The sequence below is a fragment of the Eubalaena glacialis genome, chromosome 14 (assembly GCF_028564815.1).
Source record: "Eubalaena glacialis isolate mEubGla1 chromosome 14, mEubGla1.1.hap2.+ XY, whole genome shotgun sequence".
Lineage (NCBI taxonomy): Eukaryota > Metazoa > Chordata > Mammalia > Artiodactyla > Balaenidae > Eubalaena > Eubalaena glacialis.
Genome location: NC_083729.1, coordinates 38,023,804 through 39,083,569, shown reverse-complemented (window position 1 = coordinate 39,083,569; position 1,059,766 = coordinate 38,023,804). Strand labels below are relative to the sequence as shown.

Below are 1,059,766 nucleotides of genomic sequence, written 5' to 3'. Positions count from 1 at the left end.
GCCCCTCACTGAACTCCCCAGGGAGATACTCAAGTCTTTGCCCCCTTCCTCTGCCCTCCCCTGTCTCCTTCTCTGTACCCTCCCAGTTCATTACCTCGTTTCTGACATCATGCCTGGTCATTGACAACGCTGGGAAAGGCTGAATCTCTCCTCCCACCCTCACCTTCCTAAGCTCTGTTCTAAAGCATGATAAACCCTCACTTTCTCACAACACCTGGTGAAAGGACGGGACCCCTTTCACCAGAAGGCAGGCTACTCCATTCTCTCCGCAGACGCAGCAGAAGGGATCCCCAGCTCAGAGAGAGTCTTGGCAGACCCTTGGCCCAGCTTACCACCTCTCTTGCACACCCGTGGAGTGATGGAATTGTGCACATATTTTTCTTATCACTGGGAGGTGAGCCCAGAGAGGGTGATGTTTGATGACTTCTGGCTGTTACCAAGCCTGAGTGGATTCACATCCCGAAGATCACACAAGATTTAGAACTTGAAGGGATCTTGAAAGCCAAATGTTCATTTGAATCTGAGGCTCAAAGGAAGCAAGGAAGCAGTCCTGGGTCATAGCCAGCTAATAAGACCCTTGGGACTGCAAACAAAAAACCTGACAAGACTGGGTTGTTGTCATTCATTTTTATGAAAAACTTAATGTATAAAAAAAAAAGCTCCAAAACTTTGGCTCCCAGCAGGACAAATATGTTAGCAAATACATGGCTATAGCTGGTTCCTTGGAGAATCCTTCATTTCTCTTTCCCAGGGTGTTCTGTCCTCAGGGCTCAGTCACAATGAAGGTCTACAGAGAAGAGGTACCGGGGGGTGACTGTATAAGGAATATGACTTGAGGGGGCCCAGGGATAGACTGGGGTCCTGGATGAGGTCAGGGCCCCGGGGGCATGTTGGGGAGCAGAGTGGGTGGGAAGGTGGGCCCACCACACGGCACCTGCCAGAGCAGGTGCTCCTGAACCTCTGTAAAAGAAAGAAGAGAGGGAGGGAGGGAGGAGAGGAGAAAGTGGAAGCAAGTTGCACTGGGGCTCAGTTGGAGAAAGGGAAGCAATAGGGAGTGTGTAAAGATTCTTATTTTCTCCTTTGGAATTTGAGCTCTGGGTTTTCACTCAGTTACATTCAAATCAGCAGACCTCTTATTCATTCATTCATTCCACGGATATTTAATGGCTGGTTACCAATGTCAGGCGCTCTGCCTGGCACTGCATCTCTTTCAGTGAACAAGGCAGTTAAGACCCCAGCTTTTACAAAGGAACCTGCTGATGAGGATGGTGGGCACAAGTGAGAGGGCTGAGGGCCCAGGAGGGGACACTCGCTACACTGAGCGAGTAGACAACTGGTGACTTCAGTTGATCTAAGTGCTATGGAGAAGTAAAAGGTTATGGGCAGGGAGGCCTTCAGCGGCCTCTGCTCAGGTAGGGCCCTGTGCACCTAAGGCAGGAGAAGGAGGCATCCACGCAAACAGCAGGGTGGGGGGAAGGGGGTGGAAGGGAAGGACGTTCTGAGCAGAGGGAACCCCAGTGTGAGGCACCAGGCGGAGAAAGCTCTGCTGGCTTGAGAAGCAGAGAGGAGGTCAGTGGGGCTTCACCAGGCGAGTGAAGGTGAGACAGAAGGGGCAGGGCCAGATCCCAGGGGTCTTGTGGGCGGCACTTAAAGGGATCTGAATTTATTCTAAGTACAATGGGAAGCCACTTAGGGCTTGCAAGCATGGAAGGGACATAACCTCATTTTACTGTGTCCCTGCTTCTCTGTTAGGTCCCCAACACAGCATTTGCCCCTCTCCTTTGCTCAGAAGAAACCCCACAGATCACATGGAAATAGGAAAACAAACACCCTGTCATCATCAGCTCAGACCAGTGGACAGGTCTCTTTATAGGCAAGACTTTTTTTTTTTTCCTGAAAAGCCCTTTGTAAATAGCATTTGGGGCCAATGGTATCCCTTTTCCTTACAGAAAGTACCATTACCTTTACCTTTGTCGTCAGTAGCAGGAACCGCTAATATTCAGGTATCCCATGCTTTCCACTCCAAGTTGAGGACAAACACTTAAATGTACTGTTTACAGAAATTACCCTATCCAAGCACTTCCACCTCCCTTTCTCCTTACTAGGGACCCTCCCCTGCCATCAGGATTTGTAAACCTAGGCTTCCCTCCCCCTCTTAACTTCTTGTGCATTACCATACCTATGGAATCTTTTGGTTTTCTTTTAGCTCTTTATAGCACACCTATCCTTCTGGACCACTCAAGTCATACCTCTTCCTGACTCCTCCTCCTGGAAGCTTTCCTCACTGGGCTCTGGAATCCTTGGACTTGTCATGGCCCTGGACTCAGCCCATTGGTTTGTCTTCCATGCTTTGGAGTTTGGATTTGTTTCTCTGGAGGGGTAGCTTCTCCCTTGCTTGTGACTTCTTTTTCATCTTGAGTCATGGGAGTCACCTGATCCCCCGGGAAGGCGGGGGGATTGGGGACAGGGTACTGGCTCTGGACCCATGACATCAGGAAGATCTGGTAAGCAGGAATGGCACTGGTTATATCTTGAATGAATGAATGAAGCCTGGCTCTGTGGAGTTTGGGCCTGGCCTTTGACTGGTTCCTTTGGGCTTTGGATTGGGTTTACTTCTACTCTGTCTGGCTGTTGTGTGACCCTGGCAAGTCACATCTCCTTCTGTTACATGAGGGACCAGGGCCTGATGACCCAGTTCCCTGGGGTTCCTCAGCCCCCCAGCTCCCCACTGCTGACTTCACCCACTGTTGCTGACACTTGACCTCTTCTGATCTCTCTCTCGCTCTCTCTCTCTTTTTTTGATTGAAGTATAGTTGATTTACCATGTTGTGTTGGTTTCAGGTGTACAGCAGAGTGATTCAGTATTATATATATGTATATAATATACACATATATATTTCCTTTTTCAGATTCTTTTCCGTTGTAGGTTATTACAAGATACTGAGTATAGTTCCCTGTGCTATACAGTAGGTCCTTGTTGTTTACCTATTTTATATATAGTAGTATGTATATGTTAATCCCAAACTCCTAATTTATCCCTATCCCCCCTTTCCCCTTTGGTAGCCATATGTTTGTTTTCTATGTCTGTGAGTCTATTTCTGTTTTGTAAATAAATTCACTTGTATCATATGATATTTGTCTTTTTCTGTCTGACTTACTTCACTTAGTATGATAATCTCTAGGTCCATCCATGTTGCTGCAAATGTCATTATTTCATTCTTTTTTTATGGCTTATATTCCATTGTGTGTGTGTGTGTGTGTGTGTGTGTGTGTATGTATGTATGTATATATATATATATATATATATATATATATATATATATATATATATACATACATACACACACACACACACACACACACACACACACACTACATCTCTTATCCATTCATCTGTAGATGGACATTTAGGTTGCTTCCATGTCTTGGCTATTGTAACTAGTGCTGCTATGAACATTGGGGTGCACGTATCTTTTCGAATTAGAGTTTCTGTCTTTTCTGGATATATGCCCAGGCAAGGCATTGCTGAATCATGTGGTAGCTCTATTTTTAGTTTTTTAAGGAACCTCCATACTGTTCTCCATAGTGGCTGCATCAATTTACATTCTCACCAATCCTGTAGGAGGGTTCCCTTTTCTCCACACCCTCTCCAGCATTTGTTATTTGTAGACATTTTGACGATGGCCATTCTGACTGGTGTGAGGTGGTACCTCACTGTAGTTTTGATTGGCATTTCTCTAATAATTAGTGATGTTGAGCATCTTTTCATGTGCCTGTTGGTTGTCTGTATGTCCTGGTCTTTCTTTCTAGGCTTGCTTGTCTGGTGCCTACCTAGTTTGAGACTGGCCTTTGACACATGCTGGCCTGTAGGGCCCCTGATCCTTCTCCTGTGGGGGCCGTGGGCAAGGTTGTACACTGAAGGGTGTCGGGGAGGATACACTGCACATCTGCTGGCCTCTCCATCCAAGAGCAAGGCATGTTCCCAGGTGGCCTGCTTTTGGGGACATGGTTGGCTGTGTGTGTAGGGAGTGTGTGTGTGGAGGGGTTTGGAGGGGCGGGGGAAGCCTTGGGCCTTAGACATTCTCACTCTGAAGACAAAGAGCAGAAATAGGGTAATGCATGCTCCCTGCCTCCAGGCTCTTGCTCATCGAGAGGATATACACTTGGATCTCAGAGTTTGGAGTCTTGTAATAGTAGTTTGTATTCTCTAGGCAGCACCATGCAGCCCTTCACAGAAAGGAATTGGTGTGGTTTATAGGCCAGAGTTCTGGGGTAGGAGATTGCAGGCCTGGCTTCTAGTCCCAGGGTTTGCCATGCATTTGCTGGTTTACTCCAAGTAACTCATTCACCATTTCAGTGCCTTAACTTTTCTTAATGGATAAGAAAGTGCCTATAGTATTCTCATTGGGGTGTTTTGTCAATGAAATGAGATAAAACAGAAGGCATTCTAAAAAGGCAAAAAAAGATTCCCATGTGCTCCATGCTAATTTTGATATGGAACCTTAACTCAATGAAAATATTTTTATTAGTATACAAGAAATAAAAGACATTATAGAAGTTCAGAAAAGTTTTAAAATCACATATAATTTTACCATCCTGATATAGTTATCTTTTTCTCTTTTCTTTAATATTTTACAGTAATATTTTCAAATGATCATGAATAATATGCCTACCATTTTGTACCTTGATTTTTCATATAACGGTATCACTTGATCTTTGTATCCTTCATTTTCAATGCCTGCAAATTATTGCACCTCATATGTTTTATAATTCATTTAACTATTCAAACAATAATTGACACTTGAGCTACTTTCAAGTTTTCCTTATAATAAATAATCCCATAATTAGCACATGGCTCTCTAGTGGAATCAGTCTGTATTTAACATTTTGTCTACTTGTTAAATTAATACATACACATTGTATTAATTTAAAAGATTTAGAGTAGTATAAAGAGAACTTAAAGCACTGGTAATTGTACCACTGACAGATACCAGTGTGAAAATGTGAGTGTCCTTCCACTCTTTTGCTACTCATATATTGTGTGTAGGGGCACATGTGTGTGTACATATTACTGCCTGATGGTGTGTGTGCAGTGTTCATACTGATTTCTTGCTAGTTACTACTGGGCAGGCAGTTAAGAGCATGGAGGTTAAAAGACTGGACTCCAGACTCAGATTCTGTGAGTTCAAATCCTACCTCTGCCGTTTATTTAGGTAAACCCTTTGGATAACCGCTAAGCCTCAATTTTCACACTTTATTAGCTAGTCAACCTTAGGCAGCTTCCTTCTCTAGGCCACAGTTTTTAGAAGAGGGATAATAATAGTATCTGTCTACTTAGGTTGTAAGAATCAATCCATAGAAAGCGTTTAACAGAACATCTGGCACATAGGAAGTGCTCAGCAAATACTCCCTGTGGTCATTTTTTCATACATTTTTCCATGTCATGAAAGATTCTTGGAAATCACCATTTTTAACAATTGAACAATATTTTATTGTTCTTTTATACCCTAATCTATTCAATTTCGTTATATAGTTTGTTAATTTCAATAACAAGACAGTGAATTTCGTGTCCCAAAACCTTTGCCCCTGTTTGGATTACTTCCCTTACAAGCATGCTAGAGCTGGAATTAATGGGTTAGAGTATGAGGATTTTTAAAAGACTCTGTAATACATATGCCAAATTGCTTTGACAGAAAAAGATTTTAAAGAACCTTAAGCACAGTTTTCAAACTGCAGCAGCAGTAAGTGCAGTCTTGGACTTTTTTTTCTCTCCCCCCCCTCCTTTCTTTCTATCCCAGCCCTTTAAATTGTAGCATGTGGAAGCCAACTCCTTCAGGGTCCTAGACTTTTGAGACGATCCCTTGGTGTGAAAGGGACCTGAGCCTGGGAGAGGGAGGAGGAAGAGAGAACTGGTTTGAATGTCTCTAGCCCAGACCGGCTTAGTAATTGTACCACAGTTGACAGATGCGGCAGCGGTCACGTGACCCGAGTATGACCTCATAGCTCCCGGCTCCCCCCACCCCCTTCACCCCACCAGCCTGGGCTCGGGCACCCAGAGCGGACTCGGCGGCAGCAGCGGTGGCGGGAGGGGGAAGGCATTTCCATCACCCCTACTTGGCAAGCTATCTAAAGGAGACCTGGGGATTTGGGAACTCTCTTTGGTTCCCTGGGCGAAGAAGGGGGACACTAGGAAGCCCAGACTTATGTAATCACTGGCCAACGAGAAAATTCAACAGCACGATTAGCAAGTATTTGCTGAATGCAGCTGGGTGCCAAGTTCTGGCTGCAGGCCAGGCTCGGTGCCAGGCGCTGTTCAAATTTCATCGCGCTTAATTCTTTTTATCCGCCTCTTACTGCTGAGAAGAGAGGTTTGGAGACACAGATGAGAAAACTTATGGCTTAGCTGGGGAGTGAGGGCTAGCCCAAAGCAAGAGAAAACTGGAGGAAGCAGTGGGTGCCGCGCGTGTACATGGGGTATTAGACTGCAGCCAGCGAGGCTGGGGGGCGGGGGGAGGTGGGGACACTGCCCGCCCGAAGGCTTCTGGGAGAAAGGACCGGTGAGGTGGGACACAACAAAGCAGAACAGATCTCACACTGACCTGACAGGGCATCTGTAGTGGAGAGAATGGGATTTTCGAGGAAAGCTGCAAATAAAACAAGTGAGAAGAGAAAGATGAGGGAGGAAGATATTGACAGGACGAAGGGGGCGCTCCTTGGCCCAGTTTCACAATAGTGAGAGCCCTCACCCCCATGGCAACGCTTTAAGAGTGCCCTCAGGTCCCTCAAGCTTTAGGGAATCTTCAAAGGTGCTGATTTTGCATTCATTGTAGGCCCTCCCCTTGCAGGCAAGAGCCAAGCTCTGTGATCCTGGTACTCTAAATGTTTTTCTTGTAGACTCCAAAAATTTTTTTTGAAAATATGTGTACCCCTTTGCACATTTTTAGGAGCCAACACACAAAATTTTTCCATAGTTTAAACAGTTACATACTTTCTGGTGTACGCAAATATTGACATTTAAAGGTAAAAGTGTTGCAGTACTCTGAAAAATGTTTCTAAATGAAATACTATAGTGATTGGATACCCACTGTAATCCTTTTAAAAAATACATGAAATTCTGCCTTAACAGTTGGAAAAATTTCATCTCTTTTTCCTCCTTGAATTTATATTTCCTTCTACTTTCCCTACAGAATTTTATCCTAATACATTTTTATGATTGCATATCTTTTATGCATCACCCTATCATTCTTCTCTCCAACCAAGCTATGTATATAAAATGAATTTATTTTTAAAATTTCTTGTGACCATAGATTCTAAATGTTAGAGAATATTTTGTCTGGATTTGTACCATGACAACTAATATACAGTTAATCAAAACAAATGCTATTAGAAAATCTAATAGCTACTAAGGAAGCATAAAAAATAAAGATTAATTGAAAATACATCTCTTAATGAGAAGAAGCTTTTTTTCCCTACCCAATTAGTTCATATATCCATGGATGAATATTACTCATCGCTAGAAGGGGTCAAGGTTCAGTATTAATTCTATTTGTTTTGTTTTGTTTTGTTTTTTAAATAGGTGCAAGAGCTGAGCTCAGAAATCTTTTCACATACATAAGTACAAAGGAATGTAAGGAGTTTTGTTGTAGCAATGTCACTCAGTTTTATAAACTCCTTTTGAGTTAATCTCAAAGATCATATGGGTAGATCATTAAAAACCTATCAGCTGACAACTAAAATAGATTCTCCTTCACTTTGAATGAGAGCAGAGAATTGGAAGCTAGTTGATTTGCCCAGTCATTAGTCACCCCTTTTCTCCACATGGATGCTGGCATTTAGACTGTCCCTTCATTGCACCATACATTTTTCCCTAAGCCAATGGGCTGTGGGAAGACTTGGGACAGGTAAGTAGTGTGCCTTTCTTTTGGGACGTGGGAGAAGGGTGATCGTGCAAGCGAAGCAAGAGGGAGAGCAAGCAGCATCCCTCGTCCATGTGCTCAGACAGGACAGCTGTATAAGAGAGCACTTGTGGAAGTTGAGGACTCGTCATGTGAGGCTCCTAAAATGACTTACACCAAAGTACGTACCCTTTGGAGGGTCTTCATGTATTCCCAAGAGCACCTGTACCTTAGTTTGTGCTGGTCCATTGCTGGATGGATGAGCAAAGAAAGGGAAGGTGATGGGGCGAGGGGTCCCTGCAGGGTCTGAAGGTCTCTTTGTAGGAGGAAAGGTGCTCTGGGCAGAGGCGACCTCCTTGAGGGGTGACCATCTCTCTGTAGGGTCTTTCTGAGGAGGGGATGGAAACAGCAAGGATCTGAGCCAGGCACACTGGCTGCTGTCTGTCTCAGACCCAGACTCTTAGAGCTTTTCTTCTCCTTTTGGTTCAACCTACTTTGAGCTCTTGAAAGACCTTCCTTCTCATTCTTCCATGTGGGGCCTTTGCAGAGCAGGGGGGCTGGGGAGCTCCCCACAGAGAAATCAGAGTGGAGAGGAGCATAGTGGGACCATCGAGGGCCCGAGAAAGCTAGAGTCCCCATCAGTCCCTGACAGAGGGCTGGCTACTTTGCTGGCTCTCTATCCTCTCCATCCCAGGGCATGCTCATTCGTGGGGTCTTGGCTTGCTGCTGTGGCACTTTTGTCATTAGAAAAAGGCCTTCTTTGGGCAGTACAGTACCGTGAGCATATGAGGTGGGGCTCACAAGACACCTCTGTACTAAGAAAAATTCTCCCCTTCCTCTGGACTGATGCAGCCCAGTGCCAAGGGGCATGGCTTGGCCAGGGGAGGGTGGGCCGCATTTCAGTGCCCACTTGTCCCCTCGACTGGGCACCTTTTGGCATTGCACAACCTCATAACCATGTGGGGCACGCTGCTTGTTCTAGCCTCTCTGTCTTCGAGCATACTGTCTCCCCTCTTGGAGTGCTGTCCTTCTAGCTGGATTCACCAAACCCTACCCACCCTTTGAGGACCGGTTCAGGTGCTGCCTTCTCCTCCAAGAGCCAGGCTCCTCCAGCCCACGATCATCTCCCCGTCATGCGGCTTCCTGCAATTCTCTGTCTATAGACATTAATTATACTGGAAATGATGGGGGGGGGGTATTTATACTAGAACAATGGTTCTCAACTGGGGGCAGTTTTGACCCTCACAGGACATTTGGCAGTGTCTGGAGATATTTTTCGTTGTCACAGCTGGGGCCGGGAGCCTGTTACTGGCATCTAGTGAGTAGAGGCCAGGAATGCTGCTAACTATCCTACAATGCACAGGACAGCTCCCCCTCTCTCCAAGCAAAGAATAATGTGGCCCAAAGTGTCAACAGTGCCAAGGAGAAACTCTGGACGAGATGATCTCTCGTCTTGAAAACGCTTTATGTCACACCCTAAGTTATGTTTTGGGGTTTTTATATTGTGTTTTAATGATCAGTGTCAGTGTTATTTTGCAACCAGATGGTAACTTCTTGGAGGGCAGAGACCATGTGTCTTGCAGGTCTGTACCCTAAAGGCACTAGCACAGGATCCCCCAGAGTTTTTGGCCATCAGGAAGATACAGAGGAAGGATGAACAGATACTCTCTGGCCTGCCCCAGCCCTGCTCTCAGATGTTTCCCATGAGCCTCTGCTAGAATTCCTTGCCAGTTGGACTCTATTACATTATATCCTAGAGCAACAACAACAGCAACAACAAGACTGAAGACAAGAGAGCCAGACAGACACGGATTCCTTAGTATGGCTCAGGGAACCACCCAGTCTCCAGCCTGCCCCTCACTACGTGCCTAAGCCATGGGCTAAGCTGAGGAGACGTTGAGAGAAATCATTAAACTTCAAGGTTGTGGGCAGCCAAGTATCAGCTTTCTCTTTAGCCTGGAGCAAAGAATCTATGAACTGTTTCCTAAATCAGTAAATGCAACCTGGGAAACCCCACAGCAGGATTCATTAGAAAGAAAAGCTCTGATAGATTTCTCTCAAGTGTAGCATCTCTCAGCATCAGATCTTTATATTTGAGGGGGTCCAGAGCACGAGGACAAAGGGAGGTCCACAAGCCATGTGTTTACGTATCTTACAACTATAAAGCGAGCTAACAAATTGTTAAATGTTCCAGCTTCCTATCTTGAAAAATATATCTTCATGATGACCTAGAAGGTCAAGTTTGAATTGAGAATGCTCATATTCCTCTCATCCCCATGCTGGAACATGGTGGTTTTGGGGAGACCTGGCCCCAGGCACCCCCCCACCACCCTGCACTCATGGCCCATGGCCTGTCCCCTTCTCCTTCACCCCCCAGCTCTGCCTCACCCTTGGAGGGGCCTGATGTGGGCATCCAGCCTACATATGCAGGTTCCAATCACACCTCTTTTATGCTCACCACCATTTCAGTCTACCCTGTGGAGGATGGACCTGGAGAAGAGGACTGCAGGCTGGAGAAACAGGTTTGGGACCTTCTGGGCAAGGAGTTCCTTGGTCCTGTATGCCTAGGGTATGTTCTTGGAAGGTGTGAGTGTGGTGGGCACGTCCACTTGGCCTAAAGACTTTTTACCCTGTGGGGAAGGGTGAGACCAGATAAGAATCAGAGGGGAGCCCTCTTAAAGTGCTGGCCCAGAGTGAGGTCCCTCTTATCGGATCGAAGGGCACACTCTCTCCCAGAGTAGCAGGAGCTACATCATGTGCCCTGGGCCTCCTGGAAGCCAACCCCCCACCCCTACCCCTGCCACACGCAGACTGGGCGGGTACCTCAAGAGCCATTTTGGAGGGTAACAGCTTTATTGAGATATAATTTATATACCATACAATTTCCCCATTTAAAGTGTGCAATTAGATGGCTTTTAGTATATTCAAGTTTTGCAACCATCACCACATTTAATTTTAGGACATTTCATCACCCTAAAAGAAACTGTGTGCCCCTAGCTCTCATCCCCCAATCCCTCTGTTCCCCTAGCCCTAAGCAACCACTAATCTGTCTCTAGAGATTGCTGTATTCTGGACATTTCATATGAATGGAATTATAAAATATGTAGTCCTTTGTGATTGGTTTATTTTACTTAGCATGATGTTTTCAGAGTTCAACCATGTGGTAGCATGGATCAATGCTCCATTCTTTTTTTTTAAATAAATTTTATTTATTTATTTATTTATTTTTGGCTGCATTAGGTCTTCATTGCTGCATGTGGGCTTTCTCTACTTGCGGTGAGCGGGGGCTACTCATTGTGGTGGCTCCTCTTGTTGCGGAGCACGGGCTGTAGGCCTGTGGGCTCAGTAGTTGTGGCTTGTGGGCTCTAGAGCGCAGTCTCAGTAGTTGTAGCGCACGTGCCCAGTTGCTCCGCGGCATGTGGGATCTTCCCGGACCAGGGCTTGAACCCGTGTCCCCTGCACTGGCAGGCGGATTCTTAACCACTGCACCACCAGGGAAGCCCCTTCATTCCTTTTTATTGCCAAATAATATTCCATTGTATGGCTGTCTAACACGGTAGTTATCCACCCATCGGTTGATGGACACTTGGGTTGCTTCCAGACCTTTCATGGTCTTTTCATGGAGCCTTTTGTGAGTGTACAGACTATGCTTGTCTGTGGTTTCCCACTGGCATCCCCTCTCAGCAAGGCCCTACCACCATTTCCCTTGGCACAGACATCAATACCTCAACCCTTCATGGGGCCAGAGCAGGGCTGTTTTCCCTCCAGAAGTGGAGAAATGGTTCCCTTTCCACATGTGGGTTCTCATGTATGCTCCTAATAGCTCCACTTCTCCCCATGTCTCTCACACTCCCTTGTTTAGGTTCATCCCCACGGCTTTCTCCAGAGGACAGGCTGGGAACAGGTGCCAAATCACCTCCATTAGCTATTGCTGAGCCCACGTTCCAACTCATGTAATCCTCTTCTCCTTAGCCAAATGGGAAAGCCCTTGCATGATTCAGAACTCTTGGTTCCAAGTGACAGAAACACAATTTAAATCAAAGTTAATAGCAACTGAAAAGCTTAGGGATGTCTCTATTTCAGGTGGATCCAGGGGCTCAAATCATGCCAACAAGGACTCACTCTCTCTCCTTCTCCTCCCTCCCTCCCTCTCCTTCCCTGAGTCTTCTCATCTCTTCTTGGCTTTGCTTTTCTTCACATCAGCTTTATTCTCAGTGAGGCCTTCCCCAAGTGGAACAAGACAGCATCCAGTAGCTCTGGACATTTATTCTGCTTGCTTAGTACCCAGTGGAGAGTTTATCTTTCCCAGGAGTTCCAGCAATAGTCCTCAGTCTGAGACTCATTGGTTAGGCTTGGGTCATGTGTCCACACCAGAACCAATCATTTGGCCAGGAGTTGGAATGCTCTGATTGGCCAGGTCTAGGTCTTGGGTCCACCCTCGATTGGAAGTCAGCCCACTTGAACCTCATGGACAAAGATTGATGAACAGGGAGTTTCCCAAAAGAAAATCAAGGGGAAATGAACGTTGAACACACATAGCAGATGTCACTGGAACCATCCTATGAACTGGCCTGTCTGGTATCTGCCCTACTAATTTATCATACATGTTTAGATATGCCTGAATCCTAGTAGTGGACATTCCTAGGCTGAAGCTGAGATCCCTACTACATGTGATAAATTAATTTATGAGATTCTAGAAGTTAATATCCAAGATATTACTGTTCCTAAGGAGGGTTTGTAATTGAACATGAACAAATACTTAGTCCAGGAAATTTTTCCCTAATAGAATTGTAAGCTTTATATAGCAGGACAGTGGAGAAAATATTTTTGAATTCAAGAGGACTTTTGGAGACCCAGATGCACCGTAAGTAGGTATCTGTCCAGACCACCCATGTATAGGATCTAAATGTCCTTGACGTAATTTCATAGTACTTTATCCATGCCAGGGATGAATGGAGTCAGGTGGGGGAGGTGGCAGAGGGCCCAGGGAGTCATAGGCAGGGGTCCTGGGTGGAGAGGAGAGAGCTGGTTGTAGCAGCACAATATAGCTCTTCTCCGAGATTCCCCCCTCACTCTTTCCCCCCCTTTCCTTATTCCTTTGTCGCCATGGCAACTAATGATGCTCCCTCATCCTCTTCCCCTCTCCAGCTGGCTCCGATCCCCAGGACCCACCTCTCTGTCTCACCAACTTCCCAGAGCTGTTGCCAGCTGCTCTCCACGTCTCTCAGTGAGGGCACCCAGCTTTGCCCTCCACCCTCAACGCACTCTCTTGCCTCATTTCCCCGCCCCCAGGCCCCTGCCTTGCCCCTTCTTTAACTATGATCCAGGCTCAAGCCAAATTCCCATCTTCCTTCAAGAAGTTGTATGAAAATTGGATTTTTGCCACTCTAACCTGATTTGAAATGCATTAAGAGATCTGTCTCTTGAAACACCTCAAGGTGAGGCTATTTGTGAAGGGAAGAAGCATCCTTTACTGCTGCTTCTGTGCTTAAACGCGGTGCTAGAGTGAATCACGTTCTATTTTTGTAACTAGGAGTGTTTTCTGTTTGAAGAAATCCCCCAGCATGTCTCTGAGTGAAACAGAAGACTCTATCATAAGGGAAATCACATCTCAAGTTCAAAGTTTGTGAACTGGTGGGCCCACAGACTTTTGTTAGGTCCATAGAGTGCTTAAAAAGATGGAACCAACAGTTAAAAGATGGAACCAACACATAAAAAGACTGGATTCCTGGATGCCCTTGAACAACTAGACAGGGAGCCTGCATCCTCACACGGTGGAAATGGGAGGGAGGGAGGGGAGTGGGGGGCTGCCTTTTTTACACTGGCTCTTCCTTTCTTGTTAGCTACACCTGGCCAGCTCCCCTCTTTCACCTGCCCCACCTGGGTCCTTCTGGCATCCCAGTTTTTGACTCCCACCCTAGCTGATCTGTTTTGAGAATCAGGATGGTCCTGCAGTGTGTGGTTTGCTTAGGGCAGCTGTCTGGGGTTCCACCAATATTAGTCTGATATCTGAGAGCAGGTGGGCTTTCTACACTTCTCTGTGCTTCCAGGGTCTTCCAATCAAAGCTCATTGTTTTCTAGGAGCCCACTCGGGCCAGCTCTGATACCAGGGGAGGCTTTGTATATGTGAGGATACAGAAATTGTCCAGAAGTGAAGGCAATGAGAGTGAACTGTAAGATTTCTCTCTGGGTCCGACCACCTCCCTTTCATACACCTGCTATAGTATCCAGGTCTTCAGGATGAGCCAGGCATGGCTGATTCAAGAGGGAAGACCCCCCCAGGCCAGTTACAGACCCACTCACATGACTGGATGAACCCAGCAGAGGATGTTGGGTGGGGTCCAGAGGAAGCTATCAAGGGCTTTGAGTATGGATCTCCCTCTCGCCAAGAAAATGGCAGGTGTGTGGGGTTCCTGGGCTAGTGAGTGAGGACTTACGTCCTTGTCCCCTCTCAGAGACATTTCCCTCCACAGCCTTTGGTGGGAGGAAGGGAGAGAGTGGGTGGAATGAAACGGTAGATTTTTGAGCCAAGTACCTTTGAAGCCGCTACCCGTAGGTGTGCACAATATAGAGAGACACAGCGGACCGCACAATACCATGTGAAATACAGTAACAGTACTCTTCACATACGTTATCAAAGCAGCTCTGAATCTTCATTCACAAATACAAATAAATGAGACATAGATTTCTTAGCTTTCTTTAAAGCAACTTTCAGCTCTGCGCCACACTTGGTCTCTGCCACCTTCTTGCTCAGGGAGCTCAGGCAACTCCTGAACCTCTCTGAGTCTCGTTCTCATCTGCAAAGTGAGGATGGTTATAGAACTCCCTCAGGGGGTGGCCGTGGGATGAGATGAGTTGACATAAATTGTGTTGCACGGGGCAGAATATCCAGTAGGTACTGGGGAAGCATGTGCTCCCTTCTCTCCTCTCCAGCACATCTTCACAGAGGCTTGAGCTCGGGATCCTCTCTCAGGTTGTCTAGTGTATCCTTTAGTTCATTGGCTTGTTCATTCATTTGCTCCCCAAGTACTGATTGAGCCCCCAGCAGTGGGTTGGTCCCTGCAGCACACAGTTAGCTGCTCTGGCATCTCCTGGTCAAAGAGAGTGCTGGGAGGAGAGCGGGTCCATGGTAGAGAATGTCTGAGACTGCCCTCCCCCGCCTCCCTTCCCCCCCCCCCCCCCCCGCCACTGCTTAAACCAAGGGTTGCCTTGCTCAGCACTTTCTGCCCGGCTTCCTGGTGGCTGTCTTCCAAGGCCTGCTTTCTGCCCCAGGACCCTACAAAGGCTCCTTTGATGAAAAGTTTGAGGCAAAGTGACTGTGTCATTTGATACAAATGAGGCTCATGAGGGTAAAAAGTGTAGCTTTATTCTCCTATTTTGGGATTTTCTAGCCCAGAGAAAAACGAGCAGCTGAATGGGGCTGGGGGCGGAAGCCAGGAGGGAGGGGAAACGCCAAGAATTGGAGAGCTCTATGCTTCTGTTAGCCCTGGGATTAGCAGCTGCAAGCCTGGGGCGTGACCTGCACACCAAGAGGTGCCTCCCGCTCAGCCAGACTCTGCTTCCAGAGCCGGTGGGTGTACGAGGGGCACCCCTGCATTGCCTGGGAGGGGACCTTTTGTCCCCCCAGGCCACCAGACTCAGCATCCTCCACTGCTGGGCCTGCTCCCGTGGTCCCCACCCCCTTTCAAAATGCATAGCACCTGCTCCCCTTCCTCCAGCTGATGGGGTGCCGAGGACCAGGATGGGATTTGAGGGGATCCACAAAAGCCCCCCACCCCAGAGGGTCTCCTTCATCCACCTCGAGGGCTGGCCTCATGGGCGGACTGCCACGGCATTGGCACCGGGCCCCAGCCTCAGGGGGACCCTGCGCTCAGGGAGACCTCACACTTGGTTTCAGGCTCTGCTGTCACCACCTTGGAATTCTCAATAGTTCTTGAGCAAGACACGCTGCATTGTCCTTTTGCACTGGGCCTCACAGACTCTGGAGCCGATTCTGATCCTCTCCACTTCTCCCAGTTCTTAAAGTCAGGTCGGTGATCCCTACACATTCTTTGCTCATCTTTTACTAACACCTCTCATTTGTATAGCTCTGCATTTTCCATGAGCCTGCACGCTGTTATCATACCTGTCACCACGAGTCCCTAAATCACTGACTCATGCCAGAGTTGTTTGTGGGATTTGTCTCATGACCCCAGGCCCTTTGATGCCACCCCTTTGTTCTTGAGGAATAAAAATGCCTACCTCCTGACCCTATCCGCCATACCCTCCTACTTAAGTGTAGGAAATTTGCAAGTCCAAAGCTGATCCTCCACTTGGCTCTTCAGAGCCGCGGACAAGCCCTCTGGGAGCGCTTAATAAATACTGACTAATGAACCTGCAGCTGCTGCTCCTTTGGCTAATTAAATCTAAATAAGTCACAGGCTTTAAATTATGCAATAAGGCTTGGCCAAAACAGCTTAAAAATGCGGGAGCCCTAGTTTCTCTGCTCTGCCCTGTGGAAAAAATCCCATCTTTTAATCATGCTTAACCTTCCTGAAAGAACAGTGGCAACCTTTAAATAATGAATGAATGTATATTAGCGAGATTTTTTTTTCCCCAAGCTACACACAACGGAGCTAGATCATAAAAGGGACAGAGGCAGAGATAGGCCTGGGGGGATTCCGGAAGTTTCTGGTGAATCGCAGAGTGCTGGGAGAAATCATTTGGTTGCTCAGAAGCCCAGAGCAAGGACTGGTGAAGAGCACGGAGGGAGGAGGGGCGGATGCACTGCCATCCAACCTGTGCCTGCCAGCTGTGATGGAGGCTCCCACAGCACTGGTGGGGGCTACACGCTCAGTTATCCTCTCTCCACTCCTTCCTATCTTGCCTCCACGTACCCTCCCACCCCCGAAGACCCTCCAGGCCAAGAGCAGTGTCTTCACAACAGAGCAAAGTTTGAATTGAGTCACATCACCTAGAGCAGTGCTTTGCAGACTTTCAGGTGCGCAAGAGTCATTGGGGATATTGTGAAAAATGCAAACGATCAGTGGGTCCAGGGTGGGGCCTGGGATGCTGCATTTCTAAGATGCCTGGGGCTGCTGGTCCTCAGATCATGTGTAGAGTAGCAAGGATTTAGGTTTTGTAATGAAGCTGAACATTACAATCAACTGGGACACTCTTCAGGTGCTCCCCGGACACCATCTCAGATCAGTTAGATAGGAATTTCTGAAATCAGACCCTAGGCTCTTTGGTCCCATTCTCCCCATTCCCCACCTTTTTTTTAAAAAACTGAGTTAGAGTCTAGATAATTTTCAGGTCACCCAAATAAAGCCTAGAAAGCTTAACCAACTTGCTTGCAATCACTGCCTAAAGTGGGATTAGAAACAGATCTGGCAGGAAAGTGGCCTTGGAAACCAAGCCTGCTCCCCCTTCCCTCCTGCAGATCTCAGCATCTCCAGGACTCTAGCCCCGTCCCTGGGCTCAGGGTTGCAACCTATGTGATTCCATTTGGGGAGCAGGAAAGATTCTTCTATCTTTCTCCTTCTAAGCCTTCCTGAAAGTTCACTATTAGTGCTTAATTGCTTGGGCTGAAGCTGAGTGTAATGTGTAGGATCTGTTACACTCTGTCTTCAGCATCACGGTGTGAGTGGGATGACAGGACAGACATTGGGGGCACTGGGCTCTGTTCTGCGGGATCTGGGACTTAGGAAGGGGAGGGACTCTCAGGGCAGACTCACCTCTTCCTGCAACTTTGCTGAGGGCACCCTGCACAGAGGGGTGTGCCCTTCTAAGTCCCCAGGCAAGGCTGTGGCCCCGGTTGTGTAAGATACTGGGGCCTCAGGCAGAGGTCAGGAGGATAAAGGCAGAGCTGTTCCAGTTGTGTATCGGGAGAAAACCATGACCTTCCTGCTGTGGTATGTGAGCCAGGCCTTAAGGCAAAAGTGCAGCTGTGGGCCAGGCCCAGCTTGGCTACAGCTGTGCCCTACCCAATTGTCTCAACCTGGACCATGACACTGGGGCAGGGAGTGGGAGCTGGGCTTAAGAAAGCAGCAAGGTACGGTAGACACAGTTATTTGCTTATTCAATATCCACCCCTCCCCTTCCCCACCCCCACCATATTATCAGAATCTTAATTTTGTTCAAGGCTGCAACAGTGTCCAGGCTAAAAACTTACCACACCTCGTATATCCTGAAGCTAGGAGCAGCAACATGACCAGTCTGACCAATGAGATGTAAGCAGAAGTCTCTAGGTGGATCTTTCTGGAAAGCTTTTAAAAAAGGTGGCCCCGTTTCTTTTCCCCCTCTGCTGACCTGGAGTTGATACCTGGAGCTATAGCAGCCATCTTGAGATTATAAGGCTAAAAGCCATGGGGTGAGGAGGATAAAAGCCTTATGCTAAGGATGGTGGAACAAAAAGAAGGATCCTCTATGACTGAGTTCTCTATGACTTCCTTGAGAAGTTTCACCATCACGGACTGCCCAACCTGGGACTTCTTAGTATGTGAGACACGTAAACCCCTATTTGGTTAAGCCACTGTGGCTGGGTTTCTTTTACAGCTAAATGCAGTCTTCACACTGGGACCTTAGAAAGAATGTTCCGGGATTGGAAATGGGAAGAGAAGGTCAAGGCAAGAACATGGCCCCCAGGAGAGGGGAGGGGGGAGGATTTCCCCTCTTTTTGGGGGGAGGGTCACTATCTCACTCTACAATCTTCAGGGATTCCTTGTTTCCCAAGGGACTAAGTTCATATTCCTCAGGTCAATATTCAAGACTATAAAATTTGGCTCCAAATCAGTTTTCCAGGCCTGTTACCATTCACTGGAGCAAGGATGTGCCTGCTCCTTCTTTAAGTGTAGATTATACGCTCCCACCCTGATCTTAATTCATGGGAGTTCTCCCTACTCCTTTCTACCTGTCCCAGGCTTACCTGCCCTTGTGGGCTGCTCTTTTGAGAAGACTTCCTATCACCCTGGGCTCCAGGGACCTCTCCTTTAATCTCCTTCATCACTGAGGTCTATGTGCCTGATAGTTTCTTTATACTTTAGTGTGTATTAGCTGCATCTCCTCAGCAAGGCTGTGAGATCCTCCAAGGCAGGATTTTGGGAGTGTGGAAATACAGAAAGATTACTTTGGAGTCAGACTTGAGATCTAAGATGATCCTGGGTACATCACTTAACCTCTCTGAGCCTCAGTATCCTTGGCTGTGAAATGGGGATAATGCACATGTCTGCCTCCCAGGCCTCCATAAAGCATGTAGCCAAGTGCCTGGCACATTGGAGGTGCTCCAGAAGGGCTTGTATGTTGACTTGTTGCCTGCTTGGTAACCCTAGGCTGTGCCTTTTTTCTATCCTTTGTATCTCTCTCCACTTTTGTCTCTCCCTTCCTTCCGATTTTCTGCGTTGCATTTGAACAGTGAGGTCTGTATCAAGTTTGGGGAGTGACCATGAGCTGTTTTCATTTTTGCTTAGGGTAGATCTTCGGATACTGGCTTCAGTCTTCTATCAGAGTAGGAAGTAAGGATAGAGGGGAGATTTCATGGCCATTGCTAAGGGGGTGAGAAGACATGCTAACTTAACTGAAAGGAGTTTACTAATCTTTCTCTGAAGATTTGTAAGTAAAATGGGTGTATTTAAGTCCAGTTTTACCTGGCAACGGGATGATGAATGGCATTATAGCAGGTTTTTTTTTTTTTTTTAATAAACAAACTCCCAATTCTGTTTGTTCTAGTGAATTAAACATCTGGGCCTTAATCTTTTTGATATCCTGATCTCCTTCTTCTTTTGCCTCAATCCCACCCCAGAAACCCAGATCAAATTAGATTGTGAGAAGTGACCCATAGCAAAAAAATTCTGCCATTGAAAGTTTAATGAGAAATGACAGTTTTATTACTTCCAAGTAAATACCTGTCACGCGCAGCTATAAATGGGAATGAATGCATTGAACTGGGTGGAAAATGAGAAGTCACCATGGACTGAAATGGCATGATAATGTGTACTGACAATGAATCCCGCGGCGGTCTTTTCTTCTCATGTGTTTTCACTCTGCATCACTCAGAGAGCCCAGCAAGACAGAAACGTATTCCTTTGTTCCTCTTAAAGCAGAGCCTTATGTCCAGGAAGAGGAAGGGTCAAAAAAGACTTGATTGATTGCAAAGCTGTGTCCATTCAGTTTGCTGCGTTATCCTTAAAGTCTCCCGCGCTGGCAGTCATTCCTGGGCAGGGCTGGCGAGGTGGGAGCAGCTGACAACCTGCTGTGTGTGTGTGTGCGCGCGCACGTATGTGTGTAGAGGATAGGGGAGTTGAACTCCTTTCTCTTGTTACACTGGGCCACTTCTGTGCCTCCTGTGAGTCCCCTAGTGCCCAAAGTCTGTTCCTTTTGGTTGTTGCTGCCTGTTGTTGTGTATATCTCTATTGTAGACAACTATTTGCTATGTATCTCTGTGTGTGTGTATGTGTGTATGTGTGTGTATGTGATTTGAGGGTTGGGCGTGTGGCCTGTTTAGCTTTTTTTTCTCCTTCTATTTTTCCACTGGAGCAGCATTGCTGACTGCACCTAATCAATCAATGCCTCCTTACCAGTGCCCCTAGGAGTATGCCCAGATTTTGCCCCCGCCTCACCCAGGCATGTGCTGCTCAGTGATCAGGATATCTGATAGGCCTGTCCTGGGTTTCCTGGAGCTTCAGCATTCTCTCTTCTTGAATTGCATGTTGCTGAGGGCAGGCTCCAAGCATGCATGGTGGACTGTGTACAGTCCTGCTCAGGCCCAGGGCTAGATGGACCCTTGCCAATGCCTTGGTGATGTCATCTTGACATGTCTGCAGAGCTGGAAAGAGCTTGAGGAGCCTTGGCTCCTGTATTAGTTTCCTGTATTAGTGTTGCTGCTGCAATAAATTATTACAAATGTAGTGGCTTAAAACAACTCAGATTTATTCTCTTATAGTTCTGGAGGTCACATGTTTAAAATGGGTTTGGCAGGGCTGCATTCCTTCTGGTGGCTCTAGGAAAGAACCCATTTTCTTGCCTTTTCTAACTTCTATAGGCTGCCTGCATTCCTTGGCTCGTGGTCCTGCATCACTCTCCTTCAGGTCCTGCCACATCTCCTTCTCTGCCTCTTACCCTCCTGCCTCCCTCTTATAAGGACCCTTATGATTACATTGTGCTCGTCTGGATAGTCCAGGATCATCTCTTCATTTCAAGGCCCTTAATTTAATCTCAAAGTCTCTTTTACCATGTAAGGTAACATATTCACAGGGATGTGGACGTCTTTGGGGGACCTACCCTCAAAAGCCTACTACAGCTCCCCACACCTCAGGGAAGATCTATCTGAGTAGATGTGGTGGATCCCAAGTCAGCCTGGTCATGGTATGATTTCTGTGATTCTGGAAAGGCTTTCTAAACCCTTCTCCCTACAGATACTTCCCTGGCCTGCTACCTTCTGAAATTCTCCTCTTGGGGAATAAAGCATCTTCATCCACAGTGGGAACTCAGGCTTAGTACAAGGCCTGAACATGTTTCTCCACACTAAGGTGTAAATGGTTGACAGCAAACCTTTCCTAACAGCAAGTTCTGATGGGAGGGAGGCACAGGTGAGGGAAGGAGGTGCCCAGGGATGGAGAGAGCGAAGGCACTTGGAAGTATGACCATAAAGTTTTAATCAAACAGAGCAAAATGGCCGCGATGCAGAACAGGTAGTGCTTGGAGAAGAGAAAGAAGACCATCTCCTTGGTGACATAGATTATGTGTATGAAGATGAAGCAGTACAGGAACATGGCGAATTGGTTCTGAGGGAGCAGGAGGTCCTGGAGGCCTCCTGAGAACTGTGGGGGAAAGAAGAGAGTAGAAATGGCAAAACCAGGGCTTGGGTACCAGGCAGACCTGGGCTTCGATCCTGCTCTTGTCCCTTCCTGAATATGACCTCGTCAGGCTGTCTTCCTCACCTAAGGTGAGGGTAATCGTGCCCACCTCACGAGATGATGATGAGGAAGAGTGAGGACAAGAATGAAAATTCCAGGCAAGGTCACGGGCACAGAGGGGACTCATGAGTTTTCACTTCTTGAGCCTGGTCTTAGCCCTCCTGAGTCAGGCCGCCCCCTTCCTTTCTCGGTACACTGCATGCAGCCTCTGAGCCCACATGTGGGCAGTCTCTTTCCTACTCGAGATCCCCACATCTGGATGCCAGGTCTTGGGCGTGTTCTCTGGACAGTGTCCCCAGATACTCCACCTTGTTTTCTGGATGGTGGCACAATGAGAGGGGGGTCCCTTGGGCACAAATGACTGTGTCTGACTTCTCTGGGCCCTAGTGCACGTCACGTAAGGTCAGGCTGTGGTCCTTCAGCCCAGGGTGTGGTCTCTCCTGCGGACAGGTAGTAAGAGACAGGTGATGGGGCCTCCCTAAACTCCCAGGGTTTTGGGTGTGGGGGAAGGCAGCTTGAGCTGTCTGGCTGATTCTGCCTGTGTGTTGCTCCTTTCCAGAATCTATATAATTAAAGTTGAACAGACCCCCATTTTAACTGTAGAAAGCATCAACATATAAGTAGAGTAAAAGCTGATATAACTATTTTGATCTATAGTTAAGAAGGCATCACCCATGGTTCATGCTTTAAAATATCTTTTTAACTCATGCCACATTTTTTGTAAGCAGGCATATGGCAGGAACTGTGATGCCCTAAATTCACTAGAAACATATTCATAGAGATATTTTTCAATACAATGACAATTATCTACCAACCCACACAGAAGAAGAGAGGTGGGAGGCTTAAAAATTAAGTCAACTCTCCAAGTTAATGCACAGGAAGTAAAACACTTTTGTAAACTATTGTTAAAGACTGGGGTTTTGGATATACTATGGTTGAACCAACTACGTAAAATGTGAGGGTAACTAAATAAAACTGAGGGGGCAGGAAATGACTCCAGTGATGCCACCTCTAAAATGAATAGTAAGGAAGATGGAAGACCAGAGGAAGAAACCCAGTGTTCTGGTGGGACTGGAGGGCTGGACAGATCTTGTGTTTCTCTGCAGACCTGGTGTGGCTCTGGTTCCATGGACTTTCTGCCACTGTTTGTAGTCTACGTGCTAATGGCTGATATTTGTGATTTTGATAACAAATTGTGCAATTATGAAACCTTTTAGACTTTTCAAAACACTTTCAATGGTCTGTTTTTTTTTTAAAGCAGAAGACAGAGAGCAGATAGGACTATACACCAAGGATTTCCATCTTCTCCAGCAAGGAGAAAGATTTTCAAGCTAAAAAGCAGGTATTTTGTGAGCAAGAAAAACAAAAGATAATTGTTAAGAAGCCAGCATGTGTTCATTGAGAACGAATCATGCAAAACCAACCTAATTTTCTTAAAAAAAAATGGACCAGTCAATTGGGGAAATGCTATAGTGTAATATCTTAATTCTGGGAAACCATTTGACAGTGTGTCTCAGTACAGTTTTCTGGACAAGGTAGAGAAATGTGAGCTGGAGATAATGTAACTCAAGGGTGCTGATTAATGGAACATTGCTAACCTGTAGGGAGATCTTTTAGTGGTATTTACTTTAGGTCATATCCTCCTCAACAATTATAGCAATGACTTGGATAAAGCCAGAAGGCAAGTTTCTCAGAACTGAGGATGACTCAGAGCTGGGAAGCATAGCTAATACATTACATCCTGATAAAATTGAGAAGTGATGAACGTAAGTTGTCGCATTTGTGTCAAGAAGTGAATTGCATGAGTACATAAAAATGGTAATAGCTAACACTGAGTGCTGACCTCAACGTGCCAGGCTCACTGCAAAGTGCCTCACGTGCATTCTTTCTTTTAATCCTCACGACACCCCTATGAGGTAGGTATTACCTTACAGACGAGCAGACCAAGGCCCAAAGAGGATCAGTAACTTGCCCAACGTCACACAATTTATATGTGGTAGAGCCAGGATTTTAACCCAGGACTGTCTGGTTTTAAAGCCCAGACAGCGTTGCTTTAAACAATAACATCTTTCATTATTTAGTGCTTATGATGCCCCAGCCAGAGTGCTAAGCATTTCCCATCCCATTTAATCCCAAGCAGGCTTTCTTATCCCCATTTAGATTAGGGGAAAGTGGTCCATTTCTTGCCAAAAGATGTCTAAGTTTTAGTTGACAGCAAGGCAGCGTGATCCAACAGAACACATGCAGCCCTGATCAGGGGAGCAGGGGATGATGGTTCTATCAAAATCCACTGGCCAGACTGCAGTGGGAGTTCTGGGTCTAGTCCCAGGCGTCCTATTTTAGGAGATGCAGAGAGGAGTGGAGAGTGGTGGAAATCCAGACATAGAGGAAATGTTGAAGAGTTTTCCCTGAGGAGGAAAGCCATGGACAGGCAAGTGGACGAGGTGGCTTCCGGGTCCCTCCTGGGGAGGGTTGATCCTTGAAGAGTTCGATCTCAGCTTAACATGGAAGCTGTAAAGCAGCGAGCCGGCGGGCGTAGGGCGGGGCAGAGCCGAGAAGCAGGTAAGGTGGGCTCCCCTCACCCCTGGTTTCCCCGCCCCCGTCGCCTCCCGGTTGGGACCTGTCACCTACCAGGCGGGGCGTCGCCTGCAGCTGCTCCATCACCTCTTCGTGCTGCCGCTGCCGCTCGTTCTCCTTGTGCAGGCACTTGAGCCGCTTGAGTTCGAACTCCATGCGCACCTTCTCCAGCTCCATCTCGGCGTTTCGCTGGGGCCCTGCGGTCCCTGGGGCCGCCGCGGCTGGGGCCAGGGGCAGCTCTGCGCGCTCAGGTCCATCGCCCGCCTGGCCGTTGGTGGTGGCGGGGCCGGCCTTGGAGGACAGTGTCGTAGGTGGCCCCGGGCAGCCTCTGTCCTCACAAGTTTCCATCTCCTCAAGGTAGTCGTAGGACGAGTCTGGCTTGGGGGACTCTGCCTCCTGGGCCTGGGAAGGGGGAAGTGGGGTGTCGGGAGGAGTTAGCATGGGGCTGCCCACCCCCTACCCCACCACGCTCCTGCAGCCCCAGGCACAGTGCACTGGGGTGCTTGAAAGTGGTGTGAATTGTAAACATCTAGACTGAGTTCTTCCGAGGAACTTCGATGGAGTTATCAGGACCTGAGAGTTAAGAAGAAGGAGAGGGCAAACTGACACGGAAGAATGGCGCCCTAAAGTTGCAAGTGGGGCCTTTGGGAGGGTTGAATAGAAGTCTGTCTTCCTCGTGATCTTCAGATCACTACTGGAGGTAACTTTCCCACCTCCCACTCTACTTTGAGGCCAATTAGACATCCAGTCCTCTGGGGGCCACAGAGGGAGGAAGAAACCCAAGGTCTGCATTGAGAGAGCCTCAATATATGGGAACCAACGATAGGGTTATGGGGAAGCCTGGTCCCATCTGCAGGAGGAGGAAAGGGCCCCACATGGAGAGCTAGATGGGGGAGACCAAAGCCAGCTTCAAGTGACTTCACAATCTTACGAAGGGCTACCTGGTCTCCGGTTACAGCTGGGTGCCAGTGTGGGGATAGGGTGCACGTCTCCTACTCTTCTTAGCAGTTCTCTGGAATCTAACAGCACTCAGCTCCTATCTTGTGGTGTCCCCATTATGCTCTTCCTCGCCCTGCTGGGACAGGCTGGGGCAGTGAGAAGAGGCATCCTCCTTACCAAAGAAGCCCTTGACTTCCCTTCGGACATGGGGTCATCAGGCACCATCTTGGGGAAGGTTGGGCAGCTTTCTCCTGCCCCCCGGCCTTCCATCATCTTTCCGTCCTCTGTTGCCATCCAGAAAACCACAGTGCTGCCGGTTGGGGCCAAATGACATCTTTTGAGGCATTAACATTTGGCCTCACAAGATTCCACCAGATTCCACAAGATTCCGCCCGGCCACCATCACAATCCCCTGTCCTCATAGTAACCCACATTCCACCAGTTGCTAAGGCCCCTTTGGCAGAGGGTGTGATACCTTTGAGGTGCCATTATTAAGAACTATAGGATGGGCCTTTGCCACCCCTAGGGACTGCTGTGAAAACTAGAATTCCACCACTTGAAATCCAGAATTCCATCATTTGAAATCTGTTCTCTTGAGTTCCTCTTTTAAATGCAGCCTGTATTGAGATGAGTCACGATTACCTCCACAAACCCTGTTATGGGCTGAATTATGTGCCCTCACCCCGCACATTCATTTGTTGGAGTCCTAACCCCCAGGACCTTAGAACGTGACTCTATTTAGAGATAAGGTCTTTACAGAGGTGATTAAGTTAAAATAAGGTCATTAGGGTGGGTCCTAATCCAATATGACTGATGTCCTTAGGAGAGGAAATTTGGACACAGACATGCACAGAAGGAGATGATGTGAAGATGGGAGAAGATGGCCATCTAAAGACCAAGGAGACAGGGCTTGTATTAGTGTTCTCCAGAAAACCAATAGGAGCCCAGCCTTATAAATTCAAATAGAACTTATAGAGAACTGGCTCATGTGATTATGGAGGCCGAGAAGTGGCACGACCTGCTCTCTGCAAGTGGGAGACTCATGAAAGCTGGTGGCATAAATTCCAGTCTGAGTCTGAAGGCCTAATAACCAGGACTGCTGCTGGTATAAGTCCCAGTCCAAGGCCAGGAGAAGGCCAAGATCTCAGCTCAGACAGACAGAATCAATTCAGCCTTCCTCCAGCTTTTTGCTCCATTCAGGCCCTCAAAGGATGAGATGATGCCCATTCACACTGGATAGGGCAGTCTGCTTTATTCAGTCCACCAATTCAAATGCTAATCTTCCAGAAACATCCTCACAGACATACTCAGAAATAATGTCTAACCAGATATTTGGGCATCCCAGGGCCTAGTCAAGTTGACACAGAAAATTAATCATCATAGGCCTGGAACAGATCCTTCCCTTACAGCCTTCAGATGGAACCAACCCTGCCGACACCTTGATCTTGGACATCTAGCCTCCAGAACTGTGAGAAAATAAACTTCTGTTGTTTAAGCCACCCAGTCTATGGTACTTTGCTATGGCAGCCCTAGCAAACTAATACAACCTCAATTATTCATTGAATGGATTCAATGGGACCAGTAAATAGATTGGGGGCTGGGGAATATACTTTGTTGTCTTCAGTTTTGTGGAAATGACAAAAAACAATTTTGGTAGTTGGAGACAAGGTTGCACATGGAAAGAGAAAAGGCTGCATTTGAATTCTAGCTTTGCTACTCTCTCTAGCTGTGTGTCCAAGGGAAAGTTATTTTACCTTTCTGCCGCTCAGTGTACTCATTTGTAAATGGGGATAAAGATTTGGCCACTCCCCTGCACTGCAGCCCTGATGTGAAACTAAGATAGTGTCTTTGCATAGTATCTGCCTCTATAGGGGCTAAGTAAATGAAACCATCATCATCATTATTATAAGGGGCTTTGTCACTGGAGAGAAGAAAGTGCTCAAGATCTACCTTCTTGTAAATCTTTTTTTTGGCCACGTCGCATGGCTTGCAGGATCTCAGTTCTTTGACTAGGGATTGAACCCAGGCCATGGCAGTGAAAGCCCGGAATCCTAACCACTAGACCACCAGGGAACTCCCTCTTGCAAATCTTTAACTGAACCACGGCTTTCCTTTCCCAGAATTATGATGGTGACCGTAGGAACTATCTCACAGTTTTTGTGTAAGATGTTGATCCTGCCTCAAGTACTGGGAGTAGGATTGCCAGATAAATATATGTAAGCGTGCCCAGTTAAATTTAAATTTTAGACAAATAAGTTTTAGTATAAATAGATTCTAAAAATTGCATGGGACACACTTATACTAAAAAATTCTTCATTGTTTATCTGAAATTCAAATTTAACTGGGGATCCTGTATTTTTATTTGCTAAGTCTGATAATCTTAATTAGGAGAGACCTGCCCAAGGAAACAATTATATATGACCAAATAATGAGCTGCTATTAAAAATCACCAAGTGCTATAACGTATAATAAGTTGTAGGGGTAGTTGTATCAGATATATATCAAACAACCATAAAATCTCAGTGACATACAACAATAAGCATTTATTTAGCTCAGACGTCTAATAGTTGACTGATCTAGGCTGGGCTTATCTAGGGGGCTTGGCCAATGCAGCTTCATTTCATGTGTCCCTCTTCCTTTTCTTGGGGACAGTGGGCTAGCCTTAGCATGCTCTTTTCATGGCAATGGAAGAAGCACAGAGGTCTTGGAATTGGCATACCACCACTTCCATCTTATGCTATTGGCTTTGGCTTTGGCCAAACTCAAAGCCAAAGGATTCGGAAATGTTCTCCATCCTTTTAGTGGGAAGAACTGTGAAGACATAGGGTAAAAAGTACAGATATGGGGCAGTATGAAGAGTTGGGGCCCATAAAGCAATCTACTATTGTAGTAACACCAACATTAGCTTACAGTTATTGGGCACTAACCATGTACCAGGTATTGGTAATTTTTCAAGGATTATTTTATGTAATTTTTCAGAGCAACCATATGAGTTAGGTACTATGATTGTCTCTATCTTCCTAGAAGTGGTAACTGAGTTTCAGAAAGGCTAAGTCGCCTGCCCATAGTGACACAGCTAGGATCAGGTGAAGCCAGGACTTAAGCACCAATGTCCCTGTATTAAATCCCTTCCTGCTGGAAATACTGAAAGTGTTTTCTGTTTTCCTGACTGAACCCTGGCTGATACAGTGGGTATTCAAGAGGAAGAGATGACCTAAATGCCCAGAGGATTTGCTAGGGAAATCTGAGTAAGGAGGGAGCAAGGAGCTGCTTGAGGACAGCCCCTCCAGGGAGTATGCAGGGATGTGTGTGAAGGCATGTGTATGGTCAGGCCACTCGAGATGGCTGTTCTCTTGCTCTCTGTACGTCCCCTGCTCAACCAGTCCCTGCTTCACCTGCACGCTACTCACTTGACTATCCGAACCTCTTAATCAAAGAACTTAACCAGTAACTGCCTACGTGTTTGCCCCCTGCCCCAGCTAGTGACTGTTCTAATCCTTAGTCCAGAACGGCTCCAACTGCCAGTTTAGTAAAGGGAAACGTCTGCCCTTGTGATGGTTGTTAACCAAAGGGGCTGTGAGGGATGTGCCCCAGCAGCTGGTTTTCCCGGTAACTGATGAGCCAACCTGACATCAATTCCCCCTATAAATGGTAGCCTCCCTGGCTTCAGTAGTGTAAGATCCCCTATCCAATAAACCATTGATAGCTCTGTCGCTATTTCCAGCCTCTTCCTTTGGCCTCGAGGCTGGGCCATAATAAGGCTTGCAGGCCTGTGGCGTGCTGCCCAACAGCATGTGTATGAGCATTGTATCAGTCAGGGCCTAATCAGGAGACAGAAACCACACAGTAATTCCAACAGGGAAGGTAGACTATAAAGAAGTATTAACTAGTGACAGGGGATTGGCTACTTAGGGGTAAAGAGAACTCTAAATAATACAGGAGTGAATTTGGGAGAGGTGCTTCTTAGAGGCTGAAATTCAGATCTCACTGGAGAGAGTGTGGCTGGAGCCACTGAACCATGTAAAATTTCACTGAGGTCAAGGTCAAGCAGGAAACTGTCCACTGTGTTGCCAACAAATCTCACCCAGAAGCTGCCTAGAAGTTGGTGTTAAACTTTCTGGGAGGTCATTGGGGAACCTTAGCTGGGAAACTGGTTGGGACAAGCTGCCCCCAAGGTGCCCCTGAAACCCTCTGAAGATGAGTACCACTCCGTGTGCCAGCCCAGCGTTGTGAGAGTAAGAAAAAAGGAAAGTGTACCAGAACCGGGAAGAGAAGCCCCTTCTTCTTCTGATGTCTCTCCAGCACCCTCTATTGACAAAGCTTAACATCATGGGCTGGCAAGAGAAATGCTTATAGGGCTTTGCTTCAGTGTCAGGAGCTGGGCAATTAAGGATTTACAGCTGAGAGGCAGTAAACTGATAACTGACACAGCATGCATGTACTAGGAATTCAGTTCCCTTTCAACACACCTGCCTCAGTGCCCTGGGGGAAGGTCCTGCCTTTTGAGAAATTCACCCAAAATGATATATCACAAGTCCCTTCCAGGTTCATGACCCTGAACTAGGTACTGAGGGGAAGACCAAGGATCATCGTATGCACTTCTTACCTTTGTGGAGTATACAGTCTAGCTGGAGAGAGAGAATGCTTCTTGATGTTCCCTAGGTACACCCTAGCTCACCTGCCTTCCTCACTTTTTGCTGGTGGTTTTCTCAGCCTACAAAATGCTTTCTCCTTTATCTCCACCTATGAAAGTCCCTCCAGCCTTCAAGGCCCATTCCAGTGAAACTGTATGCTTTGTGTCTCTCTGGCCGCCTTGTGTTAAATGACCTGGTGCTTGTCTCATCCTCCCCTTAGAGCAGTGGCTGGATGAGGGCAGGGCATGCTGCCTTGCTCTCAGCAGAGACCAGTAAAGGGTCAGTGTAGCCGATGGCCCTGGTCAGGCTGTGACTCCCTTCTGGCTAGTGAGTGTGACATAGGCAGGCAGACCAGAGGGTCAAGGAGCTACACCTTCTCCTCTTTGTCCTTACACCCTCCAAGTAGGACCAGAGGCCTCACTTCCTGACCACTTTCCTTGTTTGATCCCTCTACTCTGATGTGAGTGAATTAGCAGCAGATGAATTCCCACAAAGTTGGGTATAAATTAAAGGCTTGTAAGTTTAACTCTATTTTAAATGCTTGGGAAGTAGGGTGATGAGTGTGAGAACCTTGCTATTTAAAGGAATTTTGTGCATCATTTCACAAAGCTGCTTTCCCCCAATCTATAATTTCTGTAAGTCCAAGGGCCATTTATATACCGGGCTTATTAAAGCAAAGCCCACCTGTGGTGAAGCCTGAATACAGGTGCCCTTATGCTCTACCCAGGTGGGAGCTCCTGATGGGAGGAATACTCCAATGAAGAGCTGGTGTAAGGCTGAAATTCTGGACTTCTATCATTCAGAACTGGAAGGGGGCATGGAGACCCTCTAGCCTGGGCCTCAGGGGCTCTCAGTAATAACTTCTGAATAACTCATCTGGGGTTAGAGGAGGGGCCCAGCAGAGTGCAGCAGAAAATGTTCTTCCCCGAGGATCGGGGTCCTGGGGTCCTGGGTTAAGCTCTGCCATTGGCTAAGCCAAAACCCAGGCAAGTCATTGGAACCCTCCAGGGATGCAGCTTCTGCACGTAAAACCTGGGGCCATGAAACTTGCCCTGCTTCATACTGGCCTGTTATCCTTGTTCCCACCTTACAACAGGTGGGCGTGGAGCCAGGTGGTACATCTGCCCTGAGCTGGCCTTCTAGAATGTGCTGAATGAGGTATGGAAGGTCTCCCCTATGACAATGCTGAAGTCGCCCTCAAAAAAATCCTCCTTGAATGTTTCATCTGAAACTGTTTTCTCATTTCATGTAAGTTAACATAAAATAAACTTATTCCCGTAAAGAACTTTACTCTGCATCCTTCCCTCTGCCCCTACAACAGGAGGGTGACCGTAACTCAGTGAAGCAATGTTGGCCGACACTGCCCCCTTGTGGTCCGGTTTGTCCTTATGGGGCAGCTCTCAGGCTAGGAGTTTTTCCAGAGGTTCTTGCTCCTGGTCGTTTGCAGAATTCTCAGGTCACCCCAGACACGCTAAATCCATAAGACCCCTGGGAGGGATTCCAGCTCTAAAAATGCCTGATGGTAACCCAAATCTGCAGAACTAGCTTTGTGGAGTCTGTGTTCCAGGGAGGAGATTGAGGTGGGGAGGAATACGTCATAAACAGAAATACCCACCAGCTGAGCTTAGACAGAACCACGGGAATGAGACCAGCAATGGAAGGAGCCATAAGGGGGACCTTTGGCCGTCAGGACCTCTAGTGGGAAGCAGTTGGTCCCAGCAGGCAGGAGGCATAGGAGAGCTGTGATAGAAGCATCTGGCTTTGTCCTGGGCCCTGGGGTACAACTTCCAGTCCTTGCAGGGGTGAAGGGCCAAGGGATGCAGGCCCCAAGGTGGAATGACAGGCAGAAAACTAAGACACTAGGATGGGTGAATCTGGCAGGGAATCAACTTTTGGGCTTAGGAAATAAGGTGATGGGGCAGGACCAAGCACTCAGGTCTTGGACCTGGGGTAGCAGGTGGCTCGGTTTCCAGAACTGGGGGCTAGGTTAGAGCAGGCCTGGCCCCGAGTCTGACCTGTGCCTGTACATGCCATGTAATCCCACAGTGACTAGAGGCCTCTGGATAGACGGAAGTCTCCAGAGGGGAGCGAAACCTGTGGGAAAGGATTAAGTGCCTCTAGCTGTGCATGAGGGGCTGTCATTTCAGGCCTGTGTTTAGATTTTTACAGGATTCCAAGTAAGGCCTGGGCTTGGCAAATTCTGAAAGAGCTTAGCTTGTGTTTCTTCTCTGCTGGCCCCAGCAGAGCCCCGGCTCCCCTCTGACGGCTCAGGCCTGCTTCCCCCTTCAACTTGTGCACCTGCTCTGAGCCTCAGAATAACTTCCCAGCCAAGAAAACAAAGGTGCCACCAGAGCTGCCACCTGAGAGGGGTCCCATCTACTGACTCAGCGCCACATGGGGGTGGCTGATGGAGGCTCACGAGCCAGTCTTTTTTTTTTTTAAACCCCACATTTGTTTATTTATTTATTTTTGGCTGTGTTGGGTCTTCGTTTCTGTGCGAGGGCTTTCTCTAGTTGCGGCGAGCGGGGGCCACTCTTCATCGCGGTGCGCGGGCCTCTCACTATCGCGGCCTCTCTTGTTGCGGAGCACGGGCTCCAGACGCGCAGGCTCAGTAATTGTGGCTCACGGGCCCAGCTGCCAGGGAAGCCCTCACGAGCCAGTCTTCGTAGGCATATTTGCACTTGAACTAGTATCAAGGCCTCCACACCCCGATGATGGAATTTTAGGTCCAGAAGCAGAATAATGAGAGAGATGGCTGGGAGTTTGGGGGAGGCTTCTGAGAACCCCTCACTGTGCCACAAGACGATCAACACCCCATCAGCTTAAAATCCCAGCACTTAAAGTGACAGCCTCCCTAAAAACCCACACGTGGGCCACGGCTATGCTAGCTCTGCTGGTTAAGAGGCTGCTTGCATTGCTGGCAGGATCAAACATGGTTCACTCTGACAGGGACCGGGTTAGCACCTGTGTCTTGCCTGTGGTTTATAGGAGTTTTTGATGTAATTTTGCTTTCAGGTGTCACCTTAGAGCAGCTTTTCCTAGAAAGCCAACCCTAAGGGATGTATGTGAAGATCAAGTTTCCATGACCAGATGGGAATTGGGAAGCCATCCCCCAAGTAAACCATCCCCCCTTTCCCCCACTAGAAATCTCCAGTTCACATCAACATAATAAATGTCTAGCAGTGAAGGAGCCTGTTTAATGTGCAAATTTATTTGATCTAGACTCATTTTCCCCTGTGTGCTGTGTTTCCTGCCCTTAGAACTAGTTTCCTGCAGAACTCACAGGGACCCTGCCTTAGGGACGCTGGGATCATTATTAGAGAGTGGATTGAAATGAGCTTTGACCTGCAGAAGCTGCCTGAAAGTCTCTGACTTTGGTTTGCCTGAGTTCCCAGCGGCTTCCAGGGGCTTCCATGGCAGCGTCAAACTATTTCCATTATCTGTCTTGTCTACTACCTTGGCTCATCCCCCCAAACATGGGATTGGAAGTGGGGTTGCCAGATTTAGCCACTAAAAATACAGGAGGACCAGCTAAACAACTAATCATCTTTTAGTATGTCTCATGAGGTGCGCCAACCCTATTTGGAAGATGCCTGAGAGGTGTGGGGTGCTTCTGGGAACAGGCAGACACAGAGCTCCACGGAAGAACCACACTAGGGCCTCAGCACCACGCCCCGAGGTCTCCACAGCCAGTCACTGACTAGGACCTGCAGGTGTTGGGCCCTGGGCTAGGGCTCCACGGACGTTGCCTCATTTAAGTCCTCTCAGCAGGGATTGTTATTACCCCTATTTATATGTGAAGAAACTGTGGCTCAGAGAAGTTAAGTGGTTTGCCCATGTCACACAGCTGTTAAAGTAGCAAAGACGAGATCCAAACCCAGTTTTCTTTTACTCCGAAGTCTGGTGTTTTACTTCCTCTTGGCCACAGCAGTTACTGTCTGTCCCACACCTGTGGACTGAACCAGTGTCTCTGCAGCCCCCCACAAGTCATCCTGAAAAAGATCCCACAACCTTTTGCCTCTCTGCCTTCTCTAGACCCTCCAAGGTTCCCACCAAGGTTCAACACCCTCTAAGGTTCCCAGTGACCAGTGTTCTGCTAACAATGTTGCTGGCCAATACAGAGAGGGGAGGAAGTGGTGAGAGTTTTTGACTCTATAAGACTTACTTGAGCCTTCCCTGCCCTCCCTTTTGGCTGCTTACCATCAGTCAAATGTCACCTTCTCTGTTCCCCTTGGACCATTTCCCTTTCTGCCCCAGGCAGACTTCCTTTTTTGGGGCCTTATGGCACGTGGTACACCCCGTCGTGGCAGTGATCACATTGCAATGCTACCATTGGCTCACATGTTTCTGGACCTCTGGACTTCAGGTTTTGTTTTTTTTTAACTTAATTTTTTAAAAAATATTTATTTATTTTATTTGGCTGCACCAGGTCCCAGTTGCAGCAGGCAGGCTCCCTAGTTGTGGCTCGCAGACTCATCAGTCTCAGCATGCATGTGGGATCTAGTACCCTGACCAGGGATCGAACCCGGGCCCTCGGAATTGGGAGCACAGAGTCCTAACCACTGCAACACCAGGGAAGTCCCTTAACTTAATTTTTTAGAGAAATTTTAGGTTCATCCAAAAAGACTACAGGCTTTTTTTTTTTTTTTTTAACTGAATTTTAAGGAGAAGTTTTAGGTTCATCCAAAAAGACTTCAGACTTTCTTTTAGGACAGGGACTGTGTGATTCATCTGTCTCTCAGCACCTAGCAAGGCATCTGGCTCATAGCTGGGGTTCAAATGCATGTTTGTCTAGTGGTAAGTGAAGCAAGACACACTGGAAATGATTAAAAAACAACAAAGAGATGTATCTTTACATGCATCTTTGCTGTTGAAAATGAAGTCGGTGACTATTTTCTAGGCATTCAAGTGTAGTTCTTTTTCATGGCCCTGCCCTGGTTGGTTTTCAAGTTTGCCCTAGAAGCCTCGGCCCAAGGAGAATCCTCCGTCCAAGAAGCCTCTCCCTGGTAGCAGTACCGCGTTCGTCCAGAAGATGGCGGGCGAGGCCAGCAGGCAAGCGTCGCAGGGCAGCCAGAGCCAGGCCTGCACAGGTGACCCCTTTTCACAAAAGATGCGGGCACCTGAAGCCTATTTGCCAACCCTATAAATGCGCATGGGTGAGAAGAACTGGTCTTCGGGGAAGGTTCTCAGGCTGACCTCTGGGAAGAGGAGCCTTTCGGGAGGGTGTTTTGGGGGAAACGTGGCAGCAGGTGGTGAAAGCGCTGCTCCTCAAAAACCCCCCTTTGAGTAGAGAAAACACTGTGGAAAATGAACTTCCTACAAAGCAGACACAGCCCTCAAACTCTGCGTGATTCAGGACGACATGCTTTTCGCCTCTTGAAGCTCATTTGCTTTGGAAATGGCTCCTAGCTCCGTGGCCACCTCCCCAGCTGACTGGAAGCTTCTCTCGGGTCATGTTCCCCCTTTGCACAGGTCTGCAAACTCCAAACAGGTAAGGAAAGAGCTTCTGACTTGAGCTGACTGGAGAGTGGTGACAACCGAGTGAAATGGCAAAATGGGGAGTTTCCAGCACCATGGGAATTTGCCAAATAGCTGTTTTGCAGGGCTGTTGAGACCTCCCCATATTTTCTCCTTAAAGTCGGCCGTAATGGCTAAGGGAAGGCCAGCCAGCCCCTGCCCCTGCCTCAGGGGCACAGGTGTGACCGTGGGAAGAGGGGAAACGTCTCCCTCCTCTTGTGCTAGACCAGATTTTAAGGCTGCAGCCACCCCCGCCCCCATTTTCCTTCTGACCTAAATCTTCCCTGAAGCTGAGCTGGGCTCTGGGCCAGGGTGTCAGCTGTGGACAAAAGGGCCCTGTTTGGAAGGCCTGGCTACTGCGTTTTCCTACACAGCCTGACAAAGTGTGTCGAACTCCCCCAAGTCAATGTGATAACGCAGAAAGATGCAAAAATGGCAGTGGCCTCCGGCCTCCCTCTCAGGAAACCATAAACACTGCCCCCTCGTGTTTTTACCACAAGGCAATGGGGCTGTTTATAGGAAGCGGGCCACTCCTCGGTCCCCGGGTCTGGCTGATCACGTGGTGTGTGCTGTGCCGGATGCTTCTGCAGGCAGGGCTTGCCCTATTTTTTCTGGCTGACTGGGGGAGCTGACCATTACTCACGGCTTCTCCTCCACCCCTACACTCCCCAAGCACGGCCCGTTCTCCCCTCCCCCCCCCCGCCTCTTCCTCCTCCTTCCAGCCCCTTGGCTCCTCTGCTTCTGGCTTTGCAGGGGTCCTGGGAGAGGACTGGGCTGGAGACCCGGGCGAGTTCTGCTGAAACTACCCACTGCTGTGCGGACTTGGCAGATGGGCCTTTCCGCTCTTTAGGCGCAGGTTCTGCTCCCGCAAGGCAGGGGTAATGACATAGGCTCTAACTTGCCAGCTGTCTGCAGGCCGTGTTCACACAGACAGTGCAGATGACAAGTGGCGTGTACAGTCAGGACTGGTGGGGCTCTCTGTGGACCTGGAAGGTGGAAGGAGGAGGGAAGGCCGAAAGGATGAGAGGGATTTCGTTCATATTATGGGGGAGGGAGTGCCAGGCTGGGGAAGTGGTGGGAACAATGGCACAATGACAGGAATCCATGGAACATTTCCTAGGAACGGTGGGGACGTCATTCAGGTTTAAAAGCTCTGTGTGTGCGTGTATGTGTTTACACGCCCATGCGTGTGTGCCCATAATGGAGAGACCATTCTGCAAACTTGGTTGGAGGCCCAGTTACGGAGGGCCTTGAAGTCCCGGCTCATTACTTTGGAGAACACTGCAAGTTTATAAGTGAGGGTCACATGCAAAGGAGTGTGAGGAAGATGAATGTAGCCGTTTGTGTATGAGAGGGGATTGAAGAGACTAAGGGGAGGGGCCCATTTTGGGGACCCCTGTAAGTTCCGGTCCAGAGAGGATGGTGTGGGAGACCAAGATGGCTCCTGGGGGACAGACACAAAAGCCATTATGCAGAAAGGATCAACAGTATTTGACTGAGTTTAGGCCTCCAAGACAAGGAGGGTGGTAGGACCCTGGAAGAAACGGACAAGGCCATAGAGGAAAGCCTGGTGAGGGGAGAATGTTCAGCTTTAAAGGTATTCCCCCTGAAGTGACTGGATATCATTTGGCCAAATATAAGCAGTAACAGGTGAGAAGGAGAGTGGAAGCCCACAGCTGATGGGACTCCTCCAACAGGCTCTCCTCATACTCTGGTCTCCTGGGCCTTTCAGGATGTGCTCTCCACCCTGCCCCTGTGTCCTGACTCAGCCTCCAGCTACCAGTCAGTTTAAGGAATGGAGAGCAGACCTGGGCCTAAGTGGAAAATCCCTGGCTGTGGCTGGGCTTCACTTCACCAGGGGCTGCTGTTCCTCTCCCTGCAGAACCAGGATGCAGCTGTTTTTGCTGGATAGGTAGACAGCTGAGCCGCATTTGGCAGGCTCTGTTTTGGGAGTAGAGACCAGGGGTTCTGCCTAAGAAGTGGGGAGAGAAACAGCAAAGGTGGTAGATCCTTTTCTGGAAGGGCAAAAGGCAGCAGGAGGCATTTTCTTCCTCAATTCAGACCCTTTCAGACAGCTGCTCGTATGATTGATGGAGACGTTTATTTGCTGCAGTTTTCTTGGAATCACTAATCTCTAGTAAATGCTCAGCACCCTGCGGGAAAACAGTGCTAGCATTGTGAGGTGTGCATTTTAATTCTAAGGGAGTTACAGATGCAGGCAAGACATTGATTAAATATAGAACTGGCAGGAGCAGAGAGGTGTAAGTGCCCACAGGAGGCGCTGGGTGGGGGAGGGACGGCCCAGCTCTGTGGCTAACCAGTCCCTTCCTCCCTCCAGACCTCAGTTTTCTCACCTGTAAAATGCGGGTATTGGGCTGGAGGACCTCCAAGTTCCTTTTGTACCCTAACATTCTGTGATTTATTTTGTGTCATGGTCCCAGCCTGGACCTGGGCTCTGTGGGCAGTGGTGGAGAAAAATGCACAGACTTTGCCATCCGGAAAAGGCCACCTCACAATTGGCCACTTCAAGCCTCTTGAAAGCTTTTGAATCTGTCTTGATCAGCTCAACAGAATTCTGGTCTTGTGGGCCAGTGTCAGATTTCACATTGTTCACAGTTTGCCTCCTACCAAAAGCCAGTTGTAAGAAGTAACTTTTACGAGAGATGGTCAAAGACTAATTTTCAAACATTTTAAAAAGCAATTAAACCCTTTTCTTCAAAGGGAATTTTATGTGGACTTGAGATAAGACGGATAAAACTCTGGCTGTTCTGGGAGAGGGGACCGAGAGTCCCCAGGCTCCTCTGTGAACCCGCAGGTTCCATGGAGCACAGTTTGAAAGTGACCGACCTAAGGGTCAGACAGTCTAATGACAGCTACGGGGACAAGTGAAGTCCCTGGTTCCAGGTCCATGTTATACCTTTGCTTTTAGCAAAAGTGACGTAAGGACCAGCAAGCACGTGAATGCCTCCTCTGTATCTGCTATGAAGCTTCCGCGCTTCCGCCGAAGACACTGTATGTCACATCATACAATATCCTCCATGGAATGCCCTCATGTGAGAACTTTCTTTCAGCAGTTCATATGAGGAAAAACTTTCTTTCCCTAGGAACTAAAATGTCCTTCAGTTCTTTGTTCTAAAACAATCAACCAACCAATAAGCAAACACTGTGTCTTCCCTGAGAGGAACTTTTCCATAATAAGATGTGTATCCCTTAATGTGATTTCCTTTTTGTGCTGTGTGGTGGATGCTATGGGTTGGCACTTGGCACCCATTTCAAACTCCTTCTATGTGTCTTCCTGTGCCTGAGAGGCTGGAAAGCTAAAAACATCATTTCTCAGATTCCCCTGCTCCTAGGATTCTGGATTTAAGTTAGTTTCCACTACTAGATGCACTAATACAGTATCTGGAGGTGGAAGTGAAGGGAGGTCGTCTTCATGCTGCACTGGCTCTTGCTGGTGACCAGCGTGATTCTGGGTGTGGATGTTTCTGCAGCTGTGACTTCATGTCTAGTCACTAGCTCCATGGGTGTTGGTGGAGTGGCAATGCCTCCCAGATTTTGAAACTGCAGTTTTGGCAGTGTGCTACTGATTTCAATGATTCTGTGTGTTGAGATTTTATTCTCTGCCATCCTGATTATGGCAGAGGTGGCAACTCCCCTAGTGGGCAAGTTAGGTGACAGGTTCTGATTGCCATTTCTGATGGCCCAGCTTAGAGTTCTCTTCTCATGCTCTTTCCATGATCCATTCTGTAAGCACTGAATTCCCCATGTTACAGCATGTTTCCTTAACAAACAAGAATGGATTCTGTTTCCTGTACTTGAACCCTGATTAATGGTCCATGGTTACCAGGATGCTTAGATCCCAGACTTATTGCTCCTTGTTGAAGCCTGAAAGGGTCTTTGAGCCTCAATTTCCACATCTGAACTCCATGGTAGTAATAATCTCATTATGTTGTAATTGTTTCCTTGAATCTCTCACCATTGGCTCCTGCCTCCCTGCATGACTAAGAGCTGTTTGAGGTATTACAGCTTACCAAGCCCTTTCTCCTATTATGAATTGACCCTCACAACTACCACGGGAGGTCAAAGGGAGGGTTTATTATAATTATAAGACCACAAGGTAATTGCCATGGTGGAGGCATGTACACAATATGGCCGAAGAATGAGTGGAATGCTCTGAGTTGCTTGGGGGAATCGGACAAGGCTTTAGCAGGATGTGGCACCCGAAATTTGAAGAACGAGATGTCTAGAGAGAGAGGCAGGGTGAGACTTTACCAGCAGAGGGAAAAGCATGTGCAAAGGCTTGGAGGCACGCGCAGGCATGAACGTTCAGGGGAGACTGCAAGCATGAGCTCAAGACTGTCCAAGTGGGCTGTGGGAGGGTGGTGGCTGGACGGGAGGCAGTTATGTTAGGGACTGGGACTCCTGCCTGCGGGGAGTTTAGGTTTTCCCCTGTAGATGGCTGAGGGGCAGGAAGCAGCCTGAGTGATCCTGCTGAGACTGCAGGGGGGAAGGGTTGGAGGGGCCAGGTTAGAAGCAGAGAGAGTGAGCAGCCTGTGATGGCAGTTCAAGAAAGGGCTGATTAGAGATGGCGGTGGGGATGGAAACAAGGGGACTGGTGACTGATTGGATGTGGAGGGTGAGAGAGAGAGGGAGTGATCTAGGACGCACCCCCCGGGTCTCTGGTTTGGACAGTTGGGCAAGTGGTGCTCACTGAGAAAGGGAGCTCAGGAAGAGGAGCAGGTTTGGACACATGGAGTTTCAAATTATCTGGTAACCGGATGATTTACATAGGTCTGAAGCTGGAAAGAGGTCTGTCTGAAGGTGTAAGTTTTAGATCAATGTCTAGGTGGTGGTTGAAACCTGGAGTGGATGAGCTTGTTTAGGGAGAATGTGAAGACTGGGGAGGAGGGGGGATTGAGAATGGAGCGGGAGGACCATCGCTGCTTAAAAGAAGAGAAACCTGTAAACAGGGAAGAGTGGAGAGAGATGTAGAAGGAAAATTAAAGGAGGAGAGGGGTTTAAGGGGGATGCACTGGTCTACAGTGTCAGAATTGCAGGGATATCCACAAAGGCAAGGCCTGGAAAGTTTCCTTTGGATCACCAGTGACCTTGGTAATTCAACTCACTTTCAACAAACATATATTGAATGCCTACTATATGCCAGGTACTGTTCTTAGAACTTGGGATATATCAGTAAATAATTCCATTCTAGTGAGGGGAGACAGCTGATAAAGAATGAACATTAGCAAGTGAGTGTATTTATAGCATGCCAGAAGGTGGCAAGTGCTATAGATAAAAAAGTCAAACATATTAAGAGGAAAATCAGGAATGTTGGGTAGGGGTTGTGATTTTTAATACAGTGGTCAGAAATTTACATGTGAGCAAAGACTTGAAAGTGGTGAGAAGTCGACCACGTGAATATCTGGGGAAAAGCATTTCAGGCAAAAGGCATAGCCAGTGACAGGGCCTCAAGGTGGAATCTGCCTGGAATAGCAAGGAAGCCAGCATGGCTCGAGGCAAGTGGGTGAGGGGAAAATAGTAGGAGATAACATCAAGGAGGTAAGGGGTAGAGTGGAGGCAAACCTTCTAGGGCCTGGCAGACCATTAGAAGGACTTTGACTTTGGGTAGCAACAGAATGTTTTGAGCCAAGGAATGATATGATATAACTTATGCTTTAAAAATGCAGATTATTCTGGCTACTGCATTGATGATAGACTGTAGGAGGGGAACGTAGTAGCAGGGAGACCTCCTAGTGGAGTAATCCAGGCAAGAGGTGGTGATATCTTGAGTCAGGATGGTGGCACTGGAGGTGGTCAAATTCTGGATGTGTTTTGAAGGTACAGACAACAGAATTCCTGATGAATTGGGCTACGGGGCATGAGAGGAAGGATTGTTCTGAATTTCTTAGCATGAGCAACTGGAAGGAAGGCATTACCCTCAACTGAGCTGATAAGGATTGTGTGTGAAGAAGGTTTGGGTTCAGAGATGAGCAGTTTAGTTCTGGACATGTTGAGTTTGAGCTGTCCATGAGACACCTGAGTGTAGATGTTGACTAGGCATTTTCAGAGGCCTGGGAGGGGTGGATGCCAGATTGTCCATGTTGGGGAGTGGATGGGAGGTGAGGAAGTGGAGACTGTCCTATAAGCTTGGCTGTGGAAGAAAGGTGTACTGTATGGTGAAAGTGAGAGGGAAGGGATGGATTGAAGGAGGTTGTTTTTTTTTTTTTTTTTTTTTTTTTTTTTAAAGAAGAGGCATGAGCTTGTTTACAGGAAGAAGTAAAGAATCCAGTAGGAACCCCTAGGCTGACAATTGCAGAAGAGAAATTGTTCCTGATGGAGCCAAGTCCTTGAGGAAGTCAGTGATAATGGATACATCTGAACATCCAGAATGTCTTGTCTTCTGAGGAAGGGTAGTGCTGAGGGCAGACCTAGATAGATTTCTACGTAGTGGTCATGGAGGGGCAGAAAGTTGAGAGAGTTTAATTTATATTTCTCTAAGATAAGAATTAGGGTCAACTAAGAGAGAAGGGAGTTGAGTTGGGAACTTGAGGAAAAACACGAATGTTCGAAACCTGAGGGGAGTGGGAGAAGTCCGGGAGTTGCTGAGAGTGGTGAGGGTACAGCTGATGCTGTGAATTTGTGGGGCGCCATTCTTCATTGTAGTGAGATGTTCTCCAGCAGTCCTAAAAGTAGCCCTAGTATAGAAGGTGAATATTTAGATTAACCCAGGTTTAGGAGTTTATGGGGTGGATGTGATAGAAAGACAAGCGGATGATGATAGCACTGGGGTGAGAGAACAATGGAAGTGAAACCATGTAGATGGGGAATGAAGTGAAGTCAGGAGACGCTGACAGATATGGAGAACCAGGTAGAGTCAGGAGCTCAGAGGTCAGGATGAGGTCAGAGAGTAGGTGTAGTGGGAAGACCTGAGTGAGAGCTGGAGAAATCAAAGGTTATGATCTGAGAGTGGAATATTAAGGTTAAGACTGTAAGGATGGAGTGGTTTTGGGTGTTTGTAATATAGGAGGTGGGACCAAGGGGATGGGCAGCCCAATAAGGAAAGGAGGTGAAGGTCACTGGAGCTGAGAGTGTTAATGACCTGGAGACTGGGAAGCTAGATATCGTTTACATGGATTCAAAATTCCCCTGAGATGATGCTGGGAATTGGGGTGAAAAGGAAATCAGTGGGTCTGGGTGATAAACTCCTCAATCTAAGTTGGGGAGAATTTAGGCAGCTCCTAAAGAATCATGATAATGTGGAGTTGGGGACAATGTGATGGTTGGCTTAGCCACCAGGGAGGGAGGGAGATTTTTTCCCTAAAAGCTGAAGAGGAATGGCCTGGTAAGTTCATTCCTCTTTCTGAGACTCCTCTGCATATTTTTAGCACCTCTACACAGCCTGTACTTCATTTGGCCTCCTTCTACTGCTGACCTTTTCCAGTCTCTTTCTTTTTCAATAGTGTTAGGTCCTTGAGGGCAGGTATAATATATTCTCATATTGGAGGTACTTAATAACTGTTAATTTAAAAATGAAAATTGGCCAGATTGTGACTGGTGTTGGGTACATTACTTGAAACAAATGCACGAGTGCTTTATTTTGCCTCCATCAGTGTGTTGTTTCAACACAAGCACCCCATCCCTTAAACTCAAGGTCAGGATGGCTGGCCTCACATGGAAGATACAAGAGATATGAGATTCCCGTATGTGTCACCTCCTGAGACCTTGTGTCTGGAAGTGTCTTTGAAACCTGAGTGGTGCTTGGGCTCCTGGTGACCTGACAACTGATGGGGAAACACAAGGAACTGGAAAAGATGCCAAGCCCCGAAGTGGCTCCTGGAAACCGAAGACTCTACCAGAAGATCAGTTGTACAATGAACAGCAAACTGTACTCAAAGGCAAATATTTAATTTGAGGTGGGGCTTTATTTTCCTTATATCAGAATAATACAGACTTTGGATCAAAGCCTCTGGGACTAATGACAAAAAAAATTAGATTATGTGTAATTATATGCCACTCAAAGACTCCTGGGAAGCCATTCAAATATGCAAGTGTCCTTTGTGAAAGGTGGTGTTGGTTCTTCCTGATTGAGAAAGGCAAGCTGAAGAGGAGGTGGGCTGAGTGGAGGTAATTTCATTTGATAAACTCAATTACCGCTTCTCAGCAACTGTAATGGGTTCTGCTCAAACAATGGAAAAATGATTATGTGTCCTACCCCTTTGATGATCCAAGCGAATAAAAGAAGAAATAACAAAGTTTCTAGAACCTGGCAACTTTAAGGCAAGACCAGATCCTAAACTGTGAAAGATACTTACAGATGCATTAATACATATTGGATTGACCCATTTAGCTCCCTGGTGGATAGCAGATATGTGAATACCAGGGACAGAGGGAGTTTGGTTGCCCCCTGAAGGCAGGTACCACGTTTAACACTCTTTGGTATCCTTCTGCACTCACTCGCCACAGGCCTTGGCCATAGTCAGTATGGGGAACTCTCTGTTTTGCTGTTTTTTTTGATGCCGTTGGCTACCTAGTTTTCTCTTTAGTGTGATTGTAGAAGGCAGTTTTATTTCCCACTGTGATTCCGTGTTCACCCTTAGAGACTTAGATCTCTAAAAATTAGCAAACAAAACCATAGCTTTAGCCAAAAACTAGTTATGGGTTGCGTTGGATTAGCAATATTCTTTTCATATCACTATGCGTGCTAACAAATGTTTTGCCACCCCAATGTTTAGCCCCTGTCTTTGTCCTAACCTTCAGACCCACATGCCCAGCAATTTACTGACTGTTCCACAAACACTTCAGATTCAATCCTTCTCTTCTCCTCTCCACCTTGTCCCTTGCTATCCTCCCCAGTTCCCCTGCCCAACTCCTTGTAGTAACCTAGGGTCACCTCTCTCTCAGCTAGTGCAATGGTTACTTCCCAAGCATACCTCTCCCAACTTTCCTCTAAATCTGTCCTCTTTTCTCCAACTCCAGTAATACAGTCCTAACTCATGTATTTGTTACCCATCACTTGGATGGGGGCAGCCATTTCCCTGCTGGTCTCCCTGACTCTGTCTTCTTGCTGACCCATCCTCTGTGTTGTTGTTGGAATACTCTTTGAAAACAAAGGCAAATAAAACCAAACCTAAAGGGATCATATTGCACATGGCGTGGTGGTTGAAGGCACAGACTCTGGATTAAGAGGCCTGATTTGAACCCCAGCTCTACCACAGCTTGGCTGTGAACCTTAGTTGCCTCATTGGTAAAACTAGGACTAAAAATAATCCCTACTTCAGAGGGTTATTGTGACAATTCAGTGAGCAAATTGGTAAAGAACAGTGCCTGGTACAGAGTTAGCATTCAGTAGGGTTAGCTATCTTTAGCCTTATGAAAACCCTTCAGTGACTGCCCACAGCTCACAGCAATAGTTTTCACACTGTGCTTTAGGAGGGCTGGGGTTTGTGGTGTCATCGTGAGTTTTTTGTTATTCTGGGGGAAGGAGGGAGCATTGACACACACAAGATTATTCAGGGTCTACTTTTGTTTCAAAATTTATATTTACATTGTAGATAACTCTAGTTTTCCCCTAGGCTTTTAAGTTTAACCTGAAAATTTCATAATTCTATTTGTCACTCTAGCAAATATTTATTCAATAGAATCATGTTGAAGGGGGCCCACTCTAATTTACTCAAAAATATTCAAACTGCCTTTAACATTCAAATTCTATTTTTAAGTGCTCCAACTGTCCAGTTAATCAACACTATCTTCTGAAGTATTTATGTAATTGTTTAAAAGATATGAAATTAAACATATAAATAAGGTAATTCCTGATATTCTCTTTTTTAAAATTCCTGATATTCTACATAAACCTAATGCATCTTAGACATGATTTTAAGTTGAAAATTCTAATACACACTATAAATTAGAATCATAAGCTTAATTTGCTAGATACTCTAATATATAAATTCTCTTAAACATTATATGGGACTTGAATATTAGACTTACAGAGATTGTTCCTAAATTTAACATCTTACCTTTAGTATAGATTTGATTTATTTAATCATTTCTATACTAAGTTTTAAATCTCCTAGTGTTAGAAAGGCACTTATCCAATAGGAAAACAATTGTGTTATTTCAATTTGAGTGACTCAGGGCTTCTGACACAAGTTTCTCATTGATCAGAGAAAACCCTGACCAGGCCACAGGGCTTGATTCTTGCCCATGACACTGGAACAGGGCTCTGGTCCCTGACCTCCAAATGGGCACTGTAAGCCCATTCCTCTACATTCAATATCAATGTACACATTGCCTAATTTTTGTGACAGTTTATTACTTTGCCAAGATTACGACAAACTCTGCCACTGCTTCGGTTAAAGTTTACATTTCTTTGACTTACCTGGTATGTTTGAATGTATTTTGCTCTGGCTCTTTATACCCTCACAAAATAATGTTGTCATCTCTTTGAATTTTATCATCTGATTTAGGAGTGGATAAACCTCCTTTTTCTCCCCCATATTTTTCACTCTGGCATGGCTACCACTATAGCAGATATTAAAATGGCATCCACAGTCCTGACTTCCACTTCTGCCCAATATAGAATAACAAAAACTAGATTAACCCTCCTACCTAAAACACCTAAAAACAACAACAACAACAACAACAAAAAACCCAGACAAAATATAAAACTATAGCTCTCAAGACTTTGGATATCAAGCAGCAAAGAACAGTAATCCTTGAAAGACCAAAAAATGAGTGAGTCTTGCAGTTTCCCCAGCTTTTACTGCCTGGAGAAAAATTTCAGGCTATGGATTAGGAAAGGGGAATTCAAAAACTGTCCACCAGTCTTGAGTTAAGGAGATGGAACTGAAGTCTGGAGAAGCCAAGATGGCTAGACTTCTCATACTAGAAAACAGAAGATAACTGCACACGGAGTTGTAGAGATCCGTAGAGGGTTTCCCCTCAAGTATGCTGTTGAGTACTGATCAATGCATGCATGTGAGGAAACTACCTGGGAGGCTTGGGAAAGAACCACCTGAAGGATTAGAGGGGACAGTCACCAGACATCACATATAGTTTAGCATAGTGCTTAGTCCCAGTAGCCAGACTAGAAACCTCATAACTTACAGGGTATTTCTTAGAGTAACTAAGAAGGGTTTTCCCTTGGTAATGGGGAAAATGAACCCTAGACAAAGTGCTGTTCTGGTACATAAAAGAAAGGCCTGCATGAATCAGTGTTTCCAAGTAACTGCATCTTAGAAAAAATCTTGAAAATATTTGTAAGAGTACAAAGTATTCAGTACCCAACAAGATAAAATTCACAATGTCTGGCATGCAATCAAAATCTTCCAGGAATGCAAAAGAAACAAATGAAAATGCAGCACATAATGAGAAAGATCAATCAATTGAAACTGACCAAAAAATGATACAGATGATAGAGTTAGTAAACAAAAATTAAAACAATTGCTGTAACTATATCCAGTATGTTAAAAAGCTACAGAAAAGATTGACTATATTAAGTGGAGACATGGAAGATATATTAAAAAGACCTGGACTGAACTACTAGAGGTGAAAACTATAGTGTCTAAGGTGAAAAGTACACTAGATGGAATTAATGGTAAGTTATAAACTGCAGAAGAAAAGATTAATGAACTTGAGACAGTAATGGAAGCTATTCAAAATGAAACAGGGCAAAAAAGACTGAAAAAGAAAAAAAAGGACAGCATCAGTGAACTGTGGGATAGCTTCAAGTAGTCAAAGTATCCCAAAGGAGAGGAGAGAAGAAAAATCTTCAAAGAAATTATGACTTAAAAATTTCCAAATCTGATAAAAGCTATACATCTACAGAAACAACCCAAGTGCAAAAAACATGAAGAAAGCTAAAGCAATGCACATCATAATCAAATTGCTTAATACTTATGGCAAAGAGAAAACCAACTGGGCAACCAGGGAAAAAGGACAAAGGAACAAAGATAAGAATGATAACAGAATTATCACTGGAAACAATGTAAGTAAGATGACAGTGGAGCAATATCTTTAAAGTACTGAAATTTTAAAAAATGTTGACATAGAATTCTTTACCTAGTGACATATCCTTCACTGTGAAATAAAGGCTTTATCAGACCTAAAAAAAAAAGCTGAAACAATTCATCACCAGCAGACCTGTGCTACAAGAAATGTTAAAGGAAGTTCTTCACGTAGAAGGAAAATTATATCAGATGTAATCCTGGATCAACACAAGAAATAAAGAGCACCAGAAATAGTAACTATGTGGGTAACTGTATAGCTTTTTTCTTATTATTTAAATATCTTTAAAAGATAATAGAATTTTAAAGCAAAAATAACAATGTATTGTGAGTTTTATAACATGTAGAATTAAAATGTATGACAATAATAGCACAGAGAGCAAGAGGGGAGAAATGAAAGTACTATTGTAGGGTTCTCATTCTCTATGTAAAGGAGTAAACACTTGAAAGAAAATATGCTTATTGGAAGTAACCACTATGGAGTCTAGTGAATGAGCCATCAAAGGAGATAACAGGAATCATAAGAAATACTCAATTAATCCAAAAGTGGGCAGAAAAAAAAGGAAAGGGAACAAAAGCAGATGGGACAAGTAGAAAACAAATATCAAGATGGTAAGTTGAAACTCCAGCATATCAATAATGACATTAAATGGAAATGGTGTAAGCACCCAAATTAAAAGGCAGAGATTGTCAGATTGGATAAAAAAGCAAGGGCCAATTACATGCTTAGAATAAGAAATTCATTTTAAATATTGATGATTTAATAGGGAGAGGTTGGTAAAAGGCTGTAAGAGGAATAAGGTTTGAGGATCTAATGTAAAACATGGTGACTGTAGTTGACAACATTGTATTTTACAATTAAAATTTGCTAGGAGAGTAGAACTTATGTGTTCTCATTAAAAAAAATAATTAGGTGATGGATGTGTTAATTAACTAGATGGTAGAAATGCTGTCACAATAAATAATATATATAAAGATATAAATAGGTTTATAGTTAAAAAAAAAAAAGATATACTAATTATAGCAGCTATATTAATGTCAGTAGATCTCAGAACAGTGAACATACCAGAAACTAAAGAGAGTCATTTCATAATGACTTCAACTCATCAAGAAGATAGCAATCCCAAACATTTATGCATCTAAAAACAGAGTTTCAAAATATATGGAACAAAAATTGCTAGAACTGCAAGGAGGAGTAGAAAAATTCACAATTATTGGTAATGACTTCAACACCCACCTCCCTCAATAATGGATAGAACAAAGCAGATAAAAAATCAGTAGGGATATAGAAGACTTGAACAATATTATCAATCAGTATGATTTAATTGATACTTTATAGAACACTCCACCCAACAACAGCAGAATACATATTTTTCTCAAATGTACACAGAAAATGTACCAAGATAGAACAAATTTTGGCCTATAAAGTATGTCTCAATACATTTAAAAGGACTTACATCATATAAGTATGTTCTCTGATCACAGTGGAATTAAACTAGAGGCCAATAAATGAATGATATCTGGAAAATTCACAAATATTTGGAAACTATGTAACACACTTCTAAATAACACATGGGTTGAAGAAATAAAAAGCAGTATTAGAAAGTATTTTAAACTGAATGGGAATGAAAATACAGGATTTCAAAATTTGTGGGATACAGCTAAAGCAGTACTTCTAGGGGAAATCATAGCACTAAAATGCCTGCATCAGGAAATAAAAAGGTCTCCAAATGATGACCTCAGCTTTCAACTTAAGAAAGCAGGATAAGAAGAGCAAATAAAACCAAAATGTAAGCAGAAAAGGGAAATCATAGAGATCAGAGGGAAAATCAGTGAAAAAATAAATAGACTCAGACACCATAAATATAGAAAAATCAAAAGCTGGTTCTGTGAGAAGATCAAGAAAAATAAACCCCTTGTCAGACTTATCAGGAAAAACAGAAAGCATGGATGACCAGTATCAGGAATGAGAGGTGATACCACTTTGAAGAGAGTAATAAGGAAATATTATGAACAGCTTTATGTCAGTAAGTTTGATAACTTAGAGGAAATGGAAAAATTCCTTGGAAGACACAAAGTACCTTTTTTTCCCCCACTCAAAAGAAATGAGTAATTTGAATATTAAATAAATTGAATTTGAATGTGCCTGAATTAGAATTATGTTTTTAACTACTTGCTGATTTTCGCTAGGCTGGCTTTCCAGTTTTTCAAGCAAGTGTGCATCCTTCTGTGTTCATGTGCATTTGCATGTGTACGTGAGAAATTTTGCACATTTTCTATAGTTAAATATTTTCCAAGTTTCATGGAAAGGAAGCTTCCTTTCCATGAATGCCAAGTGTTTGAGGGGAAAGGTCTGTCCTTCTGACCTGAGCTGTAGACAGAAAACTTCCAAGGACTGAATGTATGGACATATAAAAATCGAAATCACTGGAGTTCCCTTCCTGATTAGAACTCCATGCTTCTCAGTGTTTGCAGGGATTAGGAGTATGTGTTGTCACAAGCCCTTAGCTGTGGAAAATCACGAGTACTCATGTTGTAAGGGATCCTCCAAGACACGTGAGAGGGGCAGAGTCAGCGCACCAAGTCAGCATGGTGACTGGGAGCCCGTGTTTCCCGGGCTTCTGCTTCTGCCCCAAGGAAGGGCTTTCAGAGCTAAGGGATGAGGTTCTAGTGTCAGACACGTGGGGCAGTTTTCCCCAGAGTCTTGGACAACTTGAATTTAGGACATCTTAGTCTGTCCCACTTTAATTAGAGGAGACTAAGCTTATGGCACTCCTCTTCTCTAGAGGGTCCCTGGCTGGAAGCTAGGAGACTGGGAAAATTCTCACCCCCTACTGCCTGAGAAATGTGTAAACAGGAAAATAGGACCATTGGAGGAAGAGGCCTGAAGGGAGACTCAAAAAGGACACTGGCAGTGAGAGAAGCAGGAGAACTGGAGACATTGGGGTGAGCTGGGGAGACAGAGTGGGCTTCAGGAGGGCTGTGTCTCTTGGGTTGTGTGTGCCCAGGAGACAGGGAGAGAAGAGGCGGGGCCCACAGAGCCCTGGTGCTTTCTGATACACGTGCTATGTGATATTTTCTGTTACTTAAACTTTTAACATTCCTCTGCGGTTAGAGGATGTATTCCTTATTTCAGATATTCGTAGATGATCTGGCAAAGGGGACTCTGGCTGCCAGCCATATTCCAGAAGCTAATACCTTGGAGGATTTGTATGACAAATTGCTTGATTCGTGTGTTATGGATAAGCTCATGGATGGCATTCCTGTTGGATTATTAAGGGCTACTTAGGCTGTTTGGGAATACCTCTGCTTCGAGTTTAATTCCACAAGTCCCTAGGGAGCACACGCTGTGGGCCTGCATCTTGTGCTGGATTCCCTGGGCCTGGGTTCCGGGTCCTGCCAGCAGGAGCTTTCAGTCCAATGAAAGAAACAGGGCGAATTGGAGGAGGATCAAAGGAGACAAGATTGACATTCAGAGTATGACCCACAGAGGAAGGGCTCAGGCACCTGCAGAGGCAGGGCCAGTGTGGGCTGGAGTTTTGGAAAGGGCCATTCTTAAGCCGAGTGGTGTTAGGACAGTTATCAGAGGGCAGACATTGGGCTGGATGGTCCGTTCGGCCAACACAGGGTGACTTTCCCTGTGTTATGAAATGTTCAACATCGCCAGTGAAATTGACATGATTTATCACCCAGGTGAATAAAGTTAGTGTCTAGGAGTTTAGGATTTAAGGGACTAGAAATGCCTGTGTGGCTCCATCTGGAAAGATGCCTTAGGGTCACTGTATGGAGGGGACATCAGGCCCTTTGGGGGGATGTGAGCGGCCCAGGGCCCCTGCACATGTATTTCTAGGCACTGTTTTCTCCAGGGAGATGGGAGAGAGGGGTGCATTGGCTTTGGTCTACAACATTGAGGTTATCATTAAAAGTTCTTTAGTTTTCCTCAAAGGTGGGAGGGATCTCTCCAACTGTCAGCTTGTGGGGAATGTTCGTGAGGTGATAACTCAGGAACATTGTGGGGCAAGGGTCCTGTTTTGAAGTCCTTCTCTGGCTGTGTGCTCTTTTGTAACAACTGAGGACACCAGAAGATAGGGGTGGGGTCTGGGGATCTCCAGCACACGTTGCTTCATGGATTTTAAATAATTCTTTCTCGGGGCTGCATAACATTGCAATGCATGAACAGTTAAAAGTTTAACAAGATAGTACTCTTTCATTGTAGAGCTGGGTTGTTTCTATTTATAAACAGTATTGCTATGTCAAATTTAATGATTTCTTGAAGAGGAATGTCTTAGGTGCAAATTATATAACAATTTAAGAAAGGAAATCTGAGCCAAGGACTCCAAAAGTGGGCAAAGAAACTTGAAACCAGCATAAGAGTGGCCGTAGTCAGTTGTCCTGCCTCCTGGGATGCTCTGGAGTTTGTTCTGAATCCCTGCCACTGACCTGTGTGAGGTCCCCTCAGATGCTGTGTAAAAGTGACTGTATTTTATTCTTCTCTGTACAGTATAAGAAGGGTGGGCCCCCTCTATAATAGTCTGATCAGAAAAATGGAAACTTACAATGGCATTTTTCTACTTTGTAAAAGGACAGTTGGCTTAGCAAAACCTTTAACTGATCATCTCTGTGCATCTAAACTTTTATTCCTGATCACATTGGTGGGATTTCTGATTGGGAGAGGAGATGGAAATTAGGGGGCTTTAAACCAAAAGCCTGGAGTCCCTGCCCCCTCAATGGAAAAAGCAATGAGTACAGTCAAGGCACAGGATTCAATATATAAGAACTCAGGCTAGTTAAAAAAAAAAAAAAAAAGCTAGAAAGTAAGGCAGACAACATTTGCTGAGCTTCAGAGTCAACTCTATGGTAGAATCACAGAATCTCAGCCTTGGAAAGAACCCTTGACCCCTCGCCATGCTGAGTGTATGAGGTCTCCTGGCAGATGGGCAAGGAGCCTTTGCGGCTAGAACATTTCCTGGGGCAGGGAGGTCACTACCCCCATGAGATACCTCTGGATGCTCTTATTGTGGGCAAGCTCTTCTTCCAGTGGCGGTGTCATCTGCCTCCCTCAGGCTTCCTCTGGTGGCGCTCAGTTCTGCCCTGTGGAGCAACATCAAGCAAACCTACCATCTCTGTCCACCTTTCAGCTGCTTGTAGCCGTCATTGTGTTTCTCTCAAGTGCCCTCATTCCTTCTTTTTTTTTTTTTTTTAATTTATTTTATTTATTTATTTTTGGCTGCGTTGGGTCTTCATTGCTGTGCGCAGGCTTTCTCTAGTTGTGGCGAGCGGGGGCTACTCTTGGTTCCAGTGCATGGGCTTCTCATTGCAGTGACTTCTCTTTGTTGGGGAGCACGGGCTCTAGGTGCGTGGGCTTCAGTAGTTGCAGCATGCGGGCTCAGTAGTTTTGGCTCGTGGGCTCTAGAGCACAGGCTCATTAGTTGTAGCACATGGGCTTAGTTGCTCCACGACATGTGGGATCTTCCCGGACCAGGGCTCGAACCCGTGTCCCCTGCATTGGCAGGCAGATTCTTAACCACTGTGCCACCAGGGAAGCCCCCCCCTCATTCCTTCTTGTTCCTCATTAGACAAGGGTCCCAGACCCTTGCCATCCTGGTCTGTGTCCTCCAATCAAAGTCCAGTCTGTCAGCAAAAGTGTGGTACTCGTAATAATGTTTTGGTGACTAGGACTTGATGAGCAATCCCACTTAAAGCCTCAGTGGGTAGGGGAAACCTCCCTGCAGTGACTTTTTCTTCTTTGTGGGACAGTGAGAGTAACAAACAGAAAAAAGCAGACCTACTGATTCCACCTGACTTTAGTTATTCGTTGGCTTTCTAATAGTGGGGCCAGTTACTTTTCCAGGTCACTAGGGGTTGTGAGGGGGAGAATGGATAAAGGAGCATCAGAAAAGAAGAGTTGGGCTTGACCTGCCTCTTCCCAGCACAGAAAGTAGGGTCTCTTTCATTTGCAGTCCTAGAATGTAAGAGCTGCAAGATTCTTGGAGGTCACTTCCATCAGCCTCCCCATGGTCATATGACAAAACGAATGCCCAGAGAGGTTAAGTGACCTGCCCAAGATCACAGAGATATTTAACGACAGGCCCTAGCCCAGAGCCCAAATCTCTAGGGTTCCTTCTGTTAATTTCTGCTGCCTCTACCTCTCTCCTCTGATGCCCTCAGACTCAACCTCTGTACCTCCCCGCAGGCCACGAAAGCTCTTTGTCCCTCTGACCATTATTCTTACCTAAAAGCTTCATTTTGAAAACGCAAACACCAAAGTCAGAAGATGCCTTGGCACCTTTTTTTTTTTCCCATGAGAATATTTTGTACTGTGGTTTGTGGAGAAAGCTGACTTAGCAATCTAGGTGATGTTATGGTTATCAAGAGGGAACGGTGGCTGTTGAGCTAATGTATGTGTCTAAATATGTCAGCAGGTGCAAGAGCTGTCTTGTCCCACTGGGGCTACAGGAAATATATTCACCCAAATATACAAGTCACAGATAGGTCAGAGGAATAGCACAGTACCCAAGGGTCAAACCAGCCACAGTGTGGTTTCCATAGACATGTGGCCTCTCTAAGGTCAGAGGAACAGAAATGCCCATCTCTAGAAAATGCCTGAGTGTTCATGTGGGCACCTGTAGGGAGAAAACTCATTTAAACAAAATTTCTGCAGAGTCAAGGGCCATCTTTAATTTTAACTTTTGGCCTATCACTGTCTCTAGAATATATCGTGGACATTCCAATTTGTTCTTTTGTTTCTCTATGCTTTCCATTCATTAATTCGTTCGATAATTATTTCTGAGCTCCTCTGTTATGCCAGCAACTCTCTCATCTTCGCTGACTGTGTAAATTCTACTCTGATTCCTCTAGGATTTTACTGGAATCCCATATCCTTTAGGATGCCTTAGTTGTCCACCCCAGCCCACGGAATTCTCCCTCTGCTCTTGGTACTGCCTGTACCCCTCATCTGCTTTGTACACTTAATGCTCTCAATAGGTAGGCTTTGCCTTACCAATTGGATAACAAACCGAATATTTGTTTAGCCATTTGCAGTCAATCAAATTCATGTGTATTTTCACATTTCATTCTTACAACGTTAGGTTGGTATTATCATTCTCATTGCAAAAGCAAGAAAGCTGAGGGCTCAGAGAGGTTAAGAAACTTGCTTATCACATGGCTGAAGATAACAGTGCAAAACTCAAAACTCTGGTTTGCCCATCTGACTCTAAATCTCCTACTTTTTCTCTTTCACCACATTATACTTGTCTTACATTCCTTTTATTCTCTGTTGAATCTTACACATTGTCAATAACATTCTCACTGATTTAATTGTTCTGAAGTTTTCTATCTAGTTTGATAGTTACAGAAGGACATATTCACTTGGAAACCATCACAGAAATATGGAAATGTTGGATTGTATTGTGGCCATTTTTGTTTCTAATGTTATTCTAATTGCTTGGGCTGAGCCTGGCAGAAGATGAAGAAGAAAATGAAATAAATTCATTACCATTATAAAGCAGCTTATTAGTACACAGCTATCACATCATGCCCTACCCTCCAGAACAGAAGTTTATTTCCAGGGTGGAGGAGGAGAGGGAGAGTGCTACTGAGTTGGCCTAAACAGAACGGATGACTTGATACCTGACATCTAGTGAAATTCTTCACTTTTAATCTAAGTGCCTTAGCATCTATATCAACACAGTTCAAGTTTGCTATTTAAATTGGGAATTTGGCCTTGTTTATTTGTTTTTAATGTGGGCTCTGACAGGTCTCTACTCTAGCATGAGCCTAAGAAATTAGTTCCACTCTAATCTAAAAAAATGATACAAATGAACTTATTTACAAAACAAAACAGACTCACAGACTTCGAAAACAAACTTATGGTTACCAAAGGGGAAAGGTGGGTGGGGGATAAATTTTTGGAATTAACACACTACTATATATAAAATAGGTAATCAACAAGGACCTACTATATAGCACAGGGAACTCTATCAATATTCTGTTATAACCTGTATGGAAAAGAATCTGAAAAAGAATGGATATATGTATAACTGAATCACTTTGCTGTACACCTGAAACTAACACAACATTGCAAATCAACTATACTTCCAATATAAAATAAAAATAAAATTAAAAAAAGACCACTTCAGGTTATTTATGTGAAAAGAAGCAAAATAAAATACATTAAAATTCTTATTTGTCACAGAACAGAATAGAAACAATAGAGCATTTCTTCTACAGGAGTTTAATTTTTGAAGCCCCCCCCCAATTTATTTTTTCCTAATTTTTATTATTTATTTAGTACATGTTTTGCAAAAAATAATGCATGTCAATTGTAGAAAGATTTAAAAATACGGAGACAGAAAAATGCTTCTTCCGCATCAACTCTAAATGGCTATATATTATTCCACTGTTTGGTGTAACATTTGTGTGATTCAACTATTAAGGGATGGATATTTCTCCCTTAGCTGTTAGTCTTTATAAAGAATATTATAATAAACATTTTTGTTCAAGTAAAAAAAAAAAAGACATTAGTTCCACTCCCTTGATTCAAAATTATGCCACCAAATTAGTAAGATTCCTTCCTATACTGAGTGCCAGATTGATCTATTTACATAGGTAATCATGTCATCTGTGAATAAAGAGTTTCATTTCTTCCTTTCCCATCAGTATACTTTTTATTTCCTTTTCTTGTCTTCTTGCAATAGCTAGGACTTCCAGTATGATTGTGAAGAGGAATGGTGAGAGTGGACATCTTTGCCTTGTTCCTGATCTTAGGGGAAAAATTACCGTCTTCTCACCATTAAATATGTTAGCTGCCGGTGTTTGTAGATGTATTTTATCAAGCTGATGAAGTACCCTTCTTTTACTAGTTTGCTGAGGGTTCTTACCATGAATGGGTGTTAGAGTTTGTCAAAAGCTTTTTATGAATCAATTAATATGATCATATGTTTTTCTTTTTTAGCCTATTGACGTGGGTTACATTGATTTTTTTAATAAGTGGTTGGATTCTATTTGTTAATATTTTGTTGAGGATTCAGATTGATCTATTTAAGCCACAGTCATGAATAAATCACTCCCTTGTTCAAAAGCCTCAATGGTTCTCAAGTGAAATCAACTAAAATTCAAAGCCCTCTGTAATCTGGCCTACCTTTCTGTGCTTCTCTCCCACTGCTTTCTTGAGGTACCCTCTGTTTCCCTAAATATGTTCTATACTTTCTCACTATCTTGTGTTTGAACATTCTGTTCCCTTCATTTGGAACTAGGCATAACATTCAACGTTTCTCCACTCCCATTTTCTGAAATCTGACTTTTTTTCTAATACCCAGCTCAAACTATAACCCTTTTTCCATACTGGGAGTTGTCTTTTTCATCTCTATCTCTTGAAACAGAGTGTCTCATATATAAGGTGCTTATGAAAGGGCCTAAAATTCAACTTTGACCTCATTCCTCAGAATCTTTCAGTCTTTTTTTTTTTTCTTCCAGATATTGAGATCATCTAGTTCAACTTTTCATGCAGAGTAGCAATCCCCTCTGTTATCTCAGACAGAAAGTTGTTTCTGTGATGAAGCATTCACTGTCTCATGAGCTATTCTGTTGCTGGATTTTGTAACTGTTAGAAGGTTCATGTGATATTGAGCCAAGTTTTGCCCACCTATGACTTTCATTATTGGTTCAACAGTCACTGGAAGAGCTTGTAGCTTTCATGATGTGCTTTTAGGGATGCAGCATAATGGAGTGGAAAGAACTTAGGCTTTAGCTTTGGGCAGTCTTGGGATCAAAGTCCACTCTGCTACTTACTAGCTGTACTGTCTTGGATGAGTCAATGGATTTGTCAGAACCTCTGTTTTCCCATCTTTAAAATGGGGACAATAATATCTTTCTAGGAGAATTGTTAGAATGAAGGAAAAAATGTTTGCCTGAAATAGATTATGTAAAGCTTCAAGTGCAACACGAATAAAGTACGTATTCATCAAATGATAGCAATTATTGAGCTCCCACTGTGTACACAATACTCTATTAGGTATCATGGGGAATCAGAAGTGTATAAACTAATCCTTCCCACTTAAGGCTAATTTGAACTGTGTCCCAAAATTGTTGCTCCAGGTAAAGTGAGGTGAAAACTTTGTCCCTTCACTTGCCCAGGAGATGAGTCCAGCTTGGCAGATGAGGGTTTGATTCCTGATGGGGACAGTGTCACAGTTTTTTGGCATCAGGGCTGGTCTGATATATGATCAATTGAGTTGAAGTTTCCAGTGGTGGTTTGGAAAGGCCAGACTGTCAGTGTGATGCTTGTGTGGGAAGGAAAAAGTGAAACAGACTCTCAGGGTTATTGGGTGAGCTGAGTGAGTTGTGGACAGTGGGCAAGAGGGGGAAAAACAAATGAGAATTCCTTAGAATTTTCTTTTCATGTCATCAGAAGACTTTGTGGGGACAAGTATCTATTTTCAAAGACAATAATTCATAGTGATATCCAAACGTTTTCTTTTCTTTTCTTTTTTTTTACATTGGTATACTCTTCCCCCCCTTCTTTCTCACACTAGCACTCTCATTTTGTGACTTGGAAAGATAACTGTATGTAGCTCATTTTGGTTAGGCCAATGCAGTGTTTTTTTTTAATCTGTGAACTGGTATTAAGATTCTAAGTGTCCTGGGCACTTTATTAAATGTTTTGTGGACTTAGTGGGCAGTTGGTAATGGCTGCTTTGAACATTTTCTAGGCTAACGTGCCAGTGGCTGATTTCTATGATGTACAGCTTTAGGGACTTTGCTGTAGGTTGGAGTAGATAGGGAACTAATTCCTGTGGGAAACTTTGCTGCTCTTCCTGGCCCCCTTCTGGGTGGAGGTTCAGTGGATTTTCATGCCGGCTCCAATCCTGATTAGGCTCTTTGGCAAAAGAGGACATTGGTCCCACCCTCCACTTGGTTTGTGGCCAAAGCATATTCAGTCTTCCTTTAATGGGAACAATAGATTATCTAAACCTCAAACTTTTGCCTGGTAGCTTTAAACTCTGCAGCTCTATTCTTATCAGAAGCTCATTTTAAAGAAATAATGTTCAAGGAGGATTACTTGAAGGAGAAGCCATTCATCTGTTTCTCTGTATTCTAAATATTATCCTTGGGTCAAATGATATCATCAGATGGCTGCAGACTTGGACTGCATTGTCTTGGTCTTTCAGATAATTCATTTTGATGAGTTGAACTTTGACCCATGCCATTAGTCTATACTGAAGAATAGCCCCTTGAAACCTGCTGTTGTATTCATTGTGGGTCATTGCTGAACGTGGAATTCATTCCAACCCACAACATCGGGGCTGGAAGAAAATACTCCCTGGTTTCAGTTCCAGTACAAGATGTGCTTCACCTGGGCACCTGTTTTCACCTTTTAGAATCCAGAAGACTTGTAACCAATATTACCCTCTGTGTATTTGCCCTGGGAAGCATACTGTCGGATATGTGGTTCTCTTTTTGCCTAGCATTGTGTCTTACTCTTTGCTTTTATCTCTTTTGCCTGCTTTATTTTTCCTTCAATCCAGTCTTCTCATTGAAACAAAACTCTAGTTGTACTATATGGATATCTGTAACTGGCGCAAATCCCTTTATGAGTAGATCAGGGCAAGTCTAAATTTGTAAAAGCCTACTCTCCCTTGACGAAGGTCAGCATGGTATGTGGGAAATTCCAGAGGAAAGAGCAAAGGGGAGGCATTCTCCTTAAAGAACAAAGGTCAGCATCTGTTTGCATCTCAGTTCCTGCACAACTCTCCTCTAACTCTCACTGGTTGCGTGCAATACCCTCAGGCCACAAGCTTTAGTTTTCTCAGGAAATCGTGGGAGATGTTCCAGAAATGAAAGTCTGGGCTCATTGACCAGAAATGGAGTCATACTAAGTGGATGATTGGGGTCACAACCAAAACCAAACACACCTTTTGTCAAGACCCCACGGCCCGAGTCTGCTTCACCTCTGGGGGGCTCAGCAGCTGTTCTGAACACCCACCCACCCCCTGCATGGCAGAGCCTCCAGAGTTCCATGCATCTCTGGGGCTCTGCTTGTATCTATAGGTCTCTAATTATCTTTATTTCACCCACCAAAGAAACAGGAGGGCCAGTGAGCTCTGTATAATCCTGATGGAAGAGGCAGGTACTTGGGATGACCCCTAGGAGAAGTCATGGACGCCTCAAGCCAAGAATGTCTTCCTCAGCCATGGCCTCTCCCCGTGAGGTGTCTTCACTCCTCGTGCTCTATGCCCTTTTCTCAGCCAATAGCGGTCTCCCGAGTGCTGTGCATCCTTCAGGGCTCAATCGAGTCCTTGATGGTCTCTCCACACCACTAACAGTTATCCCTTCTCACCTGGAATTATGGCAGCCTTAGGTCTGGAGCATGCTTGCCCTTAAATTCTGTTGTCCCTGTGGTCCCATTTCATTTGTCCGTGGCTCCACTCCAACTAGATTGTAAACTTCTAGAGGGCAGCATGTATCTCCTACCCTTAGTCTTATATCTCTCACAGACATTAACATGATTCTGAGCACCAATAGGTACTCAAAAATTTCTTCCCCTCCCCTCCTATTGTCCTGCATTGTCCTCTTCCTGTTACTCCTGCTGCTGCTTCTGTTTGTGGGGCTCTATATTAATCAATTTTGCTGTGGTAACAGTAACCCCCAAACCTCAGTGGCTTAGAAAACATAGATTTGTTTCTGTGTCATGAGCACTCCAGGTCAGCTGTGGCTCTGCTCCCTGTGTCTTCTCATCTGGGACCCCAGCTAAAGGGGAAGCCCTCATTTGAGATGAGCCATGGCTGAAAAAAAGAGCCAGAGAACTGGAAGAAACTCTCACTGTCCCTAAAGCTTTTTCTCTGTCATTTCCATTCACATCCCATTGACTCAAGGAAGTTACACAGCCAACCTGACATAGGCGAGGATGTGAACCCAACCTGTAGGAAAGCTCTTAAGTCACATGGCAATGGTATGATCATGTTTTAAGGAAGGGAGCCAAGAGCTGGGAACAATGAAACGTTTTACCACGGATTCCTACTAGGTGCTTGGCCCTGCTTGGAGCATAAGGCAATGTATGTATATCCACAGGTATAGTAGTTTTATGGCATGTAACAATTTTAGCCCTATTTTATAACAAGGAACTGAAGCTCAGATAATTTAAGCAGGGTTTTTTTTGGTGTTTTTTTTTTAAATTAATTAATTTATTTATTTATGGCTGTGTTGGGTCTTTGTTTCTGCGCGAGGGCTTTCTCTAGTTGCGGCAAGCGGGGGCCACTCTTCATCGCGGTGCGCGGGCCTCTCACTATCGTGGCCTCTCTTGTTGCGGAGCACAGGCTCCAGACGCGCAGGCTCAGTAATTGTGGCTCACGGGCCCAGTTGCTCCGCGGCATGTGGGATCTTCCCAGACCAGGGCTCGAACCCGTGTCCCCTGCATTGGCAGGCAGATTCTCAACCACTGCGCCACCAGGGAAGCCCTTAAGCAGGTTTTGAATGAAAGAATGCATGAATGAATGAATGCATTTCTTTCAGCTTTCCTTGCAGACTGCTAACACCCAGGCCCCATCAGCATTTTCCATCTCCAGATAGTGCTACTGGTACCACTTTTAAAGTTTTCCACGTGAGCCGATAGAAGAGCATTCACTAGGTCTTAAAGATTACTTATAATCTCTCCAGATTAAAATATTTACATTTTAAAGGGAACTTCTGGAGATGCCTCTGTTCCTAATGGTGAGTCTAATGGTGGAAAATTCAAGCACCACCCACATGTAGGACTAAGGGAGCCTTGTTAATAATACATGTTCAGCCTCTCTTAATAAATGTTCCAAACTGCTGTTCTTAAACCATTAGTGGGTCTTGACTTGAAATCAACTTAATGGGTCATTAAAGTATATTTTTAAAAATTAAATAAAATAGAATGGAGTAAAAAGTATTAAACTCTATCATGTGTAGTAAGGATAAGTTTTATTTCTTCAAACTTATGTCTCAGTTGTGTGTGTATGTGTTATATAACAGATACACATATGCAGAGTTATAATGTAAAATGTGTTCTTTATTGAGTTGCCATCCAAAAAGTTTTAAAAGCCATTGCTTCAAATAATACCTCCTTCAGTTCACTCACTGGGTCCATTCTTAGATCCAGTTCATGTATAGCTTTGAAGATCGAAGTCCATCTTTATGTCCCATCCTGCCATGGAAGGCTGACCTGGATGACAAGGATGGGCTCTCCCTTTCTTCCAGATATCCAGGGCCTAGCCTAGAACTAGACATGCTGTAGGCTTCCAAAAAAGATGTGTTTGTTATTTTACCTTTTGTCTACAAAAACAAGATGGTTGTCCGAAGAACATGAAAACAGTAATTCGAAAAGATATATGCACCCCTATGTTCTTTACAGCATTATTTAAAATAACCAAGATACGGAAACAACCTAAGTGTCCATCAAAGGATAAAGAAGATGTGTCTCTCTCTCTCTCTCACACACACACACACACACACACACACACACACACACACACACACACAAAATGGAATACTACTCAGCTATAAAAAAGAATGAAATTCTGCCATTTTCTACAATAAGGATGGACCTTGAGGATTTTATGCTGAGTGATTTCACTCATATGTGGAATCTGAAAAAAACCAAAACCAAAACCAATCAACAAACAGAATTAAACAAAAACTGACAGAATAGATTAGTGGTTATCAGAGGGGAAGGGGGTTGGGAGTTGGGTGAAATGGGTGAAGGAGGTCAACTGTAGGATGATGGATAGTAACTAGACTTGTGGTGGTGATGACTCTATAGTGTATACAGATGTTGAACTATAATGCCGTGTACCTGAAACTTCTTTTAAAAAGATGGCTGATCAAGATACTCTTTAAAGCCCCCTTCAGCTCTATGATTCCATGATCCTACCTCTTCTGTTGCAGAAAAAAAGCAGTCCACAAAACTATCTCATTTTTTTGGATAAGGTGAAACCCCAAACATTTTGCATCTTTTGGGCTCTGTGCTCATACCTCACTCCTATATCTCTGTCAGTAGTTGTTTTCAAATACTTGAATGTTTGCTACTTCATGAGGGTAGTGGACACTTGCTGTTTTTGTCTGCTTTGCCTTCTTTCCTGCCAGTTCTGCTCCTGCTTTCTACTGACTGCATTCAACCATAGCAGTTGGACCAAAGTGTATATGTGTGGCCCAAACACAGGCAACCAGAAACCTTCCTTGAGATTTTCTCCAAGGAAGCTGAGATGGTGCTTTCTCTTTCTCTGGGCTCATAGCTGGATACTTGAAATGACGTTAAGCCTGGAGCCAACTGTGCCTCTTCTGTCGCCCATCTGCACGAGGAGGCCGTATACAGTAGAGAATGAGGGCCACACTCACAGAGTGTTTGTGCGGTGGTAGTTTGAGAGTGAAAGAGAGAGAGTACAGAACATACCAGGTTGAAGGTAGCGCTGTTTGAGCTCTTGGATCCTGTCTGACCTAATGCCTGATCCACCCCTTTTTTTCCAAGTCACATGAACCAATATACTTCTTTTCTTATGTAAGCTAGTTTCAACTTGATTTCTGTCCTTTGCATCAGAAGGAGGTCTGATCCATACAATGGATATGACATTTGGATGGTTTTCTAAAAATGCCAGTTCTGATCCAGATCTGTTAACATAGCTTTTGTTTTAAAAAAAAAATGTGCGTTCCTTTGTTCTTTCCAAAAGTATTTATCAAGCACAAAAATGTGCCAGGTACGATGCTAGATCTGGAAACAACAATTGCAACTCATATCTGTAGCAAGTTGTCCTTCAAGTTTTTCCAATTTTTGTTTAGTGTAAAAAATATATATATAACTTTTCTCTTTGAAAATTCTCTTTAACAATGTATTTTTTTCAGTTTTATATGTTTTCATCTAGTGTTCCTTAATATGCAAGATAGTTTTCCATGGTTATAATCATGGGGTACCCCAAATTTAGAATCCTACTTTTTCTCTTAACATGAAATCATAAGGTCTTTATAGTAATAACATTTAATTTCTGTTTCTCAGCACTATTGACATTTTGGGGCCTGTATTATTCATTGTAGAATGTTTAACAGGATCTCTTGCCTCTCCTCATTAGATAACAATAGAATTCACCCTCTGATCCCCAGCTGGGACAACAGAAAATGTCTTCAGACACTGCCAAATTTTGTTTGCAGGGGCAAAATTGTCCCCACTTGAGAACCATTGCTGTATAATATTCTTTGACTTGACACTGATTTTCTTAACCAACTCCTGTATTTGGACATTTAGATTACTCCCAATTTATTGATGTTACAAATAATGCAGAAATAAATACTTTATGCATGTACCTTTTTATATTATAAAATTGTTTTCCTGAGAATAAATTCATCAAGGTCAAGTGGTAGGAACACTATTAAGGGTTTGATACTTATTGCCAAGCTGCTTTTCAAAAGAATCCCACCGGTCTCCCCTATGAGGTACAATTAATGAACGTAATCATTTCCCTGCCTTCTTGCTAATATATAGTCTAACATGTTGTAATTTCAATGCAATTTCAGCTTCATGTGGGGAAAGGAATCTAGAATTTGGAGTCAAACTGGTCTGGATCAAAACCCAACAATTAGCACTGATAGCAGGTTGACCTCAGGTACTTTCTCAGTATCTCAGACCTGATGGCCTCGTTGTAAAATTGGTATAACAATCCCTACCTTGCAGGGTTGTCATGTTCAAAAGAAACTATTAACTGTCATTGTCCATTATCACCTTGGATGCTCAGGATTCCTCTCCCTGTGAGGTAGGCACTGGAAAATATCATTCTTGCTTTATGAAGGCTGGAGAGGGGAAGGAATGTACCACAATCACACAGGAGATCTGTACTTCCCACAGAGGCGGAGGTTCAATGCATCAGAGAGGTTGTTGCTTCATTTTGACCATCTGTGTGTGCTTCCCCAGTGCCTGCCCTGCTGGAGGCTGTGGGGGCCATCAGAGAAAGGGGTGGCAGAGATTACCGTCTGACACCTGAAATTACAGGAGCAGCAGGCAGAAACCACACAACTGACAGCTGACCTGAGTGGAAACCTGTAATAAAGGCTGTGGGTATACCCAGGAGGATGGGAGTACAGGGGCCCGTAGGGTCAGGGGTAGAAGGCTTTATGGGGACTTAGGATGGGCTGCAGGTAAGCACTATGGAGGTAGAGGGGAAGACGAGGAGGCTTGTGGTTAATGAGTGTGTCAGTTAATGGGGACGGGGAGGAGCCAGGAAGAATGAGGAGCCCAAGCCAGCACTGAGGGAAGCAGAAGGGTGCTTAGGGGCAAGCAGTGAGGGGGTAAAGAAGGGCAGGGAGGATGGAGCACGGGTAGAGTCAGGACAAGGTGACAGGACTGGCCCTGCATCCTGCCCTGCTGCTGCCGTTCGGGTGTTTGGGACCAGGCATTTGCAAAGGAGTTGATGGGTTGCTGAATGGACCGGAAAGCTGATTTGAGCCCATAACTGCAGTATTCTTAACGAAAGTGACATAAATACAATGTGTACAGCTTTTTAAAGAAATTGAAGTATAGTTGATTTACAATGCTATTTTAGCTTCAGGTGTACAGCAAAGTGATTCAATTGTACATATATATGTATATACTTTTTTTAGATTCTTTTCCATTATAGGTTATTACAAGATATTGAATACAGTTCCCTGTACTATACAGTAGGTCCTTGTTATCTATTTTATATATAGTAGTGTGTATCTGTTAATCTCAAATTCCTAATTTATGCCCCCGCCAATGTGTACAACTTTAAGCAAAAAGAAAATACTACTATCGGTGGTTCCTCAAAAAGTTAGAAAGAATTACCATATGACCCAGCAATTCCACTCCTAGGTGTATAGCCCACAAAATTGAAAATAGGCTCAAACAAATACTTGTACATACACGTTCATAGTAGCACTACTCACAATAGCCACAAGGTGGAAATAACTCAAATGTCCATTAATGGACGAATGGATAAACCAAATGTGGTATATACATATAATGGAATATTATTCAGCCACAAGAAAGAAAGATTCTGATACACGCCACAACTTCGATGAACCTTGAAGACATTATGCTAAGTGAAAGAAGCCAGAGACAGGAGTCACATGTTGTATGATTCCGTTTATGGAAATGTCCAGAATAGGTAAATCCATAGAGACAGAAAGCAGATTAGTGGTTACTGCAGGGCTGGGGAGTGACTGCTTAATGGGTATGGGGTTTTCTTTGGGGTGATGAAAGTGTTTTGGAATTAGGAGTGGTGGTTGCACAACATAGTGAACGTGCTAAATGCCATTAAAGAGTGCACTTTAAAGTGGTTAGTTCTATGTTGTGTCAATGTCACCTCATTAAGGGTCACTCCCACAGCCTCAGGAAGGACAGGCACATGGCTGGTCCTCAGAAACAGCTAGAAGCAGGGACTGCAAGGCCTCTAGGAGGCTTCTCTCTGCTGCTTTCCATTCGTCTGCGTCATGCTCTCACTCATGTAGGAACTGTGGCAGCTGACGGCGCCAAGGTGCGCTGAGCATAGCAGCCTCCCGGTCTCTCCATCTCTATGACGATGTTCCCTTATTGGCCCAGCATCCATCAGCCGTCTACTCCTGGGTCATTCAAATGCAGCAGAGAGAGGGTCATAAAAGCCTCCAAGGGATGGGGGAACAGATGGCACCAGTAATGCTGGGGTAAGGCCAACTCTGGGGCCCACACACAGATTAGATTTCCAAGGGAGAATAAGTCCACTTCATAAATGTAATACGAATGTTCAAAGTAAGTGCCACCTTTCTGAGAAGCACCCTCCTCTAGCCTCTGCCTCCCTGCCAAGTCATTATGACGAGTGATTCTCCTCCAGAGAGTCCATATCAGATTTGTGGAGGTCTTTGCTGCTGTGTCCCCATAGGGTCAGCTTTCACCTCTGTCCTTCATTCTCAGCACCTCCTCCATCAGCAGATTCCATCAGCCCTGTGCCCCGTATGCATCCTTCTTCACTGTGCCCTCGCTCTCCAGTGGGCTCCCTGCTAGCACCCCTCCTTCTCCTGTTATCCCTCCACAGCCTCCACAAAGCATCGGCCTTAAACTGTTAATCGAATCACGTCACACCTTTCCCTAGACCCTTCAATGCCTCCCCCTGCATTTAGAATAAATTCAGACTCTCTACTGGGGTCTGCAACTCAGTGGCTCTCAACCCTGCCTAAGCTTTCGAATCACTTGGAATGCTTTTAAACATACTGATGCCTCAGGTTTCCACAGAGCAATTGAATCAGAGTGAGGAGATGAGGGCCTGGGCATGAGTATTTTGTAGATGCTGTAGAGCCGATTGTATTTTGCAGCCAGAGTTGAGAGCTACTGCCCTATGTGGTCTGGTAGCTGCCTACCTTTCTGAACTCTCTTTATCACTGTCCCTTCATTCCCACACTCCTGCCACATTGGCCCTCTTTCTGTTTCTCAAGCCCAGACAAGCTCATCCTGACCCCAGCGCATTTGTACCGACTCTTCATTTAACCTGGAATGCCTCACCCTCAAGTCTCTTGACTGGCTCCTTCTTGCTTTTCAGATCTCTGCTCAAATTTCACCTTCTCAGAGAGTCCTTCTAACCCTCTGACCATTTTTTCTAAAGTTGTCTCCACCATTTTCTCCCCAGTTGCCTTCTATCAAGTTCCCATGTTTTCCCCTTTTCACAGCACTTGTCACCATCTGAAACTTAAAAAGAAGCCTGTTCATATCCTGTCTCATAAGAATGTAAATTCCATGAGAAAAGGGACCTTTCAGAACAGTGTCTGAAATTTAAAATACAACTGAACCCTTGCATCCTGGGGTCCATATCATTTAGACCTGGGCTGTCCATACAGTTATTGAGCACTTGATATAGGGCTAATCCAAATTGAGATGTGTTGTAAGTGTAAAATACATGCTGAATTTTAAAGACTTAGTATAAACAAATAAATGTAAAATATCTTTTTAATAGCTAAACATTTTTTTCCTTAATTGAAGTAGTTAATTTACAATGTTGTGTTTCAAGTGCATAGCAAAGTGATTCAGTTATACATATATATATTTTTATATATATATACTTTTTCAGATTCTTTTCCATTATATGTTATTAGAAGACATTGAGTATAGTTCCCTGTGCTATACAGTAGGTCCTTGTTGTTTATTTTATATATAGTAGTATGTATAATTTAATCCCAAACTCCTAATTTATCCCTCTCTCTCCCTCCCCTTTGGTAACCATGAGTTTGTTTTCTATGTCTGTGAGTATATTTTTGTTTTGTAAATAAGTTCATTTGTATCATTTTTTTAGATTCCACATATAAGTGATACCATATGATATTTGTCTTTGTCTGACTTATTTCACTTAATATGATAATCTCTAGGTCCATCCATGTTGCTGCAAATGGCATTATTTCATTCTTTTTTATGGCTGAGTAATATTCCATTGTATATGTATACCATATCTTCTTTATCCCTTTATCAATAGTTTTAAATTTTTTATATGTTGAAATGATAATATTTTGGTATATGAGATGAACTAAAACATTAAAATTAATTTCACCTGCTTTTACTTTTTGTAATGTAATTATTAGAAAATTTAAAATTATGTGTGGGACGTATTAAATTTCTATTGGACAGAAGGCAGTACACTTTGCAGTGGTACATTCCCACTAGCCGCCACAATTTCATAGCCCTACACTCAGAGTTCCAGTTCCAGGAATGTTTGGTGACCCTCACTGGTTTCCTTTTTCTGCAGACAACATCCCATGAAGTTGCCAGGCTAATGACCCTTATCTCCTTGGTTTGAGCACTCTCCCTGCTTCTGTTTTTTTTTCTCTCTCTTCCTTGCCATTAGTTTATCATTGTTCTCTCCTTGAGTTTTTGCCTCTAATCTTTTCCATCAACAATTGAAACTATGCTGTTCGGCAACCATAGTTGTTTCTTGTTATATCTTTTCAAAGAGCCACAAAAACCATTCAAAAAGAACCAAGGAGTTGTGAGAGCTAGATGGAACCTTAGAGAACATTTTGTAAACTAGGAGACTTGATCCTCAGAGTGTGCAATGGCTTTGCTTAAGGTTACCGGGGAGATAATTATGGAGTCCAAACTCAAATGCAAAAATTAATAAGGTGTGTAAAATACAAAATGATGTACAAGCCACAACCCCTGTGCTCAGGTGACCTACATTATAGGTGGGTAGACAAGGCATATAAACAGATGAGGACATAGCAATATATATGCTCCAGGACATGAAAGGAAGGGGAAATCCCAGGGAGCTGAGGGCTGGGGCTGGTGCCTAAAGTAGACTCATAATGGGTAGGAGGCTTGAGCTTAAGGGATGGAGGACATCTACTTAAAGCAACTAATTTGGCATCCTCCCAAGACCCACTGTGACCCAGGACCAAAGGACGGTGGTTTGTCCAGGTTTGGACAGCTCTCAGAGTTGGTCATCTTAGCATCCAGATGTTTCCAAGGATATGAGTCAAGTCTGGTATTAAAATCCTTACTTTGTCAGGCTGATTGGACTTGTAAGTCTATGAAAAACCAGGAAATAAACCTATTCATTCATTCATTCAATTTTACAAGTACACTTAGAGAATCTACTCTGTGTCATGCACTGTAAATATAAAGTTGGGCAAGACACATGGTCACTTGGTACCACAAGGAGAAGTCATCTGAGAACAAGATAGAGCAGAGAGATGGAAAGGACCTGGGTCTTCCATGGCATTGCTGGGCCTCTGAATATGCCAATCTTGCGGTTTGCTCTGCGTTTGGATCTTATTTTAAGGCATTATTAGTCAAGGTTTCCTGTTGCTTGGAGCTGAAGGTATCCTAACGGATAGGACCAGTGTTCTTGAGGAGACATTTCTACTCCTGGCTATGTCCCTGGGAGACTTTATCACATCACTTCAAGGTCTCCACTGCCTCTGAGTGAGACAAGCTATAGGAAGGTGCAGAATTAGATGACAAAGATGAAGATGTGGTTTTCCTTAGGATATTCACTTTCCACTGATCCCTTTCCAATCTCCCATCTCATCAGCACCTCCATCCTTCCCGTCCTACCTTATCCAGCTTAGATACTGTCATCTGCCATTTCAGGATCACTCTTGCTAGTATCTGAAAACCCCATCCCGCCTCAGTTTTACTGTCAGCTGTCTTTGTACGTTCATGCTTTCCAATCTCAAATACGTGCTTGGGACTGGTCAGCAATTGTACCATGTTTCTCTTCTCAGCTGTTTTTCTCACATCCCCCAAGTATAATTTAAACACTTTACTGTTACGAACTTCCATTTCGCTCCTCAATATCTCCTGTGTTGCTAATAAAATTGAAGTTATCAGTTGGGAACTTTCTTCAATTCCCATATCAAATCTACAAACCAACCTATATTTACACCCACCTGTTCCTTCTGTCTATCCATTTGAATAGATGAGATGCTCCCTTTTCTTTCTAAAGCCATTCCTTCCACTTGGCTTGGATCGCATCCCTTGAAACAACCATCAACCATTTCTCACTTTTGTAAGCATAATTAAGTCTTTCCCATCTTAAAAAGAAATGCTTTCTTGATCCCATGGCCTTTTCCAGCTATCACTCTATTTTTCATCTCCCCACACAGCCGAACTTCTAGAAAGAGTTGTCTGTACTTGCTATAAGGCTGTTGGGATTTTGATTGGAGTTGCGTTGACTCTATTGATCAATATGGGGGAAAATGATATCTTTAAAATATTGTCTTCCTGTCCATGAGCATGGTAAAGCCTTTCATTTGTTTTCATCTTTACTTTTTCTTGGTAATGTTTTATATTATTCTATGTGAAGGTCTTGCAGAACTTTTGTTAAAGTCCTGGATATTTGATATGTCTTTTTGCTATTGTAAATGGTATTTTTAAAAAAATTTTCATTTTCTGTTTCTTGCTTGTATATAGAAATGTAATTGAAACTTGTTTATTGACCTTGTAGCAGCAGTCTTGCCTAATTTGCTTTTTTTTTTTGGTTTTGCAATTTTTTTGTATTTTTATTTATTTGTTTGGTTTATAATATAAGCTCTATAAGTATAAGGCATTTATGTATAGTTTTACACATATTCAAGAAACATTATAATAAAAATAATAAAGATCAACCCTGGGGTCCATCAGAAAGTTTTTATTTTTATTTTTATTTTTTTATTAATTTTTATTGGAGTATAGTTGCTTTACAATGTATTAGTTTCTGCTGTACAGCAAAGTGAATCAGCTATACATATACATATATCCCCTCTTTTTTGGATTTCCTTCCCATTTAGGTCACCACAGAGCATTGAGTAGAGTTCCCTGTGCCATACAGTATGTTATCATTAGTTATCTATTTTATACAGAGTATCAATAGTGTATATATGTCAATCCCAATCTCCCAATTCATCCCACCCTGCTTCCCCCTTGGTATTCATACATTTGTTCTCTACGTCTGTGTCTCTATTTCTGCTTTGCAAATAAGATCATCTATACCATTTTTCTAGATTCCACATATATGATACTTGTTTTTCTCTTTCTGACTTACTTCACTCTGTATGACAGTCTCTAGATCCATCTATGTCTCTGCAAATGACCCAATTTCATTTCTTTCTATGGCTAAGTAATATTCCACTGTATATATGTACCACATCTTCTTTATCCATTCCTCTGTTGATGGACATTTAGGTTGCTTCCATGTCCCAGCTATTGTAAATAGTGCTGCGGTGAACATTGGGGTGCCTGTGTTTTTTTGAATTATGGTTTTCTCTGGGTATATGCCCAGTAGTGGGATCGCTGGGTCATATGGTAGTTCTATTTTTAGTTTTTTAAGGAACCTCCATACTGTTCTCCATAGTGGCTGTATCAATTTACATTCCCACCAACAGTGTAAGAGGGTTCCCTTTTCTCCACACCCTCTCCAGCATTTGTTGTTTGTAGATTTTTTGATGATGGCCATTCTGACCAGAGTGAGGTGATATCTCACTGTAGTTTTGATTTGCATTTCTCTAATAACTAGTGATGTTGAGCATCTTTTCATGTGCCTCTTGGCCGCCTGTATGTCTTCTTTGGAGAAATGTCTATTTGGGTCTTCTACCCATTTTTTGATTGGGTTGTTTGGTTTTTTTTTTTTCTGATATTGAGCTGCATGAGCTGTTTGTATATTTTGGAGATTAATTCTTTGTCAGTTGCTTCATTTGCAAATATTTTCTTCCATTCTGAGGGTTGTCTTTTTGTCTTGTTTATGGTTTCTTTTCCTGTGCAAAAGCTTTTAAGTTTAATTAGGTCCCATGTTTTAATTTTTGTTTTTATTTTTCTTACTCTAGGAGGCAGGTCAAAAAAGATCTTGCTGTGATTTATGTCAAAGAGTGTTCTGCCTATATTTTCCTCTAAGAGTTTTATAGTGTCCAGTCTTACATTTAGGTCTTTAATCCATTTTGGGTTTATTTTTGTGTATGGTGTTAGGGAGTGTTCTAATTTCATTCTTTTACATGTAGCTGTCCAGTTTTCCCAGCACCACTTACTGAAGAGACTGTCTTTTCTCCATTGTATATTCTTGCCTCCTTTGTCATAGATTAGGTGACCAAAGGTGCTTGGGTTTATCTCTGGGCTTTCAATCCTGTTCCATTGATCTATATTTCTGTTTTTGTGCCAGTACCATACTGTCTTGATTACTGTAGCTTTGTAGTATAGTCTGAAGTCCGGGAGCCTGATTCCTCCAGCTCCGTTTTTCTTTCTCAAGTTTGCTTTGGCTATTTGAGGTCTTTTGTGTTTCCATACAAATTGTAAAACTTTTTGTTCTAATTCTGTGAAAAATGCCATTGGTAATTTGATAGGGATTGCATTGAATCTGTAGATTGCTTTGGGTAGTATAGTCATTTTCACAATATTGATTCTTCCAATCTAAGAACATGATATATCTCTCCATCTGTTTGTGTTGTCTTTGATTTCTTTCATCAGTATCTTATAGTTTTCTGCATACAGGTCTTTTGCCTCCTTAGGTAGGTTTATTCCTAGGTATTTTATTCCTTTTGTTGCAGTGGTAAATGGGATTGTTTCCTTAATTTCTCTTTCTGATCTTTCATTGTTAGTGTGTTGGAATGCAAGAGATTTATGCATATTAATTTTGTATCCTGCAACTTTACTAAATTCATTGATTAGCTCTAGTAGTTTTCTGGTGGCATCTTTAGAATTTTCTATGTATAGTATCATGTCATCTGCAAACAGTGACAGTTTTACTTCTTCTGTTCCAATTTAGATTCCTTTTATTTCTTTTTCTTCTCTAATTGCTGTGGCTTGGACTTCCAGAACTACATTGAGTAATAGTGGTGAGAGTGGACACCCTTGTCTTGTTCCTGATCTTAGAGGAAATGCTTTCAGTTTTTCACCATTGAGAATGATGTTTGCTGTGGGTTTGTCATATATGGCCTTTATTATATTGAGGTAGGTTCCCTCTGTGCCCACTTTCTGGAGAGTTTTTATTCTTCAATTTGTTAATATGGTGTATCACACTGATTGATTTACTTATACTGAAGAATCCTTGCATCCCTGGGATAAATCCCACTTGATCATGGTGTGTGATCCTTTTAATGTGTTGCTGGATTCGGTTTGCTCTAATTCACTTATTAATTGTAATAATATATCTGTATATTTTTATGTACAGAATTTACATCATCTGCAAATAACACGTATTTCTTGCTTTCCAGTTCTTATTGGCTTATGTGCTTGTTTAGTACCTCCAATACAATAATGAATAGAAGTAGTGATAGTGTGAAAACTTGTCTCATTTCTGACTTTAAAGGGAAAGCTTTTAACGTTTCCTCATTAATTATAGTGTTTGCTATAGATTTTTATTTTTAATTTTTTTAAAATAAACTTTATCATATTAGGGAAGTTCCCTTCTATTCTTGGTAACTTAGAAGGTGTTTTTTTTTTCGCCATCATGCAGGAATTGATGTTAAGTTTGCCAAATACATTTTTTATGCATCTACTGGTACAGTCATACTATTTTTCTCCTTTTATTCTATTAGTGTGACAAATTACATTAATTGATTACCTAATCAACCTTATATTCCTGAAACAAAATCAACTTGGTTGTAATTTGTTGTCTTTTTGTATATCACTGGATTCTGGATTCAGTTTGCTAATATTTTATATAAGAAATTTTCATCTATGTTCATAGTGAGATTGGCCTATATTTTTCCTTCCTTAAAACATCCTAGTCAACTTTTGGTATCAAGGTAATGCTGATCTTATAGAATCAGTTTTGAAGCTTGCCCTCTCTTTTGGTTCTGTGAAAGAGTTTGTGTACAGCTAGTAAATATCTTCACTAAATGTGGGATAGAATTCACTTGTAAGCATCTGTGCTTAGAATTTCTTTGTGGGAAGGTTTATAGATTAAATTTCTTTAATAGTAATATGAATAATTAGACATTCCATTTTGTCTTTTGTCAGTTTTGGTGCATTTCATTTTTCTAGGAATTTGTCCATTTCATCCAGATGTTCAAATTTGTTGGTTTTAAGTTGTTCAAAGTATCTTTTATGATCTTTTCAGTGCATGCAGGATCTGTAGCGATGCCCCTTTTTTATTCATAATATTAGGATTTGAGATTTCTTTTTTTACTCAAGTAATGTCACCAGAATTTATCAGTTTTACTAGTATTTTCAAAGAATCAACTTTTGGCTGTTTTTATCCTCTCTGTTGTAAAGGCCCATCCCAAGCGTTTTTGGAGTCAAGGGCAAGAGTACAGATGAAGGCTTACGTTGCATATTTTTACACTGTATACTTAAAATAACAAATATATATTCCTCCTTAACAAATAAAACTATATAACAATAAAATTGAAAAATATGTGAAAGCTATGGGTTTTTTGGGCTAAAGTTGGTAAAAGATCAAAGATAATTGAATTTCGTTTTTATTGGGCATATCTGGGTGTTCTGACTAATAATGTTTTGATTAAACCTTTATTTTTCTTCTTTTAAATAAAATTAATAATTATATAGTTATAATCAAGGTTTTTACATGATTTGTGTTTGATTGACAGTAATGCCAAATTAGACATCCTTTCTTGAGCTTTTGTAGTTCTTAATCTTTAAAATTAATTTTACTTGGAGAAAGTTCTCTCTGTTGAGGCAGTAGTAACTGAAACTTTTAATGAGATACCTAAAGCATTAATTCAATTTGGAAATGAACCAAGAATTTTACATATAAGCACAAGCATTGTAATGGGATTGTATAACATAAATTGTTACTGCAGAAATATAACAACATATCTTTATTTTATTAAATAAATCCTTATCTCTATAAACTAAAGCAATATCTGGATCCCTACAGTTTTTAAGTTCTTCTTTTCTAACACTCTTCAATGCTTAGACATTACCCCCAAAACTGAAAGCAGCATTAATTGCTCATTTTTTTCGAATTGCCTTCAATCAAGATTATATTTTGACTATAATTGTCAAAAGATAGATTATAAAAATTGGGGGCTTATTTGTATGTAAATGCTTCTCTTCTTATTCATGCAAATATTTTTATTATTTCAATTTTTTCACACCTTATTGGAATGCCACATTTTTGCATATTTCTCATGCAGTTTCTTTTGACTTTGAAAAATCATTTTCATTAAAAAATTTTAAATTTTTAATCCTTTTCTTATAAAAGTGAAACAGCCAAATCTAGACTTGCCTGGATTTTTTGGGGTAAGTCTCTCTACATTATTAACAGCAAGCAGAAGTTCATACCAAATAACTGTGGATTTGCAAATTGAAATCATCTTCTATCAAAGACCACAATGCACTCTTTATTCGAGGATCTTCTATTGTTTTACTTAACTCATCTAGTATATTTATTATCTTGTCTAAATTAACTCTATTCTAAGAACATTTAGTTGGTGTTTCCATCACATGATCTGTCGTTACTGAGATCAAATTTGATCTGTTTCACCAAGACACTCCACGTATAATGTCACAGATAGTCTTTGAATTTTACCAGAAAGTATCATTATATTGGCACAGTTGGGTCCGTGTCTCCTAGAAACAAATTTTAACCATGTGCTGTATAGCACAAAGAATGCTTCTGGATTTTTGGCCAATATTCTGGCTTATATGCCTTTTTATTTACCAATCACACTAGTGCCATTGTCATAGGCTTGCCCCTGACAATCTTTTAAATCAGTTCCTTCACTGAAAGCAGTTTCTGTAGTTCTTTCTCCTAAGACAAAATCTGTCCTTTTCGTAAGAGGTGAAAACACGTTCCTGGTTTCTCTCTTCTGTTAGTTCAACTATATACATTAAAGATATTGTTAAATGTAACTTTTGTCTTTGTTATAATCTAGTTGAATAAAGTCTCACTTTTATTTTATTATATGCATTTATTTTATGTATGATTTTTTAAAACTTTATTACCTGTTAACATAATCATCATCTTACGTTGATTTCTTCATCTTAGATGGTGATTGTTTCTTTAAAAAAAAGATCTATCTTATATATCTTGCCACTCTAGCACCAAGTTTCTAAAAAATTTCTACTAAACCTAGAAATTTTCTTTAGCTTGCTGTTTATTCAGGCTTTTAAAAAAAAGTTTTAGTAAATAATGTATGCTTTTTGTGTGCAAATGATGTTTTATTTTCTATTAACCACAAACCTAAGTCTTTCCAGTCTCAAGTACTTTTATGGTCAAATCTGATCTTGAATATTGATTATAAAACATAAAATGGCAGTTATGTAATTTTTTGTCTATAGTCTCTCCATTTGAAATAATTTTGGTGTCAAGTGAAGAGTTTAAATCTTCTTCCATGTTTGCCCAATGGGAAATTGTAAACATCAGTTTACATCAGATTGTGTTTTGTGAGAAGTATTCTCTTGCTGTGAGAAGGATGACTGCCATTTCCTAGGATCATTGTCCAATAAGTACAGTAAAGCTATAGAGGTTTCTTCTTTCACAGCTAATAACCTAATTTTATGAATGCAATTTTCTTCTTTTAGTGGGAAGGCCAGAGTTTAATTTGTTGCTTCCAAGTTATGAATTCGATCAGTTCTTTTCATTGTCATTGTTTGGAACAGTAGTCAAACCTTTGTTTGTTATGACGTTGCAAGAGTTTCATCTGGTGTGTTCAGACTGTAGATTTGACAAGAGTCATTTTCTTGCTCATTTTTATTGTTTTGATCAAAAAAGTAAGACTTCATTAAGGAAAGATATTCTAATGTTTTTTTCTAAAATTCTGTTTCAGGTCATGTTTGACAGAAATCTGTTAAGTTTCTAAATAACAAAAGCAATGAAACTAAAGCAGATCATCACTTTGAATATTTTTCTATGACTTTTTTTTTTTCTATTTTTTTTCCTGAGTTCTAATTTTCTATTTTTTATTTTTAGCATGATCTCAACTTCTACACATGCTCAAAGATTTAAAGCATAAAAATTTAAATGTATTCAAATGAAATACAAGTGTTCAATATATAAATATAAAATTGAATATATTTTCACCAAAAATTATAGTCAATATTAAAAATTAAAATTATCTTTTATATGTGTTTCAAAAAGTTATTTTTTCTAAACTATGCTAAATTCTTTACTAAAAAAGCAAAATACAAACAATAATTCAACTATCAAAATTTTAAATTTTAAACAATTTAAAAATTGTTTAACTAAATCTGATATATTGAAATATTTTACTATTTATTTAGAACATTAAATTTTTATTAAAAGTTATTCACACTTCTAACGTTTAATGTTTATCTAGTTGCCCAAAGGAAAAATCAGAATTACATGTTGTGCATATTACATCTAGCCCCACATATATACAAATTTGAAAATAATATGAATGGCTTAAAATTGTAAAATGCTCCTCAGTCTTTGTGAACACCTATTGTGAAATCTGTGGAAATTTGTGAATACCTCCAGAACTGCTAATTGGAATATAAAAGCAGCAAGAAAATGTACACTCAGCACTACTGGAAAATAATAAATTTAATGTAAGAATCCATTGAATTCATCCTGAGAGTTAGGATTTGACAGGTTAATTAATTTGTGTTTTCTTTTACCTAAGTGCTTTGTTACTTAATTCCTCCCTTCACTCTAAAGACTTGTCCATCTCTGATGTTGGCAGTGGCAAAACCTATAAATCTTCCCGGTCATCTGATAGGTGGAAGGGATTCTGAGATTCTCTGGGAGCCTGAATGGTGTTAGTCATGATAGTGGATATTTAAATTATGCATTGTGTTGACGCTGAGCACCAGATCCTAAGTAACAGAGGTGACCATGCATTCTTTAATAAATTGTGTGTGTGTCGCAGTGTATGGATGGAGATTCGCTTTTTCTGCACATGGATAGCCAGTTGTTCCAGCACCATTTGCCGAAAAGATTATCCTTTCTCAACTAAATTACCTTTGTATTTTTGTCAAAAATCAACTGATTATATCTGTATGGATCCATTTATGGACTCTGTTTTGTTTCATTTATCTATTTTTCTGTCTTTACACTGTCTTTATTATTGGTATTTTTTACAACTTTTTATTACTACAGCTTAATGATTTCTTAAAATCATGTAGTTCTTCCAACTTTGTTCCTAGTTTTCGAGACTGTTTGTATTACCATTTGATATTTAGAATCAACTTAATTTCTACGAGAAAGCAAATTGGAATTTTAATTGGAATTGCATTGAATCTACATATCAACTTGGGAGAATTGGCATCTAACCAATATTGAATCTTTGGTTTATGAACATATCTGTTTATTTAGGTTTTCTTTATTTTTCTTTCAGCATGTCAATACATTATTTAGTTTTCAAGGTGTAGGTCATAAACATCTTTTGTCAAGCATGTTCCTAAGTATTTCATATTTTTGATGTATTAAAATATTGGAAAAATTTTACAACTGTTTACAGCATAATATATAAAAGTACAACTGATTTCTTTTTACCTCCTATCCTACAATCTTGCTAAATTCATTTATTAGTACTAGTAGCTTTTTTGTTGACTCTGTAGGATTTTCTACATAGATAATCATGTCATCTGTGAATAAAGATAGCTTTACTTCCTCTTTTGCAATCTGGAAGCCTTTTGTTGTGGTGGTGGTGGTGGTGGTTGTTGCCTTATTGCAGTGGCTAAAACCTCTAGTAAAATGTTGATGAGAAGTGGTGAGAGCACTCATCTTTGCATTAATTATAATCTTAGGGGAAAACTATTCAATCTTTTGCCATTAAGATGTTAGCAGCAGGTTTTTTGTAGATGCTCTTTATTAGTTTAGAGAAATTCTCTTCTACTACTAGTTTGCTGAGAGTTTTAAAATCAGGAATGGATGTTTAATTTTATCAAATGCATTTTCTGTGTTATTGATATGATAATATGATTTTTCTTTTTCAGTATGTTAAAATGATGAATTACATTGATTTTTGAAATGTTAAACCAACCTTGCATTCTTGGGATTAAGCACTGTTAGTTATCATGTGTTATCCTTCATATGCACCTTTGGACTCAATTTGCTGAAAGTTTTTAAAAGAATGTTTGCGCCTTCATTTATGAGGAATACTGATCTATGATTTTATTTACTTGAGTGTCTACCTGGTTTTGTATAAGAATAATGCTGGATTCAAATAATGATTTGGGAAGTAGTCCCTTGTCTTCATTTTTTTTTCTTTTAAATGTAGAATTGATAGTATTTATTCTTTAAATGTTTGATAGAATTCATCAGTGAAGCTATTGGAGCTGGGAGCTTTCTTTGAAAGAGACAAAGCTATTCAGGTTATTTATTTCTTTTTGAGTGAGCTCTGTATTTTATGTCTTTCAAGGAATTTGTCCACTTCATTTAAGTTTTTGAATTTATTGGCATAAAATCATTCATAATATTCACTTACTATCCTCTTAATATCTGTAGAATTTGTAGTGATATCACCTCTCTCATCTCTGATATTGGCAGCTTCATCTTCTCTGTTTTATTTCTGATTCATTTGGTTAAGACCTTATCAATTTTATTGATCTCTAAGAACTTGCTTTTGCTTTCATTGCTTTTTCTCTATTGTTTTCCTTTTTCTTATTTCACTGATTTCTGCTCTTACCTTTCTTATTTATTTTTTTCTACTTTCTTTGGTTTAATTTTCTCTTCTTTCTCTATTTTTTTAAGTGGATGCTGAGATCACTAAGTTCAGCCATTTCCTCTTTTTTAATGAAAGCATTTCAGTACTATGAATTTTTCTTAAAGCACTGCTTTCACTGTATCTCAGAAACATTGATATATTCCAATTAGTGGTTTGATATTTTGTATTTTCATTTCCCTTCAGTTACAAATACTTTCTCATTTCCTTTTTAATTTCTTTTTTGACCCGTGTTTCTGAATATTTGGGGGTTTTCTAAATATTTTTCTGTTATTCCTTTCTAATATAATTCCATTGTAGTCAGAAAACATACTTTATATGACTTGAAGCCTTTTAATATTCAGACTGGTCTTATAGCCCAGAATATGGTCTATCTTAGTAAATATTCTATGTGCACATTAGAATAGTGTATATTCTATTTTTGGATGGACTGTTCTATAAACATCAATTATAGTTGCTATTTTGTCAATTTCCTTGAAAGTGTTTTTCGAATATTCTGTGTTCCTGTTCTATCTTCTTGTTCTATCAATTACTGAGAGAGGGGTGTTGACATTTCTGACTAAAATTTGGATTTTGCTATTTATTCTTATACTTTTATAAACTTTTGCTTTATGTATTTTGACTCTGTTATTAGGTCCATATACATTTAGGATTATGTCCTCTTTTTAAAAATTATTTATTATTTTCTTTTTCTTTTGGCTGCGTTGGGTCTTCGTTGCGGTGCGTGGGCTTCTCTCTAGTTGCGGGCTCCAGAGCACGTGGGCTCTGTAGTTTTTGTGGCACGTGGGCTCTCTTGTTGAGGCACGTGAGCTCAGTAGTTGTGGTGCATGGGCTAGTTGCCCCACGGCATGTGGGATCTTAGCTCTCTGACCAGGGATCGAACCTGGATCCCCTGCATTGGAAGGCAGATTCTTTACCACTGGACCACCAGGGAAGTCCCAGGATTATGTCCTCTTGATAAACTGACTCCTTTCTTATTATGAAATATCCCTGTTTATTCTTGGTAATATTCTTTGCTGTGGTTATTGTTAGCATGGTGTATCTATCCTTTTATTTTTAATCTATTTTTGTCTTTATATATAAAATGCCTTTCTTACAGGTAGTATATAGTTAGGTCTTGCTTCTTTATCCAGTCTGACATTTTTTGTCATTTAATTGGGGATATTTAGACCATTTACTTTTAATGTTATTAATAATATGGTTTGGCTATCTTGTTATCTGTTTCTATTTGTTCCATTTGTTCTTTGTCTTCCATTTCCTCTTTTTCTACCATCTTTTAGATTTATTGCCTATTTTTATTATTCTATTTTACTTTCTTTGTTGGATTATAGTTATAATTCTTTGTTTATTTAGTGGTTGTTTTAAGGTTTATAGTATACATACTTGTTACAGTATACCTTCAAGTTATATTATACTGGTTCATGGATAGTATAAAAAACTTACAACACTTGCACTTTCCTCCTCCTGACCTTTGTGCTACTGTTGTCATACATTTTAATTCTACATGTGTTATAAGCCTCATAACACATTGCTATTATTTTTGCTTTAAATATTTAATTATGTTTTAAAGACTCTAAACATAAGAAAATAAACTTTTTAATATTTACCCACATTAATCCTTTCTTTATTTCTTTGTATATTTGGTATCATTTTTCTTCTGCCTAAAAGACTTCCTTTAACATTTTTTCGTAATGCAGGTCTGCTGCTGCTGATTAATTTTTTTCAGCTTTTGTATTTCTGAAAAAGTCTTTTTTTGTATTTGTGTGTTTTTTTTTTTAAAGCACATTAAATTATTTTATTTATAGCCCCACTGTTTTAGATGTACATTTATGGACTATCCAAAAGCAGTATTTTTTTTAGCAATCCTGGAAATTTTAAATACTCTAAGCAACTCCCAAAGATCAAGTTGTCAAGTTCCTCACCGAGGACATCCTTAGGTCATCTTTGTGCTCCCAGATAGTAAGTAGTCAGCTAGCAGCAGTCTATGCTTCAAGCATCCATCTTTCACCTGAACGAAAATTAAAACCAACGATGTGGCGGAGGCCAGACCAGGCCTTTGCCCTCCACGCGTTCAGGGACCGGGAGCCTCGGACCCGGCCCGGCTGCGGCGCCAGCCTCACTAGACTCAGGGCGGCCGCGCGCTCCTGCCCTGTGCCCCAGCCATCGGAGGCCAGGCGGCCACAGGCCCGGGACCGTCCGAAACTCCTGCGCCGAACAGGCCGAAAGAGCTGTATTTGTTTTTAAAAGAGTTTCTAGATTACTGGGTTGACAGGTTTTTTCTTTCAGTGTTGTAAAGATTTTAGTCTGCTGATTTCTAGCTCCCATTGTTTCGGATGAAAATTCTGTGTAATTTTTATCTTTGTTACTCTTTATATAGTGTATCTTTTTTTTTGTCTGCCTGATTTTAAGATTGTCTCTTTATTACTGATTTTAAGTAATTTAATTATGATATTCTTGGCATAGTGCCCTTCATTTTTCTTTAGCTTGGGGTTTGTTGAGCTGTCTGTATCTCTGGACTTATGGTTTGCATCATTTTGGGAAAGCTTTGGCCATTATTTTTTCAAATAGTATTTCTGCCTCCTTCTACCTCTCCAGTTGAATGTGTTTTATTCACTCAGTTCACTGAGACTCTATTTTTCTGTTTTTCCCCAGTCTTTTTTTGTTTCATTTTGGATACTTTCTGTTGCTCTGTCTTTAAGTTCACAAATCGTTTTTTGGCAATGTCTAGTTTTTTTGTTAATTCTATCTAGTGTTTATTTTATTTCAGACATTGAAGTTTTCATTTTTAGAATTAGACTTGGGTTCTTTTTTTTTTTTTACATTTCCATGTCTCTACTCACCGTATTCAATCTATCCTCTACCTTATTGGACATATGAAATATAGTTATACTAACTATTTTAATGTTTTTGTCTACTAATTTTATCATTTGTGTTATTTTCATATTGATATTTCCCCCCTTATGTGTCATACTTTCCTGTTTCTTTGCATGCCTGGTAATTTTTTTATTGGATGCTAGATATTATGAATTTTACTTTTTGGGTACTGGATATTCTTGTATTCCCACCAGTATTCTTGAATTTTGTTCTGGGATGTACTTAAATTATTTGGAAACAGTTCGATACCATTGAGGCTTGCTTTGAGTTAGGTGGAAACATCGTAACCTTTAGTCTAGGGCTAACTTTCTCCCCATTACTGAGGCAATACCCTTCTGAGTCCTCTACCTGATATAAGTTATGAGGTTTTCTATTCTGGCTGATGGGAATACAAAGTACTCTTAGCCCTGTGTAAGCTCAAGTGTTTTTTTCCTCTATTTTTTGAGTGGTCCTTTCACTAGCCTCAGTATGAATACATTGATTTGTTCCCATCTGAAGACTCAAGGGGGGACCCTCTGCAGATCTTTGGATCTCTCCCCAGCCCCCATGTAGCTCTGTCCTCTGCCCTATGGACTCTAGCTGCTTTGGGCTTCCCAGACTCGCAGCTATCTCTGTCTCCTCAGATTCTCAGAAAGACTGCCAGACTCTGCCCAGGTTCCCCACCCCACACTGTGGCCTGAAAATGCTCTCCAGGCAGTAAGCTGAGGCAATAATGGGGTTCACTTTATTTGTTTCCCATCTCCCAGGGATCCCTGTCCTGCATTGTCTGATACCCAGTGTCTAAAAACTGTTGTTGTTCCACGGTTTTTCTGTTGTTGAAGATGGGAGGGTAAATCTAGTTCTTATTACTCCATCTTGGCAAGAAACAGAAGCTCAACTGGATTTTAAGGCCTCAAAAAGACTAACCACTCTCCTTTGAACTCAGTGGATATTGCCTTTCTACTTCCTACAATGAGCTGTCCCAAACTTAGCCCAATACTCTAAATGACACACAGTAATTTGAGCTAACGCCTATTTTAAAATTCTCATTGGTTCTAAAACTGTAGGTACAGTAAATCCAGTTGGGCTTCTTAATATGCCTTTAGATTCATTCAGTGTTGATTTATTGCCTACTGTTTATTGCCCTGTTCTAGGTACTGGGAATACAGCAGTGAACAAATCATATGAGAACTCTTGCCCTTCTGGAACTTACATTCTAGTGAAAGATTGATAGATTTGACCATGTAATAGCTAACGTTTATTGAGTGATTACTATGTGCTAGGGACTACATAGGTTCTTTATACACATACATTTATACTATCCTTAAAACAACCCTGTGTGGTAGGTACCATTATTATGCTTATTTTTTACAGAAAAGGAGAGAGAAATTAAATGCCCAGGGTGGCACATTTAGTAGGGGATGGAGCTGAGATTCAAATTCTGTCTTTTCCAGAGTTTGGCCTAAGCATCATGCTGTGCTGCCTCTCTATGTAAGGTAACTCTGATGGTTTCTGGGGTCAACTTACATCAGGTATGCTTTTTAGCTCAGAACCTCCATTCATACGCAGCTTTACAAATCAAGGTCAAGAAGACATCTTGTCCCCAAGCCATTTAAGATCTGCTTAGCACGTTGGGATCCAGTCTCTCCTTGCCTTTATTATCTCTACTGGCAGTCCTATCTGGTGCTGCCATGTCCCTTTTGGAAATAGCCACTCCCTACCTCGGCTCACCCAAGCCAGCTGACTGAGCATTGCTCCTAAAACGAATGTCAGTTTTTGTGCAATGAATTGTAAACTGGGGCTTCTCTGTCCAGCGTTTTACAAGAGGTGCAGGAAGGCTACAGGCACAGCTTTTCCACTTTAGACCTCCATTGCCACACCTTGGTGGGGGAGGTCAGGTCAAGAGTGTTAAAAACAGGGCCATTGGCATTTGATTCCGGACAGAAATCAATTATGGGATTAGGCTGAGCTGCTGGCCATGACTGAAGAAAGATACCATCTGAGTTATTGAAATGGCAACTTTAAAGCTGTCGGACCTGTGCTACATTATCTTTTATTTTGCTTGGTGTACCCAATTCAGACCAAGCTTCTTAGGAGATGAATCCAGTTAACATTCAGTTAAGGAGAATTCTGGAAAGTGTACTTTATGTATTGCCTGCCATATGCGTGACTATAGCTGGTCCATTCTTGTCTGTTTATACTGGCTGTTTAAAAATCCTAAATATAAAGACATATAAATAATTAAATATTATTTGCTTAATTGTAAATTATATATAAATTTTATAGTTATGAATCAATTAAAATACAATAATAACGAAATACTAAAGTTAGTAAAACCATTTTGGACACTATCATCAACATAATGTGGTGACATGTTTGTCCGATGATTTATTTTATGAAATGTCAAAATAACTTTTGGACTCAGAAAGTCATTCTAAATTTGTAACTTTTGTTTGAAAGTCATAATTTTGATGACCGTATATGACTTAGAGCAGCTTTTGGCCAATAACCACAAGTCTCTCCCTACCCAAGTTGTGGCTCTTTGAGCCAAAAACTTAAAGGAAATATCAATATTTGTCTGGAGAGTAAGGGTTGGTCTATTTGTTATTTGCACAGTGGGCATATTTATTTTATTTTTATGTTTTCAATCAGGGGCATGAGAACTCTGGGCTTTATTTCTCCCTGCCCTCTTTGGGCTGTTCATTTGGGTGCTTGGCAGAAAGAAGAACTTGGAGAAAGTAGCTGCCCAAATGTGTGATTTCTTGGTCTGCCACGCTGGTCACCAAGCAGGTGCTCCCGGGACATTCACGGGCTGTCCAGGTGCTTGTCGGGGTACAGGAAGGTGCACACTCTGTCTAGACATTGCAGCAGCATCAGTGTCCGGCCAGCTCCAGCAACCTGGGCCAGTCCGGATTTTTCCAGTTCTCTCTGACGGTTGGCGGCTGTTGGTGATATATGGGGCTGACAGTGGCCCCTAAAATTTGGAGATGAGGGAAACAAGGACACAGGCAGTGCTGTGTGGCCTGTAGAGCGCAGAGGAGGGTGGGCGTGGCTCTGGGGCACCTCCAGGAGCAGATGTAGGGTTAGGCTCAGGGGCATCGTAGCCTCTTCCAGTTCTTGTCTGGAGCCTGTGTGCTGTAGGGACAAGAGCACTGAGTGGATACTGAAGGCCCTGGATTCTGTCCCTAGCTCATCATGGGGCAAACAGTTTCCTCATCTGTACAACAAGAGGGTGGAACAAATGAATGATCTGTCAGGTCCCTTTGAAGACACACGGTTTATGTTCTATGATCCCCACTTCTCTGTGTTTTTTCTCTCTCTTTTCTGTCACCACTTTGGGGACCAAACATCGGCGCTGTGTGTGAGTAGAAATAGTGGGGGAAGGGTGGCAGTAGGGGGGACAATTTCTCCCCCTTTTGACTCTCACTCTTCCTCCTTTATTCTTACTTTTTAAAAAAGAATTGAAGTATAGTTGGTGCTCAGTGTTTACGCTAGTTTCAGGTGTACTTCATGGTGATTTGACATTTGCATATATTATGAAATGATCACCACTATAGGTCTAGGAACGATCTGTCCCCGTACAAAATTATTACACTATTATTTACCATAGTTCTTATGCTGTATGTCATATTCCTGTGGCTTATTTATTTTATAACTGGAGGTTTGTACCTCTAAATTCCCTTTACCTATTTCACAGCCTCCCCACCCCCTGCCCCCGAACCACCCGTTTGTTCTCTGTATCTATGAGTCTGGTTTCATTTTGTTTTGTTTTCCAGATTCTATACATAAGTGAAATGTGGCATTTGTCTTTCTCTGTCTGACTGACTTCACTGAGCTTAATACCCTCTAGATCCATCCATGTTGTGGCAAATGGCAAAATTACATTTTTGTGTGTGTGGCTGAGTAATACTCCATTATGTATATATATCACATCATCTTTATCCATTCATCTATCATTGGACACTTAGGTTTCTTCCATATCTTGACTATTGTAAATAATGTTGCGGTGAACATTGGGATGTGTGTATATTTTTGAATTAGTGTGTTTGTTTTCTTTGGGTAAATACCCAGAAGTGAACTACCTGGGTCATATGGTAGTTCTATTATTAATTTTTTGAGGAACCTCCATACTGTTCTCCATAGTGGCTGCACCAGTTTACAGTCCCACTGACAGTGTGCAGGGTTCCCTCTTCTCCGCCTCCTCACCAACACTCGTTATTTGTTGTCTTTTTGATGACAGCCATTCTGACAGGTGTGCGGTAGTCCCCCCCCTTTCTTATCCTCTCCTTTTCCTCAAGGTGGACGTGCTGCAGAAATCTCAGAACTTGGAGCACCCCTTGGTAATTTAAGAAGCTCATTATGTGAATTATTAAACCAGGCGAGGCTCCTCTTCACTGACAGCTCTTAGGTAGATAACCTGTTGTGCTGTGGAGAGAAATGCCAGGTGCTTCAGGTGAACTTGGCTGGGAACGAGGTGACTCAGGGAGCAGGCTCCTGGGCAGGGAGTAGGGTGTGTGTGTGTGTGTGTGTGTGTGTGTGTGTGGCCTCATCTGAGCCCATGACACACCCAAACGGGACCTGGGCCAGCAGCCGTTAGGGTTGAGGTAAACATCTTGAGATGCTTTTGTCAACAGAGCCTCAGCCCTGTCCGTGTGTGGGCCTTGCAATAGCCCAGAGAGGGCTGGCGAACTTCCACTTAGAGGACTTAGTTTTGTCTCCAGAAGCTGAGCCTGATCCTTTTAGCTCTTCCCTACCGAAGCCTCTGGGGGAGGAAGGTAGTGCTATCCTGGCATCACCAGGCTCAGGGTGGTTACGAAACCCGTTCCAGGCACCGGGAGAGGGCCAGGCCCTCCTGTGTTCTCTGCGGGCTGTGGGGAGGACGGCAGGGCAAGAGGCCCAGTTCTAGGGCTGGATTCCCTCTGCGGGCTGGAGAGAAGGGAGAGGAGGGTGCCTGCTGGCTCCTCCTGGGGAGCTTCCCGGCTGGATTCCCTCTGCGGGCTGGAGAGAAGGGAGAGGAGGGTGCCTGCTGGCTCCTCCTGGGGAGCTTCCCGGCTGGATTCCCTCTGCGGGCTGGAGAGAAGGGAGAGGAGGGTGCCTGCTGGCTCCTCCTGGGGAGCTTCCCGGCTGGACCGCTTCCCCCAGGAACCCCCGCACATCAGAGCCCCTCTCTCCACATTCAGCCCTTGCCCCTCTCCTCCCGCATTCTCATTCACTCCGGGCCATCTCATCCCCCCATGGCTCTAATGAGCCCTAGCTTCCAGCCCAGGGTCCCCTGCTAAGCAGTGGACACACAGCCAGCGTCTCAAAGGTCAACATGGAGCAGAGGGGCTAAGAATGCAGGCCCTGAAAACCACACCGTGTGGCTCTGATACAAGTTTTCAATCACTCTGTGCCTCAGTTTTCTCAGCTGTAAATGGGGATGATAACAATACCTTCTCGAAGGGTCCATGTGAGGACTAAATGAAGTAATTCATCCACAGCTCCTAGTTCAGTGCCCGGCACCTCTTATTCTGTTATTCCTCCTCTTTACACCCCACCCCCTCAAGGGGTGTCTTCCTCATCCTGATGGATGGCTTCCTCGTCCTGATGGATGGCTTCGGGTTACCTGAAGCATCCCAGACTTGGCCTGTCCCTCCTGCATCCAGTCACCTCCAGGCCCCAGTGACTCACTTCCTCTCCGTTCCTGCTGTCACCGCGTTGGTTTTGGACCTCTTTACATCTCTCCTTTCTCTCCCACTAGGCTGCCGGCTGGGTCCCTTACCTCCAGTCTCACTTCTTCCAGTCTAGCGGCCTCATGGTACAGCCCCCAGTCGCTCTCTGTCAGCTCCAAGACCAAGTCCACCCTCCAAGGTGTGCATGGCCTGGCAGCTTCTGGCCTTTGCCCACCTTCCTGGCTTCCTTTCAGCACATGCTCCTGGGTAACAGCTGTGCCACACCCCAGCCCGTGCTTCCACGTCCCTGCCTCTGTTCCTGCGGGGCCCGCTTCCTGGGACATCTACTTGTGCCCTTCCTCTTCTGCAGAATGCCTGCTTTTCCATCAAGACAGTCATATTAATAAATACATTTACAGAACCTAATAGCCGACACTGTTCTAAATATGCTTTACATGTATTAATTCATTTAATCTTTTCAACAACCTCGTGAAATAAGTACCATTTCCAGACTGAGGAAACAGAGGCAGAGAGAGGTTAATAAATTGCCTGAGCTCATAGAACTAGTAACTGGGAGACCCTGGGTGCAAACCCACGCAGCCAGCTCTAGAACCTGTGTCTGATCGCTCCACCACCTTCAAGACCCTCACGGCCCTGCCCTCCATGGCCTCTCCCAGCCCGGTGGGTGCCCAGTACATATTACTAAATAAAAACCAAAGATCCACGGGTGAAGTATCCCCTGCCTTCTTGTTTTCACCAAAGTTTGGCGAAACTCGGTTTCCAAGACATATCTGGGACTTGCCTCCTCTGAGCAGCCTCGCCTACCCTCACTCTCTTCTTTTGCTTGGAATGTTCCTTTCCCCCCTCCCCCCAAGGCCCTGGTGTATGTGGTCAGCTCTTGGTGAGGTCTGCTGATGGCCCAGGAGCCACGGAGAGCCAGTGGACTTGGGAGAAACCCCGGTTCTCTTTGTTTTGGGAGAAGGAGACTTGGTGGACTTGGGTCAGATCATGCTGAGCCGGAGGGAGGGCAGAGTGAAGAAGGGGCGGAGCTGGGGCAGGAGACACACAGACCAACAGTGGGTCCCGTTAGGACATCCCTCTGCCTCCACAGCCACCTTCTGCCCAGTTCAAATGACAGAGTAACAAGGAATCCAAAGGCAGAACTAGGGGCCAGCCTGTCCCCACACGGCTGTAATCAAGGTATCCATACACAGAATAAAGGAAATGTCTTTCTCGCAAAGTATTTATTCTGAAACCAAAGCTGTGAATCAGGGGCCAGGCAGGGCATTTTGAAGCCAATGCAAATTTCCCACAGCACCCAGAAGCTTCCCTCAGTCTGATAGCCTGTGTTTCAGGGGTGCTGACAGGATGGCAGTGGGACAGCGGGGCCCTGCCACTGAATGAGCTCCTTCTGTGTGCCAGGCACTGGGCTGGACACCCTTTACACTTAGTCCCGTACCATCCTCACTGAGATTCTAGGAGCTGGGTCATGCCCTGTGTGCAGAGGCAGAAACCAAGTCAGGAATTGGTTTGCCCACCCCCAAGTGTCCATCCCCTGGGACGTCTGGTGGCTCTGATGCCAGTCACTCAAGATTTTGGACATGTCCCATCAGGTAGGATGCACACCCCAGCCTTTGTCCCCCAGCTCTTGGGAGGAAATGAGATCTGTGAGCTTCTGCAGTGTGGGCTCTTCCTCCAGGAAGCCTCCCATCCTTAAACGTGTGTTGTTCCCAGATGCTTCCTGCAGCCTCTGCCTCATGCTTCCTGTGGAACCTGAAGCTCAGAGAGGGCTTGAATGTTCTCTCGGCCACCTAGGTAGAGCCATTTAGGTGTGGATGCATCCAAGTGGCTGTGTCCAAATGTAAAGTCGCTGGTTATTTTTTAAGTTACCAAGTAATATGTCCCACAGGCCTCCCTCAGTTGCCTCTCCCCCACCTCATCTGTCCTTCTCCCTGTACCTCGATCCCCACCCTCATCCCTGACTTCCTCAACGTCCCTCAACCCCTGCTTAACCCTCAGATCTCAGATGATCCAGTAGGGGTCAGGGAGAGAATAGAGCATTTGTACATTACTTTGTAGTTTTTCAAAAGCAAAAAGTTTAGTGTGTGTGCGTGTTGCTGCATTGGTTTCAGGTGGCATTAAAATGTCCCCAACAGTGGGACTTCCCTGGTGGTGCAGTGGTTAAGAATCTGCCTGCCAATGCAGGGGACACGGGTTCGAGCCCTGGTCCGGGAAGATCCGACATGCCGTGGAGCAACTAAGCCCGTGCGCCACAACTACTGAGCCTGCGCTCTAGAGCCCACAAACCACAACTACTGAGCCCGCGTGCCACAACTACTGAGCCTGCACTCTAGAGCCCGTGAGATGCAACTACTGAAGCCCATGTGCCTAGAGACGGTGCTGCACAACAAGAGAAGCCACCGCGATGAGAAGCCCGCACACCGCAGCAAAGAGTAGCCCCTGCTCACCGCAACTAGAAAAGCCCGTGCACAGCAACGAAGACCCAACGCAGCCAAAAAAAAAAAAAAAAATGTCCCTGACAAGACCCTCTTGCAAAGTGTTGAAGCTTGGGGATTTCCCTGGGAGGTGCCCTTGCAGAGGGTGGGGCTTCCTGGTCACAGCCTCAGATCAGGCTGGCCCACAGGTTGGCTGTGAAGTCAGTGTTTTCGGCCCCTGGGCCCTGCTGGCTCCCATGTTGACAATGGGAGGAGCACTAAGAAACCCATAAGACACAGGGACTTCCCTGGTGGTCCAGTGGTAAAGAATCCACATTCCAGTGCAGGGGACGGGGGTTCGATCCCTGGTCCGGGAACTAAGATCCCACATGCCGTGGGGCAGCTAAGCCCACGTGCTACAAACTACAGAGCCCACGTGCCCTGGAGCCTGAGCGCCACAACTACAGAGCCCACACGCCCTGGAGCCTGAGCACCACAACTAGAGAGAGAAAAAACCCATACACCACAACTAGAGAGAAGCCCGCACACCGCAACTAGAGAGAAGCCGGTGCGCAACGAAAGATCCCACATGCCTCAATGAAGACCCCGTGTGCCGCAACTAAGACCCGACGCACCCAAAAATAAAATAAATAATAAATAAATCTTTTTAAAAAAAAAAAAGAAACCCATAGGACACAGAGTGGGGCTCAGTGCACAGAGGGCAGGCCACCCGTGGGGCCCAGGTGGGACCCTCAGCGAGTTCAGCCAATCCTGGCAGTGGCTGCAGGGCCTGAAGGGAAAGCATTTAGTGAGCCGTGCAGGCTTTGCACCCAGGCCACTGAGCTCCAGCTTTGCCACTTACTGCCGGAGTGACCTTGGACAGGCTCCTCAACCATGCTGAGGCACATGTCCTCATTCATAAAAGGGGGATAATGGTACCTTTCCCTTAAGTTTGCTGTGAGGGCTAAATACCAGTACGTTGCTGCAGCTGTTTTGCCCTTCAATTCTCATAATTCTATTGGCCTATGTTATCTGCACACTTACCCTCATTTCCTGGTATTTCTTTGTCCTCCTTCACCCCTGCCCTAACAGGACTGGCCTGAGAACATAGCAAAGTAATAATAGTCTTTCTTATTTCCAAAAGGACTTTCTCTAGAACCGTGGTTGTTGTCTGGGGATAGGGATGGAAGAAGGGAGTGATTATAAAGGGCACAAGGGGGGAAACTTTTGGGACAACGGAAACATCCGCAGTCTTGATTGTGGTGATGGGTTTGTAGGTGTATGTCAAAACTGATTCATTTGTATACTTTAAATAGGTGCAGTTTATTGTACTTCACTGATACAACAATAAATTTGGGGAGATGATTAAAAAGATATCTCAAATGAGCACAAAGGATGAAAATATTCTTTAATGCTACATTCACATTTCATTAAACTACAACAGAACATTAAAAAAAAAAAAAAGCTTTGTCAGGAGTCACCTCAATAGACCATCACAGTTTATCTGTGACCTGGGCCAGTATGTGCTAAACTCATAAGCATTGCAAGGACTGTGCTTATGGTCATATTCCTCATGCTTAGCCCAGAGCGTTGTGCCTAGTAGGCAAGCAAAAAGATTGATGATTGAGTGATTGGTTGAATGAATGAATGGCTGTGGAAACTAAGATTCGGTTAAAAGAAGTGACTGGGCATGCAATCAGCTCCTCTGTTGATATTTCAAGACTACTTTGAAGCAGGAGAACGTTGTCAGTAGTTCCCTCCTGTGTCCTCTGCCTCCGGTCTGCCCAGGATGCCATGCAGGATCCTTGGTGATTGCCTTCCCTCCCTACCTTGTCACCTGCACCCTCCCCCAGAAAACCTGCTTTTCCTGTACACATTTCCTGGGGCCTTAGCTGCTATCTGACAGCTTCATCTGCACACAGGCAGAAGGGTGACGTTGCCTCCCAGATCATGTATTTTCCATTCTGAAGGAATATGGACCATGGATATCTTAGTATCCTCATCTGCATGATGAGGAAGTGGACCTGATGACCTCTGAAACCCTGCCCTTCTGTGGTGTGCTATGGTGCCATCATTCCTGGACGCCATCGTGAGGCCAAGACCACGTTTGTTTGGATTGAGTTTACATCCTGACATGGTACAAAATTCAAAAGGTACAATAGGGTAATTCTTCCACCCTTGTGTTCCTGTCTCATGTTGCCAGGTCACAGAGGTGACCACCCCTGCCAGTTCTTCATGTGTCTTCAAGGGACATTCCAGCATATGTAAATCTAGAATGAGGCCTGAGGACATGGGCCAGATTGGGTTGACATTCGTTTGTTTCTAATGCTGAAATGCTATTATTTAGATGCCCCATAATTCAACCCCTGACTTTTAGGCTTAAAAATAATGCTGCAATAAATATCCTTGTACATGTAGCTTTGTACACATGTGGAAGTGTAACTGTAAAAATACTAGAGGTAGAATTGCTGATTCAAAAGATAAGTATGACATTTCATTGTGTATAGATATGACCAAATTGCCTTTCAAAGATGTTTACAACTTAAACTTCCATCCACAATACAGAGTGCTCATCTCTCCACATGCCTGAACCAATAATATTTACCCAAGTTTTTTTTTCCCAGTTAATAAAATTTTATTGAGGTATAAAGTTAACGTAGAAAAGCACACAGATCATAACTATAGTTAGGTTAATTTTCCCAAAGTGAAACTGCCTTCTAGGTCATAAATAGAATATTAACAGCATCCCAGAAGCCTCACTCCTGTGCTTTTTTTTTCCCCCCACTACTGTTCTGCCCAAAGGTGATCAATATCTGACTTTTAATACCATACGTTAGTTTTGCCTAACCTATGTTAGTACCAAACTTTTGCATGGAATTGTATAGTTTGTAATCTGTTGCTTCTGGTTTCTAACACTCAGCATTTATGAAATTCATCCGTGTTCTTGCATGTAGCAGTAGTTCATTTTCATTGCTGCATCATACTCCATATTTTAAATATACTACAACTTATTTGTCCATTCTACCAGTGACAGACATTTGGGTTATTTTTAGTCTGGGGCCATCAGAAATCATGCTGCTATGTATGTTCTTATACCTGTCTTGCAGGACAAATGAACTCATTTCTCTTGGGTATTTCTATGAGAATAGTCTGGTAAGAGAGTATGCTTATGTTCAACTCCCCTAAGTGGTTGAACCAATTTACCAACAACCAGCCAAGAGAGCCATGTTGGACTTGGCTGAGCAAAGCAGTGTGTCTCTCCAGCTTAGTAATGCTAACTGAGATTTGGGAAAGGGCTTGTAAAGAAAGACCTTTTCATTTTGTTAGCACCTCGCTTATGCCTTAAAACATGACAGAAAGTTAAATATACTAATTAATTTTTTTTTTTTTTTTTTTACTACACTCCAATTTATTTACTTCCACCAGTGTTGTATGAGAGTTCCAGCTGCTTCATGTCCTCTCCAGGGCTTGGTGTTGACAGCTTTTTTCAACTTTAGCTATTCTGGTGGGTGTGTAAGTGGTTTCTCATTGTGGTTTTAATTTCGTTCTCCTGAGTTTGAGCTCCATTTTATATTTTCATTGGCCATAAAAACGTTTGTGAAGTGTCTATCCAAGTCTTTTGTTCATTTTTCTATTGCTTTTAAAATTGATTTGAGGAGTTCTTTATATATCCCAGACCTGAGTTTTGGGGTCAGATGTAAATATTGCAAATATTGTCTCCCATTCTGTGGCTGGCCTTTTCATGTCAAAGAAGTCTTGCCTACTTTGAGGTCATGAAGATGTTCTCCTATATTACCTTCTAGAAGCTTTATTTATCTTCCACATTTAGATCTCTATTCCATCTGGAAATTTTAAATTTGGTGTGAAGTAGGAGTTAAGAATATACTTTTTCCCCCATATGGATATGTTACTAACTTGGTACATTTGTTGAAAAGACCATCCTTTTCTCATTGCTCTGCAGTGTTACCTTCGTCATGGAGTGAGTGTCCAGACATGAGTGGGTTAATTTCTGGACTGTCTTTTCTGTTTTATTGGTCTATTTGTCTATCCTTACATAATACCACCCTGTCATAATTTTTGTGGTTTTAAAATAAGTTTTGATATCCAGTAGTATAAGTCTTCCAACTTTGTTCTTCAGTATTGTTTTTGGATACTCTTGGTCTTAGCATTTCCATATAAATTCCAGAATATGTTTCTCAGACTACAGACACACATATACATGTAAACTAAATTCTAGTATTCTGATTGGGACTGCATTTAATATATAACTAAATTTGACAAAAACTGACATCTTAAATATATTGACTTTTCCAATCCATGAACATGGGATAGCCCTTAATTTATTTTAGTATTTTATTTTTCTCAATATTTTTTGAAGTTTTATATTTAGCACTCATGTACATCTTTTATATCTGTTCTTGGACATTTTATTTTTTATTGATTTAGTACATATTGTCATTTAAAAATGTAACTTTTTTTTTTTTTTGGCTGCACTTGGTCCTTGTTGCTGCGTGTGGGCTTTCTCTAGTTGTGGCGAGCGGGGGCTACTCTTTATTGTGGTGTGCGGGCTTCTCATTGCAGTGGCTTCTCTTGTTGCAGAGCATGGGCTCTAGGCACGCAGGCTTCAGTAGTTGCCACACGCAGGCTCAGTAGTTGTGGCACACAGGCTTAGTTGCTCCGCAGCATGTGGGATCTTCCCGGACCAGGGATCAAACCCGTGTCCCTGCATTGGCAGGCGGATTCTTAACCACTGCACCACCAGAGAAGTCCCTAAAAATGTAACTTTTCAGTTAGTTGTTGATAAATAAAAATAGTTGATTTTCGTATATTGTCTTTGAATTTAGTAATCTTGCTAAATTCACTAATAAATCATAATGGTTTATCTGAAGATCCATTTACATTTTAATATACACCATCATATAGACTGTAAATAATGACAGAGTTTTGTTCTGGTTTTTCTTTCTAATCCTCATACTTTTATTTATTTTTATTAGGTCCCCTAGTATAATGTTGATTAGAAGAGATGATAGTTGGCCTCTTTTATCTTGGTTCTCTCACGGGGAAAGCTTTTACTATTAATATTAATTTCACCATTAAGTATAATGTTTGTAGTAAGTCTTTTAATTAAAACCCTTTATCATATTGAGGAAGTTACTCTTTATTCCTAGTATGCTGAATTCTTTTTTTTCCTAATAATGCATTTCAAATTTTATCAAACACCTTTTCTACATCTATTGAGTTTTTTCTTTATTCAGTTAAAATGTTAAGTTACATTAATCAGTTTTTCAGTGTTAAATTAGCCTTGTATTCCTGTAATAAACCCAGCTTGCTCACAGTGCAGTTTCCTTCCCATCTATTACTGGGTTTGATTGGATAATATTTTGTTGAAGGTATTTGAATTGATGTTCATGAGAGAGAGTGGCCTTCTGTAAGTTTTCTTTTTTGTTAAATGTTTGTCAGGCTTTGGTATCAAGGGTATGTTGGCCTCAGAAATGAGTTCAAAGCATTGCCTCTATTTGCTAAATGTGTTTGAGAAAGGGTAATTTTCTTTTTTTTTAAATATATTTTTATTTGGTTGCGCTGGGTCTTGGTTGTGGCAGGCAGGCTCCTTAGCTGTGGCACATGGGCTCCTTAGTTGCGGCAGGTGGGGTCCTTAGTTGTGGCATGCAAACTCTTAGTTGCAGCATGCATGTGGGATCTAGTTCCCCGACGAGGGATTGAAACCTGGCCCCCTGCATTGGGAGTGCGGAGTCTTAACCACTGCACCACCAGGGAAGTCCCGAGAAAGGTTAATTTTCCTCAGACATCTGGGAGGATTTAATGGTGAAGCCATCTGGGACTGAAGTTTTCTTAGTGGGAAAGTTTTATTTAAGGATTCAGTTTCTTTAATAAGTATGGAATTATTCATATTTTCTATCACTTCTTGTGTCAGTAATTTTGAATTTTCAAGAAGTTAGTCTATTTCATCTGGTTTAATGGTGAAGTTTTTTCTAATATTCCTTTATAATCTTTTATTTTCTGATATTAGTAATTTATACCTACTATCTCTTTTTCCTGATACATCTTGCTAGGTGTTTATAAATTTTATTAATCTTTTCAAAGATTAATACAACCTTAGCTTTGTTGATTTTTCTCTGTTTTACACTTGTTTTCTATTTCATTAAGTTTTTCTCTCATGTTTTTTCTTTATTTCTTTTTTCTATTAGGCTTAATTTGCTGTTTGTTTCCTAAATTCTTGATATAAATACTTATATCATTGGTTTTCATCCCTTCTTCTTTTCTAATATAATCTAATAACGCTATACATTTCCCTGTAAGCATGGCTTTAACTGAATCCCAGAAGCTTTGACACATTGCTTTCATTCATACTTAAAATATGGTCTAATTTCCAACGTGATTTTTTTGACCCATGGGTAATTCAGAAATGTATTGCTTAAAATTCAACACGTGATTCTTAAACTTGCATTCGGTTACTGATTTCTAGTTTAATTTCACTGTGGTCAGGGAATATACTCTGAGTCATTTTAACCTTTGAAATGTGTTAAGGCTTGCTTAGTACTAATACTGTGCCCTCTAGTACATGGCTAATTTTAGTAAATTAGCCATTTTAGTAATTTTAGGAAGCCTGTGTGTGCTTTAAAGAATGTCTGTTCTCTAGTTTTGGGGCACAGAGTTCTGCATATGTCATTTAGGTCTTCTTAACTGTATATTTCAATCTTTTATACCCTTATCTACTTTATTTCTTATTGTGACATAATTCACATACCATAATATTCACCCTTTTACAGTGTACAATTCAGTGGTTTTCAGTATATTAACAAAATTATGCAACCATTGTCACTAATTTCAGAACGTTTCATCACCCCAAAAAGAAACCTTCCCCATTTTCCCCTTCTTCCAGCCCTTGGTAACCACTAATTTACTTTCTGTATCTATGGATTTACCTCTTCCGAACGTTGCATATAAGTTGAATCAGATAATATATGGCCTTTTGCGTTTGGCATCTTTCACTCAGAATGGTGTTTCTATGCTATAGCACATATCAGTACTTCATTACTTTATATGGCTGAATAATATTGCATTATATACATACTGTTTATGTATTCATCAGTTGATAGACATTTGGGTTGTTTCCACTTTTTGGCTATTAGGAATAATGCTGCTGTAAACGTTTGTGTATAAGTTTTTCTGTAACCATATGTTTTCAGTTTTCTGAGGTATATACCTAGGACTGGAATTGCAGGGTCATATGGTAATTCTGTGTTTAAATTTTTGAGGAACTGCCAGATTGTTTTGTGAAGGGCTGTATCATTTTACATTTCTACCAGAAATGTATGAGGGTTGCAATTTCTCCACAGCTTCATCAACACTTGTTATTGTCTTTTAGATTTTAGCCATCCTAGTGGTGTATGAAGTGGTATCTCATCGTGGTTCTTACTTACATTTCCCTAATCACTAAAGACCTTGAGCATCTTTTTTATATGCTTATAGGCCATTTGTATATCTTGTTTGGAGAAATGTGTACAGTCTTTGGCCCATTTTAAATTGGGTTATTTTCCTTTTAATTATTGAATTGTAAATATGCTTTATATATGCTGAAATTAGTCCCTTATCAAATATATAATTTACAAATATTTTCTCCCATTTTGTGGGTTGTCTTTACTTTTTTCCTGCTTGTTCTTTTAGTCACTGAGAGAGGTGTGTTAAAATCCCCAACTATGATGATAGATTTTCTGCTTTTCCTTGTAGTGGTATCCATTTCTTAGGCTTATTAGGTACATACAAATATAGAATTATCTTTCTGTTGCATTGACACTTTTATTATTATGAAATGTCCCTCTTTATTTTAGTAATGTTTCTTCCTTAAAATCTACCTAGCTAATATTAGTATGCTACACCAGCTTTTTTTTTTTTTTTGTCCTTTTGTAGTCTCCTATCTGTATTCTTATTTAGAAGTCATGTGTCCTGTAAGCTGCTTATATTTATTTTTTAAACCCAGTCTGATATTTTTAATTTAATTGAAATGTTTAACCTACTTATATTTTATGTAATTACTGATATGTTTAGATTTAAATCTAGCATCTTTTTTTAAAATTGGAGTATAATTGCTTTACAATGTTGTGTCAGTTTCTGCTGTACAATGAAGTGAATCAGCTATATGTATACATATACATATATGTATATGTATATAGGTCCCCTCCCTCTTGGACCTCCCTCCCCCCTTCCCCATCCCACCCATCTAGGTCATCACAGAGCACCAAGCTGATCTAGCATCTTATTTGTTTTCTATTTGTCCCACTTATCCTATGTTCATTTTTTCTATCCTTTTTTGTCTTCTTTTAGAATAATCTCATATTTTTAAAGATTCCATTTCCCTGCTCTTTTAGCTTGTTAATTACACATTATTTTACAACACACATCCTTGACTTATTAAAGTCTAATGTAAATTAGTACATTTATACTTCCTAGACAATGCAGAAACTAAAAGTCATTTTACTCCGTTTACCCTTTCCCACCTCTTGTACGATTGCTTTCATATACATTAATTTCACATTTATTTAAAACCCCACAATATATTGTCATTGTTATTGTTTTAACAGTCAGTATTCACTTAGATTTATTCATTTATCCTTTTCTTTGCTCTTTGTTTCCTCCTGTATTTCTTTGTTTTTATCTGGCATCATTTTTCAATTAATTAAATTAAAAAAAAATAGTTTTAGACTTACAGAAAAATTGCAAAGATAGCACAGAGAATTACCATTTGCCCTGCACCTACTTCCCCCTATTACTAACATCTTACATTATTATGGTGTATTTCTTACAATTAATGAACCAATTCTGATATATCATTATTAACTAAAATATACTTTATTCAGATTTCCTTGATTTTTACCTAATGTTCTTTTTACCCCATCCAAGAAACCACATTAGATTTAATCGTCGTATCTCCTTAGGCTCCCCTGGGCTGTGACAATTTCTCAAGTTGACTTATTTTTGATGACTTAGACAGTTTTGAGCTCTACTGGTGAGGTATTTTGTAGAATGTCCCTCAGTTTGTCTGAGGTTTTAATGCGATTAGATTGGTGTTATAGGTTTTTGAGAGGAAGAACCACAGAGGTAAAGTGTCATTTTTATCATATCTTATCAAGGGTACCTTCAATTAAGAGGCCCCTCAAAATCTGAATCTGCCCCTGAAGGTGGGTAACTATGCCCATTGCCCATTCCAAGAAATGATCACGCATCCCTGGGATAGGGTGAGGAAGGAGTTGTGGATTGGATGTTTCCTCAAGGAGAATGCCACCACACCCCTTTCAAGGTGTGAGCTTCATTCAAAGAAGTGCCTTTTCTTTACAACATGGTCCCAAGTTGGAAGCCAACTATTTCACCTGGTGCTCATCTGGAGAAACCACACTTGTTCCGACCGACCCTGGAGGAGAAACTGGCTATGCCGGGCTCAGAGGTGGAGTGCTGGTTTCCAGCACAGTCGCACCTTCCATAGGGGTTCTCGAGGGTAATTTTGACTCAGGTTGTTTTTGCTTTACTCAGTGACTTCAGATGTGACTCCCCAGTGTCTCCCAAAGAGAAGCAGTAATTCTTAGAGACCATGCATTATAAATCCATATGAAGAAAAATATTTTAAACATTTAAATTCAACATAATTTGCACTTTCTTCTGCCCAGACAGGAGATAACACTTAAGGGGCAGCGCCAGTTTCCCTCTGCCCATCTTGGGTTCCATGGGGCCATCTGTGTCTGATGGCCAGCCTTTATTTACACAAAGACCTGAACAAAGATGTGAAATTATGATTTTTCTTTATCTTTGCCAGATAGCCTTCCCTGGCATTATCCTCTAAATAGCTTTCTTGGGTGATCAGAGTAAAGATGTTATTTCCTGTTATACTGAGCAAGCAAACGCTGACACATCAGGAGAGGAGTGAGGTTTACTCTTGAGTATACTTGCATTGAGCTGAACTGTTTTTCTGAACCTACAGGCCTAGTTCTGTCCTATGGGACCACCCAGAAAAACTCTTCTCCAGATATTTGAAGGTGGTCTTTTGAGCTCCCCCAAATCTCTAGGATAAACTGTCCCAACATCTCCAGTCTATTGTTGTGCTATGCTGCAAGTCCCATCACCATTTTAGTTGTCCTTCTTTGAACAAATTCCTGTTGATCTATATCTCTATTAGAGTATGGTGCTCAGAGAGGCACAGAATATATTGCGGTTGCTGCCTCCTCACGCTATTGTAGAACTATCAGCTCAGCAAGGTTGGTGCCTGACCCATGGGTCCTCGGTGAGTGGGGTGGTGGCATATACCACCCCCCACACCCCTCGGCAGAGGCCACCCTGGTCAGCACAGCTGCCGCTCCACGTTTTAAGCTGCAGCAGGAGCAGATGCACAAGCCCTGGATTTCCCACACCCGTCCCAGCCAACCTGCCCCAATCTGAGTCAGCTCTCTCGTCCAGATTTGAATCTTTAGTTGGAGTCCTGCCTTGGCCTTTAAGCAAGGTCCCCAAACGATGTCAATGTTCATGCTCAGCTGCCCTCGCCTCCACCAGGCTAATGAGGACGAGAAAACATCACTTTGTTTCAGGCCACTGGGTCCTCCAACCGCACTGTCTTCCTTTGTTCCTGCAAGTGCTGGGCCCACCCACAGGGTTTAAAACCAAGGTCCCCACAGGCAGAAAGGGAGGGGGCCGCCCCCTGCACCCTCACACCTGCCTTAGAAAGCAACAAGCCCACCTTACGTTGAATGAGTGCATCCGTACGATGGTCCCTGGGTGCTGCGGGAGATGAGGAGAGCCTAGCCACCTCCGCAGACATGGCGGAGAAGCTGTGTGCCTCCCTGCCCTGCCCCTGAGGCTACGGGAAGGGTCAGACCCCAGCCTGCTGGCTTGAACCCCTAAGAGGCCCTCAGGAGGATACACCGTCTCTCCCACTCCCTTCCCCTCAGTCACCTGTGGCAGAGCAAGGCCTCCAGGCCACGTGTTACCACCAGGCCCTTGTCCCCAGACAGTTCTGCTCATCCATCATTCTCTCCATCTCCCATCCCTCCCAACCCTGAGATCCTGCCATGCCCTCTCTGGAGCTCGGTCCCACATCAGCCACCTCCTAGGTCCCCTGTCTTCTCTGAACATGTCATCACTTTCCTCTTTAACTGGAGCCTGGCTCTCGGCTGAGGGCCCCTGCCCCACCCTCAGGAAGGGGCCGGATTCTCTCTCCTACAGGCAGGTGTCAGGCAGGGCCTGGAGGCTGAGGGCTCCTCCTAGCTTCGCCATGCTGCTTCCAAACCCCTTCTCCTCCCTTTTCCCTCCCGCTCATGGCACTGGACTCTTGCTTCGCCTCACGGCTCTCAGCCTCGGCTTTCGGTGATTTCAGTTCTCAGCTGATGTCTCTCCTTCACCTTTATGCTCCGTGTCAGCGTAACATCCACCTCGTAGCCCTGGCAGCATCCTGCCTACCCTACTTCCTCAGACTTTCTCCTCAGGGTTATTTTAGCTGCCTCTGAAATCTCAAATTTTGCTTTTATTTTAAAAAAAGAAATTTATGTACAGTAAGATTCTTTTTCTGATGTACAGTTCTGTGATTTTTGCCCATGTATGAATTCTCATAACCACCACTACAGACAGGATATAGAACAATTCCGATATTCCAAAGATTCCCTCTGTTCTCCCTTTATATTCAAACTTCTCCCACCCCTAGGCCCTGGCAAGAAATGATTTGTTCTCTGTTCCTATATTTTTTGCCTTTTCCAGAATGTCATATAAATGGAATTACATAGAATGAACCTTTTGATACTGGCTTCTTTCACTCAACACAATACCTTTGCAATTCATCCATGTTGCCGCTTGAATCAAATTTGTTAACGTTCATTGCTGAGTGGTATTCCATCATATCAATGAAATACAGGGGTTTTTTTTTTGTTTTTTTTTTTTAAATCCATACCTCCGTTGAAGGACATTCAGGTTGTTTCCAGTTCTTGGTGATTACGAATAATGCTGCTATAAATATCGGTGGGCAGATTTTGTGTGAATTAAAAAATTTCACTTCTTTAAGATAAATACCTAGAAGTAGTATTGCTGGGTCATATGTAAGTATAAATGACAACTCAATTTTAAGTTTCCCCTCCTCTGACAATGACTATCTGCATGGTTCCCTCTTTCTACACCTCACTCTGACCCCTCTTTGACCTCATTAAGACCTCTAATTCACTGAACCTACCTTTTTGTCCATTGGCCATCAACCTCTTCATGTTTTTTCTTTCATTCTCACACAATTTCGTTTTCATGGTCCATCATAATAGTCATTCTCTTAGAAACATTCCTCTCTGCCGTCACAATAGAAACATTCCCTAATATAACTCAGCTTCAAAAAAAAATTTCCCCTAAAAAATCAGTAACTTTACAGTGGAAAAACCTGACAAACACTCCCTCAGCCAAGTGATAAAGATTAACATCAACAGTGACGTCACATTGATAGTATGCACCCTTGATATGTGGTGATGACAGTGGCACTTTACCTCTGGTCTTCCTCCGCCAAACCCATAACCTCTGTCTAACCACAAGAAAACCATCAGAGAAATCCAAATTGAAGGATGCTGTTCTGTAAAAATATCTGGGGCTTCCCTGGTGGCGCAGTGGTTGAGAGTCTCCCTGCCAGTGCAGGGGACACGGGTTCGAGCCCTGGTCTGGGAGGATCTCACATGCCACGGAGCGGCTGGGCCCGTGAGCCACAATTACTGAGCCTGCGCATCTGGAGCCTGTGCTCCTCAACAGGAGAGGCTGCGATAGTGAGAGGCCCGCGCCCCGCGATGAAGAGTGGCCCCCGCTTGCCACAACTAGAGAAAGCCCTCGCGCAGAAACGAAGACCCAACACAGCCATAAATAAATTTAAAAAATAAATTAATTAATTAAAAAAAAAAAAAGAATATCTGACCAGCACTCCTCAAAACTGTCAAGGTCATCAACAACACAGAAGGTGTGAATAACTATTATGATGGACCATGAAAACTGTCACCGTTTAGGGAAGCCTAAGGAGACATGACAATTAGATGTAATGTGGTCTCTTGGATAGGATCCTGGAACAGACAAAAAGATGTTAGGTAAAAACTAAAGAAGTCTGAATAAAGTACAGACTCTAGATAATAAAAGCATACCAATATTGGTTCCTTAGTTGTGACATACGTGCCATAGTTAAGTTAGCAATAGAGGGAGCTCAGTGCAGGAACTCTAATATTTTTGCAACTTTTCTGTAAATCTATAATTATTCTAAAATAAAAGTTCATTAAATGTTTTTTAAAAAAGCTTCCCCTGACCCCTTCCTCCAGCTCTACTCCATTTCCCTGCTTCCCTTCATGGGGAAACTTTTTTTTTTTTTTAATTTATTTTATTGAAATATAGTTGATTTACAATGTTGTGTTAATTTCTGCTGTACAGCAAAGTGATACAGTTATACAAATATATACATTCTTTTTCATATTCTTTTCCATTATGGTTTATCATAGGATATTGAATATAGTTTCCTGTGCTAGACAGTAGGTCCTTATTGCTTATCTATTTTATGCATAGTAGTGTGTATCTGTTAATCCCATACTCTTAATTTTTTCCTCCCCTCCTTTCCCCTTTGGTAACCATAAATTTGTTTTCTTTATCTGTGAATCTATTTCATAAATAAGTTCATTTATATATTTTTTAAATTCCACATATAAGTGATATCATATAATATTTGTCTTTCTCTGTCTGACTTACTTCACTTAGTATGATAATCTCTAGGTCCCTCCATGTTGCTGCAAATGGCATCATTTCATTCTTTTCACAGGGAAACTTCTTGAAGAAGTTGTGTATTGCTGTGGTCTCTGTGCCCTCACCCCAGCCTGCTCATGCCTCAATCCACTCCCATCAAACCTCCGTCCTTAGCTCTCCACCAAAACCTCTCTAGTCAAGGTCAATGATGATCTCCATGTTGCCAAACCCCAGAGCCATTATTTCCTCCTCACTTTACCTGGGCTTTCAGTCTAGTATGTGATCCAGTTAACTATTCCTACTTCTTAAGACACCCTCTTCTCTTGGCTTCTGGGCTACTGAAATCCTGGTTCTTTTTCCTACGTGTTGCTGTTCCCACCAGCCTCTTTGCCAGCTCCTCCTCCCTCTGACTTCTACCAGCGCTGCCATGGCCCAGGGCTCTATCTTAGGGCTCTACTGTTTGTCTGTGCTCTTACCTCCTAGGTATAGTTCATCCAATCTCAGGGATTTAAGTACAGTTTACCTACTGTCAATCCCCAAATTAATATCTCCAGCCTTGACCCTATGAGGTAGGGACGGTTATCATGGTCCTTTCACAGGAAAGCAGACACGGGCTATCAGACATGAAGGGGTTTCCCCAAGGTTACACAGCTAGAAGCAGCAGAGCCAGGATTTGAACCCTGGTCTGTCTGACTCCAGGCCTGTGCTGTGAGTGGCCAGGCTGCCCCACCGCCCTCTCCTTCCATCCCAGCTCCTGACCCCGCCTGATCCCCAGGGTTTTCTGCACGTGCTGCTCATTCCGGCCTCATGCCTTTGTCCCCCTCGTCCATCCTCATCTCCTAGAATAACCCTCCCCCACCCCACTTCCCTCTGCATCCTCTTCCATCCCAGGGCTGGTTGGGAGGATTTTCCACCCCTGAGGCCCAGGCTGATCTGTCCTGGCCTCCTCTGAACGTCCCCAGGACCTGGGGTCCACCCTAAAGCAACTGAGGGCTCATTTGTATCTATAAGGTTCACGCTTTCTGAACCCAAGATGGGGTCCTTGGCCCAAGTACAAGCGCACCTGGGTGACATTGAAACACGATATCTGTGACTGGGACTGCCTGGGAAAATGTGGGCTGTGGGCCTCCAACACTGTACACCAGCTTGTACGGGCGTCTGAGTTATCCAGGGTGGTTTTTATTTGAGAAGTACTTCAAAACCCTTTTCTCCTGGGGCCTGGGAGGCCAAGGAAGAGTCAGTCTAGAAGTGAAGTGTAGTTTTCACTGAGGTCACAGAGAGGCCAAGCAGTTCCCATGGGGGCCACTGAATTCAAAGGAATATTTTGAAGAAATGGGGTTACGCTGTGATCATGATCATTTTAGAAGAACTGAAAGTGCCCTGAGGGAAGAGACAAGGCCCAGGCCAGTGAAGTGGTGGTGGGAAGGGCCGTGTGTGGGAAGGGCCTGTGCACTGGCTGAGAAATCAAGACCTGATGTCATGGGCCAAGGACGTGGCCCCTTTCACTTATGGTGAGTTCAGCCTCAGTCCCCATGATGCCGGCCTGGGTTCTGCTCCCACCCCTGCCACTTTGTCTCCCTGGGCCTCAGTATTCTCATCTCTAGAATTAAGAGGTTGAAAAAATAAATGACGGGGCTGGGCTACGTCATTTCCAGGTCCTTTTCAGCATCTTGAGTCCATCTGGGAAAATACATCCAGTACTGTCTTACCGGGGACACTCCTGACTCGAGAGAGGAAGAGCCCAGCTAACCTGGTCACTCTTATGCAGGCCTCCCGATAAAAGTTTTTTCACATAAAGCAGAGGATGCGCAGGGGCCAGGAGAGCAGGGCTGTAGGTGGTTGAATCTTGTATGTTATGAAGGAAATGGTTCTGCATTGTATCTCCAGGAAAACCCACAGTTCACCCCCCTGCCCAATTTGAAATGTTCATCAGAGCCCATGCTTCAGGAGCAGGTAAATCTTGCCCTACGTGGATCAGAGGGAGCCAGGGCTGGCCCTTCTCCACCAGGTGGGGCTGTCTCCTTTCTCAGCTCTGGGTCTGAGTGTCCCCACCCCCCCAAAAGACAGACTTCTCATCTGGAGGCTGCCAAGCAAAGCAAGCTCTGGGAAGGTGCCACGTCCCACCAAAGTTTGCCCGCCTGGAGGAGAACATATCCGGAGTCAGGAGGAACCCCAATGGCTGATCTATTGCTAATTCTACACAGGCCGCTGCCCCTGCACACCTGGCCATGCAGGCACATACCTACTCCTAAGCCACCTGCATTTTTAAAAATTTATTTTTTTAATTGAAGTATAGTTGATTTACACTGTTGTTAGTTCCAGGTGTACGTACGGCAGAGTGGCCACCTGCATTTTGGAAAGTGAAATATGAAATCAGGAGCTTTTAAATCAGAGTCTTCACTCGATTGCTAGAGACAAAACATAAAGGAAGCAGGATGACTTGGGTGGGGCCCATGTCTTGTGCTTGAGTGCTTTGGAGGGGCTGAGTTCCTCTAATCCATCAGGGACAACGGCCTCAGTGTGCTCCCCCCCACCCCAGCTTGCTGCACTTGGAAGCAAGAGGAGCTTGGAGCTGCCCTGCACCCCCAAGGGCTGGAGGACACAATCACAGCCTTCAGGTGGTTGTTCAATGGCCTCGCCTAAGGACACCTCATAGACCCACAGCCCACTTAAATTATTGGGGGGTCAGGACAGCACCCACCCGGGTCTGAGTCCTGAGCTTGCCAATGCTTTGAGGCAACTCTGCTCCTGAAGGACGAGCTAAAATATGTCATTCATGGAAGAGCTTCAGAAAAAAACCATGATGTTTTCAGGAAGTCCAAGATGGCGGGCAGAGCCCAGAAAATCCAATCTGAAGATCCAGGCAGTTGGGAAGAGAAGAGATGAGTAAGCACAGAACCAGAGGGAGGTCTACAGGTTAAAGTAATAACAACAGGAATGGTCTATTTGGAAATGAAAACAGAGCCCTGCCATGAACTATACCTCCCAGCAGGCACGGTCGGTGTGAGAGGAGAAAGCACAGCCAACACTATGCTTACATTTCTTTCTTCTGTTAGCAGGGTGTGACTTGCCTAAGCCACTTAACATGACCCTCAGTTTCATCTGTGAAATGGGTGCTCATGGATTGCTCAGCCCGAGGATCGAGTGAGCTAACAAGGTAAGTGTGAAACCACACCATGTGGACTGAACTCTTAGGGGAACTAAGTGTGTGACTCGGGAACGCTGATTCTAGGACTGACCACTTTGAGCAGAGGCCACTGCTGGGTCCCTCCCCCCATCCCACCATGGAGATGGCGCCTCTTTCCAAGCAGGCCATGACTTGGAAAAGTAAAATTTGAATTAGGGAACCCATCACGCCCATGTCCAATTGGGGCTATTGCCGAGCTCTGTCTCCGTCTGAGGTTATCTTGGCCCTTCCCATGCACATTCTAGCTGGGAGGGCCCGCGTGAGCCCTGCCACCTCCAAACTGAGGTCCCCTCTGAGCCCCAGAGCCCAGGCTGCTCCTTTCCCCTGAGAGCCTTCATCCCAAAGTGCAGCGTGTGAATACACGTAGGCAGCACAGTTTTCAGACTGCTTCCTATAATTTTCTGAAGACAGGAACCCTGACTTCTTTCCTCGGGTCCCTCACAGAACATAGAAAAAGGGGCCCGCAGAAATATGGACTATGCAGCATGGCTTCCTGGTCTTAGTTGCCGAGTTTTAACATTAGCCTTTTCTTCCTTCATCCAGATTCCTATCAGCTGGCCTCAGTCTTCTCACAAAGATCAGTGCCCATGTTCGTTTTCTGTAAACTGTTTAATAAATACTTCACTTTACATCAGTGTAGCCCATGACAAACCCACAGGAAACAAGAGCCACCAGCAGTGGTAGGATCAGAATACTTTAATAAGATAGCAGTGTCAAAATACATTTCCTTATAAAGTTAAGCTCCTGTATAGTAATAATGTTGTCAGTAGGAATTTGACATTTATAATAATGTTCACGAAATCATTATGTTGATAGATAAAGTTAATCTGAAGTTTGGAATATTTTTCAGAGTGTTTTAGTAAAACTGCAAGGGTAAAATGCCCTTCATGCTAAGGTAAACACACAGAGAAAATCAAACACCAGCGCTTACATGTCAGTAACCCTTCAAGTTCTGCCGCCTGCCGTATGTGAGGCAGGGCTGTGATGCTAAAGTATCATTTTTGGCAACACAGTGACTAGGTAATTTTTCTTTTGAAATTTAAATTTTATTTTGTTTTGGGCAGTAAGTCCATCCAGCCTTACCAAATTCTTGGCTTGCAGTGTTTTGCTTTGTGTGTTTCTAGAAACTTCTTCATTGTACCCATGACGGAACAGTTTCACGTGATTGCTATTTCAAAAACAAATGGCATCGTCCCTCTTACCTGGTGAGTTACAAGACGCTCTGAGAACACGGTTTTCAGTGCTTCCTGCCTATACACGTCACTTCTGGGGACAGACAGACCTCAAGCAGGGCCAGGGGCTGTCCCCGGAGGTCTGCCTGCTGCACCGCGGCCGTGTAGGGCGATCTGATGGCGTGGCTGAGGAAGGGGCATGAGGATGCGGCTGGTCAGGACCAGGAGCCCCCTTTGTGCATTCCCTCAGTCCAGCTCCATGGGCTCCAAGGTGGTGAGCTGGGAGGATGTGGACTGGGTCCCTCTACCATTTCCAAATCCTCACTTTCTTTCATGAATTCCCATCTAAACCATCTCATGGTAGTTCTGGAAATATCCAAATGTGCCCCATGAAAGACCATTAGAGTCACGTAGCTCAGTGCACTTGAAGGGCTGGCAATGAAACCTGAAGAAGAGTTTAAAGCGCTTCCCCTCCCTTAGATTTGTCCCTACCCCCCCACCCCTGACGTGCCGTCAGACCCTCTTGGCAGTAATAATAATAATACATACATACATAATACATACAGAACATGAGGAGAAGACAGCTTGCAATGCTCCCACATAATGATTCCACTTTCTGGATTGTGTGTCATGCCTACAGCATGTCCCGAAAGCAAAAAGGCAACAGAGAGGGAGACCTTAAGCAGTGTTAGTACAGGCCCGTGGAGTTCTGTACAATTCTGCAGTGTCAGCAACACCAGGAAAAAGAAGATTAACAGCTTAAAAAAGATCTTAAAGTGATTTTGTGAGCAGGATTCCATTTCCGTTTCTAAGTTTTTAGATATTATAAAGTACCCATATATATGATAAACACTTAACCCAGATATAAATTTTCTTTTTAAAAAACTCAGTTATGTTTTTGAATAATAATTTAAAAAACTCCACCAAATGCAGGGGAAAAACACCAGTTTAGGAAAAGCCATACTGTGCAACTTTCACAGATAACCACATACAATGGAGTTCACCCTTCACATTTCTTTTTTTTTTTTCCCCCAAAAGTTGTATCAAAATTAGAGCAAAGAGTTGGCTTTAAAAAAAAAAAAAAAAAGATGACTGAAATTTACAATACAGTGATTAGTTTTACAAAAGAAAGGAGGAGGGCTGAGAGATAGAGGCCACAAATCAAGCTTAGAAAGCAAAATTATTTTGTTTCTCTTTGGCAACAACAAAATCCTTTTAGTTAAATGAAGCCAAAGCTTTCCCTAAAGGAGAACAAACAAACATACACCAAACTTGTTAGTACGAATATTGTTTGTATGTGTGTGTGTGTGTGTGAGAGAGAGACAGAGAGACCCGTGAATAATATAAATTAGAAGTAACTGAAGTTGGGGAAAGAACAATCTTATAAAATTTAAGAACATTTCCATTGACAGAGCAAAACATAGCAGGTAAAACAATTGTATTTTAAAAATATGAATAATAAAGTGAGCATCTTCAGAAAAAGGCCACTACTTGGTGACCTGGGCAAGTTTGCCAGGTAAGTATATCTTGTAAAAAGTGTGTTGGTGTTAGAAATATCTAGTTGCAAAAAAACAGACGGAGACCGTGAAGCTGGTGGGACGGCATGGGAAGGGGTGCCTGTCAGTGGGTGGCCCTGGCTCAGGTGGCCTGGTCCAGGGCTCTGAGGAGGTCCCCTCCTTGGAGGAGCGTGGAGCTTCCTGGGACAGGAACGTTCACCTCACAGTCATATCTGGTCAATTCCGGCAGCAGGTAGGGCTCAAACGAGGGTCCGAGCAGCCGGCTTGTCATGCCTGAAAGAAGAGTTAGTGCCCTTATTTTCAAAACCCTAAATCAAACATTTGGAAAAGGGTGGCCTATTCCATAAGAGGCCAGCATGGATGAGACGTGTTCGGAGAGCAAGGGGCATTTCCAGTTTTTGTGACTCGGGGGCAGAGGTGGGGCAGCCCTCATTTCACTTTCTTCAATGTTGTCTTTCCCTAGTGACCCAGCCCATGCAGAGAGCAGGGACCCAGCAGAAAGCATGTCATCTCCATCCCATCAGGTGAGAGGGGCTGAGACCCCGGCGGGGGGAGAGTGCTCAGTGCAGACAGAGCAGGGAATGTTCAGGGGACAGGGAGGTTGGATGGAAGGAGCGCCCACGAAGGCTTCCTGGCCTGGGAGGTAGAGGCGTGAGCCAGCGCCTGGGCAAGGCTCGGGGTTGCCAACTGACCCGTGCCCACTGTGCACTGGCAGCCGGAAGAAAGGCCGAACGGAGAGAGGGAGCTCTGAACCAGCTGGTGCCTGCACGCACTTGCACACACATTTACATGCACTCATACCACACACACGTACACAAAATGTACACACATGCATATATACATGTGTGCACACACACACACACGGGTCCTTCAAGGGCCTGACTTCCAGTTTCAGGATCCCCACCCTTGGCAGCCCCTTTCTCTCCTGCTGAGAAGGAGGAGAAGGGGAGACTCCCAGCACCCAAAACCCTACTTCCCGGGAAGAGCAGGCCCGGGTTCCTGGAGGCAGCCCCGGAAGCCCTTCCTCGGCCCCAGTAACGCGAGGTGCCCGCTCTCCCTTCCCCTGGCTTACCTGCAGCACCTCATCCCCGGCCCCCCTCCCAGCCCCCATGCCTGTCTCCCCCACTCAACCTCGCTCCCTCGTGGACGGGGCAGGTCTCACGCCTCTCTGCAGCACCACAGTAGCAACAGTTACTTGCTCACCAGCCCTTTCTAATCCCCCCTTCTTTTACTCACCCTAAGAAACGACCTGAGTTTAAAAAAGAATACTATTTTCCCCCTGAAAAGGATGAGTTTCCACTCAAGGAAACTCCTGGGTGCACAGCAGGGATGATAATGCTTGCTCCCACTTAATGCAAACATATCCACGAACTCTACACTTTGCATGCAAGCCTCTTATTTAAATGTGTGGCCTGCTCCATCCTCCAGCTGGTAACGAGCAGAATTTTTAGCCCAGGACTGTCTTGTGACTCTAAAGCCTGGACTCTGAAGCAGCAGTTTGCCCCAAACTATATTGCTGAGGAAATTACTCTTTTTTAGGGCAGGGGTCCAGCATGTTTCACCCAAACTACAAGTTATGTTCATGTTTAAATAGCAACCTTTCCGTGACAACATCTACATTTCACAAGATGGTAACAGACTAAGGTGGCCAGTCCTCCCAGAAAGCAAGGTCCAGTAGGGTGACCCTTCCCAGACCAGCCTGGCCCCCCTCCCAGCAGCACGTCCTCAGCTCAGCTCCTGCCTGAGCTCAGAGTGATGCCCCCGGTAGGCGGTAATGTGAAAAACTGAGCAAAAGGCAGGCATAGGCTCAGGGGCTCTTAAGGTGGAAAAGCCCCGGCTGTCACCTGGTTAGTGGAGGGTTCCTTCTCGAGCCCTGTGGACACGTGGCCTTCCAGCCCCTGCTGCAGTACTTGGGGGCAAAGAGGGCTCGCCCTTCTCAAGGCAGCTGCCTTTCATGAGCACGTTCATCCTCGTGCTGAGCTGAGACCCGCTGCCTTGTCCGTCCCCTGGCCCACACCCTCCCAAACACAGCAGGCCCTGGCACAGTGCCCCCGTTCCTGAGCACACCCACCTGACACCTTGTGAGCCGCTGGTAGGCTGTAGTCCTGATACTGGGGGGTGTAACAATGCGGGGGGAACCCACTCTTGGCGGGCTCCCCGGGGCTCACGGCAGATGGCAGCTGTGGCGGTGTTAAGTGTCTCAGGGGCTGGCTCCCGCCTCTCATGGGATTTCGGATGAACTCATCTGAAAGGCCAATGTCAGACAGTGAGGGGAGAGACCAAGACGCCCCCAATGTCCCTCTTCCTTCACACAAGGGGCCCAGAGGTTTGTGACGGCGTCACCCGGGCCAGAGTGGAAAGGGGGAAGGTGGGGCGGAGACACACTCCTGTCCTAGCAAGGCTCGGAGGGGCAGGTGGGGAGGGAGTGAGGAGCCAGGGTGGGCCCCGAGCCCCCAGCTCCTCCGCCGGCCAACGCCTTCCCCCAGCGCCCCAGGAGGCCCAGGCCTGTGCTCACCACTGGGGACGTTTGCGCTCGGCAGCTTGTCCGGCATCAGAGGGCAGTTCCCACTGCCCCTGAGACTCTTCATCCTTTTCCACATCAACTGTGAAGCGCTGCTGCCTGGTGGGTCCCCCTGGGTGTGGAAGTGCAGAGGTTGAGGGGAGAGGCCAGAGACCCAGGTCCTCAACCTGCGTCAGGGTGGGGCGGGCAGCGCTCACTCTGACAGGCCGCCCGGGAAGGCCCTCCGAGCCCTCCGCGCCAGCCTGGATCTCTGTGCTCAGCCCCAGCCCCCACCCGGCCTCCCCAGGGGCGGCGCTCACCCCACTCATGTCTTGGAAGGCTTGCTCCTCGTACTCCAGCTGTCGCTTCAGCTTCAGCTTGTTGGAGAGGGCGACCATGGCCGGGCTCATCACGTCTGGGCCCTGAGGCCCGAAGCCCTTTGCAGACCTGCCAAGCCCAGGAGATGGGCGTGAGGGAGTCTGGAGCCCCACACACCCAGGGCCCTCCCAGAACGAACAATCATAGCCGTGGTGGCTCTGAGACCCCAAGGGCAGAGTCCTGGAGGAGGGGCGGTGGGCCTGAGGCCCGGGCTCTCCTTCCTTCCTCAGTGCCCTCTACCTGGTGAGATACTGAGGGTTCAGGGCACCTGCACCTCCCTCCACACGTGCCTGCCCGTACCCGGGCAGCCTCCTGGCCTGGCCTGGCTTGCAGCCGCCCAGCTCCGTGACAGCAGTCTTTGGGAGGGCTGCTGCTGCCCCGTTGCCCCTGCCCTGCCTGGACTGCTCCCCACCGAGAACCAGGGAGGGGGCTCTGTAGAAGGCAAGGGCCCCGAGGAAGCCTAATCCATGGGCCCTGGGAGCTTGAGGTGAGCTCCCAGTGGGTGGAAGGGACTTGTGGCGGGGGGGAGACTGGAAGCAGCTGGGGGAAGGCAGGATGGGGAGGGTGTGCTGGACCCCGGCAGCCGAAGGCAGGGGGAAGGCACGGGCATCTTTTCGCTTTTCTCAACCAGGCTTCCACGGCCGAGCCAAGGAACCATCCCTCCGTGGTGTGCGTGTGGGTATTGTGCGGCTCAGCTCACGAGCTCTGCGTAAAACGAGGCGCGCTGAGGGGTGGTCCGGAGAGCCACTGGTGCTTAGAGCCCTGGACAAGCTCCTTCTCTCCCTGGCCGCAGGCCCCTCGTGGTGTCCTCTAGCCCTGATAAAACGTGTCCCACTCGAGGCCTCACATACCTAGTGGTGAGTCCCCTAAAGCCCAAGCTCTCAAAGTTCTGAGAAGGGCTGAGTGGAGTATCAGACCCCTGTGGAGTGGGAACTGGTGATGGGGAGGGGGGCCTTTCGGGGCACCTGTCTGTCCCCTCCCTGTACAGCACAGCCTTTGCTGAAGCAGCCAAGGGTCTCTGCCACTTACCTCTTCTTGAACATGGAGAGATGGGGTGCAGTGATGGGGGGCCCCAATGGCGAGGCCCCTAAGGACTCCACGTGCTGATCTTCACCAGGCCACTTCGTGGGCCCCAAGTGTAATGGAGGATCAGGGGGCCACTGTGTGTTGGATCTGCCCCCCATGGAGGAGAGAGGGGTGCAGGTCTGGCCACAGCACTGTGGCAGGGACACCTTGCTCCCGCCGTCAAAGAAGATGAAGGACACAGGCCGCTGCTCGGGCTCTATCTTCTTGCTTTCCAGCTGATACTTGTCCAGGAGGAAGGGGCTGTGAGAGGCCATCGGGGCCAGTGGCCGGAAGATGTTCGACATGGTACTGAAGGAGTGCTGGGGGGTGGACTGGGGTGTCTCCGGCACGAGGCTCTCCTCGGGGCAGATGGGACTGAGCTGGAAGTCCTCCCCGTCCATGGGGATGTAGGGCGCCAGGGTCTCCAGGTCCAGCTCATTGAAGTCCGTCTGAGGAGACACAGACCACAGGCAAAGCAGCTCAGCAGCTGGCGCTGCCTCAGGGATACTGTTCCATCTTAGCCCCTCGTCCTCACCACCCCACCCCAGCCAGAGGCATTCCTCCCGCACGGCCTGACAGTGCTAAGGCCTTCAGGGCCCAGGAGAAGAAAACTCAGATGTGTCCGTCGAGTGTGCACGGTCTCCTGGCAAGCGCCGGCAGCTTCCCGTGCATTTTCTCCCTTGGTCAGCCTGTGCCACAAATCCCCAGTCATTTACAAATCCCCAGTCATTTGAGTCTCCACTCAGGCATCCTTCCACACACCCACTGGTGTCACCACCCCCATCCAGCCCAAAATGCTCTCCTGTCTCCCAGTCCGAACCCCACCGTCACTCCCACACGCTGGGCAGGTACCACCTCTTCCACAAAGCCATCCCTGCCCACTCCGGTGCGCACGATGGCTCCCAGGGGGCCAAGGGCAGCTTTGTCTTCATCACCTCACGTGCCCAGGGTGTATAGGTGGACTGCTCATAGGGTAACCATGGCCCAGTGCTACCTGTGGGACCTTCATTCTGGTCAACAAGGACTCAGACATGGACCCTCAGGTTCCCACTACCATGATGGGCACCGTAGGGAATTCTCACAAGCAGACGCAGAAAAATAAATGTTTCAGCCCTCACTGTGAGGATGCAGTTGATTACAACCACCTGAAATAGTTAAAGAGCAGACGCAGACAGTGATAACCAAATACTAAGTAATAAATTTTATAGCAGTTCAGAGAAGAAAGTGCAGGGTAGAAATACGGAAAGTTTTGCAGAACAAAGATACAAACTGAGGAGGCAAGGCAGAAATCTGGATGAATAACCCAGACTAAGACAAATGGGGATGAATGATTTTCCTTTGGGTTTTGTGACCCACATACCCATCCACCCACACCCTAGCCTGTTTACACAGGTTTTACAAGACATTTGGCCTTATGTAATATGTTTCTGAAAAGTTACGTGTAAACAAAAATTTGTCAGATGTCATTTTAAAATGCATTTAAAATAAGTTATTTCAAAGAATCCTAAAATGGAAATGTTTGTAAAGGGAATAACTGTTCCCTATGCTTATAAAAGTCGTATACATCTGGGTAGGCTTTTTAAATGCAGGGCTCCTTAAAGAAAGGTTCAGTTGTAGTTTTCATTTTCATGAGCATTAAGAAATATCCAAGTTAGTAGGACATAAATATATCGAGAGTTAAAAGTAGAAGAGCTGGATTTGACACGGGTAAAGCAGAGGGCAGAAGTGGGAGAAGCAGACGACCACAGGCTCCGTTTCCCTGCACCCTCACTCAGTTAAGGGACTGTGGCCTTGGCCAAGCATTCCCACTAGTCTTTGCAACAAAGGGCTGAGGCTGCACGAAGAGACTTCAGCCTTCACCACCAGCAGCTGGTAGGCCTGGCCCACCACTCCAATCTTCCCCACGGCCACCTACCTGGGTGCTGCACGGGTCTTTCGCCTCTGTATCCATGGCAAAGAGCTTTTCGATTGCTTCAATCTTCAGATCATCATCCAGAGATGTGTAATAGTCTCCAGGGCTGCTGGGCTGGGGGCCAGGAAGGAAGGCGACCAAGTCAAGGCTACAGCACTGGTTTCCCCAGAAGTCCAAGGTGGAAGGAGAAATACATTTCTGGACCCACAGATTCCACGGAATAAGAATTTGTAAAGAAGCCACTCCCTAGGAGCTGTGTGAACCTCTCTGAGTTCAGTCTCCTCGTCACAAAATGAGGCTGTCTTGAACAGCAAACAGGATAGAGGCATGGCTGGCCGGGCTCTGCAAACTGTGTGGCTCTGTGCCCCCAGCAGGATGGTTACTGCCCCGCATGGGGACTGAGCTCGGGGCTCACAGCTGTGTGCCACTCGGCCCCTGTCTTCAAGGACCTTATCACATAGATGGGGGTGGGATGGGTACTGACAGCAAGCACACAGCTCTAATGCGTGGCAAGTAAGTATCACAGCCCCCCTAGGGGGCTCCAGTATAACCTGAGTAGGAGGAGGGCAGGACTTGGGTCTGGCCTGTCCACTCAGCCATCCGGCGGCAGCCAGGGGAGGAGCCCACCCTCTCCACGGCCTCAACCCCAGGGGGCGCTCACCGTGGAGCAGCTGCTGCTTCTGCTGCTGCTGGCAGCACTGGGGGTGGTGCTCCCCGGGGCGGCTGCCTGGGGCACGGTGAAGGCGGGCAGGCTCCCGGCCTCCGTGTGGGCGCCGTGGCTCCTCGGCTCTCCGGCCCACTGCTGGCCTGGGGGCAGGATGGCCTTGCCATAGGCTGAGGACTCCTCAAAGTTCTGGCTCCCTGTGGAGACAAGGGCCTGGCTTGGTTAGCACCCCCAACTGCTGGGCTCACCCCAGGGCAGAGGAAGCAAGAAGGACGCACAAGTGATCCGAAAAGGGCCTGCAGCGTGCCTGGGGCTAGGCCCCCGTGTGCTGAGGCTTCGCTGGGACAAAGGGGCCTTCAACTGGGGCTGTGTTTCAATGTACAGACTCCCTTCAATGGGAACACCCTCCTGGAGCCTTTAATTTTCAGAGACTAAATGTATGAGGAGCCACTCTTCCCTGAAGGGCAAGCCAGAATGTAGAGGAGGAGGTTAGGAAAACTGGGCAGTTTGCCTCATTACTGCCACAAAACTGGGAAGCTGCGTGACTCCTTGTCCCAGGGCTGCTCTTTGTGATTCTCTGGGATCACCGTTCCCCTGTGGCCTCTCACGAACACATCTAACGGGGCTGAGCCAGTCCAGAGCAAGCACAGGGAGGTGGTGCTGTTCCTTGAGCGGCCACAGCAAGGCTGGGGGGTGACCGTGGGTTGCAACATGGGGAAGAAGGGGCTTCCCGCGTTCCGAGCATGGGGCAAGAGCTGAAAACTCCGCTGGGGCCACCAGGACTCGCATCCCCGTGGGACAGGCAAACGTTTAAAGAAGTGCATTCGAGGGCTTACTCCTTGGCCTGAATCTTTTCTCCATCCACGTTTCTGGAAGGATTTCTCCCAACATTATTTCAACCTAGCAGGCCTCTGCCTAAACAAGCAATCTGTCCTTCAAGGCGCAGGTGGAGATCTGCCCACCCTGTGGAAAGATGCCCGTGGCCTCGGAGCAGATCCCTTGCTGCCCCACTCTCTCGTCTCAGGCTCCCCCTCCCCACGGTGGAGGATCGAGCAGAACACGCCCCCCCCACCCCCACTCAGCGCTTTACGAGGTCAGAAATAGGACGATCTTATGCTGCGGTGAGTGCACGTGCCCAACATAGGGTCTGGCCACCAATGGATGATCAGCAAGACTCAGGGAAGGCACATGGCAGCTCTGCTTAAGGAAAAGCTGTGGCCAGGGAGGCCTCCCCCCACCCCAAGAGGGTTCGACAGGCCCTGGCTCAGCTAAGAAGCACCCACCGAAATCCAGAGAAATGATGGCATCTCCTGCCGTGGGTGCGAGTTGGGCCAGCTCCTCGGGCTCCTCCTTCAGCTTGGTGAACAGGAAGTTGCTCTTCTCAGACACAGCCACCTTGCCACTGTTGTCAAAGATGCTGTTCATGGTCATCAGGTGCGGCTTGAACGGGGACTCCGTCTGGTCCATGGAGAACACCACGTCGTTCTTCTCAATCTCACTGGTGGGACAAGAGCGAGCTTCAGACCGTCCACATTTTCCAGCAAAACCCTTTTACTCTCCAGACACATGGCAGTCCTGATAGCTAAGCCTCTCAGACAAAAACATGGGTATGGACGGTGTGTTGGCATTCCGTAAAGAACCGTGCAATGGAAGTTTGGAGTCGTGGAGCTAGCGACGCGGGGAGCACCCGCTGACTATGTATCTGTCTTGGATGCTGTGTTAATATCGTACGTGGGCTGCGTGGTATGCATGAGACTTGAAGGCTTTTGCTTTTGTTTCACCCCAGCAATGACTTTCTCTAGCTTTCTTCCCAGGTGCTACCGAGCAAAGGTGTTACATCTTCTCCCAAAAAGTAACCGTGGTTCTCTTCCCTTGGTTCCCATTCAGAAAGCACTTAAGTGACGGCTGTGTTCTAGCTGCCTCCCCACGTGGGTCAGAGGCATGACAGACAAAGGGGGAAGGGGCAGAAAAAGCCTGTAAAGGGGAAATCCCAGTGGTCCACTGTTCCCAGGACGCCCACTGCAAAAGAGCTCGCCGATGTGGTGCCGGGTTCTGAAAGGCTCGGCATTCCTGGGCTGTGTCCTCAGTCTCAGGAGCACCCTGCACCCCAGCCTGTGGCCCCCTGGCCCTCACACGCTCACCTCAGGACGTAGTTCACACACATGATGCACTGGGGCTGCAGGTTGCGAGGGTTGTAGATGACCGTCCCCTGCGTCTCCAGCCACACGTAGCCCCCGTGCTTCGCAAGCATCCGGTACTGGCCACTCACCACCTGACCCTTGGTGCACACTAGGGGAGGAGAAATGGGGCCTGAGGTCAGGAGGTGGGGGAGGGAGACCCCATGGGGAGGGCAGCGTGCAGGGGAAAGATGGGGGAGAATGAGCTGGACGGGAGCTTAGAGCATCTCGCCCAACTCTTCATGTTAAACATGAGGAAAGTAACCAGAGAGGTTAACTGACTTCCCTAGGCTGGCTGTGACGGAGTGGCCATCGCCAAGCCCTTGACAAGTTGGCTCACCCCTGGCTCAGCTGGGAGCAGAAACCAAGAGCAGCACCTGCCCTTCCTTCCCCCCCAAGGTCAATGAGAGGAAACCTCTCCATGGGGTGCCCTCTGGATCCAAACGGGCACGCAGGGAACGGGCGAGCCTCCTCTGCCTCACACTACAGGCGGCAGGGTACTTCCAAGCAGCGTGGAGAACGCCTGTCCTCGGGCAGCCACTGGTAGCAGACCCACCATCAGTGCTCTGCTTGTGAATAAAAGCAGTTTAAAGAAACCCCCAGATATCCTCGATTGTTCCAGGTCATCCGTCAGACCTGCCGCCTTTGGGTCCACAGCAAGTTTGTGACCCACAGCAAAGGCAGCAGCAAGCCCCCCGCCAGCCTCTACACACAGCCTCGTCAAAGCCCTGGTAAGTCCTCCCAGCTGCCCAGCTAGGCTGCCTGCGTATGCCTTCTTTCCTCTTCCAGAATGTTCTGAATGTTCACTTAACATTTGTTTTACTCTATAAAAACATCGGGGAAAGGGCCCTGCATCCCAGATTGTCCTCTTCCCCAGTCCAGAATGCTCTATCTGCTCCCATTAAAAAAAGAGTCAACAAGTCCCTTTAAATGAAAGTTTACTAATGTTAGGATTTCTGATAGCTTTCTGAACTGCCCATTTACTTTCTTTCTTGGGAATTCATTCTTCTGAATCCCAGAAACCCCCAAATCACAGAGAAAGAAGCATGCTGGCAGGATTAGGAAATCTTGGTTTCAGTTTTCCTCATATGCAAAATGGGGTATTGATGATAATAACAGTAATAATAATAATTATTAGTACCCAGTGGGGTATTGATGATAATAACAGTAATAATAATAATTATTAGTACCCAGTGTCCCATAGCTGTTTGTACTGAGGACCAAATCTGCCTGCCTGGTTTATCAGGTACAAAAATGTGGCTGAATGTCACTGACAAGTGCTGTATAGGAAAAGCCCCTCTGCTCCAAAGTTACTAACATGTACAGTGCCCAGGCCCTGTCACGTCTACAGGACACGTCTGTAGATAATGTCACAAGGGGCCCTGTGGGAGAACATGCAGACTCTCTGTAAACGTCGGGAAGCTCCCCACTTTTCCGTGTAGGCTCGGGAATCACTCCCCATTCACCACACCGTGTGGTTAAGGAATGCAGCCCCGTTCGTACTAACCGTGCTTGTAATCCTTCACATTTATGTTTTTCTTGGCACATTTCCCCCTGTTCAGAAATTAACAATCCCCTCCAAGCTACAGGAAGCACTGTAACCGTGCTACACATAACTTACATGTGTATCGTGCTTTGCAGGGTTCAAAACCATCTCGTAAGATAAATTCATTTCTGCAAAGGAACTGGAATGGTGCCTGGCACATAAAGCATCCACGGGATTAGTGTTAGCATCACCTCGTTCACTGTACAGTGACACCACGAGGTATCTATTATTATTCCTGTTTTCCATCTGAAGAAACTGAGGCTTAGAGTGATTTGCTGAAAGGCCCCCTCAGTGGAAACAGTAGACAGGCTTATAGTCCAAATTAAAGGGTCCTAAGTTTTTTTGGTTTTGTTTCCATTTAAAAAAAATCAACTTTGGTGAGGTTTAATTTACCTTCAATAAAAAATGCACCCATTTTCGGGGCTTCCCTGGTGGCGCAGTGGTTGAGAGTCTGCCTGCCAATGCAGGGGACACGGGCTCGAGCCCTGGTCTGGGAAGATCCCACATGCCGCGGAGCAACTGGGCCCGTGAGCCACAATTACTGAGCCTGCGCGTCTGGAGCCTGTGCTCCGCAACAAGAAAGGCCGCGATAATGAGAGGCCCGCGCACCGCGATGAAGAGCGGCCTCCGCTTGCCACAACTAGAGAAAGCCCTCGCACAGAAACGAAGACCCAACACAGCCATAAATAAATAAATAAATAAATAAAAATTAAAAAAAAAAAATTGCACCCATTTTAAGCACAGATCAATGAGTTCTGCCGACTGTATAGACCCTTGTAACAGTCACCACAATCAAATGTATAGAACTTTCCATCATCCAACCTCCCAAATTTCTTATACCTCTTGACAGTCAATCCCCATTGCCACCCCTGGTCCCAGGCAGCCACTGATCTGTTTTCTGTCACTACACATAGAAATGATCTTCTCTCCATTCACACGTAAGTGGGATCATACAAGAGCTCTTTCGTGTCTGCCTTCTTTTCACCCAGCATGTTTCCCAGAGCCCTCATGTTGTTGTAGGTATTCCTGGTTTGCTTTTCATTGCTAAGTAATATTCCACTGCATGGAGATACCATAACTAATTTATCCATTCACCTGTCAATGGATGTTTGTATTGTTTTCAGTTTTTGGTTATAATGAATAAAGGTGCTATAAACATGTGTGTACAAATCTTTGTATGGACATACAGTGCGAGTGCAGCTAGGGGTGCAATCGCTGGGTCATAGGGTAAGTACATGTTTCCTTTATAAGATACGGCCAAGTTATTTTCCAAAGTGGGCATATCATCATTGTCTAATCTTTTTAATAAAATCCTGTGCTGTAGGGAAGACAGATACCATCTTTTTTTAACGTGAGGGAACTAAGGCCAGAGGGATTGTGACCTGCTTTACATCACATAGGACAACAGTCTGGGTTACTCGACAGCCTCTGGCCCACAGTACAGTGCCCTCCTACTACATGCCCCCGGGCGACACTTCACTAGGAAGATTGAACTGGTGGTTGCTGCTGTCCTAAACCATCATGGACCCTTTGGCCAAAGAAATAACTCTGTCCTCCCTCATCTTTATCTACCCCATTGAGGCTCCCGTGCCCGAGAGACATGATTCTTGCACAATTTCAAGTGCCTGGAGTTAACTTATTCATTAACTTATTAACTTATTCTTAATGCAGACAAGATTCAGGGATCTTATTCTCTTTGATTAAACAGTGCAGTGAGCAAAGGTTTTTAACTGCATTTCTAGCGATTGCAGGCGAGGGCCTGCTCTGTCAGTAGAATATAATTACGCCAGCTTTCTAATCATCTGCTCATTAATGCCAGCCTTGGTGAGGGGCCTGCTACTTGGTAGATAGGCTTTTTATGGCCTTTAATCTTGTTTTCCTAAGAGCACATAATGTCCTCATACAACAAAGAGAAACCAACCCCCCTTCCCCCAAACCCTTACCTTTTGAGGGTAACAATGTATAAATTACTAATCCATTTGGAAATGATGGCTTTCAATTATTTAAATTTGGTTTGAGGTCTGAGCTTCCCCAGTATTTCAACGGTAAACTTTCACAGCCTAAGACACACATACGTGCATAAATTCGGGATGCTGGTGTGTAAACCTGGATGAGCCTCAAGCCTGGGCCTCCAATTATTCCACAGTATGAGTGTGGGTCTGTGGTGCAACTTTATCTGCATAAACCCAACAAGAAAGACAGAGTCAGAGGGACAAAGAGAGAGAGAGAGAGAGAGAGAGAGAAAGAGACAGATTGAGAAAGACTGAGAGAGAAAAGGAGAGGGAAAGAGAAACAGAAATAGATGCTTCTGTTTAGCTGGCGTTAACCCAATTTCCACCCCATGCAGATCTCCCTTTGCTGGATTCAGGCTGGCTGAGTAGAGGCCTCTGAGCTCAGAGCTGCTTTACTTGGCTCCATCAGGGGAAGAAGGGAACCTGTGATTTCCATTTGGGTTGTGAATTACCTTTAAGTGTGCCTAATGCTTAAAACCACAGATTCAATAAATCTGCACCATATTTCCCCTGGATTCAGCAGAAAACTAATATAATTTTTTACCCCAGCTCTTTTTTAAGGATCAAAGATTTTCTAAGAGAAGGAAAAAAAAAATCTTTTTCATAGGCCTAGTGAGAAGCCATCATTTTTGTTCTCTTTGACAGTAGTTTCCTCTACTTTCCCACCCCAGAAGGTAAAGTACAATACTGTCCTGCAAGAATTTCCAGAAACTTTTGCTATTGTCCTCTACTCTGACTCACCCTTGGCTGAGAAGGAAGGCTAGGCTTTTCCCCAGTTTTACATCTAAAGGAGGAAAGCCCCAGAAAGCCAGGCGCTGGGAATCAGTGGGTAAGCTGGGCCAGAGCCAGGTCCCTGAGTCCCAGTACCAGGATGACTTTGGGAGCTGAAACCGCCATGGACCAGAAAAGCATGGGGAATCCCAGAGTGGAGGCTGGAGCCACACCCTACAGTTTCAAAGCTGGGGCAGGCTAGAGCTGGGCCACATCCATGGGCGCACAAAAGTACCTCCACCTCCCTCCCGCATCCCTGGGTCCCTGAATGGGGAAGCTGGATTGTTTGTTTTTTTGCCGGAGAACACAATGAGAAACTTCTTTGAGATATCATTAGGGGCCCTGTTGCACTGTTGGATCAAACCCGAAAGCCATGAGGACGAAGCAAAGAAACCAATTAGAAAGAGATCTCATTCCTTAAGAGAATATTAACTGTGCTTCTATACAGCTTATGGCCTGCTGATCTGAACTTCAGGTGTCCTAACGTTGGGATAGATGGATGGATTTAGGAACAACGGACAAATAACTGCACTTCCATTTTCTTCATTGCCACTCCAAGGCCACAGCTAATCCTTGGAGTCCAAGACCAAAAGGGCCACTGGGAATCTTCTCAGACTTACCCATTTTAAATCCTTCTGTAATCCTCTCAGCACCCCGATCTGCACTGGGGGCACTTATTTTGAAGCATTCTTTCCCAAATATGTTTTTCTTGCCCTTGGGTGTATCATTCATTTAGTGCCTGTACTGTACCAAACAGTATGCTAGATACTGAGGCGGAAGGTATGAACCACCATGCTCCCATGGAGCCCACAGCCCTCCTTCTCCCGCAGAAATGAGATCCCTTAGGGCAGGGATCAATCCTATCAATTTATGTTTCCCCCAGTAGGCCAGGTATAGGGTTATAGACCCATAGTCCTTGCATGTTGATGGGCTGTACGGATTCAAGAAAATTGTCTTCGATCACCTGCAAATGGGAAGCCTTAATTGGGAACGTAGTCAACTGAAATGCACTAGAACTGCCCGGTCCAATGTGGTAGCCACTAGCCAAGTGTGGCTACTTAAATTTAATTAAAACTAAATTTTAGGGCTTCCCTGGTGGTGCAGTGGTTAAGAATCTGCCTGCCAGTGTAAGGGACATGGGTTCGAGCCCTGGTCCGGAAAGATCCCACATGCCACGGAGCAACTAAGCCCGTGTGCCACAACTCCTGAGCCCACGTGCCACAACTACTGAAGCCCATGCATCTAGAGCCTGTGCTCTGCAACAAGAGAAGCCACTGCAATGAGAAGCCCGCGCACCTCAACAAAGAGTAGCCCCTGCTCACTGCAACTAGAGAAAGCCTGCGCACAGCAACGAAGACCCAACACAGCCAAAAATAAATAAATAAAATAAATTTATAAAAAAAAAAAACAAAAAACCCTAAGTTTTAAAAATTCAGTTCCTCAGTTGCACTAGACATATTTAATATACAGCATAGGTCACCTATGGACTACGCAGATGAAGAACATTTCCATTGTAGAAAGTTCTATTGGACAGCCCTGTTCTAGAATCCTTTCATAATTCAGGTTTTCTTTCAAGCTGCAAGGCACAATTTCCACACGCTATTACTGGGTTGCCCGGACAGCCTTCCCCAACTGAGTTCTCTTGATTCAGCAAGCAAGCTCTTGGAAAACCAGGGCCCACCTCAACACGTCTATTAGGTTGGTATCGTGCAGCCTCTACCTCTGTTTAGACCAATGCTCCCCCATCCTTCAAGGTCCAACTCAACCGCCCTTTTTTCCTGAACTCTCCCAGCCCTCTTCTTTGAATGGATGTACATGTTTCTATAGAGCATAACCCAAGTTGATTACACGCTGTCTTGTATTACACTCTACGGGGCTGTTCCATAAGGTTAAGCAGACTGTTAACGGCATAAGTGTGCTCAGTGAGGTGGTAAGTAGGGACTGAGATTCAGCCCACCTTCCACTCTCCAGGCTGTATGGCTTGGTGTGTTTGTGTGTCCCCTACCAAAAGTGCCCTTTTCCTAATTTGCATGAGCATGTCATACAGGATGGTGGCAGCCTTGGTTCTCTAACCATCCTGAGGGCATGAGTCTTGTCTGCCACACAAGATGATGGCTCTGTGAAGGAGGCGACTGGATCTTCTCCTTTCTCACCAGTCACACCCCACTCAAGGCCAGATTCCGCAGACATATGGGGCACTCCTGGAACTTACAGTTCTGGTGACTTTTGGTCATGTTCTCTGAGTCCAGTGCATGGTAGAACTCGTAGGCTGAGCGGCCAAGCAGCTCTTCAGGATGGTAACCAACCAGTTCTGTGATTCTAAATATTTTTTAAAAAGCAAGGAGGAAGAGAAAGACCATATGAATATGAGAAGGGGCTCAAGGACCTGTATGTAGAAGGTAATTCAAATGCACACATTCAATGAAACACACTCCAAACATCCCGGTCGTACCATTCATCCAAGCGAAAAAAAAAAAAACAACAACAAACATGGTGGTCAACCTGCAACTATGGGTCTACCGAACCTCCACTCTTCCTGCCCTTCCTGGATTGTGTCTGGGGAGGAAGGAAAAGCACCTGTTCAGGGGCTCCCTACCTCCCACCCCCAAATAGACACATGTGCCTTGCTCCAGTGACCACTGGAAGGGGCTCTCATTGCCCCCCACCCACAGTTTTTGCAGACAAGGGAGCAGAGATGCAGAGAGGGTAGACAATTTGCTTGATGTCTACACAAGTGTCCGGGGACAGAGCAAGAATGAAAACGGGAACATCCTGACTATTCCAGCTTATTCTAGTAGAGGGCGATATAAATGAAAAGTGAAAATTATGTGGTCCCAAGTTGGGAAAAGCATGGAGGCGGCCTTTGCATGTGTGTTAACCACGGATTGAGGAGGGACCCAGGCAGGTGGAGCCCTGTCTGTGCTTAAACCTTCTCCCCTCGGGTCCTGCCTGGTGACCTCAGATACCTCCTAGACATCAGGTTTGCCTTCATGGGTTCTCCTACTTGTTCTTCCTATCTCAAGGAAAGGAGGGAGGGCAGGAGGTGCCGAGAGGAACAGATACAAAATCATAGTCTCAGAAATGTGCCTCTTCGTTACACTCTGATAAATAGGCAGCTTCCGTGTAAGGTGTCTGCCTTAGGTGGGAAGTGGGCAGAGAAAAAGCAAATGTGGAGAACCATGAAGAATCACTTAACTCTTTGAGGACCCTCTGCTCTGTGCTAGAATCATTAAAATAAACAAAGCCCTGCCCAAGAACCACCAGATAAACTGCTTTCCCACGTCATACCTAAACATTATTTCTCTTCATCTTTGTTCTCTCACATTTTTTCTAACGGGCTCACTGTCTTGTTTACTTAGCCTATCACGAGAGAGAAGTGATGCTATATCCTCATCATTACAAGCTCTATTTTGGAATACATGACTCCGGGGGCACAGCCCTGTCACCTGTCCACGCTGGAGAGGAACAGTGTGGAGAGGAAAGCAGAAGCCGTGGCTCCTTGGTCTCCTGTCTCTACTCCTCTCTCCCGCTCCATATGGGTTTTGCACAGGTCAGACGAAATCGTCCTAAAATATTATTTCCATTCTGTCACCCCTCTATGTAAGCATCTCCAGCTTACCTAGGACCAACCACATCCAGAGTAAATAAACTCCACCTAACTTCTAAGCCCCCAGAGTCTTGTCTCCATCTTCCAAGCAGTCTGATTTGCAGCTGATCGGCAGCATGGCAGGTCCCCCTCCCCGGTAGACCCCTCTCCTCGCAGTTCCCACCCCTGGCAAACCCATGCTTGCCGCAGAGCCTTGAGGCCTTCTCTTCTCCGAGCCCTGACAATGACAGGGCCAGCTCGAGGTCTCGCCTTGTCCCTGGAGCTTTCTCCAGGTTCCCCTTCTCATCGAGTCCTAACAGGCAAACACAATGTCACGAGGAGTTATGTATGCTTCTCTCCACATCCTAGGCTGCCAACCCCTGAGCTCAGGGACCAAATTCTCCTTTGGCCTCCGCTACAACGGGTGCTCAGTAAATGCTAGAGTAGCCAACCAATGGACTGATAGTCTTTGGGGGCCTAAGGTACAATCAGAGCCCTGTCTAGCCCAGCACTGCTAAGGAACCTGGGCACTAATGGTCCACTTTTCTTCCTAGAGCATGGTCACCTGTCTCGGTGCATGATGGTGCACACACACAGCCTTCAGGGCGGCCCTCATGATATTCAATCCATCCTGTCTCCATTCCGTAAGGTGTGTCTGGTGTTGAAGTGGGCAGAGAAGAGGCAAATTCTCTGCCTAGGTGAGACTTGGGGGTTAAAGCCTTTGTCAAACAATGGGCAACACAACAGAGCTGAGAAGCTTAGGTCTCAGTTGATTTAGCGCAGCGGGGATTTCTCCAGTGAGATTCCAGCAGCTCACCTGCACCAGCCAGTTGGTCTCAGACCAGGAGGATCTGTCCCCTCACTTGGCCCGGAGCAGAGAGGTCTCTGAACTCATCAGCAACAGACATGTTCCTCGGCTGCCTACCTCCAGGGCTGGCATTCATGGCACCTTAGCCAAGGTGGAGATTCAGGGAGAACAAGGAGACGGCCGCAGTGCTGGCCCTTCCTTTCCTACACCCACGTAGCTTTTCTGATGGGTCCCATGCCTTTCAGCCTTAGCCTGGGAATCAGAATTGCACCGGTGGGCTGTGCTGACAATGGGCTGGCCATTTACAGGCTCACCAATGTGCCAGATAAACTACTTCTGTTCCTGAACTAGGTCTAGAGTTTCCTAGAGACCCTCAAAAATGAGGCTGTTCTGGGAAAGATCTGACTCTACTCCGTGAAGAGATTACACTTTCTTTCAAGATTAGAATCTTTTAAAATGCTCAAAGTAAATGTTTATTATAATCAGCCTCAAATAAAATATTTCTTAATCTAATTAATGTACCATCCATTCAGAGGCACACAATGGGCATGTTTTGGAAGTGGACAAACAAACCTCGATTTCAGAATTGCCAGCTCTCTTCCCAGTAGCAGCCTTCATTTATCTTGTCAACTAAAATAAATATTTAACGTCTCCTTCTTTATGCCTTTAAACAGACGACTATAAAAACTGGGAAATACACATACCCCAAACACAATTGAAGAACATTCGACTGGTCAGACTTCACAAAACCAGGAAACCCCAACTCAAAGCTAATGGTCGTTGCCCTCAATCTGCAGGCATGCCGACGCCAGCGGGGAGGCTAACGAACCCGGTTTGTTTATAGGGTTGGCCTCCACGGCACACAAGGGCCCTCCCTGCTCATTTCCCGCTGTCCCAGGGAAGCCTCCAGAGCTGGGCTGTGATAACACCATTTCATCTGCTCTCTTCACCAGGGGCAGGGGAACTATTTTTTTTTTTCTTTTCTTTCTTTCTGTCTAATTAAGGGGCCCTGACTCTCTGGAGGAAAAAAAAAAATCAGTTTGGGGTCACCCATAAATTTCAAAAGTCACCTCAGTAGTGCTGTTCTCTTTGTAGAGCGGAAGAAAATATAAAAGGACTTAATTCAGCAGACTTCAGAAATGAGAAGCACAGAGGTCCCTGTTTAATAATAAAGTAGGAAAAGAACCAGATCAAGGATGAGGTGAGGAGAGAAATGTAGACATTGACAGGCAGCCCCAGGAGGCAGAGGCAGAAGGAAGAAAGAAAAAAATAAACTAGAGAATGGAGAGGAAAAAAAGGTGGTTAAAATCTGAAGTTAGTGTCGCCCCAAGGAAATATGTGGGTCAGACAGCTGGGCCCTGGATTTCAGAGTCAGGTCTGCCTCACAATGTAAAATGACAGTTACTGCTCGTCCATTGCTCTTTACCCTTAAAAATGTTGCGAGGCCCTTTTCAACATGGACTACCTGTGGCTGAGCGCTAGGAAGAAATGGACTCTCCGGCTGGGCTGCAGTGTCAGTGCCCTGTGGCCTCCTAGGCAGAAGGAATGCGGCGCAGGCCTGAGGCGGCTCCATCACGCGCCCGCCCACGAGGGACGAGGCAGCAAGCTCCCTACTTCACACGCCAAGCCTGGAGTCAAACAAGGTCTGGCTGCAGTTTTTACCCCTGTTCCCTACGAGTACAGGATTCACTCAGTAAACTAATCGTGGACGGTTAGAGAGCATTTAAACTATTTGAGAGGATAAAAGTTTTAAGTACTTCATAACCACCTATTTGTTTTCCAAGGAATGCATTTGCTAATAAAACCATCCTTCTATTAAGGTCTGCTTTCTTTCCTTCCTGCCTTCTGGCAATGCCCTCTCCTAGGCAACACTTGACTCACCTCATTTTGGTTTCTGTATGTGCTTTTAGCTTTGAAACTGCATTTCCCCAATAATATCCAAACTATTCACTAACATAGATTTCAATGACATTTGTTTTAATATATTTCTATCCAGATTTTCTTGGCTTTAAACAACAATACTTTTGCCTTGTGTTTTCCTCCAGTAGTACACGGTTAAGTGAATATCTATACAACCAGCTCCATAGTTAATGGATAATGAATTTCCATCCTATCAGTGTTATGTGTTACAGTTGGGGTGAATTTATTCATAGTATACATAGGAGGGTAGCCCTGGCTCAATCCTGGACTGACCCTGAGTGCCACCAAATGCTACAGCTGCCTTTCATTACCTTGAAACCCACAAGCAGGAAGGGGAAATTTGCCTTGAATTGTAGCAGGAGAGAAGCAGATCATGCAGAGGAATAATTTTTGAATTGTGAGGTCTATTACACTTTGAAATAAATTCCAAAGAGGATTTGTAGAGCTGCCTCTTCCAAGGAGTATTTCAAGCAGATTAGACAGGATGATATACAAGCATTTCTCATAAATCTGTTCAAACTTTCTTAGGGCTGATTTCAGAACATCGTCGTTTGGAGGAGACACAGATGCACAAGGAGAGCATTTAAAGTTTCTTCTAACTCAGGGATTTAAAGAAACACACTATACCGTCTTACATAAGATAGGTAAAGAAAGACTACTGTGTATGTCTGCAAAAATATTTAGAATACACTAAATACGAAACTAAAAATGACATGTAATATATCAGTCTGAAAGATCACTTTGAATTAAAGATGCCACTTATCCTCTAAAAAAAAGTAAAATAATTTGTTAAATGTATCTCAGTACACAATGAAAGTATATAATCTTTTACTATTAATTTGCCCAAAGTCAGTCTATTTTCTTCTCAGACTTTAATACTGTTGCTTTTCAGGTGTTTTGATGTGTGTGTTTTATAACTCATGACTCTATAATATTATTGACAGCCTCTTTACAATCCTCAACTATCTCCTCACTTTTATCATCATCACTACTACCAACTTCTTCGTATAAAAAGAATTCACCGCAGATTTGATCCACAGAATTTGAAATGCAGGCATCTTAACTTATCAAACTGTAACTCCTGATATTATTACACCCTACGCTGCCTTAACCCAATGACAAAACAGGGTTGCCCTCAAATTCTTTATCTGTAAAAATTACAGGACCCTCCTTGTTAATTTGAAAATTTTACTATTATGATAACTTTTCCCCCAGTGATACTTCTCTCATCCACATAATTTGCTTTTATAATTTATTTCTAACATACAGGAAGACTCATAAAACACACAAAATCACAGTGGGATTATATGCATTATAGATTTGCCCCACTCTCCTTGATGGCTTGGCTTCTTTCACAGTTATTCTCTTTCTCCACTAGATGGCGCCTCCACGTGAATTTAAGAACCACCGCATTTTATTTTATTTTTTTTTAATTTTAATTTTAATTTATTTTTTGGCTGCATTGGGTCTTCGTTGCCGCGTGCGGGCTTTCTCTAGTTGCGATGAGCGGGGGCTACTCTTTGTTGTGGTGCGCGGGCTTCTCATCGCGGTGGCTTCTCTTGTTGTGAAGCATGGGCTCTAGGCACATGGGCTTCAGTAGTTGCAGCACGCGGGCTCAGTAGTTGCAGAACACGGGCCCTAGAGCGTGCGGGCTTCAGTAGTTGCGGTGCATGGGCTCAGTAGTTGCAGCGCACAGACTCAGTAGTTGTGGCTCGCAGGCTCTAGAGCGCAGGCTCAGTAGTTGCGGCGCACGGGCTTGGTTGCTCTGCGGCATGTGGGACCTTCCCGGACCGGGGATCGAACCCGTGTCCCCTGCATTGGTAGGCCAATTCTTAACCACTGCACCACCAGGGAAGTCCCAGAACCACCCCCGTTTTAAAGTTAAACTACTTGAGAACAATTTTTGTCTTCCTTTTGGGGGAATGGTTCATTAAGTTGCTCATGTCTCAAACTCCAAACTCTTGGAGATCAGGAATCATCTCTTTTCTTCTTTGATATAATTAGTCTCTGGCACTGGGTTAAATATATAGCAGATGCTCAATAAATAACAGTTCATTAATTGGCTGCTCATTTTAGGAGACAGAGTATAACACCTCTATTTGAATCATAAATGGAGATGAGATCATCCATTACACTGATAATCAGGATATTCTTCTTTAAACCTGCTACTCAACTTTACTCCCCCTATCTAGAGCAATTGACTGTATATACACATAAGTGTGACTGACATATAAATTGTTATAGAATTCACTTCTAACAATATTTGCTGTTTCAGATCATTAATACAGGACTTGACATGGTCCTCTGACCCTCTGTTAAGAGGAGCAGGATGAATGCATTTTGAATCATCTGCATTCCTTTATTCAACTTCAGATGTTTCAGAATAAGTTGTTTCAGGTTCAGTTGATTTTGGAAACCTGAGACTTAAACACAAGATTAGAGTACTCTTTTCTATTTTATTTGTCGCTCCCCCCTCCTTTCCTCTCTGTTCTCCCCTTTTTCTCCATGATCCTTCTCTTTTTTTGTTTGTTTATGTCTATGGTCTCAATACATCTAAGAAAAAGTACCAAACAGCCTCAAAAGTGATTTTGTGGGTTCTACTTGCCTTACATTTTCATCAGATTCTTCCTAACTTTCCCATTGGGAAAATAATCCCCTTTATGGGAAATCGCAGCCCCTCATGTGTGCCAGATGTCATTAAATCTAGTGAATTCCCTGATTAAAACGGAATGCCCCCCACCCCACCCTGCTATGATATGTAAGTGTGGGTTTTTGAAGCATTGATCTTGGAAGAGGTGTGTGTGTGTGTGTGTGTGTGAGAGAGAGAGTATGAATATGTGTATATCCTTCCCCATCCCAATACAAAAAGTGTAAACAAGACAAGCTACCAAAACCAAAATATCCTAGTCTTCATCAAGGCAATTGAGAAATAACACATAGGTATTAAGGACTTAAAACAGTCACTTTATAAACTGTCTAAGCCATGTCTGTGCCCTTGTTAACTAATCTGCTAATCCGTTAAACACAACTTCTGTGTGGCACAGCATTCTGTGTCTTTAGATGCCTCTGCATCCATCTTTCCAGCACCTCTGAATTCAGAGTTTGGGCCATGTAATTAGGTTTCTTGAAAGGCAAGATTCTGCTGAAAGTGCAATGTGTCTAGCAAACCTTATAAGCAATATCACCCTCCACACTCTGAGTCACAAAGCCCTAAATCACAGGTTCCGTCAAGCCAGGATCGACTCTGCCTACCAGCCCTGAACCAAACTAAGAAGTCAGTGCAGGGTCCCTCCCCTTTCTGGGAAGAGGGTCTTCTCCACTCGTAGGCACCCAATTGCTCATGTTATTGTCCCCTCTTCCTTTTACCCAAAGGTTAGATGCTTTCAAGAAATGACCTGAAATTCATTCAAAACAAGATAATGAATGAGGGATAACTTCAAATTACCCTTTCCAGAGGATTTTTTTCCCCTTCACATTAACAAGGATCAAAGTCTTAAGTTTAAAAAAAAAAATCCTTCTTTTCTGTTATCTAGGGATGAGGAGTGATTTTCTAGGACAGTAGTGTTTTCCCAGTGCTTCTGGGGTCACACTAGGGCTGTGCTTCACACGCAGCTTTCACTGCCTGCACTGCTCCAGCCGCTCCAAGGCTAAGGCATGCGGAGCACCGCACCGCCCCACCCCACCTCGAAGCTGGAGACACGCGGGCTACGCGGCAGGATTTCTCGTCTCAGAAGATTACGGAGAGGGGTGCACATTACAAAACTGTATCTTCGGGTTTCCCTGGTGGCGCAGTGGTTGAGAATCTGCCTGCCAAAGCAGGGGACACGGGTTCGAGCCCTGGTCTGGGAAGATCCCACATGCCGCGGAGCAACTGGGCCCGTGAGCCACAATTACTGAGCCTGCGCATCTGGAGCCTGTGCCCCGCAACAAGAGAGGCCGTGACAGTGAAAGGCCCGCGCACCGCGATGAAGAGTGGCCCCTGCTTGCCGCAACTAGAGAAAGCCCTCGCACAGAAACAAAGACCCAACACAGCCAAAAAAATTAATTAATTAATAATTTTTAAAAAACCAAAAACAAAACTGTATCTTCTGCCCAGGATGGTTCTTGGAATACAAAGACTACCTCTGAGAAATAACCTTACACACAGCATGGATTTCTCAGGTGCCTGCCTTTGGAATAATCTCTCTCTCTAATTATCCTTGTATCACAAAAATGACAATCTGAACAGCCATGATAAACGCTGACTGTGTCAAAGTTTCAGGACACAAGTCTTCACATGTGACATTTTCTCCCTATGAGGTTAGAGCGCTTCTTTCTACATCTGGAACTACACACTACCTCCAAGAGCCTTGAATCCAGCACTCTGGGGACAGGAGTGACTCAAGGACACTTTTACAAAAGTTCTTAAACCTGGAGTGGCACCAGCTAACACCAGGTCAGTCTAGAATCAGGGGAGAGAAACTCAGCTGAGCCTGGAAAGTAGGGCCGCACCCATGAAGAAATCCAGACACCCATGGGACATCCAGCAGAAGAGAGAAAGGTGGGCAGGCCTGGGGGGCGCTGAGCAGGAGCTCTCTCCTGGGGTCTTTGGCTTCCTGCTGGCTGGGAAGGTGAGGCAGTTTCCTGCTGGTGGGTCTCTCCTTCTTCCAGGCCCCCAGCCTCTACATGCCTCCAGAAGAGGTCTTGGCCCCTTGAGTTTAGTGGGGAGACTAGCTTTGGGGGAGGGCAAAAACAGGGAGCAAGACATCAGCAGGAACAAAAAGCCTCCCATCAGTTACGGGGTTTGTGGTTTTCAAAGCGCTTCCATAGCCATCATCTCATCGTACACTGATCCTGTGAAACAGGTGCAGACAGTATTCTCATCTGCGTTATAGAGAAGGGGAAGCTGAGATCTCAGGGTTTCTGGAGAAACCCTAGACGGTGAGAGGGGAGAGGCTGGAGCAGCAAAGAGCTGCCACAAAAACTATGACTCTGGACAAACGTGGTGACTCTGGACACTGCTGAAATTGGGGTCAGGTGGCGAGATCCCTGAAGGCCACCTCTGGGCATGCACTAGTCAGCAGGCTGCAGCGGCAGCTCCTGAAGCCAGGCCTGCCCAGCCCAGCCACCGCTCCTGGCCTGTCCTTCCCTCTCTGATGGCAGCCACTGCCCACGGCATCTATCCTTCCCTGTCTTCCTCCTTCCACCTCCCGATCCGCCCATGTTCCCAACGCCCAGGCACAGAGGGGAGGGCAGAGGACAGGCAGGGGGCAGTCAGAGCCATCCCTCCCGCCCCTTCCACAACAACCCAAGCCTCTTCCCCACCTGTTTCAAGCCTCTCCTCAAGCTGAAACTAGAGGGACATGGATTACATGTGCAGCCTTAGGTGCTCTTTCAACTACTCTAATAAAGAAGCAATTTAGGGTGAGGACCACAGCTAACACCGAACACTTCCTATTGGATTGGAACTTAGGCCGTCTCACTGAATCAAGGCTCTTAACCACTACGTTCTCTCCTAAGAGAATCTCCAGTTAGGCCTGGCTTTGGGGGTTAGGGTCTGGCTGAGTTCCCTTCCTTGAAAAGCCTTCCAAAGTAGACTGGACAGTAGCTGGAATGGAGGTGACACAGGAGGAGCAAAGGCCGAGGAAAGAGCTCATTCATTGAAAAGAACACACAGGAGCCACGCGGCCGTAGGGCAGCTTCCAGGCCAGAAACCAAAGCTCCCAGCTGGCCTCTGAATCGGGGGTGCTAATGGAGATCTCTAGACCCTCGTCTCCTGGGGAGGGAGAGTGGCCTGGAGATTTCCTAGGAGCCTGACACATATGTGGAGGAATATGTACACACCACCGCGATCCACCATGACAGCAGCAGCACCCCAGATCAGCTCTGCTGTGACAACAGGGGACAGCCCAATATGGTATGAGGAACCCCTTGGTGGCACTGATGGGATGCAACAGTGACCTGCACCCAGCAATACAACATTAATGCCGCAGACCCACACCCCGACCACAGGCGCGCACACACGCACACACACGCACACACGCATACGCGCGCGCCCCGCTGGACCCCACCTGTCGTCACAGTAGGTGAACTTCATGTCCATGCTGTGGCGGCTCAGGAAGGTCTTGCTGTCCAGGGGGATGTCCATGTGGGACGGGTGCTGGATGGGCTCACACATGATGATGAGGCAGGACAGCAGCGGCTCCTTGCAGCCGCAGAGACTGCTGTGAGGGGGGCAGTTGTTGTAGACCTTCACCTGGCCCGTGCAGTGCAGGACCTGGAGACCAGCCGCGGAGGGTCAGACGTGGAGCCGAGAGCCAGGGGCGGGGGGGAAGGGGGGGGCGCAGTCGGGACTCCAACCCAGGCCTGACGTCCTACCTTCCAGGTGGCCGACTTGAGGTTGACGGTGCGGCCTCTGTTGGTGACTGTGCACTTCATCCTCATGAAGAAGTCCCGCTCTGTGGACATGTCTTTGCTTTTCTTCCCAAAACCAGAGCCTGGATAGAGAAGCGTATGGGAGCCAGCTGAAGTTTCGTGTTTGTATTCAGAGGGGGGGCAGTTTTTCAGGGCAACATTGTGTGTGTGTGTGTGTGTGTGTGTGTGTGTGTGTGTGTGTGTGTGTGTGTGTGTGTGTGTGTGTGTGTGTGTGTGTTCCCCGAGGAGTGGCTCTCTGAGCACGCGCAGACTGCCCTGAATGCTCCGTGCTACCCTGGCTGTGGACCAAGGCTCGCTCATCTCCAGCCTGTCTCCCACTGCTGAAGGGTCAGGGCTGTTCCAGTGTGTTATCTCCCACTGCACCTCGCACTCCAGAGCGGCCAGGCGATGAGTGACCATCGGCCATGATCTTAGCAAACCTCTCCCAGGGCGGGCCCAGGTTCCGTAGACGGAATTCCAAGGGACAGTCTGGGCGAGACCACAATTACTCCAAGGGGATAAGCCTCTCGGGTTGGAAATGTCCCTTAGACACCCCTGTCTTTTCTTCAGTCCTGCCCCTCCAGTGCCCTAGTTTCAACCTGCAATGGCTGCATTCAGGATCCTGCACCATTTGCTTTCTCCCTAAAGTGACATAGGTCAAGGCTCAAGAGAGACTGCTGGTCCAAATCCCCTGTGGTGAGCAAGTTCACCTTGAGGATTAACTCAACACAGATCATATCCTTTCTCAGCCAGAATTAAATAAATCACCAAGACAAACAAGATTGCTTCCTTCCTTATAGTCTCCAAATAGCCTGGCCATTCAGAACCTCTCCCACTTTTTGTTTAAAAAAAAAAAAAGTGATGAATGCAGTAAGTGCCAGCTGAGCCCCCCGTCCATGTCTAAATTCTGCCATCCTGGACCTTCCAAGGTACACTCCTGCCCCCTGCCCAGCATCTCAGAACAACCCAGAGCCTTGCTTCAAATCATCACACCCCTCCCTCTGGCATGGCCACCAGCTTCTGCACCTGAACCCCCAGGGGGCTGTGACTTATTTGGGTGACACAGCCCCAAATCACTGTGTGTTGAATGAATTGTGGCACCTTTGAATTTATCTTAAACATCCCTAGGAGAGCCCACTAAGTAACAGACCAGATGGTGAGTCTTTTCTTTTTTAAAGAGAGAATATTCCTCCATCATGATTATAAAACCATCTCTCCCATACTCAATTATGTTTCTTCCTACAATTCTAATTCCCACAAGTGGGGTTTGCACATCATGAGACATTCCTGTATCTTGGGGCCTGGACACAGCACCAGCACCAGCTCAGGTGCTGAGAAGTGGGCTGGAGGGACTCATCTGTGGCTGTGACATGGGTTAGGGCCGTGGCCTCCAGACCTGTTAACTTCTGAGTTTTCCCCATTCTGCCATTTGGTTAATCTTTCTAAACACAGCTCCAACCAGATTACTCCACCTCTGCCCCAAAACTTCCACCAGCTCCCCTCTGTCTACAAGGAAGAGGATCGAGGCCCAATTCCTGGCCTTCAAAGCCTTCCACAACCAGCCTTATCTTTCTCTGGGTGCTCGCACTAACCCTGTGCTTACAGATCATTCAGGTCGGCACCTTCAAAGGCTTTGCTGATTCACTGATTTGGATCCCAAGTCCTCAACACAGAGACCAAGAGATCTAAAGTTCTACTCGGATCAACAGAGTAGAGTCCTGCTGAATCATGGCACTTGGGAGCTGGAAGGTCCTAGACTTTGCCTGGTCCAATACTGTCACTTTGAAAAGAAAGACTCCCAGGAACAGAGCAATGAAGTGACTCGGTTCAGGTCACATGATCAGATTGAGACTAGGGTCAGAGGTTGAACTAAGACTGAGAACCCAAGGGTCCAAGGGTTTCCAGAGTAGAGAAGAAATAAAGAGACTTTTTGGTTTTCTCGGGCTTCCAGCACCTGTTTTAGAAAGGGATTCAGAAGCTCTGGCAGCCCCTTCCTCACAGAACCAAACAAGAGTTTCTCAGCGGCACAGAGAAGACAGTGAACAGCCCAGAGTGCTCCCCAGCCTGTGTACGCCCGGAGCCAGGTGGCCTTCGGGAGGGAGAGCAGAGGCGCTGGGCGGGGAGGCCGTGGTGGGGTGGGTGGAGGTGCTGGTAATCCTGCGCTTTGCAGGCTCGGTCTGTAACAAGGGTAGAAGTGGGCCAATGAAGTGTCTGCTTTTGCAGCATGTGTGGTAATAAGAGCAAAACCTTGCAGGCTTGATACCACTGCCTCTGTCATTCAGGTTGGACAAGCACACACTCCATGGCAGTGACAGGTGAGAGATAGAATAAGGGGATGTCTAGACTCGGGCACAATCTGCGCAGGGCAGAGATCGACTCTGAGGTTCAGAAGGGACCTTGAAAATCATTAAGTCCCCTTCTTCTCAAAGCTTCAGTCCACTTGACAATATGCCCATCTGTGCTTTTGCTTGACTGTCCCCAGTTACAAGAGATGAAGCAGCAAGCTCTGATTGTCACTGCAAAGTGCTTTCTGCTTGTATAGGCCCTTCAATCCACTGGCATCTGCTGGAGGCCCCACAGGGAGGGTGCAGTGCACGAGACCTTATAAATCTCTTCTCCATCAAAAACTACCTGTCCCATTTCTTATCACCAGGAGGCCAGATTCCTTCCTTGGCTCCCGGGGTAGCTAGTCTCTAAAGGTGGCCCCAATGAGCCACATCTCCTAGTATTCAGGGCCTCCTGTAGTTCCCTCCCACAGTGAATGGGGCTGGCCTGTAACTCACTCTAACAGCAGGATGGGGCAAAGTGGTGCTGTACCAGTTTCAGGACTAAGCCTTCAGAGAGCCTGGCAGCTTCTACTTTTGCACTTTGGGGGAGCCCTGAGCAGCCGTGTAAGAAGTCTGGCTACCCTGGAGACCCCATGTGGAGAGGGAGAGGCTCCGATACCTCACGGAGTGAGAGGGAGGTCCAGCCGTGCCAGCATCCCAGCCGAGCCCCAGCCTCCAGCTACCGGCCACAGGGTCCCAGAGGTGTGGGTGAGCCCTCTGGTCATCCCACCAAGTCCAGCCTCCTGACATTACACGGAGAAAAAGAACCACCCACAGAACCCACAGACTCATGAGAGCTAATAAAAGTACTGTTTAAGCCACTATGTTTGGGGCAGTCTGTTACACAACTGTCTTAGGGACAACCACAACAGTTCCTATGAATATTTTGGCACAGATGAGCTGATTGGTTTGGGTGGTGTCATTTGGCAGAGATGCTGGATGCTCAGGTGATGAAACCTTCTGGAGACAGTGTCCTAACCTGAAGGAGTGCCCTAGGAGTGTGACATCAGGCCCCAGGAAGAGCCAGCAAGAGATCCTTCTGAGTACTAGGTCCTTCCAGGGCCCTCGATCTCATCTCCTAGGCTCTGCTGAGTTTTTTATGGATGTCAGTTTTTTCTGGATCATGATGGCCATGTTCCAACCATCCTACGTTTGTAGACAAAGGTAAGGCAGATCCCCTCCCAGGTGGTGTGAAAAGGAAAGAAACGCAGTAAAGAATACGTTACCATTTTTGAGACTCAGGTTCTCACGGATCTCCTCATGGTCACAGGGATGAGTGAAGTCAAAGATACTGTGTCCTGTTAGCTCCACCTGTTTCAAAAACAAGGTTGGGCTTCATTATTCCTAACACTGAAGAAGAGGTCTCCAAGAGGAAGCTGGGGCCCCTTTCATATTTGGAGAGAGGGAGGAGGCTAAATCAGGTCTTCTCATATTCCACTCCACAGGTCCACAGACACACCGGTGTAACAGAGTTCAGGACGATGTGATTCACAAGGGTGGGTCTGTTAATCCAGTCGGCAGAGCCGTCCACCAGGGTGGCCATCAGCAATGCTAAGCCCAATGCCAGGGCTTCTCAGTGTGTTCCTGAGGTTTGAGGCTTGAAATCAGAGAGAAGCAGGGTGGGCACATGCAAGGACAGGTCAGGAGGGATGTGATCAGAACCTTCCACTAATTTCTACCCCCAAGTGGAAACGTTTTCCCTTTCTGAAAGAGCCAGAGGAGGGTGTCACCTGTGTGAGTCCCATGAACTTGCTGATGTTTTCCGACAGAAAGATCATGTCGCCATCTTGGGTCACGACGGCAATGAAGCCCTCCAAGGCTTTCAGGTACAAGTTGTCCATCTGCTGGTCAGACTCAGCTTCAGGCTCATTTTCAGAGCAAACTGGAAGGAGACAGGGGTTGGACGGCTTGCATCAATGTGTTAAAGCAGATGTGACTGGCATGGATGGATGTCTGCCAGGGATGGCTCAAAGGCATTAAGTGGATTTTTCTGGAAACGCACACTGCCAACCATCTAAGTGTCCACCACAGGCTCAAGCGGCAGGCATTTGATGAACACCAGTGCACAGAGGACACCCTGACAGGAGCTTTGCGGGCAGTACGGTTGTTGTGGCCACATACGCGTGGTACCAGTGGCAGTGGCAGCAGTAGTGGTCACAGATGCAAAGGCAGTTACAGGAGTAGTCAGAACAATAATTGTCCCTAATGGATGTTGAACAGTGACAGCATGTCAGGTACTGCACCGAGCATGCTATATCATCTTCAAGACATCTGCGGGGTAAGTACTATTTTTTTGTCTCATCTTACAGATGAGGCCTGGAGAGGTTAAGTCATTTGCCCAAGGTTATAAAGGTTGTAGCTAGTGGACTCAGGCAGCTGAATCCAGAAGCCACACTCGCAACCATTCATAGGCTTTGGACTATTCCTCCTATTAGGCTATTATGACTCTGAGTAAGTAACAACCTCTTTGAATATTAGTTTCCTCATCAGCTAAATGGAGATAATAATTCCCATCTCTTTGAGTTGTAAGGATTAAATACGTATGTAAAATGCCTAAAACGTACCAACTATCATGAATTCTCTCTCCCTTCTGCCCCTCTATGACACTGTCACTGCCTTCAGATTGCTCAAAACCTGGACGGGGGCTGCGTGGCACACAGAGACACAAATCTAAGTAAAAAATTCAGGTTGACAGAACTGGGCACCCAAGAGGCATATAGACAGTAAGTGCTGAAGGGTTCATAGGACGAGGGGGTCGCTCTGGGGTGGTCAGAGACAACTGTTTAAAGAAGGGCATTTGAAGACACTCATGAAAAACAGGGATCTCACTCTGTTAAATGAAAGAAGGGCTTTCTGGGCCTAGTGGGTTGGGCCGACACTGGAAAGCATGGAGGTGGCAGAGCCCAGAGAAAGCTCCCTCCAGGGACGGAGAACAGGTCCACCTGGCTGAAGAGGAGGGTCCATTTCCCAGACTTATCGACTGGCCTCATGAGGTGGGTCCGGTGGCCTGGAGCAGTGGCATCTCAGACCACTGCTTTGGGGAGGCTCATCTGGCAATGGTGTGCAAGGCGGTTTGGAGTGAGGACCAGAGGTGTGAAGCCACATGAGGAGACTGCTGTGCTAGTGGCAGGCTGCAGAGGTGGTTGCCAGGGGCAACCTGGGAAGGCATCCACTCCCCAGCCAACCACTTTGAGGAGCCCTGGCCTATGAAGTATACCTCTGCTATTTGCAAAAGGTAGACTCAGCTCTTGTCCCACAGATAAAGCTCTCAGGCCCCAGACCCTTGGCTGTTATGGCTCAGACCACAGACTTTATTTCAGCCCTGCTTCTCCTAGCTCATTATTTAACTCCAAATATACACTTACTTATAAAAATTTGTATTCATCCAGTACAAACATCAAGCCAAGTATGCCTCCCTTAATTTACAGAACAAGAGGATTAGAGAATAATGTGTCACCTATAAAAGTTAACATTCACTTAACTATAAAAGGAGTCTTTCAAATTGAGACTGTTCTAGGGAATGTAAAATGCAATGCATTTATGGGCCACTTGGCAAGGGACACATGGATGCTGTGAAATGAGGTTCAAGGGCCTTTCTGCAAGGGCACTGGATTTATTTGGTTCTCTTTTCTCTTTCCTCTTGAGCTCCTAAATTTAAGCTCTGGGCCATATGCTGTTATTCCTCAAGAAGAACAAATCCAAACTAGGAGATGTTCCTACCAAGGGGCCTCAGTGGCACCACTGCGGACCATCCACCTTCAGGACACAGGATCAGTGAATGTGCCGAGGTCACTGATGCTGCCTAGGGACAGGCCAGTCTTTAGAGCCAAGAGTTGGGCCGTACAGAGTAGTAGCCTAGTGACTTCCCTCTGTTTTGCTAAAATGGTAGAATGAAATGAGGGACATTCTTTCCTCTTCATAACCTGATTCAGGTGGCTAGCCTATGGGAGGGGAGACTGTCTAGGAATGGCCTTTTTACCACACACATACCCACACTTGATCCCTGCTTCGGGTGCCTGCCAACTAACTGGTTAGCTGAACTGATAATAGTGAACCAAAGTTCCAGGTGTGGGTGGTGCCTCGGCCAATGTTCGCGCTCTGGGTTAACACCTATATTTAAACAAGGGCTTCAGGAGAGACCATGACTTGACTCAGTGCTTTCAAATTGGAGCGTGCACCAGAACCACCAAGAAAACTTGCTAAAACAAGGATTTCCGAGCCCAGTGCAAAGTAAGAATGTGGGGCCTCTTGTTGAAACATTAAACCATGCCCAGGGCCCTTCTGTGCGGGACCGCACAGGTCACACAGAGTCATGGAGCCCACCCTGGATGTGCCCCCTGCCCAGAGTTCCTGAGTCAGTAGGTCTCAGGTTGGGGGCTGAGAATGTGCTTTTCTAACAAGTTCTCACATGATGTGGATGCTGGTGGCCCTAAGACCACAGGTGGAGAATCACTGCCTTAACTCAAGGTCCTACGAGTGACCCTAATGCCGGGAAAATCAACCAAGTTTGGCAGGTGGTGACCTATTTGGGGGATGGGTGAGGAGAGGTTTTCAGCACTGTTAAAAATCACACCAGAGAGGTGAGCACCTTCTCCAGGCAGCAGAGGCCAGCCCCCTGTGATTTCTGGCCTATTGAGGTTTTCTTCTCTTCAATGTCTTTGATCTCAGTGGCAACACTGACTTCAAAATCTGGAGTAATCCCAAGACAACCCTATTTGGGTTAACTAGGCCCAGAGGAAATAGTTCTGCTTAAAATTTCCTGTTTTTTAACAGTTCCGCCACAGCCAAACTGGTTTCCATCCGTGCCCAGTACACTTGCTTCCAGGAGGTGGCGAAATTGGCTGTAGCAGCTGGCCAGCTGGCCTCCAGGAGGGAGGGAGAGGGGTGCACAGGGCCCACGAATGGAAACAGAACATCTTGGAACTGAAGTCACAACGGCTGGGGGGCCAGGAAGCCAGCAGGCCGGCCCCCAGGAACCCTGGGACAGCGAGGCCTCTTTCCTCCGTGGAAGGCTGTGCTCCTGCAGCACCTGCCTATCCTCCTGGGGGCTTCGGAAGGAACCTGGCCGGCGTGCTGTCAGCTTGGAGCTGAGAGTGGAAACTGCGGGGCCAGATGCAGCCCTTCACTGGAGGGGCCAGGGGCTCAGGCACATCATCCGGCTGAAGACGGCTCTGCCTTTTCCCCTGCTCTTTCTCGGGAGCATCATATCTTCTGATTGGATCATTAATCTCTGACTCAGTGCTAAGCACACAGAAAATTCCCTCACTCACTACGTAGTTATTGCGCTCCTGCTACATGTCTGCCCCATGCTGGGCACGAAGCAGGAAATCAGTCAGGTCATCTGTCAACAGGTGACGCTTACTAGATGCTCAGTCCTGTCCTAGGGAAAGTCAGGTGTAAGAGCATCCTTTCTCTCAAGGAATCTACAGACTGGTGGGGAAGAGAAAGATAAACTGCCGTAAGGCTGCACAACAATCCAGAAGAAACCCTTGGTGCCAAATAAAGAGGGACCCACAGTAGGTGCTCCATAAACCCTCAGCAGGGTCTTTAAATTGCCTTGGGCTCCAGGTCTCAGTTACTTGCTTCCCAGGACCCTTCAGGGTCTGACCCCAAAGAAGAGAGGTGGGTCATGCAGATCAGAGGCACTCTGCAGAGATGCAGCATGCTGGGCCCAGGAGCACAACAAGTTTCTTTAATGCTAAAAATAGCCCCGGTAAACAGGCTTTGATGACTCCCCACAGCCAGGATATGCGCGGGCTGAGGTTTCGGAGCACTTTTTCCGGAGCACCGCGCATTTCCTTCAGGCAGCACCACGCGGGGGGTGGAGGGGGGACGGGACCCGAGGGGCAGCAGGAGCTGGGCATCTGGGGCGAGCGGGCAGGGTGGCAGGGCAAACGCTCCTCACCGGGCCTCTGGGACCAGATCATCCCAGGGCTGCTGGTCAGGGTGCATTTTTATTCCACCAGGGTTATTTTACCTCTGTTCCTAGTCTGAGAAGTTCCAGGAGTGTTTTGACTGGTCTTCAAACCACCCTGATGTGATCCTCCTGGTGCAGATGTGCTGTGCAGATGTGTCACCGGGTAGTTATCAACGAAAGGGCTTTCCTTTTACACCAATTCTTCCCTCTGGCCCACAGACCCACAACTACACCCGGCCCTGGGTGTGCTGACTGCAAAAGCAGACCCAGTCAAGCCATGAGGAAACTATTTTTGAATCACTTACTGGGTCATTAGCCCCACCTTTAAACTCCACCATTGCCTGGTAGTAGGCCTGGGCTACCCTCACATCTTTGGCAGAAGGCACTGTGTTTTATCTGACCTTGCAGGCCTCCCAAAGGGCTTTGAAAGTCCAACATTAGAAATTCATTCCTTTATTCTGTGCATAACTTACTATCCTATCTCACCTCTCTGTGTTACCCTTCATAAGATGTCTCGTCGGGCTGGGGTCAGTACATACCTGCTGATTGACCAGACTTTTTTGGTTTAAGTTAAGGGAATGATCTGAACAAAGCATCTCTAGAAGAGACCGTACGATTAGCTGCTCTCAGCCATTAACATCCTAGCATGAATCAGCCTCTCAGCTCTTCACCAAACAGGACAGAAAAAGGCCTTGGTTTGGAGGGTGAGTGGGGCAAGGGGGTGAGACAGTAAAAAAAAAAAAAAGTAGAGGTGAAAGCCTGGGAAAAGAAGTCCGAACGGGGGACCTAACAGGGCACCAGAAACCATATCTGCCTCCACAATTTTCCCTCTGGTCTCACTCTTTCCTGCATGAAAAGGTCACGGCAAAAAACTAAAATCACTTGACCCACATTTTAATGTCTTTCCCTTAGTAGTCTAGAGACGAGGAAATCATAATCTCTTATTAAGACTGATGTCTTCACTAAGCAAATGCCAATGAATTAATAATAAACCTGACATTTGTCTTAGAAAGCTTGCTGCACATTGACCTCTAGCTCTCATGTAAAATGAATTTGATTTTACCTCATATGAGTATGGGGGAAGCCAAAAATCAATTTTATAGTGAAAAGCCAACTCTGCACATCTACCACTGTTTAAGGCCGTCCGAATGCAGGAGTGAACCTCATCTGGTTACAGTTTGCGGAGCTCCTCTTGAAAGAGGATTTAAGACAATCAAGTGGTATTTCCACTGATGTTCCCGTCAGAGTGTGTTCTGTTCTCGGCCCAGCGTGGAAGCTAATATCATAAAGCTATTGTTTCAGTTTGCTTCCTGTGATACAAATCTCAATCGGCCGCCCAGACTCCCAGCCTGAATTTCTCAGCGTTGAGGTTTCCTCTCCAACATTCCCACACAGAACAGCCTACTGTGAAAATCAAAGGGAAACGTGTTACTAAGTAAAGAAGAAACTTTTCTAAAGCAAAACCTGGTCTTTTTTAGCCTTTTGAACTCTGAGGTATGCAACCAGCTATTTCCTATCATAAAGTGAGCCAACATCGGCACTCACCTTTGTTAGAAATGCTTCAATAATGGATCTGTGGTTTGTTTTGACTTGGGAAAGCTTGGCAACTCTGCATTTTGCTAGAAATTGCTAGAAGGTGGTAAGAGGACAGTAAGGGTTTACACTGGGTTTTCATTTACATCATTTTTTCCAGAAGACTACTCTTATTATAAATCAATATGCTTGTTCATAGTAAGTTTTATCTCTTAAGCTATAACTTACTGAGAGCCCATATGTGGCAGGCAAGAGGAAAAGGGCTTTCATATCCAATGTCCACAGTAAGTACTGGTATCCTCTTTGTGCAGATGAGAAAGTAAAGCTCAGAGGTAGTCAAGAGGTTTTCACAAGGCTGCAGAGAAGGAAGGCAGCCTGACTGAGGTTCCAGGGCAGGTCCAACTGTCCACAAATCCTGAACTCCTTTTCTCTGCATTGCATGTTTTGAAGAAGCAAAATGTGATTTAAAAAGAACAAGATCCTGTCTCGCATACAATTCCTAAAAACGATAACAACAATTGGTCTAAAGAATGTGTGGCAGCAGCCTGGAAGAGAAGGTACAGAAAGCCATCCATCTCCTCCTCCCCCAGGTGAAGCATGTTTTATGAGAACTGCTCCTTCAAGGACGCCCGGACCAGACGGCCAAATGTGGACACTTTTTATCCTTTTGTATCATTTCTTTCCCCGGGACTGAGAGGACCAGAAGTGACACACTGAGGGCTCTGGTCAGTCCAGGGCCAAGCCCAGCCAGAGCACAGGCACTTTGCTTCCATACTTGCAACCGCCCTGGGAGGGGACATGTTGATGTCTCGCTGTGGCCACTCTGGTCCTATCTCCCTGGGCATATCTGGCACACAGGGGGTTCACGCCAGCACACATGCAGGCAGATGTGCTCAGAGCCTCCAATATGTGTCCTGTCCAAGCCAACCCTGAACCACTGAGGGGGACGGTTATGCATGGGAGAGCTCGGAAACCAAGGCCGTGCACCAAGAGCAAGGGTAGAAACAGTCACTGAGTGTGTGAGGACCTCCTGCAGACCCCAGTGCTCAGGGCTAGCCCCTGGTGCCTCTGTTTAACTTTGGTTCCTCCTCCAAGGGAGAACCCTCCCCTTCCCCCAATCCTCAGCCCTCATCGACATCTTCGCCTGACCAGGTTTGCAGAATGCTCCTGCCCTCCATGTCTCTCTTCCCATGGATTCAAAAGGACTTGAACTCCAGGCGCTAAATGTGTGACTTGGAGCAACCTTAACTTTGCTGTGCCTCACTTCTCATCATCTGTGAAATGAGGGGAAACATCCTACAAGTCCAAATTCAATCAGAGAGATGTCCCAGGATTAATGTATTACTCCTTTCGGGGCTCCCTGCTGGTGGAGGAACAGGGGTGGTGGTGGTGGAAGGAAGCAGCGACGAACCCAAAGAAATCAGCGTCTAAGAGTAGAATCCCAAGTATTGTAACAGGGAAGTTGAAATGCTTCTGGGTGTGGGGAAGGGGTCTCCGTCTAGTCATTAAGTCCTCCACTACCTAGTCTGTGCAGATGTAAAGATGATTCCAACACTACCGGACACTGCCCTCACCTGTCCTGGAGGACAAGCTTCTTTAAAGGAAAGAAGTACACACGTGTCCTGCGATGGCATCTCCAAGCCTTTCTTATACTTCAGCCCATAGTTCCCTCTTCCTGTAGCATCTAGGATGACAAGTCTGCCATTGCCTTGCACTGTTTCTTTCAAAGTATTTATAGAGCAAGTCTTCGCCCTGGGTTCTCCCCCTACTGTCTGTTCTTGAGACTCTTTAGATTTGCAGTCCAGGGTTAGCCCTCCAACCCTTGGACCCACTGAGCTGTCATCCTACTTTCTGAAAGTCTTCCCCCCATATCCTTCCTGTGCTCCAGGGCCCAGAATAGCACATGCCGGTCTGGCCTCCCCGCCTCACACTGGATTCCCTCTGCTCTGGGTTTCTTTCCCAGAATAGCCACTTCATAACAGGATGGCAGAGTCAACCCCACTCCAAGGCACACGGCTCACTCAGGAACACTGAAAAGCCAGCACAAGAGAACCTTCCCTTGCCCTCCCTCCTCCGCTCACCACCTTGGATGCTGCCACCTGCAGTGCCACAGCCAGGTGGGGTGCAGAGGGGCACTGCCCGCTGCCTGGTTTTGTTAAGAAACTGGCAGACTAGAGGGGACTGTCGCATCAGATCTGACACTGGCAGAATCCCCAGGCCACCTCTTTCTGGTCAGGACTAACAGGAAATGGTATTTTGAAGAAGGTGAACTCTGAGGGAAAAAAAAAGTTTTGTGAACTTGAGACTTGCAGAGGTTATCAGGGGAGGTGAGAATTAGTTGGTCCTGAGGGGAGACTATTACCTGTCAGGGGCTCCCCGGTGTGAGTAGTGTGGCTGGGTCTGGTGCTTTACAGACGTTCTCTCAGTTAATGCTTAAAGACACCCCATGCAGTAAGCATTTTAACCCCTTTTAACAGATGAGGAAACTAAGAGCAGAGACACTGAATAATTTGCCTGGCATCCTGGCTAGTAAGAGGGAAAGATCCTATGGGCACACCTCCGCTTCTGGAGAAAGTGGCCGGCGGATAAACACTAAGATGCTTCCTAAGGATTCCTTCACCCTAGACTGGAGTGTGGGTCTGACAGCCAGAGCACGGGAACTGGGGAGCCAGCAAAAGCTGCTCTCATTCTCCCAGCCCTCTCTGTCCCCTCAGCTTCCAAGCACTCCCCTGGTCCTGCCCTTGCTCTTCAGCCCATGGCTGTATTCACTGAAAAGGCCACGGCTGGAAAGACGTTCAACCAAAGAGAACAAAGCGCCAATGACGGCGTTTCTATGGGTGGAAAGTTTGCAGAGTGGGCGTTCCTGGGGAGGAAGACCTTCCCTCTGTGCCAGTGGCCTTCCAACTCTGGCCCAGTGGCGCCTCCTGCGTGCGAGGACACGTGGGGAAGGGGCCCGGGGGCCGCAGCCTCACCTGAGGACAGGAGCTTGTGTGTACGCAGGAAGCTGATGGCCAGCCGCATGATGGAGGCCTTGTCCAGGTGGGAGCTCACGCTGTGAGGCAGGGGCAGCTCGTGGGCCAGCTCGTAGAAGACCTCCGTCTCCTTGCTCCGCCGGCACCTGGCAGCATCTCGGGACTTCTCCTTCCTCCTCTCTGAGCTGCTCCTACATCGAGAGGCAGGGGTTAGTCTCTAGCACGTCACTGTCATCCCATCAAACCCCTGGTCATGACATCCCCGGGACTCCCCACCCACGGCACAGCCAGACCCTCCCGATGAGCTGCCACGGGCTCACGCCAGTCACCGGAGCCGCGGGGAGTCAGCTCTGAACTGTCAGCTCTGCCTTCACGTGTCTCGTGTCTTCTCAGCCGCCTTCCCCTCCTGCGTGCCATGGAGACCACAACAGGGCTTCACACGGGCGGGGTTTGAGCAAAGCCTTGCCGATTGAATCAATCCACTGGCAATGCCTGGGACCTGGTCCAGGGCTATCTGGGGACTGAGGTGAATGCCCAGGGATGGAGAGGGAAGGGTGAGGAAGCTGTGGCCAGGGGCCCAGATGGCTGTGTCAAAGCCTCTGGAGAACAAGATGAAGATCTGCTGCTGGATAAAATGCTCTTAGAGACAATGAAGCCCAGTACTGGACCTTAGATCCCATTTCGTATCAGAGAGTGATTTCCACCGTAAAAATCGAAAATGCCACTAGAGCCCAAGAACAGTCAGCCAGACACCTGTCAGTCTGATGTCCCGACGTGCACACCTGCTGAGGGTTAAAAAGGACTGAGCACAAACACAATTCCTCTTTAATCCTGACAGGACAGGCTACCTGCAGGTCTCATCTTCCGTCTCCTTGCAGGACAGAGGGCCACTCGCCAGCTCTGTACGTTTATATTATTTAACCTGATTAGCCTCAGTTTTCTCATCTGTAAAGTGGTAATACAGTACTTGCCCCAGAGTTAATGTGAGGATTGAATATGATAACTTCAGTAAAATCTTTTTTTAATATAAATTTATTTATTTTTCATTTATTTATTTTTGGCTGTGTTGGGTCTTCGTTGCTGTTCACGGGCTTTCTCTAGTTGCGGCGAGCGGGGGCTACTCTTCGTTGGGGTGCGCCGGCTTCTCATTGCGGTGGCTTCTCTTGTTGGTGGAGCACGGGCTCTAGGTGCGTGGGCTTCAGTAGTTGTGGCACGCAGGCTCAGTAGTTGTGGCTCGCGGGCTCTAGAGCGCAAGCTCAGTAGTTGTGGTGCACGGGTTTAGTTACGCTGCGGCATGTGGGATCTTCCCAGACCAGGGCTCGAGCCCGTGCCCCCTGCATTGGCAGGTGGATTCTTAACCACTGCGCCACCAGGGAAGCCCTCAACTTCTGTAAAGTCTTTAGTGCCAGGCCTATCCCAATGCTAAGCAGTCAATGTTAGCTAATATCAATAACAAATATATTCATGAAAAGATAATCATGAGAGTAAAAATGTTACAAAAGAGTACAGTATAATCCTATTTTCATGGAAATGTATTATACATAACACTTATATAGGAAAAAGTCTAGAAATATAATAAATAACTGTTATTCTTACAGCTATCACGTATATGGTACTTATTATGTTCCAGGGACTGTCTTAAGCACTACTGCACTGGCTTCTTTAATTCTCACAACTACCCTTGGAAGTAGTTGTTATTATTACCCCTAATTTACAGATGAGGAAACGGGTCCATAGAGACTAAGTACAGTAGTCCCCCTTTATCCACGGGGGATTCATTCCAAGTCTCCCAGTGGATTGCCTGACCCCGTGGATACTACCGAACCCTACCTGTACTATGTTTTTTCCTATACTAATGGGCAGGTAGCGTATACAGCACAAATACGCTGGACAAAGGGATGATTCATGTCCTGAATGGGATGGTGGGACACTTCATCATGTTATTCAGAATGGCATGAGACTTAAAACCTATGAACTGCTTATTTCTAGAATTTTCCATTTAATATATTCAGACTGGGGTTGACTGTGGGGAACTGAAACCATAGAAAGTGAAACTGTGGATAAGGGGAGACTGCTGTAATTCACCTGCAGCCTCTCCGCAGGTAAATGGGGAAGTGGGGCTTTGCACCCGGCAGCTGGGCCCCAGAATCCAGGCTCTTCTCCATCAATGATGTCCTGCCTCCCCAGCCTCAAAAATGTTACAGTGTCAGGTCAGTGAGGTTAGGAGGAATTTTTTTCTTAGTGCTTCTCTGTATTTTCTTATGTTTCTATAAAAAAAAAAACCTATATTGCTTGTTTAATAAACAAGTTTGTCTTTATTTTTTTTATAAGGTGTCCAATGCAGTTCACGGCTCTCAAGGCCTCACCCAACCCGCTCCAGCTTGCTCTGGCTATCCTCTCTCCTGAGACTTCCAAAACCAGGGGCTGCTTCTCCTTTTGTTTGGCTTTGCAGCCTGTTATCTGGACTGAAAATTCAGTATTTTGGGATTCCCGGAATGTTGACACGCCGCCTCTCAAACCGCCAAGATGTGGGGCAGAGGCACTGTTTTGACTTTACCACATGCTTCATTTTAGAAAAGCATAACAACCAGCTCCTTGGATGGATCAAGCATCATAGACTCAGACTGCAGGAGGAAACTCCAACAGCTGTTGATGGTCAGGAAGAACCTTCAGAAAAATTGTGAAATGAGTGAAATTGTTTTTCTTGTCCTATCTGCCTTTTCTGTTTCCTTTACCCAACTCCCGTTTCCTCCTCTGCGCCTGACTTCCAGCCCTCAGAACTCTCGTCCCTGCACCCCACGCCTTCAGAACCTGCCCTTAGGATCATTCTGCTCTTCCTCCGGCCTGTAGTGGCAGTTTGTATACTAGTCCCTCTCATTTGCATTTTAATCCTGACCTCTGATTGTGGAGCGAAAGCAGTTGTTCGAGGTTTGCACGTATCCTGGCCCAGGAAGGGAGGGTGGGAAGGGGACAGGATGCTACAACTGTACCCATCACACCTGCGTGTCATGAGAGCCAGCGTCTTTAGGACACTGGAGTCCACTCTCCAGCACAACCGTCGTGCTCCCCAACAGAAGCATCATCAACGCATGACCAGCCATTAGGGGCCTCTAGAGAAGGCCTCCTGGGTGAAAGAGATACCAGCACATTTACATCGCTGTGACATTTACATCAATGTCCGCATGCACAGTGCTTCCCTTTGCCATTGCCCCTTCTTTGAAGTGGAAGAGCAGACAGAGAGGAAGAGCCAGGGAAGGAAAAGGCCGTCTGGAGTCGGTGCTCTGTCTGCCAATGGCCTTTGAGATTTGGCTCCTACTACGTTCCCTTGGCCACACAAATGTTTATTGACACCCACTTTTGTGTCGGGTGCTGCACTGAGAACCTTACATATATTACCTCATTATAATCCTCTTAACAACACAATTATGGTAGGTATTGTGAGCATATTTACACACGTGGGAACTGAGGCTCAGATATCATCCGTAACTTCTCAAGGTCACAAAGCAAGTGCCTACATAAGCTCTTAGAGGGTGTACAGTCAGTGAGCAGACACTTAGAAGTCCTGAGACACGTGGGTGCTCCCTGTCTAATTCCATCCTCACCCCCTGCATATGAGATGGGCAAGGCAGGCACTGCTGTTGTCCCCATTTCACAGATCTGGAAACCGAGGCCCGACCAGGTTAAGTTACTTACTTAGGGCAGTTCTGCTAATTAGTGGCAGAGCTAGGGCTAGAACCCATCTCTTCTCAGGCCAGTACATACTCTTTCTACTGCTTAACAGTAGGAGATAGCGGCTTTAGCAAGAAATAAAGAAACAGCAACATCTTAACGTTTAGAAAAAGGTTGAGAATCTCATGCAGTCTCTTGGTTTAAAAGTCTGAGCTCCACTTTAGCTACCTTGTTTTTGCAGTTGTGCTCTGGGACCAGCATGACTTTAATTGGATTATCTAGTTAACCTTGACACAGCCCAGAGATATCTGTCTAACGTTGACTCTGGGAAGAACAGACAAACATGTGTAATGCTGCCATATTGAATTAGCAACATGGAAGAACAAGAATAATTAATGCTAAGTGTAAAGGTGAGACCTGCCTTGGCCTAACTGATGCACCCAGTTGACTTCCTCACCCCATCTACCACAGGTTGGGCCTCTCAAGCCAACGGATCAGGGGACGGGAAGTTAGGAGGACTGGTGTTTTAACATGCTGGCCACACACTATCTAGCTATCTGATGTTGAACAAGAAAACGCATTCTCGGTGCCCTGATTGCCTCATCTCTGAAATGGGAGCCATCTCGTGTCTTCTTTGTCAGGATCAAATGAGATGAGGGTAGAAGGGTTGGAAGTACTAGAAAGCTCTCCACCAATGAAACCCTCAAGACAGATAGTAATGATCCCACTGCCAGGCTAATCTGAGCATTAGTCACGGTCAGACTTTGGCCCTACAGCTGCTCATTGCCAAGTCAATGCTGTCTCAGGGCTGCAGGTGTATTTGTTGGTCAGGCTGATTTTGATCAGTTTGTTGGGTAATGCAGCTGACCCTTCTTAGGTCAACGAGGCTTCATTTCCTAAAGTACTTGTGCCTTATTTTCTCTCCCTAAGTGGGTGTTAGAATTCACTGCAATAGACTAGAATTTTTTTTTTTTAATGATAATTCTAGACATGGCATATTAGAATTCCCTGGTTTTTTGTAAAAAGATATTTTATCTAAGTTTTCCGGATCATCAGAAAAGACTCAGAAATGCATTTCTTATTCCAATTGCTCTTTCTACAAAGTCCCTGCTCCTGTCTTTCTTGGTGGTCCTCCTGAGACCACAGGGGGTTCCTGCACAATACGTGGTATACGGAACACACCACATGAACATGGCCCTGGTTGACTGTGTCTCGGGTGGACCCAGAAGTGTTTACTGAGCTCCGTTCTGGACCTTGTGGAGGAGGTGCACGTTCCTTGTTCTCGAGGAGTACGCAGTCTGTTTGGGGAGCCAACAACTTGAAACATGCCCATGAACCAGAGAAATAAACACAGGCAATAAGCACGATAGGTGGTTAAGATAAGAAACAAGCTGATGTCAGCAAACAAGGTCAGGGCAGGCTATCCAGTGAGGCAGGAGTCCAGCTGATTCTAGAAGGACAAGTGGCAATACCTTACAGTGTTTGAGGGGCGCAGAAAGCACATTTTTTACACTTTATCTCATGTGAGTCTCACAAAACCCCTGAGAGATAGAAACTCCTATCCCCATTTAATAGATGAAGAAGTGGAGATTTAGAGAGGTAGAGTGACTTGCTAAAAGACATTGTCTCAAACCTAGCTCTTCTGGGTCCAAGATCAAAGGTTTTCCCCTGGCAGCAAGGGAATTGCTATTTATTGTCTACCTTCAACATGGACCAGGCTGTGTTAGATACCTTCCCACCAACTGGATGTCCATGTACACTACAGGAAGAAGAGAAGGGTGACGATTTGGAAAAGATCCAGTGACATAAAGACTCCATGGTGGGGTGGGGGGGAGATGCTGCCCTTAGGTGAGCACCCACTCACCTCGGAAAAAGACCTGGAACCTTAGGTGTAGGATTAAGAACCAATACCCGAGCTCAAATGGAGTGAGTAGGAAGAAGGGGAATCGGATGCAGCCTGCGTCACGCAAGTCTGGGTGTGTGGTGCAGTGCCATCCGAAGTGACTCCACAGTGCTTCATAAAAGCTGCAGGTCCAGCCTGCGTGAATGTCTCTCTCCAAGCTACAGGTGGAGAACAAGCAGTTTCTCTCATTTTGGGGGGACATTTCATATACACAAATTTATACGTATTCTCCCCAAGTTAAAAACTCAAATTCTGAAACACTTGATCCCAACTAAGGGAAAAAACCACTTAGGGACCAGGTAGCCAATCAAAAGATAAGACAAAACTGACGGTCCTAAAGCTTCAGCATGCACATGCTATAACTCAACCAGGGAAAAACCGCTTTGCCCAGAGCTTCATTATCTTAAAAATTTCTCCTTAACTTTGGGGTTATTGCTCTAAGCCTGGCTTAGGGATCCCTACTGAAGTCAGTAATGGAACCATTATCAGCTCTTGGTCAGCCTGGCTTGTGGCTCCCAAGATGTCACCCACTGCACCAATGGGGTCGCTTGCTTAATTAGCCATAGTCTCCCGATCTTTAGCGTGATTAGGGCTCCCATGCCTAATGCCTGTGGGCCATCAGGGTATCAAAACAATACACCTGTTCCCTATAAGGTTCGCAGGCTTAGAAGCAGAATGGATTTCAGCAGGTTAAGGAGAAAGACTGAAGCTAATTAAGCCACCTTGGATCAGTCCATTGGCTGGTGGTGAAATTCTAAGCTGGTGCCAATTCGCAGAAGGCTGTAAATGGATGAAATGAAGGTCAAATGCAATGGGGAGGGGGCTTTTGTGACCCTTCACTGAGGCTGTGCCACTGCTGCACGAGGGCTGCCTGAAGGAAGGAATGTGCCAGCTTCAGGTCCCAGAGATCAGGACGAGTGGCTGCCCTACACCTAGGGGTTGATTGCTTCATGGATTAAATTAGAGAAGAACAGTACTTCCCTGGTGGCACAGTGGTTAAGAATCCACCTGCCAACGCAGGGGATGCAGATTCGAGCCCTGGTCTGGGAAGATCCCACGTGCCGCGGAGCAACTAAGCCCGTGCGCCACAACTACTGAGCCTGTGCTCTAGAGCCCGCGAGCCACAACTACTGAAGCCTGTGTGCCTAGAGCCCATGCTCCGCAATGATAGAAGCCGCCGCAATGAGAAGCCCACGCACCGCAACGAGGAGTAGCCCCCGCTCGCCGCAACTAGAGAAAGCCTGCGCGCAGCAACGAAGACCCAACACAGTCAAAAATAAATAAATAAATAAAATAAATTTAAGTAAATAAATAAATTAGAGTAGAACCAAAGCTGGTGCTTCTCGATCTTGGCTGCTCACAGCAATCATCAGAGAAGCCTCAAAAAACTGATGCCTGGGTTCTACACCTACCCCCAGAGAGTCCTATTTAATAGGCCTGCGGTGCAGCCTATTAAGGGGTTTTGAAGCTTCCCATGTGATTCTCCTGTGCAGCCGGGGCTGGGAACCACTGTTGCAAAGCAGTCAGCTTTAAAATAAAAAGGCTGTTTTTTGTGTGTGTTGTTTTGTTTTGTTTTTTTGGTGGAAGGAAAAGGAAACTGATATTTACTGAGCACTGGGGCTAGGTGCAGTTCATAAACATTCTCATCTGATCCTTATTTAAATTATGCAGTGGTATTGGTCCCAATTTTGCAGAGCAATGGATCTCAACTTTAGCCTGCAGAAGAATCACCTGGAGGGCTTAGTAAAAGGTTTCTGAGCCTGTGATCACCTGTCTTTGGAGTTCTGAAACCCAGATCTACTTCTTAAACCTAACCACATCTCTCCCCCTACCATGCACTGTTGTCCACACTCAGCAAATTTGGAGTCACCATCATAAACCAAACAGTTATTTATCTAGGAGCTCATGTGGCCATCACTGTCCCAGAGGCTATGACTGACAGAAAGAGGGAGGTAAAAATAAGGAGACAGACTTGAATCGAGGCCACATAAAAGGCAGCTACCCCTCAAAATAGCCACCTCGGGAGAAGGTACAAACTTTATTCTGGTGAAATGGCCGCTGCTCTAAGTATTTTGGGAGGTCCTTTAGAAAGAACCTCAGAGTCACACAAGAAAATCAATCATAATACTTCATAGAACATACATCATTTTAAACCCCAAATGACATTATCCTGTGTAGCCACCCCCTTTAGTCACCAGACTTGGCTGTGGATGGGTCTCAGTTGTTTGAAAGAATAAAATATGCCCTCAAAGATAAGGCCTTGCCACAATTGAAGGTATTGAAAAGAATGGTCTTTGGCTCTGAAGGCAATTCCAAAGGAGTGGCAAAATATTTTAAAAGAGGGTGGTGTTGGCCAACTTCCTGGGATATTCTGATGTTTGCCGAAGACAGTAGTGATGCGTAGGGGAATCTATTATATAGATTATACATTATATAGGAGAGGAAAGGGCATCAAAGTTAGCCAGTCAAAATGGAAGAAATTACATTAGCAAATTCAGGAGAAACTGGGCAGATCAGACAGAACTCCACAAGGGGGAAAGGCATCAATATGCATACCTCTGTGAGAGGTCTGGTCTCTGCCCTGAAAGAGAGCACAGCCCAACTGAGAGATAAGACTAATACTCCAGACTAGTGTATCAAAAGCCCTAAAAGAAGGGATACAAAGAAGAGGTGAGGGCTGGAGTGGCTAAAACAAGAACAGATATTTTCACTCAGCCCTGCCCTGAAGGAGGAATCCTGGGAAGTGTCTCATTTCTCAACCTCCCCACCTCCCCTCCCCTGGGGCTAAGCCCCCAGCTCCCTGACCCACTCCGGTGGTCTGTGCCCCTGAAGACTGGCCTGGACTGCATTCAGAGCTGACAGTAATGTCTGGGGCCCACCCAACATGGCCCTCTAATGGTCAAATCTGCTCGGGGCCCACTGGAGATGCTTATCTGGTGGCCTTCTAGGCCCCAGGCAGCCTTGGGGAAGAGAGCAGCAGACCCAATTACCAAGCAGCCCCATAGGTATAGCCCATCTGGGGCTCCAGATAACCCAGCTCCTTACGTCATCTGAGGACATGTGCAGTCTCCAGCCCAGCTGGGAAAAGCGTGCATGCACAGGAGCGACAGTGACGATCTGTGTCTATGCTTAGCTTCACCAAGCCCAAACCTTAGCAGGGTTCTCTATTCAACATATTAATGAGGAATACTGCCTTACATTTGTATCACTCATTACACCTTATAAAGCACTTTATATGTTAATCTGTAAATCTCGCCCAGTAGGATACAAAGAGCAGGTACCGTTATTCCCATTTTAGAGATGAGGAAAATTGAGGCTCAGAAAGGTAATGGGAATGTGTGGAGCTGGAACCAAACCCCCGAGCTCTGACTTTTTCAAGGACACGTGAACAGAGAGCCCATTGCCAAGCAGCAGTAGATGTGTCACACAATTGGAAATAGACCTTCATTATGCATTACCATCTCATAACCTAGTTTAAGATATCACTTTTTAAAAAGGCTTTGGTGGAATAAGGGTAATGCATATTTAGTGCGGCAATTTTGAAAATACAGAAAGGTATAAAGAAAAAAACTGAGCTCTCATTGGATTTATGCTTGTTACTTAAAATTTTATTACATTTTAGAGAACTCTTTAAAAATATTCCTAACAGCCAGCAATATCATATTGTATGGGTGGATCACAATGCGCTTGACAGATGTTCAGAAATGGTTTCTAATTTCCAGCTGTTATAAATAACACTATGATAACTACCTTTGTATCAGGTGTTGCTTTTTAATTTATTTTTATAACACAAGATGACACATATCCAGCTTGCCGCCAACTCCCCATGGCTTCCTCCCCGTGATCGCCTCTGAAAGTTGAGGAGATGAATTTGGTAACAGCATCTTCAGGATCATGGCCACCATTACTGAATGTGGAGCCCCAGAGAAGTGCTTCAGAGGGAGATACCCGGGGAAGGAAAGCGGGGTGTGCATACTGTCTCAGCAACTTTCCCTGCCCTCTGACCGGCTCTCTCGGGCTTCCTCTTCCCCTCATGCAGTGTCCAGGTTAAAACGTCTGAAGAAAGATGACCAACTGTACTGAACCTGGAGAATCCAGTTCTGCGAAGATGGCCACTCTTGTTGGTCAGCAGGACCTCATGCCCCAGTGTAAAAATAAGGTTTTCTTTCCACCTACCCCGATCTCAGCATGTCTACTGATAGAGAAGACCCCCCATGAAGAGGGGAGGAAAGCACGCGTCCACAAGGAGCATTTGCCTGGCTCCCCACTGTTCTCTCCGGCCTCTGATGCCCGCTACTGCCCGAACCCCTCCACTGTGCAGACTCCAGCTGAGGGACTAATTAACCTCAGCATGCTGAAGGGCTGCTGCTGCTACAGCTAAGAAAGAACCACACGCAGTGCTTGTCATTTGATAAAGAACTCTCATCACACTGCCTCTGACTGAATCCTGAAACAACCTGGGGAGGTAGGCATGTATCATCCCTATTTCACACATGACGAAACAGACTCCAAGGATGTTAGTGACATGCCTGGTGTCACCCAGTGATGGAGCTAGCACTCAAACCTACCATTTGACCCTAAATCTTATACTCTTTTTTTTAAAAAATAAATTTATTTATTTATTTATTTATTTTTGGCTGTGTTGGGTCTTCGTTTCTGTGCGAGGGCTTTCTCTAGTTGCAGCGAGCGGGGGCCACTCTTCATCGCGGTGCGTGGGCCTCTCACTATCGTGGCCTCTCTTGTTGCGGAGCAGAGGCTCCAGACGCGCAGGCTCAGTAGTTGTGGCTCATGGGCCCAGTTGCTCCGCGGCATGTGGGATCTTCCCAGACCAGGGCTCGAACCCGTGTCCCCTGCATTAGCAGGCGGATTCTCAACCACTGCACCACCAGGGAAGCCCAATCCTATACTCTTGATGGCAATCAGGCAACCTTCCCCAACATGCCCCATAAGCAGATCCCTCTCGCAAGTTCAAAAGGTTTAGCTGAGCCGGGTGTATCGGGGGTGAAACCCTCTAAGGATACTTAATTTGATGAGCTCTTGGTCTGGGAAGCAGCAGAGGGGACATCCTGGTCACCCTCTTGTCCTAGGTCAGCCCCACAATGACAACAAACCAGGCCCAGCGGGATCATTTGTCTCTGCTTGGAGATGCCTGTTTCACAAAGGAAAAATGTTCCTACTTTGCTCTCAGCATCTACAGACACCACAGGTTACAGGTTTCACTCTCACTAGACTCTTCTCCTTGGTGCCACTTCCCTGGGCGTGAGGGTGTTTCCCCACACCCAAGCTGGTTACCCGATCTGATTTAGGGTTTTCCTTAAGGCTTCTATCCGTCAGCAGCCTACTTCCTCTGGATCCCACAAGCTTCCAACAGCACAATCTATGGTTTGGCTCAAGCCATTCTGCCTATGCAGCCATCCTGTTCCTACAACACTGCCTTCAGCTAAGAGAACTGACAAAGAAATTGCACAGCAAAAGGATAAAGAAAAAAGTGCCCTGCCCCAGATGTAAAATGGATTTCCCAGCATGAGGCAAGCACTTTCTCTAGAGGGAGTGGGGAGCAGCTTAGTGTCCCCTTGGTGGCTAAGACCTAGCGCCCGCTCTTCCTCTCCCCACACCGTTCCTGGAGGACACACTCTTCATCCCTCGGCCTAACTGCACTCATCTTCCAGGACCTCCCACCGTCCGTCTTCTCCAGGAAGGCCTCACCTGTGCTGACCTCTCCGCATCCCAGTTCAGAGACTCTGTGCTGCACCATCCGGCCCTGCGTTGTTCTCCACTCACTTCACTTCTGTAGCTTTTGTCCCCCTAACTAGACCACCTATTCTGAAGGGAAAGGACCCCATCATCTGTTCTTCTGGAGTCCTCTAAAGCATAATTAGTACAAAGTGGTACAAATTGGAGACATTAGATAAAAACCACTTAAATGATTTCTGTTCTGCGAATTCTTCAAAGTCGCTTGCTGTTCTAGATCATTCATAAAAATCTAGGACTTCCCTGGTGGCTCAGTGGTTAAGAATCCGCCTGCCAATGTAGGGGACATGGGTTTGAGCCCTGGTCCGGGAAGATCCCACGTGCCGCGGAGCAACTAAGCCCGTGCGCCACAACTACTGAGCCTGTGCTCTAGAGTCCGTGAGCCACAACTACTGAGCCTGCGCTCTAGAGTCCGCGTGCCACAACTACTGAAGCCTGTGCACCTAGAGCCCGTGCTCCACAACACGAGTAGCCACCGCAATGAGAAGCCCGCGCACAGCAACGAAGACCCAATGCAGCCAAAAAATAAATTAATTACAAAAAAACCCCAAATAAACAATGGAAGACATAAAAATTCTAATCCAATTCCTAATTAGAATAAAAGATTTCCATCTGGGAAGAGCTGTAGTTCAGAGACACTCAAAGATGTTTGTGTGTGTGTGTTTCCCCAGCTCTTTGAATCAAAGTTGGGGTCTGAACTAGCACTGCTGACAGTTGCCAGTGGAGTCACACAGACTAGAACTTCTCAAACTTGACTCGGCCCACGAATCACCCCAGGATCCTGTTACAATGCAGTTTCTGACTCAGTAGGTCTGGGCTGGGGCCTAAGGTTCTGCATTTCTAACAACCTCCTAGATGATGCTGATTCTACTGGTCTGTGTCCACAGTTTAAATAGAAAGAGACCTGGGGACACATGAGATCTGGAGACCAAGGACATGAGGGAGATACTAACGTCTGGCTGGGTCAGTGCTACCCAGATGCTGTCCTTATCCATCCACAGCCACCCAAAGTCTAACAAGTCAGGTCTCCTCTTTTGCCAGGAAGCATCTTACTTTTCATATTTCTTTATGGGATTTCACTAAGCCCTACTTTGGTGTCCCTCTCTCCCTTCACATCTTCCCCACCGATATCATCTCATCCCTTCTTATCTCTTAAAACTCCATGCCTTGGGGCCAGTTCCAGCCCTACTTCCCCCAGCCACTTCCCTGGCCACCTTCACTCCCTTCTCCAAGGCGCTTCCTGCCCAAATTTCTCACTGGCCCTCATTAAAGGGTCTTGCTGGCTTTTCTATGCAAACCTCCTGCTGCTATAACTAGACTGTAAGTACCTTGGTGCCTTGGTGGGGTGGGGCACAGACACAACATCTTCTACTTCTGTGCATCCTTCATGGGACCTTGGACCAGGGCAAGACAAACTAAGTAAATATTTGCTGCTTGACTGTAAGGACAATTCAAGTGTGCCCTTTACTCTTCTCCTTTCCCTCTCAGGGAGGAAAGAAAAGGTGATCCCTGGTGCCTTGGCCTCCATCCCCAGCCCTGGGCCTTGCTCCTCTCCCGGGAGCTGCAGCTGGGTCAGCTTAGACTGTGTTTCGTTCTCTGCAGCTCCTCTCCCCTTCAGGGAAGAGTTAAAGCGCTGGGAAGTCTGCTTCCCACTTGGAAATCTCCATTTCCTCACGCAGCGTGAACAAGAGAACATCTATGGGCAGAGGCCGAGTGAGCCAACTGCACAGGGAGTGAACTCACTCTGAATGGGGCTGTTCTAACGCCCGCCAAGTCAAGTCATTAAGATGCCGTCCCTGAGGTGCAGCCCCCAGCGTCACCTCGAGATAGCCCCTCAAATCTTGCCGGCAGAGAGGATGAATGGTGAGCCCAGAGCCTGGTGAAAGCAGGCTCTTTGCTGAGCGGTGGTGAGGGGGACAGGACCCCTGTGCTGTCACCCTCATCGGGGCCGGGGTGCTGCAGAGGAGGCAAAGGAGAAGTCCTCCTGTCTCCCACTCCCCCTGCTCACCACACGGAGCTAAAATTAACCCCCTGCTTTGCACCGAGTTGCCCAAACAATTGCTCCTCAAAAGGCAACCAAGGGCTCGGGGGGGGGGCGGTAGGGGGAGTAATAACATTAGAGAAAATATGTGCAGTGCCAAAAATAATCACTGTGTCATGAGAAAACAGAACTGGGCTGCCTCAGGGGCCAGTGCTGGGTATATTCAGGAAGGAGGGGGCAGAAATTCCCCTGGCAGTGTCGTCAGACATTCTGGCTGAAAAAAATTTAAAAAGCCAAAACTGGAATAGACAGTTGTCAGAGGGAACTCTTCTCAAGTACTGAACATGATTTTAAGGGTCAGTTCTCTCTTCTTTATTTTAGACGCTTTAATTTCAAAGGAAACAACATTTGTTTAGTCTTTTCATCAGGACTGATGCCTGATCATATGTTAATAGTGAAACACCCATAGGATCTGCCTTACTAATCCCAATTGGATGCCAGAACTTCTGGTGCCTGGTATTTAAAGTATTTCAAAACAGCAAGAGAAGGGTGGGATCTGAATGGGATCTCTCATTCCTCCCCCCATCCCATAACCCCTTCTAGCCTCCCTGTCTACAGAATGAAGAAAGCAAGCAGAGGCAAAGGCAAAATGAAAGGAGAGAGAAAGGAACCCAGAGAGAACTCAGAGACCCTTTCTCTCCTTTACAACCACAATTTTCAGCCTGTTTACATGGTCACATGTCAAGCCTTTGCTTTGTCCCATTTCTGCCCTGTCATACTACGATGTGAAGTGAGATGTTCACACACATTTAAGAAGCTACGCTCCATTTTTTGGTAGAGAAGTCATCAAAAACCATGGGAAATGCCAAAAAGTCTTCCCCATATTACTATCACGCTCTCAAATGATAATATTGAGCAATCTGGGAAACAGGGTTGTGGCTTTTTTCCCCCCAGCAATAGCTTTTTCTCTCCACTCATTCAACAAATATTTGTGAATCTCTTTTCATGTGCTGGGGCTGTGAGCAATAGAGTGAAAGATGGAACGACCACTCCTGACCTCAGGGAGCTTGCAGAGAAGTGAAGAGTCAAGTCCCAAAGGACTGGCCCAGTGGTCAGTGGATGCCATGGGAGTTTGAGCAAAGAAAGTCTGCAAGGCTGGACAACATGGGGGGAACCCGGCACCACAGGGGGCATTTGAAGGAGGCGCAGGTACGGGGGGCAATCAGAGGGCAGGAGGAATGAGAACAAAGATACTGCTGGGGAATGAGCAGGGGTGCCGGTGTTCAGGAGACGGGCTGGAGGGGAGGGCGCAAGATGGGAAAAGTCAGAGTGTGGAGAATGCCTTCACTCAACACACATGGCTGAGTGACCACAAGATGCCAAGCACAGAGGAGGGCTGTCAACAACAAAAGAACTGGGAAATAAAGCTGATGATCAGGTAATTGCCTACCCCACTGACTAGTTAGTGGCTGAGGTACCAAGTGGTGGGCAGCGTAGAACCCAGCCTGGATCCCTCTTCTGCTGGCTGTGTTTTTGCCACATGGGACAGCAAATATGAGAACCCTTCTTCCTTGAGAGAAAAGCCAGGGGAAACAAGTCCCTTTGTTAAGAGCTCTAAATATGGCAGCAACCCTTGGGCCACCACAAGCTGGAGCCTCGGCTCAGCCCACAGAGACCTCAGCAAGGCATTCTTGCGGAATAGTAACTCAAACACTACCCATGGGACGAAAAACAAACTTGACCAAGGGTGCACGCCTCCTCTGGCTCCAGTGGCGTTGCGTTTATTTTCAGACTTTAGTCCCCGTCCTCCAGCCGTTTCCCCTTGCCCCTCACCTCCTTGACCACTAATCAAGAAGAATACACTTCCAGTCAGACCTCAGAGAGAGGAACAGCACACCAGCCCACACCCCTTTTCCCCCAAACCATTTCAGCATGTCATTCCCCTGTTTAAAAAAGAGGAGTGGCTCCCTACTGCCCTCACGATGAAGTTCAAGCTCTAGATGCCCCTCAAGGTCTACCAGCCCCAGCTTTGCTTTCCAACCCTAGTTGCCACAAGTCTGCAGCACACCCGCTGCTCCAGCCAGACTACACTCTGCACCACCACCCATAACTCAGCTCCCCACCTGCCACCCAGCTATTTCTTTCCCATCTGAAATGTGATCCTTCCTTTCCTACATTCCAAACCCTATACTTTCAGAACCAACATAGGCCCACCACCATCAGAGGTTTTCCTGATCACACTACCCAGCCCACATTGATCTCCCCTCTCACCCCTGCCCTGAACGCCCGGAGAATTGAGCTGTTTCACTTAACTGCAAGGTAGCGTCACCTTAGTATTCCTCATCTCAAGGATCTTCTCTGAGGGCAGAGGCAAAATTTCAAGCTGCTTATGTATGACAGAGGCTGGCACTGCATCTTACCCCAACAATAACAATTTCGTCTAGCTCTTTCAGATACACACGGTGAGCTGGATGAAGGCTAAGCCAGCCGTGATTCCCCCAGCAGTGGGATTAGGACTGCAGAGTTATAATGCTTTGCTGCTTTCTGGGTAGAAAGTGGGTTAATAGAGAGGTGTGATGGTGGCTGCATTCATCAGCAGGTTACCTAATATCCGATGACTCCTCGCTGTCCCCGGGAAACAGATCCCCATACCCTAAGGATGTTTTCATACGAAGCTGCTGGCTGTGCCTGCTGTCCACATCACAGGGGGTGTTCAGTGAGCCAGATGCCAGTCAGCTTTCACTGACACTGGTGAACGAGCGCGGACAGCGGTGGCCCCCTCCTTCCCTACTCCCCCCCTTCCCCTCCTCCCCCCCTCTTCCCTACCGTCCAGATGAGACCAGGGAGGTTTCTGCCTCTGACCCCACCTCCCTGACACAACAGAACAGTCTGTTGCCCAATACCACCCATTGCCCAAAGCCCTCATGTCATATGTGTAGATGACCTTCTGGGAGTCAGATTTCTGGCAGGGAGGATGCCAGGGCTTGGCCAGGGTTCCACCCCTTCGGTGATGTAACATGGAGGTGAGAAAATGGGCCAACCCAAGAAAAGAAAAAGAAAAAAAGCTACCAAACACAAAAATCCTAAGGGAAAAGAACCAAACAATTTAAAAACCCAATACAACCCTAAAGGTAAGCAAGTAGGGTTGGAGAATAACCCACACTTTGGAATAAACCATTAGCTAAAACGTCAATGTTTAAAAATCTAGTCCCCTAACCTCAACCCCACCCCCTAACACACACACACACACACACACACGCGCGCGCGCGCACACACACCCCCCAGACCAGGAGGGGGTTAACAGAACCCAGCTGCTCCCCTTATCTGACTAACCTGCTAATGGCAAATCTCTGGTACTGAGATTCTATCAGTGATTGCTGCAAATCACTTTTATTAGAGATAATGTCATTTTTACTTCATTATCCAGCCCAGCAGTCAAAGAGAAAATAAGTCGATATTATTTCTGTGAAACACCAGTTCTGTCCATTAATGCTGACAGGTGACAGGGAACTGAAACTCTTGCCTACACTTTTCAGGAGATTTTGGTCAAAAGACTGGGAGGTTAACCCTCAGAATCCTGGGCCAAGCAGAGCGCCCCCAGCAGCCCTTTCCCCACAGACTCTAGAGCAAAGGCTGGTTTCTGTGTTTGGGACGCTGGCCCCCTGACTGCTCGGGAAAGGGTCGGGGGCCGCACAGCCGTATAACATCCAGGCGGGCGAGTGGGGCAGCGCTGCTAATTCCGCTCTGCGGAAAGCAATAATTAACATGTGAGTCAGCAGCAGAGAAAGACTTTAAGCCCAGGGAAAAAACAGCCCCAAAGTCCCTGTAGCCTCAAAGGCCACAGTGGGTTCGATTAAACCATTTAGAAGATTAGCCCCCATGTGGGGAGACCTGAGTGGAGGGGCGCTGTGTAACCCTGGTGGTGGTTCTCATGACTTGTCTCTCAGCTGTGCCTGGGACACTGCAAATCCTGCTGCCGGTGCGAAGGAGGATAAGGTTCATTTCTCCAGAATCAACTAAGAAATGCTCTTTCCTGTGTTCCTGCTTGGTTGTTTCTCCTAATTATTTAAAACATGCCAGATGCAGCTCTGGTTTCACTGGAGTGACTTCTGATCGCCTTCGAGATTGTGACAAACCCATCTGTCCTGTACACACTACATCCCCCAACTCTGTGGCATGTAGAAGAAAGACCTAAAGCAACCAGGGTTCTAAAAAGGCACCATCACTGAGCTCAAAGAGCAAGTACTCCTCTGCATTTTAGCCTTTTGGCAAGAAGTCTGGCTCTTTGGAATTTAAATCCCATCTGGCATTTATGTTTGGTGAAATTTTGCTTTCATTAAGTCAACATTCATTGAGTGTCCACTCGGCACTGGGGGATACAGAAGGAAAGACAGGTCCCTGCCCACGATGAGCTGACAGCCTAGTGAGGGAGATGGACAAGCAGGCCAGGGCATGGGCCAGATGGACCACCTGGGCTTGGGAGCTCAGATGCTTCCTCTGTGACCCAGGGCAAGTCACTCAGGTTTCTCTAAACCTCGGTGTCCTGTAAAACAGCTGCTCTCCAAGTCCCTGCCTCCTGGGCTCTTGGGTGGAATAAGTGCTACACACATGCAGTGTGCTTAGAACCATGCCTGACGTGTAGGATTGAAACTGTTGCTGCAGAAGGCAGTAACCAGAGCTCTGGGAGCACAGCGGGTGCCCTGACCAAGGCGAGGAGAAAGGGAGACTACAGAGGGCTTCTCAGGGAGATATTAAGGACAACAGGAGTGAGCCAGGACAAAGCGGGTGAAGGGGTTCCCGAGAAGATGGTGCAGAATCAGGCCTGGTGAGGCCTGGTAAAGAGGCGCTCAGCTCAGGTGTTAGGAGCATGGGCCTTAACCAATCAGGGCCGACCCAGAACAACGGGTGGGACTGTCCCTCCCGAGGTGTCCCAGGGTGCCCTCAGCCAGAAGCAGAAGCCTGGGTTAGCTGAACCATGGGGCAACCCTGTTGTGGCATTTCTTCTATTTTTGCATTCCTTGTGCTTTGACAATGAGATGATTGTGTGGTTATTACAGGAGGTGATTATCTCCATGGGCACTGAGCCTGTTTTGGCGCAAAGACCTTGCCTAGCCAGAGCCAAGGCTTCTGAGGTCACAGCTAAGTTGCCGATTCTAGAGAACCTCCAACAAACCCCAAGGCCACCAAGGGAACTTGCTCTTTGCAGGATGGCTTATTTTAAAAGCTAAGCTGCACTAAGCAGGTGCAGGACAGGAGGCAGCCTGTTCATGGGGTATTTTCAATTCAGGGTCTGTGTACTAAACTTTCCCGTGCGCAGGGACTGGGGGCTGGGGTGCAGAGAAAGGCAGCCTCTGCCACGAAGCAGTAACAGGTCAGCAACAGACATCCACATTGCTGGGCTGTGTTTATAAAGCCCCGGTACTGCAGATCTCTGTGGGACTAGGGGTGCCCTGTGCAGGTCATGCCATCACAGGGATGGGGGAGCACGGAGCTTATTGGTCATGATTAAAAGCATGAAGATGGAAACTTGGAGGAAAAGTTTCAAGAAAAGGGAAACAATTAAAATATCTTCTACGTGTTACAACAAACCCAGGGCAGCACAAATGTTCTGGGACCTCAAGCAGAATATGTTCAGCAGTTACACATTCCTAATTGGATATAAGTCCTTCTGTGAATGATGCACCTTGACGTCTATAGATGAACTTCTTGGCTTGTGAGGGAATAGCTAGGGAAATTAAAATGTCTAATAGTCCATGTGAGGCAGGCAGAGACTACAGAGATAGCCAGTGGTGTTTTATCCTTAGGAAAGTTTTTTTTTTTAACAGAACTCTTATTATTTTCTTAGAAACTGAAATAGAGATGAACACAGGCCAATGAACAGGCAAGGTATCCAGAAAAAAAACTCGTCTTAGTGGGAGGCCTCCTCGGCCCTATCACCTTTTAGCTACTGGGTTCCCTGAACATCTCCCTGTTCTGTTCCAGGCCTCCCCTTACCTCACCCTAGGATAGCCTACATGCTCCTCTCCTCCCTGGCAAGGACCCAGAGAGTAGGGGTTGAGACCTAGGAAAGTAGGAGCATTCTGGAAACAGTGCCTCCCATCCTGTTGTTGCCTAGCACCCAGATGACAATCCCCAAACCAGCGTCAGTAGTGTAGGTCTCCGCTTTTGGACATGGTCTAATCATCCAGGAAGGATTTCTGGAACTGCCCTTATTAAGGAAAAGAAATGTAATATGTAACTTGACTTAAAAAATCCAGGAAGCTCTAACACTCTATCAAGTTCTTAAGACATTTTCTTTCCTCCGTAATCCTTGGCCAAGTTCAAAGGTGAGCACTTTCCCAGAGGCTCATTAGGAATAATGTTTATTTCATACATTTGGAGGTTGCAAAGTTTGATTCCATCTTGCTTATTTGGGAAAAAATAACTTTTTTATGAAAGTAAAGGAGCGGGAAAGGGAGAATGAGAGAGGGTACAATTTGGGAGAGAAGAAAGGTGCTTGGAAAACTGGCCTAGAAAGCAGACCCGAGTTCCAAACCGTTTTCATCTCCGATTTTCTCCGAAGGGCTATAACAGCAAGTCACTGCACCATTCACCCTTCTGAACCTCCATGACCCCATATGTCCTCCCTACCTTGGTGGGTGCCTGTGTGGAGGTGTGTTTTTGATGGCAAATATGACATATACTCCTGCCTTCACAGAGGGTGCTGACATGTATCACAGGATTTCTGGGTGCCCTACTCTGAAGGAAATTTGGCCGAGAGCTCTGTGAGGGTTTGTGGTCTGCTCATCTGAAGCCAGGATGTCATGAACTGGCCTATCAAGCCAGGCCATCGCTGACCACTTGGGTGATGAGCAGGAATTCTCAGTGAGTGGTTGAGGCCAGGGGGATCATGCTTGTGCCTCATCTGTCCTTTCTATCTCGCTTCCTTCCCCCACACCTAACTGGTTTTCCGCCTCCCATGTTTGTTTAGCAAGGAGTAGTTGCGGGGGACACTGGTGGGGGAAATGGACATACCTGGTGCCTCTACCCACCTTATCTGCCAACTTGACCTGGCCTCCACTCATTCTCCAAGGCCCACTCAAGCCCCTGGCTCACCCCTTCCAGGAGGTGTCCCCAGTTTCCTAGACAGGGTAAACTTACTGTCTATACCAGTCTTTTGGCACGCATCAATCTGCCAACTATTGTTAAGCGTCTTGTCACCTGTGTAGGCCAGGGTCACTAATGGTCTAATCTGCACATCTATCTTGAGAAACTATGAGATAGTAGGGCTGCAGGAGGCAGGTTTCTCAAAACCTAAGTGCAAACACTGCTGGAGAGAGAGGGCCTAGAGCCCCTAAGGGGGAGGGTGGGGAACCTTAGGAACAGAACTCATCCTTGATAAGGAGGCATGAGGAATACTAAGCTCTACCAAAGCTGTGGCTACAGGGCTCTGCAGGGCCACCTCTGTGTGCTGCCCTCTAGAGAAGGGGCTGAGAACACTGTCGGATGCCCAGGCTGTTCAAATCTGAGGCGTGCAAGTGAACTAACACTATAGGTTCTACCAGAATGACCATCCAGGAATACATGGAAAACCAGTGTGCGCCTCTTTGTAATTTCAGACCATATTATTGCTTTAAGCAAGGAGTTTTACAGATCTTACTCCATCTAAATCCTAAATAGATAACTGTTGTTTTTCTACAGTTTAACTTTTTTTTTTTAATTAATTAATTTTTGGCTGTGTTGGGTCTTCATTGCTGCACGGGCTTTCTCTGGTAGCGGCTAGCTGGGGCTACTCTTCGTTGCAGTGCGCGAGCTGCTCATCGCGGTGGCTTCTCTTGTTGTGGCACACGGGCTCTAGACGTGCGGGCTTCAGTAGTTGTGGTGCACGGGCTTAGATGCTCCGCGGCATGTGGGATCTTCCCGGACCAGGGCTCGAACCCATGTCCCCTGCATTGGCAGGCGAATTCTTAACCACTGCACCACCAGGGAAGCCCCTACAGTTCAACTTTAACTTAAATATTAATGCAATGTTCCAAGCTTCAGAATTCTGGGATTTGGTGAACAAGCCTGAGCTCCTGTCTACAGCCTTTCTAGTTCTATATATTGGACTGATCGTTGCTGTCAAATCTCTCGACTATTCTGGTCCACTCTAAGCTCTCTATTTCTATTCTCTCATACCCATAAGACCAAGTTTTTAATTTCTAATATTCTCTAATTCTCCAAAACTATCCTGAATATTAATGTCCTCTCCTCACGTAGATTATAGCTTCTTGAGGGCTGGGAGCACATATTCTACCTTTTCTCTTTCCCACCGCGCTTAGCACAGTACTGGGTACACAGCAGGCACTTAATGTACACACAATCGCAGAATAATAGAATTTTAGAATAAATAAAATATTAGCATTTATCCAGTCCAACCCAGTCCCTTTAATCTACAGATGAGGAAACTGAGGCCTGGAGGTTGTCAGTCACTAACTTAAGGTCAGCACAGGCCCTCCTTTCTAGTCTTAGAGCTAAAACCAACTTTATGAGCATTAAAACATACCCTCTGACAGTACTATAATGACTCCCACTTTGCAGTTGAGGGAACAGAGGTACAGGGTGTTTAAGGAACTTATCCCAGATGCCTCAACAAATGAGGGCAGATCCAGGGCTTGAATGCAGGCTATCTGGCTCCAGGGCTATGCTCAACACCACTCTATCCCGCTTCTCCTCTGCAGAAGCCCTGAAACCACATGCGCCGCTTCCCCGTCATGGCATTCATCATCTCCTGCCTTGGCTGCGATCGCCTGTATGCTTGTCCTCCCCTCATCCGGCCCCCACTAAACTGTAGCTCCTATGGGCAGAAACAGAAATGCCTCATTTTCTCTTGATGCTCTAGGGTCTCCAGCCCACTGCCTTTGCTACAGTGGGTGTTTGTTGAATAAAACTCCAAGAAACTACAAATAAAGTATGTTAGGCTAGATAAGGCAATCGATTTCTTCCTCCTAAAGTGCTGTGCAGAACTTTAATACTTGTTTGCCCCATGGAGGAGATAGGAATCTATTAGGAGTGCAAACGCCTTTGCCAAGGCCTCTCCACCCTGGCCAAACGTTGCCCAACTCTTGCACAACCATGACGTCCTGTGGGAGGTTCATCCCCCCAGGCAGGTGACCCAGCCACTCCTTTCCGCAGCCTATTCATGGTTTTTATTCCCTTATTCTTTCACTCTGTACAGAAGACTTCATCCTGGTCCACATAAGTCTTATTTCCCTTGATATTAGGTAGCTGGGACTGCAAGCCAATGTGAAAAGCAGATTCGCCACTCCCCCGGCTTCTCCCAGGAGCTGCTTGTGGGAGTCCCAGCAATGACTACTAGATTCAAGTGTATCCCAAACCCACCAAGGAGAGGAAACTGGGCTATCCCAAGGGGCAACTGATGCCTGGAGGGAGCTAGCCCAATCCCAGCAGCGCAGAATCATTTCCATTTCACATTGAATGTCACTCTTTTCTCAAATATTCAAAATAGCATCCATGCTATTCCAAGGCTGCCCCTTATGAAGACTAACTGGGCCCCATAATTATAGTTTTCTTTGCTGGAAATAATCACTACAGCTCAGCTATTTTCTCTCTTCAGGATTTAAATGGGGTGGAGGTGAGGGGCTTTTATTAACCTTATACATAGCTGTTTTCTGTTTCTTCTATATTTGGAGTCCTTGTCTTAAAAGTCAAAGGCCCTAACACAAATTCTGAAAATGATCATGCTAATAAAGTTTTAAGTTTTTCACCCATGCAGCAGCTATGGTTAACTGTAAATAAAACATTCTGGAAGTGAAGGTGCACATCCTGATGGAGTTTTTCTGTAACAGATGGCAGAACAGAGAAGATGGTTATGGAATCTTCCTCCAACGCCTGCCTGATACCACTGGCCCACAGGCCAGAATTCTCTTGCTGGGCAATAGAAAGGGTGACCAGTGACTGCACAATTACCCCCTACTGATCTGATTCACCTGGATTCTTAGATAAACTGGTAGGAGGTCACCACCCGAGTGAATCATGTCATCCTTCACCTGCCTATGGGACATTCTTACATTGAGACTATTAGGGCTTTTACCATGAAGGAAGCACACCCTTGGTGCCTCTTCCAGTGCCTCACCCCAAGGAAACACCCACATTAGCAGAATTTTTCTTTATGCTCTGTCTTATATGCTCCTCTCCCATCTCCAATGGATGGGGCAAAACAGAACCCTCCCCCTCAAATAACTATCTAAAAATGTCAAGAAACATTAATACTCTAATATAATACAATGCTTATTTTAAAACCCTTTATCATTTAAGACTCTGACTTAGAACATCCAGAAGCACTGCCCACTGGAAAGCACTGGGACAAACAGGTCTAAGGAAGCCTTCTTCTCTGTGCTTTCTGGTAGGGAAGTAGGTTCTTCCCAGGGGCCTGTCCTTAGGGGGCTTCTCTGCTCCATCTGGAAAGGTCCACTTGACCCTAAGGATTAACTGGATCTTTTGTCTTCTCTTTCAATGTTATACAAGCTACAGAACATACCTAAACTATTAAGCAACTTCTCTGTCAATGGGGAATTCCCCAATCCAACACTATAGCTAAAGTCTCTACCCACACTAGGCAGGACAGATGTATGGCTCATACAGACTGCGAGACTGGCTCCAGCTAAATACATTCCCAGGGCAGAGCAGAAACATTAATGGGTTTTGGATTTCCCTACCCTTGCCATTTAACAAAATAGGCTCCAAATGGAGGACTCTGCCTCGCATGTAAAGCCTTTTATAAGGTGCAGTTAGTTTCCCACTTACGTAGCTGGATTTAATACATGGCTTTAAAACTTATCCTGGAAAAATCTTGTCATCCAGAAGCTGCCCAAAGATGACCATTTTTCATTCTAACCAGCCTCAGTCTTGCCCACCGCAAGGCATCATCACAACCAAAGTGGTCAGAGATGATGCCACTCCTTTTTTTGAGCACAATATCTATAGGCTATTCCCAAACCAAGGTGGATTTCTCAAGGCATGTATACTATTCAGCCAGAACAGGGGACGTCATGAAGGAACCTCTTTTTTTCCTCTGGAGGCCCTACGTTCAAGTTTTTTAACCATTAAATAACCTGTACTTACTAATCTATTTCATTTGACCTGCATGGCCATGGTCATGGCTTTCAGTGGCCAGTTGAGTCATCCTTGTGTGTCTGCATGAGACTGACTTCCAATCCCATAAATGGCTTCATCAAAGACCCATAGAGCATCTTGGAAAGTTTTCTTGTCTCTGGACATATTGTTGGATGAAATATTCCTTCCTCCTTTTGCCAGTTGGGCTACACAGGAAGTCTCATTAAACAAGAAAGAAAAAGAGCATGACTATAAGCATGCTCATATAGAAACACAGGCATTAGGAATGTGCAGAGAGAGTTGAGTTTTCTATACAAAGGTGGGGATGCTAAATACCATAAAGTCTTTCCTCTCAAAACAATCCAGAAGGCAAAACCCAGGAAGGCCCTTCAAGGCAATAAATATAAATGCTCCCTGTCATTGTGTCCTGGTTTGGCCAGAGACAGCCCTGGACCAGTTTGTTCTCAGGGTTATTTTTCCCCACCTCCAACATACACCTTCCCTATTCATGCACTTTTCAAACCTGGCACAGATAAGCTCATCTCTAATCTTCCTCTCAACCCCATCATGTGCGCAATTCAGATCTGAAATGCAAATCACTTAGAAAAATACATGCACACAAACACCCAGACACCTGCTCCCTCTCGTTTCAGATATATAGGGTAGATGCACACACAAGCACGCCTTACAGGTATGCATATGAATATTAATTACACTGTTTCTTTTTCCCAAGGTTTTAAAAAAAGATCTGTAGTATTTTCAGATGATGAATATTTGTTGAGTATGCACTAACATAGGCCTTGCTAAGTACTTTTATACGTCTAGAGCGGGGCACTCTAGACGTATAAAAACTTAATTCATCCTGCCCTTGCTTTTAAAAAACAGCAGGTGAGACAAGAGATCTCCCTGTACACACACTAGCAACAGACTAAATATTTGTTGTTAGTGGTGATGAGGGTCAGACATTGTGTGGGCTAGCAGAAACATGAAAGATAGTGATGGATTATTCTAGAAGACAGGAGAATCACACCTGACACAATCAGCTTCCATGGGTCACTCACATACATAGTTTAGAAGACTCTTGACCTCTGTAAAACTCTGCTTTGTTGTCCATTAACTCCCTTTGGAAAATATATAAACAAGTGTCCAAGGGATATAACAATGGCAATGCCTCATATAATTCACAATTTTTAGAGGAAAAAATTAATTATTCCCTTGACCAGTTTAATCAGTTTTCTACCAATCTCTCATTTCATAAAAACACAAGGAAGATATAAATCTGTGGATGACTTTGGGAGTCAGAGAAGCTATGTAAATTCAAGGTGTTATCCTGTTCAATCTTACTTATTTCTGCTGTCCGTTTGTTAAAAGACTTCATCAGGCGAGGACACAGTTGCCTCTGGCACCTACTTTATCTTTCTTAAGTATTTATTGAGCACTACTTTCTATTCATCACTGAACTTAGTGCCAAATAATGGAATAATTAATTTTTAGAATAACATGTAGTAGATATAAATTAGAAAAATAATGGCAGCTTTAAAAAAAAATCGCCTTATTAACGTCATCTAGATTTAGAACTTCTTAAGGGTAAGGGCCCCTAGTCCTGCCCTGCCTGGGTGCTGAATGAAGAATCTAGCTGATGACCCACGAGGTCCCAGCACAGTTTGGGACAGCTATGCTTCCCATAGCTCCCAATCCACCAACCGCTTCCTTCCTAGGCAGAGCAGACTTGAGCTCAGGTTAGGGCTCTCTTTAGATGTTAATAGATTGCTTTTTGGTAATGTCTCTATTTTAGGGAGGATGTATTTGTTGGTACAATAACTCATTTCAGCGCCCACTGATTGGTAGGTATGGCTATCAGGAGCAGTGTAGGAAGGATTCCAAGGCCACCTCTGGGTTCAGAGGTCCTGTGATCGATTAATACTGCCTGTCCCCAGGGGTGGATTAGATGAGGGATGCTCAAGGGCTGTGCGTCTACCACTCCTGATATAACGGGAAGAGCAGAGGCTTTGGAGTGAGAGCCCTCAGCTTCAAATCTGGGCTTTGGCACTCTGTCTATAGGATCTGAGAAAAGTCACTTTGCCTCTCTACAACTCAGCTCTTCATCTGTAAATGGGAATAATTTCTATTTCATGGGGTCCATGTAAAGCAGTTGTTCTCAAAGTGTGGTCCTCAGGCCAGCAGCATCAACGTCACCTGGAAACTTGTTGGAAAGGCAGAATCTTAGGCCCCATCCCAGACCTCCTGAATAAGAAATTCTGGGGATGAGGCCCAGCAATCCGAGTTTTAATGAGCCCTCCAGGTGGTTCTGATGCCTGCTAAAGTTTGGAACCCTTACTGTAGAATCCCATACTAAATGATAAGACCCATAGTACTTATTTTAAGGACAGAAGTCAGGTCTTTCACCTGCTACACACTGTCCAGCAAAGTGCCAGGCTTACCACAGGTGCTCAATAAATTCTAATTTCTTTCCCTTTCTTGTCAAAATATAAGCTGCCAACACAAGAACCTATGGGGTGGGGAAGAGCAGGGGTGTGCATGTTGTTTCAGGTGGAGAAATTAGACAGTGGGGTGGTTCAAAGACCTAAGCAAGCCTGTGGCAAGATGTCTGGGGGATTTCCTCCCCACGGAGAGGAAGGAGGATGGGCTCAGGTCTCTGGAGCTGATGACAACAATGATATTCTCAGGGATGAGGGCTACTTATGCCTACACAACACGCTAAAGCAGGAAGGATCATACACAGCAGGCTTGTCTTAGTTAAACCTCATCCAAAGAGTTGCCGTTCCTTCAGTCCCAAAGCCCTCTCTATTTTTTTTATTGAAGTATAAGTGACTTACAATTTTCTATTAGTTTCAGGTGTCAAAGACCTCTATTTTAAAATTGTTCCACTTGTTCCACAGTACAAACTTTGACAACAGGTCTACTGAGGTGGCAGTACTGGATATAATAATCGCACGGTGCCCCCCCTCCCTCCCACCTCTCACCCCCAGCAAACATCACTGCACTGACAGTTTCATTTGCCTCACAGGTATAAACAATGGTGCAATGATTTCCATCCCCACAGGCCATCATGCATGTGGCAATGTATTTATAAAGACAAATAAACTGCAAATCATTAGGGAAATGCAAATTAGAACCACAGTGAAATACCACTTCACATCCACTAGGATGGCTTTCATGTGAAAACAACAATAACAACAACAAAAACAGAAAAAATGGCAAGGATGTGAAGAAATTGGAACCCTGGTGGGAAGGTAAAATGGTACAGCTGTTGTGGAAGACACTAAGGCAGTTCTGTAAAAAATTAAACATAAAATTGGGACTTCCCTGGTGGTCCAGTGGCTAGGACTCTGTGCTCCCAGTGCAGGGGGCCTGGGTTTGATCCCTGGTCAGGGAACTGAATCCCACATGCTGCAACTAGGAGTTCGCATGCCGCAACTAAGAGTTTGCATGCTGCAACTAAAGATCCCACATGCCGCGACGAAGATCCTGCACGCAGCATCGAGGAACCTGCATGCAGCAGCTAAGACTCGGCACAGGTAAGTAAGTAATAAGTAAGTAAGTAAGTAAATAAAGAAATAAATAAATAAAATTACCACACAATCCAGCAATTCCACTCTTAGGTCTATACCCAAAACAACTGAAAGCAGGGACTCAAACAGATATTTGTATGCCCACGTTCCTAGCAGCATTATTCACAACAGCCAAAGGTAGAAACAAACCAAATTCCATTTATGGAAGAATAAACCAAATGTGGTATATACATACAATGTAATATTATTCAGCCTTAAAAAGGAATGAGTACCATTTTCGGAAGCAGCAGCATAGCACAGGGAGATCAGCTCAGCGCTTTGCAATGATCTAGAGGGGTGGGATAGGAAGGATGGGAGGGAGGCTCAAGAGGGAGGGGATATGGGGACACATGTATGCATATGGCTGATTCGCTTTGTCGTGCAACAGAAACTAACACGGTATTGTGAAGCAATTATACTCTAATAAAGATCTATTTTAAAAAAAGGAATGAAATTCTGACACATGCTACAACACGAATGAAACTTGAAAACACTATGAAAAGTGAAATAAGCAAGACAAAAAAGGACAAATACAGTATGATTCCACTTATGAGGTACCTAAAATAGTCAAATTCATAGAGAAAAATAGAATAGTGGTTACTAGCAGCTTGGGAGAGGGAGAAATGGGAGTTATTTTTTAATGGATATAGACTTTCCAATTTGGGATGATGGAAAAGTTCTTGAGATGGATAGTGGTGTTGGCTGTGCAACAATGTGAGTATACTTAATGCCAGTGAATGGTACACTTGAAAATGGTTAAAATGGTAAATTTTACGTTTTATATATACTTTACCACAATAAACAAAAGAGTAGTTAACCACTCTCACCCCACCACGGCCACAAAAGGAAAAAGACATCACAATATAAACCTTCTACATCTACAGTACTCCTAAATTCTCACCAAAGTAAATGTCCTGAATAAAAAGGACTCTAAAACCTCTGCATGCTTGAAAATCTAAACTGATTATGGCAGCAACACCCTTTCAAGACAAACAGTATTCTGAATTTACTTTGGCTTGCCATGTTATGAGCACATCTGATGTGAAAAGGAGACACAGCTGAAAATGGAGATTTGGCTGTGACTCTCCGATGTGTTCACTCAGAGGCTTCAAAATCCCCATCCTTCTTCCCGTTAATGAAGGTTTGCTTCGACCTTTCCATTAGCCCACAAACTACTATTAAAAAAGCCATTTATCAGATTAACACTGAGTACTGCAAAAGTCATCTGCAAGCGGCATGCACTTTTCCACGTAGGGGTTGCCATGCCAACGGCTGCTCCATGTTCATTGTACAGGAGTATCAACTTCAACAAAGTCCTGTTTCATAATTCTGAGGACCAATTCCATCTTACTGTCCCTCCGCACTTCCCAAATGTGCACACATGACAAAGACCCCACCAAAATCAGGTAATGACCAAGAAAGGGAGCAATTAAAAAATTGACTTGCTAAATGTCCACGTACCGAAAATGTTGCAAGGCAGACAAACATTATATTATTTCCTCTCTCTAACTCTTATCCCCATCCCAAAGAAGTACAATCAAAGAATTTGATGTAATAACAGTTTGGCCAGTAATTCTCAAAAAAGGAATCCTGGGTGAATAAATTGAAGGAGAGACTATAATTATGCAAATGTTGTAATAGATTGTTTGCCTGGAGAGCACACAACTATAAACAAAATGGGGTAAGATACTTGGATTTTATTGGTGCTAAATTTTGTTGCAAATTTTTGTTTTAAACAATGCCTGCAAAATTTTAAGTAAATATATTTAAACTGACTAGCAGTATCAAGTGTTTTGATTTAGAAGAAATGTCTGAAACAGAGAGCTCTAGGAAACAATTTGTCTTGACTCAAAAGTAAACCTAACAAGCAATTTCCAACCACAGACAATGAGCCCAGCCTCATACCTAAAACTCCTGATTAAATCAAAGAAATACCCAATCCGGTTTAAAAATGATTCATAGGAAACAAACAAATGTTGTGTAGACAACAGATTCCCGAACGAACAGGAGTCATCATGTTGAAGTTTGCTGTAAATATAATGCCACATTTCTAACCAGGATCAGCAAAGGAAGAGAAAAAGCTCATCACAACTCTTAAACATATACAGCTTTCAGGTATGGGATAGAAATGTATTAACAGCATCTACCTCAGCTAAAAAAAATTTTTGTTTTTATCTTCTGTCGCAACTCTGAATGATACTGTATATGCATTAAAGTTTTCAATATCATGAATACACTATTGTGTAAAGAAGGAAGGGTGCTTTTTACAAGATACGGATTGTGTCACAAAATTTGGGGAGGGTGATAACCAATTAAAATTTTAAATGATGCTTATTTGAAATCTTGGGCACAGGAACGACATCACTGAAGAAAAACTCGTTCTTCTAGCTAGTGGCTCCTGGCTCAGAGCAGACACATGGGCCACACTGGGAGATGATCTTACCCAAAGTGACACCCAGCCCTGACAGCCCTCATCGCCGCAGCCTCTTCTATCTAATCTCGTGAATTACTCTAAGCCTAGAGAAAGGCCTACGTGGATACAAAACTTTTAATTTGTAGTTATTTCTGGGACACCAGAGCTGACACATTGGTCAGGCGTATACAAGAGATGCCGCTTTCTTAGTTTGCGAACATCTCTGGGCTGGTTAGAGCTTGTTTTCTGAACCAGGATGTGTTGATGAATCGGAGTTGTGTTATGATACATCTGTAAGTGGAACTAAATACAGCTGTATTAAATCTATATACCGTGATAGCAAGAGAGAATATTGATAAGTTGCTGTATGAAAAATGCATTTTCCACAACAGTATATAGTATGATTATACTCTGCAATTACATGTCCATACTTACTCTATAGAAGAAAGTATGTTCACCAAAGTGTTAACAATGGTTATCTCTGGATGGTGGAATTTTGGTGATTTTTAGTTTTATCTTGATGCCTTTCTGTACCATGACTTTTTTTTACAGGAACACGTATACTTTTTATAATCAGAAGAAAACAACTACTTTAAAAATAATTTTACAGGAGAGACGACTTATAGGGTCTGGGTGGTGTGTGTATGCACACATACTCTTGCATAGTCTCCCTAACTACCCTTAGGCTAAAATCTCCCTCCAAGCCATTTGGGGAGCACTGCCCTCCTCCCTCAGGCCCAGGCATCCCTGGGTGACGTTTGCACAACCCTATCCTCCCTCCACATCCTGCTCTCCGTCCAGCAGCGTCAGGGAGCTGCCCCCGCACTGGGGGCAGCCATTCAAGAAGCAAGGAAATATTATGCAAGAGCACAGGAAGTCAGAGGAGACAGGATTCTGGGCAGGCCTGGCAAGGAGTCTGTGTGAACTCCAGTGAACAAGTGGACTTTGCTCAGCAGGGCCGAAGCCAGCAGAAAGCCTCCAGGGCGGCAAGGGAGAGCCGTCCACCTCAGGTCTCTGGCCAGTGGGCGGCCATCCAGAACTTGATGTACCTGATGTAAGGCAGATAAACCCAAGTCCCAATATTTCTACTTTTTTGGCCCAAGTTCAAGGTGACTCCCCAGCACTCACGCACCATGACTCACCTCTGTCCCACATCGCTCTCCTCCTCCCCCCAAACACAACATGACTCCATTCAGTAATTTCCAGGCCTGTTCCTCTCAAGGCCACCAGCTTTCTAACTCAGTTCTCTCTCTCACTGCCTCAGACTGAAGGACTCAGTACTTTCAGCTAGCTTGTGTCCATCATCTCATGTCAGTATCAACCCTGAGCACCCCGGATATGTTTATTTATATGCACACACACACACACACACATTTATATGTGAATCACAGAAGTAATAACCCCTTCTTTTACAGTAGTTTATATTTTCCAAGCCCCAATCCAACTGGCAGGGCAGGGATTACACCAGCCATCTGACAGTTGTAGAAACCGAGGCTCAGAGGGAGTGCATGACGGCTGCAGCATGATGCTATCAGAGTGGGGAGCCAGGTCTCCTGGTTAAGGATGCTCTCACTCACCCGAGAAGCCTGCCTCCTTCTTCCCTGGCATTAGGAGATGAGACACGGCCCTGCCTGGTAACACAACTGCTCCCTTTTGTAGAAACTGCTGGGCAGCACACATTCTGTCCCACCTCAACCCACTTTCTCCTTAACGGGGGATGGGGAGGGGGTCCTGCTGCTGTCAGTGAAGTGGGTCCGGCCCCTGCTCTCTGGCATCATGCCATGTCCAGTAATGACTCGCAAGTCTCTGCCCCTCTCCACTTTAACAGAACCTCCTCTTGGAGAGGGGGAAATTACAGGGGAATTGGAGATGCTTTCTCCAAATCTCCACTGATCACCTTTAACCTCCCATCTTCCTTCCCTAAGGAAGCACCTGGAAACAGGAGTCAGGACCAGGTTCCACCCGGACTTCATTTCACAATGGAACTGGTTCCCACCTACTAGCCCATTTTAAAGATGGAGAAACTGAGGCCCAGAGGTCACCCAGCTGGTTAGCACTCCTGTTTCCTTTCCACCAGGCCACAGGAATTCTGCTAGACATACAACAGGACATTTCCCAAGCAGAAAGGCCCTAGATGTAGGTAGTCGGATGGACAGGACTGGGCAGAAATAGGACTAGGTCCCCCCACTCCCCCATCCCCCCACTCTCTTTTGCCTCTGTCAGGAGCAGGCAGTGATATTTTAACACACAGAACCAGCCACGTAGGGAACAACTCCCACCCAGTCACTGCCCCTGGCCCGACAATTGCTAATTGTGGTGAGGACCGACAGTGGCATTCTCCTGGGACTCTGCTGTGTATTTCCAGTCGCCACCAACACACAATGGCCCCTACTCCTCTGGCGTAAACATTGCCAAATAAGACAAACAATAACATCACCACGACAGAAAAATAACGTGCCCAGAGAGACAGCACCAGCCAGTGGAGAGAGGCTGGGGTCAGGGCTCTGCTACCAAGGGCTCTTCTGCTCTCTGACTTTGCGATCACATTTTTGTGCCTCGCTTGTTTCATCTATATGGTGAGAATGACAACTACTTTAACCTACATCATGAGCTTTGGGAAAAAATTAATCACTGACTGAACAAACGCAAGAAATGATAATGCCAGGTTGAGGACAAAGACCCGGCAACCCTGGAATAATTATTTCACTTAACAAATATTTAAGGAGCATCTCATAGGTGCCCAGCACTGCCCCAAACGCTGCGGGTATGGTGGCAAGGCAGCACGGCCCCCGCCCTCAAGGAGCTTACAAACTAGGAAGCAGCAACAGATAATAAGCAGACAAGTGAATGACAGCATGTGGGGAATGCCGTCTTTCAAAAAAAAAAAAAAAAATGGAGAAGAGGGTTGGAGGGCTGGCAGTTAACTGAGGGAGGTGGGGATAGACTTCCCTGAGGAGGTGATATTTAAGCTGAGCCCTAAGGCCCCAGCAGCTGTCCAGCCTCGAGATGGGGCTGAGGGAAGGGCCAGCTCAGGCACAAGAGATGTCAGGGATGCTGCAGGTGACAGATCTGAGGCCAGAATGGAGTGACCTGCCAAGTTTGATGGTCACTATGTGGCAGAGCCAAGCTCTTCACACCCAAAGCCTCTTCCCACTACCAGCAAGACTAGGAAGCCCAGGCATCTCGAGGCCTCAGTGTGCCCCTCATTTCTACATCTCCCAACAAGCTGCCTGACCTTTTGAACACCTTGGGCCCGGCACTTAGTCCCTTTGGGGGCCCACAGTTAATTAGGTTTTGCTTGTGAGAAACCGAGCAACAAGTGGGACCCGAGCAGAGGTGGTGCAGATACAGCTCTTTAGGTCTAGAGATCTGGGGGTGCTGAATCGAAGGGCAAATCCCCACTTGTAACAGGATGGCAGCAGCCATGGACCCTCATCTCCACAGGTGAGGGGGAGAACAGGCCAGGCATGGAAAGGGGCACATCCACAGTCAGACCATTTTTCAGGAGTCCTGGAAGTTTCCTTGGTCTCTTGGTGTTATCAGATTTCCTCCCATCTCAGGAGACGGGAGAAATACAACTCAAACTTGAAAATCATGATTGGCAAGAGCACATAACCCGGGGGCAGCTGTGGGTAGCGGCAGTTAAAGGCTGGAGAGCTAGCGTTTCCTTTCAGCGTCTGCTAAGATTCCCTCCCAGTTGCAGTCAAATCGCTCCAACAGGTAGTGATGTGCCAAATGGTTATATTGCTGTTCTTGTTAATAACGCTGCCTTAATGGTCTGTACTTTATACTCTTCAAAGGTCTTTCCATTGAGATAATGGTTGCAACAATTATTTTCAAAGTGCAATACGCTCTTAAAATGCATGGTTTTACTGAAACTCTAGCTCATTTCAAACTTATAATAACAGTACTCGTAGAAAGCAGTTAGTGTATCTAACCCCCATTTAGGAATAGGAAACAGAGAGAGGTTAAGTTACCTTCCTAGGTCACACAAGTCTGAAAAAGATCTAGAACAGTCTCTCAGAGTCCTAGAGAGTTTTGAGAGCTCCTCTGAACCTCCTATGGAGGCTGGCTTTGCCAGGGACACAAAAGAAGTAAAAAGTGGCCCTAGGGGCATTTACAATCTGTTTGGCAAAACAAAGGGTAAGAAATATGGAATGCTGTGGTCATCCCCTGACACTAATTTTGGAGGCAAAGGAATTCAAGTGGGTGAAAGTTTGTCCCTTTCCAAAATAAACATGTACTCTGCCTTGGCCCAGAAAATCTAACTCCAGGAGAATTGTTACGTCATTACCCTTGTAACATTTGGATCCATACAAGGAGCTACAGGTGGCCCAGCATCCCAAGGCTTATGTTGATCTGAGTGTGGAAAATGGTTCAAATGTGTCCAGATGAATGGCTTAGGAAAGAACGAATCAATGTTCATGGTCATCTCAGACTCCTTTCTGCCCGGGTGCTCTGGTCACCAGGATTTCTCAAGGCCCAACGCTGGCCAGAAGCTTCTGTGACTACACCACCACCAAGTGTGCCCAGGTCCCATCACCGAACTGACCCAGGTGGGGCAAACAGTTTGCTAGGAGTTTCGCAGAGGCAAAACTGTTATTTTCAAAAGTACTTTTACTTTGGAAAGGAAGAGAAAAGAAAAAAAAAAAAAACAGAGAGGAATAGACATGGTAAGTTCACAGGTTTCCTACCCTAATGGTGTCGTCACAGATTAGCTGGGTTAGATCACCCTCTTCTCCCTTCCGGGGGCCTATCTGGAGCTGTGGGCAGGTGGATGCTAGACTGGAATTCTAGCTCTAGCTAGATTAAGGTAAACACCACTTCCTGGCCTATGGGGTTTCTCAGGACATCCCTGAGGCCACTTCCCAGGGACTGCCCAAGGCCCCAGACAGCCCCTGTGTCTGGGCTGGCTGCACTGAGCTCTGCGGCTCTCCACCACCTGCAGTCCCGGGGGAGGAAGCCTCCATCCACCTGGCTGCAGAGGGTCCTTCCTGGGCTCAGGCCCAGATTTCAGCAGCCTGCACAGAGTAGGTGTTAAATGTGAGCACACCACTGAATAAAGCAATCCTCCCTGGGGGGGGAGCAATTTCCCAGTTCGACAACCATTTACGAATTACTGAGGGGCTGGAAAAGGAAGAAGAGACGGGACATGCAATTGTCACAATGACATTAAATTCCAAGCCAAGAGCTATCAGGAGTAGCGGCCTCCCTCGAAGTACCATTGGACGGGGTGCGCTAAAGTGACTTGCTTGGCCTTTGCTGGGCCCTGGTCTGGGAACTTCCTCAGGGATTCAGGATCTCTGCCAAGGCCCTGCTCGCAAGTGTCCAGCCATGACCGCAAATGCTTCTAAATACCTCCAGGAGAAAGGTTATACCTGCTGTGGGTATAACTACCCTACCCCAGCTACCCTACCAGGTGACTCCAGAAAGATGGCTCCTTTTATCTCTGGCTACATCTGTCCAAGAACACCAGAGCTCAGGCTTTAGGGAATGGTGTAGCCACACAACAGGAAAGGAGAAGCCAAGGAACAGCTCAGCTGCCACTTCACGCAGGGGATGCAATTCCCAGTGATCAGTAGAGACTGACAAAAAGCATGGCCATCTCTCTCCCTACAAATAGTGGGGCGTTGAAGGGCCTGTCCTATCTTTCTGTAATGATCAGACTCAAAAACCTAGAATCTACAATGACAAAGGGCAAGAAGGGATAGAACAAAAGCCCCTATCACGTTATTAAGGGGACAGAGGCTTCACTATCAAAATGAGAACGTGGAATGAGCACCACTGCACCCGTCCACAGAGCCCGATGGAAGCTATTTTAGAACACAGTAAGCTGTCCCCTTCCAGCCGCCTACTCTGGACACTGGGAGGCATTTATTACCCTGAGGCGTAGTACAGTCCAAAAAGAAATATATTCTAGAGCAATTTGGGCACATTTGCGGATGACTGATTTCCTAAGCAATACAGAGGAACATTCTTAGCCTTACGAAGGACAACCATGGCACCCTCCAACCACCCTTTGGTGCTTCCACTAGAGCCAGCTGGAAGATAACAGATGTGCCCTGAGCAGCTCCCAGTCCAAATAACTCCCAAGAGAAGCAGGCACTGCTCCTGTGGCCCCAAGGCAGCCCTAAGATTCCATCACATCATGACTCAAAGAGGAATCATGATGTCCTCAACTTCCCAACACCAGCCTGGGCTTGGTCCCCCATCTCCCATCTTTTAACACAGCTCCAGATTCAGCTCTGGAAGGAGCCGGCTCACCAGCACTGGCCTGTACACCCTCATTATTCCTACCTCCTCATTTTACTCCAGCTGTTCACCCCCGCTGGAATGCCCCGAACCCATCTGCCTATCCAAATTCTACCTAATCTTCAAGACCTACCTCTTAATGCTCCTCCATTAAACCTCCCTCTAATCTATGATGATCAGTTCCTTTCCTGAAACTATTCACAACACACAAGATCTGTTTACCCTTATTCGCACTCAGTTACTATCAATCTTTCACAGTTGCTCAATGTTTTATCTGAGCTAGTTCTGACTTCCTAACAAGATAGCAACATCGTAAAGATGGGGCTTAGACAACCATTAACGTAAACCATCTTGCATTGTTTTAAACAAATCATTTTAGGAATTCCTTGACTCACCAACTAGACTCTAAGCCTCCTGAGTGCAGGGGACTAGACTCTAATGCCTCTTTGTAACCTCACTACATGGCATGGCACCTGAATTTAGTAGGTAACCTAGAATGTTTGTACACGGTGATGATGACAGTATCCACACAAACTTCACTACATGCATGGTGGGTGACCAAGGAGGATGGGTAAGTTGATCTGAGCAAAGGTTTCTGCCTAAATCTCTAACCTGCTGCACTAAGCCCAAAGTTCATGACATAGATCGAATTACTGAGTCTACAAACAATTACTGGGCACCAAATGTGGGCCTCTGTTCTGAGTGCTGTGGGAAGAAAGAACAGAAAAAGATAACTGGGTTTCTGCTCCTGAAGGACTTACCACCTATGTGGTGATCAGGGACAGATACACACACATACACACTGAAAAGCAAATTGTAAGAGCATCATACAAGTAATAAGACACAGACTGAAGACCATATAAATGCAGGGGTAACCAATGTGCTGTGAATCAGGAAGGCCCCGTAAGGAAGATGATTTCTAAACTGAGAGTGGGTACTCCCCTACACACACTTTCCCACCTGGCTTTTTTAAACTTTAACCTAGAGCAAGTAAGTACTTTGTTGTTTGGCTGGTACTTGCCTTGGTGCATTGGGCAATCTTGAAGTGAAGCACTGACTTCACAATACTAGCCTAATGTTTGCATTTGATGTAAATCATGTATCAACCAGACCTGCCTATGGTCTTGTGGGTATTTTTTTCTTTTTCCTCTCTCTTCTTCTTCTTCTTCTTCTTCTTTTTTTTTGTAAAGGAAAATAAATAAAGGGCTCAAATCTACATGAAAAAGAAAAGCAGAGCCCAAGAGCCAGGCTTTCCAAGTGAACCAAGAGATATTGACAAAGCAATTGTATGATTTTTTTTAATTAAGCATGATTTTGAGGACTCAAAATATGCACGGTGTTTACAAGGCACATTAGAAAATTAGACATCCTTGCCCTTGAACAACATGTAATGTTGCTGGAAAGACAAGAACACGTGAAATGTCATTAGATAACAAGGAAATATAATCAGGCGGGCTCTCTCGCGTAAGTCACCAAGAGCTAGAAAGGAGTGGAGGGGGAGGTGCCAGTGTGGGAACTACTGCAGAAGGTTCTGTAGGACTTGGGGGACTCGGGCTCATGCTAGGAAAGCGGGAGATACTCGAGTACAAAGAGAAGTCAGGAGAGCATCCTAGATGGAGGGACTGGGCTGAGGGAGCAGAGGTGGGAAGGAGACCTGTGACGTGGAGTGAACCAGCCCTTGCGGCAGAGCGAGGAGACTGGCACATCTGGGGTTCAGGAAGCACACTGGGTGATGGGGAATGGGGTGAGAGGGCTGGAGTGGGGTCCCTGATTGTCAATGAGATGAATTCCCACAGCTGTGTAGGCTGCCCTTGGGAAGAAAACTGGACAAAGGATCCATGTCCTCATTCAGGTTTTGTGTGTGTCTAGCTAATCCATGGAGATCTTTAATAGAAACACTCAAATCCACAAAAGGAACCCCTTCCCCACCCTGAAGACTCTCTGTGCTCCAAGGACATGACAACCCTGCCTAAAATAGGGGCAGTATCAGCACCATGCAAACCTGTTCTGAGAGGCTAGGAAAGCTCTTTTAGCAGCCAGGCTGCTTCCCAGCCAGTCAGATAGCAGGGAAATGCACGGGGGTGCTAATTTCCAGAGAATATCAGAAAGCACCAGAAAGTGGGGCAGCCACACAGTGGACCAGGATTTCCCCCTGACTTCTTGACCACCCCAAAGAACCTCACCAAATGGGAGGGGCTGTGTCAGCTGTGCCAGGACATGCAGAGCGAAGGCAAGGAAGCCAAAAAAACTGTGAAGGGGCTGGCTCCCATGCCCCACCTACCACTAATTCCCCTGAATCCCTGGTATAGAAGAAAAGACAGACTCCTGTGGCATGGCGAAATGGTTACATTTATAGAAGCTCCCTTGTCACCAGCAAAATGTGACCTTCATACTTTTCTTATCTTAATATCTGGATAAACATTTGTTGTGCAAGCACACAAATAAAGGTTCTAAGGGTGAAATGTGGTGTGTCCAGTAACACCACGCAGCTCTGAACCCAGGCACCAGAAAGTCCTTTTGGCTCTGGAGATGACTTCTCTCTCTCTTTACCCTGGGCACCAAAATTAGCTTCATCAACCTCAGCCAGTGCTGGAGTGAAGGCTGCCATGCTAAAATAGTATCTGAGAACTCTTGGAAACACAGGAGAGAAACACAAGGTTACGGTGGTTTACAAACACCGAAGAAAGCAATTTCACTGGAGTGCTTCTTAAACCAAATATAGAGGGAAGGAGCATTATTGGGGTTTAGCCTGGAATCTTCACAGAGTGAATGATATTCTTCTAGCTCCCTGAATTCTCCACATGGCATATTTTATATACCGTGATATACTCAATTAAACATGAGTATTTTCATTCAGAAAAATAGTGTAGAGGTTATATGTTCATAAAAGAGTGGTTATCAAATGATCTGTACTTTACTTGCACGGTCCTATTATTTCTAGAACACTCTGTAGAAACATCACAGAGTCCCATTTCCCCATATATTTGACCGTCCAGAATTGATTTTTTAAATTTTGAAGTTCTGAAGAATGGGCCCTCGAAGAGCTCCTCACAGGCACTATTTTCTGCTGTTTCCACATGGAATTCATAAACAGAGACAAGCAACTGATTTTGTGTGCGCACATAAAGCCATTCTTTCCTGCAACTGCGTATGACGTATTTTCCAGGACAATCTTTCTCAATGCTCCAAAGTGCTTCAGCAACAGGAAGCTGTAAAGGTAGGAAGGAGGCCTGTAGATATTTGCTGTAATTACTCATTAGTAATGAGAGTAGTTAGCATTGAAGTTTGAGTCACCCCATTTGGGCTCATGCTCCTTCATTAGCTTATAACAGGTGTCCAGGAGGACACCTGGGTCCAGTTCTAGCTTTCACTGCAGGTGACATGGTTTGCTTCTTTTTACAGCTCAATTTCTCAAACATAAAATTAGGATAATGTGTTACCCTTCCTTCCCCCTGCCCTCTACCCAGAGGCAGTCAGGACAAATCTTATTCCAAGTGGTAACAATATGAAAAATTTGTATCAAGGGTAAAATATACATATTTGTTAAAACGAATACAACATTGAGAGAGAGAGAGAGAGAGACAGAAAGAGAGAGAGAACTGTACGACTAGATACCCAGCACAGTGATTTAAATGATTATTACCAAAAAAAAAAAATCATACACTTTAACCAATGTATTTTTAAAGGATTTATAAAATGCTTCTGAACACAGATTGAGGCCATGTGTCCCCTTATTCATAGTGAGCCACTGACTCCTCCCAGTCATAGGTCAAGAGCAGGGAGACTCAGACTGAAAACGAGACCAAAAGAGTCAACTAAAGCTGTTACAGAATTGATGAACTTCTAAAAAGACTATCATATCAGCTGTACCCCCAGCATCTGTGGGCAGCCAACACCGCAGTAGGGGTTAGTTAACCTCCAACATTACAAGTGTGAGTACAGAAAATGGAGTCATTTTCCCACTCGTGTGCTTTATTATACAGCTTCATCCAATAAAATCACTCATCTGTTATGATTCCTAGCACTAACCTCTCAGGTTTGATTTTTTTTATTCGAAGGTACCATGGATATGGGATGCAGAAAGTCACTGGAGGAATATAAGAAGAGATTTCTAACAATCCACTTCCTTGGCTTTGTAAAATTGGGAAAACGCCAGATGGGGGCATGGCAAATCAATATATATTTTTTAATGGGGTCATTTTCCTTACTGACAAACCACCTTTTCTGAAATATCTTTCCACATGAGAAAAGGACCTGCTTCCCAGAGTCATTATCTCACATAGAAGTTACTTGTAACTTTAAAAGTGAAGAATTTTTCCAAGTGAAGGGGAGAAAATGTGCCTCCTGGGAACATGTAAAGGTTCTGATGGTCATGCCATGTTATAATTTTGCTGATGTACAACTGGCCCCTGGAAACAGTCTAAGGAGGTCAAGCAAACCGGTACTCTTGAGAATTTAGGAAAAAACAAGACCACTTAAAGGTAGATAACATTCTGGTCCATTCCACACACCTGTCTTCTTGGCTCCAGAGAGCTCACAGGGCCCCGTCACTCTTCTTGATCTCATACTTGCAGATCAGTTCTGTGGCTTTCCATAGTGGGACCAGACCACTGGGGACAAACTGCACCAACCTCTACTTGAAAATCGCAGATACTGGCACGCCATGCATGGCCACCACACATACAGTGATATGCAATTGCCAATATGGCTTGCTTCTCTCTCTGTTATGATATGTTCATGCAATTGTGTTTTACAGCACTGGGAAAACTCAACAAGCCCTTCGAGGTTCACAGTGCAGAGGCCAATGGTGTGATGGCTGTGAAAGCTTGGGGCTCATCAGAGAAGGGCTCTGTAAAAACGCACCATACTATTATTGCAATGATCATAGCTATTCTTTATTTCCCCGTCCATTCTCTCCTTCCTGTGCTCACAATTTCAAAAGATCAAAAGGGCCAGAGGCAGTCTTGTACAACTTGATTTGGAGATGGCTCTCCAGAAGCCACGGAGGAAGAGCTTCGAACAGGTTCTTCTGCACAATGGAGTCTGAAGGTTACAGGAATTACTTAAGTCTTGCCAACTGTTAAGAGTGGGAGGTGGAAAGCTTTGAACTTCTTGGGGGCAGTAGAGAACCATCTCCTGCCACAGTGGAGGAAAACCCATGAAAAGTTAAAAGTTTCCAGGGCTTCCAAGTCTACCGTTCTTATCTTCAATCCCTGTCTGTGTGTGAGGTTCCATACAAGTGATGAGTCACAAAAGAGAAAAGTAATTATAATAATTATAAATACAACAGCAAAAGCAGTTATCATTTATAGAGTACTTTCCATGGGTTGGGCATGGTACTAGATACTTTATAGATATCTTAGGTAAGGTAAGGCAGTGTGGATCACTGGTTAAGAGTACAGACTCTGGGGAAATCAGCTCGGTGCTCTGTGTCCACCTAGAGAGGTGGGATAGGGAGGGTGTGAGGGAGACGCAAGAGGGAGGGGATATAGGGATACATGTATACGCATAGCTGATTCACTTTGTTATACAGCAGAAACTAACACAACAATGTAAAGCAATTATACTCCAATAAAGATGTTAATAAATAAATAAATAAATAAAAGTTTAAAAAACATACTAACAACAACAACAAAAAAGAGTACAGGCTCTGGACGCATTTTGCCCCATTCGAATCCCAGCTCCACCCATACTACCTATTTGACCTTTGGCAATTCACCTTTCTATACTTTGGCTTTCCCATCAGTGAAATGGGGATAATAACAGGGCTTATCTCACAGGTTGTTATGAGGATTAAAAGAGTTCACCCATGGAAAGTTCTGAGGACAGTGCTTACACAAATAAGACTAAGTGTTTGAGTTTTTTTGTTTCGTCCTATTGCAGATATAATTTCTATTAAGGACACCCACATTCCTAGTACCTAAAAAGACCTCCAATAACTGTTTGAGGATGATGGAAAACATGAGGATAAGATTTCATGGCCATTTTAAGAAGCAGTAACAAAATGAACCACACCATACATATATACAACGGAATATTACTCAGTCATTAAAAAGGAATGAAAGTGTGCAATTTGCAGAGACATGGATGGACCTAGAGGCTGTCATACATAGTGACGTAAGTCAGAAGAAAAAAATGAATATCGTATAATATCACTTATATGTGGAATCTAGAAAAATGATACAGATGAACTTATTTGCAAAGGAGAAGTAGAGACACAGACATAGGGAATGGATGTATGGATACTGGGGGAGGGGGGTGGGGGAAGGGAGGGGTGGGATGACCTGGGAGATTGAGATTGACATATATACACTACTATGTATAAAACAAGTAACTAATGAGAACCTACTGTATAGCACAGGGAACTCTACTCAGTATTCTGTGATGACCTAAATGGGAAGGAAATCCAAAAAAGAGGGGATATATGTATAGCTGATTCACTTTGCTGTACAGCAGAAGCTAACACAACATTGTAAAGCAACTATACTCCAATACAAATTTTAAAAAATTACTAAAAAGAATGAACCACACCAGAACTAAGCCTGTGCAGGGCACTGGGTTCCCCTTCCTCCCATTACTGAGGGTAGACATGTGGGTGGACAGACAGGTGGGTACAGGTAAGGTTAAGCTGCACTACAGAATCTTTACTAGATGTACACACCAACCTCCTCCCCCATCTCCAAGACAGGGAGGGACACTGGCAGTGAAATGGAGGACCTCTCTGAGACCTGAACAGTAAGACCCTAAAAGGTAAGGCAGTTGCCAAATCAGACATCCAAGAGCAAGGGCTTGCCTTCTCCAGATCACAGAACTTTGGAAAGCCTATTAGAGCTGAACTGACTTCCCTTGGGGAAAAATATGCTTTTATCCATAATACCAGCAGCCAGTTTCAGAGGCTCATGGACCACCCCTCTGAAGTCCATTCACAAAGCCCAGATTAAGAAACTCCCTCTCACTTCTTGGTCTTCCTAGAATCATAGCTATCTCCACGATTATCCTCAGTGGGACCAGAATCTCTATCCCGAGCCTCCCTCCATGCCCCTCACCAAAGCAAGTGTACAAAGAAGAGTAAACATTCAGCTTTGGGGGCCCTTCTGTCTATGGTGTCAGACAACACCACAGGGATACCCTTGAACCCCCCCACTTTTCATTACTCTCATTACCCTCAACACTGACTCCCCTTGTTTGACCTCTCTCAGAGCCAGCCTTTATGCTGGTGATCAGGGCCTACCCTGTGTGATTCCAGGGAAAACTAGGAACCCATTCTCCCACTCCCCAACACACAATACTTTTCAATAATTGTCTGTGCTTAAATGTGTAGTTACTGATTGAAATGCTATTAAGAACTTCTTATCTTTAGCTTCAAACGATTTGATCTCAACAGAAAAGTGACAGGTAAGCTGCCAGCTACTATATTTTTAGTTAAGCTTCCTTGTGTGTCCTTCCCCTCCCCACAAACAAACTAAGCAACTTGAAGACCAGGACCACATTCCCTTATTTCTTAATATCTCTTCAGCATTTTATCCAAAGAGGGAGTAGGTGTTCAATACACATTTGTTGTCTTTATTGGTTTACATCGTGAATAGCAGAGCTGGTTTTCATCATGAAACTAGACATTGGTACTGGGGAGGGTGGGGGTAAAGGGTACTGGGGACCCTGCGAGCAAACACTGCTAACTTTACAATATTGGCAAAAGCCCTACCTGCTATGAACTATCAATGATGGTCAGTACCAAATACAATAGGGAAGATTCATTAGGCTAAAATGAAAACTCATGTTGGTATGGGACAGAACTGAGGAAAATACAAACAAAAAAAGGCCAATACCACTGGAGAGATTTCCTGAGAAGTAGAAAAGCCTAAATCTTGAGATAATTAATGACAGCAAATATTTTCAAATGTATTGGGCTGAAATCCTGGAGCACTAAGAATTATCTAATTGGTTCCTTCTATTTGTAAACATTTTACAGAATAGATTCCTAGAAAGTTGAGGATCACCCTACACACACACACACACACACACACACACACACACAGACAGACAGAAAGAGAGAGACACAGACTGACTGATTTACATTCAAAGTGAATTAAACAGTTTTGGTCTCCTGGTTTTCACTCCTAGTAAAAATGCTAACTTATTCAATACAGGAATCAATCTATCAATAGTAGCTGCTTGAATGTCTCTGCTGACAGGTAGTTCTCTGCCTCATAAAGCAATTTGCTCCACCGGAGAACAGTCCTTGCATAAAATAATTGTAAGCTTCCCATCAGCAATGCTGAAAAAAACCTGTAGTCATAGCATTCTTTTGAACTTCATGAAAGCTGTGTGAATTAAATTCTATTCACCTGAAACCATAATGTGTTCCATCAATTCCTTATCACACCTGCATTCTGGTAATGCAATTGGAAAGAGACATCAAATGTTGAAGGAATATTTATAGTAAATATATTTAAATTGAGAAAAACCATCCAGCAATACTTTTGCCTTCCGAATAGAAAAAAAGGTGGGCTTTGATTTTATTTTAGCAGAGGAACCACTACATCCAGTTGGCAGGGGGAGCCGGAGATAGAAAACTTCTGATCTGCTACTCCTGATCTTCCTCCCACCAAAGGCCCCACACTAAGCAATAGAAGCTTTCTGGAAAGGAGCGCTGAGCTGGGTCTGGCTTTGGGAATGGACTTTGATCCCTGATTATCCAAGGATCCAACTTATATTTACCCAAACCACTCTCCAATCCCCATGTACCTAAGAACTTCCAGACTATTTTCTCTTCCAGGGAAGGGGCTCAGAAATTGTTTTATCAGGAAGTGAGTAGCCCAGACACTTTCTAGCTCTTCACAGAACCAGGAACCTTGATTAATGAGACCTTCACTTCACTTCTGACAGATGAGTGCAGAAAGCGAGTGAGTGCAGCACCCGTAGCAAGCTCGTTTCTGGCCATCTCTGATGTCACTAGGAATTCCCACCACCGCTAAAAGAGCACACTTTGAAACCCAGTTGGCCAGCCAACGTTTAGAAAGCAAACTCTTTTTTATTAAACATTAACATCTCCATCGATGCATGAACGTTCTGGAACAAAATAATCCTGCCCACTTCTTGAAAGACTGTTGTTAGAAGGAACATTGCAAATGTTCCATGAATCTGGAATTTTGGGGAAGAAATGGTTCTGCAGAACCAGAAGAGTCACATCTTAAGAACCTATACACAGAATCCTAATCTGAAAGCCCCCATAGCAGGTGTCACACCGAACTTGTGAGGCACTCTGGCAAAGCTAAGGACCGCCACTTACATGACACACCAACTTTCAATGCATTGGTTCACATATTTGAATTACACCTTGGTCCTGCAAGGAGCATGCCCCCAGCAAACAGAGCCAGACTAGAAAAGTAAATATGTCTCAAAACAATTAGCCCAACAGGAATTGGACAACCTCTCTTAGGACTCCGGATGGTGAGGTACACACTGTTTGCCCTGCCAGTCTGCGACATAAAACCAAAGGCAAGGCGCAGAAAGCAGACACGCGGGGCCACCGCCTCTGGCCTCCTAGGCATCTCACAGGCAATCCCCACAGTGGTTCTTAAACCTGCCGTTCTAGCGAATAATTCGGAGTCTGATTGCCCAACTTTTTCCTGCTCCGATTCTGGCTCCCTCTATCTCTAACGAAAGAGGCACTACAGCCAGGTATGTCGACGATTAACATACATAATAGCACAGGACCCGCGCAAAGCCGCGCGGGAGAAGCTGACACTTCACACATCTGTCAAGATTACCATCAGGCCCCACCTCCGCGATTGCAACATTCACCGATAGGCATCACATTTGTAAAATGTACAATAAGTTCCCTCGCCGGCTCCAGAGCCCAGCGCGCGCAGAGGAGCTGACTATAACTTTGTCTTCTAATCGTTCAGCCATTACTATTGGCAGGCTATACTGGTTTAACAAAATGCGTTGGAATGTTAAAGTCCCTTCCCTGCTTCGCCGCCCTTCAAAGACACAAGACTCCAGGGCTGCTCCGAGGCCCCCGGGGGCGAGCGACGGCTGCAGTCTCAGGGCCCAGAACGTCCAGGGCAAGGCTCCCTCAGCCGTCTCAAGCCTGGGGGCGCCACCGTGACGCGGGAGGGGAGCTGCGGCCGCAACCCGGGAGCCCGGCTCAATCCCCTCCCCCCAGAGATCCGGGAGCGAAGGGCCCGGGCGCTCGGCCAGAACGGGCGCGATTCGCTCCCGTTTATCAAATCCTTATCGGTGTCCCGAGGTGGGAACCGCCGCTTTCGACCAGAGGATACACGGCTTCTGGCTCCGGTCCCACAGTGGAAGTCGGAACAAGAGTAAATCGACCCAAGCACTGAGCTCTTCGGGCTCCCCGGCTCGAGGCCGGTCACCCCCGCCCATCGCGGCTGGGTCCCCCATCCCCGAACCACCGCACAGCCTCCCAGCAGCTGATCTCCCGCGGCTCAGGCCCTTCAGCCGGCCGCGCGTTCAATTACAGTTCTCCGCACACCAGCCCCGCCAGCCGCCGTCGAATACGGGGCTGAAAGCTCCAGCCCGCGGGGCAGCACGAATGGAGGTTGGGAGGAGAGGAAGGCCAGGCGGCAAGCCACGCACGATTGCGGGAGGCAAGGCGGTTCCCACCTCTGCGCGCCACGCCGTGCGCTCTCACCCTCGCCGGGAGAGGGCAGTGAAAGTTGGCCGGGGTTGCCTCTCCGCCAGTGCCGAGAGGCTGGCGAGGGCAGGCGGGCAGATCGTGGCTGCCCTTCTCTGTCCTCTTGGGAGAGAGACACCGGGACCTGCCGGGACCGCCCGGTGTCGCCATCCCCTCCCCACACACCAAGACACCTGCCTCCGCGAGGCAGCCCGGCCCACTACCCACTCTCCCGCCGAGGCAAGGTGCGGGATCAGGAAAGCGGCTTCTCCCATCTTCCGTGGGGTCTGGAACCCTGGAGTGTGGCCCTTTGCTGCGTCCTGGCCGCTCTACCGGGGCCCTTCCCAGCGCCGCGCTCCGCCTCCGGCCCCTTGCCAGTTTGGGGAGCAGCACGGGCAGAGCTCGTTTGGAAGAACCCCAAGGGTCCCAAGGAAAAGAGAGGAGTGGCCTCATGCGGGCCGTGAGAAAGTCGAAAGTTGACCTGAGCCGAGTCAACCAAGAAACATTTCAACATGCTGGCCGCGGGGGTTTGGTGCGGGTGTGGGTTTGCGGGGATGGATTTTGGAAGGTACCCCGGGAGCACCTCCGACCTCTAGGGCCATCTCCCTCGGCCTCCTGGCTTCGCTGCCCGCGCAGATTCCCGACTCCTTCGGGCCACAGAACTCTCAACCGCGAAGCCGCAGCCGCGCGTCCCCAGACGGGGCACCTGCCTTCCCCTGCCAAACTTTCCAAATCTATCCCCCGGCCTCAAATACCGCTCCGCGCTCCTCTCCCAGCGGCTCGCGGTCGCGCCGGTCCCGCGAAGCCCCGCCACTCCTACCCGCCACCCTGGACCAGCTCCGGACGCCCGTTTACCTTTTCTTCTCCTTGTCAGCTGTCATTGTCGCGGGGGCCCTTTGAGACGCCGAACACCTGAGCTCCAGGGCCGGTGGGGGCTGCCGCCGCTACCTTCGCTGGGGCCCTAGCCCACTCCCGGAGGCCCGCGCCTGTGTTAAAGGTTCCGAGCGCCCGCACAGTCAGGTGGAAGTTTGCGGGCGGCTGGCTAGGTGCGGGGGAGGGGGGTGGAGAAAGGTGACGGGGAGGAACCTGCACGCGGAGGCGGGGTCGGGGAAAGGAGTGGGAGGAGGCTGTCACACGCAAAAACAGGGCAGCGAGAAGGGGGCCGAGGTTCCTTTTTCCTTGGAAAAGGAGTCAGGAGTCACTCTTCTGGGTTTTCAAAAAAGAAGAAGCGGCTCAAACGACGGGAGTTGGCAGACTCTGGGGCCGGGCGGACGCGGAGGCTGAGATGACCATACAGTCTCAGGACACTGCCGAGGATTGTACGGCCGCCTCAGGAAAGCTGGGGCGGGAGGCGACGGGCGCCGGAGCTGTGCGGCGGACCGCTCGCGAATGTCGAGCTCGCGGGGCCACCAGCCCACTTTAAAAACTCCGGCGGCCTGCGGGGGGGTGGGGAGGGCGCGAGGGGCGCGGGCGCAGCGGGCGGGGGCGGGCGCGCGCCGGAGGGCCCCGCCCCCGCGCGCCCCGCCCCGCCCCGCCCGCGCCGCGCGCCCGGGCAGCCCACGGCTTCCCGGCCAATAGGGAAGTGCGGCCGCAGCCTCTGCCCTGACCCCGGCCCGCCCCACTGCCCCCCGCGCTCCGCTCGGTTGCGGCCCGCCCGCCCGGCTTCCGCCCTCTGCGGTTCCAGAAGTTGTTTATGAGGTCTGCGGAGTGGCGGGGAGCTAAGAGGGACTCCGCACCGGGGAGGCGCACCTTAAGTGGGGCTAGGCGGCAGCGAGGAGTCGGTCTCCGGGAGTGCTGCAGGAGCGGGAGTACTCCCGTGCGCCGGCGTCCTCCCACCTCTGCCCTGCCCTGGGATCAGGGCACAACCGCGAGCGCCGAGGGTCCCGCTCTTCGCAGAGCCGCTCGGCGGTGCCGCGCTCCCGCGTCCTTCGCCCCGCTGCGTGTCCCATTGGGCCCGGTGACGGTAATTCCGAGGGCCCCAGCGGCTGCGCTCTCGGCCTGGGCGATGCGCTTTATTTTCCGGCAGAACGCAGCTGGCTTTGCCGTCCGGAAAGAGAGAGGCTGGGAGACCGATCCCCTGCGCCTTTGGGTCCGCGGGAAACAGTGCAGTGAAATTGAGCTAGTGCTGCCTCTGCTCTTCTCTTCCTTCAGCTGGCACGTCGGTTGCTTGCGGGGTTGTGCTGAGCTAGCGGGGATGCGGGAGAGGAGGTCCTTCGAGCGGTCTGGCTTGCCGCATCCTGCTCCCAACACCTGGCCACCACCGCGCGGGTCCGGGCCGGTTCAGAATTGGAGAAGGCAGTCTGGCTTTACAGTGTAATCTTGGGATAAGAGTTGACAGCGTGTCCTCAAATCGCAGAATTTCAGGGCTGCCCAGTGTATTTCCACGGTCCGATTGAAGCCCTGGTAAGGGACTGCAGGTGTTGGGTGTGGGGAGAGCGTAGAGATCCAGGGGCAGGCCGTTAGAGCCCAGGGATTTTTCCAGCTGCTCTTTAAGCGCTGTTATGGACCCGCGCCCGCTAGGGAGCCTCTGCTCTGTCCTTCGCTGAGCTGCTCTCCCAAGAATCCCACCCTATTCCCTACCTACATGGCGCCGATCCAGCAGGGATATTTCTGGAAGGGACTGGGGGCTCTTAATCTTTGAAGCTCATTTGAGAAGGTCCCTGCAGTCTTCACAGGTATGATTTGAAGAGAAGAGAAAGCATGGGTGGCACCCTGAGACCCTAAGCCTTGCTGTTCCTTTTCCCCCCTTCGTTTCCCCACATTTTATATAAAAATAATCTGCGTAATGAACCTTCAGGACTGTTATACTAAGTGAAATAAGCCAGTCACAAAAAGACAAACACCGTGTGATTCCACTCTTGAAGTTTCTAAACTAGTCAGATTCATAGAAAACAAACCAAAAAACTAGAAGGGGGTGGGGTGAGGGATTCGTGTTTAATAGGCATAGAGTTTGTGTTCTGCAAGATGAGAAAGTTCTAGACAATGAACAATGTGAACATATTTAACAATACTGAACTGTATGCTTAAAAATGGTCAAGGTGGTAAATTTATGCTTTTTCTTAACCATAATACAAAAATGTGAAGAAAAAATAATATACATAAGAATTTTTTTGGTATAAGTCTGTGTCACCACCAAAATACAAAGTAAACATGTGTTTTTCCCTTGCATCCTGTAAGAGGGGTGGAGATATTTTTCAGGAGCTTTTGGAAGGCAATGGAAAGCAGAATAAGGATAGGCGAAAAAAGCAGCAGAGAACTGAGGAACCAGGCACATTTTCTCATTTTCCTGGGGTTGCTGAGCACTGTGCACACAGACTTTGAAACCAAATATCAGGCCTGACAGTTAAGAAATTCAAACAAAAATTGCAAATCCCTCTAGGGAACCATTTCTTGGTGCTGGTGGGTTTCAGGAATGGGTTGATTTTGTATAGGGCTTCTCCAGCCAGCCAGTCCTAATGGACACATTTACTTGTCTTAATGCAGAATTCAAATTTGTGAGACACAGTTCTCTATTAATTAGCAATAAGCTTACTCACCTCCCTTGGGACTGGAGTGGGAGAAGAAACAGGCGCTTTGATGGCTTTCAGGTGTCGAAGGCCATGCACTGCCAGAGCAAGGAGAAACCTCTGAGTCCTCAGCTGTGCTTGCCTGTCACAAAGCAACACCTCCAAACCAAAGAAAACATTTCAGCAAGGTTGAGCTTATGAAATTAACTTCTTATGTGTTAAAAAAAAAAAAAAAGTGGAAAGGTAAAGTGTCAGTCAAGAACACATCAACCCTATTAACATAGATCCTTCTCATGGTCAGCCTGCCCATGTTTCTAACCGGGACTTTTGCCCTCTAAGCGAAAGGTCCCGAGCTAAAGTAAACAACCACGCAGATTTTGTGGAAATCCCAGTGAGTAACTTTGAAGAATCTGGGATTTTGGCAGTGAGAGTTTTGCTAAAAGCCTATATAATTCTCAGAAGGATTGGAGCCAGCAGAGCTGAGGGGCCCAATGACCTCTTAAGATTTCTTCTAGGATTCAGTTCAACAACCTTTGCAGGAAGGAGCTGAGAGTGTAAACCAGATGCAGGCTTGTGGCTAGAGTGTCCCATTTTACTTTTTAAAGCCCATGGAGAACTAAAGGAGAAAAGCTTTAAAAGATGATGGCAGGGAGAGATGGATCCCAGGATTTAGTGTCTCTAGAGACCTTGATGTTTTGGCCACAGAGGGCAGCAGAGGGCACTGCTAGGCAAAGCACCCAAGCTGCTTAAAATGGGAGCAAACTGCCCATCTCCCAGCAAATCTTCCCACCTTCTCCCAACTATAGACCGAACTGCTTGGTGACAAAGGCTGTGGCAGCAGGGAAACACCCATCTTGTTTTAACAAGGAACAAGACTGGGTCTCTAGCTTCCTCTCCTCTATAGAGCACACCTCTAGGAGGATGGGATAGACACAAGGAGTTAAGTTACAAACTTGATAGATAGCAGGCACCTGGGATGCAGTGTGCAGATGGAAGAAATAAGACCTCAGTAATTCGTTAAAGTAACAGTATGGTCCAGGATGTGGTTGGAAATTATGTTGGAATGGTGGGATCTCCCAGGAGAAGAGATATTGGAAGGCTGGGCTATTTCTTTAGTATTTTACAACTTTCAGTGCATTATCATATATCAGGGCTGAAACTCAGGCGAGGCAAGAGAGGCTCTCAGAGTCATGTAAGACCCCGCACTAGTCCTGGTGCTACCGGGTATGTTGTGCTACCAGGTATGTTATCTCAAGGATTACCCATCTGGCCCTCATCTGGCCATTTAGTTGCTTGGGGGGTGGGAGAGCCTGCAGGCTTGGGAGCAGAGATGGGAGGAAGGGCAATCACAGAGGCCAGGGCTCTTTCTCTGTTGAAATAACACTTGAAATAACAAGCAACACTTGCATGTTACTCCCTCCAAACGAAACCAACTCTTAAGCTGTGACTTTACAAAAATCTATCCTCACACTTCCCGTCACTGAACTCCAGCACCAGAAAACCATACCCTACCCCTTCCATGTCTGGCTTCAGGCCAAAGCTATGGGATAGTTCACACAGACATATGCCGTATCTAACATTAAATGTTGTGACTTTTGACACCCCCAATCCAGAATCTGTCATCTTTCAAAAAAGAGTTCTGTGATTTTTATGGAGGAAAGGGTCAAGTTTTTTTCCTACTTGAATTCCTAAGTGCTTATTGATAAGAAGGATCCAGTTTTAAAGAACCACAGATTCCCCAACACCTCAAGTCTGGATAATCAATGACTTAGAGACTAATGGCTTCCATTTCTAGGTCTAGGGATGAGGTTTTGCCCATGAAAGGTCCTGTCTGTCTATCATGCTGTCCTTAAACTAGTAGCAAAGGAGTCATTGGTCCATGGCTACCATGTATCCTGCTTCAGGGCATCAATCTGGTGGAAGAGGAAGAGCCAGTGGTTCCCTTCCCTCCAGGAGGGGACAGTCTATTTGTGCACACCCTGCATTTCCAGATAATGAGATACACATTACTCACTTTTCAAGGCTTCTGAAATCAATAAGAATCTTTTAATGTAGTAATGATTCCCATTTTCTCCCCAAAACTATTTTTAAATTGATATATACAATTTATATATTCTTAAATTTTTCTTATTACAAGAATTGAGAGAAAAATCATAGAGTCTAAACAATAAGTGCTGTAAGAATTTGGTAATGGAGGGTGGGAGGGTAGAGAGACTGAGTGAAAAGGTAGAAAAAGCTAGAGTCCCAGCCACGGAAGCAGCTAGGGCCCAGAGAAGCCCCACCTAGACTGGCCCATCTGCCAGGCTGGTGGGTGCCATGGCCAGGGTGGTAAAATCACACATATGTGGGAGGAATGGCCGATAGAAAGGACACACCAGCCCCATCTTAGAGAGAAAAAGGCACAAGCAGAAATGAAGGTGCTACTGTCACTAAAAATGATGATATTGGTCGCCAAACAGCACTACTCTGGAGCCTGCATAACTAAGAACGACACAGAATGGGGGTCAGAGGCACCCTCCCCACTCCTGTAGTGTGGCTTTGGCCTATCACCGGGTGTTAAAATGGGACTTTTTCTAGCTCAGTTTCAACTGAGGTCCCAAGACAAGAGGAACCAACTCCCCTTCCTTCCAAAATACAGAACCGGAGAAAGAGCTTTCTGAAGATGGTTTTGCATGCTTTAGCCAATGCTTACCTCAAGGGAGCGCCTGGATTGATATGGATGAGGACTAGACGTTGGGTCTTGAGGGTAGAGTTGTCAACGTCATGGAATTCCTCCTTCCCGTACCACGGAGGAAAGCAGGACCCTCCTGACCACTCTCTCCAGGTCTAGTGACTGGGGCTTCCTGGAGACCATGTACTGAGGTTGATACATGTCCTCTAGAGCTTGAGGGACACAGGGGATTGCCTATGGGTGAGAGGCTGGCCGAAGTGGCTTGTTGCAGCCAGGGGGAAGGCTGGGTTCGGAAGTTCCTCCCTCTCACCTACATCACAGCGATGGTGCATGTTGCAGGTTGGATTCCCTGGAAGCCAGCGTGAGGGGGAGGTGAGCATAGAGGGAGGTTTACTAGGGAGTGGTCTTGGAATCAGCACCTGTGGGAGGAAAGGGAAGGAAGCAGAACTGGGCAGAGGGAGAAGTGGAGCCTCAACAAAGACCTCATCCAATCCCCGCCCCCAGGAACCTCTGAAGCTGGAATGGCCCTTCACAGTTGCCCCACAGTGAGTTGGAGGGGCCAGGACTTTATACCTCTGCACTGATCAGCCGTTGGTGCTGGCCGCCCTTGGGGAAGAGGTATGACCTTGGGCAACAGCACCTGGGGGGGTATGCCCTTCATTTCTGAAGGGGGATCTGGGCAGCCATCACTAGGTCTATTACCTTGCCCACTGTTTACAGATTGGATGTGGAATCCACAGGCTTAACCATCTAGGATTTTAAAGAGGATACTGTCCAAATGCACTTCTTCAAGGAGATCTCAGCAGAAGAAAGTGGAAGTGCCACTGGAGGAAGAAACTCTGGGAAGATCACAAGTGGCCAGCTGCAGGAGCCATGAGAGCTGCAATTGGAGGGGACCATCGGGGAATATCCAGCAAACACACAAAGATAATGAAAGGGGAACAGCTGCCACAGGAAACTACACCCATGTTAGTTAAAAAAAAAAAAAAAAAGACCTTTCCTACTCTTTGCTTTTGCTCCCTCCTATACTAGAGAGACAAAGGTAAGGTAGTAGGGGGATGGGAGTAAATGTGTCAGGTGAGGAATATCTTAGTATCCTCAGTACCTAGCAGGGCACCTGGCATAAAATGGGCACTCAGTAAATGCTGACCAAATGAATACATGAATGTATGAACGGACAAACGAATGAATCTATTAAGTCAAGATTCTACGTTGCAAGCAACAGACACCATCTATCCTCCGTCCACACAGGCTTCCAGGCTGAAGGAGGTCTGAGTTGAGGAGGATAGAGCTTTAACTTGGGATGAAGCTTGGAGTTTTTATTATTACACTGGACTTAGACTATTATTTAGTACGAGCAAAGGAATTTCCATTTTTACTGCTTAAGAGTGACTGGAAAAGTCTTCGGACCTAAAGGAGGTTTTACTCAAAATAGGAACTAAATAGTCCATCAGAAGTTTAATGGAAGAAAATAATAATGTCACCTTGTAATTGTACCATACAAATCCCACTTGTTCAACGTAACTGTTTTAGGGGTCTTTGGGTCCCTTCAAGGCTGTGCATGTGGATGACATCAAAAGCCACAGTAATGTTGGAGACTCATTGGAAGAGAGTCAAGAGGTGGCCCAGAAAAAGAAAGTGGGCCCAGGAGGCAGTGGCAAAGGTACTGACCCAATTTTGAAGGAGGACTTAACTATGGAAATCACAGGAAGTGCTGTAGAAGGTTAGGAAGAAAATGGCAGCAACAGAGAGAACTTGTGGAAAATGCTCCAGGGACTCCCAGAAATAAGTGATAGGGAGGCTGCAAAAGGGAGGGACATCTTAAAGCAAGAGTCAGCCAAACAGGGCAAACAGAGGCCAGAGTTAGCCAAATGCACCACACATTTTCTTAATTCATTCATGGTAATGGACATTCTTCTTTCTTCTTAGCCCCTTGGCATCTAAACCTTAGCATCTTTCTATGTTTGGGGAGTTCCTCATTTACCTTGTGAAGCAAAGCCTGCCTTTCACTATAGAAAGTAAAAATGCCAGATGCCCTAGGCCTCCCTGGAACTCAGGATATGGACATGAGACTCAGGTTCTTTGAATCAGACACATCCGCCCAGACTTTGAATCTAGTGGTTGAGGGAAGCAGGCACCTTGCAAAGTGGGTGCCACCTTGGTGACAGCATCTTGATGCTAGCAGTGCTGGCATCAGCATCCAGAGTCATGAGTTCGTGCAAACTACAGTCATCTGCAGTGGCAACTATGGTTCCAGTTTGAGGCTTTGTTTCTGGTTGCTGAACCTCTGAGGCTGGCTCTCCAACCCTCCCAGAGATTTTGTGAGGTACCCAGAACTTTTTAATGAACCATTTCTCCTCAGATTAACTAGAGATCATTTCTGTTACTTGCAGCTAAAAATCTTGGCTGATGTACTCATTCATTCATTCACTTATTCATTCATATGCAGTATTTACTTGATCGGCATCTCTTGACTGCTCACTGTATGCCAGGCACCCTGCTAGGCACTGGTAATACCAAGAGCAAAGAGACATATTCCATTCCTCAAGGAACCGACAGTCTGGTATGAGTTCCTTGAACAACTAATTTTCTATCTCTGGGCCTCAGTTTCCTTTTCTTTAAAGTGAGAGGGGGGCTTCCCTGGTAGCTCAGTGGTTAAGAATCCACCTGCTAATGCAGGGGACAAAGGTTCGAGCCCTGGTCTGGGAAGATCCCACATGCCGCGGAGCAACTAAGCCCGTGCGCCACAGCTACTGAGCCTGTGCTCTAGAGCCCACGAGCCACAACTATTAAGCCCGTGTGCCACAACTACTGAAGCCCACGCACATAGAGCCCGTGCTCTGCACCAAGAGAAGCCACCGCAGTGGGAAGCCCGTGCACCTCAACGAACAGTAGCCCCCGCTCGCCTCAACTAGAGAAAGCCCGTGCGCAGCAACGAAGACCCAATGCAGCCAAAAAAAAATGAATAAATAAAATAAGTTAACAAAGTGAGAGGGCTGGATCTTTAGAATTCTTTAAGCTCTGCCATTTGATAGTCTACGCATCACTGAATTACATGGTGGTCTCTGCCCCATTAGCCTAGGCTGGCAGAGATGTGAGGCCATCTCTGGGCTGCTTAGGGTCAGGCCATAGACTGTATCCTCAGGGCTTCCATTTCCTACATGGGAAGATAACCATTCTGGGCATCTTGTCTAGGCAGATGCTCTGCTAAAATGTGAGTTGGCAGGAGTTGGTCTCCAGCATCTTCTTGCCTCACATCCTCTTGATCTCCTTGTCCTCCTGCCATCCTCAGAGCACTCCTGTGGCAGACAACGGAGCATCAGCAATGTCTATGAGGGAGCTTAGACACAGAGAGATCATAGTTTCGTCTGGCCCACTCTCCAGGTTTAAATCTCAGAAAAGGAAAATGGGAGGAAAGGGCCTCACAACCTCAGAAATGGCTTTCCTTCCAAGTCATCATCATGTGTTCCCAGCAAACCCCCTGCAGATCCAAGAAGTAGTTAGAGATAGCAAGAGACAACCGAGGCTTTGGACCTAAGCTAACTGAGAAGGATAGTTACGTGGCATTTAAGGGATCTGGACGCTGCAGGAGTTTGATTTTGAAATATATTAATACACAAAGAATGAGGGAAATTTTTGCCCCTTTATGATTTCCAGTGGCTGTGCAAAGGCCTTTTCTATCTGCATGATTCTGGGGTCTGGAATTGGGTCCTTCTGTAGTGTTGGTGTTAGAGGGGAGAACTTCAGGGGCACCTTCTAAAGCACACATTAACATGCCCCCCAAATACACTCGCACGTACACACATATACATGCATGTGTACCTCCCCAGGTGCCAAGCCAAGAAATAAGTTCTCCATACAGACCTCATTTTAAACGTTTCATTTCTCTCTAGTGCATACCTCTGTCTTTGCCCTTTGAAGAAAACCAGGGATGCAATGCTGAGAATGTGCCTGTAAATACTTAAGATTTTAAACTCTAAGGATTTTCTCTTGGTCTCACTCAGAAGACTGTAGTCTCTGGTGCATGAATGCTGGGGTCGCAAGCCTAGCTGTGATCAATGTGCTCAGTGATCTACCCCAATAGAAGGAAGAGGAAGCACAGATATTTTAAAGCTTTTAGACAATGCGGCTTGGCATGCCCTATCTTAATTGTTATTTTTATATCATAGCAGATTAGCCCTCTTAATTATTCTATCTTAGGCTAAATTAAAGAGACTCCTGATCAGATAGTAATTCATGATAGAGAGATGCCTTCTGACCTAGAAATATGCTGATGGTAAAGCTCTAAGTAAATGACTCCAAGGCAGAGAGCCCAGAGTTCATTGTGTACGAGAGCATTACAAAGAGAAGCTCATCTGCCTGAGGTTTAATAATTAAGGCCAGAATTAGAAATGTACTGGAAAGACCCATAGACAATTCCACACTGACTTTACCTGTTAAGAGTAGAAAGCGTTTTAAAAGTTTTAAAACGTAATAAAATGATAGTGTTCACAAAATGCAAGTTTCCAAATTCCCTCTTCAAATTCCATTGCGCTTGAGGCATCATCCTCGTTGGCTGTGTGTATTCTAACCTCTGTTTAATTAATTAATCTCATTCATTCATTCACTCTTCCATTCTTCAGCATTTATTGAGCATCCAGCTCATACTCATCGATGTGGTTGAAACCTAGCTTAGAATGATGAATAAAACACGGCTCTCCCCTCTAAAGCTCACAGTCTACTGCTGGAGACCAACTTGTAAACAGATGAAATACCACACCTAAGAAGTTAAAACCCTGTTTTTCTGGGAGTTCAGAATGGGGAATGATCCTGTCTGCCTGGTTGGGGGCGAGGGATGTTAAGGAGAGCTTCCAGAGAAGGTGACATTTTGGCTGGATCTTAAAGGGTGATGAGGAATTTGCTAGAAAGAGAAGTGGCAGGAGAGCATTCTGGGTGAGTGTAGGGACTGAGTCCTCTCTACAGTTCTCAAAGCAAAGGGCAGGGCATACGGAAGGAACACAAAAGACCCCTTGAGGAGGTTTAGTTATTCTTGTCCATCTGAGATTATCAGCTATTACTGGTTTTGTAGAGCACTTAGAACACATGAATTAGTGCCTCATAGGGCCTTTGGAGGATGACAGTGACACGTGTGCTGGTGAGGAATGGGGTGGGACCCTCACATTTTAGCCATAACATGCTAGTTTTCCTACCACGCGTTTGTTCCCAATAATTAGGTAGCCATCATGGCAGTAATGACATCAACGTATGGTGGTGAGTATTTCTCTGCAAACTCTAGGAGCATCTGTGGAACAGAGTGTGGATGCCTTGACCTGGGCAGCCCTTGGCTCAGGTTACCAGGTAACTTCTTCCAGTGCTTCGGAAGAACAGTTTATCTTTCTTGTTCAGCCCAATTTTTTACAAAACCTTCATGCCCTCTTTATACTGAAATTTTCCACAATAGGCATTAGCATCAGAGCAAAATTCCTGTGGATTCTAGAATCTCCTGAGTATGCCCCTCTAAACAAGGAGCCAATTATTACAGCCCTGACATGGGAGGGGACCCTGGTCTGTATGTGTATCCCTGGAAGTACGGACAGGTGGCTGTGGAGGCCGTAGCATCTTGGGGATGTTAAATAGGGTCAAAGGCAAATCGAACTCTTCCCCACAGTCCAACTCGACTTATTTAGGTGGAAGCAGCATGAGGAGATCCCTGGAGTTGGGAAGAGTGGATTTAGAGGGAATCCCTGGGCCCTGCAAGTTTCCACTAAATTTCTTGCACTGGGCAATCCCATCCCCCACCTGCCTTCTGTGCCTGTTCCTTTTCTTCTTCTTCTCCTTTCCTCTCCTTCCTTTCTCTTTCCTGATGAATATATCTTTTTTCTCCAGAAGATTCTATGGAGTTTAAGAGAAGGTGTCAGGACAAATGGACCCCAAACTGAATCACTTTGCTATACACTTGAAACTAACACAACATTGTAAATTAACTATACCTCAATTAAAAAGAAAATGACCTAAATAGATAACTAATAAGAACCTGCCGTACAGCACAGGGAACTCTACTCAATACTCTGTAATGACCTCTATGGGAAAAGAATCTAAAAAAGAGTGGCTATATGTATATGTATGACTGATGCACTTTTCTGTACAGCAGAAACTAACACAATATTGTAAATCAACTATACTCCAATAAAAATTTTTAAAAAAAGAAAAGATACATGCACCCCAATGTTCACTGCAGCACTACTTACAATAGCTAAGACATGGAAGCAACCTAAATGTCCATCCACAGATGACTGGATAAAGAATATGTGGTATATTTATACAATGGAATATTACTCAGCCATAAAAACAATGAATTAATGCCATCTGCAGCAACATGGATGGACCTGGAGATTATCGTATTAAGTGAAGGAAACCAGACCAAGACAAATACCATATGATATCACTTATATGTGGAATCTAAAAAAAAAGATGCAAATGAACTTATATACAAAACAGAAATAGACCCACAGACATAGAAAACAAACTTTTGGTTACCAAAGGGGAAGGGGGGGAGGGACAAATTAGTAGTCTGGGATGAACAAATACACACTACTATATGTAAAATAGATAACTGACAAGGACCTACTGTATAGCACAGGGAACTATACACAATATTTTATAATAACCTATAGGGGAAAAGAATCTGAAAAAAATAGATACATATGTATGTATAACTGAACCACTTTGCTGTACACCTGAAACTAATACAACGTGTAAATCAACTATACTGCAATTAAAAATAATAAATTGTCTTTGCTTTGCATGATAGTGTGAGACTAAAAATTGATCATGCAACCTGAAATCAAGCAAAAAAAATCTTAATAATTAATGGAAAAATTATGATCATTCCATCACCTTTAAAATTTTTTGTCAAAACATTCAAAACCCTTTTACTGTCAGTTGTAAATATATAGGGAAATAAAAAATTAGTAAAACTAATATTAATTTAGCACATTGTCACTTAAAACAATAGAATCATCCAGAATTAAAGTGTTTTAATTCTTTGTAAAAAAAACAACAAAAAAACAATAACCTCAATCTTGCACACTAGGACACTACAAATTCTGTACATTTAAAAACTTAGTTTTTCAAATATCGTATAGTAACGCATATATGTGGAACCTAGCAAAATGGTACAGATGAACCGGTTTGCAGGGCAGAAATAGAGACACAGACGTAGAGAACAAATGTATGGACACCAAGGGGGTAAAGTGGCGGGTGGCGGGTGGTGGTGTGATGAATTGGGAGATTGGGATTGACATATACACAGTAATATGTACAAAATAGATAACTAATAAGAACCTGCTGTATAAAAAATAGATAAAATAAAATTCAAAAAAAAACACCACTTAGTTTTTATTTGATATCATTTAAAATCAGATTATTTTAAATCAGTTGAGTCAGGAAAGACCCCTCTCCCCTGTTCTTTGCCGTTGCTAAATTAGCCTCCTTCAAGAGGTGGGGTCCGTCCTCCCCATCCACTAGCAGAGGGCTGCTTAGGTAAACGCCCTCCCCTCCTCCGGAGCAGATGGGCAGGGACAAGGTAAGCCTCTGGTTACATTTTTAAAATAGTGTTGAGAGAGAGGGAGGGAAGCCAGCAGGGAGGCCCACCTGACAGGAAGGGCAGGTTCTTCTGCCTCCCTGCCTGCCTCCCGTCTCAGCTGAGCCTCACACCCCGTCACCTCGTCACCCGGGGGAGCCATCAGCCCAGCCGCGCACATTCGAGGGCACTATGCTGTCCCCACACAGCCTTTCCGTGAGAATCTGTCCTTCCCACTGAGTTTCTCTGTTCCTCGGGGACCTCCCCTCACACAGAAAGAAATCCCTTCTCCTAGCTCAGTTCCTGCATCCAGGCCCTGGGCAGCCTCGGTCACTCAGCCAGTCATCAGCCAGGAGCTGGCAATGCCGAGGATGGCTCTGTGGGGAAAATGGACAATGGGTCCAGGGTCTGGGCCTGGGTCACTTGAGCAAGGCAGAGAGGTGGGTGCTGGGCCCCCCCAGTGGCCCTTTCTTGGCCTTCTTCTATGCCCCAGAGGGATCCCAGGTCCTGGAAGGGAAGCAATCAGGCCCTCTGGCTTCCCGACAGTGGCAGCTGAGCCCATGGCACCGCCCTCTTCCATCCATCTGACCTGCCTCACCCTCAGCCCCTGGTCAGCTCCTTCCTCGGTGGCCGGCATTGCCCCTCCACTGGGCACAGACGTGGCTGTGTCTTGCTCTTGAATTATTCTCAGGCTTGCACACCTTCTGCCTCCCCTGCCAGACCTCTCACCCAGGCCCTCAATTAATGTTTGCTGGCTGATTATTTGTCTCTTGATGGATTGAATGACAAACCAGTCCCAAGAGGTCTGAGCTTGTCCTCGATCATCTCCGGCCTGAGGGGTTCCCAGGATGTCTAGAGTGCTGGCCTTCGTGGAAAGAATGATGGAGAGGTACACTGAATGCTTTAGGACCGTAAGCCTGAGGACTGGGGCGCACAAGGCCTTGGAATCAGGCTGACCTGGGCGGACTTCCAGCTCTGCCACTCACCTGATAGCCTTGGACAAATTTATTACCTTTTCTGAATATCAGTTTCCTCATCTGTAAAATGGGGATGATGATACTCACTTGGAAGGATGCTTGAGGATTAAGTGAACTTTAATGCATATACAACGCTTAGGCACAAAAGTCACCTAACTATCACCCAAAGTGTATGTGCAGATGGAGTCTGGCTTCTTGCATTTGTTTGTTTGTTTTTCTCTTTGTGCACGTGTGTGTGTGTGTGTGTGTGTGCGTGTGTGTTTTTAAATGCCCTTTCATTCAAACTCAGCCTGCAGGGCTGGGCAAAGGGTGACATGCTGGAGGAGCACTAAGATTTTTCGCAATGTGTCACAGGTCCTTTCCCAATCCACTAACAACAGAGGTAATTTCTCAGCAGCAGCAGCAACAACATTACGAACACTCTGACCTTTCCCCAGGGGTTTCTGTTGATCCTACTTCCCCCTGTGAGGAAGCCAGCACCAGATTCTTATCCCTCTTCTCCTTAAGGGGAAAGTGCCTGGGAGGAAAAATGAAGCAACTCAGCAGCAAGACAGCTGCAAGCTGGTCATCAGTCCCAGGTGTCGCTCTCGTTTCCTTGCACAGGGGCTGCCTCAGCAGTGGGGAGGGTCACCAGCAGTGGGGCGAGTGGTGACCAGTAACTTCCCGTTAAAAGCTGTCTGATCAGGTCATGGCCTGGGAATGGAGGGAAAGGATCTGGCTGGCATTGGGGTTACTCAGTTGAGTTTGGCCCCATGGACCAAATTAACTAACCAGCCCCTGTGCCAGTGAAGTCTCAGAAGCCACAGTGTTCACGGAGAAAATGAACTCAAGTTACTATTATATAGACCCCACCTAATCAGTTGAATTTAGTGAGTGTCTAATATACGGAGAGGCCAAGAAGATACCACAGGCTTTGCTTTTGTGGAGCCCTTTGTTCTTTAAAAGTAACTTTTTAAATGATCTAGCACCATCCCCATGTCACGATGACATAAATAGCATAGATACCACTATTGGCATTTTACAGACAGATAGCACGGGAGAGAGACTAAGTGAAGTAGCCAACATCACGCACAGCATGTCGAGGAATCCAGGGCTCCTATCTCTTGGCCCTTTGTTTCTTTTTGTTTGGTTTTCTCTTGTCACTGCTCCAGGCTATTCTTCACACAGCAGCCAGAGTCGTCTTTTAGATCTCAAAGGAGACCATTCACTCCCTTGTTTCCACCCTCCCATGGCTTCCATTAGAAGTAGAATACAACCCAGGAGCCTTGCTTCTCTGCTGCTGGGTTGTATTCTCCAAGCTCCTGCTTGCTGCTCCTTCTCCAAGCTCCTTTCTTGGCCACCTCTCACGCCATGCTGCCTTCCTTCCGCCCATCCCCAGACCTCTGCCCATGCTATCCCTTCTCCCCCTTGGTTCTTCACAGCCTGCCTCCTCGTCGTCAATCACAGGATCTTCCCAGACTTCCAGGCCACTCTGACCCACTGGCCTGGTTTTACTCTCTGGAACTGTGTTTTTTTCTTGTCTCCCACCATCAGAATATTGGTCTGCTGGAGTCAGGGACTTTGTCTTGTTCACGCTGCCCTCCCAGCACCTAGAATGGGGCCTGATATGCAGCAGGTAATAAAGGTTTTTTGAATCAATGGATGCTATACTGCATTTATAAAAGAAAGAGAGAAAAAGTCCTGGAGAGAAAAAGTTCTGGGAGAAAGAGGTTATTAACTATGGGAAAGGATATGCCTTGAATAACGTGAATTACTGCCATGAGAGACTGCAGGAGCCCTGCTGGATCAGCCCATCCCCACCCAGTCTAATGTCCTCTCCCACCCTACAGATCTGCCCAACAAACCAAATCCAGCAGTAACTCTAAGCAGACTCTAAATCAGCCTTAACCCCAGGCCTACCTGGTAGAAGTAACATCTCTAAATTTACCACCCCCCCCAGTCATCACCTGAACTTACTACTCTAATTGCAATGCAAACCCATAACCACAGTCTCCTCTACCTGATGGGCCCATTATAGAACCAGCTAACCCCACTCCCATCCCAGTTCTGCCATAAGTAACCCTAACTAACTATGCCTCAGTTCCATGACTGGATGCTGACATGGAGATGTGAACTAAAATCAAAGACACCGAAAGCTGGGAAAGCCCTCAGGGATCATCTAATTTCTTCCCTCTGTGGACAATATTACAATTAATAAGTGCCATCATTGATTTTCTATTTTTCCCCTTGGTTCCTTGTTCCTTTTTCTTGCCCTCGTTTAGGTTAACCACTTATTACTTGGTATTCAATTTTACTTTCTTTTTTGGCTTTTTAGCTAAACCTCTTTATTTTATTCTTGAAGTATTTGTTCTAGGGATTACAATATGCGTCCTTAATTTATTACATATAAGAACTTAAACCAGTATAATTCCCTTTTACTATTCCCCCATCCTTTGTTCTACTGTTTTCACATACTTTATTTCTTGACAATGTTACAAGTCCCAAGATACATTCTTGTTTTGCTTTAGACAATTGTCTTTTAAAGAAATTAAGAACTGAAAGATCATTCTGTTAAAGTTACCCATATACTTATAATTTCTGGGGCTCTTCATCCTTTTCTGTAGATCCTGCAGAACTTTACAATTCTCTCCCCACCACCATGGATACTGTGGCCTCTCTACCCTTCCATCCCCCCTTTCACGAAGGCTTCAAAATCTTCAAGTTTCCTTCCAGTTCCCAGAGTGTGGTTGACTGCCAAGGTAAAATTTTAAGCATTTCCAAACTCCCTAAGGATGGGTCCAGATGGAGCCATGAGAGAGGAGTGGGCAAGTAACAAGGGGTTCCCCCTCTTCCTCCTTCCTATACCACCTCCCCCTTCCCTGCTTCTAACCTCGTTCTAAAGGGCATCTGTCTGATCCCAGAATGCAAGATTCAAGTACTACATTTATTTATTGCTTTTATGTCTGTTCCTTCCTGGGGGAGGGAGGAAAGCAGAAACCCTTTCGGCAGAGTCTGGATCCCCTTCAGTCACCCACAGGCTCTTAGAGAGCCCCGTCTCCGTGCAGGCCCTGTGCCAGGTGAACAGAAAGGCGGAGGTGGTGAGGGCTGTGTGGAAGACAAGGAGCTAATACACTGGTTGGGAGACCATGTGCACCCATCCTCAGGAGGCCAGTAGTCCAATCTTCTCTGTTTTTCCTTCTTCTCCCTCCTCTTCCCCTTTCTTTCCCTGCCAATCAGCAAGGATTGGTAGAAATGTCGGTTGGAATAAATGTAACTGGGTAAGAAAAGAGAATCAAAGAAGTCCTCAGATTCTGGACTCTGCTGAGGATGTTGCCTCCAAGGCCCCTCCCATCTCTAAATATCATTGGGAGAGATAATAAGGAGTTTCTCAAAGCCTTGGGAACATACAGGTGAGGACAAACCAAAGGCTGTGCTGATGAGCAAGGATTTGGAGACAATACAGGTAAATGCTGGAGTGAGTCCTCTGAAGGGTTATGAAGGGATAAGGGATGCTAGGAGCATGTTCTAAGCTTGGAGGCAATGAATGGAAAGATGCACAGCTGGCACCAGGCCAAGCCCCTTCCTGGCTTCCAAGTCCCCCAGCACTTTGTTCCTCCTTCTCCTCTATATGTGTTCCCAACCCCTCCAACAGCTGACTTCTACTCATCCCACAGAACATACTCAATACCACCACTAAGGTTTCCACAGTTACTGTTACCATTTCCTCTCCTCTTCTTATTTTTTTTCTGATCAAGAGTTCTGGAGTCAGTAAGACCTGTGTTCAAATCCCAACTAGACCACTGCCAGTTGGGTGACCTTGGATAATTCACTTTCCTCATTGAATTTGGGTTTACTCATCTGTAAAGATGGACATATTTTCTTCTTTATTTGGAAAATCCTTTATGAATGAATATAATAAGCATAAAATTCATATCCTTAAAATATAAAGAGTTCATCTAAAACAAGAAATACACAAAGACAAAAACAATAAGTGAATGGGGTCATGAACAGATAATTCCAAAAAATGAACTGAGTAGCTAATAAACATTTCAAAACATGTTTAATATCATTAATCATAAAAATGAAAATTAAAGAAGTGAAGCACATTTTGCTTATGAAAAGCTACTGCAGTTTTAATATAAAATAATATTTCACGGACAGACATGTGAAGATGGACAATCTCTGCTTGGTTGTTAGGAATGCTTTTTGGGACACAATTTGGCAATATGTACCAGCGGCTTTGACCAGGCTGGTACACTTTGACCTAGTAATTTCACTTCTAGAAATCTGTTTGAAGGATATAATCAGAGATGAGGTCAAAGATGAATATTCACAGATGTTCAGATATTCATACCAGAGTTATTAATAGGAAGTTTTTGAAAACAGAAATCTAAATGGCCATGAGTAAAAGAATGCTTAAATTTGTATGGTGCATCCTTAAAGTGGAATTGCGCAGCTATTAAAAATAATATTTTCAAAGATAATTAATAATATAATGATTATCATACAATGCTTGCTCATAAGTAAGATATAGCATTGTATAAACTGTGTAATACCAATTTTATGCAGCTATATTTATTTACACTTATGTTGTATGTCATTGGAAAAAAGACTGAGAAACAATCACATCAAAATGTTATAATAGTAATTTGAAAGGTTGTGGATGATGTTATTTTCTTTCTTTATGCGATCTATATTTTTCACAATAAACAACTGTTACTTTTAAAATCAGAAAATAAAACTGTTATTTAAAATCACAATTACACAGTTTGACTCAATAACTTCTCTTCTTCAAATCTATCCTAAAAATGAATCAGAAATTCAGAGAAAGATGTTGGTACAAAGATGTTATTGAACTATTATTTATAATTTCAAAAGATAGAAAAGCAGATGTCCAGCAGTTGGGGAAAAGTTAAAAAGCTAGTTGTATATCCATATAATGGGGCATCGTGAAGACACTATAGATGCTTTTTTAGAATTTTAATGACATGAAAATATTTGTTATACAGGTCAATAAAAAAATAGAAAATTGTATATACCATTGTTATATCACACGTTTAAAATGAATTTTAAAAACTGCAATATACACACATAAATGCTAATCATCTGTTGTTACATGACAGATGATTTTTTTTCTTGTACTTTTTTATTATTTTCATATACCATGTCTATAATGAACACTAATTACTTTATGACCAGAAAAGAAAAAACAAAACAGGAAAAAGAACAATGGAGAAAGGGTGTGAGAGGAAATAAACTCCTGTGTTGGGGAATGCAGCTAATGACAATTATCTCACAAGATCGCTGGGAAGATCAGATGAGGTAACAGATGTGAATGTGACTAGCACAGTGCCTGGCACACAATAGGTGTTGAATCAGTACAGATTCATCCCTTCCTCTCCCCTTATCCCCACACCCATCTTTCCCATTCTGCACTCTATGTGCCACTGGCAGCCTGTCCTGCGCTCCTTCACTCGAGTAACATTTGTCTCCCCAGTGGTCTGTTGGCCCAGCTCTTCCTTCCAGGCAAGGAGCTCCAGGCAGAGACAGAGGAACAGAGACAGAGACAGAGGAACAAGGATGACCAGAGACAGAGGAACCAGAGACAGAGGAACAAGGATGACACCTGCTTCCCTCTGCCCACACAACCCACACATGAGGTCTCTTCTCAGGGATGACATCTAGGGAGGTCAGGTTTGCATGGAGTAAAGGTGTGAGAGGTGAGTTTCCTTGTAAATGGATAGTTCCTTTCTCCTCTTTCTACTCCCCAGTCTAGAACTGGCAGGCAGAACACCCAGGCAAAGAAGGTAGGGGAAAAGGGTATTGGTTGAATGGCACCAAGAAAGGTTCCCATGCCAACCATTCCTCCCTCGCCGATAATGCTGTTCCATCATTAGAGCTAAATGATGGTTCAGTAGTGCTCTTTCCGGGCACCTCTTGCAATGCAGATTCCCTTTGGGGGACAAATATATTAAGTCTCTAATCCCCCAATATGCATGTATTTATCAGCTCCCCTTCAGAAGGCACACGTGTGACAGCCTCAACGTATGGCGGCTGAGCAGGGAACTACCGAGGACAGGCATATGTGGGGATGGGGGTCTGGAAACTTTCCATCAGCAAACCTGTAATGAGTCTCCTGCCATGTGCCGGCCACTACTATATCATAGAAGATACAGACTGACAAAGGCAAGGTCTGGTCTTCAAGTCTCTTACTCTAAAACTGAAGAAGGAAGACAAATTTGTGGAAAATAACAGCAAAAACACATGGTCAGAATAGAACTGCATGACTGACAGGACCTTCAAAGCTCTGAAGGTCGACTGTCTAATTGATTACTAAATGACTGTTACAGGTAGTAAGCATAAGTGATACAGGGCTCAGAGTTGGGTTGAGCCAGGACTGTCTAAGCAGGCTTCATATACGGAAAGATTTGTTAGCACTGGATGGGTGGAGAGGCTGGGCCTTCAAGACAAGTGAGGCACAGAGCTAGGCAGGTACTTGAGAGGAGGGGCGGCGAGCAGACTGTTGGCAGGAGGTCGGTGAAGGGGAGGCGGAAGAAGAAGTGTGCACAAGTGAGTTGGGGTCAATTTTCAGAGGACCCAGGACACCAGGTTTGGGTGTCCGGACTTTGTCCTTGGACAGTGAGAGGTGACTTGGAAAACAGAAGTTTCTGAAGATGATTCTAACACTGGCGGGAGAGGGTAGGAACTGATAGGAGGTGGAGACAAGGCGATGAGCCAGAAGACATTCCAGGCCCAAGTGTGAAGACGGGGGAGTGGATTAGGACTGTGGGCGTGGGAGGGAGAAGGACAGGGACATTCAAGGGGAGACTGGCAGGCCTTGGGGGCTGAGGGGTGGCTGGGCAGCCACTCCACTGCACCCTTTGTAAGTGCCGCTGCCCCAGGGTCCCCAGGGGCTGGAGAGGAAGCACACTTCTGACCAGGGTTTCCAGGAGTTGTGTAGCCAGCCACAGACTGGCACCCAGGGCAGGGGTGGAGTCAGGGAGAGGGGCGGCCTCTCCTATTCTCTCGGACAACAATACTCCTCAGCCAGCCATTTTCTGTGGTTGAAATGAGGGCCTTTCTCCTGCCAGTCCCTCACCCACAGGAAATCTGAGTCCCTGGAGCCCACAGCTGTGAATACAGTCTGTTAAATATCCAAGGGTATATTTAACTTAGGCCCCCTGGGACCCTCTCACGGGACCAAGGCAGCCAAGCACTGCTCAGTCAGTCAACATGGCTTTATGAGCACCTACTCCGTGCCAGGCAGGTGCTGACGGCTGAGGACACAGCGGTGAGGGAGACAGGGCCATAACTGCAATGCAGCCAGACACCTGCCAGTCAAGGTCTGTGCCAGGTGTCACACAGCAGAGGATGGGGCTGGAACATTCAAGGGGAAATAAAAAAAAAAAAAGGCTCCATGGAGGAGGTGATGTTGAATAGAATCCTGAAGGAAGAGTAAGGGCTTATCAGGTGGACACAGGTAGGAGGAAAGTGGATCACATTCCAGGAGATGCCACAGGCCCAGGCCTGAAGCAGCACGGTGCACCCGGGGAACCACCAGTCCTGGGTCAAGCTGTAGGGGCGGAAATGGGACTGGAGAGAGGAACAAGGTCCAGATACAGAGGATACCTGTGGGCATCCCAAGGCGAGTAAGTGTTATTCTGCAGATCCTGGGGAGCCATTGGAGCACAGACATGGCCACTTGTTCTTGGACCTGCCTCTGGGAGACTGTTTTCCCTCCAGCTGAGCTCTGGGAGTCCAGGTGAGGCACAGGTGGATGAGGGAGAAAACCATCTCTGTGTAACTCCCCCTCCCCCAGGCAGACTCCCACTTCAGGGCTTCACACTGCCTGTTTCCTCCACCTAGAATGCTCTTCCTCCAGATAGCTGCCCCTACCCCCATTATTGATTTCCTCACCCCTTCTACTCTTTCTTTCCATAGCCCTTATCATCTCTTGCATAATATACTTCCTTATCACATCCATTATTCATTGTCTGTCTGTTTGCTAGAATGCAAGCTCCAGGAGGTAAAGATCTTTACTTAACTTTGTTCCCAGTCTGCATCCCAGTACCTAGAACTGTGCCGGGCACACGCAGCCGCTCAATACGCGGAACCAGTGAATGAGCGAATGAATGAATGAAAGCAGAAACTGTCTTTGTAATCCCGACGCCCAACACAGAGCTTGGCACTAAGAAGAGCTGGGATGATTAGCAGAAAGATGTAAGGAAGGAAGGGGCCAAGAAGTGAGTGCACCCGGGTTTCCACGGCAAACCCCAAGGCCTGGTTTGGACCCCAGCGTGGGGCCGCACCGGACCCCCCCATCCGCCCAGCGGGGCACTTGGCAGGGCCCGGGGCGAACGTGTCACTCGGAGAATCAAGGATTCCTCGGCGGGGCCGCCCTGCCAGGCTGCCCAGTCTTGCATCCCAGAAAAGCCCCGCCACCCTCGGAACGCTGGCCCGGCGGGTCCCAGCACGGGCACAAAGGCTCGCAGCAAGGCCGCGGCAGCGGAAGCCTGGGCGGGGTTTTAGAGGAAGCAGCCTCACCTCGGGGCCTCCTCCCGATCCCGCCCGGAGAAAGACAGAGAACTTGGGGTCGACTGCACCCGCCACCCATCCAAGCAGCTGGGCACGCAGGCCACGCCTCCACGGCGCTGCCGCTCTCTCTCAGACGCCAGGGACCCCCTAAATGGGGCCCCTAGCCCTGGAAATAGCACGGTGTCCCGGTGTCCTTTTGTAATTTTATAACTACATTATTTTTATTTAGATAAACAGAAAGCTACATAAACTAAACAGAAATGTAAGAATAGGCTTGGGGCATGGATAGAAGGGCACTTGCCTCTATCTGAAATGTTTATTCCTTACAGAAAAAAAATGATTGGAAGCAAAGGTGAAAAAAATCTTAGCTTAAATGAAATTAGGTGGTGAAAATGTGGGTGCTGGTTATATTATTCTTTTTACTTTTCTGTAACTTTAAAATATCTCAAGATTCAAAATCAAATAAACATGAAGAGGAGCAACAAGATTCATATTTTCTTTTCCAGGATGACTATTTGGAGGTTTGCTGAATTAATGAATATCCTGGATTCCAGCCTCGGCACTGCTGTTTCACCAGTTGGGAGATCAAGGCACCCATGACAGTTTTGTGGGAAGAAGAGATCTGTGTGTGGGGGGGGGTTAAGGTCTGGGTAGGGTGGGAGGCCAAGGCACTTTCTTAGGATCGTTCAAGTCTCCCCACACAGGGAACCAACTTCTCTTCCCACTGAAAGGGCAGGCCTACTTCCTTGGCTTCCTGCATGTTTTATTTTCTGCATCTGAGCTAGAGGTCAATTGTTGCCACATGAATTAGAGGGTGGAGGAGTTTGCTGAACAGAAAATGACACCTCAGAGGTGGACTCCTGCAGGAGGGGTCCAGCCAATGTCATCTGGTCACTCAGGTCTATTTCTGTCACTGCTGAGTGAGTGGCGAATTTATGAGGATGCTCATGGAGTCCTCGGATATGGTGAAACCCAGCACCCCTAAATAGCACCCTCCAGTTCCCAGGAAAATACATGAAAAATTTGCAGATTCCTATTCATCCACAATCCATTGAAAGTTTACAAACCATAGAAAGTTTTCTTCCTGTGTTTTTGAGGAGATAAGTGAGAAATCTTTTCTTGCTTTTTTATAATGTTCTGAGCATCTCACATGGTCTCAAGGTTGGTGTAAACTCAACCCCCATCTCTTGAATCTCCATGAAATCAATGACTCTCTGGTGATGTCTTAGTCAGTTTGGGCTGCTATAACACAAACCCATAGACAGTATGGCTTAAACAACAGAAATTTATCTCTCGTATTTCTGGAGGCTGGGCAGTCTAAGATCAAGGTACTGGCTGATTCAGTTCTTGGCGGGTGCCCGTTTCCTGGCTTGTAAATGGCCACCCTCTCACTTCATGGCAGAGAGAGGAAGCTCTGGTGTCTCTTCCTCTTCTTATAATGGCACTAATCCTATCATGGGAGCTCTACCCTCTCTAAACCTAATTACCTCCCAAAGGCCCCACCTCCTAATATCATCACATTCAAGTCAGGGCTTCAACATATGCATTTGGGGGGACATAACTATTCAGTCCACAACAGGTGGGAAGTGACTTGGTAGCCAACCCTCATGGGTACATAAACACGCCCTCTGACTGATGCATATGCAGCCTCCCTTTGAACTTGCCCAGCGGCTGGAAGCTCACTACCTGCATCCACCAGACACAGTTCTGCTCTTTGGGGTGTACTATATTTGGCCTTTATCCACAAGGCATCCCTTCCCATATTTATAGACTGCGTGTTACTTTCTCTAGGCTAAATGCCCTGGCTCCTCCCATAGGGTCTCCCACTCTCTGATTGAACAGGTCTGTGCAATGTGAATGATGCTCCCAGACTACTTTGAAATTCCAAAAGATTGTTAAGTGATCAATCCACTAGCCATGGAAATGATGGTTTGAGGTTAACTGGGCTATAAAATCACCCAGAGCTGTTTACTTCCTGGTCAGCTGGGTCATGGAGTTGGTTGAAGATAGACCTCCTAGAATTATTTAACTTGGGCCCCACATTGGGCTCAGAAATTTCAGCCCTTCTTTACAGGAATATTCATCCAACTACTGCTCCATGAAAGTTGTCAAGTGTCAACTCCTCAGGGCAATAGAAGGCTAAGGAATCCTCCACAATGAATTCAGAAAATGGACAATTTAGTCTGACCTAAATCCTTAAAATACACGTTATATTTTAGGTTCAGGGGGCCCTCCGTATGTCACCATTTTAGGGGTTGGGCACAGAATTCAGCTCAAGTGAATGTTTGCTGTGAACTGGAGGTATTGGCCAGTACTCCTGATCTCCAGGGAATTGGGCCAGAGCAGAGAGCTACATTGGGGTGGGCAGGGCAGGGGGAAACTCCAATTAAGAAGGAAGAATGGGTGCTGGGGGGCCCTGAATTCCTTCCTGAAACACCTCATCATCCTTCCTGCCTCACCTAGAATCTAGGCCAGCTCCCTGGTGGCTCTTCACTGTTTCCCCTCCCCTTCCCCCAACTTTAGAGACTTCCTTCAGAAGGCTGTGGGTACAGTGAGTGAGGGCCTGAGTCAGGAGCCATAGTTTTTAATCTGGGTTGCCTGCTGACTCAGCTTTAAGCTGGATAATTACACTGGGCAGGGCACAGTGTCTAATTCAACATTTCGCAGCTCCTGGGACCCAGCCAGGCATCTATACATGTCAGGAGGCCCTAGGGACATAGAACAACAGGGAAGGGATTTAAAGACCCAAACAGCAACTCTTTAAAATGGGGTGCTAGGCTCTGGGCACCCAGCTTACCATATGCCTCTAGGGCATGAGACACTTCTTGAAAAGGCCTGGGTGGTTTCTTTCTGGGCCTGATGGGGCTTGAGGAGGTCCATATACAACACCCGTGTTTTCCCCACCCAAGTTCTGAAATACAGACTCAGCAGACAGAGGGGGAAATGTCAGCTCCATTACCTGCCCTCCTTCTGAATTCTTTTCTCAATTCACACAGTTCCCCTCTGTGGGGAGGGATGATGGGTGGGGAGCAAGCAGCCAGGAAGGTACAGAGAACTAGTCATTTATTTCCAAGGAAAGAGGGTTGAGATGCAGGGTAAAGCATTTTGGTTAGGAATTGGCTGGGGAAGTTGGAAGGGAGTTGAGGGAGGCCATTAAGTCTCCTGGGCAGGGCAGGGACAGAGCATTTGATTTAATTCCACCACATTTTGTGAGCATCCGCTTGTAACAGGCACCATGCTCGTGTTCAAGGTCCCGCCTTCTATGTTCCCCACTGCCATACTGTGCTGTCTGGAATGGAGACGTGAACAAAGTGCAAAAACAGAGGAGGGACCAACATTTCCTCAGGGGGACATTCTAAAGAAGGTGAGCAGATAAAGGGTGGCCCTGATCAAAGGAAAAGCAAGGAAGCATAAACAAAAAACCCACATAGCATAAATGACATCCTATCCAGAGGCAGGGGACCGCGCTAGTTAGAGCACACCTTACAATCCCAAATGAACCGTGGCGGTGTTTATGTTTAGAGAAATAATTCCCCAGGGAGAGAAAAAACAGTCCCAGAAAAGTCCCAAGTCGACCAGTTTGCCTGACTTACACCTCTGCACCAGCCACAGCTGCTTTCTGCCAGGCTGGAACTCTGCTTGTGTCATGCTGTCGCTGGCATTCTAAGATAATCTTCTCCCCAAGTGTCCTTGCAGAAGTTCTGGGGGCCTTACATCAGCCTCCAAGGAGCCAAGGTTGTCTTACCTACCCCTTTGTAAAACTGTTCCACACGCGAGATCTTGAAACCAAATGGCAGGTCAGGTTTAGAGAAATTTCTCAATGTATTATTAGTCTTCCCCCGTGAGTATTAGAATTGTCTGCCCTTTGGGGCAACAAGTGCTTTCACCCTTGAGAAGGGACTGACCTTTTCCAGCAGCTTCTCTCCATCACAACAGTCCCACCTGCCTGACAGCGTGACTGACCAGATCTCCCAGGTCCTGACAGCTGCTCTGAGCTACCACTGCTGCCACCATGCCCAGGCAAACCAAGGTGCTGGCTTCTGTACCCAGAACATGATTCTGCCTGGCTCTGCAGACGTTACCTTTACCAGCACTCACAGGCCAATTATGGTCCACCCTGATTTAATAAGACATTAATGCTAAACAATAACAAAGGATTAACTTAGGCAAATAGAGAAGCCCACAAGCTTCAATGCTCCGTGTGTCAGATTGATTTGGCCCCTTTGGGGCCAGCGCTGGGTCCCGCAGGCCACAGGGTTGGTAGAGGGAGTTGTATCTTTTAAGGATGACTTCTGAGGGGAGGTGTGTACGGATTGTTCACAGGGCCAGAGCGGCAACTGCGGCTTACATCTGCCCAGGGATTTGTCTGGTAGAGTAAGTCTGAAGCTGGACCTGAGGCAGTTTCAGCCAGGGGCCTGTGGGGCAGGGCCAGAGGCCTGACCTCTCTGGGGCTTAGTTTCCATTTCTGGTCTTTGAGCAGAAAGACATACCAGAGAAGGTCATGCAAATGAATATGACCTTCGGGCCACAGGGAGTAAAGGGTGCTAATCTTTCCTTGAATCTTCTACACTACTTATCAGAGTATTCAGCTCTTAGAAACCACTCAGCAAAACAAATATTTGTTAAACAAATGAATGAATCTGTCTCCTCCCTGCCAGAAATCCCCCGTCCCAAAAGGGAAGCAAGTTTTGGGTGAGTCACAGTTATTCCAATTGTATCCAAGACCTTCCATTTCCATATCGTCTCTAGTTCTAGGAATTTGCTGAGAAACATCAGCACAGCAAGGCTTTGCTTTATAATGAAACAATGCTCCCGAAAAGTTGTGTGGAAATCAGATTTTTGGAAAAGAATTAGTATTTTAAATGCACAATGGGAATTGGTTATTTTAGGAATGCTGTGAATTTGTACAGAAAGTGAGTAATTTGTTAAATTAGCGTAAGGTGAAATCAAGCTAAGTCACAGAAATCAGGCACACACACGGATACACACTCACTACACACTCCCACATCTTTCTTTGTTGCTAAGGGAGCAATCTTAAATAAAGATTACATTACTTTATTCAAAAAGAAAAAAAAGGGGAGAAAAATCAGTGGTACTACTGCCCTTAAAAATGCAACCAAGTGATAGGGATTCTCCTTATCTTCCAGGATTACAGCCACTGATTCCCAGTAGGGGAAGAGGGGAAAATAGGCTGGTGCATCACCAATCACCAGTTGGCTGATTAGATTCTGGGAAGCCAATGAGTCACACCGTGGCCCCTGTGGGCAACCCACATGTGCTCCTCATCAGTGACCATGAATCTGCTCTCAGAAGGAGAGGGTGGGACCCTTGCAGCCCTAGGGGCAGACCCAGCCTGGAGCATGGGAATGGAATAGGAAAGGAACAGACATGGAGAGGACCAACTCCAAACCCCAGACAAACTCCACTAATTGGGCTTCGCAGCCTCAACCGCAGGAGGTAGAGGCATTGAGGGTTCTTTCAGAGGGCAGCGTGTGTGGGGTGTGGATGGAGGTGGGGATGGAGTTCTCTCCAGCCCCCAAATTTCTTCCTCTAGTGGTGAGGGAAGTGCTGGGGGGCTCGGTGAGTGTGGTAGACTAATTTACTCTTTCCCAATAGTTAATGTTCTCCCTGCAGGAGGATTTTAAGTCATGCTGGACCATCCCACATGCTTTAGACAATGAAATGTGAGCAGAAGTGACCTGGGTCATTTCCAGGCGAAGGCTGTAAGAGCTAGCACCCATGGTCACCGCAATGTTCCCGATAGTGACAGCAGTATCATCCTGGATCCCAGAGGGACCATGACAGAGAGAAGAGCCCAAGCCAACCGGTGCTAGACATGCAGAATAAGCAAGAAATAAACAACTGATGTCTTAAACCACTGAGATTTGGGGATTGTTTATTACCATGGCATAACCTTGCCTGTACAGATGGGTGCATGTATAGACACAGATGGGTGAGCATGAAGCCTGTAGGAAGATCCCACAGAACCAAGGAACACACATAATTGGGCCGACCCCTCAGGGAGGTGGGGAAGGAAGATGGAGGGCGAGTGTGCAACTCCCAGGTTACTCCTGAGCCCCGAGGAACCAGACCTCAGAGATCTGAGGGCAGGCTTGTCTTGTCTCTGGGAGATTAAGATAACTTTCAATGGAACCTTGTTAATAGTTTTCCCCAAGTGAACAGAATTTTCGTTTTTGCACTCTGACCTTTCCCAGCTGTCCATCCATATCTGTGGATTAAGCATGAACTAATACCCAGTCCCGGGGCTCTGCCTCTCACAACAAGCTGTGTTCCAGATGCAGATCACGTGAAGCCCTGTTGGGAAGAAAAGCCTAACATGCAAGAAATATGTAGAAGCGAGAAAGTGCAGAACCGAATGATAAACTCTGCAGTCCTTGTTTTGGTTTTAATTATGGTAAAATATACACTACATAAAATGTACCACCTTAGCCATTTTTTCAGTGTACAGTTCAGTGGCATTAAGTTCATTCAGGTTTTTGTGCAACCATCACCATCATCATCATCTCCAGAATGCTTTTCATTTTGCATAACTGAACCTCTGAACCCATTAAACACGAACTCCCCATCCCCCTCCTTCCACCCCCCAGCAACCACCACTCTGCTTTCTGTCACTGTGACTTTTGACCACTTGAGGTATCTGCCATCTTTTTTGCTCAGGTTGAAGGACAGTGGTCTCCAAATCTTTTTAACCACGAACTCCCATCAGGTAAATAAGTTGGCACACACACCACCAATGTATCTATCATCATTAATTTATAAATTAATACATTTATATCATTCTACTAATGCATTAGATGTATTTTTGGGGGGGGGGTTGTGTTTTTTAATTTTTTAGTAGATCTTTATTGGAGTATAATTACTTCACAATACTGTTAGTTTCTGTGGCACAACAAAGCGAATCAGCCATGTGCATACACATGTCCCCATATCCCCTCCCTCTTGAGCCTCCCTCCCACCCTCCCTATCCCACCCCTCTAGGTGGACACAAAGCACCTAGCTGACCTCCCTGTGCTATGCGGCTGCTTCCCACCAGCCAACTATTTTACATTCGGTAGTGTATGTATGTCGATGCTACTCTCACTTCCCCCCAGCTTCGCCCTCCCACCCCACGTCCTCAAGTCCATTTTCTATGTCTATCTCTTTATTCCTGCCCTGCAACTAGGTTCATCAGTACCATTTTTTTTTTTTTTTAGATTTCATATATATGCGTTAGCATACGGTATTTGTTTTTCTCTTTCTGACTTACTTTACTCTGTATGACAGACTCTAGGTCCATCCACCTCATTAGAAATAACTCAATTTCGTTTCTTTTTATGGCTGCGTAATATTCCATTGTATATATGTGCCTAAACATATAGAGAGCAGGAAAGCTTTCAGTCCTTCTTTTTAAGAAAACATTTTACTTTGAAAAAAATTTAGACTTCAGAAAAGTTGCAAAAATAGTATGGAGAGCTCCCCTACTCCCTTCTCTCAGTTTCTCCTAATGTTACTATTTCACATAATCACAGGACAACTATCAAAACTAAGATAGAAACATGGGTACAAGACCATTAGCCAAACTACAGACTTGATTTGGATTTTCACTAGTTTTTCCACTAATGTGTTTTTTCTGTTCTGGGATCTTGTCTGGGGCCCCACAATGCATTTAGTCCTCCTGCTTCCTTCATCTCCTGGTCCAGAGTGAGACAGTTTCTGTCTTTCTTTGTCTTTCATGATGGTGACATTTTGTAGAATTTCCCTCAATTTGGGTCTGTATGAGGTCTTTTGATGTTTACATTGGGTTATACATTTTTGGCAGAAATACCAATATGCTCTTTTCCCTGTAACCTATCAGGGGCTCCATGATGTCCATATATCTCACTCCTGGTGATGTTCACTTTGACAAGTTAGTTAGGGGGGCATCTGCTGGGTTGTCCCACTGTCAAGCTATGATTTTTCCCTTTGTAAATGATAAATATCTTGGGATAGATACTTTGGGATTATGCAAATATCCACTTTCTCCTGGAACTTTTGCCCACTAATTTTATCATCTGTGTTCAACAACTATTACTGTGGCGTTCTAATGGTGACTTTTCTATTTCCTTCATTCTTTCTACATTTATTAGTTGGATTCTTCTGAAAGGAGGGGCTATTTTTCACTTCCATTTATCTATTTATTTGATTATTTATCCATATCAGAGTGAATTCATGCATAGTTATGTGGTGATAATATAGGATTATTATTATTATTAATTTTATTTCCCAAATTGTTCAGCTTTGGCTATTGGGAACTCCTTCAGGCTGGCTCCTGTGCCTTTTTTTTTTTTTTAAACATGCTCCCAACCTTTTAAAAGCATTTTCCTGCTCTCTGGCTCCACAAGATGCTTCAGGCTCATCTTGCATTTTCCCTGCCCCAGGCCTGGAATCAACCACTTCTCCAAAGACGCCTGGCACCTTTTATTGGAGAATGGTATTTAGAAACCAAGATCTGGGTGCCAGGTGTGTTTATTTCTGTAGCTATCTCTCTGTACATATATTAAAAAAAAAAAAAACCACAAGTGCCCATCAACAAATAAATGGATCAACAAAATGTGATATATACATACAATGGAACATGATTCAGCCTTGAAAAGGAATGAAATTCTGATAAATGCTACAACATGGATGAACCTAGAAAGCAATATGCTAAGTGAAATAAACAAGACCCAGAAGAACAAATATTGTATGATTCCACTTACATGAGGTACCTAGAACAGTCATATCCATAGAGACAGAAAGTATAATGGAGGTTAACAGGGACTGGAGGGAGCGGGGGATGGAGAATTATTTCATGGTTACAGCGTTTCTGTTTGGGTTGAAGAAAAGTTCTGGAAATGGAGAGTGGTCATGGTTGCACAACATTACGAATGTAGTTAATGTCACTGAATTTTACACTTAAAAAAGATTAAAATGGTAAATGTTATGTGTATTATACCACAAAAACAAACACCCATGCGTTTGCACTGATAGCTCTGAATCCAGTCCAACACCACAGAGTTCATTTGGGCCTTCGCTCTCCCTTGTCTGTAACTTCTTTCTCTGACAGCGAGAACACGGGCTTTTCTTATCTATAATGTGTTTACTTATTTGTTCACCCCAAGTATATCCATTTGCAGAATTGCTAATGCAGACCCCTGTGAGAAACAAATTGACTAACCACATTATCTGTGTGGTTTATTTTTTCTTTAGCCTTATGATATCCAGTCAAAGTACTATTTTCCAGAATTATGTGGGTTAGTTCTTTTCTTCTCCACCCCCTTCAGTGTGGTGATCTTAATCATCTGTAATGCAGTTACATTCATTTGTTACAATTTGTATTTCATTTTGAGTTCACCCCAAGTCCTGGTTGGTTTTTTTCTTAATTTACATACTGTAAAATTCACTTTTTATAACATTCTCTGCTGTGGGTTTTGAAAAATGCATAGAGTAGCGTGTCCACCACCACAAACACGTGATGCAGAACAGTCCCAACACCTCCAAGTTCCCTCATCAACTCCTCCTAAACTCTGGCAACCACTGATCTGTTCTCTGCCCCTACCATTTTGCCTTTTCTGGAATGTCATATAAACAGACTCATATGATATGGAGCCTCTTGGCTCTGGATTCTTTCACTTACAAAATACATTTAAGCCTCATCCATGTTATTGTGTGAAGCAATACTTTGTTCCTTCCGTTGCTGAGCAGTACTCCATCCATATTATGGATGTACCATAGTTTGTTCATTCACCAGGACATCTGGGTTGTTTCCAGTTTGGGGCAACTATGAATCAAGCTGCTGTAAGCATCTACACACAGGTTTTCATGTGAACATAAGTTTTTGTTTCTCTTGAGTGAATACCTAGGAAAAGAGTTCCTGGATCATATAAGTGTATGGTTAACTTTATACAAGACTGCCAAACTGTTTTCCAAAGTGGCTGTGCCATCTGCATTCTCACCAGAAATATATGAGGGCTCCAATTGCTCCAAACTCTTACCAGCGCTTAGCATTATTAGGGTTTATGGGTATTTGCATTTTTTGCTTTTGTCTTGTTTTATTCTAATGTGTGGTGGTATCTCATAATGGTTTTAATTTAATGGTACTGAATTGAACTTTAGCCGTGAGGAATATGGGGCCAGGCAGAGACCAGCCCACTGCATTCTGACTCTCAGCTTCTGGGGCCCCCTACTCAAAGTTCTTCAGGTAAACAGGAAGACAGCAACAAGCCTAAGAAACAGTATTGTGTCTTTACCGATCCTTGCCTGATTCTCACAACTAACTCCCATCTATAAGGTGCTTGTACATTTCACATTCATGATTTTTAAGCTTCAAAACCATCCTTTTGGGTTTCCCTGGTAGCGCAGTGGTTGAGAGTCTGCCTGCCGATGCAGGGGACGCGGGTTTGGGCCCTGGTCTGGGAAGATCCCACATGCCGCGGAGCAACTAGGCCCGTGAGCCACAACTACTGAGCCTGCGCGTCTGGAGCCTGTGCTCCGCAACAAGAGAGGCCGCGATAGTGAGAGGCCCGCGCACTGCGATGAAGAGTGGCCCCCGCTTGCCACAGCTGAAGAAAGCCCTCGCACAGAAACAAAGACCCAACACAGTCAAAAGTGAATAAATAAATAAATAAATAAATAAATAACAAAACCATCCTTTTAGGTAAATAATCATTAGGATTGCTCCCACTTTACAAATAAGAAACTGACCTGGAGAGGTTAAATAACTTGGCCAAGATTACCCAGTTACAAGCAGCAGAACAAGGGCTCATGTCTGGATCAGCTCATTCTAGATCTTGGGCTTTTACCATTATCTGTGCAGGATGGAAGGGGGGGTGCCATTGTTTTCACAACTCAATCCTGATTTTACTTTCACAGACAAATATATCCACATATTCTATAAATATTTACTGAGTCTCTACTATGGGGAGGCAAGCCACGCCTAGGTGAGGTGAGGGTTCAAAGATTAATAAGATGTAGGTTTTGCCCTGATGGACCTACCCAAACACATATAATATAAATTTGATGACTCTCAAATTTAAGTCTTTGGCCTGGACCACTTCCCAAAACTGCACTCACACATCCAACTGCCTACCTGACATTCCCACCTGGATGTCTAATAGAAATCTCAAACTCAAAATGTCGAAAGCCAAACTCCTCCTCTTCCCCAACTCTCACCAGACCTCTTGTCTTCCCCCTTCATGATGACCCCATCCTTCTGGTTGCTCAGTCCTAAAGGGTTGGAGTCATCCTCGACTTCATTCCTTTTTTTACATCCATGTTCAAAGACTTGTGGGCTTTGCTTTGGAACACATCCAGAAGCTGACCTTGTCTCACCAGCTACAACACAACTACTTTGGTCCAAACTGCTGTCATCTCTCCCCCTGCCCCCTACAGTCTCTCCTGGGCACAAGTGACCCTGTTAAAATGGAGTCGATCAAGGCACTCACCCTCTAAAAAAAAAAAAAGCCAACGTTCCTACGATGGCCTCTGGGGCACTGCACGATGTGGTTCCCTATGGCTGCTCTGACCTCATCTCCCACTAACCCACCCCACTTCACTCCACTCCAGCCACACTGGCCCCCACTGCTCCCGCTGGCCTTTCTTGCTTTGGAGGCTTTGCACATGTAGTTGCCTTTGCCTGGACCACTCTTTCTCCAGATGGCCAAGTGGTTCACTCTGCAACCTCCTCAGGGCTTTCTCAAACCCATCCTCAGTGAGGCCCCCCAACCCAGCCCCTGTCCTCCGTACACACACACTTTTGCTCCCCTTTCCAACTTTGCGTTTCTCCATCGTACTCATCACCATCTGACACGTTATAAAAATAGGATGCTTTCTTTCTTTCCTTACGTGCCTGTCTTTTCCCACCAGAATATAAGCCATATAAGGCTTATATTCTACACCTGTTTTGTTCATAATGTATCCCTAGCCCGTGCCTGGCACATGGCATGTTCTCAATAAACAAACACTTGTCACATGAAGGACATAACTAATACAAGAAGAAAGAGAGTCTTGTCACACATGAGGAGCAGAATAGGTGATATAGGATTGCCTCAGAGAAGAGATCCCATCAGAGCAGGTCAGGTGGAGAAGGGGGAATGGTAATTATTTGAGGAGTAAAGGACTTATTTTGTAATTTTGCATGCATACCGACACAGCCTGCATTTTTCTACTACGTCTTCCCAACTCTTTGCTTGTTTTGAAGCATTTAAGATTAGGATTTAGACACTTACATGTGGAATCTAAAATACAACACAAATGAACATATCTATGAAACAGAAACAGACTCACAGACATAGGGAACAGACTTGTGGTTGACAAGGGGGAAGGGCAGTGGGGGAGGGAAGTATTGGGAGTTTGGGATTAGCAGATGCAAACTATTATATATAGGACGGATAAACAACAAGGTCCTACTGTAGAGCACAGGGAACTATATTCAATATCCTGTGAAAAACCATAATCGAAAAGAATATGAAGAATAATATATATATATGTATAACGGAGTCACTTTGCTATACAGCAGAAATTAACACAACATTGTAAGTCAACTATATTTCAATAAAATTTTTAGAAAAGATTAGGATTTAGAAAAAGTAACTTAAAAGTAAAATCACTCTTATCACAAGTGTGTGCTTACATACATGCAAAAAAGGGTTCTTAAAAAAGCTCATTTCAAACAACCACCATCTAATGCTCTATCCCCCTTCTCTGATGCTGCAGGAAGCCCCATGTGCTCAGGGGGTGGGGGCTGGGGGAGGGGCTGGGTTAGGAGAGCCTCTTTCAGCACCCTCAGTGGCTGGTGCTACCCCCGAGCCCCACGCCGACCACTCATTTTCTCATCTGTTTCTCACCTCTTTTCTTGTCGCTGGAGTGCTTTGCGGGCTTGAGAGTCTTTCTTCCTGTCCACGTCTTCCCCACACCAAAGAAATTTCAAACAAACCTGAAGAGTGAAGTTGAGCGGCTTTAAGGTGAAGCTTTTTTCATTCCGCCCACTGAATCCAAGAGTGGTGGCTGCAGAGGCCCCGCCTATCAGGCCACAGGGCAGGTGAGGGGCTTCTTAATGGCCTGATTACAGACCATAAGGAACTCACTCTATGCTGCTCAGCTGGCTCCCAGGTCAGCAGGTGTGAGAGAAGAGAAGCTGCCCAAACCAGAGGCTTCTCCACACAGCAGAGTGGAAGGCCTCTCTGTCCTTCAGCCCCAAATCCAGAACCTTCCTCTCTACCCTCTGCTGTGTAAAGCGTGGCTGCTGGTTCTTTCCTGCCTCCTTCCTTCCCCAACTCAGGCAGGGCCCATCTACATCCCTGAGTCACTCACTCATTCAGTCAACAAACATGTAATATGCTCCCACCTGGTGCCTGGTCCATGGCAGAGTCATGGGCTGGAAAGACAGGTAGGCCCACTCCTGCTCCTGTGGAAGCCTGAGGCTCAAGTGTCCTGGCCTCATCTGTACATGTTTTGGGGCTACAGCTTCAAGGAAAGCCATTCCTGAAAGTTTCAGGAACTCCAGGATGGAGCAAAGAAAAGTTTGGAGTAAGGAGAGACAATGGCAAAAAAAAAAAAAAAGGAAAAAAAGAAAAAAAAGGACTAGATGATCTTGGAGTCGGGACAATGTCTCTAGGGGGAAAAAAATTACAAAATATTCCCTAAATAGTAAATAAATACATCTCAGTACTCCTATTTTCCAAAACCTTCCTACCTATTATTCTCTCATCACAACATCCCCTGTGAAGTAGGCAAGGCAGGGACAATTATCTGCAATTGATCCATGAGGCATGTAAGGGCTCAGAGGGGTTAAATGCCTCACCCAACCTTGCAGAGTGAGTCAGTGGTGAAGCTGAGACCAGCATCGGGATTTTCTTTCTCTTCCACCAGTGTCAAGGACATTATCCTATTATGATGATGTCATATGAAGCATGTATATGTGTCCCCTAATTAGATTCATCTTAGCCAATTAAGTGTCATAATCCTCTGTGAGGACAGGAGGTGTTGCTCTTGCCCCAGCCTGCTTTGATCTGTGATTGGTTGGCCAGGACGATGGGCACCATGGTGATGGGTTGCCTACCAATAGCCCACAGGCTTCGGAGCAATATATTTTATTAGGAGTCGTCATTATGGATGTTGGTGTGGTTGAGATTCCTAAAATCTCAACCTGCTGAGATTTTAGTTGGGTGCCTGCTGTCAAGGCTACATGCCCTTATTTCTCTGGAAATAACATAAAGGCAGAAGCCTATGGTCTCTGCTCTCATGAAAACCCCTCATTTGGTGAGGAGAGGGCCCTGAGAGGGCCCCCAGTCTGAAAGAGGAGGCTCAGCCCCCATCCTCCATGAATCATCTGTCTGGGAGGAGGGCCATGATCATGCTGTTAGGGGCCTCCTGGTTTGATTGGCTGTGTTGGCAACCCAACCTGCTCTGTAGGTTTCTGAGGGCTTCTGGTCCAGAATCCCTTCCTTCCCCATGTACACCTGGGTGTGCAAATTCCCCATCATCAAGGCTTTCCTGGTCAATGTCAGGGAGCGTAAGAGCCTAGGCATGCGTCCTTGGAGTGGGGAGACTCTTTAAAGTAGAAGGAAACCACTCAGCAGCACCAATTGCTGCCCTGTTGAGAATATGGGCTTAGTGTGACCAGATTTGATAGTTCTTTAAAAGAAACTGGAAGTAAAAATTTTAAGTGAAATTCCTCAATTTTTAAGTACTGGCTCAATTTTTTAAAAAACACTGCGAAGTTCACTTGTACCTTCTTACGGGCTAGATTAAATGATTTTTTAATTTTTATTTTTCCCAACTTTACTATGTTGAAAAATTTTAAATCCAGGAAAGTTGAGAGAAGAGTAAGATGAATACGCATATTCCAACTTCACCTAGACCCACCTATTGCTAGCATTTTACATTTGTTTTATTTCTCTCTCTTTCTCTTCACATACATACACACTTTCTTTTTTGCTAGATGTTTGAGAATAAGTTGTAAACATGTGATCCTTCATCCCTAAATACTACAGCAGGTATCTCCTAAGAACAGGCTATATTCTTATGCAAACATAATATGATCATCACATTCAAGGAATTACACATGATATAATAGTATCTAACATATGGTCCATATTCAAACTTCCCCAATTATCATAATAATATCCTTTGTGACTCTTTGTTAAAAAAATACATGATCTAATCCAGACTCAGACACATCTTTAGTGTCCTTTATTCAATGGGTCCCCTGCCTTCTTTGTCCATGACAGGGCAGTGTAGAAGGGTCCCAGGTCCGTTGTTTGGAGACAGTCTCTGGGTTTGCCTGATTATATATCTTTATGAGTAGAAGGTCAGATATTTTGGGCAAAAATACCACATGGATGACACTGTGTCCTTCTCAGTACATCACATCAGGAGGCACATGATGTCAGTTTGTCCCATGCTTAGTGATGCCAAGCTTGACCACGTTGTTAAGGTGGTTTCAACCAGGTTCCTCCATTGTAAAGTTACCTTTTCCCCCTTGTAACTAATAATTAATATGTGGAGTGCTATTTTGAGACTACCATCTTTGGTTTATTTAGCATCTTTGCAGGTGTTTTGGGAACACAAAAAGAGACGATGGTACAGCCTGGGTTCTCAACACTAGTCTGAGGCCAGCAGCTTTGGAACCCTTGGGGAACCCTGTAAGCTGCTGGCCTCTGGGCCTGAGGGTTGTCTGTAATTATTGGAACTGGGGACTATATTTTTCACAAAAAGCAGAGCACTGTCAGTCCAAAACACACATGCAAACTAGCATAAGCTTGAATGCAGCTACTTTCTCCCACTTGGCCTTGGTTTCCTCATCTGTACAATAAATAGGTTGTACTACATTGTTTCCAAAAGTCCATTTCAGTTGTGATATTTTTATTTTTAAAATTAGTGAGCATCTACTGTGTGCCATGAGCTTTCCCCTATTGTATCTCATTTAAGTCATCAAGAGCTCAGTTTTTTACATATGAGGATTCTGAGGCTGAACAAGGGTGAGTAACCTCCCTACAGTCACAAGCCTAGTCAGTGGGTAAATCAGGCTTTGAATCATGGCATTTCTGAGTACAAGGATAGTGTGCTTTAACCCATACAGGTAGAAAGCAGATTAGTGGTTGTAGAGGTTGGGAAGAGGCAGGGATGGGAAGTGACTGAGTAATGGGTATAAGGTGATGAGAATATTCTGGAATTAGATAGTGGTGATGGTTGCAAAACATTGTGCATGTACTAAAAGCCACTGAATTCCACACTTTAAAATGGTGACTTTTATGTTACGCAAATTTTTCTTCAATAATTAAAGAAAAAGAAAAGAAAAAATAGTGTGCTTTTCTCTATACTATGTTGACTTCCTGGTCAAAACAAAACTAAAAATTTATCAGAAATGTGAGCAGATCTGTGGACGGTTGCTAGTCTCATTATTCTTCATTAAAATGAAAACTTGGAAATAACCTAAATATCCAACAATAGGAAATCAGTTAAATAAATTATGAGACAGCCAATGAGGGAATGTTATGGAGCCATTCCAAATCATGTCTTAAAAGAATTTTTGATGACATAGAAATATGTTCATGAAATAATGTTAAGGAAAGAGAACAGGATGCAACACTATATATAATTACACACGGTGCACGTGTGTGTTCTTAAAAAAGAGTTCTCTATGGATATATGCCAAACTCTTAACATTGGATAGCTCTGGGCTCTGGGATTATGGGTTGTTTTCTTCTCTATACTTTGTTGCATATTCCAAGTTTTCTCTAGTAAGCATTTGTTACTTTTATAATTAAAAGAAAGTACAGTAAAAGTTATTAAAACAAATTTAGCAAGTTTTCCCTGTACTCTCTCTGGCTCTGGGCATAGTTCCCAGGACCTCTGCTCTCCCCCGCACCCTGTCCAGATAAATAACAAGCAGATAAATATTTCAAAAGGTCTTGATCTCAGATGCTGCCCAATTCCAGCAGCAAATTAAAGGGACACTGCCCTGCTCCCAGGCCCAGAGCTAGTTATGGCCCTGGAATGCCCTGTTTTTCTGGTTGGAAGGCCTAGAGCGCCTCTCAGGAATCCAGATGGTCTTATAGGGGGCAGCTACTATCTGGAGCGATAGAATGGGGCATGGAGGCAGAAGGCCCCCAGCTCACGTTGAAGGCAAGGGATGTCCTGCCTAAAGGCTAACTAACACTTGATTGTTATCAGTCATTGACACCTGAGTGTGACTGAGCTTGCCAGTTTCCTGAGAATAGGTGGATAAGAAGAGACGACAAAACCCCAAGAAAAATGACAAAACCCAAGTTAAATTTCTTTAGCTTCTTGGACGCTGACTCTGAGCAGCGTCTTTTATAAATATACAAAATGAGCAAGGATTGAGGTCATTTCAGGGGCAGAGACACTTAGCTCTAGCTGCTTACAGGAACAGCTGGGAAGCTTTTTAAAAAGGGCAATGCCCAGCACCCTCCCCCCCGCATCCCCAAGATTCTGATATGATGGGTCTCAGGTGGGATTGGATCATCAGGATTTTCTTAAACTCCCCTAAGACTCCAGCCAGGCTTGAGAAGCACAGGATTTAGGGATCTTTTTCCAATGGCTGTTTGCTGTTAAAAATAAAGTAATTTAAAGAGTGCTGCTAATAAAAGTATTCACAAGCACCTGACAATAAGTGATGCCTTCTTTTCTGAGGAGTAATTCAAGAAGGGGAAAAAACCAAACACCTGTCTCACACTAGGGCATCATTGGGATTCACAGCCTTAGACTCAATCATTCTGCTGTTAGGAAGAAAGCCAAAGGATATGATCAGAGATGCAAAGAAAGATTTATTTGAAAAGATGTTATCTGTAACATAAACATTTTGAGACAACATTATCATCGGTTGTTTTTGATTCCCTGAAACCTGGTACAAGTTGAGGTTGGTCAAGAAGTTAATCAGGCAAATAATTTTAAACTTAAAACTGAATTTTTAGACTTGGCATGAGGATGGGTCTATACCTCTCTGTATGTTAGGTCCTCTATTTGCAAAGAGAGGAGACATGTTTAGGCTTTTCAAAAAACCTAATAGGAAACAACCTCAAATGTACTAAACAGCCAAGTCTCAGGGAGCCTGAACCATCTGCTGGAAAATATTTCATTGTTTAGGATACAACACAGCTGTAGTGACATGGTCATTTAGCCATCTCCTTAGCAAGGATGCTGAAGCTCCTTCTGTCAAACTCCATCATTACGGTGACTGGGCCATTCTCTGTCCTCTGGATGTATTGAATTTCTGAGACTTTCCAGGGAAGATTCCCAGGAAGGAATCTAATTGGTTCTAATCCTTTTTTAATTCATTAATTCAACAAATATTTATTAAATATATATTTTGTACCAGGCTCTTTCTAGGCACCAGAGATATAACAGTAGGCAAAATACACAAAATCCCCGTGTTCAAGGTGCTTCCATTTTAGTGAAAGAAGACAAAAAAATTACACACACACACACACACACATATATGTGTCGAATGTCAGGCGGTGCTATGTGCAGAGACGAATAAAGCACTGTAAAGGGAGAGTGAGAGAAGGTGCCATGCTTCACAGACCAGTAAGGGAGGACTTCTCTGACAAGGTGAACTTCAAGGTGAGATCTGAAGACAGCAAGGGAGTGAAGCAAGAAGACAGCTGGGGAAGAGCTTTACAGGCAATGGGAAGAGTAGGTATTGATCCCTGGGCTGGGGAGGCAGGGAAGTGTGTTTGCTGTATTGGAGGAAGAGCAAAGAGGCCACTGTGACTGCAGCACGTCGAAGGGGTGAAGGAGAGGCTGATGGAGGAGGTTGGAGACCCCGTTATGGGTTGTCTTGTGGGTTATTGAAGGGGTTTTGCCCAACCCTCCCCCTGCCCCCCGCCCGCCCAAGGTGAAGTGGCAGCCCCTGGATGGTTTAGAGCACAGATGTGATTTACTTTTCTCCCCAAATTTAATAGACTACTTTTTAGAGCAGTGTTAGGTTTATGGGAAAATTGATTGCCAATTACAGGGTTCCTACCTATCCCGTCCCCAAATTTCCCCTATTGTTTACAGTTTATATTACTGTGGTACATTTGTGACAATTGATGAATCAGTATTGATACATCATTATTAACTCAAGTCCATAGTTTATAGTAGGGCTCACTCTTCCCGTTTTGACAAATGTATAACATGATCTACATATTATAAAAGGATCTCTCTGGCTGTTGTGAATGGAGGAGGGGGACGGGGGGGGGGAGCAAGGAGAGCAGTAGGGAGGCTGTGGCGGGTATCTGAGTGACCTGGGTCAGGGTGGTAGCTGTGGCGTTGGTACAAAGTGGTCAGGCAGAGCTGACAAGAGGTGCTGATGAATTACATGCACAGAATGAGAGAGAAGACTCACGGGTGACTGCAAGGCTTTAACTTGAGCAATTGAAAGAATAAGGTGGCTAAGGCAGAAAAATAAGAGAAGGCATGGGGAATGTCAGGAGTGTGGTTTTCAACATATTTAGTTCGAGATGCCATCCAAGTGGATATTTTGGATGGGAATTGAATATACGAGTGGCATTTAGGGGAAAGGTCTGGACTGAAGTATACATTTGGGATGATCAGCTTATTCATGGTTGATTATGGGACTGAATGAGCTCAGCTGGAGAGCAAGTATAGACGGTGAAGAGAAAGCACTGAGGGTTAAGCCCTGGGATCTTTCAACATTCAAAAATCAAGAAAATGAAGCAGATCCTACAAATGAAATCAAGAAGGAGCTGCCAGTGAAGTTGGAGGAGAACCAAGAAAGAGTGGTTTTGGACATCAAAAGAAGAAATACCTCAAGGAAGAATGATCAACTGTGTCATATGCTGTTGGGACGTACAGGAAGATGGGGATGAGAATTGACCATCAAATATGCAACATAGTGGCCACTGGTGGCTCCTTCGAGAGTGGAAGGATGGGAGCAGAAGCCTAACTGGAATGAGTTTAAAAAATAAGGAGAGGAGTTTATTCCCAGGTATTTTATTCTTTTTGATGTGATTTTAAATGGGATTGTTTTCTGCTTTCTCTTTCTGGTAGTTCATTATTAGTGTATAGAAAAGCAACAGATTTCTGTATATTAATCTTGTTCCTGCAACTTTTCTGAATTCATTTATTAGTTCTAAGTTTTTTTTTTTTTAAACATCTTTATTGGAGTGTAATTGCTTTACAATGGTGTGTTACTTTCTGCTGTATAACAAAGTGAATCAGCTGTACATATACATACATCCCCATATCTCCTCCCTCCTGCGTCTCCCTCCCACCCTCCCTATCCCACCCCTCTAGGTGGACACAAAGCACTGAGCTAATCTCCCTGTGTTATGCGGCTGCTTCCCATTAGCTATCTATTTTACATTTGGTAGTGTATATATGTCCATGCCACTCTCTCACTTCATCCCAGCTTACCCTTCCCCCTCCCCGTGTCCTCAAGTCCATTCTCTACGTCTGCGTCTTTATTCGTGTCCTGCCCCTAGGTTCTTCAGAACCTTTTTTTTTTTTTTTTAGATTCCATATATATGTGTTAGCATACAGTATTTGTTTTTCTCTTTCTGACATACTTCACTCTGTATGACAGTCTCTAGGTCCATCCACCTCACTACAAATAACTCAATTTCGTTTCTTTTTATGGCTGAGTAATATTCCATTGTATGTATGTGCCACACCTTCTTTATCCATTTATCTGTCAATGGACACTTAGGTTGCTTCCGTGTCCTGGCTATTGTAAATAGAGCTGCAATGAATATTTTGGTACATGACTCTTTCTGAATTATGGTTTTCTCAGGGTATATGCCCAGTAGTGGGATTGCTGGGTCATATGGTAGTTCTATTTTTAGTTTTTTAAGGAACCTCCATACTGTTCTCCATAGTGGCTGTATCAATTTACATTCCCACCAACAGTGCAAGAGGGTTCCCTTTTCTCCACACCCTCTCCAGCATTTATTGTTTGTAGATTTTTTGATGATGGCCATTCTTACCAGTGTGAGGTGATACCTCATTGTAGTTTTGATTTGCACTTCTCTAATGATGAGTGATGTTGAACATTCTTTCATATGTTTGTTGGCATTCTGTATATCTTCTTTGGAGAAATGTCTATTTAGATCTTCTGCCCATTTTTGGATTGGGTTGTTTTTTTGATATTGAGCTGCATGACATGCTTGTAAATTTTGGAGATTAATCCTTTGTCAGTTGCTTGTTTGCAAATATTTTCTCCCATTCTGAGGGTTGTCTTTTCGTCTTGTTTATGGTTTCCTTTGCTGTGCAAAAGCTTTTATGTTTCATTAGGTCCCATTTGTTTATTTTTGTTTTTATTTCCATTTCTCTAGGAGGTGGGTCAAAAAGGATCTTGCTGTGATTTATGTCATGGAGTGTTTTGCCTATGTTTTCCTCTAAGAGTTTTACAGTGTCAGGCCTTACATTTAAATCTTTAATCCATTTTGCGTTTATTTTTGTTTATGGTGTTAGGAAGTGTTCTAATTTCATTCTTTTACGTGTAGCTGTCCAGTTTTCCCAGCACCACTTACTGAAGAGGCTGTCTTTTCTCCATTGTATATTCTTGCCTCCTTTATCAAAGATAAGGTGACCATATGTGCGTGGGTTTATCTCTGGGCTTTCTATCCTGTTCCACTGAGCTGTATTTCTGTTTTTGTGCCAGTACCATACTGTCTTGATTACTGTAGCTTTGTAGTATAGTCTGAAGTCAGGGAGCCTGATTCCTCCAGCTCCATTTTTCTTTCTCAAGATTGCTTTGGCTGTTCGGGGTCTTTTGTGTTTCCATACAAATTGTGCAATTTTTTGTTCTAGTTCTGTGAAAAATGCCATTGGTAATTTGATAGGGATTGCATTGAATCTGTAGATTGCTTTGGGTAGTATAGTCATTTTCACAATGTTGATTCTTCCAATCCAAGAACATGGTATATCTCTCCATCTGTTTGTATCATCTTAATTTCTTTTATCCGTGTCTTATAGTTTTCTGCATACAGGTCTTTTGTCTCCTTAGGTAGGTTTATTCCTAGGTATTTTATTCTTTTTGCTGCAATGGTAAATGGGAGTGTTTCCTTAATTTCTCTTTCAGATTTTTCACCATTATTGTATAGGAATGCAAGAGATTTCTGTGTATTAATTTTGTATCCTGCAACTTTACCAGATTCATTGATTAGCTCTAGTAGTTTTCTGGTAGCATCTTTAGGATTCTCTATGTATAGTATCATGCCATCTGCAAACAGTGACAGCTTTACTTCTTCTTTTCCGATTTGGATTCCTTTTATTTCTTGTTCTTCTCTGATTGCTGTGGCTAAAACTTCCAAAACTATGTTGAATAATAGTGGTGAGAGTGGGCAACCTTGTCTTGTTCCTGATCTTAGTGGAAATGGTTTCAGCTTTTCACCATTGAGAACTATGTTGGCTGTGGGTTTGTCATATGGCCTTTATTATGTTGAGGTAAGTTCCCTCTATGCCTACTTTCTGGAGGGTTTTTATCATAAATGGGTGTTGAATTTTGCTGGAAGCTTTTTCTGCATCTACTGAGATGATCATATGGTTTTTCTCCTTCAGTCTGTTAATATGGTGTATCACATTGATTGATTTGCATACATTGAAGAATCACTGCATTCCTGGGATAAACCCCACTTGATCATGGTGTATGATCCTTTTAATGTGCTGTTGGATTCTGTTTGCTAGTATTTTGTTGAGGATTTTTGCATCAATGTTCATCAGTGATATTGGCCTGTATTCTTTTTCTGTGACATCTTTGTCTGGTTTTGGTATCAGGGTGATGGTGGCCTCGTAGAATGAGTTGGGGAGTATTCTTCCCTCTGCTATGTTTTGGAACAGTTTGAGAAGGATAGGTGTTTGCTCTTCTCTAAATGTTTGATAGAATTCGCCTGTGAAGCCATCTGGTCCTGGGCTTTTGTTTGCTGGAGGATTTTTAATCACAGTCTAAATTTCAGTGCTTGTGATTGATCTGTTTATGTTTTCTATTTCTTCCTGGTTCGGTCTCGGAAGGTTGTGCTTTTCTAAGAATTCGCCATTTCTTCCAGGTTGTCCATTTTATTGGCATATAGTTGCTTGTAGTAATCTCTCATGATCCTTTGTATTTCTGCAGTGTCAGTTGTTACTTCTCCTTTTTTCATTTCTAATTCTATTGATTTGAGTCTTCTCCCTTTTTTTCTTGATGAGTCTGGCTAATGGTTTATGAATTTTGTTTATCTTCTCAAAGAACCAGCTTTTAGTTTTATTGATCTTTGCTATCGTTTCCTTCATCTCTTTTTCATTTATTTCTGATCTGATCTTTATGATTTCTTTCCTTCTGCTAACTTTGGGGTTTTTTTGTTCTTCTTTCTCTAATTGCTTTAGGTGTAAGGTTAGGTTGTTTATTTGAGATGTTTCTTGTTTCTTGAGGTAGGACTGTATTTCTGTGAACTTCCCTCTTAGAACTGCTTTTCTGCATCCCATAGGTTTTGGGTCATCGTGTTTTCATTGTCATTTGTTTCTAGGTATTTTTTGATTTCCTCTTTGATTTCTTCAGTGATCTCTTGGTTATTTAGTAGTGTATTGTTTAGCCTCTATGTGTTTGTATATTTTACAGATGTTTTCCTGTAATTGATATCTAGTCTCATAGTGTCGTGGTCGGAAAAGATACTTGATACGATTTCAATTTTCTTAAATTTACCCAGGCTTGATTTGTGACCCACGATATGATCTATCCTGGAGAATGTTGCATGAGCACTTGAGAAGAAAGTGTATTCTGTATTGTTTTTGGATGGAATGTCCTATAATTATCAATTAAGTCCATCTTGTTTAATGTATCATTTAAAGCTTGTGTTTCCTTATTTATTTTCATTTTGGATGATCTGTCCATTGGTGAAAGTGGGGTGTTAAAGTCCCCTACTATGATTGTGTTGCTGTTGATTTCCCCTTTTATGGCTGTTAGCTTTTGCCTTATGTATTGAGGTGTTCCTATGTTGGATGCATAAATATTTACAATTGTTATATCTTCTCCTTGGATTGATCCCTTGATTATTATGGAGTGTCCTTCTTTGTCTCTTGTAATAGTCTTTATTTTAACGTCTATTTTATCTGATATGAGAATTGCTACTCCAGCTTTCTTTTGATTTCCATTTGCATGGAATATCTTTTTCCATCCCCTCACTTTCAGTCTGTGTGTGTCCCTAGGTCTGAAGTGGGTCTCTTGTAGACAGCATGTATATGAGTTTTGTTTTTGTATCCATTCAGCCAGTCTATGTCTTTTGGTTGGAGCATTTAATCCATTTACATTTAAGGTAGTTATCAGTATGTATGCTCTTTTTACCCTTTTCTTAATTGTTTTGGGTTTGTTATTGTAGGTCTTTTCCTTCTCTTGTGTTTCCTGCCTAGAGAAGTTCCTTTAGCATTTGTTGTAAAGCTGGTTTGGTGGTGCTGAACTCTCTTAGCTTTTGCTTGTCTGTAAAGGTTTCAATTTCTCCGTTGAATCTGAATGAGATCCTTGCTGGGTAGAGTAATCTTGGTTGTAGGTTTTTCCCTTTCATCACTTTAAATATGTCCTGCCACTCCCTTCTGGCTTGCAGAGTTTCTGCTGAAAGATCAGCTGTTAACCTTATGGGGATTCCCTTGTATGTTATGTGTTGCTTTTCCCTTGCTGCTTTTAATATTTTTTCTTTGTACTTAATTTTTGATAATTTGATTAATATGTGTCTTGGCGTGTTTCTCCTTGGATTTATCTGTATGGGACTGTCTGCACTTCCTGGACTTGATTGACTATTTCCTTACCCACATTAGGGAAGTTTTCAACTATAATCTCCTCAAATGTTTTCTCAGTCCCTTTCTTTCTCTCTTCTTCTTCTGGGACCCCTGTAATTCGAATGTTGGTGAGTTTAACGTTGTCCCAGAGGTCTCTGAGACTGTCCTCAATTCTTTTCATTCTTTTTTCTTTATTGTGCTCTGCAGTAGTTATTTCCACTATTTTATCTTCCAGGTCACTTATCTGTTCTTCTGCTTCAGTTATTCTGCTATTGATTCCTTGTAGAGAATTTTTAATTTCATTTATTGTGTTGTTCATCATTGTTTGTTTGCTCTTTAGTTCTTCTAGATCCTTGTTAAATGTTTCTTGTATTTTCTCCATTCTGTTTCCAAGATTTTGGATCATCTTTACTATCATTACTCTGAATTCTTTTTCAGGTAGACTGCCTATTTCCTCTTCTATTTCCAAGATTTTGGATCATCTTTACTATCATTACTCTGAATTCTTTTTCAGGTAGACTGCCTATTTCCTCTTCTATTTCCAAGATTTTGGATCATCTTTACTATCATTACTCTGAATTCTTTTTCAGACTGCCTATTTCCTCTTCATTTGTTTGGTCTGGTAGGTTTTTACCTTGCTCCTTCATCTGCTGTGTATTTCTCTGTCTTTTCATTTCGCTTAACTTACTGTGTTTGGGGTCTCCTTTTCGCAGGCTGCAGGTTCGTAGTTCCTGTTGTTTTTGGTGTCTGCCCCCAGTGGGTAAGGTTGGTTCAGTGGGTTGTGTAGGCTTCGTGGTGGAGGGGACTGGTGCCTGTGTTCTGGTGGATGAAGCTGGATCTTGTCTTTCTGGTGGGCATGACCGCATCCGATGGTGTGTTTTGGGGTGTCTGTGACCATGTTATGATTTTAGGCAACCTCTCTGCTAATGGGTGGGGTTGTGTTCCTGTCTTGCTAGTTGTTTGGCATAGGGTGTCCAGCACTGTAGCTTGCTGGTCGTTGTGTGGAGCTGGGTCTTAGTGTTGAGATGGAGTTCTTTGGGAGAGCTTTTGTCATTTGATATTACGTGGAGCCGGGAGGTCTCTGGTGGACCAATGTCCTGAACTCGGCTCTCCCACCTCAGAGGCTTAGGCCTGACACCTGGCCAGAGCACCAAGACCCTGTCAGCCACATGGCTCAGAAGAAAAGGGAGAAAAAAAAAAAAATAAAAGAAAGAAAGAAAAAAGTAAAATAAAATAAATAAAGTTATTAAAATAAAAAATAAAAAAGTATTAAGAATAAAAAAATAAAAGTAATAAAAAAAAAAGAAAGAAGAGAGCAACCAAACCTAAAAACAAATCCACCAATGATAACAAGTGCTAAAAACTATACAAAAAGAACCAAAACCAAACCAAAACAAACAAAACAACAACAACAAAAAAAGACGGACAGACAGAACCCTAGACAGAACCTTGGGACAAATCCCAAGTCTACAGTTGCTCCAAAAGTCCACCGCCTCAGTTTTGGGATGATTCGTTGTCTATTCAGGTATTCCAGAGGTGCGGCATACATCAAGTTGATTGTGGAGATTTAATCCGCTGCCCCTGAGGCTGCTGGGAGAAATTTCCCTTTCTCTTCTTTGTTTGCACAGCTCCTGGGGTTCAGCTTTGGATTTGGCCCCACCTCTGCATGTAGGTCGCCTGAGGGCTCTGTTCTTCGCCCAGACATGACGGGGTTAAAGGAGCAGCTGATCTGGGGGCTCTGGCTCACTCAGGCCCGGGGGGAGGGAGGGGTATGGAATGCGGGGCGAGTCTTCGGGCGGCAGAGGCCAGCATGACGTTGCAACAGTATGAGGCGTGCCGTGTGTTGTCCCAGGGAAGTTGTCCCTGGATCACGGGACCCTGGCAGTGGCGGGCTGCACAGGCTCCCAGGAGTGGAGGTGTGGATAGTGACGTGTGCTTGCACACAGGCTTCTTGGTGGCTGCAGCAGCAGCCTTAGTGTTTTATGCCCGTCTCTGGGGTCTGCGCTGATAGCTGCGGCTCGCACCTATCTCTGGAGCTCGTTTAGATAGTGCTCTTAATCCCCTCTCCTCGCGCACCCCGAAACAATGGTCTCTTGCCTCTTAGGCAGTTCCAGACTTTTTCCTGGACTCCTTCCTAGCTAGCTGTGGCGCAGTAGCCCCTTTCAGGCTGTGTTCACGCAGACAACCCCAGTCCTCTCCCTGGGATCTGACCTCCAAAGCCCAAGCCTCAGCTCCCAGCCCCCGCCCGCCCTGGCTGGGGAGCAGACAAGCCTCTCAGGCTGGGGAGTGCTGGTCGGCACCAATCCTCTGTGCAGGAATCTCTCCGCTTTGCCCTCTGCACCCTTGTTGCTGAGCTCTCCTCCATGGCTCCGAAGCTTCCCCCCCGCCGCCCACCCCCCATTTCCGCCAGTGACGGGGCTTCCTAGTGTGTGGAAACTTTTCCTCCTTCACAGCTCCCTCCCAGAGGTGCAGGTCTCATCCCTATTCTTTTGTCTCTGTTTTTTCTTTTTTCTTTTGCCCTACCCAGGTACGTGGGGAGTTTCTTGCCTTTTGGGAAGTCTGAGGTCTTCTGCCAGCGTTCAGTAGGTGTTCTGTAGGAGTTGTTCCACATGTAGATGTATTTCTGATGTATTTGTGGGGAGAAAGGTGACCTCCATGTCTTACTCCTCTGCCATCTTGAACGTCCCCCCCTCTAACAGATTTTTTTTTTTTTTTGGTGGAAACTTTAGGGTTTTCTATATATAGTATATCATCTGCAAATAGTTACAGTTTTACTTCTTCCTTTCCAATTTGGATGCCTTTCATTTCTTTTTCTTATCTGATTCTTGTGGCTAGGACTTCCAATATTATGTTAAACAGAAGTGGCAAGAGTGGGCATGTTTGTCTTGTTCCTGATTTTGAAGGAAAAGCTTTCAGCTTCTCACCATTGCGTATGAGGTTAGCTGTGGGTTTGTCATAAATGGCCTTTATTATGTTGAGATATGTACTCTCTATACCCACTTTGATGAGAGGAGAAGATCTCCTCCTCACAGGAGACAGCAAGTTTAGACAACTCTTTCAAGGCGTTTTGAAATAAAGGAGAACAGAAGAATGAGGCCATGGCTGAACAGGGTTGTAAGGTGGAGGGAAGATTTTAAAGATGAGGGATAGACCTGCATGTGTTGTGGATCACTCAGTCAGCATCCAGTAGATCACACCACTGTGGGGCAGAAATTTCATACTTACTACTTTGCCAGCCTAGGTTTGCCTACACTTATTTCTTGTCACATGGCACCAAGCCTGATGACCCTGTAGATGGGAGTCTCTCAGGATGAATACCTAGGCTTCCCTGTAGGGGACAGTATTTCTTTTTTTCTTTTTTTTAAAGTATACATTTTCTTTTTTTTTTTTTTTATAAATTTATTTATTTATTTATTTATTTATTGCTGTGTTGGGTCTTCGTTTCTGTGCGAGGGCTTTCTCCAGTTGCAGCGAGCAGGGGCCACTCTTCATCGCGGTGCACGGGCCTCTCACTGTCACAGCCTCTCGTTGCGGAGCACGGCTCCAGACGCGCTGGCTCAGTAGTTGTGGCTCACGGGCCCAGTTGCTCCGCGGCATGTGGGATCCTCCCAGACCAGGGCTCGAACCCGTGTCCCCTGCATTAGCAGGCGGACTCTCAACCACTGCGTCACCAGGGAAGCCCCTAGGGGACAGTATTTCTGACCAGCACCTTGTATGGCTAGTCTGGAATGATCTCTTTCTTTAAAGGAAATGGTATATTTTTAAATTAATATAAGCAAAACACCTTTTGTGTCCTTTCTTCTGAGGTACGATAGTCTCCTCTTCATAGCTGTAGAGCAATATCAGTATTGATCGTAATGCCTTGCTCTTTATATTCTTCCAAGTCCCTTCACAGTCATATGCCATTCAAATCTCTCAACCTCCTTGAGGTTACAAGGGTAAATATTATTTTCCTCATTTTACAGTTGAAGCCCAGAAACGTTAGAGACTTGACCAAAGTCACAGAGGAAGCTGGTATTAGGGCTCAAGGGTCCTGATTCAAGGCCAATGATCTTGATCTTATTGGGTTGCCTGTGTGGCCAGCCTACTCCAAAGTCTGAGGTGTAAAAGAAGATGTTTTGTCTACACTGAGGTTCCTGGCAGAGTCTGGGCCTCAAGAACCCTGTGTATGATCCATACACAGTGGTGTGACGGATGTCGTTCGGGGTCAAATCAGTCATCATCAGGAAGCTTCAGCCCAGGCAGAAGACCCTGCCCAGAGAGCAATCAGACCAACACATCATCTGCCACGTGGGAACTCGGAGGCCAGAGAGTAGAGTGACAGCCAGCCCAGTGCCTCCATTCCCAATCCACTTGCCTCTTTTCACAAATTCTCCTCACTCTTACTGTGGAGTTTCTCAAAGTTTTGATAGCAGTGGTGGTGAGACCTTGAGCATAGCAGTGGTGGTGAGACCTTGACCATTTTTTGGTTCTTTAGGCCCTGTCACTATCTCAGGTCTTGAATCCCACCCTAGGGAGGTTTTCTCCCTCACAGGGGTCCAGCCTCCTTAACACTCTACGCTGGATGCAGTCCAGCCTCTGGTGTTACCTTCACCCTCCCTCTCCTTTCTAGGCCTTTCCAGCTTGCTTCCCAGGACTCTGGGAACTCAGGACCTGCCTTATGCCCTGAGGCCCTCCTGCACTAGCAAAGGGCAGCTGCTTTTTCTCTTGGGGGAAATCAGCGCTCAAAAGGGAAAAGCTCAGAAAGGGCATACTTTCTAACGAGGGCACTCTGGCTAGCTCCCAGGGGCTCTCTGGGGGCAGAGGGCCTTCACTGTAGGCTTGCATACTCTCTCTCTCCTCATACCTCGTGTACCGAGCTCTCCTTTCCAGCTACCCAGTCGCTCTTTCTGAGCTCACTGTCTCTCTCTCCCCTTTCTCAACCTTTTCCTGGCACATCACCAATCAAACTAACTGAGTCACTCGGAAAATGTGAGAAATCACTTCATAAAGAACTGCCCTGGGGAAATGGACAGGTAAAAAGACTTTAAATGATTTAATCTCATGCTTAATTTAAGAAGAACTATGCCCACAGTATCTCCACTAGTGAGGAAGATAGATGGCAGATAAGTGGACGAGCTGAGCAAGCTGTCAGCACTGGGCATGTAATCTCCATGAGCCCGAGTTTCCCTCTTGGGATGCAAATGGGGCCATGCCAAGGGAGGCGGCTCTCTGCCCGGCCCTGTGGAGAGGAGGAGGGACCGGGAATCAAGCCAACCTGATGTCATAGAGAACTGTGTGACTTTGGGTAAATTACTTATCTTCTCTGAGTTACATCTAGGAAATGGGGGTGACAATACATGTTTAACTTTATCCATTCCACATATTTTATATATATATATATACACACACACACACACATATATATATATATACACACACACACACACACACACACACATATACATACACACACACATACATACCAAGTGCCAGGCACCATGCTAAATTTGGGGGATACTCAATAGGACCAGTATGTCAGGAACACCACCGGGCAAGGCGAAATGGCGAGCAGACAGCCATGGTAGGGCACGAGCAGGTTCACAGAGGGGCTGGTCAACTTTCGCCATCAAGAGCAAAGAGGTGCTATTGGCATTTGATGACACTGTGGTCAGGAATTCTGGAAAGTCAGAATCCTACTCTGCTGATCATTTCTTCTCTCTTCCTCTCAGCCCCAGAAAGTTCCCAATGGAAGGAACAGGAGCCAAACAGGAATCAAGATGACAATTACTAGCTGTACCAGTGCAGATCTTGAACAAAAGCTGGGCTGAAGCATGAAGCTTAGACTCTAAGCTGAAAAAGACTTCCTGCTTCCCTCTAGGCCCAAATCCAAAGCTTGTAAGCTCACCAACTTCTGTCTTCTTCTGGGGCTGTATGGAGGAAATCAAGGACAAAGGGGAGTACATCGGCCAGGTTTGTGGAGTAAGATATGGCCAAATCTACTAAGCCAACTTGCCTACCCAGCTGGATGGAGAAAGACAAGTGGTGCACACGACTCACGAATGCATAGCACCTCCGCCCGCTTCTCTATGCTGCTAAATCAGCAGTTCTCCACTTTAGGCATTCAGGTTACTAACACTCCTCAGAGGACAGCTAGAAAGAGGGTACACATGGAGGTTATAATTAATTCTCCTTTCTCCTAAACGAGTCAAGTTGGGAATCCAGAAGCCCAATGGGAAACCACTGAATGCTCTTCAGCCAGCTGAGTGACAAAGTAAGAACTGCATCTCTAAGCAGCACCACTGCTGGCTCTCTTCCTCCAAGATCAGCCCAGGGGAACTGTGAGATAGAAAACAGTGAGAACCCCCTGGGATGATAGGAGCTATTTTTATTTGTTGTGTCTGGTGGTGACGTTGGCCTGAGGCTACAAGCACTCTGGCTTCTAGCACTCCCTGGGAGGATCAAACAGAACGAGAAGTGTTGGCAGTCTTCTCTTGCTTCTCTACCACCGTTTCTTTGAGTCAGACAGGGCCTGTCCCTATCCTGGTGCCACAGAGGTGAAATCAGGGCAGTGCAGGAGCCCTGGGCTTGAGAGGAGCTGACAAAACCAGGTGGGGAACAACTGGCCTCCTTTCTTATCCCATCTCCTTCCAACCCCCAGGGCTGGTGAATTACTCTCTAAGGAGTGTCTCCTCCTAATGCACTTCTCTCTCTGGGGCTGGAAGGGAGAGTGAAGACCAGACTTGATCTGAGAGTTGTTTTGTAGAATGTGCAGTGATTGATGTGTTTTATGGGTTGAAGATGGAGCTGCATTATGACTTCAGTGGGTCCTGGGCATCCTTCCTTCATAAAATATAGTAAAAATTATTTGATGACCACATTACTATAAAGATTAATATAATCCAGACTAGATTCATTATTATGTAGTCATTATTATTATATTCATTTTTTTCCTTACATTAAAATAAATTAGAAATAACATATTTTTGTGGGCCCTTAAAAGTATCATGGACCCTGGGCACCTGGCCTGCTATAGCTATGGATAGGGAATTGTGGTTTCCTGGTGCCTGAGGCTCTCTCTACCTTAAGGTTTATTCATTAGCCATCCCTTGAACCTTTTGGAATCTTCCTGGACTAGGGTCTGGCCCACCCCCATAATTATTGCCTGACATAGAAGCCAATACCTCTAGGAGAAAATGAACCCCAGCCAAAATAGCTGGCCATTCAAAGATCTCATAAAAAAAGAACCAAGTAGAAATATTAGTCATGAACATACAATGTTTAAAATAAAGAACAGAATAGATGGATAAATAGCAGGATGGTTACAACTGAGAAATGAATTCAAAACCAGAAAATGAAATTGAAAAAAAAAAATGTCCAAACAGAAAAAGGAAAGAAATAGAAAATATGCAAAAAAAGTTAGGAGATAAAAATTTTAGAGGAGGAAATGCTAAGATCTGAATAATAGAAGATATCAGAAAGAGAGAGGAATAAAGAGGGATAAGAGAAAATACTTTATAAAATAATAGAGATATATAACCTGAAGTTTAAAACAACAAAAGAACTGAGAAACCTCAGATTAAAAGGACCTAGAGAGGGCCAAACAGGAAAAAAATGGAAAAGCTTAAACCTATCCAAGTGCAGCAAGATTTAAGGTTATTAAAGACAAAAATTACAAAAGCCTAGAAAGTTGATTGAGGTGCCTGGATATAAAAGTAATACTCAAAAATCAGTTGCACTTCTATATATTAACAGCAAATAACTAGAAAATGCAATTGAAGGGAAGGTATCATTTACAATAGCATTAAAGAATATCAAATACTCAGGAATAAATCTTAAAAAAATACTGTGTACTTATTTGTCAAAATAAAGATTCTCACATAATGCTGGTTTAAAAAAAAAGATATTGATGACCAGGGAAATATTATTAAGAGATATTTAAAAATCATAAATAAATAGAAAAAAATACTACGTTTATTGACAGTAAAGCTGATTATCATGAAGATGTCAATTCTTCCCAATGTGACGTATAAATTAAATATAATTTCACTGAAAATCCATAAAGAGATTTTTATGGAACTTGAGAAAATAATTCTATTTGGAATTTATTTGAAAAACTATAGGGCCAAGAATAGCCAGGGCATTTTTTGAAGAAGATAATCAAGGAGGGAGTTACCTTACTGGATATCAGGACTTATTTTGAAGCTATTGTGATTAGGACAGTGCACTTCGCCTGTGGTCCAGGGTTGGAGAGACTGACCAATGTGATAGAACAGAGAACTCAGAAACAGATCCATGCAGCGTGGGACTCTGGTATATGATAGATGTCATACATTCAACCGACAGGGAAAGAGGGCTCGTAAATAAATGAAACTGGAAAAAAATGTATTCTAATTGGAATAGATTAAATCCAATCCCTTCTTTATAATTCATGTGGATTGAGGACTGAAGTGTCAAAAACAAAACTTTAATATGCTTAGCAGAAAATATATGTGAGTATGTTTTATACCTTGGAGTAGGGAAGGATTCTTAAAACACAAAAAGCATTGGCTAAAATATGAAAGATGAATAAATTTGATTATATTAGAATTAAGAATTTCTGTTTTTCAAGAGAACACCTAAAGAGAGTAAAAAGACAAGTTGTACGCTGGGAGAGGATATTTGCCATATACACAACTGACAAGGATTAGTATTAAGAATATAAGCCTGTGCGCCTAGAGCCCATGCTCTGCAACAAGAGAAGCCACCGCAATGAGAAGCCCGCGTACCGCAACAAAGAGTAGCCCCCGCTTGCCACAACTAGAGAAAGCCCATGCACAGCAACAAAGACCCAACGTAGCCAAAAAACAAAACAAAAAAGAATATATTCATATATATAACACAATCATTTAAAATAAGATGTTGGACCCAGTCAACCCTACAGAAAGTTGGACAAGACACATGAACAGGGATTTCATAGAAAGGAAACATAAATGGTCAATAAACATATAAAGGGATGTTCAACATCACTGGTGATTGGGAAAACACAAATCAAGACCATAATGAAACACCATTTTGCACCTAATCAACTGGCAACATTTTTTCAAAAGTCTGACAATATCACTTTTGGAGTATGTGTATCCACAGGCACATGCTTGTACATTGCTGGTGGGAGTTTACACTGGTGAAAACATTTTGAAAAAACAGTCTTGCATGTTATTTCCTCAAGTTGAAAATTAACATAACCTATGCCCTAGATTTTCACTCACTCACAAATACTCAGGAAACATGTGCAAGAGTATTCATAGCAGCCCTATTCACAATAGCAAAAACTTGGAAACAACCCAAACGTCCATCTACAGAGAGCGGAAGATTATGTTGTGGTATATTCTCACATAGGGGTTAAAATAAAGAAACTTAAGATAGACAACAATATGAATAAAAGTCAGCAACATGATACCAAGTGAAAGAAGTGAGTCCCCCCAAATTGCATGCATTGTGACTTTTCATAAAGCTACAATTTTTTTAAAACAGCATTTTAGGAATTATGTAGATACAGCAAGACTCTTATAAAGGAGTACAAAGAAATGAAGAATACAGGATTCAGGACTATTATTTAATGTGGGGGGAAGGAAAGAAAGGTTATTTGTTAGAAGCAGCCATATCATTAGACGTAAATTCGTAGAGACAGAAGTAGATCAGTGCTCCCTAGGGACCTGGGGGGAAGGGGAGGGATGAGGGTTATTGCTAATGCATATAGGATTTCTTTTTTTGGTGATGAAATGTTCTGGAATTAGAGAGTGGTGATAGCGCACAACTTTGTGAATATATAAAATCCATGGAATTGAATACTTTAAAATGTGAATATTATAACACGTGAATTATATCTCAATTAAAAAACAGGGAAAATCTTACAAAACTACAGTAATCAATATAGTGTGTATTGGTTTAAAGATAGACAAATAAATCAATGAATGGTATAGAGTCCAGAAATAAAAATAAATCCACAGATATGTGGCCGATTGATTTTTGACAAAGGTGGAGAAAGAATAGTGTTCAACAAATGGTGTTGGAAAAACTGGATATATGTATACAAAACAGAACCTTGACCAGTACCTTGAACCAAATACAAAAGTTAACTCAAAATGGATCACAGACCTCGATGTAAAATCTGAAATTACTATGAAAGTTCTAGAAGAAAACATAGGAGAAAATCTTTATGACCTTGGTGTAGGCAAAGATCTTTTAGATACAACACTAAAAACATGCTCCCTTTTATTTAAAAGAAAAACAAAACTATTTTAAAGAGGGAGGAGAATAAACTGGACTTCAACAAAATTAAGAACTTCTCTTTAAAAGACATTTAAGAGTATGAAAAGATAAGCCACAGACTGGGAGAAACTATTTGCAAATCACATTTCTGAGATGGGACTTTTTTCCAGAATCTATGCAGAAATCTCAACACTCTGTAAGAAGTAAACAAAGAACTCAATAAAAAAATGGGCAAGACATTTCAACAGACACTCTACCAAAGACAATATATAGATGGCAAATAAGCATATGAAAATGTTACACTTCATTAGTCATTAGTGAAATGCAAATTAAAACCACAAAGAAATGCCACTACTAATTTCAGTGTGCCTAAAATTAAAAAGACTGATCATATCAAGTGTTGGTGATGATGTAGAATAACCAACTCTCATATACTGCTGGTAGGAATGTAAATTAGTAACACCACTTTGCAAAAGAGTGTGGCCGTTTTCTAAAATGTTAAACACATCCTACCATATAACTCAGTCATTCCACTACTAGATATTTACCCAAGAGAAATGAAATCAGATGTATATACAAACACTTGTACCTGAATGTTCATAGCAGCCTCATTTGTAATAGCCCCAGACTGGAAACAGTGCAAATGTACATCAACAGGTGAATGGATAAACAAATTATAACATACCCCTACAATGGAATACTACTCAGCGATAAAAAGGAATGAACTATTGATACACACAGCAACATAGACGGATTTCAAAATAACTAGGCTGAGTGAAAAAATCCAACAAAGAGGAGTATATACTTTATGGTTTCAGTCACGTAATATTCTAGGAAATGTAAACTATGTTATAATGACAGGAAGAAGATCAGTCGTTGCCTGGGGATGGGGTAAGGCTGCCTGGGGATGGGGTAAGGTGGGTAAGAGGTAAGGAATAGATTACAAAGGGGCACAAGGAAACTTTTGGTCATGAAGGATGTGCTCATTAGCTTGATTGTGGTGATGGTACCATGGGTGTAAACATATGTCAAAACTTATTGAATTGTGCACTTTACATATGTGCAGTTTATCATATGTCATATATGCCTCAATAAACCTGATAAAAATATTGGCCTGGTTTCATAATTGTTCACAATCAGCAGCTGGATGATGGGTGTATAAGGGTTCATTATACCATTCGCTTTGCTTTTGCAAATGTTTTATGTTTCCCTTGTTAGAAAGAAAAAATGTCCATAACTGTGATGGCTTTAAAATATTTTCACAAATTCTCTGATACTTCTCCCTTCCATAGGTGAAGTCTAATTCCCCTCCCCCTTAAATGTGGGCTGTACCTATTGACTGGCTTCTAATGAATAGGAACAGAGGATGTGATGGTGTGTAACATCAGAGACTAGGTCGTCAATGGCAGTGCAGCTTCCTCCTTGCTCTCTCCTTCTTGGCCCACTCCCTTTGGGGGAAGCCAACCACCACATTGTGAGGACACTCAAAGACGCACATGGTAAGGAACTGAGGCCTCAGGCTAATAGCCAGTGCAGAACGGAGTCCTCCTGCCAATAGTCATGGCAGTGAACTTAGAAGTGGATCCTCCAGCCCAATCAAGCCTGCAGATTACAGCGCAGCCCATGCCAACTTCATGAGAACTCAGAGCCAGAACCACTCAGCTAAGCCACTCTAGAACTTAAGCCACTATGTTTTGGCATTGTTTGTTAGGCAGCAATAGATAACTAATATACTAACATAAAAAAATCAAAAGATAAGCAGAAAAATCACCCATATGAAACATGATTGGACATCTTAACCAACCAAAAGTTCTATTCAAGTGCCAGCTTCTACAGCAAGTGTCTCCTGGCTAATCCAGACCTCAGTGGTGTCCCTTTGACAAGCTGCTGCAGCCCCTGCTGTCTGGCCCATGAAGTTAGTCCACACTGCCCTGGACTGTGCCAAGGCACAATCTTGTCTCCCCAGAGCCAATGTCCGTGTCTCTAGGGAGGCCTGACCATTCCAAAGGCCCTGCTTCCCTTATGACACACAACACTGGGCAGAGCTCATGGAAATAAATATTTTTTGATAGATAGAAGTCAGGGAATCCAAACAGTACTGTTCTCCACTTCATTCAAATTAGAGAACGAATAGACATTCCCTTTGAGAATACTCTCTCTCCCCAAAGAACGATGAAACAAAAAGTCAACAACCTTCAGAGGTTAGAATTTTCATCGCTGTTTTACAGATGAAGAAACGGAGCCTCAGAGAAGTGAAGTAACTATCCCAAGTTTGCACATCTAGAAAATGGCAGTATCAACATTGGAGTCAAGTCTGGGCACTGGTGGCTTCTCCACGCCGTTGGGGGAGGTCAAGCCCACCAGTTACGGACTAGTGTGTGCAGTATCCTCCCCCTGGTCGTGTTGCTCCTCCCCACCAAGGATAACCTACCCGATCCTCTGAGCCTCTCCCTGCTGAACTGCCATCCCCACTTCCTCTCACTGCGCTGCCTTCCGGGACCCCTCTGACCCATCACGCTCTTCCCTCCTGAACGTAATACAGCACTGCTGGTACCCAGCACTGCTTTCTGAAGGTATTACCCCTTTCCTTGTGTGAGCAGACTGGGTATATGTAGCCCCTCCACCCATGGAGCAGGAAATGCATCTCAGAGATTTACCCCCAGTGGCAAGTGCTTACTGTGCCCTTGGTTATTGGATGAAACTGTGGAGAATATGGTCCCATAGCCCCCCTCTTAGACGGTAGGACTCTGATTTCACATAAGTGGAGACGTCACAGCCCAGACCCTGTGGCTGCAGTCAGGCACCTCCAAGGCGGCTGTCAGGTCCAGACCATCCGGCTAGGCTGCCCGCAGGGCGTCAGTTCCACCTAGGCCACGCCTCTGTGGGGATGGGATTTCTCAACATACTGGAAGGACCACATAGTTTTGCACCAGAGCTGCAGAGGCAGGGTAGAAGGCCCCCCTCCTACCGGCTTCCTCCCCACCCAGGCCTGCAAAGCCCAGGGCCCTGGGGAGTCAGGGGTGGGGGATTAGCCAGAATGCAGGCTCGAGGGGGAGCGAGGGAGGGAGCCCTTTGGGATCCCCAGGCCAGAGGCACAGACTGCCCAGAGCTTCTCCTCCCAAACCAAGAAACTCTCCTACAAGGGACACAGCTTCTCCAGGTCACACAAAGGAGGAAAGCACACAAAGCCGTCACTGTGACCTTGTGGCCCAGAGACAGGCAGGTGCGATCACTCACCATCATCATCAACATCATCTTGTAGGTGTGAGGAGCTGGAGAAACAAAGGGATAAAAGGACAGTCCCTACTCTCAGACACATAATCTAGTCAGGGAGGTAGGTGCAATGTTAAAAAAAACAGAGAAGTATATATTTTTAAGACAACTAAGGGTATAAATTCAGATGGCCACTGTGCCCACTAGGACACCAGGAGCTCAGAGCAGGGAGAGTAACAGTGGGCTGCAGAGGTCAGAGGCTGACCTGAGGTTAGGAGCATGGGAGCCTGAGGGGCAGGCAGAGCTGAGTCCAATCCTGATTGTCTCAGCTAGTGAGGCAGTGTGACCTTGGGCAGGTTCGTGGACATTTCTGAACTTTGGTTTCCTTGTCTCAAAAACTGGGATGTTAATAATGCCTACTTCATTACACCGTTGTGAGACTTCAGTGAGATTGTGTGTATGATAAGCATCTAAACACCAAGGTCCACGATGTGTGCAATCCACCCTTCTACCACGTTGGTGCCAGGTGAGGCCTCTGTAGTGGGTTGCTGCTGCCACTACTTACAGCACAGGTGGCCCTCGGTCTTGAAGGATGGGGGAGCACGCCATGAGAGTGGGCTGAGCAAAGATGCAGAGGCAGGACGTATCTAGCAAAGAACAAACAAGCCCATCATGTTCCACGTGGGTAAGTCTTCAGGAGGGGTTAGGGATCTGCCCGGGGTCTCCCAGAGATTCCCAGGCAGAGGGAGCCTAGGCCCTCCATGTAACAGCTGTGCCCTTTTCCCCGGCCCATGCTGGTACCAGAGGGGCCCAGCCCTTCCTTCCAGAGAAGGGAAAAGCCGAAGCAGAGGATTAGGAGGAAGGCTGGGCCCAGCATTGGGCCACTCACTCCTGAGGCTAAGTTCCACCCTGCTCTGCTGAGGAAAGACTTCACAGAGCGTGGGGTCCAGTTGGGGAAGATGAAAAATTAGGTAAGCAGAGAAAGCCAACAGAGAGACGTGCAGGATGGTGAGGAAATAGCCGTCAGGGCCGCGGTTGCACACGTATACAGGCTGATACCCACACATACGTATTCCCCTCCATGCCCAGGCGTGGCTACAGAGAGGTCCACCAGAGCAGGGACACTTGCACAGAGGGACACACTGGCATCATGTGTGCACACAAGCAGTACAGAGATGCACACATCTTCAAGATGCTCCTTGAAGGAGCTTGAGTGCTACCTTCAAGGGTAAAAAGGGCTTTCTTGGGCTGCTGTCTCGAGATGTGTGTTTTGTTCAATGCCCAAGGGTGGCCGGCTTAGCCAAGGGAGGTGGTATGGGGCTGAAGTCCAGCCCCTGTCCCCACTTCCTAAGCTGTGGACCTTCATTTAGGGCTGTGTCCACCAGGAAGAAAAGGCTCCTTTTTCCTTGTGTAAAAGCATCATTTATTCAGCAAGCCGTACACCCCGGGACTGCATCTCCTGCTAAGGGTAGCGTTTCCTTATTTGTGCAGTTTCCCAGTGCGCTAGTACTGCTCCTGCATCTGCCTTGTTCACAGCTGAATCCCCAGCGCCCAGCGCGATGCCTGGCAGGTAACAGGTGTTCAATAAATACTCGCTGAATGAACAAAAGGTGCATTCAGAGGGTAGACCCAAGTGCACACACAGGGGCACCCACAACACACACACACAGACTTACAAACAGGGATCCTCACAGAAGCAGGAACAGAGAAGGAGAGTTGCAGGCAGAGGAGCGCTGAGGGGGGAAGCATGGGCAGAACCTGACTATTCAGAGAAGGTGGGGAAGGCAGTCAGGGAGTGGGGATATTGGGACAACAGGAGGAAAGGCCCAGAGTGGGCTAGGCACCCCAAATCCAGGAAGCTGCAGGAAAAATCCCTTGCTTGTGTGTCATGCTTTACAGTTCGTAGATGACTTTCCCAGCTCACTTCACGTTTGAGAGAATGAGGCCCAGAGGGGAGGGAACAAGCCTAAGTCACAGTCTCTCCTGTGTGTGCCCAGTAAGTGTGGACGATTGTGCCAGAAAGGCCTCCGTGTGCCAGGCGTGGACGACCTTGAACACCAGGCTAAGACATTCGCACTGAGGAATAGGGAGCCATGGGTGGCTTTGGAGCCCTGTGGACACCACACCCACAATTCACAACATAATCCTTGTGCCTCCAGATGCCTAGAGACTAAGGTACCCCATTTCCATGTAACAGACAATAAATCCTAGATAGCTTTTTAAAAAATAGATGCTCTGTGACATGGATGTACACACAGACACAGATCCACATGAGCCCGCACAGAGGGACACATACACAGAGACTCCCAGAAAACTGTGCTGTTGACCAGAACCTCCTCTGCCATCACAGAGAGGCCTCTGCCTGCACCCTAGCGCACAGACAGGTGCTCACAGGCAACACAGAGGCCCACAGGCAGGCCACAGGCAGCACAGCAGGGGGCCCTTTGGTTTGGGTGGATGGCGCATAGGGGTGGATTGACCATTTGTCCTTCTGTCTCAGAGGGGTCCATGAGAAGCTTACAAGGCGGTCAGCGAGCCAGACCCTTGGCCCTGAGTTCTCTTGGGCGAGTCCAGGCCCTTCCCTGCAGCACAATGTGCCTCAAACAATCCCTTGGGCTGAACTTCAGCTTCTGCTTTGCCAAGTCCTTTCCCAGTCTTGGTATCATCCGAGCCTCGGCCCAGCCCTGAGAGGCAGTAATATTATCTCCCCTGGCAGTGGAGAAGACAGGCCTGGCCTGACCAAGGTCAGGCGGTGAGCTAGCAGGCCTGCATCCCTGAGCTAAGCTCCCCAGTGCAAGGCCTCGCTCTTGAAGGGCTCTGCCAGACCCTCTGCCCTCCTGTCTCCCAAACCCCTCCGGTGACAAGCCTCACAGAAATGCTACAAGGATGTGGGGTGAAGTCTGTGGTGGGTGGAGCATTCCCATGAGAAAGAGCCAGACACAGGGGTCTCTGCGGGAGCTGAGAAGAGCAGAAAGGAGGCAGCTCAGACGCCCTCTCTTGATCCCTCCTTTCTACTCCTCCATCCCCTAGCACTCACGTGCTTAGGACTGGGAGGGGACTGTGGCGACCTGCCCCCCTCAGGCCTCAGCACTTTGGGGTGCCCTGCAGGGCAGAAAGCTGATTAGTACCCTCATGCACATCGTTTGTATAAGGCCAGTGGTGAACTTGATGTTGGCTATACTACAGCAGGCGAGACTGAAGTTAGATGTGAAGAAGGACTTTCCGTCTCTGAAGTGGAAATAGTCTGTGGGTCCAAGGAGAAGAGGCAGGAGTCATGATTCTGAAATTTATTAGGACAGACCAACTAGGGTTGGGGTGGGAGGTGAGGCCTGTGGACTGTCATCTAATTCTCTGGCTCTCAAAACTTGTTGATAGAAATAATAACAAGCACCATTTGCATTGCACATCTCTGTTAACAAACTACTGTCAGCTATAGCTCATTTTTGTCAATTAATGGATCCATCTGGGAAAAAGAATGGTATAGAGGATCAAGAGCCTGAGCCGTGAGTGGCTGCCTACAGGCAAATGTAACTCCATCATGTTCTCATTGTTTGGCTTGGGGCCAGTCTTTTAATTCCTCTGAGCCCCAGTTTTCCCATTTGTAGAATGGGGATAAAAAGTAGTACCCACCCCCGGACTTGAGGGTTAAAGGAAGTTGTTAGCATGATGCCTGGCCCCCAAGAGAGTTCAGTACATGTTAGCTATTGGGTCAATCAATTAATTGATTGATGCCCTCTCTCCATCTATAACGTTGGCTGCAAAATTGGCTTCAGTCCTCCCAGAGGCCCTGGGGATGTCGGGGCCGAGGGAGACCGTTACCATCCCCAGTGCAGAGCTACAGATTCCAAGACTCCAAAAGAGCGAGTGACTGCCCCAATCACATCGCGTAAACCCAGGGCCCTCGCCCATATCCTCTATTCCTTCCCTGCACTGTTTGTTGATCCTGCTGTCCTGTCATGCAGCACCTGGGGCAGGTGTGGAGTGGGGATGCTGGGAAGGAGGGTGGGAGGAGGCCCCTTAGCTTCCGAACTGGGTGCTGCTTGGCAGTTTCTATACTCACACAACACAAAGTCTGGTGACATCTCCTCTGATGCAGATTTAAAAGCTGATCTATGGTTACATAAATGAGAAGGGGGTTGAAAGGGGCATGAGGGAACTTTCTGGGGATGTGGGGGAGATACTGGACCATTTGGGTAGTAGCTGCACCCAAATTGTCAAAAATGGTCAAACTGAGATGTGCATTTTATTGCATGTTAATTTATCAAATGGTACCAAGTTTTGATATGGGGGCTCTTTGAGCTCTAAAGGGGCTCAACTTGCTCTGCAGTGGGTATAGGGACCCCCGCTGGAGTAGAGATGTCACCCGCATCTGCTGGCAGAATGCACACACAAGCACACATGAACACACACAAACCCAGATGTGGGAAAGTGATGGGGACAGGGCTGGGAAGCGTAGGACACTAGAAGCTGGCCTCCCAAGGTCTGCTCCAGGCTCCTGTTTGCCCCGTAGAGCCCAGCACCGTTGAGGGCACCAGAAGAATGTGGGGTGGGAGTGGGGGCGGAGAAGAACTGCAGCTGGAGTGAACTGGCCGTCACTCCAACTTCACTGCCCCCCGGCCATTTTCTGGGCCTCCCCTTCCTGGGAGCCCTCCAGAAACCCTGCTGGGCTGAATCGGCTCTCTGTCTAGGACCAGGGCATTCATCCACGAATTGAGATGCTGGAGCTGAGTCAGAGGACAGGGGAAGCTTCAAGGACGTGAGGGAGAGCACGCTGGTGCTGCCCACGCCTCCCAGCCCGCCCGGGCCCCAGCAGCGGTCCAGCCACATCCCGGGCTGCTCTGGCAGGCCCTCCATGCAGAGCCCATGACCACACAGGCTCCTGGGTGGCCCATGCTGCCCTCACCACAGCCTGCCCGCTGGGACAGAGGGAAGGACCCTGGGTCTGGCTGAGGAGGAGCTGGTGCAGGGTGAGATGCTGCCGGGGGGGGTGGGTGGGGGGGCGGTGGGTGGGGATTGAGATCTCAGGGTTTTAACATCTGTTCTTGGCGTTTAAAAAAATTTATAAGATGCATCATGGAGAAAAAAAAAATTGGGGAATCATCTGCTATGCTGGCTTATCCAGACCGTTTATTCATTTATTTTTCCAACAAAGTATTTAACTGGAAGCTTATTCTATGCAATGTTCTGTACTAAGCACTTAGACTATATACAAAGATGGATAATAGGATCTTCATTTTCATGGTGTTTACAACCCAATTAGGGAGACAGACAGGTAACAACTCACAGTAGTAAAAGAAAAGGAAATCAGTGCTAACAAGATGTTATAAGCAACTAGCAACAGAGGTCCAGTACTGGGTCAATTCGAGCTGGAGGGGTTTAGAGAAGGCTGAGAAGGGAGAGAAAGGATGGGTAGCGTGGATCGGAGCCATGAAAGCTGAGTGTACCTAGTGAGGGGACCAGCATGAGCAAAGATGAGGAAGGTTGGAAGGGCGCACTGGGATCTCAAATAGCTGAACCTCTACAGATGGTTGGTCTGGCTGATGAATGGGGCAGGCCAAGCCTCAGGAGGTCCCCCAGTCCACTCCAGGATGAGGAGACCAGCTCACCTTGGGACCCCCATCTCCCTGTTCGCAGTTGATTGGATCAGGCTAGGTAGCTGCTCCAAGTCCTGTCCATGAGATGGTCTGGCAAGAACTCTCTGCCCAAGGAATATTGGGACTGATTGGGTCAATAGATCCTTTCCCTGTGCCAGGGGGTGGTGAGTGTTAAAGTAGCGACAGAAAAAGGACAGGTTATTGGTTTGCAGTGAGAGTAAAAGGAAGAAGGCCAAGAGGGAAGAGAAAGAGGACATGTCCTTCTGTGGCAAGCTGAGCTCAAGTGCTGAGGAGGCAATGAGGTGGCCCAGGCTCTGAGCCCCTAAACTGTACTCCAGCCTCAGGGACCCTGACCCTGCTGTCCACCTTGGTCTTTCTTGGTGGCTTTTCCTGGCTTCTGCCAGGTCTAGCCACATGGTTGAGGTTTGCGTTGCCCGATTTCCCTGTGCTCCTCACCCGCCTCCCCACCCCTGTTGCAGGAGGCCACCTGATCTTTACAACAAGCACCGTAATGAAACAAGCACCTTGGAGAGCAGGCTGAGAAGCTGGAGTTCTAGTCTGTGGGCAGCGAGGCACTTGGAATATATTTTGAGCTGTTTAGGAAGCAGTATGGAGAGTGGGATAGAGCAGGGCAGGGCTGGAGGAGGGGACAGCAGTCTGGAGGCTCTCTCTGGGCCCAGCAGAGAGGACCTGAAGGGGAACGGGGTGGTGGCTGTGGGGTAGAGCCCCGTGCATGGACTTCAGAGACCTTATGGAGGTGAAATCGATCAGATCTGGTTATAGGCAGATGGGGTTTGGGGGTGAGAGGAAACAGTCATAGACCCCTGGGTGTAGAAACCATGAGGAGGAATGGGTTTGGGAGAGAGACTGGGTTGAGTGGCAGGACCTTTTATGACGTTCAGATGGAGCTCAGGAGGGAGATCTGCATCAGGACATGGAAAGGTGGCAGGTGTGACGAGCATATTTTCAACCACAAAGCATGACCAACCTCTCAGGTGGGATGAGATGAAGCCATAAGCTGAGTGACGCTGTTTGGAACTCTGCCCCTCCTCTTGGGTCTAGATAAGGAGTTCCCAAAGGGTAGAGGCACAAAGACATCCAAATGTGATTGAGGTGACCCAATAAAAAAGTGGGCAACAGACTCGAACAAGAACTTCACAAAAGAGGACATCCCAGCCAGCCACCAGTAAACACATGAAAATGCACTCACCAGGCCCACCTCTAACATTTACGAGACCCAGAGCTCATAAGTCTAGTGACAGCCCAATTAACATAAATTTCAATATTTCGGTTATAAACTGAGTCAACAAACTATTAAGTGAAATATATTTTATCCTCCTAACTCCACAAATGCACATTCACGGTGACCTGGAAGACCAGGTTCAAATTGAGAACTTTCAGATTCCTGGGAGTTCATGCCCGAATGTGGTGGTCTGAGGCCCCAGTCCCAGGCCCTCAGTCCACTCTCGTCTTCTTGCTACTCCCAGCAACATCCTGCATTGCAGAGGACCTCACACTCATCTGGGGACACTCCAGCCTACATGTCCAATGTTCACCCACAGCCAGCAAACTTCTGCCCTGCAGCCAACCTTGAGACTAGAGATAGTGTCCATGCCTGGTACAGTCCCCCTTGGGAAAACAGGCCTGGGGAAGTGGCCCGTGCAGGTTCTGGAACCTGGTCTGGGGACACTGGGGCAAGAAATTCCAGTCCTAAGTACCGGCTTTATCCCTAACTGGATAACTTAACCTGTATAAGCCTCAGTCTGGTCATTATAAGGACTCAATAAAACCTCCTCTACTAGGTTGTTATGAGGTAAGAACATTATGTAACTCTAAATCCTCATTCAAATGTTAGTCCAATAAATTTAACGGTGCTAGACTGGGCACTAACCTGACAGCTTGGCCCGGGCCTGCAGGGTGTCACCCGGCGTGGTGACAAGCTGAGAGGGGGCAGGGCTCCAGCCAAACGCCTCTTGCAGCCCCACTGGGGAAGGGAAGGAGGCAGCTAACCAGCACCTGCCACAGCCCGAGGGCCAGATGGGCAGGAGCCTCCATGCCCCCCGCCCCCCTCAGGCCTCAGGCTGATGCACGGCCTTGGCTAGGAGGCCTGACTGGACTTGGAGCTCTGGGCCTGGCCGTGTGTTCGGTAACAGGATTCTGGCCTCTGCAGCGTATCTGCCAACTGGGCTGGCTTACAGCTTGGGGAGGGCGGTGTGTGTGCCAGAAGCGGGGAGACCTATTTTTGCTTTAGCCACAGGCCAGTGGGCCGAAAAAAAGGTTAAATTAAGATGACTGGTTTTTTCTTAGCGTCTGAAGAGTGCAACTCGCCTACTTTTTAACAGAAGTGATTAAAGAATCTCTTCAGGGAGAACAAGGAATCCGAAATGTGTGTAGGTCTGCATGAGGCAGGCGAAGTGGGAGACAAGGTAAAGGGTTGTGGACGGAAAGAGAAGGAGGCAGGGAAAAGGGAGGGAGAAGGACAGAGGGAGAGAGGGAGGGGAAAAGGGAGCGAGGAAGAGAAAGCCGGGACAGACAGACAGAGATACACAGAGAGAGAGGACAGAGGCAGAGACCAAGAGAGACAGCTGGACAGAGAAAGGAAAGATTCGGTGGGTCTGAGGACCGCATCGCAGGAGGTCAGGAGGTGATGTGTATTCAGACACGACTTCATCCTGGCTAAGCACTATTCTAGCTCCCCAGTTACTCCTCTCTGCAACCCCACAAAGGGTCCATTCTCAGTGAACGAACCCGAGCAGTCCATCAAAGAGGAAGCTATTCTTTATCACCCCAAATACTGTCTCAAGCCAAGGGGGCTCACTCTCCTCCACTGTCCCTGTCATTTCCTTGAACAAGGGCAGGAAGAGTGTTAACCTGGGGAAGACTCTGGTAGACAGCGCCCAGCCCACCTCGTGGTGAAGATAGACAAGGAAAGGTATCTTCTTCCAAAGAACTTTCCAGAACAGCAGGGCCCCAGGCCCAGCCAGGGCAGACCTAACACCTGGGCCCAGGGGGCAGCTGCTCCCCGAGATGAGATTTGAGAAGCGCCAAGGAGACAACCTTACCCCAAAGGATCTCCTCCACTGCCTGTGAGGGCTTTGACCCTGACAGCAAGGTAACAGCCCCCAGTGGAGCCAGAGTCAGGAAGCCTAGCTGGGGGTCCCCAGCAAAGCTTTCCAAGTCCCGATTTCCCATCCTAAAGAGGGGTAATGTTCGTTTCTTGCCCATTTCCCAGCATTGCTGTGAGAACCAAGCTGCCAAAGGACACGCAAGATCATAGCCCGGAGTTTGAATCTGACTCTGCCACTAACTAGCCAGGTGATTCTGTTCCCTCACCTATAATAAGAGAGAAAACAGAGTTGTTGTGACAATGAAGAAAAGTAATGTTTGTAAATATCTTGCACAAATTGGCAGCCAATAGAAAGTACGTCGGTACTTCTCCTAATGTAAGCTGTAAAACTAAAACATTATTATGATTCCTTTGTGTGTAGGGACACATATCACCCTCTGGACCCCAATGCATATATTCCTGGGAGGGAAACACACCTAACCTGTGGTTAACATTTTTCACAAATATTTTCCAATAGGATGGGCAGTTGAGAGCAAGTTTCTGATTTTTTTTTTTTCAGGAAATGAAAATAATTTAATCATGAAATATCAGCTCGGTAGTGATTATCAGTATCGACTGGTAATTAACTGTGTTATCCAAAAAGCCCAACAAATCCTAATTAGTATGAAAAGGATATTGAATTCATTAATGATTTATACAACTATTTTGAGCATACAAATAATCTCTGGTTTTATACCCATGACATTTCAGAATTCTGTAAACCGTGAGGCATTCAATGTGATTAATGTGGCAGTAATGTGTACTACAACACAGCACAGGGAAAGTTTGATAAAGATGGGTCAGAAATTGGTCCAAGGTTGGGCACTGCCTGGGTTCAACCAGGTAAGCAGTCAATTCTTCGCCTGGCAAAATCTAACACATTCGTTAAGACTCAACCCAAATGTCACCGTTTCAGTGATGCCTTCCCAATCAGAGAGTTGTCCCACCACTCTTCATCTATAACCATTCTATTGCATTTCTCACATTTTATGGCAATTATTAGTTGCATCCTCTACCAAACTGAATTCTTTGAGAGCAAGAATTGCATCACATTCGACTCTGGATCACCAGCCCCTGGCATGGTGCCTGGTCCAGAAAAGGCACTCAAGGTTAATTGAATAAATACCCAGGCTTGCCTCCCTTCTGGGGAAACCAGAAAATAGAAATATGTAACCTCTGAGAGGATCCCCTCATTATCAAAACAAAAGCCCTTTCACTTTTGTAGTCTTTACAAATTATGAGTTTGTATGCCTATTATTTCATTTACACCTCAAAATAATCCCATGCGGTAGATAGGAAAGGTACTGTGCCCCATGTGACAGCTGAGAAAAAGAACTAAGAAAGGCTAAAGGATTTACTCAAGGTCACACAGCTAGTGAAGAGCTGAGCCAGGATTGGCACCCAGGTCTCCTGAATTCTAGTCCAGGATAAATCTGCTGAGGTCTTACTGGGTCAGGGAAATCCAGGCCAGCTGGGGAAAGAAATAGGGGATATTATTTTCTAGGGTTTTTTTTTTTTAGCTAAAGAACTACATACTTTTTTTTTTTTTAAAGAAAGCATGGTTAAAAAAAGGAAAAGAAAGCCCAATAGGTGAAACATACAAAACATCTAAAAGCACATGAGAATGTTATAGGAATTTATTTTTTTAAGTTCAAATGTATTCTATTTCATCATTAAGTCAATGAATGAGGACAAAAAAGCTGTTGTACATCACACAAAAATGTAAAGTCAAGATTAGACATGACCTCTGCAGCCAAGTGAGCCTCATTATCAAATGAATTTTGTATTTTGTTTTGAATCACAATCAAAAGCTGTTTAGTTTGACAGCTTACATTAGAGAAGGTAGCTGAGTACTTTCTAATGACCGTCAAGTAGGTGCCAGATCATTACAAACATTACTTCTCTCCATCTGTCATACAATGGACTCACACTATAAATACTGCTAGAAACTTTTTTCTATATTAAAGTACTTGCCCTCTTTGGTATGAGCACATACAGAGCAGTCTCTCTTCTTAATGGTGCAGAGTATTGCATGTGCTTATATGGACTGAATGTTTGTGTCCCTCCAAAATTCACATGTTGAAACCTAATCCCCAATGTGATGGTATTTGGATGTGGGGCCTTTGTGAGGTGGATCAGGTCATGAGGGTGGAAACTTGATGAATGGGACAAGTGTCCTTATGAAGGAGACCCCCAGAGAGCTCCCTCACCCCTTCTGCTATGTGAGGACCCAGAGAGAAGACAGCTGTCTGTGAACCAGGAAGCAAGCTCTCACCAGACGCCAAATCTGCCGGTGCCTTGATTTTGGACTGCTCAACCTCCAAATTTGTGAAAATAAATTTCTGTTCCTTATAAGCCACCCAGTCTATGGTATTCTCTTACAGCAGCCCGAATAGACTAAGATACCATGAGAAGGATGTATCATTATTTGTCTAGCTAGTCCTGTACTGAGAGATATTTGTGTGATTTCCAATGAACACCTTTGAATACAGAATGTGTACTTGTGACATATGTATGAAGAATAAACTCCCAGAAGAGGTGATGCTCAAAGAGCAGGTACATTATACATTTTCATAGATATTTCCAAGTTAGCCTTCAACAAATACTGCCCCAATTTGCACTCCCACCTCCTGCTGATCTGCCCCCACCTTCGCCAATGATGAGTACAACTTTTTTTAATTCTGTGCCAATATGCTACAAAAATCAGCATGGCATTGCTTTAATTTGCATTTCTTTAATTATGAATGAAATGGAGCATTTCTTCATGTGTCTACTGAGGATTACATTTCTTTTTTCTGTAATGTCTATTCATATTCTTTGTCTATTTTCCTCTTGGTCTTATCTTTTCTCCCTTTTGTATTTATGCATCTCTTTGAATATTAAGGGGGTTTCCACCCCTCCTGTCAACCAAGACCTCTATATCCAGCAAAACTGTCCTTCAAAAGTGAAGGAGAAATCAAGACATTCCCAGATAAATAAAAGCTGAGGGAGTTCAGTGACCATCTGAGGGGCCATCTTGTGGGCAATGTCTATGTCAAATTCTGGCATGAGGAGGATGCAGCTCAGGGAGTGGCTGAACTCAATAACCATTGGTTCAACAGCCAGACTGTGCATGCCAAGCTGTCTCCTGTCACTGACTTCTGGGAGCCATGCTGTCGGCAGATGGGGGAATGTACCTATGGTGGCTTCTGCAACTTCTTGCACTGCAACCCATCTCCTGGAACCTCTAGCAGCAGCTCCAAGGGTAGGGACCCAGGCACAGGTGCCTCAGGACCAGCCTTCCAAGACTTCTCTTACCTTAAGGTCCTTATACCCAGAGCTGAACCTAATTCTATGCCCCAATAACAATGTCTCAAACATTTTGTACCCTAAGACTAGCCCTGAGCTCCATCCCAAGACCAGCACCTAAGTCCAAATTTAAAAAAACCCTTTTAAGGTTTTCTATCTCTTTATTGATATTTCTATTTTGTTCACACATTGTTTTCTTGACTTTCTTCAAATATCCCTTTGGTTCTTTAAGTATCTTTAGGTTGGTTGTTTTAAAGTCTTTGTCTAGTAGATCTGCCTTTAGGTCTTTTGCAGGGATGGTTTCTGTTGATTTAATGTTTTCCCTTTGAATAGGCTATACTTTTCTGTTTCTTTGTATGCCTTGTGATTTTTTTTTGTTGAAAATTGGACATTTGAATCAAATAATGTGATAACTCTGGAAATCATATTCTGCCCCCTTCTCCAGAGTTTGTCACTTTTAATTATTATTTTTGTTTGTTGTTTTTCTTTTTTAAGCAATTGCAGGCTGTCTCTGTGCCAGGGATCTGCCTGAAGTATAAACTTAAGGTCCTCTCAGGTCTCTTATGAGCCTTCACCTTTCCCTGTGCATGTGTGGTCACTTTCTAACTTTCCTCATTTACAAAGTTGCTTTTTAATATCATAGTCTTTAATGTCTCTGGCGCCCAAGAGGGGAAAAGAGAAAAATGGAAGGGAGGAAAAAGAGGATGTCAGCCCTTTAAATCTCCTGGAAGTAACTTCAGTTGGAGGGAGAGGGTCTTGCAACAGTGGGAGGAGATGCAACGACAATGGGTGGCAGCCTCTTTGTCTGCACTTCTATGATCAGAAGCAGCCGTCAGCTATGGGGCACAGAACCCTGATATTTGGAGGACACAGTCTTTTTTTCTCACCCTGGTTCTCACAAGCTACATGCAGGCTTCTCCTGGAATATGTGTTCTGCTGCCTGCCATGGGGCTGGGAGTGGGGGATGGGTCACTGCAATAGCCCTAAGAGTTGAACTTGACTGAAATTAACAGTAATTTACTGTTCAACCTCTTCCTGGAAGTTGCATGCCTTCAATAGACTCCAGAGTTCCAAAATAGTTACATCAGGCAGATTCTGCCAGTGCAATTGTTGTCCAGGTGGGGAGACAGATTCCTGGTGCTCCCTACTCTCCCATCTTCTCAGAACCCTTTCTATTTAGTTTTATTTTGATTAAATTTACATGAACATATTTGGAAGATTACACTAGTTATACAAAGCTTATCATGAAAATTAGCACCTCTACCCCCATACCTTCCATGAATTGCTGCTTCCCAGAAGCAACTAGTTTCAAACAACTTTAGTTGATTCATTTGGTATTTACTTCCACATTTCTGAGTAACATTCTTATACTGCTGTTTATTGATTTTTCAGTTCTAGATATTATCTGTTGATTTCCCACTATGGAAAATGAGGATTTAGCTCTTTTTTAACCCCTGGCCTGCCCCATCACACTTTTCATTCTTCTGTCCTCCCAATATAGTTACATTATAATTTAGTTAGGTCACTATTCTGTGTTTACATTTTTTGTGAGTTTGTAAATGCCAGTTCCAGCTGAGACATAAAGTAAACTTTGATTGCTTTACCTTTTCCTACATAGTGTCTTGTTTTCTCTGGAATTAATACTTGCTTTATTTTCCTATTATTTTACTTTTTGACAAACTCAACTTCAAACTCTCTCCCAGTTGTGTAAATCCCTTATTATGTTCAAACACATTTTGTGTTCTATAGATTTAATATTCTCATGGAACAATATTCTGAGTTCTCTGATCTGTTTAAGTCAGTCCTTTTTGCCCTCTGCACTTGGCACACAGCTGTTGTTCTTGGAATTCCTTTCTCCATCATTTTGGGGATTTCCTTCTCCTTTTCCTTGTATTGAATCCCTTGCTTCCTGGATCTTCTGTTTTCCCAAAGTTTCTGAGAAAGGGTGGGTGGGAGACAATTTTTTAAACTTGAATATCTAAAAATGTCTCTATTCTACATTAAAACTTGATTGATGGTTTGCCTTGGGTATAAAATGCTATGTTTAAAATAGTTTAATAGAATTTTGAAAACACTATTATATTTTGTCATACAAACTTGCTTTTGAGGATTATGAAGTCATTCTGATTCTAAATGTTTATATGTGACATATTTTTTCTTCCTTTCCAGAATCTTGGGAGATTTTCTCTTTGATGTTCACTGTTCTGAAATTTCATGATATGCATTGGAGATGGTCTATTTTAATCCATTGTGCTACAAACTTGAAGAGCCCTTTAATCTAGACTCTCATGAGCTTCCTATCTAGGGAATTTTCTTCTATTAGTTATTTGATTATGTTTGCCCCTTCTCATTGATCATCTCCTGGTATTCATGCTCTTGTTTAGTCCCTCCAAAACTGAAAGGGATGACTTGTGTGACTTGCTGGATATTGTAGAAGTGATGAGGGATGATATCCAAAGCCAGTCATGAAAGACATTTCAGCCTTTTCCTTGGTATCTTGGATGACTTGCTTAGTGAAAACCAGCTGTCATCTCAAGAAGACACTCAAGCTACCCTATGGAGAAGCTCACATGGTGAGGAACTGAAACCTTCAACCAACAAAGACCACAAACTTGCCTATCCTATTAGGGAGTCACCTTGGAAGCAGATTCTCCAGCTATAGTCAAACCTTAAGAAAACTACAGTCCTAGGCAATATCCCCACGAGAAACCCAGAGCTAGAACCATTCAGCTCCTGAACTCCTGGCCACATAAACTAGGCTGTTCTCATTCATGGGATAAAGTTTGAAAAGTCTCTATATTAGACATCTATTGTTTCACTTGTCCAGCATTTCTTCTTCTGATGAAAGAATATCTCTTCTCTGGGGAACCATCTTTGTGGGTTGCAGGGCTTTCTCCCTCCCCTGACTCCAGCTCAAAGGATGAGTCAGACCTGATCAATGAGACTCATTTCCAGGACTTTGCTAGAACTATCACATAGTGAGTGATTACTCAACCCACAGAAGGTAAAAGCTTGGAGCTGCTGGTATCCACCCCAAACTGTGTGGAGAGAGCCTGCTCGAAAATGAAATCAATAGAACAAAGCAGAGCCAGTAGAAAGGCAGTGTCTTGATGAACTGCTGGAGGCATGGAATCTAGCCAGTACTAATGTTATATCACCTCTTGAGCCTCCCAGTTACCTGAACCAATACATTTCTTATTGTTTAAAAAAAAAAAAAGGAGATCTATGTCTTTGAAGTGCTGTATCTGCCTCTTTCCTGCCTCACTTGTTAGGTGTTTTATTTTATCATAACTGATGTTTATTTTTAACAAACATTTTTCTGCATCTATCAAAATTATTATATGAGTTTGGCTTGTAATTATTAACATGATGAATTATACTGATTGATTTTGTAATGTTAGTTTTCAACCATGGACAATTTTACAGGAGACATTTTTGCTTGTCAGAAATAGGGGTGGTGGTGCTACTCGTATGTAGTGACTACAGGCCAATGATGCTGCTAAACATTCTACAATGAACAGGTTGGTTCCCCACAACAAAGAATTATCCAGCTCCAAATGGCAACAGTGCCCAGGCTGAAAAACTCTGGGTTAAATCAATCTCACATTACTAGTATAACCCAAATTGTTTGATATATTTATTTGATATATGCAGCTGGGTCCAGCTTGCTTTTATTTTGTGCAGGACTTTTGCATCTGTATTTCTTGAGTGAGATGGGCCTGTAATTTTCTTTTTCCAACTATGTTTATCTTACTTGGATATCAAGATTTTGTTAGTCTCACAAAATAAGATGGAGAGTATATACTCTTCCTGTTTTTCAGACGTATCTATAAGATTGCAATTATTCATCCCTTAGATGTTAGGTAGAACTCACCAGTGACATCCACAGTTTGGAGTTTCTTCTTGGAAAGATTTTAAACTGCTGATTCAATTTATTTTATAGTTCTATGATTGTTCAGAATTTCTATTTTTCTTTAAGTAAGCTATATTTTCCTAGGAATTCAGTTTGTATAATTTTCAAATGTAGTGAAAAAATTTTCATAGTATCACTTTATTATTTTTATAATGTCTACAGAATATGCAATGATGCGCCCTTTTTAATTTATAATATTTGTTACGTATGCTTTTTTCTTTTGTTCTTGATTGGCCTAGCTAGAGGCTTATTATCTTTATTAATCTTTCCAAAGATTAATCTTTCCACTTCTAAGTTTTTAACTCTTCTCTTTTGCATGTTTGTTTTCTATTTCATTAATTCCTGCTCTGATTCTTATTCTTTCTCCCTTCTACTTTTATTGTGTTATTTTGCCATTCTTTTCCTGACTTCTTGAGATGGATGGTCTATTTCTGTTGTCTGTTGTTTCTGTGAGTTTTCATTCACTCGTTTCCTTGTACACTTTATTTTTTTTTATCAAAGACTGGTAGACTGTATGTAAAAATTATTTTGAGGAACAGTTTTACTCCTAGAATGATGCTATCCTCTTATACAATGGATCTTTGCTTGTTGCTCCTGTCAAGGACCACCTTAATCCAAGTTAAAGACTTGAGATACCCTAACCTCCAGATAATGGGAAGGAGGGCTGCAAGTTGGTGCCAGAGCTGAGTTATTTCTGGTTTATTCTACCCTGAAGACACAGTGAGGAGTGCTTTAACCAGAGCTCCTGATAACTTCTGATAAGCTCTTGGCTCTGACTTTTGTCCCCTTCTCCTGACTTCATGAGGCAACTAGGAGTTCAGGTTGTCTTTATAGCTGTTTACCCAGGTATATTATCTCAAGGCAAACACGGCTTAAAGTGGCTTGTCTTAACTCTCTGGGTTGTCCTTGTCTCCCAACAATTCTTTAGTATTTGTCAAATTCTTTGATGTTTCTAAGATAGTTTTTAAAAATATTATCTTACTTCTTCAGCTTTTCTCAGCAGGAGGGTAGGTTGGAGACATCTACTTCATCATCAGAGGGGAAGTCTTACTATATAACTCTTATACCTTTTGATTTGTAGGCCTTGTGAATGCCTCATCTACATAAAAAACTTTTAAAAATAGAGATTGCCTCTTCTGGTGTCCTGTTTTGCATGTAAGGAGCTTGGAAATTGACACTCAATCCTAACAACAAACCAATCCTTGCTGGATACATTAGAGAGGTGAGGGCACAGGGCAAACCACTGCCCACAGATTAGAGGGACAGACAAGTGAATACAGGGAGTCTCTGCTTACTGGAATAGAGACTCATGAATGGAAACATAATGAGACCCAACGCTGGGGTAGGAAAACGTGAACTGTAATGAACAAATTGCTAGAGTCTCAGTGCAGACAAGTTTGAGGGTTAAAAAATCCGGGGGGACTCAGTCATGGGGTGATCCCACACTTTTGTAAATTTTACTTCCAGGAGCTTGACCAGGTTTTCATAGTAAATATCAGAGAAAAAGAATATAGGTCAGAATCTCTGACCTACATAAAGAAAGGAAGTGCACTGAAGAAGGAATAAGTGAAAGTAAAATAAAAACTTACATTTTTCTCATTCTTAATTGAACTAACAGATAACACTTTGTTCAAAATAAAATTATATATAGTATGTATAATGTATATGTTACTCATGTATGCTTAAACATAAATGAAATGAGTAACAGCAATGATACAAGGGATGGGAAGGAGAAAATAGGGCTATTTTGTTATAACATGGTTCTCATACTACCTGTGAAGGAGTATAGTGTTATTTAAAAGTGGAATTGGATTAATTGTAAATGTATATTGCAAACTCTAGGGCAACAACTGAAAAAAAGCATGCACACAAAAAAGGGTGTGCTAAAAAGGGAGAGAAAATAAAATAATATAAAATGCTCAATTAAAAGCACAGAAGGCAGAAAATGAATAGAAGATAAAAATAGGGAAAAAGAACAAAGGCAACAAATAGAAAATAGTAACAAATATGACAGATATTAATCCAACTATATCAATATTCACTTTGAACATTAATGATATAAATGCATCAATTAAAAGACAGAGATTGTCAGAGTGGATCAAAAAATATGAATCAACTATATGTTGTCCAAAAGAAACCCATTTAAAATACAAAGATACATACAAATTAATAATAAATGGACGGAGAAAAATATACCTTGCTAACACTAATCAAAAGAGAACAGGAGTAGCTATATTACATTCAGAGAGAGCACACTTCAAAGCAAGGAAAGTTATCAGGGATAGAGAAGTGCATTACATAATGATAAAGGGGTCAACTCTCCAAGAACAATAACAATCCTTAATGTGCATGCACCTAAAAACAGAGTAACAAATGATGTAAGGCAAAAATTAATAGAATGGCAAAGAGAAATGGGAGAATCCACTGTCGTAGTTGAAGATTTTGACACCCCTCTATCAGAAATGGACAGAACCAGCAGGCAGAAAATCAGTAGGACACAGTTGAACTCTACAACACCATCAATCAACTGGATATAATGGACATCTATAGAGTACTTTATCCAACAACAGAATACACATTCTTCTCAAGCTCACATGGAACATTCACCAAGGTAGACCATATTCTGCACCATAAAGCACAACTTAACAAATTGAAAAGAATAGAAATCATATAATGTCTACTCTCAAACCACAATGGAATTAAACTAGAAATCAATAACAGAAAGATAACTGGAAAATCCCCAATTACGTAGAGAATAAACAACACACTTTTAAATAGCACATGAGTCAAAGAAGAAATCTCAAGGGAAAGTTTAAAATATTTTGAACTCAATGAAAATGAAAACCCAGATATCAAAATTTGTGTGATGCAGTGAAAGCACTGTTTTGAGGGAAATTTATAGTATTGAATGCACATATTAGAAAGAATAAAAAATGCTAAAAAAAATTGAAAACTTGAACTCATTTCTAGAACAATATAAATAGTAATAATTGATTCATGAAGAAAATTTTTTAAATAAATAAATAAGCCAATGAGACTAAAAGAAGGTGAATCAGTAACAAAAGCCTCCTTCTCTCAAAAGATACCAGGCCCAAATGGCTTTATAAGGAAGCTTTGTTTCAAAGAACAGAAAATATACAATTTGTTTCAGACAATAGAAAGAGAAGAAAGGGACTTCTCTGGTGGTCCAGTGGTTAAGACTCTGGGCTTCCATTGCAGGGGCCATGGGTTCCATCCCTGGTTGGGAAATTAAGATCCCACATACAGCAGGGTGTGGCCAAAAAGTGAAAAAAAAAAAAAAAAAAAAAAAAAAGAGAGAGAGAAAGAAGAAAAGCTATCCAATCTATTTTACCAAGCACATTAGTCAGATTTTGCTGTGATAGTGCCGTGCAACAAATAACACCTCAAATTCCAGTGATTTACAGTTATTTCTTACTCATTTGTCTATGGTCACTATATACCATACAGTTCTATCAGTCAATATAGAAAACATATTTAATGAAATCCAACACTCACTCCTGGTAAAACAGATAAACAAACCAGACCTCATAGCAAACTAATATTAGAAAGTAATATGAAAAGAGACAGCTTTCAAAAACCTATAGCAATCATTATATTTAATATGGAAGCTATAGGTTCGCTGGTAAACCAGACAAATCAAGACTGTCCACTACAATGAATTCTATACAAATTGTCCTAGTTGTCTTTACCATGGTAGATTTGAAGGTGGGAAGATAAGGAATTCTTTGACTAATGGCATTTATTTTCTCCGTGAAGCAAAAGGCAAAGTCATCAGCTGTAAGTGGCGGGGTAGGAAGAAGTTGTCAGGGGTTTGGTTGAGAGGGGAAGGTAATTAACTAATCATTTTCTAGAGTGAGGGAGCAAACCTATTTGGGAACCATCCAAGGATTGCCAGGAAGAGTTAAACGCCTACTGTGTTTGTGGTCACGAACATAAAGAGAAATTTGTGAGTCAGAGTTTGTGATTTTTCTCAACCAATTTTCAGCTGCTCAGGGGTAAGCTCAGTGAAATTGTTGGATTTATAACCAAGTTTGGGATTTTGCCAGACAAGTAACACTAAGTACCAAGGAAACTGACAGTGTTTGAAAGGTACAACGATGATGGAATCTAAGGTAGGTAGAAAGGAATGGGAAGACAAAAGAAGAATGATAGTGGAAAAGTGATGCGCTCAGTGGATTGGAAGTCGAAGACTCCTTGAGGGTATATAAAAGTAGGTGTGGGCTTCCCTGGTGGCGCAGTGGTTGGGAATCTGCCTGCCAATGCAGGGGACACGGGTTCGAGCCCTGGTCTGGGAGGATCCCACATGCCGCGGAGCAGCTGGGCCCGTGAGCCACAATTACTGAGCTTGCGCGTCTGGAGCCTGTGCTCCGCAACAAGAGAGGCCGCGATAGTGAGAGGCCCGCGCACCGCGATGAAGAGTGGCCCCCGCTTGCCACAACTAGAGAAAGCCCTCGCACAGAAACGAAGACCCAACACAGCCATAAATAAATAAATAAATAAATTAATTAATTAATTAAAAAAAAAAAAGTAGGTGCACTTTGGGCTGGAAGGTTGTGGTGAGGGTGTGAGGCTTGTAGTTGAGTTTCAGAGGTGCTGTAGTTGCCGGTGTTGAATAGGAATGGGGTGACTATAGGGGTGAGGGTGGTGGCTGAGTTGGAGTAGAAGGAAGTTGGAGTTGGCGCCAAGAGGGGCACAGAATGGGGAAATCAGCATGTTAGATGTGGTGCCACATGGATGTTAAAGCCTCTTAGAATGAGGGCAGGAATGAGAAACAGTGAGCCAGGAATTAGAGTCTTCAGTGAATGAGGGGAAGCTGGGAGGTCAGCAGAGGGACAACGACGGCAGACAATATTGGTGAGATGGATTCAGTGTCGCAGGAGCTGGGATGTTGAAGGAAGGAATAAAAAGGCTTGGGAATGTCAGTGGAGGGCAAGGAAAACACCCACCCCAGTTTTAGACCAGTGGAAACCTGCCTCCACCTGAGAGGGCTGCAGGGGACAGGCAGAATTCTGGGAGGGCCTGAAGGGACAAAGAGGTTGAAAACATAGTGGAGCTTGCTAAAGGTGGGTTTGAGGTGATGGAGGTCCAATGCGCGGGCTTGGGAAGGAAGGAACAGAAGAGGATTGGATAAAACTGGGCCCAGGAATAATCAGAGCAGGAAGACCCTTGAGGACCCTGGTGATGGCTGAGGTAAGCAGGGATTAGTGAGTGTCTTGGGGAGGACTAGCAGAAGAGAAAACATTAAAAAAAATTAAAGAAAAATAGTTTTAACATGCCTTATTTATTATTTAATTTATTTGGCCGCACAGTGCGGCATGCAGGATCTTAGTTCCCCGACTAAGATCAAACCCGTGCCCCCTGCAGTGGAAGCATGGAGTCCTAACCACTGGACAGCCAGGGACTTCCCAAGGGAAGACATTTTAAAATACTCTCTTGATTCCTTGGCTTGGGGGTTTGGAGGCCTGAGGTGATAAGGGCTTTATCAATACAAATGAAGGTGGATGGTGGAAGTTGAGCTGGTTTGGGGGGATGATCCCCCCCGACAGTGGGTCCAGAGGGAGAGAGTAGGCAGGAAGGGAAACTTCTTGGAGGTGGTGTGGGTCACAGGCTCACAGCCCAAACCACCTCTTCAGGCTGCGGTGGCTTCAGAGGGCAGCAGCCTCAGGGTCAAAAGTGTCTGGGCTGGCTGTTTTGAACAACCCAGGCAGAGATAAGCTCTAGAGGAGATGGTTTAACCAGCAAGTGGTGTCCTGTCCTCTTATCCCTGCTCATAAACAATAGATTCCAGGAATGCTGCTTGCTTGGGATGGGCCCAGAGGAGCAATCTTGGTGGGTCACATAAATAAGAGTTTCAAGGAGCCCCCTTAGGCCAAAGCTGGGGAGGAAAGGCACTTAGAAATGGTGGATGCTGGCTCTCCCTAGGTCCTGAAGACAGCCTGAGAGGTTTCTCTTTGCACACCGTTCTTGGGGACTCCCCTGTGTCCTGTGAGGGACTATCCTAGGAACGTTTGGCATCACTGCCCTCCCAACAACCCTGTGAGGCAGGGGTGTGTCTCTACTTGGCCTGTGCAAGAAACTTGCCCAGTGTCCCATAGGAAGTGGCAGAGCTCAGAACCCGTGCTCTTTGCAGTTTCTCCCTGTCGCTCACTCAATTCTTCGAGCATTTATGGGGCACCTACCATGGCAGTCACTCAGCTAGAAATCAGGGCACCCTGTCCACAGGAGGACAGTTTCACAGCCCTGGTTGTGCACCAGATCACCTTTAAAACCCTCCACCCTCAGATCTGACTTCACAGGTTGAGGGGTGGAGTCCAAGAATCCACATTTTTACTTGAATGATACTTGGAAATGACAATGCCACTTCCCATTTACATGGGGGCCTCTTGGGCAGGTGGAGGAGACTGGTTTCCCTTTCTAGGCAGTCAAGAAAAGTGGAGTGATCTGGCTTTGATCTCTTGCAGCTGGCCTCAGCCTTAAGCAGGGGTGGAAGAGGCAGCCACCCCCCATCTCCTCCAAGGTGCCTGGAAGTCCACACTCAGATTTATTCCTTTGGGTTAGGTTTTATCTCCAGCTAAAATGGTCATCTCTTTGTTGGGGGTTGTGGGGAGCACATCAGCTATTACCAGTTGAATATGGGTGAGTTTGTTGAATCAACGCACTGGGAGAGTAAACAACAAGAAAAACAAATCCTTAGTCAGGACCAATTGTGCCAGCTCACAGCCCAGGCAAGTAACAGCGAGAAAACCAGACTGGGACCCACCCTCGGGAGCATCTAGAGGAAAAGTGGGGAGAAAAAAGGAATAGGCTCAGAACCCAGGGGACTGCGCTGGAGAAGCAGGCCCGGGGAGGGCCCACAGGCAAATGGAGACCCACTGGTGCACACAGGAAATCCAGTGGGTCAGAACAAGGATGGTTCAACCCCTGGACTGGCTACTGGGGCAGGTGATGGGAGTCCTGAGGAGGGGTCCCAGGGGAGGGGGCATTGTGGACAAAGCTCTCCCCTTGGCCTGGGAGTGCCAGGGAAGGCTTCCCAAAGACCTTTTGAAGGCAACTTGAAAGAAGACTCTGATTCAGTGGCGGGTGGCTGGGAAATGAAGGGCTTGAGCAGAGGGCCAGCAAGGGCACAGGCAAGTCTGTGCAGAGGCCCCTCCATTTGGGGGAGGGGGCCGCCTAGAGGTGAGGCCGGGCCTAGCTGCTGTCTGAATTCTTTGCTAGCTGCACTCCCTTCTGCCGCTTCAGAGGTGGCAGGAAAGGCGGGCGGAGGGCAGAAGTGCTGAATCACTGGGCCCTGCAAACCTGGGGCACTGCCCTAGCCGGGCCCTCCCTGACCCCCACAGAAGTCTGCCCCGAGGCTGCAGGGGCGGGAACATTCTCCCTTCTACCCTTCAGGTTTCTGTGACTGGTCTAGGAATGACACTGACGTAAGACAGATTAACAGGAGAAGAAAACACTTTAATTATACTGGTACCTACGCACAGGAGCCCCACAAACACAGGAGACTCACGGCACGGACAGTTGAGGCTTATATACCATCCTGAGCTAAGGAAAGGGACAAGGGCCTGGGGCTTTTTGGGGGGAGGAGGCAACCCGGGAAGGTGAGAGGGGAAATGTAAGGAAAACTAAGTTTGCCCTGCTCTGCAGTTTCTAAGGTGGGAAAATCTCTCTCTGGTAAAGGCTCTCTTCTGAGTACTGAGAGTGGACACCCTCGCAAAGGGAGATTTCCTATACATTTCCCTACCAAAGAGTAACTTCTACTCTGTTTCTACAACTTCTCCCATGTCTCTGTTTCCCAAAATAATCAGCTCAACATGATCCTAGTGCCCAAGACACAAATTTTGGGGAGGCCGATTCCACTCCCCTACAGGCCTCTTTCCCTCCCACCGCCCCTCACTCTGAACATCTACAAAATCAGCTGGGGGTTTAGAAGGATTAGTTTATCTTGATGGAAAGAGGAGCTGATTCCCCAGTCCCAACTCCTGGGCGCTTTTGACTCCAGCCAAGCACCTGGCCTGCCCTGGCAGGTTATTTTCTCCCCCTCTCAGAGGTAGCTGGGGACCACAGTGCCTCCCCGGGCAAAATAAAAAGGCAGATTAAAGAATTACAACTTAAAAAAAAAAAACTAACTAAAAAAGAAAAGTCCAAGAACAACAGGAAGCTGATCAGGAAGTTCCCATAGAAGATGATAATATTTGAGAGTCGTGCTGAAAGCAGAGGCTGAGGGCAGAGGGCGTTACAGGGACACACAGCCACGGTGGTGGTGATCATGCCACCCAACCCTCTACTGCCCCTTCTCCTTTCACAGCGTGTCCCTGGGCCTGCTGGCCAGGCCCTGCCCACTCCCAGGGGCCCCAGGCACACCCCTGCTTAAACAGGCACACGCACACAGGTATGGGCACGCACACGACAACTTTTACACGTGCTCGCGCAGATCCACCTGTGCACACGTGCTCACGCCAGCTAATGTTTGTGCATGGGGGACCTATCTCTGCACACAGACGCCGAAAGGGCAGACGCTCAGAGATGCATTGTGTGCAGAACTGTAAAGAAAGTGAAAGTTAGACGGTAGGCCCTTCCTCTCACTTGCTCTTTTTTAACCACCCCTTTCCCAGGCAGCCAGGCCTCTGATGGCGTTTGGCTGAGAGGCTTCTCACAGTGTGTCCTCCATCCCCTCCCCACCCAGGGCGGCCCTCCTTGGGCAGGATCCTAGCTCTGTCTTTCCAGACCTGTAGTCCTCAAACTTTTTGATCTCAACTCCTTTTTATGCTCTTAAGAACTATGAGGACCCCAACGAGCTTTTATTAACGTGGGTTATATCTACCACTACAGTGGCATTGTTTTCTATTTGTACAAGTTTTGTTACTGTGAGCTTAATACAGGACAGCTGGCTTCTTATATGTGCTTCTGCATGAAATCTCTTATGTGTTTTGGTTGAAGCATGGGAAGAAAGTCAAGTATCCCAGAGGTAGGTAGCTGGAAAGAAAGACTCCCGCAGATGCCCCGTGTCAGGCAGCCTGTAAAGTGTCTCCCAGGGCTCCCCACTGCCTGATCTTCATACCCTTTGTAATCCCCTCCCCTTGGGTGTAGGCTGGGTCTGATGACTCACTCCAAGGAAGTGAGTGGTACAAGTGGTATGGCGAAAGTGATGGCATGACACTCTGAAGATTAACGCCCCAGAGAGACTGTGGCTTCCGTCTAGAGGGGACCCTCTCTTGCTCCCTTGCTCGGAGAGAAGTCAGCTGCCATGTTCCAAGCTGCAGGATGGAAAGACCCACTTGACAAGGGACAGAGAGAGGCCTCTGGCCAAAATCCAGTGAGGAACCGAGGCCCCAAGTGAGGAAGCTCCTCACTGAATCTTGCCAACAACTACGGCCTTGAGCTTGGAAGCCGATGCTCTCCCAGGTGAGTCAGATGAGGCTGCAGCCCCAGCCGTCACCTTGACGGTAGCCTGTGAGAGACCCTGAGGAGAGGCATCCAGCTAAGTCCTGACTTACTGTGAGATACTGTGAGGTGATAAATGTTTGCTGTTTTAAGCTGCTGAGTTTTGGGGGTAGTTTATGACACAGCAAGAGATAACTAACACATTCCCTGAAAAAAATCTTAGAGACCCCCAGGAGTCCTCAGACCTCACTTGGAGCACTGCTACTCTAGACCTATCTATCTTCAGCTGCTCCGGTGGATTTTCCCAGTCAGTATCTGCTCTTCTTTCAGGGTCCTGCTCTCAGCTGATGCAAGGAAGAGTGCTGGTAAAGGACGTAGGCCAGTGACAGGTGATACGCAGGTGATGTGCACATAGTGCCTGTTCTTGACGTTGCTTCTTCATAACAGTAGACTTTCAGGCAGTGGGCGGTGCATGAGAGATATGATGGCAGGTGGGCACAAGGTTTTAGGTAATAGTCTGTTCCCTCCACAGCCATCCACACTCTGCCCACCCCCATCCCGGTGCCCTTTGGGGAAATCCAACGGTGCCAGGCCCTGGGTGATCTTAATCATAAATCATCCTATGTCCTCTAACATTTAGGTTAACACAAAGACAGCCAGAATCTTTGCTTTCCAGTCAGTGAAAAGTCTTCTGTCTGAATCACCACATGTTCATACAGGCCCCTCTGTTTGCCTCCAAAGTTCCCAAACTGCTGGTGTCACAGCTCGTTTTACAGACGGAAAAGCTGAGGCAGGAAGAAGGACCAATGGTGTCCAATCAGGGCCCCACTGTCTGTAGTGGAAGCAGGAAACCAATGTTCAAACAGAGGAGGGATTCCGTGAATCCTCATCTACCACACGGAAGGGAAGGTGCCTGATTGCCTATATCTTCCTGAGTCTGGCTTTCCTACTCGCAAGAGTAACACCAACCCTAGTGATGATGCCTCACATCCTAGACACTTAGGGTGGTCTAGGCTTCCACCATTGGCATGTGCCATTGAGGACTGGAATCCTGGACACCATCTAGACACAGCAGCCCACTGCAGAGGAAGGCAGAAGACCCTGGCCCAGGAGGTGATGTGACCAACCCAAGGTCACCCAGCAAAGTTGGAGACAGTGCCGGGGTGTCAGACAAGCCTCTGCTTACCCTTCCCCCCAGCTCACGATCTGATTAAAGCTTGTGTGGGGCCCACCTCCTCCCCCAGGCTGTAGGGTCTGTGAGGACTGTGCTGGGCTCGCAGCACATGGAACTCCACAGAAGCTCAGTGATGACTGTGAATGGATGAGGAGGCTGGCAAGCACTTGAGTTTGGTCTGTGCCCAGCGTTAGAAAGCTTTGCTGTGGCTAGTATTAAAGGTTAGCTTCTGACGAGGTCAAGGTTAGAGGGTCAGTCTAGAGCCAGGATGGGGTAGTCAACTATAGGAGAGGGCTAGGAAGTCAGGCTTTGTTGGGGGTCAGCCAGTCTCTGACAGGGTTTAGAGATCCATCTGGCGGGGATCAGCGGTCAGCCTTTGGCTGGGGTGAGAGCTCCGTCCATGGTCAGAATCTGATCCTTGCAAAGCTAATGAGCCTCTGTGGTGCTTCGTGCTGCATCCCTGGAATCCCGAGCCCTCTTGCCTGGTCCAGAATGTCCAGTGTCCTGAGCAGCGGATGACGTCAGCTCTGGCTCCAACAGTAGAGAGTGCTTTTGAGTGGCACCAAGGATCACACTCTCGGTGCTGGGGGTTGGGATGACCTTGCTTCTAGGGCGTCGTCCTCAGCAGCTGGCCTGGGATGCAGACCCTGCATGGAGGGCGCAGGGACTAAAAAGACTTCAGACCCTTGGAGGCATTTCCTGTTTTCCAGTGAACTGAAAACTCGGCTTCCTGCTTAGAACAGTCCACAGGGATGGTTTCTTTTTTTGGTGGTGGGAGGGGTGTCTGAGGGTAGAGGATGTAGGCTTTGCTGGGCTTGAGGACCAGCTCTCAGGGCCCTGCTAGGAGGTGGCACAGGGAAAAGGGTGGGAAAGGAGAGTAATAAGAGTCCCCAGATGCCTCTGCCCGATTTCCCAGCCGCACCTTCCTTAGTGCTCAAGTCCATAGTCTTTAGAGAGAGCAACACAGTCTAATGCCATCAAACAATCGTATCATTTCATAAGGAGGTGGAATTTCTTCAGAAGAGGGAAGCCAAAAGCACGCAGGACCTGTGTTGGGACAACGACCAAGAGCCCAGTGGGAAGAGCAAAGTCTTTGGCCCCAGCTGGATGCAGACATAAATCACAGGCTTCGTCCTGGATCTGCCAGGGGCTGCCTGCATGGCTTGGAGAATTTCCTGACTTTGCTGTACCTCAGAACCCTCACTTCCCACACGGAGGACCTAATAATTGACCACCTCCCCAGTGGAATGGTGCCCAGCTGGCCCAGGGAAGGCACATCGGCAGCCAGTCTCCTTCCCTCCAATGGAGCACAGAGGGCAGAGGGGTACCTGGGCAAGAGAATAGGGGCACATCTGTTCCCAAGCAATCTAATCAGCTCCACTTCTGCCAAAAGAGTTCTCCTAGCAGCTGCTGTTGGCTCCTCCCCAGGCCCCTGCCTCCCCTCCCTTCTACCCCTGCAGGCATATCCTGGTCTCTAGCAATCACCCCGCTCTCCTCGCTTCTTTAACTGCCTGTTGCCTAGTGATTTGGTGATTTGGGAGAACAGACTCTCCTGCTTGGCCCCAGCCCCCTTGCCTGTGGCGGCATTTATCCTCACCAGGCTGGACTCTATCTGTTCTTCTTCCCCTGCCAGGGATCACCCAGGGGCCCTCACCTCACCCCAATATCCACATGAGAGACAGTTTAAACACCCCCAAAGCACAGCTGCGAAGGGTGGAATGCAAAGCAGGGCCATTTAAAGAAGGACATGAGCATGGACCACGATTTTGGAGGCGGTATTGACCAGAAAAAGGCCCTCTGATCCCACCCCTACGGTGGGGCTGAGCTCTGGGGGAGGAATTGGCCTTGGCTAAATGGGAGGGCTACAAGGGGGGGACTACCCAGTCCCCCCCTTGCTCTGAGTGCATATGCTATGTTGTGGGTCACTACTGTTGCCCCTTAGTGAACAGTGCCGACTAGGATGGGCCTTCAGGAGTGGGACCTCCTTAGAGCGGCTGACACGGCTGGGGGCACAGAGTCACGGACTCACGTTGCCAGGGCAGTGAGCCACTGCCCACTCCTCCCTCCGGGTCTTTCTCCTCCTTTACGAGTCCCTCTCCCCCCTTGTTCTCTCCTCCCACTCTCCTCCTGCTCTCCAAATTCACACCTGGCCTTCCACGTTGTTAGGATGGTGTCTTTGTCAAGGGACAAGGCTAGAGCATATTTTATTTAATAATAGCTTGATTTATAACCAAAAATATTCAGCCCTCTGGTCTGGACCTTCATGTGTACCTTTGCTTCAAATCTTAGGGGTGGCCTGGATCTTCTAACACATTATATAATTCACATTAATGGTCATGTTTCTTGCTTATTGTCTGTCAATAACCCACCCCCACGTAAGCTCTGTAAGGATGCAGATTTTTGTTTAGTGATGTCTAGATGAATGGCTGGCATGTAGTAGGAACTTTATGAACATTTGTGGAATAAATTTATTGAATAAATGAGTGAATGAATAGTTCTGTCATCTGTCCTGTGTGTAAATACTATGTCCTGTCCAAACAGCTTCTACTGGGTCTGAGAATTTGGGCAATTGATTTTATTGTAGAATGGGCATAAGAATACAACAGTTTCCTGGAGTTGTAAGGATTAAATAAGTTATATAATTTCTGAGCCTCAGTTTCCTCATCTATAAAATGGGGATAACTAGAATATCTATTCCACGTGCTTTTTTGTGAGGTTTCAATAGATGACTTACATGAAGTACTTAACACAATGTCTGGAACAAAGAAGATAATACATGTTACACTTAAATGATTAATAACCTAAAGAAGGAAGCATGAAGGATGAAAATCTACAATTGGTGCCCAGAAAGGGCCCTTTCAGAGCCTCTCACGACAGCCAAAGAGGATAGCTGCTCCAAAGTGCAGAAAGCCTGAGAAGCAGTGAGGTTTGCAATTGTTTACTCAGCATTTGGGTCCTAGAACTGAGGCTGGTCTGATCTCAACCCTCAGGCAGTGTCTACCTGACCCTGAGAAAGAGTAGGCAGTGAAAGCTGAACTCCCCCATCCTACACAAAGACAAGGGGGTCTTTACTCAAGAGGAGGGCTGGGCCCTCTCAGAGATTGTACCACCTGCAGAGACCATCACACTACTTTAAAGGATTCCGGGACCTTGACAATCCCCTGCTGAGAAATGATGTGAGGGTTACTGCAGCACTGCCCTTCTCGATCAGAGCACAGCCTGCATCCTGGGAAGAGCAACCTGGTATAGACAAGAGCCACCTTTCTTTTTTCTCTCTGACTTGTGACCCTCATCATCCCAGCGTCCTGCCCCTCAGCACTCCTGGGCCACCTGACACACCCCACGCCATGAAGGACCCTCTCTGGGGCAGCAAGGGAGCACAAGCTACAAAGACAAGGTCCCCACTCTCAAACTTACAGCAGGAGATGAGACCGGGCCTGATACAGAAGAGCAGCGTAAGGCAGACGCAAGGGACAAAGCCCTGCAGATAAGGCCAGGGAAGTCCAGAGAAAGGGGTCAGGTTTGCATTATCCAGGTAGGCTTCCTGGAAGAGGCAGTGGTGAGGGGGCACTAAAAGATGAGAAGGATGTGGGGAGGAGGAGGAATAGTAGCAATGAGACAGGAGGGGAGGGATCAGGGCACAACCTTGAAAAGAACCACAAAGCCATTGAGGACACGACATAAACTGGTTAGAATCAAGTAGGTCCAAGATGGCTGAAGGTTCGACTTCCTGCAGACCTTGAGCCTCATTATATGCTCACTGTAATGCATTAGCATATGCTAAATGACACCCCTCCAGGTGCCATGACAGTTCCGAGGCTGACCATAAAAGGCAAAAAGTGGGCAGTGGCCCAGTTCCTAGAAATCCCTACTCCCTTCCCCAGAATAGTTGGAATAATCCTCCCACTCATTAGCCTATGAAATTACCCAGCCCATAAAAACTAACCCCATATTTCGGGGCCACTCTCACTTTCTGAGATGGACCACATTCTGTCTATGGAATGTGTATCTCTCTAAATAAACCTGCTTTCACCTTACCACTATGACTTGCTCTTGAATTCTTGACCCTTACTTGGTGGCCCATCCCAGGGGCTCACCCAAGACCTGGGACATGACCATCCTCTCAAGCCCCGTTTTTTTTTTTTTCCTGCAAAGGCAACAGTACTAGGCACAGCGCTTTGGAGACTTTTATCTCACTGACATTTCAGAACAGGTCTTTGAAAATTCAGTCTTGTTATCGCCATTTTATAAATGTGGAAACAGGTTTAGAAAGGCAGTTACCTGCCCAAGGTGAAAGCAATGAAACCAAACCTTGCTTGTTGTGGACTGCCTAAGCCAATTTTGTGATGCACACCCTGGGCTCTTTGGGGTAGATCTCAGTAGCTGCCAAAGGGGAAGCCTAGCTGCCCCCTAATGACCTCACAGACCACATTCAGAGATATGTAGACATTTTATTAGCAAGCAGGCCCTGAAGAGTCTTGGGGCCACTCTGAAAGCTCCATTAAGTTCCAGCTGTCTGTTTGGATGTTTCCAATAGTGTCTCGCAGGAAAGGTCCACCCAAGGCAAATGCCACTGTATTCCAGCCATAGGATCAGGCTGTCTACGGGAGTAAGACAACCAAGATGCCTCCCGGACAGCAGGGAGACGCAGGCAGCTTACAGATCCAGCCTGGGTGCCAGCCCTAAGGGTGACAGACCAAGGCCATTCTAGATTTGGGGGGGAAACTTTTTTACTGACATACAATACATACACAGAAAAGTGCGCAGATCATAAGGGGACGGCTCAATGATTTATTACAAAGTAAACATACCTGTTTGCCAGTTCAGAAAACAAAACTAAAGCAGCTCTCCAGAAGCCCTTTCACACCCCCTCCTAGTCATGGCCTCTCCTCCCCCAAGGGCAACCACTAGACTGATTTCTAGCAGCACAGATTGTCTATTTTGCATTTTATGTAAGTGGAATCACACAGTCTGTACTGTGCCTGGCTTCTTAAACTCAATACTGTGTTGTGAGGTTCATCTACGATGTTGTGTGTAGTTGTAAATCATTCATTCTCATGTCTACCTAGTGTTCTACTGTATAAACATCCCAAAATTCATTTATTCACTGGATAAATTTTCTGTTGCGTCAAAGGTATACATATTTAGCTTTAGTAGATACTGCCAAAGTTTTCCAAAGTAGTTGTACCACTTTATACTCAAACCTGAGACACTGAAAGTTCGGGTTGTTCCACATCCTTAGTAAACATTGATAAGTCTGCCTTTTTGATTTAGTCATTCTGGTGGGTGTGAAGTGGTATTGCAGTTTGATTTAAATTTGCATCTCCCTGATTACTAGGGAAATTGAAGGCTCTCTAGTTTCTTACATCCTGTTTTTTTTTTTTAATATGGAGATTTGTCTTAAAATATCTTCGCCAATCTACTTACCTCAAACATCACTAATGTCACCTTTCTGACATCCTTTATGCTAATTAACAAGCTACCGGTTTCCTTAAGAATCCTTTTCTAGCATTCTTTATGCTAATAACAAAACCCCCAAAAGTGATGGGAGTTAAAAGAGAGCTGAAGCACTTGTAGTACCTTCTGAATAAACACTGTCTATTTATTCAATCAGCGGTGCATCCCTGGAGGGTGTATTCCTGATTAGGACAGCTGATCATCCTTCAGGTCTAGCTTAAGACATACCACACAAGTTGTATCATTGTCTAGGCTAAAGGACTTCAAAGTGAAAAACAGACTTCATGATGTGGCTTCTACACTTTCTTTTCACTCCATCTCTCTGCCACCGTAAGCACTATGACGACACATGCTTTGTGGTTCAGTAATTTTATTGCATGGAGATCTTCAGGCTCCTAGTAATCCAAGCACTGGACTGTACTCAGGTACAAGGAAATAGAGAAGGACCAATCTTCCCATAGATTCCCTCTGCAAGAAATCTGTTAGACCTGACGTTCCTCAGTTCGGGGGCAAAGCCACACAGACAGGCTTTCCTCAAGTAGCTCCGGAGCCACCTAACAACCCTTGTCAGGGACCAGTGGCCATGGCTTTCCTGGAATAGGCATGGCAGTGCTTGGCTTCCTCTCCCAGAACATGGTTGGGATTGAGGGAAGAGGTTCCAAACCAGGGACTTTGATCAACAACTGACCTTTCTTATAGCTTCTGTGTGATTTGTGGAGCACACAGATTTTGGGAGGATGGATTTCCTCATCTCCAGGACTTTGGAGCTGTCTCTTCTGGACCACTAGGCAAGGGAGGTGTAGACTGGTCGTATTTCATTCAGTGAAATGCTTGGAGATGTCTTCTAACCTTCTAAGAACAGCATCTTTTAATTCAGTTCTCTTTTTATTTAAACTCAGACGCACTGGTGGGAAGCTTGCTTTTCCTGGGATGGTCACTTACTTAGAAACAGCTGCCTGAATCAGAGAGAAAAATAGATAAATACAACCTTCTTCTTGGAGTGGGTCTGGAGGTCCATGCTCACATCTCCAGGTAGGCAGATGATGTTGCTGGTGGGGGTGGGAGAGGGGACTGAGAGGCGAGTACCTTCAGGATGATATAGCAAAGTCATGGGAGGGCTTTTGAAGTGACTGTGAGGGCTGAAAGGGTGATAAGTTAGTCCATCTCCTTAGGATGGCCTGAGGATGACAAATCATAAAACTGCAATCATGCCCATAGCTCTTAAGAAACAGGGAGTTCTGGTTACTTGAAATTTCTGGTGTACTCTAGAGCATCCTTTTGAGTTTCAAACATTCTTGAAAATTCTATGCTGGAGAAAGAAGAGGAGGAGCCTAGCAGGGGCAGCGCAACATGAGTGGAGTGTGAGAAAGGAGCCCCAGCTGAAGGAGGAACCTGGAGAGCTCAGAGTCACTGTGATGGCCATGAACACTGGTTGAGCGGCGGGGAGGGTGCAAGCCAAGCATGGAGCCCCACTGGCTAGCCTGCGCTCCAGGCCCAGCCTCCAAGGGGCTCCCAGCCTCGCAGGGGTTTCTAGGACTCCCAAGGCCTAAAGTTCTGAGCAGCGGTCAGAGTCCTGAAGAGGCTTGAATGGGTTGCAAGGAGATCCAGCATTTGCTTCTCTAGAAAGATGAAAACCAAGTGCTCCTGGTGTTGCTTGCCCAACTGCTGGCACTCCAGGGCAGCTCCGCACCCAGACAGCCCAGAGCCACATCCAGTCCGCTCAGGTGCCCTCCACGCCTCTGGCTGGCAGTCCCCAAAACACAGACACCAGGCAGGGGTGGGCATTGGGCATTGCCAATATGGTCATTTGCATCCTTTGTGCATCTTCAAAGGGTAAGAGAAAAGCTGAAACCACATCTAGGTTTGGGAATTTGGAATCCCTAATGTCTAAAAGGCAGTAAGCTTCATTAGTGCCACCTTGACACTCACCAAGGAGATAAAAATGTTCATCAGGACTGAGAAATAAGATTTAACGTCATTGTATTTATTAGGTTCTGAAACAATACACATTCACATCCTTTTGAATACAGTACATTTGGCACAATAATGTTTACAATGAAATAACACTAATGAATGGCAAGAGATTAAAATTACATCCAGAAAGGGAAAAAATGTACAAATAAAGCATCACAATACAAAAAAACAAAAAATCCCTAAAATTGAATACATTTTATATTTAGCCAGAATTATTTTGCACATAATTTAAAAAGAGGTAATTTTTTAGCCTTCTTTTTTTTTTTTTTTTTTTAAAGCAAGAATGCATTGTTTTTTCACCTTTGGAGAAAAAAAAAATGTTTCCACTTCACAAAGTCCATTATGAGAGAACACAGGAGAACAGCTATCCTTCATATATTTTTTTGGCATTTTTTTGCACTCCCGTCCCCCCCTTTTTTTTCTTAAAAAAAAAAAAAAAAAGAGAGAGTGAGTGAGCGAGCTGGAAAGATTAGAAAGAACTGGCAGAAATGAAACAGTGTGGCTGCTTCCAAACTCTTGTGAAAGCTGAAATGAAACAATGACTACTCACAGAACACACAAGCCTTATTCTATAGACTACATGGGATTTGAATCTGCCTGTGTGAGAACTTGATGAGCTCCAGACCCAAACAGGAGGCATCCCAGCCAGCCCAGCTTTGGGGGCTGGAAGGGGGCATCTCTGGGCCAGGCAACCCGCTGAGTGATTGCCTGGAGCTGCCTGGTGGAATGTATTATTATTTGACTTCCCAACAAAAATGCCAGTTGTCCTTTAGGAAGGCCCAACCCCTGCTGACATGGGAATAACCTTGGACAAGGCCAGTTGGCATTATAGTTAGAGTTTGCTTGGTGTTTCAAAGTCCATCAGGGTGAAGGAAGCAGAGGAGAAAACAGAGAGCAGTGGTGATGCATGAGTAAGATGGGCAGTATTGTCATGTCTTCCTAAAAAATGAGATGATGCCACCATGAAGATGTTTCTGTGCTTGTCCTCAACTCCAGAAGACAGTCCCTCCCCAGTATGTCAAGTTACCGAAGATCAATTAATCTACTGTTCTTCATCTCTTCACTGGTATGCCAAACACACGAATTGATAGAGCATAATATTTGAAATTATCATAAGAACAGTTAATAATTACACCTGAGTTTTTAAAAAATCAAAACAAAAGAGAACTAGTAACCAAGGCTACGTGACCAGCCGGATACAAATATGGACACCAGCTAATGGGCCCCAGCTAGTCACTGTCAAAACTTTGAAACCACCATCCAGAACATTCCTTTCTCTTTCCCATCTCTATCAGGGCATAACAGAGCGCAGGAGAACTATATGTGAGTTTACATCTTTTAAAATAAACCAAAATGAAATCAACAATACAAAGAACGCCCCTCCCCCCCCCGAGAAAAAAAAAGAAAGAAGGAAACACACCTTATCTCTCGGTAACTTGAACCAATACACTCAGAGAGTATTGCACCTGGACATTATTATAATTATTCTTTCATAGACTAAAGTTTTATAATATGCCTGAACATGCAGCAGTTGATACCTCTAAATTCAATGAATTAATTCCACAGGCCTTGCAGCAAACACTATATACAAAAATCTCAAATGTACAAAAGGCAAAAAGCTTCATTAGTGCCACTTTGCCACTCACAAGTATATATATTTAGGGGCAGCTGGGAAATCCACGTGCAACAGTTGGAATGGATTCCATTCCCTGCTAAATCAGTTCAGTAAAATAGATAATCAAACGACCTCCGGGAAACATGTACACAAAGCCACAGAGAACCCTTGGGAATCAAAGAATGTAACACTGTTAGCATATCTACAGGAGGTAATGTCACATCCATTAAATAGTGTCCACATGAGTTGCCATTGCATGTCACACAGAAACAAAACTCCGAGCGCATCTTGCCACCCTGTCAGTTTTCAAATAAGTCGCTCTTCAATCTCCTGCTACCCTCTGCATAACCCATGTTTAGCCTCATTCTGCTTGTTCCAAAAGCAGATATTTCATATTTAACTTTACACGTTTAATGTTTAAAAACCACAACACAGTAGTACTACCATTTGGTAGAAGTGCGCAAAAATTACACGCTGCTGCAGAAAATAAATAGAGTTGATGCTGGGGACTTAGGACGAAACTGGAAAGAGAATTTGGGAGGCGAGTTTTGCTAGGACCCCAGGGCCTTGGCCATCTCTGCGGTGGCCTTGGAGTTCAGGCAGAGCTTGAATAACATAGAGCACTGCTAGTTTCCTTTCCTCTCAATTCACGGAGCCCCACGTGCCACGAAAGCATTCAGAGCATAAACCTTGGACGATGATTTATTAGCCCTTTAATATCTACTTGTATTAACACTGGAATTTATATCTTTTGGCCAATTAGAAAGCAAATTTGATAATCTATTTTTCAAATGTTAACAGAGTTCAAAATCAAATTTCTTTTTCTACGGAGAGCGATTTCTTCCACAAGACACATGCTTACACAACTTTGGCATGCCCCAAAGCTAAAACCAAAGCAAGTGAGAATTAGCCATTCCAGAGCAAACCAACACAGGGAGCCAACCCGGGCATCTCCCAGCCTCTCTCCTTCCTGGGCATGCCTTGAGGGCGCCCATCTTTGGGCTGAAGAAGCACCAGTCTCTTCTTCTGGATAGAATGGCAGAGGGTGGCAGGCGGGGAGACCGGAGGGATGAGAAGCAAGAGTTGTCTGCGTCCACGAGCAGAGCCAGAGTCTCGTTAGCTTTTTTTTTTTTTTTTCCTTTTCTTTTCAGTAAAAGACCTGAAGTTGCTTCCCTGCCAGAAGCCCCCGTGGAGCGAAGAAGCCAGGCCTGCCAACAGACCAGACTCGGCAGTGGGTCCAGTGAACTGCTGACGCCAACGATTCTGCATTACTGGTGAGACAAGAACCAAGAGTGCCTTCTGGTCACCAGGTGGGAAGAGGGAGGAGCTGGCCTGGGGCGAGGGAATGCAATAAATAGAGGGTGGACAAGGGACTGGGGCTCCGGGGAGGAGAAGTAGTTCAAGACCGTCCGACGGGAAAATAGGAATCTTCCCGGCGCCCCTGCTTGCAGCATCACCGAACTCCACCTGGAGCGGCTTCTCAGGGCATCAGGTCTTCACCAAAGTAGGAGAAGCCTTTGAATTCCTCCTGGTTGATCTGCTTCACAATCGCTTCGTCCACGAGCGTGAGTACCGGCTCTTCCCGGGTAAAGTCTTGGTCAAAATTATTGACGTCTCTTTTGGTTTTCTGTGGGAAGATAAGAGAAAGCACTGACTCCAGGCTGACCTTCCTCCCCAGGGCCCCCCGCAGGGAGTGGGCATCGCGCTGACCAGCCTCTCGCCAAAGCAGACCTCTAGCTACTGAGAGCAGACATCGAGCTGTTCCAATGAGGTAACGATGAATGGCCCCAGGACCGGGAGGTGATGGAGGACTTGGAGAGGAAGAATGAGTCCAGGTGAGAAGGAAGACGGGGTGAGAGGTATGATGGAAAAGCAGGGAAGTGGGATTCCCATAGACTGTGTGTGTGGGGTCGAGTGTGTGTGTGCGTGTCTGTGTGTGTGTGTGTGTTCCGGACACTCCCCCTTCCAGCATCTGCCCTAACCCTCTGGCTCCATTGAGACCTCCCTTCCTGTGATCCAGGAAATGAACTTGAATCTCCCTCCCACAAGGTCTCCAGTGGTCTTTCTTCCATAAAGGTAAACCCCCCATTACCTTGCCATGTCTGCTCCAGATGTCATCTTCTCTATAAGTAGGAGGATGCATGGGATGGGGGGGTGGGATCATCTTCTGGGAAGCCTGCCTTGATCCTCACCTGCTATTTTGTGTTCCCACATTATTTCTAGTATTATACTCAAGACACTGACTTGCAGTGAATTGTTAACGCTTTCGTCCTGACCATGAGCTCCTTAAAGGCAGAAGCCTTGTCTGACTCAGCCTTGGGTCCCCAGCAGTCCCCTGCACTAAGCATCTACTGAATGAGTGAATACATCAGCAAGCCCACCACTGACTTCCCAGCTCAGAAAGACCCATACCCGGCTGGAGGTTCAAGTTACCAAAATTGGGCTTATGGTCTGTGGAGGGTGGAGGGCAGCAATCAAACAAATCCTGGGTTTTGGAGAAAATCAGGAAGTATGAATAATGCTCTCTGCCTTTGGGGGTTCACTGCTGAATCGGGAATCAGTATTCCTGTCTAGAACACACTGCAATCATTAGAAAAACTTTCATGGAGTAGTCAGGGCCTGGCTGAGACTTGAAGGATGAGTTACAATCATGTTGGTAGAGATGGGAGGAAGGCACCTTGGCAGAGAGGAAGATGGTTAAGAAGATGGGAGCAAAGTTCTGCAGAACATGGTTTGGGAAGTGCTGCTTTACAGTTTACAGCATCTTCACGTTCATTTGCTCACTGATCCTTGGAACAGGCAGGTGTTATTATCCTGATTTTACAGATGTGGACACCGTGGCTCACAGAGGTTTGGTGACTTGCCCAGAGTCACCCAGTGAGTTCAGAGCAGAGCCAGATTCAAATCCAGCTCTCAGCATGATGCCTCCTGTGGTGCAGAACGTCTGGAAAGCTGGGTACTGGAGACGTGGGAAGACACGGCAAGAGTCAAATTCAAACACGAGACATTTAGGTCAAACCACTAGGCTGAAGCAAAGCCAGAACGACTTGCTGGTAAGCCAGCATGGTGGGAGAGGTCTGTGGGTTGGGGAGAGAGTGGTGACATGGTGAGGTGAGCTCGGCAGGGGAGTCTGTTTTCGAACTTCCCCAGATTGAGATCTGAATCAGATGGACAGCACAGAGCGGAGATGAGCTAGTCTTTCCCATCTTTCAGCGCCCATCAGTCCTGCTTGGCGTCTTCTCTCTGGCCTTGAGCTGCATAGTTCAGTAGGTCTCAGAGACCTTGGAGGGGAGACAAAAGGGGGACACAGAAAAGCCCAAGGGATGGAAACAGGACTTGCCGCAGCAGGATGTGTGTGTCGCCCCTTGAGATGGGAAAACTGAGGAGTGGCTTAGTCTTTTCTACAGGAGGGCTGGCCCCAGGCAAGAGGATGACATGTTCTCCGTCTCCAGTGTGTACAGAGCACGAGGAAAAGGGGGGCCCTCGTGGAGAGCCACAAAGCCCAAACCCAAGTGACGCAAGAGGGACACGGGAGGGCAGGTGCCTGGGGAAAGGGTGTGGTGACGCCTCTTCTGAAGATCCCTATCGAAGGAGGGATGGGTTCACTTTGATTGAAGACGGCTTACAGAGTATGGGCCCGTGGTGCTGGTGGAGCAGCAGGATGGGAGAAGGTGGCAGCAAGACTTTAAGACTTGGGAAGCGCTGAGTATCATCCCAGAAGGCGACCAAGGGGCATCCTCAGTGGGGGCAGGAGGAGAGGGGGAGCAGGGGCAGGAGGGGTGGGAGTTGGTGAAGAAGATTGGCAAGGAATAGGGCAGGAGGGAAACTCAATTGGTAACACCACCAATGGTGGGCTATGCCCAGGTATTTTCAGGAGCGGGACCACCTCCTTCCTGGCTCCCTCTCACTGGTCACTAATGGAGGAGGGGAGCCAGTGTATACAGAACCTCAGGAAATCTGTAAACACTCTGGGATCGGCTCCCCTGTTTAACTACTTGTGCTTCACCTTTCAATCATTTGTGTCCATTAGTCATGGAAACTGGTTTCCTTTCCTGAGGTCAAATGAGCATAGTGACGGAGCTAGATTCCACAGGATGTCTGAATGTCCCAACTTGCTGACTGCTTACCAGGGAATCGGGCTCAGTCAACACAGTTAGGGACGTCATTCCCAGAGGGCCTCTAGCTCCATGGTGGGCTGGCTTGGGTAGCAATCTAGCTCAGCTCTGGGCTTTCCAGTGGTCCCAGAATCATCTGTGGCATTGGAGCAAGTGTGCCATTCTTCAAGAGCTCTACAGAAGAACACACTTGGCTCATGCAACCCTTATGCAACCCGGCCCAGGCCCTAGTTCCCTTGGAGACAGCTTAGGTGTATGTCAGTCACTCATTCCCAATTCAAATAACTAACAATTCCTGACTATTAATTAACCTTAGAGGCTTGGGGAGTTTTCCAAAGCAAGTATTTCTGAGAAACCCCATCCCCTGTTAATTGCATGTAGGCAGCATAGCATCTGCATACTTAGAGAGTACTGGGGATTTTATCCTTTACTCACTGGTTTTACTCTTTGGAAAGCCGCTGTCTCCCTTACAGACAGCGAGACTGTCTCGCTGTTGGCACGAGACTCCACTCCAAGGTTCTGATGGGCAAACCCCTAGAGACACTCCCTGTTTAGCTGGATCTTTAGTCACCCCATGTGCCTCTCCTAATATCTAAATGCCTGACTCTCAGCCCCCACCGCACATCCTGAGAGGTGACACTGGGACAGTGGAACAGCCTTCTAACTCTTCGCACCTTATCGCCTCCATTAAGTCCTTCCCACGTCCTCTGACCCACACAGAAGGAAGGCTGCATGCAGGAGGAGAAAGAGCACTGGCTGACCTCCTATCCTGGTACTGTCCCCCTTCCTGGTGAGATGACACTGTGAAGGTAACCTCTTTGAGCCTTGGTCTTTTCATCTGTAAAATGGGGGTGGTCACAGGTGCCCTACAGATTGCCTTGAGGACTAAATGAGATGCCAGATGTGAGGTGCCTCCGTGCAGACCCCAACACACAACGGGCACCCAATAAATGTGAGATCCTACCCTGCCTCCGAGTCTTAGCACCATGTGCCGTGGGTATGCCTCACTCTCTTCTTGGCTGTGTTCCCCAGCACAGCCCATGTGATCTGCCCACGGGTGCCATGAGCTTCGTGAAGGCAGGGCCTGAGCTCACAGTTCTCTGGATGCTTTCAAATCCTGAACTAGTGCTGAGCCAGGGCCTGCCTGAACATCCCATGCTTCCTCCAGCCACTGAGATTCTTCCAACGGTGGCTTACTGCTCTCGGAAAAAGCCCCAGTTTCTTACCCACTTCTAAGGCCCTTTGGGATCTCGTCCCTGCCCACTTGCCCAGCTTCATCTCCTGGGCCCGGGGGAACCATGAAGTCCTCTGGACTCGCTGGCTTCCTCCTGCATCCGAGCCTTCGCTCAGCTAGTCCTCGGCCCGGAGCACCCGCTCCCCTCCTTGCCTTCTGCCCCATGTCTTCATCACCGAGCTGACTTCTGCTCACCTTTCCCATCTTGACTCAGATGCCCTGCTTTCAGGAAGCCTTCTCTGTCCCTCCAGGCCTCTTATGGGGGTTCTATCACCTCTCCTAACTCTCATCACAGCACTTACCACCCTGGGTGTCCACCTCCTTTTGCAACTAATCTGTGCGCTCCTGGGGGCAGGGACTGGGTTGAACTCGCCATTCCATCCGCGGGATGGTGCACTGCCTGGCACATAGAGAGTGCTCAAGAAATATCAGAGGAAAAAAATAACTGAATGCACGTCTCCTGCTGCTGCTTTATCTAGAGCCACTGAAGTGATCTGGGTTCAGAACCTGTGGCACTCTTGTGCCAGAGGGTGTTTTTGTTTGGAGAAGGTTGAGGTCTGACTCACAAAGAGCCTGGAGCAGGGCACCCCAGCCCATGGCTGCCCCACAGAGCCCTGAGAGACAGGCAGGCTTAGGTCTGGTTAATGGGGTTTCCTCTCCCTGCAGTGGTCAGCCTGGGCCACTAGGGTTCCTTGACTGCTGGTCTGAGAAAGAAAGAGGATGAACCAGGGTTTGGGCAAATTCTACCAAGACAGATGGGCTAAGAGGAGTTTACGGACTTGGTGGGTATTTGCAGTTGGTGTCAGGGGAAAACAACATTCCTCTTCCCTTTGGCTTCATTGAGAAGTAAGGTCTTGGATTTGAGAGGTCTGGGGCTGACCCTGGGGGGAGGGCACACTTCTGGCATCTGCAGCGGGGGAGTGAGGTAGAACTTACGGAAACAGAGTTACAGGTCACTCCAGATGCCTCTGAGAAACTGCATTTGAGAGGCAAAGGTAGGCGACCTGCCTTTTAAATCGCCCTGAGGCCACTGAGGGCTGGAGGCTCAGCCGGCTGTGGCAGTGTTTGGACCCCAGTGCGGACATGGGCAGGCTGCCTGAATGCTCGCTTCCTGTCTGCCTGGCGCAATTCTTTCATAGCCCTCACTGAACTGAAGTCATAAATACAAGCTTTCAGAGGAGCCAGCGATTTCTGCTTCTGTCTTCATCTGATTACGAGATCAACAGATGACTTTGTTCTAAAGCACCGAGAAAACTCCCTGGTCTTACAGGCCGGGGCACGGGGCTGTAGTCACCGTGCTGGTCCCAGACCACCTCTTCATCTGTGTCTGGCGTGACAGCAAGGGCATAGGCAGTAGACTGACCACAAGCCAGGGTCCCCAGACCCATGTGTGTGACCATAACCTTCTGGGGAGACATGCTGTCTCCACGCGGTCTCCAAAAATCCAGCTTCCAGGTTCCACCTCCCCCTTGAGTCTCTCTGACTCCAGCCTCCCTCCATCTCACCCTCCCCTGCAGTCCCCCACGGCACTTCCTGGAACATGCATTTGCTCCCTCCTTGTCATGTTTTTATGTGTGTCACATTTTCCTCTCATATCCCTCAAGGTACCTACTGCAAAGCAGGGCACACAGCAATCCCTTAATATTCATTTGCTCAAAATCCTTTTATTCGGCGCAACAGTCAAACTCAAGATTCCTCTTAGCTCTGAAATGTCAATATTCTTATCTAAGCTCTTTCTTCTTTTAAATATCTTCAAAGAAAAAGGGAGAATTTAAATAATTAGAATGCTTGCTTAACATCAATTAACTGGATCTTTACATATACACATATATTCATTATACCCATATATTGACAAAGTACATGTGCATATGCTTATACACACATGCTAACCCATGAAGTTAAATGAAATGAGAAACGTATAACTGCATAGTGTTTTGCCTGACAAAAACGAGGGTTGGAACAGAAATTCAAGTCAACTATCATTTGCCTAGAAATTTCTCTCAACATATTCTTCTATCCCTTTCCCCCCTTTTTAATTTTGTTAACCAAGAATTGATCATACTTTTGGATTTTCCTTATAGAAAACAGAGCGAGACACATAGAGGGTTTGTCTAGGCTGCCAGTGGAAGCTTTCACAGCACCTATCTTGTCATGGTGGTGCCCTACCATTTTTTAATCCATTTCCTTCTTAGAATGTGGTGGCCAGAACTGACGGCTCGATTCCTGACTCCGTGGTCTGAGTAATGCCAAGGGAAGTGGCATGACCCTCTACTTGGCGGAAACTCTCAAATTAAATCAATGCCTAAGACGGTGTCAATGTTTTATCATTTCTGAGGTAACTGTGATAAAACAGTGACGCTCTTACAGTTTTATCAATCCAATTTAACCTTGTTATGTGTTGAACTGTGTCTCCCCCAAAAGCTATGTTGAAATCCTAACCACCAGCACCTCAGCCTTATTTGGAAATAAGGTCTTTGCAGATGTAAGGTCATCAGGGTGGGACCTATCCACTATGACTGGTGACCTTACAAGAAGGGGAAATTTGGACACAGAGGCAGACATGCACAGGGGGAGGACCCGATGAAGAGACACAGGGAGAACCCACATGAAGAGCAGAGTGATGCCACCACAAGCCAAGGAACATCTGGTGCCACCAGAAGCTGAAAGAGGCAAGGAAGGATTCCTCCCCTACGGGTTTCAGGGGGAGCGCGGCTCTGCAGGTGCCCTGATCAAAGACTTTCACATCCAGAACTGTGAGACAATACATCTCTGTTGTTGTAGGGCACCCGGCGTGTGGAACTTTATGGTAGTCCTAGGAAACTAATACAAACCCCCATCTTCTGAAATGGATTTTTTGCATCCAGATGTAACCTCTGACACTTAACCTTGATTTCTTCTTATGGTGGTACTTATTTCTAGGTTGTTAAGATTACCATAAATAATGATTCTGTAATTTACCTCTCTGAATCTCAGTTTATTTACCAAGAAAGTGGGGATAATAAATCTACCTAGCTTGCTGAGGATTGCATGAGAGCATATGAGTAAACCTCATGTAAACTCTAAAGTACTATATGAATGCCATTTAATTTAATTAAATGCCATTTAATTCTGTCATCCATCTTTTCTGCCATATCCTTCAGATTTTTGTCATCCTAAAATTTGATTGGCATGCCTCCCATCTCTTTAACAAGATGCATATAAAAATACTGTATAAGGGAAGTTCAGGCTCAGAGCCCTCTGACCTGCCCTCTACAAAGAGCTCTCTCACAAAGCTGACCTACCCAGTCGCACCAGCACACTTTGGCGGTATGCGTGTTAAATCCACTGTGAGTCAACCAGCCATGGTTACTTTTTCCATCTTGTTCAGGAGGATGCTATCCGAGACTTTCAATTGTTTTGCTGGAATAAAGATACACAATGCCTGCAGCATTTCTCTCATCTATTAGTCTAGAGATGAAGTTAATTGGCTCCAAGCGATTACCATTTTCCCCTAAGTGTCCACAAACTATCTTCTCATAAAACCTTCTAGAAACTTGCTTTAATCACATCCGTCTCAGAGTATCCCAAACCTCATTTTCCCTCTTTTTGAATACTGGGAGACTGTTTGCCCATGTCCCATCATTTGGTACCACTGTTCTATTCCATCAAATCCAAATAACCAAATAGTGGGCATGGCTGATTCTTCACTAACCTGAGAGATAACTCACCTGGGCCTGGCATGGTGGCTTTCAAACTCGGCCGTACAACAGAACCACCATGGAACTTTAAATGAGAGTGACGCTACACCCACCCCAGAGACTCAGTGTAACTGCTCCAGGATCTGGCCTGGGTGAGTTATAGCTCCCAGGTGACTTCATTAGATATAATTCATTAATTCACTTCTCTTGGGTTTCAGTTCACCCAAGAGTGGTTTTTGCCCCAATCTTTGTACTTTGAAGACATTTCTCTTTGGGGAAAAGTTAGAGGCAAAATAACAGCCTTGCTATTTGTCATTGTTTTCAGTCAGTGGTTCTCCATCCTGCCTGTGCATCAGAAACAAACATGCATCTATATGGACACCTGGGCCTCAACCCACACCTCGTGAACTGGAATGTCCAGGGGTGGGGCCCAGACCTCCGTATTTTTTTTTATAGCTCTGTGAGTGATTCTGATGTGCAGCCTTGTTGAGTCCCTCTGTGTAAAGGAGCAGTGGATCTCTTTCTTCCTTCTTTTTCTTAGCAGTTTCAAAGGGACCACACAATATATTGGTATTCCTTCTGAATTTCATGCCATTCCTTAGTTATTTTATATTGGTCTTTATAAAATCAGGATACCCAAGAGCTCACTGGCAAACCACACTGGTTTCTTAGATGTCACCCTCTGAGAGGCAGCGTAGCCTAGTGGTTTAGCATGTACACTAAACTTTGTGGCCATGGGCAAATCATGAATTCTCTCTTGTGCCTCAGTTTCCTCATCTGTAAAATGGGGATATTAGTAGTCTCCCCATATACTTGTTATAAGGATTAAGTGAAATAATACATTTAAGTGATGAGAACATTACACAGCAGAGAGTAAATGTAAATTATTAGTATTGCTTCTTTGTCAATATTGATCACAACAGTATGGTCAGAACAAAGAGCGTTGTCTTTGGGATGATCCCTGATCTCAGTTCACAGAATAATCACTGTATTACCGGGGTAACCTGTGTGCTTTCATCTCCTGTGTACTCCAAATACTAGGACTAACCAGTCTTCTCTCAAAAGCTAAGAGCCAGAATTGTGACCCACCCAAAAGGACATTCCTGATCCTTTTATTGCCTTCCTAACCTTGTTTGTCTTTCCTCATTTTCACTGCCATTACATTTACAGTATGTGCTTTGTATATCCTAGTGGGCTATCTTTAAACTTTCTGGAATAAAGCAAGATAAGAAAAACAAAAAGGAAGAAAGAAGATGAATTTTACTTTTAGCAGTGCTGGCTATGACATCATTTCTTCTTTTCTCTGTAATGAGCCGGAGGGGGTGTGTGTGTCCACAGGGAGCTGTAGAGCTGGGGGCAAAGCGGGCAGTGCATGCCTCAGCAGCTGATGTGTTCCTTCAGGAACACAGACCCAGGGTTCCTAGGTCTTCTGAATTCCCAACAAATACCCCAGACACATTTTCATGTTAGAGCTCCTAATTTTTGCCAACTAATTCAATTAAAAATAGAGCAGCCTGGTTGAATGGGTTGCGCGGTCCTCCAGTTTGTGACCTCTGTTTAGTAAAGCTGTTTCCACCTTTTAGGGAAAAAGAAAATCAAGACCCATTTGCTTTTTAGGCACAAATGATTAGCTTCATGACATGTGAAAATGGGAAGCCACTTGGTTCCTGGTCATTCCCTGGTCCACAGGAGAGAATCATGGCAGCAGGCTGGCCTCTGTTGCTAGCATACAGAGATGGGGAGCCACCCAAGCCTCAGGTCGAATGCCCCCTCCCCCATAATCTGCTCCACTGCCTCATCTAAACCATGTCTGAGGGAAAGCTGCTTCACTCCTGAGGCAGTCTGCATATGTAAATGTATTTTTTAAATGGACTAAGTCCCTCAGACCAACAGGCATTCTGAACAACCAACAACAGCTGAATTCTGTCAAATCCACTGCTTGATGGAATTCAACTATTCCCCCTCTCTCCTTGTCCCCTCGTAATTGTTTCCCAGACTATTAAAAAATCCACATTTTTACAAATTCCATTTGAAGAGTTGCTTTGGATTTGGGAGTTGCTCCTCCCTCACACCTCGAAATACTTCAGTGATCAAAGGAGTTCAGCCAACTACAATTTGTCTGTAAATCAGTGGTTTATAGGGGTCTATAGACGCAGCCCTCTGGGATCTCCTTTACAGGGGAGGGCAGGTATCCCCGTTATAAAGACGCTGTTACCAAACATGGAACATTTGTTATGGTGCTTTTTAAACAAAATTTTGGTGCTTCTACCTGAAGGTTCGTTTGGAAGGCAGGGCCAGCTTAGAAACCTACAGAAGCTTGAAAGGGGAACCCAAGATACAACTCCCTGTATCCCCTGCTCCCACAGAAGCAGGGAATGTGGTCCTTGATAAAGTGGGGAGCTTGTTGAGGGGATTTCCAAAGCTGCTTCTACCTGTATATTCCATGGCTCAATCATTTTAAGTAAAACTAAAATATTTCAAACAAGACTTCTTGACCTGGGTTCCACTCTTAGAGCATGGATGGCACGTTTTCTGTGAAAGGCCAGCTAGTAAATATTTTAGGCTTTGTGGGCCATGGGGTCTCTGTCACAACCACTCCCCTCTGCCGTGTGGCACGAAGCAGCCCTAGACAAAGTGTCAGTGACTGCGAGTGGCTGCGCCCCAGTAACACTTTATTTATGGACACAGATATTCGAACTTCTTATAATGGTCAAGTGTCACCATTCTTCCTCAACCACTGAAGAAAAATGTAAAACCCATTCTTAGTCTGAGGGCTGCACAAAAAGAGGCAGTGGGTTGGATCTGGCCAGTGGGTCAGAGTTTGCCAACCCCTGTACTAGACGAGGGACTTCAGGGCTTCCGGGAACCTCGTGAAATACAATCCAGTGTGTTGTATGTATGGGCACTTCTGGGTTTTCCTGGAGAGAGTTCACCGCAGCAGATTCTGGAAGGGGTGGCAACTTCACTGCTAAGTTAAGAATCACAGATTTCAAAGTTTCCCCTCAAACAAGGTCTGAAATTCTCTGTGGTACAATAACTCTGAGGAATCCACAGAGAGGAGAAAGCCCTGAGAAGCAGTCTCAGGGCCGGAAATGTCCCCTTTTGCTCAAGTCCCTCGTACCATGGAGGCCCCCAACATGGGGCGTTGCCTTTGGCCTGTGTGGTGCTCCATGGGAAGGCTGAAGGGTCCCTATGAACATGGCTGGGAAAAGTCCCCCGGACGCAGGCTCTCTAAGGCTATTTCAAGACCAGGTGGAACCACTTGTCTCACAGACACAGCATTTCTTCATTCCTTTTAGGGAAGGAGACATTTCTGGGCAGTTCTGAAGGGCGGTGCTGACACCTGCCTCCTGAAACCCTCCCAGGCCTGCCCAGGTTCACACGTGGACACACCTTTGGCTGTGACTATCTGCTGTTAAAACTTGGTAAAAAAGTATAAAGCATACGTTTCAGCCAAGATTCATTTTGGGCCGTGTCGTTAAGGACACATCCTCATAGTCTGTACAGCACTCACTGGCCCTTGACGACGTTCAGTTTGGAGTTTTAAATGGCCTAGAGGTGTCTCCAAGTGCCCCAAGAATCTTGGCTCCCTGGCAAGGCAAGTAGCATCTCGGGGCCACCTGCATCTTCTGTCACTCGCAGTACCCAGCTCACAGCCGGGCCTTAACTAAGTAGACCCTGCTGAGCCCCCAGGTGACGGCCCAGAGCAAGAGCTCTTCTCATACAGGGGAGCCCGCCCCCTCCAAGACAAGACATGAGAGGAAAGGAGTGCCCGTTTCCCTCTCAAATGCTGCAAAGGAGCTCGGAAACCGTTCCTGAGGCCACAAGGCCTCCATCCTGCTGCTAATAAGAAGGGTCTGGAACTGCTATGTGGGAAAGAAATGCCCCTTCCTGGGGAATCATCCCGAACCCAGGCTGGTCCCCCTCACATACCTTGATCGCCCTGTGCCTCTCTTTCCCGGCCCTCCTTGTAACTGGGGCTAAAAAGTGACTTACTCAGTAACTGTCTCCTGCAGAGGCTAGAGGCTCTGCTCGGGGGCCTGCCGTGTACTTCCAGCAGTGGCACGGCTCAGTCCCTCCGTGTGGACAACATAATAAAGCTCAGGGATGGAGACCTGCCTGATGCATTTAACCTCACAGCTACCCTAACTCCCACTGCAAAGACTAGCAAGCAGCTGGCCCAAGGTGGGCCCGCCTGGGGTGGAGCCAGGATTGGATTCAGCCTGTTCTGACCCCAGGGCCAGGCCCCTGGTGTGTGCCGTCCTGCCCCCTGCTGAGAGGCGTCAAGGCGGTCACCTGTGCAAAAGGGCTGAAGCGCTGAGCCAAGCCCAGGTGGCCAGCCACTGGCTTCCGCCAATAGCATAGTTGCTGCGTTAAAAACCAACCAACTGACCAACCAACCAATCAACCAATCAGCCAACAAGCAAACAACTGCCTTCTGCCCTGCGTCCCTCACAATGCATGAGGCCGCCATCCCCACTAGGCCCTTTGGGGTCATTTCTTAGACATGAGGGGTGAGTGAAAGGGAATACAGCCCTTTGAAATTCTTCATTATGACCAAGAGTAAGAAATACATGTTATATATGACCTAGTGGACATCACCTCATTCCACCATCCCCAAGAAAAGATGCAGCTCGCTACACTTTACCCTTACCAGATGTGATGCAGTCTATGTTCTAGTCTCTCTACTTTGTTCTTTTCTTTCCTTTTCTCTTCTTCTCTACTCTACCCAGTTCTACCCTATCCTAGTCTTCATTAAAAATGTTTTCTGCACCTGACCCACTAAATTGATTTTATAACCCACTGATGGGTAGACCTGGAAGTAGGGTAAAGAGGCACCCAGCAGGGGTGTCTGGGGCTGAAAACGTGTAGAAAATACCATGTCGATATGCAGGAATAAAAAGCCTTAGGAGGAGACAGCACCCTGCCTGCTGTGGCCTGCCCAAGGCCTGAGCCCCTGTGCCAGGCTCTGCAGCGAGCTGGCCCCATGCAGTGGGACGTGCAGCAGCGGGACCCGTGGCTGCTCCCGCTGAAAGTGGGCAGACACACAGTGGCAAAGCCAGCCCCGCTCTGCCTCTAACCGGGGGGCCCTTTTTCATTTATCATCGACTTTTCAAAGCAGTGTCATTGTTGACAGCTGTTGAGTTTAGCTACTCTAGGGATGCTTTTGGGTACTCAAAGAAGAAACTTTCCAATCAGTCCTGGCAAAAGCCCTGATCCTGCACTCAACAATCCCCCACGCCAACCCCCCGCCCCGTATTTATGAACATGTCCTGGATGGAGATCAAGCTCTCTTGGCCTGGGATTTATTGTTGCTCTGCCTACTGGCTTTGAAACGGGAACTGTAAACACTCTAATAGATGCCTCTCAAATCACGATGAGGTCACCCACCTTCTCTTACCATTCAACAATTTCAGGTTTCCTAATGCAGGATCTTATCACCCCAAATTCCCAGGCACATACTGGGATAGATCTCGGGCCATAAAAGGTGAGAAGAGAATTTTGAGATGGAACTAAGAGAGAAACATTCTCTGGAAAAACACTGTAGATCTACAGAATTCATCCATTCATTCCACACAGATATATGAATTACTACTATGTGCCAGGAGTTTTTGCTGAGGACGCAGCTGTGAACGAAACAGACACACATCCCTCCCCTAACACATTAAGCAGAGCTCGCTAGTAGTCTTTGCAGTTGGGTGATGGGCACATGGGGATTCCACTTTTCTCGCTACTTTTGTACATGCTTGAAATTTTCCATAATAAAAAGTTAAAAATATAAGTCTCAAACACATGATGCTGAGTGAAAGAAGCCAGACACAAAAGAGTGCATACAACATGACTCCATATGCGTGAAGCTCTAGGAAAGAGAAATCTCCTTTCCAGGGACGGAAAACAGATCAGGGGCTGCCGGGGGCAGAGGCACCTGGGAACTGCTTGGGTACAGAGATGTTCTTTACATTCATGAGCCGGTGGTTACATAGGTTTGTTAAAATGCATCAAAATGGACACTTTAAACAGGTAACTTTTCAGCTCTGTAAATGTTACTATAATAAAGTTGATTCAAAACCTGCACACATCCCTGCCCTCATGGAGCATGTTTACACAGAGTGCCTGGGGCTGGGAGAAACCTTAGGGACAATGCAAGTCCCTCACCTTACAGGAGAGGAGCAGAGAGATTCAGTGCCTTGTTCAGGGTTTCACAGACTCTCACAGCAGGGACCTGGACCCAGCCCCGTCCAGTGTTTTCCTCTTAGCTCACTGCCTGTGATACAGAGTCGGGGCTAAGTTCTGAAATCTCCTGTTCTGGGGTGAGGGTATTCTGCATCACTCAGTGGAACATCCACATCCTAGGTACCTGGGTACCTGTAGCCTGAATCTGCCGCACCTCCCCGGGAGGACCATCAATCCTGTCGTTTCCAACACAAGGGGAGGTGCCCATTGCTTGCAGAGAGAAGGAAGGAGCGGCTGAAGCTCCCAGTCAAGGTCTGGTTTATTTTCTAAGTCATCTCAGCTGACAATCCCCACTCCAGTCTTATCTGCCCATCTCCCCACTTCAGGCAATGATCTTATTTCACTGTCCCCGTCATTCTGGACCCTCCTCCACACCTAGCTGGGCTCACACACCTGAAATACTCCACTGACATCCAAGCTCTGTGCTCAGGAAAACCCCTTTGGGGGTGGAGTAGGTCTCAGAAAGGAGGAGCCCGAATAACATGCAGGCTCGAAAAGATGCAGGCCTGTGAGCCAGGTCTTCTCTCTTTGAAGAGACTGAGGTTGATGAACAACCTTAATGAAGCTTCACAAACCCAATGTGTGTTTGCTAGACCCTGGAACTCTAGAATAACGTTTGAGCATCAAGCTGAGGCCAAATCCAATTCTGTTATCACCCCTTATCCCAGCACAAACAATGGGGAGTAAACAGGGCACTGATCCCCCGAGATGCAAAACTGGGTTTCCAAGAGCTTCTCTCCGCTATGACAGATGCAGCCCTGGAGATTCAAGGTCCTGGACTTGTAGGCTGGTGTGGACGGGGGAACCCTGTCAGCTGGCAAAATGTCCCTTGGTGCCTACACCCTTCAAAGAGCAAATGCTGGCTTGAGGGCTGGAGGACGGAGCCCCTCCATGGGAAAAGCTTGAGATTCTATCTGCTTTTACCTTGACGCACATTATCCAGCCTCTGACCACTATGCCCGCCCCCCCTGGCTGCAAGACCACCCTGTAGCCTTCTCTGCAGAGACAGGCAGGGGGGCACTGCTCATCCAGCTACGCGGCCCTCCTGAACAAGATCTTCTATGAGACCTCGGGTGGGAAGTGGCTCCTGTGACCCACAGAGGCCTGACTGGGGAGGCCATCTTCTTCGTGCCATCTCTCCCGTTCTGTCCTCTAACCTCGACAGGCAAACCTCAAGACTCCCCTCCCAAAGTCAAATCCTGAATTTTATCCCATTGCCTGGTATTCCTCAAGTATTTCGTGTTCAGTATCTCCTCCTGCCATCTAAGCGCCTCACGTCACCATGTTTGTGTTCGTAGGGGATTCTTTTCTTCTATGTTTACCTCCCCCTCCAGGGTTTCCCAGAAGGCACAGAGCACATGCTCACTAAATACCCATTAAAAAGAGCTGATCTGAATCCTGCCTTTCCCTTTTCCCTTTCATGCCTTGTCCCGTGTAGTTCTCTCTTCCTAACCCTTCCTGGCTTTCTCTGCCAAGATCCAGCAACTCTCGAGAACCTTCTCTGATGGCTCCTGCTATCCCCACTTTCAATCAGGCACAGCCTAGTAGGTCCCATGTTCCCAGGTAGGATGTGTGTGTTACCTTAAGTGTTGATGGGGCAGGGAGGAGATTAAATTCAATATACACTAGTTTGTTGAATCCACGAAGGTGAATCCCAACCTCACAGCTAGTAAGTCATAAATAAAAACTTTGGAGCTTATGGAAATGCCCAGCCTAGGGCTCAGATCTCTCCCCTGGGGTGGGTGCTGGGAGGACCAAAGTGAATCACAGGTGGGCCCTCCAGCCCTTGGCCACAGGGACGCTCCTGCAGTCAGAATTCCCTGATGGAGAAATCTCTTGTGTAGAGTCAAAGACGCCCCACTGAGGCTGTTTAGCTTAGAAATACTTGGGAAGCTGTGACTGCTACCATTTCAGGGCTGGGGCACTGAGAGTCACACAGCCGTGCTCAGCAAAAACACTGCCGAGACCAAAGGCAAGAAGAGTAAAGCTGGTGAGCAAGTTCACAGAATAAAAGTTGGGGAACCTTGGGGGTCTTCCAAGGGGCAAAGGACTGGGAATATTGGCATCTGCGGTGAGTAACTGTCTTGCAGCACCTCCTTTCTAGTACTCCCCCAGCTCAGACCAGTGGCTGTGCCAGAATTAAGCCCCACGAGGCTCTCAGGCAGAGTCTGAACTGTGTTCTCTGCCAGTCTCTGCCTTTCTGCCCTGTAATGGATGGCTGCCCCCCTGAGCACAGGGTGTCATCCCTCATCTGAACTTCTGGCCCCTCCACCCCTTTGGGACAGAAATATTGTCCAGACCGGCCTCCCTCAGCTTAGACCCCCACTGTCTCCATCACTATCAGCATCAGCGCCACCCCCAGCACTCACTGTGTATGAAGGGCTCTCCTAATCATCTCACATCATTAGCTTTTCCTCTCCTCACAGCAATCCAGTGTGGTAGATTTTATCATCCCCATTCTATGGATCAGCAGACTGAGGCTCAGAGAGATGAGGTGACTTTCCCAAGATCCTACAGCCCCAGTCGGAACATGGCTGCACCTGATTCCACACCCCAGCCTCCAAATACCACACCACCTCCTGCAATCCTTAACTCTTGATTCTTAGAGTCTTGGGATAAGAGGGAGAGGGGCTTCAACAGGCTGGGTTGGGGGTGATGAATGGAGAGACAGGAACTAAAATTTATTGAGAATCTGTAGTATGCAAAGCATCTGAGGTTTGTAAACTAACCCCGTAGTAATTCTGTGAGCGGGTATTCTCAACCCCATTTTACACATAAGGAGGTCGCGGCTCTAGGAGGCTGGAAGTGAATTCCCAGGTTCACACGACTATCCTGTGACAGCAGTTTTATTCCTACCCAAGTCTCTCCGGGGTGAAAGCGAGTGCCCTGTCCACTTTTCCATGCCATCACCTGGGCCAACTACTAAAAACAGGTTCCTGGACTTTTCCCATGCCCTCCAGCCCCGGGCCAACATCCTGGCTCTTGGCGGGACCCTGCAGCCTCTCGGAGGCTAAGGGCTCTCACTCTGGCATGGACACAGGCCAGCGGGATGTCCTCACATGTCTGCAGGGACCGACTGGGCCCCATTCCTGCTCTGCCAGGTGGAAGATGAGGACAGCCTTTCATGGTCCCCGGGGCTCTGTCTTCATGGTTCACGCTTTCAGGAGACCCCTGGGCCAGTGGGCTGGCTTTAGGGGAAGGGGCTGCCTGTTCAGCAGGGCTCCTCCTCCAGCTGCTGAGTTGGTGAGGGTGTGAGGGTCTCAGGTCCACTTCCCAGTTTTCTCTCAGCACAGCCCAGTCATGCAGGAGCATGCAGGAAAGGCCTCCCTTGGGGGTCCCGCCATGCAGTGTGGATGGCTGGATGGAACAGATCATGAGGTTGAAAGGGGCCTCCATGTCACCCGGTCTGAGGGCTCACCTACCTGGAAAGACTCCCCACTCTGGAGGCCTTACCTTAAAGAGGGACATTCACACTGAAGCAAACTTGAAAAGAGAGAACACGTACACAAAGAGAAGTTTACTTGGCTGGCATTTCCCTCATTATCTTTGGCTTTCACTGAGGACAGCTAGGCTGCTGGGGAGGCAGACCTCTCCCCCCTCTGCTGGCTTCCCCCCCCATTCCAGCGCCGAAGCCCCAGGAGCCATAATCTCAGAGCCTAATGCGTTTTGGGCGGGGGAGGTGTGTGCAGGAGAGAAGCTAGGAGTGAGCAAAATACCTCCAAGATCTACAAGGTTGGATGATGCCCTTCAACCACACCAAACACATCACTTCTCTCCCCTACAGTCCCCAAGGAAGGCAAGCCCAATGGCAACACAAAAGCTAAATGGGCTACTTTTAACGGCAGCAAATGATGCCGCCATTTGGAACCAAATCCCCAGTGGGATAGACCAGTGAATTCTATGTTTGGTGACTTTTTCCAGCATCAAAGGCCATGGATCCAGCCTCGCTGGCTTTCCTATTCCCCCACCTGTCCACTGCTGTATGCCCTTGCTCTGAAGCAAGCCACCCCCAGAAAATTGATTTGAGCGCATGATGGCACCAAGTCTCTGGTTTGGTGTTGATGGCACATTGTTTGTGCAACATCAGTCGAGTATGTGGGTGGATAAAGGGTGGACAGGAGGAGCATAAAAAGGAAAGTGGAGGAGGGAGAATATACAAGATAAGATAGCTGGGAGGAAAGATGAGAAGGAAATCTCCACGCAGAAGCAAAAGCCACTGAAAAATGTCCTGGGGTGGGGTTAGTGCAAAGGGATGAAAAGCTGAAGGCAGGAAACCCAGTGGAATACTGACAGCTGGCGAGTCAGGGCAGTGGTTAGACACGGAGGCTCAGGCGCCAGGGAGCAGAAATCTCAGCTCAGCAAACATCTCAAGAAGGCGAAGGCCTGGAGGGGACAGCAGCCAATTGAAGTATGGGATGGAACCTGCCCAGAGGCCAAATTCCAGCTACGAAATCTGGACAGTCTCCTGGGTGATATCTTTAGAGGGGCGAGGCTTCCTGCAGAGGCGATGGAAACCAGGCCTGGGAGCTGTTCTCCTGCCATATCCTCAGCCCCTGTGGGGGTGATCCAGGGACCCCAGCCTCCAGCTGAGCCAACCTGGGCAGAGTGCAGGCTTGCTGTGCCCACCAGCTGTGGAGGGGCTCCGTCTGTGCAGGGGAGTGGGGACGGTCAGGAGCTGTGGAAAATAGGCCACTACGTCTTGTCTCTTCATAACTCCTAGACTGGATGACATGACCTCACCCAGTCTCCCCCCAGCCAGACAAAACCAACTCCTTCCTGAATCAGACAGGCAGGATGCCCCCCAGGGTGCTCAGATTCAGTAGGGCCAGCTGAGGAGTGGAGAGTAGCTATTCAGCAGGATCCTGGGGACTAGTGGTATCCTGGTGTGACATCAGTGGGGCATGGGTAGGGAGCAAGAGGAGCCCTGGAGTTCCCTCACGAGCCCCAGGACCTTGACCGAACGCCCTGGGGATCTTCAGCCCGATGAGATAGGGGAGTCTGTGCATCACTTTCCTTGCTGCTAAAACTCATGCCCAGTGTCTTCTCCAGGCCACCACCAAGGTGCAGGGCTGGAGATGCTTGCTCATAGACTTGTCCCCTTCCTTCTCAGAGTGGCTTTCCTTTGACTCGGAGTCTGTCCCTAAGATCTAAGAAACTCACACCATCCCTGGCTGCTTGCGACCCACCATCTTGGCCACTTGTTCCGAATGTCAGGCTCCAAACCAGTTTTCTTTCCTTCCTCCGACAAAACCTTTCTTCCGCTGCTCTCCTCGGAAGGCACCTGATGTGTCCTCAAGTTATGTGATACCTGAAGCTCACGGGAAGTCTGTCCTGTGTTGGAACTCCCTGCCCCGTGAACAGAAGATGACTTCTGTGGAGACATACCTCGGCTTCCCAGTGTCTCTCCAATGACCTCTTGTGTGTGGCCATCTATTCTGTCTGGGGGTGAGGCTGACCCTGCTTTTGGAGCACAGAGCCGTGCTCACCACTGGCATCTGAGCCGGGCAGGTCCCACACCCCCGTGGTGAGTCCTGAGGTGGTTAGAGGGGGTGATGGCTTATAAGCACCTGTGTGAGTTTTCACATTGGCCTTACAGGGCTTTTAGAGATGAGAAACACAGTATGTCCGCCACTGCAGTGGGCTTTAATTCAACTTAAAATCTGTTTCTGTTGTACACAAGCCCACAGATGACTCAGGGTGGTGCCATGAACATTTTTCAGAAACGAGTTTTCATTTAAGGGACAGATTTGGGACACCTTTCCAACCTGCTAACTAGATGAAGACTATTCTTTTCTTTTCCGATTTTAGTTATTTCTCTGGAGAGAAATCTCTAGTCCCAAGGATATAATTGTGATCAGAGATCTAAATAACCTGAATTCTTCTTGAATGACCTATAGCCGAGAACTCAGTAAGGATCAACATTACTCAGCTCCAAATGTGACCAGAAACACCTCTTCTACACACACATACACACAAAGTTTCCCTTCTTACCCTTCCTTTGGATGTTCTAATTCTCTCCTCCAAACTGAATTCAAACCAACCAAATAAACGCCCTCTCCCCTGACCCCCAACAGTGTTCAGGATGACTCTGGAGGTCTGTGGGGGGCGAGTAGGAACATGCAGAGGATGATTTCCAAGGCAATGATGAACTCAATCTTTAGGAACGCTAAGACAGTTTTGAACTTGGTGGGAGCTCCTGGACGGCCCCTGGAAGCCTACTTGAGCCCCTCAGCGAAGGAAGCAAGCAGAGTCCTGCCCTCTGGTCCCAGGCTGGGGACCCTCGAGAGGCCCTGGGAAGGGAAGCGCAGGTCCCTTGTGCTCTAGGTAGAGAGGTAGTCCCACCTGACCCACAGGATGGGCTTCTACTGCTGGTTCCTGGGGGGCCATCACCCCCTGACCGCAGGAGCACCTGCACCCCTGGCCAGGGGCAGCTCTATGGTAGCGGACTGGGTCACCTGCTCAGCCTCCTGGCTCACGCGTCATCCCTCCCCTTCCTCTGTCTGGTTCCTTGCCCATCCTGCAGGTCCATAGAAATCTCACACTTGTCCTTCCTGCCCTCCCCTTACTCCAGGGAAGCCAGGGACTGCTCAAAGTGTCACTCCGCTCAGGTCTGCATTTTCACTGGGCTCAGAGTTCAGACTGGAGGGTGGAAGCCCCACTGAGGAGCCCCTGGCATTGCTAGGGCTTTGGGAAGAGCTCCTGGAGACCAGAGCTACTTGGGTCTTTGGCCATCTCAGAGGAATCACCTCCACTGGATCTGAGTGACGATCTGCCACTATTCTACCCCAGTGAGAGACCCTTCTCTGTGAATCCATCCTTTAGAGCTTCCTTGCGCCTTTTATCACAAAGAGCTTCCTGAGTTCCTTGCTTCCCTGTGGCCTCTCGGCAAAGACTCCCTGCCTGCCTCTGCCCCACCCAGGCCCCCTCTTCCCTTCACACACTTTGCTGATGGTCCCCTGGCGCTTGTCCCCTCCAGGCTGCATCCCCGGGAGAAAGCTGCTCCTCCAGTCCTCCCCCTCCCCCCACAAGGCTAGTGTCCAGTCCTTTTGTTGAGCTGGTGTCTAGATTGGAGTTCAAGTCATCTTGCAGACCTGCACTGGCCGATTTGGTCCCTGCTCTCGTCCCAGGTTCCTGTTTGTTGGGCCTGGATTCCTTACTCAGTTCTACTTCTCAATTTTCTTTGGGTTGATTAAGTTAGATTGAACCTAAAATAACATTTCACCCTCAGATCTGAGTCTTCAGTTTCTCCTCCTCTGCCTGGCCTCTGGTCTCCTGCTTCCCCTCACTTTGTCTGGGGGACCCTGTCGGCTCATCTTATCCTTAAAGGCCACCTTCAGAGACCCTCGGGGTGGGGTGGGGCAGCCTTCAGGCAGGCTGGCACACGCGGTGAGCCCTGTCCCGAGCCCACAGCACGGGCTTTTGGCACGACAGGCCTCAGAACTGTGGGTGATGCTAACAAAGAAAGAAGGTAAACTTGAATTTAGCCTGGTCCAGGCTGTGTGCCAGCCAGTGAAAATCATAAAAACCCAAGAAGGAAGCAAACGAGGAATGGAGACAGGACTGAGTGTCCAGGGACCGTCCACTTGCCATGCTCTCATCTGGCTGAGGCCCGGACCACACCCTTCAGCTGAGAGTTACCCCCGGCATGAAACATTTCTGAGAAGCACCGCACTCTCAACCACTGCCCCCCAGAAAATGTCTTGGAATATAGTAGATTTCCTCTCTGATGATTCCCAAAGCACAGGAGGGTCTTTTCTGTACTTGGAAGTGAGGAAGAAGGGGTCCTCTGACGGAATGTGGGGTGACTGAGGGCCGACTGGATAATCTCAGGTCTTCCCTGCCCGAGACCCCAGCCCCACGACTCTGGGGCTCTGCCCTATAACCTCCTATGTTACACACCCTCCCTCGCCCCCAGGACGCTACCCAGCTGGCTACCCAAAGTTTCAGTCTAAATGACTGCCTCCTTGGGCTAGGATCCAACAGAGCTAAGAATTTCCCCCCTCACACACAAACACACATATGCATACGTATGCACACCCACACCCACTCTCTCTCTCTAATTTTAAGGAGAGCACCACCGACCCTCTCCCCTTCCAGCAGAAGGTCACTGCCACGACACAGTCTCTGAGTTAAGCCCGGAATCGACAGGCCTATTCTTTTTTCCAACCTCTGAGCGTCAAACACCCTTTACTGCACCCTCCTCCGACTGGCATGAGCACAACAGGCCCAAGAACCTGGAAGGAGTGTGTGCTGAGGCTGGAGAGAAGGCAGAAGGGAGAGCGGATCAGAGAGGGCAGAGATGTGGCCTAAAGAAACAGCATCTTATAGAGCCAGCACCCATGGGCAGCCCTGGGGGCAGTCTTCCCCAAATGGCCATCTCTGAGTCTCAGCTTCACACTCTGTGCTCGCTCCACAGAATGACTGCGACAATTAGTTACTTAATATTTTTCTTTAAATTGACTCATAAAAAAAAAGCTTATCTATAAGGAAACCTTATATTGCTACCACACATGGAAAACCAGTATCATGTATAATTTTCGATCAAGATAAATAAAATTTGATTGAAGTACAAAAGGTTCTTCTGTGTCCCATATAAATCATCACCTTGGTTACCGCTATCGGTTATGTGTTTTCGACAGTAAACTCCCAGGGCCAAGGAGACTCTCTTTTAGGGGGCCTCTTGGCGACCTCCTGCCCTTCTCATCTTGGCTGTAAAATGTGCCCAGACCCCCATCTCTGCGCATGGGAAGCAGGCCCGCCCGCGCCATGGAACGAGCTCAGGGCCTACTTACAATTCGAGGTTTGAAGGGCGGCTTGATCTTCTTCTGCTCCAGGAGCAGCCAGTCGATCTCCTTGAAGAACGGGTGCTGCTTGATGGCATCCTCGCCGTTCTGTGCCGCCACACAGCCCAGGCGCTTGTGAGGGTTCTTGGTCATGAACTGCGGGGATGAGGAGAGAGATGGAATCAGTGACAAAGGCCCGGCAGGCACAGGCTGTGAGGGGAAGACGGAACTCAGCCAAGGCAGCATCTTTAGCATCACCTCCCAAGCCCATTTTCTACATTTTCGGGGGCTCTGCCCCTCAGGGTGCTCTTTAATTCTTACACAGAACTTACTGCGCGCCAGCCACTGTTCTACACATAGTATTACATATACACGCATTGATTCATTTCATCCAGCGTGACCCTCTGAGGTACTATCATGATCCCTACTTTATAAGTGCAGTAGTTGAGGCACAGAGAAGTTAATTAACTTGGCCAAGGTCAAACAGCCAGCAAGGTATCAAGTCAGGATTAGGAACTCAGACTCTTTCTAACCCTCTGATTCCCCCTCAGATTCTCAAGTCTTCTCATCAGGGAGACTGAGGTCTGATAAACTCATACTGAGAGGTCAGCAATCCTTTTTGAGGGAAGGAAAGAAGACCAGATATTCATGCTAAGGTCAATTATCAAAGGCACCTCCTCCTCTTTCCTTTTCCTGGACCTAGGCCCTCCTACTTTTTAAAAAAATTTGACTTTGTAATCTCTAGCACAAAACCCCACATAGATTAACAGATAAAAAACAAGAAAAAGAAAGGCTTACTGCTTCTCAATGCTTGTCTGTAAAAAACACATTGATGTGTTTTGTACTTTTTGGCTGGTGTCTTGTGATTCACAAACCCAGGTGAAATGATTATTCCTGTTAAATGAGTCAGTCCTGATGGCAAATGTTAATTTCATTGAGCAGATGTATACTAACATAACCTTGAAACAAATCAGTGCTGGCAGGTGGAAATATTTCTGATAGCCACCCAGAATAAAGGTAGGGGTGTGTGTGTACATGTGTGTCAGAGACTGAGTATTATATTTCATGGGGTGAAGGCTGAGAGTTTAGATTTAAACAAAGGAACCTGAGAGGACAAATTATAATCCAAAGGGATAAATCTATAATGATAGCATTTTAGGCTTCATCAACAAGGGAGGTTCTCCTGGGCAGTAGGAGCCTCCTCTTGCCTCCTGCCTGGCACCCCTGAAAGGCAGGGGAGCCATGGACGAGAGAGTGAGGGGTTAGGAATGGTGCCAACACACTTCATCCTTCTAATCGAACAGCTGGCAGAGGTCACTCCTGCTTACACACCCCTGATTCCTATCGCCCACAGGATAAAGTCCATACCCCTTAGTTTGGCACACACAAACTACTCAGTCTGTAGCCAGTCTCTCTCGCTCGCCTTCTGCATCTTTTACTTGCCTGGTCTAAGGCCCCTCTCTAGCCCCTAACTATTCTCTAAGAACCAGTCAAAATGCTGCCTCCTCTGTGAAGCCTCCCCAGATTCACTCTGTGGACATCTAAGACCCCATGCTTCTCATTTATTTAAATTATAATTTGTCTAAACATCTCTTCTCCTTGGTGAGCTCTATGATATAGGAATCAGTTCTTTCTTCCCAGCATCTGGCTCAGTGCCTGGCTCCCACTGTGCACTCAGTACACTGAGATGAGTGAACAGCGGGTTGAAGGTTGGGCCTCAGGGCACAGTGCTGAGGAAGGGAGGCAGCAGGACTGCCACTTACTGTTGCACAGGTTGTACACTGCCTAACTCTCTGGTGCAAATGGCCTTCTGGAGAGTTCTGCATGTAGGCAGCAGCCCTCAGAGACACAGATCAGTGGCCAGAGTCATGGAAAACCTAGCCTGGCCCTAGAATCAGGTGACAATGTGAGGAAGTGAAGTGTTCCAAGGCCAAGGGAGTAGAAGACTTCTCCTTGCTTCCTCAGCTCTTCCTGTCCTCCCACTTCTGGGAGGGGAAGTATCAGGGCTACGGATAAACATACAGGTTTTAGCGTCTCAGGAAGCTGACCCCGAGCCAGAGACTCTTCTCTTTTCCCAGAGACTTCACCCTCACCAACCAGCTGACACAGGCATGACCTCTTCTGAATCTCTGTAGGTCAAAGTTTCTCAACCTCTGTGCTAATGACATTTTGGACTGGATACTTCTTTGTTTGGGGGTTGTCCTGTGCAGTGCAGGATGTTTAGCAGCATCCCTGGGCTTTACTTGCTAGATGCCAATAGCACCCCTCCCCTCCAAGTTGTGACAACTAAAAACATCTCCAGATGTTGCCAAATGTCTCTGGGGGATGATGGGGGACAAAATCACCCCTAGTTGAAGACCACTGCTCTAGGTCATCCATAATGAAAGGGCCCACCTGGGGTGCCGGCAGGGGGCTCACAGGAAAGTGTGTCAGGCTGGGGTTCAGGGCCCAGGGTGAGTGACCAGCTCTGCTGGGGGTGTTCTGGCTGCCTCGGGTGCTACAGGTTTTTCCTTAGCCAGCACCTGGTATAGTGTCTGGCACATCCTAGATGCCCAATATGGCCTTCACTGCTCTTATCCCAATTGTGACCACATATGGATGTGTTTTTTATTTATTGCCCACCTTCTCCCGCTGGATCACAAGCTCCACGAGGCAGGGATGACAGCTGTTACACTCACCAGTGCTTACTCAGCATCTAGCACAATGCCCCGCACACTGGAAACACTCAACAAATGGTCGTTCATTGAAACAGTGAATGGGAGGGAGGGAGGGAGGAAAAGAGAAATAGATGCAGAAGGGAGGAAAGAAATGAGGTGAGGGAAAGAAGGGAAGAGTAAGGAAAAAATGAACTGCAGAAAGAAGCAACATGTTCTGCTGTGGCATTTTCCAAAATATGATACACGTCCCCTGCCAGATACCTGCGAAATGATTTTAGGTCATTTTTACCATTTTCATGGGATAATTTATGTTAATTAATTATGACAAGTGATACTCTTTCCATTTATGATACTTACATAACGTTTCTTTATAAAATACATATAATTAGGTAGATTTGGGGACTTGATTGAAAAAACAAGAAAACTAAATCACGGTACAGCAGGTATTTGGATATGGCAAATTCTGTGACTGAGGCATGCCGACTCTGAACTTTGGGGCATTCTGATGGGCGAAAGGAGCCAGGACCGGAAGTCAAGGTTCCTGGGTTGTCATGGCCTCAGCCCAGCGGGGTGACCCTTCCCAGGTAAGCTGGTCTGCTTACCTTCCGTGCACCTCAGCTCCCCCAGGATTCCAAGGGGGACAGGTAACTTCACTTACTTGCCACAGTACAAGTGTCTTACGATGCAGCAATGGGTGTACTGAGCAAGTACTAAGCATTGTCACCGGTGAGGGACTATTCGTTGGCAGGGGGGCAGTCTCTCTATTACATCTGAATCCAGCGTGGCCACAGGGATCTTGAGTGGACGTGTCTTTTTTGATCAGCGATGCTGTCGTGGACACAGGTGCACAATGCCTCCCTTCCCTCCCCCACTGCAGGCCCCAGAGGAAGACAGGCCATGGGTGGCAGGTAAGGAAGGAGGGTCCAGCCCCCAGAGTGCAAGCAGCAGGGGTGACCCCAGTGCAGCAGGGGTTGGCTCTGCCCCCTCTACAGCACTGGAGGACCCAGGTGCATGGAGCCTTCCTCGGGAAACACAGACATGGTGTCCCTTTCCCACAAGAACAGTAATTTGTCCCAGACCCCATTCCTGGCAGAAGCGAGTGCAGTGGGCCTGAGCTCCCAGCGGTGACTGCCCTCCGCCCCTCCTGTTCAGCAGTGAGCAGAGGTGGGACAGAGAGAGAGAGAGAGAGAGAGAGAGAAAGGAGGAGTGGGTGGGCGGGGAGAGAGAGAGGTGGGAAAGCCAGGGGACCAGAAAGTGGGTGAGGGCCAGTGACTCACAGCTTTCAGGATGCTGACGGCCTCCTTGCTGAGCCAGACCGGGTAGAGCACGTCGTCATGGAGGATGGACTCAAACAGATCGTCCTCGTTGTCGGCCTCGAAGGGGGGCTGACCAGCCATCATCTCGTACATCAGCACCCCCAGGGCCCACCAGTCCACCGAGGGGCCGTACTCCAACTCCTGCAGGATCTGTTTGGGAGACGGGCAACGTCAGGGTCCACCGAAGGCTGCCCTCTGTGGCTACACCTGCGCCACAAGCGCCCGTGGGAAGACGCGCGTCTCTATTTCCAGCTTGCTCCTCTGTAGGGCGGAGCTGCCTTACATAAAATTAGGTTCTAAATCAGCCAGTTGAGTGACAATTGAGTTTGGGAGGCACCATGTTGGGGGCCAGCTTTCAAAAACCAATACCCACAGTCTGTCTTCCAGGGGGAACAAATTGCTGCTTCTTTGCCTGAGCACCAGATGAAGTTCCTGACTTGAATTGAGGGCCATGTAAAAAGCTGTGCACATTTTTGACACTAAAATCGGGGTGAGTGAGTGCGTGCAGCAAATTTGGGTCTCCCATTGCACGCTCAGCCCAGGGCACGGCTCACTGAGTGGAAGGGTGAGCAGAATCTTAGTCCTCTTTAAATGGTGACAATGCTGAATTTACGGAGGCCTGTGCTCTTGGGAAAGAAACTAGAGTTAATAAATCTCCCCACCCATTTGTGTTCTAATCATAAAGGACCACTATGCTCTTGCATATTCTGAGAAAAGACCCATGACTTTCCTACGGCTCGCTGATGAATCCTTGTTTTCTTGCCTCTATAAAGTCCCAGACCCCCTTCTTTTTATTTGAGGTGTTCCATAAACATTCTCCCTATTCCAAGAGCTCGAATCAAATCCTCTCCTTGGTTGTCTGGTGCATTTTATCTTCGACGGTGGCCATTTTTCTTATCTATGTTCTCTGCCTCTCTCTCTTTTCTCCCTCTGACCAAGTGTGTGGAGTCAAAGTCACTTAGGTTACATGCACGTATGACATGATGCTGAATACTCAACACCATCGGCTTCCTGCAGAATGGTGTGTAAGGACTGCAGTTTTACAAACAGAATCAGAATGTCAGTGCACAAGAGGAATCCTACTCTGAGTCAAGAAGCTGCAGAACTTTTTGAAAAGCAAGTAACTGTCCCATCCCAATTTTTCTTCAGCACTGGCCATGTGCTGGAAGGACATGGAAGATCAACCAGGTTGTATCCAGTTTCACTCCAAGTTTGGCATTAGATTTCTGGGTGATCTCAAGCCAGTCACTTGACTTCCTCATTTATCAGATGAGGCTCAGATTCTCAGCTTAACCTCACAAGATTAATTAAGGTGGAAGATTTTGAAAACCTACGGCAAAATACAAAGCTCTATATAATTAGAAGGTGGTACTACATCCAGTTTTTCTTCTATAAGGTTTGGTCTCCACGTTTATATAGAATGTAGCAGGTCACTGATGTGTGTTTGGCTCAGAGCAGAAATAACGCTCAGTCAGAGCAGGACTAGGCATGGTACTGCCCAGAGACAGGCGGGTGGGTGGGAGGACATCTCTGGCTGCTCTCAGCGCTGTCATTCTATAAAGAACTCCAAAAGGTGAAGGCTGTGGAGGAGAAGCACGGCTGGAGTGCATGTACCCAAGGGGGGTGTATTTTGAGGACTCCCCCCCCATAATGGCAAAGGCCACTCCAGCTTGCAGGACACCCCAGGCAGGTAACTTCTCAGTTAACTTGTTACAGAACAAGGCTCCAGCTCAGTTCTCAGATTCCAAGATGGAAGAGGAGGCTGAACCCAAGTATCTAGACTGTCTCGGGTCTACTCAAAATGCCCTTCTAGAGGTTGTAGATTGCTTGGGATTAAATCAAAAGATGGGTAGAAGCATTTTGAAAACAGTAAAAACATGCACGTTTTAGGACTCTTCAGAATTTAGAATGAAAAGGAATGTGAGCCAACTTTAAATTATTTGGGGCTGGTAAAGCTGCTTGGTTAGGACCTTTGGTCTCAGCCCAGTGGTCAGCACAGGGTATCTGTAAGGTCAGAGCTATAGGCTCCACTGAGGAGCCAGTAACTCTGCTCTGTTCCAAAGGCAACGGGAAGGCCAAAGCCCAAGACTCCCTCAACCTTGAAAGACCCAGCGGCCCAGCCTGGCTCACCGTGGTACCACCTTCAAGGTCATGGTTATCACCCATCTCCTCCAGAAAGCTTTCCTGGATTTCTCCAGCTTTTCTCCTCTCCTCTGATACCCTAAGACCCTTGCCCTAAGATCTGGCAGGCACTTTCCACATACTACCAGCAGTTGAGCTACTTTTTTCATGGTCAGCTGTCTCCCCAGGGCATCCATAAGCCACCAGAGGGTAGGGACTCCACATTTTTCTGAATCTACCCCTGTGACCAGCCCAGTTCCAACACTCAGGGAGACTGGCTGCCAGGTGTGCCCATCGTGTGTATCTTCCTGGGCATGCCCCCTTCTCTCCTGGGCTCTGAGGGCCTTGGTGCTAAGGAAGCCACCCTCCAGCCTTGGGGAGTGGCACAGCTGGGTTCTGTGCCTCCTCGGTGTGGTGGGGAGGTGGCCTCCAGGTGGCCCTGTGTGTGCTCAGACAGGATGGCGCAGGGTAAACCACAGAGTAGCCCTGCCCACCCTTCCCCAGGCCCCTCCAGAGCCTTCCTATTTTGGGTGGCATCTTTTCTAAAATTCCCCTTAGGCTTGGCCCTAATTATCTGTTTCCTAATCACCTTGTCATGGATGGAGCTGGTGAGAAGGGCAAGGCTTCACATGCCATGGGAGGGCACCTGGTGCAGCAGCCAACCCCTTGATGGGTCAGAGCTGGGGTAGAAGAGCAGGCATTGGGCCTGATGACGCCAGGCACTACCCAGGGCTGGCCGCCATTTGATGGGGAGCGGGGGCTGGGCATGGAGAAGGAGAGGGGGTGCCATGGAGGTCAGCCAAGGGCACACCGTGGGAAGAGAAGCCCCAGGGCAGAGCTAATGCCTCAGAACGTGTCTCTGGTTTCGGGGTTAGCCAGGTGTCTCACAACCCGTCCTATCTGAATACAGGCTTATGCTTTCTGAAGCATTTCCATGCTCTAATCTCATTAGATTCTCAAAATAGCTTGATGAGGTGGGTAGGGCAGGAATTATTTTTCCATTTGAAAGATGAGGAACTGAGGGTCAAAAACATTTTGCCACTTGGTCAAGATCACATGCGGGCATTAGTGGTTAAGTCTGGCCTAGAATCTCAACTCTCAGGACTGTGCTTTTCCCACCCCACTGCACAACCCAATGACCATGATGACTGTGATGGAGCCACCACTGACCCAGCACTTACTGTGCGCCAGGCACTGTGCTAAATGCTTTACCGGCATAATTTCATTTAATCTTCCCAATGACCCTTTGATAAAGGTAGCGATACCCTTATCAGCTGTAATTTGCCTACAGTAAGACCAGGGATTTCATTTCGCGTGGAGTGGTGATGCTGCAGAGTTGGCACAAGTGTAGAATGGGAAGGAAGAGTGTCTAGGGCCCACTCTAAACAGAGACCAGAGTTATTCATTGTGAGTTTCACCAATGGATTGCCTTTTGTGAAAGTTGTGTGGGTGTTTTGTTCATCATAAAGTGAATGTTTATCTTGGGCTGGGTCCTCGACTAGTACACTGGGCTGTCAACCCTTTGACTCTGGCGTCAATTCCCAGAGGGCCTAGAACCAAGCATTCTGATGATAAAGAGTGAATGAGGAAGGTGGTGGAAAAAGCAAGTCTCCATCGAGAGCTCTTACTTTCAATGATTTCTCCTTGGAGGTTAAATTCCTAGTGTCCCTGCTAAGAGAACATACTAGTAGAGACAGACTGAAATCTCTATTCTTCAGATCTTCTAGAAGATGGAGGTTCCAGTGAGAATTTACCTATTACCATCCTTACTCTATGACCCTCTTCAGGCTTCCCTGTGTCTTGTCTGGGCTGCGGAAAGACTCTCAACCATCCTTCCCTGACCCTCTGGCTTCTGATCTACACTGCTGTTGCCTGTCTTCTTTCTGGGACAGGTCTGATGATGACCCTCCTTCTACTGGGAAACCCTCAGTGGGTCCACAGATCCTACAAAATAAAGGCCACTTTCCTTGGTCCTTTTTCTTAATCTTGTTCATTACTAAGAGCACTAAGAAATCCTCTGTTCTAGCCACACTATCTTCTTTTCTAAAAAAGGCCAAGAATGTTCTCATCCCCTGGTCTTTGCTCATGTTGGAGTATCACAAGTTCTCATTCATTTATTCATTCAACAAACCATTACTAAGAGACTGACTAGTGTGCCGGAGCTTGGGAGTACCCAGATTAGCAACATAGCCCTGCCTTAAAGGATTCAGAGCCCAGGGATACTGAGCCTCCTTGCCTGCCCCACGCCCACTCCAGTCCTTCCTGCTGTTTTCAGGAATGCTCCCTACTCCATACCACCAAAGGAAATCCTGCTGATTCTCTACAACTCAATTCATCCACCAGGTGCTCTAAGAAACCCTCCCTGATCCCTGAGGTTACTGTCTTGTGTTGTGTACCTATTTATTCTGCTTAATTCATTGTTTACTTATCTGTCACTCTCTTTAGACACAAAGTCATTTTAGGAGAGCCACCAGGGTCTTAGTCAATTCTTCATCCCCACATCGCTTTGTGTCTAGCAGGTGCTCAAACAATGCCCACTGGAAGGAAATGAAAACTGGCTGTGCTAACCCCTACCCACCATGGACAATGCTTAAAGGGGATTGGTACTTCCTTCTCATCTCACATGTGTCAGAACACTCAGGACCATTTTTATTAAGTATCTATGACAGACTGTGCTTAAACCTGAATCATACCACACTAGATATCTCTCAGTCTAGGCAAGACTGACCTGCAGAAACTGAAGGCAAACAAACACTTTATAATGAACAAAACACCCAAGCAACTCCCATGAAAGACAACCTACTGGCGAGGCTTACCATGAACATCTCTGATCTCTATTAAAATGAGGCCCAGGCACTCTCCTCTTCCTGTTCAATCTGTGTGCCTGCTATGCGGAATCACTGCTGCACTAGAAATGGCAACTACTTCTTGGTTCCACTGTAGGCAAATTATAGCTGATAAAGCTAATCACTGCCTTTATCAATGGCTCTCCTTTATTCTGGTTATTAAAAAATAAAAGCAATCATACAAGTCAACAAACGTCTCTTGATCCTAGTTTCGCTGGTAGTTCTGGACTGGGATGAGAGGATGCTCAGTGAGGGCCTGGCCAGCTTTGGGGAATGGCCTGTTACTCTCAGTTCACCATTATCTCCCCATCACCACCACTTCCTTATGGAGAAATCGGCAAGCCTTTTACCTTTCCTTTTCTCCCTCCTCCCCGGAATCCATTCTGGTTTTCCAGAGCCTTCCCCAGCACCGCTAGATGACCCTGGCATATGGGGATGGACTCAGGCCTCAGCCCTGGCAACAGGAGGAGGTGGTCCTTTGTCCATGATCTTACCTCGGGAGCAATGTAGTCAGGAGTTCCGCAGAATGTGGTGGTCGTCACACCGTTCAGAATCCCTTCCTTGCACATTCCGAAGTCGGCCAGCTTGCAATGACCTTCTGCATCCAGAAGGATGTTGTCCAGTTTCAAATCCCTATAAGATGGGCCAGAACCACACGGTTAATGCTTCACTCATCCCAATATGACCTTTTTGAGGTGGAGAGGTATGCACATCTCAGGGAAATCTGCTACAGAAAGGAAGGTCTTCAAGGAGGCTTGATCTGCCAACAACCAACCCAAGGCCAGGGCTCTTGCCCACAGTGGCCAACCCCCAAAGGTGCCCCCCATTCATTCCAGCCTGAGGGAGGAGCTTCTGTAACCTCAGGAATGTCTCAACACTGCTTTGGTTTAAAGAAGTCGGCAGCTATTTATTGAAGCCCTACTATATGCTGAAATCCGTATTATTCAGATCTTGATAAGAGAGAAAGAAGGAACTTATGCCCCTCCCTTTATGAGTTAATCATGGGGATCAGGTGGTGGGACAAGACTGACACATATTGGCACCAATGAAGCAGATAAACCACATAAGAACCAGGTGCTACTTTATAGGGCACTGACTATGTGAGCTGTTGTGTTTTGGGGGGAGCAGGGGAGGGAGACCACTGATGGCTGGTGCAGGCAGGGAGGGCTCCCAGGAAACTGACTCTCAAGAGAAGCTTGGCTAGGTGGTAAGGTTTGGACAGAGCATGAAGAGAAAAGGTGGGAGGGAGGGGAAGGCCAACACAGTACATGCAAAAGGCAGTGAAGAGACCAGAGAACTGAGTCCCAGTAAATGGTGAGGCAAGACAGACATGTTGAAACCAAACACGAAGAGCCCAGAACGCCAGGAAGAGGGGTCTGAAATTCATGCTGAGGGGCTGAGGGTAACTGAAGCCCCAGCCTGCACGAGCATGCACGACGCATTTGCAAGATCAGTCTCTTAGGGGCAAGCAGGCCAAGCAGGGGAAGGGCCTGGGTGCAGGAAGGAAGGCCCATTGGTTGCAATAACCAGGCCCCACAGAGCTGGGTGGTTCTCAGGCTTCAGCCAGTGCAGCTTCCATATGGCCTATTTTACACTTTGGGTTTCCCCTAAGATCTCGTATAGAATCTAAGGTTCTGGATAAGAATTCCCCTACCAAGTCTGCAAATTCCAGACCTGTCCCATATAAAGATCTAGATGGAGGTCCTCACCCTGGGTCTCTCTCAGCAGTCACTCTGGGGTGGGGGGGTCTGGCAAAGAAGGCCGACTCCCCGGCACACAGAGCAAGAGGGGCCTTTCTCACAAGCCTGCTGGCGTCTGGACTTGAACTCCGGCCACCGTCAGGAATCCAGGCCTGAGTGCAAAGGTGGGGCAGGAAGCACTCTAAGGCCAGGCTGTCTTGCACCCGTGGCCCCATTTCCTCATACAGCTGGGACTTCTTGAGAAAAGAGAAAGCACATAAAATGTGCTGCTCTAAGCAAATGCTTGGGAGCTACAGAAAGAAGAGTGCGCCCGAGCCCTTGGGACCAGGGCTCCCCGAGTCCCCACCCTGGCCACCGTGTGTGGTCAAGGCTCCGCTCTGGCTGGGGCAGGGGAGCAGTGAGGGGAACATGACTCGGGTGCAGGCGGCCTGGGTTGCAATCACTACTGGGGTGTGGTCCTGGTGCAGTCATCTTGCTGGTCTGTAACCCCATGTGCTGGCGTGAAGGGTTACTGTGATGAGGTGTGTGAAAGTAGCCGGTCTTTAATACCCTAACACACGCTTCCTTCACGAGGAAACTGAGAGGGAGCAGGGTGTCCTGCAAACGTTTGAGTGGTTGAGAGGCTGACCCACGGCCCTGCTGAGTTAGGGCCCCTTACACGCTCTCCAGTCTATAGAGTTGCCTTTCCAAGACCTACCCTTGCCCACCATCATCACCATGGCAACACCCACGCTAATAGTAACCACAACCTGCGGAAAGCACCTGGTAGTCTACAAACCACATTCGTATTCTGAACGACGCTGAGAGTGAGGAAGAGCACACTCTGCACGACGGTGGCAGAAGCAAGCACAGGGAGACTGGAAGAGGGCAAGTGACTTCTGTAAGGTGACAGGGTGCTGGTGCGACTGTGACCTGAACTCAGGTCCCCGGCTCTGAAGGCTGGCACCGCTGCCTCTGTGTACTACACTCCCCTACCTTCCTGCCTTCTCAGTGGTGGATGACTTTCAGTGCCAGCCACCAACCCCGAATATATAAAGGACCCCGTATGCCATCGCTCAAGCACTCTCTTTTAAAGCCTTTGTTATGTTATAGGAAGGACTCGTTCTCATTTGTATGAATGGAATAGGTTCAGAAGATTCTGACCCAACCCGAACCTTGCCCTTGTGCTGAAAATTGCGACTCAGTGTTTCCGGCCCATCAGGCTCAGCCTTTCCTTCTGCTTGGGGGGCTCCTACTCAGAGCAAGAGAAGGTGGACCACCTAGTTTCTCCCCACCTCCCGCTCTTCTCTGCCTGCCCTGGCCCAGGTGCACACCGTCCCTGGGCTCCCTGCCCCTCTGCTCCCTGGAGAGAGAAGTCACTCCTGCTGAAGGCCCAGGGCGGCCACCAGGGCTGAGCATGTTTTGCAGCAGCTGCCCCTCTGCTGTGGCGAAGGGAGGCCCCAGGCCAAAGCATTTCTTCCCACTGTCCTGTCTACGATGCCTGACGTCTTCCTTGGAGTCCCCCTCCACTGCCTGTATTTATCTAAACTCCAACTCCCCATGGGAAACCAAGTCCCAAGGAAGAGTTAGTGATTTATGTTCCTTTCCTTTTGTAACAGGAAAGATTAGCACAGCTTGAAAAACCCCTGGGGGCCAGAAAGGCCGCTACTGGAACTTTATTTCTCTGGGGGTCTTCAGTCTCATTAAAAAGAAAAATACTCATACCACAGAGACCAAATTTGTCTTGTCCTGGGCTCTAAGTGAGTTCCTGAGTGGGGTTTCAGGGGATGGGAGTACTCAGGGAAGCCCAGGGCCATGCTTGCTCAGGTGGAGAAAGAGAGAGGAGAGAGAATGCCCTTCCCTGCAAGGGAGAGGGGACGGAGCCTACAGAAAGAAGGTGGTACCCCCAAAGTTCTGCTAGCTGCACAGCTGGCTGAGAGTGGTGGTCCCCTCATGATTTCCCTCGCCTTCTCCTACCAGCACTGCTGTGTCAGGACCCCTGCCTTTCTAGCTCCCATTCCTGCCCTAAGATTTCTCTACCTCTTGGCTTTTAGTGTTGTCTCTTCCCTAGGGGTCCCTAAACCTCCCTGGGAAGCAGGGTCGGGAACAATCATTTCCCAGCCTTGCCTGCTTTGAAGCCCAGCTTGCAGGGCAGGGTGACTGGACTTTTCTTTTTGAGAGAAAGTTCCCCTGGCACTCGGGTCATGGTTGTGCATACAGTAGGTACCTGTCAAACTCGTGGACTGACAGATTTGCAAAGAGGGGCTCCTGCCTAGACGTCAATCCCTCTCTACTCAGTCCCCAAATACAAGGCCAGGGCACTTCTGAGGACTGGGACATTTTTTAAGGAGTAGGGTTTTTTTCCTTTTTTTTTTTTTTTAATAATGGAAACAGATACAGCAACATCCCTTTCCCTATGAGCCAATGTAACTAGCCTTTATTTATTAAGTTGATCTATTAATAGTTTTATTCAATCTTTTTCAATAGGTTAATACATTCATGTGTTCATAAAGTCCAAAGTGTAAAGGGTCTACAGGAAATATTCTCCCTCCTGCCTCTGTTCCCCAGACACCCCTTTCTCCCCCTACAGGCAATTGCTTTTTACTCATTCCTTGTGTATCCTCTTGGTCACACTTTATACATAAATAAGAAAATGTGGGGCTTCCCTGGTGGCGCAGTGGTTAAGAATCCGCCTGCCAATGAAGGGGACACGGGTTCAAGCCCTGGTCCGGGAAGATCCCACATGCCGCGGAGCAACAAAGCCCGTGCACCACAACTACTGAGACTGTGCTCTAGAGCCCACGAGCCACAACTACTGAGCCCGTGTGCCACAACTACTGAAGCTCGTGTGCCTAGAGCCCGTGCTCCACAACGAGAGAAGCCACCGCAATGAGAAGCCCGCGCGCCGCAACTAAGAAAGCCCGCGTGCAGCAACGGAAACCCAATATAGCCAAAAATAAATAAATAAAATAAATAAATTTATAAAAAAAAAATGTGACTATACATTCATTTCCTCCCTTTTAACTGAATGGGAGCTTGTTATATGCACTCATTCATAACTTATATTTTCTACTTATATATTGGCTATATTGGAGATCTTTCTGTCTTGGCACATGAAGAGTCTCCTAATTCATTTTTATGGCTGTATGATACTCCACCATATTTTGGGGGGGCCATTTAAGGCGCTTCTAATATTGTGCTATTATAAATAGTGCTGCTGTGATTAAGTTTGTACATATGACATCTTGTGCGTATATGAAAGTAATTGTACACATATCTTAGAAATTTCTGAGTCAAACAGTAAAAAATGTGGATTTTGATGAATGTTGTCAAACTGCCCTCCTTAGAGGTTGAACAGTTTACATTTCCATAAGCATATATGATAGTCCCTGCTTGCTACCATGGTGTGCTACCAAGTTTCTGGTAGTCTGATAGGTAAAAACAGTATTTCAGTATATCCCTAGGTTTCTCTGTAAGTTTGGGCATTTTTCCTATATTTAAAAGTGATCTGTATTTTTTTTTTCTGTGAACTGTTACCTATTTTCCTTTGGTGGTGTTTGTTTTTTATTGATTGTTAGGAGTTCTTTCTATATTAGGAAACAACCTTTGTGTGGGCTAAGAATTGCAAATGCTTGTCCCAGTTTACTCTTTGACTTTTGACATTGCTTATGGTGGTTTTTGCCAGGCCAATCTTATTTCTTTTGATGTAACTGAACTGATGTTTAATTTTATGGTTTTTGGAGTTTATGTTTTCATTTGAAAGTCTTTGTTTTACCCATTTCAAAGTTATAAAAGCATTCTCCCAAGGTTTCTCACTAGTACTTTTATGCTTTCATTTTATAAACATAAGTCTTTGATATAATTGGAATTTGTCCTGATAAAAAGGTATGAAGTATAGATCCAACTTTGTTTCCAGACTTCTAGTAAGTTGCCCCAATCCAATATGTTAAATAGTTCATCTTTTCCTCATTGATTGAAATACCACCTTTAATAAATACTGGTATTAAATGTCCATATATATTTGGATTTATTTCTGTACCCTTCACTCTATAACATTGATCTGTACCATACTTTTTAAATTATTGTAGGTTTAAAATATGTTTTAATAGCCAGCAGGACTGGTCCCCTTCTTCTTTTTCAAAATTTCCTGGCTACTCTCGTGTATTTACTTTTCCATACGAACTTTAGAATCATCTGTGTAGTTAAAAAAAAAATTCCTAGTGATGTTTTTTATTGGAAACATGTTTAAAGTTATAAATTAACTCAAGGAGAATTGATCTTTCTATGATGTTGAGTCTTCCTATTCAATAACATTGTTTGTTTTTCCATTTGTTCAAATCTTGCCTGTGTCCTATAGGAGCATTTTAAAGTTCTCTCTTATAGATCTTGTAATACACTTTTGTTATATTTCATGGCAGCCTGCCGGTTGTCCCAATATTCATTCTCACTTTCTTCCTTAGTGAGAGAATGTTGATTTCTTTTAAGCCACGCACACAGTGATGCAGCTATAAACTAGAATTCAAAGCCTTCTTTAGAGCTGGGCATAGTTAAGTGACTAAGTTCTAACCAATCAGATGTGTGGAAGTCTCCTTGAAAGGAAGAGCCTTACACTTCTTCTTCTTTCCTTCCTCTATCCTATTGCCTGAATGAGGATGTAATGCCTGGAGTCCTAGCAGCCACCTTCGACCATAAAGATAAGGACCACGCCCCAGGAATGGACTACCTATACTTCCAGATAACATTCATATGAAAAAGAAAAACTTGTATTTTATTTAAAGCACCGTTGTCTGGGTTTCATATGTTAACTGCAACTGAATCTACCTCTAAATAATCCAAGTTATTATTTTATATTTCACATTCCTATTGTAAATAGGATCTTTTCTTCCATTATATCTTCTATCAGGTTACACGTATTTGTACTAACTATTGATTTCTGCTAACCATTCTGTACCCTGCTGCTACACTGAATGATCTTTATTTTTGTAAAGGAGTTTTTCCAGTTGATTCTCCTGGATTTTCCAAATCATCTGTAATTAGTGATCATTTTTACCTCCTCCTTTTCAGTGATTATATTTCTAACTTATTTCTTCTGTCTGACTGTGTTGACTAGAACCTTGAGAACAATGCTAAAGAATAATGGTGGGAGTGAGCACCTTTGGTAGTCCCTGATCTTAGGGGGTGGGGCTCCCAGAATTTCTTCCTCAGGCAGAATACCTTTATTATAGCCCCTGTCACATGGCACCTGGATCGAAGACTTCCTTACTGTACTTCTCCACTAGGCTGAGGATTGTGAGAACTTCCATGGAACCTCCCTGACTCCCCGAGCTGCCAGATGTCCAAATGGGCTGTGTGTGGGCTGGAGAGAAGTGGGTAAGGAGCAGGTCATGCACTGTCCCTCTGGTCCAGGGTTTCTCACCCTTGGCACACTGGAGCTGGAATGGCACTTGGGCTGGATACCTCTTTGTTGTGGGGAGCTGTCCTGTGCACTGTAGGATGTTTAGTAGCATCGCTGGTCTCTACACACTAGATGCTCTTAGCAACCCCCAACCAAGCTGTGACAACCAGAAACGGCTCCAGACATTGCCAAACGTCTCTTTGCAGGACCTCTGGCGGACAACTACTTCTCTGATTTAAGTCTTAACAGTGATCAAAGCTCCAAGATGGCCTAACCCAGATCATTAAGCCAAACAGGGATTTGGGAGCCATGCTCTGGCTATCAGGAAAGGGTGCATCTGCCTACAGTATCCTCTGCCATTTTATCCTAGGAGACAAGAACCCTGACCACACCAACCCTGCCGACAGCTGCTATCATCAACCACCTTTTTAAATGTATGAAGAAATGGAGGCTCACTTGCCCAAGGCAAGGCAAGTCACTTGCCCAAGGTCACAGGGCTGGTAAGAAGCAGCACTGAGCTGACTCCACACAGCTGCCCATGATCACCTTACACCAAATGTAAGGCCCGTGAGCTGGGAATCTCCATCTGCTGATTGGACCCAAATTCCTTTGGGCTGGATAAGGAAGGCTTTGTGGTGACAAGGGGAATACAGAGGCCAAGAGGTCACAGTGGCTGACAAGGAAGGATTGATTTAGATGCAGGATGGTATGACCAAGGCTCCCTTGGGGCAGGAGCACAGATCTCTTCCAGAAACTCAAAAGGCACCAAGAAAAGAAACTCCCTAAACAACATACCTTAAAAAAAAAAATTCTATAAAACCTTTCGGGGTAGGGGTGAGACCTTGCAGTTGGTTTTAAGGAGGGAAAAAAAACCGCTTTTCTTCTATGACCAACTGCACTACTTTATTGGGTTGGAAAATGGGAAAGGGATCTGTGAATGAAAGCAAAGATCCCTAAAGTGAGTTTGCTGTGAGCTCGGGAAGAAATGGTCTTGTCCTGAGGATAAGTGAGGTGTAAAGAAGGTCTTCGTATCAGGGACATCTGTTACAGATGGGCCGAAATCTGCAGTAGATCAAATTACACTTTTACTTTTAACAAAAGTTTACTTTTAACATGACATGGAATCAGCTATTGTTATCTCTAGAAATGTATCCACAACAATTTGAAATACATATTTTGTCTTCTAAGAATTGTACGCCCCTGCCCCCCACGGCTATCTATGCACCTAATGGCTATGTCTAAGACGCTGTAGGTGCCTCTGTGTTTTGATCTGAGATGCTGGCGGGGGGTGGGGGTCCCCCAACTTGTCTCTTCCTGATAGGCAGTGAGGCAGTTCTGAATCTGAATCCTAACTTGGCTACTTTCAAGCTGGATGATGTTCGGCTGGTCCAAAATATCGTTGGGACTCAGTTTTCTTATCTGTAAAATGGGAAGAATACTGCCACGATTGACTGATGTAACTGACATGAAAGCTCTAGCACAGTGCCTGAGACATGGCAGTTACCCCAGAAATTCTGTCCTCTCCAGGGATCTCTAACAGACATTTCTTAAAATACACCTGCCACATGAGGGCAAGTCACTAGAATTTTTGAAAAATACTTATTACCTCTTATTGTGTATGAGCCACTGAGAGAGACACTGTGGGATGAAAAATAGGAAGCATGTGCAACTGTAACATATGAAAGAAAGAGATGACTGATACTTAAATGAAACAGACAGACAGAGATAGAGACTGAAACTTTCAGTCTAGTCCAGTGAGAAAAATCACAGATTCCTTTCCATTGGGCCTGGGGGAATGACACCTGATGGGAACACCTAGAGCCCCAGGGGAGAAAACAACGGGTGGGAGGTAGGGAGTGGGGGGGAGGGGGGTGGGGCAACACAGGTGTTTCTAATCAGGATTGATGTGACAGCTTCCAGACCCTTAGTTAGCAAACTTCTCAGAACCTGGATCGCCATGCTGGGAATGGGGCCTGAAGGGTTGCTGTGGTTCGCAGCTGTAACCTGTCCCTAAGCTCCAGGCTTACACACCTTAAGGCTATCACACGCCTTATCTCTCTTACCACACAGCCCTGGCAATGAGTAGCATCATCCCCAATTTACAGATGAAGAGCTTGGAGGGAAATAAAGCCTAGGGAGGTGAGCTGGGGCCTGCACTTCAGAAGGTGGGTGAAGTCTTCCATTCCTCCCATAGCACCTCAGCCATCTCAGCTGAAAATTCATCCTTTGCCATTTGTAAAATTATAGTGTCCCAATTTGACAGTAGATTCCCCGAGAATAAGGGCCAGAAAACTCTTCTGTAAACCACAGAGCAGTCAGCAAAGGGGTGGCACCCGTGAGACCCTTCACACACAAGAAAAACGTGAAAAAAATTTTGTTTTGCTTGACTTGTAAACTTGCCCTAAAGGAAGAGATCCATACGCTCCTGTCTCCTTCACCCTGGCTCCATTTTTTTCTTTAATGCCCTCACTTCCTGGTATGCTCACCCCACCGGCAGGCTAATTCCACAAAGCTCAGGCCTGAGTGCCACAGAAACGACAGCAAATTCTTCCATTTACTTGAAGATAAGAGATGAGAAAGATTACTTCTCTGGATGCCAAGTATTTGGATCACCAGAGAGCAGGCCCTCGGGGGAGGTTATGAAGAAACTCTGCTTGTTTTTTGGACAAGTAGTGGAGACTTGCAAATGACTGTGGTTAATCAGATGGGAATCCAGGCTCTTCTGGCAGATGATGTCAAACACTTTCATAAATTTAACAATATGTTCAAGAGAAAGACCATTTGCCCCTTCAATGCAGTCATACTCCCCTCAAGATGGTGGCCAATGCTGGTGACGAGCCATCATCCTTTCTCCCAGCTTTCTCTGTGGCAGCCACCTCCCATCACTCCCAGGAAGGCCATGTCACTCAAGTACAACCCTACGCCAGACGGGATGGCAAGCGAGAAGCCTAGGAGAGTGTACCTCCTGCCTCTCCATCAAATAGAAAAGCATAATTTGCTTTCAGAACCAAGGCAAATGATTAAAAAATTCTCCATATCAGTGCTGATACCTGAGAGTTGACGATAATATTTCGCTCTGGGCCAGTCTGCAGAGAAATCTTTCTCCAAGTCTTTTCATAGGAAAAGCTCAATCATTTAGGAACAAAATCATAACCACCATTTTTCTTTTTCAAATGCTTTTGCATGCCAGGCTCAGGGGTAAATCTTTTATATGCATTATCTCATTTAATCTCACAAATAGTCTATGAATCTGGTAAGACTATTACTATCTCCATTTTAAAGACAGTCTCAGGGGTCATTGACCTGGTCCAGAACACACAGGTGGCGAGTGACAGAGTCGGTGCTGTCTGACATCAGCTCCCATGTTCTTAATCACTTTGCTATGTTGCTTGGGGAGGAAAAAAAAAAATACTGTAGCACGTTTTTGCCCTTTCATGGGATTGGGAACACAACTGCTGCTCTTGGAGGGTGGTTGCTTTTGACTCACAGCAACATGGTTACAAGATGCAACTGATAAGCTAGACACTGCTGTTTTGACCAAACAGATGACCCCTTGTCTGAAGACAGCAGACTTTAAGCTACCACACTGACAGCTGAAAACCTGAGGTGTGAAAGAGCATCCCTGTTCACAGCCAAAATACATAGCCTGGGGCTGTACCTGGGCATTAAGACTTGGAATCACTGCAGGATCACTTATCTGATAGCATGATTTTTCAATTACTTTTTTTTCTTTAACCCACAGTAATGAAAGCAAATCCTTATCCTTAATACTCATGGATAATATCCTGACCTCCACTGATGGGAAATAGGCCTTGACTTGTGTCCCCAGCAAGTAGGATGGGCTGCCCTGACCATGATACTTACACCTAGTCCCCTCATTCCTCTCCAGGTCATCAATCAACTTGGCTTCGAAATGGCTATTTGGGACTCAGTGTACAGACCAGGACCAAGGACAATGGCGACCTCAAGGAAGCTGCTTTTCTGAGCTTTACTGTCTTCAAATATGAGATACGATGGCTGGATAAATTAATCCCCAAGGATCCTTCTCGTCTAAGATCCTGGGAAGCCAAGGCAGCTGGAGCACATGAAGCTTGAACTTGCAGTCTTAGCTGTTGGACACCAAATGTTTCCCTTTCCACTTTGGAGCAAACCTTTGCCAGCAGGCGTTTTTATACAAAATGTAAATCAGATGACGCTCTCCTCCTGCTTGCATTCTTCCAGGGCGCCCCATGAACTCGCTTCCTAACATGGTGTGCAAGACCCTGTGTGGTCTCCACCAGCCTGGCCTTTTAGCCTCATCCCTCACCCCACCCCCTCACAATCCAAACCTGGGGCCTGTGGGTGGCTCCCAGATGTGTGAGGCTGTCTCCTGCCTCAATGTCTTGGCAAACCCAAGCCCCACTGGGAATATCTGTCTTCCACAACGGCCCACGCCTTCCACAACGGCAGGGCCTGGGAATCCCCCTGGTGCCTGAAGCATCCTAGCTTCTCAATACCTGTTGGTCAAAGGGATGAAGCAAGGAGTGAGTAGAGAAGTGAATTTGTGGATCATGGCCCCTCCAGCCAGATGACCTTATTTTCAGATAATGTACGGAACTACTACAACATATTATTATTAAAAAATATTAAAACTAACGCCAAAACCATCAGAGGCAGCTGAAGCTGATGTTCTCTTGCACCTTCCAATCCATTCGCTGGTTATACTCAGGAAGAACCCCTTTTTGACCCCAGCAACTTCCACGGCAGTCAGAGTAGCATCCGAGTGCCTTACTCTGGCCCTGGGGCTGGCCCTTCCCCATCTCATTTGGAGTCACCTTCCCCTTTGTCCAGCCACAGGGGTGTCTGACAGTTCCTCAAGCTCACGGAGCACTTTCCTGCCTTGAGACCTTTGCCACATCGCTGTTCCCTTTCCCTGGAAAACAGACTTCTTGCCATCTGAGTCTGTGCCTCAATTTCCTTTCCTCAAAGACGCCTTTCTTGGCCACCCTGTCTAAAGTGTCCCACCACCACCCGCCCCCGACCCTTCCGGTATTCTCAGTAAACGTGGTCATTTCCTTTGCAGCAGTGATCACAATTTGTAATCACTTTGCTTGTTTATGCCCTTGAGTTTACGGCTTCCCTCACATGAGCTCCACGAGAACTACGTCTTCGTGTTTGCATCTCGGTCCCCAGAGCCCTGCAAAGCACCTGGCACTCAATGTTTGTTGAGTGCCTGGATGAGCTAACGAGCAGGATCTGTATTAAGTCCGTTCTAATGACAGTCTAGTTAATGGCATGACTACAACTCCTAATACATCCGTTGCCTACTTGGCCCTACTACATAATGCTCCACAATACTTACTGAGTAGCCACGCAGGGTCTGCTTTGGTGCTAGGAGGATACTGACAGAGGACGCAGTCCCTGTCCTCAAGGAAGGGTCCCTGTCCTCAAGGGAGAAGTGAACATGAATGAGTCTGGAATACTTGGGATGGTAAGTTCTACACCAGAAGGACAAACAGGACACCACCACTGTCCTTAGAAGGCAAGGGCTGCCGGTCTCGCCTTTTTTGGGCCCAGCGATTTGCAGCTCGGAACCCAGCCAGCACTCTGTCATCACAGAAAGGGCCACTCCAGCTAAAGGACCAAGAGTAACCTTTCTGGGGGCGTGCCTGGAGCCTGGCGGAAGTGGACTATGGAACCCTAGGCAGGGCCCAGAATTCCCGGACAGGAAGGCCAGAAAACTACTCCTCAAGCTCCTTTGTCAGTACGAGAAGCTGCCAGAACCAGTAAGTGTAGGGCTTCCGTGTGCAGCCACGCAAGAAGCCACGTGCTAAGAGAGTGGTCAGCCCCTTGCAGGTCAGCCCAGCCCAGATAAAGAGCTGAGGAAACGCAAATGTAACCCCGACAAGTTGAGGGGGATGTAGGGAAAGCACGTCTTCCTGCAAAGCGGGGGTCACCCAAGTTACTTGGAGGATATCAGAGGCCTCCAGCAAGGCCAGGGAGCTGAAAATGGACTGACCTCTAAAAGGACAGAAAACAGATTTTATTATTCTTAAAAAAAGAAGTTGTACATTTATATTTGTTTAATTTGGCCACGGAAGGTATTTGCTTTGAGACCGAGTGGCGCTTTTCAGCTGATCAGAGATGTGAATGCGCGTGCGTGTAGGCACACATGCCACTAGGGACAGGTACACGGTGTGTTCATGCCACACGTGTGTTCGTCGGCTCAGGTCGAGGGGGATGCACAGGTCCATGAGGATGAGGCAAGGACCTGTGAAAGCTTCCTCTCTTTCATCAGGGAGGACACATCTGGTGGAGTTTATGAAACAAAGACGATTAGAGCTAAGAGCACCTCCAATGCTCCACTTGATAAATATTTACGGGGCACCTACTATGTACTGGTGAGGTCCAGGTTGTGGAGTGAGGGCAGGGATTGACCAGTAGTTCAATTTGCATATGCTGAGTCTGAGATGCCTTGGCGACATCTAACTGCACATGATGGCCAGGTGATGATATATGAAGGTTTGGGCTGGAGAAATAATGAGTGTGGGTGGGATATTCTGAGAAGATAGATAGTATAGTGTGAGAAGAGAAGAAAGCTAAGACTGGTCTGTGAGCAAGCCCAACGTTTAATGGGTGGGACTTGCTACGAAACCACCAGAGAGGAAACTCACGAGCCTGGATGTCCAGGAGGCCCAAGGAGGAGGGACAATCTCAACCAAAGGGCATCGCCAGTCACTGCCATGCTGCTGAAGGGTCTCAAGTTTGGTGATTCAGTAGCTCAGAGTTCTTTTTATCCAACTTAGGCCCAGGAGGTAAAGTCACTTGGCTTTATTTATATTTATTGATATTTTCTCTTTATGCTTTGTGATTCCAATTTAGAAATAATAATAATAGTAGTGATAATAATAATAATAAATTTTACATTTCAAGAAATGACTTGCCAGATCAATAGAGGTATCATGTACCAGGGCTGGCCTGGTGAACAGCTTTAGTAAAGAAAAGAAAATGTCAAACCTGTCAACGGGAAAAAGAGAAGGAATTTCCAGAATTCCATTCAGGGGAAAAAATAAAGCAGTAATTCTGCAAGTGACACTGGGAGACATGTCTTTGTATAAGACGGTCTAGTCTCCACGTAGGAAGAATCCCCATTCAGAGAAAACCCACTGGAGCTCCATGTTTTCCAGAAGCCTTCCAGTCTCCAACCAAGAAGGACCTAGCAGCTTCCCCTCCTCCTCCTCTCCTCCCCCTCCGGGTGCGTGGGTGCACTGGCGCCCCAGCTCAACAACAGCCCAGCTTCCCGGGTCCCTCTCTCCACTCCACCAGGCCCACTGCCTTCTGGCTGCCCTCCCTGGCACTCCCTACCTACTGCTCCATCTGAAGGGGCAACTGTACTCAGGATATTTCTTTACTCCCTTCCCTTTAAAAATCACTCTCCCCCAAACTACAAGCCCTTCTGAATGACTTGCAAATCTGTTCAATGTCATTAAGCTAAGATAGGCATTTATGGCTTCATACGCAACTTCCCCCCAGGAACCTGCATAGACCGGTCAGAAGGCTCTGGAGAGTTGGTGGAGGAGACGGAGCAGGGGCACAGCCTCAATACCACTTCTCAAATCCTGCCTGGAGGGGGCCAAGGTCCCCTCCAGAGCTCTCCTAGTGGCCACCTCCTTATCCCTGCCTCTGAGTCCAGCTTGAGTCAGCTGCTTTTTTTTTTTTAACCCTAGGACCATTCTTGGAGCAGGATTTGGATTTTTCTGATGTCAATCAGCTAAAATTCAGAGTGCTGCTTATTCCCTGACTTGGCTGGCAATCACTAGCAGAATGTATCCTCACAGTAGAGCAGGTTGTTTGGCCATAGCTGTGGATGAAATAGTAGTAATAAGTTACATTCAATGGAGGGAGGTACTTATAAAAGGTTGGTCCATCTCTGCCTTGGGAAAAAGTGATACCTGGCTTTTGAACAAAGTCTCTTTCAATTACAATCAAGGTCATGGAAGTGTACTGAGTGCATGGGGTACACACACAGAGCACAGCAGACCCTCAGATTTAGGAGTTATAGCTTTCTATTCTTGAGGTACCCTGAGGATCCATGATACGTAGCAATTTCTACCTATACAGCGTACATATTTTAATTGGTTTTTTAATGAAGCCAGTGCATGGGGTCAGCCAGTGGGCCAATGAATGAGCTCAACCCAGTGGAGACAGTGACGAGGTCTGGGAGAGGAATAGTTCTCAAACAGAATGCAAGTGCTTTGACCAAATTAAACACAGGAATGTGCAATGTGTTGGGGATTCAGATCTATGACAAACAAGTCCTCCAAATACTCTATTCTGCAATAAAGAAATCAAGATTTGTGAATTTCTTTTTAGCAAGTGCTGTGGCAAAAATGGAAACTTCAGCGAAAACTAAAAAGGTGGCTAACGTGCTGTAGGATGTGCCCAGGCAATATATAACTCTCAACATCTCTCTTTATATGTACATTTCTATGTCATATTAGTCATGCTATATACTTTACTACATGCATACATCAGTATATATTATTGTATATGTACTTTATTATATATGTAATAAAATATATATCAATATTATGGTTAGTATAGAGAATATCAAATTAATATATAGAGAGACATAGATATATAGCGAGATATTGAGAGTTATGTGTTGCCCTGCAGTGATTATATATAGATATATATTTACACATATAAATATATATATAATGAAGTATGTATGCCAAAAGTAGTTAACATGTAGCGTGAGAATGAGCCCAGGCAACATACAACTCTCAATCTCTTTCTCTCATATATTAATCATACTAGATACTTTATTGTGTATATAATAAGGTATATATAATAAAGTACAATTGGCCCTTGAACAACATGGGTTTGAAGTGCATGGGTCCACTTATACATGGATTCTTTTCCAATAAATATGTACTACAGTACTACACACTCCATGGTTGGTTGAATCCGTGGGTGCAAAGGGCTGACTGTAAGTTATACATGGATTTTTGCATGGAAGGCTGGCTCTCCTAACCGCTGTGTTGTTCAAGGGTCAACTGTACATATATATAATAAATATACAGTAGGATTAATACATACCATATATAGAGAGAGATGTTGGGAGTCATGTGTTGCTTATATACACACATGCAATAAAGTATGTCTATGATAAAGCTTCTAGTTTAATATATATGATGAATATTTGGTATGATTATTTGGATATATGTATTTATATTCTATATATTATATGCATATATAGTATAATATATGTACATATAGCATATGTTTTACATAAAATCAGTAGAAGTTTATGTGACTTCTTAGACTATATTTGGAGTTATTGGTCGCCTCCCAATTTTGCAACTTATTTTTACCTACTGGTTTATGCTAAACAGGGGTAGAAACAACAATTACTCTTGAACCTTCAGAGTATACAAACGCAAAATCTGTCATCTTATCAGGCTAAAAAAAAAAATCACTATCTTCATGCACTAACAGCTTCAAATAGAAGTTAATTAAACGAATGCTAATTTCCTAATCTGTTGATAACTGTCAGTTTTTATTGCCAGAGATTAGCTGTTAAGATATATGTATATATACCCAGAACCACATCAGCTCTTTTTTGAAACGTAAATGTTCTGATTTAATGGAAAATTACTGCAGGGCACAAGTATAAACTATAAAACAATTAAAATCATAAATCCAAATGGCAGCAATTCTCAGTGAGTCTTACAACATCAAACTAAGCAGCTGCCAATCTGGAAAGCTCTGCCCTGGGCCCCACAGGTGAGTTGGCTGGAGCTGGGGCGAGAGGCAGGCACAGGCCGCTTCCCATGGATGGCCTCCAGCAAGAACGCAAGGATGGCTGGAATCCCTGTGGGACAGTGGGATGGTCAGCCCAGGGCTCAGGAGGTTCCAGGGCAGAGGCTGCCCACAGGTTTCTAGCCAGCTTATTTCCCTTACATAGAAAAGACCATTTATTCAGGCATTCAAATATTTACTGAACTACTGTGTAACGTGTACTGTTCTTGGCATGGAGGAAACAAATTCCCTGCCCTGCCCTCATGGAGCTTACATTCTAATGTGGAAATTGACAATCAATTAACATAACAATAAATAGTAATGTTAAGAAATGAAAGTGCTATGAGCATTTAGGCTGGGATGAACTCTGGTCCATGTCCTTGTTTCTTTTCCATTAAGTGACAAGTATTTATTGAGCACCTTCTAAGTGCCTGGGCCTTTGTGAAATGACTTTCAAGGGACAGAATTCTAAGACTTGGCTTCTGCAATCTTCAGGTGGAGCCAGGAGAAAATCCTAAAGACACCAGGCTGTACCTCATGTGGATGATCTTATTTCTCTTCCAAATTCTCTGAAATGGGACTACCATCACTCCCATTTTATGGATGACAAAACTGAGGCTTATAGAGGGTAAATATCTTGCCTAGAAGCTAGGTGGGGGTGGGAACCAAGACTTGCACCTTGCAGAGCAAGCTCCTAACCACATGTGTCTCCACTGGCTAGTGGAGACCACCTGCACTAAAGGAGCTCCTGAGAAGCTGTAAGCTCCCCGAAGAAGGAGCCACATCCGCTCCACCGTCCACATCCTCCCCAGGTCCATACTGCCTGCTCCAGTGCACGTGCCAGGAGAAGTCAGTAAACCAGACAGCCTGGTCGTTCTCTCATGCTCTCACTTCAGGATCACCCACCCAAATTTCCAGACCAGAAGGTCTTTGCGTGTGTGGTCATCCAGCCCTGACTTCCCAATAATGACATTCCATTGGCTTGTCAATCTTATTTTTAATGGTCTACCAATGATCTAGATTTGGGGCCCTTGGAAAACTGGTTAAAGACCAGTGACATAAGGATTAGGGGACATTCACCAAAACAGGGACTCTCTGTGATACCACGTAAGGATTAGTAAGGCAGAGAACCGGACACCGAGCAGGAGAGACTGTGATGTCTCACAGATGTGAGTTTGAAGATTACTCTGGCTCTGACTTATTATCAACAATATGTGAGGACAGTGAGTGATCCTCACTGAGCCTCAGGCCCCTCGCCTGTAAAATGGGGATAACAATAACTCATTTCAAAGGCTTACTGTCATGCTTAAATGAGATAATATGTAAAGAATTCATTACAGTTCCTGGCACAGGGTGGGTGCTTGACTAATATTAGTTCCAATTCCCTTTCATGAGCAATTTCCAAACCTGATCATTCAAACCACTAGTTTCTTATTCCTCTCTCACCGACCAAAAAAATGACTGTCTGCCACACAAACAGATTCGAATGTCTGCTGGGTTTTTTTTCAGACTGACTACATTTTAAGTGACACTGTAAGGGAGCAACACAGTGGCAAAGCACCACCGCCACGAACAGAAGGGGAAAGCAGAATGAGGACATAGAAATAGGAATTGTAGGATGGAGGCTGTGCTCTTGTGGCTCAGATTCTGTCTTAATTCGCCACTGTAGCTGACTTGTTATGGGTGGATGGGCAGGGAGCCTGGGGTGTGAATTGTGGAAGGACATGGGACACTCACACACGGCCATTTCGATACTCCTGCGACTTCTGAGGCACGGGCACAAAGGTGAAGGAACTGTGAGCTGCCCACGCTGGGGTGCGCTATGGTCATGTCTAAGAGGCATGGCTGTGTCCAGCCTCCTTGGTCCCTGCCCATTTTCCCCTTGATTTTCCAGCTTGCCTGTTGGATCTGTGACCTACCTCTTCTCTGTCCAGCAAATTCCTTTTCTGTACAAGTTAGCCAGAGCTACGCTTATTACTAAGACCCCTGACTAACCCCTCCCAGTCCCAGGCCAATCTAAAAACCCCTCACTCACACAGGCTGCCCGTGATGACAGCTGCTCGTTGTCAAAGGCTTACAAACTTGGAACTAGCTCAGGAGCTAGGCCAGTGTATTTTGAAAGGAGAGAGGCCCCGCCGGCCACCATACATTCACAGTTGCCTGTTGACCACCTACTCTGTGCACAGCACTGGTTGGGAGCAGAGACCAACACTGAAAAGAGCAGTGAGGACAAGCAATGCCAAATGCATTGGTCTCCACGCTCTAAGAGAAGGTCGGGGCAAATAATAGCTACGCGGTGTATGTTGACATGACCCAGAAGCTCTCTTCCTTAAAAAAAAAAAAAAAAAAAAAAGTCTATACAGCTGTTTCTCCTCGAAGTTCAAAATAAGGGATATTATTAAAACCTAGAGGAATCATCGTGCAGGACACTGTATTAAGAGATTAAGAATCTAGGGTTACTAGATTAGCAATATGGGAAGAAAATATCAATGATGAACTGTTTAAGGGCAAGGATCAATGAGTATGAACTGAACAAACTTGAAAGCCAAATAAAGAATCAAAACTGAAGCAGCAGCAGAGCTACTGGGAAGGCCCCAATCTCTAGGCTTTCTGGCCCTGAACCCTTGCTTTTTCCATACTTTGCCCTTCAACTCCTAGGCTAAGGGTCTGGAGGCTTAAAATAACACAAATGGACTCTAGTTTTTAAAGCTCAATGTGTCGCACCCATATTTCAAAGGAGCTCATCTAGGGTAAGTCTATTAATGCTGGGCCTTAAGAAAACTGTGATGAGTTGGGAGACTGGGATTGACATATATACACTAATATGTATAAATAGATTACTAATAAGAACCTGCTGTATAAAAAAATAAATAAAATTCAAAAATTTAAAAAAAAAAAAAAAGAAAGAAAACTGTAAATGAGTGAGGCGTGTCTTCACCATCCAGAACTTTCCTCACCTCACCCTTGTCTGTCCTCAGTGGTGCCCTCTCCCTGGTCCAGGGCCTGCCGGCCTCTCTGCTCTTCCCGCTCCTCCCCACCAGCTCCCGCAAGAGGCTGTGGCAGCAGTATTCAGCCTCCAGTGTGAGTGCTCCAGGCAAGAGGGAAGGGAGCTCACATTTGTCAAACTCTTACCAAACACCAGGTTCCGTGGCACCTTCTGTGCGGGAGACCCAAGGGCACTAAAGATAGAGTTTCCATTGGGAAAAAAGCTTTTAATCTGACACTAAAATGGGAAATATAGATTTAAGTATCAAGAAACGTGAAGTAAAAGGTATAAATATTGAGTGTTCGCGTTTAGGTTTCTGCAGAAACTGTTTTCTCTGCCTGTAACACTTCCCCGCTCCTCACTGGTCACCGCCCATCACTTCCTGCAAGAAGCTTTCATGGGCTCCTCCAATTAGGTTCACTCCTCCAATTAGCTTTCATGGGCTCCTCCAATTAGGTTCACTGCTCTTCCTAAGAGGTGCCAAGGTATCCCCTGCCTCAGTATTCGTGACAATGAAACGTGAATGCCTGTTTGTCTGTCTCCCCCACTGGGCACTAGGAGGGGACAAAGGGACCCAGTCAAGTTCACCACTTCATCCGCGCAGGACCCTGCACAGTGCCTGCGATGTAGTAGGCACTTCGTAAATGTCTGATGGTTGACTTCTTAAGAATGAACAGAGGCACTCAGAGGAGACCCGGAGAGAGCGCTGTGGGCTGAAGGGGGTCAGCTTCCTAGACAGCCAGCACCTTGGAGTACTTACTAAGGAAAGATCCATGAAGTAATTTTCTTCTGGAAACTTAGTATTGCCTGTGCCACAGCTTGGATGGCTGTGGCTAAAAGAACACCGCCTAACCCCACACTACGAGAGCCAACCTGCTGGGCTAGTAGTACCCTGGCTTGGTGGCCCCAACCCTGTTGCTTAAGTTCGCTCTGCTGTTTGCACAGATTAACTTGCCTTAAATAAGTTTTAATCATTTTAAACAAGTACTTCACTTAGATACAATGGAGACACGTACAACTTGATTTTGATTCATGCTCCATTTTGTTATGGCAGTAATTATGTACGGAATGGACTTTGATTTTCATGCTTATTTAATCCTAATGTGAATTAGGAATGACTCACTGTCATAGGCTGAAACATTTGTTTTTCTCAGAGGGTGCTTACTTACATACCTACTAAGTATTCTCACACTGTTAATTTTTTTTTTTTTAAGGTACGTATTTATTGGCGTGGGTGAACTTAGGAGAAGGGAATTATTCCAAGACACTAAAAAGTGGAAAAATTCCATCAGTTAGTTGTATTTGGCTAGATGAAGTCAATGACAAATTCATTTCCCTCCTGATGATACATAGTTAACCACATCCAGGGAATTGACATTCTGTCCCCCCTACCCCCTTTAAGCCCTGCATGGTAAGAGCCAAACTCTGGTACGATTTACCAACTTCAGAAAAGATTCCTCTGTTCCAGATAAATTGATTCCCATAAACTCAAACTTCTATTTTAAACTCAGTCATTGCTACCTAAAAATGTTCACCAAAAGTCACTGTTCTGTTCACTTATTGGCTGGTTCCAAAAAACTTTCTAGAGGAGCACAGTACCTCAGAAACCAAACAATCCTCTTTGTCAACCCCATAATGGGGACCATGCCTATTTTTCCTTTCTATTAGAATTTGGATCACTGAGTTCTATGGAACGTGTGAACTGTGGTACAGGCCATCAATTCATTTTCCCAACTACTCTTTCCAAAGACATTTTTACTAACATTTAGATAAATATAAATGCGAATCAATTAAATTCCAGTTTTCTAAAGTTTGTGTACATATATATAACTAAAGCATGGCAGTGAAGAATTTGAGAAACTGCTACAGGGAGAAAGTACTGGGTAATCAGTGGCTAAGGTAGGCAAGACAAATAATTACCGAAGTATCTTATTTGTGCCCCAGTGAGAGAATCCAAGTGTGACATCCCTTTTTCCAGAAAAGACTTAACTGTGTGTACGGAGTTCTTTTCAAGACTCACCATATTTACCAATTATGTGGAGGCTGCTAGTAGAGAAATATTTTTAATTGTTCAGGGTCACCTAACATTATATAAACATGCAACACAACCATCCTTATCATTTACCACATGGACTATGTAAAGATCTTTGTTAGATATAGTGGAAGATCAGAGAGATATAAGACTTGATCCCAGTCCTTAAAGAGTTTATAGTGTGTCAAAGTTATATCAATGAGTGAGGTACTGGGTCCTATGAATATGACCTCTTTGCTCTACCCAGAGACCCTAACATAAATGTAGAGCTGTGGATTTATTTACGTGGTCAATTTTTTTTGACACAAGTAGGGATTTCCAGTTGGGGAGTGAACATGGAATTATAGGCTAGTGTCATGGGTACTGATCAAATAAGGTTTCATAGAGGAGGAGGGACTTGATTCTATTAATATCAGCTGATTAGATTGGAACTATTCCTTAAGAGGAAATTCTTCCTAGAAGGTTATTTATTCATACTCCTTATGATATCTCAGAAGGCAGCAACTCCATTTTAATTAGAAATAAGAATAGTGTCCACTGCTTGATGCTAACTAACGTTTCTTCATATACAAGCAAACATTTAAAATCACTTTTCAAACTGGGAAGACTTGACGAAATCGCTTGACTACTGCCAGTTGCTTGGACTCAGCCATGCCTTGAGCTTGCCTCCCCTTCCATCAGCATGTGCCTCATAAACATTGGTCTCTTCATTCATTGTTGGGAACTTGATTATTCTGTGCTTGGAAAGGCACTAATCCTTACAACCTAAGAGGGCTGAAGAAGGACTAAAATACAATGTAATGTAAAAACCAATACATTTGCTTTTGATCTATGTGATACAAAACAGAACTCTTGAATTAAAAAAAAAAAATCTCACAAGGAATCAGAGGCAAAAAATATACAAATCAATATTCACTGCAAAGTAAAGGAGCTGTTACAGTGGAGGATTACTGGACTGAATGTCAATATTATGACATAGTATGAGTGTGTTTCGTGTTTGGTAATTGCAATCGTTGTTGCTTTTGTTGTGGTCATCCATTTACAATGCTTGGTGTCAGTTTATTTATCTCTTGTAAAAATAAAATACAGTGTGTGTGTGTGTGTGTGAGTTGTGGGAAAAAAAACATATACACACTACTAAATATAAAATAGATAACTGAAAAAAAAAACAAACAAAAAAACCCAGAACTCTTCAGGATCCTGAACAGTAAACAAGAGAGAAATCATTTCATTCCCCTAAGAGAAGTAATTCCTTGCCTTTTGACCCCCCCCCAATTCTTTTATCCTCATTATCTCACTGAACCTTATTCTAGTCTCACTACTTCCCAGTAACTGTTCCACAATTGGAGGTAATAGTTTAAGACATTAAAGTGTGTGACTTGCTTATCTTTTTACTCTGAGTTTCCTTTGAGCAGTGTGTTGACAAAAAAAGGGGAGTGGGGGCTCGAGTATTTTCCTCTGTAAAGCTTTTCCTTTCCTTGTATTTGCACATTTTTGCTAGTGAACTTGAGTAAACTTATTTCTTGAATTTAAACATACATTACAGAGAGAGGTTTCAGACTCTGACCACTGTGCAGTAAATACTGCCACAATAACCAACGGCAAGGTGGTCTGGCCAAGTTTTCTAGAATCTTTTCTCCAGCTTTACTAGGGAATATTGAACTCAATTTTATAGGAAAAATAATTCGGCTTTGCTAGCTTTTCTAAGTATAACGGAAGCAAACGCTTGTTGGCACAGTGCTAAAGAATACAGACTATGGTATCAGATACAGCAAGGTTCCAATGCTGCTCCCCTACTTCCTGGTTCTGGAAACTTCTTGCTTCCTGTTACAACTTGAAGTCTCAGTTTCTTCATCTGTAAAATGGGGACAATACTGTCTACCTCACAGGCTGTGTTCCCAGGGGTTAAATGAAAGAACAGATGGAAAAACACTTATTGCCAGGTACAATTTAACTCCTCAATAATTATTATTAATAATTTTCAAAGTGAGGAGCTTCACATACCAACCCAGACTTGGGCAAGGTCAGAGGGATACAATGAGGGCTATTTAGGGTATTTCAGCACTAAGGTCAGTTTTAAAGAGACCTAAATATAAAACTTATTTATGGTCAGAAAGGTGCTTACCCCTGGGGCGGGGGGTGGTACTGACTGAAGGGGCATCAGCCTGCTGGGATGCTAGAAACAGTCTCTATCTCAGTCTGGGTTACACAGGTGTACATTCATGTAAAAATCTGTTAACATCTGAGAACTGTGGGCCTATTATACCTCACCACGAAAAAAGAAATAGAAAGGAAGGAAGGGAGGCAGAGAGGAAGGAAGAAAGGGAGGAAAGGAGGCAAAGAGGGAGGGAGGGAGAAAAAAAGAGGGAAAAAAAGGGGGGACAGGCATAAATGATGTTTCCTGTAGTCTACTTTGATCTTTTTAAGCTACCCACAAACCCAGTTCGGGAGAGGCCTATTCAGTGAATGAGCTGACTGACCGGAAAGAATTGTGCTCTTTCCTCCATAATCAGATACTAACTCCTGTTCCAAGGCATTCTCGAGTGTCATTTCTGGTATGTATTTAGGTGTATGAGGTCATGGGGGTAAGTGTTCAGAAACTGCATGCTGGTCTGTCTTCAGTCTGAATGTGCCTACTGACATGTGCCGAACACCTAGTGTCATATGAGCCTCATACTGAAATTGATAAGCCTGACCAGCATCCTAGAATTTCCCATCGACAAATTGGACAAATTTTCTAGCCATCCCCTACAAGCCCAGTACCCTTCCAGGTCCTGTAAATTCCCTGTGGGCACCCATACCATCTCAGAGCCCACTATGCTATGCTGTACAGACTGGGCAGGTATTTGCAGGCATCCACCTGTGGGTGTCAAAGTCAGGGAGTGCATGCCCTGGACACCCTGGTGTCAGAGAGAACAGACCCAGGAGACTTCTCTCAGTGTGCAGGGTGAGGCCCGTCCCAGGGCACGGGGAGGGTGCCTCCTCAGTCTGATCTCATGCCATAAAATGTTCAAGACAGTCTGGTCCCAAGAGCCATAAACAAGGCAATGTCTACTTTACGATGGGTGCACTGAAGTGGAAATGAAAATTGTCTGCCTGTGTATTCTTAATCCTTTTAATCCCAAGAACACCAAACCATTACTGGCATAAACTTCCCCATAAAAGACACTGAAAGGGTGGGGTAACATGAAAGTGCTCTGGTTAGATTGAGTTGTGATGGTAAAATGACTTTTGAAAAAATTTGTTTTTGAAATAAAATTTATCTGGAGAGGAGTGGATTTAGTTTGGAAATGGATATTGCCACATGTTCATGTGAAGCATGCAGAAGAATCACAGAGGTGGGAAACTGATTTTAATGCATTAATAAGAAAAAATCATATTTAGACTATTCTAGTTTTTATAATATGAATAGATTAAATATCTTTCTTGATTTAACATTTACCAAAAACCAAAAAAAACAAAAAAAAAACCCCAACCCAACAACCTTTGGTTTTTCAGACATGGGTGGTACCCTTTGAAAGAAAAGCCAATACAGTCTAAGAAGTTAAATTGTAGAACCTTGTTGAGTGGAGAAAAGGGAGAGGAGATGCCTTCCTCTGTCTTCTAAAGGGTTCAAAAAGCCTGATCTGCTTTCTTCAGGGTCTGAAAAGCCTGCAATTCTGGCTGTACCCCACTTAAGCTGCATAAACCTTACCAGCCAAAACAAGGGTCCTGTTAATTCATGACCTCTCCAAGCCTTAGAGTTGCATAATCATAGAACTCTGGGGCAGGTTTATCATCCTCGTGCTACTGACAGCCCTGTGCATGGCAGGATGTTTAGCAGCACCCTCGGCCTCCAGCCACTAGATGCCAGCAGCAGTGCCCCCTCCCCAGCTGCAACAACCAAAAATGACTCCAGACATTGTCAAATGTCCCCTGGAGGCAGAAGCACCAGCTGAGAACCACTGTGCCAGAGGAGCAGCAGGGATCAGCTGCTCTAATCTCATCAGAGGTGAAGAAACTATGGCCAATGACAGTGTTCCCAGCCTGAGGTCAGTGCTTTTCCTCCTAAACAGGGCTGCTGTGTAAAAGCCAAATCCTCCTTTTTGCCTGAGCACCATGCTAAGGAACTGAGTTTCATAACTCTGTTGTCTAGAATGACAACACCTCTTGGAGCCTCTGGAACAAAGGAGCCTCATGGCCCTACCCGCGAATCACAGCATCTCCTGGGCAGTGCCCCAGTGAGTTTCTCATCCGCAAAATCCCAGGGTACCCCCAAATGAAAGCCAGGGGAATCCACAAATTCCCTGGTAGCATTTTAAAACACACTGTAACTACAGAATTCCCCTGTTCGATCCAATTTCCAGCCACAGAAATTGAGAATCCTAAAGCCAAAATTAAGATATGTTAACTGAATTCCACTAACAGACTGGGTGGGATGTTGCTTGCTAGCTCCTGGTTAGTGAGAATCTAGCTCTCTCTCTGCTCCTGGAATATTGTGTGTGTCTTAGTCCATTGGCTCAGAAGGTCTCATTGCAGTAGTCTTCAATTTGCTAAAAAGTGATGGTTTCTAGGAAAAGAAATCACTGGAAACAGTATTACCTCTCCTAGCACTAATGTAAATCACACTGCAAAACCAGGCACTACACTAAAAAAACTAAATTCATCCTGTTCAGCCTAGAGAGATTAGAAATTGGAGGAAATTCAGAAAACATGAGCCCCCAGGACCAATAAACCATATTTAGAACCATCTGAATGTATTTTATATTTACAGGAATTTTATTTATGATAAGAATTTGAATGTCTTCTTTGCCCTGCCCTCCCCCTTATTCATAAAGATTAAATGACATCATTTAGCTAAAGTAAAGAATGCCCTAAAAAGAACTAATAGGCCAAGTTGTTTCTACCGTTTAGGAAAGGGGAAAAAAAAAAAAGGCAAAACCAAACCAAACCTAACAAACCCTGTTTTTTTCTCCTTCACAAAAATAACAGAAGGAAAGCTGCTACTGTAATCAGCAGTGATTGCAGGCATTTCCTGTATTTTTATATCAAGCTGGTTGTTTTTTTTCCATTACATACCCAGTGAACTCCATTTAGGTCAAGACTAGAGAAAAACAGGACCAATTATGCCTCCAAACCCACAAATCTGCCTACTTAACGCTGCTAATTTTATTGTGTTGACTCCATGGGTCCAAGGAGCTAGTGAAAGGAAAATCTCCATTCACTCTCTTCCTCCAGTCCTATCCCAGGTAGTTTCTAGCATCCCAAGAAGCATCCATCCCAGGCTGGGATTCGATCAGGTTGTTAAAATCAGAGGGTCTTGGGTCAAAAATTTGCTTTCTCAGAAGTTCCCGGGCTCCCTGGGGCCCATGTTCCAGGCCTACCTTTGGACAGGTCAATGCCTGAACCTCCAGGTCCATCACTCTTGTCCATCACTAGGATCTTCATTTTTATGTTTTATCTTCAAGAAGGGCAAGGAGGTCTTCTTCCATATGTCTCACCTTGCATCTCTTTGGCTTTAAGTCAATTTCTCCCTGATTTGTCTTCTCTGGTTACAAGATCGCATTAGGAGCTTCCGTAGTGAAGTCAGTTATAATGCAGTAATAATTAAACCGCCTCATCGCCATTTTTCTTTTTTGTTACTTCAAGGCATTCCATGAATGGGATACTCTACTGTGTCTCTGCCTCCCCCTGCCTAATTTTAATATCTTGCTTATAATACCATACACACACTGGGTTTTGCAGTCAACACAGTGTTCTCATAGCTGCCAGTATCTATTCTCTCTTTCAAATCTTCTGAAAAGCTGCGAAAACCTTCTTTACCAACTTGAGATCATTATAAAAAGGTGACAAGCTCTTTGGCCAACCTTGGGCACTCTCTCTTTCCCCACCCTGTCCCACAACTCCCCAAGGGCCCACTCTCCTTTGTTTGTGGAATTTCAGGTAAGTTTTCTTCTTGGCAATGCCTCTCAGGCCCAGGTTAAACAAATTACTTCATCGTCTTAAGTGACGAGGCCACAGAGGAGTCTTTCCCGTTGACAATTCCACAAAAGTGTCCTAAGGTGGTTTTTCAAGATATTTCCCCCTAAGCTGTACCTATAGTTACTTGACTCTCTGACAGTTTATTCTTCAATTGTCTATACTACTTAGCACTTTTTCTTATTGTTCATATTAATTCCATTATCTGATGTAATAGTCAATTTCATAGACTATTAGAGCTGGGATGGACCTTCGAGGTAAATAAAGGCCATTCTGGAATAGTTTTATGGGATTAAGGATTAGAAATGTTTTCCTAGCCTTTCTGCAGTTACCTCAGACGACCCCACACTTCAAGTACAATTGTACTTTCAAGTCAAAACCTGACGTGTTCAGAATCAACCTTGCAACCAATCGACTAATATTTAGTGATTACCTACCATGTACTTGGCTCCACATTAAGGTATTATAAGGGAATATAATAACAATAAACAATTACTAAGCCTTTCCTATGTGTTTTTCAAGCATTACCTCATTTAATAGTCACAACAATCATACGTTATCCCAGGATTTAAATGAGGACATTGAAGGTCAGAAGGGAAGAAGTACTGGCCAGCATGCAGAGCCAGGATCCCATCACCCCAGGTGTGTCTGGCCCACAGGTGTGTAATCACCCAGCCATGCTGCTGCATGTCGGGTTCCCTGGAGGTTATTGTGGAAAGGACTGAGGCTGCTGCCTCTGCCCACTTGCTTCCTGGACCATATGTAGAATGTCTTTCAGAATCCATCATTTCACAGCCACTCAGAGAAATCAGGGCTTTTCCATCATAGGCACACATTATTTTTGGTACAAAACGATATTCAGAAACCAGATTTACCTCCAAAGGAGGATGATTAGACACAAAAGAGGCTATTCAAAGTAAAATCTAGAGAGGAGTACAAAAATATTCAAAGGAAAAGCCGTATTTTTGCCCTGAGAATAAAGTCTCCCAGGAGGACTCTTTTAAAGGAGATGATAATACTCATTTGGATGTGTAAACTCTGCTGTGTTTGCTTAAAAAAAAAAAAATCAGTCTATTTCCTTATGGCAGAATTGAGAAACTCCCAGCCCCTGAAGCCCTCACATGTTTTCTGGAAGAGCTAATTTGACAGGATTCTATAGCCCTTTTGGATAGTCCATTGTTGGTTTTTGTTTTTTTTCTCACTTTCCTTCAAACATTAAATTGGGTTCTTAGCTAATAAAGATAAAATCCTTTGTTTCATGTTCCTTCTTCTATGAAATTTGACCTATAATTTTCTTTACTGATGGCTTCCTTTTAAGCAATAGCAAGAAAAACCACCACAAAATTCTTTAGATTCTCCAAGCAAAAGGTCTTTCCTGCTACCCATGGTTTCGTTTTCCCCTCTCCAAATCTAACTACCGAAGTATGCCCTCTTTTTGCTACTCTTTCTCCTTCCTCTAATTTCACTGTAGGATGTTTGTGTTTATTAAATTATTATTTGTGATGGTTAAATTATTGTTGCTGGCCAACCACAGGGCAGAGTGGGGACAAACGCATGGAACATAAACTTGGCTAGTAGGCACGTGAAGGCTGTGGTTTTAGGATCGTTATCAGCACAGACCAAATCCCATCAATTAAATGGCTCACATGGTTTCTTTTCTGTTATATTAATTCGTTTGTTTTACTTTTTAGATTCCATATATAAGTGATAACACAAAGTATTCGTCCTTCTCTGTCTGACTTATTTCACTAAGTATAATACCCTCCAGGTCCATCCATGTGGTTGCCAATGGCAGAATTTCATTATTTTCTATAGCTGAGTAGTATTCCATTGTATACATATACCCCATCTTCTTTATCCTTTCATCTGTTGATGGACACTTAGGTTGCTTCCATATCTTGGCTATGGTAGATAATGCTGCTATGAATATGGGGGTGCATATATCTTTTCAAATGACTGTTTTTGTTTTCTTCCACTGGTTTCTGCTAATGGTAAATGGAGGTGGGGGGTGGGAGGAACACCATCAGAATATCCCAGCCTTCTTATTTCATAATTGTTCCAAGGTGTCAACAGCACTGGGTCACCAGCAGCTCACCAATCTCCTTTCACATTTTTCATCATCATCTTATTTTATTTGAAACTAGGATGAAAGCATACAGGCAACAGTTACTGAATTGCTTATCACTCTGGATGTTTTAGATTAGAATCCAAGACTTTTCCTGTAGGTTGTAGCTGCCAAGCAGTTCATATCCATGTGCATACACTGTTCTCTGAGAAGTTCTAAAAGGCAACTCTCATTTGACATTCTCCATCTGCAGGAATGCGCCCACCTGCCAAACAGGGATATCCTCCCTGAAGTAGGCTTACCTCATATACAGCGCAATGCTGGGCACCTTGGAGGACCCAAGAGGAGGAGAGGTCATGTTCCCAGACCCCCAAGGGCTAACAATTTAAATTGGGAGACAAGACTAACAAAAGTGAAACATTTTGAGACTGAGCAAGCACTACATCCCTACCCACAGTCTGAAATCCCATAAGCCACTGTACAAATAAATACTCATTCACCTTTTGGGGAACTCTCATCCCAATCCCCCTGCCCCTGCAATATTATAAAGCAAGTTCTCTCTTTCTGCAACTTTAGGCCTTTGGTTCCTAATAGTAAGGAATTTTGTTTGTCTCATATTGAAAAGAAAAGCAAAGATGAAAACTTATATGCAAATATAAAAGAAAAGAAGGCAAACGATGGGAAAACTCTCTCTGAGCTGCATTCCCCAGCGTACCCTCTGTAATGGGGTACTAATTACAGAGGGGTAAAGGAGCCTGTGTCTGATTCCAAGAAGGTTCTAAATATAACTCTGTATCTTGCGTCCATCAAAAACACTGATTTATAATTCAGACAAACACACAAATAGAACCCAGTAGCTTTGAAGCAAGCACTGATGCACATATAGATAGCTCCCAAATCTGGCTTCATGCCTGCAAAGATATATTTCTCATTGAAGGCTGGTACCATGTTGTATGCCTTTGACAATAAAGGGTCCCCACTGGAGAATTCCATGACATCTGCAGGAAAGTGGGGCTTCTGGATTCCTTACACCCCTCAGCTTATTCTTCTAGCCATGTGCTTAGCAGCTCAAGTCTCTGGACAAGACACACTGGGTGGACATTTTTCACTGGGTTTGGGGTCTAATGATATGTGTATTTCTTTGTGCAAAAAATAAGTTAGGTTTTCAGACTCTCACAAACAGCACATACCTCCACTACCTCACAGAAACCTGGAAAAGATGGGAAACAGAGTCTAAAAACAGACCTGTCAATGGAAGCTTGCAAGGTTGGGGGCGAAAGTCCAAGGTGACTCACTCAGCTTGAAAACTTTGTTCTGCTTTGGGTAGTTGACAGCTTGTGAAATAATACGCCCCTGACCCCTTACCAAGTATTGATATAACCTTACAGTGCTTAGGACTGAGGCTTGAGTTCCACTGTGGTCCAGGTGGGACACGGCATGGAGAAATTCTCCAGGGGTGTCATTCATGTGGAGGTCGACCCAGGACAGACTGGAAGCTTTGTGGAACTGTCGCTGACTTTCCTCAGCAGCCCAGCCCAATGGGATCTTCTAGAACATATAATCTTGGAAAAAGGGATTCCCGAATATATATTATTGAGGCCTGAAATCCTTTTTCTCCAAATCCTGCCCTTTCCTTGGTTTGGGTAATCCAGATAATTGCTCTAATTCACCCTGTTTTTTTTTTTAAACTCATATCAGTACATCACAAAATTCTCACTGAATCATAAAGCACAGCAAAGTATCTCTCTTGAGGTTAAGAATTTCAGATCCTTCTAGAAGACTTGGGCTCTAGAAGGGCACTACTGCTTCCAGCCATGTTGGCCAGGCGATGCCTGGCCTCTGGGAAAGCTGCAGCCTTGACTCAGAAAAACCATGAACAAAGTCCCCCGACCACACAAAACTAGACAGACACAGAAATTTCCTCTAGGCAGGACTAGCTCTGCCCAGGTTCAGTTTGATGCTGTCCAACACACCGCTACCACCATGAAACAGAGCCAAGCACTATAGGATTCTTCTGTCAATGTGCATCTCCTGCTCATCTGGGTCCAGAGGCCCAGCCTGGTGTTGTTCAGACACTAAAAATGTGTCTGGGGAGTGAAGAGACAGGGCAGTGGGTGATCCATTCCCATTAAACCCAAACTGCAGATTCAGGAAACAAAATTAAGAAAGCAAAGGAAAATGAATAAATAGCGTTATCTAGAATATTCTTGAGGAGAAAACTGCAGAGATGAAGCACAGTCACCCACCTGGTGTCCCCACAACAGCCAGGACCAACGAATACACAGCCGGCGTTCCATCAGGATGCACTGCCTTACGATGGATGTGAGAAGGGTGGCTGCCGTCATGTTGCCCCTGCTGTGCCTGCATCCATCGGGAATCTCTTTTTGCCTTAAAGCTGAGCCTCTCCAGGGCTAAGAGGGAACCTCCTATGTGAGGCATGCTAGGAAGGAGCCCCATCCCCTTTCCCCACTGCCAAATCTACCTGGAGAGATTGGTCCCTATGGTTCAAGGCATTTCCCCTGCTAATGTTTAAATTCTTCTATGCACTCATCAGGTCCTGCCTAGAGTTTCCAGCTCAAAAAGGGATACTGAGGCACAGTAAGCATCTTATGTAGAGAAAGAGATAGGATGACAACTGATAATAATAATAATAGCTATGATTTGGGCGCCTGCTATGTCCTGACCACATTCTGTAAGGAAGGTATTAATATATACATTTTACAAGTAAGGAAACTGAGACTTAGGTTAAGAAATTTCTCAAGGTCATGCATCTGTAAGTGATGAATCTGGGATTCAAATATGGGGCTGTCTGACCTCAGAGTTCTGTGTTTGACTGTGGACTACAGAACAAACAGGCCAAGAGAACATATTTGCAGTAAGTGACCACAAAAAACCTCAGTGCAGAACCATATGCCTATGTATTTAGGGCAATTATTCTCAACTGTGATGCAGTGATGGAACTGGGGTGTCTAGGTCAGCTGTGAGGTCCACAGAGTAACTGGGTAGGACTAATACAGTAATTATGGTAATGGTTAATATCTAGTGCTCACTGCCATACTAAATACTGCACCAAGTACTTTGATGCACAGCCCTATTTAAGCTCTACAAACTCCTTATGGGGGGCGGGGTACTATGATCATGGTTCATAGATTCTAGAACACACTTTTTAAAAAGTTTTTACATTTTAACAATTTTGAAGTTAAGATGCATCTTACAATTACAACTGGCAATTTTTTTTTTTTTAGTAAGAAAGCAACAGAAAAAGTGGGGGAGAGGAAACAAAGAACAAACGTAATGAGTAAAAAGTAGTTACAAAAATAGTAGATATCGATCCAACTCTATCAATAATCACTTTACATGTGAATGCTCTAAATACACCAATTAAAAGACAGAGATTGTCAGAGTGGATTAAGAAACAAACAGGGCTTCCCTGGTGGCGCAGTGGTTAAGAATCCGCCTGCCACTGAAGGGGACACGGGTTCGAGCCCTGGTCTGGGAAGATCCCACGTGCCGCGGAGCAACTAAGCCCGTGTGCCACAACTACCGAGCCTGTGTTCTAGAGCCCGAGAGCCACAACTACTGAAGCCTACACGCCTACAGCCCCTGCTCCACAATGAGAGGAGCCACCGCAAGGAGAAGCCCGCGCACCACAACAAAGAGTAGCCTCTACTCAATGCAACTAGAGAAAGCCCGCGTGCAGCAACGAAGACCCAACACAGCCAAAAAAAAAAAACAAAAAAAAAAACCAAGACCCAACTATATTTTGTCTATAAGAAACACACATTAAATAATAAAGATTTAGATAGATTAAAAGTAAAAGGATGGAGAAAGAAATACCAAGCTGACACTAATCAAAAGAAAGCTGGACTACCTATATTAACTTCAGACAAAGCAGACTTCACGGTAAGGAAAATTATCAGGAATAAGGTACATTACATAATGATGAAGGGGTCAATTCTTCAAGATGACCTAAAAATCCTAAACAGGTATGTACCGAACAAGAGAGTGTCTAAATACAGGCAAAAACTGATAGAACTCAAAACCACAATTAGATATACATCACATCCACTTGGATATATAATCAAAAAGGACAGACAATAACAAGTGTTGGTGAAGATGTGGAGTAACTGGAACCTTCATAGGTTGCTGGTGGGAATGTAAAATGATGCAGTCACTTTGGAAAACAGCTTGACAGTTCTTCAAAAAGTTAAACCATCTGACCCAGCAATTCTACTCCTAGGTACATAAATGAAAGCGTATGTCCACTCAAAGACTTGTACAGTAATATTAATAGCAGCAGGTGGACAATCCAAAGGCCCATCAACTGATGAGTGAATAAACAAAATGCGGTGTACCCATACGACAAAACATTATTCAGCCATGAAAAGGAATGTGAAGCATTGATACATGCTATGATATGGATGAACCTTGAAAACATGCTAAGTAAAAGAAGCCAGTTACAAGACACCACATGTTGTATAATTCTATGCATATGTAACATCCAGAATAGACAAATCTATAGAGAAAGTAGATAAGTGGTTGCCTAGGGCTGGGAGTGAGGGTGGGGGAGGACTGGGGGATAATGGTTAAAAAAAATAGAGTTTCTTTTTGGAGTGATGAAAATATTTTGGTGATAATTGCACAACTGTGTGAATATACTAAAAGCCACTGATTTGTACACTTTCAGCGGATGAACTGTATGGTATGTGAATTAAATTGGAATAAAACTGTTAGAAAAAAGACGATTGAACTGAAAGGAGAAATGCACAAATGCCCTTTTTCAGTGATATATCAAACAGGCAGAAAACCAAGAAGGGTATAGTTGACCCGAACAGCACTGCCCAACTTAATCTATAGATTTCATTTTACAGTGGTGTACTGGTAAATATTTAACAATAGCTTTCCAGGGGAAACAAACTTTGATCTGTAGCATTTGCTGAGTTCCATGGTACAAATACTCCCACCATGGCTGACATCAACCTACCAACAAAATGTCACTGACCATGGAGCTGGGAAGAGATGTGCATAGCTTTCCCCCTTTGGTGCCAGCTCACAGATCAGATTGCTGAATTTTCAGGAGCTTTGTGAGCTGATTGTGAAACATGGGTAGCTTGAAATTTCCCCCGGAGGGAATATTTACACCATGGAAATCAGCTACAAACCAGGTGCTTCTGTTTGTTTATTTGGAGTCAGTTTATCAGCCCACACTATCAAAAAACACCAGAGCCCCCACCAGTGGTTCTGTCTGCATCATCAAGAGACTGAATGACCTTGGACAAGTCATACCACCTCCCTAATTTATTCATCTATAAAAGATGGCATTGGAGTAGCTGACCCCCAAGTTTACTCACACCTCTAAAATTCTATTAAATAGTAGGCCCTTCTTCCACAATTCCCACATATAACACAACCTAACAGCACAACAGTGTGCAGTCACGTGACTTCGGACAGTCATTCTATGGTCCCTCAGGATGTGGTCTGTGGTCTCCCCTCAAGCCTCGCTGCTCACCAAGCCTCCCTTTGTGCTTTGAGATCCAGGCATGTAGAAATTCTTCAGACCCACAGACCCCCTTCGGCATCCCGCTTACCCAAGCCTTCACACATCCTAATCCCACTCCTTGGTACACTCTCCCATGACCTCTTCCTCTGGCCAACTCTTACTTACCCCATTGGGCCTCTTTGGGAGAGGTCAATTCCCCCAGAAAGCCTTCCTTGATTTTCCCCATCCAGCTGAGGTATCTGTGCTATGTAGTTCCCTGGCACCCTATCCTTTCCCTATCACCATCCTTATCAGTTTTTTATTGTTATTGTTCATTTTATTGCCTGGCATCCCCACCCAAACTTAAGTGCCAAGAGGGCAGAGAGTATGTGTCTCCTCTTTTTCATGGTATCTCCAAGGCCTACACCTGATACACCAAGGAGGCTTAACAGTCATTGCTGACTGAATAAATGAGCATCTGCTTAAACACACAGCTCTCTGAACAACAGAGCGGTACTCTTCAAGAAATGGTACAAACCCAAACTGAAATCCCTTTTGGACGAATGCTTTTGCATTAGCAGATTTCCCACAATGGAGGGAATTTCATCTGAGAGATTTCCCACTTCAGAGAAGGTTCTGAATCCTGGGGAGTGAGATTCTCAATCTTGATGGGACCATGACTTTCTAAGCAAACAGCCCTGCTCCTCAGACAGGAACTCTTGCCCATATGGTGGGTTATGGCCCTTGGAGGAAGCTCTGCTCACTACAGGGATAAACACTTAGCTTGGCAGCATCAGACCCTTGAGAAACCATTTGTTCTGATTAAGAGGGGGGACTGTGGATACACTGGAGAGGGGGATCCACAGATGGTGATCTGACATTCAGAGCGCAGAGCATGGGACCACCTGCCAACGAAGTCTCATGTTCCAGGACCTCTAAACCCTCCAGAAGGCACCAGGCAGTTAAATACAGTTACCTCTGGAGCCTCACTGAGGTCACTTGCAGATGTCATTTTTTGAGATTCATTTTCAGAGTCTGTTCAAGGGATTCCCAGACCAACAATCTTAGGCTCACAGAGCCAGATCCTCCAATGCAGCCGTCATGTACAGAGCCGAGGTCCAGAGAGGAGAAGTAATTTGCCTGAGGTCACCCAACTGAGGCAAAGCTTTATCAGAGTTCTGGCCCGATTCCTGGCCCCACGTTCTTTCTACTGCAGCACTTCATCAGCCAGACACTGTGAAGAATAAAAAGACCGTGGAATGGGGTGGTGCGCACAGAAAGGAAGCCCAGGAAAATGTGGGTCCAGCAGGAAGTCCATTAGAAAGCGCATCCCTGTGGCCAAATATATTTAGAAAGTCCCCCTACCTCCCTGGAGGTGTTTTGTTTGATCCATTTCAGTAGGTTGGCCATGAACTCAAGGGCGATTGGATTCAACCTTAAGTTCAGCATAACCCGCAGAAGCTCTACAAGATCATTCAACCAAGAAACAGTTGTCAGTACAACGTGAGAAATGCTAGAATATAATGGAGTAGATGCAGCATTAACGAGAGGAAGAAAGGACCAACTTTGCTTGAAAGGGCCAGGGGAAAATGAACTGAAGCTGAATCTTAAAGGATGGGAAAAAGTTAGAAAAAATAAGAAGTGAAAAAGAAGGTCTGGTATTCTAGGAAAATGTACGGTATTCCTAGGCAAAGAGAGGAGTCGATGTTGGGATCTGGGTGATAAATGCACAGTGTGCGTGGCTGTGTTGATGAGGACACCTTCCAGGGAGGAGCCCAGTGGGAGAAGCACTTGGGAAGGCAGGGTGGGTGGGAAGAGACCTGTGTGCAAATCCTGGAGAAGAAGTTAGTGAAAGGGTCAGCTTGGGGATGGCTTCAGGTAAGAGGTGGAAGAGTCTGGACAATATCCTGAGACAACACGGAGTCACTGTATACTTCTGAGCAAGAAAGTGCCCCAACTCCTTATTTTATGGTAGTTAATCTGTAGGTATGGTAGGAGAAGAGACCCAGAAGCAAGGAGAGAGAAGGTGGCAACAACCACCAGGATTAATCCATCAGCCTGTTACCACATGACCAAAGAGAGAAACAAAGCTAATTAACTGTGGCCCCTAATGCTTCCATGGGCTGAGGAGCGCCCCCAACAGCCTGAGTCATCTTGGACTCAGCCAGGGCTGAGACCGCGGGATTCACTCAGCCGTTCACACATAGACTCTGCTTACCACGTGGCAAAGCCGCCCATTGTTTGCTAAAACAGTTCCCGCTTTTTGCAGTTCAATCATTAGCCAAAGGCATTGAAGAAACAAAATCATAAGACGAAGCCCAGGAGAATTCAGGCTCTACTGTTGAATACATTGCAGTAATACATGTTCCAAGATGTCTACTTTCTATAGAGCACTGCATGGTCATAAAAGCTACATATACCGAATTCTGCTTCATAAGACAGGTCCCAAGTCCTCAAACTAGCCTTTGTTTGGGAGACTCTAACCTGACAAGGTGTTTTCATCAGTTTGCCAGCTAGCAAGATACATTCATGGTAAACTTTTCGCGATGGACAAAGTGAATCTGACCAACTGTCTGCTCAGCCACTTGTGAAATAGAATAATGATGACAATAGCAGCAGCGAGCATTCAGTGAGTGTTTACTCTGTACCCGACACAATCGTAATGATTTTACACATATTAACATGTATTTGATTCTCACAATCTCTCTTTGAGGGAGGTAATTTTACAGATGAAGAAACTGAGGGTTAGAGAAGTCAGTCCCTTGCCGAAGATCACATATCTAATAAGCAGTGGAGACAGAGTTTGAGCCAGGAGTCCTTACCCACTACAATGTGTTCTCAGCTCTGTGGTAGGTATAATGAGAGACACAAAAGTAGATGACAGGGTCCCTGATCATTTTCTCTCTGAACACACACTATTAGCTGAAACACTCAGACACATTCAATCAGGAATTTCCCTCTGGTTCCAAACTTCCTGTTTGCTCTGAGCCTCCAATGTCAACGCAGTCAGCATTCTACTTCTGATCTGGTCGGCAATAACATGGCTTCCTCAGAAGAATATAAACTTGGCTTTCATCCCAACCAGCTCAGGCTCTGCTCTCTCTTCCCCTCCCCTTTATCATGTCACAACGACTTCACCCTACACTGTCATTGGCAGGTGACACTGCACGAAAGGAGTTTGGGGTGAAGATGGTCTCACCTAAGTAAACCTAGACCCACAAAAAAGTGACTACCCCTGAAACCCCACGATTACACTTAGTATTCCTTTATCAGGAGACAAGCCCTTCAATTATACAACATGGTAGAGGGACCAAATGACTCTCATTACCAAAATGCACATTTTTGAAGTCAGCTTTTTTGCTGAAGGTGGTCATGTAGGGACTGGGGGATGGGGGTGGGGGGTGGAGTGGGAGCTCATGAAGATGGTAGATCTCCGTCAAGGAGGCTGAGGCACGGAAGTCAGACTCCGCAGATTTCCTATGCAAGCACACCTGCCGGCTGTTCCAGCCCATTGGACACAGTTAGGTGCATTTCTCAGTACTCTCTTACCCTGCCTCAGGGTCCCTGCGTGCTCACAGTATTGGAATGACGCCAAAGAGAGGCTCCCTTCCCCGGAATACTGCCTGACCCTGAGATCTAGGCCCTGCCCTAGACAGGCCCTTGACCTGCATGGGGACAGAGCCTCACATGTCCACCACCCTGCTCCCCACAAACAGGGTGTCATCGTTCCTGGGGTGTCTGCACCTCCCCACACCTCGCTGTGCCCCAAACAACTTATAGAGTCCTTTTATGTCCATTAGCTTATTTAAAGCTTTCAATTTATGCCAAGGCTGCAGGCCTGGCCATCTTATTTTGATTTGATGTTTATTATCAGCTCCATTTTACAGATGAGGAAACTGTGGCTCAGAGAGATTAGGTCGTTTGCCCAGGGCTACGCGGTTAGTAAGTGGCAATGCTGGGACTGCAACGTGCGTTCTCTATATTAGTTTGCTAGGGTTGCTATAGCCAAGTACCACACTCTGGGTGACTTAAGCAACAGAAATGTATTTCTCACAGTTCTGGAGGCTGGAAGTCCCAGATGGAGGATTGGTTTCTTCTGAGATTTCTCTTTGGCCTGTAAATGGGTTTTCTCCTGGTGTCTTCATGGTCTCCCTCTGTGCATGTCTGTGTCCTAATCTCCTCGTCTTATTAAGACACTGGTCATATTGGATTAGGGATCACCCATGTGACCTTATTTTACCTCTTACCTCTTTAAAGGGCCTATCTCCAAATACAGCCACATTCTGAGGTACTAGGAGTTAGGACTTCAACATACGAATTTGGAGGGGACAGAATTCAGCCCATAACATCCTCTTGACTCCATAACCCTCCTCCCACTCATTCATCCAACCAATATTTATGGAGCTTCCTAGGTGCCAAGAATTGCGCTCAGCACTTCTGCAAATGTTTTCTCATGTAATTTTCCACACAGTCCAGGGAGCTTTGCATTCTAATTCCCATGGTACAGTGAGGGAACTACACTTCAAACAGTTTAAGTATTCTGCCCAGGAAAACACAATAAAGATGAGACAGACACTGGATTCAGCCCCAGTTTCCCGACTCCAAATTCAGCGCCGTGTCTCCAGCATACAACTTTGCTTCCCACGCAAGACCGCAGCTGGCAGCAACGGGACAGGGTGACCTGACAGTGGCGGCAGTGGGGTGGGATCTGGCAGGATCTCCTTCTTCGGAAATACCGTAAATCCCATGGATAATAGCTGTATTTACCGCACAGGGCTGTTGTGTGATGATTAAATGAGTTAATGGGTGCAAAGTGCTCAGAATAGAGTCTGGCTGGTAATGAAGGCTAAATGAGTATCTTGTTATCGTTGCTGCTGTTGCTGCTACTGCTGTGGTGGTTATTATTTTTGTTATTGTTATGATTATTATTATTATTGACTTCTCAAATACCCACAAATTATTTTTCTCTCCGTCCCAAAATTACACACAAAGGCCTAAACACACAAAGATGGGGGCGAACAAGAGAAGAAAGAACAGTGATGTAATTTTGGAAGCTGGGAAGCAGAGGGGTGAGTGGGACATGACTCAGTAGACCTGAGAAAGAGCTGAATCCTGAACCAGCAATGGGGAAAGTCAAGAATGATCAAATTTACGCTGTAGAATCTCCCACTTCCTGCTCTAACGAAGCTCAGGAATTTGCAGTAACCGTTACCTCTGGAAATGAGGATGATGTAGAAAGAGATAAAGTGAAGAGATCTGGTTGAAAAGCAATTATCAACTCAGATTCTCTTCTTACTCTGCACAGCCCCTTCTCTACCTCAGAGATTTATTCTCTGCAGGGGAGAAACAGAAAGTCTCCGGGACCAGGGTGGAATGGGGGAGAGGGCAGGCACCAGTGTATAGAACTAAAAATAGGGCAATTGGATGGATATATGTATTCTGGGAGCTGGGCCTTCAACCCTCTTCTTTCATTTGGCTCACCTGGCTGTCAAGCCCTGTCTCTTCAGACAGGACTCTGGAAAAGTCTTCCCAGGGTAATCTGAGAACTCCAAGAGAAAAACTCTAAAAATACTGATAGTCAGAAGCTCCCCAAATAAGTGGCCCATAGGATGATTCATTGTAATGATGCCCAAGTTGACTACTCCAATATCTGAATGATAGTTACAGAAAGAGAACAGAAGAGAAGAAATCATTAAAGAAATTAGACATTTCCCAGAACTGAAGGACATGATTTTCTAAATTAAAAAGGTTTATCTAAGGCCCAGTGCAATGGATGAAAATGGATCTACACCACATCATTAACATGTAATTAACAAGCTTCCAGAAAAAAGAAATAGGTCCATACGAAGGATCAAGAACAAAATAGTTTTGGACTTCTTAATAGCAACACTGGGAGTTGGAAGGCAGTGGAACAATACCTTCACATTTTGAGTGAAAATGGTTTTCAATCTAGAATTCTATACCTAGTCAAACTCTTTATCAAGTTTGAGAGTACAATCAAGATGGTTTTAGATATAAAAGGAAGGTCTCAAAAATTTACTTTCCATACTCTTTCTCAGAAGGTACATCACCACATCAAGAAAGTGTATCAAGAAAGAGGAGACATGTGATATAAGAGAGAAGCTCTCACATGGAAGAGGCAAAGACGCCTGGACAACAGTGAAGGGAGATCCCAGGGTGACAGCTCTGCAGTAGGCACTGAGGACAACCATTCAGACTGGAGCAGTTTAGAAGGCACCGGTAGAAATTTATCCAAGAATATTGATAGAATGCCTATTGCACCTAGCCACCCTGAAGGGAGATGTGGACAATCTGGAGAGCATCTGTGTTATCTCCAGGGAAAACAAACAGAGAAAGTGTATAGGAAAGGAAAAGTAATTATAGCTTATCAAGTGGCTTAGTTCCAAATAGTATTTCACAGTCATAATAATGTATACAATGTACATTCATTTAACAAAAATTACAGTAAAGTCTGTTGAGAAGATGGGAGGTTTGGAAGGCTATGTGGATGTGATGGGGTGGTGAGTAGGTAGTAGGTGGGGAAGAGAACTAAATTCTCACTTCCATATGGAAAGTCACTAGATAATGTCTAAAATAAAATTTTAAAAATAACATTAAAACATGTTATTTAGTACAATGAGATATCACCTCACACTGGTCAGAATGGCCATCATTAAAAAGTCTACAAATAACAACTGCTGGAGAGGGTGTGGAGAAAAGGGAACCCTCCTACACTGTTGGTAGGAATATAAACTGGTGCAGCCACCATGGAAAACAATACAGAGGTTCGTTAAAAAACTAAAAATAGAGTTGCCATATGATCCACCAATCCCACTCCTGGGCATATATCCAGAGAAAACTCTAATTTGAAAAGATACATGCATCCTAATGTTCAAAGCAGCACTATTTACAATAGCCAAGACATGGAAGCAACCTAAATGTCCATCGACGGATGAATGGATAAAGAGGATGTGGTATATATATCAATGGAATACTACTCAGCCATAAAAAATGAAATGATGCCATTTGCAGCAATATGGATGGACCGAGAGATTATCATACTAAGAGAAGCCAGACAGAGAAAGACAAATGTCATATGATATCACTTATATGTGGAATCTAAATTATGATACAAATGAACTTATTTACAAAACAGATACAGACTCACAGACATAGAAAACCAATTTATGGTTACCAAAGAGCGAATGGGATGAAGGAGGGATAAATTAGGAGTTTGGGATTAGCAGACACAAACTATTATATTTAAAATAGATAAACAACAAGGTCCTACTGTACAGCATAGGGAAATATATTCAATATCCTATAATAAACCATAATGGAAAATATGAAAAAATACATATATATGTATAATTGAATCACTTTGCTGTACACCAGAAACTAACACAACACTGGAAATCACCTATACTTCAATTAAAAAAAACAAAAACAAAAAGAAACATGTTATTTTGAAATACAAAGGTCCATATCAGAAGGGTCAGCTAAAAGAATTGTAAGTGGTTGTCTCTGTGGAAGGGGAAATTGGTGGGGAGGAAGGGCAGAAAATGGCTTCTCATTTCTTTAAGCACTGTGTAGAGCTGTTTGAATCTTTATCTATGTGAATATCTTGGATTAAAATAACATCTAAGCTTTATAACACCTCACTGCATAAACTCAAGTGAGTTATTGCCCGATTTTGGTTTCCACGTTCTGCATCTATAAAATGGAGTTGGACTAGACAGCCTCTGAGGGCCTCCTTGATCTAACATTCACACTGCGATTCCTGCCACGGGAACTGGTGTCATCTCATTACACACTCAGCCCCTAGGTCCTTAGGAGCTTTACACTAAAGTATCATTTTCTACAATCGGTGGGGGAATGCTGATGGCTGAGAACAGCGCTCTGTGGGAACAAAGATCCCCACGTGATTTTCTAAGGGCCAGGTCCTAAGAAGACTGAGAAGGAAAGTGGAAGGGATCACACCAATTCCTCCTCCTCCCCTGCTATGTATGAGCATTAGCTACATCGGAAATGTATTGAAAGAAGATGAGACTCTAAACAGTAGATTTTCCAGTTATTAACACAGCCTTTAACCAGAGACCTTCATCAACTCAGGAAACGCCTAACTGCCTGTGGCAGGAAAGCTTTCCAGGGATCAAGGCAGGCTATCATTCTCCAGACCAGGCACACAATCCCCTTAGACCACCAGGAAGGCAAGACTACGGCGCACATCACAACTCTGTATGCATTTCCCAGGGAGGCTGGGCTTGGAGAGCACAGCCAGAGACCTCTGTACGTCTTCAGCTCTTTCTAGGGAAATCCCTCCCAAGTCCCTCCTTTTGGGCTTTGTCCCCTAGCCCTGGAGAGGACCAGACATTTCAGACTCAGGCTTATCTGAGTCTAAACGAAATCTTTGCTCCCTGCTCTTAATTCTTAATTGACTTTTTATAAACATTATCAACAACAAGGAAAGCCTTTTCTAAGCACCTCTAGAGTACAGAGTGATCTAGATGGGGCCAAAGCAGAAATGCCCTTCTCTCTCTTCCTGTCCCCTTATTGCCCCTCAGTTCTGGCACCAGACACATAACAGGCACCCAGGGCAGACTGACTTTTGGGGGGTGATGATGATGGATCATTAAAGACTGAAAATCTTGGAGAATTAAAGGAGCAGGAGAGCTTTAAAACTTACAACTTCCTCTCCTGCTGGTTAAAGGCCAAATTTTAGTGCTCTAAGTGAGGAATGTTAATCATCAATCATACTTGACATAAGTAAAACACCTTGTCATTCCCCACTTGTTTTTATATCCTTCACTTCTACCTGTACAGTCCGACTAGCCATGATCACTCTCAACTACTTTAGAAAGGAGACAAGGCAGGTATTATCCGAACCCCACAGGGAAGCCAGTCATGAAGAGGGTCAGTCACTTGCTCAAGATTTCTTGAAGGATTCTCTAGCAGCTGTTCAACTGTTTTGTCCTGGGTACCTATGAGGTCGGGGAAGAGAAAACTGACTTTACCTTTCTTTGCTGTTTAAATTTTGATTTTTTCCTATGACTACTACTTCTATAGTTTAAAAAAAGGAACTCAATTTTATAAAAATGAAGGAAGGAATTCATTCTTCTAGTGTTAAGACACTTGGCCAGAGTGGCAGAAGCCATGTTCTTTACCACCCTCTGCCGCAGTACGTGTGATTGTGAAAGAAGAAGATGCATTCCTGTCTGCCAAGCCTCTGGTTCTCCTCCCAGGGAACCCCTGCTGCCCTCTGTGTCTGAGGTGGATCCCACAGTCTCTCTTCCATGTCCCATGGTCAGAGGAGCATCCTCTGAGACTCAGCTGCTGTACTGAGCAGCTCAGAGGAAAACAGACAAGCTCTGAGCATGATGTAGAGTAGGAGAAAGTTTCCTGAATCAACTTTCGGGAGAAAGTCCACCCCTGAAAACCTCCCCCTGTCATGGTATGTGTGAGTGCGTAAGGGAGGGGAAGAGATTTTTAAAAGCCATAGTTAGGAAGCATGGACACACAGTAAGCTAACGCCTGCTCCCACTGAAGCACACAGAGGATTCTCAGGAATGCTGGGCAGGGGACACAGAGACAGTGCCCTGTGCCGCCCATGGGGGGAACCTGACCAGAGAGGGCCCAGAGGAAAGGGAGCCTGTCAGCCTGGGCTCGACTTCAAGTGTGAGCCCCCAGTCAGGGAAACGACTTCTTCCCTTAGTTTCTGAACCCTGGCCAATTAGCTGCTAATTAGTTTGTGTATAAATTCCAGCAGGAAAGCTGGAAAATTCTATCTCAACTTCAGCAATGAGGTTCCTCCTGCAAAAATTTGGTCTTGCCAATCTCCCAGATAAACCCCTGTACCACCCAAAATATGGTCTCCACCTGGGATTCGGAACAGCCAGAGGCGAATATGCGGAGACACATGCCATATAGCCCGTTTGCTGGCAGCTTCAAACAAAGCAGCGTGGGAAAGAGAGATCACATGGTCCTCATTCATCTATGAATCGGGAGAGATAAAGGAAGGGGGACCGTTCCTTTAAGGAAGGGTCAAAGAAAAAAAAAAACTGTATGTGTGTGTTGCAGATGCTTCCAACACAGACTTTCAAAAGTGCACATGTATGAGGTAGCAACCCACTAGACTGGAAGGCTCTGGAGCTTTAGAGACTAGAACAAGTATTTAGTGAACACCTACTACAAGCAGGGTACCATCCTAGGCCAGCCAGGTAAGCATGCTTGCATGGAGTTCTCAATCACAGAATAGGTATCTTAAGTGAAAATACAAGGTTGGCAAAGGGAACCAGCCTGATCCAGAGAGATGCTGTCGCTCAGGGAAGGCATGACCCCCACGGCAGGCTGGGTGGTCAGGGGAGGCCTCCCAGAGACGGGGAATCTGACACAGTTCTGAGGGCAGAATGGAATTTTTCTAGACCCGTGGTCCCCAAATCACCTGAGGAATGTTTTAAGAAAGTACAGATTCCTGAACCCCATACCAGACCTACTGAATCAAAGGCTCTAGGAATGGTACCCTGGAATTGCTATTCTTTTTAAAAAAATTATGATTATTATGACAAATTCAAAACATACAAAAAAGCAGACAGAATAGTGAACCCCCGTGTACCCATCACCCAGCTTCAGCGATCACCAACTCATGGCCACTCTTTCCTCACCTATATCCTTATCTAGTCCCCTTGTCCAGTATTCTGGAATCTACCTATTTTTTAAACCAGGGACTCGAAGGCAGTCAGACCATAGATGTGACCTGGAAGCCACTCACTGATCAAGACACAGATTAGGAGCAAGGGAATTCCAGGGACAGTGGAGACAAAGACTAGGAGAAATGAAAGAGAAGGGTATTTGGGGGAGAATGGCCTAATTTGGAGGGCCTTGAGGGTGGTTGGGGGAAGGGGGATAAGGATCAAAAGATCGTTGGGGGCCACGAGGGCCCTGTCAGCATGCATGGTGTCTTCGTGAGAAACACAAAAAGGCATCTCCTCTGGGTAGAAAAAGCACCCCTTTCTGTGCTTTATCTTATGAGGGTTGAAGGATGCTAAAAAGGGGACCCTGTGACAATCAGCCTGTGCTTTGAAAGAACACTGGGCAGCGATGAAGAGAGAGGTAGACAGATAGAAGGGCAGAAAACCGAGAGGCAGTGAGTGAGTCAAGTCAAGAAATTCTTGCAAACTAGCCAGGGAAGAAGGAAGAAGGCCTCGGAGGTTGTCTTGCAAGAGAGAGATCTTGTGCGGGGTTCTGGAGAGAGTGACATGGAAGTCACGGGCACACAGGTGTCATTTGGAGGCATGCAAATGCTGAAATTGCTCAGGAGGAGTATTTGGGGATGAAGGCCGTGGGAAAAACCAGCATTTAGAATATGGGGGTGGAGGGGAGAAGGACAGGCCAGGTGATATAGAGATTGAAGAGAAATGGTCAAGGAGATGGGAAGGAGAGAAAGACAGGGGGCATGTATGGCTCATAGAAGTCAATAGAACAAAAGTGTTCACAGGTGTGATGAGAGGGAAGCATTCAATGAGGGAAGTAGAAAGGAGAAGAAACCAGACATGTAAGAAAAAGTCAAGTTTTGGAGTACCTGGCATGACTAGTAAAGAGTGTGGACTTGGACTTGATAAGCCCCATGACAAGTGTCATGATGTGTAGCACGAGCTTGCTGATCAGTTACACTTCCTAAGTCTGTCACTTACGGCCTGGGGCAAATTATTTAAGGGAAGTCTCTGAATCCCTGCTGGTAAACTGTGGATGATTATACCCACTCTAATAGGGAGGGGATGGGGATGATATATCAATGAATGACAATTCTTCTTGTCACTGGCACCTATCAGTGCACTCACTGCCTTGTAGTATGGGTGATCTTTTCACATATCTAACCCCGGTATCTCTAACTAGCCTGCAACCAGTTTTGGGGGCAGAGATTAGGGTTTTAAACTAATTGAAGCCAATGGTCATTTGTTGACCATTTACTATGCGCAAGATAAGAAGAGGATGTAAAATAAAAAGATCGAAGGGTTAAAAAGAAGCAGCCATGGCCCTAAAAGAGAGGGTGTGACTTAGTGAAGGACCCACATGGATGCCTGACCCTAACACAAGGTGAAGAGCGGCAGGTGCAGCAATTAGTTTCAACTTGCAATTCATTCCCAAATTGCAAATAAAGTGTGGTGGATGGAGAGACTTGCTCTGGTTGGTGGGACCAGGCTTCGAGCTGGCAGGCAGTATTGCATGAGGCTTCTGGGCTGGACAGAGGAGGTGGAAAGGAGGGCAGAAAAATGAGGAAGTTGGGAATTGGCAGGTGAGTTTGAGGAAAGCTAAGAACCTTGGTAGGTTCAAAACAAGAGATCATGGGAAGTGAGGGGAGAAAGGTGTTCTGGGTTGTAGTAGACATAACCTAAGGTGACCCCCAAGGTGTCACACTGGTATAATCTCATACCCCCTCCCCTTGTATACGGTGGCAAAACTGTGACTTACCTCCAACCAAAACAATGTGGAAAAGGGATGTGATATCACTATTGAGATTATATGATATTAGAGGGCAAGGGCCAAGGGATTTGCATGTATAATTAAAGTCCCTAAGTCATTTGACTTTGAGTTAAACAAAAGAGAGATTAGCCTGGCTGCGCCCAATCTAATCAAATGATCTGTTTCAAAGAGGGTCCAGGTCTCCCTGAAGTTAGAGACTCAAAGCAGGAAAGACTTTCTCTCCTGCTGGCCTTGAGGAAGCCACGTGAATGCTCCAGCTGCAAGGAAATGAATTCTGCCCGCAACCATGTAAGCCTGGAAGAGGAGCCCAAACTTCAGATAAGAATGCAGCCTGGCTGACACCTTGATCACAGCAGAGAAACCCAGGTGTGCCTTGCCTGGACTCCTGCCCCTGGAAACTGTGAGATAATCAATGGGTGTTGTTTTAAGCCACTGCGTTTGTGGTAATTTGTTATGCAGTAACAGGAAACAAATACATAGACTCCTGTCGTGGAGGGCCATGAAAGCAGGCTAAAAAGTATGGGCTTTGTTATGCAGGCCATAGGGAGCCACTGACTATTTTTGAGCAGAGGAACTTTAGGAAGCTGGTGAGGGTTGGTCAGAACCCCTTGGAGAACATTTAGTCAGGGCATTGCTCCCGGGAGCAGGTTAGTGAAGTTCTGGTGAGGGATTCGTTCTGGGTTGAACCAAGCCAGCTATTCTTCTACCCAATTTAAAATTAAAAAAAAAAAAAAAAAAAGGAGGAAGCAAAATCTGAGTAAAGAAATTGACAGTCATTGAAAAAACCTTAAGGAACTTTAGTGTCCTTGTTGCTAATTATAAATATTTACTCCTCCCAGAATTCCTGACCTCACAGAAGAGCCTGCGTAGTCTCGCTCTCTTACTGGAAAATTTTTGTGTGTGTGTGTTCGTTCTATGTTTTCTTGGAAGGGGGACAAGGCAGTAATAAGGGACTGGATGATCTGTAGAGAGTCACTTCCTGTTGGATATTGTCTAGTTCCCCTCCCCTCCTCCCCCCCAAGATCATAAACCCTGAGACCCGCAAGGAACTCCTCCTTCTCTGACTCTATCTGCTGGAGACAACTAAGCCAAACAAACTCAGGAAGTGGCAAGAGGTTGGGAAGGGGAGGAAGTTCATGGCACAGAAGGAAAAAGTAAAGAGAATGCCCTGATGTTCAAGGAAGAGGGTAGGGGGTGGGGCAGAGAGAAACGAAGGTCACCCCAAGGTTACTCGGCGCCGAGCCTTTAAAATGTTGTGCTTAAGCTTTCAATCAAAACTGGCACAAACAGTGGGTCAGATCTCCCGGGGCCATTCAAATATTAACATTCACAGTGATAAACAGCCCCCAAAAAAGCCCTCTGTAAGCAAACTGGAACAAACAACTAATCTAAAGCGGGTTGCTAAGAGACCAGTGGGGCGGGAGCCAAGTCAGTCCAAGCATCCGGAAAACTCTTTATTTTTTCGCTTTTGGGGAAGAGAGGAGGAGAGGAGAGGTACCTGTAGATGACTCCATGTTGGTGGAGGAACATGAGGGCTGACGTAACCTCTGCAGCATAGAACCGGGAACGAGGCTCGTCGAATTTTCTGGACCGCTGAATCTGGAACATGAGGTCTCCACCATTTACATACTCCATGACGAAAAAGAGGCGGTCCTGAAAGGAGAGGAGGAAATGCCATTTAGCGAATTCCACTGCAGCTGCGCACACAGGCCAGCAAGCGTACTGTGAGTCCAAAGTAACAGAACTGGGACTCAAGAACCCTAGTAGCACATGTTCCGGAGAGAAGACAAAGGAGTTAGGGTACGAAGTGTTATTCTAAAATCTTTCTGTCTTACTTTCATAGGCGTCAGCTTGGTCTAGTGGGAGAAGCCCAAAATTGACAGAAAGGAGATCTGGGTCTCTGTCTAATTTCTGTTATGACCTTGAAGTGTGACCTTGGACAAGTCTCTGTCCCTTTGCAGGCTCCAGTTACCTTCGTATGTGTGGTGGGTTATATCATGGCCCCTCCCACAAAGGTATCCATGTCCTAATCCCTTAATGTGTGAATGTTACCTTAGATGGTAAAAAAGGACTTTACAGTTGTGATTAAGTTAAGGATCTTGAATTGAAGAGATTATTTTGGATCACCAGAGTGGGTCTTAAATGCAGTCACAAATGTCCTTATTTTGGATCACCAGGGTGGACCCTAAATGCAGTCACAGATGTCCTTATAAGAGGGAGGCAGAGGTGATTTGAGAAGGGAGGAGAAAGCAACGTGACCAGGGAGGTGGAGATTAGAGTGATGCGGCCACAAGCCAAGGAAGGCGGTGCCAACAGAAGCTGGAAGAGGCAGGGAAGGATCTCTCCTAGAGTCTCTGGAGGGAGCATGGCCTGGCCGACACTTTGACTTCAGCCCAGGGACACTGGTCTCAGACGTCTGGCCTCCAGAACTGTGAGAGAACAGATTTCTGTTATTTTAAACCACCAAGTTTGTGGTGATTTGCTACGGCAGTCCTAGGAAACTAATACAAAGCAACATGGACTAATGAGACAGTGAGAGCCCCTCCCACGAGGGCCATGTCTCACTGTGGAGGATGCTCCTTTTGGGATTCCCACCCTGGTGTGCTTCCTATGGATTCTGTCCTCAAGAATGGCCAAACCACAGTCATACCTCATTAGGGGTGGTGCCTTCTCATCTGCTCACCATCATGAGGTGGGAAGAAGATGGACTGAAATTCACTTTTGCACAGTTTCTTGCCTACAGTTAGCGGAGCCCGTAGAGTGTGGGGTGCTGTGCTAGGCAGGAGGCAAAGAGTTATAAACCATCACTGTCCTGAGGCAGCGGGGAGGTGGGGGGGGGTTATGATCCAGGGGCAGAGATGGGAAATGGGTAGAATGATGAAAACAAAATAGGAGCAGAGTGCCTTAAAGACACTGGGTGCTGAAAGGATTAGGAGAAAGGGGAGCTCTCTGAAGTGGGGGGGGGGGGGCCCGTGGAGGATTCTAGAAGGAGCTAGGCCCTCCCTTAGAGGAGGAGGAGGTGCGGGAGGCGTCAACAAATACCAGGACATGGGAACAGAGAGGGCTTGGGAACCGGTAAACTGACTACGTCAGCCGGGGAGGAAGGTTCATGGAGCAAAGGGGAAACAGCGAGGTTTGAGAGGCCAGAGGGTCAGAGTACATTCTTAACATACAGATACAGTCTCAGCGAAGCTGCCAGGAGGATGTCAGCATATTGTTTTCAATCAGAATTAGTAGAATCATTTCCATGAAGACTGAGTAAAAATCACAATGACACTTTATTCATGGAGCAGCCTTGACGGCATATCTACTTAATAATTGGCATCTCTTTGAAAATAAGTCCATCCTTAAGAATTGTTATGAATTCAGACTACCTTCTCCCCCCACCACAACCTCCAGAATTATTCAAGCTTTACTGGTATTCACCAACGCCCTGAGGTCTAGCTTCTCTTCCATTTGTCTTGACCTTCCCCTTCAAAGCCTGCCTTGTTTTCTCCCCCAAGTACAATTTTGTACTCAGAAGTATTCAGAAGCCAACCATTCATTTAATCATCTAGTCCCCATTCAAATCCTTATTTCAAAAATCAAATGATCAGGCCAACCCCAATCCAATGAAACCAGAATTTCTGAGGATGGGACTCAGGCATCAGTAGTTTTCAAAGGTCCTCCTGTGATTCCAGTGGGCAACCAGGGTGGAGAACCACTCTTCCATCTGGTTTCTGCCAAGGTGAGATACATGGATTGTAAGTTATTGGAGTTTTCCTCTTTTTTCTTTTCAAGGATCTCCCAAGAACACAGGTTCTCAAACTTGTGCATCAGAATCTCACAGAGGCCTGTTAGAACATGGATTCCTCCCCTGCTCCTCCCGCCCCGCAGAGTTTCTGATTCAGAAGATCTGGGTTGGAGCCTGAGAATCTGCATCTCTTAGTTCCCAGGTGATGTTATGCTGCTGGCCAGGGACCCCCACTTTGAGAACCACTGCCCTAGAGCACTTGGGGCAAGGCTTTCCCATGGCAAGAACAGCTGCGTCATGCATTCAATGCTGCCCTAATCTAGCTGAACCACCGTCAGAACAGCTGCTGCAATGCCAGTCCATGGTCACCAACTTGGACTTGGGCTTCAGCAACAATGGAGTATTTCCTTGCCTGTGTCTGAAAGAATCCAAATTTCTAAAGAGGAAACATCTCCCCTCCCCATCCTGCCTCCCTGGCTGCTTTTTATACTCCAACACTGGACACATGGCATTTAAGGATAGGGGCCGTGGAGTGAGAAAGAAGAGCTCCCATGCTGATGTCATCACTTACTGGCTGTGTGACCTCAGGCAAATGACTTCAGCCCTCTGTGCTCAGTTTTCTCATCTGTGAAAACGAGGATGATAATAGGACCCACCTTACAAAGCTCTTATGAGGATTAAATTACATGTTAAAGTGCCTGGTTCATAACTGTTGCTCCTTAAAGACTGTCTGTTACTATTGTTACTACAGTATTCTAGCTAGAGTATGATAGTTAATACAGTCATTATCGAGTCTTACGTTTTCCCTGTCCTTTCAGCAGTATTTTCCCCTGATCACCTCCTCTCCCAACAAACGCTTGCTCCCTTTAGCTTTCAGCTGGTTCTTCCCTGTGATTCTGGCAGGTTTTGTTCTGCCTTCTCTGTAGGCTTCTCCTCTCTCCAGCCTAACTTAAAGTTAGGTGTTGGAATCCCACAAGGCAATGTTCTAGGCCCTCCCCTTTCCGTACTCGTTGAATGATCTCATCCACACCCACGGTGGCTACTGCACCTTGACACCTATGACTCACAAACGTCTCCCTCCATCCTAGACCTCTCCTCCAATCTGTGGACCCATTTACCCAGCTGTGTTTCTGACATCTCCCTCTGATGCCTCAAAGGCACTCAAACCCAACGTGTTCAAAACTGCTTCATAATCTTCCCCCAGCAAACTGGTCCTCGTCCAGGGTGCCTGTCTCAGGGCAGGGCTTAACCATCCAGCCAAGTGTATAAGTCAGAAACCTGAAAGTCATTCTCAATACCTCCCTCTCCTTTATCCCTCATATCCATCACCAAACCCTACTGCTTTTACCTTTTGTACCTTTGCACTTATTACCTCTGTACCTGTTACATTTGCCCTTCTGTTGTCACCACCATCATGGCCACCATTCTCGCCCAAGCAGTTATCATCTCTTGTTGAGATTCTTGCAAGTGCCTCTTACTGATGCTCCCTACGTTGATTCCAGCTCTACCCTGCCCTGCCCCACCAAACGCTCATCACACTATGGGCAAAGTTACCCTGCTGAAATGAAAATCTGATTACAATGCATCCCCCCCTTCCTTCACTCATTCTACTCTTTCAAAGGTTTCCTGATACTCCTGGAATAAACAGAAAACTCCCTAATATGCCTCACGGCCTGTGTGATCTGGCCCTATCTAATTCTTCTGAGTAAGAAGCACTTTCAGCTGTTCCCTGTTCCCTCCACCCCAACAGCAAACTCCCTCCTGCCACAGGGCCTTTGCTCATGCTGTTCCCTCTGCTTGGCGTGTTTTCCCCTCTCCTTTCACCTAATTAATCCCTCCTTGTCCTTCAGATTTCAGTGCAACCATCTTTTCTTCTAGGAAGCTGTCCCTAACTTTTCTGACCAGGTCAAATCCCCCTATTACATGTGACACTCTCCAGTGGGGCTTTGATTTGTGTCACTGATTTATGTCTTTCTCCGCCAGTAGTCTGTATCCTTCATGAGGGCGGGAACTATTGGTAATTCTGCCCTGTTGGTTTTTAAGGGAATTAGCCTAACCCCAAAGAAAAGCGGCTATAATTCCCTTTAAAAACAAGCATCATGTGGGGAGAAGAACTAAAAAAGTTTAGGGGGCTGTAAGAGAGAAACGAAACCAAAGGGTGCTCTGATATTTGTATCTGCAATTTCTTACTGCTTAGGGAGTTAAAGGCTTCAAGATGAGTCAGCCTACTGCACTAGGCCTACTGCCTGCAGAATGTGCCCATGAGTGCCCACTCTGACCATTTCACCCTCAGGGGGTCTGTCTGTATCAGCATCCAATATTTGGTAGAGCTTTGAACAGTTCTTTGGTTCCGTGCACAGATGTCTTCACCTCCCCGTGAGATGGTCAGTTCCTTGAGGAACACACCTTATACTTCCCAGCAATCGCCATCACCACTACCAGCTCAGAGGCGCTCAATAAAAATCTGCTCATCCCACACTCACTCCATGTTAGCATCTTGAGGGAGGGATTCTCATTGGTTTAGTTCCTCATTGTACCCCCAGCAACTAGAATGGAGCCTGGCACAGAGTGGGTTCCTAGTGTATCTTTGTTAAATGCATGAGGTCTTAAATACCCACTGCAGATGAGGCCCTGGTTGCTGGAAATTCAACAGTAAACCTGAGTTGTTTTCCCCACGTTATTTCTATTGTTAACCTCGTTTCGAGTTATTCTAACTTTAGCCCATCTGAACTTCAGTTTTAACTTGGTTTTCTACTCAATACAGCTCAATATGCATGGTCCCAAAGCATGGTCAACCCTATTGACATAGGAGGGACTGTTTTTAAAGCAAGAAAAGTTTTTCACTTCTCCTCCCTCCGTTCAGTGAGTCTGGATTGTTTCTGACCTCCACACCTAACACATTTGAGAAGCATGTTTTGATGAAGAGTGAGAACCTCAAGTCATTCTGGGAACTGCTTAATTACATAAACTGAAATCAAAAGAAAGCTGGCAAACCCAGCAGCTACTCATTAATCCCCTCTTGGCATCAGTAGAAAACAAAACAAAACAAAACCCCAACTTCCTTGTAAAGTAAGCAAATATGTTTTCTGAGGTAATCAAAGATTTTAAAAGCCTTATTCTACCTCCTCCTCCCTTAATCACACCTGAATGTCTGAAAAGTTATGGTCTTGTGATAGCAAGTAAAATAATAAAATTAGGAAAGAGATTATATGTCATGGCGATTTAGGGTAAGAATAGTTAATAATGACCTACAAGCCGGAAGGGCCACGCCATGTGTTTGAAATTCCCATTGGGCTCCATTTTCCCAGAGTGCTAACCTTTCCTGACTTTGAAGGGAAAACTAGGCCCTCCCTGTTCATCTTTCAAGGTGTGATGGATAGCCAGAGGCTTCCTCTCACAGCAGCACGGCATGTCCTGCCAATTGGGTTTGTTTAGACACACATTCTCCATCGTTTGTTAGCTGTTTATATGTGCAAAGATTCTATCATTTTTGAATCAATTTCACAGGAATGCCCAACAAAAGACTGGACTTGGAACAGTCCGCCTTTGATGTGCCAATGACAGGATGAACGATTTCTCTAAGGTACCATCTAAGGGAATCATGGGGCCTGACCTCACACACTCTGTAGCATCTCCTTTTCTCTCCATGTCTCCATCATTTAACCTATCAACTCGACAGGTCTTTCCTGGGTGCTCTGCCCTGAGATAGGTGACTGGGAGATATGGAAGATGATACAAGCCATGGCTTTGATTTTTGGGAGCTAGGAATTGAACACAGGAAACCACAGAAAAGCAACACGAAATGCTCTATCATTATGTGCTAAACCCTTCTGTATCAAATTAGATTGTGAAACCTATGTATCTGGGACCTTATCTTCTTCGGCCGCTAGAGAAGAACTGTCTGTCACCCAGGCCTTAGCACTTACAGAAAATCATTATAAGAAACACTCATAAGAAAATTCTTTCTGTATTTTATTTTCCATAATACAGCTGGTATTGATGGAACTAGCCATTGCTATAGGAATTTGGTTGAGACAAATCTGAATTAGGGAAAGACCACAATTGAGGTCTTGAACAACAGAAGGTGGAAGGAGTAGAGAGCCTGGCAAGCTAGAAGCACAGCCCTGAAGGGCAGAGGTAAGCAAAAGTGGCCATTGCATGTAGGGATGAGGAGGGCAAGAGTAAGCCGGTGAAAAAACTTGGATATAGGAATGAAGGAGACAGATTCGATGGTGGGGTGAGGCCAGATGGTTCTGAAAACACAGGTGGGAAGTAAAGAACTCTAGAGATCTTTTGAGTTGTAAAATGGCATAACTAAAGCTGATTTTAAAAAAACTATTCTAAAAGCAGAGTTTATGATGGATTGAAGGAAGGTTGCTTGAAGTTATTCCATCTCTTCCCTATTTCCACTGTGTTAAATGTTTTATTACCTTTGAGAAAGACCAACAAGCAACCCTCCCTCTTCTCTATTACACTTCCTGGATCGAACGAAAGGAAAGATCCAACCACTTCGGGAAACGTAACCACCTCAATTTTATTTCCCCACCAAGACGGAACAGCCAACATCACAATAAACTAAAAACAGTCAATCATGAGTGAGACTCTCCAGCTCTCAGGCAGACGTACCATATGTGGACTACGGGCAGAGCCTTGTTCAACTGGTGTCACAGACCTTCCACTAAGTTTGGTGAAAGAGAGCCGTAGATAATAAAAAGGAAGGATTTTTCTTCTCACTGAAGACTGTCAATTAACAGAGAATGAGAGTCTCATCTGAATAATAATTATGATCAGTGATGTAAATTTTCTTATGCAATAACACTAATAATTATCACCCAAAAAATGTTGTTTAAAAAAATTCATGTTCACACATTCTCAGCCCTTCTCAGCTTTCTCCCCCTTTCACCTCCCATTGTGCAAGGTCTTACTCTGTTGTGGTCTTTGCCAAATTCAGATTTATCTCAACCAAATTCCTACAGCCATGGCCAATTCCATCAACGCCAAGAGTGGAACGGAGAATACAGAATGGGTTTTCACATCGCTGTTTCTTATAATAATCTTCTATAAGTCACAGATGGTAGAGTCTACCCTCCTTTGGGTAAAAGGGGAGAAGTATTTTTTGTGGGGGAAGTATTAACCTAATCAGAATTGGCCAAATAGTAAAAATTCCACACAAAAGTCTGCTGGTTGAGAAGGTATAAACTTCATTCATGTCCATCCGATATTTGTTCCCAACTGCTTTTAACTCTGCTTATTGGAAGTACACAGGACACCTCAAGTCTAAAGTGACCTAAAGCTGTACTAAACTGACTCACTCGATAAAGCTCAAAATAAACATTTCCTGCCTCTGATTAGAGCTGCACTTAGCCCAGGGAAAAACTTCAAGTTACTGCCAACCTGCCCCATGCACACTGATATGTGTGTGAAAGCCAGGGGAAAGGGGGAGAGGCTTTGGTTCAATACGTCAGAGAACACTTGCCTTTCATAGGGTCATCAACATCTTAGGAAAAAGAAGTTTCTATCACATGATATGATAGGACATAAAGAATAGCCCCCAAATAGGCTACATCTCAATGATGCTGACACCAGAGTGACCTCATGCCATGAATAAGAGCAACATCTAAAGGTAAGTAGGAATAATGGTTTGTTGTTAGTTTTCTCTTTGAAAATGATAGAATCAAGGGGGTTTAGATGGGGAACATGGCAGTGAAATGTGCAATGGTGTGGTTTTGCTGAGGCTCCTTCTTTTATTCCACTGCATTACTAGAGCGTCAGCATCACCTCACAGTACCAGGCTTCTTCCTGGTTTTTCACCCACTGGCTGCTTTCTCTATCAAGTGCCACTTCTGGCGCGTGGCTTCTGGCTACTGTCCTCTGTCCCTGGCTGTTGACCTGGACTCCAGGAAAGCAGCAAGGCATCAGGAACCTTGCCCCTCACTCGTCTGCCCAACTTAGCAGCCTGGCATCTTGTAGAGGTTTCACGGTCTGCAGTGTGCCTGTTTTGCCCACTGAGAATCTGGTCTGCCCATTCTGGGCAAGATGGTGACGCAGGCTAAATCTGTCTTTGCTGATACCAAGAGTTAATTTAAACAGAAAGAAAACACTGTCACCACTGTCACCAGCAGTCAGCTGTCTGAAGCCAAAGTTAAGAACTGAATGAATGTTCCTTGTAAGTGTTTTTAAGCAAAGGAATGAAAGTATTCTTGTTCTAAGCCCATTTCCCCATCCAGCCAAGGCCCATGTGGTAGTCTTGTCCTTTACCAACACTCTTTTTATGAGCTCAGGCTTTCCCTCTCAATCCAGTGTGTGACTGCATGAAACTCTGACTGTCCCGCCAATACTTCCTGTGTCTCCAGCAGGACGTAAGGCCCAACAGGTGGGCCTCAAGACTCCCCTTTCTTGTGTATCCCCATCTTATCTAGGCTTGGTGCATGTCTAGCTGGTAAAGAAGAACTAAATGAGTATCTCTGGTCTCCAGCTCAGATGCTAGAGATGGACCCCAGGCAGAATGGAAGCAGCCCATGTAGCTGCTACTCTGATTCCAGAAACTTCAGATGTCACCTTCTTATTTCCCGTGCCCAACACAAAAAGAAGCCCCTATAGAGGTCACACTTGAGGTCTCATTTCCAGGAGGCTAATGCACCTACTGTTGTAAATAAAGCCTATAGTCCTGGGTCAGGCCAGCCATGAACTGTGTTATGGCTGCAATTGTTGTTGCTGTTTTCTCTCTCATTGTTTTTTGTTTCTTTGCTTGCTTGCTTAATTCGATTTAGAATGAAATCCTGCTAACCAATCCAGGGATTAGAATGTACCCACATCAATGTTAAAATGACCAGTCTATTCAGTGAAAAGTAATCAAGGAAATGTTTTTCCAATTTTACACATATGAAACAACCGTTCAGTTAACTTTACATCCAGCTGTCAACGTCACAATAGTTCCTCTTTTCTTACCTTTCTTGGTCTTCCCAAAGAATATACAAAGCTCTTGTGACAGTTTTAAACATAAGCAAATACCGGGTAGCTGACCCTAAAGAGAGAAGGTACATCACTATTTCTCTTCAGTTGTGGGAAGGAAACATAACCTGCTTAGATGGAAATATTTAGGTTGAGCCCACCGTACAGAGAAGAAAGGAAAGCTGCCCCTCACACCTCCTAGCTTGGTGTAGCAGTCAGAGCTGATCCTACACGTAGGGGGCAGTGATGTGGTGAGAACCTCTGTTTAGCCTGCAGACCGGATAACAGATGCACACTGTGGTCTATGCAGCAAATATCTGGGTTTCCAATGAAACATTATTTCTCCACTTGGAATGCTGGAAGGACGGCACTCTCTTCCATTCCAAAGCTTACCCATTCACTAGGACCTGGCTCACGCTCGATTCAGCCAACACTGACCTTTTCCCTTCCTGATCTGCTCCGGAGCTTTCTGTCTGCACCAGTTTGAGCTCTTGGTTATTCTTACAGCACTCTTTAGTAGAAGCAGGACACAGGTAGCAACTGCTCCTGTAGCAGTTGGACTCTGCTGGTCATACCATATGGTCAGTGTGGTGTCCGATTCTGGGCACCATATTTGATGCTGACAAACTAGAGTTCTTACAGAGGATGGCAAACAGGAGGGTGTGGAGAAGCCAAGACCTATAAGAAGCGGCTGAAGGAAGTGGCAATGGTCAGCCTCAAGAAACCCACTCTTAGAGGATGCTGAGAGTCCGAGCTGAATGAATGAATGAACAAATGAATTAGCTATCAAACAAAGGAACAAACTGAAGAGGAACTCTCTTCAAACATCTGAAGTATTGCCATGTTGGTAATCAACTGCAGGACTGCCATGTTGGTAAAGACAATCTGTGTTATTGCAGATTAACTAAGACCAATGGGTAGAAGATAAACTGAGGCCCCTTTTATCAAAGTCTAGGAAAGACTTTAAAGAACTCCAGCCTTCTATCTGGATCCTGCTGCCTTGTTCTGCAGTGAATTCCTTCCAACCTGAGGATGCCAGCCTTGGATGGATTATCACTTTGCAGGGTTGTTAACAGAAACCCTCTTTGTTCATTGAGGGGATGGGCCAGATGAGCTGGCTGAGCCACAGAATCCCTTGGGAGCATTTTAAAGCATACAGATTTCCAGGCCCTTTGATCAGAACTTCTAACTCTGGCTGGGCCCTGGGAATGTTCACTTCGTTTTAAATTCCCCAGGTAGCTCCAAATGCTCCGTGAAGTTTGGGAACCACTGGACTGGACAACTGTCCTGGCTTCTGACATCAAGATTTGGTGATTTCATTGCATTTGGTTCTGAGTCTTTTTGTGAGAATTTCATGTGTTGGTAAGTCCAACCAAAGTGTAAATTCTTGGACCAGTGGTTTCTAGCTTTCCTTCAGCCTAGGACTCTGACAGACAAAGTGCACTCTCAGAAAAACCATGGTTTTCCACACAGGAGGTATCTCCTGGAGTGACCAGGGCCATGTCTCCTGCATCTGGCTGCATCCCTACAATGCTTCATACCATGCTGGGCTCATCCAAGCCACTCCACTAATGCCATAATAAAGCTCTTATGTGTAGCTGATACCATGCTGTACCGTGGTTTTGCAACTGCGGGGCCATATGAAAACAAATCAAGGGCCTGAAATTCCCACCCGCAGTTAGAGAGCTGTGGTTTCACCACATTATTGTATTCTTTGTCTTTTCCTTTTTATCAGTCCCACTTGGCTTGACTTGCAGTCCTATAGACACCTTGTTGGATTCATATGCGTGGCTGCCCCAAACCAAATAAACCACACCATGATGGCAAGAAAGCTCTGCTGACGTCTCCACTGTGCTAAATTCCCTTTCATGTTCTGACTCCTTTAATAAAGCCGAAATGAAAATGTGCTACTCTGGGGGAAATTGGCAACTTGGAAATAATACACTAATGTATGCATACAACTCAATCTTGTGGATTCTGAACACTTGATCACATTGTTTTAAACCTTAAGTGGCACGGCTGGTGGCTGCAGACAAGCTGAAGAGGATTTCCATACCACTTCACTAATACTTTCATTTGATGACAGATAGAGCATGAATAGAGGTTTTTCATTATTAAATTCTTTGATCTCCATACTTCCACCCAGGTTTACTCTGAACCCCAGGCAGTGTGGTGAGATAAACTTGTAAGTATTTGGTGTAATAGCACAGTGTCCTCTCCAAGGAACCGTTTAACCTCGGCTGGATTCCGGCATGTGTTGTTTTTTAAAAAATCCATGAGCACAGACTCCAATCAACACTATGCAGTCTACATTCAGCAGGTGTAGGTGTTTGTAGAAGCAGAACAAAAACAGCCTGTGTTTAATCTGTTCACAAACCTTTTGTTCTTAATGACCTGAAAAGGTGGTGAAATAGACAAAGCAAGTGAGACTTTCAGGACCAAGTCACGGCTCTGATACAAACCGAGGGCCGGCAATACCGAGGGCCGGCAATTCCGAGGGGAGGCTGGTTTCTCTAAATGTAGAAATCCATGATCTAAATGGACTTGTTAATGACACGAATGAGAAAAAAGACTTGGAGAACCTCAAATGAAATGTTCATAACTTGACTGTAGTCGGTCCCCGTTTGTAGAACTCTGTCAGTGGATGTTTTTGAATGTTCTGATAGCTTTCTCCATCCACATCCTCACCCGCATGGTGCAGTGGTCCAAACTCAGCCTCTGGACCCAGACTGCTTGTGTTCAAATCCTAGCTCAGCTACTCTCTGGTTGTGTGAACTGGACAATCAGGGGTGTTGGTTTCCCCATCTGTAAAATCAAGATTTGATAGTAGCTACTTCTTGGAAAATTGTAATAGATTATCCTTATCGTAGGTGCCTGGTCCCCAAAAAACTGCTCAGGAAAATATTAGTTTCAATTTTTCATTCACAAGCCTCCATTCAGTGGCTTCATATGGCTCAGTGATGAACACATTTCAAATCAGTCCATTAGTTTGTATTTATAGAGGGCTTTCAAAAAGGCTACAGTCTAGTTGGAGGAATGAGAAGCTCCAATGAAATAAGAGTTGACACCACAGGAGGGTATTTTATTATTTGTGGATTTATGATGAAGAAATAGTGAAGGAACGCTCCATGGAAGAGCTGGGACTCAGAGGTGGAACGGAATCAAAACGAGGAGAGTCTGGGTCTTCCAGGTGTAGGAGAACCATGAAGTCACAGAGATGCGATGCGTTTGGTAGACTTTGGGAATGGTGAGGAGGTCTAGCTGTTTGAAGCAAACCATCTCTATCTCGGCCTTTTTGTTTTTTCTTAGAAAATAATAATCTAAGATTAACGTGAGGACACAATTAACAAGTGGAAACTGACAATGGCTATAATTTATTGAGCACCTACTACCTGTGAAGTATGAGCTACCTTTCCACTGATGCAACAATCTTGAAAGCAGGTGTTAATATTCCCATTTTCCACGAAGAAACAGTGGCTCAGAGGAGTAAGCTGACTTGCCTGAGGCTACAGGTAGAAGGTACAAGTAGTACAGGTAGAATTTGAACCCAGATCTGTCTGCCCCAAAGCCAGGGCTCTTTCCGTCACCCTCAGCATCATTCAATACAGCTGACAACAGAGTTCACATTTTATGTATCCAAAATAATGGTGCTTGGGGCTAAGGTTAGAGACTCTGTGTTCACATCTGCACATTAAACCTCTGCTCAGACTGTATTTGTAGAGGTGGTCTTGAATCTCTAGGACACAAATTCTGGTGCTTTTTGAAGCAGCATGACAGGGATTTGTTCCTCTCTCTGGGACTCTTGACCCTCTTTAGAGTCAACACAGAATCTAGGTGAATACAACGTCATGTCTTTTATACAGTGGTCTGCTCTTTGGCAAATTCCACCATCTGGACCACCACTGTGAAACTGTAAGTGGAAAAATGTCCCCTGAGTGGGGGAGAGAAAACACTGGTGCCAAGACCCATATTATCCATGACAACAGAAGCTAACACCACTCTCAAGTCCACGGGCCAAGGGCTAGTTTGTGATACTGCAGGCAAAATTAAGGTTAGGATTTTAACCTTAAGAAAACTCCATTCTTCCTAGCTTATTGGAGCAGTAAGGTGGGAAATAAAGATAAAGGAGAATGCTAGAATTGACCAAAAAATTGCCAATCTGGGGCTGTTTAAAGTAGGAACAGCAGTCCTAACTTCTTATAGCCCTGAAGGTGTTATTATACCAAAGTCACCAAGTAAAACTAAAATAACATTCAAAACGCTTTCTACCAAGACTTAAAAATATGTGCTGATTTTATTATTACAACAGTAATTCTATTGGTATTAGTGATAATACAATGATATAGTCTGGAAAAAATTTTCCATCAAAAAGGTTTACTGGTTGACAAGAGCTCATATTACCTTTGTAACCTGGAAATCTGAATTTCCTGATAAATGCCAGATAAATGAACTGATTTCAAAGTAGTGGAAAATAATTTTTTAAATGGTCAGAAAATATATGAACGAATATTATGTTTTAAACTGTAAAGCACCATATGTATTTGTTATTGTTGCTGATTCATATAGTTCTTGCAAAGCACACACTTAAGAAAAAAATTTCTACTTATAGAAACATACCACAGATGCATATCACACCGTTACCCAGACAAGACCTACCCTTAGCCTTCAGAAACCACTCCAAAGAACAGTTATATGACCTTAACTTTACCAGTTACATGACTGGCAATTTGGAGAGATTTCACCCTGCAGGTGGTGAGCTGTAGGTAAGGGAGAATTGTAAGTGAGAGTTCTAAAGAGGCTTCCATGTAAAAGACAGTATCCCAAATGCTCTAATTTGTTGCCTCACTGAAAAACATGCTACTTCTCCACTTAAGAGCCTTCAGTCACTTGGAACGAAACCCAAATTACCAGCAGTAGTGCTTTTCAAACTTTAGCATGCATAAGAGTCAACTGGACACTTTTTAAAAAACACAGATTCCTGGGCCCCAAAATACTGAGTCTGTAAGGTCTAGGTTGGGACGTGAGATTCCGCATTTCCCAGAATGAGGAATGAGCTTCGTCCCAACAAGCTCCCAGGTGATGCAATGCTGCTAGTCTAGGGATCCCACTTTGAGTAGTTCAGGTTAGAACCGCCCCCAGTCTGGTGGTAATCTAAATTTCAGCCTATCTCACGACTTCCTACTTGAGTTGATTTCTCTTCATATAGCAACCACTCCTTGCTCTTGGTCACTTCCGAACCATCCTGGCAACTCTGCTCCAGGTCCCTCCTCTCCACCTATCAAACACTTCCTATTCTCTTCCTCCTTGGTGGTGCCTTTTCCAATGAAAACAGTATTGAGAAAACTCTTCCTCCTGTGAATTCATGGCAGTACCTAAACCAGCCATGTGATGATTAATCACACCCTGTACATTATAACCTTATACCATTGGCTTACATTGTTAGGACAGAGAGGTTTATTTAACTCAGTGTTATTTTTTTTACCCCACTTCTTCAACTGGACTTTCTCAGTCCTTGAGAGCAGGAATTATACCTTTGCATATAATAGTCAAGCAATTAATAATGACTGATTAATTAGACTTACCGATCAATATAGTTAATATAATTTTGGTTCGACTTAGGTAAGGTTGTCTAAATTACTAAGATGGGTGAGTATCATTACTCTAGACAAGCCAATTCAACACTGTTTCATGGTCTTGGTTCTCAGAGTGGCCCCTGAGGTCTCTTTCTGAATCCTTTATTGGACCTAACAGAGCAGGCATGCTCAGAAATTAGATGGTTGATTACTTGAGTGGCTCACCCAAATGGACTACTTCTCTTCCTCCTGGATACAAACCAGCTTAGGTTTATACCCATTCATGACTCTACTTTTAAGAATTCCACTGGGGAATCTACCCACCAATGATGTAAAGTACAGGCAAACCATCAGAGTCTCACATGGACGACGAAAACAAAAGATTTTTCAATTGCCTTCTGACTAATTCCTTACTTAGTAATAATCAGTGAGCTGGTGAGGAAACCCTACTTTCAACCACAGTATTATGTAAAAAATGTGCATTCTCTTGCAATACTGACTTACAAACAATCCAATGCCAGGAAACTCTAACAAATGCCTGGAAAAGGGGTATATTTCCAGATTCACATGACTTTTACTGTTCCTCTGTGTTGCGTCAGATTCTTGGTTTGCCACGTGGGAGGAGAGCTAAGAAACTATTACGAAGTGAACTGGCTCCATAAGGATGGGCAATCCTGCAACTTTGGGCTTCCAGGCTCTGCTAAACTAACTGGAAGTTTGGTTCATTCATTTCATAAAAGGCAATCAATCTCTGGCAGATATTTTTTGAGCACCTACTAGATGCGAGACAGTCCAACCCGTAAACTGCTCATTCTCCCTCTCTCTCTCCAAACTACAAGACGTTGTCTACCCTTGAAATTATACATGTGGTTTCATTTTGTACCATGTCGGCTGGGCCTACGCCTGAGTATCTGAATATGTAGATGAGATGAGCATGACTTTAAAACAGCACACAGCTCACTGCCTTGGGCTGAGAGATACCCTTTCACCTCTGCCTCCCAGGCACGGCCGGCGAAACTGCTTCTCAGGGCTCTAAACCAATACTTTAATACCATTCTTTGCTCATGAAACCGCTGCACCAAAATATTTTGATGGACAAGGACTCACTATCTAGTACACTTCATCAGTCTGGCATTTGTTCAAATATGAGATTGTGATAGCTTGAACAGGAGCAAACTGGAAATATATCTTTATAAAGAAATACATTGCTTAGCCAATTGATAGCCAAGTCAAATGCTCAAATGTACAAACCTTTATAATTAATTTAAGAACACACATTTTTAAGTACATCAACAGCACCCATCTATTTGGCCAGTGTGCTAATTCAAATTACCCTTATCTTTTTATCAGGGAAGGTTCTGAGGAACCTCTACCTGGCGACAATCTGTGAGCAGTTCTAACTCCTGTCATCTTTTTGAACACATTCCATATATTTCAGGTTTACCACCAATTCTAGTTGCCCAAATTAGTTTTCTTTTGCTATGCATCTGTTTGGATAAGATAAAACTCTGCCAACTTGGTTAAAACAGAAGCACTGACAAAAGAATCATTAGCAAGAGCTCCCCACTAACCCAAAGGCAGACCTCACCAGGACTAACTCTCCTCTTCTCTGTGAAGCCCTCGACCAAGTTCCCACGTACTTACAACCCAGGGTCAGCCAGTGACAACAGTTGCCTGTAGCCTAACAGCACAGCGAGAAACTTCTGCCTTGCTCTAATCATCCAAATGGAAAATTTACAAGAGATACAGACAGATCAGTTCACAGACTATGTCCTGAGCACTAGAAATAACTTATTTTCACAATTTATTTGAACAACATGTACTGGGTAACATAAAGTTGTTAAATGAATATAAGCCTAGGATTTTCAATCGGAGTAGATGGTTCCCTGCCCTCTTTCCCAGAGACCAGACTATCAAGATGCAACCTACAGCCTTGGCCACTTCAATCTCGCCTTATCTACCTCCATTCATAAATTTTTGGGAAAAGAAAGGAAGAGCAGGAAAGCAAGATCTGAATAAAGGTAGGTGACTCTTATTACTTCAACACTTCCTTTGGGGTGACTTAAGCCAAGCCGACACTCAGATGGGCGTGCTGGCAGAAAAAGAGGGGAAACAACAAAACACAAGAAAGGAAATTTACAAACGCTTCCCCCTCACCCGATATTTCACTGGGCTATCTCATCTCCCCGAAGACCCGTGAAGCCCCTTACCACTTGCACATTCTTCCCCTAGGTCACAGCCTGTTACTCCTATATTCTCTCAAGGGAAATGCAAAGATTAAAATGGCTGAGCTAGTGGCAGCCAGCCCTTTGGAATGTCTGTGAAATAGTAATCTCTGGAGGGTTGCTGCTGGATCTTTATAAATGGGTTGGGGGGTGAGGGCAGTGGTGCTGTGCAATACAGCCCCAGAAGACAGAGTTAAGACAAGTTAAACAGCAGCATTCCACCAGCCCCTTGTGCATAAGGCAAGGGTGCCTTAGCTCCCCAGGAGACAATGCCATCAGCTAAAGCATGAATCAACTGGTCTGTTCTATTTTCTAAACTTGCGCAAACACTTTCCTGGAATCGGCAACATGACTCAAAGCACCTGTGATCATTTATGGCTTGGAAATATAACACAAATACTTCAGGATAATTTTCCAATTGGAAAATATTTAAATTTTCTTTTTTGTATGTGTTTCTAACCTCCAGTGACATCAGATCTTGATCATTAAGATAATGCCAAGGCCGGTCAGAGGTAGCTAATGCTAGAATAAGAAGGTAAAAGGGATTCTGCTAAAATCTGAACAGCAATTTCTCCAGATTACTACAGTTACAACAGATCTTATCTGAACTGTGGTCCTCACACACAAATAACCGCTGGCTATTCAGATGGCAAGAATAACAAATTATTCACCAAAACGGGTGTGCTCCTTTTTTTTTTTTTTGATTGTGAAGCTTAACTGCACAGACCGTAGCATGGAAGGCCTGTTGGTGGTATCAGAGAAAGTCTGTGCATGAAATGACGTCTGTTTCGCTATTTCCAGAGTATGTGAGAAACTATGACAAACCCAAAACACTGCTTCTCACTGAGATTCTTAGAGGAATTGTTTAGTTCACCCACAGACACATTCCCTGCTCTGGGGAGACTAGATAAACAGCATTCTTTCAAGGTGCAGGTCTTAAACAGTTGCTTCCCCCTTTTCTCTTCCCCTCTTAATAGTAGGCTTTTAGGTTTGAATAAACCAGGAACTACATCAACCCCCCACTCCTTTACCCGTCTGAATACAAGAAGCTTGGAGAATTATTATCAGACACTCTATGATCCTAGCTCTGAAGTGGGGAAGAATTTAAATATTCTGAAGGGCCAAGAACGCGCAAGGGTAAAATAAGTTAAGAGCATGGTTTTGCAAGTTAGAAAGTCAATATTTTCTCCTCCATACTCTGGTTAAAAACGAAGAGCCACATCTGCAGAAAGCATACGCTTGCTGTCAGCAACAACAGGCCTCCCCTTCAATCCCCCCACAGTAGTTATACTACTAACTAAGGAGCCCAAAGAAAGAGCCCAAGGGAGTTAAAAAAAATAATAATTTTGCCACCTGTAGTAGTTTATGTGCTACCAGTTTTTGACCAATGAGGTACTTTCCAATTCCCATAGTTTGTACCGTCACCCAAATCAGAGTATAACCAGCCTCAGAAAATGTTTCCTTGTATCTCCCCAATTCTTCTTTCTATCTAATCTAGAAAAGAGATAGCATTCAGTAAGACTTTGCTTCTGCTGCAGGCTGCTGATGATAATCTAAATCCCTTGGGCTATGGTTTAAGCATTTGTTGCCAAGACTGTCCTTTCCATTATCATGTAATACCATGTTTTAAAGAAACCATCAGTGCAAGGAAATCTAATTAACTTGGGGTTACCTATCAGCCAGTATTAAGAAATACATCATTAACTGAAATTCATGTGAACTTCATTTATAAATATATTTAGATGATTTTGGGGTGTCAAAGGAATAACACTATATCTTAAAGGCAGTTAACCATTCTTACATTCATCAAAAATTGGCAAATTTGAGGACTAAAACCACATTACAGTCAACAACTCTCGGGGTCAGGGAGGAACTAGGATTCTGTAAAGTCATCAGAAATGAATCTTCTACGCTCTTCCCGAGTTATTGAACAATTTGCTTCTTAAATGAATTTGATAGGAAACTGCTACTCCAATTTAGAAGTCACCAGTAAGGATTATTACAGCACAAAGAACGGAGACTGTTACTGCTCTGTCTGGCAAAACTGCAAATCCTTTCCTGCCCCTTTTAAGATGGTCACAATGGCAGAATCCTCTGTCCTGGGAGCATGCTTGACTTCCATTTTCAAATGCAGGGGAAAACAAACAAGCTTGGGCTGCTTCACAGAGCCTCAAATAGCTTTTTCCAAAGATGAGCTTCATCTCTCATCAGGTGGGTTTTTGAAGGCCCAGACCACAGAAACCATCTGGGAGTCTGGGCTCAAAAGTCCAGAACAATTCAGAAATTATTTCAGCTGTTCTCAATTTAGAAGTAAAACAAAAACACCAAGTAGGAACAAACAAACACATGCTTCTATGTATCTATTTTTAAAGGAATAGCACAGCTCTGCCCCTGACTTTTTGTCCATTCTTTTCTGCTTAACTTCAGGAACTTGCTCATAAAAAAAAAGTATATAGCAATTCCAAAATCTCTTCTCCTGGAATATCACAAATTCTCTCATCCAGCTAAGCCAAAAGCATTTTAGGTCTTCAGGCTGCTCTTTCTAGCCCTGTATCCATCAAACATAATAACTAACCAGTTGCTATTTCGTCAATATTCCCTGGTTCAATATTGACCATCTCAGCTCTACTTTTCCGACTGTGATCACCCTCTAGTGGCAAAAGATGTTAACTGCAAGCTACTCGGCAACTGGATCCTAAAGGAAAAAAATGATCGGCTTTACTCCTCTGCTTTCTGATTTCCAAGAATACACTTAGTTAAGTGAGACACATGTTTGAAGGTTTGTGTGTTATTGTTTTCAATGTAGGAAAACCTTCATTAATAAGCTGAATTTTTATCTTTCAACCCCTAGTTAAAAGAATAGGGGTAGTAAAGTGGGGGCAGGGGGAGGGGTTAGTCAATCCAAAATAAAGAAAACTGAATGGTATTACATTACAGAGAACCTCAGCCCTCATTCTGCCCAATTTTCCTATTTACCTCTTAGTCCCCATAGTTTGTGTGCAGTCCCTACTTCCCCGGGATAGTTTTAGAATCACAGCAGGACTTTCTTGGCATGCTGGGCCTCTCATGGCTTCCTGATAAGGGGAACACTTTGCTTGAGGAGGCCGACCAGATCGGGTAAGACACATCGGCCCAGGGAGCACCCACAGGATGACCTGTCACCAGGACATACTGACTAGCCTGCGCACTGGGGCAGATTTCGTTCGTGAAAGTCTGAAACCCTGCCCTCCGCGAGAGGGTAGGGGCCATGTCTAACTTACTCATTTCCATGTCACCAGCATCTGACGCAGCGCTTTATACCTAGTAGGAGAGTGAGAAATATTTCGCTTATGCATGAATGAGAAGATGCTGAAAGCATCACACTCAGGAAAGCAAGTGTGATGCTAATCTCCAGGAAACTCTGCCAGTCCCGATTTCCCCCAACAACTAAAAGAGGGGATTGAAAACTCTCCTCCAGGGATCTTACATGCCAAGGAGGTGCACTGGGGGCCAGATGCCAGGCAGCCAAGTCCCACGGCTCCCTTGAATAAAAGGGGCTTCCCCTTGTATAATTTTACAGAGTGCACTGCTCTGCAGGTGTCATTCCCTTACTGTAAACAGCCCGAAACCACTGCTCTGGGACACTGGCCTCAGCAGAACAATGTACCAGAGAGAACTGGTTCTCTGCACCAGAGAATAATGCTAAAAAATAATATAGAAAAAATTAGAACGAATAGGATACAATTAAAGAAAAAAATAAAATCTGACCATAACATTGACAGGACTAGACAGAGTATTCTTTTGGTCACTGAGATGGACACACGGACGCAGATACCTTCGATGTGAGCAGGGATGAACATCTTAGAAGCATATAGAACTTTCCTGGAGCCCTGTTCCCACCGGCCCACTGTAACTCGGCAGCACTGGAGGGAAGGACTGCTCTGTGCAGCTTGTGCTGCACGGAGTGGGCGCTGTTTGCCTTCTCTGCTCTTGCCCACTTCCCTCTGGGTGCCGGCTCTGTCTGTGTGTGTCTGTGGGCTGCCTAGGAGCAGTAGGGCTCCGAGACTTTACCCTCTGCTGCTTTGCCCACCCAAAATCTCATTCACAGCAGGTATCATGAAACCTCGGACAGAGTCACGCAGGTTCTTGGACTGTCCAGGCAGTGGACATGGAAGGGAAGGGCTGTCTGATCTTATGTGTAATGATTGTATGTGAACTTGCTCCCTCAGTCATTCATTTTGCTAAGCTCAGTTCTTGGTCGGGGTGGGGGGGTGTTGGGGGAGCTGAAAATGCATTCCTAAATTGAAGTACACAGTATGTTCTTTAGAGAAAAGATACACAGCAAAACCATTCTTCTCCCAACATTTAACAGCACACAATTCAAAGACAAAAATATGTTCTGAAGTTAAAATACAGAATAATTCATGTTCAATTAATTCAATGCCTATTTTTTCTTAGTCCTTTAAAGTTTTTAATTTTGTTTGGTTTCCATTTTTACCGTATACGTGGTAATAGTGCAAACACATGACCTTAGCGTAAAGCAATACCAAAATGTCAAGTTAGCAATAAGAAACACGCTTGCTGGCTAATCTCTAAAAGGTCCAACATCTCTTGAATTTTAGTTTATTTAAAAGAAATAATTCAGATACTGTCTTAAAGGATCACATTACAAGTGGTGAGCAGATGGTCCAAACCAGGCCCTGGGCTTGGAGAAGATGCACAGGCATAGCAGGGGATGACCAAGATGATGAAATGCCTCTCCCACTGGCTGGGAACCATTAGCAAAATCACTAATCCCTGCAGAAGCAAGATGAATCCCAATGGTCTTGAAAATGGCTTTTTTTTCCTGAATCAGATTCTGGGTCTTTTGATTTATAAGAACTAACCTATCACTTACAGCCAGGCTTACTTGAAGGAGCTGAGGTGACAAGGATCGCCCTGGTTGATGGAATGATCTATGGACTGAGGTCACTATGCCCACAAAGTTGCAGAAGAGAACTTTAGAGGCCAAAGGAAAACAATTAAAGTGCAAGAAAATAGGCATTGATACTATTTTATTTCATTTAAAGGTATCATTTCAAGTAACAGAATGAAGGATCATTCCATGTGACTGAACCCATGGCAGGTGGTAAAACTGTTGTAACATCTGGAAAACTGGCAGCACCTCGGTCTGTCCTGCTTGGTGGGAGGCCAAGTCCCCTCTCACCAGGTGACGTGCAGACACCTGGACACTGTCGTGTCCTGCATTAACATCTTTCCCACAATTTTCTGACTGGAAACAACTCTCACCTCCTCTTCCCTGTTCCCTCCAAGCTGGGTTTGTAGGACTTAAAATTCAGACCCTTTGGCTTCTTCAGTTAAAGTTTGGATGGATCAAATAAATATTTAGCATCCTAAACAATGAGCCAGTTCCTCTGGAAACATTTCATTTCATCCCCACACAATGAGCACCTGGACCCCAGCCAGTTCTGGTCCAGCTTTCCAGAGGCTCCTCCTCTCGTCCTGACCTGCTGCAGGCCACTTGGCTCAGGACACTTGTGTCCTGTCAGAAGAGAAAGCTAAAGTCAGCTGCTCCCTACAGAAGCTGCAAACCGTGGCCCTCCCTCCAGCCACGTCTCCCGTCTGTGTGAGCTGCAGAAGGCCACTGAACCTCACAGGAATTGAACTACACGGTCTCTGAGGTTCCTTCTAGCTGGAACTGCAAAACACTGAGAAATCCATGAATCCACTCACTATTTTAATGTTGAAAGCCCAAAAGTGAGGGCAAAGGGGGAGCAGAAGAAAGGGAACTAGGCTAGGAGGCAACTCTTTTTTTTTTTTTTTTTTTTTTTTTTTTTTTAAACATCCTTATTGAAGTATAATTGCTTTACAATGGTGTGCTAGCTTCTGCTTAGGAGGCAACTCTTGAGGTCTGAATCTAACTGTTGCATTTCATCTGCCAGTCGGCTGCTGAGTGGACTTCTGCCTCTCCTCTGTATCGGCCACTGTAAGAGGAGCACTGTGAATACTCCTAACGCAGATATTCACACTCAGATCTTTTCATAAGCTGTTGCTCTTCTGATCCTCACGACAGCTTGCCCCCAGGGACTTCAGCTCCCTGCCACCCTCACTGTTCCAACCACCCTCTGACTGCCCTGCGCCAGAACCAACCGGCTGAGCCTCTAAGTTTCGAGGTGATCTCTTGCAGCAAAAGTAATCAAAACAGCTCCAAGTCCCATCTTTCAGTCAGAGCAGAAGTGCTTCCATGTGTTTTATATACTTGGGTTTTCGTATTAGTATTAGAACTATTTCTCATTATTATTAGAATCATGGATTCCAGCACTAAAAATGAAAAGTTTGAAAGCCACCTTTAAGAATGGGAGAAGGTGGGGCTTCCCTGGTGGTGCAGTGGTTGAGAATCCGCCTGCCAATGCAGGGGACACGGGTTCGAGCCCTGGTCTGGGAGGATCCCACATGCCGCGGAGCAACTGGGCCCGTGAGCCACAACTACTGAGCCTGCGCATCTGGAGCCTGTGCTCCGCAACAAGAGAGGCCGCGACAGTGAGAGGCCCGTGCACCGCGATGAAGAGTGGCCCCCGCTCGCCGCAACTAGAGAAAGCCCTCGCACAGAAACGAAGACCCAACACAGCCAAAAATAAATAAATAAATAAATAAATTAAAAAAAAAAAAGAAGAATGGGAGAAGGTGATTTCAGCTCTGCCACCACCCACTGGAAGCATGGTATGATGAGGACAAAATCTAACTCCATGCTTGACTAGTATCCAATATTTAATTTTAGATAAAGAGATAGTTACTCATAATGCATAGTAAAGTTTCTAATGAATAGTGATTCAAAAGGAAAGGATCTAAAATCTGGAAACACCTAAATTCACTAATTGCTGCCAATTTCTATCTTAACACAATACCTTTTGAGAAAGGAAAGAAGAGAGGGTTTGAGGAAGGCAGCACACATTCCCTCCAGGTAATACACATGAAACGAACAGCTTTATCAGAAGGCTTCATTAGGACAAATTAACCCCATCTAAAAAGTACTATGTGCTCTACTCACAAGCAGGCGTGGTCAGATGGGTCAGGGGTTACTGAGCTCGGTTCTGGGTTCTGTTTTTTTGGGACAGATATTTGAAGAACCAGGGATACTAATAGTGAAGAAGTAAGACTGAGATAGAATGTAATTACTGTTTCCAACTATGGTAACAGTGAGCAGCTACTGAGCTCCTGCTGATGTGGATTAACTGACGCCTCCTCTAAACAGCCTGTTCCCATTTTACAGATGAAGAAACTAAGGCCTAAGGTTACAGAGCATGTTTGTGGCAGAGCCAGGATTCAAACCCAGGCAATCGGACTCCTGAGTCCTGCTTTTAACGACAAAGCCCTGACATGTAAAAATGAGACATACTGAGCATTGTTCCAGAGGGCAAAACCAAGATTAAGAATGCAAGTCACAGCAACGCCAATACCGACCAGTGCCCAAAAAGGAGAATTTTCTAGCTAGTAGGTGCATCAAATAACTGACAGTTACAAGGTAGTGAGTTTCCTATTGCAGAAAATACACAAGCAGAAGCTGCAGAAGAGCTGTTGATGAATTTTTAGCCCTGATAGAGAGACCGAACTAGGGGATTTCTAAGAGAAGTCTTTGAACCCCATGATTCTGTGCATGGTGGAAATTGCAGAGATTCTAAACTGGGATAGGAGTTGCCCTAAGGGATGAAGGAATGAATGAAGATTTTCATTCTCTTGTAATTCTTCTCTACTAAACACCTTACCTATGAGGGCTGTGTGGTCTTAGTGGGGGACTGGGTGAGCACATGATGCAGAAGCAAAACACTAGACAAAATGACACAGAACTTGCTGTTCAACCCTGCATAATCACTTACTGTCCCTGCACTGCAGTTTCCTCAATTATCAAACACAAGTGATAAGAGGTGGCACTGGGCGTGGAACGGTCAGTCCCGTAATCACGCTGCCAGAATCTCTCCCCCAGCTCTGCGTCTTGCTAGCTGCAAGTCACAAAACCACTTTGGCCTCAATTTCCTCATCTGTAAAGTAGCAGTGATAACAGGATCCACCTCCTAGGGCTGTTGTGAGAATCCAGTGTCTTAGTAATTTGTAAAGTGCTGGGAGCAGAGCTTGGCACATGGCAAGCATGAGAGAAACGTTAGCTAAAATGAAGATGACGGCAACTCTTTTCCTACGTCACCAGGAGATTGGGGTGGGGGTGGGGGGAAGCTACACATAGGAAATAAGAAGAATTTGAAATAAAAAGTAGTTATATTAAAAAGTAAGCTTCCTTATAACATAGTAAGGTCCCTTATTGAGTCCAAATTTCTTAGGCTGCAAATGACTAATGGAGTCTGAACTGTGACAGAAGGATGCTTCCTCCTCAGAGCAGGATTTCTCACCACGTTTTTACTGTTTTTTTCTCTCACACGCAGTTATTTTTTTGAAATCACTGAAGTTCTTGACAAAAAGATAATCTTACTGATACCTCTTCTGCTGGTGCTCCCAGCCTTTGACATTCTCAGCCTTTTAACTTCACAGGAAGTTGTATGACAAGCTCTTGTTTTTAGGTCCACTTTGAGTTAATTTTAGTGTATGGTGTGGGAAAAGAATCTAAATGTTCATCATTTATTGGAAAGACCATCTTTTCCTCATTCAATGGTCTTGTCACTATTGTGGAAAATCAATTAGCCATTAATGTAAAGGTTTATTTCTGGGCTCTCAATTCTGTTGCATTGATCTATGTATTTTTATGCTAGCACCATACTGTTTTGGTTACTGTAGCTTTAGAGGAAGTTTTGAAATCAGGAAATGTGTATCCTCCAATTTTGTTCTTCTTTTTCAAGATTCCTTTGGCTTTTTTGAGTCCTTTGAACTTCCATATGAATTTTAGGTTCAGATTGTTAATGTCTGCAAAGAAACCTAATGAGATTTTGGTAGGAATTGCATTGAATATGTAAACCAACTTGGGGAGACATGCCATTTTAATGATGCTGAGTCTTTTAATCCATAAACATGAACTGTTTCTCTATTTATTTAGATCTTCCTTAATTTCTCTCAACAATGTTTTGTATTTTTTAGTATGTAAGTCCCCAGCTCCTTTGGTTAAATTTATTCCTAAGCATTTAATTCTTTCTGATGTCACTGTGAATGGAACTATTTTCTTAATTTCACTTTTGGATTGCTCATTGCTAGTATATAGAAATACAACTGATTTTTGTATATTGATCTCACATCCTGTGGCCCTCCTCTACTCATTTATTATTAGTTCTAGTAGGTCCTTTGTGTGTGTGTTTGTGTGTATGTGTTCATTAATATTTTCTACATACAGGATCATGTTATTTGCACACACTGCCTTTTGAAAAGAGGCTCAAACCTTAGATATACTCAACAACCAGAGGAAAGAGGGGATCATGCTGACAGTGATACAACCTTAGATTACATAGCTTCTCTCCTCCCTCTCTCCGTACACTGGAAATCATCCCTGAGTATTTGTGTCTCACTTTACTCCGGTGATGCCTTAAAAAAAAAAAAAAAAAATACAGACCATAATGCCTGCAAATGGTAAAGCACTAAAGAGACAGAACAGCCCCTAGGAAACTGATATGTAGCGTGACTTCAAATATCAGAGCCATCTTAAAATCCATGGCTGGTGAGAAGAATAGCAAGGATAGTGCCTCATACTCAGGGGATCGGCTATGACACGGGCTACATAACTTCTCTGAACCTCTGTTTCCTCATCTGGAAAAGTGAGATAAAGATTCCGCCCTGCTCGTGGCTTCCCAACCATTATGATCACAGCTGAGAGAGAAAGTGATAGCACGTGTGTGATACACTGAGGAATGCAGACAGATCCCTGCTACCAGGAACCACCAGCCCAGGGTCCCACCACCCTGGGCTGCCCCAGGGCTATCCCCAGAGCTGACAGGAGGAGCCACATCACAGCCTGCCTCTAATCCGTTCTCAGTACCCTGGTTGGGAAGGTCAGATCTGAGCGTCAAATGACATGAGCTGAACGTGTCTTGAGAACTGCAGTAGCAAAGAGAAGCTGACACCAGCGTAGCTCTTGTGGGAGGACTTGAGGTCATCTCAGCACTTATTCGTGGGCTTGCCACAGACAACGGCATCCAACCCCCCGGCATGGCACACCAGCTGTTCTCCCCCTTCCTCTCCAGTGGGCACAGGCTAGAAGTGCAGGGAGGGGAGAAGAGGATCATTAAGAATCAGGGCCTTCATGGGACTTCTTGGATGACGCACAGAGGATGCTGCTGCCCGTGGTGGGCATAAATCACTGTGTTGTGTTGTTTTTCTGGAGAAGAGTGAGGCTTTGACAAAAAGAGAAATGGGAGAAGACACACCCAAAATGTGCCGGTGAGCCCCCCAATAACCCCTGGGACATTGCTGGAAAAAAAAAAAATTAAATATATACCAAGTTATGTTCTTTCCGGGCCCTGGTGGCTGTGTCCTGAGATCACCCCGTTACCTTTGGAACCTCATCAAGGAGCCCTTGCTGGGGGAGCAGGAGGGAGGGGGAAACTGAAACCTTTGTTCCTTCCTACCCCCAAGGTCACACCTAACATTTTATAATCCACCAGCTCACGAGGGAGGGGCAAGGAGAGAGAGAGGAGGTGGGGAAGGCAGGAAAGAAACCAAATGACTAGAAATGATGTTTTCTCTTGGCTGCAACCCATGTGGTTGAAAGCCATTAAACTCAGAGGTGATTACAGAAATTAGACACCTTTTGACGGGCAGAACACCAGAGCCTAGGTGTGCCCCGGGACAGGCATGCAGGGATGGCAAACAAATGCTCAGACAGCTTCTCACGGCTTGGAGATTAGAAGGAAGACTGGTGACTTAAATTGCATAAACTTGACAGTCACAAAAGGCTCATAAGAAATGACCAGTGCCGGAGTCTTGGTGGTAGTGTTTCTGTTAAGCTTTCCTGCTTCGGCTCTTTTCTTGTGAAAGGTAAACACGATTGAAGGGAAGTGGCTTTGTGGATTTGGGACTGTGCACCCCAGGCCGTGAGCTCACCTGAGCCATCCCAGGAACAGGACAGCGGAGGGAGCACTGGGAGGCCAACGGAGGAAATGCCAGGCCCTGAGAGCCCCTGCAAGGGCTTGGCACTTCCCTATCAGGTGCGGCTTGGTTTTTACCCTCCGGCCTCCAGTGCTGGCCCCGAGGACTGTGCTTCAGGGCCCTCTCACGGCAGGCACTCAGGAGCCAGTGTGTGCTGGAGTCAGCAGACACAAGGGCCTGGTCTTTGCCCCAAGGGTCTTCTAGGCATGATGGAGAATTAGAAGTCACAGAACATAAAATGCTACATCCTCAAGAACTAAGTTGGCAAAAGGAATGAGGAATTGCGCAGAGGGAAACCAATGAAGGGAGATCAAGATAGACATTCTAGAACAGGTGGGGCTTACAAGAATTCACAGAAAAGCAGAGGTGAGGCCCCTCCACCCTTGGTGACCTACAAGGAATCAGGTAAGTGTTTTCCCACAGCGACAAGGAGACCAGAAGGTATTCCCTGCAGCAGGCATAAAACTCACAGATGCTCCTCCCTGACCAGAGGGCTTCTTGGGAACCATTCAGGCTTAAACTGGCCTGGCTCCTCAAAGTCTGATCTGGGCTCACAGTTCGTTGCAAAATGTGTGTGTAAAAGGCTCTGCCCCCCAATCTGCTGCATGCTCTCCCATCTCACCCTGTCTCGGACCACTTTAAGTCAACAGAGGCTTAAAGGATCTGGAGGCCTGAGAGAGGGCTGGGCTGTGTGCACTGTCAGGGCTGGAAAGAAAGCACAGCAGCATGATCCAGGAGTGGGGGCTTCCATCACACTCTAAGCCTAGTGACTGCCTGGGAAGCTTCTAAGCAGAAACCCTGAGGGCCCTGGAGACCACTAAATAGGGCAAGGGATGGGGTCAGTAAAACTCCAGCAAGGACAGGCTTGGACAGACAACCCTGCCCCAAGGTCAGTTCAGAAGGAGAAAGAAAGAGCCTTGTCTCATCCTTCTGCCCGTCCGACTCTGACTATAAAGGTCAATAATCTCTATCAGGGGACTCCAAGGAAAGCCTTGGGAATGCAGATAGCAGGGACAAGCCAATCAAATTGCTTTTAGAAACTCTGTTGAATTCCCCCTACCAAAGTCAGACATCCGGCATCACTGGAGAGTTATATGACCCACAGCCAACTACTACACTCTGGTCTTTGCCATGGGGAGGTGTGAAAAGGGAGAGTGCATTCTCTCTGGAAAGGAGGAGGAAGAGGGCAAGAGTCACATCTAGTTGGGTCTTGCAGGATGGGCAGAATTTGTCCAGGTGGAGAAGACCCTTTTGTATTCAAAGCACAGTGCATTTCCTACCAAAAGGAAAAGCTCACCTGTCAGACACTGGTTTCCTTCAGTGCCACCAAAATCCCCATGCAGAGCCGATCACCTGCCTCTCCCTGGAGAAAGGTCAAGTGTTAGGAAAAAAAGGGATCAAGGACAACTGGGCAGATGTCTACACTGGGCAAACCTGCCCACCCCTCTGTGCCCCTTTCTCAGAAAGCCAGCTGTTTGGTGGGAGGTGCAGGCAGAGGGGTACTGGTGGGACATAGTGCAGTCATCCCCACGTGGGTCCCTGTTGAAGGTGAGGAAGTGAAAAGTGGATGGGAGAATATAAAATACAAAAAGAACACATGGTGGGAATTTTCCATTTTACGAATACCCTTAGGACTTTTCAAAATGCTGCTGTTTAAGCCTCAGGACAGCCTTGAATGGAGTAGGCAAGGAATGTTGAACCCATTTCACAGATGAGGGAACTGAGGCTCAAAATAATCATCATGTAGCTGCCCTAAGGGCCTACAGCTAATCAGAAAAAGAACAGAACACAGAACTTAATCTTCCTCTTCCTTGTTTTCCCCATGTGCCCTTAAAGCAAGTCAGTAAACCCTGCTGTAGTGGGCAGTTGGGCTTATCTGTGGAATTCTGGCCCATTGTGGAGAAAAATGACTTAAATTAAGAGACACTGATTTCATGACTGTTGATAATAGTTAACATACATATGTTGCCTCCTAATTTTCAAAGCACTTTTTACATTTAATGAGCCACCCACCTGGTCTGGGTGAAACCAAGAGAGAGAATTATATTTTAAAATCATGTTCAGTTTTCTAGGATTTGTTTGGTACTTGAGAGAAAACATCCTGTATGCAGGTCAAAGGTCAGAAATCAAAATGGAGATGCTTTGATGGGATTTTTTTTTTTAGGCCAAGATAGCCTCTCTCTTAAAAAAATGTTCGGGACTTCCCTGGTGGCGCAGTGGTTAAGAATCCGCCTGCCAATGCAGGGGACACGGGTTCGAGCCCTGGTCTGGGAAGATCCCACATGCCGTGGAGCAACTAAGCCTGTGTGCCACAGCTACTGAGCCTGCGCTCTAGAGCCCTCGAGCCACAACTACCGAGCCCGCGTGCCACAACTACTGAAGCCCGCACCTAGTGCCTGTGACCCGCAACAGGAGAAGCCACTGCAATGAGAGGCCCGCACACCACAACAAAGAGTAGCCCCCACTCACCGCAACTAGGGAAAGCCCGCGCACAGCAACAAAGACCCAATGCAGCCAAAAATAAATAAATGAATTAATTTAGAAAAAAATTTTCCCCCAAGTTTTTGCTTTTGAGTCATCCAGCATTCTCACTCAAAAATAAATGAGCAGAGCATTGGCCCCTCTTGGAAGATCAGACTTCTGGAATCGATTTGGGTCCAGAATTGTATTACCCAAGGAATGTGGAGTGTGCACAGTCCTTGACGGCTTGTGAACCACACTTCCTGAAGCTGGCCACCAGCCAGAGCTGAGGCCATCAGCATCTTCAAAATGAATTCTTTCTGAGACAAAGAACAATCCACTCAATTTCTGAAATCACTGAAGTAGAAAGCTTGCCTGGCTCCATGCTGTGAACTCATGAGAATGAAGAAGAGCCAGGCCAAGGGGAACCAAGGAGCCCAGGATGCAGGACACAAAAGGTCTTCTGAGGAAGGGCTGACCTGGCCTCTATTTTAGGAGGCACCTTCAAGATGGCGGAGAAGTAAGACGTGGAGATCACCTTCCGCCCCACAAATACATCAAAACTACATCTACACGTAGAACAACTCCTACAGAACACCTACTGAACGCTGGCAGAAGACCTCAGACTTCCCAAAAAACGCCCTCAGGCGACCTACACGCAGAGGCAGGGCCAAATCCAAAGCTGAACCCCAGGAGCTGTGTGAACAAAGAAGATAAAGGGAAATTTCTGCCAGCAGCCTCAGGAGCAGTGGATCAAATCTCCACAATCAACTTGATGTACGCTGTATCTGTGGAATACCTGAATAGACGACAACTCATCCCAAAATTGAGGTGGTGGACTTTGGGAGCAACTGTAGACTTGGGGTTTGCTTTCTGCATCTAATTTGTTTCTGGTTTTATGTTTGTCTTAGTTTAGTATTTACAGCTTATTATCATTGGTAGATTTGTTTACTGATTTGGTTGCTCTCTTCCTTTTTTTATATATATATATATATATATTTATTTTTTTTTTCCTTTTTCTCTTTTTGTGAGTGTGTATGTGTATGTGTATGCTTCTCTGTGTGATTTTGTCTGCATAGCTTCACTTTTGCCATTTGTCCTAGGGTTCTGACTGTCTGTTTTGTTTTGTTTTTTTTTAGTATAGTTTTTAGCTCTTTTATCACTGGTGAATTTGGTTTTTGGTTTGGTTGCTCTCTTCTTTCTCTCTCTTTTTTTATTACTTATTTCTTTATTTTTAATAATTTTTTTTCTATTTTAATAACTTTATTTTATTCTCCCTCCCTCCCTCCTTCCTTCCTTCCTTCCTTCCTTCATTCATTTCTTTCTTTTTCTCCCTTTTCTTCTGAGCCATGTGGCTGACAGGGTCTTGGTGCTCTGGCCGGTTGTCAGGCCTGAGCCTCTGAGGTGGGAGAGCTGAGTTCAGGACATTGGTCCACCAGAGACCTCCCTGCCCCACATAATATCAAATGGTGAAAGCTCTCCCAGAGACCTCCATCTCAACCCTAAGACCCAGCTCCACTCAACGACCAGCAAGCTACAGTGCTGGACACCCTATGCCAAACAACTAGCAAGACAGGTACACAAACCCACCCATTAGGAGAGAGGCTGCCTAAAATCATAATAAGTTCACATATACCCCAAAACACACCACCGGACGTAGTCCTGCCCACCAGAAAGACAAGATCCAGCCTCATCCACCAGAACACAGGCACCAGTCCCCTCTACCAGGAAGCCTACACAACCCACTGAACCAACCTTACTCACTGGGAGCAGACACCAAAAACAAGAGGAACTACAAACCTGCAGCCTGCAGAACGGAGACCCCAAACACAGTAAGTTAAGCAAAATGAGAAGAGAGAGAAATACACAGCAGATGAAGGAGCAAGGTAAAAACCCACCAGACCAAACAAGTGAAGAGGAAATAGGCAGTCTACCTGAAAAAGAATTCAGAGTAATGATAGTAAAGATGACCCAAAATCTTGGAAATACAATGCAGAAAATAGAAGAAACGTTTAACAAGGACCTAGAAGAACTACAGAACAAACAAATAATGATGAACCACACAATACATGAAATTAAAAATTCTGTAGAAGGAATCAATAGCAGAATAACTGAGGCAGAAGAACGGATAAGTGGTCTAGAAGATAAAATAGTGGAAATAACTACTGCAGAGCAGAATAAAGAAGAAAGAATGAAAAGAATTGAGGACAATCTCAGAGACCTCTGGGACAACATAAAACACACCAACATTCAAATTATAGGGGTCCCTGAGAAGAAGAGGGAAAAAAAAAGGGACTGAGAAAATATCTGAAGAGATTATAGTTTAAAACTTCCCTAATGTGGGTAAGGAAATAGTCAATCAAGTCCAGGAAGCGCAGAGAGTCCCATACAGGATAAATCCAAGGAGAAACACGCCAAGACACATATTAATCAAATTATCAAAAATTAAGTACAAAGAAAAAATATTAAAAGCAGCAAGGGAAAAGCAACACATAACATACAAGGGAATCCCCATAAGGTTAACAGCTGATCTTTCAGCAGAAACTCAGCAAGCCAGAAGGGAGTGGCAGGACATACTGAAAGTGATGAAAGGGAAAAACCTACAACCAAGATTGCTCTACCCAGCAAGGATCTCATTCAGATTCGACGGAGAAATTAAAACCTTTACAGACAAGCAAAAGCTAAGAGAATTCAGCACCATCAAACCAGCTTTACAACAAATGCTAAAGGAACTTCTCTAGGCAGGAAACACAAGAGAAGGAAAAGACCTACAATAACAAACCCAAAACAATTAAGAAAATGGTAACAGGAACATAAACCACCATCACCCTGATACCAAAACCAGACAAAGATGCCACAAAAAAAGAAAACTACAGGCCAATATCACTGATGAATACAGATGTGAAAATCCTCAACAAAATACTAGCAAACAGAATCCAACAGCACATTAAAAGGATCATACACCATGATCAAGTGGGGTTTATCCCAGGAATGCAAGGATTCTTCAATATATGCAAATCAATCAATGTGATACACCATATTAACAAACTGAAGTAGAAAAACCATATAATCATCTCAACAGATGCAGAAAAAGCTTTCAACAAAATTCAACACCCATTTATGATAAAAATCCTCCATAAAGTAGGCATAGAGGGAACTTACCCCACATAATAAAGGCCATATATGACAAACCCACCCAACATTGTTCTCAATGGTGAAAAGCTGAAACCATTTCCACTAAGATCAGGAACAAGACAACGTTGCCTACTCTCACCACTATTATTCAACATAGTTCTGGAAGTTTTAGCCATGGCAATCAGAGAAGACCAAGAAATAAAAGGAATCCAAATCAGAAAAGAAGTAAAACTGTCATTGTTTGCAGATGACATGATACTATACATAGAGAATCCTAAAGATGCTACCAGAAAACTACTAGAGCTAATCAATGAATTTGGTAAAGTAGCAGGATACAAAATTAATGCACAGAAATTTCTTGCATTCCTATACACTAATGATGAAAAATGTGAAAGAGAAATTAAGGAAACACTCCCATTTACCACTGCAACAAAAAAATAAAATACCTAGGAATAAACCTACGTAAGGAGGCAAAAGACCTGTATTCAGAAAACTATAAGACACTGATGAAAGAAATTAAAGACAATACAAACAGATGGAGAGATATACCATGTTCTTGGATCGGAAAAATCAACATTGTGAAAATGACTATACTACCCAAAGCAATCTACAGATTCAATGCAATCCCTATCAAACTACCAATGGCATTTTTCACAGAACTCGAACAAAAAATTTCACAATTTGTATGGAAACACAAAAGACCTCGAATAGCCAAAGCAATCTTGAGAAAGAAAAACAAAGCTGGAGGAATCAGGCTCCTGGACTTCAGACTATACGACAAAGCTACAGTAATCAAGACAGTATGGTACTGGCACAAAAACAGAAATATAGATCAATGGAACAACATAGAAAGCCCAGAGATAGACCCACACACGTATGGTCACTCTATCTTTGATAAAGGAGGCAAGAATATACAACGGAGAAAAGACAGCCTCTTCAGTAAGTAGTGCTGGGAAAACTGGACAGCTACATGTAAAAGAATGAAATTAGAACACTCCCTAACACCATACACAAAAATAAACTCAAAATGGATTGAAGACCTAAATGCAAGGCCAGACACTATAAAACTCTTAGAGGAAAACACAGGCAAAACACTCCATGACATAAATCACAGCAAGATCCTTTTTGACCCACCTCCTAGAGAAATGGAAATAAAAACAAAAATAAACAAATGGGACCCAATGAAACTTAAAAGCTTTTGCACAGCAAAGGAAACCATAAACAAGACAGAAAGACAACCCTCAGAATGGGAGAACATATTTGCAAAGGAAGCAACTGACAAAGGATTAATCTCCAAAATTTACAAGCAGCTCATGCAGCTCAATATCAAAAAAAAAAAAAAAACAACCCAATCCAAAAATGGGCAGAAGACCTAAACAGACTTTCTCCAAAGAAGATATACAGATTGCCAACAAATACATGAAAGGATGCTCAACATCACTAATCATTAGAGAAATGCAAATCAAAACTACAATGAGGTATCACCTCACACCAGTCAGAATGGCCATCATCAAAAAATCTACAAACAATAAATGCTGGAGAGCGTGTGGAGAAAAGGGAACCCTCTTGCACTGTTGGTGGGAATGTCAATTGATACAGCCACTATGGAGAACAGTATGGAGATTCCTCAAGAAACTAAAAACAGAACTACCATACGACCCAGCAATCCCACTACTGGGCATATACCCTGAGAAAACCATAATTCCAAAAGAGTCATGTACCACAATGTTCACTGCAGCTCTATTTACAATAGCCAGGACACGGAAGCAACCTAAGTTTCCAACGACAGATGAATGGATAAAGAAGATGTGGCACATATATACAATGGAATATTACTCAGCCATAAAAAGAAACAAAATTGAGTTATTTGTAGTGAGGTGGATGGACCTAGAGTCTGTCATACAGAGTGAAGTAAGTCAGAAAGAGAAAAACAAATACCATATGCTAACACATATATATGGAATCTAAAAAAAAAAAAATGGTTCTGAAGAACCTAGGGGCAGGACATGAATAAAGATGAAGACATAGAGAATGGACTTGAGGACATGGGGAGGGGGAAGGGTAAGCTGGGACGAAGTGAGAGAGTGGCATGGACATATATACACTACCAAATGTAAAACAGATAGCTAGTGGGAAGCAGCCACATAGCACAGGGAGATCAGCTCGGTGCTTTGTGACCATCTAGAGGGGTGGGAGGGAGACGCAAGAGGGAGGAGATATGGGGATATATGTATAGCTGATTCACTTTGTTATACAGCACTGATATACAGCACTGATAACACACCATTGTAAAGGAATTATACTCCAATAAAGTTGTTAAAAAATAAATAAATGAGTTAATTAATTAAGTAAATAAGAGGAGGAAAGAAAGGGAACTGCTTTGATTTGAAGCTCTAAACAAGTGAAACAACAGACATTGCTGAGTCTGTCCTAAGCCACTTCAATGTTTTGAAATGCACAGCTTCTCCAACATTTAACATCTAAAATGGGATTAATGGCCTGAGCTCTATGGCAATCTCTGACTCAGTAAGTTATCCAGGATGTAGCCAGCAAAAGCCCTCCTTGTGTTGGTGATAACAGCACTGTGAGCTCCGGGGCTTGCAGAAGGGGAGGCGACTTCCCAGGACCACGTCTTCCGAGACATGTGTTGTGCCTTCTTCTTGTTCCAGCCACTAGTCTTCGTCACTCTATAAAAGAGCACCTGCATCACCAGGTAAACTTGTATTTATCAGCCCCTAATGAGATCTTGTCAAGTCCAAGTGCCCTGGGTTCCCTTGGCCAACTGGAGATGAGATTTCTGTACTCTTTCTCTGATGAGTTTTTAGAAAACAGTTCAGCGAAGTGTTATCAGACGTGGTCCAGCTCAGGGAGATCCTCTGGCTTGCCTGGCCCAGCCTCCTCTTAATCCTGTGCCTTTAAACTTCTCTAACTAGGGATAAATACAGCCAGGAAGGCCGGGTCTCCAGGCAAAAAAAAAAAAAAAAAAAAAGGCCACAGAATCTCTCCCTCAAATAGTCCTTGGATATCAGATACATCTCTCCTGACCTAAGAAGAATTCACTGCAGGAGAAGCGACAGAGAACAAGGCTGAGAAAAGCCCTTCCATGCTGAGCTGAGGAAAGAGGCAGAAGGCTCAGTGTCAGAACCACGACGGGCTTTTAAGAGCTGTTTGTTAACTGACAGACGAAAATGGAAATAGGGCTCTTCCAACAATGTTCACTCATTATAGAAATAAATAGAGAATGTGGAATACCTCTTAAATCCCATCCAATTCCTTGTTTATCAGAGGGTATTTTCAAGAGGATTCCTGAAGGGGTCTTGCCCAAGATGTAGGCATTTAGAGCAGTGCTATCCTGCTGCTGCTGTAGATAAACAGTTGACTTTTTCACCCCCTTTTAAGTTTTCAAACAGTTATGTAAAAACCCTGACCAAGAACAATAATCCCAAATTAAACCGTACCAAAAAATTAAAATATAACACACCCTCCAAGCTTAAGTTTTTCCATCTTTCAATGTGATGTGTATATCAAAGAAACCCTAAAGCTGAGATTCTCAAACTTTAATGTGTAGAAGAATCTTCTGGAAGGCTTGTTAAAATCACTTGGGACTGGGACTTCCCTGGTGGTGCAGTCGTTAGGAATCCGCCTGCCAATGCAGGGGACACGGGTTTGACCCCTGGTCCAGGAAGATCCCACATGCCGCGGAGCAACTAAGCCCGCGAGCCACAACTACTGAGTCCATGTGCCACAACTACTGAAGCCCGTGTGCCTAAAGCCTGAGCTCCGCAACATGAGAAGCCACCACAATGAGAAGCCTGTGCACCGCATCGAAGAGTAGCCCCCACTCAATGCAACTAGAGAAAGCCCGTGTGCAGCAATGAAGGCCCAATGCAACCAAATTAATTAATTAATTAATTAATTAATTAATTAATTAAAAAAAAATCACCTGGGACTCAGCCCAGAGGTTCTGCTTCAGCAGGTGACATTCATGTGAAGCCGAAGTTCTCTGGGCTATTCTTTGAGAAACACTGCCCTGTGGAGCTAGGTATCACAACGTATTGCTGGGAAGAGTCACGTCTAGCCCTGGAGGCCAGACAAGGTCCGGACCCACACCGGATTGCTGGAGAATGCCAAGCCAGCCTGGAGACAGTCTGGCTGATTGGCTGACCTTTGAGCAGCCGGTTTGCTTGGAACAAAGGATGGCAGCTGATCCTTTAGGAATAGGGTCTTCCCCATGGCCCTCACCCCAGAACTTCCACTAGGAAGGCATCCCAGCCACTGCTTGCTGGGTGAGGGGGCGGGCACTGATCTCTCTGGAAGAAGGGGAGGCATTTCACTGACCATCAGACACCATCTTCCCGTGACCGGGGTGTGGGGGGGGGGATCCTCTGGGATTCAGGCCTTCTTCTGGGAGTTGTCTTTGCCCTCTAGGGATGCTATTTTGGTCTCTCACCTGCTGACTCAGTTCCCCTGGCCAGGGCCCCACACTGTAGGCCAAAACCCACGTACACATACAAACAGGTAACTGAAATTAAGTTTCCCAAGATAACCCTTATCTTTACTCCATGTAGAAAATACAGGTACACTCTCATATTTTCTATCTTATTCTATTTCACTAAAGAAAAAATGCTCATAGAGACACGCTAAGTGAATTTCATGACCCACTAGTCAAACATGACCTGGAGTTTGAAAAATACTACTTTAACTTGCCTGTAGAGTACAGGATATATGGTTTTGTATATACTATTCTGTAAAATAAAATGTGAGTACAAATATACAACATATACAATACAGTACACAATAGGATAATCAGATACAAGCACAGGATCTAACATACACTAGAATCACTCAGCGTAGAGCGATGCCCTCCTCCTGCGGAGATGCCCCCTGCTTGAGAGGCAGGGAGGAGCTGAAAACCCCTGAGCATGAGCAGGTCCACAGGTCACTCGCCTTAATTTATTTATTTGCCAAACACCTATAATTAAATGAGCGTAAGCAAAAGCTTTGTGTATGGTGACCCTAAGGCATTCTTATTGCTTTCAGGAGCTGCTGGGAGTTCCAGGTTTCTACAGGACTTTGCACTGAAAATATTGAATGATATAAACCCCAAATTGAATAACCACATGCTGAATCAGCAACCCCCTCAGCTCCAGAGCAAGAACATGAAGAGAAAATTCTGAGCACTGGCTGGCATCAGAAAAGGGACCATGTCACAGCTTAATACAATAGTATTTAGTATACAGAATGGTTCCAGTCAAAAATTAAGCTGTCACTCTGGAATCAAAGCCCCGTAGCATCATGTGAGATCACCTAAGGCCATTGCTAGCCTTCTTTGACATGTAAAAACAGTCTAGGGACCAGCAGATGCTGGAGGGGCGGGGGAAGAATTGGTAGAGCCATTGACCTGAGTATTTTGTAAGGAAAGATGCTGGAACCACTACACGAGAATGACAAAACCATTACATGGTGCCATACACCCATGAAGACACACAGCTGGGGGGCGACCACTCAGAGATGGAGCTCTGGACCCACTGATGGGTTCACATCTGCTCCTCCAGCCAGGGGAAGAAAGTGGGTCAAACACATTCCTGCTTTGCCCGGTGTCATCCAATGAGGCAGCCTTTTCTCACAGTGGGATCTATGGCCCCTCCATTGTCTGGTCCCAACCTATCTACCCAAACTCTTCTTCCTGCTCCCCACTGTCCAGACAGGTGAGTGCCCTCATCGTCTGGTAGATTATTTACCATAATACCTTAGAGGAAGCAACTGCTTTCAGACTCACACATCTCTAGGAGTGTACTACGTAACTGCCCCCTGAGTTAAAATTTTTTAATGTAATATGTTACAAAAAGATATCAACCAGGTATTTCTAATATTACTTAAAAAAAAATACAAATTGGAATAATGACCACGTGTATGACTCCTCCTCTCCACTGTTGGACTGAAAGTTGTTTTTCTTGCCATATAAGCACGTCTATAAGAAGTCCAAACAAGCTCTGAGCTATATAACATATTTCACATTTTTGGGGGCTATAATTAGAGTGATGATTATGGCAGTAATCCTAGAACAGATTAAGGACATAATTGTGATGAAAGAGGGCTTAGGGTCAGTAAAAGAACAGATCTGAAACTTTTATTTGACATGATTTTGGCACAAGGAGGTGTAATAATCCCATATTTACACAACACCTTTCAAAAAGTGTTTTTCCGAAGGCCCCACAAAGTTTTCCTACTTCAAATGTTTAATTTGGATGGGCAGTTGTCTTGTGAATTTAGAATGAAATTATAAAACAAAGAGAGTCTCTCAGGAAACCACCACAATTTGAAAAGGCTTGAAAAGGCAGGAGCTACAGAGAGGACAATATAGTTTGTGAAACTTTACTATGTTCTCCTTCTATTAAAAATCCTACGTACAAAACAACAGCATCAGTAGAGTGATGTCTGAAAATCAAAACGCTGACCAGGGCAGTGCCTATGAATAAGGATATATATGAAGAGGCCCAGAGTCAGGCTGCAGTAACCAGACTGGTTAACCTGGGAGAACTAGGAGTGAGCCCTTGCCCCTCGCCTCTGGGATTTTATAAGATGGATAGAAGACTCCCACGGAGGAGGCCTGGAGGAGATTTCTCCTCCCATTGGTTACTTAACAATATACTGCTCAGGGCTCATGTCACTGGTTGAAGTTAAATAGAAGGACCAAGAGGGGGACATACCATGGGCTTTAAAGGGGGGCTCTGGCCCTGGTTCTCCAGAGGCAAAGGGAAAAGAACCACAGGGTGGCATATGCACCTCTTAAGCCTAGCTGGCCATTCCACTCTGTGGCTAGACCTTGACCTTATTTAAATTTGGAACAGAATCTTGGACTCTAACCTCCCCTGTGTCTGTTTGTTTTCCCTTCTTGTTCCTTCTGAAAAAACTCCAACTCATCTAGGTAGTAAACAAATGGGAAAAACTCTGTTCCTCACCTCAATAAGAATACAAGGGGGCAAGATTATGTTTTTGGGACTAGGACAGTAGAGGGAAAAAGTGAACAGGAAGGGGGAACTCACAGAGACAGAATGTAGGTCAGTCGTGGAAGCCACCGTCCTTCTTAGCTGGAGAAATCAATGAGCTGCACACACTATAAAGACCAGCAGGTACAGGTCCTTAATAAACAGCAGATTTATCAATTTTGACTCTCTTTTTCACATTAACCTACTATTTTCAATAATGTTAATATTAACTGGCTGGTACTCCTAGCAGTCAGCTTTTGGAGTTTGGCAATAGCTCATATATTTAAAAAAAAAAATACAACAAAAAATAAAAATGGGATTCCTGGAAAGGGGACTGTCATATCAAACTATATTACAACCTGTGATATAGAAGTCATACATTTTGATAACTAACAATCAACCACAGAAAAGCTCAATGTCCTATAATGTCTTTAGTGAGAAAATAAGAGTATTCAAGCTAAAATATTAAAAATGGAACCTGGCTTTTCCAACATTAAATTGTTGGCAGTGTGGTGCAGTTTTAGGGGAAATTCCTCCAGCTCAAAGAATTTTGCATTTAACTAAACAATGTAATGTACTCTGATCTCTACTTTGCTATGATGCATATGGAAAGGTTTCACAAGGAAACACTTCAGTACCATGTTGTTCATTCCTCATTAAGCCAAAAAAGCTCTTATTTGGGACTTGGCAGTTAGTTTGGTAAACAAACCCAAAGTCGCTGGCTTCATGCTACAACTTTCTGCACTGTAAAGTTTTCAGCCTTTCTTCTAGAAGCCAGCAGGGATATAACCAGAGTTCGGACAGGTGTAGGGAGAAATATGCATATGTGATTTTCTCCTTTTAACACCCAATATGTTCCCAAAGGGGTATGTATGCTGTATTAAGTGTATGTGACTTAATGAAAGCCCAAGCATCAGGTGATGACTTATGGAAGGAAAGACAGATGAATGGGTCCTTCCATGAGAAGCATTTTGTTTTGTTTTAATACTGCTTTAAAATTCTTACACAGGGCATGAGCATACCCAGGACTCCGCAATCAAGGGTGATTATTTGCTAGTTTAAGTCCTATGGCTCAATGACTGGTACCAATATGAGACACACTTGAGACTGCATCCTTGCCATGAACTTGAACACCTGCAAAACCTAAACCTATTTAGGAAATGAACACCTTGTGTCACTTATGTTACTCATGAACAGAAATGATTTTTAGAAAGTCAGGATACAACAGTTAAATAGAATGATTTATTTTGAATACTGGAAATATAAACAGCACCCTAACTGACTCGCAAACTTCTCATTCCTGATACATATAGCGACTTTTGCTGTGACTTAGATATAGGGTGAAATCTGAACTACACTTAAAATTGAGATTCATCAGTTTGCAAGCGTTCAGGAAATTAGCAATGTTCAGAGTGCAAGGGTTACAATTAAGGGAAAGTAGGGGTAGTGAAGTCTTCAGAAGTCTGTAGCACTGCCCGCCCTGATTTTTACTAGTCCTTATTGATAATTCTGCCATGTCGTCAACAGATCTCTTTCACTGAATTTTTTACACAATTCTTTCTAGATCACTCTAAACTTCTAAACTCCAGCGTGGAAGACTTAGAGGCAGATTCTGCCATTTCCCCAAGACTGTTAGCAATTTATAGTAAAAGGGGACTCCTGGTGTGGGACTCTCAACACAGTCTGTAAAGTGTCCCTAGAAGCCCTAAGTCAGTGGTTCTCAACCTCCCCAGGTCCCACCCACAGGGATTCAGTTTTAACTGAACTAGGGTGAGGCCAGGAGGGTGAATGTCTTTAAAGTAGCCCATGTGATTCTAACCTGAAGCCAGAATAGGCAACACTGTTCTAAGGTATTCAAAGCACACAGCCATCAGTCTGCCCTCCAGTCACTCTCATATGTAACTAAATTGCCGTTCACCCCCTGGTAATTCCTGCTTCCCACCTGTCTCTTCTTTCCCGTAGAAAATTCTCCCTGGAATACCTCTAGCTCTCCAGTCCTTCCAGCTAAATCCTCGTCATCCTTCGAGGCCCAGTTCAGTTCAATTTAGTTAACATTCTGTGGGTACCCACCGGAAGCCAGACCCTGTGTACAGCTCAGATGCCCAAGACACAGGACCTGCCTTCAGGGAGCCTCCAGCCATGGCTGAGAAGTCAAACTTTCCTGAGGTATCAGCCCAGATCAAATGTCCTACCTTCAGTAGCTAAAAAATGGCAATTCTAGAAACAGCACAGGCCTGGAAGCATAACAGCCTGGAAGCAGAACCAATTCGAGTGGAGGATGAATAAGTCTTGATTGCCATGGAGACCCACAGAGAATCCCAATGAGAGAAGACGGTGGTAGGACCCCAAACATCCTCCTCCTGAATCAGTGGTGAACATGAGCCACAGAGGGAACTAGCAAGCTGAGACTTGGGGCCTAATCGAGACAGCCTTATCCCAACTGTCAGCATTGTCATCCTTAACTATTTCTTGAATAAACAATAAATAAGAAAAGAGATACTTGAAAGAATACTAGCCAGAGCAGTCTTCTGGAAGAGGAAGGCTGAACTAATCCAGTGATTCAACTTAGACCCTGGGTGCAAAGTTGGTTTTATTTATCCTTTTTTCTTTTTTTTTTTTTAAATTAGTAACATGAACCCATCATGCAGCCAGAGAAACACGGTCAGTAGAGATAAAGGGGACAGCCTAGGTCGAGGTTTATTTGAGGAGGTGGTCTTTTTTCCTACGTACCAGGTAAGCAGTCTGAGGAGAGCATGCGTGTCATTTCTGTGTTGGTGGGTACCTTGGTTGGGGTAAGATTGGGACTTAGATAAGATTCCCCTTGGGACATCCTTATGTTTATTAGCTTCTAAGAAGTGCTGTAAGCACAATGGCAGAATTTGGAGATCTCAGTTCTCCTGTTCCCATCTTTTTATTCACTGTGACTAATAAGATTGTTGTTGATTTAGCAACAGATTTTAGGAACATCATTGTGGGGACCTGAGGCTCTGATGAGGCAAGTACAACTGTGAAAAGAAAATGGCGGCAGAGCTGACAACTGGTTTCCAAGCTCCCTGTAACTACTGCTCTCACAGAGGAAGGTGTGAGAAGTGCAGAGAAACTGGTATAAGGCAGGAGAGAAATGGTAAATTTGAAGAGAAGAGTAATAAATATCACAGCAAATTATATGTGTCATATAGTTTACTAAAGACTTCACGTGATTCATTTATTGAATCCTCAAAAGTAGCTTTATTAGTTACTGTTATCTTCATGTTGCTGATGAAGAAAATGAAGCACAGAGAAGTTAAGTCGCTTGACCAAAATCACACAGCCAGTTAAAATAGAGATGGGATTTAAGCCAAGGCCATGATCTTACTACCACTAAACCGCATGTTAACAGTAGATATGATGCCTAAGGAACTAGATAAACTGCACCTGGAAGACATTTTCTAAATCTGTACTAGAAGCCAGGAATAGTGCTGACACTTCAAATGTTGATTAGTAAGACCTAGGTCCCAACTTGAATACATTCATAGTTGCTACAGCAAAAAGCATGAAAATTCAAAAACTAAACCCGCATTTACGAAATGAATCCAAATAAATCATCTATTTTTGCCAATTCACTGGAGTTGGCAGAGCTTTTCATTATAAAGTATGGCTAAGCCTAGAAGCTTGATGTAATGGAACAAGAACTGTACTCCCAAGGAAGTATCTGGAAAAAGTGTTGAGAGTGAGAGTCTGCATTGGGGAGGGAGAGTGTTATCACCATGCCTTCATCTCATCTTTCCAGCTATTTAACACCGGATCCCCCAGGACTGTGGCAAGTATTGGGGAACGTGTAGGAGGCGGGAACATTTGTGGGTCAGAGCATTTTTCGAGCCACTTCTGAAGCCGGTTCATTTGAAGTTCACACAACACTTGGGAGCTAACAGTAGTTTGTACTTCTGGCCTGCAAGGTATCGTGCCCATTGGTAAGTAAACATGCGGTGGGGACAAACAGGTTTTATACAACTCTTCACTGTACAATGATAAGATCTGGGGAAACTTCCACCCCACCCTCCCAGTTTAGATTTCTTTATTCAAAAATCACACCGAGAAATTCCCCATCCCAGTTTGCCAAGACCCAACATTTGCTCCCTTGTCTGGGAACTTCAATAATTTGGCAATTGTTGCCAGTATGTTTGTTTGTTTGTTTTTTAAAGACTTTTAAATGCTATGTAGCCTCTTAAATTTTTTTTTCTCAAAATTATACCAAGAGTATAATTGGCTTAAAAAGAAGATAATATAGAGGAAGGGCCTCCAGCCACTCAGTACCACACCCAACTGCCCTCCTTCTTGATTCCCCAGCTGATGCTAGCCAGGAAAGAAGGAAACTGGTATTATATAGTCACTGTGTTAGGCACTTTTGTAGACTTTTTCACATCCAAACCTTGAAACAACTCTAGGAGAGGGTCATTATCACCCTATCCCCATTTTTTCCCCCAGCTTTATTGAGATAATAATTGACAACACATTGCATACAACCTGTTGATCTGATACACTTACACACTGCAAAATGATTACCTCCACAGCGTTAGCTAACACCTGCCCACTTTTTTTTTTTTTTTAAAGATGAGAACACTAAGGTTTAAGGAGTTTCAACAATTCGCTCACAGTCAACCAAAAAGAGAGGTCACGCGTGCCTGGCTTTGAAGTCAGTGATCATCCTCTTTGCTAGAGCTAGGCTGCCATCTTTAAGACTCTCTAACTCCCAAAAGCCTCCTAATACTCCCTGTAATCTGACTGTAACCCACAGCAGTTTCTGTAGGTTGAAAGGTGGCCTAGGAAGGAGCAACAGCCTCTCCACATCCTGCCCACAGAAGTAAGGTTTCAGAGTTGTGGTTGTTTCCTTCAAAATTATTATTACTAGGCTGAATAATGGCTTGTGTATTTTTCCTCCCTCTTTTGAAAAATGGCAAGTAAAACAATACTCAGCTATAGTGTTACCAAGCTGGGGATGTAAGCATTAGCTTGGGGGACATTTGAACTCCTCCAGAGTATTTTATGTAACAATGCATCTCTAAACCAAATGGCATTAGCGGCTAATCCCTTTTTGCCATGTCATATGGCAACAACGCCTCCCTGCTTTTCTCACACACAGGTCATTACTGATGGAAAGAAAGAGGTAAGTCTCAGGGTTTGCTTGCAGATAAGCCTGACTTGGAGTTGGGGATCCTTATCTTCAGCTTTCACATGCCTTTTGAGTCCAGAAACTGAGCAATACTTTTCATAAGAATAGCTGCCCACCCTCTGCGTGTGGGAATCCAGTGGTTCCAGCAAGATGGAAAGAGAATTCCAGACCTCAAAGATTTATGTCTGCGGAGGGTGTCTGTGGTTGGGAGGGGACCTGGTTTGTGCCCCTGGCAGAGCCATAGTCATCCCTGGAAGGGATACAGGAAAGTCTGAGTCAGCACAGAAGGGATGAACCCGAGGCAGGGCGACGGGCCTGGGCCTGGGCCTGGGCCTGGGACGGGGCAGGGTTTGGGAAGATTTTAAGAGCCGGCATCTCCACTGGCCTGGGCCAAGCTGCCTGCTTGGTAGGACGGAATGTGGGACGGGCAGGCTTCTGTTGAGTTTTCACAACTTTCCTGTCTACCATCCAAGGCCCTCTAAACACAGCCTCCACCTCTATGTTCCGCTTTACCTTCACCAGGCCCCTATGCAAACTCTCCTCAGAGCATCCTTCACGTTTCTCCTGCCAGGAACATCCTCAGCCCTTACCTGGGTGCACTGTCCTTCCTCTGGTCAGTTTGAGTCCTAGCTCTTGCAGGGGGCCTTCCCTGACCACTCCCCAGCCCAGAGAGGATGCTCTCTCCTCTGTTTTAAAATCGACAGGGTCCCTTAGTCTGCGCTTACCACATCCCGCCTTGTCCCATTACCCAGGTTTTTATGAGACTATGTTCTTTCTTTTCTAGGATGGTCAGGGTGCCTCCCCTCTGACCCATCTCCTTCTATCCTGTCCTTAGCTCACTCTGCTCCAGCCATGCTGGCCTCCTTAATGTTCTTCAGAAATGCCAGGCACACTCCTGCCCCAGGGCCTTTGCACTGGCTGCTCCCTCTGTTTAGAATACTCCTCCCCTAGGTAAATGGCTCACACTTTAATGGCCCTGCTCAAATGTTACTGTAATTTATCAGAAAGGCTTCTGGGAATACCCCAGATTACAACAAATGAACAAATGCCCTTTCCCAGAACTCCACTTTCATCTTCCCTTGCTTTTATCCCTTGTTTTGTCTTATCACCACCTGACATTATGTACTTTTTAATGTTTATTGCCCTTTTTCCCCTACTTGAATATGTTCTATGAGGGCACAGATTTCCAGCTGTTTTGTTCACTGCTGGATCGCCAACAATTAGAACAGTGCCTTGTATGTAGTAGACACATGAGAAACAGGTGTTGAATGAATGAATATCTCTATATTATTATAGTCCTTTTGCTTAGCATAGTGTTGGGCTATATGTCCTGTGTGTATTTATCATATACATATGGTATATATCATAGACATACCATACATATGTAATTTACATTTACCATTTACCGTTTATATATATATGAGCATAAACGCTCAACAGATATTTGTTATAAATGACAATATTATTCTGTTCTTGGGTTCAGACCCCTATTGGTCTATTCATTTCACATGCTCCTTCCTCAAGGCTGGGAGGGCACACCTTGGTCTGAAGAAGGGAGGTACTGGGGGAGGGGAGTGAAGCAGGCAGGGACTAGGAAGGACCAGGTATCCTGTTATCACACTGTCTCCAACATTACAATCTTGCAGCCAGGTTGGGCTCATGCTCACAAGAGAACAGTAGAGTCACCCATTCGACACTTGGTTCAAGGATGAATTCCTGGCTGGCAGTCCTGAGAGGTCAATGGGGAACTTTTCAGGTTAGTCTGCATCTTTCTGAAGGGAGCCTCAGTGAGAGGCATGGACCAGTTGTACCAAGCCCTGGTACTTGGTACCTCTGTGCTTCCTGCTACCCAGGAGATCTGGACCTCGTTCGTTCTCTGTGAGAAAGGAGTTCAGGTCCTTAGGGCCACAGGGAAGTCCCCGGGCTTTCAGCTCCGCTTCAATTCTGATGTTTCTACAGAAGTACCAAACAAGCCCTCAAGTGTGGTCTCGTGACCTGAGGTGTGGGCAGGCCTGCTGGTGGGCGGGGACCTGGAAGGGCTGGCTGATGGAGGCTGTGAGCACTCTCTGCTCGTGAGCCCTGAGATCAGGGGTCAACCTGGATTTCCCCATCTCTGAACGTGGAAGTTGGATAGAAGACCTCTGACGTCACTCTTTTTATGTACATTAACTGAGGGTACTTCTCTGCCTGGCACTGGGCTCCTCTAGGGTAAGCAGAAATGGACAAGTCATAGTCACAGCTGTCAAGGAACAGCCTGGAGGGATCCTCTCCAGCCATAAAATCTGAGGATCCATCTAAAAAGGACCCTTCTAGGCTGCCTCAGGGAGTCTGAACTCCTCGGTCAGCTCTCCCAGCTCCTTGGAATCAAGACCCAGGCTATTCTCCATCTGCCGGATTCATCTGTGAGCACCAGCCTCTTCCAGACTCCCTGCTGGGGCTCATGCTATTTCCTAGCCCCACCCAACATTCCTAATGAAGCAGCAGCTCATCCAAAGGACCAGTCTCCCCACCTCCTTCACGGTATCTGCACTTCCTCTTTTTCCAAACTCCTCCATCATTTACTGCCTGGCCCATCCCATTTAACACATCATTACTTATTGGCATATGTGTCTCTACTTATCTTGTATGTTTCAGCCTTGTTTCCCGGATATGGCTTATACTTTTTGACTTCCCACAGCAAGTAACGCGAAACCATGCACGTAAAAGAATTCAGAGCTTGTCTACAGGTTCCATCGAGGTTGTCTCTTTGCCAAGAAGGGGTTCTAAGTTAGACAACCTTGTCTCAAGTCCACTCCTCTCAAAGGTGAGCTGTGTCACTTTGGGAAAGTTACTTAGTTTTTTCCAAGCCTCGGGTTCTTCATATATAAAAAGGAAATGGTAATAGCACCTTCTTGATAGAACTGTGTGAGGATTAAATGATCACTGCCTGACAACAGTGAAAGCTCAATATCAGCTGCCCTTATGACTGTGGTAGGTGGTCTCCAAAGATGACCCATCAGTCCCCCCTTTCCCTGATGAGCATATGCTCCTCCCATCAAAAGGTAGAGTCTGCTTCCCTCCGCTTGAGCCTGGGCTGGCCTTGTGGCTTGCTGTGGCCAACTGAATGCACAGAAGTGATGGTAACTATGCCAGTTCTGGGTCTAACTTTTAAGAGGTCTGGCCGCCTCTGCTTTTGTGCTCTTGGGGGCAGCCAACCACCATGCTGAAAAGCAGCTTGGGCTCAGCCAGCCACCAAAGGATAAGACCTCATGTGGAGAGCACCAAATATGTGGGTGAAGGCACCTGGCACCTTCCAGACCAGCCCAGCCCAGCCCAGCCCCGCCCAGCCACCAAGTGAATGCAGCCAAGCGCGGGACACGGGCTGATGACACATGGAGCAAAAAACCCACCCAGCCCAGTTTCCTGAGTTCCTGGTCCACAGAACAAGGAGACATAATTTATTGTTGTTTTAAGCCACTAAGTTTTGAGGTGGTTTGTTGCACAGCCATAGATAACTGAATCAATCAATATAACCATTGTAATTCTTACGATTAGGTAGACTGAAATCAATCAGTAAGTTCACACTGAGGGGCTACTAAGTGCAAACAAGCATTTTTATCCATTATGATCCTAAGAGCCAAAGCAGAGGAAAAAGAAAAAAAGTGTGACTACTATCTAACTCCTTGCCTCAAGGTTTTTATAGTCTAGTGTGATGGGAAATACCATGGAGGCTGTGAGCACTCTCTGCTCGTGAGCCCTGAGATCAGGGGTCAACCTGGTCAATATGGTAATTACCATATAAAGAAGCAGAGGGGACATAGTACTGCAGAGTAACAGTCGTAGGGAGATAAAAGGAAGAAGAAACTAGACTTGTTTAGAAGGAAGTGGGGGGGGGTCACAGATCACGCAGCTATTTGCAAAGAAAGAGACTTGAAGACCAATAAGAGAAGAAATATTTTTTTAAAGAGACAGAGCTTTAAAAATGACTCTAAGAGCTCTGGTCCTCTCATGCAACCTTTCTCAGTATGGGCAGCAGGATAATCTTAGCTGGGGGTCACAGGGCCTGTACAAGAGACTCAATTCCACCCCATATCTCTGTGAGAATTTCAAGAACACTCCACCTGTTTTCTTACCCATTAAAGGAGGTGACAGTCCCCTAAGTCCCACCTCAGGATCATGGAGAATTGAGCGCTTTGAAATTTGGAACACATTCTACAAGTAACATCAAGGTATAAATACTGAGGTTCTGAACTCTCAAACACCACAGTCTATGGTGACCCCAGATACCCTCTATTTCTGAGCAAAATCTCCAAAAGCCCAGTGTTGTTTGTCATTTCCAGCATGGTCTGGGCTAAGTCCTCACCTGCTGATGGTGGGCTGGGCCACTGCTCAGACTTGGTGCCTGTTCCAGGTTCATTAACACCAGATTTCAAGGAGCCTTGGCCAAACGCCCGCTAAGCCTATGACTTTCTCGAAACCGAGACATAGGTTTTCAGGCTGGTGAAGTATCAAGCTCAAGGCTGCCTGCACACTGGTAGCCCCTCATCAGAAATTCCCTTTTTCCCCTCTGAGCCATCAGTGCAAACCCTGCAATCCCCCAGGCCCAGTGGAGCCCCACCACCCCGCCCAGCGGGCCCTGACTCTCCAGCCCTCTTGGTACCCCAACAATGTCCCGGCACCTGATTCTGGCAAATCCTGCGCTTCCCACTCCACTCCTAATATACTCTTCTTAAGGATAAGGCTCATAGCATATGAATCTTCTGCAAATCCCAGCAGGCCTAGGACACTGCCTAGGGCAGTCACTTGGTGATTAATTTTAAAGCCAGCTGTCTCCAAAAGTAGGTAATGATGCCACTATCAGGCAGTGTTTCTCAAAGTGCTGCCAGCACCCACCTTGCATTAAAAAATGCTAATCAGGGTCCTACTGAATCTGAATCTCCAGGGGTGGGACCTACCATTTGCCATTTAACCAGCTCCTTGGGAGACGCAATGCACACTAGTACTGAGAACCCTGCCATAAGGGTGATGCACTCATTCACTCAGACAGCAAGATCCATGTCTGATGGCAATCATAACACAGAACGTGGGGTTCTGCTGTGGAGACCAAGGAGATCTCCCACTTGGGGGGGGACTTCCCAGTATCCTGCCTAGTGAAAGAGATGGGGAGCAATGGCTCCCTGACCTCTCTCTTGCCCCCAAATGCCCACGTGGTGATGTGTTGTCATTCCTGTTGCTGAAAATGATCTAAGTCCATAACTAATGTTTGGTTCACCTTTTCTCCTCTCTAATCCTCCCAGAAACGGCTGATCTTTGTAAATACATGTTGACCTCTCGCCATCGCATCATGAGTGGAGGCCATCCGATCCATGCTTCTACACCCTTCGTGCTGTCTGCACACAAGAATGGACCTTTCTCTTCCAGCTGGATGGCTCCAGTTCTATAAATGAAACCGTGACCTTTAGCAGCAGCACTGATGATAAATGCTTCATTTTCCATACTTTCCTGTTTCCAGTACATGACGAATTCTTGGCAAAGAGTGTTCCTTTCTCACTGATGAAAACACTGGCAGACCGCAGATGTGGAAGCCTGAGCTGGGAAACCTGAAATTTCATTAATATCCCGAAAAGCACACACCTCAGAAGAGAAACTTTACTCATGACTAATGAGAGTAATAAGGAGACTACGGAGAGGATTAAGATGCTTCATCCCTTTCTCTCAGCCTCCGGATTAGGAGCTTCTAGGGTTACAGGGCTTTTCCTAAATCACCCCTTGTTTAGCCAGCCTGCCTCCAAGCATCAAGGCCTATCACTGCCTAGGTAGTTTTCAGCCAAGCCCATAAAATCTCCCAAGTCATCCTGGAACTTTCTGGGATAACTAGGATGTAAGACAAATACACAGTATTTTAACCTTTCACAAATCCTACTGCTGGCCACAAGCAGAGGGGAAGGTTCCGGAAGGCTGGGGGTGAGGAGGCAGCCTGACCATAACGACGGCAAGTCCTGCCGACACACTCATGCCCACTTTAAAAGACGGATGGTAGCTTCCTCAGCAGAAGCCAGGGGCTGGGGTTCCTTCCACAGGTGAAGGCTGCCCTCTCTCCCGCCACCCCACAATGAATGCTGCCAGGAGGAGGAGCACTGGAGTGGGCGGGGAAAGCCCTCAGATCCAGTCCCGGCTCTTCATGAATCACAGGCCCGGAGCAAGTCGTTTCACTGATCTGTGCCTGTCTCCTCATCTATCAAAGGAAAATACGCTAGCACCCTGTCCGTCTCATAGGTTCTGTGAAGATAAAGTGAGGCCATGACGTACAAAGGACTCAGGAAAGCAATTTAAGAGTTGCGTGCGTGCTACCTGCCAGGCACTCTGCTAAAGGCCATGCAAGTTATCACTGAATTCTCAGGGCAGCCCCTCTGAGGGCAGCGCTGCTACAGTCATCCCTTGGTATCCAAAGGGGATTGGCTCCAGGGCCCCCATGGACACCAAAATCTGTGGATGCTCAAGTCCCTTATATAAAATGGTGAAGTATTTGCACATGAGCTACACACATCCTCCTGCATACTTTAAATCATCTCTAGATTACTTATGATACCTAATACAATGTAAATGCTATGGAAATAGTTGCTGGCGTAGCAAATTCAAGTTTTGCTTTTTGGAACTTTTTTCCAAATATTTTCCATCCGTGGTTGCCTGAATCCATGGATGTGGAACCCAAGGATGCAGAGGACCAACTGTACTTCCACTTTGTGGAGGAGGAAACCAAGATTCATGAGCAGTCTTAATATCTGCTGTAAGTTTTCTAAAAACCAGACAAAATAATAGGTCTCTGAAAACTAAACGCCTGTTCAAAGTGAGATTCCCTGTCTCTAAGGGGCTGACAGATGAGTGTGTCTAAGGTGAGAAGCAGTAAAAAAAAAAAAAAAAAAAAAAAAAGGTTTGGATTCTCTCCCATGCTAATTGCAATCAATCAGTAGGAGCTGTGAGGATCATTGTGGCTAGAATAGAATAGAATCCTATTCAGGATTCTACAGCCATATGCTGAAAAGAGGGAGAATGACGGATTAGCCGCAAGACAGTCACTGTTAAATCAGCTGATTTTAATTCCCCAAACGGTTCCTGCTGGGTATAATCACACTAGCTCTCCCTACCATCCCCGCCACAGGATGCTTTTACTGAGCACTTACTCTCCGTAAGTAAGTGGGCTTCTCCTATACATACCTACACATGCATGCACTCACGCACACACACGGGAAGGGCACAGACAGGTAGAAAAGTTTGTGTCGGCCTTTGGATGTTTACAGTAGGCTTGGGGAGATAAGTCGTTGGTGCATACAAATCTAACAGCCAGTCATGCTGTATATTCTGGGTGCCAAGTGAGAAAAGTCATTAATAAACACTAAAGGGGTTCGAACGAACTGAAGGATTCACAGAAGAGGGGGGACGTGAGAGCAGCAGCGGGAGACATGGATAATCAGAGAAGCGGGGCTGCGTCATCCCAGGCAAGGGGAACAGGCAGGAAGGCAGGGATCTGCCTGGCAGTATCCAGAAAGCGGGCAGTGAAATTGAAGAGGGCAGGCGGAGATCGGACAAATGACATTTTATTTTACAGGCCGTGGGCGGTGTCCAAAGTCTCAGAAGAGGGTGGCAAAAGTGGGCAAGCTCTTTTGCTGTATTTGTAAAACTCCTTCGAGGAGCGGTTCATTTCAAATAAAAATCAAACAGTTATCCCACTATAATCTGTTGCTCCTGTTACTACCCAAAATAGTATTTAAGGGAAGCCCATTTAAATATTTATCCTTACACACATGGAGCTGGCTACATCACTCACAAGAAAGCTGTATAAAACTAGGAGGCCCTACAGCAGTGGTTCCCAACCTTTTTGGCACCAGGGACCGGTTTCGTGGAAGACAATTTTTCCACGAAAAATTGGTGGGGGAGGGGTTCAGGAGGTAATGGGAGCGATGGGGAGCGGCAGATGAAGCTTTGTTTACTCTCCTGCCACTCACCTCCTGCTGTGCGGCCCAGTTCCTAAGGGTCCAGTCCGTGGACCGGGGGTTGGGGACCCCAGCCCTACAGGTAATGAATGCTAGGGCAAGTGCAAGATACACACCCCAGAGAAGTTCCCACCTAGCGTAAAAGGAAACACAGAATGAAAACTACTACTCTTAGGGTAAAGAAAGGTACTTATTCTATGGATGACAAAGACGGCAAGGATCCTAGGGTTTGCGGGGGCGGGGGGGGGCGGGTCAGGAAGAGAGGGACTGTCCCACACCATGCGGGACCAGGAGAAACAAGTGGTGGATTGGAGGGGGAAAAGGGCAAATTCATTTAAGTGGGTAATTCCTTTTTGCTGGGACATAGTTACAGTTTGCTATAGGAAGGCATTACTATAGCAGCAACTCTAGGAGACATTCATTCCGGCAATCCTAAAGGCAGCAGCTTTATATTTTCTACATCCCTCAATCACCTCTGAAAGACGCAATCGCTTTTCAGAAGTAACACTGATGGAAGAGGACGGATAGCACTTCAGAACCTTCGGGGTGGGCGCATGGTTGGAAAAGCCCACAGGTGATTTGGATAATTGCATCTTCTGCGCTTCTGGTCGCCCCCACAGCCAAGTACCACCGCTCTGAGCGATTCTGGGTTGACATGAAAAGCTAAAGTCAGGCAACCAGGAGGGCCCTCCAGAAAGTCCTAGTGTGGATTTAAAGGATGCGGCCATTGGACAAGGTGATTTATGGCTGGGGCACTGGTGTTTTCTCAGCAAGTCTGCTGTGTTTCTGACTGTATCCTTATCTGGAAGGTTCTGCAGTGCTGTATTCTCAGTGCAGGGGGATGCCTAAAATTTTGTCCATGTTCTTAGACAACGAAGACAGAGATAATCATATATGTTCCACCCCCAGGATTCAAGGACCACAAAGAGCTGTCAGCTCTGTCACCCCACTCAGCCACCCAGCAGTTTTGCAAGTGAGGACTTTTCACCACTCCCGAATGGGAGGTAGCTTAACTTTCTAATGGGTTTAGAGAGTCTTTTGGCCAGGCTTTCTGGGTGTACTTTCTTCCTTACATCACAGCGAGGGCGTTAAGAAAGCGTTTACTCAAATATGCAGCTTGGGAAGGGGGCTGTTATTCACAGAGCCTTCTGTTACACGGACCCCAGCAAATCCCCCTAAACCTCATTTCCTCCACTTATATTTTTAAAAAAGAGAGCGAGCGAGCTGGAGGAGTTTGATATTTTCTTACAGTTTCCTTTTTCCTGACTCTCTCTGTACAGGATGATGTAGTTGTTTACTTTAAGGCTCAGGAGTCAGCCAGCATTGTACGAAAAGCTTTCCCACCAAAAAAACCCCATAGTAAGACAAACTCCTTTCCATGATGTTTAAGCAATTAGTAACACATGAACGGGCTTGCTCACGTTCTCACTCCGGGGTCTACTCTTTCCTCCCGCTGCAGGGGCCACTCACCCTGGGATTGGGGGAAAGGGAAGACTTTCCATTTCACGGGGAGGTGAAGGGGGGTTGGTGTGTGGGGCTGTGTGTATGAAGGAGTGGGGCAGGGGATGAACAAAGGAGATCTTCCTTGGTCCCATCTCCAACGCTTCGCTTCGTGAAATGAAATTCCAAACCTCGGTAAGCTTATCCATAAAATGGGGGGATAATAAAACTGTAAGAGATGTGGTAAGTCAATCACACCTGCAAAGTGGGTAGCATGTTATGTGAGGCGGCACAGAATAGGGAGCACTAGGAGAACAGAGTGGACACTGCCTGGGTTCAGATCCCAGTTCTACTACTTATTAGCTGTGTGACTGTGACAAGGCATTCTACCTCCCTGTGCCTCAGGATACGCCTACCCCGTAAGGCCCCTGCAAGGATGATATCATCAATATGTGTCAAGAGCTTTGCAAATGGTCCATTGTAAATGCTGTAAAAATGTCAGCTGCTATTATTTTGGGCTTATAGAAAACATTCTATAAATGTTTGCTGCTGGTGATGGCAGCAAGGAAAGCTATTTTCAACCTGTGGTATGGGGGAGGGGGGAGGGAGGCACAGGAAGGGGCATGTCCCCCACAGAGGATACGTCAGGATCTGGAGAGAACATGTATGCATATGGCTTAAAAGCGGTTAATTTATAATTTTGTAGATGGAAAATGAAAAGATGTCTATGGTTTTCATAATAAAAGTCACCAAAAAAAATGTCTGACGACATCTTCTTGGCTATAAGACAGGATTTTAAAATGTTGAGAAACACTGAAGTAGTGGAGACTACTACTAGTAGTCTTCCCTAGTCAGAGCTGCGTGCTGAAAGGGTGAGGCTGAGCGGGGTTACTCCTTAAGAATTCGCAACCTGTGAACGGGAGGACCCAGGCTGGGCTGAAGATGGGCCAGCGCCTCTGTGGATAACCCCTAGACTTCAGCTCCCTCTTGGCCTTGGCCTTGGTCTTGGCAAGGGGATGGGTCCTATGCTTTATCCTTCCAGCTAAACAGACCATGGGACCAGTGGCCACACTTCCTGTCCTTGAGACAGACCTCACTGCCAAAGACAACAGGAAAATCAAGACTTTAGTGGCAAAATAATGATATGCAGACATTGTCCTCAAGCTCAGTTTTTACTACAGTGAGAATTTTGGGGTTTTTTTGATGGGATATCATCACTTAAAATGCTAATGTCTATGGTAGTTTGGATACTTTCATGATCTTGTTCTCCTCTCCCCCTTTTCATTACATAATATACCTACAGAAGAATATGTAAGATATATATTTTAAAGAATTATCAAAACAAACTTCCTTTTAGCCATATGCATCTTGACAAAAAAGAGATGGTTGCTGGTCCTCAAAAGCTTCTTTAACCCTCTCTGATTGTATCTTGTCCCCCACTCCCCGCCCAGAGGTAGGGGTAACCACCAAGGTAATCACTGCCTTGTTTTTCTTTATAGTTTCATCACCTACATGTTTATCTCTAAACAATATATTGTTTAGCATTTCCTGTTTGGGGACTCTATGTAAATGCAGTTATGCTGCACAGCTCTTTCTTGGACTGACTTGCACTTTTGGTCTGTGTTTCCTCCTTTTTAATCACCAGGTCTTCTGGATGAGGTCTCAGTTCTTAAGGGTCTCACTCTTTCTCTTTTAAAAGTGCCCTTAAAAAACATCCCTGAAACATTCTCCCTAAAATACCATGACACAACAACTGAACTGGGTCATTCTTTTCCCTTGGATGTGAACTGCCTGCCACATTTTGGTAAGCTGTGGCCAGTTCCTCAACTTTTGGATGAAAATATTTCCTTATATCAAAGTGACATTTTTGGTAGATTTAAAGATCGAAGAAGTGCATTCAAACCTTCCAAATGATAACCATCTTCTAAAAGAAGACATTTTCCCCCAAGCACCATATTCCTAATATTTTTTGCACAGTCTTCTATGTTTCTCTCCAGTTTTGTCCAACAGCTCACACTCCTATTCTTGTCCTTCCTTACCTATGAAATCTAAATGTCCCTTTTTATGGAATTAGGATTTTAAATTTCACATCACTACCATAACCTTTGAACAACTTGTATAGATTTTCACAAAGCCCTCTCTGTATTTTTCCCTCCCACAAAAATACCTATTTGGATCAAGTGGAATTTTTACTCTCATAGTCCTGCAAACTGTTAGTACCATTTCCTACAGAGGAGGAAGGAGCATCTGAATATCTGCATTTTGTGCTGAACTTAGTGTCTTCAAGATCCAGGAATTAACAAGTAGCTCAAAGAGCTAAATACAATCTGCCTTTCAGGAGATGTAGATGCATGGTTTTTGAGCTGGAAGCAGCCATCTATCATTTTAAGTTTTTGGAAGGACCCGGTTTGTTCCTGCCTGTGGCATCCGCAAGATACTGACTTCCTGTGTTTACCCAGTGCCTAGGACACTGGGCTCTCTTCAGTTCCCATGGCGATGGGCTGATTCCCCCTCCCCCACCCATAGGCTGCTGTGGTTTAAAGCTGCAGAGATCAGCACTGGGTGGGCAGCTGGATGGGAGGATCTGAACTACATCAACATGCAGAACTGTCTCAGTCAGGGTTTGTCACACAATGTCACACAGTGACGGGACCGCACTGTGCCAATCCCATAGATTCTAATGGGCTCTCACCACTGTGCTTCCCCAGGATAGATGGGACCCAGGGTTCTTACTCCTGTGACAACGTTCTTCGTATGTGAGAGGAGAGTGCCCCTCCCACCTGTAGGAGTATGCTTACTCCTCCAGCCCACTCACAGCGCTTCTTCCTCTAACTTTCTAAGCTAATTTCTGCGCCACTCGTTTTTACACAGAATCATATTTCATTTTCTGGCTCAACTGTGCTAGTCTTACCTCCCTAGATAAACTAGAAGTTCTTGGGATAAAGGCTGTGTCTTTTTCCATCCCTGCCATACCTGGTACGAAGCTGAAGACATACCAGGTTCTGGGAAAATATTGGTTGTTGACTGTTTACTAAAGCAGAGCACTTCCTCCCTGATAGATGGGATGTGTTCCCTGTGTCTTCCTCTCCCTGTACGGCTCCTCTCCTGCTGCTGTTTTTAACACTTCAGGTTTGTTACTCTGCCTAATACATCTACCCCTCAGCCACCCCACCTGGCAATCCAAATGGGTCTTGCCAACCCAAAGTGGTGAATTCTTTTATGAACATTTTATGAAAGGAGTTGGCTTTTGCAAGGTGAACCACCACACCTACATTTATAATTATTATTTTTGAAAGCCAGATTTTGTTTTCAAGTTTTCTTCTAGTGGACCTACTTGTACTTCTTTGTTACATTCCCTTTCAATTTATATACATCAAGAAATACTTCCCACATCTCTAATCAACTCCCCGCAAAGAACAAAACTCTGGGTGAATTAGACTATGAAAGTATTTCAACATGGATGGCAACGTGTTTCATTTGGTTGCATTTGTGTGGTTTTAGTGTTAACACTGGTGCACCTAGAAAACGTTCATAAATTAGGGCTTGATAAAGGAGGTTGAATTCAAGTTATTAGCTGAAAACAAAACTGGCATGGGTTGGATAAATGGTGGAAGAAACATCGAGAACAAAGACATCAGCTTCTCCAACCACTCCCATCCTCAGACCCTTACTGGACTGCACCTTTTGGAGGATGAGGTAAGGCCACAGTCCCCATCACCACCCATGTCATTCACTATCAGTCGGTCAGGTTCAAACCAAGCTGTAGAGCCAGGAGGCTTCAGCTCTAATAGGCAGGGCCAGGTAATGAGCTTAGTTCCCTAGCAACCTGCACACAAGTGTTCAGACAAAATGGATTACATACTGCTGCTGAATTCCAAGTGAATATCCTATTGACCCAACAAAGGAGTTAATTTGTACCTCTTACCACACTACAGGGGTCAACTAAGAGAATTCTTTTTGTCTGTGATCCCTGCTGGCATTCTCCCTGGAATGTCACGGTAAAATAAAATGCTCTGATGGAGTCAAAAGTGGATGGTTCAACTTCCCATTGCCTCTGGAAAAAAACGTCCTCATAACAGGAAGAAGAGAGTCTGTTTTTCCTTCTATTGCTTTCCTAATACAATCTGGATTGCCTAAAATAATATCCCCAAAGGGTTATTCCAGGGACCCTGGGTAACAGGCGTAAGTATCTGGTCACCCCACTATAAATTAACCAACTGCCATTTTATTGTTTTATTTACACCTTGGTCTCTTGAGATTTTGATTTGTGTTCATTCATCCTCAGAAGCCTAATCTCCCTTGGGCACTCAGACAAAATGAAGTTTCTGGAAGCCAACTACCTGGGTTTGAATCCAGGATCTGCCACTTCCAGCTGTGTGACCTCTCTTTGGGATAATAGTCCTACCTAGAAGGTTGATGTGAAGATTAAATGAGTTAATACATGTAAAATGCTTGACATTAAACCTGGCATTTAATACGTACTGTATACATTTTTGTTCTGGTTGTTATTATTGAGCCAAGAATGACCCTGAAATGGTAGGTGATGAGTAGCCCACCTGGATGACACATGTCTCTCTCATTTCTTGGCTTAGGACAGCAGCCTCCAAAGACAAACCACCAAGGGGGCAGTTCTAAGATGTTCTTTACTGGAACCAGAAACCTTTTCTTCTCACGTTGGCGAGTCAGTCCTAAATATGACCAACCCCCCCACCAGTGACAACAAGGAGACAAAGGGTCCAGCAAGAATTCACCGGAATCTTGTGGATGAAAAAAATCATTCAGAGGAACCATGCAGAAGCCAATGTCATGGTGACCCACTTGTACTGGCCCCAGTTCAATCTATGGGTCAGGCAGTCAGAAGGACAAGCTACCTGACTCCTAGGGACACAAAATCAAAGTCATGTTCTTCACATTAACTACTCACACTTCTAAATTCACTAGATTTTATAATTAAGATTTAAGAATTGATTTTGTAATTAAGAAACAAAAATGATATAATAAGGCATTCATCCTCTGGTTGGGCATAGATTTCTTCCAGGAGAAGAGATGGCCCTTGGTAATCTTTTGCTTGATGCCCTCCTGATATACTTGTGAGATGACTAGACAGGTTAAGAGGTTGGGCCATAGCTGTAGTTAAGGACATCTGGGCTCAGGTTAGGGATTAGGTAATATATATTTTCTCTTTATGAAGCTAGTGTACCTGGGGGTTCAAACCTACCAACAATGGTTTCTCAATTTTGTTTCATGAATGTTTGGCCAGCTGGTCAGAAAAGGTCATCCCTATAGGCTAACAGAAACATGGCAAAGCTCTCAGTCCAGCTTGGGGGCAGGGGTGGAGTATTTATATAAAGCATACTGAAACTGTTAACTGGATAAGACAGAAGCTAAAATTTATTGTGCCTGCTGTGTGCTAGAAACTGTGCTGTGCTTTAGTAAGACAACTATAATACCTCCCGGTAGGCCTCCTGATGCATGACCATCAGTCGTTCAAAGTGTGTTTGAATTTGGAACCGTAATGTAGAATGACAGTCTTGTGAACATAAAGGCACTGCTTGAGGTGGGATCATTTTCTGAATTGAGCTTTGAAAAATGAACACTAAACAGAAGCACTTTTCATGTGATCTTATCACTGTTCTTTTCTCACTCATGCATCAGCAACAAGTCAGTCTGTAATGGTCCCACGTATAGTTCCCAATGCTGCATTTTCACAGATATTTAGAATCAGATATAAGAATCTTATAGATCATGTCGTCTAACTCCCCTCTCTGTGCCTTCCCTCATCTTTTATTATGAGTGAGGAAATCAATGCACAGAGAAATGTCTCAGCCAAGCATCTGTGGCAGAAGCCAGAGCTAGAACCAGAGTTTCTTGCATCACAGTGCCCTCTTTCCTGGATCCCGTGTTCCTTACCAATGAAGAGGGCACACATGAACACAAGTAGCCAAATGGGACATACCCGCCCCTTGGCAAAATCTTCAAAGCCAAAGAACCAAGGGCCAGCAGAGTTATCTGAAGTATCTGAGACCATTGGAAGAAAAAGTTCAGGTTATATGAGGAAAGCCCATTGCTTAAGCTGAATAATCTCAACAGACTGGGTAGAAGCTTCTCTACAAAATGCCCCACGTAGAAAACAACACCAGTCCACTATCAAATTCAACTAGGATCTAAAAATAGACACAATAAAAAACAAGGTAAATCCTGAAATCGAATAGATGGCACTGGGGGGAGATGGGAGGTCTGATGTTAACCAATGAGGAAACTGGCTTTGTTCCATGAACAGGTTAGATAACTTGGACCTCTGGTTTTAGATTTCAAGCTGAAACCTTTAATTTAAATTCGATCATTAGGTACCCATTGACTGTGGGCAAATGACACCGTAGAAGTGTGCAGGTCACTTAACCCAACTGGCCGCAACTGCAGTTCTTGTTTCTAATGAGCTCGGGGTTGTACGATTGATATTTTCCAGAGGATTAAATGCAGTGCTCTACTTCCTTCTCGGGCAGGCCCGCCTTCCCAGATGCAGAGGGGAAACAGAACGGTCTACAGCAATTCTTCCTTCAGAAGTTCTTCCCCCACCACCTCCAGACTTGCGGGCCGTTGAAATACCCTCCACACAGATAGCTCGGCTTTTTATTTTCCCCTTTAATCCAAACCACACAGAGCTGCCACGCTATGCTTCCTAAGTCATCACTTCCTGTAACATCTTCAAGGAATCTGTTACTTCCAGGATAAGTCCAAACTCCTTGTCCGGAATTTTAAGAACTCCACGGCTTAGCCAGACTCTCCTTACAAAGTGGTCTTTCTCATGCCTTCCCAATGTAAGCCTGCTTTTCTGGTACATGTCATGACTCCCCCTAAATTTGGGGGTCAAACTCCTCCCTCCCTCAGACTTGCTGTGCCCTGCTCCTCCCCCTCTCCTCCAGTGACATCATCCCCCCAAACTCCCCCACCCAGCACACATTCCTCATTCACAGTGGTCCTTCTCTCCCATAGGAGGCGAGGATGGGGATGGTTGATCTGAATCCCACCACTAAACTATCTGTGTGACCCTGGCCAAGTTGTAAAGCCTCCCCTAGTCTCAGCTTCTTCCTCTGCCCAGAGAAAGGACAATACCTATACACCATGGGATTTGGGTAAGATTAAAGAAATTGGTCCTTGCACCAGGCTTGCCACTTAACAGGTGCTCCATAAGTCTTTCCTTCCTCTTTATCACATACCACCTTTATTCTAAGTTACTGTTTTATGTATGTTATATCATCTGTTCTTGCACATAAGAGTCCCAGTTCTGACTATCTCCCAGTGGCACCTAATGAGGTTCTGGTACAGAGCAGATTCTCACGATCAAATTGCTTGTCATCAGAGTAATGTTATAACCCAGCTATATTCTCTCTACCTTACTCTCTCTGGTGGAAAACCTTTCTCAGCGAGCCAAAGTGGTTTCTATTAATGAGCCAACCGAACTAGAGACAGCACTCACAGAGAATAGGAGAAATGTTAAGTTTTGAATCTGCTTCCAAAATTCTATCTCTACCTAAGTCTCAGGAATGTGCCCATTTTAATAATGGAAGGACATTTATAATGGAAACCTTCAAGAAATGACATCTGCGTATATATATCCAATTATACATAGGTAGGTTAAAACCATCAAGACTTACTCCAAACTGTCAGCGGAAGTTGCAGTGGCTTTAAACTTTTTTTTCCCAAAGTAAAATCCTTTCTTCAAATGACGTCTTACTTGGAATACTAACACGAGAAGCAGCTGAAGGTGGGGACTGCTCTGGGTGGCTAGAAAGAAGAGTGTGGAAGTCCTCTCTTCATAGCACACACAGGGTCTGTTTGTCCAGATGTGTGTGTGTGTACATGTGCACACACACACAGCAACTCCTGAGGCACCTCCACAAAACCTAATTCAGAAACTACAGCTTAGCAGAATAAGCAAATCGTTTAGGAGGACAGGTAAATATACTCCACACTGGTGAAAAAACATCTACTAAACAAACATATATACACGTATATGATGTCAAAGGAATTTAACTCTTGTTCTACAAGATGCCAATATCAGAGTATTTACAAGCTGTACTCAAGTTTATGTTACAGAAAGAGAGAAACAAAAACAGAAAGAGGCTATTCTGCTGCATAGAGGCAAATGGTATCTCTGCGCAACACCGGGCAGTGCTTTCTGGTTCACTTACTGCTAACATCAGCTCCATGGGAAGCCAAGCATCTACTGGAGACCCGCAACCCTCAAACTCAGGATTTCTCTACAGGAGGCCCTCGGATACTGTGAACCTTAGAAATCATTTGGTTGAAGAACACTTAGTGACAACAGAAATAGCTACAATATATCTTTGGTGAAACAGTTGAAAGAATGATATCAATTTTTAAAATATATATGTATAAACAGATACATATTTTTAAACTGGAAATATACACATCAAAATGTTAGTAGTAGTCATTAGAATAATTCTTTTTGTCCTTTTCTGAATTTTCCAAATTTTCTACAATTAACAAATATTCTTTGTGATTTAAAAAATATTATTATTATTTTTTAAAGGCCAAGGCCAACAGTTTCTGAAGGTGAACAAAGCAATGAGTTCACCATTAAATTGCTGTCAGGTAGCATGGCGTCCCATGATGCCCATGGCACGGTACACTGGGTACATAGTAGATGGTCAATAAACAGTGGCTGCATGGACAGGTGTGAGGGCCTCGTCCTGCTCCAGCCCATTTTGGATATAATCCCTATGCCCATGCCCCCTTTCTCCTCTCTCCTCTCTTGCACTTTCAGAAAACAGAAAAGTTTCCAGAAACAGGCTGAAAGATCTTGCTACTCTCACCAGCTTAAGGGGCATTAATTTTTTAAAAATTCCAATCTCACTGAATCCAGGTAAAACAGAGCTGTCACTCAGACCCTTTCTCATGTGTGTGACAGCAAATGGGGACTGGGGAGAGAGGGGCTGGGGGTAAGAACATGTGAAGTAGAGAACTTGGACAAGAGGGAGGTGTTGGAGACAGAAGAGCACCCTGTGAAAAACAAAGGCCTTCAGCACACCTTGCTTCCAAGCTGGGTTCCATTACAGACAAGCTGTAAGACCTCTCTGGGCCTCGGTTTTCTCATCCATAGAAGGGAGTGACCTTACTTGTCTCACAGAGACATCTTTAGGAACGTGTGGGAAGGCTGATCTAAATGAAATGAAGGCATTTGTAAAAGTAACTGTCCTATTCAAATGCAAGGTTTCCTTGGAGGCAAAGAAGTTGCCTGGGGCAGCAGCACCTTAGATTAAGAGCCAACACACACACACACACACACACACACACACACACACACACACACACACACACACACACACACACACACACACCTCTCTGCCCCCCAGGGGGCACGGGAGCAGTAATTAACTCTGTAACTTTTCATCATGCAGAATGCATCCTGTTATGCTTCTAGACCTGGTCCTCCACCTCTGTGAAGCCTTGCTTGCTTATGAAAACCGTGATCTCCTCTCTCCAACTGGGTTGGGCACCCCTGGTAGGTCTGCACATAGACACGCCCCTCCCCACCACACACACACTCATTCACATACTCTTTTTCTCTCTCTCCCTACCACCCCACCCCCCAACTCAATCCCCACCAGCCCTCCACAGGCCTCAGCCCATCCTCCTCAAGTGAATAGTGATTATAACCACTACTTTGACAGAGGTCCTATCATAAAAGTCTTGTAAAGCCTCGCGGTGATTTGCACGCTGCAGGCCCTTGCTGAAGATGTCTTCTTGGCTGATTAAAAGCAGTGGCTCTGCTGACCGGCTTGCTCTAGGGCAGGATGGTCTTTGGAAGTAAGGAGATAGAGTCTGCTGGAGTCTCATCACTTTGACAATGGCTTCTGCCAAAGGTAAGCCTGTACCCTCTACCATAGATCTCATTTCACTGAAATCTGTTAGAAAACTACGGAGGCTATCTCTTTTACTAGCAAGCATATCGATTCCCAGGTGGCTGCCTGACCCACATACCATCTCACGGTGTTGAACGTCTCAGTCTACGCTCGTGAGGCACTCGTCAAATCCAGTCAAAGCCCCTCTAACCCCTCAGACACCATGCTGCCTCAGATGGTGTGCTCTAGTACAAAAGAGACCCATACTTCATTCTCAGCTTTTTTAGATTTAATCTGACACAGTCACCTCTTTTTTTAAAAAAAAAATCTACCAGTGCCCTAATTTTTACTCTGTTTTTTGCTTTCGTGTTTGCTGCTCTTCAGAATTGACAGTCACAAGAATGTCCAAGTTCCTTGAAACCACAGTTTTCCCCCTGCATAGTCAACACTCCTTTCCCAGCAGTTTTCACTCCCTGCTCACACAGCTTATTAAAACTCATTTGAAAAATGTCTCCGGTTGCTTTTTAAGGATTTTTCCATCCTGCATTTCCCCCAGGGCAGCGAGGGAGGTTGGCCAAGGGAGATTCTCTAGTTCACCCTCTGTTTCCTTCTTAGCGACTCACACTGACCAAGCCCTCCAGGAGTTGTCTTCCCAGGCCTGGCAGGAAATGCCAAAGAGTGGGGGATGAGGACAATTAGGTAGAGACTCACATTTTTAAAGAGGAAAAATCACGGATGAATTTATTCAAGTCAGGTTTAGTTGGAAGGGATGATTTCACAATGGGGATCACATGCAGCAGCTCAAAATGCCTGAGAATTTTATTTCTTATAACTAGAAAAACAAAAGCAAAAACAAACCTACCACTCAGTGGCTCTCCCATCCCCAGCCTTCCGTGGATGAGTGAGAAGCCAGAAGAGGCAATTCCTGAAATCACGCCTCCCCCTAAGCCCTGACGTTGAGCAGCCCATAACTTTTAGAGCCCAAAGAAGCAGGCTCCCAGTATTATCTCCCCTCTCTACCACTCAACATCTGATCTTGCAGACGCAGGAAGTTCCCTCTTTATTTTCCAAATACCCTCCCTTTCTTCTTCTCCTTCCCTGTGGTTGTTTAGCCGTTGACATTTCCTTGGAAGAAGCAGGACACAGACTGAGGTGGGAGTTCCAGTGTTGGAAAAATAACAGTGAAAATGAGAGTTGGAGATAAGTTCTAGGCTTCATCAGCATCTCTTTGCCTTTATCCTTTTCCAAATGCTGCCCGCGCTTCAAGGCCCAAGTTAGGTGCCACCTCTTCCAGGAAGCCTTCCCAACTGCCTTCTGCAGAGTTTCAAATGAATCACCTACAGGGCTCCACTAGAAGAGTTACAATGCTGTAGAATATCACTCATTGCATGTCTATCTCCCCACTAAACAGCAATCTCCATGCGTTCAGAACTGGTATGTTTTGAGCTTTGTAGCCCCAGAACCTAGCAGTGTCTAGCATATAACAGATGCCCAATAAATACTTGTATATTCATTGAATTAATTACAGGCCATACATTTTTTTTTAATAAATTTATTTATTTATTTATATTTATTTATGGCTGCGTTGGGTCTTCGTTTCTGTGGGAGGGCTTTCTCCAGTTGCGGCGAGCGGGGGCCACTCTTCATCGCGGTGCGCGGGCCTCTCACCGTCGCGGCCTCTGCCGTTGCGGAGCACAGGCACCAGACGCGCAGGCTCAGTAGTTGTGGCTCACGGGCTTAGTTCCTCCGCGGCATGTGGGATCTTCCCAGACCAGGGCTCGAACCCGTGTCCCCTGCACTGGCAGGCAGATTCTTAACCACTGTGCCACCAGAGAAGCCCCAGGCCATACATTTTTTTAACCAAGAAAAAATAATTTTGTGTATGAAAATATTAAATGTGCTGTTAATTTAACATTATCCATTAAAAAATCAGTTTAAAATATGAAAATTTTAGTTTCTCATCCATATCAACAGATAGTACAATGTCTATAATTCTTTATTGCTATGTCAGTCTTGATGAGCATTATGCCTTTATAAAATAAGAATTATGTCCAGGGTTTTTTTTGTTGTAAGAGGGAGGGCCTGAGAGAAATGAGACTACTCCATCTCTGCTGGAGTGGAAAGTCCCTTCGCCCCCCTTTTCATACCATATGTTTGCTATTTAGTCAAATATAGTTTTGTAGATTTCTCTAGTTGTTTCAGGTGATTCCAGCATTCCAAAGAGCACACAGCATAGTGGGAACTCAAGTCAAACATACTGGTGTGAATTTGATTGAAATTGAAGTTATTGGCTTAATTTGGGGGGCTTTCTGCCTTTTCTCACAAGCACTGGAGCCATTTCATTTGCTTTTTCCTTCTAGATCCCATGGAGAATGATCAGAGTGCAGAAGCCTAGGGCAGGTGGGCTTGGCACAGAAAAGGCCACATCCTTCTTTAACTGTAACTTGGTCATTCAGTGGGCTGTGGTAACCAGACCTAACTCATGACCTGACGTCACGATTGGCGCCAGTAGGCTTACACAATCATTGCCATTGGTCACCATACCAGACATGGGACCTCACACACTCCCAAGTCCTGTCAGGCAATCTGCATAGTGCGTGCCCTGAAGCCATGTGCAATCCCTCAGGAACTTCTCAAAGGAATGCTTCCGTAGGGGCTGTTTCTTCTACATACCGAACAATAAAGGCCCATCTAAAAATAATCAAACCTGACTTAACATTATTACTGCGCTCTGTGTCATAATCAAACAAGAATGAAAGAAATCTTAATAGGATTGCAAGCAGGTCTTGTGTTCCTTAATCATGTATTAGAGTCTTAGTCAAAACCAGGCTTACGGTGGCTCAGAAACACTGTCCTTTCTTTTCAGGAAAAGTGAAACTAAAGCTGGACTGAACTATGGCCACTGAACTCGGCTCCCATTCCCACCCAAGTCCTGTCCCAGTCCTCCCCACTCTGCAGAGCCTAGACTGAGCTCTTTCCCCACCTCCAGACTCTAAAGCGCACCCCCTCCTCTGAGTCCTCCCAGCTCAAACACCTCCACCCAGAATGTACCGTCTCAAGGCTGTTTGCTATGGAAGTTAGTATAACTCCCCACCCCCATCCCTTATTTATTTATTTTACATCAAAATTCGACTAGTAGTTTCTTTTCTTTTCTTTTCTTTTTTTAACACCCTTATTGGAGTATAATTGCTTTACAATGGTGTGTTAGTTTCTGCTGTATAACAAAGTGAATCAGCTATACATATACATACAACCCCATATCTCCTCCCTCTTGCATCGCACCGAGCTGGTCTCCCTATGTCATGCGGCTGCTTCCCACTAGCTATCTATTTTACATTTGGTAGTGTATATATGTCCATGCCACTCTCTCACTTCGTCCCAGCTTACCCTTCCCCCTCCCCGTGTCCTCAAGTCCATTCTCTATGTCTACATCTTTATTCATGTCCTGCCCCTAGGTTTTTCAGAACCATTTTTTTTTTTTTTTTTTAGATTCCATATATATGTGTTAGCATATGGTATTTGTTTTTCTCTTTCTGACTTACTTCACTCTGTATGACAGACTCTAGGTCCATCCACCTCATTACAAATAACTTAATTTCGTTTCTTTTTATGGCTGAGTAATATCCCATTGTATATATGTGCCACATCTTCTTTATCCATTCATCTGTCAGTGGACACTTAGGTTGCTTCCATGTCCTGGCTATTGTAAATAGAGCTGCAATGAACACTGTGGTACATGACTCTTTTGGAATTATGGTTTTCTCAGGGTATATGCCCAGTAGTGGGATTGCTGGGTCGTATGGTAGTTCTGTTTTTAGTTTTTTGAGGAACCTCCATACTGTTCTCCATAGTGGCTGTATCAATTTACATTCCCACCAACAGTGCAAGAGGGTTCCCTTTTCTCCACACCCTCTCCAGCATTTGTTTGTAGATTTTTTGATGATGGCCATTCTGACTGGTGTGAGGTGATACCTCATTGTAGTTTTGATTTGCATTTCTCTAATGATTAGTGATGTTGAGCATCCTTTCATGTGTTTGTTGGCAATCTGTGTATCTTCTTTGGAGAAATGTCTATTTAGGTCTTCTGCCCATTTTTGGATTGGGTTGTTTGTTTTTTTGATATTGAGCTGCATGAACTGCTTGTATATTTTGGAGAGTAATCCTTTGTCAGTTGCTTCGTTTGCAAATATTTTCTCCCATTCTGAGGGTTGTCTTTTCATCTTGTTTATGTTTTCCTTTGCTGTGTAAAAACTTTTAAGCCCCATCCCTTATTGAGTAAACTCTTCCACCTGAGAATCACCTTCCTTTTTGCTGATAACTCCATACCCAGCACCTACCTCAGAGTCAGGTGAACAACAGCTCCTTTTTAAAAACATGATGACTGGTTGCCATAGGAAAAGCCACATTTTCTGATGGTTAAGCTGGGGGGTTACAAGATGATTCCTCATAAGATTCCTTTCTAGTAAGCAGAGGTCCTTCGGCGAGGTTAAAATATGATTTGCTTTAGAAAAATCAGATGAGCATACATCTGTCATGTAAAGTGAGATGTGCCATGTTCTACTGAGCAATGGTGGTCTGGGACTTGCTCCTGTAACTGTCGCTACCTGACACTGGCCTGAGAAAAGAGTTAGCAAATCTCTGAACTTCAGAGGAGAGTCCCTTCTCTCCCCAACCTCACCCTCTACCACCCAGATACCGATCTCCATGTCACCTTGGTCACTGTTCTGCCGTAAAGGAAACTCATGGTGTTGTACGATGCCATCTTGTGCTCCAAGAGCAGCCACACAATGAGGACCCTCAGCCTATTCTAATCGCACAGAAGAGAACACTGCTGACGCTGAAGACATCGTTCCTGCTCCCTCACTCATTCACCAAGAGGGCAGGGAAGCAGAGCCTCCGCTCTGGCTCTCCAGGTCCACCACGTACAGGGGGTTCACAGGGTCCCTACAACTGGACTGGATCCCTCCTGGGATGTTAGACCTCTTGGCAACGTGTCCAAAGAAAGCAAGCTCGTGTGGATCCCTGCCTAGGAAACCAGCTCAGTGGGTGAAAGAGATGGCACAGCTGCTAGACGCAGGGGAAGAGGGGGGTCTCCCCACAGAGGGGATACAACGTGATGTCAGAGCAAGTCCCCACTAGACTGGGAGTCACAGAGATGAGACGGTAAGTTCAACTTGGCCAATACCAAGCATCTGTGGGCAAAAGACTGACTTATCTGAAATCTGACTTTCTCACTGGTGCAGAAAGAAGACTAGAAGAGAGAATTTTAAAAAAATCTTCTAACCCTCCAATTCTGAGAGTGACAACCTACCGGTTGTGAGGCCCTCTGACAGGTACCATGGAAGATAAAGAGATATAGGGTGCATTTCTCATTAATCCAGGATCATGCTCATGTGGAGAAAAGAGGAAAGCTGACCTCGTGACTGACCCTCTATTATCACACTGGATTCTTCCCGTGTACACATACACACACATGCACGGACCCACAAATATCAGGCAATACATACTAGATATCCTTGTTTTGGATGTGTGTTAAGTGCTATACTTGTTCAGAAAAGGGATTTCCAGATTTTCAGGAGATATTTCATATTCTCCTGAGAGATTTCAGAGGGTTAGGAAAAATTTCATTAGATCAGTGTTTGGAATGGGTAGTGACAGTGAGGTAAAGCTTGGGATCACATCATTGGGAAATAGTAGATTAAGTAAAGGTAATATATATATTTTTCCATTGCAGGTCTCCTCAGCAACTTTGACAAGCAAATGTATGTTGAGACACTCTAAGAGAGGTCAAGACTGCAGTGTCCCAAATTATGGGACACAGAGTCTTTCATTCTTTTTTTTTCTTTTAACATCTTTATTGGAGTATAATTGCTTTACCATGTTGTTAGTTTCTGCTGTATAACAAAGGGAATCAGCTATACGTATACATATATCCCCATATCTCCTCCCTCTTGTGTCTCCCTCCCACCCTCCCTATCCCAGCCCTCTAGGTGGACACAAAGCACCTAGCTGATCTCCCTGTGCGATGCAGCTGCTTCCCACTAGCTATCTATTTTACATTTGGTAGTGTATATATGTCCATGCCATTCTCTCACTTCGTCCCTTTTATTCTGAAAAGTTTCTCAAGTGAGGAAGGTTCAGAGAAATACCCTTTGGGAAATAGTGTACCAAAGAGACTGTAAATTCCCTGAGGTCGGGGACTGGGCCTTGCTCACCATTATCTCTCCAGCACGTGGCACGACACTGGGCACATGGAAAGGATTCAATAAAATATAATAAAATAAAAATTGGCCAAATGACCAAATGAGTAATTGTTGAATTCCAAGTGGAAAGACTGGCATTCGCAATGATATGGTGGTGAGAGTATGCCAAGGAGCAAGGAATCATCTGTCCAAGGTGGAACCCGTCACTGTCTGGGCTCCAGATGGATACGGGTAAGCGTTTCAGGTGAGGTTGCCTTTGCCTCCTCAAGGAGCCAAGGGCTACAAATCCTTAAGGCATCCTGAAAGACTTTCACTCATTTTATTCCCCAAAATGGGGTAATAAAAGAGCTTCATGAAGAATGTTGGCATTTCTCTTCTTTACTAAGAATAAGTAACAAATGAGTTAAGGATACTCATCGGTCAGACTCCATAATGTACTTAACAGATTATTTTCATTTCTTTACTGCCACCTTCTGGTCCCCAGGCACCTACTTGCTAGTTTTAAAATGCTACCTTATATTTGTGGTTCACGATGGCATCCTATTTTTTTTTTTTTTTTTTTTTGGCATGCCACATCGCTTGCGGGATCTTAGTTCCCAGACCAGACATCGAACCCGGGCCGGCAGTGAAAGCGTCGAATCCTAACCACTGGACCGCCAGGGAATTCCCCACGATGGCATTTTAAGCACTTGTTCACATCCTTTACCTCATATGACATTACACAGGTTAGATGTGGTTCGGGTAGCCTTTACTCTTTTTTCATTTGATCTGAAGGCCGTAAAGAACTTAAGGGATTTGCCTAGTGACAGAAAGTTAGGAGCTGAGAAAGGACTAACCATGCCTGTTGTTTTCTCCAAGGAGCAAACACCGGGGTTAGTCATTCGGCTTTGTCCAGCTACATTCGCAAAGACTTCTATCGCCCTCTCATCCCTTCACAAGCACAACCTTGAATGGAAAATTCCTTGCCCTTAAAAAAGAGAATACTGTTCAAACATACCTTGATCTTTTCAAGGGTAAAATCCATTCCACTTTACAAGGTCTTTGGGAAAAGAATGTAGGGGATCTATGATTGATTTTTTTATCTCACAGTCAAGATACCATGGTGTCCTACAGCGCAACCCCAAGATGGAGGTCCACCAGCTTCTTCTGAAACATACCTTGGTCTGGAAGCAGCAATAGAGTTGGGTTAGGTACGGGTGTTTCCGCGCCAGAGCCAAAATCCTCTTCTCTGTCATTGTGCAGTCTACATCATCATCCTGAAGGATGACATCCTTCTTCAGGACCTTCACAGCATATACTTCATCTTTGCCTTTGAGCTCCGCCAACATGACCTGTAATCAACCAAAACCACCCCGTAAGTCTATACTTGTAGGGAATCAAAAGAAACCCAAGTCAACATCAAATGCTTTAAAAACTAATTCTTTTTTTTCTTTAATTTTAAATAGCATAATAGTATTTAAAATGTAAAGACTACCCATCCTAATACAGCTACTACAATTTATTTATTTTTAATCTCTAACAGTGTCCAGGCAAAGAAAAGTTCAATGCACATCTATTAAATAATTACTCGTATGTTCATATAATTTGTCATACTTGCAATTAGAGTACAGCAAATAGATTTGTTTTTAACTGAACATTATTTCATAAGCATTTCTCTACATGGTCTCCACCATATCATGGTTGCTGATACTCAATTCAAGTATATCAGTAACAGTTTAACCATTTACCTCATATTAGACACTTGAGTTACATCTAATTATTAAGTATTATATAAATAAACTGCATCAAGCGTTTTTATACATATAATTTTTTCTTTCTTTTATACCACAGTTTTAAGATGGAAAGCCTTAGAAGTGGATTATAGAGTTAAATACTTTGCACATTTCCTAACTGACTTTCAAAGAGGATGTACAATATAATCTGCCACTAGCAATGTAGAAGTGCTTTAGTTTCATGCAAATTTACCAACAGTGGGTGCTTTCACTTAAAAAACATTTTTGCTCATGTCATGGGTGTGAAATGTTACCTCAATGCTGTTTTAACTTGTAATGAAACTAAAAATATTTGTTTTCTAATTATATTTATTTTTTGTACGAATTATTTGTCAATTTCCTCCGTCTAGTTATCTATTTTCTTACACATCTGTATGAGCTTGGTATATAAAGTTACTACCACTTTACTTTTTGCAAATGTTTTTCTAAGACTGTTTTATGATTTTCTGTTATCTTTTTCTATTGAACAGGGTCCCCTATCTTATGTAGTCGAATCTGTCCTTGTTTACCTTTATGGTTTCCTCTATAGCTTTAAAGCTGGGAATGTGATTCCTTCTCTAGAGAGCAAATTAACAGTTCTATTTTCTTAAAGTTTTCCTATCATTTGATATTTTTGCACTCATTTCCCTATAAATGTGACAAGACTTTCTCCCATTAAATAACTCCTAAGTACAGTATTCTAGTAGAGCTAAAGAACAGTAACTCAGAGGCTTCACGAGGGTGTTCAGGATGTTACCCTGAAGACCTTTGTCGCCCACATATAATACAAACTCTTTAAAACTGGCTCAAACTTTGGCTGCAATTTCTCTGAAGAAGCAACCTAAATGCTCCGGAGTCATCAAAGTTCCCATCCTGCTTATACCCTATGGAAACCTGGAAACTCTGAGCCTGCTTCTTTCCCCTTGAATCTTGCTTAAAATTAAACCAGGTCCTGCTCACATCCCAGAGTTATGCCTCCTCAGACGACTGGGGTCTGTTTCTTATTTAACCAGTCTCCAAAGAATGTGATTGCTTCAGCTTTTGCCATTTAAGCCAATCCCAGTTCCTTTCCTGCCACGGCAATCTCAGGACGAGATGGGGCAGGTGAGATGGGTTAAGAACCGGGTCTCATAGCCTGGGGGTTCCAGAGAGCCACTCCCTTCGGAGAGAAGTGGAGCAGGTCTGCAGCTCAGCCTGCAAAAGTCCAGGACGCGTGAGGGCATGGGACCCCTGGGAGCTCCCAGAGCCAGGCACCTGGGCCCCAGAGCACCGGCGCTCTGCTCTGGGAGGTCCTAGAAAGATGACTCCCATCGACCCCCAGGCATGGCTTTGTGAAGAGCAGGAATAATCAGGGGTCTGAACTGAAGTGTTAACCAGCTTCCTAGGCTCTCTGCCCTTCCATCTTCTTTCTAAAATAAACCGGGATTATTTTTCCATCTCACCCCACCTTCAGAATGCTGGCTGATCACTGCAAATGCTTTAGCGGGCATACTCTGCACCCATGCCCCACATCGCTGTGTCGGGCTCGGGGTGAGCAGGAGAGGGAGAATGGAACCGAGGGCAGTGGCCCCTCATCCAAGACATGAGACAGTTGTGCTCAATCTCTTGCCAGGTGCAGAGGATAAACAAGACATTTAGTCAGGGGCAGAAAAGTCAGTTGAATAACATTATATTTCCAAAGTAATACATGCTAAGATTTCCTTTGAGCCCCAAGTTCACTGAGGGCAGAGATTCTAGAGTTCATTTCCAAAGTCTTCATGATGAATTAAAACCAGAATTTCAGACGGATCTCTGAAGGGAAGAAAGCTATCGTTACTATTATCGATAATGGCATGCCAAGCACACGTAATGCAATTTAAACCGTTCCAAGTGCTTTCTCCCCCACTCTCTCACTTGATTCCTATCCCCATTTGACAAACGAGAAAAACTAAATCCCAGAGAGGTGGAATGACTACACTGAAGTCCCACAGCTAGTTAGCAGCAGAACCCTGGCTCCTGTCTGCTTGGCCTCAGGCCATTTGCACTCCACAAGGAAGGAAAATATAATCAGACTAGGCTGAAATGTGCATCACTTAATCTTGGATCAAACCAGCAGCCCTGCCCCTGCATGTCACAGACCTTGCCGAAGCTGCCTTTGCCCAACACCTTGATGAAGTTGAACTCATCCAGGCCCAAGCGCTTGGCCTGGCCTTGCCGGACTTCACCATTCTCGCCCGGGCTCGCCAGCTGGCCGTCGGTGGATGATGCTGCCCTGTGCTCCTCCCCTCGGTTGTCAAATGACAAGGCCTTCCGGATGTTGTTTTCAAGTTCTTTTATTTCTAGGGCCAAGGGTGACAAGATATTGCATTAGCGCATACCTCACGAGCCCTTCCCATTAGGATTTAATACTCAGAATTTACCCCCATGAGCTCTCAACCCTCTTTCTGGTTCTTCATAGCAGCAGACCCAGTGGGGCATCCCTTTACGTGCCTTCATGTGCTCTGCACACTTTCCTTGGCACCTAACGTAGAGCAAGGCCTAGGCATGCAAAGAGGAGGCCGTCCCCGCCAACCAGCTCCTTCAGATCTTCCTTTTACTCTGGGACCAGGCCACCTCTCCGAAAGCCCCCTTCAGCCAGTAGCCTGTTTATTCCATTATTCTAGGTGTAATGCAGGAATCCTGGCCTTCTCTGGAACCTCGAAGAGTCCCAAAGGCAACAGGTACCCTTCAAGTTTCCTTTGAAAATTAGAACAATGACTAATGGAGAACCATTGTTACAGTAATTATTGGTGAGGTAATTATTTCGATAGCTGGGACTAAGAAGCCTTTACCTTCTAAGGGACTTTATTTGGCCTTGTTGCTGGGTTTATTCTAAACACCCATCTTACACAAGGTTATTTAACAAAATGAGCAATGGGCTTATCATTACCAAAAGAACTGCTTCCCAAGAGTGACATGCTGCAAATTTATCTTGGACGGAACAGGGATTCCTCAGTACAATTTCACAACTATGACACAGCCTTGTGCCCCTCCAGAGTATGTGACCTGAATTACCTGGGGATGATAAGGCTGGATGATCCTTTGACCTTTTCTATTTGAGGAAGCTTTATTGTTAGCTATATATTCACCAAGACGTACACTCCTCTGTGTAGAAATGGGCATCTTAAGCATAACCCATTTTTAAAAGATGCTCGTGAATAACTGGGATCACAGGAGGGGAACACAAACTACTGACCCTTGGGAATCAGAATCACGCATTAGTGACCACGTGCTGCTTAACATAAAGACAACTTTGGCTTCTTTTCAGAAGGACTGAGGCCCATGAGAGCTCACTCCAGGAACCTGGAGATCTTCCTTAGATCTGGAGTTTGACTCCTCTGAGATGTGTCGGGACAGGGTAGAGGGGAGGGGTGAAGACAGCTTCCGAGTCTACAGATATGCCCACGCCAATTCTGCAGTTTTCTATCTCTTACTCTTAACTAAGTATAACTTTTGGTCTCAGCACAGAGCTTCTCAGCATAACTTCCAAGGCAAGTTAATAAATGGATTTTGGAAGACAGAACTTGGATGCTTGGGGATATTAAAACTTGAAGACAATGTCTTTCTATGTGTTCTTACAACAGAGGGAAGAAGAATAGCACCGTATTTCTGCTCTGCAATAATGCCGTGTCTTGCTAAGAGGGTTTTCACGTCCCTTTGTGCTCACAACACTGCTGGGGAATGCCGTACTTGCACTGACTGGGGCCAAAGAGAGGTCCTGAGGGGCACGGTGTCCTGCTAAGGCTGGACAGCACTCTGGGCAGGGACCAGGCCTAGAAACCCGGGCACCTCATCCCTTACTTGGGGTCTCTTTACCATATGACCCTGTCTCCTTGAAGCTCTCAAAGGAGCTCTCAACATTAAAAAAGGGAAACATGAAAATACCCACACTGGGCCGGGATAGTACCTGCTTGCTTGGAGGCCCCAGAGTACCGTCAGCTTACTAACAGATGGGTCAAACCTCTTTTGAAATGAAGCAGAGTATAAAGATGCAGAAAGTAAACCAGAGCAGCATGAAGAGGGACTCAGACCAATTATTTTGTGGCCTCAGGACTGGCACACCCCCTTGCAGCTGTTTTATTTACTCCTAGGTAAGAAGGGCTGGGTCACAGTGATGACCCCCAGGGGGGGTTCGATGGCATGGATTCTGAGAATGGGGTCCCTATGCCAGGAGGGGCGCAGTCTCACCCTTACCACTGACTTAGTTCCTGACCTTTGGACAAACCTTTTCAACTCTCTGCCTTCCACTTCCCACCCTGTAACCTGGGGGCAGTAAGGGAGCATGGACAAGAGAGTTGGCGTGAGCATAAAATTAGGATAAGGAAGACGAAAGAAAAGGGGCTACAGAACATCAAGGCACTACTGTTATGATTCATTAATGATTGTGAATGTTCTGCCGATGCAAAAATCCCTTCCCAGTGAGGTCTGGTTCTGGTCACCAGAGGGGAAGGTCTTAAACGTGTAAGTCCATCCTCAGCCTCGGCATCCTTGGATGCCTGTAGAATTCAGAAACCTTTGATGACTTTCAGCACCTTCTGACAGGGAAGGAAATGTCCTGAGCTGAGCTCTAGAGGGGAGTCAGTCCTAGAGCTGGCTTCCTCCCCACTGCTTCTCGAAGGCTCTTCGCCAGCTTCACCTTCCTATCCCCACCCACCCACGTGGTAGACGCCCTCCCCCACCCATCCCCCGACTCCTGCCCCGTTCTCAGGTTTCGGGTACCATGATGAGAGTCAGGGAGGAAGGAAGTCAGACTCAACTGAGCAGTGCTGACGGGCCTGGGAGCAGACGCTGGGCAGCGGGGTAAGAGAAGTGCTTCTCCCTCTCCTGAACGTGGAACCAGGGAGAGGCAAAAGAAAAGAAAGAACCACAGCACCCCAGCTCTCTCTCTCTCACCCTGCCTGGGGGGGGATTTCAGGCTGGCACAGCCATTTAGTACCTCACCCTCAAGAAAGCCTTGTAGAGGGAAAGCACAGCTAAGGAGTCAGCTGGGAAAGGTCATCTGGAGACGCTCCAGGGCTGCTGGCTGTTTCTGCTCACAAGGCCATTCTTGGATGAAGAGGCCTCGGGCTCCCTCATCCTTCCAAGGACAGAGCTCAGAGGTAAAGAAGCAAATCTGAGAGTCTCACCTTGGTCACAAGGGGAGGTGGGGGCCGACTTGGATCTATCTTCCTCAGATGGTGAGCTTCCAGAAGCAGGCTGCGGGGACTCAGCACCAGCAATGAGCTAGAGAGAGGGAGAGAACGAGGGGAGAGAGGGATCAGAAGGGAGCGTGGGGAGTTTCCCTGAGGTCAAAAGCATCAAGAAACGATGCCAGGGGCCCTAGGAGTCCCTGGCGCACAGTAGCAGTTGCTGAATTGACAATTTGAAGGCAGAGACTCAAGGCTTCATTTACCAGTTAAAGGGAAGAAAACAAGAGATGTCAGTTTGCTTGATTTTTATTCTATCCAAATACAGCTGACCTTTCCAAGCAAAGCCCAACCTTACCCCTTCCATGAAACCTCCTCTGCCTACCCAAGAAACGCAAGTTGCCTCATCCAGAGCAACTTGACACTTGCCTCTAACAGCCGCTTGCCATTTATTCATTACCTTGTTCAGCTTTATTTAGTTTGGGGCTCTCTACTCAGGTAGACTGTAGGTTCTTTGAAAGTAAGACCCTATCTAGTATTTGTGTTGCCCCTGGTGATTGCACAGAGTGATACACATAACAGAAGCGCAATAAACATCTTCAGGCGTATTGGTATTTGTCGGCAATTGGCAAATTTTAGCAGGACACCCCCAGTGAAGTTTATTTCCTGGCATAGATGCTGGCATATCCATTTTAAGTTCCCATTTAAGTCAGAGGTTTAGACTCAGAGATTGCAAGCCCTTCTGGTCCCTTTTACTCTTGATCTACCTGCTGTGCACACACGTTCTTTCTGGATGATGGACTACTTGCAAGGGGCCATGTGAAGGGAACCAAAGCTCTAGCAAGCCCGATGCTCCTGCAAAGAAGCCCTTTAAGCTTCTGGCCAAGGGCACTTGTCTCCCATCCTCTTGTACTAACTTGAGCTACTATTTGGTTCACTTGACTTTTTCCAGCTTTTGCATTAGAAGCATCAAAGCAATAAAAATATCAGGACTGAAGTCCTTTAGTCTTTAACTTTGTTCCTTCCTAAATTTCTCCATGTTGGCTTCTTACCTCCAGGATCTCCCAAATTCAGGACAGATAGACAATGCCTGGCTACTGCCATTATGGCCCATGTAAATACAGGGGAGGGGGCAGGTACTGAGTTTTCTCTGAAATGTTTCATGACAATAAGGATTCTGCCTCAGTTTACTTCTAGCAAGAAACCAAACCATGTCTCCTGAACAGGGCTCTCTGTAGAGCTCATAAATGTGTGTGTTCAACACTGTCATCGCAGGGTGTTCGTCTAACCCGCCTCCTCGGTGGGGCCCCAGCATTCTGGGTGCTGACATTCTGCTTGCAACTCCAATGTCTTGGGTCAATAACTGAAGTCCTGTTTCCACCAGTGGGACTGACAGAGCTGAGAAGAGCCACCAGAAGCACAAAATCTCACAGTTAACCAGAGAAGAGAATGTTTTTTTCTCCAATCCTTAAAAAAATGCTTTGTTTATTGGAAAGGTAAGGAAGAAGCAGTTTAAGAAGATGGAAACAACCCAAACCTTCCCATTCAAGGGAAAAGGCTCCTCTGAGAGGCAGCAGGGAAAAGGCATGGGCAGCTTCTAAAATGCCCTTCAGAAGGTATTTCAAGGGAAAATTCAGGGACAACATTTAGGAGTCAAGTTGTAGAGGCCCCAGAGTCAGGCTTGTTTTCTAGTAAAAAAAAAAAATGCCTGATACTGGGCAACAAGGGCCACCCACCCCCACCAGGATTTCTTGCCCAGTTAACATGGTTCCAATTTTCTCATAACTTAGCCTTTCAGAGAATTCTTACATTTTCTAGGCTAGGAGCCAAGGCTAAGAAGGGCCTTCAAACAAAATGCTACAGATACCTTTAGCTCTATTTACATCTGTGGGCCCTGACTTACCAAAATAACATTTTAGCAAATGGATCTCTTCCTACTGACATTCAGAATGTCACACGGATAGAGACAGGGCTTTGGTCTCCAAAGACAGGCCCAGATGTTTCATGTCGCGGGACATAACAATATTCCTCGGGCAGCCGAGTGCTGGCACTATCACAAATCTTCTTGGCTTGCTCCCTAGAAAAGAATGTGGTTCCAGCTCTTCATCCATTTATCCTCATTAAAGTGATAGCAGAGGCAAAGTCTGAGCACTGACATTGTTTTCATGCCAGTCCTGGAGGCAGATAAGTCTATTTCCCTGTCTAGAGTTGAGTCTTTTCTGGAGGGAATTCCAGAGTCCTCATCTTGAAGTTGACGTTTCCCTAAGAAACACCACACTTGAGACTTGCTTAGCTTTTCCCCACCTCTGGAACCGAAGGAGGTTTCATGTTACCTGCCTGACCTTTTCTTTTTTCTTGAAGCACGTGCTGCTTCAAGTCCAGTGTCTCAAACCCAGCAGTCTCAGAACTTCACTCCAAGTGACACTTGGGAAGCCAACACAGAGATGCTGGCTCACAAAGAGCTCCAGAAACACCACCAAAGAGCCAGTTACCTTTTTCCTCCGCTGGCCACTGTTGGTGATTTTGTCTGGAGTGACGCCCAGGTCAGCCAGCACTTTGGCAATGCCCCTGGCGTCCACGCCACAGTTGGGAGCCACGTTGGTCTCACAGCGCCGGTGAACGTTCATCTTGCAGACTGTAAGGAAGCACAGAGGAGAGGCTTCCAAATGGTCACAGCCTAAAACATTACCTTATTTTGTGCTGCTTGTAAAAGGAACACATGTTCATTTGTTAGAATTTGGAAAATGGAGAAAGACAAAAAAAGAAAAATGAAAGATCACCCACCATCCCCTCACACAGAACTAAAATCATCCATCAAACCACCATACGGAGATAACCAGTTTATGGATAAATAAAAATCACATTGAAATTTCCTTTCAGGGAGCAGAACACTGACCGTAGAAATTAATTGGTTTCTCTGAAGAAAGTTCATTTGGATGTTGAACCCAAATGGGTCCCCTGTACTCAGTTCACTCTATTACTCTGCTGAAATGTGGGAATATTCCCGAGAGAGGAATGCCCACAGTACAGCCTATCAAGATGCTCATCTGAAAACAAGGAGACTGAATGAGGTGACCTCCAAGGCCCCTTTCAAATCCAAAATCTGGGCTCAAAGGAACAAAGGCCATGCTTGAATGTCTTTGTTTTGTCCACATCACTTCGTTGTCCTCGGTGTAGGACATCAAAGGCGGAAGACGTCAACTGTCTGGGTTTCCAGTCCAGCATGTAAGGAGCTTGGAAGTTGTTGCTCTGCCCTAATGAGTAAAAAGCTGAACAAACTGGAAAATCAACAACTCTTCTTAAGATTTATCAGAGAAGTAAGGTCACAGGGCAAACCGCTGCCCTGAGGGAGAGACCGACAGGTAACTATATGAATCACAACTTAGTGGAGCCGAAACTCCCGAGCCGCAGCCCCGTGGAAACCAGCGCAGGGTAGGGAAGCTGGCACTGAAACTGGCGGACTGCTGGCGTCCCAGAGTGGACAGGTCTGAGAGTCAAAGACTCTAGGCTGACCCCGTCATAGGGGTCCCCGCACTTGGAGGAGCTTTACCTCTAGTTGTCTGACCAGGTTTCTCACAGTGAATATTGGAGAAAAATTCCCTCCTGCTTATGACGGGGGGAGAGGGAAAGGATTCTGAAATATACCAGAGCACCCTGTTCTTAACAAGGCCTACTCTCAGGAGAAGCTATTTCGCCACAGACTGAACTATTGTAGTTTTATCAGATCCTAAGCAACCTGGGGGAAGGGAAATACCCAACTCCAGTCCATGCTAGCTATCCTGTCCCACATAAGGTGGAGGGGGGGGGGACCCTGAGAAACATGTGTAAGGCTCATAGTTCAGAGGCACAGGCTCACAGAAAGACTAAGATCTAATCACAGGACTACAGAATGCTTCCCCTCCCCCAACACCTTAGCTCCATGTTACTAAAGGCCTTTTATTGCAGTTCCTGTTACCCAACACATCATGTCTGACGATCAAAAAAAAAAAAAAAAAAAAATTACAAGGCATACTAAACGGCAAAAAACAGTTTGAAGAGACAGGGCAAGCAGCAGAACCAGACGGAGACATGGCAGGGATGCTAGAATAACCAGACCAGGAATTTACAGCAACTATGATTGATATGCTACGGGCTCTAATCAATAAAGTAGACAGCATGTAAGAACAGATGGGCAAGCAGAGAGATGGAAATTCTAAGAAAGACTCAAAAGGAAATGCTGGAACTCGAAAACACTGTAACAGAAACGAAGAAGGTCACTGATGGGCCCATTAGTAGAATGGACATAACTGAGAAAAGAATCTCTGAGCCTGAGGATATGTCAATAGAAACTTCCAAAACAGAAAAGCAAGGGAAACATACTGAAAAAAAAAGGAACAGACTATCTAAGAAATGTGGAATGATTACAAAAGGTGTAACATATGTGCATGGGAATACTAGAAGGAGAAAAAAGGGAAAAATGAACAAAAGAAATATTTGAAGCAAAAATGACTGAGAGTGCCCTCAAATTAAAGTCAGACACCAAAGCACAGACCCAGTAAGCTTAGAGAACACCAAGCAGGATAAATGACAAAAATCAAAACCAATAACAAACTACACCTAGGCATATCATATACAAGCTGCATAAAATCAAAGATAAAGAAAAATAATCCTGAAAGAAACCAGAAGGAAATAACACCTTACCTACAGAGAAGCAAAGATAAGAATTACATCTGACTTCTTCTCAGAAACCACATAAGCAAGAAGAGAGTAGAGTGAAATATTTAAAGTACTGAGAGGGAAAAAAAAATTGCAGAATTCTGTAGCCTGTGAAATTATCCTTCAAAAGTGAAGGAGAAATAAAGACTTTCTCAGACAAATAAAAATTGAGGGAATTTGTTGCCAATAGACCTGCCTTGCAAGAAATGTTAAAAGAAGTTCTTCAGGCAGAAGGGGAGAGGCAGCATGTGGAAAGGAGGGCCTCTGGAGTGTGGAGTTCCCGAGTTTGGAGGCTATTAGCAAAAGATGGTGGATCGCTTGGCAAACAGTGAAGCAAATACTAGATGTAAAAATATAGTAGAACACTGTGTTGGAGCAGCTGGCCAACCCTTAACTATACCTGGACGGGTTCTTATTGGAGAAGGAGTATTGACTAAGTTGTGCAGAAAAAAGCCTAAAGCAAGGCAGTTTTTCTTATTTAATGATATTCTTGTATATGGCAATATTGTCATCAGAAGAAAAAATATAACAAATAACATATTATTCCCTGGAAAATGTCACAATTGATTCTATCAAAGATGAGGGAGACTTGAGGAATGGATGGCTGATCAAGACACCAACTAAATCATTTGCAGTTTATTCTGCCACTGACAAATCAGAATGGATGAATCACATAAGTAAATGTGTTACTGACTTGCTCTCCAAAAGTGGGAAGACACCCAGTAATGAACATGCTGCTGTCTGGGTTCCTGACTCTGAGGCAACTGTATGTATGCGTTGTCAGAGAGCAAAATTCACACCTGTTAATCATCGTCACCACTGCCGCAAATGTGGTTTTGTTGTCTGTGGGCCCTGCTCTGAAAAGAGACTTCTTCTTCCCAGCCAGTCCTCTAAGCCTGTGAGGATTTGTGACTTCTACTATGACCTGCTTTCTACTGGGGACATGGCCAGGTGCCAGCCTACTAGATCGGACTCTTATAGTCAGTCACTGAAGTCTCCTTTAAATGATGTATCTGATGATGATGATGATGATGATGATGATGATGATGATGATAGCAGTGACTAAAGGCATATTTTGAAATATTTAATCGGATGTGACTATCTGAGAAATCAGCTCTGGGGGGAATGTAAAATCCTGAGCTTTCTGTCAATTTTGCTCTAGCTATGAATTTGCCTGAGAAACTTTTAACCTATGTGCCTCAATATATTCTATAGAAAATAGGTCCTGTTACCAACCCCCAACCCCAACTGCTGCTGCCACTCTCTCCTCACTTCACCCAGCTCCCTACTCTTCTACAGGGATAGACTATTGCGAATATATCAGAAAAAATTTTGGTTTCTTATTCTTGTTTTAATTCTACACTATTTTCTTGAATGGTTGGGAAAAGATGTTTATTTAACATATCACGTACTATACTGTTGTTTATTATATGTTCTGTAATATGGAAAAACTAAAAGCAAAGAATGATGGAAAAGGAGTATGATGTGGTTAGCTAATAATGTTATTAGCTTTTTTCTAACCTTACCAGTTACAGAAATACATGCTTTGGAAATACTTTGGCTTTTTCATATACCAGGTGGTGCCTTATCATAATAGCACTGTTGCATGTAATAAGCCCCTACTGTCTCACTTTTTAGTTTGTTTTAAAAATACACTGGTGCTCTTTGAGGTGTAAAATGAATGTTATAAATGGGTGTAATTAGAAAATACTTCTCATTTGACAGCTACAAATAACTAAATTTAGAGGTTCTTTATTCCATATGAATAAATATTTTTCCATAAAATAGTTGTGATTACTGTATATTTTTACTTTTTGTAGGTACCAAATTATAATTGTCATTCTGAGGAATTCGGTTTGAAATTTATCAAATGCAAATTGTCATTGCATTATTTCTACTTTTAATAAGACATATTTTTAGGTGTAAATTCATCTGCTTTAACATTGTTTCTAGAATGAAAAATCTTATACAACTTCTTGAAATTAACCAATCTCTTTAAAAAAATCTCATGCTAGAGCACAGATCTACTTAGGTGGAAGATCTGGAAGAAATAATGTATGAGAATGGTTAGGAGAGACCAGTTAGGTTTGACTAGACTTCATATTTCTGGAAGTATTTTCTATTTCAGTGTGCAACTATCTTGAATTTACAAATATAGTGTTATATTTTATAAAGTTTTGTAAAGTCCCAAACAATATTTCTATTTTTGTAAAACAATTGTATGTTTAATCTGTTTCTGAAATCATTTTGTAATCTATGGAAATAGAGTAACAATTGATCTTTCTAAATTGTGAACTTTATTGAGTCAGTCTAGATTGCTTTTAAGACGCAATTTTTCACTCTTTGCTTTTGAAGCAGCCATTAGGTTGAAAGTATATTTATCATATAAAACGATGTATTTTGCACTACTCTCTCCATTTGTATGCTGCAAATAACTGTAGTCTTTCAAATATGAAAAATCAGTCTGAAGTTTGTTTTAAATTCTAAATTCTTTTGTTTTAAAATCTTTAAATCTGGATATATTGTAAATGTCATGAGAGATTTGATTTAATAACTTGTGATGGAGGATTCTTTGGTTTGGTTAAGGCACTAACTTTACTTTTAAATTGTGAAAGCACCTGAGATATACAGATCTCCCTGTAGGAAATGTGAAAGAAAGGCACAACAGGTTTTTTTGTTTGTTTTAATATCATATGGACTTCTGTTTCTAAGCAATATTTACATATAATCAATAAACATATCCAAAAAGGACCAGGAAATCTGAGAAGTGCTAATGGAGACTTGCTGGTACCTAGGAACCTAGCAAATTCAGGAACCAAGGGGAAATGTTCTGAGATAACATTTATGTTGTCAACCTCTATTGACTCTGTTTTTACAATAAAAAATATTTTACAACTTAAAAAAAAAAAAGTTCTTCAGAAAGAAGGAAAATGATATCAGTCAAAAACTCAGATCTACATAAAGAAAGGAAGAGCATCAGAGAAGGAATAAGTGATGCTAAAATAAAAACTTTTAGTTTTTAAATTCTTACTTGATCTAACAGATAACAATTTTTCAAAATAATAATAGCAACAATGTTTTCAATTATTATGCTTATATATATGTAGAGAAAATATATGCTTATGTATAAGTGAAATGAATGACTACAACAATATAAGGAGTGGGACAGAGGAACTAGGAGTATTTTGTTATTATAAGGTACTTGCACTACCCATGAAGTATTAGAGTGTTGTTTGAAAGTGGACTTGGATTAATTGTAAATGTATATTGCAAACTCTAGGGTAAGCACTAAAATAAGAAAAAAGGAGGAGGAGGAGGGGGGGGAGGGGGGGAGGGGGACGAGGGGGAGAGGAAGGGGGAGGAGGAGAAGAACTGATATGCTAAGAAGAGAAAATGGAATCATATAAAATGTTCAATTAAAACCACAAAAGGTGGAAAGAATGTGGAAGACAAAAACAGGAACAGAAAACAAGGGCATCAAATGGAAAACAATAGCAAAAAAGGTAGTCATTAATCCAACTATGCTGATAATCAATTTAAATGTCAATGGTCTAAATACACCAATTAGAAGACAGAGATTGCCAGAATGGATCACAAAACAAGACCCAGTACATATCATCTACAAGAAACACACTTTAAATATAAGACACATATAGATTAAAATTAAAGTTATGGAGAAAGATATACGATGTTAACACTAATCAAAAGAAGGCAGGAGTAGCTATATTAATTTCTGACAGGGCAGACTTCAGAGCAAGGAAAGTTATCAGAGACATCAAAGGGCACAATGATAAAGGGGTCAATTCTCCAAGAAGACATTAAAAACCTTCATATGTATGCACCTAACAACAAAGCACCAATATACGTAAGGCAAAAACAGCGAACTGCAAGGAGAAATAGATGAACCAACTATTATGGTTGAAGACTTTAACACCCCTCTATCAGAAATGGACAGATACAGAAGGCAGAAAATCAGTAAGGACATAGTTGAAGTCAACAGTCACATTAATCAACTGGATATTTATTGACTGCCTCATCCAACAACAGCAGAACACACATTCTTCTCAAGCTCACGTGGAACATTTACCAAGACAGAGCACAATCTGAGGCATAAAACACATCTTAACAATTTTAAAATAATAGAAATCATAAAATATCTGTTCTCAGAACACAGTGGAATTAAATCAGAAATCAATAAAAGAAACATATTTGGAAAAATCCCCAAATACTTGGAAATTAAATAACATACTGCTAAGTAACACATGGGTCAAAGAAGAAATCTCATGAGAAATTTTAAAATATTTTGAACTGATTGAAAATGAAAATACAACTTTTCATAATTAGCAGGATGCAGCAAAAGCATCCTTGAAAGATACAATCTGCCAAAACTCAACCATGTAATACAGTGTAAAAGATCTATATCTATTAAAGAAGTAAAATCAGTAATTAATAGGCTTCCAAGACAGATAGTACCAGGCTCAGATAGGTTCACTAGTGAATTCCAGGACCACACACTTAAGGAAGAAATTATACCAATCCTCTACAATATCTTCTAGAAGATGGAAGCAAAGGAAACATTTCCTAACTCCTTTTATGAGACCAGCATTACCCTAACACCAAAACCAACAAAGCCATTGCAAGAAAAGACAACTGCAGACCAATATCTCTCACAAATATAGATGTAGAAATCCTCAACAAAATACTACCAAATTGAATCCAACAATGTATAAAAAGAAATATATATCATGACAAAGTGTGATTTATCTCAGGTATGCAAGGCTAGTTCAATATTTGAAAATCAGTTAATGTAATCCATCACATCAACAGGCTAAAGAAGAAAAATCACAAAGCCTATCAATCAATGCAAAAAAAAAAAAGCATTTGACAAAATCCAATACCCATTCATAATAAAATCTCTCAGCAACAAAGAAATAGAGAGGAACTGCCTTAACTTGATAAAGAACATCTACAAAAACCTACAACTAACATCACGCTTAATGGTAAGAAACCAGAAGCTTTCTAGTTCCAAGAACAAGGCAAGGATGTCCCCTCTCACCACTCCTTTTCAATATTGCATTGGAAGTACTAGCTAATGCAATAAGACAAGAAAAGGAGGTAAAAGGTATAGTGCTTAGAAAGGAAGAAATAAAACTGTCTTTGTTTGCAGATGACATGATTACCTATGCAGAAAATCTGAAAGAACTGACCAGAAAACTGAAACTAATAAGTGATTATAGCAATGTTGTAGGATACAAGGCTAATATACAAAGCCAATCACTTTCCTATTTATCAATAATGATTAAGTGGAATTTAAAATTAAGAACATGATATTTGCATTAGCACCTAAAAAATGAAATACTTAGGTATAAATCTAAGAAAATATGTACAAGACTATGAGGAAAACTACAAAACTGATGAAAGAAACAAAAACAGAACTAAATACATGTAAAGATATTCCATGTTCATGGGTAGGAAGTCTCAATGTTGTAAGGAGGACAGTTCTTCTCAGTGTGATCTATAGATTCACTGAAATCTCAATCAAAATCCCAGGAAATTATTTTGTGGAGATTGACAAACTGATTCTAAAGCTCACATGGAGATGCAAAAGACCCAGAATAGCCAACACAATATTGAAGACGTGTTGGACAACCAACACTACCTGACTTCAAGATTTACTGTAAAGCTATAGTAATCAAGGCAGTGTGTACTGGTGAAAGAATAGACAAACAGATCAATGGCACAGAATAGAGAACCCAGAAATAGACCTCCATAAACATACAACTGATTTTCGACAAAGGAGCAAAGGTAATACAAGGGAGCAAAGATAGTCTTTTCAACAAATGGTGCTGGAACAACTGGACATCCGATGCAAAAAAAAAAAAGAACCTAGACACAGATTTACACCCTTCACAAAAATTAACTCTAAATGGGTCATAAACCTAAATATAAAACTCAAAACTATGAAACTCCTAGAAGATAACATAGGAGGAAATCTAGGTGCCCTTGGATATGGCAATGACTTTTTAAATATAACACCAAAGGCATGATTAATGAAAGAAATAATTGATAAGCTGGACTTCATTAAAATTAAAATTTTTTGCTCTGCAAAAGACACTGTCAAGAGAATGAGAAGATAAGCCACAGACTGGGAGAAAATATTTGCACAAGACATATCTGATAAAAGCTTATCCAAAATATGCAAGAACCCTTAAAATTCAACAATAAGAAAATGAACAACCCAATTAAAAAATAGGCAAAAGACTTGAGCGGAAACCTCACCAAAGAAGATATACAGATAGCATATAAGCATATGAGAAGATGCTCCACATCATATGTCATTAGGGAATTGCAAATTAAAACAAGATACCACTACACACGTTTTAGAATGGCCAAAATCTAAAACACTGACACCACCAAATGCTGGTGAGGATATGGAGCAACAGGAATTCTCATTCATTCCTAGTGGGAATGAAAAATGTCTTCCACTTTGGAAGACAGTTTGGTAGTTTCTTACAAAACTAAACATACTCTTAGCTTACAATCCAGCAGTCACACTCCTGGTATTTACCCAAATTAGCTGAAAATGTATGTCTACACAAAAACCAGCACACGGATGTCTACAGCAGTTTTATTCATAATTATGAAAACTTGGAAACAACTAAGATGTCCTTTAGTAGGTGAACGGCTAAATAAACTGTGGTAAATTCATACAATGGAATATTATCCAGCACTAAAAATACATTAGTTGTTAACCCATGAAAGACATGGAGGAAACTTATGAACATTACTAAGTGAAAGAAGGCAATCTGAAAAGACTATATATATTGTATGATTCCAACTATATGACTTTCTGGAAAAGCAGAACCACAGAGACAGTAAAAAGATCAGTGATTGCCAGGGGTTGGGGGGAGGCAGGGATGAACAGCCAAAGCACAGAGGATTTTTAGGGCAGTGAAATTAACCGTATGATACTATAATGGTGGATACAACACACTGTACATTTGTCCAAACCCACAGTATGTCCAACACCAAGAGGGAACCCTAATGTAAACTGAGGGATAATGATGTATCAATTTAAGTTCACTGACTGTAACAAATGTATCACTCTGGTGGGGACTTGATAGTGAGGGAGGCTGTCCCGTGGGTGGGGATAGGAGGGTATATTGTAAATCTCTGTACTTGCGCCTCAATTTTGCTGTGAACCTAAAACTGCTCTAAAAGTTAAAGTCTATTAAAACACACACACACACACAGTTTCACGGCCTGGTCCCTGACCTAGAGGGAGGGACAGTGCAGACTCCACTCCCCCTCCTTCCCAACCCAGGCTTGAAGAGTTCAAGTGAATTATGGAGCTGAAGATGCCCACAGAACCAAAGGCAGGGGTGTGGGGATGGGGGAGCATGTGTGCTGATGGGAGGGGAGCTTTCTCAGACAATATAAACAAACGAGAAAGCTCCACCACAGCCTGGTCATGGTGCCAAATCCATTAACTGAGCTATTACTAACAATGCCTGAAAATCCTCAGAGCCTCCCAGACTCCAGGCAACAGCACTCAGCTCTGAATCCTCTGTCCCACTCCCCTTAGCAACAGCTACCCTTGGACACACAGCCCACCTCACCTGCACCTGCCCACCAACTTCATGCAAGTCGTCTTCTGTCTCTTCTTGAGGTGACAGAAAGGACAAGAATGAAGCAACCAAATGGAGAGAGAGAATTTCTTAGCAAGGGCAGCTTATCTAGGTGATTTAGTCACTGGCGCCCCCTGGCGTTGTAACGCCAGACCTGTCCATCCTAATGAAAATTAGCTCAGGTTGGCTGGTCAGCAAGATAGGATCAGTCTTCGGAGACTTTGTTTTTCATTTTTTTAAAATTCTGTTATTTCCCTAGGAGAACTGTGTAGTTGTCCCAATAGGTTAAGTTAAAAAAAAAAAATCCAATAACATGTCAGTTAAAATGGACCACATGAAAAAGCAACTTTGAAAGTGCTTTGAAAAGTCTGGAAACAAGAGGGCAAAGTTGGCTGAGGGAGGGGAACTTGACATAATTTAGGCAGCCACAGTGGGGCTCCTGGAAGCTGTAAGGTGACACCCAGAGGCTGCAGATCAGTAAGAGAAAGTGGATGTGCCAGTTGGAATCAAAAGTAAGGGGAAACGTTTGGGGCAGACAAACCAGCCAAATCACCCCTTCTGCACTCCTCTGCCCCATCCCGATTGGTGAGCACCCAGGCCCGGTGGCAAGGCTCCCAACCCCCTCATAGCTTGAGGCTGCCCCTAAGGCTTCCCTTTCCAGGCAGCTTCATATTGTTCATTTTCAACTGTTCCACCTGGATGAAGTGCACTGGGAAGAAACAGAGCTGCCTTGCTGGGGCTCTTCTAAAAGGAGGATCGTTATAGTACTACTACCTAGTTTTTCATCACATATTTGTTGAGCTCCTACTCTGTGCTGGGTGGTACTGCAGCAGCAGTGTCATCCTCAGGACAGATGGGGGCTCGAGCACTCTGACCTTCATTTTAGTTTCCATGTTTCCACCCTTTTCATAGCTGAGATTAAAGCGAGGGTTGCAATGGGGCGAGTCAGGCTGTTGGGATTTCTCCCAAAGCAGGCGGATGACATTGTCAGAACAATGACAAAGGGAGATGGGCAGGCCTATGTGTCCTGCAGAAATCTCTCTACATGAGGGTTATTTGGCCCTAGAGGGTAAGCCAGGGCAGTGGTTTGATTTCATAACAGATTACAGTCAGCCATGCCATACTCAGAGGCAGAGCACACACAATTTTGAACAGGAAATTGTGTGCTTGTGCCATGGAGGTTGGCAGGGGCGGGAGAGTGACTGATGCAGAGTCCTGGGCAGAAGATGAGAACAGGAGGTTAGAGGGGAGCTCCTTGGGGGTCACACTGGGCACCAACTGTCGCCAGATAGAGACTGGGCACTGGAACCACCATTCAAAGCTTTCCAGAAGCAATGACTGGCCAACTGTCTGCTACCTGGCATTCCTCAGACGAAAACTCTGACTGAGCCTCCCACTGACCTTCCACTCATGATGCAGGGCATTTGTCATGATCCCCAGGCATTGCCAGCTGCTACTGCAAGGATTCAGAATCAACCAAGGAGACTCCTGTGGCATTTCAGTGCTGAGCAGGGAACTGCTTCTTCCTCCCTGCCCTCTAGGTATAACTCGTTACCTACCTAGAACATCTTCCCTTGCCCTCCTTTCCAGGCCCTTCTTCTCCCTCAAGGTGTAGCTCAAGCCCCATCCCCCACAGAAAGCCTGTCCTGACCAATTTCCTGTTGGCCTCTCTTGCCCTTGAACTGCTCACACGTATTTCTGATTCACTGCTTGAATTATTGTCTATATTTAACTTATGTTTTAATGCCCAAGTAGAGGGCAAGTTTCTAGAAAACTAAAGTAATGTTTTATCTCCAAGTTCTCCCTGATGTCTTGCACAAACCAGGATGCCATGCTTTTCAGTGTATTCTAACTCTGTGGAAATTAGTTAACACATAGGTGGCAAAAATGACCAGACCCCAGCAGATAATAGGTAACTGAAATCCTAAAGTCACTACATAGGCATTTTCTGATCATGCAAAATTAAATGTTAAGGCACAAGAAGGTGAAGCAGTCAGTGAACATGACTTATGTAAAAACAAACAAGCAACAAACAGACGAAAAGTGTCCTTATGTAATTCCCTCCTTATGTGGTTCAACCACAAAAGATAGGGCTTGAAGTTACTACAGGACTTCTACGAGCATTTCTTCATAATTATTCATACAAATGCATGAAAATGCATATATGAGGATGTCTGCAGCAGCATTAAATGGTGAGGACACAGAAACAAGTAAATGTCCATCAAGAAGGTAAGCTTTAAATAATGTATGGAATGTCCCATGATGTGGAATATTAAGCAGCCAGTAAAAAGAATGATGTAACCTTATATACGCTGACTTGTAGGAAAAGCAAATTACAGAACAATGCATATAGCATTTAATTAACAAACATTTGTTGAATGCTAATGTATCCAGCACTGTTCTAGATGCTGGGGAAACAACAGAGAACAAAATAGACCAAAAAAACCTCTGCCCTCATGGACCTTATATTCTGATTAGGAGAGAAAGAAATAAACATAAAATATAGGTAATTTAAGTTATTAGAAGGTGATAATTGTTGTAAAGAGGAAAAAAAAGCAGAGGAAGGTGAAGGAAGTTAAGAGATGGGAGCTTCAGTTTTTAAAAGGGTAGACCTCCCAGAGAAGGTGATCACATTTCTGTGTGTGTGTGTATGGTGGGAAGGGGGGTGGGCGGCTTCTAAGTTGGCTTATAATAAATCTCCACCTTCTGGTATCTGACCCTTGACACCATTCCCTCCCATTAAATGGGGGGCTGGACGTAGTGATTCTCTTTTAACGAACAGAAAATGTCAAAAGTGATGGGATGTCATTTTTGAGATTAGGTTACAAAACAGTATGGCTTCTGTTTTGGGCATCCCCTCTTGCTTTCTTGTTTGCCTGCTCTGAAGGAAACCAGCTTCCATGCTGTAAGTTGCCCTATAGAGAGGCCCATGTGGCAAAGAAATGACGTCTCTAGTCAACAGCAACATGAGTGAGCTTGGAAGGGATTCTCTTCCAGTTGAACCTTCAGATGAAACCAAAGCCCCACCTGTCAGCTTGATGCAAACTCATGAGAAAACCTAAGTCAGAAGCACTCAACTAAGCTGCATTCAGATTTTTAACCCAGAGAAACTCTGAGGTAATAAATATTGGTTGTTTTAAGCCACTAGGTTTTGGGATAATTTGTTATGCACCAATAGATGCCTATTACAGTGTATATGTGTGTATATAAGTATTCATGCAACAAATGCACACAGAAAGGCTTGAAAGGATCCATAGCAAATTGTTAGTAGCAGTTAAGGCTGGGGATGGACGTGGAAAAAGAACACAAAGGACTTTAATATTTCTTATACATATGCTTAAGACTTAAGTCTTGCTTGAATCTTTTCTAGTGAGAATTATGTATGTATTATTTGTGGCTTTGTTTGTTTGTTTGTCTTTTGGCCATGCTGCGTGGCATGAGGGATCTTAGTTCCCCGAGCAGGGACTGAATCCATGGCCCCTGCCATGGAAGCGTGGAGTCTTAACCACCGGACCGCCAGGGAAGTCCCTGTGTTTTTTTTAATTCTAAAAATACAAATAAAAGTTGAAGATATGACAAGGAACCTAGTTGTCAAAAAATAATAGTGAAGGGCTGATATTTTCAAAAATGATGAGAAGAAAAATCCTTTCTCATGTCTCTAATGTTTTTTAAATATCCATAAAGGAAGGAAGGGAGGGAGAGAGGGAGAGAGAAGACCTTTCCTTCCTCCTATCTTTATGGCTCTTACAGCCACTCCACGAGGTATATACAGCTAAGATCACTCTGTTTTCATTATAATTCTCAGAAAGCAGGTGGACAGTTGGGGTTAAAAGGAAGTCCAGGGTCACCTGGCCAGTGGGCCCTGCCTGCAATTGCCCAGCCAGGCAGTGACAGAACCAGGACAGACCAGTTCCCTGGACTCCTAATCTGGGATCTTCACTGGCCACAGCTCTCTGCCTAAGGGGTTTGCCCCAAACAAGATGGCCTGTTCTTCATTACCCACGGGAAAGTGACACTCTGCCCCTTAGCCCACAAAAGCAGGCTTGGATCACAGCTGTTCCTAGGATAGGATCTGAGAGAGAGTCAGGAAGCCAGGAAGGAGATTCTTCAGGAATTTCCAGGCCAGAACTTTCCCAGCTGTACCTATCCTCCACCTCGGTACAGAGCTGCAGTCAGAGGGGACAGGCAAGAGCAGGGAGCCCACCGCAGATGGGGACGGGAAAACCAGGGCTGCCGCAGGGCCCTGCAGGGCACACTGTGGATTGTGTAAAGAGCTCTGCCTTTCTGTTAAATTGCCCCTCGGTGCCTGATGACTTCAGGGCAGCTGTGCTGGAGACATGAGTGTGAGCTCATGGGCAGAAGAGAAGTGGGCGGTGACCCACAGGACAGGTGAGAACCCCACATCTTCTTTAGAGAAGGAAACAAAAATCCTAAGGTATTGGGAGTCTTTACCTCCACAGGGAAATAACTCCATGAGTCAATGGAAAAACAAAACACGGGTGCAAAAGGACCCTAGGGGGTTCACTGTGCAGGTGGTCAGGTTGGGGAAGCAACACAGTTCAAATAAAGTGAAGAACAAAAAGGGTTCAAATGCCTCAGTGACGCTAACATTTGAACGTTTGAAGCTAATTTCTGGACTAATAGTGGCTGAGGGCTCAGACAGACCCTCAGCGAGCCTGGAGAGAGACACAGAGACTGTGCCAGCACTCAAATCATAAGACAAAAGAGGAGGGAATTCCCTGGCAGTCCAGTAGTTAGGACTCCGTGCTTTCACTGCCGAGGGTGCAGGTTCAATCCCTGGTCGGGGAACTAAGATCCCGCAAGCCACGTGGCACAGCTAAAAACAAAAACAAAACAAACAAACAAAAAAGGACAGGAATGAAATATTTTGCCTTATCACTTAGTGCTGATGTTTTTCTGCCCTGATTAAGGACTCAGTTACCAAAAACAGCCCATGAGCATCCTCCAAGCATCTGTCCCCTCTGGGCCGTGGGAGGGAGGTGGCAGCCCAGAGGACAGAGGTGTGTCCCACAGGCCCCTTGTATCCCCTTGTGCACATTGTTCTCCATTCTCCACCGGTAAAACGGGGGGAATTATGTTCCCTCTCCCTGGCTGACAGAGGGACGATCCCTGAAAGAGTATATGCACCACACTTGAACCCATGTGGCTCAGGCAATTTTAGGCTGAAGGGAGAGTGACCAGGACAGTCTCATGGATCCTTCCCTATAGACCCAGGCTTGAGAGAAACTGGTTTCACTAAAAATACCTAAACCGATTATCGCCAGGAGCGGGACGGGCAACAAAGCTGAAGCCAAAGACCAGCAGGCCAAGTGGCTGGTGTCCCACCACGACCAGGGGATAGGGGCTCCAGCCCAGGAGGCCAAGCCAGCCTGATCCAGCAGAGGTGAGGATCTGACAGAGTCTCCCCGAGCCGGAGAGGGTGTGGAGCACGGGTCAGAGCCAGGGCAGGAGCCCGCTGCCTGGGTTTAACTCCAGCTCCATGGAGACTTGCTCTGGGACCTCGGGCAGGTAACTAAGTCTTGATTTCCTTTTCTTAGCAATCATAGGAGCGGAACCAGGCTTAGACCCAGACACGAGGGGCCCCTGCCCTGGCCCTTCCTGGCCTCTTCTGGTCATCAACCTCTCCACAGGGTAAGGGGCCTGCAGGGGCAGAAAGACTTGAGGTTGAAAAAGGATCAAAAGTGAGAAGCACAGGGGATGGGGGGGAGCGGGCAGTGAAACCACTCTGTATGATACGTGTCATCATACATTTGTCAAAACCCATAGAGTATCCGACACCAAGAGTGAAATTAATGTAAATTATGGACATTGGGTGATTATGATGTGTCAATGTAAGTTCAGCGACTGTAAGAAATGTATCACTCTGGTGGAGATGTTGATGGTGGCGGAGGCTCAGTGTATGTGGGGTCAGGGGGTATATGGGAAATCTCTGTACCTTCAGTTCAGTTCTGCTGTGAATCCAAAACTACTCTAAAAATAATAAAGTCTATTAATTGAGAGAGAGAGAAAGGAACAGCAAGAGTAGGAAAGGAGCAAGGAGGAAATGGCCAAGTCATGGTAGCAGAGGAAAAGGACAGGGAAGATCTGCGAACTTTTGCTGGGGGCCCTAAATTCTGAACAGCCTTTACCTTCTTGTGTCTGTGTGGCCTGACCCCCTCATGTTCCCCTGGGCTCCACTGAACAGGAATCCTTGCTCTAGGCAGCCTCGTTCACCCCATCCTTTACTTGAGCAGGCTTGAGAGTGTTTCCTGCCAAAACAGAGCTGAATACACTGTCCCTGGGTGGGCCCTGCCTTCTCCCGGGGTCATCCAGGGACCCACAGCCCTAGTTGCTGCGTCTGGGCATCTGGGCTGCTTTCTTAAGATATCAATATTTATGATATGACGAATCTTCATTTAGATTCCCTAGATAGATCAATAATTAATAGATTTACTAAAAACCAGACATGGCTTCATCAGAGTCCCATCCAAAGCAGGCACTCTGCTTCCCAGCAACCCCACTCAACTTTCCAAAAATGCATCACTCCTCTGAAAACATTTGAGATTCCTGCTGCATTTTTTTCTTTCTCTGACTTTGTTTTAATGTCACGTAATGGCAAAAAGGATTTCGGGTAGGCCCTGTTTCTTTCAGGTCATGTGCTAGAATTCTAGAAAGGGAAATGTGAATGTCTGGGAAGCTCACACAGGACACGAGATGTGTCAGCAGCCAGCACTTCCTCCTGTCCTGGGGCAGGTCGTCCTCACTTCCCGCGACAGCTGTTTCCAACCCTGCTCACGCCTTCTACACCACCCCCACTTCTCACCTCAACTTTGAACAGGATCTCCTGTTTCAGAAATAAGGGCACTTATTTTTATTTGCAATGCCCTCAAAAGATTCAGAACTTAAATGATCACTCTGCCCAATCACCTCCTCCTGGACTCCCTTCCCCAACATAGGACACATATCTGTACCCTGGCCTGGCCTTGAGGCTTTCCCTCCACTGGGAGAAGGGGTATCCATCTCTCTGTCCCTGTTCTGTCAATGGTCCCCTGTCTCTCCTGGCTCACCATTTCCACTGTCTTTTTCCTGATTATATAAAATAACCTGAAAATACTTCACCCTCCATTCTACTTCAGCCTCTGCACTTGGGCATCCATCCCCACTGCCCCACCAAGACAGCTCCTGCTGAGGGCACTAGTGACCTCCTTGTTGTTAAATCCAACCCCATGTTTGAATTTTTTTTTTTTAATTTTTATTGAAGCATAATTGACCTACAACACTATGTTAGTTCCAGTGAATATTGAATAGTGATTCAATATTTCTGTACATTACAAAATGAGCACCACAATAAGTCTAGTTACCATCTGTCACCATACAAGGATACTACAGTATTCTTGAGTCTATGCCCCATGCTATACATTTCATCCTTGTGACTGACTCACTTATTTTGTAACTGGAAGTTTTTACCTCAATCTCCCTTACCTATTTCACTCATCCCCCCCACAACCCCGCCATCAACCACCTGTTTGTTCTCTGTATCTATGTTTCTGTTTTGTGTTTTTTCATTTGATGTTTTATAGATTCCACATATAAGTGAAATCATACAGTACTTGTTTTTCTCTGACTCATTTAACTTAGCATAATACCCTCTAGGTCTATCCATGTTGTTGCAAATGGCAAGATTTAATTAATTTTTATGGCTGAGTACTATTCCATTGTGTGTGTGTGTGTGTGTGTGTGTGTGTGTGTGTATACACACCACCTCTTCTTTATCCATTCATCTATCAATGGACACTTAGGTTGCTTCCATATCTTGGCTATTGTAAATAATGCTGCAATGAACACAGGGGTACATGTATCTTTTCAAGTTAGTGTTTCTATTTTCTTCAGGAAAATACCCAGAAGTGGAATTGCTGGATCATATGGTAGTTCTATTTTCCCATGTTCTACTTCTTACTTTAAATAACTTCTTGGAACCATTTGGCACTATCCATCATTTCCTTCTTTAAATTTTTAAAAAAATACTCTCTACTTTTTTGGCTTCCATGAGGCCATTCCTTGCTACTTTTCCTCCTACCTCTGAGATCTTTCCCTCCCAGTTCCTTTGTACGCTCATCCTAGGGTGCTGGTAACCCACCGCACCCCCCAGATTCCCAAGTTGTTTTCTTCTTTCTTCACACTCAAGGTACTTATCCTGGGGATGATATCTACTTAATAGGTTTAACTACTACTTAGACATTGACAAATCCCAAATCTAAATGATCAGTCTAGACTTCTCCTCTGAGTTTCGATGAGAATGTCCAACAGTCAGACAGCTCCATGTAAACTTCCCACAGGCACCTCAAAGTTAACATGCCCCCAACTCAACTCCACCATCACTGCCTCCAGCCCTGCCCTCCCTCATGTGCTCCCTGTCTCAGCGAGTAGTGTCGCCATCCTCCCAGTTGGATCTCGTCACTACAGCCAATAAATCACTCCTCGATACCTCTTAAGTTAGTTTCCTTCTCTATTCCCACTACAGCCAGTACCTTATTTCCAGTCCTCATAATTTCTCATTGGGATCCCTTCAATGACCAATTGGTTCATGGCTTCAGCTTTCCTTCTTATACTGTACCTCTTTCTCCAATTTTTCCACAATAGGTATTTATCAATAATACATTCACTAATAATAAAATACTGTTTTTATAACATAATTTCATAAAATTTAGTATGTTTTTCATTTTTAAATTAAATTTAAAATTTAAAATAATAAAACACTGTTTTTAAATAATGTCCATGAGACATTCTTGCCCAATAGTTCATGGTTGTCCAACTCTGTGAGCAGGTTGGGACCAGCTTGTGAAACTGGACACTCTATCCAGGCCCCCAGGGTATGTCCCCACCTCCCCATATTACATGCCATTACCTGTGTCTCTTAGCACACTCATTTGAGCAGAAATCAATTCACAGGCAGGACAGCAGGAAACAGAGGAAGAAACTCAAGACTCAGAAGTCAAGATTCAAACCCTACTTCTGCTCACAAGCTACATGACATGATCAAATTACTTAGTCTCTGAGCCTGTTTCCTCATGGGGGCCATGGGCATAATATAACATCTATCACAGGCCTAGGAAGGATCAGTAAGATGTGATAGTGCTTTAGCAGGGTTCCTTCTAAGAGTAAGCTCTGAACCACAGATGGTGACAGAAAAATCTCTATGACTTATTTCAGGGCCTAACTCTGAAAACTTTTCTTCCCTTCTACTCTAATGTATTTTTTCCTTAAATTTCTTCTGCACTTTCAGAGACTCATCTTGTCTCCCCAGCTTGTTCACTATCTTAAAAGATGGAGCCATGCCTTCCTTCTTCTGGTTCCCTCTACAGAGTCCCTTGAATGGCCTCTGCACAGAGACTGCTTAACAAATGCTCGGAGTAACTAATAAGGGCTTAGCGAGGGCTTGGGCTCAGTCCTCTGGCCAGGCCTGGAACGCACTCTCAAGGCTACGAAAAGATTCTTTAAGAGGAGGGACATCGGGGCGCAGGTGCGGGGGGAGGAGGCCAGGACCAGCGCCTTACCTTTGCACTGCAAACCCTGCCGCAAGAGGCCCCAGAGCAAGGAGCCACAGTGGTCGCAGAAGGTGGGAACCTTGTAGTTGTGGATCCCGAACTTGTGGGGCATGTTGACACTGAACCGCTGGGAGCCCACCTGCAGGGACGGCAAAACACAGGGTCACCGCTAAGCTCCTTGCTCTGAAAGCTGCCCTGGGAAAGAGGTGAAGAGAACCTCCCTGCTGGGACCCTTATCCCACTCTCTCAGCTGCTCTTCTGGACTCTGCTCCCCCATCAGACCCCTCCGGGACTCCAGACCTCCAACTCCCACGGCACACAGCACTCAACCTGTACCTCACATTTTGACCTTAAAGAATTGTCATTATGTGCTTTTAATGCTGCTTGAGCACCAAAGCCTAGCTAGGCAGAGTCTTTCTGCAGCTTGATGGTGGATGTGGGATTCTGTGAACACCCAAGAACCCAGCACAGCCGTGGAAACTGTAGGTCATCAGTTAGGACAAACAACCATCACGATGGAGATGGCTAACACGGAGTGGTGACCACTAAGGGCGCTAAGGCGTCGGTGCTGACCACGGGCCAGGCACCACCAGCTCAGTTAAACCTCACCAGCACCCTATGGGGTAGGCACGAGTTTACAAATGAGGAAATTAAGGACCAGGGAGATTAAGAGATGTGCCTGCAGGCGGGTGCGTGGCAGAGCCAGGATTTGAGGCTGTGGGTCTGAATTCAGGGCCCAGGCTTTTTAACCACTATGCTGCCACTTATTATTTAAAAGGAGTGAAGAGAAGGTGGCAAGACGGAAGGGCAGAGGATGGGGGAGAGGAGTCTAGGCATCTGATCTGCAGGCCTGGGTCTGCCACCAGCCCCCTGTGAGGTCTCAGGCAAGTTTCCTGACTTCTCGGGGCTTTGGATTCCTTATCTGGCAAATAAGGATGGCAGCCCCAACCCACCTAATATGACAGGATTGTGGGGTCGATGAGACGCTGGGGGTGGAAGAGGTGGGAAACATTAACTGAAGCAAGAGGTCAGCAGGGGTCTCCCTCTAATCCTCTAAGAGATGCTCTCCACCTACTGATACATCTCTGGTGGAGCAGCCACACGAACAAAATCTGCCCCTCTCAGGACAGCAGGGCACCATCACCTGAGAGCCCCTGGGCTCGAGAGAGCATCACTCTTGCTACTCCAGGCATTAGGGACAGCACACAGCAGAGGAGCTGTCCTTGGCTCACTGCTGCCCGGTGAGTGAAAAGCCCTCACGGGGGGGTGAGAGCTGGGCATGGACGTGAATGTGAACACAAACTCCGAGGTATGTGCACACACACCCTCAGGGTCACTCAGCTTCATAACAACCTCCTTATCACCCGGCAACAAGGAATGGCTGATCGTGCCGCTGTACCAGCATTTTACTGAGCTCTGCTTGAGGTGCATCGGCTGTCTACCGTGCACCTACCCCAGTACCAGCATCCCAGATTTACTGAAAACAATCGTGCCCACCCCTCCGTAGATTTGTAGCATAGGTGTGCCTATTTGTGAATATAAATAAACCTGTAGAGGTTCACAGTTGATAAGATTTATGAGATTTTTTTTTTTTAACTTACTGAGACTTATGAGATCCTTGAAAGCAGGAATCATGTATTCCTCTTTATTTCATTGGGACATGGAACAATTATCTGGCATACAGGAAGTGCTCAATAAACGCTCAATAAAATGTCCATAAGAAGGAAGACAGACAGACAGCAAGCTAATCATCTTTTTCTTTCATTTACTTAAACTAATGAGGGTAACAACATATTTTGGGTTATGATCCTAGACCAGGAGCTAGGAGACCCGGGTGACCGTGACTTGCAATTTCTACCCTGTCAGTAGAACCTCTGTAAATAATTTTGGTGCTTTGTACTGTCTGCCCTCCAGGGACATGGGACACTCAATCTAAGCCTCGTCCCTTCCTGATTTCCAGAGATGGCGTGAAATCAAAAGGAGATAAAAGATGGAAAATGCTTTGGATGTTGAGATGTCACTTGGTTGAATTATTTTTAAGAAGCAGGTAGAAGATCTCTATAAGTGACTCCTTTCAGAAGCCAAAGTATAAACCCATTTGATTATAAACCCAGTTGATTATAAATCCACCCAAGGCCTCTCTGACTCCCAAATCTAATGGCCTATGATTATACAGTATTTATTTATTTCACCGAGAATTAAAATCATGTCTTTGAAATCAATTGTCATGAACACAGATAACTTCTCTTAGATTCACACCTGTCATCTTCCCCAAAAGGTTTTTACATCTGTTAGTGGAACCACTCTTCTCCTAATCACTCAGTTAGGAGAAACCTGGCTTCAAGTCGAATTTCTCTCTTCCTTACCCCTAACAACTTCTCTAACAGTCAATCTAACACTAGTTTCTAAGATTAAGAGAACACAGTGGTCAAGGGCTCAGACTCTGGAACTGACTAGCTGGATTTGAACGTGGCTTTTTCACATACTGGGCTGTGAGGTTTGGGGCAAGTTAATTTGACCTCTCTATGCTCCTATTCTCTCTGTTGGAAAGTGAAGGTAATAACAACACGGATCTCGATAAGGTTGTTACGGCTTTAAATAATATACGATAAAGTGCTTAAATCAGGGCACGGCAAGTACCCAATGAATGTCAGCTATTATTGTTATTACTGCGGTTCTTTCAGGCTCCTAAGTGTTTCTTAGATTTGCTAATCCCACTCCATTCCCCCATCACCTCATAAAGATAAGGTTCCTGCTTGCGTGTTGTGTCTCTTACTATTTATGAACCGTGTGGATCCCTTGACATGTCAGTGAGCCCCTTCACTGTTCCGATGAGATAATGACATAAAATAACTCACATTTTCCTTGTGGGCTTTCATTTGGGGATCACACAGCTCTTGGCATCCTATTCACACACCTAAACCCGACTCTGAGCCGCACTCATTCCGTAGGCTGTACCTCATATCGGAAGACTGTGGACAACTCCCTTCATTTTTGATCAACACAACAAAGACAGCAGCGGGACCTCAAAGAGAGAAGGTTTCTCTTGGGGACCACAGAGGAGGCAGTGGAAGGTGGGGATGGCGGTGAAGAAAGCCCAGAATTTCAATGTTATAAATATTTACCTCGTCGGGAGTTTCCTGTTTCTTTAATCCAGCGCACTTCGTAATTATGAGCTCATGGCATCGCTTGTGGACCACGCAAGTGCAAACTGCAAAGCAAAACACGAGAGGGCTGAGCGACAAGTAGGGGAAGAAAGGTTCCAACCTGAGATTCGATTAGGTCTCTGCAGAGGAGCGAGGGGAGCCGCGCCCTTCTGTCTCTGTAGTCGAGTCTTAATGTAACGCCCTACCTGAAGCCCTTTATGCAGTCATTTCAAAGCACTCTGCCATCAGAGCCATTAGGGTTTCCTAAATGCTCTGGAGAAGAATGGACCATTTATATCCAAAGGACATCAGCAGTTTTCTCTAGTTCCAGGAGTATCAATCAATTTTCTTGTTTCTCTATGCCAAGGTCAGGGAACAATGGCCCAGCCGTGAAGCACTGTCTACCCAGGGAACTGCCGCTCTGAATGTGCTCCATTCAGGGTCCCACCAGGGTTGGCTGGGGTGACAGGCAGGCCGGCCGGCCGGCAGCAGGAGGCAAATGGATGTTTTGTGGCACAGAAGTGCTCAAGCTTCTTGATCTGGTTGTGCCCTTCTGTGCCAAACAAAGAATTTCATTTAATGTAATACTTCCCCAAGAAGTGGCCTATAGCTCTGTCTTTAGTGTCGTGGGCCAGTTTGGGCAGCAGGTGGCTGTAAGTAACCTAAGAAGTGTCACGTGTGTAACTGAGTACATGCTACCCCCAAGACACAGCCATGTCCCACAGAAGCTACCCCAGTTCCCCAGGGGTGAGACCCAAGTCAACCAGTGGCTGGGCGAGGAGACGGGATAGTCTCCCAGCTCCAACCACAGAGAAACCTCAACATGACCTCATCACGTACCCACCATCCAGTTCTGGACAACTTAACCTTACATCTGTAGTCAGTTAACTGGGGAGAAAAACAAACCCTCCCATACTTTCAAGTGACTGTTAGATGTTGAAGAGCTAATGATGGCACTGAAGAGACAAAAAAAGAGAACCAGCAAGGACCATTAGTGATACTGAATAAAACAAGCAGGCGAGGGAGCTTCTTCAGGGAGTGGGAGAGTGAGGGAGCTGACAGAACACACAGGACCTGGCTCAGGACACAGGCGGCCTCTAATGGGCATCTTACTGAAGTTTTACATTTCATGGGGAAAGAAGAAGGTACACCAGAAAGGCTACAAAACAAGGCTGAGACCCCTGGGACACCTGCAGATGGTGGTTCCGCACATCTGCTCCCACACAGTTATGGGGGAGAGATGGCCAGGCAGGGACAAAGGAAAATCAGGGACTTGCTTTGTGGGGAGGGAGCATAAGCATGCCCAGCGTACAGAGCTCTGGATGTCATCCAACCCAGCACCCGCCTCCCACGAGCAGTGGTGATCTGGATCGACCTGTGGGCCCCAAGGATTTACTTCATACAATACCCTCTTACCTTGACATTGGTATCCCTGCTTTCCTATGACACCCCTGAAAAGAAGAATACAGCCCTTTAAGAAAATGAATTTCAGCAGGTCAAAAGCCACACAAAGCAACCCCATTCCCATCATTCTAGTCGCTGCCCACAGTGCATCAAGCACACTGGAGTCCACCCAGCAGTGGGGTAGTGATCTCACTCCCAGTTGCAGGGTGCCTTAAAATGACTCTCTCTGAAGGCCACTGAGGGCAGCCCTAGCTCTTGGAATGGGTGCAAGGTTTGGTCAGTGTCAGGGCTCAGTTTCGTATACAAACAACCATTCCAGGGGCCCAGCTGTGCTCTGGAAAGCCACGAAGACTCTGCTTGCTTTCCACAGGCCTCGAGTCGTCGAGTGTGTCCTTCTCCATGGATAATCGTGCAGGAGGGCTGTCGCTGGCAGGCATAGTCCCTGAGCATTCCAGAAGCAGCCACGGGTTATGGGGCAGTCTGTGGCCAGGACTGGGAGCTCAATCTACCATTTGAAGGTCAACTTCAGAGAGTCCTTCCATGGCCAGAGTAGGGTACCCTAGGGCAGGTTTAGGGTCAGCCTGGACACAGAACAATCCAACCCACCTGGCCTGAGCCCTGTCCTCAGGGCACCACCACCAAGTGGTCAGCTCCCTGCAGTGCCCAGCCCAGTGAAAGGAGCCAGAAGTCACTAGGGCTGCAGCTAAGGAAACCTAGAGTTCAGTGGTGCTGGCCACGGGTTAGAGAAGACCTGAGTCTCTAAGACTAAGCTTTCAGAACCTGTTCCCCCTATTCTTGACCAAAATACAGAGATGGAGGTCAGATGGTTGTCAGCCCCAGGAATGAGACATGTCTGCGGGTGGAGTGGGGCATTATTTCTGCTTCAGTCAGGTTGACTTTGCTCTAAGCTGTGTCACCTCAGATGTCCACGCCAACCTCTATGATTAGTTCTAGAACACCATGAGGATGAGATGAGGCTTTCCTGGATACCATGGGAATCCAGGGGGTCCTCAGTGCAATTCGAATGTCCCCCTTCTGGGTTCATGTTGCAGTGTGGCCTTGTTCACTCTCCCCTGCAGGATCCCAGGGTGTTGGCAAACTCCACAGCAGTTTCAGAGAGGTTGCCAGGAAGACTGGGCATGAGCTATTAGTTGTGCTCACCAGGGGTGGAATCAGGCCTCTGACACTTCCTAGCTGGAGGGCCGTAGAGTGGTCTCGTTTCTGAGCCTCAGTTCTGTTGTTAGTGGAATGGGGTTCATAATACATAGCTCATAGGATGCTGGGAAGAGTTAATTAGAGATTTCCAGAGCCAAAGAGAGACCCTGGCACATGGTAGGTATTCATCAAAAGTTCCCCGCTTATCCCCAAGGCCAGTGTTCCTTATGTTTCTCCACCTCCCCAAAAGGCCTACTACTTACCTATCTCTGCCTATCAAAATCCTAGTCATCATGAAAGGAGAAATGCCACCTCCTCCAGGAAGCCTTCCCTGAGCACTCGAGCCAACGTTCCTCTCTCCCTCCTCTGAAATCTTAGCATCCTATCAGCACCAGTGTTATGACAGTTACTAAGAACTGCTTTGTATTATAAATATTGGCAATCAAATATTTTAAGCTTATTATGGAAAAATTCAAATGTATATTAAAATAGAGAGATGAATATAGTGGACCCTCATGTACCCATCACCCAGCTCCAACAACGATCAATACATGGCCAGCCTTGTTTCATCTCTACTCCTGGCCCCTCACCCCTCCTTCCAGCTTATTTTTTTCCTTAACAAATCTGAGACATCCTATCATTTCATTTGTAAATAATTCAGTTTGTCTCTCTAAAAGATAAGGATTTTTTAAAAAAACAAACCACAAAACCATTATTGGTTATAAAATCTTAACTCCTTAAATATGATGTATGATATGATCCTAAGTACAGAGGCAACAGGAACCATAGTTTCTTCTTTCCATCTATCCCCCCAAGCACCACTCAGCCTTCCAGAAAAGTCTTCTGTAGTCAGAAAAAGAAATAAAGCACATCAGCATTTTTTACATAAAGTTTCTAATCTCCTGACCCATTCCCCCCACCTCTCATCGCCAAGAAAGCATAACTAGAGGTTTCCAGGAAAGAGGGCCTTACCAGATAAAATCCCTGCAGTGGGAACAGTAGGTGGGCTGCCGAAGGTAGGTAGCCATGAACTTGTGGCCGTTGACCTGGTGGACCCTGCGCCTGACAGCCCCCTGCCGCTTCCTGGGCCGCATGCGCTCCCGGAACACACGTTCTTCATTGTCTTTGGGGGCTGGGGAAGGATAAGAGCACAGGAGAAAACACAGTCTGGATTAGCGTCCCTTGAAATAACCTCCTGCAGGAGAGCTACTCCAGCCTCCGGTATATGGAGGTAGAAGGGGGCGTGGGGGCAGCCTCCACTGGTAGAGGGACTCAGGGGTCTGAGGAGCCTCACTGCTCAGCTCCAGCGAGCAAGCACCACGTGATGGGAAGGCCCAGACTGTGCACTTTGCCATGACAGCTGCACTCAGCATCCATCCCAACCTCAATCCTGCTCCAGGTGTGGCCGCTCCACTCCTCCCCACACCAGCTACATGTTGCAAGGGTGCAGGGTCAGAAGGCTCAGGGTTCAAATCTCACTGAAACTTCTGAGTAGCGTGACCTTGGACTGCTGGTGTTCCTGGCCCAGAGCCTCTGCGGGCATTGTCCTCTGTCAATGGGGATAACACCAAGGGGCGTGGCCTGGAGTCAGTGGCATGACTTCCCTCCACCCCCAGCTGCCTAATAAACCTGACTTTTCTTCCTTCTCCCTCTTACCTAGACTAGGACAATAAAGAGCCTTTCTCCAAAGGTTAAAAGGAGAGGGAAATAAAACACTGTGAAAGCAGACAGTTTCCAGAAGGCTCAAGAACCACCACCATGGGCTTGAAGACCCTACTGGAGACAAAAAGAGCTTCCTCATTTCTTCCTTCCCTCCCCTTGGCAGACTGTCCCAAACCTAAGAACACCCTGCAAAGGGACAACAAAAATAATAATAAAGATTGTTATGGACTGAATGTTTGTGCCACCCCTGCCCTCCCCTCCCCATTCATATGTTAAAACCCTGAACCCCAATGCGATAGCATTTGGAGGGGGTGCCTTTGGGGGGTAATTAGGTTTAGATGCAGGCATGAGGGTGGGGCCCCCATGATGGGATTAATACCATTATAAGAAAAGGAAAAGTGGGACTTCCCTGGTGGTCCAGTGGGTAATACTCCGCGCTCCCAATGCAGGGGTCCCAGTTTGATCCCTGGTCAGGGAACTAGATCCTGCATGTATGCCACAACTAAGAGTCCGCATGCCGCAACTAAGAGTCCACATGCCGCAACTAAGACCCAGCACAGCCAAAATAAATAAATAATAAATAAATAAATATTTAAAAAGGAAAAGACCTGAGCTGGCTCACTCTCTGCCATTTGAGGACACAGTGAGAAGGTGGCTGTCAACCAGCCAGGAAGAGAGTCCTCACCAGAACCCAACCATGCTGGCATCTTGATCTCGGACTTCCAGCCTCCAGAACTGTGAGAAATAACTATCTGCTATCTAAGCCTCCCAGTCTATGGTATTTTGTTACGGCAGCCTGAGGAGACTAAGACAGTGATGATAATGGCTAATGTTTGTCGAGGGCTTACACTCTGGCAGGTACTATGGTAAATGCATGGCATGTGTAATCACAACAACCCCACCTGAGGGGTACTGCTATTACCCCCCTTTTGCAGGTGTGCAAGCTGAGGAATGAAGAGTTCAAGTAACCTGTTTCTGTTAATACAGCTGTCTAGTGGTGGAGCCCAGATTCTAACCCAGAGAGGGAGACGTCAAGGTTCCACCGGCCACATGCTGCTCTGAGGGACAGCCCACCCTCCCTACAGTTAAGTCCCCAGAGCTCTCACGGGGTGGCTCTCGTTAAGGAAGAGCTGAGCTGCCTGTGGCTTTCCCGAGGGCAGAGGATGCAGGTTGTGGGTCTCCTACTAAGTTCCTGTCACTCTCAAGTATGCCCTGGAAGGTCACCTGCATGGCACAACTGAAAATGCACTGGGAAGGCTCCGTGCCCACCAAATCCCCCCTGCACCAGCCAGTGCCCAACACTCCAGCGTAACAGTGTCAGTCCTCAGGGCAACAAGCTTTGCTCCTCCTGGACCTCTTTGACAATAAGGTTCCCTGCAGCGGAGGTCATGTGTGTGAGCCAAACATCTGTTTAATCCAAGGGCATCTTGTCAATCCAGAGAGGGTAGGGGTGGAGAGAAAATCAAACTGAAGGAGGAAAAAGGCAAGAACAACGGGGAACAAATGCCTAGCGTGTGCTGTTAGAGGGAAGCAGCCTGCAAGCAAACAGGCAGGGCCGTTGACTGGAGGCTGCCCTCTACGCTCCCAGGCTGCATCCTCAGCACTGCCCCTGATGACCCAGATGGGGGTCTGCCTGTGGACCTCCTGCTTCATAGCCCCCACCCTGCCTGGGTTTCCTTTTTAACCGGTGCTTATTGTTTCAAAAAGTCTCTGACACCGACTACCTCTGGGTATAGAAAGCCCACCACCTCCTATTTGGCCACAACCTAGGGGGTGAGACCCAGCTGAGCAAATTCTCACAGGAAGATCCCAGTTCTAACTAGAGACATCTACACACACACACACACACACACACACACACACGCATGCAAAAATATGACAATCATCACTCAATTGTACAATTAGAGGTGACTTTCATTTCTGCTTCATACTTTTCAGTATATTTAGACTATTCTATTTTTATAAGCTGGAAAAAATGTGGTATTTAAAAAAAACAAATCTTTTCAATAGCCCTTACTTGCTACAAACCTGATCTACAAAAATCCAAACCCCAAAACTCAGCCCTGGGCAGCTCAGGCCAGGGGATGTGGATTCTCTTTGTACAAGGCACCCTTCAAATTCTTTCAAAGAAGGATTCACCACGGAATATATGTCCACAGTAAGCCCTAATGTGTTTAAGATGCAATTTGATTTACTAATCTCTCAGATTTGCGAGTCATTCTGATCCTGGAAATTGTGTTTTCAGTTAAAATGGTGATGAGTTCAATCTAGTCTTCTCAAGGGAGCGCTGCTATAACGGGGGTTATAGGGCTCCCTGAGGGCCTTATTTCTCAACCTTTTAGAGAAATGACCACAGCAACCAAACTGAACATTCTAAACTGTGTTTACACTGATTTAATAGATAAATGCAGCAACCAATTAATTTAATTCCATTTACTTTTGAAGACCTCTTGGTGGGGTGCACTGACATCGGGAGAGAAGCTGCTTCAAGCCTGCAGAGGGTGGGGCCTGTGGGATGGGAGGGTCTTGGGTGCAGGGTAGATAGAGAGCCAAGGACAGCTCCTGCTAAGGTGGGGTCTCTCTGATCTAACTTCCCCAAAGGGTTCCGTTACCCTGCCCCAAAGCATATGCGCACTGCCTTTTAAAAGTCAGATTCTGCATCCAAGATGTGGGGAGACAAAAGGCTACAGGAGATGGAACAAGATAGAAAGCCCAGAGATAAACCCACGCACCTATGGTCAACTAATCTATGACAAAGGAGGCAAAGATATACGATGGAGAAAAGACAGTCTCTTCAATAAGTGGTGCTGGGAAAACTGGACAGCTACATGTAAAAGAATGAAATTAGAATACTCCCTAACACCATACACAAAAATAAACTCAAAATGGATTACAGACCTAAATGTAAGACTGGACACTATAAAACTCTTAGAGGAAAACATAGGAAGAACACTCTTTGACATAAATCACAGCAAGATCTTTTTTGATCCACCTCCTAGAGTAATGGAAATAAAAACAAAAATAAACAAATGGGACCTAATGAAACTTCAAAGCTTTTGCACAGCAAAGGAAACCATAAACAAGACGAAAAGACAACCCTCAGAATGGGAGAAAATATTTGCAAACGAATCAACGGACAAAGGATTAATCTCCAAAATATATAAACAGCTCATTCAGCTCAATATTAAAGAAACAAACACCCCAATCCAAAAATGGGCAGAAGACCTAAATAGACATTTCTCCAAAGAAGACATACAGACGGCCACGAAGCACATGAAAAGATGCTCAACATCACTAATTATTAGAGAAATGCAAATCAAAACTACAATGAGGTATCACCTCACACCAGTTAGAATGGGCATCATCAGAAAATCTACAAACAACAAATGCTGGAGAGGGTGTGGAGAAAAGGGAACCCTCTTGCACTGTTGGTGGGAATGTAAATTGATACAGCCACTATGGAGAACAATATGGAGGTTCCTTAAAAAACTAAAAATAGAATTACCATATGACCCAGCAATCCCACTACTGGGCATATACCCAGAGAAAACCGTAATTCAAAAAGACACATGCACCCAAATGTTCATTGCAGCACTATTTACAATAACCAGGTCATGGAAGCAACCTAAATGCCCGTCAACAGACGAATGGATAAAGAAGATGTGGTACATATATACAATGGAATATTACTCAGCCATAAAAAGGAACGAAATTGAGTCATTTGTTGAGACGTGGATGGATCTAGAGACTGTCATACAGAGTGAAGTAAGTCAGAAAGAGAAAAACAAATATCGTATATTAACGCATGTATGTGGAACCTAGAAAAATGGTACAGATGAGCCGGTTTGCAGGGCAGAAGATGAGACACAGATGTAGAGAACAGACATATGGACACCAAGGGGGGAAAACTGCGGTGGGGCGGGGATAGTGGTGTGCTGAATTGGGCGATTGGGATTGACATGTATACACTGATGTGTATAAAATGGATGACTAATAAGAACCTGCAGTATAAACAAACAAACAAAACAACTAATACTAAACTTTCATTCAGTTATTTGTATGGAAATATGTTAATATAAATGTTTCAGACATTACATGAAATTTCTAAAAATCTTATATGTTCTGGTATAATGTTATAAGTCATAATCCTAGTTATTACTTTAAAATGTATATCTCAGAAATAACTAATTTTCTTGTCAACTGCATTATTATGAACTTTCATCAAATCTTTAACCGTGGTCATTTTTAAGTCTTTTGTCATTTACAGACAGTTCTGGGTGTACTCTGATGCTTTTGTAAATATGTTCCTATAAAAGGGTTTCATCTTCAGGAAATTCATGGAAAAGACTCTGACAAGTACAGGTTTCTGGTACCTGACTGTACTGCTGAACTGAATGAATAAGCATTTTCAGAACTCTAATGAAAAACTGAGGAGCTCATAAAAGTGTTAACAAAAGATCAAGATGAAAAAAAAAAATTAATTACATGGGACTGAGTGAACTGATGAGGATGAGTATAATTTTTGTGACTTTCTGGTTGAATTTAAAAAAAGAAAAAATCCCACAAGAACTCAGAGGCAAAGAATATACAAATCAATTTTCACTGCAAAGTAAAGGAGCTGTTACAGTGGAGGATTACTGGACTGAATGTCAATATTATGACATAGTATGAGTGTGTTTCATGTTTGGTAATTGCAATCATTGTTGCTTTTGTTGTGGTCATCCATGTACAATGCTTGGTGTCAGTCTATTTATCTCTTGTAAAAATAAAATACAGTGTGTGTGGAAAAAAAAAAAAAAAAAAAAAAAGGCTACAGGAGAGGAAGAACACAGGTAAACTTCATGCTCCAAGGAGGCGTGCACACAAAGCTGCAGGAGAAAGGGGGTGGGGCCCCTGGCTGATGAAAACACCCCCATTCCACACACCTCTGCACAGGGGGGCCATGAGGTTCCGCAGCCCCAGAGAACCCCCCTGCTGGGCCTGGAGTCACTGCTAGCAATGGATCCCTTCAGCATTTCCCACTGATGTGAAGGGTCTCAATTAAAATGCACCTTCCACGGGGAAGGGAGTAACGCACTGTGTGTGTGTGCAGGCACACTCACGTGTGGGTAAGAGAGTGCATGGTGCAGGGGTAAAAGATTTATAAATACATATATATATTTGTGTGTATAATATCAATTAACATATATATCAAATACATCATGCATAATTTATATACTATATACTTACATATAATATAGCATAATATATTAATATATGTATGCCATTAACATAATATCATTACGATATATATTATGACATGATTATAGTTATATTAAGTACAATATATTATTGCATAATATGAAATACATGATAGACAGATGCACAGTTTTGCCGAACCATTTGAAGCAACACTTCACCCCTAAATACATCAGCCTTTATCTCCTAAGAACAAAGACATTCTCCTACATAATCACAGTAACAAAGTCAAGAAATTTAACATTGACATAACTACCCAATATACAGTTCATATTCAAATCTCCCTGATTGTCCCCAAAATGTCCTTTATCGTTGTTGTTGTTTTTAAAAGTTTAATCCAGGAGCTAATTAGAGTTCATGCATGGCATTTGTTGCCATGTCTCTTTAATCTCCTACTCTAGAACAATTTTCTTGACATTCTTCCTTTTTATGATACATTTATGAAAAATATAGGATATTGTCTTATGGAACATTCTACAACTTGGATTTGTTTGTTCCCTTTTGATTAGTTTCCAATTCAATGGCAAGCATACCATAGAGATCTACGTATCAACAAATCCCAATATATTCATCAAGGGACTTCCCTGGTGGCAGAGTGATTAAGAACCCGCCTGCCAACGCGGGGGACACGGGTTTGATTCCTGGTCCGGGAAGGTCCCACATGCCGTGGAGCAACTAAGCCCGTGCACCACAACTACTGAGCCCGCACTTGAGAGCCTGCGAGCCACAACTACTGAAAGCCCACGTGCCTAGAGCCCGTGCTCCACAATAAGAGAAGCCACCGCAATGAGAAGCCTGCGCACCGCAATGAAGAGTAGCCCCTGCTCACCGTAACTAGAGAAAGCCCGCGCGCAGCAACGAAGACCCAACGCAGCCAAAAATAAATAAATAAAATGAAAAAAAGTATTACAAAACAAAAAAACAAATATATTCATCAAGATCTTTATCTATAGATAAATGTGTAAATGACATGAACATAAAATGTATAGGAGGAGAAATATAAAATATTCACTTTTACTAGGAATTCTTAAAATGCAAAGCATAGCAGTCTAGACATACCACTGACGTACCGTTTAATGCCTAATAAAGAAACAAATTTGTTTTAAAATGGTATTATCAGCTATTTGGAAGGCTGCTGTGAAACTGATTTATTCATTCACTGCTAGAGGCAATGTCATATTTTCAGAAGCAATATTACAGTACATAGCAAACATCACAGATTCATAACCTCTGATTAAGCTTTAATTCCTAAGGAATTGCCAAGTCAATAATTAAACAGAAACTAAAAGCTATACACTTATAACTTATAGATGTTCCCCATGGCATGTCTAATCGGCCATCAAATAGAAATAACTTGATTGTCTCACATTAGGAGAATGGTCTAATGAATTATATTACATCTATAGCAATTTAAAAATGGTAGGGAAAGACTATGTAGGAACATGGGGAAACAGAAGGCACAGAAACACAACCCTACGTAAAACACATTTGCAGGTTGAAGGTAACATGAAAGTAAGAATTATGTTACACTAGGATGATGGGATTATGTATTTGTATATTTGAAAAAATGTTCTCTAACGCTCTTTAATGACTTTTAAAAGCAGTTCTTTCTGCCTAAAGCATTAGGTAATGGAAGGGTCCCTTGTGTTGCAGGAGTGGGGGGCTGCATGGCATGAATGAGGAGGAAAGGGCACCAGATGTTGGCATGGAGATCAGGAGAGACAATATACATTTTATCGGCTTCCCCAATTGCCTGTGGTTCTGAACTGAGTGAAGAGTCACCCCACCTGCCCCTACATCTGTGACTTGCTCTGAAGGATGCTCTTTGCCGTCACTGGATGCACTCAGCCACACCCACCTGGGGCAACGCTTCATTTGCCACAGCCCATGAGGCAAAACCAATGCTGGCTTTCCTCCCAGATGGCCCTTCCTGCCCTACACAGATCCTTTGTTTTATGGCTGCATCTACCACACAGTAGAAGGGGTGACTCAAGTCAGGGAGAGGCCAACGCAAAGTTGGATAACTCTTGTGAAACTTTCTGTGGAAATGAAGATCTTGGCCGGTCAGATACAATGACAAGAATTCACAAAGGCATAAAGCTAAGGAGACACCCTATGAAGCACCTGTGAGATCCTCAGCAATTCCAATCTTTAACAACATTCCAGGAATGGTTTCTGCTTGGCTTGATTTGCCTATAAGCTCAAACTCCTAGGGGCTTCTACACCAATAGGTATCTTACAGCCCCAGTGCTCAAAAGAATCTATGACAGGTTGCAGGCAAGTGGCAGGAGAAGCACAAAGAACCCACACCTCTCAGTTATTGTTCTGTTGATCAATCTCAGCCGGCCCCTTTTCCTTGGGCTGAGACTTCTCAGTCTAGACCAGAGGGACACTCACAGACACAGGGAGAGGCAGCCCCTGGCACCAAACCCTATGCCACCTCTTCTGGCCAGTCTGATTACTGAAGGTCTCACTGCTTCATCATCACCTCCCTCACCTCATCTCATGTCCTCCTGCACAAAAAGGGGGCTGAGCTGACAGGAATGAACACAATCCCCCACACAAGGTCATGGGCACCCTTAACCTCAGTGCTCTTGGAATGCCTTACAGTTAAAGAATATCCAGCAGGGAATTTCTAATAGGCTAACGCTGATGAACTCCCAGATGCCAGAACTTCCTCCCCGGGTATGTGTAACAAGGACTGCCAAACCCAAGGATTAAGCTTGCCCAAGACCCTTGACCTGGGAGCCTGGACCAGTCAGAAGGACCAATATGCATGACTGGCCACCTCTGGGCACCAGTGTCATTCCTCACTGCAGGAAGGTCACCTACTCTTGATGTTCAGGGCACACAAGGGTCTTTTCCACAAGCAAGTATGTCATGGGTGGTCTTCTTTATTTTTTCTGACCTCCCTCTTTTGACCTTCTCTTTCTACCAGTATGGTTAAAATAGGTGCTGGGAGACTGGACAAATTTTGCCTTTGCCCCAGACTTGCTTTATATCCTAGAACAAGTCATTTAACCTCTTTGGGCTTCTGTTTTCTTATCCATCAAGAAGAGCTAGTGCAATGGCTCTGCCTAAACACCAAGCTGGCACATTCTCTCCCCCAGGTGCCAACACGGCACCTCCTTACTGAGAGGGAGTGAAACTGCCTCATCCCCTGCCCAGCAAAACCTACCCCTGCTGGGGTCCGGCTGCCTCCAGATGGTCCACCCCTGCCGCTGTGAATAAAAGAGAGAGTCGTCACGGCCTTCCCCAACCCCATCCATCAGAGGCTCTGGAGAAGCAGACTCCATCTTCAGACTTGGAGAACTCTCGGGAAGACTGGGCTGGGCAAGGAGCACTGACTCAGCTCTAGGACAAAAGCAGTAAGAAATGTGACTAGTTCGAGAAAAGGCTGGGAACGTCCTCGGACGGCTCGTCTTGGAACCCAAGCAAAGAGTGAATACAGTCTTCAAGGCAGGTTATTTCACAACAGAAGGAAAACAACTCAACCATCCTGGTATTTTTGTCTAAATAACTGTCAAATCTTGGATAATTCTGAAGCTGAAAAATAACAGCTAGCATGTATGGGCATGTGCTAAGCACCATTCTAAGCATCTTACATCTATGAGGTATTATTCTATATACGAGGTACTGTTACACATCTATGAGGTACTATTACAGATACATGAGATATTATTACATATACATGAGGTATTATTACATATACACGAGGTATGAAAGCAACTTACACACACCCTCTAATTATCTTGAGGTGGTATTCTTCTTGACTTACAAATGAAGAAACCAAGGCTCCAAGACATTAATAACTTATTTGTTCAAGGTCACACAGCTAACAGTGAATGTCAGTTCAGGAATTCTCACCCCGGCCCATCCATCCACACCTCCCAAGGATGGCGGAATAGCCTAGATCCCTGGTACCCAACTGTGTGTATGGAAGTCTCTTCCCGGCCGCTGCCCACCCACCCCTCCACACATTCATCCTGCTCTCATCTAGAGACTTAGAAAAGAAAGCTAAAGGGGACTGATTAATTCATAACACACCCACATAGTAAAATTTAATGCAGTGGATTCAAAAAGCAGATATGCTAAGTCCACCTAGAAACAATAAGTAGAAAAAGAAAACTAGGAAACATGTGTATAGTGTATATTTGAATAAGAAAGAGAAAAGGATAAATATCCTCGAAGAGCATAAGGAGAAATACACATTGAGACTTTCTGAAGGGTAAAAAACTGTACATCCTAAAAAATGTTTATTATGTGGATACTGGCTGGAAGGCAGGGCTCTGAGCACAGACTCTTGGCCACAAAGGAAGGGCCATAGCCACTCTCTAAATTCTTCTTCTCAAATACTTTGGATTCGGTCCTTAATAGATAAGTCTCCACTAACAAAGCAAGGAATTACCATCAAAGTCCAGACAACAGTGATTATGACTGGGGTGTGGGGAGGAGCTCCTGACAGAGACTAAATGGAATTTTTCCCACTCAGTCTCTGAGGAGTTTACTTAATTTTCCCTCTCAGTAAATCTCTGGTTTAACTTTATGGACTTACTGTTAAAAATGCAAGATCACGGAAACAAAACAAAACAAAACAAAACAAAACTAGGTACTGAAAATCAAAGGAGCAGTGCCTTTTCATTTTATTTTCCATGAGGAAGATGGATTATAATATTTTCAAGTTGAAATAAATGTTATATGACAGTGAGTTTTAATGATTAAGTAAATATTTATGTGGTGCCGAAGACTATGTTCTACATGTTGTACTCACACAATAAAGAAAATTTCTGTTCAAAACAGGAAAGAGGAAACAGCAATTAATTCCGCGAGAGAGATTAGTCTGTGCTATCTATGTCTTCCCAAGGAGCCACACAATGTGAAGCAGAAATGTCTAGGAGGAGAGGTTTGGAATTGTCTGCATGTGTTATTCTGTGTGTAATCTAATCAGAAGAGCACTGGTGGCATTTCAAGATTAGCATCTCAAATTTAATGTAAACCATTTTCTTCTTTCTCATCTTTACTTTCTGAATGACCTGTTTTGTGTTCATGGCAGGGCGTATGCTCTGTCCACTTATTAAATAAAGCTTAAGCTAGTTTGTGCTTTGTTGGGGGAAAAAAAAAAACGTGAAAAATCTGGACACTTGACAGGGTAGGGAGAGTAGTGCTAGGGTAAACTAAGGTCAAACCCAGTGGTGGCAGGACAATGGGATGGTCACTGAGGGAGAGCACCCCAGGGAGAAAGGGGGCGGGCAGCCCGCCAATCCCACCACCCAGGCTCTGATGCAAAGCACATGGGGACATGGAGAACCACTGGAGAACAGTGATCACACTTAAGCAGGAAGTCTCCTTGCCTCCTGCCTGTCCGCATTTATTCATTCCCTCCCTTCCTCCCTCCTCCATCCATTCAAAATTACATACTGCAGTCACATTGGAACTACTACATGCTTCTGGTACCCAGGAAAAGTCACTACTTGCCAGGAGAAAAACCGCAGAGCAAAACCCCTCCAGGCAGACCTGCTAAATGCTCAAAGAGCCTTCTCATCCAGGGAAATCAGCCAAGTGCAGCACCAGCCAAGGGCGGGGCCAGAGACCTCACTGGTGCCAGCGATGGTCCTATGATTCATATCACAGGAAACTTAGCTGCTGCTGAATTCCTGGGCACCTGAGCCCTGTGGAGCTCACGTCCATGAGGTCATGTCTGTGGTTGATGTTTCTAAAATGCTCTATTAAAAAATGCCTGTGGGAAAGCAGTGACAGAAGTCTCAGCAGAGCATCTGTCCATTCCCAGGTGCTAGCTGGTGGTCATGGGCGGGGGGGGGGGGTGGGCGTCAATGCCAAGTGAAGGTTGACACCCCCCTTTTCAAATATATCACAAGCCTTTTAATGAAAAGGTAGCCCAGCCAAAAAAGGTTATGGGATTATTTACTGAAAAACCCACACCCATCAGTGTTGTTGCTATCAGCCGTTCGACATCATCTAGTCAGCGGCAGGCAGGATTCAGAAAGGTTCAAGTACAGTGACCTAAAAATCACACCCTCTAATGCCCAAGTGGTCCCCTTACCTCGTCATACCAGGCTCCAGAGACCTTCTCAAAATTAACTGCCTGCACAATTTCCCAAAATACCACAGTGAACTCACTCTTTATTTTCCCCAAACTCCTCTGTTTGCTAAGGCAGTTTTGTACTGTCACTAATATTTTAAAGTTAAAATTAAAAAGAAAAACCATAGCCTTTCCCAGAGAGATCTGAAGTCCTGAGCAGGGTTCCCAGGAAGTTGGCCAGATGGGTATTTATCAGGCTAACTAGGAAAGAAGAATAGTTTCAGGGAATCAGAAGATAAAAACAAAACAACAACAAAAAAATAGGCAATGAAAGACTCGTAAGACAAAGGAGATGGAGAAAGAAGATTAAAAGAAGTAAAGATGATTATTAAGTCACAAAGTCCAGGCTGGTAATTGGCCAAGTGAACCCCACACCTTTCCAGAAAGCAGATGGATTTGTCTTAAGTCACACAATCTATTCTCCCCATCCCTTGGACCACGAAGTGAGCTCACCTTCTTTCCATTGTCCCTCCAAGTAACCCAGGTCTAGCCAGTTTCCAGGGCAGGGTGTTGGGAGGATGGACTTTCCTTGGGAAGCTTAACATAGGTGAACAAGCCCCAGGTCCTTCTACAGATACAGCCATCATGGCCATAGTGCCCGTGGAACTTATATCTTTTCCCTTGGCTTCAAAAACCTGCTTAAATTAAACTTTTTCTGAAAAGTTTTATGTTCCATGGAGACTATGACCAGAATTCTGCATGTAGAGAGAGGGATAAGGAGGTCAAAAACAATAATGCTTTCAATAACTGAAAGCAAAGCAATCCAGAATCCAACCCTGTGCTCCTTCAAGGCGCACAGGCTCTAACTACACACACACACACACACACACACACACACACACACACGCAATGTGTCCCACCCACCCGATGCTGACACCTCTTTCCAGGGAACACTGCAGTCTGGAAAAACTAATGAATTTCCAGGATTGCTTCTTAGGGCCTCAGAAACTCCTATCTCTCCATGAGATGTCTTCCAGAGAGACAGGAGAATGTTGGGGAAAGAACAGTCACTATGTGAGGAGAAAAATGTATTTCTAATAGCTCTACAAAACAACAGAGACATCTGCTAAATTTGGGGTCTCATATCTATAAACTCCCATACACAGAAAACGAAAAACATCAAGAACAAAAGATGGGGGTGGGGGAGGGGAAAACCTTTTTTTCTTTCCAGTTTAATGAACCTAAGAAAATATTCTGAAGCTACAGATGCTTAAGGGAGATCCAGTTAGCTTAGGTCTTAGTGCTAATGAAGTACAAATGGAGATCAAATTCCCCAAATGAGTAAGTTATCTCTGTCCAGAGGGAAAATGTTACCGGCCACAGGCCCTGCCTTGAATCTCAGCAAACTTCTTGCACATATCCATTCTTGGTCACCAGGGCTCTGGGGAAGAAGTAGTTATGGCCAAATATTACCCAACTGCTCTCCTAAAAACCCAACTCCCATCCTATACCTTACTCCTTCAGGGCAGCCCCGGAGCTGTGTCTTTACTTACAGAAGATGGCACTTTCCTAAACTGGAAATCTGGGCCCTGAATACAGTGCAGTCACCTGCCCACCCTTTCAGTAGGTCTTGGCTTAAGCATTAACTGGGACTAGACAACAAAGGTTAAGCTGCAGTTAAGGTCTACCACAGTCTTAAGAGTATCAAGAATCCTTAGTGATGTTTTAGCACTGGCCCTGGCCAAAGCACATCTCTGCAGTGCTAGTGAGTCTGGCTACCCCTAATAGGTCATGAGATGCCTAGGAGGAGAGAATTGAAATCTACCTAGAGGAAAGCCTTGAAAAGAAACTTCATTTTCTGAGAGAAAAAAGAAAGGGTTGAATGAGAGGTATGGTGGCCAGTCTCCACAATGACCCCCAGGGATCCCTACCTCCTGGTATTAACACCTTCAGTGTAGGCCCCTCTTACAATGACTAGAGATGCCCTGCTGACTCATGTAACCAAAAAGATTTTGCAGAAATGACAGAGTGTGACTTCTGAGGCTAGGTCATAAAAGACATTGCAGCTTCCACCTTGCTCTTTCTTGGATCACTCTTGGAAAGCCAGCTGCCATGTTCTGAGGACACGCAAACAGCCCTACGGAGAGGTCCATTCAGTGGGAAACTGAAACCTCCTGCCAGTCAACACTGACTCATGAGTCAGGTGTGTCAGCCATCCTGGAATCGGATCCTCCAGCCCCATTTGAGCCCTTGGTCAGCCACAGCCCCAGCCAACATCTTGACTGCACCCTCACGAGAGACCACAGGCCAGAGCCACCCAGCTAAAGCTAGTCCTGAATTCCTGACCCACAGAAACTGTAAGGAATAATACCAATTTCTTATTGTCTTAAGCTACTAAATTTGGGATAGTCTGTTACTCAGCAATAGATATCTAATTCAGGAGGTAATAGATAAACCAAGCAGAAGAGACTTAGGGTAAACATCAGAAGGAAAATGTTTTAACTGTGAGAACTGTTCATTCAACTCAACCAATATTTACTGAGTGCCTCCAGGATGCTAGGTACCAGGCCTTTGTGTTACACATTTATCCTGCCTATGGGGAGGGACAAAGGAAAATAAATACTGAGAGGAAAGATTATATTAGAACCACTATCACATGGATCCTAGAGCCTATGTAAAAGTGAGTTAGGCTGACCTGGCTCCTGAGAGCTGGGAATTCGGAGATACTGGTGTCCTGAAAACCAAATGATCCCTGTTACTTTCAGCTCCACTGTGTCAGCTTTATCCTTTAAGCTTGAGGCTTAAAGCCCTGTTAAAACACAGATCCTGTGGGAGGGCCATTATGAGTTTAGTATGAATGAATTTCAGATCCTTTTTGGGGAGGTTGTACTGGGAAGCTAGAAAAATCATGTAGAACCTGCAGGGAGAGTGGTGTTAGGAGATAAACTTTGGAAATTTTACAGTCTAAAGCAAAAGACAAAATCCATTTGTAAACAAATCTAATAATAGAAATAATAGGTACCATTTACTATACGGTGTGTGATTAAAACATATTTTCTCTGCTTCTTGAAAGGATCCTACAAGATCAGTATTATTCTCTCCACTATGCAAATGAGGAAACTGGGGCTAAGAAAATCTCGATAACTCACCCAAGGGTGCATCGTTATTAAGTGGTAGAGCCTGATTTTGTACCAAGGACTGTCTTGCTCCAAAGTTCACGAGTTCATGGTTTCCCCACCATGCTACACATAGTAAAGAAAATAAAACGGACATTTTCCTCCCCTTTCTTCTTATATAGAAATTGGAAAAAAACACTCAAGAAAATTCAAGCATGCTGTTTCTGTTATTCTAACGGTGGTTTATAGATTTTTTTTTTAAATGAACTTTCTTTCTCCAATGCTGTAAATGAAAAAGCTATGTGAAAAATTAATAGCAGATTGGAAGGAGACAGACCCATTTCTTTTAAGTGAATGTAGGGTTTGATGAGAAATTCTGAAAGTTGTTTTGGAAAACAGGCAGCTGGCGAAGTAACAGAAAATGAAAATTCATACAGACGACAGACTCTCATCACACAGCACACATGCCAGGGAGCTCAGGGGAGTGACAGGAATACGACCAGAGCCCCTGCTTTCAGCCGATTTGTACTGCTTCCAGGCATTTCCTACAGAATTATGAAAGGCAGGAGGAGACGTGAGGTATGATGCAGGAGCAGATATACTCATCACATAGGCAACAACCTCCTGGAACAAAAAGTTTCTATCTGCTCGAGCCAAGCAAGGAAGAAAGCTTTAGGTCAAGGTGTTCCCTAAACCTGCCTCAAGCCAGCTTGAGGTCGGCAGGAACACGGGGTCAGAAGGAAAGCGTATTCTCTTTTCCACATCAGTCCCCTCTTCACTCCTGAGGCTACAAAAAAATTAGAAGTGAGAAGCTAAAATAGCAAGTGTGTGTGTGTTTGTGTGTGTGTGTAAGGTAGAAGTACTAAAATGATGATATGACATTATATCTTTTATTCTTTCAAATCATCTTCCTGAGAAAAAAAGACTGCAGTGTTGAAGAAGGCAAGGCATCCCTCCTTTATTCTGGAGCTGCTCTGGCCACTCTGGTGAGCAGTCTGGCCCAAATGATCTACTGGAAAGGAGAGCTCTTAATGCATCTACTGCTGGTGGGTAGAACAGGACAACAATTTTGTTCTTGCACTAGGGAAGCTTGGGTTTTTTTTAATAAGCTCGCACAATATTCTTCCCCCTTATTTGCTGCTCAAGAGGACGCCAGTTGATTTCTGGGTAAGAGCGACCAGAAACTTGACAAATCATTAACCAGAACTTCTGGTTGATTCTCAACCTATCAACCTGAAATGTACACCCATTAGACCCCCAACTTGGCTCTCTCTCACGTTGATGCCCCGCTTGAAAACCTATCTAGGTATCAGAAATGGCCTCTCACTCCTCAAGGGGACATCTCATTTCCTGTTGGAGTGTGATGGCAAGGGAGCTCAGAATAAAAGGCCAGAAGGAATGGAAAAAAGGTTCTTCTCTCTTTCAGATAAAGCCACAGTCAATGGCCATTGTCAGACAACGGCCACAGTTTCTTATCAAATCTGAATTAGAGGGACTTCCCTGGTGGTGCAGTGGTTAAGAATCCGCCTGCCAATGCAGGGGACATGGGTTCGAGCCCTGGTCCGGGAAGATCCCACATGCAGTGGAGCAACTAAGCCCGTGCACCACAACTACTGAGCCTGCGCTCTAGAGCCTGCAAGCCACAACTACTGAGCCTGTGTGCCACAACTACTGAAGCCTGCACGCCTAGAGCCAGTGCTCTGCAACAAGAGAAGTCACTGAATAAGAAGCCAGTGCACCACAACTAAGAGTAGCCCCCGCTCGCTGCAACTAGAGAAAGCCCATGTGCAGCAACAAAGACCCAACGCAGCCAAAAAAAAAAAAAAAAAAAAAAAAATCTGAATTAGAAAACAGAAGAACCCAAATTAAGTCCATTAACATAGTTCCATCACTGTTTTCTTCTAAATAACCTAAAATCACCTCCTTAAAGTCTCAAACTCCAACATGCACCAGAATTGCTTGGAGAACTTCTTGAAACATACTGCTGGACCCATCCCCAGAGTTTCTGATTCAGCAAGTTTGGGGAGGGGCTGAGAATTTCATTTCTAATAAGTTGGCAGGTGATCCTAATGCTGCTGGTCCAGGACCAAATTCTAAGAACAGTCTAGACCACATTATCCCTTATCGGAATCACCTAAAAGTGATACACTTATTTATTCAAAAGAAATTAGGGCCTTGCTTAGGATGTAGAAAAAGCTGGAAAGACCATCACTTCCACCGTTACAACAAAAAATAGACAAATAAATCAATGGACCAGAACAGAGTCCAGAGATTAGTCTACACATATAGTTTCAACTGATTTTCAATAAGGTAGAAAGGCAATTCAAAGGAGAAATTACAGTCTTTTCAACAAATGATGATGGAATAATTGAATATCCACATGCAAAAAATAAGCACAGTTTCATACCTTGCATATTGTACAAAAATTAACTCAGAATAAATGACAGAAAAAATGTGAAACCTAAAACCATAAAACATCTGGAGAAAAATGTTGGAAAAAAATCTTTGTGACCACAAGGTTAGGCAAAGCTTTATTAGCTATGACACTAAAAGTACAATTCATAAAAGATTGATAAATTGAACATCAAGATTAATAACTGCTGTTCAAAAGACATTGTTAATAGAATGAAAAGATAAGTCCCCAAATGGGGAAAATATCTGCAAAATACATAGCTGGTAAAGCAGATATCTAGTATATACAGAACTCTCAAAACCCAGTAATAAGGAAACAACCCAAATTTAAAAAAAATGGGCTAAATATTTGAAAGTCAGCTCACCAAAAAAGATATATGGATGGCAATTAATCATGAAAAGATGCTGAACATCACTTTTAGGAAAATGAAAATTAAAACCACAGTGAAACCACTACATTTGTTAGAATGACTAACATTAAAATAACAACAACAATAGTATTAACATAAAGCTTGAAAATATCAAGTGCTGGTGAGGATGCAGAGTAATTGGAACTTTCATTGCTGGTGGGAAAACAAAATAGTTTCTCCACTTAGGAAAACAGTTTGCAGTTTCTTATAAAATCAAACACACGCTTACCATGCACGATCCAGCAATCCCATCCCTAGGTATTTACTCAAATGAAATGAAAACTTATATTCACATGAAAACCTATATGCAAATATCTATAGCAGCTTTATTTGTAATCATCAAAAACTGGAAATAATCCAAAGGTCCCTCAACTGGGGGACAGGTAAACAAACTGGTGTACATCCATACAGTGGAATTCTACTTAGCAAAGGAAGGAACAAATTACTGATACAATCATCAACATGGATGAATCTTAAACGTACCATGTTAAATGAAAAAAAAAAAAAAAAAAAGCTAAGCTCAATAGGTTACATACTGTATAATTCCATGTGAATGACATTGTAGAAAAGGCAATACTTTAGGCACTGAAAAAGAATCAGTGGTTGCCAGGGCTTGGGGGAGAGCAAAGGGTTTGACTATGACAGGGAAAGATAATGGGAGAATTTTGGAAGGTGGTGAAACTATTCTATATTTTGATCGTAGTATAGGCTACCTGACTGTATGTATTTGTCAAAACACACAAAACTGTATGCTAAAACAAGTGAATGTTGCTGTATCTACATGATACCTTAATTTTTTTCCCTAAAAAAAGGGAAAAAAAAAATAATAGGGAGGACCTACTATAGCCTCAGCTCTGTGTCAAAAGCTACTAAAGATACAAAGAACTGCCCTGAGGACGGTTTAGAGTGAACATCTGCCTAAACAGGTTTTACAACTAAGACCTCAGGTGAGCAGAATAGACTGTAAACATGAGTCCAGAGAAAGCTGGGGTATCTGGTATAAACAGGGTCCCCTCCACTGTCTGCTTCTGCCTTTAATCCGTGGGCTTTTCGTTCTGCCTTCCCCCCTCTCACCACCCTAACCAGGTGGATCGCCCGACTGCCCCCTCACAGAAGTCAATTTAATCCTCCCTCCAAGCTTCTAATTACATCAGCTCTCCTGTCTAGGACACAGCTTTCTCCCCTCTCCTAATCTCAATCTTTCCCATCCTTTAAGATCTAAACCTTCCATGAAACTTTCCCTACCAGAGCAGGGATCTCCTCCTCTTTGAAGCACCTTAGGACTTGGAGTCTTCACTACTCAATTTGATATTCATCCATTAAACATTCATTATACACTTTGCGTGCTTGAAGTGGTTTTCCTATTGTTTCCTATTGTAACTACACTGCTAGTTACTTTAGAAGAGGAAGCCCTTAAGATTTCTCGTGTCCATCTCCCCCCAACCTCACCCCAGCACCTCCATTGCCTAATTCAAACCATCAACTGAATGAAATATCAACCACAGTAGGTAAGAGATGCAATGTGGTATTAAACATATTGCAATTCATCTGCTCATGGCTCAAAATCTTTGTAGATTTTTTCCTTGCATACAAGGTGATTAAAATGTCTTTTCACAAAATAAAAGCCATCCCTGGTACTAAGCAATTTAACAATCCCTAAAGGATCCACAATAGCACAGTAAGTACATGCATTTCTTGATGTGTAATTGTTTCCACTGTATTAGATTCATTTCCTGATGTCACATTAAAATGAGGGTTGGGTTATTTTCTTTTTTTTTAAACAATAATCAAATAAATTCTATACATTTATTTTTTTTCTTCTAGAAGTCTTTGGCCAAGCATCTTGAGCTAATAGACCCCCTCTACAGATGTTTCCAATTTTCATGCACGCTTATGTTTAACTTAGATAGGCCAATTTAATTAGTCTTTTAATCCTGCAGAACAGTGATGCAAGAAGAACATCATGCTGGGTTACTGCCATTGTATTCCGAATCTCATGTTACATTTCATTATTTGTCCTTTGCTTAGTTTATGGTAAATAATAAATGGAAAATGCAATATTGATAAAGAAATTATTTTTTCTTCAGAAATTTTCCAGCTGGCATTTAAACTCTTTTGACTCTGTATTGAATTTTTAGCAATAAGGAAGCCATCAGCCTTCACTTCGTTTGGATATACAGACTCCATTCAATAATATCATAGTCATGTGTGTGGATGAGTTTGAGAACTGTTTTCTTCCCTGCCCAGAATCACTGGGGCTGCACAAAGATCCCACGCCCCTCTAAGGCCCCCTTCAAAGTGGAAGGGAGCATTGAAAAGGCTTGGAAAGTTGACGAGATCATTGTCCAAGCTGATAATTTTGCCAAAGGCCAGCCCTTTCTAGTTATAGCCTAAAGGTTCGCGTTCAGGTATTACGACCAGGTAGACAAAATAAAATAGACATGCACGTGCTACTATACCAGTGAATACAAAACAAAACCACTAGGCCAGTGGTTCTCAAACTTTAGCCTGCATCAGAATCCCCGGAGGTTTGTTAAAGCACAGGTTGCTGGGCCCCACCTGGGTTTCTATTCAGGAGCTCTGGGTTGGGACCTGAGAACGTGCATTTCTAATAAGCTCACTGGTGACACTGATGCCGCTGGGCCATCAAGGGGGTGCACTTTAAGAATCACGGACTGCCCGAGACTATCTATGGTCCTGTGGGTCACCAGAATTATCAGAGAATTCTGGACTGAGAGATAGGAAATAGCCCCAGAGAAAAGAGGAGCAACAGAGACTTCTTTAATCCATCAGTGCTCTGAACCAACCCTCCATCAAGACAGCCCCAGGGGGCCCCAGGGAGGGAGACTCCAGAGGCATTCTTTTTTAATTGAAGTATCGTTGATTTACAATATTATGTTAGTTTCAGGTATAAAGTACAGTGATTTTTTGGAGATTATATTCCATTATAGGTAATTACAAGATATTGGGTATAATTCCCTGTGCTATACAGCAAATCCTTGTTGCTCATCTATTTGATATATAGTAGCTCGTATCTTCTAATCCCACTCTCCTAATCTCTCCCTCCCTCTCCCCTCTGGCAACCATAAATTTGTTTTCTACATCTGAGTCTGTTACTGTTTTGTATATAGATTCATTTGAATTACTTTTTGGGCTCCACCTATAAGTAATATTTCAGAACGGCCATCATCAAAAAGTCTACAAATAGTAAATGCTGAGACAGTCTCAAAAGCAGTGTTCCCAGGGAGTCTGCAGCTCCCACATCTTGTGAATCTCTGATAGAAACTTCCAGGAGCAGAACTACTGGGTCAGCCAGGAAGCATCTCCTGAGAGCAGGTGACTCAGACTAGGGACTTGATTGGCCGTCGAGCAAACAGCCGTGTGAAGGATATGTAGGTTCAAAAGGGAGAGCAGCACCACCGACACAAGAACCCTGCAAGCCCACGTCCACCCCAGAGCGCCTGCTGTGCCCAGAACTGAGCCTGGCTCTTCCAGAGGCCGAAGGAGGGACTGTGGGGAATGCACTTCACCCCCAGGAGAGGGCACTGAAGGCTGCACACCCAGATCTGCACTCTTCTGGGGTTTCACCACCTTGGAGAAGCCCTGGTTTAGGATTAGCTTCTTCCTATGTTCTCCCAGCGAGAGACCCTGGGGACTTTAAGCTTTAAAACACACGGAGGCCTTGGCCCTACCCTCAGAGACTCCCATTTAAATGGGGCTGGCTCTCCACAGGGAATTTTTAAACGTTTCCCAGGTGATCTTAACCTGGAGTCAAAACTGAGATCCACTGGTGAACCACATCTGGCCTCCGTGGCCCAAAAGAAGCCTGTGTTCTTCTTCTCCCTGCCCTTCATCTGGTGATAAGAGCATTTCCACAGCCAAGAGATTTGTTTTATTGCCCAAACCAAAAGAGTTATAGAAAGTGGCATTTCAATATGTCCTTTTAATTTTTCTGAATAGGCAAAGGCACTAGATAAGATTGCAGGGGAGGGGTGGTACAGCTTCTGTGCCTTGTTAGGAAAATAGACAGCTTTGGTGAATCCATTCACCTCCTTAAGTGTGCTGCACCCACATCAACTGGCAAATGAGGGTCAGCAGGTGCACAAAAATAACTAGACCTAATACTGCATGACACGCGCCCTTGATCCTGCCTGCGCATTAGACTCACCTGGAGAGTCCCGAGATTTGCTGGTGCCCGCGGCCCACCCCAGACAACTGACTCACAATCTCTGTGGGTGAAGCCCAGGCACCAGTACTTTAAAGCCCACCAGGAGTTCATAATGTGCAGCCAGTGTGGAGAAGCACCCACATTTTTAATGGTGGGGCCATTAAAAATCAGGAGAGGCCCAGGGGGACATCAGCATTGATCAAGCCAGCGGCTTCTGACTCAGCAGCTGCCAATGACACTGAACGAGGGTTTGGGCTCAATGTCTTGGGGCATGACTCAGAAATGGATATTGCAGGGGAGGTAGTCCAAGAGGGAAAGAGAGGGAGAAGGAAAGGGAGTTGGTATTCAGGGAGAGGGAAGGAGAGTAGAAGAGGGAGGGACAATTTTAAATTGCCCAGGACTGAGAGCCTGGTGATGGAAGATAAAGTCTTGGATCTGACACTAATCCTATATGTGACCCCTAGGTGAGTCATTTCTCTTACCTTGGCCTCAGCTTCCCCCATATTACATGGATAGCTGTGTGTTTTCAAGTCCCTTCTGCTTCTGAGATTCTCCAGGTGTGTTTTACCAACATCACCTGAGTGTTCAGTAGACATTAGCTTGGACCCCACGGAAAAGGGGAAGAAGAAGAGGCATCAGAGCTGAGTATCTTCCAGGCAATTGAATGCAAAGGCTAAAGTTTGAGGACAGGTGGTGGAGGGTTATTTTGGAGCTCTCAATTATTTGAGAATTTCATCATCTCAAACATCACTCAAAAATGTCAAAAAAAAAAAAAAAAAAAAAAAGGCAGCTGACTTGACCTTCCCCTACCTTTAGGGGTGAACTCAGCTTCCCGAGTAAAACAAATTCTCATTCTGTAATCTGTAGGTTTATTTGGTTACTGTGTTTTGTCCTGTTAGTTCATAAGCTCCTTGAAGCAGGAACTGGTTGTCTAACAGAACCTTTGCGTCATGGGGCAGGGCTTAAACACAGCACTCAGTGTTCTTACTTTTTCTACAAAAGTTGTGTTCCTAGAAAGCTGTGTGTCAATGGAATTTCCATCAATCAAATTCAATTTTAAATGTACATTAAGTGCTATATAAGGGAGCCTTGTGGTGAGTGCTTTTGAAGAGTGACAATTTTGGGGGTAATGCTAATAACTGTACCTTAATTCAACTGTTTGGTAAAACTAAATTTTAACATAGCAATTTCAATGTAAAATAGAGGTTGTTTTATGTTCCCTTAATTTGAACCCTTAAGGGGTTTGGGGTATGTTATAATAAATTCTGCTGTAGTTCATGTTCCTTCAGAATATCTGCAGCAAAAGGAGGGGTGTTTTATTGGTTTAAACTCTACTGCGCTTCTTTGTGTTGAGCCACTTACATACACAGAACAGAACAATGATGACTTGCCTGTGCTTACAAAGGCCCAGGAGCCACGTGGTACAATGAAATGAGCTGAATCATTATGGGTTGGGGTCCGAGGTCCTTCTGCTCACCACCGGCTAGCTGTGTGCCGTTGAGGGGGTCCCTTTCCTTTTCTGGGCTTTAGCTTATTTATTTGTGTGTCAGAAATATTGGATTAGGTGATTTCTAAAGTCCTTTTCAGCTCTGGCATTTTAGAATTTTAGGCTTCTTTGAAGAGTCTGGATCATCCAAGGTTGTCAAATTTTACAGTCCTAGAACCACTCTATTAGTGCTTTGATCCAGCTTGGCACAAACTCGGAGGATGAGGTGTGGGAGAACCAAGCTCACTGTGTGCGGTCGTGCAGGTTGTACACTGCACAGAAGTACTCAGCCTTTGCAACATCTGCCCCCAGCACAGGGCTGTATTAGCTCAGCTGGGGCTCCCCGTTGCATTAGGTGCTGCATGCTCTAGCCTGGCCCTGGTGAGAGCAGGACCTTTAAACCTAACAGCAGCAAAGCACAATTCTTGTGGTTAACATCAAAGTGGGGTCCCATGACAAAAGGCTATCCTTCTGGTCCCAGAGGAGGTGTGGAGATCATGTACACATAAATATCACCTAGTTTGAGTGCGGAAGTCAGGGTTAAGGGGGATTTATGGAAGCCCAAAGACTTGCAAGGCAGAGGGACATATGTAAAGAAATGACTGTGACTGGAAACATTAGTCACTGAACAGTCTTTATGAAGCTGTTTCCTAGATGACCTGGGTCCTTCCTAGAGTCCTAGGTTAAAATTGTACAGAGCAGTGGTTCCCAAAACCTGGATGCTTACTGGAGTGACCTGTGAAGTTGGTGCAGCGACAGACTCCTGAACCACTCCCCAACCCCACTGAGTGAAGCTTAAAAATCTGTAATTTCAATCAGCTCCCCAGGGCATCTAGTGCCACCAACACAGCACAGACAACATGGCAGTGTTTGAAGAACACTGGTTACAGTGATTGTCCGGGCCCCGAGTACTAGTTGTGGAAGGATTGGAGAATAATTCACAATTGCGACCAGGGATAGACGATACCAGGAGAAGTGCAAGGACACCGTTTGGGGCTTTCTGTCATGGTGGCCAAGTGAACATGGTCCCAGGCAGACAATCTGGGCCACCCAGTGGGCAAAGAGAGACCAAAGAAATGAGCCTGGTAGTCTACGGACATTTAATTAAGGGAGCCGAGTTCTCAGAGGTACTCAAGGAAAGCCAGTCCTCCCACTTGCCCTCCAGCTGCTACCCATCCACAAACACCTGTCACCTTGAGGCCAACAGGAGTTTGAACCACGGAGACAGGGCAGACACCGTGCTGACCTGCATCCCGCCCCCTCAGCACCCATCCCTCTCTACCCTCTATGTGCTTGCAGTAATCTCTTTTACTCCATTGCTTATGAAGACACTTGGCCTGGGGCATCATCAAACCAGGCATCTGGTAGTCCCTGGGGAAACTGGGGTAGAGTCAAGAGAAAGCCCGGTGATGACCTTGAAAGCTAATTTCTCCTCACCCAGCCAGAGTTCCCCATGCAAATGCGCTGTGACATCTTTAACAGCTACCCTCGAAATTAGAAAGTGAGAAGCAGAAATATATTAACTCTCAGTGAGTGTAACTGAAATTCTGCCGGCAAATTTCAAGATAAAGCCTTTCATAAGAAAATATGAAAGTCAAACGCACTCATCTAAAGATCAGAGGTTGGCTGATGTTCACTACGGGGTAATAAATTATCTGATCTATAAAGCAGTGATGTGTGTTTATGACTACTGTTAAAACTAAGCATTCGTTTTGGGTAAGTATATTGATTTTAGTAAAGGCAAAACCCAACTTAGCTGAAGATAGCTTCAGTCTTTGATCAAAATTGCATTCACAGAAAGCCATCTTTGTTGTGTTCCCCAGGATGCTAATTAGGAAAATATTTTCCAAGAATTTTTTTTTAGGCAAGTGTTTTGCTTCATAAATTTAACACAGTGAGAAATTAAAAACCTGAATAGATCTATAATCACTTTTTAAATCAGTATCTCAAAAATTAATGCATTTAAATCCCAAAAGGTCTCTCATGGGATTTGAGAAGCTGATCCTAAAATTCACAAAAGAAAAATGGCCAAAAATAGCAAAAAAAAAAAAAAAAAAAAAAATTGACAAATAAGAATAAAGAATGGGAGCATGCTCTACAGGTACCAAGATTTGTTTCATAGCTAGAGCAATTAAAACAATATGTGTTGGCTCAGAGATGGACAGACAGACCAAAGGAATAGAACAGAGATCTGAAACAGGAGGATCAGTGGAGAAAACAGGGAATGATCACAACCTGAACCTAGGTCCACAGGTTGTCAAAATGGAAAAAGAAAAAAAAAAAAAGAACTAGATCCAAGTGTAAAAAGCAAAACATTCAAACTATTATTTAAAAAATACAAAAATATTTCTGTCATTTAGATAGAGAAGTATTTATTCATCAGAATGCAAAATGCACAAACTAAAAATATAATCATATTAAAATGTAAAACTGCACAGCAGAAGACACCAGAAATAAATTATAAGGACAAGCCAGAGACACTATGAGGAGACATCTGCCACACATAATAGACTCAGATTTGGTAGTTCAGTATGTATCAAAAACTCCTACCATCAATGACCAACAATCCAAAAGAAATATTAGCAAAGGATAGGCACAGTTTCTTCTCAGTGGACAAACAGTTGGCCAATAATCCTAACAGGGTCCTCAACCTTACAGGTAATCAGGGAAATGCAGATTAAAACAATAATGAGTGCCACGTTATACTTATTGGTTGGTAAAAATTAAAAATCTGACATTCCTAAGTTTTGATGAGGATGTAAAGAAGCAAACTCTTATATATTGTCCCAAGGGGGTGCGAACTAATATAACCAGGTTGAAGAACAATCTGGAAATAATGAGCTAAGCTAAGAATGTACATAGCCTACAACCCAGCAGTTCCATCCTAAGTACATACCCTAGGGAAATTTGCACACATACACCCAAAGAGATTCACACAACAATGTTCACTGGAACACTGTGGTAGTTTAAAAAAAAAACAACCTAAAAACAACTTGAATGTCCACCAAGTGAATGGATAAAAATTGTGATATTGTCATACAAGGAATATCATCTAGTAGTTAAAATGAGTGTACTATATGTCAACAGAGACAAATCTTCAAAACATGTTTCCTTAATAAAACAAGTTACGAAAGAAAATGTACAGAATGTTACCATTTATATAAAATCAAATTCACAAAACATTTATATACACACACGTTTTATATATGTTTATATATACATATATATATATAAATATACACACATGCACACACATGAATGGGCTAAACACCAACTTCAGCCCAGTGGTTACCTCTGGGGAAAGAGGAGTAGAAATCCCTTCTCAAGGGAATTCCAACTGTATCTCATGTCTTTAACAAAGACAATGAAAAAGATCTGAAGCAAATATTACATTTTCATATTTGCTAACTAGGGGTTGTGAGATTGCCACTAAATTATTCCTGCTTTTTCACCTAACCACAGTTGTAGTTACTAGCCAGGGTCTAACATGTAGACAATAGACACTTATACTGAGCAATGCCTGAACACTGTCTAGGATGGGGGTGGGAGAGGGAGTTTTATTACTGCTTAACAAGAACACTGCTGACCTCACATGTCCATTGTGCTCTGACTTCCTCCTGCTTCCCAGGCATTTTTACATCTCCAAACTTTATTGGGTAAAATAGACTAGAAAAGGAACATAAATTTCATTGCAAGGAATGTTGACTGAATAGTCCATCTCCAAAGAAATAATCCTAAAGACATTGTTTAGTTCTACAGAACAGAAACACTATCTATCGTAATCACCACTACCACAACAAATCTGGAGCCATGAATGCCTACCAATTGGAAAATAATTAAACGAGATATCAAACTGATAGAATACAAATGATAATTACAAAGACTAAGTAACAAAATGGACAAAGGTTTGCTAAAAAGAACAGTGAGAAGAGTACATTGAGGCTATAACCACATAAAAAGGTGTTTTCAAGTAGCCGAAGATCAGAAGATAGGTAAAAATTAAAACAGTTGTGTTAGCATTGTATTATTATAAACATTATTTTAATCTTTTAACATGTTGATACATTCATTCCTTAACTATCTTTTTTTGGTAACAGCTTTATTGGGACATAATGTCCCAATATCATGGGTCACTGTACCACTGATCCACTTAGAGTGTGTCATCAGTGGTCTTTCGTATATTCACAGATGTCCAACCATCTCCACAAACAATCTTAGAACATGTTCATCACACCAAAAAGAAACCCCCATACGCTTTAGCAGGCATCTCCCATTTCCCTCCCTCTGTCCCTGGCAATCACCAATGTACCTTCTGTCTGTATGGATTTGCCTATTCTGGACGTGTCGTATAAATGGAATCATACAGTATGTGGCCTTTTGTGTCCGGCTGCTTTCACTTAGCATAATATTTTCAAGGTTCATCCACATTGTAGCATGTATCAGTACTTCATTTCTCTTTACTGCTGAATAATGTTCCACTGAACGGATATACCACACTTCATTTATGTGGTACTATCTTTACAATAGCAATAAGAACTTTATGTGATGGAGAGAGGTTTGGAGCATTTTCTGTCTACCCTATTCTAACATGAATTACTTTTGGTGGCTGAATGATGACCTCAGGGTAGTGAATGTCTCATAGAGTCTAGGTCTACTGGGTCATAGCTGGGACTTGGCTGATGGGTAGGACAGGCCAGACTGGAGGGGCTGGATCCAGGGACCAGAGTCTCTAGGGGGGCAGAGTTGACAACTAGTGTAGTCCGGTAGAGAGAAAAGGAAGCAACAGGGGTGGTGGGGGGGGGGCAGGGGTGTTAGCACAAGTAGGAAGGGCTGGACAGGCAGGAGCTGGGAAAGAGAGTGCAGGGCAGAGGAGAGGCAGAGGGGCCTACAGGCGACCAGCTTCCCGGGGAGATCCAGCCACTGGAGGAGGGGCCCAAGCATGGCACTGGGCTCAAGGGCAGGCCCAGATGCATGGAAAGTCCTGGGATGCTGAGCAGGAGGCCAGAGCATGGACCTGGCTGTGGGGTCAGAGCAGCTCCCCGCTGCAGAAAGCCTGGTCAAGGCAGAGCTGGGGCTACTCAGCCAGGAGTTTGAGGCCAGAGAAGCACCAGAGGATGCAGAGTGAAGAGGACGCTGTCCCCTGGGTCCTAGAGACTGAACTTGACTTAAGGATTACAGAAGCCATGCAACTCAAAGGCCTAGGAGGGAGGAAAGGATTCAATCACTGTCATAACAGCAGGCACCACTGATTACTTGCTATGCACCCAGCATGGTGACAGGTGGTTTAATGTATATTATCAGTAATCCTCACAACCACTTACAAGGAAAGTACCCTCACTACCCTAATTTTACAGACGAGAAGACTAAAATTTACAGAGGTACAACAGTGATACAACAGAAAGTGACAAAGCAGGCTTTGAACCCAAGTCTGATTCCAAAGTCTACTCCTGCAGTTCTGAGGGTGGCAGTGACGATTTGCTGAATCCACAGCAGACAGCAGTTTCTGGAGCACCAGGCCACTGCAAAGCCAAGACAAGTTCACTCTTCAACCCACGGTGTGTAGGAGTTGCCCCCTTGGAGGGCGGTGAGAGCCAAGGTTTGCATTGGGGCAGCATTCTGAACTACTCAAGAGGGTGGTCACACCCCCCTTCATCCAGACTTTCTCTCCTGGGAAACTCCATGAGGCAAGCAGGGGAGGATTAACCCCGCAAATCATGTTGGTACCTTTATCACAGTCTGGTTCTGCTGACCTTTAATTCATCTCTTCCTCCACGGCACTCCAATAAGAACCTCTTACAACTGTAACTGGCTATTTCCCAAGGTGCTGGCATGGATCTCAAAAAGATTAAGGGGCAGTGAGCTGGCGGGGTGACTCCCCCCATCTCTCACCATCGCTGACCTTCTTCTTTGAACAAGAGCTCGAGGCTGACGTCTTTGGGATTAGACAGCTCTGTTCTCCAGGCCCTCGCCTTCTCTCCGCTCAAGTGGACAGATGTGTCAGCTGTCCCTGCTTTCCCTGCAAACCCTGGGAAGAGCTGAGCCAGCATGTTCTGACTTGGGTTGCTTATAACTCATTTCATTTCTATAAAATTTAAATTGAAAATAGATTCAGGTGAAGTGATCCAGAAGACAAATAGGCCAAGTGGCCTTACTGCACGGTCAGTCACAGGGTGATGGTGCATGACTCACAGCCACGGATGATCTGATCAAGGGTCCCAAGGGCAGGGAGCCCGGTGGAGGGCAGGGATTTGAGAGACACAGGGCTCCTCGGGGCTCCTTTGCAGAATGGGTCCGCAAACTCTGGTCACCTTGGTTGATATTCAGCCAACATCCTATACCCTGGGAGGGCCTCTGTCAACTTCACAATAAATCCTGGCCTTGCAGATGGGGGGGGGGGCGGTTAATGGCAGTCCTAGTTGTTTTGTGTTCATTAATGACTTATACATGCAGAGCACTGAATCCAGTCCATTTTTGGATTTGGCATCACTGCCATCCAATGTTGGCCATACCCCTAGATATAGGTGGCTATTCACGTGGTCTCACTGAAGGAGATGAAAAAGCCCTTCATCAAATGGTCTTCCTCACCAGTGCCCAACCCTCTACTGTGAGCAAGTCATTCTTCCCTCTCGAGCACAGGGCCTGGCACACAGTACGTGCTCAACCAGTGCCAGCTGTGCAGTGTGGCCCTCTTAGGTCCTCCTCTGAGACTAAAGTCCTCCCAGAACACACCCTACTCTTAGTGCTCTGGTGTGGCAGTCCTTTCCCTGCCTGACGGGACCAACCTATGGCAGCTGGAGGCCCATGGGAGGTAGGTGGAAGGTTGGAAGAGGAGCAGGAAATGGAAAAACCATTCCCGGGGAGGAAAAGGTCAGTGAAAGGGATGGCTGGGAGCAGAAGACAAGAGCCCCCTCTTTACTGAGTGACACCTCAAAAGTGTTTCTGAAGGTAGGTGGAATTTACCCACTGAGATACCCAAGGATTTACAAGTGAAGTCATTTGAATGTTTTTTTTTTTAATTAAATATTCATTTACAGAAAGTAGAACGCGGAGATCGCAAGTGTCAAGTCAATGAGTTCTGACAAACGTATACACCAGTGCAGCCAGCATCCCAAGCTGAGCTGTCTTTTCTGTACTGGCTTGAAGGCGTTCCACGCACAGCTCACGCATCAGGAACGCCCACCGGGAAGACATGGACCTTCCCCTACAGCCTGATGCCTGCAGCAATCCATAAGGTGCAGAACAAAAGCGGCACGGAGAAGCCTAAATGGAGTAAATGGAACTAGTGAAGCAGAATGGGTGGTAGAACTGAGTCACCAACTAGGTGATTCAATTCTAAAGGCTGTGGTATCAATGAATCCAGGCAAGAATCTACAAGCAATGGCCCTGTGGGAGGACCATGGTGGCTGAGCACTGGAATTGACTCATGACACCTAGGTTCTTTCCCACACCTGACTCAGCCATCTCCTCCCCATCTAACTGTCTTGGGGTAAATCACATCACAGCTCTGTGCCCCAGTCTCCAAACCCTGTAAAACAACGCTTTTGTGGACCGAACGCTCATCTGTGTCTTTTCTGGCTCTAGCAACTTAATTCTGTGTTGATGATCTAGATAGGGCAGTTTCACTGCATGGGGACTCCAAATTCTCCCTTGTTTACTCAACACAGACACAGCCTCCCCTGCAGTTGTCTGGTTCGTTCTGCAAATGGGGACTCTTCATAAGGAGGACCCAGAAAAGCAGGAGCGGAGGCTGGGTTTATGCCAAGATAGTGTAACTCAGCCGACACATTTTTATACCGTGGTGTCATCTGGTGAGAACTTTATATTACTGTGTCCTCCTCAAGGGCATTTGGGGCAGTGGAATTCAAAAACATTTCAGAAAGAAAAAAGGAATCTGGAAAGAAGAAATTCTGGTCTGTGTAATCTCAAAGATTTCAAGTTTTGTAGGGAAACTAGTTCTCATCTTGTATGTCTTAATTCTAACTCACCTGCAAGACCCGGGTCAAATGTCACCTCCTCCCAGGAAGCCCCTGGCTAGAGGGGTCCGTGGACAATTCCTGTGGCCCTCTACCCACACGCCTCTTTACACACACATCCCGGTACTATATACAGTTACCAGCGTGCAACTCCTATCTCCCGGCTGAGATGGTTATGGGCCTTTTAATCTTTCATAGGCTGGTTAAGTGCTTTGTACATGGTAAGTGCAAAAATCCCTTTTTTAAATGGAGGAATAAATGAAGGAGTGTTAGGTTTAGGGGAAACTGAATGATGTCCTTTAACAAAGGAATTTGCCTCCTATAATAAAAGTAGACAAGTAGAAAATTACCTATAATGAACTCTTAAATCCTCCTGAATCTTCGTTGCTAGTTGCTATGTCCTAGCTCACAAGATGTAATCATTCTCTTTGGCTAAAATGATTTGTCAATTTACAAAACACTATAAAAGTTGAAAGACTACCTGAAATAAATCATAGTCACATGTATCTGTGTAGCACTTTGACATATATAAAAGAAAGGGACAGCAGCTGACTTCCGGGGAGGGGATGCGAGAGGTCAGGCAACTTTTACTTTACTCCCTAAAGCATTCCTCCGTGTTATTCAGTCCTTTCCTGTAAGCACATATGGTATTTATTATTTAAATAATCTGTAAGACTAAAGTTTACAGAGAGTTTTGACATCCATATACTCATTTAATTACATGTGTATTATAATACATACAATGCATTTTATTGTCGAAAAACTGAATCTCAAGGAGATTAAATGGCTTGCCCAGGAATTAATTGTAGAATCAGAAAACAGTGTGCTTCTGTAACAAAGCACAGGGAAGAAGAGAATTCGTAATCCATTCATGTTCTAAGCTTTCCTATGAGGACCTGATCATCAGGCCAACACAATCCACTAAGCGCACAGCCTTTGCCAGTCCCTGCCGGTCCCCTCCTGAGAGCTATTGGGACTTTTCACATCACAAGGGCTGTTCCTCTGTACATGACACATGCATGAAATGTACACGAGATGGGCTCAGTTATATCACCTAAATGGATTCTAAGAAGGAAATGTTGCCTATATACAATTTGGATGCCATCAACCAAATGATGTTATCATGGTAATTATCCCTTCCCACATGTAAATCTTTTCCAGGCATCTCAGGGTACACCCAGAAAGGCGTTGTCTTTGGCCGAAATGTTTCTTTAATTGGTGTCTTTGGAACTTAACTAGCACAACAATTCATTCTGTCAATATTTAACAGGTAGAAATAGAATCGTATTAATCTGCCTCAGATGAACACGACAAGTAAAAAATATTTGTTTTTCATGCCTGATTCCTACACTTCTCTCTCTAAGCAAGATGGCTCACATTCCATGGACCAGGCTAGGGCTGCTATGCCCCAAGAAGAAATAAATTCCGAACAGCAATTAGGTTTGGTTTCTAAGAGTTTGCTTTGATAACTATTTGGAAAGACGGACCCCACTCAGACACAACTTCCAGCTAACCGCAGCAGCCTTTTGCCTGGACCTCCTGTTTCAATCAGCATAGAAGAGGTAAACCTCTCCAGCAACAGGGGTCTTTTATCCCAAAGAACGATCTCCCCATAATCAGTGAATTTATCACCTTCTTAGCCAGAGCCAGCCAGGAAAGACTGTCATGTCATCATAAAATCCCAGGGCTCAAGTGAACCTTAAAGGGTGTCTAGCTCAATAACTTTCCATCACTTGAAATCCCTCTAGGCTCCTCCAGTGCACGCTTGAACTGCCCAATGACCAGGGGGCTACTCACTTCAGAATAAGTGACTTAAGCTCCCCTGATCCTCAGCCCCTCAACAGATAGAATTGTGCCGGCTGAATCTTCCCTTCCCTCTCCCTTTTTAATTCAACCATCCATCCCTCAATGCCCAGCAGAAGTTCTGCTTTTTCTTCAAACCCCTCCCACTGACCTCCTGTCCCTCCTTCCTCTTAACTGCTTCTCAGTCTAAACATCTGTCAGTGCCTAGTTGACATAGGTCTGTATAATCTCCCAATCCAGATACTAAGTGTCTTTTAAGTCTAGAGACCATGTCTTTCCCTCTCACCTGCCCTCATGTCACCTGATCTATAGATGACTACACTGATGGTGTTGAATATGCAGAAGATGTCCCGGTCGCTAAGCTTCAGCATGTGCATGCTGGACGCCGACTTCCTGAGGCTCAGGTCTGATGCCAACCATCAGAATGAGTTAAGTCAGGCAGCAAGTGGCCACTAGCGTGTCTCCAAGGGATTAACCGTGCTGCTTCCCCTTGGGAATAGGTGTCTATTCAGTTTATTAAGCAAAAGGTGCATTGTGTTTGAGAGCATGTGGTGTATGTGTGTGTACGTGAGTGTGAGAGTTGGGGGGGAGCACGGGAGTTTGTGTTTGTGAATGAATATAAGTGGGAGTGAGTGTGTGCAGGAGTGAGTGAAGGTAGGTGTGTATCTGTGATACACATGTGGTAAGTGGGTGTAGTAAGTATGAGTGATGTGTGTCAATATAATCATGTGGGTGTGAGCACATGCGTGAGAGTGCACATGCAAGCTGTGTGTATAGTTTGTGTGAGTGCATGAGTGTGCATGCACAAGTGTGTGTACATGACCCTGAACACAAGTAATCACCTTCGCTCTTGCTCTGATTAACATGCTCTCTGCTTCTTCCATTCCTTGGACCTATTTGGATCGACTAAACCAAAGGTCTCCAAGTATTTTTGGCTGCAAGTATCAGTAAAAACTTTGACATATAAGTTTATTTTCTTATCAATTATAAACATGTAGCCCTGGCAATCCATATATTAAATATTAAAATGAAATCATTTTCTTGTTTCTTAGGTAATAGATACAAATGGAAGGACTATTGTTTGTTTCCCATTTCCCAGTGGCTCATCTGGCCTAACCCACACCATATGCAAGTTCTACATTGGAGGCCACGCCTCTAAACCATAATGGCCCCTAATCTGGCTTCTCACTCCTTTCTTAGGCGCGCGCACACACACACACACACACACACACCTTGCTGAGGGTTAGCACTGGATTATTCAAAGCAAATGCCAGGCTGGAAATGGGGTCCTTTGCACATGAGGACAACCTCCAATTTGCATTGCTGATGCTACTTTCTAGAAGCCAATAAGTGAGGGACAAAAGGAAGCACCCAGGAAGATGCAGAGATGAGTTCTAAAACATGAAATCAATTAAGCAAGGAGACTCTTTAAGGTTATATGGGGCGAGGGCGTGTGTGTGTGCCTGTTTTCTGAATGTACTTGCCAGCCCAGCATGGTGAGGGGATGGGTTACACCCACATCTCAGAAATGACAGTAGATTCCCGCAACAATTTACAGCAAGCATGACTTAACACTGCATTAGCTAACTGGTGCTGGAATCACTTAAGGAAAACAGTTTTTTTTTTTAAGTCATTGCATTTTCTCTTAATGACACGGAGTTGGAAATGTCTCTTTGAAAGCCTTAGTAATCTAGTGAAAGAGAGTGCCCAGATTCTACTCTCCAGGACAGTGGGATATAAAATGATGATAGAGCAGCAAAAAGGTCAGCTCCAGGGCCTGACCACCTGACAGTAGGGCTGCTTATTAGGGAATGTAAATGGTGACCCCTGAGGAAGGCAGTGGTGCTGACTTTACACAAGCCTGTCTCCTGTCTGTCACTATTGGGGCGCTACCAAGATAAACTCTTAGGATGTTTAATAATAGTATTTCACACTTCTATCCAATTTCTCTTTCTGCAGGCACACTGATACCGATTATTTCACTATGGACTCACAGTAACCACAGGAAGGAGGCTCAGAGGAGTACGATGTATACAGGTCTGCTTTCGTTTGTTGTTTTTTTTTTTCACCTTTTCCAGGAGAAGAAATAACTTGGTAAGTGACAAGCCAGCACCTCCTCCACTCTGGCGGGGTGCTCTGGGCTGGATCTCGCTGGGGTTGGAGCCAGTAGGGAATTAACCTGCTGCGCTGGATTCCTGAATGCTGACTCAGCCACGGAACTCCTAGCACCCAGGCAGAGCTACAAGCGCTAGGGCCCATGCAGTGCCCACCACGCCTAACTGGGCAAGAGGACCAGCCTCTGCCCCCGGGGGTTTACAATGTCATGTACCATGAATGGGGCGGATATTTTTGAGATTGTAATAAATGAGTGAGAAAGAAAAGTGTCACAATTTTGTAAATATACGCTTACTCAGTTTAAGCAAATTTGTACGTCTGTTCCTTCTGTTCCAAAAGTTGCTGAATAAGGCATGATACAACGAATTTACAGTCAAATAATCAGGAAAAGGCAAAGCTTAGGCAAAAGAGAAGGGGTCTATAAGTTAGAAAAGAACGAAAACTGGAGACCAGAACAAGTTTGCTCCCTGAATTAAACGGCTGTTGTAAGGATTGATGATGGCGAGAAGGGTAGGTACCAAAATGTTAAAAGGGACCCAGAGGCCGATCATAAAAGCAATGTGAGAAATACAGGACAGGTATAGAGCAGGAAGGGAGAACATAGGTTCTGGTTCACCCAGGAGAGTCCTGGGATTCACCTGTTTTCCCGGAGTCATCACGAATAGCACCACCTCTCCCTCTCAACTGTGTTCTTCCTTGGAGGATAAACTCCTCAACCTTGTTCTCAAAGCCCATAAGATGCACTGAATTGCCAGAGAGCACCCCCTTCAGCCAAGCCATCTACACTGGCTTCTACATTTGCACAGCCTCTCCAAGGGACTGAAAATTGCCCTCTCAGCCTGCCCTGAGGCAGGGAGAGCTCCCATTTCCTCCTGAACAGATGGTAATAGTGTGAGGTTCCAATTCTTCACTTCTGGGGCCACACTGGCTCCTGAGGATGCGAGAAGAACAGGGTGAGGGGGGCTGGTGAGGAGGAGAGAGAGTAGAGCTGGAAGGGGAGAGAGACAGTGGGGATCTGGGGACTGGAGCCCTCAGAGGGACATGAATGGAGCTCGCTGTCACCATGGAGAAGCCAGCAAGGGGGGAGAGAACAGGGTCTAGTGAGGCCTGGGTTCTGCTCCAGGTCCCGCAGCCATTTGCTAAGCCTTCGCCTCCTCATCTCTAAATAAAGGTTAATAACATCTGCTTCCAAAGTTAGTGTGACCTTTACAACGTACTCATTATAAAGTATCAGGCACACAGTAGGCACTCAAGAATGGTAGCTATTATTGGAATAATGATGTAGACCTAAGAGGAATTTTCCTAAAATCAAACGACCTACAACGGGGGCCCATCAGGTTTTAGCCCCTACCCCATAACATCGTGGCTTAGGTCACCTCAGGTGGAGAGACATGGGAAGTCACAGGGTATTCTGCAGATGACCTCAGTGGTAGGTCAAGGAATACAGCCATGCTGGGGCACCAACAGCATCTACTAACCATCCCCCCAACACACACACAGGTATTTTTACTGAAGTACCATTATAAAACTACACACAATGGGAAAATTTTTAAAGAAGCAGATTTTTTAAATGGATGGAATTTGAATCTTTTCTTCCCAAAGAGGATCACATTGCTCATCCCTTGGGGAGCACATCTCCTCTCTCGTCATCACTGCCCGAAGGATCCATAAAAGAAGGTCCAGACCTCTGTGGAACTCAAAATCTGAGCACTGGGAGCCTTGTATCCATACTAGGCCCTGGTCTCAATGCTGGAGATTTGATAGCTCGGCCCTAGCAGGTGCGAACACCTGCTGATTTATTATAGCCTGAAAGTGTAAAAGGGACAGGCAGAACTATAGCTTTTGTTCTTGTCCCTTTTTAATAAAAACATGCACCAGTAATAGGCTGTGGGTTGGGGGAAGTCTCCCAGAATTGGGAGGGGGCATTGCCTACACCTACAGAAAATCTGCGGGCTCCAAAAGCCATGCCTTGTAACTCGAGTTGAATAAGACCTGAGGATGCTTAACTGTTAAGAAATAAGAGCAATAAAAAACTCTTAAAAAAAAAAAAACTCACCTTGACACTACTATGACCAAGTTATGATTATAATAAAATCACATAATTTTTCATAAAAATCAACATATTCACTAAATTAACCATTATAATTTAAACGGCTGAATAAATTTTGGAAAAATATAATAGAAATAAGCAATCAAAGATTATGCAAAATGTCTGCTTTTGTAAGGTGTGTGCACGGGTCGCAGGCTGCCCGCTGCCTTCTCCGGTCGTGGGGAAAGGAAAACCTGGCCGCATTTTCCAAACCCGCCCACCATGGCCACACGGGGGCGCGCGAGTCAACGCCTTGATCTGGGCTTCCCGCAGGCTTCCTCTCCGGAAAAGTCAGAAACAACGTTGGAGGAGGTGGACGACGTCGGTGAGCGGAGAAGCGCTACTGGATGATTCCTGCCTTGGCGGCAGTGACTCAGGTTGACTGCCCTGGGTGTTTCAGAACTGTGTGGGCGCCGGCCCAACAGGTTTCCCCTCGCTTCCTAAGCACTTTCCCAGCACCGTGGCCTGGGGCACCGGTTACCCGTTATTACACCCGGGGAGGGGGGCGGGGTGGGGTGGAGGAGAATGGAACTAATAAATGAAATTTACCGGTAAAATAACCACCTACCCTGCCACCGGAGGGAGCAGATGAATACACGCCAAAGGGGAGCCTTGGAGGGCGGGGGTTGGGAGTGGGGCGGAGCAGAGCAACAGACTGTTTTTCAGTGTGTCACATGGTGTCCTTGGCGTGAGAGGCATGCTCGCCCTCTGTGCTTGCCAGCTCTGCTCACAGGGGAGAGAATCCAGCCTGAGATGCAGGACAGCAGCCTGGCCCCCAGACAGTGCAGTACTGAGCTTCTGGAATGGAGGGGCTCCCACACCCACAGAGAGCAGCATCCTCACCACGGCATACACATATGTCCACATCCCAAGGGCAGGACAGTGGCCCCGACGCCCAGCTTCACCAGGCACCGCATGGCACGGGCAAGCCTGCATCCCAGGACTGCAGGGCACGGGCATGGTGATGTCAGAAAAATCACCATGGATTCCAATGGCACTGATCCAGCAGATACATTAGAAGGCGACTTAAATCCCCAAACTCCTACCACGGAAGAACTGAGCTGAGCTGTGGTTTTATTTGAAGATTTTGAAAAAGAAAAATGCTTATTTTTATTTTGTTTTTAAACATGGAGTAAAATGCAAATTATGAAGTATTAATACTTTTTTTTTTTTTTTTTTTTTTTTTAAGACAAAACAGTACTTCACAGAAGTTCCTAGCTTGAGGATGGCCGCGGGCGGGGAGGGATTCCTACGCCTCCACCCTCTTATCTATGGCGAAAGGAACAGTGCTTAGTTAACAAAGAGTCAATTAAAGCAGAGACTCATGCAAAAATAAGACATCTATATACTTTAAGTATTTTAACTGACAGCATCCATCCAAACTTCAAACATTTATCTGAAAATATGCACACCCATGGGCCAGTAACAAAGCCAAAGACTTTTCCTGAAAGGATGCTCCCTGTTTTGCGTTCTGCACTCTCTCTCCTAGATAATGGAGTATCTACCATTTCTAATTTTGATTTCTTTATAGTGGAGCAAAAACTTAAAGATAATATGAACAATATGAATTGAGAATCTTTTTAGAGCTTTATCATCTGGCCCCCACCCCCTTTTAGGATTCTATTGTTTTCCCTTTTGCACATAATTCAACAGCGATTTTATCAGCAGTTTATCTTCAGTGACTCTTTCCAACACATTCAACTTAGTTTTCATAGAAACATTTTCTTTTCATGCTACTTCATACATTAAATGAGATTAGATCAAAATTATGTAATTACAAGAACAACAAACAAGTGACTTTTGACAAATATACAACTAAAATGATGGAGACAGAAGTGCAGGGAGTTCTAGAGAGCAGGCTGCTGTGCCGTAGATGAGAGTTTTCAAGTGTGCTCTTGGGGGTCAGAAGGAATGGGAGGTACAGTGAGTCTAGCAAGTCTGTAAAGCAGAGATGGGTTAGGAGAATACCTCCTAAACTTTGGTGGAAATGTCTGAAAAGCTGCAGACTTGACCTTTATGATATGGCCAAAATTGCTAGATAGCATTTACATGTAACTCTTCAGAAAACAAATCTGATGCCCAAGCAAGGAAAACCTGCACCCATGTAGGGTTCTACCAATCACCTGAGCCAGTTACCACTTGCCCAAATTAATGTGGTTTCACTATAGTGCTGCCCACATCCTAGGCTTGCACTGCGAACCCCAGTTTCCCTAGGATTGAAAACTACTCCTAATTGAAAAAGCGGACACATTAGATGAAAGTGAAAACAATAAGGTTTTTGGAAGAAAACAAAGGTGGATATACCATGACCTTCAGGTAGGCAACACTTTCTTAAGTAGAACACACACAAAAATGCTAGCCATAAAGAAAAAAAAAATGGATGCATTGGACTACATTCATTGAGAACTTCTATTTATCAAACTATATTCTTAAGGAGTGAAAAGGCAAGCCACAGATTAGAAGGAAGGACTTGCAATTCATATATTCAGCAAAGACTCGGATCTGGAATATGTAAAGTTCTCCTACAAATCAGTAAGAAAAAGGCAGACAATCCAATAGGAAAATGGATATCATCCTTTAGAAATGCCTGCTTAAGTCTTCTGCCCAAACAGCTACTGATCAAATAAAAGGTGCTCAAGAGAAATGCAAAGTTATTAGACAAATGCAAATTAAAATCAGAATGAAATCAAAAGATGAACAGATCAATAGAATGTGGTACATACATATCATGGAATATCATTCAGCCTTAAAAAGAAAGGAATTTCTGGCACATGCTATAACATGGATGAGTCTTGAATACATTATGCAAGTAAGATAAACCAGTGACAAAATAATAAATACTGCATAATTCTACTTATATGAGGCACCTAGAGTAGTCAAATTCATAGAGAGAAAGTAGACTGGTGGGTGTCAGCCGTGAAGGGAGGGGAAATGGGGAGTTAGTGTTTAATGGGTACAAAGTGTCAATTTGGAAAACCAAAAAAAGTTCCGGAGGTAGATGGTGGTGATGATGGCACAAAAATGTGAATGTACTTAATGACACTGAACTGTACCTTAAAAATGGTAAGTCTGTTATGCATATTTTTCCACAATAATAAAAGGAGAAAAATTACAATGAAACGCACCCACTAGAACAGCTGAAAGTGGATTAGAGATGAACAATACCAAGTTTTGGCAGAGCTGTGGAGCAACTGGAACTCTTCACACACAGTTGGTGGGACAGTAAATCAGTACAGCCATTTTGGGACACAGACAGAATCTACTGAAGCCGAACAGTGGCCACCTCATGACTCAGCAATCCCATTCCTAGGTATGTGTGCACCACCACCACGTACATTTGTTCACCAAAATATGCGAACTAGAATGTTCATAACAACATCATTTGTACTACCTCTAAACTGGAAATAACCACGTGTCTATCAATGGTAGAATGGATAGATATTCCCACAATTCCACAGCAATGAGAATGAAAACAAACTACACACAACAACACGGATGAATCTCATAAACAGAATGTTGAATGAAAGAAACCAGATACAAAAGAGTATACAGTCATCCCTCAGTATCTGCAGAGGCGACTGGTTCCAGGAGCCCAGGCGGATACCAAAATCTGAGGATGCTCAAGACCCATAGTCATCCCTCTGTGTCCATGGTTCCGCATCCACAAATTTAACTAACTGCAGATTGGTAGTACTGTAGTATTTATTGGGGGAAAAAAAAACAAAAAAAAAACATACAAGTGGACCCGTGAAGTGCAAACCCATGTTGTTCAAGGGTTAACTGTATATCATATGAATCCATCTATTTAAAGTTCAAAACCAAGGAAAACTATTCCATGCCCTTGGAAGTCAAGATGGCGGGAGAGGGGGACAGGGACAGGAAGGCGGCATGCAGGAGGCTGGTCATGTTCTGTTTCTTCATCTTGATGCTGATCACATGGTGTGTTTGCTTTGTGAAAATTCACTGAGCTGTACACTTATATGCTATGCATTTTTCTGTGTGTGTATGTCACTTTAATTTAAAAGTTGACATAAAATAAGAAAGTCAGTCATATGCAGCATTGCATACAATAACGCATTCAATTATGGACTATTTAGGACACAAGAGTGTGGGCAAGTCAAGCCCTAATGGAACATTGGTGGAGCGAAATATAAAGCACCTGGCTTCAACTGGAATGTAATTCACCATCAGGGAGTCATTTAGGAGTGGGGAAAATTCAGATCAACGAGCTGATGGCACCAGAAGGTGCCGTTAGGGCATTTACCACCTATGTCATTCGTCTTGGCATCTAATCACATGGTGCGTTGTTTTGTCATGTAAAGGTCTGATGAGTATTCACCTTAACTATAAGCTCCCTGAAAGCAGGGACTCTGGTGCTATTTCTCTAGTATAAACCAGAACCTAGCACAGGGCCAGGCATGCCGTAAGAATCAAAACCACTTGTTCAGTAATAATATACAATACTAGAATTACATGACAATGATATAGTAAATATTAAATGTGTTGTCAGCTAATGTGGGGACTTAGAAATATTAGACTATGTATCCGGGGCAACTTCATAATAAAGGAAGAGCTTTGGCTTTGAAGCATGACAGATCTTGGGCAGGTGTATATAATATCCCTGGCCTGTGCTTTGCAACCTCCAAGTGAGGATAGTAGTGACCTCATCAGGCTGGTGTAAGGATGAGATAAATTATATGAGATAAAGCTGAGGAAATGGGGGATCCGGGACACATTTACGTGCCCAGCAGCACACAGGCAAGTACGGCAGTTGTCTTCTCCTAAAGCCTGTGTAGACTTCTGATCTTAAGCAGAAAAGAAGGTGGAATCTAGATCCTTCTTCATGCTTCATTTCCTCAAATCTTCTGGAAGCCGGCTCCCAGGGTTGGGGGACTGCACATCACGCCTTTCTGACCTATCCCCTGGAAACCTTTTGCATCCACACATTTTTTTCCATGAACCAGATGCCTCTTTATTAATTTCACAGTTCTAGTCTTAGGGCCCATGACTCGTGAATAATTTGATACCCCAGTTAGGGCAGGGCTTGGTTATAAAAAGCCTTATAAATTTCTGAGTACAAACATGTACCCCATGCTACACTTAAGTGTTACAAGTCTCTTCCCCAGGTCTCCCTCCATCAAGGCCCTTTCCTTTCCCTGACCCAGCACCTGCTGAGAGCCTCCTACTGTTGGAGGAGCAGGTGTTGGGATCCCACAGCCCTGCTGTGATTCTCAGAGGGGACACTGTGGACAGTGGGTGGGGAACCCAGGGACTGAGATCCTGTCCAGTCTCTGCCATCCTCTGCCTTTGAGATGTGGGACCACCAAACTCCCCTCTTTGGACCTCAGTGTTCTCCTACCTGAAAAGTGAGGAATTGGATGCTCTGCTTCCTTCCTACTCCAATGTTAGATCAGCTCAGCTTCTTTCATTTGCAAGTAACAGAGACTAAAAGAAGCTGCTTCAGCACAAAGGGGAATTTACTGGGAAGACCTGGACCATCTCATGGAGTCCAAGGAAGACCTGAACCCCAAGCCATAGGAAGAGCAAAGCAGGGCTGCCCAGGACACCCCAGCAACGGGAGGCTGTGGAGTGGACCTCTCATCAACGTGACTCAGCCCTAGGCAGGCACAAATTTTTGAGTCAGCCAAAGATGGATGAAGTAGATTCTAGGTGGAATAAATCACGTGAGTGATGGTGATGGGCTCCCAATGACAAGGCAGCAAAGTTCATTACAGAGTAACTGCTATGCCCTCCGCAGAGCAAAGACAGGCATTCAAATTGAAAGGTGGGCAGCGAGAGCCTTCCCTAGAGCTACCTGTGTGTAGGGGAGGGCGGCCCAGCATCACGGATCAATGGATGTTTCCATTCTCCCCCGTGAGGGGCACAGTGGTGTCCGTGGAAGGCTCTGAACTTGGGTTCCGAAGACTTACCCTGTGCTTGTTTGTAAGATTTATTAAGCAGCCAACATGAGCCAGCAGGCACTGGCCTGGAACTGCCACTCACTACCCATGTCATTTTGGCCAAATTTTCTGAACACCCTAGGTCTCCATTTTCTCATTTTAAAACTGATCAGTAGTACCAGGTCACCTCCAAATCTTTAATCAACTCATATGCTCTCCAAACACTACATCTTGTTCAGCTATCTTTAGAGTCCTCGTGTCCTCATTGTGGGGTGTCACACAGAACAGTCATCAGACGGATGAGCTAGATGAAATGTCATCTGACTGTCAAGGAGACCAGCATCAGATCTGAATGAGAAGAACAGGGTTCATATCTTTCACACTATATTTTTCGGAAATCATAACACATCCCCTTTGGTTTGCCCATTCACTGATCCATTGAATGATTGATTTATTCAACAAGCAAGGATTTGGTGCTCACTTTGGACCAGGCATTGTACTAGGCACTGAGCCAGACCAAGGCCCTGCCCTCAGGGTGCTCTTGCTCTATAGGAAATGCAGAGCCTAATCATTAATCACACACAATATAGCACAATAAGGGAGGACAGAGCATGTTGTAGGCAGAGGGGAAGCCAGGAGAAAAAGCAATTAAAGATGCCAAGAGAAGGAGAGGAGATAATTGACAAAGTGAGGACCTGGGGGGCAGGGAGGTGCAGATGGGGATGGAACTGGAATAAAACAGTTATCTTCTTCAGTTTTAGAAAAATCCCTAATGTTAATTTCCAGAGCAGAAAGAATCCTTTGATAATCTGAGTCTTCTAAGTGTTTGGTTTTGGAAGCTGTCAGAAGTGGGAGCTATTTACCATCTTGACATCTGGCCACGCCCCTAGACACCGCCTCCTCCTTCTGCCCTGAAGGGGCAGAAGCTCTCTGCATCTTTTCTTTGATGCTCCCTTAGTCTTGGTTTCTGCTGCCCGAATTCAGTCTCGTGGGGGGATGAGTGGGAACTGAACATGGTTGAAAAGCCACAAAAAGGAGAGTACGCACAGAGTAAAATGATTTATATATGGGCATCTTCCGCTGGGAGAAACTGCTTCCCCATCACTCTTTGGTGTCTCAGACTAAGGCTTAAGCGCGACTCATTTTTCGCTTTTCCATTCCAATTAGCTACATATTTTTAGCACGTGTTATATAAGGCTCATCTGCCCGAATTCATTGGCTTGGGGCCTCTCCTTCCTTTCATTTCACTGGTGGATTGACCCGCATGGTGGGATGACAAGTCTGTAAATAGCCTGCTCGAGGAGGGGTGGATGGAAAGAGCTCTCGAGATGAAGTGAGGGTTTGTATTTGGCATGCCAGGGCTAAATCCAGCCCTTCTAAAAGGGGAAAGCAGCAAGAACGCACAATTCTGAACTGAACGGTAACACATTAGGAAGGGCTGCTCCGCCCTGCAAGCACGAAGAAGCAGGGCTCAGACAGGTAGGGCCGGACTCCCACCGAGAGGCCCCTGATGCCCCTGAGCCAGGCCTGAGGAGGCCGGCCACAGGTCCCAAATGCGCCGAGGGCTCTATCAGCTGCAAAAGAATCCTCTAACGCTGGCTGCGCGTGTAACTATGCACGAGTTGCAGGGCTTTCTAGGAAAAATAAAAGCTCACCAGCACTGTCGCTGGGAGGCGGGAAAGAGCATGAAGTGGGACTATGAAAACCCTGCGCTTGCCCCATCCCTGCCGTCACCTCTTGCCATCCCAGGGAAAGCACTTCACCTCTCTCGGAGTCGGCATCCTTGTGTTAAAAATATCCACATCACTTCTATACACGGGGTGTGGAAGGACTAAAATGGAACAACAAACATGTCCAGAAAAGTAAAAGGTTATATTCAGATGTAAAGCATTATTGTCATGAGTCTGACCTGTAATCCATGATTACACACCCCGAGTAAAATTTGCAGAGGGCACGGGGGCTAAGCCACCTCCTCCCAGAGGTCACAGCACAGGACAAGTTCCTCTAGAAACCAGAGCCTAGAGAGGAGGAGAGAGGGAGCCCTAGAAGTCAAGGGGTGTAGCGCTGGGGTATGACCTTAGTGTCCCCAAAGAACATACAAAAAAGCCAGACAGCCTTCCCCAGGTCCTGGGCTCATCAAAGCTAAGTCCACGTCCACTGGGATCTTTCAGCCCATCCATCCTCCTCCTTCTCCTCCCAGGACATGTAATGGGCAACAGTTACTATGGAAGGTGCACACCTGAATGAAACCTTGGATATCTCAAAGACTGTCCAAAGTCACTACAGAAAAGTCTTTCCAGAGCTAAAGAAAAATAAAGCCGTATTCTTCCTCAGCCTACACCAGCAGTCAGCAGTTATATGTTTACCTATTTAATGGGAAGACAGATATTCAAATCCACCGCAGGAAAGAGTACCAGCCTCTATGAGATAGAGGTGACCTCCTGCTGATTTGCAGTTCTGGAGACGAAACCCCGTCTCCAACGCCCCTCAACCTGGCTGCAGAATCACTAACACACCCCAGGCTGAGGACTTTCGGGCCGGCAGCTACACACCACACTCAGCATCCCTCGTAGAAAGTTATGACCCGAGGCCTGGATTCATGTGGTTTTTCTAGGTGACTTTGAGGAAGGTATTTATTTTGTTTATGTGTCAGTTTTCAACTGTATAAAGTGGAGACAACAGTATCTGCTTCACAGGGAGGTTGTGAGGATTAAATTAGGTAATATATATAAAAGGACACATTTTTAAAAGGTATATAAAAAGCACAGGACCTGGCACATTGAGCAGTGTTCAATAAATATTAACTTCCTTCTCTTCTCTGGGTTCCAATTCCAGAGAAATCCAACACGATTTGTAAGTTCACAGATTGTATCTCTACTTTCTAATCTCCCTTTTCTCTGACAACACCCCTGCCCCCAACACACACACTCACACATGCACATATATACATTCTAACATCTTCGACTCTTCCTGTGTCCTACTTTTCAGCCAAAACTTCTAAGCTCAAATTCTAGTTCCAGAAACCCTTTCTGGTGGCTCTGGCCCACAGGAGCCCTTCTTTGTCTATGACTGTCAATGCTACTCATCTGACACTCACTGGCAAGAGACACAGTGACGTAAAACAAACAAACAAAACAACAACCCTGGCTTACAAATTCTCTGAATCCCAGCCTGCGTCTTTCAGTTGGCAATAACAATACCTGTTCTGCCTACCTCACAGTTTTGCTTTAGGCTCAAGTAAAATTACCTGTATAGAAGCGCTACATAATCTGCCATAACTATGTAAGTATAAGGTCTCCACTGCTTCATCCCATCACTGTCACCACCATTCCCACCACCACTCCCACAACTGCCATCATAATCATCACCACCACCACCATCATGACTATCACCATCACCTCCATAATCACCACCATTATCATCATTACTATCATTATCACCACCACCACCATCAATACTGCTACCACCATCACCACCACCGCTACCATCATGATCACTACTGCTACCACCATTGCTGCCACCAACATCACTGCAACTACCACCACCACCATCACCATCATCATGACACACAAAGGATCCTTAGGATGTAGGTACTCATTTAACTCGTTGAATTCACTAGCTCCTTCCTGACTTGCTGTGTAATGGAAATTTGTGCCAGGCTTTTCTTTGAAGAAAGTGCTGACGGATGGCAGTTGCCCTGAAGCAAGGAGGATAACCCCTCTTCCCTAAACATCCTTGGCCAGGCTCTGGAGAAAGGAGAATTCAAAATCAGCCAACCAAGTTCCCATGCACATCACTGCAAGCCCCAGCACACGCAGCTGCTGAGCAGCCGACTGAAAATTTATGCCTGCCAACCCTGTCATTTCTCAAAATTTCTGAGTTATTTATACTGTACCAGTCTGTGAGATTCAAATCCCCAGTTTCCTGAGATGTAGGAGAAACTGGCAAAATGCTCTTCTAGAAATTCCCAACCCGAAGTGGATGGCACCGAGGCTCCTAATGTTCTGCCTACTGAATTTCTCCTAATCTGATCCTACCCACTTAAATTAGCCTTGACCACCCCTCCCCCACTGAATCCCACTCTCATGGTACCCCTACTTGGGGGCCAGGAGTGTCTACCCCATCATTCTGTCTGCTTATGAAGACCCTGACGTCCATGCCCAAGTCCCACCTTTGCTGGAAGTCGGCCCAGGCTTTCCTAGCCCTCAATGATTGACAGCAGCTTTCTCTCATCAACATCACAGATCTTAGCTCTTGAGAAAAGTAACTTCCGTCTAAGTGATCCTTGACCAGCCTGTGAGCTCCCTGAACTTGGGCTCCAAAATTCTTCCTTGGGTTCAATGCTAGCTGGATGTATCTTAGGGACACAGTAAATACTTGCTGATAATAACTGATGATAGAAAGGCAGGATGCTTAGCAAGATCAGGTAAAGTAAGTTATCAGGACAATTTGCCTGTAAGAAAGGATAGGAGAAAAGCCCCACCCTTCAGTACAAGTCGTATGTGTCAAAAATGAGAAACTGGACATCTTAAAGAATAGTCCTCAGGTCCTGGTTGCCTGGTATCAGGCTCCAGATAGTTCTCTCTACTTGAAGATTTTAGCAAGCTTACCCTTGAGGCAGGACTGGATACCTTTAAGACACCCTGCCCACCCTCGTGTGCCCTGATCCTCTTCAATGTTCCTCAGTTTCCCTTCACTGGGCTACCCAAGAACTCTGGCTGCTCAGCCCTGGCTGCCACGGGCCCTCAGGCTGGTCCCCTGTCCTCTGTGCTCAGAGCTGTCCACATCCCAGCTCGCTGAGGCATCCAGGGCTCTGCTGGTTTCTGCACAGCCCGGGTCAGGCCTGGCTTTGGTCACTGGCCTATGCCCTCCATCATATCTGTGCTCAATCCACGTTCTGCATTCAGCCTCGCTTCTCCCATCAATCAATTTCTGTGGAACTCTTTGCTGCAACCAACACAGAATGAAACACCCGTCTTTCTCAGCGTTGTGTTTGAGGCCAGTAATAAAACTGCATCTCTTGCTAACATTTACTTGAGCACATACTATTTGCCAAGCACTCTTTCAAACCCTTTATATGTGTATTCAACCCTGTAAGGATTACAATAACTCCATGAAGCAGGGAGGTGGGTACTGGTATTTTCCCTGGTGAGTTAAATAATCAGCCCAAGGGCCCCTGCTGCTGGGAAGTGGCAGAGCCCTGATCCAGTCTGGAGAGGGAGGCTGCACTCTCAGCCTCTCTGCCATCCTGCCTCCATAGAACATCCACTACAGTGAAGAATGCTTCACTGACCCCAGCAATCACACTTTTGTTAATGTCTCCCCTGCCTTCAGTCCTTCACCTTCCTGTTCAAAAACAACTGGTCTGGTAAAGCCTCAAATTTGGCAGGAGGATTTCTTTCTTCTGGCAGTGGATGTATTTGCTTTAACCTTTGTTTCCCTTTGTTACAATGATCAAGAAACCAATTACTTAGCAACTGAATAGCCAGGCGTGAAAGTCAATTCCACTGCCTGTTTCCCACCTACAAGGAGAGGCTCCTGTGGAAGTTTCTGCAGGCTTAAGTCCCAGGAGAGAAGGGAGAATGTGGCCCAGTGGGTCCATTTGTTTATGGGGAATCAAGGCTTGCGGAGGGAGTGCTCACACCCACGTCCCCTGCCCCAGCACCTCAAGGAGCCAGGACATAGCAAACTCATGTTGAAATGTTGATTTATTTACGCCACTCTTCTCAAAGCTTCCCATAACTCCCTCTCCCCGCATTGCCGGCTGCCCCTGAGAATATTCGGCTCAGGTGAGCTCGTTCCTACACATTCCTACTACACTTCAAGCTCACTCCAACCACTGCACCTTTGGTTACCAGGCCCCTCCTGCCTGGAATTTCCTCCGTCCATCCCCTCTGCTCATAGAAATGCATCCTCCATGGCCAGCTCCAGCCCCACCTCCCATGGAGCCTCCAGAATCCCTGGAATCCTGAGGGCAAGCTCCCTGCTGTGTTCCTACTTGCAAAGTCTTTGCTACGAAAGTCAGTGCTTAATTATACACCGTCACACATTGGTTTCACGTGTGTCTTCTCAACTAGTCTGGGGGCAGAAATCACGTGTCTCGTGCTCCTGTATCTGCCACCGCATCTGAAATGGGGCTGGGAACACATAGAGGTGATGAACACACTTGACTGGCTGATGGAAACTGGAGGACTCCCTGGGCTTCGGCTGCTCTACCTCCAAGGCCAGTGTCAAATGGACAAATTGCAGGCCAGAGTCGCAGATCCTACCAACCCCCTGTGGCATCTCCTCCCCAAACCTCCAGACCCTGCTCTGTGAGCCTCGGGGCTGTCAGCGGCTCCTCCTGGACACTGTTCTGGGCGCGCGCACACACACACACACACACACACACACACACACACTTCTGGTGGAACGACGGGTTAAATCCTGCCATATCATCCAGCACTCCTATCTCTGGATCTGAAAGTTGCCAATACCTCAAGAAAAGGTAAATGTGTCACAGCATCAGCCCAGGGGTCCAGGGACCTCTAATTTCTGCATTTTCTAAAAGATTTGTAGTGCCAAAGTCTCTCCCACAGGAACTTTCTGAAATGCTCTCCACTCAGTGAGGCCTACTCCTCTAATTATTGCTCTCCTACAAATAAATAGTGACTTTGAGGAAAATTCAAAAGCACTGTTTTCCTCCCCTCCATTCTAAGCACAAAGGCTCAGTTTCTGTTTCTTCCCTTTATCCTGCTTTACAGAAGACATGTGTTATTATATCGCTCTCCCCTCTTATATCCTGAAGAATTGCCGATCCCTATAAGCCCAGGGGTATCAGAACATGATCTTTTGTGTACTTATTATTTCCAATGACTAACATGTGAAGGATGTAGCCTCAAGTTCCAGGGATTTAATGTAAAATCAGAGCTGCAAAAGAAAGGTTTGGTGGTTCTTAGGCGTCCAAGCACATCCCAGCTCAGAATGAGACACACATTTCCATCTGCGGTCTCGACTCCATGATAATCTCCAGGCAACCAAAAGCCAGTGCTTAGCGACACAAGCTGGAGGATCAGCCCGCGTATTTCTATTAAAGAGCGGCTCTGGCCTGGTGGGAAGCACAGATCTGAGCCGGTGGCCCCCAGGCAGAGACCAGCCACGTGGGTTTGGGGTAGGGCAGGAGGAAGGGTTTAATGAAGACAGTCAGTGGGAACAGAGTGGGTGGCAGGTTGTCCAGAAGTTAAAGGAGGAATTCAAAATGAGGCACAGGGAAGGCAGTTAACCCCCGCGGGGGAGGCCTGAAGCATCTCCTTGCACTTAACCTCTTACTCCCCTCTCTCCCTCTCTAGATGCTATGCCCATTGAGCGTGCAAGGAGACTTGGCTTAATTCCCTGGTGGGCCAGTGGTTAGGACTCCGTGCTTCCACTGCAGGGGGCACAGGTTTGATTCCTGGTCAGAGAACTAAGATCCAGCATGCCACGCAGCGCAGCCAAAAACAAAACAAAACAAAACCAGTACGAGGGAGCTTGGCTTCAGAAATTTGAATTTGGGGACCTCTAGTCCATCTTTCCCAATGAATCACGCTAAGTATAATAGGAAAGCTAACAGAGATTCTTGAAGTCATGATCTGACAGATTTTTATGGAGCTCAAGCTTTCCCAGATGCTGTGAGAGACAGAAACAAGAATCTAGGATCAGAGAGCACGTGGTGATTTCGGACCTAGGATACATGGGCTGGCGAGTGACCTCCACTAACCAGCTCTGGAACTGGAAAAAAGTACTTCCCAAGCCTCATCCATAAAAGAGGGATAATAGTACTTGCCCTGCTCGTCCCCGGGTTGTTGATCAGAGGAGAAAATTGTGTGTCTGGAAGAAGTTTTGCCTGTCTGTGGGGCCGGTGTATTAATACACTGATAGCCTAGGAAGGGGCTAAACTGGATAGAGAGAGGCCAACGCATCAAACAATGCAAAACAGTAAACCGGTGCAGGGCAGAGCTGCAGGACAAGGGAACCAAGAGACGGGACTCTCCTTTTCATAATGCCTAGTCACCTCTTGCCTGAAAGCTGGGCAATGGAAAGTATAGGAAAAGCAATTCACACCAATCCAGAGGGTTCCTTGGGGACAGCGCCTTTGTAGTAGGTCTTAACTGGTGTGTCCTGAACCAGTTCCATGGATTTTAATTCTCCAGGCCACAGCAATCCCCCAGGATCAGAGTCAACCTCAAACTGATGTCAACAGAGAGACACTCATGCCATCTCCACCCCAGATCTTTCAACTTGACCTCCCAGAGGGACATCAGCTCATTAGCAACCACATTCACACCATGGGGTACCCTTAAGAAAATCAAGTCCCAAGGAGGAAGAAGTCCCCAATGCAGAAAGGGTTTGTTTTTGAGATCTCGGAGCACCTGCCCCCTGTAATCTCATTTGAACCTTAGTCATTTCCTTTATATAAGGGCATATATGGATAAATATTTTTATAATGATAATTCTATGCCCACTACTAAACCAAATATCAAAAACAATGTAGAAATCAGTTAACTGCCTCCATTTATTATACATCCAAATTAACTCAGTCCAAGGCAATAAATATGTATTGAGCCCTTTCTATAAGCCGGCAGGCATCACACCAGGAAGAGAGATCAAAATGAAGACAACCCTAGGTCTCCCCTCAAAGGTCTCACAGAAGGGCTCTGGCATTCTGTAACTCCACCTTTGTTACAGAATGGGGTGTGTGAAAAGTGATAATGTTTGCTCAGCACATAGAGGTAACTGAATGAAGCTGCTCACAGTGGGCCCAGGGGCTCTGGCCACTAGGACCACCCTGGCAATTTCCTTCAGTTCTACCACTTACCAGCTGTATGACCTTGGGCAAGTGACCCAACTACTTGTGACTGAATTTCCTAATCTAGAAAATGGGGATAGTGATAGCAAATAACTCATTGGCTTCTTGTGAGGAACAAATACGCTAATACATACAAAACTTATAAAACAGTGCCTGACATGGAATAAGTGCTCAATTAATGTCAAACCATCACCATTTTCCCCATCTTTTCCTTTAAGAGGACCCTGTTAACCCTTTTTATGACACTGTACCTTATTCATTTTTATTTTCTATAATCCTTGGCCATAGTTCCTCTCAGAAGCTGTAAGAATTTCAGCAGCTCCAACTCTGCATACATTTCTCCTGGGTACCAAGTCTCCACAAGAACTTCAGGAATTCTACTCAGGACTTTGCAGTGTAAAGTACCCCCTCCCGACACTTTGGCCCATATTCTTCAGTCTCCTTTGGTTCACTGAAGACCTCTGCCCAATCCATCTACTGTGTGACAATATTTTTAGGTTAAATTTTTTAGGGCTGGGCTATCTGTAGACTTCCTTGCATTGCACTTACGTCTTATAGTGAGCGAGCCTCTTGTCTCCTCAGCTCAGCAGGGAAGAGCTGAGAGCCTGGCTGGTGGCTGGAAAAGCCTAATTACAGGCATGTGCATGGGGTGGGGTAGGGGAGGGGGAGTGGGGGCAGGACAGAAGGAGTAGGATGGAGGCAGGGACATTTGGTTGATTTTTTTAAAAAACAACTTTGAGATATACATTTGTCTCTCTGTATTCATGGAGGATTGGTACCAGGACCTGCCACAGATACCAAAATCCATGGATGTCCAAGTCCCTTATGTAAAATGGTGTAGTACGGTTGGTCCACCGTATCCAGGGAGTTCCTGCACCTGTGTATTCAACCAGTTGCGGATGGAATTTCCAATTGCTTGGTTGAGTCTGAAGATACAGAACCCCATTGCACCCCCATATGAAGAGCCAACTATAATTCACATACCATAAGTTCATTCATTTTAACTGCACAATTCGGTGGGTTTTGGTTTTTTTTTTTGGTATACTGACAGATACGTGCAACCATAACCACAGTCCATATTAGAACACTTTCCTCACCTCAAAAAGAAACCTACCTTTTAACTATCACACCCAACCCTCCAATTCCCCACCTCCAGCCTAGGCAACCACGAATCTGCTTTCTGTCTCTATAGTCCTCCTTATTTGGGACGTTTCATATAAGCCAAATCATACAACACATGGTCTTATGTGTCTGGTTTCTTTTATTCACACACAATATTTTCAAGGTTCATCCATGGTGTTGTATGTATCAGTACTTCATTCTTTTCTACAGCTCCATAAGAGTCCCTTGTATGAATATTCCACATTTTATTTATCCACTCAACAGTTGTTGGGCATTTGAATCATCTCTGTTTTTTGATCATTATGAAGAATGCTACTGTAAACATTACAAGTTTTTGTGTGAACATATGTTCTCATTTCTCTTGGGAATATACCTGGGCGTGGAATTGCTGGGTCACACGGTAACTCTATGTGTAATCGTTTGAGAATGTTTTCCAAAACAGCTGCCCATTTTACATTCTGCCATTTAGTTAATTATTGGACAGTTAGAAAGTCTCAAGCTGAGGCCTTAGTGTATACTCATCTTCTAAATTTTTAGCCTCAAGCTAATGTCACTTTACTCTCCCCTCCATGAGATCTTAGGAGCAAAGTTTTTCTCTTGTCAAAGAGAAACTTGATTGTGAGATTGCTCTGTCCCTGCTTGACTGTCAAAGAGTGAAGCTGTGTCCTTACCTTCCAGGGGGGGCTACAAGTTCTTGTCCTACCAGCCTCGGGGCTACAGGAGATTAAGAGGGCAGGGTTGTATCTGCACTGGCCGGGCCCACCGTGCCTGCATGTGGAAACGAGGAAGAGGAGATGCGCCGGCCAGCCCGAGGTCACTCAGCAACGGGCAGGGTCAGGATGAGTGGAGCCAGTTCCTGAGTCCTCCCTCCACCCAACCACCCGCCTCCTTTCCATACCTAAAGGTCTCACTAGTGCTCGCCTGAACAGTGAAGACTTCACACACGTGTTTGTTTACCTCTTTTGGAGAGGTTCTTTCATTTATTTCCTCTGCTCTCATTTGTCAGAAGGACGCCACACAGGCTGTGACAAGTGTCCGCAGGCTGTTTACTTCGTGCTTTTCTCGGGCGCTCGCCCTACAGCCACAGAAGGCCTGGATTTTTTTTAAAAAGGCGGTTCCTGACAACAATCTGTGTTCTCTTGGGCTGCCTCCTTACTCTTCCATGGCCTTTGTCTTCTGCCTTGCCCACCCCAGATTTTCTCAGCATTATCCAAAGTGTGAGCCTGACACCACTGAGCACCCTTGGGTGCCGGCTCACCCCAGGAAAGAGGGAGGAGAGGCGTGGGCTCCCCCAGAGGAGGAGGGTTCCCCAATTCAAGCCAGAAACAAGGCATAAACACACACTTCAGTGGAAAGGTAGCAAATCAAGTGAGACTGGAGGGTAGAAGGCAGACACCTTCACAAACACTGGCTTTCCTGTGGTCTCCATCGCCAAGTAATTTGGAGATCCCGAGCTCTGGCAAGGAAGGGGACCTCTGAGGCCAAGCCGGGCCTGGAGGACCTGGCTCAGCCTGCCCATGCCTGGTCTTCTCAGCTAAACTGATGCTGACACCTGTCTGCCTGCCTTCACTCCCCGGACAGGCTGCCTGCACTGCCTCATCCCACAAGCCCAGCTCATCGTCTCTTCTCCCCTCTGTCCACCCACCTCCCCCCTCTCGTCTCCCCAACCCTGATGTTCTCTTGTTTTCAGTTAAACTAAAGTGAAACCAGCTGTTTCCGTATAACACCCTTCATTTACATAAACCACCTTATCAAACCCAAATGGGCTGGCTCCAGGCCTAACTGTTCCGACACGCTCTCTGGGTGGCTGTCCAGCCCAGCTGTGACACTCCGGCCGCTGCCATATCCCGCCAGCTCTGCCCAGGCGAGCGCCTCCACACCCCTGAAGCTGCTACGCTCTCCGCCTGCGGCCCTTTCCGCCCCGGCCCGCATTTCCCGTCCACAGACGCCTTCCCAGGCTTCAGCCCACAATGGCGCTGGCCCACGCACTGTGCGTGCCACCCTCTCTGGTGTTCATTTTCATCTACTGTGACATCTCTTAAATAGCTACCTTTTAATAGTCTTTTCATCATAAATACTATACAAGATTATTAAAGAAAATCTGGCAAACTGAACAAGAATGAAAGAAAAATCATTCAAAACTCTACCATCCAAACACAACACTATGTATTCTGAAGTATTTCCTCTTAGGAGTGTGTGTGTGTGTGTGTGTGTGTGTGTGTGTGTGTGTGTGTTCACATCATAGATCTTGCCTTGTTGTTTAGCTTTTCAGTTCTGCCTCCCCTTGAAGACAATGACTGTTTGACAAGAAAGGGGAACATAACTTGGGCCCTGAAAGGAGCTGTGAAAACTTCAACCTCAGATGTTCTGTATGACATAGTCCGCAAAACACAGACGGACTCATACGTAGGCCAGGCTCTGAGGACTTGGCTTCTGCCTTCCTTGTCCTGCCCCCTTGCCAACCTGGGCCCCCTACCATGCTCCTGTGTGCCTCACCTCTGCCCCCAGCCTTCGCCTGCCCACCATGGAGGACTCAAGCCAGCAATAAATCTGGCCCACAGAAAGTAATTCCTACAAGTGCCTTGACTTTCCGGTTGGTGGGCAGATTGGTTTACTATACACAACCATGAAAGCTTCAGGGATCTGAGCTGAATTTGAATCACCTGGTTTTAAAGGAACTATAGAAACCTAAAAATAATTTATACGGTTGACTTTTCTCTCCTCCAATTGCATTTATTGTCTCAACCCTTTTCGGGTCTTTAATCCTACGTGGTCTTTTATAGCTGTCATTTAAGCCTGTGTTTTGCAAGCACAGGCCTTAATAACACCAACGGTAACAGCTACCTTTACCCTGACCCTTTAACAAGTCCAGGTGCTTCTTGATTCTGGTCCTGTTTTCCTCCACTGTCCTTGCAAAATGTTAGCTGAATAGGAGAGGCTTAATCTCAAATGTGTGTTGTTGATAAGCACTGTCTGGTACAACGATCAGAGCTTCACTAAAAATAAATGAGTTACAATTTTGAAAAAGAGTCAGAGAAGTCTTGTTAGAGACTAGACATTAAGAGATAAAGCTAAAGCCATCCTTACAAACTTCCCACTCACGGTGGGGAACGAAATGCTCCACCTACCTCTTCTACAGCTAGCATATGAAGTTTTATCTGCAATATTAAGTAAATTTACGAATAACAGACACTCTGTAATGAGTCTTTACCGTGTTTGGCTATGATGCTCCTTTAAAAGAACAGAGCATCTAAGATTCTCTATTTGGCTAAAGAAACCCTCAATGTGAGAGGATGTGAAAATTGCCCAGATAAAACATTATTCCTACACACTTACCTTTCTAAAGTAAGAAATTTCCTCAATACAAAGAAAGCTATTGCTCTCTCCTGTCCTAAGAACTCCGCATCCTAGATAACTTTAAAGAAAAAATAAGTAGCGACAGACAAGACCAACACAAAACCCACCAGATACCACATCGGTCGTTCTCTGTGTCCACAGAGCTCCTTCTCAATAAAACCATCTCTTCTCACGTGAGCCCCAGAACCATACCCTCCAAATTCTGCCCTCTTTTCACCATAAGTGGTAAGCTCCCTCAGACAAATTCAGAAAATCGTCCCTACTTTTTCCTGGCTGATGTCAATTTCGTTCTAAGAGGGTGCAGGTGCTGCAGAAGTCACCACGGGGGTGGGCGTGGGACATAGCCCGCCGTCCACCCACATCTCTTGCCATTTCCCTCTTGAGACCAAGGTCACACGTAACTCAGTGACACCAAAACAAGGCCATGACTTAGCCCCACCAGCACCACCCTCTGCCGAGCTAATCGGCAAACGCGGAAGAGCTCGTGTGGGTTGAGTAAAACCTGGGCGAGGCTTGAACATCTACATCCACCTCTAGGAGGCTCAAACGCCTTTCATTTGTCCTTTGTTCACGTGTCGGGTAGAAAGCACTTGCTCCTAGAAAGGCCCCCAGGGAACCTCACTCTCTAATGAGGAGGAGCTGAGTTCTTCAGGGTTCACCAGAGCTTTAGTGAATTCTAAAATGCTCATACAGAAGAGCCAATTCCCAATCTTATTAATATTTAAAACCTTCCTTCTTGCAAATTCATGCCCTGGATCCCTAAGATGTGCTTAGAGGCCAACAACAACAGATGCACTGGCTGGACATTTTCTTTTAAATCTAATTATTGTTAAAACAAAATAAAACAAAAAATGAAGACTCTCATTGGGCTGAAAGGACAGCATGCCCTAGTCCTCCATTACTTTAAATTATTTTGCATAAAACTTCAGGGTAAGGAAAGAACAATAATCTCTTCAGTCTAAAACACACTATGGTAAATTCTAGCAAAAGGATACTTTTTCAGGGGCTGATCATAAGGGAAAATAGAAATTTGAGGAGGGAAGCCCAAGAAAGGGTTCTCTATTGGGTGTGCATGTGTAATCCCTAAGAGCTGGGTGCTTCTGGAGAGCTATGCATGGTATTCATTCCTTCCCATGTGTGACAAGCCAATAAAAGCACCACTTGATTAAATTGCCATCAATGAAAGACCCTACGGACTCTCAAAAAATTCCTAATCTGATTATGGCTTGTTGACTTTAACATGAAATGAGAATCATATTTTCTGTTGAGAGACATTTACCCTCCTCCCAGTTAATGCTAAAACCAGAACTTTGTAAAGTGGGTCACTCAGCCAAGCAGCCTCACTAGACAAATGAGGAAACCCAGGACCAGAGAGACGAGGTGGCTTGTCCAGGGTCACATCACTGGTTCTAACAGAAGTGGAACTCCTGACTCACAGCGCTGTTTACACTGTATTCAGTGAACTGTGTTCTCCTTTCGACAAGAGTAGTTCAGAGATGCTAAAGTAGGATGAGGAAGAGTATTGCTACTGTAACTGATAAAGGACGCTTTAAGACCCTAGAATTACTTCGCTTGAGAAAAGGAAGCTGTAGGAGAAAATAAAAGCTGCTCTTTAGTCTCTGAAGGGCTGTCAGTGTGGAGGACATGACAGATGTGCTCTGTAGAACTCCAGGGGATTGACCACTGGAGCCTGCAAGAATGAAAGCTGCGGGCAAGCTGGATTTGGATCAGTCCCCAGAAGTTTCTAACGAGAAGGCACATCCCACAAGGCCGGGGCTGCGTGTTGTTCTTCGGGGAAGCGTGCTCACAAATTAGGCTCCTCATACGTATGCTTGGTGTGAATAGGGAGAGAATGCTGGCACCCAGAGGCTTGAGTGTCACCTGCCAGAAATAATATTAAAGGGAATCCTCCTTGGGGTGGGAGTTTGAACCACACCAGCAGATCTTAAACATGGTTGATGGTTAGAATCTCTGGGAATGCTTTTAAATACAGATTACTGAAACCAAAGGGTGGAAATTGGCCTGGAAATAGGTAATTGAAAAACATTCTATGATTTCAATGATTCTATAAATAGGGAACCACTGAAATGGATCAGTGGCTCTCATACTTTTTGACAGTGACCCGTAGGATGGAAACCATCTTTGCACTGAAACTCAGGATATGCACATTTACATAACTGAAACAGAAGTTTCACAAAACATTTGGTGCCCCTACTGCAGGTGATGCACTTTGATATGTTCTATTTCATTTTGTATATTTTTTTAAAACATTGGTTGAGACTCACTAAATTCATTTCACAACCAACTCATGAAAACACTGAACTACATAACCTCCAAGAAACAGAAAGTAAAGGTGAGAAAAAGAAAGTGTGCCCACAGGAAGAAGGAACCATGGGTTTAGATTCTCTTGGCGTTTGGCATGTGGTTTGGTTGTTTTAGGTACAGGAGAGAAGGGACCAAACAGAACCTTGAAGGGAGCACTCATTCAAAAACAAGTATTCAAAGAGCAGACTGCTGTAATTAAAAAACATCACAGGTAGGCAGTTACTGAATCCTTGAGAAGCAAAACATCTGAGCAAATCTCCATGCATGTGAGTTATCTTCCCTTGGAGAGGGAGCAAAGATCAGACTAATCTATGCAGCTTAATTATGCAAGCGACTGAAAGGGTGTTTCGCTTCCTTTGCATCTGCATTATTATTTGGAGAAAATGGCTGTTAATTAAAATGTAGCAAAGCTTACTCAAAGCCCAATGTGCTCCATCATACTATGGTGAAGCAGGCCCCTCCCAGGCTCTATGGAAAGCCTTAGGGGCCAGTGGATGCCCTTCATGGTGAAGATGAGCTTTAGATGGTCAGCTGAGGACATGTAGATGTCTTGTGCCACTCAGGGAAAGGAGGAAGTTGCATGCCTCTCCCACCCATTTCTCTGCTTTTATGTCAACTTGATAATTCATGTCCTCCTTACCTGATACCTGGATTACTAAAACATGGTAGAGCGGAAAGCCCAGAGCGGTGCCTCTCACACTTCAATGTGCATGTGCATCACCTGAATCTTGTTAAGATGCAGTCTGAGTAGGTCTGGGTGGGATATGAGAATGTGCATTTCTAACCAGGTCCCAGGTGATGCCCATGTTACCGGCCCCCAGACTACACTCTGAGTAGCAAAGACTTAGACTTCAGAGCCAGGTATATTAGGATTTGAATCCCCACTTTGCCACTTTCTTTCTTGTAAATGTTTTGGAAACATTTTTAATAATAACCTTTATTGGGGTGGAGGGAAGTTTCTGTTCATAATAGTAATGTAGGACAGGGCAAATTATTTCACATCCCTGAACTCAGTCTCGTCTGTCAACAGAAAATAACCCCCACCTTTGGGCTGGGGGTTGGGGAGGGATATTGAAAGCTCTCACCCATGCTCTCTCCTGCCCTTACAGTCCTAAAAGTGGGGTCTTCCTACACTTTCCACTCCTTCACTGCTCCTCTTTTCCAGTGCACTCTGGCCTCTGCCCTTGACTCCCCCTTGAGACCGCTCTCCCCAAGGACGCCAGGATCCAACAGGTGCTGCAGCTCATTTTGATCCCTCTTGAATACGAGACTGTTAACAACCCCCTTTGTTCTCAAAATGCTCTTTGGTTTGGGGACCAGCCTCCACTGCACTCTAGCATCTCACACCTGCTCCTCTGGTCAGTCTCCCTCTGTCCGTTCCATGCACTTGGAGCTTCCTCAGGCTCTGTCCTTGGCTTGGCTTTCTGTCGTATTCTTTCTACACATACTTCCTTGACCATCATGGCATTGCATCCTCTGAATGTTAATCCCCAAATTGAGATCTACAGCACAGAGCACTCCTCCCAGCTCCAGGCCCAGAGATCCCCCAGCCCTCTGGTTATGATGTCCCCAAGACATATCCAACACTGTGTCCAAACAGAACTTGTCACTTCCCCTTGTATTCCCACAGGCAGCCCAAGGACCTACCATCCCCCCATCTTATTAGCTATTCTAGGCCCTCTGGCATTTACCCTCCACTGGGTTTGCACCATTATTTTTTGAATTCACACATGGATTTATTATCTCCCTAATAATTATATAGTAAATGCCTTAATGCCCTCACAGCACCTAGCATGATACCATATATGCATATTTATAACTTAAGTCACCAATAAGTTATTTCAGGACCAGAATGTGAATTACACTTTGCTACACAAGCAGAGAAAACTGCATCCATGGGGCTTCCCTGGTGGCGCAGCAGTTGAGAGTCTGCCTGCTAATGCAGGGGACACGGGTTCGAGCCCTGGTCTGGGAAGATCCCACATGCCGCGGAGCAACTAGGCCCGTGAGCCAAAACTACTGAGCCTGCGCGTCTGGAGCCTGTGCTCCCCAACAAGAGAGGCCACGATAGTGAGAGGCCCGTGCACCGCGATGAAGAGTGGTCCCCGCTTGCCGCAACTAGAGAACGCCCTCGCACAGAAACGAAGACCCAACACAACCAATAAATAAATAAATAAATAAACAAATAAAATTAAAAAAAAAAAAAAACTGCATCCACTAACAGCTCTTGACATTGTTAATGGTTTCTACCCAGGAAGAAAAGTACTAGACTCCATTAAGTTTGTAGGCCACAAATTAAACCTCCACAAATTCTGCATCAAAAAAAATGGGGTAGAGGGCTTCCCTGGTGGCTCAGTGGTTGAGAATCTGCCTGCCAAGGCAGGGGACACGGGTTCGAGCCCTGGTCCGGGAAGATCCCACATGCCACGGAGCAACTAAGCCCGTGCACCACAACTACTGAGCCTGCGCCCTAGAGCCCATGAGCCACAACTACTGAGCCCACGAGCCACAACTACTGAGCCCGCGTGCCACAACTACTGAAGCCCGCACGCCTAGAGCCCATGCTCTGCAACAAGAGAAGCCACCGCAATGAGAAGCCCACGCACCGCAACAAAGAGTAGCCCCCGCTCGCCGCAGCTAGAGAAAGCCCGTGCGCAGCAATGAAGACCCAACGCAGCCAAAAATAAATAAATTAAATAAATAAATTTTTTTTTAAATGGGGTAGAGGGAAGAATCCCTGTTTTTCTAGCACTTGAGGAATAGACACTCAAGTTTTGGCTGGCTGGCATTATCAGGAAAGTCATGGAATCATCATGACAGAGATACACAACTGTATTGCACTATAACCTTTATACATCTGGCTCCTCTCCTTGACTATACATGAAGCACCTGGGCGGCAGGGGCAATGTCTGCAGGTTATAGCCCCAGAAGTCTAGGGCTGTGCTCAATATATTAGAGCTGTTGAGTGAGTGAGTGAGTGAGTGAGTGAGTGAGAAAATGGACAGGTAGACAGAGAAACTAGTCTACTGATCCTGAAGTAGGTCTTTCAGCCACAAGTCCTGAAAACTGGGGCTGATGAGATTAGGCTGGTCCTCAAAGACTTTAAGCAGCTCTCAGTGAGAATCATCTAATCCAAGGAACACCGGAATCCCAGTGTGCCACTGAGCAGAGTCTGGACCAGAAGCCAAGACTTCTTGCCTCACTGAATAAAAGCAACCACTTCTCAGCAGCGCCTCCTTGGTGTCTGACTGTGCCTTCTCCTTACACAAAGCATTCACAGGCTCTGTCTTACTTCTTCTCCATGAACCCATGGGTCAGACAAGACACCTATGATGAGGGTACTTGTCTAGCTGCCTTCATTAAGGAAAGCAGTTCCTAAGCACCAATCCCACACATTTTCAACAATGCCGTCATGTTACTGCTGTGTCCCCAGAGTGGCCCAGTGAAGTGTGGGCTTGAACTTCAGCAGGACACTCATTCTAGGCTCTGGCATGTGTCGGTCAGTGACCCCCAGGAGGCTTCCAGGAAGCAGACTGCCAATCTCCACATGGCCCCTTTCCAGATTTCTGAGCTAAGTTAACCTATTCTGTCATTTCCAAACCCTTCATCTCACAGACTCTTTTCTCTTCACAGCTTTCCCTTTGAAATCTACTCTGTGTTAGAAGCCTTCAAGTTCCATCTGGCTGAAGCCAGAGGCCAAGAAGGGGTCCCGGCTGCTCCACGTGGTGGTTTCTGCCAAGAGATGCTTCTAAGGTACATTTCTGAGGCCACTCCATGCCACCTGCAAAGCCTGTCTCTCACTGTCCCCAGAGAGGCTCCTAGCAGCCTCCTGAATTATCCCCACTGCTGGGAGCTGTCAGACGCCTTCTCCCTGACAATGGCTTAGACTCACCCTCCACAATCAGGGTCCTGCAGCATGTGGCCCTCCACCCACCAGGCAGGAGGCTACACTCCCAAGGCAGAGCCCCTGCTCCACACACCTGAAGCACAGTAGATACAGGGTGACGGCCATGTGTGATGTCTTTCCTACTTCTTCCCTTATCCTGCCACACCTGGAGCTCACTCCGAGGGCAATGCCACTGCAGCTGCGGAAGCATGGATTATAGGTCCTCCATCTGTCACAGACTAGTTGTGTGGGTCCCAGCAGGACACTGACCTCTCATCTGCTCTCTGATCCAGGATCACACCCTCCCTGCCTATCTTTCAGAGTACCGTAAAGATCCATCGAGACTACGAAAGTACTTTGGAAAATGCTTGCTTTTATTACTGGTATTATTCTAATACTACCACCAATATGTCCCCCCACCCAGAAAGCTGCTCTGGTGGAGAAAGAAAGAACCCAAAACACACTCATTCCCTTGAACTCAGTTACCAAAAGGTTTGAGCAGGATTCCCCTGGCTCCCCGGCAAACTAAAGATTCTCTTTTTTTCTCTAGTTTCTTTGTCAACACCCCACCTGTAACCACTGCACCACACTGTCTCCAGTCTTGGAAGCCAGACAACATGAGCGGTCCAGTTATCCTTTGGCCTGGAAGGTTCCTGAAGTCTCAGGAAACTGAGACTGACAGACACTCTGAGTGCTCATCTCATCAATCCACCCTCTGCCTCCACGCAGGGCTTGCAAAGAATACTCTTGCAAAGCAGTTTCTCATACGGTCTCCAGGGTTTAGGGGAAATGAGACCACGTGCAGCCCAGGGGCATGGCCTCCTGGAGATGGAGAGTCACAGCTGCTCGGGCCACATTTGGGATTCACTGACCTGTCATCCCGAGAGACTGCCACGCTCCGGGTGCACAACGCAGCGCCTCTGGAAAGCAGAACACTCATCCTCTGGTGTTGGGCAGGCGTCGTCCACGCCGCAGCCCATTTCCTCAGCAATTCGTGTTTTCAGAAATGCTGGGGAGAGGTGCATAGTGGTGGGGCTGGGGAAGGCGTTTATAGGAAAAGACACAGCTTTTTCTTGTTTGTTGGTCTTAAATGACCCTATCTTCTTAATGTTGATTGAGAAGCATTTTCCCTGGATTCCCGTCCAGGGCAAGTTGTAAAGAAAACTGCTTTAGGCGGAAAATGCCAATGGTCAGTACCTCTTGGGACACTGAGGCAGAAGACACAAGCCCTTCCTTAAGTCTGAACCGCGGCGCACACACGTGAGCAGCCCACAGCGATCGGCCCAGCTCAACAACACTGAAATCATCCACCCATGCACAGCAGTTCCGGTTTTCATTCTGTGATGGGCATCGCTTCTTGCCTCAGTCCCCATTCCCTCCCCACCCCGCCGAGAGCCGTGACCTCGACAAGCTGCCCTCAGCACACACTCCTCACAGGCCCCCACGCCACGTGGGCTGCTGCTGGGCCGGGAATTGGCGGTGGGTCTCCATGCAGCATCTCCCGGGACTGCTCACTGCGCCTTCCACACCCACAGCTCCGGCCCCCAAGCCCTGGCTGTGCTGTCGCCCAGCCTCGGGACCTCCCTGCCCACCCCTCCGCCCCTGCCCCACCCTCCTCTATGGTGGGAAGGAGAAGACTGAACTAGTGTCCATCGAGGACCTGCTTCGTGCTGGGCCCTTCAACACACACCAGGTCACGTGATGCTCGTGACCGCCTTCCTGAGGAAGGAGAAAGAAGCTGGGGCTCTAAAATATTAAGAAACTCACCCGAAGACCCTGAGCTGGTAAGTGAAAGAGTCAGGATCTGACCCGCAGCCTGCCTCTGCGCCCGGTGCCCCCGTGCCCCTGCCCACCGAGTGGCCTGAGCCCCAAGGCAGCACTAGAATCGGAAAGGCATGTTCGGGCCCCATTTCAGCGCTCTCCAGATTCCTCACCACCGCCTCCTCCCACTTCCCAGTTGCTCCCAGTCCAGGACTAAGCACGCAGCTCCCTCCGGACTCCAGAACAACCGGTCCATGGTGACAATGGCCTTCAGAGACTGTTTTGTGGGGAGGCTCCGCTTGTGCGTGGTGACATTTTTTTTTTTTTAAACAGCAACTTAGCAGTGGCATTCCTAGAATCATTAACTACACATGGAACTTAGAAGTGATTATTCTCAGGTGTTTTGTTTTGCTTTGTTTTTTAAGTACCCTGCAGCGTGAGTTTGGGTGCCCTGCTCACACATTCCTGGGCACTTGGCTGGGTGGAGGCGGTGGGGGGAGTTTACTGGAAAGGGCCATTTACAGAAATGCCACTCTGTCGCTTCTACCTTGCACATAACCAGAAATGAGATTCCGGCTCTGTCTGAGGGAGGAGGCAGTAGACGGTCTCCATGGCAACCCTACGCAGCCTGTGGAATAAGGACCTAAAGAAGGTTTGGGGGAAATTAAGTTGTGGTTGTCCATGTGTTTGGCCTACCTTGTTACGGGCAGTGGCTTGGAATGCCTGTCCGAAGGAAGGACACAGGTATGGTGACCCGGAGGGGACGTTCCAGGAACGACTTCAACAAGCACTGCACGACTGATCCCTGCCTGGATGGCTTTTCTAAATGCTTCACTGTGGAAGGTTAACCCTGCCAGGAAAGCTAACACTAAGGGGGGGGGAGGGGGTGGAGGGTGTGTGTGTGTGTGTGTGTGTGTGTGTGTGTGTGTGTGTGTGTGTGTGTGTGTGTGTGTGTGTGTGTGTGTGTGTGTAGAGAGGAAGAGAGGAAGGGAGAGGTTGAATAATTTAAAACACATTTTCTAGCTTATTTCCCTATGGTTTTATTTGTTTTTGCTGATTTTGTTGGCTTTAGTTGCTATTTTAACACTTGTTAAATGTCAGAGCATTCTCAGCTACGCACTTTAGGAACAATATGGCCAACATCATTTCAGGAACAGTCCTAAACACTCAGCTACGGGTTGACCACACCTTAACAGTCTTCCTTGGTATGGAATCACAGTGTTTGGGATGAGGCAAATTATGACCCGCAGCGTCGGCAAGTCTATGGAACTGTCAATATCACTCTAATAAGATGTGCACGCATCCCAGTTCTGTTAGCCACTGCCCTGTGACCTTTGGCAAGCTCCTAAACCAATCTGAGCCTCAGTTTCCTGAAGACGATAATCTCCTTTCATCTCATAAAGGCAGTTTGACTGTGAACGTGCTTTGTAAAACATAATATAATCTACAAATGGAAGAGAGTGGTATTATCATACTATTAATAATTACAGGATTTAATGCAAAAAGGTTGTATTACTAATGACAACATTATTTTGGCAAAACAATTTGCTGTTTTTCTTCCCTCATCTTTCTCTAAGTTCAAAGACAGTGAAAGACAGAAGCCTGCATGGCTGGCTGGCTGGCTGGCTTCAAGGTCAAAACTCAGTCATGCATTTTTACATGGCACAAACAGTGGCCAATCGATTGGACACAGAAATCAGAGTGCTAAGTAGAAAGCTGCCTGAATAGATGACTGCAGGGCTCGGAGGAAGGAGGCGGGAGGCACAGCCTGCCTGCTCCCCTCTCGCCAGGGTTTTGCCAACCCTGGAGAATAGTCCTTTCCTATCGGAGAAAGCAACACCTCAGAGAGGTTCTCCACTTTGCCCCGGTGGGACCTCATTAGCCTCACTCAGGCTTGTTCCCATCTGGCTGGTGTTGAGAAACCTGTGAGTGTGAGGAGGAAAATAGAGCGCGTGCACAGGAGGGAGGGCTCTTGATGGAAAGACACCCAGGCCAGGCAGCGTGCCCTCTAGATCCTCACTTCTCGACGAGGTCCCTGAACAGCAGCCACAGCAAGACTGGCAGCTGGGTAGACACACAGAATCGGCGGCCATACCCTTACCCACTGAGTCAGAATCTGCATGGTAACGCGAGGCATACTCCTGTGCAGTTAACATTTGAGGAAACGCTGCTCTGGTACCCGAGAGCTAGGGAGTGGGGTGGTGGTGGCAGGGGTGAGACTCCTTGGTTGGGTATTTGGTGAACTTTTACCATCTGCCTTAATCCTGATGAGTTACTGTAGCCCCTGCATCCTGATCATCTGGTAAGGAGCAGGATCCCCACGCAGGCCATGCCGGCTTCTAGCAAGAAACCGATAGGCTAGATGGGCCCCTTCAGATGACAGCTTTCTCCTCTTCTCCACTCAGGACAACCTGTGGGTCGGCCCCTTTGGCACTGTGGGAAATGCGTCTTTCCAGATGCTAGGCCTTTGTCCAAAGGGCATGAGTGGCTGGAGTAGCCACTTCCGGTCACACTTCCTTAGCACTCAGAAGTAGGCTGTGCTCTGAGCTTTCAAGCCGAGACCCTGGAGCCCTCCCCTTCCCTCCTCCCTCCAGGCTGTGCAGCAACTGGCCTGCCAGCCTCCTCCCATGGCCAGGGGCCCGGCTGCCTCCTCAGCACTGTTTCTTCCCAATGCCTAGGACTTGCCTTATCATCTTCATCCTGTGCCTGAGAAGCGGGCCCCTAGGGCCAATGACAAGACTGGGGAATGGAGAACAGTCGGGGCCCCTCAACTCTAATGCAATTCCTTCCCCTTCTGAACCCAGTTCTTGGTTTTCCATCCATTAACCAACCACCTGCACTCAGAAAATGTACCCAAAGTCTCCTTGTGCTTTTCCTATCTCCAAAATAAGGTGATAATCACACTCCCCACCTTAGAGGTTTGAGAAGATGAAACAGAATTACAGAAATGAAAACTGGGAGAGACATGAGAGATCATTTTGGACAATGTTTTCTTTATTAATATAGATGCCAGGCACTGTTCCCAGCACTCCATAAATCCTAACCCATCTAATCGGCACAAGGCTAGAAGCAGATACTACCGGTGTGCCCAGTTTAGGATGGGGCCCAGGGACCCAGAGAGGCAAGGAGTTTGCTGATGGTCACCCAAGTGGGGAAGTGCCAGAGCGATGCCGGGACGCAAGCAGGCTCAGATCTGCTCTGCTCAGCCTTGGAGAGCAGGCCCAGGGCAGATCTGGGCCTCGGAACCAAGCTTCCCACTTGCTCTAGGCCGCTGCCCCTTCTCCAGGATAGAACAGTTCGTGATGCAATCAAGGCCGTGCAGACTGGCTTTGGGGGAAAACACAAGGCGTGTGCATGACAAGAGTCAGCCACACCCTCGAGTGCCACCTCCACAGCAGGGAAAGTCTAGTAGGACAAGTGGGAAATGCATTCTACCGTGGTTACCTTCCTGCCAGGGATAAATCCAGTCTAGTCTGATTTTTCCCTAATTCTGCAGGAGAGTAACCCCAGAAGCTCTTCAGAAAACACAGAAGGGCCTCAGACATTCTTAGCCTCTGAAACCAAACATAATCCAGTACATTCAAATGTTTCCTCAATATCCAGTTGGTCTGCCTCTAATTCCTGAAAGTAGCTCAACAGGGGCCAATTTATTTCTCCCTTTTGCCAACTTAAAACCCTTTCACTCCCAGTCAGATGCTCCGTGATACTTAAGACTCAATTTTCTTCTCTCCGGCTTCCTCCCCCATTGCTGATCCAATCACTTCAAGGGTTTTAACCTTTGCTCTTCAGCAATTTAATGCACTCGGGGGCCCCTCTGACTGTCTTTCTCCCCTCCCTTGTTCTGGAGCTGACCAGGGGCACCACCCAGCACGGTGCCCACAGGGGGCGTGAGAGGGATGCCATCTGTGCACCCTCATCCACCCGGGACCCCCACCAGGTCCTCTGGACCTGGTCTGATGAGAAGCCCAGTGCAGCCCTCCAGGCAGACCCCCTGCCGAACACTGGCCCAGCCAAGCGGGGGAACCAATCTCCAACAGTGCTGCTCCCTTCCCCCACCCCTGGCCTCAGCAGGCCTTGCACACCCAGCCAGGCATCTCAGAAGCTGCTGGAACACTGACACCCAGAGCTCCTGCCTGACAGAGGGCGGTGGGCCAGCAGCAACAGATCATGGCCCCTGCTCCCGCTGCCCTGTAACCAGGGGACACGTGGAGGAACGCAGCACCCTGCTGAGGCAGAGGCAGCTGCCCACCACACCCCGGCACAGGGTAAGACTGAGGAATGACCCGGGGTCACACCAGCCAGGCCTGTGTTCAGAAGCAGATGAAAGATATTCAGAGAGAACGTGGGAAACCCTAAAACCCTCCCCCGACTCAAACCGAGCGGAGCAGTGCACAGCACCACAGGGAGAAGGGGCTCACCTTGGTTTAACTGTGGGTGTTTGGGCTTTGTTTTAGTAAATGCACAATTTTAAATCTCCAGAGTATCTCAGAGCAGTTCCCCAGCTGGAGAGCTGTAAGGGCTTAACTAACCTAATTACCTGCAACTTCCTGCCTCCAGAAACCTGTTCTCCAAAACTTGACAGTGTCCTGGCCCAGGCTATGCCCTATGCGCAGCACTAGACCCCCAAACTCAGCATCTCTATACCCAGCAGAAGCCCAAAGGAGCAGGAGATGCCCGACAGGCCAGGAGCTCGAGACTCTTCAACTTGGCCTTAGTGACTATCTGACCAGCTCTGGCCCAGCTAATTAAGAGGAGAATTTATATTAGATTCCAGTGTGTTCCGGGAAACCATGTCATGCTCCATACCTGGGAAGTGTGGGTGGGGAAGGAAGGCTGAAGTGCTTCACTGAAAGCACCCCCCCTGCACACACCCGTGCGTACACACACACTCGAACACCATACTGCACACAAACACAGCCTTCCTCCTACTGAGCCTCTTGGATAAAAAGACCGTAAAGGGAACTCCTTCCCACTGTGGGAACCACAGCTCACTCAGTTTGTGACCTGTGTGTCCCGAGAACAGAGCTGGGTCAGCAGTTCAGGTCGGCATGTGTGTGCACTGACCACAAGGGCCAAGAGCCAGTCCTCACGCACCCTTCATGAAGCACACATCGTGTTTTCACATCACAGCTGAAAGGCTTACCCCCTTGCCTCCACCCTCCCTGCCTGTCTCCCTCTGTTCATCCCAGCACCAGCGGAGGCTTCAGCGGGGCCCTGGTCAACCCATCTGTCCCTTAGGAAGAGCCCGCAGGGCCATGATGCAGGGCCCAGTGAAAGCCCTGCTCTGCCTGGCTTTCAGGAAAGTACACGAGGGCTCTGATGTGCTGAAGCTGTGTTTTACTGGATGGCAGGATGTTTTTAGCTGATTATTAAAGTCACAGTCTACTATAGCCCATCAACAACCAATTTGGTCCCAGTAAAATGGATTCCAAGTCCCTCAGCACTAGTCTCCTAGCAATAAGCTCATCAATATACATAATGTTTAGAAGCTGGATATTGATTGTGGAGTTTAATGGACTCATTATTCAGGGTTCCGCTTGACCTCTGGAATAACATTTTATTGGAGCTTCCCTCTCCTCCCACTACCAAATTCCAAAACTGGGGAGCTGGGGGGAGGGGTAGCAGGGATGTTGGAGAGGAAGCAAAGAGGTTCCTGGGGCTTGGCCATAAATCAAGGATGCTCATGACCTGGGCTCACATTGGTTTTGCCCAGCCAATGTGAAGTAGCCTGTAATACTGCCTGCCTCCAGCATCACTGCATTAACAAGGAGCTACTGTTGCCATAGGATACAGCAAGCACCCGTGGTGTGATTTACTTTGGTGGCAGCCAGTGATCCTCTGTGCCACAATGCCCGCAGAGGCACCTTAGAGTCCCTGCCAGTGTCTGTACAATGGTCAGCAGAAGCGCCAAGCCCTGCTCTCAAACACAGTCCCCATGGCCCAGCTCCCCAGCATCCCTGACTCCTCCGCCAGGACCGGCGGACACATTCACAGCACAGGGGCTGCCCCCATGCTCCCCCCAAGTCCCTGCTCTCAGGAGCATGTCCCGTGCAGGGCTGGGGGAAAGGTGAGCTTCTGGGGCAGAGAGGAGAGGGGTGAGTCATTGAAAAGAAGAATGCAGATGGGACGGGCGGTCCAGCCCCCAAGCAGGTCACAGGGAGACTTTTTCCACAAAGAGATTAACTTGATTCTTTTTCCTCCCTATGAGATCCCTGAGCAGAGCCCGCTGGTAAGCCCTGGCCACTTAGTAATCATCACCGAGTGTGGAGCTAAGACATTTCACCTCTTGGCAGGGAAAGAACACCCGGAACCTCCCGTACCCCAAACAAGCCCATCTCTCCCTCGCAAAACTCTCATCTCGAGTCAATACAAAGACACATTTTTAAACCATTGCTTTATTTTCACATGTGAGGTTATTCGGTGTCCTCAATTACATTTTAAATTCCAAACCTGGAGGGTGGGTTATTCAGAAACCCTATCTTCTTCTTTTCTCCCCCACCCTGACATTTGCCCTGGACTACACTGGGCCAGCCCTCACTGTGTTCACTGCAGGCAGGGAATTTGTAGTCCTTCTGGGTTCAAGATTTCTAGGTTCAGATACAACTGGCTTCCTTCTATGAAACTATATGCTTTTTGCATTTTCCAAAGAAGCTGAAAATCTGTGTTTTTTACCCAAAGGTAAAGTTTTGGACCTTACATTTGTTTGTTTTTAAAAGTGTGTGAGCCAAATAAAATACCATCCAGGTTGCAACCTCTCGTATATAAACTCTCCCAAACTGAGGGAGATGTAATAAAAGTGAATGGGAGTGGAGAGGGAACTTGAGGATGTAGTGACCCATCTCCCAGGAGAAGGACTCAGGCTCTCAAGAACTCGTAATAGATCCATGCTACCTTGCCTTTACATTTTAAGTCACTTTCTGGTCCATATGTCTAGGTTTCCCAAGCATTCTGTGCAAGGGCGTCAGATTTAGAAAACAAAAACACATGATGTCCAGTTAAATTTCAATTTCAGATAAACAATGAATACTTTGTCTTAGTATGTCCAGTGCACTATTTGGGACATAGTTAATATTGAAAATGATGCAGAGTTGATGTGAAGTTCAATGTGACTGGGCAGCCTGTATTTTTTTCTGCAACTCCAGTCCTGCCAGCTCTGAGTTGTACCTTCACTAACGGCCCCACCTGCTGTGACCCAGGGTTCTGTCCCCATGGTGAGGCTGTACTGTTGGTGCAAAATCCTTCCCCGTATTTCAAGAGAAGAAAAGGAAGGATATTAACAAAAATAGTATTTTTTTTAAAGCCAATGTTAAGTGTCTCAATATACTGAGGAATAACTTCTGAATTAAGATGGCCCCAGGGTATTTTACTCCAGTCTGAGCTCTCTTGGAGGACCACTCACATTCACTGGTTTCTTTAAATGAAGTCCCTCTAACTTCCTTCCAATCAATCCCCTTGGGCTTTCAGACCACTGAAAACATGGCTCTATTGCTAGTGACTTGCACTAAAAAACACATTGAAATAAAATCATTTAGGCTAGCATTTCCCCAACTCGATTATACTTTTTGGAACTCTATTCCCACAGGATCCTCCTGGAAAAAACATGGTTCTGTGGTTGAATAAGCAGGAAACTGCACGCTGTCTATGCCCATCTGGGAAAGTCACTGTGAACATCAGTGTACGAAAGGCCTGAGGAGTCTTGCAGGGGAAACTCTGAGCTGCTTATTCCAGCACGATCCAAACTTACTCGACCACAGAGCACACGGGCTGCCACTCCCCCCATCTAATGCCTCTTAACCCTACAGATAACAATTGGGATGCTAGAAACAGGTGAATGTTTTTCAAACAAAACTAACCCTTTAGATAGTATTTCTTTCTATGCCCTAGTTTAGGTCTGGGGCTCTGGGTTCTTTAGAAGTGTTCCTGTCCCTGATCCAAGACCCCTTCTGTCACCATCTTCCTTCAAGGCCCACCCACCCTCCAAGGCCCACCCACGCCCTCCACCAGCTCCATGAAGCCTCCCTGACCTCCTGGCCTCTCCAGCCACACTGACCACTTCCTTCTTTGTTTCTCTGACTTTTCATTCAGCAATTATTCCCAGCACACCAATTCACACATCCCATGCCCTCAGGACATTAATCCAAGTATGTTGATTTGATTCTTTAGCTATTGTTTTCTGATTCTTTATATGTTGGCTCCTCAACCAGGCTTGAAGCTACCTGGGGTGACACTTTTCCTGCTTCACCATAGCCCCTTATTGCAAGACGGGCCGGGCATCCAGTAGGCCTTTGGTAAATGCTTTTTGACAGAAGTATGTCTATTCATGCCCCCGTGTTCTAATCGTTACAGGTTTCAGAAACAAGGGATGGTTTTCCTAAAAGAGTCATGAGCCGGCTTCTCTTGTGCGCCAGGAAAGATGAAAAGCTTAACTTCAGAGTTGCCTTCTGAGCCATGCATTGTGTGCCCCCTCGCATCAGTCACCATCCCCCGGCAGACACCCTAACTCCAACCCAAACCAGGGGAGGAGGGAAAGACCTGCAAAGACCAGAGATTTCCATGAGGCTGAAATAATTTCCCAATTAGTTTATAGGTCAAAATTCCCAAATATGATAGGATCTGCAGCTTTGAAATTCAAATGATTTCAATTCTTCTGTCCTGGGAAATACCATTTCACTATCCTAAGGCAAAGATGGCCATGTACTCTGATAAAAAAGAACAGACTGCAAAATGACCTACTCTCCAGCAGTGAAGTCACAGGACTCTTTTATTTAATGTGCCTGGCAGGGCTTCAGGGTTTTACAGACATTGCGCTGTGAGCTCCATCATGAATCAAGGCCTGTGCAATGCAGATTTCTAACAATTCCACTGCATTTCCATAGTCTTCATGGAGTTCTCATTTTCTACCCTGAGACTCTGATTTAAAAAGAAAAATCTGGGCAACAACAAGGGAGTCTCTAAAATACATAATCGGAAATCTAAACACATCATACAAATCAACTGTGCACACACTTCATTGTCCCAGAAGCATATTTCTTTCCATTTCAAGCCAATTATACAAAAAATTTCAAACTCCACACTCAAAGCTTTAAATAAATAGCCCTGGTTTCCAAGGTGAAATAGACTTATCTCCTTTTGAATGATAACAAGTGATAAAAATATCAGTAATAAACTGATTTTTGTAAATCAATTATTTTCTAAAAAGCATAAAAGGCTTTCCAAGAAGGCCCATGGCAAACTTCATTGGATTCAGTTCCTGGAAAAATATGTGAACCAGCTAACACATTTCCTGGGTGAAAACACTGCCAGGTCTGAGCACTTGGTATTTGGTAAGAAACACTGTAACATTCTAGACAGCTAATGCCTTCTTTGTCCCCATCTCAATCCTCAAGCAATCAATTAGGAATAGCAACACAGACACTCTTGTTTTGCAAGCACAATTCATAGTAAATTTTGGATTTTGTAGCCATTTCTATATCTCAGAAATCTCAATGAAATTTCAGGTAAAATGGGGTCCAGATATATTCAATAGTTTGATCAAATCATTTCTCATCATTCAGGACTTAGCCCAAATATCAACTCTTCAGAGTCCTTCCCGGGGCCACCCCAGCTAAACCGCCCCCCCACCCCACACACAAGTACGAGACAGCTCTCTACCACATTCACTCCTGATTTTATGTTTCTCAAAGTCCTTATAGTACCTGTATTACCTTCCTCATGCTTTAAATGTTTATTGTCCATCCCCCATCAGTAGAAAATAATCTAAAAGATCTCCTTGCAGTCAGGTCCTCTGCGTGGCTCAATGTTGTATCCCCAGAGCCTCATTCAGGGCTGGTGATGGCAGTGCAACTATCACCACCATCCATTTCATATTCCCAAACTGAAACTCCGTACCATTAAACGCTAACCCCTTCAACCTCACCTCCCCCATCCCCTAGCAACCATTATTCTACTTTCTGTCCCTATGAATTTGACTACTCTAGGACCTCATATAAGTGGAATCATACAAGATTTGGCCATGTTGTAGCATGTGTCAGAATTCCATTGTATGGATATACCACATCTTGTTAATCCATTCATCTATCAATGGGCATTTGAGTTGTTTCCACCTTTTGGCTATCATGAATAATATTGCACTGAACACTGGTGTACAAATATTTGTTTGAGTCCCTGCTTTCAGTTTTTTGGAGTATACACCCAAGAGCAGAATTTCTGAATCATATGGTAATTCTATGTTTAATTTTTTGAGGAACCGCCATATTGTTTTCCATAATGGCTGCACCATTTTACATTCCTGCCAACAGTGCACAAGGGGTTCCAATTTCTCCACATTCTCATCAACATTTGTTATTTTCTGGCTTGTTTTTTGTTTTGGGATTTGTTTTTTTGTTTGTTTTTTGTTTTTGTTTTTGCTAATTGAATTTATCTGAAGCAACAGTTCCCAGTTAGGTCTGTTATAGATTAATGGTTCTAATGAGAAAAAACTTTGACTTGGTTTACCACCTAAGGCACAGTCAGAAGTCATGAACAGCTAAATAAAAATAATTTACCTTTCACAGTTCAGCCTAGGCTCACAGAACAAGGATTATTTCTGGATATTTAGAGTACCTCCCAGTAGAAATATAAGCAAGTAAAAGAAAAGAGAACCAACTACTGGGTAGCTTTCTCACCATACTGGTGTCAACCTTTTCTGCAGACAGCCCCAGCTGACAGCAAGCGGAATCTCAGGCAGGAGCTGCTCTGTGCAGCACTAACTACAGGCCCTGCCATTTCTGGAAGAGCATGAAAGGGCCTTTGGAAACTGTGTGGTGTTGGCCATTAAGACTTGGAAGGAAGGAGGAGTGGAAATTACAGCCATCTGAATGCAATTGCCTGGCTTTATCTTTGCCCAACACTCCAAGAGCCTATAAACATCAGTGGAGGGAAAAGGGTTTAATCTCCAAAGACATAAAATTTTCAGAGCTATGTGACCTCTGAAAGAATAAGGCCATCTGAGAAAACTATTTCCTGAAACTCAAATCCAGGCTTGGGGAATGAGGCCACCAGCCAAGGCTCAGTCTTCAACTTTTCAAAATGTTTGCACATCAGCCTTTCCGGCTGGATTTGGATGCTGGGGAGAAAAAGCTGTCGCCAGTTTAACTGTATCTCCCTGGCCCTTAGCACAGGGCTTGGCACACAGCTGGGAATGAATACATAGTTCCTGAAACAATGAATGAATGCATGACACCAGTCTAAGAAGAGTGAGGACTTTCTGATCCCAGAGACTGGAGAATGTAGTCTTCTTGACACATTCTACCCTGGCAGTCACCTTTCTCATGGACTAGGTTTTGTGTTCTGTAAGGACCCAACACAGCACTCCTTCACAGAAATCCCTATAACTGTCATGGCCTCATGTGAGTTCATGGTTGAGATAGGCCTTCTCCAGCCCTAAGAAATACTCATCTGGCTAGAATGGTTTTCAATTCCCTTTCTCTACTCCCTAATCCATGTCTGTGTCCCACTCTTCCCTGACTCTCACACGGGTACCCCTTTCCAACAATAACAATACTGGGGGTAATAGTGTCAGCAAGAGCCAGCTTCTTTTACTGCTTTACAGTTTCCATAGGGCTCTCAACTGCATTAGTTTATTTGACCCCCAGCACAACCTAATAGGAAAAACCGAGTAGACACCTGATTTACCGAAGGTATGCGAGCAATGTGTGGTAGAACCAAGTCTCTAGGCTCGAAAAACCCAGTCCTCTTTTGGTGAGTGGCTTTCTGTTCCTTAAACATTACCAAGCACATATTAATCTCAAAACCAAAACTCTCACCCCTTTAGGACTCTTCTCAATTACCCACTGAGAGGAAAGACGGCTCCTAGTGGATAGATCCTAACCATGCTGATGTGTTAATGATCGCAAATGACGTCATGTGTTTGTGATTGTATGAATATATGTCTACAAATTCTTTCATGTTCCTCTCTTCAAGAGGTAGAGCTTAATTCCCCTCCCTTTGAGCATGGGCTGGACTTAGTATCTTGCCTCTAAGGAATAAAAAAGGTGAAGTGATGATGCGTGATTTCAGAGACTAGGTCATAAGAGCCACTGTGGCTTCATCCTTGCTCTCTCCAATCACTCTCTGTGGAGGAAGCCAGCTGCCATGTTGTAAGGACACTCAAGTAGCTCTATGAACAGACTCACATAGCAAGACTGAGGCCTCCTGCCAACAGCCATATGAGAGAATCATTTTGGAAGTGGATCCTCCAACTCCAGTGAAACCTTTGGATGACTTTACTACCAGACAGAAGACTGACTGCAGCCTCATGAGAGTCCTTGAGCCAGAACCACAAAGTTAAGCTCCTCTGGAATTCCTGACCCACAAAAACTGCAAGCTAATGTTTATTATATAAAGCAGCTAAATTTCGGGGGTAATTTGTTCTGCATCAACAGGTACCTAATACAGTTTTCCATTTCTTAGGAAATATATATACTTTAAGAAGGTTTACCTTTAAAAAAACTTTTATACTATTAATCTATGCTTATTTTACTAAAATTTTAAATATAGATAAAAACAAAGACAAAATTTTTAAATTACTCATTCTCATCCAGATAACTAATTTTATCATTTTGATATAACTTTTCATGTTTCCTACTTGTGTGTGTTTTTTGGTGCTGTTTATTTTTCTTACAAAAATGAGCTCATATTACTTAGAATCTGCTTTTTGCCATTTAACAATACTGAACTCTATTTCAAGTCATTAAAGTTAAAATTACAACAGTATTTGGAATAGCCACATAGTATTTTATTAAGTATATCAAAATATATTTAAGCAATCCTTTTTTTTTTTATAATAAGTGATTTAGGCTACTGTCAGTTGTCTTTATCATTAACAAGGCTGCCGTGGGAAACTGTCCATGTGCTTTTTGTGTGCTTGTTGGCTGTGTCCTTAGCATAAATTGATAAACGTGGAACTGCTGGATAAGAAAAGGTATATACTTCTTAAATGAGTGCCACACACACTGACAAATTATACCAAAGACTGGGAAAATTTATATCTTCCCAACAGTTTATCAGGGTGTCCCTCTCACCAAACTCTGGCCAGCCTATTAAAAGCCAATTCTTAACTCAAAGAATTGAATCTCCAGTGATGGAGTTTCTGGCAGCTGGCAGACCAAAAAAAAGATATTTGGGTGGCTGGGGAAGCTTTCCTCTCAAACCATACACCATATTGCAACGTTCCCTCCATCTAAGTCACCACTGAACTGACTTTGACTCCTCTTTCTTCAGCCTGACCACCCAAGAGAGAAGACAGATCAGCTTTGTCATGAAAGGCACCAAATGCAGTTGCAGAAAATGTGGCACCACCTCCTGTACACCACTCGACATTTGGCAGTTATCTTGGGCAAAAATGCCATTTATCCTCTAACGATCCTCAATTGCGTTATCTTCTGTAACACTAGCTATTCATTCATCCCTTTGACCTACGTAAACTTTTCTCAGGTTTTTAAAAATAAAAACATAAAATAAAAACCATCAAATGACTTATTTCTGTGAGCATGGACCAAAATGGGCAGCCTGACTAAAAAGAGGAGCCTTGATTCATCAGACCCACTGGCACACTGCCTTGAACAGCAATTCCCGAGCTGTGTTACGAGGAAAAGCAATGTCCTACAAATGGTCTGAAGGTATCACCTTCCATGAAATAAGAGTCTAGGGGATGGACAGATGGATAAGCCAGACACTAATGCCTATACTTCTTCTTGAACTAAAGAGTGGACAGTTCTCTATTTGAGTGCATACTTAATACAAGTTTAGCTATTTCAAAGGACATATTATATTTAATGAAACCACCAATCCAGTTATTAATGGTCATTATTTTTTCCTCATACACCCCTGATTTTAAAAGCTGCACATGAAGCTCTGAATCACAAGCAGGTTACCTCTGGGTTTTAGGAACACGTATATATTTTATCTCAGGATTATTTACCAACTGCATATATTTTATCTATAATCCATTCAAATAAAACTATTTGTGTACTTCACTCCTTTGATGGGGGTATATTGACTCAAAATTGCCTCTTGTCTTAAAAAGGAAAATATTTACATTATGCTATTTACAAAAAAACAAAACTAATTACCTGATTCAAATAGGTAAATCCAATCTATAAAAAGCCAAGGAAGGGAAATGCAGAAAAAAGGCTGAAAGGGAAAACCAGGCATTCAGGTGGTCATATCATCCTTGTAGGAGTACTGGGAGATGAAACTTCCAGGAGAGAGGATGGAACAAAGAGCTCTCTCTTAGCCATGGCCACTTAAAGCCCAGGACTTCAAATTTCTTCCCCTGGAGCCTATACAGACCACCTATAGGCAGGTTGGGGATGACTAGGACCATTGAACCAACCTACAAAGAGCTATGTGCCCCTGAAAGAGGTTAAGCGACTTGGACAAGGTAACAGAGCCAGGTCGAAGGTGAGAACCAGAACCCAGATCCTCCCACACCCACCGTGCAGGGGCAACACCAAGGTAACACATGCTCCTTCGTGGATGACCGCCCTGGTTTAGGCACGTCCAGGACAGGAATCGTAAAGAGCTGGGACTCTGTCTGAAGCGCCCTCCTCCACCTTCCTCAGTAAGCCGCAACCACAGCCCAAACACCAGCTCCTCTGGAACCCCCAGCCCGTGCCCCTCACCCTTCTGTATTCATGTCTCCTCCCTCTGTGGTCCCACAGCACTTCCTCTACACCTGAGCAGATCTCACCTTGCTGAGATGATTCTTGCTTTCCTAATACACTGGGATGGGCACCATGCCCTCTTCTGCTTGGTTTCCCCAGCCCCTAACACAGATACCGAAGGGCTCAAATTTGACTCGGCTGAGATGGAAAAGCTGACATCATCAACCCTGCATGCCTCAAGAGTGACTTCAACCAAATGATGAATAAAACATGATCACTTTGCATAAACTCAGAAAAGCATTTTTTTCCCCTAGCCAAACTAGAGAAGTAAAGAATGAATTAGGCTTTTCCTGGTGTCCTGTTAGTCCTTCTAAAATCATCACATGGCTGTCTTGCCTTAGTTGGCTGTACCATTTATCCCCACGGTCTAGGGTCCAGCCAAATGACATCAGGGTGCAAAGTGACAGCCAGACCTCTGTAGAGCAAGAGCTTTTTTTTTTTTTTTTAAAAGAGAAAGTCCCTCTTCTATTCTTTGAAATTTCCCAGAGTTAGTATTACCGGCATCAGGCTCACCCCTGCCAGGAGCTACTGTTACTGTGGCTGTCTGTGTTCCAGGGGAGCACACCTAGTGACCATGAGTGAAAAAACAGAAATCAACTGGTGAAAATGTATCTGATCAACACAATTTGTCCTGGAAAAAATTTCACTTCTCAGCAGACATTCTCCTCAGCCTGCGGCCAAACCCTTACAACTAATGTCCTCAACAAGCACCTCTGTCTAAGTCCCTAGTTTACCCAGGTAGAGATAGAAGGACAGATGACACTGATGAGCTCACTTTTAAAATGAACATTTTTTTTTTTAGAGGGAAATGGAAGGGGACTACTGTGTGCCAGGCAACACGGCGAGTGTTTCACATACGCTGTCAAATCCCGTCTTCATCAAATGGAGCAGACTACGTGCAACAAGAATGACTCTTAAAACTTCATAAGGAAGCCAGCCACAAGAGAATATGCTGTCTATGATGCCATTTTTATGAAATCCTAGAAAATGTAAAGCTTTAGATTCATAAAGCAGATAACTGATTGCCAGTGGCCAGAGGTGAAATGAGGGAACTGACTGCCAAGGGGCATAAGGGAACTTTGAGGATGATGGCAATGACCACATCATGATTGTGGTGGTGACTAGATGATTGTATACATTTGTCAAAACTCATCAAATTTACACTTAAAATTGGTAAATTTTATTATATGTACATATTTCAATAAAACTTGATTAAAAATGTTTTTAATCTCATTTTCACATCAACTCTGTGAAATGGCATTATTACTCCCATTCTAGGATTAAGGAAACTTCAGCTCAGATGCTCTGAGTAACTTGCAAAAATCTGCCCTCCCCGACATACTGCCAGGCTGCCTCCCCTTAGAAGATCCTTGGGTGTTACTATAACACTTTCTCACTCCAAGGCATTCATCTATTTTTCCCCTTAAGTTTCCCCTATTCATTTTTATTGTTCCCTTTATTGGATGCTTAACTTCCTCTCTCTTAAGATGTCTCTATCTGGCATTAGCCAGACATTCATTGCTCAGCAATTAGTTGCCTTCATCTTCCTTTATCAAACAACCTGTTCCTTTAATCACTCTCAGTAAGACAAGTTCCAGGATTCCCCTCAGCAGTTCTAGTTCTGAATGCTTGCAGGTTAAAAGTTGAGCTCTAAAAGAGACCTTCACAACTGATATCACGACAACTCTCATCACCTTTAATCTACAGACATGTATTGATGAAACAACTATAACATACCGATCCTGTGTGGCAACATGTATGGGCTGCAGGATATGGGAGGGTGGTCATCCACACTGTGTCTGCTGGACGCTGAGTGCCAGCTATGTCCGGGGACATCACACATGTTACCTCTTTAATCTGAGATATGTTTTTATCTATTTTACAAATGAGCAGACTTAGGTTGGAAGTCCTTCACCGAGAAGCAGGGAAGAAGGATTATGGCCCTAGAGCCCCAGCCCCTCTGGTGGTCTCCCACTGCTGCTCAGGGCGGTGCTAAGGGCCCTAGGGTCTATACAGATCAAACCAGCCCCGGGCTCAGAGCTCCAGCCTAGCTGTTCAATAGAAAAGCAACCTACAATTCAAGCGAGTGTTTGCAGCAGGATCGATGAGTGTCCCAACAGGAGTGGCCCCTGCAGTGGGAGGAGATGGCACTTAGGGAGGCTCCGAGCAGGACGTGAGCCAGGCTGTGATGAGGGGGAGAGAGGCTGACCCCGACAGCCAGCCTCTCCTGAGAGTTCCCAGCACGCTGACCCTGCCGGACAGTGGTCATCTTCATGGGGCGTTCCCTCCTATCACCAACTCTCCACACAGTCTCTCAAGGCACAGGTCACTTCCTTCTTTGTTTCCGCCAAACTGTCCAGCTGAACACCCTCCAGGTGCCCCAACCCTTCCCAACTCTCCCTTCTCATTCTTTTGTACTTGAATCTGTAGACATGGCCTTCCGGGTTCTGTGAACCCTGCAGAGAGGCAAACAGTAGGCCCAAATCGGGGGCCCCTTGCAACATTTCTCTGAACAGCTGAACAAGGCTGATGGGATAATGGGCAGGAGGCCCAGGCTGACTTGCACAGTGATGCCCTGAGCCGTCTGGGGATGCTGCCCTAGAGAAGTCATCAGTCAGGAGCAACCCCAGGGGGTGCATCACTGACTGTTACACATTTCTGCTCCCTCTTCCTGCAAAGCGCACAAGGATACACATCAAAGTGCCATGCGGGTGCAAGCTGTGAGGACAATCCATCTGCCATTAGTGTGTGCCGGGAAATCCATATCCCATCAGCAGCCAAGGTTGCTCCAGCACCTGCCACTCTTACTGCTATTTATACAGACACGCGCTCGAGTCTCCAGAAATCCTTGCTTGACTGTTGGCCACCTCCAGAGCATCCTTTTAAACCAGGTGAGCACTCATACACCTGGGAGCATAGAACCGAAGTGTCTCCATCTGGTTTATACCAGAGCAAATACCTAACTAACCACTCCATCTTCCCAAACTCGCCTCCCACTCCGGCTTGCCTCCGTCCTCAACTCCTCAGCCTGCTAACCTCAACTTCTGACTTCAGCATTTCTACCTCTGTATTTTGCATCTAACCGTCCCTATTTCTAATTCCCCCCCCGCCGTTCTCTCCTTCTATGAAAAAAGGAAACCTCAAATATCTAGTGAGCTCCCGTATGCCCAGCCCTGTGCTGGCACAGGAGAGAAACACGCAGACGTGCAGCAGGCTGCACAGCGAGCTCACAGGTCTACACAGACAGATGCCAGGGCCGAAAGGGCCTCAGAGCAAGGCACACACGTGCCACAGGAGTGAAAGAAAGCAGTCACCTCTCTCCAGGGAGGTCAGCAGAACGTGAGCAGAACAAGGTTAGGAGAGGGGAGGGCCCCCAAGCAACAGAGCTACCGATGAGCAATGCACGGAGCTGGCGAGGCACAGCGTGTGCCTGGGGACCTGCTTAGCCAGAGGACGAGGGTTTCTGGAATGACAGATAAGGCTGAAAATGGAGACCAGATGTCAACTTGTGGAAGGCAGGGCCAATGTAAAAAGTTAGCCTTTGTCTTCCAGGCAACAGGAGGATATCAAAGATGTTTTGAGCTGCCGTGCTGTTTTGGTGGAGATGAAAGCAGTGGCGGCAGCACTGTGTAGGCAGGAGTGCAGGTGGGAGCGACCAGAAGCAGGAAAACTGCACAGGAGATGCTCTGGGGCACCTGGGCGCTCGCAGTTGCCATGGGGATGGGAAACCGGGAGCAACAGACGCAAACGGCTTTTTTAAGGAAAACGAAGACCTTGTCTGTGCTGAAAACAATGGAGAGGAAATAGTCTAAGATGACGGGGATGTTCAGAGTGGACCCTTATCTTTTTGGGTGCTTAGGATCTAAAACCCCTTTATGTCTGGGAAGTCCCCTCACTGCATGCTTCTCGCTGGAAGGCAGAGCCCATGTCTTCTAGAGAAGCTAAAGGTGACAAATACCTGTTCCTGTCTCCCCCAGCCCCGACCCCGGGCAGCCACCGTTCTGGTGTGTGACCTACTCCACCAATCAGACGGTCTCATCGGGACTTTGAAACTTGAGGGGTGACAAAGACATAGGGACAGTTTAGGATGCAACCCTAGAGGAGGCATCCAGCAGCAATGGCCAGCCTCAGACATGGTGATGGAGCCAAAGAGCTCTTGTGGTACAACTTGGGCTGAGCTTCCTGTGCTCTGGCAGCCACGCTTCAGTCTGACGATTCCTAATTTAGTCGCCCAGTGGGCTCCCAACAAATTCCTGCAGTCAGAATCGTGCTGATAGCAATATCCAACCCAATCCATGCTCTGTGCCCCTCCTCAAAATCTTCATCCCCAAATTCCCAGACCACACAGCCCCTTGCTCTGCTGAGCCACCCTAGCACATCTGAACAGAGATGCTCATTGGGCACCTAACCTGTGCTCACTCAGTCAGCCTGCATCCCAAGGACCAACTGCACTGCAAGGGTTATCAGAGCAGAGCCCACAGCTTCTCCTGAGTGTGGGCACATCTGCTGCCTCACTCCCCCGCCATCCAACAAAACCTGACCCGTTCCCACACCTAGCACAGCACCCTGTGCAGGGGAGCCACTCTGTTTATGCCTGCAGATCCATCTGGATTACATTTACATATTCAAGGCAAAATCTGAAAAAGTTAAAAGTCCTTATTGCTGCAATGTTTAGAAAATTATATAAAAATACTGAGAAATAGAGTAGAGAAATCAGGGTAGAATAACAAAACTATTTTTATGATTTTTTTTTGTTTCAAAATAATGGGGGAGAGGAAACAAGGCTGGCCAGGCATGAGCACATAACTCTTAAGCTAGGAATAGGGACATGGGAATTTATTACACTATTCTCTCTACTTTTGATACTGAAATTTCCCATAATTAAAGCTTTAAAAGACTGAATAATAACTATCAAAAATTTAGTTTTTATAGTCATTTAAGACTATCCCTGAGAACCTTAGAACAAATGGAGAGGGGATTGAAACCTCTGGTGACTGTGTGATAATTGCTTAGGATAGACAGTAAGCACCAAACGCCATGTTTTTAGGAAAAGCCGGGATTTAGTAATAATGTAAAACCTCCATTTAATAAAGTACTTACAGAGAAAAACAAAAGGCGCTTCAATAAGGTAATCAGCACAGAGGGATTTGAGTCCAAAGAACACAGCAGGCGGGAGGGGTAGTGATACCCTCCACTGCACGGCTCCTGCCCTTCCCACCCCCATCCTACTCTGGACAGGAACTGGAGGAGGAGAAGCAGTCGACACCATGAGATGCCTTTGTATACACAGGACCCTGCTAACCAGCCCGTAACTTCAGGTTCACTCAGTCAGAACACAGAAAAACTTAGGGAGTCAGAAACATGCTTGTGATTCTGTACAGACATAACTCCCACCTTTCAGCAAACTAATTTAATCGTCTAACTCCCATTTCCTGGTTCCCAGGAAGGCTGCACATAAATCCACTTAAGGCATGTCTGATTGCATTCCTAGTGTTAAGACACAGAGGAGCACACCCAGATTTGAGTGCTTTTTCAAACTGCCAGTGCTCTGTTTCAGTGCTTAAACTCAAACTTCAAAAAGATTTGCTTGAGAATGACGCACACATGCCACAAACTCTTTGTTAGATGGTTAAGGTAGAAAATTAAAATCAATGAACGTATAGATAACTAATAAGGACCTACTGTACAGCACAGGGAACTCTACTCAATACTCTCATGGCCTATATGGGAAAAGAATCCAAAAAAGAGTGGACATATGTATAACTGAGTCACTTTGCTGTACACCTGAAACTAACACAACATAGTAAATCCACTATAGTCCAATAAAATTAAAAAAATAAAATAAAATCAATGAACGATGCACTATATGATCTAAGTTCATCTCTGAAGGTGTCTTCTCCTGCCTTCCTCTGCAGCATCTGATTTTTGGAAGGTGATTACTGACTACTGGTTCGATTCTCATCACTATCTCTAGGCCTTTGCCGTCATGGCTGCAAATCCTTCCAAGCAGGGGTCTGCCTTCTCCTGTCCTCATGCATTTCATGCTCTGCTCCGCTGTGGCTGTCACTCACACAGAAGTCTCCTGCACTCACACCCCCACTGTCCCCTCCTCCACTCAGGACACTCTCACCAGAGAATGAATTCCCTATCCTGCTGCCCTTGTTTTCCTTGAGCTAAACACAGTTCCTTTTCTGTAACACCATCTGCTTCTATAACAGATCAACACGCAAGATATGGTCAACAACTGATTAATACCTTGTTACTGTTGTAACTTCTACTAGTGATTACAAAGCTACCTCCTTAGAGGTCCCTAAGGATGACTCTCATGCCATGTGGATTCCTAAGAGAACCCTCTGTCCACACAGGTTCATTTCACTGGGCAGTGTCTCTTGTTTTTTAGTCCTTCTTGAAGGGCAGAGTGCTATCCTCAGTATAGAAAATCCTATCATTTCAGTGGTAAATGTGCCCGATGGAGGTCACTGAAAAGGTCAATTCCTTGGAAATAAAACAAACCTTTCCTCCAAGGTGCTCCTTGGCTTCCTCTTTGAAATAGCATTTCTCACATATATTGGGAAACAGTACTTCTGCAGCTTTTAAAAGTGGGGCTTTCCTGTGGCCAGATAAATTTGAGGAACCCCTACATGCTGCATCCCCATCTGGAAAGTCACATACATTAGCATAGCAAAGACTGCAATTAAGACATGTATCGTATATTTTTATCATATCGTTTCCCCTAATAACATCCAGTGAGAGTTGAGTTCTCTAGAACTCCCCCTTGGGATGCTGCAACTATAGCTTAACCATCCCAAAGAAGCTAAGCAGAAGCCAGAGGGCAAACCCATGGCCTTTTGCTACTCTTAACTCTTTGCTGCCTATTATCTGGGGTCATCGACACACAACCCCAAAAAGATTCCCAACCATTCCATGCTCTAGCTATTACCTCAGTTCTGTAGTCTTCAGCTGACTCTGGAAATCAAGGTCCGTTTCTACTAACCATCGGGCCTAGGGGATACGATGGATTTGTTTCCAAGAATTTCTAGTGTGTCCACCTGCCCTGCAGGGGTGAAGAGCTAAAACCACATCCCCCAGATGTCTTACAGCAAAGGTTCCAAGTGTGAGTTAGGTTTGGCCAACCAGATGTACTTCTGTGAAATTTGGAAAGAAAACCGAGGCAGAGATCATACTTCTGCAGTTGCTGCTCTTTCCTCATCAAGCAAAGTCCAGGAGGCACCCGATTCTTCTGTGACAGTTTTAGCCAAGGTGCCAGCATCCAGGTGCCAGCTTCATGGGTGCCAGGAGGCAGGACCAAGACACCTGTTTGCAGGTCTGGAGCATAGCAGCGTGGCATGGTTCTGATCATGGGAGCCTCTCCATCATGGCCATCCCCACGTGGTTGTGGAGAAGCTGCTTGATGATCGTGGAAGCAGCAGCAGCTTCCTGGGTGCTCCAGTTCCTTAGCGTGGCTTTGAGACACTCATTCCTGAAACCTCCGCTACAGAGTTGTGTCTTCAGAACTCTCCATAAGCCTTCAAGCTTATGAAGAGCTGCCCATTTCGTATCCTACAACGAATCCCTTCCTCCTGAATTTTGCTCGAGTGGATTCTGCTTTCTTCAACTGAATCCTGACCAACACTCCAACTCAAGTGGTGTTTCAGCAAGGATGATCGAACCTCTCAGTCTCACCTTGATGGCTGTGGGATTACAAACCGAGTCACTGTCGATACTCCATCCAGGTGGGGGAGCCTCCCGTACGGCAGACTGCAGCCAAATGCTGGAAACTTACAAAGCTGGCTTTCGGCAGCCAAGCATGCATCTTGGGTCAGGTCAACATAGATGTCTGCCTCCCAAGCAGTAATGATGCCCAACTCCTTCTGGAGCAGCAGCTATACATAGAAACCATGTAAAACCCAAACAGAAGAGTTTACAGGAAGGAACAACATGCCTGGGTTCTAATTCCAACCCATGTCACTTAAACTCTGAGTTGCAGACCTGTTCTTCCAAGTGGGGACAGTGACATCATTTACCTCATGGGAGGGAGGAGGGCAGACCTCGAAGGCCTTTGGGGAAAGAGTGCTCTATTAAAAGGATAGCACTACTATGACTGACTAATATTATCACTAGCATTCAGAAATCATAACCAAGAAAAGAAGGCCTTTCTTTCCATACTCTTAAAGAAACTTGCTAAATTTAATACATATAACTTTTTAGCACGTTGCATTTAGAGACAGTTTTTTTTTTAATGAAGATTATTTAAAATACGGTTTTATCAAATGTGAAAAACCCTTTGAAAATGACAGACCTCAGTGTGTTATTTGTAATAAGATTCTTTTTTTTAATTTTATTTTTTTATACAGCAGGTTCTTATTAGTTATCTGTTTTATACATATTAGTGTATACATGTCAATCCCAATCTCCCAATTCATCCCGCCACCACCTCCACCCCACCGCCGCTTCCCCCCCCCCGGGTGTCCATACGTTTGTTCTCTACATCTGGGTCTCTATTTCTGCCCTGCAAACCGGTTCATCTGTACCATTTTTCTAGGTTCCACATACATGCGTTAATATACGATATTTGTTTTTCTCTTTCTGACTTACTTCACTCTGTATGACAGTCTCACATTTAGAGACAGTTTTATGAGCTTCATTAAAAAATCAGAGCACTGAAAGTGCAATACTTCCTTTAGATTATAGCCAAGCAGTGGAAAGGTTTAAAAAAAATCATTTCACTTCAACAGGATTGTCAAGACTCATTGCAAGGTTATTGTTTTCACGTCAGTTGTCCTTTTGTGCCGTCATACAAGATGGCTGGAAGACTTCCTGTACCCACATAGTTCTGAGTTTTTGTTGTTGCTGCTGCTGTTTGTTTGTTTTTGTTTTTAAGCAGGCATCACTCCTGTTTCTTCAGTTTTTGACACAACAGAAAATCAATATGGCAGGTTTGTTTCACTGCTAGCCTTAAAATGCCATGTCCCCTGGAAGCAAATCCTCTTGACACAATCTGTAAGCGCTGCTCCAAGCTAACAGACAGCCACAAGGCAGGGGTTCTCAGGAAGAAACAGTCTAAATAGGCAGGAAAGCAGGCAGGAGCCAGACCAAAGGGAGGAGCTCGGAGCTCTCAGTGTGCAGAGGGGGAGGGGGAGTGGGTTAGGCATTGGGACAAGCGACAGGAGGGAAATTGGAGTCACCAACAGCCAGAGCTCCCAGGGCTGAGGACAGCTCTGCAATCAACTCACCATGCATTTCAGAGCCCAAAACAGAAGACAGCCAGCACGTGGGGCCCAAAGCCCACGAGCCAGGCAATGTAAGGGTGTTACACCTGTCAGCAAGAGCTGGGTCTGTGGCAAGAGCCCAAGCAGGCCTGTAGATTAAGAGGAGGAGGGAGAGGCCACTGATCTGGGAGTCCTGAGGGAAGGACTCAGGCCCTCAAGAGGGCTGGGCCCAACATCCCTCCCACACCTGATTCTTGGGTTTATAGGACCAAAAAGCCCTCATTAAAACAAAACAGAACAAAACATTTAACTCCACAGGATTCCTTTAAGGCTCCCTAGTGCATTTAAAATAGAAGATTTAGCTTTCTAAACTGTCTGATGCATAACATTTTGGGAAAACAGCAACATAAAAAAGCACCCAAACCCCACAAATCTGCGGATTTTTTTTTTTAACCGTAAGAAAAACCATTTCACACTGCAACATGAAATCCGAGGAGCTGCTCTAACCCCAAAATATGCCCTTTAGGGTGTCTGAAGTGTTTGCTTTAACTAGAGAACTAAACCCCATTTGTCATCAACAACAGGCAAAGAAATCTGGTTATGGTTTGATGATGCACTGCCCAAACAGCATTATCAAAGGGATGTGTGAATTCATGTAGATTAGCTGCTTTTTAAAATAAAGTTGGCTGGGCTTTTTTTGTGTGTAGGAAGACATATTTTAAAAAATACATAGCCACCCTCTGCAACCCGATTAATGACAACAGCTTCCTCCAAGGACAGTAAGGAGTGAGCTGCAAATAAAAACATTCCAGGCAGGAGGGCTCTGAAAGCAGGGTCTTCGGAAGAGAGCTTTGTTGTATTCTCTAGGATCTTAAAAAAGGGAAGCTTTCTCAGGTCCCTTCCTTCCAGACACACACATCATTTTATCTGGAAGTCACATGGTGTGATTAAATTTAACTGGGTGGAGTAGTGGAAAACCACAGAATTAACAACATAATTCTTTTTGGGGAGAGATTCTGCCCAGTGCAAGAGAGACCATTCTGAAAGCCTCGAGCCGCTAGGCACTGCTTTCACCATTTGTTTTAAATCCAGGGCACCAAGGTGGAAGTGTGTCTCTGCTCACCCTGCTGTTGCATCTAATAACCCAAATACTAGAAACTACCTGGATCTTCGCCATTTGGGCTTTTGCTGAAAAAAATTATGACCCATATATAATCGATTACATGCAGCATATATACTTATATACGTACACATCTGGGTGTATCCACGTGTCTAGGTAATTACTGGAAGGTTACACAAGAAGTAAACAGAAGTCATCTCTGGGGAGTAGAACTGATAGAGGGAAGGGTGTCTTTCACTCTACACCCGTCTGTCCTAGTAGACTTTTTACCATGAATATTACTTTTTTTAATTAGAAAATCTAGCCATGAACACATCACTTCAAGAGCCCACAGGCCAGGAACTTTGAAGAGCTCAGTGTCAGCCCTGCGCATCACCAAGAAGCTGTAATGATGGAACTGTTCTGCAGCTATAAAATTCCTTACAGTTTATAAGGCATAGACTGCCTCCCTTTATTCCTGTAACATTGTCATAGGCGTCAAGATAAGACACTCTGGAGACACTACTCCCATTTTACCTCTACAAAACAGAGGTTCTGGAGGCTAAATGTCCTGCCTGGGGCCACAGGGGCTGTACTGAGGGCACCTGGAATTGATCTCAGGCCTCCTTCCTCACCACTATCCTGTCTTTACACTGTGAACCTTGGTCAGGTCACTTCTGGGTCTTGATTCACCCATCAATAACATGGAGACACTATCATAGGCATCCTTTCAACAAATGAGTAAACAGTATTCTATTTTACCAAAGAGGATACTGAAATCAGAAAGGACAAGTAATCTGCCCAGTGACATACAGGACTTGAACCCAGAAACCCTCTCACTCCACTTCCTGGCTGCTATTCCAGGCCACCTCTTCAGTTGTCCCCTCCACCTAAAACAGTGCTGGTTTCAGGCCTCCAGATGTTCACAATGGTCTTGATTTGTGACAATTTGCAAAAACAAGTGTACTAGAAACTGTGTGGCGGGAACAAGGGCCGACAGGCAGTCCACGGAGCCACCCACTCTAAGGGCAGTTGCCAGAACACAGCTCCCGTGCCCCAGAAGGCCTGGAGCAGCCTCAAGGATTCCAAGCTGCTCTGCAGAAAAGATTAAAAACAAAAAAACAAAAAAAACCCTCAGTTCTGCAGAGCACTGACAATTAGGAAAGCGACTTCAAGGAAAGATTCCCAGGCCCTTTCCCCAAAGCTTGAGCCTGGGTACCTCCCAGGGCTGGTGTGGGGTGTAAGGGAAAGGACTTTTCCCGCCCACCCCCTGCCGCCTGTACTGAGACCCCACCCCGTTCCCACACTGGTTGTGCAAAATGGACTTGTTGGTCCAGCCTGCCCTTCCTTCCAGCGAGGAGGAGGGCAACTCCTTCCTAAGGAGCCTTCTGACGCCATCTGCCCAGGGGTGGTAGAGTGGCACTGTGGCTGTGAGGGCTCACTTTCAGCACCTGCGCGAGAATAACTATAAATGCGAGAAAAAAACAGAGTATGAATTTAACTCCTCCCACCCCCCCCCCCAAAAAAAGCAACACCCCACAAGGCCGAGCCGGGAGGAGGAGTTGATCCAAATGGCAGAGGCAGCCCTAGCACCTGGCCCCAGGAGCCTTCCACACAGGCCTGGCTCCCACAGGGCCTTAGGCTCTGGCCATGGGGTGGGGTAACAGGCCTCGGGCCCTCACCCACATCCCGGAGGCGGCCAGCCAAGAGGCATCCCTGCAGGGCCCTCAGAGTCCTGTCTGGAATGCTCTGCTGCCTTCAATCAATGCAAACTCAATGACCAGTTAATCTCTACAAAATCAGAATCCATACTTGGCTCTATTCAGGACCAGTCTGTTTAGGGCAGCCCTCACATGGCAGGGCTCAAAGGCAGTGGACACATGCGACGCTGGCTGGAGAGCGAATACCTAAACACAGTGCTAAGACGTGGATCTGAATATGTGAGGACTTTTTTTTTAAACCCCACTGAGATTTAAGGCCCAGAGAGCCAACTGTCTCAGCAGTGACTGGTCACCACCACACACTGCTGTAGAGTGTGGCTTTAGTCCAGCTTTGCCAGGTGTACCAACAGCAAACCTTTACACTTCTGAGTAGCGGCCGCTCTATTAACAACTTCCAAGTCCTTCAGAATGGAGCCTGCCTGTGCTCACACAGGGTCATCCGGCTGGCAGCAGGGACAGAAGCCAGAGCTGCCCTGGAATCGGCAGACTCAGAGGGGCCACGTGAAGATTTAAAAAGAAAAGTTCAGCGCAGGCCCAAAGGAGCAGGTGGGATCAGAAATTCCAGCTCGTCAGGCAGGCTCTTTCTATTCACTTTCTTCTTCAGCCTTCTCCTCCATTTGTGGACAGGTCCTCAGGGTGAGGGAGTCATTGAGAATTAGGCCAGTTCTCTGGGTAATTCAGAAAAGAAAAATGCCCTCCAAATATCGAGGGAAAAGCATCTGCGAGGAGACCAATCAACACCTTATACCGCAATGATAACCTTCCAAACATCATTTCCCCAGAGTCCTTGAAGGCCAGTCCCTAACACCTCTTCATATTCTTCAATCCCAGCAGCTGACCCAACAGCACAGGATAACTGACCAACGAAGCAACCCCCAAGAGGTCACCGCCTCAGACTACTGTGTGACTGAGAGCATCGGGCAAGGGTGTCACATTAACCCACAGGCGCCCCTTCACAGCTTCTACAAGGAGGTGTACCAACAGGACAGCCTCTCCCCTAAATTCAGAACCTGCTCTCCATATAGTATTAATTACGTCACCATGAAATAGGAAGGAAGTAGGTGAGACAAGTCACCAAAGAGGAGAAACAGCTATAATAGGGCAATGTCATCTCTGAGCTTTAAAAAATATTTCCATATGTTTGGTTTTTTTCTCTTTCCACAGAAACGCCTTTCCCCTTAGCCAGTCAGATCTGGCGTATCAGCTTTCTGGAAATAATTCATAAATCCAGCAGCAGGAAGGGAACAGTCCCTACAGAGGCTGTGGTAGAACGATGCACGGAGCTCCCTATACCCAGAGGTCTGCCAGCTAACACCAAGCTTCTGGTCAACCTGCACAGCTGCACGTAGCCCTGGGTAGCCTGGAAAAGCCACTTATCACTCAATCTTGCTCCTTGTAACAGTAGAGCGTAAGATTAAGAACACAGACATCAGAGCCAGGACAGCTGTGTTCAAATCTCGGCTCTTCCTCTTTCTGTGTGACCTAGTTACTCCATCACCCTGGGCCTCAGTGTCCTCATCTGTAAAAACGGGGATGATTAAGGACCCAGCATATAGTGCTGCTGAAACGATTAAATGAATCACTTTACATAACATGGCTAAAATAATTATAGGAATGCAGTAAGCGCTATGAGTTGGTTATGATTATTAATGCACATTTACTGAGGACCTACTAAGCACTGTGACTAAAAGACTTTTAAATTGCAACAAAAATTTATTACACTCATAAATTTCTGACTTAAGTACTTAAAGGTTATCTGTACTATATATTATCAAAAATTAGTAAGAAGGCCTGGAAATTGTCAATTTAAAATGTGCACACCTAGATATTTTTTAGCGTGTACACCTAGTTCACAACACTGGCCTCATCCTCGGTTTTTCAGTATGTACAGCACAAAGTTAAAACACAGCACGTTCTTATATATGATTGCCTTAATTCCACGGTTCTGCTTCTTCCGACAGATACGGCACAGAGCAGGGGAAGGTGAGCGCATTAAGATGTCAGCTGCAGTCCCTGAAGGCAAAAAGCACCCTGAAATCTTGAAAGAGCTGTTGCAAGCCCTTAATATCTATTTCTCACTTACTGATCTATAAAAATGGGACAATTTGTGCTTCTTTGCAAAACTGCATTCAAACCACCCTAGTCCTTTGCATCTTGCCAGGCACCTACCTATCAACAAATACTCTCCTGCATTTATCTTTTGAGGGACCAGATATTGATTGTGCCCTTAGTGAGAACTAGCCACTATGCTAGGCACTGGTCCACATATACTTCCTGACCTCGCATAGCCATCGAGGCAGTAAACAGAATCTTTAATCATAAAAATAAAGTTATAAACTGAGATAAATGTCATGAAGGAAAAAAACGGTTATGAAAGTGTTTAACAAGGAGTCCTAATTAAGACTGGGCTCAGCCAAGTCTCAACTGAAGAAGTGGCATTCAAAGTGAGACCTCCAGTTTCTGGCAATCAGACTACATTATTTGAGCCAACTGTACCACTAAAAATAGCTAAAAAAAAAAATGCCAGATAAAATTGTTAAAATTCTTCTCCAAAGTATCAAAGTATAGACAAGATAGTAGTGAAGAACTATGGAAATGGAAGAAAAACAGGAACCTAGGGAAGCACTTTTGCCCTCAGGGCGTTTGCCAATCCTGGAAAATTAAAATTTGGAAGATTTTTCAAGATCAGGAGGACAAAAATAAAAGATTAGGGCATGCTCAAAGAACAGATCCAAATGAGAGACCCTCCTCTCAATATGCTAGGACCCAAAAGGTCCCAAGCCTTAGCATAAGGGTAGACTGGAAATAAACCCTTATATAGATCTGTGACTTGGGAGACAGTTATAGACTTCATGTTTATGCTGCCCACCACCCCCATCAAAATTCAAATGTTAAATCCTAATGCCAATGTGATGGTATTTGGAGGTGAGGACTTTGGGAGGTGATTCGGTCATGATGGTGGAAACGTCATGGATGAGATTAGTGCCTTTATAAAAGAGATCTCAGAAAGATACCTTGCCCTTTCTACCATGTGAGAACACAGCAAAAGAACTAAGAAGCAGGCCCTCACCAGACACTGAATCTGCTAGCACCTTGATCTTTGACTTCCCAGCCTCCAGGACTGTAAGAAAATAAATTTCTGTTGTTTATAAGCCACCCAGTCTATGATATTTTGTTATAGCAGCCCAAACAGACTAAGACAGAAATAGCACCCTGGATGGACTAAGAGATTCAAGCCCTAAATTTGCCTTAAGTTGGATCTGGATAGTAGGCACCCGCAGAAGCAAACACTGGAGGAAGGTACCTTCATAACAGGTCACAAATAAAAATTTCAGCACAATGAACTCAAGATAACCGAGTCTGCAAGGAAACAAGGTACCATGTGCAAGAACCACCTGAAAAAGCATATTAAGGACAGAACTACAAAACCTTCAACTACTGAAATTATCACACTGTAAATGATGCTTATAATGTCAAATGTTTAAAAAAAGAAGAAGTTTGAAAATATCTGCCAGGAACAGTAAACATAGTGACCTAGAAGATTTTTTTAAAAACCAAATAGAAATTCTGGAAATTAAAAAATACAATACCAAAATTTAAAAACTCAGGAAGAGTTTAATATTAAATTAGATACAGCTGGCGAGAGACTTGAACAGTCAAAAGAAACCATCTAGAGTGTACCATGAAAAGACAAAAAGATGGAAAATACAGCAGAGAAGATAGAAGATGTAGAAGAAAGAGTGAGAGAATGGAGTATATGTAATCAGGATCCCAGAAAGAGGAAAAAAGGATGGGGCAGAGGTAATATCTAAAGAGACAATGACTGATAATTTTCCAGAACTTTTGAAAGATACTAACATGTAAGTTTAAAAGTCCACTTGAGTCTGAGAAGGAAAAATAAAAAGCCAAACCTAGACATTGCTATGAAAATGTACACCATCAAAGACAAGGAGAAAAATCTTAAAGGGGTCCTGAGAAACAAAAAACATATTACCAGGCTTCCCTGGTGGTGCAGTGGTTAAGAATCTGCCTGCCAATGCAGGGGACACGGGTTCGAGCCCTGGTCTGGGAAGATCCCATATGCTGTGGAGCAACTAAGCCCGTGCACCACAACTACTGAGCCTGTGCTCTAGAGCCTGTAAGCCACAACTACTGAAGCCCACGTGCCACAACTACTGAAGCCCATGCGGCTAGAGCCCATGCTCCGCAACAAGCCACCACAATGAGAAGCCCGTACACTGCAATGAAGAGTAGCCCCTGCTCGCCGCAACTAGAGAAAGAGTGCGCGCAGCAACAAAGATCCAATACAGCCAAAAATAAATAAATAAATATATTAAAAATATTTTTTAAAAAAATTACCTTCAAAAGAGCAACAGACTGGCAGGTGACTTCTCAGTGACAACAACTCAAGATAGTGAAATACCTTTAATATGCTGAAAGAAAATAACTCCCTACCTAGAATTCTATATAGCAACAACAAAATCATTCAAGAATAAAGGTGACTGACAATATTTTCAAACAAATAAAACTAAGATTGAAAAATATTTTCAAACAAATAAAACATCAGCACACTGAATGTGAAATGTAAGGGAATTTACAAAGGATGTACTTTAGGTAGAAGAAAATTATCCAAAATCGTAGGTCTAAAGTATAGGAAAGAATGAAGGGCAAAGAAAGTGGTAAATATATGAATATATCAATGTAAAAATTAGCTGCATAAAACAAATATAATGTTTTGTAGAGTGTCCCTCAATATAATTAAAATTTTCATCAACAATAGTATGTAAGATGAGCATGGGGAAAGTAAATATAATTAATTATTCTAAGGTCCTAATATTATCCAGAAAGAGAATAAAAATTTGATTAACTTTAAAACTTGATAAGTAGGCATAAGTAGGCATAAATATATTTAAGTGGTAATTTCCAAGGTAATCACTAAAAGAATAGAAAAAGAATACAGAAGAGGAATCAAGATGGCGGAGTAGAAGGACGTGCTCTCACTCCCTCTTGTGAGAACACCAGAATCACAACTAGCTGCTGGACAATCATCGACAGGAAGACACTGGAACTCACCAAAAAAGATACCCCACATCCAAAGACAAAGGAGAAGCCACAATGAGATGGTAGGAGGGGTGCAATCACAGTAAAATCAAATCCCATAACTGCTGGGTGGGTGACTCACAGACTGGAGAACACATATAACACAGAAATCCACCCACTGGAGTGAAGGTTCTGAGCCCCACGTCAGGCTTCCCAACCTGGGAGTCCGGCAACAGGAGGAGGAATTCCTAGAGAATCAGACATTGAAGCTTAGTGGGATTTGATTGCAGGACTTCGACAGGACTGGGGGAAACAGAAACTCCACTCTTGGAGGGCACACACAAAGTAGTGTGTGCATCGCGACCCAGGGGAAGGAGCAGTGACCCCAGGGGAGACTGAACCAGACCTACCTGCTAGTGTTGGAGGGTCTCCTGCAGAGGCAGGGGGTGGCTGTGGCTCACCGTGGGGACAAGGACACTGGCAGCAGAAGTTCTGGGACATACTCCTTGGCGTAAGCCCTCCCAGAGTCTTTCATTAGCCCCAACAAAGAGCCCAGGTAGGCTCCAGTGTTGGGTTGCCTCAGGCCAAACAACCAAAAAGGAGGGAACTCAGCCCCATCCATCAGCAGTCAAGTGGATTAAAGTTTTACTGAGCTCTGCCCACCAGAACAACAGTCAGCTCTACCCACCACCAGTCCCTCCCATCAGGAAACTTACACAAGCCTCTTAGATAGCCTCATCCACCACAGCGCAGACAGCAGAAGCAAGAAGAACTACAATCCTACAGCCTGTGAAACAAAAACCACATTCACAGAAAGATATACAAGATGAAAAGACAGAGGGCTATGTACCAGATGAAGGAACAAGATAAAACCCCGGAAAAACAACTAAATGAAATGGAGATAGACAACCTTCCTATTGAAAAAGAATTCAGAATAATGATAGTGAAGATGATCCAGGACCTCAGAAAAAGAATTCAGAATAATGATAGTGAAGATGATCCAGTACCTCGGAAAAAGAATGGAGGCAAAGATTGAGAAGATGCAAGAAATGTTTAACGAAGACCTAGAAGAATTAAAGAACAAACAAACAGAGATGAACAATACAGTAACTGAAATGAAAACTACACTAGAAGGAATCAATAGCAGAATAACTGACACAGAAAAACGGATAAGTGACCTGGAAGACAGAATGGTGGAATTCACTGCTGCAGAACAGAATAAAGAAAAAAGAATGAAAAGAAATGAAGACAGCCTAAGAGACCTCTGGGACAACATTAAACGCAACAACATTCACATTATAGGGGTCCCAGAAGGAGAAGTGAGAGAGAAAGGACCCAAGAAAATATTTGAAGAGATTATACTCAAAAACTTCCCTAACATGGGAAAAGAAATAGCCACCCAAGTCCAGAAAGTGCAGCGAGTCCCATACAGGATAAACCTAAGGAGAAACATGCCGAGACACATAGTAATCAAATTGGCAAAAATTAAAGACAAAGAAAAATTATTGAAAGCAGCAAGGGAAAAATGACAAATAACATACAAGGGAACTCCCATAAGGTTAACAGCTGATTTCTCAGCAGAAACTCTAAAAGCCAGAAGGGAGTGGCATGATATACTTAAAGTGATGAAAGGGAGGAACCTACAACCAAGATTACTCTACCCAGCAAGGATCTCATTCAGATTTGATGGAGAAATCAAAATCTTTACAGACAAGCAAAAGCTAAGAGAATTCAGCACCACCAAACCAGCTCTACAACAAATGCTAAAGGAACTTCTCTAAGTGGGAAACACAAGAGAAGAAAAGGACCTACAAAAACAAACCCAAAACAATTAAGAAAATGGTCAAAGGAACATACATATCAATAATTACCTTAAATGTGAATGGATTAAATGCTCCAACCAAAAGACACAGGCTTGCTGAATGGATACAAAAACAAGACCTATCTATATGCTGTCTACAAGAGACCCACTTCAGACCTAGGGACACATACAGACTGAAAGTGAGGGGATGGAAAAAGATATTCCATGCAAATGGAAATCAAAAGAAAGCTGGAGTAGCAATACTCATATCAGATAAAATAGACTTTAAAATAAAGAATGTTACAAGAGACAAGGAAGGACACTACATAATGATCAAGGGATCAATCCAAGAAGAAGATATAACAATTATAAATATATATGCACCCAACATAGGACCACCTCAATACATAAGGCAACTGCTAACGGCTATAAAAGAGGAAATCGACAGTAACACAATAATAGTGGGGGACTTTAACACCTCATTTACACCAATGGACATATCATCCAAAATGAAAATAAATAAGGAAACAGAAGTTTTAAATGACACAATAGACCAGATAGATTTAATTGATACTTATAGGACATTCCATTCAAAACAGCAGATTACACTTTCTTCTCAAGTGCACATGGAACATTCTCCAGGATAGATCACATCATGGGTCACAAATCAAGCCTCAGTAAATTTAAGAAAATTGAAATCATATCAAGCATCTTTTCTGACCACAATGCTATGAGATTAGAAATGAATTATAGAGAAAAAAAGATAAAAAACACAAACATATGGAGGCTAAATAATACATTACTAAATAACCAAGAGATCACTGAAGAAATCAAAGAGGAAATCAAAAAATACCTAGAGACAAATGACAATGAAAACACGATGATCCAAAACCTATGGGATGCAGCAAAAGCAGTTCTAAGAGGGAAGTTTATAGCTATACAAGCCTACCTCAAGAAACAAGAAAAACCTCAAATAAACAATCTAACCTTACACCTAAAGTAACTAGAGAAAGAAGAACAAACAAAACCCAAAGTTAGCAGAAGGAAAGAAATCCTAAAGATCAGAGCAGAAATAAATGAAACAGAAACAAGGAAAACAATAGCAAAGATCAATAAAACTAAAAGCTGGTTCTTTGAGAAGACAAACAAAATTGATAAACCATTAGCCAGACTCATCAAGAAAAAGAGGGCGAGGACTCAAATCAATAAAATTAGAAATGAAAAAGGAGAAGTTACAACAGACACGGCAGAAATACAAAGCATCCTAAGAGACTACTACAAGCAACTCTATGCCAATAAAATGGACAACCTGGAAGAAATGGACAAATTCTTAGAAAGGTATAACCTTCCAAGACTGAATCAGGAAGAAACAGAAAATATGAACAGACCAATCACAAGTAATGAAATTGAAACTGTGATTAAAAATTTTCCAACAAACAAAAGTCCAGGACCAGATGGCTTCACAGGTGAATTCTATCAAACATTTAGAGAACAGCTAACACCCATCTTTCTCAAACTTTTCCAAAAAATTGCAGAGGAAGGAACACTCCCAAACTCATTCTATGAGGCCACCATCACCCTGATACCAAAACCAGACAAAGATACTACAAAAAAAGAAAATTACAGACCAATATCACTGATGAATATAGATGCAAAAATCCTCAACAAAGTACTAGCAAACAGAATCCAACAACACATTAAAAGGCTCATACACCATGATCAAGTGGGATTGATCCCAGGGATGCAAGGATTCTTCAATATACACAAATCAATCAATGTGGTATACCATATTAACAAACTGAAGAAGAAAAACCATATCATCATCTCAATAGATGCAGAAAAAGCTTTTGACAAAATTCAACACCCATTTATGATAAAAACTCTCCAGAAAGTGGGCATAGAGGGAACCTACCTCAACATAATAAAGTCCATATATGACAAACCCACAGCAAACATCATTCTCAATGGTGAAAAACTGAAAGCATTTCCTCTAAGATCAGGAACAAGACAAGGATGTCCACTCTCACCACTATTATTCAACATAGTTTTGGAAGTCCTAGCCACGGCAATCAGAGAAGAAAAAGAAATAAAAGGAATACAAATTGGAAAAGAAGACGTAAAACTGTCACTGTTTGCAGATGACATGATACTATACATAGAGAATCCTAAAAATGCCACCAGAAAACTACTAGAGCTCATCAACGAATTTGGTAAAGTTGCAGGATACAAAATTAATGCACAGAAATCTCTTGCATTCCTATACACTAATGATGAAAAATCTGAAAGAGAAATTAAGGAAACACTCCCATTTACCATTGCAACAAAAAGAATAAAATACCTAGGAATAAACCTACCTAGGGAGACAAAAGACCTGTATGCAGAAAACTATAAGACACTGATGAAAGAAATTAAAGATGATACAAACAGATGGAGAGATATACCATGTTCTTGGATTGGAAGAATCAATATTGTGAAAATGACTATACTACCCAAAGCAATCTACAGATTCAATGCAATCCCTATCAAATTACCAATGGCATTTTTTATGGAACTAGAACAAAAAATCTTAAAATTTGTATGGAGACACAAAAGACCCCAAATAGCCAAAGCAGTCTTGAGGGGAAAAAAAGGAGCTGGAGGAATTAGACTCCCTGACTTTAGACTATACTACAAAGCTACAGTAATCAAGACAATATGGTACTGGCACAAAAACAGAAACATAGCTCAATGGAAAAAGATTGAAAGCCCAGAGATAAACCCACGCACCTATGGTCAACTAATCTATGACAAAGGAGGCAAGGATATACAATGGAGAAAAGACAGTCTCTTCAATAACCGGTGCTGGGAAAACTGGACAGCTACATGTAAAAGAATGAAATTAGAACACTCCCTAACACCATACACAAAAATAAACTCAAAATGGATTAGAGACCTAAATGTAAGACCGGACACTATAAAACTCTTAGAGGAAAACGTAGGAAGAACACTCTTTGACATAAATCACAGCAAGATCTTTTTTGATCCACCTCCTAGAGTAATGGAAATAAAAACAAAAATAAACAAATGGGACCTAATGAAACTTCAAAGCTTTTGCACAGCAAAGGAAACTACCAACAAGACGAAAAGACAACCTTCAGAATGGGAGAAAATATTTGCAAATGAATCAACGGACAAAGGATTAATCTCCAAAATATATAAACAGCTCATGCAGCTCAGTATTAAAAAAACAAACAATGCAATCCAAAAATGGGCAGAAGACCTAAATAGACATTTCTCCAAAGAAGACATACAGATGGCCAAGAAGCACATGAAAAGCTACTCCACATCACTAATTATTAGAGAAATGCAATCAAAACTACAATGAGGTATCACCTCACACCAGTTAGAATGGGCATCATCAGAAAATCTACAAGCAACAAATGCTGGAGAGGGTGTGGCGAAAAGGGAACCCTCTTGCACTGTTGGTGGGAATGTAAACTGATACAGCCACTATGGAGAACAGTATGGAGGTTCCTTAAAAAACCAAAAACAGAATTACCATATGATACAGCAATCCCACTGCTGGGCATATACACAGAGAAAACCATAATTCCAAAAGACACTTGCACCCTAATGTTCATTGTAGCACTATTTACAATAGCCAGGTTATGGAGGCAACCTAAATGCCCATCGATAGACGAATGGGTAAAGAAGATGTGGTACATATTTATAATGGAATATTACTCAGCCATAAAAAGGAATGAAATTGGGTCATTTGTAGAGACGTGGATGGATCTCTACAAATGAAGTAAGTCAGAAAGAGAAAAACAAATATCGTATATTAATGCATATACGTGGAACCTGGAAAAATGGTACACATGAACCGGTTTGCAGGGCAGAAATAGAGACACAGATGTAGAGAACAAACGTATGGACACCAAGGGGGGAAAGTGGCGGGGGGCGGATGGTGGTGTGATGAATTGGGAGATTGGGATTGACATGTGTACACTGATGTGTATAAAACTGATGACTAATAAGAACCTGCTGTATAAAAAAATAAGTAAAATAAAATTCAAAAATTAAAAAAAAAGCTAATACTAAAAAAAAAAAAAAAGAGAGAATACACATTTTCCAAAGTAGTAAATGGGGAAAACAAATTTTTTTTAAAAATTCAGTCCAGGGCTTACCTGGTGGTGCAGTGATTGAGAGCCCACCTGCCAATGCAGGGGACATGGGTTTGAGCCCTGGTCTGGGAAGATCCCACATGCTGCAGAGCAGCTGGGCCCGTGCACCACAGCTGCTGAGCCTGCGCTCTGGAGCCCGTGAGCTGCAACTACTGAGCCCACATGCTACAATTACTGAAGCCCGTGTGCCTAGAGCCCGTGCTCCACAACAAGAGAAGCTACCACGAGAGGCCCGCACACCGCAACAAAGAGTAGCCCCCGCTTGCTGTAACTAGAGAAAACCCGTGAGCAGCAACGAAGACCCAATGCAGCCAAAAATAAAATAAATAAATAAAATTAAAAAAAAAATTCAGTCCAAAAAAAATCGAGACAGGAAAGAAACAAATGCAGATCAGGGCACATGTAGAAGGAATAAAATGTTAGATTTAAATCCCAATATATCAGTAATTACATTAAATGTAAGTAGACTACTTATTTAGTTAAAAGACAAAGACTGTCAGACTGGATTTTTAAACATCCAGTGGTATGCTGTGTACAACAGACAAAGTAAACGATTAGGAACGAGAAGCTGTCAACCTGGCCAAGAACAGTTTTCCAGGTAGAAGTAACAGCATCTGCGAAGGTCCAGTAGTAGGAAAGCATAACTGATAGAAGGTCAGTATGGTTAAGCTGTAGAGATTAAAGGAAATATGGCCTGAAGCAAGTCTGGAGGGCTAGTCTTGGCCAATCCACACAGGAGCAAGCCAAAAGAGAATCACAGAATGTATCCTAAATGGTTGAAAAGTATTAGAAGAGGTACAGGGGCACCATTTATGACCTCAAACTGCAATACAATAACTAGACTTAAGCACAGATAATAAAGAGCAACTTGGTCTATTTGGGAAATGATGTGGCTGAAGCATGAATTTGGAGATGAGGATAAGCTGAAGATGACCTGAAAAGAACCATAGGGGCCAGATGATAGACGGTTTGTATTTTGAAAAGGAATTAACATTTATATTTTGCAGATGATAGGGAACTGCTAAAGGATTTTAAACTGGAGAGTAATTTGATGAGATCTGCATTTAAAGCCACTCAGGCAAGGCTGTGTAAGATGAAATAAGAGGGACATTGGAAGGAGGGAGACCAGTTAGACCACTGTTGATTTCAGAGCCACAGTCAACATACTCAGTGATGTACAAGAAGCATGGATTCTTATTCCCTACTTCCCAGATGGAAACACCAAATTCTGGGAGGCAGAGGTGGATTTTTCAGCACCCATAGAAGGTTACTGCCACCACTGTTATCAAACTCTTCAAAAATCAGCTTAATTTTGAAATTCCAAAATCTGCCCACTGTACTGTTAACCAGTAAACAGTTATTTATTTAGCATTTTCTAAGGACTGGGTATCTGCCTAGCACCGTGGGAAATACAAAAAACTCAGCACTTTTAACTAGGAAGATATATCATTCATTTTCTAAAAAGTCTATGATGAGTTTGCAAACTCATTTAGTCCAACCTCCCAGGCATTGCTGGAATCCATTTTAGGCAGAAAGTAAGCCGACATCTGCATGAACACTCAGGGTGATGGGAGCTCACCACCTCCACAAAGCAGCCAATTTAACTGTGGGAAGTCTTTATCGTGACCTTACATTTTTACCCCACTGGTCTTTACTCTGTTTTCCTGATCAATGCAGAACACACTGAACTTATATCTATATAACCACCCTTCCCATGGAAATGACTGACTTGAGGGGCTTGATACATGCAAGGTGTCTCTTCTATCGACCCTCCTCCATCAGAGCCTCTGGACCCCTCTCCTTGTTCCTCTGGAGCTGGGCTCTGGTATGCTAACATCCTCCTTAGTATGTGACACCAGAACTGACCCCCAACTTGAAGGGTCTTCAACACAGCTGTGGACATTGAATCAGTAGGCTTTAAATCATAGCACCTTGAGGCAACAGATGAAAATGCTAAGACATGGAATTAGATATGCTGAATTTTACCACAAATATTGATGGCTGAACCTTGGACTTAAATGTACGACTTTCTCTTTTAACAGACAAGGAGATCTGCATTTGCTTATTCTTTCCTCCCAGATTCTGCTGTACCATTTCTGCTCTGAGTCTCACCTGGAGGAGCTGGTTGAAGGCCTGTGCACTCCCGTCCTGCATGCCTATGTCACACATATGCTCGATCTTGCAGCATCTAAGGGGATTCAGGGAGACCAGGTGCACCTGTTTGAGAGGTACTCTCTCTCCCTCTCCATACACATATGCATATATATACACACATATATTTCATAATTAATTCACATATCTGTATATATTTCCTCTCAATGAAATAAGAAAAACAGGATACTCTTACCTGCTTGAAACATAGGCCAAATAGATTTAAGCTATATCCCCAAATTAAAATAGGCCAGAACCAGACAAATAGAATGAGGCACTTAATTCCCAAATATCCCCAATTACCATCTCTTCAGTGGCATATTCTGAAATCTCTGAGATCCAGGGCCGGCAGTGAGCAGAAAGCAGGAACCCTCTCTCTCTGTAAGCAGTGGGATGCAGCTTTGGGAACGATAAGCCATCAGCTGCATATTAATCACCGGGAATTTAGAACCTGAACGCAAGGGTTACCCTAAATGGCACTTTAATAAGAATAAAACAAGTGAGGCCCCCAAGCTTGATGTCTGACACACCCCACGGCCATGCCCTGCCCAATGTGACTGTTCCAAAGACCCAAGTCAGAGAGTTAGGAGGAAGGAGGCAGGGAGCCCTGAAAAAGTGGTAATTGGCAACCGTCTCAGAGGCAAGTGACCAGTGGGAAAGACAGCTCTGGGAGGCTTTGCCCAACTGGAGGGAGGACCTATCCCATCGCTGGCAGCCCGCTCTAGGCTGAAGAGTCTCCTCCTTCATTCAGCCTTGAAGATAGCAGAGTGGGAGTTGAGAGGACAGGTACAAGTTCAGGGCGAGCCAAGGCAATCGCCAAAGCCCCTACAGCCTCCTCCTTTGGTCACCAGCAGGAATGGAGCCCTGTGGAGTTGTGGGTGAATATCCTACATGGCAGCCTGTCCAGCAACTTGGGATCCAGCACATGGACCACAGATCCTCTAGGCAGACAAGGCAGGGAAGGGAGGGACACGGAAAGGAGGGTCCCAGAGTGAGGAGTTTGAGAGATGGAAGACTGGAGCAAGTCTGGATCCTAAGGAGGAAATTATCCCCGTGGTGTGACTTGACAGAACTTTCACTGACAATCTCTTTAGCACCAGTTCTTCTACTAGGCACCTTACACCACTATTTCATCTAACCTCCCAACATTGCTGTGACCTGCAGATTATTGCCCCATTTCTAGAGAGGGAAGGATGAAACGCAGAAAGGTTAACAATGTCGGCTGTCCGAGGTCTATCTCCCTCCAAAACTCCTATTCTTTCTACAATAGCTCAGTGCCTCCCTCTAGACTGAAGCCAAAATATATCTCCTCCCTTGAAATGCCAAGATGAGAGACTCAGTTCTTGTGGGTTACACGCATGCCTTAGTGCACAATGCTGGGGTCACCTGCCACCTGCCCCTCTCAGTGTTCCTAATATGACCCCCAAGCCCTAGTGGTGGTCAGTGTGGCTAGTTCCTTCTCAATTAGTGGTCAGATTTTAGAAGCAAGTGCACAATGCTTGTGCCGTTGGGAGAACTGCTCTCGGGAAAGACTGATGAACACTGAGCTGAGAAGCATGCCGTCTCCAGGGAGATGGTTATGGTGCAGCCACAGGCCCTCCAGGAGGAGAGAGGAGAAATCTGGGATGCCTCGAGGGCAAAGGTAATCTGCTGACTTCATCATTTGGCAAAAGATACAACCTGAGCCTCAGACAACAGTAAAAGGAGCACAAGATTCTGAACATACATCTAACAAGCATTTACTGTTTTCCTCAGCAGGCATCATGCTGGGGCTGAGCTTCTCAAACTACCTGGGGTGACAGACCTGTGTTTCTTACTTATTTGTTTGCAATCTAACACACGGTCCTACTATGCACAACTAATAGGCAGCCCGTACCTGTCCCCACCCTGTTCGACAAGGTGAGTCCACCGGTGTCACCCTTGGATGTTGTGGTGATGTTGAACTGTCACGAGTTTCTAATGCTTCCCATCAGTTTCTGGTCTCATATGTCACCGCCAGCAGCAGACAGCTCACGGGCAGCACCATCCCTGAGCAGCACTCTAGGGCTTAGGCTGGAAGACTGAGGAGTGGCCGCCCCACATGAGGACAGCAGAGTGTGTCATATGTGGGAGGGCTGCCTCCTGTCACCCGGACTCCAGCAATCACCGCCAGCTCTACAGCTCCAGCCAAAAACCCCGTAAAGAGGTGTAGCTGGGTAGGCCTTAGCAGACCCAGGTTCTAAGCCAGATTTTCCACCGACTCAAGATATAGCCCTGGGTATAATCCTTAACTTGCAGGTGATTGAGTTTCCCTTGAGAAGATGACCAGTTTGAACCAGGCAGCTACTAAGGACCCTTCCAGCTCCCAGGTGCCATGCTCTCTTCCAGACTCACAGCTCTCTAGCCTACCTACATGCTCAGGACTCTTCAATTTATGTCTCCAGCCTGGACCTCTCCCCTGAACGCCAGAGCCATACATCCAGCTGCCTACTTAACATCTGCCCTCAACACCTCCCAGACATCTCAAATTTAACCTGATCCGGACGGAGCCCCAAAACAGGCCCCCACCCCTCACAGTCTTGCCCCATCAGTTAATGGCAACTCCATCCTTCCAATTGCTTAGACCAAAGATCTTGAAGTCATCCTTGATTTCTCCCTTTATCTCACAACTCACTGTGAACATATCAATACAGCTCTCAACTTACCTGCTCAAATTTATCCAAAATCCAACTTCTTCTTATTATCCCACCACCGCTATCCAGGCCACTGCCATCTCATCGCCGGCCTGGCTCATGGCAGCGGCTCCTAATAGGCCCCTCTGCTGTCCGCTCTTACGCCGTGGCCTGAATGATCCTCCTAAAACCCAGATCGGCCACTCCTCTGCTCAGAATCCTCCAGGGGCCCCGCCTTTCTTGAGAGCAAAGGCCAGGGTCCTGCCTGTAACCTGCAAAGCCCCGTGCCGCGCACACCCGAGCCAGCTCCCTACCGCCTCTCTGACCTGCTTTCTGCCCTTTGCCTCCGTATCTTCTCAGCTCCAGTCACGTTTCCTTGCCTGCAAGGTCTTTGCACTTGCTGTTTTCTCTGCCCAGAATGTTCTTCTTTCATTCCTGCATGGCTCATTCCCTCATTTCCTTCAGGACTTCCCCCAAAGGTCTCCCTGGTCCCCTAACATCTCAGGGTCCTCCCTCCCTACAGTTCATATCCCCCTTTCCTGCTTAACTTTTTCTCCCTAGCAGTTACGGTGATGTAACAGTTACTTATCTTGTCTGTGATCTGTCTCCTCCAACAGAAGGTAAGGGCCACGAGGGCAGAGATTTCTGTGCCTTTTGTCCATGTGACAGCCCCAGTGTCTGCCCCAGTACCTGGCACACAGGAGTTCAGTACATTTGTGGAACGAGGGAGGAGTTCTGTGGGTCACTGTCTGGCTGGTCCGAGGTCCTCCGGTTGCCCCTTCTCCACTTGGTCACCAGACCCAGACACCAAACATCTCAGCATCAAAGGGGATGACTCCAACAGGTGTGAAAGAGGCCTGTGTCCCATCTCTGGGCACTGTCTCTGCAGGAGAGTGTGGAAAAGTCTGCTCTTCACCACTGACCTGCCTTCCAAAGCCACTACTTTGCACCCTCATCTCTGCAAAGCAAAATACCCTCTAGGAGGGCTTCTTACAAAACTCAATCCCATGTAAACCCTTCAGCTGTTTACCTGAATTCCATTTAATCTCCTATAGAGATGCCACTAAATCATCTGCTCTCAAGGAGTCAGGGAAAAACTAGCTCCTCCTCTGAGATGGTTTTATCACCCTTGCTGCTGAGAAAACACACTTTAATTTCTATCAAGAAAAGAAGCACAAAGCAACAGAGCAATTATTGACAGTTTTTTCCCCCCATGCTGGATTCTCTAACCACAGGTCTCACAGGTAAAGGGTTTTATCCATGTAAATGCACCTCTGGACAAAGATCCTGGGTCCCAGATGCAGGTGCATGTGTCGACCTGCTGGACCTTCCATTTGTCCCACCAGGGAGGGTATAAAATGCTCTCAAAGCCAGAGCCATACACAAATGAGGTTCTCCTCTCCAGGGACAGGGGTGGGGCCAACAGGCCAGGCCAGCTACTTGGAGGTGGGGGAAAGAGGGTCTCTTCCCATCTCGGTGGTTAACTGAGGTGACTGCTTGATCGTTCCACACCCAACCGCAGTCCCTCTGAAGGAACAGGACATCCCGGATTCTGTGAAGACAAGAAGCATCTGGAGGCCCCTGGAGCATGCCACTCTCTGAGAAGTCCCTTCCACGATGTCCCTGACAGCCAGGCCCCAATGTATGCCCAAATGCTTCTGGGGACAGAGCATTCCCTCACCATCCTCTGGGAAGCCCCAGTACCTGATCCGGACGGAGCCCCAAAACAGGCCCCCACCCCTCACAGTCTTGCCCCTGCTCCCCTGCTCCTCCTAAATGCCATTGGTCCCCAGGTTCATCCTCTTCAAAGATCTCGGGTCTTTGTAATCACTGACTCTCACTAGGCACCCAGCATTTAACATGCTTTCCCTCATTTAATCACCAGAGCCCAAGGAGAGGGGGAGAGAATCATCATCCCCATTTCCCAGATGAGGAAACGGAGGCTTCCACTCCTTCCCACCCCTTCAGAGCCACTCTCCTTGTGACATGGTTGCTAATGTGGCATTTTGTTTTTTGAGTGTTGTAACCATTACCTGAATCTACTTCATTCTTATTCTAGAAACAGGCTACCACTTTACAGAAGCACAGATCTATTCAAGGCCCCAAAGACACAGAGGAAAAAGCACGGCGTGTTTAGCCTAAACACCGAGAAAGAAACTAAGGAACACTCAGGTTCATCACATGATCAAATAATCAGGCAAGTCATTCTCTCATCTGAGGGAAGACTCAAAATGTGCCGACCAACCTAGGCATCTTCATTTCACCAAAGCCCTCTATCAGTGTTTTTTTAATTAATAGACTATTTTAGAGCACTTTTAGGTTTATAGAAAAATTGATCAGGAAGTACAAAGTTCCCAAATACCCCTTGCCCCTCCACAAACACAGTTTCCTCTGTTATTTACATCTTGTATTAGTGTGGTATGTTTGTTACAATTGATGAACCGATATTGATACACTAACAACCATAGTTTACATTAGGATTCACTCTGGATCATACGTTCTATGGGTTTTGACAAATATATCATGACACGTGTCCATCATTACTGTAAAGAATAATTTCACTGCCCTAAAAATCCCCTATGCTCTACCTATTCATCCCTCCCTCCCTCCCTCCTTCCCCTCCCACAACCCAAACCTCTGGCAACTGCTGATCCCAAATAATTGACAAAAAAGATCCTAGAACTAATAAGCAATTGGAGCAAGGTTGCAGAATACAAGGTTAATATACAAAAGTCAACTGTTTATCTATATACTAGCCATGAACAATTTGAGTCTGAACTTAAAAACACATCAGAGCACACACACACAAAAGCCCACACAGGCACATGATCTGCATGAGGAAAACTACAAACCTCTGATAAAAGAAATCAAAGAAGATCTAAATAAATGGGCAGTCCTACACTGAATTTTAAAAGCAAACTCTCCAACTCTGTTAACCTGATCTCAAATCAGAGGTTTAGAAATGCGTTCCTTCACAATGATGGTTAACAGAAAAATCCCCTAAATGAAGGCAATAGCCACATGGATGTGCAGCTACAAATGAAAACCTCAGGGCCTCTACCCACTGTGGGTGCAAAGAGGTGCCAACATACAGTTTCCAGATAAAATACAAATAAGTGTTTAGTATATGTATGTCCCAAATATTGCACGGAACATATTAAAGAATTTAAAAGGTATTTGTAGTTTAGCTAAAATTCAAATTGAACTGGGTCTCCTGTATTTTTCTTTGCATTATCTGGCAACCCTACTCTAAGGCCTCACTGTGGTAAGACCTGGAACAAGGAAAAGCATCAAACCTCTTAGTGTATTCAGCGCTTGACATTTTTCAAAGCCTTTTCAACCCTTTTCTCTCCAGATTTTACTACGTCTGAGAGGCAAGCAGGACAAATCTCTCTCTACCTTCATTAACCAGGAGAGAGAGAGAAAAAAAAGATACCAAACAATGGAGTGAAGGCTATGCAGGTCAGGAACACAGCTGGCTCTAATCATTCTTAAGCCCACCTGTTCAATTAGCCCAGGGTCAGGGGTTCAACCCTGGCTGAACCTTGGAATCACCTGGGGAGCCGCCAAAACCCCACTGATGTCCGGGCCCCCACTCCTAATGCCCGAGCATCTTTTTAAAACATTTTACCAAAAAAAAGTAAAGATATATAAAAGTAGACAAGAAAGGATAATGAACCCGCAGGTACCCAGTCACCCAGCTTCAATAATTATCAACTCCTGGTCAATCTCGTTTCATATACCAGTGCTGCCCAATAGAATTTTCTGCAGCAATGGAAATGTTCCATATCCATGTCGTCCAATATAGCTGCTAGCCACATGTGACTAATGAGCACTTGAAATGTGCCTGGGGTCCCGGAGCAACTGCATTTTCAGTTTTTAAAAAAGTTTAATTAATTTCGATTTAAATAGCCACAGGTGGCTGATGGCTACATATTGGATAGTACAGATCGATATTCTCACCCATTTCTCTTCCCACCATGTTATTTGGAAGCAAATCCCAGACATCATATTATTTCATCCATGTATCAATATCTTTTAAAGCTTTCCAGATGATTCAAATGTGAAACCACAGTCGGAGGCCAGTGACTAGTCAATCAAATATTTAATACTGTGACACTCCATTTAATTACAGGACAGACTTTCAGCAACTTCACAGCCTTAAGAACAAGGTTCTCAACCTTGAGTGCACATCCAATCACCCGGGCAGCTGGACCCACGCTCAGGCTCCACCCCCAGAAATTCAGGTTTTTCTGTTTGGAGACATAACTTTTTTTTCTTTCCCTCCTCCTCCTCCATCATTTTTCCACAAGCTCTTCACGTGATTTGAATGTGTGGTCAGAATGGAGAACCACTGCTTTAAAGTCTTTCTATAGAGAGCAGGATCCACAGATCAGCATTATCAGCATCATCTGGGAGCCAGTTAGAAAGGCAGAATCTCGGGGCCCACCCCAGACCTTCTGCATCAGAATTTAAGTTCTGCCCAGGTTCCCCAGGTGACTTGTATGCACATTCAATTTGAGAAAGGCTATTTTATAAGAGTCGTTCTCAAAGAGCAGAACTTGTTAGGAATGCAAATTCTTGGGCCTCACCCCAGACCTACAGAATCACAAACTCCGGGGGTGGGGCCCGGCAGGCTGTTTGTACGTTAACCAGCCCTTCTGGTAACACTGATGCATGCTCAAGTTTGAGACCCACTACTTTGGCGTCTAGAACATAAATCCATATTGCCCAAGCAGGAAGTAGTGATTATAAGCACAGCAATTCACTTCCAAAGAGAAACTGAAGCCACCCTCAGGCTGCCACGCAAACAATTACACATAAGTTAAGATATCTCTTTATAACCCATGACACAGGACAAGTAAGTAGGAGTAGCGGGGAAGAATTAAAAACAAAGCGACCTGGGGTCCTCAGAAAACTACAGGCTAACAACTGATGTTCATAAAAATGTCCAAAATACTAAACACGTCAGCTGTGTTCAGTACATTCTCCTTAAGGAGGCAACCAAGTTTACATTTTAGAAATATTTCTATTACAACATTTTACATTTCTTTCAAGTGAAAAATAATTGCTAAGAACAGTCTATTGTGTCAAGTATTTCATTCCTAAATATTTGGTGGGGGAGGGGCCAGAGACAAGAAGAAAAGTTACACCAGGGTGGCATGGTAGGACCCGAGACCATTCTCCAAAGCAATTACCGTTAAGGTTTTTGAGGTCCTGAATTCTTCTGAAACTGGAGCAAAGCTATAAACCTTCTGATCTTAAAATGCGTGTCCAGAATATACAGAAAACCTTTCATGCAATGTCAGAGGAGTCAAGGTCCCTAGGCCAAGGGGTCTGATGCTAAGGACGCCTACTGTGACCTGGAAAGCAGGCCGGGAAAACAGAACGCAGCTCTTTCAGGGGTCCTGTCTTCAGGTAGGAAATAGCAAGAGCCACATTAGTAGGCAACATGGTGGGTGGCCCTGAAACCCTCCGTTTTCCTAAAGAGTCGAGTTTTTTAAACAAAATTGGCAATAGGATCTAGGCCCAATGCTAATGGTATGTCAGGCCATGGGGAGCCTAGCTCGGTTTACCCTCCTTCCCAGAACCCCAAACCCACATTAACAGGACAAACTGGGAGTCTGGCTGCCCCTTCCCACAACCCTACAGCCACTCAAACACCACATACTGTCCAGAACCACTCCCTTCCCCCCCGCAGGGTCCCAGGAAACTGGGGAGAGCGGGGCTGTGGAGCCTTTGACACCAGGGACCAAGAACAGAGAACCACGAAGGCTGTTTTTCAAAAAGTTCTCAGCCAGAACACTCAATCTGGGGCAGGAAGGTACCTGAGCTTCCAGCGCCGATGTAGCATCAGTCGAGCTAGGAGCCCAGGAGGGGCCGCACACGTCATCACGAGCTCACGTGTGCGTGTGAACGTGCACGTACGTGCGTGAGGACGGGTGCAGCGCATGCGCACAAACAGCCTTGCGGGGCGGAGTTGGGGGGGCAGAACAGAGTTAACTTTGGTAATGAGCTACCTGCCCTTACCGCAGCACCCAAAGCCCTGGGCCTTGCACCCTTATTTACATCACCTGTGGGATGACCTAGAAATAGGTTTCCTAGCCCGGCAGCCCTTGGAAATGGGCCGTTAAAGTCAGTGACTCAGACTCCAGTTCCAGGGACACAGGAAGCCAAAAGAGCCAGGCAAAGAGACCCCTGCCTCTCAGACTGCACAGGTGGCTAGTACCTGATGCCGTCTCATACCCAGTACCGTCTTCCCTCCTGACAGTCTGGTTGGCCGGTAGTCGACACCACAAAATAAGGCAGAGAACGACCTCAGAGAGGCCTAATGCATTGCTGAGTTGTATGACCAGGGAGTTCTGTGGGGCTTCAGAAAGGAGAACAAACCACACCAGGGAGGGTCCAGGAGGTGTTACGCAGGTGCTGAGGCCCGGAAGGGAGAGGGAGGAGCAAATTGTTGGGGGAGAGGAATTCAGAAGAACAGATTTAAAATATTTATAAGCTCAAGGGAAAAAGATCAATGAGTTCAAAGGACATGGGAGGAAAGCAAAAGTCCTTTGGTCTGCCTTCCCACTTTTCAGAGGTAAAAGTTTTTGTGTACACAAGTCTAGTGTGTGTGTATATATGTGTGTTTCTTTTTGCACAAATGACATTACACACACTATTGCAACTTTATTAATTTAACCATTTATTTTGAACATATTTCCCCATTAATATATACAAATCAGGCTTAAAAATTTATAAGTTGTGTATTATTCCATTATAGGGAGGTACAAAATGCTCCTTAGTTATAGACATTTACCTTGTTTTCTACATTTTTCTGTTTCAAATCTGGTGATTTGTCTTTACATCACCTGAGCAGGTTTGCCAGTGGGATAAACCTGCAGCAGAATTTCTGGGTCAAGGGAAACTAATTGCATTCCTATCAACAGTTCAAGTGGCACTTACTGAATACCTACCATATGCAAGAAAAACAAGAGCTCTTATTTTAATGACACTGAAGGTAAACTGATCTTGGGCACCTGACCTCAGGTAGGACGAGGCCATTTATTGAGGGATAGGTTAAGGGCATTTCTACTCTTCCTATATTTTTTCTATTGTGTATACATGTATTTTTTATGATAAATATTAAATGTGCAACCTAACACATGGGTTATAAAACATTACTGCAGAACAGGTAATCACATGGCATATTTATCCCAATCTATTATATATCGTAAACTCTTTTCACTGTTTTCAGCACAACCTAGTGTGTGATAAATTATGTGCATAAAATAAAAATCACCCTGTGCTTTTTCAGAATTATCTCCCAGGGGTTTCAAGGATTGCCTGCGGAGGTGAGAACCAAATTAGTCTCCAGCCTCAAGCCCACCCCCAACCTTAATATCAGCCCCAGCTTGAAGGAGCATTAACATTAGGCAATAGCTCAGCTTGCTGTTTTCTCAGCCAGAAAACCAGCGAGCAGGAAGCAGGGCTCCTTGCTTGGGCTCTGATTTCCTGAAAAGCCAAATCCTCATTGCTTTCCCTACACAGACCCTTTCTCTGCTCCCGCCCTTTTAGCAAAAGTGAAAGTCTTCCTGCAGCAGCCCACAAGCCTTGGCATCAAAGATCTGCGTTACTCACTGGTTCCCAAAAAAATGCTTGTCTGGGACACGGGTTAAGGAGCAGCCAAGAAGAGGTCATTGATCGCTGTCTCCAGGGCTCAGCGGCTCTGGCATGGGGAGGGGCCAAGGCTTTCCAGATGTTCCACTGAAGGGCTGGACTGGAGCCAGGGGAGCCCTGCAGATCTACAAAGAGATGCCTGTTCCCCAAGTGTGCACCATTCGAAATCAAAAGCTCTCTGAAGAGAGTCACTGCCCAAGTGGGCAGGGCCTTCCCAGAGACTTCTGTCTCTTCCTGCTGTCCTCACTTACTCCATGTCCATGGCCACCACCCAGCTCTGGTTCTCCTCCACTTCCACAACACGCCCCTCCCCCAGCACTCACGTGCACACATATTTCCCCCAAACTACCAGCTCCGGTTTCCATAGCAACAAAGCAAAAGCCAACTGGGTTTGAAAAAGCAGCAAATTTGACAGAGACCATGCAGAAGGAGAAAAAAAAAAGAGCCTGGGAAATTCTGGTCTCACCCTAGAAATCTGCCCTCAGAGGAGTGCCAGCCCATCAGGGGGCCCCAGCTACAAGTCTGAAAACTGAGCTCTCAGATTCCCTAGGGCACAATTCCCTTCCTCTGGCTCCACCCACCCTCTCTGGAAAGGAAAAAGCCAGAGATACACTGAACAATACACTGCATCATTTTGAAAGTTATTTGAACAGGGAGCAAATCCTAAAAACAGCATTTGGATGATTACATAGCAATGGTTATCATGACTACTACTAACACCATTGGCTTAGTCATTCATTGAACAAATATTTTTTGAGCACCTACTATGTGCCAAGCACTATTCCAAGTTGCTAGGGATACAGTGATAAACAAGATAAAATTCTTGCCCTCTGGGACTTACATGCTAGAGGGACAAACAAATAAGTGAACAAACAATTTTAAAAAAGCACCAAGTGCTATTAAAAAAAGCAGCTCAAAAACAAAAAATAGTCCCAAAGAGTATGTTTTAGTATAAAAATGGCGGCAGTATGATAATGTAGAAAGAAAACTAGACTTTCTATATACGTATTTGGTGTTTTACTTTCAAAATGTGCCTTCCTGCATATCAACCCATTTTGCCATCACTCACTGTTGGGTGGGATGCATCAGTGTGCTCATTTACCCAAGCAGAAACAGAAGCCCAGACGTGAAAAATGACTTGTTCAAGGTCCACCAAGTTTCATTCTTTGGATTTCTATTAATCAGTTGGCTGTAGAGAAAGTGAAAAGATTAGCTACAAATTAGGGGGAGATGTTTGCAACAAATACAACTGCCTCTGAAGCAATAAGAATAGACCAAAAGCATAAAAGAAAAATGCACCAAAGGAATGAACAGATATTTTTCAGGAAAGATCAAAAACCTGTAGATACATGAAAAGATTCTCAATTTCACTAATAATCAGAGAAATACAAATTAAAAGTATAATGACACACCACCCACCACACTAGCAGAAATTTAAAAGTCTGTTTTAAAGTATTTGTGAGGATATAAAGTAACAGAAAACTGCAAACTAAAGTACATTTATGTCTGGTGGTAGCATCCACTGGTATAGTCACTTTGGAAAACAATTTATCATTACCTAGTAAATAATTTATCATTACTTAGTAACGTTGGACATGCAAAGACCTTTTGAAACATCAGTTCCACACCTAAGTAAATAATGTAGAAAACTATAGGTGCAAATGTGCCCCAGAATACAGTATTGTCCCTAATAGCAAAAATGTGAAAATAACCCAGATGTCCATGAATAGGAAAATGGATAAATGAATTTTGATATTTTAATAAATGGAATAATATGAACTACAGTCGCATGTCAATATGGATGAATCAAAGAATTTATATAGGATGGTACTCTTAAAAAAGCTAAAAAGTAGGTAAGACAAAACAATATATTATTTAAGAAAACGTGCATATAGGTGGTAAAATCATAAAGATGCAAAAAAAAATAATTTAACACAAAATTCAGGATAGTAGTTACCTTTGGGGAAGAAAAGGCAAAGACAAGGTCAGTGAAGGGCCCCGGAGGCTGCAAAGGCACCGGAAACATTTTTTCTTAATCTGGCTCATAGGTACATATGACTAGCAGGAGGGAGGGAAGGTAAGGCTGATTTAAATTAATCCCAAAGGACAGATTGATTCAAGGGAAACAAATCACCGAGGGTATTTTTTCCTTAAGTCAAACAAAAGAATTATCATTTGTTGGTTTTCCAAGGCAAGGAAGCCTGGTGAAGGCCTCATGCAGTATAGGAAGTGAGTGTTAAATCCAAAGGTCACTGGTTTGATTTCTGTTTTAAAAAAATAAAAATAAAAGCAAAATAGGTCCCTCTCCAGGCAGCGCTAGGTGATTCTAGTTGGCCTGGCAGTATAGTGGCTACAAGGGCCATAATTACAGCCAGGGAGAGGTCGAGTAGCTAGATGGCCATCTGTAATTAGGCAGGTGAAGTCTGTCTTCCAGGCTCCAGGCGCACTGCCGACGGCCCTGGTGACCCCAAACCCACCTATTACAGGCAGTTCTTGACTTTCATACTTTTCGCCTTCAAACAACACACAGGCCAAACAGGGACACTCGCCACCAGCCAGCAATGACATTTCACAGCAGTGCTCTCTGCCTGCCAAGCCCCGGTGCCGCCTCCACACCTTCGCCACGTTCACCTGAACAGTGGTCACTCATTAATTCATGGAACAAATATGTCCTAAGCACTGCTATACGCTGGCACTAAGGCCAAGAAAGTCCAGCAAAGACTAAAATAGACACAGTCCTGGCCTTCTCAGAGTTTAGAGTCTAAAGAAAGCGCTTGTGCATTTGTTGAATATTTTATTGCTCCTGCCCTTTTTTGTTAAATAAAAATGATGGGTAAGGAAAAAAGTGAAAATATTGGCCCTTGTGATAAGATGCATCTTTTCTCCTTTAGAGAACAGAGCAAATCAGCAAAGGGTCCTCAGGGGGCTGCAAAGGCCCCTATTTAGCCTCAGCTGGATCCTCCTAGCACTTAAGCAGGTTGACACGCTGCCCGTATGACCAAATGAGAAAAAAAAGAAAAAAAAGATGCTGGAAATATTACTAAAAATTGTGTCTACACAATGAGACATGATGAGAGATTTTGTAAGATACTTTCATTTTCTGGGAATGGAATCTCCCATTGTAACATTTAACTCAGTTATTCAAACTTTCACTCCTTTGCCCTTCAGACATGGTTTTTTAGAAAGCATCATGCACAAAATTAGGGGACTGCAAACCTGGCTCCTGGTACTTCATGCATGAGGAGGTTAAAAAGACAGGATTTCACCTTTCTACAAGGGTTTGTTCTTTGGGTGTGGTTTGGTTTTGTTTTGTTTGCTTTGTTCTTGTTTTTGTTTTTTTGAGGGAAGGAGGAGTTAACTACGTAATGGCATCAAAAACCAAGAACAGTGTGAAAGCTCTGAAGGTAATTTCAAGCATTAGATAAAAGGTAGGTCAATGGTTGGGGGCAGGGTGTCAACTACCTTCCTGGTACCTCCACCTCACATAGGCAGTAAATGGTTTAGCCTGTTCATGGCCATCATCACCCACCATAGTGAGAAGCTATCTACCCAAAATCAAACCCTTTCTCGGGGCAAGAGGCTAAGAGGCAAAGAAACCTCAGTTTCTTCCCACTTCTGTAGCTTCCATGCAATACCCTCATAAGTTTAAGGAGAAAATCCTTACCTCCCAGCAGACATGGACAAGCATGACAAAATGATGTTTTCCCTCGAGTCAGGGACCTCTGTTGCCCTTTTTCCTTCCCCCACATGGGCCTGCTCAACCAATGGACCACTGTTTAATTGAACTCCACGTGCATCCCCATGTGAGAGAGAATTAAGGAGCGAGATTGGTGTTACAAGAGATTATTCCACTTAAAAAAAGGCTTCCAGGAGGGGTTCACACAACTTGGGGTCCACTCAAATAGAATCCTTCCCTAGATCTTTGGAAATAAGACTCAAGTTTCAACACTTCCATTTTTGACTAAATTTTCAAAAAATAGAACTATTCTGTAAATAGATGCTGCGATCCAGCTGATTCCCTTTTCCTATTATTTCATACACTCTTTTTCTCTACCTTTTTTTCCATGCAGACCTTGGATTTTTTTCAAATAAGATAAACAGTTGCCTTATCCTCCATTTGTAGATACTTATGGAAGTTGTTACAGATATTCACATCTTACAAAAGACCATTAGAAGAGGAATCTTTTCTACAATTTTTTAAAATTGTATTCAGTCTCTGAATACCTGCAGAGATGGAGAGCTCCCTACTTACTGCTCAGATGTACTTAACTGCTAACGAGTAGTTACTAAACTAAGCTTACGTTGCCTCCCTGTAACTTCTACCCCTCTGGTCCCAGAGCTGCCCTAAGGAGCCACAGGATAAGTTCTCTCCCTATTTGTCTTGGCAACACTTTAAGTTCTTAAGATACCCACCATGCCTCACCCACTACTCAGGGTCCTGTGCTTTGGTGAGGAATAATTGAGTCTGGCTCCCTCATGATAAGTATAAAGAGAGATTAGGAAACCTTCTCATTGGCTCACACCTGTATTCAGAGAGTCTTAAATCTGAGAATCCGAAGTCCTGAGCATTCACTGAATCATAGCATCTTAATGCCTTTGATGCAATCCAGCTGAGGGCCAGAAACAATCATTTGTTCACCTTCAACCGGCCGGTTAGAAGCAGGGCCAGGAACAGAATCCAAGCTTCTGATTTCAGTAAAAAGGTTGCTCCCACTACACTTCATCAGAAGGCTGCTTATGTTGAATTCAGTGTAACTAACTGGGGGCCTTGTGCCCAGCACTACAAGGCCCTGTGATATCAGGACTCCCATGGACTTTGTCGGTGCCGTCATGATAGCCAGGCCCACAATGGCTTGGGGTTGTCTGGCTCCCCAGTGGACAAAGAGGCCCCAACTACAGAGATGGCCCTTGTTCCCAGTCTGGCTTTGTGTAGTCCGAATGGCAGGACAGCACCCTAAGCTCAGTGCGGCTATATCACGAGACCAGCCGGGAGCCTCATGTGCACTGGGCCAGCTCGAAGCTCGAAGCCCATGTTCCAGAAGGCTCTGCCCTTGAATAACTTGTAGCTCACTGGGGTAGGCAGGGTACAACCAGGACTCTAGTTATAGACACAATGTAAATATCTGAGTACATGCTTGTACAGAAAGACACAGAGGAGTGTGGGAGCACAGTGTGTGAACCAGCATGCTGGGGTGGGTGGGCCGGCGTGGGAAGGCCCCCAGGAGGAGACAAACTTGAAATCAAATTCTGAAAGAACAGAGAAGAAGTTGAATTAACAGGAAGGGGACAGGATATTATAATAGGGGACTTGGTGTGTGTGGAGACCCTGAGGTGGCCTCAGAGCGCCCCTAATAAGTACCAGGCACAGAAAGTAATCATGCAGGCCCACGCCCACCCGCGAAACTGACTGTACACTGGAATATGAAACAACCGGTTATCCAAAGCAACATCAGTCCCAACATCTTGTTTATCTCCATAATTTCCTTTTATAGTGACACTTCTGTTATTTCATTTAGTCACGCATTCATTTATGTGACAAGTTAAAAATTATGCCCCTACTGTGTACCCAGCACCTAACCCAGAACTCCCCCTGCATTTCCCCATCCATTAAAGGCAGGTGCAACTTGCCTACCTCAGAGGAGGATCACGTAGAGGTAAGTTTTAGCAAGGTCCCTGGGTGAGTTATTTTATTTAAAGCCCCAGGAACCAGGAGAAAATTAGCACTGTGGAATCAAATTCAAGCACCACTCAATACTTGAGGGTATTTATAGAAAAACAAACACAAAAACAAAAAAATCCAATACCCTGACTGGTTGCTTTTTGGTTTCCTGGCATAAACTGGTGCCTGTTCTCCTAGCTGAAGAACACTGATGCTATCCATTTTGACCTTCTGCGGATGATTAAAGCCGGGACTGGAACCCCAGGGCCTGGACATTGCCTACCTCCCTAAGAATATGCCAAGTGCCTTCCTAGCCCTTTTCCAGAAGAAAGGAGAAGGTGGGGGGAAGGATACTAAACAAAAAGGGATTCAAAATTCTTGACTTTGAGAAAGACTAAATGATTGGAAGTTGGGGAAGAGAGAAAGCAGATTTCCTTCTTGATTTTCAATCCCATAGAAACTGGTTCAGAGGGGAAATCACAGGTCTTAAGAGTCTCTCGGACTTCCCTGGTGGCGCAGTGGTTAAGAATCCGCTTGCCAATGCAGGGGACGCGGGTTCGAGCCCTGGTCTGGGAAGATCCCACATGCCGCGGAGCAACTAAGCCCGTGAGCCAGAACTACTGAGCCTGCTCTCTAGAGCCCATGAGCCACAACTACTGAGCCCACGTGCCACAACTACTGAAGCCCATGCGCCTAGAGCCCGTGCTCCACAACAAGAGAAGCCACCGCAATGAGAAGCCTGCGCACCGCAACAAAGAGTAGCCCCTGCTCGCCACAACTAGAGAAAGCCCGTGCGCAGCAACGAAGACCCAAGGCAGCCAAAAATAAATAAATAAATAAATAAATTTATAAAAAAAAAAAAGAGTCTCTCACTTCTCAAAGTGTTGTCCCCCTCAGGCCCCACCCCAGGCCCACTGAGTTGGAATCTGCATCTTCACAGGATCCAGGTGATTCACATTCTTAAAACTCTTTAAGCCTCAGTTTTCCCATCTGTAAAATAGGGATGATAAAATGGCAGATCCATTTACACTTAAATAAAATAATCTCTGTACAGAGACTTGGCTTAAAATTTTTGTTCTTTCTCCCTTCCTCCTTCCAGGTGCCCAGCTCTACGCAAACTTCTCTTGGTTTTAACTCAGCACTGCAGAGGGCCAAGGGGCTGTTAGTCCCACCTCCCTCTCTGTGTACCAAGGAGGCCACGGAGGTCCAAGTGGAACAGACAACTTGTTGCCCCACGTGCCCTAGCTTGGGAGCTCCTCAAGGGCAAGGCCTATGTCTTTTACATCTTTGTTTCTCCAGCTCTTGCATGGTGCCGGGCAGGCAACAGACTCTCCAGATACATCTGTTGAATCAATCAGTACATTCAGTAATTAACTAACTGTGGAACAAAAGCTAAAATCCAGGTGTCTACGAAATCCTAGTCCCAATAACACACAGATACACCTGAAAGGGGACTTAACTTCCCCTGACTTCATTCTTCCTGACCGTTCCCAAAGAATTTATACCTGGCTAATAGTTGAGACCACGGGTTTCTGCTGCAGACAACAGCTCTCTGAACTAAACATCACCATTATTCTCAGTATCAGGAAACAGACAAACTTGAGTGTCTGGAGAGTAGGAATAACCCACTGACAGCCAGTGCGCCCTGCTTAGCTGGGCAGAAGGGACCCCAGCTAGTGAAGCCTCTCAGTGTGTGGAGGCGGCCAAGCTTGGGACAGGAGCAGCTGACCCTAAACGCTGGAGAGTGTTGCCTGGCACTAGTAAAAACACCCACATGGGATTGTCCATCCAGAGGGGTGCAGCCTCTCAGCAGCAGGACTGGGCACGCAGAGGCCAGCGGCTCCCTGGAATGAACGCTCTGTGTGCATCGTTCATCCATCCCTCGCTCCATGGAGTCTGGCTACCTAGCCCACCTGCCTCTCCATGTTGGGAGCATTCAGTCCTCGGTGACAGGCACTATTGGAGGGAATCCTGAATTTCAGTATTTCCCACTCAAAATCAGAGGTGTCTTGAGCGATGGAGGACATGAAGTGGGCCATGTGCATTATTTCTGAGCTCCCTGCCCTTAGACGTTCATGCTGTGGATTAAGCCGGTCATTCCTCTCTGCCTGGGTCTTCTGAAACCTGTCATATAACCTCTGGCCATGGGCAAGTCACGGTCTCTGTATGTATGGGAATGGTCACATTTCTACCTAATTCATTTTGTTTCAAATTTTCTAAGTAATCGTTTTAGCAGCTCATACACATCAATGGGAAAGAAAACCAAGATTATCGGCATTGACAAGAAACGTTTCCTCCTTTCTAAATTCACCCTTTCCCTTCCCCAGAGACAACTGCTGTTCCCAGTATGTGATGTATCTTGAAGAGACAGCTGACACACAGGCAAGCATGTCCACTAGAATGGAAGGCGCCTAAGGACAGGAATTTCCATTTTCACTGTTCACTTCTGTGCCCCTAGTACAGAGAAGAGTAACTGGCAAAGGTGCCCAATAGCTCTATGTTGAATAAATTAATTTATAAATCAAATGTATTCCTGAAAAGTTCACATTTTGGTAAATCAAGTCCTACTCTGCCCTTATTTTATCTTCTGATTGGATGCACCTTCAGTGGGCAGCGGCTCTGTCTCCTCAACCAAGAAAAGAGGATAACAGTTATTACTTGCCTTTCAGGGTTGCCATGGAGCTGATGAGAGCACGTGGAAGGAAGTATCGGTGGTTGTCATTTACTGACTGCCTACTCTAGAAAGAGCAGTCTCCGTGGTGGTCCCACTGCACCCTGTTCTCCCAACAGCTACCCAACTGATAAAACACATTACTGCGCTAACTGGTCTAGTGCCTGCCTCCTTCTGTAAGAGTACAAATGCCCTAGAGCAGGGACCATCTTCATTAACTCTATACTCCCAGGGCCTAGTGCTTCTTAGATAAGTAAATAAATGATGACTCCAATGAGGGACAATGAGGACGAAGGGGAGCTAGAATAGGAGATTCACAGACGTTCGTTCTCAGCTGTATGTATATGGGCAAAAGCACACACCCTCGCAGGCCCCGACAAGCTCACACCAAAGATTTATAATAAAGGAGGAAAATAAAAGCCCCAGTGTTAGCAGCTTGAATAAGATGGTGAATGCACTTGATTGTGAAAATGTGAATGTTTCAACGAAGCTAGGTAATAAGGAAAATCAATAAAACTGTCAGCACTGGCCAATTTCAACTGGATAAAAGAATAAAGTAATTGGTCCTGAAAGACAACTCTCTAAATTAGGTTAGATAAATGGAAATACCCTTTTGTTTTAAGCCAAATCACAAGGACATCAACAACAGTAAACAATTAAATTATAAGCCACTTTGACCCAGTACGATCTGAGCTGCAAACATGAATTTCCTGAAACGATCTTCTTTACAAGACACAGAAATGATGTATAGCAAGACAACAGAGACAGAATTGGAGGCCACGCCAGGAAACACGGGGCTCACTTCTTGACTAAGGATCTATTATAAACCCACCCTCTCTATAAGCTTATTTCTTCAACATGAGTATTCCTCCTTCAATTACTTCATTAGTAAAACAGGCACACAAGTCAATAGAAAATGCACATCTACGCTCCCATAATGGCCGAGAGGAAGGAGGCTTTGGTAGTGATCCTAAAGGGCTCTGCTCTCCAAACACTCAGGATTCAATTCTGTTTTTCATCTGCTAATGGTTGGCATTTGGTGTTGTTAACTGTGGATGATTCATTTCAGAGGAACTGCTGTGCACCTCGAGCATATCTGGAAGGCAATGAGGGTTTCTTGGCTTATTTCTCATCAAGCATTTTAGCATTGTCTCTGTGACATTATAAACCTCTTGATGGGGGTTTGCTACTCATTGCTTTCAAGTTGACTCCCCCTGTCTCATCTGGTGTATATGGCCACTTCCAGGAACAAGCATTTATTCTATCAGGACAAAGGATGGAGACAAAAATCTGGAAAAAAGAGGCCCACTCCCTGAGTCTGAGTATCAACGGCAAGTAGTGATGCTGGGTGGGGGGAATGCGGGGTACACGTTGCAAGATCAATGTTTTTGAACATCTGACTTTTGTCCTTTCCACCCTTATCAAATGCTGAGGCTGCTTCTATTCCCCACATGCTACTGGAGAATCCAACTTGTCCATGGATGTCTGGGGACCCCGTGGGGTGAGCAGGACCACCGTCTTATTGCCTGAGGCACCTCACAGGAGGCAGACGCATCAGCTCCTTGGAGCAAGTGCCTGACTTTGAAATCCCCGATTTGGGAGGGTAAGGGCTCCCTTTAACCTGTCAAGCAATGTTTCTCGTTAGAGACTGGACAGAACTTGAAAAGGGTGGGAGTGTCAGGGCTTGATGCCGGGACACTAGCTAGATAGTCTGGAGAGGAGGAGAAGGTTGAGGGTGGTGGAGGGCTTACCATGGGACTCCATAAGACTGCTGAGGGAGAAACAAGAGAGTGCAGAAAAGATATAAAGGGATGCCTGTACCAGGCTTGACCTCCTAATCACTTAAGTCCCATGCTTATAAAATGTGCTCTACTCAATGTCCCAGACTTGACCATACTTGACCTAGAACATCCCTTCTCCCTGGTGACCAAGGTGAGTGAGAAGACTTGACCATGAAGACACACCCAGAAAGAACTGCCTTCAGTCTTCAAATACAGCTTAATCATTTAAGATATTTCATTTTCTTGTTTGAAAATGTCTGTCCGCCACACTGATGACTGTCTTTGTTTGGAAGCTCCTTAAGAACACAAATTGCATCTATTTAATTTATCGTGTCTCTCCAGACTTACCTAAAAATAAGAGCTTCAAAGCTGTCTTTGATAATGATGACATGATCCCCTCTACTCAGAATGGCCTCCCTGGGACTTTCCTGGTGGTCCAGTGGTTAAGACTCTGCGCTCCTGATGCAGGAGGCCCGGGTTAGATCCCTGGTCAGGGAACTAGGTCCCACATGCCACAACTAGGAGCCCACATGTGGCAATGAAGATCCCTTATGCAGCCACTATGACCCGGTGTAGCCAAATAAATATTAAAAAAAAAAAAAAAAAAGAATGGCCTCCCTGCTTCTTCCCTGTCAATCTGGTCTACCTAACTTTTCCTTTTCAGCCCAAGCCCTGCCTCTTTCTTGAATTTCCTTGGGTTATTCTGGCTTCAATTTATTCCCATTTGGAGAACTCCTGGTAACACCAAATTAGGCACTCAATGTGATATTGCCTTGCCTTGTTCCCTAATGCTTTTGTCCTTCAGGTAAGTCTAGGATTCCTAATTGAATTGCAAGCTCCTTGAAGTCAAGGGCCATGTGTTCTTGTAAATGCCATCTCTCATTTTCCACTTCCCTGTCCCCCAATTCAGCATGGGCACCAAACTGGGCACATTTGCTAAAGTGCATTAGTGACTACTTTTCATTTGAATGAATGGTTCTTCTTAATTATCTGATCATCAGAAGGCATTGGATTAAATAATGCAGAAATTCTAAGGAAAAGGGTAGAATTCTTATGAACTGAAGCTTCAGTGGGACTCCGGAATCTGAAAGATGTTATCTAGATAGAAACTACCAGTGGCAGAGGGTCAAGAGGAAGGCCTACCTCTCTATTTCAACCCTGAAGGCAGTGGTCTAATGCTTGCCATGGACACAGGTAAGAAAGATTACTAACCTGCTGGGATGAGTCCGACCAAGACTTAGTTATGGATCCACCTTACAGAGAGCCTGAGAAGGAGCTGACCAGTCCTGAACTGGGACCATGGAAGTTTTCATTTCAAAGAGAGTGGAAAAGAGATCTGCTTATTTATGAAAGGGACTTTCTGGGTCATCTTTGGATTCAAAGCTATAAACTTTACCTTCCTATTTCTGTAAAAAGCTTCCTGAAGAAAAGAACTAAAATGTTAAAAGCAGTGAGGAGGTCTTTGTTGGCAAACTCATTATTGGGGCCATGATTAGGGCCATGATCCAGGCAGGGCCCTGGATCGTAGCCTGGGGTCTGGACCCAGCAGGGCCTTGTAATCAACTGTTTGGCCTCAGGCACATCACTTGACCTCTCAAAGTCACCATCTCCCACCAGGGGGTAATACTTGCTATACACACATTATCATTTTAGAATGAAGCAAAGCAGGTTTGATCATGTCTACCTGTCTGTGCAACTTGAAAAAAAGTCCAGAAGAGAGCTGCAAAGATGAGATAAGATTTCTAAACTCTCTCTTCAGAAAGGTTAAGGGGTTTGATTGATTCAGCCTGAAGAAGAGAGATTTAATAACTGTCTTCAAATATATGCAGGGCTTTTACCCAGGACCGATGAGAGTGTAAGGACAACATGTTCTGTCTGCACTGAGAAGAGAGGGCACAAGCCCAGGCTCTGATACGGAGACATTTCTAACATTAAGGGCCACAGGACACAGACAAGCTAAAGAATGTTCTTCTGGGAAATACTTCAATGGGGGAAGGGTTGGGAAGAAAGAGAAAGACAGAAAATGGGGCAAAACTATGGGAAGGTCTGAACTCTGAAAAAAGCAATCTCATAGCCCCTGCCAGATATAGATATTATTCTATGAATTGCATCTTTGTCACTTTGCTCTGTTCTTGGACCTTTTGCATATGCCACACCCCAGAGTCAGAAACCTGCCCTCAGACCGCTTCCCTGGATGCCCTGCCTGCTGCTCCTTCCTGGGCACTGGGTTAGAACGTTGCTCACCTCCCTGCCCTCAGGTCTCCAGGGCCTTTAGGATATTTATTGAGCATCACCTTTATGTGAGGGCACTGTCCTTATAGCAGTCCTATCATAGTACCTACCATACATCCCATTATCCCCATTGATGGGTGAGAAATCTGAAGCTCTAAACTAGTAGGCACTGGAGCCAGGATTTACATTCAGGACTGATGGACTCCTAAGGCTCTCTCTTTCTTCTCGCTGCTGCCGGTCCCAGAGAGGATACTGAATGCTTTCTGAAGCCCGTGGCTATAGAAAGAAGGGCAGAGGGCTGGATCCTGAGCCCACCTCTTCATCTTCTGTTTCCACAATATGCACTCATTCCACAACCTGATCTAACCACAGTATTTGTGATGGACGTGCTGCAAAAACCATTCCAATTATTTTGTATCTTTGGCATTTTATTGGAGAAACAGTTTGGGGACCCAAACATACCACTGAGGCCCACTTCTTGTTCTTTCTATTGTTGTCTAAGACTCTGAAAAACTCTCCTGGGTGAACACGACACCTGGATGGAAAGTGGGGGAAGAAGAGCCTAGAAATCCCTGGGTCAGACCCTGACTGCCCCTCCTCTGGGAGCCTGCAAATGATGGTTCACTGTCATATTACTATGAAGAATAGAAGTAATATACAAATTACATCACAAAAAAGGAAGAAATATTAACTAATGTCCACAACAGGAAATAATAATTTGCACAATTGAGAACTACATCCATTGTTGTTTATGCTTCTGTTGCCTGGGCTAATTATGCTCTGATTTAAGTATCTGGTGATCCTGTAGTGCCATGTTTACGAGGAAGCCCCATGGTCATTACTTAAAGCAAACACTAAGAGGCACCCGAGCCTGGAGCAACACACAAAACATCCTAAGGTTTACTACATGGGATAACATAGGTAAAGTTCCTGGCACTGTACCTGTCAATCCCTTCTACTGGCTACAGATATTAGCCAGCCTTCAGCCTTGAGCTCTGATAGGTGTCTATTCAAATTATACCGACGATCAAAATTGTATGACAAGAAATGACCTTAACTGTCATCCAGCCTGACCCCTTACACCTGGGGTTAGGTTGCCTGGTTTAGCTAAAGCACACACCAGTCAAATCCCATTATGATGAACTGCACAGGACATGAAAGCAATGGAATTTTATTAAATAGTTAGAAAGCACATTAACTCCAGCTCTAGCAGACGTAAACATTCAGGCTTTCTACAGTGCGTTAGCAAGAAAAAAGAATCCTTTAGCACATCCCAGAAGAAGGGGGTGTATTCACACAGTCTCACCCCCATACCTTTCTCTGGGCTCTTTGGTATTTGCATGTGGTGTAAAGTTTGTGCAATTGCTACAAATATCTTTTTTTCCATTGATGGGACTGACTGGAGCACTTGAAATAGGTGAGCTGAAGGGATGCTTGATGGCAGAATAATAGAGTGGTGAAAATGTCAGCTGTGCCTCATTTCAATTCTCTTTTTCACCGTTTCTCAGAATATAGAGTTAGGAATTTTCACTAAAGAAAGGGACCTAAATAAGAATCAGTGAATGTCCATAGTCTGGGTGTGACAACCGTGTTTTGCCCTGGACCCTTCCCATGCAATCCAGGTAGCAAATGTTGTGGCTACTCATTCTCCCATTCCTCTTCTCACCCTCTCAATCCTTCCAAAAACAAAGCCACCTCTGGGCCAGGAGCACTCACAGTCCCAGCAGCAGGAGTGGGAGAACAGATGTGTAGAACACAAACAGAACACACCAAGATCAGCTTCTAGGAAGAGATTACTGGAAGTCCTTCCCACTATCCAGAGAAAGAATTCCAAATCCAGAAACAGCAATTAAGAAAAAGCAGAAAAACTTCTTTTCTTCAGAGCAACACATGCTAACACTTTACAGAGTCTGGCATGTGTCAGCATTTCTGAAGTAAACTCTATTTTCTTTAGATGAAAGAGATAAAAAAAATAGGCTAAGAGTTCAGTCCAATGAAAACTGCTTTGGTCATTCACATGCAATAAGCTGTAGAAGCAAGAAGAAAAAAATCAATTGCCTCTGATTTATTTATTCATTCATTTGTCCATATCCTTTCCCTCTAATGTAAAAAAGGATGTCTTCTATAATTTTGCAAGTCGTTAATCTTTTCAAAGAAAAAAATAATCCAAGCCTCCCATTGATTGCCCAGCATCTTGGCACAGGGAATACATATTTAGTTAATTATCCTGTTGCATATATATTATGTAAGGAAAAAGGGGGATTGATTTTGCTCAGCAAATGTTTCACCAGTATCAACAATCAGGAGATCACTGTAATATTGTGAAGTCTGGTAAATTTGGGATCACATGCTGTGTTAAAAGTAAGGCAAGGCTTTACCTTACTGGATGCTTTATTTCTTAATCTGGGTGGCGGGTACACTGGTACCCATTTTATTATACTTTAGGCCCTTTTGTACATCTTGAATAATTCATACTAAATATTGTTAAATCTCCAAATCTTCTACAATAGTTTCTATTCTGGGCTGTTCAGAGCTGAGAGTAGAGAGGGAAAGTTGGAAACGCCAAAATGTAATTGCAATAAAGAGCAGAAAATGTTAAGAGACCAATTTTGGAAGGATGTTTAAAGTTTTAAACCTATGCCAAATAATTGAGATCTATTAAGAGAGGACTGAATTCTATCATGAGCTCCATATACACACAATTATTGAATTATTCTGAACACCTGTTGAAATCAGGTGATTAAATTAGTTAAATGAAAGTCATCAGGCCCCACTGTCAAGTGCATCATTTGACCAGCTCATTTAAATTTGCTTACATAGTCCCTCCTCCATTATAGAAACTTAAACTAGAGCTTCATCCCCAAAACTGTGGGGTTGTGACTTTGTGCTTATAATCCCCAGTATTCTGGGGAGATGCTGTAAAAGGCCCAAGTCTCCCAGCCAGGAGCTGTGCCTTTCCCTTTGGGCCACAACCTCTAATCCCCATTTTTTCTCATTGCCAAGAAGAACCCGCCTGGCTCGTCCCATCTTTCTGCCATGACATTAAAGCCAACTGTTCTGTCCCCTGCCCACAAAGAGAAGAGGAGAAGAAAGATGGTCCCAGTAACTAAACTTTAGTCCTAATTCCCAACCTCCCTAGAGCCCAAGTCTGCCACCATCTCCCTGTTTCCACGTGGAGAAGGTTTTATTGTCCAGTCTTCCCTTCTACCCCGACTGCTCAGCCCTCACCATGCGGCAAGCCTTGAAAGGTAGTAAGTGAGCAAAGACAGGATGGAGAGAAGAGGGTGTAAGAAGAAGAAAGAAGGAAAATCCAACGATCAGAGAACATTTATACCCTACTTAATCAGCTAGTGGGGAGCAGATATCCTCACCCCATTATTTCTCTTTAAGAGCAGAGCTTTTGCCTGGGTAAAGAACTGGTAAAGAGAAGTAACACTTCATTATTTTTATTTTTTTGATTCAGTCATACACACACACATATACATAAAAAATATGTATATAGACATATAAATATATATATGTATATAGACATATGTATATATGTATATATACATATAAATTCTTTTTACCTTATAGATTATTACAAGATACTGAGTATAGTTCCCTGTGCTGTACAGTGGGTCCTTGTTGGTTATCTATTATATATAGTAGTGTGTATATGTTAATCCCAAACTCCTCATTTATCCCTCTTTATAGAAGTAACATTTCTGATTCTGAAATTTGACACCTCATTTGTTTAATTTCTGAATACCGTGAGACCAACTGGTCTTACTTCCTGGCCACCACACACACACTGACCCCACGCGCACCTCCGGGGAGAGCAGCCGCCCCACCGAAGGCTTCCTGGGCACCCATGCGCAGGAATGCCTGCTTTACTGGCCTCACTCCGTAAGTCGAAAATCTTCCCTCTGCTCCACCAAAGCTAACAGATGGCTGGTCCCTTTTGGTACACAGGCGTAAGCATCTTCAAAATAACCTTTTCCTTTAAAGGGTGCCAATTAATTAAATGTCACTGTAATATGTCTCAGCCAAGGAGGGAAGGGAGAGACCAAAAGATAAAAGGGTCGATGGACAAGAACAAGGACGAGAGCTCACACTCTCCTACCTTCACCCGATGACCCCGAGAGATCAATGATCACATACACTCTTCCTTCTGGCTCCAGATCAATCTGCAATTAAGAAAATGACAGTGACTCTGTTAGTGCATTGTAGGGGCAACCCGAGAGTTCATGGCATTTCCACCCCAAACTGCTAAAACCTAGAGTCACAGCTCCATTCAATCCATGAATCTGAAACACGCCGAGTGCTGGGTGAATTAGGGATGAAGGAGAATCAGCATTTATGGAATGTCTACTATGTTCCGGATGCAGTAACAATGAGGTCTGATGCATACCCAACAAGTAGTGTCATCCCAGTGGTTCCCAGGTGGAAGCAATTTTGCTGCACAAGGGAAACCTGACATGAGGAACTACACTGGGGACACCTGACATAAGGAACGTTTTGGAGGACACGAAAATATCTGGAGACATTTTTGATTGTTACGATTGGAGAGGGAGTGATGCTACTGGCATCTAATGGGTGGAGGTCAAGGATGTGCTAAACATCCTACAGCAGACAGGACAGTCCCCACAACAAAGGATTATCCAGCCCCAAATGCCAACAGTGTCAAGGTCGAGAAACCCTGTGTTAAATCCCATTTCACAAATAAGGAAACTGAGCTCAAAGTTCCAAGGTAAATGGCAATGCTGAGATTCAATGCCAAGACTGTCTACAGAAGCCCCTGTTCTTTATACTACACAAATTGCTCATGGGAGATAAGAAAAGCATAAGACATTATTCCCACTCTCAAGGTGTTTACAATCTCACTGGGAGTCTAAAAAAAAACAAAAAACAGAACAATGCTGAACCCAGCTTAATGATGAGGGACAGAGAATAACTGATATAAAGTATCTGGTAAACCTGAAATCAGTGTAGAAGAGCAGCCTGGGAAGACTTCATGAAGGCAAGAAAGGGAAAGCACTCCAGGTGGAAGCAACAGAATAAGCAAAGGCTGGTCATGTGAGTGGTGCTTGTGCGGGACTGAAGGGCCACCATGCTCGGGGTATGCTGGCGCATGCGTTTTGCAAACCCCAGACTCTACCAGGGTTGTAAGGAGAGAGCCGATGTCGCTAAATTCTCACCACCAACCTTCTCTACCCATCCTCGTGCCCTCCCTCCCCACCTCCCAATCCAGCAAGCTACTGGCCCAATACAGAAGCAGGATGACGAGGAGAGCCAGAGTGGCTGGGCCGCTTGCAGTCGACATCCTTCCAAGGTCTGCACTGTCCTCACAGAGACCATGTTCTCCCTGAGAGAGTAGCGACTCTGGAAACCCTGGATCACTGAGTACCCCTGTACCCACCCCCGCCTCCACAGTCCCATCTGTCTGTGCAGAGCTCCAATTGGCTCAGATGTGCCAGGCTGGTCTCAACAAGCTGTGAGTTTCTTGAGGGCAGGAGCCACTAGCCCCTCCCTTTCTTTTCCATGGTCCTCAGCAAGGAGCAGGCACACATTTAACAAGTACTACTTGGGAAGAGTTAGCCTGGTGAACACCTCCTGCTCCTCCAAGGTCAAGGTCAGTTATTGCCTCCTCTCTGAAGCCTTTCCAGATATTCCGAGTCAGAATTAACTACCCTCCCTTGTGTTCTTATAGTACACATACATATCTCAACCACGGCTCCAGTATGTCTCTCTCCTCGGCTAGACAGAGACTATGACAACCCTATTTGCATCCCTAGTGTTTAGCGTACTGTCTGTTGGTAAGGAGACACCCAATAAACCTTTGTGGAGGTGGGAAAATGTTCTGTGTCCCAGAGCCTATTCTGGGATTATTCACTCCTGCAAGCCCCTTCCTTAGGAAGGAAGGAAGGCAGGTGATCTGTACTAAAATGATGTTCCAATGCGGCAAGAGGGGAAGAAGAGGCAGCTATACCAGGAGTACCATATACTCCCTATGAGGTAAAAACTCACCTTGAACTGATGCTCTCTGTGTCCCTCCCCCCGACATCTCACTCCACTCCTAATCCAGATTCCCTGAGCCATTCGTGAGCCTCACTTTATTTCCAGACTCAGCCTCTTAGTGGTTGAGAGTGCTTATGGTTTCCCTCAAAATTATAGTTCCACCAACACGGGTCTTCAATGCCCCCCAGGTGAGGTCCCTGTGATATTGCAGGTACTCTGTCAGGGCAGAGAGTGAGGGAGGGCAGGGAGCTCTCAGGTAGCCCCACAGGGACCGCTCACCTGGGTTTGGGATCTTGAGCTTGGGATCCAGATGAGAACCAAATAACACGCTGGTGATGCCAAAGAGTCCACGATTTCAGGTTTCTGAGTAAAGAAAATGTTCTCCACCACCCTCACCACTAATACTGTCCCGTGCCACAAGCATAACCTGGCCCCTGCACTGTATTACAAACAGGAAAAACAACAGAGCCCAACCAGAATCCTGTCCCTGCCACAGTTCAAAAGTATCAGGGGCCCCCTTGTCCGAAAGCATGGAATTTAAATAATGTATGCCTCTTAGAGATTAGGTCATCCCTATTAAACCCCGCCGGCAAAATGAAACACTTTCTCATATCCTCCAAGCCAGAGATTTCCCACGACTGTGGATTTCATTGGCAAAGTACAATGGTATCTGAGAAAAGCAGGGAGGAAGGCAGCAAAGGAATGAGATGGGCCGCGAGGCCTATCGGAAGGCAGGCAGCGTGCCTTTCTTTGCAAAAGGGGAGTGAGAACTCGTGGCGGGGGACAGGTCATTGATGATAAAATGTATTAGGATATTAACATTCAAGATAGCAATCAGAAACCATTTTAGCACCCTCTGCTGCCTCAGTGCCGATGAACTGCATTTTCAAACAGAAAAATAGAAATTAAGCTATTAAACATGCCAAGAGCAACAAAGAGCTTTGCAGCCTGGGCAGATGGCCGCAGAGCACTGGCTGAGCGCCAGCCAGCCAAGTAAGGAGGCTCTGAGAATCCATGCAGGGTGGTGGGACTTCAACGTGGATGACTAGAGGGGTTATCAGGTACAAAAGGGGGTGGAATGCCTTGTAACTTCATGGCCAAATTAACTTAATCACAATTCTGTTCACAATTATGTGGCCCGGATAATGAAGCAATGTAGGTGCCCAGCCCTGCACAACCACTGCAAGCTGATAGCTGGCATCACCACCAGGCAGCTGGCACTACATAAAAGCAGGCCTCCTCCCTCCTCCCAACCATTCCCAGGGTTTCTTCTCAGCTCCTTCTCCCGGGCTTCAGGTTCCTCCCAATTCTCCCAGATGCAACCCCCTTTATCAAATCTCCTTGAACCTCATACCTTTATTTGATGCACTTTCCCAGATACTATCTCTGTTTTTGACTATGATTCTCTTTCAACCTCCAGCTGAGGCCAGAAGCAAGGCAGTAGAACCATGGGGGAGATAAACACAGCCTTTGGAGTCACACCAGGACTGAATCCCAGTTTTGTCACTTACAGGTCAGGCAATTATTTATTCTCCCTGAACTTCAACCTCTGTCTCTTCATCTGTGAAACAGGTTATTGTAACAATTCCATGAGACACACATGCAAAGCACTTGGCACTTAGGAGTTACTCAGTATATGGTGGTTAACAGTGAACTTACTGGTTCTCTGGCCTGAAGCAAGCAACTATCTTCTCTAAGACTCAGAATGCTCCTCAGTGAAATGGAGCTAATAACACGTCCTGTGACACTGGGAGTGTCACAATGTAAAATGTGAAAATCTACGTACAGTGCATAGCATGGTGCCTGGCACAGAACACTCGGTAATTGTTGCTGCTATTGTTATTAAAAAGCCAAGTCTTCAAATCTGTTACTTAATCCGATGTGATGTTCTTTCCACTCTATGAAACTTCCCACCCCCCAAAAAGCATTTTCTTGCCCCAAATTGATGTTATTACATATTATTTCAGGACATCTGATGATTTTACAGTGCTGTGAATATCAGATGTAGAACTAAGGTGAGAATTTCTCACCCAGCCCTGGAGGAAACCCGGTGGGAAAAAAGGCTATAGCCCTGGTCATCAGAGGGTCATGAGGTGATTACGAGAGAAGGAGAAGCTGAGGATGACCACGTATTGTCTGAGCACCTGCTAGGCCTGGGACACTGTATTGAGGTTTCACCTGCATTAGTTCATCTAATCTCCTGGGAGGCCAGCAATACATATTCCCTACTTTTCAGATAGAAAAACTGGGGTACAGAGAGCTTTCAGCCGAATTCCCACGCAGCGCTGCTGCCTGGAGCACACCGGAGAGATGACTCTGACAGAGCTCCCACCTCAAGCCCCACCCAGCCCGGGAGCTCCCATCTCAAGCCCCACAAAGCCTTCTCTGACAACTCAGTCTCAGGGTTCTCATAACTCTAAGCCTCTGGCTGTCCTCCGTGGGTTCATTCTCCTTCTCAGGTGCAACTGGCTCCCCAGCCAGGCCGGTTTAAGTCAGAGCAACGCGTTGAACACCTTGCCCACCCCTTCCCACCCACCCCCACCCCGCCAGAGCCCTTGGGGAAGGTCTGGGCATAAACAAGAGCTCCATTCCTGCGAGTTAGGTACAAAGCAATGGGGAAAGAGCCCAAACCACAGAAACCAGGAAAAAGCCATCTCTGAAAAGCAAAAAGACACACAGGCACTTTTTGGGGTGGTGCCTGAGCATTCACAAAGTCCTTCACAAGCATTATTTCATTGATTCCTCACAATTAACCTGTAAGGTAACAAGTATTATTAGCAACATTGTATGTACGAGAAAACTGAGGTTAAGGAAGATAAGCAGGGCTAGTGAGAGCACACACACGGCACAACTGCAGGGGCACCGTTCACACGGTAGTCTCTGAGGACAAGTCCTCCGGAGCTGAACAGCCAGAGGTAAGAGGCAGAGTCATAACTTGCACCCTCAGCTCCTGACTCTCACAGTCCTATACTCCTCCCAGCACACCACACGTGTCCAGCAAGAACCCTGACCACTGGACTAGCACCCCAGCCATGCAGCCCGCTTAGCTGTCACCGCTGCGTGTCACTGTGACCCATAGGTGTCTGTGTGCCTGTGTTTGGGGGTAATCGAGTTTGAGACAAAGGAGGCAAGAAATTCATAGTCAAGCTTCCTCCTAACCATAGGCTCAACTTTCACTGGGGACCTCTAGGCAAACCTCTCCTCAGAATAGCCCACGAGGGTCACACAGACCCAATTTGGGCTTCACTTCCTTTTCCATCTGTTGTCAGGCACCAGGGCCTAGAAAGAAGCAAAAGGAAGGGGGGGGCGGTCAGAAAAGGATGACTCCAGAAAGGAGGAGAAGGAGGAAAAGAGGCTGCACTGCCCATGTTGCACCCATTAAGTCCTAGATAATAGGCTGTTTCTTTTTTTTTTCCTGGAGGAGGGTGGGGAGTGAAGGAGGAGGAGGTGGGAAGGAGAAGAAGAGAGAAGACTCAGAGCTTCTTTCCCAAGGCAGAGGACCCGCTTCCCAAGGTCTGCACCCCCTGGATTGCTGGTTATTTTCCCCTGGAGGCCCCTCAGGCACGTACTGTCCCCAGAGGTGCCTGGCATGGAAGAGGCAAGCCAGACAGAGCAGGAGATCTTCAAGCAGCAGGCGTCCTCCCAGCTGCTGCTTTTGGAAAGCACAAAACGTGCAGGCGCTATGATGGGCAGCTCTTGAGCAGCTGCTGGGTGGTGATTTTGGAGCTAGCCACCAATTACACTAAAGACTCTTCATTTGAGGAGTTGCTACTAGATCTATTGGTAGAGTGCACTGGCTAGTTAAAAAGCAGAGGGTGCACATGTAATTAAATATTTTAAGAGTTCCACTCGGTTCACAGGCTTCAAATAGCACTTACTTTCATAAAATAAGAGGAGAGGAGGATTGCTCCTTTCTCATATGCCTTCCATGGTAGTGCAAAGACGTTATGTGGGCTTTCGTGTACATCCCTGAAGGGCAGAACCCTGTCTGTCCAGCACATGGAAGGGATTTAATACATATTTATACATGTTGGCTCAATGGACGAATGGCCCGATTTTAAACTGGACCTGCACAACTGAATTATGGAGATGATTTACTTGGGAAGCCATCAACCTGTACAGAAGTGTTCCTAGCAGCTTCATTCATAACAGCCAAATACTGGAAACAACCCAAATGTCCAAGAACAGATAAATGAATAAGCAAACCATGCTGTATCCATATGACAGACTTTTTTTTTTTTTTTTTTTTTTTAAAGGAATTCCTTTATTTTTTTATTATTTATTTATTTATTTATTTATTTTTGGCTGTGTTGGGTCTCCGTTTCTGTGCGAGGGCTTTCTCTAGTTGCGGCAAGCGGGGGCCACTCTTCATCGCGGTGCGCCGGCCTCTCATTATCGCGGCCTCTCTTGTTGCGGAGCACAGGCTCCAGACGCGCAGGCTCAGCAGTTGTGGCTCACGGGCCTCGTTGCTCCGCGGCATGTGGGATCCTCCCAGACCAGGGCTCGAACCCGTGTCCCCGCACCGGCAGGCAGACCCTCAACCACTGCGCCACCAGGGAAGCCCCATATGACAGACTTTTACTCAGCAGTAAAGAATGAACTCCTGGTACATGCAACAAAATGAATGCTATGGGAAAGAAGCCAAACGCAAGAGATTACGATTCCACTTACATAATGTTCCAGAACAGGCAAAACGAATATATCGTGACAAAAAGCGTATCGGTGATCTCCTGGAGGTGGACATGGGAACTGGATTCAAAGAGGCACAGGGGATGATTGAATGATTTTGAGTATTGTATTTTACAATAGTAAAGTATATATTCAATAAAAAAGAAAAGAGGCACAGAAGGACTTTTGGGGAAGATGAAAGTCTTCTGTATGTTGATTGGGTGGTGGTGACATGAATGTATACGTTTGTTAAACTGAATCAAGCCACACACTTAAAATGCATGCATTCTTTTTTTTGCCTGTAAATTATACCTCAATAAAGTCGCTTTTGAAAAAGGAAAAAAAGAAGTCATCATTTCACATAAGGATTGCTCTACAATTTTCCTTTAAATAACAAATCATCTTCCCACCCTCAGGGCATTTAAGATTTCATATTCCATTTTTAAAAATAGAAGGGTTCATTCAGAGTTTTTCAAGAACACATCTGTCACCCAACATAATGTACACCTACCTGTGTAGGCACACATTCACACACCCACCCACGTGTGCAAAACACACTCAAACCCACCTTGTCTTGTCTTCTGTGATCAAAATACGGTAATAGCAAGAAAAACACATCCAAAATGTAGGTTCCCTGCTGAATTATTTAAACCTGTCTTTCTGTGTGTGGATCTCAATTTCCTCATATGTAAAACAAAACAAATTAGGCCAAATGCTCTAGAATGGCTTTTAACAACCTCAAGGACCTAAATATCCATGAATAGGAGACAGCTTAAATAAATTATGGGACACCATTTGGTAGATCACTATGCAAGCCCTAAAAAAAGAATAAAAAGATCTAAATGTACTGACTTATATGAAACTATCTCTGGGATATATTAAGTGGGAAAAAATATGGTGTAATGTGTTTCTTATGCTAGGCTATCATGTGAATAAAATGGGTGTGCATGTGGGTAAACACACACAGACACAAACACACACTGTCACACTTGTTTGGCATAGATTATCTCTAGAAGGAGTCTTAATCAACAGGAGACAGGGGTTGCCTCAAGAGATGGAAACTAGAGGATCGAGGGGTGAGAAATCAGGAAAGGGGCATTATTCTTCACTCTATGCTCTTTTGAACCATTTGATTTTTAAAATCGTGTCCTTGAGTGAACTTGTCACAATATTTGTCAACACCTTTTTTCACTACCTATTTCTAACCCAGTCCCCCAGAGAGCAGCTTGCTTCGGTTCCCAGACACTTCTTAAAGAAACACCCCTCAAAATTGGCTGACACATTGCTTGTCCATCCCCGGTACCCAGGTCCCAGACACCAACCGAGCAGCAGCCATCATCTCCACGTGAAAGTCCCGTTGGCTGGACCGGATGCCTACCTTACAGATCCCAGCTCCCCACAGGCCACAAATGGAGTAAACTCAAGCTAGTACCTGCTTCCTCTTTTCAACAGGCGCAGAATAGACCCAGAGAGCTGGCTCCCTCTGATGACAGAGGTGGCTAAAAACAAATAAGTCTGTGTACGCAGATGCTTTTCTGAGCTGAGAAAACATCCAAAAGTGCCAAACCTAATGTCAAGAGTGTGCAATGGCTTACGAAGCATTGCCTGGTCATGGTGTCGTTTTCGTTTTCCTCTCTTCTTTCAGGGAAATGGCAGTACATGACTGTACTCCCACTGACTCCCACGAGGAGATGCTGAGTGCAAACAGCAGGAAATGTAGCCACTTACCCTCAATGTTCTGAAGTGAAAAATACCCACTACCCATGCGCACTTTGCATTTTGCATTTTGCTTTGCAGTGCTCTCTCTCACTGGGTGCACTTTTATCCATGTGTTTTATTCCACGTTTCCTATTTTTTACACTAAGCCAATTGCGGCGATTGAGAGTCAAGGCTCTGAAGCTAACCTACCTGGGTCCAAACCCCAGCTCTGCCTGTCACAAGCTGTGTGGCCCTTGCTTCGATTTCCTCATCTACACATTGAAAATGTCAGTGGCACCTGCTTCAGAATGTTGGGAGGATCAAATGAGAGGGTGAAGCACTTGGAGCCATGCCTAGCACACGGCTAGCATCCTCTAAATGTCAGCTGTCAAGTCATTAGGGTTATTTCCCGCCTAGAGTGTGAGCCCCTCTTGGGAAGAGCCACGTGTCCCTTGGTAGGGAGGTTTCCACAGTTCTTGATCCACAGCTGGGCACATGGCAGGGAATCAGTAGAGACTCCAAGTGGAACTGAATGGATCCACGTGGAACAGAGCCGAGCTCAGTCGGGAGCTCAAGATTGTGCAACCAGAAAAATTATCTCCAGACCAGGAACTTTTCTGTCTCTGTTATATCACAACCTAGCAGGACCTTTCACCAACAGCTGCTCACAAAGACATTCAGTTCCTGACTCCCTTCAAAACCTGACATTATAATTGTTATTCAGCACTTTGAGCTCCTCATGGAGACTCTTTTATTCATAATAATAATCACAACTCTAATAAACACCCTTTATTGAGCACTTTACATGCGTTATCTGAGTGAGGGAGGCCATATCCTTATCTGAACCATTTCAGGAATGAGAGAACAGAGGCTCATGGATTTGAGTGGCTTGCCCACATTCTCACAGCTTGAAGAAGAGCAGCCTGAATTAAGGCAGGGCTCTCCGACTCCCAACCTGATGCTCCGGTTACCTTGGACCCAGCCAAGGGCACGGACTCAAGGAGATCGTGCGGAAAGGACACATCGTGAGCTGTTCAAGGAGTCCATGCTGTGTGCGTGATGGTGGAGTCACTTCTTGGGCACAAGAACAATGAAAGTAAAGCTTTTTCATTGTCCTCCTGGAGCTCATAGTTGAAGGAACACCAATCCCACAGCAAAACAGCTGGGAGGCTCAGACTATGAGACACAAACACAGGGCAGGACGCCCAGCTTCAGGGAGTAAATGCCCTCTTGGAGATATTGCTGTATTGGGATTTTCTGTATAGCAAGTCCTATTTGCCACTGCTTTGCATCGTATAGTTGGAAACGTGTCCAATGAGGAAGAGTTTTATAAAAATCACAGAAGCATGAAAGCTAACAGTCATAAGCAACTTGGAAATCACTTGGTTCAAATAAGCAAAGAAATACAAATTTAAACAAGGGTAAGAATTTATTTCTTTTGCCTAACAATTTAGCCAAAGTTTCTTTGGGGCTATGTATCCTTGTGTTATTTGTTTATTAATATATAAACAAAATTAAGTATCATGATGTGTTCAGTTTTTAAAAATCAAAACTTACAATGAGAGGCAGCAGTCTCTTGCCCTATACTCCCCAGAGGGAGCCAATTTTAATAACTTCTATTTGGGTTTTTCTGGTCATCACTGCCATGTCCCTAAATAAAATGTTCATACCTCAATTTCCTGATTTCTTGTTTTAGACATTCACTCTTGCCCTGCTGCTGTGAGAGATGAGGATTTAGTTCACTCACCACCTCACTCCACTTTCCTCCCTTCACAAAATAATTACACATCACAATTCTCAGTTCCTTCTCTATTCTTCTTTACAACTGCAAAAAAAAAGCAATCTAAATGTCAATTTCTTGTTCCATCAACTATAGACAATATCCCTTGACCCTACACATTCAAACTGGAGGACATGAGTGCTTCCTGCCCTCCCTATCCTCTGCATTTTTACTGTTAGACTATCAACATTGACAAAACTGACATTTTTTTCTAATTGTAGTTGAGTTCCATGCTTTGTGTATATGCTGCTTCCAAAATCTGGAGATGAATTAATAGTGTTTACTTAATATTATAACTTTGTAAATGATATCACATATACTTTCTTTTCCACAGGTCCAATGTGACAACTCATCTACCACTCAATGGAGAATATACCTAGCATCAAATTCGAATGGATTCTTTTTTTTTTTTTTTTTTTTTTTTCACTCTACCAACTGCCTTTCTCAGATCCTCAAGTTTCCCCTGGGTTCCCTTCTCTCAGGGTCTGCCCTTCTGGAGACCCTCACTGTCCACTTTTCCCTAATCTGGGCTGACTGCTCTCTGGTCTCCTGCACAGCTGTAGTACCGCGACTTATTTTCACTGCTCTGCTGGAAGCAGTCACTGTTTCTAGAATCCATCATCTTCCTTGTTCTGGGTTATTCCCTTGTTTTTGCCAGTAAAGTACATTCTGATTGAAATATTGATTAAGAGTGCATAGAAAGTTAGCTTTCTAAGACCTTGCATGCTTGTCCTCACACATGATTGATAGTTTGGCTGGATATAGAATTCTAGGTTAAAAAAAAAAAAATCATTACCTATCAGAACTTTCTTCTAACATCAATATTGCCTGTGGACTCTGATGTCAGCCTGGTTACTGTTGTTTAGTATGTGACTTTGTTTTGTTTTCACTCTCTAGAAGTTTTAGCATCTTTTTTATCCTCAGTGTTCTGAAATTCCAACATGATATGTCTCAGGGTATCTTTTTTTGATTCATTGTACTTGTTCTTTTGATTCACTGAATTTGTGGGAGATATTCTTCTAATTTGTCCTTTGCTATTGGCCTCTTCATTTTCTGTATGAAACTCCCATTATTTGGCTATTGGACCAGTAGAATTAATCCCTATGTCTCTTACTATTTGTTATATATATTTCCATCTCTTTTCTCCTTTTAGTCCATATTCTAAATTTCTTTGAATATATCTTACAACCCTTCCACTGAACTTTTATTTCTGACAATAGTATGTTAAGATTCCAGAAGCACCTTCTTATTTTCTGCAGCTTCTTTCTCCTCACAGCATCCTTTTCTTTTTTGGTTTTATGGACACAACCTATTTCTGTGAACACAGGGTTACAGAGTGGGAGCTGGCCATGATAGCAGAGGTCCCCACCATCTACGATAGCTCTCCCCAAACCATTATTCTGTTGCTTTTCAAAAGAACCTTCCAATTTCTGACTCTGGGGGTCAGGGTCTGGCTCCAGGTCCTTCAGCAGTGAAAGTAGTGAGTATACTCACTACACATGCCACATACAGACTTTCAAATAGTCACTTGCTTTCAGCTGCACATCTCACTCCTGCCTCTGGGGTGACTACAGTTTCCATGCCCAGAGCTCCTTAAGGGTCCTGCAGAACAGCTGGCTCTAGGCTAGGCTCCGGTAGCCCCCCGCACATGTTCTGGGCTGTGGCTCCTTTGTACTTCTATTCTGCTCCGTAGTTTCCACCCTGTCCTCTCCTTTCTTTTCCCAGAAATTCACTGAAATAGTTTAATGATGGCATCCTTCTGCTCACTTACTAGTTATAAAATTGTATCCACCCCCACCTTATTCCTTTTCTGTTATCTAAATGGGATCTTGAGTAGGCAAAGCAATAAACATATTTGCTCCTAGACCACCTTGAATGAAAATTCCAAAAACTCATCATCTTAAATGATATTATCCAGGGCTGGTAAGAGTGGAGGAGAAATAGGCCCCCTTACACACTGCTAATGAAGTATAAATTGGCACAAAATTTGTAGGGTAGTTTGGCATTATATAACAAAAATCCTTTGACCTAGCAATTCCATTTCTGGGAATTTATCCCAAATCACACATGTGCAAAAAGATTCAAATACAGAGATCATTATTACAACATTTTGAAGCGCGTAAAATTAGAAACTAATTGTCCAATAATAGCAAACTATTTAAATAAATTATAGCATATTCAAATCATTAGATACCATGCCATCACGAAAAAAATCTTGCAGAATTATATTTAATGACATGGAAAGATATTCAAAATATGGTATTAAAAGTGGAGGAAAAATGAGATTATAAAGGAATATATATACTATGATCCAATTTTAAAAAAATAAAATGTGTGTAAGTAGGTACACATACAAAGGAAAAAACCAGTTATCTACAGGAGAGTAAAATAATGTGATTTTTTTCTTTGTGCATATCCATAGTTTTTCTAAACTGTCTTTTAAATCTTCTACTTTCTATTATAACTTTTATGATAAAAAAAAAAATCAAACAATAAACTTGTTGCTTGAAGGACATTATGTGGCTCAGTCCCCTCATTTACAGGTAAGGAAACTGAAGCACAGTGAGGTCAAGCAACCTACTCAGGCATCTCAGTAAATTAACCATAGCTGGAAAAAAAAAAAAAAAAGATACTCAGTTGTTCCGATTTTCACTGCAGAATTCTTTAAGGTGCAAGTTAAAAATGGGACAAATTATGTTAAATTTACTTACTTCTTTAAAAGTGTAATTTTCTGGTCAAATGGTTCACAGCACTACTCAATCCTAATCATCAGTTATGAGGGGTTAGTAGCCAGGCATATTCCTCAGTTGAATACAGTTAGAACATCTTAAGAGAAGCTTCAATAGCTCAACCAAATAGAACACATTCATTTAAAAATCCTTTGCTTTGATCAAATGTCCTTCTCTGTACGATGCTCTTCCTCAATTTTTGTGGGGTGGTGTGGCCCACATTTTTATACCTTATACACGGTTAACCTTTAAACTACCTTGTATGTGATAAACTTCCATAACAACATAGACTTGGTCAATCAGGTAATGAGCAAACATTTCTGCTATGATATAACCATACTGTGCTATCACCTAGCCATGCAGTGTCACCATCTTTGTTTTTACAGGAGTTCTTTGGAATATATTCTCCCATTTGTCCTCAGTGTCCTATAAGACAAATAATTTTTTTAATTCATAAAAAATTTAAAATGCTGGTTCTAAGAAAACCAAGCATAGGTCTCAAACATGTAATATAGAGGAAAATGGAATTTATTAGGCAGGTCAACATCAGCAAAATCTTACCCTCAATTAGATGTTCATCAGTTGACTCTGTTGAATTTTGAAGGAAAACATTAAATTTTTAAAACTTTTAGATTTTGTATCAAAATAGTAAAGATATAAATATAAAGTCTGACATAATTTCCAGCTTTCTGGGATAAAGCCTACCTTAACATGTAACCTAATGAGCATGTGTGAATGTTCAACTGGGTTTTTCCTATAGATAAATGAATACATAGGTTTTCAGGTACAAGTAATATATGAAAGCAGGGACCATCTATTCTCTGAAAATGGGGAACTCTCCTTATAATTCTCTGCTTGGTTTCTACACCTTTATGAAGTTGCAGGCATTGTAAAATGAACAGGCTAATGAAGCTGGACTCACAAATCAGATTTACACGTGCTGAAACCACACCAATAACTGAACTAGAAGGGAAGATATTTCCTGAAGCACATAGCAAAGGGGATCAGAAAATTGTCCAAGCTCTGAATGTCAGAATAGTTCTGAACTTGTGGCTTTCTCTTGTGTACATCAGATTTCCATATATTTTGGACAAGCACAGAAAAGACATATCACAAGTATGTCATGTTATATACAGACCATATGGGAGGGATTCTATGAATTCCATCTACTTTGTGAGGATAGTTTAGGGCTATCTATAATCATGAATTAATGAAGTCAGGGCTTGAAATAAATAGAAGAAAGCACAAAAAAAGTCCAAGCACAAAAAAAGTCCTCGGCCTTTCAGAGGCATCAAAGGAAAATAAAGTTTAAATTTTTCAAGTCTATCCTTAGAATAGTCAATGCTCTGTTCATTGCCCAGAGTAGACGTAACTGGAACCAAGTTTTAGTTAATAGATCTTTTCTAACGTGTTGAACCTTTTGTTGGTTTCCCTTTAGAGTATTTCATGTCTTGTTTGTCAAAAGGCAAATTTCAAAGTTTGGGTTTGGTGACTGAGGGTTCATTTACCTAAGATCATCAAGGAAAGCCTTCCTGATACTCAAGGAGTCAGGCCTGCGGATTTCTGGGAGGATACCAGGAGCGTAACGAGCAGAGGGAAGGGCAAGTGCAAAGGCAGGGAGGTGGGAGAGGACTTGACCTTTGCCAGGGTAGGAGATGGAGTGACAGGAGCAGAGTGAGGGAGGTCACTGGCGACAAGGTCACAGAGGTGGAACATGGTAAGGACTGGGCTTTGGCGCTGAGCGAGATGGGAAGCCAGAGGTGAGTTTGAGCATAGAAGTGACGTGCTGTGACTTACACTTTGACAGGATCAGTCTGGCTACTGTGTGGAGAATAAATTTTAGGGGCGAGTGAGGAAGCAGGAAGGCCACTTACGAGGCTATCGTGATAATCCAGGTGAGAGTTGGAGGCTATCATAATAATCCAGGGGAGATGATGGTGGCTAGGAAGGGATGGGATAGTGGAGGTGATGGGAAGTGGTCAGTTTCTGAATATATTTTGAAGGTGGAGCCGAAAGGATTGCCGGTGGATTGGACGCAGTGTATAAGATAATGAGAGGGCTCGAGGCTAGCGTGGAGATTTGGAGCCTGAGCAAAACATGAAGCTGTCCTTGGCCGAGCAGGAGAGGACTGGGAGGGGGGCAGGGCGGGAGTGGGGCACCCAGAGCAGGGTTTGGACAGGTACGGTTGGAGACACCTCTGAGACAGCCAAGGGCAGGGGAAAGGTCCAAGCTTAAGATCTGAATTCGGAAGTCACTAGCAGAGAGACAGTACAGATCCGAAACCCCTGACCCACAACACTGACATCCAAAATGCTCTAAAACCTGGACTTTTTTTGAAGTTTGGGTCAAAATCCTTTGGCCACAAACCGTGACCCAAGCTGACACATGGCTATTTATTGTCTCCATTTATTCCACTTAGTGTAAATAGTCATACAATTGGGTTATAAAGATATTAATTTGTTTCCTCATAAAGGACTGCCCCAGAATCTGCTGGAGATATTATGTATTCAGTAATATACAGAATAACTTTCTAAAACAGGAGTCCCCAACCCCTGGGCCGCGGACCGCTACCTGTCCGCAGCCTGTTAGGAACCAGGCCGCACAGCAGGAGGTGGGCGGCGGGGGAGTGAGGGAAGCTTCATCTGCCGCTCCCCATTGCTCCCCATCGCTGCCATCACCGCCTGAACCATCGCTTGCTTTACCGCCTGAACCACCGCTGCCCGGCCCCGGTCTGCGGAAAAATTGTCTTCCACGAAACTGGTCCCTGGTGCCAAAAAGGTTGGAGACCGCTGTTCAAGAATACAAAAAAGTCTGAATTTCTAAATAAATCTGGCCTTGGGGGTTTTTGGATAAGGGATGTGGATCTGTAGTTTGAGCCAGGAGGACACATAGAGACTGGGAAGACCAGAGGGACCTGCCCAGATGTCAGAAAGACCTCGATACAGAGGTCCAACCTCGACCGCCCTGGGTGGAGTCTGCTTTGACTTCCCACCTTCCTCCCTCCAAACCACCACCACCAAACATGCACACTCACCCCAGACTTGGGGATGATAAAAGCCTTGTTTTTTTAGCTTTCTCTATGTCTTCAAAAGAGAAGGCAGGGACTTCCCTGGTGGCGTAGTGGTTGAGAATCCGCCTGCCAATGCAGGGGACACGGGTTCGAGCCCTGGTCCGGGAAGATCCCACATGCCGCGGAGCAACTAAGCCCGTGCGCCACAACTACTGAGCCTGTGCTCTAGAGCCCGCGAGCCACAACTACTGAGCCCGCGTGCTGCAACTACTGAAGCCCATGCGCCTAGAGCCCATGCTCTGCAACAAGACAAGCCACTGCAATGAGAAGCCCGCGCACCACAATGAAGAGTAGCCCCCCGATCGCCACAACTAGAGAAAGCCCATGTGCAGCAACAAAGACCCAACGTAGCCAAAAATAAAATAAAATAATAAATAAATTTATTAAAAAAAAAAAAGAGAAGGCAGAAAACCTCTCTACCCGCCCCCCCCCAACACACACACACACACAGTAGTTTTTGTTAAGCCTGATGTGACACTGACTTCATGCACCGCTGAACTAACTGGCTGTATCTGTTGCAAGGTGGGGTTTGTGTGGTGAGAAAAAAAAACTGTAGAAAAACTGAAATAATGCTTTAAGTTCGCATAAAGGCATTTCCTGTTTCTGGGAAGCCTGTCTGTCTGCTGCTGTTGCTCTACCAGATTGAGTATCCCTCCCCCCACCATTAAACACACCAACTCTAAATTCAGTCAGGACGTAGTGGCAGGGGGGCTGCAGTGAGGCACCCCAAGTCCCAGGCTCGTTGCAAGAAAACAATGGAGCAAGAGGCTGGGTGCCTGAACCCCCATCCAAGCTGCCCTCTTAGAGTACAGAGGCACAAGATTCCCATAGAGGATCCTTTGTGTGTTCTAAGGCAAGACACCGGAAAGGGTTGAGAGGATTTAGAACCTCAGCCAGGTAAAGGTGAGGCTAAGGTAGCTGCTCTTATGGAAGCTATTATTCCTATGTTCATTCCTGTGGATAAATGTGCTCCACGGTGCGCGGCTTGGCTGCAGATAAGTGGCCTTGTCAACAGTTAAAAATAAAAATGAAAAGATATTTCACTCACCCATCCCTCTAGACCACCAAATGGACCCAGGTTCTGTTGTCTTCCCAGGCCCCACGACCCAACCTCCCTCATCCACTTCTCCTGCCCTGGATGCAGCTTCCTAGGATCAGAAAACCTCCGTATCAACCTAAATTGTTGGCCCATTCGACCTCTAAGGAAGAAAAAAAAAGAAGAGACAAGAAACCTCTACGAGAAATTCCGGGAGCCCTATCATTCATAAACAGATGAGCAATATACAATGAATAAGAAAAATCTCCAGAGAGGCAGGGGGTGGTGATAATTAAATATCATCAACTGGAAAACTGGTCGTTGGTCATGATCACTGTTGAAACTAGGTGGTAGATACACAGGAATCCATCATTCTACTCGGTTTACTTCTGTAGGTGTTTGAAATTTTCCATACTAAGAGATAAAGAAAAGGAAGAGAAGGAGAAGGGAAGAAAAGAGGGAAAGAGGAAGGGAGGGAGAAAGTGGACCACTTCTATACCCCAACTGGACCGATGTCCCACAGCTCATCTTAGCCTTTCTTAAAGACCTTAACTGGGGAGCGGGGTACCTCACGTAACCCAAGCCTTTCCCACCTCCTGTTCCAACCAGTCTAAGCCAATGCCCCACAGGGGACATCGGATGAATAAACCCAATCCACAGCTGTCCATCTGGCCCTTCTCATGCCCCTCTGAAGAGACTCCCCAAGTCCTTTCCCTGATCCTCTCATGCACATACAGTAGGCGGTGGCTGGTTTTTTTTTTTTTTTTAGTCAGGATTCACAATGATAAGTGCTTTGAAGAAAAAAGGAGTTGATCACTTCATCCTTTCCTTTCTTCATAGAGATGTTTTCCCTGACTTCAAAAGCCATCTGTTTACCTTAGATGATTAGGAAAGATTAATGGAACTAATTGTGTTAACAATGTGACTGTCCTGCTGAAGCCTGCAAATTATCCCTGATTTGCTTTGATTGCCTGGAGATAACCTCACCACCACTAAACCCAGTAAGCTTCCATATGACCACACTAGGCTGTGCCCCGGTAGCAAGCCAGTGTGCAAAGTCAGCCTTCTGCTGGGACGGAGGCTGTGGTAGCCTCCAGAGTATGAAGTAAGCCTGCCAACCTCCCGGCGGTGCCCAGGGAAAGCCAGCGATCCGATGGGCATATGCCCTGGGAGTGCAAAGCTTGGGCCATGTCAGCCGAGCCAGACACCCTGCCCTCATGCACCCCCGGGGCTGTGACCCTCTGGCTGGTATCTACTGTACAAAAACTCCACCAGCACAAGAATAGAAACAGCTGCCCAGAGCACACACATCTCAGATGCCTCTGCGGCTGCCAGCGAGCCCTCGGAGGTGGAACTGGGCTCGGAGGACAACCTGGGAAATAAGCAAAATGCAGCCAGAGGAAGGGATGGAAAACCTTAAGTTCTCTGTCACAGACGGATGGAAGACGCTCCCCTCGGAAGCCTGCAGGGAGCATCAAACCAAGCAGCTGGGGGATGGCGGGGTGGGTGGGGAGGTGCCGCCAGGGCCCACTCATGGCTGCCTTGCCACCCCTCCCCCGACGACTTTGTCACTGTGAGTAAATCTCCTGGAGTGTAACATAGACCCTAGCACCCAATTAGTCAAATATGAGAAAATCCACCACTTGCTTCTCGCAAGTCAAGTTACTCTGAGTCTTTAATTCACAAACCTAAGGGTGAATCACAGGTTTCCTAACTTAAGGGACCCAAAGCTTGCCAGAGCCTTCCTGAGAAAGTGATTTCAATAGTTCAGCCATTTGGTGTGAAATATTTTCCAACAAATTCCAACTTCTTTTCATCCAGAGAGAGCAGAGGATCAAAGTTACTGCTGAAAAACCTGGCAGTCCCAGGGGAGTTGCTTAAGGCAGTGGGAAGGATGTGGTTGTCCGGCCAGCTTCTCAAGCCTTAAGAATCACAGTCCCGGGAATTCACTCCAATGCTCAGAGCCCTAATGGAGCTCACCTCACTCTTTGCCAAGCCACCTGGGGCGCCGGGCTTGACAACGGGGAGCCACCTCAGCGGGAGCCTGGGCTCTTCTGGGACAGTTTCCCATGGATCTTTGTCTCCCCAGGCCCGGCATGGCACCTGGGCAACTGGGGTGGTGTGGGGGGAACAGGAGTCAGTTACAGGGAAGTGACTACCAGGACCCAATCAGAAGACTCAAGAGGAACTTCACTTACCTGGTGTTACATTTTGTTTGGGCCATTAACTATCAGTCTTAGGACCTCTTAGAGGGGATAAGGATAATTATTAACATGAGTTTATGTTTTGCATAAGGGAATCATTGCCAAAATTAAAAGAAGCAACTCTCCTCACTGAGAGAGAAGGTTATAAAGCAAACACTCCTAATCGAAAGAGAAAAGTCAGTCTTATGAGAAAGATTTAACCCCTAATTATGCAACTCATTCAGTGAATGACATCGATTTGTATCTCTTACCCACAGTAGCCCCAGCTGCACCCCTACCACCACCTCAATGGCCAAGCCACCTGAGTTAACCAGGTTGAAGGTGCAAAGCCCAGTGGCATAAAGCTCTCTACTGCTCAGAGTACATACAGGGCATCCATCCCCAGGAAAAAAGGAAGAAAGTAGCCGTGCAGAGTTGGGGATCCCTAGCGGTTATCCTCCACTTCCAACAACAAACTCATCCACAGGCAACCCCAACTGTGCAGGCAGGAGGGGGGAGCTCCAGCGGGCTTACACCCGCTTACAACCTTATCTACTGGGGCCACTCGTGGGTGCACAATTTGGGCTGCCTTCTCATTTTTCCCAAGAGCCACAGCGCTTCTCTCCACGGTTGGCCCAAGTTTCATCCTCTGGAAACCAGCTGCTCTTAAAATGCCATGGGCCTTCCCCAAACTACAAAATTACTCTTCTCCCCTCTGGAGATGACAGGAACATAAGCTTTCCTGTCTCCCTGTGCCTTTGTATACATACGTATTTGATATACACAATAACTGATATATGCTGACTTAACACAATAACCTCTGAGACAATATATACAAAGAACTGGGAAAGAGAGAGCGCTGGACGAGCGCCCGAACATTTTGCAGCCCGTTCTCCCAGGCCCTTCACTTGGAGCCGTCTCCAGGTCCTCCCACACTCTGCCCCTCCTATCTCATCAGTCACTGAGCCCCAAAACTTTCTTCATAAGCTTCTGTGCCTACACTTTGGCTCCATGCTCACCCCTGGTGCCAGTCCTCATATTGAATAGAATCCACCCAGTAGCTCCTAGATCTTCCTTCCACTAATCCACCCTTCTGGAAACCCAACCCATTGATGTACAATACAGTCATCATAATGATGCCTCTTTCACCAAAACTTCCCTCTGCCCATAGGATGACATTCAGTTCCTCAACATGGCAGCCCACTTCTTCTACACTGTGCCGTGTTCCTCTTATTCCTTATTTGCCACCACAGATGCCTGGTGCTGCAGCCAGGCTCATGTAGCCACCATCCTGCCCAAGCCCCCCAACACGTGCCTTACCCTGGGCTCCAATGCGTTCCTTCCTGGGACCCAGCCTGCCTCCTCCAGGCTCCTCCTGCGCCCTTCTGGGCCACTCCTTTGGCATGGAGCGTCATTTAGGTTGTCAGGAACTCTCTTCTCACCTATATTACCAGTCCCCAAAGGTACTTTTTCAGGGGCATCACCTTCGCCCTGTATTCCTTCTTCCCTAACCCCCACCCCTATCCCTCAGCTTCTAGGACCTCGTAGAGCAGCCCACAAAGGAGCTCTTCAATAAACATTTATTTGTTGCTTGCTTCCACTCCAGGCTGTGGTGTTCCATCTTTTCCTTTAGCATCTGTAACTTAGGAGAGGTAATTCCTTCAACTTCTAGGTGTTCGATGTTGAGTAAACTGACTCTAGACACAAACAATAATTTTTAAATGCTACACCTCCTGTCCATATGTCAACCAGTTTCTAAATAGCACAAAAAGGTAGTGTGTCTACTACAGCCTATGAGGTGACCACAGGGTAAGGGTTGGGGGAAACGGCGAGCTTGAAGGGGTGAATTATCCCAGACTAGCCTTAGAAGTTCTGAACCAGAGGCTCCCCCGTTTCTCTACCCTGAGCTTGGCTCCCCCAACCCTTGAGGCTCAGAGATGCTGGCTCTATGCAGTCTTGTGTAAGGTGATCTGTCACCAGGCCTAAACAAGCTCTCTGTAGGGGAGGGAGCTAGACCTCATAGGATTTCAGTTCGTTGTCATGGGGGAGAAGAGCCCGAAGGCCAAGTTTCTCACTCTGGCCTCTGCCACTAAGGTCCACATGACCCGGGACAATCTCTTGGAGCTTTAATTGCCTCAACTGTAAACTCCCACAGGGGCAGGGAAGAGATCTGCCACAATCATGCATAAACCAGAATGTTTAGAATAATCAAGAACTCAACAAATGAAGAGAATGAAGCTATCAGTTTGAAAACTTCAATGGCCTTCGGGTTCTGAATCAAGACTTGAGGATAGAAGGCCCCCTAGGGAACTCACTTCCAAATAACAAAGTTAAAATCTTCAACTCTGTAATTCCTACTGCCGCAAGTCACAATTTCTCTTGCTGGCATTTAACATTCTTTAAAACTGGGCCCCAACTGGAATTTCCAGCTCTTTCTCCCACCCCCTTATGTTTCAGCCATATTGCTTTCCTACTGTACCAGGCCTTTCGCATCCCACTCTCCCTTCCTCAGCACACTTTGTCCCTTCCAAACCACCCCTCACCAAAAGCCCAAATAAAATCTACCTAAACTTTCAGGGCTATCTCCACCTGAATCTGCTTCCCCTCTCAACACTGGGGTCCCTCAAAGGCAGGTCCTCTCCTATATCCTTTTTTTTTTTTTTTTTTTCTCCTATATCCTTGTAGCTCATCCCTGGAGAGTCCCCTCTCCCCACCGGGAGCACATGCAACACTGCTGAAAAGTGCTCAATAAACCCTTGTTTGTTAAATGATGTAACACCCAGAAAAACTGAGACTCCGTGACGTTTCCATTACATTCAGCTGGAAAATCCCATTGAAGATTCACTCCTTGGGTCCAACCCCCTGAAAACATTCTCCTTTATTTTGCTGCTGAGCTCATCTCAGTCCTGTAAAAGTGCCGCATCCAACTTCCATCTGCATTCTCCAGACCAGTGATCACTTCCAACCCCCATTAAACTCCCTATTACTTTTCAAAGAAGCAGCCACACCAGATCCATACATTACAAAGGCAGTGGGCTGTGCAATGACACGGCCCACACCCATCTTGATGCAATTATTTCCTTGTGTTGTTGCTTCTCTGCAGTCTTACCATTGTTCTTCATTTACCCAGAGAGCTAGGTCTGAAGCTTTATAGGAGAAATGAATTATGACTTGCTTTATATTCCACACTCCCCAGCTCACCAACATGGGTTTCAAAGCTTTCACTGGTGACTCTCGAGCCTCTGTGGAGAGCAATTTCACAAACCACCTTGCTATACGGTGTCATCCAGAACTAACCTCCATCCTCCAACCTCCCACATCCCATCCGTACTATGTGTGTGCTGCCTTTCCATCACCTGGATTCTCATCCCCAGTCCAGGAACAGGAAAAACCACATGCTGACAACCAGTCAGCCTGGCAGAGAACGAGCTGGAAGAAGAGAATCATCCCTGAAACCCCAGGCTTGGAGGGACAGAATGGCCACTCAGCTCCATGGCTGTAACTGACAGTGTGTCCCCTTGGATCAACTCTAGATCTGGACTCACAAGAGTGGTGTTCTCCCTGACCGCCCCAGAGGAAAGGCAGCATTCTGAGCCAGGTGAGTTCTTAAGAAGTAAAGCCATAGCACATGGTGCAGGAAGTGGACTTGGGAGCCAGACTTCCTGAGCACCAGCTCCATTTAATAGCAGTGTGACCTTGGGCAAGTCAATTATTCCTCATTCTCAATCTGCAGACTGGGGATAACAACATTACCTACCTCATAGCGTTGTTGTTAATTTATATAAAACGCATAGAAACTATGCCTGACAGAGTAAATATTTATTATTATTATTATCATCGTCATCAGCATCATTGTGGTTATTATTATTAATTCCTCTCCTTTGCTTTATTTAGGCACAAAAGCAAATGCCTCACCCTCAACACAGATCTTCCTGTCACTGGAAACTACGTTCCAAATCCTTTTTTTTTCCTACCTCCTTTTTTCACCTCCTATGTCTCAAACATTAAATATCCATTCAAGCATTCAAAGCATCACAGTGAACTGATCTCACTTGCTTCCTCTCCTCAGCCAACACCCCAGATTTCTTGTGAGCTACTGGATCCACTTGGTGGCAAATACAATAATGCTTATACAGGTTTTTATCATTATACGTGTTTTGGAAACATGTGTGGTGAGTGCTGAAGCAGGGCAGAGGAGAAAGCAAGGTATTAAAAAGATCAAAAACAGGTCTCCGCCTCCTCATCTTAAAACTACAGTGGTCAGTCTCCACCAAAGCCACAGGCTCACTGAGTCTTTTGTTCTTCCGAATTCAAACTGTGGGCTCCAAGAGCCGGCCTGGGAAGGAGATAAGGCAGATGGGAAAAACTGAGGATAAAATCAGGGTAAAGGGTTGAACCCCAAAGTGTAAGATGAACCCTTTAGATGTCCTCATTTAATAACATAGCTTCTGAGACTTGCCCATCAGTCCTGTCCTTCCTGAGCAAAACATCTGTTATGGTGACTGAGACTCAGGGTAGTTTATTCTTTCTTTGCTAAAACTTCCGTTGGGGTGTTGATCTCGTAAATGTTATTCTTATGGCTCAGATGAAAGTCAATGTTCAAATCCAGAAGGGGGTGTGGGGCAGCCAGACTATCTATCCATCTTCTGAAGCCAAAGAGATAGAAATCTACAAGTCACAGGATTGATTTTTGTTTACGCCTTCAATCCCAAATATTTGGAATGACCACTTTGATGTAACAAAAACATGTCCTATGAATGCCAAAAAATAAAAACAGAACCTCCATTTCTATGTAACAGATAATCAAGGTTACCTTATGGACCGACTGCCTATGCAAAATGATTGTGAAATTCCTACTGCACCCAAAGGAAGAAAGTCACCAAATCAATGCCTGACCTTCTTTACTCCTTTCATACTTAAAAGACCAAACTGATTTAAATTCTGCAGGACTCCAGGGTTAACAAGGAGAAATTCCAAGGAGACTGAGCCTCTCCTGATTCTTAACACAGCTGGATGAAACCCTGCCTCTTGCTTGCCCAGAACCCTGAGAGCAGGCGGGGAGCTGGCCCTGCTCTTCCCGGCTCTCTGCAGGCAAGTAGAGCAAACACTGCCCTTGCCTTAAGACACAGGGCTCCATTCCTGGCTTCTCCTTTGTTAAGGGTGGTGTCAGACAGGCCACTAACCCAGTTAAGCCTCAGGATCAGCAGAGTTTGAGGGTTATTTGAGGAATTTAAAAGATAAGATATTTGAAAGTTGGTGCTTGGCAAACTGTAAAGCCCTATTGCACGTGACCTGCAACCCCCAATAAGAAGTTAGCTACTGCTATTATTCGAAAGGATAGTGTTGCAGCTGGTGGTGGAGAGGAGTGCCAGAGGGAGGCCTGTCTCTCTCCTGGGGCATATTCCTACCCAAAACACACACACACAGAGACTCACACACACTCTCTGCAGACATTCTGTCACTTGAGTAATTTCCTTACAGAACAATCATTTTCCCCCCACTTTCTATGCCCCTAAGGATTTTAGTAGCTGTTATTACAAAAGCTCACAGTAGTAACTGTAAAAAAGAGAAATAAAACAGAAAAAAAATTTACCATAATCTCACTACCCGTAGATAATTTGCAATATATTCCTTCCAGCCTTTCATAGCTGTTTGTGTGTGTATGTATATGTGTGCATGAGTGATTTTTTAATAATAATAGCTAACGTATTGAATACTTATTGTGTGCCAGGTACGGAATTAACCACTTTACATGTTTTTAGTCATATAATCCTCTCAACAATCCCCGAGTAGGTACTGTTCATCCTTTATTTTACAGATGAGGAAACTGAAACTCAGAGAAGTTAAGAAACATGTCCAAGGTCACACAGCTTGTAAGTGGCAGAGCCTGGGTTCAAACCCAGGTAGAGTCCACTGAGTCACCAAACCAAACATAAGATATGACCTGCAAACTTTGCCACCTAATATATCTTGAAAATCTTTGCATTTTATTCATTATGTTTTCTACTGTCATGATTACACACTCTTCCAGAGTATGGATGAGCCAAGTTTTAATCAATTGTTTAACTTGACTAATTCTGAGTATCTACAACATACTCCTGTTTGGGATATTTATTTTCTAGCTTTTCAATAATTTAAGCAACACTAAGAAGAACACCCTTTATACCTATCTATGATCATTCTTACCTAGAAGTGGAATTGCTGGGTCAAGAGAAATGCATGTTTTTAAAGTCCTTGATATTTTTTGTCATATTGCCCTCCTGAAAGATTTCATAAATTGTACTTTTGCTTGCAGTGTATGAATAAATTCTTACATTTTCATCAACACTAAGTAGTATCATTATTTCGTTCTCTAAAACATTCTCTTTTAAAGTGCAACAATTCTGAAGGGAATTACACTTACCCCCTGGTTCACACCTTGGGCCAGTTCACCCTCTAACACTTAGGGAAAAGGAAATGGAGGCTGACAGGAAGACCAAGGAGACATGGGGGAAACCAGAAGGCAGGGAAGGGGCATCTGATGGATGCGGATGGGGACGCAGTACAGCATGCGGAGGGGCCAGGGACGGGAGAAGGGGTGTGGATGAGAGGACAGAAGAGAAAGCAAGAGCATGCCAAAAACAAAGTCCTGGCACTTGAAAAATAATTATAATAATAAAATGGCAGGAACCTAAGGATAAGGAAAGAAAGATTAATTGAAAACAAAACAAAACAAACAGAAGCCAGAAGTTTCACAAGAAGTTTGGAGTCTGGCCAGCGCGGCATTGCTTCTGTCTAGTTGACACAGAAAGTCAAGTACACCTCTAGGTGTGAGGGATAATGAGGTCCCGAGTTATCCACCTGTGTTCTACATCCTGGACAAAGTGCACCTCGTCTCATCCCCAAGACAAATCACTGAATGACTTCCTAGGTCCAGAGGGCACCCCCAAAACATTAAACCTTACCACAGCCCAGGGGAGAGAGCACAAATTCCATTCAGCCTGGTCATTAAGGACAAACTGTCCCTCCCCATTCACAAGTCGGTCTGGGACTCAGGGAAGAGGTAAATGGGGCCTTTAAAGCAGAATCCTGAGATCATACATTCACCGGGGAAGGCCACACAGCAAACCTCCGTATTACGCGGTGCCAGACGATGACAGTAGTAGAAATTTCAGTAGTTGTGATAATAGGCAAGCAGATGAATAAATACAAATATAAATCAAGACGTGTCTTTTCAGTACTCCTCACGGACCAAGAGAAAATGGTTAAATGAGAGACCCATCTCCACCTGGGATGTGTCTTGCCTTAATTGCCAGATTCATGGAGGTGCTCATGTTAACACCCTTATCTCACTTGGACTATAAGCCTTCACATCCATCATGCCAGCGCAGGCACTGGATTGGTGGGGCGCATACCATCATTGCCATTTTTCAGAGGAGAAATCAAAACTTGAGGATGATTTACCCAAGATCATCTAACAGGAAGCAGAGGCGCAAGTTCTACTAGTAGGAACAACCAGGAGGGCTGATTTCCTACTCCGACTCCATGTCACCCCTCAGCCACATCGCCTAGTTCTTTCTTATAAATAAAATAGAGAAAGTGGTATATTTGCTGGAATATTCTATCAATAAAACGCTCTCCTTGCACAGGGGCTGGAGGCTCTGGCTGAACTTTGGGTTGCTTACAATTGCCTGAGGGATTTTCACTTAGGCCACCCCCTCCCCCCTCTGAAGTGACTGATAAGGATGTGATCTTTGGCCAGTGGAGGGAACCCAGGAAGAAAATGACAGAGCATCCAAGGTTGGAAAGCTGAAAGGAGGCAATGAAATGCAAAGTAAGAACAATATCCAGTAAGACTCGGTTAAGGGAGAGGATGGACCTCTTGGGGAGTCTGGGAAGACTCCACCTGCGCTCTGGGGCAGAGGATTCAAAACTCCTGGAGTCAGGAGCCCGCCTGCTATGGTCACACCTCAAAGAACACACTGCTTTCTTTTGGTTCTAGAACCAGCACTTTACCAAACACATTTCTTGTTGAACATTGTTAAAAAAAAAAAAAAAGTCATATTCTTGACCACCGAAGAGAAGGCGGGGGGGGGGGGTGGGGGGGTGGGGGGGGGTGGGGGTGGTTGGGCGTGAGGACTTCTGTATCAAATTTCCTGCATAATCCTCTTATGAGATTAGTGCCTTCTTAAATGGTAATGAGGTTCTGGCTTGGGAACTAAATTATACCACTGGGTAATTCTCCTCTGGGGGAGAGGGGGATGCTTGATTGTATGAAGCAGGGTGGGAACACAGACCTGTGATCCCCTGCTCTAAATGGGTACGACTGGAGCCATTTCAAACCAGGAGCACGGAGCTTTAGAGCCGAAAGGAAGTTAAAACCTAACCCAATGCCCTTGTAGGTTCATTTGCGGAAAAATCATATTGTCACAGCCTCCAAGCCTGGGACGTGGGAGGGCGTCCCCACACCCCTTCTTGGGTCTCTTCTCCTCCTTAGGCGCCATCCGGACAAGTGCAGCTTGTGGCTGAGGTGCTATGAAAACTCTCCTCCCTCTTCCCTCCCACTTCTCCCCTCCCGCCTTCTCCCTCCTCTCTCCTCCCCCCTCTTCCTCTCCACTTCTCCCTCCAGAGAGTGTAAAGTGCCCTGCAAGACACTGTCCAGGGCTAGGACATTTCAGCAACTCTGCTGCACCAAATATTCTTGGCGCCTAAGCCCCTCCTGAATGTGCCTGAGGCCTGAAAGAATCGAGATGCTTGGCTTGCACCCTCGAGCAGCCCAGACCCCAGGAGAATTGGGGCTGCACATTTCCTTTCAAACTGGTGGGGATGCGGAACTATCCATCCCTCCTTTTGCACATACAGCTACATATTTTTTCCATGAGTTTTATTTGCCTTCCCGGTTTTCAGCATGAAAGATTCCTAAAATCCCACTGGAGGAGGAGTGAGCCCGGACCCCAGCAGTGGTGCCAGGAATGAAACTGGAGATCTGGAAAGAGGCAGGGCTCTGACCTCCCCAGCTGTCCCCTGGAAAGGCTGGCTTCCTTGCAGGGAGCACTTCTGCAAAGTCACCTGACAGTCCCTGGCTGCAGGGCAGGGGGACAGGGACCTCCGGGTTACTCAGGTCTGCGGGCTCCACATCCTTCCTGGTGGGCTGAATTTGATCAGACCCAACCAGTTTGCCATTTCCAGTCTCCAGCTCTGACTTCAAGATTCTTCTCAACCTGGTGGCAAAGTCACGCCCGGGTTCCTGGCCACCACAAGCCTCATCACAATGGCTGGGGGGGTGGTTACCCTCTACTCACTCCAACCTGCACTCACATCTCATTTTTTTCTCAAATTAATCTCCTGGGGGTGGGGGGCCGGGACGGGCCCTCTCTGATTATTCTGCTTACCATGGGGCTTCTGTTCCCTGAAAAGTGTCAATTGAAATGGTTCGTGTTGGATTCACAGAAACTATACTCATTTTTGAGTTACTGTACTTGCTCTTGGAGGTTTAGATTTCACAGGTAGGCAGCTAAACTCAGCTGTATTTATGCCCTAACAGTAGAGAACGAATGCAGACATTCTGGGGCATGTAGTTGGTGAGCCATATCAGGTACTTTACACCATCTCAAAGATTCCTGACACACACCCTACAGGGTTATTTCTATTTGCAGAGGAAAACTCCTGACTGGCCATCATCTGGTCCCTGCTCTGCCTGCTTCCCCACCCGTTCCCCGCCCAGACTGGGACTCTGAGGGCCGGAGCGCTGGGCCTGCTTTGGCCCAAGTTTCTGGGTGACCTCTTCGCACCTCCCTGAGCCCCAATTTTCTCCTCTGTAAAAGGGCAGGGGTGGCTCCTGAGGTCCCTTCATGTCCCACATGCATTTTGCTGGGGGCTGGGCACAGGGAAGGAAAGAACGAAACTGCCCCTCCCCCTCCTCTCCGCTCAGGGACAAACCCTGTCCTCGTTAGCACCTGCATCTGCTTCGTGCCAGAGCCGCCAGCGAGAGCCATCTGCACCCCTCCAGCCATTAACCCCAAGAGCCCCTTCCTGCTCGTGCAGCCGGGGGTCACTTTTAGGCCCTTTTAAAAAATGACCCGCGATTGGCCAGCCCTAAGGCCCTGGCAGAGGGAAGCCTGTGAGCCCAGCCCAGGACCTCAGAGAAACGCCTCAGCAAGGTGCAGTGGCCTCCTGGCTGGTGATCAGCACACTGGATGAAATAATGCCAAATTCCCTGAAGTTTTGCAGCCTGGAACTAGACGCCAAGAGCTTATTAACTCCATCCCCAACGAGGCTCATTCCCGGGCTGCGAGCGGGGCCAGGAAACCCAGAAATGGAATTTCCAATAGCCATTTTCTTCTAATTGCCCTTCGTGTTTTTTGCAACCAAGCTAAAAACTCTCCTTAAGAGAGTTAAGTAAACCCTCCTTGTTACCCTGACAAAGCTTCATGACTCTAATATGCCCGCTGGACACTAAAATACTCACCTGGTATACTGTTATTTTGCCAGTGTGCGTTGTTTCACAGGAGTCTTTCCTCCACTAGACTGTAAGTCACACAAGAGCAGAGAACAATGCTATTAACACTTCTGTGTCTTCACTCCCACCACCACGCTTACCGTGAGGCCACCCATGGGCTTCAGGCCCTGCGCTGGCTACTTTACAAATCAATAGCACATTTCATGACCATCACCTGCTGAGGCACAGCATCTCATAGCATTGATCATGTGCCAGGCATGTTTGTTATGTGTTTTCATACATCTATTAACTCATTTAATCCTCAAAATGAGCCTATGCGGTGGGCACTAATATTACCCCGATTGTACAGGACACTGAGGCACAGAGAGGCTAAGTCACCAGCCTGAGGTCACCCAGCAGGTGGGAGGGGAGCCAGCAGTCCTGGAGTTGGCGCTCTTCACCATCACACTCCAATGCCCCACCCCCTGCTGTCCTTGACACAGTGCTGACACACACCAGTGCTCCATAAATACTAGTCTTACTGGCAGACAGTTCCTCAGTTCACTCTTCGGCTTCACGTTTCAGACAGCCTCTCTGCTGCCTACGATTGAATTTCCTATCTGAGATCTGAGATCCGTGGCTTCTTCTGTCAGTGGGTAATAATAGTCCTTTGCACTTGAACAATGCTTTACATTTTTTACAAGCGCCAACAGATCACCTCTCCCCCAAACACAAATTTGAGAATGTTCCTGTAACATAAGTAGAACAAGTGTGTGTAAGCTTCTTCTAATGAGGCGGAACCTTTACCCAGAGAGGTGGCATGACTCACCCAAAGTCACACAGCTTTTCTGGGTTGAGGCTGAGGCTAAGGCTAAAACCCAGGCTTCCTATCTCTTGGTTCACTCTTCTTCCCACCTTAGGAAGAGATGACTACAAACACTGACAGGAGATTTGCTCTGTAGTGGAATCCCCCAGATAGGAATATATGGATATGGATGGGGATGGGTATAGAGATAGAGATCAAGATAGAGATAAATAGGAGAGGATGTGCAGAGGTGTGGAGATAGCTGTAATAGCTACCATAATTTCAAAATTTTATTTAAATTAGTGCTGATGGGGGTCAAAAGATTTAAACTTTTTTTCCAATATTTTTAGATAGCATCAACATTTTAAAATAATATTAAATCCAAGTGGTTCAAAATTCAAGAATCACAAAAGGGTGTGCAGTGAAAAGACTCTCTATCATGGCTTTTTATTCAAGGGCCCATCTTCTTCTTCTCCAAGCCTCCCTCTTCTTTCCATACTTGGATGACCTACTGTAACAATTTAGAAACCTTACCCCCTCCCAGCCTCAGACCAACTCCAATTTTCCTTCAAGCCATACATGATGGTGACTTTTGTTTTATTTTATTGACAATAGATAATACATGAACATTGCTCAGGTTCAGAAAGTACCAAAAAACAATTATAATGAAAAGTCAGACTCCCTTTTTTCTCTGGTCCCCAGTCACCCAGAAACTGTTACTCCCTTCTCTTATTCTTTTCAATGAGAATCTAAGTATTTACAAGCATATCCATACATTTTTTTTCCAACTAAAATTGTAGACTTATGCACACTTTTCTGTATGTGTTTTTTCACTGAACAATCTATATTGGAGATCTTTACATCTGTACTTATACAGCTCCCTCCTTTTAATGGCTACATAATATTCCATTGTATGGATGTACCACAAATTATCTGATGGACCTTTAGTTGCTTCCAACTGTTTGCTATTAAGAACAATGATGCAACAACCATAGATAATGGCTGAGGCAGAGGCTGCTGGGTCTCCCCAATATCGGGGTTCCCCTTCGTCCATACGAGAGAATTTTATAAAGGCCACATTTCCCAACCTCCCTTGCAACTAGGTGTGGCCACGTGACTAAATTCTGGCCATGGATGTAAGCAAATGCATATGTGGCAATTTTTAGGAACTTCCCTTGAGAGAAAGCAAATGTACCCCCTTTACTTGCTTCATCTTTATCTTGCCAGGAAACATTGTGAAATGAACAAAAATAATTACTGGTGTCCTGTCTAGGGCCCACTTCTGCATTATATCAGACTTTGGTTGGCTTCGAGCTACTTTACAACTCTGTGAGTGGTCAAGTACTGTCAGTAATACAAATGAGCCCCATTCATAAAAATGCAAATTATGTCAGTGGAGATGAAGTTGATATCACAGTGAATATTGATCCATTTTGCATCTAAGTTCACTTCAGCATTCTTGGTGGCCTTTATATGTGTATGTGTTCAGCTCTCCTTTGAACCAACTATGACATCTTACTAGTTCCCTCATTAATTGAGTTAAATAACATCTTTACAATGTGTTTATTTTTACATTTGTATGACAGTTATGATTTTACCTTTAAAAACATTATCCTTTAATAACCCTTTTCTCCATCCTGCTGCTTGGAACACAGATAGTTCCATCTTGGACAATAAGATTGAGACCACCCTAGACAGAAGGAGCCCGGGTACCTGAGACCTGGGAGCACCCCACCCACCTTGGACTTCATCTAGACTTTTATGTGTAAGAAAAACACATGTCTGTCTTGTTTAAGTGACTGTTATTTGGAGTTTTCTGTTAGAGTGAAACCTAACAGTGAAATGACTTCCAAGAGAAATTTTTACTAATAGAATATGTCGCGATTTCATCTTTATGCAGCTGCAAATTCTCCTTTAGACTGTTCTTGGCAGACATCATTAATCAATCCCCCCAGAGCCCTTACTCAAAATGCTTCTTCAGGTCACATTCTAAGTGGTCATTAGTATCAAAAAGAGTCATGAATGACATTTAATTACTATTCCTGCTACAGGGTAACAAATCAGCACAAGTTTCTCAATTGTCCAGGTTCTAACACAAACTTATTGATTTAGACCCCATCTTATTCCTGAGAAGATTTAGATCAGAAAACTATAGGGACCTATGTGAAGGCCTGTAGAGTTTCAGGATAGGGGGTGGGGGGCGTCTCAGCCCTTCCCATCAGTCCAGGATGCACCCAGACCGAGGTCCTGGCCTGCGATGAGTTCACTCACAATCTCATACCCACAAGGTCACAGAGGGAACAAGTCACCTGAATGGATGAGTACCACCGGTGCTAGATTCTGGGTAGACTAGGGCAGGGTACAGTCATGACTTAGAAATATTGGCCTGCCAGTGGGTAGGGGGCAGGATATGTAAAGAGACCCCAAACTATAGTTCTACACGTGCCAATCTAGAGTACAGTTGGAGCAAAAGCACTAAGCTAGGATCAGGGAAGAATCATCCCTTTCAGCTCTGCTCCTAATTAGCTCTCCTTCACTGGGTCTCAGATTCCTCAGCTGAGACTGGACTAGATGATTCCCAGGCCTAAAAGTATATACTTCTTTCAGCAACACACAGTCTCTGCAGCCCTGAGAGCATCTTCAGCTCAGCAGGGCCAGGTGCAGAGACAATCCTCGCGCCCACCCCCAACCCCAGGCAGCGGGGGGGCTCCAGTCCCGGCAGCTCCCTGGCAGCTAGCTCACTGGTAGAGGAAGGGCTGGCGGAATTGGTGACTTCGTTCTCTAGACCGTACACAAACAGGAAGCCAGGGAGGGGTGATAATTGTTTAATCAGCTCTCTAGCAACACCTGTTGTGTTGAGTTTCCTCTAATCACGTGAAAAGCCAGGCGTGCAGGGAATAACAGTTTCTTGTGCTGGTTAATGCTGATCGCGATGTACCATCAAAGATGACAGGAACAGTATTCCCCTGACAATTTTCTACAGTTCCTTTTCTCAAACTTCTAAACCTACAAATGTCATTGATCAAGTAGTTATATTTTGAGTGTCTACCACTGGTGCTCACCAGGGTAAAACACACATTGAATGCTGAAGGGGAAAGAAAGAACTGGAAGGCTCACTCCTTGCCAGCCAGCCACCTACAACTCAAGTTTGGGACAAGACCAACCTCCAGAGAAGTTAACCGGCGAGAAAAGCCGAGGTGAGTAGGTAGGGTGCTAAGGGTTACAGATGATCAGAGAGGGAGTGACCACTACAGGCTGGGGTGACTCAGAGTACCCTGGGTGAGCTGAGTTCTGAGGGCAGCCTTGCAGGATAGGTAAGATCCCAATTAAGTAAAAGAAAGAACATTCCAGGTGCAGGGAGTGGCACAGCAAGGGAGTGAGAGTAGAAATGTCCCTTGTATTTTCAAAAGGGAGACTAGTCTGGCTGGACCAGAGAGTTTGTGTTAAACAGCAGGCGAGAGAAAGCAGACATGTGGGCTGGGAGGAGGGGCGCGGCTGGAGCAGTGGTCCTCCAACTTGTGTGTGCACTAGTGGGCTTGTTAAAGCGCAGCTTGCTGGGCTCCACACCCAGAGTTTCTGATTCAGGATGTCTGGGGTGGAACTTCAGAATTTGCCTTTCTAACAAGTTCCCAGGTGATGCTGATGCTGGTGCTGCCGGGCCGGGGACCACACTGTGAGAGCCACTGCACCAGACTGTAGAGGGCCACGAATGCTGAGCAGCTGCAAGCTCCGGGAGATCTTTCCCCAGGGGAGAGATGGAACGGGAGTGGTGCTTTGTTTAATTTGTATCCTGCTCTTTTCCATTTCTATGAATAGCTTTCTGCCCTTTGCTATTGTCTGTTTTTGTAGACATAGGATCACTAGACGTCAACCACTACCTACCACCTCTACCACACTCCCACTTCTCATTTCTGTGTGAAACACATTGTTTTAAAGAGAAATTAGCAGTCATGATTCTGGGTCACCAGCAGAAACCAGAAAACACTGTCCAGGTGAAGAGTTCACCTTCTTTAAAAATGCCGAGTGAGTGTGAGAAGCCCAGCTGGGATCATTCCAGTGTTACTATTTGTGAACGCCTACGAGCCGCACACAGTACTTCACGCTTTACATACATTATTGCAAGGTAGGGATTATCGTCCCCATTTTACAGATGAAAAAACTAAGGCTGAGACCAGTTAAGTGGCTTGCTCAAGATCACAATATCTAATATGGGAGTTCCCTGGTGGCCTAGCAGTTAGGATTCCGGGCTTTCACTGCCATGGCCCAGCTTCAATCCCTGGTCGTGGAACTGAGATCCTACAAGCCACGGGGCCAAAAAAAAAAAAAAAAAAAATCACATCTGATGAAAGACAGAGCCAGTATGCAAAACCAAGGTCTACCTGCCCCCCAGCCTGTGCCAGGCCTACACCCTGTGGCCTGTCCTGCTGCATCCACCCAGACCTGCGGAGAGCTCTTGGATGCTGTTTCAGCCCCTTCTTGTCAACCTCAGTGAGAACTGTCTACGGCGGCTCTCCGGGCAAAACGTCCGCAGGGACTCAACTTCGAAACCAGCCTCTCAGAAGTTCTGAGTGTCAGGCCCTCACCCCTCCGCACAGACCCCTGGGGTTTCAGGGCTTCCTCAGTCCCTTTCCTTAGGCCCCTGACACACACATGGTCTCTCCTGGCACACTCTCCTCCTCACCCCCCTCGGGTCCTCCCTCACCTTCACTCAACCTGAGAACAACTGAGGGGACAGCATCAAGTCATCTGAGTCAAATAAGCCAGTCACAAAAGGAGAAATGTGGTGTGATTCCAATTATACGAGATACCCAGAGTAGTCAAATTCATAGAGCCGGAAAGCAGAATGGTGGTTGCCAGGGGCTGGAGGGAGGGGGGACGGGAGTGAGTGTTTAATGAGTGCAGAGTTTTAGTTGGTGAGAATGAAGTGTTCTGAAGATGATGGTGGTGATGGGTGCACAACAACGTGAATGTACTTAATGCCGCTGAACTGTATGCTTAAAAATGGTTAAGATGGTAAATTTTTTTTTAATTTTATTTATTTATTTTTGGCTGTGTTGTGTCTTCATTTCTGCGTGCAGGCTTTCTCTAGTTGCGGCGAGCGGGGGCTACTCTTCGTTGAGGTGCGCGGGCTTCTCATTGTGGTGGCTTATCTTGTTGCGGAGCACGGGCTCTAGGCACGCGGGCTTCAGTAGTTGTGGCACGTGGGCTCAGAAGTTGTGGCTCGCGGGCTCTAGAGCGCAGGCTCAGTAGTTGTGGCACATGGGCTTAGTTGCTCCGCGGCATGTGGGATCTTCCCAGACCAGGGCTCGAACTTGTGTCCCCTGCGTTGGCAGGCAGATTCTTAACCACTGCGCCACCAGGGAATTCCAAGATGGTAAATTTTATATTATGTGTATTTTACCATAATTTAATAAATGAATGAATGGAGGATCCAGTGATAGAAGACAATGGGATCTCCTGAGTCCTGCTCCAGCCAGCCTATATCTCCTGTATCCACTGCTCACAGAGGTGCAGCAGGAGGTGGAAATGAACATGAGCTGAGGGAGAGATAGACATGCTTGAGCCAAGGGAGGGGTGCGGGGGGCAGTGCTGCTGACGTGCCAATCGTGGAATAATAACGCTGTGTATGTGTAAGGTGCTCTTCAGTCCACAAGCTTTCTCACACACATGAGCTCGTTTGGTTGATGACCTGGCCAGGGTCCCCAGAGCAAAACCTTTCTAGAATCTACTTGCTCAGTGATGTACATGTGGAGTATGAACTTTCCCCTTGAAGCCTGGGATGAGAGCCCCAGCCTCACCTCCTCCTGTCCCCTGGGGCTGCTAAAAGCCCTTGAGCTCAATTCAGCAAACACTGACTGAGTGGGACATGGGAGCCCAAGGGCATGGGCAGGGACACGCTGGATGGCTGTGCAACCTTGGGCAAGTTCCTTGGCTTCTCGAAAGGTCATTTCTTTCCGTGTGACACGGGAGCATTGTGATAGAAGCAAGGAGATAATGCATGCAAATACTCAGCACAAGCTCTCGATAAGTGAAAGCTCTTTGAGGATCTTTAATTGCCAAGGCCTGTTCTTGTAAGACCCAGTCCTGTCCTCCAGAAGTCATGGCCCAGGGAGACAGACAAGGAAAGGGCAGACACAGGTAAACACATCATGGTGGGCTGGGTTAGTGGGCATGAGTGCTGAACGCAGCCAAGAAAGGAGGATTCATCCCTAATTGTATAATTTCTCTTCACCAGGTTCTAAATTCCTTAAGAGTCCCTATGTACAGTGGTTAAGCGCTTACAACCATGTGGCTAGCCTGGATTGGAATCCAACTGTGTGATCTTGGACAAGTTACTTACCCTCTCTGTGCCTCCGTTTTCTCATTTATAAAATAGGGATCATAAAAATAGTGTCTAACTCATAGGGTTCCTATAAAGATTGGATAACTTAATGCTCAGAACAGTATCTGAAAAGGAAAAAGAGATATTTATGGCTTAGCTAGTCTAATTATTGGGTCTTTGACTTGTCTTTTGTATTCCCTTCTCCTTTGCTTCCAAATATCTAACCTCATTCTAGAAGGCTTTAGGCAGCAGAACTGGGAACATACACTAAGTGCTCAAAAAAGAGTTGATGAAGTTAAATGAACAGAGAATTTAAAGGCTTAATACAAAATCTCCCAAAGAAGCAAACAAATAGAGACGTCTTATGAAACAATCAAATTTGATTCCTGGTCGGCCTTCCTATGCTAACTTGCCCTAATCTCTGATTTCCGACATCCGACGTCAACATGGTGGAGTCTCCTGCCAGAGGCTTAAGTCCCTGGGTCTCCATAGTCACTGGGTGGAGGAGAAGGCAGAAGAGCCATCTTTTCTCTCTCAATCCGAGAGCTGAATTGCTTTCCAAGGGGAACCATGTTCCCTCCCTATAGCATTGGTCTCCGCGAGGAGCTGGCCAACTCCAAAGCCCATAGAGCTTTAGGTTTTCCCAGGGCTTGGTCCTTCCCCTACCCACAGCCTTCAGCAACTCAGAGTAGGAGAAGTTATTCCTAATCAGGACAAAGCCCTGGAAGACCATTAGAATAACCTGCAACTACCTGGACACTACATGCCCGGGTCCTCTCCTCCAGATTTGGTTCAGTAGGTCTGGGGTGGGGCCTGGGCATCTGTATGTTTTAATGCTGCTCCAGATCATGCTGACGCTTAGCCAGGGTTGAGACCCACTCCACTATTTTCCTTAACAACTCTCGGCTTTAGCTAAACTGCATTAAGCTTGCTGTACCTTGCTGCACCTTCATAAAGCTCTCATGTGGGTCATACACTAAGCGCTCATGGCAGGCAAGACATTGAACTGAACGCTATGGCAGTGGAAACAAAGATGAATCAGCCACAGACAGCACCCTGGGACCCCCTGTCCAGGAAGGGAGATATGGGTTCCCGCAAGACAGTGAATCTGACGCTAGGCTCAAACTTGTGACCAAAGGTCCTTCTCCCAGGATGGGGTGAGGATGAGGACCTGGGAATCCTGACTTCTAGCTTTGCCCATTTAAATAACATTCTCTCTGCAGAATCTCTGCAAGTTTAAATAGACTGTTTTATGGGACTACCCTCCAAAAAACCATAATACATTGTTTGAAAGTAAATTTATAGTGTATACAATATTTTGGGGGGAAGCACTCTGTTACTAAAACATTTCAGAAACAATTTACCAAACATTTATTCAGTGTAGCCCACAGTGGCTGAGCCAGCACTCATAACTGCTAAGGATGGTGACAAGTCCAGGACTGTCCAAATCCAAGCCATCAACAAATATTAAAGGCCAGTTTACAGCTGGAAGCAGAGAGGGATTAAAGTTAAAAGCCTCCCAATGACCACTCTCTTAAGTCAAATGTGACAAGCAGGGCCAAAGGGGTTCTACGGAACACTTCTCTCTATGACAACGCCAGTGGGAAAAGCATAGTCACAGGCCACCTTCTGATGGCAACCCATGGCCAAAGGCAGCTGACACTGCCCAGGGGGTGAAATCCCAGTGGAGAAGACAAACTGAAACTTGATGATTTCAGGGTTAGTACCAGCTCCTAAAACCCCACACAGACCCCGAAGCACTGTCCAACATTCTTGTTCTTGTCTTATTTTGCAATGCAAAATTGTCACAGCTAAGGGACCACATCATCTTGTACAATTCCAACACCTGGGCATACACCAAATCTTGTTCTCTTGCTTCTAAACACTCCCCTCTTGCTCCAGGACATGTAGTGGTGATTAACATGATTTCTCGGAGATCCACCACTGTCTGACATTTTAAATTTTGAATTTTTCATCAAAGTAGCTTTGGCATGTTGTTTAGAAATTAGGTTCCAACTTTTAAGCCACATTTTAGTTTTTACTTTAAAAAATATGCATCTCTGTCTACATATCTGCATTTTATAATATTTTTCATAAAATTGACTTCCACTCTAGTTGGACTACAGTTCATCTAACAGTTGAGCCTTCCTCAATAAACAGGTGATAACAGTGATACTGCATCGTATACAGATGCCAGTTGTGTTTTCAAGTCAGGGACTAACCAAATTGAAGTAATAGTCAAAATTGTCCTAGAAAGTCTTAAATCACCCACACCATGGAGTATGCATATTGTTTATGCTTATGTTTCTGTGTCCAAGGATCTTAATTCACCTTGAAGTTTGAGAACCACTGAACTGGATCTTTTTTTTTTTTAATAAATTTATTTATTTTTTATTTATTTATTTTTGGTTGCGTTGGGTCTTCGTTGTTGCCCGCAGGCTTTCTCTAGTTGCGGTGAGCGGGGGCTACTCTTCGTTGCAGTACGCAGACTTCTCATTGCGGCGGCTTCTCTTGTTGCGGAGCACGGGCTCTAGGCGCGCGGGATTCAGTAGTTGTGGCGCACGGGCTTCAGTAGTTGTGGCGCATGGGCTCAGTAGTTGTGGCTCACGGGCTTAGTTGCTCCGCGGCATGTGGGATCTTCCCGGACCAGGGATCAAACCCGTGTCCCCTGCATTGGCAGGAGGATTCTTAACTACTGTGCCACCAGGGAAGTCCCTAAACTGGATCTTTATGGAAGGAACAAAAGGAAAGCCCCTATGTATTCACAAACCTTTCTGCTTTTAGAGAGCTATCAAATCCGCTGCCATGAAAGGGGGTCGAGTGGAGTGTTCTGAAGTGTTCCAGCTTCCCTGGAAGGTTTACTCCCTTTGTTTAGAATTGTGCCTTAATCCAGTTTAATTTGTTTGTCATTGTGACGATTAAGCCAGAAGACAGCCTCATCTTCAGTGGGAGGTAGGCTGTCAAGGGCCCTATAATAGTCTTACTCTGTTGAGATTTTCGAAACACACTCACATTAATGACAGCAGTCCATCTAATCTCAGACACCATCACTTTTAAGATAAACCATTATTTTATCTATCATTAAGAAAGCAAAAAATGCTGCCAATTAAAGTATAACAGACATTTGTAAGATGTAAGATGTATCTGGAATTCATAGATGCTAAAAGGCACAAAACTGCATCTTAGACTCAATGAAACACCGTAATGCTTTTAAACCTGAACCTAGACGGTAAGTATTATTATCCACATTTTGCAGAAAAGGAAAGGAGGAGAGGTGCAAGATTGGCCCCAGTCCCAGGGCTGGTACATGCAGCAAAGCTGGGACCCTGACTCGGTTTCCTGACCAGTTCTGGGCACCATCCTCAGACCCATAGTGGCCTCCCTCCCTCCCTTGGGCAAGGCAGCTTGCCTGGTGACTGCCAGGAGACATCAGGGAAGGACATCTTCTCTGGGACCTCACTTCCTTTCCCCCAGAACCTCCACTCTCACTGTGCGCCCCAGGCCTTCCACAGACGCTTCTCCACCAGCTCCCAAACTGTACCCCTCATCTCCCCTCCACCACCCCTAACACTCATCACTAAGTCCTGTGGATTCTCCTAAATATTTCTCCAGTCTGCCCCCTCCATTCCAATTAACATGCCCCAGTCCTGTTCATGCCACCTTTTGCCTGGATTCTAGACAGCCCTCAAATTGGCTCCCTCCTCTGGTCTTCTCCTCTCTAAATGCATCCCTGATAAATTCATTTCAAAATCTAATCTCTAATGAGGCACTAAAAATGGCCACTCTTCAGCTTCAAATCCTTCCATCATGGCCTCTGAGACCACCAAGGAGGCACCCAAGCCTAGCAAGCCAGGACCCCAGGTGTGGCTGACCTTCTCCAGCCTCCACTCCAACCACCCTCCATCAAACCTGGTACACCCTACCAGGTGTACCCAGAACATTCCAGTGTTGTCACTCACCTCTCTGCTTTTGCTCGCACTGTTCCCTCTTCCTGAAATCCCTTTACCGGCTAATTCTTATCCATCTCTGAAACTTGCTGAGGAATCTTTTCTGACACAGGTCAGCAATCCATTTCCTTTATGGCTGCACTGGTGTCCGTGTACTGTCATGATCTCTTCTGTCTACCTCTTAGGGTGGATTTGAATCACCTGGTGGGGAGGAGCTGGGACCCTGGCTCACTCATACTTGTGTGTGAGTGCCTAGCATAATGCGCTGTGCACAGGAGACAAATCATGAATATTTGTAGAAGGAAGGAGGGAAGCCAGCTTTACTAGTTCTGTTCCACCCTCCTTCCCCAGTTTTAATGATGGGAGTTTTATTTTGTTCTTCTGCCTCGAACTCCATAGGTTAAAACTCCCCACGAGGCTTAAGGCATTCTGCCAAATCGTGGTTCTCTCTTGTCCTTTTCTCTAGTCCTTAGTCCTTCCGGGGCACGGAGGCTGCCCTTGAACCTGAGTCTAAGACCGGGTTCTCAGTGCCTGTTGCCAGAGCCTATAGCCAACTGTCTATTAAAACCTCCTTTAGTACCTGCCAGGGCCTGCGGGTCCGCTGGGGGTCTGGCCACCCCAGGCCTGGCATGAGATCATGGCCAAAGACACAGGTGACCTGACTGCTGCTCTCTGGAGTGGCCGGCCTAGGGTGGGGCTCTAGGGAAGGGCTCCTGCCTGGGCAATGTGATTCAGGCCGGGATTCCCCATGTTCTCAAAGTAGACATCCCATAGTGCTCACCTTTGCCTATTCTGTTCCTTCCTGTCTCTTGAAGGCACCCTACCCCACCTCACCTAGCGGCCTGTGACTGGACTGAGCAGAGTTTACAAAACTGCTTCATGCATTTGCTGTAACACATCACCCAGTCTGGGGCAGCTTGCCTCTTCTGCACCCACTCCCACCCCACCTCCTGCAACTGTATTTTCATCTACTCAACGTTATACAGCCGAGCGAACCAGGTAGGAAATCCCTGCCAGCTTGGCCAGCCTGGAGGGAACTACCCACAAACCTGTCCTCCCCCTCCCCAGGGCCACCAGGGGGGCAGCACCCCACTCCAGCTCTCCTCGCCTCGTGGATGAGAAGTCCAGATATCCAGATGCTAAGGGCTTACCTCCCTCAGCTGCAGCCCGAAGATGCGATGCCAGCTCCCAATCCTGCCTGTGCTGGACAGCCCTGGCCCGGCCCTGCTTAGAAAGCCATGCGTATCACAATACACAAAAAAGTTTAATTTGTTAAAAAAGCACATGGTGTTTCTGTTGCTAAGGAGCCAATGCACAGTACAGAGCCAGCGCGACACATTACCCTAAACCTCTCTCTCGGATCAACATAATTCAGGCCCCAGGGACATGTTTCCCCACATTTCCTGTCCCAGGTCCTCAAAACCAAAGACGACTATCCAAATGCCAGGAAGATGTGTGTGTGGTACGGCTTCAGACAGTGGAGACCAACCTGGCTTTGGTGTGTAGGGAGATTTGAGGGATCTAAAGTCAGAGAAGCAGCAAACTAATTAGTCTGAACAAGTCTTCCTTTCGTATCACATGACTGAATGCAACAGAGTCTTGCATAACCAAGTATATTTTTCATCAGTGTCAAGAAATCACTTTTGGGCTTCCCTGGTGGTGCAGTGGTTAAGAATCCGCCTGCCAGTGCAGGGGACACGGGTTCGAGCCCTGGTCCGGGAAGATCCCACATGCCGCAGAGCAACTAAGCCCGTGCGCCACAACTACTGAGCCTGCGCTCTAGAGCCCGCGAGCCACAGCTCCTGAAGCCCACAAGCCACAACTACTGAAGGCTGCGCGCCTAGAGCCCGTGCTCTGCAACAAGAGAAGCCACCGCAATGAGAAGCCCGCGCACCGCAACGAAGAGTAGCCCCCGCTCGCCGCAACTAGAGAAAGCCCGCACACAGCAACAGACCCACCGCAGCCAAAGATAAATAAATAAAATAAATTTTTAAAAAAAATCACTTTCTTGCTTCTCTTTGCGTCCCAATTCCTTGTTCCAGAGATACTCATGAATTCGTGTGGCATTGGTGGTTGCAATGGCAGCTGAGGAACATTTTGCAATATCGATTCACATTACTCTTAAATGTGTGTAGACTTAGGTCTAGACATAGCAAGAGAAAAGTGATACTGACTCTGTATATTGACAACTAAATGGATTAGAATCCTAAAGCTGTGAATAGTTTTATTTTTATAAAAACATCTAATGAGATTTAATTAATTTTTCAAGTTAAATTAAAATTTTAGCTTTAAGTAATTTTAATTAAAATTTAATATTCATTAAATTATATATTTTTGCCTTTTAGTTTCATGGATAATTTTGAATATCTTAGAAGAAAAATAATTTTTTGAAAACAATTTAATTTTTTAATTTTTATATTTATTTATTCCAACATATATTTGATTAAAAATATATTCAATTTTTATACCTTGAATATAATTATAATTTATTGTGCAATTCTTTAGATCACTGAGGATATGAGATCACAATAGAAACAGAAAAGAGAGTGGAGCTCAGAGAAAAGAAAAAAATAGAAAAGAAAAAAAGAATAGAAAATCAGTAATGAAGGAAAATGTTACATTTTTTAAAACTGCCAACACTGAAAGAAAACAGACTTCTGTTGAGCATGACCTACCTACAATTTGAAACAGAATATTACAGATTCTTGATTTAGTAAAGATGCAAGACTTAACTACTGATCAAAACAATGAAAATTAGGGAGACAAATATTCCCATCAAATGTGCAAGTTGAACTTAACATTTTGCTAATAACTTTCAATCATATAAAACTCTGGCTTTACACATTTTTTTAAATAGATCTTTATTGGAGTATAATTGCTTCACAATACTGTGTTAGTTTCTGTTGTACAACAAAGGGAATCAGCCATATGCATACATATATCCCCATATCCCCTCCCTCTTGAGCTCCCTCCCACCCTCCGTATCCCATCCCTTTAGGTCGTCACAAAGCACCAAGCCGATCTCTCTGTGCTATGCTGCTGCTTCCCACTAGCTATCTATTTTACATTCGGTAGTGTATATATGTCGATGCTACTCTCACTTCGCCCCAGCTTCCCACTCCCCACCCTGTGTCCTGAAGTCCATTCTCTATGTCTACGTCTTTAACGAAAAATCAGAAAGAGAAATTAAGGAAACAATCCCATTTACGATCGCAACAAAAAGAATAAAACACCTAGGAATAAATCTACCTAAGGAGGCAAAAGACTTGTACTCGGAAAACTATGAAACTATAAAACACTGATGAAAGAAATCAAAGATGACATAAACAGATGGAGAAATAGACCATGTTCTTGGATTGGAAGAATCAATGTTGTGAAAATGACTATACTACCCCAAGCAATCCACAGATTCATTGCAATCCTTATCAAACTACCATTGACATTCTTCACAGAATTAGAACAAAAATTTTTACAATTTGTATGGAAACACAAAAGACCCCGAATAGCCAAAGCAATCTTGAGAAAGAAAAACGGAGCTGGCTTTACACATTTTAAAATTTTGTTATTCTGAAGATATATTTGTCAAGCTAGGAAGCTAGCACATATTTAACAGTTAATTTGTTTCAATATTCAGATACATGGTATTCAGTTAGCACCTACAGCACTTCCCATGAATGCTGGGGGCAGCACGTCTATGAGCCTAAGCAGGAAGCAGTGTGTCTCAATGGTAAGAGCGTGGACTTTTTCAAGTTCAAATCACTGCTCCGTACTTACTAGCTAGATGACTTAACTTCTGGGAGCCTCAGTTTCCACATCTATAAAATGGACATGGTAAAACCTAGCTCGTATTATATGTTCCAAAATGTAAATTTCCCTTTCGTATTCTTTAATTCTTTATTCATGTTTCCCATCTGCCTTTTACAATCTCATTTAGCCTAATCCAAAGCAACAGTAGTTTCAGCCGTGCACTTCATTTGCACAAATGACTCTGTTGCTCCTTGAGATCCAGCTGGGACAAAGTACTTAAAGAGGTAGCCCTGGAAACCTCATTAAACTTGGCCTCTCCAAGGATACCAAGGAGCTGGTTCCCAGGTTTATGAGATTATGCATCCCCGAGAATTCTTCACAGGAATATAAGATAAGGAAATGGGAACAAGGCTACATCCCTGTTTTTTGGCAAATCCAGGGGCTCAGTAAGCCCTGGCAATTTGCTGTACTGGCAATTTGCATTCTCCTTCTAACTAAAATCCAGATGAATACCAGAGCCCCGTGAGGAGGCCTAGACCCCCTCGGCCTTTACCGAGATAAAGCACGGCAGCATTTACCCTAAAAGCATAACACCAAAGGTGCCAAGGCAGTCCCAGTTCAAAAAGATGGGACTTAGAAAAAAACAAAATGATGAAGTGTAAGGCAGCCCTTCCTGAGTGTATGGAGTCTCAGCTGTCCGTTCCAATAGGCCTCTGCCCTAGCAGGTGAGACCCTCCAAAAGGACCTGGTGCAGGGCCTGTTCAAATGCTCAGTCTCTCTGAGGGGCTCCGCCACCTTCCACAGCATCAGTGGGCTCAACTGGTTTGCACAGGGAATAAATTGAGGGGAACAGTGATTTCAGCCCTGTTCCCAGAAGATTACAAAATAAGGCATGAGAGGTGGCCCCCAAGCTCTGGAAAGGACACTTGTGAGAGTCAATAGGTCTGCTGTGCACCATTTTACTCGGTCCACAGGTGTAAACCGGGACTGTCCAGGGCACGCTGGGATGTGCTGTCACGCCAGTCATGGAGAGCTGAATCACTCCAGTAAGGACGTGGGGATCCATGGCTCCGCTCCCCAACCCACCCAGACAGCTGTCTTTGGTCTGGGTTTGGCTCAAAGAAGACTGAGCAATGTGGCCAAAGGAGTAAGGTGACAAGATCTTGAACTCCGCAAGTGGCCAGCTGTGTGACGTCGGCTAGAGTGGGTTTGGGGGGCAGTTTCTCCACGTGGACAATAGGCTAAGAATACCCGCTGGACCTGTTACACAGAGGAGGTAATACGCAGTGTGAAACTATCACACACTCCACTCCCTCCTCTCTCCCCTCCTTTCAAGTCTGCATTCTCTGAAACACCTTGGACCCTCCTAGGCACATACTCTCCTGCACTGTTATATCTCAAATAAATAGCAAATACAGCTATGTGACCTTGAATGATTGTTTTTAAGCTACTTTGTTATCTTTATTTGTAAAGTTTAAAAAAAAAAACAACTCATGACCTTTCCAGCTCTACAATTCTTGACCTGAGCCTGAGCGAAATGCCCGATAACTAATAACGATGGCTCGCCCTATTGATCACGACTCACCAGGCACTGTTCTCAACACTTTACCTCTACTTACTCATTTCATCTCCCCAGCTACCCAGTGTAGTAGATATTATAGTGACCCCGTTTACCAGATGGAAAAGCTAAGGTCAGAAAGGTTAAGTTGACTTGCCCGGCATTAGACTGCCCAAGTTAAGGCAGTGCCTCTTCTCAGGTTCAAGGTTATTGATAATTTCAGTTTGGTAAATACTAAACGGTATCATAAGAAATCAGTAATAGCCAACCCTTACGTATGTGGCACTTACTATGTACCAGGCATTGCTCTCAGTGCATAACATATAGTAACATTTAATGCTCATTACACCTCTAAGAAATAGAAATTATTATTATCACCTTGTTTACACACAAGGACACTGAAGCATACAGAATTAAGTAACTGCCCAAGGTTCCAGCTAGTAAGCAAGCTAGGATTTGAATCCAGGCAGCCTGGCTCCTTGGTCTGTGTTATCAAGCACATTACACTAACTCCACCTGGACATTTTGTGAACACAGAAGAGGGACAACTAACCTGAGGCAGGGGTTGGGGTGGGGATCCTGGAGAAGATGTCAGAGAACTAGCTGGAGTTAGGCAAGTAGAACAGGGAAGGGCATTCCACACTGAAGGAATAGCATGGGCAAAGGCACAGCGGTACGAAGCATTATGGCATTCAAAGAAATGCAAGTAAGGCTAGAGTGAAGGGAGACGAGGATGGGAGAATTCCTTAGAGAAAATGACCTGTGTTTCCTTTTCTTTTCAACTTTCCTGAATGCCTGAAATTGTTTGTAATAAGAAAAAATTTTAAAGCACTGTCACGCCTCAGTAGAGACCATGCAAAAAAAAAAAAGGCATAAATCTGCAGTGGACAAATGCATGGAGTCCAATGGCACTGCACAGCTCTGCTCGGCTCCTAGTCCCCTGGGTGGGGTTGGCAGGCAATGAAGAGAGAAAGGGCTCAGAGCATAGCGGCCGATTGCCAGAAAGCCCCTAGGGAGGGAATCAGAGCCCAGGGAGCCAGGGTGTATGGTTTTGAAGTAGCTGACTATGATCTTCGGGCCAGGCAGGGAATCTGGTGCAGCCAAGCAGCAGATCACAGGCTGAGTAAATTGAAAATGTTCAACCATTCAAGGTTCGAGGGAGAGCATGGGTGTACAGAAGGGGAAGACGTGGAAGGCAGGAGTTAAGAAGCCCGAGGTCGGAAAGCACCTGTGCCACAAGATGTCTCAAGAGTAGAAGCTCCAGGTGCAACCTCAGGTCCCTGCGGCAGACACACCTGCCAGAGCAGGACCGGGATCTCTGAGCCCGGGCGCCTGGCTGGCTCATGAGCATGGGTGCTGCAGTCTCTGGAAACCCCAGTGGGGTGGGACCTGGAGGGGAGGAAGAGGGGCTGGCCTCACCTCCTCAGGAAGGTGGAAATCGGCCCCTCGACCTGGCAGCAGTGAGGGAAGGGTGGGTGGCGCAGAGAATAAAGAAGAGAGTTTGGAAAGCAACAACAAACCAACAACAAAAACTGGATCTGAATTGTTCTGCTCTCATTGCCTCTGTGATCTTGAAATTTCTACTTCTTTGAGGTTCTGCTAAAAAAGAAATGGGGGACTCACAGCCCCTCCACCATATGGTTCCATGAGAATTGACTGACACCGTACCACCCAGCACACTGACCAAGCACATAGCAGGTGACCAGTACACGATGGCTCTAGTTATGATTACGATTGCAAATGATTAGAAATGGAGAACGATGGCACGTCAACCACCCAAAATTGGCACCATGTAAGGAAGACAGGAAGTCAGAGACCCCCAGAAGGAAAAGAACAAAGCTGTGAACGATCAGAGACCAGTCACACTTCTCCCCCACCAGGGATGGCCTTGTTGGGTGATCGTCGCGCTCCTCCTAAGATTTCTAGCAACAGCAACGCCGAGTTTCTTCCCCAGGCACTTTGAACCACAGAAAAGTTTTGTACCGGGGACTGTGCTAGAATAAGGCAGGAGCTGAGAAGATGAGCTTCTAGTTTCATTCAGGCTGATTAACGCTTCCCTAAAAGATAAGAAGAAATACAACCCTGAGTGGAACCCTTTCCTGTCTGGCCTGGCGATGCATTTGCCATTTTCAAAAACAAAAACCTCTCCCTGAATAATTCATTATTCAAAGGAAGCATCAGCCCAGAGAGCTCCACTCCATTTATTCTGGCATAAGCGCTAATCTTGGGCCCTGTGTGTTTTTGAAAAGGATCCACATGAGAAATCACTTTTTAAAACGTCGATATCTGAGAAGGCAAGCAGAGAGTTTAAAAGGGCCATAATTCATAAATCAGTGACGCCACCCTCCCGAGGAAGCGTTGTGCATTGACTGCTCAACAATTCCATTTGCAACAGGCTGAAATGTCTGCGGCCCCCGAGTCTCCAGCCAGAGTCCCAGAGCTGCTGCCCCTCAATAATGAGGCAATGTTTCAGTGACCATCAGAATCTTATGTTCTTTGGGATTCAGGCACTGGGCTGTGGGATTACTCTGAGTTTTATCTAAATCTATTAGCTTCTGTTATGCACCAATAACCACAACCAATCTGAAGCAAGCAGAAAACCAACAGTTTGCACAGTCATGACTCAGCGCCCTTTTTACCTGGCTGTTTAGCAAGACCATTCACATGTTGGTGTGAGACCCTGTCCTCATCCATCACAGGCACCTGCACAGATTCTGGCTGAGCCCAGATCCTGGACCTAAACCTACAGGAGTCCCTCGGTATCCGCCAGGGAATTGGTCCCAGGACGCAACCCCCGCCTCGCCCAGTAGATATCAAAATCCACGCATGCTCAAACCCCATAATCGGCCCTCTGTAGCCTCAGGTTGCACATCCACGCGTTCCGCATCTGCAGATTCAACCAACCACAGATCTTGTGCTATGTTTTCATCGACGGTTGGTTGAATCCGCGATGCGGAACTCGCAGACACCGAACCCGCGGATACCGAAGGCCGACAGTATCTGTGGGGAAATTTAAACAATTGTTCCTATTATTGATGGTTCTGGATGGCCTCACCAAAGCACGGAGGTTGGCGTTGATCAGGGCTGTGGAAATAGAGCCCCACACCTGGCACTGGCTAGCTACCCAACATATGCTTATTCAGAAGTAAAAGCGAGAGCATTAGAGAGAAAATCAGGAAGCCGAGGAGGCCGTTTAGAAGTTGCTTTTTGACACAAACCTCACACTGCTGGAGGAATACAGCCCGAAGCTATTGCTCAGGAATTCTGTGGCAGAGAAACAAGAGATAGAACACCTGAGCGCTCTCAGGGTTTCCAAAGAGCAAGGCTTGGGGAAGTCTAGATACAATTTCTTCTTCCTTCTTCCTCTCTCAGCTTGCTTCCCTCCCCCAGAACTGTCTAACCAAACACAGAACACGGGCTAGCAGCAGAAGGAAGAGAACAAGCGAGAAAGAAGAGCAGAAGCCCAGGAAACAGACCAAGAACCAGTGGGGTTCAAAGCGGTACATCTTCACCATCCACCCAAACGCAACAAATAGGAAGGATCCTTCACAGCTCTCTCACAGTCATCAGAGTTTTCCAGTACGTTTTGTTTACTGAGTACCTCTTCTGTGCCCTGTTTTAAATCTATTCTGGAAAAAGGGAAGGTAAATAAATGCATTATACCACCTACCATTTATCAGTTCTTATGATAGATGGATGGATACATTAATAAGCATTATCTCATTCAATCCTAAAAACAAATATAGGATTATTGGAGGATAACCCCATTTTCCAAGTGAGAGACCCTAGGCGCAGAGAGGTGAAGTAAATTGCCCCAGGTCACACAGTCAGTGAGTGGTAGAAGTGGACATGAACTTGGGCAGTCTGGTGCCCGAAGCCGCACTCAGCCACCACACTCTCTGGTATCTTAGAGCTGGAGGAATAAGCTGAATAGAGGTGAAGAGGCAGGAGGGGCTATTTCTCTAGCTTTGTGTTTAGGATAGTGATGGGAAGTGCTAGTGACAATAACAGTTAAGATTTATTGAGACCTTACTATGTGTCAACTGAACCCCACGTGGTCATTTACAACACCCTACAAGGTAGGCACCATTATCCTCATTTTATGGATGAGAAAACCGAGATCCAGAGAGGTCCCGCAGTGGGCTTGTACTAGAGCCAGGATTCCCATCCACACAGCCGGTGGCAGAGTCTATGCTATCAACCATGATGCTCTGCTGGAGTTGGAGCTGGCCGTGAGTATCTGAGCTTCAGTACTGCTTTAATATCAGCAAGGGCCGATCTGAGCACAGTAACCCCACATCAAGACCAGGCTGTCTTTAAGGAAAGTACAACTGCTTTGTGAAGCTACCCATAAGATGGGGGGTCAAATTAGCTATCAGGATTCAATTCAGCAGGTATTTACTGGGTTTCTACTTGGTTACTTAACTGACTCCATTCTTCAAGAAAGAAATTAAAGAAAGAAAGGATATGGAAACAAATTAGGGCATTATAAAAGTACAGTGTATGTGTCACTGCTATATTTAAAAAGGCTAACCAACAAGGACCTACCGTATAGCACAGGGAACTCTGCTCAATGCTATGTGGCAGCCTGGATGGGAGGGGAGTCTGGGGGAGAATGGATACATGTATATGTATGGCTGAGTCATTTTGCTGTGCACCTGAAACTATCACAGCATTGTTAATCGGCTATACTCCAATATAAAATAAAAAGTTAAAAAAAAAAGTACAGTGTATGTGGATCCAATTGGCACAAAGGGGTGCCTGAAAGAAGGAAGCAAGACCTCTTGGGTACAGGACTGGGCTGAGGGGCTGCTATATGGGCTCCGCTGGGCAAAGGGCTCTGGACTGGTTCCTCCACCTGCTCGGCTGTGGCCTTTCCCCCATTGGAAGCCTCAGAGCCAGACTTACAGCTCCTGGGGTCTTTTCCATCTCTAGGGTGAGTTATTCCAAGTAGTGGATTTCAGTCTTTTAATAGCAGGATCCTCTTTATCAGAAAGTCCAATATCTAAAATGGACAGAGGGAGCTGATCAGGTGGGAATGGGGGGCTGGGGAGAGTGTAGGCCACCATGACCTATCCCCGCCAAGCCCATATAGGTCATGGGCACCTCTACAAGCCAATTTCTAAACCTCCCCTTGTCACCAAAGTGAGCTGGCTGTAGACGACAAAAGGGGAGGGAGGTGGACCTGGCCTCCTCAGAAGGCCAAGATGCTTTTATAGAGGTCTAGAATCGAGTACAGGCCACAGGTCTCCTGGGGCTGTGCCCCATCCTCCACCCCCATCCCCCAACCACCACCATCACCACACCATCAGGACCACAAAGTTATACTGTCAGCTGCTTGGTTAGAAAATCAACAACCTTGAAATCTTCCAAGGAAGGCAGAGAAAGAGATACAAAGTGTGTTCACAAATCAATTTTCCCAATGCCCAGTGCTTAGTACATCCCTCCTTAAGAGTGATAGCCTTCAAAGTCTGCAGAAGATTAAAAAGGAGGAGAAAAAAGTAGAGGGTTACCCAAGGTTGCAAGCACAATGGCCAGAGCGTGTGTAAATACTGGAGTGGCCCTGTGCTGCTTTGGATCCCCTGATATAACGGCCATTTCCTGGAGCCCCATTTCCTCTCATTGTGTTTCAGTGGAACAACAATGTTATAGTGAGAAGCTGCTCAGTCACATAGGTTATTTTAATAGATACATCCTACAAGCCTTAAAAACCTGCTCTATGCTCTGATAACAAGGCTAAATATATCACAAGCCCTAACAGTGAATTTGAGCATCAAAAACAGTGAGATTGGAACACACACGTGTGTCTTTTTTTCTCAGCGCATCCTGCAAGTTTTCTCACATTCTGGCCTCCTCGACACAGATTCTCATGATTCTTCCCCCGGAGCACGGTTTATGTCACTGCTCTCATGCAACACTGGAGAATTTTGTTGCATTGATTTATCTCTTTGGCATCCCTCACTCAACTGCACATTTGATCTGAAAGCTGAAGGATGATGCTGTCATTTATGGATATGTGCATTTTTGCAAATACAAACATGCAGGTGAGAAAACACGGAAGAGCTAGTTACACACAGCCATCTGTCCAGGCGGCCATCACAAAAGCTGATCCTTCCACAAACGATTTGGGAGCCCTGCCAGATCTGTAATTCATGGCTGCGCTTGGGATTTCCACTCTCAAGATCAGAGACAAATTTGTGGCATCCCAGGTGTTTGATCAAAGTTCTCCTTTCCTTCCTATCACTCCAACATGAGCAAATGCTACCGTTTGGGTGTTCGATTTGTAAAGCTAATCTAAAGACAAAGGTTGTCATTGTCTCCAGAAAGACGCTGATACATTAAAAAAAAAAAGATATCCGAGCCCTTCAGAAAACACAGACTTATAAAGAGCAATATTGCAGGCAAAATATCTTAAAGCAGTGTGGTTTTCAACACCGACTGCTCATTAGAAGCACCTGGCAGCAGGGGCGCCATCAAACTGTTCCTACCTCCTCCACATGGTTCTCCTGTGCAGCCCTGTCTTAAAGGAACACAGGTCTTTGGTGTGATGCTTTTGCAGGGATTTAAATCAGTGGTTCTCCATCTGGGTTGCATATTAGAATCTGCAGAATATTTTTTAAACCATCAATGTTTGGGACTCATCCCCTCCAATGATCCTGACTTAATAAGTCTGGGATGGGGCTGAGCCCTGATATTTGAAAATTATTTGAGAATTCAGCCAGGGTTGAGGACCACTGGTCTAAGTCACTGCACTTCTCTGATTCACTTATCCTCAAACACATGAAGGTGGAGAAGAACTCAGGAAATTTATCTTCAGACCTTTTTTCAGATCTAAAAATCCAAAGAACAGCACTACTTTGCCTACCTTACATAGGAAGCAAGTAATAAAGGCATCTGAGTGAACAACTGAATTTGATGTCATGATGCCCACGTACATCTTTCAGGCTGAGTGTCCCTCGGGCCTTCATGGGGAGCTTGTTCATTTCATTTCATACACTGTTGAAACAAGATCATTTATCTGGTTTCTAAACCAACAGCAGATTAGAATCATGCAAATTAAAAGTGATAGAGGGGGCAGGTAGAAAAGAGGAGAGAGACTATTAGAAGCAGGTTCCCTGACTGCAGTGAGAAGTGAGTGCTAATAGGGAAGAGACAGAAAAACTGAAATCAGTAGACACAGCACAAAAAAAAGCATGAAAGTCAGGGTTCTTTAATGAAAGGACACTGTGGACATCAAGGTGCCACATCACTGATAATCCTAAGAATAGTCCAGGGTCACTCAGTACAAGTTAAATTATGCTCATGATAAAGTGGTTATGGAAGCTGAAATATATATGATGATTTCTCTCAAATATAGTAATAATAAACAGCAAGTGCGATGAAAGGGATGAATCTTGAGCTCTTTGGAAATTGCTGCCACCCAGAATGACTCATTTCCTGAGGCTCCCAGGTAGCCACAGACTTCTGTAGGAGACATTTTAGCAGGAAAAGCTTCAGCTTGACCAAGAAGAAATCCACCTCCCTATCAGATTCAGGAGAAAGTGAGGCTGGAGAGGGGGAAATGGTAATGGATGCACCTGACCCTCAGGGTTTCCAGGTACCGGGACACAGACACAGTCCTCTGAGCTCTCACTGACAACCTAAGATCAGGCACAGCTAAGTCCCAGGGCATCCTTCTTGGCTGGTAGGACCTGATTGCTCTAGCTGGGCCTCCCATTAAATGGATCTCCAATGCACAGGGTCTCCGGGCCTGCAATTCCTTGCTAAGAACATTCTCCCTGGAGGCCACACTAACCACCATCTAGACAATTCTTTTAAATGCAAAGCCCTGGGATAATACCTGAATCCCGACCACTGTTTATATTGTAAGGCCCTTGTTTTCACATTTTCCCCTCTGCAGATGAAATCTTATATGGAACCCAAATATATTACAAAGATAAAATGAGACACCCCTGGTTGAAGGGCTCTTAGTAGCTGAAGTCTTGTTACTCCTCCCTCCCATCAAAATTCCATGAAACACCATTAGGAAACCATTTGGCAAGGACCTACCAGGTCCCCCACCCCAGACCCCCTCTACAGGCTAAGTCTGGCTCTACAGCCAATATTGCCCAGTGTTAATGGCTAGTCTGGAGCCCCCCAGCAGCTGATATTCTGGTACAGGTGAGAACCCCCTCCTTACATTTTATCTTGTTAGGCTCTCTATTTGTTCCCCAAATCCATCCCCAAACCCATCTATGTCTGCCAATTGAGCTCTTGTACCTGGAACTTCATTTTGACCAAGCTCCTAAGTCCAGGCTCTGTTCCCAGCTAACACAGACGTCAGGAAGCCACCTGCCAGCAGCTCTGGTCCCAGCAAAGCCTACAACCACAGCCTGACTCCTCCCAGCTGAGGGGACAGCACCTCACTTTCAAATGGCCTGGTGCAGAATTTCCTAAACCCACCAGCAGGTAATTCACTAAGGGCCTCTAATGGATGTGTAGGTTTCTAAACCCATGGGATCCTAGTTCCTGATGGAACCACCTGGGTTCCATCACGTGAACCAAAGCCTCAAGTGATTCCTATAATTGGATGAGTTTGAGAAACATTGGCTTCACGGTTACCTGTAAGGCTCAGGAAGCAGACTGCCTGGGTTTGAATCCTGCTCTACTATTACCATGCTGTTTCGTGCAAGTGACTTAAGCTGTCTGAGCCCTCGGTTTCCACATCTGTAAAGCAGGGGTAATGACAGCGGCTTCCTTGCTGGGTTGTTGGAGGATTAGGTGGCCTAGAGGGCGCAGAAAACACTTAGAGCCCACCTGGCACGTGGTAACCCCACAGGAAGGTTCGCTGCTATTGATAATGAACTTAACACTTGCCACCTCGCCCACCACCTCCGACTTCTCACACAAAATACTCTGCCTTCCCACTGAACCTCCAGCACCCAAGATCACCGTTTGTGCCCCGGAGGCCTATCCCGTTCCCGGGAGCAACCCCTTCAGGTCTACCTGGTCTTATTGCAGTGAAGTAAATTGTGTGCAGATGGAATCTAAAGACAAAATGGCTGAAAGGAGATACGAGAAGCAGCCAGAAAAAGACAGAGTGGGGTGTGTTGACGGTGTACAGACGGAAGACAGGGCAGGGACACAAACTTTGCTGATGTCACAGTTTTCTAGGAACCCCATGGAAGGAGGTTAAACAGCATCTGTCACTTGAAGTGTCTCTTCACTGTAACCCCCCTCCCGCCCCCAGAGATGTGGGATGAATTCTACTGTATTCACAGAGACATTGGGCAGCTGTCCAGGAGACCCCGGGCTCCCCGGAAACCAGAGGACAGGGGCAGCACTGGGCGTAAATAACTCACTGGAGGACCGCAACCCATGCTCCCTGTACATTATTTATTTCAAACAAACATCCCAGCGGGTGTCACTGCAAGGCCTCGGCTCCCTGGAGAGAAGGGGTATCTATTTGGCCCCACGATGATCCAGCAGGGCTGTGAGACTCTCAGCCCTTGGGCAGCATCAAGGCAGCCTGGCCGTAACCTGTTCCTGTTCCTGCAGCAGAGCCCTAGAAGGCACCGGACACAGTCACAGGTGAGCAGGGAAAGGGTTCAGGGCAGGTTCCTCTCTGTCTCATTCCAGTAGACAGCGCAGCCAAGCCTCCCAGCGACCAGGCGCTGCCCATGGGGTGGAGGTCAGAGTTTTGCTTCCGGTGGAACCACTGACATCTGCTGTTTCCTATAGGCCTCACAGGGGGCTAACCCTGACGGCCGTCTCTCCACGCTGCCGGTTCTGCGGCGAATTGTCACCAGGAGTTCAGAAAGCAAAACCAAGCTCAGCGAGTAACGTCTGAGTGACACTGTAAGAACAGAGCACTTTCCAGTAAGACCCTTCTCATCTGCCCTACAGGGTGTCTCCCCATTCCACCGACGGTCCTCAAATGTCTGCCAGTCACCTCCCACCTACAGTTTTCACTCTATATCCTCGCCACTTAGCTCTCTTCTTAAATAATTTTATTTTTGAAGAACAGACATTATACTACTACTTAGGAAAGTTAGTATCAGTGATCATAAGCAATTATTTTTTAATGCAATAAAAAAATATTCTTCTGAGGCCTTCTACTGTTGTTTTAAAAGGGAGATAAATATTAGAGACATATTACTGATACTCTGACCCCAACCTGAGAGTTTCTCCTTGATATGATCAGAAGGACTGAAAGAAAACTGGGAGAAAAGAAAAAAAATTATTTTTTGGAGGTAGAGTTATATGTTGTGCAATGCCCAGGTCTTAAGTGTACAGTTCGCTGAGTTTCACAAATGGATACACCTGTGTCACCGATGCCCCAATTAAGACAAAAAACATTATCATTATCCTAGAAAGGTCTCTCATGCCCCTTCCCCTGCAACCTCTCCTGACGACCAGAAGCCACCACCATTTTCATTTCTATCTTCATAGACTAGTTTTTTCTGTTCTTGAACTTCATGTTATTGGCTCACGAGGTGATGGTTTTTTCATTGTTAAATAAAAGTTATGATAATGTCATACTTTTGTACGTGCTTGAAATTTTTCATGATAAAAATAATTTTTTCAGTTATGGAACACCCTGTCCATAACTTTACTTACAGTCTTCTTCAGAGACTCCAATGGCATGAGACCTACAATTCGGGGCACCCTGAACTAATGAAAGGGGACGATGCCAAATTAGGAAATTGGATTCTGACTTGGCAAATCCCAACATGATGCTGATTATAACGTTGATTTGCCAAATCTTCTCCCCTAAATCCCAATTAATCTGATTATCTTTTAAGCTCCCCATAAAAAGTCTTCTCCTAGACTTGCATTCCTTCACAACCAGCCCCATTCTTCCTCCTTCTTTGGTCAGGCTCTGCGCCCCTCCCCACCCACACGTGCCCCTCATCCCCAAAGTGGACCACTGCTCACGCGGCTCCCTCTGAGGGACTGCTTTCCCACCTACCTCCTGCCCTGCGCTGTCCTTCCTCAGGGTCCTGCCCAAGGCCAGCACCTCTCCTCTCCTTTAAAATCAAGTTTACACTACACATTTGCACTTAGCCTTCCTTGCCTTCTGTTGTTACTTATAACGCGAACACACCTTATCTCTTCAACTAGACCCTGAGCTCCATGAGGGCAAGCATAGAACTATCTTGGCATCAATGAAAAGATACTGGAGATAGAGGAGTACCTATGGATGAATGTATGAGTGACTACCTACAGGTTCAAAGTCATAGCCCTAAAGAGAAAGAAAGGAAGAAATGGTGGCAGCCCCAGTATCTTCAATGATGGCATTTTATATACAGACCAACACTGTTTCTGTGAATTTCCTATCACGGATTCCTGGACCCCACTCTTAGAAATTTCAGATTTAACAAGTCTGGAATAGGGCTCAAGAGTCTGTACCTTCCCCAGCTCCCGGAAGATTCTAATGCCGGTGATTCTGGACCACGCCAAGAGACATACCACCTGTGAACAGAGAACAAGTTGGGATACTGAACATCCTCACACCTAGAAGACCAAGGAAAATGGTGTTCCCGGCTGGCATGCAGAGCCTAACTTGAGTTCTAGTTAATTCTACCTCTGTCCCTGGAGGTGGGATTAAACAATAAGAAAACTACTTGCATACAACCAAAGGTGGCACGAAGTAAAAAAAATGCAGAGAAAAGTAGATTCCCAATGAGGGCAAAGCTGAACCCCAGCAAAGGACACCACAATTCCTGACCTGGGACCTTGTCCTGTTTTCCTTATAACATTACACCATGGTGTTTTTCTGTTCCTGGAAGGAAAACCAACAGTAAGGTAAACTTCAGGGTACAGCCTTGGGTGGGTGGGGCTGTATGTGTGCACAAATGCATAGAATGATTTAGAAAATGTTTTAAATAAAAAGGCTAACACCACAGGACACCAACCAGCAGGATGATGCCAAGGGAACCGGCATTCTTACCACAACCAATAAAAACCCCAAGTATTTGTCCTCCGCAACCAGAGAACAAAGGCGGTGTTGACATGGCTGTGTGTGAAGGAGGGGGGAGTCATTCCAGCACTTAGAGCTTCAATTGAAAATAAACAAACAGCGCAGGCTGCCCAAGGACCCAGGCTGCCAAACACCAGCCTGGGAGCACAGGCTGGCCTGGCCCGGGGCTAGCACATGGCTATTTATATCTGTAATCCAATTTGGATGGGGAAGGCGCATGAAAATAAATTGATTATCTTGAAACTGTAAGAGCAAAATTCTCTGGGACAAAAAGTAATGAAATAATAAAGAGGAAGTACCTGAGTAGGTCAATTGAGGGCATGTTTCTTATGAACTGTTTCCGACCCAGTTTGCTTTCTGGATTCAGACATGAGGAAACTATGGCTAACAACTTGCCAGAAATCACATGCCAACTTGCAGGTGGAGGTCTGCTGAGTTTCCCCACTTGCTGTGTGTGTGTGTGTGTGTGTGTGTGTGTGTGTGTGTGTGTGTGTACACGTATATGTGTATATAAAATCAGTCAGACAAACAAACAAAAAAACTCAAGAGGCTTTATGACAGAGAGCTGATTATCTCGATACAGTTTTTAGCTTGTGAGGAAGAAAAGGGGGTAGTTCATAAAAAACAACCATCTTTTCCAAATCTCAGGGTCAGACAAAAGCATACATTATCCTGAAAACACTGGCCTTCTATCTTAGATCTCTCTCCTCCCTGCTTCCCTGAAGGCTGGATTCAACTCTGCCTCTCCACGGTTACAATGGTGACCATTTATTAAGCATGTGGTATTTGCCAAGGGCTGGAGATGTACAGTCTGGAATGGCCATGCCAGTCCTGGGATTGGGGTTGTCAGCCCATTTTAGAGAGAAAGAAACTGACGATCATAACCTAAGTGACTTGCTCAAACACCACATTGCTACCAAGTAGGATGTGAACGTAAGTCTGTCTTGGGTTTGTTTCATTAAACCACACTGCCTCCATGCAAGGAGGTACATACAGTCCCCCAAATCAGCATGGATTCCTAGGAAGCGGGCAGCTGAGCCTGTGAGTACTTGCTAGGCCAGAGTCAGAAGAAGGATGTGAACAAAAGGACAATAAGAAGAGCCCTGGTGAAGCATCGGTAACTTAGTCAAGAAAGCATCCCTCCCTTAACTCAGCTCAAAAGAGTTTAAATGGCATATTTTAGAAGGAATAATCCCCAATTCACAAACTGCATATATGAAGGATGTCCTTCATTATGGACTTTACCTTGTGGGTAAATCATAAAAAATATAAGGATTGTGATAAAGCTCAAACAGACATAACCAAAGACTAGGCCCAAACCTCACCTCTACTTTTTACCTATTGATTCTGAGAGATGATATAATCCATCTACGATTCAGATAATATTTTTTTTTAAGTGATGGGGCAGGGGAGGGGATGGATCAGGCAGAATCCCGCACCAGCTTATTTCCTGTGGTCCCCTCCAGCAAGGAGGTTGATGAATCCAGTTTCTAACCCCATCCTCTGGTACCCCCGACTCCTAGGAGCTCTGGAAAGTGATGATGAGAAACTATCTTTAATATTTCAGAAGGCCTAAAGAAAAGCATACATTTTACTGAGATAAGACTACATAGAAAATTAAGTTATCAAGTTTATTTGCTTTAATATCATGTCAGCGTGGAAGCTGACATGATACTAGCAAACAATCTGTCTTTAAGAAATGCAGTTTAGGGCTTCCCTGGTGGCGCAGTGGTTGAGAATCTGCCTGCCAATGCAGGGGACACGGGTTCGAACCCTGGTCTGGGAGGATCCCATATTCCGCGGAGCAACTAAGCCCGTGAGCCACAGCTACTGAACCTGCGCGTCTGGAGCCTGTGCTCCGCAACAAGAGAGGCCGCGACAGTGAGAGGCCCGCGCACCGCGATGAAGAGTGGCCCCCGCTCGCCGCAACTGGAGAAAGCCCTCGCACAGAAACGAAGACCCAACACAGCCAAAAATAAATTAATTAATTAATTTTTTTAAAAAAGTAATGCAGTTTATTTCCATGGTGGGGGGAGGGGAAGCTAATCAAAGGTATCGGAAAGCTCGGAATGATCACTGAAGAAAAATGTGGCTGAAGACGGGCTTCTGGGGATGAGGTGGAAAGGAGGATTTAGAGATTGTCATTTAATTTCTAAATTAAGCGATTCTTCTGCAGGAGTTTGTGATACAACGTGTAAAGCATTTCAAGAGCACGGGCAGTGTCTGTAAACGCTGTCCAGATTTTTCCTAACTCTGAGCTGAGACAGTTAAGCTGTCCTCAGTGGGTCAGCAGTGTCAACTGGATGAACGGGTTGAGAAGAGGAAAGAAAAGCATTTTTATGGTGGGGTGTGTGTGTGTGTGTGTGGGTGTGTGTGTGGGTGTGTGTGTGTGTGGGTGTGTGTGTGTTTTAAGTGGAGATCTACTACTTATGGGAAGAAGGGAAGAAAGCCAGGGCAAAACCACAGGAGGGGGAAGCCATAGGCTTCCACTTGTCATGAGAGCCAGTTGCTGGTCAGATGATGGGATCTGATGGCCCCAGATGCCCCCCGGAAGGCGCTGATAAGATGCAAACCATGCCCCGCCCCAGCAAATGAGCATCCCAGAAGCCAACCCTACAGAGGTTTGGGGGCACCCCTGCCCTTTGTCTCCTACCTGCACCTAGGAAGAGCAAATCAAGGGGGTGACTTTGGGAGGCCCATGAAGGGTCCCCTTCTTTCCTAAAGCCACCACTCTTGCTCCTGGTCACCTCATTCCCCTACCTAAGGAGCTCCAACCTTTTTGCCAAGAAATCAAATCTGATCCTGCTCCAGCTCCTCTAACTAACCACCTGATTATAAGAAATATAGGAACAGAGGAACAGGTTAAAAGACACAACGGGGATACAATCAGCAAAATTCAGAATGTGGGAAACTACAGGGCACATGACTCATTTCTTCAACAAATACAGGCAAAAACCAAAAAAGGAAAAGGAGAGAATAGAAATCTGTGAATGAAAAGAGACTTAAAAAGCATCAACCAAATGCAATATATGGACCTTATTTGAATGATTCAAACACATCAACTGCTAAAAGGGAAGTTTATAAGACAATTGGAAAAATTTGAACACTGACTAGATATTTGATGATATAAAGGAGTTCATGCTTTCTTCAATGAGATAGTGGCATTTTGGTTATTTTTTAAGTGTTCTTGTCTTTTGAGATAGATACAGACATATTTACAGATGAAATGTTTGATGTCTGGAACATTCTTTAAAATAATGCAGTTGGGAGGAACCTATGGAGAGAGGTAGAGGTAAAACAAGATTGGCCATACACTGACAAATATTGAGACCGTTAGAGTGGATTTATTATACTGTTTTATTTTTATATATGTTTAAAATCTTCCATAGTAAAAGACTATTTAAAAAGCTAAAAGATGACCATAATATAGAGTTTTTATAAAATTTAAAAATTGTAGTTAAAATAATCCTATTTAAAATAACTCATACTATGAATGCGTGTATTAATTTATATATATATGAATGGGCATATTTATCTATATAAGTTTACAGACATAGGAAATCTTCTGGAAGCACATACAGCAAACTTTTATCAATCCTGTTTTGGGGGGAGGATAGAACTGGAGGGAGGTATTCATTTTTTACTTTATATACTTCTGCATTATTTCAATTTCTTCCATCAAGCATGTCCCACTTCTCAATTTACAAAGGGAGTGTGGGAGTAGACACAGCGACTCCCTGGAGTCCCCAGCCTAGCTCTCAAGGGCTCTGCATCCTGGACCTCCATCCATGACATGAGGCTCAGCTCTAGACTGGCTAATATTCCTTACTCACAGACAGCCCCATTCCTGTGCTACTTCTGTGCCCTCATTCACCAAATGTTTTCCTCCCATTCAGACTTCCAAATCCCAGCTCCAGACCCACCTCCTCCATTCAGGAAGCCCTGCTGGACTACCTCAGGGCACAAGGGCCTCTCCCTCCACAAGATGGCCAGGACCTGACAACACTTTGCCACTGTGTCTGGATAGTACACTTTTAGAGGAAAACAAGCCATAATCCGCATACTACCTAGGAGGCCTACTACACAGTTAAGTTACTTAACCTTTCTGAGCCTTGATTTCCTTGTTTGTAAGTGGGGATACAGGTACCTACCTCATTGGACTGCTGTAAAGACTAGCCACAGGAAAGTAGATCAAGCTCCCTGTTACCTATTTCAAAGGCTCTGTCTGGTATACACAAAACAACCCCTCTGAGACTTGCAGCTGCAAGTTTTAAGAGAATGGGAAGGGGACCTGAAATCCACTTGAATCCATACACTGGGAAGAACACTGTACTCAGAACTGCTCCTTAGTTTAAATTTTAATAATAGAAATAATGTGCTGGGGTCAGGAGGAGGAGCTCTGAAGGTCACACTCTGAACTCCCACTAGGTGGCAGTAGCGTTTTCTTGCCATTATGCAAATAGAGAGGAGGGCCATCCGAAGGGGAAAACATTCTTCTGATAATGATACAAAGGAGAACATTTCTATTAATTTCCCCGTAATACTGAAATAAAGGTTAGCAGGAGAAAATGCACCGACTTAGAAGAACATCCATCAGTACCAATGATGAAACCCCATCCAGGATCCCTTGGTCTCTCTGTAGGGGTGGGTAGGAATGTTGGGAATAATGGGGGAGGGGCGGGGGAAGGGCAGTGCAGGGGATGTTGAGCAGAAGTGGAGGTACCATCGCAAAGAGGGAACTCCAGTTGAGAGTGAGAACTTGCTAGAAGTCCAAACCATGACTCAACCTTCCTCATCTGAAGAGGAACATGAATGCGACCAATGGCAATGAGTCCCCCCTGTCAGGGACTCCTGGGAGCACAAACTCTGTGGACCTAAGCAGCCAGGCTGTCCTCTTGGGAGATCAGTCTCCAGAGAAACATAGTTGGAAGATAAAGCCCTCTCCGGTTTTCCTTCTTCAGGTCCCACTGCCCAGAACCTCACACTGGCACCCCAGTGCCTCAAGACCAAGTCTGAACTCCTCTGCTAGTTGACAGTCATCAGCCACTGGTCTGAAGTCCAGCCAGTGACCTACCAACCAATGGACTTCAGAGAACATTATATCACCCACCCTCACTCTTCCTCAATGTTCCCAATGAAGAAAATTAATCCCAAGAGGCGAACTGACAGGCTACTCCCAAAGCCGACCCTTCCCCCAGCTGGGCTTTCTCATCTGTGCTGTATTGAAGACACCTTTTCTCTCCAAGAAGACCGTAGTTCCGTGAGGGCAGGGAAAATGTCATGGTTTAGCAGAAATACCGCAAATCGAGGTTCTGGTAGGAGGAAGTGCAGGGTGGTAATTAGGAATGTGGGGCCTCTGCAGTCAGGTTGGGTTCAAATCCTGACTCTCCTGAGCTAGCTGTGTGACCTTGAGGGAGTACTTAACCTCTCTGGGCATCAGTTTCCTCATCTGTAAGCAAGAGATAATATCACTGACTTAGTACATAGAGATGTTAATGAAGGTTAAGTATCAAGAATGTAAAGCACTGGCACTATGTCTGGCACATGACAGGGGCCAATGCGGTGTGTGTTCCACTCCAGGTCCTGCTGTTCATCAGCTGAGGGGCCTGGGCAAGTCACATTATCTCTTGGGCTTCATTTTCTTCATTGGCAAAATCGAGGAAGAGTGAGGGTGGGAGACGGTGGGTTATGTATTGTTCTCTGAAATCCACTGTGGCTCTGAGTTTCCACGATTCTCTGGAACACTTATCTCCCACTCGCCACAGGACATAGCTAGTGTATGAGTATCAGGAGAGAGAAATCCAGGTACTGACTCTGTGTACTTAAAACTAGCCCTTGCGACAACTGAAGCCCTCGCTCCTAAGAGCCCGTGCTCCGCAACAAGAGAAGCCACCGCAGTGAGAAGCCTGCGCACCGCAACAAAGAGTAGCCCCTGCTCGCCGCAACTAGAGAAAGCCCACATGCAGCAACGAAGACCCAACGCAGCCAAAAATAATAAATAAATAAACAAAAGAAAACATAAAAACTAGCCCTCTATCAACACCCAGCTCAAACATTGCCTTCTCAAGGAAATTTTCCCTGAACACCCCACTCCCACCCCATCCCCCTTCAACTAGGTTAGGTCCCACTGTCTTATGCTCTCATAACACTCTATACTTCGCTTTGTAATACATGCCTCAAATGTCAACTGAATTATTAGTTGTGGGTTGCAATCCCCATTTTGCAGATGAGCAAACTGAGAGTCTGGGAGCTTTTGCTATTCATTCAAGACCCCCACAGCCCGTAAGTGGCAAGACAAGATTCAAACCTGGTCAGTTTGACCACAGAACCCGCAAGATCTTTTTTCTATACCCCCATGTAGCTTATTATTTAATACTTGATATCTATAAAAGGATATTTATATGTGTGAGTTATGGAGAAGAATTCTAAGGAACCTAAAATCCAAACCAACCACTAGAATGGAGGCTTGAAGCTGCCCATGCACGGCTCTCCAATACCACCTCCCTGCCTTCCCCCACCCCAAGGGGGTGCTACCCTAAATTTGTGTTTGTTATTCTCTTGCTTATTTTCTCTTCTTCTTAACTTTGGATTGAAGTGGAATATATTTACAGAAAAGTGTGCAAGGTGACAGCACCTGTGTGACCGGTGCCCAGATCAAGAAAAAGAGTAGGTCTACAGCATCCAGAGGCCCCTGGTACCCCATCAGGTCACAAGACCTGCACTCTTCTCCCGAGGCCACGCTGCTCCTAAGGGCTGCTTATAAAATGAAATAATAAAATGAAATAATAAAATGAAATAATAAAATGAAATAATAAAATGAAATTTTAATTTCTAATTTCTACATTTTAATTTCTAACACAATGAACAATATCATATTAAGGCTGGGATCCTTCTCATAGGCGAGATAATCAGCAGAGAAGGTTAACATTCTAGGCTCTTGGGAGGAGTTTGCTTGGAGAGTTCTGGTCCAGAAAAGAACCAGAATCAGTCATCTACGAAAAAAGGCCAGTGGGGATGTCCAGCCACGTGAGGCTGGCCTCTTCTGGCAGTTTTCTGCAAGGCACTCTACCATCCTTGGACTTCTTTAAACAAAATCAAGTGTAATGGGGGTGGGGGTAGGGTGGAGGATGAGGAGGAGTTCAGGATGAGGAGTAGCATCATTAAAGCCTCATGTGTGGTTTTGATTAGATCATCTGAATTAAGAGTTCTCACAGGCAGGGCTTGAGTCAAAGCAAATAAGTTTGCAAGCAGACCACCTACTGGAAAATACCAAGCCTGGTGCTGGAGTTAAGATTCAAGTCCCCTAAGGAAAATCCGGCCAGATTATGTGGATGAGATTCTAGGCTTGGTTAGTTTATTAAGATGCCCTGAGAAAAGTCGTTCTTTGTCCTCTAATCTGCAAGTTCCTGGTTATTCATTCTCCTCAGTGGGCAACGGCAGTTTCCGTTCCTCTCAAGTCAGCCGCATTTATTGAGGGTGTGTGAGGACGAATGCCTTGTATAATGTCTGATCCCTGACCTCAGGGAAAACGCCAAAGGAATGGCTGAGAAAACAAGAAGAATCTAAGTATGGTGGAGCTGGTGGCCAAGAAACAATGTCTTCTAGAAGAAGGGCTGAGTGGGGAAAGTTGGAACCGGGCCTTAAGCAGGGGTGGAGTCTCCATCAGACTGTCTCTTCTCAGAAGCTTCACTCTTCACTCCCACAATAAGTGCTGAATCCATTGTCTAACTAAAATATTGGAAGGCAGACTTATAATTCTATAACACTCCAGTGGTAAATGAAATCCAAACGCTCCAAGAACTAGTTCAATCCTACTGGTCTCTGTTATAACCCTTCAAACTTTCCCCTACAGTCCACGAAGATCTGAGGCTGAGGGAAAAGAAGCAGCTTGGGTCCCTTGGTACCTGAGAACACGCAGGGATGAAATGCCCTTAAATTACCACACGAAGCCTAAGTGAAGCGTTCCTGTCTCCGTGGAAACTTCCAAAGGCTTCACTTCATTGGAACTCAATGCTCTGAAAGGTGCGCTCAATGTTCCTAATTATCATCCTCTCGGTAGACAGCAGGATTTTTTTCCTGGCCATTCTGGGCAAAAGGGATACCTACTTCCAATGAACATACGCTACTATAACCCAAGGCCTAGCTTGGTGTATCCTGGCCCTTCATGTTCAAAGATGATGCTACCTCTGTCACAAAAACCTACAGTTACATGTGAACCCACATTACATGGGGATTAACTCTCTATTTGCCATATTTCCACACTTCTCTCTTTCCATTTTTAAGAATACGTTATAGTTATAGGTTACATAGTGCTTTTCACTTCCAAACTACCAATTGAAGAAACACCCCTCTTCTGTGCATTATGTTGTTCCTCAAAACTGCCCTTCCATGCAGGAGGCCTGTGGGGCTCAAGGGGCCTGGTCAGTCAGCTGGGCCCCGCTATTGGGCCTCTCAAACCACAGGTCGAGTGGAAAAGTTTAATAAAGGCTTCATGTCCTTCTTGAAAAAAAAAAAAAATCCGTAGCACTTAGCTCATTTACGTTCCTGATTCATGGATTTGTAATGTTAATTATTTTATATAGTATGTATCTCCATGAGTAGAACAGAAACTCTTGAGCAAAAGGAATGAATTCACCTCTCACTGTATCTTCCTCGGCCCCCAACATGATCTGGATGGTGAGTCCCTCTAAAATAGACAGGTGTATGCTCATCCTGGGTGGCTTTCAAACCTGTTCCATGTTGGTTCTCAGAAGCTCGGAACCCCAGCCTGGAGGATTGGGGAGGAGCCTGTAGGGGGACAAGAACGCAAGTCGCAAGTTGGTCTGGATCACACTTCCCTGCAGGCTCCCTTCACGGGAACCTACAACTAAGCTTGGCTGGAGAGGAGGGGAGGGCTGCAGTGGTGCCCGGGGCCCTGGAAATCAGCCACCAATGTGTCCTTCAGTGAGTAGCCAAACTCTGCCATGGCTTTTTTGCAACCTCCTGGCTTACTTTAGCTGATACATGGCCAAGCATCAGGACCTGACGACGAGGTCTGCATGACGACCAGGACTGCATATGAATGTGGTCCTGGCCACTCAAGACCTCCCAGGAAAGGAAGAGCAAGACAGAGACCAGCCCACAGGAAACTGGGGGAGGGGAGCAGGACCCAGACATGTGGGCTCAGCATCAAGTCTGGTTCTCTGCGCAGCTGGCAGGAACGTGAGGGCCAAACAGCTAGCTTATCAGTGCTGTTTTCTCCAGGGAAGAATAGGAAAGAGGCTCTGAGGCCAGACAGATCTGAGGTTAAACCCAGCTGTATCTCTGAGTAGCTGCGGTCATGGGCACATCATTTATCTTCCTAGAGTGTCACTTTCCTCCCGGGAAAGATGGGCAGACACGTGAGATAATGCATACACGGTACCTGGCACATATCTCATGCACAGTACATGTTGATGCTCTTCTGCTTTCTATGCCCATGTTAAGTTTTATCGTAAATATATATATATATGTGTGTGTGTGTGTGTGTGTGAATATATATATATATAATTGTTCTAACACAAACACTTGGGGGGAATCCTTATCTTGGGAGTAAAACACCAGGTTCTAGTCATGAGTCCCTCACTAACCTGATACGTGATTTCATTCATTCATCAAACATTTATTAAAGTGCCTACTATGTGCCAGGCACTGTTCTAGATGCTTGGGCTATATCAATGAACAGAAGAGGGAAAGAAATTGCTGTCCTAGGAGAGTCTACATACTACCAGTAAGGAAAGTAAATTGTATGACATTTTAGAGTGTGATAAGTACTCTGGACAAAAAAAATAGATAAAGCAGGGTAAGGAGGATCAGGGTGGGGAAGGGCGTGGTGGTTTTAAGTAGGGTATTCAGGACCGCCTCATTGCCGGGTCATTGGAGCAAGACTTGAAGGGAGAGGTTCAGATATCAGAAGTGATCCAGGCAGAGAGAATGGCCAGTACAGACACGAAAGTGCCTCGTCCGTTCTAGGAACAGCACAAAGGCCAGTGGAATGAGTTGGGAGAGAAAAATATAAAATGAAATCAGAGAGGTAGGGATGGGGGTACGGAGCATGCAGGGCCATGTAGGCTGTTAGAAGGATTTTGGTTTTCACCATGACGAAGACCCATCGTGGGAATCCAAGCAGAGGAATAACATAATCTGAAGACCGTGTTGGCTGGGGCAGTGGGGAGGGAGCAAGGGTAGATGCAGAGAGACCAATGAGGAGGCCACTGCAATGCTCCTGGCAGGAGATGGTGGAGGCTCAGGGGGTGGAAATGCAAAGGAGGGGTCAGGTCCTGGATTTCTTTCCTTCTTTGACCCTCAGTTTCCCAATCTGTAATGGTCTCAGCACTCCCTTTCATATTCCAGGGAGGTATAAAAATAAGTGGAAAACAACAACTATCTGGAAATGTTTGGGGCCACCTCGATTTAAAATGCCCCTGGAAACTCATGGTGGGATGAATAAATTCTTGCTGGTGGGAGGACTTCATGAGCCTCAAATATACTGCATGAAGCATGAGGATGGGGATGGGGGGAGGGGGCCTTATGGAGTCCATCTTTCCGTGTGTCTGCCCACACACACCGCTGCACACTCAGGGTAGGAAGACATAACCCCTGGAGAAAGGCAGACCTGTCAGGAGCCCGGCTAGGACACTTTTTAACCATGTGACCATGAGCGACTTATTTAAAGTCCATGAGGCTTAGTTCTTCCTGAGCAAACAGGATAAAACAGGGACAAATGAGGTTTAGGGGACAATGACAAGAACAAACGTGGGTAAAGTGCCTGTCACAATGCCTGGCACATAGTACAGTCTCAATAAACCTTAGTTCCTTCCTTATTGCTAATCCCCCCTAGGAACCAATCCCACCTTGGGAAGAGAAAGCCGTGGATTATCCAGAATGCAGATGAATCCACTGGTAAATAACTGCGAAGCATCTACACTGCTATTGTTGTTTTACTACCCTGTTTACCATGAATGAAAACAACTTCCTTCACAACACCCTGCTGGGATGGTGTCACTGTGCTTCCTCGGGTCAGCTGATACCCTGGACTTGGAGACAGCCTGGGGAATGGGGGGAGCAGGGCCGCAGCTCAGAGGCACAGGGGGAAGGGTGTGTGCTGGCTCCAGGGATGCAGCCTGGGCTGGCCTCTCCAGGAAGGGGTCAAAGTCAGGGTGGCCAGGCCTCCTGGCTTGGATCAGCTGTCAGGAGTCAGGGATGGAGGGAAGATGGTCCCAGAGGCCAAGGCCTGTCTGTCTCCCCAGAGGCCTGCGGCTTCAGAACAACCCCTGGGCAGAACGCCACTCCTCCCCCCGCCCTGCTCTGAAGGGTCACACAGAAATCCACGCCTGATTCCTAACATTCAGCGCTCCCAAGGCAGATAACCACGAGGGGGGAGAAGGGGGCACACAGTGCTTTGGCACAATGGAGAGAAGACAGGAGAGATGGGGAGGAAAGGGATTCGGTGAAAACCAACCAAAATGCAGCACTCAACCCCTGCGGCTGTGCCGAGGTTGCCGTTGTAAGCCCTGCTGGGGTTCTGCCTGGTCCTGTGTTCATAAGTCAAGTTCAACACGTACTCAGGGAGGCCCTCCACAGCGGAAGGCTGGAAGCCGCAGGTGGCAGGGTGAGCCACCCTGCCAGGCCAGCGTCAAATCACCTTCCCGGAGCTTGAGAAGCAGCTGCTGAGAGAGGGGAGGCCTGGACATTGTGAGCCCATCGCAGGGCCGGACCACAGGGTGGTCATCCCAGTGGGGCTGGCCCTGGAGCTCCCAGGCTGACACATCCCTGGCTTCCTCCAGCCCCCTGCTCCCCCGAGAGAGGCCTCACTGACTAAGGCAGCACGGGGGGCCCCCCAGATGAGCGGCAGCAGCGGGGAGGGGAGGGCTGGGGGCCCAGCAGGGAGTTTCTATTTCTAACCTGAGGCGGCAGTCAGCGGCAGCTGCTGGATGACAGCGGCAGACAGCTCCGGCTGGTGAGCTGCGCGCTCAGCGGGGATGGTGCTAAGGACCCAGCCCGCGACGGGGGGAGCCTCAGCCATCCCACCCCAATGCACCTCCTCCAGGGATGGGCGGCTCTACGTACAACAGCCCCTAGAGTCACCGAGTGCTCCCAGCAGGGCAGGTGTGCTCAGGGCGGCCAGCGGAGAAAGAGCTGAGAAATTGGCCCTAGGCTGCCGTGGGGCAAACGGTCTCAGCAACTTGGGTCTCCTCCCCATCATTGCGGAAGGACCGTCGTTCCCAAGGCCAACGCCTTTACAATGTCCTTGCGGACACCCTTCCCTAAAATTCTAGAATGATGGTGCCCAGAGGGGCCCAAGTAGTCAGTTCATTCAAGTCCTCATCTTGAGAGAAAAGAGAGGCCCGGGGTAATAGCTAAGGGGGCAGTATGCCCCAATCATTAGGGCAGCATCTCGGGAGTCAGGAAGAGTGGGCTTGAATCTCAACTCTGCTTCCCAGTGCCCATGAGTTCCGTGAGCTTGCACTTCCTTGTCTGCAGGAAGAGGGTAAAGACAGCACCCCCTTTACACAGCCATTGGGAAGATCAGACGAGTTGTGTCTGTGATGTTCTACACAGTCTGGGCACAAGTAGTGGTGACTATTGCTACCTTCATCATCGTCATCTCCACCTAAGCCACACAGCTGGCCAGGAGCAAGCCTGGATCCGGGTCTCCTATGCTCCCCACTCCCACCTCGCCCCACCCTCCTGCAGCCTGGGTGCCCCTCTCCTGGGGGCATCCTGGGGACAGTGACACAGCCTCTCTGGCTGGCTCGTCCATCAAAGGGCAGTGTTGGAGGGCTGCGGGTCACAGGTGCTAAGGCAGTTTCTTGGACTCATAGCCTGGAAAGAAAACCCCTTCCAGGGGCCAGTCAGCCAGTGCCCAAGGTAACCTGAAGGGGAAGGGACAGAGGAGCCAGGAGGAGACCACTGGGCAGGGCTCTTGCCTTCCCGGGAACGACAAAGCTCCGTGCTTTCAGAAAGGCTTTATATCCAGCCCAGACGTCTCACCGGCCACCTGCCATCATCACCCCATTCAAGCAAGCTCGATTCTGAACACCCAGCAAATAGGTCACTCGATAGGCTGTCACAGGTGCAGAGCACCGTCTGGGGTGTGGCGCCAGCACTGCCCACTTTACATTCTCCAGCGCCTTTCCCCATGAGAGCGGGAGGAGCCCCATTCTCTAGCTCAGGCTCCTCTCCCCTGAGACGGCCTCCCTGACCGCCTTTCCCACTCAGAGTCTGTTCCTCAGAACCCACGGCTTGGTCCTCAGTGGAGCTGACCACACAGCAGATGCTCAACTCACGTTTCTCCATCGACAACCTTTTGCTACACTACTTAGCGCTTCCAAGCATGATGGTCCAGCATAGGCTGCAAGCTTACTGAGGGAACAGCCTGTCTCTCCTCAATCTCAAGTGTCCCCAGAGGGCTCAGGGCCAGGCAGAGTGACCAGAAGATGATCAGTAAGATTTTATTTTTTAACTGATTAGTGAAAGTGATCAAGAAATAAGAGGGCAAGTGAACAAAATCTGCATTTACTGGCAGATGTGTCTACTGCATTTCCTTCTCGCTGCAACCCCTGCAGGCAGACAGAACATCGCTCACTAACTTAGGAGAGTCCTAACATTCCCTCGGTTCCACCAGCTCCCTTTTCTCTGTCCTATAACTCTCTGTTTCCCTTTCTCCCTCAGTTACTTTTACTGCCCTTGTTTTTCCTTTGCTCTCCAGCTTTATGCAAAAGCACTAAATTAGGCACCAGCATGTCTAGGGGCTAATTCTGACTCTACTGCTTAACCTGGTCGAAGAAGCCACTCAGTCTCTCTGGGCCTCAGTTTTCCCTTCTGTCAAATGGAGACATTTCCAAGAGCTGCTGGGAGAACGAAATGATACAAGGAGGGTTGCCCTCCCTTCCTGCCCCTTCCACTCATCTACCGCGTGCTTCCAGAGGGTAGGGGCAGTGGTTGGGCCCTAATGGCAATGACTGAGCATCCCAGCCAGGCAGCTGGAGTTACACATGTGGTTCTAGCTCTACTCTCTTCTCTCCACCCCTGGCAGCCTATGCAAGATTTGGAACCCTCGGAAAAGGCTTCCAGCAGGGGCAGAAAGGGGCTGGGGGCGTTCAGAAGAGGAAGGGGCACACCCTGCCTGCCCCTGGTGGTGGGCAGCTCCCCCCCACACCCACTTCCAGAATCACCCCAGTTAGAACCACCCCACTTCCCCTGTGTCTCAGGCAAGTGCAAAAGCGGAACGAAAATTCTGAGAGAAGACAAAGGGGTAGGAAGGGGAAGATGGCCAGGATTCAGTCCACGTCACAAAGGGCTGCTCGCAGGAGGAGGAGAACCCTGGGCGGCAGAGCACAGGCAGCGGCATCATGCCTCAGAGGAGCCGGCAGCTGTGGGGAGAGGTCAACCTGGGGCCGCCAGGTTCCCCGTCTCTGCAGGCTCACTCGGCAGGGAGGCATCGGGGAGAAGCAACCTCTCGTTGGCCGTCTGCGAGGCTCTTCCCCAGCCCACCGCGAGCTGCAGCTTCTGCCAGGAAAAGGATCTGCTTAATGCAAGCCCTATATAAACATCACGCTTGTTCCCTTTTGCTTTGCCTTCTTCCTAAGTCCTTCCCTTTGTTTTCCCTTTAGCTTCCAAATCTTCTAGGGCATCTCCATCTTGGCCAACACAGGACAAGAAAGAATGTCAGCCTGGGGAAGCCTGAAATGACCATCCTCTCCCACCCCCAAGCTCCCTGTTCACCCAGGGTCCCCCTAAACACTGTGGCAGCCCCTCCTCATCCCTGAGTTTGGGGGTGGCCTGATCCAGTCCCGGAGTACTCCAGAGCTAAGTGGACGCCTGGAGAGAACAGTACAGTGGTTTCCAAAAGTCCATTCCTAATGCAGCCAAACTGGCCAGCCTAAACAATGACCAAACTTAAATATTTTCCACTCACATTAATCAGCTCAATAATTCCTTAATGACTTCCTAAGAAAAGTGTAAAAAAAAAAAAAAAGCCCTTGTTTGTTTGGATTTGGTTGGTCTTTTTCAACCATGGTTGAGGATTTCATTGTCTCCGCATGGCCAGAAGCAGCCTGGATTTTTAGGAAGGAAGAAATAATCGGCTGCCAATGGGGCCGGTTCTGGCAACCCACAGGTCAAGAGAGAGGGTGCAGTGAGAGGGCTGGCACCTCGGCCCCTGGGCTTCTCACTCTCTTAATTTCATCATCCACCTATGAAGTAAAGATAATCACAACGGCCACCACCTGTTTTTGTGGGCTTGGGGGCGGGACCACGGCTGTGCCAGCCTGGTCCTCCTGTGAAGGTATAAAGCTAAAGCGATATCCAGGCTGCTGAGAAAACAGAAATTCATACTCCTGCTGGCCCCAACAGCACTGCAGAAGGGATGCCATGCACCTGACATCTCAGACTCTACCTCTAATGTTACCATCTCCGTGACTGCAAACAGGACTCAAACACCACAATCTTCACGAACATAAAAGGCTTGGGCAATACTCATACTTTGGAAACAGAAGAGCGACATTATGTCCCTAAAATAAAAAAGCCACAGCCAGGGTTGTGTTTTCCAGACAGAGGAAGCAGAATTTCCACCTTCCAGATGCATCTGGATAGTAATTCCAGCTCGTGCCTGACTGCTCAGCGCTTGACCCTAGGGAAGAGAAGCAAGCAATTCCACAGGGCGAGGGGCGTGGGGGGCAGCTGAACATCGCCCACCGTGAGGGCGGTCCCTGAGAGCGGGTAGGAGCTCACCCCCAAGCCAATGCTCGGTGTCCCCGATATAAGAACCACCTAGGAAAGGGGAGAGGAGACCCGTGAGCACAAGAGGAGGGGGTTTCCTAGCCCTACCTCTTGCAGAATTGCAAATCCTTGGTGGTGACCCTGCGTGACTATTTACCCAGGCATCCAGGAGTGAGGGTGTGCTTGAGTGACTGAATACGGGGTAGGCACACGCCTGCTGCACCCTGGCAAGAGCAAGGAACCATAGAGACTGGGGTTGTGTACATGCATCTGTCCATCTGTCCCTCCCTTTTCCTCCTACGGTTTTATCCAGGGCGCTGGAATATGAGGATTTGGAGACAAGTATGCACTTAGCAAAAGCTAACCATCCACAGGTTAATCTATATCTGATTGATCCTAGACCCTAGGTATAACCCCAGCTAGCAAAGCACACCGAAATACATGAGCACCGTATACAAATTTCACGCTAAAGGCAAGCTGGCTTAAGCCCAGAGAAAAGAAAATAACTTACAAACTCAGGAAACAGAATCCCTCCACAATTCTGCACCACTGGTTAAACAAACTTAATGTCAGTGAGGAATAAACTACAGTCTCTGAGGGAAAAAAGTGATTTTGTTCACTTTGTTGGGGCCCTAGATCCTACTCACTTGCCATGTCAGTCAGGTAGGGGTTATTCACCAGCAAATGTGCGTGACTGTGTGCACGTACAACACTTAGATACACACACCGAAACCCACACACGTGTGTGTACCCATAGGTGTGTGCAGATATACACACATATACATATACATATGTGTGCACGGGTACCCACACAAACCCACACAGACACATACACAAATGCAGATGGACACACACACAGACACACACACATTCCTTCCAGTCAAGTTAAAGGGGAGGCAGCATGACTGTGCAGTCAAAAAACCTAACAAAAGCGGTAGAAGAGAAAATGGCAGCTAAAAAGTACCCATGAGGAGGGAGGAGAAAAAAAGCTCCTCGAAAAGCAGTTTGACTCATAGTTTTGAAGGCGCAAGGTGGGCGAGGATAAAAAGACCTTCCTCAGGAGCGACAAAGGAAGTCAGCGCAACAGTTGGGCCTTGCTGGCTCCTACACAGAACAAACCCAGCCAGACTCCAGATGATTAAAACGGAGCTAATCTGATTAGGGAATTGTAAATGTGGATGGATTGCCCAGTTCACTGATAAATGGGACAAATAACTTAAATCTTGCCCCACGGGTCTGCTGCCAAAATGGCCCACAATCTGCTAAACACTGAAACCAGGGCTTGACAAGATGAATGTGTCCGAAGGAGGACAATCAGAAGATCGATAGCTATCGGTGGCTAAGCCCTGTCCTGGCAACGTGGTCATGTAAAGATGTCCAATCAGTTCCAGGCCACCAATAACCTACTGTGAGGCGGACACACACCATTTGAATACGAGAAACAGTGTCAGTGCGCGTAAAATTTGTGTTAAATTTTGTGGTAAAGACCATAATTGCTGCTGCTATTTAGAGAAGGGACAGATAACTGAAAGTGAGGGTGGGCTTTCCTTCATCTTGGCATGTGAAGGACACAGAGGATTTGGAAAAACAGAGGGAAGACAGCATCGTTGCTCAATATCCATTCTCCTGCCCATCTGTTGGGAGCATTATTCAGTTGGGGCTCCAGGTAAGAAGGAAAAGAATTATCTATTATTATCTCCCAACCCTGACTGTCCCCATTCAAACTCTCCCCTATCCTCCTATCCCTCTGGCCAACTATCAGTTGCTTAAGTTTTTGTGGAAGGAAAAGAGGGAAGGAAATGCTGAAATGTCTTTCATTTCTCAACCAAATTGGATAGCGCCTGCAAGAAGGGAGCCAGCTAATGAAATGCGATATGGCTCCTTCCAGAACCCATCCCCATGGGACTCACACATAGACCATGTCATTTGGAGTTAATCGGATGTCTCTATAGCTAATTAGAACCAGGCCAGGATAGGACCAAGGAGAAAAGCACTCCCACAATGTACATTTAGCAATGTAATGGCTTTTGGAGGTTCTGTCCTTGTTTTGACTTTTTTCTATTAACAAAATTGTGAAACGTCCTCAGAGGTGGTTTCTACCTATCGGAAAACATCTGAGTGAAAAGGGTGTGAAAGGCCATTCCCTCAGAGTTCCTTTTCCATGATCTCGGACATCTGGGCTTGGGTAACTATCCACAAGGCCTGGCCAGTATTTTTGCTTCTCACCAGGGCACTGGCACTGCTGTCAAGGAACAGCCCCTCTCCAGAAAGCTTCTGGAGGCTCAGCTCTCAGAGTTTTAACTCCTCTGCTTGGGATCAGGCTAAATTTTGCACTTTAGGTTATTTCTGCATGAATCTACTATTCCCACAAACGTTTCCTATCCCTCGGTGTTTCTACTTCACCAAGCTCCGGGAGGCAAACACCTGTGACAGCTGGAAGGGTGGGGTTAGAGAGGTCCTTAACTCCTAAAATAAAGCCCTAAGTCTTCCTCCAGTAAAATCATCCAGTAAGGAATCCAACTCATGGATCCTTCCCAGCGGACGCCCATGCCAGGTAGCCAGCAAGTCAATAGAACTTCTGCTGAGAGTGAAGGCAAATTCTCTGTAAGGCAGCTTCTTTGATCCTTAATAGAACCTGAGGGCAATGATTAGAGAAAAAGTATGCTCCAGTAGTTTAAGTGTGCTGGATTAGAAAATTCTTCTGTTAGTTATGTATAGCCCTCAGTATCACAAAGACTATGCCAGAGTCTTCCTGTATAAACTCTCTCTGTAATAGGAATTTGATTGATGACATACTCTGTTTCTACATACATGCCCTCAGAATGAGAAGAGGCAGGAAGATCAAGACTTTTGGATAAACACAACAAGGATGCTGAGATGATACATATTCCTGACATCAGCACTCTTCCAAATTCTGAAAGTGCTTAAAATGGCCCATTAAGAGGCTGATTAAAAGGAGACAATGTGGTACAGACATTTTATTTCCTTGTTCTTTTTTTTTTTTTAAAAAAACAATTACAAAGAGCATCAGTGTCTTGAGTGAGATGGGCTAATTCCACCCTCCTTCCTGCAGGGAAGTATTTGAGAAAACTGTTGCCTTCATCTTATTTTTGTGATTATTTGTGCAGATCCCATTCAAGTAAATAGTACATCTCCGAGGGAGGTAAACATAAAGACCAAAGTAGGTCAGGGGTATGCCATTTTCACAAATTTACTCAAGAAGTCAGACCTTTTTTTTTGTCCCACTGCTAGGAACTTGAATGAAAGTGGAAGAGGCACCTCTATGAAGCATGATGTAAGAGGCTCAGGATATGCTATTCAAAAAATACCCTCCATCCATCAGCCCATCCCAGAGTCTGAAATTCCATCTTTAAGATTCGTTATAACTGGGGTTAAACAGTTACACCCCAGGCTCTTTTTTTCTTGGTCTTACTGTGATTTGTTTATCAAACTTCTCTCAACACCTCTTCTCTGCCTCTCTCTGTATCTCCATTAATTCTCTAGGAATTTCTCTGATTTTATTCAAAGTAAACTAGAAGGTCTGCAGGCTGGAGAAAAAGAAGAGAATGGAACCAACCTGCAAGTGGCCACAGGGCTTTCTCTCTTACTCAAGTGAGAAAGTGCTAGAATGGCCTCTCAATTCTTTCAGAATCGACAAAGATCTACACAGCACCCTGAACCAAAAAGGTAATAGTACATTGGTGTAAATCCTTCAGATTAATAAACAACCTCCTCTTCTCCTGCTCCCAGTTGATTATCTTGGCCCAAAGCTTGGGGATGAGCAGGAAATTTAATTGACTATGGAGCCTGCAGAACTACACACTTCTATCCACCGCAGTTCAACACTGCAAATCCCCATAAACACGGATAAACTTGGGTGCCTGCCAGCAACACAAGGGAACTGCTATGCTTGCCAGAGTCCTGAGAGAATCTCTCCCATCTCCATTATTTCTTTTAAGTTTTCTAGTTGCTGCCTGGAAGTAGGTGGTTGGGGGGTGGGGCGGGGGTGGGTGGTGATGTCAGGTTGGAACCAACCTCCGTACTTGCAAGTTCACTGCAATAAGGTTCTTGGTTATTGCAGCTACCTACATTGACCCAATGTAATTCCCTTTTCCTAAACTTGGTCGAGACTGGCTCTTCTGGCTGGAAGTGGGAGGGGGGAGGGTGGCAGGAAAAAGGGGAAATCCCCTTCTGTGCAGTAATGCTCTGAGTTCTGAAAGGCAAACTCTGCCAACAGCCCAGTTCTGGGAAGCAGCTCTGGGGGCAGCCCGGGATCCTGCTGGGTGGTCTCATCTGTGGGCCTGGGGTGCGGGGGTCAATGCTCCAGAGTTCTATTTCCATCACCATCAGAACTTCAGCCAAGATATTTGATCTCTTTTCACAAGCCCTTTCCTCCAAATGAAAGGGAAAGGGAGGAGGAGGAAGAAAGAAGTAGAGGAGGATGACCACAACACTGTGGGGAGAAATACTAGGTACTGAATGAAGACTTTGGCAGCAAACCACAAAAGGTATTGCTACACAGCATAGTTGTCCTGTAAGGAAGGAGCAGAGTTTGAGAATGAGGCCAGTTTGGAGGTGGGTACCCTGTGACTTTGATGCAAATGGAGCATCTTCTCAGAACTCCATCCACAGGTCACACCTGAGAACCCAACCTGCCTATTCCATAGCCCTTGGCCATTAGTTGTATCTTTCTATAAACATATTGTTTTTGTTGTCAATGAAACCTCTTCAGAGAGCTTAATCTCCAGGCTTATTCATCATGTGACTTCTTCTTTTAAAAAAATGAAGAGAAAAAAACCCACTGAAGAATTAGGTGCAAATTAATTAGAAGCACATGGCTAAATTTCTCAGTAAGTTATACATGGCTTAACAACATGTTAAGGGTAAAACATTTCCTCCATCCAGGCTTGAAGATTTGCTGAGAGCAAGGTCCATGTCAGCGGGTGGGTTTTGAGGATCTGACATCTAGAATTGCCCCAGGCCAAGGCCACAGGGAGGAAGGCTGGTGGCTCAAGTGGGGTCCAGGTTCTTCAGCATGTCTGCTCCTGATGGCAAAGAGAACCAAGAGATGCCAGAGGTCCCTCTGTCTCTAAAGCATTCAAATCAACCCATTCTGTGAGATATAAGGGCAAGACCACAAAGAATAAAGGGACGAATTATACATATTTTTGCTATATGATTTCAACTTTTTTTTTTTAATGTAGGCTAATTCATCTCCCTCAGATGGCAATTTCTTTCCACTCCAAAGGTAATAGTAACTCCTTCCTTTAGCCTCTGGCATGGACATAATAATTTGAATTTACTTCTAGGTGGGCTTACTAAATGAACAGCTGAATTGTTCTCAACTTTTATAGGTTTTCAGAAAATGGATAAAGAAAAATTTGGAGAGTTTAAACTTGCTGTCGCTCACCTCTTTCACTCAGCCTCAGATCTGAATTTCTCTGTTGGGTTTAAGGGCCCTGACCATCACACTATACACTCTTTGAGCTGCAGATATTAACTTCCACGCACGCATGTACATACAGGTCAAGCCTAAAGAGTAAACCCTAGTGACAACAGAAGCCGGTTAGCGGATTAATTAGTTCATCACTTAATTATCCCTCAAGTAAGGTCCTATTTTGGCTGTAATTGTCAACTATACTCATTTCTTTCTTTGAACTAAAATCTTCTACCTCCATTTACAGGCTCTTAGTAAAACATGTGCTTGAATTTCCTCAAGCAGATTAAAATTTCATCCATCTGCTACCGCACAAGTGTAACTTAACTGAGTCAATAGTTTCACCCATTGACATGCATACAGGTGGGCTTTGCTTTAAGAAACTCAGAATAAGAAAATCAGCATTTTTTTAAAAAGATAAAAGATGACTATTCTTGATGTGGAAGTCCTCTTGGTTCCTCCAAAGAGTCACCAGTAATAAGAACTTCTGGGGTATTATAATTGAAGCACTGACCTCAGTCTAGCGGTGGGTGCCCACAAGCCTTTCTTGAGAATGAGGAGAACACTGTAAATGATCATCTAGAGCATTTGCTCTGAAGGGATCACACTTCATGACCTCAAAGATTCCTTCCAGCTCTGAGAGTCTGTGATTTGATACTAAAAATCAGAACCAGCCTAGAACATAAGCAGGATGGAGGGGTATGGGGAGAATGGGGTTAATTCAGTAAAAGGATTTCAGATCTAAGCGGAGAAATCCCAGGCATGCAGGAAAGCATCCACCAAAACAAACAATACACAAAGCTCCCAATCTGTTCACTTCAGTTTGGGATTCCTTCAACAAGGGGGTATAATTCTTCCCTCTGCCATGAAAGAGACACTTTCTGCTCACTGATGAAATGAGTAGATTAAACTACATGCCCCTTAGGTCCTTCCTGACTCTGGGGCTCACTGAGTCTAGGCCAGAGGGCAGCAAAAGGGACCAGGGCGGGGGGTTGGGCAATGACTGAAGCAGTGTGAGGGGTTGCTACCAAGGGAGACAGAATCAAGCCCTAGACTGGATATTACGGAATCCAAATGCTGGGACTTTCAGAGAAGAGGGGAAGTCAATGAGGGCTGAGGTCATCTCCAGAGGACATCAGGGGAGAGAGATGGGACATGGTCGAAGACTTGACATTTCCCGCACTTGGCTGTGTAGCACTGGTCTGGGTTTGGATGATGGGGATGAAGGATGATATGAAATCATTTCAGCCCTTACCCTTTGGCATAAGCTTCTACCAGACAGGTCTCTGCTGTTTTGTACTGCAAGGGTTCCTCATCTGAGGAGGAAACACCTCTCCCATCCACACGCCCAAGCCAAAGCACAACCAAGATCTCCAGGGGCCAAAGAGGGAACCACCTCAAAGGGCTATTGGACCACTCTGGGCCTTACAACCTGAGGGCCTCACAACCTGAGGGCCTCCTATAGCACAGGGTCTTCCCATTCTGGTCCTGCTATTTTCTCATCTGTAAAACGGGCTAAGAGGTATGTGTTAGGTTGCTGTGCAGATTAAACAAGTAATACCCTTGAAGCACTTAGTGAGCACTCAATAAATGGCAGCTATTGTGGTGATGGAGAAATTAAGCCATCAGTGCACTTTCAGGTGTAGAGTCCCAGGTGAGAGCTGCTTACAATGTATCTTTTATTTATTTTTTTCATGGAAATGCAACTTTATTTGAAAGACTGACCAATATACAAATGGTGGTTATTTGGACTTGGATAGTCAACTGATATGTTCTCCAAATTTAACAAAGTGACTCTACCATACAGTATATCTTTTAGACAGCCACCTTCTTTGCCTTCCCAGGCCAGCCCTTCCAGAGACAGCCAAACACAGGAGGCCAAGTGGATCCCATTGAAAATACTGTCCTTCAAAAGCTTCAAAGAATAAAAAAGAGTCCTGGTGTTCCAAAAGGTTCCCTCTGAGCCTCTGAAGACGTGCATCTGAGGCCACCCAGTTCATCTCATCCTGTTCCCAGTGACAGAGGTCAATGCGAGCCGAAGAGAGACTGAACAGGGGCGAAGGCAGGAATTTCAGCCTAAACCCGAGTTACTCAGCTGGTCACCAGCTTTCCCAACACAGGGGGACCAATTTGCCATCATCCCCAGATACACAATCTCTTCCTACAGAAATAAGTGCACACTGATCCTGGGGTCCAAAGACAGCAAGAATCCCAAATCTTTCAGAAGTAAGACAGCTTGGGACTTTCCTGGTGGTCCAGTGGTTGAGAATCCGCCTTCCAGTACAAGGGACACGGGTTTGATCCCTGGTTGGGGAACTAAGATCCCACATGCCACGGGGTGACTAAGCCCATGCACCGCAACTACCGAGCAAGTGTGCTCTGGAGCCCCGCGTGCCACAAGTAGAGAGAAGCTCGCGCACTGTAACGAAAGACCCCGCATGCCACGACAAAGATCCTGTGTGCTGCAACTAAGACCCAAGGCAGAGAAAGAAAAAGAAAGGAAGGAAGGAAGGAAGGAAGGAAGGAAGGAGGAAGGAAGGAAGGAGGAAGGAAGGAAGGAAGGAAGGAAGGAAGGAAGAAGGAAGACAGCTTAACAAAATGCCTTCCTCCTCCATTGATGAGAGTGCAAATCTTAATGCAGTTTTCAAGTATTTTTGATATGAGACAATGGCACTGAGACAAGGCAGCTACGCCCCTGGAGAGTGGCTGAGCAGAGAGCCAACCAGGGGAACCCAGGTGAAGGGGTGGAATGGAACCAAGAGCCAGGCTTCACCCTCCCTCAGTCCCTGATCTGCGGTACCCCTGATGGGTAGCAGGAATTTGCTGGAACACGGGCTGTAAAAACAAGGAGACCTGGACACTGCTTTTATGATTCTTGGAAGGGACTGATGGGACGCAGACAGAACTGGTTCAAGCATAAAGGATGAGAAAGGGTGTGACTCTAGGGACAGACATGGCAGCATGAGGCCCAGAAGAAGAACCTTTGAGATCAGAAGGGGAAGTGCTTATCTCATACAAAAGGCCAGGGACTAACAGGATACCCAGGACAAGCTTGAAACAGAAAACCTCTGCCAGGCATGATATGGGAGAGGAGGAGATCCATGGCCAGGGATTGGTCAGGCAGCCAAGACTCAACCCACAAGATCCCAAAGTGAGGCCAGCTGGAATCTTCCTCAAACTGGAGGCTTAAGAGTATATCTAGATCTCCACAAGCCCCAGTCTCTCCAATAAAATGGAGATAATAACAGCACACACCTCAGGAAACTGTTCTGAGGATGATACAAAGAGAATGTAGGTTAAGTGCTTGGGACAGAGTAAACACTCAACAAATGGCAGATAGTGATAGTAGGAATAGTTGCAAAGCCAACCTACTAGCATGTAATCTCTTCTGTACTCGTGCCTATCTTGGATTCATTTTTTTTAAGTAAAACTACCCTTTCTAGACTTCAAACTGCTTGAGAAATTGTCAGAGACAGCAGCCAGTGCTTTACGGCCTCAATTAACATAGACCAAGGGATAGTGTACTAAGGGGTGCTGGTAACAGAGACAAGACCAGCTCCAGACTCTGGAATCAGACGTGTGTTTCCTTTTGTGTCCCTGGCCACCAGGACACTCAGCACCAGATCTGATCCCCAGACAGGATAATTATATGCTGGACAGTGGGAACCCAGGGAGACAGGATCCACATTCTTTCCCTGGGTATAATCTCACCAGGACCAAGGAGGTTTCCCCTCTGAATTTCCACTAGAAAGGCTCCATCAGGATTTCTCCTCTGTCTACTCTTCCAGCGAATGATTCTCAGTGCATTTTGCATCAAGTCAGAGCCCCCAAAGCCACATAACTGGATCTTGCCAGCTTAGCCACTGGCCTGATTACCTTCACCGGGTCACACCTTGGCATTCAATCCTCCACATTCATAAAGGTTTTTGCTGCTGATGGATCAATGTCCATTACGCCCCTGTGTCTTTTGTATAACCTCCTACATGAGAAAATGATTTTGGAAAAATGTGCCAGGAAGAATTTTGCTTCCCCTCAGGAGCTGGTAGATTTTCCCCTTTCTGATCAAGAGAGCTATGTAATTAACCTGGTTTTCATTCTGGCCTGGCTGCTCAAAACCAAATTCAGGGCGCCATCAGAGCCACTAGATTAGCCACTTCTTTCTTTTTTGTGGCCTCAATGTTCTATTTATGTTTGTTAACTTTCTTGTATAAGGTGCTTCCACCCTTAGTAGACAAAGGATCAAGTTAAAGCAAAACATTCTGTCCCTAATATTTTCACCTTTTCACATGCTGCTTCCACCAGGAAACATGCCCTGACCACCCAGCCCACAGGATCCCTTCCTGCCCGGATGCTAACAGCTCCTACTGCCCCTCGCATGCAGTGCTTTCAGATGCAGCCTCTCACCTGTGCACAAGTGCGGGTCCTCTTAACTGGCACCTAAGCTAGGGCCCAAGCGCTGCGTCCTGCACTTTTTAGTACCTCCCATAAAATCCAACCCCATCACACACTGGGGACTAAAAGGATATTAAGTGCTTGATGGATCACCCAGTACAGAAACTCTGAGGGATTTAACCCAGGATTTCCCTAAGATCTTCCACCTCCCCTCCCCCAACCCTAAATGCCGAATGCCTGACATTCACTCAAACTTTGAACAGTACATGATGCCATGGCAAGGATGATCCCTGTGAATGCTTTTAGAAGATTACTCACCCACGCTGACTAGCTATTTCTGTCTTACTCCTGAGAGCATAACCGAGGCGCTTCTATACTTAAATCAAACAAGTGTAATAACTGACATTTCAGATTACAGCGAAGAGGAGGTCTGCCCTGAAAGAGAGTGCGCTAATTGCTGAACTTGAGGAACAACAGGCGTCTCCCAGCCGCTGCCGCCCCTGCTTCCCCAGGGAGCTCAGGTGCGAGGGCAGAGGCCCAGCCTCCCAAGGGCCGAGCGGCCTGGAAGCCTCCAGGCAGCGCCCAGCCAGCCTGGGCTCCTTCCCGGCCCGGTCCTGACACGGATAAATCAGAGCCATCTGGCTGGCCCCTCTTCTGACACATGTGTCAGCGCCTCTCCCAGCCTCCACGCCCCTTCCGCCTAACGCGTTCCTTCCGCACAGAACCCGGAGTGCGCTCCCCTTCAAAACGGAACAGCTCCTGACAGAGTAAACCGATGACCCCACGTACCTCTCATGTGGCACCAAATGATGCTGCCTTGTTCTGGCATATTCATTTCCTGCATGTGTCTAGAGCTGGGACTCACTGTGAGGTGTGAGCAGGAGAGGGCACCGTGCCCAGTGGGAAAAGGAGAAAGTTTGGAAAATCACAAAGTTCCCTTATTTATTAATTATTTTTTTAGTGCTTAAATATGCTTATTTGCTTTAAAAACTTCAATTTGGAAAAACTGCTCTGAAATTGTTTATAAAGCTATGATGCAATACTTGGAATAATTCTGTAAGTTTTTATGTTCAAACACTGTAATGGGGATAACACTTGAAAAATTAACACTTCACAGAAACTATTTCAAAAATATTTAATTTAATTATATAATTTTATATTACTGATACGAAGATTTTTACCATTTCATAGTGCAACATCTAGAACCATACATGCTTCTTTGACTCGTTTCATTGCTAGGATATGATAAAGAAAATTTAAGGTAGCAATATGTGCCTTGCTTAATTTACTCAACTCTAGTCCATCAAGAACATACCTTGAACTTATAACAGCCAGAAAACACTATCTATACAAATTAGTTTCAGTATTATTTGTATGTGAATCTTCTCCCTTATAGTTATGCAAATATTTTAATTTTCTTAATTTCTTCATATTTTATTAGAAATTCAATTTTGTTGCATATTTCACATGAAGTTTTTTTTAATTAGAAAAATAATTTTCTCTCAATTTTGAACTAGTGTATTTTAAACTGTCTAAAATTAAAGTATCCAAATTAGGTTTGTTTACCTTTTTTATTGAAGTATCGTTGATTTACAATATCGTGTTAGTTTCAAGTGTAGAACACAGTGACTCATATATATATATACACACACATTTATGTGTTCTTTTTCAGATTCTTTTCCCTTACAGGTAATTACAAAATATTGAGTATAGTTCCCTGTGCTGTACAGTAAGTCTCTGTTTGTTATCTTCAAAGTTACCTTTAAATGACTGAATTCACTTTGTCATTTCAAACATGTGGGAGGCAGAACATGCTTAAGTCTCAAAAAGTACGAGCTTTAAAGAAAAGGAGGGGAACAAAAACTTGTATGTAAATGTTCACAGCAGTTATTATTCATAATAGCCCAAAGGTGGAAACAACTCCACCAACTGTCCATCACTGATGAAATGATAAACAAAATGTGTCATACGCAATACAGTGGAATAGTATTCAACCATAAAAAGGAACAAAGCTCTCTTGATACATGCTACAGCATAAATGAACCTCAAAAACAACATACTAAGGGAAAGAAGTCAGCTGCAAAAGGTTAGCATTCAAGGTCCTGCCCAATAGCAGATAATGATAATAATTATGATAAGGATAACAGCAGCAGCAATAACATTTATTGACCACTTAATATATGCCAGGCATGGTTCTAAATACTTTTTGTACATTAATTTGTTTCATGTTCACTGTAATCCTATGAGATCTGGACTATCTCTCAGATGAGAAAACTGAGGCTCAGAGAAGTTAGGTAATTTGGCCAAATGCTGCCCAGCTTCTAAGTGTGTGCATCCAAGACACACAGCCAGGCAGTCTGCATCCATCCCCTGGGCCCTCGGCCACCAGCCCATGCAGCCCTACTTCTTGATATTAGCCCTTCTCAAACTGCACCACTGGCCTTCCTTGTATGGCCTCTTACTTGTAATTCAACACAGCTTGTGGATTCTATCTTTTAGGCCTCCTCATTCGGCACCTCTGTGCTTTTAACATTCTCTTCATTCAATGAAGTCCATCTTGGATCCTACACACACCAGGAGCTTTCCCTGACCAATTCTCAAAGGCAGTTCCTTTTGTTTTTGCCAGTACTAGCTTCCATCAAGGCTTGCCTTCATTGTGCTCAGTTTTAACACTGGCCCTTCCTTGCCATCCTAACCTCCTTGAAATGGTCCGTTCTTTCTCGTCTCATTTCCACTGAAATGAAACAATTCTAGTTCAGGAATGGGTAAGTTTGCAATTATGACTTGTTTGATTGAACTGAAATGAAACTCTCAATCACCACTTTATTTGTAGCAGCTTTACTGAGGTATAATTAACAGACAATAAATTGAACACCTTTAAAGAGTAAACTTTGATAAGTTTTGACATATATATATATATATATATATATATATATACACCTGTAAAACCATCACTATAATCAAGACAATGAACATATCCTGCAGCCCGAAAAGTTTCCTCATCTGTCTCTATGATATCCTCCTCCTGCCCCTTCTACTGTTTTACTTTCTGTCACTATAGATTAGTTTGCATTTTCAAGACTTTTATACGAATGGAATCATAATATGTATTTTTTAAAATCTGGCTCTTTCCATCCAGTATAATTATTTTGAGATTCAGCCATTTCTTCCTCTTTATTTCTCAATAGTAGTCCATTGTACGGACATACCACAATCTGTTTATCCATTCAGCTCTTGACCGACATTTGAGTTGTTTCCGGTTTGGGGCTATTACAAAGCTGCTATGAACGTTCCTGTACAAGACCTTGTATGGACATATGCTTTCATTTCTCTTGGGTAAACACCTAGGAGTGGAGTGGCTGAATCACATGGTAGGTTTATGTTTAACTTTTTAAGAAACTGCCAAACTGCCAAATTGTTTTCCAAAGCAATTGTACAACCACCACTTTTCTAAGCCTGAAACTTTGCTTCTTTCCATCATCTCCGACCCATCTCAGTATTTCTTTTCCAGCTAAACCACCAAAGCCCTGGGGCAAGAGCCCCTTTATCCTCTTCTTCCATCCTGCTCCGTTATCTGGTATTTGGGTCCACGCTTTTTCGAAATCCAAGAACTTAGATAATAGGGTGGCTCTCCATCTGATAAGTGAATGTTTATCTCGGCTTCAACCTGACTCATCCCCATCAGTCTCACCAGGAGCTTGGAGTGAGCATCATGTTTTAAAAATTTTGTAGCCACCCTTCCCTGTGGTCAGTCTATATAGTTCTTGGCAGTTCACTGTGTGTCTGGTAAACACCCAGAACTCGGTGGTTTCAAGCTAGTTAGCCACCCCTTTTCATTACACCCAGCCATGGAGATTCAAAGCCTCCCCTGATCTTCCCAGCACCGAATCTGCTCTCTCTCCTTCTCCTGCTCCTGCTCCTCTCCACCTTCCCCAATTCTCCATGTGCCAATCAGTTCCAACTCCCTATAGGAGGGTTCTCCTGATGACTCCAGCGCCCAGGGAGCTCTCCCTCCCCTAACTCAAAAGAAGCCTCCGTCTGAGCCATTTCTTTAGCACTCCCAAAACACAGCCTTGCATGTCATTGGGCAACTAGATTTAGTATGTCTAAACCACAGTGTCAAGGCTAAGGAGGATGAAAAGAGAAACCAAGCATAAATGCCACCCTCATGCACCGTAAAGTACAGATCACGGGTAAGACATAGTTACAACTGAAATATTTCTAAGCAGCCTGGTAACTGCCATAAGACATTTGAGCCAAATATCGTGCGGGTTTGCCAGGCAGGAAAAGGTGAGGAACAGGACATGGTTAAGGGTTTCTCAGCAAGATGGCAGCCAGGAGCAGTCACGTTAGAATGAAGCCCCATGTCTTGGGCAGGTTAGATGTACTATGATATTCAGGACCATCTCTGACTTGCTTTTGTACTGTGTGCTTCACCTAACTCACCACAAAGACCCCTCCCTTCTCTCCATTTCCTGGGCTGCAGTAATGTGTTTGCTGCACATTTATTGAGTGCCACTGTGTGCCAAACAGCAAGACGGTGAACATCACTGCCCCTGAGGATCTTCCTGTCCAGAGGAGGATAAGAATAAGGCAATAGGCCTTTATAATCCAGTGTGGTTGGTGCCCTGATGAAGCACACTGGGGACCACAACAGATGCACAAAGGGGGCTGTCAGGGGGTCGGGGAGGCAGCACAGGGGCTGAAATGAGGCCATGAGCCAAGCTCTCTCCCCTCTCCTCCAGGCCCTCCTTGTGGGTCATCTAGGGCAGCTCCATGCATAGTGTTGCTGCTTGGTCCCGAACCTTGAACCAGTGGTCCAAAGCCCCCGGAAGCCACCGACGATCAGGTCCCTGTCCAGAAGGGCCCTCCCCTCCCGGCAGCCTCATGATTCCATCCTCAGCCCAGCTTGAAGTTGGCAGCCCCTCTTAGCACCAGGCTGTGGCCCATATGGCAGTACGGCGGATGCTGCGTGATGCAGAACAGCTCTGCTTTCCAATCCACGTCAGCCCCAGCCACGGGTACACTGTGGCATTTAAACTGCAGTGAGGGACCTTTGATTTCGATGCGGAAGTTAAATTAGAAGTCTGTAACATGTTTGAAACACCTACGTGAAGGATGAACATGGAAGCAGGGATGCAGGGGGGCCAGCCACAGCACATCAATATTTATTCCTCATACCTCTGGCAAGAAACCAGGCCACCCAAGGGGACTAGGTGTGTGTGCGAGCTCCCAGAGCCTGCAGCTCCAACGAATTCTTCCCCCCGCAAATCCTGGATGGAGGCTGGATTATTAACAGAGGGAGAAAGGAAAGCCCGTGGAGAATAAAACACACATCCCAGACACTCGAGAACACCCACAGCCAAGAGGCCTTGGGGCCAAAGACTCTGTTGCCGACCCCGGGCAACTTAGCTGCTTTATAAACATCTTCTAACAGATACATATTCCCACATGAAAGCAATTCACGGAGCTAGAAGTCACACGCCTGGCCTCCTTGCCTCTGAAGATCAAAGAAAAGAGAAGAAAGTTAAAGAGCATCTGTTTCTAAGACAGAGACGTCTCTAAGCCCCTGCAAGAGAACTGCGCTCTTCTCACAAAGCCTAACTCAAAACCCGCTTTCCCTACTTTAGACACACTTCCTCAGCTTTCGGTAACTAGGAGCAACTATCTATCCCCAACTCCCCGCAGATCCCCTGACCCCCCAAAATAGCAAATTCGAAGGGAAAGGTACCTAACAGTCAAAGGCAATGCGGACATAGACCTTTTTTGCATCCTGATTCAACTGGAGTTTTTTGAACAACTGGGGAAAATCTGAATATGGTTTGAGCGTTAGATGATACTGAGGACTTACTATTGGGTCTGTGAGTTGTGATAATGGTCTTGTGGTTGTGCAAGAAATGTCTTTATTTTTTAGAGATGTAGTTGGAAATATTTGAGAGGGGAATGTTATGATGTCTGGGATTGGCTTTAGAATACTTCCACAAAAAAAGATGAAGCAAAAATGTTAAAAATCTAGATGATGGGTATATGGGAGTTCATTGTTCTACTCTCCTGACTTTTAAAGGGCAGATGTTTTAATAAGAAAGTTTTTTTTTTTAAAAAAAAAGCTCCAGGCAGGGAAGAATGCTACAGGCACACCAGCCAGCATGACCACCTGACCTCAAGGGAAGAGTCAAAAAAATGTCAGATGCAAACCAGCAACTCAAATAGCCTGGGCCAACCTCCAGAGGGTCTAGGACATCCCAAATGACAGCCAACCACAATAATGAATAATCATAATTATGACTATCGATATCAAGAAGATATTCGATTACTTTTTTCAGTATACTATGGATACAACTGAAGGATGTTTACCTAAAAACATGGACAGAAATATTTCCGTTTCAATTTAGTACTTAAAGAAATGTAAAGCTTCAATTCCCTGGTACAGTTGGTTGCCAAGGTGTGGTCCCAGGAGTAGCAGCTTCAGCATCACCTGGAAACTTGTTAGAAATGCAAATTATCAGGCTCCACCCCAGACCTCCTGAATCAAAAATTCCAGGATGGGGCCCAGCAACCTGTGCTTTAACAAGCCTTTGGGTGATTCTGATGCTCTTTAACCTGTGGCGCTAGGTGGGCCAGACTTTACTCTGAGCCTGTTGTATACACAGCAGTGGTGTAAACACGCACACTCCTGCTCAGACAAACCCCGCTCTACAGCCACTGCCAGGGCCAGAAAGCTGGTAGTGGAAGAGGAACAAAACGACACAGCCCCCATTAAATGCCTGCGCCCTGGGAAGCCCCATAAACCCTGAGGAGCCTCCCCCTAAGTCCATGCTCCAGGAAGCCCCATAAACAGCAGGCACCCCATCTGCAGTTCAAAGGGTGCACACTCTATTAAAATGGATCGTAAATGGCTTACATAACCCACTAAATCCCAACTGCTGGGCAAACCCCACTGACAGCGTAGGGGCCAGCTGGAGGCTTCTGCAGGCACACAAAAGTGGGGGGAGGTACCTGGGTCAGGGTGACCCGACTGGATGGAAGATAACATGCCTGCAGGTGCAGAGATGAGGAGGTGGGGAAGGACACACACCAAAGCAAGTCCCTGCTTCAGTGTTTAATTCATAAAATCACAGAATGTTCTAGCTGAATAACAGAGATCGCTGAGGCCAGTTCCCCGATTTATAGGTGAGGAAACTGAGGCCCAGAGAGGCAAAAAGTGATCGTCCTAATGTCTTACAACCAGTGAGTGCACAGAGGAAAGAAAATCCAGCTTCCCTGTGTCCCAATGCTGATTTGTTCTATTAAACATGGGGGAGGGGACATCTCAAAGGGTATGGGGAGGGGGGAAGGTGAGTAGAGACCCTAAAGTCAAACTGCTTGTGTTTCAAACTTAGCTCCTCTACTTATAAGCCTTGTGACCTTAAATAAGTTAACTTCTTTGTGTCTCAGGAGGTTCCTAGTCTATAAAATGGGGATAATAATAACACCTGCCTCACAGTGGGAATACATGAGTTAAATCAGATGGATAGTCAGCAAAGGGCTTAGCACATAACAAGCAGTCATTAATTATGTTATTTATTACATACAATATTAACTTGTTTTAATGTTAGTAGTGGTAGCACTAGAAGTGAGATTACAGGTAATTTTTTTCTTTTTTGTATTTTCAAAAACTTGTAAGGTACACACATGTTGCTTCGTTAATTTTTTTTAAAGTTAATTAAATTCATCAGGTATGTATTAATCCTATTCTGTCTGTGCAACCTGGTGCTGAATGCCATGGAAGATCAGAGAATAGAAGCCAAAGGCCCTCCTTCAGAGATCTGACTCACATCTGATTAGAGAAACAAGAGGAACTGTTTGTGAACTAAATCAGTACGTGATGTCAAGTGAAGATTTCATATATATATATACATACACATATATATATATATACATATATATATATACACGCACACACATATATATACACATATATACATACACACACACACACACACACACACACACACACACACATATATATATATATATGTATATATATATATATATATATATATATACAGTTGTCCCTCGGTGTCTGCAGGGGACTGTTTCCAGGACCCCAGCGGGTATCAAAACCACAGATGCTCAAGTCCCTTATATAAAATGGCCTAGTATAGTCGGCCCTCTGTATTGGCAGATTTCGCATGGGTAGATTCAACCAATTGCCGATTGTAAACATAGTAGCTAAATACGCAGATGCAGAACGCGTGGATACAAAGAGCTGACTGTATTCATGTATAAGTGTGGATATACACACATACACACACACACGGAGTCATGAAGAAGGGGGAATCAAGGGCAGTGATAACAAACCAGAAGTCTCCATGAAGGAAGTATTCCACACAGGGAAAAGAGTAAACAAAAGCACAGAGGGGCAGGCCTCCTTCCTAGAGGAATCTCCAGAAACAGCACCTGAAAGTACTTTGGGGTCAGAATGATGAAGGGGTTTGCTAAAGGTCACACCGCTAATTTGTGGCACTGTTGGCCCCTCTTCAGCAAGGTGGCGTTGATCAGTGTCAGACTAATTAGCCATTTACCTATTACAAACCTGGAGAAATGCTGGGACACAGAATGGGTACATTCTGAAGTGTGGAAGGAAGGAGGGAAAGGCCTAAATCAGGAAAAGGGGGCCTGGCTAGGGCAGCCCTGTGAGAGGGTCGCTGGGAACCCAGTGGCAACATGGGAACACTGGGTGCCAGGGTGTAGTTTGGGAGCCTGAAAGGTCAAAATGGACAAACTCAGCCTGTTTCCACAACTGGCTCTGACTTCACTGACAACTGATTTCTTCCCCTAAAGAAAACTGGGGTTGGGAAGAACCACGGAGATCTCTCATTTTAGTTCAATTTAATACGTGATTATGGAAACTCTAGATGCAGGCTTCCATCTAGGCACCCATGGGGATATAAACATAAGATATGGCCTTATTCTCAAGGAATGTGCAGTCTAGCTGGGAAAGCAGGTGTGTACAAACAGTCCTCATAGAATGATGTAATGATATGATACGAAGATAATTAACACATCCTGAACAATTACCAGATGTCTCCCACACACGTGTGCTTTTTATCTCAGTTAACATTATTATGTACCACATGTCATCTTGGTCATGTACTGATATTATGTCAAACGATTTCAGAACAACCCTATGATGTACATACAATTATGATGGATGAAAGAACTGAGGGGAAGAAAGGAGCATAGCCAGATGATGATGAGTGGAAGGGCATTCCCAGCAGAGGGAAGAGTAGGAACAAAGGCACAGAGGCTGGAAAGCCCAGGGGACCCTTGTGAACCAAAGGTGGTCCAGCATGGTGGCAGGGAAAGAGTTCATGGGGAAAAGGATGGGAAGAGAAACCAGAAAGGAAAGAAGTGAGATGCAGAGGGTCTTAAACACAAAGCTAAGGAATCTGAACTCTCCAGGTAGTAGAGAGTCTTGGAAGTTTCCTGAAATGAAGAGTGAGTGACCAATGTGGCTCTGGTGACAAAGTTCAGGCTGGGTCTGCAGGCAGACAGGCCACTGAGGGGCCTCCATTATTATTCCAGTGTATGATGTCAGGCCTCGTCTAACTCATGCCAGCAACCAAGCACGTGATACTAACACATATGAAGCCATTCCCATATGCAAGCATCCTTCTACATACTTCCATGTATTTCCTCATTTAATCCTCAGAAGAGCCCCATGATGTAGATATTATTATATCTTCATCTTATAGGGAAAGAAAACTGGGGGAAAGAAGTGTTAAATAACTTGCCTAAGGTCAAGAACAAGGAGCTTTACATCATTTCACTTAATCCTCCAACAACCTTGACCAGCTCAAAGTCATATAACTTGCCCAGCTCGATCACTCTTATCCTGAAGCTGTACCCACCTTGGGACACAGCTCCCCACTAGAGCAGTGGGGCTGCAAATGTTGGTATGGAAAGGAGGAACCATGAGTGATAAAATTGACAGGACACACACAAGGCCGCATACTATAGGTTTCCATTTATATGAAATATCTAGAATCAGCAAATCTATAGAGATACAAAGCAGATTAATGTTTGCCAGGAGCTGGAAGAGGGAGGAATAGGGAGTGACTGCTTAATAGGTACAGGGTTTCCTTTTCGGGGTGATGAAAATATTCTGGAACTAGATAGTGGTGATGGTTGCACAAAACTGTGAATTTACCAAATGTCATTAATGATATATTGTATATTGTATGTATTTTATCACAGTTAAAAAAAAAAACCCCTAACAGGAAAGAAAAACCCTTGGGGTATAAAGACAAGGGAATTGTTGAAGTTGGTATATTATTCACTACTTAAGAGCCAAGAGAAATCAGCCGTGCTGAAAGAACTCAGGCTGCAGACAAGTAAGTTTTCCTTTAATACAGAGTAGATGTTCTCCCCCCAGAATTCCTCATTCTTGTACATGGTTTTTGACCCCTACAAATATCTCTGGAAGAATGCTAAGTGTGGACAAAGGTAAGAGGCATTTCTATTGACTTCCTTTTTTCAACTGATGTCCTATCTTCCGGTAGCACATGTGATGGAGAGGTGGTTTCGTGCAGCATTTGAAAGCAAAGACTTGAGAAATGAAGCAGAATCATGTTCAAGTCTGGGTTCCATCATCTACCAGTTGTGAGACTCAGGAGGATTCACTCTGCCTCACTAATAATAGTACCTGTACTTCATAGGATTTTTACAAAAAATAAGTGAGATTGCATTCATAAAGTAGTTAAGCGCTCATAATGTGGGTTATAATTTTATAAGTGCTAAAATATGCAATTCACATCTTATGAATGCCATTCCATATCTGGAACTGTGGAATCCCTCTTGGAGGCTGGTGAAACCCTCTCTATAATGACTTGCCTTAGTTTTTGTCTGGTGTTCATCTAAGTGGTTGGTCTATGTCCTGTAGCAGAACTGCATCCCATAAGCTTTGAGCCACATGCCAACGACACTCCGGGGCAGACATTCAATCCCAATGAAACACGAAGCCCAGGGAGCTAGAAAAATGCATAATCCAAAGACGGCATCTCTTAGCTTTGGACTACACTGTGTAATGTGTTTGTAGCATATTTCCTTCCTGAATATATTTTGTTCAGCCTGACATTGAGCAGGTTGGCTTTTCTGAGCACACACCCACAGTGGGTCAGGGAAGATGATTCAGGAACACATTAAAATCCTGTTCCCTCCCTGTTTTGGCGCCCTGACAGTCTGCACTACACCGTTTACTTGGCTTTCAAAGGCACATCTCTCTTTGCTCTAGAGTTGCATTTGCCGCGAAGTCCAGCCTCTGGGGTGTCTAATCCTTCAGGGTGGGACTGTCTTCCCATCCCCCTATCCCAGCACAAAGCCTCCTCTGCCCAGCACTAACTTCCTGTTGAATCCAATTGATTAATGCGTGTGAGCAGCTCTGAGAAGTCCTAAGCTAGAAGCAGGACAGTGGAGATAATAGATCGGAAAAGCCAGAGTATCTGCCCTCCCAGTGAAGACTGGGTAAAGGAACACCAGGTATTTGAGTCAGGCGGAGATCCAAATGTAGGGAGGGACCACATTTTGCAGAGTCAGGGGTGCTGGCGGTGGCTTGCTTGCCAGGCACAGGGGTTTCTTTAATGAAATCCAGAGAACGAGAGTGATGAGCAACACATGTGTGAAGCTCGCTTGCACGCTCTCACGCGCAGCCCGAAGGCCCAGGAGGTGAGCGGAGGCAGGCAGGCATGGCTTCACCTCCTGCTTATGCCATTTACTAGGCTGGAGGACCTTGAGTAAATTATTTGACCTCTCTGAGCCTCAGTCTCTTCATCTGTAAAATGAAAGTGATCTTGCATACCTTACAGGATTGTTGTGAGTTTTCTCTGAGAGCGAGTATGGAAAATGCCTGGCGTGTATCCACAGGTCAAAAAAGTTGTTTCAAATTACCTGCCAGCTGGCATTTCAGGACCTTCAAATGCAGACTCCTATAATACTGTGTGAATGGTTAGCAATGAGTTCGGAGTCAAAATTACCCAGTTGTTGCAAATCATATATCGGATAAGGGGTTAATATCCAGACTATATAAAGAACTGCTCTTACAACTCAACAACCAAAAAAAGAAACCACCTGATTAAAAAATGGGTAAAGTACGTGAACAGATATTTCTCCAAAGAAGATAGGCAAATGGTCAATAAGCACATGAAAAGGTACTCAATATCTCTAATCCTTAGGAAAATGTAAATGGTGGCTACTATCAAAACAAAGTATTAGCAAAGTATTAGCAAGGATGTGGAGAAACTGGAACCCTTGTGCACTGCTGGTAGGAATGTAAAATGGTGCAGCCACTATGGAAAACAGTATGGTGGCTCCTCAAAAAGTTAAACATATGATCCAGCGATTCGGCTTCTGCGTATATACACAGAAGAACTGAAAGCAGGGCCTCTAAGAGATATTTGTACACCCATGCTCACAGCAGCATTATTCACAAGAGCCAAAAGGTGGAAGCAACCCAAGTATCCTTTGATAAATGAATGGATAAACTCAATGTTGTATATACATACAATGAAATATTATTCAGCCTTAAAAAGGGAAGGAAATTCTGATACATGCTACAACATGGATGAACCTTGAGGACATTATGCTAAGTGAAATAAGCCAGCCACAAAAAGACATTAATTGTATGATTCCACTTATATGAGATACTTAAAGTAGTCAAAAATCATAAAGATGGAAAGTATAATGGTGGTTGTCGGGGTCTGGGGACAGGGGAGAATGGGGAGTTGTTGTTTAACAGGTACAGAGTTTCAGTTTTACAATGAAAAGAATAATAAAGATGGAGGTTGGTGACGGTTGCACAACAATGTGAATGTACTTAATACCACTGAACATTACACTTAAAAATGGTTAAGATGGTAAATTTTATATTATGTGTATTTTACCACATTTAAAAAAAATTTGTCAAAAATAAAAAATAAAAGTGCATAGTTGTTTCATGCTATATACTATAGGGATGAAAGAGAATGAGAAACAAATTGTCCTGGCCTCAAGGGTTACAATCTCTGAGGAAAGAAGATAAACACATGCAGAATGGGGCAGGGTACCATCCAATGTGGGTCAGCACTGGAGAAATCAGAGAAGCAAGTCATCAGTGCAGCTGCAGAGTCAGGGGGACTCAGGTGGTGGGAACTAAAGCCTTGAAAGGTAGGAAGAGTCTAGAAGGTCTTGGGAGATAGAGGAGGGCATTCCAGGCCTGGGATTGGGAGAGGAGCAATGTGAAAATCTGTCATCTTGGAGAGAAGAAGCCTGCTGAGAAATCATTTGGGTAGACAGGTTTTGATAGAGATGTGTAAAGCAGTCTTGAAGAAAAGCTGGGTTAAATGTCCACGTGATGCTGCGGGAAAAAGGGGGGCACTGAATGCTCTGGGGAAGGTGTATAGTATAACGTCTTGCATTTACCCAGCACCACTCTCTCATTATGTCCTGGTACTTCCACTACAGATAGTAATATTATCCACGTTTTAGTGGGATAGAAACTGAGGTAGGGAGGTGAGCGACTCCTCTGGTGACACACATTTCATTAGCTGCAGAGTTCGGAATGGAGCCATCCATTCCTGACTCCAAGCACAAAGGTATGAACTCTTCATTTTCTTGTTCTTTGTTCTATAAATATTTATTGAGCACTGACTACCTGCCAGGCACTCCCTCTTCTTGACACAGAGGATGGGAAAGACTGCGGAAGGAGCAGATTTGGGGAGGAAAGCCAGGAGCTCGGGTTTGGACATCTGAAGTGTGAGAAGACTATTAGATACTCAGGCAGGTGGATACATGAGTCTTAGAGGGGAGGTTTGGACAGACGTAAAAATTTAAGAACCATCAGTATATAAGATGTATTTGAAGCCATGGAACTGGATATAGCTGATAGTCTTCCCTACAAATACAAATAAATGCTTGAAAGAAAGAAGGAGTGGAAAAAGAGAAATTCTCAGAAATGAGAGACAGGCATACTTAGGATTGCTGCCTAATTTCCTTCAGTTCCACTGCCTGGTTTCTCTTAACTATCACACGTGGGCACACAATAATTGACATTAATTTACGAAAGAGAAAAAACATCATAGTACGGTAAAAGTCCACAGGTTTGTGGCTTGATGTATAATGACCTCTTAGACCATCCATTTAAATTAGCCCAGTGACTCAGGGCTAGAGAGAGTTGAAACAAGGTGGAAAAAAAATTAGATGCCGACCCAAACAAACCAAGATACAGAAACTTAAACTCTGATTCTCAGAAAGAACGCCGATATTGTTCTGGTTTCCCCATCTCACCACTGTTCAGATATTGGGGATGCTCTAAGGGGCTGGTCCACATCCATGATCTCCCTGGGAGACAAACTAATCAGGCTGGTCAGAGCCAACTCTCCATCCCCCAGGCATCCCTTTAACCACCAGAAACAAACTGACTGGGATTAGAAGTGAGATTAAAATTTTCCTAATGCCATACCCACTTCTGTTTGGGGGAGGTTATCTATACAGACCATAAACACAGAAAAGGAAAACCTCCATGTCTTTCAGTTTAAATGAGAAAGCTTCCTCAAATTACAGCAAGATCCAGAGGTCAGATACCCTCAGGGCAGAGTGAGTGATGTGGGTAGGGCATGAGAAAGAAAAGTTGTTTAAAACAGGGATGAGAAAGGTAAACACACCAGAGCAGATGGGGGAGGGAAGCCTCAAAGGCTGTGATTCTAGGCACAAGTTCTGAGGCCACTGCAGGGAGAGGGGCAGAAGGCCTGTCAGAGCACAGTGAGACACAGGGCATCTGGGTACCAGGGCTCCCCCGTCCCAGCCCCACCACTTCCACGACCATCTGTCTCCATCGCCTCGGGAAGGGGCGGATTACGCAGAATGGAGTGGTTTCTAGAACCCCCAAGAACAGACAAGGACAATTATAAGAAGTGGTTGATCTCAGAGTCCGCAGAAAGTGGCCATCTTTCCCTGCAAACCTCCCCTCTTTGCACCAACTACACTGCACCCCACAGCAATATCTAAAATTCTACTGGGGCAATTCATTCCTTTTGGTTCAACCAGAAAGCACATCAAAATCACCTGGAGAACTTTGAAAAATACAGTTTCTAGGGCACCACATGAGACTCACAAATCATATTGTCTCTTTTTTCTCATATCAAACAACACAGTTGGTATCTCTATTCCCATTTTACAGATGAGGAAACTAAGCTCAGAAACATTAAGCAAGTAACTCAAGGTTACCCAGCTTGTGATGATTGGGATTTGAACCTAGGGCTATCTGCCTCTTTCCCATACATTATTTATTAGATGCACTATCTGAAAAAACAACCGCCGAATCCACAATAAACTTAGCTCTCAGGAGTCAAGCTCCTTCCTGTACATTCAGGTCTCCGCACCCTTCACCAGGGCCCAGCGATGAGGTCACTCTGGCACTCAGGCTGTCTCTGGCCAGGCCAGCTTCCTATTTTGATGGCCCAGAAGCTGAGAGAACATCTGTAGGGACCAGGGCCGGAATCAAGCTCTCTGCAGAGTCTGCTAATGTGGGTGTGTTGGCTCAAACTATTTGGACTAAACAGAATCTAAGACCTCATGCTTGGGGCAAGGTTTTGAAAAGAAGCAGTGGGGGAGTGGGAGGGGGGATACCCACGCCTACAATACGGATATGAGGAATAAGTAAATGTACACAGATGTAGCCAGGCAGGGCAGGATCTGAAAGATAAACCAGAATTGGCTCAGTAGGAAGGGATGAGCTAACTTCCGATGTCAGCTTCTCCTGGTTGCTTTCTCTGAAGCCACTTCAAAGGCAGAAAAGCATCAGTCTAGTCTGGAAGGCTCCTGGACCCATCTGCGAGGAGTAGGAAATAGGAGAGGAGAAAGACTTCCATCAAGATGCCCTTGGCCGACTCCTTATCCCCGATTCTTAGAATTTTTAGTGTTAATAAAGAGAAAAAAAAAAAAAAGGATATTCAGGCTGTTGAACTACACCTCCTTTCCTGGATATGTTCTAAGCCTGCCTCTTTGAGACCAGGACAGCCTTGGCTATGTCCCCAGGCATGAGCTGTCAGCCACCTCCCTCTCAGACCCCATCCGGCTCCTAAGTCTATACCTCCTTCAAGGAGGTAGATCCAGAGGCTCGCCCAAGTCTATCGTTGCTATAGCTCCAATATGTGTCTTAAGGCAACTGTTTCCATCTCTGAGAGGAGGCGGGGAGCATCCAGAAGCAGGAACACACGAGTCCTCTGCACGCTAACCACAGTCTGTCTTCCCAACATCACTACAGCACAGCGCACCCGCCGGTGCTGTCCGAGACGGAGCAGGTAACTAGCATTTTGGGGGATTAACTGGGAGACCTTCGCATCTTATGACCTCGAGGATGGTGCCTGAGGCGCAGAGCCCTGCTGCACTCTCTGGCCGCAGTAGTGATGGTGCTGACAGCCTTCCCGGCTAATCCAGCACAGGCTGTATTAGCTTTGAGCTCCCTCCTGAACCTGCCTTTCGAGACCACAGCCCACAGCCTGTCAGCAACGCGGTCCAGCCCAGGCACGAGCCCAAAACGTGCACATGCCCATCTGCTGGGCTGGGCTGGCAAGATCTCCAACGTGACTGGTGGACCCTGGCTGGGGACCTACCATGTCAGAGCAAGAAAGCAGGCCTCGTTCTACCAGGGCAGTGCTGGCTTCCCCCAGAGAAGCCCCTGGTCTCTCTCTGCCAAAGCCAGGCCCCATTCTTCTGGCAATACCTGCTCCAGGAAGACCCTGATGTTTGTCCCCAGTGGGCTCAAGCCCCTGTCTCACTCCCTATAACTGATTGAGTATTTTTGTGTAACTTAACTGGAAAGTGTCAGACCCATTTAGCTAAAAGCAAACTATAAACAACCGCCAGGAAATGTTTCTCAGGAGCTTTATTACAACTAGAGTCTAGGCTTCAACCTTGTTTCCAGGGTATGTATTTCAATCTGATTTCCAACTCATCAAAAAAATCCTTTAGGCATGGTACTGGAATTCCCAAGGCATGAACGTTGGCATGTATCATTCAGGGCGGCTGGCATGTAGCTATACACAAAGAGGAGTTAGGAAACAAGGGTGAAAAGGCAGACCTTTCCATTAGTATGTTTACCTGGGTCATGACCATACTAGTTAATTAACTACTGCTTTACGTAGCAGGGTATAGATCTTGGTATGTGGTAGGGTGAGTTCACCCATATTGTTCTTTGAAATTATTTGGCTCTTCTTGCCCTTTACGCTTCCATGTCAATTTTAAAATCAGGTTGTCTAATGCTGTAAAAAATGCTAGTTTAGCTTTTGATTAAAAAATTGAATTATTGACCTTATCAGATTCATTTGGGGAGAATTTCTATTATGTTTTCCCATTCAAAAGCATGGTACGTCTCTCCATTTATATAGCTCTTACATCGTTCAATAAAGTTGTATAATTTTTTCCATAAGAGTCTTTCACGCCTAAAAAATATATAAATATATATATGTATATATATGTGTGTGTGTGTGTATATATATATATATGTATATATATATATATATCCCTTAGACGCAGAACACATAAAGGTCTACTCTGATCACTGCTCTTACCTGCAGCTTAGCACAAACCTGCCTCCATAATCAGTGACTCCTTGACAGGCAGAGATAGAAGGGATCCCACCTGGGATTGCTGAGACAAGCTTCCTAACGCCTCAATTCCACCACTAGAGCTTTCTCTATTTTAGTTTGTAATCGGCAGGCAACATTTTTTTTTTTTTGGCAAGAGCATTATTTCAGAAAAAATAAAAATGTTTGCAGCTTATATATATTTTTAATGAGATGCTTTAAATCAGAAAATGTGATAGATTTCTACAGCTGAAAGTGTTTCTAATTTCCCTGTCAGTAGAGACTTCCACGGAACAGAAGGCTACTAAAACTTCAGAAACCATCTGTCGTTTGTATATTCTATAGTATCACCTGGTAACGCCTCACCTTTGAACAACTGTGGTCCGAGATGAGACCGAGTTGCGATGAGGCAGGGAGAAATCAGAACATTTGGGGGTGCAGAAGGGAATAATCAGACAGGAATGTTAAAGTGAAATGCCCCCATTGTAATGAGATGAGCTAAAAGAGAGAGAGTGGGGAGGAGCTTGGGAGAAGAGGGAAGACACAGACTGGCATGAGACGGTCCCCTGGGGACACTCCTGGAGCCAAGGACAGGGAAGCTGTGTGGGGAGGACTCGCAGTGGGGAAGGGGAGGAGGCATCTAAGTGGATCCTAAAGAACGAATAGAGTGGTCAGGGTGGCAGAGCAGCGGGGAGGGGGATGAGGGGGGTAGATGCTAAACACTGTGAATGGTCTTACTTACTTCCCCCTCTCCTCCCAACTGACCAGCCTCTGTCACCCATGCTGTGCCCTAAGCCCTCTACACCAATCCCAGATCCCCCTCATCCCCTAGAAAGCCTCCACCCCTGACTCAGCCCAAGGGAGGGGAGCTGGGACACAGCCTCCCTGTTCCAGTCAGATGGCGGCGGCAGCAGAAGAGCCACTGATTCACTCAGCTCGGGGAGGGCTCGTTCCCTTCCCAGGGAATGCGAGTAATTATTCTTTTTTTTTTTTTTTAATTTATTTATTTTTGGCTGCGTTGGGTCTTCGTTGCTGCGCGCGGGCTTTCTCTAGTGGTGGCGAGCAGGGGCTACTCTTCCTTGTGGTGCGCAGACTTCTCATTGCGGTGGCTTCTTTGGTTGCAGAGCACAGGCTCTAGGCGTGCGGGCTTCAGTAGTTGTGGCTTGCGGGCTTCAGTAGTTGTGGCTCGCGGGCTCTAGAGCGCAGGCTCAGTAGTTGCGGCACACAGGCTTAGTTGCTCCGGCATGTGGGATCTTCCCAGACCAGGGCTCAAACCCGTGTCCCCTGCACTGGGAGGCAGATTCTTAACCACTGTGCCACCAGGGAAGTCCGTGAGTAATTATTCTTGAATGACTCAAATACTTTGTGGTTTTTCATTCTTGCTATTAGATTGTGGTAGTATCTCAAAGCTACTTAGTCCATTGCAATCTAAAGTTTTGATGCTCATTAAGACGCAAATCTCATGGTCACTCAGGCTTGAATAGGATCTAAGATCAGGGGTTTTTGTTGTTGTTGTTGTTTTAATTAAGGTATCATTTACATGCTGTAAAATTCACCTGTTTTTGTGTGTGGTTCTGTGAATTTCGACAAATATATACAGTCTTGTAAACACCACCACAATCAAGACATAAAACAGTCTATTACCTCAAAAAACTTTCCCCGTGTCCCTTTGTAGTCAATCCCCTACCCCTACCCCTACCTGACTCCTGGCATCTGTTTTCCAAACCTGAAGTTGCGCCTTTTCCAGAATGTCATATACAAGGGATCATATAGTATGTAGCATTCTGAGTCTGGTTTCTTTCATTTAGCATAATACTTTTAAGCGCAATATCAGGTTTTTAAAGAGGATAGGAAGAAAAAGAATTAGAAGGAACTGGGCATTAGCTGAGTCCTCAAATAGGCCCAAAAATGTCCAGACAAAGGAAAGTAGGAACCCCCAAAATACAATCTGCCACCTTTGCAGCTAAGGGCTATCCCTAAATAAAAAGGGCTCACACACATAGAAAGACACTGGCTGCCCGGGAACAACTTAGGCTAATTTAAAGAACATGAACTGTGGTCAGAAGACACATACTTCAGTTCGCTTTGTGATCTTGGGTAAGTCACTTAGCTTTTCTGAGAGTCACAATTTCCTTCTGTGTCCAATGAGGCCCAGACCCAGCCAATCAGAGCACCACATCTCCTTGGCCACAGTGATGAACTCAGGGACAGACCCTCCCAGTGACTACTGCTGAAGCTATGAAGAAAGATACCTCCTCTTGTCATTCTGTGGGTTCCTAAAATATCAGTAGTTGAACTTAGGTCAGGAGCTGCAGGTGGCCATTTCTGCCACCACATGGGAAGAACTTGTCTGCGAATAGAGCCAGCCAGAAGACAGCAGCCTAGAAGGACAAGACAGCAATGTGATGACACCAATGTGTGAGTACCCTGATCCAACTTTGTTTCCATCTATCCCTGGACCGGGACTGAACCAATACAGTCCCTTTATTTGCTTAATCAAAGTAATACACAAGCCACCTCACTGCTCAGAGATGTTGGAAGGATCATAAAATAACATCTATGAGGGCTTCCCTGGTGGCGCAGTGGTTGAGAATCTGCCTGCCAATGCAGGGGACACGGGTTCGAACCCTGGTCTGGGAAGATCCCACATGCCGTGGAGCAACTGGGCCCGTGAGCCACAACTACTGAGCCTGCGCGTCTGGAGCCTGTGCTCCGCAACAAGAGAGGCCGCGATAGTGAGAGGCCCGCGCACCGCGATGAAGAGTGGCCCCCGCTTGCCGCAACTAGAGAAAGCCCTCACACAGAAACGAAGACCCAACACAGCCAAAAATAAAATAAATAAATAAATAAATAAATAAATAAATAAATTTTAAAAAATAAATAACACCTATGACAGGGCCATGTAAACTACACAGATATATGATGTTAAAATTCTTCTATTTCAGACTCTAGAAACATGATTCCTAATCCTGCACCTTTAAGAGCTATCACATCTTAATTCCCAATAACCCTAAAGCCAAAGGCAAAGCATTTGTTAGGCCACACATTACAACCAAACATCCAAGACTTCTCAGCATCAGTTTTTTAGAGACTCAGGCTGGCTCTTTGCAAGATGACCAAATCCAGTACAGTTCAGCCAATACTTCCTGAGAACAAGGTACAAAGCTAAGATCTGTGGTTATATAAGGCTTAATAAGATATAGTCTTTATCATGGAGGCAATTCAAAGGAGAGAGAAAACACATCTGGTTGGGAAAATCAGAATAAGATCCTTGAAGACATGTTATTCGAAAAGGGATGGGATTTCAAACAGTGGAGAAGAGTAGGAAGGCCAGAAGCAAAGGAAGGCACAGAGGAAGGAAATACTCAGCTAATGCAGAAAACAGCAAATAAGCCCTTTGCTTCAGGTGTCGTTTATCTACAGGTATAAAGGAATTAAGCCAGAAAGACTGAGTGAATACTGAAGAAGACTATAGTTGCTAGGCAAGAAGTCATTATTTAATTCTAAAACGAAGAGAAATCCCTGAAAGATCTGAGCAGGAAGATAACATAATTAAAACTGTGTTAATTAATGATTTTAATTAACATAATTAAAACTATAAATCTGGTAATAGTGTGTAGGCTGAGCTGGAGATGAGAGAGGTTGGCAGCAGGGAGGCCAGTTAGAGGAAACCACAGGAGTCCAGGCAACAAGTGACACGTGCCCGCACCAGGTGCGCACAGGAAGATTTGGGTGCCAGAGGCTGTCAGCACCAACAGACAGGACCTTCCAGGATGTACTGAGGGAGAACAAGGAGGGAAAGGAATGATATAAAGGGTGCAAGCCAGGGAGACCAGAAGAATGGAGGTGCGGTTACCATCAGGAAGGGAAGCTAAGGTTAGGGAAGGGATTTTAAGTGCATTGCTGGATTAGTTGAATTTGGGAGGCTGGGGTAATGTCCGATTGAGATGTCCAAGAAGCACTTGGAAATGCAAACAAGTTAGCAGATGGGGAAAGTCTCGGGACCCAGAGGGAGGAGAGAGGAAGAGCTGTGGGGTGGACGAGGTCCCCGAGCAGAACATGGAGAGCCTTCGAGAGAGGATGGTAGGGAGAATCATCAGAGGGCACCTGGTTGGACTTGACTCTTCCAACCCTGACTTTCTACAGCTTATGGCTCCAGGGTAGAAGGGGACCAGTAATGGCAGATGCTGGGGCGCATCTACATGTCAGGGATGAAAGGAAAGGCACCCATGAAAGAGGCAGAAAAGGAGCTGAGAAATCAGAGGAGAACCAGTATCACTCTGCCAGGCAGCTGAGAGGAGCCATGAGCCTTGGACAAATGGGCCTCCACTTTGGGCCTCAGTTTCCAGCTGTGTGGATGGACACACTGCTTCCTGCCCTGCCTCTCGGCCCGCCCGTGTGAAAGGTAGACAGGTAACATGTGTATGAGTGTTCCAAGGAAGAGCACAGAGTGTCCCACAACTGGCAGGCCTTGATTCTGCCAGGGCAAGGAGGGGGAGGGGGAATGACTCCATAAGGAGTGTTTGGGGGTTCCTGATTCATCTAAAAGACGAGAGGAAGCTCAAGCAAGCAGGCAGCCTGTAAGCGAGCCAAGACGTGGGCCAGGGGTAATTCATGCTCGGTTGCTCACCCACCTCCCATCAGGATTTCATTTTGAAGACAGCTGTGTAGGAGGAACATTTGGTCTCAAGTTGGCAAGGCTGGCATATCCACACTCCCCCAGGGGAACCGTCCAGCCCCCTGTGTGGCGGAAGAGACACTGGTCACCAGGTTCGGCCCTGACAGCACACAGCAGGAGAGGCACCCACAACTGACAGCTGCCCCTCCCCCAAAGGTGACAGCTCCCCCTCAGAATGATGGTGTCCCTCTTTCCTCTGCTCAACCCATCCCGGAATTGTTCCCATTCTCCAAGATCTGGGTTTGGGCCTCACCTCCTCAGAGAAGTCTCCCCTGACTCCCCGTCTCCAAAATGATCCTTATATCCATCGGATTTCTAAAACACCTGAGGCTGCAGGACCCAGTCACTTACTACTGTCTAGTGTTCCTACTCATTCATTCTTTCCATGAGACTTCCCGCACACTATGGAGGATGCTAGGGGACAGGCAATGTGCAGGGCAATGGAAGGAAAGAGGTTCAGCCTCTTATGTTCCCTAGAAACTGGACTGTGTAACAGGACTGAGAATGGCTCCTCAGGTAAACACAACACCTGGCAGGAAGTGAGAGGAGCTTTAAAGCTGATGGAGATACCATCAGCATCAGAGAAATCAGAGCAAGGGGCAGGCTCCAGGACAAGGGAGCTCAGGAAAGGCTTCCTGGAGGAGGTGGCTTCTCCGTCTGATTTGCCTAACAGGTTGATTTATCCTTAAGCAACTGATTTCTTCTCATGCCCTTCTAGCCCTGGCACATGACAGCACTGAAGCAAAATTTTTTAGGCAGTGTGATCTAGCCACAAGAACACGGGCCCTATTGTCACACAGACCTGCCTTCCAACCCTGCCTATCACATAACAGCTCTCTAATTTGGGGCAAGCAACTTAATCTCTCACAACTTCAGTTTCCCACCTAGGAAACAGGAATGAAAGTACGTATGTCAAATGGAAACGGTAAGGAATAAATGGGAAAATATATGGAAGGGCTTAGCACAGCACCTAGCACACAGTAGGTGCCCAATTAGTGTTAGTTCCCTTCCCCACTCCCTCCTTCCCCCAACGCTAGAGTCTGAGCCCTGGCTTTTATGAGAAGTGTCTCCTGTCCTTGCTCCCATCCTCCCCAGGATAAGGGTCTGGCCTGCCTTCCTCATTCATTTGCATGTGCATCTTCAGACAAAATGCACAAAATGGTCACGTTCTAAGAGTTATTTCCTCTTTGGCGAACATTTTACTTTTCTGCCTCCTCCCATCTCCCCTGAGCTCCTTTCCCTTCCTATTACTCTTCCAAGAGCCAACACTCACACAGGTCTGTGTCATGTACCCCCATAACTGCTTTAGAGGCACTACTTCACTTAATCTGCAAAACAACCGTATGAGGTGAGCACCATCATTAACCCCGTTTTCCAGATGATGAAGCTGGGTACAGAGAGGTGAAAGGACTTGCCTGTGGTCACCAAAGCTAATATGTAAGGGGCAGAAATGCAAACCCAAGCAGCCCCCATTCAAAGTCTACGTCCTTAGCCCCAGACTGCACTGCCCCCGTGTCTTACGGTTTCATTAGGTTACTCTTAGTAGGGACTAAATCACTCTGAGATATTTGTTCATACTGAGGTGACAATCTCTGAGGAATGCATACAGTCACAGGAGAGCCTGAAGCAAGGAGCACATTTAACTCAAAGACATAAACTTCTAGTGGGGACAGCGATGGTGGACAGCCTTACCATAGACCCCCAAAACACCCCCCAGGGTGATGGACCACAGACAGCGTGGCAGTCATGTCTGTCCCTATGGCTCCAGGGATCTGCCCACATCACCGGCAACTGTTTCCACCAGAGGCTGGCCTGGCCTAGTGTCACAGGTTAGGTCCCTGGAGAGCCAACTCTGAGATGGAGATTTGTGTGCAGGAGGTTTACTGGGGACTGTTCTCAGCATCAACCCCTGTGGGAGGAGTGACGGAAGCGGGATGGGGCCCAATGGACCATGATACGGCCTTAAAGGTCTTAGCCAAGTCTCAGGGGTGCTCTGCAGCGAGGATGGCTTTACAGAGTTGTCTCGCATTGAGGTGAGGGGGCAGGGCCTTTTGACTCCCCAGAAGCAGGTCATTCCATAGGGGCTGCCCCCAGGGAGGGGTGGACCTTGGGCCAGAAGGCTCTCCTCCTCTGAAGGCAACAGCCTGGAAGAGAGGGGGCTGTGGTGACTGTGAGCCGTCGGTCGTCCCTCCCGGCAGCTGGGGGAATGAATGCTTCAAGCCTGGAGGGGGTCCAGGCACCACGGCATCCACCACTACGCCGAGGCTCACGGGTTATCTCGACACGAAAGGCTCAGGCCAAAGTCCTGCTGCTCCCGGGAAGGTGGGAGCGCAGACCTGGGCGCCTCCCTCCTCTGCCACGTGCCAGACTCCAAGATGCACCACAGAGCGGGCTGTTCCCCAGACACTCACTCACTTCCAATGCCCAAGCCACGCAACACAGGCAACCGTGCACTTGCCCGGAGGAACGTGCTGCCTTTCAGGATTGCACTCATTGCCTAAGATGAGGGTCGACTGTAGACCAGAACTGAATTTCAGTTTAATGTTGTCCATCGGGCTGCAATTCCAACCCAAACAACCTAAACTGGGCACTTTTTAACCAATTCACGATTACCCAGCCTCGATGGCACGTTCCGCGCTGTGCCATCTGTTGTACGGTGTATGTCCATAAAAAGTAGGGGATGGCCCTGCCTTCAAGGAGGTTTTCTTGAGACCACCCCAAGAACTGTTACACAGTAACAGTTACACACTGGATCACATGAGACACTGGCTCGCCGTGAAATCGGAGTTCTGAGAAGGCAGGTTCAGCAGGCCTAGGGCGGATCATGACTCAGCAGACAGAAAGAGACCACAGGGTGACAGGCAGGGTCATCTGGAATCCACAACTCCCAAAGCCCTGAGCTCTACCTACCAACTGCCTGGGGTAAGAGAGAAGGATGGCATGTGGGGATGTGGAAGGGAGGAGAAATGGCATTTCAGGCAGCCACCTGGCCGACTCCGCGACCTGCTTCAACTCTTGGCTCAAACCCCATCCTCTCAATGAGGCCAATGCTGACCGTATGTACTACTGACTAATCATACCCCAGCCTGCCCACTCCCTCAGCACCCAGGGGCTTCCAGTGCCCCTTACCCTGCTTGGTATTTTTTTTACCATAGTTTTTATGATCTCGTCACATACTATATCATTTACTATTTACTCCGTTTAGTGTTTATTATTTGTCTTCCATTTAAGCTCCAGGAACATAGACATCTCGGTTTTCTGTACTGATGTATCCAAAGCTCCTTGAATGGAGTTGGAATATAGTAAACACTCAATAAATACTTGTTCAATGAATGAATAAGAGCTAGTATCTGTTGAGTACTTGCTATGTACTGAGACAGGCCAGCCACCAGGGAGATGGTGGTGAGTGGCCAGAATCCCTGCCCTCACCAAGCTCACCATCAATCTAGTACTTCCTCAAACAAGCTCTGAGAGAGGAACAAACCCTAATGCCCTAAGCCATGGGGGTCAGCAAACTACGGCCCCTGGGCCAAATCCCAGCCACTGCCTGTTCATGGACATAAAATTTTATTGAAACATTAATTAATATATTAATTCATTTATTTGCATTGTCTATGGTTGCTTTTGCACTACAATAGCAGAGTTGAATTGTTTTGACTGAGATTGTATAGCCCACAAAGCTAAAAACATTTCCTATCTGGCCCTTTGTGGCAAAAAGTTGCCAACCTCTGATCTCGGGCATCTATTAATCATAGTGAATTAGTATCTCTCCTGTTCATCTACAGTTGTACTAGTTATGTACCGTCCTTGGGAGGATCGAGAAAATAGTCATTCATGTCATTTTTTTGTTCTGTGGTCCAGATGTGGAATTCTACTTGAGAAAGAAAAGAAACAAACAAACAGGAAAATATCAAATAGTGTGTTAGGTACTGACTGGGGGAAGTGAGGCAAGATACCACAGAAGCACATAGAAAGCTGCACATAGCCTGACATGGAGGATCCATGAAGGCTTCCTGGAGGAAGTGACATCTAAAATAGTATTATTGGACTTCCCTGGTGGCGCAGTGATTAAGAATCCGCCTGCCAGTGCAGCGGACATGGGTCCGAGCCCTGGTCCGGTAAGACCCCACATGCCACGGAGCAACTAAACCTGTGTGCCACAACTACTGAGCCTGCGCTCTAGAGCCCGTGAGCCACAACTACTGAGCCCGCATGCCACAACTACTGAAGCCCACACACCTAGAGCCCGTGCTCCGCAACAAGAGAAGCCACTGCAATGAGAAGCCCGCGCACCGCAACAAAGAGTAGCCCCCGCTCACCGCAACTAGAGAAAGCCCGTGCGCAGCAACAAAGACCCAACGCAGCTAAAAATAAACAAATTAATTAATTATTTTTTTAAAAATAGTATTATTATTGTTACCAGCACTACTACTGCCCAAAATAAGCTATTTGTAAAATGTATAACAAAATAGACTGTGGTAAACCTAAATAACATGGGCTATGACCAATAATACTGTATTTGATTACTTAGTATGTAATCTTCTGGTTGTATGACACGTACTCGGAAGCATACAGTTGCCTTGTGAGTTGATATCAGCACACAAAGAGCCTCAAACTAGCCAAGACCTTAACATTATCAGTCGGGGTAGAATGTACTTACATTGGCACTCAGGGTTCACCTACAGAAAAACCCAGATTCCTGGGACATGTCTGTCCTCAGCCTCCTCATGTGGGGCCTCTTGTCTGCCCTGGGGTGACCACAGCCCCTATGTTACCTCTTCACCTTCAATGACAGTCTGTCCCAGGTAAAACTCTTATAAATTTCATTTCTACTGATGTTCAAATGACTGATAAGATGGTGTGGTCCTTCTCTAGGACATCTGTACTTTAACCTAGTCATAAAAAGGTTTCAGTTGCAGGGCAGACTTTCTAAAGGCAGAATTTCAAGGACTGTGGTGGAAGGTAGGACAAGCCTCTGTGGAGTGGGAAGCCGTCTCTAACGCTTAATTTGCATCACCTATGGCAGCCTGCTGTAGGAGGAAAATCCAGGAGTTCAGAAGACCTCTGTCTTTAGGCTTAGGCCTCCCTCTTACTCCATATTCCATGACATACTCCATAATTATGACCATGACACTTAATGTCTCCAAGTGTCTTTCCTTCATTCATAAAATGAATGTGAGAACTAAAGAAGGAAAACTTAATTATTCCCAACAGCCACGGCAGGGAAACAACCTCCATTTCCCTCGACAGATGAATGGCTAAAGAAAACATGGTATATGCATACAACGGAATAGTATTTGGCTTTTAGAAAGAAGGAAATTCTACCATGTGTGACCACGTGGAGGAACCTGGAGGTCAGTACACGAAGTAAAAGAATCCAGACACAGAAGGACAAATACTGCATGATTCCACTTATATAAGAGGTCTCTAAAATGGTCAGACTCATAGAAACAGAGAATAGAATGGTGGCTACCAGGGCCTGGAGGGAGGGGAATTAGGAAGTTGCTGTTCAATGGGTATAGGGTGTTAATTATGCAATATGAATGAGTTCTAGAGACCTGCTGTACAACGGGTACCTATAGTTAACAACACTGCATTGTGCACTTAAATTTTTTTTTAAAGAAATCTGTAGAAGTCTTTCTTTTTTCTTTTTTTTTAATAAATTTATTTATTTATTTATTTTTGGCTGCATTGGGTCTTCGTTGCTGCAGGCGGGCTTTCTCTAGTTGCGGCGAGAGGGGGCTGCTCTATCTTTGCGATGCATGGGCTTCTTATTGCGGTGGCTTCTCTTGTTGCGGAGCATGGGCTCTAGAGCGCAGGCTCTGTAGCTGTGGTGCACAGGCTTAGCTGCTCTACAGCACGTGGGATCTTCCCAGACCAAGGCTCGAACCCATGTCCCCTGCATTGGCAGGTGGATTCTTAACCACTGTGCCACCAGGGAAGTCCCTGCACTTAAAGTTTTTGTTAAAAGGGTAGACCTCATGTTAAGTGTTCTTACCACGATTTAAAAACAAAACAAAACAAAACAAAAAACCTTAAGACAAACTCAGTCAATGAGAAATCTCCAGACAGACGCTTATTACTCTAATAATCCTCATCTCCCCACCCCTTTGGGCATCTCTCCCAAAGGGGTACATTTACACATCAGACCCACATAAGTCATAGAACTGATGGTCCTGAAATATTAACCAGAAAATCACAGGGGCTGCTCCTCCAAAGCGAACACTCTGGGTCCAAGAGGCTGAGCTGTGAAAAGTAGGCAATCTCTTCAGGAAGTGGCCTCCATCTTTAAACCAAGGGAAAACACCACGTGTCAATCAGAGGCAAAGATTGTGTGTCTCTCAGTGAAGTCATGCCTTGCTCCCCTGACGGTAGTTGTAACACCCCTCTTCTCTAAAAGCAAAGCAGAGTGCTCACTAACCGTGGTAACCAACTGGCCCTAAAATACCTTCTTACCAGTCCCTAGACTACTGCCTGAGACTTCTTCCTGGTTCAAAAGCACCCAAGCTTCCACCATTTTCCACATTTCTATTTCCTTCATCTCAAAATTTTCATTAACAGTCTCCATGTGTCGTTTCACACCAGTGGGATTTGGTTTCCTTTCAGGAATATCTGGGGAATATCATTTTCATGGCCCACGAATGTAAAAGTTTATTTTTAAGACATTTTACAGATAATAACTCTCTGTCTCCTATGATCTGTTGGGCATACACACAAAGTTGATTTCTTTTTCTTGGGAGAAGTGTCTCTTAAGAGACAGAAAAGAAAGTGGTGGTGATGAAAGCTCTTGACAGTTAAAAATGTTGTGCTCTGTCAAGCCCCAAATGGCAATTTAGGCTCGGTGTCCTCGGCAACACTACTGTACCCCCGGTGCTGTTCTTCTGATGTGTGGTTCCCATTTTCTTCCTCTTTTCTAATCCAAGGTTAATGAAGGGACTCAAAAGCATCCATGCTTGTCAGTGTCATTGCACTATAAAATTATGACCCTATATCCTTTAAAAAAAATGCAAAATATGCCCGTGACCCAAAGATCTTCTCCATAGTGATCTGTTTCTCTCATAAGAACCCAGAAGGGTCTAGAACCCTGCCTCCAGTTTGGTAGACTTCTAAGCCATTGCCAAGTCTATCTTCCTTGGGGTGAGGTGAACGTACCAGTTTTATGCCTGTGAAGGATGACCAGAGCATCCCTCAGCCCCCACTCTGCATCAGAGTCAGCATGCAGGCTGATCAATTACACTACCAATGTCCCTTGGACTATTTTCTGCTCACACTTGAAAAATAAGCCCCGTAGAGGATGAAGCCTCTGGCACAGCCTAGAATCTCTAGTACAGATTCAAAAATGGCTACATTCTTGAGTATACATGTCCCTCCAATACTGTGTAAAAATTCACGAAAGCCAGAGGTCATAGCCTTATGGGGTCTGAGTAATATCCTTCAGGCTACTGCTATAAGAAGGGGAGAAGAAAGACAGAAAAGAGAATGAAAGGGAGAAACACAGATGCAATGGTGGAAGATGCAGGCAGGAGCCCCTCAGCTAGCTTAGCACCACATCTGCACTGGTATATCCTAGGCCATCCAAATTGGGAACATACTCTTTGACAATAAAGATGATGCAACTGACTCCAGCTAAGAGGGCATGTGTTTGAGCTGGAGGTGGGTTTCATGGAGCCTTCCATCCACTTTCTCTCTACTATATCCTGCTCAGTCTCTCACAAACCAATGCAGTAAGGGACTGCATTATGCCCTCCACTGCCCTAACTGCCTCACTTAACCAGCCCAGGACTCCTGGTATCAGTGATGTGATATCAGCACCTTTACATGCCCAGGATGAGGATTCTGAACCATTGAAAAGGCTCTAAAGGAAGGGGCCCAGGCTCCTGAGTCATCATGGCGGCCATGTACCTTTGTACCGTAGTAGAGAAGGAGGTCCCCGGTGGGACAGGGGAAAGGAGAGAGGGTTGGAAATGGGGGAAGAAGTGAGAGCAGAGAGAAAACCTAACGGGAAACCTTCCTTCATCAAAGGAAGCTACATGCACAACAGGGGCCTGTGAAGAGTGAGTGAGTGTGTCTGGTGTGGGAGTGTTGGGGGAGGGGTGAGGAGGGGGTGGGGTGCTGCTGGTTAACCACAACAGGCATTGCTTGCATTGTTATTCTTGTTATTCTTGTTATTATTTTCTAGACCAGCAGCTAGAGAAGTTTCTGGCCATCTAGGTACCAAGCAGGCAATTCAGGACTTGTTAAAAACAGTTTCCCCTGAAATCAGGAGGGAGAGATATCTCTTCACCCTAACCTTGATTCTTTGTTCTTTGAAGCCAAAACCCAAAGTGCCTTTAATTTATATAGAATGGCTTCTCACCCATCAACTTACTCCCTTGATGGACTACAAAAGGCTTTCAGAAAGGACGTGAAGTCACACTTTAAAAAATACACTTAAACAGAGAGCGAGGCATGGTGTTTACACAATACTCCCCCTCCCTTAGCCTAGTTTAAACCAGTCAGGGCTTCAGCATCAATGGTGTCCTTCTTGGCTTCCCAGAGTTCTGATACAGTGTGAAAATACATGCCCCAAGCATGGAGCCAAGAAGCAGAGACCACTGCAATGGCAAGAAACCAGTATCATCAGGGCTTAAGTGACAGCCAGCACATCTGGGCGGAATGACAGATGTTGCACAAAAGCTTGGCCAAATCCTCTAAGCTACTGGGAATGCCCTCCCTCCCAGTCCAAATCCTCTTATTCTTGAAGGCAGAGTTCAACACCCCTGCCCCCTCCTCCTGGAAGCCTCCACTGGTAATACTGCACCCAGTGTCTCTCCCTTTAGGGACACCCGCTCACATTTACTGCTGAGCATTCACTGGACATACAAAGCATTCTGCCATTGCTTGTTTTCTGTCCTCCAAATACATCTCACTCTCATGAAAGGACTTCCAAAGGGTTTTATTTTATCTCCCATTTCACCTTGCACTTGGCTCACACGGAATAAATAACTGTGGCTTAAATGTGTAAGTAAACCGTTCTTAATGTACACCTAATTCTCTTCTCAGGAGAAGATAGCACCATTGGCCTAATAAAGATCAACTATGCCCAGTCATAGAAAATTAATTTCACCTTGGGCAGATAAGTAACTGTACTATGACACACATCTGGGAATATATCCTCACCTAGAAAATTTTCTCAGTGAATGGCAGGTCTATTAATAAGAACTCTAAGGCCAAATTTTAAACTGAATGGAGCTTGACAATACTAAGCCTTCTCATGCACTCTTATTCCTGTTTCCCATCAGGAAAGTGAGGCTCAGAAAGGTTAAGCGGCTTAACCAGGGTCACCCAGCCAACACACAGCAAAGTCAGCACTGGAATCCAGTTCCAATTCCTTTTCCACTGCCCTACAGCCACCCTACAAGGCCTTTCATGTCACCTGGGAAAACAGGAGGGCTGAAGCACAAGGCACTATCAGAAGCCCAAGGCTCCCAGGACATATCTGATTCGTTAAATCAGTAATATTTTGTTTAAGAAAAATAGATCCTGAGAAGCAAAACTAGGCAGTGGAGACCCCAGCACACTGTCCAGGATCTGAAGCCAGGCAGTGGTAACTAGAGATTCTAGACTGTTTAAACTGCTCACAAAACAAGAACGAAAATCAGGATCTCCTAAAAGAATGTAAAAACAGGCCATGTCATCACAGCATGAAGAAATTAAAAGAACATGTGTTGGAATGTTCAACTCAAAACCAGTAAGCTATCCTGAGCAGCAGAAACCCCACAGTGGGCAGAAGTGAACGGTGAATCATGACCATCCACGGGACAAACTGGCTAGGAAAAAGGACGGTCCCCTCCCAAAGGACAGCAACAAGCAGCACGCACTTAATCTAGAGCACAGAAGCCCAGAAGCACATCTGTGCTGAAAATTAACACGTAAACCTCAGGCCCTGAAAGATTCCCGGGGCTCAGGCAGGCACCCTCTAGTTACTATCAGGAAAACACATGGGAACTGGGCTCTGGGCTCACCGGGGCCTCTCTTCCCCTATTGCATATTTTAACAGGGAGGATTCACAGCATTTTCTCCCAAGAATCTCTAGGGGTGGAAAACCACATGTGTAAACCATGTGGACTGCAAGCTCCGAGAGGGTAGAAGTCGCCTCTCATACTCTGCTTGTTTCCCACTGTCAGGAAACGGAGAAGAAATGCTGTGAATTTAGCTTCTAACTGACAACAGTGTATTCCTGGGTTTCTATGAAGAGAGCCATGAGGTGCCTTTGTTACACACAAAAGGTGAGATTAGAACTCCAAATGGAAACAGGCCAAATCTGTCACCAGCACTGAATCACACCTGGTTAGTACACTCAGATTCAAGAGTCAGACCACGCGATCATTCCAGGAAGTGAAAGGATGGTGTCCCATCTGCTTTCTTTCTTCTTCCTTTTCCCAAGGGAGACTCACCAAGCCCATCATCCCAAGTGCAGCACCCTCTTCTGCCTACTTGTAAGTTCTACTGATTCCTAGCAGTGGTTCCCAAAGTGTGATCTGGGGGTACCTGGGGGTCCCTGAGACTTTTTCAGTTGTTTTGCAAGGTCAAAATTATTTTCAGAATAATACAAACACATTCTTTTTGGTCTCTTTCACTCTCATACTCTCAAGAGTGTCCAGTGGGGTTTCCAGGGGCTACATGATGTGTGATATGGCAACAATGCAGAAGCAGATAGAAGAATCCAGCTGACTTCTATTAAGCCAGACATTAAAGAGATTGGCAAAACTGTAAAACAATGCCATGTTTCTAAGATTTTTGTTGTGGAAAATGTAGTTAATATTGCACAAAATTATGCTCTCACATTAACATGAAATGGGTTTCTTTTTAATTAATTAGTTTTAAAATGTATTGGTTTTAATCTTAATGTGGTAAATATTGATAGATATAACCCACATAAACAAAAAATTCTCTGGAGTCCTCAGTAATTTTAAAATATTTAAATTGAAATCATTTCAATTTTGCTCTTGAGACCCAAAAGTTTGAGAACCACTGGTTCAGAAGAAAGATGCTCACATCCCATCTGTTTCTTAAGAAACTAAATCTGAATAACCCTGTTGCTTTCTGCCCATCAGACCCTACCCATCCTTCGGGGTCTAGTTCAAGCTCCATGTTCTCCTTCAAATCTTCCAGATGACCCAGCCCTCTAAGAATTCCACCCTCTGATCTCCCTGACAACTGGTTTTTCCATACCACCTAGCATTTCATCACACTCTGCCCTGTGACATCCCCTGCATTATTGTCCTGGGTTATGTAACTCCTGCTGTTATTTAACTTCCCCCAAGGGTGTATCTTGCTTCCCAAGGCAATGTGGAACTGTGAAAATGGGTCCCAATCCCAGCTCTGCCGCTTAACTAGCAGGCTGACCTTGGTCGAGTTACAAAGCCTGTTTCCTCATTTCTAAAACTCAGAGTAGGCAGACTTTCTGTGAACCACAGGCAATTACCTGCTCTACCAACACCACATAACTTAGGATTTTTCTGAGAACGAACAACTGTAACAATCTTGAGCTCCAAGCAAGGTGCTGGCGTGCAGGAGGCTGATCAGTCTTCTTCCCAACTGCGTTGCCATGACAGGCAGAAATGGCCTTAACTATCACCCACACTTATTAGGTGAATGAATGAATGATGCATGAATCAATGCACAAAGTTGGGGTCTCACCGGGGTACAGTATGCCCTTCCTAGAGGGACACTAGGAAACAAGGGAGGGAAAAGAGGGCTACTGGCTTTTAGTGAGCATGAATTATTGGCATTTAGTGGGCAGGGACCTACCTAAAACTCCATCCACCCAAATGCCACAGATTTCTATCTCAGACGTGAATATCTTCTCAGCATCCTGGTGCCTCATACTGTACCTCTCAGGATCATAAGCTTCTCCCTCACTCATAGAAGAGGGGCCCCAGTGTTCCTGCCCAAGCCATTCCTGGCGGGCTCTCCGGGGTATCCTCAAATCCCTAGGAGGAATGCCAGTTCCTCCAACATTCCAGGTGGTTAGTTCTCTCACCAACCAATAGGCTGAAATGATGGTGCATCACTTCACTTACTCTCAACTCCCAGAGGGGTGGGGAAGTGGCTACTCCCAGCTTTGGGGGTGTGTCTCCTTCACCTAGTGCACCTCATCACATTTCTCAGCCCTCCGGCCCCACTCCCTCACTCACTCTCTGGCAGGCAGCCTGCAGCTCTGTCAGAGAGAGACAGGAAGCAGCCAAGGAATGCTGTTACTGTGTGAATTCGGATTCCACTGCTTTGGACTGTGATCCCTGGGAAGGGACTTCAGCAAACAAGCCCTCTGTGAACTCAGGACAGGCAATCTGAGTATTTTAATTGTTTTACGGGGAGCCATGATTTGTTTGATCCAGATTGCAAAGGAGTGAGAGGAAATTTCTTCCAAGCCATAACCACATGCTACGTGTGTTTAATGACTATATATTACGTATTGTGCACATGTATTTCAGATATATCACACCTTGAAATATTTGTTAGATAAAACCCTGACCCTGTCTTTCAAATGCAACTCACCATCAGTTCATCCATCCATCCACTCAGTACACATTTCCCAAGTGCCCAGTGCCCACCACTGCTTTCCTGAGAGTGGGAAAGAGCTGGAGGAAACAAAGATGGGCAGATGCCCAAACAGTTCTTCCCGTGGCCTACAGGACACCCTGGGGATATGGCCTAAAGGGGGGTCAGCCTTCCTGACTCCACTGATATCCTCCTTAAGAAAAAACTTTAAAATAAGAAACACAGTTTGCCCTCCAACAATAAAACTGTAAGATCAACACAATCATGAATCAGCATAAAAAGTCAATCACTTAGAATAGATCTCAATCAGATTCAACACTTTAACATAATCTCAAAAAAGTAAGAGGCTGGGATGGGGCTGGGGCAGGGGGGACCAACAAAGAGAGCGAGGGAAGAGGGAAATCTCAAAGCATACAATGACAGTGCCCAGCCCAGCACTGCCCGCAGGTGAGGGGATCCTGTGGTGGGAATTGATGCCTCAGGCTTCCCCCACCTGTTGCTGCTAAACGTTTTTTTCAAACTTTAGACTAACATCCAATTCTCCTTGTAACGGGATGAACTGACACCCCGACATTATACATCCGTTGCAAACACTCGGTTACCATTAGCTTCCCCAAGTACCTGGAGCCTCTCTCATGTTCGAACCTAGTGGGTCCCAACTAGGGGTGTTTTGCCCTGGATGGGGGGCATTTGGTAATATCTGGAGACATATTTAGTTGTCACAACTGGCAACGAGATATTATTATCATCTAGTGGGTAGAGGCCAGGGATGCTGCTAAACATCCTATAATGCAGCAGTCCCCAACCTTTTTGGCACCAGGGACCAGTTTCGTGGAAGACAATTTTTCTGCGGATGGGGGGCGGGGGGGTGGATGGTTCAGACGGGAATGTGAGCGATGGGGAGCAGCAGATGAAGCTTGGCTCACTTGCCCGCCTGCCTCTCCCCTCCTGCTGTGCGGCCTGGTTCCCAACAGGCCAGTACCGGCCCGCAGCCAGGGGGTTGGGGACCCCTGCTATAATGCATGGAACAGCCTACACAATAAAGAGTTGTCTGGTCTGAAATGCCAACAGTGCTGAGGTTGGGAAACCTATAAACCCATGGTCTTGGTCTGCAAGGTTGAGAATCTTGATAAATTGACCAAAACGATGAATGCTACCCCAAAAGGACTGTTGACAACCAGCCGTCAGCCTCTGCAGGGGGTCCATCTCTGCTCACCCGTACAGAAGGAGCCTTTCCTTTAATGTCCACAAGATATGCAACCTGGGGCTGGGCACAAAGGCCAGTCACACACAGAGTGACCCTGTGATAACAGGTCCTCGGCCCTGTCCTCCACCTACTTAGTTCACGGACACATGAAGCCATTTACACAGCTGGAATGTCATTTGCTCAACAAGTAATGACCAGCTAGTGGAAGCAGCCAGGCTAGTGGGTACTGAGCCCCTCAGCTGCCTCCTTTCCCATCACAGGGGAAGAAGCAAAAGATGTGAACGTCAGTCGCAGACAACTTCAGTGGACCGAACACTGTCATCACCACTAAAAACACAAGACATTAGGAAAGAAGCCTCAGTATGCTCTTTCTGAAGTCGAGACAGATTAAAGACCTCAGACAGAAGGGACACACTGTGCTCTGTGGGACCTGCAAATATGCACAAAGACCAGATATGCTTTAGGGGGAACCCAATGCTGGTTTCCTTATGCAAGCAAAATGCTCCAAACTATGGATGTATCTGTGTTGACACACATGTGCCCTGTGTAGATGGATAGAAAAAGACAGATGATGAATAGGTAGATAGATGGTTGATGGATGGATTGAGAGAGATTCCCAAGTGGCTGGTATCTAAGTGCTGCTCCTTAACTCACAGGCCCAGCTCTCCTCCCTGTCCAATGACACAGACACACCAACAGCCTGGAAGCCGGAGAAGCTGCACTCTGGGTGACAAATGAAAAGATTAAGCTCCTCCTCCCACAAGCAGTTATGTCATCCTCACCTGGGCCCAGCCTGAGCTGGGAGGTGGAGGACACAGTGGGAGCCCCATCCGTTCCCTCAAGGACCTTGAACAGGTTGGGGCAGCTGGACTATCACCATGGCATTGGCCTTGACCTTTGAAAGCCGGAGAAACAACTCTTCCGGAGGATTCTAATTCTGCCTGGGCCTCTGTAACAGCTGAAGGTGGGTAAGAGATGAGTGCAGAGAGGGAGGGAGGGGAAGGGAGGCTTTGCAGGCTTCAAAAGGCACTTTCCAGGTTAAAAACTGAAAACCAGATTTGGGCAGGTGGGACTCAGCCGAGAATGTGGGGCACGGCCCTGGGAGGAGAGGCCTGGGTACCTCTCCCCAGGAGGGAGGGCTTCACGGGTGCTTTGAGGTGAGAGGCTCCAGGGACAAAGTGCAGAAAGGGAGGACAGGCAATAAAGACGGGCTTTATGGACTTCGTTTGCCTTCAGCTAACACTGCTCAACCTGTCCCAAACCATCAGACCCCATCCTGTCCCAAAAATAGGAGCGAGAGGAAATAACTGAGTCACCAGAGACAAGCAGTTTATGTGGTAAGGAAAGATGGCAAGAAGGAAGAAAAGTTGAACTAGCAGACAAGAGTTCAAAGTAGGAAAAACAAGACAGCTTAAGCCACGTTGATAAAAAGTGAGCACTCCCAAAACACACACACACACACACACACACACACACACAGTGCCATTATTCGCCAGGAACCAGTGAGAGCGCTCAGCTCAGGAAAGGAGTCACCATGGTAGAGTGGTACATGCATGGGCTCCAGAGCCCAATAGACCAGGCTCAAAGCCTGGTTCCACCACAGAGAAGCCGAGTGATCTCGGGAGAGGTGGTTTACCTTATGAGACACAGTTTCCTGCTCTGCAAGATGGTGACAAGGCCTTCCTCCTACAGCTGTGAGGCCCGAGATGGTGCAGTGGTGCACTTCCCTGGTGGTGCAGTGGTTAAGAATCCGCCTGCCAATGCAGGGGACACGGGTTTGATCCCTGGTCCGGGAAGATCCCACATGCTGCAGAGCAGCTAAGCCCGCGCGCCACAACTACTGAGCCCGCGTGCCACAACTACTGAAGCCCTCATGCCTAGAGCTGGTGCTCCGCAACAAGAGAAGCCACCACAATGAGAAGTCCGTGCACCGCAACGAAGAGTAGCCCCCGCTCACTGCAACTAGAGAAAGCCCGCGCGCAGCAGCGAAGACCCAAAGCAGCCAAAAAATTAAATAAATAAATAAAAAATAAAATAAAAAGAAGTGACATTTGGAAAAAAAATCCATATCCATCCATCCATATATGGATGGATTCTGAGGGGGCGCTCAGAATCCATCCATATATGGTCCTCCCTTTCCCCACTCACCCCATCTTCACCCCATCTTCATCCCCTCATGGTGGGATCTGCACCCCACCATGCAGACTTTATTTTTGAAAGAGATCCAACTCCTTAGAATATACTAGTCTGTTTCTATGGAAACAGTAGACAGACACTCCTAGAAAATTCCAGAAGAAGCCAAGTCTTTGTGAGAGACAGCAGGAGTCCCTCGCTCCTCGACAAGGGACATTGCTCCATGACAATGAGGGACAGTGGATGGATGAAAGCAGGATGTGAGGGTCTTCCTCCAAGAGGAAGAGCTGGAACTGGTCAGAGAGAAAACCAACCATGTCCTTAAGGACACTGATTTCCCTGAGGATCTGAAGGCGGGTGACACAATTTAAGATTCACTAGCTCCACCTGGGGGTGTCAAGGGGCACCAGGTGCTGAGGGGGTCAGAACAGAAGATCAAGAGATGCTTCCTCCTGGCAGAGCTTACGTCTGGCAGCCCATACACTGGGGAGAGTCCATGGCAAAAGACGACAAAGTGCAGATCAAGGGAGTCCAGTGGAGCCACATACACAGCTGCATACAGTCGGCACTCAAAAAATATTTGTTAACTGAATGAATGACTTATTCACTCAATTCACAGCTTTGAGTCGCTTGCCTTTGGAAAAGCTCTGTGAAATCCCATCTCATTTTCTGCTAGGGAACAATTCCAGCCTGTTTCAGGGAAAACAACAAAGTCTGGGGAGGAACCTGTAAAGGCTGGAGACCGTGAAGCTGAGAGGTGAACTGCCTTGCGGTTGTCAGTGCCACCCAAACACGCAGACCATGAGGCTGTAACCAGCTTACTCACAGATGTGACAGATATTAATACCCTCAGGCCAGTGGCAATGCCTCAGGTCTGCCTTGGTTTTAGGGACACAGAAATTACACACCAAGAACGCCAAGAGATTCCAGGACAGGCTCAGCAGCCTCAAGGCCCATCCACTGAGTCAGGGAGGTCATCTGTTAAGCCTAACCTTGATCCCCCAGGCTCCTCCCCAACATGATCCGCACTCCCCACATGGAAAGGGCATCGCCTCTTTAACAGGCTTAACAGTGGTGAGACAAGAAAACCTTTTACTAGGCCACAGCAAAATGAGGCAGGAAGGGAGGGAGGAAGACAGAAAGACAGACATTGTTTTGAGTTTTTCATAACACTGAATATATTTCATTGAAAGAGCCATCCTTTATTCTGAGATATGTTTGTCTTACTTTTTTGATTTTCTATCTTGAACACACCAAGTCCTTTCCCACCTCAGATCCTTTGCACACGCAGTTTCCTCTGCCTGGAACACTTATCGCCCTTTCCACCTCCAGCTCCTTCTCTCCTTCTGTGCCTCTGTTTCATTGTCCCTTCCACGGGGAGGCCTTCCCTGACCATGCCACTGGAAGGCAGCCTCCTCTCCTCACCTCACCTCGATCTTAGCCCCTTGTTTTTCTTCAAATCCCTTCTTAGAACCTGCACTTATTAATCGGCTTGTTTCGTGCCAATCCCCCACCCAACTCTAAGTCCCATTAGAGCAAGGGCCATTCCTGTCTTGTTTGCCACTACATTAAACAGCCACTACTTAGCACAGCATTTGGAGCACACACGCTCTCGATAAATGCTTATCCAATCATTGAATGAAAATGCTCTGTTTATGAAATAATTACGATGGTAAATTTATTTTTTAAATTCTTACTTGGTAAAATTAAAAGAGCATAACTCTAGGTTGGTACCTTCCCCTTTTTCAGGGGAGAAAGGTGGAGGGAGAAGAGGCATTTTGTTGTTTCAAGAAATGAAAAGTTTGCAAACCAATGCTTTATAGAGTAAGTCCTTTCACGTAAGCAAACATAGTATGGGGTCCCTCTGTTAAAACCACAGACCTACTTCTGAAACAGATACCTATAAACAAAATGTGTGCAAATCCACATCTATTTCCAAAGAGACTCACTTTCTTGGAGGTGTTTTATATTCACTTCTCATTCCCCAACAGTGGTCACTAATATCACAGCTTTAGCATCTTCTGCCTTTCCCTTTCCTTACCAAGCTCTTTATTACGTAGGTTTTAATTTTTCAACCCATAAACATTCGTGGGTTCCTGCTTAAGGAAATACCGATGGATCCTTTTTTTCAATGCAGAACCATTTCTGATTGCATTAATGATCTCCCAGTGTTGTATGGATTTGGATGTTCGGATACTGAGTTTTCTTACAGCAGGGTTCACCTGTGCACTGGCTGTTTCCCCGGGGGGCCAGCCTCCCGATCAGTAACGCAGGAAAAGAACACTTATCCTTGCAGCTACACGGGACATAATGAGTCTTTACAGCTCTCCATTTCCACCAGGCACTGCACAACTAGGTAGGGCACAGAAAAACACACATTAGCAGCCACGCCCAGGCTTGTGCTCTCCTGTAGCTGTTCCCATCTGGCCAGGCGATCGGCCATTAAGTCCAAGGGCAAGATGTGCAAAACAGTGATGGCCTCCGTATGTCTAGAGCTCCATCCTAAACAAATTCTTCAGTAAGCATCCACTCACTTCTACAAGATCCTTGATATGAGGACGACTGCAGGTCATTTACAGGTAGAAAAACTGAGGCCCAGGGGATGAGCTAGCTTACTGAAGACAGCGCTGTAAGTCAACCCCAGAGTAGGACTAGGATGAAAATGCAAAGGTGTCAGAGCCTTGAAATCATGATGTGCATTGGAGATGCAAGGCAACAGTGCTGTAGTTCTCATCATTATGTTTCCACTCAAGATCTCTGGGCGTTTACCATGTGCCACAGGCTCTCCCAACCTCAAGGAGGTAGGCATGTGGCAGGGGCGGGGCGGTACAAAGATAAATGATGCATGGTCCCTGCCCATCAAGGAAAGGGCAGTGTACTGGAGGAGTTGACCATCTCTTTTAAACAAACCTGTACCGCACAATGGAATTCTAGAGCCACGCAGCTAGAAGCCCAGACGAGGACAGCCTGCCTGTCTGTAGGAGCAAGGAGGAGGGGGCATTTGAGCTACAACCTGAAGGAGGGCTTCGCTGGGTGGAGAAGAAGCAAAGGGCCATTCCAGGCTGACGGAACAGTGTGCCAAGGCCCTGGCGGTATGACACATCATGAAGGAACTGCAGATGTCTGGTGACATCAGCCAGGGCCAACTAGCCAAAAGCCTCACAGGTCTCACTAAGGAGGGGAGATTTTCCAGAGGCCAACAGGACCCGCCTCCATCAGAGGTGTTAAACAGCAGAACAGCACGAACAGATCTGGCTAGAAGTTAACAGGAGCACCTGGGGACACAGATCAGTGAGAAAATGTAATTGTTCAGGCAAGTGACAGTGGGGGAGCTAAGCAGAAGATCTGCCCTTGTCACTTAACCTTTCACCTGAAAAGTGAAATAATAATATTTGTCCTGCCTCCCTTATGGGGCTATGATAAAGTTGTTAATAATAATGAAAATATAATAAAAATAATGACCAACATATATTGAGAACATATGTATTTTATTTAACAAATAGTTTAGATAGCGTTTGATAGGTATCAGGCATTGTTCTAAGTGCTTTACAAACACTAGTCCATTTAATCCTCATAACAATCCTATAAAATAAGGATTTTAATTATCCCCATTTTACAGATGAGAAGATTGAGGCACAGAGACGTTAAGTGACTTACACCAGGTCACGCAGGCAGTAAGTAGCAGAGCTGGGATTTATATCCAGGCAATCTGACCCCAGTCCCTTCCTTGGCTCTTGGTCACATTCATGGCCTCTTGCTTGTCATGTCCCAGCACTGTGGTAAGTGCCTTATAGTCATTGTTTATTACTTTGGTCCTCACAATGATTCCATGAGGTAGGCACTCTTTTTGTGCCTGTTTTGCAGGTAAAGAAACCGAGACACAGAGAGAACCAGCACTTCGCTCAAAGTTACACATTCTAGTAAGTGGTAGAGTTACAAACTGCACCCTGCAGTCTGCTTTTAACACCCTGTGTGACTGCTTTTAACTGCTCTCCTCTCTCCCTTCATTCTAAAAGTACGAAAAACAGAAGGAGCAGCAACCCAGAGGAAGGCTGAACGCTGAGAGGAGTGGGCAAGCAGCCAGAATAGGTTTTTCTACCCAGTGTTAAGCAGAGAAGAGAGAAGGCAAGTTCCCCTCTCTCCCAGCACCCCTGCTCAGCCTGGCATACAAGTCAAACCCTGTCAGCTGGGCAATAAAACACCCTGATCCCTTGGGGGTGAGGATCTGCAGGCCGTGGCACTGGGAACGGGGCAGGGGGGTGGCAAACAATGATATCTCAGTCAGGTCCGGGCTTCACTGATCGGTCTTGGCAAAAACAAGATGTCAGTTAGCAACAGCTGTAAATCCTGGTGACAGCAGCGCCCCAGGCCCCAGGCACACTCTGGGCCATGCTGGAGCCGCAATGTCCAGAGCCTTCTCCTGCCACTTCTCGGGACTGGGAGTCCTGGCCTGGGGCCTGGCCATGGAATCATTAATCTATGGACTGGCTTCCTACGGAGGAAAACATGCAGGAAATTTTACCGAAGGAAACAGAGCTAAAAAATTCACCAGGGTTTAGCTAAGACCAGACCATTTAAGGCAGTGATTCTGAAGCAGGAGGGCAAAACCGCCAGGAGGACAACTTAAAGGTTCTGTGGGACTTTGAAGGAGCACTTACGAGAGGCTGCGTATCACAGTGGTCAAGGGTGTGGATTTTGAAGCCAGACTCCCTGGGTTCAAATCCCAGCTGGATCACTTACTGGCTTAGAGACTTGGGCATGTTCCTTCATCTCTCTAGGCCTCAGTTTTCTCCCCAGTTATAGGAGGATAATAATAGTACCTGCCTCATCAGGTTATGGGGATTCAATGAGTTAATATATAGAAAGCTCTGAGAACAGTGCATCACACCTAGGCAGTGCTATATATATGTTTGTTAAATAAGATAAATGGGCTGGGGGAAACATGAGACATCTCACGTCTCACGGTGGAGGATACCATCACGTACAAGTTCATGGAGGCCAGGGATGGGGATGAGATGTTTCTATTTCTTTTAAGAGTTTAGATTTTTTAAAAGTTGGAAGTTACTGATTTCGGGTCACAGGGAAAGTTGCAGTGCTATTCAACAACGTGCCACAGCAGCTATCCCAAGGCAGAGTCAGGGCCTTGGAATCCAGGATGGGGTGGCATGGCCCAAGAATGCTAGAAATTTCTGGGGTGTAGTTTATACTAAAGCTTTCAGAATTCACACTCAGAAATATCCAAAATCATCCAGTGCACACCCAGCCCACTGGGCAGGAAAAGAATCATGCTGAGGGCCAGAGAAGGGTCTTGTCCAAGGTCACGGTAGCTGGCTGGTGTGGGAAAGGAGCAAGAGCCGAGGGCTGTTGGATCTGGAGCATCTAGGTCTCGGCATGGCTGAAGCAGCTGCCACCCCGGGCTGGCAGGGCTGGCCGTGCACTGGCCCCAGCGCAGGCTATTGCAGACCAGCACCTGCCACCAAGCTCTGGCAGTCCCTAGAGACCTCAGGCTCGATTTCCTCTTTCGGAAGTGGGGATTGCGAGTCCTCACCTCCTACATGTTCACACTGGGGGTGGCTCCAGGCCTGGGCATGAGTCTAGAAGAAGCAGCCCAAAAAGTTCCACAACCTCACTTGTCTCATGCAGACTGATTCCATGTTCCTGACTCAAGCCAGCATCTCTGTTGGTAAAACTGGCCTATTAGGGAAGCAGGGAAATCCCCAGATCTTCAGGGGCTCAAGGCAATTGAAGTCCCACCGTGTGCTGCCATCCACATGGGATGTGGAGACCATGGCTCCTTCCTCCTTGTGACTCTGCCACCTTCAACTCACGGCCCCCACGATGACCACAACTGGCTGATGCAAGCCAACGGAGGTGGAAGGCGCATGGGGCGTGGCCCTGGAGGGTTTACGGGCTAGCCTAGAAGAGCCACTTATCCCTTTCTTCCATCTTCCACTGGCCAGAATTTAGCCACCTGGCCACACCTGGCCATACCTGCCCATAAGGGAAGCTGGGAGGTGTAGTCTAGCTGTTTGCCCAGGGAACAGAAGAAACAGGCTTTGGTGGACACAAAGGCCACCTGCTGCCATCGACCTCACGCCTTTGCTCTGTGGCACTTGATGGTCCTAGACTGGAGCCCCAGCTTAAGCTGGCAACTTGCTCTGCCCAGGTGACTTGAAAGGGAATCTGATGGCCCTCAATGTCCAGGCTATGACATGCAGGGAGGAGCGAGAGGGACAGATTGTAGCAGACCGGGGACTCATCGAGGGCAAGAACCGTGTGGCGGCTCGCGCGGCAGCCCCACGTTCCTCGCACGTGGCCCGTCACAGAGCAAGGCCCCCCGTGCACGTCTGTTGAACAGGAGGAGGGGAGGACTGGGGCCTGCAGGGGTGCCAGGCACCAGCCGTCTTGCAGGAACGTCACGGTCTGACTCACTGGAGCTTCACGCCTGGGATTCCCTGATCCACTTTGCAGGGGGGGAAGCAAGGAGAAGGGGACAGCCAGAGCCTCCTCTGCCCCCATACCCGCCCCCATGCCCAGCTCTCACGTCAGAGGCAGACTCTCGCCTCATCTGTGTGGGAAGGAAGAAGGAGCTGTTTCCATTTTCTTTCATATTCATCACGAACTGTGTCCCACAGACATGAGAAGCCACAGAAGAAGCATTCTCCCTCCCCCACTGCAGCATCTCCAAAGCAGGGAGCCAGGAAAAACGTCAGTGAGAACACCCTTGACTTCAGGGGACAGACAAAGCCCCTCCACCACCAAAGGGGCCAACAGAGGGGAAAGATCAAAAAGCAAGCACAGCTATTAGTTGGCTTTGTGACCTTGGGCAAGTGACAGATTCTCTGTCTCCATTTTTTCCCCATCTGTCAAATGGAGATAATAAAAGCTGTTCTGAAGTTAGAATGAGATAATCAATGTGTAAATGGCTCTGGAAAGTATAACGCTTTCTACGAGAATATAAGGTGTTATTATCCACTCACCCTTCATGCCTCTCCAGCAAATTCAGATGTTTGATAACAATTACAATCTGGCAAAGGCTCCGACTCAATGAGTCGAAGCAACGTGGCAGCCTCCACATTTAAGAAATGGGTCCTGAGGCAGAAGCCTGTGCTAGACGTAGGCCCGGTATGTTCTGGGATGCACGCTCTAATCAAGAAACATCTGTATGTAAAACAGTGAACTGTGATCCAGGAGGATCACTTCCACTGCGTAGAAGCCGACTCTCGCAGACTCAGGTGTGGTATCTTTGAACTGCGAGGAACACACAGGCAAAAAAAATCACAGACTTCTACACTTGGTGCGGACCCCAGTCCTTGAGGGAAACGAGCTAGTTCCCAAGTAAAAGTGGAAAACTGACTCATGAAAGGCAAAACAGGTTTCTGTCTATCATCACTTATTTGGTTTGGGATCTTCCGCAAGTTATTTAACCACCCCAACATGCCAGTTTCTTACTCAACAAGAGTACAGAATGGGGAAGCACTTTGGCAACTAAAAGACACTGATCAGATAAAAGGTATTTCTTCCCTATGAATCCCCTACAGTGTTCTCAGATTCTCTCACACACAGAAGACAGGGGTTCCCATTTTCCTTCTGCTGGAATTTAATTCACAGTGGTGGGTCCCATCTCTCCTGCAGCCAACACAAAATGCTACCTCGGGATGAACAGGAGAGAAGACACTGCTGGGATGAGACAGTAGAGGTTGTGACACCTGCAAACTGTTCATTCAGAACAGAAGCAAGAGCAAAGATCATTCTGGATTCTAGTCTGATTCTTGCCAGGGCTGAGCCCAGGTTTCCAGATACCTTTCCAGACTGGTTGACAGATTGGGTAAGGCCTGAAACAAGGGCAGAGAGGATTCAGGGAAAAGAAGGGAAAGAGGAGAATGAAGAAAAACAGGACACTTTCAGAGACTTATTTTCTCATTACCATTACCGTGTACTTATTTCCTCTGTTGGAAGGGGAAAAAAGTTTTCCATTGAGAGTCTAGAGCAATTCTGTGTAATATTTCACTTCATAGCCTACTTTTCTTGCCAACTATGACAGCAGCTCTTAAGCCCTAGCCTCCCCGCCAGCCCTGTGGCATTTCTACCCCAGCATCAACTCAGAATCGTCCCCCATCCCACCTCCCAAATCCCTGGGCTTCCATTTCTTCTCCTTCTACCCCACCCCCCCTAGCTTTCATCTGGACACGTTTCTGTTCAGGTGAAATCCCTGGTAGAAATAGTTTCCAGTCCTCAAACAATGGAAAATTCAAGGAGGACCAGAGATCCCTTTATCTGCAAAATGACCTGTGGGACAGAGTGATCAGAGCATAGAAAGCCAGGCACAGAGCTTCAAAGCATACATCTAACTTGACATGTCTGATAGTTATACAAGCCGGCTCAGCACCCAGCCTCAGAACCATCTTAAAAAAGCCCCTCACCTCCCACCAGCTAGTGCGCTGGACAAACTGATTATCCTCTGCTCCAAGGCAAGACAAGAGGCTTAATCAGGTCAGCAGCATTTGATCTGAAAATAAGAACCTTCTTTTAACACTCCATGGATTATAGGAATTATGCCTGGTAAAGCCACCTATACCACCATCATGTCAAAGGATATTCAGGGATATTCAGCTGAGAGAAATAATTATAGAGTCAAATGCTATCAAAGCCACAAAATGAAAGCGAGCCCACCCATCACTCCAGAAGCTAGAGCCTTGAGGTTGATCTGACGGTGGAAAAAACAGACAGTTCTTAAGACTTTTCCTGCCTCCCCCCCTCCTGTGGAGCCTGTAACCTATACTTGGGGGAGGGCAGGGGATGGTATGGTTGCAATTACACCCAGCCTTCTCTGATGGGGACCTATGCCCCCCTTTGCAGTCACTCCTATGTTTTCTGACAAGCCATCGTTTCCAGCTAAAATTTTCCACTCCTGGATTCAATTCAAAGGTGAATTTATTTTGGAAAGTCTGAGCCAAGTTTTTCTGCAACTTAGAGTTTTAAGCAGGTGAAAGAAAGGCTGCTACTTCCCCCCACATAAAATTATGTCCTGTGAGTACAGCAATAGTTCAGGCCCCTAGGGTTACATGGGGCCAATCTCCACAGATCCAGGGACAAAGTATGCATTAAATGTGGTGTGAAAAGATACGCCTCCAAAAGTGATAGTGAATGAGGAACTCAAATTTAATTTCGACCTATCCAAATAGTGATGATAGTGAATTGCAAGCATTTGTAAGCTTTAGACTTCTCAAAATACTTGATCCCATTATCTCATACATGCCACACGGCTGCCCTGGGGCTAAGAGGGGACCCCCCCCCCAGCTCCCATCTGACAGATGGTAAAATGGGAGCAAAAGAGGGGCTGAAAATGACTTAAGGTCACATTACACCACAGTTGGTAAGTTCAAGACCACCCTCTTGACCCCTGGTCCTCCTGGGCCAAGTTTTATAGCCTTTAATGGTAAGTACAGGAGTTCCAACAGAATCTTAAAATATGGTGCTGAACTATGTTATCAAAGGTTCTTAAAACTTTGTTATCTTGTTTGGTATCTTCACAAATTAGGAGGAGGAAGAGACTGACATTTACTGAGTATCCACACTTTCCAGACACAATACCAGGCACCTCATTCTCACCAAACTTCTACAACACTGGTACCACGATGCCCATTCTTCAGAGGAGGTGGATGAGATACCCAGACAGTACACGCAGACCTCAGAGATATTGCAGGTTTGGTGCCAGACCATTGCAATAAAGCGAATATTGCAATCAAGCAAGTCACGCGAATTTTTTGGTTTCCCACCGCAAATGAAAGTTATGTTTCCATGATACTGTAGTCTATTTAGTGTGCATAGTATTATGTCTAAACAATAATGGACATACCTTAATTTTAAAGTACTTTATTGCTAAAAAAAAATGCTGAATATCATCTGAGCCTTCAGCGAGTCATAATCGTTTTGCTGGTGTAGGATCTCACCTCGATGTTGATGGCTGATGACTGATCAGGGTCTGATTCCTGAAGGCTGGAATGGCTGTGTCAATTTCTTAAAAGAAGATGATAATGAAGGCTGCCATACTGACTAACTCTCCTTTCACTTGAACACTTACAGGCCACTGTAGGGTTATTAACTGGTCTAATGTCAATATTGTTGTGTCTCAGGGACTAGGGGGGCCTGAGGAGAGGGAGCGAGACAGGGGAAGAGCCAGTCGGTGGAGCAGTCAGAACACACACATTTATTGATAAAGTTCACCATCTTATACGGGCATGGTTCATGGCTCCCCAAAACGATCACTATGGTAACATCAAGGATCACGGATCACTGATCACAGATCACTATAACAAACTAATAATAATGAAAAAGTTTGAAATATTGTGAGAATTACCAAAATGTGCCACAAAGACAGGAAGTGGGCAAACACTGTTGGAAAAATGTCACCCATAGACTTGCTTGATGCAGGGTTGCCACAAACCTTCAATTTAAAAAAAAAAAAAAAAAAATCTGGGAAGTGTAATAAAGCAAAGTGCAATAAAACAAGGTGTGCCTGTAATTGGCAGAACTAGTACTTCCCAGTGGGTACTTCAAGTGGATCTGCTGGCAAAGGCCATGTCTTCACACCAGAATGCCAGGCTCAGGAAAACTGCAAGACCCCAAGTCACATTTTATACAGAAAAATCACTTTAGGATTTGCTAACAAAATCTAAACTAAAGACTTGCCCCTCCTTTCCTGTCCCTCCCCAACCGCACAGTCTCTGAAAAGAGACGGTCACAAGATCTAAACAGACAATTCTCCAAAGAAGATATACAGATTGCCAACAAACACATGAAAGGATGCTCAACATCACTAATCATTAGAGAAATGCAAATCAAAACTACGGTGAGGGATCACCTCACACCATTCAGAATGGCCATCATCAAAAAATCTACAAACAGTAAATGCTGGAGAGGGTGTAGAGAAAAGGGAACCCTCTTGCACTGTTGGTGGGAATGTAAATTGATACAGCCACTATGGAGAACAGTATGGAGGTTCCTTAAAAAACTAAAAATAGAACTACCATATGACCCAGCAATCCCACTACTGGGCATATACCCTGAGAAAACCATAATTCAGAAAGAGTCATGTACCACAATGTTCACTGCAGCTCTATTTACAATAGCCAGGACATGGAAGCAACCTAGGTGTCCATCGACAGATGAAAGGATAAAGAAGATGTGGCACATATATACAATGGAATATTACTCAGCCATAAAAAGAAACAAAATTGAGTTATTTGTAGTGAGGTGGATGGACCTAGAGTCTGTCATACAGAGTGAAGTAAGTCAGAAAGAGAAAAACAAATACCGTATGCTAACACATATATATGGAATCTAAAAAAAAAAAAAGAAGGTTCTGCTGAACCTAGGGGCAGGACAGGAATAAAGATGCAGATGTAGAGAATGGACTTGAGGAAGGGGGAGGGGGAAGGGTAAGCTGGGATGAAGTGAGAGAGCAGCATTGACATATATACACTACCAAATGTAAAATAGATAGTTAGTGGGAAGCAGCTGCATCGCATGGGGAGATCAGCTCGGTGCTCTGTGACCACCTAGAGGGGTGGGATAGGGAGGGTGGGAGGGAGGTGCAAGAGGAAGGGGATATGGGGATATATGTATATGTATAGCCGATTCACTTTGTTATACAGCAGAAACTAACACAACATTGTAAAGCAATTATACTCAAATAAAGATGTTAAATAAATAAATAAATAAATAAATAAAATAAATAAAAATATTTTCTCTGTAATAATTTCTCTGGGCACCTCTTTTTCAAGTTTTGGACACTTTCTTCAGTGTGCTACCACTGAACCTTGCATACTTCATATGCATTTGTTTTTGTACTTCTTACACTGTTTGGTAATTAAATGTTTGAAGTTCCATCTAAAAAAAAAAACAAAACAAAAAAAAACAGACGGTCATAGTCCAAAAGTACTATGGAGTATTCAGGGGGTGGGGAAAGAATGAAATGGAACAATCTACAAGCCAGAAAACCATCCCCTACATAGTAATCCAGTAGTGTCCTTCAGATATACTACACTGAAGAGGCACATAGAGTTGTTTTTCCTATATTTAATTCTAAAGACAATGAAAGAAATTAAATGGAGGTAAAATGTTAATAATCTCAAATATTATACGTTGCTCCCTGCCATGATTTCCTTGGCCTTTTTCTATGCAGGTATGTATCACCCATGTGTCTCTGGGCCTGCCCCAAGTAAATGCTCAATGAATGTTAGATGGATGGATAGATAGATAGATGAATGGATGGAATAATACTGTTGTCAGTAATAATGCCTCCCAATCTAGGTGGAATTTAAATCTGTACTATTCCAGTCATTTGATATTTGGAGACATGTTTGTCATTTTAATACTTGTAACACGAGCTATTTTAGCTTTATCTTCTGTGAGCATATGGAGGAAAGAATATGAATGTTTTGTTGCAAGTGAACAGGCTGCATAGTTAAAGATAGTTTTCCAAAGATTGTGACAGAAGCCCAATTATTGTCTTTTTAAAGACAAAACAAATGTTCTAGGAAAGAATCTTTACAAGCACAAGTGGAGCTTTCTATTTAGGACAATAAAAGAAAATCCAAAGAAGAATCATTCCATGAACACGAAAGGAGGGCCTCTGTGTGTCCTTCAAGTGGGAGGTGCTCAGGAAATTCCAAATGAGCCCTGCCCTCCAGGAGCTTCAAATCGAGTTGTTCATTTATAGGCTAGAGAATAAAACTTAGGAGGAAAGGAAATGGTGTTGTGGTCTTTAACTCAGGTAGGGAGAACATAACAACAGTCACCAGGAATGCAAAAAATAATTACACAGAAGCTGAAGCCCAACGCATTCCACCCTTACTAAGAACAGCTAAATTTTAAGATTTTTAGTTAGGAGTAAGGACTGACTTCCTGAAAAAGCAAAAAGCAAAAATCCTTTCTGGTTCCAGTAGAGTTTTCAGTCCTATGGTCAGTATAAGGTTTTCAAATTGCTCCTTCTAGGGAGTTGTCTTCGGTAGGATGAAGGAAAGGGAATGGGGACAAAGAGAGGTAGCCCTTGCCCTGTGTTCAACAAGAGAAGCTCCTCTTGGATTTACCGTATGTGCTGGGATTCCCCTAGAGCTTTATTTAGGGAAAAAAGGGGAGGAGGATTCCTACTACTAAAATATAATAATAATTTGGATACCACTGTTGTAGAACATTGGCTAAATCTCATTCATTAGTCATTCAATAAATATCTACGGAACCAGGTACAAAACTAGGTGCTTTAAGTAGCCAAGCTATGGCAACTACCTAAGTACCCATCAACAGACATGGATTAAAAAATGACATGGAAATGATATGACTGATAAGGGGTTAATATCTAAAATACATAAACAGCTCATACAACTCAACATCAAAAAAACAAACAACCCGATTAAAAAATGGGCAGAAGACCTCAACAGACGTTTTTCCAAAGAGTTCATGCAGATGGCCAACAGGCACATGAAAAGATGCTCAACGTCACTAATCATCAGGGAAATGCAAATAAAAACCACAAAGAGGTATCGAACAGCTACCATCAAAAAGAACACAAATAACAAATGTTGACAAGGATGTGGAGAAAAGGGAACTCTCATACACCGTTGGTGGGAATGTGAATTGGTGGAGCCACTGTGGAAAACAGTATTGAGGTTTCTCAAAAAACTAAAAATAGAACTACCAAACGACCCAGCAATTCCACTCTTGGGTATATATCCAAAAAAAACTAAAACACTGATTCAAAAAGGTATATACATACAATGGAGTATGACTCAGCCATAAAAAAGAATGAAATTTTGCCATTTTCAACAACATGAATGGACTTGGAGAGTATTATGCTTACTGAAATAAGTCAAACAGAGAAAGACAAATACTGTATGATATCACTGATGTGCGGAATCTAAAAATTACAACAACCTAGTGAATAGAACAAAAAAGAAGCAGATTCACAGATACAGAGAACAAACTGGTGGATACCAGTGGGGAGAGGGAAGGGGGGAGGGGCAATATAGGGGTAGGTGATTAAGAAGTACAAACTATTATGTATAAAATAAGCTACAAGGATATATTGTACAACGTGGGGAATATAGTTAATATTTTATAATCACTATAAATGGAGAGTAACTTTTTTTAAAATTAATTAATTAATTAATTTATTTATTTTTGGCTGTGTTGGGTCTTCGTTTCTGTGCAAGGGGTTTCTCTAGTTGCGGCAAGCGGGGGCCACTCTTCATCGCGGTGCGCGGGCCTCTCACTATCGCGGCCTCTCTTGTTGGGAGCACAGGCTCCAGACGCACAGGCTCAGTCGTTGTGGCTCACGGGCCCAGTTGCTCCGCGGCATGTGGGATCTTCCCAGACGAGGGCTCGAACCCGTGTCCCCTGCATTGGCAGGCAGATTCTCAACCACTGCGCCACCAGGGAAGCCCGGAGAGTAACTTTTAAAAATTGTGAATCACTATATTGTATACCTGTAACATATAATATTGTACATCAGCTAGATTTCAATTTAAAAAAAGAAAAAAATGTGGTATCTATACAGTAGTCCCCTGTTAGCCTCGGTTTCACTTTCTGCAGTTTCAGTTACCTGTGGTCAACTGTGGTCCCAAAATATTAAATGGAAAATATCAGAAATAAACAATTCATAAGTTTTCAATCACACGCCATTCTGAGTAGGGTGATGAAATGTCACGCTATCCCGCTCCATCCTGCCCACTTGGCCAGCACATCTCGCCCCTTAGTCACTTAGTAGCTGCCTTGGTTATCAGATTAACTGTTGCGGTATCTCAGTGCTTATGTTCAAGTTACCCTTATTTTACTTCATAGTGGCCCCAAAGCCAGCAAGAGTAGTGATGCTGGCAATTCAGATATGCCAAAGAGAAGTCGTAAAGCACTTCCTTTAAGTGAAAAGGTGAAAGTTCTCAACTTAATAAGGAAAAAAAATCATATGCTGAGGTTGCTAAGACCTATGATAAGAATGAATCTTCTATCTGTGCGAAATTGTGAAGAAGAAAAAAAATGTGTGCTAGTTTTGCTGTCGCACCTCAAACTGCAAAAATTACAGCCATAGTGCGTGTGGTTTAGTTAAGAGGGAAAAGCATTACATTTGTACAATAAGATATTTTGAGAAAGAGATCACATTCATATAATTTTATTACAGTATATTGATATAATTGTTCTATTTTATTATTAGTTATTGTTGTTAATCTCTTACTGTGCCTAATTTATAAATTAAACTTTATCATAGGTATGTATGTATAGAAAAAACATAGTATATATAGGGTTTGGTACTCTCCAAAGTTTCAGGCATTCACTGGAGGTCTTAGAACATATCCCCTGGGGATAAGGAAGACATACATATAATGGAATATTACTCAGACACAAAAAAGAAGGAAATCCTGACATTTGCGACAACACAGATGAACCTGGAAGACATTATGTTAAATGAAATAAGCCAGACACAGAAAGACAAATAGTGTATCATCTCACTCGTTTGTGGAATCTAAAAAAGTCAAACTCATAGAACCGGAGAGTTGAACTGTGGTTGCCAGGGGCTGGGGGTGGGGTGGGGGAAATGGAGAGACACTGGTCAAAGGGTACAGTTATAAGATGGATAAATTCTGGGGATCTAATGTACAACATGGTGATTATAGTTAATAACACTGTATTGTATACTTGATATTTGCTAAGAGAGTAAATCTTAAGTGTTCTCACCATAAAAAAAAAAACGGTAACTATGTGAGGTGACGGATATGTTAATTTGATTGTAGTAAGCATTTCACAATCACTTCACAATGATCACAATGTATACGTATGTTAAATCATCACATTGTACACCTTTAAAAAAATCTTTGCATAACCTAAATACAGATGGGCCTGACTTATGATGGTTTGACTTAGGATTTTTTTACCTTACGATGGTATGAAATTGACACGCATTCAGTAGAAGTTGTACTTTGATTTTTGAATTTTGATCTTTTCCCAAGATATCAATATGCAATATATACTCTCTCGTGATGCTGGGCAGGGCAGCGAGCCGCAGCTCCCAGTCAGCCACGCGATCACAAGAGGAAACATAAAATAGGCTTTGTGTTAGATGATTTTGCCCAACTACAAGCTAATGTAAGTGTTCTGAGCACATTTAAGGTAGGTGAGGCTAAGCTACAATGGTCAATAGGTTAGGTGTATTAAAAGTATTTTCGACTTGATATCTTCAACTAACGACGAGTTTATCAGATGTAACCACATTATACATCAAAGAATATCTGCATATATAATTTTTGTCAACCATACCTCAACAAAACTGGAAAAAAAAATAGAAAAAAGAAAAACTAGATCCCAGAGATCAGCCTTCAGGAGGCATAAATCCCACAGCTCAGAGTAAACACAGCAACAACTGACTTGGCAACTTACTGATGCTCTCATTTGATCACCAGCGGAAGGACTGCATGCAGTGGTAGGTACTATCATCTTTATCTTACAGATGAGGACGCTGACACTGACAAAAGGCAAATAACTTGTCCAAGGGCTGGGACTAGAACCCCAGGCCACCTGACACCAAGGCCTCCTTGCCAGCTACCAAAACCACGTTGATTCAGCCTAACTCCCCATTTCAGGTTTATTCACCTTTGTATTTGCTTTGTGATTTTGTATTGCTAGGTGAGTCCTAAATTTCAGATACCAAGGAAGGAAGGAAATAATCCAGACCCATCGATGTCTAAGAATTCAGATGTTTTCTAAAACACCGATGTAAAAGATGGGGCTTTATCAGCCTGGAATGTAAGTGGGAATGGGAAGCTGCCTGGACCAATAGGAAGAATTCCGCCTTCACCTGGGGCCATGCCTGGGTTAACCTACAACGAGTTGGGCAAAACTTTCTTTCTTCACTGTGTTATCCCTTCTGGAATGGCCTCTTCTGTAGTTCAGGCCTTTACTGCCCTAGTAGGCTCTGTGCTCTCCCCTCTCTAGATCAAAATTGTCCCCAGAAGATGTGGGGAATCAATCATTTATCCGCTGGTGCCTCTGCAAGTCACTGTGACCTACCTCCCAGGGCACCTGCATTTTAAAGCTCTGTCCTCTGATAAAGGGCCAGAGATCTTACCATAGGTGGACTGACTGGGGCATTTTTTTGAGCATAAGGAAGTAAAAGATTCTCTACCGTAGCTATCAATAGTCTATCTATATAAGGCAGCCCGATTTAACTTTTGAGTTCTTCCAGTTTTTACAAAAAGAAACACAAAGTATGTGTGCATGCATACACACACACACACACACACACAGACACACACACAAACCTGAAAAACAAAATGGAATCTACCCAATAAGATAACAATAGTTACTGGACTATATTATTTTTCAGGTCTTGTTCTAGGTGTAAATATCTTATGTTTAATCTTCAACACAAGCCCTCATTTTCCTTTCTTCCTCACTGTATTAGTTTCCTAGGGCTGCCACAACAAAGAACCACAAACTGGGTGGCTTAAAACAACAGAAATGTATTCTCTTGCAGTTTTAGAGACTGGAAGTCTGAAATTAAGGTGTTGGCAGGGCTGTGCTCTCTCCAAAGCCTCTAAAAGAGAACCCTTCCTTGCCTCTTCCAGCTTCTGGTAGCCCCAGGTGTTCCTTGGCTGTGGCAGCATCATACCAACCCCTGCGTTCATCCTCACATAGCCATCTTCTCCCTGCGTCTGTCTTTGTGTCCAAATTCCCCCTTTATATAAGTATACCAATCATATTGGATTGGAGGCCACCCTAATGACCTCACCGTAAGTTGATTACATCTGCAAAGACCCTACTTCCAAAGAAGGTCATATTCTGAGAAACTAGGTCAATACCTAGGTATTCTGGGTTAGGAATTTAACATATCTTTCGTGGGAGAGGGGGACACAATTCAACTCATAACACCCACCTGTCAGAGAGTGATGACCTCAAGGTCCTACAAGGTCCTGGTCATCGCAACGTTCAGTTTCATTTCCTAGATTATCCTCAGCCAGGTGGAAGCGCAGACTCAAACACCGTGAAGGAGTCTATGACATCAAAGATCAACAGTGCTGTGCTTCTCCTGCTGCTGCCGCTGCTTCAGACCTCCTCTCCCCCACTCTTTGCTCAACTCCTCCAAGGAGCTCAAGCACCTGACCCCAGGGAGCCTTCCCTGACCTCCCAGACCAGGTCAAAACCCCCTACCTCAGGATCTCTGCACACCATCTCTCTCTCCCTCATCGCCCTCATCGCTGTTGCAATTTTCCATTTGTTTTGGGATTATCTGATAGGTGTCTCTCTCCGCTATCCGACCGCGAGCACCTCCCTGCTTTGCTCACGGCTGTCTTCCTGACTCTTAGCACAGCTCCCGGCTCTCAGCGGGGGCTCAGACCTTAGTCCTCTGTCCTTGGAAAGAAAACTCAGCTAACCAGTTTATCCTCAGCCCCAAGCAGCCTGGTTAGTTGAGGGCAGTCATTAGCCTTGTGACCTAAGCCTTCCACCTTCACAGGCTGGGCCCAGCCTGCCTCCCCTCTCCAGCCCAGCCCATGGCTGGCAATCCCTGAGAACCAAAGGGCTCTCACCCAGCGCTACCCCCTCAACTCCACAGCTCCCCGCACCCTGCATCCAGCCCTCATCAGTGTGGGAAACACATGTCTTCACTCCCCACTAGACACAAGAGGCGACATTGGCACTAGAGTTTCCCAGGGCCCTAAGGGGTGTTTCCACTTCACAGCTTCCTTGGCGGCTGCCAGCCACACACAGTCTCCTCAAAGCCACTACTTTCTGAGGATTTAATTTCATACTTTTAACACCCTGCTCAACCCTGAACACCACACACACCTATATGCTTCTGAAATTCTCCAGGACCATCAAAAACATGGCAGGTTTCCTTGAGCTCAGCTTTAAACAGTCGCCATGGCTAAAGCAAGCTTGGCCTGTGTATTGATGAGGACAGCAGAGCTACGCCTATAGTGACCCAGCACGGGGACTGGTCCTTCAGCCCCCATCAGCAGCCCCTGAACCTGAGGAGCTCTGTGTGGTACCACGCAGGAAGGCCATCTGGCCATTCCTTCACTCTCACTTTGTAACTCGTAACTCATTCACTCCTTCAGACAACCTTTACTGAATTCTTACAGTGTCAACGGAACAATTTAAGACAACGGGATTGATAGAGGGGAAAAAAAAAAACAGAGGTCCATCTTGTTCCTATCTTAGAGATGCTGGAGAGAGAGACAAGGAATCAGATAATGAGAAGGCAGATAGGTAAATGCCCCAACAGAGTTAAGTGCAAAAGGGCTACAAGGGGGTGAGTTCTGGGGCTTTGGGGAAGCCCCTCCTCTACCTGCAAAGGCCAGTAAGACAGGGAGGAGGGTGGGAGGGGGTCGGGGGTGTAGGGCAGAGCTTCCAAGCAGAGGCAAAGAATAAGATGTTATGGCAACAGCAAACCACACCACTTGCCTGTGGTGTAGGGTATCCAGTAAAAATAGAAATAGATGAAGCTAAAAAGATAAAACTGGGGGCAGTTCATAAAGGGTCTTATAATTAGCTGACAAGGCATAATTTGTTACCACTCCCTGGACAGTACATAAATCTTAACCTAAGACTAATGGTGAATTTTGAAGGTCATGGATGTTCATTCTCTCAAAAAGGGTGTAAGCACCTATTGCCTCTCTATACGATGCCTGTTCGGTTCACCTCTACATGCACAACCAGATCCGAAGAAACCCAGAGGACTCCAGGCCACACGGCTGCCCTTGGTCGCCCTCGGGGGCTTCCTCAGATTGGTGGGTTTTCCAGATGGATTCCTAAGCTCCGTGCATTTGCAATCATGCCCAGATACAAGAATTTGGATTTGAAAGATGGAATCTCATCCTGTTGTTTCCTGCTCACATTGCTGACCTCCCTCCCCTCCTCTTCCGCTCTTTCCTCTTCCCTTCTCTCTTCCTCTATAATATATTTTTTTTCCTGTGCTCACTGCTGTTTGCAACAGCTGCTGAATTTCACATATCTGGGAAGTCCATTAACGTGCTGTTTACTTGAGCACCGCATCATTAGCAGAGATGTTGGGCAAAATCAAGGCTGTCACCTCCCCCACCCTCCCCCCAGGGAGCCATATCCCCACTCTGACTGGGGGGGTGGGGGGGACACTCCCCCCAAACAGCCCCTTCCCTTCACTCCCAGCCCCCAACTGGAGATTTCTGTTTTATGTCAAGCCAGATTACATTAACTTTACTAAAATAAGATTCGAAATACAATTTGGGATTCTGGTAGAAAAACCTACCTGTAATCTGGGCACTTTAATGTACATCTATGAAGTAGATAATCACACACAAACTCCTATTTTAACCTCTTGTCCAGAAGCTTGCCCACAAAATGAGTGGGGACTGCTCACATTTGTATGTGGCACCCAATGGAGCATTTGTGGAAGATAAAGCCAGCACAGGCTTGATGTCCACACCAATCACAGATGCCTGGAAACTGAAAATAAGTCTACAGGGAGATGACACACGCTCACAGCTCTTTGGAAACTGGTCTCTTTCTTCTGTCAAAAGGCTGCACTCCATTCACACTGGCTGAGAATGAAGTCCTCAAGAGTTTTAATGTTCTGAGTTTCTTTCAAGGTAGAAAGCAAATCCACACACAATTAAAGAAACTGGGGACAAATTTTACCTACCTGCAGGAATATCTGGGTGCTGGTTCATCAACAAAAATCTCGCTGGGAATTGGGGTGGTGAGCTGGGCTGGTCTGGAAATTCATTCAGCCTGGAAATGGGACCCTCAAGGGAAGGGCAGGGCTTAGAAACAGGAAGCTCCTTCCGGTCAGCTCCTGGGAATGGAGGTAGGTGAGGTCCTTGGGCCTCCAGGTGAAGTTGGCACCTGTAGGAAGCCACCTAAGGCATGAGGTAACCAGGGCCAGAGTGAAAAAAGGGGGCTGGAGATGTCCCGTACATGTGCCAACCAGCCCACACGAGTAAAGAGCAGAAGCCTCTTCTATGTTGGACCCCAATTTCTTCACTTTCGGGGGGAGGTTCTGGTTGCCATTTCCACTCTGGTTTGGTTTGGTTTTGTCTGTTTGCTTTAGGTATTTCATTTTGTTTTTGACAGTAAAAGTCCTTATCTGTCCTGGTTAAATGAAGAAGAAAATGGATTTACACCCATATTTGGCCAAAACCAATAGAGAATCAGAACACCATTAGGAGGCACAGAGGGCAACAATGTGAGCCAGACCAGAGTTTTCCGAAGCTCAAAAAAAAAAAAAAAAATCCTCAGGACCAGAGCCAAGCAGAATGTGGGCAGCCAGGAGGACGGGGCAAGGCCAGGGGTGACATTCCCCTCCCCACCTCCCAGGCCCTCCCAGGCAGAGCACTGGCTTTGAAAGGAGAAAGTGATCACTTGTCATCTTCACCAGAGCATTTCATTTTATATGGAGGCATCTTCCTGAGTATTAGAGCGAAATCCACCTTTGATCTCAGGGGATAATCCTCAGTATCACCATGGGCATGAATGGAAGAGCGGTCATAAAAGGACTTGCCTTCAGCTCTGTACCAAACATGGCCCTTTTTGGCAGGTACAGAAGCCAAGGGGGAACGGACGTTCAGAATAAAAAAGGAAGTGGGGTTCAGAGTTCCAGGAGGAGAGCAGGAGATCTGTGTCTAGGGAGCTGTGGTCACATGATCAGTCACATGACCAAGCCGTGTCCTGAGCAATCACTGCCTGGTCCTTACCTGCACAGGTAAGGGCATTAGAGCTCTTCAAGTTCTGTGATGAGTCTAGAAATGTAATGAGAGGTCTGATGCTGGAACATCACACACAGACCGTGTGGAACAATCTGACAATCAGCATTCTCAGCTTCCTGTGAGAAGATTCTAGCTGGGTGGGAAAACTGAGATCCAAGTTCTCAGGTCTGCACTCACCCCACCGTCTTGGCAGCTCCCTGTCACACCTTTTGCTTATTCCAGAAAAGGCTTACATTTTTCAAAGAAAATGAAAAGAGTATGCCAAGTGGCACCTTCCTCTGCCCTGTGGCCCTGTGACTTCTCTCCTGAGAGCAGTGAGAAGATGGAGAAGCAGAAGCAAACCCAAGATGGGAGATGGAGAAATCGAAGAAGCCCTCAGGAGAGCAAAGACACACAGAGCCCTGCAACCAAAAGCCGAAACGTGAGGGCAGGAGGAGAGTGGGTGTGCTTCGCTGCCTCCTGCCAGAATTCCCACAGGGATCTGGAAAAGCAAGGTGTCTCTTTTGTGGCCCCAGCAAATCTATTGCAAGGAACTGCAGCTGATATTTAACAGGGCCCCCCAAAAGGCCTTTCTCATAATTTAAAAAGTAATTATTTTAACCACTGATGTGTATAATAAACTCTTGTCAGCCTGACATTAAAATCTGTTTCTTTTCTCTGCTCCCTACCCCCTTCCCCACAAAGCCCTTGCTTCCCACAAGCGTGGCACATGTTCTATTATTGTTATTTTAGGATTTCTTCAAGGAGCTCTGTGATGGGCAGTTATTTCATTAAGTGGTGGTGCATTTATCTAACACACACGCCATCTCCCCGCAGGAAAGGTGAGAAAGACTGAGACGCAATCGGCCTCTCCACCTCCAGTCCGGGATTGGGTTCTCTTCTGGGAGTGGTGATGGTTTCAGAAAACTCATTGTGGGAATAGGAAAAATCCAATTAAGAATGTTGTCAAGATCCTCAGAGGCTAAGGGCAAAAGACCAATGTTGAGGGGGGAAAAAAAAGAAGAGAAAAATTGAAAAACAGGTTTTTCTCCTCAAGCTTTACAGTAACCTACATTCTGCAGTTTGGAGGAATGAACCCAAGCTCCTGGGGGATGTTTCCTAACAGAGAGAGGAGAAACAGGAAGGAGGAAGTGTCCTTCCTGTAGGTGAGTTCCACAAGGGCAGGGAACACAGCCAACGCATCTTGCATGAGCCGGTTAGCTCTACACAGCCAAACTGAAGTAGACAGGAGAGGCAATTCTTTCTCCAAAACACTGACTTGCCCATGTGACCCCTACTCTGTAAAGTTCAGCAGCTCCCACTCACTCTCAGGAAAAAGTCCACACTCTTCAGCCTTATACTCAAAGCCCTCCAAACTCCAGCCTCCTTCCTATCCGATCACATTCACTCCCAGATACAGTCCCCTCTAGTCTGGCCAGTCTTTTCCTTGTCTCATGGACACGCCACGTTGTTTCCAGCATGTTGGCCATCAACCTGGGATGCTACTGCATTTCTTACCGATCTATGCAATCGATCCATCATTCAAAGTCCCAGCAGACATGGAAGACTCTTGTCTTCCATGAAGCCTTTCTCAACCACTCCAGCCAACACCGACCTTGCTTCTCCTTTCTGAACCACAAAACTAGCACACATGCATTTCTCAGGGAACTCGTGTCTCCTCTACTAGCGTAGCACAGGCTCTAAGTCCCATGGAAGTCCATGAAGGCAGGGAACCCATCTCTCTTTTATCTGGGAGCACTTAGCACAGGGCTGGACTGACTGATGCCTTCGGTAAAAATAAGCGTGGCAAGGGGTTGAGGTCACTCACTCCAGGCTTCCTAATCCCACCCCCACTCTCCTGCCCATTCCCTAGATCCAGATCCAGATCCAGATCCAGATCCAGATCCAGAAATTCAGATCTAGAGAGAGGTAGGGTGAGGAGAAGAGCATAGTAGTTCCTCTGGATGGTGACAGAGGGAAAATGGATATTTCTAGGTCAGTCTCCTATAGCAATTTTGTTTACCCAGATGACACATTAGTTCTTGGGTCAGAGAAAGACTATCTGGGATGGCAGAGCTGTCCCTTGGTTTGGGAAACAGCCATAAAATGACAAAGCTAGACACTCTCTGAGGAAGTTACTGGAGCTGGGTGTGACCCTTCAGTTCCCGTGGCAGTGGGGCGCAGCAGAGGCCAATAATCACAAAATTCTGTCCACAGGTCAACTAGTCCATTCTCTAGTCTTCAGGGAGCCCCCCACAAGAATGATCCTCACGGATTAAAAATCCCCACAAGGTTCACACTGCAGTCACACAATGACTCCTTACATTGTTCTCAAAATTCCCTTGAGAGTCTCAATTAAACTTCTCCTTCTCTCCCGGCTACACATCCCACAGCCTGCCATCTTTTCCGGAACTCAGTTCACCAACTAATGATCCTCTTTTCTATCTTCCTGACTGACTATTCCTTCTTTTTACTCTGCTTCTTCAGGTGACCTGCCTTCTCTCTTCATCCTGCCAAGAAGCGACAGTCTACCCTTCTCTCCTTTTCAAGAGTGACAGTGCACCCTCGCTGCCACATCTCCCGCTCATCTCCTCAACCTCTTGCAATTTGGATTCTGCCCCCATCACTTCACTGAGAGGGTTTTCTCCCAATCAGCCTTCAGACAGAACATCAGCTGTCAGCTCTGACAGTCTCCTTAGTTTCCAGTCTTCTCGGCTAACGCAAGGCCGCTGCAGCCCTGCTGGGTGTACTCTCTCCTCTAAACTCTCCGCTCCCTCCCTGCCTTTCGACCTGCACTGTCTCTTACCCCTTCCATCCCTCGGGCATTCCCCAAGGCTTGGGCCTTGCCCCTCTGCTCTTCTGCCTCTGTCCCCTCTCTCTCCAGGTCACTTCATCCACTCCCATGATTCCAGCTAGCATGCTGGCATTCTCGCCTCCAACCTGGACCACTTCCTCCAGAGTGCTAATCTCAAGTTTCAGAATTTGTGCTGAGCCTCTACACCTAGAGCTACAATGACCTCAAACTCAACATATTTACAAACAAACTTATTATCTTCCCTTTCAAATTTGCTTTCTTCCTGAGCTCCCCCTCCTGTCGAAAGGCATCACCCTCCTCCCAGTCAATCCCACCAGAAGTCTGAGGGTCAGCTCTCCCCTGACCATCTCCCCCTACCTGTCCATTGCCACCTTCCAACAACTCCCCGGCTCTCAGCCCACTTCTCATAATCTGTCCCTGACCTCTCACCCCACCACCATTTCCAAGTTTAGGCCCTCCAGAGCTGCCTGGGGCTCCTATAGAATCTCCCAACTGGCCTCCCGTCTCCAGATCTCCAATCCTGCCCTCACATTTCCGCCGGAAGCATCTTTCTTCGCAGGTCTAACCAAGTGTGCTTTCATAACTTTGCTTACACTTGGTTTATTTATTTATTTATTTGGGTGTATTGGGTCTTAGTTGCGGCTCTCCAGCTTCTTAGTTGTAGCACGTGGGCTCCTTAGTTGTGGCAGGTGGGCTCCTTAGTTGTGGCTCAAGGGCTCCTTAGTTGTGGTTCACCAGCTCCTTAGTTGCAGCATGCAAACTCTTAGTTGCAGCATGCATGTGGGATCTAGTTCCCAGACCAGGGATCGAACCCAGGCCCCCTGCATTGGGAGCGCAGAGTCTTAACCACTGTGCCACCAGGGAAGTCCCTGCTTACTCTCAGTTTGAAATGCCCTTCACTGCCTACTTCTCTAGAACTAAATCCCATCCTTCAAGGCCACATGCCCAGGAAAACTCCTCCACAGAGCCTTTATAACTTAACCATTCCACATCATGCCATAGGTGCATGTTTGGTATTGGGAGTGTGTGTATCCTTCCTTGGACTCTTACAACACAGTGCTTGGGGCTCTTAGAGCACTAATTTCACCATCCTTTTCCATCAGTTTCTCTCATGAATTGGAAGGTACCTAAGGACAGGTGGGGTCGGGGGTTCAATTGTGTCCCCCAAAAGGTATGTTGAAGTTCTAAGTCCTCACACCTGTGAATGTGACCTTATTTGGAAATAGAGCCTTTGCAGATGTAATCAGGTGAAGATGAGGTCATTAGGGTGGGCCCTTTATCCAATGACTGTTGTCCTTATAAGAAGAGAAGACAGAGGGAGGGAGACAGCCATGTTAAAGACAGAGCCAGAGCTTGGAGATCTGCTGACACAAGCCGAGTAAAGCCTGGGGCTACCAGAAGCTGGAAGAGGAAGGATTCCCCTCCAGGCTTCAGAGGAAGCATGGGCCAGCCAACACCTTGATTTCAGACTTGTAGCTTGCAGAACGGTGAGAGAACACATTTCTGTTGTTGTAAGCCACCCAGTTTGTGGTACTTTGCTGCCGGCAGCCCTGGGAAACTAACACAGGTGGGAACTACATCTTAATTTCTCTTTGTGAACTCTCAGTATCCATAGAGTCCTTGAAACTCATTAACTTCCCGGTGAATTCATGAACAAAAATGAACCACGGGGTTTCCCTGGTGGCGCAGTGGTTGGGAGTCTGCCTGCCAATGCAGGGGACACGGGTTCGAGCCCTGGTCTGGGAAGATCCCACATGCCGCGGAGCAACTAGGCCCGTGAGCCACAATTACTGAGCCTGCGCGTCTGGAGCCTGTGCTCCGCAACACGAGAGGCCGCGATAGTGAGAGGCCCGCGCACCGCAATGAAGAGTGGCCCCCACTTGCCACAACTAGAGAAAGCCCTCGCACAGAAACGAAGACCCAACATAGTCATAAATTAATTAATTAATTAATTAAAAAAAAAAAATGAACCACGCACACCAAGGAACTCTGGCCACGAATGCAGATTTTTCTAAAAATTAATCCCTTAAACTTGAATGTATATTCATACTTAAACCATAATTTCCTAAGACAGAATTACTGACCCATAATCACTAGAACCTCAGCTCTGCGTTTTGCGTCCAGAAAGAAAAAGAGATGGGCTGAGTTTAAGCTACCTGTACCCTCTTCACCTGGCCTCCCCATACCTCATGGAAACGTGGGCAAAGCAGCTGGCGGGGCCTGCAGGTGTCCTCCAAGGGAGAGCAAGGCTACCCTCTGTGCAAAGCTGTGACCTTGGACTCATTAGCACAGGGCCCTGTTCCACTAAGCTAATGACCTCAAATACCAGCCAGCAGAAACGAGACTCACTAAAAGGGGCATGGGGAGTGGAGGCTGATAAGGACAGCGTCTCTCTTCACACGCAAAGTAAAGCAGAGTGTAATTATCAAGATGTCCATGCTGACACCAAAATGCTTGCAATTCAGCCAAGTGGACCCTTGAACCAAAGGCCTTTGGGAATGAACAGGGTGGGGAGAAGGTGGCTGAATTTGCCCAAGAATGAGTTTTTTTTCTTTTCTCTTTCTTGAACACTGAAAGCCAACATGCTGGGGGCGTTCCAGAAAAACCTCTGAATGGAAAGAGGGGAAACACTCTCTGAGCTTGTGTCACTCCGTCTGTGTGTCTCCACTGGTGTGGTGGCCATAAATAAGGCTCATGAGTCACAGTGAAAACCCACAACCTCTCTGGAGACACAGCAGAGCAGCGGCAGGTGTGCCCAGCCCTGTTCCTGTGAGGAAACCAGGTCTGGGGGGATGGCAAGATGCCCACCCCCCACCCCGCAAATGCAAATGGTCCATTCTTCCCTGCCCGGCTTAGAAAGGGGAACTGCCCAGCCTGGCCACGGACAGACACGGCTCGCTGGTTTCCAGAAGCCCCCTCTCGGGCCTGGTTACAGCCTGTAGATCCTCAGTCCTAAAAACTCAGTGTTCCCCACGTGTGTGATTTTAAATAAAACAAATACTAAGCCATAAGAGGAGGAAGTCCAACAAAGTTCAGGCTTTTCCCATGATGACTACTTTGAAGCTTTTTGGTAAATACTAAACATAAAATTCTTTCCAAGATAAATGTGCTGTGTCCCCACTCTGCTGGCACTTCATCTGCCTGGGGCTAGTCGAGCAGGGCCCACGCTGCCACTGTCACTTGTTCTGTAGCTCGGGAGCACCCGGACAGTCCACGATCGCCTTTCCACTGTCCCCTCTCCAACCCTGAGAGTGCAGGAGTCTCGTCACTCAGTCATTAGACACAGAGGGAAAATCACGCCGCCCTCTACCTCCCTAACTGTGAACTCCCTTACTTCGGGCTCTCACACCACGTGCTCAATCCTCTCTTTGAGAGGTTCTTCGGCAACCCCAAATTCTTCTTTTAACTTTCTGAAATGCAAAATCTCTAACATGTATTTATCATTTTAAAAGGCAGTGAAGTTTTGGTCTCAAATCTGATTTACCCATTTACTAATGAATGACCCAGGTGTCAACAGGGGTTCTCACTTGGGTAAAAGTGACAGTGCAGGAGGCCCACCCTGTGGGAATCAACATGCTTCCTCTACCTCCCGCCTCCGCTGATGTAAGGACTAGAGTTTCATCTGCCGCCTCACTCCATACGCACCTGTGGTCAAGGACTGATAACAGGTGGGCTTTTACCGCCCAAGAGGAGCAGTACATGTTATTTGTAACAGCTATCTTTTTTTTTCTTACTCAGATATCTTTTCACCAAGATGTTAAAGCCATAGGAATTTAGAGCTATAGGGAGCCGAAGGAAAGATCTATGAATATAAACTGACTCTTCATCAACAAGACATTAGTTAAACTAATGACTGAACTATGGATTATCATACTGTAGAGTCTTTAAAAGGAAGAAAGAAAGTAGATGGAGCCTATAATTACAATTCCCAAAATTGTAAAGTAAAAAGTTTGCAAAATTGTTAAGTAAAAAAGACAAGAAGCAGGACAGTGTGTATGACAACTATGCCATTCGTTTTCAAGAGATATATACATAATACGCCTATAGAATATTTTTGGAAGGATATACAAGGAGCTAGTATAATGGTTGCCTCTGCAACCAGGGAGCTGGTAGTCTGGGATAAGAGGAAAGGTCATTTTTCGCCATCTGCCTTTTTACTGTTTGAATTCTTTACAAAGTATATTTATTAAATCTTTTTTAATATTATACATATATAAATGTATAAACACAAATAAAGCATTGATTACACATTTTTTATTTTTAACAGGGAGAGAGACCTTGAAACTGTCTAATACCTTCATTTCAACAATGAGGAAACCGAGGTCCAGAAAGTGGCCTGAGGGTGGCTGGAGGCTGGACCTCTGGCCCTTCAGTTCTTGCTGCTCTTCCACAGCATTTCGGTATTCATGATCCTGTTCCGGTTGCCCAGGGTTACCTGAAATCTACTCCCCAGGTAAATGAGGCGTCACTGCTGTTTATTTTATTTATATGACATGCTTAAAACAGGGAATCTGTGATCTAGATTTTCTTTTAAATCAAATTCTATTCCCAAGATGCTACAAGTTGTGCTTAAATCTCTCCCTTCATGAAAAGCAAAGAAATGATCCCTAACTCATTTACGTTTCTTTCACCCTGTTTTTCTTGTATGAGGTTTGCTCTAAACAGAGCACGCAGATGGCTCATCTGTGCCTGCAACATTTGGTTCATTTTCCTTGTGTTCTTAGGTTCTGCCCACATCAGTGAGATCTGCTTTGAAACATGAGCTCCCAAAAGGTCATCACCAATTCGCTTATGTTGTTGATGCTCAACTTTTGAATTTTGCTTCATGCAGGCATTTCAGAAGCCTTCTGATACGACAGTCTCTTCAGCTAATGCCCTTGACCCCAGGCCCAAGGTGCATTTGCTATCAGTGCAATTTATAAAACGATCATAACAAATCATTAGAGTGTATTCTTCCAATCAGATAGGAAGCTCTATTTGAAATCCTGTTCCCTGTGCCTTATTTTTCTTGACTTTTAACCAATGCTCTAGCTGAAGTGTTACATAAGTCAGAGAGTTTCTAAATGCTTGGTCTCTTTCAAGAAACCCACAAAATCAACACAATCATTTGGTGGTTTAGGCGTTTGCCATTAACAAAGCCCAGACCGATGCTCTATTTTTTATGCATAATGTATTCATCCAAGTTAAATTCTCTTTGTTTTGCTAAATTCTAGCCTCTGCTGTTTATAAACTCCCAGAATGGTTATTTTTTTAGGCCTTTTTGGGGGTTAAGGGGAAAAAAACAAGGAAATATAACAAGGTACTTTTAAAATATTTTAAAGAAGCGATTAAAATCAAAGTTTGAGCATCCATGAATTTCAGCTTAACTTCTTCTAGTATATACCCTTTTCTGGACAGATATGAGCTATAACATCTTATTCTAGGACGTTCTTATTTTTTTAAATAATAAAATTTTTCACCTGTCCACCCATTAATTACTTGAAAATATTTCCTTCTGGCCTCCAACTGCTCAGGGACCTCCCTTAGCAATTTCCTTACCTATAATTATGCTGATGGGCTGTGTAACAGGTTGCATCATTATCTGTGTCAAATTAATGTTGGTGTGAAAGTGATGTCAAATCTGAGGGCTCTCCACATGCTGGATCCAGGAAGACGGCCCTAGGAGAGTTTCCATCTTGAGGCATTCGGGAAGGTCGGGCCAGATGTCCCCAAGTGGTGAGGCGTGCTTTGACCCATTGCTCCATCTCTTGAGGCCCTGTGCCAAAAAGGCTACCAGCCATTCCATCACGCTGGCCTCCAAAGGCCTTTCAAGTGCTTCCAAACACAACTCTTGATGCCAGAGTAGCGAAGCAGGTGTAAACCTAGCATGGCTGTGCTGGCTTTGCCCTGGTATTTCAAAGCACAGGCAATCGCTTTATAATTGGGACCGCTTTTCTGAAACACCAGAATAATGTCCTAAATTTAAAGACTACCTTTCTTCTTCTTTCAGGCAGCCTAGCTTGTTTCTGAGATGTTCTTATACCAGCCATTTCAAGTGTCAGGAAACTAGAATCATTATTCCCACCTCACAGATGAGCAGAATGAAACACAGAGTAATGAAGACATTGAGATGAGGCAATGAATCTTCTCATACATATCTTTACACATAAATATTTCTGAAGGATAGCATTTCTGGAAGTGGAATTATTGAGTTAATGTGTACTTTTTGTTTTGATAAAAGATTATCAAAACACCCACCATGGAAGTTGTTCCAGTTTATGCTCCCATTATGCATGAATGTCTGGTTCCCTTCACTCTCAATGATAAATTTTTTTATCATTCTGATAGTTAAAAAAATTTTAACTACCATTCTGATAATTAAAAACAAACAAACAAATAAACAAACGCTGTTGTAGGTTGAAGATCTTCTTATATATGTGAGTAACTTTTATTTCTTTTTTCTGTCAATAATCTGTTCTTGTCTTTCCCCATTTTTCCATTACGTTGCTGATCTTTTATTAATTGATTAGAGCTCTTTATAAACGATATTAGTCCTTTGGTGTTTTTTTTTCTTTTTTTTTAATTTATTTCTTTCTTTATTTATTTTTGGCTGTGTTGGGTCTCCGTTTCTATGCGAGGGCTTTCTCTAGCTGCGGCAAGCGGGGGCCGCTCTTCATCGCGGTGCGCGGGCCTCTCACTATCGCAGCCTCTCTTGTTGCGGAGCACAGGCTCCAGACGCGCAGGCTCAGTAGTTGTGGCTCACGGGCCCAGTTGCTCCGCGGCATGTGGGATCTTCCCAGACGAGGGCTCGAACTCGTGTCCCCTGCATTGGCAGGTGGATTCTTAACCACTGCGCCACCAGGGAAGCCCCTGGTTTTTATACATAATTCTCTGTTCATTGTTTGTTTCTTGACTTTCTGATGGTCCATGAAGCTGTCAGGGACCTAGCCTCAATGAGGCCTGGGTTTTTTCAGTTTTTTTAAATTTAATATACAAATCTTTTTATTTATGATTTCTAGGGTTTGTGTTATACCTAGGAAGACTGTGTTACCACAAGACTTTTAAAACTTCTGTCTTCTACTACTTTTAATATTTAAATTTTTATCCATCTGGCATTTATGTTGGCATAAGAAGTGAGGTATTGATCCAATTTTTGTTCTTCCAGATGGCTATCCAGTTGTCCCAAACTATTTATTGAATAATCTATCATTTTCCTTACTGATATAAAATGCCACCTTTATCTAAAGACAAAGTTTCCATATATATTTCAGTGTCTTAGTTCTGGATTCTGTTCTATACTACTGATCTTCCTGTCTATTCAAGTGTCAGTATTATACTACTTAAATATATATAATATCACTTAAAATATATAATGTCCTATAAAACTAGTTCATCTTAATTATTCTCACTTATCCTGGCTAGGAATGGAGTCTTTGCTTCCACTCTATTTCCTATTTCTACCTGGTTGTTTTTCTCTAAAGCTATTTTTGTATATTAATTTCGTGTCAAACTACCTTACTGTACTCTCTGGTTTTTTATAATAAATAGTATATCATTTAGTATATAAGCATATCATGTGCACATAATGATAATTCCACCTCTTGCTTTCCACATGTATACTTTCTCTTGTCCAGGTGCCTCAGCGAGTACCTACAGAACAATGTTTAATACAGGCAGTGGTATTAGACATCCTTATTTTGTTGGCAGCATGACCCTTAACAATCCATGTAATCCTGCTTGGCTCTGTATTCTGCAGAAGCTTAGAGGAGAAAAAAACAAGGGAGAATATCAAACTGCCGATTTCCACTCCGGGATGTGGGGGAAACAGAAGCAAGGAAATTATGAAGAAGGAAAAGCTTTTCTCTAGGACCATCCAACTGCACTCCCCCTGCTGGGTCTCTCTGGATTTCGGCTTGCCTTCCCCTCCCCTTTATTTGCCATGCTTGATAGGGTCAGGAGTATGTTTTGTGGATGACAAAAAACAAGGAACTAAGATTCCATTCTAAGAACGTCCAGGTGTGATTTCCTACGTTATACGTACAAAATCTCCTGTACTTAAATTTTTAAATAACAATAATAATCAAAACATGCTAAGCTACAACTCGACTCTTGGGACTACTGGGTGGTCAGGGCTCTCAATGGACAAGTTGCAACCAAGCTGCCAGAGAAGGACCTTCACAAGCTCTATTACATCTGCCACAGCAGAGGACGGGTCTAGTGTACAGTGAACAGGGTGTCAGCCAATCTCATCCAAATACTACCCAGTCCGTGAAAGCCTGTGTCACATCCCACCTCCTTTACAAAGCTTTCCCACATCCCTGTACCCCATGCTTGGGGAGAGGCTGCTAGTTGCTTACCTTAATATCGAGTCTCCCCTTCTTCCTTAGTAATAAACCTCCTGAATTTTAGCTGTGCATATGACTGCCTAGAATAAAGACTATATTTCCCAACCTTTCTTAAAAGGGAGAAAGTATGCCCTTCTTCTTCTCTTTCTCTTAGAATGACTATGGCAGCCACATTGGAGCTGGAGCTCTGGCAGCCACATTGGACCATGTGAGAGAGGACCACACACTAAGGATGATGAAGTGGAAAGTTGGATGGACCCTGGGTCCCTGAAAGCATCTTGGAATACCATATCAACCCTGATCAAAACTTCTTACCCTTGAAAACATAAAACTTTGTCTCCTTAAGCCACTGTTAATTTAGGTTTCTATCACATGCAGGCACACTTAATCCTAACTGGTACACACTGAGTAGGACCCTTAGTGATCCCCATATAAGGGGGTCTCAGGGCCCTTTCTTGCTCATGAGTAAGCCTTACCTTCCCCTCAACCCTGCTCCCTGAGGTCAAGGATTTCTTAGTCCTGCTTCATGCCAGGTGCCTACTCAGTGTCTGCAACACAGTGGATATTCAGCAACTATTTGCTGAATGAGAAACTCTAAGTGACACAAAAGAAATGCCTGTTAGTCTTCTATGCTTTCCATGGTGTAATCAAGAACACGGGGGAAAAGAAAACTTTTTCTTACCCTAGGAAACCTGGCAATGGCTTTGTTAGCTTTAATTAACTCCCTGACACTCCCTCCTGGCAAAATGGTCATTATTTGAATAACAGTAGTTGAGTCTCTTCTGTTTTCAGGAAATTTATGCCTAGTGACTGGCTAGAAATGAAGAAAAATCATAGAATTCAAATGAGGGCACTCATGCAGATGGGTAAATCTCATCTTTTTTCAAAAGAATTTATTGTAATCCATGGTGACTATAAGAAGTTATTTAAACAATGTAGTATCTGATTCAGTCTCTGGTACAGAGAGAGTTTTCCACAGACATTTGCTGCATTTATTGTTTATTTTCATTTTTTATTACATATATTTTTTCCTTATTGCTCTTTCCCAATTTTTCCATCACAGAAAGAAATTTAACTCCTCCCTTCAGAGAAATCTAAGAAGCAGTGGCCAGTGTCACACGGGCCCTTTTCTCCTTGTCGTGGTTCAGCACCTTCCTGATCTTTTGACCACAAAGTGAATGGGACGTGAGGAAGAAGCCGGGAACAGATACAGTTAGAACCTCCATATCCGCGAATTCAACATCTAAGGATTCAACCAACCACGGATAGAAAATATTTGAGAAAAAAATTCCAGAAAGTTCCAAAAAGCAAACCGTGAACTTGCTGCATGCTGGCAACTATTTACATAGCATTTGCATTGTATTAACAACAACTTACATATCATTTACATTGTATTAGGTATTACAAGTAATCTAGAGAGATTTGAAGTATGCAGGAGGATGTGCACAGATTATATACTTCAAATACTTCACCATTTTAGATAAGAGACTTGAGCATCCACCACTTTTGGTATCTGTGGGGCGCTGGAACCAATCCCCCTCAACTGTACTCTCACCAGTGCCAGAGCCATAGGAGGCATCCTTTCTCACTCTGGATCTCGTCTCTCCTGACCTGTAACTTTCTACCCTCTCTTTCTTCTGCACAGTGCCTACTGCCAGAACACTACCAGCCACAGAGATCTTATTTGTAAATTACAAATGGTGTTGGGTGGGGCACATAAGTCCCATGCATACAAGTCTTGGGCACAAGGATCACTCCATGTATACATTCTAAAAGGCACCCCTTCTTCTGGAAGACCCAGCCCTAAGTCTGGGCACCCGCTTGGCAAGAGAAATGAGAGTCAAGGTTCAGCCCACACCAGCCCCCTGACTAGGCACCCTGGTATAGGAAACCCAAAACTGCAGCTTGGCCTGGGCCTGTAACTCACATGCTACTTGTGGGTAGTGAAATCAGTTTAGTAGATCCAGTCAACATTATTTAAATTAAGCCATAGGTTATTAAAATGGATCAGGTGCCTCTCACATAGGAAGGTAAATATTATTCCATTCCTCCTCATGTGTGCGCCCTGTGTCACAGGCAGAAAGTATTTCCTACTGTGGGTCTAGCTCATATCTCTGAAAACCCAGGGTGAAGCTTGCCCGCGGTGCTCTTCTGAGTGCATATGAGGCAGGCCTTCTCCTCCCTAGTGTCATCTCAGAATCGGGCCTGCCCATTCCTCAACTCCTTATGATTCCTTCACCAGAAGCCCAGGCCTTTCAGTTCACCAAGAAGACCCAAATTCAAAAGGCAAATTTCCTAAAAATGGGAACCCACAGGCTTATAGTCATACTGGGGTCTAAATGGTTGATAGCAGATGTGTCTGAGAGCAAGTTTTGATGAAGTGACTATCAAAACCATCGCATTACTGAATGGAGGGGAGGGGAATGAAGATATCCCCACCTCACTTCACAATTTTGTCCAGCTCTGGCATAACTTCTCACTTCCTCCCACCCCCAAGTCCCCCAAGACCAAGCCAGTTGTACTCTGAAGTTGTTTGTGGTGTTGGATGGCAAGGAAGATTGAAATTTCTGACTAATAAGGCCTTGGGTTGACTTGGGGCTCTAGCTTCCCACATTATTTCTGTCCCCCTAACACCACAAATGATTGAAAATTGGCTGCAAATTTAGCTGCCCATTAATGGAAACCATATGCCTTGCCAAGGGATGGGAAAACAGGAGCATCTACTACTACAGGCAGGCACTGGGTCCCCGTTGAGTGCGGCTGAAAGGGGAGGGAGCACTCAAGACTGTCTGCAGACTGTTTGTTTTCTTAGACTTTATTCTTTTGGCAGCAGCATCCAGTTCCAGCTCTAATGACCCGTTCAAGGTAAGAAAACGCCTTCTGAAATGTCCATAAATACTGCTCCCAAGAAACATTTCCCCAGCTCCCATGAAACATTAAGGCTTGATTACATCCCATCTCTCATTCTTTCCAACTCGACTGGCAGGTACTTGAGTGCAAAGACCTTAAGCATCTTCTTCCTGTTGTACTAAGACCACAACTGGGTTTAGAGTGAATATTTCCTGGCACCTGTCTCCTCAGGTATTTCTTTTCCTTATCTCACTTCCTCCCTATTCCTGAGAAAGGCAGGACTTGCAGAGACAGAGCCTGAAAATAGTTTTGCCTCTTGGATGATTCCAAAGAAAGATGTCTCACCTTTCCTAATGCTACTTGGCTGACTGCTTGGAGGGAAAAAAAAAATTGTTACAGTCTATGGGGGTGTTAATTAGAATCAATTAACACTCAGCTGGCCTGCCCTGGCACTCAATTCCCTTGCAGGACTCACTCAGCCCTTATGAAAATCAAAGAAGGATCCAGGCAGTAAGAGATTCTGCAGCGATAAGAATATCCACCTACTTTCCTGACTGAATCTTCCAACCAAGCCTTGGCCAGCCAGCATCCCTTCACTCAGGAAGTAAAATCATTGCTGGATTTGTCAAGAGGATAAAATGTCCTAAGTTTCTGAGGGCATTATAAACGATCCTCCATTAAAAAAAAAAGTAACTACGTGAAGTGACAGATATGTTAATTAACTTAATTGTGCTAATCATTTCAATATATATATGTATATCAAATCATCATGTTGTATGCTTTAAATATATCCGTTTTTATTTGTCAATGATACCTCAATATCGCTGGGAAAAAATAAATTTTTAAAAACTATCCTTCCTTAAAAAATAAACAAATAAAAGACATAAAATACTGCTTCTTTAAAGGGCACAGAGATGAAGACTTTACAACTACACACACATGACCTTCAGTGAGCAGGATTTATCACATGTCCACTGCGTGCCAGAAGCACCTCAACTCACCAAGGCAGAAAACTACAATTGGAAAGTCATCTGGGCGCCAAATCACCCCCTCACCACCACACAAGTGTCAGTTTGAAACTTCCTACCTCACACTCTTAGATTGGCAACTTACACAAAGTCGGTGCTTACTGAATTTTTTTTGGAAAAAAAAAAGTTATCGAGTCCAAACTTATCAAACTGTACACTTATCAACTGTACACATGTAGTTTATTCTATGTCAACGATGCCTCAATAAATCTGTTTTTTAAAAGTAGGCTCGATTAGTCAATTTATAATTGTTTGAAAAAAACAATACTTATATTTTAATAAATCAAACACCCCTATTTCATAATAAAAACAATCATCAAGTTTGCTCCCCATAAAGAGCGCTGGTAAAGAATTTGAATGGGGACGAAAGCCTGTATCTACACCAATGGGGCAGTGTAGCTGGGGAGGAAAAAACAGATGTATGCAACGGTTGCTAATAACCCAAGACAGGATGTAATAAGTGCCAAATGAGTGACCCAGACAATACACGTTATAGGAGTAGTGACTGCTGACTGTATTCACTAAGGGGAACCCAGCCCCTTTGCTGTTTTAAATACAGGGTGTGCATTCCTCTCACAGTCTCAGTGTTTGGATTCCCATAGGCATTACTCATTCCTGTCCACTCATGTGGGCCTGGCAGTTGTGTTACCAAGAAATGACCCTAGCTTCTGGTATCCCTGGTCTCACTCCCAGGCCGAGGAAGGGATAACCAACACAACTAGACAAATTTTGGAATATAATAACACAGATGAAATTGCCCAAGGAGTCAAATGGGGCATTAACCACAGGTAAAAACACTAAAACCAAAACAGATCTGATTGGCCTCTAGTTATGTGCATAAATTCCTACCTGGTCACTCTGAAAACTTTATGACTTGGTTTACAGATAAATATAACAGGACCAATTTCTAAATGGAAATTTAAAAAAACACCTGGCTAAAGTCTAGAATAACTATGTGGCCCTAGATACTCAATCACAATCACTTCCTATCATGAGAAAAATGAAGAGTGGTTATAGTAAGTATAGGAAGAAAACACTATGTCTTTAAATGACATTTTATAGGTTGTAATGCCTAAGTTACTTAAGGTTTAAAATATCTAACCTCTAGCACAGTGCCTGGAGCACAGTAGTCAATAAATGTCTGTTGAGTGAAGAACAAATATGATGTATAAGAACTTTAGAGTGTTTAGGACAAAGCTCTGCTTTATGTGTATCAGTCAGATTTTTGTTATAAGCACCTTGAGACAACTATACCTTCTCATTTATTTTCACAAGCTGAAATGTAGAAGGCTATTGGCAAGTCTCTATAATATGGACATTTGTTCAAAGGTTTTTCTGCTCTCCTGAAGATCATTCAACAGCAAGATGCCTTGGTTATGGATGTATGTATATATCCAAGAGTGTGTGAGTTCTGGTCTAATGGCAGAAGTGGGCTGTGCTTTATCAGCTTGTCTTTATTTTACTTTCCCAGTTTGGCTCCCCATGTCCTGAGCATATAAACAGCGTGACTTTAATGTTTAACCCTGGGCACCATAAAACTATCAGTCAAAGGAACAGGTTTGAGCCTAAAGGGCTGGGGTGAGCATCCCTACCGTGTATTAGCTCATATTTGGGATATCAGGAGCATGGTCCTCTTTTTCCATTCTCCCTCCCAGTGAGGGCAGAGAGGGGTATGCAGAGTCCATTCTATTGGCCTGAACACGCCAGAATCTCCTAACTTGGAAAGAACAAATCTTGCAGTGAGGCCTCCTGTGATGGCTAGCACTCACCATTTAAACTCAACAAAGTTGACAGCCTCTAGAAATTTACAGTCCCAATACCAATCTACCCCCTCATGATTTGTCTGGTGACTTTTATTGTTTCTAGGACAGCCAGCACCACATCTGTGAACGTTAGCTTCAAACCCGTACCCTCACCCTTCATCCCGACACACACCTGTTCATCTCTGATTCTCTTTGCCTCTCTCTCTCTCAGTATACACTCTCTCTCAAATCCTCTATTAACATCGAGAGACGCTAAACCTCTTCCCAGATCTAATAACATGGAATAAAAGTGCGGGAAACAGGCAGAGCCTGGATTTGGAAAATAGACTTCCCATGACCTTTGCCCTATTAGGACTTCACCTTCACGTTGCATAGTCCTCGGGTAAGACCCAGAAGGGCTGAGCTGAGCCAGCCTCTCTGTCCCAGCTGGCAGGAACCCAGATGACGGAAGGGCAGAGTGTCTACACAGGTCTATCAACAAACCCATAGCAGAGGGCCACGTACACCCGCAGGCGCCGGGCTCCCTGCTCTTCGCGACCACACGCTCTCCACACCCCCTTCATTGTGTAAGTATCGCACATGTGCCTCAATCCACCCCATCTTTCAACCTATCACTCAAGTTCCACTTCTCCTAGGAGGACTTCCCCAACTATTAGAGCCCGTATACCCATGAGCTTGACCTTCTTAGATCTATAGTACTTCCTGTCTCTATCACATCCTTAGCACTTATTACAAATGGACTTAGATTTTAATATATGTGCACTTTATTTTCCAAACTGGATTGCAAATGCTGAGGGCAGAGTTTTCCCGAGCAAAACCACCTTTTGCAGAGTAGACATGCTATAAAAATGAATGAATGAATGAATGAATGTGGAATAAAAATGAAGTTGGGGCCTGTGCCTACCCCAATACAGGACTCAGAAGAAGTCTCAGTTCCAGTGGAAATGCATAATTAGGTTTCCAATACTGTGTTTTTCTTTTGGACCTAATATGTGTGCCTGAAGTTGAGTATTTACAGCAAGAGATTTTCTATGGAAGTTCAGGGGCAGAGTCTATTGTAGTCACATTGCTATTTGCTGCTTACATATTTATGAAATATTATCCTTTTGGGATGAAATTTTCCATGACTGGCTTCTGACCCAAAATAAGGGTGTTTCTTTCTCTTTTTTTTTTTTCTTTTGGAAAATTTGAACAATATCCAGTCAGCCATGTAGGAGTTGGGCATGAGTGAAAAAAACAATGACATGTTTTGTCTTTCAAAATCAATGTAAGCCTTTCTTTGGCGTGACCAATTAAAAAACAACTAAACTTCAAAATGAGAAACTTTCCACTTGTCTAGGCTTCATCAAGGATGAACCTTGCTGATAATGAGATAATGGAAGGAGAATAAAGCAGAAACAATTGAAATATGTATCTCTTCATTTTATTCGCACTGTTTCACAAATGCCCACAGATGCATGACTTCTGGAATTTAAAAATACATTGTATTTGTGAAATCTGAGTCCACTGAGCCTGAGCTTACACTCAGAGAAATGAAAAAAGTTTCCAGATAATTCCAGGATAAATTTCTGGATGGTAAATAATTTAATTATCTTGGAAGAAGAGTTCCCTCCAAATTTCCCTTAATATAAACTTTTTTGCCTTCTAACTTCTCATCTATAAAATTTCCTCACCTAATACTTGTTTTAACACTGATTTACCCAAGTTTACTCTGTGCCCTTAAAATCAGAAAGAAGTTTAGAAACAATTGGTGCCCTTAACTAGCACATGCATTTTTTATTTGGCAAGAGCTGTTGCAAAACATTTGCAATCTGCAGAATGTAACAACATTGGAGAGATTTTTAAAACCTGATCCTTCACTAAAATTATACATCACACTAGTAACAAATACCAAAATAAAATTTTAAATCTTAACTTTGGTTTCTTTTATTTTTTTTAATTTAAAAAAAGGACATTTAAAGAATATTTTGCACTATATAATTCAAAAGAATTATACTGTATATTCTGAATACATGTGAACATGGGTAGAATATTAAAAGTTTAAGCAGAAAAGCCCAAAATTTCAATATGAAATATTTACATAGACATATAATCCAAGAAAACCAAAAAGAAAGACACGAGGAAGGCAGAAAAGCCAGGTAAGTCAAAATTCCCTTGTTACAGCAAAGAAACAAAGCTTTTCTCCTGGATCAGTGGATGAACCACCAACTTGGTTGATTTGGTCCTAAAGGGTATTTCAGACTCATGTAAAATAAGGTTGATATTTACACTGTGCGGGCAAAGAAGAGGGCAGGAAAAGCTAGTGATATGCTCATCTCACTTCCCACTATCTCTGCAGACTTTCTATCACTTAATTCACCTTTCAATTGTCCTCATGTTCGCTACCTTAAACAGCCCTATCTATTCCAAGATGAAATTCCCCAAAGCAGATCTAAAGCAGCCATCAAAGACCCCAGCGCCCACAAAGACACGCATTCCTCTGAATTACCCATCTCAGTAAAGAACACCCAGAGCCACCCCATGGCTCAAGCCAGAAATGTGAGGTTCATCCTAGATCCTAGCCACCCTCAACCCCATGTTCAATCCACCGCCAGCTCTGCCTTCTCCAAACACTATCAACCCTGCCAATTCCCACTCCAGGTCACCAGCATCTCTAACGGGCTAACTACCACAGTTCCCTAATTTTTTAATCTATCTCTGGTCCATTCTCCAGGGTGATAAATTTCAAATCTGGTCTGGCTATTTCTCAGCTTAAAACTCTTTCCCTGGCTCCCCTGTTACCCCCAGAATAGAGCCCAAACTCACAAATTGCTATGCACGCAAAGTAGCTCCTCATGATCCAAGGATTAATTCTTAAGGAAAGAAGGGAGAGAAGGAGGGAGAAAGGGAGGGAGGGAGACAGGTAGAGAGGGGGAGGGAGGGGGAGGGAGGGGCCAGCTGACAAAAAAAATCTTACCCTTGCCCACACCTCCAATCCACTCCCATCCACCACCCCACTTCACAATGCAGCCACGTTTTTAGTTTCTCATTTTAGGTCTCTGCTTAAATGTCATCTTCTCCCAAAAGCCTCCCCCTGCCCCACAACCTAGTTTGAGGCCCCTTTTAAGTGGCATACATCACAGCACTTCCATACTATGTAATTGCCCATTTGCTTATCTGTCCCCCAATCTGACTGGAAGCCCTCTGAGGTCAGGGCGCATATATCTATCATGACCTAGTTATATCCCTAGGGCCTGGCTTGATGCCTGGCACAAGGCAGGGGCTCCCTAATGATTTGTTGAATGAATGAGTGAATGATCTAGAAATGAGGAAGAACAAAGGAAAGAATGGAGATGCTTGACACCTCCCTCCTTCAGCAACTAGCAGTGACTAACCACAGAAGGATGGGCATGTGCTGCCTTTACTCCAAACCTCCCTAGAACCTGGACTGAGCTTTTCACTACCCTCTTCATTACAACAAATCTTTCATCACAATGGAACAATGTGTGTGTCCGGTAGAGAATGAAAAGGTTATGGTATCTGCACCCCCTGGCGCTACTTCCTGGCTTTCCTTTGGTGGGTGGGTCACAATTTACTTCAAGCAGAACCATCCTTCTCTCTACCTACACTCCAGCCTTGAACTGAGTTCTCCTCTTAATGTAAAAATATAGTCTTTATTGATGTCATTCTGAACTTCATGTGTTAAGCGAGGAAAGTGCTCTGCATCCTTTAAGAAATTATTAAAATGTTTTAAATGGTTTTGTTGCACTTGTTTTGGTTTTTAAAAATCTCCTTCACAGGGCTTCCCTGGTGGCACAGTGGTTGAGAATATGCCTGCCAATGCAGGGGACACGGGTTCGAGCCCTGGTCTGGGAAGATCCCACATGCTGCGGAGCAACTGGGCCCATGAGCCACAATTACTGAGCCTGCGCGTCTGGAGCCTGTGCTCCGCAACAAGCGAGGCCGTGATAGTGAGAGGCCCGCGCACCGCGATGAAGAGTGGCCCCCGCTTGCCACAACTAGAGAAAGCCCTCGCACAGAAACGAAGACCCAACACAGCCATAAATAAATTAATTAATTAATTTAAAAAAAAAATCTCCTTCACAGAGCAACACTTCAATCACTGTAATGCTTGCCCTGTGAGGCAAACAATTATCAAAATACAGGCTACTGGGGGAAACTGCTCAGGTGAGCTATGAAACGTCGACAGGGCTGAACATCCAGCAGACAAGCAAGGGGAGGTGGAGGCAGACATCCTGAGATTGCGGGTGATTCTGGTAATGATCCCATCCAGTGACGCTGTCTTGGGGCTCCCTGAACTTCCAATGACCCAAAAGATCTCCCCACTCCGATAGTAAATAACTTCTCCAAAAAAAAAAAAAACCAACACACCTGGCATCCATTAACCACCATGATTGTAGAGCCAAGGCAGAAAGTCAACGTGGAGAGGCTAAAGCTGCTCATGTCAGAGCCTGGAGTGGAGGCAGTGACTTGGAGGAAAAGAAGCAAAATGCTGAGATACTTTCATTTCCACGATCAGAGTTTTGCCCCCTCCCCTGCCCCGCATCTGCTAGCTGGAAGCTTCCTGGTGGATGGCGGCCTCCCACCTGGGGCCCTCTGCAAGCTGAAGGCCAGCTCCCCAAGACCCCTGGGAATTCCCAGCGGTGCTGGCTAACAAGCAGAGGCCTGAATGCTTCTTGCATGACCTTCAGCCCAGCCCCTCCCCAGTCTCCCCTCCTCCCTACTCAGATGATCAAAGATAACTGTGCCAAGTAGACCAGCTTGCTGAAAAGGAACAAAGTTGGAGGGAAATAAGGGGTGACCAAACGAGGAAATGCACCACTGAATTTCCCCAAACCACATGGACCTTAAAACTCGTCTGACCGGTTTAAAATTAGCCAATACCCAGGAGAATTTATTAAATGCAACTGTTATGATTCATTCAGATTCACTCCAATTCTGAAACAAGAAATGACAGTGAAATGACTGTATCTACTCCCCCCATACGGTCACAATCCCCCCACTGCTCCTGAGATGGGATAAAGGCATGAAAGCAAAGACTTACAGCATCATGTGTATCCACTGTCAGAAAAGGACAGCTGAAAAGAGTTGAAGGCTTAGGTTCAGATGATACAGGGCTTGCTGGATCTTCCTAGTTTGAGGAAACATTTTCTAGAAAGGAGACTGCTTCACGTATGCGTACAAAGTGCTTTCTTGTGCTGGTCCTACTTTGTTTTGCAACATACAATGTTCTAGAGTGTTCTGTTCATCTGTAATTTATGACGAAGTCCAGCCCCCAGGATCTGTGTGCTTTCTCCCTGGTCAGCCAGCCTCAGAAACTTCCACACCACCCCTTCCTTTCCTTCTCCAACATTTAACAAGCCTCGAATTGGAATCAGGTGTATGAATGACCTGGGGAATTCTTTGCCTTGCTGAGGCGAACGTAAATTAAGATACTGGATCTACAGCAGGCATAATCCAAACACAAAAATCTTGCTACCAAAAATAATCACTTTTCTCACCTACTTTCCAATCAGTTCAACCACCTGCTTCCCTTTGCCTTCAAGTTCATCAGTTTGAGGCCCAGAGTTCTCATAAAATCCTCAGGGGCACCAGAAGACGGGTTTCTACAGACTAAGTTCAAGTCCCTTATCCCTCCACTCCCCCTAGGCAGTGCCTCCCTCTTTTCAGGAAGCAATCTCTCTTTTACATTTGACTTTCCATAAAGAAGCTGGAGTTTCGGTTTTCCTTGGCTTCCAATCTGTGCTTTGGACAGTGCCATAAAATTCCGCAGTAATTTATGGCCTGTTTTTCCTTTAAAGTGGAAAAGCACTGATCCCTCACGGACGAGGGAGACAAGCATTTCAATGTGAGGTAATCTAGAAATATGTCCACTCAGCATAGGTGAGTTGGGTCCTGACCCACTGCTGAAGGTTTATGTGAAGACCCTAGCCCTTGACATAGTCTCAGTAATAGCCTGGTCACAGGACAGTACCTGGTTTGAAAGCTTCCTCTCAGCCAAGAAAGCTCATCTTCACCTATCACTGACATCTGAAAACTCCAGAGGTAGAGATATCGCCCTCTGGGTGAAGGATTGCTCCCTCTCCAGCCTGTATAACTCATTATGTGTGGACACCCCAATGTAAATGAGTTTATCAGCCAAGAGGAACCCAGGAACCCTGACTGGGCCCCAGGCTAGGAGGGGCCCTCAAAGACATGAAAACCTGAAATCAATCTTTGCCTCCCTCACTTTTTTAACTGCAGGTCATCTCCCACGATCACACTCAGATCTTTGCATGTAGCTTTCCCCCAATCTTTTCTAATAAACACAAGGAAATGAAATATTGAAACATGCCTCCACAATAGAGTTGATTGGTAGCAATAACCCAGTAACAAGTGATTTCTGAAGAGAAGGAGCAAGAGTTAAATTGCACTTGGATACTATTCAGCCTGACCTGAGTCAGGAAGGAGGAGGAACCATGGGCTTCTGACCTCAGCCCATGTAATTCTACATGAATGATCTCAGGAACCATAACATTAGCTTGGCGACTGCTTTATAATGTCACTGGGTAAAGACAGAACAAGGATGAACTACTAGAATATCATGTAGAAAATCCTACTAATAAGAGCCCTATTTGCACTCCTTTATTCATATAAAAACAACTGTCCAGCCTCAGCTTCTCTCCCTTTAGGGTCAGAGGCCTATAAACAACACTTGGGATCCTATTTTTAAAAACAAAGGTTTAGACTTAATGATTAAAAGATTAACAAAAACTAATAATGATCCCTTCCTGCTCACCACATCAGTCTCCCTTGGTCAACAGTCCCAAATATGTAGTATTTGCTTTATATGGTAGAGGCCAGATTCTCAGATAGTACTTCCTAAATGATACTACTTCAAGATATATAAGTGGGCTTCCCTGGTGGCGCAGTGGTTGAGAATCTGCCTGCCAATGCAGGGGACACGGGTTCGAACCCTGGTCTGGGAGGATCCCACATGCCGCAGAGCGACTAGGCCCGTGAGCCACAATTGCTGAGCCTGCGCGTCTGGAGCCTGTGCTCCGCAACAAGAGAGGCCGCGATAGTGAGAGGCCCACGCACCGCGATGAAGAGTGGCCCCCACTTGCCGCAACTAGAGAAAGCCCTCGCACATAAATGAAGACCCAACACAGCCATAAGTAAATAAATAAATAAAATTAAAAAAAAAAAGATATATAAGAACTGTCCCCAAAACAGTGTTGTATGGCCAAATGAGTATGGGAACACTATTCACTCAATTGCCATCCTGAAGACTAACGGAAATCAGCATATTAAAGGCTCTGAAAAGTCCTACAGTAAGTTTTTCGCTTTATTTAATCCATTGTTTGCCAAATCTACTTGACACAGCGTTCCTTTTTTGAATGTATATGATCTATTAACTTCTTTTATTCTGCAGATCACATTTTGGGAAACCCTACTCCAACTTGAAAGGAAGGATCTTGTCAGTACAGTAGGCTGAATTACAAAATCAATGCATCCTGACACTCTAGAGAATTCTGGAAGTCGGGGGAAGAAAAAGCGAACTTATTTTTTTTAAATTACCCCTCATCACGGTTTTTACCATCCCCTTGACATGTAAAGACCAACCCCAGAGAGAGAGGCAAATGGTCATCTCATCAAACAGGCAAGTTTCAACTTTTGTCAGCCCAAAGGTGGTCTGATCATCTGCCCCAGTCAACAGCTGAAGAGCAAACTGAAAAGATAAATAAATAAATCAACCTCCCTTACTAAAAGTTCTAGACACATGGTATTGGCATTAACTTATGACCAATAAATGGGATGGATGGAAAATGATGGATGATGGAAGCCTGGTAGGTGGATGATGGTTGGATCCAATGTGGTATAGCTATACAATCACCTTGATAGGAATGAGGAAACCTGTTTTCTCATATTTTCTCTGTCTCTACTGGAGTTTTTACTTTGATCAAATCACCTACGTTCTGAGCTCTTAGAGTTTTCCATCTATACATAAGGGTTAAGTGAATATCTCTTATTAAATAGCAGTTTTTGCATAATTTCAGCTGTTGGGAAAATGTTCCATGGACCTTTCCTCCATCTGATCATTCCTAAGAGAAAGAGAGAGAGAGAGAGAAGCAAGAGGAGGGAAAGAGAAAAGTAGGAAGGAATTTTGATTCATCTGAATGCCTTTTGAATACAGCTTAAATGTACAAATATATAACGGTATTAAATGTATAATGGTATTGATATCAATACCTTCTGGGCCAGGCCCTGGGCCCCCTAGGTCAGTGTGTTTGGGAGACTATATACCTCTACCTGTGCAGTAAATAGCCTCATCCTAAAAACCAAGAGACCCAGGTCCTCATTCATCTGCCCCAGCCTCCAATTCATCATTTAACTTCCCTGGGTCTTGTTGTCCTCAAATGTCAAATTAAGAGGGAGAACATCTATTTACTACCACACAAGTTTGATGGGAAAATCAAGAGAAACAGTACAGGTTTTTGAATAAATGTATTAACTGTGTAGTGCCATGAGGGGTGAGGTCAAAACACATTATTTTCCAAAGACACCACATTCCTGATGAAAAAGTGCAAAACTATCCTGTGCTGGCTGAAGTGTAGCTGGTGCTGGAGAAACCCACCACACATCACAGGGCACGAACTGAGCTCTCTAACCTTGAACTTCGGATAGTTCAACACATGAACCCTGATGCACCACTATCTGATACTGAATGCCATTTGCAGGGGTGTCAGGAGATGAGGGCTTTTGGAGAACATAAGGTATTTCAGTTCATCAGGTCACTTTTGCATCCTACATTGTTGTGAACTTGTTCACTAAGGAAGACTCAGGCAGGTTTTCCAGAAGCAGTCTATCCCACCCATTCTTCAAAAGCCACCACCTTTATGGAATTTTGGGGGTGAGGAAATTGGAAGCTTACTTTTTTTTTTTTTTTTTGGCTGTGTTGGGTCTTTGTTGCAGTGCGTGAGCTTCTCATTGTGGTGGCTTCTCTTGTTGCGGAGCACGGGCTCTAGGCTCACGGGCTTCAGTAGCTGCAGCATGCGGGCTCAGTAGTTGTGGCACACAGGCTTCAGTAGTTGTGGCACGCAGGCTCAGTAGTTGTGGCGCACGGGCTTAGTTGCCCCGCAGCATGTGGGATCTTCCCCGACCAGGGATCCAACCCTTGTCCCCTGCATTGGCAGGTGGATTCTTAACCACTGCGCCACCAGGGAGGTCCAATTGGAAGCTTATTGAATGCAGGGAACCCTATCTTCTTTCTTTTCTTATCTCCCTCTTACTGGTACTCATCAAAAGTCTGTTAAATTAGAAATTGTGTTCTACGCCAATGTTTCTCAAATTTTTTAAAATTTTTACTGGGACCCACAGTGAGAATTAAGATCATCATATAAATAATACTCACATAAAACTGAAGCAGAAGTTTTCTAAAGTAATATTTACACTTACTGCCTGCGATGCATTCTGGTCATTTTGACATTGTTCTATTCTATTTCCATATCTAAAATCGCTGTTTGAGAGCCACCTAATTGATCTCATGACCTCAATGGATGGGCCCTGACCCATGGTTTGAAAAACTCAACAAGATGTACTCTTATTCTCTTTTCTCATGTCTTTCCCCATCAAAAAGAAAAACAGATGCTCCTACAAAAAATAGACGAAAGTTCTGAAAGTTCTTAATCGACTTAAATTTGAAAGGGTCAAATGATGCTCACTTGCCTAAAATCCCAATTCCATCAGAGAAGTCACATGGCAGTCTTAACGGTATGTGGGCACCCACAGGGCCACCCCTTCAGCCATCAGGGACAAGCGATGGTTTGGATCTCAAATAGTATCGGTGTAACATATCCATATGATTGATAACTAACAATGGAATTAATTATAAACATTATCTGGATTATATCTTGATTATATACATTTTGGTTTTTACAGATACTACCGGCCAGGCTGCTCTCTAAAAAAAGGCTTCACTAATTTATACCTTCACCAATAGGTTAGGACAAGACCCAGTTTCCTCTCACTCTGAAACTGATGTGAGCGGTCTTTTCAAGTGGGCATCGCTTCGCCCTTTCCTATTCCCAGGGGGCAGGCGCCAAGGCCTCTCCTTTGGAGCCTCCACTGCACCTAGCACACCCCAGGCACAGAGCAGGGCAGGAGGGCATGACTTGTGGATCGTGTGCTCCATCTGGGTCCTGAATCTCTCCCAGCACAGGGAAGGGCTTTAAAACACATTCACGACAGGCCTAATTTACTCTCCAGGCACTCAGGAGGCCTTCTCAGTTTCAAAAACTGCTGTACATCCCACCCACAGGGGACGACCACATGACTCCACTTCCCTGCTCATTTCTGAATCACTGTCTTATCTGTCTTCCTCCCCTTTTCCCCTTAAAATAGTTGGCGTTCGGTTGTCTGTGCCCAGTCATATGATAAGCAGTGATAAAGACAAAAATTTAAAGAGCCAAGAAGGGATAAGGAAGCAAAGAGAAAGAGACATGTTCTCTTGCTTGTGGGGGTGGGCTTCTAAGACACCAGTTTCCTAGAAACAAAGCCCGCAGATCAATTTTAAATCCTCAGCCCTAACAATGTGAGGGTAAGGCAGACTGTTTGGCTCAGAAACCCAAATGCTGCTCACCACTCAGTTTTATCAGGGACTTTGGGGAGATAAGATCCACTCTAGTCCCTGCCAGGGGACAACCTCTATCCTCAATTTTCCCATCTGTAAACTTCACATGAAAATGCCACACCCCTCCCCCAAATCCCAAAGTGGTTCATCATCGCTTCTTAACATGTGTGTGACATATTTCATTTTTCAGAGGTATAGTAAATGAGTCTTTCAACCCCATGAGGTAGGCAGAGCCAATATGACTATTCCTATTTTACAGTAGAGGAAACTGAAGATCAGAGAGGTTACATTTCTTCCCCAAGGTCACACAGCTCATTAGCAGCGGAGCTGAGTTGATAAAGAATAAACAAGCCACTGTGAACACAGCACTCTGTGAATGTATGCTGGCCTATAAATGCCTGATGCAGACAGCAAATACAAACTCGGCAAACCACAGTCATTTCCTATGTCACTCATTACAACAAGAACTACAATCTATCGGAGGCACGGCCCTCAGACAAAAAGCAACCCCCAAGCCCAAGTCACCCTCCGACATACAAAATCAAATCAAACGGACTCTGACATCGTAAGTCCCAAACCACATAATCTACAATTTATTTTTTACAATAGAATTAGAATAATAATAATAATAGCTAACATTTTAAAGTGATTATCATGTGACAAGCACTTTTCTAAGCACTTTCTATGCATTATATTATTTCTTCCAAACAACACAATAGTAATAGGTAGATATTACTGACCTTGTTTTACGGATGAAGAAATGAAGGCTCAGAGTGGTTACCCAGATTGTTAAAAGGTCACACAGCTGGTTCAGTGGTACAACCAGGATTAGAACCCACCTCCCTCTAATGCAAAGCCTCTGCATTTAACCATGACACCACCTGCCTCAATTTGCAGTGGCTGTGTTGCATCTTTCCCCTGCTTTTTTTAAAGTCAAAATATATATAAAATAATAGGGGAAACCTGGGGTGGGGGGGACAGAGGGAGTTTACGGGACTCTCTGTACTGCCTGTTCAATTTTTCTGTAAACCTAAAACTGCTCTAGAAAATAACGTTTTTTAATTTTTAAAAAAATGCTGAAGTAAAAGTAAAAGATAAAAATCCTCCCCATGTATCAGCACTCTCTCTTGCCTTTTTCTTTTTTAAAGCACATACAGATGTGTGTGTGTGTGTAATTTTTAAAATATGACATTCTTTTCTGTCATAGAAGGAAGGAGAACACCCCAGAACAAACATATAAAGGACATCTTTTTTTAGGTAAATCTTACTGTATTTAACGTTAAAATTTTTTAGCCCAGCAAGTATCTATTATGTTCAAGGCAATATGCCAAGTGTTAGCACAAAATGGCACGAGTTTTTCCTCTCAGAGACCTTTGCTGCCTCTGTGAGAGAACAGAGACAGAGGGCATGGGGTTGTCAACACCAGACAGCAATACTTGTAAATGGAGGGCACAGATGGGAAACCTCACCAGGATTCCAAAGGCCAAAAGAGCAGTAGCCTGAACAGTTCTAGGAATGATGGCCCAAAAAGGACGAGACTTGGTTGGGTGGCAAGAATATCCCAGGAAGATGGACATGGGGCATCAGAGCACAAGGAAACACTGGGCGCAGAGGACAGAAACAAGCCCTCGTGGAGGAGGTTCCCAGCTCAGAAGATGTGGGATCCGCTAAACGGGGAAGGGGGCAAGCCACGCGGTGCCCTGAATGTCTGGCAGGATGATGGGGCTGGACTCTATCCTATAAGCTCCTGGGGTGGGGGGAGACTATCCTTGGTTCTGAGCACCCAGAAAGGGGATTTAGTGCTACCATACAACTCTCGCACAAATCCTCTGGATTCCGGAGAACCAGACTAATAAAGATATGAAAACCAGTCCTAAAGCTGTCGTCCTGAATTAGTATTCAGGCACCTGTAACTTAAATGAGATAGTCTTCTCTAAAATGAAAAATAGTACTAACGCTTTTCATAAACTAGGAAACCAACGTTTGAGGATGTTAAGTGAATTTTCACAAAGTCATAAAGCTACAAAAGAACCAGACCTGCTGCTCCTGGGTGAAGTCCGAAGAAGGATTTGAAGGAAGAAAAGGACTTTTATGACTGAAGAGAAGAAAAGGCAGTTTCTGAGAACTGACCCATAAAGAAGGGCAGATGAGCTATCTGCCACACTTATTTTTGTTATTTCAATATAAATTATCTAAAGTGAAATCTGAGCTGAAAGACCAAGGGTCTTAACAGAAAATTAACAAGTAAATGTATAGTTCCTTATGAGCACACAGTAATCTTTTCAAAAGACTGGCTATTCTTCAACTCTTGGTACTCCTTAGCAATTCCAGTGTCTGGGTCAAAAGCAAAGTCCTACTCTCTAAATGGAGTGGCTTTGGGTGCTGCCAGCATTTGGGCTAGGACAACAAAGCGATCGGCATGCACTGCATCGGAGGCTGGGCTTACAGAAGACACACATAGTAGGGAAATGAAGTCAGATGCTTTGGCCCAGAGAAATAGGACATACACCTGGACCACAGCAAACTGAGCTGTTAAAAAACCCTCAAACCTCAGTTACCACGTTAGGCCCACAAACTGATGCAGGTGTTGTTCAGGTCAAAATTCAACACTGTCTCTGCTTTTTAAAAAGGCAAGAGGGAGCAATTTGTTGGGAAGGTCTGTCCATCAGGACCAAGAGAGCCCAAGGGCAGGTCATCTATGTTCCCTGTACCTCCCACCCCAAGGGGTCACCTAAGAAGAGCTAAGTGTGGGATTCTAGTTCTGCACACTTGGAATTAGCAAACCCTGAATTCCTGTTGCTAGCTCATTTCAGGGAGGGAGGGAAGTAGGGACTGAAAAAGGTTTTGCTTAAGACTCCTTAGCTGGGAATTACTGAACAAAATCTTCAGACAAAGCACAATTTTACCTGTATCTAGTAATAAATATTAATTGCAGATATTTCCCAATAATAATTAACTACCATTTTTTTTAAAACTTGCTAGAAGCTGGGCACTTTTACATTTCTCATCTAATATTACAATAACTCTACAAGACAGCTATTATTCTCCTTTATAGATAAGAGACTGGTACAGATATAAGTTAAATAATTTGCCCAAGATCATGCAGCCAAAACTGATAAACCAGAATTCAACCCAGGATGGACTGACTCCAAAGCCCACACAATTTTTTTTATGTTCATGAATTTGGACAAGCCACCACTCAATTACATGAAGGATGCTACAAAGCTTTTCTCCATCTCTATTAGGCCTATCAAGAAATAAACAAAGGAAAATTAACTGGAAATACAGGATGAGAGATTGAGGTTAGCCCTCAGGATAGATTTCCTTGCTAATAAAGAGTTCAATATATCATGAGTGATTTTGTTCAACACTGTGCTCTGAGCAAAATTCCTAGAACATAGAAAGTATTCAATATATATTTGTTGAATGGCTGGCTGGCTAGTTGGCTGGCCGGCTAGATGGATGGATAGATTAATGAATGAATACCCCATGCTACTCACTGTTCCCTTTCTTTGGATATCTTATTCCTTGGGGGTTTTTTTGTGTATTTTTTTACTGAAGCAATTATTTTTGGAATGCATTCTTACTTTAATCTCACTGATCTCCTGACTGCCCTCATAACCCAAAGTGCTAGAAACTGCCAGTCTAATATTCTTTATGCTCTCCTTTCAACTTAGAGGTTCCCTTCCCTGTCTATTCAGATTCCATTTTCTACAAGGACTGGCTCCAAATCTTACCAAGAAGCCTCTGCCAACTATCAGAACCCACAGTAATCCCCCCCTCCTGTGAAATCCCACAGTTCCTCAAGTTCACTTTCATAAAAGGGTGTTACCTTTGAATCCCCAAGTGACCCACTTGAGGAAAGTCCATTCCTTCTTTTTTCTAATTATAATATTTTGCAAAATATGTCCACAAAACACTAGCTCTATAGTGCTAATAATTTTTAACAAATAAGAGCATTCTATGACAAAATAATTTTGGAAATAAGTGGTTACATACAGAGTTATACAAGTCCCTTTGCTACAGGCCATCTTGGAGTCTTTAATATACTAATGTGCATTTGACTCTGTAACATTTCCCAAACTCTTTGATCACAGCAACCTGAAAATATTACAAGGCTCCTATACTTTGAAAGATATGCTGGCAAATACTGGTCGATCACATGCTCCATCCTTGCTGGCTGATTGATGATTCGATCAGCTGCCCAAAACATTTTAGGTAATCATCAGTCTGGAAGGTAGAGAGATGGATTCACATACCCTGCATTCTAGAAATTCTGCTTGCTTGCTTCTTTGTTTGTTTTTAGAATGTCCTTTGAATGGCTCAAGGATACAGAGAGAGGGCTCCATTTTAAAAATAAATGTATTTTTGTGGGCCTTGAACACTAGGCGAAGAAGTGAGCTTTCAAAAATACCTTTGTGATTTTGATCACAACAACAAAGAAGGATGAGGAGGGGAAAAGGCAGAAGCTGGAAGTTTCTCAGGAGAGACAAGACTTAGCTACATGGAGAACAATAAAGATAAAATACTATCAAGTGCTAGGTTGAGCACAGTCAAGGCCCCAAATGCAGACAGCCAAGTCAGGATCATTGTTCACACAGGCCTTACTAAGTCTCTAGACTATGCAAACTCCTGCTTTCACAGATGTGGAATTTAAGGTCCAATGCCACTTGGTAATAGAAGTCACCTGACTCACCATTCAACAAATTTTTCAGGGAAAGAAAAAGCTATTAGCCAATCCAACCCTGAAGAGGTGAGGTCTAGGTGTCCCCAGGCTCTGAAAGTTTTGTGAAGAGCTCTCCTTCTTAGCTGTAATTTTACATACCAGGACATTTGTGTTATTCCTTGATTAGTATTGTGTCTCCTACTAGACTATACACTCCATGAGATCAGGGACCAGCTTCTAGCATGGTGCCTGGCATATAAGGTATTCAATGAATATTCACTAAATGGCTGAAAGGATGGCTGGAACAATGAAGGAAGACTCCTCTTTGTCCACTGGTTAGAATCTTTTGTGGGTTCCACCATCCTTCTTTTCAGCACTGTACTGGATGATGAATTTCTAAGAGGGGCAGAAGCTAAGTTAGTCTGATGAAAGAGTGTTGCCTATTTGAGATTCTACAAGACAGACTCCAAAGAGGCAACCTTTTACTCAACCCACGGATGAGTGAGTAGGTTACATGCACCTTCTGAGTGGCTCATACTCTGATTGGCGTTGAAGACACGTCTGCTCACAAGATGCTTACATCTGAGAATTTTTAGGGCAGTGAAACTGCTTCATATAATACTATCATGATGGATATATATTACATATTTGTCCAAACACAGAATGTACAACACCAAGAGCGAACCCTAATGTAAACTATGGACAGTGGGTGATTTTGATTATGGTATAGGTTCATCAGTTGTAACAAATGTACCTCTCTGGTGGGAGATGCTGATAATGAGGGGGCATATGCGTACATAGGGGGTGTATGGGAAATCTCTGTTATCTCTTCTCAATTTTTCTGTGACTCCATGACTGCCGTAAAAAAAAAAAAAAAAAAGTCTTTTTTTCCTAATATATAAATAAACCCAGAATTTATTTTAAAAAAGAAAACAAGATGCTTACATCTGGCTGCAGAAAGACAATGGGCACCAAGAGATGCTCTAGTCTGAAAAAAACAAACAAATCTATTCAAGAAGGACATAAGCAAACTCCAAGTCAATTTTTTCGTCAATAATTAATCATAGATGCACCCGCTAAACCCTTCTTGAACCTGATTACACCTTGAAGCTGGGTCAGTAGCTCAATGAGTTTATTCCTTGCTGGCAAATGAAAGTGACTTTTCACTAGCTTCAAAACTAACTCTCTGAGACTTCAAGGTGAGGTAGAGGGGACCAGGATGGGGGATGGGGTGAGGGCCTCATTCCTGAACCTGGATCTGGTGACAGGCTTGTGCCCCTCCTCCTCCCAGGCCATAGATACTACAGAGCTCAATCTTACTCTGTCCGGAGTTTCCATTCTGTTTAGAGGTCGGCGAGGTACAAGGACAACAGTCCGTCCCTGTCCTTCCCGTTCTCCCAGCACAGTTCAGAGTTTTGCCCACTTTGCGTGGTTTCTGCCAGAAAATTAGATTTCAAACAGGTGCAGCCTGCTAATTAGCATTATAATAGATTGTAATTACTTAACAAGCCCATATATACCCGGAGGGACTTGAAGAGAAATATAATGTTTTGCCAAGTGTAGCGTTTATTTATGTAAAATACTGCAGGCCTGCTCCAGAGTTCTTTTCAACTAAGTGAAACCCCTGGAAGCTTTGTCTGCGTGTGCTTCAATGAGCTCTGTGAGTTCAGGTGCTGGAATGTAAAATTTCACTTCTTGTTGCTGCCAATTACAAAGGGTGTTGTATCTAAAGCCCTTATGAGAATTTAAACTTGGTTTTAAACTCTGCAAAGGGAAGACAAGTGGGCCTTTCCCTTCTCCCCCTATCACAGCACCTTGCATGGGCCCTGAGCACCCACAGGGTATACAGTTCCCTCTTTTAGAAACCTCAGACAATCATTTTGCTCCGTAATGGTTATACAGCATTCGTAGCCTTTATTTTTTTTTATTTTAAATTTATTTTATTGAAGTATAGTTGATTTACAATGTTGTGTTAATTTCTGCTGTACAGCAAAGTGACTCAGTTATACATATATATACATTCTTTTTCATATTCTTTTCCATTATGGTTTATCACAGGATATTGAATACAGTTCCCTGTGCTATATAGTAGAACCTTGTTGTTTATCCATTCTATATATCGTAGTTTGTATCTACTAATCCCAAACTCCCAATCCATTCCTCTCCCACCTCCCCTCCCCCTTGGCAACCACAAGTCTGTTCTCTATGTCTGTGAGTCTGTTTCTGTTTCATAGATAAGTTCTTTTGTGTCATATTTTAGATTCCACATATAAGTGATAGCACATGGTATTTGTCTTTTTCTGTCTGACTTACTTCACTTACTATGATAATCTCTAGTTCCATCCATGTTGCTGCAAATGGCATTAATTCACTCTCTTTTTATGGCTGTAGTACTCCGTTATATATATGTACCACATCTTCTTTATCCATGCATCTGCCGATGGACATTTAGGTTGTTTCCATGTCTTGGCTATTGTGAACAGTGCTGCTATGAACATAGGGGTGCATGCATCTTTTTGAATTATAGTTTTGTCCAGATATATGCGCAGGAATGGGATTGCTGGATCATATGGCAACTCTATTTTTAGTTTTTTGTGGAAACTCCATACTTTTTGGAACCTTTATTTTTTTGTGACAGCTTCCACCCTTAAAAATGGTTTGACAAAGACCTGCTGTATAGCACAGGAAATAATATTCAATATCTTGTAATAACCTGTAATGGAAAAAAATCTGAAAAAGAATATATATATATATGTCTGTCGGTGTATATATATACACATATATAATTTTTTACAATGTATATGTATAGTAAATCATCACACTGTACACCCTAAATGTATATAATTTTTATTTGTCAATTATATCTCAGTAGGCTGGAAAAAAATAAAAAATAAAGAAACCTCAGACTTGATGGAGATGCTTCAGCTTGGTGCAAATTGCCTCATGGAAATAATACAGCATTCTCTCATAAAAACATCTTCAAGGATCCCATAGATTTTTATAAAATAAAATATCCTTTTCTTCTGCCTTCTCCTTACTTCTTTCAACCATACAGAAAGATCGTTTAAGGAATTCACTCAACTGCTTATCTTACTGGTCTTCCCAACTAGACTTCCTACTCCTCAGAGGCAGGAATGATACCATACACCACTTTTGTTTTATCAAGCCCCCAGTATCTACCACAGTGCTAGACCACAGAGGGTGCTAGGGGAATACATCTTTGTTTGACTAAATTCATTCTTTAATGCAACAGTGTGCCAGGAATTGTTTTGAGTACCAAGAATAGAGCAGTGAACAAAAACCTCCACATTTATTGAACCTCTGTTCTGGTGCTAGAGATGATGACAAATAAGAAAACTATATAATATATAAGATAGATAAGAGCTAAAAAGCAAAAATAAAGCAGGAAAGGAGCATATAAAGTTTCAAGGAGAAGAGTAAAATTTTAGACAGGATTGTCAGAAAAGGCCTTACTGAGAATGTAACATTTGAGTAAAGACTTGAACCATGAGGGTATCTGAGGAAGGAATACTCTAGAAAAATGGAATAGCAGGTGCAAAGACTGAGGCAGGAACATAGTGAGTAAGTGTAAGGGTGTCAAGTGGGTCAATATGACTGGGAGAGGACTGAACGGTGAGGAGTACTGGGCCATGGGATCAGAGAGGTCATAACAGGAGGCCTGACCATGGTGGCCTTACAGATGGTGATAAGGGTTTTTACCCTGAGAGGTTTGTGAGCAGAGTGACAAGATCTGGTGAAGTTGGGGCAGGGGGTACCACTCAGGAGGCTGTTGAAATAATCCAGGCATGAGATGACTTGGACTTGGGCCAGAGTGGCGTCGGCAGAGGTATGGAAAGCTGATCAGATTTGGGACATATTTTGAAGGCAGAGACAAGAGATGTTGCTGAGGGACTGCATACGGGGCAGGGTGCGTGAGAATGAGAGGCGTCAAGAATGGCCTGGGCAATTGGAAGGATGGAGTTGCCATTTCTTGAGATGGGGAAAACTACAAGAGGCTTAAACTGGCGAGGGGGGACATCAGGTTGGGACATAATTGAGTTTGAGATGCCCTTTATACCATCATATGGCCATGACAAGAAGGCAGTCGCATATATGAGTTCTGAGGCTCAAGAGCAGGTATGGGCTGGAATTAGGAATTTAGAGTCAACAGCACTAAGAATGTATTTAAACCCATGAAACTAGATGAAATGGGTACAGCAAAACCGAAAGAGCAGCTCCCAAATATTCCTATTTCCAATTGCTCATATGCTTCAATAAATAATTAACCTTTGACTCCAGTGGTCACAGTTCTAGACTTTCCAAAACAATCTCATTTCAAGTAATTCTAATATTTCCAAAAGACAATTGTTAAGCGTAACTAAATCCACTTTATTTTTAGACAATGTGAGACTTCTCATATAAATACATTCACAAATCAAAGAGAAAAATATCTTTCACCGGGCAATATGTGCTGATTTAAGATTCTAAAACTATGAATACACACACATAACCCTTCAAATATTAATAAAAATTGTTAGAATGTACTGTAGCCTGGCCCCTTGCTAAGAACTTTACATAGATTCCCTTATTTCTCACAGCAACCCTAAGAGGTAAGAACTATTATATTCCCATTTTACAAACAAAGAAACAGACTTAAATAGCCTAAGTCACGTACCCAAAGACACACAACTAGTGACTGGTCCAGGCATCCTGCAGTTCGAGCTCACAGATTCAGGGTGAGGGGCCCACTGAGGAGATAGGGAGCTGATGGTCTTAAATATTCTCCAGATCTGCTGCTGGTCAAAGACACAGAGAAAGAGGAACAGGACAGACAGGCAAGCCCTGACAGCCCATGAGGCTCGAGGCCCTTTAACTTCAGGCACCCAAAGTCAAGCAGCTCTCTATGATAGCACTGGGTCAAGAATCAACTCTTAGGGTAGTTGTTAAATAAGTAATTATGTACCGTGGGGAGCAATATTTAATTAGATGGTAAGTATTATATGAGTCGGTAGGAAGTAGAACAGGGAGAGATCTGGAACCTCAGGTGCTGGGGGACGAATTCAAGGCATAGGTGCCCACAAAGTGGGTGTGGATCCTTCCCAGGGCTTCGGAGCGCCTTTCCAGACCATCCCACCTCACTCTATTTAAATGATAATAGAAGTTTTCAGAAATCCTCCGAAAGATTGCCTGACAAGAGTCCTGAAGACAGAGGAGATGGGCCTTTAGGCAGCGTATATCAACATGTGCTCAGGCCACCAGCAGAACACAACACGTGTCCTCAGGCTCTTCCCAGGGCACCACCATCTGAACCACTAGGCCCCTCTGTTTGGCTTTTGCATTGTAAGACTCTCCCCAAGGGCTTTGGGGCCCAGGGGGAACGCCAGCCCCCCAAGCCTAACCTCTCCAAAAGGGGCATCGGCCTATCCCCCAGGGTCAGCAGGGTGGGATAATTTTGAGAAGCCCTGTCAACGTGCTACTTTGGAAAAATGAAACAGAAACACTAGAGTCCCATTCCTTGCCAAATGAGACTCCCCGAATGAAAAATACTTTGGAGGCTAAGAAAAACTGGCTTCCTTAGGTCCTGTATAATAATCAACTCAGGAAAGAACCCTCTCTAGGGCCAGCCCCATGGTAGGTTTAGGGGGACATAACAATGATAGCTATAGTTGTTAAACATTCACAGAGCCCTGACTGAGGGCTAGGCATTGGCTTATGCACTTTATGTGTTCCTTCTATCCCCACGACAAGCCCGTTTCATTACAGGTAGGGACTTGTACTATCCCCACTTTTTACAGAGGAAGAAACAGAAACACAGGTTAAATCACTCCCTAAAGGTCTCGAAAGTAGTCGGTGGTAGAGGTGAGATTCAAGCCCAAGCAGCCAGGCTCCAGCGCTCTGCCCTTAGGTGCTCTGCCGAACCACCTCTCAGACAATGACTTTCTGTCATTAGCACTGTTATGAGTGCCTCTTCCACAGGATGAAGCACGGGAGTGACACCAACCAAAGATATCTTCAGAGGCAGGAAGGGGAGAACAGGAGAGAACTGAGGCTAAGGATATAGACTACTGGGGTGACAAAGAGCAAACTCTAGAGTGTGACAGGACCAGCCAGCTGTAGCGGCACGCTCCACCCACCCTCTCTGCCATCCCCCTGCTCCCCCATCATCTGTCCTAAATGCAAGCGCTGCTCCAGCCAGCCTCCATTCAGCCTCTGGTTCTCACGGGAACCCCAATACTTCTAGTCTACCCAATCCTGCTTATAAATCTTGCTTTAGGAATCATAAAAGTCCATTCAAAAGTCTCAGGACATTTCTACGTATAAAGTCTTGGTACATTAATTATCTGGAGACTTCTCCTGCCCACAATTTCTATTCTAATTCAGTGTTTCTTAAGGTATGGTCTGGTCAGAATCTCCAGGACATCTTGTTAAAAATGAGTATTCCTAGCACTCGTCCTAAATTACAGAATGAAAAGCTCTGAAGGTGGGGCAGGAGAACCTATATTTTTAAGCCCCTCAACCAGTGATTCTTCTGCACACCAAAGTCTGAGTAGCATCATTATCTAGTTCTTGGGAAACAAGCTATGGCAATGGTATTTAATGGGATTCTGCTTCAAGTACAAATGAAACCTTCCCCTCTCTCTGTAATAAGCTTTCTTTAAAGCAATCCCTTTTGTCATCATAACTGATACATCTCTCATGGTCTGGAGAATAATGATCTCATCCTGGTTTTAAACATTCTAGAATCCACCTCAGTTTTCTAAACTTTCTCCCACTCCAGTGTTTCCAGAGGGTGGCCCCCGTGGCACTAATGATTTTAAGAGGCACCTGAGATAAACTTTTCTTTTTCTTTTAGAGGCCCAATGTTTATGTTAATATAAATGAAGAAAAATTGTAACTACAACATCCAAACCTGTGATTTCATGAATACTGGGGCTTCAGTGGGAAATAAAAGCATCAACGTTTAAAAATATTAAGTAAATATGTAATAGTACAGGCAGTACTCAGATAAAAGTCTTAAATTTGGGAAACCTCAAATTTGCCTTTGTCCTTTCTGACAGGCACCCTCAGTTTCAGCCATGTGTCTCTGACCACAGGCATTCTCTGCCTTTATTCCAGAGTGTCCGTGCCCATGGAACACTGTCTCCTCTTATAAATATCTCTTTAAATGTTACCCATCATTTCACACCCAATTCATGCCTCCTGCCAGGAACCTCCAGATTCTTCCAGCCATCCCAGCACACTCCCTTTTGGAACTCCTGTAACATACTTAAGGTACCATTCATTTATAACATAATTGCTACTTAAGTGTCTATATGGATCTATTCCTTTCCCTAGTGAAACCGAGCCTCCTAAGAGTAACCCATGGTCTCTTTTACTCCTGGATTACCCAGAGAGCTAAACGTCCCTGGTTGGATCCAAGCACAAAACAGGAACTCAGTGACTACGTGGTAATTCATCATGTAGCTGAATGAATGTTCCACAGCAATGAGAGAAGCGGCTGTTGCATGCCCTCTGCATCTCCTTACTCCAGGTCAGATTTCTCAGCCACATCTCTTCATCACTGTCAGGTGAAGAGCACAGAAGACAGAGCCTAGGAAATTCTACCCAAAGGTGTGATTCTGTGGGTGTCCCCTGGCCGACGGGGATGGGAAAGGTGACCTTAGCCATCCCAGTTGCAACTTGTCTGTTTCCAAGGGCCAGTCACCTCTGCTGCTGCATCCTCACCCTCAGTCTGGAAGAACCAGAGTGGCCAAAGAATTCTCGTGGAAACAACCACAAATGGGCAAACAGAACAAGCTCCACTACTTGATTCATCCTGTGACTTTGGCCTTTCTGTATCTCAAGTTTTTGAATCTATCCAATACCTGTCATACCTAATTCACACTTGCTATAAGGCAAAAGAGACACTGATTTTGAAAGCAGTTTAAATTATCATGTACAATAAAAACATCAGGGACACAGCCCATGACTCTGCAAGGAGAATTAGACTGGGAGGCCAGTGGGGCCAGTTCTCCACTGGGCGAGCCGTGAGCAATAGGAGGTGTGGCCCTCCTATTGGAGGCCCTCCTTCCAACTCTGCCCCCTTTGCTTGTCACATGACCTCAGGTACCCACTTAGATGCTCTGGGACTCAACGTCCTTGTCTGTGAAATTTGCCTGTGCACTAGATGATCTGGTCTAGGGCCAAGTTCAACGTGAATTTGAGTACCTTAGAGAATGATAGCCAAACAAGACTAGTGCCCAATGCACACTTCACTGGACGTGCTCCAAAGTGGGGATGGTGCCCCAATGTGCCCAAGATTTGGGTGGGCCCCAGCAAAGCATCATCAGAGACACTCAGACACCTTTCCCTCCAACCAGAATCTGCATGTGGATAAAAGCAGACCTGCTGTTCACCCTACCTGCTCTCTGCCTCACTGTCCAACTCCTTCATCTGAATACATGGCAAAAGGCCCCATCTCCTCACTACCATAGTCATAGCTTTTTCTTCCCCTTCCCGTTCTAAAACAACAACAACTTGAAAACCACAGGTTTTTGGTGTTAAGATCTCACTTTGAAATTAGTTATACCTTCAGCTCCCCCTCAGACATGCATCGCTTTCATGAGTGAAAGGACTGGAGGCCAGTGTGGAGAGGAAATGGGGAATGCGTGGGAACGCCAGTGGTGGGAGGGAGGCAGTGGCAAGGGCCATTGGTGAACTGGAATGGAATGGAATAGCACTGTGTTCTTTGGGATTCCATAAAGGTTTGCCTGCTTCCCAAAGTGTAAGCCACAATCTTCTAGGGCTGTACTTGGTGTGGTTTGTTGGAGCTTCCCTGTAAGCCCCGTAACCATGGTTTCGGGCAGACTACATCACATCTGTGAGCATAAAGGGAAGAGGCCTTTTCCTATTTTCCCCTAAAATTCCATATCCTTAAAATATATATACATTTATATATGTATATATATGGGTGTACGTATATGTATATGTATGTAAGGCAATATGCCAAGGTGATTCATGTGCAACCTTTGACCATAGGACAATCATGAAGTTATTCATTTTCAATAATTAAACATCTCTCCATGAGGATCAGATATCTCTCTTTTTGGGTAGACCAAAGAACCCTGAAAACATATATACCCAGAGCCACACCTGCTCTTGGTGGAAACATGTAACAAATCTGAAATAAAGAAATCCATTTCCTAATTGAACACCTTCCCTCTAAAAAAGAGCTAAAGCAAGGTTGCTTCTCCCTGCTTCTCCGAATGCCAAGGTTTAATGCATTTGGCTTATAATATGTGCACAAGGCCTGTTTCCAAGTCCCTAATATTTTGACGATGTAATCAATTAACTCAGTCTCAGACTTAGTATCCCATTGCACAGTGTCTTGAAAATCAAAACAGGGAAACGATATAACTTGAAGTCGGATTCAAAGCACTGACTTCCAATTACTCACTAGCAGAACCATTTGTAGAATACAACACTCGTTCCGGATGGATAGGCAATGCATTGGGCAAAACCAGCTGGGCCGATGTTTCTGGGACCCTGGAGGGGACTAGAGGAGAAGACATTTTTCTCCCCGTATGTCAGAAGATGAGCTAACTGCCAGGCAACAGAATAGAAACGAGCTAGCTTCCTCCCGGAGGGAAAGAGAAAACAGTCCCTCAGGCTACGCAGGACAAAGCCAGGACGTGCACGAAGCCTTCAGTCTAGGGCTCCACGTGCCTCTCCAAGGACGGAGGAACCCCCCCACACACAATCACACACAGCCAGCCCACCGCGCGCCTGCGGAAGGCGCCGGGTTCTCGGCCAGCCTTCAGCACCGGCGGCTCGGGGCTCCCAGCTTGCGAGCTCCCTGTAGCACCCGCTGTCTGGAGGGGGCAGAGGGCCGTACCCTCTTTCCAAGTCTCTTCTTCCTCGCCCCAATGCCTACTTCTTCCCAACTACGAAGTGGAGTGTGCTTCCCCAAGGTAATTGAGACATACACACACACACCTCAGAGGGCACTAAGACCCCGCGCCCCACGACCAAAGCCAAGGCCAAGAGTCTTCCCCCGGAACCCCAGAGCCGGGCTCCTGGACCAGGAGGCGCCCAACTCACCCAGTCCTCGAAGTGGCGGCTCCCGTTCTGCAGCAGCTCCTCAAACTGGATGGTGCAGTTGGCCACGAAGTCGTCGTAGCCGATGGGGGCATCGTGGAAGACGGCCAGCTCGATCTTGCGCCCGTTACACACATCGGTGACGAACTCGTCGTGCCAGGCCGGGCTGTTGGTCTTCTGCTTGGTGGCCGTTTGGCCGATACGCGAATCGTCCACGTTGAGGGCGATGTAGGGGTCGAGAAGGAAAGTCTGCGGCCGGGGTCCCACCGCATGGCGCAGCGACCAGGCTGTGGGCTTCAAGCTCACGGCCTCGCAGATTTTGATCTTAAGAAGGCCATTGAACACTACCATGGTCGGGGCGGGGAGTGGGGGCCGGGGTCACTCCGTCCGCCCCGAGGGCAGGAACGAAGAACCGACGCCGCGGCGCTCCGAGCACGGGGACTCCTGGGTCCCCTCTCGCCCCACCGCACACTCTCCCTACACCTTGTAGCGTTGCGCCCTGGCGCGGGCGATTCTCAGCCAGTGCATGTATTTCCTCGCCGGGTTCCTAACGGAAAACAGGGAGGGGGGGAGAGCTGGGGGACGTCCGTGTTTGGAGCAAGTCTCTCCCCCCCCCCCAACAGCAGCACCTCCAGAAGAGGAGATGAGGTGCTGGCTCCGTTGCAAGCCGCGGGGGCTGTGTCGTCGCCTCGCCGCCTCACTGGGTCCGGGCTGCGGGGAAGCGGGCGCCGCGCCCGGCGCTTACCTACCTTTCCGAAACATAATCCCCGGGAAATTTCGACTCCGGGAGGGGGAGGGGGCGGTGAGACGGGGCGGGGACGAGAACCGGGGGCGCAGATTTCAACCCGGATCCTCTTCGCACACCCAGCGCCTGCCTCTGACCGCGCGGGGCGGGGGATGGACCAAGGGATGTGCAGTCTATCCGGAGGGATGCATGTCGAGAGGAAATGGTCCTCCTCGGAGCCAAATTTTTAAAAATCCACAAGCCACACGGCCAGCCCGGCCGCCTCCTCCTGGGCGAAGCCGCGCCGCGCCGCAGTCGGCGATCGGGAGGCGCCAGGAGTCGGGAATCTCACATCCGCGCGGGCTCGGGAGTCGGGGTGGCCGCCGCTAAAGCTCGGGGCGCAGGCCGGCACCGAGCGGTGCGCAGCGCGGCGGCGGGGACGGGACTGCGACTCCGCGCGGCCCCACCTCCCGGGCGCCGGCGCCCGCCTGCCGCGCTCCCCGCGTCCCAGCTCTCGGCTGCCGCTCTCTCGCCGCCCGCCTGCCCGCCCGCTCTCCCCCTCGGTCTCTTCTCCCTCCGTCGGTGTGCGAGCGAGTCTCCCTCCCTCTAATGCAGGAAATGCGCAAAAGACGTCAGTGTGTGTGTGTGTGTGTGTGTTTGTGTGTGTATGTGTGTGTGTGTGTGTGCACGCGCGCGGGCGCGCTCCTGTGTTTGGGGAAATAGAAAGTTTTGCCGGTTGGGGGAGCAATACGGGAAAAGTGAGCCGAGGAGAGGACGATCGAGAGCGGGCGAGCCTGCCGGGGTCGCGGTGGCGGGCGGAGGAGCCAGACCGGGACCCCGCGCGGGACCCCGTGGAGTGGCGGCCTTGGGGGCTGGGGTGAGAGCCCGCCGGCTGTTGATACCTGGTCTGTGGTCTCCGCCGGGAGACGAGCGGGCCGCGCATCTCTCCAGGCTCTGCGGCCAACACTGTCTTTTAGAGCCGAGGGTGGATAAGTGGCAGGGGTCGCGCAGCCGGAGAGGACTCGGGACCCTCCCCCGGCCCCACCCCTCCTCGGACCGTGGCTGGCAAGGGCAGCCTGCGGAGTATTGGTCGGTCTGTCTGTCATTCTGTCCGGAGACGCTCTGCTCCGCGGTGGTGGGGGAAGGGGGAAAGGGAGGGGCGTGCAAGGCTCCGTGTGAGTTTTAAAACATTTATTCTCTCTTCCTTTCTTTGGGGGCATTCTCCCTTTAGGGGTCTGTCCCAGACTTCTCGGGCTGCGAGAACTTGTTGACAAGTGAAAGCTTAGTAGCACCCCGGCTCGGTTTGTGTGTTTGTTTATATTTTACGAAGTGACTTCATATTTACTCTGGACCTTGCCTGTGCCCTTCTGGGCTCTGATCAGCGCGCTGACAGCGGCCGTCCCAGCTGCGCGAAAACGGGGTGCGTCCTCCGAGGGGCGAGGGGCTGTGTCCGTGCTAATTTCCTCCGTAACCTTTAAACTCTCGCTGGAAGCCGCGGCGGCGGCTGATCACGTGAGGCGAGCCCTGGGCTGCTGGGGAAGAATTTCCTCCGCGGGGAGCCGAGGACGGGGAAGGCGGCCCGGCGAGGGATGGCCTCGCGCCTGGGGACACGAACCTGGGAGGCCGGGGCGGAGAGCGCGGAGGTCCCGGTCGCGGCCCTGGCTGGAACAGCAGAAGGACAGCGCTGGGAAGAGGTCATCTCCGCAACCTGCGAGCCGGGGGGTTGTGCAAACGGAAAAAGAAAACCTCGGCCCTGTCCCGTGTGCCAAGTCAAGTCAGGGAGTTTGTAGGAATCGTGGTAAGCTGAGTGTTTATCTCTCGAGTCTGGTTAGTGTCGGCCAAAATTTGAAACCCACCTCTCGATTACTTTTTCTCAGTGGAAAAAAGGTTATCATTGTCTGTGGCTTAAAGGCTTCAAAAGGCTTAAAGGCGAAGAAGAAGGCAGGCCCCTGGAACAACAGGATACCAAGTGCAGCACACAGGTCGCAAAAATGATCAGAAAAGCCCCAGGCAGATCCTCACCGAAGGCCTGCAGCCACTGCGCTCTCCTGAATTTAGAAGTAATTTCTCGAAGCCCGCCCTGTTGGATTGAGCAGCAGGGTAGAGAGAGAGCTACCATGCAGTCTTAAGGACAGTCGAGACCGCTCACATGTAAAATGTCAAGATATAAAAGTTATGCCTTCCAGGGCCACTCCCACCAACTGGAGGCATATTTTAAAATCTGTCCGTTTGACAAAGCACAGTTGAGATATCTTGTTGCTGTTTAACTTTATTTCTTTGATCATCAGAACTTTTTCCTCCTTGTTTCTTACTGCCATCATTCTGTTCGTATTAAACATGTTTCCCCCTTCGTGGGGCATGTGATGGGCGAGAATGGCAAATAGGGCTTGATCTTCTAAAAATGCATTTGGAAGCAGAGCAAGAGCTAGAGAGAGGTGACTACGATGCCTGACAAAGAGGCAAAATTGAAGGGCTACCAACAAACTCGGCCATCAAGACAAATAATATTTTAATGCAATATTTTTTTAAAAAAATCAAAACGAATGTAGAATTCCAGGGTGAACATAATATCCAAATTTTGAATAATTTAAAATATTGCATTAAAATAGTCTTTGTATTACTGAGTTTATTGGCACCCCTGAAATTTTGTGCCCGAGATGAGGGCTTCACTTGCCCCACACCAGCCCCAGCCCTTTGGAGCAGTGGAGAAAGGCACAGATTTCGTGAAGTTAGGGATTCTTGAGTATTTCATACCTTCTCTCTACTCTTTCTCTGGGAGAGTCCTATCTTACCTGCAAACAGATAAGTACAAGGATTGAAGGACATTGGTCAGAATCCCTCCTCTTCTGTGTGTTCAACAGGAAATACGTTTAGAATTAAAGACACTCTAAACTTCAACTTTTGGCATGATATTATATTGCCACCACCTCCCCAGGCAAGAACCCCAATGATATTAAATAGGGTCTGTTGCCATCCCAGTGACCAGGCGTTGTTAAAACCAATAAGCTACAAGTTTCTAATACCATTTCCTTGGACCTGGGTAAGGTTACAGGAAGGCAGCATCTGCCTCTTAGCAGAATGTTTGTTACACCATGTGAATAAATCAGCCTGCAATCCTCAGATGCAGCCAAACCCAGGGTGACCTTTCCTTTCAATTACAAGTCTTTCTGTCTGGGGGTGGAGGAAGGTGGGTTAACTAAAAAACTTGGCCAAACAAACTTTCTGTTTTGTGTTGGAAAAATATTTAAATAAAAAGGGAGAATGCTGGTTGTCTACATACAAACATTGCTAATTTCCTGCCCTTATTACATCCTTATTTCTAAATAAATCTCTCACCATCCTCCTCTCAAACTTGGCTGAATGAAAATATGTATCCTCCAGGGGCACCATGGAGATGCCAGATGTGAGCCTCTTTAGGGGGAAACCCTTAAATTTACCTGAGGAGTAGGGGCAGCGGGTCTAAAATGACCCTCTGCTCCAGATTTCATGTGAAAAGAAAAACAAGCCATTGCAGGGCAGAAGTTTTACAATGTAAAATTCCAATAAATAATTATTGCCTATTTCATCCTTTTCTTGGCCCCTGTATAGTCTTGAAAGACAGGACAGCCATGGGTATAGACATTGAGTAAAACACCCTTTGGATTCCAACTATGGCCTAGTTTTGTGATCTTTGGGAGAGGGAAGAAAAGTGATAGAAGAATTTGACAAAAATGATCAGGATGGTGACCTTCTCCTTTTAAAATTAAGGCTCATGGAAAAAAGACTGATGGAGCAAGAGTCCCCAGGGCAGTATGATAGTAGCCAATGGAGGGCTGCACCAGCCTCTCGGAGAGCACGGAAGAAGGATCAACCCTTTGCCTGGGGCTGCCTGGGAAGGCATCACCCGGCAGGCCTAGGCTTTTCAACAGGAATTCCTTCAGAGGCAAAGAGGAGAGGAAAGGGCATTGGAGGCAACGGGAACAGAGTGTATAAAGCACAGGTAGGTAAGAGCATGGCTGTTTGGGATGAGTAAGGGACCGGGTGTACCTGGCCTGTGAGGTAAGAGGAGGTGAGGTAGGTTGGACTGAATAATTAAGGCCTTGTAGAGCCTGCAAAGGAAGTCTGAACTTCCTCCTTGAGAGACAATGATCCCTCTAAAGTGGAGAAGCATTATAACTGGAGTTAACACTTTAAAAAAAACATTTTTCAGGGATGGATACTTTTCTCTTCTGTAATTTTTCTCCAGAAGACTCACCCCAAACACAGGATGTCAGAGAAACAGAAGCTCCAAGTCTGAGGATGCTTTACACTCCATCTGATCAAAAATGAAACGGTCTGTGGATATTGTTGAACTGGGTAAAAGGAAGCAGGGAGGGGCGCCAGAACCTAAGACTAGCGCGTTCAGATTCATGGCCTTGTTGCTCTGCTGGTTGTTGCCATTTACAGGATGTTAATGGCTTCTGCAAAGGTCTGTCTGGTCAGGGTCTCTCATACATTCCACACATGCTCCTTGAAACAGAGTCCAACCACCTGGGCCCTGTGATGGAATATGCAGGAGCACAACAGCAGAAAACCTTGCAGAGTTTTGTTGGCCCTGCCTTGGCTCAGTCCCCACCTTAGTTCCAACCCCAATTCTAACCCCACCCTAGGCCCACCCTCCTGTTTCTGGCCCATATCTGGCCTGCCATGTCTGCTTATTTGGGCCCTGTCTCTGCTCTAAACTCTGTTGCAATGACCCAGAGACCAAGCTTCACTCACACCCTGCAGAGAGATGGAGGGATCAGAGGTAACCCCAGAGAGCTTAAAGGTGGATGTGGACAGGAGAGGGCCTGGTGCCCCTCCCTCCTCAGTTCCTTTGACCCTGAGCCCCACTCTCTCAGGTGCCATATGGAAAATAGTATCACATACCACATCTTCTTTGGCTCTGATGTTGGGCTGCATCTTGGGACTTTTAAATCCATGAATTAACCCATCCGTCTTTACTGAGTACCTGCTATGTTCAGAATACTGGGGCAGGTGCTCTAGGGAGAAGAAACAGATACGTGGATGATTCCTACTCCAGTGGGGGAGATAGAAAGATCAATTCAGGCAGTCATTCATATATTTAGCAGTCGGTATTGAGTGCCATGTCATCTAGAGCACTGAGGAAATGAAGATGATGACACACAGTGACCCTTTATTAGTTGGGATGGGCCAGTTCATGCTGCTCTAATAAACAGTCCCCAAATCTCAAGGTCTAAAAATAACAGAGCTCTCTTCTCACACTGCTGTAAGTCCATGGCAGGGTTGGCTGCAGGTCTGCCTCCATATCAGCATCATTGTCACTCATTCACGTCATTCTCACTTTCTGGAACATAGCTGGTCACAGGCAGAGAGCAAAAGAACCTCTAGAGGGTCTTACTCAGGCAATTCAATAGCCCACCGGAAGTGCTAACCTCCATTTCTGCTCACTAGTTGTTGGCTAGAACGAGTCACGCGGCCTCCCTTCCCCAGACATGAGGGGGCTGGGAAGTTCTCCTACCCGCAGAGGTGAGGAGCCTGGACTATTTGGTGAATAGCACTGAAGACTGCCCTAGACCCTGTCTTCAGATAACTGGTGCCTAGAGATAATTCAAGGTAGCACATAGTAAATGGCAGATAAATGGCACAGTCAGAAAGAGCTATAGTCATTTAGGGAGCGCAGCTATCACAGTCAGAGTGGGACTGTTTGACGCCCAATGGCCCTGGGCCACCGCATACAGAAGACTTCCGGTGACTGGAGAATCCTACCAAGTGTCAGACTAGCAACCACCTAAGCTCCTCTTCCCCTTCCCTCAATATGTCTAACTTCACAGGACCTGCAGGTCCTTCAAGCGACTTCAGAACCAAATCAGCACTAAGGAGGCATTTGGACTCAATAGAACTAAAACTTGTTTGTTTCACTCTGCAGGATTTGAGAGATTACCTGGCCTATATTCTTAATCCTTATTACATTCCTCTATTAAATGAGGAAACTCAGTTCTAGAGAGGTTAACTGACTTGCCACACAAGAAAATTAAAAAAAATAATCATAATAACCAAAACACTATTTAGAGGTCAAAACCAATGCTTGCACTTACTAGTTTAAGTTCACTTTTTTTCTACATTGTCATGCTGGAACCAATGCAATGCCATGTAATGATAATAACTCCAATTCCATTTTAATACCTCGGAAACAAAATTTCTGTAAATCTAAGGTTCAGGTTTGTTTTAATGTATTGGTTTCAAGTTTAACTGGCCTGGGTGAAATACAATATTATAGACTTACAGTAATTCTCGGGGGACTATGATATTGACAGAGGTCTTCCTTAAAACAAAAGGACTTTATTGTTCCTCAACTTCTCTATTTTTACCTCTTCTCTCCTAACACCAATCAGATGTATTTTCGGCAGATGGTTTTATGATACCTGCACCAAGTATAGCAGCTGTTTCCCGAGGCTCCCTGTGGATATTTTATCAATTAGCAGAAAGACTGATCTGACTGTTCAGATTAGGTTATAGATCTCTAACAAGTTCTGGACATTTGATTAATCCATTTCTACTTCTAATTTACTTTTCAGGATCAAGGAGCTGGGGCTCCAGGGCAGGGAACATTGCTTCTCGTTACCAATAAGGATCATGCAGTTATAACAAATGTAAAACCAGAACAGGTTAAATTCACGGGTTTTGTTACAACCAACATGTGATGCAGGGTGGCAATTCCTTCTCTCCTTTAAGGCCCAAATCTTCCATGGGCCCGGTCCTTATTCCCCCAGCTGAAGCTACGCATCGTCCTCCCTGAACTCCCCTACCACCTCCTCCTCACTTCTTATTGCCCAGTCAGCTATAAGTCTCTTATTTGGTACCTGTCTTAACTCTGCCCCTTCTCTGAAATATGACTCACCTCCTTACCTGCTCCCCAGTACCTTGGACATGGTAGGTACAAGTTTGCGCTCTATAAATATTCGTCACAAGGATGGCCCTCTGAAAAGAGTGTCACAAATCTTGTTAGCCTCTCCCGTCCTTGCCCAGATGAGCGCCTTGGCAATGGTTGGCTCGCTCCGCTCCAAGGCAACGAGGGGCTGTAGTGATAAGTCAGTGGGGCTGCTGGGTGGCGTCGCGAGGGCACCTCGGGGCCTGCGGCCGCCGCGCCGGGCTCCGCGAGCCGACAGCGCCCTCTGGCGGACGCGAGCGCGCCCAGCCCGGTTTTTCCGGCGCTCTGACCGCCTCTGCTTACTCTTGTGTCCGCGGACTGGGGCTCCAAACGCTGGGAGCTCTAGGATTTCTTTAAAAGCTGAGGTCAAGGGGCAGACCACCTGGCACGGGACCATTGGCTTTACCCACATGCCCATCGGGAGCAGAGGACAGATGCAGTCAGCGAGCACCTGCGGTATGAAAATACTGTGAATAATGTTCTTTTTTTTTTTTTTTTTTTTAACAACTAGGCTTCTCAAAGTGAAGAATTATGTTCCTATCATTGCATTAGAGCAATAAGCCATCCGTTTGCCAGTTAAATCCATGCTGGGTCCAGGAAAAACAGAAATGAAGGAGTTGCGGTCCAGGTTTTTGAGGAGCTAGAACTCAAAGGGCCTCCCTGTGGGCCACAGAGACCAACCCTGTTTTTTCTTGATTTAAGACGGCTGGTCAGTTCCCAAAGCTGAGGTGAGGGTTGTGAGAAATGGCCAAGGAACCCTGCTGGAGAAGTCACATTCAGAATGGGAAGCACTGGGAATGGCAGAGGATTGGGGTCCCCACAGAGGTTGCTCCCCTCATTCCAGCAGATAACTTGGTTTCCTTTTATTAAAAAACACAGAAGCCATCAGCTGGGGGCTGACCTGACTTTGCCACTTAACCCGACAACCACTTAGGAAGGAAGAAAGGATGAGTGTCACTTCTCCATCCCACCGGTTGTCACGGAAGCGGGTCCCTCCAACTTAGGCCCCCACCTGTGCCCTGGATCCATTACCCACCCCTCCATTTCAGGGACTCCACTGCTGATCACCCCTCACTCCTCACCTTAAACCTCTCCCTCTCCACTATTCTTTCCCATCAGTAAGTCTCACCCATCCTAAAAAATATTTTCGTCACCACACATCTCTCTCCAGCTACCTCTCAAACCTCTTCTCCTCCCTCCCTAAAGTTAAGCATTACCTAGTCTCATGTTCTCTATTTTCTTACAATCCACTCCCTCCTCAGTCCATGCCATGAGGCTCACTGAGCCCTCTCTCATGGAGGGGACGAGTCACCTCCACCCTGCTAAGCCCGGTTTTGGAGTGAATACCTCGCTTGGCCACTCTCTTGGCAGCATGGGATGCTGTTTCCCCTCTGTCCTTAAAATGGTCTCTTCCCCTGGTTTACATGACATCTGAGCTCTCCAAAATGTTCTCCCTGCCTCCTTGGCTTCTCCTTTCCAGTTTCCTTTGTTCTTCTCTTCCTCTGCCCATCTCTTAAATGCATCATTAATTACACTACAGAATGCTAAGACAATAATGCAAATGTTTTCTCGATGAAAATGTCAGGTGAGTGACCATAGGTGCCATACACTTTGAAGGAAGGAAAGATCACTATGGCCTAGAGTGGTAAGGGAAGCCCCCGTGAAGAAAGAGAGATGGAAAGTGGGCGTGGACATAGGGTAGAATATCAGAGAGAAAGAGAAATGACATTCCTGGTGGAGGAACTTCCCACTAAATGCACAGAAGGAAGAAAAGATTTAATCCAAAACTATTAAGCATCTCTTTGCTAGGCATGGCATAAAATAAAAAAGGAAGACATGAGTCCCTAGTTTAAATTTCAGCTTACGTTCCTGTGAAGTGATCAGAAAGCAACATAAGGTAGCATTTGATAGAGGTATAGATGGTGCAAAGAAGGAAGAGATCAGCACGGGCTTCCTGGAGATGGCAGGACTTGTGGGCTATATTGCTCTGTTTCAATTAGGGTAGGCTAACTGCTCTAATGGAGATACAGCCTCAAATATATAAAAGCTCAAACACAAGAGACATTTATGTTTTCTCACCTAATGGTATTGAGTAGGTGAATAGGTCAGAGGGGTGGCCCTGTTCCTCTCAGGCTTCCACAGTCACCCTGGGGATTGTAGCCAATGGACCCATCCAGAAAGAGAAAAGATCATGAAGGATCATGGAGTCAGAAAGGTATTTATGGGCCAGGTTGCTCACATCTCATTGGCTAGGACTTAGTCACATGGCCACATATAACTGCAAGGGAAACAGTCTGGTCAAGTGCCAGGAGGGTGAGGGGAGCATGGCTTTTGGTGAGCAAAGAGCTGTTTCCCACTTGGTCCTTTCCCCTTTGCTGGAGATTAGGATGATCCATTTGGGTTAACCTATAGTACAAATTTGATCCATTCTTCATTATCCTCATTCTTTCCCTATCTTATGTGTTAAAAAGAGCTACAAAGACTCTACAGTTGTGAAGAGAGATACAGGTGCAGGTGCGAGTCAAGATAAAGGTCAAGAAACAGGAGAAAGTGGTGTGCTGGGCTACAGTGTCTAGAGAGGACAGCGTCTTCCAGCCCCTCCCTGTCCCTGCCCATTAACATGCCAAGTTGCCCTTATCTTTGGTGAAAGTTGTGGCGTGGTGGGAGACACCTGTTGTTTCCTGGTGGGGGGAAATTCTCAACCCACAAGTGAACTTGGTCAAGGTCTTCCCTCCAGGTAACCTGGGAGATGCTGCAGTGCAGTGTGGGGTGAAAGTGAGTCACCAGGCACAAGCATCAGATGTATAACACTATTCTGTACTTTGAACTTCTAAGGAAGAGTGTACGTCTATCCCTCCTTTACTACTCCCTTCTCAACCACAAGTTCAAAGCAAATATCATCATCCCCCATTTTACAGATGAGAGTGACTGGAACTCAGAGAAGGGAAGGGACTCAAGTGGACACAGGATCAGGGCCCAGAGCAGAAGCTGGCTCCCTAGATGGGGCCTCCCACAAGACCAACCTTACCCCCTTTATCTGAGTACGATCAAGTCACTGGTGGGTGGCTCTTCTCCCATTTCCCTGGAAACTGAGTCTCCAAGGACGCCTCATTGCCCTGCAAGGCAAAGGCTGCTGCTCCAGCTGGTGGGTTGCACGGAGACATCGGCTCAGACGTGCAGGCCGTTCTACCCACCCTCAGCTGCCTAAGTGGCCTGGGCGATGTGGGTGTTAGTTAACGAAGGAGTGCTGGCTGGGGCACGTTTGCATCCTGGTCCAGCGGGGAAGGCGCTAAACACGCCCTTTGCCCCCTGAGGAACTGAGAGCTACTGGGCACCCTGCTGATTGCTTTTCCTGGGATGGGGTGGTGGTGGAAGGTTGGGGGGCACTACCTGCACCCCCCTCTGGGTGAGGATAGTTATCTCTCAAATTCTTACCTCACTGAAGGATTTTCTTATAAAAGTCAGTCTTTGTCTGCTTTTTTCCCTTCCCCTCCCCTATCTTTTCTTTCTCTGAACCTGTTGCACTTCTGTCGTTAACTTCTAACAAAGGAAGCTTTTCTGGATTGTTTTATTCTTGCAAATGCAAACAAGCTAACCAGGAGAGTCAAGCCAGGCCCAGCCGAGGCAGGCCTTTGTTGGTGGGGTGCAGGAACCAAGCATGGGAGCCCTCTTCTGGGACCTGAGATTCCCCAGGGAGCTTGGAGGAAAGGTGGAAGCCCTGCCCGGGATGGCATCCTGTTAACCTCGAGGCTGTGGCCCCCTCAGGGCCCTGCGCTGTGGGAGGGTCGCTGAGGCCTGGGGTGTAGTGAAGGAAAGAGAAAGGACATTTCCCTCTTCACTCCCTGAAAACCACGCCAGCTCCTTTTCCTGACCTGAGTCCTGCACCCAGTTATTCCCTCTGCCAGGGCTCCCTGCCCCATCCTGTGGGTCTCAGCTTAGACAGCACTTCTTCCCAGAGAAATGCTCCCCCATCAGCCCTGAATACACGTTGTTGTTAGTGCTGGTCTACTTGTTGGTTTTCACCGAAGGCAGAGTTACAGCAAAGCTGATACGGTTTAAATATCAGGGCCCCTCCCTTGCTCCTTCCAAGGCCCTGTTCCTAATTTTATATTCCTAATTTTGTATTCTTTTTCCTAAAGGGGGCTTTGCAAATGTTTAAGCTTCAGGCCACATGCAACCCGGGTCTTCCTGTGGTATTTCCCATTGCTCTGCAAACTCCCTGGTTCAGGGACTGTATGTCAGATTCCCTGGGGTACTCCTAGGTCTCAACAGACAGGCTAGGCCCTCAACAAACGTTTGTTAAATGAAAAAAATGAAAGGAAGAAAGGATCCTTGGCTAGTGTTTAGCAGACCAGGGGTTCTCATTAAGAGCCCTCAGCACTGTCACCTGGGCAACATGGACAGGCTGGCATGTCCCTTTAGCGCCGTGCAGCGTGGAGTGGAGTCCAGCTTGGAAGCTCAGGGACTTAGTTCTGGGATCTGGGGCAAATTACCTGCCTCTCAGTGGGCCCTGGTTGATTCAAATGTAACAAGGTGTTGTAACAACCGCCTTATAGATTAACAATGGGCATTGTGCTACAGATGGGTACAGTGCCTGACACTGAGTAGGTCTTAGGAAATGCCTTTATATACTCACACCCTAAGGCACATTTTTAAAAAATCCTTTTTACCTCTAGCATTGACAGCCCACTCTCCCCATAGCCTTTTAACCATGGCTGCTGGATAGTGGGGTTTTGGTGTGAAGGGTCCAAGCACACAAAGGGATTTGCCCTGGGCCCAGCACCCCACTAAGAATGGCCCTGAGACCAGGTGTGGGGTACCCCTTCTACACTGCTCCTTCCTACGATAAGATAGAGGACTGCAGGAAACACTCAAGGAACTTGAATAAAAATGTAAATAATAAGGAAACAAGTCATGTGGCTAACCAGCTTCCGTTTGCAGCTGTGGTTAGTTTTCCAGCCATTTAACCCAACTGGAACCCTCAGTGGCTGTAAAGTAGTAATTATTTATCTCTGTCTCTCAGAGAAGAAACAGACTGAAATGGCGTGAAGCCACCTGCCTAACTAAGGTTCCAGGGGGTGGGCAGGCGGCAGACCCAGAACTGCAGACAAGGTCCATGCTCCTGCCACCCTGGACACGGCCTCCGGTCCCCTGTCCCTCGGCGCAGGATTGGCACAAACCCTGCTCCATTCGTTCAAGTTCCCACTCTGACTCCCTCGTCTTGTGGGAACCAGGGCACAAGCCAATGCAAGAACTGACCTTGCCAACACAGCCCGGAGTGTGTCATTGTGGTTTCTCTCTAACAAGAATGGAGAAGTGGTAAATGTTTCTCACGTTTTCCTCTGGTTTCGTCCCACATTCTGTGTTTGCTTGTGCCAGAGCTTGAAAATTCAACAGCAAAGAGGGTAGTGGGGGCAGTTTACCATTTACTGCAAGCTAGTCTCCCGCTCTTCACTTCTTAAAGTAGTAATAGGAGTCATAGTAACAATAGTAGCAACATTAATACTAATGACAGTTAACAACTACTGGTTGAGAGCTGTGTGCCATGCATTAACATATAACAACTCTTTTAATCATTTAAACAGCCCAATGAAATAGGTATTACCATATTTCTCCAATTCTAAGACATTTTTAAAAATCACATTTTAGGGAATTCCCTGGCGGCCCAGTGGTTAGGACTAGGCGCTTTCACTGCCAGGGCTGGGTTCAGTCCCTGGTTGGGGAACTAAGATCCCACAAGCAGCACAGCGTGGCCTAAAAATAAATAAATAAATAAATAAATAAAATCACATTTTAACATTTTATAATCCATGGTAATATGTCATATTATAATGGCTGGTGAAATTTTTTTTTATCTCGTAGTAGTATATAAAATTAGGGTGCATTTTACAGGTGAAGCAAGTAAAATGGAGAAAAACTAAGCAATGTACCCAGGGTCCTACTGCTAGTAGATAGCAGAGCCTGGATTAAGACACAAGTAGCCCAGAGTCCACCTGTTTGTTTGTTTGTTTTGCAACGTCGGGCATCCTGCAAACATCTCCCCATAGGTCTGCCTATCAGGAACCGGGCTCATGCTGACTGCATACTCGGTAAAATAGGATATATATTTCTTTCATTCATACTGATTTTGTTTTAACTTGTACACATAACCATGATTCTGTCTCTCACAGAAAACTCTGAATTTAGAAACTGCCTGAAGAAAAACAGAAGCCCAGTTAAACCTGGCTGAGCCTGTGGTAAGAAACAGGCATCAGAGATATTTCCGAAGAAAAAATCCACCCCTGTGGCTGCTTTGTAATTCTTTTGGGCTTATGTTACATTTGCCTTCTGGCCTCAGTTTCCCCAACTGTAAAATGAGGGGCCCGCACCAATCCCAAACTTTTTTTGATGGTGCATCCTTAGTATTTTAAACATTTGAGCACAATGTCTTCAATATATGTATCCCCTTTTTATTTACAAAGAGTGACGTGTACTTGGATGTGTACGTATGTGTGTGTACAGTTCTATGAGTTTTAACGCATGTATAGATTTATACAACCACCACCCTAATCAATACAGAACAGTTCCGTCACCCGCCCCCCCCCCCCAACCAAATTCCCTTATTTTAACATCAGTGAAATTCTGCCCCTCATGCCTAACCTCTGGCAACCACTGGTTTGGTCTTCATCCCAATAGTGAATTGTACACTTTAAAATGATTAAAATGGTGAATTTTATGTAATGTGAATTTTATCTTAATAAAATAATCTGTCTTAAAAAAATGAATAGATCATATTTGTGAGGATCTATTTCTAGAATCTTATTTTGTTCCATTGATCTATGTGTCTAAACTTTCACCAGTACCACATTGTCTGGATTATTTAGCTTTAGGATAAGTTTTGAAATTGAGTAACGTGAGTACTCGAACTCTTGTTTTTCTTTTTCGAAATTATTTTGGTTATTTTAGGTTCTTTGCCTTTCCACATATATTTTAGAATCGGCTTGCTTCTATCTACCAAAAATCCTGCTGAGATTTTGATTGTTATTCCATTAAATCTATAAAATCAATTGGGCCTTGTAGAATTGCCATTAATATGTAGGACATTCAGTTAAATTTGAATTTAAGATAAAAATAAATTAATATTTAACATCATAGCATTCCAAATATTGCATGGGACATAATTATACAAAAAATTATTCATTATTTATCTGAAATTCAAATTTAACTTGGCAGCCTGTAATGTTTTTTCCTAAATTTGGCAACTTTAGTTGGGGGAGAATTAACACTTAACTATTTGAGTGTTCTAATTTATGAACATAGTATTTTTCTTTATTTATTTAGGGCTTCTTTGATTTCTTTCATCAGTGTTTTGTAGTTTTTATAGTTTTTAGCATGTAGATCTTACACATGTTTTCTTAGATTTATACCTAGGTGTCATTTTGGGGGGCCTATTATAAACGGTATTTTAGAAAATTCAGTTTTCAGTTGTTCATCGCTAGTATATAGAAATACTATTGATTTTTGTATGTTGACTTTGTATTCTACAACCTTGCTCTACTCAATTATTAGTTTTAGAAACTTTTTTTGTAAATTCCTTGGACCTTCCTATGTAAGCAGTCATATCAGTTGCAAGTAGAGACACTTTTATTTCTTCCTTTCCTTTTTCTCTTGCCTTATTGCACTGACCAAGACTTCCAGTACAATGCTCAATAGGGATCACATGAATGGACATACTTGCCTTTTTCCTGATCTTGAGGAAGAGGTCGGTTTTTGTAGATACACTTTATTAGGTTAAGGATGTGTCCTTATATTCCTAGTTTTATGAGACTTTTTTTTTTTTTTGTCATGAATGGATGGGAATTTGTCAAATTCTTTTTCTGCAGCAATTAATATGATAATTTTTTTCTTTAGTCTGTTAATGTAGTGTACTACATAGACTGATTTTAAAATGCTGAATCAGCCTTGTCTTGGTCATCATGTATTTTTTTTTATATATTGCTAAATTTCATTTGTTGATATTTTGTTAAGGATTTTCACTTCTATATTCATGAAGGATACCAGTCTGTAGTTTGCTTTCCATTCTCATTTTCTAATTTAAGCATTTAGTGCTAAAAATTTCCCTCTAAGCATTATTTTAGCTGTATCCCATAAATTGACGTGTGTATTTTCATTTTCATTTAGTTCAAAAGACCTTCTAATTTACCTTGAGATTTCCTCTTTGATTGCTTTCAAGACTAGATAATTTCTATTAATCGATCTCCAAGTTCACTGACTCTTTTGTCATTTCCACTCTGCTACTGATCCTCTGAAGTGATTTTAAAATTTTGCTTATTGAGTTTTTCAGTTCTAAAAACTCCATTTGGTTCTTTTTCAATGCTTCCATTTTTCTTCTGAGACTTTTTATCGTTCCATTTGTTTCAAGAGTATTCACACTTACTTACTGGAGCATGGTTATAACAGTTCCTTTAAAGTCTGATAATTTCAACATCTGTATTATCTAGAAATTTGTGTCTGTTGATTGTCTTTTCCTTTGTTAGTTATTGAGCTGTTCCTGGTTCTTCATAAGTTGAGTACTTTTGGATTGGATCCTAAATGTTTAAATTGACATTTAAAATATCATATTATAAGAATTCTGTGTCTCATTTAAATCCCATGGAGAATATCAACTTTTTGTTTGTCTGTTTAACAGGCAATAAGCCTGTTAAGTTCAGGCTGCAGGGTCTAATTTGCCTTCTATGAGCTATGATTTCAATGTCTGTTCAACTTTCAAAGACTTTGCTGTGCTATTCAGATCTGTTGCACATCAGTGCCATCCAGTGACCAGTCTGAGATGTGTCTGAGTGATCTCCTCTATAGTTCAGTTCTTTAAGTCTTTGGTATGTATTTAGGATCATAGCCATGCATGTGCAGCTCAGGTGTGAGCCCAAAAATTGATACATACTTTATAGAATCCCTTTCCTGAGCTGCCTCTTGTCTAGTTTCCAAGGCTCCCCTTTCCTGGTCTTCTGATTAGAAATCCAAAGTTTTAATTTCCCAGTTCTGCCATTTACTTCCTGCAACTGAGTCTACCTCTGGGGCCAAACGGCAGGAGAATATATACAGAAAAAAAGCAATGGGGATTCTCCCTATATTTTTAGGATCACATTCCAATTGTGAGAGATAAGCAATCCCCTCCCTCTAGGTTTTAGGTGCCTACTGGCAGCCACTGCCATTACTGCCCAGATGTCATCCATCCATCACAGGACTGTAGTTTTATGTCTGGGGCTTGCCTGGGGCTGGAATGGGAAAGAAAGTTAAAAAAGAAAAAAAAAAAAAGTTGGGAGATTTTCTCAGATCTCTGTATCCCATAGGGTTCCACTTCCTGCTCCTCAAACTTCCTAATCTTAGAGGAAAAGCTTTCAACCTTTTACCTTTGAGTATAACGTCAGCTGTGGGGTTGTCACATATGGCCTTTATTATGTTGAAGTACATTCCTTCAATACCCAATTTATTGAGAGTTTTTAATCATGAAAGGAGGTTGTATTTTGTCAAACGCTTTTTCCACATCTACTGAGATGATCATATAATTTTTATCTTTCATTATCTTAATGTGTTGTATCACATTTATTGATTTGCATACACTGAACCATTCTTAAATCCCAGGGATAAATCCCACTTGGTCGTGGTGTATGATCTTTTTAATGTGTTATTGAATTTGGTTTGTTAATATTTTATTGAGAATTTTTACACCTATATACATCAGGGATACTGGCCTATAGTTTTCTTTCCTTGTAGTGTCCTTACCTAGCTTTGGTATCAGAGTGGCCTCGTAAAATGAGTTTGGAAGTGTTCCTACCTCTTCAGTTTTTTGGAAGAGTTTGACAAAGATTGGTGTTAATTCTTCTTTAAATGTTTGGTAGAATTCACTAGGGATACCATCTGGCCCTTGGTTTTTCTTTGTTGGGGGGTTTTTGATTACTGATTCAATTTCCTTACTCATTATTGGTTTGCTCAGATTTTCTATTTTCTCATGATTCAGTCTTGGTAGGTTGTATGTTTCTAGAAATTTATTCATTTCTTCTAGATTGTCCAATTTGTTGGTGTATAATTATTCATAGTAGTCTCTTAAGATTCTTTGTTTCTATGGTATCAATTGTAACGTTTCTTCTTTTATTTCTGATTGTATTTATTTGAATATTCTTTTTTTCTTAGTCTAGCTATAGGTTTGTCAATTTTCTTTATCTTTTGAGAAAAACGGCTCTTAGTTTTGTTGAGTTTCCTTAAAACAGTTATTTTGAATTCTTTGTTGGGTAAATCATAGATCTCCATGTCATTGGGGTCAGTTACTAGAAAATTATCGTGGTCCTTTGGTGGTGTCATGTTTCCTTGATTTTTCATGTTCTGTGAAGTTTTCCATCACTGTCTTGGCATCTGAAGTAGCAGTCACCTCCTCCAGTCTTTACTAACCTCTCCAACGTGTCCAAACTTGCATTTTCTTTGCTCCAGTGGTGTGCTGGAACACCTCCACTGGAAATCTGGACTTCCACAAAGCCTCTCTCATCCACGGGTGATTGTCTAAGACAATGTTTCCCAGGGGCTCTCAGTCCATGGTCAGGAAGGGCGGAGCCTGTTCATGGCTTTGAGGTCTGTATGCTTATTACTTGATGCACAGGTGGGCAAGATTACTCCCAGGCCCCTTGGTATGACACTGGATCCCACAGCTCCCACAGGCACTTTTGTCCATGGATGGATGCCAAATTGTTGCTGTTGAGGGGTGGGACACGATGAGGGACATCTTATTCAGCTTTGATGCTGATGTTACCCTGCTGGAAGATTTTTGCACACAGAAGCTAGGTCCTCATCAGACTCCCCTAGTCCAGACAAAAACACCTCAAGTACATTCCACACATGACAAGGCTTAAAACCCTAGGGACCTCCTGGTTGTCCTTCTTGGGACACACTTAGGTTTTTCAGTATCCCTTAAAGTTATGTATTAGTCATCTATTGCCATGAAACTAATTACCCTAAAACTTAGTTGATGCTTTAACTGTATATTATTTTATATCATTTCTGAGTGTACAACTCAGTGATTTTTAGTATATTCACAAGGTTGTGCAACCATCACTACAATGTAATTCCAGAACACTTTCATCATTCCAAAAAGAAAGAGTCAGGAATCCACAAATAGCTTAGGTGGGTGGTTCTGGCTCTGGGTCTCCCATGAGGTTCCAGTCAAGAGTCAGTCATTTGCAGGCTTGACTGGAACAGGAGGATCTGCTTCTAAGAAGGCCCATTCACATGCTTGGCAAGTCATTGCTGGTTTTTGGCAGGAGGCCTGAGTTCCTGGAGGCCTTAGTTCCTTGCCGTGTGGAACTCTCCATAGGGCTGCTTGAGCGTCCTCGAAATATGGCAGTTTGCTTCCTCCAGAGGTAGTGATCCAAAAGAGAGAGCAATAGGGAAGCCATAACATGTTTTATGTCCTAGTATCAGAATTACACACTATTACTTCCTTCTTATTCTATAGAAGCCAGTTACAAAGCACAGCCTACACTCAAGGAGGGAAGTTTGGCTTCACCTTTTGAAGGGGGCAGCATCAAACAGCTTGCGGACATAATCTAAAACCATCAGTGTGGTTTTCAGAACTGGCCATGATGGCCAAGATGAAGTATGATTAGTGTAGTTGGCTGTCAGCCTATCAACTTCCTTGATCTGGACTTTAATCTTTTCTTTACACAAGTATGGTGCAGTGGTCAGGTACATAGTTCCCAAAGTCAAATAAACTGGGTTCAAAGCTTGGCCCTCCCCTTCCTAGTTGGGTGACCTTGGGCAAGTCACTTAACATCAGATTACTTTTCTGTAAAATGAAGATAATAACAGCCACTTACAGAGTTGTTCTGATGATCCTGGAAATGCTTGGCCTAATTCTCAATATGTTCTCAGTAAGTGTTAACAAAACTCAAGATGGCGTACCTTCTTAAGCAGCCATTTCAGTCTGTTGATTCAATTAAGAGCTCACAGCCAACTCAGAATTGCTGTTTTGTTTTCACCTTATTAAACTAAGAAGTCTGGTCTCTCATACTGATTTTCTGTAAATAACTTTTTAATTAATTTTTATATTAAGATATAACTCACATGCCATAAAATTTACCATTTTCAAATGTACAACTCAGTGGTATGTAGTTTATTCACAAGATTGCATAGCTATCACCACAATCTAATTCCAGAACACTTTCATTATCCCCCAAAGAAACCTCATACCTATTAGCAGGCATTCCCCAATGCCCCCCACCACACCCCCTGCCAATCACTAATCTACTTTTTGTCTCTACGGATTTGCCTTGTCTGGACATTTCATATAAATGGAATTATATAATATGTGGCCTTTTGTGTTTGTTTTCTTTCACTGAGGATAATGTTTTTAAGGTTCATCCATATTGTAGCATGTATCAGTACTTCATTCCTTTTAGTGGCTGAATAATATTCCATTGTGTGGACATACTACATTTTATTCACCCAGTCATCAATTGATAGACAGTTGGGTTGTTTCCCTTTTCTGCTCTTACAAATGCTGCTATGAATGTTCATGTACAAGTTTTTGTATGAACACGTTTTCATTTCTCACGGGTGTATATCTAGGGGTGGAATTGCTGGGTCATATGGCAGCTCTACGTTTAACTTTTTGAGGAGCCACCAAAGTGTTTTCCACAGAGTCTGCACCAATTTTTACATTTCCACCAGCAACGAATGAGGGTTCTAATTTCTCCACATCGTAAATGACTTTTTTTTTTTACAATCAAAGTAGAGGTGTTCAGGATCAACTTTATTAAATTTCCTTTTATTGATTTCAGGCACACTTTCAGTAATTTGAGGTGACTTTGAACACTGGTTTTCCCAATCTTATGTTTTTATTTGATTTATTGATCAACCTGTTGCATGGAAATGTCAGCCTGATTGGAACTAGATGGGAACCTAATCCATATTTCTTCATCACTTCCACAAAGATATCATGAAAGACATCAGACATTTTGCTTACATCAAAAAACTCTTGATCTTTCAAATTTGCTAGATTATAGTGATAATATATAGTTATATGTAATATAGTTATAACCAGATTATAGTTAAAATGTAATTTACAGAAAGGAATTTAGGAATCAATAAATGAAGTCTCCTTATTTTAGATAAGGAAAAACAAAATGTGTGACTTTTCCAAGGTTACTAGGTAGCATCTGAGACAGGACTTGAATCCAGTTCCATTTTTTACCTTGTTGTTCTTTGTAGTGTGTCACTCAGAGCACAAGTGAAGGGAATGTTCCCTGACTGTTGGCAGGGCAGTCGTTTAGTTTGCTGGCAAAGCCAGCTTCTCTTCAGTTCCTTCCCCCTCACCATAGCCACAACCTAGCCATGGCATAACATTTCTAGCGAACCTATTCTGGTTCCTTTTAATCACCTCCTTTTTTTTCAATTTTAAAAAATAAGCATGACATTTTTACTTTTTAAGGGCTAATAAACCATATTTTTAATAATGTATTTTAAAACTTATGAATGGGAAAATTTGCTAGTCTGTATTTCCTATAATTTTCACTTCTGTACAAATCTTTTACCACATCTTCAGTCACCTCTTCTTTCCTTCATTATTTCACAAAAATTCCCCCAAATGATTTTGTCATGTCTGTGTGTTTTAGTGCTGTGGTTTGTATTTGTTCAGGTTCAGAGGCTTTAACTCCTATAAACTATCTAGACATCATCTTACTATTTTTTTTCTTTTATGGCAAACTTGAGCCCTTTTTTCATGATATCTATCCTACACTTTCCAATTTGAATATCTTTATCCTTGGAGAAGAAACAAGCAAAATAAGGGTTATTATGTTTTTTTCTTTCAGTCATCTGCAGTTTATTCACTATCTTTTCCAAAGAGTGTCCTATTCCTTCCTTTTTCACTTTCTGTCATAGAACATACTCATTAAAGTCCTCTTTTCACAGTTCTCCCACATAAAAAAGGAGGAGGAAATACCTTATGTACTGATATGAAATAAGCTCCAGGATGTATTGTTGAGTGAAGCAAGCATAATACAGAATCATAAACATAGGCTACAATCTATTGTGTAAAATTTGAAAAAAAGAATATAAGTCATACTTCATTGATTCTAAAATGCACATATTTTCACACTTTGGATGTCTCTGAAATTAGAATTCATTGTATAATAGACAGCAAATCATAGTTTAATTGACAGTGCTTTTTAAAAATTTTCTTTTGTAGTAGTATAACATACTATAATTATAGTATATGTATAATACATACCATATAATACAACACATCATATAATAGTATATGTATATTAATAATATATAAACATAATAATGGCACATCTTGCAATCAATGGGATCTTAGGTTTGGTAAAGTATATTATTTCATTTGATTGCGTATGCAAAGAATTTTCTCTAGGAGAATTTGCAAGAAACTGGTAAAAAAGATCGCTCAAAGGGAGGGGAATAAAGTGACTGGGGAGCAGAGGTGACGATTTCTGTTGCATTCCCTTTTGTATCCTTCACATTTTGAATCACATAATTATGTTAACAAATGAAACATTTGAACAATAATTCAAATTCAAAAAGTGCAACTGGACACGAGTCCTCCTGACACCACTACTTCTGTGCAGATTTGTACACGGTTTTGTGATTGTTCTTAGTAATGGCTGTGCCATCATGTGCCCCAATCTCAACCCAAGTCCAGCACTGTGCCTGGCTGGGCACTAACTCCAACGGACATTGTCCCTTTCTCCCAAGTTTTCTGTTACTTGTAAATCATCAACCAGATTTTTATTAGTTAAAATTAAGTTCACTATAGCTGTTCCCCTCATTGCTTCCTTCACATTTCTGCTGATGAAATTGTTCCATAAGGCAAAGCATAAATATATCAGATGCTCTTCTTTTATAAGACATTGACTTTCAGCAGAATCATCTAGCAGTATCTAGGGTGGGTAGGGAGAGAAACGTCTTGAAAAGTAAAAAAACAAAACAAAACAGTTTAATTGGCACCAAAGCACCTGGCAACCATTGGGTTACCATGATAGCTCATACATAGTGTTTGCTAAATAAACCAAAGGCAGCTGCAATGAATGACTCTAAGATGCTGGCAGTTATGTGTGTCACTAAAACAGCATTGCTGATTCACTTCTGTTGATGATGATATTTAGAAATGGAAGTAGCCACTTCCCAGACCACTCTGAATGTTTTATACACACAAAAGTAGTATCAAATCTCAAGTAAGCAAAATCAATCCTAGCAATCCCGGATGGCAAAGAATAGTTACCAAGTAGGGCCAAGCTGAGATCTCAGGCCTATTCCAAAAAGAACTCAAAAAGTTCAATACAGAATAGAGGCAGAATTTTCAGGGCCAGAGCTTTCAAGTTTGACATAGATAGGATCCAACCAGTACTGGCTGGGTGTGGATAACAACAGGTTCCAGGGTGATTACCATCAATTCTTGTTGGCATTTATGGTTCCCTCTCATCAACAGGCCGGTTTGAGGTGAAGAAAGCTTAAAGGCCCAGCAGTAAAATGAACAATTTTCAGTGATTTGTGTGTTGGGGTACAGAAACAATACTTCCTAGAATTAGGACAGACTTACTTTTACATAAATTTACTTTTTAATAAGGTTGATTATTTAACATGCAACTGACATAAAACATTTCCTTCTGATGAGAACTCTTAAGATCTACTCTATTAGTAACTTTCAAATATACAATATAATATTGTTTACTACAGTCATTATGTTGTACATTACATTCCTAGAACTTATTTGTCTTATAACTGGAAGTTTTTGCTATATTATGAAATAGTTGGGACATTATTTTCAATATATCTTTTAATATGCACTCTTACTTAACCAGACTCAGTCTCTCTGGAATCCAGTTCATCCAGTTTATTTACCAGGAGGTTATTTAAAATATTTACAGCATGAAAAAAATATTTCAGGGTAATGTGCTATGCAGCAATAGATAAATAATATATAAGGGTTTAGTTGAAGTAGGTATAAAACTATTTTGCATAAAACTACTTTTTTAGTTTGTGATACATTTATTTAATAGTGCTCTGTAATTTTGGGTGAATTTGGGTGAATGCTCTAAGCTTCAGTTTTATCATCTTAAAATGGGGATAAATATATCATCTATCTGCCTCAAAAAATATTTTAAAAACAAAACAAAAAAGTATATAATTACCATAATATCTTACAAATATTAAGCAATCTGTAAGTATAAGTTATTTTCAGTTAATAAACTATACCAAAATAGTCAGTGTGGCTAGCAGGAACTATCTGGTCTACCTTTTGGAAGGTGACGTTTAAGGTTAAGCACCATAAAACACTGTAGAAACCCTACTGCTACAGCTCAGTCCTCTAAGTTTTCTAAATCAAGTACATGGTAAGAATTAGGCCAGTTTTTCCAGTAATGTATAAACACCCCATCAGAATCATCCAGTGTACTGATATACATGTAGATGCCATGGTAAACTCATTCAGTTGGGATTTTGGGTGCTAGGGGCTGGAAATTAGCATTTAAAAAGAAGTTCTGCTGGTGATTCTTATGTGCATTAAAATTTGAGAAGTACTAGCTAATGATTTCTAGAAACAGGCCTGAAAGTTATAGGAATTATAGATCTGGGTCTCCTAACTAACAAAAGCTCACGGCAGGGACTTCTCTGGTGGCGCAGTGGTTAAGAATCTGTCTGCCAATGCAGGGGACATGGGTTCGAGCCCTGGTCCGGGAAGATCCCACATGCCATGCCGCAGAGCAACTAAGCCCGTGTGCCACAACTACGGAGCCTGCGCTCTAGAGCCCGAGAGCCACAACTACTGAGCCTGCGAGCCACAACTACTGAAGGCCACGTGCCTAGAGCCTGTGCTCCACAACAAAAGAAGCCACTGCAATGAGAAACCTGTGCACTGCAATGAAGAGTAGCCCCTGCTCGCCACAACTAGAGAAAGCACGCGCGCAGCAATGAAGATACAACACAGCCAAAAATAAATAAATAAATAAATAAATTTATTAAAAAAAAAAAAGCTCACGGCAGAAAGGTATGAAAGGCCCTTATATATGCAGCACCTACTTCTGCTAAACTCTCTAACTTTCAGAATCCAACAGGAGTTTCTTGGTAAACTGTTTGGATTTTCTTATGCTCAGGTCATGGTGCAGTCTAAAAAAAATACCCACTTCTGCTGTATGAACATTACGGTTTAGCTAACTTTCCACATTATTTGCTAAAAGCTTGTGCATGCCACTTTCTCAATTTTAAAGCATTCCTTTAGGGTGACAAATGCTTAGGGTATTTTAAGCTCATACTTTTATCATCCTTCACTGTGAAGTTAGGCCATTTTTCTACAAAGAATGTTTTCTGTCTGTGGTAATGGTCGTTTCAGGAAAATTCATGCATGTAAAAAGGTTGGTGGTTTTGATACCATCTGTTAGCTAGCCTCTTGAAGGACACTTGGCTGTGGTAGAGTTTTCTTCATAGTCAGAGGAGGAATCATTTTTCTGTGTGCTATTATGATGGCAGCTGCCTGTAATAACTCACAACTCTTAAAGCCAAGTGTCATATTTAATAAAGAACTAGTACCCACAATATATAAAGAACTCTCATAATTCAACAATCAAAAAATCCAACTAAAAAATGTCAAAGTATTTGAACAGACACTTCATCAAAGAGGATATGTGAGTGACAAATAACATTAGTCATTAAGGAAATGCAAATTAAAATTCTAATCAGATACTGCTACACACCTATTAAATGGCAAAAAATCAAACAAACAAACAGACAAATAGACAAACCTGACCATATCAAGTCCTTGTGAGGATGTAGAGCATTTGGAACTCTCATGCATTGCTGGTGGGAATGCAAAATGGTACAGCCACTTTTGAAAACAATTTAGTAGTTTCTTATAAAACTAAACACTCACCATGTGACTCAGCAATCCTGTTCCTAGGTATTTATTTACCAAAAGAAATGAAAACACACATCCACACAAAAACTTGTACGTGAGTTTTCATAGCAGCATTGTTAACGAGAACCAAAAAGTGGAAAGAAAACACCTAAATGTCCATCAGCTGCGGAATGGCTAAACAAACATTCACACAATGGAATGCTAACTGGCAATAGAAAGAAACAAACTACTGAAACATGCAACAACATGGATTCATCTAAAATGCCTTCTACTAAGTGGAAAAAAAAAAAAGACTCACATGGCTACATAGTGTGTGATTTTGTTTACGTGATAATCTGGAAAAGATGGAATTATTGGGACAGAGAACAATGAATGGTTGCCAGGGGGCTGGCATGGGGGAGGAGGTTGACTACACAGGGGCATTTTTTTTTTCCTTAGGTGATGGAAATGTTTTATATTTTGATTGTGGTTGTGTTCCCTGCCTGTATGTGTTTGTCAGAATAAAAAAGTTGAGTTTTACTCTATGTAAATTATACTCAATAAACTTGACTTAAAAACATAAGTACACACAAACTTGGACATAGACTGATTTGACACATGATGCTTTTCTAAATTTGAATTCCAGTTAGTGTGTGAAGCTCCTAGTATTAAAACTCTGACTATAGGGTTCTGGATGAGTGTTTCAAACAAGCACCTTGCAGATAGTTCCAGTTTATTAAGCTGGAAGACGGGACTCAAGGTACTGCAAACAAACTACTAGTTCTGATGTATAGAGTCTTCAGACATGGCTCCCTGTGGTGATGAACAAAATAAATCTGGTCCCACTATACTGCCTTTCATTCCTTCTCTGCAACTCAACCAGCCATGCCATCATTAGGATCCTAATGAGCTCTCTGGGGTATCTATGCCTGGATCTCAGGCTATTCAATGGATATTTTAGGCCTTTGAAGTGGTCCCTGGACACTACTTGAGGATGAGAAACTCACCAGGAGAAAATTTTGCAATATGTCTGCTCATGAGTGCAACTGATTGAGTGCCAGTGACTGAGCCAGTGAATTTGCCAGGCAGATGATAAGTGGAACAGTGGGCCATGCAATAGATACAGTAGTTTGTCAATGATTCAGACTTTTTTCCCCCTTAATATTGCTTTTAATTACATTCATTACAAAAATACTTTGAGGATTTGTAAAAGATTAAGTGGATAAAACACTGCAAATTTCAGTTTTCAGCGAAAGATTAAAATTATATTCTAGCTCGATATGTAAATCCCACAATTTTACTTCACGTAAGATAAATTTAAATGTGTATAATCCTTTTGAATGATGCATGAATATCCATTTCCTTGAAAAATCTGTACAATTAATTTCCTCACGCTTAACTGATGCCTTCTCAAGATCCATTCAATACTTTTTCAAAACTCAGGATTTTAATCCCTTGAATCTTTTTTCTTTTACACGAAAAACTGACAAACTCACTCTGAGTTAGGGCATTGTCCTCAGTACTAGACTAGCACTCCGGAATTATGCTGCTGTCCCTAGCCAGAATGAAAGAGCAACAGGGAAGTCTAAGTTTGGGAACTCGTCTACCAGCCTAGTCTACCTCACTTGACAAGAAACCCCTTTCTCATTTGGGAAACAGAGGCAGTCCCCTCTCTGCTTCCCAATGTCTTAGATTTTGCAGAAAATCCTCCATATTCCTGGCTGAGTTATTGAGAGAAGCTCATTGAAGCCAATGAGTTTTAGTGTTTAGGAATGAGAGCTTCTGATAGTGGGAAAGTGGATGGGCAGGAGGTAACACACACATTTATGAAATAGGGCTCAGTTTCAATTTGTACATCCCCTAATCTGAAACAGACTTTTTTGCCTTTGCTAATGATTGACTCTTAAGTGACAAAATGTTTGAATTTCCAAAAGTACACTTGATTTTTAAAATGGTAACCCCCCTTCTGTGTGGCAGGAGCTTTAGATTACTTTTCTAGTACAAGGAAGGATTTTTCTTTATTCCAGGCACATTCTTGGGTCCAAGAGCTAGTCTAGTATTTTATCGAGTACCTATTATTTGTAACGTATTATTAGACACTGTGTGGGTGGAAGGAGAAATTGGAGAAGGGGAGACCAAAATGATTAAGACTTAGTTCCCGGACTTAGATCCAAATATCTTACAATTTAGCGGGTGAAACAGTTGCATCTATATTAAAAATTTTTGTTCTCATGGAATGTAAATTAGTTTGAAGTCAATAGGGAAAATGGCCTTGCTATGTTTTAGGTGGGTAGATAGTACTTTATTTAGTACATTTAGAGATTCAATGGTTCTTGAGCATCTCAAGGATTTCGAGTCTTACACTGGCCACCATAATGGAGAAAGAAAAGAACTTGCTTCAAGTTGGTGGTAGTATATGGATGTCTTTAAGAGTTCTAGATTTGGAGTAAGGCAGATCACTGGGTTTGAATCCCAGATCTGCAATTTAATAGTTGATGTGACTTTGGAAGAGTTATTTAACTTATCTATACCTTGGCCTTCTCATTTCATAAAAAGAGGATAATAGCAACATCTCACTGAGCTGATATGAGTTAAGTACACAAATACATGTAAAAACATTAATTTAGCGCCTGGCACGTGGTAGATGAGGAATGACTGTAGGTTATTACTATTATTATTACAGTAATACATACCAATGAATAGCATACAAAGAGCTGTTTGCTTTGGAGCAATAAAATAAATAACCTCCAAGAAAATCCAAAACATGTTTTCATTACTCCCAAACTCTACTGCATTAGTCTCAGGCTGGTGTTCAGACTATTCCAGGCTGTGATTCTAAACCCATGAATTTCTTAGAATTCAGCACTTAAGATCCAAAGGTAAACAACAGACTGGGCAAGGTTCTAGAGAGAAAAGGCAGTTTTTGCCATGGAGTCTGGTTTATACTTAGCAGTTACAAATTTCCCTTGACATCTTTTAGTGGGAGTGGCTTTCTTGCAAAATTCCAAGGGAAATATGTTCTGGACAATCTTACTTGCCTTTGGAGTAGGTCACCACCTACATTAATTTTGGAGGATACTGCCCTAGCTTTTATTTTCCCCAGATGTCTGATGTCTAAAACCTCACCAGGTTATTTACTTTAGCTTAGTAATCTTTTTTCTTCCCCAGTTGAAAGACAATTCTCCCTGGTAGAGGAGAGGGGAATCAAGGTCCAACACTACGCTGGCCAGGCCCTACTCTTGTTCTCACTGGTAATGTGGCTACTCCCATGTACAACCTAGCCCTTGAACCTAGACTGTCTTGCCTGGGTCTCTGTCTCCTGTGGCTGTATCTAGTCCCCAGTCTTGTTTGAAAATTCCTTCAGGACAGGAATTTTGTCAAAAGATTTTGTAGCATATTGGTTAAACTTGACGCACCCGTACCTTAAACCTATGTAGCACAATTCGACATCAAAAGTAGGTTAATGATAAATTGTAAATTGTTGTTGTTGATTATTATGACCTGGTTTCACTTCCCCATATCCTGAACTATAATGTGTTCTCTAGAATTCTTTCAGAACTAGAAATTGTGGAGCAGACTGTGATTGCAGCACAGAGTTCCATATCTACTGGAACCATTGCAAAACGCAACATAAGGCTGCAAATTAAGAAAGAAAAAACAAATCCCTAATCAATCTCAAAAATGGATCCTTATCACCAAGGATCTTAGATATAGACGAAGAGACCTTAATAAGGTTAAGGAGTCCTGTTTTCCTTCCCATTGCAAAAATTAGCCAATAAAATTTATGTTCATTGTGGGTGAATCTGTAGCACCCAAAGGGTCATTTCAATAGCTTGCTCAGCTCTTCAGCATTTAATAAGAGTTCCTGGAAATGATTCAGTAGCATGGAAAGCTGCTCTTTAGAGTCTTCTAAGACGAATCCATGGGGTTTTGATTTGCTAAATTCTAATCTAGACTAACAGCAGCCTTATTTCCCTAATTTTACAATCTAATTTCTTTGGCGCTTAGAGTTTAATGTACTCTGTAAAAAACACAACACCAAAAAACAAGTCATTTTTCATTTCTAATGAGAACTGATTTTGAGAAAATATATTAAAGGGAAAGTGAGAGAAGAATTCTTGGGGAGCCCTTTATAATAGCTTTTAAGTTCCGTTAGTGAAAAAAAAGTGGGGCTTAGAGTATGGAAGTGGGGTTAAGATACTTGGCCTCATCAAAGTAATAAGCAGGAGCTATTTTTATGTTTTGTGGGAAGGGAAATGGAACTACTGGATATGGAGGATAGCTCACCTAGGTTACTAGGTGATCAGGACTTAAGACACAGCACTTTTCAAGAATCTAAAAACGAAATGGATTTTTCCATTCTTGCCCCAAAAGGTTAGGTAACTGGGACCTGCATTTGCCTCAAGTAAATTAATTCAGTGAATATTCACCCTTAATATGTGCGGGGTACCTTATCAGATAGGGAGTGAGATGGAGGGGTAGGCGGTGAAAATAAATCCAAAGACATAAAGTATTCGCCCAGAGCACGAGGCAGTTCCTGAGAAAACCGGGTTTCCCAATCAGTGTGCTTGGCAGTGTACCAAGCTGCCTGAGATTCCTTTTTTTTTTTTTCTTTTGTCCTACCTGGTCATGTGGAGATCTTTCTTGTGATTTGGGGTGTTTGAGCTATTTTGCCAGCGTTCAGCAGGTATTCTGTGAGAATTGTTCCAGATGCAGATGTATTTTTGATGTACCTGTGAGAGGAGGTGATCTCCCCTGTCCTTCTATTCCGACATCTTGATGGGAGCCTCCCCCAAGCTGCCTGAGAGACCAACGTAAGACAGTAATGACTCTAGGGCTAAACTCTCCCATAAACCTCAATGGCTGCGTGAGGGCTTAACAGAAAAGGCAAAACTGGGATAGTTCCATAAGCCTAGAGCAAACCCTTATCTCATGGTTTAGGAAACACCCTTAGGGAAGTTAATTACTGACATTTAAAACTGACGTTAGAAAGAATAAAGCTTGTTTTTCATTTGTCCACATTTGCAAATTACAAATAATGCAATAAACAGAAACATTCTTGATTAAACTTAAAAGAGAAGAAAATACAAGCAAAGCGGATTAACAGAAGATAAAGAAATAAAAACAGGGAAGCGGTCGACCTTTGCAAGAACCTCACGACAACCTCCGCCGGATGTGGGTAAATGGAGCTCCGCCCCCAGCCGACGAGCGGGTCCCGCGGGATCCTCGCTCCAGTTCCGCCTCCGCTTGGCTCGGCTCCACCCCGCTCCGGGAGCTGCGCGCCTATGAGGCGAGTCAGGGAAAAGCCAGGCGGGACTTCCGGCGTTTGAAAAACTTCCGGCGGGAACCGGAAGATGTGGTTGCACACACAGAATCCTGGGCCTTCTGACACGCCGGGTGGGAAGGTGAGCTGAGCGTCCGCCTTGGCGGTCTTCCTGCGGACTCGCGGGAGCCCGGCGCCCGGGCTCCGGTATTTTTGGGGCCATTAAGAAAGTTCTGAGCGCTCATTTGGGAAATAACATCCCTTTTTAAAGTGAGAAGCTTCATTACATTGTACTGTCTGCAGTCTGTATCTCATACCGTACCCTCGAAAACCCCTCCTACCTGCCGCGTTGTCACCTGGCGCGTCTTCTCAGACAAGCTCTTAGCGCTTAGGGGCAGACGTGGGAAAGCCCGGGCAGACCTAGATTGTTTTCAAACCTCAAATGATCGGAGATGGGGGAGGAAGCGCCCTTTTCACTATCAGATGATGGCCCTGGCAGAATCAGCTGCATCCTCAGTAGTGTGCCTGGCGCGTAGGAGGTACTGAATAACTGTTGAGGAAAGGAACGAATGGGAACACTCCAGGCAACTCTTCTCGAGCCTCCCATTCGCCAGCATGTCATAAATATAATGTGTGTGCAATGGGAAACGAGCCTAGGCTTTGTGTTTGGGGCTCTGGGTTCTGGTCCTTATGCCACATAGATCTTCCCTTTGAGTAAACCGTATCACTTCACTGCATCTTAGGCTTCTTATTCATAAAAGAGAATAGCAGGACTGTATGATTTCTGAGGCTCTTTCCAGCTCTAGTATTTTATTTTTATTACTTAGTTAGGGATCTGTGCTGACATTCCAAGGACTTTTGTTGGTACACAGGGAAACTTCTTTAGGTGCCTCTTAAAAAGTTGTTCCCCCCGTTTTCCTTTAAGTTATCTAATTGTTGTTTTTACAGTTTTTTTTTGTTTTGTTTTTTGTTTTTTGTTTTTTGTTTTTACAGTTTTAATGTAATATTTGTGTGTGTGCAGGTCTTTCCAGCCCCTCCCCCGCTTTTCACTTGCCCTGGCTTGGTGCCTCCTCTCAGTAACATCATAGCAACCTCCAAGTTATTGATTGTGAGTCGGCTTTCGTACCCACAGAGATAAGAGAGCTTGGAGGAGTGAAAATCTCAAGCCACTAACAATAGGGATGTTCTCTTGTACCATCACTTTTTCAAGAAAGCAATGAGTGCCGTGTGTAATGTTGCCTAATAGTGCTGGGGAAAAAAATGTATATTCCTGTGTAGAGACTATTTTTATATATATATATTCTTATGTTCATTTAAAAATAGTTATAGAGCAGCTATTAAGTGCCAGGCTCCGTGTGATACAGAAGTGAAAAAGACAAATGTGGTTTCTTCAGACTTTATGGTGCTTACCGCCATGAAGTAAACGTGGGGAATGCAGACAATAAACAAGGATAATTATAGATTATGTTACATAGTACTGTATAAAGGAAATAAATAGGGTCCTATAATAATATTTTATCTGAGAAATGCATGTTAGGCCTAAAATATTGAGCTCTAAGCACTGAGAAGGAGCCAGCCTATTGATGAGCAGGGGGAATAGTGCTCCCGGCAGAGGGAACCTGGGGTGGGGAAGGATCACGCTTGTTACACGGACTGAAAGAATGTTGTGACTATGGCTAAGGAGCTACAGGGAGTGGTAAATGTGGTTAGAAAGGTAGGCAGTGGTCACTTCTTCAAGGCGTTCTAGAAGGCTATGGTAAAAAATATGATTTGACTCTAAGTGGAGGATGGAATAGGAAGTCATTGAATGGTTTTAAAGCATTTTCTAAATGTTCGATTGAACGGATTTGTGGAGGATGGGTTTTAGGAGCAGGAGTGGAAGCAGGGAGGCCAGTTAAGAGGCTATTACAGTACTCCAGGTGAGAAGCGTTTGGGACTGAAGCCTCACTGGAGATCATCAAGATTTAAGATACATTTTGGAGGCAGAATTTATGTGACTTACTTACAGACTGGATGTGGGAGATGAAAGAAATAACAGATTTGCAAGGTTTTGGTTTAGCAAGTGAAACTTTAGAGGATGATGGTTATGTTCAGTATCTTGATTGTGGAGATAAGTATACATATGTCAAAACTTATCGAATCTGTACACTTTAAACACGAACAATTTATTGTATGTCAGTTATAGCTCAATGAAGCTGTTAAAATTTTTCCAACGTTCTGACTTAGCAAAGAACCATTCATCTTAGGTGGATGGTGGTGCCATTTACAAAGATGGGAAAGACTGAGGTCCGAATGGGTTTTAGGACAAGGAATGGTTATCAGGAGTTCCATTGTGGATATGTTAAATTTTGGATAACTGTGAAGCATCTAAATAGTTTCATAGGCAGGCAGTTTATTATGTAAATCTGAATCTCAGAGGTGAAATTTGTGATGGAGGTATTAGGTTTGTTAGTAAGTAGGTGATACAAGTATTTAAAACCATGAAAATGGATTAAATTTTGGTTAATCTACAAATCCTATGATAGGAAATAAGAGAACATGGGAGGATTGGAGATGGACAAACAGTTCCCAGAACATTGGTGGTAAAACTGGAGTATGGATACCCCTGGGAGTATACATACCCCTGGGAGTATACCTAGATAGGTACACAGTTTTTAAGAAAGAATTTCTAAGTCCTTACCTTCTGTATATACTCTTTCCAAAACTGATTTGCCTGTAATAGGCCTATGTGTTCATGCATATTCTCCTTTCCCACCTCCTTTTTCAAATTCATATTTTTTTTCTACTTGTCAAAAGACAAGTTCATCTCTTTTAATGGCAGCATTGCCTCCAGGGTGCCTGATAAAGGAGCATTTGGAAATATTTGTTTTAGGAAAGTCTTCTCCAGTGGTTAATTAAAATTTTATGAGCTTCCCAAGGATTTGTCTATTCCTATTTATAACGCATTTCTGTTAAAGCTGAAGTGTGGAGTTAGAATTGGTGCATGGTGGTCTCTGTGGGAAAGTTCTGAATTCAGGTATAATGTAGAAGGGGGTGATGGGAGTGGATGATCTGGTTGGGTTGTTTGTCGAGGAGCTTAGCACCTTCAGCTTTTTATTCTTGGGCTGGTCAGATTCTCCAAAGAAGAATCTTCCCATGCTCCTCCCTAAAGGGTAGGAATCTGACTGGCAGCCTTTTTAGGAGCATAATGGGTAGGAATCTGACTGGCAGCTTTTTTAGGAGCATAGTGGGGGAAGGGGGCCGGGAGTCTCTGTTTAATGTTCAGCCTGTATGGTTCCCATGTCCACAACTGTACTTCATGTCCTCTAGTCTAGAGACTTGTTTTACCTTCTCCAGAGAATAACCTCCAGACTTTTTCCTGGGGCAGTTGTTAATAGCACGAAGTGGAGTAGGGCATCTAGAGATACTCCTTTGCTTCAGACAGCTTACACCCAGCCCTGACTCCCTTTACCCTTAGTTCCAAGGTATCAGGTACCATGTCCTGTGATTTTTTTTTGGAGGATACTGCAGAGTAAATTGGTTTGGTTCTGAAATGCTCCCACTGCTGACTTGGGGTTTTAATTTTTATATAGTAAAATTTGCTAATCTTTTTGGCTTTTGGAATTTCGAGTCATGCCTAGGAAAACCTTAATTCTCCCACCTCCACTCAGAATTGTCAAAACAGTCTTCTTTGCCTTTTGTAGTACTGTAGTTTTATTTGGTACATTTAAATCATTAGTCAGTGTGGAATATATTTTAGTTCATGGTGTGGCAGCAAGTATTAAACACTTCTTTTCCTCCAGAGGGATAGCTGATTGTCTTAATACCGCTTATTCAATAATTCATTTCTGGACTTCCCTGGTGGCACAGTGGTTAAGAATCGCCTGCCAATGCAGGGGACACCAGTTCGATCCCTGGTCCGGGAAGATCCCACATTCCCTGGAGCAACTAAGCCTGTGCACCGCAACTACTGAGCCTGCGCTCTAGAGCCCGTGAGCCACAACTACTGAGCCCACGCGCCACAACTACTGAAGCCTGTGCGCCTAGAGCCCGTGCTCTGCAACAAGAGAAGCCATCGCGATGAGAAGCCTGCGCGCCACAACGAGAAGCCCATGCACTGCAACGAAGAGTAGCCCCCACTCGCCGCAACTAGAGAAAGCCTGCGCGCAGCAACAGAGACCCAACACAACCAAAAATAAATGAATAAATAAAATTGAAATGCCACCCCATCATACACTGATTTCCTCTGTTTCTGTTTTTGTTTCATTGTGGTAAAATACGTACAACACAGAAATCACAAATTATCCGTTCCTTTATGATCAGTATCTAGGAGCACTTATTTGAGGAATGATGACCTTGATAAACATAAAATTCAGAAAAGGTGGTGAAGGAAAAGATGCAAGAATATCCTGTCTACTTCTTTTGTTGTCCTGGTTCCCTCTGGGCACTCTCCTGTCCAGTAGTTCTGCACCCACTGGACTGAGTTGAGCTATAGCTGCCAGGGAGGGGTACATGTTCCCTTTTGTGACAACCACTTTGGTATTTCTGTGAGGTGTTTGTTCCTTCTCCAAGTGGAAGTTAGAACGGAGGCATTATAACATATGACTGGTTTAGGAACTTGTTTAAAGGTTTACAAGCATGTCAGAGTCTAATGTAGTTTTTATGGTTTGACATACAGTCTTTAGGTAATAAAATTTATCAGCTAAAGTAAATTTGTTTACTTTCTGTATTGTGTGATGTCTCTGGTTATTTGAGTCCTTTTTTTTTTTTAGAGCTGGGCCTTTGAATTTGGGAAATATTTTCTAGTGGCATCTGTGATTAATTATTTTACTTAAAAATTGTGAACTTTTATTATAAGGGACTAGATTATCTTGTTTTAGGAATAGCCTGGCTGCTTATTCAGTCAATCAGCATCGCTTATTTGACTGCCAGCTTTGTAGATGGGCCTCTACTTATACTGTAAGAAGATAAAGAAGAAGGAAGATATTTCTTGTCTTTGAGATAGAGTTTAATAAAGGACTTTATAATTTGCTGTCTGATAAATTATCAAATAATACTTGCAGTATACGCAAGCATATAATTCTAAAAAATGAAGAATTCTCACCCTGCAGGAACTTATATGTTTCCAGAGATGGCCCATCCTCATCAGGCTTTTGAAACCATGGGAAGACTGTTAGCTGCCCTTATAATTGGCAGCCACATAGGAGGGGAAACAAGTGTTTAGGCTTGTGAATGATTGTCATTTTTCCCCCCTATGGCATTTTCTAGCAGCAGAGGTATTGGAGTGTTAGTTTTGAATCGCACATCATTTTGTAGACAAAATAAGTGATCAGTGATTTAAATCATACTGATTTCATGTTGTATTTCTTCTTTCAGATGTCATCATTGCCAAGAAGAGCAAAAGTAAAGGTCCAGACTGTGGTATCCAAAGATGAATTCTCTTCCTTCTCTGAGTTGTAAGCATATTGGTTTCATATGGGGTGGGAGAATGATGTGTATTTTAAGGAGATGCATTCTGTCATTTACTAACTTATGAAGTCATTTGTGTTGAAGAAGGCTGTGTCTTTTTCATTCATTTATGTAACAAATATTTATTGAACTCATGCTGTGTCCCAGGCTGTGTTTAGGTGTTGGTGATAAACTATTGAACAAGGAGAAAGTGACCAACTAAATATAAAATATATACACTAGAATATAAGGTCCATGAGGTCAGTGGAGTTTTTTTTATTGCTTTAGAGCACAGTTTCTCAACTTCAGCACTATTGACCAGATAATTCTTTGGTACGGGGACTGTTCTTTACATTGTAGGATGTTTAGTACCATCCCTGGTCTCTACCCATTAGTTGCCAATAGCATCCCCTCCCCCACCTCAGTTGGGACAATCAAAAATGTCTTTAGACATTGTTTAAAAATGGAAAACCTCACTATGACTATGGTGTGACATGACCCACTTATTACTTAAGGTAATACATGATTTCCTGTGTTTTGAGTGTACGGGTGTGTGTATTGGTTAGGTGAGAGGAGAACAGAGGGAGACCTGTGATTTATAATGTATTGGAGGGTATTTCTGGTCAACTCTCTTGTTTCAGTTCTTAGCAATATCTCTTCATATTCTGTGTTCACATCACTCCATTTTATATTAAACACCTCTACCTTATTCTTTTTTCAAGAAGCAGATATCTCTTTTTCACCTTTAACATTTGGCTTCATTTTTTCTGGAAATTTTCCTATCATTTTACTTTTAGATCATCTGCCTCTGAAGATGACAAGGAGGATAGTGCCTGGGAGCCCCAAAAGAAAGTCCCCAGAAGCCGTAAGCTGCCTGTTTCCAAGGAATCCAAACCGAAGAGGGCGCCACGGGTGAAGAAGAACACCCTACAGACCAAAGATGGCTCAGAAGGTGTGGCTGTTAAGGAAGAGCTGGTAGGTGCTTTAGCTGGATAGAGGGAACACTGCCGTGCCTTCCTAATTAGTGATGCTACTTTCTCCTTACATGGACTAGGACAAAGCAGGTAAATGGCAAAAACTGCAGGGCAATGGTGCCTTCTGCCAGGGGCCTTAATAGTATTTACCATCAGATCCACCGTGTTGGAGCAGAAGGAATATTTATCAACTGGCACATATGTATATCTTGCTGTAAGCAAACACTGTAGCTACACCAGTCTGGATTAAAAAAACCAACAACAATAAATTATTGGCTCTGTTGCAGTACCAAAAGGATTATGCATTTCCAAAATCATTCACTGTGGTATTCCTTTACATAACAGCTTCCCTAGTTCATTTAAAAGAATACTCTTTTGACATGCAGTGGATGCCTGACTTCCCAGGGACTCATTTATTGTGTATAGAGGGGACATTACATTGTACCTTGCTGTGCCCTTGGGTAGGGCATTTGAATCGATCTTTTCTCCTATCAGCCGGCACCTCTGTTTCTTCATCTTTGCATGCAAGCTTTTCACTGAACACACTTTTAGTGGGTGGGTGGGTAGGCTTTACCTACAGCTGAGAAAGTATGGACTTGTTGGCAGAATTTGGAGGTTTTTCATTAAGCTTGGCATAGCTGCACTTAAGAGTAGCTTGACTGCCTAATTAGGAAATATCTCTTAGTTCCGGGGTTCTTTGTATTGGGGTCACAGACCCTTTGAGAATTGGATTATAGTTATGAACCTTCTCTTCAGTAAAATGTACACATAAGTTTTAAAGTATGGTTCAAGAGCATACAGCTTAAGAACCCTTGTCATGGTGACTTCTTGATCCTTCCCATGGTGCTTGGTATATGTATATTTCTTTTAAAGGGAAAAAGAGAATTCACATGGAAAATCTCTCACTTAAGAGATATTCCACAAGTTTTCTGGCTCAATCAAAGCACATGGAGCATGTTAGACTATTTCATTTCATTGGTTTGGCATCTTGTTCTTGTGTAACCACCACCGAACAAAATAACTGAAAACCCTAATTAGGTGGAGCTAGAATTGGTTTTGGGTGGAGATGGAATTGGTAGCCTCTTAATAATTTTAAAATCTATTGTTAGCAAACATTGTAGACAAAATCCATCATTACTCAGTCTCTTCCTCTCCATGTTGCTGTAATTTGCCAATCCACTGGCCATTCCTCTTCATTCTTTGAAGACTTTAGCTCCTGCTTTGTATCTTCCTCTCTGCATCTTCTGTCACTATTCTCAGTGATACCCCCCTCCACTTGGATGAGCCTTCTAATACCCTGTGTTCCTGGTTCTTTAACCTCCCCACCTCCAGTGCCTTTTTCTTCTTCTCTGCCTTCACCACACCTCTCGTGAGCTCAGCCTGAATCTTGTCATGACCAGAAGCTGTGCTACTGCTGACATTTCTTTTCCACTTATCTCACTTTTGTACCATCAGCTCACCATTTCCTGTTTTTCCAGCTTACTTGCTCAGGTGCCCTTACTGACGCAATTTTGCAAATTTGTCACAACTTCTCATCAGTAGTTCTCAGCCTAGGGAACTTGAAAAAAAAAAAAACCAATGCCTAGGCCCCTTTTCCAAACAAATTAAATCTGGAAAGAATTCTGGAGGTAGGCCTTGGCACCAGTGGTATTATTTTCTTAAAGCTCCTCATGTGATTTTTATGTACAGCCAGAGTTGAGATCCATTACCTAATTCTTTGACTCTAGGGCTCTGTCACTGTCCATCAGCCCTTTTCTTTTCCTACCTAATCTAGCCTAGATTACATAATCATTTTTTATTGAATGGTCTCACCATTTTGCCCTTCTTTTATTCGATCCTACATGGCTGATTAAACCCCAGCACTGGGTGAGCCATAGCCTCTCCTGCCTGCACTGAGCAGCTAACCATTGCGGGAAGCAGTCTCACCAGTGACCTAATTTGTTTTGCTTTAGATTCATAATCTCAGACCTCAAAATTGCATCAGAAATACCTGGTAACCTCATTATTTTTCTTCAGCAGGTTTGTTTTTCCACCTTTTTCTCTTTTCTTAAACTTCCTAAATTCCTTTCTGTTCTCTCACTCAGCTGATGACATTGCCTTTTATTTATTTGAGAATATATGAAGTTTCCAGTTTTCTCAACGACCAAGCTATCTATATTTGTGTTCACCTTCTGTCCTATTGCCATGGAGGAAATGTCATTCCTCCTACCAAGGATTGGTTCGCCGCTTGGGCCTAAGATCTCATCCACTCTTGTGCAAGGTCTCTGTTCCCTCTGTCATCTCCTTTCTTTTCTCTTGTCAACTTTTCTTCCTCAATTGCTACAGGGTATAAAATGCTCTTTTACATCTAACTTTTAAGAAGCCTTCCCTTGACTCCATATCCCTTTCCAGCTATCTGTCAACTCACACAATACAACACAAGGTCAAGGCCAAGGCCTGCTGATTGATTCAACTGGTAAAGATATTTACAATAAGCCACTTTTTTGATTTAGACAGTTTATGACTTTCAGAGATAGCAAAAAGAAGAATGGTCAGATTCTTCCTGGAGTTCTGGGTTTAGTTATAGGCTACATAATTACCATTTGAAGTGTTAAGAGTGATTTAAAAACCCATGAAGGCAAAAGATAATGAACTGTGATTTTTCAGCGTGTCAAAGATTCAGATTAACTATAGGGAGGAAAAATATTTTCATGGCTTATTAAACTTGAGTATGTCACTGAAGAAGGCTGTAGAATCTTAGAAGCTTTAAAAATGGAGAGTTATTTCCATATTTTTGTTTGTTTATTTATTTACTTTATTTTTGGCTGCATTGAGTCTTCGTTGCTGCACACAGGCTTTCTCTAGTTGCAGCGAGCGAGGCTACTCTTTGTTGTGGTGTGCAGGCTTCTCATTGCAGTGGCTTCTCTTGCTGCGGAGCACGGGCTCTCGGCGCATGAGCTTCAGTAGTTGTGGCTCATGGGCCCTAGGGCGCAGGCTCAGTAGTTGTGGCGCATGGGCTTAGTTGCTCCGCGGCATGTGGGCTCTTCCCAGACCAGGGCTCGAACCTGTGTCCCCTGCATTGGCAGGTGGATTCTCAACCACTGCACCACCAGGGAAGCCCTTTCCATATGTTTTTGATCTGTGTTTTGATCTAAACATGTTTGGATTCACTTTTCTCAAAATTTTTGGTCTTTGGACTCCTTTACACTTTTAGAACTTACTGAGGACCCCAAGGAACTTTTGCTTAGGTGGGTTATATCTGTAGATATTTACCATATTAGAAATTAAAAATGAGAAAATATTCATCAATTTAAAACTAATAATAATCCTATTACATGTTAATGCAAATAACATGTTTTAATGAAAAATAAGTATATATTTCCCCAAACAACAAAAAAATTAATGATGAGAATGACGTTGTTTTACTTTTTGCAAATGTCTTTAATGTCTGATTTACTAGAAGATATTTGAAATAAAAAAGAGATCCCAGCCTCCACACAGATGTGTATTTGGAAAAGGGAATGGTGTTTTAATAGCCTTTTCAGATAATTATAGGTATTATTTTATACTATACCAAAACTCAGTAAGTGGTAGTTTAAAAGGTTTCATTGTGGAATCTGTAACCATACTATATTCTATTACATTAAAATCCATTGGTCTGTGTTGTTTGAGTGGGTCTTTTACCTATGCATGATTTTGTAACATTATGTGTTGGTCATTTGGAAAATACTGGTTCACTAATTGATTTACTGTGAGACAACCACTGCACGTCAGTATGCATTGGCCTGCAGCAGAAGTGCTTTATGTGTACATTTGTGCTTTATGTACATTTCAGTACAGACTATGAAAAAAGTGTGCTTTCAAGGATTGAAATTTTAAAAATTAAAAACTTTTACTGCTTCATTCTTAAGTGAAGCTGACATTGTTTTATTGCAAGTGTGTGACAGTGAAGGGAACAGTGATTGCTAGTACAGCTTGGTGCCACTGCCTTGTTTTTTTGCTACCATTGCTCTTGCACCATCAGTGAAATGTCAAACAGTGCCTTGGCATTATTATGAAAATAGTTGTGACCTTGCAGACCCCCTGAAAGGGTCTCAGGGGTCTATGAACAACACTGAGAAACCCTAGGTAAATTTTGCCTGAAGACTCCAGAGAAGATACCTTTAAGTGTCTAATTTTTGACTGCTGGCTTTTCTTTTTTTCCTCTTACTTTAAACCCCCCACCTTTAGTCATTTTACTTTTTCTTTATTTCTTCATCTACTTCCTTTTCCCTCTCCTGAGAGGTAGTCTGGGTGTGGTAGTCATGGTAATGTTGGTGGTAACAGCAGATTTTTGATTGCTTACCGTTAGCCAGGCGACATGTTCAGCACTGCATTTGCGTGATATTACTTAATCTTCACAACAATCCCTTGAGGCAGGTGCTGTAATTATCCTGATTTTATAGACCAGAAAGCCAAGGGGAGAGATGTTAAGTGACTTGCTCATGAATCACAGGTAGTAATGGAACTGGGTTTCTAAGTCAAGAACATGATTTTGTCAGCATTTCAGGAACCAATATATCTCTCGTGGGTGTTTTTACATCAGCCATGCTCATAAGAGTGGTGTATAAAACCAGAGTGCTGGTTTAATAATTAATAGTTTGATATAACCGTCGCAAGGAGTTAAATTCTTATGACTAGCACTGTCTCTCGTTGGAGGCTGAAGTAAGTAGGGAATTAAATAATAATAAGAAATTTACTTGATGAGCAGGGGCTCAGAATAGGAGAATTAGAGAAATATTCATTTGGGTTTATTGAATGCCTTCTGTGGTCAAGGTACTGTGCTTGTCACAATGAGAACTGAATGTTTTAACTGCATGATCTAAGGTAGTCTGATGTATCCATCTCACAGGAGGGCTGTCTTAACCATTGGGAGCAGATTACTCAGAATCTGTTTGCTAACCTTTCCTCTTCTTTGTATGTTACTTAGAATGCTGATCCTATTTGCTTTCTACAGTTCTCCTTTTTCTGTTCCTCTAGGGCTGACAACTCTCTGTATGATTGACACATTCTTTAGCTATGTCAATTAATTTGATCAGGTTATTATCAACTCTTATGGACTTGAGGAGGCATTCTATTTTTATACCTCTGTTCTTATCTATTATGTTCCAATTAAAAATGTAATACTTGGAGGGCTATTTAATGTATTATATATCATTTCCAGGTTAGGTGGTGATGGGTGGGCATTAGGATGGAGGGGGTGTGCTCTTTATTATAGTTACCAGTATTTTCAGTAGTCAGTAATTATGGAAAATTATCTGATAGGAGAGAAAATTCAATACTGACTGAAATTTAGTTTGGGAGCAGTTCTTTTGTTTGAGTTTGTGCCATCTACATCACTTAGGTAACTAAAAACAGGCTAGCTTGTGAAATTGTGAACTCCATGGGGCAGGGTCTGTATCTTATTTACTACTCTAGTCTCAAAATGAGTGCCAGATGTCATTGCTTCACACCTGAGTTGTCACCTGGGGGGAGGGGTGGGTGGTGCAGAGAGTAGCCCTTGGACACCTGCATGTACTGCTGTGCAGCCTCTTACTAAGGAAAAATGCCTGGTACTACCCTGCTGTCCTGCCATGTTTTCTGTTCTCTTTCTGCATAAACTGGTGGCAGGTGTAGCATGTTGAGTTTTATGAACCTGTGAGTGTTACTCTTCTCCCTCCAAAGTGTTGACTTTTGATTGCAAGTTTTAAATCTTGGTTTTTCTGCCAGGTGTACACCTATTCTCCACTTATTTAAAAAAATTAAACCTTCACCTGCAGTTGTGAAAAATAATACAGAGATATCATGTACCCTTTATCACATTTCCCCCTATGGTCACATCATGTAAAACTATAGTTAAATATCACAGCCAGGATATTGACATTGATAAAATCCACTGATCTTATTTAGATTTCTCCAGTTTTATTTGTATTCATTTATATGTGTGTATGTATATGTGTATATTTAGTTTTACGCAATTTTACAATATGTGTAGGTCTGTGTGTCCACCACACAGGACAGTCCTATCACAAGGATCCCTAGTATTGCCCTTTTATTGTCATACCCACCTCCCTCCCAACCTCCACCCCCATCTCTGACCCCCAATAACCACTAATTTTTTCAGGAATATTGTATAAATACAATCATATAGTATGTAACTTTTTGAGATTGGCGTTTTCCCTCCAGTCAACATAATTTCCTTGAGATTCTTCCAAATTATTGTGTATGTCTACAATTTGTGCCTTTTCATTGCTGAATAATATTCCAGAGCCATTGGTTTTTATCACCTAATTCTTGTGTGATCTCTTCATGATTTGATAGAATAGCTCTGTGCCTATTGCTGATGTTGATTTGGAAGACAGAAAAAATAAATTGGAGTCTGTGCAGACTCTGAAAACAGCAAAGATGAAACGGAAAAATTCAGCTCAGTCACCTTCAGCTCGGAGGACCAAAAAGCTGAAAGCTGATGAAGAAACCAACAAAGCCAGCAGCTTAGAGAGTGGGAGTAACAGCACAGAGACACCGTCCACAAGCGCCACGTGGGAAGGTGGGTGCAAGAAGGAGGAGAGTGAAGACGACTTCACATGCAGTCAGTCCCCTTTGAAGAAAGTGAAGACAGAAATGTGTCCTCAGGGGCAGCCTGTCAGGTTTCCAGCAAATGCCAACAATATTAAGGAGGAGGTGGAAATGAACTGGGACATAGTACAGGTATGTGCAGCCTCTCTCTGTCACTTCAGTTTGTTTGATTCCTTTCTTTTTGACTGGGATGGGGCTAGGGAAGGGCTGGGAGTTTTCAGTTCTCTTTTCACTTTTGCCAGTGGTCTCTGGAGGCTTTGCCCACTGGTTCCTTTCCTGGGTACGTGGTTTGGTATTATTGCTTATTGTCATCAGTTCTTTAGCTAAAAGCTGTGACCTCAGGCAAGGTAGATCTCCGCCATGGTGTTCTAGTGAACATGTCCTATATAGACAGATTGCATCAACAGATTGGGCCCTCCTAAGTCCCTTGTTAAGTTTTTGCTTTGCACTTGGATTGTATTGCCTATAAAAGCAGTGCAAGTGATTAAGTCATTGACCATTAGTACATCTGTTTAACTCTTAGTGTAATGTTGTAATAGACTATGAACAAGGCCTAGTAATTTCTTAAAAGAAAATTTTATCCAAATTCTAACTTGAGCTGCCATAATTATATTTCTTACTACAGGAGAAATTGGATTTCTCCCAGTTTCTTTGGCTGGCTTTGGGGATGGTAGAGAAGACCTGAAGAGTGACTCTTAAACAGTGATTCTCAACCTTTTGTCTGCCCCAACACACTCTGGGAACGGTTCAAACTTATTCATAGCAGTGCCCCTCAGTGTAAATGGGGATAACCTCCCTCCTTATTGTCTGTCCCATGGTGATTTGATGTGTACTCCTTCCTCTGCTGTGAATTACTGCTCTAGAGCTTGGTGCCTCTGCTGGGTAATACTACTTCTCAGTTTGGGATTGTCTGTGTGTTACCTTTTTTTCAGAGGAACTTCTTTTTATCCATGCTGCCTTTTCTATTACCTATTAGTTGAACATCACCAGTAATTTTTAATTATGATTTTTTCTTCTCTATGACTTATTAAGGAATAGAATGTTGCCCCACAGCTTTCTTCTCATTCTTGTTCCTGAACAGTTCAGAGTTTCCTGGAGAAACAGTATAATTAAGCTCCTTTCTATGCCTTCTTTTTCTTTTTTCATTTAGGCCTACAAAGAATTGTTTTAAAAGGTTGGTTCATGGCAGCCTGAATCAGATTCACCCTGAAGGCTTTCTTAACAGGCAGACTCCTTGGTTCCAGTCCAGACCTACAGGGACAGGTGGACGTGTCCCACTTCCCTTCTCTTCTCCTTTACTTTTAAGCTTACTTCTGCTGTTGACATAGATCTACCTTTAGTAGTTGACCCTGAGCAGGAGGGAGGGAGAGAGGAAGGTTTCAAAGCCCAGGAAATCTCTTGAACTGTGGAAATAAGTTTTACAAAAGGAAGTCAAGGGCTGCTTATTCTATGAAACTTTGCTTCACACCCCTATCTCCTAATCTGTGTAACAGAGAAAGAGATGAAAATGACCCTACCTTTGCCAGCTGTCTCTTGGTTACAGGTAATAGAAACCTGCTTCTAATGAGCTTAAGAAGAAAAGAGTTTATTACCAAGGACCAGGGCCCTTTCAAAGATGCAAGGGACAAAGTGTGATCTAGTCTCCTAAAGGCCTTGAACCAAAAATTGGAAAACTGAGGACTTGAGGAAGTCATTTTCTCAGTTTTGTCTCTTTCAGGGGTTTCATGATCACCCATTTTTGCCCCTTCTCTGTTTGTCTGAGTTGTTATTTCCTCTCAACAGACCAGATTTCCCTGCTTCTTCACTGAAGGTGGAAGATGACAGCTCCACAATTCATTTACCATTAGTTTTAGCTTGTGAGGAGGGAAAAGTGTACGGAGAGAACAGGTTCCCAACTGCCAGAGGGTGAGTGGCAGAAGAAGAGCAGCCAGGAGTAAAAGCTTCATTTGTAAATCGGTAGCAGCAGTGTCCATGGTTGTGTTGTTTCAATATCAAATGGAAGCAAGTTTTCAGGTCCTAGAACTATTTTTATGGCCTTTGGCCATATTATTTGGGTAATATGGGTGTGCTTGTCTTTCTTTTCAATTCCAAGCATTTTTTTCTCCTCCTCCTTATTGGAAGTGATTTTTGACAGCTCAAACAAGCCTGTACTCAGAATGTGGCACTCCTTGCTTGTGAGTTGGGAGAAGTGGTTGCCTCAGCTGCCAACCTCGCTGAGCACCCTGAGGACAACTAGTATGCTCAGCATTTTCTAGATCAGTTTAGGGAAATTGCCTGGGGAACTTTAGGTGTGATTTACATGTTTGGGTTTTAAAAAAATTTAACCAGATACAGTCATCCTTGTCTAACCTTGAGTTACTTTTACAGACAAGTCTTTTAGTGTATGTGGACTTCCTGTCCTATACTTTTTATTCTCTATAAGCAGGAGAGAGAATCATTCTGTCTTAGCACTGCATTCCTGCTTCCAAACATGTTTGAGAATAGTGGCAGGTGTTAGGGGGAAAGGGGCTGAGAAGAGTGAGAGTCAGCAATGCCAAGTCAGACAATCAGGAAGGCTTTGAACATTTGAGTGAGGACCAGAGTCAGTGAAATGCCTGTGGTATGCATTTTATCTGTCACAAAATGAAATGTATGTCCAAGTTCTTTGGGGAAGTCCTAACAAGTTCCTAGTTAGTAAGAAATAGTCAATGGAAATTAATTGTATAGGAATTATTATTACTAATTGAACATGAGGGAAATGTCATTTATATTTCCTTCATTTTGTGTGCTGTTCCCCATGGACCCTGCCCACCATGACACTTTGATCCTCTAACTGTTTTTTCCCTTCAAGGTGTGTTTCTCATTTCTGAAAAGTCCACAGCTTTTTCAGGAATATCACTGTCTTGTTTGGGGAGGGAAAACTACGTTGTCAATAAATAAAATGTCAAGGGAGTTTACAGGGGGGGTTGACTCAACAGCTGAAATCAAGTAATGAGCAGATCAGTCATTGAGTGGCTTGATATTAAGTATAGGATTTACAGGGGGGGTTGACTCAACAGCTGAAATCAAGTAATGAGCAGATCAGTCATTGAGTGGCTTGATATTAAGTATAGGATAAAGTTCAGACTTTTTTTAGAATTCATCTAGCTCCATCCACTTTTCCATTTCTCACTCATCTCAATACACCTTGTACATTTTAGCATTACTGAACATAGAAATTTTTTAAAATGTGCAGTGGTTCCTCATCAGTGGCTTTTGATATGCTCTTCTCTCTTCCTAGAATTCCTGCCCTCATTTGGCTGCCTGAGATACTTTCATTCCCTTGTTGCTTTTCCATTTCTGCAGAGGTAGATGTTTCTTCCTCCCACGTGCTCTCAAAGAGCCTGTATATGCTTCTGTCAGAGTACAGATCACACTGTATTTTAACTGTGTACTTGACCATCTTTCTTCTTTCTAGCTTATAAGCTTCTTGGCAAGAGGGACTTGGTTTTTTACATTTTGTTTATTACTGGCTTGGTATGGTTATTGGCATATAATATGAGCTAAAATAAATGTTTGACTAAATTAAGACAGAAGAAATTGGATGATTTGGAGGCCCCAAAGTTGTGACTGCTTGTATGTAGTTTTATTATCCTTAATTTCAAGAAGCAAATTTTCATAAGCAGCAGTATACACTCTCTTAACACATATGATGCTTCTGGATTTGTCAGGACCTGGTACACTTCAGATGCGGGTCTGGAGTCTTAGCTGTCTTGTGCCCCTTTTAGTTAACAATCACTGAACTAGTTTAGGATAGTGGGAGCCCATGGGTTCTAACAATCACTCAGTTCCAAAATAATGAGCATTTTTGTCATTTTCGTGTCGTATGTCCGTCTTTCAGAATCTGGTCTTTCAAGGGCCGGCTGAAATGCTGCCCCTGCAGCAAGCCTTCCTTGATTACACCAGGGAGATCGTTCTCTTCTCTGAAAACGTTACACCACTTATTCCCTGGCATATTCTGTTTTATTTGTACTTATTTATATTAATGTTTTATCTTCCGTTCTAGATTGCTTATTCCGTGAGGACAGTGAAATTTGGGAGCAAGCTTGGGAAAGGATTTTAAAACTATGCTACAATGGTTGGACTTTTACTAGTAGTTAGGAAAGAGTCATTGAAGCTTATGTTCAAAAGAAGAAAAAGAGGAAAACAATAAGGGACTTATTATAAATGTGTCTTAGAAGTATAATCAGTAGTAATGCAGAAAGGTTGGGTGGAATGCATAGAGAACAAAAAAAATGCTCTGTGGTTTAGATAAAAGAAGATTATAGAAAGGGAGCTTGAGGGGAAAGAACAGACATTTTAGAAGTTCAGTTTGCTTCCTTGGTGACAGATTAGAAGAGCGAGATAGAGAACACACAGTGAAACTGAGGACATTGATTAGAATGCTTTTGGTTGCAATAAGAGAAAACCTGTCTTGAACTAGCTTAAGCAATAAAGGAGATTTACTGACTTAGGTAACAGGAAAGTTACCTAAGTGTACTGCAACAGTCTCTCCACAATTCTCTTAGCACTGCCATCCAACTTTAAGATTCTACTTGTATAAACCATATTTCTCCCGAGGAAGAAATTGTACCTGGGTCCAGAGTTCTAAGCCAGATCTTGAGCTTCCTGCTGACTGGACTCATCTCTCTGTCCAAACTCTGGCTGTTGTAATTCTAAAACAACTGGTTACTGAACAAAATGCTGTGGAGGTGGAGTTGAGGTCAAGTGTTCTTCAGCCACAAAGCTGCTACATAATGGGGAGGTATTGTTGGGGGAGATAACCACAATATCCCCGAAGGTTTCTGTGGTAGGAGATAATGTTAACTGGAATAGGAAACAGGAAGAGGTATAGGTTTGGGAGAGAAAATACTAATGAACATGATTTTGTAGGGGTCAGGGATGATACCAAGCAAGAGGAGCATTTCTGCATGATGGAGCAGCCTCATGAAGGCCTCTGAAGAGGGAAGCAACTGAGCTAGTTCTAGGAAGTGAACATTGTTCTAGGAGCAGCCCATTGGGGCTGGCTTCTAATGAGGGGAAGACTGGATAAGATGAGGCTGGAGAGGGAGGCCCATGTTTTTTGGGTCATGGTAAGGACTTTGGATTCTAAATGCTATGGGAAATCATTGAAAGGTTTTGACTAGTCAGGTGACATGATCCAATATAGATTTTGGAAAGATAATTCTTGTTTTATGGAAATTGACATAGATGAGATTGCTATGGATGCGAGAAGAATAGTAAAAGGCAGTTGCAGTAATCCTGGCTTGAACTGGACTGGGCTACAGGGCAGAAATGAAGAGCAGTAATAGACTAAAGAAATATTTTGCCACTAGAGTTGATTGATACTTATGATAGAGTAGATTTAAGAGTTAAAGGAGTCAAAAGAGTTGAAGACTCTTAGTTTCAGGCCTGAACTGGTATTTGAATGGACATAATAAGGGGAAAACTGGAAGAGGAAGAAGTTTGAGATGGAAATCACTTTTGCGAATGCAAAGTTTGAGATACCTAATAGGATTTCAAGAGGTAGGTCAGGTAGCTGGCTAAATGAGTCCAGAGCTCATGCAGAAGAGAGCTAGGGCTGGAGACGTAAAGCTGGCATTCTCAGAATGGGTGATAAGATGTAGGCCTTAGGATATACAGTGCACAGAGGAATGAGGGTATCCTCAATAGTCTCTGGAGCTCAGCCATTTATTTCATCTGTAGTTTTGAAACTCAGTCTATTTTATATATTGACTTGATTTTGTTAAGCAGTTGACCATGTTAATGCTTTAATAATTTTTGAATTTTTTCTTACATTTTTGGCATATCTTGAGCATCAAGATTGAAATAATAATAAAGCTTATGCCTTTCATGCTTTACTTTAAAAAAATTGGCTTAGGTTTTGAGAACAGTTACTGAAATTGCATTTTATTCTTTCTCTTCTCCAGGCTGACTTCTCTAAACTTTTCTGCTTACATGTACATTTTTGCTGAAACCTGTAGACTTGTTTTTTAAAAAATAATTATTTTGAATATGTAGCATATGGGAATGATACAAAATTCCAAAGACATAGAAGGATCTTCCTGCCCTAGCTCTAAGCCAACCAGTTACCTTTCCCCAAAATAAGCCATGTTCCAAGTTCTTGTAATTCATTCCATATCCGTTCATATAAGAGTAAGTTGAGTGGTATTCTGCTCCACGGGCATATCATAATTTATTTACCAATTCCCCATTGTAGACTGTTTTTTGCTGACTTCTACCATACTGGAAAAAATTCTTCAAAAAATATCACTGTAAATAATATCATTTTCCAGAGGTATGACTATATCAGAACAAATTTCCAGAAGTGTAATTGGTGGGTCATAGAGTTTATGCATTGTAAATTTTGATAGATATTGCCAAACTGTTCTTCCTCCAGAGGTTTTACCATTGTACTTTCTCACTAGCAGTAGTTGAAAGTGCCTTTTCCCATCACTTATGCCAGCACAGTGAGTTACCATCTCCTTGATCTTTGGTGCCAATCTGAGAGATGAAAAATGCATATCTCATTTGAGCCCTGTAGAATTCGGGTAATGCAGAGTGGTTTCGATTGGATTTTATTGAGTGAGTGAAATGACTATTCTATGATTGTCAATATATATATATATTTCATACAATTTCCTTTTCTTTTTTTAAAACCACAGCAGTTTGTTTCTAAGTGGCTGGAGAACATTATTTAATTGCTGTATTTTAAACCATATGTTATAATACAGATGTTTAATTTTCAGAGTTTTAAGTCACTAAATATTAATTTACAGGTTTTATCTGAGAGAACTGATATTGAACTTTGGGTTTGTGCCAACATTATTCGTCTCTTTAATGATGATAACACAATTCCCTTCATTATACGTTATCGAAAAGAGCTTATTAATAACCTTGATGCTGATTCCTTGAGAGAAGTTCAACAAACTCTAGAGGAGCTACGGTAAGAAACCTGGGAAGGGATGAGCTTTGTGTAAGGGGGAAGAGGGTGTGTGAGCCAATGAGGCGAAACAGTGAGGAAGTGAGTGATAGTATATTTCGACAGTTCCAATATTTTGTTTTCTTGATTTATTGTAGTCTGGATATAGTCCCCTTCTGACAGAGGAAGCCAGCTCCAGTTTACTTATTTAGGGGTGTGCAGAGTCCCTCTGCTGGTGTGTTCATGCATAGCTTGGGCATGTATCTGCAAAAGATGGTTTGTATTATTAAGAGTCTGTGCCTGTGAGTTTGAATGTCATCTTCTCTCATAGAAATGATTTTGCATAATGGCAAAATTAGAACTACCAGCAGGTAACTCAGAAAAATACATTTTAGTCTAAATCTTCAATAGCTTACATAAAACTGTCCTCTTAATACTGTGAAGTCCCTAAATGGAGAGTTCTTTGGCTGTATAGAGTTTGGTAGGAAGTATGTATATTTCCTTTTTCTATTCTTTTATAGGGCATGGTAATTTAATGTTAGTGGATTGTGAGTTTTGTATGGTTATAGAATGGAAAGCACTCTTTAAAAAAATTATTCCTCTGGATTTATTGTAATAACTCAGAAATAAGCATATAAAGACTATAAAACTAACTGTATCAGTAGAGTTTATTAAAACAGTCTTTACCATTCATTTATTTATTGCATGTCTCCTACATGCCAAGTGCTGTGTTGTTGCTATGTGTGTTCTTCAACAAGGATATGATTTAAATTGGATATAATCTTACCATCAAGCCATTCTAAAAGCACTAAGGGTTATTTTTAGAACAAGCCTAATAAGCCTCTGTGATTTTGGAGGAACTTGCCTCTCACTAACATTTCTACCCCTTTTGTTGAATTCCTTTTAGTGCCAGGAAGATTTAAATGCTAATATGTGGAAAGTTATATTTCATCAAGAGGCAAAATCAATTAGCCAACCCAGAAATATAAATGACTAGTTATTCAAGTGGTTTCAGATTCAGATCACCCAGGGCCAGGCTAGTATAATCAAGCACAAAGGGACGCAAACTGGAGATCACAAGTCCTGTCTAAGAGGGGCAGCTGCTACTCATCTCCATCAGATTATAACATGTGGGGTTCTCTACCCAGATTGCTGTATCTTCCTATATTTGATAAACTGATAATCTGAATTTTTATGTAAAAAAATTTTGAGGTCAAACAAAATCATCTACAGGCCACATCTAGAAGTCCAGCAATTTGCAAATTCAGAAGTAAGCTTTCTGTTTGGTTGAAGGCAAAATAATGAAGAAAATCTTAAGGGTTTTGGGATCTGAAATTGGGGAAAGTGTCACAAACAAGCAAGAATAGTTTACTTAAAAAAATTAAAGGTATTCTACCAATTTTTGATTGGGTGGGGGACAAATAGGAGCTTTATGTCAAGATTAATATTATTATTTTCTTTTTCTCTAAAAACACACTTTAGCTGCAACAGAGTTCATTCTCTGGGTATCTATTAATAGAGGAATACATTAAATATTAGTAGAGGACTATTTCTCCAAGTAAGTGGTGGCATTGACTAGGACTTAGAAGATCTTTTTATATCGTGCAGAGATTTCTTTTTGGTAATGAGGTATGGTCTCTATTTTTCTTGAGCTCAGCTTTTTCTATAACTAGAGCATTGGTTTTCACCCTGTTAATTGCTACTCATAAATGAGTAGTGAAACTAATTTAGTAGGTCATTACCACTTTAACAAAAATGAAATAGAGAATAGAAAATATGAGTGCAGTTTCTGTGGTAAAGGTAAATATTGTTTCATGAAACTATCATATGTTTATATAACTGTTTATTAAATATGAAATTATGTATGTGTATATACTGGGTTGCAAGGTAAAATATATTTCTTACTGAGGGTCACTTAGAAAAGTGAGTTAAAAAATGATTATGATTATGGATAGTAAGAAACTTCCTGTATTTTCTCTAAAGATGCCTTTCCTCTCCCTTATATGCAAGCCAGTAGGTCATTGGCCTTTTGTCGAAATGACCCTGGTAGGCTTCAGCCTCTGAAAACAGTCTTGTGCTACCAGGAATGTAGAAGACACAGAGGTGTGATCTAAGGACTGCATATTCTTCCTCATTAACTTATAATCTTCTGCCTTTCTTTTTTTTCATAAGTAGATTTAGTTTTCTATCAGTCATTTTTAGTAATTTATATTATCATCTCTCTAACTTTTGCCCATCATTTTAGCAATACCATTATTAGGCAGAAATTATAAATAGTAACAGGTGATGAAATAGGATGAAAGGCTGTACTAATAATACATTCTAAAGTATCAAGGTTTTGAAAATCGAGGAGAGACTGAAATACTGTTTCAGCTTGAAGGAGACTGTAGACACATAGCAATTACATAAAACCCATTCTTAGCTGAATTCACTATCAAGGACATGTATAGGAACAATTGATGAAACTTAAATGAGGTCTGAGGGTTAGAATATATCAATATTATATCAATATTAAAAGCAATTTTAATTACCTGCTTTTGATGGTTATAGGAGAAGATTCTTGTTTATAGAAAATACATACTAAAGTACTTGGGGATGATGGTAACTTATTCTCAAATGGTTCAGAGGGGGAAAAAAGTTATTTTTACCTGACCTACAACTTTTCTGTAAGTTTGATATAGCTTCAAAAAGAAAGTTTTAACATATAGGTCTTGTATATTATAAAAGTTTCTATTTTCAGGGCTGTTGCAAAGAAGGCTTATAACACAATCCAAAAAATTAAGAAGGAGGGGAAGATGTCTGAGTGCTTGTTAAAAGCCTTGCTGAACTGTAAAACTTTTGAAGAACTAGAACACGTGGTAAGGAATCCTTTTTATCTTTTAATGTAATACTTACCTGAGTATATTATGATTTGGGTCTTATAGTTAAAGAGCTGGAAATAAAAAGCTAAAGTCATCAGCCACCATCATTATTTAATTCAACAAAATATTCTTTATTCAGTAAATATCTGTTAAGCGCTTTTTTGCGATAGGCATTTGCATTTATTGGGTTGGCCAAAAGATTCGATCGGTTTTTCCCATAAGATGGCTCTAGTAGCACTTAGTTGTCTTTAACTTCATTCAGAACAATTTTGTTAGATTGTATGTGACAGCTGTCAGATCAGCGTGCATTTAAAAAAAGGACTTATCAAAATTGGTGAATTTTTGTGTAGTCATTTTAATATTAAAGATGGAAGGAAAAAAGCAACATTTTCAACATGTTATGCTTTATTATTTCAAGAAAGGTAAAAATGCAACTGAAATGCAAAAAAAGATTTGTGCAGCATATGGAGAAGGTGCTGTGACTGATCAAACGTGTCAAAAGTGGTTTGCGAAGTTTTGTGCTAGAAATTTCTCGCTGGACAATGCTCCACAGTCGGGTAGACCAGTTGAAGTTGATAGCGATCAAATCGAGGCATTCATTGAGAACAGTCAACATTATACCACGCGGGAGATAGCCAACATACTCAAAATATCCAAATCAAGCGTTGAAAATCATTTGCACCACTTTGGTTATGTTAATTGCTTTGATGTTTGGGTTCCACATAAGTTAAGCGAAAAAAACCTTCTTGACCGCACTTCCACATGTGATTCTCTACTTAAACGTAATGAAAACGTTCTGTTTTTAAAACAAATTGTGACGGGCAATGAAAAGTGGATACTGTACGACAATGTGGAACGGAAGAGATCGTGGGGCAAGTGAAATGAACCACCACCAACCACACCAAAGGCTGGTCTTCATCCAAAGAAGGTGTTGTATATATGGTGGGATTGGAAGAGAGTCCTCTATTATGAGCTCCTTCTGGAAAATCAAATGATTAATTCCAACAAGTAATGCTCCCAATTAGACCAACTGAAAGCAGCACTCGACGAAAAGCGTCTGGAATTAGTCAACAGAAAACGCATAATCTTTCATCAGGACAATGCAAGACCACATGTTTCTTTGATGACCAGGCAAAAACTGTTACAGTTTGGCTGGGAAGTTCTGATTCATCCGCCATATTCGCCAGACATGGCACCTTCGGATTTCCATTTATTTCGGTCTTCACAAAATTCTCTTAATGGAAAAAATTTCAATTCCCTGGAAGACTGTAAAAGGCACCTGGAACAGTTCTTTGCTCAAAAAGATAAGTTTTGGGAAGATAGAATTATGAAGTTGCCTGAAAAATGGCAGAAGGTAGTGGAACAAAAGGGTGAATACGTTGTTCAATAAAGTTCTTGGTGAAATGAAAAATGTCTTTTATTTTTACTTAAAAACCGAAGGCCCTTTTTGGCCAACCCAATACAGAGATGACTAATACATAGTCCTTGTCTTCAAGGAATTCCCAGTCGAGTGGGGAAAAATGAGAGTAGGTAAGAGAAGCATAAGCTTAAGGGAGAGTGTGCTGAGCTGGAGACACAGATGTGTCTGCAGCATGTAATTGGTATTTGGAACCATGAAAATGGAAGATTTCACTCAAGGAGAGATCATGGGGTAAGCAGGTCAGGATAGACCATTGAGGAACACTAACTTTTGAAGCATGGGTGGAGGAAGGGAGAGCCTAAGGAGGAGACATGGAAAGAATAGTCAGAGAAGTATGAAGAGAATCAGGAGATGATGATACCCATAAAAGATTAAGGAAGAGAGTCATAGAAGGAGGTAATGATCAATGGTTAAGTAATTAAATATAGCAGGGAGTTTTGGCAAGATAAGGACTGAAAAATGTATATTTGGCAATTAGGGGATCATTGTGGATCTTTGTGATACCACTTTCAGCAAGGTGTGTGGAAAGAGAAGCCAGGGGGCAGTGGGTAGAGGAGTGAATGTGGACTAAGAAGTAGAAGCATTGTGTGAGGACATCTTTTAGAGGAGCTTGCTTGAGTTGAGGACTTGCAGTCCTGGCAGTCCAAGCACTGAGTTTGTGGGATGAGTGAATCCAAGCAGATAGCTAACTGTAAGCATGTAGAAAAGTATAAAGAGTCTGATAAGGAACAACTGTTTTCATACAACTTGTATTCTCTGTTAGCATTAATCTTTGAAGGAAGAGGAAAGGGTTGAGAAGAGGATGTCTTTAGCATTCTCACATGTCCTCTAATTTTGTGTCCTAATTTTAACTTTTGCTTTTTAAAACTGAATAATTTGGTATGTTTTCTGACTTTTTTTCCTAGTCAGCACCATATAAAACTGGGAGCAAGGGCACCAAAGCCCAGAGAGCAAAGCAGCTGGGATTAGAAGGAGCAGCCAGGACACTGCTTGAGAATCCAGGGGACCTCAATCTGCTCTCTTACATTAGGCCCAATGTTAAAGGTACCAGCTTTACTTAATAAAGAGGTCGTTCCTGTTTCTTTCCTTTTTTAATTTGAAAACTTAGGTTAAAAAAATTGTTTCATTAAGTAGTGATGATACAAAAGAATATTACAGCATATAAAGAGTAGATAATTCTAATAAAACAAATCCCAGTATACCTCCTGCTTAGTCATTCAGCTTTCCTCTTTTGATGAAGTGCCTGTTCTACTCTTTTGCTCATTTTTCTATTGTGTTGTTTCACTTTTTCTTATTAATTTATAAGTATTTTTTAGATATTCTTGCTCAGTTACATGGGCTACAAATCTTTTGTCCCAGCTTGTAACTTCTCTTTTCACTTTCTTTATGCTGTGTTTTGGTAAATTGAAGGTCTTAGTTTTATCATAGTTAATTTATTAATCTTTTCAATTTTGTTAATCTTTTCTTTTTAGATAATTGCTTCTTTTTCTTTTTAAAGAATTTCCTTTATATCCAAGGTTATAAAGATCCTCCTGTATTGTCTTTTAAAATTTTTATTCTATTTCTAAAAACTTATTTAATTATAAAAATCATATCTACTTTTTAAAAAGAACTTCAACAATTCGGACAGACATGGATTGTAAAGTGAAGTCCTACTTCCACACTTCTACTCTCCACGAGTAAGGTGTTTGTCTTTTTCTTAAGTGCATCTTCCTTTCACTTTGTGTGTGTGCGTGCACAGGAGAGAATGAGAGAGGAAGGGGGTAAGGGAGAGATATTTCTAAGAAGAACCCAAGGAAAGTGTCAACTGATACGTGTCAGGGTATATTGGTTTTATTGTCAAAATGAGCCTTGGAGTGAGAGCTTTTTGAGTAAGAGTGGCTTTTTCCAAGGAGTGCTCTGCTAGGATTGAATGGGGAGATTGATGCTCTGGTGATTACTACTCTCATTCTAGTTCCTTTTAGCCTTCCTTCCTTTAGGCTGAGAGAGTGTCTGTAGGGGGCAGTCTCTGACAACAAAATCTACAGGATGTACTAAACTGTAGAGAATCAGCATACCAAAACCTGTGTTTATTTTATATAATCTGGCAAATGTGAATTTGCAATTAAAAAAATTAAGTATGTGTCTGTGAAAATATGAATATCTGCTCATACACAAATACACACATCCTAATATCTATATTGAAAAGGGCAATAATGAAAAGAAAAAGCAAATTGGTAAATATTTGAATTTAGAGATGGGTTGAAATGAGTAAAATTCAAGTTTGTTTTATTTTTTCGTTATATTTTCAAATGGTTGCAACTTTAATATTTTAATATTAACTGAGACCATATAGCCAAGCATTAAGGTTAGCCACAGTGGGAACTGTCTGTGCCCAGTGATGGTATGTTTTATTATCAGTAGAATCAAACGTTGGAGCTTTCAGAATGTTAGATGCATAATGATTTATGGTCAGTTTTTATTTTTCTCTTCTGGTCTATTTTCTTTCCTTCCACTCTTCACCTCCTCTGGTACAAAGTTTTCCTTAGTTCACACACATACTGAGTTCCTACTAAGTAGGTTTGATAACATAAGGTTTACAAATTGTATTCCCCTGAATGATGTGGGCTTTACAAAAGCCCATTGTTATAATTGCAAAATCTATAATTTCCTCTTTCTAGTCTCTCTCATTAATTGGTCTCATTGTAGGTTCCATCTTTACTACTGACTTCTCACCCTGGTATTCTCATTAAACTTCGGGTAATGATGCTGTGAGGTACTTTTGGACTCCAGGAATGAATGCATAGTGAGTGGTTTTCTAGGATAAAGACTGATCTAGTGAGAAAGCTAACACAAGAGCAGACACCTACTGACTGCTTACTATGCGCCACAGCTGTTCTAAGTCTTTACATATACAGTCTTCCACCTCTCAAAGGTAATTTGTTCCTGAAAATTCCCTCATAGGGAAACTCTCTTAAAATGTAAACAGGATTCCTATTAATTTCAGTGGCCAAATTTCTTTCTTTAAATTTCTTTGAAATAAATGCAGTTACATCATTAGTTAAGATCAGTTATCATAACACAAGCCAACAAGGCATTTTCTCTTTGTTAATTACTCTGTAAGTCTGTCCTCCTGTCCTCTTTGTCTTCTGTACTTGTTACTCACTAAAACCATACCCTCAGAAAAACATACTTATGATACTCAGTGCTTGTGTAATTCAAGTTTTAATGGAAGAAAAAAAAAAGAAGCTTTAATGGAAATAGAACAATAAAGACAAAAGAAATAAATAATGCATTGCAAATGATCTCTCTCAGTGTGTAAGTTGGTATTGCAGGGGCCATAATGTACAAGACACACTGCTGTAAATTAGCAAACTGAAAGCACTTGGAGAGAACTTAATGTACCATTGGTAGACAATTCAGCTGTGAAGATGAACAACCACATAATGGCTCTTGTTTTGTGCTCATTTGAGGTTTGAGAAATTCAAATAGGTCATTGAAAATGTGAATAAATGCCTCATAAGCCAAAATAGGAATATTAATAAAATTATTTGCAAAGGAGAATTTTTGTAACTGGAATGAAATAGTATACCTTGAGATATGACTCTATTAATATATATTTCCTGTAACCTATAATGCTTAATCCTATAATGCTTAATCTTTGTAAATACTTCATGAAGTAGATACTATTATTATTCCATTTTTATAGGAAACTGAGGCACAGAGAGAACAAGTAACTTGCCCAGGGTCATGCATTTGGTAGATGGTGGAGCCAGGATTAGACCAGGCAGCTGGCTCCAGAGCTGCATTTTTCACCACTAGGTTACATGGTATGTTAAGGTCCTGTATTATTGTTTTTGGAGACTTGATTTTGTTGCTGAGGGAAGCTAGTCACTACTATGATACTTTTCTGTCTTTTTGTTTGTTTGTTTTTTAAATTTTTATTGGAGTATAGTTGCTTTACAATGTTGTGTTAGTTTCCACTGTACAGCAAAGTGAATCAGCTACATGTATACATATATCCCCTCTTTTTTGGATTTCTTTCCCATTTAGGTCACCACAGAGGATACTTTTCTGTCTTAAGTTTGTCAACTTAAGGTTTTATTTTGACTGGAATAAATTTATTGTGATTTAATTATAGATTTAAAAACCAATCTGTAGTTCTTGCTTTTGTTTTCCCTCTTACCCTTCTCCTAAAGGGCTTTCAGCACTCCAGGATATTGAAACAGGAGTGCAGCATATTTTAGCAGACATGATTGCTAAAGACAAAGACACGCTTGACTTCATTCGGAAATTGTGAGTAACTCTCAGAGTTTTCTGCTTTGTGGGCTCATGATGTTAAGGGTCGCATGGTTAGTGCTAACTCCAGTGTTCATTAAAAACTTTATTTTCAGACTTTTAAAAATTAAAAAAATTTTTTTAGTAGCACAGCTCTCTGCTCAAACAACAGAACCCAAATACATAAAACAGATAAAAGTTAAGTTGCTTTAATTGAATTCTGGGCAGGGAGCCTGGAACTCTGCCTGTTCATCCTCCTTACCCTGAAGCATCTCAGCAGAGACCTCTGAGGAACACAGTTTTAAAACCACTGCATTGTGCAATATATGCTAGAGAGAGATTCATAACCATTTAGAATGGGTGGCATTGCTTTTTAAACGTATTGAGATGTATGCACTTAATTTTATAATGTTTACCAGTGGTTGGGTTAACTTGAGAATGTTTAATATCAGGTATGGATAAAAGTGCTGACCTCAAAATGAATTTTAGCTGGAGAGAGCAGCTTATCCATAGTATCATAGTCCCAATTTATAAGAGAGTAAAACCCTTTGACCTAGACCCTACTTGGGCTTATGGATTTTATGCCTCATTAAAAAAAGATATTATTTTAAAAACCTTATTTTTAGGTACTGTGTCCTTCCTTTCCTTCTGTGTATCAGAGGACAGGGTTTGGCAGAGGTCTACTCTTCCTCTCTCTCCACATCTCTAGCTGTGTGAGCTGTGCAGAGGAGAGTAAAGGTGAAAATGAACCGGTTGACTACTGTAGCTTGTCAGGGTTTTTGTTAATGTAAGGGAGAGAATTTTTCTTTTTTCTCAGTGGCCCTCACAGGAATGAGTTGAAGTAGGAGAATTGTGCAGGTTTTTAAATGTGTTTTTATAAGTAATTATACTGCTGAAATTTGGTTCAATTTCATAAATTGTCATTGGAAGCTGTCCTGACACATCATCTTGTTTGCCTTCTTTTTAGCTTTTAATTGGTTCTGACTCCCTAACTCAGTGGTTAGAAAAGGATGATATCTAGGCCAGAGTTATTAGTCTCTCGCATAACTGCAGATAGTATCCGAACTCATTTAGGCATTTTATGGGAGGATTGGGTTGAAATATAAATAGATCTGGAACACCTATGCTAGCATGAATAGGCGAGGAGTCCCCTTTTGATGGGTCAATAACGTTTTTATAGTTGAGCATCATTAAAAAAAAATCTCATTTGGTAAATCTCATTTAGTTTTTTGTTAATCTTCTTTCTATATAATGTGTTTCTTTACTAAAGCACATATTAATAACTACTTAATGTTTGAATATTTGTGTATCTAAACAGGTGCCAAAATAGATATATTTGTATCCAATCATCTCTGGCAAAGGTATCCTCAAAAAAAGTAAATGAAAAAGATGTTGATAAGTTTCTGCTCTACCAAAATTTTTCGTGCAACATAAGAAACATCCAACATCATCAGGTAAATAAGAAAACTGCTTATGCATGCTGATAGTAGTAATAATGATAATACCTCGGATTTGTTTATTACTTTATTTACTAAAGAATTTTCAATCAACTATTTTCTTCCTTCATATAAATTTTTATAATATTGTTATATCCTCCCCATTTGAAAAATGGGGAACTCAGGACCCACAGAAGTTAGTAAATGACACTGAGACTTATTAGCTGTGCTAACAGTATAACACTTCGGTATCTTGACCCTCTGGCTGGTGATCTTTCTTATTAGACTTTCCTTCCCAGTATGCTTGGATTTGAGCTCAATTCTGGATCTTTTCCATGTGAAATACAAAATAGAGATAACTGAATTAGAATAAATAAAGTATGAGAGATCTCAGTTATATAAATCGTAGTCATTATATCTCAGTCTTTTTTTTAATTAATTACTTAATTTATTTTTGGCTGTGCTGGGTCTTCGTTTCTGTGCGAGGGCTTTCTCTAGTTGCGGCGAGCGGGGGCCACTCTTCATCGCAGTGCGTGGGCCTCTCACTATTGTGGCCTCTCTTGTTGCGGAGCACAGGCTCCAGACGCGCAGGCTCAGTAGTTGTGGCTCACGGGCCTAGTTGCTCCGCGGCATGTGGGATCTTCCCAGACCAGGGCTCGAACCCGTGTCCCCTGCATTAGCAGGCAGATTCTCAACCACTGCGTCACCAGGGAAGCCCTCAGTCTTTTAATTTCACATTTCATTTTATTAATTTTTATCCTAATTGTAGTTATAGGTTATATATCTACATTGTGGAATGTGGCTTTAAATCATATAGAAAAAAATTTTTTTACAAACCAAAAATACAGTAATACTGGCTTTTGTATTTACCTGTGTAGCTACCTTTACCAGTATTCTTTACTTCTTTGTATGCTTTTGAGTTACTATCTAGATTTTATTTCAGTCTGGAGGACTTTCTGTAACATTTCAGGTAGGGCAAGTAAACTCCCTCAGTTTTTGTTTATCTGGAAAGTCTTAATTTCTCCTTATTTTTTAAAATTTATTTTTAATTGTGATAAAATACATATAACATAAACTTTACCATCTTAACTTTTTAAGTGTACAGTTTAGTAATGTTAAGTATCTTAACATTGTTGTGCAACCAATCCCCAGAATTTTTTTATCTTGCAAAACATAGATTTTCTGAATATAGAGTTCTTGGTTAGCAGTTTTTTCTTTCAGCACTTTGAATATGTTACCCCACTATCTTCTGGCCTTAATGGTTTTGATGAGAAATCAGCTGTTAATCTCACTGAGCCCTTGCACATGATGATTGCACTTGATTTTCTTGCTACATTTAAGATTCTCTGACTTTTGACAATTTGATTATAATTTGTCTTGCTGTGGATCTCTTTGAGTTTATTTTTCTTGGAGTTTGTTGTGATTTTTGGTTGTATAGTTAGATGTTTCGGATCAAACTTGGGAAAATTTTGGCCATTATTTCTTCAAATATTCTTTGAGCCCTTTTCTCCTGGGTCTCCCATTATATGTGTGTTGGCATGCTTGAGAGTATCCCACAAGTCTCTTAGCCTCTGTTTATTTCTTTTTTTCTTTTTTTTAATTCTTCTCAGACTATGTAATCTCAATTGACATATCTTCAAGTTTGCTGATTCTTTCTTCTGATTGTTCAAATACTGAACCCCTCTAGTAAATTTTTCATTTCAGTCATTGTACTTTTTTGCTCAAGAATTTCTCTTTGGTTCTTTTTTATAATACCCAGCTCTTTATTGATATTCTGTATTTGTTGGGATAACATGCTCATGATTTCCTTTAGGACTCTGTGATTTCCTTTAACTTTGAGCATATTTAAAACAGTTTAAAGTGTGTCTAGTAATGCCAAAGTCTGAACTTCCTCAGAGATGGTTTCTGTTAATTTCTTTTTTTCTGTAAATGGATTATATTTTCTTGTTTCTTTGCCTGCCATGTAAGTTTTTGTTAAAACTTGTCATTTTGAATATTATAAGTTGGCAACACTGAAAATCAGATTCTCCCCCCTCCCCGGCATTTGTTGTTGTTGCTGTTGTGGGGTTTTGCAGTTTATTTAGCGACTTCTAAACTGCTTCTGTAGTCTGTATTCTTTGTCATGTTTGGCCACTGAAGTCCCTGGTCTATTAGCTTAGTGGACAGCTAGTTACTTGACAGAGATTTCCTTCATTCCTAGAGCCAAAACAAATAACAACTTTCCTGGTCCTGCGTATTTGCTCTACGTTGGGGCATCCTTCAATGCTTAGCGAGGCTGTTTACAACTCTACCTTAGCCTTCACTTTGTCTTTGTGTGGAGCTCAAAGGTCAGACAGAGGTGAAAACTTAAGGTCTTCCCAGGTCTTTTCAGAGCAGGTGTCTGTCTAGTCCTGAATGCGTGCATGACCTCTTAGATTTCCTAAAATATGCGGAAATTTTAAAAAGCCCCTTTCCTCTCAGTTATCTCTTTTGCTAGCCTCTTCCTTCCCAGGTTTTTCTGGTCTGTCTGATGGTTGCCCTGACTGTAATCCCTTATCCCCAGCTGTTATCCCATACCCCTTGAAACTGCAGCTAACACATTGCCTTTAAATACTTTGAACAAATGTCACCTAGGAGCTTCCTGGGGAAGCTCTGAGACAAGCAAAACAAAGGCAAGCCCTTGAGCCAAACCGTCAGGGAGCTATGAGACAGATCGAAACACATAATCACAAACTTTTGAGAATAAGGTCCATATTGCTCCCTCTGGTACTAGCAGACTGCCCCAGAAAAGTAGGCTGTTATCTTCGCTGCCACTGCTGAACTGCAGAGTGGAGGATGGTAAGTGGGTAAGTTAAAAGTGCTCTTTCACCAAAATTCTGCAGCTTCTTCTTTAAGTGTTCCTCTGATTATTGTAAGTTTTTGATTAGATTCCAGAGTTCTGAAAAAGCTGAATCTGGCAGTTTTTGCCAGTTTTTGCTTTTGTAGAGGTTTGGAGTTTTGGAATTCCCTACTCTACCACTTTGGTCATGTCACACCTAACAGCATCTTTAAAGTGTGGTGTGTATTCCCCTGTTCTATTCCAAAACCAGCATGTGGACTTAACCTTATGAACTGTCCTTCTTTATCTTGTTTAATGGTTTTCAGCTTGAAGTCTACTTTGGTATCAGGATTGCAACCTGTATTTTCTTAATGGAAATCGATTTCACCCTTGTTTTAATCTTAGCCCTACAATTATATGAAATGCTTGCCCTTAGTCCTTTTGCCAAAATTTTCCAGTCTTCTTTTAAGCTGGTTGAAGCTTATTCTCTAGTCTAGTATGGAGTTGGCAAAGTTTTTCTGTAAAGGACCAGGGAGAAAATATTTTAGACTTTGTGAGCTAGATGCCTCTTCCTGCAACTACACAACTGCCATTGCAGCACGAAAGCAGTCACAGCTAATACATAAATGAATGAGCATGGTTGTGTTTTAATAAAATTTTATTTATGAAAACAGATGTTAGATTGGATTTGGTCCATGGGCCATAGTTTGCTGGCCTCTGCTCTTGTATATTTCTCAAGAAGATTTTATGTGTACAGTACAGGTGTGCCTTATTCCATAGTGCTTTTTGCTTTATTGTGCTTTGCAGAATAAATGTGTTTATTCTGCAAATAAATGCAGAATCTGTGTGTTTTACAGATTGAAGGTTTGTGGCAACTGTGTTTCATACAAGTCTGTTGGCACCATTTTCCAACAGCATTTGCTGACTTTGTGTCTCTTGTGTCACATTTTGGTAATTCTCTCAATATTTCAGAATTTTCCATTATTATTATATTTGTTCTGGTGATCTGTGATCAGTGATCTTTGACGTTACTATTGTAATTGTTTTGAGGTGCCATGACTGCACCCATATAAGACAGCAAACTTAATTGATAAGTATTATGTGTGTTTTGATTGCTCCACCCACCAGCTGTTCCCTCCGTCTCTATCCTCCTTGGGCCTCCCTATTCCCTGAGACACAATAATATTGACATTAGGCCATTTAATAACCCGACAGTGGCCCCTAAGTGTTCAGTGAATGGAAGGAGTTGCGCATCTCTCACTTTAAATCAAAAGCTAGAAATGATTAAGCTTAGTGAGGAGGATACGTCAAAAGCCAAGATAGGCTGCAATCTAGGCCTCTTGTGCCAAATAGGTAGCCAAGTTGTGAATGCAAAGGATAAGTTCTTGAAGGAAACTAAAACTGCTACTCTAGTGAACACACAAATGATAAGAAAGTGAAACAGCCTTATTGCTGATATGGAGAAAGTTTCAGTGGTCTGGATAGAAGATCAAATCAGCTGTAACACTCCCTTAAGCCAAAGCCTAATCCAGAGCATGGCCCAAACTCTGTTCAGTTCTATGAAGGCTGAGAGGTAAGGAAGCTGCAGAAGAAAAGTTTGAAGTTAGCAGAGGTTGGTTCGTGAGGTTTAAGGAAAGAAGCCATCTCCATAACATAAAAGTACAAGGTGCGGGACTTCCCTCGTGGCACAGTGGTTAAGAATCCGCCTGCCAATGCAGGGGACATGGGTTTGATCCCTGGTCCGGGAAGATCCCACATGCCATGGAGCAACTAAGCCTGTGCGCCACAACTACTGAGCCTGCGCTCTAGAGCCCATGAGCCACAACTACTGAAACCCACGTGCCTAGAGCCTGTGCTCCGCAACAAGAGAAGCCACCGCAATAAGAAGCCCGCGCACCGCCACGAAGAGTAGCCCCCACTCGCCGCAACTAGAGAAAGCCCGCGCACAGCAATGGAGACCCAACGCAGCCATAAATAAGTAAGTAAGTAAATAAACAAATAAATATTTATTACAAAAAAGAAAAGTAAAAGGTGAAGCAGCAAGTGCTGATGTACAAGCTGCAGTAAGTTATGCAGAAGGTCTAACTAAGATAATTAATGAAGGTAGCTACAGTAAACAACAGATTTTCATTATAAACGAAACAGCCTTATACTTGAAGAAGATGCCATCTAGGACTTTCATAGCTAGAGAGGAGTAAAATGCCTGGCTTCAAGGCTTCAAAGCTTCAAAGGATAGGGTCTTTCTTGTTAGGGACTAATGCAGCTGGTGACTTGAAATTGAAGCCAATGCTCGTTTACCAGTGCTCTATAAATGGAACAACAAAGCCTGGATAACAGCACATCTGTTTACAACATGGTTTGCTGAATATTTTAAGCCCACAGTTGAGACCTACTGCTCAGGAAAAAAGATTCCTTTCAAAATATTACTGCTCATTCACAATGTACCTGATCACCCAAGAGCTCTGATGGAGATGTACAATGAGATTAATGTTTTCATGCCTGCTAACACAACATCCATTCTGCAGCCCATGGGTCAGGGAGTCATTTCGACTTTCAAGTCTTATTATTTAAGAAATGCATTTCATAAGGCTATAGCTGCCATAGATAATGATTCCTCTGATGGATTTGGGCAAAGTAAATTGAAAACCTCTAGAAGGGATTCACCACTCTAGATGCCATTAAGACCACTTGTGATTCGTGGGAAGAGATATGATATCAATATTAATAGGAGTTTGGAAGAAATTGATTCTAATCCTTATGGGTGACTTTTAAGGGTTCCAGACTTCAGTAAAGGAAGTAACTGCAGCTGTAATGGAAATAGCAAGAGAACTAGAATTAGAACTGGTGCCTGAAGATGTGAAAGAATTGCTGAAATCTCATGACTAAACTTTAATTGATGAGGAGTTACTTCTTATGGATGAGCAAAGAAAGAGGTTTTGTGAGATGGGATCTGCTCCTGGTGAAGATTGTTCAAATGACAACAAGTGATTTAGAGAGTTACATCAACTTAGTCAATAAAGCAATGTCAGGGTTTGAGAGGATTGACTCCAGGTTTGAAAGAAGTTCTACTGTGAGTAAAATGCTATCAGCATTGCATGTTACAGAGAGATTGTTCCTGAAAGGAAGAGTCAGTCGCTGCGGCAAACTTCATTGTCGTCTTCTTTTAAGAAATTGCCACGGCCACCCCAGCCCTCAGCAGCCACCACCCCATCAGTCAGCAGCCGTCAACACGGAGGCAGGACCCTCCACCAGCAAAAAGATTATGGCTTGCTGAAGGTTCAGATGATGACTGTGATTTTTTAGCATTAAAGTATTTTTTAATTTTAATTTTTAAAATTTATTTTTAATTTTTTATTGAAGTATAGTTTATGTACAATATTATATAAATTATAGGTTACAATATAGCGATTCACAATTTTTGAAGGTTATACTCCATTTGTAGTCATTATAAAATATTTGCTACATTCCCTGTGTTGTACAATATATCCTTGTAGCTTATTTTATACATCATATTAATAGTTTGTACCTCTTAATCCCCTTACCCTCTTTGCCCCTCCTTCTTTCCCTCTCCCCACTGGTACTCTAGTTCTCTATATCTGTGAGTCTGTTTTTGCTATATTCACTAGTTTGTTGTATTTTTTATATTCCATATGTAAGTGATATCATACAGTATTTGTCTTTCTCTTTCTGACTTATTTTACGTAGCATAATACTCTCCAAGTCCATCAATGTTGTTGCAAATGGCAAAATTTTGCTCTTTTTTATGGCTGAATAGTACTCCACAGTGTGTGGAGTACTATCTATACTCCACACACTGTGGATAACAGCACATCTGTTTACAACAGATGTGGATATCTATCCATCTATCTGTCACATCTTCTTTATCCATTCTTCTGTTGATGGACACTTAGGTTGCTTCCATATCTTGTCAATTGTAAATAATACTGCTATGAACATTGGGGTGCATTTATCTTTTCAAATTAGTGTTTTTGTTTTGGGTGTATACCCAAGAGTGGAATCCTGGGTCATATGGTAGTTCTAGTTTTAGGTTTTGTTTTGTTTTTAAATTTATTTATTTATTTATTTATTTTTGGCTCTGTTGGGTCTTTGTTGCTGAGTATGGGCTTTCTTTAGTTGCGGTGAGCAGGGGCTACTCTTCGTTGTGTTGCACAGCCGTCTCATTGCAGTGGCTTCTCTTGTTGCGGAGCACAGGCTCTAGGCGTGCGGGCTTTAGTAGTTGTGGTGTGTGGTCTTCAGTAGTTGTGGCACGCAGGTTCAGTAGTTGTGGCTCACGGGCTCTAGAGGGCAGGCTCAGTAGTTGTGGCTCGTGAGCTTAGTTGCTCCGTGGCATGCGGGATCTTCCTGGACCAGGGCTCAAACCCATGTCCCCTGCATTGGCAGGCGGATTCGTAACCACTGTGCCACCAGGGAAGCCCTAGTTTTAGTTTTTTGAGGAACTTCCAAACTGTTTTCCACAGTGGCTGCACCAATTTACATTCCCAGCAACAATGTGCAGGGTACCCTTTTCTCCACATCCTCTCCAACATTTGTTATTTGTGTTCTTTTTGATGATAGCCACTTTTAAATTAAGGTATGTACATCTTTTTTTTTTTAGACATAATGTTATTGCACACCTAGACTAAAGTATAGTGTAACATAACCTTTATATGCACTGGGAAACCAAAAAATGTGTATGACTTGCTTTATTGTGATGTTGTTTTATTGTAGTAGTCTGGAACTGAACCTGTAATATCTCCGAGATATGCCTGTAATTCTCTGAGTTTTGACACAGTCACAATTGTTTCCTATGTCCTTGATACTTGAAGGATAGCTTAGCTCAGTAAATATATATATTTTTAATAATCCAATGATTTTTTTAAAATTTATTTATTTTTTATTTTATTTTTGGCTACCTTGGGTCTTCATTGCTGCGCGTGGGCTTTCTCTAGTTGTGGCAAGCAGGGCTACTCTTCATTGTGGTGCATGAGCTTCTCATTGCGGTGGCTTCTCTTGTTGCGGAGCACAGGCTCTAGGTGCATGGGCTTCAGTGGTTGTGGCTCACGGGCTCTAGAGCACAGGCTCAGTAGTTGTGGCACACGGGCTTAGTTGCTCTGTGGCATGTGGGATCTTCCCGGACCAGGGCTCAAACCTGTGTCCCCTGCATTGGCAGGCAGATTCTTAACTACTGTGCCACCAAGGAAGCCCAGTATAATATTTTTTGTTTGCACTTTCTTTCCTTAAGTTTGTCAAACATGTTGCTCTGTTGTTGTCTTACTTTGCAAGTTTTTTTTTGTTTGCTTGTTTTTGAAATCAGATGCCAATCTAATTCTCTGTTTCTTAGAAATGCTGAAGATGTTGGTCCTGTGTTGTTTTATTTATTCACTTTATTGGTTTTATAGGAGGATGAGGGGGGGATTTAGAATGAGGGGCCTGCCAGTGTTCTTTAAACTTGAAATTCCTCAATGAATCATTTTTTTAATTTATTTTTTCTTCCTTCCTGAATTTTACTGTTATAAGGAGAGGATAATGAAAAAGACTAGAATGCGTCACTTTTCATTGATAATGTTTAGTTATCTTCACTAAAAATGTAATTAAAAAAAACTTACGGTGGTATAGATATGAAAAGGTATGTTATTATTCTGTGTGTGTGTGTGTAACATAACATGAAGAGTCTTCAGTTACGTTACAAATACTTCTTGAACACTTATTATGTATTGGTGCCTACTTGGGGTATATAGATGACATGGTCCCTGCTGTTGAACTTTTGAAGTGTTTCACTAATATCTAAGTTGTTCTTTTTACTTTTGTGTACACTGTATCATATGGGGTGAAATGAATACTTTTGATAATTGGAAAAATTGTTAGAAGAGTGAAATTTTACTTACCTAGCTATTGTCTACTGATAGAGCCTAATGAAAAAGAATTTTTTATAAAACCAGTGACTAAAATACTAAAATTCCTTTTGCAGAAATGATTTTGCTGCTGGATTTTGCCTCCCTTTATTTGATTTAATTTTATTGCAACTTCAGAAAAATATGAATACTTTTATTCTATTAAAACTTAGTCTTATCTAGTATTTGCTTAAAAACATTTTGGTCTCTGCATTTTAACTAGTGTGCTTAGCACATGTGGCATTCTGAGTTAGTTTGTGGTTGAATCTAAGTTTGTGATTGACACAGGCTTCTAAGTGTGACAGTCCTAAGACCTGAGAAGGTAGAACATTTTGGGAATGTCAGTTTTGAAAAACAGACCTGTGTTTTGAGAAGAATTTCCTAGTTATCTTGCAGGCTAGAGTGATGATATGCTAGCTCACAAAGATGGATTTTTAATCCCTATAGTGCTAAGGCCTCATGTCCCTGACTCCAGACTCTGTTTTTCAGCTTTCACCTAGATAGCCCAGCATATAGCATCCCAGAATACAGAAGTGAGGGAGAATGATGACAGACAGTGGTAAAGGAACAACGGTACCTGGAACTCCTTCTCCAAATGCTGTGGGAAGAGCTGTTATAGCTGTCTACTAAATTAATTCTTCTAGCTGCGTCTTGTTTTCTTTCTTCTCCACATTGGTCCTTAATGTGCTCCTTTCCACCACATGAATTTGTAACTCAGCCTTCCCATTCTTTTTTGTAGCTTCTTTCACTGATGTCTCACTTTCTTTGTCTTTTACAATACCTGTTTAACATTCAGTGCTGCCATCTGCAGTAATTCTGCTTTAACTCTGTATTCACTTTCAACCTCAGTTTTTGCCCCAAGCTCTGTTTCTGCTACTCCACTCCCTTTTCTACCATGGATCCTCTATGTTAGGATTTTTTAAAGTTTGACCTATGACTTTGCTAGGTATGGTGGGAAAAAAAGCACCCTCCAATAATATATTTTGATATAATAGTGTATTTATATTTTTTATTTATTTGGGGCTTTTTTTTTTTTTTTTTTTTGGCTGCATTGGGTCTTCGTTGCTGCGCGCGGGCTTTCCCTAGTTGCGGCGAGCTGGGGCTACTCTTTGTTGCAATGCGTGGGCTTCTCATTGCAGTGGCTTCTCTTTGTTGTGGAGCACGAACTCTAGGCGCACGGGCTTCAGTAGTTGTGGCACGCGGACTCAGTAGTTGTGGCGCACGGGCTTAGTTGCTCCATGGCATGTGGGATCTTCCTGGACCAGGGATCAAACCTGTGTCCCCTGCATTGGCAGGCGGATTCTTAACCACTGCGTCACCAGGGAAGTCCCTAATAATGTATTTATATAAATCAGAATTAAATAACTCTTTTTCCCCTATAATATTGTATTCTGCATGAATGAATTTATTACTGATAAATTCTTGGATGAAGAACTTTTATTTACTGTTCAGTGTTCCTTTCAGTATTCAGAGAGCTGGCAGACATTGAAGATTTTGTCCAGCCCAAACTAAAGTTTATTTTGTATTAAAAGTTTATTTTTAAGTGATTATTTTATTTCTGCCAATGTTTACCTTAGAAATTTCTCAAATATATTTAAAGAATTTTTTTAAAGTATATGTAATTTTTTAAACTTTGAGGATTTGTTCTATATTTAACATTTTACTTGAAAATACCTTTAGAATTTACATAAATTAAGGTTGCTGTTTTCCAGAGTGGCTATACCATTTTACCTTCCCACCAGCAGTTTATGAGAGTTCCATTTCTTTACATCCTCACCAATACTTATTGTCTATCTTTTTTGTTAATATAAATTTTATTTTATTTATTTATTTTATTTTTGGCTGCATTGGGTCTTCGTTGCTGCATGCGGGCTTTCTCTAGTTGCAACGAGCGGGGGCTACTCTTCATTGTGGTGCGCAGGCTTCTCATTGCAGTGGCTTCTTTTTGTTGTGGAGCACGAGCTCTAGGCATGCAGGCTTCAGTAGTTGTGGCACTTGGGCTCCGTAGTTGTGGCTTGCAGGCTCTAGAGTGCAGGCTCAGTAGTTGTGGCACACAGGCTTAGTTGCTCCGCGGCATGTGGGATCCTCCTAGACCAGGACTTGAACCCATGTCCCCTGCACTGGCAGGTGGATTCTTAACCACTGCACTATGAGAGAAATCCCTGTCTATCTTTTTGATTATGGCCATTTTAGTATGAACTGATTTCTCATTATGGTTTTGGTTTGCACTTCTCTTCTAACTAATGATGTTGAGCATCTTTTCATGTACTTATTGAACATTTCTATATTATCTTTGAAAAAAATGTCTCTTTGGACCTTTTGCACATTTTTGTTAGGTTGTGTCTTTTTATTGTTAAGTTATAAGAGATATTTGTATGTTCTAGATGTAAGTCCTTTATGTGATATATGATTTGAAAAACTTTTCTCCTGTGCTAAGTGCTTTCTTTTCAATTTCTTGATGGTATCCTTTGAGATATAAAAATTATAATTTTGTTGAAATCCAATCTATTTTTTTCTTGTGTTGATTATGCGTGTGGTGTTTTACCTAAGGCCATGTGTAACTCAAGGTCATGAACATTTTCTCCTAAGCATTTTATAGGTTTGGTTTTTATATTAAGGTCTATGATCAATTTTGAGCTAATTTTTGTGTATGGTGTGAAGACGCTGTCCAACTTCATACTTTTGAATTTGGCCATCCATTGTCCCAGCATCACTTGTTGAAAAGACTGTATTTTCCCCATTTAATTGTCTTAGCACCCTTGTTGACATTCACTTGATGGTAGATGTATAGATTTATTTCTGGACTCTAAATTCTATTCCATTCATCTGTATGTTTATCTTTAATGCCAGTACCACACTGTCTTGATTACTGTAGTTTTGTAGTAAGTTTTGAAATTGAGAAGTGGGGAGTCCTCCAGGTTTGTTCTTTTTTTACAAGATTGACTTAGTTGTTCTGGGTCCCTTGCATTTCTATATGAATCTTAGAATTAGTTTGTCAATTTCTGCAAAGAGGCTAGCTGGGATTTGATAGGGATCACATTGAATTTATGAAGTAATTTGGGGATTAGTGCCATTCAGCAATATTAAGCCTTTTGATCCATTGACCTGGGATGTCTTTCCATTTATTTAGGTCTTCTTCAATTTTTTTAAAAACAATATTTTATAGTTCTCAGTGTATAATTTTGAATTTCTTCTGTTAAATTTATTGGAAAGTATTTTATTCGTGCTATGGTGCTATGGTAAATGGAATTTTAAAAAATTATTTTTAGAATGTTTATTGCTAGTGTGTAGAAATTAATTATCCTGCAACCTTGCTGAACTCTATTAGTTCTAATAGTTTTATAGTGGATTCCTTAGGATTTTCTGTATACAAGATCATAGTATCTGCAAATAGAGATAGTTTTAACTTCTTTCTTTTCAATCTAGAGGGCTTTTATTTCTTTTTCTTGCCTAATTTCCCTAGATAGAACCTCCAGTACAATGTTGAGTAGAAGTGCAAGAGGAGACACCGTTGTAATCTTAGAGGGAAAGCATCCAGTCTTTCACTATTAAACATTATGTTATCTGTGGAGTTTTTGTATGTGCCCTTTATCATGTTGAAGAATTTGCTTTCTCTTCCTAGTTTCTTGAGTATTTTTATCATGAACAACTGCTGGAATTTTCTCAAATATTCTTTCTGCATCTATTGAAATGATCATGTAATTTTTGTTTTTTATTCTATAGTTATGATGTATTACATTACTACTTTTTTGGATGTTAAACCAACCTTGCATTCCTGGAATAAATCCCTTTTATTCCTTGTGTATAATCCTTTTTATATGTTTCTGGGTTTAGTTTACTAGTATTTTATTGAGAATTTTTACATCTATATTCATAAGAGGCAATGGTCTTTACTTTTCTCTTGCAATGTTCTTGCAAGAACAGGGTAAATAGAGTCAGGAAGTTTTTTCTTCTATTGTATTTTTGGAAGAGTTTGTGAAGAATTGCTATTAATTCTTCTTTAAATGTTTGGTAGAATTCAGCAGTGAAGCCATATGAGCCTGGGTATTTCCTTGTGGGAAATTTTAAAATTACTAATTCTATCTCTTTACTTGTTATAGATAATTTTGAATTTTCTATTTCTTTTTTATTCTAGTTTAGAAGTTTGTGTCTTTTTAGGAATTCTAATTTGGCATACAGTTGTTCATAGTATTCTCTTTTGATCCTTTTTATTTCTATAGCATTCATATTAATGGCCCCTCTTTCATTCCTGATTTTGATAATTGGAATGTCTCCCTTTTTTCTTTGGTCAGTCTAGTGAAAGGTTTGTCAATTTTGTTGATATTTTCCAAGAACCAACTTTTGGTTTTGTTGATATTTTTTGTTTTTCTATTCTCTATTTTATTAGTTTTCCCTCTGTTCTTTATTATTTCCTTACTTCTTCTTGCTTTAGGTTTGTTTGCTTTTCTTTAAGGAGTGTTTTTAATGTGTTTTAAAACAATTGTTCTTTTAATATATTAATTAAAAGCAGAGACAGGTCGATCTGAATTTAAATTCCTCCTTTGCTACTTGCTAGCTTTGTGATTTAGGACAAGTTAGTCTTAAAAAAATTATCATATAAGAGTAAGATGTTAATACATACATCACTGGTGGCTTTGAAGATAAATGAGTTAATGTATTTAAAGTGCTTAGATGGGCCTGACAATTAGTAAGTGCTCAATAAATGGTAGCAATTAGTAGTTATTAAATATTCCACTTAGAAATTTCCATGTTTGTATTTATCTTAGTAATGTTTTTTCACAAATATAAAAAGTATATCCTTCTAATTCTAGATGATCAAAAACTTTTAATTAGTAGAATCTGAAATGAGATTTTTAGATCAACACTATCTCTTCCTGTGAATATCATAGGCTTTGTACCTGTATTTTATTTTGAAAATACTTGAAAATAATATAAAGAAATGGTTATTTTTGAATACATTCTTGGTAAATAAATGAATACAAAATTGATATAGCTCTAGACTGGATAACCACCCAGTTTGTTTCACAAATATTGACTGGTTAAATTGATCATTTATATATTTTGTGGATCATCAGTCTTTGCCATATATGTTTGCACTCAGATTCTGGCAATTAACCGTGGAGAAAATTTGAAGATACTGACTGTCAAGGTTAACATTTCTGATGGAGTGAAGAATGAGTTCTGTAGGTGGTGCATCCAAAACAGGTCTGTTTATAGATTTTTACAGAATATTCTTTTTTTCATTTTTAAAATGCTATATTGAGATCTATATGTACTGATAATAGAAAGATGTCCATTGTGTTAAAAAAAAAAAAAAAAAAAAACAGTGACAGGCAATGGATATAGTGTCTTGTAGTGAGGTGGATGGACCTAGAGTCTGTCATACAGAGTGAAGTAAGTCAGAAAGAGAAAAACAAGTACCGTATGCTAACACACATATATGGAATCTAAAAAAAAAAAAGGTTCTGACGAACCTAGGAGCAGGACAGGAATAAAGACACAGACGTAGAGAATGGACTTAAGGACACGGAGAGGGGGAAGGGTAAGCTGGGACGAAGTGAGAGAGTGGCATGGACCTATATACACTACCAAATGTAAAATAGATAGCTAGTGGGAAGCAGCCACATAGCACAGGGAGCTCAGCTGGGTGATTTGTGACCACCTAGAGGGGTGGGATAGGGAAGGTGGGAGGGAGACGCAAGAGGGAGGAGATATGGGGATATATGTATATGTATAGCTGATTCACTTTGTTATAAAGCAGAAACTAACACACCACTGTTAAGCAATTATACTCCAATAAAGATGTTAAAAAAAATTAAAAAAAATTTTAAAAGTACGTATGTTGTGTATGTTTAAATAGGAAATATCTGGGAAGTACATAAAAATTATTAATAGTGGTTATTTCTGGGGAAGGAGACTTTTACTGTAATCCTGTACCATATGAATCTTTTATAAAGAGTATATTTTCTTTTATGAAAAATGAATTAACAGAAACATACTGTATATAGTATATCTGAAGTGTTTTGTTCATTAAGGATAATTGAATCAAAAATTTAATTTATCAGATATTATCTGAATAATGAATGAATGACTGAGGCTGGCTACTAGCTTTTTTTCTTTTTTAAAACTAGCTTTTAGTGCCAATGCATGGGATAGTCTTGTAAAGTAAATTATTCTGTCCCCAAATGTCTGTCATATCACTTTGAGAAAATGCTACACTAAAATGGTGCTGCTTTTTTCTTGTGGTAGATTTAAGGGGAACTATATCCTGTATCCATTTCTATTTTAAGTGTGGGAAAATGAAAGCTAGATGGAGAGAGCCTATCTTTATCTATAGATACCGAATGGGGGGGAGCATATTTCTTTGCCAGAGTGGAGAATATTTCTTTGTCTGTAATGGGTGAATAAAGCATGTCTCTGTCAAAAACATACGTATAGGCCCTGGGTCTTATTCATTTGTTTACAGTACTTTCCTGACCCCCCGTAGGTATTTGAGTTTGTGACCTCTGTCTTAATTTGTATGCTTCATTGTGCACATCTTACATAGCATGTGTTTTGTATTGTGAAATTTAGTTAAAGTGAGGTCCTTCTTAGTTTTATTCAGCAGTGTTTAACTATTGAATTAGAGGAAGAATCAAGTTTTAAGATGATACCCTGTAAGGGAAACCCATTGTATTTCCTTTAATTTTAGAAGTAATAAGGTCTGTGACTTCGCTATACTGTTTCAGGTCCCTTCGAGTGCTAAATGAATAGATCACAGGAAGCCAGTCAAGAGATAGAAATTGCTGTGGGGTGAGGAAGAAAAAGGAGTTTCTGTAATGCAGGAAGTGAGTATAGCTGGGTCTGTGGTCTAAAGGTCACTGTGAATGAGTATAATTGAGGCATCCTTAGGTATAAAATAGACCCACAGCACTCTGTTCCAAGGAGGTGAGCCGTCACGCCACAGGAGAACCTTGAGGTTTAAGGAAGGCTACTGGGGCTTCCAGAGAAATTGGATATCTGATGTTAAAGATTTCCATTTTTTTCCTACAACCAATGTGGAAACCTTGGTTTGGCTTTAAAGGGAATGATCCCCCAGCAGACATCAGATACATTCATTATAAGAATCACTCCATTAGGGCCTTCCTGCCTCTAAGGACTCTTTTCCTAGTGTATTGTCCCATGACCCAGGGCTATGTTCTCTCCTAACTGGCCAAGCTCCAGAGTATGGTGATAAGAGCCTCAGTAATCTGGCTACTGCCATATTTTCTAGCCTCATCTACCCCGCAACCTGATCCTGCAGCTTTATGCCCTTGTATTACTAATCTGCTTCTAGTTACTCGAGCTTATCATGCTCTTTCATGCCTCTAAGCTTTTACATATGGTATGGTTTCTTCCCAGAATGCTTTTATTCCTTTGTCTTATTTGGTAAACCACAATTCATTTTTTTAAAGCCATCTCAGATGTTTCTTCTGGGATGTCTTTGTTTGACATTGAATTTCCCCAATTAATAACAACAACACAGCTATAAGTTTTATTGCACTTTGCTTTATTGTGCTTCGCAGATATTGGGTTTTTTTGTTTTTGTTTTTTTTTTCAAAAGGTTTGTGGCAACCCTGTGTTGTGCATATCTATTGGTACTATTTTTCCAATAGCATTATTTTTTGGTTAAGGTATGTACATTGTTTTCTAAGACATAATGGTATTACACACTTAATAGACTACATTATAGTGTAAACATGACTCTTATATGCTCTAGGAAACCAAAAACTTCATGTGACTCACTTTACTGTGATATTCACTTTATTGTGGTGGTCTGGAACCAAACCCACAGTACCTCCAAGGTATGCCTGTAACATAACAAAATAATAATAATAATAACTGTCTAATTCATATCCTAGTTCTCCCTACGTTTCATGCCCTCAGGTGTAGATGACAGTAGGGAGAAACAAGGATTTGGATGGAAGGAAGGATGTATGTCCTGCCTAAAAGCACTTCCATTCAAATTAAAAAACAAAACTATATTCTACTCAAATAATACCCTTCTATGGAAGGGATTCAATTAGTTATTATTATGTAGCCTTTGGTGTATCACATTATAAGTAAGGGAGATGACAGTGTCCCTAAAGTATATTAATGGTTTATTAGGAACCATTGATAAAATATTAATGTTTTCTATTCAAGAGCCATTGAAGGACATGGGCAGAGATGCTGTAGATGTAGGGAACACAGAAAAGGGGTAAGGCTGAATTTGTTTGTCCTTTTTAGCTTGTGTTTTTCTCTTACTGTTCTTTCTTCAGTTTCTACTAACAGTGGATTCTCTGGCATTTATATTTATCAGTATGTATGCAGATACACTGCCTAGTAGAACAGTACAACCTGAGGAATAGAGTGAGTTCTACTCAAGGATGACAAGAGGCAAAGGTTAAAACAGAGTTTCTCCTTTGCTCAATCTACTTTAACTCTCAGGAAGAGATTAAGAAATGGGAAAAGAAGGACATAGTGTTTGTCTTAGCTTCGGCTGCCATAACAAAATACCATAGACTAGGTGGCTTAAACAACAGAAATTTATTTTCTCCCTGTTCTGGAGGCTGGAAGTCCAAGATCAAGGTCAGGCTGATTTGGTTTCTGGTGAGAACCCTCTTTTTGTCTTGCAGACAGCAGCCTTCTCATTATGTCCTCACCTGACGTGGGGGGAGAGAGAAGCGGGTATCTGATATTTCTTCTTTTAAGGGCACTCACTAATCCTCTCATGGGGGCCCTACCCTCATGACCTCATCTAAACCTAATTACCTCCCAAAGGCCCCGTCTCCAAATATCATCCGATTTGAGGGTTAGGGCTTCAACATACTAATTTTAGGGGACATAATTCAGTCTGTAGCAGTGGTTCGGTAATTTTTTGGTGACTTTCTTATATCTTAAAAATTTTGACCATTATTAATAACGCCTTGGGGACTCTCCCCAGAATAGGAAAGTTTTTTCCTCCCTTAGGTTTTATGTGTTACCATGGTTACCAGGTTTTTAAAAATAAGAACTCCAGATGTCATAGTAATAATTTTCAGACATCACTGTCTCTCCTTACAGATTATGTTACTTTGGATTCAATAAAGTTTCTTCCCCCCTTTTCTTTTCCACTTCCTCTTTGCTCTTCCAGGAGCCCTTTTATGACCTTATTATTGTTACATCAGTTTTAGTATAGGCTTTTCTTTTTTGCAGGTGGAGACCACGTGGCTTTGCAAGGCCAGAGTTAATGAAGATCTTATACAACTCACTGGATGATTCCTTTAAACGCCTTATTTATCCTCTCCTTTGTAGAGAGTTCAGGTATGCATCTTGTCTTATTTAACTTTCTGGACTGTTTATTTTTATGTATGGTAATAGGCCCATTAAAGCATGTAGTAAATATTTGTTGATCCATTAACCAATCCAAAGAACTGAGTTAGAATCACAAAGTCTTAAATTTAAGCATAGATTTCAATCTGTAGAAGCATTCACATGCATAGATCACAAAACATAGCTCTTAATTACGGTATACTTTTCAAATCTTGACCACTTAATGTGTACCCCTTCCAGTTCTGCAATACTAGTCTTGCAGTTTGACAACCAAGCCAAACAAATGGTTTTATTGATGAGAGATTTGGCTTGGGAGAAACAAACTAAGAAGTTAATGGAGAAGTTAGTTGGCAGCAGTTTTAGAGGTAAGAGAGCCAAAAAAAGCATAAGGAAATCAGGGGAGCACATGATGAACGTATTACTATGAGAGAAAGCTAATATATATTAGCAAACGGAGTTGTTTCAATGAATAATTATCAGCAGTGATGAACAAATATTAGGAGATTATTAAGGTGACCATCTTAATGGAGTAGCAGAAGAACTAAAGGTTACAAAGAACTGCAAAAGAGGTGAGGTACTGAACTGTTTTTAGGGGAGGAGATGGACAGAAATGTTGGGAGGCAAAAACCCTCTTTCCTGCTTCTCTCTAGCCTTTGTCTTGGTAGTCAATGTTTAGACACCAGCCATGCCTTCATATATTCCTTTCTATGTGCTATAGATTTTCTTCATTCCCATTTATTTAGTGTTTCAGCAAGGGTCACCTGGAAACTATAGATTTCTAGCCATCTCTTCAGCCTCACTAGAATTTATAGCAGCCTTTATGTTTGTCTGTTTTTCTTTTACTGGACTTGGCCATTGACTTTGGAGGCATTTAGAGTAGGGAGTGAGCAGGTACTAATAAAAAGGACATATAGCTCCTTTGTCCAACCTCTTTTTTATCAAAATCATTCATTCTCTTGATTCATCCTTTTATCTTGTTTTCTCATGTCGCATATAATGTCCAGTGGTGCATTTGACATTTTCACATATATTTGATGTGAATAGCTTTACTGCTTGTGGAATAATTTCATTGAGATTTAATGTGTGCAGTTTGCTGTGGGATTATTTAATGTATAATTCTTCTCCAACTTCCATTAGCAGTGGCAAGCAAGAGCACTTTCCTCCTCTTTTTCTAAAATGCCTGTGGTTAAAAAATATATCTTATTTCATTCCATAAGTTGGTTTGCAGACATTGTCTACAGATGTGTCTCTTCATAGAAATACTTGTAATTACCTGAACAGCAGTTGAGGGGGAAAACCCTCAATCGATTTATTTTTTAAAGAAAATTACTTTAATTCTCTAATTAAAAAGAAATTTGTCCAAATGCAGAAAAATTGAAAGAATCAGTAAAACACAAAGGAAAAAAAACCCATATAATTTCACCACGTAGAGATAACCATTGTTAACTAGACTTTTCTCCATTCATGTGTGTGTATTAAAAGAGATCAAATAGACTACATTATTTTGCAGCCATTTTATTCAGTTGACTATATAAGATTCAGAGTCTACTTCTGCATTTTTGTTTCCATGACTGTCATGATCATTCATCCCTGTGTCATTTTTCACACATACCTCTTTCATCAAAACTACATTATCAGTATTACCAAGTGCTGTCTATTATGCCATCTTTTATTATATCTTGAATTTTGCCTCCTCTTTATCTCCATCTTTACTAGGAGAAAGTATATCCATGGTTAGTTCCATGGTTATCATCATTTCTTGTCTGAATTACTATACTAGGATCATAGATGATCTCTGTCTTGTATTTTCTAATACATATTCCACATTGCCATCCTTAAATTCCCATCTGATTATTTCATACTCTTCTACTTAAAATCCTTCAGTAGATCTTCTTTGTCTCCAGGATAAAATCCAAGCTCTTTAGAAGAACCCTTTGTGGTCTGTTTTTTTCTTCCTCTGTAGCCCTTTGTCTTGATATTTCTTTTTATTTTATCATATGAAGTTACTTGCTTTTTCTATAAATGAGCCATGAGCTTTAACATCTGCTGCTTCTATTGCCCAGTGTTTTCTCAATGCTGTTCAGCTACTATCCCTGCCTTTGTTTGCTTAACTATTACTTATCCTTCTTGATTCACCCGAGAAGACATCTCTTTTAGAAAGTTCTCCTAATTTAGCTATCCCTACCGTGTGTTACACTCGTCTGTTTATTTTTCTGTTTCTTCCACTAGACAGTGATCTTCAGGGTAGGGATTTTTTCAGCTTTGTATCTCTTACATCAATCACAGTACCTTATATAAGACTGAGTACAAGTGCTCACTCAATAAATAAAGTTAAACGTGAATATTTAGAAATACCTGTAATGATATCTTCATGTTGCTTGGCTGAATGCAGGGAGAATGACAGTGAAATATTAGAGAAGATGAGAGAAAAGCCGTAAGAAGCTGAATTAAGCCAGGAAAACAAATGTTGGTTAGCTCTATGTACCTTTAGATATGTAGATAATTCTACCTCAACGCTGATAGAAATGTGCCCTGAATTGCTTTTGTTCTTGGGGCCATTGGCATGCACTTTTTTTTTAACCTGGTCTAATAGAGAAGATATACTTTTAATAAATTCTTTTGAGTTTCAGGAGATAATATGTTAAGAACTCTTGTTAAATAGGCAAATGGTGTAAAACTTAGTTTCCAAATGCCTTTAAGTCCAATATAGACATATTTTTTTATCCTAGAAAAAGTTTGAAAATTAGACTTTTAATAGCTTCTCTGGATAAAATTGGGAAGTTATTTATGTGAGGCAGGGTTCTGGACTGGTATTAATATCTGTGGTCATGTCACATCACTGTGAGAATGACGAGGGGGTAGATGTGGGGAATGGAATAGAGTGAGAAGATGGCCTTGAGATATATATAGGTGAGGGTGTAAAACTAAGCATTGTTGGAGGAGGCTACTTATGATTCAATAATTGACCACTAATTATGTGTTTATATTTTTAATCAGCTGATAAACTTTGACATCCCATGTAATGTCCAAATCTTTATACACCCTGTCTCTCTCATATACACAGATACTTATACATGTAGATTTCTTATATAAGGGTGAGCAGATAGAGAAGGAGTGTAGGTATGACAAACTCAGCAGGTTTGATACCACAAAATTGTTTGTGGTATCTGTATTACTGAGCTTAGCAAAAAGAGACTCAATATAATTTTGTATGTGATTTTTTTTCTCTTAAGTTATTTTGTTATAATGAATGCTCCAATGAGGAATAATTGTGTTCTTTTTCTGGAAGAAAATTTGAATGAATGAAAACTGAATACTTTATCTTTTTTCTTCTCTTTTTCTATTTCTAAAGATCTTAAGTTATTTTGTTATAATGAATGCTCCAATGAGGAATAATTGTGTTCTTTTTCTGGAAGAAAATTGGAATGAATGAAAACTGAGTACTTTATCTTTTTTCTTCTCTTTTTCTATTTCTAAAGAGCCAAACTAACATCAGATGCAGAGAAAGAATCAGTAATGATGTTTGGACGGAATCTTCGTCAGCTTCTTTTAACAAGCCCTGTCCCAGGGCGTACCTTGATGGGAGTGGATCCCGGTTATAAACACGGTTGCAAATTAGCTATAATTTCTCCTACCAGTAAGCATACCTTTCAGCATTTTATATAGAAGTTGTTTGGTTGGTCATAAATTTCACTTCATATACTTCATGAGGATTTGGAAATAATGCTGATTTTCAAGGAATAGAAGATGGTTTTCTCACAAAAAGGGATATAGGAATCAGGATGAAGCTTCCTGTTTGGCCTGTTTGTTGACTCAAACAGTCAACATTTACTATCATTTATGCCCTTTCCTATGTCACAGTGGATGTATTGAGGATTAACTGGGCTCAGACTTTAATAACTCTGTTTATCCCCCATCAACTTCTGTTTATACTGACTGCAGTTATATATGATACATTTTGATTCTGTGTATATTTTATTTATTTTTGTTTTTTAAAAAATATTTATTTATTTATTTATTTGGCTGCATTGGGTCTTAGTTGCAGCATGCAGGATCTTTTTGTTGCGGCGCACGGGCTTCTCTAGTTGCTGCGCGTGGGCTTCTCTCTAGTTGTGGCATGCGGGCTCCAGAGTGTGCGGGCTTAGTAGTTGCAGCTCGCGGGCTTAGTTGCCCTGTGGCGTGTGGGATCTCAGTTCCCCAACCAGGGATAGAACCTGCATCCCCTGCAATGGAAGGCGGATTCTTAACCACTGGACCACCAGGGAAGTCCTGATTCTGTGTATATTTTAAATACCACGAGACATTTTTATTGTTTTGTCCAGTCAGTATTTTTTTTCCTGTTTACTCATTTATTTGCCCTTTCTGTTATCTTCATTTCTTTCTACATTTCTGTGTTTCCATTTGAGATCACTTTCTTTCTTCCTAAAACTCTAGTCTGTTACTTTTTAATGTGGATCAGCTAGTGACAAATTGTCTCAGTTTTTTTGTCTGAAAGTTTCTGATTTGCCTTCGGTTTTGAAAAATATTTTTGCTGGGTGTAGAATTCAAGATTGGCAGTTATTTTCAGTGCTTTAAAGATGTCATTTCTTTCTTTCTTTTTTTTTTTTCCTCGCTATTACAGTTTCTGTTGAGAAGTCAGACAAAAATCTTATTATTGTTCCTTTGAAGGTGGTAATTTTTTCCTCTGCCTGCTAAGATTTTTTCTTTGTGGTTTTCAGAAGTTTTCTTATATGCTTAGCTGTTTGTGTGTGTGTTATTTGTTTGTTTTGGAGGGAAGGGGACATGAATTCTGCTTGAGGTTTGTAGACCTTCTTGCATCTCTTTCTGGAATTCTAATTATGTGTATTTTAGACCATTCAATTTCCTCTTCTATTTTCAATTCTTTTATTTTTTATTGATTGTCTTTAAGTTAATTAATCCTCTATTCTGCTATGTCTAATGTGCTATTAAATCCATCCATTGAGTTATTTATTTAAGTTATGTTTTTAAGTTTTTGAATTTCCATTTGGTATTTATAAAAAATAGATTACAGTTCTGTGGTGAACTTCTTCACCTTTTAATTTTTTTGATTGTTTACATTTTTCTTATGTTTCTTTTGGTTTAAGTTTTCATTCCTAGAATAACTTTTTCTTTCATATTTAATTCATTCCTAAGTTCTTTGATCTTACTTCTGACATTTTCTAATTCTGATTTATTTTTTTCTCATTTTCTCTAATCTTTTTTTTTTTTTGATAGCTTGTTCTTATATATTAGGTTACAGTTTTTCTCTGTTTTTGGGCACATCTTTCTGTAAGGACGTCATACTAGTCTTTTTTATTTCCTGATTTGAAAAATAATCATTCTATATGAAATTTGACTATGATCCTTTTCTGTTGCTTAGCTTTACATAAAATTAGTTTTTCTCAGCTTTTAGGATGGAAGGCTAGCTGTATATCTCTAGAACTATCATTTCTACTTTTTCCAAATTATTGGGAAGAAAAACTTTATCTATTTGGATAGAGAGATAACCTTATACTTTCTGAAATTTGCTTTCCTATTGCTTTCTTCCCTTTTATCTAGACATTTTTTCCCCTTTGTCCATACTGTCCTTACCTTGCTCACTGTGAATATGATGCTCAACAGTTTTTTCTCACTGTGGGGTTTTGTCTTGAAAAGAATGTTCTACTTGTTAATTTCGAGAGTTCAGAGATCAGAGTTTTCCAGTCCTTTCTGAACTTACTGTGCACCCTTTGTACTGACCTATAAGTTAGAGTAGAGTATGCAAAGGTCTTTTCCAGTGTTACTTTCTATTCTCAAATGGGCCAGTTTTGATTTCCAGGGAAGTACCTTCTGACATTCTGAGGCTTCCTCCAATCTCAGGTCCATGAGATACTCCATTGTTTCTCTGCGCCTCCTCCCACAGAAATGCTGATGCACATTGGTCTTGGTGGTTATTGGTGCATTGTTCCCACCTGCTCACCTTTTGCATTTTGTGGGGATACTTTTTTTTATAAATACAGTCATGGCTTTTGATTTTGCTGTCCTAAGTTGCTCTTTTTTCATGCTGTGCATTTTTACAATAGATGGGAAGTATATTTTGTCAGTGTTTTTTCCTGCATCTATTGAGCTATCATATGGCTTTTATCCTTTACTGTATTTGCATTGTTTATAGAATGGTTCTTTTTAAAATTTTATGCACACATACATACATACATGCATATGTATTTTCAGTCTGTTTTGGTAAGACTTTTCCAAGAATTTATCCGTTTCATCATTTAATCTAAATTAACGTCAAGTTGTTTATAATAATCTCTCTATCTTTTAAATTTGTGCTGAATCTCTAGTTATACTCCCTTTTCATTTCTAATATAATTTATTTGTGTCATCCTTTCTTTTACTTGATTGGTATAGCTAAAAGTATGTATTTTTCTTAACAGGTGATTTAAAATTTTAAGCTTCATTGGTCTTGTCTGTTATATGGGTTTTTTTTCTATTTCATTAATTTCTGCTTTTTTAACTTTATTATTTTCTTCCTTCCACTTTCTTTGAGATTATTCTGTCGTCCTTTTCCTAACTTCCTAATTTGGTCACTTAGCTCATTATTTCTATTCTTTAGGAGTTACCCTCAAATTTTAAAATATATTTCTGGCTGAAATATAGTACAGAAAAGCCCACAGTTCATAAGTATGCAGCTGAAAAAATTACATAAGGTAAAGAAATTTACATATCTACAACCCAAAGGAAGAAATAGAATAGTATTACAACACTCACTGATATATAGTAAATATTCAGTAAATGTTAGCTTTTACTATTTTTTTTAAAATTTTTATTTATTTTTTGGCTGCGTTGTCTTCGTTGCTGCATGCAGGTTTTCTGGCTTTTTCTAGTTGCGGCGAGTGGGGGCTACTCTTCGGGGGGCTACTCTTCGTTGCGGTGCGCAGGCTTCTCATTGTGGTGGCTTCTCTTGTTGCCGAGCACAGGCTCTAGGTGCGTGAGCTTCAGTAGTTGTGGCACGCGGGCTCAGTAGTTGTGGCTCGCAGGCTCTAGAGCACAGGCTCAGTAGTTGTGGCGCATGGGCTTAGTTGCTCTGTGGTATGTGGGATCTTCCTGGACCAGGGCGCGAACCCATGTCCCCTGCATTGGCAGGCAGATTCTTAACCTCTGCACCACCAGGGACGTCCCAGCTTTTACTATTTTTGATGTTAAGTGTTATTAAAAGTCATTTCTCTTTTAGGTATCATGGCATATCATCTAGTTGGTAATGATTTTTGTATACCAAAATAGAGTTCTAATAACTTTGGAGGTAACAAAATTTCAGAATGCTTAAGGGGGAATCTGATTAAGGAATATGAAAGATTCAGACTGCATTTTAAAAGATGAACCAGTTCCCTTTTCAGTTTCAACTTGCTTAATCAAATCAGTGGTGTGTTATGTTTTGTAATTTCTTACAAAATGGCCTTTTCTTTTCATTTTTTCCTAAGGTCAGATACTTCATACTGACGTGGTATACTTGCATTGTGGACAAGGCTTCCGAGAGGCAGAGAAAATAAAGAGGCTTTTGCTGAATTTCAAGTATGAAAATAAGTAACCTTTTGAGTATTTCAGTGGCTCAGCCAATCAGAGATATCTTTGAAGTCCCTAATTTGGAGGGAGGGATTAAGGGAAGTGCCTTGGTGTTAGAAAAGGAACCATGTAAAACAATGCTGGGGCAGATTGCTGGAGAACTCTACATTTGGAGACGCTGGAGGAATGCTACTCCCTTCCTCTGCCGCCTTCGCTAAACAAAGGTGGTAATATGACCAAAAGTGAGATTTCAATTCTTCAGTTTGGGCCTTCTCTCTCTTTCTTTCTTCCTCCCTCCCTCCCTCTCTCTCTTTCTTTCTTTTTCATGGATCTGAGGAATGGAGGTGGCAGTAGTTAGAGAAGCTTCAGAAATTACTTGAAAACATGTCACATAATTCAGTCATAATTCTTTATTATGGCTTAGAATGTTCCAGAGTTTACTTATTCATGTCTAAATTTCATTCCTTCTAGATGGGAAGAAAGCTGACTATTCTTGAGATTGTGTGACCATAAGACATTTCTCCACTGCCTCCTATAATACCAAGTGCAGGAGCAGTGTCTTTTATTCTACATAAGTCTGCGTGGCCCCTGTGAGATAGTGGAGAGATTGCTTGGATATATGAGAGAATAAGAGCATCATTTAATACTGTTCGTGCATTCTGTCCATTTTCTCCTGATTGATTTAGAAGCATGCCTTGATCTCATCCAGTTTCTCATTCTGTTTCTCCTTGAAGCTGCAGCACAGTGGTGATTGGAAATGGAACTGCCTGCCGGGAAACAGAAGCTTACTTTGCTGACCTGATAATGAAAAACTACTTTGCACCACTGGACATCGTTTACTGGTAAGGATGTTAGGAATGTTTGTTTTCTTTGAGAGGCAGAGGAACTTCTGAAGTTCCTTCTGTGATAAATTCTCCCTTGTCTTTTTAAGATGTACTTCTTGTTTGCCCTCATATCACCTCTTCCTATTCATAGGAGCTTTGCAGGACAATGTAAAGTGTGTCTGCCTCTTGGAGAAATTGGCATTTCAGTATCCTGAAACCGCTCACAGACACAGCAAGTGAGCGGGCTTACTTGAATTCATGGGATTTTCCAGGCAGTACTTTGTGTGATGGCTCTAGCTAACTAGTGACTAATAAGTAGAATGGTGTATAGGTCTAACAGCTATAGACCGTGGATAACTTAGCCTTCCTCTCCCAAAGTTTTGATGACTATGAATCATTGGCCTTCAGAACTGAGAGCCAAGGTAAGTATTACAAATTAAAAGTGTTTCTTTTCTTTTCTTTTTTTTTTTTTAAATTTAATTTTATTTTTTTATTTATTTTTTGGCTGTGTTGGGTCTTTGTTTCTGTGCGAGGGCTTCCTCTAGTTGCGGCAAGCGGGGGACACTCTTCATCGCGGTGCGCGGGCCTCTCACTATCGCGGCCTCTCGTTGCGGAGCACAGGTTCCAGACGCGCAGGCTCAGTAGTTGTGGCGCACAGGCTTAGTTGCTCCGCGGCATGTGGGATCTTCCGAGACCAGGGCTCGAACCCGTGTCCCCTGCATTGGCAGGCAGATTCTCAACCACTGCGCCACCAGGGAAGCCCTCTTTTTTTTTTTTTTTTTTAAGCATTTCTGATGTTCCTTTCTTGTTAGTCTCTTCATCACACGCTCTCATTTTGTATAGGCATACAGTTGACTTCTAAATAACTTTGTATTAGCATGACCCATTTCTTTAGTCCTGCTCCTAGATCTGTAGTAGTTTTGCTGTCATCCACCATTGTTTCCTTACTTTCCCTTTGAACCTCAAATAGCCACCTTTACCTTTTCCAAAGTGTGGTAGAATGCTAAATCCTAAAGGGTTTAATTCTAGGAGAGAAGATAGTTATAATAGATGATATCTAGTTATAATAGATGATATCTAGGGGAGAGCATGTAAGAGCCATCTCCCACTGCTTTTTGAGAAATGTAATAACTAAGTATAGTCAACTGATAAGTATGGGATCAGGATCAACAAAACAAAACCAAAAGCCAACACAGGAAGAAGAATTCTAGGATCCATTCAGATAGGCCAAAAGAGAGGGGTCTTGTATTTAGTGTAATATTCCGTGTGCCAAGAGTATAATCAAGATGTTAGAAAAACAAACGCAGAGTAACCAAAGGGGATTAGAAGGTCAGGGACAAACTGTAGGTGCCATGGGATCATGGTTCAGGAAAGGATCAGGATGAATAGTTTGGCTCAGCTTTTTTCCCTCTCCTTCTTATTCAGTTTGGTCTAGGAAATACTGTGGATCTTCTCTATTCTGGGAATTGCACACATGTACCCAGTCCTTTTGAGAACCTACCACAAGGACCTGACATAGCTAATACAGTTTATTTCAGGCAACTTCTTTGATTTCTTTTTAACTTGTTCACATTAATTGGATATAAATATCTTGGATACATTTATAGTGATTATAAATAGAACTTTCAAATTATTAAAAACATTAAGTGGTGAAGACTTGTTGGATTTCATCTGAATTTGCTTACAGAGGCTCTCTTTCTTGAACTTGCAGCAGTATATGGTAGTAGAAAGAGGATGAGCTTTGGAGCCAGACAAATCTGGGTTCATCTTTTGTTGTCACCATTTACTAGTTATGCAAGTTTGGAAGACTTGCTCTGCCTCTCTGAGTTTCTCTTTCCATCATTAAAATGGGGAATGCTTTTGCTTTCAGTAACATTTTGAAGTTTTCTTTATTATTATTTTTCATATTCAATATTAAAACTTTCTTTTGTATTTCTCTCTTTTTGTGTTTGTATTAAGAATTACTTTACTACGTTACTTTATATCTCTATGAAGGAGCCCTTTTTTAGTGTTAGTTTGGTTCCCCAACCATAGTACAGAATTCTTTCATTGTTTATAATTAGTTTTTCAGTTCATTTTCTTGGATTTCAAGAGATATGATATGGTCATATCATCTGCAAAAGATGATGAATTTATCAGTTCTTTTTCTAGTTTTATACCTTTTTATTTTCTTCTCTTTAAAGGTATCATGCAGTATCTTTGAAAAGCTATTAAATAGTAGTAGTGATAGTGGATTTTGTTTTTCCTCCTTTACTTTTATTAGAATGCTTCTAGTGTTTCCCTTAAGTATGATACTGCCTTTTGTATATTTTTTAAAAAAATCTTTAAAAGGAAATAGTCTTTATTTATGAGTGTTTTAAAAATACTGATTCCTATTTTATTATACTTTAAAAATCAAGAATAAAAGATAACATTAATGCTTTTTCAGAATTTTGCCATAATAATTTTTCTCTAAAGAGGTTTTTTATCCTCTTTTGATCAATATGCTGAATCGTAAAAGTAGTAGATTTCCTACAATTGAACCATCTCTGCAGTTCTGAGTTGAACTTTTCTTTGTCATAGTGTATTATTCTTTTAATGTACTTTTGGAATATATTTGCTAGTATTTTATTATGTGCTTTTGAAATCCTCAATGATGCAAATACTTAATCAGAAGTTACAGTGTGTGCTTTAGGAAATCAGCTGTTCAATTTCATTTTGTTATCATTTGCCAGTTCAACATGCCTTTATGAAGAAATCATATTTTCTCATCTAATGGCTTGAAATTACCTCGCAAACTACACTTAAGTTGAAATTTCCATGCTTTCTCTAGCAGTCATTTTTAACACTCTTAAACAGATAATCTGATAGGCATTCCTATAATTCTGCTTATCCTGGAAAACCTTTTCCTGACACATCCACCAGCACATTCCTTCTTATCTATTCCTTCTAACACCTTTTGCCCTGACCTACTTGCCATAGGTTAACATACACCATGATTTATCTTCTCACTTGTAAACCCCATGCATCCTGACCCATCCATCCAACTTCTCTCTCAATCATTTCTCTTAAAATACCTTATAAACTCAGATACTTATATCTCCTATGGAGGAAGTCATCCAGAGCTTCAAATCTCAGTTACCAAAGGAGAAAAAAAAAAAGGATTAAGTTGTAGAATATAACTATGCTAGATCTTAGTTTGTCACACATGTTTAAAGTTGCAAGTGTTTGTGAAAAGAAATTCTACAGTATTATATGTGTCATTTGTTTTAAGTATGTGCTAGAATGATCTCTTCTTTTCAATCCTCTGGCCCATAGTAGGTGGTCACTTTATTTTTTGAGTATCTGAATATTTGTTCCCATTCATTTTAAAATGTCACACTTGATTATTTTCTTTTCTCTTTTTTTTTTTAAATCCGTTTTTCCTTGGTAAAAAATAGTGTTTTCTTTTGTGTAGCAGTGGTAAAATTTATTGAAATATAGAAATGGCTAGCTCCTTATGAGACATTTGTGTTTATATGCACTGTATCTGGTTTCTCCTACATTGATACCTTCTTAAATCAGGGTACTATGTTTTACTTATCTCTGCCTCCTTCACATGCATATTTCTGTACTTATAGATGCATCTCAATAAATATTTACTAATTTGAATTGTCAAATATTAACAATAAAACTATTTTTAATCAGATAAGTCTTTTCAAGGCTATAGACAGGAATTAATGTCTGCAACAATTATGGAAAATTTCCCCTCTGCTTAATGCTTTGGTAAACCTATGATGTACTGTTTTCTGTATTTTTTCATTGATACAGAAATTTGCATTTGATGGATTATAGACTTATATTTTGCCAAAGATAAATGATGATTTCTGAAATAAAAGTATTGTATGGTTAGAGTTATATATTTATTAATGAACTATGAAAGAATTATAAGTAATCTCTAATACTTGCTGTCTTATATTTCAAACCATGATTGGCAAGATTCATGCTGATAGTGGAAACATTGCTAGAAATCACAGCATTATGTACATTCTGGAGAATCACAGATACATGAAACCCCTCAAAACCTGAGAGCAGAAAATGGAAAATAAAATTTTGTGCTGTTAATTCAGACCCCGTGCTTAATGTTTCTACTCTAAAAGCTGCAGTATACAAATGACTTTGAGCAGGCAAATATAGAAAATAAGAGAAATTAATTTTGCTTCCGAATGACCTTATTCATTAGGATAGTGAAAAGAATTAGAAAATGGAATGAACTGAAAAGGTGTGGTATGTGACGACAGAATGAGGAAAGGGAAGGGGAGCTGTAGTGGAGGATTGGAGTTGTAATTTTTGAGGTTAGGTGTATACCAAGGGGCCTGGTCAGTGAAGGTTAAGCAGGTAGCCAGACCCTATTAGGAAAAAAGCGTTGGTTTTGGACATCTGTGGAATACACATTGGACCTCTTTCTTCTTCTTTTATTTTCAGAAGCATACCAACCATTTAACAGAAGGAAGATATAATTTTTTTTTAATTAATTAATTTATTATTATTTTTGGTTGCATTGGGTCTTTGTTGCTGTGCGCGGCCTTTCTCTAGTTGTGGCGAGCGGGGGCTACTCTTTGTTGCAGTGTGCGGGCTTCTCATTGCGGTGGCTTCTCTTGTTGTGGAGCACGGGCTCTAGGTGCGCAGGCTTCAGTAGCTGTGGCACGCGGCCTCAGTAGTTGTGGCTTGCGGACTGTAGAGTGCAGACTCAGTAGTTGTGGTGCACAGGCTTAGTTGCTCCGCGGCATGTGGGATCTTCCTGGACTAGGGCTCAAACCCATGTCCCCTGCATTGGCAGGCGGGTTCTTAACCACTGCACCACAAGGGAAGCCCGGAAGATATAATTTAAGGAATCATAGCTCTGTTGCTTGAGATAACTTGACATACCTTTCAGAGTATAACTTAATTGTAGGGAATAGATTGATCTTCAAAGGGTTAACTCATTTGTGAAAACTGCGTAATAGTGAAGCTAATGAGAATCTTTTGATTAAAATTTTAAAAACATACATTTCTTTAAAGATAATAATATTTATTATCATAGATTGATTGGAAAATATAGATAAGTGACAGGATTTTCTATTATCTAAACTGTTATTTATATTTTAGAGCATATTTCTATATTATTCTTATGTGCGTGTGTGTGTGTATTATAAAAAGGAACTCACACTGTACATGGTTTATAACCTTTTCCCTACTTAATATATTATCATCTTCTCATACCAATAAACCTGTCTGTATTTCACTTTCATCATGCATAAAGTGGAATAATAATATTACGCATCCTATAGAGTTATCATTGAAGGTTAAATGAGTTTATATATAGTATAAAGTACTTAGAACAGCACATTATTATTGTTATTATTAATGAGGTCAAATATCTTTTTATATATTTATTGGCCATTTCTGGATTTTTTGTGTATGTATGGGTGGCTTGTTTGTGTCCTTTGCCCATTTTATTTATTTATTTATTTATTTATTTATTATTTTTGGCTGTGTCGGGTCTAAGTTGCGGCACGTGGGCTCTTTCGTTGAGGCACTGGGCTTCTCTCTAGTTGTGGCACGCAGGCTCCAGAGTGCATGGGCTCTGTAGTTTGCAGCACACCGGCTCTCTGGTTGAGGTGCGAGGGCTCAGTAGTTGTGGTATGCGGGCTTAGTTGCCCCGCGGCATGTGGGATCTTAGTTCCCTGACCAGGGATCGAACCCGCATCCCCTGCAGCAGATTCTTTACCGCTGAACCACCGGGGAAGTCCTTTGCCCATTTTTTTTTTCTTTTAGAGGTTTTCATCTTGTTCATAATTGCTTATCTTGTTCAGATTTGTAAATGTCTATAGTAATGATTAATCTGTCACAATTTTTGCAAATTTTGCTAATCATTTCCCCTGTTTTTGTGTTTACAATTTGAGCTGTATTTCATATCGAATTTAAAATATTAGTTTCTCAGATTTGTCTGTCTTTTTCTTTATGGCTTTTGAGTTTTGTATTATTCTTGAAACTTCATGTCTGCTGACGTTTTGTTTTGAAACCACAAAACCTCATTATTCTCAGTTACTTGTATGGCTGCTTTGAACCTTTATTCTCCAAGAAACGAAAAATTAATGAGAGAACTTCAGTCAGCTTAGATAACAGAAACAGAGAGTAGAAGGCTGTTAGATAACCTGAGGGTAGTTTTGAACAAGGAATGGGTGCTGATTTCCCCCATTCTTTCTTAAGGCCTCTCTTCGCCAACTCTGGTGTTTTGTAAACAGCAGAGACACCTGATTTCTTCCCTTCCTTTTCCTCCCCTCCTCTCCTTTCCTGTTTCCTTTCTCCTTCCCTCATTTTTCTCCTTCTTCCCTCCCTTTTCCCTACCTTAATTCTCGTTTGGTTGTACCATATTTTTGACATCTCCTGTTGTTTGACAGCTGGATTATTTCCAATCTTTGATGTATCTTTAGTTTTAAACCTATCAGTACAGACTTACTGACCATAATTTCAGTATTTATTTATAGGCATGTTTAGTATGGTATTTGTAATGAGCTGAGGAGAAAGGGCATTTCTGTTTCCAAATTTGTCATTGACAACTCAATCAGAAGAGTATAGCTATGTTGATAAGAAATAAAATATCAAATTGTTTATTGTTCCTTTTTGCTATTAGGTAGCATTTATACTGCTTTCTTTCTTTATTCTACGTAAAATTTATTGGGATTCTTGAATCGGTAGAGTGATATCTTTTCGTTCTTCAAAATCTCAGCCATCATTTTTCAAATATTACCTCAGTCCCATTTTTTCTCTCTGTTCTCCCTCTGAAATTCTAATAATATCTATTCAGGCTTCTCACTCTATCCTCCATGCCTTTTAACCTCTCTCTTTTCATTTTCCGTTTCTTGTTTCTCTGGGCTGCTTTGTGGTTGATTTCTTCAGATCTTTTCTCCAATTCACTAGCTTTTTCTTTAGCTTTCAGACCCATCCATTGAATTTTTTATTTCTAGAAGTTATATTTTTCACTTCTAGAAGTCCTATTTGTTAGTTTTTCAGCTTGAGAGATAATTGGCATATAATAAACTGCACATATTTAAAGTTTTCAGTTTCCTAAGTTTTGACATATGTGTTCTCCCATGAAACTATCACCACAATTAAGATAATGAACATACCTATTAGCCCCCAAATTTCCTTGTGTTCCTTTATAATCCGTCCTGCCTTCCCTGACCCCTCTGTCTCCCAGGCAACCTCTGATTTGCTTTATGTAGCTATAGATTAGCTTGCATCATCTAGACTTGTATATAATTGGAATCATACAGTATATATTCACACAGTGTAATTATTTTGAGGTTCATCCATGATGTTATATATGCCATAGTTTGTTCTTTTTGTTACTGAGTATTCTGTTGTATGGTTAAATCATAATTAGTTTGTTCATTTACCTGTTGATGGATATTTGGATTGTTGCCAGTTTTTGGCTATTACAAATAAAGCTGTATGAACATTCTTGTTCAAGTCTTTGCATGGACATATGCTTTCATTTATGTTGGGTACATAAGTATGAGTGGAATGGCTATGTTGTATGGTAGGTGTATGTTTAACTTAAGAAACTGCCAAACTGTTTTCCAAGGTGGTTTTACCATTTTGCATTCCCATCAGCAGTGTATCAGAGTTCCGGCTTCCCCATATTCTCATCCATCTGCTTGGTATGGCCGGTCTTTTAAATTTAGCTATCTTAGTGGATGTGTAGTGATATTTCATTGTAGTTTTAAGCGACATCCTTAGCAATAAATGATGTTGAGCATCTTTATTTGCTTATTTGTCATCCATGTATTTTCTTTGTAGTATCTGTCCAGATCTTCTTCCCATTAAAAAAAAATTGGATTGTTTTTCTTCCTATTATTGAGTAAGAGTATTTTATATTTATTCTGAATACAACTCCTTTGTTAAATACATGTTTTGTAAACATTTTCTCCCAGTCTGAAGCTTACCTTTTCATTTTTTACCATGGTCTTTGGAAAAGCAAACATTTTAAATTTTGATGAAGTCCAGTTTATCAATTTGTTTTATATATCCTTGCTTTTTGGCCTGTGTAAGTAATGTTTGGAAAAACTAAGGTCACTGTGATTTTCCTCTGTGTTTTGTTTTAGAAGTTTTATAGCTTTAAATTTATTTAGGTCTGTGATCCATTTAAAGTTAATTTTTATATATGATAAGCAGTTCTTTTTTTCTATATGGCTATGGATTATTCCAGTACCATTTGTTGAAAGATTTTTCCTTTCCCCATTGAATTGCCTTGGCATTTTTGTTGAAAATCAACTGCTCATATATGTATGGATCTATTTCTGGAGTCTATTCTGTTTAATTGAGCTGTATGTCTTTACACTAATCTTTGTATCTTTAATACTACTCAGTGCTGATGTGTGTAGCTTAATAAGTGATGAAATTAGATAGTGTAGTCCTTCAATTTTGTTCTTCTTCTTCAAAATTGTTTTGGCTATTCTAGGTCCATAGCACTTCTACATAAATTGTAGAATCAGCTTTTCAGTTTCTTCTAATGGGCCTGCTGGGATTTTGATTAGAATTAAGTTGACTCTATAATTTAATTTGTAGAAAACTGACATCATCCATTTAATTTTTAATTTCAGTTATATTTTTTATATCTAGAAACTTTATATTTTTCAAATCTGCTTGATCATTCTTACAGTTTTTTACTTGTTCCTGAATACATTTTTAAACCTATCTTTTATTTCCTTAGTCATACTAAGCATTATTATTTTGCAGACTGTGATAATTCTAATATCTAAAATCCCTGCAATTCTGTTTCAGCCATCTGTTGTTACTGCTGGTTCTGCTTTCTTTCCTTTTCTGTTCAGTTAATTTTTACTGAAAACTCCTTATTTTCACGGAACTTTGTCTGTGGGAATTCATGGAGGCCTGGATTGACTGTGAGTCGCTTGAAAGTGGATTTGCATTTGCTTCTGCCAGGCTCCTGTAGACACTACCAGTTTGTGATCACTTAAATTCTCAGCTTGAATTTTTTCCTGGCCACCCAGATCATGTGAATTTAGGCTGCAAACGAGAGAGATGGCTTATGGTTCCATATTCTCATCAGAGATTCCTCCTGTGACAGGGTTTGAGATAGTCCATTTTCATTGCAATATCCTGGAGTTAGGGTACAGGGTATACTTTGACCCTTATACTGCAGGTTTAACCCTTTGGGATATCGGCTTTATATGTGGGCGGGGAGTTGAGGGAATCATTTGTTACTATGATCTTAGGTGGACCCTGGGTTTTGTCTTCTAATCCTCTAGTTCTGTGAAGCTCTCTGAGGCCATAAAATTCACCTGGCTCAGCAATGCCCCCAGGTGAAAGTCAGCTTCAGAAATCAAGGTTCCCATGTTCTTCTTATTTTTTAGCTTGAGTATTTTTTTTTCTTGCCAACTCACTGATACATCTAAGAAGATGTATTATATCTAGTATGTTTAGTTGTTTTCAGTAAACTGTTGATCCAGGTAGCCAATCGTCCCTATTACTGGCAACAAGGTCAATACTTGATTTTCTACTTTTAGTCTACTTTAAATTTAAAATTTGGCATTTTCAGACAGCAGAGACATAAACCATAAGGGAAAATTAGAAGATGATCATTTTAAATAATTTTGATTTACACTTTTTTTTTTTTTTTGGCCGCACTGCTTGGCTTGTGGCAGTGAAAGCTCTGAGCCCTAACCACTGTACTGCCAAGGATTCCCTCAGTTTATACTTGTGAATTAAGAATTACTTGTTTCTTTTACTTGGTTCCTCTGGGTATGAATGCCTGTGAAACATGTGCATGACATTTTTCTCTGTCAATTTAATAGTCTCTTTTTTTTCTTTTAAGCATGCTCAAAAGAGTTTTGAAAAATCTAGGAAAATACAAAAAGGAAAATAAAAATAATTTGTAATTCACCACTCTGAGAATGCTATTAATATTTTATTATATTTTATTCTAGTTATTTTACTTATGTATTCATTTATTTGACAAATATTTATCGCATGTAAATGATTAATTGACTGAGGTAGACTCAGGAAGGTAGAAGAAGAAAACTTAATTTCTATCCTACTCCGTAGTCATGTTTGGAGTAGTTCTTTTCATCCTTGGCTGAAATAATGGAGAGATTTCAGCTTCTTCATTTCCTTTTAGTCATTAGAACAGTCTCATTTTAGCAATCAAAATATCTTCTCTAGTGTAATAATCAAAGCTCCAACATGAGATAAATTAAATTCCATGTCCTTCTGGGAAATACTACTTTACTGTAGGGCTTTGCAGGGGGCTTGTTTAGCTTTCTCTTTCTTCCCTTCTTGTTATTTTTCTCTTCCCCCGAATTCACTAGCTGAATTTTCTCCAAGTTTAGTCCTCAGAGTTGAGAATAGGGAAAAGGAGCATAGTCTTAAAAGTGGGGACAGTTGCAGTCTAAGGATAGAGTCCTCTCGGTGGCCCATTTACCATTGCTGATTCATTCTTCCATGGGCTGCTTTTGAAAAACTTTTGTTTTTGTTTTCTGAGATTTTCACCAACAACATCCTTGAACTGCCATCCGTGTGACTTGGCAGATATCTTCTCTGGCTGACTGGTTATGACTCTCCTTCTTCAGATCCAGGCTTCAGACAGGCTGCTCTTCTCTGGATCCCTTTGCTACTCAGTCCTCTTGGACAGAATCTCTTTCAAGCTACCTCCCACTTCCTCCTGCAGGCCCGATTGGTTCATACATCCTTGCCTACTCTCAAAGGGGGAACAGCAACTTATCCTTAGTGCAGCTCTCCCCTTTTTCATTCTCTTTCTCTCCTATGCTTGTTCTTACCTTTATTCTCTTTCTTATGTTCACATATTGGTCCCAGTGAAGCCCCATCACTTGGCATGGGGTGAGTGGGACACTTTCACATGAGGTATTGGGGCAGCCGGAGAAATGCCACAGCATTCCAACTATCTTCTTAAAGAAATTGTCTCTTTCAGCTCTAACTCCCTCCTGTCCCTCTCCTCAAACACGTACCCATTTTATAGGACGAAGTTGGAGGATTGCTCACGTTAGCAAAACAGGCTTTTGGGACTTTAACCAGAACAAAACCATCCCATGTGCTCTCATACAATCAGCAAAGTACTGTTAGTACCAAACTGTATGGCAGGCACAATACTATGTGCTGGGAGTAAGAGCAGTGAACAAGACAGACAAGGTGCCTGCCTTCTTGAAGCCTTTATTCTAGTGAGGAAAACAGATGAAAAGGGGTATGTGTGTGTGTGTGTGTGTGTGTGTGTGTGTGTGTGTGTGTATACTATGTCAGTTAGTGATAAATTCTATATAGAGAATTAAAAGCAAGGTAAGGGGATAGAGAGGGACAAGAAGTGACATTTTTTGGTAGATATAGATATAACAAATATTCTTTTCTTTTAGTGATAGGAATTCTATTTGTGTGGTATGGTATATGAGATATATTTTAAGGAAACCACCCAGGCTGAAGTAAAGTGTGATGAATTTATATCCTCATTTATCTACATCATCCAGATTCATGTCCTTATTATCCTCATCTTTTCCATGTCACATGAGCTCTCTAGGGCCATGTTTTTCAAATTGTAGGTTGCAATCCATTGGTGGAAGGTGAAGGCAATGTAGTGGGTCCCAACAGCATTAAAAAAAAATTCAATAGAAAAGAATAGAAAATAGAGTTCATTTCATATAGTAAGGCTAAGTATTATTTCATGAATATTTGTTTTAGTTACATTCATGTATTGTGTACTGGGTTGACATGTAGAGGGTATTTCTTATTGTCAATTCTTTTGGGTTCCTTGACCCAATTTCAAAGTGTGTGTGTGGCGTCCCCCTACATATAGTCCCCCATGTATAATAAGCAGTGCTCTGACACCAGCTGGGTGTCCTACCATTCAATTCAGTTCTTATACTATCTACCTAGAAATAACATCAGATTCCACAGGTTAAGGGCTCATTCCCACAGGACTGTTAACTCCGCCTCCACCCCCTACACTTCAGATGCCAGTCGCAAGCCCAGGTTGTCACCTGGACTTCTGACCAACTAACTGGCTATAGATTGGAGTTCCCAATCGATTAATTTCTATTAATTTGCTAGAGTGGCTCAAAGAACCCAGGAAAACCGTTTACTTACTTAAGTGGTTTATTATAAAATGATACTATACAGGATACAGATGAACATTTAGATGGAAGAGATGTGTAGGACAAGGTGAATTAGCTTTAGAACTGGTACAGCCTAAATTGTTTTTTGGATATTAGTTTGATTATTATGCTTAATGACAAGTTAAGGTGTTATAGTATTTGTCTCACTTCTTTCTACAGCGATGGCTTGAGAAAATGTGCTGTGATATTCTAGGACTTTGTTTTCTTTCACCTACTGATAATCCTTCCTCCATTTCTTTGACTATTATAAACACTAGACTCTTGTTTATAAGGCTTACTTTCTGGGATGTTTGTGACATTAAGTAAATTTAAAAATAAAATTGTTTTACAACCAGTATAATTTATGTTCATTTTGTTGAAAGGGCCAGAATATTTTTTAAAATATACCTGTATAAGTAGACCATTTCAGTGAGGTATGTTGGAAAGGAGACGTAAGGAATGAATAATTATGGTGTGTGTGTGTGTGTGTGTGGTTTTAAAATACTATTTGGATTCGGATTCAGTTTGACAGTTTTTGATCAAAATAAAATATGTTTTAGCAGTTTGTAACCCATGTGTTTCTGCATCTCCAAGTCCAACTTAAGTATCTGCAGGAATTACCCCAGCCTCCCTCTCCCCCCCTTAACTCTTGCAGATCTTTGTTTATTGACTTAGATTAGAACTGGCCTAGAGCCCAGTGATGGTCATTTCACGTCTTAAGGTTTTTGGTTACAAATCTGCTTTTGTTGCCAGATCCAATAAAGATTCTTGGTTGTTTTTGTTAGTTTTATTATAAGTTCTTGCCAAAGATACAATGCATTGTAACCAAAACAGATGTTCTGTTTAGACAAGTGTATTTGCTATAACAGAACCAAAAATGTATATTAAATATGTTCAACATTAATGTAAGAACTGGTGAACTTTGGAATGTTATGAGTGTTTTTGATAACCTTTAGAAATGGAAGGAGCACTGCCTTATTTTGAGCAATTGTTTTATATTTTTTCTCCATCCATATCAGTTTGTGTATGTACAGTCTTATATTCTTAGATCCTCCTCTAAACTAACATTTTACTGTGATCTTGAAAGTAGAGTGGAGTTCACCAATTTCATATATACATATGAAAATACAAGTAACATAGTTCTGTTATTTCTTAAAGTACGTGCATCAGATAGATGCTGTTTTGTCACAGACACATCATTGAGTAGAAAAAATCATTTTTAAGATTCTAATGCTTATAAATAGGTAGGTGAAATAATTATACATTGATCTTTCAAAAAATCGTGTATTTGGTGAAGTTAGCAACCATATTATAGGGTTGTAGTGTAGATATTTTGGAACTGTAAGTGACCATCTCTGTGATTAGAGCCCAATTCAGTCCTGATTTATGCTGAATTCTGTGTTATAGTGAACACAGATGCATAGTGAATACAAGAAGAATGTATTCGTATTATGTAATTTTACCTCTTTTTTTGATCATAGTTCCTAGAATAAATTAGATGTGTAAATGCATTATCAACAAATTACTAACCGAATGAGTTTTGCCTTGAGATTGTCAACTCTTTGGCCTATTCTGATTCATATTTTTCTCTTTTCTTTGGCATTAAACAGCTTGCTTTTCTCCCTCACCTTTGGCCAGCACTGTATTCAGTTGATTATTTGGGAACATTAAAATTTTTTTCTTTATGAGAATTGTTTGGGTTGTGCAGAATCACTGTGGTTCTGTTTCATAGTTCAGTTGCATTAGAACAATGCAAAACTGCTAGAATTCTTTGTTGTTGACATTTTTTCATTTGGTTATGTAGAACTTGAAGATTCTGGGGCCAGAAATTGGTATTTGTAAATAGTTTTTGAATCCACCTTATTTGTGTTTCATATGTTTTTGTTTTTTTTTTTTTTTTGAGGGGGGCACCTTTTGATTCTCATGTATTTTATGTGGCTAAATCTTTGTGTTACGCTCTCCTAACTTATTGAAATACCACTTTCAAGTTCCCCACATCCGTACATTTCTAAGGTTACACCCAGCTTAATTCCCATTACTTTTCTGCTTCACAGCACTTGCATTTTGAAGGGACCCTAACATTTGGGTTCACATTATGATAATTAGGTTTCAGGGGCATAGGGGGTTAAAGATGTCTCAGGTCTAGTTGCAGAATAAAGTTCAGAAGCACTTGTAAAACTTGCCTGATTGGTGGGTAGAAGAGCTTTTATTTATTCACTGCTCATGCAGCATTAATCCGTATTTCATCAGGTACCTACAGTGCTGTAATTCTAGATGTGACCTTGGGACTTGATTTACTTCAGCTCCGTTTTCTTTATTAATGTGCCATGAAAGAGGTACATGAAAGATAGCCAACATCAAAGTACCTTTTAAAGTAAAATGGTTGATAGGAATTCCCTGGTATTTAACACTGTCTGTCAAATGTTTCAGCTGGTTTGCATCCTTTTACAAGCTATCGCTTGCTGCACTAAAAGAAATTTAAAGCAGTTGTTTCCAGTCTTGGGGGGGTGCCTTACGGTGGCGGTGGTGGTGGTTGTGTGGCAATGGTTAGCTAGAGAAGAGAGTAAATGAAAAGTTAAGGACATATTCTTTTTCACCTGTGTTCCTCCCACGATGGCTTGTTTTTGTGTTTTTCTTTGGGTTGGGAAGTGTTTAGTCCAATGTGGTGCTTATGATCAGAGTGATGAGTCACTCATCTGGGTTATAAGAAGACTGAAGAGGGTGACCAAAGAGAATTCATTAGACCTCTGTGAAAGCAAGAATAAAAGGCAGTGTCAGTATCTTATTCAGAGATGGTTTAATTAGTTTAACTTCACAGTCTATTTATTCTTTACTGAGCCAATTGAGAAAAAGCTTTTAAACATAGTAATGTGGGAAACTGAGTCTTAAGAAGAACAAAGGAAACAGGACTCAGAGGAGGTTTGCCATATGTATTGTGGAATATTTATTTTCCTGTAAACGCCTGTTTTAGAGGCTATTTATTATCTCTGTTCTAGGCTGCATATATGGGGTAGAACTTCTTATAGCTCAGTTTTGAAACTGATTCCTTCTTTGTTTCACAAATATTTGTTGGATGTTTCTCTTACTTAAGAAAAAATATTTAAAACCATTTTTGCTTTTTAGATAATCACAAGCATTGTCTGTGGATCTGTTCCTATCATCTTTCCCATAGAACTATCTTAATCAGAATAGTGAAGAATAGAAATTGCGGAATGTCTTATAAAATGAAATTTACTTGTTTTCAAATTTATACTTTATTTTCAACTTATTAACATAACCTTGACTTGTGCAAGTCGTTTAAAATCTATTGTAATAAAAACTTTTTTTGTAATTAGTATCTGTTAAAATGTATTTTTATAGTATTAAAATGCTTTAAAAATAGCATATTCTCCTGATACTCTTTAATTTTGTTTGCATTTACATGCTTAACTTTTTTTTCATATATGGTGGGAAAATAAATTATAACCCAGACCTGGTCTTGGTGATTTATTGAACTAGAGTGTTTGGCCTATAAAGTATAAGAAACCAACACTACAGTTGACACAGAGGAGTTTGGTAATGGCCTTTTCTTTTTAAGGAAAGCAGATATTTGAGACAGACTGTCAACATAGAATGAGCTACAGAGGTCTCCTGAAGGGAGATAGTTTACTTAGTATATGTCGGAAGTGAGCAGTGTATTTAGTTTACATGGCATTTGAGTCTGTGATTAAGGAAGGAGGTGGGAGAGGTACATCTTGTCCATTTGTTGATATAGGAAATCCAGAGCTTGCTGCCATTGCCATAAGCCATATATGGATCACCCCTGGCATTAGAAAGACTGGCCTCTGGGGTTGAGAGAGATGGAAATTAGGAAATGGGTAGTAGAATGAAAGCTGGAAGATGTATAGATTTCCATTCATGCCACAATTTTCTTCAACCCCTTACCCATCCCCCCTTCACAGTTAACAGCATCTTCTTTTGCATATAAGATATGTTCCTTTAATAATTTGACATGACTCATCATAGTCATAGGGAATTGGGAGACAGTGAAGCATGACACTGCCTAAAAAAGTCATCAGGATCTTCTTTTGCAAGGATTTTAGCTTTTCTGAGGCAGAGTTGTGGAGTCTTTTGGTTGACATAGTGACTCATGCTTTGACTTTTTTTTTTTTTTGAGGTTTTGTGTATCCTGTCTAATTTAGGACTAGTATAGTTAAAAGCACATGATTTGGCCCTACTATTGCATTTATTATTATTCAATATTATTGCATGATACTCAAACTTATTAACTATAAATTAATGTAAAGCTTGATTGATAAGAGTCAACATAGTGAAGGGTTGTAAGTGACATTTATTAGTTACTTAGTGATAAGCAGTTTGAGCTTGCAAGTGAGTCACCAGCTTAGCAGTTGATCAGTATATTTTTGACTGATTCTTATGTTTACTTAGTTATCTCATTTACCCAAAACTCCTACTATTCTTCGAAGTATTTTTATTTTTCCTTTCAACATAATTTTCATGAACCGCAGAAGGGGCCACGAGAAGTTAGACTACACTCCCAACTCCCAACAGGTTTAAATTCAGATAGTTCCATGGTTCAAATCATGATGCTGCCATCATTGTCATTGTCATATTCTACTTGCTATTTTAGGTGACACTTAGTAACATATTGTGGATGTCTCTGGCTCAGAATTCAGATGTTGGTGTGACCGAAATGCAAAAACTTTGAGGAAAGATACAGATGTGCAGAAGCCTCTATAATGTCTTCAATGTGTAACAAAAAATACTTTAAGGATGTTCATTTCTATTCAAGCCACATCTAATTTCTAGGATTCAATGATTTCCTTCTCTTCCAGGTCCTAGGTTTACTTTGAATTAAAATTCACTGGTTATATAAGAAGAACCCCGATACCTGTTTTCTTTCTTTTCTCCACTCCTTTGTTAGGGGAGCAATACCTCTTAAGCCTTTTGGGAGATTCTATTTCTGGTTCTAAATATGAAATGCTACTTTTAGGTGGTTTAGACTTTGGTGGGAAGAGTAATAATTAAAATTTCTATCAAGAAATTGGTCTTTTTTCTATTTTAATAAAATTTTGTTGGGTGCAGAAAGACTGGAAGGATGTTAAGGACCTCTGCTCAAATTTTTCAATTTGGGACTCGATATTTTTCTCATTCATGGTTTTTGGCAGGCAGGTATGAGACGTGGATAGAGAAAATGATCTGAGACTCTCTCAGGAACATGTTGGACTTTTGAAGTATCTTAGATTTTTCAGGTTTGATTTCTTCCGCTCTTTCATTTTCTTATTGCTTTTTTTTTTTTTTCTTTTCTTTTCTGTCTTCCTTCTGACTACCTTTCCTTAGTGAGAAGTGACAGGTTTTTGTTAAGTGGAAAAATGTAAACTGTATCTGTTTGTTGAATTTAATATCTTGAGGGGGAGTTTGTCTCCAAAATCTGGTGTGTGCACAGCATCCTTTTTTTGTTACTACATAGAAGTGAAATATTTCACTTACTCTTCGGTCGAGCTCATCTGGACTCCTTCTCAGTTTCGTATACTGATATTTCTCCCACTGCTTTTGAATGATCTTACTTCAACTTCTGCTAGTCATCCTTTCTATGCATCCTTCTTTGCTCTTAGACAGCACCCAAATATTTTCTTCATTCCCTTTATCTTCTCTTCTCTTTATCTTCCTGTATCTTCTTTTCCTTGATAATTTCTCCATCCACTTCTGGGACTTCATCTTTTCTAAATCTACATCCTTAGTTTCAGGTTCTCTCCAGAGATCTGGACTCAAATTTCAGTGGCTTGCTGCCAGTCTCCTGAGTATCCCACTGTTTCAACCAAACTTAACTCCTTGCTTTGGCTCCCAATCCCAGTTTTCTTCATGTGATTTTGTTCTTTTTTAAGCCCCTCCTTCGCTGATGGGCTAGCACTTCCTTGGGCCCAAAATTGGTAATTTTTTATTTCTTTTTCTGCTATATATTCCATTCAAACTGTCAGCAAGTCCTGTCAATTCTCCCTCTGGAATGTTTCTCCTATTTCTTTCTTTCATTGTCTCCTGTTTGCTAGTCTTCTCCCTTTGAGGGTTAAGGCTTAAGCCTTTCATGAGCTGGCCTCAAGCTACTTTTCCAATATAATCTCTTATACTTCCTTTCAACCCAAGACATGATATTCATCATTCAAACATTTGTAATCCAAGTCTACATAGTTATCTTTTTGGTATGCCATTGATGCCATTCATTAAGGAATCATGTAATTTAATCTTATAATCAACAGTTGATTCATTATAAGAATTAGCACAGTTATAATTTATAAGCCTATATTTTATTAAATGTAAGCTAAAATATATCCATTTTCAATATTTTATTTTGCAAGGTAGTCTCATTTAAGTCCTCCCCTGATCTGCTCCTTTATTTACAATGATATTTTGGTTCTTGTTTTCAGTGGATTCCACTTAAGTGCCCTTTCTCCTCTTACCAAGTATCCTCAGTTATCAATAATTGTTATATGCCAGGTAAATTGGAATATTTGTTCTTTGAACATGTGTGGTTTTCTTTTTTCTACCTCTTTTGTAGTTGAAAGAACAGGCTGTGGAGCCAGATTCAAATTACAGCTTTATTTCTTACTGCCACAATGACAAGTTATTTAATCTCTCTGTCTCTTCATCTCCAAAGTGGAGATAATAATAGTATCTACCATAGGATTTTGTTTAAGATTAAATGGGGTAATACATTTTAAAATACTTAGAATAATGCTTGGCACATAGTATGCAATTAATAAATATTAGCTGCTACTATTTTTATTATAACTACTAAAAAAATGGAATACCCTTTCCTCATCCTCTGCCTATTACAATCTTACCTATACTTCAGGGCCTGTCTGAGGTGCCACATCCTCCATGAAACTCTTTTAGGTGCCTGCGGTTGGAATTAATCTTGTCTTCCTTTGTATCCTCATAAAACTTTCTATGTACTTCTACTGTGACACTTAAAATATAGTGTTCTTTGTACTGTTCCTACTGTGTAACTGTTATCTGGAAAATTCCTTGTGTCTAGGAAGGCATTGTTGTCCATGCTTTTAGAAGAGTACCTTGTTCAGTGTTTTGCCTATGCTGGTACTCAAAAGTGTGAATTGATTTAAAACTGGTTAACCCCTCCCTCTACCTGCACATATGTATGTGGAGAGTACGTATATATATTTATGTGCATACGTAATTCTTTTGGGCATCACGTACTCCTGTAAGGGCTGTAGAGGATACAAAAAATAAAAGGTGTGTTTTCCAGGTTAGAACCAAATGTTATCAGTACATTAAAAAAATTTTTTTTAAATATACCTTACAAACAAAAGAAAATGTATAATTTAAACAATTATATATTGTGTCCTCACCATTCAGCTTTTAAGACATACAACATTATCAGTACTTTTGAAGCCCCCCTGTCTGTCCCTCCTTCAACACATCTCCTGTCTCCCTTGCCAGAAATAGTCACTCTAATGAACTCTGTGTTAATAATTCCCTTCCTATTTTTCATGATGGCTCCTTTATAGAAATAGAATCCTACTGCATGTATTCTTCTGTGAGTAGTTTTTTCTTTCTTACTCAAGATTATTTCATAGACTCGTTCATTTTGATATATATACATATATAACTGTGATTCATTACTTTTTAGTGTTGCATTCCATAATTATACAGCATTTTTCTATTTTAGAGTTGATGGACATTTGGGTTCTTATTAGTTTTGTTTGTTGTTTTTGGAAGCCTCAGTTCACTTATTTTGTTTAAATACCACCTTTATTGAGATATAATTCACATACCATGCACTTTATCCATTTGAAATGTACAATTCAGTGATTTTTAGTATATTTACAGATATGTGCAGTGATTGCCACCATCAATTTTAAAACATTTCATCATCTCAAAAAGAACCCTGTTCCTTTAGCTATCACTCCCCATCCCCTTCCTCCCAGCTCTAAGCAACCATTAATCTACTTTTTGTCCCTATAGATATCTCTGTTTTGAACATTTCATATTAATGAAATCATAGCATATATGGTCTTTTGTAACTGTCTTCTTTCACTTAGTGTAATGTTTTCAAGGTTCATCCATGTTGTGTCATGTATCAGAATGTTATTTTTTTATGGCTGAGTAATATTCCATCATATGGATATACCACAGTTTGTTTATCCATTTATCAGTTGATGGACTTTTGGGTTATTTATACTCTGGCTATTATGAATAATGCTGCTGTAAACATTCATGTACAAGTTTTTGTGTGGACATGTGGGGAATTGCTGTGGTGACTCTTATGTCTAATTGGCTGAGGCACTGCAGACTGTTTTCCAAAGTGTTGGTACTGTTTTACATTCCTAACAGCAGTGTATGAGGGTTCTGACTTCACATCCTCACCACACTTATTATTTGACTTTTTGATTTATAGACATTCTAGTGGGTATGACGTGATGTCCTTGTGGATTCAGTTTGAATTTCTTTGATGACTAATGGCGTCCAGCATCTTTTCATATATATAGTGGCCATTTGTATAAATTCCTTGAATACATACCTATTCAGATCCCTTGCTAATTTTTTTTTTAGATTATTTGTCTTTTTATTACTGAGTTTTAAGAGTTCTTTATAAATTTTGGATACAAGTCCCTTATCAGATGGATGATTTGCAAATACTTTCTTCCATACTGTGGATTGTCTTTTTTACTTTCTTGATCATCACATTTAAAGCACAAAAGTTTTAAATCTTGCTGAAATCCAGTTTATCTTTTTTTTTTCCTTTGGTTGCTCATGTTTTGAGGTCATCGTATGTAAGAATCCTTTGCCAGATCCAAGGTCATGAAGATTTACCCATATGTTTTCTTCTAAGAGTTTTATAGTTTTAGCTCTTACATTCAGGTCTTTCATCCATTTTGAGTTAATTTTTGTATATGCTGTAAGGTAAGAGTCCATTTTCAGTTTTTTGCATGTGGCTATCCAGCTGTGCCTGTGACATTCATTAAAAAGACTATTTTTTCCCCATTGGATGATCTTGGCACCCTTAACGAAATCAGTTGACCAAAGAAGTGTAAGTTTATATGTGGATTCTATTTCATTGATCTATTTGTCTATCCTAGTGCCACTTATCACACTATCTTGATTATCATTGCTTTATAGTAAGTTTTGAAATCAGGAAGTGTGAGTCCTCTGCTTTGTTCTTCTTTTTCAAGGTTGTTTGGGCTATTCAGGATCCCTTGCAATTCCATATGAATTTTAGAATCAGTTTGTCAGTTTCTACAAAGCAGTCAGCTGAGATTCTGATAGGGATTATTGAATGAGTAGATCAATTTGGAGATTATTGGAGATTGTTATTATTTTTTAAACAATAAGTCTTCCAATCCATGAACATGTGAGGTGTTTCCATTTGTTTAGATCTTCTTTAATTTCTTTCAACAGTGTTTTACAGTTTTCAGAGTAAAAGCTTTATACTTCTTTTGTTAAATTTATTGCTAGATATTTTATTCTTCTTGATGCTTCTATAAATGGAATTTTCTTATTTCACTTTTGGATTGTTCATTTCAAGTGTATAGGAATACACCTGATTTTTGTAATCTTGTATCTTACAACCTTGCTGAACATGTTAATTAGTTCTAACAGTTTTTTAGTGTATTCCTTAGGATCTTCTCTATATAAGATCATGTCGTCTATAAATAGAGATAATTTTATTTTTTCCTTTCCAGTCTGGATGAATTTTATTTTATTTTACTTTTGCCTAATTGCCCTAGCTAGAACCTCCAATACAGTGTTGAATAGAAGTGGCCAGGGTAGAATCCTTATCTTGTTCCTATTCTTAAGGAAAAGCATCCAGTCTTTCACCATTAACTATGATGTTAGCTATGATGCTTTCGTTTTTTTTTTTAAACATGCCCTTTATCTAGTTGAGGAAGTTCCCTTCTTATCCTCATTTTTTTACTGTTTTTATCATGAAAGGATGTTAGATTTTGTGAAATGCTTTTTCTTTGTCTATTGAGGTGATCATATGAATTCTGTTTTTTATTCTGTTAATAAGATATATTGCATTAATTGATTTTTGGATGTTGAACCAATCTTGCATTCTTGGGGTAAGTCCCACTTGGTCTTGGTGTATAATTCTTTTTAATATGTTGCTAGACTTGGTTTGCTGGTATTTTGTTGAGAATTTTTACATCCATATTCATAAGAGATATCAATCTGTAGTTTTCTTGTGCTGTCTTAGTCTGGTTTTGGTATCAGGGTAATACTGGCCCCATTGAATGAGTTGGGAAGTGTTCCTCCTATGTGGAAGAGTTTGTGAGGAATTGGTGTTAATTTTTTTTTTTTTTTTTTTAATGTTTGGTAGAATTCAGTCATAAAGCCATCTGGTCCTGGTTTTTCTTTGTGGGCAGTTTTTTGATTACTGGCTAAACATCTTTATTTGTTACTGGTCTATTCAGATAGTCTACTTTCTTCTTGAGTCATTTTCAGTAGTTTTTGTCTTTTCAGGAATTTGTCCATTTAATCTAAGTTATCTAATTTATTGGTATTTTTCTTATTATTCCTTTAAAGTCATTTTTTATTTTTATAAAGGTAGTAGTAATGTCCTCTTTACATTTCTAATTTTAGTAATTTAATTCATCTCTTTTCTTCTTGGTCAGTATAGCTAACAGTTTGTTAATTTTGTTGATATTTTCTAAGAACCAACTTTTTATTTCATTGAATTTCTGTATTGTTTTTCTGTTCTCTATTTCATTAACTTATATTCTCATCTTTATTATGTTCTTCCTTCTGCTTGTTTTAGATTTAGTTTGCTCTTCTTTTTCCATTGTCTTACGTGGACATATAAGTCTTTTTATTTGCAATCTTTCTTTTTTTTTAATATAGGCATTTAGAGCTGTAATTTTTCCTCTAAGCAATCCTTCAGCTATATTCCATAACGTTTGGTATGTTTTGTCTTTATTTTCACTCAGAATACTTTCTGATTTCCATTTTTGATTTTTTTCTTTGACCAATTAGTTGAGTGTATTGTTCAATTTCCCTATATTTGTGAATTTCCCAAATTTCTTTCTCATTTCTAATTTTATTCCATTTTGGTTGTAGAACGTACTTTGTGTTATTTCTGTCCTTTTAGTTTTTATTTATTTGTTTATCACCAGCACTGCTTTAACTTTTTTTTACTGTAGTAAAGTATACAGGTTATTTATCATTTTAATTATTCATAAGTGTGCCATTCAGTAGTATTAAATATATTTGCAATGTTGTGTAACAATTGCTACCATCCATCTGTATGCAAAACTTTTTCATCATACCCAACCCAAACTTTGTACCCATTAAATAATAATTTGCCCTACCACCTTTCTGCCCACCCCTAGTAACCTCTTTCTCCTTTTGTCTCTATGAGTTTGCCTATTCTAAGTACCTTAAATAAGTGGACTCACATAATACTTGTCCTTCTCTGTCTGGCTTCTTTCTTGAGCATAATATTTTCAAGGTCCATCCATGTTGTATCATATATCATTCCTACCAGCAATGCACAAGGGTTCCAGTTTCTCCACATTCTTGTTAACACTTATTATTTTCCCTGTTTTTTTTTTTTATGATTGCAATCCTAGTAGCTGTGATGCGGTATCTCATTGTGATTTTGATTTGCATTTCCATAATGACTAATGATGTTGAGCATCTTTTCATGTGCTTATTGGCTGTTTGTATGTCTTCTTTGGAGAAATGTCTGTTCAGGCCCTTTATTCATTTTAATAGGCTTGTCTGTCTTTTGTTATTGAGTTGTAAGAGTTAGTTATATATCCTGGAACTGGTGCTCTCTTCCACTGCTTCTCAAGCTCTTTGCAGCTTTTTGGCTGCATCCTGGTGGTGAATGTGGAGATCTTGAAGCTGTCATCAAAGATGCCAAAAGCAAACTGCTCTTTGGCAGTGTGAACAGTTGTGAATCTACTTTCTCACAAGGTATCCTGGGCTGCCAGGGGTATCTCTTCAAGATGCTCTTCAATCAAACCAGATTCATAACTTGAACAGATATACTTCTGCAGGCATGGGCCTGCCTGAACCCAGCAATAGCACAGAAGTACCACTGGGGCCACAGAACCTGTTGCTCCTGATTCTGCACTGCCCACTGCTGACTGCTTTTGGGCCCTCCTTGACTGACATCTGGAAATGCTTTCTTTTGATTAGTAATTTCCTGGGATGTAATTTTCCATTCTTTTACTTTTGCCTTTACTGTGTCTCATGTTTTAGATACATCTTTTTTAAACACGAAGAGCAACTTTATAAGATTGTTGCAGGGATTAAATGATTAAGTGTTTTGAAGAGTACTCCACTACTGTGTAGCAAAGGCAAATTCCATCCTCTCTGAAGGGAAACCATGTTAAACTCAGACATCAAAGATTTTTCTGGAGTTAAAATTCCAGAGAAAATGAATACATGCTTAAAAAAAAAATCACATAATATATGTGCCTGAGTTAGCAGAAGTAACAAATTTACTTTTGAACCAACAAACATGCAGTTGTTGGGATTATCACATAAAGAATATAGTATACACATGTTGAATGTATTTAAGGAAATAAAAGAGAGTAGAATGGAAGGGAGGGAGAGCACAGTAAAAATCAAACTTAATCAAAGATAACCTTGTAAACTCAAATGGCCACCTGGGCCCTTGGAAGCACAACAGGCCAGATGAACTTTTTGTTTCTTTTTTGCTTTGGTTAAGGTGTTCCTTTCCGTGTGCCTGTGGAAGTCAAGGTGTAATTTGAAAGAGATGTGAGGTGAGGTGAGGTGGTAGTGAGGGCAAAGGGGTACCCTTGTTGTACAGTTGAGCACCCTTGAGTATGGTAGTTTGGTAAGGACTATAAAGTTGTTCCCTTTGTCTTTCCAGGAATAACTGATACTTTTACTTATCTGTATTTGAGAAAACTAAATATTTTGTTTCCTTTTTCAGTGCCCTCCTAGGATCCATCCATTCCTTACCTCTTTTTTCAGCCTTGTTCATTTTCAGGAGCTCACATTGAGAAAGTCATAGAGAAAGCCCAACTCTGTCATCTCTGAGCAAAATGAGATTGAAATAAATTTTTTTAGTTGTACAAACAAAACATGCTTTGGCAGTTTGTAAATTGGCTCATTAATGTGAACAAAATAATCAAATCAGATATTTGTGTTTAAAGTGATTTATTTGCTTGAATACAACTATGTTCTTCATATAGAAAAATTTGGGGTCATTATTCTGTGATCTGTCCTTTTCCAAACTGTTCCTTTATAGTGTGTCAAAAACATACAGAAGATGATTCTTAAGAAAGCCCCGGGCATGTTGTAAAAATGCAAAGTGGAAAATTACTACCTACCTCATCCTTAGCTGTGGTTTTCCAAACAAAATATTACCTGTATTCAGGTAATGAGAGGCATGACCTGGGGCTTTGAGGCTTCTGCCAGTACCTCAGTTCTTTCTTCCCTCTTCCACTCTGCTCACAAACACCTGGCTTGACTAGTGCTGCCAGCCTTGTTTGGAAATTACTACATAATACTGTTCTGTTATTCATTCTGCTCCAAATAATCTCATGTAGCAGGGCTCAAGTAAGTTAGGAGGTGTTGTGGATAATTACTTAAATATTCGGTAGATTCTTTGAAGGGTCAGTATTGCATAGAAGAGTAAGGTTAACTTTGATATTTTATTCGTTTTATATACTTGGGTGATTTTTTTAGGCTTTCAGTTTTCCTACCTGTAAAGATGTTCATGATAATAATACTTAACTCATAGGGTTGTTGTGGGGGCTAAATATATTAATGTATTTTAATGAATCTAAGATGTTAGCAGTTTTAAGACACACCATTTTTTATGTACCTCTAAGAAAAAAAATGACTATTAAATTGTGACATTGTGCTTTATCATCATGTAGAAAGAGCTTTTCGAATTACCTAGACTTACATTTTTTACCATATTTTACTCTTGTATGTACATAAAAAGTAAAATATCAAATTGATCAGGTTATTTCTGAAACTATATTCAAAGGCTTAATTGAGAGTTAACTTTTATGTAATGTCATCAGGAAATTTCTGACAAATTAATGCCCAATGAATTCACTAGACCTACTCAAAGCTTGTCACACCAGCCTCTCCTTTCTCTGAAACAGCTTTCATCTATTCTGAGGGATTTAGCACTTTTACTGCTTTTAGTTGCCCTGCTGTAACCTACTTATTTTTTAGACTTGTTTGTGATCACAATATGTTAAAATGAAAACTCTCACTAATGTAAAAGTTGAGTCCTACATTGAAATTAAACATATTACAAAGCGTTGTGACACTCGCAAAAATAGGAATAGAGATCACTAAATGCAATAGAAAATGCCAAAACAGGGCTATTTAAAAGATAAAATAAGCATAGCAAAACAATGGGAAGAATATATGTTTTAATAATGTTTGAATTTATTTTTTTAAATTTAAGTAATAATGCTGACGAGTGTGTAGTGAGATAGATATCCTCATACACTGTGTATGAATTAATATAACTCTTCTGGAAAGCTGTTTTTTTGTGGAAATTTGTATTTTTTTATTGCTGTGGTATACTATGACTCAGTATCAGTATATATATGTTTTTTAGCTATTGAGTTTTATACATTTTCAATTTAATAATTAGTAAATATTTACTAACATGTAAGTTCCATGGGCACAGGGAAGTTTGGCCATTTACTCTTATTTCCTCCAGATATAGGGCAGCATGTAGCACATGGTACTTACTCATGTATTCTTGACTAAATGAATGGATTCTGTCTAACCAGAACTTAATGGGTTCTAGTATATCTTATCTTGCATTTACATTAACAAAATGCCTTACCCTACAGAACAATTTTAAAATCCCTTACAGCATATATATGGTGAAAGTTCTTAGTTTTTTTTAATTAAGGCTTTATCTTTTTTTTTTTTTTTAATAGCAGTTTTAGGTTCACACCAAAATTGGGAGGAAGGTACAGAGACTTCCCTTCTTCTCCCTGCCCCACACACCACACACTCTTCCCCAGTTATTAACATCCCCCCACAAGGGTGGTATATTTGTTACAATTAGTGAACCTAAACTGATACGTCGTTATCACCTAAAGTCCAAAATTTACATTATGGTTCATTCTTGGTGTTGTGTAGTCTGTGGTTTTGGACAAATATATAATAACACTTATCCACCATTGTGGTATCATACAAAGTAGTTTCACTGCCTTAAAAATCCTCTGTGCTCCACCTGTTTATCTCTCCCCCCACCTCCAAACCCCTAGCAACCACTGATCTTTCTACCGTCTCCATAATTTTGCCTTTTTCAGAATGTCATTTAATTGTAATCACATAGTACATAGGCTTTTCAGATTGGCTCCTTTCACTTCTTAGTACGCATTGAAGTTTCCCCATGTCTTTTTATGGCTTGATAGTGCATTTCTTTTTAGCACTGAATAGTATTCCATTGTCTGGATGTAGCACAGTTTATCTGCTCACCTGTTGAAGGATATCTTGGTTGCTTCCAAGTTTTTGGCAGTTGTGAATAAAGCTGCTATATATAAACATCTTTGTGTAGGTTTTTGTGTGATTGTAAGTTTTCAACTCCTTTGGGTAAATACCAAGAAGCATGACTGCTGGACTGTATGGTAATAGTATATTTAGTTTTATAAGAAACCATCAAACTGTCTTCCAGAATGCTGTACCATTTTGCATGCCCACCAGCAGTGAATGAGAGTTTCTATTTCTCTGTATCCTTGTCAGCATTTGTTGTGGTTGGTGTTTTAGATTTGGGCCATTCTAATAGTTTTCTAGTGATATCTCATTATTCTAATTTGCATATCCCTGATGACATATCATGTGTAGCATCTTTTCATAAGCCTAGTTGCCATCTGTGTATCTTCTTTGGTGCAGTGTCTTTGGCTCATTTTTTTTTTTTTTCTTTTTTTTTTAAATTAATTTATTTATTTATGGCTGTGTTGGGTCTTCGTTTCTGTGCTAGGGCTTTCTCTAGTTGTGGCAAGCGGGGGCCACTCCTCATCGCGGTGCGCGGGCCTCTTACTATCGCGGCATCTCTTGTTGCGGAGCACAGGCTCCAGACGCGCAGGCTCAGTAGTTGTGGCTCACGGGCCCAGTTGCTCCGCGGCATGTGGGATGTTCCCAGACCAGGGCTCGAACCCGTGTCCCCTGCATTGGCAGGCAGATTCTCAACCACTGCGCCACCAGGGAAGCCCAAGAGTTCTTTGCATTTTTTGGATAAAAGTTCTTTACCAGATAGTTTTTGCAAATATTTTCTCTCAGTCTGGACCTTGTCTTCTCATTCTCTTGACATCAGTTTTCGCAGAGCAGAAGTTTTTAATTTTAATGAAGTCCAGCTTATCAATTGTTTTTTTCATGGATCGTGCCTTTGGTGTTGTATCCAAATACTGTAAGTCATTTCCACACCCAAGGTCATCTTTCCTATGTTATCTTGTAGGAGTTTTATAATTTTATATTTTATATTTAGGTCTGTGATATACTTTGAGTTAATTTTTGTGAGGGTGTAGGGTCTGTGTCTAGGTTCACTTTTTTACATGTGGAAGTCCAGTTTTTCTAGCACCGTTTGTTGAAAAGACTATCTTTGCTCCATTGTATTGCCTCTGTTCCTTGTCAAAGGTCAGTTGTCTATATTATGTGGTTCTATATCTGAGCTCTCTATTGTGTTCCATTGATCTATTTGTCTATTCTTCACTAATACCCACTGTCTTTATAGTAAGTCTTGAAGTCATGTAATGTCAGCCTTCCAACTTTGTTCTTTTCTTTCAGTGTTATGTGGGCTGTTCTGAGTCTTTGCCTCTCTATAAACACTTAACCCGGGAATAACGTAGGGGTTAGGGATGCCAACCCCCCCATGAAGTGGAAACTCCATGTATAACTTTTGACTCCCTCAAAACTTAACTATTAATAGCCTACTGTTGACCAGAAGCCTTAACATAAACAGTCAGTTGACACATATTTTGTGTTATATGTATTGTATACTGTATTCTTACAATAAAGTAAGCTAGCGAAAAGAAAATGTTAAGGAAATCATAAGGAAGAGAAAGTACACTTACAGTACTGTACTATATTTATTGATACTATACGTTTATGTCATCTGTTTCTAAGATGAATCATCCGTCAGTACCTACATCAATATTGTCTTATATGATATAAAACACTGTAGATGTTATACAGTTAGTATTACTAACACTAGACATCAAAAGTGAAAAGGTAATGTAAAAAAGAAATTCATATTTATAGATATAATGATTCAAGCATTGATAATGAACAAGTAGCAACGTGATTGCTTTATGGTAGCCTAGTGTAATTGATAAGATTGCTTCCTGGTGGCCTAGCCTATACACTAATGAATGAATCGTTATAAAATTTTTGTGGCATATAGTATTACAGTCATATTTGTAATACAGTATCAGAAATACATTTTTTTTTTTTTAATACCACTTACCTGTAATGGTAGACTGATATACAGTTTCTCCAGTTAGGAGAAGGAGAGGCACACTGTGCAATAATGAAATTCTTTGAAAGCAAGGTAAGAAAACTAACACATTATTAATTTTATACTAAGTATCACTCACTTTATGCCTATGTAAGGCTAGGCTATCCACTTCAGTACAAGTCTTGTGCACAATGTTATACACAGTGATTTCTTAGGTGGTGATGATGATGACACAAAAATGTCTCAAACAGTTTTGCTGTACAGTTACTATATTTTTACACAGACACACATACACAACAGATAAGTTTATTAACTGTATGGCATAATGATTATTTACTATTTATTAAGTGGAAGTGGATCATCGTAAAGGTCTTCAGCCTCATTGTCTTCATGTTGAGTAGGCTGAGGAGGAAGAGGAAGGGCTGGTCTTGCTGTCTCAGGGGTGGCAGAGGCTGAAGAGGTGGAAGAGATGGAAGGGGAGGCAGGAGAGGCAGGCACACTCAGTGTAACTTTACAGAAATACATTGTAATTTCTGCCTTTTGCTTTTTCATTTCTCTAAAAATGTTGCTATATGGCACCAGTCCCTCTTCCACTGTTTGCTTTAGTTTCAGAGCCTGTATCATAGAAGGTCCATGTTGTAAAAGAAGTCAGAAGCAGTGTTGAATAATCGGAACCCTTATGTCAGATTGTATAATGTCAATTAGTTTTCTGGTGCTGCTGCTTCTACATCTTCTTCCTTGTTGTCTGGCACTGGGTTGGAAGCACTCACCTCCATCAAGTCTTCTGTTAATTCGTCTGGTATGGTGTCTGTTTTCTCTTGAATTTATCCAAGATCCATATCTTGAAACCCTTCATCCCCAACCATTTTTTTGCCATATCCACAATCTCTTTCATGATGTCCTTGATTGGCTCTGTTGTAAATCCTGTGAAGTCATGCACAACATCTGGACACAGTTTTCTCCAGCAGGAATTTATCGTTTCGGGCTTAATGGCTTTCATGGATTTTTCTGTAACATAGTCATCTTCAGTGGTGTCATCCTTCTAGATTTTCATGATGTTCTTTCTATTGGGGATCTCGTCCATAGTGTTGACAATCCTTTCCATAGAGTACAGTGTGTAGTGAGCCTTAAAGGTCCTTATGGACCCCCTGATCTAGAGGCTGAATTAGAGATGTTGTGTTTGGGGGCAAGTAGACCACTTTGAAACATTTGGTGTCGCGCTGGTGGGGTTCTGGGTTGCCAGAGGCATTGTCCAATATCAAAAGAACTGTAAAAGGCAGTCCCTTACTGGCAAGGTACTTCCTGACCTCAGGGACAAAGCATCCATGGAATCAATTCAGAAGAAGGGTGCTTGTTGTCTAGGCCCTCTTCTTGTACAACCAGAAGACTGGCAGCGGGTGTTTATCTTTTCCCTTCAAGGCTCAGGGGTTAGCAGCTTTATAGATAAGGGCAGTTTTGTTGCACAGAACAGTAGAGTTAGCCTATCCCTTTCTGCCTTAAATCCTGGTCCTTGTCTCTCTTCCTTACTAATAAATGTCCTTTGTGGCATTTTCTCCCCAGAATAGGGCATTTTGGTCTGTATTAAAAATCTGTTCAGGCAGATATCCTTTCTCCTTAATAATTTTCTTAATGGCTTCTGGGAACTTGTCTGCTGCTTCTTGGTCAGCAGAAGCTATTTCTCCTGTTATCTTGACATTTTTAAAGTCAAACCTCTTTCTAAAATTATTAAACCATCCTTTGCTGGCATTAAATTCTCTCTTTCACCTTCCTTTTGTGTAAAGTTGTCATATAATGACTTCATTTTTTTCTCAAATCATTTTAGAGTCTATAGGTATGCCTTTCTTATAGCAATCCTGCACCAACATAAAAGCTACATTTTCAATACGAGAAAGAAAGGTATTTTGCAAAAAGCATAAGGTTTTTGTGCCTGCTGGCATGGCTGCATTGATGGCTTCACAAATTTCCTTTTCTTTTTTTACATTGGTCCTTATGCTAGACTCATTTGTCTTGAAGTGGTGGACAACCATAGTTGCAGACCTCAATCTATGGTACATATCAAGTAATTCAACTTTTTCTTATAATGTCATGACTTCTCTGCTTCTCGGGAGCACTTCCATCATCACTAGTGGTACTTCATGTGGGTCCCATGGTGTTATTCAAGGTTTACAGTGTTGCACTAAATACAATGAAAAATATGTGAGAACCACAAGAGATCACTTTTTACTGTGATATGCAATTTACTAGAGAAATGAACTGCTCAAACAGAGATGATTAGCATCACACAGCGTTTTAAGCAGATACTTGCAACACTTGAGCTTAGCGCAGTAGCGACAGGAGGTGGCTATGGAATTATTACAGTAGTACAGTATGTACTGCAATTAATTATATACAGTTATGATTTAATGCTGCATCTTTACGTTTGTTTATATTTCTCTTGACCAGGATAGCACCAGGAATACAGTCCTAAGTGTTTGTGTGAATAAGTTTTGATAAATCTTAACTTTTCATGATAGATTTGTGTATATTTTATGATAATAAATGATAAAATAGACTAGTATCTACATATATTTTATGTATTCATGACATATCTAACTTTTTCTTAATTTTTAGGCTATGCAGTTCAACTGTGAGTTTTCTTAATTGTTGCAAATCTCCAAAAAATTTTCCAATATATTTATTGAAAAAACTCTGTGTATAAGTGGACCTGTGCAATTCAAACCCATGTTGTTCAAGGGTCAACTGTAAACTGTAGATTGTCCATATCCATAAAATAACTTGCTGGGATTTTGATTGAGATTGTATTGAATCTATAGATCTTTGGAAAGAACTGACACCTTGACAATACTGAGTCTTCTTATCCATGAGCATGGAATATCTCCCCCTTTATTTAGTTCATCAGTGTTGTAGTTTTCTTTTTTTTCATAAATTTTATTTATTTATTTTTGGCTGCATTGGGTCTTCTTTGCTATCTGCGGGCTTTCTCTAGTTGCAGCGAGTGGGAGCTACTCTTCATTGTGGTGTGCAGGCTTCTTATTGAGGTGGCTTCTCTTGTTGCGGAGCACGGGCTCTAGGTGCGCGGGCTTTAGTAGTTGTGGCATGTGGGCTCAGCAGTTGTGGCTCACGGGCTCTAGAGCACAGGCTCAGTAGTTGTGGTGCACAGGCTTAGTTGCCCCGCGGCATGTGGGATCTTCCTGGACCAGGGCTCGAACCCGTGTCCCCTGCATTGGCAGGCAATTCTTAACCACTGTGCCACCAGGGAAGTCCCCAGAGTGTTGTAGTTTTACTCACTTGTACATAGATATTATGCATGTATTGTTAAATTTATACCTAAGTATTTCATTTTTGGATGATAATGTAAATAGTATTTTTTTAAATCTATCTATCTATATATTGTTGAAGTATAGTTGAATTACAATATTTTCACATGTACAATATAATGATTCAATATTTTTATAGATTATACTTCATTTAAAATTATAAAATATTGGCTATATTTTCTTGTACGTTACCTCCTTGAAGTTCATTTTATACCTAGTAGTTTTTACCTCTTAATCCCCATCCCCTGTTTTGCCTTTCCCCCTCCCCCTCTCACCCCTGGTAACCACTAGCATGTTCTCTGTGTCTGTGAATCTGTCCAATCAAAAGACTAGGGTGAGGGGGAAGGGTAAGCTGGGATGAAGTGAGAGAGTGGCATGGACATACATACACTACCAAATGTAAAATAGATAGCTAGTGGGAAGCAGCCACATAGCACAGGGCGATCAGCTCAGTGCTTTGTGACCACCTAGAGGGGTGGGATAAGGAGGATGGGAGGGAGACGCAAGAGGGAGGAGATGTGGGGATATATGTATATGTATAGCTGATTCACTTTGTTATAAAGCAGAAACTAACACACCATTGTAAAGCAATTATACTCCAATAAAGATGTTTAAAAAAAAAAAAAGACTAGGGTGGCAGATTGGATTAAAAAAAGACCCATCTATATGTAGCCTACAAGAGACTCCTTTCAGAGCTAAAGACACACAGATTGAAAGTGAGAAGGTGGAAAATGATATTCAATGCAAATGGAAACAAAAAGAAAGCTGTTGTAGCAATACTCATATCAGACAAAGTGACTTTATTTTTTTTTAATTTATTTTCTTTATTTTTTAAAATTTTTCTTTATTTTTTTTTTGGCTGCGTCAGGTCTTAGTTGCGGCACACGGGATCTTCGTTGTGGCGCGAGGGCTTCTCTCTAGTTGTGGCATGCAGGTTTTCTCCCTCTAGTTGTGGTGGGCTCCAGAGCGCGTGGGCTCTGTAGTTTGCAGCACGCGGGCTCTCTAGTTGAGGCGCACAAGCTCAGTAGTTGTGGCACGCGGGCCCAGTCACCCCACAGCATATGGGATCTTAGCTCCCCGACCAGGGATCGAACCTGTGTCCCCTGCATTGGAAGGCAGATTCTTCACCACTGGACCACCAGGGAAGTCCCCAAAGTAGACTTTAAAACATAGTCTATAATAAGAAACAAAGAAGGGCATTATATAAAGATAAAGGGATCGATACAAGAAGAAGATATAGCATTCATAAACATATATGCACTTAACATAGGAGCACCTAAATATATAAAGCATATGTTAACAGAAAGGGAGAAATTGACAATAATACAATAACAGTGGGGGACTTTACAACCCACTGAATGATAACTGCGTAGACTATGCTAGATTGTCGGGTTTTTTCGTTTCATCACTTTGAATATCATGCTACTCCCTTCTGGCCTGCAAAGTTTCTGCTGAAAATCAGCTGATAGCCGCAATATTCTCTTGTATATAACTCGTTCTTTTCTTGCTGCTTTTAGAATTCTCTCTTTAACTTTTGACATTTTAATTATGATCTGTCTTGGTGTGGGTCTCTGGATTCATCTTGTTTGAGACTCTGTGCTTCCTGTACCTGGATATCTGTTCCCTTCTTCAGGTTTGTGAAATTTTCAGCCATAATTTCACGAAATACATTTTCTACCTTTTTCTTTCTTCTCCTGGGACCGTATAATGCGAATGTTAGTATGCTTGATGTTGTCCTAGAGATTTCTTAAACTATTCTCATTTTTTAAAGTTTGTTTTTCTTTTTTGCTGTTCTGATTGGGTGATTTCCATTATTCTATCTTTTGGATACCTTATGTGTTCTTCTGTATCACCTAATCTGCTGTTAATTCCCTTTAGTGTATTTTTCATTTCAGTTATTGTATTCTTCAGCTCTGTTTCTTTTTTATGTTTTCTAGTTCTTTGTTAAAATTCTCATTGTGTCCATCTATTCTTTTCCCCAGTTCAGTTACCATTCTTATTACTGTTGCTTTGAACTCTTTACCATGTGAATTATTTATCTCTGTTTCATTAGGGTGTTTTTTTCTTCTTTTATTTGAAACATAATCCTCTCTCTTCTCATTTTGTTTATCTTTCTCTGACTCTGTGAAATTAGGTGAAACAGTTACCTAGCCAGGTCTTGAAGGTGTGTCCTTGTGAGGGAGTTTTCCTCTGCAGGATATATGTGCCCTGTGGCTTTGGTGGGAGAGCTAGATCTGAAGTGAGCACGAGCTGCATCTTCCCCTCGGATGTGCTGGCAGCCACCACCTTGGTGGGAGGTAGGGCTAGAGTTGGAGGAGCTAGAGTCAGAGCTAAGTGCAAGTCAGGGCAAGTGCAAGTCCCCTGTGCTCAGTGACCGTCACTGCCCAATTGGGGGTGGATTCAGGCCCAGCGGGCTGGGCCTGGAGCCCTGAGGGGATTTGAATTTCTCCCGCCTGTGATGCCGCCTCAGTTGGGAGTGTCCAGGGCCCGAGGGCTTGGGCCTGTACTTCTGAGCTGTTTCAACTTTTTCCCCCAGTGTGTGCACCTTGGTTAGAGGCTGGGTTGGGGCTGGAAGGGTTGGAGCTGCACTACTGAACTGGTTCTGCTCCTTCCCAAGTATGTGCTTGGACATGGCCAGGCACACCAGCAGTTACTGCCTCTGCCCTGGTCATAGGCAGGTCTGTGGCCCAGGCCAGCTCCATTCCCTCCAAGTGTGTGCACTACTGTTGGCAATGGTAGCCTCTGCCTTACGGGGGAGCAGCATCGGAACAGGAGGGTCAGGAACAGGAGCCCAGTACGGACTCTGGGGCCATCTTGGCAAGCTGACCAGAGCACCAGGCAGTTTTCAATCTGCTGCCTCTGTGCTAGGACTGGGAACAAGAACGTCAGTGTGAGCACTCTTTAAGAGTAGAGTCTTGGTTTCTTACAGCTGTTCAGGAAGCTCCACTGGTTTTCAAACCAGCTAAGGGGGTTTGTTTTCCTGGTGTAGGACCCCAGGGCTGGGGTGCTTAATATGTGGCTTGAACACCTCGCTCCTCAGGGAGGATCCTTGAGCCTGTGATATTCTCCCCTCTTCCGGGTCACCTGCTAGGGGTGTGGGTCCCGACTAGATCGTTTTTCCTCGCCTCTTACCAGACTCTGTGTGGTTCTTTCTTTATAGCCTTGGTTGTAGAAGAGCTGTTCTGCTAGTCTCCAGGTCATTTTAAGTGAGAGTTGCTTTATATGTAGTTGTAGGTTTGTTTTTTGTTTTGTTTTGTTTTGTTTTTTTGTTTTTGTTTTTGATTTTGGCCATGCCACATGTCTTACGGGGATCTTAGTCCCCAACCAGGAATTGAATCCACACCCTCAGCAGTGAGAGCATGGAGTCCTAACCATGGGACCACCAGGCAATTCCCTGTAGTTGTAGTTTTGAGTGTTCATGGGTGGGGTGGGGGGTGGGATGGGGGGGTGAGCTCAGTGTCTTGCTACTCCGCCATCTTGATCCTACCTCCCTGCCATGGTATTGTGTTTTTAATTTCAAATTTAACTTGTTCATTGCTAGTTTATAGGAAAGTGATTGACTTTTGTACATTAACCTTGTATCCTGCAATCTTGCTATAATTGCTTATATGTTCCAGGAATTTTTTTGCTGATTCTTTCAGATTTTCTACATAGAAAATCATGTCATCTGTGAACAAAGTCAATTTTATTTCTTCCTTCCCACCCTGTATACCTTTTATTTTCTTTTCTTGTCATGTTGTGTAAGATAGAATTTCCAGTGTGATGTTGAAAAGGAGTGGTGAGAGGGAACATCCCTGTCTTGTTCCTGATCTTAGTGGGAAAGCTCTAGTGTCTCACCAGTAAGTATAATATTAGCTGTAGTTTTTTTTGTAGATAGTCTTTATCAAGTTGAGGAAGTTTCCTTCTATTCCTAGTTTACTGAGACTTTTTATCATGAATGGGTATTGGATTTTGTCAAATGCTTTTTTGCATCTATTGCTATGATGATGTGACTTATATAGCCTGTTGATATGATAGACTATATTAATTGATTTTTGAATGTTTAAGCAGTCTTGCATTCCTAGGATAAATCCTACTCATGCTGTATAATTCTTTTTATACATTGTTAGATTTGATTTGCTAATATTTTGTTCAGGACATTTGTATGTATGTACAGGAGAGATACTGGTCTGTTGTTTTCCTTTCTTGTAGTGCTTTTGTTTGGTTTTTAACTATATATTTTGTGAATTTGTAATGTGTCTTCTCTACGTGTACACTAAGTACTGACAAATTAAGAATACTTTTATTGTTTTTGTGTAAATATGTACTCCTATAAGCAGTTCAAACAGTATAGAGTAGTCTAAAGAGCAGTGTAGAAAATTATCTGTACTCCCAAAGGTCACAATCATTATTTTGGTGAACATGAGTCCAAATATATCTGTGTTGTGTATGTTATATAATTTAACATTAATGAATACCTATCTTTTTCCCCACTCTTTTATGTGTTATAGATAATATCATTTTTTAAGGACTGCTGAATGCTATTTTATTGCATGTGCATATTTTATGGTTCTTTTATAGAATATGGATTTTTCTTTCCAAGGTTATTATTAAGCACACAGCTTCCATCTGTGAAAACAACTCCAACTACTAGTTACCCCTAGTACTTATTTTTGAAAAAAAGTAGTGTTCTGCCTTATAGTTTTGTTTATATGTATAGTGTCTACTTTGCTCCCTTCCTAAGTGTAAAAGATTCTTATTTTAACTCTTGGTACAATCTGTATATTTAGTAGTATATCTCAAATCCTTTTTTTCTAATTGAACACAGTAAGTTCTGGCACTTTCAAGTGAACTTATTAGATCTCTCCCTTTCCTTTTCCCTGTGTTTAGAGTCAAGGCTGAGTACTTGATTAAAGTGTTTTTTGAATGGAGGAAAAAGTAGGCAGCAAAAAGGACAAGACAGGGTTTGCTAAAAAACATCCCAGTTACACCCAGGGATTCCCTGTAGTGTGTCTCTGGGACTCATCATGGAGCGAATCAACTAGCATGCACCGTGATTATGGAAAGGAGATTTTATGTTCTGCCTCTTGATGACATATTTAAAAAAATTGGTGATGATGGTTTTTCTGAATATAGAGATGACTTAGAAATATCACAGTACTTAAGTGATGTTTCAGGTCTTTCTCGGCTGCTCATTTTCCTTCTTCACATGATTTATTTTAGGTTTTATACTTACCCTTTTATGGCAGTAGTTGGGTGAGCTATAGGAGTAGAAGTAAGTATCACAGTGATTGGTGAGGGGTTGTGGTGGTGATGTAGTCACTGCCTCCTTAGTAGGTGGTGTGTACAGTGCTAAGTATGAGAGCATAGACTTCAGAGTCCTACAGTCCTGGGTTTGAACCTCAGCTCTGCCTTTTGCTAGCTGTCTGACTTTGGACAAGTTTCTTAATCTCTCTGAGCTTCACTTTTCTACTTAGTAAAATGAGAATAATAATACCTGCCTCTCAGGATTATGAAGTTTAATGAGGTCTGTACTGTGCTGAATATAATAAATAGCTCAAAATAGTGGTTAAGAATATGGGCTCTTGAGTCAGGACTACCTGTGCTCATAGTGTAACTCTGCCCTTACTAGTTGCATAACCTTCAGCACATTAGCTAACCTCTCTGTACCTAGGTTTCCTCAGTTGTTATATGGGATGATAACAGGGTGGTTGTGAAGATGAAAGACATTAATATGTATGTAGCACAACAGTGTCTGACCCTGTAAATTCTAACACTCATTATATTATTATATTATTATGGCTAATAATGTCTTCTTTCATTCTGAAGGGGTTTTACACTTTATGTCCAGTAGGATAAAATTTCATCTACTCTCTTGTTCCCAGATTCTCACTGAATTTACTGTTCTTGAGCTTGAAACACTGTTAGTTTCCACGTGTCATATTGTTTAGTGATATGTTTTCTCATGAGATTGAGAAATTCCTTTTAAAATTAAAGAGTGACATACAGTGATTAAAGGACTGAATAAGGATATTTGATAAAAAATATGGTTTGTCGTAGCTGTTCATAATCTAAGACAGACTTAGAGTTTTGGTTGAAAATGCCTTGAAAATTGTTCATGCTATAAAATTTGAAGTTATAAGAAAGTTGTTTATATAAGGTATAAGTGATTAATAATTTTTAAAGCAGTTTAAATGAGAATTTGAACACTTCGAAAGGCATTTGTTCCAGAGAGACTATGATAAAAATAAATATTTTCTCTGGAAAACCAGAGTCAGACTCTTCATTGATTTCGATAATGATGGAGCCTGTAGGTGTCAGATAGTCCCAACACCTTCCCTCCCCCATTCCATTTTATTCTTGCTGAGAAGGGCCCAGAAGTGTGACGTGTATATGTTTTCATTTCAGTCATGGATTGTGTAAGCATGTGAGAAAATTATTTTGCTACCTAATTTTACCTTGAAAGTTAGCTAAACTAAGTCATAATTAAATTGTCTGTGTTGGGATGTGTTTTTGAATGGTGTTTTTGCACTTTCGGAAATAACGTGTGGCAGTAAAGTAATCGTTTTTCCTTTTCTTTCATAGGTGAGTTGCCAGATAAATTTTATTTCTCATATTTATTTTTGTTGAGATTCATACCCATTAACTTGTGAAGTTATATTTGTATTATTTAGTACTGCTGGTTATCCTGCCTGCTACCTCTCCACAATAAATTATCCTGGCTTCTGTGCTTTTATCAGTAGGTCACTGACTCATAGAATGTGATTTCATAAACTGGGAATTTGTGAAGAATTAAGTTACAGGAATTAAAACTCTCAGTAAGAATTTAAAATAGTTTGTTTTTCGTAAAGAAAAAAAATGGGGCGGGGGGTGAGTTACTCCCCTCAAAACTCAGGAACCGGGCTTCCCTGGAGGTGCAGTCGTTAAGAATCCGCCTGCCAATGCAGGGGACACGAGTTTGAGCCCTGGTCCGGGAAGATCCCACATGTGGCGGAGCAATTAAGCCCGTGCACCACAACTACTGAGCCTGCACTCTAGAGCCCACGTGCCACAACTACTGAGCCCGTGTGCCACAACTGCTGAAGCACATGCGCCTAGAGCCCGTGCTCCGCAGCAAGAGAGGCCACTGCAGTGAGAGGCACGCGCACCGCCAACGAAGCGTAGCCCCCACTCGCCGCAGCTGGAGAAAGCCCGCGCGCCGCAAACTAGAGAAAGCCCATGCGCAGCAATGAAGACCCAATGCAGCCAAAAATAAATAAATAAAATTAAAAAAAAAAAAAAAAAACAGAAAAACAACTCTGGAACCTTGCCTTCAAATATTGACTTTAGGAGTTTTACTTGGGAAAACTCCTATTTTTACTTTATAGTAAATCACTTTGTGTTATATTACATATTTCTAACTTAAATCATGATGTACTTTTCGTAGAGTTGAATAAAAGTAGATTTTGTGTGTGTGTGTGTGCTGCGCGGCATGTGGGATCGTAGTTCCCCAACCAGAGTTCGAACCCATGCCCCCTGCAGTGGAAGTGGGGAATCTCCACCATGGGACTGCCAGGGAGGTCCCAAAGTAGATTTTAATAAATTCTTTGATTCAGAATTCTTTGTAATAATGTCCCATGTATTTACTACTGCTTATCAAGTGCCTTTACACCTCTTCTTATTTATCTCTCATAGTAAACCCCTGGTTGTATTATTCACATTTTACAGGTTTGGAACCTGAATTGCAGGTTGATATGAATGAAAGAATTAGTGGAATGGGGACTCAAGTCCAGGTTACCTGATCTTAAATCTCATGCTATTTCCAGCACATGTGCTTTGCACCTCTCTATTGTTTAAATATGGTAGGTGTTTCCAGAAAGTTTGGCTTAAGGAAATAAGCTTGCCTATTTTTAACATTCTTAATTTTACCTTTTACCTTTGATTGTTCATTTGGAGATGGTGGCGAAAATAGCAAAAAATGTCTTAACAAAACTGAGTTTATATTCAGATTAATCCATTTTCATCTGTTTTTTAGCATTAAGGAATTTTCCTAAGTCATACATGATGTAGTATTGGAGGTAGAATACCCTCAAAGATCTAGTCTAACAACCCGTGTTCCAGAAGGGACTTGAGGCTGCGTGATCAACCCAGCCACATTTTGTTCTTTGTGGGCCCTAAAACTCTTTTAGATAGTTTTTGTAAAGGTAGTGAAACGCAACACCTCTTTTGAATTTTCCACCTTCTTCAACTTTTAAATGTTTTCAAATTCAGCATGAACTAAATTTGTCTCAATGCTAAGTTGAAACTAATTAACTACTTTATTAACTGGTAAGGTTTTTTTTAAAGGGAGCATTCTGGAGGAGTAGAACTCTCCGGGGGTAAGCCGCCCTTGTTATGTAACTAGACTGCAGACTAGTCGTATGTTCTCATCAGCACCCAGATGAGCCTGAAATCTCAGCAGGTGACAGGAAATAATCGCTTAGGGATTCCCTTTGGCCTAACGTAGTTTTATATGATGAAGAAAGTGGAGTAAGAAAGATAAGATCTCTCCACCACTTCTAGTATGCTATCCTGGGGGTGTGACCTTGCTGGAGCAATGGGTTAAATGATATAGAATAATAGTGGCATGACCAGGAAGGAAAGAGTTTGAAGGTGGAGCTTGATTTCTTGGGTTTGTAGGGGAGGAAAAACTCTTCCTTGACTCTCTTGAGGTCCCTGGCTGGACCTGAAAATTAAACTAACAAAGACAAATTAACAGAGAAAAGCATACAAATTTATTTAATTATGTTTTACATGGCACAGGAGCCTTTATAAGGAAGTGAAGATCCAGAGAAACGGTTAAGCCTGAGTGTTTTTATTCTAGGTTTGATGAAGAGTAGAAAGTTGTGGGAAATCATGATAGGAGACATAAAGGATATGAGCTAAGGGTAGTAAACGGGGGGAAACAGCAAGCCTGTGCTTTCGGATTCCTCTCAGTATCCCCCCATCTTTGGAGATAAGGGTGTTCCTTTCCTCCAAGTATAAGGAGGACACCTCTCACATGAGAGTCTTACAACCTGCTTCGGGGTAGAAAGGGAAGTGAGTCCTTCCTATACTTGCCATTTCTCAGATTCCTTCAGCTTAAAATAATTATTCTGTCAAAGTGGCATATTTTGGGGTGACATATCCTGATTCTCTTTACTTTCTGATTTTGCTTCCTGTTAGCTGAGGAGTGTACTCCAAGGGTAATTTGTGAGTGGTTATTGTATTCTTGCTTTGTCCTTCTCAGAATGACGTTTTTAACTCTTCCCAGTTCCCTTGGGAACAAAAACTAGATGTACGTTAAGGGGATAGACCTATCTTTCCTCTAACAGTAGAACATAGAGGTCCATGTTTCCATGATTAACATAGGTGTGGTACAGGCTTAAAGAAAAGTATTATTCACTATGCAAATTCTAAACACAAAATCACAAGTTAAAAGCTCATAATTGAAAGGATGATCAGTTGCTTTACCAGTGTTCTTTGTACTGTAAGAAGTTTGCTTTGTAGTTCCTTTAGCTCATGAGCTCTCTTGTTGCATTTAAAATGCAGTTAAAATGGAATTTGACTTATGAAAATTCAGGTTAAGAAAAGATTTTAATAAGTCCACCTACACATGAAGCAGAATCATGGTTTTTTGTTCAAAGCCCCAGTTGGTTGTCATTTGGAAATAGTAAAGACTTGGATATGTGCTCTTGGTATAAATGCCTGAATTTGGTGTGCCAGAAAATTGTATTATTCTTTGAAATTTAAAAATCTCTCCTCAATGGATAAGTATAATTTAGTTTGTTGATAATATTATTCTTTATAGATTCAGGTTTTCTTTACATTGGGTTAAGGGATGGGCATTCTTCCTGAATAGACAAGACTGAAAGTTTCTAAGTCCAGAATTGTGGTTAGCAATAAGGATCTGGAAATTAAATATACTCAGGTCATGCAAATGTATGTAAACTAAGGAAGTATAGTCTGTAGGCAGCGAACTTGGGGAAATGAGAGTCAATTACATGAAAAGTTTCTTTTCCTTTCTTTAAATAGCTTTCAGGTTTAGAGGCATACTTAGGAAAATGTTTTAACCATGAAAACTGCTTTGTTCAAGACTTAGGTCTTGACAAAAGCATGTGGGTCTGCGTATTACTTTGCTTAAGAGATGGTTGGTAGTGATGGGGGGGGAGAGAAAGGATTCAAATGTATTTCAGCAGCTTTGCAGGATACGGCAAAGCCAAGAAAATAGCCATGCTGTGTGTCTTAAAGGGCCCTAGCCTGGGTATTTCACCTTGAAAGGGTATTAGCATTGGAAGTCTGTGATCATGTCAAACATTTGAAATTGAAGGTGGCTGTTGAAAATAATTCTTAACATAACTGGATTCTAGAAGTCTTGTTGGTGATGAAGTAAGTGGAGGGAACAGGAAATGATCTGTTTGCCATCGCTTGAGCCACAAAGCCAAGAAACTTAGTGTTTGGGAATGGAGACTTTAAAAGGCAACAATATTGGGAAATGTTTGATAATTCAAATCAAAGAGGCTTTTTGTGAAAAGTGCAAAAGGACTGTATACATGGGAATATGTACATATCGTTGAATTTTTGCTTTTAATGTCTCTTGCCACAGTTACAATTGAAACTTTTGATTACTTCAGTAGCCACAGGTCATATAATGATTTTTGCCAAACTGTAAGCCTAGGCAACTTAAGTACATGTCTCATGTAAACAGTCTTATTCTGTGAGTTTGTCTTGTTGCTTGTATTTCTGTCCTTTGAAATCAAGTTTTAGAACCTTTGGGGGGAAGTTCATGGACAACCAATAGCTCTTTCTAGTACATGAACATGGCTCACATTTCTGTGGGTAGATTACAAATGTTGCACTGTATAAATTCATCTGGACTATCAGGTAAAAAAAAAATACAGTATGATTTGGCTGCCAAAGAACATCTATTACCTCTGCACACTTATGCTGCTAACAAATGAACACTTCAACAAGGCAGCCTCTGAGAGATAGGCAGCTTTTGGTAAAAAACCAAGTGAACAGGAAATGTTTTTCTTGGAGGATTTTAATAGAGAATATTAAATGATTTGTGGTGGATTTTATTTTCCTGAAGCACCTTCTACAACCCGAAATTCAGTCGTATATTGTGCTAAGGGATGGGTGCACTGACCTTGTCAAAAAAGTGAGCAAGGATTTCATTTGACTTTGTTTTCTTAGTTCACAATACTCATGTATATCTGGATCTCTAACCTTGGCTTTTTATTACTCTGTAATCCTAGGCAGTCATTCACTGTGAAAACACTCGTGTTTCTCTTTTTTCTTTGTATTTGTTCATTTGAAAAGCCTTTCAAAAGGAATTGCAGCCTGCATGTGATTATAGCTATCAGTAGCACTTAAACTAACTGCTGAGATGAAACTTTTCTTTGGGGGCCCTGCTAATTTCAGATATCAATAGAAAAAGAAAAATTTTCCCCATTAAAACACCCGACTTTACTAATTGGTAGCTGCTCTTTGGGTTGAGCTAGATTCCTCAGGGATGGCATTTGACAGACTAATTTTTGACATTTTAATTTGACAAGAAACAATTCAGGGAAACAACTTAGGCATGTGCCTAAAGTCTTCTCTTGCGATGATTGTGATACTCAGTGCAGGGAATGCCTTTGAACGTCTGCAGCACTTTGTAAACCCTGTGATCCATTTAATATGATAGCTCAAGCTCCTTGGCAGGTGTTTTCATAGGAGCTTCACCTAAAATACTCCTACACAGTTGAAAGAATTTTTTCTGTAGATGTTAGGATGTGGGGCTAATGCAGTAAATACTAATCTTTGTGACAAAAACAGTGTTCCATAAGGACAATAAATTTAGGTATAAAATGTGTAAATTTTTTGGCCTCTTTTCTTTAACTATGTTATAATCTACATCTTTCTAACTCAGAACTATTATTTGCTTTAAAAATTTTCCCCATGGCATTTGAAAATGGTGGAAGAGACTAATTTCAGTACAAGTTATTTGGTGTGTATCTCTTTCTATATAATGGAAAATTTACATTTTTAAATAGAGAAGTTAAAGGTTGAAGAAAATATAGAGTGCATACACAATACATAAGCATGCATGCTAATTTATTTCTGAAAAATTATCTTAGAAACCTGCGTTTCTCCAAGTATTTTGGAGAATATTTAAGGGCCAAATTGAAACCGAAGCATGTGTTTGAAAAATATCTGCTGACAGAAGCCTGGTTTCTATGCCTGGGAAATAGGTGAAAGAACAGAAAAGAGTGCTTTTTAGTTTCTTCTTTGTGTGTGTGTTTCTAATATGTGAGGTTTTGCTTTTTAGCCAGTAGATAAGGTTAGAAATGGATACTCTCAAACTTGCTCATGATGGTAGTGATTTATTCCAGGTGAGGAAAATGCATTCATTTCACTACCAATGTATCCCCCTGAGATTGGGGTGGGCAGATGATTTGGAGAAGTAGACTGCTTAGGGTCGATTGGTTATGTTCTGTTACTTCTTTACAAGTCATTATTACTTTGTATCCTACATAATTTAGCGGAAAAAAAATGTTTTCATAGATTTGCCAGTCATATATGTGTATGTGTGCACTTGCTCACTCTCTCTTTCCTGAAAACATTTATCTGTTTCCCTTCCCTTCCCTTCCCTTGCCTTCCCTCCCTCCCTTTCTCTCTTCTTTTTTTTTCCCTCCCATTTAAATAAGGGAAAAAGAAGGAAAACATCTTTCATATCATTGTTAAGAATGCCTATGACTATAAATTTGTTTTGTTTCATAAAGACTTATTTAAATCACTTTTATATCTATTTTTAGTAAAATCACTTATGACATCTAGCAATTCACTGTTTATAATTTCTCATAAAGAAGAAACACCACTATTCAGTTTTCCTCTAGGAATAAAAAGTCAATGTTACATTAACACATGTACACTGGAGTTTGTATTCTAACATCTTTTTGTTTTTGTTTTTTTTAACTTTCAGATGAAAATGATGTTGGAATATGACACCAGGTGTGTGATGTGAAACATTAATATTACTTTAGAGATTGTAATTTTACTTCTAATTGTCCTAAGTTTGAGTTACTACACTAGAAATTAACAGGAAAAATTCACTGGAGCCCTTTGATATAAAATGTATTTTCAGAACAACATCAAATCATTTAAAATTTACTTTGGAATGGACACTTCATACTTAAAACAAACTTAAGGGAAATGAAATAATTTTAAAAGTTCTTTCAGCCATTGTGCACAGTTACTGTTGGATGTGATTGCTAGCACTGGGGAAACAGGAAGTCTGTAGTTTAAATTCTTCAGGATCAGATTATATCGCAGATTTTCTTTACACATGGTGTTAAGTACATATTAAGTGACTGCTATAACTTTCTTTTCCTTTCTTACCTTTGGGAATCTCAAGAACACAGGTTTAGCTTTCTTCTTATTTGTGTTATCTTTATATTTGTTTTTAATTTTCAAGAGTTTGTACCTTCAAGCTACAGCATGACTAAGTATCCGAACAACCTTCTAACTTTCTTTAGTATATTGTGTTTTAAAAATTGTATAAATATCTACTGGCCAGGTTTTAAGAATTTGGGGCAGGAAACTTTATGAAGGGATAGGGGAGATGTCATTACTTTTAGGTAAGATTAGACCAGGAGATGATGTTTTTTCTTTTGTTAGTTTTGGGATCTTTTTCCCCCCACTTATGATTTCATCTTAGCATTGTTGAGATAAAATACATTTGTTGTTCATTGGGCCAAAATAAGGCCCAACAATTAAGATTTAAAATTGCCAGGGATACCAAAAGAGATATTAGAAGATTTTAAGTTTTAGAGAATGTTCAGTGACTTTTAATAAGCATAGGCTTAATTAAAGAGGTTGCGGTGAATGTCATTAACTAACTAACGTTTAAGTGCCCTAGCTTGTACTCTTGCTTTTTTGTGGAATGAAGAAAAGTGATGACTTAGTATGACTCTTTACAATGACATTGAAAATTATGAGCTATCTGTTTCTGGCTTGTCCTAGTTCTGCTTTTATTTCAGTTGAAATGTATACTAAATCTGATGCCAGCACAAAGCTTGTCCATTTCATGTGTCTGTTTATCATTTGCATGATTTTGAGCAATAAACATTCCTTGACAACAGCATCACACTTTGTTTTTACCAACACTCATCTTTACTCCAAACATGAACACAAATTGGTTTTTATCCATGTTAATGAAAAAAACAAATCCCTCTATTTCAGTGAGTAAAATACAAAGATGAGAAATTACTTGAGCCAGCTGCACAGAGTTGAAGAACAGTACCTTCTAGGTGCTTAGAAGGCAAGACAAGACAATGCAGACTCCAGTGAATTGTTTTAGTTTGAAAATATGCACAATTGTGTGGCAAATTAATACATTTCAGTGGTGTAGCCACAGGGAGTAAAATGTTAAGGAAGAATCCGATTTCTTTGTGCAATAATTGGAAGATCATGCTTGTTCTGGATGCTTCCAAATGTCCTCATTTTGACACTATTTTATTTTAAAATACTGTTAACTTCAAGGAAGTCCTGGCTCTTGTTTGTGCTTTGTCTTTTGAGGTATGAGAGGAAATCAGGTGTTTTGAGGTATCAATCTTTGGCCCAGGGATCCCTTTGTATATTCCAATAGAGTATAAAAACCTAAATGATATTGAATGTTCTTTTCCATGGATGGTTATATCATTAACTATGTACTGTTTATCTGAATGAATCCTGATTTGTTTAGTTTCTGATGTATCTAACCAGATGACTTGACAGTGAATGCTCCTCCCTAAAACAATAACTTGTTCTTATGCTTCTTCGGCATCTCCTGCTTTGAGTTTTCCTCAGAAATCATTACTTTTTCATAGACTCAAATCTGAGGAGAAATAAAGTAGACCATCATGCCAATTATGTTAACCTCTGGGAACAAAAATGCTTATTGATTGACCTTCACAAACAACTTTCAAAAAGCTCCAAAGCTTTCTAATTATTGGGAAAACCTGTGAAAAGATGATTGGGAGGCGAGAAGTGGGCAGAGGGTAGGCATCTAAGTAGAAAGAAGCCTGGCCTAACAGTACAGAGACCAGTTTTTCCTTTTTGAGTCTTAGTTTCAGATGATCTTGATTTAATTTTATTTACCTCTTTGGTTCTTTCTAACCCCACAGGTAAAATGAACAGGGTACTTATGATCCTGACTTCCTTATAGGAGTTAGTAGATCTTAAAGCACTTTTAGAAAGCTATAGATATTATGGAAGTGCAGGAGATTCATATCATTTACTTCAGATTAACTGAAAATGACCCTGAGGAAATAATACTCACTTGTAGACTAAGCAAAGAATTCTATGGCAATTTTTCATCTCTGCATTGAGCCAGTTTGACCAAATTATCAGACAGGATATGGACAGGTGCCATTGCACTCAGCTATTTTCCCTTTTGTGAGAGCTCTGAGTTGAATGTTTCTCTGGGCAGCTTTGAGAATGTTTCTCACTGCAGCTTTTTCTGAGAGTGGCATCTGGCAGTAGATTGATTTAACCAAGTCTGAGGTTTGCTCTTTTCAGAATGTGCTCTCTAGGCAGCTTCTATGTGGCTCTGACATGACCACTACTGCTGCTGCTTTTCCTGCCTTCCAGCACCACATGTGAGGCTAAGGCATTCTGACACCTGCCATTTGGAACCTTTACTTGCTGGAAAATGTCAAGGTTTTCAGACAAGATGAAGACAGATATAACTGATCATTCTTCCCTTTCTCAGGAATAGGCTGAGGGCATTTGTTCATAAATGGATGAATTGCTGAAGTGGTATAGTTCTGTTAGTTTGGAGAGAGGCACACCGATTTTGTACAGAAGAGTCAAAGGTGTTTGTTTATGTGTTCTTATTCACCTTTGTACCTATTTGGCATGATACTAATTTGCTGTTAGTATAAGCAAAGGTTTTAGTGATTACTTTTTTGGATTTTATGGGATAAATGGTAAGAGTTGGGGGCAGGGGGTGCAGTTCTCCTTGCACCTTATTGTTATCAAGAACCTCACTAGGAAATTGCAGATTTTGGAGGATGGGCTTCTGTTATGATCATATTGTCATACAGATACACACACTGATGACTGTTAAATTTTAAATGGCCAGGAGTAAGACCTCCTGCTTGAGGTCCTTGCTGCTGCTGCTTCCTTTTTTTTTTTTCATTGAGCCTTAGTGTTCTAAGACCAGAGGACTGATTGCTAAATAAGGACAGGAAAAGTAGTGTAACCTGCTGAGTTTGTTCCTCCTAGTAGCTGGTATCTAACTGGTTGAAGAAGGGACTTGAACACTGTTATAAAATGAAGGCTTAAAAAACTATTAACATTATTTTGCTTATTCTTACCTTTCAATCTTATGGATAAATTATAATTGGCTGTATGCTCTTGAGTAAACTCTTTCCTTTATTTCTTATATCTTGATCTTTATCTTGGATCTCAGGGCCAGTAACATAACAGAGATGATGATAGCTTAATTTTGTGTAATTTGGGAAAGATGTTCCAATAACTTTAGTTATTTTGAATTGCAAAAAATGTAAAAAGGTTGGATGAGATGGCCTGTAAGTTTTATTAGGAGCCAGACCATGTTGAGAGACTGTGGATCACTTGTGAAACTGTATTCTCTGACATCTCTTTGGACAACTTCTTAAGTGGCTTTGAGTGGCTCAGTGAAAAAAGGAGAATGAGTTTTGGCCAACAGGCTTCTTCCTTGTATTGTAATTTATGAAGACTAGTAGAATAATAAAATCCATCTCCAGCAACTGAAAGGCAATGAGGACTAACGGCTTTTATGTTATGAGCAGGGTCCATGAATTAGAACATAAATATTTGAAAACATTTCATAGCAGAAGCATGGGAATTCTTCAGTATACAAAACTTCTTGCTTTGGGTCCTAGGTTGACTTGAATTATATAAAGAAGGATTGTGGTTGCAAATTTAAATGGGTTTTCTTTATCTTTTAACTGGATCCTTCTTATTGTTATAGTTTTTCCATAAAATCACAAAATCTGTATCTTAGGTCATGGTTATAGAAATAGTGTTCATATAAGCTTCTTTTTTTTATGATTTGTTTTGTTATGATTTGTGGACATGGATAATCATCAAGAGGTAAACGTGTAGTAATTTGGGTTTCACCCTGGAAATGAATCATCTTAATATTGCTTATACCTGAATCAAACATATCCTATATTTTCCTGAAGTATGTTTTATACATTTGCAAGTTATGGTCCTAGACAAGATTTGAATTTTAGCTGCCATCTTTGGCTCCTCTTCACTTAAGGTACAGTAAATTTTCAACAAAGAAAGGGCTGTACTGGTATATGGATTGTTTTAAAATGCCCTGACGTGAAGACTAATAAAAAATAGACAAAAATATCAAAATAAATCAAATGTATCTTTCAGGTAATATGCTCTTTTTCTATAATATCTTCTATGGTGCACCATTTATCTTTATTCCCATTAGTTTGTAAGGTGGACATATTTCTTATATTCTTAAGAACGGTGTCAAAAGCCATGGACTGACCAGAGCTGCTGAAAACGCTGACACAGAGGTCCATGTTCTTTAATGCCAGCATGCCACCCAGTGTTCCCAGGTAGGCCCACCTGCAGCTGAATTTATTCATTCCATAATGTATTAAAGCCAGTTAGTTGCAAGTTCTCTTTTCCCTCTCTCATAAAAAGAGTAAATATGTTTAGGATGGTAGTTATGATAGGCTTTGCTAAAACAAAACAAAACAGAAAAGCAGATACTATGCGTGACATTTACATATTGCTTATGCAGATGGAAACCACTAAGCTTTCACATTTTTCAAGGGTTTACTATTTCTTTTGAATTTTTGAGGCTTTTTTGTTGTTGTTGAGAAAAGCCCACATAAAGCACTTTTATTGCAATAATAAAACTTGAAACTCATATGTAGTGTGGAGGTAGGGGAGTAGGCAGCAGTTTCTCTCACCACATCACTACACAGGACAGCAGAGGGGTGAGAGGGAGAAGCCAGGAAACTCTGAGATCAGCAGGGGGAGCTGAGCATCAAAAAACAGGAGATGCTGAAGCTATGATGACCAGCATCATTTTCTTAAGACAACACTCAAGGATTTGTGATGATGGCTGGGCTTTCATGGGTGTTAAGTGTCTACAAACAGCGCCTTCAATTTAACTTTTGATTAAAGTTCTTAAAATTTAGGAAGTGGAGCTTGGATAGCTATGAAATTACAAAAGTCCTGAATATCCATTAGAAAAACCACAGGATGGGAAGAAAAAAAAAAGCCAGGCCATGAAGAAGGCTTCAGAGGTCCCTGCTAGCCCAGGGACAGACCCTGTAGTGTCCAGCATCTCAATGAAAATGATCTGCTTTCAAAAGGCAGAGGGTTAAGGGGAGGGTGGGGTGGGGCAGTGGAGGCCACTTTAGTTTGGGGTCAGGCTTTTCATTCAACCCGAGGACATCTCTCAACTTGGAGAGTAATTCGGCCCTCAAGAGCGCCTCAAATCAGCTATGGCTCTGCAGCGCAGCAGCCAGAATGTTTAATATATATATATATAATAGATAAAACTTTCATCCAAAATAAAATAAAAAAGATTCTTGCACCCCACACACCAGTTCCTATTCTGAAGTCAACCCATTACTTGTGCTGTTAACACTTGACTAGTACTTAACTGGAAACCTAGATCCAAAGGACTGAAACTCAGTCTTCACCCCAAAACGAAAACAAACTAAAATGAGTAACTCGAGGTTTATGTAATGTAGTTCAGCTCAACATACATACCAGGAGAAAGGGGAAGAGCAAAGCTGGTGACAGAACACATTCAGCCAAGGAAGATGCTTATACAAAGAGTGTAGTGGAATTTCAGGAAAAGCTCCATATGGACTTGCTGTGCGCATCTGGAGGCGCCCGATCCTTCCATGGCACATCCAAGAACGGGGAGCTCAGGGAGGAGGCCGTTCCTGTCATTCCAGTTTTAGAAGCTCCACGTCAAAGATGAGAGTGGCATTTGGTGGGATGACGCCTGGGTGCCCAGCGGCACCGTATGCATAGTCTGGGGAGACAGTCAGTTTGGCTCTCTGACTCAAGCTCATCTGGGCAACCCTTTCTTCCCAGCCTCAGATCACCTCCTTCTTGCCCAGCACAAACTTAAAGGGCTTGTTTCTGTCCCTAGAGGAATTGAATTTCTTTCCATCTTCAAGCATCCAGGTGTAGTGCACCACGCAGGTCTGGCCGTGCTTGGGGAAGGTGTGCCAGTCTGTGGGGGAGATCGTCTCCCCCCTCCACTGCCATGGCGGAGGAGGCGGCGGACGCTGGGCGGCGCGACGTGTGGAGTGGACAGAAAGTGGGCCTGGCGGCGCCGCCCCTCTACCTTATCCCATTGCGCAACGGCTCCGCACGCGCGCGCCGCCGCATGCCCCACCTGAGGCTTTAGAACACTGGCTCTCAAAAGTGTAGTCCTAGACTTCATCAGTGTTTAAAACTTTTATGTTTCAAAAGACCATTAGGAAAATGAAAGGACAAACCAAAAATTTGGAGAAAATATTTGCAAATCATGTATCTGATGCAGGACTTGTATTTAGAATACATAAAAACACTTGTAAGTCAATAATGAGACAAGCCAAATAAAAATGGGCAAAGATTTGAACAGATATTCTACTAAAGAAGATTAGGAAAGGCCAACAAAGGCATTGAATAAATGTTCACATCATCAATGACTTAAAAATGTAAAATAAGCCAGAAGTACATACCACTTCATAACCACTAGAATAGTTGTCAAAAAGGCAACAGCAAGTATTGTCAAGGAAATGAACAAACTGGAGCCCTTATTCGTTGTACTTAGGCAGTTTCTTAAAAAATTAGACATGAATTTACAACCCAGCATTTCCACTCCTGGGAATCTATCCAAGAGAAATGAAACATAAGTCTACACAAATATTTGTAAATGAATGTTTATAGCAGCATTATTCATAATACCAGAAAACTTGGACCAACCCCAAATTCTATCAACTGGTGAATGGATAAACAAAATGTGGTATTTCTAGAACAGTGGAATACTATTCAGCAATAAAAAAGAAGTACTCATACTATAGCATGAATGAATCTCAAAAACATTATGCTAAGTGAAGAAGCCAGACAGAAAAGACCACATATTTTATGATTCCATTTATATGACATGTCCAGGCAGGTGAATGTATAGAGACAAAAAGTAAATTAGTGGATACCTAGGGTTAGAGATGGGAATGAGGACTGCAAATGGGCACAAAGGATCTTTTTGGGATGGAAATGTTCTGAAATTGGATTTTGGTGATGATTGTACAACATTTGCTCAAAGTCATTGAATTGTATACTTAAGATGGGTGAACTTTATGAAATGTAAGTTATACCTTAATAAGACTTTAAAACCTATATGGTCCCAGCAGCATCAGCATCACCAGTGAACTGGTTAGAAATGCAAATGCTCAGCGCCAGTGAAGCAGAAGCTCTGGGGGTGGAGCCTGGCAATCTGTGTTTTAACAACCTCCAGCAGATTCTGATGTAGGATTAAGTTTGATAACCACTTGAGAATCAAGGAAGGTTAAATGGAGATGTGAGTAGTTTTGGTACAGCTTATGTACATTCAATCTACCCTGTTACTGTAACTGTAGGAAAGGTTTGAATTAAGGACTGTTGTAGTAGAGTTAAAGAAAATTACAGGGCAATGGGAGTAAAAATAAACTGGCCTTTCATGTTCTTGATATGCCCCTATGAGAAGCTTTATGATTGTGATGTTTGTGTACCACATATATTAGTAAATTCCTGTGTTCTTTTAGGCTTGCTGTTACTTAACGAACATAGCATAAACAGGTTCATTTGCCATAACGACAGTGGAAGTTTAGATCCTTGAAAGGAATTATTTCTCCTAAATATTTACACAGTGTAATATAGCAGAGCCAGAAATGTGCAGTGATCCCAAGAAAGTAAAGATCTGACCATAGATAAAGAAGTAAATGGAGCAGCCAGCTGAACTGAACAACTCATTCTCTCCCTCCATCTGTTCAGTGTACTTTTGAAAACCACGATTAGAAAAAGTGGTTGATCTGGAGTCGTCATCTTACATTTGTCCTGTGCTTTCAGAGTTTGTTTGGTTTTTTTTCCCCTAGCATTATCTGGGTGGCCAAAAGAAATTCTAAAGTTTGAGGCTGCCCCAGAAAAGAGCCTGATGATTCAAACTGGAGACTGCTGGTTGGTGAATGTGTTAAGTGAAGTTTGTAGATAGGGTCCCTTAAGTGGGGTGGGGGGGGGAGCGGGCGGTGATGACTTCTGCAGAGGTATAAGTTCACGTCAGAGGAAAGTAGAGGTTGGCAGGGTGGGGGGTGGGAGGCAAAAACAAACATCAGACAAGGGAGAAAAAGAGGAGTGAGTAACAGGATGTGAAAACTGATAAAACGTACATGATTTATTTGTGGAGTTCACTGAGATTTTTAGCAGTAGCATTTGGAAGAATATTAGGGAATGTAGCACAAACCATTGTTATTTCCAAAACTTTATTCAACTATTCAACTGTAGGTAAAAAGAACTGGGCTGTTAGTTGCTGGCAAAGTGTATCTTGGCTTCTGCCTCTCTCTTTAATTATTTTATTTCTCATTGTCTTTTTCCCTTTGCTTCTCTCCTTTCTTTTTTGTTCTTTCTTAAAACTTTTAATAATTCACATTTATTATTCAGCACTTATTATTAGCAAAATATTAGAATATTATAACCCTCTAAATTAGTAATTCTGATTCTGACTTCTGTTATTGGATGGATAATAAAGGAATAAAATATCTTGCAATAAGTTTCATTCTGAAAAGTCTATGCCGTAGCAGTCTGAATTCCACTTATTTATTAGTGGATAAATTCCTATAGATGTACTTAAGCTTAAAAAAAAAATAGGAGGGATAGAAAAGAAAAAGATAAACTTCTCCCTTTGTAAGAAAACTCTGCAATTCGTACTCTTAGATTTATATCTAAATGTAGAGTTGCATTTGAACAAGAATAAACAAACACAGATAATATGTTATTCTATGAGTAAATACAAGCTGAGTACCTAAAAATTTGAGTTTTGGAGTTAACTGCAAGAATCAGAAGAAGCATACTTTTTGGTATGTTTGGGGCAGTAAGGATGGCAGGTAGGTTGACATCATGTTCTTTAAATCAGGACATTTCAAAATGTTGACGAAAGCACAAAAATTAGATCAGTATTTCTTCCTTGCCCTCTTAGTTTTTGGGAACTTGTTAGTAGCGAACGTGGAATGTTTACAGTACTGCTGCAAACAACAGCCTTTTTCACAGTTAGTGTTCCGCTCCTTTTTTTTTTAAATTAATTTAATTTTTTTGGCTGCGTTGGGTCTTCACTGCTGCACGTGGGTCCTCTCCAGCTGCGGCGAGCAGGGGCCACTCCTCCCTGCGGTGTGCGCGCCTCACATTGCGGTGGCCTCTCCCATTGCGAAGCACAGGCTCCAGGTGCACGGGCTTCAGCGGTTGTTTCTCACGGGCTCCAGAGCGCAGACTCAGCAGCCGTGGTACACGGTCTCAGCTGCTCCGGGGCATGTGGGATCCTCCCGGACCAGGGCTCGAACCCGTGTCCTCTGCATTGGCTGGCAGACTCTCAACCACTGTGCCACCAGGGAAGTCCCAGTGTTCTGCTCTTCAAGCCTGCTTTTCGTGTCTTGGTTCAGTGGGGCCCTTGTCCTTGTGCCTAGTCTAACACCACTTAGGCATCAGGCCTTGTGGTTGGTTGCTCCTGTGACTTTTTTCCTTGAGCTCCCTTTAGTGGTATTGTGCAGTACTTGTAACAACTTCATGTTGGACTCAAACATAGATGGGGGAAAAAAAAATAAAGGAGGGATTTTTGTTTTTAAAAGGAAAACAGAAGACAGTGAAGGGAAGGGAGAAAGAAAATAAAAGGAATGCTTACCCTGGAGAGTGGTGGAGACCGACAATTTCTGCTGGTTCCATTCTTCGTCAGAAACTGCTTCTACCTCAGCAGAGGTACTCAACCTACAAATAGAGAGAAGCTGTCCATCTTTGTCCTTCAGTTTGTTGATTGGCTTTCCCCTTGATGGCATTTGAAGGTACCAGTGATTTTGTCAAATTGAGTGGCCCACTGACAGCAGTAAAAGTGATGTAAGTGTAATATTTTGACACTTGTGGTACATCGTAGCAGCTCAGCATCATTGTGAACATAAACCAGAATCAGATTCTCATGTGGAATGAATACTATTGTTATGTTTATGGCCCAGAAGTGTTGGTAGCTGTTAGTTTGAGGAACCCCAAATTCCAAATTACAGTTCTGTTTGGTAGTTGCTAATTTGGGTTTGTCCTTTTTAGGTTTCTTTTGTGGCTAGAAAGTGTTCATCTGATATGGTATGAGACACTGAAGGAAAAGTAGCCAAGGGAATTCTGTATTGTTGAAATACGGCTCTGTGGATGTGATAAGATGTCGATCCCGGGATATACTCACCCTCTGTTTGGTAGACATTTTAAATTCTCACAGGCTTGTTATGGGTCCTCTGTGTAATTACTGTACCATTGCTAGACTCGTTCTCTTTGGAGAATGCTCATTCTTTGAAAGATAGCTTAGAATTTTTTTTGAAAAACTGTGATAGTTGGAGAATGGCTTCTAACTGGTCTTCCACCAGATGGTGCTAGTGTTACATACCTACATGTATATTTGGTGCTATTGAAATCTTGAGGTGGTGTATTTCTGCTCTTTTTCTTTTTCACCATATTTTGCCTTTAGTGTTTTTTTTTTTTCCACACACACTACTTTCCTGGTATACAACTGTGTCACCTCACACCTTTTCTGTTGTGGGTAGTGAATTGATTGTGCCGTGGTGTTCATGAAGAATAACATGGGGGTTGGATTCACAGGCCAAGGACTAAGTACAACTTAAAAATGTATATTATATGTACTTTCTTATAAAATTTTTCATTGTGCATTTGCTTTTTATATGACCTGTATGTACAAATCGAGAGCTGTTCTTGACCTTTCTTTCATGTTATAAAACAATATCATAAAATATTATTATTTGAGGTCTCCTAAGAGTCATGTTGGAAGTTATTACTAACAAATGATATATTTACCCACATTTAAGTTCAAAATAACTTTGATAACTTTAAAAGAAAGTTTGGTAAAAAAAAAAAAAAATGTTGGCTATTATGCAATATTGGATCTCCTGGCCAGGTAAATAATGGTCATTTCTTTTTACAAATAAATATTATAGTTATTGCAGAAAAATTTAAAGAAATAAGAATTCTTTTAAAGGAATAACTCATAGTTAAGTACTATTAATATTAACATAAACCTTTTTTTCTTTTGTATATACCTATATTTTAAAAATATCAAAGTTGGTCTCATGTCTTAGTTTTATAACCAGCCTTTCTACTTAATATATTACAACAGTAATTTTTAATGACAGTGTAGGTTTTCATTAAAGAACTCTTTAATGATAGGCATTTTGGTTTCAGTTTCTTTTGGTCGGAGCTATGCTGTGATGAATAACGCTGTTTAATTTTTTGTGTGAATTAAAATTTCCTTCATATAAATTCTTAAAAATATAATAGCCAGTTCAGAAAGAATGCATATTCTTGTGACTTTTAATCTATATTTTCAAATTACCATCCAAAAGAGTTTTACAGTTTAAATATCTTTAATAGTATAGAATTTTATTTGTTTCCCTGCATCCTTATCATCACCAGATTACCTTAGATTTTATTTATTTTTAATTAAAAAAAATTTTTTTTTGGCTGTGCACATGGCTTGCGGGATCTTAGTTCCCCAACCAGGGATCGAACTCGTGCCCCCTGCACTGGAAGCGTGGCGTCCTAACCACTAGACTGCCAGGGAATTCCCACGTTAGTTTTTAAAGTGACTAGGTATTGCTCATTTGAGGCTCCCTGAAATGACAATTCATCACTAAATAAAGGAATTTAAAATTGCTTTGATTTTTTTTTAGAAATAAGTATCCTTTAAACACTAAATCCTAGAGCCCCTTTTATTTATGGTGGTTTGGTTTTTGGCCTTGTCTCCTATCCCCAAAATACAAACAGCTATCCTTTCATACTTCAAAACAGGTTCTCATATGCAAAGCAAAGAATTAAGATCTACGTTGATTAACTTTTTATAGCATTTTCTGTTACTTGTTGAGAAACTTAGGTCATTTACCTACCCTCTCTTCATATGAACGTTTCTCAGTCTGAAAATTTGGAAGAACTCTTTTTAGATAAATTATTTTTAAAACTTTAGTGAAATGAGCTGTGCATTTAGTATCGGAGCTTTTTAGTACCTATTTTTTTTGGTGGGCAGAAGGAAAAGGAAGCTTCTAGATATTGGTAACACTTAAGCAATTCTAGTATACTTTTATAAAAAATGAAAAACATCAGTTTTTATTAGTTTAAGCAAATATATCCTGGCTGATTTTTGATAGCTTACTAAATATTAATTGTGTTTTCATTTAAGTAGGTTAACTTTGAATTGAATTTTCTTGTTAACATAGGAAGCATGCAATTTATTTTAAAATAAGAAAAACAAAAAAGCTATTTTCATATTTGGGAAATAAGAAGGGGGAGGAGACTCATACAGAGGCTTCAAGCAACCTTGTAAATGAATGTGAAAACTATTAGCCCAATAACTTAAAAAAAACAAACAGCTAGTTTTCCTCTCTCATGAAAAAAATTCTCCCATCTCAATTTGGCAAAAGAAATTGCCATTCTTTTACTGTCAGAATGAATAGGCACTGTAAGAAAAGTACTTGCAAACGTGGTTTTAAAAGATTCATCAACATACAATTTATCTTGGTAGAAGAGACATAAACTGTGGAGATATAAATTCTGTGGTTTAAACATATATTTGTTTAAAAAATAAAGTACGTTATATTGATAAATGATCAGATTTATGTAACAACATTGAATTTTACTTGAGGTAACAAAAATTGGCATTTTTAACTTGGAGAGTTTTTGTTAAAAATTTTTTAATGAATTTAAAAGTAAATGCGTCTATATTGTGGGCATTTCACTTGTTTTTTAGGTTATGAGTGTGTGGTTTATATGTATATATTTTCAAATTAAAAAACCTAGAAAGACTCTAGAAAAGTGCTGAATTAGATAAAGTGCTTTAAAAATTATCAGTTTAATTCTAGAGAATTAGCACATTAACACATAGATCTGGTAAAACGTTAAGTCCAGTGGTAGCTTCTGAAGTGTACTTTCATATATTTAAAGTTTGATATACCGTATGTATCTATTTAGGCATTTGTCTAAACAAACAATTTGAAAGGGCTTCAAGTACTGTAATAATCTCAAAACTTTTGAGTTCAGTTAGAACTGTGTCAGTTAAATTCCCCCAAAATTATAAATTTTACTGAGTCTTGTCTGCTTTATGGCAAAGTAAATAAAATAATCAAATTGCTAAGATTATGAGCCAAATTAGTTTACACCTGAGTGAAATTTGTTTTGTGACATATAATACGTATTAAATGTTAGATATCTGTATTTTGTGCAAAGTTTACTTTTGCTTTCCTCAAAATATGCTAGAGATAATTGGAATAATTTTCTAATAGTTTATTGGGAAACTTCCTAATAAACAGAAAGTGCCTTGTAAAATCTAGCATACTTTCTACTTAATGCCTATCCTTGAACTCTAAATAGGAAAGAAAAAAAGGAAGGGGGGGAAGGTTATAACTTTTGTTCTTAGCAGCTTCTCCTGGAAAAAATCATCACCACTCCCAGCTTGATTTCTTTCATTTAACTCTTGCCACATATACTTCTTATATCCTTATACGTTTTATATTGAAGTAATCAGTGTTGAGCTTTTTCTCTTCATTTAGATTATTTAAGCATTCTGATCTGTGCATGGTACTGAACAGTTTATTGGACCCATGCTGTCTAGTAACTAAAGCATATGAAATTTACTGCATTTTGTATTGATTTAATATTAATGTTAATCTAAAATCTTTGGGTGCAGCGTGTCACATCTGTTTTGTATTCCTCTGTTTAAAAGAAGTGGCAATATGGTATTTGGAGGAATATTTATTATCTGAGTGTTTTTCTTTGCAACAGTTTCCCTCAGTCTTTTGAGAATTATAACTTCCAAGAGACAGTGAATCACCCAGCAAATTCTCAGGTACCCAACTGCTGAAGCCCACAGTTAATGGGAATTTTTATTTACCATTTAAGTTCCTTTGCTCAAATAGAGATAATTTTGGAGGCTTCTGGCAATGACAGAAAATAAATTTGTGGTAAGATTTTTAAAAATATTCTTTTCTCTGCACTTCACAGATACTCTGGTTTTTTAGAAAAAAATTTGTTAGGCTGAGTGTTGTTCATTTGTGTTTGAAACCAAATTTTCCATGGCTGATGGCTGACTATTCTTATTTATCCTAAGTTTCATAAAGGGGTTGGTTTTGTGCTTTGTATATAATATGCACCTCTTATTGTATCATGATGATGCTGTTGATGAGGAACAGGATGAGCAGCCTTGCTTTTCAATTGCAGAGTGTTCATTTTCCCTATTATGAAATTTGGGTTAGTAGATCTTGGTTGCAAAAGATATAAATCTCCTCGTTGCCCCCAAATAATCTTCTCAAGTCTCTGTGGTTTATAATTGTTGTCAAAGTTCAATCAAGAGTTCTTCAAAGAACTCTTTGGAGTAGCAAACTAACCATTTCACATTTTACTTATCAGTGTTGAGTTGTTACAGTGGGGCAATATGTTAAAAGTTATCTGCTCAACTTGTCTCACAATTGAAGTAACTACTGAAGAGCAGAGAATGGGAGAGGTTTCTAAGAGTGGATTAAAAATTAGCACTAACATGTTTCTGCTTTTGATCTAGATGGTCACATGGTAGAGAACCAAAGGTATTGTAAATACTTAAAGTAGATGATGTTTCTTTACGTATAATGTCATAAAGAAAGCCTCTAGTTTTAAAATGTTTGGTAAACTGTACAAATGTCAACCACTATACAACCGTCATCTGTAAGAGAGTGCTGCCATTGTGGATTGTAAAGTATATGGAGCCAAAGAAGAAAGGAACAGGATGATATGTGTGATGCTTTGATTAAAGAAATGATGAAGTGGTTTAACACCTGCCTGAAGTGGTATGTTTCAAGTTCACCAAAAGGATGATTTCAGACCCTCCTGAAAAGAAGTGGGATCCTGTCTGATCCCCTTCCTTTTCACATTGTGGTTGTTAATTATAACCAAGTAATAATAATGGCAGTGTTTATGGCAATGGTTTTTTGTGTATATCCGCATATGCACGTATCCACACACATGTCTGTGCTTCCCAAGATGCTTTAGAATGATTAATTCAGAAGGGAGTCATAAATGTCAGTCAATAATGGATTATAAACACAAGAGGAGCTAAGTATTCTGAAAATTTTGATGTTGGCATCATGGAGGAGTATCCATTGTGTTCATTTAAACAGAAAACGACTGAATGAATTCATTATGGATTTAAGCCTGTGTATTTCCTATGTGTAGAAAACAAGCATTGCTTAATCACTTTATGTTAATGTAAAATTAAGTAGTATAGGTATCATTGAAATATAAAGAGAGTGCTTTGCCCTGCAGTTTTCTTTTCTTATAATACCTAGTCTCATTCATTTATTTTCTTTGGGCAGGTAGAAAGTTTGGAAAATGATATTCCCCTTTTCTTTCTTTTCAGTATCGTCAGTGAAGCAGGAGCATCCGTCTACAGTGTCAGCCCTGAAGCTAATAAAGAGATGCCAGGACTGGACCCTAATTTGAGAAGTGCAGGTAAGAAACTGTGGGTCATCACTAAAGCGTGTGATTTTCATATTTTGGATTTGGATTTGTAGCAAGCAAAATATTTAAATATCCAAGAAATTTTAGAAGATATATTGCAGTCATGTTAGAAAGAAAGTGTTTGATTGGAATAGTACTGGGAATTATGGAAAAGAAGTGGAAGAATACTGCTTTTAAAGAACACTGCATAGTATTCTAGAGTATGGTGAAAAATTAGCCCAAAACATCTTTAGTAAAATTAAATGCTAGAGAGTTAATAGTAAAAACAATAAAATACTCAGTTCTCTTATTATTATTGCAAAATATTACTTATTACAGCTTTTTGTTGGAGGAAAGTAATATATTAACATAAAATATTTAAAGTGCAAATGTATAAACATGCACAGACTTTCAGGCTATAGCTAAATATTTGTTAAATGACCAGTTTCTCTTGCCTTGCTAATAGGAATTGTCATTACTGTATTGTTTAAATCAGCCTGATTTGATTTTAGTTGTATAAAATTGCTTTGATTTCTGTGATGTGGAATAGTTTAAATCTTGTGTGTGAAGAAATTAAAGATACTTTGAGGGCTTCCTGGTGGCACAGTGGTTGAGAATACGCCTACCAATGCAGGGGACACACACCATCTTCCCGGACCAGGAGCCCTGGTCCGGGAAGATCCCACATGCCGCGGAGCAGCTAAGCCCATGCTCCACAAGTACTGAGCCTGCGCTCTAGAGCCTGCGTGCCACAACTGCTGAAACCCACGTGCCACAACTGCTGAAGCCCGCGTGCCTAGAGCCCGTGCTCCGCAACAAGAGAAGCCACTGCAATGAGAAGGCTGCAACGAAGAGTACTGCAATGAAGAGTAGCCCCCGCTTGCTGCATCTAAAAAGAAAGCCTGCACACAGCAACAGAGACCCAATGCAACCAAAAATAAATAAATAAATAAATTTATTTTAAAAAAAGATATTTTGGTACATCTAATGACAATAATTGGTATCACAAGCAAAATATAGATCTGGTCAGAGCATTTTTCTGTGTAATAGGTGGATATTTAGACTGCTTTGTTAGAAATGGCTTGTGTATGTGTGTTTACTGATTTATTATTATTTTTTTAATGGATGTATAGTTGATTTACAATATTATATTAGTTTCACGTGCACAGCGTTGTGATCCAGTATTTTTACAGATTATACTCCATTATAACTTCTTACAAGATAATGGCTATAATTCCCATTGCTATACAATATATCCTTGTTGTTTATCTATTTTATATATAGTAGTTTGTATCTCTTAATCCCCCAATTTGGGGAAATTCCAAATTAGGAGAAATAGACTTTTTGTTTAATTTTTTTTCCTTAAATATTCTCATCAAATTTCCTTGACTGTTCTTGAAATCTACACCTGGTGATATGTATTTGAAAATTTTTGCATTAATCTAAAGTTAAAAACTTCTTTTTTGATCCAAAAGAACTTGTAGTTTCCCTTCAGTTGTTCATTCCATGACACAGTCCCCTGACTAACATGATCATCTTTTCTTTTTTCTTTTTTAAATATTTATTTATTTTATTTATTTATTTTCTTTTAATTTCTTTGGCTGCTTCGGGTCTTCGTTGTGGCACGCAGGCTTCTCTCTAGTTGTGGTGTGTGGGTTTTCTCTCTCTAGTTGTGGCGCTTGGGCTCCAGAGCGCTTAGGCTCTGTAGTTTGTGGCATGCGGGCTCTCTAGTTGAGGCGCGAGGGCTTAGTTGCCCCAAGGCCTGTGGGATCTTAGTTCCCCGACCAGGGATCGAACCCACGTCCCCTGCATTGGAAGGCAGATTCTTTACCACTGGACTACCAGGGAAGTCCCCTAAAATGGTCATCTTTTCAAACTCAGATCCCAGCTCAAAATCTTGCTTCTTCAGTGAAGCTTTTCCCTGTCACATCAACTCAGTGTGGTCTCTGCCTCCTTGCCATGTTCTCTTTTGGTACTTGCCTTGTAATAACAGTAGTAATAATAATAATAGGAGGAGGAATAGGGAGCTGCTAACACTAATCTTTTTTAAGCACTTAATATATATGAAACATTGTGGTAAATACATTACCAGGATTATTTTATTTAATCCTCACAATTGCCCTATGAGTCATTTATTATTCCCACTTTACAGATGAGGAAACCAAGGCTTAAAGAGGCCGCATAGCCAAGTAAGTGTGAACATAATATTTATGAACGTAACTTCTGTAACAAAAGGATACTTTTCTTTATAAAAAGTAAAATTCAGAGCCTGCCAAGTTGGCACTGAAAGGTAATCATCCAACAGGGCATTAGAAAAATATTATATAGGAGGTGGCAGTCCCTCAGACTTCCCTTTGCTAAGGAGGCTGCTATTTCCTCTTCACCACTGGCCCATGTGGGTGCATAACTGCCACAGTATTATAAGGGAACAAGATCACAACATTCTAACAAGATTCTATGAAAATAGGAAATAATAAAAAGGGGAATTGGTATATAGTCCTAATTACTCTGATTTCAAAACCTAGCTGTGTCTTCAGTTTGTGATTCACTGCAGGTGTGCCATTTTTCTTTGTCTTAGCTTGTTTCCACATTGGCAGTGACTATGTTTGACCCATATCAACTCAAAACACCTACCTAGACATTCTGAGTCTTCAAAGTCTGGTCCTGGAAGCAAATATTGAAATTAACTGAGAGTCTCCACTCTTGGCTTTCTAGGCCCCACTTCCATTTCAGTTCCTGTTTTCTCACTAGGAATCTTTCTCTTTCCTAGTGATTGATGCCTGGGATGACTTCATACTTCATCTGAGACCTGACCTATCTGTGGGTGTGGGTTTTACCTTTCAACCCTCCATAAGTTTACCATATCAAATATAACGGAACCTCAACATTCATACAAGTGTTAAACATATGTAAGAAAATGACCTTTATCTTACTACATCTTCTTGACCAGTTTATCAGCTTATTGAAAACAGAAGTTATCCTTATATATGCTTACATTCCCTTCATAATAAATTCATTGTACTGAGACAGTTTAAATTGGATGGATAGAATAGTAGATAGTTGGTATTAAAACGTTTATTATGGATTTCTGATTTAAAATGAAGACTAAATATACCTGTTACTCCTTCACTCTCTTCTGAAATCTCATTAAAATGACAGTAACTTGATAGAATGAAGGCATAAACTTACTAGGACAAGGAGAATGGGAGAGGAGATAACAGCAACAATAGTTTTGAAGCTGGAAACCGGATGAGATCTAGCCAACTTGAGAAAGTGGAATACTGAGACAGCATTGTAGAAAACAGAGCTAACCTGAAATAGATCGTAGAAACCCTAAAGACTCAGGAAATGCACTAAGCACCTTTAGAAGTATCTTGGGAGGGCTGAGAATGGGTCTAAAATAGGAGGATTGATTGAAAGTCTGTGTAAAAAGCAGTGAGATCAAGTTAAACATAGAATATCATATAACCCAGCAATCCCACTCCTTGGTATATACTCAAAAGAATTGAAAACAGGTACTCAGCAAGTACTTGTACACAGATGCTCATAGCAGCACTATTCACAATAGCCCAAAACTGGAAACAACCCAAATGTCTATCAGCAGGTGAATAGATAAACAAAATGTGGTCTATCCATACGATGGAAGAGTATTTTCAGCCATAAGAAAGAATGAAGTAATGATACGTGCTACAACATGGATGAACCTTGAAAACATGCTAAGTGAAAGAAGCTAAACACAAAAGGTCACATATTTTATGATTGCATATATGTGAAATGTCCAGAATAGGCAAATCTGCAGACACAGAGAGCTGATTGGTGGTTGCCAGGGGCTGGGGAGAGGGGACAATGAAGAGGGACTGCTTAATGTGTACAGGGTTTCCTTTGGGGGTGATGAAAATGTTTTGGAACTTGATAGAGGTGGTGGTTTGCACAATGTTTTAAGTATACTAGATACCACTGAACGGTACACCTTAAAATGGTTAAGTTTATGTTATGTGAATTTCACATCAGTAAAAAAGAAGAAATGAATTAGACCTCCCATTCCACACAGTTGAGTAACTGTCCTTCTTCCACTTTTGCAGAAGACTGGAGAATTGTTCTCTAGAGAGGGTTAAACAGAAGGTTTCTACACTGGAGGACATGGGTTATAAGTGAGAGTGGGAATACCTACTAAAAAAAAGAAAGATTAAATAATTATTGACATGCTGTTGTAGATACCTTAGAGAGGACTAAGTCTTCCATGTCGGAGACTAGGGGATTCTGGCTAGAACACAAGAGAACACAAGAGAAAACACCTAAAGAAACTGAGATCAGAGATTTCACAAAGAAATGGCCAAATCACCCTATAGTGAAGCCCACAGTTGACAAACCTCACCTTTGAGCAAAGCACTTAACAGTCAGCTTTTTAGTACCCTACCCCTGATGGAAAGTCTAGGGTCACTTAACATGTAAGGAAAACTTATGCTATTAAAGACAGATGCCAAAATATGGGGTGGGAGGTGAGGTACACTACATGGAAGAAGTAGAGACTATACAGAAAGAAGAAAAATAAAGAAAAAGTTTGATATCCTTAGAGAAAAGATATTTCTTTCAAATTTAAGGGGTATATTTGCATAAAGTAAAATTCACCTTTTTTAGGTACACCATCTATGAATTTTGAAAAGCTTGTACTAGTCAGGTAACCACAACCACTGCAATCAAGATAGAGAGTATTTATATCAGGTCAACAGATTTGTCAGCTCCTTATTGAAAAATGTAATTACTAATTAGAGGATCAAGATTATAATAAATTTGCCTTAAGAGCATTAAAACTACATTTTAATAAGCTTTTTAGTGAAAAAAATTCTAATTAGGAGTTGTTGAATGAAATAAGACAGCATGGGGATTCCTCTGTTGCTGTCTGATGGCAAGAGGAAGCATAAAAAAGAAGTGAGTATTGGACTTTAGAAATAAAGATTTCCACTTTGAAATTCTCAGATAACAGAGTAAGGCAAATTTTAAAGAGAACACAGTTTAGTACAGTCTTTTAAGCAATACATTTATTTGCTCTAGAAGCTTTAAGATTCTATGTATTTCATGGAACTGAAGACCAAAACCAATAGAACCCCTTTTGTCCTTTGGATATAAGATACCTTATGAATGAGGGGGAAATGTTGTTTTCAGTGCTACTGCATATGACTGTAGCTCTGGTTGCTTACCTTTTAGGATGATAATCTTCACTCAGTCGAAGCTCCTTTTCCCTGCTTTTCCCTGCTGTTTACTGTCTTCCGTTACACAATATGTTTCGTTACCGTTTAACAAATTACCATTTATTAAAAACGAAATTCCATGTAAAAAAAAAACAAAAACAAAAAACGAAATTCCTATATGTACTTTTTTCCCTTTTTCCTTGGTCTGTCTAGTCTGCTACAACGCAAGACTCTTTCAATTACTGTGGCTTATAATATGACTTGCCTTAATCTTTTTTTTCATTGCACTTGTCCTATGCATTTCTTTCTATATAAACTTTAGAGCCATTTAACTAATATTTTTCAAACTCTGTAGAAATACAGTGAAATTCCATTAAATTTATACCTTCATCCAGGTTATGCACATTGTATTTTTCTTACTCACCTGCAATACACACACACACACAGAGAGAGAGACAGTGAATAGATTCTCCTTCATGATATTTTCTTATTGGTGTTGATGGCATATGGTGGAGCATCAGTGTTTGTCTGGGTGTCTTGAAACCAACCAACTGATTGAAATCTTATTAGTTCTGATATTTTTTCAGTTGACTTGCTTGGGTTTTCTAAGTAGACAGTCATCATCTGCAAGTAATAATAAATAATCTAGTTTCTGTCTTTTCAGTAATTATACCGTCTTTCTTTTCTCTTCCAATTGCGTTAAGTAGAACTTCCTAAACAGTGGTAAATAGTCGCAGTGATACAGAGAAATGTTGACGTTACATGTGGGCAAAATAGTCAATATTTGTCATACATTTGGACATACTGCATTTAAAAAATACATAACTTCATTGAGATATAGTTTACATAGCATACAGTTTACCCTTTTAAAGTATATGTCATCATTTTTTAGTATAGTCAGAGTTGTGTAACTGTTGCCACTATCCAATTTTAGAATATTTTCATTGCCCCTAGAAACCCCATACCCATTAGCAATCGGTCCCCCTTCCCCTCTTCTTCCCAATCCCTGGAAAACACTAATCTACCTTCTGTCTATATGGATTTGCCTATTCTGGATATTTCATATAAATGGAATCATTACAATATGAGGTCTTTTGTGATTGGCTGGCTTCTTTCACTTAGCATAGTGTTTTCAAAGTTCACTTGTGCTGTAGCATATATCAGTACTCCATTCCTTTGTATTGCCAAATAGTTTACCATTGTACAGGTATACCGCATTGTATTCATCCATTTATCAGTTGTTGGATATTTGGGTTGTTTTCACCTTTTTGGCTATTATGAATAATGCTGCTGTGAACATCCATGTACAAGATTTTATGTAAGACCGATGTTTTTATTTCTTTTGAGTATGTACCTAGGAGTAAAAACTTGGGGACATAGGGACATAGGGTAACTCTATGTTTAACATGTTCCAGAAGTCTTTTTGACTTCTTTTGCTATACTTTCCTCACCATTCCTTCTCTGCCTCTTTCACCATTTCCTCCTTCTCTTTTCTGTCTCAAAATACAAATGTGCCCCAAGTTTCGGGCCATGATTCTTACTCCCTCTTCTTTTTTTTTTATCAGCAGTCTATTAAACTCCTTTTGCCTGAACTACTTATCTGTCTCTTACTTTCAGAAATCTGTTGTCAGCCTGATCATTATTACTGTTTATTGCATAACCCTTCTCTTGATTATCCTGCCAGCAGGAAAACAACACCATCTTTTCTCCAAAGCCTGAACATAGTGCTTTTCGAATTCTACTTTAAACAATGTTCATCCCTCTCCCTCCTCCTGCCTCCCATCTCTTCCGTGCTTGGGTTTCTATGCTACACAGAATGAACAGCATCTGAAAGTGAAATGCCAATTCTAGAAATATTAGATCTATGTCGGGGGTTGTTTACGGGGTACACTGTAACTCCAGAAGCCATTGGGACTTATTGTAGAATTAATATGTCATCTAGAAGCCATCATTTTTAATCCATTGTTGCTAATATTTAGCAATATTAGGATGAACAAAGGATACACTGGCAGTGAAATGTTAGGAGGGAATCCAGTAGAAAATAGTTTAAAATCCTTTTGTGTATTTCAGAAATGTTAAAATATGGGATCTACTCACACAATTTCTAAGTTTAGGTTTTCATAATGTGGGTTTTCCTGAAGGTGTAGATTTGAGAGATTTACCTATTATTGATATACTTTTATTGAATTTCTAATATTGCCTTCCTACACAGCAAACGTTCTGATGCCTATTACCTTAACTTGGTCTACTGTTGTGGGTTGTTTTTTTAATCCGAAAATATTTTGGCAATGTATGTATGTGTTTGAAAATCACTCTTATTGTATAATATATGTAAAGGCTAGAATAAAGAAATAATACAGTTGAGTTGTCCCTTGGTATCCACAGGAGATTGGTTTCAGGACCCGTCTCAGATACCAAAATCCAAGGATGCTCAAGTCCCTTACATAAAATAGCATAGTATTTGCATATAACCTATGCACATCCTCCAATATACTTTGAATCATCTCTAGATTACTTATAATACCTAATACAATGTAAATGTTATGTAAATAGTTGTAAGTGCAATATAAATAGTTGCTGAGAGCATCAAATTCAAGTTTTCCTTTTTGGAACTTTATGGAATTTTTTTTTCGAATATTTTTGATCCATAGTTGGTTGAATCTGTGAATGTGAAACCCACAGATATGGAGGCCTGACTGTATTTGGTTTTAGAGGATATCAGGTATTTCTCTGGTGGCATATGTTTTCATATGACTATAAATGTGGTTATTAAAGGAAACCATTTTTCCTATAACCTGGCATGCTTGCACTAATTAACTTTTTATGAGATTTGATGAGAAAGGTGTATGTGAAGGCCTTGGAATCCCCATCTCTTCTGTGGGAGAAATAGGCAGATTGTAAAACATCAGCTTATTGCTCTCTAAGCTTGCTTTGCAAGCTGCCATTGTCACTGTCTGTTGGCAGTAATAATAAAAGATATGAAAAAGACTTGAATGTGCAGTGAACTTGATGTTCACAGTAGATCTTATCTCTGATGAGAGGTGGCACAAATCAGTGACTGGAGAATCTGATAGTTACTTCTAAGAAGTGGCTTCTTTTACCAGACCTTGAATAGTTTAACACGAAAACAGGCATGGGGTTTCCTTTAATGGCCTTAATGTTTTTACTTAATGAATTTATATTTCATCCAACCTTCTGTATGAGTAGGTGACACTGACTAGCTTTCATGTGTTTAGAAAATAAAAGCTGTTCATTTGTAAACACTCAATGCAACTAAATTTCTTTTCTCTAACTAAATCTATCTTATAAGCTAAATTAGTTATAAGATTTTGTTAATAACATACAGCTTTTAAAAAGATGATAATAAATGATGACTAAATAAAACTCATGACACAAAGGATGTTTAAAGTTAACTCTCAAGTCTCTTAAAAATGGAAAGTGATGGTCAAGAAAGGGATGTAATTAGGACTGTTAGGAACAAGCAGTTGGGACGCAGATCACTTCTCAGACTGATCTTGCAATCATATTCAAGGTGATTCAAGAGTATTCAGTAGTCAACTAACTTGATCTCTGATTGCAATAAGATATGATTCTATCATTTACTCATCTTTATCAGGATCTAGTCCTAATAAGCATATTTAATGTACAAGTGTGTATCATGTTTATAGCAATGCAGGATTATTTAAAAGTAAAACAAATATCTACTTGTTCTTTAAAGTGTGAGGTGCCCTACTATACTATATGTAAAGAACAAACAGGTAATTGTATAAATATAGCAACTAAGTGTTTTATTTGTTTTTCCAAATGTATAACCCTTTCAATGTGTTCGTGCTCAGGAATACCTAGGAGTTCTGGTGACATAATTAATCCTGAAATTTTGCATTCACTTTTTGTGTGGGGAAAAAAAGGAACTCTGAAACTTGGTTAAATTGTTGGCCTCCTTGGGGGGAGGAATAACGAGGGATAACTATGCATTATGAGGAACTAAAATAGTAATTATCTGGATACTGCTTTTCACATTAAGCCATACTTGTTTTCTGATTCTGTTTTTTCAGTTTCCATAGCAAGGCGTGTACAAGATCCATTAGCTGAGCTAGTGAAAATTGAGCCGAAGCACATTGGAGTTGGAATGTATCAGGTAAAGCAGTGTGGATCATTTAATTTGTGAAATCCATCAATACAGAGACAGTACTCAAACTTGGCATAGTAATTGTCAGTGGGAATAAGTTCCCATTTTCAAAGGTTTATACAGTTTGTGGGACGGTAGTTAGGTATTATAAATTATTCAGGAAGGAGAGAATTTTTTTTTCCTGGTCTTTATGATTTTGATCAAAGCTTATAATGGACTATAATCAGTTTAAAGACTATTAAAACTCTAGATACGACTAGTAACTTAATCTGAAGAGCCTCTCCTTTTAACGTCGCTATAAAAATGGAAGGGGTGTGGAGAAAGGGGGGTATGTTGGCTCTTTTTGTAAACCAGTATAAACTATTGATCTTTATTGATCTTTCAGGAAGAAGCCTTTGGTACCTACTGTGATTTTTTTTCCTGTTTTCATTCCTATTTGATTATTATAGTTAGTTTTTGGTCATTTCCCAGTATGAGCTAAAACCTTTCATTTTTGTTACTGTGTAGTAGTAATAGTGCTTCTTGGTGTTGCTGCTGTATTTTCAGTTCTTGAGATTGTGTTCCTTAGGCAATTGAGAGCAGCACTAAATCTTGGCAAAATGAATCCATGTTGGCTTAAGTGGTCTCCAGAAACCTCAAGTTGAATTATTTTCTCTTTGATGAAAGTTCTTCTTAAGCCTGAAATAGAATATTACCCTCTATGTAATTTTCATGAGATTTGAGTGATAGGTACTATACTTTCTCTAAGGAAATATTATATGAGGTCATGGAATCTGTGGCCACTAGAAATGGAAGAGACCTTTGAGATCATACAACCCTACCCTCCTCATCTGACAGGGAAAGAAGCTGTGTCCTAGAGTAGTTAGGATTTTTACCCAGGCTCACACTGTCAAAGCCTGGACTAACCGGTCATATATTGGGACTTAACTGGAGTTTTCCCATTTTAGAGCAAGTTAGACCAAGAGGCATCCAAACCTTTAACTGGACTTGTTCACTGGCGAGGATGGTTCCTAAAGGGACTGATCTAGCTACAGATAGATAAAATGCCTAGTAACTAAAGAGTATACCTCTTATAGCAGTTTTATGATACAGGCATCATAGTTAAGAGAAATTATAGTTACATTAATTCAAGGTGAAGTTATGGAAGTTATGGAATACCTCAGTTCCTTAGTGGAACAAAGGAAAGAGAAAGTCAAACTTATAGAACCCAGGAGGCTAATAACCTATTGGCATCAAAGTGGTCTTTAAGTAAATAGCAGGGACCGAGTCTCCAGATTTGGATTCTGATATAGCATTTAACGTGAAAACAGTTTGGAATTCATTCCAACAACAATGAGAAGTAAAGGAAGAGTTTTAAGCAGAGGAATGCCGTGATCTGATTTGTATTTTTAAATGTTGACTCTGACTACTCCAGGTGAAAGATAATGGTGGCTTGGACAAAGTTAATGGCAGTAGAAATGGAAAGAAGTTAAATCTATTTTTAGGGACTACTTGGTGATAGTGAGGGAAAAGGAGTTGTGAAGAATTTGCTCCGAAGGTCCTGAGGATGCCTGAGTGGAGCAGATTTGGTGAGGATAAGGTTAGTAATTCAGTTTCAAACATGTTAAATTTGTGGTGCCTGTAAGAAATACAGGAAACTAGGAGTTGGATATACAAGTCTGAGATTAAGAGATATGGCCATATTAACATTGGAGTACAGACTATTTAGCAAATAATGACACTAAGAAAATGATCAAAATGGTAGGCAGAGCTCATGATATTCTAACTACATTACCATCACCACTGGCATATCCACAACTCCGAATTCCGTAAGATGACAGAAAAGTTGTGCATATATATCTGTACCTATGTAAACACTCACTTATATGAATCAATTGATAATAGTCCGGGAAAAATAAGAAAGGGTCCCATCAGTGGGTAGAAATTTCAGGAATTCTTGAAAGATATTAAGCCTGAAGAATCACATCCACAGAAAAATGAAACATGGTGGAGCCACACCCGAAAATATATAGATCAGTAGGGTTCTGAAAGCAGAGTCATATTCAAGTAGTGGGGAGGGGACCTGCAGGATTAGATAAGCAGGTGTGTATAGAGCAGCTAAGCCTGTGGTGATCCCCCTCCCTCAATATTCTGTGAATCCCAGCTAAAGCACTGAGCATAACACAGAGGCCAGAGAGGCTGGATGATCCCTCAAGTAGCTTTTGATTGTCAGGAAGCTCAAGGAGTCTCTTCCTGGCAGGACAAACTCCTGACATGTACATGACACCTGGCATCATATCCCACATTATCACTCGAGGCACATGGTGCTGAACAGAAACAGCATACACAGACAAAGAGGGACTCTGAAACGATCTTGATGCCAAGAATCACTAAATGTTTGAGGAAAACCTATGATAGAAAAATGAGGCACCAAACTTAAAAAAATAACACCCAAAGAAACAATGAACAGGCAACAGACTCTGAAATAAGTTAAATTAACATTCACAGAGAGATACGTGGTTATTGCATTTCTGAAACAAATATGGGATAGAATGAAATTAAACCAATCTAAGAATTTTAAAATATGATTGTTAAGATTAAAAAAAAAACCCACATAAACGGGTAAAATACAGTGGACACAGCTAAAAGCAAATTAATGAATTGGAAGATTGAGCTAAGCGATTCCTTAGAGTGCAGTCTTAAACTGAAAAAGGTGGGAAGCATGAACAAAAAGTCATATGATGTAGAGCTCCTTCTAAAGCTTCAACATTCATCTAACAGAAGGTTCAAATAAACAATGAGTGAAGGGGAGTTATAATCACAGAAATAATAGAATGAAATTTCTCCAGTTGACAGACAAGTCTTTTGAAAAGGCCTAATGAATACTGCATAAAAGAGTAACAAAAGACCTACACTCAGATGCCTTCCTGTGAAATTTCAGAATGCTAGTAATACGGAGGAACTAACTAAAAGCTTCCAGAGAGCAAACATAGTTTATCTACAAAGGAAAGAATCAAGTTGACATCAGTCCTATTATCGGTAAAAAAACAAGTAATAGAAGATAGAAATGCAGTAGTTTTGAAGTTGTGAGAAAAATTTTATTTTGAACCTATAATTCTATATTCAGGCAAACCAGCAATTCAATGTGAGAGGAAAATAAAAGCATTTTTGGATCTGTAATGATTCACCTTCTCTGGTTGTTACAGACCTTCTTTGAAAGAATTATTTATGGAATTACTCCTGCCTAAAGTGTCGGAGGGTGGGGGGGGGGGGGGATGGGGCGGGGAGGGGGAATGGAGGTCCGAAGAAGGGAAAGGCATGTTGTGAGGAAACAGGATCAAGGTAAGGAAACAGTGGAGAGCTTTACAATACACACATATCCAGTAAAGTGTATCTGTATTGTTGAGTCTCATAGTTTTTTAACTATAATGTTCATTTTTAAATATATTAGTCTGGATCAGATCAACTCAGCATGAGAGGGTATAAAAAAAGAAGTGATGAAGTATTAGGATTCTTGCTCAGGAAAAAGATTCAGATATAGATTAACTCTACAATTTTTTAGAAAAACATAATCTGAAATATATGGATAATAACCACAAATAGGACATTTAATATAAATCATGAGAGTAAAAAATAAAGTTTATCATTCCAACCAAAGGCAGAGAAAAGAAAATAAGAAAGTATAGTAAATAAAAAAAGTATATGATGAGAGGAATAAGTATAGTAATAGGTAAAGGTGAAAGTATAGTAATAGGTAAATTCCCCTATGAATAGAATCTCAGACTTTTAAAAATAAAATATAGCACTAAGATGTATATGTGCAAGAGGTACTTCTAAAGAAAAAAGCAACCTTGATATTTGAAATTTGAAGAAAAATATTCCACACGAATGAAAAAATCAGCAATGTTAACATGAGATGAAATAGAATTTAAGGCAAAACGCATTAAACAGGTCAAAGAGGGATATTTCATATTAATTACAGATAGAGTATCCTAAGAAGGTATAATTGCCCTGAGCATTATAGAATGCTAACAACATAGCTTCAAAAAATATGCAGTATTAAACACTTCTAAAAATTAGAGTAGGAGACAAGTCCACTTTTTTGGTAGGAGCTTTATAGACCACAACATAGCAACACATACATTTTAAATACAGCTTTATTGAGATATAATCACAAACCATACATACATACATACATGAATAAATCCACCCACTTAAAGTGTACAAGTCAAAGGTTTTTAGTATATTCATAGGGTTGTGAAACTGTTACTCTTAATTTTTGAACATTTTCATCACCCCAAAAAGAAACCATTAGCAGTCACTCTCCAGCGCTCCCTTCTTCCCCAGCCCTAGGGCAACTACTAATTTATTTTCTATTTCTATTGATTTATCTATTCTGGATCTGTCATATAAATGAAATTATACAATATGTGGCCTTTTGTGACTGGCTTCTTTCCTTTAGCATAATGTTTTCAAGGTTCATCCATAGTGTAGCATGTATCAGAACTTCATTCCTTTTTATGGGTGATAGTATCTCATTGTATATATATACCACATTTTGTTTATCCATTTATCAGTTCATGGAAGTTTGGGTTATTTCCATTTTGGGGCTATTATGAATAATGCTACTATGAACATTTGTGTACAAGTTTTTATTTTATTTTTATTTTATTTTGGGGGGGGTAGATTTAGCATTTTATTTTTAAATAGGTATTGGTTAATGAGCAACAAGAAATTACCATTAGATATTCAGTTCTTAGGTGAGCTAGCATTGTTCAGTGGATCCATCCAAAACTAGTCTATTGGCTTTTTATCTAGAGAGATATGGATGTATAGTAAAACTGTGTATAAGTTTTTATGATGTATGTTTTCATTTCTCTTGAATATATACCTAAGAGTGGATTTGCTGTGCTATGTAACATAAGTTTAAAGCCAGATGATGAAGTAGGGAAGTTATTGGCCACAAATGTACATGTACATGTAACTAGTACACATTTTATTATTAGAGTTTGGTATTTTCTTGTTGATTTGTACACATTTATATATCGGTTTATATAAAACATTTACAAAACATTTACAAAGAGCCTCTACATACCATTCACCATGGATGAAATATAAATTTCTCTCTTTATCAAACAAACCCAAATTAGACAAGGGGTTATTATTTCAACCTAACAATCGAGCAAAGTTGTAATAAAATGATAAATATCTGTGCAAGTAAGAAGGGTACAGTGAAATGAGCATTCACAAACACTGCTGGTGGAAGTGTAAATTGTTATTTCTAGCAAATAGTTAATACCAATCAAGATGCACTTTAAGAAAAGGCATCCCTTTGACCTGGTAGTTCTTCCTTTAGGAGTCTCTTCTCAGGCAGTAATAACTATTTCTAAAATTCACATACAAGTTTGCTGTTACAGCAAAATGTTGGAAGCAGCTACAATAGGAAAATAGTTAAATGAGTTATGGTATATCCACGGGTTGAAATATTTATACAACCATTAAAAATGTAGGCTTTCAAGGCCGATTTAATGACATGAGAAATTGCTCTTGACATATTTTTAAATTGCAATAAAGTTGTTGATACAGAATTAAACCACTTTGTGTTTTAGAACTAGAGATGTGCATTTACATTGAAGAAAAAGGTAACTGGCTGGTGACTGATACTTATATCTTTGTTGGTGTGATTAGGGAATCTTTTCTTTTTTCTTTTCTTTTCCTTTCCTTTTTTTTTTTTTTTTACTTTTTTTCGAACTTCTTATAGTGATTATGTATTAGGAAAAATGTGCTGTAAAACAAATATCTGTTTCCATTTCCCAGCCGATGGGCCACTTAATTTTAAACCTTGATACAATAGACTTCCAGTACAACCAGAGTGGGGCTGGATTTCTTTTTAGTTGGGACCTTTAAGTGCTTTTAGTATAAATTTAATACTTATATTTATTCTGATTTAAATTATGAGTAGCCAAACAGTGCTGATTTTAAAAATGAAAGCTGTTCAAAGAATGTTAAATAGATGAAATAATAGAAGCTATAATATTATCTCAATAGAAACTAAAATACTTTTGGTTTAATAACAGCTAAAATGCTCAAGGCAGCGCTCCAGTCCTTGTCTTAGAAAATGGGGGGGGGCTGATTTCAAAAACACATGCCTGTCATTATTTCTGGAGAGAGAGGCAGCCAGTGTGGTCGAATGACAGCATATCCCTAACTGACCCCTAAAGACTTTGCTGGAAAGTGGCTTGGTGTTACTCCCAAGAAAACACTCCAGGGTGAGAGCAGGATGATGCAGGATTGGCTCTGTTGAGTTCTGTGGGACATGGGGAATGATGGTTTAGCTTGGCCTTGTCATATCCTGAGAGTACAACTTGAGTAAGTTGGATTTACTTGCTATTTATTTCTTCTTTGGACTGTGTTTTAGATACTTCCATGCTCATTTACACCTGTATTTGTTAATGAGCATGCACGGTAAAGTAGGAAAGACAGGGCAGTCCCCTTTCCTCCTTTGTGCCTCTCTGTTAGATCATTTGATGATATTAGAGAGTGAAATCGTTCTCCAAAATGAGTTTGTGGAACCCTTAGTGGATTTTCTATATCCAGGCCATCTTTATTCCTCATTATTATGTATGAGGAGTCACTGTAAAAGGAAAATCATCTTCCCAGTTGCAGTTTTTCATCGTAAAACCTCAAAGGTGGGAATTTGTATTTTACTTCCCCACCCCCTCAGTGGGATCAGTTCTGGATAAAAACTAAACAAAACCAAAATAACCCAACTCTTCAGTGGTGACATTACTCTGTTAAAACCTATTTTATAGTTAATATTGTAGGGATCATGAAATGTTTTAGTTTAGGTATATAAAGGGTAATAAGGATTCTCATCTGTCCTGTATTGTTTGTCCAAATCTTTTTAAACATTTTAATCCTTTAATTATGTGTTATTGTAGAGTGGGATATAGAAAAGAGTCTGTCCCATGGATATCCACTTAGATGACTTTACCTGGATTTTGCCCCCTATACTAAAGCGATATTTTGAAATCGATAAAACGCAAAGGTGAAAGAAACATAGAGGAAGTTGTTCTAGAAATTGGGCAGTATTCACATAGATGAGTTCCTTGACAAACACAATCTTGTCCCTTAACTGTAAATCCCAGGATACGGGCTGTACTTGAATCCCTGATTTACCAGGTATTTATGCATGAAATTCAAACTTAGCCTTGCAATTTAGGTATTTCATTTATTTTTTTTTTAAGTGCTCTATAAATGTTAACTGCTATTATTATTTTTTTATTTTATTATTTACTTATTTACTTATTTACTTACTTACTTACTTATTTATTTATTTATTTATTTATTTATTTATTTATTTATTTATTTATTTATGGCTGTGTTGGGTCTTCGTTTCTGTGCTAGGGCTTTCTCTAGTTGCGGCAAGCGGGGGCCACTCTTCATCGCGGTGCGCGGGCCTCTCACTATCACGGCCTCTCTTGTTGCGGAGCACAGGCTCCAGACGCGCAGGCTCAGTAATTGTGGCTCACGGGCCCAGTTGCTCCGCGGCATGTGGGATCTTCCCAGACGAGGGCTCGAACCCGTGTCCCCTGCATTGACAGGCAGATTCTCAACCACTGCGCCACCAGGGAAGCGCATTTCATTTCTTTTTGACCATAACTGAGCTGTTTCTGTAATTGAACAAAAACAAGTAATTGACCTTGACTGGGAGCATGAACTCATATATTAGAATTTCCTGGTTATTACTAAATTTAAAGTATTAAAATGTCTTTTCTGGGTATGTTTTTTCACTTCTGGTTGAATTATGCTTCCTATGTTGAGGTATTAACTATAGTTTTCTCAGGTTCTTAGAAATCACTGACAATGTAATAAGCCATGTACATATACACACACCCTAGTATAACACCATTACTTCTCTTTGAAAGAAATGTGAAATGTTGGTGTGGTTTGAAAAACCTTTTACCAATAATACCTTAAATTATTAACAGTGAAATAGCTACTTTCCTTTGTCTTTTGTTTACTTACTCTTTGTATGTCATTGACCTTGGACAATGAAACTAGATCAATTTCCGTTTCTACTTAAGTTCACCTTCTGGTTTCATACATCGGCACAAAAATCACTTTTAGGATTTCTAAAACTTTAAAGTATTTTCACAGTATTTTAAACTAGGTTTATCATGAATGATTGAAAAAAAATTACACATGACACTAAAGGTACTACCTACCATAAAGGAAAAGATTTTTAAGTTCTGCATTAGAATCTAAAACATCTCTGAATCAGAAAACAGTACATAGAAAATCCACAGACAGGGAGAAGGTATTTGCATCACATAAAACCTACAAAGGATCCATAATTTATAAAGATCTGCTATAAATAAGAGAAAAAAACAATTCCACAGAAAAATAGCAAGGGATGTGAACAGGCAATTGACAGAAGAGGAGACACACACACAAAATAAAAATGTGAAAAAAATTATCACTCTGATTAATAGTTGGGGAAATGCAAACTAAAGCCACGATGGGAAACCTTTCAGGCTGTCAAAAGTTAGTCTGACAATTTGGATGTTAGCAACAATGTGGAGCATTGGGAATCATACACATTATTTGTAGAAGTATAAACTGGCACAACCTCTTTGGAGAGCAACTGGAAACTAGTAAAGTGAGAGACTGGGATTCTCTTCAACTTAATTTCGTTGCTAGATATTCATAGCCTTGAAAAGCTCTCTCTCATGTGCACAAGAAGACATGTACAAGAAATTCACTGAAGCACTATTTATAGTAGTAAAAATTTGGAAACAGTATGTCCCTCATCTGGAAAACAGGAAAATAAAACTGTAGTATACTCAGATGGTAGAATATTACATAGGAGCAAAGATGACCCAATTAGAGCTACCTATATTAATATGGATAAACCTCATAAGATACAATATTAAGAGAGAAAGCAAGTTGCAGAATATGTATAGTATTTTATGATTGGTATAAACATTTAAAATATGAAAAATAATACTATGTACTATTTATGAATACCAATGTACAAAGTAAGAATATAGAAATAAGTACTGGAATCTAAGGTAGTGGTTACCTTGAGTGAGGCATGAGATGGGAGGGGAACGGGAACTGGGAGGGGTACAACAGGAGTTTCAACTCTATATTGTATTTCTTAGGCTGTTTGGTGGGTACATGGTGTCCTTTATACTTTATAACTTTTTTGTTAAGTAAGTCAAATTTTATAAAAAGATGCAAGAAAGCTGGGTCAAATGATAAATGTGTTTTATCTCAGGAACTTTGGCTTTCAGTTGGTTTTAATTTCTGCCTTATACGTGTGTGTGTGTGTGTGTGTGTGTGTGTATTTTACTGTGAGGATTTATGTAACCAGAAAAATAATAAAGCTATTTTCATTTTCCAGTAAAAATGAAAAAATACTTTTAATACTAGGTTACATTTCTCTTCATAATAGTCTTTCAAATTTTCATCTTTAAGATTAATTTTGCAGCAAATCAAATACTCTTTAATGCAGAGTTTTAACACTATCTTTATATTTTTTTATTTCACAAATATTGGATTTTTCTTTGTGAATTTTAAGAATTAAATATTGGGGCTTCCCTGGTGGCGCAGTGGTTGAGAATCTGCCTGCCAATGCAGGGGACACGGGTTCGAGCCCTGGTCTGGGAGGATCCCACATGCCGCGGAGCAACTAGGCCCGTGAGCCGCAACTACTGAGCCTGCGCGTCTGGAGCCTGTGCTCCGCAACAAGAGAGGCCGCGATAGTGAGAGGCCCGCGCACCGCGATGAAGAGTGGCCCCCGCTTGCCGCAACTGGAGAAAGCCCTAGCACAGAAACAAAGACCCAACACAGCCAAAAATAAATAAATAAATTAATTAATTAAAAAAAAAAAAAAAAAGAATTAAATATTATTTGCTTTGCTCCATTACCTGAAATGGTCATTTCAGAGACATGGCCTAGGACAAACCTGTAGACCGGTATAACTTATAGTGTTTATTTACAGGGCAGAGTTGGGTAGAACAGATGTTTAAGGGGTTATAGTATAATGTGTTGTAATAATGTTACCATAATATGACTAGCATTCATCCTATACTATTTTCTTTTCACCACTACCCCCCCAACCAACACACTCCTAAATTACCTAAATTAGAAACCTTAAGATTAGGCAAGGGAGCTTTTAAAAATCCTAGCCTACACCACCTCCCCAGATATTTTAGTTTAATTGGTCTGGGGTGGGCCCTAGACATCAACAAACTTTTTAAAATTCCACAGGTGATTCTAATGTACGGGCAGGGTTGAGAACCATTGCTTCTTAAAGTACAGTCCCTGGACCAGCAGCATCAATATCATCTGAGAACTTGTTAGAAATGCAAATTCTTATACCCCCTTCCCAGACATATAGGATCACAAATTCTGTGGGTGGGGCACGGGAATCTGTGTTTTAATGGCTAAGGTTTGAGAACCACTGGTCTCTAATGCTTCTCAAGCTTGAATGTACAGTAAAAAAAACCCTTCATGAGGTCTTGTTAAAATGAAGATTTTGATTCAGTTGGTCTAAGGTGGGGCATGAGATTCTGCATTTCTAATAAACTCCCAGGTGATACCAATGCTGTTTGTCTGAGGATTATACTTTGAGTAGCAAGAGACCCTACTGAAAGCCTCTTGGGCCGTACCCCAGACCGGTTGAATCAGAATCTGATTTTAACAAGATTTCCAGGTGTCTTGAATTCACATTACAGCATGTGTAATGTAGAAGGAAAATCAGGACATGCCAGTATCTAAGGGTGATGAGAGCTTGAGAAGCAAAAATCAATATTGTAAAACACTGAAAAAAATAAAGGTAGGATAAGAATTGAAAATGTGTCTTTCATTTTTTTTTTTTTTTAATGTTGATGGTGACCCTAACAAGAATAATTTCATTGGAGTAGTGGAGGCAGAAGTCAGAAGTAGATTGAGGACTGAATGAAAGGTGAGCACTTAGAGACAGGTATATACAGATCTTTAAAGGAGAGAGTCTTCAAAGGAGGTCAGGATTTAAATGTGTTTAAATGTTTCTAGGAAGGAAGTAGAAACAGAGAGGGAGAAGTTGAAGATGCCAGAGAGGGAGGAAGCTAGATGCCTGAGGAGATGACACCCACAGCTTACCTAAGAAATAGGCTAAGGAAGGAAATGGACAAGAGTTCAGAAGAGAGAAGCTCCTGGGGTGGTGGGTGGCTGGGAAGAAGTGGAAGAGAGCAGGATTGGGAGGGGTTGCTCCTCTACTTGGAGAGTTTTATTTTCTCTTTGAAGTGGGAGCCTACTGTTTTATACGCCTCATCCCCCACCCCAAAAAAACAGCTGCTAGTTTTAAAATTTCTGAAATCATAGTATTCTTTTGTTTACTGTCTCTCCTCTAATGGAATGTAAACTCTCACATGAGGACAAGGTGTTTCCACCTCTATCCACAGCTCCCAGGACCTGGCACACATAGATACTCAGTAAGTATTGTATTTGCCGAATGAATGAACGAATGGTAGATTATCAGTATAGTTGTTCATTTATTATATTTTTCACTCTGTTGTGAACGCACCATAAAATTTTATACCCTCTCACTTAAAAATTTTGGTAAACTTGAAATGTTGGTTACTAGTATTTTTTTTAATGAATCTCTTTTCGGGAAAAGTGAGAACTTAAGAGCAGAGAACATTAGAATAGCCATGTGGAGTGAAAATGGCTGTGGAAAGTAAAGGATTGCTGGGGATGAAAGAACTAGTCTTCATAGCACGTATCTCTTCATTTCTTTCTCCCCGACAACACACATCCTTTTCCCTATGGAAATAATTCTTACCGGGACACATCAGAGGGAGCGCTTATATAGGAGTGTTCTTTGATTGTGATTAAATTAGTAAATCAGTATTTCTAAGGATCTATGATTAATACAGTATAATATCCTTATCAAAGAAAAATCTTTGTTGCCATGGAATTCATCAGAATAGACTCTTTCCTTTAAAGTGAAATTATCTGTTAAAATGTAAGCTTATGGAAATTCTTTAAAATTTCATCTTTGTTCTCCACAGAGCTCTAAGGAGGTTTTTAGTATACTGGTTAGGTCTGATATTGGTTGTACGTGGATGGATAGTCTATAGACTAAAAATACGATTATTGCAAAAATGTTTAATTCTGGCATTCATATAGATATTACTATTTATTTTGCTGAATATTTGTATATAATTATGTGTGGATAATTGTTTGGCATACTAAAGAGAGAACCTGAGATGTAATTCTTTACTCGGTGCAAAAAACTACTATCTGTATAACATAATAATGTTCATATTAGAAAGAATTATTGAAAACTCAAATGTAAGATTGTGCTAGATAATTATAGCGATTGGGAAGAGAAATAAAATGTGTAAATATTAGGAAGGCCACTTCCGAGAATTTAAAAACTATGTTCTGTATATCTGATATTGTTCAGGAATGTTGATCAACTCATTCCTCTAAATATGTGTGTTGGAGGTGGGTGTTGATCATGGGCTTTAAGAATAGCACAGATAAATTTAATTACTAGTAAGATTATATTATATTTTAAATTCAAGGGGAAGGCTTCATCATTATCATAGTAATAATATGCATTAAATGCATGATCCTATAGAAAGGACTGTGAGTTTGATAGAATTTAGGTCAGAAATGAACTGCCTGCAAAGTGATTATAATGTAGTGCAGAGACAGGAAAACCGGCCTTGTTCAATTATGGTATGAGTTCACTCATGGCACATTTGTCCAGCAAATCTCGTATGCTGTGGACAATTGTGTTACCATGTCTTTCTTCTGGTGATCATGGAAAGGAATTCTAAGGAGAAGAGTCTGTATTGAGGAAAAATTATACCAATGAGAGGTCTTTTTCCCTGGGTTTTTCTCAATAATTTTAAATAGCATTACAGGTACGAAAAACTAATTTGCCTGGATTTGTATAGAATGAAGATTGTTTCTCACTTCCACAGAAATAAACACGGGTTGTTTTTCTTTTTGAACAACTAACTTTAGAAGATATCTTTGGTTTTGGGTGAGATAGTAGGCTAGTTGGCTGCCTTCTTTGTGCACTGTTAACTCTGGTGATGTATTTTCTTTCTTTTTTTTTTTTTTAAATAAATTTATTTATTTATTTATTTTTGGCTGCGTTGGGTTTTCATTGCTGCGCCCAGGCTTTCTTTAGTTGTGGTGAGCGGGGGCTACTCTTCATTGCCGTGCGCGGGCTTCTCATTGCGGTGGCTTCTCTTGTTGCGGAGCACAGGCTCTAGGCGCGTGGGCTTCAGTAGTTGTGGCTCACGGGCTCTAGAGTGCAGGCTCAGTAGTTGTGGCGCACGGGCTTAGTTGCTCCATGGCATGTGGGATCTTCCTGGACCAGGACTCGAACCCGTGTCCCCTGCATTGGCAGGTGGACTCTTAACCACTGTGCCACCAGGGAAGTCCCTCTGGTGATATATTTTCTTTAATAATCTAGATCAGGCTACCCAAGCTGTTTATTGTACAGTATTATTAAAAAAGATGTATTTTCTTTTCAAATGTTTAATTGAAAGGGAGAATTTTCTCCTGCCATATACAAGGCTTTTGTTCATTATTTATTTGGAATAAATGGGGCCAGAGAGTATGAGTGCAGTTAGATTTCGTTGGAGGGGGGATTACAAAGACTTTTTGAGGCATGATGTGCAAGTGAGTGTTTTTAAATCTCAGAGGTGTGATTATGTCATAACAGCCATAACCTCTGGGCTTGCTTTATTACTTTTATTAAAACAAATCTGTATGGGGGTGCTATGTATATTTTGGTGATGAAGGAAATGAGGTGGTTAATTTATTATGTGAACAGCACTTTCAACTAACCACAGTGTGATTCACTGAGAGAGCAGCAGAAAAGCCTAGCTCTGTAGAAATGACTGCTTTTTGATTTGTGGACCTTAACTTTCAACACCAGAGCATGAAGTTTATCTACAAAATGGTTTCTTCCTTTTTTTCCCTGTAAGGTTTTTGTCCAATTTTAAACTTGAAATTTTTTCCTTTATTTTATTTTGGGTATTTAATGAATGTGAATGATCTAAATAGTCCTGCAAGTTAAGTAGGGGGGAAAAAAAGAAGGGGGCTCATGTGTTAGGGCATTAGGGAAGTGGGTAACATCTTTACGGTTTCCAGGTAGCCCACATATACCTCAGAGGAGGACTCCATAAATAAATCAAACTGCTAACCCCTCCACCCATGAGGATAACTATCTGGTATCAGATATGAGTTAAGAAAAAGTGAGGCACCTGTTCTTCCCTTTTGTTGGATGCATTTATAAACAAATGCTGTAGTAGAAAAGAAAATCAATCTTAGGTAAAATAGTCTCTGACAAATGTTTGTTTGGAAGTGGGGGGTGATTATGGGAGAAGGTGAGGATGTCATGCCACCTAGAAGTACACACACTCTAGAAGGAAATTAACAGAACAGGCATCCACCTGATGAGCTTGTAGGGGTATAAAGCACTTGTATACTCATAACAACAGCCACTGAGAGACCAAGAAAAGGTTGTTTTCTCTGGAGTTGTGCCATATCCAGCATCATCTGGTGATGTGAACCTGATGGAAAATAGATCATCTTCCTGGCAATATTTTTGACAGACCCCTTCGTTTTCCAGATGTGCCAAGTATCAACCACTTACAAACAGAAGGACTCAGAAATCAATCAGTCTTAACTGATAAGAATTCATTAAAGCATTTTATACCTGGCATATTACAAGTCTCTATGAAAGTAAGGAGGACAATCAGTTTTATATTTTCTCTCTGCTTCTTTGGAGTGACACACCACATATCTCTTCAGAGCCCTAAATTTGCTCTAAAAATTATGTCATTCCCTCATAGCGCTTCCCCAGCGAGTTGGCAAAGGCCAGGAGAAACATTATTTGTATAGTTTAGAGACAGTGTAGAGGAGGGAGGTCCAGGCCTGTGGTTTATGTAAACAGGGTGGACTGGGAGGGGACACTGGCACCCCTGGTTATGTTGTTATTTAGTCATCACATGCTGTCAGTCCTGGTGAGAACGTGTCCACTTTGAGAATGATTCAGCCACGGTGATTAGTTATGACCATCCATGGTCACAGACTATGGTAAGAATTTAATTTTAGAAGGAATTGGATTGTAGGCAAGACTTAATTTTAATGACATCGGTTGGGCTTCTCAAACTTTCAGGTATCCTTACTAGTAGAATGAAACCATGTTTTGGACATTCCAAGAGACATTATGTTTGACACCATGCGGATTTGTCTTCATCATGGTTTGGTTACTTTTTAAAAGATTGAGATTTAAAAATTATTCTTGGGGATTGGCTTTAAAAAGTCTGTGACTCTTCCTTCACCTCCTGAATGTCCATCTCAAACCAATGTGGAACATACAGTTATTTTAGAAGCATGGATAATGGAGAAGTCTGATTCCAAATATGCCCTCCATTCTTCTCTGCCTTCCTCAGCATTTTCTCCTGCTGTGTTCTCTTGCTTATGTGTCTCTTTCTTTGTCTCCCTTCTATCCTCCTATGAGCTGCTTTTTGCAGAGGTAGTCTGTTCCTTAGTCCCTTACTCAGGTCCCCTCTATTCATATGGTGTGAAATACAACCAGACTTTTCTAAAAAGTGATTCTACCCTCGTTTGTGATTTGAAACCTACTCATATGTGTGTTGATAAATTTAAGCAACTTTATGAGTTTTCCAAAAAACAAATTTATGGGCATGCTCCTAACTGAACATAGACCCCACTATGGCAGCAGAACACAGAAGACATCCAGCCCAATTTGCTAGATGGCAAGGACGTGGTTTTAAATAAAATGGAACACTGTAGTTGAGAGTGAGACAGGAGATATCTTCTTGTAGAGAAATTCTGTATTTATCATTAAGTTTGCAAAGGAAATTTGGATTCTAGATTAAAATACTTGGTTAGTCATACCTAGGGCACATAACTATGCTCTTTGACATATGCCCCCCCTTGCAGTTGGGTAGTTATAATTCAGGGTGTGTTTAAAGGGAACTTACCTTAAACTGAAATTGTATAAACGTTCTCACTGGTCCTTTCCTCATTTCAGTGTGGTTCAGTGAAATGGAACACAAAGCCCCAGTGCACCAAAGGGAGCTGTGGTCTTGTTTTGGTTTAGCTGCATTTGCTTTGTGACCTTGGGAAACTAATTTTACTTCTTCATGCCTTGTTGGAAAATAATATAAGGTTATCGGTATGGTTTCTGAATGTTAAAAGGAATATATATATTTCATATATATATTTCACATATATATGAAAATGCCCAAAGGTGCATTTTATTTCATATGATGGAACCATCAAATAAACAGATTCCATTTATGTTGGTGGGGGTTTTCTTAAACCTTTGTGTTAAGGTTCTATTTATTTCTATTATTTATTCATATGCTAAGCTTCTCAAGTATTCCTAGAATCATTTAATTTCAAGTCACAAGGGACCTTAGAGGTCATTTAGTTCACACTAGCAGGTATAAGCATGTTCATTGCCTTCTGCTAAAAGGGAGGACGGAAGAATCTGCAAGGAAAACTTCCAGAACAAAGGATCAGAGTGGCGGCATTGCTGTGCTCATAATCCAGGAATGAGGAAACAGGCCCATTGCCTGAGATGCCTCATATAAATAGTAATGACAGGACGTGTTGCACAGGGAAAGATAGGCATTTGAAGTTGAATTAGAAAGTACACTTTAAACTTCTGTTAGTTATTACCTAGAGAATGTTTTGTAAGTCTGTAGTGCTTTACTTGTTATCCTTGCATATCTGATTCTTCTGTTGTGGTTCACATCTAATGTTTAAATTGACTCAGTATTTTGGAGGTGGGAGGGGAAGAGGGTAGAACAGTCAAAAACAAACACAACAGCAACAGCAGAAACAAACTCCTCACTTGGTTGGGATGCATGATCTGGATATGGATTGTCAATAAGAAACAGCTGTTTGTTTGTTGACAGCCTGCCTTGCCTCGCCCATAATCAAGCTGTTTCTCATCATATAATTACCAAGTCTTTAGTATTTGAGGCTTGTTGTAGATTTATAGTTGGTTATATAGCATTTGCCAAAACGTCATAGTTTAGATAAAAAATTAGTGATTCCCCTGTAGTGATTCTACTGAAATATGAATGTGGGTTGTAATAAAAGAAAGATGCCTGAAGAGGTTTCTGAAATTCATTTCAGGCTTGAGGGAATGTAGAGGGTGTCTCGTGTGTGTTTTCTAATGAGGGAGTTTCAGTGTAATTTCCCTGTCTTGTAGACTATTGCCAATCAGAAAAGGGTTCTGTGTTCTCTCATTTTCTCTCTTCCTTCCTTCCTCCCTTCCTTCCTCCCTTCCTTTCCTTCCTCCCTCCCTTCCTTCTTTCCTTCCTTCCTTCCTTCTTTCCCCTTCCTTCCTTCCTTCCTTCCTTTCCTTCTTTTTTCTTTTCCTTTTTCTTTTTCTTTCTTTTCTTTCCTTTGTTCTCTTTTCCTGAGTGTAGTTAGGCAGCACTGATGTGGGCAGCAGGATAGATTTTTTTTTGGTGTGGAAGGACATGGTTTTGTTCTTTTGTTCCTTCTTTTTCTGTCTTCTTACAACCCTGTTCCAGTGTCGAAGCCAAGAATGAAAGGAAAGTTAAATTCTCTGAGAGTCCAAGGTGATGTTTCAGCCTCCTGGGTAGCTTTACTAGCTGAAAAAAAAAAAAAAGCTGAATGTGCCTCTTACCCTAAAGAGAACCTATGGAGGCCATTTTATAAACAAACCCCTTTCAATCTGGATTATGCTGAGTGAGGTCCATTTTGAAATAAGAGTAACCCTGGGTTTTAAGAAAACAAGCCAGAAAGGTGAGGTTTCTATTGCTTCATTTAGTTTTATTCTTCATAATAGAGCAAAAAGGGTTTCTAATCATGATTAAATCGCAGCTTCTCTAGGAATGGAAAAGTTTCTCTCTTAATGAATCTTTTCACAGTGCGGTTACTTCAAAAAAAATCCCTTTAAAAACTACGGTGCCACGAATTTTTATTTTCATAAACTCCAAAGTAATGTCACAATTTCTTCTTCCTTTGATAGGTTTAAGATTAAAATGGAATTTAGAATATTTTTAGTAATTTTTTCTCTTTGATCACAAAGGCATTAGATAAATGATAGTCTTTCTCTATATAAATATGTATTTTTAAAGATAAAGTAGTGTGGGAAGAGTGCTTTTTTGTTACAGACGGTGTGACTACGAAAGGGAATACTTTAAAATTTGTAAAAAGTAAAATTTTGAGAAAAGTATATGTATGTATGTATAGTTTTTATTTCTATTTGCATGTGTTTGTGCTCTATTTTTCATTAGAAATCCACATATACTTTTTTCTAAAAGCATAAATCATAGAAATAGTTTACTTTAAAAGAATGTGTCAAAATGCTTGATCTCTCATAGCCAGATGATCCCAAATGTCAGTGGGAATTTGACTAACAATGATTTCACCAGGTGGCTAGTGGTCAGTACTTAAGATTATTACCAGAATATGAAATGTTCTGAATTTGCATCTGTGTTTTAATATACCATGAGAATGACATTTCATTTTCCAATAGCTACTTTAAACTATTTAATTACAATTAGTATCAGGGCAAGACTTAATTCTTTATCTTAACACATGAACTATACCATGAAGTTGGAGTCCAAAATTAAAAGGTTATGTCTGGCTTAACTGGAACAGGTAGGATGTGGTGGGGTATAAAGATGAATATTTTTATTTGTGCAGCTGTGCATATATTCTTAGGGCCCTATTAGCCAAAATCTGTTGTCTTAGTAGTACTCAGGTATATAATTCGATCAAATGAATCACAGATCCATTTTAGAAGCACTTTACTATTTGGGTGTCAGGGGAAGAGAATTTAGTTGTAATTTTAAGAACTTCATCCCCAAATTATTTAATGGTATATTTAATTTTAGCTGCCCAAAATCTATGTGGACAAAAATTATTGTTATAAATAAAAGATGTGCAAATTCTTATTCCAGCTGCCTTTTAAGGGGGGAAGGGAGAAATTTAGGTGGTGTTACAGGCTATTATTACAGTTTTTTATCTTGTTTCTCTGTGTTACACTTTTTCCGGTGAAGCTTTCTCAAAAACTATGCTAAAAATCCATTATTATAGAACTATTAAAATTACTGTTTTAGTATCCAGTGATTAATACCCATGACCTTTATTTTTGGATCAGCTTCATAAATATATACATTTTTCTGTGTCAGTCATTGTCTAGAATTTCATTTTTGTTCTGCTTTCCATTACATACCATGAATTATATGAAATTAATTTAATCGCTACTGCAAACAGAAATTAAATGTGCCCTAATCCAGAGTTACGTTGTTTGCTTTTACAACTGTAAGTCATAAGTAATTAATTTTCCTTGGAAAATTAATTCACTTACCATTCCCAGTAGCATCATATGTTGACACAGGGTTATAGATAGTTTAATATTTTTCTTTAGCATGCTGGCCTCAACTTTAGAAGACCTTAAAGGAAAACAAATTAAAATTTGCTCAACTGTATATAATTTGGAGTTATTTAAAGTAAGTGTTGTTGTTATTGCTATTATACAGGTGATGACTTGAAAATTATATTCAAACTTTACAAAATCTCCATTAGTATATTAACAAGTATGAAATTATATATTTTTTAAAGTTGTTCATATGACAGTAGCCATTAAAATTTTTATTCGTCAATTCTGAATGAAACAGTTTACCTGACAGCCATCTGACAGCAGTAGCATGAAGAGTTTTACCATCACTTAATTGATGAGGAAACAAAGCGAGTAACTTACTTGCTGAACATTTTGACCACTTAGGATAGCAAGCCATCATGTCTGATTCTTATAGAGCTTATTTTCAATATTTAACCCCAGTCAGTAGAAAGATTTCCATCAAGGTCATCTTAAAACCTAGACTATGAAAGATATCTAGTTTTAAACCCCCAGATATTTTTTATTACATTGATTGCTCTTCTCTACTTCTTTCATCCTTTCCTGTTTAATACTTTTTCCCCCTTGCTTTCCAGAAAGGCTAATGTGGAAAATGAAATAGGTAAAAGTCTTTCAGTTAAATAAGTTAGGTTTCCCCTAGCTGCTTCTTGTATTCTGGGAACTCAGAAAATAGGGGCAAACCAAATTTAGCTTTTCTTTTGCATTTGCCAGGAGGTTATTTTGTAAGGTGATTTTTTTTTTTTTTTTGCTGGTTCATAGAACTCTATAAAACATATAGTGTTTATTACTTTATTTATATTTATTTAAGTCACTAAGGTGAAACTCTAGTGATGGTGGCAGTGTTACAGTTTTAACAAGTGGGGGCTTATTTTATAAATGGGTCTTTGTGGCCATAGGTTTAAAAAATGTGGGGAGTTAGCAGTGAAATGCTCTTTATGCCTTTTGGAAAGAAAATTTGCTGTTTAATTCCAGTATAAAAGTACTACCAGAATACAAAATCACCACCATTATTTTTTGTTACTATTCATTGTCATACTCAGTTTTTGGATCTGTACTCTCAGGATTGAACTACATATATTCGAAAGCTGTATCAGGCAGAAAGTGTTTTACTTGCTACTTCTGTCATAAGGAGGATGACAAAGGAGTCCTCTTCCCTGTACTTTGGAGGGTTTCTCTGTCTGAGTGGCCTTCAGAATTATTATAATAATTTTCTTTTTTATCATCATCAGACAAAATGAAAGAACTACAGGTGTCAAGTCATGTACATTTATGTTTGTGCTCTGACCCAAATATGGATTGTTTCACAGTCAGGTTTAAGGGAAAGCAGGCTTTCAAATATAATTTATGTAGGCGTCCCAGGCAATGGTTATTTTTAAAAACTTTATCCCTTAGTCTATTACCATATACCTGCAGTGTGATTATGTATAAATATGTATGATAATTCTGCATGCATTCTTACACAGTTTTTAAAAATGCCTCTGCCTTCTTTCTGAAATGAACCCTACAGCTTTAGTTTATCCTTGTTTTGAGTGGAAAAGTAAATGTGTGTTTACAGAAAGTTGCTATTATCAATCTGCATTTTATTTCACAATATAGTCTCTCAAAAATTACATTTAAATGAGAAGTTGGTCACATTGTTCTTTTTTACCTTTTATTTTGTGTCAAAGTGAATATCTTTGAGAAACATTTCAGTTCATAGTGAGCTAAGGAATGTAGAGGTGTTGCGTGTATGGTATGTGTACAAAAGAAGGCTGCAAGGGTGTGGAGAAAGGAAGCGCTGAACTTAGGCTACATGATATTTTACTCAAAGCTGGCAAAGGAACATTTTATGTTAAAATATATGTAAATTATGGATTCAAGAAACAGAATTTGGAGAAGCAAAATTTTTTATTTTCCATGATTATTTTGTTGATTCTGATTATAATAGAAATGATAAGACTTGATGGTGGAAATATGAATTTTTAAAAATTGTATAATGCGGAGATAGTACAAAGTTTATAATTTGCTGAATAATAGTTGTGATATACATTAAAAAACCATGCTGTTTGTGGCAAGTAGACACAAGTGCATGTGTCTCATGAGGTTCTGAGGAACTTCGAGCAGACTGTGGTTTGAGTTTGGTCAATAAGATTTTATTTTTAATCTTTAAGCAGGGCGTAAATAATCTTGGTTATTCCCGAATAGCTCCCTGAAGTCAGGTAAAAGTGGAGTTTGCAGACTGCTGATACATGTTGAAGAAAGATTCAGTAGGGTCCCTAGCAATGCCACTGGGCAGAAAAGTAAATTTGTACCTAAAGAAATGTACAGCTATTAATTTGCATTCTGTTCCGCACTATTCTCTCAAAAGACTAAATTTAAATTAGTTTGTACTTCTATTCACAAAGGTAATAATTAAACTAAGGTGATATATAGAAAGGTAAAATGGCAATTTACCAACCATCTGAGAATGACAGAACTCCCCCAGGTCCTTCAAAGTTGAAATCATGTTCCGAATCATTATCCCATATGACCTTAATCTTACACATTGACAATGGGATAAATTGGGTTATATTTTTGCTTTTACTAGAAACTCAAATCAAATCACAGTCCAGGTAGGGAGTACTGCGTTGGAATATCCTGCTTTTATGTTTCTGTTAGGTCCAAACGTTAACCTTTGGCTATAAAAAACAGCTCACCTAGATGCTGGCCTTTTCTTTTTTAGCACCATTCATAGTTTGGGGCCATTTTCAGTCTGATGTTTAAGAACCGTGCTTCAGAAGATGGTGTGTCTGTATAAAAAATGTGAAACAATTTAATGGCCCTTTTATGATGAGTTTAAATGAACTGTTAATTGCGGTGAATGGATTTCCACATTTGTCTTACTAAACCTGCTAATCAGAATGTGAAAATGGGCAGGAGAACCTTTAAATAATGACCTGTCTCCAAATTGTTGTTTCATGTTTCCATATTAATCCAGAGCATTTTTTCTCTAGTATGTATATTAGAAGAATCATTTTTGAATTGAGGTTTTTATTAAATTTGCAAAAACTCAAAGAACCTCTTCTCAATAAACATTTACTACAGTAAGTTTATCATTTAAAAGAAAGGAACACTAGTTAGAAGCTATTTAATTTTTTGGAGTTTTAGTATGTACCAAATTTATAGGAACCCTCGAAACATTACTGTTTTATCTTTTTCCCTTATATATGTAAACAGAATGAAGTCAAAATTAACCAGTGATTCCTCCTCTGGAGTGATTAGAAGAGAAGTAATGTATTGTTGTGTTTGCTAATAAAAAGTCTGGACTTACTTTGAAGTTATCGTACATTCTATTATGCTATAATGTGGGGGAAAATACTTAAGGAATCTGGAAAGAAAGACTGTTCTAGCTAATAAGAGAACTTCATTCTAGAGAGGCCAGCAAGGAATCTGTCAGGATTGACAAGCATTCTTTTCTCTCTCTGTCTTTCTCTGTCTTTCTCTGTCTCTTTCTGTCTCTCTGTCTCTCTGTCTCTCTGTCTCTCTCTCTCTCTCTTTCTTTTTTCCTATAGCAGTGTTGAAGTCAGTCAAAGTATATATACAAAGCTGAGTGAATACCAGTTTACCCAGTACAGGGGCTATTTTTTCAGGAAGTCTAACTCAAACCAGATGTTTTGCCTAGACCCGGAGTTTGTTGCTGCCAAGCATCTCATCAGAGGTCAGAGTTCTGGGCTCGGGGCCCTGCTAGAATTCTTTCACAAATTGCTATTCGGTGAGGTTTTAATCCTAATGGAAAGAATAATGTGCTTGTAAAATCTGCAGTTATTACAAACACAGTATACATATTGTGGACTTCAAATGACTACATATTTCATTCCCATAAACAGGGAACGCAGATGAATGCCTTGTGTAATAGCTTTAGACATTCTAACTAAAATCTAGTGTACAGTTTATACCACATTAACCATTTGCATTTGTAATACCCCAATAAAAGTAACTGTTGTCTTTGGGTGACAACTGGTTACCAACTCATGCCCACCCCCCGCCCAACAATTTTTTTTTCTTTTAACAAGCTTTACAACCTCATACAGCTGTTTGAACACAAGAATTAAAAGCATTCAGAACTAAATATTGGATGTTCTCTTAGGAAGACCTATGGATGCTGTAGTACTAAGTGAAAAAGTTCTTAAAGTAAAGCAAAAGGTACTATTGTGCCAAGGCTTAACTATCACATATTTGGAAACATCTGTTAAAACTGAATTCATTTACTCAAATTCAGATAAAGAGGACGTATTTTCTCTTTATAATGGAGAATGTGTGTAGTATATAGCTGAACATGAGTGTAGCTCTTTTGGAAAGATTAAGAGAGATTAGTGAGATTTATTATATCTCTGCTTAATTTTATATACAAATATTGTTAGATGTTTATTTGAAGGCTTTGCTGTTGTTGAGTCTGAGCCCAAGAGAAATTCTCAGGTATACAAAGGTGAGTGAAACCAAGGAATCACAATTTGGGCTAGAGATAAGTATGTTAATGAGACCATACCTACTAAAATTAAATAAATCTGCATTTGGGATAGATGTGTGTTAACTTTTGTGTCAACAAAACACAGAAAGTCCAAATTTCTGAAAATGAGAGAAATGAACTTTTTTATGAAGTAAAGGAAGACAGATTCTAGTGTCCCTGAATTATCCCATACCATATGAAAGCACTTTTTGGTTTGAACAGTTTGTAGCATTTATTTGGGGTTGGGAAGTCTAATTTCTAAATACTGCTTTTTTGTTTTCATATTTAAGTGACAATAATATGGGGTACAATAAATAAACAAGACTCAAACAAGTTCTCTAAATCTTACAAATAGATAAAAATTGGTCAACTGTGGGAGCCCCCAAAATTCGAATAGAACCTTATGGTATGGGTAGTGCCTTTTAAACTAGTTTTGATTTTACCTTTCATTTCTATAAAAGAAAATCAACATTGATATCATCTCTACTGCACAGACAATTGCATTGGTATTGAGAGGAGTCATCATTTCTATGAACTTGAATTCTCCTATTAGCTTCCAACAAATTGAAAAAAAGATTTGTTGAAATGTGTGATGTAAAAAAGAAAATGGGAGGGTATTTGTGTTGTATCACTTTCTTCAAGTTGTGGAACAATTTTTTAAAGTTATTTTCTGATTAATCTTCATGCTATCTTATGCCTCTGGAGGTCTAGCATGGTGGCAGATCTTCTGTAGAGTTATTTTCTAATGTGCATCTCCCTGAGTAAGTCCTATCTCCTTTCTATATAAACTCTCATAGTATATCATATTTACTACTCTGTTATTTAGTTTCACTTTATTACATCATGCTTATAAGGGAATTTTTCTGGGAAGAAAGGTGCAATATTAATGCATAGTATTTTTATTATCTTTGACATTCTGAAAAGTGAAATAATGTTTCTTTTTTATTTGTTCATAAACTATAATTGGTGGATTTTCCCCCCATAAAGTCAGGTGATACCCTCATCAATTTCTATAAAGAAGTTGAAATAAATGTCAAAACTTGAGGCTACATTTCATTCTGTATGGCATAATCATTCAAGTGCAATTAAAAGAATAGTCTGAGACTGTGATCAGTTAATGAGAAACAAACAATTTCATATTAATGAGTTCCCATTTGCCAATAATTCTGTCATTTGTAACTTGAATCAGTCATCACCCCTGCAAATAGCCCTTTCAAGACATTATTTGCAATTTTGTCCTCTGTTTTCTGTCCTTGATGTTGTGAAAATGGCCGTCTACTGTTACAGGAATGAAAAGAGATCCCATTCAAACATCTTTTGTGTTTCCACTTTCAGTGAAAAATGTTTTTCAAACCTGCAGCTGGTTATTTCTGCAGGAGTTCCCACTTATGCTCAGATTTGATTGACATTTTGAAATGGCAGCTTTTCATGAAAAGCTGTTAACTTGTAGAATTCAGTTATGGTACTAAGACAGACTGACTTTGTTCTGTGGCTGGGACCTGTCCAAGCTAAATAGAACCCTGCATCTGAATTTAATAGTGCTACTCAGCCAAGATAGGGCACTTTTGCCTTTTTTTCCCCCTCCAAAACTCTGATGCTTCTTATGTGTTCTAAAACTAACTTGATGGATATTCATCCCAACATCTTTCTGTTCTATAATTGCTTTAATTGACATATATAGTCATTCCCTTGTTCCCTCCCTTGAACATCTAATGGACTAGGACAGTGCTTTACTTTATGATGCTAATTGAGAAGAACTTATTTTGCAATTAATGTTACAGAGCACAAAAAATTTAGGAATATTGCTATTGTTTCTCCCAGTGTAGAGGATCTAACATGTTTGTAAACATGTTGCTACAAGGACTTATAGATTCGTTCATTATGTGAAAATATTTTGAAAAACATTTTGCATATACTATACAAATATAGTTTATTAATATTATTTATTAATTTACCTAAAAAATAATTATACCTTCAATTTCAAGGGCAATATACTATAAACCATAGGAGTCACAAAATACATGATTCCCGCCTTTAAGGAACTTTGAATTCAGTATCTTCTTACTATAGTTAACTGATAATTAGTGCTTCAAAATGCAATAATTTATTAACATCTAATAGTAATGATTTTTAGTTTTTCAAATGCCTAGCTGTTACTGTATTTGATTTTCATATAACAGTCTTATGAGATGAATAAGAAAATTTAGTATCCTTGGCCTGTAGGTTTTTTGTGTCTCATGCTATCTGTTGGGAAATGGAAAACTCTGGTTTCACTTCCAGATTTTGGGGCACTACTTGTTGTGCTATGTGGAGCTATTAACCCTGAGTATCTATACGTGATACCTGGTTTCACCTGTCTTAGGACAGGGAGCTGAGACAGGTAATCACTATAGATACTGATCACTTTTATAAAGCTTTGATCTTCACCATCTCAGCTCACACCCCTGCACGTTTAATTTAATATTTATTTATTTATTTGGTTGCACCGGGTCTTATTTATTTATTTATTTTTATATTTATTTTTGGCTGTGTTGGGTCTTCGTTTCTGTGCGAGGGCTTTCTCCAGTTGCGGCAAGCGGGGGCCACTCATCATCGCGGTGCGCGGGCCTCTTCACTATCGCGGCCTCTCTTGTTGCGGAGCACAGGCTCCAGACGCGCAGGCTCAGTAGCTGTGGCTCACGGGCCCAGTTGCTCCGCGGCATGTGGGATCTTCCCAGACCAGGGCTCGAACCCGTGTCCCCTGCATTAGCAGGCAGACTCTCAACCACTGCGCCACCAGGGAAGCCCACGTTTAATTTAAATAGCTGACTCAGGATGATTATACAGTTTGCATTAACTGTAGCTGGCATGTTGCTGCTGCTTTACTTTAGGTAGATAGACTACATTCTGTAGCATATACACAAGAGTGTGAGCTAGTGCTGGATAGTATGCCCTCTGAGAATGTTGTTGTAAGATTCAGTGTTTTAACTTATCGCTCTGAAACAGAAATTCAGGGTTGATATTGGTTGAAATTATTGGCTAAAATGATAATTTTGATATTATCCCTAAATTTCAATATCGCACCCTGGTTTTGCTCCCCAATAACTTAGATAATTGAAATAAAATCATACCATATCCATTTGTATTAATATAGAGGATTTCAGAGGATCAATACATTATAACACATTATTAGTTAAATAATATAACTTTGAAGTCATAGTGGCATTAATTTCAGAATCACTTTTTAAGTAAGAGTTTAAATTCTTTCCCCCTATTTTGATGATGTGAAAGGAACAGTTTTGGAATCTTAATTTGACATAAGTGTTAAGAATACCCATAGACCCATAGTTGGTGAACAGGTAGCCAAAAAGGCATTCCTCTGTCCTTTTGAGGGAATGTCATCCTTTGTAACTATTTCAGTGTACAGATTGACACTATGTATAAAGGACCTTAAATTGTCCTTTTTTGTTTTGAACAATTCTTTTTTGGGGATTGTATCCCAAGGAAGCAAGTTAATTTAAAATTTTATGCATAAACATATTCTTATAGTATTACCTATAAAAATTGAACTGAGAAAGAAAAAGAAAATGTTCAATTAAAAAAAAAAGACTGGATTAACTAAAGTGTGTCTATATAATTGAATCATCTACAGTCGTTTAATGTTGTTTCCAAAGAATCTTAAATAAAATTTTCAAATAGTCAATCAAAAAGCTGGATTTGTACTTCTATTATGGAAGAAAAATATGCCTAGGAAAAGTTGAAGGAAAAATCCCTAAAAGTTGAGTTGCTCTGAATGATAAGATTGCATATATTATTTTCTTCTCCTTTATGCACCTGTGCACTTTCCTAATTTGCTATAATTAAAACATGTAACTTTTATTCGCTGGAAGAAAAACAGGTTTATTAAATGAGAAACTTAGAAAAAAATAGTAGTGACACATTGGAATCTGGGAATCCTGTTTTCTAATTTCCTTCAGGGCAGCTTAAGGGCTTGAATAATGGTCGTAGTTCACGAGGTGAAAAACAATCACCTATGAGCCATATTCCACCAGCAGAGGATTTTGCTTGGCTAGCACTGGAATTTTATTTTACCTTTTTTTAAAGAACTTTAAATATATATATATATATATTTATTTATTTGGCTGCACTGGTTCTTAGTTGCACCACGCGGGATCTTCATTGCGGCATGCAAACTCTTAGTCGCGGCATGTGGGATCTAGTTCCCTGACCAGGTAATGAACCCGGGTCCACTGCATTGGGAGCGCGGAGTCTTAGTCACTGGACCACCAGGGAAGTCCCTGGAATTTTAAAATAATTTAAGTTTGGATGCCTTTAGGAGAGAGCACAATCCTCTCCAGTGTACCACCAGCCCCTACCCATCTCTGTCTCATTCCTGGCCTGATTCATACATTTATGTAACCTCCCAGGCCTCTGAGATGCAGATGTTTTTATTTGTACAGCTTTGTGCCTAGTGCTGAATTCTTCTGTCAATAGTAGAAGGTCCACTTCAGTGCTTGGGTTTTGTTTTTGGTTTTGCTCACCCAGCACGTGATAATAGTGGTAGTGGTGATGATGTTGATCATAAGTTACCATTTGTCGAGCCCTTAGTATGTGCCAGTCTTATAATAAAACTTAAATTAATCATGTAATCTAATCTTCGCCGTTCTACAAGGCTCGGTGCTATTTCTCCCCCATCTTTTATTTATGTATTTATTTTTGGCTGTGTTGGGTCTTCGTTGCTGCACACGGGTTTTCTCTAGTTGCGACGAGTGGGGGCTACTCTTCGTTGTGGTGCGCAGGCTTCTCATTGCGGTGGCTTCCCTTGTTGCAGAGCACAGTTTCTAGGGCGCGCGGGCTTCAGTAGTTGTGGCGCAGGCTCAGTAGTTGTGGCTCGCAGGCTCTAGAGTGCAGGCTCTGTAGATGTGGCGCACAGGCTTAGTTGCTCCGCAGCATGTGGGATCTTCCAAGACCAGGGCTCGAACCCATGTCCCCTGCATTGGCAGGCGGATTTTTAACCACTGCGCCACCAGGGAAGTCCTCCCCCCCAATCTTATTGATGAAACAACTGAAACTCAAAGCGGTTAAGAATCTGCTAGTAATAGAGGCAAGATTTGAAGCTAAGTCTACTTGGATTCAAAGTCAGTGCCATTAATAGTTAAGTTGTATGCATAATGATTATACTTTAGCATCACTGCAAATCTTTAACCATCCTGCTTATATTATTGAGGAGAGGACTCTAACAATTGCCATTCTTGATTATGCATGTCACAAACGAAAGGAGAAAGGGTTTTTAGTATTATTCTTGATACTTTATTAAACAATAAACCATGTTAATTTATTTTTAGTTTGTAATTGTACATTATGTGTTAAGATATAGGGAGGAAATACTGGTGTATACCATGGAAACTTGGTATAAACGTTCTTCTTTATACTAAGGAATAGTATACCTATTTCTCATAAAATTATGTTGACTTCAAATATGTTAATTCTGATATACTCAGTTTCTGTTACATAACATATTCAGACACATAACATAACCCCTACAATAACCATCTAAGTTTATAAAAACAAAGCTCTCTGTTAAATACTTTGATATACACCTTTCATAGTGCTATATGCCTAATGCCTAATATCTTAAATATGTTTTGTTTTACCCTTTGGTTTTCTTTTGACAAAAGAAACCAATGTGGGGGATTCTGATTAGAGGTAGAAAATTGGTTTCTATATGGAACAAAAAATATATGCTCTCCAGAATGTGTAATAATCTCATGAGGGTTAAGTCACTTAACTTTCATATCTGAATCCCATTTAGGAAACGTGATGTGCCATTTAAAAATTATTTACGAGTGATGGGAAAAGGAAGAAAATCGCAAAAGTAACATCTGCTTTAAACTCTTTAGGGAAAAGGTGTTCATTAGGCAAGTACTTTTATAATAAATATAACAAATACATTTATAAATATCTTGATGATAATTTTATCATAATTTATAACTTTATAAATACTTTGATATGAATACACTTATTATACTAGTAGTACATGGAAAGTTAGAAAAGAAGACAAAGCAGTAAGTAAAATCCTACCACCGATGGGTAACTGTTTAGAGGTGTGTAAGAGGTAAATGTTCTGAGTTTGTGCATGTCAAAAAGGTGTTTTATTCTTACACTTGAATAATATTTTCACAGGGTGTATAATTTTAGGTGGTTGAGATAATTTTTCTTCAGAGATTATATTGCATCCATTCTTTGTCTTCTATCATCTGGTGGTATTGGTGGTGATCTGAGTCTGATTTCTTTGAGAGTGACCTGTTTTTTGCATCTTCCTTTATAAGCATGGGTGCTTGTCTTTTTCCATTCTTTGGGCTGGATGCTTCTTGTACCTTTATATTCTGAAGATGTCCTTCCACTCTGGGAAAATATCTTGTGTTCTGTATTTGATTTCTTGTCCTTTGTTTTCTCTAATTCTATTAAGGTAGGAATGGGACCTCTTAGATGGAACCTCTCTGTCTCTCTTTTCTAAAATTTTCAGCTCTCGATTTTTGTCATTGTCGTTGCTCTGGTGGAGCCCTCAATTTTATCTTCTAGTCATTTTATTTTAAATATTTCATTTTGGTAATCATTTTTAATTTCTAAAAAATGTTTTCTTGATCTCTAATTCCCTTTTTATGTAATATTATGTTATTTTTTGTTCTTTTTTTTTTTTAGCTATAATATTTTCTTTGATTTTCCTAAGAATACAAACCAAAGAGATATTCCGCTCTATCCCCATTTCTCCTGCTTTTTTTTTTGGTCATTTATTTTTCTGTTTGTTACCTTGATATCTCTTAGGACAGAGACTTTTTCAGTTTCTTGGGAGAACCTTGGTGATCTCTTCCTGTGTAGGGATATGGCCGCATAGAACTGAATGGAACTTTGCTATATGCAGGTAGAGTTTGTTTTATTAGCAGGTTTTGCTTTATCATGATGTCTTGAGGGGAGGTAGCTATTCTTAAACTGAGGAATGTGTACATGCCACATTTCAGAAGACTTTTTCCTTGGAGCAAACTTTTTAGTTTCTTTAGTGAAGAACCCTACAATTTTTTCTTTTTTGGTGAGAGAAGAAGAAGTAAATATTTGGCTGGAAAGATGGAATAAGTATTTTGGATGCTGCTTTTGGTGAATTTGGAGGTGTACTGGGTTGAGTAGCGTCTCAAAATTCATGTCTACCCAGGACTTCAGAATGTGGCCTTATTTGGAAATAGGGTCCTTGTAGGTATAATTAGTTAAGATGAGGTCATACTGGGTTGGGGTGGGCCCTAATCCAACGACTGGTGTCCTTGTAAGCAGAGAAAACAGGCACACAGAGAGAACACCATGTGGAGGTGGAGATAGAATGTGAAGTGATGCAGCTGCAAGCCAAGGAATGCCAAACGTTGCCGGCAACGCTGGAAGCTAGGAGAGAGGCATGGAATACGTTGTCCCTCAGAGTTTCCAGAGGGAACCAGCTGCCAGCATCTTGATTTTGGACTTCTATGCTCCACAACCGTGAGAGAGTAAACTTCTGTTTGTTTAAGCCACGCTGTTTTTGATAATTTTTTTCGGTAGCCCTGTGAAACTAAAACAGGTGTGCAGCAAACAAGCCTTAATGACCTGACCAGCGTACTCACCAGAGCTTTGAAGCAACTATTGCCTCCTAGCCTCTTGCATTTGAGGACTGTACACAAGAATTTCAAAGGACCAGACCACACATTTGAAAACTCAGACTCAAGAAAAGGATTCCCAGTCCCTAGGCTGTGAGATTTTAGGTTTAAGGAGTAGGCAAGGATCATTTCCTCCTCTTGTATAAATAGGGCCTGGGGAGACTCAGTCGTGTTATAGTGTAGCAGAGCTTTTGTCTCCACTCTTGTTATGCTAGCTGGCATTTGTGGTTGCGGGACAAATCCCTGGCATGATAAAGAGGACTGGGCGCTCAGGACTTGCATTTCCAGCACTGGGGACATTTTGAAGTACTGGCCTGATTCACCAGCCCAACCTTCTATCAGGTTTGTCTTAAGCACTGGACTACTCCTTCCATGACACTCTGTGCTGAAGGCCATCTCCTTTTGTGTGAAGTCAGCCTGCTGGGAATCAGTCTATGGCATGTTAACTCTTACCTCTCTCAGAAGGCAACTGTTTTATAGTCTAACTTTGAATTAACACTCCAGGTTTTATACAATGTGATCTCTGACATACCCCAGGACAGAGCCTCTCTAGAGGTTCTGCCTGACTTAGGACAACTTGTAAGTCCCCCTCAACTGGGTCCCCAGCATGAATACATCAGCTTGCAACTTCCTCCTTCTGCTGGAAGACACCTTGAGGAAAACGTTCTCTTAGCCGTTGAACTTTCTATAATAACAGGTACATCACAGAGGCTTAGGAAAGGAAAAAAGCCCTGGCCTTGTTTCTTTTTGAACTACCTTTCCATTTTTGTTACACTTTCCTGGGGAAAAGTTGTAGAACTCAAGCCTTTAAATTCAATCCCTGTTGAGATTGGAAAAGTTTCCTAGGTGAGTTATCAATAATTGAAAAGTATGTCTGACTTTTAGTAATAGCCATTATTAAAACAAGCATGGGCCCAGGCATGGATTTAAGTCACTGACAGCATATGGTTTTCTATGCCATCTATGCGTTGGTTTCTGTAATGTGTTTCTAGCTTCATGCATTGGCTTGACTAGCACTAATTCCTTTTCTACTTTTTCTGTACTTCTAGGAAGGTATTGCTTCTGTAGATTTCACATTGTACAGAGAAACTCACCTCATTGTGACCCCTAACCTGTGTAGTAAATCCTCTGAAATTAATTTTGGTTCTTTCTGATCTGTGCCCCCCACATGACTTCCCCCAAGATTTCATTATTAGATTCTGACAGCCTTTTAAATTTGTAAGTGCCACAAATTTGTCACTAGAGATGAATGGGTAAAAAGAAAATTCCTTGCAGTAGAGGATATGGGTAAAATATTTCAAGCAACTGATCTGCATCAATAATGTTAATGTTTATAGGGTGATGAAAACCATATAAGTCTTAAGCCAGAATCTTGTTTCAGCTGAGTCTCAGAAATTTTGACCACAGAAGCCAAGGCACATTCCATTTATTCCAACAACTGTTTTTTTCAAGTTCTTTCCAACTAACTGAAAGACAGTTGTCACTCTTGAATGCCTGAAACCTTAAATGCTTTTTCCTGCTATCTTAGTTAAAAGCAAGGGAAACATTGTCTACTATTCCTGAGATGCCTCTTGTCGTCCTTGAGTTCCTAAAATGGAGAGCAACTTTGACAGCGTTATTTTGCCCCCATTTTTCATGTTCATCCCCTGGCAAGGTTTCTGAGAAATTTCACTTCGTTTTTTCTAGCTGACTTCTGGCCTCGCTTTCATGCCAGAAGGCTGCCTTTACTGAACACGAAACAATCACAGAGTCATAGATTTTCCTTGTTTCTTACTGGTACCAAAGGAGTTCCCCCAGTGGTTTCTGTTTCTGGTGTAGAAGAGCATTAGTATTTGGGGAACTGAGAAGGACAAAGGAAATACAGAAAAAACATAACTGAAATTATTCTCAATATGATTCCAGTTAGCATATGTATATTATTATTATTATTTTAACTAAAAGAGAAAGATAAAGAACTTTAAACCATTATAGTATGGTCTTTGGTCCATTTATTTGCATAACATTTGATATTTTTCTCAAAAAACATATTAACTGGAAAAAAAGGATTCATTAAAAACTAAGCTATTATAAAGTTTCCCTGTGAAATTAAAAGTAGTTCTTAGGTTAGGAAAAAGAAGAAAGGAATGTACAGGAAAGAAAAATACTAAGATTAAAAATTACCACTACCCCACCTCCATTCTAAGCCTACACAAAAGGTTTCCTGACTGTCGGTGTTCTTTACCAAAGTCGTCTGGAAGTGATACCATAACAGTATAGTAAGCATGATGGTTTTACAATGGAAATTTCACATTACAAGAAGCATTTTATTACAAGTTGATTTGAAGACAGGTTTTTTTAGAGTGGGCTGTTACATTACATTATCCTAAGTCAATGATAATAAAATAGTTAATTAGTGTTTATGAAGTACTTAATAGGGATAGGATGATATTACCCTCTCCTTTTTACAGTTGATGAGAGTAAGGCAGCAAGATGTTATGTGACTTGCTTGGCCTTCCTCATTACCTTTCATTCTCATTTGTTTCCTAAGGTTAGGATAGCATAGGCTCTGCAGTCCAGCTGCCTGAGTTCAAATTTTGGCTTTACCATTTACTAGCCTACTGACTTTGGGCAAGTTATCAAGTTTGTCATAGTCTTTGTCGTTGTCGTCGTCATCGTCGTCATCATCATCATCATCATCATCATCATCATCATCATCATTCCTAGTGTAGAATTGTAGTCTGTTAGCACCGAAAGTTATCTAAGGACTGTCAAACCCAAACCCCTTAGTGTCTAAGGAAACTGAAGTTTGAAAAATTAGGTGATTTATCCATCACTAACTAGTGTTTTACTTACAACTAGAGCAATGATCTTTTAACTTTTTTTAATATAAATTTATTTTATTTATTTATTTTTGGCTGTGTTGGGTCTGCGTTGCTGCACACGGGCTTTCTCTAGTTATGGCGAGCAGGGGCTACTCTTCACTGAGGTGCGTGGGCTTCTCATTGCGGTGGCTTCTCTTGCTGCGGAGCATGGGCTCTAGGCGTGTGGGATTCAGTAGGTGTGGCACACGGGCTTAGTTGCTCCGCGGCATGTGGGATCCTCCCGGACCTGGGCTCAAACCCGTGTCCCCTGCATTGGCAGGCGGATTCTTAACCACTGCGCCACCAGGGAAGTCCCTGATCTTTTAACTTTTATGTCCTTTCTACTCCAGACAGTTGCTATACTTTTGATTTCAGGGCCTGATAAAATAATTTTTTAAAACATCTGTGGTTCTGGTAGCCTGTCTCCAAGATGGCCCTCAATAATCCCTGCCTCTTGGTACTGACACTCTGGTGTAGTCTCTTCCTGCGTTGTACTGGTCTTTGTGACTGTAGGATATGGCAGAAGGAATGGTATATCACTCCTGAGACTAAGTTATAAAAGACACTGTAGTTCTGTCTTGGATGCTTTCATTCTCTTGGATCACTTCCTGTGGGGGAAGCCAACTTCCATGTCATGAGCAGCCCTGGTAGATACTCATATGGAGAGGAATTGAGGCCTCTGGCCAACAGCATATGAGGAACTCAGGCCTTCTGCCAACAATGACGTGAATGAGCATCTTAGGAACAGATCCTTCAACCCACTCAGGTCTTCAGATGATTTTAGCCCCAGCTGACATCTTGACTGTAACCACATCAAGAACTCTCACTGAGAGTCAGAACTACCCAGCTAAGCTGCTCCTGGACTCCTGACCCTCAGAAACTGTGTGAGATAATAAAAGTTTGTTGCTTTAAGCTGCTAGATTTGGGAGTAATTTGTTACACAGCAGTAGATAACTAATGTAGTAGAGTTGTGGAGAACTGACATGTTTCCAAATTTTTTCCTTATCACAAACAAGGAAAAGGGAATGGACTATTTTAGTACCAAAACAGTAGGAAAGTCATAATTCTATAGTAAAGGACAGTTGCTTAGATTGAATAAATTGATCTTGTTGAAAAACTTTCACATTGTTCTTTTTCTCGTTTTGTTGTTGACCACTGAAAACTTTGTCATGAACTGATATTTGGGAACCATGGTACTTTATCATACTGTGTTTCTATTAGTAGCTTTCGACTTTGCCTTTTTTTGTGTCCTCAGGTGTTTGCTGAATAAAGGAAAATGTGTTGTCTTTTGAAACGTGGCTATAGAAACACCAAACTGAGGAAACTCAGGTTGTAGTTATTTTTCGTGGTAGAAGGTATATTAACAGATAAAGTTCATCTGGGTTTAGATTTTCTCATCTGTGAATTGATGGGTTATACTATATATGATCTCTTATAAACCTTTCCAGTTCTAAAATTTTGAGATTCCAATGGAAGACCTTTGGACGTCGTTCTTTTCTCCTGCACTGTTTGCCAACAGAAGGGAGGTGGGTAATCATAAAATCTTTGCTTTTTCCATTTTTAAAAATGCAGTTGTTTACAATCAAAATTGGAACTTGATCAGGACTAATATCGTTACCCAGGAGAAAGAAGGAAAACTGCCAGTGGCTGGAACATACTCCTTTTCCTCTGACTCTGACTTGTGCATACTTATGTCCCAACCTCTATACTTACTGTGCTGCTACTGTGAAGGAACCTAGCAGGAATGGAAATGTCTCAAAGTTTTCTTTGAGAGAGATTTGCATCTGTCATTCATAGCTGAGCTGGTTAGGTGGCAAATCATAATTATTTTCAGTCTGTCAAGTAAAATGCTACAGTGGATCCTTCTTAGTGACAGAAGGATAGAAAAATTAGAGGGAAAGTGAAAAGGAGAAAGTAAATTATAGTTTCATGATAGAAAAGACTAGTGTCCTGTCAAAGCAAGTTGCCATGTTTCTTCAGAAATCTCCTTTTTTTTCTGTTATGCATAGACACTGTTACCATTTATATAGGATTTGTAATAAGAACAATGTGATACAGAATTTTTAAAACATGTCTATTTTGTCAGAACATTTTTCATCATGATAAGCCTTATGAATGAAGATAAAATATCTTATAAGCAAAAAAATGTATTCCTGATTGATACAAAACTTTCCCTTAAAAAATAAAATAGCTGAAGTCAGTGGGGTTTTTTTGCAACCCAAGTAAGAGAGCTGGAATTTGCATTGCTAGATCAACTGATACTACTTATGTGAAACAGGGGGGCATGGTGTTTAGAGCTCCAGCTCAAGAGATAGACCCTTTGCATTCAACTATACCCTAGCAGTGTGACATTGGGCAACTTACTTAACCTCTCTGTGCCTGTTTCCTCTTCTGTAAAATGGAAATAATAATGTAACAATAATAACAACCACAGGGTTGTGAGGATGAATTAAGTTAGCACTGTAAAATTCCCGATACATATTATTAGTACCCAATATAAATATTTTCTGGTGTTATTACTATAAAATGGGTTTTCTTGTACAAGGATTTTGAAGAACTTTGACAGCTTAGTATAGCTTCTCTGTAACACTTTGTATTTTGCTCCCTTGTGGTAATAACAACTGCACCAAATTATGAAAATTCAACCCTTTCACAGACATTTACTTATGAAGTACCTGTCATTAAAGATTACATACCTCACCCAATGAAAATTACTACATGTACATTAAAAAGGATTCTGGAGGCAGCATTTCTTATAAAACAAGTAGGTAGTTACCACCTCCTCTTCTGTTTTAAAGATGAATTTCAGAATTATTTGCATATAGGAACTGCAAAAGGTTTTTGTTTATTTAGCTATTTACAATATGCACATTTCCACTTCTGTTCCTTGATGTTGCCAGATCCTCTCCCTACACTCTGCCTCCCTCTCAAGGTTTTCTATGTTTATTATGTTCCTCCCATTTGCGTGCTAGACAGTTTATACTTAGAGTGCTTCACCACAGATCTCTCCCCTGAACTCCAAACTTCATATATCCACCCACCAACCGGAGCTCTCAATTTGGAGGTCTAGTAGACCTCTCAAACTTAATGTGTCTAGCAAAGAACTCTTGTCGTCCCTCTACTAACCTCCCTGCCTCCTCCAAATTTGAAACGAAAACCACTAATCTGTTTCTCTTTCATCTTACCCTGTTTCTATAATGGCATCATCATCCACCCAAATAGTAAAGCTACAAACCTGTTCTCATTTTTTAAAAATCACTTTTATTAAAATCCTTGAGTCTCCCTTTTTTTGCTTTCTCACCCCCAATATTAACTTCATCTACCTCTTTCCACCCCAGCCACCTGACTCTAGACAACCGCCATCTCCCTCTGGATACACTGAAAAGTCTCTTACCAGGACTCCCTGTTTCCACTTTTGTCTTTTTTCAATCTATGTTCTGTAGCATGCTTTTTTGAAAATGTGCGTCAGATCCTGTCTCTGTTCTCATTGTAGTTTGAATAAAATTCTAACTCCTTGCCATGGGACCTATACGATCATTGTCTGCTTCTCCAGCCTTATTTCTGACCACTTTTGCCATCCTCATTGTGTTCTGGCCACACTGCCCTCATTTCATGAACACTATAGTTTGTTCCCACCTCAGGGCCTTTGCACTTGTTTTTTTTCATCCTAGAATAATCTCTCTGGCTCTTTCCATGACTGGCTCCTTCTCATTCCTCAAGTGTCAGTTTTAATATATTTCTTTAAAGAGTAAATTTCCAGTCACCCAGGTAGCCACCTTTAACTCCTTGGACTATCATGTTACTCTATTTATTTCCTGTATAGCATTTATCACAAGTTATAATTTTTATTTCTTTATTTAATGATATATGCTATCTATCTGTTTGCTGCTGTACTCTCATTAATTAGAACAAGGCCAGGTACAAAGTAGACACTCAGTAAACATTTGTAATGTTTATTGAATGAGTGGATGAATGAATGAATTCTTATAGAAAGTTTATTTTTTATTTGCTTGCTTTGAGTCTATTCAGGGCACTTCTACGCTCATTCGCGGTGTTGGCAGAATTCATTGCCTGGCTGAGTGACTGAGAGCCCCAGCTTTTTACTAGCTGCTGACTGTAGCCTGCTGTCAAGTTCTAGAGGTCACTCACAGTTCCTTTCCACATGGGCTTCTTCAGCATGACTGCTTATTTCATCAAGACATTAGGAGAATCACCTTTCCTCTATAATGTAACCTAATCACTGGAGTGACAGCCTATCACTGCTGCCATATTCCACAGCTTAGAAGCATGTCACAGGTCTTGCTCACACTCAAGGTGAGGGGATTACACAACGAGTGAACAAGAGGAGGTGACTATCACGGAGGTCACCTCAGGGTCTGTCTGCTACAGTAATTAATGATAAAGTGTTGGTTTTCTTAAGTGTAACCTGGGTCAAAGTGACTTTTAAAGAGAGTGAAGCTTACTACTTCTTCCCATTGGAATGGGGGACTTTGGTTGATTCTGAAGTTTTCCATTCAAAACAGCAGATATTTATTACAAACCTACTCTTATGGACAAAAGACACTCCTGTCTCAAAGAGAAGGAAAGAAGTTTTGTTAGAATATTATAAAAGGGAGGCACGTAAAGAAGACAGCTAGACCACCTTTCCCTCCCATTTCTTCTCAATATCAGAAAAAAAAAAAACCTTTCATACTAAAATGGAAATAAGTTGCTAATTCACTTTAAAACCCAATTTATTTAAAATAAACTGTCAGTTCTAGACTGAGATTTACTCCATCAGAATATTCCCCTTGGTGGTTTGAGGAATGAATAAGATGAATTATTTGCACTCTGGTCTTGCTTGCATAGCTGATCCTATAAGGATCAGTGTTTAATTCTTATGCCCTAGAATTCTTTCCTTGGTAAAGAGGAGTTAGGAACATCTGTCTCCCACTTCTAAATTTTAGAATTCTCTAATTTGTATTTTCTTTAACTTTATGACCTAACCCTTGTCCATGGCCTAGTTACTCTGTGGGTCAAATGGGTTTGATTTTGCCCAATTCTGCCATGACTCATACAGATATTTTGGGGAAATGAGTCATTATACTACACTGAGCTTTAAAGAAAAGATTATGTATAAATGCAACATTTTCATATCAAAAAGTATTTTCTTCCCCAAACCCATTAGTTGTATCAAGGTATGTATCGAGATATGCTTTTTGACCTTTCTGCTAGAGGTGCCTAATCAGTTTCTAATCATGTTGACTATGAGATTGTCTATGGTAAATAAATGGATTCCCATAAATGAGTCTCACAAGTCTTGACCTGGGAGCTGGTGAGTCAGGACTTTCTTCCTAAGGGTTTCTTTGCATTCTGGGTCCAAATCTTCCAGCTTCTTTGGTCTTCTTTTATTATATGACAGGATGCTTGTACTTTAGCTCATGTTCAAAATGACAGAAGCTTAAGTTTAACTCAATTCCCAGGAAAATAAATACTTAAGCTTTTCTAATTAGAAGCATCAGCGATTAGTCTATGAGTAAGGTCTGAGTTAACAGGACTCTTTATTGACCTAGAAACCTACCAGAAACTATTTGCCAGAGGATTTGGTGGCTTGGAGTGAGAGAGCCTGTGGCCATGGTCAGTCTTAACATGTTATGTTAGGGCGTCTTAGATGTTCATTTTAAAATATCACCTTCTGAGCTTGCTGTTGATTGATTCCTGCTAAAAAAGTTTTTCTATAATATGAATTTAAATTGTATTGCTGTAATGCCCTCAAGCAATTCCATGTCACTAATATCTCTTTTTATTTTAAGGTAACTCTTTTTTCTTAAACCAAATTCCCAACTTCAGCAAGAAGAATCCAAAAGCAAAACTGCTAGAAATTTGCCCCTGGTGTTCCTCCCTTTATCCAATTAAGTTGTAATTTATTGAGTACCTACCATGTGTTAAGAAGCATGGTGTTAAGAAGTGGGAATGCAGAGAAAAGTCTAAATGGCCAGAAAACTCACAGAGAGATCCTCAATTAAACCAGTTTTCAAGGAAATACACATTAAAACAGTAGTGAGTGCCTACTATGTGCTAAGATACAGCAATGAACAACACATAAATACTTATTAACTTATACACACAACAAACCTGTGTGAAGGAGATGATAATAAGTACTATGGATGAAAAAATAAAATAGGCAGCGGGGTTAAGAGTGGTGTGGGGGGCAGAGTTTTGGATCCCTGTCTTCACTCCCACCAGTGCAGGAGGCTAGGCATAGAGTAATCATTTCACGTTCCATGGAGCCCTGGGCTCTCTGTTGTCGTAGTCGTGTAGAGGCAAGGGACTTGCAAACAAAAGGGAACCTTACCTTACCATATTAACCTTCTACCCCCATGGAAACACATTGATGTGGCTCCTGTGCTGGTGGTGTCAGCCTCAGGTGTGATTGGGGAAAATTTACCGTCTGTAGTATTAATGGATCGGAAGCCAATTCATATCTGGCGGCATGTGTGGCCACGAATGAGTATATGTATGTGTATTTGGGGAGAGAAAATGTATCTTTAGACCTTATTAATTAAATATTAACAAGGAACCTAGTTGCTACCATTTGGGTAGGAAAACACCTTTTTGATTACTTTGCATTAGTACCTCCTTTTAACGCTAACCCCTGTCCCTCACCCCCAAACAGTTTAAACACCAGGCTGTCAGAATTTCTGTGCAGAAGGATTTCTCTCCCTCTCTCATACATGTACCATACAAACAATAGCTGCAGATCAGACTTTCTACACACCATGTTTTAATTTATTAGAAGAGAAATTTCCCTCTTGTGGCTGATCTTTGCACCCTAAATTTTTCTGAAGCCCATGTTTATGACTAAGCTATAAATCTATAAAAATGGAGATTTACAGTGGAAATGTTGACTCCTTTGTATTATGTTAGGTCAAAATGTCTAGCTAATTGGTATGCATTTGTTCGTGCATATGTCATAAGCCAGGATTATGTTTTAACCCAGGCCCTGTACATGACCACACATGGGACAGATAAGTGTGGCTTAAGTTAGATGTGTTAATGTTTTTCTTTGTTTACCGTAAATTAGATGGTGTGAGGCACTGGTTTGGAAAGGTCTGTGGGCAAGGCAGACATTTAGGATTTATGGACCTTTACTTAGCCAGTATTGCCCATATCTTTCTTCCACCATGTCGACCTGTATCCACTAGGGGACATAGGAGCACCTACTAGAAGATGGAATGAAAGCCTGACTAGATTAAAATTTAAACACTGGGCTATTATGATAGCATATGAAAAGACTCATTTTTTACCTTCGTGATTCATAAAGAAGTACACATTTTGTTTAAATTTTAGTCATCATGGGAAACTTCTTAAGGCAGGATCAATATCTTATGTTAATAATTATGGAATGATAGCCAAACAAGCAGCTAACTAGCATGCTTGAGCCATTTAACTGCATGCTTTTTTTCATTAACTAAGTTCCCATGTGGTCTACTAAAGCTATCCTGAGAATGATTCTGGCTTTGAAAATTACTGTATATAGAAAAGGATTACCTTTTGGGTTCAGGAGGTGAGCCACCTGGGGAGGACCTCTTCTATCAGATTCCAAAGAACAAAAACCCCAGGTACCTGCTCTAGAGTTATGAATCCTGAGAGAGGTCTATAGTTAAGGTATCACCAATCCCTCCTAAAATGATAATCTGGTCTAATTAGTTCCTAGTTCAGAAACTTAGGTTGGATTTTTGTTTATTTATAGTTTTTTTTAAGTTATCATTTACATACAGAAAAGAGCAAAGTGATACACTGCAATGAGTTTTGACAAATGCATAACTCACATCTGTGAAGATGTAGAGCATTTCTGTCATCCCAGAAAAGTTCACTCCTGCCCCTTCCCACACACAGAGCACTGTTCTGATTTTTTTCAGCCCACATTAGTTTTGTCTGTTCTAGAATTTTGCATAAATGACAGTATACAATTTGTATCCCATTGCACCCAAGTTCTTTCAATTCATCCATGTTTTTGTATGTATCAGCAATTTGTTCTTTTTTGTTGCAGAATAGTATTCCATTATATGAAAATACACATTTTAAAATCCTTTCTCCTATTGATGGCCACCTAGGCTGTTCCTAGTTTTTGACTATTAATGAATGAAAATGCTATAGACATCCTTGTATAAGATTTGGGAGGGCCATATTATAAAATTTTCCCTTAGGTAAACATTTAGCAGTTGAATTGCTGCAAGTGTTTTGAAGCTCTTGAAGTGATTAGGTAATACACATTTTCTCTGTTTTGTTTGATATTAATATAGCTGCTTTAGTCTTTGTAGTCTTAATGTTTGCGTGATACATTTTTTTCCATTCTTTTAATTGTAACCTATTTGTATTTACTGTGTCTCTTTGGGACAGTATATAGTTATATCTTGATTGACAATCTTTGCCTTTTAATTGAAGCATTTACGTCATTAACATTTAATATAAGTATTAATATAGTTGAATTAAGGTCTACAATTTTGTTGTTTCTTTTCTTATTTGCCCCATCTGCTTTTCTAGCCTGTGTTTTTCCTTTTCTGCCTTATTTTGGCAAAAAAAAATTAAATAATTTTTAGCTTTCCATTTTAATTCTTCTATGGACTTTTCACCTAGACTTTCAAGCTTTTTTTTTTTTTTTTTAGTGGTTACTCTAGGGATTACAATTTATATTCTTACCTTTTCACAGTCTGAGTTAATATTATACCACCTCACTACCCTCCATTCTTTGTGTGATTGTTTTCATATATATAAATCCCAAAGTATAGTGCTATAATTTTTGCTTTAAACGGTCATATGTCTTTTAAGTAAAATTAGGATACATATACACACACATACACATGTGCATAGTCACATATTTATCCACATACTTACCATTTACCATCTGGTATCAATTTTCTTTAGCCTGAAGAATTCTCTCTAACATTTTTTGTAGTGTTGGTCTGTTGGCTGGGAGTTCTCATTTACCTGAAAATGTCTTTATTTTTCCTTCATCTTTGAAAGATGCAGGATTTGGGGTTAACAGGTTGTTTGTTTTATTTTTGTTTTTTAATGCAGCATTTAAAGATGTCATTTCATTGTCTCTTGACCGCTGTTGTTTCAGATAAGAAGTTAGCCATTTCTCATATTGTTGTTCCTCCATATGCAATGTGTTCTTTCTCTCTGCCTGCTTTCATGATTTTCTCCTTATCTTTGTTTTCCAGCAATTTGACTCTAATATTCCTAAGTGTGGTTTTCTTTGTATTTATCCTTTTTGGAATTCACTGAGCTTCTTGGATCTATACATTATGTTTTTCAAAATACTGGGGAAATTTTAGTCACTACTTCTTCAAATATTTTTCTACCCTATTCTCTCTCCTCTGATTACACATATTTAGATATTTTGATATTGTCTCACAGGTCACTATGGCTCTGCTTTTTCCCCCCTCTCTGTTTTATCGCTGTTCTTTAGAAAGGATAATTTCTGTTGGCTCTCTCTTCATGTTCACTGACCCTTTCTTCTACTCATCTCTAAGCTGCTGTTAAACCCTTCCAGTAAATTTTTCATTTCAGATACTATATTGTCAGATCTGGAATTTCCATTTGTTTATTTATTTTAGCTTCCATTTCTCTGCTGCTATTTCCCATCTATTCATTTATGACCTTGTTTTCCTTTAAGTGCTTTAAAGTTCTTGCCTGCTATTTTCAACATCTGGGTTATCCTACATTGGTTCCTATTCACTGACTGTTCTTCACTTTCACTCTGTTATGGGTCATATTTGTCTGCTTCTTTCTGTGCCTAGTTATTTTTTATTATATGGTGGACATTGTGGATGTTATGTTCTTGGGAGTGCAAGTTTTGTCTTCTTTTAGAGTGTTGAATTTTGTTCTGACAATCAGTTAATTAATTATCAGATCAGATTGAATCTTGTAAGGATTATTATGTCATTTTAAATAAACTTTAAACTTTTTTTAAGAACAGTTTTTAGGTTTACAACAAAATTGAGTGGAAAGACAGAGTTTCCATTACCCCTCGTCCCCATGTATGCATAATCTCCCCCACTATCAGTATCCCACACTGGAGTGATACATTTGTTACATTCAGTGAACCTATATTGACACATCATTATCACCCAAAGTTCATAGTTATATTAAGGTTTATTCTTGGTGTTGGACAGTCTATGGATTTTGACAAATGTATAATCATATGGATCCACCATTATAGTATCATACAGAACAGTTTTACTACCCTAAAGATACTCTGAGCTATGCTAATCCCTTCCTCCCTCCTGTCTGACCCCAGGCAACCACTGATCTTTTTATTGTCTGCATAGTTTTGCCTTTTCCAGAATGTGACAGAGTTGGAATCATACATACACAGCCTTTTTAGATTGGCTTCTTTTCATATAGTAATAATATTATTTAAGGTTCCTCTATGTCGTTCCGTGGCTTGAAAGCACATTTCTTTTTAGTATTGAATAATATTCCATTGTCTGGTTGTACCACAGTTATTTATTCATTCACCTGCTGAAGAACATCTTGGTTGCTTCTAAGTTTTGGCAATTATGAATAAAGCTGCTTTTATGTTCTGGAAAAGATTGTAGAGAATTGGTATGATTTTTTTCCTTAAATGTTTGGTAAAGTATACCAGTGACCCAGTCTGGAAAGGATTGTTTTATAAAGTTTGTTAGGCTGGGTGTAGAGTAACCCTTACTCTAGGACTAGAGTAGCCCCACTTCTAAGCCCTGGCCTTTCTGAGGTATCAACAGAGTATCTGGGTGATCAGTAAGATCTCCCCACTGTGACTGGTAGAACATCCTATGTCTCCCAGCTCTGTAATCACAGGAATCTCTGTATAGCCTCAAACTTCCAGACAGCTGTTTTTTGCCTGGTTTGTAGAGTCTTGTCCTGGTGTCCTGGGTATATGTAGCTTAGTATTTAGCTAAATACATTAGGGGCCTCATACAGATTTCTGGAGTTCTGCTCTTCAAAGCTCCATTCCCTCTGGTATACTACTCTTAAAATTCCAGTCACTTCAGCAATCTTGAACTCTAGTCTCTGCTTCCCCAGCTCAGTAAAACTGCTGTGATCTGCTTCTGCCACCTCCCTGTGCCACGGTCTATAAAGTCTCTTCAGAAAGAGATTGTGGGCAATTGTGGAGGCTCAACGTATGTGGTTCCCCTCTCTCTAGAATCATAGTCCTGCACTGCCAGTTGTCTAACATCTAAAATTAGTCACCAAATATATTTCACCCAGTTTTATAGTTGTTCATGGTGGGAAAAGTACTCTGGTACCAATTACTCCGTCATAGCTAAAAGTAGAAGTCTTGTTTGTTTTTTTCAAATAGGTCTTTGACAAGATATTAAGGTGCACATTTGTAGGCCAAGACTCCATAATGCCAGCGCATAAAAACTGCTGAAGTTTTGTGCTGAATGGAGATTCCAGAGGTTATACAGTGTCCTGGAAACAGAAATTCTGGTCATCCAGAGTGGGGAGACCTCACTGAACAACTGTGGGGACTCCTTTGAGACCCAGAAGATCTGTGCCTTAGGAGTGGAGCTACTCTAGCCCCAGAGTCAGGGTGGAAGGTTCATTTTTTAAAGAATAGCTTCCATTTGTCTTCTGCAGAACAGAGAAGACAATCATTGTCCTAGGGATCTTTCTGTCAAGTTAGCCTGAATAAATTGATTTACATTAAATGGTATAAGTTAATGCCAACTGGGTGCCTGAACACTGAGTTAGCAATAAAGGATTCTTCAGCATACCCTTCATCTGCTTTATCAGAGGAGGAGGATTTACAAAGAGAACCTCTTCCTATGTTGTTTTTACCTGTTATAACCACTGGCCGTACTTTAATCTATGTTTCCAGATCTTTCAGAAAAGTACCTCAAGTGCTGAAATGCCCTTTGCCATCTTAATCCCAGAGCCCCATAGGCACAATGAGCTGTTCATTGTACCTATAGTTTATTCATTTAAAAAACAAAAATGTTCTGCTAGTGTTAAAGGAATTTGTTTTTAAAACACTGTGCTTATGAAGAAATATTTTTTCTTTTTCCAGACTTTTTTCAAGAATGTTTGTCTGTTACATGTAAATATGTATGATCCAGTAGAGTTAGGACACATATGTTTTTAGAAAGATATTATTATGAGGAAAATATGGAACTTTGTTTAATATTCCCTCCCCTAAACATATGTGATTTTTACTTTTAGAAAATAGTGTTAAATACAGTATTTCTATGGTACTGAATGTTGTCTTAATCTTTAAAGGGACTATATAATGACCTCGTATGCTGGATTTGAAGATTTGGAGGAGGAGCTACTCTTAAGCATACATATTCTGTTTTCTCAAATGTTTTCCATTCTTCTGTCAGTCCTGTTTTTCATGGGTCATTCAACCCACACACCTCTGGGTGACTCTTTTAAACTGTCACATGTCAATCAAAGAAAAGTAGATGTAAGATGAGGAAATAAACTTGTCTTATTTGAAATTGGCTAGACTTTTCCTGTAAAGCTTTTTTGCATCTTCAGTTTCCAACTGCATTTTATATTTTGGCAATAGGAAGGGATAGGAAGGGACATGAGTGAGTGATAATTGCTAAAGAAAATACTCAAGAATATTGCATCAGAAAACCACTTGGGAATAAACCTAAAATTTATATGGAATATGCAAAGTGAAATTTTGTTGCTATAGTCCATAGACAATGTTTCATCTGGAAGGATTTTTAAAACTTATTGTGAGATAATTTTAGTGCTTAGGACCAAAAAAAAAGAGCAGTTTGGATCAGCAATTCTTTAGAAGTTTGTGGTAGAACAATAATAACAATGTGGATTCTGACCTCAAAAAAGCTGACTAGCATAAATGACTGCTTATATTCCTTTTTAAAAATCTCATAAATTTTAGGTAAAAATCTAATGGCCCAAATAATGTTTCCTTGAATTCGAACAGTCTGTTTATAAAATTCAAATAACTTGCCCCGAAATTCAGAGTTAGGTTACTTTTAAAAAATGGAACAATTCATCTTTCCTGGCATCAAGTCTTTGACAGTTAGCACAATCAGTCCTGGGGTCCTCTTGCCTCTTATACTCATGACTGCCAGTAGAAGGATGTATCACAGCCCAGCTTTCAGCAAATGTAAACTGAGCTTCTTGAAGACATGAAATTCATATGCTTTTTCCTGTACTTTCAACACCGAGCACAACTAGCACAGTGTCTGGTACATAATAGTTGCTTAGAAAATGTTTTTAGAATGACAAAATCAATGCCGCTACTTTAATGTCAGAAACATTATTATGAGGACAATATGGAACTCTGTTCAGTATTCCCTCCCCTAAACATATATGATTTTTACTTTTAGAAAATACTATTAACTCTTTAGTGCTTTTCTAAGCAAAAAGTTGGAGAAGAATGTAGGCAAAATGCAGGATTATATGTGACAACAGAAATTTTTCTTACATGAGTCTAGCTGATAGAGGACTTAAAAAGTATTTCAATTCAGTATGTTGTTATCTTGGATCGTTTTTCTTACAGGGCATTTTGGTAAAATAGCTGTTCTGCCTTATGTTTTTTAATGACTTCATAATAGTTCATGTTGTGGTTGTTCCATAATTTATTTGTACCAGTACCTTCTGGGTGAATTTTTAGATTGTACACACACACATACACACACGCACACACACACACCTTTGCACATTTGTCTTGCTATTTCCTTAGAATAAATTCTTATATATGAAGATGCATGAAATCATACACATATGTCTTATAATTCTTTTGAGGATTAAATTAGGTAATATTATAGAAGACTTATAACAGTGCCTGACAGTAAAATCTCAAGGGCTTTGGTAGTATGGTTATTGTTAGTTGTTTTTGTTGCTTTAGTCTTCCCACTGGACTTCAAGCCCCTAAATAAAATGACTGCTTCACTTAGAAAAACATCAGAGATCCCAACTGCGAGTGGCTTGAATGATAAGGAAATTTATTATTCTTTATTAAACAATAAGGAAATTTCATTACTAGAAGGTCAGAGAAGGGGTGAGTCCAGAACTTGTCAATACAGGATTTCAGGAAAGAAGAACCAAAGTCTTTCCATGTGTGCCACCTGTCATACTCATTGAGTCAGCTTTGTCCTCAAGCTGGTCCCAATCACATAATATAATGCTTACTTTGGCTGCAGGAGTCGTACTTGAATGAAAAGAAGAAAAGACCAGCTCTTCATAAGGGTCTATATTTACGAGAGTGAAGTCTCTTTCTGAAGGCCCCATCAGATTTACCCTCACGTTTCATTTGCCCTAATTGAGTAAATGAAATGGGACCACTATGATTGGCTTATACCATTATTTTTCATACCTTTTGATCATGACGCACAGTAGGAAATACATTTTATACCATGATCAAGATACTCATCACACATATATGTGTGTATATGTACATGTCTCTCTATACAGTTAAACATAATTCACAATAAAAGCTTCTCAATATAATACTTATCCTTACTACCTATGATAAACTTAAAGAGTATTTTATTTATATTTAAATATAAGGTTTTTAAACCCTCAAATACAAAAATTTGGAAAGACTTAATATATAGTATAAGCTATTCATGAATTTGTTCCAGTCCAGAACACATGAGGACAGTAAGACTGCATGGTACACTACTGAGCCTATTCTAAATTTTGACTGAGTCAAGATAAATACTTTTTCACACAAATAGGTGATTGTGAGTAGTAAAATAATCTTAATAATAATTGATACATGCAAGAATCATCAGTGAATTCTACACTCAAGGAGACAGGATACACAAATGCATGAAAACCAGGAGTTGGGGATCATTGGGAAGCATCTTGGAAGCTGCCTAGCACAGAGTATAAAAAGATACAACTAAATGCAATGTGTGACCCTGGATTGAATTCTGGACTGGGAAGAAACTGCTGTTAAGTAGAATTGGGACAATTGATGAAATTCGAGTATGGCCTATGCATTAAATAATATTACATTCATGATAACTTACCTGATTTTATTTATCATACAATGGTATGTAATACAATGTCCTTGTTATTGGGAAATACACACTGTTGTATTTATTTGAAGGAAGGCTGTAAGGAAATGCTTTATACTACTATTGCAGGTTTTTTCTAAATTTGAAGGTATTTCAAAATTAAGTTATAAAATGCCAACAGAAATTGTTTTTCAACTGAAAAAAAAATATGTGTCTAGTTCTTGAGTTTACATCCACTGAATGCATGATATGTATTCTATGTCATGGTGTTTAATTCTTTCAATACATTGTTGGATTTGGTTTGCTAGTATTTTGTTGAAGATTTTTGCCCCTATATTCATAAGGGATATTGGTCTATAGCTTTCTTTTCTGGTGGTATCTTTGTTTGGCTTTGATATCAGAGTAATGCTGACCTCACAGAATGAGTTAAGAGATGTTCCCTCCTCATTTATTTTTCTGGAAGAGCTTGAGAAGGATTAGTGTTAATTCTTCTTTAAATATATGGTAGACTTCATTAATGAAGCTATCCAGTCCTAGACTTCTCTTTTCTGGGAGACTTTTGATAGGTCTGTTAAGATTTTCTTATTTCTTCTTGAGTCAGTTTTGGCAATTTATTTGTTTCTAGGAATTTTCATTTTTTATTCCTTTGCAGTTACCTAGTTTAACTTATATTGAACAATAATGCATTTTTACATTGTGTACATATATTTGATTCAGTTTTATGTGAAGTTATATTTAAACCATACAAAATAAATCCCGCATACAACTGCCTTGCCTTGCATATCTGACCTAACATGCATTTTCTTTGGTTTTTAATTTTGAAGGTTTTAAACTGTCATCTATAAGAACATCATAACTGACAATACATCTGGGGTCTGTTATTTTTATTGTTTTGTGTGTTTGTAAAATCATTTTTAAAATCAACTTTGTTCATAGGCAGAACACTCTATGCCATAAATCACAGCAAGATCCTTTTTGACCCACCTCCTAGAGAAATGGAAATAAAAACAAAAATAAACAAATGGGACCTAATGAAACTTAAAAGCTTTTGCACAGCAAAGGAAACCATAAACAAGACGAAAAGACAACCCTCAGAATGGGAGAAAATATTTGCAAACGAAGTAACTGACAAAGGATTAATCTCCAAAATATACAAACAGCTCATGCAGCTCACTGTCAAAAAAACAAACAACCCAATCCAAATATGGGTGGAAGACCTAAATAGACATTTCTCCAAAGAAGACATACAGATTGCCAACAAACACATGAAAAGATGCTCAACATCACTGATCATTAGAGAAATGCAAATCAAAACCACAAAGAGGTATCACCTCATACCAGTCAGAATGGCCATCATCAAAAATCTAGAAACAATAAATGCTGGAGAGGGTGTGGAGAAAAGGGAACCCTCCTACACTGCTGGTGGGAATGTAAATTGATACAGCCACTATGGAGAACAGTATGGAGTTCCTTAAAAAACTAAAAATAGAACTACCATATGATCCAGCAATCCCACTACTGGGCATATACCCTGAGAAAACCATAAATCAAAAAGAGACATGTACCACAATGTTCACTGCAGCACTATTTACAATAGCCAGGACATGGAAGCAACCTAAGTGTCCATCAACAGATGAATGGATAAAGAAGATGTGGCACATTTATACAATGGAATATTACTCAGCCATAAAAAGGAAGGAAATTGAGTTATTTGTAGTGAGGTGGATGGACCTAGAGTCTGTCCTACAGAGTGAAGTAAGGAAGAGAAAAACAAATATCGTATGCTAACGCATATATATGGAATATAAAAAAACAGTACTTATGAACCTAGTGGCAGGGCAGGAATAAAAACGCAGACATAGAGAAGAGACTTGAGGGCATGGGGGGAAAGGGGAAGCTGGGATGAAGTGAGAGAGTAGCATTGACATATATACACTACCAAATGTGAAATGGATAGCTAGTGGGAAGCTGCTGCATAGCACAGGGAGATCAACTTGGTGCTTTGTGACGACCTAGAGGGGTGGGACAGGGAGGGCAGGAGGGAGGCTCAAGAGGGAGGGGATGTGGGGATGTATGTATACATATAGCTGATTCACTTTGTTGTACAGCAGAAACTAACACAACATTGTAAAGCAATTATACTCCAATAAAGATATAAAAAATAATCAAGTTTGCTTGTTTGTTTTTTCCTATTTAAAATGTGGTTCAAATCAAATCAAAGATTGGTGATGGAGTCAACATTTCCTCTCAATTTTGTTGCTATTAATACTTCTAAATCTAGTGGTTGAGCTTGCTTTATTATTATTTTTTTCTTCAAAGTTTAAAAGATTCACTTTAAAGACAACTTGTACTAACTCAGTTTAAATATTACAATTGCTGATAATTTGAAAAAAGTTATACTCAATAACTTCCTTTCTGAAAAATACACTGAAAGTTTTTAACTAAACCTGGTTTAAAGAAAGCATTTTGCCAATAGATGATAAACTTCTCAAATTTTTTTAAAATTAATTTTTATTGGAGTATAGTGCTTTACAATGGTGTGTTAGTTTCTACTGTATAACAAAGTGAATCAGCTATACGTATACATTTATCCCCATATCCCCTCCCTCTTGCGTCTCCATCCTACCCTCCCTATCTCACCCCTCTAGGTGGTCACAAAGCACCGAGCTGGTCTCCCTGTGGTGTGCGGCTGCTTCCCACTAGCTATCTGTTTTACATTTGGTATTGTATATCTGTCAATGCTACTCTCTCACTTCGTCCCAACTTACCCTTCCCCCTCCCTGTGTCCTCAAGTCCATTCTCTACTTCCACATCTATATTCCTGTCTTGCCCCTAGGTTCGTCAGAATCATTTTTTTTTTTTAGATTCCATATATATGTGTTAGCATGCAGCACTTGTTTTTCTCTTTCTGACTTACTTCACTCTGTATGACAGACTCTAGGTCTATCCACCTCACTACAAATAACTCAATTTCGTTTCTTTTTATGGCTGAGTAATATTCCATTGTATATATGTGCCACATCTTCCTTATCCATTCATCTGTCGATGGACACTTAGGTTGCTTCCACGTCCTGACTATTGTAAATAGTGCTGCAGTGAACATTGTGGTATGTCTCTTTTTGAATTATGGTTTTCTCAGGGTATATGCCCAGTAGTGGGATTGCTGGGTCATATGATAGTTCTATTTTTAGTTTTTCAAGGAACCTCATACTGTTCTCCATAGTGGCTGTATCAATTTACATTCCCACCAGCAGTGTAGGAGGGTTCCCTTTTCTCCACACCCTCTCCAGCATTTATTTTTTGTAGATTTTTTTGATGATGGACATTCTGACTAGTGTGAGGTGATAACTCATTGTGGTTTTGATTTGCATTTCTCTAGTGGTTAGTGATGTTGAGCATCCTTTCATGTGTTTTGTGGCAATCTGTATGTCTTCTTTGGAGAAATGTTTATTTAGGTCTTCTGCCCATTTTTGAATTGGGTTGTTTGTTTTTTTGATACTGAGCTGCATGAGCTGTTTGTATATTTTGGAGATTAATCCTTTGTCAGTTACTTCGTTTGCAAATACTTTCTGCCATTCTGAGGGTTGTCTTTTCATCTTGTTTATGGTTTCCTTTGCTGTGCAAAAACTTTTAAGTTTCATTAGGTCCCATTTGTTTATTTTTGTTTTTATTTCCATTACTCTAGGAGGTGGATCAAAAAAGATCTTGCTGTGATTTATGTCAAAGAGTGTTCTTCCTGTGTTTTCCTCTAAGAGTTTTATAGTGTCTGGTCTTACATTTAGGTCTCAACTCCATTTGGAGTTTATTTTTGTGTATAGTGTTAGGGAGTAATTCCATTCTTTTACATGTAGCTGTCCAGTTTTCCCAGCACCACTTATTGAAGAGGCTGTCTTTTCTCCATTGTATATCCTTGCCTCCTTTGTCATAGATTAGTTGACCATAGGTGCGTGGGTTTATCTCTGGGCTTTCTATCTTGTTCCATTGATCTATGTTTCTGTTTTTGTGCCAGTACCATATTGTCTTGATTACTGTAGCTTTGTAGTATAGTCTGAAGTCAGGGAGTCTGATTCCTCCAGCTCCGTTTTTTTCCCTCAAGACCACTTTGGCTATTTGGGATCTTTTGTGCCTCCGTACAAATTTTAAGATTTTTTGTTCTAGTTCCGTAAAAAATGCCATTGGTAATTTGATAGGGATTGCATTGAATCTGTAGATTGCTTTGGGTAGTATAGTCATTTTCACAATATTGATTCTTCCAATCCAAGAACATGGTATATCTCTCCATCTGTTTGTATCATCTTTAATTTCTTTCATCAGTGTCTTATAGTTTTCTGCATACAGGTCTTTTGTCTCCCTAGGTAGGTTTATTCCTAGATATTTTATTCTTTTTGTTGCAATGGTAAATGGGAGTGTTTCCTTAATTTCTCTTTCAGATTTTTCATCATTAGTGTATAGGAATGCAAGAGGTTTCTGCGCATTAATTTTGTATCCTACTTTACCAAATTCACTGATTAGCTCTAGTAGTCATCTGGTAGCATCTTTAGCATTCTCTATGTATAGTATCATGTCATCTGCAAACAGTGACAGTTTTACTTCTTCTTTTCCGATTTGGATTCCTTTTCTTTTTCTTCTCTGATTGCCATGGCTAAAACTTCCAAAACGATGTTGAATAATGGTGGTGGGAGTGGGCAACCTTGTCTTGTTCCTGATCTTAGAGAAAATGGTTTCAGTTTTTCACCAATGAGAACGATGTTGGCTGTGGGTTTGTCATATATGGCCTTTATTACGTTGAGGTAAGTTCCCTCTATGCCTATTTTCTGGAGAGTTTTTTTATCACAAATGGGTGTTGAATTTTGTCAAAAGCTTTTTCTGCATCTATTGAGATGATCATATGGTTTTTATCCTTCAATTTGTTAATATGGTGTATCACATCGATTGATTTGCACATATTGAAGAATCCTTGCATTCCTGGGATAAACCCCACTTGATCATGGTGTATGATCCGTTTAATGTGCTGTTGGATTCTGTTTGCTAGTATTTTGTTGAGGATTTTTGCATCTATGTTCATCAGTGATCTTGGCCTATAGTTTTCTTTTTTTGTGACATCTTTGTCTGGTTTTGGTATCAGGATGATGGTGGCCTCGTAGAATGAGTTTGGGAGTGTTCCTCCCTCTTCCATATTGTGGAAGAGTTTGAGAAAGATAGGTGTTAGCTCGTCTCTAAATGTTTGATAGAATTCGCCTGTGAAGCCATCTGGTCCTGGGCTTTTGTTTGTTGGAAGATTTTTCATCACAGTTTCAATATCATTGCTTGTGATTGGTCTGTTTATATTTTCTATTTCTTCCGGGTTCAGTCTTGGAAGGTTGTGCTTTTCTAAGTATGTGTCCATTTCTTCCAGGTTGTCCATTTTATTGGCACATAGTTGCTTGTAGTAATCTCTCATGATCCTTTGTATTTCTGCAGTGTCAGTTGTAACTTCTTTTTCATTTCTAATTCTGTTGTTTTGAGTCTTCTCCCTTTTTTTTTGATGAATCTGGCTAATGGCTTATCAATTTTGTTTATCTTCTCAAAGAACCAGCTTTTAGTTTTATTGATCTTTGCTATTGATTCCTTCATTTCTTTTTCATTTATTTGTGATCTGATCTTTATGATTTCTTTCCTTCTGCTAACTTTGGGGTTTTTTGGTTCTTCTTTCTCTAATTGCTTTCGGTGTAAGGTTAGGTTGTTTATTTGAGGTTTTTCTTGTTACTTGAGGTAGGATTGTATTGCTATAAACTTCCCTCTTAGAACTGCTTTTGCTGCATCCCATAGGTTTTGGGTCGTCGTGTTTTCTTTGTCATTTGTTTCTAGGTATTTTTTGATTTCCTCTTTGATTTCTTCAGTGATTTCTTGGTTATTTAGTAGCATATGGTTTAGCCTCCATGTTTGTATTTTATACAGTTTTTTTCCTGTAATTGATATCTAGTCTCATAGCGTTGTGGTTGGAAAAGATACTTGATATGATTTCAACTTTCTTAAATTTACCAAGGCCTGATTTGTGACCCAAGATATGATCTATCCTGGAGAATGTTCCATGAGCACTTGAGAAGAAGGTGTAATCTGTTTTTGGATGGAATGTCCTATAAATATCAATTAAGTCCATCTTGTTTAATGTATCATTTAAAGCTTGTGTTCCCTTATTTATTTTCATTTTGGATGATCTGTCCATTGGTGAAAGTGGGGTGTTAATGTCCCCTACTATGATTGTGTTACTGTCGATTTCCCCTTTTATGGCTGTTAGCATTTGCCTTATGTATTGAGGTGCTCCTTTGTTGGGTACATAAATATTTACAATTGTTATATCTTCTTCTTGGATTGATCCCTTGATCATTATGTAGTGTCCTTCTTTGTCTCTTATAACAGTCTTTATTTTAAAGCAATTTTGTCTGATAGGAGAATTGCTATTCCAGCTTTCTTTTCATTTCCGTTTGCATGGAGTATCTTTTTCCATCCCCTCACTTTCAGTCTGTATGTGCCCCTAGATCTGAAGTGGGTCTCTTGTAGACAGCATATATACGGGTCTTGTTATTGTATCCATTCAGCCAGTCTGTGTCTTCTGGTTGGGGCAGTTAATCCATTTACATTGAAAGTAATTATTGATATGTATGTTCCTATTACCATTTTCTTAATTGTTTTGGGTTTGTTTTTGTAGTTCTTCTCCTTCTCTTGTGTTTCCTGCCTAGAGAAGTTCCTTTAGAATTTGTTTTAAAGCTGCTTTGGTGGTGCTGAATTCTCTCAGCTTTTGCTTCTCTGTAAAGGTTTTAATTTCTCCGTTGAATCTGAATGAGATCCTTGCTGGTTAGACTAATCTTGGTTGTAGGTTTTTCCCTTTCATCACTTTAAGTATATCATGCCACTCCCTTCTGGCTTCTAGAATTTCTGCTGAAAGATCAGCTGTTAACCTTATAGGGATCCCCTTGTATGTTATTTGTTGCTTTTCCCTTGCTGCTTTTTTTTTTTTAATTTTAGAATTTTATTTATTTTTTTATACAGCAAGTTCTTATTAGTTATCCATTTTATACCTATTAGTGTATATATGTCACTGTATGGGACTCTTTATGCTTCCTGGACCTGATTTACTATTTCCTTTCCCATGTTAGGGAAGTTTTCAACTATAATCTCTTCAAATATTTTCTCACTCCCTTTTTTTTTCTCTTCTTCTTCTGGGAGTCCTATAATGTGAATGTTGGTGCGTTTAATGTTGTCCCAGAGGTCTCTGATACTGTCCTGAATTCTTTTCATTCTTTTTTCTTTATTTTGCTCTGCACTATTTTATCTTCCAGGTCACTTATCCATCCTTCTGCCTGTTATTCTGCTATTGATTCCTTCTAGAGAATTTTAAATTTCATTTATTGTGTTATTCATCATTGTTTGTTTGCCCTTTAGCTCTTCTAGGTCCTTGTTAAACATTTCTTGTATTTTCTCCATTCTATTGCCATGATTTTGGATCATCTTTACTATAGCTACTCTGAATTCTTTTTCAGGTAGACTGCCTATTTCCTCTTCATTTTTTTGGTCTAGTGGGTTTCTACCTTGCTCCTTCATCTGCTGTGTATTTCTCTATCTTCTCATTTTGCTTAACTTACTGTGTTTGGGGTCTCCTTTTTGCAGGCTGCAGGTTCGTAGTTCCCGTTGTTTTTGGTGTCTGCCCCCAGGGGGTAAGGTTGGTTCAGTGGGTTGTGTAGGCTTCCTGGTGGAGAGGACTGGTGCCTGTGTTCTGGTGGACGAGACTGGATCTTGTCTTTCTGGTGGGCAGGATCACGTCCGGTGGTATGTTTTGGGGTGTCTGTGAACTTATTATGATTTTAGGCAGCCTCTCTGCTAATGGGTGGGGTTATGTTCCTGTCTTACTAGTTGTTTGGCATGGGGCATCCAGCAGTGGAGCTTTCTCGTCGTTGAGTGCACCTGAGTCTCAGTGTTGAGATGGAGATCTCTGGGAGACCTCTCGCCAATTGATATTATGGGGGCCGGGAGGTCTCTGGTGGACCAATGTCCTGAACTTGGCTCTCGCACCTCAGAGGCTCAGGCCTGACACCCGGCCGGAGCACCACGACCCTGTCAGCCACATGGCTCAGAATAAAAGGGAGAAAAAAAGAAAGAATAAATAAATTAATTAATTAAAGTTATTAAATTAAAGAATTTTTAATATATTTTTAAAATAAAAATAGTAATAAAAGAAAAAAGGAGACGAGAGCAACCAAACCAGTTAAACAAATCCACCAATGATAACAAGCGCCAAAAACTAAACTAAGATAAACATAAAAATCAGAAACTAGTCAGTCGCATACAGCAAACCCCACGTCTATAGTTGCTCCCAAAGTCCACTGCCTCAATTTTGGGATGATTCGTTTTCTATTCAGGTATTCCACAGATGCAGGGTACATCAAGTTGACTGTGGAGATTTAATCTGCTGCTCCTGAGGCTGTACGGAGAAATTTCCCTTTCTCTTCTTTGTTGGCACAGCTTCTGGGGTTCAGCTTTGGATTCAGCCCCGCCTCTGCATGTAGGTTGCCCTCTGGCGTCTGTTCTTTGCACAGACAGAAGGGGGTTAAAGGAGCGGCTGATTAGGGGGCTCTGGCTCACTCAGGCCCAGGGGAAGGAGGGGTACGGAATGCTGGGTGAGCCTGTGGCGGCGGAGGCCAGTGTGACATTGCAACAGCCTGGGGTGTGCCGTGTGTTTTCCCGGGGAAGTTGTCCCTCGATCACAGGACCCTGGCAGCGGCGGGATGAACGGCCTTCCGCGAGGGGAGTTGTGCATAGTGACCTGTGCTTGCACACAGGATTCTTGGTGGCTGTAGCAGCAGCGTTCGAGTTTCATGCCCTTCTCTGGTGTCCGCGCTGATAGCCGCAGCTTGTGCCCATCTTTGAAGCTTGTTTAGGCGATGCTCTGAATCTCCTGTCCTCGCGCACCCTGAAACAATGGTCTCTTGCCTCTTAGGCAGTTCCAGAGTTTTTCTCGGACTCCCTCCCAGCTAGCTGTGGTGCACTAGCCCCCCCCCCCCCTTCAGGCTGTGTTCACACAGCCAACCCCAGTCCTCTCCCTGGGATCTGACCTCCGAAGCCGGAGCCTCAACTCCCAGCCCCCACCCAACCCGGCAGGTGAGCAGACAAGCCTCTCAGGCTGGTGAGTGCTGGTTGGCACCAGTCCTCTGTGCGGGAATCTCTCCGCTTTGCCCTCTGCACCCCTGTTGCTGCGCTCTCCTCCATGGCTCCGAAGCTTCCCCCGCGCCACTCCCTGTCTCCGCCAATGAAGGGGCTTCCTGGTGTGTGGAAACTTTTCCTACTTCATAGCTCCCTCCCAGAGGTACAGGTCCCGTCCCTGTTCTTTTGTCTCTGTTTTTTCTTTTTTCTTTTGCGCTACCCAGCTACGTGGGGAGTTTCTTGCCTTTTGGGAAGTCTGAGGTCTTCTGCCAGCATTCAGTAGGTGTTCTGTAGGAGTTGTTCCACATGTAGATGTATTTTTGATGTATATGTGGGGAGGAAGGTGATCTCCACGTCTTACTCCTCTGCCATCTTGAAGGTCCTCCCTAGTTACCTATTTTATACATAGTATCAATAGTATGTATGTGTCAATCCTAATCTCCCAATTCCTCCCACCCACCCCCCTTTACCCATTGGTATCCATACATTTGTTCTCTACATCTGTTTCTCTCTTTCTGCTTTGCAAATAAGATCATCTATACCATTTTTCTAGATTCCACATATATGCGTTCATACATACGATATTTGTTTTTCTCTTTCTGACTTACTTTTTAAAATACTTTGCTTCTTAACTCTGTAAAGTTACTCTTTAACCTCTCTATCAATCCGTGGTCAAAGGGACCATCATTTATCAAAAGATCAAATGAGACATCAGTGAACAAAACACATGTTCCTGGCCAGTTTATGTATTCTTCTCACATGATAGTCTCAGTTGGGTGCATTTTTTTATTACACTGTTCATTCCATGTTAAGGATATGTGCAACAGGCTTGATGTGGTCTATTCTATTTCTTTATTGATTTTTTTAGTGCTGCATGGCAAGCCACCAAATTAACTTTATGACCCACTAATTGGTCACAACCCTCAGTTTGAAAACCATTGGTTTTAACTGGTCATTATCATCTGCTGGAAATAGGGCCAGCTTCCCTAAAGCATATGGCCTTACAGAGGTTGAGTGGATGCATGAAACACAATCAGGCTTCTGTTTGGAAGGAGGAAAAGGGGGTTGGAGACTAGAGGTAGGATAGGCAACCAAGATTGTCTGCTATAGGGACTGCTACTCATTTAGATATCCTAAGCATCTGGTGTGTTTGGAAGTATGTGGAGTTGTTTGCATTTATTCTAGCGACCCCTAACTATTACTCTTAGTTTTTCCTATTTGGTTAAAGTTATGTCTCTTTCCTCAAATATTTTTTCTTGTTACTTTCATTGTACTTGCCTCTATATTGTCACCCATCTTCCACCCTCTCATTTTGTAAAGTCCCCTTTTCATTTTGCTGATTCTCATCTACTTAGACACAGAAAAGACTATTCAGCTTCTTAAAAGCTGTGGCTCATGAATAATCAGGTTCTTAGCGAGGTCTTGGGTTTTACTTTATGATATTTTTCATGATTATATTTGCTTATTAGCTTTTTATAATTGTGTCTATATTTTTAAGCTGTGGTCTGAGTAGTTACCAACTAGGTTATCTCTGAAAAACAAAAACAGTCTGGCAGATCAAAAACTTCAGCTGTTATTAAATGATAATAGTGTAATCACAATACCTAGAGAGTCTATTTACTATATTGTCTTCCTAAGAGTTTAAGGTTATCAAACCTATCCTTGATTCCTTAAGACATATGGAGAGGAGAAGAAAGCTGAACTACAGTTTCATGTCTGGGAACATTAACGGAGGATCTTTAATTTTAGAATTGTGAATAACATCAAGTGTTTTGAACCATTCACTGTGGTAATCTGGCTTCAATTAACCAACAAATAGTCATTCAGATACTGCAGTTCATCAATTCTAATATGCATATTTTTTCACATTTTAACACTCTGATAGTAGGATGCATCTTCCAATTAATGATGTCCTCTGGTTGCTGTTGGCCCTGTGGCAAATCATGGTGTAGCGTCTGCGTGAATTTGATTGTGAGTCCTGGAGACATGGCTGAACTGCAGACTCTTCACTGTTCTAGTCAATAAACTATTGAACAATGAAACATTTAAGGACCTTTAAGGAAAAGTAGGAGTTTTGTTTCTGTCTAAAATCTCTTGTGTTGAGATTAAGGTAGGACTACAGAATGAGCATCTGACAGCTTGAAAGAAAATCTCAGAAACTATAGAGTATTACTCTTTTAAGAAATGCTGCATTATCTAGGTGCTCAGTAGCATAAAAGATAAAATGGGTGGAAGAATTTGGACATCTATGACTCTGACTTTAAAAAGTGATACAGAAAAGTTGAATGTTTAATGTGAAGAATTTTAGGAATACCTTAATCAGATTAAATTGCTTATATTTTCCGTTTTGTCTATGCATGATATATGATTTTAAAACTTTCTAAATAAGTCTAAAAGAGTTTTTATAAAACAAAAATTCTGAGTAACAAGAAAGCATTGTGTCATGCTTTAATTGGTAGTATATCTTCTTTCTTAGTGGTATATAAAATAATGGTGCTTCTTATAAGCAATAGTATCTTCAGTTTCATGAAATAAGAGAGTTTGGTTTACTGTCAAATTTACTGAGTATTCGTGTTCTGCTTCCTATTATAATTCACTCTCTCCTCTTAAGAACAACTAAGGGACAGAATACATATGCAAGTGAAGATAAGACTACAAAGCAGTGCGTGAATGATAGTGACCAGTATGGCTCAAAGTGTGCTCCCAGAACCAACAGCAACAACATTACCGGGGAGCTTCTTAGAATGCAAATTCTCAGGCCCCACCTCAGACCCACTGAATCAAAGACTCTGGATGTGGGGCCCAGCAACCTGTGTTTTAACAAACCCTGCAGGTGATTTTGATGGCAAGCTATAGTTTGAGAACCCCTGCTCTGGCAGAATTTCACAAAAGGGAAAAATACTGGTGCTGTTATATTTGAGTCAAGTGTATGAGTAATTTAGAGAGTAAGAACAGATTCCTTAAGTTCAGCTCAATTACATTGGCTAACAATGTGTCTAAAAGAAATGAAGAAATTTACTTTGCTGTGTCTCAGCCTGCTACCAGTAGCATAGGCAAAGGGACTAGTCCAAGAACTGCATGTTCTTTACTTTTTTTTTTTTTTGGCAGTGTAACATAACTTTGTTGTTTTTTTTTTAATTTTTGATTTTTATTTTATTTATTTTTTTATACAGCAGGTCCTTATTAGTCATCAGTTTTATACACATCAGTGTATACATGTCAATCCCAATTTCCCAATTCATCACACCCCCACCCCCACCCCACCCCCGCTGCTTTTCCCCCTTGGTGTCCATACGTTTGTTCTCTACATCTGTGTCTCAACTTCTGCCCTGCAAACCGGTTCATCTATACCATTTTTCTAGGTTCCACATACATGCGTTAATATACGATATTTGTTTTTCTCTTTCTGACTTACTTCACTCTGTATGACAGTCTCTAGATCCATCCACATCTCAACAAATGACCCAATTTTGTTCCTTTTTATGGCTGAGTCATATTCCATTGTATATATGTACCACATCTTCTTTATCCATTCGTCAGTCGATGGGCATTTAGGTTGCTTCCATGTCCTGGCTATTGTAAATAGTGCTGCAATGAGCATAGGGGTGCATGTGTCTTTTTGGATTGGGTATTTGCCCAATTTGGGTATTTGTCTGGGTATTTGCCCAGTAGTGGGATTGCTGGATCATATGGTAATTCTATTTTTAGTTTTTTAAGGAACCTCCATACTGTTCTCCATAGTGGCTGTATCAATTTACATTCCCACCAACAGTGCAAGAGGGTTCCCTTTTCTCCACCCTCTGCAGCATTTGTTGTTTGTAGATTTTCTGATGATGCCCATTCTAACTGGTGTGAGGTGATACCTCATTGTAGTTTTGATTTGCATTTCTCTAATAATTAGTGATGTTGAGCATCTTTTCATGTGCTTCTTGGCCATCTGTATGTCTTCTTTGGAGAAATGTCTATTTAGGTCTTCTGCCCATTTTTGGATTGGGTTGTTGGTTTCTTTAATATTGAGCTGCATGAGCTGTTTATATATTTTGGAGATTAATCCTTTATCCGTTGATTCATTTGCAAATATTTTCTTCCATTCTGAGGGTTGTCCTTTCGTCTTGTTTATGGTTTCCTTTGCTGTGCAAAAGCTTTGAAGTTTCATTAGGTCCCATTTGTTTATTTTTGTTTTTATTTCCATTACTCTAGGAGGTGGATCAAAAAAGATCTTGCTGTGATTTATGTCAAAGAGTGTTCTTCCTGTGTTTTCCTCTAAGAGTTTTATAGTGTCTGGTCTTACATTTAGGTCTCAACTCCATTTGGAGTTTATTTTTGTGTATAGTGTTAGGGAGTAATTCCATTCTTTTACATGTAGCTGTCCAGTTTTCCCAGCACCACTTATTGAAGAGGCTGTCTTTTCTCCATTGTATATCCTTGCCTCCTTTGTCATAGATTAGTTGACCATAGGTGCGTGGGTTTATCTCTGGGCTTTCTATCTTGTTCCATTGATCTATGTTTCTGTTTTTGTGCCAGTACCATATTGTCTTGATTACTGTAGCTTTGTAGTATAGTCTGAAGTCAGGGAGTCTGATTCCTCCAGCTCCGTTTTTTTCCCTCAAGACCACTTTGGCTATTTGGGATCTTTTGTGCCTCCGTACAAATTTTAAGATTTTTTGTTCTAGTTCCGTAAAAAATGCCATTGGTAATTTGATAGGGATTGCATTGAATCTGTAGATTGCTTTGGGTAGTATAGTCATTTTCACAATATTGATTCTTCCAATCCAAGAACATGGTATATCTCTCCATCTGTTTGTATCATCTTTAATTTCTTTCATCAGTGTCTTATAGTTTTCTGCATACAGGTCTTTTGTCTCCCTAGGTAGGTTTATTCCTAGGTATTTTATTCTTTTTGTTGCAATGGTAAATGGGAGTGTTTCCTTAATTTCTCTTTCAGATTTTTCATCATTAGTGTATAGGAATGCAAGAGATTTCTGTGCATTAATTTTGTGTCCTGCAACTTTGCCAAATTCATTGATTAGCTCTAGTAGTTTTCTGGTGGCATCTTTAGCATTCTCTATGTATAGTATCATGTCATCTGCAAACAGTGACAGTTTTACTTCTTCTTTTCTGATTTGTATTCCTTTTATTTCTTCTTCTTCTCTGATTGCTGTGGCTAGGACTTCCAAAACTATGTTGAATAATATTGGTGAGGGTGGACATCCTTGTCTTGTTCCTGATCTTAGAGGAAATGCTCTCAGTTTTTCACCATTGAGAATGATGTTTGCTGTGGGTTTGTCGTATATGGCCTTTACTATGTTGAGGTAGGTTCCCTCTATGCCCACTTTCTGGAGAGTTTTTATCATAAATGGGTGTTGAATTTTGTCAAAAGCTTTTTCTGCATCTATTGAGATGATCATATGGTTTTTCTTCTTCAGTTTCTTAATATGGTGTATCACATTGATTGATTTGCGTATATTGAAGAATCCTTGCATCCTTGGGATAAATCCCACTTGATCATAGTGTATGATCCTTTTAATGTGTTGTTGGATTCTGTTTGCTAGTATTTTGTTGAGGAATTTTGCATCTATATTCATCAGTGATATTGGTCTGTAATTTTCTTTTCTTGTAGTATCTTTTTCTGGTTTTGGTATCAGGGTGATGGTGGCCTCATAGAATGAGTTTGGGAGTGTTCCTTCCTCTGCAATTTTTGAAGATTTTGAGAAGGATGGGTGTTAGCTCTTCTCTAAATATTTCATAGAATTCACCTGTGAAGCCATCTGGTCCTGGACTTTTGTTTGTTGGAAGATTTTTAATCACAGTTTCAATTTCATTACTTGTGATTGGTCTGTTCATACTTTCTATTTCTTCCTGGTTCAGTCTTGGAAGGTTATACCTTTCTAAGAATTTGTCCATTTCTTCCAGGTTGTCCATTTTATTGGCATAGAGTTGCTTGTAGTAGTCTTTTAGGATGCTTTGTATTTCTGCGGTGTCTGTTGTAACTTCTCCTTTTTCATTTCTAATTTTATTGATTTGAATCCTCTCCCTCTTTTTCTTGATGAGCCTGGCTAATGGTTTATCAATTTTGTTTATCTTCTCAAAGAACCAGCTTTTAGTTGTATTGATCTTTGCTGTTGTTTTTCTTTGTTTCTATTTCATTTATTTCTGCTCTGATCTTTATGATTTCTTTCCTTCTGCTAACTTTGGGTTTTGTTTGTTCTTCTTTCTCTAGTTCTTTTAGGTGTAAGGTTAGTGTAAGATTACACTAACCTTAGTGTAGTGTAAGATTGTTTATTTGAGATTTTTCTTGTTTCTTGAGGTAGGCTTGTATAGCTATAAACTTCCCTCTTAGAACTGCTTTTGCTGCATCCCATAGGTTTTGGATCATCGTGTTTTCATTGTCATTTGTCTCTAGATAGTTTTTGATTTCCTCTTTGATTTCTTCAGTGATGTCTTGGTTATTTAGTAACGTATTGTTTAGCCTCCATGTGTTTGTGTTTTTTACGTTTTTTTCCCTTTCATTGATTTCTAATCTCATAGCATTGTGGTCAGAAAAGATGCTTGATATGATTTCAGTTTTCTTAAATTTACTGAGGCTTGATTTGTGACCCAAGATGTGATCTATCCTGGAGAATGTTCCGTGCACACTTGAGAAGAAAGTGTAATCTGCTGTTTTTGGATGGAATGTCCTATAAATATCAATTAAATCTATCTGGTCTTTGGTGTCATTTACAGCTTCTGTTTCCTTATTTGTTTTCATTTTGGATGATCTGTCCACTGGTTAAAGTGAGGTGTTAAAGTCCCCTACTATTATTGTGTTACTGTCGATTTCCCCTTTTGTGGCTGTTAGCATTTGCCTTATGTATTGAGGTGCTTCTATGTTGGGTGCATAAATATTTACAATTCTTATATCTTCCTCTTGGATTGATCCTTTGATCATTATGTAGTGTCCTTCTTTGTCTCTTGTAATAGTCTTTATTTTAAAGTCAATTTTGTCTGGTATGAGAATTGCTACTCCAGCTTTCTTTTCATTTCCATTTGCATGGAATATCTTTTTCCATCCCCTCACTTTCCGTCTGTATGTGTCCCTAGGTCTGAAGTGGGTCTCTTGTAGACAGCATATAGATGGGTCTTGTTTTTGTATCCATTCAGCAAGCCTATGTCTTTTGGTTGGAGCATTTAATCCATTCACGTTTAAGGTAATTATCGATATGTATGTTCCTATGACCATTTTCTTAATTGTTTTGGGTTTGGTTTCATAGGTCCTTTTCTTCTCTTGTGTTTCCCAGTTAGAGAAGTTCCTTTAGCGTTTGTTGTAGAGCTGGTTTGGTGGTGCTGAATTCTCTTAGCTTTTGCTTGTCTGTAAAGCTTTTGATTTCTCCATCGAATCTGAATGAGATCCTTGCTGGGTAGAGTAATCTTGGTTGTAGGTTCTTCCCTTTCATCACTTTAAGTATATCATGCCACTCCCTTCTGGCTTGTAGAATTTCTGCTGAGAAATCAGCTGTTAACCTTATGGGAGTTCCCTTGTATGTTATTTGTCGTTTTTCCCTTGCTGCTTTCAATAATTTTTCTTTGTCTTTAATTTTTGCCAATTTGATTACTATGTGTCTCGGTGTATTTCACCTTGGGTTTATCCTGTATGGGACTCTCTGTGCTTCCTGGACTTAGGTAGCTATTTCCTTTCCCACGTTAGGGAACTTTTCGACTATAGTCTCTTCAAATATTTTCTCTGGTCCTTTCTCTCTCTCTTTTCCTTCTGGGTCCCCTATAATGCGAATGTTGTTGCGTTTAATGTTGTCCCAGAGGTGTCTTAGGCTGTCTTCATTTCTTTTCCTTCTTTTTTATTTATTCTGTTCCACAGCAGTGAATTCCACCATTCTGTCTTCCAGGTCACTTATCCGTTCTGCCTCAGTTATTCTGCTATTGATTCCTTCTAGTGTAGTTTTCATTTCAGTTATTGTATTATTCATCTCTGTTTGTTTGTTCTTTAATTCTTTTAGGTCTTTGTTAAACATTTCTTGCATCTTCTCGATCTTTGCCTCCATTCTTTTTCCGAGGTCTGGATCATCTTCACTGTCATTATTCTGAATTCTTTTTTTGGAAGGTTGCCCACCTCCACTTCATTTAGTTGTTATTCTGGGGTTTTATCTTGTTCCTTCATCTGGTACATAGCCCTCTGCCTTTTCATCTTGTCTGTCTTTTTGTGAATGTGGTTTTTTGCATGTTCTTTACTTTTGATTCATATTTGATCTTTGTCTTTTCAGCACGATGTGTCTCAGACTCTACTCAAGGCAACACTGGATAGTGTTGTAGAAGAATGTGTCAGCTTTGTGGGAGTGGATATTAACATCTGTTCAGAAGTTTTGTTAAGGTGAGACAAGAAGTCTGTGGCTGAAGATCACAGAATCTTGAGTTTTACTGGCTATCCAGTTCAAACTCAGCTAGAGCAAGGGGACACGTGTATAAAGTTGTCAAGTATAGAAAATCTATGAGTTCATACATTGCTTTAGGTAATCAGTCAGAGGGGAAGAAATCATTTAAGAAAAGAATTATAACAATTCATGTTATTTTTAATACTGGAAATCTGATGTGAAGAACATATGGTAACTATCGAGTGCATTAATGTCGCTAATAGAATTTAAATTAGGTTAACATGGAAAAGAGCTGTTTCCCACCACAGGAGAGTAGATATTTTTCACTAGTTCAGTCTCTTGCTTACATCTGTCAAAGCTGGCAGTCACCAAAAGATAAATCCTGAGGGTTCAAGGTATGGTTACCATATTTTTACCTTGATTCCACAAGTCACATCTCAAAATCTTCATTGTACTGTAATCATGTCTTATATGTTCTTTTTTTTTCCCCTGTGGCTATAGAAGAGTTGCTTTTTTGTTCCTAGTCTTGCATTTATTATACAACTCTGCTGATGCAGCATGAAATTCTGTACCTCTGGAAAAAATCTGGATCTTTCTGCTTTGAAATTGGAATATCAGAAAATATCCCCTGCATTGTAAGGTGTTGCTTTTCTGCCACAGCGACAAACATTCCATAATGCCATGTATGGAATTCTGTAATAAAATTAAGATTCTGTAATTAACACCAAGCCAACTACGTAATGATAGAGTTTTTATATCATGAATAAGTACCTTTCTATAGTTCAAGTCTTTACTAATGAGAACAGGCTGATCAAAAAAATAGAATAGTACAATGCAGCTGTAGCTATTGTAACTTCTACTGCTAACCCACTTTGTAAGCTAACCAGGAATAGGCAGAATTATTACTTGATTCAGAAACACAAGGAATGTGAATAGTGTAGAGACATATGACAAGATGTAATTGCAGTTGCTTTTATGATGCAAATGTTTTATATCATTGTCTTTTCAGATGAGATCTTTTCTTTCAGTACTCTTAGAACAATTACATTGGCCACATTACTCATTTTGTTTATTTTTTTAGGCATATTGCTGGACTCAATGCCAACCGAGCCAAAAATATTATTGAATGGCGCGAGAAAAATGGGCCATTCATCAACCGAGAACAGCTGAAGAAAGTGAAAGGGCTAGGTCCAAAATCTTTCCAACAGTGTGCTGGTTTCATCAGAGTCAACCAGGATTATATTCGAACATTTTGCAGGTCATTATTGAAGTGTACACTGTCTGTTCTATTATCAACCTCCTCTCTTTCTGTTACCCATCCTTCTCACTGGCATAAATCCTAGCTGTCTATTTGTTCATTCCTTCATTCAATATGTGTCAACTGTCTAATCTTTGCTAGGTACTGGGAATACAGCAGTGAGCAAATCAACAAATTCCCTGGCCTCATGGAGTTAAATTTTAATGTATGAGACAGACAATAAATAAACTAGTAAAAATAAATAGTTTCAGATGTAATAAATGTTATAAAAATTAAAACAGAGCAATATGACACTGCCTTTGGGGAGCAATAAACTGCTTTATATGAGTTATTCATTGAAAAGATATTTGAGCTGAGTTTTGAATGAAATGAAGGAGCCAGTCACACAGGGATCAGAAGGAGGGCATTCCAGGCAGAGCAAACAGTACATGTGCAACATCCTAAGGCAGGACCAACTTTGGTGTATTCAGGAAATGAAACTAAGGCCAGTGTGATTGGAGCACCACAAGTAGGAAGGACTGGTATAAGATGAGGTAACAAAGAGGACTTCGCAAAGACCACTTCATACTGACAGCTTTTACCCTAAGCATAGTTGGGTTCCCCTGCTCCTTCCTCACTGAAAACTGGCCAAAGCATTAATTATCAGATGTGTCAATTAAGAGCTAAATCCTCGCTTTCTAATCCTGTAGCACAAATGCAAAGAAATTTGGTAAGCTTCTTAGCATTTTGTAATCATGAAAGAATGGCTTTTATGTATTTGCTTCTTTGGGACTACCTGATTCATTCATGTGTATTTTTTTCTTTTGACAAAGTTATAATAATAATTTTTTTTTTCCTGGAAAAGACTAAGGAAAAACCAGCCCCACTGGATAGTAGAATTTATTATAAAGCCATAGTAATTAAGCAGTTTGGTTTTGATGTAGAAACAGGTAGAACAGAATAGAGTCTGAAATACATCAAACCCAGAGGGAATTTAGTTTATGATAAAGGTGATAATTTCAAATAGTTGGAAAAATTGATTAATTATCCAGTAAGTAGCATTATGACAACTGGAATTTTGTATGTGTAGGAGAAGCTACAGTCTTAACCCATACCTTATACCCAAATAAATTCCAGATGGATCATACACTTAAATGGAAAAAGTAAAACTGTAAAAGTACCAGAAAAAAACATGGGTAAATTTTGCAGACCGCTGGAGTAGTGGAAGTTCTTTCTAAGTAGACCACCAAACCCAGAAGCAAAAAAAATTGGATTTCTTACTTTTTGTTTTTTCTAACACTTGGTTAGAAAATTCAAACAGTATAAAAAAGAATAAAATGAAAAGGGCACCTCAACTTGTCACTTCAAAATAATTTCCTATATATTGCTTCCTGAAAATAAATTTATGTAAATTAATAACGTATTTGTTATTTTTAAATGCATAGAGAAGGAGTCATGCTATACAACTATTTGAAACTTGTTTTATTAGTTTCAGTAATATATCTTGGATCTCTTTCCAAATATTACATATTGATTTATATATTTATATCATTATATATAAATTATCATTTATATATAATGCCTGCACAGTAATTTATAGATGGACTATAATTTAATCTAATCAGTGCCCTGTTGATGAACATTTGGGTTGTTTTAAAGCCTTAAATTTTTTCAACTGGTAATGAAGGACTTGAAGATTCGTAACTATTATATCTACTTGATAGGTCATACTGTTATTCAGAATGACTCTTGCTATCTCATTGAATGTTTTTTACTTTGAAATCTGTTTTGTTTGCTGGCATTGTTGCTATATCTGCCTTTTCAGAATATGCTTGGTATTTTTTATTTTCAAACTTTCTATGACATTCAATTTTTTATGACTCTTATAAACAAATAGATTTTCTAGGTTTGCTCAGTCTTATTAATACATTCACATTTATTATATTTATTGATGTGTTTGGACTTGATCTTCCATCTTATTTTATATTTTCTCTTCATGCCTTCTGATTCTTTTCCTTTCATGCTGTTTGTTGGATTTATCAGTTAACACGTTTTCTCCCTGTTTCTCTTCTTGTCTTCCTTACTCATCTTTATCTCCTCTTAGTGATTTCAGCTTGTATATCTTACTTTTACTCTTCTGGTGATTATCTTTAAATTTGATTTGGATTGGTCTCTGGAGTTAATAGGTTTCTCTGTCCTCCTCCTGGAGAAGACTAGAACCTTAGGTCTCTTTACCGATCTTCCTCCCTTCAACACTATGTGCTATGGTGAGATGATCTGGGATTTTAGTTTCAGACTGTGTCCTTTTAATATATTTTCTACATTATTCATGAGCAGTTATTTAACCTAATAATTTTTTAATGGTTTCTGTGCTCATCACTGTTTCTTGTAGCCCACATTATCATTTTTCGTGAATTCATTGTTTTTGCTGGAGTATATACTTAAACTCTTTTCAGAGAGGGTATATTATATGGGTTGTACTTCAGTCCTTACATGTCTGAAAATGATTTTAATTTGAATGCTACTTTGGCTAGGTATATGATTCTAGATTCAAAATCATTTTGTCTCAGACTTTTAAAATATTATTCCACTGTGTTCTGGCATCTGATGTTTGTCAGTGAGAAAACTGATGCCAGTTTGATTCTAGTTCCTTTCAATAATCTGTTTTATTTTTCTCTCTTAATTTTAAAAATTATATTCTAAAGTTTCCCCATGATATGTCAAAATGTCTTTTTCATTCTTTTCCCATTCATTCTATTTTATACTCAGTAGATTCCTTTGGGGAGCTTTTTCTTCACCTCTGAGAAATCACCTTCTCCTCCTTATTTAATTAATTTTCCTCCATTTCTCTCTGTTCTCTCCTAGAATGCCAGTTATACAGGCAGAATCACTTAAGAATGTTTTTGGCTTTAAGTAACAGAAAACCCTATTAACAGTGTTTAAACTAAGTGGTAATTTCTGTGAAGTGAATGGTCAGAATCTGGTTGCTGTTTGTGTATATTTGTATGGCAGAGAAATAAGCACATTTTTAATTAAAGACTCTTTTCTGCCCACCCCCTAACCCTCCCCCGCCCCGCCCCACCCCATATGTTGTTTTGAATGGTTACAGTCGTCAGCAAACTGAATCTGCAGGCGAAATGCAGGGAGTTGCTGTGGCATCTTCAGCAGGTGTTGAAGTCACAAATGAGAAGCAAGGCAAGAAGAAGAGCAAAACTGCAGTGAATGCTGTACTAAAGCCAAATCCTTTGGACCAAACTTGTATTCACCCGGAATCATATGACATAGCGATGAGGTAAGTCTGAGGCCCATGTAAGGGTTTTCTGTGCCCAGAGTGAGTTCTCTACAGCAAATGGCCTTTGTTTTGGCATAATGGAGACTTTAAAAATATGACCATGTTTAACATGACAACATTTTTCAGAAGTTCCACATTGCTGAGTTATGTGGCACATTATTTTATTTCAGTGAGGAATGAAACCATTATTCCTGGAACAATGTCAAGCTCATAAACCCTGGTCCTAATGGTGAAGTGTGTGTAATGGAAATAGCATGGCACTCTCCTCTGTTTGTTTTGGAAATTAACAAGACACAAATGACTAGCACCTGGCTTAAAGCTTGTGCTTATCTAAAGATAAAGCCCTTTAGTAAACAGCCAACTCTCAGATTTCTTAAGAAATGTTGCCCTGCTTAGTTATTATAGAGTTTAAGAAATGATGTACTTTTAATGAGCATGCATTAATTAACACAGGGGGAGGTTTGAGTACAAGGGAAAGTTTAATATTAGACATTAAAAGAGAAAACTTTGATACCACATTTGATTAGTTCAAAATTAATTAGTTCAAAAACCGTGACTTCCTACATAACTAAATATTTTAAGGCTTTTAGTGAATTAAATGACAGTGAGTTTAAAAATAGTGGATATTTTAATTTTCATTGAATCTAAAGTAAGATTTTTAACTTGTTTTAAAAATAATTTATATTTGATTATTTTAAGAAATATAATTGTAATTTCTTTTAAAAATGTTTAAGATCGTAAAGACTACTACACATTATAGAAAACTTAGAAAATAAAAAAAGGAAGTAAAAAATAATATTCTGTCAACATCAAAAGCAGTCGTATCTGTTTTTCTCCCAACATTTTATTATGAAAAAATTTAACATAGAGAAAAGTTGAAAAAAAATTTTGCAGTGAATTCCTATATACCCACATCCAGATTTTATCATTTACATTTTACTATGCCTGTTTTTCCACTTATCTACCCATCTATTTGTCCATGAGTCTATCTCTTTTTTTATATATATTTTAAAGAAAATTGCAGACATCAACACACTGTCAGCTAATACTTTGGCATGTATATCATTAACTAGAACTCAATAATTCCTAATTTTTTTTCTTTTGAAGTAAAATTCATATACATTTTAATTATAAGTGTTCAAGAGCTGAATTTTGGCAAATAAATACCTACATCTGTGTAACCCAAACCTCTATCAAGATATAAAACATTGCCATCATCCTAGAGCATTCCCTTGTACCTCTTCCTAGAAAATCCCTGCCTAGCCTCTCAGCACTAACTATATGTTCTCATTTCTTCAGCCAAAGATTAGTTTGCCTCTTCTTGAACTTCATGTAAATGATATCACACAGTGTACTCTTTTGTATAAAGCTTCTTTCAACATGTTTATTTTTAATTCATGTTGTAACATGGATAAATATTTTTATTGCTGAATAATATGCCATTGTATAACTATACCATAGTTTATTCTCCTTATTGAAGGAAGCTTGCCTATTTCCAGTTTTTTGGTTATTCCAGTTTTTGGTTATTATGAGTAAAGCTGCTTTGAACATTCTTGTATAATTTTTTGTTGTTGACATTTTTTTTCATTTATCTTGGAAAATTACTTAGGAGAGGATTTGCTGGGTCATAAATCAGGTGAGTGTTTAGTTTTCTTAGAAACTTCTAGACTACAATCCAGTGTAGTTGTACCATTTTACACTTCACCAACAATGCTAAGAGTTTGCTTTGCCATCATTTGATGTAGTCTTTTTAATTTTAGCGATTCTAGTGTATGTGTGTATGTAGTAGCATTTCCCTGGTGACAGTGAGCACTTTTTCATGTGCTTATTAGCCATTTGTGTAGCTTCTTTTGTGAACTGTCTGTTCATATCATTTAGCCATTTTCTAATTGAGTTGTTTACCTTTTTTATTATTGAGTTGTGGGAATGTTAAAAACGTATTCTTTTTCTTTTTTAATAGATCTTTATTGGAGTATAATTGCTTCACAATACTGTGTTAGTTTCTGTTGTACACCAAAGTGAATCAGCCATATGCATACATGTGTCCCCATATTCCCTCCCTCTTGAGCCTCCCTCCCATCCTCCCTTTCCCACCCCTCTAGGTCATTGCAAAGCACCGAGCTGATCTCCCTGTGCTATGCTGCTGCTTCCTGCTAGCTATTTTACATTCGGTAGTGTATGTCGATGCTACTCACACTTCGCCCCAGCTTCCCCCTCCCACCCTGTGTCCTCAAGTCCATTCTGTATGTCTACATCTTTATTCCTGCCCTGCAACTCGGTTCATCAGTACCATTTTTTTTTTTTTTAGATTCCATATATATGCGTTAGAATACGGTTATTTGTTTTTCTCTTTCTGACTTACTTCACTCTGTATGACAGACTCTAGGTCCATCCACCTCACTAAAAATAACTCAATTTCGTTTCTTTTTACGGCTGAGTAATATTCCATTGTGTATATGTACCACATCTTCTTTATCCATTCATCTGTTGATGGACATTTAGCTTGGTTCCATGTCCTGGCTATTGTAAATAGTGCTGCAGTGAACATTGTGGTACATGTCTCTTTTTGATTTATGGTTTTCTCAGGGTATATGCCCAGTAATGGGATTGCTGGATCATATGGTAATTCTATTTTTAGTTTTTTAAGGAACCTCCGTACTGTTTTCCACAGTGGTTGTATCAGTTTACATTCCCACTAACAGTGGAGGAGGGTTTCCTTTTCACCACACCGTTTCCAGCATTTATTGTTTCTAGATTTCTTGATAATAGCCATTCTGACTGGCATGAGGTGATACCTCATTATAGTTTTGATTTGCATTTCTCTAATAATTAGTGATGTTGACCCATCTTTTCATGTGCCTCTTGGCCATCTGTATGTCTTCCTTGGTGAAATGTCTGTTTAGGTCTTCTGCCCATTTTTAATTGGATTGTTTGTTTTTTTTGATATCGAGCTTCATGAGCTGTTTATATATTTTGGAGATTAATCCTTTGTCTGTTGTTTCATTTGCAAATATTTTCTCCCATTCTGAGGGTTGTCTTTTTGTCTTGTTTATGGTTTCCTTTGCTGTGCAAAAGCTTTTAAGTTTAATTAAGTCCCATTTGTTTATTTTTGTTTTTATTTCTGTAACTCTAGGAGGTGGTTCAAAAAAGATCTTGCTGTGGTTTATGTCAGAGAGTGTATTTCCTATGTTTTCCTCTAAGCGTTTTACAGTGTCTGGTCTTACATTTAGGTCTTTAATCCATTTGGAGTTTATTTTTGTGTATGGTGTTAAGAAGTGTTCTAATTTCATTCTTTTACATGTAGCTGTCCAGTTTTCCCAGCACCACTTATTGAAGAAGCTGTCTTTTCTCCATTGTATGTTCTTGCCTCCTTTGTCATAAATTAGGTGACCATATGTGCATGGGTTTATTTCTGGGCTTTCTATCCTGTTCCATTGATCTATATTTCTGTTTTTCTGCCAGTACCATACTGTCTTGATTACTGTAGCTTTGTGGTATATTTTGAAGTTGGGGAGCCTGATTCCTCCAGCTCCGTTTTTTTTTCTCAAGATTGCTTTGGTTATTCGGGGTCTTTTGTGTTTCCATATGAATTGTAAAATTTTTTGTTCCAATTCTGTGAAGAATGCCATTGGTAGTTTGATAGGGATTGCATTGAATCTGTAGATTGCTTTGGGTAGTATAATCATTTTCACAATATTGATTTCTTCCAATCCAGAACATAGTATATTTCTCCATCTGTTTATGTCATCTTTGATTTCATTCATCAGTGTTTTATAGTTTTCTAAGTACAAGTCTTTCGCCTCCACAGGCAAGTTTTTTCCTAGATATTTTATTCTTTTTGTTGCGATGGTAAATGGGATTGTTTCCTTAATTTCTCTTTCTGATTTTTCATTGTTGGTGTATAGGAAAGCCAGAGATTTCTGTGCATTAATTTTGTATCCTACAACCTTACCAAATTCATTGTTTAGTTCTAGTAGTTTTCTGGTGGCATCTTTAGCATTCTCTATGTATAGTATCATGTCATCCACAAACAGTGACACTTTTACTTCTTTTCCAATTTGTATTCCTTTTATTTCTTTTTCTTCTCTGATTGCCGTGGCTAGGACTTCCAAAACTATGTTGAATAAGAGTGGCAAGAGTGGTCATCCTTGTCTTGTTCCTGATCTTAGTGGAAATGCTTTCAGTTTTTCACCATTGAGTATGATGCTTGCTGTGGGTTTCTCATATATGGCCTTTATTATGTTGAGGTAGGTTCCCTCTATGCCCATTTTCTGGAGAGTTTTTATTGTAAATGAGTGTTGAATTTTGTCAAAAGCTTTTTCTGCATCTGTTGAGATGATCATATGGTTTTTATTCCTTAATTTGTTAATGTGGTGTATCACATTGATTGATTTGCATATATTGAAGAATCCTTGCATACCTGGGGTAAATCCCACTTGACCATGGTGTATGATTCTTTTAATGTGTTGTTGGATTCTGTTTGCTAGTATTTTGTTGAGGATTTTTGCATCTATGTTCATCAGTGATATTGGTCTATAATTTTCTTTTTTTGTAATATCTTTTTCTGGTTTTGGTATCAGGGTGATGGTGGCTTCATAGAATGAATTTGGGAGTGTTTCTCCCTCTGCAATTTTTTGGAAGAGCTTGAGAAGGATGGGTGTTAGCTCTTCTCTAAATGTTTGATAGAATTCACCTGTGAAGCCATCTGGTCCTGGACTTCTGTTTGTTGGAAGATTTTTTATTATGGTTTCAATTTCATTACTTGTGATAGGTCTGTTTTTTTTTCTAATGCTTCCTGGTTCAGTCTGGGAAAGTTGTACCTTTCCAAGAATTTGTCCATTTCTTCTTGGTTGTCCATTTTATTGGTATATAGTTTTTTGTAGTAGTCTCTTATAATCCTTTGTATTTCTGCGGTGTCAGTTGTGATCTCTCCTTTTTCATTTCTAATTTTATTGATTTGCCTCCTCTCCCTTTTTTTCTTGATGGGTCTGGCTAAGGGTTTATCAATTTTGTTTATCTTCTCAAAGAACCAGCTTGTAGTTTTATTGTTCTTTGCTATTGTTTTCTTAGTTTCTATTTCATTTATTTCTGCTCTGATTTTTATGATTTCTTTCCTTCTGCTTAGTTTGGGTTTTCTTTGTTCTTCTTTCTCTAGTTGTTTTCAGTGTTGGCTTAGATTGTTTATTTGCGATTTTTCTTGTTTCTTGAGGTGAGATTGAATTGCTATAAACTTCCCTGTTAGAACTGCTTTTGCTGCATCCCATAGGTTTTGGGTCATCATGTTTTTGTTGTCATTTGTTTCTAGGTATTTTTTTATTTCTTCTTTGATTTCTTCAGGGATCTCTTGGTTATTTAGTAGCACATGTTTAGCCTCCATGTATTTGTGTTTTATACAAATTTTCTTCCTGTAATTGATTTCCAGTCTCATAGCGTTGTAGTCAGAAAAGATGCTTGATAAGAATTCAATTTTCTTAAATTTTCCAAGGCTTGATTTGTGACCCAAGATGTGATCTATCCTGGAGAATGTTCCATGTGCACTTCAGAAGAAAGGGTATTCTGCCACTTTTCGGTGGAATGTTTTATAAGTATCAATTAAATCTGTCTGGTCTATTGTGTCATTTAAAGCTTGTGTATCCTTTTTTATTTTTTGTTTGGATGATCTGTCCATTGGTGTAAGTGGCGTGTTAAAAGTCCCCTACTATTACTGTGTTACTGTCAATTTCTCCTTTCATGGTTGTTAACATTTGCCTTATGTATTGAGGTGCTCGTATGTTGGGTGCATAAACATTTTTAATTGTTATATCTTCTTCTTGGATTGATCCTTTGATCATTATGTAGTGTCCCTCCTTATCTCTTGTAACAGTCTTTATTTTTAAGTTTATTTTGTCTGATATGAATATTGCTACTCCAGCTTTCTTTTGATTTCCATTTGCATGGAATATCATTTTCCATCCTTTCACTTTCAGTCTGTATGTGTCCCTAGGTCTGAAGTGGGTCTTTTGTAGACAGCATATATATGGGTCTTGTTTTTGTATCTGTTCAGGCAGTCTGTGTCTTTTGGTTGGGGCATTTAATCCATTTACATTCAAGGTTATTATTGATATGTATGTTCCTATTACCATTTTCTTAATTGTTTCGGGTTTGTTTTTGTGGGTCTTTTTCTTCTCTTGCGTTTCCCGCCTAGAGAAGTTGCTTTAGCATTTGTTGTAAGGCTGGTTTGGTGGTGCTGAATTCTCTTAGCTTTTCCTTGTTTGAAAAGCTTTTGATTTCTCCCTTGCATCTGAATGAGATCCTTGCTGGATAGAGTAATCTTGGTTGTAGGTTTTTCTCTTTCATCACTTTAAGTATATCCTGCAACTCCCTTCTGGCCTGCAGAGTTTCTGCTGAAAAATCAGCTGATAACCTTATGGGGACTCCTTTGTATGTTATTTTTTGTTTTTCCCTTGAATTTAATTTTTGTTAGTTTGATTAATATGTGTCTTGGTTTGTTTTTCCTAGAGTTTATCCTGTATGGGACTCTCTGTGCTTCCTGGACTTGAGTGACTGTTTCCTTTCCCATGTTAGGGAAGTTTTTGACTATAATCTCTTCAAATATTTTCTCAGACCCTTTCTTTTTCTCTTCTTCTTCTGGGACCCCTGTAATTCAAATGTGGTGCATTTAGCGTTGTCCCAGAGGTCTCTGAGATTGTCTTCAATTCTTTTCATCTTTTTTCTTTATTCTGCTCCTTGGCAGTTATTTCCACCATTTTGTCTTCCAGCTCACTTATTCATTCTTCTGCCTCAGTTATTCTGTTATTGATTCCTTCTAGTGTATTTTTCATTTTAGTTATTGTGTTGTTCATCTCTGTTTGTTTGTTCTTTAGTTCTTTAGATCTTTGTTAAACATTTTTTGTATTTTCTCAATCCATGCTTCCATTCTGTTTCCAGGATTCTGGATCATCTTTACTCTTATTTCTCTGAATTCTTTTTCAGGTAGATTGCCTATTTCCTCTTCATTTATTTGGTCTTGTAGGTTTTTACCTTGCTCCTTCATCTGTGACATATTTTTTTTGCTGTCTCTTTTTTTTTTTTTTTTTTTAATGAGTGGAATTGTATTCCTGTCTTAGTGGTTATTTGGCCTGAGGCTTCCAACACTGGAATTTGTTGGCTGTTGGGTAGAGCTGGGTCTTGGTGCTGAGATGAGGACCTCCGTGAGACCTCACTCCATTGAATATTCCCTGGGATCTGAGGTTCTCTGTTAGTCTAGTGGTTCCAACACGGAGCTCCCACCACAGGAGCTTTGGCCCGACCCCCGGCTCGTGAAGCAAGATCCTGCAAGCAGCATGCAGTGGCAAAAAAAAAAAAAGTGAGAGAGAGAACAATAACAAAGTAAAAAATAAAATTAGGCTAAGAAACTAACAGATATGTTAGAAAGAATATAAAAATAAAAATATAGGTGAGTCAACAACCGGAAGGTACAACAGTACCACAATAGTAAAAAAGAGAAAGAGGGAAAAGAGAAAAAAAAAAAAAAGCAAGGGGAAAGGCCTTGGTTGTGGAGGGCAGGGCCTAAGCAAGGGCAAGGTTTGGGTGGTGGGTGGGGCCTATGCTTAGGACCCACAGGGCTGGAAAAGGCCCTGGGGGCTGTGGGGGGTGGAGCTTAGGCTCAAGGAACAGAAGGGGCCCAGGCGTGTCCCCCCACCCCTCATCTCAGAGGGCGGGGGACCTCACCTGGGAGCCCAGCAGGCTTCCTGGTCTCGAATGGGTGGGGCATTCCTGCTCCTCCTCTCCTCTCCTGCTCGTCCAGTCCTGGAGGGCCCCTCCCACCTGCCTCTCCTGTCCACCCGTTGGTGTCCTTCCTATGCCCCCAGGACCAATGTGGCCAGGGGTTGGGGGGGCCTTGGAGGGCAGGGGACCGGCCTGGGAGCTCAGCAGGCTCCCAGGGCCCTAGTGGGCGGGGCAAACACCCTCTGTTCCTCTCCCACTCCTCCTGGAGGGTCCCTCCTGCCTGCCTCTCCTGAACTCCCCTTGGCCTCCTTCGTATGCCCCCAAGACCAATGCAGCCGGGGAGGTGGGGGTGCCTTGGAGGACAGGGGACCAGCCTGGGAGCTCAGCAGGCTCCCCGGGCCTGAGTGGGATGGGCAGTCACCCTCAGCTCCTCTCCTGCTCCTCTGGAGGGTCCCTCCTGCTTACCTCTCCTGATCTCCCTGGCCTCAGGGGTGCTGATCCTGTCTGGCCTCCACTTCTCCTCCCCGCTCTGTCCCCCACATCCTACCGGTTCACTTGGGGGCTCCTCCCGTCTCCTTGGGTGTCAGGGTCCCTCACCAGTGGCTGGCAGGTGCCCTAGTGGGGAGAAGACGCTAACTTGGCATCTTCTCACACCGCCATCTTGACTCTGCCCCCTAAAAACATATTCTGCATATTAGTCCTTTGTCAAATATATGTTCCACAAATATTTTGTCCCAGTTTGTGGCTTACATCTTTATTTTCTTATTAACGTCTTTTGATGTGCAGAAGTTTTTAATTTTGATGATGTCTAATTTATCCATTTTTTTCTTTTATATGAAGTTACTGCTTTCTTTGTCCTAAGAAACTTTTGCCTACCTCAAGTCATGAATCTTTCCTCAGTGTTTTCTTCTTAAAGCTTGATGGTTTTAATTTTGGGTTTTTTTTATATAAATTTATTTTATTTATTTACTTTTGGCTGCATTGGGTCTTCGTTGCTGCGCGCAGGCCTTCTCCAGTTGTGGCACACAGGCTTCTCATTGCGGTGGCTTCTCCTGCTGCGGAGCTCAGGCCCAGTCATGCGGTCTTCAGTAGTTGTGGCTCGAGGGCTCTTGAGCGCAGGCTCAGTAGTTGTGGCACCCGGGCCCAGCTGCTCCGTGGCATGTGGGATCTTCCCGGACCAGGGCTCGAACCCGTGTCCTCTGCACTGGCAGGCGGATTCCTAACTACTGTGCCACCAGGGAAGCCCAAGCTTGATGGTTTTAACTTTCACATTTAGGTCAGTGATATATCTGAAGTTACATTTTGTGTATGATTTGAAGTAGGGGTCAAGGTTCATTTTCTTTCTTCATTATGAACATTTAGTTATTCCAGCACCAGTTTGAAAAACAATAGCAACAACACAACTTTCCTTTACCCATTGTTTTGTACCTTTGTTGAAAGTCAAATGACTGTGTAAGTGTGGGTCTATTTCTGGCTCTCTATTCTGTTTCATTGATCTGTTTGTCAATACCACAGTATCTTTATTACTGTAGTTTTATGCTAAGTTTCTAAGTCAGGTAGCGTCAGTCCTCCAACTTTATTTTTTTAATATTGCTCTGAATAGTCTAGATGACTTGATTTTCCTATAAATTTTAGAATGAACTTGTCAATTTACATTAAAAAAAACAAAACCTGGTGGGATTATGATTGGGATTACATTGAGTCTATAGGTGAATTTAGGAACAGTTGATGTCTTCATAATATTTATTGAGTCTTTTCATCATGAACTTATTTTCTTTCCTTTTATTTAGATCTTCTGTCATTTCTCTCAGCAATGTTTTTTAGTTTCTAGTGTAGAGGTCTTGCATATGTTTTATTAAATGTATTTTATTCTTTTCAGCACTATTGTAAATGGAATTTTTTTTAACTTGTTGCTAATTGTTTGCTGCTAATATGTAAAAACACAGTTGATTTTTTTTATAGTAACTTTGTATCCTGTGGCCTTGCTAAATTCACTTACTAGTTCTTAGTATGTGTTTGTAGATTCTTTAAATTTCCCTATATAAACAATTATGTTATCAGCAAATAGATGAAAGCTTTTCTACTTCTTTTTTAACCTTCATGCTTTTTATTTCTTTTTCTTGCCTATTACAATGGCCAGGACTTTCAGTACCATGTTGAATAAGAGTGGTGAGAATGGGCATCCTTGTCCCATTCTTAATCCTAGCACGTGGTTCTCATTTTTTTAATATTAAATAAAATTGTGGTCTCATATTATAGTAATTGTATTTTTAGTGTTCATTGTTTGAGAAGAGGCATATGTACACATGGATTTATAGACTTCTTGCAACAATTGACATCTCCATGGGCACTAAATTAGCATTTTGCTCTGTGCAAAGCCAGTGTCTTTTTTTAATTTTTGTTTGTTTCTATGATGTAGTTCTAATGTGGTTTATAAGTTTTTCTATTTGCTTTCTAATATAAGCACAAATTTTTTGTTTCTGCATATCCCTTTTTAAAAGGCTAAATAATATTCCATCAAGTGATTGAACTGTAGTTTAGTAATAGTAGTACTAGTAGGGGTTCCTTATGATGGATTCCTAGAAGTAGAATTACTCTGCCAAAGGGTTTGAAAGTTTATGTGGCTCTTAATATACATTGCCAAGTAACATACTGATTTGCAATGCCACCAGCAGTGTTCAAGCCTGAGAAATCTTGAGTTTCTCCTGTCAGACACGACTTCTCTACCAGTTTTCACATGGCCTAGTTTCTGCATGTGGAGCATAAAAGCCCTACCAGTGACTTCACCCTTCGCTATGCTTCCTTTGGGAGTAGGCTTGTCTCTCAGAAACAGGGTACTTGAGGACTTGTTCATGGGAAATTTCTCTACATGAAGTTCAACTCCTGACCTTTAAAATCTGGAGACAAATTGGTAATTTATCTAATTTTGCTTACCATCCCCATTATCCACTTTGGAACTGTGATAGTCTCTTCTGGCTTTCAAGTATACTTAGTAGAGACATCACGCAACATATCGGTGGTTCAAACTTTCATATAGTGTTAAAAAAGTGTCTTCCCGGGGAAGAAAAGCCCACGATGGATGTAATTAGGTCATCACTGGTTTGACTTCAGTTCTGTAAAAGTAAGTTCCATTGCAGTAAATTTCATTTTTAGTTGTATTAGAAAAGCAGTAGGAACATAAATAGCTTTAATGCTACCCTACCATGATGTCACTCCCAGAAATACAACAAAATGTGAAGCCGTTAAGTCTTTTTACTTTTGTATTTATGATATTCTCTCTCACATTCATATTTTAGAAAACTGAGATCATGGTATTTTGTAACCTAAGTTAGTCATTTAGTGGTTTTTAAAAAGTCTACTTTTCTTTTTTTTTTTGACTACTTTTATTATTTATATTACTTAAAAATTTTATTTACATGTAGGGATTCTCTATTAAATATTAAAGTGTTGTATGGGCTGAATTTTTTCTAGTTTATTTAATTTTCTCTCTGCTTATAATGGTATTATGTTTTTGAAATATGAATGTTTAATTTTTATGAAGTAAACCTACTATTCTTTTTCTTGCTTTTATGCAAATTGATCTTCTCTTAAGATACCTGATTTCTAAGATCAATTCAGTGTTCCCCATATTTTTTTCATGTTCTTTATGGTTTCATTTTTTACTCTGTGAATTTTATTGCTGATGATTTCATTCATCACTTCAAATGTACAAAGCACTGTGGTGGGGCCTGAAGAATATAAAAATGAATAGAGGTGATTTATGGTCCTAAGGAGCCTACCAAAATAGGGAGGATGAAACTTATTCACAAATAACCATAGTAGAGGTCAATAATTAATAAGGGTCATTTGCAAAGCACAAAGTTGTTCACAGGAGAAAGATCTCATTTCCAGATAGTAGTTTCTTACAAGGTTTCTTGCAGGAGGTGACATTTGGGCTAGGTCTTTCAGCCAGTAGAAGGAGGAAAAAAGATGTTTAAAGGGTTGGAGACCGGAAAATATAGCTCAGGTCAGATTTGAGGATTAGTTAATAGTCCAATAAAAACAAACATTCATTGAATATTTCCTCATTACCAGGCACTTTAGAAGCATCATTTTGTTTAAACCCCACAGCAATCTTAACGCGGTTAGTACTATTAATATTCCCACTTCTTTAGGTATACAAAGTCTCCGATGGGTGAAGTAGATTGCCTAAGATAAGTCAGCTGGTGGAACCAAGATTTGAACCAGATCTGTGACACTCCGAAGCCTGAGCTCACAATTAAAAAGCTAGTTTGGAGCCAGATTTAAATGTAATAATAATGGTCTTTCAGATTTAAGGGAATCATACCCTTAAAGACAGTCTGTGTTCAGCACAGAAATGTAACAAGGCTTGTGTTTTGTGTGCTTCTAAAGGAAAAAAATCCCCAGAATATCTGTAATATGCTAGCTTTGACTGTTATTCTCTATCATCACATGGCTGAAATTAGACTCTCTCTTTCTTCTGGAGAAAACATTACCTCCTCCAATAAAGGAAACTTTGCCTATTTATTTTATTAAGGGATCTGTAAGAAATGGATTCTTCACATAGAGTATGTAGAACTTTATGCTGTTCTGCTGCAGGTATGATGTTTCCTGAGTATTGCACTGAAAAGAATTCCTTTCATTATGCTTTTTTAGACTGAGACATGTACATTTCAAAATAAGCAGGTTGATAGTGACCACATTTGGTATCTTCTCATTTTAAAAGACAAGGAGGGTGAAGAGCAGGAGTAGTGTACTCACCCTAGAATTGTACTCACCTCTGCCAGGAGATGTTTTTACATAAGAGAGAAAGAGTGAAAGGGATAATTTGAAGTCTTTAGTAAATGTCAGTTTAAAAACAGTAAGAAACTCCGTATTATAGAAGATATAAGGGGAACATGGGATTAAGAAACCTACTATTGCTACAGGTAGGTTTTATTTCAATAGTCCTTTGAACCCTTTCTGTTCTCAATCTCTTACTTGTTTCAGGATCTTCTCACATTTAGCTGATTACTTTACATTCTACTTCATTGAAAAAATTGAGAGCTACCTTCCTTATAATTGTCTCCATATCTTTACTCATTCTGTCCCACACTTCCCCAAGCTACCCTTCCATCACTTGATTCTGCTTCTCTTCCCATTCTCACTTCTCACTGGTTGTCGCTTAGGACACTTGACCTTGGCATTCTCTTGGTCTCTCTGAGTCGTAGTTGCCTCACCTCTAAAAGTTGGTGTGGGGTAGTGTTAGAGTGACAGCCAAGTGAATAAAGTCTTTTAACTTTGTAAAATGTTATGACTGTCTCTTGTATCTTTAATGTCTCCATAATTTATCCCTTTTGTTTTGCCCCAGAGACATATTGTTGCTCTGGTCTCCCATTCTTCACTTCCTAAAAGCTAAAAGCAGCAACCACTTTTTATCTTACTTCCTCCTAGAACTTCTCTCTCAGTGCTCCTTTTTCTCATTGCCAGACTTCTCAGAATTATCTGCCTCTAATTTTTACTCCCAGCCTTTATAGATTGGCTTCTATCATTACCACTCTTCTGGAATTATTCTCTCAACTAATGACCTCCTGATTGTCAAAATCAGTGGCCTGTTTTTGTCCTTAAACCACTTACCCATTCTGCAACATTTGACACCATCAACTTACTGATCTTCTTCCATGACTGTTTTCACATTCTGTCTTCTCTGACTTCTTCCTCTGGCCCTCTAAATGTAGATACTCTTCAAGTTTTTACCTTAGTCACCTTCTTCTTTTATTCTATATTTTCCCCTGAATGACTGCATCCACTCACATGACTATCTTTATCTCTCACCCCTCCACTGCTAATTCCAATCCTACATTTCAATATCTCTAGTCCAGGCCTTTCTCCTAAGCTCTAGCTCTCCTTTTCCATTTACCTGTGAGAGATTTTCTCATGAATATCTTAACAACTCCAACTCAATATATCTAAAACTAAAACTTGTATCCTCCTTTCTCCCTCCCTTTATAACTCCCTCTTTTCCTCCCATTAATCCTCCTCACCGGCCCCATATAAAAACAAGACAGACAAACAAAAAGGCTTGGTCTTCCTCTCTTATCCCATGATGAATAGTTAATGGCACTACTGTCTTTCCATTAATCAAGGCTGGAGTTAACAGATTGTTCATTCATTCATTAAACATATACCTTCTGAGTGAGTACCTGCTGTATTCCAGGTACTGTTCTACAATCTTGGAGTACGTTCAAAGATCCCGGCTCTCAAGGAGACAGATGGTATACAACCAGCATAATAAATAAATTGTATAGTTGATAAAGGTGATAAGATCAGTGGGAAAAAGAGAACAGAGTGATGGGGATCAGGATTACCAGGGTTATGGATAAGGGCTTGCAAATTTAAGTAGGGTGGTCAGGGTAGACCTAATGGACAAGGTGACATTTGAGCAAAGTCTTGATGGAAGTAAAGGAGTTAGCTGTGCAGATATCTGGGGGAAGAGTGTTCCAGGAAGAGGGACCAGACAGTGTAAAGGCCCTAAGGTGGGAGCAGGCCTGGCATGATCAAGGAATAGCAAGGAAGCCAGTGAGGCTAATGCAGAGTGAGCAAGGGAGAGAAAAATAGGAGATCAGGTGAAAAGGGCATTGGGAGGCTATTATAGGGACTTGGCCTTAATTCTGAGCCAGAATCAGGAGCCACAGCAAGGTTTTATGCTGAAGAGTGACATGCTCTGACTTACATGTTAAAAGGATCCCGTTGTTTGCTGTATTAGGGGGACTATAAGGAGTAGTGGTAGAAACAGGGAGACAAGTTAGACTAAGTGCGATAATCCAGGTGAAAGATGTTGATGACTGAGACTAAAATGATAAAAGAGTTGGTAAGAAGTTATCAGATTCTAGGTATATTTTTAAAGAAGAGTCAATATGATTTGCTGACAGATTGAATGAAGGGTGTGAAAGACAGTAATTGTGGATATGAATGACAAAAATTATATGAATGCCAGAGACACTGGAGGATGAAGTGGAAACTCGTTGTAAAGGAGGGGAATGGGGGAAGAGAGAAGTTAAAGAACTAAACTTTGATCACCACTCCCCAGTGGTGTCTTCTAGTCTCATGGCTTTAGGACACAGACTGATATGGCATTATTTGTTTAATGAAAGAATAAATGATAGAAATAAAGAATGAAAGATGACTACACAGGAGAAGACTGAGGAAACAGAGCTACTTAGCGATTGACATTTTATTTTTGTTTATTATAAATTTTTTTTTTTTAATTTTATTTATTTTTGGCTGCGTCGGGTCTTTGTTGCTGTGCACGGGCTTTCTCTAGTTGCGGCGAGTGGGACTACTCTTCGTTGCGGTGCACGGGCTTCTCATTGCAGTGGCTTCTCTTGTTGCGGAGCATGGGCTCTAGACGCACGGGCTTCAGTAGTTGTGGCATGCGGGCTCATTAGTTGTGGCTTGCGGGCTCTAGAGCCCAGACAGTAGTTGTGGCACACGGGCTTTGCTGCTCTGCGGCATGTGGGATCTTTCCGGACCCGTGTCCCCTGCGTTGGCAGGTGGATTCTTAACCACTGCGCCACCAGGGAAGCCCAGGAATTGACAATTTTAATACAGCAAAATGAAGTGTCTAGCTTTATTCCAATTTAAATTTTTTTTTTTCTGTAGTCTAAACTGGCTGAAGTCAATGCAGTTGTGTAAGCAAAACTGTTGATAGAACCTCTCGATCATCCTTTCTGCCATTGTGTTGAGTAAGTGCTTCTTTGAGAATCTTTTGTGGATTGAAGGGATTTTAGGACCTCCCCAAGTTAAATCCCAAGCCTCCAAAGAGTATCGTGTCCAGAGCCTGGGCTTTCCTAGATTTTACAGACTAGAAAACAGAGACAGACCATGACAGAGGATTATTTCCCATTTTCTGCCGTCCTCCAGAAATTGCCACAGTGTCTCCATGTGTGAGTGATTTCATCGTGCTGGCTCTGCGGGCCCTGAGTGAAATCGCCAGCAGCCTGTGCGGGGGTTGCCACCCCCCACGCCTCCTCTGGTTTTGTCCTGCCATTCTGGTAGATCAAGAGAGCCAAAGGCCAATGTCCGATTTCCCCTTTTGCTTGAACGAGGAACCAGGAGGTAGTGCTTCGTGCTGCAGATTATGCTGATTGGTACATGTCACAGTGAGACCTGGCACTCTCCCAAAGAATCTGCTGCATTAAGAATTTGATTCACTCCAGATAGTTAAGCTTGAAAGTTGTTATGTTCTTGATTTAACTTGAGAAATGCCAGGAAATTTAATGTTAAGATTGTTACTCGGCACTCACTTTGATAAAGCTTTAGCTAGTATTTAATTGTTATTTCTATTTTGGCCGTCAGGGAAAATTTTTAAAAGGTTAGTTTCTAGAAGTGGTTAACAGCCTGTGTAGCAGGAATATGACATGCAGCACCAAAATGATGGACTAGGTAAGTTGTATTTCAAGGGATGATTTATATCAGTATCTGCACTATTCTAATAGTAATGTGATATTTCCTTTATTACTGAGGATATACCTATTTCTGACCCTTAGATCAATGTGGAAAAGTATGTTTTCAGAGAGTAAATAACCATTAACTTAAAATTCAGGTCTGGAACAGGAGTAGTCATATAACCTCACAAAATATTTTCTTGGGGACAGGAGCTCTTCTGTACAAAAGCCAAGCACTGTTTATTCTTAATTTACAGAAAAAACTTGTGTCTGGTTTTTAAGACCAGAAGTTGCTCAAACAGTACAAACTTCCAATTATAAGATGGATAAGTTCTGGAGATCTAATGTACAGCATGGTGATTATAGTTAATAATATTCTATTATATACTTGAAAGTTGCTAGGAGAGTAGATCTTAAATGTTTCACCCCCAAAAAAAGAAATGGTAATTATCTGACCCGATGGGGGTGTTAAGCTAATGCTGTGGTGGTAATCATTTTGCAGTTGTTAAGTGTATCAGATCAACAGGTTGTACACCTTAAACTTATACAATGTTATGTGTCAATTATATCTCAATGAAGCTGGTGGGGAGAAAACCCACAAAAGTAGAATTAACCCAACAAGGATTCTGTGTTTAGATAAATGAATACATGGATCCCAACTGGTGCTTCTGGGCTGAAAGCAGTTGGGAGCCAAGGGGGTAGAGAGTCCCTTCGGAGGTCCTGCCGTGCCCTCTGCCATGGAGCTAACATAAGTCAAACCAGACAGTGACTGGTGGCCCATACTGAAGACCTTTAATGACTGAGCAGATCTCAATCTCTGTTTCTTTCCCATTCCTGTTCAAGGATTGAGCACCTCTGAACTCTTTTTTTTTTTTAGCATTGCTTTCAGAGGTTTTATCACATTCTTCCCAACTTTAGCTTTCTGCCCAGCAAGAAGAGAAGCCTTCTAGCTAATAAGCAGCTGTAATACAGGGAGTTGAGGTTGATTTTGTTTAAAAAAAACAAAACAAAATGGCAGCAGTAGAGCACTGGTATTCATAGTTTTGACTGTGAGCAACTCAGAAGGCCCATGACTTGTGGTGATTTGTAATTTTTCTGAGGGGTAAGTCAGTCTAATGAGTATGTCTAGCACACCTCCCACATCTAAGATTCACCACAGCTTTATTCTGCATTCACGTGCCAACCAACTTCTACAATGATAAAAACATGTTTCTCTGTGGGAAACTTTCCTGAAAAGAAACCCAGCTACAAATGCTGTAAAATAAATGAAGATTTGATAAACAGACCTAAAAAGTTATTTGCAAATTTGAAAGATCTTAAATTTTTCTAGACTTGCCTCACAAGAGTTGGCAGCATTCGGACATGAAAATTAAGGCAGAATCTTTTCTGGCTTTTGATAAGTGATGTCTTAGGATGTGTATCAGTTAGTTACTGCACATTAACTTCTTCTATGGAACTATGATTAGACAATATTAGATTGCCTTTTCATAAAGAGACATAGCATCATAAAAGAGAGACCAAACCTAAAGATGATAAAAGGACAGATTACTAAAAGTGATTTTTGGTGTTTGTTTTTTTTCTTGTTAATACTATAGTTAAAAACCCAAACAGCTTACTATATTTCCCAGGAAATAACATTCATCATATTTTTGAAAGTGCTTTCACAAAAGAAAAAGATGATGAAAGAGATTCTACCCACTTGAGAATCAGATGACCAGGATGTGGGATACTTAGGAACTGATTGTCATATCTGATGTCTTACACACTGTTCTAACACACGCTGCATGAAGTTTTGGGCAAGGCTAGTAGAGGTAAATAGGAGGTTTAAGAATCTGAGATTGTACCTAACTTCCCACAGCTCACTGTGGAGGCAGTACAGTGCCAGACTGCTGAGGGTTCAGATCATGCCTATTTGATCTGGGAAAGTTATTCAACCTCCCTGTACCTCATTTCCTTATCTGTTAAATGAGGATAATAATAGTACCTATCTCATGGGATTGCATGAATTAATATACATAGAATTCTTAGCACCTGGGAGAGAGTAAACTATTGTTATTGCTATAGTCATTGCTATTATTTTTGTCGTGATTGAGAAGGGGCTGTCAAGCTGACTTAAAAGAAAAGGCGGTGGCGGGGGGGATTGATTTACAGCTGTTAGTTTCCGAGGGAAAAAAATGTTTTACCATGTAAGCCAGATATAATTAAATTATAATATAATTTAACATTGTTAATTAATGTCAACACTGGGTCCTGGAATTGAAGAAAACACTGGTTTCTCACCTGAGTATCTGGAGTAGCCTTGTAGTACCCAGTGGAGCAGAAGTGAGAGGGAGTTGCCGACCAGCCATAAAGTTGTGCTTGCTTCAGTCTCTTCCAGTCTCCAAAGTATTTGCCCTTCTCCTTCTCTTCTCTTCTTCAGGTTTAGATCACTCAGTCTGGAGCCTGAAACTCAGTAGGGTATTGATTTAGTCTCCCATTATCTCCCTTCTCCCCTTCCTGTCCCCACTCTAGCTATGGATTTTAATCTTAGCCTGTCTTCTGACTCTCTGTGTGACCATAAGCAAATCACTTTGACCTCAATTGCCCACTCTTTAAATGGAATAAAAATGGCTCTGCGCATTCAGAGGACAACTGGGGAGATTTATGGAAATGCATTTTCAAATTTCTTAAAAGGAGGATTCCTTGACAGGATGGAATTCATAGTAAAAAGGCTATTTCCCAAGGAAGAAAGTTCTTTATTCCAGTACATGGGCTTTACCACCTAGTAGTGCCAGAGCTGTTTAATTTCAGCTCTGCTATCACTAGCCTGTATGTTTTTGAATACTACTTTTTTATTTGCCCTCCTCTTTCAAATATGCACAGGCACTAATCCACGTTATGGCTTTACAGACAGTAAATTAAATTACATGAATTCTGAACAGTGTTTTTGAGCTGTAGAGAGTCTGCAGCCTTTGAAACCACTAACTTAATTTTGTATAACTCTTATTCGGTAACTCAAAAAGAGCCAAACTTTTTCCTTTTGAATTTGGTTTAAAAAATAATAATAAATTGCTCCCAGGCAGTGGTCCTGGGTGCCAGATTTTATCTGGGATCTAAATCTTCTGTCTACATTGAAAATCTGCTAGAGTTAAGAGGTAAGCAATGCTAATGAAGATGTGATATATGACTTTTACCTTAGCTACAACCTTGTGGTCTCAGCTATGTGACTTTGGGCAGGTCACTTAATCTATCTGAGTTTAGATTTCCTTATCTGCAAATTTATATCCACAATAAATTGTTGAGAGAATTAAATGAACTTTAAATCTTTATTGAGCACTTTCAAAATATCTATTTGTCTGCATATAAAATCCTACCTCTAAAAGAGCAGATATAAGTGGAAGATTATTCCAATATACTGTCAGTACTTAAATTAGAATAAGTTCATTCAAGGCAAAAGCTCTGTTACCATCTTTCATAGAATCTTCTTCCACAGTAAATAAATACTTATTGAAGAAACCTGAACACTTTTCTAAATTATTTTTAATTCACTTTAGCATTTTGTCACATTCCTTTGAAGAGCCTTGATTTTAGCAAATCTTTATCATTTGAGGGTGTTGTGTGTGTCTGTGTGTATAAGTATGAGCATGTTTAAAACAACCCAGACTCAATGGAAAGAGGATGATCACACTGAGTAATTGGGTTGTTTGGGGGTTTTCTGTGTTTTTTTCATGGGGATTATTGTTTTAACAAGTGTAATAAAACTGATTTTCCTTTGTCACTTGTAAATTTATTTCTAAGGCAATTTCTAAGATAAGATTTTAGAAATCTTTAGAGCAGTAATCACAACATTTCAATACATGATGCTTTCCCATTTTTATATGCTCACACTCATTTGGATGTGTGTGTGTATGTATATATATACACACACACACGTTTGGTTTTTTAAATTATAGCTTTAATTATATCATAATCACACAGTATATCATACCTAGTAAGTGGTTCTGAAATAGGAAAAGCTACATACAAATCGATGCTGCTTATTCTTTGTGGCATTGGTTATTATTTCACTGATCTTAGATATTTTGTTTGATGTAACTATATAAGCAACGTCTTCTTCAACTATTTCTAAAGAGAAGATCATCCTAAATCTCACACTTTTAGAGTATATCACATTTTAACTGGCTTTTTTTTTTTAATGAAGTCAATTCCCTGTACTAAATTGCTAAAATAAAATAAAACAGCTTTCTAAGAATATGTTTGTTCTCCTACATACAATTAATGCAACGTGCATCGAGTATCCAGTTTCTGTGCACGTATCAATATAACAGACTTTTGAAAAAGGAGGAAACATTTACTAAGTTCTTCAAAGTTAGAAGCAGGTAAAGTCTGATGCTTATAAACCAAGTCTTTTGGAAGGCAAACTGCATTCCTTAATCTATGGCAGCTTCTCCTTTTTGGTTCTTCATGTTTTTTTCTGCTGCTCATATATCCAAGAGTGTGTTTAGATGCAGGAGGTGCTCCAAAGACACTCCGAATGTTTCCAAGCAATGACACGGAAAGTGCCCCCCTGCCACCCAGATAGCTGCATACCATTTAAAACTATACTTTCAGATCAAAGTCTATAAGGGCTTTCAGAACAACCTTGTTAACCCTTTCTGAAAGGGTTACATTTTTTAAAAGTTTATGTGCAGTATATAAGTTTTAAAAAGCTGTTAAGTTCTTATGAAAAATTACTTGCTATAACTTTCCATGGCTGATGATATGCTAGCAAAAGCCATTTCAGTATCACCTTCACTAGGTACCTACTAGCTTCTAATTAAGCACAGTCGGTTGTTCTGTGGGCCTCTCTGTAAATGCACTCTACTTGAATTTACTATTACTTGTGGGTTTTGCACCAGCGAAGATTTTTAAGGATTCTGGCCCAGTTCAGTTTCTCGGTTTAACAAAGAGGTTAGAAATTGGAAAAGATTCTTTGATGATGATTAAAGTGCAGTTCACACTGCCACCCCTTTGATTTGACTGCTGAAACAGCAGATGTGGTAAAGCCACACTCCTTTAAGCGAAACTAAAGTGTGCTGCTACACGCTCACCTGGGTGAATTTCAGCTCCTGGTAGATAGTGTAAAGGGGTAGCAGGTTTCCCTCCTTTGGCACGTTGGAATTTATATTTAGTCTTTATTATTAAAAGCAGTAAATTTTTAAATATATATAGAATCTGTGGTTTTCGGTATAACAAATTATTGCCAAACTTTTGTGTCCCACCTCTTTCTCTATAATCACAGTTAAGAAGGCCAGGTTAGCTCTTAGAGTGTAAGCTCTCTTTTAAATCATTGAATGTCTGCCTGTATTGCAAATAATGACCTGCTTTATCTGTAACTACTTTTTCTGAAATGACTGTGCTCTTGCATTTATTGGTTTATTGACGTGATTAAGACAGTAAAACTAATGGATAAAAATAAAGTATAAAAGTCTCTTTTAACAGTGTCCTGAGTGGATAGACAACTAGAAGTACTTTGCCCTTGCAACATGGTTCTTTGCAGAGTCTTAAATCTGGTGTGTTTAGCCCACAAAGCACATGTTAATATTAAGTTGTTTTTAAAGTGATGGAGTTGCATCACCATGGTTCTTCTGTGCTCTGTGGGGTATCATGTTGCTTTAGTGTAATGAGTCCTGGGCTCCTAAATTTTTTTCTCCATGCTGGAAATGATTACATAAAACTGAATGGCTATATCTGAAGTCTTATGAATCTTGAGAATTTCCTTCAGGAAAAATATTACAAAGACTTTTCTTATTTTTTGAGGGGGAAAACTTGCATTTGTAACAAGTTTCTGTTAAAAATATCAGCGATTTTAGGTTATATAGCATTCTGTTTGAAAAACAAGCAGTCTTTCTGCTGCAAGGTCTGTATTTTAACTTTGTGCAGATGTGTGCTGAAAGAACATGATGTGCTTATTTGTTGCATTTATGCTACTTTCTTACTTTAAGTAAGATGGATGAAATTACATATTAAATAAAAACAGCAGGTCAGACAGCAGTCCTTAGCAAACTGAAAAAGCCTTTCAGAGACAGTGGAGAAAATGAGACTATGATTTTAATAACGCATGGACTTTTGAGAGAATTGTCTACTTAAACGCATATATATAATAATTTCTCTGTGGGATTTATCAGTGTTAAGTGTCTAATGTTTAAAACTAATCTGCCATTAAATTGTGTTGGTGAAATGTTACCCAAAGTACTGTTTTATATCTTAACCAAATATAGCACTTTAATTTTGATGTAACTGCGGTTATAAACAGACACACCCTGATATGTATAGCATGAAACTCCAGTTAGTGAAAAGAGCTGTGTGGCCTTGGGCAAGTTATTTAACCTCCCTAAACATCAATTTTCCCTTTCTGTATGATGTGATACCTACCTTTCAGGATTATTGTCAGGATTAAATGAGAACATCTATCAAGCACTGTTTTTTCAGAACATGTTCACGTACATTCTTACGTTCACATAAAGTACAGTGTGTTTTTATATGGTACTTTTGAGCCAGAAAGTACTTTGTATTGAGTATTTCTTACTATACTCAATTCTAAAATGAAACTGTGTATTGGACATTACTTATCACACTCGATTCTAGAGTAAAAATTCAGAATAATGTAGAATAAATTATTCTTATGTTATTTAAAGAACACATGTTTATTGAGTGGCTACTGAGCAAAAAACATTGTTTCCTATCATTTACAGTTGAATATATTTGAAATCCAGTAATGGAGAGGTCAAACTCAAGCTATTCCCAGTTCATTTTATAGTCCCTCTCCCCTTTTGTTTCCTGTTTTCCTTTTTCTGCAACCCTGTTGTAACTTTAAGAAAGTTTTCAAAATAAAAAAGCATCTGACTTTGTTCCATAGTCATTTAAAAATAGGGTTGATCAATACTGAAGCATTAGCTAGGAGCACAATTTGGTGCTTTTTTATTGATTTCAGTTACCATTGCCCTCAGGCTTGTGTGTGTGAGGATGAAAATGATATATGAAATATGCACCCAGGTTAAACAAACCAATATTCTTTGTACGTCTGTAACCACTATAAACAGAATTCTTTATATGGAAGTGACTTTAGTAGCAGTTAGTTACACACACACACACACACACACACACACACACACACACAAAACCTTAAGACTCCAAGTAGCCTCCTGAGCCAGTGTTTTTGTTATTGAGACCAAGACTTGTACATTGCTTTGGGAAGTTTCTGCTTTTTAGTTACTTTTATTAGTTATAAAATACTATTCAAGGTTATTATAGATTTTCAATTCATGAATATACTTTTTTGGCATTTTATCCGTTGATTGTAAGCCAGAATCTTGGGGATTTGAAAGACGTTCTGCTAAATAGCCAGTTGCAGACCAATCAAGCCAAGAGGGTAAATACCAGGGAAGTCTGCTCAGCAGGGCCTGTCTTATTTAGAAAGTTGTGCAAGGAAGTTGGCTATGGGCAGAGGTTGTCATGTGTCATCTGCCCCATCAGTCAGAGCTTTAGCAGCTGTTCCCTGTCACTAGGGCCCTTATGTGCTACTGCTCATCCATCAGCACTAACAGATACCGCTGCCTCTCCGTGGGCCAGGGAAGCCATGGACACACAGAGATAAAGTGTGTATCTCACTGGCCACCAGTTGGGATGGAAGCTCATTTAAAAAAGGGAGCCCAAGCAACAACTCCTTGGTCTTTCATTAAACCCTTAACCAAAATATATTCAAGAAAATAAGTTGGATTTTGGTGAATCTGTTTTTGACTTAAAATACGGCTTTGGAAAGGTAGGAGGATTGCATGTTCGAACCCAAAGAGATGCCCCTGGCTAAATGAGAGTTGAGAGAGCTTTCTCCACCAGATAACAGATTATCACTACCAGATTATCACTGAAGAGGCCTTTTCTAGTTGAACACAACAATGTAAGAAAAGACTGAAAATCACAAGGATTCCTTTTGTGATCATGCAGCAACCTGACAAATGGGATACCTCCCAATTCTGATCATAGACAAGCCTCCGTTTCCTTTTCCCCTGTTTGTATTCCAGAGACATCTTTAGAGGAAAGGATTTGAGGGCATTAGTATCACTATCTGTCTGATTACTGTGTTGACATTTTTTAAGAGCCATTAATCATAGGAAATGGAACTTGATGTAGAAAAATACCCAGCCAAGGAATATCAAGAAAGTAAGCTACAACCTAATATTCAGATGAGATTGAAGGGAAATTCAGCTTAATCCTATAATTGTTTTTTTCTTAATTAACTTATTACTGAACTCCAAAGCTAAGTAACTGAGAGGCAGCTGTACAAGCAAGGGAAATGGTAAACATAGCAAAGGGAAATTGAGAAAGACAAATGTTTTTATTTTATAAATATTGCAGCTATATAATATGTAAAGAATATAAAGTAATATTCATCTTAAGATTATACAATTGAGGTCTTGCTTGCAATGCTTCCATTTTGGAAGAAAGTTACTTTTTCTTTTTGATAATCCCCTCATATTTTTTCTGTTGACTCTGAATGCTTAATGTACTTGATATTATTTAGTCCATGTGAGGCTTGACTGTTGATGGAATTTGAGAATTATTAGGTTGAGCGTATGCTTGCACAGGTAACGCTGTCATCATGGGTACACAGAAGTAAAGAGCAATGATCTGGCATATGAGTAGAGTGATTTATTTGTCAAAAGCTGGCAGTGCTTGTTGGATGTTTTGCCAGATTTTGATAGCATCAATTTATTGTTTGCCTAATAGATAATTTAAATTCAAATAAGTTTTCCTAACTGAAATTTTGGGAAACATGAAGCAAATATAGGTATCCTTATTTAGAAAATATGTATGACACTAAACTCTAATGAACATTGCACTGTAAGACGTTTCTGGTGCTGATTCTGAGCAGGTGATTCATTGGAAAATAGCACAAAAACCTAAAGTTATCCCCTCCCTTTTTTTCCCCAAGACACATCATCTATTATGGCATGGGACACATAGTAGATTTTCAATAAAGACCAATTGATTGATTGATATATGGATCTGAGATGAATAAGGAGTGACCTGTATGAGATTGGAAAATAAGTAATATTATTAATAAGTGTTGGGTTTTTTTTTTTCCTCTGCAGGTTTTTGTCATTTGTTGGAGGGACACTGTGTGAGATTGGCAAGCCTGAAATGCAACAAAAAATAAATTCATTCCTTGACAGAGAAGGAATAGAGAAAACTGCAGAAAGATTGCAAACAACAGTACACACCTTACAGGTCATCATAGATGGTCTCAGCCAGCCTGAGAGCTTTGACTTTCGAACAGGTAAACAATTGAACTTGAATAACAGCACCTTTCACTTGCATAGCTCACAATAATCCTAAACCATTGGATTCTCCATTCTCCCATTCTATCCATGAGAAAACTAAAGCATAGTGACCTTCCTTCAAAGTCATTGCAGCTAGTTAGTATCCAAAGCCGAAGCTAAAAGCCAGGTCTCCAGAACCCTTGTCCCAGGCTTATTTCCCATCACACTAGACTAAGTGCATCATGCATGTGCTGGCATGTGCATGGAGGCACGCATTCTTCATGATCCTTTTGTAAACTGTTTTTACCTCATAAGAGTCAGAAGTCCAAGGTAAAGCATTCGATTCACAAACTAAAGTGAATCTTCTCCCTAAATTACAGCCTTCCAAGTTCCTGGATTCTATGTCAATGAACACACTGAACAAATAAGATAGTATCTCTCTGTTGATATTCCTTCTAACTAAAAGTCTCTCAGCTTTCAGCACAGGTAGATGGTGAGGGAAGTATAACAGCCATAGTTGTTGAGAGCAATGACCCGGTGAGAAGGAATTAAGGTATCAAATGACCTACTTCCCAAGGAAATTTGAATAGGAAGCCCTTAGATTTAAATGAATCTGTGCTTGTCTCACACCAGTTTTATGATACCATGTTAGGGCTTGGCTCTTTTCATTCTGGGTTAGGCTGTGTTGAGGTGGTTTCTTTGAAAAGGTTTAAGGGAATTTGTGCTTACCCAGCAAGCTCAATGTACCATTCCCTCAACTTTTGTGTAAGTTTGAAATTAATTTTAAGGTTGGAGAAAAATAAAATGAAACATACAGTAAGACCTATGCCAGAAATGCAGGAGTAGAAGCCTCTGTGTGGTCCATCTAAAGTGAATATTTCAGTAGACAAATCCATCTCCCTTTGCAGGTATTCTTATGTGTGAATTCCACCTAGGTGTTATCTAGCAGGAATAGTAAGTGAGCAGTGGTTTTCAAGCACAGTGGGATTTGAGGGTGCTATGCCTAGAACCACTACATTAGAGGGTTGGCAAATATGCTCTGTACTGGCTTTTCTTGTCCATCTTATTTTTCGGTCTCGGTGTTGATTGCTCCATTATCCCAGTTACACTGTAGACTCAGAGCAAAGATCAATACTCAAATTATATAGTTCAGTTAAACAACCAACAGCTAAGTTGGTCCTTACCTGGTTGAGCAGAAACAGATGCACCTGGGCTCTCAACTGAGCTTACCAGTTACTGCAGTGTTTACCACTGTGACAAGTGAAATTTCAAATAAATCTCTCTGAAACAAACTTTTGCCCTAGAGTAAGTCACAGTTTCCTAGATGTCTGAGAACTTTCGTTTTAATACTAAAAACATCCCCAGGAAGGAAGGCAGACAATCTTACTTTTGAAGAGGCAGATAGTATTTTGGATGTTTCTGTATTACAGTATTTATGCTACATCTCTTTTCTTTTCTCCATTTTCTCAAAGTTATTTCCTTTCTTGCCTCATTCTTTCTTCATACTCATCCTGTCTTCTGTTTTCCCAGTGACATAATCAATTCTATTTTATTAACACTCTGGTTGCTAGTTTCCATAATTGAGTTCATCAGAGGCATCCAGGTGACAGAGGACTGAATATGTAGCCTTGGCAATCAAAGTGTTAAAGTTTGCCTGGTACATGGAGGATTTCTGATTTCTCAGTGGCCCAGGCTGTCTTCAGAAACATGTTAAGTAGTTCTTGACTCTGATTTTCCATGCAAAATTAAACTAAGCAGCTGATCAGGAACCCTTGGGGAATCTGTAGCAGCTGGACCTGTGTAAGAAAGAAGGGGGAAAAAAAGTTTCTAAGCATAAAAACAATGCCTATGGGGCCTCAGAGACCATCCTACCTCTGATCCTGATCAACAACTTAGTTTCACTTTGCTTTGACACAGTCCTTGCCCAGTGTAATGGCGCATTCAGTGGGTTTTTTGTTTTTGGAATTCACTGCTGCAGCATCAGATGGAATTCTACACAATCAATTCCAATGTTAACATATTGCTTTTTTATGAAGAAAATGAGATTTCAGGTTTAAAGAGGGTTTTTCTTTTGTTTTAAAGGCAAAAGGTGAATTTTTTAAAAACCTTGATTTCAGTATGGTTGGGCTGGGGGAGGGGAACCAAGAGGTGACCAGTTGTTAATACAAATGTAAAGGATAGCTTCAACAAGTAATCAGGATAAAGGCAACAGCTGTGGAGGAAAAGGAAATGGAATGGGCGGAGGGGAAAATGAGGTCTTAGTAAAAGGAGATTGGAACATAGAATGTGTTCTTTGTTATTAGAATCAACATTGAGTAATCCTAGGAAAGGGGGCCAAGAGGAGCATGGGTAAATGGGTAAATGGAATCCACAGATAATCCAGAAGCCCTGTTTAAATTGTGAGTTGTAACCTTCTCCACCATAAAACATTTGTTGTTGTTTTTGTTTTGTTTTAACTAAAGCCATAATGATTCCTTGGCAGGCTTTGTGCCTACCTTTGGCTGTGTAGTGTTAATGAACTGAGAAACGTACTGGAGCGAACAAGGGAAGAGGGCTGTAAGGAACTTGAGAACAGAGATCTATGCTTCATCTTTGTCTCTCAAGCACCCAGCAGAGTGCCTGGCCAGGAGGTAATAATAGGGGTTAATAAATGTTGTATGAATTGAATTGAAAGAGGAGAAAGGAGATGAGGAGCTGATCTGGGTTTCTGAGCAATAGATAATCAAGAATCCATAAATTTTGATTGGATAAATATATTCAAAGTGGATAGGAATTGATCCTTGAGCTCAAAATTTATGGGGAGAAGTGAGAAGACCATTTAAATTTCATCCACATTTGACTAAACATTTATGTGTGTTCTACCCCCTTTAAACAGTTTGAGAATTCAGGTACTGGGGGAAAAACTCCCAATCTTCTATCTTCGAGGGTCTTATTTTCTCAGTGTTTGTGACTTAGCCTTGCATATTCATTGAACAAATATACTTTCTCATCACCTCCTCATAAAGAAGAAAATAAGACTCTCTAATCTAAAATTTTAGTCCTTATGTATAGTGCTAATGTTTACATGCTAGCAAGATAGAATTTGAGGAGAAGGAAGTGTCTGAGTAAATTTTCTTGAATTGTTTCTACTTGGCACATGCTGTTTCTCCAACTAGGATGCCTTTTCTCTGAAGGCAGGCCTGTATCTTCAGCTCCTTTTACATCCCCCCTCAATGCTTAATACTGCTCTGGGCACACAATCGATACATAGTCCATACTTACTCACTAATCTTTGTTGTGTCTAACAGTGCTTTATTATTTACACAAACTGTCTTTTTTCCCCTTTCCTTGTAGATTTCGATAAACCTGATTTCAAGAGAAGCATAGTCTGCTTGGAAGACCTGCAGGTTGGGACAGTTCTTACAGGCAAAGTCGAGAATGCCACCCTGTTTGGAATTTTTGTGGATATAGGAGTGGGGAGATCAGGGCTGATTCCCATACGAAATGTAACAGAAGCAAAACTTTCTAAGACGAAGAAGAGAAGGAGTCTTGGGCTGGGCCCTGGAGAAAGAGTGGAAGTCCAAGTACTCAACATTGACATTCCCCGATCTAGGATTACTCTGGACCTCATTCGGGTGTTGTGAGTGTGCCACTGGTGGCCAAACACTGATTTTTATTCCCTCATTTCTACAGTTTGACAAGAATAAGTCAGATGTTTGTGAGCTCTAGATAGCAGATGAGAAAGAATTCACTTAATATCAGAAGTATTTTCCAAACACTTTCCTTATTATTCCTTCTGGATAAATAGAGAGCTAACGGTTTGATTTCTTTTCCCCTTAAAAAAAGCAACTAATAGACATCTTTATTTGGCTTTATGTAGTAATGATTTTCTGACCAAAATTTTATTTTTTATAACTCATCTTTGACTCCTTTTGCATTTTGTATAATAGATTGTTTCACTTCTACTTGCCAACATGCCTTGCTGGATTTGTATGGAACTATCTTCTTGATTTAAATTGTACAATGTTTCTTGACAGTAGGGCTGGCAGTACTTAATCCTTTCCTTTTATAGATATTTTTAAAAAATCAGGCCTTTTGGACTTGACTCATGATTTTCCTTTGCCAGGCAAACCAGAGATATCCCAATACAACAGATCCTGATGTGTTCATAACCATCAAGTGAATAGCTCGAACTATTTCTCAGAAGGATATACGTATTGATCCCTACAATAAAATTTTGTGTTTAGTCATCTTGTTTTTGCTATGTTGATTCAGTGAATGATCTAAGAGTCAATCTTGATTAAAGAAGATGTGGCACATATTCATACAACTTTCATATAAGCCAACTAACTGTGCCTTTGGGGAAAAGGGAAAGCCTCTATTAATTTGAAGAATGACTTTCTGTTTGACTTATCACAGAAAGGCATATTCTTTCTTAAGCATTAAGATCAAACTCCAGATGGGGATAGAAATGGCCCGCCTAAAGATTCAATACAGATCAGGTGTGAAGGGGCAAGAAAAACAAGTAGATGAAGCCAGTCCTCTTAACTCTGTTTTTATACAGTGGAGATGGTAAATATTAGCATGACCATACAGGGTAAAAATGATTTAAACAGAGCCCACACTGGACGGGTATCTTGTCCATTCTGGCTGCTGTGGTTCATTTCCCTGGTGGAGTCATTTGCATGACTGAATGAGTGCCTGGTTTTTCTTCATGTGTAACGAGTGGATGGTTGCTAAAGAGGGCGACCAATCCTGCTTGTTTGCCTGGGACAGTCAGTCCTGGTAAACACTCATTGTCCCGGCATAATTTTTAATAGTGCCACTTTTTATTTCCAAAGTGCCCCATTTTGGATAATAAATCATATGATCACCTTAATAGTAACAGTCCCTTACAAAGTGGTAAATCGGACTGTGTTTATTGACAGTTCTGACTGGTGGTTTATTTTTCTTGAAATATGCAGCCTTCCAACCAGTATACATAGATATTTTTAATAAGTGGGTTCCTTAAAAGTTGTATAACTCAACTCCTGTTTGCCTGATGATTTCATTTCTGAAATGCTTTTTCTCTCTTACTGGTCTTCAACTGACAACGAATCTTAATGTTGTAACTTTAAGTTGACCTTCCTGTTCACTCCTCCCAGTTCCTAGTTTGTAGATCAGTGACGAGTGATATGCACCTGAAGAGTTTTATTCTGAAGCATGCAATGTCATTTCAAGCAAATGCTTTTTTTAAAAATTGAGGTATAATTGGCATATGACATTATATTATTTTCAGGTATTCAACATAATGATCTGATATTTGTATATATTGCAAAATGATCACCACAAGGAGTCTGGTTAACATCCACCACCATACATAGTCAGACAAATGCTTTGGGGGAAAAGGCATTCTTCCTGGGCACTTTGAATACAGGAACAGAGCAGTCGACAGTATGAAGCAGCTCTGTTGACCTGGTAGCTAAGCCCTTGGGGACACAAGGAGGACTTGATATTGCACTGGGTTGCATGATTTGTCCTGTTCAGCCCAAACATGGTGGTGCTCTGTAAGGTGTAGGCTAGGTGAAGAGAGGCACATCTCATTTATCTTGTAACCCCAGAATGCAGCATGATGCTTGGTGGTCAGTATGTTCAACTAGTTCTAGTCCCTATTCTACCAATAATCTACAGTGTGCCTTTGAGCTGGTACCTCTGCTTCTCTGGGCCTCCATTTCCCAAGTTTAAAATGGGGATGATGATAAAAAAGCATTCATTTTTCCAGATTGTGTTAGTGGTCTCCTTTGTGCCAGGCATTGTGCTAAACACTGACCATACAATTATGATAGAGAAATAGAGGTTATCCCTGCCCTTATGGAGCTTGAAGTTTATTGAGGAAGAAAGAATCATTAATCAAAAAATCATATAAAAGTATAAAATTACAAGCATGATAAGCAATATAATGGTGACAGCATATAATAGATGGATTGACCTTTTCAGAAAAGTCAGAAAATGTTTCATTGGGGTTTAACTGAGATATGAAAAAATGACTGGAACTTAACTGGGACAAATGTTTTATTGACCTTAACAAGAGTTTTTTCTGATAAATGGTGGAGGTGAGAGCCTCATTGGAGTGGGTTTAAGAGAGAGTAAGAGGAGTTAGATTGGAAATACTGAATATAGGTAATTTTTTCAGAGAGTTTTGCTGTAAAGGAAAAAGAGAAAAAGAGTGACTGGAAGGGGGAAATGGAGTCCAGGGAGAGTTTTTGTATTTATTTTAAAGACAGAAGAAATAATAATATATGCAAATGGAAAGGATCCAGGAAAATTTGGTACAGGAGACAAAGAGGAGAATTACCGGAATGAGATCACTGAGTGGAGGAGATTGGATAGAATCTAGTGCACAAGTGATTGGTCTAAGAGAGGGATACAAAGGGTTCATCCATATTAAAAGAGAGAAGATTGAATATATGGGCACAGATGCAGGAAGGAAGATAGATGATGGGTGCTCATGGAAGGTCTCTTTGTATTGCCT

At 43.2% G+C, this 1,059,766-nt stretch overlaps 4 protein-coding genes and 2 pseudogenes across 9 annotated transcripts; 2 read left to right on the top strand and 4 right to left on the bottom strand.

The window, feature by feature from the left end:
- Positions 1-21,427: 21,427 nt before the first annotated feature.
- Positions 21,428-25,597, bottom strand: TMEM247 (transmembrane protein 247). The gene is made up of 3 exons (XM_061210883.1): positions 25,481-25,597; positions 24,419-24,766; positions 21,428-21,691 (listed from the first exon to the last, which is right to left on the bottom strand). Exons 1-3 carry the CDS (start codon positions 25,595-25,597, stop codon positions 21,428-21,430), a joined length of 729 nt encoding a protein of 242 aa, XP_061066866.1.
- An 82,445-nt stretch (positions 25,598-108,042) lies between these two features.
- Positions 108,043-197,211, bottom strand: EPAS1 (endothelial PAS domain protein 1). Its single transcript, XM_061168546.1, has 16 exons — positions 196,662-197,211; positions 148,533-148,723; positions 139,841-139,992; positions 139,337-139,421; positions 135,748-135,866; positions 135,441-135,646; positions 125,289-125,395; positions 118,712-118,859; positions 117,854-118,068; positions 116,568-116,767; positions 115,910-116,020; positions 113,959-114,443; positions 112,872-112,998; positions 112,567-112,684; positions 112,123-112,296; positions 108,043-110,324 (listed from the first exon to the last, which is right to left on the bottom strand). The coding sequence occupies exons 1-16, from the start codon at positions 196,685-196,687 to the stop codon at positions 110,173-110,175; spliced, it is 2,616 nt and encodes an 871-aa protein (XP_061024529.1). The 5' UTR covers positions 196,688-197,211; the 3' UTR covers positions 108,043-110,172.
- Positions 197,212-291,241: 94,030 nt separating this feature from the next.
- Positions 291,242-800,219, bottom strand: PRKCE (protein kinase C epsilon). Of its 6 annotated transcripts, none has more exons than XM_061168696.1 (16): positions 800,144-800,219; positions 798,521-799,064; positions 613,125-613,188; positions 481,757-481,916; positions 479,642-479,676; positions 478,205-478,290; positions 475,089-475,218; positions 455,704-455,846; positions 453,212-453,308; positions 450,186-450,385; positions 447,474-447,647; positions 375,066-375,220; positions 326,205-326,343; positions 320,705-320,893; positions 316,780-316,926; positions 291,242-294,354 (listed from the first exon to the last, which is right to left on the bottom strand). In XM_061168696.1, exons 2-16 carry the CDS (start codon positions 798,866-798,868, stop codon positions 294,208-294,210), a joined length of 2,214 nt encoding a protein of 737 aa, XP_061024679.1. In that variant the 5' UTR covers positions 798,869-799,064; positions 800,144-800,219; the 3' UTR covers positions 291,242-294,207. The 6 variants fall into 6 exon arrangements, with proteins under 6 accessions (XP_061024679.1, XP_061024677.1, XP_061024680.1 ...); XM_061168694.1 differs by lacking the exon at positions 800,144-800,219 and adding an exon at positions 799,267-799,614; XM_061168697.1 differs by lacking the exons at positions 613,125-613,188; positions 798,521-799,064; positions 800,144-800,219 and adding exons at positions 545,583-545,719; positions 547,168-547,194; positions 561,203-561,272.
- LOC133074697 (pleckstrin homology domain-containing family F member 2-like) lies at positions 458,213-458,972 on the top strand (annotated as a pseudogene).
- Positions 800,220-829,378: 29,159 nt separating the features above from the next.
- On the top strand, positions 829,379-1,057,496 carry SRBD1 (S1 RNA binding domain 1). Its single transcript, XM_061210587.1, has 21 exons — positions 829,379-829,431; positions 834,645-834,724; positions 835,514-835,691; positions 842,009-842,395; positions 849,040-849,206; positions 851,923-852,040; positions 854,369-854,507; positions 857,642-857,738; positions 859,039-859,174; positions 872,946-873,049; positions 877,040-877,147; positions 880,636-880,793; positions 884,617-884,707; positions 885,433-885,540; positions 947,026-947,117; positions 956,350-956,432; positions 1,023,229-1,023,335; positions 1,024,418-1,024,594; positions 1,027,683-1,027,865; positions 1,053,109-1,053,293; positions 1,056,610-1,057,496. Exons 1-21 carry the CDS (start codon positions 829,381-829,383, stop codon positions 1,056,897-1,056,899), a joined length of 3,039 nt encoding a protein of 1,012 aa, XP_061066570.1. The 5' UTR covers positions 829,379-829,380; the 3' UTR covers positions 1,056,900-1,057,496.
- Positions 937,237-941,428, bottom strand: LOC133074696 (peptidyl-prolyl cis-trans isomerase FKBP1A-like; annotated as a pseudogene).
- Positions 1,057,497-1,059,766: the final 2,270 nt, after the last annotated feature.

What these genes read in the sequence shown, in the direction of transcription:
- TMEM247 (XM_061210883.1), bottom strand. Translation starts at nt 25,597, where the DNA reads ATGGCAACAGAGGACGGAAAGATGATGGAAGGCCGGGGGGCAGGAGAA. An exon ending in GGAAGTCAAGGGCTTCTTTG is followed by an intron (nt 24,767 to 25,480) that starts GTAAGGAGGATG and finishes CCCCCTTCCCAG; the next exon opens with GCCCAGGAGGCAGAGTCCCC. An exon ending in TGCAGGCGACGCCCCGCCTG is followed by an intron (nt 21,692 to 24,418) that starts GTAGGTGACAGG and finishes TTTCCCCCACAG; the next exon opens with TTCTCAGGAGGCCTCCAGGA.
- EPAS1 (XM_061168546.1), bottom strand. Translation starts at nt 196,687, where the DNA reads ATGACAGCTGACAAGGAGAAGAAAAG. An exon ending in AGTTCATGGGACTCACACAG is followed by an intron (nt 139,422 to 139,840) that starts GTGACACCCTCC and finishes TTTTTGAAACAG; the next exon opens with GTGGAGCTAACAGGACACAG. An exon ending in GAAGCAGCAGCTGCTCCACG is followed by an intron (nt 116,021 to 116,567) that starts GTGAGCGCCCCC and finishes CCTGGCCCCCAG; the next exon opens with CCCAGCAGCCCTGGAGACTA.
- PRKCE (XM_061168696.1), bottom strand. Translation starts at nt 798,868, where the DNA reads ATGGTAGTGTTCAATGGCCTTCTTAAGATCAAAATCTGCGAGGCCGTG. An exon ending in GCAGGGATACCAATGTCAAG is followed by an intron (nt 478,291 to 479,641) that starts GTAAGAGGGTAT and finishes TTTGCTTTGCAG; the next exon opens with TTTGCACTTGCGTGGTCCAC. An exon ending in GTGGCCAGCGGAGGAAAAAG is followed by an intron (nt 453,309 to 455,703) that starts GTAACTGGCTCT and finishes CCCTCTCTCTAG; the next exon opens with CTCATTGCTGGTGCTGAGTC.
- SRBD1 (XM_061210587.1), top strand. Translation starts at nt 829,381, where the DNA reads ATGTGGTTGCACACACAGAATCCTGGGCCTTCTGACACGCCGGGTGGG. An exon ending in TTGAAGAACTAGAACACGTG is followed by an intron (nt 852,041 to 854,368) that starts GTAAGGAATCCT and finishes TTTTTTTCCTAG; the next exon opens with TCAGCACCATATAAAACTGG. An exon ending in CATTAGGCCCAATGTTAAAG is followed by an intron (nt 854,508 to 857,641) that starts GTACCAGCTTTA and finishes CTTCTCCTAAAG; the next exon opens with GGCTTTCAGCACTCCAGGAT.